At 40.0% G+C, this 1,137,341-nt stretch overlaps 4 protein-coding genes across 7 annotated transcripts in view; 2 read left to right on the forward strand and 2 right to left on the reverse strand.

Moving 5' to 3' along the window:
- Positions 1-140,061: 140,061 nt before the first annotated feature.
- foxi1 (forkhead box i1) lies at positions 140,062-150,170 on the reverse strand. Its single transcript, XM_072239778.1, has 3 exons — positions 150,153-150,170; positions 141,275-141,875; positions 140,062-140,621 (listed from the first exon to the last, which is right to left on the reverse strand). Exons 1-3 carry the CDS (start codon positions 150,168-150,170, stop codon positions 140,062-140,064), a joined length of 1,179 nt encoding a protein of 392 aa, XP_072095879.1.
- A 267,360-nt stretch (positions 150,171-417,530) lies between these two features.
- dock1 (dedicator of cytokinesis 1) lies at positions 417,531-973,316 on the reverse strand. Of its 3 annotated transcripts, XM_072239407.1 has the most exons (53): positions 973,084-973,316; positions 920,198-920,281; positions 909,765-909,805; positions 896,820-896,875; positions 888,581-888,677; positions 878,468-878,616; positions 873,073-873,208; positions 852,416-852,573; positions 847,170-847,251; positions 844,617-844,752; positions 843,384-843,456; positions 834,834-834,913; positions 827,778-827,903; positions 825,161-825,285; positions 824,801-824,899; positions 824,625-824,697; positions 823,458-823,561; positions 822,457-822,634; positions 802,891-802,988; positions 800,993-801,082; positions 799,924-800,024; positions 797,561-797,695; positions 792,315-792,423; positions 790,598-790,668; positions 787,529-787,635; positions 784,816-784,943; positions 771,309-771,464; positions 769,628-769,723; positions 634,960-635,061; positions 633,042-633,136; positions 591,920-591,998; positions 580,340-580,440; positions 554,330-554,388; positions 545,289-545,437; positions 538,890-538,975; positions 538,563-538,719; positions 536,820-536,860; positions 535,231-535,321; positions 531,421-531,540; positions 518,853-518,942; positions 518,655-518,759; positions 489,735-489,876; positions 483,701-483,782; positions 472,028-472,112; positions 467,641-467,727; positions 458,711-458,887; positions 455,705-455,788; positions 445,069-445,206; positions 434,363-434,508; positions 428,997-429,195; positions 427,467-427,605; positions 423,567-423,712; positions 417,531-418,499 (listed from the first exon to the last, which is right to left on the reverse strand). In XM_072239407.1, the coding sequence occupies exons 1-53, from the start codon at positions 973,124-973,126 to the stop codon at positions 418,407-418,409; spliced, it is 5,724 nt and encodes a 1,907-aa protein (XP_072095508.1). In that variant the 5' UTR covers positions 973,127-973,316; the 3' UTR covers positions 417,531-418,406. The 3 variants fall into 3 exon arrangements, with proteins under 3 accessions (XP_072095508.1, XP_072095509.1, XP_072095510.1); XM_072239408.1 differs by lacking the exon at positions 771,309-771,464; XM_072239409.1 differs by lacking the exons at positions 873,073-873,208; positions 878,468-878,616; positions 888,581-888,677; ... (2 more) ...; positions 920,198-920,281; positions 973,084-973,316 and adding an exon at positions 871,628-872,004.
- LOC140185771 (inhibitory synaptic factor 2A) lies at positions 697,162-738,678 on the forward strand. Its single transcript, XM_072239410.1, has 3 exons — positions 697,162-698,291; positions 709,987-710,058; positions 738,489-738,678. Exons 1-3 carry the CDS (start codon positions 697,162-697,164, stop codon positions 738,676-738,678), a joined length of 1,392 nt encoding a protein of 463 aa, XP_072095511.1.
- Positions 973,317-1,071,841: 98,525 nt separating the features above from the next.
- The window catches only part of c21h10orf90 (chromosome 21 C10orf90 homolog), a 201,218-nt gene continuing 135,718 nt past the window's right edge, over positions 1,071,842-1,137,341 (forward strand). Inside the window, exons 1-3 of one of the 2 annotated variants that reach the window (XM_072239779.1) lie at positions 1,071,842-1,072,015; positions 1,093,357-1,094,138; positions 1,100,885-1,100,969. In XM_072239779.1, coding sequence (XP_072095880.1) covers positions 1,093,524-1,094,138; positions 1,100,885-1,100,969 — 700 coding nt within the window. In that variant the 5' untranslated portion in view covers positions 1,071,842-1,072,015; positions 1,093,357-1,093,523. Of the gene's footprint in view, positions 1,072,016-1,072,586; positions 1,072,630-1,093,356; positions 1,094,139-1,100,884; positions 1,100,970-1,137,341 lie in introns of those variants that run through there. The other variant, XM_072239780.1, reaches the window with a different exon arrangement.

Below are 1,137,341 nucleotides of genomic sequence, written 5' to 3' on the forward strand. Positions count from 1 at the left end.
TGATTGTGTTACCAAGGTACTGCCTGGATGAGGGGGTATGAGTTATATGGAAAGATGAGGCGAACTTGAGTTGTTCTCCCTGGAATGTCAAAGGCTAAGAGTCCTGACTGAGGTTTTTAACTTTTGGGGAGGCATAGATTGGATAGGCATAATCTTTCCCCCAGGGTAGAAGTGTCAAACACCAAAACACATGAATTTTTGGCTGGGATGGGGGGGGGGAGCAGTGGGAGGGCGGTGATTTGAAGGTGACACGAGGGGCAGGTTTTTTTAATAAAACAGAGACCGTGATAGATGCCTGGAATAGGTTACCAGGGGTAGTAGTGGAATCAAGCAGTTTCATGGAGTTTAAGGGGGTTTGAGATAGACACATAAACAGGAAGAAGATATTCAGTACAATTTGACATCATGATCAACACAACATTATGGGTTGATTGACCTGCTCAGTGCTATGTTCTACTTTTATTTAAAAATTACATAGTTTTTGCATTTTTCAAATACCTTGTGCAGTTACATTACCTCCCACTCACTCATGGGAGAGAACCATTTCAATTCCATGAATATAAATTTAGATTTGTTGGATGAAGAATGTAATGAGCTACTGGTGGAGCATTAAGATTTTTTCTGATCCATGATGTAGTTATGAACAGAAAGGTTAAAATGAACTTGGATTTAAATATCTTTCAGTAAAATCCAATGCATTTCAAAGTTTACCCCTGCTTGAAATAGACCGACAACTTTTATCATATTAACAGCTGCCAGTGTGCTTTGGCCTAATATTCTCCTGTAGGATGAGTGATCTATACAAACCTATTTACTTCTAAGTATTTTGATGACCATAGTGTAAAAATCAAGAAAAATCAAGTTTAGTTTTGGTAAAGGAATTATAGTGATTTCTAATTCTGACATCTCCAACATCATGAGAGATGACAACATGAAATAATACTGACATTCCAGTGGAGATCACATCAGTAAAAATCAGTTTAATTGTTGACCAATTTAAGCAACACTCTGCTAACTTAAAGGAAAAATACTTTTTCTAGTAAACAGCGAACGATGAATTTTGTTTTTTTTCTATTGTGCTCAATGTTAATCACATGTCAAAAGCATCCTAAATATTTGTGTAATGTCAAACATGGACAAATATTGTTTGCAATGATTCTCAATATTTGTAAATGCAGGGCTGTAGTAAAACAAATCTCCATCTTTCTATCAGGTTCCAACTGCTTTTGTATGAGACTGAGTTAATGGCATTTTGTTATCAAGATGACATTTTTACAGATCTGCAATCTAGTGTAGAAATGTATTAATTTTGTAATAATTTTCTAGTGTCCAATGGGCTCAAGTTAAAGCTTAGAAAATCTTTTTAAAAAATTATTATAAAACTCTAATTAAGATTGCGTGGCCTCTCCGGTGAATGATATCTGTAATCTGTCAAGTAGAGGACCGTGCACAATTCCGATTTGATGGAGACAGACATGAGAGTATGGAGGAGCATCTGGAGAAACTTCTGAAATGCCCGCTTCACTGCCGCTGCTACTGTGTGGTAACCGGAATCTCCAGAGCAGAAGGCCCCGAATCCTCGGCTTTGCTTGTTTCGGTGGCCGGGGCTAGGACGAAGGCGCTCGGCAGAGGATGGCGCTCGGGAGGCTGTATCGGAGGGGCTGGTCGGAGGCTCGAAGTCTTCGGATGGACAGACTCGGTGTCGGCCGTGGTTGGCTGCTTCCAAGGCATCGGCAAGTTGACGGTGCCTGGAGGTTTATGGCAGAGAGTTTCTCCCTTTTGCCGCCTGCTATCGGGGACTCGGGAGTCGATCGGGACTTAAGACTTTTTTTTTACCATGCCCAAGGTCTGTTCTTCATCAAATTATGGTATTGTTTTGCACTGCTGTAACTATATGTTATAATTATGTGGTTCTGTCAGTGTTAGTCTTTGGTTTGTCCTGTCTTCTGTGATATCACTCTGGAGGAACATTGTATCATTTCTTAGTGCATGTATGCATTTCTAAATGACAATAAAAGAGGACTGGGTGTTCTCATAATCTAATCTAATCTAAATAACTAAGCCTCAAGACCTTTGTGAGAACATTCACCCTTAACTATCCTATGACTTCTATGCACTATAGATATTAACCATTCAAGAAACAGGGAGAATTTTTGAACCCACAATTCTCATTCTCATAACACAAATGAAGTAGACACTACAGAGATTAGGAGTTTTGGTAATGTATGAAGAGAATGGGGTTGACAGGAAGAAATAAATCAGCCGTAATCAAATGATGGAGCAAACTGAAAGAACTGAGTTGCTTAATTCTGCACCTATGTCTTATGGGTCTCATGAGGTGAGGGCCTCTGTTGGTTAGAGTTGACCACCAGTATTGTATCCTAGCTAGATACGCAACCCAGGACAGTACGATATGGAGAGCAAGCTGTTGCCCATGTAACAAGCTCCCCCTCTCCACACATCCGATGAACCCAAAGGAACAGCAGGCATCAATATAGTTTGGTACCAGTAGCAATGCAGGAGTTGCCAGTCAGCATTGAATTCAATGTATGACCGCCTTAGGGACTCCGGTTCCGGAATTTTCCCTCGTGGTTTACTCCCTAAGCTTTCCCCATGAGGTTTGAGATCAGTGTTTTCCTTCTCCTGGATGAGCTGCTAACCACATCTGATGAGCCCCACCTGCCCGAAGCGACTGGTTTTAAGGCACCAGCAACCCACTTTTGCTCCTTCTCCTGTAAGTAGAAATGGTTCTGCCGGGCTTGGTAGCTAAGCCACATGCAAAGGCCAGGAGCTGGACTTGGTTGTCAGAGGCTATTTGAGGCACATGCCATTGGGAGCTTTCAATAGGTAGTGGGAGCTTGTTCCCATTACTACCCCCATCTATGACAACCTTATGGAACCATGGGTCTTATGGTAACAGTAATTTTAACCCATGCAATGTAAAATAGAGAAAATGGTGTGTATACTCAGCAGATTTTTTTTAGATTAGTTTAGATTATGAGGACGCGCAGTCCTCTTTTATTGTCATTCAGTAATGCATGCATTAAGAAATGAAACAATGTTCCTCCAGAATGATATCACAGAAACACAAGACAAACCAAGACTGAAAAACTGACAAAAACCACATAGTTATAACATATAGTTACAACAGTGCAAAGCAATACCGTAATTTGATAAAGAACAGACCATGGGCCCAGTAAAAAAAAGTCTCAAAATCTCTAGAAAGTCCCATCATGTCACGCAGATGTTAGAAGGAAGAAAAACTCTCCCTGCCATGAGCTTCCAGCGCCGCAAACTTGCCGATGCAGCATCTTGGAAGCAACCGACCATAGCCGACTCTTGAGTCCGTCCGAAAACCTCGAGCCTCTGACCAGCCCGCCAACACTGAGTACCGAGCACCATCTCTGCCGAGCGCTTCGACCTCAGCCCTGGCAACAGGCAATAGGCAAAGCCGAGGATTTGGGGCCTTCCCCTCCGGAGATTCTCGATGGCACAGTAGCAGCGGCAGCGAAGCGGGTGTTTCAGAAGTTTCTCCAGATGTTCCTCCATGCTTCTCACGTCTGTATCCATCAAATCAGGATTGTGCATGGTACCTACTTACAAATATGATATCATTTCAGAGCGGCTGTGCACACTGTGTCGCGCCGCCATCTTCTCCTCCCCTCCCCAGATTAGGCTGCACCTGTGGGAAGAGAAGCAGATTTGATGTTGCAGATTGAAGGGTCTTTGTCAGAATTGAGATAGAGCCTAAAGAAACGGTTAAGCTGCAGTGAGGTGAGGTCAGGTGGGGAATGTATCATATCTGATAGACTGAAACCTGGGTGACCATGGGAAACAGCTATAAACAAGGTTTTCTGGTCAATGAGTGAATGAGGGCAGTTGGGAAGTGTCATTATGGACAAAAGACCATCGAGGGATTTACAAAACGCAGAACAGGAAGACAGGCTCAGTTTATTCTCTACTTAGAGAGGAAAACAAAGTAGGAAGAGAGAAAGAGGATGAATAAAACGGGCACCATGGGAAAATAGGACAGGCACATGACTGATACAGACAGAAATCAAGTTACCCAAAGATGAAAAGCAGAAGGCCATGATATGACCAGATGAAAGAAGAGGTACTGTTGCTGAAACTTCTGTTGGACCTCATCGTAACAGTGTAGGAGTCCACAGACCAATAAGTCAGTGTGGGACTGGTATGGAGAATTAAAGTGGTAGACAATGGGAAGCTCTGGGTTGCTCCTGAAGACGAACAGTTATTCCACCAAACCATCTCCCAATCTGTGTCCTGTTTCTCCATCTGAGAGGAGACCACGTTATGGACACAGAAGGCAGTACATTAGAACAGAAGGAATGCAAGACAATTGTTGCTTCACCTGGAAAGTCTGTTCGGGTTGCTGAGTGGAGTCAAGAGAAGAGTTGAAAGAACAAGCACCACATCCCCTGTGGTTGCAAGGCAAAATACTGTGTAAGAAGGAGGGTTGTTGATCCCTGCAAAATACTGAAAGGGGAAGATATGGAATTTCTCTGAGGGTGGCACAAATTGCAGAGAATGATCTGTTGAAAGCAAGGGTTGGTGGGGTGGAAGGTGAGGACCAGGAGAACCCTCTCCTTGTTCTTTTCCAGAGGAGAGGAAGATGCAGGATATGCATGTAATGTAGTCATGGGGTTTGATAAACATAGTAGAGAGCAAGTCACGATTCATGAAGGAGGAAGACATTTCAGAGAAACTTATCTATATAGCCTTATATTAGGAACAAATATGGCAGAGACAGAGAATGTTAGCTCTGTCACACCGTACTATCCCACAACATCATTCTAGAGCAGGGGTTCCCAACTTTTTTTATGCCATGCACCAATACCTTGGACCCCAGGTTGGGATTAGAAAATATATAGTGCAATAGATCTGAAAGGACAGTCTTTATCTCCTCAGCAAAGAGGATGATAATGTCCGGTTTTAAGAGTATCTGATGAAAAACTGAAAGTTTACTTTTTCATCACATCAGAATTACTTTTTTTATGATTTTACAATTAATATGTTGAAAGAAGTGACATCAGAAATACAGTTCAAATGCAATCAATATTACAGACAAAAGGGCATAGTTTAATGAACTGTCTATGATTTTTTTCCCAACTATTATGTGAGGAAACCAACATAAGCACCGGCCTGAAGGGCCACAAGACTCATGACAGACTTAAATAAAAATTATGTGAGTTGACCATTTTCTGATAATTACTTTATATATTCAAGGCCCTTTAACTATGAAAGACCTTACCAGACCAGTGTTTTGCAGGAAGTTGGCACAAGGAATCTGCTATGGGTAAGAGTTGACCCACCATAAGCCAGCATCAGGGATCGGCACTAATTTGAGTTTCTGGGGCATGGTGTTCCAGAATTCATGGTTATTGTAGCATTTTATGCAGCTTCATTTGAAATATGTAAAGTCATCAACCTTCTTATTTTATAACTATGACAATGAGTTCTGCAATACAATTTACTGGATATCTGTACACCATCTCTTGCTCTAATAATAAATTAGACATTAAAGTCCTTTCTAATCAAGACGTAGGGAGAAAAGCACTCACTGAGTTCTTCATAACAGAAGGTCAAAGAATGCATCGCCTACTGGAGATTTGGAGCAAGCCTCCCTCCATTAATTGGTTTGTCAGCAATGGCATTGGCTTCCTGGATCGTAAAGCAGTGCCTGGCATGCTATGTGAAAGCGTGCAGTATAAAGGTGACATTCAGCAGGCAACACAGTGGTTAGTTTACAATAAAAATATATTGATAATAAACAGAATTCACAATATTAAATGTAAGTCAGGTGAAGGCAAGTAAGCAGGTGATTTTAAAATAATAAAGTAAAGCTTCTTTGATCTGTTTAGTGTAAATATATTTACATAGCATAAAATAGACTGACTTAACTTTTCCTAAACATGATGCGGCAGTTTTTTGATTTTACTAAATAGCTATGTTGGTGTTCCTTCTAAGTAAATTGGTAAAAACATTTATCTTTAAGAATCAGCAAATGTGGCCATGGTCTGTGGTGCTTTGAAACAGGATTCACTCTGTTTTGGTTGTTCATTTTGATTTACTCGTTGTCCCTGAACACAAATTTTTAACCTTTCACAGCGTATGGACAGAAATGGCTTTTGGTACCTATATATTTTTCAATGCTTTGTTATGCTATTTTGGAGAACGCCCAAAAGCCAACTACTGTGCAGGGTGTGGAATCATGTACAGTACACAGCAGACCAGTGAAAATCTATAGACATCATTGCTGAAGTGACATTTAACGAATGCCAAAGTCACTGTTACTCATACCAGCATTATTAATTAGCCAAATTTAAGTTCCCCTGCTGTAATTAAGTTTGCAAAATTGCAAGTCAGCTGGTGTTTTAGACTTAAGCAAATATAACAATGAGGCTGGTCCCAGACGCTGGAATGAACTGCTGGAGGAACTCAGTTCATGATCTGCTGAGTCCGTACAGCCGATTCCAGTGTTTGCAGTCTCTTGCGCTTCTTCTGAAAATTTCAGAGTTCAGATGAACAATATTTTGGAATAAGAAATGGAAAGCAGGTGTGTGGCGTTTCAGGGAAGAAAACGGTAGTAGGTTAGGAACTAGTTGTGGTACCATCAATCGAAGCTTACGTGCTAGGGTGATGGTAGCTAAAATGACACCTTGGCTGACAAGGTGGTTAGGGTCAAAGCAAAAACCTTATCCCCTGGAGTCCAGCTTCTCGAGGAATGGCCCATGCCATCCACAGGCTATGCATGAGTGATCCAGATCCCAAGACTGATATTAAGGCTTGTTGCTGTGTACCACTGTATTAATATTGGTTCCTCTATTCATTAATATATCAAACACAGAAAACACACAGAGCACTAGAAAGAAAATTGTGGATTTTGTCAAACTCACCATAGACCCAAGATTTTATTTGCTTGATTTTTCACAACTTCCTTTCAGCAGCAGATAACTTATTCTTGAGAGAGAGAAAAAAACAACTTTTACTGAACTTAATTTTCTGGACAGCCCGAAGTGAGATCCTTATTTATATCTTAAATATATTAACTTTAAATTCTATTTCTTCATATTGCTCATTTGTCAGTTCCCTTTCTTCCCACCCCATAGTTCAGCACAAACCTGATTCACAGCTTCACTGGCACAAAATCCTGTTTGCTCATCATCCTAAAGCCACGCTGCATTGTCACATGATTAAAACTGTCAAGTTGGTTTTAAATCATTGAATGGCAGCATTCATTCCAGTCTCTGTCATCTATCAAACCCTACAACCCTTCCAGATATTTGGTCCTGTTCAATGTTTGCTTCCTAATCACCCCTAAAAATAATTGCAATCCATATATTCAATTGCCCAGATCATCAGCTCTGTAACCACTTCCAGTTTCTCTACTGCATTTTCCTCCAATAAGACTCACATCTTAAATATAACCTAATTTAATCTAATATCTCTGTGTGATTTGGTGTCAAACTTTCATTAAGAATGCTCAGGTAAAACACCTTAGGATATTTTGTTATGTTGAATGTGTTTATATTAAAGCCATTAAAGTAATTATTTTAAATGTTCCCTCATTATTCCTCTCTCCAACATTGGAAATCAAGACTTTTGTTCTCCTCTGCCCTGTTGCATAACCTTACAACTGTTGCAGATAGTCAATATGTTCTTCATCTATTTTAAGGATACCAAGTTAAACCTGATTATGGCTTCATCTATCAAACACAGTTATAAAGGGCATTGGATTGAAATTAGCTATCAAAACATGGGGTAGTACATTTTCATCCAATTTTTCGATACAACACTGAGAGCATTATTTAAAATTCTCATGCCATCCTGCTAAGGTCATTTAACAATGCCTATTTGGGATTGATTTGTAATCAGTTTGGTGCGAAAAGCTGATGTATTCTCAACATAAATCATCCTGGCCACTGAAGGTTTAACAATTTTGGATAAATCATTTAAGATCTTATCAGATTAATCAGGACCTGCTGCAAGTCTCTTGTGCCACAGCAGAGCTCATGAACAGTAGACATTTTGGGCTGAGACTTTTCATCAGGACTTGATGGTATCATAGTTAGAGGAACAGACAGGAGATTCTGTGAACATGAACGGGACATCTGGATGGTATATTTTCGAGGGGAAGGGAGAGCAGCCAGATGTCATGGTACATATTGATACCTATGACATTTGTAAGGAGAAGCAAAGAGGTCCTGAAGAGAGAATTTAGAGAGATAGGCAAAAAGCTGGGAAGCAGGACTTCCAAGTTAGTAATTTCTGAATTTCTACCTATGCCACAAGTCAATGAGGGTAGGAACAGGATGATTTGACAGATAAATGCCTGGCTGAGAAGCTGGTGCAAGGAGCAAGGCTTCAAGTTCTTGGATCATTGGGATCTCTTCTAGGGAAGGTATGACCCGCAAAAAAGGGACAGGTTGCACCTGAACCCAAGGGGGAACAGTATTCTCGCGGGCAGGTTTGTTTGAGTTGCTGGGGAAGGTTTAGACTAATTTGGTGAGGGATGGGAAACAAAGTGAAGGGGCTCAGGACAGGAAGGATGGTAAAAGCAAAGATAGCATACAGTCAGACTGTCAGGAAGGATAGGCAGATGAGAGAATAAAATTGCAGCCAGCAGTGTGAATATCAACACATGAGGAATGCAGAATCAAAAAGGATAGCAAATACAGTACTCAAAGTGTTATATCTCAATGCACGGAGTATAAGAAATAAGGTGGATAATCTTGTTGCACTACTGTCAGGTATGAAGCTGTGGCTATCACTGAGTCAAGGCTGAAGGATGGTTGTGGGTGGGAGATGAATGTCCAAGGTTACACATTGTATCGGAGGGATAGGAAGGTAGGCAGGGGGAGGGGGCGTGGCTCTGCTGGTAAAGAATGGCATCAAATCATTACAAAGTTGTGACATAGGACCGGAAGATATTGAATCCTTGTGGGTTGAGTTAAGAAACTGCAAGGGTAAAAGGACCCTGATGGCAGTTATATACAGGCCTCCAAACAGTAGCTGGGATGTGAACTACAGTTTACCATGGGAAACAGAAAAGGCGTGTCAAAATGACAATGATACGATGGACACGGGAGATTTAAACCCGCAGGTAGATTGGGAAAATCAGGTTGCCATTGGTTGCAAGAGAGTGAATTTGTTGAATGCCTATGAGATGGCTTTTTAGAGCAGTTTGGCATTGAGTCTATACTGGATAAGGGAACTTAAGGCACAGGAACCCTGAGGAGACAGTGATCACGATATGATTGAATGCAACTTGAAATCTGAGAGGGAGAAAGCAAAGTCTGACATAGTAGTATTTCAGTGGAGTAAAGAAAACTACAATGGTTTGAGAAAGGAGTTGGTTAAAGTAAATTGGAAGGAGATGCTGGCAGGAATGACAGCAGAGCAGCAAAAGCTTGACTTTCTGGTAGAAATGAGAAGGGTGCAGAATAGATGTATCCCAAAAGCAAAGAAATACTCAAATGACAAAATACTACAGCCGTGGCTGACAAGGGAAGTTAAAACTAATGTAAAAGCAAAAGAGAAGGCATAGAACAATGCAAAAAATAACGGGAAGATGGAGGATTGGGAAGCTTTTAAAAATCTATAGAAAGCAACTGAAAGAATCATTTGAAGGGAAGAGATGAAATATGAAAGCAAGCTAGAAAACAATATCAAGGAGGATAGAAAAAGCTTTTCCAAGTATGTAAAACATGAAAGTGAGATGAGAGTGGATATTGGACCAGTAGAAAATTAGGCCAGAGAAATAACAGCAGGGACAAGGAGATGGCAGATGAACTAAATGATTATTTTGCATCAGCCTTCACTGTGGAAGACACTAGCAGTGTACCAGTTGTTGAAGGGTGTGATGGAAGAGAAGCCAGTGCAGTTACTATTACAACGGAGAAGGTGCTCAAAAAGCTGAAAGACCTGAAGATAAATAAGTCACCTGGACCAGATGAACTGCACCCTAAGGTTCTGAAAGATGCAGCAGTAGAGATTGTGGAGGTATTAGTAATGATCTATCAAAATCATTGGACTCTGGCAAGGTTCTGAAGGACTGGAAAATTGAAAATATCACTCCACTCTTTAAGAAAAGAGGAGGCAGCAGAACGGAAATGATAGACTAGTTAGCCTGACCTTAGTGGTTGGGAAGATGTTGGAATCAATTGTTAACAATAAGGTTATGGAGTACATGGTGACACAAGGTAGGACAAAGTCAGCATGGTTTTCTTTAGGGAAAATCTTGCTTGACGAATCTATTAGAATTCTTTGAGAAGATTAAAAGTAGGATAGATAAAGGAGATGCCATGGATGTTGTATATTTGAATTTTCAGAAGGCCTTTGACAAGGTGCCACACGTGAGGCTACTTACCAAGTTAAGAGTCCATGGTATTACAGGCCAGTTACTAACATGGTTAGAGTATTGGCTGATTGATAGGAGGCAGCAAGTGGGAGTAAAAGGATCCTTTTCTGGTTGGCTGCCAGTGGCTAACGATGTTCTACAGGGCTTGGTGTTGAGACCGCTTCTTTTTATGCTGTACATCAATTATTTAGATGATGGAATAGTTAGCTTTGTTGCCGAATTTTCAGATGATTATGAAGATTGGTGGAGGGGCAGGTAGAGTTGAGGAAACAGGATGGCTGCAGAAAAACTGAGACAGATTAGGAGAATGGGCAAAAAAATGACAAGTGAAATACAATGTTGGAAAATGCATGGTCAAGCACTTTGGTAGAAGAAGTAAAAGTACAAACTATTTTCTAAGCAGGGAGAAAATCTAAAATTCTGAGATGCAAAGAGACTTGGTAGTCCTTGTGTAGAACACCCTAAAGGTTAATTTACTGGTTGTGTCAGTGGTGAGGAAGGCAAATACAATGTTAAAATTCATTTCAAAAGTTCTAGAATACAAGAGCAGGGATGTGATGTTGAGGTTTTATGAGGCACTGGTCAGGCCTCACCTTGAGCACTGTGTACAGTCTTGGGCTCCTTATCTAAGAAAAGATGTGCTGGCATTGGAAAGGATTCAGAGGAGTTTCAAAGGATTATTCCAGGAATGAAAAGGTTATCATATGAGGAACATGTGATGACTCTGGGCCTGTATTCGCAGGAATTTAGAAGGATGAGGGGAGATTTCATTGAAACCTTTTGAATATTGAAAGGCCTAGACAGAGTAGATGTGGAAAGGATGTTTCCCATGGTGGGGAGTCTTGGACAAGAGGGCACAGCCTCGGGATAGAGAGAGGTCCATTTAAAACAGAGATGCGGAGAAATTTCTTCAGCTGGATGGTGGTGAATTTGTGGACTTTGTTACCACAGGGTGGCTATGGAGGACAGGTCATTGGGTGTATTTAAAGCAGAGATTGACAGATTCTCCATTGGCCACAGGTTACAGGGAAAAGGCGGGGAGAGAGGTTGAGGAGGGGAAAAAAGGGTCAGTCATGTTTGAATGGCAGAGCAGACTCGATGGGCCAAATAGCCTAATTCTGCTCCTATGTCTTATGCTCTAATGGTCTTCTGTCAGCCCACAATACTGTCTGTCCATTTCCCTCCAAAGATGCTGCCTGACCTGTAGAATTCCTTCAGCAGTTTTTCTCCCAGATTGAATGTGATAAAACCATTTGTCCACAATTTGCTGCCATTTTGATTTGCTGTTGATCTAAGTGGAGTGTACAAACTTTCTCTGGACCTGTTCATGTTAAAATATTGTCAGACATCCCACCTCTCCCGGAAGTTCCGGGAATCTCCTGCATATTAATAGTGGCTCGCTGATGCCGGCAAATTATATAAAATGCCCCAGAAATCAATTTTTTTGAGAGAAAGCGAGTGAGAGAGAGCGCGAGAGCAACCATGAGAGAGAGAGAGAGAGAGAGAGAGAGTGCGAGAGTGAGAGCGACCACGAGAGAGAGAGAGAGAGCGAGCGCACGCCATGGCAGAGTGTTCGAAAAAAAGAAAATATAAAACGTACGTCGCCCCAGACTACCCTAAAGTGTACCCCTGCCTAATAAGGGTCAAAAATAATGACAGTGTTGCTCGCTGCACTGTTTGCAACAGTGACTTTTCTATTGGCCATGGTGGGTTAAGACTGTAAAGACCTGTTGAGGTGAGTTTAACAGGTGTCATTCTTTTATTAGCATAGCTAACGTTATTTGAACTAGCTGGCTGGCTGCTAAGGAGCTACTCTATTGCAGACATCCCACCTCTTCTGGGAATTCCGGGAGTCTCCAGCAAATTGATGGTGCTACCTCCCTGATATGAGTTTTTGCAATGTGGGATGTTTGTATTGTCCCAGGGTCTCAGCCCGAAATATCGTCTGTACTTTTTCCATAGATGCTGCCTGGTCTGCTGAATTCCTCCAACATGTTGTGTGTGTTGCTTGAATTTCCAGCATCTGAAGATTTTCTCTTGTTTGCACAAAAATTAGAACATTTAATCAATTAGCAAAGTTTAAACAGACTCAATTGTTTAGAAAAGAAAATATTTTTCTTACATTTACTAGTTTCTTCACAGTTGTTCTTCTTCATTGAAATTAATAGACTCATTTGTGCTGAATCAAGTCTGACATAGTTTTCCAGGGAAACATTAGAAAATCTGTAGACACTGAAAATCCAAAGCAACACACACAAAATGTTGGAGGAAATCAACAAACAAGGCAGCATCTATGGAAAAGAGCAAACATCAGGAGTGCTGATGAATGGACCCAGCCTGAAAAATTAACTGTTTACTCTTTTCTATAAATGCCGCCTGGCCCGCTGAGTTCCTCCAGCATTTTGTGTGTTTTGCCACTATTTTGCTGTCCTTGAACATATTCATGAAGGGTTAATAATTGCAGACAGCATTTTGTTTTCACTTTATTAACATGACATTCAAATTTAAATTGCGAATTATTTGATGATTGTATGGCTCTTGAGTGAGGAACAACAAAAGAATGTTTAAGTTTCTGCCGATACTTCAGTCTTGTAATTTTAGAGCCAAAGGTGTAATAACGTTCTTACAACTTCCAAAAGTTTGGCAGCTGACAGTGGAAAGTATTAAAATTAACGTTTGTGGTAATTTCTACCCATTCTTATTTCAGGAAAAGGGTTCAAATTTCCTTTTTTGTTTTTAATTATTAAGTAGCACTATGATTTTAGACAACCTGTCAATGGCTTTGTCAGGAAACTTTCAGCGACGTGATATGTGGAAGTGCATGCACTTAGCTGATGGCTCAGCAATGAATGATGTATTGTGCCCGGGTGAAGCTTTTATTTACTTTACAGAACATAATATGGCGCCCGTCTAAATGATTAGCGTCCTGACTGGCATTAAGCTGGCATGCGCTCAGAAACTCCAAGAGGAATATACGGGTAGGTGATGGTGTTAATAATACCAAGGAGCAAGCGAGTGTTAATTGATTATTGAATCCACAGATATTGTTCTGGTTCTACTGATCTTCTGCCTACTTTATTGTTTTTTTTGGTTTATTAACAAACATGCCTTTACATGCACTCTAAGCACAGAATTCAGTACATTCCATGTTAATCCTAAATCAATGCATGCAATTCTTTATACCAGAGTCTAGAAATGAAAGTATGTGAGTAAGAGTTCTAAAAGGATTTAAGCACATGTACATAAATGTATGAAATCCAGTCACAGTTCTACACTAAACACTGGGCAGTATATATCATGATTTGGAACCCTTTCTCGTGGTTTATGTTAAATAGGCAAATGGAGGGAATAAACAGGCAAATCTTTCAAGAGGATGAAGCCTCACAAGGTGTCAGACTCCAAAAGTATACCTAGTAGGGTACTAAAAATCTGTTCCAAACAAGTAGCTCGAGTGTTCTACCTGCTTCAAAAACCAATGACTATTGCCTATTGCCCAGTTGCACTCACATTACTGTGATGAAGTGCTTTAAGAGGTTGATCAAGGCTGGAATTAACTCACTGCAACCTGGACCCACTGCAATTTGCCTACCGCTACAATAGGTCTGCTGCAAATTCAATCTCACTGGCTCTCCTCTGGGCCTTGGCCTACTTGGGCAATAGCAATACCTATGTCATTGTTTACAGCTCAGCATTCCCTCAGTCAACACTAGCGCACCTCAAGTATGTGAGCATAGCCCACTGCTCTAAGCTCTCTACAGCCATGACAAGAAATCAACTGAATTGACAAAAATATTATTATTCATGAATTATTTTATCCTAAATTATTTTAATAGACTATTAAGCTATAATTACAGACAATAAACATTTGATCCTGAAACACAAATTTTTTCCATGATTTGCAATCTGTATAACTTCTTCAATCTAATTAGCTGTTGTTTAATATCACTTTTGTTAGATAATAGAAATCCCATAAAGTGGTTCTTAGCAGCCACCTCTGGAAAAGAGGAAATCCAAATCAAAGTGGTCGTTAGATCTTTGAGGGTAGCATTTCTTGAAGGGAAAAACAAATGTTGTTATTTTATTGGTGTCCACAAAATTGAATGATGGGTAATCAATAATCAATAAAAGGAACTGAAATTTTCATTTTGCATTCCATTTCCTTTGTCAGGTCTATCGGAGAGGTTTCTGAGAATCACCTGCTTTATTCCTTTTCCACAATCTCTTACCTGAAATGCTGATCTGTTTGTTTTACATTTAATGTATATATTATATTTTAATTCTTTAAACCAGATTCCAACCCCCAAAATAAATTTTTCCCATTCTGACATATGGTACCAAGATTCAATACTGAAGAAGCTTGCTGTAACAGAAGTAGTTAGTAATGCAGAAGCCATTAAATGTATCATTTGGTTCAAATTTGCCAAAAGAAATGTTCTTCATTGCCAATTATACTGTTGTGTGTATGTGTACTGAATGCAATTAACATATAGGATCTCTTTCTCACTGTTATACCTCCCAGTTTCAAGCCATTACTATGGGATGTTTGTAATGTTTGATTTTGGGATAAATGAACTTTCAAACTTCCATTTCTAATTTTTGTGGTAAACTATTTTGACAACACTGATATTGGGCAATAATTGAATTTAATTATTAAATTTAATAGGTGGACTGAAAATGCTCAGTGTGTATAATGCCTTATATTATTTACAGAAGCCAAATTGTGCTTTCTTTGACAAAATGCACACCAAATTCATATTAAGTTTTCAACCACTATTTTGTCAGCGATTTTTTTCTATTTTGAGCATGTGTCAGTGTGAATTCTACAAAATATTGCATTATTTCACTGTAGTGATATCATTGATATCTTTTTCAGATGTTCAGATTGGGAGTTGGCCTCCCTATCGTTGGTCTTTCACTCAGCTCTGGAACATCTGGAAGATGTAGACATCAGGATGCTTTTCATTGAGTACAGCTCAGCATTCAACACTGTCATCCCCTCAAAATCCATCACTAAGTTCCACAAGATGTACTTGCAGTTCCCAGTCAGTATGATATAGCAGCAAAATATCTTCCAATATCACCTTCAGCCCAGAGGCACCACAAAGCTATGTGCTTAGCCTCTGCTCTACTTGCTGTATACCTACGTTCCTGTGGCTAAGTACAGCTTCAATGCCATATTTAAATTTGCTGATGGTCATTCTCTGAAGCAAAGGTGGTGATGAATCAGCATGTAAGAGGGAGATTGAACCATGCTGCACCACCAATCTCTCGCTCAACATCAGCAAAACCAAGGAGATGATTATTGACTCCAAAACGAAGTCGAGGATCATGAGCCAGCCCTCGTTAAGGGGTCAGAGGTGGAGAGGGAGAGCTTTAAATTCTTTGGTGTTTACATATCAGAGGATCTGCCCAGGAACCAACAAGACACTGCCTCTATTTTCTTAGGAATCTGCATAGATTTGTTATGTCATCTAAAACTTTGACAAACTTCTATAGGTGTACAGTGGAGAGTATTCTGACTGGTAGCATTACAGTATGGTATAGAAACACCAATGCCCGGAAACAGAAAGGTCTACAGAAAGTGCTGGATATAACCCAGTCCACCAGAGACAGAACCCTCCCTTCCGTTGAGCACACTTACATAGAGAGCTGCCAGAAGAAAGCAGCATCCATCATTAAGAACCCCATCATCTAGGCCATGCTCTCTTCTCACTACTACCATCAGGAAGGAGGTAGAGGAGGTGCCTTGGTCCCACACCACAAGATTCAGGAACAGTAATTAGCTGACAAACATCAGCCTCCTGAGCTGCTATGGATAACCTCACTCCCCACACCACCGAACAGATTCCACAACTTTACAGATTTGCTTTCGAAGACTCTTCAGCTCATGTTTTCAATATTATTTATTTCTCTTATTTGCACAGTTTTCTTTTGCACATTGCTTGCATACCAGTCTTTGTTTATGTATAGTTTTCCATAAATTCTACTGTATTTCTTTATTTTCATGTAAGAAAATGAACATCAAGGTAGTATATAGTAACATATAACTTTGAAAATAAATCTACTTTGACTTTGACTGCTGATTCAATTGTTTGCAGATGATATGAAGACAGGTGGAGGAGCAGATGGTTTTGAGGAAGTAGCGAGGCTACAGAAGGATGTAGACAGATTAGGAGAATGGGCAAAGAAATGGCAGATGGAATAACGTGTTGGAAAGTATATGATCATGCACTTGGGGTAGAAGAAATGAAAGGGTTGACTATTTTCTAACTGGAGAGAAGATACAAAAAAACTAAGGTGCAAAGGGACATGAGAGTCCTTGTGCAGGGTTCCCTAAAGGTTAATTTGTAGGCTGGGTCTGTGGTGAGGAAAGCAAATGCAATATTAGGATTCATTTCAAGAGGACTAGAATATAAAAGCAAGGATGTAATGTTGAGACTTTATAAAACACTGGTGAGTCCTTACTTGGAGTATTATGAGGAGGTTTGAGCTTAGAAAGGATGTGCTGAAACTGGAGAGAGTTCAAAGGAGGTTTACAAAAATGATTCCAGGATTGAATGTCTTGTCATATGAAGAGTATTTGATGGCTCTGGGCTGGTATTCACTAGAACTCAAAAGATTCAGGGGTGACCTCATTGAAACTTATTTAATGTTGAAAGGCCTTGATGGAGTTGGTGTGGAGAGGATGTTTCCTATGGTGGGAGAGTCTAAGGCCAGAGGACACAACCACAGAATAGAGGGATGTTCTTTTAGAACAGAGATGAGGAGGAATTTCTTTAACCAGAAAGTGATGAATCTGTGGAATTCTTCGCCACAGGCAGCTGTGGAGGCCCAGGTCTTTATGTATATTTAAGGCAGAGGTTGATAAAGGATGATAGAATCTGTGGAATTCTCTGCCACAGGAAACAGTTGAGGCCAGTTCATTGGCTATATTTAAGAGGGAGTTAGATATGGCCCTTGTGGCTGAAGGAATCAGGGGATATGGAGAGAAGGCAGGTACAGGGTTCTGAGTTGGATGATCAGCCATGATCATACTGAATGGTGGTGCAGGCTCGAAGGGCTGAGTGGCCTACTCCTGCACCTATTTTCTATGTTTCTATGTTTCTACTGCCTGAAAGGGCAAGCATCTCAAAAGGGAGGTAATAGGCACATGAGTAAAACTGTTTGCCGCGCCACAGGGAAAGAGTAGGATAATGTGAGTGACTGGACTACTCCACGAAGGAATCAGTAGATCCCATTGGGAAAACACATCCAGAGCGGTAGAATTTGCCCTTTTTATTTGTTATACACAAATTACTTTTGTTTTGCAACACCTTAAAATGTACGTACTGTATATTTATCCAATATTTAACTAACAATTAATTCAAAGCAATTCTGCTTCAGAGAATCACTATGACACAAAGAACACAACATCATCATTATGTGCTGTGTCGTATGATGTGGGCAATCCTGGTCTTGACCATGACTATTCTTGGCAAATTTTTCAGCTGAAGTAGCTGCCATTGCCTTCTTCTGAGCATTGTATTTAGAAGACTGGTGACCCCAGCCATTATCAATACTCCTCAGAGGTTGTTTGCTTTGCATCAGTGATCGCATAACCAGGACTTGTGATATGCACCAGATGCTCAAGCCATGGTTTCACGTGACCCAGAATAGGATGGGTAGGGAGCTAAGCAGGTGCTACGCCTTGCCCAAGGGTGATCTGCAGGTTAGTGGAGGGAAGGAGCGCCTTATACCTCCTTTGGTAGAGACGTATCTCCACCCAGCCAGCCCAGAGCATACAATTCCACCCATTGAATTCAAGCTCTGCTTAATTTTATTTTCTGCTTCACAATATGTTGAACTACAGTAAGACCTCTTATTATAATTGGAGAGCAATTATTCTGAGTATAACTTCAAAGCACCAGTTATGAAAGCGAGGTCTTATGTATTCTCCTCCTCCTTAAGATGGGAAGAAAAAACATCAGCAACACGATTAAAGTTTGAAATTTGAGATTCTTCCAATCATGATCTGTACAGTAAAGAGTTTTACCAAAGGGAAGTCTTATTCTGAAAGAAAATTCTGGTGTAAGTTCAAGGGAAACACAATTACCAGTTTTAAAAGTCATATTAACATGTGCTGTGTACCTGCTATCCTATGGATTGGTATTCCATCACCCTGGACATTCATTCCTTTAACTACTCCTGCAATACCACTTCAGCAATCTGAGGTATCCACCTGCTTCTAGCAGGCTTTAATAATACTGCTGCCTAAGAAGAACACGGTAATCTGCTTCAATGACTATCATCCAGTAGCACTTACACCACTGTGATGAAGTGCTTTGAGAGGCTGGTGATAAAACGTTTCAAGTACTACCTGAGAAATGACCTGGATCCACTCCAATTTGCCCACTGTCACAACAGATCAACAATAGATGCCATTTCATTGACACTTCACTCAACCCTGAAGCATCTTGGGCAACAAAGGTACTTACATCAAGATGCTCTTCATAGACTATAGCTTAGTATTCTTGGCATTCAATACTATCATCTCTTCAAAACTAATCAATAAGCTTCAAGACCTAGGCCTCAATACCTCACAAACAAGAGAAGATCTGCAGGTGCTGGAAAGCTAAGCAACACACACAAAATGCTGGAGGAACTCAGAAGGCCAGGCAGCATTGATGGAAAAGAGTACAGGCAACGTTTCAGGCCGAAACCCTTTGGCAGAACTCAATACCTCCTTGTGGAACTGGTGTATCACAAGGCTCTGTGTTCAGTCCCCTGCTGTACTCACTTTACAATTATGAATGTGAGGTCCAATATTTAGGATTGCTGACCATAAGTTGATAAGATCATAAGACATAGGAGCAGAATTAGTACCTTCAGCCCATTGAGTCTGCTCCGCTATTCCATCATGACTGATTTATTATCCCTATCAAACCCATTCTCCTGCCTTCTCCCATCAACCTTTGATGCCCTGATTAATCAAGAACCTATTGACCTTCACCTTAAATTTACCGAATGACTTAGCCTGCACAGCTGCATGTGGCAATGAATTCCACAGAATCACCACCCTCTGCCTAAAGAAACTTTTTTCTCAACTCTGTTCTAAATGGACATCCCTCAGTTCTGAGACTGTTCCCTTTGTCATTGGCCGAATCAAAGGTGGTGATGAATCAGCATATAGGAGGGAGTTTGAAAATCTGACTGAGTGGTGCCACAACAACAATCTCTCACTTAATGTCAGCATGACCGAGGAGATGATTATTGCAGACATCCCACCCTGCAAAAACTCATTTCAGGGAGGTAGCACCATCAATTTGCGGGAGACTTCCGGGAGAGGTGGGATGTCTGCAATAGAGTAGCTCCTTAGCAGTTGGCCAGCTAGTTTAAATAACGTTAGCTATGCTAATGAATGAATGACACCTGTTAAACTCACCTCAACATGTCTTTTACATTTTAACCCACCATGGGCAATAGAAAAGTCACTGTTGCAAACAGTGGAGCGAGCAACACTGTCATTATTTTGACCCCTATTAGGCAGGGGTACACTTTAGTGTAGTCTGGGGTGACGTATGCTTTATATATTTTTTTGGAACACTCTGCAATGGCGCGCTCTCGCTCGCGCGCTCTCTCTCTCTCTCGTGGTTGCTCGCACGCTCTCGCTTGCTTTCTCTCGCTCGCTCTCTCTCCCTCTCTCTCTCTCCCTCTCTCGCTTGCTTTCTCTCGCTTGCTTTCTCTCGCTCGCTCTCTCTCCCTCTCTCTCTCGCTTGCTTTCTCTCGCTCGCTCTCTCTCCCTCTCTCTCTCGCTTGCTTTCTCTCGCTCGCTCTCTCTCCCTCTCTCGCTTGCTTTCTTGCTCGCTCGCGCGTTTGCTTGCTTTCTCTCTCTCTCGCTCTGTCTCGTGCGAGCGCTCTCCTTCGTGGTCGCTCTCGCTCTCTCTCTTTCTTTTCTCTCGCTTGCTCTCAAAAAAAATTGATTTCCATGATATTGTATATAATTTGCGGGCATCAGGGAGCCACTATTAAAATGCGGGAGACTCCCGGAAGTTCCGGTAAAGGTGGGATGTCTGTTACTGACTTCAGGAGGAGGAAACCGGAGGTCCATGAGCCAGTGCTCATCAGGGGATCAAAGGTGAAGAAGATCAGCAACTTTAAATTTCTTGGTGTTATTATTTCAGAGGACCTGTCCTGGGTCTAGCACGCAAGTGCCATCATGAAGAAGGCATGGCAGTGCCTTTACTTTCTTAGAAGTTGGTGAAGATTCAGCATGTCATCTAAAACTTTCACAAACCCTGTAGATGTGTGGTGTAGAGTATACGGACTGGTTGCATCAATGCTGTTGTATGGGAAAGCCTACAAGAAGCAGTGGATACAGCCCAGTCATTCACTGGTAAAGACCTCCCCACCATTGAGCACATCTACACAGAGCTCTGTCTCACAAAAGCAGCATCCATCATCAAGTACCCCCACCATCCGGACCAGGCTCTCTTCTCACTGCTGCCATCAGGAAGAAGGTCCAGGAGCCTCAGGACCCACACCACCAGATTCAGGAACGGTTACTATTCTTCAACCAGTGCTCATCCACCACAGCGGATAACTTCACTCACCTCATCACTGAACTGTTCCCACAACCTGTGCAATCACTTTCAAGGACCCTTCATCTCATTTTCTTGATATTTACTGTTCAGTTATTTATTATTATATTATTTTTTCTTTCTTTTTATATTTGCATAGCTTATTGCTTTTTTGCACATAGGTTGTTTGTCCTCTTGGGTGTGCTCTTTCGTTCATTCCATTGTGTTTCTTGAATTTACTCTGAATGCCTGCAAAAAAAAAAGAATCTCAGGGTTGTATGTGGTGACATATACGTACTTCAATAATAAATTTACTTTGAACTTTGAATATAGATGTAGTGTTTGCCTTTTACAAAGTGCACTGCCATTGTTTGCCTAGACTTGATCCAAACCTTAATGAGTTTTTATTTAATTATGTAATAGCTCCCTAATACATCATAAAGAAACATGTCAAAATTAGATACACTGCATACTAACTGGGTCCATAGAAATTAACTTGTAGAGCAATTATTGAACCATGAGATCAAGAAATAGATTAAGCCAAGCAAAATAAAATTATCAGCAAAAAGGCTGAGGAAAGATAAGAAAAAAATACTGTAAACTTTTAATGTAAGAGCAGAGAAATAAGGCTTATCTACAAGATTTCTTTGTTCGTTGTAGTGTTTAGGATAAAACATGCATTTATATGCCAAAGATGAAATGATATGTAGCTCAGTGACCTTGTGATAACATAATGCCTCATTGCATATATTATCTTCCACCAAACTTTATTCCAGTGCTACAATCTCCAAGTTACAGTAATTCTTCAGTGTCATGAATAAAAACATTCTCAGTTTAATGAAGTGTGTACCTCAGTGTACACAGATTATAGTTTCTGTACAATTACTTCAACAAAAGGGAGTAGCAATGTCACAGCCTCTGCAATGTTGTGTCAGTAATTACATCATGTAAGGATCATCAGTCACAACAGCTCCACCATGCAGAAGTGTTTTGCGTGATTTCAAACCCAGAAGACCTCTCTAATTTCAATTCTGAAGTATGCCTAGCACCAAACTGAGGCATTTCACAATACTGTATATTAAGTGGCTGGTTGAAGGTTTATTGATAAAACTCTACAGCATGTGATAATCATCAAAGACATTACTGAATGTCCTCGAGCTTATGTGCAATTAAGCCATCAACAATTTGTAGCAAAAGAACATACCTGTACATCATACACTTTGTGTATCCTTATTCCTTCTGTTAAATATGAGATATTTATTTTGATGGTTTATACTTTGTATTTATTTGTTGCAACAATTACTGTTAGAAAGATTTTCCAGTACCCCATAGTTCACTTTCGTTAGCTGTATTTTCCCTCTGAATAGATCTATTTCATTTCTGCCTTACATCTAATGCCACTTCTTCACATTTTATGCAACTATAATGAAAATAGTGTCACTTACCACACAAAACCACAAACAAACTTGAACATTATCACTAATGACAAAAATAATCGGAAATAACAATCTGATGGCACGAATATCGATTTCTCCTTCCGTTAGGAATATTTTTCCCTCCCCCTCTCCTCTCCTATTTCCCACTTGACCCTCTTACCTCTTCTCACCTGCCTATCACCTACTCCTGTGTCCCCTTCTCCCTCCCTTTCTCCTGTGGTCAGATACATTCCTCTCCAGCCCTTTATCGTTCCTACCCACCCTCTAGCTGCCTCCTTCCCCCTTCCCTGCCCTCGAGCTTTTTATTCTAGTGTCATCCCTCTTCCTTTTCAGTCCCGATGAAGGGTCTCAGCCCAAAATATCAACTTTTTATTCATTTCCATAGATGCTGCCTGTCCTGCTGAGTTCCTCCAGCACATTCTGTGTGTTGCTCCAGAAGTAGCAACTCTTAACATTCTGAAGTAGAAAAGGTATTAGACTATGGAGCATGGTGAATTAAAAAACCACAATCAAGGCCACTTTATAATAACAATAAGGCAGATTAGCAGAGCTCCTCAATGAGGTCAGACGGGCATTTAAGAATCTCCCTTTTAGTCAATAATGACTGAAACAGTAGCTACAAGTAGTGAAAAAAAAAACACTCATTTGCCTTGAGGTTTGATTTGAAATTGCAGCCAAAATTCTAAACTCCTGGCATCAATGGTTGCATAACCAGGACTTGTGATGCTTATACGACCATCCACCATTGCCCCCATGGCTTCACATGCCCTGATCATGGGCTAAGCAGGTGCTACACCTTGCCTCAGAGTGATCTGCCAGCTCACAGGGGGAAGGAGAGCTTTACACCTCCTTTGGTAGGGACATAACTCTACCCGCCACAGTAGAGACCAAAAAAAGGGGAAAATTGTAAAGCACAAAAAGCTTAAAATTCAAAGGCTGCAGTGTCAACAGTTCAAAAGTATTCACCCCCCTTTGTTCAGTGCTTAGTTGAAGCACCTCTCACAGCTATTACAGCCAGTATTTTATTTTGGGATGTCTCTACAGTATTAGCTTTGCACAATGTGTTGAAGCAAGATTTGCCATTTCTCTTTGCAAGCTTTCTCAAGTTCTGCCAGATCAGTTGGGAGTGATGTTGGGCAGCGATCTTGAGGTCTTATCAGAAATGTTCAATTGGGTTAAGAGCAGGACTCTGCTCAGGTCACTCAAAGACATTAATTTCCTTCATTTGAAGCCACTCCATGGTTGCTCTGGCAGTGTGCTTTGGGTCATTGTCCTGTTGAAAGACAAACGTCCTCTCCAGTGTAAGCTTTCTGGCTGAGGCTTGCAGGTTTTTTTTCATCCAGGATCTTTCTCTGTATTTAGCAGCATTCATCTTCCAGTCCCTGATGCTGAAAAGCATTCCCATAGCATGATGCTATTTCCATCATACTTTATATTATGGATGGATACCTGGCTGAAACACAGTATTAGATTTTTGCACAAGTACCACTAAAAAAAAGCAAATCCTTGCCCATAAAGACTCTGCAAAGTGTCACTTAGAAGATACTGTAAAGATGTGAAAGTAGGTCACGTGGTCAAATAAGACTAAAATGAACCTTTCTGGCCTTAACACTGTGGTACATGTGATGGAACATGTCTGACAAGACCTCAAGATTGCTGTCCACTGCTGCTCCCCATCTACCCTGGCACAGATTAAGCAATTCAGTAAGGAGAAATGGGCAAATCTTGCTCCATCATGTCCTGGAAATCTAATAGAGATTTATACAAAAGTCTACTGGTTGTAATAGCTGCAAGAGGTGGTTCAACTCAGTACTGAGCAAAGGAGAAGAATACTTCTGAACTGCTGGCATTTCAGTTGTTGAGTTTTTAGATTTTCATGCTTTACATTTTCCCTGTTTTTTTGGGCTGTGCTGTGAAAAAAGGAGCATGTGATTCACAAAGAAAAATTATTGGCTAAATTGATTAAAATCCCTAGTTTATGTGAACAAAGGGTTGGGACTGAATACTTTTACAAGGCACTGTAAATTGTGTATTGTGGTGATCGTGACTATTTTCAGTGACATTGAAATTTAGCTCCCCAGCTCTTCTTCTGTATATTAATTCCTGTCTGATTGGAATTATATCTACTAACCAAATCAAGAAAAATTGTATGAATAACTGCAGTTGGACAGGAATCAAAGTATCTCATTATTAATAAAGAATTTATATCATGATTCTTTTCAGACCAGTAGGAAGATTAAAGTGCAGATAAAAGAAATTTGCAATATGGATAAAGCTTGTGGATTTGAGACTGAAAAATTGCTGTGTCAGTCTATTAATTACGTATTATTCAAATACAGATATATTATGAGGTTTTGTGATAAAAAACAAAATGGATCCAGGCAAAAGAATAAGTTAAACCCAACCTTCTCACTGGTAATCTGAAGAAACACTTGACAATTAGCTGGTTCTAAGAATTCCAAGTGAAATTAGTTGAGGCTGTTCCGGTCTTGTTACTTCTGGGAATTTTGCAGTACAAAAACTGTCTCTAATTTGACTCTAGTTGGCAAACTTGCCAAGGAACCGAGTTAAATTGCTGAGGAAAAAGACTATGATCTTGGAAATCCCTGACTGGGTTACTGAAATGGGAAAAGATCCATTTTACAATATGCCCAAACATGAGTAAAAAAATAAATGTAACTAAACCCAGACATCACCATTTTATGTTACACAATCCCATTACTTTCCTAATTATCAGAAATGAATTAACAGCATTGGTCCTTCACTTGATACTGTAATTGATTGTGTAGTCATTTGAAATAGATGAGAAAGCAATATAAATAAGAGTTCTGATTGGCCAGGGTTTTCTTGTAATCTGATCCACAAATGACATTGATACAATCACAAAGAAATCATGTCAGTGGCTATATTTCATTAGGAGTTTGTGGAAATCTGGTATGTTACCAAAAGCTCTTGCAATTTTCTACAGATGTACAAAAGATTCTGACTGGTTGCATCACCGCCTGGTATTAAGGTTCCAATATGCAGGATCAAAAAAGGCAGTAATGAGATAGACTCAGCCAGTTCTATCCTGTGCACAACTCTCCCCAACATTAAGGGCATTTTCAAGAAGCATTGCTTCAAGGAGGTAGCATCTATTATTAAGGACCCTCACCATCCAGGACCATCTTGTGACTACTATCAGGGAGTCAGAAGACCTACAATCAGTGACTTAGGAATAGTGTCTTCCCCTCTGTCATCAGATGTCTAAACAGTTCGTGAACCCATGAACCCATGAACGCTACCTCATTATTTGTCTTTTGCCCGATTGATTTATTTATTTTAGTAACTTACACTTAGTCGCCGCTTTAATAGGTACACCTGTACACCTGCCCATGAGGCCCTCTACTGGTTGGGATCAACCATGAATGTTGTGTCCCAGCTGTCTATGTGATGCACAAGGCAGGGCAGCACAATCTGGAGAGCAACCTGTCGCTCATGCAGCAGGACCCCCCTCTCCACACAGCCGATTAATCCGAAGGAACAGCTGAGATCGATACAGCGGATACAGGCTTCGCAAAGGTTGCCAGCTTAACACAGGACTCCTCAGGGGCACCTGCTGGAATGCAGATATCTAATCAGCTAGTCATGCGGTGTATAAAAATGGGCACAGACATGTTCAGGAGGTTCAGTTGCTTTTCAGACCAAACATCTGAGTGGGGAATAAATTTGATCTAAATGACTTGGACTGTGGAATGATTGTTGGTGCCCGACAGGGTGATTTGAGTATCCCAATAACTGCTGATCTCCTTGGATTTTGATGCACAACAGTCTCTAAATCAGGCGTTCCCAACCTGGGATCCATGGCCCCCCTCGGTTAATGGTAAGGCTCTATAGCATAAAAAAGGTTGGGAACCTCTGCTGTAGAGTTTACAGAGAATAGGGTGAAAAACAAAAAATATCCAATGAGCAGCAGTCCTGTGGGTGGAAATGTCTTGTTCATGAGAGAGGTCAGAGGAGAATGACTAGACTGGTTCAAGCTGACACGAACTCAAATAAATACACATTACAACAGTGATGTGCAGAGGAGTATTGCTGAACACCCAGCACATCAAACATTGAAGTAAGTGGACTACAGTGGAAGAAGACCACGAGCATACACTTAGTGGCTACTTTATTAGATAAAGGAGGTACCTAATGAAGTGGCCACAAAGGGCATAGTAATTTTGTGTCTTGCAATGTACTACTGCCACAAAACAAATTTCATTACATATTTCAGTGATGATAAACCTGATTCAGATTCTGAAAAAGTTAACAGTCACAGACCATCTGTAAAAGTTTATATCTGATTAAACCGATTTCGAGATTATATGAAAGCAACTGCTGTGTTTGGACAAAAACAGTTCTACTTGGTTAATAGTTGACCATTATAAGTAGGCCATTTGATCCCTCAGGTCAACTCCACCATTGATTGGTATAATGTGATTTTCCTCCAGCCCACTTTTTTGCTCTTTCCACATAATCTGTGGCTGCCTTACTGATTAGAAACTTATCTATCTCAGTCTTAAAATATCTAAAAGATTTGACCTTAACAGATCTCCATGAAAATGAGTTCAAATACTTATGCCTCTGTGAGAGACGAGAGTCTTACTCATCTTAGTCTTAAGTGGGTGGTCCATTTTGGAACAATCCCTTGATACCCAAGTTCATCTCTGAACCATATAATATGAAATAAATTATTTCCTTATATTTGGGGACCAAACCTGTTTGTAGTATTCTACATATGGTCTGAATTAGTTCCTTGCACAATTGCAGTGAAATTTCTCTATTTTCATTCTCCAACCAATGTGAAATAAGGGCCAATATTCCATTAGCTTTCCCTATTGCCGAAGGACTTGTATACCAGTTTTCTATGTTTCTTACACATGGAACTTCAAATATCTTTGTGTTGCAATCATCTGTAGTTTTTTCCCATTAAAATTACTCTATATCCTTCTCTTATGCTTCCTTCCAAATGAATAACTTTACATTTTCAAGCATTGTAGTCCATTTGCCAACTTCTTGCTCATTCACGACCTTTGTAAAATGCTTTGAATCCTTCTCAAAACTCACTTACTCACCTACTTTTCATTTTGTTTACGAACTTGGCTAGTAATAACAAAACATGAATTGTTATAAAATGTGTTCAAGTAATTTTCAAGTAAAATGTGTTCTTTTAATTGATCCTTCAAGTTAATTACTTGAACACATTAATATGAAACAGAATATTATTCTTTGGTAAATATTTCATTAAAATGTACACAATATACCTGCTACCTTGTCTACATATAAAATGCAATACAATATAATATTGCACCAAGCTTCAGTAAATGTTGCCCTGTTGACCAGAATTTCTGAGCATAGTGTTAACTTTTCAAATAAAATAAAATCATCTCAATTTTGACAAGTCTTGACATTATCCGAATTTGATCAGTTTGCAATCCAATTTTCACCAAGAAAAATGTCAGTGCATTACATATTATTGATAGAAAGCCATTTTCTATCCGGACAGTTTCTGTAAATAAAGTCACGATTGTTTAAAACAAACCACGAGAGGTACTGTTAAGTGATTGTTCAAACACCAGATTGCATTATGTGCTTTTATGACAGAGAATGCAGTTTAGTAGAATTTCCCTTTTTGCATTTAATACACTTGATTGTGCACAGGAAATGTCATAACTTACATTAATATCTGTTATATCTGCTAATTCTGCCTCCTTATTTGAACAATATACCAGGGCTGAAAGCTTAAAATCTATGTTCTGTTTATGTAATAATGAGATAAAGTGATTGAGTTAGGATTTAATAAATATGGTTGCCAAAAGCAGTGTAATTGAAAGCCAGTGGTTTTTACTAACATATAAATATTAACTACAAAATAATATTGACAGCAGTTGTTCCTATTTCAATAAATAACTTGGAAAATATAAAATAAGAAATTACAAAATGACATGATCTGAGGAACATCTCTATACTCAAATTACTAAGAAATAACCCACAGAAGTAATTACGATATCAATTCCTGATTGTAAAGATCACGTATAAAAAATTATATTGATTTTATGATTAAACAAAACAGAAACTGACAATGTACAGTTGAAGCCGTAAAATTTCTGCCAGGAACGTGTTTGACTTTTGTATAATGTCAGAAGCCAGCTGCTTGAGTATCAGCAATAACAAAGCCATCTCTTAATGAATAGACCCTACTGTAAATATTGGTGGTGGAAATTACCCTTTTGCAGGGAGCAGTAGTACTTTAGGAAGTAACTACACATTAAAACCACATGGTAACATTGACAATTTAAACACAAATATCCCACGAGGATTGCTATCTTCAGTGCAGATGTCAGTGCTCTTTAGCCTATCATAATACTGAGGAAACAGGCCCATGAAGATGTGACATGTAAAAACACTTTCACTGTACTCATGCTGTAGTTTAGTTTCACAGATCAGGCCTGATATGTCACCCAATTAACCAATCTTCTTATCTGACTCTACAGATATCAAAAAATTGGTAGAAACACTTCGCAGGTAAGGCAGCATTTGTGTAGAAAACGCATCGTTTCCAGCAGTTTCTGTTTTTTTTTAAATTTCAGATTTTCATCATCTCAGATAGTTCTGATTTTTATGCGTTGCTCTATATTCTGTGAAGACTCCTGCTTTTATTCAAAAATTTACATCTACAGTATTTCATATCAGACACTTTTATGGCAGCGTTTATAATCTACATATTCCATTAGTCTGTGTTCCAAAGTCAGAAAGACATCTGTTAGAACTCTCTTCAGGGATCACCCTGTTCCACCAATATTACTTTCACTGGACATTCAGTGGAATCTTTATGTGTGTTCAGCAACTCAGGATTTGCACCATTTTTCAAGTGTAGTTCTTAAGTTAGTCTCTATCAGGACTTTTTTTTATTCCAGTCAGTAATGAACCATTTAATGAGAACATCCTAGAAGTTACAACAAAACACCTAAGGAGCAGAAGAGGATTTATTGGTGCCTTCATCTTCCCAGAAGAGCCATGTAATTGTGATAAAATCAGAGCAGCCTGAATGGTGCCTGCACAAAATATGTAATATATATTCTGCTTCTCTGGGCTTTCCGTATAAGACCAACTACTTCACATATATCCAAAACCTAGTAGAATGACAGCAAGTCCTGCTGCTTGAGAGTATCAACTCTCGGGACATTTCAGAAGAGTTTGTGTTCTGATTAAAAAGTATTAAACCTGCAACATTAACTTCATCCCTTTCTCTGCAGATGCTGCATGACCTCCTGAGTAAGTCCAGCATTCTTTGTTTGACCTTCAGCTGCTGCTTTCTCCCCTCACGGTCGTGGCTCATAGTCTTTGGTTCCTGGTTGCCCAGGAGCCAACTCTCACGCAAAATGCTGGAATTTAGCAGTTCAGGCAGCAACCAAGGTGCGGAATAAAGAACCGACATCTCAGGCCAAGATGCTTCATTGGGACTGGGAAAGAAGGGGGAAGGAGTCAGAATAAGAAGGTAGTTGGCTTCTTCCCCCTTCCTTTCCAGTCCCGATGAAGGGTCTTGGCCTGAAACATTAGCTCTTTATTCCTCTCTATAGATACTGCCTGACTTGCTGTGTACCTCCATCACTTTGTCTGCGTTACTCTGGGTTTCCAGCATTTGCAGAATCTCTCGTGTTTACAATTTCTCACAATTGGTGCCTTCCATCCCGAAGATGACAGCTATGAGAGAATGCCTGCAACAGTAGTGCGATCACTGGAGTCGAGAAGGATGTTCTCCAAAGGGATTGTCCGCACGTGGCTGTAGAGGTCAATCTGGGATCCACATAACCGTGAAGTTAGAGTAGATTCCCTTATTGGAGAATGTCGATGTGGGACTTTGTTGAATGTGGGGAGGCCGATGGAAGGGCAGACACCTTGACAGATCGGGATCAGGGTTCAGTGGCATGGAATACAAGATGACTGGGGACCTGTAACTGATACAGTCTTCCTCCACCTTCACTGCCATTGTGATGTGTCATCATCTTCCACCAGCTCCACCATTGAGATTTTGGTTGGACGGCTCTTTGTTGGAAAATTCCCCCTTCATTTCAGCACCATGGGTGATCCTAATCAGAGCTAAGTGCAAATTGCTAAACTCCGGATGGCATTGCTCTTGACATGTGGGGAACTCAATAGCCTTTCCACCATAACAAGGTGAAGAACTTTGGAGAACAGCTTTGCTTGCAACAGTATTGCCTTTTGTTGAAAACAAAGCTGTTGGGACTCAGTGGGTGGATGAGGAATGCCTCTGGCTCATTGACTGCATGACATGTTATTTAATTTATTGTACCAAAATAGCTGTTATTTCTTTTTAACAGCTAGCATTTTCCTCTACTTACCTTTCTTAAATAAAGCTAAGAGGAGGTGATAGATAGATAGGTGCAACAGGGAGGCAGTCACCCCTAAGCAGCAGGAGGCAAGTACCTAAGTGACTAAAAGGAGAGTGTAAAGGAATAGCCAGCCAGTCCAGAGTACCCTGTGGCTGCTCCGCTCGATAACAAGTATACCGCTTTGGATATTGTCAGGGGGAAGCTGCAGCCACCACGTCCCTGGCTCTGAGTCTGGCTCTGTGGCTCAGAAGGAAAGGTGGGGGGTGAGGAGAAGGGTGGTAGTGTTAGAGGATTCCATAGTTAGAGGAGCAGACAGAAGATTCCGTGGATGTGAACAAGACAACCAGATGGTATTTTTCCTTCTAAAAGGGCATGACTTTAAGGTAAGGGGTGGGAAGTTCAAGGGGGATATTAGAGGAAGGTTTTTTACTCAGAGAGTGGTTGGTGCATAGAATGCACTGCCTGAGTCAGTGGTGGAGGCAGATATACCAGTGAAATTTAAGAGACTACTAGACAGGTAAATGGAGGAATTTAAGGTGGGGGGGGTTATATGGGAAGCAGGGTTTAAGGGTCGGCACAACATTGTGGGCTGAAGGGCCTGTACTGTGCTGTACTGTTCTATGTTCTATGTTCAAAGGTCGGGGTTGTCTTGGATCAGGTCCACAGCATTCTAAAGGAAGGGATATGCAGCCAGGAGTTGTGGTACTAATGACATGGTGGGGGTGGGGGGGAGAGGTGAAGGAATGAGGTCCTGAAGAGAGAGCATATGGAATTAGCAAGAAAGATGTTAATAAGGTTGAAAAAGTACAGAGAAAATTTACAAGGCTATTGCTGGATCTGAGTTATAAGGAAAGATTGAAAAGGTTAGGACTGTATTCCTGAGAACTTAAAAGAATGAGAGGAGAGTTTTTAGAGGTAGCAAAATTATGAGGGGTATAGATTGGGTAAATGCAAGCAGGCTTTTTCCACTGAGATTGGGTGGGACTACAACCAGAGGTCATGGGTTAAGTGTGAAAGATGAAAAGTTTAAGGGGAACATGAGGGGAAACTTCTTCACTCGGAGGGTTGTGAGAGTGTGGAACAAGCTGCCAGCACAAGTGGTGAATGCAAGCTTGATTTCAACGTTTTAAGTGAAGTTTGGATAGATACATGGATGGTCGGGGAGATGGAGGCTAAGGTCCCGGTGCAGATCAAAGGAAGTAGGCAGTTTAAGTGGTTTCAGCATGGACTAGATGGGCTGAAGGGACTGCTTCTGTGCTGTACTTTTCTATGACATGACCCTATGACTCTAAAAAATCTGAAGAGCAGGACCTCTAGGGTAGTAATCTCTGGATTGCTGCCTGTAACATTTGCCAGTGAGGGTGAGAATAGGAAGAATTGGCAGACGAATGTGCGGCTGAGCTCCTGGCCCAGGGTCGGGGTTTCAAATTCCTGGATCATTTAGATCTCTTCTGAGAAAAGTTTGACCTCTACAAAAAGGATGTATTAAACCTGAAGCTGAAGGGGACTAATATCTTTGCGGTCAGGTTTGCTAGAGTTGTGGTGGAAGGTTTAAACTAATTTGGCAGGGGTTGTGAACCAGGGTGATAGGGCTGAAGATGGGACAGTTGGTATTCAAGTAGATGCAGTTTGCAGTGAGACTGTGAGAAAGGACAGGCAGATGATAAGGCAAAATTGCAGTCAGTGGGATGAATGAAAGTGTAACATGGGAGCAAAATCAAAAAGGGTGATGAATACAGGTCTGAAGGTGTTATATTTGAACTCAGGAAGTATATGGAAAAAGGTAGGTGATCTTTTAGCACAGTTAGAGATTGGCAGGTACGACATTGTGGGCGTCACTGAGTCGTGGCTGAAAGAAGATCATAGTTGGGAGCTTAACATGTACACCGTATTGAAGGGACAGGCAGGTATTCTGAGGGGGAGTGATGGCTCTATTGGTAACAAATGAAATAAAATCTTTAGAAAGATAACATATGTAGGATTGGACGATGTAGATTACTTACGGGTAGAATTAAGAAACTGCAAGGGTAAAAAGATGCTGACATGTCCAAACAGCAGCCGGGGTGTAGGATACAGATTACAATGGGAGATAGAAAAGGCAAGTAAAAAGGGCAACATTGTGATAGACATGCGGCATTTCAGTATGCAGGTAGATTGGTAAAATCAGGTTGGTATTTGGATCCTGAGAGAGAGAATTTGTAGAATTCCTCTTAGGTGACTTTCTAGAGCAAGGTGCAGTTAAACCCATTAGGGGAAAGGCAATTCTGGATTGGGGATTGTGTAATGAGCCAGATTTTATTAGGAAGCTTAAGGTAAAGGAACCCTTCAGAGACAGTGATCACAATATTACAGAATTCATCCTGAAGTTTGATAGGAAGAATATGATGTCAGATGTATCAGTATCAGTAATGGGAATTACAGAGGCATGAGAGAGGAGCTGGCCAAAGTTGATTGGAAAGGGACACCAGCAGGGATGACAGCAGACCGCAATAGCTGAAGTTTCTGGGGGCAATTCGCAAGGCACAAGATAGATACATCCTGAAGATGAAGAAGAATTCTAAAGGAAGGATGAGGCAACTGTGGCTGACAAGGGAAATTAAAGGATTGGAAAGCTTTCAAAACCTACTCTAAGACAACTAAAAAAGCCATGAGGAGGGAAAAGATAAAATATTGAAGAAAGCTAACCAATACTATAAAAGAGGATCCCAGAAGTTTTTTTAACATATACTATATAAAGAGTGAAAAAGATGGGAGATTAGATACCAGACCACTGGAAAATGAACCTGGAGAGGTAGTAATGGTGAACAAACTTAAGAAGTATTTTGTGTCAATCTTCACAGTGGAAGACACTGGCAGTGTGCCAGAAATTCAAGCGTGTCAGGGGCAGAAGTGAGTGTAGTTGCTATTACAAAGAAGAAGGTGCTTGGGAAGCTGAAAGGTCTGAAGGTGAATAAGTTTACCTGGACCGGATAGACTACACCCCAGGGTACTGAAAGAGGTAGCTGAAGAGATTGTGGAGGCATTAGTAATGATCTTTCAGGAATCATTAGACCCTGAATGATTTGGAGGTTTGGAAAATTGTAAATGTCACTCCACTCTTTAAGAAGTGAAGGAGGCTTAAGAAAGGAAATTACAGGCCTGTTAGCCTGACTTCACTTGTTAGTCCATTATTAAGGATTATTATCCATTAGTAGAGTACTTGGAAGCACGTGATAAAATAGGTCAAAGTCTGCATGGTTTTCTTAATGGGAAATCTTGCTTGACAAGTCTGTTGGAATTTGAGGAAATAACTGGCAGGATAGACAAAGGAGACTCAGTGGATGTTCTTTACTTAGATTTTCAGTAGGTCTTTGACAAGGAGCCACATATAAGGCTGTTTAACAAGAGAAGGGTCCATGGTGTTACAGGAAAGATATTAGCATGGATAGAAGATTGTCAGACTGGCAGGAGGCAAAGTGTGGGAATAAAGGGTGCTGTTGCACAGTAGTCGGTTTCAATGTTGAGACCGCTTCTTTTCACGTTATATGTCAATGATTTGAACAATGGAATTAATAGCTTTCTGGCTAAATTTGCAGACAATATGAAGACAGGTGGAGGAGCAGGTAGTGTTGAGGAAGCAGGGTGTCTGCAGAAGGGCATAGACAGATTGGGAGAAAGGGTGAATATTTGCAGATGGAATATAATGTAGGGAAGTGTATATTCATCCACTTTGGTAGAAGGAACAAAGGTCTAGACTCCTCGAAGTGGGGAGCAAATTCAGAAGTTGGAAACGAAAAGGGACTTGGGAGTCCTTGTGCAAGCTACTTAACTTGCAAGTTGAGTCTGTAGTGAGGAAGGCAAATGCAATATTAGTATTCATTTCAAGAAGATGAGAATTTAAGAGCAAGGACATGATGCTGAGGCTTAATAAGGCATAGGCCGGACCACAACGGAGTATTGTGAGCAGGTCTGGACCCCTTATCTAAGAAAATACGTGCTGGCATTGGAGAGGTCCAGAGGAGGTTCATGAGAATGATTCCTGGAATGAAAGAGTTAACATATGGGGAGCATTCTATCTGATTGGAGGCCAAGTTATTGAGTATATTTAAAGTGGATGTTGATAGGTTCCTGATTAGTCAAGGTGTCAAAGGTTACCAGGAGAAGGCTGGAGAATGGGTTTGAGAAGGATAGCTTGATGCAAACAGGAGGTTTTGGTGGATTCTGGGTGCAGCTTGGACTCCCTACCAACTCACTCCTTGGGCTCATCCTTTCTGCATCACAGCCATTGACGGACATTGATGGTCAGAGAACGCACAGGGCCTGTGCACATGGGCATTGGAGAGCACCGCGAGTCCATCCAATTCCTCTTTATCAACTCACCTAACACTCCTGTCATCATGGGTTACTTCTGGTTCTCCACTCAAGACCCTCACCTTGTCGGGTCATCCAGTTCACTATTGAGTTGGGGACCCAACTGCCTGTAATCTCAGCTGACTTCATTCTTTAAGTCCAAGGAAACAGAGGAAACTCTCCACATCACCAGACTCCCACAGGAATGCTGCAACTTGGCAATTGCCTTCAGTAAGAGGGAAGCCAGAACCCTGCCACCTCACAGACCACATGACTGTGCGATTGACCTCCCCCTGGGTGCCATCCCTCTCTGAGGTCATCTGTTCTCCCTTTCCCCTCTTGAGACTCAAGCAGAGTCCTAAGAGCTACAGTATGGCTCACTCAAGCGTCCCAGTCCCCAGCCATTGCTGGCTTCTTTTTGTCCAAAAGAAAGATGGGGGCCTTCAACCCTGCATCAACTATCTGGATGCAACAATTCACCACTGAGAACCATTACCCTCTCCCCTTGATGGATAGCACATTCAAAGCACTTTGCAGGGCCCAGATCTTCACTAAACTAGATCTACAGTGCGCGCACATTCTAATCTGCATCCGACAGGGGACGAGTGGAAGACGGCAGTCGTCACACCCCCTGACCACTATGAATATCTGGTGATACCTTTTGGACTTTCCAATGGTCAGCTTTCATCAACAAGATCCTTCGAGACACATTGCATGTGTCCATCCACCTCAATGACATTCTCATCTTCTCCATGGATCAACAAGATCACATCTGTCAAGTCCATTCAGTCCTTTAGCATTTCCTTGAAAATCAACTCTACTGCAAGTTAGAGAAATGCCAGGAAAAAATGTCCTTTCACCCCAACGCATAACCATGGACCCAGAGAAAGAGCACGCTGTCATTGAATGGCCCTGACCACACTCTATCAAACAGCTATGGCATTTTATTGATGACTGCATTGGTGCTGCTACCTGCACCAATGCTGAGCTCATCAATTTCAGCAACCCACCCTGTCCTCAAATTTACTTGGTCCATTTCTGACACCTCTCTCCCCTTTGTCGATCTCCCTGTTTCCAGCTCTGGATATGACTCACTGACTCTCACAACTATCTTGACTATACCCCTTCCCACCCTGTCACTTGTAAAAATACCATCCTTTTTTCTCAGATCCACCGTCTCCATCACATCTATTCTCAGGATGCTTTTCGTTCCAGAACAACTGAAATGTCCTCCTCCTTCAGACAGAGGCCCCCTTCCTCCACTATCAATGCTGCCTTCACCTGGATCTCTTCCATTTTGCACACATCTACTCTCACCCCATTCTCCCGCCACCACACCAGGGATAGGGTTCTTCCCTATGATCCCAGAAGCCTCCACATCCAGAACATAATTCACTTTAACTTCTACAGTCACCAATGGGATCCCACCACCAAGCACATCTTTCCTTCCCCCTCAATTTCCATTTTCTGCAGGGATTGCTCTCTCCATGACTCCTTTGTCCATTCGTCCCTCCCCACTGATCTCCCTCCTGGCATTTATCCTTGCAAGTGGAGCAAGTACCACATTTGCCTCCACACTCATTCCTCACTACGATTCAGGGTCCCAAACAGTCCTTTTAGGTGAGGCGACACTTCACCTGTGAGCTTATTAATGTCACCTTCTGTGTCTGGTGCTGTCAGTGTGGCCCCCTGTATATCGGTGAGACCAGTCGTAGATTGGGAGGCCGCTTTGTTGAACACCTTCGTTCCATTTGCCACAAAAACCGGATTTCCCAGTGGCCACCCATTTCAGTTCTACTTCCCATTTCCTATTCTGACACGTCAGTCGATGGCCTCCTCTACCGCCACAATGAGGCCACATTTAGGTTGGAGGAGCAACACCTTATATTCTGTCTGGGTAGCCTCCAACCTGATGGCATGAACATCGATTTCTCAAACTTCCAGTAATTACCCACCCACCCCCCCTCCCTGCTCTCCTTCACTATTCCCAATTCTTGTTTCCCTCTCACACCTTGTGTTCTGACCTGCCCATCACCTCCCTCTGGTGGTTCTCCCTTTGCCCCTTGTTCCATGGTCTTCTGTCCTCTCCTATCAGATTCCCCCTTCTTCAGCCCTTTATCTCTTCCACCAGTCAGCTTCCCAACTCTACTTCACCACCTCCCCCTCTCCCAGTTATACCTATCACTTGCCACCTTGTTCTTCTTCCTCCCCTCCCCCACCTTCTTATTCTGACTTTTTCTCTCTCCCTGTCCAGTCCTGATGAAGGGTCTCAGCTCAAAACGTTGACTGTTTATTTCCATCTATTGATGCTGCCTGGCCTGCTGAGCCCCTGCAGCACATTCTGCGTATTGCTCTAGATTTCCAGTATTTGCGGCACCTCTTGTGTCTTGGGCTTCTGCAATTTCTACCACTGTTTCATCAGAAACTCGAGCCTAATTACTGCTCCTCTCACCTCCCTCACCAAGTCACCTACCTCACGAATAACCAGGTCTGCTGCCATGGACCACACTTTTGAGGAGCTCAAGAGATAGTTTCCGAACACTCCCATTCTCTGCTTGCCAAACCCTCTGGACCATTTGTTGTCTTCCTACAAAGCAAAAACAAATATCATAAATGTCTGTGATACTTCACTCCAAGATAAGCTCAAAGCTTTTCATGCACACTTTGACTGGGAGATTAAACTACACCTGTGCGAATCATTGCAGTATCAGCTGACCCTGAGATCTCTGTCTCGTTGATCAACGTTGAACATCTTTCCAGAAGGTGAACCCTCTTAAGGCATCAGGTCCTGATGGTGTAACTGGTAGGTCTCTGAAAACCTGTGCCAAACAACTGGTGTGAGTGTTCAAGGACATCTTCAATTTCTCACTGCAGTAGTCAGAAGTTCTCACCTGATTCAAAAAGGTGACAATAATACCAGTGCCTAAGAAGAGGAGGGTGAGCTTCAAATCTACTACGATAAAGTTCTTTAAGAGATTGGTCATGGCCAGAATCAACTCCTGTTTATTGACTATAGCTGAGCATTCAATACAATCATACCCTCAGTTCTAATCAACAAGCTCCAAAACCTGGGCTCCTGTATCTCCCCCTGTAACTGGATCATTGATTTTCTCACTGGCATACTACCGTCTATGAAGATTAGAAATAACATCTCCTCCTCGTTGACAATCAATATTGCTGCACCTCAGGGATGCTTGCTTAGATCGCTGCTCTACTCTCTCTACACCCAAAATTGTGTGGCTAGGCACAGCTCAAACACCATCTATAAATTTGCTGACAGCACAACTTTTGTTGGCAGAACTTCAAATGGTGATAAGGAGGTGTATCAGAGCGAGATAGATCAGCTGACTGAGTGGTGTCTCAGTGACAACCTTGCACTCAATGCCATTAAGAGCAAGGAACTGATTGAGGACTTCAGGAAGGGGAAGTCAAAGGAACACTCACCAGTTCTCATCAAGGGATCAGAAGTGGAAAGGGTGAACAGTTTCAAGTTCATGGGACTCAATATCTCTGAGGATCTATACTGGTCTCAACATATTGATTCAATTACAAAGAAGGCATGGAGGTGACTATATCTCATTAGGAATTTGAGGAGAATTGGTAAGTCACCAAAGACGCTGGCAAATTTCTACAGATGTACGGTGATGAACCTCCGAACTGGTTGCATCACCGTCTGGTATGGAGGGGCCACTGCTCAGGATTGGAAAAAGCTGCAGAAAATTGTAAACTCATCCAGCTCCACCATCGGCACTAGCCTCCCCAACATCCAGAAGACTTCCAAAAGGCGATCCCTCAAAAAGCCGGCATCCGTCATTAACTATCCCCATCACAGAACGTGCCCTCTCTTCATTGCTGCTATCAAGGAGGAAGTACAGGAGCCTTTATACTTTATACTTTATTGTCACCAAACAATTGATACTAGAGCGTACAATCATCACAGTGATATTTGATTCTGCACTTTGCGCTCCCTGGAGTAGAAATCGATAGTAAATATTAAAAAGTTAAATTATAAGTCATAAATAGAAAATAGAAAAGGGAAAGTAAGGTAGTGCAAATAAAACTGAGACGCAGGTCCGGATATTTGGAGGGTATGGCCCAGGTCTGGGTCATCCTGAAGATATAAGTCAATGTTTGAGGAACAGCTTCTTCCCTAGTGCCATCAGATTTCTGAATGGCCAATAAATGCATAAACACTAGTTCAGTATTTTTCCCTTCTCCTTTTGTGCTACTGTTTTAATTTTTTTATATGAACTTCTTTTTGTAATTTATAGTTTTATTATTATGTATTGCAATGTTTTGCTGTCGCAAAGCATTGAATTACATGACATATGTCAGAGATGCTAAATCTGATTCAAATTGTGGTGGAGGGTATCTCATACACCAGGATAATTTATACTGGTTTTTTTTTCTATAGGAAAGGTGTCAAATCACTTAATATGGTTTAATGTCCTAGAGTGCTGAATAAATCTGGCAATTTATCCACTCTTAAAGATGTTGGATCATGTTAGAGGGTCAAATATATTTATTTTATTTAACGATACAGAATGATTAAAGGTCCTTTTGACCCAATGAACCCAAGACATTCAATTACACTCATGTGACCAATTAACCTACTAACCCGTAAGTCTTTGGAATGTGAGAGCAGACCAGAGCACCTGGAGGAAACCCAGTAAAATGAATAAATAATGAAATGTATAAATCATCAGGTCCCAGTAAAAGATAGCCCATGCTCTTAAATGAAGCTAGAGAGAAAAAAATAGATAATCATTTTTCTAATCCTTTTTGGCTTTATAGATGTGCTGTCCAACAAAGGGCCAAACAAAAAGATATATTAACAACAGGCTAGACAGACACATATGGATGATGGGAATATTTCTTGGAAAATATTCTGAGGAAATGTATAAAGCAGCCTTTAGAGAAACATATGCTAATAGGGACAGTTACATTGGCATGCTAAAGTAATATTCAGCTATATTAACAGAGGTAACAAGGAATGTCAAAGACTAACACACATTGATGCAGGATCCGTGAATTTTGTCAAGGCATTGAAACTTCATCAAAAAAATAAAAGCTCAGAAGATGCAAAAGAAAATGTTTCACTCCATCATGAAAGTGATAGTTTTAGTGACTGTGTTGGCGAAATATCATATGATTTTCTTTTCAGGTTCAATGTTCAGCTTCTTGAATATCTGAAGAGCCTTAATTTATAAAACTATAGACCAAGATCTGGAAACTGGGATTTACTTATTTTGGATTGAAATGGAGCACGTAGACTAAATTTGTGCCATCATTTCTATGATTCAGATAGATAGATAGATATACTTCATTGATCCCGAGGAAAATTGGGTTTCGTTACAGCCGGACCAACCAAGAATAGAGCATAAGTATAGCAATACAAAAACCACAAACAATCAAACAACAAAATGAAAACTATGCCAGATGGAAAATAAGTCCAGGACCAGTCTATTGGCTCAGGGTGTCTGACCCTCCACGGGAGGAGCTGCAGGTTCGATGGCCACAGGCAGGAACGACCTCCCGTGCCGCCCAGTGTTGTATCACGGTGGAATATGGCCGAAGTCCAATAGTAAAAAGTTCAATATCCGGTCTACAAACATGTTCCTCGATTGTAATATGACCTGGATTGCACCATCTGTTGTTAACCAGAACAGTAAGCACCCAGCTCCTTTACACTTACCGCTCTCAGTGCACTTCCAGTCAGCCCGAACGGTCTGGAAGCTGTCCATGGAAAAGTTTTGATCGGGTATGTCCTCAAGTAGCCCCGTTCCAGTGAAACACATAACACTACACTCCTGAAATGTTCTCTGACGCCTGGCTAGCGCCGTGAACTCATCCATTTTATTACCCACCGAACTCCCCTTCTCCATAAGTCTCTGTTGTCTCGACCCGGTCCTCTTTCCTCGCCTTTGTGATCCCCCTCTGCATCCTCTGTGTGTTTTCCTCCAGATTTCAGCAGGGGTGTCCGCTGCTCTGCTTGCTAAACCAGCAACCCACATTCTTTAATGTGTAATACTCACTAACTAATTTTTGGATCTACTTAAGTCTCAGGGCTATTATGAAATACACAGTGATAAAGTGAATTTCATTTTGGATCCTGTTTTAAATTGAAACAAATGGTCTTTGCTAAATAGAGAGTATAAATACATTTAGTATAAATATTCTTGCAAAGGATATACTTGTAAACCTGTGGCAAAGCTTTTTAAAGGCAATTTTTGAGGAGGGGAGTTAATACCAGGGTAAGGAATTTCAATGTTATCGTACAACTGAATTTAATAATCTCTTCGTGCATTGAATGTTCCAACTTTTAATTTCAGTTCACATTACAACTGACTCTCATTTTCCTACAAATGTTAAAGGCTGCTATAAAACATTCTTTAATGATTCTTGAACGTACTCAAGTGATCAGATTACAATTGCAGTCATTTATTCATTTATTACCTTACTGTTCATTTTTGAAACCAGATTCCCAGATAGAACTCGTTCATGTTATTCCATCCTTCAATAACATGGAATTTTCTTGTGGGCAGTTTTCAATGATGTTTTTGTTCTTGCTTATATTTCATTTTAGTCTTCAGTTCTATACTTCTTTGATTCAACCAAAATGATTTAAAAGCACAGTTTGTATTGTTAATTAATACCGTCAGTTTTGTTTTTGTGTATAATGTTTTGTGAATATTCATGTAGTTATCACGTGCCTTCTCTGCACCTTTCCTTAAACGCTCTGGTGCCTGGGAAGCTGCATTCTGCATTTTTCCAGTTGTTTTTTTTGCAATCACTGCTCACATTCAAAGCCACCAAACTGTATATCAAGTGTAACCTAGAAATTGTATAACCTAGAAGCACAAACACTAGAGCAACACACACAAAATACTGGAGGAACTCAGCTAGTCAGGCAGCATCTATGGAAATGAATAAACAGTCGATTTTTCGGGCCGAATCTGTGTGTTTTACTTTGGATTTTCAGCATCTGCGGACTTTCTCATCTTTAAAACTAGAAATTGCTTCACCATGCAGGAAAAGCATGGTTGATTTTAGCTCATCTTGGCTTCGTATCCTATACTCTTGACTGGTTAATATGAGAATTTGCAAAGTTTTTATCTATTATTTTAGTGAGAGAGGTGTCCACTTTTCTAGCAATTCTAAAGATTATTAGCTAACTGTTTCCTTGAAGGCTAGGCTCTAATCACGGTCACGACTCACAATTCCTTTGCCCTAATAAATCTTTTCAATCTATTTTAGTTTTTTTATTTTAATATTTTAGGGGATACATGTTTAGGTTGCGCAATTGTTCCTCAATCTGTTCCTGCAGCACAGTTAACATCCTGCGACGATGCACAGCTCAAGGCAGAATGGCACATAGTACTCAATTGTCGTCCATCCATCAATTTGCAATGGTGTTTCAAGAAACATTTTTCCCGATCGTTCAATCGTCTGGTTAAATATAAAAAATTAGAAGCAGCAGTAGGTCAGATGGCTTTGTCAACCTACTCTGCCATTCATTTAGATCATAAATGACCTTTTAGCCCAGGCTTTTCACCTGCTCTATCCCCATATCAATAGATTCCATTAATATCCAAATGTCTACCAATCTCTGAATGAACTCAATGACTGAGACTTCACTGTTCTCTAGTACAGCGAATTATAAAGATTCACCATGATCTGATTGAAAATAGTTTTATTTCAGCTCAGCTGGTAAAGGACCAATCCCTTCTTCTAAGATAGTGACTCCTGGTTCTAAAACATCCTCCCTGCATCTGCCGGGTCAATCCCTGTAAAAAAAAATTTGTCCATTTCAGTCAATTCATTTCCTTGGTTCACGCAAATAAAGACCTAGTCTCTCAGTCTCTCATCATGTGGCAAATAGATCATTCTAATTATTTTTGGGCCTACCTGTAACATTTAGTAATCAAAACCATTGGCAAACAAATGTTTAAATGACCATAATCCCATGTACAATAAAACACAGAAGTACCAAAATTATCTACTGATTTAGGAATTCTCTGCCCCAAAGTCCTCATGAAGTTTCATCTAGTTGAGATTCTGATTGAATTCAATGAGAATTTTAGGCATACTGAGTAGGAAGTTAAGTGAGTTCCTTTCTTGAATGATCCTTCCTTAGTTCTGTGTTAAATTATGTCTAATCTTATCATAGACATAGAATCTACAGCTTATTACAGGCCCTTCAGCCCACAATGTTGTTCCGACCATGTAACTTACTCTCGAAACTGCCTAGAATTTCCCTACTGCATAGCCCCCTATTTTTCTAAGCTGCATGTACATCTTTGAGTATCTTAAAAGACTCTATTGTATTCGCCTCTACCACTGTCGCTGGCATACCCACCACTCTTTGCGTGAAAAACTTACTTCTAACAAGCTCCTTGTATCTACCTCCAAGCACCTTAAAACTATGCCCCCTCGTGTTAGCCGTTTCAGCCCTGGGAAAAAGCCTTTGGCTAGCTACACGATCAGTGCCTCTCATTGCCTTATACACCTCTATCAGGTCACCTCTCGCTCCAAAGAGGAAAGGCCAAGTTCACTCAACCTATTCTCATAAGGCATGCTCTCCAATCTAAGAAAATCTCCTCTGTATAAACACTCTTATTTTTATTTATTTGTTTATTATTACAGTACTATCTGACGTGGCTACGTGGTTAAGGCATTGGACTAGCAACCTGAAGGTCGTGGGTTCGAGCCCCAGCCGAGGGAAAGTGTTGTGTCCTTGAGCAAGGCACTTCATCACACATTGCTCTGCAACGACACTGGTGCCAAGCTGTATGGGTCTTAATGCCATTCCCTTGGACAACATTGGTGTCGTGGAGAGGGGAGTCTTGCAGCATGGGCATCTGCTGGTCTTCCATACAACCATGCCCAGGCATGCGCCCTGGAGAGTGAAGACTTTCCAGGCGCAGATCCATGGTCTCGCAAGACTAACGGATGCCTTTAAACTATCTGACAAGAAAATCATTTACTTCAAATTTAATCATTTTGGAATGTCTCTAAATGTCAAAAATATTTAAAAATATAAATTAACAAAACATTTTACCTCTGGCAAAACCCCAGCTCCAATGTTGCTACCCCCTAATACTGTCAGGTGTGACTATATACTACAGTATATCATTCAATATTCTGTACGCTGCACTATACTGGTCCGAAGTGCCAGTGAGAATCATACTCTGCTAGATCCCAATCTTCCTTAGCCTTAAGCACATGACCAGCTCTGGGCACTTACCCCGAAATGCTCCTGGTTATAAATCCCTGACCACCAACCTCTCAAGTTTTACATTGTCTCTGATGGCCGATTACCCTTATTATGGGCTTTAATTTATGTTTTTTTCCATGTGAATGCTGCATAAATGATATTACATGTCTATGTTGCTGCTACAAGTTTTCATTGCACCTGTGTTCACATACGCTTACGCGAGTAAACTCAACTTTGACTTTGATTTTGTCTTTGAGTAGTCCAACACAAACCAATATCTGTGTGACGAAGGTTACCCAAATTCATTGTGGGATATTTATAACCCCCTAACTTTTTACTCTTGTAAAGATAAAGTGAAATTATACAGTGTATTTTATTGAATATGCTGCAATTACATCAGAGGAGAAGTCAAATTATTGTGAATCTTTGTTAAAGCAATTATTATGTTTTCTCCTCCTGATGATTCATATCAAGATCTCTAATAACTAAGCAACTTTCCTTTAATCTTGCTGTAATTAGTATTGTTTATAGCCCTCATTTTTTTCCATATCTGTTAAGAGGGTCTGAGGAAGAAGAGAGAATTAAGATTGCAATTTTACATTCTCAATTTTCAATCCATGTTCCTTCTGGTGCAAAAAACTGCTGGAGGAACTAAGCAGGTCAGGTGGCATTTATGGAGGCCAATGGATAATTGATGTTTCAATGTTTAATAGCCTCTATTAAATAGTAGCAATTGCTTACACTAGTTGGAGAGACTGGGATCAGAGTCAGTGGACAAAGGGGCTTTCAATCCTTAATTCTCCACTTGAGAGGGCTGTGGATACTTGCCAATGAATATATTCAAGATTGAGATGAATAGATCAGTAAATTATTATCTGAATCTGACTTTAAAGTATAAGTCATGTTTTATAATATCCATTCACTTTGCTACTTTGCGCTGATGAATTAGATTTCTGAAACTAGAAAACGATTTAGGTGGAGAGAGAAGGAAAGTACTCAGAATCACAGATTTATTGTAATCATATATTTAGTTTATTTTACAGTGAAACAAATGTGCAATAATAATGAAATTAATATATAATTTTGTTAAAGAAAAGTAAACAATTACGATCATTCAGGTTAGCAAAAGCTGTACTTTAGGAAAAGCAATTTGATATTTTAGTTATTTATTTAATATTTTAGGGTGATAGAGGCTCTTAGATAGAACATAGAACATAGAAATCTACAACAATGTTGTGCCGACCATGTAACCTACTTCAGAAACTGCCTAAAATTTCCTTATCGCATAGCCCTCTATTTTTCTAAGCTCCATGTACCTATCTAAGAGTCCCTTAAAAGACCCTATTGTATCCGCTTCTACCACCATCACTGGCAGCGCATTCCATACATCCACCACTCTCTGTGTGAAAAACTTACCTCTGACATCCCCCTGTACCTACTTCCCAGCACCTTAAAACTGTGCCCCCTCATGTTAGCCATTTCAGCCCTGGAAAAAAACCTCTGGCTATCCACAAGATCAATGTCTCTCATCATCTCATACACCTCTATCAGGCCACCACTCATTCTCCATCGCTCCAAAGAGAAAAGGACAAGTTCACCCAACCTATTCTCATAAGGCACACTCTCCAAACCAGGTAACATCCTTGTGAATCTCCTCTGCATTCTGTCTATAGTATCCACATCCTTCCTGTAATGAGGTGATCAGAGCTGAACACAGTACTCCAAATGGGATCTAACTAAAGTCTTATACAGCTGTAATATTACTTCATGGCTCTTGAACTCAGTCCCACACTTGATGAAGGCCAACACACCATACACCATCTTAACAACATTGTCAACCTGCGCAGCAGCTTTGAGTGTCTATGGACATGGACCCCAAAATCTCTCTAATCCTCCACACTGCCAAGTCTTACCATTAATATTTGTAAAGACATTTGATAACTAATCTAGTTAATTTGGCACAACAGGCTGAGGGGCCTGTTCCTGTACTGTATTGTTCTATATTCTATTTAACAGTTGTGATTTAATTTGAAACTCTTATTAAAACATTTTCCCTGTCAGCTAGTCTGCATATGCCTTCTTTAAGGTATTAGCATCTAGCAAAGGCGTAACCAGGGTTTCCCAACCTTTCTTATGCCTTGGGCCAATACCATTAAGCAAGAACCCCATGGACCCCAGTTTGGGAAAACCTCTCCCCCAGGCATAACAATTACTCTCTGGTCATAAAACAAGTCTTTTGTTTCTGAAATAAAAATAACAACATTCTAAAGATCAGATTAAACCTATTTTGTGTTTACAATTATTACCAGTCCTATCCCTGTCACATGAGTCCTTGAGGCGATGATGCTGAATCTGAATTTACCAGTAAATATTGGGCAGTCTGCATCTATACATCAGGCAGCAGCCTGGAAAGACACAACTGGTTCTTTCTGGTGTGATGCAATTCGTCTGTGACATTGTCTGCTTTCATTAAATTTTCCCCCATTGTAAAATAATAATTCACTGATGTTGTGCACGAGGTGTATTGTTGATATGTAAATAAAAGGCACCCACTCAAACACTCCCTGTAAGTTGACAGCAAAACATCAATTTGCCATACTAATCAGCCAGAGTTTAATTTCAGCTAAATAGATATATTTACATTTACCCAACCAACTCACTGCTTCTGTTAAGAAGGGACAAAAAAGTAAAAGTTGGGGTAAGAAGATCAAATAACATTTAATCTGATGTCTGCAGAAACAAGAATGATCAAAAGATGCATTAGATCAGACAAAAATGTTTTTTGTTTACACAGTGTTAAGCATGTTAATAAAGTACTCTCTTGTTTATCTCAAGTGTTTGCACTCAGCTGAACATTCATCTCCCTACATCGAAAACTCCAAATATTATTGCTCAGTAATAAACTTTGCTTCAGTTAATAAATGATTTGTGAGCATCCTGCCCATAACATAAACGCAAAAATAACATACAGGGCAAATTTTTTTTTTAATTGAAGTTTAAGTAATACAAAAATGATTCAGAGAAGACATTGCTTTCTTTTCTGAGAGGTAGGAGGGCAGGATCATTGTTGTCCCGTAGACCACGAGTTTGTGGCAGGTCAGGGACCTTGAACGTCAAAGATCCTTTTCTGCAACAGAGCAGAATCTGTGCAGGCACCTTTCCTACTACATAAGAAAACTACCACCTACAATATCACTGAAAATCACTCTATTTTCACTCAAAGTATACTCGTGCCAAACTGTATCAGTCTCCGCTGGTCCTTTGGATTCATCAGCTGCATGGAGAGGGGAAGCTTGCTACATGGGTAATAGCTTGAACGCCATATTATACTGCCCAGGCTTGCTTATCTAGACAGCCAGGGTACAATATCCATGGTCGAACTTGACCGACGGAGGCCTCATCATCAGCATCTCATCATGACTCCATAACTCCATGAGAATAGCACTATGACATCTCCTGGTCCTCCCAAATGAAGAGTAGAATAACTAACCTCTGTTGACTTCTTTTGGTGCTGATTTCTCAACACTTACGGCTCTCGCTGCTTAAGGAAAGCTACAAGCACCTGTAAGGACAATACACACCCATGCAATCATCTGTTTGAACTTCCTCCATCTGGCAAACGTTATAAGATTTTCTATGCCTGCACTTCCAGACTGAAAAATAACTTTTTCCCCAGAGCTATAATTGCTCTGAACCAATCGATCAAGCATCATCCATAAATTTGTTATATTGCTACTTTAATACTAGTTTTATGGCTGTCATGCATCTGAGTTGCACTTTTGTACCACAGGACATTGCTTGTACTGGCTGGTGACTTGATTTTATTTATTGTTTAATTATTTATTTTATTTGTTATCTTATAGCATTGAATATGAGAGTTGCAAACTCATTTTTGCTGTATTGGTCCATGACAAATTGTACTATTCAATGACAATAAACATATTTCATTCATTCATTCATTCAAAAACTGATCAGGAAATGTAAATTAGTTTTCTCTTGGGCATCTATGGAAATGAATGAACAGACAACATTTCAGGCCGAGACCCTTCTTCAATATCGAATGTTTAGATTATTCATCCATTTGCAAACACTCAGCAATATTTATTCATTATTGATGATTTTATGCTGTGCTACAAATTAATGATGACTGAAAGACTTAAGTAACTCACAGCTGGGTTAATGTAATCTACTTCAAATCCAGCTGCTTCAGTCCTTCAATTATACCTTGTTTGCCTTTCCCAAAGTGTTTTGGTGGTGCTGCTGAAAATGTAGAGATTTAAGTCAAGGACAAGCTTTCCTACAATCTTCTTTCTTAGCCTGCTATAGTTTGTTACAGGACATGTGATTCTTTGAAATGGTAAGTGGATTATTAATTATGGCCAAAGTATTAGTTAATCTGTTTCAGGGTTTATTCAAAACTTCTCATTGGTCAGGTTTTTAAAGACAAAGGGCCGAGGAATGGCAGCAAATTCCATTCTAATAATTCTTGCCCAGCTTGGAGAAGTTTCTGGCTTCTACCCAACACCTCCCAGCAGCAGTACAGCTGAGAGCAGATCACAACAATGTGGGTGGGACTGAATCTACATCTCTCTTCTACTTTACTTGTTGGTGGTCTAACAAGTTGCAGCACTAATTTTCCCTCTATGTTTACTTTTGTACACAACTTAAATAACTTATGGAGAAACTAACATTAATAAGTCTCCAGTTTTCGTCAAATATGTAGTCTGTGTTGCAATCAATTTATTTTGTAATTCTTGCTCATCATGATGATCCAAATGTTGATTTTATTTTCAGTATGTTGCTGATTACTATGAAGAGATCCATCAAGGAAGACTGGTGGTCCAGTTATTAAGGAAATGATGATGAATGCCTTCTTTGTGTAGCACAGCAGAGCAAACACAAACTGTAACCTTAGCGCCTCACAATACAGCATTAAGCTGATCTCACTGGATTGTACAAAACGGTCTTTTTGTGTACCTTACAACAGATAGTCTCTGCCGCATGTCATTTGAAAAGTTCAGGTTTGAGCTGTACAGAGCATAAATATTTTCAGCTTGCCTGTATTTAATGTTAGACTTAACAGCTCCAACATGAACATGATCCATCATGAAACACATTAATGCTACAACTCACAACTGATAATGGTGAGCCAGAGAGATTTACCACATCAAATCATTTGACAAATAAATCATAGCAAAAATAAATTCTGCAGATGCAGGAAATGTGGAATAAAGATAGAAAGTATTGAAAATACTCAGCAGCTCAGGTGGAAGCTGTGAAGGCAAAAGAAGAACTAAGTGTTTAGATAAAAAAAGAGCTCATTATTCAGATTGACGATCTTTCGTCAATTCTGATGGATGGTTATGGATATGAAATGTTTAGTCTGTTCCTTTGATCACAACAAACCTGCTGTGCATTTCCAGAATTTACTGTTTTCATTGTCACAAAAACTATCTCAATGAGGAACTGACACATGGAATGGCTACAGGTTAGTAACATAATCATCAACATCATTCTAATACTTTAGGAAATTGCAGCAATGTTAAGACACAATGAGTCCTTTTTATTTTATTCATTTTTTTGGGATCTGGACATCACTGGCATTTATTGCTCATTCCCAGCTGCTCTTGAGAAAGCCATGATAAACTGCCTTCTTTCTGTCCTACTGAGCAAGCTAATCATACTGGGCTGTCAGGCAAGGAATTCCAGAACTTAAATCAGTTTCAATGAAGGATAGTTAAATGTTTATAAATAGTTTGGCATGTGTCTTAGAAAGCAACCTGCAGGTGGTGCTGTTTCCAGCAACAACCATCCTTGACCTTCTTGGCGACAGAGGGCGACCGTGTGGGAAGTACTATTGGACAAGTAACTACTGTGCTTTTTGTAGATGCTGGATTCTGTGGCTACTGAGCCCTCATTTATAGAGGGAATTAATGTTTAGGGTGGTTAATGAGGACCAATACAGAGGTTCTCTGTCCTCAATTATATCAAACTTCTTGAGAGTTGTTGGTGCTGCACACATCCATGCAAGTAGAATTTTCCATCACATTACTGATCTGTGTCTTGCAGATGATGGAAAGGTCTTAGTGTGTGAGGAGGTCAGTCACTTACCATAGGCTATCTATCCTCTGACTTGCTTTTACTGCCAGTGTTTTGATATGGCTGGTCCAGCAAAGCCTCTGGTCAATGGTAAACTGGTGGGAAACCCTTCATGTAAGTGACATTGAATGCCAGGTGAAGCTGGTATGGAACTCTCTCTCATTGGAGGTGGCCTGGGCATTGTCTGACATTTTTGGAGCACCAATGGGACTAGCTCAGATGGACGTCTTGTACTGCATTGACGAGTTTGGCCAAGGGACTTGTTTCCATGCTGTATACATGTACATCTCAGGTTGAGAATAAATCTGCAAATAATTGACTGTGTTACAGTTTGATATGGTATAGCTACCGAAAAAGATCTATATAAAGCCAGAATATTGTAAAACATAGAGTTCAAGAAATGCAAATAATTATTGCATGATTGTTCTCAGTTCTATTGCCTCCTTTCACAAGGCAACAAGTTAAAATAAAGCATCCATTCTATATACTTTAACATTTTGATCTTTGCCATGCCCAAATGCCAGCTTGGCGCCTAACTCCATTCACTCCAAACAGGCAAACAAAAAAAAATCTTTTAAAACTTTACAAGTTATAAAAGCAGACAGAAAGACCATCTAAATGACTACTGTTATGGCAGTTTGCTGTCTAAATTATTGAACATGGGTGTTATTAACATAGTGATAAAACTGATTCAGAGTGCAATTAAATGTCCAGAGGTAGGTATTGTGTTAGTAGTTTATTTTATGACAGAGGATGCTTTTGTTTAATCCCTGAATCGGATTGTGGTAGAAGACTATTTTTATGAATAAATTAATTATTATAATATTCAAATTATCTGACACTCACTGGATTCAGCTGTGATTTGTTTATTTTATATTTTTCATCTTTAAGTTAATGGAATATCTCACTCCAGCTGTGTTTTTATGTACTTTTTAATTAACGTGTTTAGATAACTTCGTATTGCAGTCATCAGTTTCAGATAAAAGTCAGTCATTGTGAATTCCCAATGAACAAGGAATGGAACTACAATCTTCTGCTTGAAACAACTTTTTAACAAATCTAGTCATAAAGAAATAGAGCAGCTCAAGAAAGTTAAGATGCTTCCGTGTTTTGTCATTGCTTACCATGAAGAATAGGAAAGATAAGTTAAATTCCAGCTTCTATTATACAGAATACAGTTCTCCATTTAAAGTATTCAGCTGAAATGACTATATTAATAAATGAATAAATCCACATATTAATATCTTTTTGGTTAAAATTGGTGAATTGGTGAAAAAAGATGATTCTCAAAATATCAATAAAATCTGTCAATATATGTTACAGTAGCACAGTAATAGGATTTAATTCATTGTTTTACCTTAAATCTCTGAGTCGATTTATAAAAAATGCCAACGCCTCAGACTTCCAAGTAAATCAAACAAATTTGGCTCCTTTTAAGCTAATTGTTCTCTTGATTTACGTCTGGATATAGCTAACTTGCTTGACATAGGTTAAATGTGCCTGAAGTTCTGGGTTCAGGTGGTTCAAGCTAGCCCAAACCTCCTTGCAGGGCAACACCTGACAGACTTCTAAACCTAGGTGGAGCAATTGCTGCAAGCTATGAAACACTATGGTTCTTCTCTAAAAACAAAAGACCAATGACCTTTGGTCATCCGATATTTGCTAGACTCAAATATCTGCCTTTTTCTAGGCACTGGCCTTTTTCAGATTGAACCAGATTCTGTAAAACATATTGTTCACCGTTTGGGCTATGATTCAAAATCTGAGACCTCTGAGCATTTGGCGGAGGAAAGTAGGGATGGAAGACCAGATAGATATTCTATTATGTTCAGGCATACCTCCTTGGAGCCTTCCTGCAAATATTCCTATCCCATCACCAATTCAGTTAATTCCCAGGAATTTCCTATACAAGTTCATGGGAGTGAAAATCCAATATAAAAAGTAGTTTCTGTTTTCTTTTGTCTGTACCAGACCCAAAGAAGATCTGGCACCATTCAGTCTCACTGTTCACAGTCCATGTGAAATAAATCATTAGCGTCAGTCTAGTCATTTCCTAGAGTCAGGAATCCAGCTAGATTGCTTCTATTGACCATTTGAAGACTCAAGAGAGGCATTCTGACTAAAAGAAAATGAAGAACTAGTCTAAGTAGTTCTAAGAGGTAAATGAAGAGGAGTTGGTGAGATGAGGGCAGGGGTGATTGGAGGGGTAGTATGTGATCAATTCCTCCCAGGAAATTGGATGTTTAACTTAAATTAAATCATGAATGTATTTAATTTCAATTTTGATCTGATACCTCCAGGCCAAGTTTTCAAAGACATATGAATTAGCACAACCAGAAGCAAGAAGGATGAGCTTTCTCCCCAATTAAAATTAAATATTAATCATCAATTCTATTGGCCAAGGTTTGGATTGGGGTGGGTGGGGCACAAATTAGATCAGAGCTTCAATTGAGGGCTTCAGCTGGAACACTGGAGGATCAGACTAGGTGACTTAGTGCCATGAGGACATAGTTCATAAGGGCTAAAGGTAAGCACTGGCCTTAACTTTGAGGTGTTGTAATCCAGCATTGGACTGGAAAGAATTAATTGCTTAAATGCATTCAACAATTGTCACTCACGGGTCCAATATTCCTGGCATTGTTTAAGTGGGTGTGTTGTACAATGGATAATATCACACTATGTAGCTTCACAAGAGTAAGGGTACCCAACCTAGAAATGATTGTACTCACAATATCACTCAAATATTAAATACACAACACTTCCCACTTCCCTGATATTATTAGAGTCATCCAGGGAAAATAATAAATCATCCTCATTTTTGGTCATTTAGGTGTCTGATAAATACAGTGCCCTACTTTTCAATTTTAAATTAGCAGTGCAAAAATCTATAAATTAGGAGTTCTGTTTTCCTGAAATTTCCTCTTGTTGAACACCATATTGGCACTGGCAAGATGTAGATGCTTCCAAACACGTGTAGAGAGCTGGTGAGGGTTAATCAACTCGATTTAAATGCAACTAGCAATGATAAGGTTTCTGCACTTTGTTATGTTGGACCATCAAGGCATAGCTTGGTTATCTGATGCTGAGTGGAAAATACATTGGCCTCCTTTGAATAAGGCTGACTGATCACTGTAAACTCATGTTATTTTGGAGGATAACAAATCTGGCAAGCTCATGTGACAGTTTAGAGAGTTGCCATAGGTAACTGATTTGGTTCCAATATTCTATCAACAGATTTTTCAACTTGGATTCAATTCAACTCAAGAGGTTTTGCCAGCTCAAGTGGGATGGGCAACTATTGGAATTAAGTAAATAAAGTACTACTTACTTCTTTGAACACTGTTGAATGTTACTTCCAAGTGTCTTGACTGCTTGATATGTTTTTCACACTTCCATAACTCCCTGCTCCCAAGTGCTTGCAATGTTTGTATTTATTCAGCTGCTAAAAAAGGGGTGATCCTTTATTTTTAATGATCCTTCCTTTATTTTATCTTCCTTCCATTTAATTAAAGTCCAAAGTTCAAAGTAAAGTTATAAGCAATCTGTGTATATACTACCTTATACTATCTTGACGTTTATTTTCTTGCAGGCATTTACAGGAAAATTAAAGAAATATATTAGAATCTACAAAAAAAGCATAACTGAACAAAGGTTGACAAATAAACAATGTGTGAAAGAAGGCAAACTGTGCAAATTATAAAAATGTTGATGACAAAAGACCATAATACACCAGAGTAAAATTAGGACCTTTAACTCATTGAGTCTGCTCCGCCATTCCATCATAGCTGATTTATTTTCCCTCCATTCTCTTCATAACTCTGGACTCTCTTAAATGAAGTTTAGCTTTGTTAGTCTCAAATACATCAAAACATAGTGTGGCGTGTGGCCAAGTGGTTAGGATGTTGGACTAGTGATCTGAAAGTCGTGGGTTCGAGCCTTGGCTGGGGCAGTGTGTGTGTCCTTGAGCAAGGCACTTAACCACACAATGCTCCAGTCTCCAGTCTCCAGTCTACCCAGCTGATAATGGGTACCTTGCGATAGATCTATCCGGGGGGGGGGGGTGCACACAGTCGCTTCACGCCACGAAAACTGGCATAAGCATAAGCACTGGCCTGATGGGCCACAAGACTTGTGCCAAACTTTAATTAGCATCAAAACATACAATGAAATATATCTTTCTGTCTCAACAACCAACACAGTCTGAGGATATACAAGTCGTGCCATGCTTGCAGCTCCAACATAACATGCCCACAACTTACCAACCCTAGTGGACGAAACTGATGGCATGCTCATGATTAAATGAGAAAACTGTCATCATTATATGACGTGCCATATGGCGTAGGCAATCATGAATTGAATATAATTGTTCTTGGCAAATTTTTCTACAGAGGTGGCTTGCCATTGCCTTCTTTACAAGATGGGTGACCCCAATCACTATCAATATTCTTCAGAGATTGTTGGCCTGGCATCAGTAATCACTTAAACAGGACTTGTAATGTGCACCGGGTATTCGTATGAACATCCACCACCTGCTCCCATGGCTTCACATGACACTGATCGTGGGTGGGAGCGGGGAGGTGCATAAGCAGGAGCTACATCTTGCCGTAGGGTGACCTGCAGGTTGCCTCATACCTCCTTTGGTAGAGACATATCTTCACTCTGCCACCGGATATGAGAGAATGGGTTATTGTGAAATGGTGGATTGATGCGATCAATTAGAGAACTGGCATAGAGTTGATGGGCTGAATGGCCTGCATCTATGTCATTAGGAAATATGAGATCATTATCAACGGGCAATGCATTTTGCTAATACTCTGTAGCAGGTTGCATTCAGGGTTTGACCAAATAAGATCAGTCTCCTAACGTTAAGAGATTTAAGTGATCTAGAAATATTTCCACCATGCCAAAACATTAAACTGTCTTTTGAATCCATCCATCTTGGCACCTCACCAATTATGTTATTCATTTAATACTGCCACTTCTAACTAGGAAATGAGTTAGTGAGTGGAGGGATGGAAGGATGGGTGAGGAGGTTCAGCTATCCCCAACACTTCAGTTGATCTGTATTGACACACATGGTAACTTGTAAAAATCCACTGTTTTTCTTCCCTCCCTGGAAAGAAAGGAGCTTCTGCTCAGACTGTTCTGCTGCTTCAGCCATGTAACGCATGTTTATAACCCCACATCTGACTTTCCTGTAGATTGATGCACATGCATGCAAAAGAACCTTATCATACACATTCTGTACTGTCATTTTACTTAGCTGGATTAGGTGCCGTTTGAGTGAAGCTTGGCAAATTTAGGAAGTATCAAGCTGAACTCATATTTTTGACTCATGTTAGATAAGAGCTGGTATTTATATTTACCTTACCTCACAGTGGCAGACCAGGGATCATTGAATGTCATTCTTCATGCGTGCTTTAAATTATTGAAAAATTGTCAATCACTGTGAAGTGAAATATTGAATAAGTCAGATGTGTATATCTTTTCTCAATTATTCCATTTATTAGTGTTCCAAAGCACTGCCCCACCACAGAAGAAGCAAATAATTGCATTCGTTAATAACAGAATTGCTGGCATAATTTTTCTGTGCATAATTACTCTTCATATGTTATTGTCTTTATTAAGGTATCAGCTGCTGAAATATAGGCTTGATAGCATGGGTTAAATATTATCACCAAAACAAATTATCAATCTTAATAGAAGGTATTAAAAACACCTTTCCTTCCTTTAGCAATTGCTTAGCTTTGGTTATTCCCTCAATTTATACCAGTGAGGTTTTTTTTAATTGTTAATAATATATTGGAATAAGCAGCTGCAATGGTTCAAGAGGAGGCAAGTTACAGCTCATCTTTAAAATGAGTCTTAAGTCAGTTTACCAGCATTTTAACTACAACCTTCTGAGAGTCTACCATGTTGCCACTGGTTTTGTATTTCATTGGCATACAATCTAAGGTTTTTTTTTATGTTGCCTAATGACGTGCTCTTGTGTGAAATATGTTGAGATCCATCTAGTTGTAGTATCATGTATCAAATAGTGTTTGAGGCTTTTGTGTTCTTTATGAAGTAATTTGCCCACTTAGTGGCTTGAACAGCACAATGGAAATATTTGCTGTCTGTAGGCAGAGTGTGGGTGGAATCAGTGTTTGGGTACTTGTCCAAAGAATCTTGTGAACAGCATAATATCTATATAAAGTTGCTTTGGGAATATGTTGTAACTTGACATACATATTTAAGCTGCCCTGTATTCAGGTTTTTTTGTGATCATGGAAGGTATGAACAGTATGTATTGTATTGAAAAGATTTTCTTATCAGGATATTGTTTACATATGGCAAATGAGCAATGAAGCATTCTATATGTTTATAATGATTTTTTCGACAACATGTAACTCTCAAAACTGGGTTAATGTGTTTAAGTTCAGAATCTAAGTTTACTCTGTGCTATAAAGCTGCACATTCTTTAATTGATGTTCTTTTGTTCACTGAAGTTCAGAGAGACAAAACCTGAACTTGGAGTCAGATGAATACTCAAAACTATTTTGGGAAAAAGATGACAATTGTGCTAAGTGCAATCTCTGGACTCAACAACAAAATCTAGGGCAATATTGCACACATGCTAGTTTTCTTTTATTCCTTAATGATGTTGCATTCATGTACATTTTGTGCATTAAGACTGAGTCTCATAATTTTGAGGATACACAGATATAAATCTACTTTGTAATATGATTTTACCAACTAGGATGATCAACCAAAAGTTTCAAGCAATTACTTACAGCATAACCTCCTTTTAAGTAGATGAGTACAAACACGTTCATTTTATCACTTGCCCCCCACTGATACCTGCTCATCACATCTCTGTTACTCCCTTTTCACTTAGATAACCCATTCTGCCTCTTAACCACTCTGGATTTTATTTTTATTTGCAATGGACAATGCAACATCAATGGCCTTGACTCCTCCACTTCCATCACTCTCTTCAACCCCACGCCCTTCCAACTCACAGCAGTCTACTCACCTCATACCGATCCACCTTCATGATGAAACCTCAGACATGGGCATTGCAGTTCTGGGCAAGTGGCTGTGGTCTAGCACACCAGCCTCCACATAGCGAAGGCCAGATGGCAACTCTCAGACACCTCCTCACACCTCCCCCTGGACCATGACCCTCTAATGAATACCGGGTCAGATTGCCATAGATCTCACCATCTTATGCGATCTCCCTCCAAAACCTCAACCTTGAAAGTGACCATTCCATTCCTCCCTACATCCATGACACCCCTCATGCCCTCCACCATTTTGACAATTGCCTGGCTCCTTCTGCTTCATATTCAGAATGGACATCCATTCTTTAAACACCTCCTTTCCCAATCAGAAAGTTCATAGGGATCTCCACTTCTTTCTGGAATAAAGAACCGACTAGCTCACCTCTACTAACTCTTTCATCCACCTGGCAGAGATCATTTTCACCTTTAACAACTTCTCTTTCAATTCCTCCCACTTCCTACAAATCAAAGATGTAGCCATGAGCACTTGCAGTGTCCCAACTCTGCCCATCTTTCACCGTCTTTGAGGTGCAGTCTTTATTCTGAACGATCCCACAGCTCTTTCTCTGCTATTAACAGTTGTATTTGTGCTGCTTCCTGCACCCATGTGGAATTTGTGATCCTTATCATCTTTGCTACCAACTTCCACCCTGCCCTCAATTTCACTTGGACCAATTCTGACCCTTTACTCCCTTTTCTGGATTTCTGTGTCTCCGACTCTGGAGATAAACTATCCACTGTTATTTACTATAAGCCTACTGACTCTCAAAGCTAAGTTGATTACACTTCCTTCCAAAATGTCTCCTTTAAAGGTGTTATCCATTTTTTTTAGTTTCTCTGTCTCCACCACATACTGTTCTCAAGGTGGGGCTTTACATTCAAGGACTTCTGAAATGTCATAGAATCTTAGAGTCATAGAACACTACACTACTGAAGCAGGCTCTTCGGCTCATCTAGTCAATGCTGAACTATTAATGTGTCTCGTCCCACTGACCTGCACAAAACCCATGGCCCTCCATACCCCTTCCATCCATGTACCCATATAAATTTCTCTTAAATGTTGAAATCAAACCTGCATCCATCATTTCTACTGGCAGCTCGCTCCACATTCTCACCACCCGTAAACTGAGGAAGGTCCCCCTCATGTTCCCCTTAAACATTTCGTCTTTCACCCTTAACCCATGACCTCTAATCAACCAACTGCAGAGGAAAAAAACCTGCTAACATTTACCCTATCTACGCCCTTCATAATTCTGTATACCTCTATCAAATCTCTCCTCCTTCTTCTATGTTCCGGCGAGTGAAGTCCTAACTTAATCAACCTTTCCCTATAAATGAGGTCCTCAAGTCCTGGCAACGTCATTGTAAATTTGCTCTGCACTCCTTCAATTTTATTTAGATCTTTCCTGTATGCACTTGACCAAAACTAGACACAATACAGTACTCCAAACTAGGCCTTACCAATGTCTTATACAACTTCAACATAACATCCTAACTCTTGTACTTAATACTTAGATTTATGAAAACCGAAAGCTTTCTTTATGACATTATCTACCTATGAAGCCACTTTCAAGGAATTATGGATCTGTATTCCCAGATCCCTCTGTTCTACCACACTCCTCAATACCCTACCACTCACCATATAAATCCTACCCTGGTTGCCCTCCCAAAATGCAATACCTCACACTTGTCTGCATTAAATTCTATCTGCCATTTTTCAGATATTTTTCCAGTTGGTCAAGATCTTTCTGCAAGCTTTGTAGTCTTCCTTGCTGTCCACTACATCCCCAGTCTTGGTGTTATCCACAAATTTATGATCCAGTTTACCATATTAACATCTAGCTCAGGGTTTCCCAACCTTTTTTATGCCATTGAGCCATACCATTATCAGAGGGGTTCATGGCAGGGAATCTCAAATCTTGATTAGTGGTATTGATGACAAACCACAACAGACCCAGCACCAATCCCTGTGGCAAACCACTAGTCACAGGCTTCCAATCAGAGAGGCAACCGTCCACTACCACTTTCTGGCTCCTCCTGTGAATGCAATGTCTAATCCAATTTACTACTTCATCTTGAATAACAAGCAAGTGGAAATCTCCTATACAGGACCATGTCAAGGCTTTGCTAAAGTCCGTGTAGATGATATCCACTGCCTTGCCTTCATCAACTTTCTTAGTGACTTCCTCGAAAAAATCTGTAAGATTGGTTAGACACAACCTGCCATTCAAAAAGCCATTTTGACTATCACTAATCTATCCAAATACTTGTAAATCGGCTCAATTAGAATATTTTCCAATAACCTATCCACTACTGATGTCAGGCTCACCAGCCTATAATTTCCTGGCTTAATCTTAGATCTTTTCTGAAACAATGGAACAACATTAGCAATGCTTTGGCATCTCACCCATGGCTAAGGACGTTTGAATTATCACTGCTAAGGCACCTGCAATTCTGCACTAGCCTCTTACAGGGTCCAAGAGAGCACATTGTGAGGCCCTGGGGATTTAACCACCATAATTTTCCTCCATGACTGCAAACACCTCCTCCTCTGTAATCTGTACGGAGCCCATGACCTCACTGCTGCTTTGCCTCACTTGTGTAGACTCTATGTCCATCTGCCAAGTAAACACAGGTGCAAAAAGTCCATTTAAGATCTCCTCCATTTCTTTCAGCGCCATGCATAAATGACCGCTCTCATCTCCTAGAGGACCAATTTTGTCCTTTGCTATCCTTTTGTTCTTATTTGGAATTCTCTTTCACCGTATCTGCTAGAGCAATCCCAGTACTTCTTTTAGCCCTCCTGTTTTCCTTCTTAAGTGTTCTGTTGAATTTCTTACACTCCTCAAGTATTTCATTTTCTCCCTCCTGCCTATACCAGCAATGCAGCTCCATCTTTGTCTTCACCAGGGCCTCAATATCTCTCAAAAACCAAAGTTCCTGAAACTCTTTGTTTTTGCCTTTTATTCTAACAGGAACATACAGATTCTGTACTCTCAGAATTTCACTTTTGAAGGCTTCCACTTACCAAGTACACCTTTGCCAGAAAACAACCTGTCTCAATCTCTACTTGCCAGATCTATACTGATAGCATCAAAATTTGGCTTTCTCCAATTTAAAACTTCATCCTGAAGATCAGACCTAACCTTCTCCAGACCTATCTTGAAACAAATGGAATTATGATCACTACATCATAAAGTAAATTATGATCACTATGATCAAAGTAAATTGGAAGGAATGCTGGCAGGGATGACAGCAGAGCAGCAATGGCATGAGTTTCTGGGAAAAATGAGAAAGTTACGGGATAGATGTATTCAAATGGCAAAATAGTACAATTGTGGCTGACATGGGAAATCAAAGCTAATGTAAAAGCAAAAGAGAGGGCATACTACAAAGCAAAAATCAATGGGAAGAGAGAGGATTGGGAAGCTTTTAAAACCCTACAGAGAGCAACTAAAAGAATCATTAGGAGGAAAAAGATGAAATATGAAAGCAAGCTAACAATCAATATCAAAATGGTTAGTGAAACCTTTTTCAAGTACGTAACAAATAAAAGAGAGATGAGAGTGGATATAGGACTACTAGATAATGAGGCCAGAGAAATAATAACAGGGGACAAGGAGATGGCAGATGAACTAATTGAGTATTTTGCATCAGTCTTCACTGTGGAAGACACTAGCAGTATGCCAGATGTTGAAGTGCGTGAGGGAAGAGAAGTGACTGCAGTTACTATTATAAGGGAGAAAGTGATCAAAAAGCTGAAAAATCTAAGGATACATAAGTCACCCAGACCAGATGAACTGCACTGTAGGATTATGAAAGAGATAGCAGCAGAACCTGTGGAGGCATTAGTAATGATCTTTCAAAAATCATTGGACTTTGGTATGGTGCCAGAGGACTGTAAGATTGCAAATGTCACTCTACTCTTTAAGAAATGAGGGAGGCAGCAGAAAGGAAATTGTAAACAGTTAGCCTGACCTCAGTGGTTGGGAAGATGTTAGAGTCAATTGTTAAGGATGAGGTGATGGACTACTTGGTGACACAGGACAAGATAGGACTAAGTCAGCATAGTTTCCTAAAGGGAAAATCTTGCCTGACAAACTTGTTGGAATTCTTTGAGATTACAAGTAGGAAAGATAAAGGGGATGCAGTGGATGTTGTATATTTGGACTTGCAGAAGGCCTTTGACAAGGTGCCACACATGAGGCTGTTTACCAAGTTAAGAGCCCATAGTATTACAGGAATGTTACTGGCATGGTTAGAGCATTGGCTGATTGGCAGGGCCTGTGTCGTGGTGAGGCCAAATGCAAACCAGGTGAGCAACATTTCATATTTCGTTTGGGTAATCTACAGTCCAATGGTATGAGCATTTAATATTCCATTTCCAGGTACCTCACACCCCTTGTGTTTCTTTTCCATTCCTGTGGTCTACCTAAACTCTCTCCTTTATTTTACCTTTTCCATTCCATGTCCCCATTACCACCCTGTTTTCATGATTACCTCCCTCCCTCATCTGGTTCATCTGCCTATCACCCATACACCCATCTGGGCTTCTTCGCCCTTGGCTTATCCTTCCTTTCCCTTCCACACATCTGGCTCCATCTATCCATGATCTGTCCCTTATTTGGTTCCAATTATCACCTTCCATTCACTGCTTTGGCCATAACCCCCCCCCCCCCACCTGGCTTCACTTCTGTACATGGTTCCAGCTAACACCTACAGCCTCATGCCGCACTCCTCCCTCTCACCAATTCCATCTGACTCATCCCGATGAAGTGTGCTGACCTGAAGTATCAGCTACTTCCTTGCATCTGCTGATGCTGCTCAACCTCAACAACAGCAGTTTGCTTTTTGTTCCAGCAAGTAACATCCATCGTATCTTAATATCTCCTTTCTAGTTGATCACATTATAATTACGCTTTAAGAGAAATAAACAGACTTCTAGAGAATCGTTGTGTTTAATATCAAATACATATTCAAAAGTGGATAATCTACAAAGGTAACATTAAATATTACAGTTGAATATCAATTCAAATGCCAAACGGCAATAAATGATTCCATTCCCATCAAATTAGCTTGCTAGTACAAACCCATTTTTTTAAAACTTGTGAGCATAATTTTCTGGTTTCACCACCAACCACCACAATATCAACAACATAACACCAGAACAAGAACATAATCTGTCTTTTTGGATATAAGAAGACCAGTAGTGATGAGTCTCACATTGTTTGGGCTTTGCTGGCTAACTGTCATGTCCATGTTCTACAAGTGAAATTATAGCCAAGAAATTGTTGCTTTCTCCATTCTGCAAGTGTTACTGTCAAAATCTGTTTATGTATTGAGTTTTTCAGCCCACTTCTAGTAAAGTAGAGCCACTGGAACAGGAACAGTACTAAGGAGGTTTCTTGTCAAGCTTTAATAATCTGCAGGAGGTATTTTGGATCTGTGAGATTTTTTTCTAAAAGGAGTATGGACATTGGTCCATAAATGTGAGCTCAATGCCTTGCGGCAAGGCACTCCTGTCAATGGTAATCAGATCTTCTGACAATGCAAAATCTCATGCACATTCAAGCCTGAGTCGGTCTGATTCTGTGCTATAGGTTTCCAGAGACATTCACTTTGCCCAGTTTACATACTTCCAAGGAATATTAATGTAATAATCATATGGTGCAGTTAATAATCTGTTGACATTTTCTTCTTCATGTCAGAGTTATTCAAAGATGTCAAATTCAAGACTTCTGATTCAAGTCCCAGATGCCAATTCAGCTCTTCATACGTTCAGCAATTTTGTGAGCAAAAGTGCTTCAAGCTAAAGTGTGCATGAGTAAGTGTAACAGAAACCTGCATGGTGTCCTGTTACAGCAAATTCTAGATCCTTAAGTGCTTAGCAAATTACATGAGCAAACCTAATCACCAAAATGTTTTCAAATTCACGATGAATTTTGAGTGCATGAACCTCATATATAAATATAGTAAATACTTAAAGTTTCAAACGCAGCCCTTGTCCAAAATGTCCACAGAGCTGATAAGCAGCTAGAAATTCTTGCAGTGTATCTGTGATTTTGGTTGAAATTATGCCAATTGGCAATCACTGAAAAGTAGCAAAACAATTCGTCAGCAGACCTGAATTTGGGACATAGACCAGATCGATGATAGGTGGATGCAGACAAGAAAAACAAAAGGCAGGAGAAGCCAGACTGCGGGGACTTGAGACTGATGATGGAGATAGCTGCTGGAGGCTGATAGACATGTACACAAAAGCTAGCAAGTAAGGAAGGTGATGATGGGGAGATTAAGGGAGAGATGAAGGGTAGATGGAACAAGATGGGCAAAGGAATACATTGGCTGAAGATTGTAAGCAGTAGATGCAAGAAGGAGAGGGGATGAAAATGGGTGATGGGGGAGGGAAGTTGAAGGGAGATATGGAATGGGAACTAAAGTAAGAGGACCAGAAGTGGAATTTGGGATAGGGGCAGCACAGAATGTAAGGTTTACCTGAAACTGAAAAATTCAGTGTTTATACCATTGTGTGGTGGACTACCTAGGTGGAATTTGTGTTGTTCTTCTAGTTTGGTTTTGGGAGTTAAAATAGCCATGAGCCCAAGATGGCCATTATGGACAGAGATCAGGTAGTCTAGTATGTAAACCTTTGCCTCACCCAGAAGGATTCTTTATGTCACTGAATGGTGGTGAGATTGGAGGTGGGACAATTCTCTCTACGACTTCCTTAATGGCTCATTCCTCCCCATCCCTGGTTTGCTCACTTTAAAACTGCAGGAAGTGCGGTCCCTACACATGTTCCCACTGCTCCATTCTAAATGGGCTCACTAGGACCCCACCTCTCCCCTATCTAGTTCCACCTGCTCCCATTAATACCTTCTTAATTTATCAGATTCCAATGCCAGTAGCCTTTGCCTTCCTGGTTATCACCCTCCATCTTCCCTCTCTCCACCTTCCCTCTCAGCTCTCTTCCACCTAGCTCCATCTACCTTTAGTTTACCTTGTCTTTCTACCCTATCAGCCACCTGCCTCTCTTTCTCAACTCCTCCCCTTCACTTCCCCTACCAGCCTCCATCTCCTCATCAACCACTGCCCCTTCCACAGTCTACTTATCATCCACTGGCCCTTTCTTCACCCTTCCTCCTCTCCTCATTATACCAGCCATCTTCTGTCTCCAATCTGAGACCTGATGTAGAGTCTCAAGTAGAGCCACTCCGGTTCCTTTCCCTCCACAGATGCCGCTCAGCCCATCGAATTTCTCCAGCAGTTTGATTTTGCTATTCATTATACAGTAGATTCCATGCCATAATCTGTTACCAATATTTGTGGCTAAATGAACAGCAAAACAAACAGGCTTTTTATTTCTTGATGAATAAGCAAATGATAAGTGGCAGCCTAAGTATGTGTGATTTATGTTGCCCTGTTTTATATAGGGGCAGTGCCAACCCTTTGTGAAACAAATAAGGCTGAGTTTCTGTAAAACACAAGATTTGAATTCTTAGTTCTCTCTTGCCTCAAGCATTGCCACAACATAGTTTTGGATGATACTTCAATATCATTTGATGCATGATGAAGTTTGTTTTGTAAATGTTGGGAAGACTGAATTCGGTTTGAATCAATGACATCCACATTGAATATGATCTGCTGTCTAAATGGTGCTTGTCGAGAGATCCAAATCTGCGTTTTTGGTCTAAGAACTTCCAGGTCTGAACTTGTGCTTGCTGTTAGATCTGTTCATTTTATTGGCTGTTTCCTGTGTAACTAATGCACCTCCTACTGATTCACTTACAAGTTACAAACAAAATGAAAGTGAAATCCTTCTCAGTAGCAAAATTACCACCAGTACTGGAATGCGGTGAGCTTTTTACCCTAAGGTTCTGATTACCAAAACAATCTTTTTTCACTTCCAAAATATATCATCCAACTCTTTCCCTCGCCTTCCCTTCCCTCCTCCCCCCATCCCCCCACCACCACTGAAATTGTCAAACATCTTTTTTTTCAGGTTCATCATTTTTCTGCAGTGCTCCTTAAAGTTAAATCTTCCTAGCCATTCCCTACACAAGTTCAAATTCATTTTCTGCTCCATTGCTGGTATTCTATCCCAGTCAAGATCCTTTTAATTTCATACTTCAAAGTTCAAAGTACATTTATTATCAAAGTATGTATACCATATACAACACTGAGAATCATCTTCTTGCAGAACGTCACAAAACAAAGAAGCACAATAGAATCCATGGAAAAAAACACACCACAAAGACAGTCAATCACCCAATGTGTGAAAAAAGAAATAACAAATTGTGTAAACAATATAAAAGAAAACAAGTATTCGACAGAACATGAACTGCAGAGTCCCTGGAAGTGTGCCCACAGCCGATGGAGACAGCTCTTGTGGTGCATCTGGGGTTTTGGTTGAAATTATGTTGATTGGCAGTCACTGAAAATGAGTCAAATAGTAACTATTTGAGGACTCGCAAATGAAAGCAGAGAGCCAGTGTTCTCTGGTAACGTGTTAAATAAAGGTCTTAAATGAGGAGCTGAACATCCCAGTAACAGTGTTATGCACTCAATTCATAACATGCAGTTGAGCGACAGGTTCAAATTCAAATTCAAATGAATACGTTAACTAAGCTAGCTAAAGCTTAGTTAACGTATTCATTAAACAGCGACACATGAGACTGCAGATGCTAGAATCTGGAACAAAAACCAAACTGTTACAGAAACTTGATGAGTCGAATGGCATCTGTGGGGGTGGAAGGAATCGTCAATATTTTGGGTGGAGAAACTGCTTCAAGGCTGATAGTGGAGAAAAAAAGATAGGCAGTATAGTGATGACAGGGGTAGGTGATCAGAGATTGAGGAAGTGTAAAGGATGAATGGCAGATGGAGGCAGGTAGGGTCGGGAGGTGGCAGATGTGGATTTGGGACATAGAGCAGATGGATGATTGGTGGATGCAGACAAGGAAAGCAAAAGGCAGATGGAGCCAGGCTGGGGGTATTGGAGGGTGATGTTGGAGATAGCCGCTGGAGGATGAAAGACATGCACACAAAGACTAGTAATGCCGAAATCTCACAAGTAAGGAAGGTGATGATGGGGAACATTATGGGAGAGATGAAGGGCCGATAGAAGCCGATGAGTAAAGGAATACATTACTGGTGAGGCCTTACCAGTGCTTTATAAACTTTCAACATTACATTCTTGCTTTTATATTCTAGTCCTCTTGAAATGAATGTTGACATCACATTTACCTTCCTCACCACAGACTCAATCTGCAAATTAATCTTCAGGGGAAACTACACAAGGACTCCCAAATTCCTTTCCACCTCAGGTTTTTTGTATTTTCTCTCCATTTAGAAAATAGTCAACTCCTTTATTTCTTCTACCAAAATGTGTGATCATACACTTCCCAACACTGTATTTCATCTGCCATTTCTTTGCCCATTCTCCTAATCTATATAGGCCCTTTTTCAGCCTGCCTATTTCCTCAAAGCTACTTGCCCCTCCACCTATCTTCATATTGTTTGCAAATTTTGCAACAAAACCATCAATTCCATCATGCAAATCATTGATATATAATGTAGAAAGAATCAGTCCCAACACAGACTCTGTGGAACACCACTAGTCACCAGCAGCCAACCAAAAAAGGCTCTCTTTATTCCCACTCTTTTCATCCTGCCAATCAGCCACTGCTTTATCCATGCTAGAATCTTTCCTGTAATACCATGGGCTCTCAGCTTGTTAAGTAGCCTTGTCAAGGCCTTCTGAAAATTCAAGTACATGGCATCAACCGACTCTCCTTTGTCTATCCTGCTTGTTATTTGTTCAAAGAATTCCAATAGATTTGTCAGGCAAGATTTACCACTGAGGAAACCATTCTGACTATGGCCTATTTTATCAGCTGCCTCCAAGTACCCCAAAACCACATCCTTAACAATTGACTCCAACATCTTCCCAACCACTGAGGTCAGACTAACAGACCCATAATTTCCTTACTTCTGCCTCTTTCCGTTCTTGAAGAGTGGAGTGACATTTGCAATTTTTCAGTCTTCTAGAACCATTCCAGAATCTAGTGATGCTTGAAAGATCATTACTAATGCCTCCACAATCTCTTCAGCCACCTCTTTCAGAACCCTAGGGTATACACCATCTGGTCCAGGTGACTTAACTAACTTCAGACCTTTTCAGTCTCCTAACAACCTTCTCTCTAACAATGGTAATTTCACACACTTCATGAGTCCTGACATCCTCAACTTCCACCAAACTGCTAGTGCCTTCTACAGTGAAGACTGATGCAAAATACTTATTCAGTTCGTTTGCCATTTTCTTATCCCCCATTACTACCTCTCCAGCATTGTTTTCCAGTAGCCTGATATTCACTCTTGCCTCTCTTTTACACTTTAAGTCACTTTTTCCGAGCTCTGCAGCCAGACAGTTGGCACCAGGAAGGCACAGTTCTCTGAACACACAGTCCCCAGCAGCTAACCCACTGCTCCCAACGTTCTGTGTTCTCCTGCCACATTTCAGTCAGGGACACCAGTCTAGAATCAGTAAGTCTCCAGAGTCACAAAAATCCAGAAACCTAAATGTGCACTTGCTTTCCAGTCCGCGTCCTTGGGATATCAAAGAATGGCTGGTCATGAGGCCCTGACAGCGGGTCCCATTCCCGCAAAGAACCAAAGTCAGAGTGTAACTCCAGGTCAGGGTCTTCAAAAGAGCATTGAAAAGGGGAAAAAAGAGACATCTAAGATAAATCGAGCTGTTTCCGAAGATGCAAGCAAAAGAGTCGCCATTTAGTGCCATCTTGACTTTGCTCTGCTTCCGCCTTCTGTTCACAAACAGCATTGCAGGTGTTTGGTTTGTCGTCACATGAACAGAGGTCCGATACACAAAAAGGAAGTTGTCCACCTTGTAGTAGAGCTTTAATGAACTTCTTGAAGGTTTGGACAAAACTTTCAGCTAAGCTATTCATTGCTGGATGGTGAGGAGCTGATTTGAAATGTTTGATGCCATTTTCCTTCCTGAATAGTCCAAACTCTTCTCATGTGTGTTGTGGTCTGTTATCACTCACAATTTGTTCCGGTAAGCCACTTCTGGAGAAGACAGTCCTCAGATCAGAAACAGTCTTGTCTAAGGTGGTTGACTTCATTGGTATGACCTCAGGCCACATCAAATGAGCTTCCACAGCAATCCGAAACACAGAGTTCATGAACAGCCCAGCAAAGCCAATATGCACTTTTTGCCATAGTGGAAATGGCCACTCCCAAGGATGTTACAGGACCTATGCAGGTGCATTTTAAACTTTGTGGCATCCCAAACAGGTTTTGGTCAAGTCTTCAATCTGTTTATTTATTCCCAGCCACCACACGTAGCTCTTGGCAAGGCTTTTCACCTTGACTGTACCCAGGCGACCTTCAAGCAGATTTTCTAATGCTCTGGTGTGTAGTTTAGAGGGAACCACAACACGAGATCTACACATCAGCACTCTTTGACATACAGACAGTTGATCTCATCTCACTGAGAACTCTAGAAGCATAGGATTACCATGAGCTGGCCATCCTTGCATGGTGATGTCATAGACTTGTTTCTCTTTGTATTTCAGAATTTGTTACTGGAAACTGGTCCACCAATGCTGTGTGGAACACTTCTACTGGGTCACAGAATGAAAACTTTTCTTCTTCAGTTGCTAACAGTGGAAGAAACCTGTGATAGAAATTTACAAGGCCAAGTATGACCTAAGCTGTGACACATTTTCCAGTTTGGGTGCCTGCAACACTGCTTCAATCTTCTCTTGTGACTTATGTAAGCCATGCTTGTTTATGACAGTCCACCATATGAGATTTCATTCTCAAAAAACTCACTATTCTCTCTCTTTGCACGCAGACAACACTCACTCAGCCTGGTCAGCATTTTACCAAGGTACCGAAGGTGCTATTCATCATTCTTGCCTGTCACAATGATGTCATTGTGGCAGGCAAGGTTTCTGGGAAATCTTGTAACACTTGGTCCATTGCTCTTTACCAAATTGCTGGAGTTGGTGGGACGCCAATGACGAGATGATTATACTGGAACAGTCCCTTGTGAGTGTTGATTGTGAGGAACTTCCTGCTTAACTGCTGAATGTTCATTTGCACATATGCTTGTGACGATAATCTTTCAAAACCTCTCCCCTACCCCTTGCCAGACATGTAAAAACGTCTTCTATTCGTGGCAGGGGATATTGCACGGTGTACAGCACAGGGTTGGTGCTCACTTTGAAGCCCCCACGTATGTGAACAGCTCTGGCTTCCCTTTCTTGATCACCGGAACAATGGGTGTGGCCCAAAGACTCCACTGAACCTTGGAGATAATGCCAAGTACCTCCAAGCTTTGCAGTTCAGCATCCACTTTAGAACGTAGTGCATACGGCACTGAACGTGCTTTATGGAATCTTGGTGTTGCTGCTTCAGCCAGTTCCATTTGGACCTTCATGTCTTTGAGTTTATCAATCCCCTTCTCCAACACCTTCTCATAAGCATTAAGCAGCTGTGACATTCTTGGGTTAGTGCTACCATTTCTGCTACAGTTCCCTGTCAATGACACATTGAGAGCTTTGACTGTATGCCAGTCTAGTTGGATTTTTCTCAACCATTCACATCTGTAAAGTGCTGGCCCTGCACTCTAGCAGCTGTGTTTTACCTCCATACATCACAATCACTTTCAGTTTGCATTTGGGAGACACTTTTTCACCTGTGCAGGTGAATATTCAAGATTCATTTATTATCAAAGAATGTATAAATTACACAACCTTGAGATTTGCTTGCTCACAGGTAGCCGCAAAGCAAGAAACTCTAAAAAACCCAATTAAAGAAAAATATAAATAAAATACCAACACTCGAAGCACAAGAAAAAAAATCATGCAAACAATTGAAGCGAACAACATCATTCTAAACAAAAACTACATCCTCGGATCTGAACCCTGGAGCAGTCTGGATTGGACATAGAGCCCCACTTTTCAGTTTATCATATTAGCGGGCACGGAGCACAGCAACTGGGGCAGTCTTCATAACCACAGTTCCATGGAGATGAATGAGCAAAATTGGTTCTTGCCTCCGATCCTGATACCTTGTCTTTTCAAGTTATCCGGGCCAGTGTTTAAATTGACCTGACAGCAAAACGTTCCAAACCCCTGGAGGGAAGAGTGAAGATCACAGACAGTGAGCAAAATTGGCTCTCGTCACCGATTTCGGCCGGCGTTTAAATTAGCTAAACAGCACCTTGTGCCTCACACTTGAATCCAGGGACTGCTGCTGTGAAGGGCCCCGGGCCTAGCCCATGCTGCCCAGCGACTTGCTCCGGGCCCAAATTTCACCACCCATCGACTCACTCTGGGCTCGGGTTTTGTCACCCTGCCCAAAGCTGCTCTCAAGCTCTTCAAATCATCTCAGTGCCCAAAGTGATCCAACCTTGCACCCAGGCCAATTGAACGAGCAGTGAAACTTCTCTCCTCAGGGTTCTGTAACACTTCTCGACTCATCTCCTGAAGTGGCTTTGCCATCATTTGCCCCTCCACTGTTAGCATCAAAAATTTAACACAATTTCCTGAGAAGAGGTAATTTTAGTGATGGTTTTAGTCGGATTTCCTAAGAATAGATATTTTTACTGATGTTTTTAGTTTGATTTCTTAGCTTTCTGACTGCTAGAAGCTATCTGACACATTCGGTAGCACCATCTTAACGGGAAGTCTTCAGTATCATTGAGATGATTTCTAAAAGTAGCTTAGAAAACAGCCTGTTGAAGTCAGCTTCTGAAATTATAGGCAAAGCTGACCCTGTATCCAGCTCCATTTTCATTTTTACACCAAACACATCTATTGTGATCCATGTGACTTTGCGATCTGCTTCAGTAACGCTATGCAGTTCTAGGCATGGCAGTGCAACTTTGTCATACTCTGTGTTGTCCGATTCAGTTTCATATTCAGTCACTTTGTGCCTTTGTTTAGTTTTGTGTTTGAAGCCTTTCACTCTGTGTTTTTTCGCTCTGGTTGTGCTTTTTGTCTGACTTGCATCCTCTCTCTCTGTGACCTTGTCTTTAACACTTCCTGCAATTTTTTTTTCTTTGAACCAACAGTCATTTACATTATGGGAGGATTTATCACATTGATAACAGTTTTGGCTTTTTTGCACCATTCAGGGACAGTTTGTGCATTTCACATTCTAAACTCTTTTTCTGTCATTCTGCTGCAGCCTCTAACAATATTACAATGGTCAATGCCTATTCTAAGGTTAGGTCTCTTTCGACTAGTAGCCTCTTCTGAGTGCTTTGACTTTGACCACAGCCAAGCATGTCCCTTAATGCATCAGAAAGTCCATCTCAGTATTGGGAAGGTTTGCACAGTTCAGCAATGCATTCACAAATGCTTTCATCCTTTGGTTCTGTTTGTGAATTTTAAATTTCAGCTATTATTAGTGATTTAGGGCTCAAGTGATTTTGTAAAATTGTAACAATTTCGTCGAACGTCTTGCATGCTGGCTTTTCAGGAGTTACTAAGTTGCATAAGAGCTTGTACGTTTTAGCACCCATTAAGCTAAGAAGCGTGGAGGCTTTCTTTTCCCTGTTCTCATGGTTTGATTTACAATAGTTATACGATTCGATTCCCATTCTTCATTATCACTATCAAATTCATCAACTTTTCTGACTAAGGCCACTGTCATGTTATTTTCACTTTAACTTTGCTAGTTGTGTGACTCTCACTGTGTACCCTGCACTATTATTCACACATCCATTTGTTAGCATCCGTGACAGACTTCTCTGTACTGATTCACTCTTCCCTCTCGCTGTCTCTCTCCCATCTTCCGAGTTCTGTCATCTGATCTGATGTTAGCTGACACTCAGGTTCGTAGTCACCAATTTGCTGTGTCTGTGCAACTACATATCAATTAAATAAAAGCATGTACGTGGAGATGAGGTTAACTGGTGTATTATCTTTGCAGTGAGAGAGGACAAAAAATCAATGCGCATGGGTAAGTTATCAGTCAATAAATAGTGCTAAGGGGAGTCATTGCACTAAAAGAAATAGATCCATACATTACACTTACAAAAATCCCAAACTTCATAATTGTTCTCAATATCTATCGCTTGAACATCGTTATGGTTACTTCTAGCTTATCTGATTCCTAATTCAAGCCTATTGACCCTCTATTATTGAAACTGCACTGACAGAATTATATTTGTAACTATTTTCTTAATTGTGCAACATTTTGTAGGTTATTTCTGCATTGCACTTTACAATTCCAATGCAACGCATGAGACCTGAAAACTTATCAAAGTGCATTTGGGCACAGCAAGGTGCCATTCACTTGCTGCTGAAGGCTATATAGTACTTAAGGAGCAACCTCTAGCGAAAGGCCCAGTGCTTGGTGTAATTACTGCCACGAACACAGAAAGCTCATTGTAGTAAACCCTTACATTCTTTGAAGTGTTTAATTTGCTGGACAGCATGCCATCAAGCAAGCAGTAATTGCTGACACATGGAGAGGAAAGTTATTTAATCGAAGCATCAGTTTATCAAAAAATACTAGGTGGGTCATTCTAAAGGGAAATGATGTTTTCTAAAATCATTAGCAGCTGCCTCAAAGTTCACGATAAAAGAATACCTTTGAAAGGAAATGTTGACAAGAAATGCTTTGAAAAGAAAGAAAGTGATAGAGATATAACAGAAAACTATTCTTTGAAAAAGTATTATTGCTTCATTGCTACATTTCTATTTTGTTATCAGAATAATCTTCAACTCATAGATGGTAATGAGGAGTGGTGGTTATGGAGAAAGGTTAAGATCCTTATCGGTCAATGAATGCCCATCAGCAGAAAGATTTAAGTGCAGGCTCCACAGTTTTTGGAAACGTAGGTTAGGTAGGCCAGTAGTTATCTCCATAAGCAGCAGGTAAATCCCCTGCTGAGTTCAGTCTCAATGGCAGGAAATGCACACCAGAGACTGAGCTCTGCTCAATATACAATAGAATGATTCTTAAAGAACCCATCATTACTTCTATTATTATACTAAGAAACACCTCTTACATGTCTATGGAGGGCAATTTTGAAAGTGTTTGGAGCTATTTAATTGTTAGACTGGCCAGACTGATTTATCTCGTTGCTTGGGGCTCATTACTAGAATCTTCACAATGTTTCTCTGATAAATTAGAAATGATTTTTGTGATAGTTTTGCTAAAGAAGCCTTAGGGTTTACTTTGTATGAGGTGTATTAAATAATACTACCTTAATCGTATCAACAAGGTTTCTTTCACTGTTTATAATTTTGCCACACCAATTCCTCCAAAACATATTAAACAAGCAAAGATGGATATTGTTACCTATACAAAATGGCAGATGGGATTTAAAAAAAAGTACAGTTAAAATGTTTGCAGCTTACTTCATTGAGCAGAAATAGAGCCACTATAATAAGACTAGTGTTCATGCATTTAATTTTGTTAGTACATTTTAAACTTACATTCTGATGCAATTTGCATTTCACTACTGTTCTATATAAAATAGATATAGCACTATTCAAGTTCTTTATCTAGATGACATAAAAATGAAAAAAATTAGATAATATCTTCCAAGACCTAAGGAGGCACCGAAGTAATTCTTGGGCAGTGAAATATTTTTGAAGAATTCCAGTGCACAGACATACATACCATATAGATCCATACGCTCTGATATGATACATGACCAATGAGGTAAAAGCTGATCTCAGATGGCAGCCTTGCTTTAGCGCTTTACTGAAAAGATAGTGTGTTGAGTCATAGAGATATACAGCTTTGAATATGGCCTTTTCGGTTCAATTTGTCCGTGCTGAACAAGTTGACTGAGCTAGTCCTAGTTTTGATGTTTAGCCCAGGCTTTTGCATATTCAACCACTCAGAAACCAATCCCTGCCGTCTCACTAACATCCTCGTGAATCCTGTGTGCAGAAAATACATAGCACTCCAAATGCAACCTTACCAATATCTTCTACAGCTGTAACAACCCCTGTGCTCATTATTCTAACTGATGAAGGCAAGCATCCACACACATTCTTCACCTCCCTGTCTACCTGTATTGACACTTTCAAGAAACTATCTACCTGCATCTCTAAGTCTTTCTGCTGCAATGCTCCCCAGGGCCCTACCTTTTACAGTGTAAGTCTCTTGTTTGCTCTTCTTAATGCAACATCTCACATTTATCTAAATTAAACTCCATTTGCTATCCCTTAGCCCAGGACCCTGTTATATTCTTAGATAGCCTTCTCCACTGTCCACTAAACCACAAATTTTAGTATCCTCCACAAATTTACTGACATTGCCACCTAGATTCTCCCCCAACCCATTAATATAAATGGATCCAATGTTGATCTTTGCATCATACTTCTGGTCACAAGGCTCCAGTTTCAAAAACAACTCTCCAGCACAATCCCATGTCTCCCCTTCAAAAAAAATCAGCCAAGTTTGTGAGACATGGTTTTCCAAACACACAATCATGCAGACTAACCCCAATCAGCCCATTGCCTTTCCAAATGAATATAGATTCTGTCTCTCAGAACCCCCTCCAATAACTTATCCACCACAGTAGTTAGTCTCGCCATTACGTAGCTCCCAGGTTTTCCTTGTGGCCTTTATTAAATTAAGTGATACATTAGCCATTCTCCATTCTTCTGGCACCCCATTGTTTTTATCCATGATAGCACTACCTCCACACTTGATCTAGACCTGGGAATTTATCTATCTATATGAATTTTAAGACAGCACCTCTTCTTCTGGGCTAGGAACTCTCTTCAAGACATCACTGTTAACTTCTTTGAGTTCCCTTGCATCCACATCTTTCTCCACAGTAAATGCAGGAGAAAAATATTCATTAAGTACCTCTCCTATCTCCTGTGGCTCCACACAAAGATTATCTTTAAGGGGCTCTGTTCTCTCCCTAGTTACTTCTTAGCTCTTTGCTCGTAATATTTGGATTCTCCTTTACCTGAGCTATCCCGTGTCCCTCTTTTTGTCCTAATTTCCCTCAGCATTAAATTGTAGTTTACCATTAAAGATTAGAATTTTTTTTTAAAATCCTTAGAAATGTTGTAGCAATATTAACTCTTAAAAGATCTATCCAATTAATCCTATTTGATTGTTCTTTTCACAGACATTATATTTCCTTTGAAAATATATCCACCTCTTCTCTGTGGTGCAAGGCATTCTTGTGAATTACGTTTTTGTTGCAGAATGAAAAGTATCATTTTTACAATTAAGTTTTAATGGGAGATACTTCCAATTTTCCTCTTTATGACTTCTGCATTGCCATCAGTGGATGACCTGATGTAAATCAACCAATGGAGAATTTGGGGTAATGCATCACATTTTCTTAAAAGAGAGCTGGGCAGATTTGGTCCCCTGCAAGGCTATGGGCAAACTGAGCTACAGCTTCACCTTTGAATTTCCCCAACAGATTACATTAATGTACTTCTCACCAATATCTTGATATTATTTCATTAACATGGTATGCCCAACAGAAAGACCCAGAACATTTCTGATGATGGCCTAAACTCTTGGCCTTAAATCCATGAAGCTGATCAGAATGTCAGTCATGTCACATGATACAAGTGGGCACTGCCAATGAAGGCAAACTTCCTCAGCCCTAGAGCACAGTTAGAGCTGAAATAATTTCTAGGACTTGACCAGGATGCACAAAATAACAACCACAGCAGATCTTCTTTTCATATGGTGTCCTACCATGCTCTTAACCTACAGTAACATCTTCAGTCCTTTACATCATTGTGCTTTGAAGTCAAACTTTGTAGAATAAAGCACAAAGAATTTGCTAAATAGTAGAGAATAACAGTTCTAGAAAGAATGAAGAGCTGAAATAAATCACTACTGGTTAAAAATAAAGTATTTTATAAATTAATAGGAACAAAAACACCAAATTCCATAAACCTGATGACCTACGTCCCAAGGATTTGAAAGAAGTGGTTTTAGTGACTGGGTGCACTGGTTGTCATTTTCCAAAATCACAATGATTCTAGATCAGTTGCCTCAGATTAGAAGATACCAATGTAGCCTTAATACTTAAGAAATAAGAGATGGGGAATATATGGCAATGCAGACCAAATGCAGGTAACTCCTGGGCCTCATCTGTAAATGTCTCAGGCTTTACTACCTGCAAATAGTAAGGACACGCAGCTAGACAGTAAACAAGAAAGGAGCCAAAGGTACTCCTGCTCCTCCAGATTCCGCAGAAAAATGTAACGTTAGTTGGTTTTCACTGGCTCTGACCTCTCTTCCCAGCTGGTTGAACAAGTAGAAACTTCTTAACAACTCCCCTTGCAAACCACTGTTAAAATAGTTTTCACCTTCCGTAGACATCAACAAGACACATGGATATATCTAATCCCTAATCCAGGAGAAGCATGGTGGGAGGTGGTGGGACACAGTTCTTTCTCTTTGATGACCAGTTTAGTGACATTTGCAATGGGCGATAGGTTTGATGGTGGGAATGAGACATGCAGGGACATCTTTGCTTTTCCCTCTTATTCCACAAGCACCGCAATGAAGCCAGTTAAATGTTCCCCACCACTCCTCAGCTGCTGATGCTCTCTGCATTGAGTTAGAAAGTGAGTTAAGTGCTAAAATGAACAATCCATTGCCTGAGATCAACACCTCGCCATCCCCACTGGCTCTTAGTGGAAATAAAAGCTGGCAGGTTTCTAGCTTTATAACAGAGTGAAGATGCTAGAATCTGGAGTAAAAACATGCTCATTTCCTCCAGCACATTGCTTTTCTGCTTCAGTTTGTCAGAGAGTTTCCAATTAGAATCGAAACAATCCCAGCCAATTCAAACACAGCAACCTTTAACCTTTAACAAAATACTTCCTTGTTTGTGAAACGTTTTGGGGGCTGGGGTACAGGAAGTTCATAAAAGATTCTCCATATATTGAAATCCCTGAAAATTGCTGATTTTTTTGTGTATGTTAGAACAGTGTTGAGGGTCACTCCAACTCCTGTGAAGGTCACGAGAAATTCGATTCCAAGATTTACAGACATGCTGAGTTTCCTTCTGTAACACCATGCATGCATTGTCAATTTCAGGTCAAAGTTCCCATTTGAAAAGCTGCAGACCCTCATAGTTATCAGCATGTAGTACAGTAGATGTGATGTTTGCAACCAGCTCTAACAGCAATTCCAAGTGACCTGGCACTGTTACTATCAAATGAATTGATATTGAAATGGTGAAAGTGGGGTAGAAGTGCATTTCCAGATGGTCAGGTGACTTCAGACCTTGCTAGAGGCGTGTTCTTTATGAATGGATGGATTTGTAGTTCCTTCATGGCTATTGCCAGATAATTCTACAAGGACATGAATAAACTCTGTGAATCCCTGTTCTTTTTAGATGCCTGCAATAGATGCCTCTTCCCTCTCTGCCTACACAGTGGCTAAAGGAAAATTACAAGGTGTCTTCTCTCTCTGACTCTGAAGTTTAGATCAGCAATGAGATGGAGCAGATATCAGATGATCCCTGTTGACATGCTTAGTGTGAAGTAGAAGAAATATTGTCGAAGATTAGGTCGATTATATAGTACAAGCATATTGAAGAAATGCTTACCTTGGTTCATCTATAATGACTGTCTTGATTAGCAGAAAGACAGTGCTTTGATAGATAGAATTGCATCAACATACAGTCAATGTCTGCATGTGTGGTTTCATCCACTGGGACCTTCCTCGTCAGATATCTTCAAAAAGACCCCTTTTTTGTGTTCCTGATTGCCATTACATTTCTGCCAACAAGAAGTCATGCGCCAGTCCAAGCATTAAAAGAATAAATACCAAAGGTTGTTGCTTTTCATGCCCTTTTTTAATAGAAATTTCAAAGTTCGAAGTTCAAAGTACACTTACTATCAAAGTATGTATACCGTCTCCAACCTTGAGATTCATCTCCTTACAGGCAGCCACTAAACAAAGAGCCACAAAATAAAGCCCATCAAATACACAATGTGCAGGAAAAAAACATGCAAACAATAAAAATACCCAACTAACGTTCAGAAATAAAGTTCACAAAAGCAAGTCCACAGCCACAAAGCCATTCACAGCCAATCCAGGAGACTTTCCATTGCAGGCCACAGCCTCAGTTCAGCATAGAAGTGAGTAAACCTCATGAGCAGTGAACTGAACACCAGCCTGTCCCTTTGCTCTGGACCCAAAACCCTGACCTTTTCAATCTGGCCGGGCACTTAAATCGGCCAAATCTCGGCTTGTTCCTCACTCTTGTACCCAGGCCCTGCTGCTTTGATCTGCCTCAGGCCCAGAACATGCCACCTCAATGCGAATGTGTGTCCTTGAAAAAGTTAGGGAAATTCTTGCATCTTTCTTTCCGCAGAGGACAAGGTCTGTAATGGATCTTTCTGTTCATCCTGGGAACTTCTCTGAATATTCATCCTATTGCAGTTAGAGTACTTCCAAACTGAAACCAATTCAAACATTTTAATTATTACATAAACATTTTTTACATCCAGAAATAGAAATCTGCAAAGTAAAAAAAGCAAGATCCAATAAAGAATTAATAAGGCATGCATGTATTAAATTCTAACAGCAAAATTGGAAAACAAAATAACTTCAGACATTTTAAAAAGTGAAGAGTGGAGGCACTTCTCCTGTGCCCTTTTAAAATAGCTGATGGTGGACCTCCCTATAGTTTAATCTATTGGAAATTTCTTCCCCAAAATATCCTTTAATGGAACTCTATGTGGAACTTTTATGTAGCTGATCTAAACTGCCTACCTGTAAACCAATTATAAACCTGGCTAAGTAGCTCTGTACCTGATTTTCCAGTCATCTAGTACTCGCTGCGCTCCAGCATCAGGGGTCCTAATAACTGGAATTCATGTCTCAGTCAGGTAAGCAAGGCTAAATAGGCAGGGTGGGCTCTTTTAAATATTTCAATGGCTTTCAGAAATTCTGTTATTGTAGTATGTCAAGAAGAGACATAATGTAAAATTGCTATTGAATAGTTTTCAAAAGACTGTTTATTCATACAGTATTAATTAGCGAACATCTATCAGAACTCCCACTTTGAAATTATCACCTGCTTAAGGTAGGTGGACAATCTTACATTTCCTGTTTGCCCCAGGCGCAACGTGCAAATTAATCTACAGAATGAACAAGTCATCCTCCAATGTAAGTGTTTAGAAATGTTATCAAAACTCTGTTCCGTAGCCAACATATGCAGTGCCATTAAAATTAAAAACCTCTTAGAAGAACGTTCAATGTGTGTTTAAGGAAATTGGCATGTCATTGAAGACTCTGACAAACCTCTGCAGATCACACTAAAAAGCATTCTGACTGGTTGTTTCACAGAATGACATGGAAACTCCAATGCAAAGGAATGCAAGTGGCGACAGAGAATCATGGACTCAGCCAGTTCCATAATTGGGACAGCTCTCTCCACCATGAGGGACACCTATCAGAGATAATGTCTCATCATCAGGAGCCCCCACCGTATTGACCACAGGAGTGAGGATACTTGGACAAGAATTTAAAATCATTTGTCCAGTGAGAATGCAACATAGGAGGGTCAAAAGCCTTGAATACAAGCCTCTTCATTGCAGGCCAATATAATGTTCTTGATATCACATCGTCATCGATGGTATTCCGTTTAGCATCAGGGTAGATTCCATTTATAGTCAAAGTTTGCAGCAATAGTACAAGATATTATTGACTACATATGAGAGATGTGGAGAGGAGAGTATGTTGACTAGCTGTATCACAACCAGATATGGAAATACAAATGCCCTTGAATGGAAAATCCTACAAAATCCTACAACCCTGTCCATCACAGGTAAAGCCCTCCTCACCATTGAGCACACCTACACAAAAACGTTGTTGCAAGAAAGCAGTATACATCATCAGGGACCCCACCACCCAGGACATCCTCTCATCTCACTGTTGCTCTTTTGGAAGAAGATACAGGAGCCTCAGAACTCACATCACCAGGTTCAGGAACAGTGATTACCCCTCAACCATCAGGCTCTTGAACCAAAGGTGATAACTTCACTCAACCCCATTTGCCCCATCATTGAAATGTTCCCACAACCTACAGACTCATTTTCAAAGACTCTTCATCTCATATCCTTGATATTTGGTGTTTACTTATTTATTATTATTATTTCTTTCTGTTTGTATTTGCACAGTTTGTTATCTTTTGCACACTGGCTGAATGACCAAATTAGTGCAGTCTTTCATTGATTCTATTATGGTTATTAGTCTGTTATGGGTTTATTGAGTATGTCTGCAAGAAAATGAATCTCAGGATTGTATATGGTAACACATAAGTACTTCAAAAATAAATTTATTTTCAACTTTCAACTTTGAAATCTCTTATTGTCTTCTGTCTTTTCAACAAAATCTCAGTTGGAGGAAATAGTTGGCCAGAAGGAATCAGAAGAAGGTTTTTGACTATTTCTTCTTTTGGAAATCCTTGTGAATCAATAAAAACATAAATAGTTCTCCCATGCCTTAAAGGGTTGTACAAGATTCAAGATTCACTTATTATCAAAGAATGTATAAATTATACAACCTTGAAATTTGCTTGCTCACAGGTAGCCACAAAGCAAGAAACCCGAAAGAACCCAATTAAAGACAAATAAAAATAAAAGACCAACATGCGATGTGCAAAGGAAAGAAAAAACAATCATGCAAACAATTGAAGCGAACAACAACATTCCAAACCAAGAGTAAGTCCTCAGATCCGAACCCCAGAGCAGCCCAGAGTTATTATATTAGCAGGGACAGAGCACAGTAGCTAGTGCGGTCTTCACAGCCTCAGCACCATGGAAATGACTATCATGGAGAACGAGCAAAATCGGTTCTCGTCCCAACCAACACCTTTTCTTTTCAGTCTATCTGGGCCTGCGTTTAAATTGGCCCAACAATGGAACAGTGAAAGGCTCCACATCTTGGAGAGAGGAGCGAAGATTGGGGAGAGCAAGCGAAATTGACTTTCACCTCTGATCTGAACCAGCATTTAAATTGTCTAAACAGCATAAGGTACCTCAGACTAGGACCCAGTGACTGTGAAAGGCTCCGGGCCTAGACCATGCTGCTCAGTGACTTGCTTCAGGCCCTGATTCCATCACGCAGACCAAAGCCGCTCTCAAGCTCCTCATATACTTTATACTTTATTGTCGCCAGACAATTGATGCTAGAGCGTACAATCATCACAGCGATATTTGATCCCGTGCTTTGCACTTCCTGTACAAATCTATAACAAGTATTAAAAATTTAAATTATAAATCATAAATAGAAAATAGAAAAGGGAAAGTAAGGTAGTGCAAAAAAACCGAGAGGCAGGTCCGGATATTTGGAGGGTACGGCCCAGATCCGGGTCAGGATCCGTTCAGCAGTCTTATCACAGTTGGAAAGAAGCTGTTCCCAAATCTGGCTGTACGAGTCTTTAAGCTCCTGAGCCTTCTCCTGGAGGGAAGAGGGACGAAAAGTGTGTTGGCTGGGTGGGTCGTATCCTAGATTATCCTGGCAGCATTGCTCCGATAGTGTGCGGTGTAAAGTGAATCCAAGGGCAGAAGATTGGTTTGTGTCAAATATCAGCTTGGCGCTCAGAGCAATCCAACCTCACATACAGGGCCAGTTGAATGAACATTGGAACTTCGCTGCCCATGCCCCGACTTCTCCTTTTGACGCACGGAGTGATCCAATCTTGCTCCCAGGACATCGGAACTCTATCTGCAACAATTCTGCAACACACTATCGTAACTCACCCCCTGAATTTGCCTCACCATCACTCGCCCCTTCACTGTTTGCAGTGATAACTTAATATAATTTACCTCAGAAAAGGTATTTTTAGTGATGGTTTTAGTCAGATTTCTTAGATTTTTGACTACCAGAGAGCTGTTGCATAAGTTCGGTAGCGCCATCTTAACCAGAAGTTTAGGGGTTGCCCAGTTAGTTTCTTTCCAGTCCTACTGGGGCAGACTTTTGCTATATAAATTTTCTTTTTGTCCACATTACCTTTCTTCCAATGTGCATGGGAGGAAGGTGTTTAGGATTGTGAGTGAGGAGAGTTAGTTAGATAGACCCCTTTCTGCAGCCTACGATCAATAGATCCAACTCCCACCTGTGAACTAGGAGGTGAATCTGGCTTGGTGTTAATTGAGACTTTCCAAGTATCTGTTTAGATGATTCATATTGTTCAGATTGATAATACCTCTATTTTCCATGTTCTTATCCACCATAGTGCCAGCTGGTGGAGTAGTGGCATCTGCATCGGACTTTGAGGTGAGTGGTCACAGGTTCGAATCCAGCCGGCTCCTTGCTGGCTTTCCATCTGTGCTGGGTTGAGCATTGAGCTAGCAACTTGGCCTTGTAAAAAACAGCCAAAAATATAAAGAACCAGCAAGTCTGTCACCCAATGTGCCACAAGGCACAGAACGGAACAACATACATACCCATCCACCCTCAAGAGGACATTTTAATATTTAAGCAACACACATAAAAGTTGCTGGTGAACGCAGCATCTCTAGGAAGAGGTGCAGTCGACGTTTCAGGCCGAGACCCTTCGTCAGGACTAACTGAAGGAAGAGTGAGTAAGGGATTTGAAAGTTGGAGGGGGAGGGGGAGGGATGGAGCCAAGAGCTGGACAGGTCCCTTTATGTATAGATGAAAAATATGTACACCATTATTTGGCACCTGTAACAACATTTAAACAAATAATTTGGGTTAGTTGATCTCTAGCTTATTTTTTTCCTTGAACCTGAGCTCTTCAGATTTTTTCAGTTGCTGATCTACCTGATTTCAGAGATGGAGGATTATAAATTGCTGTACATACCTGAATCAGAGCAGGTGACAGATCTATCTGAATTCTGCAGATTTCTCCGTTCTCCACCTAAAGGCATAGATTCTTTGTTGGGGTGTGGTACATAGAGCATGGACGCCAACCAGAAATAGTTCCAAGTGGAAATCTCATGTGAGTGATCACAGCAAGTACTCACAAGGACTCGTGCATGCCTCCAGGAAAGACCGTGTTAAAATGTGGTGTGACTGAGCAATTTTCTCTTTTCTGTGCAAGGCATTGGTACAAAGCTTCCAATCACATATTTTACAAATCCAGGAAAGGTTACAGAATAACGGGGGGAATGAGGAGTGCTTTCATATGTGCTGGATGTAAAATAGACTGGGTTTCATGTGAGTAAGGTTTGAATAGTTTGGTTTGAGTTGTTCTCCGACCTCGGTAATTTACTTACAAATGTTTTGGCATCATACGAGGAGACATCATCAGTGCACTGTTGATTGCAGTGTGTCCCCTGAATGCTTGGCATTTATATACTTATCAATCAGCTGATTGGTCACCATTTCAGAGACTCAGTTGTGATGTGGGGAGAAAATCTCACTGCTAATTGGTTGTGCGGCAAATTTCCTGCATTGTAGTCTGGAATTTTGTCTGTGTTGGCTCATAAATGGGATCAAGGTCTACATGTTTGTTTACAGAGTTGTTTGCAGAAAATTAGGCTTCTACAAATTCTCTTGCATGTTGTGTGTTTGCTTATGCCATGACTTTCACTGATGCCCAATTGAATTTGTGCCCCTCTCGATCTTTATGCATAGAGACTAAGCTTGAAATGCCCAGAGCCTAGTGCTCTTGAGATTAGTGTGGGTAGGGGATTGATATGTATGGGATAGAGTAGGTAGGGCCTAGCATGGGCAGGGTGTGGTGTAGATGAGGACTAGTGTGGTTAAGACCGATATTGTACATGACAGTCAATTTAAGTTCAGAGCACCTGCCCAGGATGGAATCATTGATGACCCCAATTCTTTTCCCTTCTTCCTTCAACTCATTCTTTCCCTGTCATGTTTGAATCCCTGAGGACGGGGGAAACAAACTGGAACATTTGAAGCAGTTTCTAAACCTATAACCTTCTCCACCAAGAAGGTCAAAGGTATCTACACAAGACAGTCATCAACAGTACCAGGAGGAAGATTGCCATCACCCTATCTAGAACAATTAAGAAACAGTTACACAGAATGTTCTTGCCAGTAATTCCCATATACTGTAAGTTAATTAGTTAACCTGTCTGCACCCACAATTCAATAAAGAATAGTCCTATTTTACAATCCCACTTGTGTGGCCAGATTTGGGCAATTGATGGCAATTAGTAGTGTTACAAAGGTCAATATAAGCTTCCATTCTGGCAGCCACTTCAGTGATAAGGAAATCAGCTCTTGTTGCTTCTTGATGCAGAGTCTGAACCATTATCTATAGAAAAGATAAATCTAGTTGGAATAAATTATTTGATTTTAGAATAAATTATTTGTAGGGCTGACCCTACAAGTGTATCTTTTGTAAAAACTAAACTTCTGTCATGATAATTTTAGCAATGAATTGCTTTGTATATAAGTGGATAGTTTTAAGTTCAAATTCTATGAATGTGTATTTTGCCATCATTGAAAGCAAATTATGTTGTCCATCCATTCTTAACACACAGGAATCAACATATAATTTTTTGATAATTTTCTACTTCCCTTTCCTTTCAAAAATGTGACACATTCAAAGAAAATGGAAATAAGCAGCTGTTGAGTCAGGTAGTGAACTGATCTCCCAAGTCTGTCCTCTTGAGCCAGCCAGTTTCAGACTCCGTCTATAAATCATACAGTTTCACATAAGTATTATATAACCGCAAAACATTTGAAGTATCCACAAGTAGCCGTAAATGATTAACTCAGAGTGTTTTACTGTCTTTTTATTTATATCTGTCCTAGTCAGACAGCTGTCAAGTGAACTGTCTGATTAGACCGATATAAGGTGTGGGAATGAGGTTTTGTAAATTTAAACACAATATTTGTTTCCTGTATCTATCTTTAATATTTTTTTGTATATATTGTACCTCTGCATCCAAAGCTGTAAAATTATTAAAACAATTAATTATCCTCATTTAAATTGTTTCAATAATCTAAACTTTATACACATGGCTAACCTTTCCACCAGCCTTGTTTCTCAGGCCATCCCCTAAGAATGACCATATCCTAAAAATGATAATTTATCTTCCTTTGGAGAACTGGCCTGTGCTGCATTTGTTCCAATGGCCACTCCAATCCACTGAAGCAATTTGTAAAACTGGGTGAAAATACGTTAAAAGATCCACACCATTTCATGTACTGAATTGAAGCCTTGGTGAATCCCATTAGATCTCAATGCTCAATAAATTGTTGTTGCTCTCTGTACTGGGAAGGCAGTCAGCACTTAGAATGCCTTCACCACTGTAACTATGGTGTGGTGGCAAAAGAGGCTGCCATGCAGGTAAGGAAAAGTATTGGGGTGAGAGGACATGATATGCTTCAGTTTGCCTTGGTGTCCCTATCATTAAAACTGGAACTATCAGCTTTCATGCAATTGGTGGACTCCAAGCCACCACAACATGGGGCTGAACATGAGGGCACTGATCATAGGATACAAAGCAAAATTGATTGTAAAACAGATTGCAATTAGTGAAGGAAGTTGCACTAAATCACTTTGCATAAATCTGAGCATTGAAAAGTGAGACTGGAGATGATTGCAAGACATTAATGCGACAGCATGAAACCTTTATCTCTGATTTCTTTCCTGAAACTTGCATGATGCACTCTAGGTATTCTTTTAAATAGGTTAACAGTGAAGGCTGTGATTTCCCTCAAAAGCCTTAATTTCTTACATTGTTAGAGCAAACATATGATTTTAAATCATATTTAAGTCAACAGGTGGACAAGTGCCAGTTTCCCCAAGGTGCATTATGCTCAGGAGTGTCCAGGCAAACATCTTGATTATCAGTGATCAATACAGAACTGATTACAAATATGTAAAAGACATATGCAAAAAGATTCAGTTTCTAGACATGTAAATTACAATTAAATCTTTCCTATCATACTCTATCTTTATGGCAGCGTGCTGACTATTTTTCTCTAATGGTAGCCCTAAGGTACATAAACAAGTGTTATTTCAGATGAACTGAAAAAATGTTACTTAATTATCATCAATAATATGAATAGAAGCAGGGTATAAACTTTCCTGGGCTTAGCCATTCCAGAATGAATCCTGCTTGTCATTAGTCCATAGTGCCTTTATCCTGTCCTTCCAGTAGATCTAGATTCAGAATAAAATCAACTGCAAGGTCTTAAGATTTATGTTCTGCAAAGCTTAGCTACATTGCTCTCTTTTTGTGGATTATAGATTCCAATTTGTGTTCAATATGATGCGTGATGCACAAGTGCACACCTGTAAGCTATATCTGCATTATTCAGAGTTCAGTTATTACTATGCAGTAATTGTAGTTAACATATACAATCCTTTCACCTCCAGAAGAATGCAGAATAAGCACATCGGCATGGAAAACTGATATAATTGCTTCAATTTTCTAAATTGGATTTCAATGTCACAGTGGGTCATCCATATTACTTCTTTCAATTCAATGCTGGAAGTAGCTTCACAGTTGAATGTTTCATAGACAGGAAGCCACTATAATTAAATTCAAAATAGTTATCAGTTTCCAAACTGTAGTTGTATGTCATATGACCTAGTGCAATGGAATGAGATAGACAAGTAGCCAAGAGAATGCAAGCAACTTAAAAAATGTCTCCTATTCTTCACTGTATGACTTCACTGTAAATGAAGAAGTGTTACCTGTACTGATGGGGAATAACTATACTGTGTGTGCTGGGTGCAGGACAGGATACAAAAATAACATGTGGTTAAGTTTGGGCTGGGTTCAGATGTCTTTTGTTGGCATTTTTAATTTTAGGTCCAAGCCTACTCCTACTTGCCAGACTCAAAAATCAGACTCCAGAAAACCTGCAGAACCAAACCTCTTTCCCATTTTAGCAAAATTATTAAAAATTTCCTGTACATTCACATCCAAATCATTTGTATAAATTGCAAAAAAACAGAGGTCCCAATAGCAACCATGTAGACACAAGCCTCCAGTCCAAATAACAACTCTGGATCATCATCCTCTGCTTCCTACCACTGAACCCATTATGATTCCAATTTGCAATGTCCTTCTGGGCCCCTTGCAATATAACCCTGCAGATTAGGCTGCCTTTACGAACTTTGTCAAAGACCTTGATAAAGTCCACATAGACAACCTCCACTGTCCTATTCTACCCTGTTATCTCCTCGAAGAATTCCAAGAGATTTGTCTGACAAAGCCATTTAGACTGGCCCAAATCAAACGCTATCTCACCAAATGCTGGTAGATCCTGTCTCTCAGAATCTTCTCCAGCAACTTACTCAACACCAATGAGAGATACACTGCCCTTTAGTTTCCTGGCTCATCTTTGCTATCCTCTTTAAATAATGGGTACCACATTAGCCACTCTCCAATCCTCCAGGACCTCATCTACAGCCAGAGGTGAAACAAAAATCTTTGCAAGGGCCACCGCAATTTCTTCTCTAGTTTGCTACAAGGTTGAAGAATATTTTAGGTTCGGCCCTGGGGATTTATCTATCTTAATGTACTTGAAGATCTCCAATACCTCCTCCCTGTTAATCTGAATGTGGTCCAAAACAACACCATTACTTTCCCCCATTTCCTCAGCTTCCATTATTTCATCCACAGTAAAAAGTGAAGAGAAATATTAAAGAATTCGCCCATGTCCTTTGTTTCTATACATAGATGGCATGCTGATCTTTAAGAAGGCCTATTCTCATCCTAGCCATCCTTTACATATTTCCTCATATTCCCTGCCAAGTATTTCTCATATCTGCTTTCTGCTCTCCTGATTTCTTTCTAAGTGCACTCCAACACTTCCTGTAATCATCAAAAGATTCATTAGTTTCCAATTGCCTTTGCAGTGTGTATGGAGTAGCAGAGTTTTCAACAAGTGTGCTTATAAGTATTTATTCTTCAACTAAAGTCACCATAATAAAAATGTTTATTTTGTCATTATCTCATTCATTATTTTAGTCATCTTATGTACAAATTGGCTGCTGTTTTCCCTATAATATAAAATAACCATATGTTATTCAAGATATAATGTTTTTCAAGACATAATGAAGTTATGAATGATGCTATATCAATGCAAGATAATGTTTTTATCTTTCAGAGTAGCAGCATTCAGTTTGTGCTTGCAATACTCATTGGGAGATGAACTTTGAACCGTTACTGTCAAAGTTCAAATGTGCTCCACTAGAATTCTGCCCTGCAGCTTTTGTTCAATGATAGTGTTTGGTGGAAAGGGGCAAAGGTTAATTCCATGCTTTGCGTGCAATCTTCCTGAGTGTGCAACAATTGAATATTTTCATTTTGAGCTACAGCACCCATGGATGAACACTACCACTATAAACAAAGCTGTATTACTAATTTCCTTTGGCCCAGGATGTTCAGGGAGCAACTCTTCTGCCTGAGCCTCAGCTTCGAACAGTATGTGAAGAGTCCATATTTCACTGGGGACACAGATATATACTATTTCTCTGGCAACAACACTAACTTTAGAGCAGACTAAGGACTGCTCTACCAGTGACTGTTACATTTGCAGTTGGTTTGAAATGTTATCTGGGCCAGAGCTGAAGAATTTTGAAGCATTTCATAGATTGCCATTCAATGCTGAACATTCCATTTGAAGTGAGCTGATTGTATTGAAATCTATCTTGCTATGTAATACAGTAAACAGCAAGGTTCAATGCAGGTGATCTTTCAGAAATTCTGATGATTCAGCATTTGACTTACTCGTCAGTCCATAATGTGAACCAAGGATTCAGAATGCAAGTGGGGTCAAAAGTCCAGGCATCCGGTTTGCAGCAGGGATGGGGTGCAGAATATGGGCTGGATGGACAACTAGAGTTAGGGATAGGTTCTGGAACACCAGGGTCAGGAACATGGAGTGACCTGTGGCAGAAGCCAGGATCCAGAATACTTCTATATTTTCAGCTCCCTTTTAACCCACTGGACAATTAATATATTACCATGTAACATATGACATAAAGGTGTGTTTAGGTATTAATAGAAGTAACATCCTATAAACTAAAATATCTGCTGGCTTGGCACTACCAAAGTCCCTTGGGTTTCAGATTATCAGATTTTACATGGAATTTTGTGACTTGCAGCCTTTCCCACATTGCAGTGTTCCACTGACTGCAGGAACATCACTGCAGGCTGCAGTGTCAACTCTATGGTACGCCATAACTGAGAGAAATCCCACAGATCAATGCCTGTAATCCTGGCATCAGTAATGGGTCCTTCACTCTCTAGCACCCAATGTACCGTTTGTACTTTGGGACAGCATTGCAAGCTTAGCAAAGCCATGGGCAACAGGAAATGTTTTTCTATGACATGGACCACAATTTCAGTGAGCAACCCATACAGATGTAAACAAGCATGTGAACAAATGCAATGAATGGCAGTTATCCTAGGCAAAGCATGGAATATGACCAGCAAACCATTAACTTATTCAGGTTCCACTACTTTGAAAGCCCTGAAGGACATTTGTAGTGCTTGTCGGCATTCAAGATTCACAGAAGTTTGCTGTGAATCTTTGTGGTTGCGGAGTTCACTCCTCTCCACTAGCTACATGCTGGGCAACATCGACCAGGGGTAGTTGGGTGTGGAGAAAGAGGAAAAGAAAGAACAGAAGAAAGAAGGTAAAGATGAAGATGACAGCTCATTTTTGAACAATTCACCTGTCTGTAATATTTACAAATGCTTTATGCCTGAGAGTGGACAACAGACATGCTTCACTGTATCTTTGTAACATTACTTGGTATGTCTCAGGAAACAAATAATCTTGCTGGTTTGCTGTGACACTCCACCAATCCCTTTAGTAAACCAGCATCCCTTGCCAATTAGTCAGTGAGGAGAGCTTATATGTCAAAAATCTGAACTTCCATAGCAGCATACAACCCTTATTTCTCATTCACCCAGTGTCTAGAACAGGCTCTCCCTTGCACTAACCAGTACATCACTTGCTTCTCCATAATGAAAAAAATAAAGAACAACACAATGAAGTTCTAAAACAATATCATAAATCAAGGGATGACAAATTGCAAACAAACATCATTTGTGAATTCTCTTTCCACTTGTGCAGAGAGAGCTGTTTCCAATGAATACAAATGATTGCTGATATTGTGTGGAGTAGATAGCAGACAGTGCTGAAGGACACCCTGGACTTTATCATCTCGGAATGGACAGAAATATCCTGGGCTGCCTGACTGAAAAGCAAACACAGGAACACTCAACAGGGCAGAAGTGAAACCGCAAATGCTTTATGGCTGAGAGTGGACAACAGACATGCTTCACTGTATCTTTGCAACATTACTTGGTATGTCTCAGGAAACAAATAATCTTGCTGGTTTGCTGTGACACTCCATCAATCCCTTCAATAAACCAGCATCCCTTGCCAATTAGTTAATGAGGAGAGCTTATATGTCAAAAATCTGAACTTCCATAGCAGTATCCAGATGTACTGTGAGGTATTGCATACTGGTTCTCCGGTGAAGGCTGGGACATCAGACAATATCTGTTCATTATGGCTGGGTCCACATGTACTAATGCAGTCACCAACCATGTCCATGCTGGAAAGGATGGTCACACTGCAAAAAGACCTGTAGTGTTGGTAATGGAGACCTCCATGCTTTTTGACATGGCACACAGGCCTTCTGGCTCCATTTCCCCTAACTCTCTTTTGTCAATTGTCATATCCAGTTATTGATCTGAAACTTCTGCAGCCAAAAAACTATTCCCACCTTCTGACAAAAGAACCTGCAATAATCTCTCCTTCTGCTCTGGTTGTAAATAGGTGTGTAGTGAGTCATCAGACACATTAATCATGCAAAATATCTGAAGCTAGTCTGATGGCTGGAAGCATAAAAAAAATGAAACTGAGAGATAAATTCATCCTTTTATCTATTCTGACATTGACTCCAATGGAATGTAGCTTAGAAGCAGAGTATATTGTCCAGGTGGTACAGTATTTTATCGCCAATTCAGCATCACTGTTCCAAAGATGAATTTTGAGGCCAATATTTTTGTTTCTTGGGTGGTCTTCTCCCTTCTATCTCAACTAGCTATTTTACAAATTGTGACTGTTCTTGAGGATGGAGTTACAGTGAGAAGAGATGTTGAAGAATTTAATGTGTAATTAGGCTCCAGTTTTGTTGTGGGATGAGGGAGAAGTGGATTACAAGAACAACAATAGGGTATACTTTCACCCTTATGCTTATAGCCCTATTATTGATTTAATAGTAGCTGCTCCAAGAAAGGCAACATTTATTTCCTCAATGAGACAAGCACAGTCTCACTGTCTGCAAATATGCACTACTTTCCATAACAGGATAGGTAGGTGTGCTTTAGGGAATGGTATGCATGCATTGTAGTGAAATTCCTGTCATGAAAAGCTGCTAGTAAATACAATCTTTGAGATACAGGTACAAGGCTTGCAGTGGTGCAAGATATCAAGAAGTACAGTGAAGAGGATGTAAATTTAATGAGGTAGATAGAGCTGTGGTTGTGTGGGCAGTGTCTATTGCTTGCAATGCAATTGATTAGATAATTTGAAGATGCACTTTCTAATCTATACCAAGCAGTCACTAATTTAAATGCTTGTGAGCAATCAAGTCCTCAAGGTATGATTTCTGGCATGAATTGACACAATTATCTTCTCCAGCAGCTTTTACAGTGTGTGTTTGGAGTATCTCACATTCCCCTTGTGGAAACAAGCCATCTGTCCTTCTCTTGTCCTACGCTGTGGTTTCTAATACAGCATCAGCGAATATGGTACCTATTTCCTCTTGTCAGAATACCCTCACCAAACATATCCCAATTTGAGGTTCTGACTGACTTTAAGTTCTCCAATTTGGTTCTGAGTTCAACCACATACGAAATTAGACCCTATTGAAAGCAGTGTGTCAACGATTGACATATTTAGCCTTGATTACAAACAGCAATCACATAAAATAGCAGGCAGCATGAAATATTACCAGTATGGAAGCAAACGATGGGTCTTAATATCCTGCTGGTGAAAGCTATCTAATTTATTTGCCATGGAAATGGTTTGAAACAGATGTTCAATTTGAATGAGAAGAGATTGGTGGTCTGGTTGGTACAAATCCAGCTCTCTTTTCTGGTTCTGATGAAAAGTCTTTGACCTGAAATGCTTACTCCATTTTTCTTTGCAAAGAAGCTGCCTAACCTGCTTTGTACTTCCAGAATGTTCTGATTTTGCTTCAGATTCCCAGCTTCTGCAGTCTTTTTGATTTTCATTAACTATCTCCAGCTGGTTAGGGAAAGCAGACTGCTGAAAGATCTCAACGGGTCAGGCAGCATCTCTGCAGACAAAGAGATGGTCGACATTTCTGGTTGAGACCCTGAATCAAGGCTACAAACTGAAACATCGCCTATCCCTTTGCCTCCTCAAACACTGACCAGCTAATTTCCTTCAGCAGATTGTTTTTCTGATCCAGATTTCACTGCCTGCAGTTATCTTGTATTGTGTATGTGATTGATCTCATGGCTCCAGTGTCAAAATTATAGTTTTAACTTTAAATTAGGAGGAGGAGAAGATGGCGACACGACGGCAGCACGCGCGGCCACTTCGGTGGTGATGTCTGTTATCTGTCAAGTAGGGGACCGTGCACAATTCTGATTTGATGGAGACGGACGTGAAAGTATGGAGGAACATCTGGAAAACTTCTGAAATGCAAGCTGCTACTTTGTGGTAACCTGAATCTCCGGAGCAGAAGGCCCCGAAATCCTTGGCTTTGCGTGTTTTAGGGGCTGGGGCAAGGTCATAGGCGCTCGGCAGAGGATGGCGCTCGGGAGGCTGTATCGGAGAGGCTGGTCGGAAGCTCAAAGTTTTCCGACGGATGGACTCAGTGTCGGCTGTGGTCGGCTGCTTCCAAGGCATCGGCAAGTTGACGGTGCCTGGAGGTTTATGGCAGGGAGTTTCTCCCTTTTGCCACCTGCTATCGGGAACTCGGGAGTCGATCGACTCGGGGACTTTTGAGACTTCATTTACCATGCCCATGGTTTGTTCTTCATCAAATTATGGTATTGCTTTGCACTGCTGTAACTATATGTTATAATTATGTGGTTCTGTCAGTGTTAGTCTTTGGTCTGTCCTGTTTTCTGTGATACCACTCCGGAGAAACATTGTATCATTTCTTAATGCACGTATGCATTTCTAAATGACAATAAAAAGAGGACTGAGTGTTCTCATAATCTAAAATAATCTAAATGTGAGATAACAGGTTAACATTAAAGTTGCAAACATGTCATTCCTCAGGTCCTGAGTGAATAGCTAGACTGTTTGGTGGCTGTCTAATGTTTATTTTGCACAGACATAAAGTGACTCAACAGTACAGAACTGTGCAAAAGTCTTTGACATCCTAGACTTTTTATATAAATTTTGTTTTGGATGTTTTTTTTTGTCTTCTGCATTAGTGTGTCAGGAGCAGAATTTAATTTCCAAACATTCATTTTCCAAAAAATTAAATGTTACGAAGAAATGTATTCTGTTAAAGAAACGGTTCAAATAGTTCAATTTATTATCAGAGAATGTATACAGTATACAACCTGAAATTCTTACTGTTTCCAGATATGCATGAAACAAAAAAACCCAAAGAATGAATGACGGAAATATCAGAACCCCAAAGACTCCCCCCCCCCACCTCCCATGCACAAGCAGCAGAAGCTTCAACCCCCCCCCTTCCCCCACTTGCACCAGGAAAAGCAACCCTCCCACACTCCATGCAAACAATAGCAAAAGCCCCAAAAAGAACTTGATCTAGAGTCCATTAAATACTACAGTCCATAACCCAACACTTCAGTATCTCAAACAGGCTGTCTCTTGCTAGTGAAAAATAAAAGATCCCATTACAGTTAAACTAGTCCATTGTGCATGCAACATTGGAGCTCATACTGGAGTAGTCAAGGATGTATCTCTTTACTCACATGCTGGACCCACAGTCTGTGTGAAAGCACCCACCACTTTCCAAACTCCCCTCAAAGACCATCTTGAATGAGTTGGCCCTTCCTCCTTGGAGCTATTCATCTGGACAAAGCACTTCATCCTGCGGCATCTTTCCTGGCACCCCATTCGGCAGCTCCTGCCAAAAAACTCCGAACAAGTCTACTGTCTTTCAGAAAACTCTTCCCCACAGCTCTCTAGAACCTTCTCTCACATCCCACAATCCTGATTGGCTGACTCACGTTCCTAAGTTAGCCAACATGGGTCCTTATCTTAGCCAAAGTCAAAACTTTCCAGCATGACACATTGCTTTTACAGAAAACTGTTAATGTCAACTACCTTACAGCATAGCAGTAGAAATCTTAAACAGGCCATTACAAGTAATAGACTACTTCTCAAATACATAAAAAATTGATTTCTTTGTAGCTAAATAGCCCAGTGCATGATTAAACAACAATATCAAACCAGGATGCTAATGATCAATGACTTAATGACTTAAAAAAACTAAACTGATTAACAAAAACAGAAATGGGTGAGGAAGGAGTCAAACTGGGTAAAGGACAACCAAACTAAAAGGTGAGGGTCTGGCAGATGTGACAGTTTAACCTTCAAATCTTCAATTCTTACACCATGGCAAAAATGAACATAGCAGTAAGACACAAATTGGTCATTCTGCATCAGTAAGGTCTCTCTCAAGCCGAAAACTTATGGCAGACAGGAGTTTCAAGGTGTGCTGTCCAAGCTCTTCCGAAGAAGCACAAAGAAATGAACAAGGTAAAGGGCCAGAAATACAATGGTTGACCTTGAAAACTGAGTGCAGCAGCCGAGAGATTCATCAAACTGACATCCTTTCTAAATCGGACGAAGTCCAGCAGCTCTGAACTCACGGTACGCCCCTCTAGAGTCCAGAGATGCTTTGTCAGAAGTGGTCTTCATGGAAGAGTTGCTGCCAAAAAGCCATTCCTCCCAAGTGGTAACAAAACCAAGAGACTTACTTAGGCTCAAAAACATAAGGTCTGGGGTGCAGAACAATGTCAGCAAGATGAGTCAAAATTTGAAACTTATGGCTCAAATGTGAGGAAATTTGTTCATAGAAGAGATAGAGAGTGCTACATAGATGAGTGTCTACAGCCAACGGTGAAGCACTGTGGAGGTTCCCTGCAGGTTTGGACCTGCATTTCTGCAAATGGAGTTGGTGATCTGGTCAAAATTAATGGAATCCTCAATGTTGAGAAGTACAAGCAGATTCACATCCATCTTGCAATTTTGCAGCAGAACAATGCCCCCAAACACAGAGCCAAGGTCATAAAGAACTATCTTCAGTGAAAACAAGGACAAGGAGCTCGACAACAGATGGTGTGATCTCAACTGAGCCCTGACCTTAACATCATCAAGGTTGTTTGGGATTACACCTGGAGAGACAGAAGCAAACAAGGCAGCCAATGTCTGCAGAAGAACTGAGGCAAGTTCTCGAAGATACTTGGAATAACCTACAAGCTGACTTTCTTATAGAACTGCATGACAGTGTACTTGAGAGAACTGATGCAATTTCAAAGACAAATGGTGGCCACCTCAAATATTGATTTGATTTAGTTTTTTTACTGTTTACTGCTCTTCATAGTAACTTTTTGATATTTAGAAAATTTTCATTATTTTTGAAAGCATCTTCGCTTTACAGAATTTCTTTACATGTGCCTAGGATTTTTACACAGTATGTAGTTATATCATTTGCCAAAAAATAATATTGAAATCATTATATTATTATTATAGATATGCATTAATTATTTGGAGGTGAAATCAAAGTTGCTTTGTATAGATGGAAAACAAATACATTGTGCATGAAAAAACTAAGATCAGAATCAGAATCAGGGTTATTCTCACTGGCATGTGACATGAAATTTGTTAACTTAGCAGCAGCAGTTCAATGCAATACATAACATAGAAGAAAAAAAAATAATAAATAAAATAAGTAAATCTTATTCAGTATACTTTATATAGTATACATATATTGAACAGATTAAAAATCATGCAAAAAATCAGAAATACTATACACTAAAAAATGAAGTAGTGTGCTGTTAAAATATTTATCAGCAACACAAACATTAAATGCTGAAAACTCAAGTATTAGCTATTTTAAAATCTCATATAGAGTTTCATATGAGCTTCAGAACACATCACTATAAAGATAGCAGTCTATTTGAATTGTAATATTCCTTTCTGCTGTTGAAGTGTTTACTTATTTCACTCCTTACTTTTGTTCTGCAGAATTACCTCAGGTACAGATAAAGAAAGAGCTTATACTTGATGATACTCATTTTAAAAACCTTTTCTCCATTTAAAGTCAAAACAGAATTCAGAGAGAGCCTGAAGGAAGACAAAAAGGTAATTATAAGTGTATTAACTTGTGGAAGATTTGCTCCAGCCCTGGAGGTGTAAAATGTGCTAATCCTCTATTTCAAGGGGAAGTGATGTGCATCATACACCTGCACCTCAGTCACTGAGTATTCGATTATTCTCTTCTCATGAAGAATACACCTCATTTTCAAAGTTCCGTTTACAAGTCTTAACAAGCTGTGTGTTTTGGAAGGTGTAATTTTGTAGATCATTTAAAAAAAATCTCTTCAGTAAACAATGTCTAAAATAGCAGAGCTTAAAATCAGAAAAACAAAAATCACCAGCTACCAGACAGAATTACAAGTTGCAATGCATGTGTTGTACAAGATAAAACTGAAGGGTAATTAACTTCGGTTTATTCTTCTTTATGATAAAACATTGATCAGAAAGAACTAAATTTAATGCCCCCATACAAAATAGTTCAGAATCTTGATAACGTTTCTCATTTATTTTGAATTTTGAACTGTTTTGGTTGTTTCTTTTGTATAGTTCAAGCTCTTATTGTCATTTTAAAAAAAGTGGCTAAATAGAAATAAAGACTTTAGTGTTTGTGCAATACTTTAAAATAGAGGGTAGTTAATATAACTAACATCTAAATGCTGCCAATTATAAGATTAGACTTATTGCATCGAATACGGATGCTTATTGGTATAGGACAGCATTCTGCAGGGAACCTTCATGCCCCTGACTTGGATTCAGATATGGAGCCACTTGTCAAACTACTCATGATTTTCATACTGTTTGGCAGGAGAAACCATTTTGCGTCAGTACAAGAATGTCACCATAACTGTTGCATAAATCTGCATCCCACCTTTTGGCTCTTCTTCTACCTTGTAAAGTCCTGATGCAAGGTTTCAATGCAAAACATTGATATTTCCTTTCCATACACAAATGATGCTCGACTGCTGAAATCCTCCAGCAAATTATTTGTTGCTGTAGGTTCCAGCATCAGCATTCTCGTGTCTCTACTTCGACCTTGTCTGGCAGCTTCTGTCTCATTCTGTTTAATATTTTATTTTCTTTCTCTGCTGCTTCATTTTTTCCTTTAGTCTCATTACTGGCATCCTGCTATTGTCCATATTGATGTATGATCTAGTCTTCTTTCTTTTCCCCTCTTCCATATCTTTATTCTGATTACTTTTCTGTTAGCGCAGTGGATTATTACTTTTATTCAGCAACTAAGTCTAGTGAATGTCCCTTCCTGACATTGTAATTACCTAATACAATCACTCTTGGTCTGCAAGTTAATCCATACATGAGGCTCAAACAACTGATAATTTGCCAGTAATTTTCACTAAATTCATATTTATTATATGAGGTGTAGGAAACAAAACATCGCATTAGTGATATAAGAGATACTGGCGTGCTTTGACATTAAAATCAGAATCAGAATCAGAATCAGGTTTATTATCACCGGCATGTGACGTGAAATTTGTTAACTTAGCAGCAGCAGTTCAATGCAATACATAATCCAGCAGAGAGTGAAAAAATAATAAATAAAATAAAACGTAATAATAAATCAACAAGTAAATCAATTACGTATATTGAATAGGTTATTAAAAATGTGCAAAAACTGAAATACTGTATATTTTTAAAAAGTGAGGTAGTGTCCAAAGCTTCGATATCCATTTAGGAATCAGATGGCAGAGGGGAAGAAGCTATTCCTGAGTCACTGAGTGTGTGCCTTCAGGCTTCCCTATCTCCTAACTGATGGTGACAGAGAGAAAAGGGCATGCCCTCGGTGTTGGAGGTCTTTAATAATAGACGCCGCCAATATGAGAATAATAGCAAATTTACTGAGCAACTTGTGTGTTTGATGCTGACACCAAGGAATAAATTCACTGATTGTACATTCCAAGCAGGGAGCAAACCCAAGGTCACATAGACTAGAGATTGGGATGCAATGCTAATTTTCACACCAATGTTCCTTAAGTGTACAGGTACTGTAAATTCACCATTAAACATCACATATAAAACTGTTCCATTCTTCAGCACTTTCTTTAATCTCAACGCTTTAGCAATGCAGAATGCTAAAGAACTTACCTTGCCCTGTCATATTGCCAAAGGGTGTACAATATTATTATTTTTACTGAGAACCCTCTGAGATAGTGATGTCAAAATTGATGTTGTCCTTTATTTTCTAGAAGTAAAGATCAGAACAAAGGAAATAAAGGTAACATTGGGATGGTAGGTATGGTAGGTTGGGAAGAAACAGCAACATACTTTATATTTTATTGATACTAGGGCGTACAATCATCACAGCTATATTTGATTCTGCTTTTCGTGCTCCCTGGAGTACAAATGCTGAAGAGATGCTTGAATACACCTGATTCTAATTTGTTACTACCAGATGGGAGGAGGGACAGAATGCGCACTCAGTTGTGTTAGGAACAGTGTCTTCCTCTGTGCACCAAATTTCCTTTGGAATGCCAAAGGTATGCAGGAGATCAGTATAAGAATCAGATTTATTATTACTGAATTATATGTCATTAAATTTATTGTTTTGCAGCAGCAGTAGGGAGCAAAGAAATAAAAAATACGACAAATTACAAAATAAATAACTAATTCAAAAGCAAAGGAATAATGAAGTTATGCTCAGTGGTTCATGAACCATTCATAAAGTTGATGCAAATGGGAGAAGCTGTTTCTAAGACAACAAGTGTGGATCCTGTACCTCCTCCCCAATGACGGTAATAAGAAGAGGGCATGTCCCAGCTTGTGAAGGTCCTTAGTGTTGCATTCTTGAGAAACTGCCTCCTGAAGATCTCCTCAGTGGTGGAAAAGGTTGCATCAATGGCCAAGTTAGTTGAATCTACAACCCTCTGCAGCCTCATGCAGTCTTGTATTTTGGATCCTCCGTACCAGGCTGTGATACAACCAGTCAGAATTCTCCATATCAAGATTGTTATTGCAAGTCCACTCAACCAGTCATATCATGTGAGTGTCACCAGGTAAGTGACAAGTTAAGAAAAGAAAGCTAACTATGAGCGATAAGGCATTCTGACATGGAGAAGGAAATCCTGATGAACAGAAAAGATATAACGAATTGAGAGTCATCAGGAAGAACCAATTTGGAGAATATAAAATATATTTTTAAAAAAAAAATATATATAATACAAAACAAAACACATAGGTACAAGTATATTCATTTAATTAAGTACTCAGATGATTATTTCAATATTATTACTAATACATGCATTATTATTAATAACAGTGAACCAATTCTGTGTAATTCTTCAATGCTAATAGGACATCCTACCTCAGCAGGACCCCCATTTAATTCTCTAGCTAATCTTCTTCTATGATTTTTATATATTTCCTGAACTCTCTTAAAACATTCTTCTTGGTTACAAACTTTTTTAAGGATTATAAATAAATGGTATAAATAATTTCAGTTTTGTTCCCAGATAATATAATTTCAGAAGAAAAGGTATCTTAAGAACTTCAGAGAATCTTAATAAACATATTGGTTTAATCAAAACTACACCTAAAGGAAATGAGAAAAAGAATATTAGCAGAGTACATATAATTATTTTATGCTTACTAATGCACTTTTTACCTTGGAAGGATTGATAATACAAAATAGAACTCTAATTCACATGTTTTTGCTTATATCCAAGCTACAAAAATATGAATCTTGAATGAACTATATTAAATGACAGTGATACTGCAGGTCAGACAGATTTAAAAAAAAGACTATTGTCTACTGCTCCATCAATCTCTTGGCCAGCAGGACGAAAACCTTCAAACTGACGGTAAACTGATGACTAGTAGGTCATCACAGATTATGGATTCATAACCTCAGCATCTATTGTTGCAATTCATCAGGCTGGAGTACTGCTGGTGGTTTTCAAAGATAGTTAAAAAACTGATTAGTGATCTGTAATTCTATTTGGCTAACCTTTGACTTCTGATATTTAAAAAAATTTTTTCACTATATGTGCTAATGAGAAGTGCAGATGCTCACTGCAGTCCTGTATGTGAAGGTTTAGTAGTCCCATTCAGAATTTGCACTGTGGTTCCCCAGAGGGTGGCAGCATCTGGATAGCTCACACAGGTAATGTAAATGTCTCTGGATGCAGTATCTTTTTTTGTATATATGAGAGCAGAATGTGAAATTATGTAATTGATACAACTCGTGCTTCTTGGAAGACATTAGACTCAGATATCAAATGTACATTTCATCTTTTACAGTGCTGTGAAATGAAGCACCTCTCTCTGCTTGTAATAGTCACTGTCTGCCCTTAGCTGTCATCAGACTGTATTGAACGTAGATATATAACTGCCTGCTGAGATTTCAGTGTAACGCATTACATGACTTGGTATTTCTCAATGACTAGCATGAACAGGTGGGCAATAAAATTTCCATGTAGAAAATATTCCTATAATCTGGTATTGCACACTGTGGTTTACAGTCAAGTTCATTAAATATGTTGACAATTCCTCCATTTTTGTTGAGGTCAATTCATGCTTATTTTCTCCATTTTCTTATGTTTTGATTTATTTTTGTGTGATATATCAGATTTGAAACGCCATCTCACTGTTGCACTCAACAAACCTCCCACTATGGTTATGAAAGTAATCCTTGAGTATGTAAGGTAGTTGTTTTCTATCAAAGGAAGCAAAGAATTTGATCACGGAAAAATTGTGATTATACTAGTGCTGCAATCTGGAAAATGCAAGTAAAATTTGAATATCAAATGCAGTTCAAACTGCAAAACTCTGCCTTCTTTCTGAAAGATCCTGCCTTGAAGCATTGTGTCATAGGGATAGTTGCTGCTTCAGTAAAGATTTCTCCAAATGGTCTAATATTGAATAGCAAGATTGGAAAATAGCTAGTGGATAATATTTATTTATGATACAAGTGCACAAGGGTTCAATTGAATAAATCAATTGTACATGTTCTGTCATCTCTCTGTGCCTTTTTGTGTTTCTCTATGCATGTTAAACAGTTTAGCTTCAAATTAAGTGTTTTCTTCTTCTTCTTAAGATCACCACCTGTACTGAGGCATAGGCTGCCAACAATAGCTCACCAGTCTTTCAAGTTGTCCCCAGGTGAAGCCCATCTTTGAAGATCTTCACCCTCTGGAGCTTCTGTTTGCGTTTCTGCTGCACTAGGTTTTTACGAGGTGGGGATACTAGTCCCATGCCCAATCCTCCTTTCAAAGCTGGGCATGGAACCATACATGGTAGTGCACACACATATACAAAATATCAAGTTAGTAGTTCATCATATGAAAAACCAGAGACTTTTTTTCCCAGGCAGAAATGGCAAATAAAGATAATGATAATGATTATCTTGATCTTTATCTAATATGGGGGGGGGGGCATAATTTTAAGATGATGGGAGGAAAGTACAGGGGCAATGTCATGGGTAAGATTTTTCAGAAAGTGGTGGATGTGTAGAATGCCCTGCCAGGGATGGTGGTGGTGGTAGAGACAGATACATTAAGGACCTTTATATAGGCACTTCGATGACATAAAAGAGAGGGCTAAGTGGGAGGGATTAATCTTAGAGTCGGCAAAACATTCTGGTATATCAACATGCATGACTGAACATTTCAAGGAGTTGCCTGGAAGACCAAAACCACACATTTTTTCTGACTTCGCAGAAAAATATAGCATAAGTCAATGTCTCACATTTCCGTTGCAAAAACCAGCATGAAACAGATGAAAAGCACAAGGAAACTAGTACCACTGTCCATAATACTTCCTGAGCAAAAATTGCATTGCTGTAAGAGCCAGAAAGGGACAAAGACAGTTTACGATCGTGCAAACAAATGGGTTTATGAACCTAAAGTGCACAAGTGTTTTTTCACAGCAAATGCATGGTAGAATTTGATGAATTTATAGTGAAGAAGAGGACATAAAACAGAAAAGTTTTGAAATATTCAACAGTCAACAAGCATTTGTGAAGTGAGAAATTGTCTTAACATTTAGATTGACAAATACTCAACATGAAATCAGGATTTGATAAAGATCTTTCAGGGTTAATGGATAAGTGATCTTTCCCCTCACCTGGTCTCACCTATCTTCTCCCTTCACCTTCTTGTTTTGGCTTCTGTCCTCTTCCTTTCCTGTCCTGATGAAGGGGCTCAGCCTGAAACATCAACTGTTCATTCCCCTCCATGGATTATGCCCGACTTGCTGAGTTCCTCCAGCACTCTGGATCTGTTGCTCAAGATTTCCAACACCTGCAGGATCTCTTCTGTCTATAATAGGAAATAATGCTATCTGTCAGGAATGCAGCAATTAGCCACTGAAAATACTTTAGGAAGTTCAAAGAGTACACTCTGATTATTATGCAAAAGGAACTGATAGCCTCAAATATAGTCACTAAAATGGATTAAGGCAAATTATTGCTTCAGGATGATTTCACAGAGCACTACAGCACAGAAATCGACCCTTCAGCACATCTGTTCTGTGCTAAACTTTTATTCTGCCTTGGCCCATCAACCTGCACCTGGACCATAGCCCTCCATACCCATCCTATACATTTACTCCTATCACTTTTATCTAAATCAGCGGTCCCCAACCACCGGGCTGCGGACCAGTACCGCGGGCCGTGAGGAAACAAAATGATTTGGTGATATGAAACGATATGAGTCAGCTGCACCTTTCCTCATTCCCTGTCACGCCCACTGTTGGAACCTGAATGCACGCGAGGTCATGACCCACGCGTCATCCATGTCAGCGCGGGAAGAAGATCAATTGCTTGAGCTTGCAAATGACGGTGGCTGAAAAGTACAAACGTATGTTTGACATAACATCTCTGCCGGCATTCTGGATCAAAGTCAAGGCTGAATATCTTGAAAAGCACTGAAAACGTTGCTTCCATTTCCAACATATCTCTGCGAAGCGGGCTTTTCTGCAATGAATGCAACTTAAACTAAATTGCGGAATAGACTGGACATAAGGAACCCATTCGAGTATCACTGTCTCCCATCACCCCTCGATGGCACCGTCTTGTTGCAGGGAAACAAGCCCAGGTCTCCCACTGATTCAGCGATATTGGTGTGTTGCAATGATTCTATATGTTCATATGGGGAAAATTTGTGCTGTATATTTAATACTAAATTTGTTAGATATACCCTTTTAGAAACAAAATTGAATGTATTAGCGACTTATAAGTGACTTAGTTGACTTATCACCTATATTCTGGTCATGATTAACACCTGCCCCCCCCCCCGGGTTGGCCGGTCCGCAAGAATATTGTCAATATCAAACCGGTTCGCAGTGCAAAAAAGGTTGGGGACCCCTGATCTAAATGACCACCGCCCAGTGGCGCTGATGCTGATCAGCTGGTAATGGTACATGTCAAAAACATCATTTCTGCCATACTGGGCACTCACCAACATGTTCACCGACAGAACCACTCTATGACAAATGCCAGAGCAGTTGTCATGCACCCAGCCCTGACACACTAAGAAAACAAGGGCACTTTTGTCAGAATGCAGTTTCTGAATTTCAGATTGACATTCAACCCTATTGTCCCACAGACCGTGGTGAACAAACTCAGTCTAAATACACCATTGTGCAACTGGACATTGGATTTCCTAACCAACAGACCTCATGTAGTCAGGGTGCACAATCACTCCTCCCTCCTATCATCCTCAATCTGGGTGCCCTCCAGGGCTGTGTGCTGAGTCTATTGCTATACACTCTACTCACACACGACTGCACAGCCAAATACCTGAGTAATCACATTGTCAAGCTCACCATTGACGTGACAGTGGTGGAACCCACCACCAGCAACGAAGAGAGAAAGTGGAAGAGCTCAAGGCCCATTGTCAGGCAAATAACCTTTTCCTCAATGTCAAACAAGATGAAGGAGATGGTTGTCTACTTCAGGAGAACTCACATCTCTCCTTTCCCTCTTTACATAGGCAGCACAGCAATAGAAACTGTGGGCAGTTTCAAACACCTGGCAGTTCACATCTTACACAACCTCTCATGGTCCCAAAACACATTATACACAATCAGGAAAGCTCACCACTCCCTCTACATTCCGAGGAGGCTGAAGAGAGTTGGACTATGCCCAGTTATATTCACATCATTCTACAAATAGCAGTAGTGAGCATCTTAACAAGCTGCTTCACTGCATGGTAAGGCTGATCAATACTTCCACCCACTAACCCACCCCTCCATACTCCCAACCACCACTACTTTATCATTTCCTGTCTGTCATCTTATATACAGACACTCCTGTGCCTAACATCACTTTATGGACATACAATCAATCTGTGTATGTAAGATATCTGATTTATTTATATTTATTGTGTTTTTATTAGTATTGTGTTATTTACCTTATTGTGTTTTGTTTTTGTACTACATCATATCTAGACTAATGAATTGTTTCATTCTCCTTTACACTTGTGTACTGGAAATGACATTGAACAATCTTGAATCTTGAAATGTTGAACTCGATCCTGCATCCACCACTTCTGTTACCAGCTTGATGCATACTCTTACCACTCTCTGAGTGAATTTTCTCATGGATTATTTGTCTGTAAGAACTCGGAGTTAATGGACTCCTATTTTATACATTTTTGTTTAAGTGTTTTACGCAATGTTATCAGGCAGGAGGTACAGGAGCCTGAACACCACACTCCAAGGTTCATCAATCACTTCTTCCCATGCCATCACGTTCTTGAACTAATCTGGAAATTAATTTGGGCTATATTGCATTTCTTTCTCTCAACTTACTCCAATGTTGCTATATTTATCATCTAATTTATGTATAATTTGTTAATTCATGTTTGTCACATTTGTAATTGACTGTGCTGTTGCTGCTGCAAAAAGTTAATAAAGGCGGGAGGAGAAGATGGCGCGACGCAGCGCGCGTAGCCTCTCCGGTGAAATTATATCGTATTGTTAAATAGGGGCCGTGCACAATTCTGATTTGATGGAGACAGATGTGAGAGCACGGAGGAACATCTGGAGTAACTTCTGAAATGCCCGGTTCGCTGCCGCTGCTACTGTGCGATCGAGAATCTCCGGAGGGAAGGCCCCAAAATCCTCAGCTTTGCCTGCTGCTGGCAGCCGGGGCTGGGGTTGAAGCATTTGGCAGAGATGGTGCTTGGTGCTCGGCGTCGGAGGGCTGGTCAGAGCTCGAAGTTTTCGGACGACTCAGAGTCGGACTGTGGTCGGGTACGGCAGGGAGAGTTTTCTTCCTTCTCCCGTCTGCGTGAGATGTGAGACTTTCGAGAGACTTTGAAAGTTTTACCATGCTAAATGGCCTGTTCTTCATCAAGTTAAGGTATTGCTTGTACTGTTGTAACTATATGTTATAATTATGTGGTTTTTGTCAGTTTTTCAGTCTTGGTCTGTCCTGTGTTTCTGTGATATCACACCGGAGGAATATTGTATCATTTCTTAATGCATGCATTACTAAATCACAATAAAAGGGAACTGCGTGCCCTCATAATTTAATCTAATCTAATCAAATCTAATATTCATGATATTTATACCAAGTGTATGTATGCTTTTGACAATAAATTTGAACTTGAAATTAGTGATATTAAGCACACACTTATTCCATCACATTACCAAGGTCAAGTGATGCTACTGGCAAATCAGTGAGAATTGTATAACAAATGGCATTGCTAGGGTGAAAAAGTAAAATACTTCAGATGCTAGAAACTTGGAACAAAAATATAATACACTGGAAATCTCAGTAAGCCAGACAACACTTGTAGCGGGGCAAAGAAAGTTAGCACTTCAGGTGGATGGGAGATCGTGTTCTATCTTTTATTATAGAAACACTCAGGTTGAGCAATAAGATGTCAATTAGCAAATGTTTGGTAAGATTCAGGAGGGCTCTACATTCCATGACAATATCTTTGTCCTCTCACCTTAAGCAATGCCCTCTAGTTTTAGACAACTCGACCTGGGAGAAAGAAAGTGGCCGTTCATCTTATCTATTCCCATCATGAGATTATCTACCTCTATAAAGTCATGTCTCAGCCTCCTAACTCCAGGGAAAGCAGCTCCAGCTTATCCAGCCTCTCCATAAAACTCAAGCTCTCAAGCCCTAGCAACATCCTTGTGAATCTTTTTCTGCATCCTTTCCAGTTCAATAACATACCTCCTGTATCTGGGCAATCAGAACTGTACACAATGCTCCAAGCGCAGCCTCACCATCCTCTTGCAACATGACATCCCAACTTAAGAAGGGAAAGCTGTGTAGCATTTTAATTATGTGTTTAATTCATACACCTGTGCATAGAGTCATTGACTGGTTGATTGAACCAGTTAGACGTGCTCCATTGCACTTCCTTGGCTCAGTGTGTTTCTCTGTATACTTCGCATTGCTGAGGTTTGAGGTTAGGAACTCATACAGATATATATGCAATTACAGTGAGCTTAAAGAAATTAGCTCCTATATCCTGGTTATTAAAAAAATGCCACAGGCTAGGAGCAGAATAGAGCTCATCCAGAAATGTTAATAGGACAAAAGGAAATAATGCAGCAAAAATAAATTGCTATGTTAAATTAAGGGGTGTGGAACCATCCAGTCACAGTTAGCATTTAAAATTCAATTAGACCAGGTTTTTTCAAATCAGGGTTTGCTTCCTTTAAGGAACATTATGGTATGGCTGCCCATTCGCTCTTAAATAAATTGCAATATCGTTGTGCCAATTTGACAATTGGCTATGTCAAAATTGAAACACGAACATTTATTGCTGTTTGAGTTGTTTTGGCATTCAAAGATCACACATGATTACACATGTAGGAACTTCATTTCCATAGATACTGCCTGACTTGCTGAGTTCCTCCAGCATTATGTGTGTGTTACACTAGATTTCAGGCATCTCTTGTGGATAGACAAATACCTTCTTTCATCCATAAATTTTGCACAGAAATAATTTGACCTCCGTTAGATTGCACCAGAAATTATTTTTAAATGAAATGCTGTCTACCTGGAATCAGGACAACACTTCCACGTGCTTTCCATGTGAGCCCATCTGACATTTTTCCAGCATCAGGAAATGGTAGCATCCACCTAATGACTTTATCAATATCAGTTTTCTCCCTTATTAAAATAAGTGAGTGATTAAAAGTGCAATTTGTGATTGTTACTGAATGATCACAGTACCACAAGGATTACATGCACCACATGATTGCATATATCTCTGCTTAAAGGGAGCATTTTGCTGGCTTCAAAATACTTGAATAGGTACCTTCAGAATGGCAGTTTGCCTGTCCCTGATCAAGTTGTATTTTGTCAGGATTTACTTGCTAAGGTCATTGTTTAATGGGTGTCCGTGATGACACTGCTGGCAGCAATCTATTATCAGAGGAGAGGGCATGACAATTTCTGTTCATATGGGAGTGTTGGAAACCTCAGGGCAAGAGGCAACAGTAAAGAGGCTAGTCTCACAGTCTCTAGTGCAGCACACCCTACGGAATCCTCTCTGATAGTCAGTGGAGCAAACCACCATCTAAACGTGTGCATTAATGCTGGATCAATATTACAAACTCTGGTTTCCAGTGTTCTGCTTGATCGAAGTCAGTAGCAGCATCTTCAATCCAGCCTGTGCACAGATCCAGAGGATTCTCTACTGAACCTAGAAGAGCAGAATGTTCTCCTGCAGCACTCCCAGATCTCAAACCACTTAGGTGAATGGGAAATATAGAAGAAAACTTTGTTGTTACATTTTTATAACATATCTTGGTTGTTTTAAATTGATGTTCAGTGTGTGGTTGTGTTTTCTAGCTTTCTAAGTATAAGGAAAAAGAACAAAAGTAATTTGATGTCTTTTATCCGTATTACTTAAGAACTTAAGAAATAAATGAAGGAATGGGCTACTCTGCACCTCAGGCCTCTCCATCATTCAGTAAATCATGGCTGATCTCTGCCCCTACAGTATCGTATGTGTTCAAGTGAATGGGGCTATCTTAGACTGCTGGTTTACTGTTAAGCCATCAGATACCTGGCACCTTGGTTCAATTTGTCACGGAACACCCTTAGACACAATTGTAAATTCAAGACCAGAGCAATACGTCAATTGTGCCTGCAACTGATTGCCAGCATATTCCATGTTTTCCCGCTACACATTGCAGGAGATACAGACTGACGTTTTTTTTTGCTACCTCACAGCTACAAACAGACTTGCTGCTTATTTCTGAACCCATTGTTTCCCACCCAAGCTAAATGGCACTTAAAATTGTGATCCTTCTTTGCAAATACTCCTATGCCCTTGCTACTGTTTTTCCCTTCTTGAAAGTTTCTGAGATGCCTGCCTTAGAAAATAAATCATAGAGCACAGAACACAGATATAGAACAGTACAGGCCATTTGGCCCACAATGATCTTCCTATCTTGGTACTAAATGTCCTCCTCTTGTGTATCATCCATATCCCTCCATCACATTCATATCCATGTGTCTATCTAAAAGCCAGTTCAACTCCACAAAACTGCTTGACTCCTCTACTACCTTGCTAATCTATTTCAGGCACTGACCATTCTATGTGTAAATAAGCTTGCTCCTATTATTGTCTTTAAACTTCCTCCCTCTATCTTTAAAATCATGTCCTCTGCTGTTTGACATTTCTACCCTGGGGAAAAAAAGATTCTAACTGTCTACATAATTTTAATATCACTTCATAATTAAAAAAACACTTTCAGATCTCCATTATCTGAGACTCTAAAGAGACAACACAAGATTGCCCAACTTTTCCTTACAGCTCATACCCTGTAATCCAGGCAACATCCTAGTAAACCTCATGTGCATCCTTTCCACAGATTCCATATCTTTCTTATAATGGGATGATCAGAAATGTACATAATACTCCAAGTGCAGTCTGACTAAAGTTTCATGTAGCTCCAGCATGACTTCCTTACTCTTAAACTCAACAATGAAGGCATGCATCCATATGCCTTTATCCATTATCAATCTGTATAGCCACTGTCAGTGAACTATATACGTGGAACCCAAAGATCCTTCTGTACCTCAATGGTATTAAGAGGCCCACCATTAACTGTATATTCACTCCTAGATTTGAACTCTCAAAGTACAACACGTCACACTTGCCCAAGTTAAACTGCATATGCCACATCTCTGCCCATATCTGTAACTGATCTATTTTCCCTTGCATTCTTTGATAGTCCTTTACACTGTCCACAACTCCAACAGTCCTGGGGTCATCCCACAAATTTGCTAATCTATTTTTCTGCATTTTCCTCCAAATCTTTGATATATATCATAAACATTAAAGATCCCAGCACCAGTCCTTGAAGAACACAACTGGTCGTGGACCTCCAGCCTGAATAACAGCCTTCCACCTCAACACTCCTTCCTCTATGGATAAGCCAGTTCCAAATCCAAATTTGCAAGTTATCCTAGAACCCACGCATCTGCACCTTCTGAATCAAGCTACTTCAAAGGAAATTATCAAATACCTTACTAAAGTCCATGTAGATAACATCCACGACCTTGCCCTCATCAAGCTCCTTTTTCATCTTTTAAGAACTTAATCAAGTTTGTAAGACATGCACAAAGCATGCTGATGGTCCCTAAACAGGCCATGCCCTTCCAAATGCACATGAATCCTATCACTCCAATGGTTTTCCTATCACTGACATGAGATTCACTGACCTATAATTAACTGGATTATCCCTATTTCCTTTCTTCAGGAAAGACTCAACAATTTCTACTCTCCAGTCCTCTGGGACTTCACCTGTGGCTAGAGAGGACACAAAAATTTTTGTCAAAGCTCCAGCAATAAGCTCACTCATGCCTTTCAATATTCTGGGATATATGCCATCCCGCCCTGGGGACCAATCAACCTTAAAGCTTTTCAGAAGACCCTATACTACCTGCTCCTTAATCTCGAAAATATTACCATGCCCCATTTTTTTTCGCCATTATCCTCCAGTACTGTCTCCTTTGTAAATATAAATGCAAAATTCTCATTTAGTGTCTCAGCCACTTGCTCTGGCTCCAAGCACAAATTCTCTCCTTTTTCCTTCTCCTCAGTTATTCTCCTTTTCTTAACATAAAATGTCTTGGGATTCTCTATGACCCCATGAGGATAGCAGTAACATTCCCCTTATCAGTAGTGCAACTCCTCCACCTCTTTTACTTCCTTCTCTATTACATTTTAAAATAGCAAAACCTGGGAATGTTGATCTGCTTGTCCTGTCCTTCATGCATCCAAGTCTCTGTAATGGCAATAACATTGTAATTCCATGTATTGATCCAGGCTCGAGGTTCATTTTCATTATCCATAATAATCATAGCATTGAAATAAACAGACTTTAGCCCATCAGCTCTACCATGTCGATTAACCTGCCCTTTGCTGTTGTTCCTATTCATCAAGCTATGGCCTTTCATGCATTTTTAATTTAGTCACACTGATGAGTGTCAGTGCCTTCAGCTCCCAAGTACCTAAGCTCTAGGATTCTCTCTCGAAGACTTTCTACTACATACATCTTTTTCACTCTTGAAGATACATCTTAAAACCTAGCAACAACCTTGAAGCTCTCTCTGTGGAAAGCCATTGTGCATTTTACAACTGGAAAGGCTCTTTCTAAATACAAGCTTTGTTGTAGGTAAGTAATTGGCTACAGAGGAGGAAGTTGAGGTATCACATTGAACATTGAACTTAGAACATAGAACATGGAACACGGCCCACGATGTTGTGTTGACTGCTTAACCTACCCTTAGATCAATCTAACCCTTCCCTCCCACATAGCGCTCCATGTTTCTATCATCCATGTGCCTACCTAAAAGTCTCTTTAATGTCCGTAATGTATCTACCTCTGTCACCAACCCTGGCATTGCATTCCACAAACCTAGCAATTTCTGCAAAAATACTTACCTTTGACATCCCTCCTAAATTATCCTCTGATCATCTTAAAATTATGCCCTTTTGTATTAGCATCTCTGCCCTGGGAAATGCTTTGGTTTTTCACTTGATCTATGCCTCTTATCATCGTGTATCCTCTATCAAGTCACCTCTTATCCTCCTTCAGTCCAAAGAGAAAAGCCCTAGTTCACTCAACCTATCCTCCTAAGACATATTCTCCAGTCTAGGCAGCATCCTAGTAAATTTCCTCTGCACCATCTCTAAAGCTTCCACATCCTTCCAATAATGAGGCAACTAGAATGGAACATAATATTCACTGAACAGAACATGAATATTAACATATTCATATTAAGTGTGGTCTAAAGAAGGTTTTATAAAGCTGCAACATTACCTCACGACTCTTGAACTCAATCCCCAACTAATGAATGCCAACACATCATGCATCTTCTTAACAACCCTATCAATCTGTGCAGTCTTTTGAGTTTACTGAGTAGTTTAAAGGGAGTGCACATTTTGTTTTCAAACAACAGGTCATACATTATCGGTAGGATCTATTGCAATCATATTCCTCCATCCACCAGCTGAGTGGAACTGCCCCTGCCTGGTTCAATACTTACCAATCCCACATCGCAGACAAAAGAAAATGTAGATATATTTCAGGCACTTGAGAATCATCATGCATTTAGAGTTCACACTAGAAGTAGCACTTGTGGTGGAATTAGTAAAAGCATTTTTCATTAGTTTTCTTATTGGAGCAATTGAGAGTTTGGGGGTTAAAGTCTTAAGGTTTATGAATAGCCAGCCATTAAATTATGTGAGAATAGTTATACACTTATGGTGATAAAATTCTCAAACTTCTATGATATTCCATTGGACTCAACAGTTGTGCAAACCTAAACTAGATACTAGTTACAGCCAGATCTTGAGAGAGTGTCTTAAATGACTTTGGGGTTTAAATATTCAGGTTTATATAATGATCACATGTCTATTCAAATTCTCATTAGCAGGGTAATATTTTACTGATGACCCTGAATTTATTACTCCTAATCCTCTTCCGTATTCAGACAGCAGGCTGCACAGCGAGTTACATCTTCTCCATTTGACCAGTTTAATGCTGCTTTTCATGATACATCTCATCTCACATCATAGCTGATACACAACAGGTTCATCTGTATTGCTTCAAAGACTTCCCTGCAGTTACTTGACTTCTAATGATTTTATTGTAGAATGTTAATGAGATAATGAAACTTGGAAAAGTAAGTGTATTATCAATGCTTCTTTGATCAAACTTTTGTGAATAATTCACACACAACTCAATTCCTCCCTCAGACGAAAACCAACACATCGACCACTCAGAACCCCAACCCACCAATCAGCAACAAGAAAGAAAATACAAAAAAAAACTGAAAGGGAGCAAAATAAACCACAGTCTAATAATTACATTAATCTTTGAATTTCAAAAACATGTTCCCGTCAGAATCCAACTCAGTCCTTCTGTGAAGAACAACCGCCGTGCCGCTGACCTGCAGCCCTAGGAACGGTGTCAACCTGGCTACCAACCCGTCGACACATGTCCTACATGGAGGATGACGGCTGACCTCCTCCACATTTGCCTCGATGCTTCAATTATCGATTCTTCAAAATGGAGCTGATCATAGTCTCTGGTTTTCTCCACGAGGTAGCTCTCGGTCCTCTCTGGGGACAGCAGACTGCTAGATCATTCGGTCAAACTCCAAGCTGCATGTCACAGTCTCCAACAGTTCTGAAATGTAATCAATACAAAAAAGAATGAGCAGATGCATAGAAAAATGAAATAATTGAAAGGTTTGTCTATCAGGAAGATGTCGCCCGTGGAATTGTTGCTCACTGGAGCCATATTGACCAGAAGTGGTGCTGTTCAAATTGAGTTCCTGCCCTGTCCTTTTCATGAAAGAATTTGCAGCTATGGGAGGTGCACTTGAAGTAGCTGGAGTACATGTTGTGCATTTTGTAGATTAAACATACAGCAGCCACAGTACATCAAAGGTGGAGGCAAAAGCAATATTTCCGGTGATTGATGGAATGGTGATCAAGTTGGTTGCTCTGTCTAGAATAATGCTGAGTATTATTAGAATTATAATTATTGACATCAGTGGAGAACTTTTCATCATTCTTCTGATGCGTACCTTACAGATAGTGGAAAGATCTCAGAATACACAGCTTCTGACCTGCTCATGTAGCCACAGGACATTGTGTGGATGGGCAAGTGACTTTCTGGTCAATGGGGACTGATGGTAGGAGACTTGACCATGGTATTGCCAAATGAATTTCAGGAGCAGGTGATTATGACATGAAGGTACCTGCTGTTTATTGGCACGTACATAAATGTTGTCTAGATCTAAATGCTTGCAGTTTTGAGAAACTTCATTTGCTAAGGAATTGCACATAGAATTGAACATTGTGCAATCATCAGCACATATCCTTGCTTCTTATGAATGATGAAGGTCATTACTGATAAATTAAAACAAAAATTGCACCTGAATTAATAGGTTAATACTCTGCTTAGATAGATAAGGAATGATTTGCGATATGACAAAATGGGGGTGTGTAAGAAAATTTTTTAAAGGAAAGAATATACGGTCCATGGCTACTTTATTAGGTACACCTGTACACCTGCTGATTAATGCAAATATCTAATTACCCAGTCATGTGGCAGCAACTCAATGCAAAATGTTGTGTTCAATTCTGAAGGGTAATGTAGAACACACGAGGTTATTCAACTGAATTTTATTGATAATGCTGCTTGTACAGTGTGTAAACTCCTACGTGGAAGCGGCTAACTGAGTGGTATAGGGTTAACCCATTAACTACCGCAACCTCTCCCCTTCTTGAACAATAAAAAGAAAAACTACATATGTACTTCTTGTTCATAAAACTGCATTGAAATTATAGTCATTGAAATTGAGTGATTCAGTTCACTTTACCCATAGCACATAACTTATTTTCCTTACATAAACATAGAAAAGAATTGCCAACATTATAACTGTCTTTATCTTTGTTTGCCTCCTTTTTTCCATCAATTCCATTTTTTTTCCAGGAACAGTTTCATTTTGTGAAATGTTTTCAACATTAGAATTCTTTTAGAAAAAACACTAAATCTAATGGAGGTCAGGATAGACAACCTGAGCACTCCAACAAAGTGAGAGGATTACTCTGCCTCTTTACTCACTTCCCTAAGCTATCAGGCTATGGATTCTATCTCTGTGGTGGAACAAATAAATGACCATATCGGGTATAGAATGCTGGAAGTGTTGGAGCAGATGGAGATTCTTGAACAGGTGCACCCTGTTCAGGTAAGCAGTCCTCAACATAAGGATCAGTCCACTCTATTTCTTTCTCTACCTTTTACAGACTTTGGAGGTGCACAAGTGCACACCTGTTCTGCCTGATGGTCTGTAGCAATCGTGGTGCGTGCTGCTGGACTATTGTTCCTTCCGCTGATTGCTCTGGAGCCCAAACAGTGTCACCACTCCAGAGCAGCAACAAAGACTTTGTTCTGTGTCTGAGATCATGTATGCTCTTCACTATCTCACACTGTGTTGTCTCAAAATTTCTCACCTCATCTAAGAATAGTAAGTGAGGTTGGAGAAGGGAAGGAAGAACAAGCAGGCTTGTTCTCGTTCTCTGGCCTATTGACAACTCTGATAGACTGTAGTCATTTGCAAGACGTGTAGAGCAATAAGCCAGCAGTGCTTTGTAGGCGTCTTTTGCCTTAACAATTTGCACTGTTCCTTCCGCTTCTCCATTTTCCAATGGGTACCGTGGACTGCTTGTCTGCTGTTTGAACTCTTACAAGAGGAGCAAAACTCATTCTGATGGTTTGGTTAGAGCAGTAAAACTTTGAAGCAAACTGTATGTCTTTAAAAATGATGCACTTAGCAAAATTGACACTCACTTCCCATTGGCTGTTTCATTTGCTTCAAAATACTGTTCCAATAGCTCAGTATACATGAGCCAATCACCTGCTGTGTAATCAAACTCATCAGTCTTTCTGATGTATCCAGACATTTCTGAGTTGTTTTAATGATTATTATTACCCTATACTTATTCTTTATGAACCCTGAATTCTTCCATTTATGGCCTTTTTGTTTTAACTCGGTATCTCTGCACATGCTGGACTGCTTCTTTTAAACTTGACCATTCCTTGCAGTGTTCTTCTTTAGTTCAAACTTCACGCTTCACTTTAATAAGTTGGTAGTCATCTTGGGTTCATTTTAAAAATACCACATCACCAATGTTATGCTTTGTAACTTCAAAACATTAAATTCGTTCAAAGGAAGATACGGGAGTCCGAAAAGCAGGTGTAACTTTGTCTTTACATTAAACAAGGTGCACACATATCATCTGATGAAGTATGCAGCTCATATATTTTTACATATAACCCGTAATTAGTTAAACAAACAAAGATATATACACACGCAAGATTACTCAAATATAACTAAAATATTAAATACACAACACCAACATTGAATCTACTTGACTACTTCACCCTGACTGCTAAGTAAATGCTGAATTTAAGAGTTGTATATGGATACATGCTTTGATAATAAATGAAACTTTGACCCTTGGCTTAACCTTCTGGACCAGTCTCCCATGTGAGACATCATCAAAGTTCTTGCTAACATCCAGGTAGACAATGTGCACTGTCTTCCCTTCATCAACCTCTTTGAAAAATTCTGTAAGATTGGTTAGACTTGAAAAGCCAAGCAAAAAGCCATGTTGACTTTTCCTAATCAGGCCCTGTTTATCCAAATATTTATATACCCTGTCCCTTGGAATATCCTCCAATAATTTATCCACAACTGAGGTCAGGTTCACTGGTCTGTAATTTCCTGACTTATTCTTAGAGACTTTTTGAACAACAGAACAACATTAGCTATCCTCCTGTCCTCCAGTAGCTCACCCATGGTTAGATCTCTGCCAGGGTCCTTGCAAATTCTGCACTAGCTTCCTACAGAGACTGAGGGTACACCATGCCAAGCCCTGGGGCATTTGATAAGGTACCCCATGCAAGGCTTATTGAGAAAGTAAGGAGGCATGGGATCCAAGGAGACATTGCTTTGTGGAACCAGAACTGGCTTGCCCACAGAAGGCAAAGAGTGGTTGTAGACGGGTCATATTCTGCATGGAGGTCAGTGACCAGTGGTGTGCCTCAGGGATTGGTTCTGGGACCCCTACTCTTTGTGATTTTTATAAATGATCTGGATGAGGAAGTGGAGGAATGGGTTAGTAAATTTGCTGATGACACAAAGGTTGGGGGTGTTGTGGATAGTGTGGAGGGCTGTCAGATGTTACAGCGGGACATTGATAGGATGCAAAACTGGGCTGAGAAGTGGCAGATGGAGTTCAACCCAGATAAATGTGAGGTGGTTCATTTTGGTAGGTCAAATATGATGGCAGAATATACCATTAATGGCAAGACTCTTGGTAGTGTGGAGGATCAGAGGGATCTTGGGGTCTGAGTCCATAGGACACTCAAAGCTGCTACGGAGGTTGACTCTGTGGTTAAGAAGGCATACGATGCATTGGCCTTCATCAACAGTGGGATTGAGTTTAAGAGCCGAGAGGTAATGATGCAGCTACATAGGACCCTGGTCACACCCCACTTGGAGTACTGTGCTCAATTCTGGTCGCCTCACTGCAGGAAGGACGTGGAAACCATAGAAAGGGTGCAGAGGAGATCTACAAGGATGCTTCCTGGATTGGGAAGCATGCCTTATGAGAATAGGTTGAGTGAACTCGGCCTTTTCTCCTTGGAACAACGAAGGGTGAGAGGTGACCTGATAGAGGTGTACAAGATAATGAGAGGCATTGATCATGTGGATATTCAGAGGCTTTTTCCCAGGGCTGAAATGGTTAGCATGAGAGGGCATAGTTTTAAGGTGCTTGGAAGTAGGTACAGAGGAGATGTCAGGGGTACTTTTTTATGCAGAGAGTGGTGAGTGCGTGGAATAGGCTGCTGGTGGCAGTGGTGGAGGCGGAAATGATTGGGTCTTTTAAGAGACTCCTGGATGGATACATGGAGCTTAGAAAAATAGAGGGCTATGAGTAAGCCTAGGTAGTTCTAAGATAAGGACATGTTTGGCACAGCTTTGTGGGCTGAAGGGCCTGTATTGTCCTGTAGGTTTTCTATGTTTCTATGTTTCTATATATCCACCCTAATTCCCTTCAAGATAGCAAGCACGTCATTTCTGCTGACTCTGTTTGGCTCCTGAGTAAATACATATGCAAAAAATTCATTTGACATCTCCCTCATCTCTTTTGGGACCATACAAGATGACCACACTGATTTTCAAGAGGATTAGTTTTGTTCTTTGCTCTCTTTTTGTTCTTAATATAGCTATATAAAGTGCTTGGGTTCTCCTTCACCATGTCTGCCAGAGAAACCTTACGTCCTCTTTTAGCTCTCCTGATTTCTCTCTTAAGCATTCTCTTACATTTCTTAAACTCCTTTGTTTCTAATTGGCTATATCTGATACACAACTCCTTTTTTTTCACTCAGACCTCAATACCCTGAGATAACAATGTTTCCTCAACCTGTTAGCCTTACCTTTTATTCTAACAGGAAAAAACAGATTCCCGAATTAATATTTCATTTTTGAAGGCCTCTAGCTTATCAAGCATCTCTTTTCCGGGAAACAGCCCATCCCAGTCCAAAGCTGGAAAATCTCTTCCGATGCCATCAAAATCCTTTTCCATATAGTTAGCTTGAAACTAATGAAATGATTTCACTAATGATTTCTCGATCCAAATCTGAGTACATTCAGATTGGAGGATTGTGACTAGTGGTGTCCCAGAAGGATCAGTTCTGGGACCTCTACTTTTTGTGATTTTTATTAACAACCTGGATGTGGGGGTAGAAGGGTGGGTTGGCAAGTTTGCAGACAACACAAAGTTTGGTGGTGTTGTAGATAGTGTAGAGGATTGTCAAAGATTGCAGAGAGACATTGATAGGATGCAGAAGTGGGCTGAGAAATGGCAGATGGAGTTCAACCCGGAGAAGTGTGAGGTGGTACACTTTGGAAGGACAAACTCCAAGGCAGAGTACAAAGTAAGTGGCAGGATACTTGGTAGTGTGGAGGAGCAGAGGGATCTGGGGGGTACATGTCCACAGATCCCTGAAAGTTGCCTCACAGGTAGATAGGGTAGTTAAGAAAGCTTATGGGGTGTTAGCTTTCATAAGTCGAGGGATAGAGTTTAAGAGTCGCAGGGTAATGATGCAGCTCTATAAAACTCTGGTTAGGCCACACTTGGAGTACTGTGTCCAGTTCTGGTCGCCTCACTATAGGAAGGATGTGGAAGCACTGGAAAGGGTACAAAGGAGATTTACCAGGATGCTGCCTGGTTTAGAGAGTATGCATTATGATCAGAGATTAAGGGGGCTAGGGCTTTACTCTTTGGAGAGAAGGAGGATGAGAGGAGACATGATGGAGGTGTACAAGATAATAAGAGGAATAGATAGAGTGGATAGCCAGCGCCTCTTCCCCAGGGCACCACTGTTCAATAGAAGAGGACATGGCTTTAAGGTAAGGGGTGGGAAGTTCAAGGGGGATATTAGAGGAAGGTTTTTTACTCAGAGAGTGGTTGGTGGGTGGAATGCACTGCCTGAGTCAGTGGTGGAGGCAGATATACTAGTGAAGTTTAAGAGACTGCTAGACAGGTACATGGAGGAATTTAAGGTGAGGGGTTTATATGGGAGGCAGGGTTTGAGAGTTGGCACAACATTGTGGGCCGAAGGGCTTGTAATGTGCTGTACTATTCTATGTTCTATGTTCTATGTTCAAAGTGTTTCCCTTCTACTCATTCCCAAGTGGAGAACGAGTATTGTGTTGTCTCTTGTTGGCACTTCTGCATATTGATTAAGGAACTTTCCTAACATTTAGCAAACTCTATCCCATTCAGTACCTTTGTCATATGGCAGTCCCAGTCCCTCCTTACTGCAACTGCCTGCTCTCTCTCTCTCTCTCTTTCTCTAGAAACCCTGCACCTCTAAATCTCAGTGACTACTGGAAGGTCTATATTATAGTCTCATTAACATGGCCATCCATTCTTTATTCTCCACTTACACCCAAATTTCCTTAGTAGACGAGCCTTCCATTATGTCCTCTCTGAGCACTGCCACGACATTTCCCCGGATGAGTAACACCACCCCCTCCTCCTCTATCATGCCCAGAACAATGTTACCACAGAATATTGAGCTGTCAGTCTTGCCCATCCTGAAACAAAATGTTACTAATAACTGCAACATCATTATTCCACATATGGATCCATGTTCTAGTTTCAGCTGCCTCACATACAATATTCCTTGCATTAAAATAGATGCAATTTTGCCTCTATTTTCCTTAATCCATGAAAAGAATAAACCATCACATCTTGTCTCATTAGCAAATTCCATGCCTTTTGGTTTGAAACACTTTCCTCAGAAGTTCCTAAGATTGGACCATTCTACTGGTAATATCCTAAACCCAGTTTAAAGATTACCTTCCATCCACTTGCCATCAACGGAATCAACAACTTCCACCTCTGTGATGCCACTCGGCCCAGTCCTTGGTTATGTCCAATCACCACTTAAATGCTTTACCTGGTTTGAATATCCCAATGCTCTACACACATTGTACACCTTCCACCCTCGGCTAACTCAAAGATTTCCGTTCTGGTTTATCCTGCACTAATTTAAAGCTTGTATACTTATTTTTATTTTTAATGGACCAACCATTACTTGTTTAATTGAACTCTGCCACCTTATAAACATTCCTCCGTCCTGGGTCTTTATCCCTCTGATTATTTTTCTTTCTATGACCACATCACTCTCAACTGTGCTTTCATGAAAGTAGGCCCCACATTCCGGCATTTCTTCTCAAAACGATTGCACCTCGGTCCCTTTAAAGTTTAAAGTTCGAAGTAAAATTAATTATCAGAGTACATACATGTCTCCACATACAACCCTGAGATTCTTTTTCTGCATGCATACTTAGTAAATCTACAGAACAGTAACTGTAACTTATAAACATCAGCAACTGTAAACAAGCTGTGCAAATCCAGATATAAATAAATAGCAATCAATAACCAGCATGAAATAACAATATAACAAAGTCCTTGAATGAGTGTTGCTCTTGTTCAAGAGCCTGATGGTTGAAGGGTAGCAACTGTTCTTGAACTTAGTGATGTGAGTCCTGTGGCACCTGTACCTTCTACCTGATGATGGTAGCGAGAAAGGAGCATGGCCTGGGTGGTGAAGATCTTTGATAATGGATGCTGCTTTTCTATGGCAGTGTTTCATGTAGGTGTACTCAATGAGTGGGAGGGTTTTACCCATGATGTGTGGGGCTGAATCCACTACTTTTTGTAGGATTTTCTGCTCAAAGGCATTGGTGTTCCCATACCAGGCCATAATGCAGCCAGTCAGCGCACTTTCCACCACACATCTGTAGAAGTTTGCCAAGGTTTTCGATGACGTGCCAAACCTCCGCAGACTCCTGAGGAAGTAGAGGTGCTGTCATGCTTTCTTCACAATGACATTTATATGATGGTCCAGGACAGGTCCTCTGAGATAGTGACACCCAGGAATTTAAAGTTATTAATCCTGTCTACCTCTGATCCTCTGATGATTACTGGCTCATGGACCTCTGGTCTCCCTCTCCTGAAGTCTACAATCAGTTCCTTGGTTTTTTTGACATTGAGTGAGAGGTTGTTGTTATTACACCACTCAGCCAAGTTTTTAATTTCCCTCCTGAATGTATGCTGTTTTTGCCAATCTGAAATGACTGGGACTGCAAGTGATGAAATCCAGAATTCAATTGCACAAGGGAGTATCGCGACACAGGTCTTGGAAGCATCCTGCTTAACAACCATCTCCTTGACCAAGTTTTTGACATATGTGATGAATGGTGAGCCTTAGTTACAATGTTCATCATTGGTCCTTCACACAAGCTTGTAAAGGAACAGGCAAGCTGTTGAAATGTGACATTCACTTTGAAGTCAAGAGTATTAACAGTGAAAAATAAGTTCATAAACTAAGGAGAATTCTAAATGTTTTGTTTTGCGTTCTATTTGTCAAGATAAGAAAAAATCAACAGAATTATTTGCATGAAATTGCATTACAGTAAGGTAGAAAATAAATATGATTGAACACCTCCGAGTCAGAATCCTGCCTAAGTGTTACAATCTTATAATTTACTTACTTTGGCTAATCTTTATGAGGTGCTTGTGTGATAGCAGAATTAGTCTCTGTATTGCTAGGCTAAGGTAGAATGCTATGCAAGGTTTCCACTTCTAATCAACGTGAAAAGATTCCTGCTGCAATACACACTGGTAGACATCAGAAAAGAACAAGTTAGCTTAGCTGTGATATTTCCCACAGTCAAATAATCTTTTGAATACACTAATAACAGACAATATCAAGAAACAACACAATAGAGTATAGTAGAAGTGCAATGGTACTGGACAAAGTCATCCCATTTTGTGATTCTTTACCTTTTGTTCAGTTTCTAATTTGTCAGGATGCTGTGCCAACAGACAAACACACACAAAGTGCTCAAGGAACTCAGCAGGTCATACATCATCTATGGAGGGGAATAAACAGTTGATGTTTTGGTCCGTGATCTTTCATCAGGAATTATTGTGTGCATGTATTAGTCAGGTAGCATTAGAAAGACAGATACATTCTAAAGTTTTGTTAAGAAATCAAGAACAGTTTAACACAGATATTTGATGACCATTGTGGGTTGCTGAGTAACAATAATATAGAAGGAATTTGTCAATAATACAGAGAAATTTACAGAATTAATTATGGCCACAAAAATAGGGCACTTTAGAAGTCAAAGCTAACTGAAAGTAAAACTAATAACAGCGCACAAATGAATAAATTTTTATGGAATACATTCAGGGCTCTTTTCTGAACATGAAGCCTGGTTCTAGGAAATAATTTTAAGCAAGTAAATAAAGTGGATGTCGGACATTTCGTGGCCAGTAGGTCTCTGAACCGGAGATTCGAATCATACGGGTAGAATGAGCTGCAATATTTATGCATAAGGCATCCCTATGTTTCTTTTATTCTGTGATTTTTACCTAATGTTATATAAGAGAAGAAACAGAAATAAAGTTAAATAGTAAGTCATAAAGAGCAACGTATATTCCAGTCATTTGTAAAGTTTCACTGAAAAGTTGTGTTAGCAAAGCAGTTTTCAAGATGGTTATTTAATGCAGTAAGGTACAAAATTAAGAGAAACCTCTGACGGGAGACGATGAGCTTGTCCAAGTCTAAACCTTTCAATCTGTACAAAAAAGGAACGTTGTCTCTTCAGTTTTAAAGAATATTGTTTATATCCCGAACATCTTGGATAAAATAGACTCAACTACATCATTTAAAAAATTACCTGTGGTTTAATGAAATTAATCTTGTAACAATGCAATTAATGCACTGTAACTCATGCTCAGATTGCCAAATAGTAGAATTTAATACGCCTGTAAATGATCTGGCCCAAGCCTTCTGATAGAGACAACTGTGACATGTGCCATAATTCAAATCAACAACTTGGAGCAATAAGCTCGTCTCTCATAATCGTAGTTTAACAGGAAATCTGCAGATTATAGTGTCTATCCCAGCTCATGACATATGAGATGGATGGTGACCCTTAGTTGCAATGATCTCTTGTTCCTAACACTACAACTTCAGGAAGTGTTGTCTTTTTTTCATTGTTTTGCCCGTGGTGTGACACCTAACCTTTCTTAACATTGCTGTTCATGTATTTCACTCAGTGAGCATTAGGAGGATATAAAGAGTGGAAGAATGTTCCTTTCTCCTTAGCAGATTAGATTGTTGAAGGAAAGCATGCAGCATTTAGGGTCTGTAATTAAGAACTCCTCTATTTGGTCTTGATCCCCTGAGCCTGAAACCTTTCATTAAAGTATTACAGGTTCACCCCTGTCCAGAGATATATGACCAAACCCAAACCCTCAGGCATGTTAAAAACAAAACTCCAATCTACCTATCCAGGACCAAGTCAAGCAGACCTGGGTTAGCGCAATTCCGGGACTGAGGTAAAGTAGCCTTGGGGATACTGCAGTGCAGTGAAGCATACAAAATAGAAAACTAAACTCACAGTTTGCTATATTGTCAAGGAAACGCGGATGAAGTATTTTAATAGGAGCATGTACTGTTCATTTTCTCTGTTGTAAATTCTGTTGAATAATACATTATCACAAAGTATATGAAGGATATAACTTGTGCAAGATGGCACTTTTGGACACTTCATGTTATTTGCATGAAGTATCAAATGTAGAACTGATACAAAATTACTTTACTTTCCTTTCAATAAAGTAGACTTCACTTACATTACAATAATTTACCAGAGAGATTTGATTCTGATAGCGTTTTTGTTAATGGATTTATTTCATTTCTACTGTTTTTAGAACTTTCATAAAATCCATGAGTAGTATTAACAGATATCAAACATTTTCAAGCTATGCTAGTTATAAATTTGTCACAGTAACATAAAATGTTCATAAATAATCATTTTAATTTTCAAATTTCATATAGATTCACAGATATATAAAGCTAATATTGATATATAAATACTATCACAATAAATTCATCAAAGCTTGATTTCTGATTTATGATGCTGGTGCTGTTAAAGCTGTATTTTAAAGTATATTTGGATACTGTCATTAACTGTCACAAAACTAACTACACATAAGTTCTACACTGACAAAGAAAACGTAATATTTGGAACAAAGACAGCCTTGTAAATTCAAAAAGATGAGTTGTGCTTCCTAGAAGCTATAAAAATAAGAAGTGAAATAGGATTTGGGAAAAGAGTTGCAGAAACCAAGGCTGTGGTAAACTGTTCAAATGTGGGTTATGACCAAAGGAAAAATGGCTAGAGTCACTTACCACTTTAGTGCAAGGGTGTTTATTGGGTGCATGAAGAATCAAACTTACAAAAATTAACAAAAATAGTGAAAAGAAAGCTGCCAATATTTTCAAAAAGATATCTACCAGAAAACACAATAAAAACTCCGTACTTATTCATATCCAGTGTGAACTCCTGGCAGCCCTTATTTCCCTCCCCTACTGAGGGCAAAGGGCTCTTTTAATTTTGCACTAGGACATATCATCTTTAATTACGAACGAAGTTAACTTAAGACCACACATGAATGAGAATATGATGCACCCCACAATGTAGTTACAATCATATTACAAACTAAACAGAAGCATCTACCTTAAATACAGTATACAAATAACATGTACACATTTACACATTCCTATTACTAATGAAATGGAATTTTCCACCATGTATGGCAGGAAAGGCAGCATAAAGCCAAACTGAGCTAGGATCAATTATGAGAATATATTGCGGAAGACAATGGAGTGCGTACACAGTGCGACGACAGCAGAATGACAAGGCAATATTTGTGTGTGTGTGAAAGCGCGTAAGGAGTGTGTTTACCAAGTGCTCTCCGTCACATTTTCAAAACCGCAAACAACTTGAACAATGGAGAAGCATACAACATGCCACAGGAGGAAGAAGAAGTGGTACAACCAGCAGCTAGCTTGAGAACCATTTCTACTCCTAGCTGTGGCATGTTGCATGATATTCTTAATTGTTTAATCCCTCTACTTTCGTATTTGCTTTTTGCAAAGTAGGGAAGTTGGGGAAGCAAATGATTCAGATGAAGTTCACAATATCTAAGTGCAAAGAAAGTAAAGGCAATTTAGGTCCATGGGTATTGGAACAATTGTTGAATAAGATTTTGTGTGTTGTAAACTTGGACGAAATAAGTGGGAGATTATCTATGTTGGAATTTGGAAGGCAATGAAAAGTACTGAAAGTTACAGAAATATAAATGAGTAGAAGTAGAAATGAGCATTTTTTTAAAGATAGAAGCCAATGGTTTTGGTGGGTTGAGGTCAGAGATAGGGTTGAACCCTTGATCAGAGCAAAGTGATATCCAAAACTATTTCATTAAATGGAAGATTAACATAGAAACAGCACTGCAATTATTTTAATTGTGTCAAACCAAAGTAAAATAAATGAAATGAGATTAAATGATAATTTAATGTAATAGATTATCCCATTTGTGTTATTCAAATATCTATACTCTGCTGCTACTCAGTAAGAACAGGGGTAGCATATTATTAATATTCATCTGTCTGGAACAGTGGGTGATATCCCCCCCCCCCCGGGAGTCATGGGCGTTTCAAGGGGAGCAATATAGATGAAGGGGTGGTAGGGCGGTGGGGAAGTTATGTGGTAGAAAGGAAGGGCTACTGAGGGATTACAGGCTTAATTTGAGAAATGAATGACTTATTAGAAGCATTGGATCCTCAATGCCTCAAAATTGATTACAATGATCACGTATTCACTCTCTTGATAACCCACCATTCTCTTAGACTTTGCTTGAAGCACATTATAGCTGTTGAAAAACAATGTGACATTTCTGTATTTGGCATATCATGAGAAATCAGTATTGAAGAAATTATATTATTTTGGGGCCCAGTCCGCACATTATTTCCATTCACTACTATGGTATGATTCCCATACTCCAATCACGCGGTAATGAAATTCCTGTAAATTAGGGTATGGTGTTCAATGGGGTAAAGTTCAGAATCTGCCCTAATGAATGGTCTTGACCACATTACTCTAACCCACAGCCCAATGAGATACCACAACCATTTTAAGCACCTTCGGGCAGAGAGTCAGGTTTTGCCTGCACTCTGATGATGTCATAACTTTCCCCTTTATACGAGGGGTGATTGTGAAGTTCGTGGCCTAAGACAGAAGGAGTCAATTTTTGAAAACCTAGCACATTTATTTTTCAAGATAGTCCCCTCCTACATTTACACACTTAGTCCAGCAGTCGTGGTGCATATGGATCACTTTGTAGAAGTCGGCGTCTTGGACCTCCAGAAAGTAGTCCACAGCAGGGGTGATTGATAAGTTCATGGCCTAAGGTAGAAGGAGATGAGTTATTAACTTCAAACTTTCTGTATAATCACTCAGAGTTGAACTGCACGTGCATGTAACGAGAGCTGTACAACTCACCTCCTTCTACCTTAGGCCACGAACTTATCAATCACCCCTGTTGTGGACCACTTTCTGGAGGTCCAAGACACCAACTTCTACAAAGAAGGGATCCGTATGCTCCACAACTGCTGGACTAAGTGTGTGAATGTAGGAGGGGGCTATTTTGAAAAATAAATGTGCTAGGTTTTCTAAAATTGACTCCTTCTACCTTAGGCTACGAACTTATCAATCCCCCCTCGTAGATCACAATGCTTGAGGTTCAACTTAAATAGTAAACAATTGACAGTCGTTATTCATCCAAAATTAAAATGGCAGAAGCAGACCAAATGAAAATGATGTGTAGACAGTATAGTGTGGAGTATCTGAAATACAGATTTATACCAGCACCAAGCAACCAACAGTAACCAATGTGTCTGTTGTGTGAAAAAAGACTTTTCAAAAGTAGGCAATGAAACTGTCCAGGTTCTTACACATTTGAAGAGAATACACTCTGATAAAGCAAACAAGAACTTACTTTTTTCAGACACGTTGTGAAAATTTTCAGAAATGGGAAACTCTTCAAAACCTGTTTGCCAGCGCTTCACAACAAAACAGTGATGGTTTTCCTGCTTCATTGCTGATTTCTATACCTGGAAAGCCCCATGTAATTGGAGAAAAACTGATTCTGCCAGCAATCATGGGAGTTCTATGAATGGTTTTGCATAGGTCATTAGACCAAATAAAAAGCAATAACTCTGAGACAATGTCTGAGAGTGTCGATGACATATTGTGCAACATACTTAGGACAACAGAATTCGTTCTGCAGTTGAATGAGTCAACGTGACTGGGCAACAAATCTTCATTTCTTGCTTATGTTTGCTTCATAAAAGATGAAAGCATAGTTCAAGAGTTGTTATTTGCAAGGGGACTAGAAACAGATATGAAAATAAAGTCAGATTTTGGGGTTGTTGAGCAATTTCTCAAAGAGAAAGGCATTCTGCTCACCAAAATTCTTGCTTACAGCACTCTCAAATGACAGAGCAGCGCCATGGGATTATTACTTTCTTGTAAAAAAGCTGTACCTAACGTATTTACTATTCACTCTGTAACTCACATCTTGTTGCAAAAAAAAAACCTAAGTAATCAGCTATATGAATCACTGAATACTGTTATCACAGTGGTAAATAAAATCAAGTCCCACATTCTCAATTCTCAACTATTTTGAGAGCTTGGTATTGAGAATGGTTGCTGTTGCAAACAAAAGTCAGATGGCCCTCAAGAGGAAAATGACTGAGTTGTTTTTATACACTTTTTGAAACTGATAAAGTTCTATGACTATTTGAATTCTTCATTCAGAAATCAACTCAAGAATATCAGGCATGACTGCTTATTGGTCAGATGTATTCAGAGTTTAATGAAATCAATCTTCAATTGCAAAGAAACAACATGAACCTTATCAAAGTCAAATCAGTTGTCTCCACTTTTCTGTCCAAGTTAACCTTAAATACAACTTTGGCTGTCGCAATATTTTCCAATTTCCGAGCCTCTCTGAGTTGGAAGAGAAAGAAGGATGATGATCTCCAGATGCTGATCTTCAAGTACACTATGCCCTTCTAGGTGAGTGGCATAAAAACATGTCAGAGAGATTTCAGGGTCTTCTCTTGATCCAAATTCCAGATTAGGTAATAGATCTATTCCTGAACACTTGTAATGAGGAATTAACAGGAAGGATGGAGGAAGAACTGATCTCACTGCAAATTAATTAAGCTGAAGCCAAGGTTCAAAAAGTCTATCAAGACTTTTGATTGCAGAAAGAAATCTCTGAACATTATCCTGCACTGTGAAAAAAGGTCAAAATGTTTGTTGCCTTTTCAACATATATTTAGTGGAGCACGGGTTCAGTATAGTCGTCCAACTGCTTTCAAAGCAATGAAACAGACTCTAAATTACTAATATGGGGATATGAGATTTCTTCTGAGTGATATTCAGCCTGATGTTGAGAAGCTGATATCTCTGCACCAAGCCCATCCATCTCATTGAAAGGTGGAAAAGCGAAGTAGTGAATAGTTGGACTACTAAAGTATGCTCTAAAATTGTTAATGAAAATTGTTTTACTGTAACTACCTTTAAAAAATGTCATTTGTAGATTTGAATAATTTTTGCAATTATTTGTCACTGCTTTGAATTTGCAGCTCCTATTTCTCCACTGTTCATCGTAAATCAAAATCCTCTATAGTTTTTATATAGTGGCTGGAAAGGAAGAAGGTGTGCATTCCACCTCACCTCCATTCTAAAGGCATGTCCGTGTATCCTGAGGCTTACTCTCTGGTCTAGACTCCCCCACTATAGGAAACATCCTTGCCTCTTCCACTCTATCTAGGTCTTTCAATATTCAGTAGGTTCAGTGAGATCCCCCCTCATTCTTCCAAATTCAAGTGAGTACAGACCCAGAACCATCATCTGTTAACCCTTTCATTCCTGAAACATTCTTGTGACCCTGCTGTGGATCCTCTGCAACATTCTAGATGATGAAGGGCCTCGATCTAAAACGTCGATTGTTTACTCTTTTCCATCAATGTTGCCTTGTCTGCTGAGTTCCTCCATTTTGTATGTGTTGCTTTGGGTTTCCAGCATCTTCAGATTTTCCTGTGTTTGACGATCTTTCATAGTTACAGAGCTCAAACCTGTTCACAATACTCCAAGTGTAGTCTGATCGATGCCTTATAAAACCTTAGCATTACATCCTTGTTTTTATGTTCTTGTCCTCTCAGAATGAATACTAACATTGCATTTGACTTCCTTACCACCACCTCAACCTGCAAGTAACCCTTTTGGGAATCTTGCCTGAGGATTCACTAGTCCCTTTGCACTCTGATTTCTAAATTTGCTCCCCATTTAGAAAATAGTCCATGTCTTTATTCCTTCTACCAAAGTACATGACCATACACTTCCCTACACAGTATTCAGTCTGCCAGTTCTTTGCCCATTCTCCTGATGTGTCCAAGTCCTCCTGCAGTCTCCATGCTCAGCACTACCTGACCCTCCACCTATCTTTGTATCAGCCACAAACTTGGCCACAAAGCCATCAATTCCATTATCCAGATCATTGGTGCATAATGTGTAAAGTAGCAGTCCCAAAACCAATCCCTGATCAACATTACTAGTCGCTGGCAGCCAACCAGAAGAGGCCTCCTTTATTCCCATTCTTTGTCTCCTTCCAGTTGTCCAATCTTCTACTCATGCCAGTATCTTTCCTATGATACAATAGGCTCTTACTTTGTTTAGCAGCCTCATGGCTGCACCTTGTCAAGGTCCTTCTGAAAATCCAAGACGACATTTGCTGACTCTCCTTTGTCTATCCTGCCTGATATTTCCTCAAAAATACTACCACTTGTGAAGAGGCCTTTTGGACTTTTAATTATTAGTGCTCAAATATCCAGCAAATCACTTCTGCCTGTTCAATGTTCATGCCCTTCCATTTCCTACACATTCATGTGCCGAAGAGCCTGGTGAACATCTCCATCAGGCTGGCCTCCATCACCATCCCTAGCAGCACATTCCAGGGTCACACCACAGTCTGCGTAAAAATATTGGCCCACACATCTTTGACCTTAACCCTCTCTCACCTTAAATGCATGCACTCTGGTATTAAGCATTTCAACCCTGGTGTAAAGATACGGGAGATCTATACTACCTATGCCTCTCATTATCTTATAAATCTTTATCAGATTTCCCCTCATTTTTTGCCACTCAGGAGAAAACAACCTATGACCAGCCAACCTTTCCTCACAGTATATGCCCTCTAATCTAGCAGCATTATGGTAAATCTCTTCTGGATTGTCTCAAAAGTCTTGGCATCCTTTCTATAATTGGGGGTGGGCAGAACTGAGTGCAATATTCCAGATGCAGCCTAACAAGAGTTTTATAAAATTGCAACATAACTTCACAACGCTTGAACTCAATTTGTCAACTAATGAAGGCAAGCATGCCATATGTCTTTTTAATCACACTATCAGCATATGTAATCACTTTCGAGAAGCTATGGACTTAGACCCCAAAATCCCTCTTGCACATCAACTATACTAAGGGGCTTGCTATTAACACTGTACTATCTCTTTGCATTCAGTTGCTAGTTTTCCACACAATCCGCAGCACCACCAATCTTCATATTGTCTACAGATTTCTGTGTCTGTCCATCCAGTCATTTATATATATCTCAAACAGTAGAGGTTCCAGTATGGATCCCAGCCAAAAAGGACTATATGCAGATCTCCGGTGAGAATAAAGTTCAAAGTTCAAAGTAAATTTATTGTCAAAGACATATACATCACCATATACGATTCTGAGATTCATCTTCTTATGGGCATAGTCAACAAATCTAAAAAATAGAAACTATAACAAGAGCAATGAAAGATCAACCAGAGTGCAGAGAACAACTAACTGGGCAAATGCAAATATAAATAAATAGCAATAAATAATGAGAACATGAGATGAAGAGTCCTTGAAAGTGAGTTCGTTGGTTGTGGGAACATTCCAATGATGGGGCAAGTGAGGTTGAGTGTAGTTATCCCCTTTTGTTCAAGAGCCTGGTGGTTGAGTGGTAGTAATTGTTCTTGAACCTGGTGGTGAGAGTTCTGAGGCTTTTATACCTTCTACCCAATGGTAGCAGCAAGAAGAGAGCATAACCTAGGTGGTGGGATCCCTGATGATGAATGCTGTGTTACTCCAATAGTGTTTCCTGTAGATACGCTCAATGGTTGGGAGGGCTTTACTCATGATGTAGTGGGCTGAATCCACTTCTTTTTGTAGGATTTTCTGTTCAAAGGCATTGGTGTTTCCATACCAGGCTGTGTCACAATGGTGGGGCATTGGGAGCAAGGGTGGACCCAAATGCAAGACACATCTTGTGAGGTTACTTAGATTTAGCTTATTGCTGGATACCAGGAGAGCTAGGCAGGAGCAGGAGTAGCGAACTGGACAAGGACTCAGGACTACTACTAGTCTGGGACTAGGGGTCTGGGCTAGGACTCAGAATTGGATCCCAGAACTAGAGGAGACATGAAGAGGCTAGGGTATGGACTCCGAGCCAGGGACTGGGCAAGGACCCAGTACCTGGATCTTGCCCCAGGCTCAGACCCCAGAACCAGGCACGGACATCTCATGGGCTAGGGAGAGGAGGAATATGGGAACACAGAGCCTCGGTCTCGGGAGAGCAGGTACATGGACACATACACAGAGCAGAGCCTGGGCCCCTCCTTGGGTACAGGACATAGGGCCGGGACTCATGACCACCCCCCCGCGGGGCAACGGCAAGACGGCCTGACTTACCCCACGGAGGCGAGGACAAAACAAGACAAACACCAAAGAACAACACAATTCCTATCTAGCTCCAGCGATAGAACTAGACCGAAGCGCAGGCGAGGGCTGCAGATGAAGGCTAGAGGCGAGGGGGGCAGAGAAGGGATTCAGCCAGGTGGGTAGGACAGGAATCACAGACCACCGGGGCCAGGACTCGACTAGGAGCCTGGAAGCCGCCGGGCCCAGGACTTGACTTGGAGCCTCCGGGTAGTGGCGAGCTCTCGACTCGGCCCGGGAACAGTAGACAGCGATTCCCTCCGGCAGGTTAACTGATGGACCCACCTCGGTGAGGTAACTTTGCAGGCTCGCTTTGGTGCGGTAACTGGACAGGGTTGCTCCGGTGAGGAAAGGCGAATTACCGGCACTCGCTTCGGGCGAAGACAAGGCTTGCTCCGGCCAGATGACATTGGCACGCCGTGACTTTGCAGACACTCCTGCCCTAAACGGCTGAAAGCCAGAGACTATAAACTACCGGTTCAGTCAAGAGTAATTGCCTCCAATCACCAAAACCGAGGGACACGGGAAAACAGGGAACTAAGGGGAAATAGGGAGTCAACGGTCCGGATCATAACATAAACAAAGTAAATTTAAAGGGACCCTGATCCGGACCATGACAGGCTGTGATGCATCCTGGCAATATACTCTGCACTACACGTCTATAGAAGATTGTAAAAGTTTTAGATGTCATGCTAAATCTCCACAAACTCCTCTGGAAGCAGAAGCGCAACTGTGCTTTCTTTGCAATTGTCCCATCAACCTCTACCCTCTGCTTTCTATGGTCAAGCCAATTCTGAGTCCACTTGGAAGAAGGTGGGGAGGGGCTGGGGGAGCTACTTGAAGGAAAACTCAATGTTCATGCCATCAGGTTGAATGCTGCCGAGATGAAATTTGAGGTGTTGCTCCTCTATCTGGGAGAAATTCTGGGAATTTCCTGGTGCCAACCATTTAAACTCCTATCTCTATTCTCATTTTGATATGCCAGTTCATGGCCTTCTCTTTTGCCACGATGAAGCTACTCACAGATTGGAAAAACAAACCCCGATATTCCGTCTAAGTAGGCTCCAACTGATAGCATGAACAACTGTTTCTGCTTTGGGTAATTTTTTCCCTCCTCTTCCCCCCCCCCCCCACTTCCCTCTTCTTCTATTCCCCACTCTGGCCTCTTACTACTTCTCCTCACCTGCCCATCACCTCCTCCTAGTGCCTCTCCTTCTTCCCTTTCTCTCATGGTCCACTATCCTCTCCTGTCAGATTCCTTCTTCTCCACCCCTTTACCTTTCCCACTCACCTGGCTTCGCCTATCACCTTCTAGCTAGTTCCCCTTTCCATTCCCCTACCTTTTTATTCTGTTGTCTTCCCCCTTCCTTTCCAGACCTGAAAAAGGATCTTGACCTGAAACATCAACTGTTTATTAATTTCCATATATTCTGCCTAATTCCTTCAAAATTTTGTGTGTGTTGCCCTGGATTTCCAGCATCTGCAGAATCTCTGGTGTTTATGATTTGCTAAAACTGATGTAGATAACATCTACATTTCGGCTTCCATCACCTCCTCAAAAAACAAAATCAATCTAGTGAGGTATGACTTACTCCACACAAAGTTCAACACATTTTAAGTATTCATAGTAAACTATTGTGAAGACAAGAAGAGTAAGGTTCAATTTTTACTGTTTTTGTCAGTGAAGTGAGTTTGTTCTGGCTTGGTTAACAGGTTTATTTCAGGCTTGAAGAATTTGCTTTGATGTAACAAATATTTCAGGGAGACAGGGGAAAGACCAACTGCATTCAGAGTAGCAGCAGTTGTTATAAGCTCGGCAGCTCACTTCAGACTTCAGACTTCAAACTTCAAACTTGAGTCACTATGAATACACAGCAACCCGAGGGGTAGGTAATTCATAAGAATGGGTTTAACATTTAGCAGTAAATTCTATTTCATCTATAAGTACTTCGGATTGATGAGGGAAGATGGCCAGTGACCTATAAATGCTGTTTTTTTTCTTCCTTAAACGATTCAATTGGAAGCGTTCTTCTCACTCTCCACGTCGTTCTACACTGCAATCTGCTATGTTCCACTATTGTACAATCTACGTGAAATACTTTGGACTTCCTTTAGCTGTCAACGAGGTACTATTGAGGTACAATTGAGGTACTATTAAATGATAAATACAATAACTAACGATATGCAACGCATAATTCATTTGGGTTGTTAAATGTTTGCCTTTGCAACAACAATCACTAAGTGGTTGGCCCTAGAATACTCTGAGGTATTTTTTGGTTGTATCTAGTACAGATGAGTAGAAGTGTTATTTTAGAAAAGGAGTTCATTTTTCCCAGTGGATATTATCTAAGAAAATACTTTCGCCTCTGTTGAATACTCAAATGTTAAAAACTGGGAATTACGATTTTTGGCATTTTCCATATATTTGCAGCATCTATGCGGATGTCCTAATGCCAGAGGTTAACTTGAAAACAGCAAACCCTATGACAAATGTTATTGCTAAATTCCACGTTGTTAACCTGTACATTAGCACAGACGGCTTGGCGTTTGGCGATTTCCCATAGTTTATGTTAATATGTAAGGACGTCCTTAGTATCAGTTGCACTAGAAACGCGCTTTTAACTATTTATGGCTGCGGGTCAGAGTGAATAATTTGTCTGTTGACTGCTCAAAGAATGTAAGATAAGTCTCGTTGACGACTTAAGTTGCCGATAATTTATTATTTCATTTTAAAGATTGGTGCTTCTAGTCCTCTTGTCATTTAAGCGCAATATGGCAAAAGGGGGGGGGGGGAGTTCATTCGGCCGTAGTTTAGAAAGTTCCCATTCTCTCACTCATCTCCATATCCACACACGCAAAGGTAATCTCCAGTGTTCTATCCTGCAGGGGGGAAAAGAAATGGCTTTTGTTACTCTTTCTGCTGTTTAAATAATTTTTCGAAATATATTTGATCATAATCAAAAGATGACTATGCTGTTTCTAAATTTTGTTCGCGCCATACTCCATGACACTTGTGGAATAACTGAACATGCAATACTTCGTCGGTTGCCGAAATCCCTTTGCACAAATCACTTGAGGGTGTTTGAAGGGCTGGGTGCTTCCCTATTGCTGATGAGTGCATCCTGAAGAAAGTGTACTTTAGATGGCATAATGCGTTCACCAGACGCGAGGTCAAAAGTATTTGGCTCGGACCGCAAGCGTTCCCCATTGCGTGGGACATTCAGTCATTTAACTGAACTAGCGCAAAGATGCGCAGAGATCAATACAAACCACAGCCCTGCTCAGTTTAGCCTTGCCGTACAAAATGCTCCGTGAGAGGATGGCCGTTTTACCAAATAACGTGGGAGCGATGTATTGTCGATATATGTCAATATGATTGTAATTTCGAATTTGGGCAACGAAATTGAAAGCAGATCTGCAGACATTGAAAGACCACCCATTCTCCTCCCCTCAGTAAGGCCAGACAAACCTCTTCGCCACCCCTTCCCAAACCTCCAAAAGTGGCGCAAAAAAAATGTACACGTGGGCGCAAAACATTATCGCTTTACATGGTCTCCCTCATAACTGAAGAACTAGGCGCGTAAAAGTGAACAATGATATTTGTTAGGCGAACATTTCTGCTTGTTTCCTCATTATGTAAACTTAAATCACAAAATATTTAATTTTATTCTCATTTCAAAGCTAACAACTAAATTCAATCTCTAGGTTAATTAAAATCTTAACTATATAACGCATAATGAAAACATAATCAAATCAATGGAAGGCTCAAAACTAATTGTCTTACTGTCCTCGCTGGATTTCTAGAAATACCCGTCGATTGCCATTACATTTCAGTTTTCCAGCGTGTTTATCGTCCCAATCTGTGAAGATTCTTGTTTGCATCAGGATTTGCTTGGATACTCTGTTGTTGTATTGTCGCTTGATTTTTAATTACTCTGAAACTCGACCTCCTACCGGCAAAAGAGCTTTGTCCTTAATTGGAAGGGAAGGCAAATTCAGAAATGAACCCAAATAATCCAATCAATTTACAAGGAAACAAAATATGTGCGCACATTTATCAATGGCCAAGAGTAAAGCTGAACTTTCGAACCAGGCTTTGAGATTTCGTTTAACACCCTGTTGATCCAAAGTGACAAGCAGTCAGTACACCAGTCTCAACTTCTAAAACGGAGCTGGCAGCAGACACGTGAGTCCATTCATTCCGTGCCTGGAAGTGGTCTGTACGATTCAAATATTAAATGCCTCGAGAAATCACAGAACAACAGTGGTTATCTAGTTTAGTATTTCATGTCACCATACATGAAAGTAATTGGCATTTTCCGTCGTATTGGGGGATAGCCGTTCAAAGCATTTTGTTCAAAACAAAATGAAACTAACTTTTAGTATGTAAAATGTCACTGGATTTTCACGGCATCTGTTGATGGCAAGTTGCCCGGGTTGAAGCTATAAGTCAAACACTAAACTGTATAAACAATAACTCACATATTATTTTCTTCTATTTTACGTGAAGTTAATTTGGATCACATTCCAAAGGGAAATTGTGCGCAGGCCATAGGTGTAAGAACGTTGTGTCAAGGGCAATAACAAAAGTGTGTACCGCTAGGATGTTCATATTCACTGAGAGCCTTGTACTGCAAAGAAGACAGACAATCTGTTTCTGTAAAGTATGTAATTAAATATCGGTGCTGCGGTGGGGGGAGCGCGGATTAAACTTTTCAAAATCTGTATGAAGAGCTACTCACTAATGTATTGCTCGAGATATCGGGCGAGATCCCACACAATTAACGTTCTAGCTCACATCAGCAGTGTCCTAGCACGGGTTAGGTATTGGCGGACGTGCAACTTTTAGGGATCTGGTCTCTACATCGGGAATAGCATTCCCAGCGTCTTTGCTTTGATTCGCCCCTTTCCCCCCAACCCTTTAACCACGTTTTAAGCATCTATCCTATTATTTGGATATCGTTGGTCGAAATCAAATTGTTTCTGATAAGGCCCACTAGAAGCGTCCTGGGACTTTTTTTTGGTGAAAATTATTAGTAAAATTTAAGTTTGTTGATTTCATTTATATTTCAACCGAAGGTTGATTAAACAGGTCGGTGTATTTGTTCAGCAAGACGCGTCTTGTATACCCGTGTAATTAAATTAATTAATTCAACGTCTACAATAAACCTCAGCATTTCCTGAAATATATTTACCCGCATCCGTTTATATTCTACAATAACATAATCTTCCCTTTTTTGCATTTACTGGTGCTTATAGTGAATCCGATTAAAAGAGTATGCATAAATTGACAAAGAATTAATCAAAAGATTATGAATTAATCAGTAAAAACTGAACTCAAGTCAGCATAATAGAGAATATGATAATTAAGAGTGCTTCATTTCAAGATTTAAAATCTCTTCAATTGTGTAGATTTCTCTGTTATCCGAAGTATTTCTCAGTATTCCGATCGAAATGACAAAGAAATCCAAGTTTTATTTTTGGTTCCAGTCATGCCTTTAACAAATAGCATTTCGCATAATAATACACGATTAAAGATAAGTAGTCGTTGCGCACTAACAGTGGTGTATCGTATTTACCGAGGAATGAACCAGTGGTTTGCAGTAATTGGAGCTCCTAAGTCATCATTTACTTTGATTTGGTACGACAATGAAAGATTAACCTGAATTTTCTTCCGTTTATCACCCGTACTTCCACTTGAAATTTTTATATTAATTCTATAACATGCATTCACAACTGCAGCGTCAATAAAGCGGCGATTACACTTAAAGAGCGAGTCGGTCCACGCTGCCGCAAGCTGAGGGATACCCGAAACTCCAGTTTCTCTTGAGCCGGTCTCTCTCCAATAGATTCGGTTTCAATTGTTGTTTATTTGCTTCGGCCAAAGTAAACAGACCCAGTTTCCGGGTAATTTCACCAGACTCTTTTGCCAACCCAAATAACTAAGTTAATTGATGATAACGTAATCTGTGGAATATAACAATTTAAAATTTTGCCAAAACACACTACAAATATCAACTGCAAAACATTACGGATTAAAAATAAGTACAATAAATATTATTGTAATGTATACAATCGGCAAAGTGCTTTGGTAATCGCAAAAGGACGTCTGACATTGTGTTTGACGGGTCAGATCCCAATACGATAAAGTGGCACAACTTTAAAGCGTTCGTTCTGCACTTTTAGCCTTCTCAAGCCTCGGGTAATCTTTCAGCACGAAATCAACTTTTCCGCCTTCGGTTTGCCGTTTTATTAATTTGTATTCAATCCACTTTAAAGCATCAGAACATCCCATCTTCGAGAGTCTGTTTCTCTTTCCCACGCTTTTCTTTACAACGGAATACAGTATTTAATAACGTCGAAATTGTGCGACAGCTGTAGAAAATCTGTAGAAACCAAGCTTGTCCTTTCGTTGTTCAGTAAGAATCCATTTCTCCTTAATAAAATGATAACTGTTTGTGGACTACACACCTTGTCAAAATTTTTAAAGAGCACTAATTAAGATTATACTAATTAGAGTACCAACTGTGTACACGCACACGCTGTATGCTGGCGACTCTCTTCAGTTCAGCAATGTTTAATGTTAATTAAATATTTTTCCCCAACAGGTATATAAATAGACGCCGGACTTCACGTGTTTGTCAATTTTGATAGGTAAAGGGTTGCGTAATTAAATAATTATTTATACCAACACTTCATATATCAAAATTTACACATACATACATACACACACACACATACACACAGAGATAGATTAGATACTTTATTGATCCCAAAGGAAATTAGTGTCCTAGTAGCATTACGAGAGCACAGATGTACAAATATACAAATATTAAAAGAGAAGTAAGAAAGAATAAATAATAAGTTACCTCAAACAGTCTAACGTGGGGGGAGGGCGTGGCGTCATTACTTCCCCAGCTATAGATTGACTCATTATAGAGTCGAGGGCAAGAATGATCTCATATAGCGCTCTTTGGAGCAGCGCAGTTGCCTTAGTCTATGGCTAAAAATGCTCCCCTGTTCAGCCAAGGTGGCATGCAGAGGGTGAGAGACATTATCCAGAATTGCTAGGATTTTCCGTAGGGTCCTTTGTTCTACCACCGCGTCCAGTGTGTTCAGTTTAACTCCTAGAACAGGGCCAGCCTTTCTAATCATATATATAAATATAACAATACATATTCCAAACAAAAGAGATATGGTCGCCTTCCCTCTTTCCGTGCCTAGGATGACAAGCTTATCACAACCATTTCAAGGGATTTCGGCTAAAGCCTGGGTTTAAAGTTAATGACGAGTCTAAAAAGTGATTAAGCACCATTTGAAACAATATATAGCTTTGAAAAATATTTCAGATGTGTTGTGCAGTATCTAGAACTTTCACACCTTTAAATTCATGTTGCTAAACTGCGTCACGCATGAAAACTACCAGAGGCTTTGTTTAAATAAGGTAGGCGGTTTAATTTGTCAGGTGAAAACAAAAGGAATGGCAGTTTAACTAAACAGAATACAAGTGAAATGTTGCAACACAACTTTAGCACCACAGAGCAGAATTATCAGACAGAGAGACACTGCGCCAAATACATACAGGTCAGTTAAACAGTTTAGTGAACGCAAGGCCAGATGCCTTCATCATAAAAAATTAATGCGGAAAACTTGGTATTTCAGCTTTATGAAACTATGTAATTTTCAGTGTCCGTCAATGGATAACAGCCCCCCAGGACAAAGATCTGTGACCAATAGATATATTACGTATTCATCTAAAAATAATCAATTTATTGTTTGCTGATTGCATTATTTGCCGTCTACGCGATTGAAACAATTTTTGTTTGACAATCCAGCTTTTTTAAAAAATCATTTTGCATAGTGTTGCTTATGTAAACAAATGATTTGTGACGAAAGGCCAGTTAAAAGTAAACATAGTTCTGTTGATGCTTTATATCAGTATTAAGGGCACTTGTAACACAGGAGATCAAACCGTTTACAGCAAACTACACTAAACATATTACTTACAAAGTTATTTTCTCTCTATAAAAAGTATTTTCTCTGTTTCTCTCTAGGATTTTTACACTTTGTATTTCCAATTTTTCTGTTAAACCTCCGTGCCCTCTCTGCTGTAGATTAGATTATTGACGCTGAAGTTGCACAGGGGGCCGCTAAATCCAGTTTGTTGATTTGGAACAGTAGATTGATAGTAATTCAATCGATTGTGGATGTCCACTGTGTTGTGTATTGAGTTATGTGAAGGTGAATATGAATTGAGTCCGGACAGGTTTTGTCGACCTTGTGATAAGTCTCCCATCAATCCGCTTGAGGAAATCGGTCTGTTCATCCCATTGTTCGCACTGATCACAGAACTCATATTAGTCACAAAGTTACTAAAGCAGGAATTGGATTGCATGCTTGGAGGAGGCGAAGGTTTAGAATCGCTTGTGGTTCCGGGGGAGCTCTCCAGTCCGGGGGAAGTAGGATCAAGGACACTGACTGTGTCTGAAGGTCTAATGACCCCACCATTGTTGTCGTCGGTCTTATCACCAGCCCCGTGATCACTGGGACCTGTGGTGTCGGATCTGCGTTTTCTCTTCCTCCTGAAATTCCCGTTGTCAAACATTTTTTCACAGTTGGGATCCAAGGTCCAGTAGTTACCTTTACCTGGAATGGCAAACAAGAAGAATCAACGTTTAAATTGTGCGACTTGGCCATTGACTGTGAAACTTGTTTAATGTCAAAAGAAAAATTGTGGTCAGTCTTGGTTTCCTGGCCGTAGAAGCAGAAAATGTAATCTAAACCAAGAAATGGCGGAAAAAGTAGTAAGCGTGAGCATGTAAGTGTAGCTGATGAGATCAAAGAGGTTCTCTCCTCCATTAAGCATACATAAACACATACACACACCACCTACCCTACCGCAACCCACTCCTGCGGGAAAAAAAAACAAACTTCAAATGAAACTGGCTTTGTTTTGACAAGTAACAGTAACTTCTTCAGTTTTAGCAAACATCAGGATTTTTGAAACGTCCTCATTGGAATCACAATTTTACGCCGAGTTGATTTTATACGCTTAATCTGACAGCATTTGGAGTGCAATGTTAGCAATTGAAGACAAACACCAGTAAATTCCTGAGTAACTACTTGCAAACCTTAAAAACATTCAAGAGATGCTTGTTTGCTTTTTTTAAAAATATTATATAATTAAATTTCTCAAAACAATGTGCCAGCTCTGTCACTACGCCAGATTGTTAAACTGCGTCTTTACTCAATTTATACAAAGTTGAAGAGCCACCGGTCAAGAAACCAGCAAACTGTACCTGGATCATCCTCGTCCCTGGGAACTTTTTTGAAACAGTCGTTGAGAGACAAGTTGTGGCGGATGGAGTTTTGCCAGCCCGCTTTGCTTTTCTTGTAGAAGGGGAAATTCTCGGCCACGTACTGGTAAATCTGACTGAGCGTCAGTTTCTTGTCGGTGGCGTTCTGGATGGCCATAGCGATGAGCGCAGAGTAGGAGTAAGGCGGACGAACCATTTTGAAAAGTTCTTGCTGGCTGGGTAGGGACAGCCATCCCAGCTCAGTCCCTCCGAAGCCCGAAGGGGTTGACAGGAATTGGCGCTGGCCAGTCCCGTAACCCGACGGGATGTAAGCAGCTCCATTGCTCCCTGGAAGATAAGGAGGAGAGTTAATGGCCGGTCCGTTGAGCCAAAGGTAGGGGTTGGTGGTCGGGGTGGTGTAGTCGGCCAGCCCATAGCTCGGTGGGTGGGGAGAGGGTCGCTGAGGATGGTGATGGTGTAGATTCTGCGGGTACATGCTGAAGTTGTCGCAGTATAGGGCCATGTCCAAGATATCCTGCGCGCTGGAAAGTTGGTGAGGGGAAGCATTTGGCGGAGCTTGCTGTCCAAAGGCGTTCATAATCCGCTAGGCACGCTGGTTTAGGCTTTAAATTTATGGACAGGCGTGGTGTTACACTTGCCCTGATCCCTTGCAGCTGAAGAATGGGAGCCAGAGCCAAGTGCGGTATTTAAATAATGACTAGGTGCATCGCCTGCAGTCTCAACTCGAACAGGTATATCAATCTGACTGCCCCTCCCCCAAACCGTCACTACCAGCAGATCTCCGTGTCCCTCGCAGACTAGGCCAGCCTCTGGAGGGACCAGCACCAGGACAAAATATTCTAAAGTCTTACTACCTCATAACTGACATAAGTGCACTCTGGCCGATATCTATACATATTTAGCTTAAATTTCATGTATGGATCATAGTTGACATATTGCAATTTTAATACGGCACAGTTCTAAGTATTTGACACTAAGTCTACTGGCCAGCGCTTCAAAGTTCACATTTGCGTTTAAGAGCAGAACGTTGCACTCGTCTCTTAGTTTAAAGATTTCATTCGATTTACCTGTGCAACTTTCGGCATAGTCTCACTTCGAATCTGGGGTCGCAGTCCTGTCTGTATCAGTGTTCTCCGCGTGTTATTTCCCTCCACAGAATGAGGCGCAGTGAAATCGCTTGCCGTCTTTAAATAACTAAATGCAAGCAATCTTTTAGAAATTACCGTAAACATCATTGTGTGTGTGCAAACTCAGTCTGAGTTGAATTACTTAATAACAAGCAATTGCTGTTGCAGAAATAAACAGTTACATATTAATCAACATACACTGACCAGAGCAAAAGTAGGACAGTTAATTTGTATTGTATATGCAAAACACATAACAGTTTTCGTTATTTATCAGCAAACGCCTAACCTCTGCTAATATTTCTAGTTTATAGTACTGTTTGAACTCTGAACTCTATATAAAGAAAATATGAGTGCTTCAACGAAAAAAAAGGAAGGCGCAAAATCAAAAGTTTTATAAACATGCTTGCGCTATTTTGCATTATAATTGCCTGAGGACGAACCTACTTCTTACTTACAACATAAGTTGTTCATTTTTGATAACTGACTCGCAAAAAGAGATTGTACGTTACTGACCCCTATCGGAGATCCAGGTACACCATGATCAAACCGATTTTACAAAGGGTTAAACATATCCAGCGAAGTTCTGCAGGGAGCTCCTTTTGCTCCTAGTAAGTTTCAACAACAATCAATAAGGCAAATGATTAGCTATTCTGATTTTACTGTTTTTATTCACAGGCACCGGATGTTGTTGGCATTTCATTACTGTTCCAGCTGATCCCGGAAAGGAGTTGGCTGTTGGTAAAGATATACCCACAAATGTCAGGTGAAGGGTTTCTAAGTTTAACCCATAGATGATCAGTAAGATATAAACTGAACAGCGGGTCGAGAGGCATCTGTGGAGGGAAAGAGATAGACAAAACTTTGGCTCAAGACGGAGAATGATAGCTAGGGTACAGGAGTGAGAGGCTGAGATGAAGTAAAAGATGGAACTAGTTAGGGTGGATGACGATGAGCAAGGTAGGAAATTCTTACAAATTTCTATAGATTGATGGTGGAAAGAGTTCTGACTGGTTGTATCACAGCCTGGTAAGGAGACTGTAATGCACAGAAGATACAGATAAAATTAAACCCTTGTTTGCAATACAAGGCAGTGAAGAGAAAGGCTGTGCAAAACAAGATATTAATGCAATAAAAAGAACTCAGCCTCTCTCTCCTTATCTCCTTACCTGCCCATCACCTCCCTCTGGTGCTCCTTCCCCTTTCCTTTCTTCTGTGGCCTTCTGTCCTCTCCCATTAGATTCCCGCTTCTCCAGCCCTCTATCTCTTTCACCAATTAACTTCCCAGCTCTTTACTTCACCCCTCTCCCTCTCCAGATTTCACCTATTACCTGCCATCTTGTAATTCTTCCTCCTCTCCTCCTCCTTCTTAGTTTGACTCCTTCCCCCTTCCTTTCCTTCTCGGACTGAAATGTTGACTGCTTACTCTTTTCCATAGATGCTGTCTGGCCTGTTGAGTTCCTCCAACATTTTGTGTGTGTTGCCTTGGAGACAAATTGTCATACGGACGGCATTGGGAGCACACCCAAACGCAAGATACAGACACTGAAGTACTAGGAACAGGACTCGGAATGTCAAGAAAGCAAGGGAAGTGGGGAAGAAAGGACACTGGACATTGACTAGGAGCTGGGACAGGAACACAGACTTAGGCTAGGACTTTGGCTGGGAAAGTGGGACCAGGACAAGGAACTGGGAACTAGGAGCCTGGGTTTGGACTCTGAGCCAGAGACTGGACAAGGACCCAGAACCTGGGTCTTGACTTGGGCTCGGACCCCGGAACTAGGCGAGAACATGACGTGGCTACAAGACTGGACATGGCTTGAGTTCTTTGAGGCTTGGGTTCTCCGAGGCTTGGCTACAGGACTAGACGTGAGACTCCTGGACAGGATGAGGGAACCCCAGCACAGGACGAGAGAACCCCAGCACCGGGCTGGGCGAGGCACATGGACAGGACGAGAACACAAAGCCTTGACTTGGTCGAGGGAAAACAGGAATGCAGAGCCTTGGCCGAGGGAGAACAGGAACACAGAGCCTTGGTCGAGGGAGAACAGGAACATGGAACGCTGAGCTGGGACCCCTCCTTGGGAACAGGACTTGGGGCCGGGGCTCTGCACAGAGTCAGGACCCCTCCTAGGGATCAGGACGTAGGACCAGAACTCATACGCAGGACACTGAGAGACAGATTGCCGCTACCTTGAGTGGAGAACGGCCTGACCTACCTAGTGAAGGCATGGACACAGAGACAGTTCCCAACTCAAGGTAGCGGCAAACAGCCAGACCTACATAGTGGAGGCGAGGGCACAAAGAGACGGTTCCAAACAACGAAAGACAGTTCCTTATCTAGACACAGCAAAGCCAAGATCTTGCCCTGATGGTGTTACAGGCAAGGACACAGGCGAAGGTAGCAGGTGAGGCTTCAGGCAAAGGTAGCAGGTGAGGCTTCAGGCAAAGGTAGCAGGCGAGGCCTCAGGCAAAGGTAGCAGGCGAGGCTACAGCCAAAGGCTATGGGGGGGGAGGGGAAGGGAACAGTTCAGCAACTGAAGCTGAACCCAGGAGTTGTTTATGTAGCCAGCCCAAAATGAGAATCGTGCCTCAATTAAGGCACACAACAGGACAAGGGAAAACTGGACAACCTGGAATAAGGATCGATGGACCGGTCCGTGAACTTGAATATGGACTTCACGGACCGGACCATGACACAAATCCATTTATTAACTCCTTTTATTATTCTCACATTATTATTGCCACTTGTAAGACATGTACATGTGAAAAGTTTCATTCCACATGCCGTCCAGACAAATTATTCTGAACTCAAGTACACTAAGATAGTACACAAGGAAAAGTAATAGCAGAATGCATAAAATAATGTCACGGTTACAGAAAAAGTGCAGTGCAGGTAGACAAATACTACAAACGTTTGTATATATGGGCTATCATCAGGAAGATTGAGAGATCAAGACTTCATCTTTATCATACAAGATAGGTACTCTGTTGTACTCCATTGCTGAGTTAAGGTGAGTGTTGTGTAGGTTAATTCAAAAACCTGGTAATTGTAGGAAAAAGTTGTTCCTGAGTCTGAACACATGACATTCTGCAGATGCTGTAAATTCAGAGCGACATGCAGGAAGCTCAAAATGCTGGTGGAACTCAGCAGGTCAGGCAGCATCTATGGAAATGAATAAACAGTTCATGTTTCGGGCTGAGATTCGTCATCAGGACTGAATGTTCCTGAATCTGGTTGTATGGGACTTCAGGCTTCTGTGCCTCCTGCTCGATGGTTGCACCGAGGTGGGCATGGTCTGGATAGTGGGGTTCCTCAATGCTACCTGCCTGAGGTGCTGCCTCATGTCAATGCTTTCAATGCTGGGGAGAGCTATGCCTGTGATGGACTGCTGTCTCCACTACTCTCTGCAGTCTCATGCATTCATGTGTGTTGGAATTGCCATATCAATCCATGATGCAATCAGTCAGGATATGGTTTGTGACATGTCAAATCTCCTTGGGCTCTTTCAAAGCAGAGGTACTGGTAAGCCTTCTATCTGATTGCATCTATGTTGGGAGCCTGCAACAGATCACCCAAGATGTTAATGTCCACAAACTTGAAGCTGCTATCTCTCTCTACCTCTGACCCACCATTGAAAACTGACGTGGTCTTTTGGCACTGACTTTCTGAAGAAAATTATTAATTTCTTGGTTTTGATGTTACTGAGTAAGAGGCTGAATTGTGGCACCATTCAGGCAGGTGTTCGATCTCACTCCTGTGCATTAATTCATCACCACCCATGATTTGGCCAATGACAGTGGTGTCTTCAGCGAATCTGTAGATAATGTTGGAGCTATGCTTTACATCACAGCTCTGAATGTAAAGAGAGTAGAGCAGAGACTTAATCAAACATACCTGTGTTGTGTTGATAGCCAATAAGTAGAAGATGCTGTTACCAATCCGCACTGATTGTGGTTTTCCAATGAGGAGGTCAAGGATCCCGTGGCAAAGAGAGCTACAGAGACCCAGCTGTTGGAGCTTGGTGATACGTTTGATGGGGCGATTGTGTTGTAGTGTGATATGTAGCTGCAGTGTGAACAGTAGCCTGTTATTCAGATGGTCCAGAACAGAATGGCAAGCCAGTGAAATGACACCTGTAAGCAAAATTGCCTAATTCCACCTGCAGCATGTTTTTTCCACAGGCTCACCTGCAGATCATACTGTAACACTTCCTATTTGAGTTAAATGCTGCTGTTCTAATATTCTTCTGCTCTCCTTAAAGGGGTTGACACTTTGGCTCGATGATGAAGGTAGAATGAGTGATATGCTGTGATGTGGTATACTCTGGTGCCGGTAATTACCCTCAGCATTTCACAAGTGCCCCAGTTTGGAGCTGCCAGATTTGCTCTGTCTCTGTCCAATGCAGCATGACGTTAGTACTTCCACTGTAGATTGTCGTGGTGTCAGAGAGCCGTACAGCATAGAAACAAGCTCTTTGGTTCATCATACCCATGTCACCCATTTTGCCTATCAACATTGATCCCATTTACCAATGATATGCCAATCTTTGGTGATTTGCATACTTGTCCTGAGGGTATCACCTCCACCACCTCTAGGCAATGTAATCCTGACTTTAACCACCCTCCGTGTGGAAAAAAAATCCCTTTAAACCCCCTCTAACCTCCTGCATCTCATCTTAAACCTATGCACATCCTGCCATGGGAAAAGCATTTTTATTATATACCCAATTTATTTATTATTTCATACACCACAGTCAAATAATTATGACATTGATAATCTTGGTGAACATGGAATGGTACTGCTGGGGCTGGTGCTGTAGGAACAGAATATAAATAAACTTCTATTGACTTCCTTTATTGGCCGTAGTAATGGGATGTGAGCTTTGGAGAAATTAACAGCTGAAATTCTGAGTAACCTGTTGTATTGTGATCCTTTTCTCAACCCATTTTCACTGGATAACTATCCCATTAAGTGGAAAACAAAGAAAATGCAGATACTGGAATCTAAAACAAAATAAACAATATGCTGGAAGAACTCAGCCAGTTAATCAGTCTCTGTGGAAAGAGAAAACAGCAAATAGGTTAAGGACACTTTCTCTGGGCTCAGAATATTCACGAACTCTAACATTCACGGCCTTCCATCTCCACAAATGTTGTTTAATTACAAACACGAGAAAATCTGCAAATGTTTGAAATCTAAAAAACACACACGAAATGCTGGAGAAACTCAGCAGGCCAGGCAGTATCTATGGAACAGAGTAAACAGTCAACGTTTTGGGCCTTCATCAGGACTGGAGAAAAAGATGAGAAGTTAGAGCAACCATGAGCAAATCTCCAGATGCTGGAAATTCAAGCAACACACACAAAATGCTGGTGGAACGCAGCAGGCCAGACAGCATCCATAGGAAGAAGCACAGTCGACGCTTCTGGCCGACACCCTTCGTCACAGCAAGAAGGTGGGGGAGGGGAGGAAGAAGTACAAGATAGTAGATGATAGGTAAAACTGGGAGATGGGGAGGGGTGAAGTAAAGAGCTGGAAAGTCAATTGGTGAAAGAGATAAAGGGCTGGAGAAGTGGAATTTAATAGGAAAGGATAGAAGGCCACGAAAGAAAGGGAAGATGGAGGAGCACCAGAGGGAGATAATAGAACATAGAACATAGAACAGTACAGCACAGTACAGGCCCTTCAGCCCACAATGTTGTGCCGACCCTTAAACTCTGCCTCCCATATAATCGCCCACCTTAAATTCCTCCATATACCTGTCTAGTAGTCTCTTAACTTTCACTAGTGTATCTGCCTCCACCACTGACTCAGGCAGTGCATTCCACGCACCAACCACTCTCTGAGTATAACACCTTCCTCTAATATCCCCCTTGAACTTCCCACCCCTTACCTTAAAGCCATGTCCTCTTGTATTGAGCAGTGGTGCCCTGGGGAAGAGGCGCTGGCTATCCACTCTATCTATTCCTCTTATTATCTTGTACACCTCTATCATGTCTCCTGTCATCCTCCTTCTCTCCAAAAAGTAAAGCCCTAGCTCCCTTAATCTCTGATCATAATCCATACTTTCTAAACCAGGCAGCATCCTGGTAATCTCCTCTGTACCCTTTCCAATGCTTCCACATCCTTCCTATAGTGAGGTGACCAGAACTGGACACAATACTCCAAGTGTAGCCTAACCAGAGTTTTATAGAGCTTCATCATTACATCGCAACTCTTAAACTCTATTCCTCGACTTATGAAAGCTAACACCCCATAAGCTTTCTTAACTACCCTATCTACCTGTGAGGCAACTTTCAGCGATCTGTGGACATATACCCGGAGATCCCTCTGCTCCTCCACACTACCAAGTATCCTGCCATTTACTTTGTACTCTGCCTTGGAGTTTGTCCTTCCAAAGTGTACCACCTCACACTTCTCCGGGTTGAACTCCATCTGCCATTTCTCAGCCCACTTCTGCATCCTATCAATGTCTCTCTGCAATCTTTGACAATCCTCTACACTATCTACAACACCACCAACCCTTGTGTCATCTGCAAACTTGCCAACCCACCCTTCTACCCCCACATCCAGATCGTTAATAAAAATCACGAAAAGTAGAGGTCCCAGAACAGATCCTTGTGGGACACCACTAGTCACAATCCTCCAATCTGAATGTACTCCCTCCACCACCACCCTCTGCCTTCTGCAGGCAAGCCAATTCTGAATCCACCTGGCCAAACTTCCCTGGATCCCATGCCTTCTAACTTTCTGATAAGCCTATCGTGTGGAACCTTGTCAAATGCCTTACTAAAATCCATATAGATCACATCCACTGCACTACCCTCATCTATATGCCTGGTCACCTCCTCAAAGAACTCTATCAGGCTTGTTAGACACGATCAGCCGTTCACAAAGCCATGCTGACTGTCCCTGATCAGACCGTGATTCTCTAAATGCCTATAGATCCTATCTCTAAGAATCTTTTCCAACAGCTTTCCCACCACAGACGTAAGGCTCACTGGTCTATAATTACCCGGACTATCCCTACTAACTTTTTTGAACAAGGGAACAACATTCGCCTCCCTCCAATCCTCCGGTACCATTCCCGTGGACAACGAGGACATAAAGATCCTAGCCAGAGGCTCAGTAATCTCTGCTCTCACCTCGTGGAGCAGCCTGGGGAAAATTCCGTCAGGCCCCGGGGACTTATCTGTCCTAATATATTTTAACAACTCCAACACCTCCTCTCCCTTAATATCAGCATGCTCCAGAACATCAACCTCACTCATATTGTCCTCACCATCATCAAGTTCCCTCTCATTGGTGAATACTGAAGAGAAGTATTCATTGAGGACCTCGCTCACTTCCACAGCCTCCAGGCACATCTTCCCACCTTTATCTCTAATCAGTCCTACCTTCACTCCTGTCATCCTTTTTTTCTTCACATAATTGAAGAATGCCTTGGGGTTTTCCTTTACCCTACTCGCCAAGGCCTTCTCATGCCCCCTTCTTGCTCTTCTCAGCCCCTTCTTAAGCTCCTTTCTTGCTTCCCTATATTCCTCAATAGACCCAGCTGATCCTTGCTTCCTAAACCTCATGTATGCTGCCTTCTTCCTCCTGACTAGATTTTCCACCTCACTTGTCACCCATGGTTCCTTCAACCTACCATTCTTTATCTTCCTCACCGGGACAAATTTATCCCTTACATCCCGCAAGAGATCTCTAAACATCGGCCACATGTCCATAGTACATTTCCCTGCAAAAACATCATCCCATTTCACACCCGCAAGTTCTAGCCTTATAGCCTCATAATTTGCCTTTCCCCAATTAAAAATTTTCCTGTCCTCTTTGATTCTATCCTTTTCCATGATAATTATAAAGGCCAGGGAGTGGTGGTCACTGTGCCCCAGATGCTCACCCACTGAGAGATCTGTGACCTGACCCGGTTCATTACCTAGTACTAGATCTAGTATGGCATTCCCCCTGGTCGGCCTGTCCACATACTGTGACAGGAATCCATCCTGAACACATTTAACAAATTCTGCCCCATCTAAACCCTTGGAATTAATCAGGTGCCAATCAATATTAGGGAAGTTAAAGTCACCCATGATAACAACCCTGTTATTTTTGCACCTTTCCAAAATCTGCCTCCCAATCTGCTCCTCTGTATCTCTGCTGCTACCAGGGGGCCTATAGACTACGCCCAGTAGAGTAACTGCTCCCTTCCTGTTCCTGACTTCCACCCATATTGACTCAAAAGAGGATCCTGCTACATTACCCACCCTTTCTGTAGCTGTAATAGTATCCCTGACCAGTAATGCCACCCCTCCTCCCCTTTTTCCGCCCTATCTATCCCTTTTAAAGCACTGAAATAAGAGCTAGTAAGAGATTTGAAAGTGGGAGGGGGAGGGGGAGATCCTAAATGATAAGAGAAGACAGGAGGGGGAGGGATGGAGCCAAAAGCTGGACAGGTGATTGGCAAAAGGGATATGAGAGGATCATGGGACAGGAGGCCCAGGGAGAAAGAAAAGGGAGAGGGGGGGAAAACCCAGAGGATGGGCAAGGGGTATAGTGAGAGGGACAGAGGAAGAAAAAGGAGAGAGAGAGAAAGAATGTTCACCAGCAACTTTGATGTGTGTTGCTCGAATTTCCAGCATCTGCAGAATTCCTCGTGTTTCCATGGTGTCAAGATCTCTCAGGATCTATTCCTGTTCCAACATATCAATGTAGCTATAAAGGACGTGATGGACACAGTGGGGTGGTTCCCTGAGCAGACTGTCCAGTTCATCTGGCAAAATGCCTCATCGCCAGATCTCACCAACAGGCACCAAGACCTCGCCTGGCTGGCGGTGAGAGGGGCCCTCACAGTCAGAGCCCTCCTGTACGCCCGGAATGTCGTCTCCGCACCCCACTGCCCACGGGAGGACTGCAGTGAGGAGGAGTCTGTGACCCACCTCTTTGCACACTGCCAGTTCGCAAAGAGGGTGTGGAGGAGGATGGACGGGCTAGTGTCACGTTTTATCCCCAGCAGCTGCGTAACAGAGGACTCTCTGATCTACGGGCTGTTCCCAGGGACGCACACGGAGACCAACATCCGGTGCTGCTGGCAGATCATCAACTCGGTGAAAGACGCTCTTTGGTCAGCCCGAAACTTGATGATCTACCAGCACATGGAGATGTCCGTGGGAGAATGCTGCCGACTGGCACACTCTCGGCTGCAGGAGTACGTGCTGAGGGACGCACTGAAACTCGGTGCAGCCACCGCAAGGGCCCGGCGGGGAAGGACCACAGTATAGGTTTCTCCACCCGTGGGAGTGGGAGGGGTCGGTGGGCGGGGAGTATACCCCTCAACAATGATATGCTAAGCTGAACTACTGGAGTGCCACGTGGGTGGCTATAAATACGGATATGTACCGAGTATAATGGAAACGTATGTAAAGGAGGAGAAGTTATTGAATGGTTTATTGTATATATTTATTTTTGAATAAAGTATATTTTGAAATAAAAAAATAAAGTCAATGTAGCTATAAAGAAGGCAAGATACTTCATTAGGAGTTTGTAGATATTTGGTTTGTCACCTAAAACACTCAAAAACTTTTATAGATTTACCATGGAGAGCATTCTGACAGACATCCACACAAGACAGGACAAATCTGTAACCAAAGCTTTTTCTCTCCATTTTGACCCTCTGTCCACACTGAAAAGGCGTTTTCCTCCCCCGAAAACGGAGCTTTTCTAAAACACTCTCCAGAGTGTGTAGATCTGAAAACGCTGGTTGGGCGGTGTAGTGTGTACGGGGTAACCGGAGGTTTTAAAAAACCTGTCGTCCCTTTCATTGGTGAAGAGACTATGGCTGTAGGAAAAGTTTCCAGGGTGACCCCTTTGTGGGAGTGGGGAAGATGTTGGTGGGGCCACCCAGTGGTCTGTGTGTCCGTATGTGTAGCTATTGTAGTGTCTGTGAGGCTGGTATTGTGGCAGTGAAAGGTACTGGGGGTGGGGGGAAGCCATCATATTCCTCAACATTGCAAATCCCTCTGCAACAGAGTTAGTCAGTTTTTCAATGTTCGTCTTCAGCCGGGTCATACCGTCCATGAACTCCCTGTTGGTTGCCTCCATACGCTCCAGTATTTGTTTTTTTAGTTTTAAGTCCTCCTGCGCGAGAGCCAACAGCTGTCTGTCATTTGGCAATTTCCTTTGCCAAGTTTACAGACATGTTTTTCTATTCTGTAACTGGACAAATGCGCACCAAGTATACCGTTTCCCCTTTGCTTGTTTTCTGTAGATGTGTCCTGCGCATGCCCAGTAGGAGGAGATTTGCCCAAATACCCGTTTTAATGTGGACGGAGGTATTTTCAAAAACGCCTGGTGTGGACACCTATTGTTTTTACGCAAAACCGACGTCTTCAAAGTTATCCGGTCTAGTGTAGATATAGCCTTGGAAATACAGAAAGAAGCAAAATTAGTTAGCTCCATCTTGTGTAATAGCTTGCGTAGTATCCAAGACATCCTCAAGAAGCGATGCCTCAGAATGGTGATGTCCATTATTAAGGACCCCCATCGCCCAGGGCATGCCCTCTTCTCATTGTTACTGTCAGAAAGGAGGTACAGAGGCCTAAAGTTGTCAGCTCAGTGACTCAGGAACAGCTTCTTCTCCACTGCCATATGATTCCTAAATGGATATTGAACCCAGGAACACCACCTCATTTCTTTAATATATATAATTTCTGTTTTTGCACAATTTTTAATCTATTTAATACGCATATGTAAACTTACTGTAATTGATTTACTTTTTTTTCTATACTATCATGTATTGTATTGTACTGCTGCTGCTAAGTTAACAAGTTTCATGACATATGCCGGTGATAATAAACTTGATTCTGATTCTGATTCTAATTTCCTGCTAATCTCCTCTACTGCTGCGAGGAGGCCACATTCAGATTGGAGGAGCAACTCCTTATATTCTGTCTGGGTAGCTTCCAACCTGATGGTAGGAACATCGATTTCATGAACTTCCAGTAATTGCCTTTCCCCCACTTCACCATTCCCCATTCCCTTTTCCCTCTCTCACCTTATCTCCTTACCTGCCCCTCACATCCCTCTGAATCTGCTCCCCCTTCCCTTCCATGGCCTTCTGTCCTCTCCTATCAGATTCCCCCCTTCTCCAGTCCTTTATCTCTTTCACCAATTGATTTTCCAGCTCTTTACTTCACCTCCGCCCCCCAGTCTCACCCATCACCCACTACTTTGTACTTCTTCCTTCCCTCCTTCACCTTCTTACTCTGACTTCTCATTTTTCCTTCTCCAGTCCTGATGAAGGGTTTCGGCCTAAAATGTCAACTGCTTACTGTTTTTCATAGATGCTGCCTGATCTGCTGAGCTCCCCCAGCATTTTGTGTGTGTTGCTTTGGTTTCCAGCATCTGCAGATTTTCTCTTGTTTGAAAATGCTGAGAGAACTCGGTTAACTATGGAAAGACAAAACAGTGAATAATTCATGTAGGGGACACTTCTTTGGGGTTCAGAATATTCAATGACCCTTGCGTTGACTGGTTTCTGTTTCCACAAATGGTGCTTAATTGGCCGAGTTCTTCCAGCATTTCTAATTTTATCCTATTAAATTTCTCTTCCAAGTTAATGCCATAATCAGATAGTATATAAGTATTTGGTGAGATTTTATCAATGTATCACTTTTTCCAGATTAAAATTATTCACACAAAGCAGCAAATAAAAGAATTATTATTAATCTACTTTTTGGCAAAAATATTTATTTTCATTTCTTGCTGTGCAATTCTATCTCAATGTTTATATTAGATTTGGAACATGAAAGAATTTGTCCCACCAATGTCAACAATGTCACTTGTTATTTAAATCACTTGAAAAAATATATTTCCAATTATTTATGTTGTCTGTCATAGCAGGAATAACTAAATTTATTCATTGCCGTAACTTGAATATCCAGATAGATGGTTTCAGTTGTGAAATGCATCTACTTCATAATTCTCCACACAATCTAATTACACCCATCAAAGATGTTGGACTTTCTTTATGCACTCTAGATATTCCAACATATTTTGAAATCAATTCATTATTTTTGAAATGTGTTTACTGAATTATAACATAGAGCACCTTGACAGTCACTGTAATATCTTACAGTATATGGATGTATAAAATAATTTGACAAAAATGAAAATATTGGGCTTATCAGATCAAATGGTATCCAAGGAGAGAAAAGGTGTTAATATTTTAGATCAACGGCCTTTCATTAGAACAGGAAAATTGAGAAAACAAGTGTGCGTTTAAGAGGAGGTAGAGTCAGGAATTTGAGAAGCTGGTCAAGGACTACATCTGCAGCATGCTGCCACCCACTCTGGATCTCTTACATTTCCCTACCTTCACAACCGCTTGACAGAGAAACTTGCTGCAGACTGGATGGCTGCTTTGCAGATATTGGTTGGAAAGGGTGACTCTCATGTTATAGTTGCATATTACTTAAATTATTCGTCTCGCTCTGACTTCATCATCAAAGAACTCCTACTGTTCCATTGGAGCCCAGTGTAAGTCCCAGGAATAACATCTCAACTGTCTAAACCAGGGTTTCCCAACATTTCTTAAGCCAAGGACCGATACCATCAAGTCAGGGGTCTATGGACCCCAGATTGGGAACCCCTGGTCTAGACACTTAACAGCCCTACAGTCTCAGTTAACCAGCCTTTCCTGTTTTGTCAGTGTTGGCAGGTTATGATGTCAGATCATCCATAAGCTGTGTTCTGCAACTCAATGTTTCAGCATTCTTTTATCTCCCCACTGATTTCATTTATCTGCCCCTAGGTACAACCCTCTGATCATTCATTTTTTTCTCTATAGATATAGTCACATCTTCTGGTCAAGATAATGCTAGTGAACAATAATTTCTTGGGTGACTTCTTCTTGATACCCAATCTCTTCAACTATTTCACTTCTTCTATTCCTTCTGCTTGTTTTTTTTTGTCTTGATTGTGTTTCAGAAACTGTTGGAACCTGCGACGTGCAGTTTGAAGTTGGAACAAGTGATCTAGCTTTCTTTCTCTAGGAAGGATCGCAAGCACGAGCTTTCTTAAGCAGATGACCAGGGATGGGGAGTGGGACCATGATCCAAACCATTTTGAAGCATTGAGGAAGACTGAATCATCGAGGTGAATGCAGAAGAGGCGAGCTGTCGCTCGCCATGGTGGTTGATGGCGGTTGGTAGCCAGATTGGTGGCGTGGCGGTCAGTAGGCAACAGGTCAGCGGCACAGCAGTTGCTCTTCACAGAAGGACCAAGTTTGAGCAGCTGCTCTCTTGGGCTCTGGCTGGAGGATGTTTTCAAAATTATGAAATTTATGTGATTATTGGACTGTAGTTTATATTATTTTCCTTCAGTTTTCTGTATTTCCTTTCTTGTTGCTATTTGGCAGGTTGGGGTTCTGGATGGTCGATCCTTTGGTTTTTGTGCAAGGGTGGGGTTGGGAGTTGGGAGGTTTGTGTTGTTGAGGTTCTGGCTGCTGTCTTCCGGGTGGGCAATCAGTTGGTTTTTGTGCAAGGGATGGGTTGGGGGTGTTTGGAGTTTGGTGTTCCAGCTGCCATTTTCCATGTGGGTGGTCTGTTAGTCTTTTGTGCGAGTGAGGGGGTGAGGTGTTTGGTGTTTGTAAGTTTTGTTTGTTTCTTTTTCCTTTTCTTGTGTGGGGGGGGAGGTTGATGCCTTTCTTTCAACAACTCCCAAACGTTTTCTGTACTTCATGGCTTTCTGAAGAAGGCGAATATGAGAATTATACTGTACATACATACATTGACAATAGAATGAACATTTGAACCTTTGAACTTTTGAATGATCTGCTGAGTTCCTCTAGCATTTTGTGTGTGTTAGTCCAGTTCTTTCATTTTTGTTTTTTTTTTGCTTTTTGAGATCATAGACCAATTTGTTTCAATGAAGTTGTCTGAGCAAATAATGTCTGCCTGGACATTAGGAAGGAATTTCTGTTTGTTAATTGTTTAGTGCAATAAATGTTTTACTTTTATATGATCAAATTATTCTGTTTCACCAAGTAGGAAGATCAGCGACTTGTCTATCAAGTGTCAAGTCAAAGAAAAATAAGAATACCACAGAGAAATTGCAAATTTCCAGATGATCAATCATTAGCAATATTGATAAAAGGACACAAGTGCAACTGTGGACCCAACCTTGGAAGGTGGATACACTAAGCTCAGATCTGGAGTGGGATGGAATCTGGGGTAGTCCCGGCCTTAGGCAGCAATGATTTTTTGAATGGATAATTAATTACGAGCAAACTATTAGCTGTAGGCATTTACCATGAAGTTAATTGGTAGGGGAAATACTGTATGCATTTCTTTATATTCAGTTTTAATCACTTACTTAAGAAAAACAGGCAAATGACTGACTCAAGAGACTGAGATGCTGGACATATTGAGCAACATACACAAAATGTTGGAGGAACTCAGCAGGTCAAGCAGCATATAGGGAGGGAACTTCCTTGGTTCACTGTCCACTCCTTTTAGATTCTTTCTTCAGCCCTTTATTTCTTTCATATATCATTTCCTAACTTCTTACATCATTCCCCTTCCCCACCCACCCATCTTCTCCCCACCTATCACCTGCCAGCTTGTTCTACTCCTCCCTCTTCCACCTCCTGCACCCTTCCTTTCCAGTCCTGATAGAGTGTCTCAGTCTGAAATAACAACTGTTCATTTCTCTCCGTTGATGCTGCCTGACCTGCTGAGCTCCTCCAGCATTTTGTGTGTGTTGAAGGAAAATGACTTCCTGCTGATATCCTGTTAGAGAATAATTACAAGATCTTTGCAACAAAAGCAGTTATGGTGGTGGCTAAAGCTGTAAATGTTTTCTTTGGTAAGTGTTCTTGATCCTAATTATAGGATCAAAGACACATACAGTCTTGAGAATGTTAGGATAAAAATGTGAGCAGAGAAAAACTTAGTTTATGACGTAGTGGCAAATCATGTCAAAGATTCATTAACTGCCTTTGCAACTTAGCATACTGTTCCTTTGTGTTTGCTAAATCATTCAATATAGGTATGACTCATTATCTACCTCAACGTAACAAACCAGCTCTCTACGCATACTTCTTGATGCCTTGGCATTTAGATATTTATCTCTTTCTTAAAAATATTCAGCAGATTTGTCTCTGCCTCTGTATGTTGTAGTGCATTCCACAAGTTAACTATGGGAAGGAATTTCTCCTTATTTCAGTTCTAAATCTTGTGCCCTGTAACCTGAGACTGTGGCCATTCATTCAGAGAAATGAACTCCCCACATTACATCTGCCTAGTCCCATCAGAATTGTATAAATTCCAATTTGAACCCCTCTCATTCTTCCAAACTGCCGTAAATACAAACCTAGTTGAATATCTTCTCGTATGGCAGACTCACCATCCCAGGAATCACTCTAGTGATCCTTTACTGCATTCCTCCATAGCAAGTGCATCTTCTCTTAGGTAAGGAGACAGAAACTGCACATAATACTCTAAGTGTGTCCTCAACAGAGTCATATGTATTAGGAGTATAATGTTCTTGCACTTTTTCAAAACACCATGTAAAGAAGACCGATGATCTAAATGGAACCAATCACCATCTGCTATGCTAAATCCTTCTTTATCTGAAAGTTTCTCTAAATTTTCTCTGCTCTAGGGAGAACAGTCCTGCTTTCTCCACACTTTCCTACTTTCACAAGTACCTGAACCCAAAATTTTTGAATCTTCTGAAGGCTTGACTTCCGCCTAAATTATGGTGACCAGAATTGCAGGAATACAAGAATTTCAACTGCAGCAATGATTCAGCTGTGGACAAGGCAGTTTTAAAAAAAATATTTGTCATATTGGCTTTGGTTTATACTCTGTGCCTCTACTTATGAATTCATTTTTTCTACCTTCCAACATACATTGCTTCACTCTTCTGTGTTATGCATTCACCTCTTCTGCCACCGTTTTAACGTCCTCATCTATTTTAGCTCAAACCTCCTTCTTTCTAAGCTTTGTGTCTTCTGTAGATGTTCATTCACCCCTCAATTCCAAAATCTGAAGTAATGCAAACTTAAGAATTTCAGCATTCACCAGGATCAGTGATCAAAACATTTCTGTACCACAAAAGTTGTAGTACTTAAACCTAATGCTAATACATGCCACTGTATATTAATTCAGTATTAAACCAAAAATGTTGAACTCAAGCTGCAGTTTACCCTATGAAGATCTAAATATTATGTCATTACAGTGGAATCATGTATGTGTTAATAAGGGCCATGTAATTTCACAAACTATTTAAGAAAGGCACAACAAACACAAAATGCTGGGGAAACTCAGCAAGTCAGGCAGCATCTTATACAACTTCAGCATGTTGAAGTTGTATAAGATGTTGGTGAGGCCTAATTTGGAGTATTGTGTGCAGTTCTGGTTACCTACGTACAGGAAAGGTGTAAATAAGGTTGAAAGGGTACAGAGAAAATTTACTCCGTGTGTCCTCATCAAAGTCCTGTGTATGAGAAGAATAATGTTCTTGTATCTTTATTCAAAACATCATATAATAAAGACCAAACATCTAAATGAAAACAATTGCAGTACTGAGTTATATCCTGAGTTACAAACTAAGGAAAGATAGAATAGGTTACAACTTTATTCCTTGGAATATATAAGATTTAGAGAGATTTGATAAGTGGTTAAGGCGTTGGTCAAGTGATCTGAAGATCACTAGTTCGAGCCTCAGCTGAGGCAGCGTGTTGTGTCCTTGAGCAAGGCACTTAACCACACATTGCTCTGTGACGACACTGGTGCCAAGCTGTATCGGCACTAATGCCCTTCCCTTGGACAATATCAGTGGCGTGGAGAGGGGAGACTTGCAGCATGGGCAACTGCCGGTCTTCCATACAACCTTGCCCAGGCCTGCACCTTGGAAACCTTCCAAGGTGCAAATCCATGGTCTCATGAGACTAATGGATGCCTATAAAGAGAGATTTGACACAGGTACACAAAATTATACGGGGTATGGATAGGGTAAATGCAAGCAGGCTTTTTAGCACTGAGCTTGGTGGGACTACAACTGGAGGTCATGGGTTAAGGGTGAAAGCTGCAAAGTTTAAGGGGAACATGAAGGGATACTTCTTCACTTAAGGGCCGCGGGAGTGTGGGATGAGCTGACAGTGCAAGAGGTGCATGTGAGTTCGATTTTAACGTTTAAGAGAAGTTTGGATGGGTACATAGATGTTAGCGGTGTGCAAGGCTATGGTCAAGATTCAAGTACATTTACTCAATTCAAGTCCACTTATTATCAAAGAATGTATAAATCATACACCTTGAGATTTGTTTGCTTACAGGCAGCCACAAAGCAAGAAACACAAACAACCCACTTAAAAGAGAGACCATAAAAGAGGGAGAAAAATCACACATCATGCAAACAATAAAAGCAAACAACAGAATTCCGAACCGGACAGGTTCCTTAGATCCACTTCTCGGAGCAACCAGAGCAGGCCCAAGCCATCTCAGTTCATCATATTTGGGAGGCAAACTTGGCATGAAACTCGCAGAAATGACAGCCACTGGAGAGAGGAATGAACATTGCGGGAGAGCGAGCAAAATCAGCCTTGCCTCCGGTCCCAATGCTCAGGTTTTCCAGTCTATCTGGACCAGCATTTAAATTGTCCAAGCACCGAGCAGTGCCTCGAACCAGGACCCAGGTCCTGGCTCAGGGACATGTTTGGGCCACATGGGCCAAATTTATTCTCGATCTCATCTAATCTGCTCGGCACTTGGAGCGATCCAACCTCTCATCCGGGTTAGGTGGACAACCATCAAAGCTCTTCCACATTGACTCATCTCCAAATCATTTACTCCAACAGCAACAGCGATACAAATTCTGTCTGCAACCACATCTTGAACACATTGTTCCTCATCTTTGCGATGCACCCGCATGCCCCTTCTTTCCAATCAGCTTCACCTCCGCTTGCTTCTTCATTGTTTGCGGTCCCAGTGCAGGTTGATGGGAGTAGGCAGCTTAAATGGTTCAGCATGGACTAGATGGACCGAGGGGCCTGTTTCTGAGTTGTACTTTTCTAGGACTCTATCTATGGAGAGGAATGCAAAGTCGATGCTTTGAGCTAAGACTCTTCATCAGCGCCATTTAAAAAAGGGGCCATCCATAAAGAATTTCCCACTGGAAGATGATTCGAACAGTGATATGATAATCAGCAGATTTATCTGTTTTCAGAAAGTTCAGCAAGGAAAAAATTTTGGCTAGAGCACCACTCTGTTTTTCAAAATAATGCCATAGTATCTTAATGTTTTTACCTGAGACAGGCAGTCACAGTTTAACAACTCATTGGAAAGATAACACTTTCAACAATCCTGCAGTACTGTACTGAAGTGTGAGCTTAGATTTCTACACTCAAGATTCATTTTACTGAGTTCTTTCGCCTACAGAAAATATTTGCCATTTAAAACATCTTCAAGATTTGTATATGCATCATGTTTTGGTAATACTATGATCTCACACCATTTTTATATTATGAAACCATACAACCTAATCAATGACTTTGTCACTTGCAACTTATCATAAAGACAAAATTTCCCTTATGTTCATGATATGTTTAGTGCAATATATTATAATTCCTGTTTACTTATACCTTTTTACAGCGTTGTTATGTGAATAACTGGTTATTTGTCTTGCTTATGCTGTTTTATTGCTACATGGTTTAAAAAATTCATCTCATGGTGTCAGTGAACTTACTAAGAATACTTTCAATGGATTTACCTAGTGGGTCTATAAAAATGGATTTTATTGAGATTGTCATGCAGTGGTAACATGAAAGAAAATTCCAAGTGAGTGAGTAAATCAGTGGTTGGAGCTCAGCAGGAAGTTTGTCTCATGTGGTAGAGTCATTTTTTTTTCCCACAAGTTTGCATTTGTGCCTAAGAATATATTATGTTGGAAACAGAAGTTCTAGTCACTGCTATAAGTAATCTATCACCTTTACATGTGTGACTGAAGTACACACTATCTAAAAACATTGTAATATAGCCTAGGGGTAAAAGCCATAGGGCCTGCACACCCTGCTTGAACTAAATAGGATATCTATGTCATTCTCTCAGTGTGGCTTTAATCCTTTCAGAGGCTGACAAAACATTTGTCAGGATGATCTCAGATAGAAATTGTCTAGTTCTTTGTCTTAATATGTATGAACATCCATTTACAGTTATACTCAGAGTCACTTAGTCCAGTCAGTACAATGTTTCTTTACATAATAATGGAGCCATACGACATAGGAACAGACCCTTCAGCCCACCAAATTCATGTTGACCCATTTCCACCATTTTATTATCGCCACGTTCTCCCCATTTTCCATCAGATTCTAGCTTTTATCTACACACTGAGGGAAATTTACTAAAAACATTTAATAATGGGTTAAGGGTGTACAACGCGCTGTAAGGTTTCACTGCTAATGTAATGGTTTCTCTGTAGCAGCAATGTTTGGGTTATGATTAGAGATAATGGGGGCTTTGAAATGGGTGCCATCCAATGTCAGGCATGTTGTTCTTTCTTGTGAGTCAGAGAGCAGGGATTTCATGGTCTTTTGTCAGGGAGGGATGAAGAGAGAAGACGCGCGTGGAAAGAGTTGGTAGAGCGCCAGACGGAGTGGACTTGGAGCGAGGTTCCGAAGGCCAGCGACACTCGGAGGAGGTCAATGGGGAATGTGCGTATTAGATTGTTGCATTAAAATGAACTCTTTTTCTTTTTCTTTTCTTTACTAACCCTGTAGTCAGATTAAGATTTATAAAGTTCAATCATTTAATTACATATGGTGTACTGCCTGATATTTTGCACTTCAGATTTGTAACCGGGCCACACATCACGTAGCATCCACACTAACAAGATTTTTCAATTTGGCTGGGCCAGAGGCCATCTTCCTCCAGACAAATGCATGCTGGTTGAACCTGAGGGTTACAGGTGAAAAGCTAAAGGGGAACATGAGGGGAAGCTTCTTTACTCAGAAGGTTGTGAGAGTGTGGAACAAGCTGCCAGCGCAAGTGGTGCACGTGAGCTCGATTTCAATGTTAAGAGAATTTTGGATAGGCACGCAGATGGCAGAAGAATGGAGGCTATGGTCCCACTTCAGGTCAATGGAAGAAGGCAGTTTAAATGGTTCAGCATGGACTAGATAGGCTAAAGAGCCTGTTTCTGTGCTGTACTTTACTATGACTCTAATGCTTGAAATGTTTTTGTTTTCTGGGAGGAAATTGGAGGATATGGAGGAAACACACACACACACACACACACACACACACACACACACTGGGCTTGATCACTCAGATGTGATGGTTCAGATCTGGCAAAAAATATGACATTCCATTTATTTAAATGTAGGTTCTCAGCCTGTACAGTAGGGATATAAAAATATTATTTTAAGGTATTGTGCTTTAGTGTTTAAAATGGTTTCTAAATGTTTTAATTCTTAGAGATATAGCACAGAAGCTGGCCCTTTGCTCCAGCAGCTCTATGCTGACCATCGAGTAGCATTCTAACTTCAGCCATTTTGTTCTCTCCACATCTGGACACTAGGGCAACTTACAGTGGGCAACTAATTTACCAACCTGCATACTGTAGTTTTGGGATGTGGGAAGAAACTGGAACACTGGAAGAAAATCCAAATGGTCGCAGGAAGAACATGCGGGCTCCAAACAGAAAGGGTGTGAAATCAGGATTGAACGCACGTCACAGGACCAGCAAGGCTGCAGCTTTCTGAGATGTGCCACTGCACTTCTCTAATTAATAAAATACTGTATATACAACTTTTATTCCTCTTAATTAATAGTTTTTGACTCTGAGTTTTCATAGAATTTTAAAACTGTTAACATGTCTCAAAGCTTTGTCAGATGTTGAAACCCTGTCAGAGATGATCCGTGGGCTGAGGCTTCTGGAATAGGCTGCCTGAGATCTTGGTGCCACAGAGCACCAGTGAGGTTGGCTTTACGTGTCTCAGCAAAGGTGATATTTGTACAGGGATGAGCTTGTTACATGTCGCATGGAATGTCTTCACCTTGCCTTCGCATGGCATATACAGACTATGTTGAAGGTGGAACACCTGTTTGGGCCTTAACCATAGAGTTATACAGTGTGCTAACTGGTCATTGTAAATTGTCTCATGATTAAGCTAGGGTTAATCAGGGTTGTGGAGTGATACATGCACACCTCGCTTAAAGTAAAACACAAAGTTAGACTCACATTTTGACTCCCGTGTCTTCCTTTGAATTAGTTAATGTTTTGAAGTTACAAAACATAACATGAGGTTGCTGGGGTGGTGTGGCACAAAGGGCCAGAAAGGCCTACTCCACGCTATATTGCTAAATAAACATTTTTAAATGGCAAGAGGACGTGTGTCCCAAAGGGTACATGTTATCCCAGATGTCCTACAGGTTTCCTTTAAATTTCTCCCTTCTTAAATCTATGCCTACTAGTTTTAGACTCTCCCACCTTTGGAAAAAAACTGTGACCTAGCTCTGAACAGCCGTTTTGTTTCATTTTCTTTTAAGCTCAGGCAATATTTTTGCTCAGGAAACACAAAAGGATATGCTTCTTTATAAATATAGTTGCTTATGTAATGTACTTTGCAATAATCTATCAGAGATGTCAATCTGAATGTTAGGCCACAAGACAAAACCACAAGATTAATTTCCGTGCTTTCTTGAGGTCATTTAGACATTTGTTTCTCTTAGTCATATCCTAAAGTCTTTATTTAATTTTTCAAAGTGCTCCTGGAAGATGTATAAACTTTTTTCACTTGACAGAAAAGTTTTTCCAGTCTTTATGAATAAGAAGCTTCCTTTTAAAGAAACACTTTCAAATTGTGAATGCTTTTTCCTCTTTTGCCAAACGGAGACCTTGAACACTTCACGTACATTGACAAGCTATTTATAAAGTTACCAAATTAGATAATCAGTATTATTTTAAAATATTTTTCACATTTTATTATAGATGGCAAAAATCATAAATTTAGTTTTCTGTTGAAGTTACATGCAAAAAATTATATCTTTAAAGGAATGGCAGATATAGAACTACAAATTCTACATGCAACAGGAAGATAATCATGACAGACAGAACGGTAACAACTAATTTTCTTCAGCTCCACATCTGATAATTCACTCAGAGTTTCATTGTCAGTTGGTATTTCCCATATAAAACACACTACTGAACAAATGAAGTAGTTGTATTTCTCGAATATTATGTGCACAAATCAAATGACTGAAGGCTGACAGTTGATGACATTGGTCCTTGTATGACTGTATTTCTTTTTGTATTCTCAAATTGTGTCATAAGCACACAGCCAATACACTTGGTGAGTCAAGGAACAGAGGTTTTATGAACTAGAAGAACCAGCTGCATCCTCCCAGAATGGGCTTTTACATTGGTATACACTGGGTGCATTATCTTGGGAGTTTTCTATGTTCAGCTTGTTTGTATTCAAAAGTCTAATCACATCACAGAAGCCATAGTTTAATAGGGACTCCTGACGACAGGCAGATACTGCAGGTTCACAGAATTTCTTTTGAACCAAAAAAAGTTAACACTCCCTTACAGATGGAGGCCAAGCATGCAGGACTTACTAACTTAGTGTTATTATGACCATTTGATGTATGAAATTGTATTGCCACACACTTGAAAAGCAAGTTACTTTACCATTGCCATATACAAAAGGTAAAAAGCAAAAAAGGTTGCTACATGTATATTGCTACATCGAAACGTACAGTGAAATGTGACACGTGTGTCCACAACCAACACAGTCCAAGGATATGCTGGGGGCAGCCCACAAGTATCACCATGCTTCTGTCACCAACATAGTATGACGACAACTTTAGAACTCATATGTTTTTTTTGGAATGTAGGAAGAAACTGGAGCACATAGAGGAAACTTACACAGACATTGAATTCTCAAGGAAGTATCCCATGTCCAGTAAAAGCTGTTCACATAAACCCTCATAGTAGATCCCATAAACCTAATGAAAGCCTGTACTTGGAATATCTCCTGCTGAGTGGTCATGAAGAAATACAACCCAAAATGGATTCAACAGTTTCTCTCCATACATCCCCCTACCTGTGGATAGCCATTACTTTTGCACCCATTTTTAATTCTCAACCAAACAAGATGGTCGAAAGATATCAATTTGGTGCTGCCGTTCGCTTGAGCTTGGGAGAAGTATAATTCATTAAACCCTAAAGCCAGCGAGAAGCCCCAGGCTATAGTAACCAGACTGTATTTTGGCCCTGGCCCATGCACAGAAGCAGGGATAGGTTATGTTCATTCTTTGTATGTAGTTTTCTGGATATTAATTACAGGTTTAGATATGTGTCAGCTTCAATAGAAGGCAAGATGTCTGAAATTACTTTTCTATGCAATGAGTAAGAGTTTTGGGAACTTTCACTGGGGCTTCAGCATTACTGGTAATATTCATGTGTCACAATGATGGAAACAAATACTACTGTATTAGAAGCAGGTATTTAACTCATAATTTGATGGTCAACTGCTGTTCTAGCTTCAGGAAATACAGGGATCTGTTACAGTACAGATCATAACGTCCTTAAAGCCACTACAATTCTGGTATACACAGGCATGGCAGCAATCTGAATTGTCACGGCAGCAAATGTAACTTGGATGGTGGAAGTATGAATTGCCTCTGAGTTATTTCACTCTACGCTACAGTTCAGGCTGAAACTTCAGCTTCCAGGTGCTGCATAATCGGTCCTCTTAAAACGGAGGTGCTCATTGCTTCCAAAAGCTATTGGCACTCAATGCAGATACATAGGGAATAGTCTGTATTGACCATCTATCACTCATTTATACCAATCCTACAATAATCCCATTTTTTAACTCTTCCCCACACTCCCTTCACTCACCCAACCTTTTTTATGCCAATCAATTATCACTACCATTAACCGAGGGGTCCATGTTAGGAACCCCTGCTGTAGTCCCTCAACACTTCCCAACCTTCTCACTTTTGGGATGTGAGAATAAATCAGACCACCTGGAGGAAACCCACATAGTCACAGGGAGAATTTGCAAACTCCACACAAGCAGCACGACAAGTCATGATTGAACCTAGTTCTCTGTTGCTATGAGGCAGCAGCCCTATAAGCTGCACAACTGTGTATCAGATCTTTGAGTTGGATATAGCAGGGGTCCCCAACCTTTTTTGCACTGCAGACTGGTTTCATATTGACAATATTCTTGCGGACCGGCCAACCTGGGGGGGGGGGGGGCGGGTAGGGTTGCCAACCGGACAAGAGCAGCAGTCAAATACGTTGTTTACCCCGAGAGACTACAATGACCATGAAGCCTTGCGCGGGCACCAGTGCACATGCATGTACGTGCCGATTTTTTCTACAAATTGTTTTGGCAATTCTGTTTGGGGGGGGTGTTAATCACGACTGGAATATAGGTGATAAGTGGCTAATACACTCAATTTCATTTCTAAAAGGGGCTATCTAACGATTTAATATTAAACACACAGCGCATATTTTCCTCGCATGAATATAGTGATAAGTCAGTTATCAGGGGAGGACAGGGGAGCTTGAAGTAAGTGTTGAACGAACTTCCAGTAGAAGTGGTAGAGGCAGGTTCAATATTATCATTTAAGGAAAAATTGGATAGGTATATGGACAGGAAAGGAATGGAGGATTATGGGCTGAGTGCAGGTTGGTGGGACTAGGTGAGAATAGCGTTCGCCACGGACTAGAAGGGCCGAGATCACCTGTTTCCGTGCTGTAATTGTTATATGGTTATATAAGTAAGTCAATAGCATCATAACGTTTTAAGTAATGTTTGGATATTAAACACACAGCACATATTTTCCCCACATGAACATATAAAATCATTGCAACACACCAATATCGCTGAATCAGTGGGACCCTGGGCTTGTTTTCCTGCAACAAGACGGTGCCATCGAGGAGTGATAGGAGACAGTGATACTCGAAGGTGGTTCCTTATGTCTAGTCTATTACGCAATTTGGTTTTTGTTGCATTCATTGAGGAGGTATGCTGGAAATGGAAGCAATGTTGTCAATGCTTTCGTGGTTATCTCAGGATATTTAGCCTTGACTTTGAGATCCAGAATGCCAGCAGAGATGTTATGTCAAACATACTTTTCAGCCTGCCGTCATTTGCAAGCTCGAGGAGTTGATCTTTTTCCCACACTGACATGGATGACGCGCGGTTAATGACCTCACGTGCGTTCAAGTTCAACAGTGGGCATGACAGGGGATGAGGAAAGGTGCAGCTGACTCATATCGCCAAATCATATTGTTTCCTCGTGGCCCGGTAGCGCATGCTTCATGAAGATTGTCCTTCTGCTGCAGCAGACACATCTTCTCATGTTATGCAAGCGGAAGAAAACACATCTTCCCTTTCTTGCTGCATAGACAGAGGCGATAGTGGGAGTACATCCATGATATTACCTGTATGGATTTCTTCAATCACCACCCCTAAAACAGAGAACTTAGTGTATACCCTACTGAATACACAGAGTAGCAACACTTTTGTAGACCAAGAGGTATGTGAGAAGGTGGGGGCAGGATTAGAGCCAGTCAAGTTAAGGCTTACCACTATGATGGGAAAAGATTCCATTGTTCAAAGTGGAGAAGTTAGTGGGCTTAAAGTTGGAGGGTTTTCCTCGCAAAGTTTTATCAACTTGCCACCTGCCTATACCAGAGATTTCATCCCACTTGAGCGTTCCCAATTCCTACCACTGAAACGGCTAAAAGGTGGAAACATCTGAATGGAATAGTACAAGAAATACCAGAGTTGATGGATTGCGAGGTCCGGCTCCTGATAGGCTACGACTGCATGAGAGCATTGGCACCACGGCATGTCATCACAGGAGGTGACGATGAACCATATGCCATCAAGATTGACCTGGGTTGGAGCATTGTCGGCAGCTCACCACAAGTCGCAAAGTCGACAGAAGTGACAGGTCTGTGCCATCGTGTATCTGTCAAGGAATTTCCACCATTGACACCAGCCACTGTCATTAGAGCCATTAAATCAGACTTCAGAGATAGAAACCCTGGGGAAAAGAGCATATCACAAGTTGACCACAAGTCCCAGGTCAATGAGCCACAGTCTTCGGAAGTACAATCCCTGGAGAACACGCGTACAGTCGAGAAAGGAGAGGGTTACAACTTGGGGCAAGTAAAACACTCACTGCCTGAGAAGCTTCAACAGTTAGAGTTTTGTCTCAGGGTGGAGACTCGTGAAAAAGATGGAACAATTACACAGCTTGAGCAGGAAACAAAAGCTTGCCAGCAAGAGACTATAAACTTGAATGAAAAAGTCAAAATTTCAGTGAATGACAAATCTCTCCTCCCGGAAGAACTTGAAAATGTCCAGGAAATGTCAGACAAAGTCAAGAATGAGAGAGAGTACCTGGAGGCAGAATTACTAAAAAATGTTGACAAGATTGATCAATTAACTGAAGCACTAAAGACACTTCATATGCAGAATAATTCACTTGTCAATGAATTAGATTGCTTCAGAGAAGAGAAACATCATTTGATCAAAGAAAGAGAAGCCCAGGAAACAAAGGTGGTAAAAGAGGACAATTTTTTGGAGACTTAAACTGTTCTCAAAATGGCATACATCATTGAATGTGGTTGCCTGGATCCAGCAACTAGCAAAGAGAACCAAAACAGCAAAACCCATATATGTCGAAGACAGAAGAAAGGCCAGTCTTGTGCTTGTAAAATTGGCACAAAGGGAGGCCTTCAAAGAGGAAATGCGAATACTGAGTCATGACAAACTGCCACACAGCCATCCACTGTTCCAACTTGACCCAGTATTGCAAGATGGTGTTCTCAGGGTGGGAGGGCAATTAAAGAAAGCTCCTTTACCTCTCGACTTGAAGTATCCAGTAATCCTACCAAGAGATGGTATGGTCACACATCTGATCCTAGATTACTGCCATGGAAAAACTCAGCACCAAGGCAGAGGACAAACCCTTAATCAACTGAGCGGAAATGGTTACTGGGTTGTTGGTGGCAGCAAAGTTGTGGCGAACTACATCAAACAATGCGTTACATGCCGGAAAGCTCGCAAGCCAACAGAAACGCAAAAGATGGCGGATCTTCCTGCTGACCATGTTGATCCCTCGCCGCCATTCTCATACTGTGGGATGGATTGGTTTGGACCATTTCACACTAAGCAAGGTCGTAAAGAGTACAAGAGATACGGTCTCATATTCAACTGTCTGTCCTTGAGGGCAATGCACATAGAAATGTTGAAAGATTTAACAATTGATGTCTTCATAAATGCTTTACGGTGTTTTATAGCTATCTATGGAGCTGTAAGACAAATCAGATCAGATCAAGGGACAAACTTTGCTGGAGCGAAAAATGAACTGACAAAAGCCTTAAAGGAAGTGGACAAAGACAGACTGATGGTTTACCTAGCCGAAAGACAATGTGACTTCACCATGAATGTACCTGATGCCGGTCACAGGGGAAGTGCTTGGGAACGGCAGATCAGGACAGTTAGGAGCGTCCTAAGCTCAGCCCTCTTACAGAGCGCTGGAAGATGACATGATGCTTCTTTGAGAACCTTTTTCCATTTGGCCATGTCAATTATAAACAGCCGCCCACTCACCACTGACAGCATCAATGATCCCAAAGGCCTAGAGCCACTTACACCAAACCATTTACTTACCATGAAAACCTCTGTCCCGCTGCCTCCACCAGGAAAATTTATGGGAAAAGATCTGTATGCCGGGAAAAGATCTGTATGCCAGGAAAAGGTGGCGCAGAGTGCAATATCTGACAGAACAATTCTGGAGTAGATGGAAGAAGGAATATCTATCAAACATCGCCTTCAGACAGTGCTGGCATTCTTCAAGACGAAATGTGAAAATTGGAGATATTGTCATCGTAAAAGAGGAAGGGATTCCTCGTAGTGAATGGAGACTTGGAAGAGTGCTTGATGTTTGTGAAGATGAAGATGGACTGGTGCGAAGAGCCATGATACAATTAGGAAATAAAAATCTAGGAAAAGAAGGTCAACGACTCATTAATCTGTCCATTCTTGAACATCCTATTCATAAACTAGTTGTCCTTGTGGAGAACAACTAAAACGTGTTCCGATGGAACTAATTTCTAAACACACCTGTGTGGAGAGTTTAAAGTATCCGTCTTGACCTAAGAGTTTGTTACAAACACCAATTATCTGGTTCTGGAAATTACTAGATTTATTCAAATATTTGTATAAAGGTTATCATAAATCATAGTAACTTGGTGGGAGTGTAACTGTCTCAGGGACAAGTTTCATTGAAATGTTTATTTTATGTTTTTGTCATAAATTCATAATTTATCACCTTAAAGTATCTTATGTCAGGTTTATTTAATGCAGAGTGTAATGGGTCACATGACCAGAGTTTGATGAAAGCATGACTGTGGTATTATAGGTCGGAACCACCATGGAAGCAGAGAAAGACACATGGCCCTAAAATAACCTCACTGCATGTGGTCCAAGAGGTGCATATGATAATTGTTTTTCTTAATTTGTTTATATAATGTTGTTGAGGTGTCTTTATATGAACAGTGTGATACGTTTTAGTGATTTATTTGATTTCAGCACACTTCTGATGTGCTAACGTGTTTGGGCCTGTTTATCGGCGGACACTAGCTTGAGAGAATTTAAAAGACTGAGGGATGTATGTTTCAAACTTTATGTCCTTTATTTTCTTGTAGTTTTCACCGTGTCTACTGAAGAAAGAGAGAGAGAGAGAGAGAGAGAGAAATAAAAATAAATCTCCAAGGACATCTGTATGTTGTGTGGGCGTTATTTCATTGGACTGGTGCGTTACAGATCCTTTGAAATGATAACACCAAGAAATTTAAAGTTGCTGACCTTCTCTGTCTCTGATCCCCTGATGAGAACTGGCCCATGGACCTCTGGTTTCCTCCTCCAGAAGTCAATAATCAGCTCCTTGGCTGACATTGAGTAAGAGGTTGTTGTTGTGGCATAACTCAGCCAGATTTTCAATCTCCCTTCTATATGCAGATTCGTCACCGCCTTTGACTTAGCCTACAGTAATGGCATTGGAGCTTGTGCTTAGTCACACAGTCATAAATGTGAAGCAAGTAGAGCAGACGGCTAAGCTCACAGCCTTCTGGTGCACCTGTGCTGACGGAGATTGTGGAGGAGATGTTGTTGCCAATCTGAACTGACTGGGGTCTGCAAGTGAGGAAATAAAGTATCCAATTGCACAAGGATGTATTAAGGCCAAGGTTTTATTGTTTAGTTTTGAGGGGATGATAGTACTGAAGGCTGAGCTATTGTCGATAAAGACTATCCTGATGCGTACACCTTTGCTGTCCAGATGTTCTAGGGATGAGTGACGAGCCAATGAAATGACATCTTCTATGGACCTGTTGCACCAGTAGGCACATTGGAGTGGACCCAAGTTGCTTCTCAGGCAGGAGTTGATGTGTTTCATCACTAATCTTTCAAAACATTTAATTGCTGTGGATGTAAGTGTTATTGGATGATAGTGATTGAGGTACGCTACCAGGTTCTTCTTAGGCACTGGTATAAGTGAAGCCTCCTTGAAGCGGATGGGTACCTCGGACTGCTAAAGTGAGAAGTTACAGATTTCAGTGAACATTCCAGCCAGTTGATCAGCCCATGTCTTTAGTACTTGGCCAGGAACCCCATCTGGCTGATTGCTTTTCGTAGGTTCACCCTTCTTACGGATGGCCTCAAAGACTGAAATCACTGAATCATCGGGGAGCTGATTCATGATGGTTCCTCCATGTTTTGATGGTCAAAGTAAACATAGAAGGCATTGAGCTCACCTGGAAGCAAAGCCCTGTTTTCATCTATGTTGCTTGATTTTACTTTATCAAAGGTGATAGTATTCATGCCCTGCTTCAGCTGATTCAAGTTTAGTCTGGAATTTCCACTTTGACCATAAGATGGCTTTCCGAATAACATGCCTGGAGCTCTTGTAACTTTCTTAGTCTCCAGACTTAAATGTTTCTAATCTGGCCCTCAGCAGTTCGCGGATCTCATGGTTCATCCAGGGCTTCTGATTAGGAAAGCTCTGAATGATTTTGTGGGGATACACTCACCTACAACTGTTTTGAGAAAGTCTGTGAAAACCATACTGTGTTCATTCAGATCCACAGATGAATCCTTAAACACAGCCCAGTCCATGACTTGAAGCAACCCTGTAGCCACTCCCTTGTCTCCTGCAACCACCCCTCTGTTGTCCTAATCTCTGGAGCCTTGCTCTCTAACCTCTGTCTGTATGCAGGTAAGAACATGACAGCCAAGTGATCAGATTTCCCAAAATGCCATCTGGGCATGGAATGGTAAGCATTCCTTATCTTAATATCAAATACAAAATGCTAGAGGATCTCAGCAGGCCAGGCAGCATCTATGGAAAAAAGCACAGTCGACGTTTTTGGCCGAGACCCTTTGGCAGGGGGGTGTCTGGTCTCCTGAGTTCCTCTAGCATTTTGTTTGTGTTGATTGGATTCCCAACATCTACAGATTTTCTCTTGTTTGTCCTTATAATATCTGTGCTGTAGTATTTTGGAACTTCTGGTGCTACAGGTTATATGCTGATAATAATAGTTGGGCAGGAATTTCTTCAAACATGCCTAATGGAAGTCCCCAACTATGATTTGAAATAAAGGTGCTTCATAAGCCTTGTGAACTGCTCCATCGATCATTTAGCACCAAATTCTATTGATCAGGACTGATACCAAATGATTGCAAATGCCACTACATTTTCACACATTTGCCATTGATGCAGCACCGATGTTAACATCTCACAATTATGAACATTTATAATTTTCAGGCATATCAACCAGACACACTGCAATACAATCACATTCTTTCTCCCTGGCAAGACAACAATGTGGTTAGAGAACTACCACCAGCAACTATACATTGGCAATGGTTAATAACATGGCTATGAGCTCCATGACCTGAAGTAGAGAATGCTAGCCTTTAATTAGAATGGCTGCCATAGAGACTGTGCCAGCCGTGGTGAAGAGATCTTTGCTGATCTCCACATAACTAAACCTGCTGCTCATATCTCAGTTCCCTCTCATCCCTAAATTTCTTCTAAGATATCGAGATGATCCAGACAAGTCCTGACCTCTTTAACTATTCAATAATAACCTGTACTCCAATCTCTGGTTGCTGAGTGACAACAAAATGAAGGGAAGGGACACTACGACCAAAAGTCAGACCTACTAGCTCCCTGCAGACACTCCATTTCTTGTGGAGTGTAGTTTAGCCACAGTATGGGGAAGTGTCATTCCTGAAAGGAGGCCAGCTCCCTCAGGGGTGAAGCTACACTCATCCCGCTCCAGAGGGCAGCAGTGACAGTCATCTTCAGTTGTGCTAAATTAGAGTAATACCTCCCAAACCCATGAAGTACAATCCTGAAATTCCACCCCATGATTAGGCATCAATATGACAAACAACATAATCAGCATTGCCTGGATGCTACAATTATGATGAGAAGCAGAAATTCAAATTTCATGCACTACTGCCTCAGTGCAAGTTTTGCAGTCCAATTCAATTTCTCCTCAATGTAGATAGACAGCATCCATCACTTTTCTGGGGCTGTGAATTCTATCTTTGTAAACTAAATGAGGCATTCTCAGTTCTCTGTGCCTGAAAATGAAATGTTTTCACTCAATTGGAAATCAGACAAAAGGAATATAGACATGACTGTGAAGGAAAGTAATAAATTTAGTAGGTGCAATGATGAATCCTTTTCTTCCACAGTAGTTAAATCAAATTGCTGGTGCAGAGAAGGCACCTTTCTATTTTGCAGATAACCCAGAGGACGTCTGGATGGACCACTTGATTAAACTTAATGTAAATTTTCTCCCTTATATCTTGAAGGAGAATTTACCAATTGTTTTATATATTATAAAAGGGTTCTGTGGCAGCTTAGCGGTTAGTGTAATGCTATAACAGTACCAGTGACCTGGGTTTAATTCTGCCACTGTCTGTAAGGAGCCTTTCCATGACCACATAGGTTTCCTCCACATGCCCCGGTTTTGACTCACGTTCCGAAGGATGTAAGGGTTAGTAAGTTAATTGGTCACATGGCTGTAATTGTTCATCATGAGCTCATTGGGGCCAGAAGGGCTTGTTATCGTGCTGTATCTCCAAATAAAAACTAAAATAAAGGAAATTTTCTTTAAAGCTAGCACCAGGTTCCAAAATGCTTATTCTATGATGATTTAGCAATTTACTGCCAAACTTAATGAAAATTAGAAATTTTGCAAGATTCTTATTTTTATGAAATGACAAACATGAACAGAGTAAAGAGCTACCTAAAATACAGAGTAATCCTAAGCACATGCAGTACTGTGCAGAAATCTGAGGCACATGTACATATAGCCAGGTTGACTAAGACTTTCACACAGTACTGTATTTGTCAAATTGGAGCAGAGAGCGAGTTTGTAATTTTGGCGGGAGCAAAAGATGTTGGGAAGGGTGAAGTGCTGCTGGAGGTATGTGGGACAGGTGGCAGAAAAGGAGTGCTGGGGCAGGGTTTGGTGCTTCTGCTCTGAGACATCATGCAGTCATATGATACCAAACAATAATTTTATTGGTCATTGCAGATTGTCTCTCTGGTACTTTCTGCTCCCTCCCCTCTCCCTTCCCCTTTTCCCAATCATGATTCCCCTCTCCCTGCTCCCTTCCCACTCTCAGTCCACAATAGAGACCCATATCAGAATCAGGTTTATCATCACTCACATATCATGAAATTTGCTTTTTTTTTGCGGCAGCGGTATAGTGCAATACATAACCTCGAGGACAGTGAGGAAATGGTTGGAGGAGGCTTATGAGGCGCTCCAGGGTTGTTTTGAGGTGACAGACTGGCAGGCACTCTGTGAGCCACGTGGAGAGGATATTGATGGGCTCACAGAGTGCATCACTGATTACATCAACTTCTGTGTGGACTGCAATGTTCTGACAAGAACTGTCCTTTGCTATTCAAGTAACAAGCCATGGGTGACAAAGGACATTAAGGACATCCTGAACGCTAAAAAAAGGGCGTTTAGAGATGGAAATAGGGAGGAGCTGAGGGCAATACAGAGGGACCTGAAAGCCAGGATCTGGGAGGCTGAAGACAGGCACAGGAGGAAGCTTGAGTGGAAACTCCGGCAGAACAACATGAGAGAGGTCTGGAGGGGGATGAGGACCATCACTGGGTTCCGGCAAACTAGCAACAGAGGAGCTGAAGGCAGTGTGGACAGGGCCAATGAACTTAACCTGTTCCTTAACAGATTTGACATTGTGACCCCTGCCCAGCCCCCACATGAGCCATCTGTTGTCGGCCCCCAACCAACACATATTCCACTCTCCCCTCCTACCCCTCCTCACAGTCCCCCACCCTGCTCTCATGATTATACCCCTCCCCCACACAAAACCACCACGGTGGACTTCACGGCTGAACAGGTGAGAAGACAGCTAAAACGTCTCAACCCAAGCAAGGCTGCAGGACTGGATGGTGCGTACTTCGCCATGTATTCAACCTGAGCCTGAGGCTCTGGAGGGTTCCTGTACTGTGGAAGACGTCCTGCCTCGTCCCTGTGCTGAAGACGCCACGCCACAACAGCTTCAATGACTACAGACCGGTGGCATTGACCTCCCACATCATGAAGACCTTGGAGAGACTTGTTCTGGAGCTGCTCCGGCCTGTGGTCAGGCCACACTTAGATCCCCTCCAGTTCGCCTACCAGCCCCGACTAGGAGTTGAGGATGCCATCGTCTACCTGCTGAACCAGGTCTGCGCCTACCTGGACAAGCCAGCGAGCACTGTGAGGGTCATGTTTTTTGACTTCTCCAGTGCGTTCAACACCATCCGCCCTGCTGTGCTGGGGGAGAAGCTGACAGCGATGTAGATGGATGCTTCCCTGGTGTCATGGATTCTTGATTACCTGACTGGCAGACCACAGTACGTGTGCTTGCAACACTGTGTGTCCGACAGAGTGATCAGCAGCACTGGGGCTCCACAGGGGACTGTCTTGTCTCCCTTTCTCTTCACCATTTACACCTCAGACCTCAACTACTGCACGGAGTCTTGTCATCTTCAGAAGTTTTCGGATGACTCTGCCATAGTTGGATGCATCAGCAAGGGAGATGAGGTTGAGTACAGGGCGATGGTAGGAAACTTTGTCACATGGTGTGAGCAGAATTATCTGCAGCTTAATGTGAAAAAGACTAAGGAGCTGGTGGTAGACTTGAGGAGAGCTAAAGTACCAGTGACCCCTGTTTCCATCCAAGGGGTCAGTGTGGACATGGTGGAGGATTACAAATACCTGGGGATACGAATTGACAATAAACTGGACTGGTCAAAGAACACTGAGGCTGTCTACAAGAAGGGTCAGAGCCGTCCCTATTTCCTGAGGAGACTGAGGTCCTTTAACATCTGCCGGACGATGCTGAGGATGTTCGCCAGTCTGTGGTGGCCAGTGCTATCATGTTTGCTGTTGTGTGCTGGGGCAGCAGGCTGAGGGTAGCAGACACCAACAGAATCAACAAACTCATTCGTAAGGCCAGTGATGTTGGGGATGGAACTGGACTCTCTCACGGTGGTGTCTGAAAAGAGGATGCTGTCTAAGTTGCATGCCATCTTGGTCAATGTCTCCCATCCACTACATAATGTACTGGGTGGGCACAGGAGTACATTCAGCCAGAGACTCATTCCTCCAAGATGCAGCACAGGGCATCATAGGAAGTCATTCCTGCCTGTGGCCATCAAACTTTACAACTCCTCCCTTGGAGGGACAGACACCCTGAGCCAATAGGCTGGTCCTGGACTTATTTCATAATTTACTGGCATAATTTACATATTACTATTTAACTATTTATGGTTCTATTACTATTTATTATTTTTGGTGCAACTGTAACGAAAACTAATTTCCCCCTGGGATCAATAAAGTATGACTATGACTATGACTATAAAATTACTACAGTACTGTGCAAAATCTTAGGCACCCTAGCTATGTTATGTGCCGAAGACTTTTGCACAGTACTATATACAACATATTTCTAATGGCATATTGGTTTTACAACTATGATGAAACAGTTTTATTAAACTCTATACAAGCATATATCCTATCCTAAATGCAGCAGAATTATCTGATAGACAACACTGTTAAGTACCATTCAACTACAATAACTAATATTTTCAGGTTACAAGAATCTGAATTCATGCAAGTATAGATTTGATTCTTAAAACATCAACCTCAAGCATACAGAAATTATAGAGAATTGCATACTATAAAAGACCATGAGATATATTGATTTAGAATTTGTTTCAAGACTGTTACGTTCTGTTTCTTAAATCCCTCAATTTGTCATTGCATTTAGAAAACTCCAGATCCAACTTGAATTAGTTTATGCCGACTATGGGTTTGGACAACTCCTCTTAGAATAGCTAGAGATCCATACTGCTACTCAAGGAAGACAAGTTCGTCCTATTGTTTTCATAACGAAGTCAGGTATGATAAAGCAATGTGATCTGTGTTTTGTTCAGCTGGACCTCCAGTAACCCCTGACAGCCCCATTTCTCCCACCTTATCCACTGCCATATTTCTGCTGCAAAGCTTTCCCAACATTTAGTTGGCACTGGACAGAAAGAAGATGAGTTGCTGTGCACTATCTTGTAGTTAGTATTGACTGCATAGCATTGAGGATAATTTTATATTCTATAGCTAACCAGACAATATGTGGGTAGGAGTTATTGGTAAAATTGCCATGGCTAACTGCATTTTGTCACGTACACCCTAAGAGCACTCAAGAAGTCAAACTTGAACTTGGACAACGAAGTCAGTTTGATTTATACTACGTACATCATAAAGAACATTCATCTCCTCCATAAACAATAGAACTTGACTTGCATATCTTCCATCTGCAAGATACAGTGCATAATGTATCAAATCAGCTGCAGCAGCATCTCCTTATTCTGCAGCCTCTGTCACCTTGAAGGACAAAGATACTAGGTGCATGGAAACACCACCGTGTCCAGGCAGCAAGCAGAACCAGCAACTGGGGTTCAATCCCTGCTGCTTTCTGTAAGGGGTTTGTACGTTCTCCCCACATGCTTTTCCTCCGGGTGCTCCAGTTTCCTCCCACATTCCAAAAGTGTACAGGTTAGGGTGAGTAAGTTGTGGGCATGCTATGTTGATGCCAGAAGCATAGCAGCACATGTGGGTTGCCCCCAGGACACCTTGTTAGTTGTTGATGCAAATGGTGCATTTTGCTGTAGGATGTGATAGTTTGATGTACTTATGACAAATAAAGCTAATCTTTACACTATGTCCAAGTCACCTCTGAGTCATATTCTATCCAGTCTTGGAAATGTGTATTTCATCATTGTCACTTGGGCAAAATACTGTGGCTGACTCCCTAGCAGCACTGTGGATGTACATGGACCACAATAGACACAATCCATATTGTACACACTGTAGATGTACATGAACCACAATGGACACAATCCACAATGTACACACTGTGGATGTACATGAACCACAATGGACACAATCCACAATGTACACAGTGTGGATGTATATGGACCACAATGGCTGGGGTGGCTCAATAGAAATGTCACTGTCACATTCACAAGGGCAGTTGGGGGCTTGATTGTAAATACTGTCCTTTCCTGAATATCTCATGAATTAATAAACAAAGTAGTAGCTATAGTATAAATGGCTTTAGAAAAATTAGCTCTACTGAACTGTGTTTTCACCGATCTATTTAGCTCTGATTCTGCATTCCGTGACAAAATAATTTCTCTTGCTGAACTGCCGATATTTTGCAGCTCAAGGCTTCTGTCTAAGTGATGGTGCTGCCCTCAAGTGGTTTGTTGAAGTTCCATGATTTAGCTATGATTATAAATTATATTTGAATTTTCATCTGTTCCCTTCACAAGATTTCAAATAATGTTAATGTAATTGTTTTAAATTATACAAACCATAATTTCAAATATTAGTGCTTTCCTCCAGCTATTTCTACAACAAAATTGATCCATGGTTGTATTTTTATTTCTCTAATCAATATATTTGATATTGTAACAAACAGTAGTTTATTAAAGTTTAGAATAATGTTTTCTTTTTAATCGTAGAATGACAATATTAGAATGGATTAGCGCACATAGATTAGTTTGAGTCCACACAAATATCCCAGACATATGAGAAAATGCAATGCACTGCTTAGAACAGCTCCTCCATACAGTAATAGGAGGTTTAACCATTTCACCAATTGAGAAGAATTTTACACAAAACAAAACATATCGCTGGAAATACTCAATAGGTCTGTCAGGAAATGTGGTGAGAAAAATGGAATAACTGTTTCAGGACAATGACTTTCCTCCAGAACGAAGAACAATTAGTAATCAAACAAGTCTTGCTGGCTGGTGGTGTAGTGGCAACTGCAGCGGACTTCGAGGTGAGTGGTCCCGGGTTCGAATCCGACCAGCACTTGCACACTTTCCATCTGTGCTGGGTTGATCAAGGAGGCCTCGTAAAAAGACAAATGCTAAAGAAATGGCAAGGATGCCCTCGAACCGCCACATAGCGCGGAAAGGAACAACAAACAAGTCAAGAATCAGAGAAGTGAGCGGGATAGAGAACATGAAGCCACTGTCTTTAAAATGATGGACACGACCAGCATTAGAATGGCATATATGGTAATTGTGTTGGTTGTGAGGGGTTGGTGAAGGGTAGTTAATTGCAGATCACCTATCTGCAGGTGACATCTATAGGAGGTGAATGTAAACAGACAAGTGCTGAATGCTGAAAATGTAAGATACTAGGTACACAAGAAACAAGAAAAAAATGGAAATCTGAAACAAGAACAGAGAGTGCTGGAAGTGTCCATCAATTCAGGCAGCAACCTTGGAGAGAGAAAAACAAATTTAAGGTTGCAGGCTGATAATCTTTATCTAAAATTGGCCTGTTCTGATACAAACTATAGAGATTCGCTATTAGAAACTATTGAATTCAGTTTTAAGTCTGAGGGTTATTACGTGGCCAATCAGGAGATGGGATGTTGCTCCTAGAGCTTAGACTTGGCTTAATTGGAAACAGAGTGGAATTGGGATGAAGAATTAAAGTGATGGGCATCTGGAATCTCAGAACTAACAGAGGTGTTCTGCAAAGCTGTCAACCAGTCTCAATGGATTATGCAATATGAGGACCATATTACTGGAGATGGGATGTTATGTTGAAGTTGTATAAGACATTGGTGAGGCCTAATTTGGAGTATTGTGTGCACTTTCGGTCACCTGCCTACAGGAAAGATGTAAATAAGAATGAGTCAGTACAGAGAAAGTACACAAGGATGTAGCCGGGTCTGGGAGTGTGAATCAGATGCCAAAACAAGTGGTGCATGCAAGCTCGATTTCAATGTTTAAGCCAAGTTTGGAGAGGTACATGGATACTAGGGGTATGGTGGGCTTTGGTCCCGGTGGAGATCGATGGGAGTAGGCAGTTTAAATAATTTGGGACAGACTAGATAGACCAAATGGCCTGTTTCTCTGCCTTACTTCTCTTTGACCACTTTTATTTATATATTTTAGTCTATTGAGATACAGCACAGAATAGGCCAATAGGCCCTTCTGGCCCTTCAAGCCACACTGCCCAGCAAATCCCCCGATTTAACCCTAGCTTGATCATGGACCAATCTACGATGCCCAATTAACGTCCCAACCAGCACGTTCTTGGACAGTAGGAGGAAACATACATGGTCACGGGGAGAATGTACAAACTCCTTCCAGGTAGTGGCGGAAACATCAACAGTGAATGAATATACACATTTGGTGCACGTCACTTCCTCCTTCATTACTTGGTCCCAATACCTCTTACCCTTCCTGTCTCTTCTTTCCACTCTTTTGGCCTTTTGGCCCCTCCCTCTCTTCTGCTGTGGGCAAATGACCATTTACAATACTTTGGACTGAATAAGAGGCATGGCCTATCCATCTGTTCATGTGAGGATTTTTCTGCAAATATATTCCTTCCAGCTGTTCCAGGGAAGATTGTTTTAAAGTAACTTCCAGTTTACTTTGGAAATAATCGTTGATTCAGCATTGTTCACTGCTGATCACATAAAGGCATCCATTAGTCTTGCGAGACCATGGATCTGTGCCTGGAAAGTCTTCACTCTCCAGGGCGCAAGCCTGGGCAAGGTTGTATGGAAGTAGTTGCCCATGCTACAAGTCTCCCCTCTCCACGACACCAATGTTGTCCAAGGGAAGGGCATTAGGACCCATACAGCTTGGCACCAGTGTCATCGCAGAGCAATGTGTGCTTAAGTGCTTTGCTCAAGGACACAACACATTCCCTTGGCTGGGGCTCGAACTCACGACCTTCAGGTCGCTAGTCCAATGCCTTAACCACTTGGCTACATGATATTTCCTCATCAGGCGACTACAGAATGAATACTGAAGCTATTGAGCAGGACTGCTCCTGGATTCAATCTCTAAAGGTTGGATGTACAAATCAGAAGTTATACCAAATAAAAGGAGTCCTGTCAAGATATCATACACAACAGCCAGTTTTCAGTCTATTGACAATCCTTTCTTTTATTCTCTCCACTGATTACAAATTCAGAATGTGTTCTTCATAATTATGGACTGATACTTTGAATTTATCTCACTGTAATATCTCTGCTGGTAATTGTACTTCAGAGTGTAAGTATACAGTGCTTTCCAAGTTTGAGTTTACTCATCTGAGTGACATTATCTCACTCCAGAGTTCAAGAATATTCATTCTGTGCACTCTCATTCATAGTATTGTTTTATAGGTGATGTGAGACTGGGTCTCTGCAACTGTTCAGACAAGCACTGACTTGCTTTCTTGCATTTTTTCACCGACACAGGAAACATATGGCGTTGAAAGATATTTTAAACAGAGGCAGGTTTTCCCCATACAGTACTGTGCAATAGTCTTAGGTGTGTGTGTGCACACACATACATATATATACTTTTCAGCTCTTAGCTTCATCACTCCCCCTCCGGTCTTCTCCTATCATTTTGGATCTCCCCCTCCCACTTTCAAATCTTTTACTATCTCTTTTTTCCGTTAGTCCTGACGAAGGGTCTCGACCCAATACATTGACTGTACTTCTTCCTATAGATGCTGCCTGGCCTGCTGCATTCCACCAGCATTTTGTGTGTGTAGCTACATATATATATAGCTAGAATGCCTAAGTTTTTTTCACAGTACTGTATATTGGTTAAAATAGGAAGATGGTTGGGAAACATAAATAAGATTACTGAGCTTTGTATTAGCTCAGTAGCATTAAGTGTTATTTGGTAACTGGAAAGACGTAATATACAGTACTGTGCAAAAGTCTTAGGCACCTAGCTATATATAGATGTTTGCAAGACTTTTGCACTGTACTGTATATAACTTGATTCACATAAGGTCACCCATCACGTGCCTTAGTACTAATTTTCCATGCATTTGGAAAGATAAAGGAAACTACATTTTCTTTTAAAAACTAAATGATAATTTAAAAATAAATATTCAGTAAATTGAATAATCAAGAACGGAGAACTTCAAGTTGTACTATTATTTTTCACCACAAGAGGATGCAGTTCTTTCATGAGCTACACACCAAAATGCTTGCAAATCAAAGTTTAATGGAGTATTGTGAAGTATCTAGATCAGGGGTGGCCAACCTTTTACATTCTATGCATCAATTTTTTCACGCACGAGTTCAGATGCAATTTTTTTCATGCATGAGTTCTGCATTAACATATTTTTACAAGAATTGAATGGGGGTACAAGAGTTATATGGTGCATCTGAACTCATGAGTGAAAAAATTGACACATGAGGATACTTTCCAACCCCATACAGGCAATTTTTGCTGATAATAACCTACAAAGTAACATAAATAATATTGACAACCCGTGGGTGAAATGGACCCTTAAAATATGGAAAACTATTATAAAAGAATATAAACTAGAGAGAGACATTGCAATTCTTAAGTGGTGTGCATATGACTTGGATTTTACGCCAAGTAAACTGGATGCTAGATTTAAGGACTGGACAGCTAAAGGAATAACAGCTATTTGCAATATAATGAAAGAAGGAACACTGTTCAGTTTTGAAATGCTCAAAGAGAAACACCTATTAGAAAAACAAGACTTTTACCAGTATTTACAGATGTGACAGTATGTTACTAGGACAGTTAAAAATGTAACCAAGGCAAGTACATGTCTGATAGAGCTATTTAGAAAAGCATATAATTCAGACAATGGTAGTAGAATAATTTCAAGTGTGTATAAGGGTATGTCAAATCTTAAAACATATTCGACTTCATACATTAAAACAAAGTGGGAGAAGGAAGGAGGGATAATAATATCTGAGGAAGACTGGACAATAATATGGAGGTATCAGTGGAAGTGTACCAGTTCACAGAAATGGAGGGAGTTCAGGTGGAAAAACTTGATAAGATATTTTATTACACCCTCTCAGAAATCCCATTATGATAGTAACCCCCCTGCTTGCTGGAGAAATTGTGGAAATCAAAATGCAAACAATTATCATATTTTCTGGGAATGCCCCGTTATCAAAGACTATTGGAGTGGGATACATAATTCCCTACAAGACATCTTTAAATGTGAAATACCCTTAGAGAGTAAGACCATATATTTTGGGTATATACCTCAAGAATAGTTGAAAAGAGATAAATATTTAATGAATGTACTGCTGGTGGTTGGTAAAAAGACCCTTACCAGGAAATGGTTATCACAGGAGAGCCCAACTTTAAATGCATGGATGGAAATTACAATGGACATTTACAAAATGGAGAAGATAACAGCATCTGTTAATCATAAGTTGGAACAATTTTATTCATACTAGAAAAATGGTTTAACTACATAACACCTTATAGGCCTGATTTTATTCTCACAAGTCAATGAATATGTTGTTAAAAAAAGATCACTCCCTACTCTGTACATAGTTTTCTTCTTTCGATTGTTCTTTCTTTCCTCTCCTTTCTGTAAGTGTATATCTCAGATTAATATTATGTGGAGATTTGTGACAAATATGATTATATGATATATATGTACAGTATCTGAAATACATCTTATGGAAATATTTGTTTGATGACGAAATTCAATAAAAAATAAATTACAAAAAAAAAGGAAAAAATTGACGCATGGAATGTAAAAGGTTGGCCACCCCCGCTAGACAGTTCCCTTTAGCAATTTGATGCATTCAGACAACAGTGGCATTTGAAATCAGTCCAGCTGGATGTGAAACTATCACAATATAATGAAAAATGCAAAGCACAAATGAAATACAATGTACAAGCATGCAAACCTGTTTGAAGAGTATCAACTCAGGACATAGCTGAACAAATACTGCAGATTTGAACATGAGAAACAATTTTCATTATTCCAGAGGCCATGCATAAAAATGACTAAATTACCTCATTGATAAAATGTGACTAAAGGTTTTTTTTACTCAAAATAATTGGAGCATGCATGCCTTTAAATGCTTTATAAATTCCTATTTATTACCACTTCTGTTGATCAAGATAGGAAAAGCATCACATTTATAGTAATACATTCGTCTATTACATATTATCGGGGTACTGATTGTGGATGATCAGCCATGATCACAGTGAATGGCGTGCTGGCTCGAAGGGCCAAATGGCCTACTCCTGCACCTATTGTCTATTTAATCAGCAACAATGTAGCAGTAATTCAATGCAGAAAAACATGCAGACACGGTCAAGAGGTTCAGCTGTCGTTCAGACCAAACACCAAAATGGAGAAGAAATGTGACTTTGACCGTGCGATGAATGGTGTGGTTTGTGTATTGCAGAAACTGCTGATCTCCTGGTGATTTCATGCACAATAGTCTCTAGAGTTTACAGGAAATGGTGCAAAATCATAAAACATCCAGTGGCTGGCAGTTCTATGACTCAAATAATTACGCATTACAATAGTAGTGTGCAGAAGAGCACATCTGAATGCACAACATGTCGAACCTTTAAGTGGATGGGCTACAGCAGCAGAAGACCACAAACACACACTCACCGGCCACTTTATTCAGTCCAGGAGGTACCTTATAAAGTGACCACTGACTTCATGTGGGGAGGAATGTGTTTTAAATTTTAGTGACATTCTATGCATTCACACCATTTTAAACCCAGCAACCATGAATGGGGGGAAAAACACATTTCAATTCCCCTTTGCCCGTTTGCTAATAGTCTTTTCCTCACTCTCAAGTTCTGAGGGTTCTAAAAAAGCAACTTTTTATTGTCCTTGTTTTATATTCTGAGAAGGCTGCAGCGGCAGTCCTCCCTCAATCAACATTGCTCTTGTGATTATGTTGCAATTAGAAAGATGCTAGATAGGGACATTTCCTGATAATGAATCGACATTAATGAAAAAATTAATGAAATGCTATGATGATGTCAAGGGGGATCTGGAAGTGATATCAGGGAGTAGGGAATACTGTCAAACTAAGTTTCACAAGTTATTGAATGTGTATCTTGTAAGAAATATACTGTACAACCAAACAATAGACCATAGATATCAATGGCAGTTACATCAATTCTGTTTTTCAAAAAGCAAAGCTCTTTAAGAGCTACAGCATTTGCACCATAAGCAAGTGCTACAAACTCCATCATAATTTTGATGTGAGCTTTTTAAATACCTAAGATTTTTGACACTCTCATTAGAGAGTACCTATGCTGTGATCCACCATGATGTTGAAATGGCTGATTTTATTAAGCAGGAAATCCATGGTAAACTATTTTACTGGAAATGGCTATTGCTTAAAAGTTACATGGCATCCTTCTCCAAGGAGCGCCACATTATTGTGAAGAGTAAGAATTTCAGGTTGTAAGTTGTATCCATTCTCTGATACTAAATGGAACATTGAACCATTGGAGAGGCTTGTGAGCTCATTAGGTCCATACTGGGGACTCCCATGACGGTAAGATCAAGGGGAAGATCCTAGACAAAGAGTGATCCAACCAAGACCTCAATAATGGAGCTAGAGGAAAATGATGATGCACCACAACGGCATCGATGGCAGAGTAAGCCTGCAGCAGTGAAAGTTTACAGGCATCATGCATTCCATGCCAATGCTTCATGATCCCGATCATATGGACAATATGACAGCTGCTTGTTCATCAGCCTCCCCCATTAAACAAGGTCATGTGCAGGTGGTCTCTATGAAGGGAATTCTCCCTAACACCAAAATAAATGGATCCCAGATCAGCCTCTATAGTCACCTGAGGACCCATCAACAGCCAACCCTTTACGAGACCATAATACTCAACTTGAGTGATCACATTACTTCAACTAACACTACTACAACTACATGACATAAGCGGACCGAACGACTATCAGCCTGGACCTGGATATCATGGGATGATTTATTCTCAAGGAATTCTGAAAGGAGATATAAACTGGAATATCTAACAGAGTATTTCAATCATGACTTTACTCTCAAGCGAAGGTTAACAGATGAAGCAGACGGCTGAGGACTGTCCTGTTAAATTCTTGCTGTATACTTGGATTGAAGAGACTTTTCTCAAGTTATGTTGACAGTACTTCCCTTTGTAAGTATGATTCCAACTATTGTAGATTATTCTTTTTGGCACTTATTGATTTCTGTCTTATCCTTGTTGCCACATTCTTTCAAATGCTGCCTTGATGTTAAAGACATTTACTTATCCCCTGACTCTTAGGTCTTATGATCAATCCTGGATTAATCTTTGAGCATGTTATTGGCAAGTAATTGATGTTTGATTCCCTTCCATCATTTTACTGATAATTAAGAGGATGCTGTTCAGGCATTAATTGCCTGATTGGATTCATTTAACATTCCTTGAAGGAGACCTGAACAAATTTACACATTGTTGGATAAATGCTGGTGCCATGTGAATCTCTTAGTGGTCCACTCTTTCCAGTACACAGATTGTTAGCCTTTGCCCATTTATGTGTAGATTTTTGTAAAATTCTATTGTATTTTTTTTCTCCCTGTAAATGCCTGCAAAAACTGAATCACATAGAAGTAATGTATGTGTACTTTGATAATAAATTTACTTTGAACTTTGAGTTGTGTAGAAATGCAGAGTTTTTGCTGTGTTTTGAAAACATTGAGACTTCCAAGTGCGCCTTGGAATGATCGAAATTGGCATCTCTCAGTCCAGAGTCGTCAGCAGAAAGCTGAATGAGATGGTCCACTTTGGTCACTTGATAGAAGAGATCTGTAAAAAATTAAATTAGTTGTTACCTCTGCTCAAATGCTAGGCTCCAACTGAGAAGACATTTATAAAATATCATTCCCCACTGGATGTCTATTCTCATATTATTCATAGATATTGAGGAGTTTAAAAAATACATCCGCTGTTTTTTGCTGCTTGATTCAAGCAACAGCTTGAGCATCTCTCATCTAGCAATGCCCACTCTGAATAAGTAAGAACTCTGCAGATACTGCAAATTTGAAAGAAAAAGCAGAAAATGCTAGAGATAGGCAGCATCTATGGCAAGAGAAACAGAGTTAATGTTTTGTGACCCTTCATTGGAACTGCTTCTGATCTTAATCAAATTACAAATTTCAATAACTTCTGAATTCGAATTCTCCTCCAAGTCTTTCTACCCCTCAACTTTTCTCTGTTCTCACCTCTCTCCTTCAGTCATTTGCCTTGCTGAGTTCTCATTTACACCTCTGATGTTTCCTTCTCTGACCCAAACCATATATGCTCAGCAGAGCCCTCATCTGGTTGAACAGGGAACACTCCATCACCTCACTCCTTTTGATCTCAACAATGTCCTGCATTTCTAAAAAATCCTGCCCTCCAAAATAGTTAAACATTAGCATCATGTACACCTCTTATCAAGCCTTCATAAGCAGTGCCTTTAGATGTACTTGATTATGACATTCCAGAATATTTTTCTTTCAAAATCTACCTCACCAAATGCTCCTCATGACCTTTTCAAAAACTCATTTCTTTTAACAAGTTCTGGGTTACCATTTTAAACATTTTTCATTCTTTGGCTCAATGTTTGTTTTTTTTAAAGCAACCATAGGACATTTATGGACACGGAAGATAAACACTGCTGTTATTTGATAATTACATTACCGGATGCTTGCTCATTGTTTGGCAAATTTATTAAACTGAATTTCTCAACGATATGTCATGTGTCTGAAGTTGCATCTTGTATTTTATTGTGAGCACTAAATTTTAAATCAGTACCCTTTATTCACCAACCCACCAGACAGGCTAAATTGAATAGGTAAGATGAGGTAGTTGGAAATAATATTGAGCTACATGTGCTTTAAAAATCACTGCCTTCAATATTTTTTTATGATAAACTGAGAGTTTATTAAATTTAATTACTGTATTTTTGAACTGTGTTTACTGTATTGACTTGCCTCAAATGCAGTTTCTTTCCTAGCTTACCAATGGACTTCATAGATCCTATTTTTGAAAGGCGTCGTGACTGACAGCGACACCTATATGTGAATGCATGTATGTGAAATAGGAACAATCAATTTCTATTTCACACCATCTCTTCAGTATAATGGATTATTGTATATTAAACGTTCTGCTACTATAGTACACTGTCCCATTTATTGTTAAGAACTCCAACTGATGACAATAAAAAGCGTTGACTGAATTGCAGAGAAAATATTTCCCCACTCTGTCACAATGGCTTCAATACAATGTAGAGTCACGTAGTGTGAAATCTGGCCCTATGAATACCCAAAAACAGACGTAGTAACATATGGAACCTTCAAGATAATTTCACTTACAAGTGACACTTTGAGTTGTTGCTTTCTTATTGATTATTCATACACGGCACCATTCAATATACAAAACCTATCTACTTACTTTAGCGCTCATGAAGTGTTTCATGAGTGATTTCACTTATAATTTCAAAAGGCTTGTTGTAATTCTTATTGTGTCAAATAACCAGGAGGTACAGGACATGGGTTTCGTCAACTTCAGGATATATTTGAGAAAATAGCTGTTAAGTAATAACATAATGCATTACAGCAATTCCTACAATACAACAAATATAATAATAGGTTAAAATTCTTCAGCTCTTTTCCACCTACACAAATCTTGAGTAAAGCTACATGCACTTCAGAAACAAGTTGGAAACACAGATGCCAGCATCTTGAGTGCCTACAACTTATAATTTGTATAAAAAACCTTTACAACGTACAATATATTTCTCACAACCTACTCATTTGTGTCCGTCACTGAGTTACTTAGGCCATTGCCATGTTCTTCAAGCTGAAGATTATCAAACCAAAAGTTAACAAAAAGAACACAAAAAGACATAATAAGAATGAGAAAGTCTGCAGCTGCTGGAAATTCAAAGCAACACATACAAAATGCTAGAGGAACTCAACGGGTCAGGCAGCATTTATGGAACTGAATAAACAGTAGACATTTCGGGCCAAGATCCTTCAAGACTGGAAAGGAAGGGGGAAGACATCAGAATAAAAAGGTGGGGGGAGGGGAAGGAAGATAGGTGAAGCCAGGTGGGTGGAAAAGATAAAGGGCTGGAGAGGAAGAAATTTGATAGAAGAAGATAGAGGATGATAGGAGTAAGGGAAAGAGTGGAATCCAAGGGGAGGTGATAGGCAAGTGAGAAGAGGTAAAATGCCAGAGTGGGGAATAGAAGGAGAAGGAATGACGAGGATTTTTTTTGACCAGAAGGAGAAATCAATATTCATGCCAACAGGTTGGAAGCTACCCAGAAGGAATGCAAGGTACTCCACCCTGAGGGTGGCCTCATCATGGCACAAATAAAACTTTGCTCGGGACAGCAAGGGTCGAGAATTTAAAGGCAGATGAGAAACAGAATGCATATGACAACCAATTGGTAGTGTGTGGGGTGGAAGAGTGGAGAGTCAGGGCTAGGTTATTTACAGAGAATGTGAAAGAAAGAGTGAACATCACTGTTATGGAAAGAGAAGAGACACAGACACAGGATTCTGATTCTTCTTGAACCTGTTAAGGTTGGATGTTTTTACCACCTCCATACAAGAATTTATTATCAGTATTTTACACATATTATCTTTTATTTGTTTTATATCAAACTATTTTCATACATCCTTCCATTGCTTATGAATCCATCATATTTCAATTATTAGCTTCAATGATGCATGCAAAACTTTTTTTAATTTGAAGCAAGGCAGGTGTGTACATGTGTGAAGTTATTTAAAATCATAATGCTGATTGTTAGGCAAAAAGAACACATTCTTTTTAGATCAAGTGGTCATTTTTCTCTACCGAATGTACAGTACTTCCAAAACATTTAAAAAGGGAAATTAATTTTTGCCTGTGAAATAGGGCATAATATTTTTAAGAAAGGGGAAACAAACATAAGACCTAGGAGCAGAATTATGCCATTCAGCCATCAAGTCTGCTCTGTCGTTCCGTCATGGCTCTCAACCCACAAAAAAAAATAATGAGTTGGTGTTCATGGGTTCATGGACTGTTCAAATACCCGATGGTGGAGGGGACAAAGCAGTACCAAAATCACTGAGTGTGAGTCTTCAAGCACCTGCTACCCCATTGACAGTAGTATCAAAACCAAGGCATGACCCAAGATGACCATATGACCATAACATATAGAATCAGAATTAAGCCATTTGACCCATGATTCCATCATGGCTGATTTATTATCACTCTCAGCCCCCTTCTTCTGTCTTTTCCCCTTAACCTTTGATGTCCTTACTAATCAGGAAATTATTAATCTCTGCTTTAAATATACCCATTGACTTGGCCTCCACAGCCATCTGTGGTAATGAATTCCACAGACTCACCATCCTCTGAACCATAGAACCATAGAACACTACAGCACAGAAAACAGGCTATTCGGCCCTTCTAGTCTGTGCCGAAACATTATTCTGCTAGTCCCATTGACCTGCATCCAGTCCATTACCCTCCAGACCTCTCCCATCCATGTACCTATCCAATTTATTGTTAAAACTTAATAGTGAGCCCACATTTACCACGTCAGATGGCAGCTCGTTCCACACTCCCACCACTCTCTGAGTGAGGAAGTTCCCTCTAATGTTCCCCCTAAACCTTTCCCTTTTCACCCTAAAGCCATGTCCTCTCATATTTATCTCTCCTAATCTAAGTGGAAAGAGCTATTCACATTTACTCCATCTATACCCCTCATAATTTTGTAAACCTCTATCAAATCTCCCCTCATTCTTCTATGCTCCAAGGAATAAAGTCCTAACCTGTTCAATCCTTCCCTGTAACTCAACTCCTGAAGGCCCAGCGACATCTCCTGGCTAAAGAAGTTCCTCTTCACCTCTGTTCTAAAGAGATATGCTTGTATTTTGAGGCTGTGCCTTCTTGTGTTAAACTCTTCCACTTTAAGGAAGCATCTGCTTCACATACACTCTGTCTAGACCTTACAATATTTGATAGGTTTCAATGAGATCCCCCGTCATTTTCTAAACTCTACCAGTACAAGCCCAGAGCCATCAAGCACTCCTTGATGGCTGCATCACTGTCTGGTATGGGGGGGGGGGGCTGTGGTGGCTACTGCACAGGACTGAAAGAATCTACAGAGGGTCGTAAATTTAGTCGGCTCCGTCTTGGGTGTTAGCCTTCAAAGTACCCAGGACATCTTCAGGGAGCAGTGTCTCAGAAAGGCAGCGTCCATTATTAAGGACCTCCAGCACCCAGGGCATGCCCTTTTCTCACTGTTACCATCAGGTAGGAGGTACAGAAGCCTGAAGGTACACACTCAGTCATTCAGGAACAGCTTCTTTCCCTTTGCGATCTGATCCTTAAATGGACATTGAACCCGTGAACACTATCTCACTATTTAAATATATATTATTTCTGTTTTTTGCACGATTTTTAATCTATTCAATATACATATACTGTAATTGACTTGCTTATTTACCTATTATTATTTTATTATTTTTTTCCTGTTCTTCTATATTATGTATTGTATGGAACTGCTGCTGCTAAGTTAACAAGTTTCATGACACATGCCGGTGATAATAAACCTGATTCTGATTCTGATTCGTATGTTAACCTTTTTGTTCCCAGAATCATTCTTGGGAACCTCATCTACACCTCTGCAATGGCAGAACATCTTTTCTCAGGCAGAGGGCCCAAAACTGCTCACAATACTCCAAATATAGTCTGACCAATGTCTTATAAATCCACAGCATTACATCTTGGCTTTTATAGTCTATTCCCCTTGAAATGAATGCTAACATGCCATTCGCCTTCCTACCATTGACTCAACCTGCAAGTTAACCCTTAGGGAATCCTGCGAAGTCCCTTTGCATCTCTGACTTTTGAATTTGTTCCCTGTTTAGAAAATAGCCTACCATTATTACTTCTACCAAAGTGCTTGATCATTCACTTCTCTACACATTATTCTACTTGCCATTTCTTTTCCCATTCTCCTAATCTGTCTAGGTCCTTCTGATGACTCCTTACTCCTCAAAACTACCTGTCCCTCCACCTATCTTTGTATCATCCGAAACCTGGTCATGTTGGATTGTTGTCAACTAATAAAGCCAATTTCCATGCCCCTTTCATTTCTCTGAAGTCATGTAAACTTACCATCACATGAAACCCTCCCTACTCTTTATATCCTGAGAAGCAATCTGCATAATTGCAGCATAATCATCAAGTAAAATCCCAAACATGAGAAAATCTGCAGATGCTGGAAATCTCAGCAAAACACACAAAATGCTGGAGGAACTCAGCAAGCCAGGCAAGCATCTATGGAAAAGAGTAAACAGTCAACGTTTCAGGCTGAGACCCTTCATCAGGACTGAGAAGAAAGATAAAAAGTCAGAGCAAGAAGATGAGGGTAAGAGAAGAGGTAGTACAAGGTGGGAGGTGGTAGGAGAAACCAGGAGAGGGAGGGTGGTGAAATAAAAAGCTGAGAAGTTGATGGGTGAAAGAAATAAAGGGCTGGAGAAAGGGGAATCTGATAGGAGAGGGTAAGAACACCATGAAGAAAGGGAAGGGGGAGGAGACCAGAAGGAGGTAATGGGCAGGTAAGGTGAGAGAGGGAAATGGGAATGGGGGAATGGTGAATGTGGTGGGGGGGGGGCAATTACCGGAAGTTCAAGAAACCAATATTCATGCCATCAGGTTGGAGGCTAACCAAAAGGAATACAAGGTGTTGCTCCTCCAACCTGAATGTGGCCTCATTGCAGGAGTGGAGGCCATGGAGTGACATGTCGGATAAGATAAAATTCCAGATTGTTTATCTCTCAGCAGAAACTAAAACTTTGGTAGAACAGAGGGCTCTGAGGATACAGATCTATAATTCCTTGAAAGTGGCGCCACAGAAAGATAGAGTAATAGAGAAAGCCTTTAACATATATCAGAGATTTGAGTGCAAGCGTACCTCATAAATCAGAGTATTAACTACAGAGGTTCGGATGTTAGATGTTATATTACGTTGGTGATCCCACATTTGGAGGATTTTGTGCAGTTTTGGTGACCTAGCTACAGAAGAGTCATTGAGAAAGTGAGTTATAGGGAAAGGTTGTATAGGTTAGCACTTTATTCCCTGGAGCGTAGGGGAATGAGGGGAGTTTTGATAGAGGAATACAAAATTATGAGAGGTATTGATAGAGTAAGTACAAACAGAGTTTTTCCACTGAGGTTGAGTGAGACTTGAACTAGAGGTCATAGGTTAAGAGTGAAAGGTGAAATAATTAAGGGGAACCTGAGTGGGAACTTCTTCACACAAAGGGAGGCGCAAATGTTAAATGGTCAGCAGAAGTGGTGGATGTGGGTTTGATTGCTAAACTTAGGAGAAGTTTGGTTAAGTACATAGATGGGTGGGTATAAGACCACAAGACCATAAGATATAGAAGCAGAATTAGGCCATTTGGCCCATTGAATCTGCTCAAGCATTTCATCATGGCTGATCCATTTTCCCTCTCAGCCCTAATCTCCTGCCTTCTCCCAATATCCCATCATGCCCTGACCAATCAAGAATTCATCAACCTCTGCCTTAAATATACGTAAAGACGTGGCCTCCACAGTTGCCTGTGGTAATGAATTCCAGAGATTCACCATTTTCTAGCTAAAGAAATTCCTCTTCATCTCCATTCTAAAAGGATGCCCCTCTACTTTGAGGCTGTGTCATTTCATCTTAGTCTCTCCCACCAGAGGAAACATCCTCTCCACATCCATTATCGCAGCCTTTTAACATTTGATAGGCTTCAATGAGGTCATCCTCAGTTCTTTTGAATTCCAGTGAATAAAGGCCCAGAGCCATAAAACACTCTTCATATGACAAGCAGTTCAAATATGGAGTTATTTATGTGAACCTCCTTTGAACCCTTTCCAGTTTCAGCACATCCTATCTAAGTTAAAGCGTCCAAAACTACTCACAATACTCCAAGTGAGGCCTCACCAGTGCCTTATAAGGCCTCAATATTACATCCTTGCTCTTATATTCTATTCCTCTCGAAATGAATGTTAATATCACATTTGCCTTCCTCACCACTGACAGAGTCTGCAAATTAACCTTTAGGAATTCTGCACAAGGATTCCCAAGTCCCTATGTGCATCAGAATTTTTGAATTTTCTCTCCATTTAGAAAAGTGTCCACCCTTTTGTTTCTTCTACCAAAGTGCATGGCCATACACTTCCCATTACTATATTTCATCTGCCACTTCTTTGTCCATTCGCCTAATCTAAGACCACCTGTAGACTCTCTACTTCCTCAAAATGATGTGCCCCATCCACTTACCTTCATAGTGTCTGCAAGCTTTGCAACAAAGCCAACCAAGTCATGGGCAGGTAACATAAAAAGAAGTGACCCCAACACCACTAGTTACCAGCATCCAGCCAGAAAAGGCTCCCTTTATTCCTGTTACCAATCAGAAACTGCTTTATCCATGCTAGTATCTTTCCTGTAATACCATGGGCTCTTAACTTGCTTGGAGAACTGAAGTTCAAGTGTGGGTCGATGGGACTAGACAGAATAACAGTTCATCTGAACAAGATAGGCTGACACTTCTGTCTCTGTGCTGTATGACTATCTTCAATACTACTTCTCAGCATGCCACTGATTAAATGGCCACTTACACAAATGGAGCCAGTCTCTACTCCAATACTGTTCACTGGATATAAAACAAGGAGCTTGTACATAATGGTGGATTATGCACACTGGAAATGCAATGCCCATCACTCAATTAAAGCAAATCAAGTATCTGGTACAAAGATTCATCACTGGAGTTAAAATGACCATCTTTAATCAAAAGGGCATCAATAAGAAAGCGGTCCAAAGATAGGTTGTGGGGAAGGAGGTGGGGACTCTTCCACAAGTGTTTTATTTACATTGCATTATAACCATTCACCAGGATAAGTATATTTCATTAGGAATCCTGATGAAATGTTCTCCACCTACAACATTATCTCTATTGTCTCTTATAGACGATATGCAGGTTGCTGAGTATTCCCAGCATTTTTTGTTTCATCATCATCATCAGGTGCCGTGCCCAGTTTGAGCTTTGACTGCCATGGCCCACACACTCCTGTTTCGGGTCAGTGGATCAATTCATTGGTATTCATTTCCAGTTCTCTGGCTGCTATCTCCATCATCATTTGTCTTTGTCTTCCTCTTGCTTTCTTCCTTCAATCTTTCCCATAATTACTGTGCATTCTAACTCCTCTTTCCTAATCACATGTTCATTGAAGTCACGTTGCCTTTTCATAATCTCATACATTATTTCTCTTTTTGTGTTTGCTCTGTTCATGACCTCCTCATTAGATAGTCATTTCATCCATAATATTCTTTGCATCCTCCTCAAAAACCACATCTCTGCTGTTTCAATTCATTTCCTCATGTTACTAAATATTGTCCAACATACTGAGCCATATAACATAACTGGATAAATGTAACATTTCAGTACTCTGAGGTGGGTTGTCATGCCTAGTTTAGTATTGGTCAGTATACTCCTCATTCTCGTAAAGGTGCCTTTCACCATCCCTATTCTTCTTTTGATGTCCATGTCACACCTGCCATCTGATGTCACCCAGCTTCCTACGTAGCAAAAGTTCTGTACTTGTTTTATGTCTTCCCTGTTTATTTTCAGCCTGCAGATAGAATTCTCCTTCTTTTTGGATATCACCATACATTCTGTCTTTTTGCAATTGGTAGGTAGACCCATTTTTGCACTTTCTTCAACAACTATATCAATTAAGTTTTGTAGTTCTTCCTCCATACTTGCAATTAACACTGTCATCTGCATATCTGAAATTATTGATGTTTTCACCACCAATTTTGATTCCCAAGATGCCTCTTATTTTTTGTAAGATTGTTTCACTGTACACACTAAATAAATCAGAGGAAAAAACACACCCTTGTCTAACGCCTGTCTTGATTTTCATAAACTGACTCACTTCTCCATCTATTCTTACAGCGGCAGTTTGTTCCCAGTACAGATTTCTGATTAGGTGGAGGCCTTTCGAATCTAGATCTAGAGTTTTCTGTAATATTTCAAATAACTTATTGTGCTTCACTTTATCAAGTGCTTTTGTGTAGTCGATAATACAAACAAACAAATCTTTTTGCACTTGAATAGCTTGTTCTGATAGCATCCTTGACATCAATATTGCGTTTCTTGCACCTTTATCTTTCACAAAACCACATTGTTCTTTACCTATTTCAGCTTGTATCTTACTTTTAGCTCTTGTCATCAAAATTCTTAGAAGTATCTTGGTGATATGGTTCATTAAACTTATGGTCCTATGTAATTCACATTCTATTGCTCCAGGTTTCTTAGGAAGAGTGATAAATACTGATTTTTTCATCTCTTCTGGTATTATTCCAGTATCATAAATGTCATTGATTAAATCAGTAAGTTTTTCGATTCCATAATCTTCAAGGGCGATAATTTGTTCTATTACTAATTCATCACGACCTGCTGCCTTTCCTTTCTTCATCTTATTTATTGCATTACGAAATTCAGATTTTAAAATACTTGGACCTTCAATGTTTTTCTTAATTTCTGGTTTTTCGCCTTGATCGTCTTCAAGCAATTGACCATGGTTTTCTTAGCAAATAGATTCTAGGAAACCTAGTATCTAGCGACAGTGGTTTGCTATTGCCTACCGTTGGGCGAACTGAAGAAATCGTCATTTCTCCCTTCCCAAATGTTCATCCGCCACTGACATTTGAGGTCCTAGCTCATCCGCCTTTTCCGTCATAAGTTCAGTTACTGAACCTGCCGGATCTGCCATTGGCCTTCGCGCGTATCATGAGCAGGAACCCTTGCAGGTGCTACTGTTCCAGGTCAGAGCGGCCCTGGGAGCAATGAATGACTAAGGGGTAACTCCACTTTCCCCAAAGCTCTGAAAGTCCCCAATCAGAGCCTCATCACTGGTTGCAGCTTAGAGTCATACCCAGGACAGATTTTTTGTTTACCGTTTCCAATGTCCAGCAGTATTTTACTTTCCTGTGCAGTATTCATTTTAGCGTGGCATCAGACTAATACTGTATTTTCATTCACAAACAACAGGAATTCTGCAGATGCTGGAAATTCAAGCAATGCACATCAAAGTTGCTGGTGAACGCAGCAGGCCAGGCAGCATCTGTAGGAAGAGGTGCAGTCGACGTTTCAGGCCGAGACCCTTCGTCAGGACTAACTGAAGGAAGAGCTAGTACGAGATTTGAAAAAGCTCTTCCTTCAGTTAGTCCTGACGAAGGGCCTCGGCCTGAAACGTCGACTGCACCTCTTCCTACAGATGCTGCCTGGCCTGCTGTGTTCACCAGCAACTTTGATGTGTGTTGCCTGTATTTTCATTACTTCATTAACAATAGCCTTTTTGTCACTTTTATAAGATGACAATAGTAGACACTAAACGCTATATTGGTACCTTATAAAGCTTAAGACACTCATTTGTGCATTGAAGTGTACAGATTGTATCTTAAAACAGCAGTTCAAGGTAATTGGTTAAATGTTCACTGTAGTATAAGAAGAATTGTACTGTTGCAAATTTGTCTGAATTTTTTTTCACAACAGATGACAAATTCACTGGGCAGGCAAATTACTGAGGAGCAGAATTTGTTTTAATGGTGGTATTAGAGTTCATAGCAATCGTTTTCTCATTTAGGACAATTTAGTTTCAATGTCATTTGGCATGAATTCGAGTTCATTTAATTGGAAAAAAATCCAGACTTTGTCTTTATATCCAAACACAATAATTAAGAACATCTCGATCCTTGTGTTTCTACGAATTATTGAATAAAAAGCTAATGTGCATGATGAAGGTAAATTCAAGCTACTTAAAATCAATTGCCTAACATTAAGTGGGCCAAATTCATTAAATAGGTGATAAGGTTATTTAAAAATCAATCAGCAAACTTTAATTAGACCAAACTCATTAAAGGGGTGATGATCACAAGTTGCATGGACAGGCTCTATTTATGGGTAATAGTGACTATGAGATGGATGGGTTGTCCTAGAAAGCCATCTGTTCCATGAATGACCTTCAGCAAATTAAATCTGCAGTTTTTACCTGATCTGATATAATTACGACACTGTCCTATGGCAATGCAAAAAACATTATGAAGAGAGAAATCAAAGTTTAACTCTGAACCAGCAGCGACTCTGGAAAAATAAAAGAAAATGATGAAACCAAGAAGATTTTAGAATAAGATCTGCCTTCTTAAATTTTCCAACAAGTCACCACTTTCTTAAAGGCAAATAGGGATAAGTATTAAATGACCATAGTCTATGAATGAGAGAATAATTAGCCTTGCAGTTAAGTGTAATTAATTTTATTCATTTTTCTCACAAATTAGTATGAGATCATCTGTCCTGCCCAGTGTATGATGGCTCTTAGTATAATTCCTTCAAACCCATTCCTCCATTTCTTTCCTCGTTCCGTATTTTCCACTACAAGGTCATCACCACTTCATGTTGATTCTCCTCATGGTCACCAGGGATAATTTACAGTAGCCATGTAACCTACCCACCAGTGTGTCTTTGCGATGTTGGAGTGAACTACAGCACCTGGCAAAACCTATGCAGTCCAGGGAGAATGAGTAAACTCCACGCAGATGGCACTCATCAGGCTCAAAGCTGGGTTTCTGTATATGTGAGGCAGCAGGTGAGCCTCTGTGTTTTCCTTAGATACCAAGCCAAAATAGAATACCTTCACTGCTTATTTTTGGGCTAGTGAAGGTGAATTGGAGCAGAAACCTGAATTAATGGATTTTATCACTGAATTTGTCAACCTTGGCCTGAAATGTACTCATCATTTCCTGTCAGCTTGGATGTGTATGAGCTCCTGACTGGTTAGCATTGTCCTGATATTGAAGAGCTTGAGCACTGTAGGCTTCACTGAGCCCAGAGGTGATACCTGACCATCCTAAGCCAAGGGACCAGATGCATATCAAAACTAGCTCTTCTAGGTTTATCCAGAGTTACTTTCATTTGAATGGAGTTATCCATCCAGATGCAAGAAAGCAAGTTAAAGGCAATGCAGGGATAGGGCCTCAGGACTGTTGCCTGAGGGCTTTAGCTATTTACGGACTGTTTACTCTTGTGGGACAGCTACAGCAGCGAAGATTTGAGGTTGTCTGAAGTCATAAATTTTCACACAAGTGTTAGCATGGCTACAGGGTAAATACTGGGAGTGAACTAAATGTTCATCTCGGCACCTTATCCACCACAATCATATCTGTAATTCAGAGACCACTGTATCACACTATTCAACCTATTTAATCATATATGTTTGATCTTCATGTGCATGATGATGCTGATACAAAAATAAGACACCAATGCATTTGACCATTTTATAAACAATGACTTTGGCAGTTGGTTATACATGCAGATAGCCAGTTATTTGATGAAAACTTTGTTCCCATTGACACTAACACAAACTTAACTGCAAATCGGATTGGATACAATAGGGATGTGTCCAATCAAATTGGAGTGGCATTGTGGCATGGCGATGATTCAATTCCTGCCACTGTCTATAAGGAGTTTCCATGACCAGTAAGTTTCCTCCAGGCACTCTGGTTTCCTCCCACATTCCCAACCATGGGTGGGTAGATTAATTGGGTGTAATTGGACGCCATGAGCTCTTTAGGCCAGAAGGCCTCTAAATAAAAATAATAAATAAAAATGGAAGGCATACTCACGAAAAGCCACCAAATCAGTTTAGATTCACGCAGGAGTCTAAGATTTTAATATTAAGCTGTTTTTACACTGCAACTGCACAACACTACTGAGCATATATATGAGTATGTTAAAATTCTCTGTACATCTAGAATCAATACTCAAATTAGCACAGATATAAACAGTGAAACTCTGCAGGAAGGGGAAATTTCGCTCCCTGTTGTTACAGACATGCTTTAGCCCAGAAAATGAGTTGACAGATTGGGCTCAAGTGCCAGCAAAGCCTGGGTTCCTGCAGAAACACAGATGGTCAACATAAGCATAGTACAAACTTGTTACATTCCCTGCCTTTGGCAGTCAGCCAGATGCAGAAACACTATGACTCTTTTGAATAGAAAAGGAGGACACAGAACTTACTTTTCAGTGTGTTTTCATCAGGAGGTATGTGAAAGGCAAGTTCCCAATTTTAGATAACATATTCATTTTTTCTGTCTTTGTAAGAGCCATTTTTGCCTGCCACTATTTTTCATCTTCCAGCGCACATAATCAGACCTGCAGCACATGTCCCACAAGAACAGATTATATACACATTTAAAGAATAGCAACAAATTACACCAACCATAGTAGCTTATATGACTTCACTCTATCAGAGAACTCTCCTTTGTTCCACCTATCACTCTCCCCACCTCCACTGTTACCTACAGTCAGTGGCTACTTTATTAAGTACCGCCTGCACCTAATAAAGTGGCCACTCTGAGAATATGTTCATGGTCTTCTGCTGCTGTATCCCATCCACTTCAAGGCTCAATATGTTGTGCACTCAGGGATACTCTTCTGCACACCACTGTTGTAATGCATGATTATTTGTATTACTGTTGCTTTCCTGCTAGTTTGAACCAGTCTGGTTATTCTCCTCTGACCTCTCTCATTAACAAGGTGTTTTCACCCACAGAACTGTCACTTACTGGGTGTTTTTTTTTTGTTTTTCACACCATTCTAGAGACTGCCGTGTTACATGAAAATCCCAGGAGATCAGCAGTTTCCAAAATACTCAAACCACCCTTTCTGGCACCAACAATCATTCCAAGTCACTTAGATCACATTTCTTCCACGTACTGAGTAACAAAGGAACCTCTTGACCATATCAGCATTCTTATAGGCATTGAGTTGCTGCCACATGATTGGCTGATTAAATATTTGCATTAGTGAACAGGTGTACAGGTGTAGCTAATGAAGTGGCCACTGAGCGTGTAGTACTTTGTGTCTCTTTGAGGGCTGAAGAATTTTCCCTAATTAGAGATGTTAACTTTTCTCTCTCCGCAGCTGTGACTTGATCAGCTTAACTTTTCCAGTAGTTTCCATTTTTATATCATGCTGTCTCATTTCTCCTTGACATGTTTTGTATAGTTTGTGGAATCTTCAGAGAGGGTGCAGAGGAGATTTGCCATGAAAACGTGTCCTATGATGAAAGGTTGAACCTGCTAGAACTTTTCTCCTTGGAGTGAAGGAGGATGAGAAGTGATTTAATAGAGGTATATAAGATTATGAATGTGGGCATCTAGCACCTTTTTCCCAGGGTAGCATTGGATAGTATCAAAAGACATCTATTTAAGCTGAGCAGAGGAAAGTTCAGGGCAGGTCAAAGATATGTTTCTTTTTAAACAAAGAATAGTAGGTGCTTGGATTTCACTGACAAGGCTAGTGGTAGAGTTTGGTACAATAGGGACATTAAAGAGACTTTTAAATAGGCAGGTGGATTTAAGAAAAATGGACGGATATGGTCTGTATAGGAGAGAAGGATCAGATTGATAATGAGAGGAAGCAACACACACATAATGTTGGAGGAACTCGGCAAGCCAGGCAGCGTATAGGGGAAAGAGTATACAGTTGACATTTCAGGCCAAAACACTTCATGTTTGCATGATTGATAATGCTGTTCTGTGTTTGCAGATTGATAATGGATTAGGTTCACATACAGTAAGTCCTCATAAGTCGAAGGGCCCGTACTGTGCTGTACTGTCCTGTGTTATATGTTCTATATTCTTCCTGAAGAAGGGGGCAATGGCAAACCACTTCTGTAGAAAAGTTTGCCAAGAACAATCATGGTCATGAAAAGACCATGATCACCCATGACACAGCACATAACGAACAAACAAACAAATTCTTCTTGACTTGCTCATCTTCACCAGTATTTTCTGTATAATATTTCCAGAAACACAATGAAGTGACAACATTAAAAATTAATCATCTGGGCAATCAAAAGATGCTGTACGTTTGTGTCAATAGCTGACGGTTGAAGTTTAGTAAGGGAAAAAGAAACTCACCTCAGACCTGTAACTGAGGTTCCTTAAATAGTTTTTAATGTACACTTTTTAATATCTTCTTTAAATTTAGAATTCATGAAATCTATACTACCTACAATCAAAATTGATAACCAAAATTTCTAAGCTCTGACACTTGTGATATAAGTGTTATGTAGTAATGTATTAGTTCTGAGCAGTCTTTAAATTTACCACAAATTATGTGATAAATCTTACACTGCCAATCATTGCCAAGCTAGTAGGTGAAATGTTAAAATTAGAAGATAGATTCGTAGGGGACACCAGCATATTAGCAGCACTTTGTTATAATTATTCACTGGGCAGGTTAAAGTTACAATCGTCCTATACTTTGCTTCAGCATTTTTGCTTTCCCCCACTTTTTAAAAAGCTAATGGTCTCTTACTCATAAAGGGGAAAGAAAAGTAGATGCAAGGAAGCAATAGAGCAAAAACTTTACCTCAACTCCCCCAGCAGGATTTATGTAGCCATATTTTTATATTCTTAATATTTCCACTAATATAAAATAATTCCTGTTCTTATTACAAAAGGAGAAATACATTGTTATTTACAGAGAATACATTATCACATCAGGTCCACTGGAAAGTCAAATAATTTCAAACACAAATAGTTTCTAAAAGGCTCAGACATAAGCATTTCAGTGAAAGTTTGATATGTGCATTGAAGTCCAGAACAGCTGAAGTCTCCCAATTCCACTAAGACACATTACAAAGCTAAAATTTTTCTAAATTTCCAAAAAAAAGAAGAAATCAGGGATGTACCTTTGGGCTAATGCATTTCCAAATGGAGAGATAAATTTAAAGATTAAACTGTCTAATCTTTTTAAGAGTTGGCTCCTTTATCAGGAGGTGAATCTTAGGTGAAACTATTCATACACTGCTGATACCTTCATGCCCCACTAAAATCATTCTAATCTCAAGACAAAGCCTTGCATATGGGCACATCATCCTTCGAAGTAAGACAAATCAGTTTTTTATTAAACTCCAGTATAAGTTAGATAATGTCAACAAATGCCAGAGACTTTCATTGCTAAAAAAAGTTCATAGATAGAAACAAAATCACTGGTCTAATTCTGTGAATCGTGTTAATAGTTTGTGACTAATATTGAATGTAGTACTTATAATATCTCAGTGAAGTGTGTTGGAAATAGAGGTATTTAGTGTTCCAGTTTCAATAATCGATATTTTCTATACCTTACACAATAAAACTCATTTGGTAAACAGCTGGTGAATAATGTTTTATTATAGCATGAAATATGTAGTTGTTATCCCTTAAGGATAAAATGAGTAATAAAGACACCAAGACATCACAATATTTAATTTTTCTTATAAATATAACGGTAAAACCTGCATTCTGGCTTACGGGGAACTGAAAAATTACAGTCATATCTATTGCAATGCATGGGGAATTCCATCATTTTGAATGCAGAAAGTATAGGAAAAATTAAATATATTTTAGCAGCATTCGCATTATGTAATCATGTAAACAAAACAATTCCAACTAGTGATTAATTTTTTTCCTGTTTGGATTTTTCTATCCATTTGATCAATGGCAAAAATAGCTATCTCATTTACTTACAAACTTGTATTGAGTTCGTAACTATTTATCAAGTGCGTGTATCAGACTGTGGGAATTAAGTATGACTACACTGAAATGTTGAGCAATTTTTTTTCTTAAACCATGGGACAAGAACACTGGTAACAAGTTCATTATTAATATTCTTGATATTGCTATGACATACTTTTCTTGGAAATATTATTAAGAATGTATCAAAGAAAATTAAACAAATGTACTGCATTGTGCAACAATTTTCTTAAATTAATCATGTTAGAATGAACATAAAAGTTAGTTGACATAATTCAAAAAGAAAATAAGGATGTTTTCCATAATTGATAACAACTTAGGTATCTAAATCAATTGCATGCTGTACAGCTATTAGATAAATTAGAAGTAGAATTTTTATCCAAAATGATTCTCAGTGTACAGACTTCTGAGTACCCACTCCCAGATACAGAAGAGGAAAATAACAATATTTAGTAATTATAAAAATACATGTAGATACTTCAAAGTTGATGTGAAAGCAACTTTAGTAACTGTGACTTTAAACTACAGAATTGGCCTGATGACCCCTCTGAATATGAACATTTATTTTAAATACAAAAAAGGACCCCTCATGTCCCCACTTCAGCCCACCACATCAAGTAGGTAAAAATGTGAATCATTTATTATACTTGGAAAACGAAGCACGTAATGAGGGGAAGACAGAAATTTGTTCACCTAAACATTTGTGACAGACTGCAGTCATCCCCAGATGCTTAACTGGCAGCAGTTGAGGAAATGAGTAGAAAGGTTATGTGCCTATTGAGCTGTAGTTTCTCTCGATAGGTCATCTCTTCTTTGCTGCACCTTCAGGGCAAGACGTAAAAGCAAAGGGATTGACAACTCACAACCTCGGGGAAGCAGGTGAAACAACTTAGGAAGCACTTTACTAAGCCAGCCGGGGCCCAAACATGTGCAAAGAAGAGCTTGGTGCACAATGGAAGGCATCCACACTGGAGAAGGCAGTGACTCAGACAGAATGTAACTCTATATTCCCTGTGTCACTATTATTGATGAAACAAGAGCTGAGACTGAGAGCTTTTTAACACTTTGCATAGTTCTGGGCATTCAACCATCCCATGTCCTTGCTATCAGACTCCTAGATGGAAGATTGCGTTTTTTCCTGTCACATCTTTTGCTGTGAAGATTCTTTTCCCAGCTATAAATCACCTACAGTTTGGAGAATAACAGCATCCATTAAGGCTGTGTCCAGACCAATCCATAACTCTTTCAATATTTTTTCTTTAAAACAAAGAGCATGATCTTGGGCCTCCATTTGTCAGGGCTTCGAGGCTCACTTTGTCAGACTATGCTTTTAATCAGATTTTTATCTGAGTCAAATACCAAGAACTGTGAGCACAGAACTTAAAATAAAACCTTCAGGCAGAGAAAAGAAATTAATCTCTGAATTTGCATTTAGCTGCCTAAAGGCCTGAAGCAATCAAGTATTTAAAACCTCCCACACAGACTTAGAAGCCAGAATTCATACTTTCATTACCTGGTTTTTGAGTTCGTTAGGAGCCCCGCAGTTTCCATTTACTATGAATCAGAAGTTGCATGCAATCACCTATCAGTCTTCTAAAAAACTTCCATTAATGAAAATATATTTGGTACTTAACAACACTCCCTGGAGAACACATGCACAGCGTATGTAAAAAATCCAGACTTAACATCTGGGAAACGATGTTTAATTTAGTAGTTACAAATCAGTTCACACTTGAATAATGCTAGCATCTTTCAGTTTGAATAGTTCCTGTCCAATATTAATTTAGTAAAGTTTGCTTGTAATACATTATTAGTTTAATGATAGTTAACAATGATTTATTAATTAAATAATCAATTTTGCACATTAGTTGCTTATGCACAATTTTTCATAAATTCTACTGTATTTTTTTATTTCCTTGTAAATGCCTGAAAGAAAATGAATCTCAAAGGTAATATATGGTGACGTACACGTACATTGATATAAACTTACTTTGACTTTGAAATGAGCCCCAACTAATCTTTGAGCCCAGGTTGTTGTTTTCTCCTAAAAAAAATTAATGTGCATGAATGAATTTCTGATAAAAATGTAGTGGATTTTTCATTCATATTGCTCTAGGTTTGCCAGAGATCTTTGTATTCTTTTTTGCCATAAGTGAGATTCCAGAAGACAGGAGACCAGCCAGTGTTGTTCCTCAGTTTAAGAAGGACAGTAGAGAAAAATCTGAAAATTAGAGAAAATTATAAGCCAGTGACCTACTATCAGTGGTAGGGAAATATTTGAAGGTGATTCTTAGGGTTAGAGGCTACTTCCATTTGGGAAAGCAGACTTCTTAGGGATAGTCAGCATGGCTTTATGTGGGTGTGTTCACATCCCACGTTGTGGGCACGTGACCAAGTGGTTAAGGCATTGGACTAGCGACCTGAAGGTCGTGAGTTCGAGCCCCAGCCGAGCGGGGTAACGTGTTGTGTCCTTGAGCAAGGCACTTAATCACACATTGCTCTGTGACAACACTAGTGCCAAGCTGTATGGGTCCTAATGCCCTTCCCTTGGAAACATTGGTGTCGTGGAGAGGGGAGACTTGCAGCATGGGCAACTGCTGGTCTTCCATACAACATTGCCCAGGCCTGCACCCTGGAGAGTGAAGACTTTCCAGGCGCAGATCCATGGTCCCACATCTTACAAACCTGATTGAATTTTTTGAGGAGGTAACAGAAGTGATTGATGAGGGTGGAGCAGTGAATGTTGTATATACATGGACTTTACTCCCTCATGATAGGCCATGCCAGAAGATTAAGGCACTGGGATCCATAGAGAATCAGCTGACCAGATTTAAAATTGTATTAGTCATAGGAAATAGTGGATAGGTGTTATTCTGAATGGAAGTCTCTGATCAGTGGTATTCTGCAAGGATCAATGTTGAGACCATCGTTGTTTGTTGGATGAAAATGTAGGTGGGTTGATAAGTTAGTCTGCAGATGACATGGCAATCAGTGCAGTAGCAGATAGTGAGGAAGGTTGTCAAAAGACATAGCAGGATACAGGCCAATTAGATGGAGAAATGGCAGATAGATTTTAATCTGGAATTGTCAGGTGTTGCCCTCTGGGAGATCAGATGTAAGAAGAAAATATATAGTAAATGGCAGGACTTTTAGGAGTGTTGATCTACGGAGGGATCTGGAGTACAAGTCCATAATTCCCAGAAAGTGGCTACACATGTTGATAGGTTGGTTAAAAAAATGCTACATTGCCTTCACTGGTCGGGGTCCTGGGTACAAAAGTCAGAAAGATATGTTGCGACTACATCAGGAGTATTGTGTGTGGTTCTTATTGTCATCTTAGAGGAAAGATGTGGACACTTTGGAAAGGATTCAGAAGGGGTTCACTAGGATTTTGATTGGATTAGAGAATATTGGCTATTGGGAGAGGTAAGACAGACTTGGGTTATTTTCTCTGGAGCATCAGAGGTTGACGGTGACCTGTTAGAAGTTTCTAAAATTATGAGAGGCTTAGGATAGATAGTAAGAGTCCCTTACCCATGGGGGGAATGTCAAATTCTAAAGGACATTGGTTTAATGCGAGAGGAGGAAATTTCAAAGGAAAATTGAAAGGCAAGATTTTTTTTCAAAATGCAATGATAGATGCCTGGGACACGGTACCAGGGGAAATGGTGGAATCAGATATGAGAGTAATATTTAAGAGGTATCTAGGCAGGCATTTGAACAGGAAAGGAATAGAGCAAGGGTTCCCAAACTGGGGTGCATGGACCCCTTGCTGAATGCTGTTGGTCCATGTCATAAAAAAGGTTGGAAACCCCTGGAATAGAGGGACTCATGCAGGCAGAATTGGTATGGTTAGTACAGACACTGGGGCCAAAGGACATGTTCATGTGATGTAGCTTTCAAAGTTCTATATTTATGTAGTTTCTGATTTGGCAGATTTGGCAGATTTGGCAAATATTTCAAAAGGTTCAATTAAAAAATACTTCCTTGTTTTTTTTTAACCCAGAAAACACACATCAAGATTAAATTGTGAACAAAACTTTAGCATAAAGTCTATCATATTCATTCAGTTCAATGAACTTTATGGGTTTCAATGTCAGTATTTCCAAAAAATATCCAATCTTGTTCTCTATTAGCTCAGAACACATAGCAGAATTTTAAATTTGATATGAAAATTTTCAGCTCCCAGGCCTTTATTAGCATCTGTAGTTTAATTTTTTAATCACAAGAAAAAATCTTCTGATGGGCCAAGTTCATAGTAGTGGTCAGAAGGATAAGAATAATATAAGTTAAGCACCTCTTATCCGGTATGCTTGGGGCTGGAAGTGTTTTGGATTTTGGAATATATAATGAGATAGCTTGAGATCACCATAATTGCCGATTCTGAATTTACGTGTTACTGGTAAGCAGTTTTTGTCTTTCATTTCTTCATCACATATGTGTACTGAACAGTAAAATGTATTACATACCATTAATATAATGTGAGCAGGGTGACAAAAACAACACAGGAGTGTAGGGAAAATACCTGAATCAGCTGTTGAAAAACAGCAAACAATGGCAAGCTTTCAGTCTCCACCTACAATGCCATGTTTTGACTAAAAGGTTACAGTACACTGGATTTGTATTTTAATTTTTTTTAGGTTTTATGGAAGGTATAAAAGCAGTCAGCATTGTAGACTTGTTCTGATGTTAGATTTTCATCAGCGACAATCTTTGTAAATTCATCAATGAATTTCACTGCTGCTTCGTGATCAGCAATCACTTAAAAAATTTAACGCCATGCCTTTTCTTAAACTTCTGCAAGCAGCCTGATGAATACTCACAACTACCTTCAATTCTCAGTTTGTGAAAGATATTTGCTTGTTTCATGATCAGCATACTGTTAAGTGACATGTTCACTCCAACGCTGACGGATCAACTCCTTCAATACATAATCGAAATCTTCATTTTTCACTTTTTACAGTGTTTTTCAATTTTTCATTAACTTTTGTTCATTGCATATGTGAGGTTGCTTCTCAGAACTGCATGTGGAGCACAGGGACCTACGCATCACCTGGGAATCTTCCCAATGCCTTGTGGAATTTTCCATTTGTGACATTATGTCAGCAATCAAAAATGTTCAGACTACAGAAGTTTTTGGATTTTGGATTTTCAGATAAGGGATACTCAACCTATTGAGAAATACTGGCTGCTCTATTGTTTTTAAGATTTTTTGATAAAATGTTGCACCAGACCATGCAAATAAGTAAGAGTTTAATATCCTCAACAAAGGTTGTTCTGTTGATAGCTCTGCAATCAGCAAGACTAAAGAGCCAACAGATACTACAATGAGATTGGAGTGTCATTGCTTCTTGAAGTAACAATCCAGTATGAAGAAAATGGAGAGCAAGAGTTCTCTAACAGGAACAGTGATGGGCACTGGATGTGATGGTTGCGTTGCCGAATTTTAAGTGATTTGCACCATGTATAGAATGAGTAGGAATGTTTGCTGGTAAACAATACATTGCCATATTAAATGCTGCTTTTAGTTTAGAACAGGGGTTCCCAACTTTTTTAATACCGTGGACCAATACCATTAAAGCAAGGTGTCCGTGGACCCCAGGTAGGGAATCTCTGGTTTAGAAGTTGATTGAGCTTCATTAAAGAAAGTTGTTTTAGAAACATAGAAACATAGAAAATAGGTGCAGGAGTAGGCCATTCGGCCCTTCGAGCCTGCACCGCCATTTATTATGATCATGGATGATCATCCAACTCAGAACCCCGCCCCAGCCTTCCCTCCATACCCCCTGACCCCCGTAGCCACAAGGGCCATATCTAACTCCCTCTTAAATATAGCCAATGAACTGGCCTCAACTGTTTCCTGTGGCAGAGAATTCCACAGATTCACCACTCTCTGTGTGAAGAAGTTTTTCCTAATCTCGGTCCTAAAAGGCTTCCCCTCTATCCTCAAACTGTGGCCCCTCGTTCTGGACTTCCCCAACATCGGGAACAATCTTCCTGCATCTAGCCTGTCCAATCCCTTTAGGATCTTATACGTTTCAATCAGATCCCCCCTCAATCTTCTAAATTCCAACGAGTACAAGCCCAGTTCATCCAGTCTTTCTTCATATGAAAGTCCTGCCATCCCAGGAATCAATCTGGTGAACCTTCTTTGTACTCCCTCTATGGCAAGGATGTCTTTCCTCAGATTAGGGGACCAAAACTGCACACAATACTCCAGGTGTGGTCTCACCAAGGCCTTGTACAACTGCAGTAGTACCTCCCTGCTCCTGTACTTGAATCCTCTCGCTATAAATGCCAGCATACCATTCGCCTTTTTCACCGCCTGCTGTACCTGCATGCCCACTTTCAATGACTGGTGTATAATGACACCCAGGTCTCGTTGCACCTCCCCTTTTCCTAATCGGCCACCATTCAGATAATAATCTGTTTTCCTATTTTTGCCACCAAAGTGGATAACTTCACATTTATCCACATTAAATTGCATCTACCATGAATTTGCCCACTCACCCAACCTATCCAAGTCACCTTGCATCCTCTTAGCATCCTCCTCACAGCTAACACTGCCACCCAGCTTCGTGTCATCCGCAAACTTGGAGATGCTGCATTTAATTCCCTCATCCAAGTCATTAATATATATTGTAAACAACTGGGGTCCCAGCACTGAGCCTTGCGGTACCCCACTAGTCACTGCCTGCCATTCTGAAAAGGTCCCGTTTATTCCCACTCTTTGCTTCCTGTCTGCTAACCAATTCTCCACCCACACCAATACCTTACCCCCAATACCGTGTGATTTAAGTTTGCACACTAATCTCCTGTGTGGGACCTTGTCAAAAGCCTTTTGAAAATCCAAATATACCACATCCACTGGTTCTCCCCTATCCACTCTACTGGTTACATCCTCAAAAAATTCAATGAGATTCGTCAGACATGATTTTCCTTTCACAAATCCATGCTGACTTTGTCCGATCATTTCACCGCTTTCCAAATGTGCTGTTATCACATCCTTGATAACTGACTTCAGCGGTTTCCCCACCACCGACGTTAGGCTAACCGGTCTATAATTCCCCGGTTTCTCTCTCCCTCCTTTTTTAAAAAGTGGAGTTACATTAGCCACCCTCCAATCCTCAGGAACTAGCCCAGAATCTAATGAGTTTTGAAAAATTATCACTAATGCATCCACTATTTCTTGGGCTATTTCCTTAAGCACTCTAGGATGCAGACCATCTGGCCCTGGGGATTTATCTGCCTTCAATCCCTTCAATTTATCTAACACCACTTCCCTACTAACATGTATTTTGCTCAGTTCCTCCATCTCACTGGACCCTCTGTCCCCTACTATTTCTGGAAGATTATTTATGTCCTCCTTAGTGAAGACAGAACCAAAGTAATTATTCAATTGGTCTGCCATGTCCTTGCTCCCCATAATCAATTCACCTGTTTCTGTCTGCAGGGGACCTACATTTGTCTTTACCAGTCTTTTCCTTTTTACATATCTATAAAAGCTTTTACAGTCCGTTTTAATAGCGCTCCCTCAGTAATTTGTAACATTGAGCCAAAATGTTAACTTGGAACCAATTTTGTGTTAGTGTACATGTCCTAAAGGTTTACACGGCAGTGGTTCGTATGGTACTCTCAAGCATGATAGGCACTTGGAATCCCTATATAAAATAGATTTTGAATCCTACAGTTGCTTAACTGGTATTTAATTACGAATAGGAGCATTTTTCCACATGCATAGAAAATCCAGGGATTAGCATCTGGTGAGTTCCCCGCTCTTTACTCTAACCAAGCACTTTGTCTTGTGGTATTTAATGGGATTACCACTTTGTATGTTTTGTCAGTTTCTGATTAAAAGGGAAGTTTGCTACTGAGAAGTGTTGTTTAACATTTGCAGTGTTTGTTGGTTTTGTAAATCTACAGGAACGATATGGCTGAAGCTGGGACTGTGTTGACCAAAATCTGAGAGATAGAAGCCTTTAAATACTGAACATAATAGAACAAGGGGAAGAGCAACAGATTTAGAGGAAGGGAGAGATAGGAGCCCATTGTAAAACTTTTCAGAAGTGATTTTCCCAAGTGGAGGGTACTTGGCTTCTGCAAAGAGGATATTAGTAGAAATAGAACACATGCAAATGTTGTTTGAGATCCCCTTTTTCTCTGCTGGGCTGGTTGCAGTGGGGTGTTTAAGATGACTCTCTGAAGAAGATGGGCAATGTGACATAAAGCTTTCAGTAGCAAGCAGGACCAAGGAAGAATTACACCATATCCCTGTCCCCAAATGCCCCTAAATTCTTTGAAAGAAGCCAGTGTCGGCGATAGAATTTCATCTCCTGTCAATGTTAGCACTTCAATTTTCTTTTAGTATCTCTGACATACAGAGACTTTTTAAAAACAGCTGCAAGTGATAAAAATACAAAAAGAATTAAAACACATTTAAATAAGTAAAAATAACTAAGCTTCAGAATCAGAATCAGGTTTAATATCGCCGGCATAAAATGTGAAATTTGTTGTCTTTACGGCAGCAGTACATTGTAATACATAATAATAGAAAAATAAACTATGGATTACAGTAAGTATGAGGGGTGATTGATAAGTTTGTGGCCTAAGGTAAAAGGAGTCAACTTTAGAAAACCTAGCACATTTATTTTTCAACATAGTCCCCTCCTACATTTGCACACTTAGTCCAGCGGTCGTGGAGCATACGGATCTTGGACCTGCAGAAAGTGTCCACAGCGGGGCTGATTGATAAGTTCGTGGCCTAAGGTAGAAAGAGATGAGTTATACAGCTCTCGTTACGTGCACTTGCAGTTCAGCTCTTTGAGTGATTATGTCGAAAGTTTGAAGTTAATAACTCATCTCCTTCTACCTCAGGCCACAAACATATCAATCACCCCTGATGAGTTATTAAATTCAAACTTTCTGCATAATCACTCAACAAGTCGAACTGCATGTGCATGTAACGAGAGCCATATAACTCATCTCCTTCTACCTTAGGCCACGAACCTATCAATCGCCCCTCATATATATGTATATTAAATAGCTAAATTAAATAAGCAGTGCAAAACTGAAATAAAAAGTAGTGAGGTAGGGTTCATGCGTTCAATATCCATTCATAACTTGGATGGCAGAGGAGAAGAAGCTGTTTCTGAATTGTTGTATATGTGCCTTGAGGCTTGCATCCTCCTTCCTGATGGTAGTGATGAGAACAAGGCATGACCTGGGTGATGGGGGTCCTTAATGATGGATGCCATTTTTCTGAGGCATCACTTCTTGAAGAGCTATTTTCCCAACCTGGAATGCTCATGGAAATTAATAGTGTGTCTAGTGTTGTACTATATCTATCTAGTATGGGATCACAGAATTAGATTCCCAAGTATGCTGCAGTAGACTGTTAATGAGGCAAAGCACTGCTGCTGGACTCCCATTGCAGTACAGCAATCAATCAGTATGATGGCTGCTAATACATCTGTTAATCAACATCTTCCAGACTTATTTGAGACTGGGACTACCCTCTAGTCAAAACAGCTAAATTTCTGTAGTTCCCTTCAGAACTACTAACGATAGCTAGCACTACTTGGTTTATGAACACTGATAAATAGGATAACAATGACAAAAATAGAATGATAACATATCAGAAAGGGATATTAAAATTGATTTTTTTTTCTCGAGGCACACAGAATGGAATTAGGTCCTTTGTACCATCTCATCTATGCCAATCAGGCTATCTTCCTGAATTAATCCCATTTACCTGCATATGGCCCATATCCCTCAAAACCTTTCCTATCTATGTACCAGTCCAAATGTCCTCTAATTGCTGTAAACATCCCTGCCTCTAACATTTCTTTTGACAGCTCTTTCCTTATACCCACTTACCTGTGTGAAAAACCTACCTCTCGGGCCCCTCTCACCTGTTGGACCTGGTGATTTTTTTTGATCCACAGGTTCCTTTAGGGCTCCAAGAATGAGTTAAAAACTTGCTGCTTTATAATCATTTATTTAAAGAATAAGCCAAGGAACAGGTACAGAGTATATGAGACTGAAGGGAAGAACCTCAGGAAACGACGAAGACAAGATACTAAGAACACATGCAAGATGCTAAGAACAAAGACTAGATGGTGATTTTCACAGAAACTGACACTCTTATACTGAGGTAAGGGCACATTCTTGAGAAAAGTGAAGGGTCAATTAGAAGACAAACAGGCATAGCATGTTTAACACTTAGCGAATGAAAAATGAAAGATGATAAACCGCTAGGTAACTGTTATATCGTTTTGCCACCAGTAAGTGGAGTCTAACTCCACATATTGTGAAAAATACAAGTTAAAAATGTTAGTAAAACTATACATTAATTCTTGCTAAAAAGTTATTAAAAATAAAAATACAACCAATTCCAACACACCTTAAACCCATACCCTCTCGTTACAGATTACGCTACCCTGGAAAAAAAGGCAGACAATCCATCTTTCTACAGGATGTCCCCTCATATTCTTTTTAAGGAAACAAGATTGCTCAGAAGCAATTTTGTGCCATTGGACAGGGAAATGGATGAATTGTCATCGAAGGCAGCTCACTATCTGCTTCTCAAGGGAGGTTAGGGATAGGCAATTAAATGCTGGCTCAGTCTGCAAAAGTTACATCTCTTGAATAAGTAAAAGAAAAGAAGTTTGCAAGGGTTTGTTAGGCATTACAGACAAGGCTTTGATAGAACATAGGAACAAGCCTTTTGACCCATAAAGCACTGCCTGACTAATGACGTTCATGTAAATAGCCAAAATAATCTAAAGGACAGTAAAGGCCTTCAAAATCCAACTCTGAGTGGATGAAGTGATTTCTTCCAAAATGTTGTCATAAAGTACGATCGTGAGGAATTGTGGTCATTTACAATTTTTATGATTTGCAGCATTTAAGTACTACCTGATACGTATTATGGATAGAATACAATTCCAGAAGGCTTATTCACATGAAAGATAAATTATTTAGTTCAATACTAATTGAGCTGAATGTGTAAATAATTGATGACTTGAGGCAGGATGAGCAGAGTCATATCCCGTGGCTCTGTACCCTAATGACTCCTGGATTCTACAGCTCATATATACTTCATGATTTGCTTATTTTGCAATAGAGTGAAGGAAGTTTGAAATGAATAATTTCACAACTATAGTAGACCCTGGTTTGATGGCACCTTGATACCACAAGATAGGAAGAATAGAGTGAACTTGGAAGAGATAATACTTAGAAATGATAGATTATACTGGGATATATCTTCTGTCATCTACGCTCAGTGGCCACTTTATTAAGTACAGGAGTGGAACCTGGTGCGGTCTTCTGCTGTTGTAGCCCATCCACTTCAAGGCTCAACATGTTGTGCATTCAGTGGTATGTTCTCCTGCGGACCACTGTTGTAACACATGGTTATTTGAGTTATTGTCACCTTCCTGTCAGCTTGAACCAATCTGGTCATTCTCCTCTGACCTCTCTCCTTAGCAAGGCACTTCCACCCACAGAATAGCCACTTACTGGTTACTTCCTTTCTGCAGCATTTTCTGTCAACTCCAGAGACTGTTGTGTATGAAGATACCAGGAAGTCAACAGTTTGTAAGATACTCAAACTACCCAGTATGGCACCACTAGCAATTCCACAGTCCAAGTAACTTAGATCACATTTCTTCCCCATTCTGACGTTTGGTCTGAACAACAACTGAACCTCTTGACCATGTCTGCATGCTTTTATGCATTGAGCTGCTGCCATATGATTGGCTAATTAGATATTTGCACTAATGAGCAGGTGTATAGGTATACCTAATAAAAGGGCCCTGAGTGTATATAAGTTAATGGGCAGCCTGATTGAGGTTTAAAAGATAGTTAGAATGGTGAGAATATAGCACAGAAAGAGAAAATAATACTAGAGTTTATTCTCTCACATCTATATAGCTAATAGGCAGTTTGTTGCGATTTTACAAGAGTGGAATTGATGGGGTAAATGAAAAGTAAGTATTTTCACTGTTTAAAGAATCAAGGATAAAGGGGTTAAAATTAGAACTAGGTCTTTCAAGAGCAAAATTCAGAAATATTTTATAGGCATAGTCTTCTACTTACAGCAATCAATAGAAGATCAACTGCTAGGTATTATACATCCGAGATTTAAAAGTTTTGGTAACCTTTAAAGCAGATCAGTTAAACATGATAATACAGATTGCAATCATAAACTAACCATTATTTCATTGGCGGAACAAGCTAATCAGCTGCTCCTGATCTATATGCTTATGTCCCTTTCCCATAACAGTTGCACGCTTACACTATCTGAGGTTTTCATATAGTTGAGGTGAAGGATACTGATATAAACAGAATCTTCAGTGGGCTCCTTGCTGCTGTTGCACATCATATCTAAGTCATTACAATAACAACAGCACAACCCTCCCAGTGATTGAGTTAATTGTTTGCCCAGTTTGCAGACACTTCTACTGTGTGCTAGTTTCTCAGGAGTATGTATCAGTGTATCTCTTCCAATGTGTTTGCATGGGCAATATACCTTCAATCAATGAACAGTCTGCACAAGCTGCAAGATGTGAGTGAAGTGACGTCAAATGTGAGACATGCGAATGTTAGGTGAAAATCCTAATTAAGTATGTCAGCATACGATTGGCAAGTATGTATCACTTTTAAAATCACTAGGAGATGAGATTTGATAGGTTGACCAATCAATAGGGATGCAGACTTCTTACAACAACACAGCTCTTCTCATTCACTTCAGTGTCACCCCCTCTCACCGCCATTTTGCTGTGGTCTCGGTGGGCTTCCTTAATCATTTCATCAACAAAGGCGTCAAATGATTGTCGGGAAATCTAAGTGTTTGCTCACGTGTTTAATTGAGTCTTTCAAGAAGACGTGAGAAACACAGAAGCAAAAGCATTAGAAGTATATTTTTACTGGGAAAAGGTCTTCAACCCAAAATATTAACTCTGGTTTTCCATCCCCAGCTGCCTGGCATGCTGGATACATGATGCATCTGCAACATGATTTCATCACTTGGAGCCACAAAGCACTTGATCTTTTGAGGTACAAAATGGTGTTCATTATCATTGATACCAGTGGGTGATGATCAGTAAAACTTATCTCTGATTATGTGACAGAACTCACAGCACTCTGATTAGTGCTGGATGCTAAAAACATTGCTTTTCAGGGAGCAGCACAAATTTTGTGTGCACTCTGCATTGGGTCAAACTGTTGCATCTTCCTTCCACTTCATAATCCCAGTAATGTTTATTCCACACCCTCCAGTTTTGTCTCCTGACAGTTCCTATGCATGTTGGATATAGTACACTCTCGTTCAAATTTAAAGCTAAGGGAAGGATTTTCACCTTTTTCTTTACATTTCAAAGAACATGGACATTGCTGGCTAGACCAGCGAGTATTGTCCTTTCCTTGTTGTCCATGAACTGTGGAAGAGATTAAGAGTTACCAAGACTGACAGTCTAGAATTGCATTATAACAGTCTGAGTAAGGACATCCAATTTCCTTCACTGAAGGATATTAGCAAACTGGATGGGGATTGACAACAATCTGGTAATTTCTTTGACGAGGTTTGTACAAAAATTCCACGTGATATATTTTCCCAGCTGATGTGCTGGGATTTCAATGCATTTCTGGATCAATGGTCATGAACTCTGACTGGTAGCCCAGAAACTTAATCACTCCACTACCATATCCATAGCTACCTTGATTTACTGCAACACAGTAGTGAGGTATTCAGTGGGTAAGCAAGAAAAGCCTTGCTGTTTAAGAGAGTTCAGCTCTCACTTATGATTTATTGTGCAAACGGAGTCACCTGCAGAACTCCAGAGATTTTTACCTGCTTGTTTCTAAGGCCTCATACTGAAGGGCCACAATTTTTTCTTGGTTTCTATGTTCTGAGAAATATATGTATAATTCAACTCTTTGATCAGGAAATGGGCTGCTCTAGTATTCTGTTGGGTTGATGAATGAGAGACTGGCAGAGTTAATGCAGAATGGCTTCATCCCTGTATTTGGGAAAAAAGTACTATTTCAATGCACTCCACCATCAGAAGTGTGAATAGAACTCACCCTCAACAAAAAGGTACGCATAATTATTTCAAGGAAGCTGTATTACCATTGGCAAGGATGAAAGAAATCACTAATTTGTGACAAGAATTAACAAGCCTTTTTCAGTCTGCAGCCCTCCACCTGACACAGACAGCCTGGGAGAGATGATCTGCAAACAGCATTCTCGTCATATTATCAATAATGACAAGGGCAAACAGCACCATTATTTAAAACCTGAAATGATCACTACAACTACAGCTAATATTTGCTCTCACATTTTGACATTGCAGCATACTGGGGAATAGTGTTCAAACAGGAAGTTGGCTGAGACACACCATGAAAAGGGAGGAAGTTTAACATCAATGTTATCAGAAAAAGTCAGTGTAAATACTGATTACAAACTAATTCAACAGGACTGCTGTATAAACTGTAAAATTCAACTACATATTACGTAGCATACAAACTGCTATTTGAGTATTGTGTACTGTAGGAGAGATGTTGAGGCTTTGGAGAGGGTGCAGAAGAGCTTTACCAGGATGCTGCCTGGTTTAGAGGGCATGTGCTATCACAGAGGCTGGAGAAACTTGGGTTGTTTTCTCTGTAGTGTCTGAGGTTGAGGGGAGATCTGATAAAGGTTTACAAGATGAGGAGAGGTATAGACAGGGTGGACAGAGGGTATCGGTTTCCCAGGGTTCAGGTGCCTAATACCAGAAGGCATGCATTGAAGCTGAGAGGCAGTAGGTTCAAGGGGGATGTGAGGGGTAAATCGTTTACTCATAGAGTCATGGATGTCTGGATGTGAACTGCCTGGTATGATGGTAGAGGCAAATACGTTAGAGGCTTTTAAGAGACATTTGGATAGGCACATGGATTTAAGGAAGATGGAGAGATATGGACATGGTGTAGGTAAGAAGAATTAGTATTTGTGTGTTTTTGATTTGCTTTTTAGCTGGTCCTGCACAAAATTACGGACTGAATGGCCTGTTCTTGTGCCATACTCTTCTATATTCTTTGTTTTATGCACTACTTTAGACAGTCCTGAATAAAGTTATGAAAAGCAAATGCATTGGTTTACCATTCATCTTATGATTTTAGAGCATTTTACTTTTCACACAATACAATGCATTGGTGTATTATTCTTTTACTACTAAAACTGAGTGACTGCGAAAAGAATGCCTTATGATAAACGACGAGACTGTACAGCTTTAATCAGTGTTAATATTTAATACAATGGTTTTCATTAAGTGTTACTAAGTAGCCTCGGGAAAGATTATGCTGAAGTTATTTATTTTATTTAGCGATACAGCGTGGAATAAACCCTTCCGGCCCTTCGAGCCATGCTACTTCAGCAACCCCACAACCCCAATTAACCCTAACCTAATCACGGAATAATTTACAATGACCAATTAACCTACCCAGTATGTCTTTGGACTGTGGGAGGAAACTGGAGCACCCAGGGAGAACCATACGTTCCACGGGGAGGACGTATAGAGACTATTTACAGAACGGTGCTGGAATTGAACTTCTAAAGCCAGAACACCCCAAGCTGTAATAGTGTCACGCTAACCGCTACACTACTGCAAGTTGTCCTCACACCAGTCAGGAATTTTCATAAATAATATGATACTTGGACTTACACTGCAGAGGTATTTGTTCCTGCATGGCACAATGTGGACATATACCATCATTCTTTCACCATAATTCTTTCAGCAAAGTTAGGAATTGTGAAATTAATTCATCAAATGTCATCCATTTTAGTGAAGCTTCTGGGCCTCTGCCTAACTGCAAGAGCAAACGTCATCCAAATAAGATTTACCAGATCTGCTGCAGCTCTTTAAGAAGAACATGGCCACTTGCTTCACGGATGAGCCTTCATTGAATGGCTCACTTCAGGCTGGAATTTTTTCTACTATGGCCCAGAGCGGTGCTTCTGAACAGTCTGTCTGACCACCCTGCAAGCTCTCCTGTTCTTGGAGTTCCCAGCCAATTGAATTCCATGGTGTTTACACATATGTAAAATGTCAGTTCAGCCTGTAATAAGCAGTAGCAAGAAAATGAAGCTTCTGTTTAAATAATGCTCATGCATTTTTTTGTTACAGCATTTTACAACCTAATACACGAAGTACATATGCTCAACTGTGTAAGTGTGTAAGGAATTCATATACGTAATGTTATTTATTTATTATTTATTTTTTATCTCTTCATCAAAAATATATTTAACTGCAACCACCCTCAAAATTAGCCACACGAGGTTAATGGCAAATACACTGGTCAATACTGCTTTAACACTCCAGTACTTTTTCCACTCCCTAAGGAACCTTACAATCACTGTGCGAAGAGAATTTTAACACTTCTTGTACACTGTGTTAACCAAATGCAGAGAATATATTTTGAAACAGGTTCTGAAAATTCAGCTTTCCATACATTTACATAATTAAATATTTTCCTTTTAGTTATGAATTCAGAAGATAAATCTGGAACAAAATGGAATTTGATTAATTCTAACTCATTTTCTTTTCAATTCCAGCCATTTTCTTGATGTTTATCTTGAGCTGATCCAATGGCAGTTCATAAAAATCTGTCAGATATTTCATCTGGTTTAGATAAAGTTTCCAAGGCTCTCATCTCTGACTCATAACCTGTTTTATCATAATGAAAATCATGGGATGCACTGGACCAGGGAGATAACATCAAATAATTGACAGCTCCCATTCTATCTCATTTTAACCAATTGCAATTTTAAACTTCAGATAGCAACAGCATTCTTTACAAACCAGTAGATTCATTTTAAAATGTATATTGAGCACTGTTGATGTCTGACATTTAAAGTCAAATTTCGAATGAAGCAGTTACAGTGGAGCAGTAGATAAAGCTAGACGAGATCCAGAATCATTCATTTTAACACTTCCTTTGGTTTCACTGTTTTTAGGCCACATGGAACCATGAGTCTTTTCAACCTGACAATATTTTGACCTGTATGTTAGCTGGTTAACATACTGAAGATTAAAGCAGCTTTACTTCCCGTTTGGAATTGGAGAATATTGACAACAACCAATTAGTCCTGACGAAGGGTCTCGGCCTGAAACGTTGACTGTACCTCTTCCTAGAGATGCTGCCTGGCCTGCTGCATTCACCAGCAACTTTGATGTGTGTTGCTTGAACCAATTAGATTGGTTGCTTGATTGCCTGAGGGCATCAGAAACAAATATACTGTTACTTCCATTGTATATTGAGGAATATATATTTTCAAATGGGTTGAACATTTTAAGGAAAGTGTTTAGTCTTTCCAAAAGAAATAAAATATAACAAATAAGCAGCTAATATATATCTTACAAAACTATAATTGTGTTCCAAGGAACGTTTCGAAGCATATCCACAGCTATCATTTGTAAAGGCTCAAGTTAATCAAAACTGTTTCTTGAAGTTTATTTTAAATGTTCCTGACAAACTGACTTAATGAAATTTCAGAAGATTTGGAAGTTGAGTTTATTAAACACATGCTGGAAACTGCAGGACCCAAGTGAAAAATGTGATCTATTTTTACCATTTATCCTTGGCTTCTTATTTATTTATAGATGATGAATTTGATGAAACCTTTTAGTTATTATTTGTGTTTAGAGTGAAGTACGTTCCCTAATGTAATAACATTTATTGATATAGAGAAAGTAAAGGGCATGAATCAAGGACAAGCTTTGGTTCAGTCAGATGGGATAGTCATCCTGAGCAAAGAGAACAGCCGGGGATACTTCCGGTATCTGGGATGAACATGAAGCATCTCCAGCTACAGCTGGTAAAAGTCCACGATCTTCAGTAGGTGAAATCACTGAAGAGTATTTGCTAGGATGAGATCTTCATGGACAACATGTTTAAAGAGGTCATCACAGGGCAGAGTAAGACCCACGCAAGCAGAACACGATTGGTTGACCATCAGGCAGAGCTGAAGAAGACAGGTAATGCAGAAATCCATTTGGGACACCCCATTTTGAATACAAATGAAGAAGACAACTTCTCAGGGGAAGAATCAAATCTGCGGTGCCATGAGCAGCTAATCTGCATTGGAAGGGAGGAAAAGAGTGGGAGAGCTATAGCAAAATGAAGGACATACAATTGCATGAGGGACAGAAAGGCATTTCTACTGCTGCAAATATGACTCCAGGATGATGTGTTGCCTCTTGCAAGGTCAAGGATATCATAAAATGGCTGCAAGGCAATGTGGGAGAGAAGGATGAACAAGCAGTGGTCATTGTACAGTTCGGTACCAACCACAAGAATTAAAACAAAATTGATGAGGTCCAGTAAGGAGAATGTAGAGAGTTAGGAGATAAATTAGAAATTAGGATTCAGCAGATTTTAATCTCTTGATTACTCTTAGTGTCACATGCTAGCAAAAGCAGTAACACAAGGGTAGATGAGATGAATGCAAGCCTAGAGGAATGGTTTGGGAGGATGAGATTTAGATTGTTCAGATATTGTACAAGTTCTGGGGAATATGGGACCTGTGCAACTTAGAAAGATTACACTCAAGCGGGACTGACACCAATATCATTGTGGCAGTCTTTGCTCGTTGTGTTAGTGATGCTTTAACAGCATAGCTGGGACATGAGCAGGGAGTTGGAGAGAAATTGTAAATGAAAGTCAAAAATATAAAGCATAAGGGTAAGGCGCACAAAAGAAAAACATGAAACATACAGAGATATAATAATTAACAGATTGGGTAATGAGGAGAAGAGTGAGAAAAAGACAAGATTAAGAGTTCTTTATCCAAAAGTAAAATCAATGAATTAAAAGCACTATGTAGCCATAGTGGAAAGAAAAGCTGGTGAGGTAGCCTTACCGATAAGAGTTGAAGGAAGTACAGCCATAAGAAATAATCTAAGCAGTCCATTTGGATGGAACTGAAAATAATAAGGGAAAGACGACAGTGGTAGCAATGCTGCATTGGCTTCAGGATAGTTATTATAGTGGAGGTTAAAAGTAAAAGTCAGAAAATAATAGGAGCATGTGGAAAGAAAAGTGTATTAACCATGGGTAACTTTAATCTGCATATAGATTGGGTCAGTACAATTGGACGTGGTAGCCATGGGAATGAATTCAAAGAGAACATTCAAGATAGTTTTGTAGAGCAATATATTATGAAACTAAACAGGGAACAGGCTATTTTGGATCTGGTAATGTGTAATGAGACAAGTTTAATAAATGAGCTCAAAGTCAGAAACACTTCAACGAAGTGGTGATCACAGCATGAAATGTTTTAGCAACCACATGAAGTGAGAAATATGGGTCTGAAGTAGCTGTGTTAAATTTAAGTAAAGAGAATTACGAAGGAATGAGGATAAAATTGCTAAAGTGGACTAGGCAAGTAGATGAGCATGTAAGACAATGTAAGAAGATGATTCATGTCACCCAGCAAAAACATATCCCAATGAGCAGGAAAAATGTAAAGGGGAGGATGAGCCAATCATGGTTAACCAACAAAATTAAGCAGGGTATTAAGTTAAATGAGAATACATACATAGTAGCAAAAATTGGAATAAAGATTGGGATAACTTTAGAATCCAGCAAAGGAGGACCAAAACATTCAGTGGAAAATAACAGGGGGAAAATTAGAAATATCAAAAATGAAAATAAGAGCTTCTTTAAGTACACAAAAGGAAGAGATCAAGGTGAACACTTTGTTTCTCAGAGATTAAGGCTAGGGAAGTGATTATGAGAAGTAAGGAAATGGCAGAGAAATCAAACAGTTATTTTATGGGAGTTTTTATGGCAAAATATACTACAACAAGGCATAATTAAAAAGAGTTACCATCACTAAAAAATTAGTATTTGGCAAATTAATGGAACTAACATCTGATAAGTCCCCTAGAACCATGATTGCACCCCAAGATCCAAAATGAAGTGCTTGCAGAGATAATGAATCTTTTGGCCATGATCTTCCAAAGAGACTTCAATTCTGGAGAAGTGCTGGAGGACTGGAAGACTGCCGGTTTTATACATTTATTCACATAACTATAGGTCAGTGTCAATTATTGTAAAAATATTAGAACGAGTTACTAAGGAGGTAATAGGAGAACATGCGGAAAGTCATAATCTGATCAAGCAGATTTCAGTAGTGAGAGAGTCAAGAATAAGAGGCCAGTCATAAAGAAAACTAAATTGCCTGGGCATTTCTTTTCTCGGAGGTTAGTGAATCTTTGGAATTCTTTGCCCAAGGGTGATGGACTCCAAGTCATTAGATATATTTAAGGTGGAAATAGATAAATAATTGATGGCTAAGGGGAATTGACACAGAATAGATTATACTTACATAAATCAACCATGGTCATATTGAGTATCAGGGCAGGCTTGATGGGTCTGCTGGCCTAATCTTGCTCCTATTGCTCATGCTGCTCTCTGTAAGGGGTTTGTGCATTCTTTCCGTGACCGTGTGGGTTTCCTCCGGGTGATCTGGTTTCCTCCAACAGTCTGGTTGGTAGGTTAATTGATCATTGCAAATTGTCCTGTGGTTAGGCTCAGATTAAATCAGAATCAGAATCAGGTTTATTATCACCGGCATGTGACGTGAAATTTGTTAACTCAGCAGCAGCAGTTCAATGCAATTCATAATCTAGCAGAGAGAAAAAAAAATAAATAAAATAAAACATAAAAATAAGCAACATTAAAAATGTGCAAAAACAGAAATACTGTAAATTTAAAAAAGTGAGTTAGTGTCCAAAGCTTCAAAGTCCATTTAGGTCGGATGGCAGAGGGGAAGAAGTTGTTCCTGAATCACTGAGTGTTTGCCTTCCGGCTTCTGTACCTCCTACCTGATGGTAACAGTGAGAAAAGAGCATGCCCTGGGAGCTGGAGGTCTTTAATAATGGATACTGCCTTTCTGAGACACCACTTCCTAAAGATGTCCTGGGTACTTTGTAGGCTAGTACCCAGGATGGAGCTGACTAGATTTACAACCTTCTGCAACTTCTTTCGGTCCTGTGCAGTAGCCCCTCCATACCAGACAGTGATGCAGCCTGTCAGAATGCTCTCCACGGTCCAATATAGATGTTTTTGAGCGTATTTGTTGACATGCCAAATCGCTTCAAACTCCTAATAAAGTATAGCTGCTGTCTTGCCTTCTTTATAACTATATCAGTATGTTGGGACCAGGTTAGATCCTCAGAGATCTTAACAACCAGGAACTTGAAGCTGCTCACTCTCTCCACTTCTGATCCCTCGATGAGGATTGGTATGTGTTCTTTCATCTTACCCTTCCTGAAGCCCACAATCAGCTCTTTTGTCTTACTGACGTTGAGTGCCAGGTTGTTGCTGCGGCACCATTCCATTAGTTGGCATATCTCACTCCTGTACACCCTCTCGTCACCACCTGAGATCCTACCAACAATGGTTGTATCGTCAGCAAATTTGTAGATGGTATTTGAGCTATGCCTAACCACACAGTCATGTGTACACAGAGAGTAGAGCAGTGGGCTAAGCGCACACCCCTGAGGTGTGCCAGTGTTGATCATCAGCAAAGAGGATATGTTATCACCAATCCACACAGACTGTGGTCTTCCCATTAGGAAGTCAAGGATCCAATTGCAGAGGGAAGTACAGGGGCCCAGGTTCTGCAACTTGTCAATCAGGATTGTGGGAATGTTGGTATTAAAGGCTGAGCTATAGTCGATGAACAGCATCCTGACACAGGTGTTTGTGTTGTCTAGGTGGTCTAAAGCCGTGTGAAGAGCCATAGAGAATTGTTGGGAATTAGGGAGTGGCTGGGTGTCATGGCCTAAAGGGCTGGAATTGCTGATTCTGTGCTGTATCTCAATAAATAAATTAAAAAAGCGATGCCATGTGTGCCAACATAAAAGCCCAAGAGAGGGCATACAATAGAGCAAAAATTAGTGGGAAGTTAGAGGATTGGGAAGCTTTTAAAAACCAACAGAAGACAACTAACAAAATCATTAAGATGTTAAAGATGGAATAAGAGGATATCAAATGTTTCTTCGGATACATAAAGCGTAAAAGAGAGGAGAGAGTGGACAACAGACCATTGGAGAATGATGCCAGAGAGGTAGTAATGTGGGACAAGGAAATGATGGATGAACTGAAAACTATTTTGGCAGAAGTTGATAGATTCTTGATTGGCCAGGGCATGAAGGGTTGTGGGGAAAAGGCAGGAGATTGGGGCTGAGATGAAAATTGGATTAGCCATAATGAAATGGCAGAGCAGACTCGATGGACCAAATAGCCTAATTTTTCTCATATATTTTATGGTCTTAAATATTAGGTTTAATTACTTAAAGTTCAAAGTAAAACTTATTATCAGAGTACATACATGTCACCAATACAACTCTGAGATTCTTTTTCCTGTGTTCTTTTTATGTGATGGGTCCAGGACAGGTCCTCTGAGATAGTGACACCTAGGAATTTAAAGTTACTGACCCACTCTACCTCTGCTTCTCCGATGAGTATTGGCTCATGGACCTCTGGTTTCCCTCTCCTGAAGTTTACATAGTCATAGTCATGGTCATACTTTATTGATCCCGGGGGAAATTGGTCTTCATTACAGTTGCATCATAAATAATAAATAGTAATAGAACCATAAATAGTTAAATAGTAATATGTAAATTATGCCAGTAATTTATGAAATAAGTCCAAGACCAGCCTATTGGCTCAGGGTGTCTGACCCTCCAAGGGAGGAGTTGTAAAGTTTGATGGCCACAGGCAAGAATGACTTCCTATGACGCTCTGTGCTGCATCTCAGTGGAATGAGTCTCTGGCTGAATGTACTCCTGTGCCCACCCAGTACATTATGTAGTGGATGGGAGACATTGACCAAGATGGCATGCAACTTAGACAGCATCCTCTTTTCAGACACCACCGTGAGAGAGTCCAGTTCCATCCCCATAATATCACTGGGCTTACGAATGAGTTTGTTGATTCTGTTGGTGTCTGCTACCGTCAGCCTGCTGCCCCAGCACACAACAGCAAACATGATAGCACTGGCCACCACAGACTCGTAGAACATCCTCAGCATTGTCCGGCAGATGTTAAAGGACCTCAGTCTCCTCAGGAAATAGAGACTACTCTGCCCTTCTTGTAGACAGCCTCAGTGTTCTTTGACCAGTCCAGTTTATTGTCAATCCGTATCTCCAGGTATTTGTAATCCTCCACCATGTCCACACTGACCCCCTGGATGGAAACAGGGGTCACCAGTACCTTAGCTCTCCTCAGGTCTACCACCAGCTCCTTAGTCTTTTTCACATTAAGCTGCAGATAATTCTGCTCACACCATGTGACAAAGTTTCCACCCGTAGCCCTGTACTCAGCCTCATCTCCCTTGCTGATGCATCCAGCTATGGCAGAGTCATCAGAAAACTTCTGAAGATGACAAGACTCTGTGCAGTAGTTGAAGTCCAAGGTGTAAATGGTGAAGAGAAAGGGAGACAAGACAGTCCCCTGTGGAGCCCCAGTGCTGCTGATCATTCTGTCGGACACACAGTGTTGCAAGCACACGTACTGTGGTCTGCCAGTCAGGTAATCAAGAATCCATGACACCAGGAAAGCATCCACCTGCATCGCTGTCAGCTTCTCCCCCAGCAGAGCAGGGCGGATGGTGTTGAACGCACTGGAGAAGTCAAAAAACATGACCCTCACAGTGCTCGCTGGCTTGTCCAGGTGGGCGTAGACACGGTTCAGCAGGTAGACGATGGCATCCTCAACTCCTAGTCGGGGCTGGTAGGCGAACTGGAGGGGATCTACGTGTGGCCTGACCATAGGCCGGAGCAGCTCCTTGATTCTTACAAGCAGTTCCTTGATTCAGTGAACTTGAATATGGCGTTGGAGCTGTACTTAGCCACACAGTCATTTGTGTAAGAGAAGGGAATCAATTATACTGTGGACAAAATTGTGAATGAGACGTTGGTGAGTGGGAAGCTGAGCTGTACTGAGGATACAAACAGTTTACAGAGATAAATTGATAGTTTAGTGAAAGCTCCATTAATGGAGGAAAGTGTGAAGTCATCTTTGTTGGAAGGAAGGATGATAAAAAGATTACACATCCAGTGGAAGACTGCAGAAGCCTGAAGCATGGTAGAACAGGCTCAAAGCCAAACTTCTCCTATTTCAAATTTCAACGTTCGAAGTACAATTACTATCAAAGTATGTACACATTATACAACCTTGAGATTCATCTCCTTACAGGCAGCCACAAAACAAAAGAACCCTTTCAGAAAATGACCATCAAAAACCCAATGCACAGAAAGAAAAAAAACATGCAAACAATAAAAGTAAGCAGAACTGAAGTTTTACGAAAGACACAAAGCCAAGAATCGCCGCAGAGCAGACCACAGCCTCAGTTCATCTCAGAGCCGAGTAAATGTCACGAGACCACAGATGCGAAGCCTGGCATGACTGCAACTGGTTTATGGTAATGGAGCTGACATGTCCCTTGTATATTTCTATATCAAAAGCCACTTTTACATGAACAGGCCATTCGCCCAATTCATGAAACTCCACCAGAAGCACCAATAGGCTGGCTTCAGTCTTATTGCTACCTCGTAATCTACTTTTCTTGAATTGCCCAGACTAGCAGTTTAGTCCATCTGTGATAGTTATCTGGTCATAGGGACACAGTAGCCTTTTGCATTACAGTAAGATGCATGCCTTGGTAAAGAATGAAAGATAGTGAGACTAAATAATTAAAATATCAAGTTGAAAGGCAAGGTTTTTAGATATGCAAATAAAAATAATTCAGCACATGAATACTTTTAAATTTAAAACACAACATAAGTTAAAAATAAAAAAAAAAATGTGAAAAATATTTTGCAGGATCTTAAAGCTATTGTGTTGCAATAAACATGTTCTACAAAAAAAATACTTGGGGGAGAACAGTATGCTGTTACAGCACCAGTGGCCCAGGTTCAATTCTGCCATTGTCTGAAAGGAGTTTGTACGTTCTCCCTACAACCAAATGGGTTTCCTCTGGGTGTTTCAGTTTCCTCCCACAGTCCAAAGACCAATAGGTTAGTAGTTTAATTGGTCACATGGGTGTAATTGGGTGACGTTGGCTCTTTGGGCTGTTAGGACCTGTTACTGGGTTGTATCTCTAAATAAAGCATATAAAATTAATTCCAGTTTGAGCCTATTGTTGCCATAGGCATACACAGAGTATAGTTACTATGAAAATTAGCTTTTTGCAGCAGCAGCACAGTATATAGAATGAAAAGTAAATGAGTGTGAACTGTTGAGGACAAAGGGAAACAAAACTTATGAATAATGAAGAATGCTAATTAAAAAGTGAGTATTTTCATTCTCACAACTTCCTGCTGACAAGAAGTTATAGAACATTTCCAGTCAGATGTGGAGATATCTAGTTTAAAAAATGTGTATTTTCCTTTTATTCTTATAGTATGCCAGAGAAGATGGGGTGAAAGAAAATGGGATAAAAATTCTACCCCTATATAAATTCCACTGTGAATAGAAAATCATATTAATCAGGAGTTTGTTCATATAATTCATGTCCTATCACCAGTTACTAATATTTATTTTCTGTTTTTTGGCAAAGTTTGTGTTTACCAGCGATGTTTTTCCAGTATCAAAGTTACCCACATATCATTAACAGTTGTGGCTCATTATTGGTGAGATTTTCCACCACATTGGTCTGAATTATAACAGCCACCTTCCACTAACAAAAGAAGCTTCTATTTTACTAATGCTATGGCAGAAGATAAGAATTTACTAGACACCACATCTTTCACCCAGACACAGAGAACCACATAACAAAGAACAACACTTACACAGAGGGACTAGGCTGCACTGGCACAGAATAGTACTCAAATCTATGATCTCTTAAAACTTCAGTTACAAGCTCATACAGATACCCCAAATGAACTTACAATGAACTTCAAGATTATATCTACTCTCAAGATCACTCCAGATCACCTGTTTTGATAGTTGTCACGTATCAGTTTGATGACCATTGCTGGATTTGGAGCATCAGTGATGCTCTCTATACTTCAAAATCTTTTGCAGAACTGGCACTAACACTTACTAAAATTGCTCACTGCCCCAAGCTGCAGGCATAAGAGCCAGGAGCAGAAATAAACCATCAACTATCACCCACCCACACTCCAAAGAAAAACGCACCAGGCAATAATACCATGGCCGATGCAATTTTGCTCACAATATCACTCTTCTGCTTTTCCCCCAGAACACCTGATTTCCTTATGATTTCATTAATCTCTGCCTTGAATATTTCAATAATTCTGCCCCCACAGCTCTTTAGGGTAGAGGAAGGAAAAAGAATCACATTATCGCTAGAAAGAATTTCTCCTCATCTCTGTCTTAAATTGACAAACCTTTACTCTGAAACAAAGTTGTAAACAAAGTCCCAAAGTTGCAGATACATTGGGAAACACCCACCTACCCTCCTGAATAAATGTCATAATCTTAAGTGCAAGAAAGGATCACCTCTCATTCTTTGGAGCTTCAATGAGTCAACGAGACTTGGAAGAGCAAATCTGCAGAGAGATAGCACACAACTGCAGGAAACATAAAATTGTGGTGGTAGGGGATTTTAATTTTCCATACATTGATTGAGACTCCCATACTGTTAGGGGTCTAGATGGTTTAGAGTTCGTAAAATGTGTTCGGGAAAGTTTTCTAAATCGGTATATAGAGGGACCAACTAGAGGGGATCCAATATTGGATCCTGTTAGGAAACGAATTAGGGCAAGTGACGGAAGTCTGTGTAGGGGAGCACTTTGGTTCCAGTGATCATAACGCCATTAGTTTCAATTTGATCATGGACAAGGATAGATCTGGTCCTAGGGTTGAGGTTCTGAACTGGAAGAAGGCCAAATTTGAAGAAATGAGAAAGGATCTAAAAAGCGTGGATTGGGACAGGTTGTTCTCTGGCAAAGATGTGATTGGTAGGTGGGAAGCCTTCAAAGGGGAAATTTTGAGAGTGCAGAGTTTGTATGTTCCTGTCAGGATTAAAGGCAAATTGAATAGGAATAAGGAACCTTGGTTCTCAAGGGATATTGCAACTTTGATAAAGAAGAAGAGGAAGTTGTATGAAATGTATAGGAAACGGGGTAAATCAGGTGCTTGAGGAGTATAAGAAGTGCAAGAAAATACTTAAGAAAGAAATCAGGAGGGCAAAAAGAAGACATGAGGTTGCCTTGGCAGTCAAAGTGAAGGATAATCCAAAGAGCTTTTACAAGTATATTAAGAGCAAAAGGATTGTAAGGGATAAAATTGGTCCTCTTGAAGATCAGAGTGGTCGGCTTTGTGCGAAACCAAAGGAAATGGGGGAGATCTTAAATAGGTTTTTTGCGTCTGGTTTTACTAAGGAAGCTGGCATGAAATCTATGGAATTGAGGGAATCAAATAGTGAGACCATGGCAACTGTACAGATTGAAAAGGAGGAGGTGCTTGCTGTCTTGAGGAAAATTAAAGTGGATAAATCCCCGGGACCTGACAGGGTGTTCCCTCGGACCTTGAAGGAGACTAGTGTTGAAATTGCGGGGGCCCTGGCAGAAATATTTAAAATGTCGCTGTCTACGGGTGAAGTGCCGGAGGATTGGAGAGTGGCTCATGTTGTTCCGTTGTTTAAAAAAGGATCGAAAAGTAATCCGGGAAATTATAGGCCGGTGAGTTTAACGTCAGTAGTAGGTAAGTTATTGGAGGGAGTACTAAGAGACAGAATCTACAAGCATTTGGATAGACAGGGGCTTATTAGGGAGAGTCAACATGGCTTTGTGCGTGGTAGGTCATGTTTGACCAATCTGTTGGAGTTTTTCGAGGAGGTTACCAGGAAAGTGGATGAAGGGAAGGCAGTGGATATTGTCTACATGGACTTCAGCAAGGCCTTTGACAAGGTCCCGCATGGGAGGTTAGTTAGGAAAATTCAGTTGCTAGGTATACATGAAGAGGTGGGAAATTGGATTGGACATTGGCTCGATGGAAGAAGTCAGAGAGTGGTGGTAGAAAATTGCTTCTCTGAGTGGAGGCCTGTGACTAGTGGTGTGCCACAGGGATCAGTGCTGGGTCCATTGTTATTTGTCATCTATATCAATGATCTGGATGATAATGTGGTAAATTGGATCAGCAAGTTTGCTGATGATACAAAGATTGGAGGTGTAGTAGACAGTGAGGAAGGTTTTCAGAGCCTGCAGAGGGATTTGGACCATCTGGAAAAATGGGCTGAAAAATGGCAGATGGAGTTTAATACTGACAAGTGTGAGGTATTGCACGTTGGAAGGACAAACCAATGTAGAACATACAGGGTTAATGGTAAGGCACTGAGGAGTGCAGTGGAACAGAGGGATCTGGGAATACAGATACAAAATTCCCTAAAGGTGTCGTCACAGGTAGATAGGGTCGTAAAGAGAGCTTTTGGTACATTGGCCTTTATTAATCGAAGGATTGAGTATAAGAGCTGGAATGTTATGATGAGGTTGTATAAGGCATTGGTGAGGCCGAATCTGGAGTATTGTGTTCAGTTTTGGTCACCAAATTACAGGAAGGATATAAATAAGGTTGTAAGAGTGCAGAGAAGGTTTACAAGGATGTTGCCGGGACTTGAGAAATTCAGTTACAGAGAAAGGTTGAATAGGTTAGGACTTTATTCCCTGGAGCGTAGAAGAATGAGGGGAGATTTGATAGAGGTATATAAAATTATGATGGATATAGATAGAGTGAATGCAAGCAGGCTTTTTCCACTGAGGCAAGGGGAGAAAAAAACCAGAGGACATGGGTTAAGGGTGAGGGGGGAAAAGTTTAAAGGGAACATTAGGGGGGGCTTCTTCACACAGAGAGTGGTGGGAGTATGGAATGAGCTGCCAGACGAGGTGGTAAATGCGGGTTCTTTTTTAACATTTAAGAATAAATTGGACAGATACATGGATGGGAGGTGTATGGAGGGATATGGTCCGTGTGCAGGTCAGTGGGACTAGGCAGAAAATAGTTCGGCACAGCCAAGAAGGGCCAAAGGGCCTGTTTCTGTGCTGTAGTTTCTATGGTTCTATGGCTCTATGGTAATGAGCACAGGCCCAACCTACTCAATTTTCCTTCATACATCAATCACTTCATCCCAGGAAACAATCTAATGAACTACCTCCAATGTAAATATATTGTTTCTTAAATATAGTCCAAAAATGGTGTGGTGTTCACCAGAGGAGGTTATCAAATCTTCTCTAGAATTAAGACTGTTATGATAACTTCCTGCCAGGAATATTTGGCAGTGTCTCCATGACCCACCCACCTGAACAGAGTACACTGTGATTCGCAAGGACAATCTCATTAATTGTAACCTATCATGGATTAGATTAGATTAGATTGGATTATGAGGACATGCAGTCCTCTTTTATTGTCATTTAGTAATGCATGCATTAAGAAATGATACAATGTTTCTCCAGAATGATATCACAGAAACACAAGACAAACCAAGACTAAAAGAAACTGACAAAAACCACATAATTATAACATATAGTTACAACAGTGCAAAGCAATGCCGTAATTTGATGAAGAACAGATCATAGGCATGGTAAAAAAAAGTCTCAAAGTCTCTCGAAAGTCCCATCATCTCACGCAGACGATAGAAGGGAAAGACTCTCCCTGACATGAGCTTCCAGCGCCGCAAATTTGCCGATGCAGCACCCCGGAAGCATTCAACCACAGTCCGACTCCAAGTCCATCCGAAAACTCCGAGCTTCCGACTAGCCCTCTGACACCGAGCGCCGAGCACCATCTCTGCCGAGCGTTTTGACCCCGTCCCCGGAAACAGGCAATAGGCAAAGCCGAGCATTTGGGGCCTTCCCCTCCAGAGATTCTTGATCGCACAGTTGCAGCAGCAGCAAAGCGGGCATTTCAGAAGTTTCTCCAGATGTTCCTCCGTGCTTTTCACATCTGTCTCCATCAAATCAGGATTGTGCACGGCCCCATTTAACAAATACGATATCATTTCAGAGCGGCCACGAACGCTGCCTCGCGCCGCCATCTTCTCCTCCCCAACTTCCATCTACCAACTTTCAACTTCTAATAAACAACACTATTCACTGGCTGGGAGAACGCTGCTGTTGTGTCTAAGACTACAGATGACCAATCAAGCTGATTGTGCTAAGATTGGCAGCGGCGAAAGATTCAACAAGAGCTTGTCAGGTAAATTTGATTTTTGATTTAAGAATTGCCGATGCACATTCATATTTATATTAGAAACATCTTTTAAAATTGTGCTATTGTCAATGTAGTCCACACTTCAATTTACGAGTTCCTCAGCTACTCTAAGCTCCCGGTCCCAGTGACCTTTAGACCATGGCCCTGCAGCTATTCCGCAGAATGGATGGGTCCACGGTCAGTCAGGACTGGAGAAAATGAAACTCTGGAGTGGGTTACCAATCATCAGTCAAAGACAATCTCAGCTACTCATAAGAAGCTCTGAATTGGCAAAGGTGTTTAAAAATAAATCTAATTAATTGATGTGGCAACATAAATGTCAAATAAAGGGTAAAAATCAAAACAAGTCCAGATAAACTAACTTTTTTTTGAAAACGAAGTTGGATGTCCACGTTCTGATCTCTCACACATCTGTGTTACATAAATGCAGGCAGTGAAATCAGTTACACCTCAAGTCACGGAATGTATTTCACTGAATTGTTGGCAAAAGGTGAGTACTATCCAGTTCATTAAAAACTTGTGTGTGTTTTATTTTGTATACATGTACATTCGCTCATAGTTAAAGATTCTAAAATTAAAAGTGCATAAACTCGTCCTCTACAAAGTTCAAAGTACATTTTATTATGAAAGTATGTATCCACTATACAACCTTGAGATTTGCCTCCTCTCAGGTAGCCACAAAACAAAAATCCCAATAGAACCCATTGAAATCCAGTGAAGACCACCAAAATGTCCAGTGTGCAGGGAGAAAGAAAAAACAAATCTTGCAAGCTAAAAAAACAAGCAAACAGCTTTGAGAACTGAAGTTCACAATGCCAGGTGTCATTGCTGCTGATCCAGAAGACCGCTAGTTGCAGGCCATAGCCTCAGTCCCACACAGAGGCAAGCAAACATCACAACTAGAAGCAAAAATGAAATGTTCTTACAATATTAACCAGAAAATATAATTTAGAACAAAAATATCCAGCAGCTTTGCTACAAGGATAATAGTAATGGCAGTATATTGTTTTCTGAAATGTTCCAATAAGATAAAGATTACTTTTATAGAGCACATTGAAAAGCATTATCTTCAGTCGTCAGGATGTCACATACAATTCTCTTCACAACCTATTCAGACATCACTTTAAAAAAACTTAGAAATAATGAAATTTCACTTCTCTGGAGTGGAGGTATAATAGAAATTTTTAAAAATGTAAATTCAATCTATCAGAAATCAAGTTAATTGAAAAAGGAAAGAACAAACATAAAAGAGGGGGAAAAGAATTGGTTATTATTCTCTTGAGTCAAACAGAAAAGGTATTTAAGTTACATCTTGATTTTCCAAATGTGAAATTACAATTTCTTGATGTCTTTACAAATATTTAATAGACTAACTTGATGAAAAAGCCCATGGTCATGATTTTCTTTCTTTTTTGCTACTATCTAGTTTGTAGTTGAAAATGGACTATTGATAGCTGTTCCAGTTTATAATGTGGCAAGTAAAATACTCACAGGCTAATGTTAAAATTCACAACCATTATTTCATAATGCAGTGTTTCTTTATGGATGAATATGACACCGAAGAACTATTCAAATATATGCAAAGTTCAAAAGTTCAAAATTCAAAATAAATTTATTATCAAAGTACATATAGGTCACCATATACAACGTTGATATACATGTTCTTGCAGGCATACTCAAAAAATCCATAATAGAGAAATAACCATAGTAGAATCAGTGAAGGACCCTACCAACCTGAGTTTTCAACCAGGTGTGTGAAAGACACAAACTGTGCAAATACATAAAGAAAGAAATAACAAAAAATGAGCAATAAATAGTGACAACGTGATAGTGGGCCCTTGAAAGTGAATCCATAGGTTGTGGAAACATTTCAATGATGGGTCAAATGAAGTTGAGTAAAGTTATCCCCATTGATTCAAGAACTTGATGGTTGAGGGGTAATAACTGTTCCTGAACCTGGTGGTGTGAGTCCTGATGCTTCTGTACTTTCTCCCTAATGGTATCAGTGAGAAGAGAACATGTCCTGGGTGGTGGGAGTTCCTGATGATGGATGCTGCTTTGCTGTGACAACATTTCATGTAGATATGCTCAATGGTGGGGAGGGCTTTGCCTTTTTGTAGGAGATTTTCCATTCAAGGGCATTGGTGTTTCCATACCAGGCTGTGATGCAGCCTGTCAATATACTCTTCACCATACATCTATGGAAATCTGTCAAAGTTTTGGACATCATGCTGAATCTTCACAAACTCCCAAGGAAGTAGAGACACTGCCCTGCTTTTTTCACAATTGCAGTTACGTGTTGGGCCCAGGACTGGTCCTCCAAAATGATAACATCTACGAATGTGAAGTTGCTGACCTTCTCCAGCTCTGATACTCCGATGATTTGCTGACTTGAGTAAGGGGTTCTTGTTATGACACCACCAGCCAAATTGTCAAACTCCTTCCTACATGCTGATGTAAGCTCGAATGTAGCATTGGAGCTGTGCTTAGCCACACGGTCATAAGTGAAAAGTGAGTTGACCGGGGGCTAAGCACACAGGCTTGTGGAGCACCTGTGCTGATAGAGACCATGGAGGAAATGCTGTTGCCAATCCGAACTGACTGGGTCTACAAGTCAGGAAAATGAGGTATTCAGCGGTATTGAGGCCAAAATCTTGAAGCTTATTGATTAGTTTTGAGGGATGATGGTATTGATTGCTGACCTCTAGTTGGTAAAGAGCATTTTGACATATGCATCTTTGCTGTCTAGATGTTCCAGGGGTTGAGTGAAGAGCTAGTAAAATGGCATCGTAGGCAGATTGGAGCGGATGCAAATTGCTTCTCAGGCAGAAGTTGATGTGTTTTATCACCAATTTCTCAAAACACTTTATCACAGTGGATGTAAATGCTACTGAATGATAGTCATTGAGGCAGGTTACCACATTTTTCTTAGGCACTGGAATAGTTGAAACCAGCTTGAAACAGGCGGATACCTCAGACTGCTGAAGTGAGAAGCTAAAGATCTCAGAGGGCACTCCAGCCAGCTGATCCACACAGGTTTTTAGTACTTGGCCAGGTACCCCGTCTGGGCTGAATGCTTTTCATGGGTTTGCTGTCCTGAAAGCTGCTTGCACGTCGGCCTCAAAGACTTAAGTCATAAGATTATTGGGAGTTCACAATGGTTCCTCTATGGTTTGACAGTCAAAACAAGCATAGAATGCATTGAAATCATCTAAAAGTGATGCCCTGTTGTCACCTATGTCACTTGACTTAACTTCATAAGAGGTAATAATATTCAAACCCTGCCATAACTGTCGAGCATCCTTCATTGATTCAAGATTAATTTGGAATTGCCACTTTGCCTATGAGATGGCTTCCAGAGATCAAACATGGACCTTGTGTAGCTTTCTAGGTCACCATAACTGAATGCCTCTGATCTGGTTCATGCAGATTGCAGATCTCATGGTTCATCGAGGACTTCTGGTTGGGGAAGACTCTAACTGAATTAGTGTGGACACACTCGTCCACAACTGTTTTAATAAAGTCAGTGACAACCATGGTGTATTCACTCATACAAGTCATTCATTCAACATACAAGTTGTATGCGTATTCAACTTACAAACTAAAGTGAAGGTAAAATAAACTCTCTCCACAAGAATCATCTGCCATCCTTTTCTGGAATGTTTTATCTATTGTCTTCATATTGCCATTTAATTTACACCATAACAATAAGCTTGTACTTCAATAATTTCATTAGAACCTCTGTCAGTTTAATATTCTGTACTGGGTGGCTAAGCACAGTGCAAATACGTACCACTTACTCATTTACAGATGACTCCACTGGTGTTGGTAAAACCTCATATGGTGATGAGGAAGCATACACGAGTGAGATATATTGGCTGTTTGAGTGTTTTGTAACTACAGCCTCTCACTCAATGTCAGCAAAACCAAGGAATTGAGTGTGGACTTCAGGAATGGGAATTTGGGAAAACACCAGCCCTCATTGAGGGTTAAGGGTGAGCAGCTTCAAGTTCCTGGGTGTCAGCATTTCAGAGGATTTATCCTGGGCCCAACATACTACTCTAATCACAAAGGAGGCATGCCAGTGGCTCTACTTCATTGCAGGTTTGAGGATATCTGGGATGTCACCAAAGACTCTTGCAAACTTCTATAGATGGATGGTGGAAAGCATTCTGGCGGACACTCTGGTAAGGCAGCTCCAATGCACAGGATTGCAAGAATCCACAGAGATTTGTAGACTCCTGCAGTTCTATCACGGGCACAATCCTCCTCCTCATCAAGGACATTTTCAAGATCTGACACATCAAGGAGGTGACACCCCATCACTAAAGGCCCTTAACATCCTCTTCTCATGACTATCATCAGGGAAGAGATACAGGTGCCTGAAAACCCACACTCAATGAATTAGGCACAGTTTCTTCCCCTTTGCCATCTGATTTTTAAATGGTCCATGAACCCACAGACACCACCTCTTTATTCCTTTTTTAACAATTTATTGTAATTTGATTATTTTTGGTAATTTATTGTAATTTTGTACCTCTGCACAATGACATGGAGGAACAACCCATATATAATACATTTCACATCCTATAATAAAGTTTATTCTGGTTATGATTTTTGTTGCTCTGTTTCTTCACTCATCAGTGCAAGTAGTTAGAATGATAATAGGAATGTCATCCTCCATTGGTAGTACCATAATTTATAGTAGCTGTTAAAATATTTATGCTAGCTAACGATCTAAAAAGAAATGCTAGAAGTCACCTTCTGAGACAGTCCTTTGGGATAGAGGACACTTACTTCTTTTATGAGTTTTGGGCCAGCTGATATGAGAACCGTAGTCTCTTCTATAGCTGGGGCTGGAGGAGCGTCTTCTTTATGCTTCTGGTGCATGACCATGAGGTTCTCAATATCATGCTGAATTTTGCTTCTCTGCTTTGAGCAGTCTTAGATCAGAGATCCCTATGAATCACTTGAGCACATTCTTGAATCATCCGTCCACCTGCTAATTCCTCCCGCCACAGAGTTCAGAGGATTGCTTATTCTGGGAGTCTGGTGCTGGATATGCAAATACGTCAACTGCCCTGCATCAGTGACTAAGAATAAATGATACCATAATGCTGGGGATAGGATCCTGATGTTGATTCACTTCTCCTTCCTGTGAATTGGTGATATTTTCCTGGTACTTCTTGCAGGTGGTACAGGTATTCGAGGCATATAAGGAGGCAAGCATCATTACTGCTGAATAGATAGTGATTTTTATACAATAGTGGCTCCACATTCTACTTGTTTCTGCAATTTATTTCCAATGAAATCAATAGAAGCAAGTTTTGAAAGGATGCAAAGTCGTTATTTAATATTGTGCTTACGGCTTTCGCTGTCAGATGAATTTCTTGGCAGGCAATTTGAAATTGCTGCATATGGACTGTGAGGAGAAGCTGGTTTGAGTTACTTGATGGGAAATAGTGTATTGAGACTAGATTATCTTCGTAAAGAAATTCTGAAAGCAGGAATGTATTGAATGACAAAATATGGATCATGTTCAGACAGGGAGATTTAATTTAAATTGACATCGTGTTCAACACAGACATTTGGGCCAAAGAGCCTCCTACTGTGCTTTACTGTTCTGTATATTTTATTATCTCCTCTAATGCAGCAAAATGTCCTATGGTGTTTTAAAGGATTATCACCAACAAATATCAACACTGAACCATGTCAGGAGATAACACTGTAGATGAAGGAAAACTTGTATAGAAGTAAATTTTAAAGGAGGAAACTGCAGAGAGTTAGAAAGGTTTAGGGAAGGATTATCATAGCTCCAGGGTTTGGCAGCTGAAGCTATGAAACTAATTTTGGCTTGATCAAATTCACTTCTTGAGGAACAGTATAGTGGTAGGTGAAAGATGCAGAGCCAGAGAAGGAGAAAATAATTGAGGAATTTGAAAAGATGTGGAAAAAAATTAATTGAGACATTATTAACAAAATAACTTTAACAAAATAGCTTGTTTAAAATTGATCAGGTTGATTGCTCACATCAGATTGATCAGCTAGTGTCTAATACTTGCAAATAATGGCCCAATATTTGTTGAGAAGTTGTAATCAGACGACTAGCATCCATATATTCTGATGATCTCTACACGGGTGATTCCCTGCATTAGGGCATGTTCAGGTAATGGAAATTCAACCTAGTGAAATTCACATTTTGAAAGTATAAATTTTGAAGGTTCAATAATTTTTTAGGGTTGTAAGAATACAATCGAATATTTTTCAGAGAACTTAACTTTAAGGAAGAAAAAGACCACCAAATCTTTGAACATGGAGACAATTATAAAAGGTAATATTTTAAACTCTCTACTAGCTCACCCTTGTATGACAAGGAAAAGAGGAGGTAGCAGAAATAACGTAACAGACCCACTAGAGCAGTTGATCCCAACCGGGGTTCCATGGACCCCTTGATTAATGTGGGGTGCATAGCATAAAAAGGTTGTGAAGCACAAAGATAAAGGCAGGAGGAATAGCTGTCAGGTCTTATTAACCCTGTCACTAACTGGTTTGCCAGTTATTGTTGAGTGTAACAAACTTCATCAAAATATGAACATGAACTACCATATTCAAATAAAATTAGACACACTCAGTCAGGTATTACTTGATATGAACAATTGTACTGCTATGTAGAAATCTGTTGTTTCATTCTGCTTGCCCCTTTCATTCACACCCTCATTTCATTCACAAAGTTGGTAAATGCGAGATCATCCACTTTGGAAGGAATAATAGAAGAGCAGATTATTATTTAACTAGTGAAAGATTGCAGCATGCTGTTGTGCAGAGGGACTTGGGAGTGCTTGTGCATGAATTGCAAAAAGTTGGCTTGCAGGTACAACAGGTTATTAAGAAGGCAAACAGAATGTTGGCCTTCATTGCTAGAGGGATTGAATTCAAGAGCAGGGAAGTCATGCTGCGACTATACAGAGTACTGGTGAGGCCGCACCTGGAGTACTGTGTGCAGTTCTGGTCTCCATACTTGAGGAAGGATATACTGGCTTTGGAGGCAGTGCAGAGGAGGTTCACCAGGTTGATTCCAGAGATGAAGGGGTTAACCTATGAGGAGAGATTGAGTTGCCTGGGACCAATCTCTCTGGAATTCAGAAGAATGAAAGGGGATCTTATAGAAACATACAAAATTTTGAAAGGGATAGATAAGATTGAAGTAAGAAAGTTGTTTCCATTGGTAGGTGAGACTAGAACTAGGAGACATTGCCTCAAGATTCAGGGGAGAAGATTTAGGATGGAGATGAGGAGAAACTGTTTCTCCTAGAGAGTGGTGCATCTGTGGAATCCTCTGCCCAGGGAAGCAGTTGAGACTTCTTCACTAAATATATTTGAGATACAGTTAGATAGATTTTTACATAGTAGGGGAACTAAAGGTTATGGGGAAAAAGCAGGTAGTTGGAGCTGAGTTTATGGACAGATCAGCCATGATCTTATTGAATGGCAGGACATGCTTGATGGGCCGGATGGCCTACTCTTGCTCCTATTTCTTATGTTCTTCTGTTTTTCCTTATGACTCGCTGATGCTTTTACATTGGTTCCACTCAATCTATATCCTACCATCTAATCTGTGGTGTTGTTTAACTGGAGTTAGGTGCAACTTTTCTCCCATCATTTAGCAAAGGCCATTAAACTAATGTGGGTGTTTACGCATCTCAACTGGCTCCAGTCTACCTAGATTAATACAGCTAGGAGTTAATTAGGGTATTGAAATAATGGCCCTGCTGATGACTTGGTCACCTGCATACACAGGAGCTTATGAATTTACAGTACTCTGCAAAAGTCTTAGATACCCTAGAGTTTTTATACAGTTGCCGATGGTATAGCCTCCTCAGAGCCCTTCATCAAGGCTGTCTGGGCTTACCTGGAGAGACAGAAGCAAGTAATACAGACAACACCTGCAGAAGAACCATGGCAAGTTCTACAAGATGCTTGGAACAACCTACCAGCTGATTTCTTATAACACTGCACAGAAGTATATTTAAGAGAATTGATGCAGTTTTAAAGGCAAAGAGTGGCCACATTAAATATTGATTTGATTGCTTTTTGCTGTTCACTGCTCTTTATAGTAACTTCTTTAATATTTAGAATCTTTTCATTTCATTATTTTTGAAAGCATGTTTAGAATCTTTTCATTTCATTATTTTTGAAAGCTTTTATACATGTGCTAAGAGTTTTTCACAGTACTATAGCCTAAGGTAGGAGTTGAGATAACAATATACTGGATTATACTTCTACTTTTCCAATATTGTCACAGAACAGTACATCGACTCCTGAGACTATGCTATAAACAAGTTCCCATATATCCTTGATAGATGATGGAGCACTCAGTCCTTACTTTTTTTTCATCATGAAGTGTTTCTTTACTAATCTGAGGATATTTCAAGTCCGTGATCTCTTCCAGAAGGCCATTTTCACTGAAGTATTAGAAGGAGACATCTTCCATCTGCAAACATTTACCTCGATGGTGAAACTGGAGTTAGATGCCTAGCACTGCGTTATCCATCTACGTGGTGCACGTTGATGTCTCTGTTCAGGATTGAGGAATTCTGGCAGTTCCAGCAGTTACTCTTCATATGACAAAATGTCTCCTTCCAGCTCCTACTGATAATCAACTTCATTTTCCAGATACATACAGCCCTCCTTTACCATTACCTTTCATGTGTTTCACTCTGATTAGTACAGCAAAAACACTTCTGGTCTCAGAAGGATGTTTCCTTCCTAGCCATGAAAGCAGGATTCTGGACAAAGTAGTCAAAGCTTTCAGTCCCCTTTATTGGGTCTAGTTCCTTTTGCATAAAGTTGAATGCCCCTATCCTTAAGAAGCTTTGAATTAGTCATCTGTATAGAGGTAGAAGAAACTGTGCTAGAAAATAGTTATCATTGTTCCATGAGACTTTGGATAATTAAAATTGAATTTGAAATCAATCGATCAGATTAGTGCATTCTTTAATTCAATTTGGCCATTGTTCAGATTGAAAAGACAATGTTCAACTTATGCATGATTTAAATTAAAGTTAATTAAATTTAAATCTATCAATTGGATGGATGTAGCTTTTTAATGTTAATTTGCACACTGGTCAGATTGAAAGCTCTAAATTTGTAGAGGGGCATTCTGCACATTTTGTCTACCCAGCAGTCTTGGGGGTGGCATGACTGCAAGAGGAGGAAGAGAACTCAGAATAAGCAGCCTCATTCACCTTGGATATAGATCAAACTTTACTGACACATTGTATGAAAGCACGACTGAGCTTTGTGATCTGCCGCAACTATAATTGAGAGCACAGAAAGCGCTTGCAGTGGCTGTCAAGGTTATTGATTCCTTCAACAATTTTGCCGCAAAATGAGCTCTGGTTGTGCTTGGGGACAACAATAGTTTCTCAGAGATGCAGTACACACTTGTATCAGGGAAATCATTAAGGCGCTCTATACCACCCATGGTTCATTCCATATTCAGAGTAGAGTAAGGTGAGAGAAGGCTAACTAACAATTGCCTGCAAGATCTAGACTTATTCCATTATTGCAGCTTTGCATTCTGCCAAGCCAAAAGGATAGAAGAGAATAAATACACTGTTGGATATTGGTAATGTAGAATACTGCAAGTCCAGTTCCCTGGTTTGCTGGTGAGATCAATGGCAGGGGAGCTGCATTGAATTGGTTGTAGCACAGACTAGGCCTCATGCCTTGTGCTTTCCTATTGCAGCCACCCAGGAGAGGAGGTGCTGGAGGCACTTTGGCACAGAGTCCATGCTGGATTGAAGTCGGTACTGCCTTCCAGTGTTTGCTGGGTGGAAGACAAAGTAGAGGGCAGGCAAACATTTGGTTGCGTGCTGCTAGGGCTTGTTCTTGTCAACAATCTTCCATGCACCGTCAATCTGTGGGGACATGTCACTCAGGGTCTTAAGCTGTATTATATATTTTAGTGTGACTCCGTGCTTATGCTACTCTACGTTTCAGGTTAGTGATCCTTCGCCGTAGTTTTACTTCTGCTTTGTTACAGGTCAGTTACCTGGTGCCAAGAGTTAAGTGTTCTGGGAGTGAAAGAGGAACCTGCATGCAGCCTATGAGCAGGTCTGCAGATTGAACCACAGTTCCACAAAGAGTGTTGCTAAATGGTCAGTGTGCCTGAGCAATCCCTCCACTATGTGAAGAAGTTGGCATTGTGCCTGAGTGTGGATCCAGGTTTTTTAAAATTTATTTATTGGCATACAGCCTTGAGTAAGCCCTTCTTGACCTTTGAGCCGTGCTGCCCAGCAATCCCCCAATTTAATCCCAGCCTAATCACAGAATAATTTACACTGAACAATCAACCTGCCAACTGTTATGTCTTTGGACTGTGGGAGGAAACTGGAGCACCCAGAGGAAAGTCACGTAGTGACGGAGAGGAGGTGCAAGCTCCTTGCAAGCAGAGCCAGGAATTGAACCGAAGTCACCTGTACTGTAAAGCATTGTGCTAACTACTATGCTATCATGCTGCCCCAGTTTTTCTTTTACTGCATGTCCACAGATTCACTCTCATGAGGACCAAACACCAATTTTTTTATTGTTATAACTAAAAGCAGTTAAAGCAGAAGCAATTGATGCAACATAGTTGGACTACCAGAAGACCGTTGATGAAATGACAGAGAGGGATTATTAAACAGTATGGAGTGCCTCATATTGGACTTAATATTGTAGAACAAATTGAGCAATGAATAGAAAACAACGAGTGGGAATAAACAGATGAATTTTAACTTGTTTGATTGTGATCAGTGGGGTGCAGCAATTCACCATATATATTAATCAATTGGATGAGATATATGCTAAGTAAATGGTAGCAAATCTTTCAAACTCACTGCCCAGCAAAACTATGAAAGCTTAATCACCGAGTACATTCAAGTTGGTGAATTTATAAATATTAAGAGACTGTGGGGTTAGGGCAAAAAAAAAAATTGGCATGAGCAAAAGAATGGTTTATTTCTGCTTCTGCCCAATGTCCTTAAATGTAGAGGGAAATGATGGAAAGAGAGAATGTGAGACAGTGACCATTGGTTTTGCTGGAACTTTGACAGAAATACCCCTTCAACTAAATCTATTCCCTTTTCTTCAACAATCCCACAGTTCTTTCATCTGCTCTTGCAACCCCTATCTAATTGCTTTCCTTCACTTCAAACTTATTGCCTTCTCTTAACTAGGAAGGCAATCATCAACATTAAATCCTGAGTAAACAGCATATCAATAAACAAGATAGGGCTTCACATCTAAATTAGTAATGCAGACTTTTTGTAAGGATTTACAACACTTAGGAAATCAATGAATACTTGATTAGATATATTTATTTTCAACATCTTGTGAGCTTCAATCTTCACAATGGCACAAAGAGTTCTGCGTGTCTATTTGAAGTATGAATAGCAATATATTAACATTTAAGAACTTGAAAAAGTTATGGTTGTTGAAGGCACAAACATTAATTTTAACACTACAAGCCTTTGGTCATTATTTGCCAAATCTGGTGCCTTTGAGCCGGCTCTCTAGCAGTAATAACATAGGAGGTTGAGAGCTTCCGAGTGAGGATCCAGTTATGGACTTTGTGAATTACTTTGAGCTCTCTGAACCTGCAGGGGGCAAGGCATACACTGCAGTCTGGAACACACTGCCATACAACAGAAAGGCTATAGCGATTCAAGAAGCTGAGTCTGCACTAAGTTACTGTGGATGTTTAGGAATGGACAATAGATGTTATTCCTTCCAGAGACAACCAAATCACATAGTGAGGTGAAGGGAGGAACGTAATGAGAGGGAGCCTTGAACACCTGAACCACTGGATGACCAAAGAGTGACCAAAACGGTACAGATTTAGGTGTAAATTGTGGGCAAGGTATTGCCAAAAAAGGAAAATAAAATTGTGATGACAAAAATATGCTGGCCAATATTCTTTTTAACTATTCTACTGATAGTATGTCTTATTAATAGCACTACCATTCCTCCTTTTCCTCTTTGCCTGTTATTCCTAAGATTTGGAGTGATCATTTCCCAAAGTATGCCACACATGATGTCTCCTGCTTCTGTATACTCTCTGGAGACCTGGAACCATTTTGTGTGGATGCAATTCTCTTGGTCTCTGGAGGTGTCCACCACCTCCCAGATTTCACAGTATGCACAGTCCACTCAGCTGAGCTTCCCTGCTATGCCTCACGTTCAGAAATTAGTCAGAAAACACTTACCAGTCAGCTGCATTCATTTGGCCAATGTCACTGTTGAAGTGTGACATCACATTTTCAAATTGATGTCAGTTTTCTGTTGCTTCTGCTGACCGTGTTCACCATTGCCCTACCACACAAGAGCCCCCTAAGTCACCAATCTGATGATTGTGCACTCTGTGGCCCTCCACACATGAGGGACCACATGCACCCATGGGAACCATGCTGTAGGAGTTAAGGACCCTGCACCCAGCACCTTTCCTAACCAGACATTACGAAGATCCATATTGTTATTTATACATTCAAAAGAGAAATGTCGAGCTAATCTACACATCCACAAGGAAATTCCCAACTTGCATTTGTGACCTCAAATCCTCAAGCTCAGTTTCTTTTAGGGGGCTTTGCTGAATCCACAGTGAAGTCAAAGCAACCCACACTCTCAAGCTACCAACATTGGAATCACTGAAGTCTGCGTCTACAGGTATATCCCATATATTACAAAAATTGTGATATCGCTGTGTAGGAGAAGGCATAAATGCGTTTTACTCCCCAAAGCCAGACTTAACATGTTTTTCTATTGGACCACAGGAAAAGGCAGGCAGATCACCCACTGTAGCCTTCTCTAAAGTCTGGCTGCTCAGGTCCAAGAGATCTCCACATTGACTTCCAGCCAGGCCGATTGTAGCTGTGGCCCTTGGGGATCTCTGTAGCTCCTTGAAGTGAGAACATAGATTTTGCAAGTGACATCACCCACCAGCCTATGAACCTACCTTGCAGTAAGACTACGAGCACACCATTTGTGCTGACTTCTACAAATAAACTGCACTCTCTAGTGTTAATAAAATAGTATCTTGCACATATGGCCCAACAACACTATTTAATCAAATGATACCTTTGAGTACTGCTATCCTTTAGGAGCTTTTTGAAACAGGATTCACAGCATATACTGCATATCAAAGATTTAATGCAAAGTAAGTAGTGTAATTTAATTCATGGATTTGTTTGCTTCGGTACAGGAATGACACTTGAACTTCAAGACAGACACGTAACCAACCGAGCAAATGTAACATCAGTTCAAATTGTTCCAAAGTTACACTGGAAGGTGCATAAAAATTGCATTACATCTGTACATAAACACCTTTTGATCAGGAACGTAGTTTAATTAATATATACTGGACACTTAGCAGTTGAGCATCCGGCATGAGAGATGATTAATATGCATTTCAATCTCTATTTCTAAGGGAATATTCCTTTTGCTAAGGTCGCTGTTAAAGATATTAAATTCATCATTATCATGCTACTCCATTGTGCATTTCACTGGCTGGTTTTTGTAAAGATTTTGAAGTTTACTGACTTCATTTAACCAAAATTGTTCAGAACACATTTTTCTTTTATGAACCTACCTATAGAAAAGTGCTTGTTTCTTCTTAATTTCCACAAACAAAATAATGTAGAAACAATCTATTTTCACATCACCATATATACAATATTTCACCCGTTTAGCTACTTTATTTGAAAAACAAGTCAGAATATAATTTCTTTGGACCAAAGCACCAGAAAATATTAGTTTCCAAATATTATAAAATTGTAAATATAAAACAAAAGGCAAACTTTGTTGAGTGAATAATAAAAATAACAGACATGCTTAACACATTTGAAAGATATTTCAAAATACTATTACATTGAGCTGTTCAAATAATAATGAATGAATAAATGTACTTTCTATTTGACATCGCTAAGTAGATCTTCAGAAACTGATTCATTGTAATCATTAAACTAAAATTCCTGCTGCATTTAAAATGTCAGGAAAGTGTCCAGACAGGCACCAAAAAGTACTTTAATTCGTTAAATTAACAATTTAATACTATCTTTATCATCACTTAACAGTGCCTCATCTCGAAGTAACCAGAGAGAAATGTGGAGAAAAGTGAATGTGATGTGGATGCATGACAGTGAGAAGATGACTATGTGATGAATGTTTCATGTAATAGGCTCTATCCGCAAAGTATTCTCATAAAAACCATTTACAACGCAATGACTCAGAACCAGTTATATGACCTTATCCATGTGAAATTTGAAGGGCTACTGTGGTTTTCACTATAGCTGTATGTTTTACTTTATTTGATTTTTTAACTGCATCTTTCTTTTGTGGATTATATGGATAAAATTTGGACTAGTTCTATGGAGCTGGCAGCAATTCCCAATCAATTTTTTTTCATAAAACTAGATAGTACAGTTTTCTCCTTTTTTTATTCTAGTCCAGAAATATTACTTCAATAGCACCCAAAATTAGCATTTAATTTGCAAGTACTCATAGAAGTAAATTGAGTATGGTTTTAGTGGCTGATAATTACAACAAAAAGAAATCGAACTTAAAATTAAGATTGAACTTCATCACATGCTGAAGTTCCTTTTCAGTATAGCAGCACAGAATATTTTGATGTTTGAAAAAAGCTAGTGGTTAATTAACAATGCACAGAGTGGTTAGATAAGGGTGTACTCTTATAATTTCTTGATGTGAAAATTCACAATTTCAGCTGCATTGTCAAAATGAAGGACTGAATTGAATGGTGTCTCAGCCAAGGCACCCAGTACAGTTTCTGGTGACAAATTAAGCTGCAACATTGTTGAGACTGCTGGTTAATCTTTCAGACATTAACTACCTTGTGAAACAAATGCAGATATGAAAGGAATATTTAATACAAGAAAAAATATTAAATGAGGTATATAAATCATTATAGTTGTAACATAGCACTCTTTATAGAAGACGTAGTTCTGCATATAAAAATATTCTGCAAATTTTCTTATGAATCTCCATGAACTGAACAATTTCTCATGCATTATAAAGTTTAGTTTAATATTTTAAGATTTTTCACTATATTTACACTGATGACGGTTTACTGTAATGACCCGAAAAGAGCTAAAATAAATAATAAGTTTCATATCTATTGTAAAGTTTCTAAATTTCTGAGCACTGTCCTAACTCAGATTTTGATTAATATGCTTATAATTAGTTATATTTTTGAAAGTATTGTAGTTGGTTTATGTTGAAAATATGTTTGTCAAATCAAATTTACATTGATTTCCCAATGTTTAAGTGAATTCCTAAACTTATTCTCATATGTTTGCTGCATTTCAAACTAGTATCAAAATTGATTTGTATGTTAAGTATTTATTTAGTAGGAAATTCTTTCTGATTGTGCCTTCTAAACAATGTACAAATGCTACTTGAAATATATATTTAGTTACTGTCTCGTAATTCATAATGTTATAGGCAGGAGTCATAATTCAAAAGTTTAATAACAGTCCAGGGTAAATCAGTCTTCATGCAAAGAAGGCATTCCTTTTACTTAACAGGCAGGCAACATCTATGAAGAGGGAAGCCAAGTTCAAGGTCAACGATGTTTTATCTACAAGGAGTCAAGGGGATGGGGAGAGGATAAGCAAGTCATGTTGAGACCAATATTGCGCCAACCAGGTGGAGCATCTTAAGGGGATGACCAGAGTACAGAGCTGGTGTACTGGAGCTCCTGCTCCAGTTTACCAAGTTCTTATCAGGACTCTTAATAGAGATTACATTCATATTCTAAGCCTATTCTAGTTCAATGTTCAAAGTAAATTTATTATCAAAGTACACATATGTCACCATATACAACCCTGAGATTCATTTTCTTGTGGATATATTCAGTTAGTCTATAGAATAATAACCTTAAAACAATCAACAAAAGACATGGCATCAGACTTCAGGGAAAATCTTTTGCTCTGAGCAAATGCCAAAAATGCCCCAGCATTCTTGGTTATTATAAATCCACAGCCCTAGAAACTTGTCTCCCTCTTATTTCATCGGCAGTGTGTTCTTCTTACTTTTCCATTGAGACTCAGGCCTATAAGGTGTAAATCTGCATTGTCTTTAGTTTTCTGATACCTATTCATAATCTGGTTGATATTTTCATAATTTCCCTGAATATAGGAGGCAAATAAAAGTCAACTATACTGATAGCCTGTAATCACATATATGATCGGGCTAGGTAGGCTGAGAGATAACCACCCTAAAGGATGTTCATGTACTAGATGGGTCTTTTGCAACATTCTGGTAGACTCTGTAACTTGCATTGTTTTGCATGTTTATTTAATTTCTAGATTTGAAGCCATATCTCCAGATCAATATACAGTGTCTCTTGATACTTTAATAATGATAACAATATAAACATGAAATACTGGAAACATACTGCAGGTAATTCAGCATTTGTGGAAAGAGAAATAATGTTTTAGTTTGAAGACCTTTCATCAGTCCTTTCCCTTTAACTTAACTACAGTACTGCAGAACCCAATAGATTTATCTGTCTTATTTTGTGCTTCCTATAATGTTCAATTGTGTTTAATAGATTTTATAGATCTTTATTAATGATGTAACATTTTCTTTATTCTGTGATATTGAAATGTATGCTTCAAATAATAATTATATATTTTTTTGTTCCCAAACTATAACAATTATGTAATATTTAGCAAAATTCTGTGTTTTTTAGAAATATTTCATTGCTTCCTGATTTCCATGGAATAATACAGATGTGCAAACCTTCGGGGATGTTTTACAATACAGTGATAAGAGCCACCTGAGGTGCTGAATTCATTGAATAATTTATCACTACACTTTGCATTGGCAATCACTAAATTATTAAATGCATTGATGTTTTCAAATTGTCAAAAACATCAAGGAAGAAAAATAATTTACTGTAAGACCCAGTGGTTTAAAAATTGCATTTTCTAATGATGAGAGAATGTTTCTGTGTGAATAATTCATCCTGAATTTTCTCAGCAACTTCTTCCCCTAACACTTCTTCCTAAGCTCAGAAGTGTTTTCACCAGTGTTTTACAGATAAATTAAAGCAACTTAACCTTTGCCAAACATGATGTCAATTCTAATACATACCTTTGACCGTTTCTGTATAACAGATTTTAATTATTATAGATTATTGCTATCAGGCAATAAATTAGAATGAAGGCTTTTCTTTGTTCATGATATTGTGGGTAATTCAAACTCTCAGCCAACTGGTGGCAGCATTTTCAAGAGTAAAATTCATTTTAAAAGCTATCAGGTTTTAAGCAGCCGCCATAGAAGCATTTTGTTTGTGAATTGAACTTATGATGCTAAGGATATATCCCAGGATACGCTGGGACTCATGTAAGCTAAGGTCATCAGGTGTTTCAGGACTTTCAACACCAGGCACCCTCTCCCAGATGACCCAGCCAGGGTTAATCAAGCTCTGGCTTGTGTTCCAACAGCATTGATTAACAAGTCACACCTCTTGATCCATAGCCACCTGGAGGCTCGCTCAGCATTCTCTATGACGGTCCTGCTGGCTCTTCTCCTTGCAGCCCTGAAATACCAAGGAGAGAGTAGGTTTTCACAGCGAGCAGGCAGCAAAACCTCTACACTCCACCTCTACAAACTCGTATCAAGCCCTCCACCCCTGCCTCTGACACTGCTCTACCAGCTCCTGGTATTTGGTTCTCTTACCCTCAAACGCCTCCTCATTCTGTTCTTCCCAAGGAAATGTCTGCTCTACCTGATCACCTGCTTCGAGGTTTCTGACAGAGTGACCATGTCAGACCTTAGTGATGATGATGTGATGAAGTCAGGAAACTTTAATTGCTTGCCAAGATCAACTTTCAGTCGCCAGTCAGACATTGTGGTGAGCAAGCCTGACGGTGAACTGGGCTGAAGCTGTGGTTGGTCTCCAGCTTTGACAAAGCCTATCAGCCTTCTGGGTTGGCAGAGGAGCTTACTGTTGTTAACAGCCAAGGAGGTATTTTCTTCCACTGCCTTCAGCACCTGGTCATGGTGCCAGCAGTAGCGGCCTTCTCCCAGGGCTTTTGGGCCGATGCTGATGGTGTGATCCAGGGTCCCTCTGCCAGGGCAGAGAGGACATGATGCTGCCTCACTTTTTCCCCAAGCAAAAAGGTTCACTGGACTAGGCAGAAGGTCATACACAGCCTGGATTATGAACTTGATGTGCTCAGATTCTGCCTACCAGATGACGGACAAGGGATCTTCCAGTTCTGTGCACCTTCTCACCTTATCCAAGCTTCCTGCTGCCCTGCTCCTACCATCCTGGTGGTATGCTCTGCTTCGACAGCTGATCAAACCTCTTCCTGGATCTGCTTCAATTTGTCTCTACCCTTAATTGAAAATTATTATCACAATAACTAAATCACCATAAGGCGGGAGGAGAAGACAGCAGCGCGCCATGCGCGCGCAGCTCTCCGGTGAAAATTATGTCGTATCTGTTAAATAGGGGGCCGTGGACAATTCTGATTTGATGGAGACAGACATGAAAGCACAGAGGAACATCTGAAGAAATTTCTGAAACGCCCATTCACTGCTGTTGTTACTGTGCAATTGAGAATCTCCGGAGGGTAGGCCCCAAAGTCCCCGGCTTTGCCTGCTGCTGGCGACCGAGACCGAGGTCGAATCGTTCGGATAGAGATGGTGCTTGGTACTTGGTGTCAGAGGGCTGATCGGAGGCTCGAAGTTTTCGGACATCTCGGAGTCGGATAGTGGTCGGGCATGGCAGGAAGAGTTTTCTTCCTTCTCCCATCTGCATGAGATGTGGGACATTCGAGAGACTTTGAAATTTTTACTGTGCCATGGTGTGTTCTTCATCAAGTTATGGTATTGTTGCACTGTTGTAACTATATGTTATAATTATGTGGTTTTGTTAGTTTTTTCAGTCTTGGTCTGTCCTGTGTTTCTGCGATATCACACCAGAGGAATAATGTATCATTTCTTAATGCATGCATTACTAAATGACAATAAAAAGAGGACTACGTGTCCTCATAATCTAATCTAATATTCAAATTTCAGTATTATATTTTCTACAATCTCATGTGTTCTGCAGTAATGTGCATATGAAATAAAAAACCTGTTTCAAAAGGAGTCTATTCAGTGATGCTGCAGTGATGTACCTTTCTGCCAAATTTCTTCTATGGAATTGGTTCTGATGATGCCATTTTGCATTCCTAAGCTTCCAACACATCTTCCCAATTTTTCAAAGATTTCCCCTGCGCTGAAGTAATGTTACCAAGTCAAGTAGGGCTGCGCAGTGGCATAGTGGTTAGCAGAATACTTTACAGCACTGGCTGTAAGATTGGGGTTCAATTCCTGTCACAGTCTGTAAGGAGTTCGTACATCCTCATGACTGCATAGGTTTCCTCCCTGTGCTCCTCTTGCATCCTACATTCCAAAACTATACGGGATAGGATTAGTAAGTTGCGGGCATACTATTTTGGTGCAGGAGGCATGGTGACACTTGAGTTATTGACACAAATGATGCATTTCAATGCATGTTTTGATGTTTCAATATACATAATATACATAAATACATATACATAATTCAATATACATAAATAGAGCTAATTTTTTAAAATAATTCTTTCCTCAAAACTCAATAGGATGCCATTTGCCATTGCCTTCATTTCCTATCTGCTGCCTGTTGTGTGAGATCAGCACATCCTACTCTACTCTCAACTTCCAGCATTCCGAAGGAACTATTCACTGAGTTACAACCTGGCCAGTTTTCAGTAACTCCTAAAACCTTACCATGAAATGCAATTGTTCCCCTTTTTGGGAACCGTTTGGATGGGGAGGGGGGATCAATTTTGGGGAACAACTCTGTTCAATTTGCAGACATTATATTAAATTTCAGTTGCCTGTCATTTTATTTTTCTGCCAGACTAACATATTGAGTTTATCTTCCTGACCTCCTACACTGTTGTATTGAAGCTTATGCTAAGTTCAGAAAAGAATAGCAACTTATAATCACAACTCATATTGCAGTAAGACACTTTACATCTTTCTAAATCCAGTTTTGAATTCATTTCTGGCCATAATTCTCCTTCTAATTTAATAACAAGAGCAGTTTACAGATATTCTGTTACTTCCATTTATAATCCTAGATCCATTTTTGTTTCTTTTTTTAATCCTATTACACTCTATTTTTGCCTTTCACCATTATCCTTTTTATCGTTTAATCTCTTGCCTTCCACTTTATCATGGCCTTCCTCTTTGTTCTTTCCTCTCCATTTCCTTGCTTTAGTAGTTGGATAAGACCTGATACATCTCTAATTTATTTCATTTTGAGTGAGGCGTTGATGTGAACATTGATCCACACTTCACAGGCATATTTGTTCTCTGTACTGATATATGAAAATACATTAGATCCACCTTTTCTTTATACCAGCTAATAGAGAACTTGCAATAAAGTGCCAACATAAAGCTCAGAGACAAAGTTCTCCCCCGGGGCAAATCCTTCAACTCACGAATCCAATCACGTGAACTGGGGGCATTAGCTAGGGTACATTCTGATATGGGGCCAGAATAAACCCTAACCATGAAACTGCAGCAAAGTATAGCCAACAGACTTTAGACCAAAACACCATAAGATATAGGAACAGAATTAGGCCATCTGGCCCATTGAGTCTGCTCTGCCATTTCATCATGGCTGATCTATTTTTCCTCTCAATCTCAATCTCCTGCCTTCTCCCAATATTCCTTCATACCTTGACCAATCAAGAATTTATCAATCTCTGCCTTAAATATACATACAGACTTGGCCTCCATGGCTGCCTGTGGCAAAGAATTCCACAGATTCACCACTCTCTGGCTAAAGAAATTCTTCCTCTTCTCCTTTTTAAAAGGACACCCCTCTTTTCTGAGGTTGTTTCCTCTGGTCTTAGACTATCCCACCATAGGAAACATCCTCTCCGCATCCACTCTATCAAGGCCTTTCACCATTCGATAGGTTTCAATGAGGTCACCCCTCATTCTTCTGAACTCCTGTGAATACAGGCGCAGAGCTATCAAACACTCTTCATAAGACAAGTCGATCAAATCTGGAATTATTTATGTGAACCTCCTTTGAACTCTCTCCAGTTTCAGCACATCCTTTATAAGATAAGGGGCCCAAAACTGCTCACTATACTCCCAAGTGAGGCCTCACCAGTGCTTTGTAAAGTCTCAACATTAGATCCTTGCTTTTATATTCTAGTTCTCTTGAAACAGATGCTAGCATTGCATTTGCCTTCCTCACCACAGACTCCACTTGAAAATTAACATTTAGGGAATCCTGCACGAGGACTTCCATGTCCCTTTGTGCCTCAGGTTTTTGTATTTTTTCTCCATTTAGAAAATAGACAACCCGTTCCTTTCTTCTATCAAAGGGCATGACCAGACACTTCCCGACACTGAACTTCATCTGCCACTTCTTTGCTCATTCTCTAAATCTGTCTATCCTTCTGTAGCCTCTCTATTTCCTCAAAACTACCTGCCCCTCCACCTATCTTCTTATCATTTGTAAACTTTGCAACAAAGCCATCAATTGCATTATACAAATCATCAACATATAGCATAAAATGACCCAACAAAGATGCCTGTGGAACACCACTAGTCACTGGCAGTCCATCATAAAAAGCTGCCTTTATTCCCACTCTTTGCCTCTGCCAATCAGCCACTGCTGTATCCATGCTAAAATCTTTCCTGTAATACCGTGGGCTCATAGCTTGTTAAGCAGCCACATGTGAGGAACCTTGCAAAGGCCTTCTGAAAATCCAAGTACACAACATCAACCAAATCTCTTTTGTCAATCCTGCTTATTATTTCATAAAGAATTCCAACAGATTTGTCAAGCCAAGACTTTCCCATAAGGAAACCAAGCTGACTATGGCTCACTTTATCATGTGCCTCCAAGTACCCTGAGACCTCATCCTTAATAATCAACTCCAACATCTTCCCAACCACTGAGGTCAAACTAACTGGCCTGTGATTTTCTTCCTTCTGCCTCTCTCTCTTCTTCAAGAGTGGAGGGACATTTACAATTTTCTGGTCTTCCAGATCCATTCCAGAATCTGGTGAATCTTGATAGATCATTACTAATCAGAATCGGAATCAGGTTTATTATCATTGGCATGTGACGTGAAATTTGTTAACTTAGCAGCAGCAGCTCAAAGCAATACATAATCTAGCAGAGAGATAAAAAAATTAATAAAATAAAACATAATAAATAAACAAGTAAATCAATTACATATATTGAATAGATTTTTAAAAATGTCTAAAAACAGAAATACTGTATATTTTTTAAGAAGTGAGATGGTGTCCAAAGATTCAATATTCATTTAGGAATTGGATTGCGGAGGGAAAGAAGCTGTTCCTGAATCACTGAGTGTGTGCCTTCAGGCTTCTGTACCTCCTACCTGATGGTAACAGTGAGAAAAGGGCATGCCCTGGGTGCTGAAGGTCCTTAATAATGGACGCTGCCTTTCTGAGACACCGTTCCCTAAAGGTGTCCTGGGTACTTTGTAGGCTAGTACCCAAGATGGAGCTGACTAAATTTACAACCTTCTGCACCTTCTTTAGTTCCTGTGCAGTAGCCCGTGGATCGTCACCTTGTCACAGTGGAGAAGCTTGCGTGGTCCTGTGATCCCGAGAGCGATGCCGTCTGGAGCTATGCTCCTGGTAGGGTCACCCATGGCAGTAAGGTCGAGGGTGAGGTCCCTGACGAAGAACAATCCAACCAAGACCTCAACAGTGGAACAGGCAGACGAAGTTACTTTGAACTCAACGGCTGTGAAGGTGGATGAAGGCTGCAACAAATCCATCAGCTCCAATCGTCGTGGCTTCCATGCCATTGGAATCAGTTGGTTGATTTGTGAAGTATTGTGTACTTCTTGGAGTGCAACATCAAGTACACATTAAACAAATACACGCACAGGCATCTTCGCTCTGTACGGAACGAAGGCTATCATCCTCGACCTCGAGGGATAGCCACGACGATGAGTAGCCCCTCCATACCAGACAGTGATGCAGTCTGTCAGAATGCTCTCCATGGTACAACTATAGAAGTTTTTGAGCGTATTTGTAAACATGTCAAATCTCTTCAAATTCCTAATAAAGTATAGCCGCTGCCTTGCCTTTTTTATGACTACATCAATATGTTGGGACCAGGTTAGATTCTCAGAAATCTTGACACCCAGGAACTTGAAGCTGCTCACTCTCTCCACTTCTGATCCCTCTATGAGGATTGGTATGTGTTCCTTCGTCTTACCCTTCCTGAAGTCCACAATCAGCTCTTTCGTCTTACTGACGTTGAGTGCCAGGTTGTTACTGCAGCACCATTCCACTAGTTGGCATATCTCACTCCTGTACATCCTCTCGTCACCACCAACAATGGTGGAATCATCAGCAAATCTATAGATGTTATTTGAGCTATGCCTAGCCACACGGTCATATGTATATAGAGAGTAGAGCAGTGGGCTAAGCACACACCCTGAGGTGCGCCAGTGTTGATCGTCAGCAAGGAGGATATGTCATCACCAATCCTCATAGATTGTGGTCTTCCAGCCAGGAATTTAAGGATCCAATTGCAGAGGGAGGTACAGAGGCACAGGTTCTGAAATTTCTCAGTCAAGATTCTGGGAATGATGGTATTAAATACTGAACTATAGTCGATGAACAGTGTCCTGACGTAGGTGTTTGTGTTGTCCAAGTGGTCTAAAGCCGCGTGGAGAACCATTGAGATTGTGTCTGCCGTTGACCTATTGTGGCGATAGGCAAACTGCAGTGGGTCCAGGGTCCAGGTCCTTGCTGAGGCAGAAGTTCAGTCTAGTCATGACCAAACTCTCCAAGCATTTCATCACTGTCAATGTGAGTGCTACTGGGCAATAGTCATTAAGGCATCCCACATTATTCTTCTTAGGCACTGGTATAATTGTTACCTTTTTGAAGCAAGTGGGAACTTCCACCTGTAGCAGTGAGAGGTTGAAAATGTCCTTGAATATTCCTGTTTGTTGGTTTGCATAGGTTTTCAGAGCCTTACCAGGTACTCCATTGGGACCTCCCACCTTGCAAGTGTTCACAGCCTATCATCGGTCTCTGACAGAGATCACAGGGTCATCAGGTGCAGAAGGGATATTCACAGCTGTAGTTGCCTCCATGACCACTTCAGCGACCTCCTTAAGAACCCTGGAGTGTAGACCATCTGTCCAGGTGACTTATCTACCTTCAGACCTTGTAGTTACTGTGAAGTTACTATTACTAGGGAGAACCTTCTCCTGACACCTGGAACTTCCACCATACTGCTAGACTCTTCCACAGTGAAGACTGATGCAAAATACTTATTCAATTTGTCCACCATTTCCTTGACCCCATTACTACCTCTGCAATTCTTTTCCAATCAATTCCGATCAACTCGTCTTTTGTGCCTCTGTAATTTCCTTTACTCCACTGTAATAATGATACATCTGACCTTAGCTTCTCCTTCTCAAATTTCAGGGTGAAGTCGATCATTTTATGATCACTTGCCCCTAAGGGTTCTTTTACCTTATGCTCTCTAATCAATTCTGATTCTATGCGCAACACCCAATCCAGAATAGCTGATCCCCTAGTGTGCTCGATCATGAGCTGCTCTAAAAAGCCATCTCATAGGCACTCTAGAAATTTCCCCCTTTGAATCCTGCGCCAACCTGATTTTTCCAATCTACCTGCATATTGAAATCCCTCATAACTACTGTAACATTGACCTTTTGGCATGCATTTCTATCGTACAAGTTGTAACTTGTAGACCACATCCTTGCTGCTGTTTGGGGGTCTGTATATAAATCCCATCAGGGTCCTTTTATCTCCTTTTTAGCTCCGCTTGTCTCCAGCTGTCAATGTTTCAGAATACTTCTGGTATTTAAAAGTATTTCAAACCATTTAAAAATGATGACAATTAAACTGTGGTGTCTAAAAAGCAAAATACGTGAAGCGACTTAGATAAACTTCGTCAAATAAGATACCTAAAAATACCATTATTTCCAGAATTCTGTATTTTATTCAGGTTTCCACATTTGCTTCTGTGTTATTCAATTGACATTCCTGACCTAACATTAACATATTAGAAAAATTATTATTTCATCAATGTTTTCCAGTGCCGATCAGTACCAGGCAGAGTTGTCATGAAGCTGCTGACAGGAAGATTTAGTGCTTTCAAAACAAACACAGAATGTGTAGGATAAACCTGCATTATGGAATGGTGTCTAGTCTGGTTAGTCAAACTGAAATCAAATGCACTGTTAATTTCAAATTCAAATCACATATAATGCAAGCGTGAAGTACAGTTATGCAAGACTATTCCTAATTAATTCTAAGCAGACACTTCAGCTCTATCTCATTAAAGCCTTGGTCTAAACAGGAACAAAAGAGTTGAATTTCAGAAATGAGGTGACAGTGACTGTCCTTGACACAAAGGATACACTTGATTGAATGTGGCATCAAAGAACCCTTATAAAATTTAAAAATAATATGAAACAAAGGGGTAAACTCATTATTGGTTGCCATATCTAGAAAAAAGATGGTTGTGGTTATTGAATATCAATTATCACAGTCCTAAGAAAATGCCTCAGAAATAATCAACTTCACCTGTATCTTCACTGATCTTTCTTACTTCAGAATGGCATTAATGATTGTATGAAGTTTAATTTCATTTATAGCTCATCTTTTATGCAATAAAATGTAGATTGTGGTCGAGAAAATAGGAAGCAATTTTCACACCATACAAGTGTTAGACAATGTCCATTTAAACAAGGCAGACTTCAATCACATTTCCATGTTATGTCATGTGATTATATAGCATTTCCATTGCTCTTTTTTTTCTGGCAAGTCCTTCAGTAATTTCCTGTCTGCACCAAAGCATTCTGGCTTAGTCCCACAGCTCATCACCATGTTTTTTGACGGGTGGATTTATGCTTACCATCGGGTGTCCATCTTGTTGCTTTTCCAGTGGTAGCATTGGCTTCCATCTGAAATATATGATCACTCCATCTCCATCACCTCAGAGTATTAATGGCAAAGAATGGTTTTGGTTTGAGTTTGCTCTGCCCAAAAGATACAAAAGATTTTTCTGAGCTGAGTTATATGAGATGCAGGCAGTTTAGACCGTTATTTCCCAACATTCAAACTATAGAGATCTGTTCAAAGCATACAGCTCTGATACATCTTGAATTTGTTTTTGGTCTTGTTTCTTAATTTCTTCCAGGGTATGTTTTAAGTTTCTGAAGACAGCAATGGCTTTGCCGATTTTGATTTGGATATCTTGGCTTTGTTCTACCATTTTGGCTAATGGTACTGTACAGATAAATGAATGTCTTGCATTAGTGAAAAGGTGAACTAAGTGTAGCCCTCATGTTGAGAATAGTCACTGTCTGTTCTAGTGACAATGAGGTAATTGTAAAGGTCACAATATCTCTTTGGCTGCTTTTAAATTTTGGCCTAATTTGCTGGTTAAGTGTATTGAATCAGATTGTTGTTTTCTTGTTTTTTTTTGGGTTGGATATATTGTAGGAAAGTGCAATCATCTGCTAAGTCAAATTATGCAGGGAATGAGAAAAGTATCCATCTGATGCCTCTTGGCATGTCATCTGTTGTGCGCCACATTTTCTAATTCATTGCAATGCTTGTCACATTCCTGTTTAAATTTCCAGTTTGGGCACATTGTGATAAACATTTCACATGATGTTGATTAGAAGTTCTTCCCGATGTTGAGAAACAGACTCCATATGCTTGGAGAATTTAGCAGAGTGGAACAGCAATTGGTGCCTCAGCGCTTACAGTTTCTGTGAAATTTACAACTTTTCCATGTGACTTTGGGTACCCTGGTTACCTCTCACGTCCCAAAAATGTGAGTAGGTTAATTGTATATTGTAAATTGCCTCATGAGAGAGCAAAAAACAATAAGTTACTGAGTACAAAGGAGAGAAGAATGGGATTAATGGAATTGCTCTGCTCAAAGCCATCACAGGTTCAATGAGCTGAATGGATTTTCTCTAGTTAGTTAATTAAATCAATGAATAGTCTTGTGAATGACTTTCAAGTACATCTCCAAGTCTATGGAGTCTATAGAGCTGTTGCCATTCTGAGAATTGTTCTGTCATGTTTTATGGGATAAAAAACTAACCTATGAGTCACCACTCTTTCGAAAATTTAGCTTACTCTTTACTGAGAAGACTTTCAGCTGCGTTTGATTTATGCCAGACGGTGACCTTACACGTTGTCTTGCCAGGCACAAGTAACAAAGTGTATCACCACACTAGCTTGAAAATCAATGAGTGTTCCTTTCCTGGTCATGTTCACTGTAATCCTTTTGGTTTACTCATCTGTTTTTTTTCTCTTTCCTAAAGTGATGTGAGTACTTTTATTGTTTGCATGATTTAGATTTTTTTGCACATTGGGCTATTGACAGCCTTCTTTTTTTTCTAATGGGTTCTTTGGCTTTCTTTGTTTTTGTGGCTGCCTGTAAGGAGACGAATCTCAAGGTTGTATTTCGATAATAAATACATTTTGAACTTTCAGATAGTTTTATCTTCATGGATCCAATAGTTACTACAACACTCCATGTACTTCATGTATAAAGTGTGGTAGCACAGCAATTGGTGTTGGTGTCTCACAGCTCAGGGGACTTGAGTTTGATCTTGAATTTGTTTGTTCTCCCTGTGACTATGTGAGCTTTGTTAATGACACCAGTTTCTGCCCATGTCCCAAAGAAATGCTAATAGGTTACTTTACCCTTTGTGCAGGGTAAGGATTAGAATTTTAGAGGCAATTTGTTGAAGAACATTATTTTAATCCAAGGAGTAGTTGGAAGCTGGAATGCACTGCCTGAGTGGGTGGTGGAGGGTAAGACACCACCAAGATGGAAAATGTAAATAGGTGATCACTTGTATTACCAGTGCATACAGGCTAAGTATGGGCAAATGAGTTAAGTGTCATTAGGTCATCAAATTGCTAGCATAGGCATGGTGAGCCAAAGAGCCTGATTCTGTACAAGATGACACTGCATGGATACCCAAGGAATCAAAGGGGAATATGTGATGGCAGGGAGTTGAGGAGAAACAGAACTGGACTTACGGGATTGATCTGCTGTGAACTGCAGTACACCTGGAAGACTGAAAGGCTTCATTCCCTGTTGTAATAATTAATCTATTCCTTTCTTTTCTTCTCACCTTGGCTTGAGCAGGCTCCATTGCACCTTTTCTAGATCCTTGCCATTTTGGCCCCCTCGTTCCTCTTCTCTTCATCAAAGTCATTAGCTGTCTAAGCTAGTTTTTCAACTGCAGAGTAAAGGCATTGTATACTTTAGGGAAATTTAGCTGATTAACATTGATGTTTTGTTTTCTTGGGGGCTAGTCTTCTCAGTTTTAACTTAGTTGAGACTCACAAGCTGATGGTTGCTGCCAACTTTGGCTCCCATTCTCAGAGAGGATCCTAAACATGTAACCTTTCATCTACGATTACAGTATTTGCCATTAACCACATACTCAGTCTTGTTCTGATTTCTACCATTTGGAAAACACCGTGTTCACTGGGAACTTCTCAATGAAAATAATGAGAATATTGCAACTAACAACAAAATGCTCACACTTCTTCATTTGCGATACTATAAACCACAATCTCCCATTACCCCATCATTAATTTTGTTGTCCACATAGGTTCCCCATGATGATAGACCACACCATCATACTCTTGTTAACTTTACCTAAGGAGTATAGTAGCATTTGTTACTTGCCCTTTTATCACAGTCACTTTTCAGAGCAGAGCATTTAATCAGTGTTTGTATACCTCTCCATCTGCCTGGCATTCATAAATCTGCTGCTCAAGGCTTTTCACGCAGTCTGGGACCACCGCAATTCCTTCTTCTAAAACATGATAGTACTCCTGTGGTGGTCCATCATTCAGTTGTGTAATCCCAGAACCTCCCATCCAAAGGTACTGTGAGATTGCCTTCTCACTGTAGACAGCGTTGTTCTTCAAGGCAGCTCAACACCACTTTTTTACATTAATTTGGGGTGGACAGTAATTGTTGGCCACCACCAACATTTAATCTCTCCTTAATTAAACAGCTTAAAACATCAAAATCCAAGTATAAAGCCTAGTATGGTCAGACTAGTAAAATTCTTCCCCACTATTTCAGAGTCCCTCATGCGAAAACATGGTTTTTCCTATAAATCGTTACACTAGATGTGTGTTGGTAATAATTCCTTTGCCCAAGGATATGATAAATTTAATATTGACTGATTTAAACAGGTACTTAAAGCTGTAGAAATTGGATTGTATACATACTATAATAAAACATGCAAGTCTAGTAATGACCAAGACACCTATTAATTTCAATGTTATATACGATTTTTGTCTCTTCTACTGAGTGGTTGCTAATCTGTTAGGTTAAGATAGGTCTCCATGCTCATGATATTTGTAACAAGAGGCTTGATAAGTCAGATTCTTCATGGAAGTGCTGATGAAAACTGCTGGAATTTCCTCTCATAATGTCACCATTTTCTGATTTAGACATGGGAGTCCCAAACTTTCTGGATGCCCTTCATCACCCAAATGCAATCCAATGTTGAATTTAGAGTCATAGAGTCATAAAGAATTACAGCACAGAAAAAAGGCCTTTCAGCTCATCTCGTCTATACCTGAAACCATTTAAACTGCCTTCTCCCATTGACTATAGCCCTCCGTACCCCTACCATCCATGTACCTATCCAGATTTCATTTAAACATTGAAATTGAGCTTGCATACACCACTTGTGCTGGCAGCTCGTTCCACAGTCTCATGACTCTCTGAGTGAAGGAGTTTCCTCTCATGTTCTCCTTAAACTTTTCACCTTTCTCATGAATTTCTCATGAAGCCCAGCAGCAAAAAGCGAACTTGTAGCAATTCCACAGTGGTAATATTGGATGATCACAATGAATCTGTACCAGGTTTGATCAGATGAAGAAACAATACCCATAACACCCTCCCCATTCATTTCAATGAAGAAAAATAACTAGAAAAGAGCAACATATTAGGCATTTTACATACTGTTAAAATAATTGAACTTAATAAAAACTTTCAATTGTTCTGAGTATTCTTAAATGGTTTTAATTGTTTCTTTCTTTAACATTTAAAAAGTACTTATAATTCTTTAAATTACTTTATGCTTAAAAGTTTTGGATGCTTCTCTGATTGTCAGGGATATGAACACATAGGGTATTGCCATCTAGGATTAGGTTGACACCAAGGATCAATAAAAGTCAAATATGGATCTTTTTATATAATGCCTGTTTGTTGCTGGCAAAACTTTCCGACCTACATGATATGACAATTTTTCAGACAAGCTGAATAGACAGTACTAAATTGCTTAGAGATTAAATCATATAGAAGCAGACATTTATGTGTGAAGTTTATGGAAAATTTATTGATTGTTAAGACCACAGTGTTTATTCCATGATGAATAGAAGATCCAGATATGTGAATATCCAGATGCTTTTAGTATTTACATGAGTAGCCTCTGCCATCTCACGCAGAGTGGTTTTCAATTTATTCAGCTCTCCTTTGGGTCCCCAACACAACCCCTTCCCGAGCTTACCACTATTACACAAATATAGCCCTTACTCATTATCTCACAAACTGACCCAACAGCCAACACTTGATACACAACCTGAACCATTGTCTCCACCTGACCACTAACCCTCTCAAACACAACCATCGCTATGCAACCCCTGCACTCCCAGCACTCTAACCATTGATCATTCCCCTTCCCACAGCACCAGATATCTGCAGCAGTCTCGTTCCTCTAAACTTCTTCCTGTCTATGTCTTCCACCCAGTACCCGTGACCCCTGCTTAATCTGGCCTCAACCCTTTCCACTAATGCAGTCTGGAAGGTTAGGTGAATAAAAACTGTAATTAATGTAGGGTTAGTTTGAATGGATGGTCGAAGGGTCAGTTTCTGTTCTTTATCGCTCAAAATCTTCATGATAATGAATTGGCAGAGTGTGCAGATAAAGTCTAGACTCCTATAGGACTTCAGTTTTGAGTGTTATTGAATTTCATAGTAGTTAGTTGACAACCAGATTACAACTAATTAGTGTGAAATTCTTTGCAACTGGAACTAATTAACCCTTGCTAATCAATAACACACAATTTGTTCCAGATCATATCTAAAAAAACCTACTTAAAATAAATCAAAAATTGAATGTACCATTAAGAAGATGCAGTGGCTGATTACCTAGACCAACTATGAAGTATTGTTTCTCAATATCAATTTATAAATTGTAGCCTTAAATACATTTGCTTTAATAGTCATATTTTATATGCAGGAAGATTTGTATAATATCTTGTAGTGATTCATGTAAGATTAATTTTATACATTAATCACCGGCACGTGGTATAGCTTTTGGATATGTGACTCTCCATGTATTATGTACTGTGTACAGTCGTAAATGCCTGGACCATTGTGGATAATGATACCACAAAATGAGGAACTGTTTAGATGATGTTCCAGACTTCTTCTGTGCAAGATAGGTAATTAACACTTGGATTATACGGTTCAATGGTTCAATTGTTCCATTTAATATCAGTGAATGTATACAGTGTACAACCTGAAATTCTTACTCTTCATAAACATCCACCAAACTTAAGAAAAACCCCAAAGAGTAAATGACAGATAAACATAGGAACCCAAAGCCCCCCCTCCGCCCTTCCACGCACAAGAAGCAACAAAAATCGACCCTCTTCCCTTCCCCTCTCCTCATTTGGTCCAGCAGAAATAATCAGCTCCCACCCCACCAACCACCATGCAAGCAATAGCGAAGTCCCCAAGGAGACCATGATCTAGAACACATCAGAAAAAACACTGTTCATCCCAAAGCTCTCTCTCTTTTTCTTTTTCTCTCTCTCTCTAATGAAGGAGAGAGAGGTATCACTCCTTCCACAGCAAGCTCACTGTTTTGATGTTACAGTCTGCAGGGTCGCTTTATTTTGAGTTTTTCTGACTCAAGAATTGGCAGCAAACTCTCTCACTATGAGAGAGAGAGAGGGAGAGATTGCTTGAGTACAGAGGCCTCTGACAGCCGCATCCGCTGTCCCGATGTTCTGATCTCCTTTAGACCTAACATAACCAGAATTGATTTCAACGTAGTTTGTTGGTCAGAATTAGAAGGTAGAGAGAAATATATTTTTTTCAATCATTTTTGTTTAGTTTAATGCTTGAGGCATTTAAAAACTATCAAAAATTTCTCACAGCTTTTAAAACCAGATTTAGGGCCTTGCAGGATTTAAAAGGTGTCTGGTGGGGTGGGGGAGGTGATTTGAGTGCAGGTTTTTCTTGCTGTACATAGGCCAGGCCATACCACATGACATATATGGATAATGCAGGTTTTAAAATGGAAGGAAAGCAGGCGATGATTCAGGATGGGTGGACATCAAGCCAGCAAGATTTGGTCCATTATTTCATGTAACTCATCTGTCTTGCTACAAATTTCCATATAAATGTTGTAATCAATGGTAAGAAAATGCCTTTCCAAATTTGCTCTCAATCCTTCATAGCACATTTTTAAAACAATTTCTTCCATAGTTCAAAAAGAAAAGTAGAAATTGGCTTGAGGTATGTTTTGTGATTGTGATGCAATGCCTCGTTACTGCTGTATGGCTCCCAGGGATCAATGAGTAGCAATTACCTTACTCCAATGTTAGATGAGATTCTTCAGTTAAATTGTTCCACTGACTGATGATGGAAGCAGTTACCAGATGGACAAGAAGCACCAATGCTTAACAGTTACAGTGTACCAATATCAAATGAGATTTTATACTCTTTATTTTGGTTCAGCAGACCAATCATTGACTAAAATAAAATCTATACAAAAAGAATATTGCATGTTTTTTTGATTGATCAGTTAGGACTACAATACTGGAGTGGTCATCTCATTATGTAAAAATACATGATATACTTAGAATAACTATCAGCCAAAAATTGCTTGTGTATGGCTGTATCGCATTTTATAATCAGAAGATAAAGATACTTTCATTCCATTGATCAGAGCTGAATTCTAATCCAGGTTGCAAAGGTAAAATGAGAATGCATTCAGCCTAAAGGTCATCAATCATATCTTAAAGAGGATGATCGAGTCAGCTGTTTGCTATTCATGACCTTTTCTTGTCCTTTCATTCTTATAAATCAGGATTAATTTAGCCACGTTAATCCTAAATTATTTTCAGGACAAAGGGCCGTGGGTAGAATTGCATTATGCCTTAAGAATTTACAGAACAATCCATAAAATTCATTTTTTAAAATTTAGATGTTACATGTAAGATACTAAGAGCTGCTGCTACCTTTTTGACAACATCAAGAGGAACTTGGTACCTGGTTGATTAACAGAATACCCCCAAAAGCAATTATTGAATTCATACTGATGAGCAGATGTAAAACTAAGAAGAAAATGAATATATGAAATATTAATATTTCACAAATTAATAGGCATATGATAAATAGGGGAAAATACAGTTTATATAATACAGCATGTCCATTATTTACAGAATACTATGTATTTTTAAATTAGTTCAATATATACAATGGTTTGGTTCTTTTCATGGAAGTATGACATATTTGAATGTGACTTATTGGTGCTGTTCCGACACCAGCTGTTCCTTAGAAACCACAGGTGCACTTCACTGATGCAATTTCATTCTGTCATTTTGCGTCTATGTCATTAATCAATAAGCATCTGTTTCTTTTTAATTTATACAGATAACTAAATTCAGAAATTAATTTCAGTCAACTGCTTCTAGATTAATGAAAAGTGTCTTATGTTCACTAAGTAAAACGTGTATATTGTGTATATACAGTATGTTGCAGTTATCAAACATCAGGACTTAATTTAAAAAATGGTGCAATAATTGGGACTCAACTTATTGCTCACTATCAACAAGGTAGGTTGCCCGACGCTGGTATTTGATAAGTGCAAGTGGCTGTAGAAGGCACACAGGTACAGGAAGCTCAGGAATAAATCAGAATCGGATCTGTTATCACCAGCATATGTCGTGAAATTTGTTGTTATTGGCAGCAGTACATTGCAATACACAATAATAAAAACTGTGAATTACAGTAAGAAATATACAACATATATATATATTAATACATTAAATTAAGTAAATAATGGAAAAAAAATGTATTGAGGTAGTGTTCATGGGTTCAATGTCCATTCAGAAATCTGATGGCAGAGGGGAAGAAGCTGTTCCAGAATCAATAAGTGTATGCCTTCAGGCTCCCGTACTGTACCTCCTCCCCGATAGTACCAATGAAAAGAGGGCATGTCCTGGGTGATGATAGATACTGCCTTTCTGAGGCATCACAACCTGCTATCTTGATAGAGTCTGGCATATATATGACTCCAGTCCCACTTCAATTAAGTTGATTTTTACCTGCCTCTAAAATGACCTAACAAATGACATAACCATTCAGCTGTACCAAACTGCTCAAAGAACCATCAGTACAGAAACAAACTGACGAGGTATCCTTGTTTGTAAATCCTTAAACTGTAACGTATCTCCTGTCCTCTGTCACCTCCCCATCAACAAACTTATTCTCTCATATTTTGTATTTACTACAGGTCGACCTTCACTAATCCGACACCATTGGGACCTGAGGAGTGCCTTATTAGTGAAAATGCCGAATTACAGAAGGATCACATTAAGCATAATCAGCGCTGGATTATCGAAGGAACCGGATTACAGGTAGTCGGATTAGTGAAGGTCGACCTTCATTAAGATACAGAGCAAACATATATTTAAATTGTTCAAAGAGAATATCTTTATGAAAAACAAACTAATATAAAGAACTAATCCAATCACATAATATTTGGTGAAAAGCTGAAAAGACAGTCAGAATAAAATTATGAAGATTGCCTGCTAATCTGGAATACATAGCAATCAGATGACATAACACAGTACAAAAACTATCTGATGATGAATAGTGACAAAATTCAAGATAAAGAGTTCAATTAACTTAATTCTGAATGACTAGGAATGCTTAGAATATTAGTGTAGTATCATCAAGTTGGTAAACAAGGAGATGCAAAGTGGTTAATATAGTCTGCCTGATCAATTGACATAAATTGCTAGCTAGTTTTAAGGAAAACCTAGCCAAATACATATATGAAGAGGACGAGGCGGATAATGGTAATAGGGGAAGTTGAAGTAAAGTGGGACCAGTCTCTTGTGAACTGTAACCACTAATGAGAACTATTTAGACCAATTAACCCAATTCTATGCTATATATTTTATGTCATTCTATATAGCTTAAGAAAGACTCAATTATTCCAAGCTTTAATGCAGAATAACAGGCACCAGATTTCCATTACTTGCAAAATAAGCAGTATGAAGGCTCAGTTAAGGGACATGGCACTATTTGTCCTATCTTAGCTCACCTATTATTCATGTATTCAGCTTCAATTAGTTATTAAACTACTCATTATTTATCTTATTTGTGAATATGCCTTCAGGAAATGCATTATTTTCATTACGTGATCTCTAAAAGCTGCAAATCATAATTATTGAAGTGGCTATCACCATTTAGGATCCCGCATATGACATTAATATGGAACAAGTCTGTTAGTCAACTTTCATACTGTGTTGGACTTGTTACCTCTGGATGTCTGAGATGCTATGCTCCTAATATTGCAAATAGGGATGCAAAATATTGCCATATCCATATTTTTCTCATTAATATGCGTATTTAAAGAAGCATAGTGCTATGCTTCCACTATAAATGAACTGTTTTTGTCAGGAGCTTAGAATAACATTACATTTTTAAAATATTATTCTGATGAAAGGTGGCGGTGTGAAGATACATCTCTTTTGAAGGAGGTGTAGGGTGCTTCTTCCCTCCACTAGCCTACTGGACACCATTGGGCAAGGTGCTTAGCCCACACTCCCTCCAATCAAGGTCACGTGAAGTCATGGGAGCTGGTGGTGGATGGCCGTATGAGCAGCTGGTGCATATCTCAAGTCCTGGTCATGTGACCATCGACACCAGGCAGACAATCTCTGAAGAGTATTGATAATGGTTGGGGTCACCCCTCCTGTAAGGAAACTGCCCAGAAGAAGGGAGTGGCAAACCACTTCAGCAGAAAAAAAAGCCAAGAGCAATTATGGTTATGGAAAGACCATGATTGTCCACATCATACGACACGGCTCATAATGAATGAATAAATTCTGATGAAAGAATTACTCTCTTACTACTGCACTAGAGTGTTGCTGGAGAATGTTATACTTAAGAAGTGGGTTTAAATCCACATATTTTTATTTGACTCCAGAAGGAGAACCAATAGAAGAACTGTTGACCTCACACTAGACACAGCAGGCACCAGGGAAGAGCTACTGTACCCCTGCTCTTATTTTACTTGCTCTATTGATGTAGGGAAGTTGTTGAAGCAGTGCCCAAATATTTCATGATGGGATAAGACATTATTTTCCAATACTAAATAATTGCTCATTGTTCGCATACATTTCAAAGGTGTCAATATCTTGTAAATAGAAAAGCAAGCTAAATAGTGGCCAACTAATACAAATCAGATTAATGTAATGTGACTTCCGGAATCTTTGCAAAGTGAGTTAAAAATCAAACTGATTCATGTAAAGGTAAGGCAGAATTCACACAGAGTTAAATATGGCCAGAGTTGAAAAGAGAATTTGGAAAATAGTCGTGGGATTATAATGATATCATAATCTGTTGTAAATCCAAAGTCTTAATGAGCTTATGTAAATAATTGTTCCATTCAGGAGAACTGCTTTGGGTTCCAAGCAATATCCTGTAACTTACTCTCTGGATTATGTCCTATGAAAAATCAAGCAAAATTAATTAAAAGAATAGGCAGGCTGGATGTAATATTTTCCAACCATTTCCACCTAATTATCGTGCAAACAAGATTATAGCAGAACCAAATTTGCATTAGCACTTTTATTTGTAGGATGTAAATATTTTGTTTCCTCCTTGGCATAGGAATATTTTCTAAGAGGCGTGTTCTACAGAAAATGCACAAGAACAGTCTCTTTGGCCCACAATGTTGTGTCGAACTGATTAAATTAGTAATCAAATGGCCAACTAAACTAATCTCTTTTACATACATAATGACTATATCCTTCTATTATCCTCTGATTCACATGCCTATCTAAATGCCTCTTAGAAGTCCCTTATGTATCTGCCTTTACCAGGCAGCGCAATGCAGGCACTCATCATTCTCTGTGTAAACAAAACTTGTCCCTCCCTTCTCGTTTGAAATTACCCCCTCTCACCTTAAAAGCGTGCCTTTCAGGAATTAGACATTTCAACCTTGAGGAAAAAGATACTGTCTGTCTACTCTATCTCTGCTTCTCATAATCTTATAAACCTCTATCAGATCTCCCCTCAGCCTCTGCTGCCACAGAGAAAACAACTCAAATTTGTTCAACCTCTCTTTATAGCACATGCTCTCCAATCTAGTCAACTTCCTGGTAAGCCTCTCTGCACCTTTTCCAGAGCTTCAAAATCCTTTCTGTAATGGGGTGACCAGAACTGCAGGCAATACTCCAGATGTGGCCTTACTAGAGTATTAAAAAACTGCAACAAAACTTCCTGACATTTAAACTCAATGCCTCAACTAAAAGAAGGAAGCATGCCATATGCCTTCTTAACCACTCTTTCAACCTGTGAAGCCACTTTCAGAGAGTAATGAACTTGGATCCCAGATTCACTCTGCTCATCAACGTTGTTATGGGTCTTGCCCTTAACAGTGTACCGTCTTTTTACATTTGTTCAAGTTCAAGTTTAATTATCATTCAACCATATATGAATACAGCCAAACAGAAGTGTCCCTCCTGGGCCAAGGTGGAAAACACAATACCAACAGTCAACTGCATGCACAAGATACATGCACGCATTTGAAAAAGCAGTAAACATACAGTCACACTGAAAGTATATATAGTCCATCCCTGAGTGACATGTCATGTAATTTGATGGTGTATGGGTGTTGTCAGCAAGAACAAGCAGTTCTCAGCGGTCTGCAGACAAATGCACGCAATCCAGGTTGTCTTCCACTGTGTGAACACTAGAGAGCAGCACTGACAGGAGAAGCCAGCTTCCAATTCAGCATGGATGCCGCGCCACACTGCCTCCAACATCTCCACACCTAGACTGCTACAACAGGTATTTGACCTACCAAGATGCAAAACTTCACATTTGGCCAGGTTAAATCTGTCATTTCTTTGCCCATATCCACAACTGATCAATATCCCACTGAGTTAGTTCATTGCCAGTCTTTTATACTATCTGTAATGTATGGATCTATATCTTTTAGAGCAATGAACCCCCCCCCACACTAAATATTGAACTGTTGAACTGTTGTCTGCGCATGCACTGTTGCCTACACATGTGCATTGTTCTCCCTCTCTCACTGCAATGTAAATACACCAGCTAAAGCCATCTCCCATGTCCGTGCTTCTATTTAATTGATATGTAGTTGTACAGACACAACAGATTGGCGATGAGTATGAACCTGAATGTTACCAATTGCACCGACAGTATAGGGCGAAATAACGAGAGTTAAACAGCACAAGAAAGCCTGTCACAGACACTAACAAAGGTGCGAGTACGGCGTAGTACGCGGTGAGAGACGTGCTGAACTTAAAGTGAAAATAACGTGGAGATGGCTTCAGTCATACAAGTTGATGTATTTGATATCACTAATGAAGGCTGGGAGTCATATATCGAGAGGTAGGAACTGTATTGTATTGCAAACAATGTGGAGGAGCAAAATAAAGTCCCTACACTTCTTAGCTTAATGGGTGCAAGAATGTGCAATTTTTTACACAACTTAGTAACACTGCAAGGCCAGCAAGCACTTGAGTCCTAAACCATTGGTAATAGCTGAGAATTTTAGATTTTACAAAAGGAATCAGCCAAAGGATGAAAGCATTTCTGAATACATTACAGAACTGTGCTAACTTTCCCAGTACTGTGACCTTAGAGATGGACTTTCTGATGCATTAAGGAACAGGCTAGGCTTGCGTGTGGCATGCATAAACAAAGCACTCAAAAGAGGCTACTGTCCAAAAGAGACTTTACCTTAGAACGGGCATTGACCATTATAGTACCTTCAGAGCCTACAGCAAAGGATGCGGCAGAACTACAGAAAAGAAGATTAGAATGTGAAGTGCACAAAATGTCCTTGAATGGTGCAAAAAACCAAATGTATTGATGTGGCAAATCTTCCCATGATGCACATGACTGTTGGTTCAAAGAAAAAGTCTACGGAAAGTGTCACAGACAAGGCCACTTAGAGAGAGTGTACAAGGCATAAAGTTACTGAATGTAAAACAGAATCAGACAACATAGAGTCTGACAAAGGTGAACTGCATAGTATAATTGAAGCAGATCACAAAATCATTTAGGTTACAATAGATGTGTCTGGTGTAAAACTGAAAATGGAGCTGGTTACAGGGTCAGCTTTGCCCATACGTCCAGAGGCTGACGACAGCATACTGTTTTCTAAGATACCATTAGAGAAGACCTCAGTGATGCTATAGAGTTATAGAGGCAAAAAAATATCTCAAAGGCAAACTGAAAGTAACTGTGATGTATGGCGGCCAAACACAACAGTAAGAGTTTTTTGTGTTGAAAAGCGAAGGGCCAGCACTTTTTGGATGTGAATGGTTGAGAAAAACCTAACTAGACTGGCACTCAATCAAAGCTCTCAATATGGCATCAACAACTGCAGCCCAAATGGTAGCACTAACCAAAGACTGACACAGGTGCTTACTGCTAATGAGAAGGTGTTTGAGAAGGGAATAGATAAACAGATTGAAGATTAGGCCAAAAGCTTTTCAGAATGCCAAAAAGATCTAAATGCGCTTTCACAGGCACCTTTACACCCATGGGAGTGGTCGTTAGCAGCTTGGCAAAGAGTACTTATTGACTTTGCTGGGCCATTCATTGTGAGTGACAGCAGACCACAATACATGTCAGAAGAATTCCAACTGTTCATGAAAAAAAATGGCATCAGACATTTCAGGTCAGCCACTCACCACCCATAAACAAATGGGTCAGGTGAAAAGGTTCATCCAAAACTTCAAGAAGTCCATTAAAGTGATGGACAAGAAGGACATTTCTCTAGAGCACAAGGTGGACAACCGTCTTTTCATGCATTGGACCTCTGTTCATGCAACGAAAAATCAAACATCTGCAATGCTGTTTGTGAGCAAAAATCTAAGATCTTGCACAGACCTCCTGAAACCAAACCTCCGGAGGGAAGTTCAGCCAGTTGCCAAGTGAAGCAGCAAGGAGCATCGAGATTGGACAGGAAGTCCGAGCGTGTGATTACTGAGAAAACAAGAGGACACCTGGCAGGATAGTTACAAGGACTGGATTACTGATGTACACAATGGATGTTGGAGATCAGAGATGGAGGCATCATGTGGACCAGATACTGGATGCTCAACCGAAGAACACACCTGAGTCGATTGCATCCAACAAGATGAACACATTACAGTTTCCGGACTTACCTCCCTGTGATGATCATGTCACTGACAGCAACATGATGTGGAAACTGAGAATCTGTCTTAGACAAAACACCTACTAAAGGCCACTCCACAGGTCCAGCGGTTATCATTGTTATCATTGACAAAACCGCTGCCAAACTTGATGCCACTCCACAGGTCCAGAGGCGCTATCCTGAAAGAAACAGAGCACCACCCAAAATACTGAACCTTTAGAAGTATGAAGTTAGTTATGGACTGTTACTGTGAAAGCATGTGTATTTGGAATATGGGTTTATGAAAGGGAAATTGAATGCTTTGTGCATATACAGTTTTATATTGCTTTAATTTAATAGGGAGGAAGTATAATGCGTGGATTTATTTCTTTTAGAGCAATAATCACCCCCCTCAGCACTACGTATTGATCTGTTGTCTGCACATGCGCTGTTACTTATGCATGTGCATTGTTCTCTCTGCCTCTCTCTCTCTTTCATTGCAATGTGAATTCATCAGTTAAAGAATCTCCTGTGTGCGTGCTTTTATTTAATTGATATGTAATTGTACAGACGCAACACTATCCAGGACACCAATCTTTAGATCACCTGCAAACTTACTAATCCACTAACCTACATTTTCATCCAGGTAATTTATATACATCACAAACAGCAAAGGTCCCAGTACAGATCCCTGCAGTACACCACTAATCACAGACCTCCAGCTAGAGACAAACCCCTCTGTCTTCTATAGGTAAGCCAGTTTTGAATCCAAACAGCCAATACATCATTGATATCATACATCATAATCTTCTGGATAAAGCTCCTGTGAGGGACCTTGTCAACCCCGTTACTAAAATCCATGTAGACAACATCCACAGCTTTACTTTTATCATTTTCCCTCATCACCTCATCAAAAAGCTCAAATGAGTTAGTAAGACACGATTTGCCCCACACAAAGCCATGCTGATTAGCCCTAATTAAGCCTTGGCTTTCAAAATCTTCTTAAATTCTATCCATAAGAATTTTCTCCAATAACTTCCCCACCACTGATGTGAGACTCACTAGTCCATAGTTTCCAGGATGATGCTTGGTTCCAGGATTAGTTACTCGCCAGTAGTCCAGACCACACCTGTGGCTAGTGAAGACATAAAGACATGGTCAAAACCCCAGAAATCTCTTCTCTTGCTTCTCTCAATAACCTAAGGTAGATCCCATCAGTCCCTGGGGATTTATCCACCTTAATGTTCTTTGAGACCCAACACTACCTCCGCCCTTACCTCGAAATGCCTTAGCATATCAATACATTCGGTATTGATCTTCCTGTGCTCGTTGTCCTTCTCCTTGGTAAATACTGATGTAAAGTACTCATCCTCCACATTCAAGAAAATGTACCCCCTTTATCCTTGAGTGGTCCTACCCTCTCTCTAGTTACCACTTTGCTCTTGATGTATGTATAGAATGCCCTGGGATTCTCCTTAATCTGACTTGCCAGAGTCATTTCATGGTCCCTCCTAGCTTTCCTAATTCCCTTCTTCAGTCCTCTGGCTTCTTTATAATCCTCAAGGGCTCTGCTTGATTTTAGCTTCCTAAGCTTTACATGTTTCCTTTTTTTTCTTGACTAAATTCATCATCTCTCTCAACATCCAAGGTTCTCTTACCTTACCATCTTTGTTCTTCTTTCCGACTGGAACCTACCTGTCCTTTACCCTGTACAGATGGTCTTTAGACACCCCCCACAATTCAGATGTGGACTTTCAAAAATAGCTCTTCCAATTAACTCTCCCTAGTTCCTGCCTAATGTTTTAGTAATTTGGCATGCTTCAATGTAATGCTCTCCTGCAAAATCCTCACTTATTCTTATCTATAGCTATATTAAAGCTTAAGGAGTTGTGGTGACTGTTGCCGAACTGAAAGTTTGGTCGCCTGGCCAGGTGCTTTACTGAACACCAGGTCTGGTACAGCCCTCCCTCCTGTTGTATTTAAGAAACATTCCTGGATGCATCTAACAAATTCTGCCCCATCTAAACCTCTTGCACTAAGAAAGTTCCAGTTTGTATTAAGGAAGTTGAAGTCGTCCAACAACCATTTTTACATATTTCTTTCATCGGCCTGCATGTCTGTTCCCCAGTGCTGGCTATTAAGGAGGGGTGGTGTCCGAGGTAGAATCCCATCAGAGTGATTGTACCTTTCCTATTTTAGAGTTCTATCCATATCAACTCAGTGAATGAGCCATGCATTATGACCCATCTGAGTGCAGTTGTGATATTGTCTCTGAAAAGTAGTGTAACTACCCACCTCCACCTCTTTTACTTCCCTCTCTATCTCATCTAAAACATTGAAACCCTGGGACATTAAGTGTCCTCTCTCAACCAAGTCTCTGTAATGGCCACAACATCATAGTTCCATGTAATGATCCATGCTCTAAATTCATCAACTCTACCCAAAATACTATTAGCATTAAAATGCACACACATCAATCAATCTGCCCCATTGTATGTATTACAAATACAGTAGAGATTGTGCCAAGATCAATTTTCGTACATAATTTGCACCTTGAGATGCTTGAAAGTGTACTGTAATGCTTTTATCATTACAATGTCTGCAACATGGTGAATCACTGCTATATTTAATACTTCCTCCTTGACTCCAGCATGGGCATGCCCTAGATTTATGGAAGATTACTGATATGTGTATATAAATAATGATTTTCAGTTTAAATTTAGCTGTTGTCCTTGTGGGGACCAACAAACCTTAATAAACCCTTCGCTTCTAAACTGTGAAAGTGAAACCGATATATTTCTCCCTACATTTATTCAATATTTGCTGTAAAATGCAGTGAGATTGTGTTGCATGGGATCTTTGTTTTGTTGTCTAATTTTATTTATAGAAACAATACAACATGAGGTTAAAGAATTGGGGAAGGGGCTGGAATCTTTTGCTTTATTTGTGCTGAATTGATTGTGCAAGGAATGAGCCCATGATGTTCAGATTGCAATTTTTAGATGGGAGTTTTGTATCAAAGCCTTGCTGTTGTATCACTAAATTCCTTGTCAGATTTCATGTCTGTCCAGTATGCAATCCAGCTCCGAGCAGCCAACTCTGAGCTGCTGTGTGTAAAGCTAATAAAAGACTTTCTCAGATGTTCTCTGTGTTTGGAGTGTAAGATGTTATCTTTGTTTGGAGTAGAAGAGGTCATCGTTGACAGTGAATGATGATCTCGAGCCACACTAGGTCTGGTATGGCCTGGATATTGCCAGGGTGATCTCAGCATATAGCTGCTTGTTGGACATGGAGGTTGACAGGCCAGAACAAAGACAACAGTTAAGTATGCATTTGGGATCACAAATGCAACCATCTTGAGAGAAAATGACTTGTTCTCTATGGGCCATTGCGCTTCTCTCTAGGCAGTAACTCAGCAGATCTAATCATATTCTGAGAGACATATCTTTGGAGTGGCGTATGTTAAGCAGCATATGTTGAAGTAGCATAATCAGAAACCTTCACCATTGAATGGTGCAAGATATTTGTGTTCACAAATGGATTTAACCACCATTTTCATATTAGCAAGGAAAAGCTCCAGGCTCTATATGAAGCCCTGTACTGCAATGGAGATGGACTCTCCTGTGCTTCTAAACGTTCATATAGTGATCTAGGCAGGCCTTCCAAAATCCTAAGCTTCCCATGTGACTCTAATTTTAGTCTATGACCTGATCCAGTCATGGTTCTCATCAGGAGCCTTCCAGAACTGAATTCATGCATGTTGTCACACTCCAAACAGTTTGCAACTTTGGTTATCCTTGAAACTTCCCCTGCACCCCAACAGTGATTGTGAGTGGCAGCTTGAATGATGGAGTTTCCTTCAATGACTGTGACTCAATAGGTGAGGGAGGACTGGGTGGAAGCGGTGGTGTGACTACATGGAACAAATAAGAGCGTGATCATAAATGGGGGGAGATAATTAGAGTGGTAAACTTAAACCATCCATGTTTTATAAAACACACGAGGAGGAAGTTGTATGTGAGACAGAATAGAGATGAACACATCATCATCTTAAGTGACTTCCATGCAATTATTCCCACCTACACCAATAACAGTGACTTTAATTTCCTCTAGAGCAGGGGGGTCCCAACCTTTCTTATGCCGTGGTCTCCTACCGTTAACCAACGGGTCCATAGCATTGTGTAACCTTCATACACTTGCACTTTTCCAATTTTTAGATGGGAGTTAGAAGATAAGACCATAAGACAAAGGAGCAGAAGTTGGCCATTCGGCCCATCGAGTCTGCTCTGTCATTTTATCATGAGTTGATCCATTCTCCCATTTAGTCCCACTCCCCCGCCTTCTCACCATAACCTTTGATGCCCTGGCTACTCAGATACCTATCAATCTCTGCCTTAAATACACCCAATGACTTGGCCTCCACAGCTGCCCATGGCAACAAATTCCATAGATTCACCACCCTCTGACTAAAAAAATTTCTTCGCATTTCTGTTCTGAATGGGCACCCTTCAATCCTTAAATCATGCCCTCTAGTACTAGATTCCCCCATCATGAGAAACAACTTTGCCACATCCACTCTGTCCATTTTGTAATAAAATCATGGTGTTGTATCATCAAATTCCTTGTCAGCTTTAACATCTGTCCAGTATGCAATCTAGCTCCTAGCAATCAAATCTGAGCCCCTACCTAGTCAAGAAGACTGGTGGGGTCCACGTTTTGGAGTAGAATAAATATATGCAGGTCAGCTCTTAATTGTGACTGGTTGAGGAGGTAAACAATGAGTAATCAGTGTTTGTAGCATGGTGTGGTGTAGTTGTTGATATGTTGGCTGACTGTAGCTAAACATACAAGGTCCCAGCTCTGCAGCCAAGCTCAAGCATTCTGTGTGCGAGCTGCATCAGAACAACATGAAATCGTCTGACCTTCATGCATCATAACTCCAGCACTCATAGTGCAGCAAAATGAAATTTATCTTCTGGTCTGGTTCACAAAACGACTTTCAGCTTTTATTTTTGCTTGGAGGCACAAGTGACTACAGATGCTGTAATCTGGAGCAGAAAACTAACTTCTGGTAGAAATTGTAGAGGCTGAGAAATGGAGAATGCAGAAAGAAGATAGCTAATATAAAGAGGTGAGAGGCAGGGGCTGGTCGGCAATAGGGGGATGTTGGGCACATGAGGGTAGAGGGAGGGCAAGACTTGAGTGACACTCAATGCTGGCTGATAGGTAGAAACAGATAAGGAAAGACAGGAAAATAAGGGAGGCAGATGGTGCTTGTTTCAAAGTTCGAAGTTCAAATTACATATATTATCGAAGCTGGTGTACATTATACAACCTTGAGATTTATCTCCTTACAGGCAGCCACGAAAAAAAGAAGCGCAAAAGAACCCGCAGAAAAGGAGGGGAAAGTAGAGGTAGAGAAAAAGGCTGGAAGGACAAAGTGAAATACTGTCTCCCTACTCCATCTCCCTCCCCCCCCTTCCTCATATATTCCATCTGCCCACTTCTACTTCCTCACTTGGTTTCACTAATTGTCTGCCATATCTTGTCTTACCATTTCCACTCTCTTCTTTACACTGGCTATCTCTCCTGTGACTTCTCTGTCCTGTTGCAGGGTCTTGATTCTAAACATCAAACACCCTTCTGCCTCCACAGATGCTGCCTGACCAGCTGAGCTTCGCCAACAGTTTGCTTTTAGCTTTGTTTGCTTTTCTCATCCTCCACTCTTTAAAACTATTGACTAACTCAGCAGCTCATATTTGCAGGACAAAATTTTAGCGACAAATTCATATTTTTAAAGTATTCACTCAAAAGTAATTTCAAAAGTTTGAATGATTTGTGATTTATGAACAATGGGCTTGTTAATTAAACTACATACTTACTGAAGTTCATCATCCCTACTGGGGCACAGGCTGCTGACAGCAGCTTGCCAGGATCCTCTGTCCTGGGCCAGTCTTACAGGTTGTCCCCAGGTGTAGCTCATCACTTTCCATGTGAAGATTGTTCCTCTCCCAGGAATAGTCATAGTCATAGTCATACTTTATTGATCCCAGGGGGAAATTGGTTTTTGTTACAGTTGCACCATAAATAATAAATAGTAATAGAAGCATAAATAGTGAAATAGTAATATGTAAATTATGCCAGTAAATTACGAAATAAGTCCAGGACCAGCCTATTGGCTCAGGGTGTCTGACCCTCCAAGGGAGGAGTTGTAAAGTTTGATGACCTTAGGCAGGAATGACTTCCTATGACGCTCTGTGCTGCATCTCGGTGGAATGAGTCTCTGGCTGAATGTACTCCTGTGCCCATCCAGTACATTATGTAGTGGATGGGAGACATTGACAAAGATGGCATGCAACTTAGACAGCATCCTCTTTTCAGACACCACCGTCAGAGAGTCCAGTTCCATCCCCACAACATCACTGGCCTTATGAATGAGTTTGTTGATTCTGTTGGTGTCTGCTATGCTCAACCTGCTGCCCCAGCACACAACAGAAGTTTGGAGCTCAGGTTGGCATTTCTGTAGCTCTGGGTTTTTACAGGATGGGGTTGCTAGCCCCATGCCCAGCCCTCTTCCTTTCACAGCCAGACCCAGGACCATCAATGCTGGAGTTTAAACAACAAAGACTACGTAAACTTTACCAGTCTATCATCAGATGTTGTGGTGTTTGGCAGAAACTTCTATCATGTATAATAGACCTGCTGCTCTGTCACTTAACAACCATTGTGAAGTTAGCACTGATACCCTACATTTCACAGACACTTTGTCAAATTCCTGTGTGAAACAACTGTTTAAAAGTAACGTGAAACGGTAATTTTAGAGTTGCTGCATGACATTACTTGTGAAAATTCACACAGTGTAATCGAAGAGTTGTGTGACTGGACTAAGGATTCTAAGACATGATAATTAATATTGTTAGCATGGCCTTAGATGCTGTTTTCACCACCCCCCCCCCCCCCCGAGACCTAAAAAGAACTTTAAGTTCTGAAATATATATTTGTACATGCTCCTGGAAGATGGTCCTGCACCAACCTTTCATTACTTTTTTAAAACTCTTTTTTACATTTATCAACCACAAAGATATGAATGCTGAGCTGAGTATCTTCATACACAGGATCTAACACCTACCAGGGTAAAAGAGAGTCAGATGCAGGGTAGAACTCTCACTTAAATTCCAAAATGCCATGGCCCAACATCAGAAGGTAATATCCAAGTGCATCTTTGCAACATTTTTGCCCCTTCTCATTTAAAAATCTGGTTTAGAAAACATGCTCACCTTAGAATGCATGGAAATGTATTTTTTTCACTAAGACTATTAATGCAAATGTTCCATATGGCACAATTTTGTTCTACAGGCCTACCAGGAATGGAATTGCAACTGCCTTAAATTCACCCATTTTCCTTTCAGCCAATAGATAGATTTCATCTAGTCAATTGGGATTGGAATCCTTGAAACTAGCTACTAAACCACTCAGATCTCTACAAACAGCTTTTTTTTCCTCCTTAGCTCTTTGAGAATTGCAGCAGCATTATATAGATATTAGACTTCAGAATGCAGAGTGTTTGGAGTCCTCAACCATGCAGGCCCTGGAATTTCTTCCTATGTCTGGTATATTTTTATCATAAATTCCAATGGTTGGCCTAATTTTGCTGATGTCATGTCATGTCTAACCATCCTTACAATTTCATTACTCTACACTTTAAATTAACATAGGTGTAGGAGCCATGAATCTATTTTCATCTCCAAAGTTGTGTGAAAGAGTACCAGCAGTGGACTTGGAATGCAGTGATGGGGAAGATTATTCCATGTCATGGTGATTAACACTCCAGAAAAGGGAAACTTTGTGTTGAGTTTGACTGTGGAGAAATTTTTCAAATTTTTTAATGCTTAGCTTTTTTTCAGTGAGCAGATCTCACTACTTCACTGATTGGAGTCATAACTCAACTCAGAAGGGAACCAGTGTTGATCATGGAGGATACAAAATCAGTATTTCATCAGGTTAAAGTACCAGTGAAAGATACATATCTGCTGAGGTTTCTTTGGTGGTCTGATGGTGACCTCACCCAAGATATGGTGCACTGTAGAATGGTGATACATCTCTTCAGAGCAACTTCATCACCAAGTTGCATCAATTTTACTCTTAGGAAATATGTAGAAGACAATGAAAATCAGTTCAGCTGCGAGATGGTGAATAAGATTTTCCATTGCTTCTATACTGATGACTGTCTTATGTCAGAGTCCTTTGAGGATGAAGCAGTGTCTCTCTATCATGACCTTATATCCATCCATGCTAAAGGTGGTTTTCAACTCACAAAGTGGATAAGCAACAGACATAGTGTTCTATCTGTGATACTAGAAGAATAAAGAGCAAAGGACATGAGGGATTTGGATTTGGATCAAGACATACCTTTGGTGGAGAAAGCACTCAGTGTAAGATAGTGCAGTCAGACTGTTCCTTTAAAGTTTAACATCACAATCCAAGGCAGACCACTTATCAGACGGGATCTTCTTCACAGTTAGTTCCATCTATGATCCCTTAGGAATCTTGAGTCTAGTGGGGCTATCTGCTGAGAAGATCCTGCAAGATCTATGTAAGAAAGGCTTTGCTGGGATATTGCTATACCAACATTAGTCACTCACAAATGGACAAGCTTGCTGGAAGACTCTGCCAGTTGTGAGACTCCAAGGTCATTAGATGCTTGTTGCTGGGGGAGAAGCTGACAGCGATGCAGGTGGATGTTTTCCTGGTGTCATGGATTCTTGATTACCTGACTGGCAGACCACAGTACGTGCACTTGCAACACTGTGTGTCCGACAGAGTGATCAGCAGCACTGGGGCTCCACAGGGGACTGTCTTGTCTCCCTTTCTCTTCACCATTTACACCTCGGACTTCAACTACTGCACAGTGTATTGTCATCTTCAAAAGTTTTCTGATGACTCTGCCATAGCTGGATGCATCAGCAAGGGAGATGAGGTTGAGTACAGGGCTACGGTAGGAAACTTGGTCACATGGTGTGAGCAGAATTATCTGCAGCTTAATGTGAAAAAGACTAAGGAGCTGGTGGTAGACCTGAGGAGAGCTAAGGTACCGGTGGCCCCTGTTTCCATCCAGGGGGTCAGTGTGGACATGGTGGAGGATTACAAATACCTGGGGATACGAATTGTCAATAAACTGGACTGGTCAAAGAATACTGAGGCTGTCTACAAGAAGGGTCAGAGCTGTCTCTATTTCCTGAGGAGACTGAGGTCCTTTAACATCTGCCGGACGATGCTGAGGATGTTCTACGAGTCTGTGGTGGCCAGTGCGATCATGTCTGCTGTTGTGTGCTGGGGCAGCAGGCTGAGAGTAGCAGACACCAACAGAATCAACAAACTCATTCGTAAGGCCAGTGATGTTGTGGGGATGGAACTGGACTCTCTGACGGTGGTGTCTGAAAAGAGGATACTGTCCAAGTTGCATGCCATCTTAGACAATGTCTCCCATCCACTGCATAATGTACTGGTTGGGCACAGGAGTACACTCAGCCAGAGACTGAACGAGACCGAGATGCAACACAGAGCGTCATAGGAAGTCATTCCTGCCTGTGGCCATCAAACTATACAACTCCTCCCTTGGAGGGTCAGACACCCTGAGCCAATAGGCTGGTCCTGGACTTATTTCCTGGCATAATTTACATATTACTATTTAACTATTTATGGTTTTATTACTATTTATTATTTATGGTGCAACTGTATAGAAAACCAATTTCCCCCGGGATCAATAAAGTATGACTATGACTATGACTATGAAGTGCTTGGATTTTGGAGAAGGTACTGCTGCACAGTTATACCACTTAACAGATGCAAGCAAAGATGGCTATAGAGCAGTGACCTACATAGTATTCCACAAAACTTCTTCTTAGGAGCACAGTGTTTTAATTATTGGAAGATCTGGGGTAGCTCAATTGAAATCAGTTTCTATCCCTTGTATGGAGTTCATCACTGTTACGATGACAAGCTGTCTGGGCACGTTGTGGAGGAAGGAGTTGCACAAGCAACTTTAGGACTCAATGTTTTGGACTGATAGTATTTCTGTGTTGAAATATATCAAGAATGATTCTTCCACATTCCAAACCTTCATTGATAACTTAAAGTGTCACAAGCATCTCAATGGAGGTATGTAAACTCTTAAAGTAACACTGCAAATGTAGCCTCCAGAGGGCTGAAGGTGAAGGCTTCTCTGAAGAATAAGTCACGGGTGTCAGGACCTCAGTATCTTCTTCAGCCTGTGAATCCTGATTGTTTTGGAAAACTTCTGCTGGATGATTTGGAAGCCAAGAGGGTTGATACGATGAACGTCATGCAGATTGAAGAGGAGGTGGATGCAGTAACGCATATCATCCATCCCTTCTCATCTTGGACCCATTTGAGAAAGAGAGTGCCCTGGATTCTTCGATTTAAGAACCTGCTTTTGTTTCTGAGTTGGAAGAGGAAGTAATTAAATATTGTTCTTGCTGACATGGATGAAGAACAACATGGGTATTCTTGGGAAGAGAAATTGAGAAGGTCAAAGATCGGATTGGCTGAGATTGGCTTTCAGTGGAAAAGTTCAGAAAGGCTGAAGTGGGGATAGTTTTTGCCGAAGAAAGCAATTTCCAGATGAATTCTCGAGTTTGCAAAGGGGAGGAAGTGTGAAAAGGAGCAGTCATGTTTTCGAGCTCAATCTGGTATTTGAAGATGGTGTCTTGAGAGTTGGTGGACAGCTTGGTAAGGCAGCCATGCCCAAAGAGTCTAAACATCCTGGAATACTGGCAAAGGATCTTCATGTCTCAGACCTCATTCTGAGGCACGTATATCAAGAGGAGGGCCATAACTACATGTTATCCTGGTTGCACCAAAAATACTGGATTCCCGGACATCAACCAACTGAACTTCAGTACTCCTCTCACCTCTTCAAATCTTATCCCCTCCGAATGCACTGCCCTCAACTCTCTCCGCACCATCTCAACCTTGCCATCAAACCCACAGACAAAAGGAGTGCTGTTGTATTATGGTGGACTGACCTCTACCTTACTGAGGTCAGGCAGCAGCTCTCAGACACTCCCTCTTACTTACCCTTGAAAAGCAACCTCATCAACTCCAGAGATCTCCCATCTGCTGCCCCCAACCTCATAATTCCCTTACCCAGCACTGCTCTTTTCTACCTCCTACCCAACATCCACAAACCTGACTATAAAGGTAGGCCCATTGTTTTTGCCTTCTCCTGTCCCAGCGCATCTGTAGATGTGAACTTCCCACTATTCAGTACATTTACATACAGGTGCATAAAAAGGACCCGAAAGATCATTGGGGACACAAGTCACCTCAACCACAAACTGTTCCAGTTGCTACCTTCCAGGAAACTGTACCACAGCATAAAAGCCAGGACCAGCAGGCTCCAGGACAGCTTCTTCCACCAGGCCATCAGACTGATTAATTCATGCGGATACAATTGTATTTCTATGCTATAATGACTGTCCTGTTGTAAATACTATTTAATTACAAATTACTATAAATTGCACATTGCACATTTAGAAGGAGATGTAACAATTTAAGAAATAAAGTCAATTCAATTCACTGAACTTGTGTCAGCATACCTCAACTGCATTTTATCCCTTTTGGTTCAGTGCTTTCCCTCCTACATCTATGACACTTCTCATGCCTCAACAACTTCCATTTCCCTGCCCTAACCACCTCATTTTCACCATGGATATCTAGTCCTTATACGTTTAAGGTCAAGAAGACCTGAAAGCTCTTCTGCTTCTTTCTCAACAGACCTGACTAGTTCCCCTCCACCACCACCCACCTCCATCTGGCAGAAATGGTCCTCACCCTCAACATTTATTCCTTCAGCTCCTCACACTTTCGCCAAACTCAAGGTGTTGCCACCGGCACCTGCATGTTCCCTGACTACAGCTGCCTGTGGAACAGTTCATGTTCCAAGTCTCCCCTGCTATTGCTCCCCAACTCTTTCTGCTCTACTTTGACAACTGAATTGATGCTGCTTCATGCACGCATGCTGAGCTCTTTAATTTCATTAACTTTGCCTCCAACTTCCAAACTGCCCTTAAATTCACTTGGTCCATTTCTGACAACTCTGCCGCCTTTCTCAACCTCTCTGTCTCCACCTCTGGAGACAAACTGTCCAGCGATATCTGTTATAAACCTACTGATCCTCATGGCTATCTTGACTATACTTCTTCCCATCCTAACTCCTGTAAAAATGATATTCCCTTTTTTCAGTTCCTTCGACTCCACCACATCTGTTCCCTGGATGAGGCTTTCCTTTCCAGGACATCAAAGATGTCTTCCTTCTACAAAAAACAGGTTTTCTCTTCCTCAACCATTCATGCTTCGCTCACCCGCATCCTTCTATTTCCCCGACATCCATGCTCACCCCATCTGCTCACTGCCTTAACAGGGATAGAGTTCCTCTTGTCCTCACCTACCACCTCATGAGCCTCTGCACACAATACAACACTCTCTGCAAATTCCACTTTTTTCAATGGAACCCTACCACCACCCCCCCCACCGACTCTCCGCTTTCCACAGGGATCAGTCCCTCCATGATTCCCTTGTCCATTCATCTTACCCACTAATCTCCCTCGTAACACCTATCCCTGCATGCAGCAGAAGTGCTACCTTTGCCCATTCACCTCCTCCTCACCTCTATTAAGGGCCCCAAACAGTCATTCTAGGTGGGCAACACTTCACCTGCAAATCTGTTGGAGTCGTCTACAGATCTGTTGGAGTCCAGTGCTCCCGATGAAGCCTCCTCTACATTGGTGAGCCTTGACATAGACTAAGGGATCACTTTGACAATAGACAATAGACAATAGGTGCAGGAGTAGGCCATTTGGCCCTTCGAGCCAGCACCGCCATTCACTGTGATCATGGCTGATCATCCACAATCAGTACCCCGTTCCTGCCTTCTCCCCATATCCCTTGACTCCACTATCTTTCAGAGCTCTATCTAACTCTTTCTTGAAAGCATTCAGAGAATTGGCCTCCACTGCCTTCTGAGGCAGAGCATTCCACAGATCCACAACACTCTGGGTGAAAAAGTTTTTCCTCAACTCTGTTCTAAATTGCCTACCCCTTATTCTCAAATTGTGGCCTCCGGTTCTGGACTTCCCCAACATCGGGAACATGTTTCCTGCCTCTAGCGTGTCCAATCCCTTAATAATCTCATATGTGTACGGGGTTTCTTTTTTTATGTCACTGCGTAATCTAATTAAAATGGCTTCTTTGTTATGGATTATCTATTGATAAGAAGATGTTATGAACCAATTGGGATAGTTGTTATGTTTTTGCTGTATCTGTAAGATATTGTATGCACGGGGTTTTGGGGCAGAAGGGAGAGAGAGAGACAGAGGATGGACCAGGTGCTGTGAGTCTGCTAACGGGGTCGGACCCCGAGCGGGGCATTCGGTGAGGAGAGGAGACGGAGATAGACTCGTGTGGAGCGTCTGGTCGACCACCATTGTTGGTCCCAGGCGGCCGGTCAAGGTGGTCCGAGGTGTTGCGGGGTGAAGAAAAAGGGTCCTGAGCTCCGACTGTTTGTGCACGAAGAGATTGAACTTTGATAAGTGTGGCACCTTTTATTTTCCTTTTATATTTTATTCTCTATTAATTATATAGTTCTAGTAATATCTATAAATTGTAAATCATTTAATCGTATCTGGTGTATTGTCTGTTATTTGGGCGGGGTGGGGTACATCACACAGCATCCACACTAACTAGTTACCCAGTTTGGTGGGGCTGAGGACTGTTTCCCTAGACGACAGCGAGGCAAGTGACCCTGAGGCTGGCCAGGGGGGTTACATTGTGTTGGCTTTTGTCCGGGATTGGATCTACTGGTATGCTGTGTGGTTGCCCTGTTTAAATCGGTAATGTGTGTCTCTGTGGGTTATTTGCTGGTTATTGCTGTATGCGTTGTGGGTGCGGTCTTTGTTCGAGTTCAGACTAGCATTGACAAGTTGGAGGTGGAACTCGGGGCTGTCCATGCGGTTGGGAGAGGGAGGAAAGAGTGGTCTGATTTGGAGGTAGTGTCTGCGGATAACTGTTCTAGCTCTGGCAGGCTCCGCCTGGCATTTGGGATAGTGTCCACACCAAGAGGGGCGGAGGCGTGTGAGACGTGGGCGGAGCAGATCTCTCAGTTGTAAGATGAGTGGCAGTGCTCGGCTGAGGGAGAGCGACAGGGATTGGTTGAAAGTTTAAGTAGGCGGGCTGGTGACGGTGTTAGAGCTGTCAGGTTCACTTACACCATAGTGACAGCTGTCAGTTATTTGAAAGGGGGGAAAGTTTTCAGTGTGTCTTCTCTGGCTAGGAGGGCAGCTAAATTGCTTGCAGTGCCAGGGGGATCATTTCAGGAGATCAGCCCCTCCTTCAGTTGTTCAGCTGATCAGAGAGGTGTCGGGAAACTTAGTGGAGGCCCAGTGGGGGAACGGCTTGGGGTCTCTGGGGAAGCACGTTCCCAGCAATGTACCACTGAACTTCCGCAAGGAAAAGACCCTATTCCTGAAGGCTTAGAGGGACCACGCCCCAGGGTGTCGTTACGGATAGAGGGAAGCGATGCTAAAGCCATCCTCGACCCCGGGGCACAGGTCAAGTTGTTGTACAGTTCGTTTTACAACCGGTGTCTGAAGCATTTACCCTTGACAACCGCAAGGGCACTGGCGATTTTGGGTACCAGTGCCAGTAGTTATTCAGAAGACGATGATTGGTTAATGACACTGGAGTTCGTGGGGGCATTGTCTGGGCAACCAGTGTGTCGAGTTGCTTCTGAGGACGTGTGTAGCAGCCTTGAGCCGGAACCGAATTTAAGCGAGACCCAGCGGTGGTACGGCCTGGGGAAAGTAGCTGAGGGTGAGACCCTCAGTAGATGCACCGAACTACCACGAGGTAGGGGAGTTGACTGCTGAAGACACCTCAGTGAGAGAGAGGTCGCGACAACTGGACCCTGGCGGCGTGGAAGATGGAGGCAGCGTGTGTGTGTGGATTTTGCGATGTGGTTTAATGTGCTGCATCCGAGGAGTGGATGTTGCCAGATCCCGAGGAGTGCGGCTGTCGAGCCGAAGATGGCCGTTATTAGTTCCCTAGGATTATTCCGATCCGAAAAGATGCCCAAGGGCATATCCGGAGCCCTTGCATCCTTCCAGCGGGGCATGAGGAAGAACATGGGGGAAGTCAAGGTGTGTGGAGTTTTGGCATATGTGGATGACTGTCTAGAGCTTGGATTTGCCTGGGGGGACTATGAGGCGAGGCAAGTGGCTGAGCCCGGGCGACAGAAGCAAAGTGTCACATTTGGAGGAGTTTGGTGCAATGTGAGAAAAATGACCCGACATACCAGTTGAACTTCCTGGTGTTGGAACAGACGGTGGTGGACCTGGGGATGGAAACCCAGGTTGTCAATCTGAATGAGGCACGGGAGAGAGGGGATTTGCACCGCTGAACTGAGTGCTCAGAAATGCTGACCAGAGACTGAGTGCCGCACTTGTGGGACGACATTTGCAGACTTGGAATTCACGCTCGTCAACGTGGAGAAGGAGCAATGGAATTCCGAGCCCACACTGCGGTCATGTACTGATGAATTAATCCAGCGAAAAGAAACAATGACCCACCTTCGAAGGGATCAGCAGAAACTCAAGACGTCGATTCTGAAGAGATTGGAAGACTTACAAGTTGGGGAAGATCAAGGAAGTGTTCTGACTAAGCCAACAGAAAACTGAGAGCCCAGGGAGGGGACTACACTCCCGAGGAGGTGAAGAAATGGAAGACAGATTTGGAAAAGGGAGGCGGATGCTTGAAAGGAACCTGTAGATGACTATTGATAGTTTAAATGAAGTGGAAAAACTGGAAGTTGACCTGGAAGAAGCTGGTGGGGTAACTGCATCCCAGATTGAGATGTCCAAGAACCCTGAGTCAGAACTGCTGAGGCTGTGGCGAGAGTTGAAGGAGTGCCCGACGAAGCTGCCGTCTCGACTGCAGGAGGCTGAAGGGGTACCCCGGCTAAATGTTTCAGTTTGGAGAAACTCAAACAGCAGCTACCGATCGAGGGAATGAGGAAGAATACAGATTCGAAGGATGATGTGCTGGACATGTGGTACATGCTGCCTTTCGCTAACTTCCTCGTGATTGAGGAAGAGACCTTTAGCCCTTCTCCCACTGAGTCAGGCGTAGTGGGGAGGGCTAGCTGTGGGCAGTCTGAGTTACAGCAGGACCAGGAAGGAAAAGAAGCGGGGCCCCAGACACGGGACAAGGGGTTCCTAGTTGTAATGGTGGCCTGAGTGAGAGAGGAGATGGCAAGCAGGCCCGACGTATCCCTAGTAGTGTCTGAGCCTTTAAGATTTAGGTGAGGGGATATGGAGGTCTTGGAGGATTAGGAAGCTCTCAGATAGGTTGGCGTACGTAGCACCCGTGGACGGGCGGAGGGTCCACTACTTGGGGAACAATGTCACTATGTATATCTGGATGGGCTTCTATGTCTGTAGGACTGGTTGGCGAGTTATTTGGAAATCATGAGGACGTGACTTTATTTGGTGAGGGGAGAGTGTAAGGGTTTTTTTATGTCACTGCGTAGTCTAATTACAATGGTTTCTTTGTTATGTTAACTGCTGAGAAAGTCCTTCCCACTAGCAGTTTGTTTTGGATTATCTATTGATAAGTAGATGTTATAAACCAATTGGGATAGTTGTTATGTTTTTGGTGTATCTGTAAGATATTGTATGCGCGGGTTTTGGGGCAAAAGTGGGGAGAGAGAGACAGAGGATGGACCATGTGCTGTGAGTCCGCTAACGGGGTCGGACCCCGAGCGGGGTGTTCGGTGAGGAGAGGAGATGGAGATGGACTCGTGTGGAGCATCTGGTTGACCACCATTGTTGGTCCCAGGCAGCCGGTCGAGGTGGTCTGAGGGGTCGCAGGGTGAAGAAGAAGGGTCCTGAGCTCCAACTGTTTGTGCACGAAGAGATTGAACTTCGATAAGTGTGGCGCCTTTTATTTTCCTTTTATATTTTATTCTCTATTAATTATATAGTTCCAGTAATATCTATAAACCGTAAATCATTTAATCGTATCTGGTGTATTGTCTGTTATTTGGGCGGGGTGGGGTACCTCACACAGCATCCACACAAACTAATTACCCAGTTTGGTGGGGCCCAGGGCTGTTTCCCTAGCCGACAGTGAGCCAAGCGGCCCTGAGGCTGGCCAGGGGGGCTACATATGTTTCAATCAGATCAAGATAACACTTCCTCTCCAACCACAAATGTGGGATTTCCTGGTTGCCAATCATTTTAATTCCTTTCCCCATTCCCGTTCTGAGCATCAGTCCATGACCTCCACTTCTGCCACAAGGAGGATCCTCTCAGGTTGAAGGAGCAACACCTCATATTCCTTCTAGATAGCCCCGAGACTGATGGCATGAACCTCTATTTCTCCAGCTTCTGGAATTTTCCCCACCTTCTTCTGAATTTCTCAATTCACCACTCTGACCTCTTACCTCTTCTCCTCACCTCCTCTTAGTGCCTCTCCTCCTTCCCTTTCTCTCATGGTCCACTCTCCTCTCCTACAGATTTCTTCTTCTCCAGCCTTTTACATTTTCCACCTATCACTTCCCAGCTTCTTACTTCATTCCCACTCTCCCACCCACCTAGCTTCACCTATCACCTTCTAGCTTGACCTCCTTCTCCTCTGCCACCTTATTCTGGCATCTTCCCCCTTCCTTTCCAGTCCTGATGAAGGGTCTCAGCCTGAAACATCAACTGTCTATTCCTTTCCATAGATGCTGCCTCACTACAGATTTCTTTCAGCATTCTTTGTGTGTTGCTATGACCGACGGACTCACTTTCAAGGACTCTTTACAAGCCATGTTCTCAGCATAATTTTCATTTGCACGGTTTATCTTCCCTGGCACGTTGGATTTTTATCAGGCTTTGTATGTTAAAGTATTGTATTTTGTAAAATTCTGCTGTATTTTTTCCTGCAAAAAAATGAATATCAAAGTAGCATGCAGTAACATATATGCACTTTGATAATAAATTTATGTTGCGTGCTTTTCTCTGAGTCTTTGGTTTTATTTTGTTTGTTCATCATCCACAAACATCAATCACAGATCATTCAAGAACCTAAAACTAGAAATGATATTAATTTTTAACATGACATACATATCTCATAAAAACAACATACTGTAAACTGAAAATGGGGGGTACATGTCAAGTAAGGATAACTTCTGTTTTAAATCGCTCACATTTACAAATAAAAGACCAGGGTCTCTTATCACATTAGAAAACTTGGAACTCATCCCCTCCTTCACAAATGAAATACAAATACTTGCGATTGAAAAATCAGTGTTTTGGAGGACAGGGAATTTGACAAATGGGTGTGAGAGATGGAGAGAGGTTGGTGTAATATTAGTCAATGGATAGTACACTTTCCTCTGAGTTCAGAAGTTTCTTGGTTCAAATCTTAGCCAAAGAATTGAGAGCAAATATATGGCTAGACTCTGCTGCAGAACTGAGGGAATGCTAAACTGTGGCTGGTGTTGGGTTCTCTTTTCATGTTTAGAATAAAGGGTACTTTAACTTTCTTCTGTGGAGAAGTTTCCTTATTTCTTGAAAATATACATCCCTTGATCTGAATCATGCTAAAATAGTTACTTGTGGTGGTCTGTGGTAGTTCAATGCCCTTCGAGAGTAAGTGTGGGTAATTGGCTCTAGCGTGCTTTGGGACACACAAATGTTATAAAAGATGCTTTGAGGATGCAAATCCTTCATTTCTCTGTAAAGCGTGTGCACCTATTTGCAAATGTAGAGGAAAATACTGGACCATTACTTAGTAAAATTGTTGAACTGGTCTCTAATAAGCTCCCCGCTGAATGTCCAGCTCAGTCCAAGCTCATCATTAAGGTAAAAATTTGCAGGTTTTATTTTCTGAAGCCAAGTGTAAAGCATCCTATTACTGGTCGAGCACCCTTTATCCAAAATGCTGGTGGCTGGAAAGTGTTTCAGATTTTGGATTTTTTTGGATTTTGGAATATTTGCATTGATATAATGAGATAGCTTGGAGATGGGACCCAATCCAAACACAAAATGCATTTATATTACATATACAGCTTATGCACAACCCTGAAGGTAATTTTATATATTTTAAATAATTTTGTGCATGAAATAATAATGTATATATTGAACCTTCAGAAAAGTATGCTATCATACTCCCCAGGTCAGCTCCCCAGGTGGACAGTCAGTGGCCATTTAGCATTGCCATCATTCCCAACTCTGAAGTTGTGTGTTACGGTAAGCAGTCTTTGTGTTACACTTGCTCATCACACATATATGCTGATGCAGCCATACAGCGCGTTAGATTTTCATCAGCGACAATCTTGACAAACTCATCAATGAATTTCGGTGTTGCTTTGTGATCTGTGGATGTTTTATCACCACGAATCTTTAAAAAATTAATGCCGTGCCTTTTCTTAAATTTCTGCAACCAGACTGCTGAATATTCATGATTACCTTCAATTTTCAGTTCATCGATTTTCAAAAAATTATTGTATAAATCACATTTTTTTCTTGGATACAATCACTACAATCAATAGCCTGTAAATCCCCTTTCGGAGTTCAGCTGTTGAGCCACCTGTACATCCTGGCATTTTTGTGGTGTGAACTGAAGGTTCTGGACAGTTCCAGTATTGCATGTACGAACCGAATCAAAGCAGTGGAACCCAGACAAGAGAGCCGGTGCAGAGCGGGAAATGCACCAATCTTTGGCTATTGCTGGAGCAGAGTTGGAGGCGATTCGATGCTGCAGAACTGAGGTGAGGTGAGCTCAGGTGATGCAGTGTTGGGGCGGCAGGGCCCAGTCCTAGGCCCAAGAGCAAGGAAAGGCCTAATGTTTGACTGACTTAAGCCCTGGGCTAAATAGAGGCTGCAGGGCCCGGGCCCAAGAGCATATCGAAGCGGCAAGGCCCGAGTCCAAGTCCGAGGAACAATCTGGGGTTTGGACAATTTAAGCACCGGGCCAGACTGAAAAGGTCAGGGTGTCAGGGCTGGAGGCGTGGGACAGTCTGGTTCAGATTGCTGCTCTTCAAGATTTACTCATCTTTGTGCCGAACTAAGGCTGTGATCTGCAACAAATGGGCTTCTGTATCAGCTGCCGTGATGACTAACTTTGTGGCTGTGGATTCACTTTCATGAACTTCAGTTCTGAATGTTAATTGCATACTTTTATTGTTAGCATGATTTTTTTTTTCCCTGCACATTACATGTTTGACAGTCTTTTTTAATGGGTTCTAACTGGGGTTCTTTGTTTGGTGGCTGCCTGCAAGGAGATGAATCTCAAGTTTGTATATAGTATACATATTTTGATTACAAATGTACTTTGCACTTTGATAAAGTCTTTTTTATATAGCTGATTGGCTCATATGTATTTTAACTGATACACTGCAATTCAAGAGTCTTCCATCTGACTAGCTGATGTTCGAATTATTGACTTTTAATCATTTGTAAAATTCTTATCAGATGAAAAGTGAACAAATTAAATATACCACTCAAAAATTCATTTGTTATTTCCTTCTTCAATCTTCTTCCCCATGAATTTAATTCACACTCAGAATGTAATTTCTAATATAATATTAACATTATAAAGTTAGCTCATAGTGCTATGATTAAATCACCCACAGAATTGCCTTCTATGTCAATGAGTAACTGAAGTAATATTTATCCTGGAGGCATCGGCCTCAAAATTCTAAACTTAGAGTTGATCTCGCAGAACTTCTGAATAAAATTAAGTTTGAGTGACATTCTGCCAGCAGTTCCCAGGATGCTGCAGTCTGAATCAAATATCGGAATCGGAATCAGAGTCAAAATCAAAATCAGAATCGGATTTAGTAGCGGTGGTGTCTGTCATGAAGATTGTTGTTATGTGACAACAATACATTATAATAAAAACTGTAAAGTACAGTAAGTGTGTGTGTATATATAAATAAATTAAGTAAGTAGTGCGAATAGAGAGAAAAACAAGCAAAAATAGTGAGTTAGTGTTCATGGGCTCAATGTCCATTCACAAATCTGATGCAGAGGGGAGGAAACTGTTCCTGAATCATTGAGTATGTGCCTTCAGGCTCCTGTTTCTCCTCCCTGACAGTAGCAATGAAATGAGGGCATGTCCTGGATGATGGGGGTCCTTAATGATGGATGCTGTCTTTTTGAGACATCCTGTCTGAAGATGTCCTGGATGCTGAGGAGGCTAGTGACCATGATGGAGCTGACTGAGTTCACAAAATTCTGCAGCTTATTTTGATCCTATAAGCTCACTGTGGGAATTATACCATTTTCTTTTGATACAATGATTGGTGTTTGTTTGCAATTTAAATGCTTTTTTTAATTGCTTCTTATAGTTTCGAACACAAGAGATTCTCAAATGCTGGAAATCTTGAGCAACACGCACAAAATTCTGGAGGAACTCAGCAGGTCAGGCAGCATCTATAAAAGGAATAAACAGTGGGTTTCTTTTATCATTTGTTCCGTTTTTAAATGATTATATAAATATCATGGTTAGAAGAACAGGATAGAGTAACTCATCCTGATACCCCAAATCTATCCATAATTCACAAATATTGGAATTCACTTTGAAAAGCTGCCATGAAATGAAATGTGTAGCTTTTTAATGTTAATATTATATTAGAAATTACAGTCTGAGTGCTAATTCAATTTGTAAGGAAGCAAAATGAAGAAAGATAAAACATTAGGCAAAGCAATCTCGAGGAACTCTGCAGATGCCGGAATTTCAAGCAACACACATAAAAATTGCTGGTGGAACGCAGCAGGCCAGGCAGCATCTCTAGGAAGAGGTACAGTCAACGTTTCGGGCCGAGACCCTTTGTCAGGCAAAGCAACCTGTTTGATTGATAGCCACTAATGATTAGTGGCTGCTATGAATACCATCTACAAAATGCAGTGCCAGGTAGTTGTGTAGGCTACTCCAGCTGCACTTTCAAAATCCATGATCCTACTATCAAGAAATTCAAGGGCACCTAGTACATGGTAATACTGCCACATGCATTATGTCCTTCAAGTTGCATGCAAAATTAACTTGGAAATATAAAAAATATTCTTTAACTGTAATGATCCAAATGCTGGAACACCTGACCAAACAGCGTTATAGGTATATCTTGAACAGCAGATTCACAGAAATTCTGAAAGGTGGCTTACAACCAGCTTCATGGAGGGAGCTTGAAATAAATGCTGCCCTTGTGAGCATTACCCGGATCCTGAAAAATAACTAATTAGAACATCTGTTGGTTGTTAAAACCTAAATTCCAAAAGCAGAAATATTTAATTGGGTGTCCTTGAGAGCAGAATTATTTGCCTGGAAATAATCAAAATGCAGAAAGGAAAGTTTCACACTAAATTATTCCTGACACTCAGAGATACAAGCCACCAAATCTGATGTTCTCACAAGAAAAAAAATCTTCAGCCAGCTCAGCACTGTCTATGCCAAATCATAAACATGGTGATACATAAAATTACTTGGAGCATATGCTATTAACTCAAGTTATTGATTAATAAATGGATGGACATTAAAATGCTAACAAACAATTAAAATCTTGAAAATATAAAATAAAGTATGTCCAAATATTAATCAATTACAGGTATAACAACTCAGGCCACAGTGCAACAAAGCCCCTTCAGTCACAATGCCAAATATCACTTGTTATTAGATGCCATACATCCAGTTAGTCTTGCATACATTTGGGGAAGTGGGACTCCTGTACCCAAATCTGCTCTGCATAAGGACTGACTTATCTGTGGTCTTATCTCAAAACCAATCCTTTATTGCTTTGCATTTAGAAATATTTAGTTCCAGAATCTGGTGCAAAAAAAAGCAACAGTGGTTGTATCTTAGAGCAGTTCTCAGAATTTGGGAAGAATCCGTCCAGTTGAATTAAATTATTCAAGGTTCACAGAGCAACATAATCCAAAGTTCCTTTAGAACAGGGGTTCTTAACCTGGGTTCCATGGACCCCTCCGGAGTTTGTGAAATTGGATCGAATACAACATTTTCTGTCAATTTCTTTTAAGAGAGACATCCGCGAACACCTGGAAACACTTCAGAACTCTTTCAAAAGTTATTTCCACCCTGATGGCATGAAAGTTGAATCATGGATCCTCGCTCCTTTTCTCTGTGATATAAACTGTATCGAAGATGTTGTTCTAGCCAAAGGTGAACTCATTGATCTCAGGAGAAAAAACTAACTCATTGGAGTTTAACTCATAAAGCCTTGGAGATAACTGGCGGTCCTAGAGAGAAGCCAATCCTCACCTTGTAAAGTGAGCTATGGAAGCTTTAATACCATTTGCAACAACATATTTTTGCAAATCAGGATTTAAACACTGGTAACCTTTAAAACAAAAAATCGAAATTGGTTGGATGTCCACCATGACATGCATGTTGCTTTGTCAAAGACCACCTCAGAGTTTAATGTTCTTATTCAAGCAAAGCAACAATAGCCTTCACACTGAAATATCTTTAAAAATAAAAAAAATTAATTTGCCTATATTTTAAATGTATCGTTTTGCTATTTAATGAGTTAATAAAGATACACACATATTACTATATCACAGAATTGTTTTTATATATATTTTGCTCACTGTATTTCAATATAATTGGTTTCTTTTGTAATCCTATGCATTTTGTTTTATATACTTCAATACATTATTCTGAGAAAGGTCCATCACCTTCACCGGACTGCCAAATGGGTCCATGGAATAAAAAAGTTTAAGAACCCCAGTTTTAGAATGTTATTCAGATTGGGTAAAGGCTAAAAATTAACTCTTAATAATAACAACAAAAGAAAAAGTGTGGCTGTGTTTTAAATGGTGTTAATGTTCAAATAGATTTAGATTTTCTTGCTTGTAAGTCACTGAAAGCAAATGTGCAGATGTACAGGAAAATTATATGTTTTCCCTCTTTTTGGAAGAGAATGTAAGTATAAGAATAAGGAAGCCTTACTACAAACATACAAGGTCTTGATGACCTGGATTGCTACCTACAATTTTGATTTCTGTGCGAGTTTCATGAAGTTTCACCAGGCTGGTTCTTAGCATTATTATTCCTCTGTCATATAATGAGAAATTAAACTGTATTTTGTATAGTTCAGGAGAATGAAAGCTGACCTCATTCAAATGTTGAAAATTTCTAGAGTTCTTCAGGTTAGATGTCCCGGCAACATCCTTGTAAATTTTCTGTGTACTCTTGTACTCTTTCACTCTTATTGATATCTTTCTAGTTGTTAGGTGACAAGAACTACACACAATACTTCAAATTACGCCTTACCAATGTCTTACTCAACTTCAACATGACATCCCAACTCCTGCACTATATACTTTGATTTATGAAGGCCAATGTGCCAAAAGCTCACTTTAAGTCTCTGCCTACTTACATTCAAGGAATTATGGATCTGTATTCCCAGAGTCCTCTGTTCTACTGCACTCCACTGTGTCCTACAGCTCACCGTGTAAGTCCTACCCTGGTTTGTCTGCCCAAAGTGCAATACCTCATACTTGTCTGCATTAAATTCCATCTGCCATTTTCCAGCCCATTTTTTCCAGCTGGTCCAGATCCCACCCCAAGCATCAATAGCCTTCCTTGCCGTCCATTATGCCCCCAGTCTTGGTATCATCCACCAATTTGCAGATCCAGTTTACGACATTGTCATCCAGATTGCTGATATAGCTGACAAACCAGAGCAGATACAGCACCAGTTCCTGTGGCACACCACTAGTCTCAGGACTCCAATAAGAAAAGCAACTTAAACTCTCTGCCTACCACTACCACTTTTTGGATATTAAAGAAATCCAAAGGTATGGGAAAAGAGCAGAAAAAATGGTGTTAGAGATAAAAGATCAGCCAAATTCTCATTGAATGTTAGATCAGCTTCAGATGTCCTAATAGCCTAGTGCTGCTCCTATTTTGTCTATTCCTACAAATAACTGCTGTAGGATACTATAACTACGATGCATTAATGTGGACTCTATATTCTAATCACTTTATATAGTATTCTGTAATTTTAGCAATTTTAGCAGATTCATAATGCTGGAGGAACTCAGCGAGTTAGATAACATCAATGGAGGGGCATAAGCAGTTGACATTTTAGCCCAATACCCTTCATCAGGACTGAAAAGGAAAGGGGGCAGAAGGTGGGGAGAGGGCAGCCAGCTCATACTCCTTCAACTGCCCACCACTCCCCTTTAGTTTCCCTCCTCCTTCCTTTCTTTCAAGGTCTTCTTCTTCAGCAGTTTCTCTCTTCCACTTATCCCCTCCCAAATTTTACTTCATCCCCCGTCCTTCACCTGGGTTCACCTATCACCCGCCGGCTTGTACTCCTCCTCCTCCTCCCTCCTCCTTATTCTGGATTCTGTCCCCTTCATTTCCAGTCCTGATGAACGTTCTCGACCTGAAACATCCACGCCCTCACAGATCCTACCTGACTTACTGAGCTCCTCCAGTATTTTGAGCGTGTTGCTCAAGATTTCCAACATCTGCAGAATCTCTTGTATTTGACCCTTAACTGTAACCCTACCTCACATGTTCCTTTACAGTCTGCACTTTAGCTTCTAATATTCATTGTCTCTTACAGTTCTTTTTAATCTCTGAGGCTTTCAAACATAAATCTTCCCAGCAACCGTACAGAAGAATCTATTCCCTTAAATACACAAGATTAAGCCTGTTAACACTCTTTGAAGGTGGTAACATTTGCCCTGAGCCCTCATTTTGCACTACAAATATTGCACCCATGATTACTTGATGAAAGCAAACCCTCTGTGTATCAGCTTCATTATAACCTTGCCTTCTGCTGTAAGTCTGTGAAATGGTTCTTTGTAAATAAATTAGGCCATTGACTTCTCAAGTGAGTATCATCTTTCTTGCTGTTTTAACTATTATCATACTAGAGGGTTTCGATGTAGAAGGTTCTGAGATTAATGGCATTTTGAAAAGCTAATGAATGGGTTTCACTCTGCCAATATTTTGTGGATTAGCATTTTCAAAGGCATTAGGGATGAATCCAGATTTTTTGGAACCAAGGTTTCAGAGGGAAAAAAAAGGAAAGAAACAACTTTTTAAAATGAAAACAAGTAAATTATTTTAGCACACAGTCTGTTTTAAAAGTTCATTAAAAAACCCCTCTGTTCCTTATGCCATTCTAGAATAGAAAATTGGACAACTTTTAGTCACGTCTGTTTCTCATGCATTCTATGTACAGATATGTCAAGACAGTATCCTGTCGGTAAGCAGTCGGGGTGGTATATATTCCCGTGTCAGTAATATTATATATTTTCTCAGAGTGCACTCATCATATTGTTGGTTTTTTGCCAAAAAAATGCCATCCAATTTTAATGTCTTACCAGCCTTTTAACTCCAAAGCAATGTTGCCAGGTTGTTACGGCAAGAGATCAGATTTTTTTCTAAAATGGATCTTTCAAACAGTTTGTCCAGCTGCTTCTTCAAGCTACACATCTGCTGCCAGACTTAGTCATGTAAAGTACTAAAATCTACTTTAAATATATGGGATCAAAATAAATCAGACAATGATTGAAACTGGATTAATAACTGTGTAGGTATCTGCTCTCTCCACTTAAACTTTCAATGCAATTACTAGCAACACACACAAAATGCTGGAGGAAATCTGCTGGCCAGGCAGCATCTATGAAGAAGAGTATAGTCGACGTTTCCAGTCCTGATGAAGGAACTCAGCCCCAAACGTCGACTGTACAATTTTCCATAGATGCTGCCTGGCCTGCTGAGTTCCTCCAGCATGTTGTATGTATTGTTTGGATTTCCAGAATCTGCATAACTTCTCTTGTTTGTAAATGCAATTACTATCTTTCATTAAAAATTAGATTCTGTGAAGATTCAGCAGGTTGAAGTTTGATCCGTTCACATTTGTGTAAAATGCAGATGATTGGCATTTATGTTAATATATGCAAATGCAATTCTGAATGAATATTACATTTTATCTTTGAACATCTACACTTCATTGAGTAAATAAATACTGGCAATCTTGAAACTTTACGGGTGTAGAATTTTGACACCAAAACAATATGGTGGATTTTTGCTAATTAGCTCAGGTGTTATCTAATTAAAAGCAATATTCCATTTCATGTTTTCTAAGCTAATTTGTGATATTGGGATAAGACTAAATGAGATATTAGGAGCCTCACTTCCTTTAAAATATAACCGGTTTAAAAAACATATCACCTTCAGCCCTTCATCTGAGGGTCTGCACTTGTAGTGGGCAGCCTTTTCATGGGCTCTGTCACATGACATTAGCAAAATAGTTATTAAAATTCAGATAAATTGCAGAGCTGGTAGAAATTAGAGACTTATAAAAGGTGACTGAGATTTATTCTTATAATATGTTTTAGCTGTAAGCTTTAGAAATTGCATGTTCACAAACCCATATTGAACTAAATTAGGAAATGCATGGATGAATTATGCATCCAGAAATTGAATCTTATTAATTTCATTACATGAGACATGTTCCTAATCTATGTTCTGACAGATGATTTCTATTTTCCACATCTTCAGTTTTCTATCTGGGGAGAGGCTCATCTGATTAAGAATCAGCTACTGTGATACCATTGAATTAATTTTAACTCCTTCAGTCTTGCACCAACTCAACCAGAAGAACGAGGTAAAATGGTGCTAGCATGATGCTCAGAACTTTCTAGCCCCAGTGTAGCCAAACAGAACTTTTAAGTTCGCACATTCAGGATCCTAAGTAGTAGGTCCTTTTGAAATATGTTGCTCAGGGTTCAATGGTCCAATTGTTCCATTTAATATCAGAGACTGTATCCAGTATACAACCTGAAATTCTTACTTTTCCCACAATTCCATGAAACAAAAGAAAAATCCCAAAGAATAAGTGACAGGAGAACATTAGGACCTCCGAAGACCCCTCCCCCTCCCACACACAAGCAGCAGGAAAGGATCAACCCTGCCTCTCCCCCTGCCCCTACCCACCTCAGCAAAAGCCCCCTTACTACATGCCGCACAAGCAATAGAAAAGCTCTCAAGGAGACCATGATCTAGCATCCAACAAAAAAAGCACCGTTCATCCCAATATTTCAACACCCACAGGCTCCCTCTCTAATGAAGGAGAGGTATTGCTCCTGCTACAGCGAGAGAGATTTCAGCAGCTTTCTTTTTCAATGTTAGAGTCTGCAGTGTCACTTACTTCGACAGCAGCGTACACTGGCTTTGATGAATTCCAGACTTAGTGACTAGAAGCTAAGCCCAGGTGAGGCCAGTGAGCCTAGATATGGAGATTGTGTGGATAGCAATGGTTAGTTTAATAGCAGTCACAGTTTCAAAGGAATAGATTTAGGAAAAACAACTAGGATTCATTCATAAAGTTAAACATAAAAATCTTGAATCTGCTGCCGGAGGTATCCGTATATTTCAAAGGAGACATTATGACATCCTTCTCTGGTAGACTAGTTAAAAACAGTGGTATATAAATGCTGGGCTTGCCCATTGACTTCCTTTGGGGGAGAGCCACTTAAAAATGAAGGCTTCTGCATTCAAGAGTTAGTGATTATTGTGAAGTTTTATGTACTCTCAAGTGCCTTCAAAAATTAATTTGTTTTAGAGACTTTTAACTTTTTGAACTTGTTCCCGCCTCATCCTGTTTGTCTTTCCCAATATTTATTTTGTACTTGCTTTGCACCTTTGTGGCGATTGTATGGACATGGTGGGCCAAACAATTTCCTCATGTACCACAGCCATTCAATAACCTTCTTTTTCTGTTGAAAGGCAGTGATTTTTGCCCTATGCGTTCCTGATGCCTTTTGAAGAGCAAAATACTGGATTACGTACAACTTTAGAAAACATTTCTGATGAAATATTCACAAGATGAATCTCCTGTGCCATTTCTTTGCTTCTAACTGTAAAATCCAGGCTGGATCCGTTCTCCTGCATTTTTGAGGTAAGCCCTCCAATTAGGACCCCCAAAGACCCCTCCCCCTCCCACACACAAGCAGCAGCAAATCATCAACTCTGCCTCTCCCCTTGCCCCTACCCGCCTCAGCAAAAGCCCTCTTACTACATGCCGCACAAGCAATAGAAAAGCTCTCAAGGAGACCATTTAACAGTGGAATGTCAGTTCTTCCTTGACATCTTTCTTAAGAATTCAGAATTCATGAGAGTCAATCATTAAAATAATTCCATTGTACCCACATTTGGACGGAGCAAACACTTGTTCTGACACTATTTCACCTGCAATTACAGTATATCATATCTTTAACCTGAATTCGTAGACAATCAGGGTTGATTATTCTTATGCTCTTCTTCAGAGGAGTTCCGATCAATTCCAAAGTTAAGATTCCAAAGTGTAATTACCACATTTTTAACTAATTGGGCTAATTGAAATTTATTCTTAAGAGAAATCTGAAAATATGGATGATATTAATACCCCATTACCTTAGGAATTAAAATAAATTTGTTTATAATTGTAAAAAATGTTGGGAAACACTATGGATCATTACTGAACATCCATTAAACTAAATATAGTTTAAGTCAGATGGAAGGTCTTAATATCTTTCCTCATCAAGAACATTTTATGTACTATCCTAATAGTTTTAGCCATAACAGTAATAGTCCTTATGGTCATGAGTGGAGAAAGAGATTGCCAAATCAGTACCAATTAATCTTGAATTATAGACTCTTTTATGTGAATTAGTGTCCATTAAGAAATGGATAGAAACAGTCCAAACCTAATTAATAAGAAACCTCATGGATGCACCAAAAGATTTTCCTGCTGTTAACTTAAGATAATTTAAATTATAATTTCAGGACTAAAAGCACTGATATTGACATATACCACAATGGTGGCTTAATTTGAATGATTAAAGTTCAAAAACTATTCCTACTCATCACATGCTGTTAGTAATTTGTTCTGTACTACGTTGTGTGTATCATAATAATGTATTTAATGTCAGCAATTAGAAGACAATTTATGTTTTTTCTTCTTTCCCTCATTCCACACCTGCTCTAACAAAGCAAAGCTTTGGATGTAAATCCCAAATTCATCTTCATTTAAGGTGTCTAGTCATCCGGTCAAGTCGAATTTGTTGTTACATGCACAAGTACAGTGAGGTAGAGGTACAAAAAAAAGCTTATTTACAGCAACACCACAGGCAGGTTGGTTCAGATAACATGCAAAACATATCTTATACATAAATTGTATATAATTTGCCTAACAGTTAAGAGGAAAAAGGAACTGTGTAAAACAAGATATTAGTGAAATAAAAATGCAATTAGAAACAAATCCTTAGTAGTGGAAAGCAAGGTTTGTGCATGAGGTAGGATTAACAATATGCAGATCAGTTCTAGAATCTGATTGCTGTTGAAAAGTTGCTATCCCTCAACCAGATGGCTCTTTATCTCTTTCCTGACTGTAGAAGAGAGAAGACTGCATGTACCAGATGGTGGGGGATCCTTGATGATAGATGCCTATGTGTGCTGTTAATGGTGGGAAAAGTTGTGTCTGTGATGGGCCAGATGGTGTCCACTACTTACTGCAACTCCTTGTGTTCCTGTGCTTTGCAATTGTTGTACCAGCCCATGATGCAACCAGCACACACACTTTCAACAGTGCATCTGTAGAAGTTTTGTCAGAGTATTTGGTGATATGCCAAAACTTCGTAAGCTTCTAAGAAGGGAAACGTACTGGGATACTACATATATGTGGGGCCCAGGACAGATCAGCCAAGATGTGAGTGGTCAGGAATTTGAAGCTGCTAACTCTCTCCAATTCTGATTCACCATGAGGACTGCCACGTTGTCTCCCAACTTCCCTTTCTAAAGTTAACAATTGACTACAGAATAGATTAAATAATTTAATTCAAAGAGCTAGCCAAAGAACTCTGATTATATAGATATCCTGTAGGAACAGTTGCCGGTCATGATTTCATGTTCTATAGTGTTTTATGTAAATCTCACTCACAAACATAAGAAGTTCTGCAGATGCTGGAAATCCAAAGCAACACATACAAAATGCTGGAGGAACTCAGCAGATCAGGCAGCGTCTATGGAAATGAATAAACAGTCAATGTTTCAGATCAATCTTTCTTGCAGCCCAGAGAGAAACAGCAACCAACTGCAGTATGTGGTTTTGCACATTGCAGGTTCCAACTTAAGTGATATAAGATGCTGATGTCAGAGATGAGCTGAAGGTGATGTGCCAGAAGATCCGATTTCCCACTCTGTCACTGGACTTACCAATGAGTTATTCACACTGAGCTTTATACCAGCACTATCACTCATATGATGAGTGCAACCCCATTCACCCATCACCCGGGATATACTTTCTTCTCATTGCTGCCATCAATAAGGAGGTACAGAGGCCTGACAGTCAACATTTCAGGAACAGCTTCTTCCCCTTGAACAATAGATTTCTGAATGGACAATGAATCCATGAATACTACCTCAGTACTTTTCCCTCTCTTTGTGCACTATTTATTTATACAATTTACTTTATATATATATATAGTACTTAATGTAATTTATAGTTTTTATTCTTATATATTGCAATGTACTGCTGCCGCAAAACAACACATTTCATGACACGCCAACGATAGTAAACCCGATTCTGATTTGAATGAGGACATTGATCCTGTGGGGAAAAAAATATGAGGAATGGAACCTGGGTTCTGATGCCTGAACACCGTTTAAAAGTGCTAAGCCCTCTCCTCCTTGTAGGATATGGCCTCTCGGGTTGAGAGGTTCAGCTTAACCTGCTCTCTATGTCAAGATCAGGTTAGTGTGGGAGAAGGGTCCTGCAGGTGGTGGGTTTGGACAAAGTGCCACATCTAAAATAATCCAGCACATTTTTCTGAAGAGAATAACGATATAAGCAGAATGCAATTATCTGAAATTTCTAAACCATCAAAAGCATGTCTTCTGGCAACAATTTTAGGTTAGTAAGCCTGACTGCAGAGTGATTAGTTTTGCATCTTCCACTCTTCTACATTTTAGTGACAGTATGTTTGGTGTTAATAATTTAAATTGTGCTTTTATTAGGGAAGTGGTTCTTGATTAATCATTGGAAATAGCAAAAATCCTGCTGTACATGGGCAGGTTGGCTCTTCTGCATTTGACTCACATATAGTCACCCTCATTAATAATTTTCCAATTTTCATTCTTGCATAATTCATTTCATACAGTTAGTCATCTCTTATTCTAATTAGTAGATTAGCAGGCAGCAGCAATATCATCAATATGCTTGCAACAACTGTAAAATTCATTTGGAAACTGGCAATAAGAAAAAGTTAATAGGCAGTGTTTGTGGGCCAAACAACTGAACTGTGATAGTAAAAAATTAGCTGCTTGAAACCACAGAGAAGACAGGGTTGAGCAAAGTGTTTATCTTGGAATTAATTTTCTTCAATATTATTCTGTTTTCTCAACCATATGTAAAAGCATTAAGCACAAGAGTTGGTTTGTGAGATGAACCATGCAAGCAAGCCTTCTGGACATATTAAATTTGTATTGTTTAAAAAAAACCTAATGTTTTCTTTATTTCATTGAAACTTCAGCAATTTTTTAAAGGTTCAAATACTGTTGAATAATAACATTCACGATGTATTTTCATTTTCAATGTACAAGTTTTATTTCATGAGAATAGCACAAATGTACATGAACAATAACATATTTTTCACTCACATGCTTTCAAGACATGTCAGATGTTTATTAATTAAATGTTCATAGAATGAAATGTACCTTTTTGATTTACACAAGCTATTAACACGATAATTTTCAGAAATTCATTCTCATAAACATGATTTAACCTTGTGGGCTTCAAGTGTTTTCACTGAGGTAGATAATCTTACATTAAGAGGTAGGAAAACAAAAAGTTTAATTTATAAGGAATTTGTAGTGTAGTAATATATCTCAAAGTGCTTTACAGGAACAATTATCAATTGATATTTGAAACTATAAGAGAAAGTAATATTTTATAATAAAAGGATTTGTTTTAAGCAGTGCCATGAACATTCAAAGACGTGGAAACTGAAATCAAAACAGAAAATGCTGAAAAGATTCAGCACCTTACACGGAAACTGATGAGAGAGAGAGAGAAAATGTTATTTGGTGCAGTATTTCAGAAAGTTCTTGATGAGAACACTGCTTCTTCTGAGAGTTGTAGCCAGTGATGATTTCAATGAGAAACAAGAATATTGGAGCAAGATATTAAAAAGCCCAAATGAATCTAGAATACCACAGAGGTAGGATAAAGAGCAAGGGATGATTTGATTATAAGGCAACAGTACTCAGGACAGGTAAAATTCTGCAATTTGTAAGCAAGGGGGAAAACCTTCATTACCCAAGTTTGCTTTAAGCCTTCATCCACAATAGCACAGAAGTTGGAAAAATGAATTGACATTCTGAAAGCAGGTGAGGATAAGGGTGATGATAGCTCATTCAAAGCCAAAGATAAAACAACAGGTATTTTGATGGATGAGTGACCCGGGGACAATGTTTTAACAATCAAACACGTGTTCAAATTTATTTCTTAAGAATATAAATGCATAATTGACATCTAGTAGTGATGAAATTATCTACGTTTATCCATATTCTGTTTTGAACCTTTGTTTGAATGATTTAGAGGCACATTGTTGACTTAATGCTTGGTGCTTTTCTAGAAACTACAGTATTTCCCCAGAATTTTACACCTACTCAATAGCAGTAGACAGCTCATTGTTCTCTGGCTCTGAAATTCAATTCCATCGACTTCCATCTTAGCAGCACTGACTGGGGAAAAATTTCTAGACAATTACCCTTTTGATTTTTATTGCTGAAAAGTTCTGGCAAGTCTAGAATGTGCATAACTTCATTATTGTAAAAATAAATGAACACGCAATTCTTTGAGAGGTTGCACTTCTGTGCATGAATACTGGATAAGGTCATAAAAGGGTACTTTGACAACAGCGATGTTCAGGTGCTTCTATTGTAAATGACAAATGTAATATTAATTATATTAGTGTTAGGAGTGACATCATTTTTGCCATTTGGCTGTCTAATCAAGCTCACATTGACAGGTGGCATACAGAGCAGGAACTTAAATGTGTCCATTGTTTTTTGGCACTAATTGCCTAAGCTTACACCTGAAGAATAGTCATAGGAGTGATGTATATTACAGGGAGCTCTCTCCTAGTATGTGCCTTGCCTGCAGGACAGAAAAGGAGAAAAGCGAAGTGATACATTTCATGTTCTTCAAATAAATCAATAAAGCAAAACAAAACAGCTCTTAGCATGAAATAGAATCATTTCATGATTAATCACAATAATAAGTCATCTATAGAAAGTTAAGGCTGTGAGTTTTGTTTTCTATATTTTGATGCAAGGGAAATCATGAGTTTCATATTTACATTGCAAGAGTACATATTCTCTTCTCTGGATGTCTTTCATTAACATTCCTCCATGGGGGTGCATTCAAAGACAGAGAGTAGTAGATTGTAGTTGACACAGATCGATGCACACTTGATAAATGATGCCTCATGTTAGTTAATCATAAAAAAGCGTTATTTTAAACAAAGATGTCTAACTTCTAGATATATCCTAGGGTCTGGAAATCCTGACATGGTTATGGCAGAGTGTAGCTAAGGAGGAACCTCTGAATCAAATGGGAAAGGGGGGGGGGGTGGAGAAAACAAATTTAAATGGCACAATTTTACTCAATGAAAACAGAAAAGTAGTTTGTTGCAAGGTAGCAGTAACTATTAGCCCATGATACAGATAAGAAATATCAATTATATAATGGCCTTAGTAAATAGATCTGTATAAGAATAAAACTTTTGCCAGCTAGGCAATTGAAGGAATCTTTCAGCTGCTACATCAGAGTCTCCAGTCAAGGTGGCTGTGTCACATTTTTTCTGTCTGTCAATGAAGGCAGTTATCAGACAAAACCTTTATGGCACAACATCATTTCAGATAACCAGAAGGGATTTTTTAAATATCAGAGCACTGAAGTTGGGCAAGTATTTGTAAGTCAACTGATGTTCTTTGCTGGGAGACAAATAAATCATTACTTTTGAAATATATATTTAATTAAATTGCTCTTTGCAAGTAAACCTATGAAACTTCATAACATTGCAGAGCCACCTAGTTCCACAGGACGATAGCTTTCCATGGTCCATTGTGCAATCGATAGAATGCCCTTTGCTTTGCAGCTCCTTTTCAGCCACTTCAACAAGAAGCACTTAAATTTGCTTAACATCCTGAATGTGCAAAGGAAGCTATCAAAAGCAGATAAGCTAAAAGTTGCAATCGATGCCTTTGGAATGCTATCTTCTCTGAAGTCTCTCGTAAGGAAAAAGGTTGCACTAAAGCAGGGGTTTCCAACCTTTTTTATGCCATAAAGCTTTACCATTTACCGAGGGGTCCATGTACACCAGGTTGTGAACCCCTGCGCCAAAGGATAGTTTCAGGATAACGAAATTTACTCCACATTTCTCAAAATGTTATTATATTCAGTTAACTATGGCTTGTTTACAAATAATAAATAAATGATGCTATTAACATGTAACACAAATTAATTCTGGACACCCAAGAGAATATTTTGCAATTGCATTGGGTCCGATACTGAACAATTATTTCTTGTTTTTGATTGAAACTTTTTTTGTGGGGGGAAGAGAATCAAATGAAGAACCATGATGTGACGTCCAGTAAATGACAATTGAGCACTTAATTGACATCATCCTTATATTTTAAAAACCTAAGTGTAGAGAGAGGAAAAGAGATTTGTAGTCTTGAAAGATGGAACCTTGCTGGCTGTGCATCAGCGTTGCAGACTGCAACCTGTGACTTTCACCCTAGAAACTGCAGTGTCTCCAATTTCTGTGAGCGAGCTGCTGGAAACATAAGTCCAAGATACTTGATGTGACAAATGATGCTACAGCTGTCACTACACTCCTGACTGGACACAACGTCAAATCCAATAGGGAAGTCTCCAGAACTAGGCTGAATAGTCACTACTCAGGTCCTTGGGTTCAGCAATCCCATTAATTTCAGTGGGGAACACACATCAAAGTAGCTGGTGAACGCAGCAGGCCAGGCAGCATCTCTAGGAAGAGGTACAGTTGATGCTTCGGGTCGAGACCCTTCGTCAGGACTAACTGAAGGAAGAGTTAGTTAGTTTTGAAAATCTCTTACTAACTCTTCCTTCAGTTAGACCTGACGAAGGGTCTCGGCCTGAAATGTCGACTGTACCTCTTCCTACAGATGCTGCCTGGCCTGCTGCGTTCACCAGCAACTTTGATGTGTGTTACTTGAATTTCCAGCATCTGCAGTATTCCTCGTGTTTACGTTTTTAACTTCAGTGGGGATTCCAGATCTGGATTAGTAGGTTTTTTGTCTGAACACTGAAAGCTGACATATATTTCATTCCACAAAAATATTCACTCATTTCTTGGCCAATTTAACAGTTCATATACTATTGCGAATTAAGCCTTGGTTCGCTGGTTCCTCTAATCCAGCACAGTGTGGTTAAGTGGTCCGACAGGGTGCAGTAGCTTCAGTAGCTGAAACAAGTTAGTAAGGTTAGGCTAGGTGACAAATTTTTTTTCAGCACTATAAATGTTCAGAATCACTGACGACATACAGCAATAGTATGTTCACAGTGGTCAACCCACAGTCAGTCACTATCAAATTCTTACAATCCGTATTACATTGGAGACTATGCAATGCTTAAAATTTTCTGATGACCTACTTGTGCTTGTTTACACACACCTTTTGACCTTGTAAGGGTATTCCCTTGTTTCTTTTTGTTAAAGTTTAGAGGTTTTTCTGATGTGAGAGTATTCACATCCATTGTTTCCTACTTTCAGATTCCTGTGCAGTAATTTCACAGCTTGTCTCCTGAAATTTATTCTTTGTTTTATCTTTCTTCAGTACCCTGCTAATGTTATGCAAATTCATGGTGAGTTAATAGCTGTTTCCCCGTTGTTCAAAATTTTTGCTGCCTTACAAGCAGAATTTATATAAGTTGCGCCTTAACTGGTCCCAAAAAGCCAATTGACCTGTTCCAAACTAAAAGTGTAGCCAATGGCACTCACAAAAGCCCCAGCTATGCCTGCCTTTTCGTCAGCTACTTGGATCAGACCATGTTCCAAGCCTACACTGATAATGTTCCCAAATTCTCTCTCTGCTACACTGATGACTGCAATGATGCTGCTTTCAGCACCCATTCTGAACTGGACAATTTAATCAACTTTCACCCTGACCTCATAATTAACTTGATCTATCTCTGACAGCTCTCTCCCCTTTTCAATCACCCTGTCTCCATCTCTGGAGACGGACTATCTATTGGCATCTTTTACAGACCTACTGACTCTCATCGCTATCTCGAAGAGACCTCTTCCCACTCTGTCACTTGTAAAAATGCTACTCTCTTCTCTCAGTTCCACCACGTCTGTTCTCATGATGAGGCTGTCCATTCTGAAACATCCCTCTTTTCTCAAAGAATAGTGATTGCCTTCCACCACCATTGATGGTGGCCTAACTTGCAGAATCAGAATCAGAATCAGGTTTAATATCACTGGCATATGTCATGTAATTTATGTTATGTGGCAGCAGTACATTGCAATGCATAATAATAAAAATGGCAAATTACAATACAAACTGTGTGTGTGTATGTATGTATGTATGTATGTATGTGTACGTATGCAACAGATAGTGATGCACCCAGTGAGAATAATTTCCACAGTGCAGTGGCAAAAATTTGCTAGTGTCTTTGGTGACATACCAAATCTCCTCAAACTCCAAATGAAATATAGCCACTGTCATGCCATCTTTGTTTGTCTTTGCATCTCCTCCATTTCCAGAACATCTGCCCTCACCCCGTCATCCTGTTATTGTAACATGGATAAAGATTCGCTTTCCCTTACTATCACCCCATGAGCTTCTGTATCAGGCATATTATTCTTTGTAACTTCTGCCACCTCCAACAGGATCCTATCACTAAGTAAATCTTTGCCTCCCTCAACTTCTCTGGTTTTCATCAGGTTTGCTGTTTATATGACTCTCTTGTCCACTCATCCCTCCTTACTGATCATTCTCCTGGCACTTATTCATGCATGCATAACAAACGCTACACCTGCCCCTATATCTCCTCCCTCACCACCATTCAAGACCCCAAACAGCCCTTCCAGGTGAGGAAACATTTCACCTGAGAGTCTCTCACTTATTGTATCTGATGATCCCAGTGTGACATCAACAAGATCTGTTGTAGATTGGGGGGCCGCTTTGTCATGCACCTTCACTCTGTCTGCCATAAAAGCCAAGATCTCCCGGCGAATACCCATTTCAATTTGACTTTCCATTCCCAATCTGATATGCCTGTCGTGGCCTCATCTACTGCCATGATGTGGCTACATTGTGGCTGAAGAAACAACACTTCATATTTTGTCTGGGTAACTTCCAACCTGATGGCATGAATAAAGATCTCTCTAACTTTTGGTAATTACTCACCCTTCCACTGTCTCTCTTTCTTCATTCCCTATTCTTTTATTCTCTGGCCTTCTCTCTTCTCTGTCCATCACCTCCCTCTGGTTCTCCTCCTCTTTCCCTTTTTTCTATGGTCCACTGTCCTCTCCTATTAGACTTATTCTTCTTCAGCCCTTCATCTCTTGCACCTATCCCCTCCCAACCTTTTACTTCATTTCCCCCTTCTCCCACCTAGCTTCCCCCTCGGCTGGTCTCACCAATCACCTGACAACTTGTACTCCTTCCTCTTCTCCCATCCCACCTGTTTATTCTGGATCCTTCCCCTTGCTCTCCAGTCTTGATGATAGATCTTAGCCTGAAATGTTGACTGTTTATTCCGCTCCATAGACACCGCCTGACTTGCTGAGTTCTCCAGCATTTTGCATGTGTTGCAGTTGACCTGCATTCCTTCCTTTCCATTTAGTACTGGCACTTACTGTACAAACTGTATTGGAGAGGGGAGGTTAAAAAATATGGTTGGCTAATTGAATAGAAGACTTTAATTTTGTTTTAAAATTCTGAGGTATATCCAAATTTGGTGCGATGTGATATAATTCTTTGTACTTTTGAGCGATTGGCTATTTTAGGCAGTAAATTTCCAGAGTACTTGTAAATCTGGATATTTGTTCAAAGTCTCTGTTGTCTTATCACCAATGGTATTATAAATTTAAATGTTTTGTTATATGATATAATAACAATAATATAACATTCTATGATATTATAATAAAAATAGTGTCACATATTTGGATGCTATATTCTATCCTTCAGTTTTCAAGTACAGTAGTACATTATTCTGTAAATTAAAAGAGGGAATGTTAGGAACACTCAACAAGTCATGGAACATTTGAGCAGAGACAAATTGAGTTAGTGTTACAGGATCTAGTACACAAAATGCATGCAGTTACAGCAAATAATTAGGAAGACATGCAGAAGGTATGGTGTAAAAAAGTAGGAAAGCTTTGATGCAACTTTATCAGGTGTTGATGAAACTGCTCTTGCAGTACAGCATACACTTTTTAAGGAAAGTTGTGCTTTCTTTAGAGGCAATGCAGTAAAGATTAACTAGGTTGATTCCTGAGTCAAAGGAGATGATGTAACAGAGCTTTGACCAGCAGCTAATCTGCACATCGGAAGTTTGGAGAGAAGGGGACTTAAAAAAGGTCCACTGCCTGAGGATAAAAGACAGCAGCATCATAATAGCTCTTTGACCAGTGACCAATCAGCATCTGAGATTGATTAATTAAGAGCAAATTAAAGGAAGGCATTGGAAGAGTGGTGATCTTGAGGCTTTAGCAAAGAGAGACTTCACTCAGAGAAAGCAAAGCAAAGCAAAGCAAAGCTCAACAAAACACACAAAATGTGTGTGTACCATTGAAATTTTGGGCTGAGACCCTTTGGAGTGGCTGAAGAGATTATTGAGGAATTACTAATGTTCCTTTAAAGATCACTAGATTCTGGAATGGTTCTGGAAGACTGGAATGTTGCAAATGTCACTCCACTCTTCAAGAAGAGAGAGCGCCAGAAGAAAGGAAATTATAGAATTTTTTTTTACCCCAGTGGTTGGGAAGATATTGGAATTGATTGTTAAGGAAGAGGTCTTGGGCTACTTGGAGTCACATGATAGAATAGGCCATAGTCAGCATGGTTTCCTCAATGAAACATCTTGCCTGACAAATCTGTTGGAATTCTTTGAAGAAATAACAAGCAGGATAGACAAAGGAGATTCAGTCAATGTCGTGTACTTGGATTTTCAGAAGCTCTTTGCAAGATGCCACACATGAGGCTGTTTAAAAAGCTGTGAGCCCATGGCATTACAAGGGAAGGTTCTAGCATGAACAAAGCAGTGGCTGATTGGCAGGAGGCAAAGAGTGGGAATAAAGGGAGCCTTTTCTGGCTGGCTGCCGGTGACTAGTGATGTTCCACGTGGGTCTGTGTTGGGACTGATTCTTTTTATGTTATATGCCAATGATTTGAATGATGGAATTGATGACTTTGTTGAAAGGTTTGCAGATGATATGCAGATAGGTGGAGGGGCAGGTAGTTTTGAGAAAGTAGAGAGGCTACAAAAGGACTTAGACAGTTTAGGAAAATGAGAAAAGAGGTGGCAGATGGAATATAGTGTTGGGAAGTATATGGTCATGAAAGGGTTGACTATTTTCTAAGTGGAGAGAAAATATCAAAATGTAATGTTGAAACTTTATAAAGAACTGGTGAGGTCTCACTAGGAGTATTGAGAGCAGGTTTGGGCCCCTTATCTTAGGATGTGCTGAAACCAGAGAGGGTTCAAAGGATATTCACAGTAAGCACCCCCGTGCATTTGCTCATTGCGGCCAAAAAGTTCTATTTTAACTTCATCAGTCCACAGGACTTGTTTCCAAAATGCATCAGGCTTGTTTGGATGGTCCTTTGAACCTTTTGAATAGAACTTTTTGGCCGCAATGAGAAAAAGGTATGTTTTGAGAAAAAAGGGTGCAGAATTTCATGCAAAGAGCCCCTCTCCAACTGTTAAGCATTTTGGTGGATTGGTCATGATGAACTCTCGATTTCATAAAGAGACTGTGCACAGCTGTGAAAGGAAAGAGGAGTGGGTATGGGGCTAACAACCTCAACCTGTAAAACCCAGAGCTACAGAAACACCAACAGAGCCACTGGGGGCCTCATCCTTAGGACAGGAAAGATCTTTGAAGATGGGCTACACCGAGGGACAACTTAAAAGACTGGCCTGTGACAGAGGACTCTGGCGAATTGCTGTCAGCAGTCTATAGGGAGGGAGTGAGAAGTAGTGTTAAAGTCAGGATTTGATCAGTTGTGACTCTTTTGAATGGCAAAGCAGGCTTGAAGCCAAATAGCCTACTGCTGTCCTTGTTAATTGCATTCATTTGTGAATGATCTTTCAATAGAACTGAAATAAGTTAGAAACAGCACTTAGGTTAAAAAGGAAGAGCAAAGGGCAGAGAGAACAAAGGAAATGTATTTGATGGAGTAGAGACTGGGTCTGTCTGATTGATATGATTAAAGGTAATGCTGTTGGGTTATTAAAATCTAGTGCAGATGATTTATCTGGAAAGGTATAAATAGGAGACAACTGAGAATAGAAAGGGAGAAAAAGTGAAGTGTACTGGGACAAGAATATATAAACTGGAGAAGCAAAACACCACAGGTGCTGGAAATTTGAAATAAAATTGGAGAATATGGAAAATTCTCAGCTGCTTGGGCAGCATGGATGGAGGAACAAACAAAATTAACTTTGCAAATGGAAAATACCAGTTACCCAATGAAGTCAGAAAGGTAAATGGGGTTACTGTTTCTTGTCTTTGTCAAACAGAGATAAATTGTCAAAATGATATTTTCCCTATTTTCTTCTCTCCAGAAATGTTTCATGAGATGTTGACCATGTTCTGAATCCATTGCCTTTAATTTTAGATTTCCCATATCTTAAGTATGTTTTCTTACATGGGTTGGATATTCTGGATGTATACATGATTTAATCTGGATCTTCTGTGTAGAGTTAAATAACAGGTAAATGTTTCCCATAAGTTGTAAGGATCTGAGTTCTTCAAAAGTTCTGCCTGGTCTTTTTTTTAAACATATATCAACTATGATATATGCATACATTAATACAAAGTTGTAATGAGTGCATTTTTTTCCTGTTGCTAATCATGATTGATGATTGGGTACAAATGCAGACAGAGAAAAGAGTTCAATTGTACCATAGAGGCAAAATTCAAAAGGACAAAGAGTGCAGGACTAAAGGTGCTGTACCTTTAGTATGCATAGCATTCGGAGTAAGGTGGACAAACTCGTGGCACAATTAGAGATTGGTTGGTCTGACATTGTGGGCATCACTGAGTCGTGGCTGAAAGAAGCCATAGTTGGGGGCTTAACATCAAAGGGTTTATTTTGTACCGAAAGGACAGGCAGGAAGGCATAGGCGGTGGTGTAGCTCTGTTGGTAAGAGATGGTCTTAGATTATGAGGACACTCAGTCCTCGTTTATTGTCATTTAGAAATGCATGCATGTAATAAGAAATGATACAATGTTTCTCCACAGTGATATCACAGAAAAACAGGACAAACCAAAGACTAACACTGACAGAACCACATAATTATAACGCATAGTTACAGCAGTGCAAAACAATACCATAATTTGATAAAGAACAGACCATGGGCATGGTTAAAAAAAAGTCTCAAAGTCCCGAGTTGACCGACTCCCGAGTCCCCGATAGCAGGTAGCAAAGGGAGAAATTCCCTGCCATAAACCTCCAGGCACCGACAACTGCCGATGCATTGGAAGCACCCCACCACAGCCGAAACCGAGTCCGTCCGACCAAAAACTTCGAGCCTCCGACCATCCCCTCCGATACGGCCTCTCAAGCGCCATCCTCTGCTGAGCACATTCGACCTCGCCCGGCCGCCAAAACAAGCAAGGTTGAGGATTCGGGGCCTTCTCCGGAGATTCTGGACCACCCAGTAACAGCGGCAGCGAAGCGGGTATTTCAGAAGTTTCTCCAGATGTTCCTCCGTACTCTCACATCTGTCTCCATCAAATCAGGATTGTGAACGGTCCCCTACTTGACAAATAACAGACATCACCACCGAAGTGGCTCGCTGCGTTGTGCCGCCATCTTCTCCTCCTCCTTATGGAATTACATCTTTAGAAAGAGGTGACAAAGGGTCAGAGAATGTTGAATCTCTGTGGGTGGAGTTAAGAAACTGCAAGGGTAGAAAACTGTTATGGGAATCAACTACTGTATAAGCCTCCAAATAGTAGCCAAGATATGGGGTTAAGATTGCAAAGGGAGCTGGAGCAGGTGTGCAATAAGGATAATGTCACAATTGTACTCGGGGACTTCAATATGCAAGGGAATTGAGAAAATCATGTTGGTGTCAGCTTGTACTTGTGCTTACTCAGGGAAAGGCAATCTTGGATTGGGTGTTGTGTAATAACTCAGATCTTATTAGCAAACTTAATGTAAAGGAACCTTTAGGAAGTAGTGATCATGATATGATTGAATTCACACTGCAATTTGAGAGGGAGAAGCATAGGTCACATGTATCATTATGGCAATGGAATAAAGGGAAATATAGAGGCAAGAGAGAGGGCCTTGCCCAGGATTGGAGGAGGATACTGGCGGGGATGACAGTAGAACAGAGATGGCTGGTTTCTGGGAATAGTCCACAAGGGACAGGATAGAATATGTCCCATAGAAGAATAGTTTGCAAATGGCAGGGGTAGGCAACCATGGCTGAAAAGGAAAGTTAAGGACTGCATAAAAGCCAAAGAAAGGCATATAAGGTTGCAAAAGTGAGTGGGAAGTTGGATGATTGGGAAGATTTTAAAATCCAACTAAAGACAACTAAAAAAGCTATAAGAAGGGAAAAGATGAAATATGAAGGCAAATGAGCCAATAATATAAAGCAGGATACCAGAAGTTTTTTTCAGTTGTATAAAGAGTAAAAGAGAGGTAAGAGTTGATATTGGACCACTGGAAAATGATATTGGTGAGGTACAAAGAAATGGCAGATGAACTTAATGGTTACTTTGCATCTGTCTTCCCTGTGGATGACACCAGCTGTGTATCAGAGGCCCATGAGTGTCAAGGAGCAGGAGCGAGAGCCATTACTATTACAAGGGAAAATGTGCTTGGCAAACTGAAAGGTCTTAAGGTGGATAAGTCAGATGAATGACATCCCAAGTCCTGAGAGAGGTTGCTGAAGAGATAACATTCGCATTGGCCATGATCTTTCAAGAACCACTTGATTCTGGCATGATCCCGGAGGACTGGAAGATTGCAAATGTCTCTCCACTCTTTAAGAAGGGAGGAAAGCAAAAGAAAGGAAATTATAGACCAGTTAGCCGAACCTCAGTGGTTGGGAAAATTTTGGAGTCTGTCATTAAGGACGAGGTTTTGGGATACTTGGAGACTAATGATAAAATAAGTCAAAGACAGCATGGTTCCTGTAAAGGGAAATCTTGCCTGACAAATCTGTTAGAATTCTTCGAGGAAGTAATAAGCAGGTAATAAAAAAGGAGAGCCGGTAGATGTCATTTACTTGAATTTTCAGAAGGCATTTGATAAGGTGCCAGATATAAGGCTGCTTAACAAAATAAAACCCTATGGCATTACACGTCAGATACTGGTATGGATAGAGGAATGGCTGACAAGCAGGAGGCAGTCAGTGGGAATAAAGGGGGCCTTATCTGGTTGGCTGCCCATGACTAGTGGTATTCCTCAGGGGTCAGTTCTGGGACTGCTATTTTTCAAATTGTTTGTCAATGATTTGCAAATGGAGTTGATGGCTTTGTGGTAAAGTTTGCAGATGATACAAAGATAGGTGGAGGTACTGCTGAGAAAGCAAAACAATTGTAGTAGGACTTAGACAAATTGGAAGAATGGGCAGAAAAGTGGCAGATGGATTAAAGTGTTGGGAAATGTATGATCATGCATTTTGGTAAAAGGAACAATAGTGAAGACTATTATCTAAATGGGGAGAAAGTTCTAACATCAGAGGTGTAGAGGGCCTTAGCAGTCCATGTGCAAGACTATCAGAAGGTTAATTCACAGTTTGGGTCTATGGTAAAGAAGGCAAATTCAACGTTGGCATTTATTTCAAGGGGAATAGAAGATAAAAGCAAGGAGATAATGCTGAGTCTTTGTAAGACACTAGTCAGGCTATACTTGGAGTATTGTCAACAGTTTTAGGCTCCATATCACAGAAAGGATGTGTTGTCATTGGAGAGAGTCCAGCGGAGGTTCAAAAACATGATTCTGGGAATGAAAGGGTTAACATAATCAGAGCATTTGGCAGCTCTGGGTCTGTACTCGCTGGAATTTAGAAGAATGCGTGGGGATCTCACTGAAACCTATCCAATATTGGAGGGACTAGGTAGGGTGGATGTGGAGAGGATGTTTCCTATGGTGGGGGTATCCAGAACTAGGGGGCACAGTTTCAAAATTGAGGAGCAACCTTTTAGAAGAGGTAAGGAGGATTTTTTTTTTGCCAGAGTGTAGTGAATGTGTGGAATGCTCTGCCACAGACTGCAGTGGAGGCCATGTCCGAGGGTATATTTAAGGCAGAATTTTATAGTTTCCTGATCAGTCAGGGCATCAAAGGATATGGCAAGAAGACAGGTGTATGGGGTTGAGTGGGATTTGGGATCAGCCATGATGGAATGGCAGGGCAGACTGGATAGGCTGAATGTCTTATGGTCTTGTGGTCTTATAATCCATTTTTCTATTGCATTTTTGTTGTTTCTTGACTGGGTTTTCTCTGGTAATAGATCTATACCATGTTTTATTTCCTTTCAAAAGTCACTGCTTGACCTTCTTGGACTATGTTAACCTACTTATTTGACTACAGTTGGTAAAAGGATATTTCCATAATGCAATTTCTTGAAGGTTAATGATTTTGAGGCTGATCCCTGTGGTGGTCAGGGAGAGGAGGTGACCATTTTTGCTGAGGAAGGGCTGCAAAATGTATTGGGAAGAATCTCTGTCTAGGAAAACACCATATATATTACATGCATAATGCAGAACAATCAGAATGTCAGATCTTCATAATTAGAATATGAATTACATTTATAGTATGATGATCAAAATTAGGTAGGCTGTTGTAACAGGCAAATTATGACAAGAGACTGAATTTATTTTAATTACATTTAACATGGGTTCTTGTAGAGCATTTTAGCTTGAGCTGAATTTTTCTTCAGCACAGGTACCCCTCAGGTTCAAACTCTTGATTAGTTTATGCTTACACTGATCATCATTGGTTCTTTTCCATTGCAGTGGCTTTCAGGTAATTAATATCAATGTTGGAAGGAATGTAAACTTTCTATGCGATTTGTTGGATTCAGACTCTTAAGGCAACTCCATTGCTAACCATTCGGTCAAGGCCTTTTCTATAAGTTGGCCAAAAATGAATTAATCTGCCCCAAAGTTAATAGCCTTAAGCTCACTGGTTCATTGACTCTCATTGGTGATAATGCAATTATTGTTACACTCATATTATAATATTCATATCTAAAAATGTTTGTCTCAGACCTAGGTTCATGGCCCATTATAACAACCATTGCTTTATCCCAACTCTCTCCTTTTCTTTCTCTTTCTGATTTACTTACCAATGCCTTAACAAAAATGTCATCCTCCATTTCAAATCCATAACCATATTCTCCGGTCTCAACTAAGGTAACTACACCTATTCTTCCTCTCTCCCACCCTATCAATTGCCCAGTCTCACAAAAGAGGCCTTCGCCACATACATCTTGACTTGCCTTGAATGAGCCACACTCACATACAACCTTCCTCCTCATGCAGGTCCTTCCTCATTGGACATCGCTCTGTTTCTCCTGCCCAAATCTCAATGTTTATAGTATGCTTCTCAACTTCCATTCATACATTTGTGGATTCCACATCTACACATTTCAGAATCAGTAAAGGTTTATTATCACTAACATACAATATTGTACAGACATCTTAGCCACACATACACAACTAGGTTACCTATATATGGGTTCTTGCATGGTACTGCAGTAATTTTAAGTATTGCAATGCACTGTTGCTGCAAAGCAAAAAAGCATGTTTCATACCATGTGGTGATGATCAACCTGATTCTGATATGGGTCTCTATTGCAGACTGAGAATGGGAAGGGAGCAGAGGGAGGGGAGGGAGCAGGAAGCACCAGCGAAATGTACAGTCGGCCCTCCTTATCCGTGAGGGATCCGTTCCGGGACTCCTCGGGGATACCAAAAAACATGGATGCTCAAGTCCCTTGTTCTACCTGGCTAAATGGTTGGTCCTTAGGACCCAGCGGAACCCCGGACCTTATTTAACCTGGCTAAATGCAGGGGACACTAGGACCCGGCAATGGAGCTCTGAATCCGCAGAGTTTCTGTTCACGAAAATAATCACGATCATGATTTAAAATAAAGTGGAAATAATAAAGCGATCGGAAAGAGGTGAAATGCCAACGGTCATTGGAAAAGCGTTAGGCTGCAGTCGGTCAACGATCGGAACAATTTTAAAGGATAAAGTGAGAAAAGTCCTGCCCCAATTAAAGCTACATTTTTTTAAAGTAACGCAGTGGTTTAATTATTGGGTTTTGGGGTTTTGGGGTTTTGATCCTTCACGTCAACCCGGTCGTGATGGAGAGCGCTCAGCATTTCCTTTCCCGAGCCCGGCTGAAACATAAGTTTCTTAAGTGTTTTATATGCATAGAAAGGTAAAATATATACTATATACTAAGACAAACGTTTGTCCAACTGATGCTAAATAATACCGGATGTATCTCTTCCGACTTACTTAGTAAGATAACTTCCGGTTTTTTTCGAACCCAATCCACGATAACCTACGCACATCCTCCCGTATACTTTTAATTATCTCTAGATTACCTATAATACCTAATACAATGTAAATGCTATGTAAAATAGTTGTTATACTGTATTGTTTAGGGAATAACGACAAGAAACAAAGTCTGTAAATGTTCAAACAACAAGTGCTGGAAGAGCAATTCCGGGTTTTCTCGATTCGCGGTTGGTTGAATTCGCGCATGCGGAACTCGCGGATAAGGAGGGCCGACTGTACTGTCATGATCAACAAACCAATTGTTTACGATCAATTGACCTTCCCTGGTATCCTAGGGCTGGGTGCATCTACACCTGTGGCAAACCCTGTCCACCCCGGCATTCCTTCTCTGATACTTGTTTCACACCAATATTCCCTCTAATGACGTGTACGCAAAAATCTTGTGCTGTGCAATATTTTTGCCCAGTGACAACATCTGTGCACTGAATTTTTAAGTAGTAAACCCAAAGCTATACTAAGGATAATAAACTACCAAGTCCAATTTGTTGTTCATTGTTTAACAGAAATTAAATAACTGTCAATAAGAACGTTGATCTCCATTGGATTTGACCATTTTTGCTCTGTTCATCCGCACTCTCACAAAACATGCGTAGCAGGCCTGTTGTGGGTAATGAAGGATTTTCTCACCAGAGCTTTAGCACACCATCCATATGTGATTTTTCTTGCTAAATGATGCTTCAAAAAGTCAAGTTTCCAAATGTCAATGCACTTCTCACTTGTAAATTCTCCAGCAACTTTTTCATCACAACAATACATGAAGATAACACTAGTTTCCATAAAACATAAGAGCAGAATAAGGTCATTTGGCTGATCTTTTCTTCCCCTAAGCCCCACTGCCCCCCCCCAGCCTTCTCCCCAAAACACTTGATGCTGTGTCCAATCAAAAACCTATCAAGCTCTGCCTTAAATACATCCAACAACCTGACCTCCACAGGTACCTGTAGTAATAAATTCCACAAATTTACCACCCTTTGGCTAAAGAAATTTCTCTGCGTCTGTTTTAAATGGACCCCTCTCTATCCTGAAGCTGTAGCCTCTTGTCCTTGACTTCCTGACCATGGGAAACATCTTTACCGCATTGACTGTCTAGGCCTTTTAACATTCAAAAGATTTCAATGAGATCTCTCCACACCCTTCTAAATTCCAGCGAGTACAGACCCAGAGCTATCAAACATTCCTCGTATGATAAATGCTTTCATTCCCAGAATCATCCTTGTGAACCTCTGCTAAACCCTCTCTAATGCCAGCACATTCTTAGATGAGGAGCCCAAAACTGGTCACAATACTCAAGGTGAGGCCTCACCAGTGCCTTATAAAGCCTCAGCGTCACATCCCTTACCTTCCTCACCACTGACTCTACCTGCAAGTTAACCATTAGGGTATTCTGCACAAGGACTCTCAAGTCCCTTTGCATCTCAGATTTTTGGATTTTCTCCTCACTTAGAAAATAGTCTGTACATTTATTTCTATCAAATTGCTTGACCATGTATTTTCTGACATTATATTTCATTTGTCACTCTCTTGCCCGTTCTCCTAATCTATCTAAGTCTTTCTGCAACCTACTTGCCTCTCCACCAATCTTCGTATCATCTGCAAACTTGGCAACAAAACCATCTATTCTGTCATCTATACAACATAAAAAGAAGCGGTCCCAACACTGATCCTGTGGAACACCACTAGTAACTGCCAGCCATCTGCAAAAGAATCTTTTTATTCCCTCCCGCTGCCTCCTACCAATCAGCCAATGTTCTAACCATGTCAGTAACTTTCTCGTAAAAGCAACCTTGTGTGTGGCTCCTTGTCAAAGCTCTTCTGAAAGTCCAAATATACAACATCCACTGCATCACATTTATCTACCCTATTTGTAATCTCCTCAAAGAACTCCAACAGGCTCATCTGGCAAGATTTTCCCTGAAGGAATCCATGCTGGCTTCGTCCTATCTTGTCCTGTGTCACCAAGTACTCCACAACCTCACCCTTAATAATTAACTTCAAAATCTTCCCAACCACTGAAGTCAGGCTAACTGGTCTATAATTTCCTTTCTGCTGCCTTCCTCCTATCTTAAAGAGTGGAGTGGTATTTGCAATTTTCCAGTCCTCTGGCACTATGAGGGTCCAATGATTTTTGAAAGATCATTACCGATGTCTCCACAATCTCTACTGCTTTGGTCTTTTGGCTTTTTGAGCACCTTCACTGCTAGTGTCTTCCACAGTGAAGACTGATGCAAAGTACTCATTTAGTTCATCTGCCACCTCCTTGTCCCCTGTTATTATTTCTCCTGCCTCATTTTCTAGTGGTCCTACATCCACTCTCATCTCTTTTATTTTTTTATGTATTTGAGAAAGCTTTTACTATCCACTTTCATATTGTTTGCTAACCTCCTTTCATCTTATCTTTTCCCTCCTAATGATTCTTTTAGTTGCTCTCTGTAGGGTTTTAAAAGCTTCCCAATCCTCTGTCTTCCCATTAATTTTTGCTTTGTTTTATGCCCTGTCTTTTGTACTGTTTCTGTATTGTACATAAATATTTCTCATAGCTGCAGGCTCCTGACCTCATGAGCTATCAGTGTAGCAGTTTCTGCTGTTTCATTAAGCTATTCCGGTTTAAATGAACTAGTAGTTCTTTTGCACTTCACGCCCTCTGCTTCTTTGGAATTCAACATAATGAATCAATAATTTCTTCAAAAAAATAGTATACATAAGGCCATTCTAAAATCTGCAGACAAATCGTCACGTGTTGTCAACACCGTCTGCATCAGAAACCAGAAAAGGAAATGTGATCATGAAATATACTTCACATGCCAACAAGATAGAGGCTGACAACCTTTTATGCATAGTTTAAAGTCCTTTGGGCACTAGTAGCAAAAGATGTGTGTGTGCGCACACCTTAGAGGGAATGTTGTTCCACCCCCTCCTGTGGTGATGGAAATGTTCACCATTCCCAATATCCTTTGTGCTCACCAGATTTACAAACATACTCTCTGCTCCACATTGACAAATACAGTACTGTGCAAAAATCTTAGGCACCCTAGTTGTATCTATGTACCTAAGACTTCTACACAGTATTGTATATCATGAAGTTTATTGTTTCTTCTCCACATTCAAGCAGGTTAACTCTCTCGTCTGTACCTACAGGACCTACAAATCCCAATGAGGTTTCACATTGTGATCCCTCTAACTGCCAATAAATTAATGGAATCACTTTTCTCCATGTATGATCACTTCTGTAATTTCCATGCATCGGTAAATTATTTTCTTGACAATACTGCTTCATCCTACAAACACAACCACAGCATGTGTGTTAATCTAGGTAATTCTGGCCAACCATTTCATATTATAGGCTTAGTCAGGGATACACATACTGTATATAAAGTCACAGAGACAATAAGCACAGAAATATGGTTTTTAGCCGATTGAGCCGACTGATAGTCAGCCGACTGACTATCAAACCACCTTATTCTAATCCAGCATTTACCACGTCACTTCGTCCCTGACCCCAAGATTCTACCTACGCAATAGAGAAATTTACAGAGTCCAACTGGCCTACATACTTGAATGTTTATGGAATGAAGGAGGAAACAAGAGCACCTGAACCCAGACATTCATAAGAAGAACATAAGCTCAATGGCCACTTTATTAGCTACAAATAAAGTGACCACTGATTGTATGTTCATGGTCTTCTGCTGCTGTAGCCCATCTACTTCAAAATTCAACGTGTTGTGCAGTCAGTGATGCATTTCTGCACACCCCTTCCATAAAGCGTGGTTATTTGACCTACTGTTGCATTCCTGTCAGCTTAAACTAGTCTGTCCATTCTCCTCTGAGCTGAGCTCTCTCATTAACAAGATACTTTTGCCCACAAAACTGCTACTCACTATATATATGTATATATATATATATATATATATTTTTTTTTTTTTTTTTTTTTTTTTTTTTTTTGTTCCTCATCCCATTCTCTGAAAACTCTAGAGATTGTTGTGCATGAAAATCCCTGGAGATCAGTAGATTCTGAGATACTTGAACCATTCCAGTCGGGCACTACAATCTTAGTCAAAGTCACTTAGATCACAATTCTTCCCCGTTCTGGTGTTTGGTCTGAAGAAAAGCTGAACCTCTTGACCATGTCTGCATGCATTTATGGGTTGAATTGCTGCCACATGATTGGCTGATTAGATATTTGCATTAATGAGCACACGTGCAGAAATACCTGGTAAAGTGGCCTCTGACTGTATAAACTCCACAAAGCTGGGACCTGAGGTCAGGATTGAACACAGTTCTTTGATGTAATGAGGAAGCATATAGTATATATCAGCCACGCTTGGGAGCAAAGAAAAGCAGTGGGATATGGTCCATTGTAACTGAGGTCAGTGGTACTTAATACTTAAGACCCATCACCCCTACAGGGGCATAGGCCACTGATGGTAGTTCAGCAGAGTCCTCTGTCCTGGGACAGTCTTTCACGTTTACTCCAAGTGTAGGCCACCTTCTAGGCATTTCCTTCCACTCCCAGGGATGAGGTCTTTAGAGCTTCTGCTGGTGTTTCTATAGCATTAGGTTTTTCTGGGATGGGGTTGCTAGCCCCACGGCCAACCCTACTTTCACAACAGGACGTGTCCTGGTCCATGGCAGAGTTCAGGTCAGTGGTACCTGATGTTTAATTGCTTTTTTAAAGAGAAAACAAACAAATAAACAAAAGTGACACGTTATGAATGTTTGTAAATCTTTTGTAACTGTCTCTTAAGTCCAGCATGACTTCTCCTGGAAGCTATACAGATTGCTTCCATAAAAATTAAACAGAGCTTAACAGCCAATTCTTCTTTACGAGGTTCAGTTAAAGTAAATAGACTGATAATCTTCATTAAAATAACAGATACATTCCAGATGTCTAAATTGCATATTCTCATTTTATTGTAGGAACAATCATTTCCAGCTAATACTGCTTTTTATTGAACTGATAAGTAAAGTTATTTTTCAGAGCTGGATATTAAACTGCATGTATATGGCAATCATTAGTGAAGTTGTGAAAAAAGATGTAGTTAGAAGGAACAGTTAAAGGAGATGGTTTATGCCTTCATGTTTACCTGACATTAACTAGTAACTCTAATCATTTCACTATAGCTGCTTTTTGACTTCTGCATGTCCCAGCATATTCAGTTTAACTTGCAAATTTTAAGAGATTTTTAACTATGAATGCTAACTCCCATCACCTCAATGGATAAAGATGTTTTACCATGAACATTATAAGCTTTCATTTGAGTTTCGTAAAGAATGGTCCATTATGTATATATATATAAACTAAATACACTTAATTCTAAATAAAGCTTAAACAAAGCAAGAGTGCACAAAAATGTCACTGTGAAACACTATGGTGAAATCTTACACATGAGCATTACAGTGTTTTGTTTTTAATTTTATTCATCTCATTGTCTCTTTTAATATGTCTGTTGGTTCCATGAGTGAACTACTTAAATAAATAAACTTGAAACAAACATGTATTTAAATAATGCCTTTCACAATTTTAGTATGTAACAAAATTTCTGAATTTCGATTAAATGTTTCTGAATTATGTTACTGTAATGTCGAGAGTATGACGGAAGATCGTACATGCTATCACGGGAAACAATGAAATAGTGGCTAGGTAATCTGATTTATAGTGAGGGTGATGAAGGGTCTCATCCCAAAACATCAACTGTTTATTCATTTCCATAGAAGCTGCCTGACCTGCTGAGTTCCTCCAACATTTTGTGTGTGTTGCTCTAGATTTTCAGCATCTGCAGACTTTCTCACGTTTATGCTTTATATTGATGCAATTTGAGCGATCAATAGTGTGTGGGGTAGATTACCAGAATAATTCTCTGCATTGTTTCACAAAGTTGGACCACAGAATCTTTACCATTCATCTTAGAGAGCAGACAGGGCAGATTTAGCATCTCCAAAAACATTGCACTCTCAAAGTACCATGTTAGAATGTCATTTGTATTCTGGTCAGGGAAAATTCATTAAATATTTCAGCTACAAATAACATTGGTTACATAAAGTCCTGTCAGCTGCAGCTGTAAAAGTACATTCAGTGTTGACTATTACATATCAGGATGTGTTTTATTTTATCTTAGAGTGCAGCACAGGTTCACTGTAATGATATTGGGACTAAGAATTAAAAACAAAACAAGTCCTGCTTTGCCTTTATTAAAGGAGATGGACAAATTATATGTGGAAGTGTTTACATGGTTTACAAATCAAGCAATTGTAGAAAAATTAATCATAAGATACCTCAACAAGATGGCATCCATCAGTAAGGACTCTCATCATCCAGGACATGCCCTCCTCTCATTGATGCCATTAAGGAGGAGGTTCAGGAGCCTGACATTTCAGTAAGTCACTTACCTTTTCAGACAATGCACACAAAATGCTGGAGGATCTCAGCAGACCAGGTAACATCTATGGAAAAGAGTACAGTTATGTTTTGGGTGAGGTTCTTGGTTCTTGATCCTCCAAAATATTCCGCATGGAATTTAAACTGGAGGTGGCGGAGGGTGGACTTAAGGAGGAGATTTTTGAAGAAGAAAAGCTGCCTTAAATTTAATTGGATTTGGTTGTGTGGCTATGGTGGGATGAAGATTATTCCATGCATTAGTTGTGCGGGGGAAAAATGAATTGCTGTACACATCTGACTTGGTAGTTAGTATTTCAAATTGAATTGAGTGCCCTCGGCTGCTCCTAATAGGGTTGGGTTTGGTGTGGGATTGGTAGTCTATGTCGAGCTGACCATTTAACATTTTGTAAAAACAGGTCAGGTGGTGTGCTTCACATCTATCTTGGAGAGGGTTTCCACTTTAATGAATTTGAAAGTTGAGTAACACTGGCTTCTCTCTCATAGGTATTTGTGACAAATCGGGCTGCCTGTCTTTGGACTCGCTCGGTGGAAGTAGTGGAGCAGGACTGGAGAAAAAAACAGAGGGGTAGATTTAAAAGGTGAGGGAGGGGAGAGAGAAACACAAGGTGATAGGTGAAACCTGAAGGGGGAGGGGATGAAGTAAAGAGCTAGGAAGTTGATTGGTGAAAAAGATACAGGGCTAGAGAAGAGGGGGCAGGATCTGATAGAAGAAGACAGAAGGCCATGGAAGAAAGAAAAAGGGGAGGAGCACCAGAGGGAGGTGATGGGTGGGCAAGGAGATAAGGTGAGAGAGGGAAAATGGGATGGGATATAGTGATAAAAAGGAGGGTGGGCATTACCGGAAGTTCGAGAAGTCGATGTTCATGCCATCAGGTTGGAGGCTACCCAGACAGAATATAAGATGTTGTTCCTCCAACCTGAGTGTGGCTTCATCATGACAGTGGAGGAGCCCATAGATAGACATATTGGAATGGGAATGGGAAGTGGAATTAAAATGGGTGGCCACTAGGAGATCCCACTTTTTCTGGTGGACGGAGCATAGCTGCTCGGCGAAGCGGTCTCCCAATCAACGTTATGTCTCACCGATATACAGGAAGCCACACCACGAGGACTAGACACAGTATATGACCCCAACAGGCTCACAGGTGAAGTGTTGCCTCACCTAGAAGAACTGTTTGAGGCCCTGAATGATAGTGAGGGAGGAGGAGTAGGGGCATTCCTCCGCCATCAGATTTCCGAATGGACAATGAACACATGAACACTTCCTCAGTACTTTTTCCTTGCTTTTCTGCACTACTTAATTATTTTTAATATATTTTTATACTTAATGTAATTTATAGTTTTTATCACTATGTATTGGAATGTACTACTGCCACAAAACAACACATTTCATGACACACGCTGGTGATATTAAATATGATTCTGCTTCTGACTTACACAGATGAGGGCATGGAGGAGTTTGTGCAGAAATTCAATGGACCATAAAGTCATCATAAGGGAGGAACAGAAGGGCTATTACGGAAGATAAATGAATTATTCTGATTGGTGCATCACATTCCCTGTTTGGTTGCCACCTGATTGTGCAGAAATGAGTTAAGTCCAGAATATTGGTTTGTATTCTGTTATTATCAGGTAACAAAACACAAAATAGCTTTTAAGCCCACAAACTCCTGGAGCTATATTCCCTCCCACCCCACTTCCTATAAGGATTCCAAGAATTCAGCGCCCTCTCTTAGAGTACACATGATTTGCTGGTCAATCTTGGTCTGCAACCTGGCAGAGAAATTCCTTCAGTTCTCTCCATCCCCTACTCTGTGACTTATGACATACTTGTTATCTCAGTTCTGATGAAAACTCATCTACCTAAATGTTAATTTTGTTTTTCTCTCCACTGGGTGCTACTTCATCTGCTCAGTATGTCTAGCATTTTTTTAAAATTTCAATTCCAGCGTCTGCAGTTCAATTTTCAATTCATTTTTAAATGGATGTACAGGGAGGTGAGTTATGTGAGTACTGTTAACATAACTCATTGAGAGCAAATAGGTTGGGAACTATCACAGTAGCATGTAGAAATACCAGCAGCTCTCAATTTATTTCAATTATTTTTAGACTTGGGATTTTCTAAACTATGTTTGTAAAAGGCTAAGGAATTTATGACAATTGCAGCCTTCAAGGCTGATAAAAATAGTTTTTGTTAAGTGAAATACCAGGGGATGTGAAGCTTCGACAGGTTGATAGAACTGAGGCAACATCATCCATAATGTAATTGAGTTGCTAAGCAAGCTCATGGGGTTGAATAAACAGCTCCCATCTTCTCAGAAGCATTAGTTCACTGAGAGACATTTTTGCCCTGCATACACACATCCAGAGGTTAAAGAAAGTATCTAATTAACTGTTTCTAAAGGCTTTCAATCCTGCCCTTCAAATGATCTAAGTTGTTCATATTGATCGCAAAGAAAATCGCTGATACTTCTTCAAACAAACTGTCACATGCATTAAAATGGTGTCGGTCAGCATTTTAATCTAATAACTGGCAGAAAATCCTTGATCTCATCATACGTAACATCGGTGCAGGTTTTTTTGAGCGTGCAATCCATGCAAGTACTTGAAAGCTTAGGAACTGTCGATTAATATTTCTCCCCATTTAGTGCACATTGAGCATAGATAATGTCAGTGGTCCTGAGCAGCAGTCGAAAGTAGCTTGTGTTCATTCACATCATGTCAGCCTCTCTTCAGAGGGGTGAGCATTGAATCACTTGGGCTGCACTTTAGAGACGGGTGGCAGCACAAAGCAGCCCACTTGTACTGTTGCAGAGATCCCAATTGAAGAAGAAGATACCCAGAGGGAGAACCTGCACAAAAAGGTCCCAGGAAGCATCAAGGGCTGAAATGAAGTGGCGCTGGGAGGAGATGGCTGTGAGGTGTATACCAGGTGGCGGAAGTTCCCAAGAAACAGATTCCTGAGCGCTTCTAGAAGTGCTTAACGATTTCATGTGTCTGTTCAAAGTCTTTGGAAACAGCAGCAAATCCAACCTACAATGAACCACATATCACTATCCCCAGAAATGCATACAGCTGTGTCTCACACCTCATGCGCACCGACTTTGAAAGGTATTTCATGTAGGCACACTGAAACACACACATTCACTCTCCTTGGCCGGAGGTTGTGGGATGCAGCTGAAGAATATAAATAACAGTGAGCTAATGAGCAGAGGAGAGGATGCAAGTGATCTTGGGTTCAGCCACTACAAAGCCAATGCCCAGTGAAGTGTTGGAAATTACTGAGAACTACAGCTATCTCATAGCTAATCTTCTTCATTATATTCCAATCATACAGGCCCATTGAGTGGTGCAGAGAGTGTGCTGCTTCAGGACTATGGGGTAGTGGAGGTATAATTTGTCCATCTGCGCTGATCACCCCATCCTTGACTAAGCTGTTCCATCATGAACACAATCTGTTATGAGTCAACATGATGCTTTCAGATCAGGTCATGCATCACACATACCTCCGCCGCACTGCTCAGGTGTGTTTCCGGGGTACAGGGACTAGCGACCCTTGTGACTGTTTTGTGTTCTATCGCTGAGCAGCGGTGAACCATCTGATTAGTCTATCAGAGTTCTCTTTGGGAACTAGTTGACTTGATCAGCATTTCTGATCTGGCTATTGTTCATGATTGCACATAATTAAAATAAATAAATAAATCAAATGTGAAGAATGTAAGTAGATGCTGGATGATGTGCATTTACTCTGTGAGCAAAGAACCTGTTTCAACCAGTCCACATTCCACTCAGCTGCCCCCTCCTTCCATCATTGTTCTGGCTGCTTTTGTTATTCTAGAAATATCAACTGCCCAGATGTTCAGTATAGATTTATTAGAGGTAGAAAAAAATAGCACCACCCCACTGTATCTGACATGAACACACACCTCAGATACTGACACTTGATAGTGTTCAATTAGAAATGTGTTCTGCTTGCGTGTACATGACTTTTCTGGAATTAACTGACTGCAGTCAGGCCGGGGAGAAAGCGTGGAACATGTCTCAGCTCCTTGGAGAGCAAGCACATCCCAATCTGTCTAATATGACTCAAGTCTGTAATTGAAGACTGATTAGCGTTGACCTGACATTGCTGAAACATTGTGCAAGCTTCCTAAAAGCAGGTTCTAGTCTGCATGACTTTGACATAGTTTCTTATGTATGGTCTTTTCAAATGGAAATTCCAATACTTGAATCAAATTCAAAGTGAGGACATTTATTGTGGCTGACACAAGGATATTGACATCCAATGTTGTCTGTGTGGAGTTTGCACATTCCTCCAGTGTTCCCCAGAGGCTTATTGGTTGGTTAATTAGCTGTTGTAAAATGCCCCTAGTGTTGAAGTGAGTGGTTGAATCAGATGGTGGGGAGGAGGAAAGTTGATGGGAATGTGGGGAGAGTAAAATTTAATGTGTCCAAATCGGTGCTTGATGCTCTGCATTGACTCAATGATCTCAGAGTGCTTCATCCATTGGATTAAAAACTGCATAATAAAAATCTCTTTTGAGCTATGAGTCTTGTATGATCTCAGATGTTTGCTAGTAGATTTAATATTACAATGAAATCACAGGGCATATTAAAAACATACCACATAATTGAATTTCTAGGGCAATGTCTCCAAAATTATTTCTCTGAATATTACTGCAAGAAAAGAATGACTAAAGGCTGATTTATACTTCGTCAAATCGACGCCGTAGGTAAGGTGTCGCCACGAACCCTATGCAGAACCTACGCGGATCCCTACGCCGTAGCCTGATGCGCACCTCTCCCAAAATGTAACTACGCGTCACAGCAACACAGACCGCAACAACTGTGATTGGTCCGCTTGGTAGCATCGCATTTCCTCCTACGCTGCAATAGCTTCCCATTGGGCGACTGAAGGGCAGGGAAGGAACTCTGGCTGCAATGCTTTCCATAAAGCTTTACAGATCTCCGAAATTATGGAGGACACATTTGGTTTTTACGAAAAAAGACGCTCGCTTTAAACTTGTTTACCCTAAGAAAGACTACCATGACCATGAAGCCTTGCACGGGCAGGTGTGTGCACATGCACGACATGCCCGAATTGCAGAACGACGAAGACACACCAACACACAATTATAAATGCTCACAATGCGCATAGGCCACTTGAGTAGGCTATGGTGTCCATTTGACACACAAGTATAAATGAACCTTTAATTTTCATCACTTGAGATCCAGCCTGCTACAGTGGTGTCATCTGTAAACTTACAAAAGGAATTAGAGCAGAATTTGGCTATACGGTTGTGAGTGTATAGGGAGTAGAATGCTGAAGATGCAGTCTTGCCGGGCAGCAGTGTCGAAGATAATTGTGGTGGAGGTGGTTAACCACTGTGGTCTTTTGGTCAGAAAGTCAAGGATCCTTTTGCAGAGGGGGCTGCTCAGTCATAGATCTTTGGAGTTTGGTGGTAAGTTTCTTTCAAAACTTGGTATTGAAGATGGAGCTATAGTCAGTAAGTATCTTCCTCTTTATTGTAAACTGTCTGTGAATGAAGAAGGTCTGGGAAAGAAAGCAGCTATCCTTGTTAAAGATGAATCCGAGTAGCTGCATAACACAGTGATCTATGGGCTGTTCCCAGGGAAAATACCAAGACAAACATCAACTACAGCCCTAGTGTCCTACCATTAATAGTGCAAATCCCATGCTGCTTTGACTTTAAAAAAAATGCATTTACCTATATTGAGATCAATCTGCCACTCCCCTACCCACTCCCAAAATTGATAAAGTTTTATTGAGTATGCCCGCAAGAAAATAAATCTCAGGACTGTTTATGGTGGCATATATGTACTTTGATAATAAATTTACTTTAAAATTGATTTTCCCTGCAATCTATGATATTGTCTCCAAAGTGATTTCTCTGGAAGTTATCGAGAAAAGAATGAGTTAATTTTCAGTTTGAAACATAGAAAAAAGAGGGCATTTCCACTTTTATCTAACTCGATTTTGTTTTTCTTTGACTATCTCTAAAAGAGGCTTCAATACATTTTCCTCTGTGGCAAAAATCTATATCTCACTCAAGTGTAAACATGGAATGTAAGTATTGACAAGGTATTTAACCACAGGGGAGATACAAACTTACCTTTGCCCAGTTCTCATCTAAATGCATGAGTGACATGCAGCTGAGGTAACTAGATAACAATCATGGACAGAATCATTGAGCTGTGCTAAACTAAATAATGTGCCTTTCTCCCACTTCATCTCACTTCTATTGGAGATGTTTCTCTGACTTTCTGTGATTCCAAGTTTTAGAGGTCAATTTATTTAGTAATATGTACTCAAGTATTTTTTTCACAGTGTAGAATTTGAATAAGAATATAAGAAAATATAATTTGCTTATTTAGATTAAAGTTCAATGTCCTGATCTCCAGTGCCCAAGCTAGAGTTTGTCATTACTGTCCCATTTTAACAACAGTGAGGGAGAGATTTATTTAGAGGAAATTTTGCAGTATTTAGTCATCATTAATGGTGCTGTTTGCTGTAGATGCACTTAATCACACTCTGGAATTTTTGCACTGGCTAACTGTGATTAATAAATCCATAACTGAAACTCTTAAAATGAAGGTGGTCTTTGCCTGAGCCCACTCTTGGATATTATTGCAGTGAAGGTGTTACCAAAACGTAGTAGAACAATTATCAGAGCTAACACTCAGCTATTTAGATGTTGATTTCAAACTTCATGGAAAAGACGAGGGGCCTTTAATAGCGACAGATTCGGAATCTGAATCAGCATTATTACTACTGGCATATGTCATGGAATTTGTTAACTTAGCAGCAGCAGTTCAATGCAATACCTGATAATATAGAGAGAAGAAGAAACATAAATAAAGTACAGTAACTATATATGTACTTATATCAAGTAGATTAAAATAGTGCTAAAACTGAAATAATATATACTTAAAAAAGTGACTTCGTGTTCATGGGTTCAGTTTCCATTTATGAATCATATGGCAGAGGAGAAGAAGCTGTTCCTGAATCACTGAGTGTCACCTTCAGGCTTCTGTACCTCCTCCCTGATGGTAACAATGAGAAGAGGGCACGCATTGGGTGATGGGGGTCCTTAATAATGGACCGCCTTCCTGAAGCACCGTTCCTTGAAGATATCTTGCGTACTATGAAGGCTAGTACCCAAGATGGAACTGACTAATTTTACAACTTTCTGTAGCTTCTTTCAGTCTTGTGCCGTAGAAAGTGATGCAGCTTGCCAGAATACTCTCCACAGTACATCTATAGAAATTTCTGAATATTTTAGGTGACAAAACAAATCTTTACAAACTCCTAATGAAATAGAGCCACTGCCTTGCCTTCTTTATAGCTGCATCAATATGTTGGGAGCAGATTAGATCCTCGGAACCTTGGCAACCGGGAACTTGAAATTGCTCACTCTCTCCACTTTTGATCCCTCTATGAGGAACAGTTCGCTTCCACTCATCTTATCTATCTTGAGGTCCACAATCAGCTATTTCATCTTACTGACATTGAGTGCAAGGTTGTTGCTAATTCACCACTCAACTAGTTGATATATCTTGCTCCTGTATGCCCTCATACAGAGATTCCATCTGAGATTCTATCAACAATAGTTGTATCATCAGCAAACTTATAGATGGTATTTGAGCTGTCACAGTCATGCGTATAGAGGGAGTAGAAAATTGGGCCAAGTACACACCCCTGGGGTGCGTCAGTGAGGAGGAGATGTTATCACCAATCCACACAGATTGTGATCTTCTGGTTAGGAAGTCGAGTATCCAATTGCAGAGCGAGGTACTGAGGCCCAGGTTCTGTAGCTTATCTACCAGGACCATGGAAATGATACAATGTTAGGTGGAGAGGCAGGTAGTGTTGAGGAAGTAGGGAGTCTTCAGAAGGACTTAGACAAATTGGAAGAATGAGTAAAGAAGTGGCAGGTGGACTATAATGAAAGGAAGTGCCTTGTCATGCACTTTGGTAGAAGGAATAAAGAGGTAGACTATTTTCTAAATGAGGTGAAAATTCAAATTCAGAGGTGCAAATGGACTTGGGAGACCTTGTGCAGGATTCTATAAGATCATAAGACATAGGAGCAGAATTAGGCCATTTGGCCCATTGAGTCTGCTCCACCATTCAATCATGACTGATCCTTTTTTTTCCCTCCTCAGCCCCACTCCCTGCCCTTCTCTCCATAACCTTTGATGCCAAGTCCAATCAATGACCTATCAGGCTCTGCCTTAAAGACACCCAATGACCTGGCCTCCACAGCTGCCTGTGGTAACAGATTCCACAAATTCACCACCCTCTGGCTAAAGAAATTTCTCTGCACCTCTGTTTTAAATGGACACCCCTCTATCCTGAGGCTGTACCCTCTTGTCCTGGACTCCCTCATCTCTACTCTGTCTAGGCCTTTCAATATTCAAAAGGTTTCGATGAGATCCCTCCTCATTCTTCTAAATTCCAGCGAGTACAGACTCAGAGCCATCAAACGTTCCTCGTATGACAAGCCTTTCATTTTCGATATCGTCCTTGAGATCCTCTGAACCAAAGCCAGCACATCTTTTGAGGCCAAACCAGTATCTTATAAAGCCTCAGCATCACATCCTTGCTCTTGTATTATAGACCTCCTGAAATGAATGCTGAAGATGAACTTGCAAGACGAGTTGGTGATCAGGAAGGCAAATGCAATATTATTATTCATTTCAGGAGTGTAAGAATATAGCCGGCTTGTGGTGTTGTGGCATGCACACCAGACATTGGAAAAGTGGTCTTGGGTTTGAATCCAGCTGGCTCCTTGCATGCTTTCCATCCATGCTGGGTTGAGCATTGAGCTAGCTACTAGGCCTCATAAACCAGACAAATGCTAAAGAACAGCAAGGTGATGCGTCAGTGAGGCACTGGAGAATATATAATAATTCTTCAGAATATAAGAGCAAGGATATGATGCTGAGGCTTCAAAAGGCATTGCATAGCACTGGAGTGTTGTGAGCAGCTTATCTAAGAGAAGATATGCTGGCATTGGAGAAGGCACAGATGCAGTTCATGAGAATGATTCCAGAAATGAAAGGCTTAATGTATGAGGAGTATTTGATGGACCTGTACTCACTTAATATTAGAAGAATGAGGGGGGTGGATTTCATTGAAACCTATGAAATATTGAAAGACCTGTGGCTGTGGAATAGATGTTTCCTGTAGTGGGGGGGAGTCTAGGACCAGAGGGCACAACCTCAGAATAGAGTGACATCCATTAGAATGATGAAGAGAAATTTATTTAGCTAAAGGATGGTGAATCTGTGGAATTCATTGCCACAAGTGGCTGTGAAGGCTAGGTCTCTGAGTGTATTAAAAGCGGAAGCTGATAGTCACGGCATCAAATGTTGCAGGGAGAAGGCAGGAGAATGAAGTTGAGAGGGATAATAAATCAACCATGATGGGATGGCAGAGCAGACTCAATGGGCTGAGTGGCCTAATTCTGCTTCAAGGTCTGTAGGTCACACAGTATCTGTGGGTAGAGAACCAGTCTTATATTCAAAATTCAAAGTTCATAAGTTCAAAGTTAACTTATTATCAAAGTACATGTAGGTCACTATATACAACCCTGAGGTTCATATTCTTGTGGGCATACTCAATAAATCCATAATAGAATAATAACATTAATAGATCAATGAAAAATCACACCAACTTGGGCCAAAGATAACAGACTGCAAATACAAAAGGAAAGGGAAAATAATAATAATAAATAAACAATAAATATTGAGAATATGAGATGAAGAGTCTTTGAAAGTGAGTCTATAGGTTGCGGGAGCATTTCAATGATGGGGTGAGGGAAGTTGAGTGAAGTTGCCCACTTTGGTTCAGGAGCCTGATGGCTGAGGGGTAATAACTGTTCCTGAACCTGGTGGTGTGAGTCCTGAAGCTGTTGTACCTTCATCATGCTCTCTGATGGCTGCAGCGAGAAGAGAGCATGAATTGTGTGCTGGGGTCCCTGAGACAATGCTCCGTGTAGATGTGCTCAATGGCAGGGAGGGCTTTAACCATGATGGACTGGGCAGTGTCCACTACCTTTTGAAGGATTTTCCATTCAAGGGCATTGGTGTTTCCATACCAGGCCATGATGCAATCAGTCAATATACTCTCCAGTACACATCTATAGAAGTCTGTCAAAGTTTTAGATGTCATGTCGTAAGGAAATAGAGGTGCTGCTGTGCTCTCTTCATAATTGCACTTATGTCTGGGACCAGAACAGTACCTCTGAAATAATACCATAGAAGAATTTTCTGATGAGGAATGGCTCATGGACCTCTGGTTTTCACCACCTGAAGTCAATAATCAGTTCCTCAGTCTTGCTGACATTGAGTATGGGGTTGTTATTATGGCCCCACTCAGCCAGATTTTTAATCCCCTCCAAATGCTGATTTGTCACCACTTTTGATTCAGCCTAAGGCAGTGTGTTGGCTGCAAACTTGAATATTACATTGTATCTGTGTTTAGCCACACAATCATAACTGTAAAGCGAGTGGAACGGGGGGCTAAGCACATAGCCTTGTGGTGCACCTCTGCTGATGGAGATCGTGGAGGAGGTGTTCTTGCCAATCCAACTGACTGGGTCTGCAAGTGAGGAAATTGAGGTTCCAATTACTCAAGGAGATATTGAGGCCAAAATCTAGAAGCTTATTGAATATTTTTGAGGGGATAATGGTGTTGAATGCTGAGTTGTAGTCAATAAAGAGCATCCTGATTTGTGCAACTTTGCTGTCAGATGTTCCAGGCCTGAGTAAAGAGGCAATGAGATGAGATCTGCTGTGGACTGTGGCTCAGCTAGGCAAATTGGAGCAGATCCAAGTAGCTTCTCAGGCAAGAGTTCATATGTTTCACCACTAACTTCTCAAAACACGTCATCATTGTGGATTTAAATTCCACTGGATAATACTCATTGAGGCAGGTTACCATGTTCTTCTAGGGCGCCAGTATTATTGAAGCCTGCTTGAAGCAGGTGGGTACCTCAGACTGCTAAAGCAGGAGGTTAAAGAGCTCAGTGAACACTCACGTCAGTTGATCAGCACAGGTCTTGAGTACTCGGCCAGGTACCCTGTCTGGGCTGAATGCTTTTCATGGGTTTACCCTCCCGAAGGCTGCTGGTATGTCAGCCTCAGAGACTGAAATTACAGGATCATCGGAGCTGTGAGAGTTTGTGATGGTTCCTCTGTGTTTTGACAGTCTAAGTGGTGACTGAAGGCATTGAGCTCATCTGGAAATGAAGCCCTGTTGTAGCCTATGCAGCCTGATTTAACTTTATTTGAGGTGACTGTATTCAATCCTTGCCACAACTATCGAGCATCCTTCGTTGATTCAAGTTTAGTCCAGAACTGCCACTTTGTCTGAGAGATGGCTTTCTGGAGGTCGTAGCTAGAACTCTTGTATTTAGGATTTGTGGTCTAAGGGATAGTGGAATGATCAACACTGAAGAAAAATGAGATGAAACATCTCGTGTAATAAGGGATCCTCCTTCTCCCTTATTCAATCGTGGAATTATGTGGGTTGAATGCAGGTCACAACTAATTTCCATTGAAGAAAGACTTCTTGTCTAACGGCTGTGACTGTGGTGAAGTTGTTGGAAATGTGATGTTAATTAGGGTCCTTTAAGTATTTCTGATCGGGTGTAATTCAGCAACTATTTTTTTTTTAAGTCAGAATAATGTACAGGTTGGTCGCCACCTTAAGTAATGTTGTTCCTATGGGGTTGCTATCTTTGTTCTTTCCAGATGGTGGAGTGTGCTGTTTTGCAAGTGTTGATGAGGAAGCCTGAGTGGATTTTTGCTATTTGTTTTGTAGATGCTACATACTGCAGGCACAGTGCAGGAGCAATCAGCATTGTCGATGGAGCTGGTAATCAAGTGTACTGATTTTGCCTGTGAGGGCAAACACCCTCAATATTATTTAAACGGCATTCATCCAGCCAGTGGAGTATGCTCTTCAGTATTAGTTGAAATCTAGATGCCGCTGTACTAGAGTGTCTGTTGCAGCGCTCTCGTGTTCCAGAGGCCAAGAATTTGAGGGTATCTTCATGACCACAGACAGAATGCTCCAGGTACGGCTCCAAGGCAGGACCTTCAACTTAAACAAAAACATGTATCAGGGTTTAGTCCATGAGAAGGACATATAACCAGAATTTTCAAATTATCATAAAAAATGCTTTTCAACAGAGCCCGTCTTCCTCTTGTCTTTTGTTCTTCTCCGGAACCAAACTTCAAAATTTAAAGTGCCTTGTTTTCACCCACAGTTTCTGATGCATTTGCAACTTTAATGACTAATCTCAGTCTCTGCTGCTTTGATTTCTTTTCTTCTTTCTGCTTGCTGCCATTTGGTAGGTTTCTGGATATTTTTCCCCTATTGATCCCCTGCCCTTTTTCTCTACAGGATGTGAAAAGGTTACTTTCTCTCTTCATCTCAGCTTTATTTATTAATCCATTTTGGCTCACATTTGTTTAGTCTGTGTGTATTGACTTCTAGTTCGTGTTTATCTTGTGCACTCTGCATTATGCCTCCTTTAAACAAACTTTACTTCTCTTCCACTTTAGGAGAGTCCTGGACCAAGTGTCAATGCCAAGGATAAGTGATCAGCCACGGAGGACAAATGAGGTGAAATTACATAGTGGTGGACCTTTCTAACTAGATGCATCACCATCTGGTATGGGGTGGGGTGGATGTGCTACTGCACAGGATTGAAGGAAGCTGCAGAGTTGTAAAATTAGTCAGCTCCATCATGGGTACTAGTCTCGATGTAATCCAGGTCATCTTCAAGGAGCTGTGCCTCAGAAAGCTGGCGTCCATCACCCAGGACATGCCCACTTCTCATTGTTACCATCAGGAAGGAGGTACAGAAGCCTGAAGGCACACACTCAGCGATTCAGGAACAGCTTCTTCCCCTGCCATCTCATTTCTGAATGGACATTGAACCCATGAACACTACCTCACTACTTTTGTTATTTGCTATTTAATTTAGCTAATATATATACCATAATCCAGTATCCTCTTTTCTCTCTAGTATCAATTCCCTCTAAATCAATTCTCTCTAAACTGATTCTCTCTAAATCGGGAGGAGAAGATGGCGGTGTGACGCAGCTCGCAACGGCCACTCCAGTGGTGATGTCTGTTATTTGTCAAGAAGGGTGCCGTGCACAATTCTGATTTGATGGAGACAGACGTGAGAGCACAGAGGAACATCTGGTGAAACTTCTGAAATGCCTGCTTTGCTGCCGCTGCTACTGTGTGGTCCAGAATCTCTGGAGGGGAAGGCCCCAAGTCCTCGGCTTTGCTTTTTGCTTGGCGGCCGGGGTAGGGTCAAAGCGCTCAGCAGAGGATGGTGCTTGGAGAGGCTGTGTCGGAGGCTTGAAGTTTTCGGACGGACTCAGAGTCCGCTGCGGTCGGGTGCTTCCAATGGTGCTGCATCGGCAAGTTTGCGGCGCTTGGAGGTTCATGGCAGGGAGAGTTTCTCCCTTCTACCGTCTGCGTGAGATGATGAGGCTATCGGGACTTGAGACTTTTTTTTTACCATGCCCATTGGTCTGCTCTTTATCAAGTTATGGTATTGCTTTACACTGTTGTAAATATATGTTATAATCATGTGGTTTTGTTAGTTTTAGTCTTGGTTTGTCCTGTGTTTTCTTGTGATATCATTCTGGAGGAACGTTGTATCATTTTTTTAATGCATGCATTTCTAAATGACAATAAACGAGGACTGAGTGTCCTCATAATCTAATAATCTAATCTTGATTTGCATTTTACTGCTTCCGCAAAGTTAACAAATATCATGACGTATGCCGTTGATATTAAACCTGATTCTGATTCAGTTCTTAACCATGAAAAGCAATTGAATCCAAGAAGGACGAAGTTAGAGCTAAAGCAATCAAAGGACGATGAGGAAAAGGAGGAACAAGGTACTGAATTTGGATGATCAGCCATGACAATATTGAATAATGGAGCAGGATTGACAGGCTGAATGGCACATCCTGCCTCTATTTTCTTGTCCAGCAGTAAGCACCATATGTTAAAATGGTGTGTTCTACAAATAAAAATTTGGTATATGGGGTGTCAGGGAGGGGTAGCACCTCTGGTGGGGGAACATGTTGTGTCCTTTTCAAGGTGGTTAGCCCACCTTTGGTCCCCACCTGGCATTCAGCTCTCACCTGTGGCTCCCCATAGCTGTTTGCATGCGACAGCGTCCACACCCCGGGCAACGGCTTCGACAAGCCGGCTAAACCAGGTGAAGGTAGCCGACAGGTCTCAAACCTTCGGTGAGATAGGGAGTTGTCTATCCCAGCATGTAAAGACAGACTCCGGCGGATTGAGCAGACGAGACCAACGGAAGGTCCAACGGTCGAGAAGGCAGTCTCTGCAAGTGTCGTGGAACATGTACAGCAGGACAAGACACAGAAGACATCCTGGTCATCCACTGCGCCTAGTCCCATCTCCAGCTGTCTCGACTCTGTCTTGCCACTGGATCCAGATGGGAATTGGGAAGAGAGAGTGAGGCTGACGCTGTGCAACTCTCCCTCACTTAAATCCAAATCACACACTAGTCTCGACACCATCATAATGGTGTCAAGGTCCTCATCGACGTCATTAATGGACGAACAACAACAAATAAAAATTATTGACTAGTCTTATATGTGTAGTTTCTGAACTGGAATACTATTGATTTGTAAATCATAACATTTACTAAAATGTCATCACTATTTCCCATTGGGATCCCCGTAAAATATTTGGATCACTTGCAAGATCAGGACCCTATTTCCTTGCCCTTGAATACAAAGGAGTTAAGTATTTGGTAGAATCAAGCGTGACACCCATTCTTTTCATTTTTAAAATGAGTTCTAATTATTATGCATTATTCATCCTAATGTAGAATTCATCCTAAGGCAGAGTGGTGAATTTAGAATTATATACTTTTAAAAGAGCTGTCAAACAATTAATAAACATGTGATTAATTGCACAATTGTTTAAAAAAACTAATTACATTTTAGTTGTGTTGTCAAACAACCTTTGAATATCAATTTTTTACATGATCTAATAGAAAAGATTTTGCCTTGTTAAGCTCTAATGAACTCTTGATATCATTTAAAATTCTTTTATTCATGACCTTCTATGGGTGTGCCTCACTATTTTTTGTGATCTTATCCAGTCCTTCAAACTACAGTTTGTTAACTTCCTCCATTTCTAGCTGCTTGTGCCTAATCGGAAATGGTGCCCTCACACTTAGAGGAGATTTTCTTTTGGATATGATGCTGAAGAGCGAGACAGTGAGGGTGGCGAGTCAGTGTAGATAAGTATGGGTTTGAGTACTTTGCTCTCCCTCTGCTTTGATTGTTTTTGACAGATTCAGAATAAGTGTCAGGGTCAAGTGAAAGGTGAAATTTAGTCCTGGATTGGATCCGGATTTAAATAGAACTTGAAACCCAGAGTAGAGTCCGTTAATATTAATCCTGAACCAAAAGGTAAGTACTCAGTAGATTATGCAGCATGAGTAGAGACAGGAATAGAGTTAACCTTTCAGGTCAGAGACCTTTCATCAGAACTAAGGAAAGTTAGAATTCTAATGTGCCTTAAGACAGGGGTTCCCAACCTGGGTCCAAGGACCCCTCAGTTAATGCTTTTCGGTGCTGGCTCAGAGAAGGGTGATGAAGGTGTGATAATTGTAACTAATATGTCCAGAGGAGGTGTAAATAGAGACAAATTAAGGGCAGAGAATAGATAAACAGACAGTGCCTGAAAATGTCTTTCTATCCTCTCTCAGCTGCCACCACATTAGTTACAGGTTTCAAAAGGTACATTTAATGTCAGAGTAATGTATACAATATACACCCAGAAATTATTTTTCGTCATAAACATCCATGAAAATAGAGGAGTACCCCAAAAAATGAATGATAGTTAAACGTTAGAACCCCAAAGTCCTCCCCAGCTTCACCCTCCACATACAAGCAGCAACAAGGCAAGGAACCACCCCCCACCAACAAAAAGCTTCTGCACCCTTCACTGAGTACCCAAGCGTGTAGCAGGCATCAATAAAGACACAGACTCGCAGTACCCCAAAAACTACTCATGCACCGGGTAATTTGACATACCACAGCCTCCCTCTCCCCCCTCTCCACGATAGCGAGGTAGAACAAGAGGAAAGCAGTAACATAATGCAGAATATATTGTAATAGTTAAAGAGAAAGTGCAGTGCGGGTGGACAAATAAGGTGCAAGGACGATAACATGGTTGTGGAGAATTCAGCTTGTGAGAGATCATTAACAAGTCTTATAACAGTGGGAAGGAAGCTGTCCTTGAGTTTGGTGTTATATTTTCTCAAGCTTCTGTACCTTCTTTTGAGAGAATGACAAAGGTAGGAGAGGTCCTTGATTATACTGGCAGCTTTCTGGAGGCAGTGGGAAGTGTAGATAGAGTCAGTGGAGGGGAAAATGGGTTGCATGGTTGACTTGGCTGTGTTGACAATTCGCTGTAGTTTCTCAGGGTCTTGGGCAAGACAGTTTCCATACCAAGCTGTGAAGCATATATATAGAGAAAAAACTACTCAACAGGTTAGACAACGTCCATGGAAAGACAAAGTTGTGAGTCTGTGACCCTTCTTCAGAGCTGGGAAAGAGATGCATGCTAGTTTTAAATGGATGGGGGTGGAGTGGTGAAAACCGTGCTCAAGATTTGTTTCCTTTCTGTTTCTTTCTGACTGAGAAAAGACCTTGTTCATTGTTCACTGTGGAAAATTAAAGGATTTTTGACCTTTAACCTGGTGGGCTTGATTTCATCAATTGTTGGAATCAGTGGAGTTTAGGACCTAGCAGGGGCTGCCAGTGCGCATACATCACATGGCCCCTGATGAAACTAAAATGGTAACCTGTGAGTAAAGAGTTTCACATTTGTGCAATGTTTTGTTTTCTAGCACCGATGATCATAATTAATGTTATAATAGTGACTGTTAACTGGAATAATTGCCACCTCTCCTCCAATCAATTTGAAGATGATCCTGTGCAGGCTGGAAAGAGACCTGGATAAACATCTGAAAGGAAAGGCTTTGCAGAACTCTTGGAGAGGTCATGGGACTGGGATTAGCTGGACTAAATTCACACAGAGCTGAAATGGCTTTCCCTGCTTGAACTGATCCTGCTGTCATTTTGAGGTGACCCCATGTCTGCAAGTGAAAGTTGGTCACAGCCTGTAAGAGCTTCTCTTGGTAACTGAGCATAATTCCTTATTGAGCCCATGACAGCAGAACACCTGTGCTGCAATCCTGATTTATGGGATGGAGCTGCTGCTTGCAATGGCCTTGAAGTGCTTCTTACCTAAAAGCTGACAAATTTTTCATGTAATTCACCAGAAATATTTTAACTTTAAGTGCAAAGCCCCTATGAGATTGAAACCACTTTCACCCTTGCTAATTGCATTGTTCTTGCTGGCTGGCTGCCCCTCAGAATTCAGAGGTGCAAAGGGACTTGGGAGTCCTAGTGCAGGATTCCCTGAAGGTTAACTTTCAGGTTGAATCAAGAATAAGGAATACAAATACAATTTGTCATTCATTTTCAGGACTAGAATATAAAAACAAGGATGAAAGGATGAGGCTTCATAAGACATTGGCCAGACAGCTATTAGATCAGGGGTTCCCAACTTGGGGTACACAGACCCCTTGTATTGGCACATAGTATATAAAAAAAAGTCGGGAATCCCTGATTTAGAGTATTGTTGCAGTTTTGGGCCCTGGATCTTAGAAAGAATGTGCTGGGATTGAAGAGGGTCAAGATGAGGTTTACAAGAATGAAATGGTTAATGTGTGAGGAGTATTTAATGGCTGTGACACTCTATCTGCTATAGCTTAGAAGAATCGGGGGATCTCGTTAAAACCTAATGAATATTGAAAGACCTAGATAGAGTGGATGTGGAGAGGATGTTTTCTGCGGTGGGAGAATCTAGGACCAGAGGGCACAGCCTCCAAATAGAAGGATATCCCTTTAGAATAGGGACGAAGAAGAATTTCCTCAGCCAGAGAGCAGCAAATCTGTGGAGGGCAAGTGACTGCATGTATTTAAAGCGAAGGTTGATAGGTTCTTGATTAGAAAGGATGTGAAAGGATTTGGGCGAGAAAACAGGTGAATGGAGCTGAGAGGTAAATTAACTGAACCATGATCAAATGGTGGAATAGATTCTAAGGGCCAAATGGCCTAATTCTGCTCCTATATCCTTGTGGTTCTTCAGATTTCTAACTCAAATCGGCCATTGTTTGTGAAGTGTTTTGAGTCACACTGGATATGAGCCAGTGTCGATGATACAAAGGAGAAGGTGTGCCTTAAGGGAAAGAGCAATGTACTTTCAGGCAGTACCTGGACATCAGCGAGAGCTGAAGGGAAATTTGGTAAAACTGCCCAGACTGAGCAGGGGGCCTAGAGGCCTGTGTGTGGAATTTGAGCCTTCGGGATTTCCACAAAAGAACAGTTGTGTAGAACCTGTGTGTTATGCTTAATTATCCAAAACAGAATATGGTCCTGGAGAACAAATAAGACTGTGGATGCTGGAATACGATGCGTCTTCAAATGCTACATTTTTGCAATGCTGCTGTAGGAAAGTTTTTTCATTACAGTGTGCTTTATTTTCATTACATGTACTTGTGCATATGACAATGAATTTAACTGCCCTTGAATCTGGGATAAACACAAGAAAGTAGGAAAAGCTTAGCCAGTCACGTGGCATCTCTGAAATGATAGACCAGCCAGCATGTCAAGTTCCTCTGATGAACTTGTAACATGAATATGAAATATGTATGAGTTGAGTAATATCCTGGATTTCCTAGGTATTAGTGACAGACATGACTATTAGAGGCCATCTCATAAAGCAGGATCCGTGCAGGATGTGTTTGTGCTTCAGCTCATGCAGAATAGGCCTTGCCGGTGCCACACTGGATGATGACTAGACCTGAGACAAGGTATGGGCAACATTGACAGAGAAGGCAAAGCAACATATAGGATTAGAGTATGCTAGGATAGAACCTTGGCCCCAATCTCTTTGCTTTAACATTCATGCAACACACGCACAAAATGCCGGAGGAACTCAGCAGGCCAGGCAGCATCTTTGGAAAAGACTATGTTTTGGGCTGAGATCCTTAAACAGGACTGGAGAAAAAAAGATGACGAGTTAGATTTCGGTGGAGGGAGGGGAGGAATCATCTTTTCTTATGATATAGAAAGATGACGTTAGGCCCGACAACTCTGCACTGGCTCACAGACCAATCTACTTAATCCATCTCCCTCAATTATTTAACCAAATCTGTGCTCTCTTGCATTTAGTCACCGAGGGATACAGTGTGAATACAGACCCTTTGACCCAATGGGTCCATGCTGAACACAATGCCCCACAGCTGGTCCCAATTTCCTGCATTTGGCCCATATCAATTGGCACACCACCCCTCTATGTACCTAGTCAAGAAATAAAGTTCAAAATACATTTATTATCAAAGTTATGTACATTATATTCAACCTTGAGATTTGTCTTCTTACAGGCAGCCACAAAAAAAACCCTAATTGAACCCATTAAAAAGAAAACCTTCAAACACCAAATATGCCAAAAAAACATAATGTGCAAATAATAAAAAGTAAGCAAATAACATTCAGAACTAAAGTTCATGAAAGTGAGTTCACAGCCACGAAGCCAGTCACAGATAGTCCAGGAGCCTGTTAGTAGCAGGCCAGGCTCAGTTTAGTGCAGGCGAGTAAACCTTGGCAAACAGCAAGCTGAACACCGGGCAGTCCCTCACCTCCGGCCCCGATTCCCTGACCTTTCCAATCTAGCCTGGTGCTTAAATCAACCAAACCCTGACTCATATCTCACTCTTCGACCCAGGCCCTGCTGCTTTGATATGCTCTCAAGCCTGGGGCGGCCTCCTCAATTCAGCCCGCACCCAACCTTTCCAATTTGTCCCAGTGCTTACATCAGAAAAAAACATCAGCTTATTCCTTGCTCTTGGGCAAGGGCTCAACTCTTGACTCTTAAGACTATCAGAGCATAGACATAGGAGCAGAATTAGGCTATTTGCCCATCAAGACTGCAAAACCATTCCATTATGGCTGATTAATTATCCAGCTCAACCCTATTTTCATGCCTTCTATTCGTAACCTTTGACAGGCTGACAAATGAAGAATATATCGGCCTCTGCTGTAAATATACTGGCCTCCACAGCAATTCATGGCAGTGAATTCCACAGTTTCACCACTCTCTGGCTAAAGAAATTCCTCCTCATCTCTGTTCTAAATATACATTCCTCTATTCTGAGGATATAGCCTCAGGTCCTAGACTCACCCACTATAGGAAACATCCTCTCCCCATCCACGCTATCAAGGCCTTTCAGTATTCAATAGGTTTCAATGAGATCCTCCTTCATTTGTCTTAACTACAGTGAGTACAGGCTCAGATCCATCAAACACTCTTCATATGTTAACCCTGTCATTCCCAAAATTATTCTCATGAACCTCCTCTGGACCCTCTCCAATGTCAACACGTCTTTTCTTAGATAAGGAGACTAAAACAGCTCAAAATACTCCCACTGTGGTCTGATCAAAGACTTAAAGCCTCAGCCTTACTTCTAGGTTCTAGTCCTCTCAAAAATAAATACTAACATTACATATACCTTCTTTAACACTGACTCAACCTGCAAGTTAACCTTTAGGGAATCATGCACAGGTACTTCCAAGTCCCTTTGCACCTCCGATTTTTGAAATTTCTCCCTGTTTAGAAATTAGTCTAAGCTTTTATTCCTTCTACCATAGTCCATTCCTGACATAACTTTAAACATTTTCATTATTCATTTTCTTTATTCTCTGACGTTCCAGGGATTGAAGACCAACCTGGCAACCCTCTTCCAATGATTCAGGCATTCTAGTTGTGGCAGTGTTTTCATAAATCTTCTTTGCACTCTTTCCATTTTAACCATGCCTTTCTATAATGAGGGCCTCTGTTAGTTGGGGTCAACCATGCATGTTGTGCCCCAGCTGTCTATGTGATATGTAAGCCAGTGCAGTACAATATATAGAGCATGCTATTGCCCGTGTAGCAGACTCCCTCTCTCCATGCAGCTGATGAATCCAAAGGAAAGACAAAGACCGGTGAAGTTTGGCACCAGTGGCATTGTAGGAGATGCGAGTCAGCATTGGACCAATCTGTGACTGCCTTAGGGACTCCAGTTCCAAATTCTTCCTCTGTGTTTACTCCCAAAGCCTTTCCCATGAAAGGCTTTGGGAGTAAATGCTGAGGTAGTCCTGGCCAGTCTCAGGGTCGCTCGGCTCGCTGTTGTCTAGGGAAACAGCCCTCAGCCCCGCCAAACTGGGTAATCAGTTTGTGTGGATACTGTGCGATGTACCCCACCCCGCCCAAATAACAGACAATACACCAGATATGATTAAATGATTTACAGTTTATAGATATTACTGGAACTATATAATTAATAGAGAATAAAATATAAAAGGAAAATAAAAGGTGCCACACTTATCAAATTTCAATCACTTCGTGCACAAACAGTTGGAGCTCAGGACCCTTCTTCTTCACCCTGCGACCCCTCGGATCACCTCGACCGGCCGCCTGGGACCAACAACAGTGGTCGACCAGACGCTCCATATGAGTCCATCTCCATCTCCTCTCCTCGCCGAACACCCCGCTCGGGGTCCAACCCCGTTAGCGGACTCAAAGCACCTGATCCATCCTCTGTCTCTCTCTCCCACCTTCTCCCCCAAAACCCCGCACATACAATATCTTACAGACACACCAAAAGCATACAACTATCCCAATTGGTTCATTCGTCCTCTTATCAATAGGTAATCCAAAACAAACAGCGAGCGGGAGGACTTTCTCCGCAGTTAACATAACAAAGAAGCCCTTTCAATTACAACATAACAAAGAAGCCATTTTAATTAGACTACGCAGTGACATAAAAAAAAGAAACCCCCCTTACACTCTCCCCCCCACCAAATAAAGTCATGTCCTCATGACTTCTAAATAACTTGCCAACCAGTCCTACAGACACAGAAACCCATCCAGATACACACAGTGACATTGCGCCCCAAACAGTGCACCTTCCGCCCGTCCACGGGCGCTACATACGCCAACCCATCTGAGATCTTCCTAATCCTCCGAGACCTCCGTATCCCCTCACCTAAACCCTAAAGGCTCAGACACTACTAGGGATACCTCGAGCCTGCTTGCCAACTCCTCTCTCATTCAGGCCACCGTTACAACTTGGAGTCCCTTGTCCCGTGTCCGGGGCCCCACTTCTTTTCCTTCCTGGTCCTGCTGTAACTCAGACTGCCCACAGCTAGCCCTCCCCACTGCACCTGACTCAGTGGGAGAAGGGCCAAAGGTCTCTTCTTCAATCACAGGGAAGTTAACGAAAGGCAGCATTTACCACATGTATTCGAATCCGTATTCTTCCTCATTCCCTCAATCGGTAGCTGCTGTTTAAGTTTCTCCAAACTGAAACATTTAGCCAGAGCTATCCCTTCAGCCCCCTGCAGTCGAGACTTCAGCTTCTTCGGGGACTCCTTCAACTCTCGCCACAGCCTCAGCAGTTCTGACTCACGATTCTTGGCCATCTCAATCTGGGACGCAGTTATCCCACCAGCTTCTCCCACCCTGACCTGAAAAGCAGCAGTTAAAGGATGTTCAGCCTCCAGTTTCTTCTTCCTGATGACGTCTTCCAGGTCAACTTTCATTTTTTCCACTTCATTTAAACTGTCGATAGTCATCTTCAGGTTCCTTTCAAGCATCTGCTTCCCTTTTCCGAGATCTGTCCTCCATTTCGTCACCTCCTCGGGAGTGTAGTCAAGATCCCCTCCCTGGGCTCTCGATTTTCTGTTGGCCTTAGCCAGAACACTTCTTTGATCTTCCCCAACTTGTAAGTCTTCCAATCTTTTCTGGATCAATATCTTGAGTTTCTGCTGATCCCTTCGAAGGTGGGTCATTGTTTCTTCTCGCTGGATTAATTCATCAGTACGTGACCGCAGTGTCGGCTCGGAATTCCGTTGCTCCTTCTCTATGTTGACGAGCATGAATTCCAAGTCTGCGATGGTCATCCCACAAGTGCGGCACTCAGTCTCTGGCCGGCATTCCTGAGCACTCAGCTCAGCGGTGCAAATCCCCTCTCTCCCGTGTCTCATTCAGATTGATGACCTGGGTTTCCATCCCCAGGTCCACCACCATCTGTTCCAACACCAGGAAGTTCAACTGGTATGTCAGGTCATTTTTTCTCACATTGCACCAAACTCCTCTGGCCAAAAACTCCTCCACATGTGACTCTTCGCTTCTGTTGCCTGGGCTCAGCCACTTGCCTCGTCTCATAGTCCCCCCCAGGCGAATCCAAGGTCTAGGCAGTCATCCACATACTCCAAAACTCCACACACCTTCACTTCCCCCATGGTCTTCCTCGTGACCCGCTGGAAGGATGCAGGGGCTCTGGATATGCCCTTGGGCATCTTTTCAGTTCGGAAGAATCCTAGGGAACTAATAACGGCCATCTTCGGCTCAACAGCCATACTCCTTGGGATCTGGCAACATCCACTCCTCAGATCCAGCACATTAAACCATGTCACATAATCCACACACGCACTGCCTACATCTTCCACGGCGCCAGGGTCCAGTTGCTGCGACCTCTCTGTCACTGAGGTGTCTTCAACGGTCAACTCCCCTCCCTCGTGGTAGTTCAGAGCGTCTACTAAAAGGGTCTCACCCTCAGCTACTTTCCCCAGGCCGTACCACAGCTGGGTCTCGTTTAAATTCGGTACTGGCTCAAGGCTGCTACACACGTCCTCAGAAGCAACTCGACACACTGGTTGCCCAGACAATGCCCCCACGAACTCCAGGGTCATTAACCAATCATCATCTTCTGGATAACGACTGGCACTGGTGCCCTTGCGGTTGTCAAGGATAAATGCTTCAGACACCAGTTGTAAAACGAACTGTACAACAACTTGACCTGCACCCCAGGGTCAAGGATGGCTTTAGCATCGCTTCCCTCTATCCATAACGACACCCTGGGGCGTGGTCCCTCTAAGCCTTCAGGAATAGGGTATTTTCCTTTCAGAAGTTCAGTGGTACATTGCTGGGAACGTGCTTCCCCAGAGACCCCAAGCCGTTCCCCCACTGGGCCTCCACTAAGTTTCCCGACGCCTCTCTGATCAACTGAACAACTGAAGGAGGGGCTAATCCCCTGAAATGATCCCTCTGGCACTGCAAGCAATTTAGCTGCCCTCCTAGCCAGAGAAGACACACTGAAAACTTTCCCCCCTCTTTCAAATAACTGACAGCTGTCACTATGGTGTAAGTGAACCTGACAGCTCTAACACCGTCACCAGCCCGCCTACTTAAACTTTCAACCAACCCCTGTCGCTCTCCCTCAGCCGAGCACTGCCACTCATCTTACAACTGAGAGATCCGCTCCGCCCACCTCTGGCACGCCTCTGCCTCTCTTGGGGTGGATACTATCCCGAACGCCAGGCGGAGCCTGCCAGAGCTAGAACATTTATTCGCAGACACTACCTCCAAATCAGACCACTCTTTCCTCCCTCTCCCAACAGCATGGACAGCCCCGAGTTCCACCTCCAACTTGTCAATGCTAGTCTGAACTCGAACAAAGACCGCACCCACAACGCATACAGCAGTAACCAGCAAATAACCCACAGAGACACACATTACTGATTTAAACAGGGCAACCACACAGCATGCCAGTAGATCCAATCCTGGACAAAAGCCAACACAATGTAGCCCCCTGGCCAGCCTCAGGGTCATTCGCCTCGCTGTCGTCTAGGGAAACAGCCCTCAGCCCCACCAAACTGGGTAATCAGTTTGTGTGGATGCTGTGTGATGTACCCCACCCCGCCCAAATAACAGACAATACACCAGATACAATTAAATGATTTACAGTTTATAGATATTACTAGAACTATATAATTAATAGAGAATAAAATATAAAAGGAAAATAAAAGGTGCCACATTTATCAAAGTTCAATCTCTTCGTGCACAAACAGTTGGAGCTCCAGATCCTTCTTCTTCACCCTGCAACCCCTCGGACCACCTCGACTGGCTGCCTGGGACCAATAACGGTGGTCGACCAGACGCTCCACACAAGTCTGTCTCCGTCTCCTCTCCTCGCTGAACGCCCCACTCGGGGTCCAACCCTGTTAACGGACTCACAGCACCTGGTCCATCCTCTGTCTCTCTCACCCGCCTTCTCCCCCAAACCCCGCGCATACAATATCTTACAGACACACTAAAAGCATAACAACTATCCCAATTGGTTCACTCGTCCTCTTATCAATAGATAATCCAAAAAAAACTGCTAGCAGAAGGACTTTCTCTGCAGTTAACATAACAAAGAAGCCCTTTCAGTTATTACATAACAAAGAAGCCATTTTAATTAGACTATGCAGCGACATAAAAAAAAGAAATCCCCTTACAGTTGGTATAGCCATAAAGCAGCGGAGGTTTAAGATTGGAGTTTTCCTTCTCATTGATGAGCTGCCAACCACAGCTGCGAAGGCCCATCTGCCCAAAGCAATTGCTTTTAAGGCAATAGTAAACCACCCTTGTTCCTTCTCCTGTCAGTAAAAATGGGTCTGCCAGGCTTAGTTGCTAAGTCACATGTGAAGGCCAGTAGGTGGACTTGGTTGTTAGAGACTCTTTGAGAGCATTTAATAGGTAGTGGGAGCTTAATCCCACTACCACCGTCAGCAAAAACAGCCTTAAGGAACTGTTACAACCTCTATTATTTCTATAATAGAGCAAACAAAGCTGTACACAGTACTCCAAGTGCAGCCTCACCAATGACTCGTACAACTGCAACATTATGTCCCAATTCCTGTACTCGGTCCCCTGACTGATGAAAGCCACTGTGCTAAATTCCTTTTTCACCACCCTGTTTATATGTGATGCTGCCTTCAATGTCCTATGTGCTAGTACTCTTATGTCTCTCTGTTCATTACACTCTCTAGTGCTCTTCTATTAATAATACAAGTCCCACGCTGGTGTGACTTTTAAAAAATGTATCACTGCACACTTATCTATATTGAAATCCATTTTCCACTCCCCAGCCTGCTTCCTAACTGATCAAGATTGACCCTGCAATGTGGCCAGGGGGCTACATTGTGTAATCATTGTGACCCTGCAATCTATGATAAACGTCACTATCAAAAACATTTAATTCCATGTCATCCACAAACGTCTGATCAAGCAGTTGCATATAATTAATGAAGGACGAAGGTCCCAAAGCTGATTCTATGGTACACCACTAGTCTAAGCCTCCATTCTGGGAATCAACCTTCAATCACCACCCTCTGCTTCCTACCTCTGAGCCAACTTTGAATCCACTTAGCTCTCGCTGAATCTATGGGACCTAAACCTCCAGACTGGCTGGCCATGTGGGACCTTGTCGAAGACCTTGCTAAAGTCCTAATAGACAACATCTATTGTCCTACCTTCAAATACCCTTTTGGTTACTTCTTTAAAAATCTCTAACGGATTTGTCAAGTATAACTTTCCACTCAAATGCTCCTCCTAATCAGACTCTGTCTATCCAAATGCTGGTAGATCCTATCACTCAGAATTCTCTCTGGTAACTTCCATACCATTGATGACTGGCCTCTTGTTCCATGTCTTGTCCTGTTACACTTCTTAACCCTTACATACTGTTTGGGTCAAATTTGACCCGTTTTGACACTTGACAGCAGTAAAAACACACTAAATGCCATTTTTTAGCCGAAATTTGATGACTTTTCCTAAAGTGACCCAAAATGCGCAAAAATGAAAATATTTAAATATTTTATACTTCTGAACAGGTGCTACAAATTTCTGTACATTGAGGCCGTTCCGGGCCAAATTTGACCCGTATCTATTGAAATGGATTTTACATCTCTGAAACACTAGTTAAGGATTAATCACCCATTTATTAATGTCAGATAAGCTATTTATACATTCTAAATAGATCTGTGGTTCAAAATTTGGTATAGACACTTGTTATGAGGGGATTCTTGGGCCGGATCAAAATTGACCCGGACCATACTGTGATGGTATAGAATATGAACTGTATGTAAGGGTTAAACAGCAGAGCAACATTAGCCACCTTCCAGTCTTTCGAAACTTTGCCAGTGACTAATAATGAAGCATGTATCTCTGCAAGCGCCTGCACAATTTCTTCTCTTAAATTTTCAGGGATGTACTTAGTCAGGTGCATTGGCATAACATTGCCCATTGACAACCTCTGATTCTCCCATCAGCCACCTCCACTGGGGGAAACTTAGAATAGCCAAATAAACTACCAACCATCAGGTCTTTGGGACTTGGGAGGAACCCAGGCATTCAGGGGAAATCAGGTATTCACAGAGAGAAGGTACAAATTCCACGCACAAAGCACTGAAGGTCACCTACTAATCCGAGTTGCTGAAACCTGAGATAGTTGCATTACCTTCAGTATCTCAGCGTCACTGTTTCTGAATGCAATGTGGATATCCAGTTTGCTAAATGACTCTACGTAGAAGTCATGGTTACAGTGTTAACAAGAGGGATTTCAGGTATGGAGTACTGTTTCACTGAATTATTTTATATTTCTGAAGAAGGGTCTTGGCCTGAAACATTGACTGTTTTCCTCTCCATAAATGCTGCCTGACCTACTGAGTTCCTCCAGCATTTTGTATTTTTGATTCACTTTTTTTGCAAGCTAATGTGAACTAGTGTGCATTTTTATCAGAACTCTGGGCTACTTTGTATATTTATAATGAGTTTTAAGATGATTACTTCAAAAATGAGAAATATTTTTTGTATTTTTTTTCTCACGGTAACACGTCGAAGCTGCACCCTCTCTAACATGCTGGTAGAGAGAGTTTTATTTGGGTTTTCTTTAGCGCTGGAAATGGTTACATCTCGACACGCGGGACAGAAGCAAGGTTGCATTGTGTATTTCACGGACCAGCAAAGACCGGCCGGCTTAGCGGACAGAGCGGTGGACACACCTACTGAAATCCGGAGGAAAACACACAGAGGGGGATCACAAAGCCAAGGAAAGAGGACCGGGTCAAGACAACAGAGACTTTTGGAGAAGAGGAGTTCGGTGGGTAATACCGTTCCGACTGACCGGAAGTGCACTGAGAGCGGTAAGCGTAAAGGACTTACTGATCTGGCTAACAACGGATGGTGCAATCCGAGGTATATTACGATCGAGGAACGTGTTTGCAGACTGGATATTGAACTTTTTACTGTTGGATTCGGCCACATTCCACCGTGATACAACACTTGGTGGCACGGGAGGTTGTTCCTGCCTGTGGCCATCGAACATGCAGCTCCTCCCGTGGAGGGTCAGACACTCTGAGCCAATAGACTGGTTCTGGACTTATTTTCCATCTGGCATAGTTTGCATTTTGGTGTTTGATTGTTGGGGTTTTTTTGTATTGCTATATTTACGCTCTATTCTTGGTTGGTGCGGCTGTAACGAAACCAAATATAATAAAGTATATCTATCTATCTATCTATCTTGTAAGAAATGTCTGACCTGAAGATATTGCAAGAAATGTGAATACGAGAGAGAGTATTTAGTTACTAATTTCTCAAATGACATCAAACTGCCATCTTGGAACAGATCCATGAAGGAATTAGTAGTAGTGGCATCCGTTAGTCTCGTGAGACCATGGATCTGTGCCAGTCGAGCATAGGCTTATAACCAGTAGACTGCTGCTTTCCGTGTTGTACCGTTGCAGTGAGCTGACACTGAAGTGTCCTCTCCAGGCTGCAGGCCTGGACAAGGTTGTATGGAAGACCGGCAGTTGCCCATGCTGTAAGTCTCCCCTCTCCACGACATCAATGTTGTCCAAGGGAAGGGCAAGGGGCGATACAGCTTGGCACCAGTGTCATCACAGGAGTTGCCAGAACGAGGTTGAAAGCAACGTCGGACTGCCTTAGGGACTCCAGCTCTGGATTTGTCCTCAGGGTTTACTCTCGAAGACTTTCCCATCAGTGGGTATGGCCGCAAGGCAGCGGAGGTTTGAAATCAGAGTTTCCCTCTCTTAGATGGACTGCCTTCCCAGCTGACGAGCTCCATCTACCTGAAGCACTGGTTTTAAGGCACCAGGACCCGCCTTCGCCCCTTCTCCTGTCAGTAGAAACAGTTCCGCCGGGCTTAGAGGCTAAGCCACACGAGAAGGCCAGGAGTTGGACTTTAGTTGTCAGAGGCTATTTGAGGCGCTTGCTGTGAGGAGCACTTTTAGGTAGTGCCTCCAAAGAAGAAATGTAGGATCACTTAATGAAGGTTTAAATAAATAATTTTGATAAATTAAACTAGAAAGTTTAAATTTTTTGAGATTAAAAAAATTACGAAACTGGAACCAAATTTGTAATGACTGCTTAATCACAGGATATAAATTTAAATTAGCAATTTTGGCCAATTGTACAGGTAGAGAAGCTCCTAATAACGAACTTAAGTGAAACTGTTTCACAGTTTTCAATTCCAAGTCAGCCCAAGGTGGTCGTTCATTTTTATCAGCCCAATATAACCAAAAACACATATAACGTATATTAACAGCCTAATAATACATTCTTAAGTTAGGCAGAGAAAGACCTCCATCCTTTTTTAATTTTTGTAAATGATATTTACCAATTCTTGGTCTTTTATTATTCCAAACAAAAGATGAAATAATAGTCAACCTGATCAAGAAACTTCTTAGTTAAAAAAATAGGGATATTTTGAAATACATGTAAAATTTTTAGTAAAATCATTTTAACTGCATGAATTCAGCCGGCTAACAAAAGTGTAAGTGGATTCTGTCTACAAAATAAGATTAAGCAAGATTGGGAGAGAGAGCTTAACATGACCTTGATAGCAGAGGATTGATTGCGGATTTTGAAGTTGGTTAACTCTTCTTTGATCTGTGCCAGTCACTCTTTAATTCAATTTAATATTGTACATTGTTACTATCTGAGAAAGGAGAGTCTGTCTAAAATGTTTCCTAATGTTGATAGTCAGTGTGATAGATGTAAAACCAAGACAACTACATTAACATACATGTTTTGGTCGTGTTCTGTATTGAAACATTTTTGGAAATCTATTTTCTCTATAATTTCTAAAGTTTTAAAAATTAATTTCTATAGGCATCCATTAGTCTCGTGAGACCATGGATTTGCGCCTTGGAAGGTTTCCAGGGCGCAGGCCTGGGCAAGGTTGTATGGAAGACCAGCTGTTGCCCATGCTGAAAGTCTCCCCTCTCCACGCCATCGATGTTGTCCAAGGGAAGGGCATTAGGACCCATACAGCTTGGCACTGGTGTCGTCACAAAGCAATGTGTGGTTAAGTGCCATGCTCAAGGACACAACATGCTGCCTCAGCCAAGGCTCGAGCTAGCGAACTTCAGGTCACTAGACGAACGCCTTAACCACTTGGCCATGCGCAAACAAAAAAACTAATTTACAACCTAATAAATTGACAGTTTTGTTTGGTATAATCCCTCAATATATCCATTGTATTTCTCTATCAGACCAACATGTAATGGCATTCATTACATTATTGGCCAGAAGGGCTATTTTGTTGAAATGGAAAAATGCTTCTGCTCCTACTTTGATAGAATGGTTCTCTCAGGTGATGCTATGTCTTAGTTTGGAAAAAATCAGAAGTCGAACTTTTGATCCTCGATTTGATTTCGAGAAAAGGTGGGGTTCATTTGCCCGCTACTATCATCTGATTTGAGTTAATTAATATGGTTTCCTTCCGATTTTTGTTTTAATGGATTTGAGTTGGCGGATTGATGTTTTTCTTTTATGGAAGCTTGTATAATGTACAGCTCCAGGGTTGTGCTCCCAATGGGGTTTTTTCCCGTTTTTATTTTAGTTAGTAAGGGATTTTTTTTTCTCTTAGTTAGTAGGGGTTCTTTCTTTTCTTTCTTTTTTCTTTCAAAAAATATTCTTAACAATTTATTTTTTCTTCTTATTATTGATATATTGCTTAGCTTTGTTAATGGGTTATTTGCTAATTTAATTCATTGTACATATTGACATATTGACTTGATTACCTTAATGTATTTTTGTTGATCTTTAATAATAAAAATGAGAAACAGAGTAAGCTTTAGTAATTACAGATGCACTTACTCGACTAGCCTGAGGTGAAGAATTTATCTTGAATACGAGTCATTGCACTATTGGTTGTGAATGCAGCTTTAGTCCAGAATTGCGTGACCATGGGAATTAATCACTTTCCCTTATGTAAGCTAGTGGAGGCCTTGGGTTGTACTGAATATGATTCATGTACTTCAAGTGGATGCTAAGTCACCTAGGCACAGAAGTGCCTTTAAGCTCACCAACATCAAAACTTGGAGTTCTGATAACTTTATAGTTCAAATTACTTTTAGTGTTCTCTTTATAAGAAGGTAACATTAAGACATGAAAGCATTCAGCTTGTATTCAGCAGGTTCAAAATAAGACTTACATCCAAAAAAATGGGAGAGAGATGAATCGCTCGATTGTTATCTGATATGCCATATGATGTAGGTGATCAGGGTCTTTCCATGACCATGACTGATCTTGACAAATTTTTCTACAGAAGTGGTTTGCCACTGGCTTCTTCAGGGCAGAGTCGTTTCAAGACAGGTGACCCCAGCCATTATCAATAATCTTCAGAGATTGTCTGCCTGGCTTCAGTGGCCTGCATAGTCAGGACTTGTGATGTGCACCAGTTGCTCATGTGACCGTCCACCACCTGCTCCCATGGCTTCACGTGACCCTGATCAGGGTGGGGTGGGTGGAGGTTGGCTAAGCAGGTGCTACACCTTGCCCCAGGGTGACCTGCAGGCTAGCAGAGGGAAGGAGCGCCTTACACCTCCAGCCTATCACCCAGAGAGAAGAATACCCATCCCTAATGAATTATGGAATTCTGAAATTTTCTGTTTTAAAAATGTTGCCCCCTTTTCTGTTGAAGATTGAAACATTTGATAGCTGAGCTGGTTACCTACATATCATGAAAGGCATTCTACAAAGATGACTTATTTAAAAAACGCAAACAACAGGAATTCTGCAGATGCTGGAAATTCAAGCAACACACATCAAAGATGCTGGTGAACGCAGCAGGCCAAGCAGCATCTCTAGGAAGAGGTACAATCGACGTTCAGGCCGAGACCCTTCGTCAGAACTAACTGAAGGAAGAGTTAGTAAGAGATTTGAAAGTGGGAGGGGGAGGGGGAGATCCAAAATGATAGGAGAAGACAGGAGGGGGAGGGATGGAGCCAAGAGCTGGACAGGCGATTGGCAAAGGGGATATGAGAGGATCATGGGACAGGAGGTCTGGGGAGATAGACAAGGTGGGGGGGGGGACCCAGAGGATGGGCAAGGGGTATATTCAGAGGGACAGAGGGAGAAAAAGCAGAGTGAGAGAAAGAATGTGTGTATAAAAATAAATAACGGATAGGGTACGAGGGGGAAGTGGGGCATTAGCGGAAGTTAGAGAAGTCGATGTTCATGCCATCAGGTTGGAGGCTACCCAGACGGAATATAAGGTGTTGTTCCTCCAACCTGAGTGTGGCTTCATCTTTACAGTAGAGGAGGCCGTGGATAGACATGTCAGAATGGAAATGGGATGTGGAATTAAAATGTGTGGCCACTGGGAGATTTATTGGGAGATGACTTATTTTCCTGTTTCGTCTCTTGCATGGTTGCTGATTTAACTCTTCAAAATATGTTAGAAAAGCTCATGTAATATCTGTAAACTGTTTATTAATAGGCATTTGATGCCCAGAGCACTCTCACATTCGAGTTGATTATTTTAAATCTCATTCGTGTGTTCCGCTACAAGAGGCTGCCAGTCGTTTGATTATTTTTCCACTTGTGTAACCCATGCATAATTTACAATGGCCAATTAACCTACCAGCATGTCTCTGGGATGTGGGAAGAAACTGGATCACACAGTGGAAACCCATGTGATCACAGAGAAGATATGCATACTCCACACAGTTAATGCCCAAGGTCAGAATTAAACCTCGGTCTTTGAAACTTAGAAGCAGCAGCATTAACTGCTGTGCTAATTTCTTGGCACAGTTTCCATGCTGAACTACCAGAATCATAGAGCCATACAGAACTGAAATCGAGCCTTCTGCCCACTTGATCTGCTCTGACCATCAAGTGCCATCGTTGCATAACAGTTAGCGTGACACTCTTTAAGGGTTCAACTCCGGCACCGTCTGTCAGGAGTTTGTACATTCCCTCTGCTAGCACATGGGTTTCCTCCTGGTGCTCCGGTTTTCTTCCATGGTCCAAAAAATATCAGTTTGTAGGTTAATTGCTCATTGTAAATTGCCCTGTGATTACGTAGGGTTAAATTTGTGTGTTGCTGGGTGGGCTGGAAGAGCCTGTTCCATACTGTATCTCAAAATAAATAGATAAGAATGCCCACTTGCACTAATGCTACATCTATTCTCCCCATATTTCACTTGGGCTCTCCCTCACCCCTTTCAGCTTTCACCACTCACCGACACGCTTGGGGCAATTTAAGATGTACTGGTTGCCTTTGGGATGTGGAGTACGTAGCAAAAACCTTTGTGGTTACAGGAAGAAAATGCATACCCTACATAGACAACAGCAGAGGTCATTGCACCAGTGACCAATGGTGACATCTTGCAGATAGCTTACAAAACTATTAGATACTCTTCTTCAAAATATCTTTATTATTATTATTATTCTGAAATGCTATTGATTGCAGCTTGTAATTTCCCTTTTAAGAATGTATTTTTGAGCCAACTAAATGATCTGCACCTCTTTGAACTCCTGGGGAATTTGCTAAGGATGAGAGCAGAGAGTGCGGCTACAGCCATTACTGGGGTCGACCTGCATCAGTTCCTAATAGTGGAACATGAACTTATGGCCGGCTTCATTACTCTGCACCAATTAAAACATCGAGCAAGATTAAAATCATCCAGGATGAGATTGGAAAATGAACAGGCGTACAGCGCTGTCTGCCTGCATTTGACTGCTCATTTTTTTTGCTGCTGCAGTGAGCAGAAGGTGCAGAAGTTTTGGGTCCCAACTCACCATGTTCAGGAGCAGCTGCTGTCTGACTGCCATCGGGCTTTTGGACGGGCTCCACTTGCCTCAGTGCTGAGTGCACTCTGCAGCTGTGAACTCACTTCAGGGACTCTGCAGTTAATATTATTTGTTCACTTTTTATTGTTTGCATGATTTGTTCTTTTTTCATACATCGGGTCTTTGATGGTCATGTTGTGTGGGTTTTTTCTTTAAGTGGATTCTTTTGTGTTTCTTTGTTTTGTGGCTGTCTGCAAGTAGACAATTCTCAAGGTTGTATACTGTACACATACTTTGATAATAACTGTACTTTGAACCTTGAAGATTGAACCTGGAGGTTGAAGCTGTGCGGCAACAGTTTACGAGTTGTATCACTGTGCTGCTTTGCACGTAGTTAATGGGCATTGAAGGTTTTTGAAAGTGTTCAGATGTTTATAGCTTGAGGCATGGGAACTGGGCAGACAACCTCTAATAGTAATAAGAATTCAATTTCCTTTCAGCATCAAATTCAGTCTCTGGGGTCTAAAGTACAAACATTTGTGAAACGGTTAAATTTCTTGTTCTTTTTTATTATAAGTGAAAAGATTTAGAGAATAAAGAAAGTGGGATATTATTGGAAAGCTCTCTACTAGTGCCACCAGTTTCCTATCCCAATCGGGATAGAAACAGACCATATGTTATCCATTGCCCCCACAGATAAGCATGTGAACCATTGGTCACAAGGCCAGGATCAAGATTTAGCCCAGTGGAACCAACATTGGGTAGCTAGCCATTAAATATGGCTATTTGAAAATTCAGAAACGAGATTTACTGGAAATTTAATTGCATAATACAATGATTTGTGTACTCTGTGATTCAATTTCAATGAAAACTCATTCAGAAGGCGATATTATAAACTTTATCAAATCCATATTTTTTCCTTTTGGGTCACAGCTGCTTCTGCCTATATTAGCTAATATTAGAAGCCCAGCTATCAATCAGCATGCCACTTACAATTGGATGCCACTTATAAATAACATTTTTGCTGATACTTGTCTGGTCTGCAGACTGAATATGTCACTAATGCAGAAGCTGGTTTCACGATGCTTGTTCAGCCTGCTTCACTGTTAACTAAAGGGGAATCCAAAAACTCTTGCTGGAAATCTTAAAATGAACAAAAATGCTGAAAAGTTTCTGGTCACCTTTTGTTACAGCAAAGGAAGTGAGGACCTACAGAGGGATCCCAAAAAGCTGGGGTTAAAGATTAAAGAGAAAGGATGTTGATGGTGGCAATCTCCACTGAGAATTGAAATAGGACCATTCTGATGAATGTGAGGCTGTAAGGATGGTGCAGAGGGAGAGCTATAGGGAATGATTGAGACTTGCACAATCTGGTTGGTTCAGGGAGCAGCATAACGGTAGATGATTTCCTGGTATTGACGGAAGGAGATTAAATAAGCATGGCAGATGATTATAATTTGAGCAGAGTTTAACATGGAAGAAAGCTGTTTTGGGAATGGAATGCAGGAAATTAATAAGAAAGATTTGAAGACTGAGCAAATAAAAATTACAAATGACTGAAAAGGGAATCTAGCCGTGCTTAATAATACTTACATAAATACAGTGATATATGGAAAATAGCAGAAGGCACTGACACACATGCACTGAGAGAGCAGCCAACATAATAAATGAATCCCCCCCCCCATCCCCAGTTATTCTCTCTTCCCCGCCCTCTTTCATCAGGCGGAAGGTACAAAGGTAGGAGATATCGGTGTTCATGCTATCGGGTGAGAGGCTATCCAAACAGAATATCAGGTGTTGCTCCTCCAAACTGAAAATGGCCTAATTGAGGCCATGAACCAACACGCCAGAATGGGAATGGGAGGTAGAATTAAAGTGGGTGGTCCCCGGAAAATCCTACCTGTCGCAGACAGAAAAAAGGTGATCAACAAAGCGGTCCCCCAATCTATATTGAATCTCACACAGGAGGTCGCACTGGGTCTGCAAGTTCTGCCATTTTCAATAGGATCCTACCACCAAACACATCTTTATTTCCCCAACCCCCCACCCCACTCTCCATTTTTCGCAGGGATTGCTCTTTCCTTGATTCCCTTGTCTATTCAACCCTCTCCACTGATCTCCCTCTTGGCACTTATTCTTGCAAATGGAACAAATATTACACCTGCCCATTCATTTCATTCCTCACCACCATACTGCAACCGTGTCCTTGCAAGTGAGAAAACACTTCACCTGCAAGTCTGTTAGAGTCATATACTATATCCGATGTTCCTACCATGTTCTGAGGAGACCTCGGCATTTTGTGTGTGTTACTACAAATTTGATTTGTTATAATTTTCTCATACAATATCGAATCTTCTGCACTTTCAGTTTAATTTGGTTTTACGTGAAACTCACTAGTCTGGTACCCTTGTAACATGACAGACCAAAGAAAATTTAGACCACATAAATTGACGGCTGATTATCTTCTTCTGAACAGAATGTACCCAGGTCACATCAGGGTTCTGAGAGTTGACCATAACCCAAACTTTCCCTAAATTAATCTCGCAGTTGGCTGAGATTGTAAAAGTTACACAGATTAGTACAGATTTTAGTTCATTTTCAATCCTAGTTCAATCTTATTTTTGATCTAGTTCATTGGTATAGGTCAGAGCTACAGATTCAAAACAGAAATTCGGGGATCACACAAACATAAGAAAATCTGCAGATGCTGGAAATTCAAGCAACACACACAAAATGCTGGTGGAACGCAGCAGGCGAGGCAGCATCTATAGGAAGAAGTACAGTCAACGTTTCAGGCCGAGACCCTTTGTCAGGACTAACTGAAAGAAGAGCTAAAGTTGAGAGGCGGAGGGGGAGATCCGAAATGATAGGAGAAGACAGGAGGGGGAGGGAAGAAGCTAAGAGCTGGAAAGTTGATTGGCAAAAGGGATACAGAGTTGGAGAAGGGGGAAGATCATGGGACAGGAGGCCTAGGGAGAAAGAAAGGGGGAGGGGAGCCCAGAGGAAGATGGAGAGCAGGCAAGGAGTTATTGTCAGAGGGACAGAGAGAGAAGGATAAAAAGGGGGTGGGGAATAAAAATAAATAAGGGATGGAATAAGAAGGGTAGGAGGGGCATGAATGGAAATTAGAGAAATCAATGTTCATGCCATCAGGTTGGAGGCTACCCAGACGGAATATAAGGTGTTGTTCCTCCAGCCTGAGTGTTGCTTCATCTTGACAGTAGAGGAGGCCATGGTTTGACATATCAGATTGGGAATGGGATGTGGAATTAAAACATGTGGCCACTGGGAGATCCTGCTTTCTCTGGCAGACAGAGCATGCAACTGGGAGATCCTGCTTTCTCTGGCCATTCCCATTCTGATATGCATCCATTTTAATTCCACGTCCCATTCCCATTCTGATATGCACCCATTTTAATTCCACATCCCATTCCCACTCTGATATGTCAATCCATGGCCTCCTCTACTGTCAAGATGAAGCCACATTCAGGTTGGAGGAACAACACCTTATATTCCGTTTGGGTATCCTCCAACCTGATGGCACGAACATTGATTTATCTAACTTCTGTTAATGCCCCTCCTACCCTTATTACCCCATCCCTTATTTATTTTTATTGCCCCCTTTTCCTTCTCTCTCTGTCCCTCTCATGATCACCCCTTGCCTGCTCTCCAACTTCCTCTGGGCTCCCCTCCCCCTTTCTTTCTCCCTAGTCCTCCCGTCCCATGATCCTCCCCCTTCTCCAACTCTGTATCCCTTTTTCCAATCAACTTTCCAGCTCTTAGCTCCATCCCTCCCCCTCCTGTCTTCTCCTATCATTTTGAATCTCCCACTCCCCCTCCCACTTTCAAATCCCTTACTCACTCTTCCTTCAGTTAGTCCTGACGAAGGGTCTCGGCCCGAAACGTCGACTGTACTTCTTCCTATAGATGCTGCCTGGCCTGCTGCATTCCATTAGAGGATCACAGACTGATTGACTAGAGAGTTTCAACCTGCAATCTAGTTCTTGCGACTGTTATTTTTCTTTTGAACCTTGCAGTAAATTCTTGATGAAGGTTAAATTCTGCAGTGTGATGTTAATCTTTAGTATAAAATAAATAAAAAAAGTCTGATTGAAATAATCTTTCAAAGAAATTATCAACAGCTCTGTATTACTGCCTGATGATCACATTTTCAATGCTTTATTTAACCCTGTTTGCAGAGCAGAAAAGTTCTGAATCCTGTTAATGATTTCACACTTGAGTACACAAAATAGAAGCCAAAGGAAAGTCTTAATCCAGCATTTTGAATCTACTTCAGCTTCAGATTATATAGATTCATCTAGTGTAAATGTCAGCAGAGGGCTTGTTGACATTATAGACCACTTCATTGGGTTATTTAATCAAATGATTCTGTTTAGATATAGATACTACTGAAGCCTGTTGTTATGATGATTCAAACTGGTATCCTTGTGGTTTGTGAGGAGGAAGCAGGAGGAATTCAATGCCCAGGAGACAGGCAATGCATATCAGAGGACATGCATTAAAAGTGAGAGGGGCTTGGTTCAAAAGGGATGTGAGAGGTCAGTTTTTACTCAGAGAATCATGGGTGCCTGGGATGCACTGCCTGGTGTGGTGGTAGAGGCAAATACATTGGAGGCTTTTAAGAGACGTTTGGATAGGCACATGGATGTAAGGAAATGAAGGGATGCGGACATGGTGTCGGTAGCAGGGACTAATGTTTGGGTGTTTTTTGATTTGTTTTTTAGCTGGTTAGGCTCAATATTGTGGGCCAAATGGCGTGTTCCCATGCCGTATTGTTCTATGTCCTATGTAATCAGTACCTAGGAGCTAGGAAAGCACAGGGTAGAGTGGAGTTAGGTGGACAAGTATTCACTGTGAACTCAAGGACAGGCGAAAGTCTTACTAAGGAAGGGTGGCTGGGAGCTTGAGTGTCCCATATGAGAGAAGTAAGTTTAAAGTGGAATTATTTAAATTGCTTGAGTAAGAGTTGACTGGGGCAAGAGTGTCCAATCATACGTGCAATTTGGAAAAGTGTGAACTAATTTTTCTTAACTATGAAACTCCATCTAGTTGAAGACCTAAACCATGGATTTCATGCTGTGTCCATTTCCCCCTAATGAAGAAGCAGCTCTGCTTCTAGATTTTAGCTTCCCCTATTGTCCTTGTGTTTCTGTTCTGTTTCACATCTCCTTGCTGTACTCGCCACTCCCATCCACACTAATGACATAGTATCCTGTGAATTAATATTTAGAAAGAACTAGGTCTTAATTCCTAATTCTGAATTCATTGAAGGATTCTTCCATATTTTAAAAATAAATCTGTCGGGAGTCCTTCAAGCAATCTAGCATAACCTTGCAGCTCCCTGTGAGTATTGTTAGCTTTATTCTAACCGAGTGAAATGTTCTCGCTCTACCTGCATTTCCCATTCATAGATTTTATAATCCTTCAAGTTTTTGATTGATAAGGGAATCAATAAACCTTGTTAGGGCAAACTGCAGGTAATATATCATTCATTTATGATTTTTGCAGTGATAATATCTATGCTTGTCAATAAATATTTCTGGATATTATAACCAAGGTCAGTTAGTTATAAGTATGATTGAAACTTTAAAATATATATGATCTGGCAGTTGATCGGCCTTTTAACCTTGGGATGTCAGAAACTATCATGACAATGGAAATTTATGATTGAAGTTATCAAATTAAGGTTAGAGAATTTCCCTTGATTTCATTGCAAAAAATAATTTCAAGTTCCCTCTTGTGCCAAGATGAGGCCACTCTCAGAGTGGAGGAGTAACCCCTTATATTCCATCTGGCTAGTCTCCAACCTGAATCATGAATATCAATTTCTCCTTCCAGTGAAAAGAATCCTCCTTCCCCCCGCCCCATTCCCTACTCTGACATTTTACCTCTTTTCACCTGCCTATCACTTCCTCCTAGGTCCGTTCCTCTTTCCCTTTCTCCTGTGGTCCACTCTCCACTCCTATTGGATTTCTCCTTCTCCAGTCCTTGACCTTTCCCTCCCAGCTAGCTTCACCTAGCACCTTCGAGCTGCCTTCCTTCCCCTCCCTCCACTTCTTTCTTCTGGCAACTTCCCCCTTCCTTCTCAGTCCTGAAGAAGGGTCTTGGCCCAAACCATTGACTGCTTATTTGTTTCTATAAATGACGCCTGACTTGCTGAGTTCCTCCAGCATTTTGTGTGTGTTGCCCTGGACTGTTGCTGATTTATTGATTTCCACCTCAAGGGTTTATATTTCCATGTTTATCCGAAGAATGAAGCAGCAAGCACTGGGGCACTGTTGGTATCCTCAACTGTCCAGTCAATTTAATAATGGCTGAACCTGCAATTGCTCAACTTTCCATTGGCAAGCTTGGGAATCAGGCAATTAAAATTATTTAATTAACCTTACAATCAATACAACCTTACAGCAGTCAAAATTAATATTTCATTAGGTTATTGTTTTAATAGTCCATTGTTAATTTATTGCAAATAGGTAACTTTCTATTGAATCCTAAAGCCAAAAATGTATTTAATTCTGTAATGAATCTTAGATTGGACAGTCTAGCTCTCAATTTCTTTCTTGTTTTCATTGTACATTTATTATACTGGCTTGCAAGAATCTCCTCCGAGATCATTTTTTAAAATATATTCGGATGAGATAATTCTTCCACCATCTAATCCTCAAGTGATAACTATTCCTTTGCAAATTATTAAGAAAACATACCTTTAATAATGATGGAACACTAATTATGGTATTTTGTTGTTGAGATTTATATTAGTGGCTCTTATTAATGTTCACTGTCTTACAGCTCTGGCAGGAGGAACTTAAATAATTGCAACATGTTAACATTGGGTGGTGGAGTCTCTACACAAGAGGTGTAATGGGCTCCTTCCTTCTGCTAGCCTGCAGGTCACCCTTGGGCAAGGTGTAACATCTGCTTACCCCGCGCTGCCCGATCAGGCTCACGTGAAGCCATGGAGCAGGTGATGGATGGTCATAAGAGCAGCTGGTGCATATCACAAGTTCTGATTATGCGACCATTGACGCTGAAGGGTATTGATAGTGGCTGGGGTCACCCATTTTATAAGAACACTTTCCACAGAAAGGCAATGGCAAACCACTTCTGCAGAAAAAATTGCCAAGAACAATCATGGTCATTGACAATGATCACCTACATCTTACAACATGGCACATAATGATGATCTCATATGACACGGCACACAATGATGATGTCATATGACATGGCAATGAATGAATGAACAAACTTTCCATGATTAATTCAAACCTTGCAAAACAAGTAACAGGGTGCAAATGTTGGCTGTGAAGTTTAGAAATCTAAAACTAAATGTACTGGAAATCTGAAATAAGAGAAATGACTTGAAGCTCTCCGGCCCAAGAAGCATCTATAAAAGAAAAATAGGATTAACGTTTCAGGTTGAAAATCTTTGTCAGATTTAGGAAAGAGAAGTAAAAGTTTTAATTTTGCATTGTAGAAAAAATGACTGAGGGGACGTGTATGACAAAGGGAATATATGTGATAGGGTAAGACCAGGTCAAAAGGATTAACAGGAGAGTTGGAAGATGATTATCCTTCCTTTGTCAATGTTATGTGTTACTATTGGATCAGTTGTGAAGCATGCTCAGAGGTCAGACTGTGCTAATGGAGACAGAAACTGAACCAACATCACTGACGTATGACATCACAAAAAAATGGCCAGTTTCCTTACAGACAGAGAAAGCAAGTGCAAGAAGACAGTGCTGAGTCAAAAGAAAGCATGGCAGAAGGAAAATGTAGTGTTATTCCTTAAGTTTGTGTTGGACCTCATGGTAACTCTGTAAGATGTCTTAATATTTGGGTTTCATGGTTGCCACAACAGTAAGACTATGTTCACATGCATAACCAGTTTCTGTAACTGGAAGGGCACAAGTAAAGGCTGATTTATATTTCTGCGTCAACTCGACGCCGTAACCTACCCAAGTGGCCTACGCGCGTTGTAAGCATTTATACGTGCGTTGGTGTGTCTGCGTCGCTCTGCAATTTGGGCACGTCGCGCATGCACACATACCTGCCCATGCAAGGCTTCATGGTCATGGTAGTCTTTCTCGTGGTAAACAAGTTTAAAGCGAGCGCCTTTTTTCGTAAAAGCGAAATGTGTCCTCCATAATTTCAGAGATCTGTACAGCTTTATGGAAAGCATTGCAGCCAGAGTTCCTTCCCTGCGCTTCAGTCGCACAATGGGAAGCTATTGCAGCCTAGGAGGAAATACGATGCTCCCAGGTGGACCAATCACAGTTGTTGCGTTCTGCATTGCTGCGATGCGTAGTTACATTTTGGAAGAGGTGCGCATCAGGCTACAGCCCAGGGATCTGCATAGGCTCTGCGTAGGGTTCGCGGCGACGCCGTAGGTACGGTGTCGAGTTGACGTCGAAGTATAAATCAGCCTTAAAGTGTGCAGAGTGGGCAGATTTTGACAGTGAAGGTGCAGCATTGATTTTTTTCTGGTGTTACTACCTGCATCCTCATTAATGCTGTATGGCAAACACCACACGCCTTACATATAATTTCATAATTTTGTTTATTTTTGAACTGAAGGCATGAAAATTGACAGTTCTGAAGTGAAACACAATACTGAGCATTTCTATATTGCTTTGAGCTGGCCAGTGGTGTGGCAGCCACAGCGGATTTTGAGGTAAGTGGTCCTGGGTTTGAATCTGGCCGGCTCCTTGCACGCTTTCCAGCTTTGTTGGGTTGAGTGTGGAGCCAGCAATGTGGCCTGATTAAAAAAAAACAGACAAATTCTAAAGATACGGCAAAGTTGCTGCCCGATGCACCACAATGCATTCTTCAATGGTTTGAACGGGGCACGACTGCGCAAGCACGTGGAGGTTAGCCAGTGAGAACAAAGAGAAGAGTTTGAAAAGAAGAGATTTATACAGTGGGCATCAGAGAAAAGGGAGACAGAGTAGGATGGCTTTGGCTCAATGGGACTTCGGTGATAAAGGGTTGAGATGAGGTAGGTTATCTGTGTAGAACACAGACAGAAAGAATGTGTGTGAGGCCAGTTTTCTGTGCTCAGTGTCAGTTATGGGAGGTCTGGGAGACTCCCAGCCTCCCGGATGGACAGATCTGCACCAGGTGTGTCGAGCTGCAGTTCCTTAGGGACCGCGTTAGGGAACTGGAGATGCAGCTCGATGACCTTCATCTGGTCAGGAAGGGTGAGGAGGTGATAGAGAGGAGCTATAGGCAGGTAGTCACTCCGGGGCCTTGTGAGACAGTTAAGCGCATAACAGTCAGGAGATGGAAGGGCAAGGGGCAGGTGCTAGAGAGTACCCCAGTGGCTGTCCCCCTTAACAACACGTACTCCTGTTTGAGTACTGTTGGGGGAGATGGCCTACCTGGGGAAGCAACAGTGTTTGCGGCTCTGGCCCTGTGGTTCAGAAGGGTGGGGAAAGGAAGACGATGGCAACAATGATAGGAGACTCTATAGTTAGGGTCAGACAGGTGATTCTGTGGATGCAGGGAAGAAACGCGGATGGTAGTTTGCCTCCCAGGTGCTAGGGTCCGGGATGTTTCTGATCGCATCCATGATATCTTGAAGTGGGAAGGAGAACAGCCAGAGGTCGTGGTACATATTGGTAACAACGACATAGGTAGGAAAAGGGAGGAGGTCCTGAAAACAGACTACAGGGAGTTAGGAAGGAAGTTGAGAAGCAAGACCTCAAAGATAGTAAACTCAGGACACTGTGACAGTGAATATACGAATAGAATGAGGTGGGGGATAAATGCGTAGCTGAGGAATTGGAGCAGGGGGCAGGGATTCAGATTTCTGGATCATTGGGACCTCTTTTGGGGCAGGTGTGACCTGTACAAAAAGAACGGGTTGCACTTGAATCCCGGGGGACCAATATCCTGGCAGGGATATTTGCTAAGGCTGTTGGGGAGACTTGAAACTAGAATTGCTGGGGGGTGGGAATCAAACTGAAGAGACAGAGGAAGGGGTGGTTGGCTCACAAATAGAGAAAGTTTGTAGACAGTGCGAGAGAGAGGATAGGCAGGTGATAGAGAAGGGATACGCTCAGACCGATGGTTTGAGATGTGTCTATTTTAATGCGAGGAGTATTATGAACAAAGCGGATGAGCTTAGAGCATGGATCAGTACTTGGAGCTATGATGTTGTGGCTATTACAGAGACTTGGATGGCTCAGGGGCAGCAATGGATACTTGGAGTCCCAGGCTTTAGATGTTTCAGAAAGGACAGGGAGGGAGGCAAAAGAGGTGAGTGCGTGGCACTGTTGATCAGGGATAGTGTCACGGCTGCAGAAAAGAAGGAGAAAGTCATAGAGGAGTTGTTTACAGAGTCTCTGTGGGTGGAAATTAGGAATAGGAAGGGTCATTAACTCCACTGGGTGTTTATTTTATAGATCACCCAATAGTAACAGGGACATCGAGGAGCAGATAGGGAGACAGATTCTGCAGAGGTATAATAATAACAGGGTTGTTGTGGAGGCAGATTTTAATTTCCCAAATACTGATTGGCATCTCCCTAGATTGAGGGGTTTAGATGGGGTGGAGTTTATTAGGTGTGTTCAGAAAGATTTCTTGACACAATATGTAGATAAGCCTACAAGAGGAGAGGTTGTGCTTGATCTGGTATTGGGAAATGAACCTGGTCAGGTGTCAGGTCTCTCAGTGCGAGAGCATTTTGGAGATAGTGATCACAATTTTATCTCCTTTACCATAGCATTGGAGAGGGATAGGAACAGACAAGTTAGGGAAACGTTTAATTGGAGTAAGGGGAAATATGAGCTATCAGGCAGGAACTTGGAAGCATAAATTGGAAACAGATGTTCTCAGGGCAATTTATGGAAGAAATGTGGCAAATGTTCAGGGGATATTTGCGTGGAGTTCTGAATAGGTGCGTTCCAATGAGACAGGGAAATGATGGTAGGTACAGGAACCATGGTATACAAAGGCTGTTGTAAGTCGAGTCAAGAAGAAAAGAACAGCTTATGAAAGGTTCAAAAAATAGGTAATGATGGAGATCTAGAAGATTATAAGGCTAGCAGGAAGGAGCTTAAGAATGAAATTAGGAGAGCCAGAAGGGGCCATGAGAAGGCCTTGGCAGACAGGATTAAGGAAAACCCCAAGGCATTCTGCAAGTACGTGAAGAGCAAGAGGATAAGATGTGAGAGGATAGGACCAATCAAGTGTGACAGTGGAAAAGTGTGTATGGAACTGGAGGAGATAGCAGAGGTACTTAATGAATACTTTGCTTCAGTATTCACTACGGAAAAGGATCTTGGCGATTGTAGGGATGATTTGCAGCTGACTGAAAAGCTTGAGCATGTAGGTATTAAGGAAGAGGATGTGCTGGAGCTTTTGGAAAGCATCAAGTTGGATAAGTCACTGGGACTGGATGAGATGTACCCCAGGCTACTGTGGGAAGCGAGGGAGGAGATTGCTAAGCCTCTGGTGATGAACTTTGCATCATCACTGAGGACGGGAGAGGTTTCAGAGGATTGGAGGGTGGTGAATATTGTTACCTTATTCAAGAAAGGGAGAAGAGATAGCCCAGGAAATTATAGACCAGTGAGCCTTACTTCAGTGGTTGGTAAGTTGATGGAGAAGATCCTGAGAGGCAGGACTTATGAACATTTGGAGAGGCATAATATGATGAGGAATAGTCAGCATGGCTTTGTCAAAGGCAGGTCGTGCCTTACGAGCCTGATTGAATTTTTTGAGGATGTGACTAAACACATTGAAGAAAGTAGAGCAGTAGATGTAGTGTATATGGATTTCAGCAAGGCATTTGATAAGGTACCCCATACAAGGCTTATTGAGAAGGTAAGGAGGCATGGGATCCAAGGGGAAATTGCTTTGTGAATCCAGAACTGGCTTGCCCACAGAAGGCAAAGAGTGGTTGTAAATGGGTCATATTCTGCATGGAGGTCGGTGACCAGTGGTGTGCCTCAGGGATCTATTCTGGGAGCCTTACTCTTTGTGATTTTTATAAATGACCTGGATGAGGAAGTGAAGGGATGGGTTAGTAAGTTTGCTGATGACACAAAGGTTGGGGGTGTTGTGGATGGTGTGGAGGGCTGTCAGAGTTTATAGCGGGACATTGATAGGATGCAAAACTGGGCTGAGAAGTGGCAGATGGAGTTCAACCCAGATAAGTGTGAAGTGGTTCATTTTGGTAGGTCAAATATGATGACAGAATATAGTATTAATGGTAAGGCTCTTGGCAGTTTGGAGGATCAGAGGGATCTTGGGGTCCGAGTCCATAGGACGCTCCAAGCTGCTACGCAGGTTGACTCTGCAGTTAAGAAGGCATACAATGCATTGGACTTCATCAACCGTGGGACTGAGTTTAAGAGCTGAGAGATAATGTTGCAGCTATATAGGGCCCTGGTCAGACCCCACTTGGAGTACCGTGCTCAGTTCTGGTCACCTCACTACAGGAGGGACATGGAAACCATAGAAATGGTGCAAAGGAGATTTACAAGGATGTTGCCTTGATTGGGGAGCATGCCTTATGAGAATAGGTTGAGTGAACTCAGCCTTTTCTCCTTGGAGCAACAGAGGATGAGAGGTGACCTGATAGAGGTGTACAAGATAATGAGAGGCATTGATCATGTGGATTCTCAGAGCTGAAATGGCTAGCACAAGAAGGTAAAGTTTTAAGGTGCTTGGAAGTAGGTACAGAGGAGATGTCAGGGGAGATGTTTTTTATGTAGAGAGTGGTGAGTGCGTGGAATGGGCTACCGGCAGCGGCAGTGGAGGCAGAAACGATAGGGTCTTTTCAGAGACTCCTGGATAGGTACATGGGGCTTAGAAAAATAGAGGGCTATGGGTAACCCTAGGTAATTCTTAGGTAAGGACAGGTGGAAGGGTTTATATTGGCCTGTAGGCTTTCTATGTTTCTATGTTTCTAATGCACAGAGAGGATCAACAATTAGATTGCTTTGGAAATTGACATGCTCAGGAGCTGCTCCTTCATAACGTGTTACTTTCGGAGTGGCACCATTCCCAATTTATTGCCTGGTGAAACTCTGTTTTTCCAAGCATTACTTGTCATTAGTCTTTTACAAACCAATTCACTTTTTCATCAATCTTTTCTTCACTGTGTAAATTTAAAGGTCCTTTTGTTTGCCCACTTAAAATTTCTGTACCCTGCTGCACTACTGTGACAACATTCTGTCCCTTCGTAATACTACTGATCATTTCTGTACTTTCCTCCACTAGTATTTCAGAACTTGGTGATTTCTTAGTCGTTATGTATGCGATGCTTCTGCCCAGTTTTCTGATAGTTTTGAACCTGAAGTGCAGACATTGGAGGGAGCCATCAGCATTTCCTGAGATGGAGGACATAAATGGCTTTTTCAGGACCGTGAGGTGGCTGGGGTGCAGCAGTCACCACTGTTATAAGGATTCCAACGTAGGCACTTTCTACTCCTGAAAACAAATCTCAGGAGCTGGAATGCTGGGAACCACTTTGGCATTTCCAACAACCATTGTTATCGTAGCTTGGAAACTCAGTCGCTTTCATGGTGAATATCATCACCATTAATGAGACGAGACAGGAGAGGAGAGGTCAACTCAAAGTACAAGATAATTGGTCTGCCTTTTACTCCAGGGGCAAACTACAAGGAAAGCATTGTCTTCACAGGAACCTTTTCACCATCAAGAATGACATGGTCTGCTGATTCACTGACCCTCCTTGTATTACCAAATGTCTTGTGGTAGCCTGACTCACAGTAACAATGAAACAGCTTGCCACACCCATCATTAGAAGCAATGGATGAAATAAGGTGTTCTACTGGACCATGTATAACCTGTAAAATTAATCACAATGGGAGCCACACTGATTCTCCTCCTGACATCAATGCCAGAACGAGAAAGAGCATGTATCTTTGGAAGTATGAGTGGCAAGGGAAGAATAGGAAAAGCTAATTCTGGTGGAGTCCTTGTCCTCATAAAATACCTGGAATATTTGCTTGCCATGATATTGTTCTATTGTATCAGAAGCACATTTGCCATTCTCGAGCCAGGCATTCTAGGTTATGTCTTCATGCAAATGAGGGGCCTCAAGGATACTGCATCATTAGTGTCATTAATGGATGCTGATGATTGTTGGTCTGCTCACTACCTAATCCAATTTGTCATCTTCATCATTCTATACCCTTACACACTAATATTAGCAGGAATACCTCTGCAGTGAAAAATAGTGCCCAAAGACTCAAAGAGTTTGCAAAGGAAGCCAAGTTCACTCAGAAAGTCTGATATCGCCAACCTGCATGAGCTGCAGAATGTCCACAATAGTTGATCTACTCTGAAGTCCACCACAAATGGCACTTGCAAAGATGGTTAGTTTTTTTCAAAGTCAAGATTGGTTTAATGAGAGCTAATTCCTGAAAGAGTAAGGTTTTCTTGGACAAGGGGGCAAAGTAAAATATCCTTGACCTCAAAAACGGATGGTGGGCAGAATAAATATAGGAGATACATCAGCTTTCTCTTGTGCACAGTTCCTTCTGCGCTATCAGGACAATCAGTAGGTTGAACTATGTTAAGAACTAAGAACAGAGCAGAACTTCACGAAAAACACATATGATCATATGAAACAGCATTGGACCAATCAGCTCCTTGAAATTACTGCACTGTTAAACAATATCATAGCTGATCTGCCTTCTCGACACTATTTTCCAATTTCTTATATTCCTAAGTGTTTTAATATTAAGAAATCAGTTGATCTATTTTGAGTGCAGCAACTTGACCAGCATGGCTCTGACATTTACTTCTCTCCCACACAATACCTCCTGCGGAGAAATGTCCCATGCTTGCCAACTTGTCATTTCTCAAAATCGAGATGAAGCATCTTCGAAGTCACAAAGACCTCTAGCTTCCCACCCATTCACCCTGTCAAAAACTTCTCTGTCTTGCATATGATTCTTAAAGCATCTTGGAGCCCCAAAGCTTATGGAAACAAGTTACGTTTGTCCTTAGAAGTTGTTAGGAGAAGACAGACTACTGTTGTTATCTCCCCGAGGAAGAACAGCTTCTACTTTAACTCATAAACAGGAATTGTGTGAATCTCTCAGCATTGCCAGATTTACTATGCTCCAGATCATCATGCATATTGACAACAGTTTGGGCAGCCCTTCAAAACCTGGAGCTCTTCCTGAGTTGCAAGAGCCTTGATGTTCAGTGGTGGTTGACGTTCTGCAGCCAATGCAGCTGAGTGTTGCTATAACAAATCAGAAAGAGTTAAGCTGACATTGCTCTTGGCATTTTTCAAAATGAGTTATGCTGTCTGGATCACTCAGAGGTTCCCCCCAACCCTCCCCACCCCCAGTCCTCACAGGACAAGGTATTCTATTTTGCTTACTGTGCAACTTAACAAATTGCTGAACAGAATCCTTGCCTGAGGGGCTCCAGGAAGAGATGAAGTAGCAGATACTGGAGGAGGAGTCATAGCAAAATACAGCACGGAAAATAAACTCTTCATCACACCTCATCTACACCAGCCGTCAACACACATTTAGACTAATCCAACATTAATCTAGTTTCCAATATTACAGTTTAGCTCCTCCCAGAATCTACAATTCATCACTATATTAGAGCAATTATAGAGTGACCAGTTAATGTACAAGCTTGCATGTCTTTGTTTTTCACAAGATGTTTTCGCAGGGAGGATTCACAAAGGCAGCACTGGAAGTCGTGATTCAACCTGGGCCTCTGATGCTGCGAGTTGGCAGCTCTTTCAACTGCTCCAAAATGCCGTCCAGGAGGAAGAGCGAGTGGAGTAGGAGGATGTTAAAGTGGAGCTGAGACACCATCAACAGCATCCACAGCATGTGCTGGTGGAAGATTCAACTGTGTTGTACATAATGGATGCTGGTATCCAAGTTCCAGAGCATTCTGTAAAGAGAAAGGTCTAGTGATGGGGCAAACACGAGGAAATCTGCAGATGCTGGAAATTCAAGCAACACACATAAAAATAAATGCTGGTGAACGCAGCAGGCCAGGCGGCATCTATAGGAAGAGGTACAGTCGATGTTTTGGGCCGAGACCCTTCGTCAGGATTCCCATCTAATAATGGGAATGTGTTGAAGTGAAGGCACCATTGTGAGAAATTATTGAATAGGGATTATCTGTGTATAAATAAAATGGCAAGGTCAAGCTTTAAAATCTCATAGCTTCTGTGGTTATGAGGCCTGAAGCTGCTTTAGTTCCCTGTAAGTCCTGACAACATTAGGTATTGATAGAGAAAATAGTAGAAAAAAATTCTCTTTATTCTGTTTCTTCCCTGTCTGATTGGTATTGATACATCAGCTAAAAATGCAAATCATTTGCAACAAACTTTAGTGACAGTCCACCATATTACAATAAGAGTTGATTCAGAAAGTCGCTTGCTGTGACATTTCCATAATTTTCTAAAATATCCTTCCCACAAATTGCATACTTCGTATGATTCTCCCACTTTAAAGATTCCTGTAAGATTACATCCTTTCTAACTGCGGCATACTTGTCAGTATTTGTTAGATGCAAACCTAATATGAAGCATATCTTCAATATATTGCTTGCCTGTTACCGAATTCATTTAATATTAACTTCCTTGTTGGCTTGTATAGAAATTTAATAAATTTCAAGTGTTAATGGTATTCTTTACAAAAACCTCGAGCTTCAAGGTTCACTAAACACATTGATGTTTAACGGAGGTGTAGAAGCAAATTCTAAGGATCCTTAAAATTAAGGTCCTATATTCAGTGGCTGAAATTCATGGTTATATAAAATTATCCCCTGCTGAATTAGTAGTGATCTCCACCATGCGACGTATGATCAAAAATATCTGTTCTGGCATTAAATCAATGCCTCTGCTATTTTAGTGAAGGGCTTGCTGAGTATTTGGGTAAACATAACAGGAGAAAATACCGCAGCCTTTTCCAGATTTGCTTGGGTGCAGGCTATATTTATAAAATTTTATTCTTATTATGACTAGGTGATTTTTCAAATTGGAGAACAATGAGGATATGCACAAAGATGCATTTATGTGTCAAGTATAATTTATTTCAAAGATAAGTACAGTGTACGAGGCATTTGGTTTATCCATCCTGAAACACCCTGCACTCCATCACTCCAGTAGCTAATTGTTTCTCAGGTGTATTTAAGGTCTATTCCTGCACCACTGCATAGATGGTATAGTAGAAATGTTAATAACTATGTAGAAGAATACATCACATTCGTCCTTTTATCAATTTCCAAATATCCTTAGAGAACTTAGTTGCAAATATTTAATTCTATATTTACTATTTGCAAACTGTGGCTACTGTGCATTCCTTTGTGAAATGACTAATCAGGTTGAAAAGCCCAAGTCTTGTACTGACTCGAGGATTCTACCTGTACTTTCTTTATTAGTTGAATGGCTGTTGCATTTCAATAGCCAGTGTGGGACTTGGTACTCAAGACATGATCTGACCTGTGCATTGTCGAATTTGTAATGATTTCTTCTGACGTATTCAATGTGTTTGATTCTTCAGTTCGGCATACTGGTAACTCCTCCATGTTGTTTCAATATGATTAGCGTTAAACTAACTTCGACCTTTTTTGTCTCTTTCTGTGTCATTTGTTGTTATTTCAGCATATAAACATGCAAAATAAAAACACCTTGCCCAGCAAGCCTGCTCCATGACAGATCGGCATATGAAACATTGGACTTTGACGCACCAATATCCATATAGCCTCAAAGACCGCAAAAATAATAAAATATTGGGCTTTGACCCACTAATATCCATATAGTCTCAAATATAGACCACAAAAAGATCAAAATTAACAAACTTCTTTTATGGAATGAAGATGGAAAATTCCTCTCAACAATGTCAATCCACTGAAGGCCGGACGGAAGATCATATTGCCCATGATCCTGTTGAACAATCATATGACAAATATGTGATTTCCAAGATTCATGTACTTTAAAAGAGTTTACATAATTCCAGTCATTCTCAGGGGGAAAACTTACTGTTCTGTCATCTTAACAGTTTGCTTGTTCTTTGTACAGTGTTTTGTAATTATACAACTGAAATCAGCAGATCATTCAGACAATAATTACAATGAGGAAACCAATTTAGCCCACCCTAATTCATCCTTCTAAAATGACCCTTAAGTTCCGTGAATGCAGCATCTAATTATTTCTTCAGTGATTATAGGATTTCCATTTCTACTCTGTCTGGAAGCCTATTACATATGTTGATTACTCTGTATAAGAAGATCTTCCTGATGATTGACCTTAAATTCACATTAACTATGACATTAAACTAAATGAAATGAAAATAAAATTAGCTTAAATTGTGAATCATGCCTGCACCTCATCAAGAATACTGTTTTCCAGTTATAAAGCAAAATTTGACTTAAGGCTTAAAGGTTTTCCCAGAGCTTATTTTGGTTTGAAGGTGTATAAAACCAGCAGCTGTATCTGATGAGGTGTGGGTTGTGGGTCAGAATGAGGAAGGGAAAGGGATTCACTGTCTTACAGTAGACTGCACTCAAATTCCATACTAGAATCCATAGAATGTAAAAGTGATCCCAAATTTATCATTTTCAACCTAAAAGATATCCCATATAACCTAATCTTTGGTGACTGTTGTATTTCATCATGGGGTTAAAAATAGGCCCAGTGGCGCCCCCATTCCATTTGAAGATTTTCACTGAAAATATATTTGTTAGTATTTGGGTCATTTCTTCAAAGCTACCTATATCATTGCAGAAGTTTCACAAAGGAAATTTCTATCTTTATGTATGTTCTAGAAAGAAGAGCTGCAAAAATAAATGCAATAACTGAGAATTTGCTGTTTTCTTTAAGCAGCTCTGATTGGAACTACGGGAGTTTTCAACAAAAATTACAGCATGTTTGAGCATATCTCTATAAATCTGGAGGTCCTAGCCATTCAGACTGTGAATCAGTGGCTATTTTGCAACTATACCCCAGTGTCGAACATGACCACAGTGACCGAGTAGGAGCTTGCTGTTGTGCTGTATTTCCTCGGGGCTTTTCCCATTCTATTGTCATAACTTCACCAAAAGCCATCAATCATAGTTTTCAACATCTCTTAGCTATATGTAAAGATGTTAATCTTGTTCTCTGCTCTAAATCCCTTACAGTAAATCTCACAGCTAAGGCAATACGTTTTAGTCTCCTTGTGTTGATTGCACACTTATTTTTGCATAAGGCTAGGGATTAATTTTGTGTTTACCAATTCAGCCTATTTCAGTTCATTACATTTGATGCAAGATGAGGATGAATGATCATATCACAGCATCGTTTGGAGTATTTGGAAGTATAGAGAGTACTCATGACCTTTCAACCCATGTGAACCCTTCATACATGAGACAAAAATTATTCACCTGTTTAATGTACAATTAAAATGCAGTCATAAACATTAAAACACTGATTCATCAACCTGTGGACGCACTTTCAAGGAATCTACAATTCTTATTTTCAGTATTATTTACTTGATTGTTTTTTGTATTTGCACAGTTAGTCTTTTTTTGCACATTGGTTGTTCGTCATTCTGCATGTGGACAGTAGTTTTTCATTGATTCTGTTCTTTGTTCTACCGTGAATGCCTGCAAGAAAATGAATCTCAGGGTAGGATATACTGACGTATCTGTACTTCGGACTTTAGATTTGTATTTTGATGTTCAGTTTTCAGGGAACCACTGTAATTTATTCTTCCCGTGGAAGGTTCTATCCCTATTCAGAATTAAATATGAGAAGCTGGTTGATTTCTTGAAGACACAGTGGGCGCAGGGTCTCCCGTAACCCTGTCTTCTGTAGATAGATCACATAAAGTGTTCAGCTGCAAAAGAACATTAACTCATCTTCATTCATCAATCCTGAGAGATCCAGGTAATTCCATTGTAAAATCCAATTGTTTTTCAAATTATTTGAAAGATTTTCTGCTTGAGAAAATAATTCTTATTGCTTTCAAGCACAGCTTGTTTATTTGATAACTGTTGGAGAACTCATTTCTCTTCCCCATTGAGAAATTGATTCTTCAAAGGGCATACATGCATTGCAGAAGTCTCTCTAGGGATAAAAGCCTAAAGATTAAGTGCCACTGAAATATATTACTTCTTATTAAGCAAAAGTACCAGTTATCCTGCTGGCTCATAGCTACAGAGAGCTGGGTTTGAATTTGATCTTAAGTGCTGTCTGTGCAAAGTTTATATGTTCTCTTTGGGACTGTGTGGATTTCCTTTGGTTGCTTCAGTTTTTTCCCAGATCTTAGGTTACTTGGCTGACTACTGTAAGTTAGTATAAAGTTTAGAAAATTCAAAGTAAATTTATTATCAAAGTACATATATGTCATCATGTACAACCCTGAGATTAATTTTCTAGCAGGCATGCTCAATAAATACATAATAGAATAATTACCGTAATAGAATCAATGAAAGACTGCACCAACTTAGGTATTCAACCAGTGTGAAGAAGACAACAAACCGTGCAAATACAAAAATAAAGAAAGAATTCTAATAAATAAATAAGCAATAAGTATCAAGAGCAGGAGATGAAGATGAGTCCCGAGGTCGTGGGAACATTTTAATCGTGGAGCAAATGAAGTCATCCCCTTCGGTTCAAGAGCCTGACGGTTGAGGGGAAATAACTGTTTCTGAACCTGATGGTGTGAGCCCTGAGGCTCCTGTACCTTCCTCCTGATGGCAGCAGGGAGAAGAGAGCATGACTTGGGTGGCTGGGGTCCCTGATAATGGATGCTGTTTCCTGCGATAGCTCTTCGTGTAGATGTGCTTAGTGGTGGAGAGGGCTTTACCCATGAATGACTGGGCCATGTTCACTTCTTACCCCATCCCTTATTTATCTATTATTTTTTTCCCTTTTTTTCTCTCTCTCTTTTTTCTCCCTCTGTCCCTCTCACTATAACTCCTTGCCTGCTCTCCACCCTCTGGGCTCCCCTCTCCCCTTCTTTCTCCCCAGGCTTCCTGTCCCATGATCCTCTCCCTTCTCCAGCCTTGTATCCCTTTTGCCAATCAACTTTCCAGCTCTTAGCTCCATCCCTCCCCCTCCTGTCTTCTCCTATCATTTTGGATCTCCCCCTCCCCCTCCCACTTTCAAATCTCTTACTATCTCTTCTTTCAGTTAGTCCTGATGAAGAGTCTCGGCCCGAAACGTTGTCTGTACCTCTTCCTATAGATGCTGCCCGGCCTGCTGCGTTCACCAGCATTTTTTGTGTGTGTTGCTTGAACTTCCAGCATCTGCAGATGTCCTCGTGTTCACTACTTCTTGTAGGATTTTCCAATCAAGAGCATTGGTGTTTCCATACCAGGTTGTGATGCAGTCAGTCAATATATTCTACATCACACATCTATAGAAGTTTGTCAAAATGTTTGATATCATGCCAAAGACATAGGACAGGTTAATAGGAACAAAAATCAAATGGGAATGAGCATGTGTGAGAGAGAATAGTTGTGAAGATACATGGAAATAAGGACAGACTATTGGGATTGTTTCGCTCAGAGATGGCATGTTCCTGATAGGATGATTGTGCTATATCTATAAAACCAGAATATCTTCCTCTCTTGTGCTTCCAAATCCTCTAACACACCTTCATAACAATAATCTCCTCTGAATGCCACCTCTGCGATCAAGATGCCAGCAGCTCAATAGCATGGTGGTTCATTAAATAGTGGCTCTCCGTAGGGGATACTGCAGTTCAAGGTTAAAAAAATAATTGTCAGAGTACATACATGTCACCACATGCAACCATTAAAAGATTCTTCTTCTGGCGGGCATACTTAGCTAATCTATAAAACAGTAACTGTAAACAGGATCAGTGAACAACAAGCTGTGCAAATGCAAATATAAATAAATAGCAATAAATAACAAGCATAAAATAACAAGATAAAGAGGCCTTAATGTGTGAACACCAGAAATAGAATGAGTGTGGTTATCCTCTTTTGTTTAAGAGCCTGATGGTTGAGGGGTAGTAACTGTTCTTGAACTTGGTGGTGTGAGTCCTGAGGCTCCCGTACCTTCTACCTGATGGCAGCAGCGAGCAAAGAGCATGGCCTGGGTGGTGAGGGTCTTTGATGGTGGATGCTGCTTTTCTAAGGCAACATTTCATATAGATGTGCACAATGGTTGGGAGGGTTTTACCTGTGATGTAAGGGACCGAATCTACTACCTTTTGTAGGATTTTCTGCTGAAAGGCATTGGTGTTCCCATACCGGGACATAATGCAGCCAGTCAGCACACTTTCCACCACACACCTATAAAAGTTTGCCAGGGTTTTTGATGACATGCTGAATCTCTGCAGAACCCTGAGGAAACAAAGGTGCTGTTATGCTTTCTTTGGAATTATATTTATATGATGGATCCAGTTTAATTCCAGGTGACAGTGACATCCAGAAATTAAAAGTTACTGACCCTCTCCATCTCTGATGAGTACTGGCTCATGGACCTCTGTGCAGTAAAGGAATTACTAAAAATTTTAATACCAAATTACAGACACAGTAACCTGATCTCTCATTACAAATTAATTATATTGGGCACCTGTGAATCCAACAGAGATGGTCACTTGACTTTAATCTTTGAGAGAATTGCAAACCCGGAGCATCAGGACACTGAACACATTCAACGATAAGCCACTAATCGATAGGAGAATGGACCCAAGTCATTTCATTCAGGGCTGAATATTCATTGTTGGTATTTCATTTAATGTTGTGCTTAAGGACGCTCCAGCAATACCTTGAGCTGACCTCTATTCACTGAGAGATCTGAATGTCTTTTGAGAAAATTGAACCTGTTCTGGGTAGACAGGAGTGAAGGGGAGCTCTCTTCTGACACAGGAAAAGTACTTTTTTAGATGACCACTTAGATTCAGCATTCGCTGAGATTTAGTCCACATAAGTATTTACTTCAGACACCCTACTGGTATTTTGTATTTCAAAGCAGAGCCAATTAAGCTTGTGGCCTGGAAGCACCTCACTGAGACTCTGACATCATAGGACTCCAATCAAAAATTGCCTTTTAGTTCTCGAAAGGTCATATGATAATTGGAGCAGCTGGAAGCCTGCCCTGCATTTAGGGTGATCTTAGTTGATCTCTGTTGGCTTTAACTCCTCTTCTGTGCTGGTTCCCCTTAACCCTCAATTCTTTGATCTTACAAATATTTATCTATCTTCACCTTAAATATACTTAATGATCTTGTCTCCACTATTTTCAGGGGCAGTGAACTACAAAGATTTACCACCCTTCTGTATGAAAATGTAGAGTCTCTTTTCTGAGATCTAGTTATTCATGTACCCTGTTTAATTTTCAGAATGGCTTCAGTTTCCAAGCAGTATATTATTTTCTGCTGTCACAAGCAGTTTCAGTCCACAATTAGCAAATGACTAGTAAGATTGGACTTCAACTCATATTCATCCACCAAAGTCATGAATCTGTCCATTGATAGACACATTGGTATTGCACTGAGATTTGTGACAATGAGCTGAATGCATTTCTGGTATATTTTGCCTTGGAAAAGGGAGAAACTTAGTTCAGAATATTTTGAGCTACCAAAAGAAGCAACCCGAACACAATTGTCACAAATACAGCAGTTGAGTGCTTAAGTTATTTTCAAAGTTCCTTAACCTAATTTGGAATGCAGTTCAGTAGCTTAAAAAAAGATCTTCCTTCCGAAATATTCAGTGTTGCCATCTATTTTCATGGGAATCAAGTTTGAAATCATATAGATTAACTTTATTTCATCAAGCATTGGATTCTCGAAAAGTATAGACCTACTGAAGGAAAGTAACTAAATTTATGAAGGAGTGTGTGAGTGCTGCTTTTCCAATGTGGTGTTGACATGAAGTCTTGTCTGCACTTTCCATCCAGCATAAAAGACTTCAAAACACGAGTTTGCATATCATGCGGCTGTCTGGGCTCACTGACACTACCTTGTCCCAATGGAATTGGTGTACTCTTTTCATGTATGTGCTTCGTCAGTACTTTGGTGGTGCCAATTGTGAAATTCTTTCATTAGCACATGAAGTAATTTCTGGAGACCCATACGCAGCCAAGGCAGTTGCAGGGGAAATCCATTGTGTATCTTGAAAAGCTCTGCAACGCTCCCATTTGATTGGAGTAGATTCAGACATCCCAGTTGAAAGATGGGCAGTGGGAAAGACTTCCTATATGTTAGGGTGCATTTTAATTATTGATATTAAAATGAAGTGGGAGTGGGAGGAGATGACTCATCCCAAGAAACTGATGGCTACTGTAAATTCTAGTTTAGGAATGTTGATGGAGGTGTAAGAGAGAATAAATTACAGGACAATAAGTGGGCAATAAGATTGAGCCAGCAAAGAATGGCCTTGTCTGTTATGGGAAGATATGAAAAAAATTGAGTTGCTGTTGTGATCTTCACACCAACAGAAGCCATAAATGGGATGAGGTGGGAAGGAGACAGATACACACTATGTGCCTAAAAGCCAGCTGTACTCTTTTTATGTTTTAATGGCTACAGCAGAGTGTCTTAAAGTGAATGAGGTACAGTATGTGAGTTTATATAACAGATACTAACTACATAGGTCTTTCAAGGCCATTCAGACATGGTCTGCATGTTCAGGGTTAAGAGCTGTGAGTTGGCATGAGAGGCTAAAGTCAGACTGGTCTATCATTTGGGAAGTTAGAAACTTAAGGAAATTCATGTGTCCACATGGCTTGATGCACCACAGAAGGAGAAGAGGAGCTTGTGTTTGCTTGAACAGAGCACACCTAAGATTTCCATGTGAAGTGATTTGCTGCAAAATGGGAAGCATTTGTCACAATAGGTGACAAATTTGTCCATTACAGATGCAGTACCTCTGCCTCTGAAAACATTTTAAATGTGGAGTGGTGCTTCTGGAAAAATGGAGATTGTCCTAGTTCATCTGTGTACTGGTAGTTAATAGTGTAATTCACCTGCCATTCAGTTAGCCACTCATATATGGCAGGAGTTCACATACTGTACAAGCAGGGGATCAATAAGGTGCAGTTGAGAATCCTACATGCTGGTGGCCTGGTGTGCTCTATGTGCTCAGTTTTGACCCGGCCCAAGAATCCCCTCATAACAAGTGTCTATACCAAATTTTGAACCACAGATCTATTTAAAATGTATAAATAGCCTATCTGACATTAATAAATGGTTGATTAATCCTGAATTAATGTTTCAGAGATGTAAAATCCATTTCAATAGATACGGGTCAAATTTGACCTGGAACAGCCTCTATGTACAAAAATTTGTAGCACCTGTACAAAAGTATAACATTTTAAAATATTTTCATTTTTGCGCATTTTGGGTCACTTTAGGAAAAGTCATCAAATTTCGGCAAAAAAAAAAATGGCATTTAGGGTGTTTTTACTGCTGTCAAATGTCAAAAAGGGTCAAATTTGACCCGAACAGTATGTAAGAATTAAGTTCCTGCCTATCTTTCTCCACTGTGCTCTCTGCCAAATGAATTCCCAACAAACCAGCAAGAAATGAATAATCTCTTTAGGCAACACACACATAATGCTTGTCCCTGCTGTTCAAACCTTATAAGTTCCCCTGAGCAGAATGCGCAGTGTGGTAATTGCATACTTGTGAATCACTTTCACAGGGGAGGTAGCAGTTGTTTTGAAAAACGATTGACTTCACCCCTTTAAACTCCATGTTTCTATGTACAGTACATGCAAGGAATAGCGTGATATAAATTCTTATTCTCTATTCAAGAATCCTGAACATATTTAGTGATCGTTTTTATGCCCCGATTCAATCTGGCGGTACTTAAAAAATCATACACTGTGATTCTGAAATCCGGTCAATATCGGGTAATTAGCAGCACAGCATTCGTGAGATCCTTTTGTATGGAAATTGATTTTCTCATTTTCTACACCACAACAGTAGTTACTCTACAAATTTAATTAAATTTGTAGTTTGAATTTCCTGAGGTGATGAATGGCACCTTGCTTTTTAATACCTTTTTTTTATAATGAGGAGTTCTATTTTAAAGGTATTAAGTAATCAGGGATTATTCATGTGCTTATTAAACTGAATTTACCTTGCTTCTGAAGCCTCTGCTTACTTTTTACTTTAGAGGTAAAAATAATTTCTGATACTGCACATTGCATAGATTCAAATTTTTCAACACAGAAGTGGGCCCTTTGATCGAACATCCTTGCTGACCAAGGTGCCTATTTATGTCTTTCGCCTGTGTTTGGCATAAATCCCTCTCTATACTTCCTATCCATGTACCTATCCAAATGCTTTCAGAAACTAGCATCTTCTCTGGCAGTTCATTCCATATACCCACCTCACCTTAAATCTATGTCCTCTAGTTTTAGATATCCTTATTCTGGAAGAAAAGACTGTGACTATCTACCCTATCTGTGCACCTCAGGTGTTAATCTTTCCTGCAATCTCTTTTTGCTTAAGCACATCACTGATTCTTGAGACTTCGGCGAAAGCATGTCCCACTAAGAAAAGCGCTAATTCCGTTGAAAATGAGTAAGATTTCCTTATTTAAAATAATCAGGGTTGATCAACTGGGGGTCTTTTGCACAAATGCAACATTTTTTCATATGTTTGTTTTTAATTTTATAAATGATATGATTATATTATAGCCCAGTACCCACAAAATCAGTTGTCCTCAGACAAATTATCATTTCAATTTGATAAAGAAGTGTGAAAAAAAATCATTTAAAATGTATAATATATATGCCAGATGAAAGAGTAGAGTGAAAAACCTCTTTAAAACTAAAAGCAGTGAATTTTAAACAATATTTACTCTTATTTTATGGTTGCTCAAAATGTGTCCCAAGTATCTAACAACACCGTTAGATATTTATAAAATAAAAGTGATAAAATCAGGCAACCACATGGTCAACTATATTCCTGAGGACCCCCCTTTCCACCCTCCACATCTGCTAAATGCAACAAGGTCGAACAAGCTCCTGTAAGTTTGCTATTTTTTCAATAATTTTTACATATTTATTGATGTTGTGACTGTCAGAACCATGATGTGTCAACACTGTCTCTTTTGTATAGAAAGAATTATTCTAAATTATGACATAAATTTATGCATTTTAAGTAGAGGCCAGAGGCAGCCAGCAACAGAGGGAAAACAAGATGGTTACTGTATACAACTCATGCATGTCATGTAAAAAAGTGTGTTTTGTCACTACCATCAGACGTCAAAACTGTCAGGTTTTCTGCAGACACATAGCTTGATGGTGTTGACAAAAACATCCAAATCATCCTCAATGGAGGCTTGAATATAATTCATGATCACAATAAACAGTAATATGGCTTGTAATATTTCATTAACCTCTTTATTTATAATATACATCATTTCCCCTTTATTTCTTCCACACACAGGCCTACAATATTTTCTTACTATATGTATCCCCAATGACTAAAACCATAAATGAATTCAGTTGCACCATTTCATAATCATTTTATAAGATTTCATCAAATTAAACATAATTAAATTCATAGTAATGTTGCACAATTTCATTGTAATTCCATTAAATTCTGACCTTCCTTTTATGTATTTTAGGAAGTTATGGCTAGGCAGCAGCTATCAGTGGAGGAGCGAAGAAGAAGAAACAGGGAATACCAAAAAAAGCGGAGAGAGAAAATATATAGTGAGCCAGAGTTAAAGGAGGAATACCTGAGAAAGGAAAAGTAAAGATGGAAAAAGAATGAAAGGGAAAAGAGGAGTAGGAGAAAGGCGTGGAAACATAGACAGCAAGAGTCAAGAGAGCATAGGAGAAAGGGCCCAGAACGCCCAGAAACTCCCCCCCAGATAGTACATTGGATCAGACTATACAGGAGCCAGTTCGCAATAGGCAGTCTTTAGCAGGGGAAAGGGAAGGAAAGAAAGAGAACAAGAGCAAGATACTTGAGAGAGATGAAAGCTTTGGAAAATAAACTTCAAGAGGTAATAAAAGATAGGAACAAACTGAAAACGTGTTGGCAACGAGAGCAAACTAGAAATATAAAAACACAAGAATCACCAAGAAAAAAAAACAGAGCAGATGCTACAGGGAAGCAAACTCAAAAACCCCCTCCATCAAGAAAACCCTGCTCTTCCACAACTGTCTCATTCAAGAATTTAATCAAAACAAAAATAATTTACAGTTGCCCTGCAAGTTTGCTCAAAAATCAAAGAACTTGACTCTGTCAGGCAGGGTTCTAAAGAAATATCACCTAATACACCAGACAAAGCAGTTTGGGCTCACATACAACACACTGTGAAAGTATTCTACCTATAACATGCACACCAGAACTGCAAACAATACTCAAAAGGTTCAAAGGTTCATTTTATTATCAAAGTATGCAACTCTGAAATTCTTCTTCTCCAGATAGCCACGAAACCAAGAAAGAAAAGAATGGCAACAAGATCATCAACCCCAAATCCCTCCTTCCTACACAAAAAAACAAACAAGAACGGATCAGGCACATCAACTCCCAAATCCCCCATCTGCACACAAAAAGATGAGAAAAATTAGGTGAAAAATACAGAGTACAGTATAAAAAAACTCCAAGTGTAGTCTTAGCAAAAACTTGCAGAACTGTAATGTAACATTTGAACTCTTGTACTCAATGTCTTGAATGATGAAAGCAAGCATACTGTACAGTTTCACCTCTCTGTCTACTTCAAAGTCACTTTCAGGGAGCTATGCCCTTGTACCCCAAGGTCTCACTATTTATTAACACTCCCCAGAGCTCTGCCATTCACTGGCTTCATTGAACTTCCCAAAGTCTGTCACTTTGCACTTGTCTGAGTTAAATTCCAACAGCTGACTTTCCCATTTGATCTAGATCCTGATGCAACTTTAGACAATCTTTTTTGTCCTCTGTATCACCAATTCTCGTATCATCTGCAGACTTACTAATATTGCCACCTTCGTTCTCTTCCAAATCATTATATCTGAGAAGCAATAAAGATTCCCTGTGGCACACCACTGGTTACAGGTCTCCACATTGAAAAACCACGTTCCACTACCACCTCTCAGTCTCCTACCATCGAGTTAAATTTCTGTCTATTTGCTGTCTCGTCCTGGATCCCATAGACTCTAATCTTCTGGACCAGCCTACCATGTGGGGCTCTGTCCACGCAAACAATGTCTATTGTCCTGTTCTCATCAAACCTCTTGGTTACCTCCTCAAAGAAGCTCTATCAAATTTGTTAGCATCACAAAATCTCCTGTAAGATTTTGAAGTTTTCTGGAATCCATTTTGTAATGTTTGTCACGGTAAGGTATACTGTAGTTAACTCTAGTGCCAAAATACCTTGTTTATAAGTTCCACTTGAAAGGCTAATTGGCACAACTCCGGTTTAGGAACCAACCGAAATGCAAGAAAAGCAAATTTGATAATTGAAAAGGCCAGTAGAAGATGATGGCACCAATTTTATTTGGTTTGCTTCCAGAAACAGATTAAACACTCTGTGTTTGGAATGGAATTTGACAGCCCTTGAGAAAGAGAGTGGAGACTGTGGCTTTGTGATTGACCTGCACCCGTTGATTGCAGTATAGGCAGAGAGCCAGTGTGGTTGATTTTAGCATCCAGCTGGTTTATTGTACAGATCACTGGGGGGAGGGGTGCAATATCATGAATGATTGGCTTCAGTTCAAGCTAGGCAGCACTACTTAAGCCTAACCTGCAATGCTTAAAAGGGACATACATTGAGTCTGGGTCAGGTGCTGGCAGTTGCGCAGGAAGTGAACCTGACCCGCAAAATACTGTATCGTAGAGAAGGGTAGCTCTAAGGTCTTTGGGTTGCTGATTAGCTGGTGGAGCTGCAAAATAGGAAAGATGTTCTGTGTACACAGTAAGGCAGAAATGAAGTCGGAATGGACCTGGAAGCAATAGCTTTGGTAGTCAAATGATTATGGTTAAGGAACTCTATATTTCTATAATGGGGACAATTGTATCATAGCAAATAAACTGGTACACAGGAGAGATGTGAGTTTGTTCCTATTGGAGATATTTTTTTGCTTTCAGTCCTCCTTGTAGGGGCTAAAATCACCAGATGACTTGCTTAGCATTTTCAGCAATCGCTACTTTTGTTTTATTTCTGAACAAAACATTATCACATTGTTCACTGCCACTTCCACTACAAGAACAACCTTCATACTTTTTTGTCATCAGATCTGAAGCATTGAAGAGCTTGATTTGTATTCAGTCATCTGCTAATTTGCATGCTAATCTAACCACCTTTGCTCTATCCAAGATCATCCCAAAATTACAAAGGCACAATTGTCTGAATGGCATCCTTCTGTACTTCAGCCACTCTATGATTCCAATGTCTTTAGATCTCCCAGATTGATTTAAATCAGCAATCTCAATTACTGATTTCATCCTTTGGTATTTGTTACCAGTATAAAATTTGGACCTATGAAGTATTTCAGTTACTGCTGGTTTGACTTTGACTATAATTTTCTTGACCACTTCATCAGATAGAACATTGGCTAGATGCACAACTTAGTGCCAATAAATTACTGAGCTTTGTTTAAGTATTTGAGCTCATTTTGTTAAAGAGTATGGCACTTTCTCCTCAGATCATTACATTTTGTTCTTCGGCATTTGCCTCTCTCACTTCTGCAGTGCTATTAGCTTTGAAGAGCATACCTCGTCATTCTAGATGAATACCAAAACTCAGTTGCATACTGTCATGTTTTCTGAGTTTCCCCTGGTAAGCCACTTGAACCATTCCTGCCTTCTTGCCTTGAGCCCTTTTCTCCCATACCGCTTGCTTCAGTACAGCCAACTCCTGTCTTATGACTGTTCTGGTTACAGAAATCCACTATTAAAGAATTCACAAATCCCCATCCAGAAATATGAGAAATTGAAAAAAATTCACTCAAATGGGATTTGTTTGAAAAATTAAACACAACAACACAAAATATTTTTGTCAGCTCGCATTCTTTGACACACGCAGATGATGGGTTTTGCATTACAAAAAATTTGCTCCACAGCCCATTTTCTAGGAATGCAACCAACACCCCTCACCTCTCTTTCTCCATAACTCAGGGGTCGCTTGTATTGAAGACCATAAAAACATAAGACATAGGAACAGATTTAAGCCACGGCCCATTGAATCTACTCCACCATTTCATGATGGCTGATTTATTATCCCTCTCAACCCCATTCTCCTGCCTTCCCCCTATAACCTTTGGTACCTGACTAACCAAGAATCTGTCAAACTCCGCTTTAAATATACCCAATAACTTGGTTTCTACAGCTGATCATGACAATTAATTCCATAGATCCATCACCTTCTGACTGAAGAAATTCCTTCTCAGCTCTGTTCTAAATATACGCCCCTCTATTCTGAGGCTGTGCCCTCCGGTCTTAGACCCACCCACTATAGGAAACATCCTTTCCACATCCACTCGATCTAGGTATTTCAATATTCAATAGGTTTCAGTGAGATTCCCCCTCATTCTTCTAAATGCCTAGGGAGTACAGAACTTCAAAAGCTCCTCAGCCTTTAACAATTTCATTCATGGAATCATTCTCGTGAATCTTCTCTGGACTGTCTTTAATGCTAGCACATCCTTTCTTAGATAAGGGGCACAAAACTGCTTACAATACTCAGTACAGTATGACCTATGTGCCTTATAAAGCCTCAGCATCACATCCCTGCTCTTATATTCTAATCCTCTCGAAATTAATGCCAACATTGCATTTGCCTTCCTTACCACTGACTCAAACTGCAGGTTAACCTTTAGGGAATCCAGCACAAGGGCTCCCAAGATCTTTTGCACCTCTGATAATTGAATTTTCTCTCTGTTTATAAAATAATCTATGCCTTTATTCCTTCAATCAAAGTGCATGACCATTTATTTCCCTTTACTATATTCCGTCTGCCATTTCTTTGCCCATTCTTCCAATCTGTCCAGGTCCTTCTGCAGACTCCCTGCTTCCTCAACGCCATCTGCCCCTCTTTGTGTCAGCTGCAAACTTGGCCAGAAAGCCAACAATTACATCATCTAAATCATTGACATATAACGTGAAAAGAAATGGTTCCAGTCCTGACCCCTGCAGAACACTGGCAGCCAACCAGAATGGGCCCCTTTATTTTGACACTTTGCAACCTGCTGGTCAGCCAGTTTTCTATCCATGATAGTATCCCTCCTGTAATACCATGGTTCTTATCTCGTTAATCAGCCTTATGTGCAGCACCTTGTTAAAGGCCTTCTGAAAATCCAAATAAACATCATCTACTGACTCTCCTTTGTCTATCCTATCTGTTACTTACTCAAAGAATTTCAACAGGCAAGATCTGCCCCTGAGGAAACCAAACTTTAGCCTACTTTATCATGCCCCTCCGAGTACCCCGATACCTCATCCTTAGTAATGGACCCCAACATTTTCCCAGCCTCTTGAAGTCAAGGCAACTGACTGATAATTTCCTTTCTTTTGCTTCCCTCCCTTCTTAATGAGTAGAGTGGCATTTATAATATTCCTGTCCTCCAGGACCATTCCAGAATTTAGTGATTCGTGAAAGATCGTTAGTAATGCCTCCACAATCTTGTCAGCTAACTTTTTCAGAACCCTGCTGTGCAGTCCATCTGGTCCAGGTTATTGTCTTTCTTCAGATCTTTCTGTTTCCCAAGCACCTTCTCCTTAGTAATACTGCTACACTCACTCCTGCCTCCTGACACTCTCGAATTTCTGGCATACTGCTAGTGACTTCCGCAGTGAAAGCTGATGCAAAATACTTCTAAAGTTCGTTTGCCATTTTGTCCTGCATTGCTACCCCTCCAGAGTCATTTTACAGTGGTCCAATATCCATTCTCATCACTCTTTTACTCTATATATATCTGATAAAACCTTTGGTATCCTCTTTGATATTATTGGCTACATTCATATTTCATCCTTTCTCTCCATATACCTTCTGTTGCTTTTTAAAAGATTCCCAATCCTCTAACTTCTCACTAATTTTTGCTGTACTGTATTATATGCCCTATCTTTAGCCTTTATGCTATTTTCTACTTCCTTTGTCATCTATAGTGCCTCATCTACATTTAGAATGCTTCTTTTTTTTGGGATGTATCTACCCTGCACCTTCCAAATTGCTCCGGAAACTCCAGCCATTACTGTTCTACTGTCATCCGTGCTAGTGTGTCCTTCCGAACAACTTTGGCCATCTCCTCACTCATGCCTCTGTAATTCCCTTTACTCCATGGTAATACGGATACATCTGACTTTAGCTTCTCCCTCTCAAACTGCAGGGTGAATTCTATCACATTATGATCACTGCTCCTAAGCGTTGCTTTACCTGAAGCTCTCTAATCAATTTTGCTTCATTATGCCATACCAAATCCAGAATTGTCTTTCTCTTAGTGGGCTCAACTACAAATTGCTCTAAAGAGCCATCTGGCATTCTTCAAATTCTCTCTCTTGAGATCCAGAACCAACTCAATGTTTCCAATTTATAGTACCTGCATTTGAAATCCCCCATGACTATCATAACATTGCCCTTATTGCATGCCTTTTCTATCTCCCATTGAAAATTATATCCCACATCCTGGCTATTGTTTGGGTCTCTGTATATAACTCTCATCTGCATCTTTTTACCCATGCCGTTTCTTAACTCTACCTGTAAGGATTCTACATCTTCCAATCCTCTGTCAGCTCTTTCTAAGGATTTGATTAAATTTTTTTACCAACAGAGTCTATCTGCTTGTCCTTTCAATACAACGTGTATCCTTGGATGTTAAGCTCCCGACTATGATCTCTTTTCAGCCTTGACCCAGTGATTCCAACAAGAGTGAAGTTTCACTGCTGTTGTGCTTTCATTAAGTTGTAGATTTTTTATTCTTACTACCAGTGTAGTGTTTTGGAATTTTCTTGCAACTGTGTTAATGGATATAAAAGAAACTCATTGAAACTGTCGTTTATTATGACAGTTGATTCTTTAAGCTGAACTGAAACATTATTATATAAATTAATCATGTGGCATACATTTTAAAGGTAATTGCAGCCACAGCAATTTTTTGGTTACACAGAACAGTTACTGTAAACTTGGCTTCACTGTTCAATACAAGGATGACAAATATGATTTTCAGTTCATGTTTGCATTTCAATCTGTCAACCTCTGCCTTAAAAATATTCAAATTCTGCCTCCACCACCCTTTACAGAAGACAGGTCCAAAGTCTCTCAATGTGTTGAGAAAAAAGTATTTAAATAGGTGACCCTTTACTTCCCTGGTTCTAGGTTCTCCCACAAGAGGAATAAGTCCCCCTGGCATTATCAGAACCCTTCAGAATTTTATATACTCTTTTGAAGCTGCCTCTTTCCAAGTTCCAATGGATACAAGCCTAACCTATTTAACTGATGCTTATAAGACAGCCTGCTCTTTTCAGTTAAATAGTTTGTCACTGTCAGACACTGCTGTATTACAATATAGCAAGTCAGAAAATTGCTGCCTGTTATTCCATCTGGAAAGTGCTCAGCTTTCCATCAGTGTCCATCTGTAGATTTACTTCATTTGGGCACAGCTTGCTCCTGCACCCTGGGATGTAGAATATCCAGAGGTGTTTCCTCCTCCACCTCCTCCTCCTGCTGTAGGGTAAGGGCTCTCCTCTTATTTGGGTCACACAGCACAGAAACAGTCCTTCAGCCCAACTGGTCTGTACTGACCAAGACTTCATTCCCATTCTCTCCTCTCCCCCCTCCCATCAGGCAGAAGATGCAAATGTTTGAATATACACTCACCGCCAGGCTCAAGGGCAACTTCGATCTCACTATTACTGGACCATTGAGAGGTCCCCAGGTATGATAGGGTGGACTCTGAACTTCACAATGTACCTAGTTATAGCCTTGCACCTCATTGTCTGCTTGCACTGCATCTTTTCTGTAACTCTAACAATTTATTCTGCACCCTCTTATTGCTTTCCCTTGTATTACCCCAATGTATGATGTGATCAAGTGGTCTGTAAGAACGCCATGCAAAACAAAGTGCCTTGGGCACATGTGTCAATAATAAACCAAGTTGCCAGCTAAGCAAGTGTTTGTCGGTGTTTGGCCTATATCCTTTTAAATCTTTCCTATCCATCTATCCGTGGGCACGTGGCCAAGTGGTTAAGGCAACCTGAAGGTCGTGAGTTCGAGCCCCAGCCAAGGCAACATGTGTTGTGTCCTTGAGCAAGGCACTTAATCACACATTGCTCTGTGACGACACCGGTGCCAAGCTGTATGGGTCCTAATGCCCTTCCCTTGGACAAGGTTGGTGTCATGGAGAGGGGAGACTTGCAGCATGGGCAACTGCTGATCTTCCATACAACCCTGCCCAGGCCTGCGCCCTGGAGAGGAAGACTTTCCTGGCGCAGATCTATGGTCTCGCAAGACTAACGGATGCCTTTACTATCCATCTATCCATCCAGGTACTTTTTAAAAGTCATTAAATGACTGCCTCAACCACTTCCGATGGAAAAGGCTGCCTTTTGTCGCCAAATTGTACAGGATGAAACAATGACAAACTGAGACAAAAAATAAAAATAAAAACAGGAAAACTGGAAATACTAAACAGGTCAGAGAACATCTGTAGAAGGAAATACAGTTACTGCTTCAAGCTGAGGAAGGGATGGAGAGAACAATAGAAATGTCTGACCAAGAGTTGGAATAAGACAAGTCATGGTGGTGCTGACGGAGAAGGTGGTGAAGGCTGGTTAATTGCAGATGTACAAATGAGATATAAATGAGGGATAGTTGAAACAGAGGAGAGTAAAACAGTAAAAGAAATGTTGGAGTATAATCACAAACAAAAGAGAATCTGCAGATGCTGGAAACACAAGCAACACACACAAAATGCTGGAGGAACTCAGCAGGCCAAGCAGCATCTATGGAAAAAAAGTACAGTCGATGTAATAATGTTGGAGAAATAGTGAAAGAAGTGACATGTGAAACACTGCAAGCCGTAAATCAGAAATTAAAACAGTGACAGAGTACTGAACAGCTAAGGCAGCATCTGTGGAGAGAGAGGAACATGGCTAATCTTTCAAGTTGATCATAGAACTGGATATTTATGAAACACATGGTGTAAAGTCCAGAGAGCTCTAAGATGCTGAGATGAAGGAAGAGATGTGTGCCTCGAGTTTCATTAAAATTGTGTAAGAGGGCAGAGTGGATGGATCTTAAACTAATATTCAACTGGTTGCTCAGGGTTAGGTGGATGAATCATTCAGTTCTGTGTTTAGCATTTGTTGCAGAGCGCGACACTTCTTTAGCATTGAACTAGGAGCACTGAATTGGAAAAGATGCAAGTTGAATTATTGATTCAACTTGAAAGAGTGTTTAGATCTCTTGGACTTGATGAGGGCAGAGTAAATGGGCAGGTATTGCATTCCCCACAGCTGCTTGTGAACTTGCTGTGAGAAGGGGAACAGATTGTTAGAGATGAAGCACAGAGGAAACAGATTGCTGAGGTATCTGGGGACAGTAAGATGTATCTGGTGGTGACCTCACATTAAATTACAATGATGATGTGTTTGAATTTGGGAGCTGGCTGGTAAAAGGTGATGGCAAGGGGAGCCCCATCCTTAGCTGGGAATAAAGGAAGTGTAAATTGACATGTGGGCAATGGAACAGATGCAGCTGAGAACCCTGTTAACTGTGTTAGAAGAAACTATATATAGGGAGCAAGGGTACTGTTTTGGAAATACTGATGTTAACAGAACTGTGTGATCCTATGTGGAGATCACTGCTGCATACTCTCTGAGCAATGCAGATGATAGCACCCTGCCCCTGAAATTATTCTCTATGGTGCTCCTAGTGGACCCATCCTATGCAGCAACTGAAAGTAGGTGGGTACTGTAGATTGGCCCAGAATGAGCACATTATGGATGCTTCTTCAATTAAAGGTTTTATTAGTGGGACTCCGACACATTGCATGCTCTCAGGCAGTGACAAACCCTGTCATTCACTAAGAACTCTGAGCCTGGAGCATCACAGAACTGCAGCCACCATTGCCTGAATTTCTGGGAAATCTGCAATCATGCTATCTGTTAGTTTCTGAAGGAGAAGTCCGCTTGTGTGCAGAGCAACAGCACTGCAGTAAAGAACAACCCCATGATCTGTAGCCTGAAAAACAAATGCTCCAAAGGAGAAGTCGTTCAGAGTGACTGTGACTTTCACTTGTACAGGTGGAGCAGTAATGGGCACACTTCATTGGCGCATCCTACACCTTGGTGGTCATCTCTGAATGCTTTGCTTTGCAAAAAGTAGTTGCTAGGAGCATGGGCAACACAATAGTGCATCAAGTGGTGAAGTGACATAGGGCCAGAGATCTCAGTTCGATGCTGCCTACGAGGAGTTTGCCTTCCGCCCAGGTGCTCTCATTTCCTTCCAATTCATACGGATGTATTGGTAGGTTTAGTGGCTACTGTAATTTGTCCTGCTTGGCAGGAAATTTGGGAGCATTGATGGGCAGGTGAGAAAGAATGGGTAACAGATAAATAAGTGGCAGAATGGGACTGATGAAAATGCTCTGAGAACCAATATATTCTTGAAGAATGAGAAACATGGGAACTGGAAGCATCTTGGTGGATACCTTGCCTTTGCTAAGATCTTCCATCTTCTGGCAAGTTCCTATTACCTCTTCGTCTACTCCTGTTGTACCAGAGACCCAGTGAGACCACAGCTAAAGCAATAAAAGGCTACAGTGACCTTTGCGCTCACCCAGGCACACTGGAAAACTTCAACCCACAGTCTTAAGTCCAGTGATATGAAGTCAGCTCTCCTCCAAATCAATCCCAAACATACATGCTAGTAATTATATTGTAGGGTAGAAAAATCTTCCTCCACTCTTGGCAACCAGCATTCCTGCCTTTTGAGCACTCTGGGTATTAATTAGATATTTGTGAATTAATTTCACGGTGGTTCCACCAACTGGATGTTCCATAAATGTTGAAGTCACCGATACGTACTCAGTGTGCATATTGTGTAGAGGTGTCACGTCTAGTAAAACATGTGCAGTGAAGTCCTTGAGAATCTGTAAGGACACAATTGCATTTCGTGATTGGTTTTAGACTTGTAATCCATAGAACAGCTACTAAAATGGTTTTGCTTTGTGGTTGAATTCCTTGGCTGCCACGTTTGATGGTGAGATAACAACGTAAAAAACAAATACATGCAGTGCCGAGATGACAGTTTGTTCATGAAGCCTGATACTTTCAGCCCACGACAGCTCTGTCATATGTACTCACTCAATTATTTTTGAAGAGGTGTCTAACCACATGGCAAAATTACAAAAGATAACACTTTGTGGAATTTTCCCTTATTGCTAAATGTAATTGAGCAATCTTCCAGATATCTATTCAAAACTCCTATAAAAGATCAGCATAATATGACTGGGTGTAATTTTTATTATACATGATTTTTTTTGGGAGAACAAGAAAAAAGAAGCCATAAATATTTATTTCAAGTGGTTAGTTATTTTAATACTTCTGTGCTGTAGGACTCAAGTAACAGGTTAGGCTAAATAAGCTGCTTATTTCTAAGTTAATATTTGACAGTGTGTTAAATGCTTGAATCAAAATCTGTCTTAATCAATTTGAACGAGAACCATTCAGAATTACCTTCATATTTACTTATAATCACACAATCTCTTTCCATTTGAATGAATAAAGGAAAACATACAATCAGGGAGTTTTTTGTATGTGAAGGCAAGCTGCTGCACCAATGTTTTTACATTTCAAGTTCATTATAATTGTTAAAATACTTTGGCAACATCACATTCAGTATGCGACAAACAAGGTTAAATATACTTGTAAGGCTGTAGAACTGATGGAGTGTTACTGATATATGCAGTTCATTGGTGACTGATTTTTAAGTAATTGCAAAGGTACACATTGAGTACTGTTGTATTAGCTTCAGCCTCTAATGAGTTTTGGATGTAGCAGCACAGCACTGCCAGTTATTCTGTTTGTCTGAGGGACGGCATATTCCAGGCTCTGCAGTATGTAACTGGTCAAGCTCTGGCTGTGGGACTAGGAAAGGGATAATATTTTGCAGACGTTTGTTATTTTGAGGCTTTGTGCCAGCAGTGGGATCATAAACACAGCAGGGGACTTATTGTAATGTGGCACACGGATTACGTGTAGGAAGATAGCAGCGCGCTCAGATACAGCGGCTTCTGCAGGGTCAACCAAAGGTGCTTTTGTCTTTTTGAAACATTTTTTACGATCTCAAGACCCTGCTGGACATTAAGAACATAGTGTACTGCAGTTCTATCTTATCAGTGAGTTGCTTTTTGGCTGGACTTGCTGCGGACTGTCATGGAAAGGTATTGGTGTGTGAGGGAGCTGTGAAGTCTAACAGTGAGTGACCAGCTTAGTTACTTTCCTTGGGATCACAAGACCCTGTTGGAAATTGCTGGTGTGGAATGCTGCAAGTCTAATTCATTGGTTTATTGACGAACGGTGGGGGAGCTACGCGGCCTCGGTTGCAAGGACTAGGCTTCAAGCCGCCTGCTTGCAGCCACCCAGGCCGAGGTGTTGGAGTCGGGCGCTCCACCAGTGTGGCACAGTGTCCATGCTGGAGCTGGTGCTGCACCCCCCAGTGTTTACTCGGCAGAAGACAAGCTGTATTGTGTTCAACTGCAGACAGCTGCAATGTTCACAGACTCGGGGACTTGGATTACATGAGGAAATCTGCAGATGCTGGAAATTCAAGCAACACACACAAAATTCTGGTGGAACGCAGCAGACCAGACAGCATCTATAGGAAGAAGCACAGTCGACGTTTCGGACTGAGACCCTTCGTCAGGACTAACTGAAAGAAGAGATAGTAAGAGATTTGGAAGGGGGAGGGGGAGGGGGAGATCCAAAATGATAGGAGAAGACAGGAGGGGGAGGGATGGAGCTAAGAGCTGGAAAGTTGATTAGCAAAAGGGATATAAGGCTGGAGAGGATCATGGGACGGGAAGCCTAGGGAGAAAGAAAAGGGGAAGGGAGCGCCAGAGGAAGATGAAGAGCAGGCAAGGAGTTATTGTGAGAGGGACAGAGAGAGAAAAGAGAGAGAGAGAGAAAGGGAAAAAAACAATAAATAAATAAGGGATGGGGGTAGGAACGGGAGGAGGGGCATTAACGGAAGCTAGAGAAGTCAATGTTCATGCCATCAGGTTGGAGGCTACCCAGACAGAATATAAGGTGTTGTTCCTCCAACCTGAGTGTGGCTTCATCTTGATAGTAGAGAAGGCCATGGATAGACATATCAGAATGGGAATGGGACGTGGAATTAAAATGTGTGGCCACTGGGAGATCCTGCTTTCTCTGGCAGACAGAGCGGACTTCTTTCAGTTAGTCCTGACGAAGGGTCTCGGCCCGAAACGCCGACTGTGCTTCTTCCTATAGATGCTGCCTGGCCTGCTGTGTTCCACCAGCATTTTGGATTACATTTCCTTTTGTGTGACTGTATTTTACTGCTCTTATATGTGCGATGTGTGCCTTGTGCTGTGTATGACTGTTGGTATTACGTTTTGTACCTTGGCCCCGGAGTGATGCTGTTTCATTTGGCTGTATTCATGTATGGTTGAATGATAATTAAACTTAAACTTGATGAGTTATTATTTTTTTATCTGTTAATGATGTTAATGAATGGAACCTTGCCTGCTTCATGATGCCTTTGAAATCCAATGTAGTGTTTCTTTGCTGGCAATGGTCATTGGCAGGTACAGTGGAAACCTGTCACTTATCATTACAACTCTGATTTTTGGCAAGTGCACACGTAAAGGTCAACTGCAAGTTGCAAAAGATGGGAGATGTGAACCATACCCTGCAATTATCTAGCAGCAATGAAGGAAATAGTTATCAGTTATATTCTTGTGATCCAGTATGACAGGAGAAATATCAAATTAGTGTTGCATGACAATTGATATTCTGCATGTACTACACCGAAATGTACCTTTCAAAGGTGCAGCTGGAAAGACCCTGAGGTAAAAAAAAATGTAGTTTGTTTTTACTTTCACCGCTGCGGACACTTGGATATTACCTGTTGCAGAAGGTTATGAATCTTTTGGTGGCTCTTTGTAGCCCCACAGAATGCTGTAGATAGGGATCTCTAGCCCAGGACAGTATAGGGTATGTGTGATTGGTTTCTCCAGGCTTCTATTACATCAGCTGCAGTTCTGGATGACCTTTGTGACTGGTAAGGTTTCAGCTGAAATGAAACCTCGACTTGATTGAAACACAAGCTCCTGATCCTTGCAGATTAGATGTGGTAAGGATGTTTCCTCTGAAAGGGGAATCAGAGGGATGTGATTATTTTTCCTTTCTCAAAGGATGGTGCAACCGATTTTTGAATAGTTTAAAGACAGAATTTGATAGAAACATCTAAGGAAAGAGATGTCTAATCACAAACGAGAAAATCTGCAGATGCTGGAAATCTAAGCAACACACACAAAATGCTGGAGGAACTCAGCAGACCAGGCAGCATCTATGGAAAAGTGTAAGCAGTTGACATTTCAGGCTGAGACCCTTCATCAGAACTGGAGAATAAAGCCTGACTTCTGATCTTTTTTCTCCAGTTCTGATGAAGGTGCTCAGCCTGAAATGTCCATTGTTTACTCTTTTCTATGGATGCTGCCTGGCCTGCTGAGTTCCTCCAGTATTTTGTGCATGTTGTAAGGAAAGGGATGGATGAGAATGCAGAACTGAGATAGCAGTCAGATCAGCTATATTCTTATTAAATAGCCAAAAGGTTCTGAGGAGCAAGTTGGGCTACTTATGTTTTTAATTTGTATGTTTAAGGCGATTTTCTTGTTGAATGAAGGTCAGCAAAATAAAATGCTTTAAACCTTTAATAGACGACACTGTAAGATCTTCCCTAATTCACCCAAATATTTGAACCCAAACTTGAAATGATATACCTTTTGTTACATTTTGTCTGGCTGGTTTCAGGAAAAGTATAGATCTGTTCTCAGCTTCTATCTTGACACGGCTTTCTAAAATATATAGTGGTGAGCCATCAAAATAGTGGCAGTTTTCAAGATATAAATGTGTGCTTGAAAGCAGAGACATAAAGTTGTTTTTCTCCATCAGTGGGACAGGTTACACTGACTATTATGGCTACGTGCTTGGAATAGATGCTGAGTCATTTGAAAATGTCCAAGTCTACAGCTTTCAGAGATTCATAGGGTTCTGTTGATAAACAGCAGCAGAGGATCGATTGATTAAACGGGGATCCCCAACCTTTTTTATGCCATGGACCCCAGGTTGGGAACCCCTGGATTAAAGGCAGATAAAGAGAGCTGAGGTTGCTGATCAGTTTGGATCATCTTGAATAATATTGATTTTACTGGCCAACGTTTTGTTTCAATGCATTAGTTGTATTTGAAAATGCCTTGAATTTTGCAGCCAAATCATGATGTATAGTGCATGAGACCTTGGTGTTATTAGTATTTTACTGGTGGACCCCATGGCACTGCATGCAGAGAGAAGCAAAATATAAATTGGAGCAAAAATATAAATTGTGGATCTGTCCTATGTTCTCATGGGAAGTTAAGTGTGTAGTTTATAAAAATAAGAGAGGAGATTTTAATCCAGTAGGTATTATTATCGTATATATCATGTATTATTAAAATAAAGGGCACGGTGCAAACCTAATATACAATGCAAAAGAGCCAAAATTGAAATGCATTTATAAAAACATGCAATTGTATTGTACAGTTCTAAATTGTTATTCAGGAGCAAGAAGAATGGGAGTTTAAAAAATTAATATGAAACATCAATATGTAAGTCTGCAAATATGTAAATTCAGTATAATTATATCTTGAATGTATTTGTTTGAACAGAATGGGTTGTCTTGGCAGAACTAGCTAAGAGTATTTTCAGGAGTAGAGGTGTTATGTTGAAGTTTTACACAACGTTGGTGAGGTTGAATTTAGAGTATTGTGTGCAGTTCTGGTCACCTACCTACAGGAAAAATATCAATAAACTTGAAAGAGTGCAGAAAAAAATTACAAAGGTGTTGCCAGGACTTGGAGAACCTGAGTTACGGTGAAAGGTTGTATAGGTTTGGTCTTTATTCCCTGGAGTTCAGGAGAATGAGAGAAGATCTTGTAGAGATAGACAACATTATGAGGGGTATAGATAGGATTGTTCATAGTGGTCATAGGTTTAGGGTGAAAGGTGAGATGTTTAAGGGGAATCTGCGAGGGAACTTCTTCATATAGAGGGTGGTACTAGCGGAAGTGGTAGATGTGGGTTCAATCGTAATATTTAAGAGGTTTGGATAGGTACACGGATGAGAAGAGTTTGGAAGAATATGGTCTGGATGTAGGTAGATGGACTAAGCACAGTATTAAGTCAGCATGGAAGATGTGAGCTGAAGAGCCTTTTTCAGTGCTGTAGTACTCTGTGACTTTACATAGAAAAGTAAATATTTATTAAGTGATGCTTGAAAGCAGATGTGAGGAAAGGATAGTGTGGGAAAATTTAGAGAGAACATGGAGTGAAGGGGGCTGAGAAACAAACGCTATGAAGGGAAACAGTTAATGAGAGGTATAGCATAAATAGCAAAAAATATTCTTTGCATGGTGGGGGTGTTTCAGGGAACATAGGTTTAAGGTGTGAGGAACACACACAAAATGCTGGAGAAACACAATGACTCAGGTAGCCCCTAGAGAGAGAAATAAACAGTCAACGTTTCAGGCTGAAACTCTTCATCAGGACTGGAAAGGAAGAGGTCAGGAACTAGAATAAGAGGGTGGGGGAGGGGAGGAGCACAAGCTGGCGGGTGATAGGTGGGACCAGGTGAGGGGCAAGGTGGATTGGTGGGGGAGAGGGGATGATGTGAGAAGTTGCAAGGAGATAGTGGAAACATTAAAGGGCTGAAGAAGAAGACAGTGGACCATGGAAGAAAGGCAAGGAGGAGGGAACCACAAAGACGTGATGGGCAGATACGGAGAAGGGGTGAGAGGGTAACTTGAATGGGAATGGAAAATGAGAGGAGGGAGGGAGTGAAATTATCAGAGGTTGGAGAAATTGATGTTCATGCTGTCAAGTTGGAGGCTACCCAGATGGAATATGAAGTGTTACTTCTCCAGTCTGAGTTTGGTCTCATCATGGCAATAGAGGAAGGATGGACTGACATAGGAACATTTATCAGAATTGGATGAGATGTCTAATTGAAATGGGAAGTGCCAGGGAGACAGAGCGAAGATGCTTGATGAAATGATTTCCCATTCTGTGTCTCTCTCATCAAAGTAGAGGAGGCCACACCTTTTCTACTCATCCCCATCATTCCTCTTCCCTTACCTACACAACTTCTCACTTGCCAGCTTATACTCTTTCCCCTCTCTCCCACATTCATAGTCTTGCTTCTGCCCCCTTCCTTTCTGGTTCTGATGAAAGGTCTTGGTCTGAAATATTTACTGTTTATTTGCCTCTATAGATGCTGCTTGACTTGCTGATTTCATCTAGCATTTTATCTAGATTTCCAGCATCTGCAGAATCTCTTGTGTTTAAGTTGAGAAGAAAGTAGTTCGTGGAGATTAGTGGGGAGGTTTTTCACACCAAGTATGTAGGCCTCCTTGGTTTAGGGGTTGTTGGGGATGTCAACAGATAATTTGAAAAATAAAATTAAAATGAGCGGTACAATGGAGCTGAACCTCTCAGCTCCAGCATTTGGGTTCAGTTCTGACCTCTTGTGCTCTCTGTGAGAGGTTGTATTCTTCCTCTGTGTCTGTGCATTCTCCACCACCCCACAAAGGGGAAGAATAGCCCACTTCAATATCATAAGGAAATGGAAACCTCTATGTTCTTTGAAGTTGCATCAACATAGTGGTTGAATTATTGCACTTGTATCCAGAGGTCAGACCTCTAATCTGGAAATATGTTAAAATTCAAAGATTTCAGCAGAGTAATTTAAATACAATTGAATAAATCTGTAATTGTAAAACTAGTATCAATAACAGTAACCATGAAACTACCAAACTGTTATAAAAACAAATGTGGTTCACTGATGCCCTTCAGGGAATTAAATCTGCCGGCATTACCCGATCTGGTTTCAGTATGACTCCAAATCAGTAATATGGTTGACTCTTTAAATGCCTCTTCAATTCAGGTAATTAGTGATGCACACTAGAAGTCATCCTGGCCAGTGACATCCATATCTCACAAACAAGTAAAAAGGTTAATTACAGGTAACAGCTCAGTCAGCATTCACAGAGGTTCAAATAAGTTGCAAATAATCCGTTTGTAAATGTATTCTAAACATATTTGGTTTCCTTTAGCTTGATACGCAATTATCTTGAATCACTGTGTAGCTGATTAGTGTTAAATATGCTCTGCATAAATAAATGTGAATATTATATAAAATTATGAATCTAAAACATTCATATTTTTGTTATAAATATTTTGTAATAGCCATGAGCAAATATAATATGCAGATCTTTATCATGGACTAAGGTGCGTATGTAACATTGCAGTAATTGTCTTTGTTTTTTGCATCAGTCTATAATTCAGCCTTCTTTAAAAGGTACTTTCCAGGTCAGTGGCAATGATCATTACCTTGGACCTTATAGCTATTGTGTTTTACGTGTTCACATTTCCTGAATGTTATACAAGTCACAGGGCAATACAGCCATTCACATTTGTGAGTCTGTTGATGCTCTAATAAATTAGAGACAAGTTCTACTGCTGGATGTTTGGTATCTCTTCCCAAATAACTGTCATTAAATTGGTTCTGACTGCTCAAGGTTTAACATGACTGGAAATGCTAAAAATATTGAATTTTTTGGTTCCAATTAATCAAGCAGTCTTTTAGAAGAAATTTCTAATTATTCCTTGTTGAGAAGGTCAAGAACTTCTCAATAGTTACAGGAAGGGCCAGTGTTTAAGACAGAAGATCCGATATATCTAACCTTCTTCAAGATTTCCACATCATCATAAAAGCTGTTCTTCAGCCATTTTACTTTACTGCAGATGATATTTAATGAGTTTCTGTATTTACAGGATCACTTGCATTCATTCTTGATCACAGAGATAGTGTAAGAATGACTGTCTTCGACATTGTTTACTGATTGAAGTTTTATCTTACAAATTTTAGAGATAATTTATTCTAGGAAAATCTAGTTCTGCAGTTTACCATCATTATATCTGATTGCTTCTGTAGGTTGCCTTTCAAGATCGATGACAACTTGCTTCCATTTCCAAGTCGGCAAGTTCTGCAGACAATGACACAGCTGGGGCACCCAGAGGGTAAGTTGGGATGTAATGTACCTCTTTTGCTGTTCATGCTGAACTGCTGTGTACTCGTGATACAAAACTATAGATTTCAAATTCTAATCTGAAAGCTATTTCTCCACCTTGAGGAATCATGGGTCTGGGATGCCCAAGGATCATTTTAAATATTAGACATGGTTAAGGAGGCTTTAGAGTACTTACATTAGTGTATGTTTTTGGAGTCTGGTACAATTTGGGTAGTCAGTAATAATCCTGAGCTTGATACTTTGTACACCAATGTACAACCTCTCAAACAATACTCTTTCATATGATTGATTTCCTGTGAATCATAACCTCTGGGTACTTATTTTCACTTCTTATGAGTTTTTTTCTCCATTATATCTTACCCCTGCCACTCAAAAGTATTATCAAAGACCTGGTCTTTGATCTTCCAAAACCCTGACCCCGCTCTGTGGTTGTGGAAGCCCTTTTATGTGTTACCTTCTTAACCTTCTTTGCAGTTTGTTTGTTTTTTGCTTCATAATACCATGGCACTGCTCTCGGCTATCTATACAAATTCACCATTAATAATCATGGGCAATTTCAAAAGAGAACCTAGAGAGACCTTTTAGCTTAATTTGTTGTGATTGTCACATCTCTTGTGTCTATTCAGTCTGAGGGTCAACAGTTCATGAGGCCTTCTTTATTGTTTCAGATATTGCTCAGTAACACTGTTAAAATTCACAAACCTATAGCATTTCTTGCTAGGGTTATTGTATATGATCCATGTTGCACTGATCTTCTCAACACAAGAGATTGTTGATGCCAACATTTGGAACATAAAACAAATAGATGGATGAACTCTGGGTTGACCTATTAAATTCCTCCAGCAGTTTGCTTTTGCATATAAACTGTTTCTGTAACCTTTTTCTTAGTTTCTCTGTCTCCACCACATCTGTTCTCAGGATGAGATTGTCCATTCTAGAATAACGAAGATGTCCTCCTCTTTCAAAGGACTTTCACCAACTGTCTCTCCTCTATTTTTGCTGCACATCTGCCTTATCTCACCCTCCTGCTGTCATTACAGGGTAAGAGTTCCCTTTGTCCTCACCTAAAACCCCACAAGCCACCATACCTAGCACATCTTTTCTTGCAACTTCCATCCATTTCTAAAGGGATCCTACCACAAAGCACGTCCTTCCCTCCCCCACCTGCCTTCTGCAGGGATTATTGTCTACGTGACTCCCTTAGAACATAGAAAACCTACAGCACAATACAGGCTCCTTGGCCCACAAAGCTGTGTCGAATATGTCCTTACCTTAGAAATTACCTAGGATTACCCATAGCCCTCTATTTTTCTAAGCTCCATGTACTCCTTGTTCACTCATCTCTCCCCACTGATCTCCCTCCTGGCACTTATCCCTGTATGCCCCTGCCCCTACATCTCCTCTCTCACCACCATAAGGGGGTCTAAACAGTTCTTCCAGGTAAGATGTTCCTTCACCTGAGAGTCCTTCAAGGTTGTCTACATATCCAGTGTTTTCAGTACAGCTTGTCAATGACTCTTCACGCAGATTAGGGGACTGTTTCATCGAGCACCTTTACTTTAGAAGGCAGGATCTCTGTTTGGCTACCCACTTCAATTTGACTTCCTATTCCTATCCTGTCTGTCCATGGCCTCATCTACTGCCATGATGAGGCCATGCTCAAGTTGAAGGGGCAACACCTCATATTCTGTCTGGGTAGCTTCCAGCCTGATTGCATGAACATTGATTTATCTAACTTCTGGCAATTACCTTTCTTTTTCCTTCCCCCATTCTGGTTACCCTCTCAACCCTTCTCCTCATCTGCCCATCAGCTCTCTTTTCCCCATCCTTCTTTCCCTTCTACAATGGTCCACTGTCCTCTTATTAGATTCCTCTTTCATCAGCCCTTTACCACTTCCAGCTTCGTCAGCCACTCCTCCCCCATTCACACACCGATCAACAGCTAACTTGCACTCCTTTCTCTCTCCCAACCCTCATTCATTTCTGTCTCCTTTCTTTCCGGACCCGAAGACTGTAAGACCAAACGGCACAGAGCAGGATTAGATCATTTTGTCTATCAACTCTGCTCCACCATTCAGTCATGGCTGATTTATTATCCCTCTCAACCCCATTCTCCTGTCTTCTCCTTGTGATATTCTGAATAATCAGGAACAAATCAACTTTCATTTTAAACATACCCAATCACTTGGCCTATGGAATTCATTGCCACATAACTATCCGATGAATGAAACAGGAGACGCTGATTTAAAAATGGGTGTGTGAGGTGTTTATTTAACAAACAATGCAACACTAAATTGGGTGTCTAGTTAAACAAGTATTTGTCTTAGATATCCAAAACCACTACACCATACTTTCAGTTACACTTTAAATGAACAGATACTCTGTTAAACCTCCCTGATATATAAAACCCAAGAAGTAAGCATACTACGAACAGATACTTAACTAAACAAACTTCGGGGTGGGACAGGGGGCTGACTATGTCTGCAATGCTCTTTCTTCTTTGCTACCCATGGACCAGGCTGAATTGGAAGATCTCAGTCAGCGCTGTATTATTCTGAGTGAATCACTATTGATGGCTCAGAGTAAGAGACCATAAGATATAGGAGCAGAATTAGGCCATTTGGCCCATTGAGTCTGCTCCACCATTCAATCATGGCTGATCCTTTACTCCCCTCCTCAGTCCCACTCCCCAGTCTTCTCCCCGTAACCTTTGATGCCATGTCCAATAAAGAACTTATCAAGCTCTGCCTTAAAGACACCTAATGACCTGGCTTCCACAGCTGCCTGTGGTAACAGATTCACCACCCTCTGCTAAAGAAATTTCTCTGCACCTCTGTTTTAAATGGATGCCCCTCTATCCTGAGGCTGTGCCCTCTTGTCCTAGACTCCCCCAGCATGGGAAATATCCATACCACCTCTACTCTGTCTAGGCCTTTCAACATTCGAAAGGTTTCAATGAGATCCCTCCACATCCTTCTAAATTCCAGCAAGTGCAGACTCAGAGCCATCAAACATTCCTCATATGATAAATCTTTCATTTTCGATATCATCCTTGAGATCCTCTGAACCAAAGCCAGCACATCTTTTCTCAGATGCGGAGCCCAAAACTGTTCACAATACTCAAGGTAAGGCCTCACCAGTGCCTTATATAGCCTCAGCATCACATCCTTGCTCTTGTATTCTAGACCTCTTGAAATGAATGCTAACATTGCATTTGTCTTCCTCAGCACTGACTCTTCCTGCAAGGGTATTCTGCATAAGGACTCCCAAATTCCTTTGCATCTCAGATTTTTGGATTTGCTGCACGTTTAGAAAATAGTCTGCACATTTATTTCTACTATCAAAGTGCATGACCATGCATTTTCCAACACTGTATTTGTCACTCAAAGCACGCCACTTAGAAACATAGACATAGAACAGTACAGCACAGTACAGGCCCTTCGGCCCACAATGTTGTGCCGACCCTCAAACCCTGCCTCCTATATAAGACCCCACCTTAAATTCCTCCATATACCTGTCCAGTAGTCTCCTAAACCTCACCAGTGTATCTGCCTCCACCGCTGACTCAGGCAGTGCATTCCACGCACCAACCACTCTCTGAGTAGAAAACCTTCCTCTAATATCCCCCTTGAACTTCCCACCCCTTATCTTAAAGCCATGTCCCCTTGATTTGAGCAGTGGTGCCCTGGGGAAGAGGAGCTGGCTATCCACTCTATCTATTCCTCTTATTATCTTGTACAGCTCTATCATGTCTCCTCTCATCCTCCTTCTCCCCAAAGAGTAAAGCCCTAGCTCCTTTAATCTCTGATCATAATGCATACTCTCTAAACCAGGCAGCATCCTGGTAAATCTCCTCTGTACCCTTTCCAATGCTTCCACATCCTTCCTTCTCATGACTTCCCATAATGACTGAAGCCCACTGAGAAGAAGGGTCTCAGTCTGAAATGTTCTTCCACCTCGAAAGATGCAGCCTGACTTGCTGAGTTTCTCTAGTGTGTGCACACTCACCTGCTGGATCTCTTGTGTTTGTAACTAATTTCACATTTTTAAAAATTTGTTAAAACATTGGTCTCTCTCAGAATTAAATTCATACAAGTACCAAAACACACTGCATTTCCTATTTGAGGAACATTTTAAAAGTCAACTGTAACTTCACAATTATTTGCTTTCCTTAACTTACCTCTCCACAGATTGTTGAGCAATTAAAATAACATCTTGTAACAGTTGCTTAAAATAACATATGTTCATGTGACACTAAGTTTGCCAGTGTTAACTCACACTAGACCTGCATTTTCACTCATTAACACTTAATTTGCAGGACAATTTATCTCTAAAAATACTGCATTCTAAAACCTTACACAATTATGCTCTTTCACAGATTTTACTTGTGATGTACTAACTTCTTCCAACAGAAACTTAAAGGATGAAATTCTAATACTTTCAGTTTCATGACTGTAAATTGAGCCTTAACTTGAAAGTTATTCAATATGATTTTAAATCCACTGCTTGAATGAATCTCTGTTAAGACAAGCAAAAAGCTTTTTTTATATTCCTGTATAAAAGAATCTTAAGTTTGCTAATTGAGGGAATAATTTGAAATTTGTACCCCTCAAGATATGTACTTACTGCCTTTGTCAATGTACTGAATGATCTTTACAATATACAGTGGCATGCAAAAGTTTGGGCACCCATGGTCAAAATTTCTGTTACCGTGAATAGCTAAGCGAGTAAAAGATGGCCTGATTTCCAAAAGGCATAAAGTTAAAGATGACACATTTCTTTAATATTTTAAGCAATATTATTTTTTTATTTCCACCTTTTACACTTTCAAAATAACAAAAAAGGAAAAGGGCCCGAATCAAAAGTTTGGGAACCCCGCATGGTCAGTACTTAGTAACACCCACTTTGGCAAGTATGACAGCTTGTAAACGCTTTCTGTAGCCAGCTAAGTGTCTTTCAATTCTTGTTTGGGGGATTTTCACCCATTCTTCCTTGCAAAAGGCTTCTAGTTCTGTGAGATTCTTGGGCCGACTGGCATGCACTGCTCTTTTGAGGTCTATCCCACAGATTCTCGATGATGTTTATGTCAGGGAACTGTGAGGGCCATGGAAAAACCTTCAGCTTGTGCCTCTTGAGGTATTCCATTGTGGATTTTGAGGTTTGTTTAGGATCATTATCCTGTTGTAGAAGCCATCCTCTTTTCATCTTTAGCTTTTTTACAGATGGTGTGATGTTTGCTTCCAGAATTTGCTGGTATTTAATTGAATTCATTCTTCCCTCTACCAGTGAAATGTTCCCCATCCCACTGACTGCAACACAAGCCCACAGCATGATCGATCCACCCCGTGCTTAACAGTTGGAGAGGCGTTCTTTTCATGAAATTCTGCACCCTTTTTTCTCCAAACATACCTTTGTTCATTGCGGCCAAAAAGTTCTACTTTAACTTCATCAGTCCACAGGATTTGTTTCCAAAATGCATCAAGCTTGTTTAGATGTTCCTTTGCAAACTTCTGACACTGAATTTTGTGATGAGGACGCAGGAAAGGTTTTCTTTCCATCCCTTCCCACCGATCTCCCTCCTGGCACTTATCCTTGTAAGAGGAACAAGTGCTATACATGCCCTTACACTTCCTCCCTCACCACCATTCAGGGCCCCAAACATTTCTTCCAGGTGAGGTGACACTTCACCTGTGAGTCGGCTGGGGTGATATACTGCGTCCAGTGCACCCAGTGCGGCCTTCTATATATTGGTGAGACCTGACGCAGACTGGGAGACCGTCTCGCTGAACACCTACGCTCTGTCCGCCAGAGAAAGCAAGATCTCTCAGTGGCCACACATTTTAATTCCACATCCCATTCTCATTCTGATATGTCAATCCACGGCCTCCTCTACTGTCAAGATGAAGCCACACTCAGGTTGGAGGAACAACACCTTATATTCCGTCTAGGTAGCCTCCAACCTGATGGCATGAATATTGACTTCTCTAACTTCCGTTAATGCCCCTCCTACCCTTCACACCCCATCCCTTATTTATTTATTATATATATATATATTTTTTTCTTTTCCTCCCTTCTTTTTCCTCTCTCACTCTCTTTTTTCTCCCTCTGTCCCTCTCAGTATAACTCCTTGCCTGCTCTCCACCCTCTGGGCTCCTCTTCCCCCTTCTCTCTCTCCCTAGGCTTCCCGTCCCATGATCCTCTCCCTTCTCCAGTCTGATATCCCTTTTGCCAATCAACTTTCCAGCTCTTAGATCCACCCCTACCCTTCTGTCTTCTCCTATCATTTCAGATCTCCCCTCCCCCTCCTACTTTCAAATCTCTTACTATCTCTTCTTTGTTAGTCCTGACGAAGGGTCCCGGCCCAAAACGTCGACTGTACCTCTTCCTATCGATTCTGCCTGGCCTGCTGCATTCCACCAGTATTTTTTGTGTGTATTTGAATTTCCAGCATCTGCAGATTCCCTTGTGTCAAGGTTTTCTTCTGATGACTCTTCGATGAAGGTCATATTTGTGCAGGTGTCGCTGCACAGTAGAACAGTGCACCACCACTCCAGAGTCTGCTAAATCTTCCTGAAGGTCTTCTGTAGTCAAACGGGGTTTTGATTTGCCTTTCTAGCAATCTTCTGAGCAGTTCTCTCAGAAAGTTTTCTTGGTCTTCCTGACCTCAACTTGACCTCCACCATTCCTGTTAACTGCCATTTCTTAATTACATTATGAACTGAAGAAACGGCTACCTGAAAACTCTTTGCTATCTTCTTATAGCCTTCGCCTGCTTTGTGGGCATCATTTATTTTAATTTTCAGAGTGCTGGGCAGCTGCTTAGAGGAGCCCATGGCTGCTGATCGTTGGGTCAAGGTTTGAGGAGTCAGGGTATTTATAAAGCTTTGAAATTTGCATCACCTGGCCTTTCATAACGATGACTGTAAACAAGCCATAGCCCTAACAGGCTAATTAAGGTCTAAGGCCTTGGTAAAAGTTATCTGAGAGCTCAAATCTCTTGGGGTGCCTAAACTTTTGCATGGTGCTCCTTTCCTTTATTTCCCACTCTACAATTGTACCAAACAAAAATAATACACTAATCTTGCTTAAAATGTTGAAAGGAAAGTTTCATCTTTAACTTTACGACTTTTGGAGATCAGTTCATCTTCTACTCATTTAACTATTCACAGTAACAGAAATTTTGACCAGGGGTGCCCAAACTTTTGCATGCCACTGTATTTATAGCTGATAGGTCCATGTAATCTTATGTTCTCTAAATATAAAATTATTTATCTTTTGCAGGTATACTTATGTACATATCAGTAATTTAGGCTCTAGAGTTGAAAAAAATCATAATCCAACATACTAGGCAAGTGAACAATGATAACAAGACTAGAACAACAGGAATTCTGCAGATGCTGGAAATTCAAGGAACACACATAAAAATTGATTTTTATAACAGGACTAGAAACATTTTATATAGGGTTTTTCAAATTATGAAATATTTTCCAATTCGCAAGTACTAGAATAACAGTTGTGGTTTTTTTGCTTAATGGCACATAGAGTAAATATTATCTACTTATGAATAAACACTTCAAACTCTGAAACTGTTAAGGTTTTTGTTTTATTTATAGGGTCAGTTGTGAATTATGAATGATCTAGATTCATGGTTACCATTATTACAGAAAATGTTAAAATTATGTTTCAGAATTGATAAGATTATTAAAAAACTGTAGAAGAGTTAGCATTACTTGGCATATTCCATTTCCCATGTTTGACCCTATTAAATAAATCTAAAACATGATCTTTAGCAAATTAAAAAACAATAGTTTACAGTCAGTAAGCTTCAAAATCTAAAAGCTGTTAGTATAGGAATTCATTTGCAGAATTATACTAAGCCAATGTAAGAAAAGTTGACACCATAAAACAAGTATTAAAATTTTCAGCATCATATATATATACAAACTTCTGTACATAATGATTACACCCCATAAACAAAGCAGAAATTTGATCATTTTACCCGTCTTATTTGAAAGTAAGCAAATCTCTTTATCTGAGAATGAAGTAATTGTCAAAAAGCTATTTAAACATAAAGCAAGTAATATATTCCTGTGCTTCTAATGCAAGAGTGATTTTAAATCAGTTTCCAAACAAATGGCAGAAATTTCATCCACTTGGCAATCTTCTCAATATTTATTCCACAAAAGAAGTTTCCACTGTAACCTTCAGCTGTTTATAAGCTAACTCAAAGTTAATATTTACTACAGCAACAGAATCTGCAGGTGAAGAAAGTGGTTTTCTCTTCTTACTGCTGTAAAAAGGATAATTCCAATTGCTGACATTGTATGTACAAATGGGGTAAATTATTTAGTACAGTTTCTTTGCTGAAAAGAGAAAAGAATGGAAATGACTGAAATTTCTGCCTTTTGGAATTGAACTCTATAAGCCAGACTTGGGAGTGAGTACAGTATCAGAGCATCACTGTACAATTCCAGAATCTACAGATGCTTGCCTTCGAGCTGACTTTGGAGGAGGCGGAGGTGGTGTCTTGCTTGGCAGAGGAGGAGGACCCTGTTGCAAAGAATAATTTTGGTGAGCTGCTATTTTTATGTAGCATTTCTAGCAGTGACCTTTGGATCTTTAATCACGAGTAGACAATACATTTAATGCTAATGTGCCAGCACAACACAGATTATTGGCAATTTCAATTCATTGATGGTATTAATTTCTGTTTTATTTCTTGCTGCTGTCTGAACGTTCTCCTGTGACCGTGTGGGTTTTCTCCCACAGTACAAAGGCATGCCAGTTGGTAGGTTAATTGGTCACTGTAAATTGTCCCATGATTAGGCCAAGATTAAATTAGGGGATTGCTGGGCAGCACAGCTCGAAGGCCTGGAAGGGCCTATTCTGTGCTGTATCTCAATGAGTAAATAAATAAACAAACAAACAATGGATCAGAATTTACAATAGACAATAGGTGCAGAAGTAGACCATTCGGCCCTTCGAGCCTGCACCGCCATTCTGAGATCATGGCTAATCATCTACTATCAATACCCGGCTCCTGCCTTGTCCCCATAACCCTTGATTCCCCTATCCATAAGATACCTATCTAGCTCCTTCTTGAAAGCATCCAGAGAATTGGTCTCCACTGCCTTCTGAGGCAGCGCGTTCCACACCTCCACAACTCTCTGGGAGAAGAAGTTCCTCCTCAACTCTGTCCTAAATGACCTACCATTAATTCCTAAACCATGCCCTCTGGTACTGGACTCTCCCAGCATCTGGAACATATTTCCTGCCTCTATCTTGTCCAATCCCTTAATAATCTTATATGTCTCAATCAGATCCCCCCTCAATCTCCTTAATTCCAGAGTGTACAAGCCCAGTCTCTCTAACCTCTCTGCATAAGACAGTCCGGACATCCCAGGAATTAACCTAGTGAACCTATGCTGCACCTCCTCCACAGCCAGGATGTCCTTCCTTAACCCTGGAGACCAAAACTGCACACAATACTCCAGGTGTGGTCTCACCAGGGCCCTGTACAAATGCAAAAGGATTTCCTTGCTCTTGTACTCAATTCCCTTTGTAATAAAGGCCAACATTCCATTAGCCTTCTTCACTGCCTGCTGCACTTGCTCATTCACCTTCAGAGACTGATAAACAAGTACTCCTAGATCTCTTTGTATTTCTCCCTTACCTAACTCCACACCATTCAGATAATAATCTGCCTTCCTGTTCTTGCTCCCAAAGTGAATAACCTCACACTTATTCACATTAAACGCTATCTGCCAAGTTTCTACCCACTCACCCAGCCTATCCAAGTCACCTTGAATTCTCCTAACATCTTCATCACATGTCACACTGCCACCCAGCTTAGTATCATCAGCAAACTTGCTGATGTTATTCACAATGCCTTCCTCTAAAGCATTCACGTAAATCGTAAACAGCTGTGGTCCCAATACCGAGCCCTGTGGCACCCCACTAGTCACCACCTGCTGTTCCGAGAAACACCCATTCACTGCTACCCTTTGCTTTCTATTTGCCAACCAGTTTTCTATCCATGTCAATATCCTCTCCCCAATGCCATGAGCTCTGATTTTACCCACTAATCTCCTATGTGGTACCTTATCGAATGCCTTCTGAAAGTCAAGGTACATCACGTCCACTGGATCTCCCGCGTCTACCTTCCTGGTTACATTCTCGAAAAACTCCAATAGATTAGTCAAGCATGATTTGCCCTTGGTAAGTCCATGCTGGCTCGGCCCAATCCTATCACTGCTATCAAGATATGCCGCTATTTCATCTTCAATAATGGACTCTAGCATCTTCCCCACTACTGATGTTAGGCTAACAGGGCGATAGTTCTCTGTTTTCTCCCTCCCTCCTTTCTTAAAAAGTGGGATAACATTAGCCAGTCGCCAATCCTCAGGAACTGATCCTGAATCTAAGAAACATTGGAAAATTATCACCAATGCATCCGCAATTTCCAGAACCACCTCCTTTAGTACCCTAGGATGCAGACCATCTGGACCTGGGGATTTGTTAGCCTTCAGTCCCATCAGTCTACTCATCACCGTTTCCTTCCTAATGTCAATCTGTTTCAGTTCCTCTGTTACCCTATGTCCTTGGCCCATCCATACATCTGGGAGATTGCTCGTGTCTTCCCTAGTGAAGACAGATCCAAAGTACTTATTAAATTCGTCTGCCATTTCTCTGTTTCCCATAACAATTTCTCCCAATTCATTCTTCAAGGGCCCAACATTGTTCTTAACTATCTTCCTTCTCTTCACATACCTAAAAAAAACTTCTGCTATCCTCCTTTATATTCCTAGCTAGCTTGCGTTCATACCTCATTTTTTCTCCCCGTATTGCCTTTTTCGTTAAGTTCTGTTGCTCCTTAATTTCCCAATCATCCGTCTTCCCACTCACCTTAGCTCTGTTATACTTTTTCAATGCTATGCTATCTCTGACTTCCTTTGTCAACCACTGTGTCCACTTTCCCCCCTTTGAATTTTCCTTCTTCGGGGGATGAACTGATTTTGCACCTTGTGCATTATTCCCAAGAATACCTGCCATTGCTGTTCCGCTATCTTTTCTGCTAGGAAATCCGACCAGTCAACTTTGGCCAGCTCCTCCCTCATGGCTCCATAGTCTCCTTTGTTCAACTGCAATACTGACACTTCTGATCTGCCCTTATTCCTCTCAACTTGCAGATAAAAACTTATCATATTATGGTCACTACCTCCTAATGGCTCCTTTACTTCAAGATCACTTATCAAATCCTGTTCATTGCACAACACTAAATCCAGAATAGCCTTAACCCTGGTCGGCTCTCGTACAATCTGCTCCAAAAATGCATCCCGTAGGCACTCTACAAACTCCCTATCCTGGGGTCCAGTACCAACCTGATTTTCCCAGTTCACCTGCATGTTGAAATCCCCCATAACTACTGCACATTTCCTCTGCACATGCCATTGTTAACTCCCTATTCAACTTGCACCCAATATCCATGCTGCTGTTTGGGGGACTGTAGATAACACCTATTAGGGTCTTTTTGCCCTTACTGTTCCTCAGTTCTATCCACACTGACTCTACTTCTCCTGATTCTATGCCCCCCCTTGCAAGGGACTGAATCTCATTCCTCACCAACAGGGCCACCCCACCCCCTCTGCCCACCTTTCTGTCCCTTCGATAGCACGTATACCCTTGTACATTCAATTCCCAGGTCTGATCCCCCTGCAGCCATGTCTCCATTATCCCAACAACATCATAGTTACCCATTCGCACCTGAGCTTCCAGCTCATCCGCCTTATTTCTGACACTTTGTGCATTCAGATATAGAATTTTTAACCCATTTCTTCTCTCTCTGTTTAAATCACCGCCTATTGTGCATAACCCAGCTCCCCAAACTCTCACCGGGCTATACGCCCCTTGAATTTTGTTGTCCTTCTTAAATTTACTTACTCTTTCTGCACATTTAACTCCATGCTCCGTCAGACCATCCCTCTGCACATGTATCCTCCTTATCACTCGTTCTGCCTCACCTTTCTCTACTTCACACTTAATATTCCGGAACCGTGTAATCCCCACCTGTCCTTTATACCTCATCTCGCTATCCTCTCTCACATTCTGAATCCCTGCCCCCTGTAAATTTAGTTTAAACCCCTCCAAGCAGCACTAGCAAACTTTCCTGCAAGAATGTTAGTACCCCTGCAGTTCAGGTGTAAACGGTCCCATCGGAACAGATCCCACCTTCCCTGGAACAAAGCCCAATTATCTAAAAACCTGAAGCCCTCCCTCCTGCACCATCCTCTCAGCCACATATTGGTCTGTATAATCCTTCTGTTCCTCGCCTCACTCGCACGTGGCACAGGTAGCAATCCTGAGATTGTTACCCTGGAGGTCCTGCCCTTCAGCTTTGCACCTAACTCCCTGAACTCACTACACAAGACCCCCTCACTCTTCCTACCCACGTCGTTGGTCCCTACATGGACCACAACATCTGGATTCTTGCCCTCCCTCTCGAGAATAACCTGCACCCGTTTTAGCATGGACGTAATGCTGTGACAATTCTTATGTGCAAATATTACCATAACTACAAAAGACAAAAGATAAATGTAATTAAATATACAACTTCAAAAGCTGATTTCTGAACTATACCACACATTGGTTGGGCAAAAGCAGCATTTTACTTTTGGTCTCAATATTGAAATTCAGTGGATACTTTGATATTGCTATGTTTATTTGTGTATGCATACTAAATATTACCACTTTGTCAGTGAAAATCAAACACTGTAATGATGAGTTTCATTCCTTCAAGCTTTAGTTTCTATTTTTTTAAATATATATTCCTTATTTCACTAATCCAGCCTTTCATTCCCTTTAAATATACCTGATTAAGCATGTTTCTGCCCAAATCCTTATATTGTTTAGTTTAGTATTGTTTAGTTTGAAATATTTCCAGCTCACCAGTAGGGGAATATGCAATTGCTTGATATAGTCACTCAGATAGTCTATAAGATCAAATTTAGCAAACTGCCATGCAGAAATGCTTGAAATTTTAAATGTTACAGGGCAGCTTTAACACTAACTTTAACACCTAGCCGAATAAGCGATATTTCACTTCTATCAGGTGATATACTTTTTGCACAGAAATGTCAAATTAGATAATTCACTTATGAAGGCTAGTGGCAAAATTGCTGGTTAACGAACTGATTGTTTTGCTGCTTTCTTGTGTTATTAGTTTAATATACAATAACTTTTAAGTTGTTTTTAATATACGTAAATATTGCACATGTACCTCCTCTCAGTGAATCTCTGAAGTTCTACACTTACATTGGTGGAGGAGGCCAGATCATTAGGGGTATTTAAGGTAGGGAGAGAGACACATTTGACAGATCAAGGAATTCAAAACAATGGTTACTGGCACTGATTAATATTTGGCACCAGCATAGATCAGCCACGAGGAGCTTGGTAACTTACTCCTGCTCTTATCTTCTTGTTTAGTTAGCCTGTGACATTGGTATCAGTCTATTGACCAAAAGTGGTCTGTGTTTAAAAGAAAACTTTTCAGAATATATAGAAATACTTTAATTATGAAAGAAGAATTATCTTGCTGGTTAACTATAGGTCTATAGTTACCCTGGTTTGATGAGGGAGGGGTGTGGTTGGAGTGGCAAGTTCTTGGCTATCGGTCACAGTTCCATAATCACCAGTGTTGCCTTTGATAGGAAGAGGAGGTGGTATTCCAGTCTGCTCAGAAGTAACAGCACCATTCAGTTCCATATCTAGAAATGAACAGGTTGAAATAATGTTGGAATTTTCATCAGGATGCATTCAAATTCTAACTTCTTTCCCCAGCTTTTATTAGATTCCAGATTATTTCATGAATTTAATGTAAACTCCCAAGCTGTCATGCTTTGAAATGAACACACCTTCAATTATTAGTCCTGGCCTCAGAATATATATATCCAGTAACTTTACCATTATATCAATATTACCCTGGCATTGGTGCCCATTCTGAGGTAATTTTGTCAGAGACTACCTTCAGATGCCATGAGCCACTAAACCAAATACTTCAGAATGTTTCAACCTGATTAATTTCGACTAATGTTTTTATGTGGATGTCCATATACAACATATAAAAACGTTATGCCTTTACACTACAAAGGGAACTATTAATAAGCACTAGAATTGTTCCTTTATAAATGTGAAATAAATATTTTCTTTTCATAAAGCTAGAAAAGAAACATGCATTCTTCCACATTTCTTCACACTATTTTAATTTTGTGCACATACACACAATTTGAATATTTCATTTGAATACGGTTGCTGGCCTTGGTTGGAAAATGTGCAGGTTAGTGGTTTACTATTTAAATCCTTTAGAGCCATTCTTAGATATCTGATACCTATGGCTAAAATTTTAAAAACTTATATTTCTTTCATGCAGGTACAAACACGGTACCTACTATATAAAGAAATAATGTAACATATATAAAGTAACAATGTACAATTGTTTTGCATCCCATGCATGAAGACACTGCTGACACAAAATTGAAATTCTTTTCAATAAATTCAAGCAGTGCGACACTCTTGGATATCCTTGAACCAACAGAAGGTGAACTTGAGAACAGGGTCTCAAGATCCACTCTTCGAGACCTAGCCATCGCTCGCAGACCGTTCTACTTTGGGAAGACAGCCATAGCATCTACACCTCCAGGATAAATGTCAGCAAGAGGTGTCAGGTGAAGCTGCAGGAGTACTACATGAGTGACTGGTGGACATACTGTGTATCCAATTAAAAAAAAATCAAATGAAATTTCAAAGACATAAATGATATGCAACTTATTGATGATTACCCTGCCAACATATCATTCACTGACAACCCTGGATAATGTGTTTTCCATCTAATGCTAATTCTGCCTACCCAATGTACAGAATTCAAAGACAATGCTGTCAGTAACAACACTCCGTGACCACTTTATTAAGGACAGGAGGTATCTAATAAAGTGGCCACTGAGTATACTGTATGTCTGTGGTCATCTGCTACTGTAACCCATCCAGTTCAAGGTTTGACATGTGCATTCAGGGATGCTCTTCTGCACATTACTGTTTTTAGCACATGGTTATATGAGTTCCCATTGTCTTTGTATCAGCTTGAACCAGTCTGGCTGTTCTCATCCTACCTCTCATTAATAAGGCATTTTCGCCCACAGAACTGCCACTCACTAGAATTTTTTTGTTGTTTTTTTTTTGCACGATTCTCTGTAAACTTGAGAGACTGCTGTATGTAAAAATCCCAGGAGATCAGCAGTTTCTGAGATACCCAAACCACCCCGTATGGTACCAGCAATCATTTCACAGATCACATTTCTTCCCCATTCTGAAGTTTGGTCTGAACAGCAACTGAACCGATTGACCATGTCTGCATGCTTTTATGCATTGAGTTGCTGCCACATGATTGACTGATTAGATATTTGCATTAATGAGCAGGTGTACTTAATAAAATTGCCACTGTGTAGTCAGCATTAACATCAAGAAAATAATTTTAACACTGACTGTAAAATATAAATTGTAATAGATTCTGCCCCATTTGAAAGTTAAAGCAAGAATAGCGTGTACTGATTTTTTTTTCTCTCTTTTTTAGGCTGTGGTAAGTTTGTGCCAATGGAACTATTTTCTTACTCTGTGTACTGCTCACAGCTCCAAACACTTCCAACAAATCTGTATTTCTTGTCTACAGTCCTAGCCTATTGTACATACATTCTATGGTTGTTGTGTACTATCTTCCTATTGCTCTACAAACTGTTTCATTTAAGTGCATGCAGCTGAATTCATGCTGATTATGGATTTAATCCATTCAGAAAGATCCTAAGTACTATTAAATACTTGTTAACATTACACTTTCAATTGTTGACCTAGACATGTTGCTCTGCTCCAATGGGCGCACTAGATGGTTTTAAGCTATTGTGTGACAAAGACTATTTCATCAAACATCAGTAGTGTCCAAGGCACTTACCCAATGGACAGCTCATTTTTTCAGGGACATAAATGTACTGCCCTGGACTTCCTAGCAGTATACGATTGTCAGGAATTGTAGATGCATTTGGGTTGACAATCAAGAATGTGGCATTAGGGCTCCTGGGGGCTTGAAGGGTAAAAGCTAAGTATGGGACTCACTTTAGTGGGATACCATTTTAACATAAAACTGGGAAGATCCAGTTTTATCACAACCAACAGAAAATCTGCAGATGCTGGAGGAATTCAGCATGCCAGGTAGCATCGATGAAAAACAGTAAACAGTTGACGCTTCGGGCCAAGACTCTTCATCAGGATTGGAGAGAATAAGTTGTGAAGTCAGAGTAAGAAGGTGTGGGAGGGGGGGAGGAAGAAATACAAGGGAGTAGGTGATAGGTAAAACTGGGAAGAGGGGGAGGGGTGAAGTAAAGAGCTGGAAAGTCAATTGGTGAAAGAGATAAAAGGCTGGAGAAGGGGGAATCTGTTCTATTCAACAGCTGTTGTAATTTCTGTTGATATATAAACAATCTGGGATTTTATTTTATCTGACATGCCAGGCCATGGCCTCCTCTTCTGCTGCGATGTGGTCACACTCAGGTTGGAGGAGTAACACCTTAAATTCCGTCTGGGAAATCTCCAACCTGATGGCATGAACATCGATTTCTCAAGTTTCCAGTAATTGCCTCCTCCCTTCAGCATTTCATTCCCATTTCCCTCTCACACCTTATCTTCTTACTGCCCATCACCTCCCTCTGGTGCTCCTCCCCCTTCCCTTTCTTTCATGGCCTTCTGTCCTCTCCTATCCAATTCCCCTTTCTCCAGCCCTTTATCTTTTTCACCAGCTGACTTCCCAGCTCTGCTAAGTTCCTCTAGCATTTTGTGTGTGTTGTTTGGATCCAGTTCCGCTAGGAGTATGTAAGGATGTTTGCTCCTGGGACAACTTGGTCTGATCTATGTCAGATGTGCAGGCACAGCACATATCAGGATGTCACCTAATTATATCTTGCAAAGAGATGCAAAAGGACTTGGAAGCTGATATTATCATGTTAAACTCCATGGCAAGTACAGTTTTAAACAGAATGCTGAATTGAATATCCCATGCAATCTAATTTCAGGCAATTTCCCCACTCACTAGCTAGAAGTATGATACATAATTGAACATTCCAAAGAAACAAGAGAACCATAGATTTATAAAGCATAGAAACAGGCCCTTCTGCCCACCACAACCCTGCTGAGCTTTTTACCCATCAATCTATTTACCTGAAATAGGGCCATATTCTTAATGCCTTCTCTAAGTGTCTGCCTAAGTGTTTCTTAATAATTGTAATTGCATATGATTTTATCACTTCCTCTGGCATTTTGTTTCCAACAACTGACCTCCCAATGTGTTCAAAACTTAACTCCTAGGTCCCCTTTTAAACTTGTTCTTCTCACCTTAAACCATCTTGGTTTTGATACCCCACCATGGGAAAAAAAACCTTCTTTTCATAAAAATTATTTCTGAACTTACAGTAAAGTACTTACTCAGGCCAGGTTGTAAGGAAAATGACAACTTAGCTCTGGGAGTTACTGGATTTGATACTGAGGATGCAGAAAACCTTCTATCAGCCGCCAGTATATTAATCACTTGGCTCTTTGGTCTTTGTGGTCGTAAAGGACTGATCTGAAAAAGAAGAGGCAAGTTGTGCCATCATGAAAAGCACTACAGTTTTAATAGAGTCAACTTCTATTACAAATCATGAGCAACTTGTCACATGAGAATTTAAGGATCAATTCTGATTCAGGACAACTTAGTATTATCATATCAATTCATATAAAAGCAGCAATATTTGACCTGGTTCACCTTATAAATGGGCAAGGGACGGGGCTGGGCAGAGAGGATATTCCAAACTTTGATGTCTTAGTGAGAATAGTAGAAGGAATGCTGCAATCATTAGTATTCTAAAGTAAGGAAGGCAAAAAAACACGTTAAGGTTTTAGCAACACACATCAAAGTTGCTGGTGAACGCAGCAGGCCAGGCAGCATCTCTAGGAAGAGGTACAGTCGACGTTTCAGGCCGAGACCCTTCGTGAGGACTAACTGAAGGAAGATAATCTCTTACTAACTCTTCCTTCAGTCCCAAAAATCTCTTACTAACTGACGAAGGGTCTCGGCCTGAAACGTCGACTGTACCTCTTCCTAGAGATGCTGCCTGGCCTGCTGCGTTCACCAGCAACTTTGATGTGTGTTGCTTAAATTTCCAGCATCTGCAGAATTCCTGTTGTTTGCGAAGTTAAGGTTTTAACTTGTTAGTATTGAACTGTCTTTTGATTGCAACTGAATCAAATGCTAATTTAATCCATACATTTCTAACTTCATGGTTTCTAAAAGGGTGAAAATAGCAATTATTACAAGTAGTAAGAAATTAATTGCACAGAATTGTTAAATGGGGCTTGTGAATAACTGGATGAGTGTGTTTTGATTCAGGTGCCTTACCAATTTTGTTTTGAAATGTACCTAGCTTAAGACATCAAAAGGATTAAATACTCATCCTGAATCTCTTTCATGTTTTGTGATCTTCCTTTTGCGTGCACTTGCTATTTTTTCTAATTTCTCAATAACTGAGCACTGCCACGCTCTTAGTTTCTTCTCAGGCATTTTACTTAAGCATTAAATTTCTTCATTAAACATCTGTACTGATAAACATAATGTTGTTGTGAACACTGAATGCAAATCCATTATCCTTTATTGACAATCAGATATGAGGTTAGGATGTTAGGTAGTTTACTACTCAAAATATAGAGAGAGTTTTTTAAAGATGAAAATTTTCAATAGCAATTTGCATAACATTTTTCAATGTCAACTGTTCAGATTTTTAATGCTATGTTGCCTCGTTTGTACTTATAAAGCACAATGCTGAATGTTTCTTGCAGTCATTAAAGCAGTAGCTCCTAATTATTTCATGGCTCACAGTACCTGCATTTTAAATAGATGGAAAAAACAGTGAATATTTAGAGGAGTTATTTAATACAGTAATTGACAGAAACTCAGTTCACAAATTATCATGCAATTACCGTTTCAGACAGAATCACTGCTTCTGTAGATTGGCTGGAAATATCAGTTGCTTTAAATTCTTTGTCAAACATTTCTTGGTGTTTGCTGTTCCTTTTTTCTTTCTTTTTCTCTCGCTTGTCCCTGTCAAAATCATCCTTATCCAATTTATCCTGAGATCTTGAATGCATCTTCTTTGGGAGAAGAGGCTCTAGAATAAATCTAAAATAAATGATATTGAACAAAGGAAAATATATAAATAAACTTGTTATAACTGGTTAAGGGTGCTACGGTAGTATAGTGGCTAGCGTGCTGCTGCTACAAGCTAAGTGTGTCAGATTTCAGAGTTCAATTCCAGTGCCGTCTGCAAGTAGCTTGTACATTCTTCCCATGATCGCATTGGTTTCCTCTTGGGAATGTGGGAGGAAGCCAGAGCACCAAGGTGTACCAGTTAATAAGTAAATGGTCACTGTAAATTGTCCCATGATTAGGCTAGTGTCAAATAGGTAAGTTGCTGGGTGGCTTGGCTCACTGGGCTGCAAGGGCCTGTTCTGCTAAAAGATTAAAAAAATGCCCAGAGTATGATCTATTTTCTGGAGCAAATGTATTTCTCATGAAATCTGTAAATTTCCAATGCAGCATCTATAATCTAAAGAATTTTGTTAAGCAATTTATTTGGGTATTAAAGTGAAATACTCAGACATTATTCCTTCTTTACTGAAAAGGGAAATGTAAAACCTAACAAGGTTAGTACTTTGTTTGAATTTTCCAGTTTACATTTTAATGTTTTCAATAATTTTTTTGCTGGTTTTTTGCTGGCCAGAATTTGCCCACAAGCATGCTGCTTAACCATCTGCTAAATCCATGACTCCCTTGAATGAGTCTCCTTGCAGTAGCCATCCAGATTCTCATTATCAATGCTTTCCTGACATAAACCTCATCAGATTTCTGATGCCAAAACACGCCTCCAAGAGAAATGTCAAAAACAAATTTTACAGCCTAACAGTCCATGACTCCTGCATTTCAAAAAATTAATTTTATTAGCTTGATAGCATGCCTATAAAAAGTATTCACCTCCCTTGCAAGGTTGTCATGTTTTACTGTTTTACAACATTGAATCAGTGGATTTATCTTGGCTTATTTGACACTGATTCACAGAAAAGACTCTTTTGTCTCAAAGTGAAAACAAATTTATACAAATTGGTCAAAATTTATTACAATTACTAAACACAAAATAATCAATCGCACAAGTACTCACCCCCTTCAAATCAGTATTTAGTAGATGTACCTTTGACGGCAATTACAGCCTTCAGTCTGTGTCGATAGGTCTCTATCAGCAAATGGACACTGCAACTTTTCCCCATTCTTCTTTACAAAACTGCTCAAGCTTTGTCAGATTGCATGGAAATTATGAGTGAACAGCCCTTTTCAAGTCCAGCCACATATTCGCAATTGGATTGAGATCCAGACTCTGACTTAACGTTGTTGTTTTTAAGCCATTCCTGTGTAGCTTTGGCTTTATGCCTGAAGTCATTGTCTTGCTGGAAAACAAATCTTCTCCCAAATCACAGTTTTCTTGCAGACTACATCAGGTGTTCCTCCAGGATTTCCCTGAATTTTGCTGCATTCATTTTACCCTATACCTTCACAAGCCTTCCAGGGCCTGCTACAGTGAAGCAGGATGCAGCCACTGCCATGCTTCAAGGTAGGGATGGTGTATTTTTGATGATGTGTGGTGTTTGGCTTACGCCAAGCATAGCGTTTACTCTGATAGCCAAAAAGCTCAATTTTAGTTTCATAAGACCATAGAACCTTCTTTGAACTAACTTCAAAGACTCTCACATGCCTTATGGCAAACTCTAGCTGAGATTTCATGTGAGTTTTTTCCAACAGTGGCTTTCTCTTTGCCACTCTCCCATAAAGCTGTGACTGGTAAAGCACCTGGGCAACAGTTGTTGTATGCGCAGTCACTCCCATCTCAGCCACTGAAGCTTGTAATTCCTCCAGAGAGTTCTAAGGTCTCTTGGTGGCCTCCCTTACTTCCTTGCATAGCCACACAGTTTTTGTGGACAGCCTGCTCTGGGCAGATTTACATCTGTGCCATATTCTTTCCATTTCTTGATGATTGACTGAACTGTACTCCAAGGGATTTTCAGTGGCTTGGAAATTTTCTTGTATGCAGCTCCTGATGTGCTTTTCAGTAAACAACCTTTTCGTCGAGTTCTTTGGAGTGTTCTTTTGTCTTCGTGGTGTAGTTTTTGCCAGGATACTGATTCACCAGCAGTTGGACCTTCCAGATACAGGTGTATTTTTACTACAATCAATTGAAACACCTTGAATACACATAGGTGATCTCTATTTACTAATTATGCGACTTCTAAAAACAATTGGCTGCACCAATGATGATTTGGTGTGTCATATTAAAGAGGGTGAATACTTATTCAATTAATTATTTTTTATTTTATATTTGTCATTAATTTAAATCACTTTGTAGAGATCTGTTTTCACTTTGACACAAAAGATCCTTTTTCTGTTGATCAGTGCCCAAAAAGTCAAATTAAATCCACTGTGTTTCAATGTTGTAAAACAATAAAACATAAATACTTCCAAGGGTGAGGGGTGAATATCTTTTATGGGCCCTGTACTTATAAAAAAAATTTAAAGCTAATTGGAAGCATTTAAGTAAATTAAATTCATTTGAAAACTGTAATACTTAATACAATTATTCCTGCCCATTTTCAATCTGTCCCTGCACCAGATCTTATGGATAGATTCCCTCTAAACTAATCTAAGCTTGTAGGAAGTTACCACACTGCTGTTTGAATTTCTTGACACATATGTTAAATGCTACCATTTCTCTGGAAAATACATGACAATATTTCAATTCAGAAAATGTATGTTAAGATATTATAATACATTCTAAAATGTGTTTTATGACAGACTGGAATATCAAAAAATAAAATTATTTCTTTGAAGTGAAATCAGTGTTTATGTTCATCCTCCAGAACACAATGATGTAAAACTACTGCAGAATTTTAAATTGGAATAATTATTGATTACGTGATATGGATCAAGCATTACGGCTAACCGAAAGAAGATGCAAGAGATAAATTATGTAGCAATCTGAACCACTGTAAATTATTTATAACTTTCTTAGGAAAAATATTAAGCTTTAAAATGAATTTCCATACTACTGAATGACTTAATTTCTAATCACACCTGATTAGCCTCTGGTTATATTGTTTATGACTTACAAATTTTTAAAATGATAATTTATAACTTTTAACCAACAGGATTTTTAAAACCATTTTTGTATTGTTGACAAATCAAAACTGCTTCACAATTCAAACTATACAACCAATGATCAACAATTATTACACTAGTTCAATATTCAAGATTGCTTACTGTCTTTCCAGTACACAAGTGAAAAGGAGAACAAAATAATTGTGACTCCAGATCTGGTGTACGACAAAAAATACTATAAGATAAAGGACACAATAATAAAAGAAACACAATAAATATAAATATATAGATTGTGTGTCCATGAAGTGACACTAGGCACTGTAATGTCGGTACATAAGGTGACTTTGACAGGGAACGATAAAGTAGTGGTGATGGGGTGGATTAGTGGGTGAAGGTGTTGATCATCAGCCTTGCTGCTTAGGGAAAGTAACTGTTTTTGAGTGAGGTGGTCCTGGTGTGGATGCTACGTAGCCTCAACTCTAATGGGAGTGGAACAAACAGTCCATGAGCAGGGTGTGTGGGATTCTTCATGATGATAGTGGCCATTTTACTGCACTAGATGTTACTAAGAGTGGGAATTATGAAATCAAACTCATTTTCGCTTGTCATTTCAGTAATACTTCAGCAGATTAGAGTTAAGATTTCAGAGCTTCTAAAATTGCTTGGTCTCATTTATTACTTTTGAAACTTGTGTAACATTATGACCATTGTTGTTAGTCCTCTTTGTGAAAACTAATGTGTGGAATGAAAATAGAGTATGTTCCCCACTTTCTAGTGATCCAAAGTAACTCTTATTATTCTTTTATTATGTTCCAATTATCCAGTTAGTTCCTCATAAGGTTCTTATCAGAGTCTGGGATTTGCTGCCCAAAGTCTAATACAATCAAAATTTACTGTGTTGATCATTACATTCTGTGTGGTCATTAAAGCTCTGGTTATTAACCAGCTTTGGTGAATTGTTAAATAAAATACACAATGTAGGATCTGCACATTTGACAATCTTACAGAGTGCTCATATTGCAACATCATTTTCTGCTGTTTTTATTATCTAACAAATCTGTTTTCTCTCTCTCTGGTGGTCTTCAACTATTGCTTTACTTGTCATTAATCACTTCTATCAATATGCTCCAAATTTATTACTGCTAGTACTAAAATTATCTAATCTAAAAGCTGATGCTTCATTCCTTAAGAATCATCCAATTTTGCAGTTCTGTTTTCAACAAATAATAAAATCTCCAAAATCCCATTGATCCAGAATTCTAAGGTAGCAAATGTTTGATTATTAATAAAAAAGGATGTAAGAAAACAGGATACAACTAACCAGTCTGATGTCAGTAGGGGAAATACTACAATTGATTATTAAAGCAGTGGTAATTAAGAACATATAAATTATAGAGTCGGGCAGAGTCAACGTGTATTTTTAAAAACAAAATCATATTTAACATATCTGGTATTTTGTTTTGAAGTTATAAGAATAGCAAATGAAGAACCTGTGGAATTGGTGTGTATCTTGAAGCTAGGCAGGCTATCCATAAATTTTCACAAAAGAGATTTAATGGTTAAAAAATGATTATTCTGCTACAGTTGTTAACTGACTATTTTGTTTTGTTTTATTTAACCTTCACCCCACACATTATTGGTTTAACTTTTACCTCTAATGCTCTAATTGTCCTCTTTTCACAATGTTTTAGAAGGATCAGTTATAGGGTCACTGCAGTTCATGGTATATGGTTATTTTAATATAATCATGTGCAGATTACAGGAAAAGTGCGATCTCAGGTGACATTATGCTTTGTTACCTCAGAATGCATGGATGAAGCTCCACCCATATTTACAACAAGAGTAAGCTTCACATGCAGGTGTCGATGGAGTAGAACAAAATAATTTGCATCTTTATTTCCTATAGTTATGTCCATAGAGCTCCCAGATGTTGTTAATGAGCTTGTATTCCTTAGATCAATGGATATGAGATAGGACACAATAATTCAAGGCATTTGTATTCCTTGGATTATAAGGTGACCTCATTAATTTCCTGCTCAAACTGTACTCATAATGCACAAACATATTCATCTGTTAAATCATCCCAGTTCAAAATTTCAGAGAAACTTGACAAATATAATGTGATCACATTAACTGTAAAACATACCCATCAGAACCTGGCCTGGACGGGGTACTGTCAGATGACATGGAGGAGACTGATGCAACAGACAGAGGTCTTGGAGTTGATGGCATTGTGAAGGAACGTACCATTGAACGAGGTCGACTTCCTCTGCGCTCATCCAGAGTTTCAGCCTGAGAGTACAAGAGTTACTTTGTAGAAACAAATCACCTTTTGAATATATTTAAATGTAATGTTAATGGTATTTCAAGAATAAACATGATCCTGTTACATGCAACTATTTCAAACATCTTGAATGTTGTTCAATAACATGAGAAAATTCAAAATTAAGCTCTTTAATTCCCTACAGTATTTATTTTTTTTTTCTACATCAAAGTTGGTTGCTTATCAATCTGGAGGCAACCATCTGCAGGGAATTATGACCCACAAAGCCTAGTTGGGAATGTAAGTTTGCTTTGACAGCCTAAGTTCTGTGTTTGGATTGCAAGACGGCCAGATGCTTTCTGTAAAACTCCAGGACAGACCACAACACAGTGAATCGAACCTCACTGAATGCAACCTGCTACTCACTCTGATGAAACACTTCTCCCTATTGGGCAACATTTGGGGGGAAAAAAGCACTGAAAGCAGCACCAGAATGCTTTATGGATGGGTGTCTTCAATGCCTATCACCAAATGTGACTTGCTGGTCAAATCCTTAATAACATCTGACCATGAATTTGGCAGTAGTGACCTGGATGCCCAAGTTCTTCTTTTTAAGATTTTGATGACTTCTTCCGGGCTCTTCAGAGGAAATAGTTTACCTTATCCAATGCTACTGAATCATTTTATCATGTTCTTGTCTTTTCCCTGCCTGTTAGCTGTCTATAGAAGGAGGAACAAGAACTGCCAGTTTATCTCAGAAAGATAGGAGTGTTATCTATTTGCATGATTTATTGATGATGCTAAATTTAAGCAAATGTGAGAGACCGGGTACATTTTGTTTACAGCTATAGTTCTGAAAAATAAAAATTTAACATCTTCAGCCAGAAGTTTTTCAAGTGCCTGTCTTACTTAAGTAATGATGTGTAACCTTGTTCCATTCTATTTGTGGAAGTTTGTTGCACCCAAGTGCTGACTTTGTAATGTACTTTCTGACCTGTGGGAAGGGATTGTATCTTATTTTCAGTGGTGTTTGTTCATGGGCGTTGTTGATTTTGGCAACAGAAATAACATGAAAGGATTTTGAAGTTTATTTGAAAAAGCGAACTTGCTGTCATGAAAGATATCTGCTCATTCAATATAGCGCCATTTACATATTGAAAAGAAACGTTAGCCTATATTATATTTAAGTCGTGCTTGACTTAATCTCACCAGCTCTTGATCCAGACACAAGATCTGACACAATAATGTAGTAACGTATCAAGAGATCAGCTATGATCCTATTGAATGGCAGTGCAGGCTCGATGGACCAGATGGCTTCCTCCTGTTCCTCCATTATGCTACGAGCTTCAGAAGTCAAAATATACCAATAAACCCTATATATATCTTTTGACTGCTGTTGAAATTGGAATAGATTATAACTCTCAAGAGAATGTATTAGGCAATCAGTCTTGTCACCATTATGGCTCCTGATCTCAACCAGTAAGGTGGATTGATGGGAAGAAGTTTTTGGTATGTTTCCAGTCCTTAAGTTATGAGAGTGTTTTTAATAGTATAATCAGGAATCAAGGAAAAAAGGATACAAGCAGATCTCTTTTCATCACTGACTAGCACATGAACTTAGACAATCTACACTCTTGGAGAAGGAGTTTTGTAAAATAAGTAAGTTACTTAGAATAAAGTCGTTATTGCAAGTTTTAAACCAAGGTTCAGTCTGCCTCATCAGATAAGCATAAAAATTCTTTGGTGCCATGTGCTGAAAGGGCGTGGTGAACAGGAAACACAAGAGACGGAGGGACGCTGAAAGCTGGAACAAGAATCAAACTGTTGCAGGAACCCAGCATATTTGGGGGGTAAGGAACTGTTAACATTTCAGGTCAAGACCATGTATCAGGACTGAGGGTGTAGAGACAAAATAAACCCTGAGGGCACGAAGGAGGGCTGGTAGATGATAAGTAAAGTCAGGTGATGGGGGGGGGCGGTATGTTGGACAGATGGAGCAAGATGGGGAAAAGGGAGGTCTGGAGTTAGGAGACAGTGCTGGGTGACACCTTCACTCTTTATTTTCCTTATCTTTTTTCACCTTTTACCCACTTGCTTCTGTCTCCCATCTTTGTCCTTCCTCCACCTGGCTCCATATATGTATCTGTCACCATTCACCCCTTCTTGATCCACCTATCATCTACAGGCTCCTGTCTCATCCCCTACTCTTTTTACTGGCTATCTTTCCTCTCTACCGTCAAATCCTGAAGTAGGGTCTCAACCTGAAACATCAACGATTCCTTGTCCTCCATGGATGTTGCTCAATCAACTGAGTTCCTCCAACAGTTTGACTTCTGGTGAACAGTCTGTTCACAGCAAATACTACCAAAGTGATTAACTTCACTGTTGTTTGTGCACACTACTGGTGCACAAATTTAAACACATTACTTGCTACACTGTTCACTCCTAGACATTTATCAAAAATCTTGAGATTTACTGAACATATCATGAATCACAACCTTCCCCACGTGAACTTATTTAAAAAAAACCATATGAGCTGCTTGCTACCTGCAGCATTGTTACTCTATGCTTTAAAAATAAATAATTCTCATCATTTGATACATAATTTTACATTTATAATGATTAATATTTATAAATAGACAAACCAGAACTTATATTATGTTCATGAAAGCAAAGATCCATATTTGTATCTAATGATATTTAGTTATCTCATGATGTACAGAATTTATAGCCCAGCGATACACATTTCTTTCCATTTCACCAATGTGTTTCTAAGTATCAATGAAAACTGGGGAGAAAATTGAAACCCCTTTTTGTTTCAGTAATGCACCTGCAGACTAAAAAGCAGAGAGTAACGTAGCACAGAGGCCCACCTGGCTCATTGTGCTTCTATAGCTCTTTGGAAGATTTACAGGTAAGATCCATTCTCCTGCTCCTTGGGCAAAACCTGCAAATATTTTCTTTTCAAGTACATATCAATTTCCTCTTGATTGTTGGAAATAAATGTTTCCAGCTTCCTATAAGACAATGCATTTCAGCCTGTAACAAATTACTGAGATAAAAAAAAATCTCTCCTTACCTTGTAATGAATTATCTGGTTGCTTACCATTCTGCCAGTGGGAACAGGGAAAAACATTATACTGCTCAAAACAAGAAAATATTGCTAAACAGGAGCAACGACTGAAACTGTTGCTCGATAAGCAGCAATATAGATTAGACTTTCCGCAGTATTGCCTACATAGAGCCAGCTGTAGCTATTGTTGTTTATGTTTTCTTGCCATGGTTTAAACCAGGGAAGGCTAGCCTATGGCGCATGCAGCAAAAATGGCACATTGGATGATTAGAAGTGGTGCATTGCACCCCGGTGATAATAATAAAAAAGTAAGCCTACTCAGGAAAAAAGTATCAACCAAAAACCAATTTGTAGAGAAAAAAATCTATAACAGGAATTCAAGTAGCTTAGAGCTAGAAATGGGTTTTACTGAGAATAAATCTAAAACCTAGCAATTATTTTTAGTGATTTTATTATTTCGTGCACATCTTCTGGCGAATGTTATCCTTTTTCACATTAATCTGTTTTCAATTTAAAAAAATGTTCAATGAGTCAAAAGTAGGGAAGAAGGACTTTTGTTCTGCAGTCATTCCATAACTGCTCAATACATGTTTGATACTTGTTTGATCCTGAGGTGCCAGGCGTCTGCACCAGCAGTGCGTTGCAGGTTTTTGCCAGTCAGTTTACAATTGACACTTGTGTGCTACGGAGTTGTGCCTTGTTCGTCCTTTGTGAACATTTGCAGTTCTGTACTTTTTTCGAAAATTAAGCCTTGTTGTTACATTCAGTTACCCATCACAGTGCAAAAGAAAAGCAGGAAGTGATAGTAAGTGTGAACTCAATGAATAGTGGGAAAATGAGTTCTTGTTTATAGCGAGTCCGTCAGGAAAACCGTTGTGCATTGTTTGTGAAAACACCGTCTCACATAATAGAAGACATGATCTTAATAGACAGTATGAAACACAACATCAGACTGAAATAGAAGGAAAACTGAAGCTAGTGCTTAGGTCTGAGTTACGGAAAGAATATGTGATTAAGAAAAAAGAAGAAATCGAAAGAAGACATAATATATTTGTTAAAAGTCTCATTAAGGTAACTAATGTTTATCTTGTTTTTATATTAAATCAATATATCATGTAAAATGCTAAATATGTCTAGAATAACATTTTTACATGATTTGAATGGGGGTACAAGAGCTGTATGGCGCATCTGAACTCGTGCATGAAAAAGGCTGGCCATCACTGGTTTAAACATATCAGAACAAAACTAATGTGAACACGAGGAATTCTGCAGATGCTGGAAATTCAAGCAACACACATCAAAGTTGCTGGTGAATGCAGCAGGCCAGGCAGCATCTCTAGGAAGAGGTACAGTCGACGTTTCGGGCCAAGACCCTTCATCAGGACTAACTGAAAGACGAGATAGTAAGAGATTTGAGAGGGGGAGGGGGAGATCCAAAATGATAGGAGAAGACAGGAGGGGGAGGGATGGAGCCAAGAGCTGGACAGTTGATTGGCAAAAGGGATATGAGAGGATCATGGGACAGGAGGCCCAGGGAGAAAGAAAAGGTGGGGGGGACCCCAGAGGATGGGCAAGGGGTATAGTGAGAGGGACAGAGGGAGAAAAAGAGAAAGAAAGAATGTGTGTATATAATTAGCAACGGATGGGGTACGAGGGGGAGGTGGGGCATTAGCGGAAGATTGAGAAGTCAATGTTCATGCCATCAGGTTGGAGGCTACCCAGACGGAATACAAGGTGTTGTTCCTCCAACCTGAGTGTGGCTTCATCTTTAGAACGGGAATGGGAATGGGAATGGGCATGTCAGAATGGGAATGGGATGTGGAATTAAAATGCATGGCCACTGGGAGATCCTGCTTTCTCTGGCGGACAGAGCGTAGGTGTTCAGCAAAGCGGTCTCCCAATCTGCGTCGGGTCTCGCCAATATATAGAAGGCCACATCGGGAGCACCAGACGCAGTATATCACCCCAGCCGGCTCACAGGTGAACTGTCACCTCACCTGGAAGGACTGTCTGGGGCCCTGAATGGTGGTAAGGGAGGAAGTGTAAAGGCATGTGTAGCACTTGTTCCGCTTACAAGGTTAAGTGCCAGGAGGGAGATCGGTGGGGAGGGATTGGGGGGACGAATGGACAAGGGAGTCACGTAGGGAGCAATCCCTGCAGAAAGCAGGAAGAGTGGGGGAGGGAAAGATGTGCTTAGTGGTGGGATCCCGTTGGAGGTGGTGGAAGTTACGGAGAATAATATGTTGGACCCGGAGGCTGGTGGGGTGGTAGGTGAGGACAAGGGGAACCCTATTCCTGGTGGGGTGGCAGGAGGATGGAGAGCAGATGTGTGTGAAATGGGGGAGATGCATTTGAGAGTAGAGTTGATGGTGGAGGAAGGGAAGCCTCTTTCTTTAAAAAAGGAGGACATCTCCCTCGTCCTGGAATGAAAAGCCTCATCCTGAGAGCAGATGCGGTGGAGATGGAGGAAGTGCGAGAAGGGGATGGCATTTTTGCAAGAGACAAGGTGAGAAGAGGAATAGTCCAGATAGCTGTGAGAGTCAGTAGGCTTATAGTAGACATCAGTAGATAAGCCGTCTCCAGAGATAAAGACAGAAAGATCTAGAAAGGGGAGGGAGGTGTCGGAAATGGACCAGGTAAACTTGAGGGCAGGGTGAAGGTTGGAGGCAAAGTTAGTGAAGTCAACGAGCTCAGCATGCGTGCAGGAAGCAGCGCCAATGCAGTTGTCGATGTGGCGAAGGAAAAGTGGGGGACAGATACCAGAATAGGTTTGGAACATAGGTTGTTCCACAAAGCCAACAAAAAGGCAGGCATAGCTAGGACCCATACGGGTGCCCATAGCTACACCTTTATTTTGGAGGAAGTGGGAGGAGCCAAAGGAGAAATTATTAAGAGTAAGGACTAATTCTGCTAGATGCAGCAGAGTGGTGGTAGGGGGGGAACTGGTTAGGTCTAGAATCCAAAAAGTAGCAGAGGGCTTTGAGACCTTCCTGTTGGGGGATGGAAGTATATAAGGACTGGACATCCAGGGTGAAAATAGAGCAGTGGTGGCCAGGGAACTTAAAATCATCGAAAAGTTTAAGAGCTTGAGAAGTGTCACAAACATAGGTAGGAAGGGATTGAACAAGGGGGGATAAAACCGTGTCGACGTATGTAGAAATGAGTTTGGTGGGGCAGGAACAAGCTGAGACAATAGGCCTGCCAGGACAGGCAGGTTTGTGGATCTTGGGTAGGAGGTAGAAACGGGGACTGCGGGGTGTGGGAACTATAAGGTTGGTAGCAGTGGATGGGAAATCCCCTGAGCGGATAAGGTCGGTGATGGTATGGGAGACAATGGCCTGGTGCTCCTTAGTTGGGTCACAATCAAGGGGTAAATAGGAGAAGGTATCCGTGAGTTGTCGCTGTGCCTCGGCAAGGTATAGGTCCGTACGCCAGACTACAACAGCACCCCCCTTATCGGCGGGTTTTATGGTAAGGTTAGGATTAGTGCGGAGGGAGTGAAGAGCAGAGCGTTCGGAAGGAGTAAGGTTGGAATGGGAACAAGGTGCGGTGAAGTCGAGACGGTTGATGTCCCGTCGGCAGTTAGCAATAAAGAGATCCAGAGCAGGCAGAAGACCAGAGCGGGGTGTCCATGAAGAGGAGGAGTGTTGAAGACGGGAGAAGGGGTCATCGGTGGGGGTAGAAAACTAATGTGAATGTGGCTAGCTGACAGTTGAAACTCAATGTTTGGGTATCAGACTGTGGGAGTGGTGGGTTGTGGAGGGGGTGCTGTGTGAGGCGAGGTGGGGTAGTAAAGGTGGAAAACAGGGCTGAAGGACTGCATTGCTTTTTTAATGTTATACTTCAAATTTACTGAAGCCAAACATTGCAAGATAGAAGCATTAAGTATCAAACCAATATGCAGACTGAGAAATTGTTTGTCATCTACAAAGGCACTTTGCTGCACGGCATCAATGACCACTTTGAAAGTAGATTTATCACTTGAAACATTCATGTCCGTAGCCCAACACATTGAGGCTGTTAAATTAGCGTGATGTATTTAAACTGACATACCCAAAGCAAAATGTTAGGTAAATCAGCCAGGGGACTATGGGGTTGTCAGGGAGGTGGCTTAAAGTGATGGGTGCCTAAAAGGATTGTGGCCAGTTCCAAGAGGAGTTATAGATGAGCCTGGAGGCTGGTAGGTAGGTTGGATTGATAAATCTGAGAATGGAATGGGTGGTCAAAAAATCTGAGAACTATGCACAATTGGGGGTTTGTACCTTTGTGCTGGCACAGAGGAATAACGAGCATGAGGAAATTCATGAGATGGATTTCCAGTACCATGACAAGACGTGATTAAGGAGGCTTCCTTTACATCATTCTGCTGCAGATCAAGTAGTACTATTAAAATCAGGTTGTACTGAGACAGGCTAACAATAGATGCACACAGAATGATTTTACCAGGTGTGCATGAAGAGTAATATCTTTCACTGTTTATCTGACATGGAAAATGCATCATCTCTATAAGTGTGATTTGCCACCCAAATCTCAGTGTGGCACTATTCAACTTGAAAATGACTGTAATCACATTGGTCCCTGGAAAAATAAATAATCTTCATATGCATTTGTTTATAAACCAGATGGCCTTACAGCTTAATATTTCACTTCACATATTTTTATTATTCTCCCCTCAAGTCTTAATTGGAATTAATAGTTCATTTTTTCCTTTTGAAATCCTTTGCTGAATTCCAAACTACTTTCATTAGATTTTTTTGGAAATTCTGTATGTCTCCTTTGTGGATTAATAGTATTTTTCCTTTATTGCTTTATTCCTTTAAAAAATAATTTCCTTGTATGTCACCGTATTATTATGGATTTGGTTTGCCCAATGTATGGTCAGTGGCCACTTTGTTCCCAGTGGGCAAACATTGTTATTTCGATTCCATTCCCGTTCTGACATGTCAAATCACATCCTCCTTTTGTGCCAAGTTGATATCACCATCAGGGTGGAGGAGCACACCTTATATTCCACCTGAATAGCCTCCAAGCTGATGGCATGAATATCAATTTCTTCTTCTGGTTAAAAAAAAATTCCCTCTCCGTCCCCCTTCCCTCTTCTTCTATTCCTCACTCTGGCTTCTTAACACTTCTCACCTGCCTATCACCTCCCCCTGGGTCTCCTACTCCTTCCCTTTCTTCTATGGTCCACTCCACTCTCCTATTAGATTCCTTCTCCAGCTCTTTATCTTTCCAACCCATTTGGCTTCATCTATCACCTTCTGGCTATCCTCCTCCTCCACCCCCCCCACACCCACCATTTTATTCTGGTATCACCGCCTTCCTTTTCAGCCCCGAAGGAGGACCTCAGCCTAAAACATCGACCGTTTATTAATTTCCATAGATGCTGCCTGACCAGCTGAGTTCCTCCAGCACTTTGTATGTGTTGCTTTGGATTGCCAGCATCTGCAGACTTTCCTGCTCAGAAAAGTATTAATATTGCTGTATCCAACGAAGGCCAGTTAAATATCAAAGGCAAAGTACACTTGCTTGTTCATAGGTGGAAGTGAAGTTCTACAGCTCTGATACCCCATTATGGTGACAGGTATTTAGCAACAGAAGTGAGTCAGTGAGACTGACGCTGGAGATACAAGAGAATATGAAGCAGCAATCTTGTAGACAAACTCTGTTGGGGGCATGGGAAGAGGGAAGGAAATGCTGATGTTTCAGAATGAATCCCTACACTAGGACTGTGAGTGGACAGGGCAGATGGCCAGGAGGAGACCCTCCTCTTCTCTTTATACTGGCCACTACCCTCCTCTCCTTAGTGGCCAGCAGTTGATTAGTGGATTGAGGCACAGTGGAGAATGACAGGTAGATTTAGCCAGATTGGGGTTGGAAGTGGGGGGGGGGGGGAGAGGGTGGAGTTGAGAGGCAGAGGCTAGTGGAGGCAGGCAAGGAAACAAAGCTAGGTGGAGGAGGAGAGTTTGGGGTGCAGGTAGCTGCTGGAGGGTGACAGGTAGCTGCTGGAGGGTGACAGGTAGGAACACAAAAGCTACCAGTGTTGGAGTCTAATACTGAAGGAAGATGATAATAAGAACCTTTAGAGGCTAGGTAGGCAGATGGGTAACTCGGTGGGTAAAATGTGTGGGTAGTAGGTGGATGGAACCAGGAGAGTGGGGGAGGGCGGTTAGCAAAACCGATAGGGGGTGAAGGGGGTATGGGGAAGGGGACAAAAACTGGAAAATTAGAGGTGGATTAGAAAGAGGTGGGGATGGGGTTCTCCACATGCCCCCATCACATCTTTCTATTCCTCCCTTTCCCCTCACTAACCCCTCCCCGTTCTAGCCAAAACCCTCCCCTCCCTTGTCTGCTTCCATCTGCTTATTTCTCCCCTAAGCATTCCCATTATCTCGTTCCTTAGCAGATTGCTGTATTTGTGTTCCTATATATCACTCCCCAGAAGCTGTCTCCACCTTCATATTCCTTTCCCCTCTGTAGCTCCATCAGCAATTTTTTCCATTTTTTCCTGTCTCTACCTATCATCTAACTGTCTCTGAATCGCAAAACCACCCGACTCTATCTGGCCATGACCCTTCTCCCCTTCCAATCCACCAATCACCTATCTCACCACTCTTTCTTTCCTCTTTGTAAACATCTCCCATCTCCATCTCAATCGTGATGTGAGGTTTGACCCAAAATGTAGACAATTCCTTTCCCCTCATGGGTACCGCTCCACTGCAGAGTGTTTATTACTTTTATGTTATTCCCTAGGGCAGATATAAGCTTTGAGACTTCTGTCACCATCTTTCCCTTTGATATGCAGGGTCATAAAGTGATGGGAACATCAAGATGGCTAATGGTCAAAAGATAAAAAGTATTAATATAGCAGATTACTGATCTACAACTACAGAAGTATTTGGGTTTTTCCAATGGCTCAGTGGGTTCTCTGATACTAATTATATCAAGTAATTCATGCTAAATATATTGATATTCAAGTGCTATAATTGGCAGCAGAGAATCTTAACTAAAGAGCATAAAGGTGCACTGATGCAAAGAAAATGTTCTCAGAAATCTAGAAATGCAAAACAGAAATAATAGACTGAAAACATTCAGCCAACACACTTAAAATACTGGAGCAACTCATCGAGTCAGGCAGCAACCAGCATTCTGTGTGTGTTGCTCAAGATTTCCAGCATCTGCAGAATATTTTGTGTTTAAAATATTTACCAAATTTGGCAACATCTGTGGACAGATGAACGAGAGCTCAGAATTAATTTTCCAGGACAATAAGCCTACCATTGCAACTCTGTTCTGCCTGGGATTGGTATTCAATAACCAGGCTGGAAACACTGACATTGGTCAGGAAATTTTACCCCCTGTCAAGGCGAAATTAATCTTTACCTCAAATAATGGATTACTTAGCTCTGGAAGGCAATTAATAAGAAAAGAAAATTAATAAGGAAAAAGAAAACATTTGCATTAAATTTACTCTTGAGAACAATACATAGCAAAGTTTGAGAACAAAAAGTTTTACCAAAGTTTTGACTCCATATTGCTTCTCCACTTTTTCTTTCAACTGTTTGAAACAGGTTTCCAACCTCTCATGGAAAGGCCGCAATGCTTCTGTTACCTTCTCACCATGAATTCGGACACCCTCACTAAGGAACGGGATCTAGAAAATGACAATGGCCAGGATGACAAAAATATAGAATTTAGAACAGAACTACAGAACATTATGCCAGATTCAAAGAAGGTTATCCCAAAAGCAGAAGGTAATGGAATTTCATGAGTGAACTACATCTAATATTGATCAAGTTTCTACAATTCATGTTGGGCTTGGAATAAAAATGCCTTATAAGCCAGCCCCACCATTACTCTACCTTCCAATCATATTAATCATACTTTGTATTAAAAATACAGGTCTAATTAGTGCTCGCCAATAAATATGGCTGTAAGTTTTTTAAAGTCACTTTCGGTTATTAAAAAATTACCCAGAAGAGATAAATTAATTTAAAAAGCATGCTTTTGGTGATAAGTCCATAAACTACATCAAATTAATACATTAAACAGTCAAGGAGTATTTCTAAATTAAACAGTAAAACTCAGGTTCATTAAAGATGTTGACTAAATGACTTGGAAAGGAATTTGAAGAGAAATTTTAAGCTCTCTGGCAGTTCAGAAAGTTAGTGCATTTTGCACCCAGTCCAAAAACATTGTCAAGTGTAGTATATACAAGTAAATTGAATTGAAGTATATACAAGTAAAATTGCGAAGGAACAGCTGGGATAAATCAAGCTGCAATATGAAAATCTTGATGAAAATTTCAGCAGCAGTTGGGGTGAGACCTAGGTGGAGATGTGCAATGTTGCGAAGGACAAAGCAGATAGTTTTGATAACAAAGCTGTTATTATTTGTAGTTTAAACAAGTCCTTGAGGTTGTACAGTATCAGAATCAGCATCAAAAGAGTAGATTATAAACTTATTACTATTGAGTGGTGATGCTAGCTGAGATTATCCGGCTTAAATCAACACCTGGAAGAACTAACTAGTTGACATTCCAAATGTGTGAATACCCACTATTTCATAATACATTTAAAATACTTCCAGATGCTTATTCTTCAGTGCCTTAACAAGCCTATGGTTTAATAGGGTTGATGGTGATTCCTCCAATAAGTGTGCCTGGAACCAGGAGACAGAGTCTTACTAGAGGGAAGTGAATCTTTGGAATTCACTAAACCAAGCAGCTAAGGAGGTCCAAGTATTGACGCCATTCAAGATAAATCAATGTATTTTCAGAGAATCAAGGAATATGGATGGATGCAAAAAAAACTAGCCTTGAGGTAAAATATAAGCCAACATTTTGAGATGGGACAGAATGACTATTCCTGTTTCTATTTCTTATCTTCATTTTTTTAAATTAAGTTTTGAGTCCAGAGACTGATTTTTAATGCTACTTCATCTAGTTTTACTTCTCTTACACTCACTTTTTTTGTAATTTATTTTTTATTGAATTTCATCATCAAACAACCATTTCCACAAGATGTATTTCATACACTGTATATATATATATATATATATCTCATATAATCATATGTGTCACAAATCTCCACATAATACTTATCTAAGGTATATACTTATAGAAAACAGAGGAAAGAAAGAACAATCGAAAGAAGAAAACTATGTACAGAGTAGGGAGTGATTTTATTTTTTACAACATATTCATTGATTTGTGAGAATAAAATCAGGCCTATGAGGCGTTATGTAGTTAAACCATTTTTTCCAGTATCAATAAAATTGTTCCAAGTTATGACTAACAGATGCTGTTATCTTCTCCATTTTGTAAATGTCCATTGTAATTTCCATCCATACATTTAGAGTTGGGCTCTCCTGTGATAACCATTTCCTGGTAAGGGTCTTTTTACCAGCCATCAGCAGTACATTCATTAAATATTTTTCTCTTTTCAATCATTCTTGAGGTATATACCCAAAATATATGGTGTTACTCTCTAAGGGTATTTCACATATAAAGATGTCTTGTAGGGCACTTACACTTACTAATAAGTGAAGCATCCTGGCTAATTATTGATCTTTGTTCATATATATAAATGGATAAAAAGTCTTTTTTAAAAATGAAGTGCTTAATGTAAGCTCATACATTTCCAGATTGATTTACTAGATTTTCAATTGTTAATTTCAGCCTAATGTTCTAAATTTGTGTTATTAACATATTCTTTTCATTTCTCAATGCAATTTTTATAGTTTTATAATTGTACTATTGGCTTGAAATTAAATGATTTGAACAGTATGTACTGATAACACAGAAATTTGCTGAATAAATTGCATGTAAAATGTGACATTATCTTTTCTTTGCCTTAGTTGGATTGGATGACTTGTGACAATAAAATGCTTGCTCACAATAAATGATAGGCGCTGGCAAACAATAAATATCTTGCAATTATTTTTGCATTCACTATAGGCACCACGCATTCCTTGTTGCTCAGTTTGAACCTAGACTGTCAACATTAAAGCATTATAACCTTGAAATTAGTTTAATCTAAATCAGGGGTATTAAAACATCACTGTTTCAAGAAATGGTATTAATATTGGCTTCGTGGATACATTAAGGGTGCAAGAGCGTGGGAGAGTGCCAGCCAAGTCCTCTGAGAGCGATCTGAAGACCTCAGCAATGCTAAACTCAATGCCGAGAGACCTGTTAAGGTATTTCAGAAACAAATAAAAAAGCTGCAGAGGCTGAAAATCTAAAATAAAAACAGAAAATAGTGGAAAGATTCAGCAGGTCAGGCATCATATATTCAGAGATGAAAGGAGTTATTGTTTCAGGTCAATGGTCCTCCATTAGAACAGAATAAAAATGTAAATCAAACATGATTTTTGCTTTTCAATTACTGTTTAATTCACCATACTTGATTTCTAAATTTGAAAGTTTTGTGGAAATACAATTTTCTTTTCTTCTTCACAGCTGATTTCTAAACTGCTAAGTCCTTACAGCCATGTTCTGCTTTTATTTAAGTTGCAAGAGCATAGCAGAATATTACTAGCTCTGAATGAATAACAGATTCTATAGCTGTCAAGTGGTGGTAGGCTCATGTTTAAAACACAGATAAATGCGACTAACTCAGGAAGGCTGTTACAAGTAAGTTTTTCATTGCTCCTGTGCGAATGAAAATAAACTCAACATTGACTTTGACCTTGGGTTGGCATGGGCAAGTTGATCCAAAAGTTTTTCGTGCTATATGACTTGAATTTGACACGTTGTCTGTAACATATGATTTTCCAAGATTATCACAGGCTTCACATCACATGCTTGTGAGGAAGATCCTGCAATGCTAAACGACTGGGATCATCTTGCTGTACCTAAATTTGGTGTCTAGGTCAATGCCAGGAAGGCCATCTAGCTTTACTTCTTACGCTTTATACACAATGGTATTGGTACAATTTAGAGTTAGCCAGAACGGAACAGAATGCATTTCAGAGGTAACCATTGGAAAGGGTCAGGTTAAGATTTCCTCTACCAAAGAATATTAATAAATTAATTTTTCTAACAACCCAGTAATTTTTCATGGATATCATTGTTCAGACTGTTTTTTTTCCCTTTGTCTGAATTCTATATTATTAATTGGATTTAAATCCCATTGGTCCTGTGATGGGTTGGAGTTTGGGATTTTGGACGGATGGTCTAAGTTTAGTGACATAGAGAAGTACAGGACAGAAACAGACCCTTTGGCCCATCTAACCCATGCAAAGCTATTTAAACTGTCTATTTCCATCGACCTGCACTGGAACCATAGCCCTCCATACTTTTACCACCCATGTACCTATCCAAACTACTCAAACATTTAAATCAAGTTGGAATGCACCACTTGGGCCGGTGGCTTTGCTCCACACTCCTACAACCCTCTGAGTGAAAAAAAGCATTCCCTCATGTTCCCCTAAACTTCTCACCTTTCACCTTTAACTGATGATCTCTAGTTCTAGTCCCACCCAACCTCAGTTGAAAAAGCCTGCTTGCATTTACCCTCTCTATATATACCCCTCATAATTTTGTTACCTTTATCAAATCTCTCCTTAATCTTCTACATTCTAAGGAATAAAGTCCTCACCTATTCAATCTTTCCTTATAACTCAGGTCCTCCAGTCTCAGCAACATCCTTGTAAATTTTCTTTGTACTCTTTCAACTTTATTTGTATCTGTCCTGTAGGTAGGTGACCAAAACTGCACACAATACTCCAAATAAGGCTGCATCAATGTCTTAGACAACTTCAACACCTATACTTAATACTTTGATTTACGAAGGCCAATGTGCCAAAAGCTCTCTTTACGACCCTATCTACCTGTGACACCATTTTCAATGAATTATGGAACTGTATTCCCCGATGACTTTGTTCTACAGCACTCCTCAGTGCCCTACTGATGTACAACACCTCACACTTGTCTGCATTAAATTCCATCTACAAATCTTTCAGCCAATTTTTTGCAGTTGGTCCAGATCCCGCTGCCAGCCCTGACAGTCTTCCTCACCATTCACTGCACCATCAATCTTTGTGTCATCCACAAATTTGATGATCCAGTTAACTACATAATCATCCAGATCGTTGATATGGATGACAAACAATCTGGCACCAATTCCTGCGGCACTCCACTAGTCACAGGCCTCCAATCAGAGAGGCAACCATCTACTACAACTCTCAGACTTCTCCCACAGAGCCAATGTCTAATCCAATTTACAACTTCATCTTGAATGCTGAGTGACTGAACCTTCTTGACCAACATCTCATGTGGGAGCTTGTCAAATGCCTTGCTGAAGTCCACGTGGACAACACCCATTGCCTTGCCTTCACCAACTTTCTTGTAACTTCCTCGAAAAGCTCTATAAGATTGATTAGACACAACCTACCATGTATAAAGCCATACTAACTATCCCTAATCAGAGCGCATCTATCCAAATAGTCATACAGGTTGACCACCTCATTTCCTGAGCCTTGCTGGATTAAAAGAGGTCACACAGTAAGAATATCTTAGAAGCCATAGCTAGGGTTTATTTACATAAAATAAGTAAAAATGAGCACAAGATATTGGGACTACCACCAAGTGCAACGTAAATAATAAAAATAGCATACTTTTGTCCAAATGAGTCTAGCCACAGATGGTGCTGCGTGCGCTACACACGGTGCCATCTGGTGGCCACCCAGTAAACTATGCCTTGTAATTTCATTCCAATTAAAAGAGATGCTGAACAATGAGTTTTGGGATAATCAGCGGTCAACCTGTATATTAGGTCCCTTAGAATATCTTCCAATAATTTTCCGACTGATGTCAGGCTCACTGGCCTATAACTTCCTGGTTTATTTTTAGAGCCCGCGATGCACCTCCCTTTTTCTTTCTTTACTAGGGTTTCCCCTAAACCTGTTATCTTATAGTTTATTCTGACAGGCACATACAAGCTTTGTACTCTCAAAATTTCATTTTTGAAGGCTTCCCACTTACCAAGTACACCTTTGCTAGAAAATAGCCTGACCCAAACCACACTTGAGGGTCCTTTCTGATACCATCAGAATTTGCCTTTCTCCAATTTAGAATCTCAGCCTGCGGACCAAACCTATCCTTTTTTCTCTGCTGTGCCACCAACATGTTATTTGTTGTGATTTTGCCCAGAAATGGCCACAGACATGATTTATTCTGAGGTAACTCAATTTTAATCACTGTTCCCTTCCATGAACTCACTGGCTTCCATGTTCATCTCCATGGCAAATACAGAGAAGTATTCAAGACCCTGTCATCTCCCATGGCCCCAAATGTAGATTATCACATTGATCTTTAAGGGGATCTATGCTCTTCTTTGTTACCCTTTTGCTCTTAAATATAGTTTTAAAATATTTTAAGATACTCTTTTAACCTAATCCTATTTGCCAAGGCTATGCTATGGTCTCTTTTTGTACTTGTAATTTCCTTTGTTAAGTGTCTGCTACATCTCTTATACTCATCAAAGGGCTTGCTTGATCCCAGCTCTACCTATCATATGCCTCATATATCATACGCAGGGGTTTGATGTTTGAAGTTTGTCTTTAAACGGGTTGCTTCCATGGTTCTTCTTTGTTTTGTGACTGTCTGCGGGGAAGACAAATCTCAGGGTTGTATACTGCATACATACTTTGATCATAAATGTACTTTGAATTTTGATAAAGATTAGATAAAGATAAATGTTGAAGGTAAAGATTAGCTGTATTTATCACATACACATCGAAACTCTGAAACATATAGTCCATTTCTTCATTTGTGAAAGCAACCAACACACCCGAGCACGTGCTGAGGGCAGCCTGTAAATGTTGCCATGATTCCATGTATGCCAACATTGCATGCTCACAACTTACTAAACAGTACACCTTTTTAATGTACCAAAGTAACTGGAGGAAACCTACATAGTCACAATGAAAACGTACAAACTCTTTATATCAGCAGCAAGAATTGAACCATGATTTTTGGTGATGTAAAGGATAAACTGCTGCTGCTAAGTTAATAAATTTCACGTCACATGCCGGTGATAATAAACCTGATTCTGATAATGCCAACTGCTACACTACTGTGCCACCTGGTACTTAGAGTGAAACTGTTCTCCTTGGCAGAAGAGTAAAGAACACAGGGATAAAGAATGAAGATGTTTGGCAAAAGATCAATGACAGTTAGGAACTTATTTTCTTTTCTCTCTACATCAAAACATTCCTCTTCTGTGACCCTCAACTACAATCCAATACCATCAAATTCAACAATGCCAAAAGTACAGGAGGCTTTCTTAATCCCTGTGAACCCTAGAACTTACAGGACCTCAACTCTTATTCTATGGACCCACTACCCATTTGCCTATAATTAGGAATTCTCTCTGGCTACTGCAATGCCAAAGATCCTTTTGCAGTACTCCTTTATCCAAAGATTACTTCCAATAACAATCCTTCAGTCATTCAGCTCTTGAATCAATCAGTACAACCCTAATCACTACAGTTTATCAACTGTAACCACTTCAATCATTTTGCAGTAAAATGGATTTTTGTTCTAATTAGTGGCTTCACCACTTGTCCACATCTATTGGGAATGCACGCCAGCATCAGAACTTTTGTCTTTGTAATGGCATTTCTGTGGTCCTAATAGCTTCCAATGCAGTGTGCTGCTTGCAGCATTTAATTATCTCTATTTGCGCTTATCTTAATATTGTTAATCATAGCCTTAACGAGGCAATCATCCAGCTCTTTTTGTAAATGTTAATTGACACAGCAGCAACTGACTGTCTCATCTCAATTTTAGCTATTCCATGGAGAAAATTAAGTTTTCCTGTTCCACTTGTTTCTGCCATTTGTATGCATTGCTTGTTTTCACTTTAAAGAGATTCAAGTGCCTTAACCATTTCAGTTCTAGATGACTCAGAGAAATTCTGATCTCTCTGAGCTGGCCAGATGTGGGGCTGGAATATATTTTACAGTATTCAAACATAAAAGCAAAATCCTTGGATATTGAAAATATTATGTAAAAAGTTGAAAATACTCAGCAACTCTTATTTCTTTTCAGACAGTAATTGCTAGTAATGATTGACATTTTTAGATGCTGTTAATGACACCTGCTTCATCTCCACAAACTATTCTCATTTACCTTGCATGCCATACTTTTTGTCATTTGATTATTCCTGCATTTTACCATACTACATAACTTGCCTTTCATCTCCACCTTTCCCTGTCTCCATCCTTGTCTAAAACCTTTTACATCTCCAACTCTGAAATTCTGATGACAATTTCCAACTTGAAACAGTAACTCCGCTTTTCTTCTTAGAATGAGAATTTAAAAAGATACTGGAAATCTAAAGTAAATTTCAGAAACATGCTGGAAACACTCAGCAGGTCATGCTGCATCTTTCGGAAGAGAAACAGCTAATGTTTCAGGTCAAACACCTTTTGTCAGAATTGTGAAGGAGAAAAAAAACTAATTAAGGTGGCTGTGGGGGGGGAGGTTGTGGGAGTGGGGGCAGATACAGCTGAGGTAACAAAGAGGATAAAGCTGTAAGTAATCTTATCTTGTCAAAGAGTGGGTGGGAACAGTTACAGAGTAAAAACATGGCCATAAGAATGTAAGAATTGCAAAATGTAGAGCAGGAGTCGATGTTGACTATGTCAGGTTGGCATGTCCTCCTATTGTGGGAGAGGAAGTTACTAAAGGACTAGTTCCTGTGAAATATTGCAAGGTGAAAAGAGGGGAAGATGTGTCTGGTAGTAAAATATCTCTAGGCAGAAATTGCAGAGAATGGTCTGTTGAAACACACCCACCAATCACCTCACTCTTAAAGCACTTCCCTCGTACTGCAACATTTGCCCTTTCAACTGTTCTCTTCTCATCATCCATGGACCCAAATAATCTTTCCAGGTGACGCTGAACTTCCAAGTTACTTGCACTTCTTCCAATCCAGTGTACTACGTTCAGTATTCACAACGTGTTTTCAACTCTTGGGGAGATTAAAGGCAAACTGCGTGACCACTTTGTGAAGTATCCACATTCAAACCACAGGGATGAACCTGAGCTTCCTGGTCCTGTCACTTTAATTCCCAATATCACTCAGGTCGACTGGTCTCTGGCCTCCTGTACTTTTACTAGTGCAAGCTTGAGGAACAGATCATCTTCTTTCTGGCCTCAATGCAGCCTTCCTGACTCAATAGTAAACAATTTTTCTGTCTGGGTCAGTCATCATCCATCTGTGACACCCACTCAGCTGTTTTCTTCCCCTTTTCCTCTTTTTGAAGTGGGGAATTGGAGGATATGCCTGGCCTGACCTGCTGAATTTCCTACTCTATACTTGGACCTCATATATTCTTTTGTCTATGTTCTCACTCTCTAACTGCACCATTCACTTATTGACCTGATAATCCTGATTAGTGCTCATCTCTGAAATCACTCCAATTTTAACTAATCAGAAGTTCACCTCCTCTCCCATCCCCCCTGCAGCTTAACAAGCTTCTTTTTCTCTCATAGTTCTGACAAAGGGATTTTTGGTCTAAAATATTAATTCTGTTTATCTACCCACAGATGTGGCCTGACCTGCTGATTACTTCCAGCGTTTTCTGTATTCTTTTTAATAAACTCATAAGAATAAATTTATTTCTGTAATCTTTATTTCATGTTTTCAATATTCATAATGTTATGCTTTTGTATTTTATCATGGGAAGTAGAAAATGAAGCACTATAAACATAATATGTAATAAATACTTCAAAATAACTCCGTTAATATTATATTTATATATCTGTTTTTAAAAAAACTTTACTTACTATCTATTCTTCCTACTTTATGCACTTTAAAACCATTTTCATCAGGTCCTTCAAGAGTTTTAATTAATGCAACTAACATAAAACGAAGCACATGCTTAATTTATTTTACAAAAACCAAATAACTTATTTTGTGGAATTGAAATCACTCTCCATTAGTTTATTACCCAAAACCATGCTTTTTATATTCCATGGCACAATACTTAGTTTAACTTCAAACACGATAGGAAGTAATACCTCCAGTACTCACCTCCCTAACATATGGGCATATGATGCTTTACCCAGAATTATAATCTGACAAACAGAGTAAAGAACACATTTATAATTCACTGATACTTCAGGTGCTTTGGCAGCCGGAACTTGGCTTAAGAGATTGACTTTTTTTGTTCATTTCACATAGAGATATAATTAGCAGATGTTACATCCTTATAAATAAAATAAACAAATAAAGAACAGTTTTTGCATCTAGTAACTTGACATCCTAATGGAATAAAGTGCAAAAAATCTGTGAGTATATATTACTGTTTTCTTTGGTTGAAGCCAGATACTTTGGGCACAGTGACAATACAGGCAAATTACTGGCTAGGCTAACCTCACAGATGGATACCCAGAGAGTGAGCATGGATTAGCTTCGGAAATGGACCCATCTTCAATTGTCTGCAATTCACTAATGAAACATTTGCATTTTTGTCTCTAAAAATAAACTAAACATCTGAGAGCTGTTCCAACACTGAAGTCAAGCTTTTAATTCCAGCTTACTGTTAGCTCTCCTGCATTTAAAATTGAGTAACAGATTATCTTGAATAGAAATAATATGGTATTTTCCTTTGTACACTGTTTCGAACTCTTCAGGTTTTTCAATACATCTTTACTTTTCATTATTAGTTCTATCATCACCCATGACATGAATGAATAAGTTAGGCCATAATAGCATGATTAGAGTGTTATAGAAAGAAAGCAAGGTTACTATGAACTTTAGGAAAAGATAAAATAATTTTCCATCTGTCAACAAAGATGGTAATTGCTGAAGGTTATAACATCCTGGGTGAAGGATTTTATGAATTCCTACCATAGATTTGACTGAAAATGCCACTGAAGCACAAGAAGCTATGACTGAAAGATAGAATATGGGGAAATATACACTGACATTGAAAATATAACTATGTTGTTTATTTCCATGGAGGGATTACCTATTGTTGCTTCTGTGGCACCATCTGTGCGTATGATCTGGTGACATTTATTTTGTCAGATGCAATGACGGCTAACTTTCCACCAGGAAAACTGCTGAGCTTATTTTCTATCTCCAATGAATTAAGTTTATCCCCTTCAACATTTAAATTCATAAAGGCTTTACCTGCCATGCTATCAGGTCTTTGAGCTTTTCAATTTTTTCATGGTCTTCAGTGTGTTCTTGCATGTATTTTTCAGTGAAAAATGCCTAATTTGAAAAAGGAGCACACAAACAATTTTTATTAAAGGCAATTAGAATCTATTTTTAAGCAGTATTTCACAATAGAGCTTGTAGGTCTTGAAGTGACACTAAAATAACTGGAAATGTGATGGGAATTAGAACTTAAACATATCAGCTTATAACTGCAAGGATTAGTATACACACAGGAATATTTGAAGAATATTAGGAACAATATACAAAGATTTGTTCAAGTAATTAATTTATCTAAACCCCTATTCTAAAATGTTATGTACAGTATGTAAAAGGACAGGGCAGATATGTTGGGCAACCCACCCTGACAGACTCCAGTGCACCTGATTCTGCAGTTACTGATTTTACTGTCAAAGATGTAAAATCAGACTTTCAGAGGGTGAACCCATAGAAAGTATCAGGCTCTGATGGTGTCCCTGGCTGTGTCGTTAGACCCTGTGCAAACCAGCTGAGAGGACATGTGAAGACATTCTTAAACTTTCCCAGTTTCAGGCTGTGGCTCTCTCCTGCTTTAAGAAGACTACTATCTTCCTGGTACTCAGCAAAACAAGATAATGTGCCTTAATGACAACTGCCCAGTGGCTCTAACATTTACCTTCATTAAGTGTTGAGAGGCTGGTCATGGCATACATCACCTCCAGCTTTCCTAACAACCTCAACCCACTGCAACTTGCCTACTGCTGAAACAGGTCTGCAGTAGGTGTGTCCTCCCTGGCCCAACACTCATCTCTGGAGCATCTGGATAGTAAAGGCACTGCTGTCAGACTACTGTTTATTGATGACTGCTTTGTCTTCAGGGCTATTATTCCAAACTCACCACCGAACTCTGGACCCTGGTAGTTAATGCCTCCCTCTGCAATTGGATCCTAACTGTCTGACCAAACGACATAATCAGTAAGGACAGACAGCAACACCATCACAATTGTTCTAAACACTGCTTCTCCACAAGGTTGAGTCCTCAGCCTCCTACTCTACTCTCTGTACTCCTATGACTGTGTGGCCAAATTCCAATCTAATTCCATTTTCAAGTTTGCAGATACCACCACTGTAGTAGGCTGCATCTCAATTAATGACAAACTGGAGTACAGGAAGGAGATAGCGAGCTTAGTAACAAGGTGTCATGACAACAGCCTTTCATTGAATGTCAATGAAGCAAAATTTTTTCATATATTGCATTGCACTGCTGCCACTAAGTTAATAAATTTCACGACATATGTCAGTGATATTAAACCTCATTCTGAGTTCTGATTCTGCTCTGCATGTGGCTGCGAGCTGCTGTAGATTTGTGGACACAGTACAGTGCAGCACAGCACAGGAACCAGCCTCCCATCCATAGACTCTGCCTATACTTCCCACTATTTCAGTAAAGCAGCCAGTATAATCAAAGATTCTATCCACCTGGACATTCTCTCTTCTTTCCTTTCCCACTGAGCAGAAGACATGAAAGCCTGAGAGTACGTATCACCAGGCTCAAGCACCTATGCCACTGTTAGAACATCCTTAAATGAATCTCTTGTAATGATAAGATGAACTCTTGACCTTTTAATCTATCTTGTCATGATCTTGCACTTTATTGTTTAACTACATTGCATTTTTTCAGTAGCTGTTATACTTCACTCAATGTATGGTGGAATGATTTGAACTGTATAAGGAGCATGCAAGACAAGCTTCTCACTTTATCTCGCTGCATGGGACAATAATAAATCAATATCAATTAATGTTAAGTAACTGGTAAAGTTTTCAAAAAGTGGCTTTAAATCTCTCCGTTGCAGCTGGTGTGAATCAAATTCAGGCAATTATGTAAAAAAAATGGTGACGGAAAGCAAATGAATTAGTTGATTAAAAATTTCACCTAAATCTCCTTTGCTGGTCTGCCTGTGTATAACCATAGAACCAGAAAAGTGACTGATATGAAACTCTGTGAAACTAACAATGGCAATAATGGACGAACAGTTATTTACTGATGATGTACACAGTACATGAGCATATAATTTAGAACAAAAAAATGAATTTTGATACTGAAATTTAAAAACGGTTTAAAAGGGTATTGGTGGTTAAGTTACCAGACTAGTAATTGGGAGACCAGAGTTGAAATCTAATCAGAGCAGCTGTAGGAGTTAAATATACTAATAATCACGAATTAAATAAAAAGAAAAGGTCACCATGATCACAAAACTAAAGGCATAATTTCCCATTTTTACTTTGTTTATCCTTTGTGATTTCAGACCAACCAAGGTCATTAGATGGCTAAGCAAGGGTAATTAAGAATAAGTAATAAAGGCTAGCCCTACATTATGTGTAAGAAGGTAAATAATAGATAAAGGAACAGAATTACGCCATTCAGCCCACTGAGTCTGCTCCACCATTAAACCATGTCTGATTCTTTTTTTGAATCTCATCCTCCAACTTTCTCCCCATAAATCATAATCAAGAACCTATCATCGCTACCTTATATACACCCAGTGACTTGGCTTTCACAGCCCTATATGACATCTAATTCCATGGATTCACCACACACTGGCTGAAGAAATTCTGAAATAGCAGGAATTAAAATTGAGAATTTCAAAAGGCCATACTTTTATTTTGAGGCTATGTCCTTGGATCCTAAGCTCTCCTACTAATGGAAACTTCCTTTCTGCGTTCAGTCTATCTAGGCCTTTCCGTAATGCCACATATTCTTCCAAAATCCATTGAGCAGAGGCCCAGATACACTGATTGCTCTTCATACATTCAGCCTTTCATTTTCAGAACCATTCTTGTTAACCTCCTCTGGACCCTCTCCAGAGCTAGCACATATTTCCTCACAAACAGGCCACAAAATTATATACAATATTTCAAGTGTGGTCTGACCAATACCTTATAATTCCTCAGCAATATATCCTTGTTTTTAAATATATTATAAAAAGTAGTTAAACAAACCTTTTCATAATTAGTGAAACCTCCCATTACCGCAGGATCCACAATTCCATTCAGCAACATGGAGAGAGGATTAATAGGTAAGTTTGGATCATTCATGTGTTGTTGAACCATGTTATTGATCTTTTCATTTGTTAATTGCATTGTTTCTATTGCATTCTCCAAAGGACTTATCTCAACCTGTAAGACAGACAGTACATAATCTTCAAAATGGTATGTTTTGCTTTAAATCATTTTTTAAACACTTCTAAAAACGTTCTGATAATCTGGCAGAATGTTCATCAAACTATACCTGTATATTAAAACACTATGTTTTCTTTTAGATATGTTTTTCCCATTATTATCTATCATATTTATAATTTACAAACAGAATCAAAATTCAGGATACAAATAACTTATAAACAGATACAAGAAATTTTCCGTAACATAATGAGACACAACTATTTCAAATTATGTCAGCTCTAGGGGTTTATTTTCCTCAAAGCAATTTCTCTTAGAAGTCACCAAGCTACGAATTGTGCATAAGGTACAATCAAATTAGTTATATAAAATTAAGTCCATTAAAATGATTTAGTTTGCTCGATATAATGTTATCACATTGTTCCTAAAGCAATTAAAGTCATGTTGTGGATAATCTATGTTTTTGGATTGTAGTGAGTTGTTATTCAACAATCAGGTTTAAACCACTAGGATGCATCGTGCCAGAGAGTCAATCAGAGTCCTAGAAAAGTACAGCACCAGAAGGAAACCCTTCGCCTCATCTAGTCAGTGCTGAGCCATTTCCCTAATCTCTAATTAGATTTCCAATTCTTCACTCTAACGAGCATCATTAAATATTACATAGAAAAATGACCCAGATTTTGTAGTAAACACTGAATGAATGATAATGCTGTATTTACATTTCTCATAGAAATTTTATGCTTGTGAGTGACATCCAAGCTAGTAGGAGTTTGATGGAGTGCAAAAAGCTTCACTGGTGTTCAAGGCCTCTGAAAAGGCCAAGGAACTAAGAAAAAAAAATCCATCTTTGTGTCCCATTATAAACAGTATTCTTCAGCTGTGAACTCCAATTTTCTCCCTGGCAACTCAAAAATATCTTCACAACCTTGGTGTATTTTTGGCACCAATTTGAGTTTTGAATCTCATACCTGTGCTATCACTAAGACATTTGTAGTATCATTGAATTCTGTCCCATTTCAAAGTCAAAAATCAAAGTCTTGTGGCAGTGCTCCTTGTAAACGTGCTTAATGGTGAGGGCTTTGCCTTTGATGAAATGAGCTGTATCCACCACTTAGTGTAGACTTTTCTGGGCATTGGTGTTTCAATATCAGACTGTGATGCAGTCAGTTTACAAAACTCTCTACTGTGCATCTATAGACACTTGTCAAAGGTTTAGGTGCCATGGCGAATCTACGCAAACATCTAAGGAAGTAGATATACTCTTATTCCTTCTTTCAGGTGCACTTAGGCGGTGGTCCCAAGGTAAATTATCTAATACGATAACACCAAGAAATTTGAAGTTACTGATCCCCTTCACCTCCAATCCTGTCATAAGGACTGGATCATGGATCATGGATCATTGACCATGGGGCATCTTTCACCTATAGTCAATAATCAGCTTTTTGGTTTTGCTGATGTTGAGCAAGGTTTGACTAGATTTTCAATCTACCTCCTATATGCAGATTCATCACTTAAAATCAACTTATTTTGCCAAATTATTGTCATCTCTCCATCTGGTGCAGCATCAATTTTTTTTTGATGGGAGTCATGTGAAGTATCTTATATATAATGCAACATAAGTGGAAGCTGTTATGTTATACCCCTTTAACCAATATATGGGTACTGCGAGTAGCTCCCATACCCAGCCATCAACACCACTTTAGTTACAATAAAAGGAGTCTGGAACAGGCAATCACCTGTCTACTCCATTTGAATTGGTGTGTTTGCACCAGTCCACTGTCACACTAAGCACACTCAACAGATTCACAATCGTCTGTAGCATCCTGCACAAAATAGCCAAAAGGACAACTTAGCCCTTGGCTGACTAACTAGAGGAAGAGGAAGAATGATCTGGAGGTGGAAGAGAACTTGCCCAAGGGGAAATATTCTTCTTTTCCCCTTGGGGCTTAAATGTAAGGCATTCAGGAGAATTGCCATATAGGTAAGTTGCCTTTGATTGTACATTTGAAAGGGCTTTCCCTTCCATTGTCTGAAACCTGCACAGTGGAAGGGAAGCCCTTTCCAGATGTGCAATCATAAGCAATTTAACCATCCTGCAATTCTCCTAAATACATTACCAAGCTAAAGGTGATTCACATAGGTCCCAACTATGCCTGCCTTTACATGGAACAGTCAATGTTCCAAGCCTACAATGGTATCAGTCCCCAACATCTCCTATGCTACACTGACAAAACTGCATTGACGCTGCTTCCTGCACCCATATGGAGCTCGCCAACTTCAACAACGTTGCCTCCAATTTCCACCCTGCCCTCAAATTTACTTGCTCCATTTTTGATACCTCCCTCCCCTTTCTCGATCTCTCTGTCTTTATTGCTGGGGACATCTTATCTACTGATACCTTTTATAAACCCACTGATTCTCACAGCTAGCTGAACTATAATCACTTCCCACCCTGTTACTTGTAAAAATGCCATCCCCTTCTTTCAATTCCTCTGTCTCTGCTGCATCTGGTCTCAGGGTGAGGCTTTTCATTCCAAAACTAAGGAGGTGTCCTCCTTTTTCAAAGAAAGAGGCTTCCCTTCCCCCACCATCAACACTGCCCTCACTCGCATCTCTTCCATTTCACACACGTCTGCCCTCACCCCCATCCTCCCACCACCCCACCAGGGACAGTGTTCCTCTTGTCCTCACCAACCACCCCACCAGCCTCCACACCCAGCACATAATCCTCGGTAACTTACATCTTCTCCAACGGGATCCCACCACTAAGCACATCTTTCCCTCCCACCTCCTTCTGCTTTCCGCAGGGATCGCTCCCAATGCACTTCCCTTGTCCACTTGTCCCTCCTTACTGATTCCCCTTTCTGGTATTTATCCTTGCAAGCAGAACAAGTGCTACACCTTCCCCTACACCTCCTCGCTCACTACTACTCAGGGCCCCATACAGTCCTTCCAGATAAAGCGCCACTTCACCTGTAGGTCTGGTGGGGTTATTTACTGTATCCGGTGCTCCCAGTGTGGCCTTCTATATATCAGGGAGACCCGACGTAGATTGGGAGACTGCTTCGCCAAGCTCCCATGGTCGCTGTGCTAGAAAAAGTGGGATCTCCCAGTGGCCACCCATTTTAATTCTACTTCCAATTCCTTTTCCAACATGTCAGTCCCTGGTCTCCTTTACTGCCGCAATGAAGCCACACTCAGGTTGGAAGAGCAACACCTTATATTCTGCCTGATAGCCTCCAACCTGAAGGCATGAATATCGATCTCTCGAACTTCCAGTAATGACCCCCTCACCTCTCTCCCTCACCATTCCCCATTCCCATTTCCCTCTCTCACCTTATCTCACTTGCCCATCACCTCCCTCTGGTGCTCCTCCCCCTTCCCTTTCTTCCGTGGCCTTCTGTCCTCTCCTATTAGATTAACCCTTCTCCAGCCTTTTATTTCTTTCACCAATCGACTTCCTAGTTCTTTACTTCACTCTTTCCCCTCTCTCGGTTTCACCTATCTCCTACTACTTTGTATTTCTTCCTTCCCTCCCTCCAGCTTCTTACTCTAACTTCTCATCTTTTTTCTCCAGTCCTGATGAAGGGTCTTGGCCAGAAATGTCAACTGTACTCTTTTCCATAGATGCTGCCTGGCCTGCTAAGTTCCTCCAGCATTTTGCTTCTTGAACACCATAATTATGCACATACACCATTAACTGGCCATGCAAAAAAACTGCTAGAATTTATTCTCAATAGTCAAAGGAAAGTGTAAAACAGTACTGTCAAGGTTACCTAAAGGGACTCATGAATTTGGTAACAATGTCCCACCAATGCAAAAATATACCCTGAAAGCAAAAGTGCTCCATCTTGCAAGTCAGATGGCTAAACAGCATCTGTGTTTTTTGGCATCCCCATTAAGGAAAAAACATGTAAGAATGCATTTTTACCATCCAGTATCCTTTCCTTAACATTCTGTTGAGTTAAATGATCTTTAGCAGTTTGCTTTATAGACAGTTGTGCAGTAACAATGTAACATTGTTGATTATTACTAATAAATGGTGCATGATATTCTGTTCCTCCTGCAGTAAAGGCAACATGTTTTTTGCTTGTTTTTTGCTTATTTTTCGTTCCTGTAGCTAGTGATTAGTAAACTCAAAGCTTAAATCTCTCATCCAATTCATCTCCAGCTTCTCACACTTTGGAAAAAAACCCCAATTCCTTTTTGGGGTCAAACTATGCCTCACTTTTTTTTTCCATTGAACACCAACTGCTTCAATTTTGCCTCCATTGAAACTTATTGCACCAATTTACATTTACTTTGCCACTTAACAATCCACAAATCAAGGTATAGTATATAGCTCTTTCTTAAAGTCATTTTTTAAACAGTGAAATGCTGCAAAGTGTGGTTATGATTCTTGGTTGACACCATGTTGTAATCCAGCGGTCCCCAGCCACTGGGCTGTGGACCGGTACCGGACCGCAAAGCATGTGCTACCGGGCCGCGAGGAAACGATACGATTTGGCGATATGAGTCAGCTGCACCTTTCCTCATTCCCTGTCACGCCCACTGTTGAGCTTGAACGCACGCAAGGTCATTATACATGTGTCATCCATGTCAGCGCGGGAAGGAGATCAACTCCTTCAGCTTGCAAATGACGGCGGGCTGAAAAGTATGTTTGACATAACATCTCTGCCAGCATTCTGGATTAAAGTCAAGGCTAAATATCCTGAGATAGCCACGAAAGCACTGAAAACGTTGCTTCCATTTCCAATGTATCCCTGCAATAAATGCAACAAAAACTAAATTGCAGAATAGACTGGACATAGGGAACCCCCTTCATGTATCGCTGTCTCCCATCACCCCTCAATGGCACCGTCTCGTTACAGGGAAACAAGCACAGGGCTCCCACTGATTCAGCGATATTGGTGTGTTGCAATGATTTTATATGTTCATAAGGGGAAAATATGCGCTGTGTGTTTGATATCCAAACGTTACTTAAAATGTTATGATGCTATTGACTTATAAGTGACTTATATAACCATATAACAATTACAGCACGGAAACAGGCCATCTCTGCCCTTCTAGTCCGTGCCAAACGCTACTCTCACCTAGTCCCACCGACCTGCACTCAGCCAATAACCCTCCATTCCTTTCCTGTCCATATACCTATCCAATTTTTCTTTAAATGATAATATCGAACCTGCCTCTACCACTTCTACTGGAAGTTCGTTCAACACTTACTTCAAGCTCCCCTGATAATTGACTTATCACTATATTCATGCGAGGAAAATATGCGCTGTGTGTTTAATATTAAATTCATTAGATAAACCCTTTTTAGAAATGAAATTGAGTGTATTAGCCACTTATCCCCTATATTCCAGTTGTGATTAACACCACCCCGCCCCCCGTACAGAATCGCCAAAAACGATTTGTAGAAAAAAAAATCGGCATGTACACGCATGCGCACTGGTGCCCGCACAAGGCTTCATGGTCATTGTAGTCTTTCTCGGGGTAAACACCACGTACTTGATTGCTACTCTTGTCCGTTGGCAACCCTACCCTCCCATCCTCCCAGGTCGGCCGGTCCGCAAGAATAAACCGGTCCGCGTTGCAAAAAAGGTTGGGGACCCCTGTTACAATCTGCCAAGAAGAACAAATACCATTATTCTATTTCCTATCATCCATTCAATCACAAACCAAAACAATTAAATTAATCTAATTCCAAACAATCTCATTGAAATTAATAGATTTATATTGTTATGTTTGAGCATCTATATCCTTAACGCCTAACACCTAGAGATAACTTTACTGACAACGGTTGTCTGTCTTCAGACATCATTATATTTTTTCATTGTGTACTGAATCTAGCTGGCTTCTGCTGTTACATTTTTAAATTGCTTTTATTCATATCTTCTATTGTAAAGACCAATACAGGATAGCTGTTTAATATGTATTTTCCAAATTTCTGATAAGAATATCTAAATATTGCTCTGCTACTCCAATGTTTGTATAATTACGCAGACGTATATATTAGAGCAATATCACAAAGAGTCTGGTAAACATAATCTTTAGAGATTTGAGTGTGAAAGTACTGGTCATGGTTGGACAGATGGTCAGATTCTCACATACAAAATTTCAAATGTATCTGATTTTCAATTTCCAAAACTAGGTTGAAGTGTTCACAGATGGCTGATAAGATTGGAAAGTAAAATATAATACTGCCCTCCTGTGAATGAGTCAGCAGAAATATTTCAAAAATAATACTAATGCTATTGCAATAAATAAGAATATAATTTTGTTTACATGCCTTTTTAAAATAACAATTATTTTATCTACGCTATTCTGCACAAAACACAAATTTTGAAAATTAATTCACTGAGCTATCCCTTAGCAATGTTCCTCTATGAAGCTAGTCTTGCAAGCAGGATAATTTGATGAGCTTTTCCAAATACATACCACTTCATGCAAACCCAGCAACAGACAAATTACATCAAAAGAAATTTTAGAACTTAACATAGTGGTGACTTAATCCACTCCACTCCTTGCAAATAATAAAAATTAAAATGGAGAGAGAGACAAAGAGCTGGAAGCATAAAAATAATTCTTACTCAAATTTATTCACACATACAGTACTATTAATGGCTACTGGCATTTTACAACTGTGCAGTTGGCACCCCTATTTTCACTCCAAACTGTGATCATCATTCACGATTAACAGGTACAAAGTGTTTAGATGCTGAAGTAAAACATTACTGCATCTGGGATTGAAGTTCAATATTTGACAAAGAAAATGTTAACCATTTTTATCAATTCTCTATCAATTCAATGTTTTTCCCAATTGCATTGAAGAATATTTTTGAGGCATTAACAAAGTTTTCTGAGTAAGGTTTTGACCAATTGATTTAAAGAGGGTAAGAAAATGAACTGGTCAACCACAATTACAAATTAATGCACTTCAGAGAAGTCTTAAAGGAGATCTCACAGCAGCAACACAAAATTATTTAAGTATACTTTGAAAAGGACCAGTTCATTAAGAAGTATTTTTTAACAATGCTTTAAACTGATCAGTGTGCAGAAACTCAACACATATTCTATTTTGTTCTTCAGCTTCCCCTATTTATCACGTACAAAGTATTAACATGAACAAGAACATAATAACTGCAAATTATTGGAATATTACATGTACAAGTTACTTTATTATTCACAAACAACAGGAATTCTACAGATGCTGGAAATTCAAGCAACACACACCAAAGTTGCTGGTGAACGCAGCAGGCCAGGCAGCATCTGTAGGAAGAGGTGCAGTCGATGTTTCAGGTCGAGACCCTTCGTCAGGACTAACTGAAGGAAGAGTGAGTAAGGGATTTGAAAGTTGGAGGGGGAGGGGGAGATCCAAAATGATAGGAGAAGACAGGAGGGGGAGGGATAGAGCTGAGAGCTGGACAGGTGATTGGCAAAAGGGGATACGAGAGGATCATGGGACAGGAGGTCCGGGAAGAAAGACAAGGAGGGGGGGGACCCAGAGGATGGGCAATCACATTTTAATTCCACATCCCATTCTCATTCTGACATGTCTATCCACGGCCTCCTCTACTGTAAAGATGAAGCCACACTCAGGTTGGAGGAACAACACCTTATATTCCGTCTGGGTAGCCTCCAACCTGATGGCATGAACATTGACTTCTCTAACTTCCGCTAAGGCCCCACCTCCCCCTCGTACCCCATCTGTTACTATTTTTATGCACACATTCTTTCTCTCACTCTCCTTTTTCTCCCTCTGTCCCTCTGAATATACCTCTTGCCCATCCTCTGGGTCCCTCCCACCCCTGTCTTTCTCCCTGGGCCTCCTGTCCCATGATCCTCTCATATCCCTTTTGCCAATCACCTGTCCAGCTCTTGGCGCCATCCCTCCCCCTCCTGTCTTCTCCTATCATTTTGGATCTCCCCCTCCCCCTCCCACTTTCAAATCCCTTACTCACTCTTCCTTCAGTTAGTCCTGACGAAGGGTCTCGGCCTGAAACGTCGACTGCACCTCTTCCTACAGATGCTGCCTGGCCTGCTGCGTTCACCAGCAACTTTGATGTGTGTTACTTTATTATTCAACTTGTTTATTATTTTCATATGCTACAACACTACTACAGCTACCAATTTGCTAAGTCATGCTTGCACTTCAAGGTGCCCTTGATGAATATACTAATAGACAAATGAGTTAGGCACAGTAAGCAATTAGGCCCCTTAAGTCTGCTCTGTGCCATTCAATTAAGAGTTTAGCTGATCTCAATAGAATATCAACTTTACTTTCACTGCTTCAATATTCAAGAAATCTTGGAGGAAGAAAGCTCCCAATGAACCTTGTGGAAGAAGTGCAAGCATGTCTCATTCTGTGCCCTAGTGTGCACACTGGATTGGAAGAAAATCTTGGGAGGGTTTTGAAACAAAGAGCAAGGCTTGCTGGCTCTTCAATTATCAGAGTTCCTTTCTCACATCCATTCCCCTCAACGTAATTCTCTTTGATACTGCTTAATTTCTGAACACCTTTGAGGATGAAATTTACCCACCAATATATCAGAGAGTCAGAGGGGCTTCACCGTTCTCCAACCTGCATTTTCCCTCTTTAGTTCAACATGATTTAGTTTGTTGCATGTACCATATTCACATATATCTTTTGACCAAACTGCCTATAAAGACTATGCAGACAAATTATATTCATTTTATCTACATGCTCAATTAGGAAGACAATTTAATATGGATATTTGAGTCATGCTTACCATTGAATCAGAAATTACTTCAAACCATCGCAGAATGCCAGGTAATTTGTATGCTGTCACATAAGTGGTTCTTTCAATCCACATATTCTGTGGAAACAATTTTAAGCAATTAGCCTGAGCTTTGGAAAAACAAAGTTTTGTAGAATCACTCACCACTTCGACATTTAAGTCTATTCTATCCTTAACTGCACTAGCAACAGCACAATTTAAAAATATACCTGACTCTTGTTGATTATTATTCATATTGTATAACACAAAATACTTTATTGTATCAGATTTTATTCATGTCATGTTTGGGATCTACAATTATAGTAAGTTTAATTACTTACTAACTACTACAGTGAACACAAGTGTAAAAAGTCAGTACAATCATTTCTAAATAACAGGATTATTTGCCACTGATATGGATTATAAAATCTGTGTTGAATAAATTTTCTTAACGAATGAATGCTTAAATAATCAAAAGTCTGGAAAAATAACAAATATTTAAGATTGTATTAAACCGTTTAGATAATCAAAAATACAGAGAAGCTTGAGTGATCATAAACACTATAATAAATTGAAATCTATAATAATTATTCTGCAGTTCCTTATGTTGACTATTTATTGGCTGACAGCATAAACATAAATGTCTACACTGATAAATCATACTGGTATGGAAAATTAAATGAGATTATAGAAATTAAAGTACAGTTGAACAGTAATTTAGAATAAAATTTATTAAACAGCTAATATTTGCAACATCATCCTCTCTTAGCAGAGGAACATACCGTTTTATAGAAAAGTGCACTACAAAATTAGCATTGTTAGAAAGAGTATTATTAACAGCTATTTCTTCTTGATTTTAACATTTGTGCCTTTTCTACATTTTCCATGCATCTATTAAAAAAGTCCTTTTCATTTGTATCATGTAAATGAAGTGCGGGAAGCTTCCAGACTGGATCAGAATTTAGCTTAATAAGACACAATGAAGTTGAATTAGAGTTGGAAGGTAGTTTGTAGCAAAGGATAGCAATTAGTGAGGTACCCTGGGAACAATGCTAAGGCCTTGAATGTTTACACTGCATATAAAAATTTAATCAGTTTCATGGTTTTGAAAAGCAAAGACAAAATGATTCATCAAATCTATGAACAGGGATGAAACTCAATAAAAGATGAATAGCTTATCCTAGTTTCTAACTATTCCAACAGATGACCGTGCAATAATTTGCAGGCTTTGTAAACAGCATGTTTTGCTTCTGATTTCTTTCGTTGGGAGTTTAATAAATTAGCTTACCAATTCAAAGGGAATAAGGCCGACAAATCCAGGGCAAGCATCAAAAAGGGCCACTTTTCAACATAATTGTATAAGGGCTAAGAGAGTTGTAAAAGAGCGCCTGAAGGCTTTGTGTGTCAATGCCAGGAGCATTCGTAACAAGGTGGATGAATTGAAAGTGCAGATTGTTATTAATGATTATGATATAGTTGGGATCACAGAGACATGGCTCCAGGGTGACCAAGGATGGGAGCTCAACATTCAGGGATATTCAATATTCAGGAGGGATAGACATGAAAGAAAAGGAGGTGGGATGGCGTTGCTGGTTAGAGAGGAGATTAACGCAATAGGAAGGAAGGACATAAGCCGGGAAGATATGGAATCAATATGGGTAGAGCTGCATAACACTAAGGGGCAGAAAACGCTGGTGGGAGTTGTGTATAGGCCACCTAACAATAGTAGTGAGGTCGGGGATGGTATTAAACAGGAAATTAGAAATGTGTGCAATAAAGGAACAGCAGTTATAATGGATGACTTCAATCTACATGTAGATTGGGTGAACCAAATTGGTAAAAGTGCTGAGGAAGAGGATTTCTTGGAATGCATGCGGGATGGTTTTTTGAACCAACATGTCGAAGAACCAACTAGAGAGCAGGCTATTCTAGACTGGGTTTTGAGCAATGAGGAAGGGTTAATTAGCAATCTTGTCGTGAGAGGCCCCTTGGGTAAGAGTGACCATAATATGGTGGAATTCTTCATTAAGATGGAGAGTGACATAGTTAATTCAGAAACAAAGGTTCTGAACTTAAAGAGGGGTAACCTTGAAGGTATGAGACGTGAATTAGCTAAGATAGACTGGCAAATGACACTTAAAGGATTGACGGTGGATATGCAATGGCAAGTATTTAAAGATTGCATGGATGAACTACAACAATTATTCATCCCAGTTTGGTAAAAGAATATATCAAGGAAGGTAGTGCACCCGTGGCTGACAAGAGAAATTAGGGATAGTATCAATTCCAAAGAAGAAGCTTACAAATTAGCCAGAAAAAGTGGCTCACCTGAAGACTGGGAGAAATTCAGAGTTCAGCAGAGGAGGACAAAGGGCTTAATTAGGAAGGGGAAAAAAGATTATGAGAGAAAACTGGCAGGGAACATAAAAACTGACTGTAAAAGCTTTTATAGATATGTAAAAAGGAAAAGACTGGTAAAGACAAATGTAGGTCCCCTACAGACAGAAACAGGTGAATTGATTATGGGGAGCAAGGACATGGCAGACCAATTGAATAATTACTTTGGTTCTGTCCTCACTAAGGAGGACATAAATAATCTTCCAGAAATAGTAGGGGACAGAGGGTCCAGTGAGATGGAGGAACTGAGCGAAATACATGTTAGTAGGGAAGTGGCGTTCGGTAAATTGAAGGGATTAAAGGCAAATAAATCCCCAGGGCCAGATGGTCTGCATCCCAGAGTGCTTAAGGAAGTAGCCCAAGAAATAGTGGATGCATTAGCGATAATTTTTCAAAACTCGTTAGATTCTGGACTAGTTCCTGAGGATTGGAGGGTGGCTAATGTAACCCCACTTTTTAAAAAAGGAGGGAGAGAGAAACCGGGGAATTATAGACTGGTTAGCCTAACGTCGGTGGTGGGGAAACTGCTGGAGTCAGTTATCAAGGATGTGATAACAGCACATTTGGAAAAAGGTGAAATCATCGGACAAAGTCAGCATGGATTTGTGAAAGGAAAATCATGTCTGACGAATCTCATAGAATTTTTTGAGGATGTAACTAGTAGAGTGGATAGGGGAGAACCAGTGGATGTGGTATATTTGGATTTTCAAAAGGCTTTTGACAAGGTCCCACACAGGAGATTAGTGTGCAAACTTAAAGCACACGGTATTGGGGGTAAGGTATTGATGTCGATAGAGAATTGCTTAGCAGACAGGAAGCAAAGAGTGGGAATAAATGGGACCTTTTCAGAATGGCAGGCAGTGACTAGTGGGGTACCGCAAGGCCTAGTGCTGGGACCCCAGTTGTTTACAATCTATATTAATGACTTGGATGAGGGAATTAAATGCAGCATCTCCAAGTTTGCGGATGACACGAAGCTGGGCGGCAGTGTTAGCTGTGAGGAGGATGCTAAGAGGATGCAGGGTGACTTGGATAGGTTGGGTGAGTGGGCAAATTCATGGAAGATGCAATTTAATGTGGATAAATGTGAAGGTATCCACTTTGGTGGCAAAAATAGGAAAACAGATTACTATCTGAATGGTGGCCGATTAGGAAAAGGGGAGGTGCAACGAGACCTGGGTGTCATTATGCACCAGTCATTGAAAGTGGGCATGCAGGTACAGCAGGCGGTGAAAAAGGCGATTGGTATGCTGGCATTTATAGCGAGAGGATTCGAGTACAGCAGCAGGGAGGTACTACTGCAGTTGTACAAGGCCTTGGTGAGACCACACCTGGAGTATTGTGTGCAGTTTTGGTCCCCTAATCTGAGGAAAGACATCCTTGCCATAGAGGGAGTACAAAGAAGGTTCACCAGATTGATTCCTGGGATGGCAGGACTTTTATATGAAGAAAGACTGGATGAACTAGGCTTGTACTCCTTGGAATTTAGAAGATTGAGGGGGGATCTGATCGAAACGTATAAAATCCTAAAGGGATTGGACAGGCTAGATGCAGGAAGATTGTTCCCGATGTTGGGGAAGTCCAGAACGAGGGGTCACGGTTTGAGGATAAAGGCGAAGCCTTTTAGGACTGGGATTAGGAAAAACTTCTTCACACAGAGAGTGGTGAATCTGTGGAATTCTCTGCCACAGGAAACAGTTGAGGCCAGTTCATTGGCTATATTTAAGAGGGAGTTAGATATGGCCCTTGTGGCTAGGGGGATCAAAGGGTATGGAGGGAAGGCTGGTGTAGGGTTCTGAGTTGGATGATCAGCCATGATCATAATAAATGGCGGTGTAGTCTCAAAGGGCCGAATGGCCTACTCCTGCACCTATTTTCTATGTAAGAAAAGGAAATGACAGCTTACTGAATCTATACGTAGCAAAACTGAGTAAGAAATTGTTGGCAAATACAAGTATCTATATGATAAATGTACAATTTAGAAAAAAACATAATTTATTACAGCAAATTCATTGTCTGGATCTTTCTCTCCTTTCCTGACTGGTCTTGAATACTGGAATCGTTGCACTTCATTCACAGCGTAAAAACTGTAAAACAAAATCAACAAATACATTACAAAAATGTAAATAAGCCAAAATAGGATAAAGTTGAGCATATTAAACTCTTCTATAAATTTTAGAGTACTCCTATGTTAAATAAAGAATTAAAATTTTGTTTATTACAAGAACAATTTAAGTACAGTCACCTTTCTGTAAAATATCTTTAATACTTTATATCCTGACATTAAAACTTAATGAATCAAATATGAAAGTAAAACCGGCAAACATCATTTATTCCTTGTGCAAATTTATTAATAAGGCAGCAAAAGGGTTTGGCATGAAATAATCATCATTAAAACATGTTGTAGAGGTTACGGCTTTCAAGACACTCCCATGTATGTACTCACAAACTCTTAGGTAATCACTTTAGTTTCTTTGGTTCTGACAATGACCCCTGGCATACTAGGTATTGCCAGAAGAGCCACAGTCTGAACACCAAAACATCCACAATTGCTCCAAGTCATTCATTTGTTTTTGCCAAATTTCATAATTTCAAAGAGAATTTGTGCTGTGGCACCGCTGCACCAAAATTCATTCCCATGCCACATTAATCGAGTTCTTATAGTTCAAAGGAAATGGGTTAACATTTGAATAACAAAGGAGGTTTCAGACCTCATGCAGGAATAGGCTTTAAAAGATAACAAATATTACTGGCAAATTCCACCAAGCTAATGACTGGGTAGAGTTTCTGATTAGTCTACGCTAATTAAGAAGTGATTTTTGTCACGTGCACAGGGAACTTAGATCTCAGAAATGTGTGGACTGAATAAACAATCAAAGCTGAATCATAACTGAGTGTCAGGTATTTTCCTGTTGGTAGCTGTAACCACTAATCAACTAGAAATTCATGACTCACTTGAACACTCATTAGATGGACTTTTCCTTGTTTCCCAACAGGTTTCTGTGGTTAGTCTTTTCAATAGCTTACAATTGTGTTGCAACAGGTCTACCACTTATTTATAAAATACATGAGCATCCTAATTAGTCATATACCTGATCCTTTTTCCAGTAACATAAATTAATCCTCTTCAAGAAATATCACCTGATCCCAGATGGGAAATTACAGGTCTTCTAAGACACTGACACTCAGTCGTAGAGGAAGAAGTATGTTTTACATAAACTCACACTTGGTCAGAAATTCTGTGTGTGTGTTTGGTGTGGCTGGGGGTGGGGGGGGGGAGGGCAGTGGAGGTGATTTTTGTCAACAAACATTCTCCAAGATGACAAAGATAGAGTCTTCAGTGGAAATAACAGCCTCGCCTGTTTTGAGAAAAAACTGAAAGCAATTTTAAAATCATATCTGTATTTCCCTTGTATATAGTGTTTTCATTGGTTAATTCTCACAGGTTTAAAGCACAGAGCATTGAACAAGAGAGAGAGAGAGAGAGAGCAGCTAGATGTCTTGGTACATATTGGCACCAATGACATAGGAAGGAAAAGCAATGAGGCCCTGAACAGAGAATTTAGAGCCGGGCAGAAAGCTGAGAAGCAGGACCTCCAGTATAGTAATTTCTTGATTGCTACCTGTGCCACGTGCTAATGAGGGTAGAAGCAGGATGATTTGGCAGATAAATGTATGGCTGAGAGCTGGTGCAGGGGGCAGGGCTTCAGGTTCTTGGATCACTGGGATCTCTTTTGGCGGATGTATGACCTGTACAAAAGGGACAGGTTGCACCTGAACCAGAGGGAGTCCAATAATCTCAGGGGCAGGTTTGTTAGAGCAGTTGGCGAGGGTTTAAATTAAAATTTGGCAGTGGGGGGGGGCGCAGAACCAGAATGAAGGGACCCAGGAGAGGACGGATGGTTAAAAAAAAGCAAAGGTAGCATGCAGCCAGTCTGTCAGGAAGGGCAGGCAGATAAGACAAAATTGCAGCCAGCAGGGTGAGTATCAGTGTATTAGGGACGCAAAATCAAAAAGGATAGCAAATACAGCAGTCAAAAAGTTGCATCTCAATGCACGGATTATAAGAAATAAGGTGGATGATTTTGTTGCACAATTACAGATTGTCAGGTATGATGTTGTGGCCATCACTGAACTATGGCTGAAGGATGGTTGTAGTTGGGAGCTGAATGTCCAAGGTTACATGTTGTATCGGAAGGATAGGAAGGTAGACAGATGGGGTGGCGTGACTCTGCTATTAAAGAATGGCATCAAATCAGTAGAAAAATATGACATAGAATCGGAAGGTGTTGAATCCTTTTGGGTTGAGTTAAGAAACCACAAAGGTAAAAGGACCCTGTTAGCAGTTATATTCAGGCCTCCCAACAGTAGCTGCTACTGGGATGTGGACCACAGATTACAACAGGAAATAGAAAAGGTGTGTCAAAAGGGCAATGTTATGATAGTCATGGGAGATTTTAACGAGTGTTGATTGGGAAAATCAGGTTGGTAATAGATCTCAAGACAGTGAGATTGTTGAATGCCTATGAGATGGCTTTTTAGAGCAGTTTGTCATTAGGCCTACTAGGAGATTAGCAAAACTGCACTGGGTGTTATGCAATGAACTGGAGGCAATTAGGGAGCTTAGGTAAAAAAAAGTCCTTAGGAGCCAGTGATCACAATATGATTGAGTTCAACTTGAAATTTGATAAGGGAAATTTGATAGGTAAAGTCTGACAAGCAGTATTTCAATGGAGTAAATAAATTACAATGGTATGAGAGAGGAGTTGGCCAAAATAAATTGGAAGGAGTTGCTGGCAGGGATGACAGCAGAGCATCAATAGCGTGAGTTTCTGGGAAAAATGAGGAAGGTGCAGAACAGATGTATTCCAAAAACAAAGAGATGCTCAAATGGCAAAACAGTATAACTGTGACTGACAAGAGAAGTCAAAGCTAATGTAAAGTGTGTGTGTGTGAGTGTGTGTGAGTATGTGCGTGTGTGTGTGTGTGTGTGTGTGTGTGTGTGTACGCGCGCGCAAAAGCAAAAGAGAGGACATACAACAAAACAAAAATTAGTGGGAAGATAGAAGATTGGGAAGCTTTTAAAAACCTACAGAGAGCAACTAAAGGAACCATTAGAAGGGAAAAGATGAAATATGAAAGAAAGCTAGCAAACAATATCAAAGTGGAGTGTACAAATATTTGTAAAAGCTTTTTCAAGTACTGTATGTAAAAAATAAAAGAATGGATATAGGACCGAGAAAAACATGAGGCTGGAGAAATAATAATAGGGGACAAAGAGATGGCAGATGAACTAAATGAGTACTTTGCATCAGTCTTTACTGTGGAAGATACTAGCAGTGTGCCAGAAGTTGTAGTGTGTGAAAGAAGGGAAGTGAGTGCAGTTGCTATTACAAGAGAGGAAGTGCTCAAAAAGCTGAAAGACCTAAGGGTACATAAATCACCCAGATCAGATGAACTGCACCCTAGGGTACTGAAAGTGGTAGCAGTAGAGATTGAAAACATAGAAACATAGAAAACCTACAGCAAAATACAGGCCCTTCGGCCCACAAAGTTGTGCCGAACATGTCCCTACCTTAGAAATTACTAGGGTTACCCATTTTTCTAAGCTCCACGTACCTATCCAAAAGTCTCTTAAAAGACCCTATCGTATCCGCCTCCACCACCGTTGCTGGCAGCCCATTTCACACATTCACCACTCTCTGCGTAAAGAAACTTATCCCTGACATCTCCTCTGTACCTACTCCCAAGCACCTTAAACCTGTGCCCTCTTGTGGCAGCTATTTCAGCCCTGGGAAAAAGCCTCTGACTATCCACACGATCAATGCCTCTCATCATCTTATACACCTCTATCCGGTCACCTCTCATCCTCCGTCACTCCAAGGAGAAAAGGCCGAGTTCACTCAACCTGTTTTCATAAAGTATGCTCTCCAATCCAGGCAACAACCTTGCAAATCTCCTCTGCACCCTTTCTAAGGTTTCCACATCCTTCCTGTCGTGAGACGACCAGAACTGAGTATAGTACTCCAAGTGGGGTCTGACCAGGGTCCGATATAGCTGCAACGTTACCTCTCGGCTCCTAAATTCAATTCCATGATTGATGAAGGCCAATATACCGTATGCCTTCTTAACCACAGAGTCAACCTGCGCAGCTGCTTTGAGCATCCTATGGACGCGGGTCCCAAATTCCCTCTGATCCTCCATACTACCAAGAGTCTTACCATTAATACTATATTCTGCCATCATATTTGACCTACCAAAATTAACCACTTGATACTTATCTGGGTTGAACTCCATCTGTCACTTCTCAGCTCAGTTTTGCAACCTGTCAATGTCCCGCTGTAACCTCTGACAACCCTCCACACTATCCACAACACCCCCAACCTTTGTGTCATCAGCAAACTTACTAACCCATCCCTCCACTTCCTCATCCAGGTCATTTATAAAAATCACGAAGAGTAAGGGTCCCAGAACAGATCCCTGAGGCACACCACTGGTCACCGACCTCCGTGCAGAATATAACCCATCTACAACCACTCTTTGTCTTCTGTGGGCAAGCCAGTTCTGGATCCACAAAGCAATGTCCCCTTGGATCCCATGCATCCTTACTTTCTCAATAAGCCTTGCATGGGGTACCTTATCAAATGCCTTGCTGAAATCCATATACTAATTGAGGAGGCATTAGTAATGATCTTTCAAAAATCACTGGACTCTGGCATGGTGTCAGAGGACTGGGAAATTGCAAGTGTCACTACACTCTTTAAGAGAGGAAATTACAGACTAGCTAGCCTGACCTCAGTGGTTGGGAAGATGTTAGGGTCAATAGATAAGGATGAGGTTATGGAGTACTTAGTGACACAGGACAAGATAGGACAAAGTCAGCATGGTTTCCTTACGGGAAAATCTTGCCTGACAAACCTGCTGAAATTCTTTGAGGAGATTGCAAGTAGGATAGATAAAGGGGATGCAGTGGATGTTGTATATTTGGACTTTAAGAAGGCCTTTGACAAAGTGCTACACACGAGGCTGCTTACCAAGTTAAGAGCCCATGGTATTTCAGGAAAGTTACTAACATTTTTAGAGCATTGGCTTATTGGTAGGAGGCAGCAAGTAGGAGTAAAAGGATCCTTTTCTGGTTGGCAGCCAGTGGTGTTCCACAGGGGTTGGTGTTGGGACCATTTCTTTTTATGCTGTATATCAATGAGTTAGAAGATGGAATAGATAGCTTTGTTGCTAAGTTTGCAGATGATACAAAGATTGGTGGAGGGGCAGATAGTGTTGAGGAAGCAGGTAGGCTGCAGAAGGACTTAGATCAGGTGAATGGGCAAGAAAGTGGCAAATGAAATACAATGTTGGAAAATGCACAGTCACGTACATTGGTAGTAGAAATAAATGTGGAGACGATCTTCTAAATGGGGAGAAAATCCAAATATCTGAGATGCAGTGAAATTTCTTTAGCCAGAGGGTGGGGAATTTGTGGAATTTGTCACCACAGGCAGAGGCTAGGCCGTTGGGTGTAATTAAGGCAGAGATTGATAGGTTCTTGATTGGACACGGCATCAAAGGTTATGGGGAGAAGGCCGGGAATGGGGTTGAGGAGGGACAAAAGGATCAGCCATGATTGAATGGCGGAGCAGGCTCGATGGGCCAACTGGCCTAATTCTGCTCCTATGTCTAATGGTCTTAATATCAACAGAATAACACCCTTTCACAATGAAGCAGTTTATTAAACACCAACAGCAACGTCTTCTGTTAGCTTAGAAACAAACCTTTGTGCAATCGCAAGGTGGGCCCAATCAGAAAAGTTTCTATAATCTGGTTATCTGTCTGGAAACTAGCAAGAAGTTCATTCAAAAGAAAAGCAAAAACCTTCATAAGATTGAGAGTGATCCATTTGGTATGATTGTCCTTATTAGTGTCTACCCTTTTCATTGGATAACCAAGTGGAAAAAGATAATGGAATCTTCACAATTGCCTACCAGCAATTCCACGCATGAAATATCCTTTCAGAGAATGGGGCCCCAAGGGAGAAAAAGACAGATATTTATCAGAGTATACTGACTTTCATTTTTCTTTGAAACAATGACTGGCAGTTCATAAATACTAATGCAACTGTGCATAACAAATCTGACAATGGACAAATGACCACATTAGCCCACCCCACAAGCTACCCTCATTGCTCACAACCCCTTCTACAAGAAGAAGTGATTTGACTTACAACTAGATCTCATATTTAAGTAAATTTTGAGTTCGCCCTTCAGTTCTGTCAGCCAATTCTCCAGGTTAAAAAGCAATTATTATTATTGTCCAATGTTCAGAGCCAAATTTCTTTATACCATTCGGTTTGACTTGAACAGCCAGCAGTGAGTAATGACTCCAATGTTCCTGGCCTTCAGAAACTTTTACTTTGGTTGAGTATTTAATCAAGCTTTGCCAAGTCAGTTCAAAACATTTCAAAACTACAGAATACTCTTGCGGCTTATACAATTAACAGGAACCTTCATTACAATCTGTAAATTGGTAGACCCAGGTAAACAGCACCTCAATCTTGAGCAGAGTTGAAGCATCAGTAGAAAGAAGTAACCAGAGAGATCACTGCCAGAAGTGATACCTGAGAATTTAGTTCTGGTGTGAAAAGGTTCAAAGATTTCATGTGTCTGGTCAAAATCTACGTAGACACTAATACACCACTACATTCAATGTTCACTACATACATGGTTAACATTACATGCACATACACTGCACTACATGTTAAAATATTTCGCTCTTTAGCCGAAAGTAGTTCAAAACTACACACTGTAGTAGACTGAAGAAGACCATTTCCACACTCAAAAGATGCGTATCCTGTAAGTGTACTGGCTATACTGGATGCTATGGCAGTTGTGCTCAATGGTGGATCAGGGATCGTTCAGTATGACTGTGTTCTGGTATCCCAGGCAGACTCATCCCACAATGTCTTCTGACTCATACTATGAAGCAAGGTCCAATTTACCAGTTCTTTCCTTTCTGAGACATTTTCATGCTTGTGCATTTATCATTTCATATACATGAGAATACCCATTCAAAAAGAACAGAACTGATAACTGCCAAATTTAGAGGAAAAATCAATTGTTTAATCCAATCCACTAGATAAGATCCCAGAACATTATGTTTAGTAGAGGGTGGGATCTATTTAAATGTCTTCAAGGAAACAATATACATGACAAGATTCTATATTAAAGTTGTAAGTGGTTTAGTTTGATTGGAAATAGTTGTCTTAATTCTGAATAAAACAAGAGTGAAGGCATGAGTCAGCTGTTGCAGATTGAGAACTACAATAAAAGTAATGGCACTAAACCGGCAATGGTTAACTTTTAAAGAATGAATGTATAGTTTGCACATAATATATACTTTTTCAAGGCAACTAAAAATGGGCAAGATGGTTCAGTCAAGATTCACAAGATAAGAATGTAAATCAGGGTTATTTTCACTATCTTATATGGTGTGAAAAACTTACAATATTGCCTAAATTGCAAAATTATATGCCTTTACCTTTCAGGTTGAAGAAAATTTTGAATTTAGAAAAGATGAATTCTGGTAAGAAAAGGGAATACAGAATAGCCAGAAACATATTAAAATGCAACTCATTCTCTCTCTCTCTCTCTCACACATATATACAGTTAATGTGCAGGTTACGCAAGCAATGAAGAAAGAAAGGTACGTTTGCAACTGAGAGATTGCAGTGAAGATTCAGAAGGTTGAGTCTTAGAATGGTAGATGTGTCATATGAAGATAGCCTAAGCCGATGAGGCCCGTCCTCTCATGAGTTTATACGAATATACCAAGTTTTCTAGAGTATACCATGGTGGGTGTGATGTGCAGGATTAGATGTCAGTCTCAAAATGGGGAGTCATTCAAGAGAAATAAGAAAAGATTCTTTTACCCAGAAGATAGTGAATTTATGGAATTCACTAACCAAGGCTGGGAAGGCTTCAAGTTACTTAAGAAATAAGCTTGGTAGTGCATCCTTAACATCCTATATTGAAGCACTGTGTGTTAAAAATCTTTCCTTTCTGCCTCTAATTGCTGCTACGCAGTAAAAAAAAACATAGCACTCTTAGACTAGCCCAATCTACCCCATAAAAATTGATTCAACATTCCTAAAGTCTTCTTAAGAAAGATCCTAAAAATTCCCAAAGATGTCTTAAGATCAAGGAATCTTTACTTTTACAGTTGCTCAAATACATGGTAGGAATGGAGAATGATTAGAGAAGAATCTGTCAAAGGCTGAATATAAAACTTTCTCCGCAATGTAAGTAAATGGATGCAGCAGGTCAAGTCTGAAACCTGGTTAGCAATTAATCCATATTCTCTAAACTACTCTCATGGATTTCAGTGAGTAGGAAGAATCAATAATGACTGTTACAATGCAGAAGAAAGGAGAAGGTTCAATTCACTAGAACAATTTCCTAACAGAAGAAATCAAATACCAAAAAGGAATAGACCACACGGACAGTAGTAATAATTGCCATAAATTGAAAACGATTTAAAAATCAACAATTAATAGTGATCAGACCAATAAAGAATTAATGATTCAGAAGAATTTTTTCTACATTTGCTAATATTAAGGGAAATATTTTCTGATAGCAGACAAACACGAACTGAAAACAGGGTCAGAAAGTGACTGGTAAACAGTGTGGGAGTAAAAAAAGAGGACTAGATTCTAATAGCTGAGGCACAGCAAACGCTGAAAGAAAGAACAATGTGTTGCCACAGTTGAAACTTATATTTATCTGATATATAAGGATCTAGATTCTTATAGAACCAGCAAAAAAGCTGTAAGAATATTAAGCAATTTCATATTTTTCCAAAATGTAAGATGGGTGAAAAATATTTCTGGTTAATTAATGATTCAATCGTTAATAATAATGGGTGTTCAGTTGTAGACAGATTAGCAGCAAATCTTCAAATCCTCTTTGAAGATTTGGCATGTTAGTAACTAATATAATACTTGATTTGTTTTTGCTGTACTTTGTATTAATACTGTCTTGTCTTATAACAGAGTTGCAGTGTAGAACATTGTTATTTAGAAGGATGGTATATAATTCAAGAATATTTTATAATATGAATGTAAAATACAAGTATGGGCTTTACAGAAATGTTTTTGAGCGATTCCCATGCAACCAGCGTAATAATGCAACTGGCATCCCTATTCCCTGTGGATGCCGCATGGCTGAGAGTATTCTCAATAAACATTTTTAAAGCAATATATTTGTTCTTCTATTTGTCCATTAAACATTTCAGCATTCACTATGAAGGAAAACGCATATATAAAGTCTTCCTCCACTTCAAGCACTCATTCTTATCAGTAATTCCATCACCTCCCATTTAACAAACCAAAATTTTCATCTGTAGTAACACACACAAAATGCTGGAGGAACTCAGCAGGCCAGCATCTATGGAAAAGAGTAAGCAAGTTGACATTTTGGGCTGAGACCCTTAATCATCCTGATTTGATTGGGCAATTAATCCAATGCTTTGATTTCTAGCACCTGCAGAGTTTCTCTTGTTTTCATCAGCAGTCTTCACCTTTTTTGTTGTCCCTGATGTTTCCCATTGGAAATTTTGACATTTATGGATCTGGTGTTCAGTGGGGATGAGCACGAATACTGGAAGCTTCAATTAGTGAAAAAAAACTTGTGATTACTGAAGGATTCCATTGGTCAGAATGTTGCTCAGTGCAAAAGGGCAAAGGGCTGAAGGAAGAGGTATCTGTGATGATGGATTAATCATTTATGAGCAGAACAATGTTGTATCCTTTATGGAGATTTATCAGGCCTATGTTTGTTTGGAGGTTCAGGGGGAGGTGGAATGTTCCTTGTAAATGGGACCCAAGAGTGAAAGAGGCTGCCTAGTGAATGTAGACACACTTAGTGTACATGGTAGCTTATTGTTGAAATGCTGCTTAGTGAAGAGGATGAAGCTTTGTAAAATTGCTGTTAAAAACACTGATCGATAGAGATCAGGGAAAAAGAATGAAAAAAGGTTTTTTATAAGGGAATTTTGCAGATCATTTGAAACTGTGGCGAAATCTGATCTGCCTACTAGGAATAAAAATGGAATACTCTGCACTATATATCAGTAAGGAAGTTATAAAACATTTGTGATTCTATAATGCCAAAACGTGAAGAGTAAAATGGAAGTTACACTCAGTAATGAACTGTAGGGTGTTCAAAGCCTGTAAGTTTCTATGACATATTAATTTTCCCAATTTCTCATATTTCCTTATGACATTGAAGGTAGCCATTTGGGCAATCGGCAATCGCCTCTGATCTGGGCTGACAATTACGTGCCGGGTGGCACCTAATTAATTAGCTTGTTTGTTTCGGCTTTTTTCTTAAAGATGTACTGGGTGCGTCCCGGCTACTGCTGCATTCTTCGCGGATCGGTATCGATTCGCTGCCCGGAGGGTGGGGACCACTGCACCACCCCAACCTGCGACGACTCAGCCTAACACACCATCATCAGTGTTCTTGGCGCTGTCCCAATTCCGGTAAGTGATACTACACTATACATACATTATTTCCACCTTATATCGGCTGTGTATTTTTACGTGTTATTTGGTATGATTTGGCAGCTTCATAGTTTAAAGGTTACTGGAGAGAGTGTTTTGCCCAGAGTGCTTGCGTGAGATTTTCTGCCGAGCGCTTGCACCGTGTTTTTGCCGACAGTGCTTGCGTGAGATTTTCGCTACAGGAACAGTGCAGGCAATCATTGTAGAGAAGTATTTCTAATTTATATAGGCTGTGTATTTAAAATATCATTCCTGCTTTTACTATATGTTACTGTTATTTTAGGTTTTATGTGTTATTTGTCATGATTTGGTAGGTTATTTTTGGGTCTGCGAACGCTCACAAATTTTTCCCATATAAATAAATGGTAATTGCTTCTTCGCTTTATGACATTCCAGCTTATGAACCGTTTCATAGGAACGCTCTACCTTCGGATGGAGGGGGAAACCTGTATTCACATCCATTTTTCAGTAACATGTCAGAAAACATAATTAGTAATGCAATTGTAAAGAGTAATCTGCCCAGCTGAAACCAATCATTTAAATGAGGAGAAAAGTCACAAAGACTTATCCTGTGTGGTGGGGTCTGAACTTTGGGAAAATATTGGACATTTGGTTTTAGGGATAGATCGCTCTCAGGTAACGCATCACATTAATAAGGGACAAAGGGAGAGAGAGTTGAGTTTCACAGAAAAGAGAAATTATTCTAGGAATATTTTGAAATATAGAATTACAAAAAAAGTTATAATGGGTATTAGAGCATAATGGAAGCAATGATATTGAGAACAGGGAAGATTAAATAAAATGCAGTCTAAGATACAATTGAATGAGGGTGGGTGCACTAAACAGGTGGAATAATTTTTCTTATCTGGAAGGATATTGCCATCTGGATCCGAATACTGTTGTTATAGTTATAGTTCATCTCAATTGCCCTTTGAGAGAAGACATTAGGAAATCAAAAGGTCTTCTATGATAGTCCAATAACTGTTAAGATCATTTTCACTTAGACTAGTTTTTCTTTTGCAAATTCCAGATTTTAACCCAGGTTTCTGAATTATTAGTTGGTAGTTTAAACACTGCATCAGCACCAGAACCCATGCTCAATAAAAATGGAGAAACTTTTACCTTAAAATTTGCTCTGAGACATTCTTGTTCTTGAACTTTGGTGGTAATTCACGTATGGTTTGCACTGTGAAACACTGAATATCTGCAAGAGTTTGTTAAGGCATCCACATAAAGTAGCTGTACTTGAAAAAGAGCTCCAATAACTCGTGCATGTGACAACCTTATGACAACTTTTAAGCACCCTGCAACAACTCTTTTCTATCTGTTATATTTCTTTAGCTACGATCTTCTAATTTCTGCTTCAGCTCCAATTTTGAATCTCTTGTTTTCAGTAAAATATTCATTACTTGCACATAACCATTTTCCTAATATGGTCTCCATTTCCAATTTTACAAGTTCAATGGGTGTATCTGTCACACTGTGATTTCGCCATTGAAGCAAGACTCTCCTGGAGAAAGACAATAACCTCCAGCCTCTTTCTAATTTGTATATGTAAATCCCTGTCATTTACTCTTACTACACTGGGCTTCACAACTAACTGTCCACTGAATTTTAGGTAAAATTGAATTCATCTGCTCAGGACTTTTGCTATTAAACACCCCATTTTTCTTAACAAAGCAAGCTTTGTCCCAAGCCTTATTCTGACCTTGTTCTGATCCCATTTTCTCTTCTCTTTCTCACCCTCCAACCCATCTTATTTGTCAAACTGCAGCTAAACTTCAGTCCTTTCCTAGACCTGAAACTCTGGAATAAGCCACACATCAATTCCCTTCCTCACTGGTATATTTTTTTTAACAAATTCATTTTAGAATGTCGATCAGGTTTCAGTAAATATATCCAGCATCATCTTACCTTTTTTTCTTGAACTCTCTACTACTACAGGAAAAGTACTAGCATAGATAGAGGCAACACACCCAAAATTCTGGAGGAACGCAGCAGTCTTGGCAGCATCTATGGAGAAGAGTAAACAGTCGACATTTTGGGCCAAGACCCTTCATCAAGACTGGAGAAAAAAAAAATGAGAAGTCAGAAAGATAAGAAAGATGACTTCTTATCTTTTTTTCTCCATTCCTGATAAAGGGTCTCAGCCTGAAACGTCGACTGTTTACTCTTTTCTTTAGATGCTGTCTGGCCTGCTAAGCTCTTCCAGCATTTTGTGTGTGTTGCATGAATTTCCAGCACCTATAGATCTTCTCTTGTTTGAACATGAGTATTGGGTAACTAGCAGGAGGCAAAGTCGGAATAAAGGCGACCTATTCTGATTGGCTACTGGTGACAAGTGATGTTCCACAGTGGTAGCTATCTGGACTGCTTCATGTTAAATGTCAACAATTTTAATGATGGAATTGATGGCTTTGCGGTCAAATTTGCAGATGATACAAACATAGGTGGAGGGGCAGGAAGTGTTGAGGAAGCAGAGAGTCTGCAGAAGGACTTGGACAGATGCGGAGAATGGGCAAAGAAGTGGCAGATGGAATGTAGTGTAGGAAAGTGTATGGTCATGCATTCCAGTAAAAGGAAAAAGGCAAAGACTATTTTCTAAACAGGGAGAAAATTTTTTAAAAAATCAAACCTGCAAAGGAACTTGGAAGTCCTTGTGCAGGATTTCCTAAAGGTTAACTTCAAGTTGATTCAGCAGTAAGAAAGGCAAATGCAATGTTACCATCATTTCGAGAGGATTAAAATATAAGAGCAAGGATGTAATGCTAAGGCTTTATAAGGCATTGGTCAGACCACACTTAGAGTACTGTGAGCAGTTGTGGGCCCTTTATCTAAGAAAAGATGATTCTGAGAATGAGGAGTGTTTGATGGCTTGGCCTATACTCGTTGGGAGTTCAGAAGAATAAGAATGGAATCTCATTGAAACCTGTTGAATATTGAAAGGTCTGGAGGGAGTGGATGTGAGGAGGATATTTCCCATAGTGGGTGAATCTAGGATCAGAGGGCAGAGTTTCAGAATAGAGGGACATCCATTAAGAATAGAGAAGAGGATAGATTACTTTAGCCAAAGTGTGGTGAATCTGTGGAATTAATTGCCAGATGGCTGTGCAGGCCAAGTCATTAGCTATATTTAAGCTGGTTCTTGATAAATCAGGGTGTCAAGGTACACGGGAAGAAAGCAGGAGATGGGGTTGAGAAGGATGATAGGAGTGGCAGAGGTGGCTAAATGTCCTAATTCAGCTCCTATGTATTATGGTCTTATTGTCTTATAGCTCGTCAAAGTCTGAAAAATCCATGCAAAACTTACTTTCCTTAAAATAACTAGCAATTCAAGCATTCCCCCCTTACTTTCATTTATTTGACTGACATTATTTCTGATCGATCATACCAATGATGTATATGTTCAAGCTTCATACAAGTATCATACGCTATTGTTTCACATTAAGCAATAAGGTAAAAATACAATTATATTCAAAAATTCCAGTTTCCATCTTTCTTATTGTAATTTCATTACAAAGTGATGCAAAGGTATTATTGTGGTATTTGAAGCAAATAATATTAAAACAAATACGTCAATCATGTTGGAAACAACACAAGAAATCTAACTATAAGAATACTGTAAGTATATTAAAACAGTAAATCCATAGAGGAATGTATAAAGGCCAGTATGTCAACAACGTCTTAAAAGAGAATAATCTGTTACATTTCTAATTTTCATTGCTTTAAATAAAACATGCTGCAGATGAAAGAGAAACTATATCCTTATGGGATATGGGTTAGGAATACATCTCTCAATTTAGGCAACTATTTGGTGACTATAGAAATAATATCATTTACTGGAGGTTGCATTAGATAATAAAAATGCTGTGGTTGGAGATCTGGAAATGAATGCTTATATGCAAAAGCTCTTGCTCACTGTAAAACTGTTGAGAGATGTGCCTGTTAGGTGAAACCAAGGTGATCATGGGAATAACCTGTAATCAAGATTTTCTGGGAGTGAATGGGAGCATTTAGAGAGTTATGACATAGACAAAGGAATATAGACAAAATAATGCCAGAGTTGTAAAATGTAGACTTGAGGACATCCTCAGCAGGTCAAGTTGGTCATGTCTACTCCCAGAGAAAGAATGAAAAATGACTGACATCAACAGAGACATCAAGTTACCTGAAGTTGTAGCACTCAGTATTGAGTTCAAAAGGCAGGAACATACCCATCCAGATGCTGAGGTGCTGTTCTCAGGCTTGTGATGAGCATCACTATAACAGCATAGCAGATCACAGACAGGCAGGTGAGAGTGGGAGTGAGATGGGGAATTATTGTGACAGGCAATGAGAAACTCAGTTTTACACCTGTGGACTGAACGATGGTGTTCCACAAAGCTATCATCAAATCTCCATTAGAGAGGAGACCATATTGTGAACACTGAATCCATTGCACCACATTGGAAGAAGTACAGGTGAATTTGGAAAGACTGGTTCACTGGACGTGTGAAGGTTAGAGTTAAAGGACCAGTGTTGCCTTGCCCGCTGCTGCAGGAGGAGTGGTTGTGGGAACAGAGAAGTGGGCCAGAGAATCACAAAGGGAAAGATACTAAAAGGTAGAAGACAGGGGATTTGTCTGCTCACAAGCAAGAGAGAATTTGCAGATGCTGGAAATCTAAGCAACACATATAAAATGCTGGAGGAACTCCGCAGGCCAGGCAACAAAAAATACAGTCAACGTTTCAGGACGAAACCTTGGTGGAATCTCTTTGAAGATGGCAGAAAATATAGAGAACAATCTGTTGAATGTGGAGGCTGAATGTTGAATATTCCGTCTGGGTAGCCTCCAATCTGATGGCATGAACATCGACTTCTCTAACTTCCGCTAATGCCCCACCTCCCCCTCGTACCCCATCTGTTATTTATTTTTATACACACATTCTTTCTCTCTCTCTCCTTTTTCTCCCTCTGTCCCTCTGAATATACCCCTTGCCCATCCTCTGGGTTCCCCCCCCTTGTCTTTCTTCCCGGACCTCCTGTCCCATGATCCTCTCGTATCCCTTTTGCCAATCACCTGTCCAGCTCTTGGCTCCATCCCTCCCCGTCCTGTCTTCTCCTATCATTTTGGATCTCCCCCTCCCCCTCCCCCTCCCACTTTCAAATTTCTTACTAACTCTTCCTTCAGTTAGTCCTGACGAAGGGTCTCGGCCTGAAGCGTCGACTGTACCTCTTCCTAGAGATGCTGCCTGGCCTGCTGCGTTCACCAGCAACTTTGATGTGTGTTGCTTGAATTTCCAGCATCTGCAGAATTCCTGTTGAACGTAGAGGCTGGTTGGCTGGAAGTTAATGACCAGAGAAGTTCCTTGTTCAGTCCAGAAGGGATGAGAACAGTAGCACAGCAAATTGATAAGACACTGTTAAAGGTTCTGCCAACAGTGACAGTGGGGAAGCTACAGTTCAGAAAGAAAGAAGATATTTCAGAAAGCCTCATCATATACATGGAAATTCTCATCATTAGACCAAATATAGTGGAGACAGACAATTAGGAGATCGGAAAACAAGCCTTACAGAAGGCAAGCTGAGGTGAAGGCTAGTCAAGGTAGTTGTACCAGTTGGTCAGCATGTAATGTATGCTAATAGCCAGTCTATCTCCTCAGAGGAGACAGAGATCCAAAAAAAGGTAGGAAGATGAGGGTAGGGTGGGAATTGACAGCAAAGGTAATGAAACTATTGAATTCTGCATGAGTACAGGAGACAGCACCAATATATATGTCAGATTTGTTTTTAACTGAAATAAATATTTATCAATGAATCCTCCTGAAGTTCTTCTGACACAAATATGCTTTCAGTAAGATTCTGTATTCCTAAACAAAAAAGGCAAACAATGGAACAAGACGTCATGATATGAAGTTTGAAACAACACCATTTGAACATAATAATGCTGTCATCAGGATTTTAGCAAAGTACAACTGGTTTGTGAAACTTTCACTGAAATTGCTGAAATTACTCAGCCATAGATACGTACATTCTATTCTTTTAAGTTTGAGCTGTATCAGTCATTTTGAGATACATAAGGATGATGTGACTTTGTCAACAATTACTCCCAGAGTTTCCAGATAAAGCAATCTGAGCTCATGATTTAAATGTGATGTAGTAGTATGGTGGAGCTAATATGTGTCGGCCGGCAAGAATGTGAAAAAGTATATTTTCAGCCACCAATTTGAAAAAGAAGCACTGGCTATTTCCTGCTCCTTCTTGACCTTGCCTGTAATTTTCATGCCATCTCTGTTGAGATGTGGGTATCAGAGATGAGCTTGAGTTCAGATGCTGGTGGAACTATCCCTCTAAGGTCACACTGCAACAGCAGATCACAGGCATACCGAGCAGAGGAGCTGACTGTGAAGTGTTTTCAGTCCTTTAGCTTGACACCATTTTTCTAATAATTTTGCTTATTTATATCTAATTATTATTTATGCACCTATCAAAGACATTTAGAACAATTAAAACACTTTTATAATATTGTAATATCAGGTGGTTTTCAGAGCACTCCTGAAGCCTGGTAGTCTGCTTTGCCTGTTAGATATGAGGCTTATCCGGCTCTCTATATTCGTAACAACTTAATGCTAGATGTGGAACTGAGGGAACAGCAAATTCACACAGTTCAGATCAAGGGCAATATACCTACCAGTATGTACTCCTGTTAAGTGCATTAAAATAAACATTCAAAATAGAGTACCTAAGAAAACAAGGAAATAGAACAGGGGTAGGCCACAGATCCTCACAGTCAATATGACAATGGTTCATCTATTCCCAGTTTAAACTCCTCTATTGTACCAGTTCTTCATAGCAATACAATTCCTTGATCTTTCAAAATATTTAATTGCTGCTCCTGATCTAACCTCCACAATTCTTTGGAATGTAGAATTCTGGAGACTCACTACTTTCTGTGAAACAAAATTTCAAAGCACCTCTGTTTTAAATGACCACCCTTTTTTCTAAAATAAGAGGGCACAAAGTGTTACTCACTAGTGAAAACATATCAATATCTATCCAGTCCTGTCACTTCAGGATCTCAGATATTTCAATAATGCCACCCTTAAAATGAAATTCTTTGTTCAGAAAAGTAATACATTCACTTGAAATATACACATCCAGCACATAATAAGGATACACTGCCCAGCAGAATTTTTAATGTCATCACTTGGAGGAGAAGTTGTCTTCATTTTTTCAGCATTGGGAAAAATGGTGAAAAGTCTTGCTTCAAAGTCTTCACGTCTCTCATACTCTTTTCCTCTGTAAATGAACATCTTGTTCTAGGAAAAAATAGAAAACAAAAATTATAGAGTTTTAAAGCTGCTCAGTTCAGTTAAATGTTCTGCAGTTTTACTGTTGCATTACTGATAATGAACTTTTGCCACCTTAAGGCATGAGAACAAGAAACAAGGAAATAAGTGGGGTAATGGGATTGTCTGAGAGTTGTTGTAGGCTCAATGGATTGAATGTTCTCCTCCAATGCCTTGAGCAAAGTTGAATCTTTTTCTTGGCACAACAAATATTATTGATACAAATATTACTTCCTGGATTTTTTTCAAGCTAAATAAAATCTATACACTCCCCACCTATTCTGGCCAATTTTTGTCTCCATAATTTTGTCTGCAATCTATTCTTCTGTGGTCATCTCCTTTTTGCTTTCATGTTTTCAAGTCTTACTTTCCAAGATGATTCAATATTATGCAGGGACATTCAGTTTTACAATCTTTTTGTCCTATCTGTATTAATGAAACCCATTTTTATTTTTTCATTATACAGTGGAATTCAGATTAATTGGAACTTGGGAATTCTGATTAAATGATTGAAAATGCAGTGAGCAGAACAGTTCTGAATCCCCTTACTGCTTATCATATGCCAACTATCAGTGACAAAAAGCACTGCTTTTTGAACACAAACACATGTAACAGATGCTAGTTAGAAACTTTGGCGACAGTCTCCTAGCCCAAAATGCAGCATAGAATCCCAACTAAAGAAAGGGAATCCTGACTATTTCATTGGTCAGTGTTTGTTCTTTAAGAATGGTCCAAAATAAGCGGGTGTCTCAGTTAAATGATGGCCCAATTAACTGGAATCCACTGTTTTTCCACTCATTGCCTCTACTCATCTACCTCACTTCTAGCCCAGTCATCTTCATCCATGAATCCTGAGAGTATAAGCTCTCAGCAGCAATTAATTATCTATGATGGGAATGATCTGAATGGGTACTATTATATAAATCCATTCTCCAACAACATCATACCATCAATACTCCATTGAATAAAATATAATGGTATAAAAAGCCATTGTAGTTCATAAGAAATATAGAGAAACAAATTTGTTTGAGACAAACACATTCTACACACAGCATTTAGTCATGGAAAGAAAGGGGGAAATATTGCTGACTACGAAAGAACAGAAACACAGTAAAGTTAGCTTACACATTTCTTTCAAAATAACATATCGGGACATCAAGATTTTTTTAGACATTGCCACGAACTCCACTTCCTCTCTACCAAAGGTCTTAAACAGAACAAAACTGAACCTACCTGCACCCATCTGGTGCTTCACTTCACCAATACCTTTGGTTAGCATTCATTCTATCACCAAGACAGACTAGATTTATGTCCGCAACATTCACTGACAACTGTGCTTCAGTTCATGTGCTGTTGAGGCCTGATGACTTACGTAACTGATTAGCCATCATGATTCTACCTTCAATAAGCCCATAATCATACAGACCACTTCTATGTCCTAACCTGTTAACATGTGCTTCTTGAACTATATTGACTCGAGGTTGAGTGATACCTAGTTTTTAAGATTCTCAGTTTTATTTTAAAAGCCTTTCCTAGACTTTAAAACAGAAAGCCTTTCTTCTTTTATGTGATCTCCTCCAATACTAAATTTACTGAGATATATGCCCCTCTGTCTTCACTGCTGATAGGGCTTATACAAATCTTTAAACTCCTCAACCAATGAAAATATTTTCAACTGATTAAGTATAGTTCAATATTTTCTTCCAGTAGTGAGCAGTGAGTACATTTCCATGGAATGTTGTAACAGGAAAGCAGCATCTATCATAGGGGACCCCTACCACTCAGATCATGCTCTCTTCTCATTGTGGCTGGATCAGGAAGAAATCACAGAAGCCTTAGGACTCACATCACCAGGTTCAGGAACAGTTATTACGCCTCAACCATCAGGCTCATGAACCAGAGGGGATAACTTCATTTGCCCCATAACTGAACCGATCACACTACCTATGGAGTCACTTTCAAAGACTCTTCATCTCGCGTTCTCGGTATTGATTGCTTATTTAATTATTACTTTGTTATTTCTTTTTTTCTGTTTCTTTTCATATTTGCACAGTTGGTTGCCTTTTGCACTCTGGTTGTCCACCCTGTTGGTATGGTCTTTCATTGATTCTATTATGGTTATTGGATTTATTGAGTATGCCCGCAAGAAAATGAATCTCAGGGTTGTATATGGTGACATATATGCACTTTGATAATAAATTTATTTTGAACTTTGAACTTCTTGAAATTTGACAATTGCCATTGAATTTTATAAGAGGTACAAACTTATCTTTGGAGACATAAGAGACTGCCAATGCTGGGTTCTGAAGCAACAAAATTACTGCTGGAGAAACTCAGCAGGTGAGCAGCATAGTTAATGTTTCAGGCTGAGGCCCTTCATCTGAACTGAAAGACAGAGGGACATTACCAAATAAAGTGGCTGAAGAAGCTAGAGCTGGCAAGTAGATCCAGGTGAGGAGGGAAATTTGGAAACAGTGACAGAGCCTGTAAGGTGACGGATGGCACAATAAAGGGCTACAGATGATGGAATCTGATTGGAAAGGAATATGGAGGACGGAGGGCAGATAGGAGTATTAGGGCAGGGGTACCTTACTATTCCTTTAAGTGGGAAGGGTATGTTGGTGTTAAATACATAAGAGTGGATGGAGGAGGGGTTAAGAAACAGGATGACAGGGGTTGGGGGTTGTTGGTGGGCAGATCAAGAGGAGGGAGAAAAGGGATACATCAGGGGCGGGGGCAGTGAAATTAGAGAATTAAATGTTTATGCCTCAGGTTATAGTCTACCCCGCCAGAAAATGAGGTGCTTTTCCTTCAGTTTGTACTTATCTTCACCCTGGTAGTGGAGGAAGCTTAGAACAGCCAGTACTGAGTGAGAATGCGGAGAATTAAAATAACTAGTAAGTGTGAGCTCCAGGTGGCCATGATGTTTGGAGCATAGATGTTCTGCAAGGACCTAGTCTGCGCTTGGCTTCACCAGTGTAGTGATGGCCACATTACAAACACCGAATGCGATAAAGGAAGTTGAATGAGATGCACCGGAATCTCTGCCTCACCTGTAAGGGCTGTTTAGGGCCCTGGATGGTGGTGAGGACGGTGTAGAGAATGCATTTCAGCCCCTTCAAAGGGCCTGGGAAGGGGAGGGATAGTGGGAAGAATAAGTGAACCATAGAGTCACAGCGAGAGTGGTGAGAAGATTTTGGTTGTTTAATAACACTTCTCTTAGCAGTACTACTGAGTTAAGATTACTTAAAGGTAAAAGATTTCTCTATATTTTGATGAAAGAATTACAGACAATTTAAAAATCATTGCCGTCCATTCCACATCTAAAGGTATAGTTGGCATCTCACGCATACACTGAAGCCAAAGGTGGCTTAAAGTAATTTTCATGACAAGCTGAAAACTCACCTGTGAGACAGAATAGGTACGGAAGCTGTAATTGATGACACTGAGAAATGTCAGATGTGACTTCCACGTAAGCAAATGTCAGGAGAACAATGAATTATCGCAATGGGAATTCTGGCTTTACGGAGGGTTGCAGCACATCTATGGATCTGATTTACTCTCGCCACTTCAATGTTAGTGTGGAAGGCTAATTCAATAGTTGGACATCAAAAATGGTTGCTTTCATTAACTACAAAGAAACTCATGGGACTGCTCACAATATAGTGTAGGAAAGGACTTTTTTGGGGTTTCTTAAATTCTCCTACCCATTGCCAGCCTACCTAAGCGCACCTCAGAATTCAAGGTAGCTGCTAGCCAATGTCACCCTTCTAAAACTGGAAGGTTGCTGTCAAACATCTGTCTGCTGCCTACAAATCAGCAGAAACATGTTGCTGAGACCGAGTTCAAAGAGAATTATTTTCAATCCTGCAAGCAAAATATTGAGATGCAAAGCACCCTTTCAATCAATTTTATGCTGATTTTGTTACAGATAGACTTCCCACTTAAGAATATTGAAAATGGGACTTATTGGGTGCAAATACATTAATTAAAATATTTTAAATGTTCAAATACATTTTGTTAAAATTGTATCAATAAAACACATGTTAAGGTTTCATATTTTTTGTGTTCTCTTTCATCATCATTACAAATTCAGGCATATCTCTACTTGAAGTACCAGGAAATACAAGAAGAAATGTACAGTTTCTTAATATATTCACAAACTACTCAATGTCAATAATATCTCTCACTGAGATAACATCTGCCACTTAATGTATGCAGAGTGAAAGAGAAAGAATATTCTTTTTGATTGTAATTTAAACTCCAGGAGAAATCTAAATCTTTTTAACCTTCACACAATGGAGCTCATGCTTTTCAAAGGTCTTGAACAGTTGTATTAATTCGATTATTCTATTCACTTAACATTTCTGTAAAGGTCAAACCAATAAATTGACAGAGTAAATGATTCTAACATAAACCATGGCATTTTAAACTTGGAGATTTAAAGACCAAGGTGGAAAATCTGCTGCTTAGAAATTCCAGTGCACCTAAAGGAATGTGGTAATGTAATGGAAAAATTATTGTTTTAATTGTTCTCCTATTACATCAAAAGTAACTTCTGATTAAGGCTTGAATCAGAAGCTATCAGATGTTTAATAATTTCTTGATCCTCTATCTGCTATTTTCTCTTCTGTGGCTGGGATCAGTGAGGGATGAGGACAGGGAATATGCTGCTTCAAGGCATTGGTAGTGTACTGATTGTGTCTTCTTGCTTTGAGGAGCAAGAGAATTTAAGAAAAGGTGCAATTAAAACTAGTATTACAGAATGGAAATGGGGTAAAGTATTAGAGTCACTTTTGTTTTGATCAGGATGTTGATCAAAGATGTTGCTGTTTGGTAACAAAAAGGAACTATAGACACTACTTGTGGCATCTGGAAAGGAGCAATGAAGTGCTAAGTTGTCACTTTCACGGAGTGGATCAAGAGTTGGGCAGAATCAGGAGAAGTGCAGAACTAAATACCATTTTGTTTGGCTGTATGCATGGGTAGTCATATTATGTTGAATGGCAATTAAATTTGAACATGACTTGTATTTGTGGAAGAAGTTGCTTAAATTGGAAGAAATCAGGGGATAAACTGTTGATCAGGTGGGGAAGGGTGTGATTGGAGATGTGGGTGGCCAAGGAGTTAAAAATAAGTAGTTTATTTATCTTTCTACAAGGTGCCCCGACTGATGAAGTAGAATTAAAATGATATTTTTTCTGGATGAGCATTAAAATAAGTAGGTCTTAGAAAACATTGCCTATGTTCGCCTGAAAACAGTGTTGTGGCAAAATCATGGTGAGCTGGGAAATATAACTTGGATATTGCTAATTTTCCTCACAGGAAAATTTAATTCAGAGTTGCTTAAAATATAACTTACTTCTAGTTATACCATTTTCATACACAGAATGCCAAAAAATCTGTTATGCAATCACATTTCTGGCCTTTCCATGACTTTTTTTTTGTAATATGACACTTGGATAAGTTTTGCTAGTATTCATAATGAAACATACGGATTTATGAAGTAGATTAGAAAGAGAAGTAGGCTACTTGACCCTTAAGTATGTCTGATCCACTAATTTATTGGCGTAAGGGAGGGACGGTGTGTAGCCTCGGTCATAGCCAGGACTAGACCTCAAGCCACAGTATCACCTGTTTATAGCTGCCCAGGACAGAGGCGTTTCCTCTTGCATCCACTCTTTACCCCATACTTCTTCTCTCAGCCACCTTCTTTCAAACTGAACAAAGACAGAGTTCCCCCAATCCCCACCTTTCACTCTGTGAGCTTCTGCGTGAATGGAACAGTAATGGGCATCAGGGATATGAATGAATTGGTGAAGTGATCATCTATTTCTGCCTTATTTTATATAAAGAAATTGACGAAGCACATATTTGATATGACTATTAAGAAGAAGATTGATTGTCATTATTTTTAATGCAAGTTCTACTTGAATTATGCTCTTGAATGTGATAAGCTTCATTTGGCATCTAAGAGGCTTACTACAGTATTACAATTGTTTTTACATTGAAAATATACATTGAATGTTTGCTTTACTAGTTTAGACTAGTTTTTGTTCATAATTCTATTGAACATTCAAAAGAAATAACCATAATATTAAACTACTGATACTGGAGTTCTGAAAAAGAATATATTGTGATAGTCTCCCTGTGCAATATTATTATTTCTTTTATCAGCACACCCTTTTCCTCGAGATGCAGTATGTTCCTCCAAAGTTTAATTGCTTTAGCTGATTATGTTAATTACATTTAATTAGGTAATTAAAGTAAGGATAATTTCAATCATGTTGATATTTACCATGTCGTACAGTGGGAGATTATTAAATTTAGATTTAATTTGAATCCAGCAAGTATGTTCACATTTAGTTCTGAATGCCTTAGAAATTCGCCAATGAAACTTAACAAATTTAAAATTCATACAGCATGAAGCAGGTGATCTCAATCGACACCAACCATCAAGCACAGTTTTATTCTTCCCTTATTTCCCCTCAACTTTCCTTGGATTCCATCACTCAATACATGAGGACTGATTTACCATGGCCAACTACTGTTTATCTTTGAGCTTTGCGAGGAAACTGGAGCACCTGGAAATGTATCTCAGGGTTGTATGTGGTGACATACATGTACTTTGATAATAAATTTACTCTGAACTTGAACTTTGAAAACTTGGTATTAAGTGGCATGCAACAGAAATCAGATTTTCTTTTGGGAAGTGCATTTATGCTTTTCCCCGACAAGTCTGAGTTTTTGATGCAGCATGAATGAGGCATAAGGGATTTCAATAAACTGGTCAAGTGATTGTCTATTGTTATACAATTATATTAAGGCATATTTAAATAAATAACAGAAATGAAATGAATAGTAAATTAGAAACACGATTTCAATGGCAAATAGAAAAAGAAGAAAAAAGGAAAGACTGTTTTAAAAAAATATAAAATATTTGCATTAAAAAAACTCCAATAACAATTATACATCTGAGGTATTTGTAATTATTAACTAATTGCCAGAGAATCTGATTCACAGTAATGAATATTCTGCATATTGTGTATTTGCAATAGAATGGTCATCACATTATTGAAACAAGTCTGGCTTGTATCAATCATTGCAAAAGAAAAAAAAATCACGACATTCATTTCAAGATAATGGTGAGATGTTGCTTTCATGAACGAAAAGTGGTAGTCTGCCTTTGCTCGAGTTTTTCCTGTTTTCTCAAGCTAGACAGATAGGTAACTCCAATCTCAGTGTAGTTGTAGTTGACAGCAGTTTTATTATTCACCAATGTGCTACAGTATGCCAGCAGCTGGTGTAAAATGACAGTTCTTCTTGGCGTTCTAACGAAAGGCAGATTCGCATACTGATGAACAACTTCTAACAAGTGCTTCTAACTACTAAATGGTATGTACAAATGATATAAAATGTGCGCCTTGATGGCAAAACCTAACTGCTTAACAAAGTGACAATGAACAATCAACAAAGGCTGTGAACTTATAATTAAGGAGTGAGGTCTTGTCATTAGAAATAAGAATCCAAATCAGGAAAAAACATAACACTCCCCACCTGGTATTTGTAAAAAGTGCCACCAACTGAACCCATGGCTTTCACAAAAAAGACATTAAACATATTAGAGTTGATGCTCCTGATCAATTGAATAGCACAGTCAAATACTAAAGAGTATTAAGACCATCAATTGTATTTGAATAATAGGAGTAAAATTCTGTCCTTCAAGATCACTACCCAAACTTCAAAGTAAGCCAATTAGATCATATCAAATATAAAACAGATAATCCAAGAAAGATGTAGAATCTGTGCAAACTTAAAATATTGTCTTAGTTTTTACAGTTTGGTAACCAGAGTTCATGTAATCATTTTCCGATAATCTATTTTTCCACTTGTACTGTTCATTTTCTTCTTAAGTAATTTTAGGACGTTTCTTGAGCATGTGTGTAAGTGAATTAGAGCTATCTGCTTGAGCTGTCTTGATGGAACCCCTTATCGGTCATTCTCAGGAAAGTAAGGTAATCCACTGAAGGAGTTAGTTTGTAGTCATCGTTTGTATGGACAAAGACAGATTCACCCATGTTTGCTGTGGTTTTTGTCAAACTTCTTTGTTGCTAGGTCAAGGCGGGAGAGACAGGAGGATAAGAGACTGGGGCACCCGTTTTCTGGAATGCTAGTTCTGACGATGTTCACAGGTGAAGGTTTGTGTGCACTCCCTTGGCAGACATCTCCTACTTTGACCCACCCCAGTGCTAACCTCTGTGCAAAAGGAGCTTTCGGAGGCCCATTACATTGCTTGAGTACTTTGTGTACTTGTATGATGTTCCTTCCTAGCAGAAGGAGGATCTCAGCCTTTGGATTGAATGACAGTATCTTGCTGGCTCAGGACTTGAGGTGAAGGTGATGAGTCGTTGCTTTTGAAGTGGGGATTTCTTTCTTGTTGTCCGGAAGTTCACCACGCTCAGTGAGCTAAGTGAGTCTTTTCATCGACAGATTCAATAATAGTCTCTTGTGACACACCTGCACTAAGGTGTATAGGGTGTATAAGGTGAGGTACCATCAGTTATGTTGAAGACACTGAAAAAATGTGATTTAGCTAGGGACTTATCGCTTTGATCATCCAAGACAACATGTATCCTCATCCTCTTCTCACGATGGCCTATGGGATAAACATTGACAAGGCAGGTCTTTGAACGTGACTTACTGGCAGTGTTACCCTCAGACCGCAGTATAGGAAGAGGTGGAAACTAGAGAGGAAGGGGATTCACCTCTCTTTTCAGCATGTTGTTCTTCATAGACCAGGGAGGTGGGCCAGCATGAAGAACTGCAGTGTGTTTGTTGGGGTCACATCAGAGCACTGGATGATAGCATTACAATCCCTCACCCAGTGGTTTTCTCTATGTTTAAGTCAGCCTGTCAAACCTCAACAGCAATTTCTCTTTCTGTAAATGATGCCCTAGCTAGCACTACTTTGACCCTTGCACAGGCTTTCAGTGGATCCATCAGACGGTCTAGATAATCAAGCTGACCTGGTTTCAAGGCTTCTCTTCTCTGTTGCCAACATTTTAACTTTATGTCGTGTGGGAGTTCGCAGAATCAATATGAAATCCGCTGTGGATGGAATCGTAGTTGAGCGCATCTTTTTACTACTCCGCTCTCACTCAACAGTTTTCTCTGTTTTCTCAAGCCAGACAGATAGGTAACTCCATTCCCAGCATAGTTGTAGTTGAAGTTAGTTTTTTATTATTTACCAATGTGTTACAGTACACAAGGAGCAGTGTAAAAAGACTGCATTTCTTGACGTTCTGACAAAAGGCAAATTCAAATATTGATTAAAATTCCTGACTTTTAACAAGTGCTTCAAACTACCAAATGTAATGTACAAACAATATAAAATGGCTGCCCTGATAACGAAAGCTAATTGCTTAACAACGTGATAACGAGTAATCAAAAACAGCTGTGAACTTACAATTCAGCAGTGAAATCTTGTCATTAGAAATAAAATAATAATCCACATCACAACAGACAGACATAACAGGTAGAATGACAAATCTTGGTCAATTTAGATATGTTAATTTAACTGTTCATCTGCTCCTCTCCTGAAGTAGTTCTACTCATATGCATCATGACTGGTGCTTTGTGCCATGCTCTAATTTTGAGTGGTTGTGGTTAGTAGTTGGATAGGAATTGACTAAAATTCTTGACAGGAAAAAAAGTTGTTCAAACACATAAAAAATACTGGTTCAGTGACACGTGGAGTGTTATGTTGAATTCTGGGGTGACACTGTAGGACGACATAAAGGGTATTGGCAATATAGATCCAAATGGACTACTCACATTTGTAGTGGATTTAAGAATTACCTGAGACATAATTCAGATGACTTGACTGTCAAGAAAACTATGAGACACAAGGAAACCCTATAATCTTTAATTGACATTCTAGCTGCATTCAGCTGTGGCAGCGTGTTTGTACCCTTGAGCAAGGCACTTAAATCACACATTGCTCTAGTCTGCGCAAGGAGTGGCGCCCCACATAGACTTCCAATCTGCGCCTTGTAAGGCATGAAAATGCCCAACGCAGGCCTCCCATGGTCTGAGTCGACTTTCCCTTACATTCAAAGTACATGCTAATTTCAATGAGGTGTAAAACTTTGGAGTGCAGTCAGCATAAAGGAAGCTCTGTGATGTCAAAAATCACATGGTATATTTAAATTTGGAGGTAACTACTCAAAAATGTGCTGTTGTTTACTTGAAAAACACCAGTCAAATCATACAGACACGAACTCAAACTTGAATAATCTTGTATGCAAGAGCTGCCATATGCGATAAGCACATTGCTTCTGATGGAACTTACACAGCAAATTTGAGCTGCCAGTTCATTTACAAGGTTATTGTTGTTTGCTAGCTTTTTATCTTTGAATTGAAATCTCTATTTATGACATCAGTTAACACGAGCATACATCAGTGAAAGCTAATCTGTATGTCGAAGATAAAAGGTGACAACAGTCTCTACAGATTAACAATAATGTAAGGTTGCTCTTGAGGAATAATTATCGTTGGATATTTGGTCTTTGAAGGAAGCGTGGAGGCCTTCCATCCATATCTATCTACCTCTCTCTCTCACGCACACACGCACAGAATCAGGTTTATTATCACTGACATATGTGGTGCAGCAGAAGTACATAAAATACACTATAAGTTGCAATAGGAACCTCACAATAAATAAATAAATGGTGCAAAAACAGAGCAAAATAGTGAGCTAATGTTTATTGGTTCATGGACCTTTCAGAGGTCTGATGATGGAGGGAAAGAAGCCATTCCTAAAATGTTGAGTGTGTGTCTTCAGGCTCCTGTACCTCTTCCCTGATGGTAGTAATGAGAAGAGGGTATGTATTAGGTGGTGGGTTTTTTTAAAATCATGGATGTCACCTTTTTTGAGGCATCACTTTTTGAAGATGTTCTCAATGTTAGGGAGGCTAATGGCCATGATGGAATTGGCTGAGATTACAAGCCTCAGCAGCTTTTTCAGATCCTATGCATAGGCACCTCTGTACCAGAGAGTAATGCAACCAGTACAGTAGATCTGCAGAAATTTGCTGGAGCCTTTGATGACATACCAAGTCTCCTCACACTCAAAATGAAATATAGCCACTGCATTAATATCTTGGGCCCAGGAGAGATCTTCTGAGTTGTTGAAAGTTAAAACTGCTCACCCACTGCTGATCCCTCAATGAGGACTTGTGGTTGGGCCCACTAGGAGACAGGCAATTCTGGACTGGCTGTTGTGTTATGGACCAGATTTGATTAGAACTAAATGTAAAGGAATCCTTTGGACCCAGTAATCATAACATGATAGAATTCGCCTTGCAGTTTGCGAAGGAGAAAGTCAGATGGATCAGTATTACAGTAGAGTTAAGGGAATTACAGAGGCATGAGAGAGGAGCTGGCCAAAGTTGATTGGAGGGGACACTAGCAGGGATGAAGGCAGAACAGCAATGGCATCAGTTTCTTGGAAAGCACAGGATCCCAAAGATGAGGTAGTATTCTAAAGAGAGGATTGGGTAACCGCAGCTGACAAGGGAAATCAAAGACCTCATAAAAGCTAAAGCGAGGGTATATATTATAGCAAAAATTAGTAGGAATTTAGAAAATTGGAAAGCTTTTTAATACCAACAGAGAACAGGGAAAAAGCCATAAGGAGAAGAAAGATGAAATATGAAGGTAAGCTAGCCAATGATATAAAAGACGGTATCAAGGTTTTTTCAAATATATGAAGGGTGGATATAGGATCACTACAAAATAACACTGGAGAGGTGGCAATAAGGGACAAAGAAATGGTGTTTGAACTTAGTAAGTATTTAGCATCAGTCTTCACTGTGGAAACAGTAGCAGTATGCCAGAAACTCGAGAGTGTCAGGGTGCAGAAGTGAGTGTAGTTGCTATTACTAAGGAGAAGGTGCTCAGGAAGCTGAAAGGTCTGGAGGTAGATAAGTCACCTGGACCAAATAGGCTATAGCCCAGGGTTCTGAAGGAAGGAGCTGAAGTGATTGTGGAAGCATTAGTAATTATCTTTCACAAATCATTAGTTTCTGAAATGGTTACAGAAGACTGAAAAATTGTAAGTGTTAATCCATTCTTCAAGAAGGGATGAAGGCAGAAGATGAGAACTTATAGGCCAGTTAGCCTAACTTTAATAATTGGGAAGAGTCCATTACGAAGGATGAGGTTTCAGAGTACTTGGAGGCACATGATAAAAGAGACTGAAGTTGAGTATGGTTCCTTGTAACTGTTAGATCTGATATATGTTAGAATTATTTGAGGAAATAACAGGCAGCATAGACAAAGGAGAGTCGGTGGATGTTCAGAAGTCCTTTGACAAGCTGATGCACATACCTAACAAGGTAAGACCCCATGGTATTACAGGCAAGATACTAGCATGGGTAGAAGATTGGTTGACTGGCAGGAGGCAAAGAGTAGGAATAAAGGGGGACTTTTCTGGTTGGCTGCCAGTGACTAGTGGTGCTCCGCTGAGGTCAGTGTTGGGACTGCTTTTTAACACGTTATACGTCAATGATTTGGATGACAGAATTGATGGTTTTGTAGCTAAGTCTGCAGGCGATACAAAGATAGATGGAGGGGCAGATAGTATTGAGGAAGCAGCAGTCTGTGAAAGGATCAAGACAGATTGGAAAAATGTGGAAAGAAGTGGCAGATGGATTGTAGTGCAGAGAAGTGTATGGTCAAGTACTTTGGTAGAAGGAATTATGGTGTAAACTATTTTCTAAACGTGAAGAAAATTCAAAAATCAGAGGTGCAAAGGGACTTGGGAGTCCATAGCAACACACACAAAATGCTGGAGGAACTCAGCAGACCAAGTAGCATCTGTGGAAAAGAGTAAACAGTAGATGTTTTGGGCTGAGACCCTTAATCAGAACTGGAGAAAAATGATGAGGTCAGAGTAAGAAGGTGGGGGAAGAGGACAAGATAGTAGGTGATCGGTGAAAACGGGACAGTGGAAGGAGTGAGGTAAACAGCTGGAGAAGGGGAAATCCAAATAGGAAAGGACAGAAGGCCATGGAAAAAGGGAAGAGGGAGGAGCACCAGAGGGAGGTGATGGGCAGGTAAGGAGATAAGGTGAGAGAGGGAAATGGAAATGGAGAATGGTAGGGATGGGGGGCATCACTGTAAGTTTGAGAAATCGATGTTCATGTCATCAGGTTGGAGGCCACTCAGATGGAATGTAAGATGTTGCTGAGTATGGCCTCATTGTGACAATAGAGGAGGCCAAGGACAACATAGATGCTGCTTGGCCTGCTGAGTTCCTCCAGCATTTTGTGTGTGCATTTCCAGCATCTGCAGATTTTGTCTTGTTTGTGATTGGAAGTCCATATGCAGGATTCCCTAAAGGTTATCTTTCTGGGTGACTCGGTCGTAAGGAAGGCAAACACAATGTTCACATTCCTTTCAGACGACTAGTATATAAGAACAGAATGTAGTGCTGAAGCTTTCTAATTCTTTAGTCAGTCTGCACTTGGAGCATTCAGAGTAGTTTTGGGCCCCATATCTAAGAAAAGATGTGCTGGCATTGGAGACGGTCCAGAGCAGGTTCACAAGAATGATTCCAGAAATGAAAGGGTTAACAAGTCAGGAGCATTTGATAGCTCTGGTCCTATACTTGCTGTAGTTTAGAATAATTGGGGAGGGGGAGATCTTATTGAAATCTATTGCATATTGAAAGGCCTAGATAGAGTGGATGTGAAGAGGATATTTCCTATAGTGGGTGAAATGTCGTTTAGAAGATGGACGTAAACCACTGTAGTCCATCTGGTGAAGGTACTATCATATTACAATTAGTGAATTCATGGATATGAACCCAGAGACAATGACAGAACAGCAATGCTGGATGGTATGTGACTGGAAAAGGAACTGCTGTGTGGTGGTTTTTCACTCATCTTCCGTCTGATGGTAAATTTCAAAATGTTAATAATAGGGGAAGAAGTGATTATAATGTAACTGAATTTTAAAGGGTAGAGGCCATTGCCTGGTATGAAAATTGCTTGCCACTTACCAGCCTGTATATGAACGTATTCTTGGGCTTGTTAGGGAGACATAGGCTGTTTTATTTTCTGAGAGTTGTAAATGGAATTGAATACTGTGCATTCTTTAGCAAAAATTCCGATATTTGAGAAAGTCATTAATAAAATGGGTGAAGGTGGCTGGAACCAGGTCACTGATCTGGGAAGCTGTGCATAAATACCCTGGGGCTGAGAAAGATTGATTGGCAAACTGGTATATTTGTTTATTATTGTCACATAATAAATATATACCAAGATACAGTGAAAGATTTTGTTTTGCATGGCATTCATACAGTTCATTTCATCACATTGGTACGCTGAGGTAATATAAGGGAAAAGCAGTATGAGAATGTGGAACGTAATGTTAAAATTAGAGAGGAAGTGCAGAGTAGGCAGATAATAAGGTGCAAAGCCAGGATGAGGTAGTTTGTGAGGTCAAGAGTCCATCTAATCGCAAGAGCTCGGTTCAATAGTCTCATTATAAGACAATTGGACAGACAGAAGCTGTCCTTGAACATGGTGGTACATGCTTTCAGGCCTTTGTACCTTCTGCCTGTTGGGAAGGAAGAAAAGGGGTGGAAGGGGTCTATGATTATGGTAGTTGTTTTCTTGAGGCAGTGAGAAGTACAAAGAGATTTCATGGAGGGCAGGCTGGTATTTGTGATTTGCTGTGCTGTACCACAACTCTCTGCAGTTTCTTACAGTCTTGGGTAGAGCGGCTGCTATACCAAGCTGTAGCCCCCCTGGCCACCCCCAGGGTCGCTCGGCTCGCTGCCGTCTAGGGAAACAGCCTCGGCCCCGCCAAACTGGGTAATTAGTTTGTGTGGATGCTGTGTGAGGTACCCCACCCCGCCCAAATAACAGACAATACGCCAGATGCAATTAAATGATATACAGTTTATAGATATTACTGGAACTACATAATTAAAAGAGAATAAAATATAGAAGGAAAATAAAAGACGCCACACTTATCAAAGTTCAATCTCTTGGTGCACAAAAAAAACCCGTTGGAGCTCAAGGACCTTCTTCTTCACTCTGCGACCCCCTCGGACCACCTCGACCGGCCGCCTGGGACCAACAACGGTGGTCGACCAGACGCTCCACACGAATCCGTCTCCGTCTCCTTGCCGAACGTCCCGCTCGGGGTCCGACCCCGTTAGCAGACTCACAGCACCTCGTCCATCCTCTGTCTCGCTCTCCCGCCTTCTGCCCCCAAAACCCCCTCGCAAACAGTATCTTCAAATGCACCAAAACCATAACAACTATCCCAATTGGTTAATAACGTATTTCTTATCACCCTCTAAACCACAACAAGCTGCTAGCGCAAACTTTCTCAGCGTTTTAAGACAACAAAGCCACATTCCCCAGATTAACATAACAAAGATGCCATTTTAATTAGCCTCAGCAGTAACATAAAAATCGAAACCCCCTTACAAAGCCATGATGAATCTGGATAGTATGTTTTCTTTGGGACATGTAAAATATATTGGTGAAGGTCAATATGGACATGTCAAATTTTATTAGCCTCCTAAAGACATAGACTAACAGCCAACAACTTTTCTGTTGTGTGTCATACAAATCTCATTAGTGGACAGCTTCCAATGATTCCACTGACAAATTTTATACAAACTTCTTGAAGCTAACTTAATCAAGTGATGTCTTGACTTCAAGGGCATTGTATTTCACCTCATGAGGTGAGGCTTCATGATGTTGAGTACAGAGAAGAACACAATGAATCTGAGTTTCACTCTTGCTCAATACTATCGGCTATTCTAGTGATTTGCTCTTTAAAATTTAAATGAAGGCATAGCATTCATTCATATAAATTGTAGCCAAGATGCAAAAGTGATGTCATCAATATACGGCCTTTGTCGTCCATTAACTACCTTGGATTAGCTATGGCGTCTTAAATAAAAGTGGCACTGAAGGCTACTGCAGAATAAAGATAAAATGACAGCTATTAGAATACCTGGAATAAAGTTGGACAGTGCAATGTGTTAGGTCACATCCAGGAATGAAACAGGATAAGCATGATCTCATTTGGTTGGGGAAATTGAAGGAGTGCAATGTTGTTGATTGGTTTTGGGTTAGGCTTCATTTCAGAATTGATATGAGGTGACTGCAAATTAAGTACATCTAATCAATATGACCCTGCACTATGGAACACATGAAATCCAAGCAATGGAAACGCTTGCTCCCTCAAGAGGGAATGGAATACAGTCAGGTCTCTCAAAAAGATTAAATAACTTTCCTTATGTAACAGTAAATGTGAATATGCATTCTGAATTTAAATAGAGGTGTGATTTCAATAGTGTGGAAAAAGTCAAGAATAAGGTTAGTATGGGAACTTGGTGTAGAGGGAAAATGAAATGTTGCTCTGTACCTCCAGTAGTTGTGTGCCTTATGTCAGCTTAAAGATGTATGCAATTACATTATATCTAGTGTTTAATTAGAGAAAATCTGTCATTTTTGACCCTAAAGCTCATGATAGACTGAGCTGAATATCATGTAACCTTCAGTACATTAATTAGTTGGAAGCAAAGTTAAATCAAGTGAATAAAAACATCAACTAATTTAGTATATAAAAAAAAGAATTTTCTAAGTGTGGCAGATCTTATTGTTGTAACATGAGATATGCCCCAAAACAATTTTTTAACCAAATATTTACATCTTAAAGAATTAAGATGAAACTGTGGAAAAAGTGGCCGTAGCTCCCAGTGCCAATGCGAAGGCTAATGCTAACGAAGCACTGGGAGGCCTACATGAAGCCATCGGTGAGCTACTGACTACAGATCCTGACAGCTTTGTGGTGATTGCTGGGGACTTTAACCACATCAGCTTAAAGACTGTGTTCCCCAATTCCGGCAATATATGGATTTCAAAACCAGGGGAGACAACACACTGGACTTGGTTTATACCAACACACCACAGGCATACAAAGCAAACCCCCGCCCCCATCTTGGCCACTCTAACCACATACCTGTCATGTTAACACCAGCATATAAACCACTGCTTAAATGTGTGAGAGCAGAGGAAAGAGAGATAAGGGTCTGGCCAAAAGGAGCAGCCTCAGCGCTACAAGACTGTTTTTTGCACACAGACTGGGACATATTCAAAACAGCAGCCTCCTATGATGACCATACAGACATTGAGGAGTATGCGGAGGCAGTCATCAGCTACAAAGCCAAATGCACGGAGGATGTCACTGTGATGAAAACCTTCACCGCACGTGGTTATAAAAAGCCATGGATGACAACAGCGGTGCATTCACTACTGAAGGCCCGTGACACAGCCTACAGATCGGGGGACAGGAATGCGCTTCGCTCAGCCAGGTCTGTGCTTTCACTAGGGATCAGGAAAGCGAAAAGGGCCTACATGGACAAAATACATGGACACTTCTGTGACACAGGTGACACCAGAAGGATGTGGCAGGGAATTGAAGCTCTGACAGACTACAAGATCAGGCAGAAACTGATGACAGTGACCCCTCTCTACCAGCCAGGCTTAACACTGCACCTCTTCCTACAGATGCTGCCTGGCCTGCTGCGTTCACCAGCAACTTTGATGTGTGTAGCAAGGGGGACAGCCAGTTCCTTTTTACCATCTGACCAGCCGGCTCCAATCATTGATCCAGAGCTAACACAGAGGACCCTTGCCAGGGTCAACTCACGAAAAGCGGGAGGTCCCAACAACATCCCTGGATGTGTGCTCAAGGAATGCGCTGATGTATTAGCAGATGTCCTGACAGACATTTTCAACATCTCCCTCAGTCAAACTATTGTCCCCAGATGCTTCAAAACCTCCCCAATCATCCCTGTAGCAAAGAAATCAGTTGTAGCCTCTCTGAATGATTACCGTCCCGTTGCCCTGACCCCCATAGTGATGAAATGTTTTGAACGGCTTGTCAAGCCTCATATCACTGCCAGCCTCCCCTCATCGCTGGATCCTCTGCAGTTTGCTTATCGTCCAAATCACTCTACGGAGGACGCACTATCCGCCACACTGCACACAGTTCTCTCTCACTTGGAAAACAAAGACACTTATGCCAGAATCCTGTACATTGATTTCAGTTCAGCATTCAATACCATTATCCTGCAGAGTCTAGTGGATAAATTGTCGCTGCTTGGCCTTATCACTGTCATGTGTCGCTGGATTCTGGATTTCTTGACAGAGAGACCACAGTCAGTCCGTGTTGGCAGGAACATCTCTGACTCTGACACTGAGCACTGGATCCCCACAAGGCTGTGTGCTTAGCCCATTGCTGTTTACACTGCTAACACATGACTGTGCAGCCAGATTCAAGGAGAACCTGATCATTAAATTTGCAGATGATACCACAGTGGTGGGGCTCATCAGCAAAAATGATGAAACTATGTACAGGGAGGAGGTCAAACACCTAGAGAGCTGGTGCAGGGATAACAACTTGATGCTTAATGTCACCAAAACCAAGGAAATGATCGTCGATTTCAGACGGTCTCAGCCTGAGCACACACCCATCAGCATCAGCGGCTCCACAGTGGAGAGAGTGGAAAACATCAAGTTCCTTGGGGTACAGATCTCGGACAATCTCACCCGGTCCAGGAACACCACTGGGATTGTGAAACGGGCCCAACAGAGATTGCACTTTATGAGGAAGCTTAAACAAGCATCACTCCCCACCAACATCTTAACTACATTCTACAGAGGCGTGGTTGAGAGTGTGCTGACCTTTTGCATCACAACCTGGTACTCCAGCTGCAGTGCTGTCGACAAAAAAGCCTTGCAGAGGGTGGTTAGGGGAGCAGAGAAGGTTATTGGGGTCTCCCTATCTTGTGTTCAAGACCTCTTTCAAAGTCGATGCCTCCAGAAGACACGGTACATCATTAAAGGCCCCTCACACCCTCTCCATGAACTGTTTGTTCTTCTGCCATCAGGCAAACGATACAGGAGCATCAAAACTAAAACCACAAAGCTACTGAACAGCTTCCTCCCACAGGCAGTCAGAATGCTAAATAGCTGCTCTACCTGACTCTGCTTTGGACACTTTTAACTTGCACTGGACACTTATAACTTGATTTTAATTGACATGTGGCTGTTGTGTTTTACTACTTATTGTGATGTTTATTATTTAGTGTTGCGTGTTATGTTATGATTGCACTGCTCCTGAGAAACGCTGTCTCATTCTGCCCTGCAGAGCTGATGTACGGTTAGAATGACAATAAAGTTTTTTGAATCTTGAATCTTGAATTTCCCATATTTTGGGAGCAATTTTTCAATGAAAGCAGGCAACCAAAATGAAATTCACCTCTTGTGCAATGGTGTAGGCTCTGGCCACCTGACAAAAAACATTTGAAGAACAAGAGTTCAGACTTGGCACAAGACTCAGTTTACAGGCAATAGTGATCCCTGCCCTTCCATGCAGTTCTGAAGCATAAGCTACTTGTTGCAGGTCTCTTAATGCATTCTACAGATACCACCAATAACTCTGAAAAGATGGCTTGATAGGGTAGATGTTGTGAAGATACTTCCTTGAACTAAATTCTTAAGGGAATATATCAACTGAGGTAAGGTGGAATTTGATGGGCATAGTGACTTTAGCAGCTATTTCTATTGTGAGCATGCAGTCATTGAGGGATATTTAACTCTACAGTGACGTTGTACTGATGTTCTTATTGTATACGCATTCCCTTTTCCTTTCTCGTAACTAGGTGTTTATCCTGATCCAATTTCCCTGCTGATACTCACAACAAGGGAAATGCTTCTCAATATACTCTGTTCTATGAGCACAGATCATCAACTACTCCTAGATTTCTTGCTATCCATTTCTACTGTCATCATTGCAGTCCTACAAATACATTCTTTCCCTCTGCCATCCAATTCCTAAATGGACAATACCCCACTTTTTTTTTTAATATACAGTATTTCTGTTTTTTGCACTTTTTAAATCTATTCAATATATTGTAATTGATTTATTTATTTATTTATTATTATTATTTTTGTTATAATTATTTTTTCTATATTATGTATTGCATTGAACTGCTACTGCTAAGTTAACAAATTTCATGTCATATGCCGGTGATAATAAACCTGATTCTGATTCTGACCTATTTATTTGTACAGCCCTCTGCAGTTGCTACAGGAAGCTGTGTGTTTGGTACTGAAACAGTTTGCAATGCATACATTGTAGTTGGCAACAAGAGCACAAGTGATATGTACATGTAGTGATGTCAAATAGTGTACATTGAGCATTGAGCTTTTGTGAGCATACAAGTCCATTACAAAGCTGAGTCTTCTTGTGGCACTGGTTAAATGGCCTAATTTTCTTTAACTTTCCATCACTCTTGTCCTAAATTTCTTTCTGATCATCTGTCTCATCCCAACTCCAATCAACTACCTGAATGCCCTATCATCTACCTGGTTGATTTCCTTCAATTTTTTTCTCTCCCAACCATCTACCTAACCATTGCCAATTAATTCCATGTCATGATTTTCTCTATATTAATTACTTTATGACTATCTCTACAATTCTTTTATTACTATTTGAACTTGTTGTTTACTTTTTGGTTTATTTGAAACTTCCTTTTTTCTCAGGAAAACAATATTGAATTTTCTGATATCATTCTGCAATATATAAGCGAGGATTCAACAATAGTCTTGCTGATTGGTGATCTGACTATAACCTCACTAATTATTTTACATCTTTCCTGCCTCTGGTCCCTGTCTTCCATCGTCAGCAAAATACTTTTGCTGTCTTCTCTCATTTTCCCTTCCACCCTTAAATGTCATAAGCAGCTTCCTTTTCCTAAATGCCACTCCAAAGTACCTCATCCTTCAGGAGTTGTGATATTTGGTATTTTAGTGAAGGTGTTGGTAGGGTGCACAGCTAATGCCTGCTGGTATATGTAGACAAGCCAAAGCATACTTTCTTGAAAATGCAATTGCATATGAGGACATAGGAAAATCAAACTAATTAAAAGTATTTTAGGATTGCTTCATGTTTCTCCTCTTGAAATTAAGCTTAGGAAACTGGCTTAAGCTGTAAGCTTCAAGTTATCAGCTCATGTCTTCGTACATTTGGAAGAAAACATTTCCCACCATTGAGACTAAGCCAAAAAAAAGGACCATTATTAGAAAACCTTATTTGAATGACCAGCTGAATAAAATAGCATCAAATACTTTCACTCTTAGAATGCTTACTTCACATGTTATAAAACTTCTCTAGTTTATATTTTGTCATCAGCTTTTTCCAATTTTCCAACTTGGCATGAATGTTTGAGCTCAAAGACTATGGTGCATGACATGCATTTATTCAACTTATTTGCTCTGAATGTTGAATATGTTTAAAAGTACTTTTATAATGAATACAATGCTCGATTAAAGAATGATAGTAATAAATTATATTGAGAGATGGTTCCCAGGAAAAGTAACTTATTATTTAGAACAATCTAAAACAAAGATATAATAACGTTTTATAATATTGAGTTTTGCACAGAATGTTGTATTTTTTCAAAAAACAAAACTGAATTAGGTTACATATTACTTGGTTCTTTTTGACTTACTATCATTTCATGAAATGAAAATTTGCTGATTATCCAGCTGAGAAATGACATTTGGAAATACAAATCAAAAGTCAGAATTTTCATTAAATTAATTAATTGAAAACTCCTACAAATATTACATAAATAATATTGACAACCCGTGGGTGAAATGGACTCTTAAAATACAGAAAACTATTATAAAAGAATATAAACTGGAGAGAGACATTGCAATTCTAAAATGGTGTGCATATGACTCGGATTTTACGTCGAATAAACTGGATGCTAGATTTAAGGACTGGACAGCTAAAGGAATAACAGCTATTTGCAATATAATGGAAGAAGGAACACTGTTCAGTTTTGAAATGCTCAAAGAGAAACACTTATTTGAAAAACAACACTTTTACCAGTATTTACAGATGTGACAGTATGTTAATAGGACAGTTAAAAATGTAACCAAGGCAAGTACATGTCTGATAGAGCTATTTAGAAAAGCATGTAATTCAGACAACAGTAGTAGAATAATTTCAAGCATTTATAAGGGTTTGTCATATCTTAAAACACATTCGACTTCATACATTGAAACAAAATGGGAGAAGGAAGGAGCGATAATAATATCTGAGGAAGACTGGACAATAATATGGAGGTATCAATGGAAGTGTACCAGTTCACAGAAATGGAGGGAGTTCGGGTGGAAAAACTTGATAAGATATTTTATTACACTCTCTCAGAAATCCCATTATAATAGTAACTCCTCTGCTTGCTGGAAAAATTGTGGAAATCAAAATGCAAACCATTATCATATTTTCTGGGAATGCCCCGTTATCAAAGACTTTTGGAGTTGGATACATAATGCCCTATAAGACATCTTTAAATGTGAAATACCCTTAGAGAGTAAGACCATATATTTTGGTTATATACCTCAAGAATGGTTGAAAAGGGATAAATATTTAATGAATGTACTGCTGGTGGCTGGTAAAAAGACCCTTACTAGGAAATGGTTATCACAGGAGAGCCCAACTTTAAATGTATGGATGGAAATTACAATGGACATTTACAAAATGGAGATGATAACAGCATCTGTTAATCATAAGTTGGAACAATTTTATTCATACTGGAAAAAATGGTTTAACTACATAACACCTCATAGGCCTGATTTTATTCTCACAAGTCAATGAACATGTTGTAAAAAAAAATCACTCCCTACTCTGTACATAGTTTTCTTCTTTCGATTGTTCTGTCTTTCCTCTCCTTTCTATAAGTGTATACCTCAGATAAACATGTGGCGATTTGTGACAAATATGATTATATGATATATATGCACAGTATCTGAAATACATCTTATGGAAATGTTTGCTTGATGATGAAATTCAATAAAAAAATAAATTACAAAAAAAAATTAATTGAAAACTAGTCACGTAATTATAAAGAATGAGACTTTGAATTACAAATGTGCCTTCCTACAAATAAGCACAGAAACATTGATGCCTGTGTTCAAACTATAAGATTCTGCTACTCAAAGCTATCTAAAATATTTTCTGAACGTCAATGAAACACTAACTGAATTACCTCAGCTACATCATTCAAGTATTAAAACCATCTGCGGTCCCTCATATGATCCTAGTTTGATCTAAGGATGCACTGGACTTTCTGACACAACTTACAAATGGGACAAATACAATTTACAGTAATCCTTTGCACTAAAACTAATTTTGGAGAAATTCCAAACTTTATATTACATTTATAATGTAAAAGTCAGCCAGGATATATGGCCTGATGGCTTTTAACATCATCTACATTCTCTTTTTTCATGTACCTTGACTGAATAAAGAATATGTTTCTTTAGGTCCTGGTCTTTGGCAATGTTTTGTTTTACAACAAATGAAACAAAATAGGTTTGGAAAGTAAATTGTTTATGCATAGATGTCACCAAGTCATTAATATAAATTTACTATTAAATATGAACAGCAGAAAAAAATCCAAGGAATAATTTGAATTATTATTTAAAAATACAGTTACAGGGGATCCACATTTCTATTGAGATATTCATACACTGCACTATTGTTGGCAAAATCATTTGCCAATTGTAAAGAGACTGTATCACCACAAATACAAGAATTCTCCTTTCCACAAATCATTTTAAATGCACAATTTAAATTTTCCTACAGAACAGTTAATACTGACTAATCATACAACAGCATATATTTCCATTCTGTCTTAACTTGCATCAATGCCAGTTCACTCAGAATCCTCATGATGACGACCAATGCTTCATTTTTAAAATTTTAATTCTTAAATCAGGGTCCTCACATGGAAAGTCTCTTCATACTGTTGCAGACTCCTAAGGAACATAGACTGTACAGCTCTCTGAATGTTTCTGCACATATGGCCTTCAATGCTTTCTTTACACCATTGTTTCTGACCATTACCAGTTAGGGCTTCAGCCATCTTGGTCTTCTACTTTAAAATTCTCTGATTATTAGACCATAAGACATAGGAGAAGAATTAGGCCATTTGGCCCATCAAGTCTGCTCTGCCATTCCATCATGGCTGATCCTTCCTTCCCCTCATCAGCCCTACTCCCTGGCCTTCTCCTCGTAACCTTTGATGTCATGTCCTATCAAGCTCTGACTTAAATACACCCAATGACCTGGCCTCCATAGTTGCCTATAGTAATAAATTCCACAAACTCACCACTGTCCAGCTAAAGAAATTTTCCACATCTCTGTTTTAAATGGACACCCCTCTATCCTGAGGCTGTGTACTCTTGTCACAGACTCCCCCAGCAAAGGAAACAACCTTTCCACATCTACTCTGTCTAGCCTTCAAAATTCAAAAGATTTCAATGAGATCCCCCCCATTCTTCTAAATTCTAGTCAGAATAGACCCAGAGCTATCAAATGTTCCTCGTATGATAACCCCTTCATTCCCAGTATCATCCTTGTTCCCCTTCTGAACCCTCTTTTCAGATGAGGAGTCCAAATATGTTCACAATACTCAAGGTGAGGTCTCAGTTTATAAAGCCTCAGCATCACATTCCTGCTCTTATATTCTAGACCTCTTGAAATGAATGCTAGCATTGCATTTGCCTTCCTCACCACCGACTCTACTTGCAAGTTAACCTTCAGGGTATTCTGCACAAGGACTCCCAAGTCCCTTTGCATCTCAGATTTTTGGATTTTTTCCCTGTTTAGAAAATTGTCTGCATATTTATATCTACTACCAAAGTGCGTGACCATGCATTTTCCAACATTGTATTTCATTTGCCATTCTCTTAATCTGTCCAAGTCCTTCTGCAGCCTACCTGTTTCCTCAACACTACCTGCTCCTCCACAAATCTTTGCATCATCTGTAAACTTGGCAACAAAGCTATCTATTCCATTATCTAAACCATTGATATACTGCATAAAAAGCTGTCCCAACACCAACCACTGTCGAACACCACTAGTCACTGGCAGCCAACCAGAAAAGGATCCTTTTATTCCCACTCGCTGCCTCCTACCAATCAGCCAATGCTCTAACCATGTTAGTAACTTTCCTGTAATACCATGGGCTCTTAACTTGTTAAGCAGCCTTGTCAAAAGCCTTCTGAAAGTCCAAATATATAATATCACTGCATCCCTTTATCTATTGTACTAGTAATCTCCTCAAAGAATTCCAATAGCTTTGTCAGACAAGATTTTCCCTTAAGGAAAACATGCTGACCTTGTCCTATCTTGTCCTGTGTCACCAAGTACTCCATAACCTCATCCTCATCCTTAACAATTGACTTCAACATCTTCTCAACCACTGCAGTCAGGCTAACTGGTCTGTAATTTCCTTTCTGCTACTGTCCTCCTTTCTTATAGAGTGGAGTGACATTTGCAATTTCAGAGAGTCCAATGATTTTTGAAAGATCATTACTAACGCCCCCACAATCACTACCGCTACCTCTTTCAGAACCCTAGGGTGCAGTTTATCTGGTCTGGGTGATTTATATACTCTTAGGTCTTTCAGCTTTTCGGGCATTTTCTCCCTTGTAGTAGTAACTGCACTCACTTCTCTTCCCTCACATCCTTCAACATCTACTGCACTGCTAATGTTTTGTACAGTGAAGACTGCTGCAAATACTCATTTAGTTCATCTGCCATCTCCTTGGCCCCGTTATTATTTCTCTGGCCTCATTTTCTAGCAGTCCTATATCAACTCTCATCTCTCTTTTATTATTCACATACTTGAAAAAGCTTTTACTATCCACTTTGATACTGTTCGCTGGCTTGCTTTCATATTTCATTTTTCCCTCCTAATGATTCTTTTAGTTGCTCTCTGTAGGGTTTCAAAAACTTCCCAATAATTTTTGCTGTATGCCCTTTTTTTGCTTTTATATAAGGTTTGACTTCTCTTGTCAGCCAAGGTTGTGCTATTTTGCCATTTGAGCATTTGTTTTTGGAATACATCTATCCTACTCCTTCCTAATTTTTCCCAGAAAGTCACACCATTGCTGCTCTGCTGTTATCCCTGCCAGCAGCTCCTTCCAATTTACTTTGGCCAATTCCTCTCTGATACCAACATAATTTCCTTTACTCCACTGAAATACTGCTATGTCAGACTTTACTTTCTCCCTATCAAATTTCAAGTTGAACTCCATCATACTGTGATCACTGGCTCCTTAGGGTTCTTTTACCTTAAGCTCCTTAATTAATCCAATCCACCCAATCCAGTATAGTTGATCCCCTAGTAGGCTCAATGACAAACTGCTCTAAAAAACAATCTTATTGGCATTTAACAAACTCACTCTCTTTTATCAACCTGATTTACCCAATCGATGTGCCTGTTGAAATCGCCCATGGCTACCATAACCTTGCCCTTTTCACACACCTTGTCCATTTCCTGTTGTAATCTGTGGTCCACATCCCAGCTATTGTTGGAAAGCCTGTATATACTGTAACTGAAATTTGAGTTCTTTTACCCTTGCAGTTTCTTAATTCAACCCACAAGGATTCATTTTCGGATGCTATATCACATCTTTCTACTGATTTGATCCCATCTTTACCAGTAGAGCCACACCACTCCCTCTGCTTACTTTCCTATCCTTCCAATACAATGTGTAACCTTGGGCATTCAACTCTTAACTACAATCATCCTTCAGCCATGATTCAGTGGTGGCCACAACATCATACCTGACAATCTGTAATGGTGCAACAAGATCATCCACCTTATTTCTTATATTTCGTGCACTGAGATATAATACTCTGTGTACTGTATTTGCTACTTTTTTTGATTCTGCATCCCTATGCACTGATACTTACCCTGCTGGCTGTGATGATGTCCTATCATCTGCCTGCCCTTCCTGATAGTCTGACTGCATGCTAACTTTGCTTTTTTTTAACCATCCGTCCTATCCTGAGTCTCTTCACTCTGGTTCCCACCTCCCCTGCCAAATTAGTTTAAACCCTCTCCAACGGCTCTAACAAATGTGCCCATGAGAATATTGGTTCCCCTCAGGCCCAGGTGCAACCTGTTATTTTTGAACAGGTCACACCTCCCCAGAAGAAATCCCAATGATCCAAGAACCTGAAGCTCTGCCTCCTGCAGCAGCTTCTCAGCTACACATCCATCTGCCAAATCATCCTGTTTCCACCCTCACTGACACATACACAGACAGCAATCCAGAAATTACTACCCAAGAGGTCCTACTTCTCAGCTTTCTACCTACCTCTCTAAATTCTCTTTTTTGATCCTCTTCAAAAATCTCTCTTTGATGCATATGCCTAAAAGTTGATGGTTTGAAGCTGTGCCAATTTTTAAACGCACCTGTAATGCTTTGAGATATTTCCTTGCTATATTAACACAACTGCTGTATTAACACAATATTTTATTATATTCTCATCCAAAAATGTGCAGAAAATATACAAGCATACTTGTCAGTAGTAAGTCCTGATATAACTTACTGAAAAGTATCTTCAAACAAAATTGTTACATGTGCATCTGATAGTTTGAAAAGAGTAAGTAAGGAAAGAGTATTGCCTTAGCTTGTAATATAGAGTGGAGGAATGTGTATTTAATTCCAATAATATCAGTTGATATGAATAGAAATATTTCACAATTTGAGAAGGATTCCAAAGCAGGCCAGAAAGAAAAAACAAACAGGCACAAAAAAGTAAAAATAAACAGTGGCTGGTACATATTACTGTAGAGGAGTGTAGACTAGTACATAGCACAATTAAAAATGATGTTTTATCGTGTTGGAAATTTAATCTGAAATGTATGGGAAGTCCACAAATAAACCTGTGAGATTCTGTTAGATTTTTGAAATTTTTGTTCAGTATACACAGCACACTTTGAAAAGTTTATAGTAGCCAACCTAGTGAACACATATAACAAGGAAATCTTAAAATTACACAAACTAGCAAGTTTTAAATCAAAACAATCTAAACACTGCATAGGGAAGGGAAAATTGCGATGATGAAGTATGTGGCTTCTACAGGACTGTCAATTGTCAGAAACAGAAATCACATTTTTGACATAATTTAGAACAAATTGTTTCCTTCTGTATATGCAAAACTGTAAAAAAACAGTTCTGTTTAGTATATGCTTTTACTTTTTATGAAAAAAACCCTGAAAAGAAACTCAGTAATTCAACTGTGTGTTGGTGATGGCTCCTCTCTGCTATTTATAATAGGAGCAACTGATGTAGAATTAGTGAATAAAAAGCATAGAAAAATAATAACAGTTAAGATATACTTGTAACATGCTCCAAGGTTAAAAATTAGTTCAAAAATTCAGCTATAAGAAAAAATGTTGAGATATTGTTGATAACAAAATGGGAATAGAAGCAACACAATAGTGAATGTGTCTACTGTACTGTCACAGCAGATTTGACAAGTTGGATCGCAACATTGTTTAGTCTTGTTTACAAGTGTTTTTAATGCAAAATGATTATAATTTATGCTTTAACATGTGCTATAATATTCCTGAAGTTTCTTATATTCTCCAATTAGTTATCCAAAGCACAATACATTTTCTTTCTACAGTTCTGGTTCTTAAGAACGTTGTGGTTGGGCAGTGACATCTCTGTACCAAGTATATCTATATATTTAAATAAATAATTCAAGCCTCTTTTTTTTAAATGTAGTCAAAATAATTTCTAGCTTGTCAAAATTAAATATGAACATGTTCCTACCCTGATAAACGAAGGAAAGCCTTGGCCATAATACCCAACAGCAAAGTAATCTGGTTTTGCTCGTATCACTCTGACAATGCTCTCATAAAACTGAGCTTGTTTTTGCTGTAAAATTAACACAAAGTCATGTAATTAATTAACAGTTCAAAAGCAAGAAATAATTACTAATTATTTTATGATTTGTAATTAATATCTTACCAGCAATTCACTGAGTTGTTCGTAATCAAACAATTCATTTTCATATTGTTCTGCCAGTTCTTTGCCTAAAGAAATGGCCTCTTCCCACATCTGATAAGTATGAGAAAATGTGGAATACAAAATAAAAACATTAATGATTTACAATCACTCATAAATAAATAATCAGTAGAATCTCAATGCACTTATAACTCACGAAAAGATTAGTACATCCCACTGCAACAATTCTTTCTGTTAGTAAAGATTCAGAATAAATGTTCCAGGTCTTTTGCTTTGAATGATTATATCATTGTCATTCATTTTAATATTTTACTGCCTAGAAAATGACAGTCAACTGTTACAAAGATCATTGTACACTTAAAAGAATTAGATTATGTTTCACCCCATCTGTGGCAGTTAATATATGCTCTTGACTTGCAGGTCTATGCCAAAGATCATGGTACTGCAGTTGGAGAATTTGAGAATCATGGCCTTTCGTTAAATTCATGGTTTGGGTTAGGAGATCAAGGCATCAGGATGATAAATTGGGATTTAGCCATCTTAACATAGATAGAACATGAGTGAATCATTCCTGGTATCAAAACTAAATAGATTTGTACCTTCTCTGTTGTAGGTCCTGCATTGGGCTACGCTTTTCTCAAAGTAGCCTGAAAAGGTGCTGACTAGAATGGCTACCTGTTGCAGACATCAGATCCTATATTTGCATATTAAAATATTCTAATATGTTTTCCTGCTACTAATATATACCTCGATCATCCTTAACTAATTCAAGAAATGCTGCATTTGTAACTGGGTGTGTACTTACAATCCTTCCCTCTCATTTGAAGAATTCATGGAATTTGTAGTTGCAGAGAAATAGAGCTACCAGTCCAATTTATAGTCTATTGAACATCAATAACAAAATTTCTGCTGTGTGTATATTTCTTAATAATTTCAAAGGACCACAAATTAATAACTAATAAACTATTGTGCAAAAATAACCAAATATTATTAATTCAATTTTTGAATAGGTTCATTGAACAATTATATTTTTGTTTGTGACAATAAAATTAATGTTTTAGACATGCCAACTAATAAGAAATGTAGTACTATACAATAGGTTACTTAAAAGAAGTATTTAGTTTAGCAGGTAACAAGGAGAACAGGAGAAGGAACTCAGATTTTAAAGTTCATATTTTAATAATGCTATAAAATATCAACTAAAATCAACGATGACACAAGAGACTGCAGATGCTGGAATCTGGAGCAACAAACAAGAAGCTGGAGAATCTCAGTAGGTCAGGCAGCATCTGTGGAGTTGCGGAAGTTCATGACCTTGTAACAAGTTTATGCCATTTAAAATTCCCGTCAATGGAGTGCAGTAGAATTCAACTTTAATACAGCCAGCTGGCAGGAGCTATGACTAATATAGAAGGACACATCTGAGTAAACTGGAGAAAAGGGAGCAATAATGACATTAATGTGAACTGAATGAGGCAGAAATAAGAAGCTAAGAACATCATATAGTTCTTTGAATCTTGACCATTCCATATAATTGTCTGGAAAGAAATGGATCTATCAGGCAGATGCAGCACAGATTCAGCAAAGGCAGGTCCTGTTTGACAACCTTACTGGAGTTCTTTGGGGATATAATGAGCACAGTGGATAGAGGAGAACAGATAGATGTTATTTACTTGGGTTTCCAGAAGGCATTCGAAAAGGTGCAACATAAAAGTCTTATCCATTAGATAAGGATGCATAGAGTTGGGGTGATGTATTAGCATGGATAAATGACTGCTTAACTCATAGAAAGCAGGGAGTTGGGATACATGGGTTTTTCTCTGGTTGGCAATCAGTGGTGAGTGGTGTGGCACAGGAGTCGGTGCTGGGCCCACAACTGTTCACAATATACATTAATGATCTGGAAGAGGGGACTGAGTATAGTGTATCTAAGTTTTATGATGATACTAAATTGAGTGGAAAAGCAAATTATGCAGAAGAGACAGAAAGTCTGCAAAGAGATACAGAGAGGCTAAGTGAGTGGCGATGGTCTGGCAGATGGAGTATAATGTTGGTAAATGTGAGGTCATCCACTTTGGAAGGAAAATTAAAAGAGCAGGTTATTATTTAAATGGTAAAAATTTGCAGCATGCTGCTGTGCAGAGGGACTTGGGAGTGCTTGTGTATGAATCACAGAAGGTTGCTTTGCAGGTGCAGCAGGCTATCAAGAAGGCAAATGTTGGCCTTCATTGCTTGAGGGACTGAATTTAAGAGCAGGGAGGTCATGCTGCAACTGTACAGGGTACTGGTGAGGCCACACCTGGAATACTGTGTGCAGTTCTGGTCTCCTTACTCGAGGAAGGGTATACTGGCTTTGGAGGCGGTTCATCAGGTTGATTCCAGAGATGAGGGGAATGAGGAGAGATTGAGTCACTTGAGACTGTCCTCAGAATTCAGAAGAATGAAAGGAGATGTTATAGAAACATATAAAATTATGAAAGGGATAGATAAAATAGAGGCAGGAAAGCTATTTCCATTGGTAGGTGAGACTAAAACTAGGGGACATAGACTCAAGATTCAGGGGAGTAGACTTAGGATGGAGATGAGGAGGAATTGCGTTTCCCAGAGTGGTGAATCTGTGGAATTCTCTGCCCAATGAAGCAGTGGAGGCTACCTCAGTGAATATATTTAACACAAGGTCAGATAGATTTTTGCATAGTAGGGTTATGGGGGAAAGACAAGTAGGTGGAGATGAGTCCATGGCCAGATCAGCCATGATCTTATTGAATGGAAGAGCAGGCTCAACGGGCCAGATGGCCTACTCATGCTCCTATTTCTTATGTTCTTATATCATAGTTTATGTTACGTATCAAATTCATTTCTTCATCAGAGCCCCATTTATGATTCTCTTTCACTCATCACCATCTTCAGTTTGTTGATCAAGTATTCCCAGACATCTGACTCCCAATTCTGTAATTTAAGAAAGTACACAATGCCTGAATCTGCATTCTGAGAGTGTACCTCCTAGTAGGGCTACCTCTGCAGCCAGGGTAATCAGCATCTAGCTAATCAATCCCCTTAGGAATATGATTAAATCTAATCATCTTTCATTATTCTAAGTTCTAGAGTATAGAATTAACCTGCCAACTCTCTTCTACCCAAGAATCAACCTAAAACTCATCCTCTGCAAATATCTTTTGTAAATTAGGTACAGAAATCAAAATTGAATGCATTGTTTCAGGTTCTGTTTCACTAAAGCCATGTACAACTGCAGCAAGACTTGTAGGCTTTTATACTCCAATGTCTTTTTCCAAGAAAGCTAACATACCATGTCTTTTTTGATTACAGCGTCTTAAAGCTAAGTTTCCAATTTTTTTTACAGCAGGGTAAGTAAAAAGTTCTACACAAATCAGATCTTCTATTCTTCCTATCAGATTCAATCTCAGTTTCTCAGATAGTACTCCTGCTGGCACCTTTGTGTATTCACTTACTCAGAAAATTTCGATTCAGTCATTGCATATGCCTTCCTTATGTCTTATGATTCCAACTGGCTTTTTTTAAATAAAACAAGATATATCAGCTGAGAGCTTGCTAAGAGTGGGTTGCTGATTGCTAACTTCAAACTTCTCACATGCTTGGTGAAACATGATCCATAACTTAGGTAACACGACCATGCATGGAATATGGGCCAAAGACAAGATTCCTCCAACAGGTTTGTAAAAATCTTTGATGGCTGCTACTGATTTGCTGTCAAATTTACTGTTTTTAATTAATTCTCATCAAATATCAATTAAACAACAAGACTTAAAATACTAAGTTTTAAAAAGTGCAATCACTTAACATATTACTTAAAAGAAATATAACCTACTTTATTCTCTCTCACGGTCTATTTTTATTCAAATTACACTGTGTCAGATCTCAGTGGCAAAGGTTCCTGGAGACTAATTCCCGAGCATAAGTGCTGGAAAATTCTGCCAGATCATGTTTTGCCACTGCATTTCATCAAATATACAGCTGTAGCATGTGAGAGTAAACAGTGCCGACAGAGTTTGGTATGTCCAAGACTCTCAAGTGAACTGAGAACTCTAAAAATTCTGGTTGTCATTTACAAGAGTAAATGCCAGCAGTTCTGCAGTCAATAGTCAGTAAAGCGGGTATTTCCCAATAACCTACACAAATATGTTCAATGGGCATTCCACTAGAATGTTTGTCTTTGGATCTCATTGCAGCCTTGATTCAAGTAAGTAAAAAAGAGGTCTAGGAGTTGACATGAAGATGTCATATAACGTAATGTGTCATCAAGCAGTCCTAGTAAAGTTGAAGTTATTCCATGGTTTTTAAGTCTGGAGAAGAATCTGGGAAATACTGCAATTGATGAACCCATTATATCTATAGCTATCACTTTTACAATCCTGGAATATCAACAATGAACTGGAGGTTTGCTAAATTTTAATCCTATATCTCCAGTACTTTTTAAAAACTAATCTATACATAACTAAAATTCTCATTCTGTGTATCTGTTTGTGCCCTCAAATTAGCCCAAACGGTGCATTAAAGCGGCACTTTTTTTGACTAAATGGACCTAAAATGCACTAACTTACAGAATGCATGCAAAGGTCAGGGTTATATTCATTTAAAATTGCTCACTCTTCAACAGGCCCCGCTTTCCACCCGATTATAGCTTTCATGGAAACCACGACGCGTGTGCACAGCCAGCCTCAGTAGCGCCTCACGATGCTCACAGCAGCCAAAAGCAGGCAAGGCCGGGGATTTTGAGGCCTACCCTCCAAAAGATTCCCGACCATGCAGTAATGACAGCAGCAAATGAGCATTTCAGAAATTTCTCCAGAAGTTCCTCTGTTCTTTCACGTCCATTCTCCATCAAATCAGAATTGTCCACGGCCCCTATTTAACAGATACGATATCATTTTTCACCGAAGGGCTGCGCACGCTCAGGCGTGCCACCATCTTCTCCTCCCACTTATTAGGTGTTGGAGGAAACAAGATTGAGAAAAATGAAAACGATGAAATCGAATTACCTGAAGATGTGATTCTGCCAGCAAAAACTATGGAAGAATGTATTGATTTCATCTACCCGACATTTAACAATCCTGCAGAACTGTTCTCGAGGAATTCTATCTTGGTTCCTCTCAATGAAATGAAAACGTTAGAGTATTCTTGAAGGGTGGCAGATCAACCAGAAATGTTGTCATCAAAAGTGTTCTTCGTTTAACGAGGAAGAGCTATATTTGTCTTGCTATGCATCTTTCTTCTTTAATAAACTGAGTTTTTCTTCTTTAATTTCCAAAGCAAAGCGATAGCAAGAGCATTCAGGGAAATTTAATGTTTATTCTGGTCACATCAGACTGCACTATCTTTCTCTCAAAGGTGCCCCAACGGGTCATATAATTTAAGTTCCTTACTTTCATTAAGTCGCTGGTTCTCAAATATTTTAGACATCTATTTTTCACACTATAATGATAAATGCAAAGCAAAATAATTGCTCAAAAACTGAACCATTTCTTTATTCACTTCATTTAATGAGGGTGAAGTTTAAAAATAAGCTTGGGGAATAAGAGAAGAAAAATGTCATCACAGCATAGATGGGAAAAAGGATAAATGGTAGAGCAATAGGAAGGGTTGGGGTATGTGTGGCAACAGGCAGAAAACATTTATGGTTAAAACAAAGTAAGAATCAAATTACCAATAAAACCACAATAGCTCATAGCCTGCTGATGAGGAACTTATAAATGTATGAAACAGATGAGTTAATGCAGTATTTAAAATATGCAAAATCAGTGTACAATTTACAAACACATCAAGCTTGCATGAATGTTAAAAATCTGAAAAAATATTGTAGCAGCACACATATGGAGTCATAGAACACTACAGCACAGAAACATGCTCTTTGGCCCATCTAGTACATGGTAAAATATTATTCTGCCTGGTTCCAGTGACCTGCACCTGAACCATACACTTTCCATCCATGTACTTATCCAAAATGTTGAAGATGTGCCCAGTTCACCACTTTCGACTGGCAGATTGTTACCTTCTGAGTGAAGAAGTTCCCCTTAAACATTTCATATTTCATCCTTAACCCATGACCTCCAGAGTCCTAGTCTCATCCATCCTCAGTGGAAAAAGTCTGCTTACGTATTTATAGCACTCATAATTTATATTGCCTCTATCAAATCTCCTCTCATTCTCTTATGCGCCAGAGAATGATGTCCTAACCTATTTAATCTTTCCCTATAACTCAGGCCATCAAGTCCCAGCAACATCCTTGTAAATTTTCTCTAATCATAAGACAATTATCTTTCTCCTGTGAGATGCTACTTCAGTCAAACCCAAGATCTTAAAGCTACCGAAGCTTGTGTTTGCAAGAGGTGACTGAAATTACTATTTGCCCCATCTTATCCTGTTTCACAACTACTGAATCGCCCATCTTTAATATCATTTCTAGGCATTGTTGTTTGTTCTACTGTACTGCCCTGAAAACAACAAACTGCGCTTCCTGAAAAGGTACACAGATTATGTTCTTGCATCTTCATTGGCAACACCATAATTATGAGAAAACCTCCTAATTTAGCTAGATTTCAACTATGTTCAAAGTTCAGTGTTCAAAGCAAATTTATTATTGAAGTACATATATGTCACCATATACTAGCCTGAAATTAATTTTCTTGCAGACATTCACAGTAAATAGAAAGAAACACAATGGAATCAATGAAAAACCTTTCACGACAGAAACTGACAACTAATCAATCTATGCAAATAAAAAGAAAAAATAACAATAAATAAATAAGCAATAAATATTAAGAACACAAGTTTTTACAGTCCTTCAAAGTGAATCCATAGGTTGTGGAATCAATTCAGTGATGGGATGAGTCCCCTCTGGTTCAAGAACCTGATAGTTGAGAGGTAATAATTGTTCCTGAACCTGGTGGTGTGCGACCTGAGGCGCCTGTACCACCTTCCTGATGGCAACAGTGAGAAGAGAACAAGGCCTCAATTGAAGGGGCCTTTGATGATAGATGCTGCTTTCCTGAACTCTCTTGGTAAGTAGTATAGACAGCACTTAATCACTTAATGTTCCAGTTTGGGGGTACAAGAGTGCGACAAGACCGTTATGTCTGAACACCGCGAAGAGCTTATCATGAAACACAAACCCCTTTCTCTTGCCTTCCCTGAATGTTCTGCAGATCTATATATCTGGTAAATCGGGAATCCTTCAGGCTGGATTGGCATATCCAGCGTGTTTTGAGTGAACCATGTATCTGTGAAACACAGAACACAGCAATACCTCATTTCCCTCAGAAACTGCAATATTGCACTTAAATCCTCAATCTTGTTCTCTAGTGACTGTATATTTGCTAACAGGATGTTGGGTAGAGGAACTACTACACCCTACCATTTTAGTTTGGCTTGGAGTCCTCCCCACCTCCCTGTCTTCCATCCGAGGTTATGTGCCTTCGTCTGCATAAAGTTGTTATATCTGCATTGCTGAACGTTAAATCTGCCGAGTCCTTCAGAAGTTCATTTAGATGGTTCAAAAGCATGTTACTTAAAGGGAAATTACAGGCTGCAGATTGCAGTGACAGTAGTCCAGAAGAAATAAATTTTAAGTTTTGTAAACTGCTCACAAAAAGTCACCATGCATCACCAGTGCCATCATGTAATAATTGCCATTTTAGCTCCACACATTTGTTGAAAGAATATAAAAACAAAAAATGTGACCTTTCAACACTTTTTAAATCTTAACGTTATCGTGCAATCAATGAAAAATTGTGTGATTATAATTATGTTGTTAGTGTTGGCAATTCAAGAAATGAGACAGTTAAAAAACCGTTCTGATCTGGTTCAAAATTGCATGGGAAGAATTTGAGCACTTTAATTAGCATAATTTAGTTCCTGGAAACCAGACCCTGTTAAGTGCCCCAAGTATTTATGGGGTGTCAACTGAAGTAACAGCATGAATTTAAAAATTATACAATTGGCAGATATTAACAAAGTATATTGTGCTTAAGTATGATTATGTATTTCAGAATACGTAGTCTGCATTACTAACAGACCCCAGAATGCCAAAGTAATCTTGAATGGCCTATTTTTCCTGAGAATTTTTGCTTTCCTTAGGAAAGACAGTTTTGAAGCTGTTCATTGAAATGAGCTTGTTACCTGAAAGAATTAAAATTAAATGTGTCATTCTGCTTAACGTAAATAATAACAGAATTTTATCTAGTTCTAAGAATAGGATGTGTTTTTTTTGGTTCAGTTTTGCTAACATATTCAAAATGAAGTCCCTAGTATTTTCTGAGGCTGGCTGGTGTGGTGGTGTAGTGGTATCAGCACTAAACTTCAAGGCAGATGGTACTGAGTTCAAACCCAGCTGGTTCCCAAACTGGGCAGCAGCTGTGTCTTCGTGGAAGAAAGGCCCAGCAATCTACTTCCGTATCTTGCCATGAAAACCCTACAGACCCTGCGGTCCATGAGGTCATGAAAAGTCGGACTCAACTTCATGACTGAAGAGCAACAAAGTACTTTCGACTGCTGGCTTCAACTTTATCGGTGCTTAAGAAGAAAGTGGTAATCTGCCTATTGTTTACATCCACCATGATGGTGCCTTGAGAGTTCGTGATTGAAATATAGACTCCTGTCTGAGAAGCGACTTGCATTTCGCTCCTATTTGCCTACTCTCACAACAGGCCAACAGCAGATACCATTTCATCACTTTTCATTCATATCTGGAACATCTGGACAATGAAGCTGCATACATCAGGATGTTATCAATTACAGCACAGCATTCAATACTTTCATCCCCTTAAACCTAATCAATGAGCTTCAAGACCTTTTGTAGGATTCAATACTGCTCTTGTACAAACATATCCTTGATTTCCTTACTTGCAGACCTCAGTCAGTTTAGATTGGCAACAACATCTCCTCCATAATCTCCATCAGCATTGGTGCACCATAAGGATGTGTGCCTAGCCCCCTGCTCTCTTCACTCTATATTTAAGACTGTGAAGCTAAGCACAGCTCCAGCGCCATATTTAAGTTTGCTGATGGCACCGCTGTCATTGGCCAATACAAGGGTGGTAATGGAACAGCGTATAGGAGGAAGATTAAAATTACAGCTGAGTGGAGCTACAAGAACCGCTCTCTCAATGTCAGCCCTACGCGACTCCCTTGTCCATTCGTCCCCCCCATCCCTCCACACCAATCTCCCTCCCGGTATTATCCTTGTAAGCGGAACAAGTGCTACACGTGCCCTTACACTTCCTCCCTCACTACCATTCAGGGCCCCAGACAGTCCTTCCAGGTGAGGCGACACTTCACCTGTGAGCCAGCTGGGGTGATATACTGCGTCCGGTGCTCCCGATGTCCCCTTCTATATATTGGCAAGACCCGACACAGACTGGGAGATCGTTTTGCTGAACACCTACGCTCTGTCCGCCAAAGAAAGCAGGATCTCCCAGTGGCCACACATTTTAATCCCATGCCCCATTCCCATTCTGATATGTCTATCCACGGCCTCCTCTACTGTAAAGATGAAGCCACACTCAGGTTGGAGGAACAACATCTTATATTCCGTCTGGGTAGCCTCCAACCTGATGGCATAAACATTGGCTTCTCAAGCTTCCACTAATGCCCCACCTCCCCCTCGTACCCCATTCATTATTTATTTATATACACACATTCTTTTTCTCCCTCCATCCCCCTCACTATACCCCTTGCCCATCCTCTGGGTCCCCCCACTCTTTTCTTTCTCCCTAGGCCTCCTGTCCCATGATCCTCTCATATCCCTTTTGCCAGTCAACTGTCCAACTCTTGGCTCCATCCCTCCCCCTCCTGTCTTCTCCTATCATTTTGTATCTCCTCCCTCCCCCTCTCACTTTCAAATCTCTTACTAGCACTTCTTTCAGTTAGTCCTGATGAAGGGTCTCGGCCCAAAACATCGACTGTACCTCTTCCTCGAGATGCTGCCTGGCCTGCTGCGTTCACCAGCAACTTTTATGTGTGTTGCTTGAAATTCCAGCATCTGCAGATTTCCTCGTGTTTGAGCTGATGATTGACTTCAGGAGAATGAAACCTGAAGTCTATTAGTTAGTTTTCATTGGCGGGATCAAAGGTGGACAGAGTCAGCAACTTTAAATTCTTTGATGTTATCATTTCAGGGGATATGTCCTGGGACAAGCACTTAAGTGCCATAATGAAAAAAGCACAGCAGTGCTTTGACTTCTTTAGAAATTTAAGCAGATTCAGCATGATCGTGTGGACAGTCAGAGGCTTTTTCCCAGGGATGAAGTGGCTAACACGAGGGCACAGCTTTAAGGTGCTTGGAAGCAGGTAGAGAGGAGATGTCAGAGGTAAGCTTTTTACGCAGAGAGTGGTGAGTGCATGGAATGGGGCTGCTGGCGACGGTGGTGGAGGTTGATACGATAGGGTATTTTAAGAGACTCCTGGATAGGTACATGGAGCTTAGAAAAATAGAGAGCTATGGGTAACCCTAGGTAATTTCTAAAGTAAGTACATATTCGGCACAGCATTGTGGGCCAAAGTGCCTGTATTGCGCTGTAGGTTTTCTATGTTTTTATGTCATCTAAGACTTTGACAAACTTCTATAGGTGTGAAGTGGAAAGTATAGAACATAGAATAGTACAGCACATTACAGGCCATTCGGCCCACAATTTTGTGCCAACCCTCAAACCCTACCTCCCATATAACCCCCCACATTAAATTCCTCCATATACCTGTCTAATAGTCTCTTAAACTTCACTAGTGTATCTGCCTCCACCACTGACTCAGGCAGTGCATTCCACGCACCAACCACTCTCTGAGTAAAAAACCTTCCTCTACTATCCCCCTTGAACTTCCCACCCCTTACCTTAAAGCCATGTCCTCTTGTATTGAGCAGTGGTGCCCAGGGGAAGAGGCGCTGGCTATCCACTCTATGTATTCCTCTTATTATCTTGTACACCTCTATCATGTCTCCTCTCACCCTCCTACTCTGCAAACAGTAAAGCCCTAGCTTCCTTTTTCCCCGATCATAATCCATACTCTCTAAACCAGGCAGCATCCTGGTAAATCTCCTCTGTACCCTTTCCAATGCTTCCACATCCTTCCTATAGTGAGGCAACCAGAACTGGACACAGTACTCCAAGTGTGGCCTAACCAGAGCTTTATAGAGCTGCATCATTACATCACGACTCTTAAACTCTATCCCTCAACTTATGAAAGCTAACACCCCATAAGCTTTCTTAACTACCCTATCTACCTGACTGTATTGACTGGCTGCATCACAACCAATGCCCTTGAATGGAAAAGCCGACACAAAGTAATGGATATGGCCCAGATCATCACGGGTAAAACCCACCCTACCATTGGTAACATCTAAGGTAGAAGGAGATGAGTTATAGAGGTCTTATTACATGCACGTGCAGTTCAACTCTTTGAGTGATTATGCAGAAAGTTTGAAGTTCATAACTCAATTCCTTCTACCTTAGGCCACGAACTTATCAATCACCCCTGCTGTGGACCACTTTCTGGAGGTCCAAGACGCCGTCATCTACAAAGAAGGGACCTGTATGCTTCACGGCCGCTGGACTAAGTGTGCAAATGTAGGAGGGGACTATGTTGAAAAATAATGTGCTAGGTTTTCTAAAATTGACTCCTTCTACCTTAGGCCACAAACTTATCAATCACCCCTCGTATGTAATTACTATATTAAACTAGACGAAAGGCACAATACTGTGCAAAAGTCTTAGGCACCACAGATTTCCTTATATGTTTTCAGATAGTATGGCCTCCAGAGAGCCTTGATTGCAACATCATCGAAGCTGTCTGGAGTTACCTGGAGAGACAGAAACAAGTGAGACAGATGAAGTCTGCAGAAGAACTGTGGCAAGTTCTCCAAGATGCTTGGTAAAATCTAACAGCTGACTTTCTTATAAACCTGCATGACAGAGTCACCATCATCAGGTGCCGTGCTCAGTTTGAGCTTTGACTGTCATGGCCCACACACTCCTCTTTCGGGTCAAGTGGATCAATTCATTGGTATTCATTTCCAGTTCTCTGGCTGCTGTGTCCATCATCATTTGCCTTTGTCTTCCTCTTGCTTCCTTCCCTACAATCTTTCCCATAATTACTGTGCATTCTAACTCCTCTTTCCTAATCACATGTCCAATGAAGTTACGTTGCCTTTTCATGATCTCATACATTATTTCTCTTTTTGTGTTTGCTCTGTTCATGACATCCTCATTAGATATTCATTTCGTCCATGATATTTTTTGCATCCTCCTCAAAAACCACATCTCTGCTGCTTCAATGACAGAGTACTTAAGAGAATTGAAGCAGTTTTAAAGTCATAAGGTGGTCACACCAAATATGGATTTGATTTAGTGTTTGATTGTTTACTGCTGTTTATAGTGAATATTTTGATATTTAGGAAATGTTCATTTCACTAGTTTTGAAAACATTTTTGCTTTACAGAACTTTTTTACATGTATCTGAGACTTTTGCATAGTACTGTACAAATATTTCAATTGAAAACCACATCTTTACAAAATTTTGATACAGCTTTACAAAATCATTTTACCTTTCCTTTATCGAAGTAATGAATAATTTCGTGGTAAAGCTGCTCCTTCAACTGTCCTTGAGTTTGAGCTTGGTATCCATCTCTCTGATTCAGGTGAGCTGCACATGGCTCCTCAGACCACTTTAACAAACGAGCAAGATTAAGGATTTACTGTACTTTATGATTGGATATGCTAATACACAAAGACACACATCTATCTACATTGATCAACATCAATCAAGACAGCAGCATCAACATATACAGGATAACTGAGGAAGAGAAAAGAAGATGTAATGAGAATACAGCCTGGGATTAGTTTTGAACAAGTTTAACAAAAGTAGGTGATGTAGAGTACAATTAAGAAGGGAATTAGAAGGGCAAAAAGAGAACATGAGATCTTCTGCCAGATAAGGTAAAAGAAAATCTTAAAATATGGGAGATGACCAAGATCTTAAATGAATACTTCCTGTCTATTTTGAAAATGGAGAAGGACATGGAAGCTAGTGAGCTCAGGGACAGAACAGTGATATTTGGAAACATATTGACATTATGATCGAGGAGGTACTGGCAGTCATGAAGTGCAGAAAGGTAGATAAGTCACTTGGGCTCAGGTGGGTGCACTTTAGAACACTGTGGGAAGCAAGGGAAGAAATTTCTGGAGCCACAGCCTCGCTGGCAAAAGACTGGAGGATAGCTAATGTTGTGCTTTATGGACCAAAGGCTGCAAGGGCAAGCCAGTGAACTACAGGCCAGTGAGTCTTACATCCATGGTGGGATGGTTATTGGAAGGAATGTTGAAAGACAGGATTTATTTGCATTGGGAAAGGAATTGCCAGCATGGTAAACATTTTTGAGATGAACTTCAGCAAAACCTTTGACAAGGCGCTGCATGGTAGACTGGTCCAAAAGGCTACAATATATGGAATCCAGAGTGAGCTAGCCAACTGATACAGCATTGCTTTGGTCAAAGGAGTTAGAAGGTGGAACTGGAGGGTTGTTTTCCACATTTGACACTTATAACCAAAGGTGTGCCACAGAAATCAGAAGTAGGTCCCCTATTGTTGGTCATATATATTAATATTTTGATAAAGAATGTAAGTGGCACAATTATTCTATTGTCTACCAAAATCCATAGTATAGTGGACAGTTAATAAGGTTATTTAAGACTACAACAGGATAATGATCAACTGGGAGAATGGGCAAAGGAAGGGTAGATGGAATTTCAGACAAGTGCAAAGTGATGCATTTTGGGAAGTAGGCTACGACATAGACAGTGAATGGCAGGGCAGGGTTGCTGAATCAAGGATACAGGCACACACAATTCTTTGAAAGTGGGAACAAAGATAGACAAAGTGATGAAGAATATGTATGGTATGCTTGCCTTCTTTGGCCCTGGCACTGGGAACCGAAGTTGAGACATTATGTCACAGTTGCACAAAACTTTGACTAAACCAATCTTGGCGTACTGTATTCAGTTTTGGTTGCCACGCAAGAGGAAGGATACGATTAAGCTTGGAAAGGGTGTGGAATTTACAAGGATGTTGCCTGGATTGGAAGACTTGAATTTTGAAGAGAGATTGCATGGGCGAGACAAAAAGTATTGAGGAATGACCTTTTGGAAGTTTAGGAAATAATGATGACCATAGATAGGGTGAGATACTCAGTCCTTTTCACAAGAGTAGAGGCAGTCTATAACTACCAGGCATTGGATGAACGCAAGAGAGAAAAGATTTAAAGGAGATCTGAGAGGCCAGCTTTTCCACTGACAGAGTGGTGGGTATTTGAAATGAGCTGCTAGAGGTGGTGGTAGAGGCAGGTACAAACAGAATATTTAAAAAAAAAAGGTTCATACAAGAATATAGATAGGTAAGATTTGGAGCAATCTGGGCCAAACACAAGAAAATGGGGTTAGCTTAGATCTACATCTTGGTCAGCATGGATGAGTTAGGCCAAAGAGTCTACTTCACTGCTGTAATAACTCCATGGATCTAGCGAGCTAAGTTATATAATTGCTACATACAATCATTGTTACTTAGGGGACACTTAAGCCATGCGTTAACATAGGAGAAAGTAGTTTTTCCATCACTGTTACGGAAACCAAGAGAGGAATGACGTGCTGTACCTATAAGATCAGGAGGACCACCAAACATTACAACCATGCTAATGTCTCAGATGACAGTGGAAACAGATAACTATGGCAGACAATGATTCATTTTGTACACCTTCTCAACTTAAACCAGTGATTAGTTAGTTTCACAGAAAATACTGCAAGCAGTTGCTTCAATGAGACTTGGAGAGTAATAATGATGAAAATTTGGAGGGTGCAACGTGGGGACATACACCAAATTAAATTTAATAATTGGTGATTAACATACAAGATGTAGAAGTAAAGCTCTAAAGTGAAACACATGGTAGTTTGCCTAGGTTGGAAGACCTCACTGATATGAAAGGAGTCACTATTAACTGTAAGTTTCTGTTGGAACTAGGTACTAAGATTCAATCACAGTAACATTTTGAGTAGTGAGAATCTTGTTTGCTATGAAATTCACAATTTTCAAGATAATACAAAGCATTGTTAGTTGAGTTTAAAATTTGAGAAAATCAGATTGTGGAAATACTGAGCGTCACTTGGGTAAAAGATTAGATAGTAGGTAGCAGGATCTGAAGAGCAATAATTTGTTCAGGATCACTCTGGGAGTAGAAATCTGGGTATTAGGAGATGAGCAGCAATGGTGAGAAATGAGAGGGATCTGTATTTCTCAAGGAAGTTTTTTGATGCATTGACTTAATCAGAAGACCATAGCTGGGGGGAGAAATCAGAATGGTTGCAAACAACTAATAAAGAAGGGCTACTTAAGTAGGATGCTGTAAGAAGAAAGAAGTAAGGAGAAATCCAATTGACAGAAATGTTTACAGAGAGACTGTTTGCAACAACAGGCTGGAGAGAAGGTTTGTAAATGATAATAATGCTAAAGATCAAATTTGGTTTCATAAAACAGTCTCAATGTACTTACAAGGAGGTACATGCCTGCTCACTCGCATTTCAATGGCAAACTTAAAAGGCATGTTTGGAACATGTGATTGTGGTGCATCTTGGCCTTTTTTTTTGTACTTACACCAACTACTTGGAATGAAAAAAACATTCCATTTCCTCTGCATCAGCCACATTAATAAGGAAGCAAAATATATCATACTTCCACTAAACAACCATATTGAGAAAAATATCATTAACTAGCAGAGTGCTTTGGAATTGAAGTGAGACAGCTAATGAAAGGAACTGCCACATTAATTAGAGCTGATGCCGGGCCAGCACTGATTTCAGTAGAATTGACAGATTTTCCATGACTCAGTTCCTCATCTGAACTGAGAATTCCGGTGGCAATACTTCTAACTAACTGCCAGCAACTCAAGAAGCAATGACTTGGAAGAAAGCAATGTGGTCATGTGAGAGGAAGATTGAAAATTAGAAAAATGACAGAATTTTTCATTTGTTCAGGAGATAGCATTATGACATGGCTTTTAAACCACAAATTTACAAAGAAAATTACTGTTTTCTTCTAGCTCCTTGTGAAACATTTTTACATAAGAGAGTGCTGATATAATAACAACTTCCAACATATGAACTGATTGGTGCTTTCAAATCTGTGAAACAAAGTTGACATTTGGATGCAAGGTTATTTTCTTAACTACAATAAACAAAGACAGACGGTTTGCTGACTAAACCCATTACCTGCTTTATTTTGTTTCCTTCATTGTTACTGACACCATCATCATAATAATAGTTTTCATAAGTTTAGAAAGTAATTTGATTCTCTGAATTAAAAAAAATACCTTTAGCAGCTTTGCATTAAGTAGCAATGTGTAGGCAGCTTCAGTGTAGTTATCACATTCTTTGTGCAGGTCACACAGCTTGTACAGATATCTGAGAATGCAATATAATCAGTTTTATAATAATCATATAATCCAATTTAGGAAGATAATGCTTCAGCTATATGCACTTTGGCAAGAATACACCCAGAGTACTATTTAAGACTAAGACATAGGAGCAGAATTAGGCTATTTGGCCCATCGAGTCTGCTCCACTATTTCATCATGGCCGATCCATTTTCCCTCTCAGCCCCAATCTCCTGCCTAAGTATCAGTTTCTTTAATTAAGGAAGTTATTGCATTGTATGCCGTTCAGAGAAGATATACGAGCCAATTTTTGGAATGTGCAAGTTACACAGGCTAGGCTTGTATCTTCTGGAGTTCAGAGGAATGATAGGGGATTTCATTGAAACATATGAGATATTGAGTGGTTTTGACAGAGTACATGAGAAATGCTGTTTCTACTAAAGGAGAGAATCTACAACTAGGTGTCACTGTTTAAACATAAGACACAGTCAATTTGAGACCAGAAATGAGGCCAAACCTTTCTCTCAGAGGGTCATGAGTCCATGGAATGTCTTTTGACAAAAGAAAATGAAATGAAAATGTTAAATGGAAACCGTCTTTGAATGTTTTTAAGACAGAGATAGACTGATCTTGATAGATAAAGGGCAAAAGGTTACTGTGGATATACAGGAATGTGGATTTGAGAATACAATCTAATCAGCTATTCCATTCAGTGGAAGTCAGTAAGAGGACATTGGAATTAAAGGTGTGGTAGGGTTGTGAGAGTAAATATAGTTGGATATTTCAGAAAATAGAAGCATTACGCTATGGAAAATTAGTAACACTTGCTTAACATATTGCAATGGCATATATTGTCATCAATGCATAATGTGGATGTAAGACCAGATTCTCATAAAATATATTTGTGCAATTTATGCAGATTGGTGTCAGCTAGAACTCTGTTGGTAGCACTTCCGCCTGAATTAGAATTATCTGGGTTCAAACTCAGAAATCTGTGTAGTACTAGGGTGGTATCATCTTACAGATAATATCTCCAGCACTTCAAAACTGCGTTTACTGAGTATAAAGAACATCTGGGCTTCATGTAAAGTATGTTAAAGGGAGCACGTCTGTGATTTTCTTTCTTCAGAAATTTATAGCATAGTCCTTTTGCATCCATTTGGGTTATTATTGGACTCCCTCTATCTTTTCATTTTGTGTTCATGATCTGTGATTGACAAGCGTTCACCCTGAATCACTGAAGTAATTGATGAAAGTGCACAAGTTGCAAGCTAAAAATTAAATATTTTCTAATTAGTGCAATGTCAATAATGAAATAGCTTCCTATCTTTTTTCCAGAAATCCAAGTTCTGATATGAATCAAGCCTGATTGCCAATTGGAATTTGCTTGTTCAATGATAATTAGAAGACCCAACAAAGCTCAACATTCACATACTGACCAACTGTTATTCATCTAATGGAAAGGAATGTTTTCTTTGGCAATTCAGAACTTCAACTTAATTGTGTTGTGAAAATATTTTGCATACCTGATGTACATTTCTTCTCTTTCAATTTCTTTGTAAAAGTTCTGAAATGCAGATCAAAGGATTTTTACCAGTTTTCTAACACACACAGGCTTTTCAAATGTGAAAATATGTACTTAAAAATAATAGCTTATAAATTTCAGAATCTTTGTTCACTGGCAGAACTATAACATAATGTCAACCTGCATCTAAATATAACCAACCCCTCAGATTGAAGTCAATTTCAAAACTGTTGTTCACAGTTGGTGTTCCTATTCTAATGAAGTAGTAGGAATTAAGAGCTATACTGACAACTCATCATGGTTCCAACTAGTTTGATGGATACATTGAATGTATATATATTTCAAGTTTTAATTATAAGATGCAATGCTCTCATAAGAGCAATGAAATTATCATATAGCTTCCCATGAGATTATCAATGTGGGCTCTCTTTATAGTTATTATTTATCAAAAATGTTTTCTTCATTCTACATTCAAAAGTTCATAGAATATATTTGAGAACCATTCCCTTAAGAGGTTAAGTGTTGGGATGTCAAACCGCATTTTCACAAAATTTTATTATCATTCCCCGATTTGCTTATTACTCAGGTAAGTGTTTTATTAAAACATAGACAGTTTTAGCAAAACTTTCTGTATGCATAGCTATTAACAGAGAATAGACAAGAGGTCTGGGAATGCATATTCAAAGACAAACATAAATTATCAGCATCCAATTCCCAGTGGAATTGCACGATACAAGAGGCAGCATAACTAGCTCTTTCCAATTATTAAAAATACATTTTTCAAATAATGATAAAACTGACAACATTGTCTAAAGTAATGAGCAATTTTTGGGACACCAAGTGTCTCTGATAGGCCCATCTCTTCCTTATGTAAGTGAACAGTAATCTTTCAATACCTGAAGAATCAGTAGATCGCCTTAACAAACCATTCAGGAGAAAAAAATAATGAGCATTTCTAAATGCAGCATGTAATGGATATAATCCCACCAAAGCAGTAAATGGTAGTTCAAATAGCTATATTAAATTTAAGATCAACTGGGGATTTTTGTAGCGAAAGGCTATGGAAACTAGATGATGGACAAAATAATTCAGTGAGATTAGATATACTTAATTTCTCAGTTCTATTCATCAACATCTCTTGAATAATGATTTGATACAGAGTAAATGCATATACTAAATACCACTGTTATATCTAAAGTATATGCATTTATTCTGTTCAGTGCAATGTAAAGTAAATTCAACAATTCCAAAAGTATCTGCAATGGAAACAACTCAGGCTGGAGCTAGGACTTCTATGCTGTTAACTTGAAACAGTCATTTCCAATAAAAACCAAGCAATCATCTAAATTACCCTGAAGAGAATCAAAAGCTGAATGTTAAACATGCATTATTTTTTGCTCTAGCCTTTTATTTTCCAGAAAGAAAACTTTAGGTCATTATAGGTGTCCCATAAACACCACAGGGCTTTTACTTTATGATGCCATGATGATGTTATTTCATGCTTCCTATTTATTGCTATTTATTTATTACTGCATTTGCACAATTTGTTTACAGTTTACAAATCCTGTTTACAGTTCTATAGATTTGCTAATAAGAAATCTCAGGGTTGTACATGGTGACATATATGTACCCTGATAAATTTTACTTTGAACTTTGAACAATATTTGGGGATTAAATAAGTATTAATGAAACAAGTGAACTATAGAGTACATTCCAGAAGCTGACAAATCACAAAAGCTCTTACCAATACATTAACTGTACAGCTCATTCGGTTTTCTTTGTTTTCATCGTGCATAATTGTTCTGTAATCCAAAAGCCTCTCCATAAGCCTGACAACTAGCATGACAAAATTTTCTCCACTCTTAGCAAGGTACTTGTGCTTTCGACAATGTTCCAGAAGGCTACATAAAATAGTAAATGTCATATTTTATTTTAGGCATATAGAAAAATAATTTCAAAGATACTGTAAGTAATATAACATCCATCTCACAAATATTTTCCAATGCTCACAAACTGTTCATTGTACAAAACCTAAGTATACAATACTTTATTCTTTACAATTGAAACTTACATCTTCTCAAACAACACTTTGTACTGCTCATCCCCTCTGCCTCCTTCCACTTCATGATCAAGCTTGGTGATGATCTCATTTTCAAACTGTAATCAAACATGTTAATATTTAACAAATATTTTATTAGTGCTGGATATTTCAGTATTTTATTTATTCCTGGTAACATCACAATAGATTAATGTCTGAATATTCCAAACAACATTGCACAACTTGCAAACTATTTTCCGCCATTAAACAACTTGGACTGATTATCTTTTGATTCTTTTGGACTATCAGCAGGAAAACTGTATTATCTTGTTCTAAGGAGCCATTATTTTTGCTCTATCCTTGAACAATTAGGGTTTAATGGACTGGGACTTCACAAATGCAAATCTCATTACCTTTCTACTGTCATTTGGGACCAAACACTTGTCCATAGCTTTTCCCCAACCGCATCCTAACTCTCCTTAGTTACAATGTCATATCATCTCTTGACTGCCAATTTCTTATTATCTCATTCTCACTGATTTCCTGAAAGGACTTTCCCTCCATCTTAATCACCCATGGCCCAGATCCTCATCACGACTCCAAGCCCTGATGTATGATACACTAACCGTGAAATTTTAGTTGGCTTTGAACCTCCAATACCTGACCTTTTGCTTGATTGCTAGAGTTATTAAATTACACACATAAGCAGTACTTCAGCTAAAGCATAATTCAAACAAAAATATCAGAAGCTAGTGCAATTTTGTAATAGGAAGACTCCTGACTGAAAGCAAAAGCAGTTTAACTCCTTTTTTAGAATTCAAAAAACAGAAAAGAACGTTTATGAAAGGGATCTGTTGCGATCAAAATTATACTCTATTTGAAGTTACAAAATTACCAGGAACTTAATTACCTTTTAATACATAATGGAGAAGTACTGATATATTCTCTGAAGTACCAAGTAGGAGAGCAACACTGCTGCAGGACAGGATCAATTTGAAAAAAAGCAAATCTTGTTGGCAGTGAATTTTATTTGAGCCAATAAAAAGCGAGGTGGAAGTGGACCAGCCATTGTTGGAGTGGGCTTGTTTAGCATGGTCAGGCTTTGATGAGAACAGACAGAGGCTAAAGGTGCTGAGACATTTGTGATTATTTTCTTTTGATTGTGCAACTTGGGTGAAAAGGCTGAGTAAGTGACCCAGGTGAGTACAAATCTCAAAGATTTCAGAGAGAATGCAGAGGTAAGAACAGGTGATTTTTTTTTGTCTATAAATCCATAATCCTTAGTTCAGAGAGTACAGAAGAATGAATGATGCAGTAATTAGTATAGGGGGCTGGATTTCAGATTCTTGGATCATTGTAACCTCTTCAGGACAGTGGTGTACAAGAGGGACGTGTTGCACCTGAACTGCAGGGGAACCAGAGAACCAGGTCAGAAAGTGGAGGGATGGAGAGGAAGGTAGATGTCAGGGCCAGTAAAAACAGACAGTAGAAAGTAACAGATACAATAGGATGGACAGATTGCAGTGTGTGTATTTTAATGCTAACAGTACTATGGGTAAAGGTGATGCACTTGGAACATGGATCAGTACATAGATCTAAGAAGTTGTGGCCATTACAGACATCTGGTTCAGAGAGGGACAAGAATGGGTGCTTTATGTTACAGGAGTTTGATGCTTCAGAAAAGATAGAGAGGGAGGTAAGGTGGGTGGGGAGGGTAGTTGCACTACTATTACTATTCAGAGACAATAGCACAATTGCACTTAGAGAGGACATAATAGAAGGTTTGTACACCGAGTCTTCATAGGTAGAATTCAAAAATAGGAAGAGTATAATCACTCAGATGAGCTGTACTACAGACCCCAAATAGCCAGTAGGTTATTGAAGAGCAGATATGCAGCCAGATTAAGGAAAGGTGTAAAAAACAATAAGGTTGTTGTCATGGAGGATATCTGCTTCCCTAATATAAACTGGGACGTTCTATGTGCAAGAAGTTCAGATGGAGCAGAATTTGTCAGGTGTATCCAGGAGGGTTTCTTAATTCACTATGTAGAAAGTCCAACAAGAGGGGGGGGCTGTGCACTGAACCTGTGTTGGGTAATGAGCCTGGCCAGGTGACTGACCTTTCAATGGATGAGCAGATAGGGAACAATGACCACAGCTCCTTAAGTTTTAAGGTAACTATAGCTAAAGATAAGTATGGATAATTATGTGACAATATCACCATCAGTGATATTGACCCCAATAACTATGGGAGAGTATTAAATTGGAGCAGGGCACCTTAGACAAATTGGAAGAATGGACATAAAAGTGGCAGATGGAATACAGTGTTGGGAACAATAGCGCAGTCTATTATCTAAGTAGGGAGAAAATTCAAAGATCAGGGGTGCAAAGGGACTTAGGAGTCCTCATGCAAGACTCCCAGAAGGTTAACACAGGTTGAGTCTGTGGTAAAGAAGGCAAATGCAATGTTGGCATTCATTTCAAGGGGAATAGAATATAAAAACAAGGAGATAATGCTGAGTCTTTACAAGACACTAGTCAGGCCGCACTTGGAGTATTGTCAACAGTTTAGGGCCCTATATCTTAGAAAAGATGCATTGTTATTGGAGAGAGTCCAGAGGAGGATCACGGGATGATTCCAGGAATGAAGGGGTTAACATATGAGGAGCATTTGGCAGCTTTGGGCCTGTACGCACTGGAATTTAGAAGAATGAGTGGGGATCTCATTGTAGCCAACTGAATATTGAAAGGACTAGATAAGGTGGATGTGGAGCGAATATTTCCTCTGGTGGGGGCATCCAGAACAAGAGGGCACAGCCTCAAAATTGAGGGGTGACCTTTTAGAACAGAAGTAAGGAGGAGTATTTTAGTGAAAGAGTGGTGAATCTGTGGAATTGTTCTGCCACAGACTGCAGTGGAGGCCAAGTCCGTTGGTATATTCAAAGCAGAAGTTGATAGATTCCTGATTGGTCGGGCCATCAAGGGATATGGTGAGAGGGCAGGTGTATGGGGTTGAATGGCTTCTGGGATCAGCCATGATGAAATGGTGGAGCAGTCTCAATTGGCTGAATGGGCTAAAACCACTAGGCATGCATTAAAGATGAGGGGGGGTAACTTCAGAGGAGATATGAGAGGTGGTGGGTGCCTGGAATGTACTGCCTTGGGTGGTGGTACTGGCAGATACATAAGAGACGTTTAAGAGACATTTAGATAGGCATATGAATGTGAGGAAAATGGAAGGATATAGATATTGTGTAGGCAGAGGGGATTAGTTTAGTTGATCATTTGATTATTAATTTATTTGGTTCAGCACAATATTGTGGGCCGAAAGCTCTGTTACTGTTCTATGTTCTATTACAGGCATCAAATGTTAAGTTCTATTTCAAATATTTACATAAAACATTTGGCTTATTAGAAATTGGAGTGGAAGTATGATACCCTCAATCCTGAGGGACTTCCTAAAAAGCTGTAACACTGCTGGCCCGTCACCTAATCACTACAGCACTGCAGTTTATGGTATTGTAAAAGTTGTACTTTTTGATAAATGCTTCATTTGTTATAATATTCCGCCATATTGATGAAAATAGTTGGGGATGAGCAAGTCAAAGGAGACATTTGAAAATGGCAAGGAAAACAAAGCAGAAGTTAAATTTCAGTGTGGCAGTAATATGATGGTGAAAATAAGAATTACTGCTGGTGAAACAGATAATGTGAAAGACGAGTCAGAAATGGAACTGTGGTAGTAGAAGACTGATGGAGGGGCCTATAAACTGACGAGCAACCAGAGAGCATGCTTAGTTTGAAAATGAACATATGAATGGTAAAATCAATATTCACTGAAGAGCCAGCAGTTTGACAATAAGGCAGCATTAGTGTAGGGCAGAATGTGAATGAAGATACAAGCTGCGGCACTCTGAAAATATTTAGGCTGTGGAGATGACTAATGAGCAAATCATCTAGAGTGTAGTAGGAAAAACAAAATGATAGGAGATGTAGATTAGAATCTTGGTTGTGGTGCTGTAGAGGTTGAAATAAAACTCTGATGCTTGTTGCCATCAAATACGCAAAGTAGCTTCAAGTATTTTACACCAATTATACACCGATATCATGCTGTGTTAACGATAAATGGATAGAATCTTCCTTATGATGTGTGTAAAGTGCAGCAAAGATTTTCATCATATTTTCCCATAGATAAAAATAACAATGTAAACACGAGATTCTGCAGATGCTGGAAGTCTTGAGCAACACACACAAAATGCTGGAGGAACACAACAAGTCAAGCAGCGTCTACGGGAGGCAATAAACAGCCGACTTCTTGAACTGAGATCGTTCATCAGGTGTGGAAAGCAAGGGGGCAGAAGTCAGAATAAGAATGTTGGAGGACGGAAGGAGTAAAAGGTGGCAGGTGATAGGTGAGACCAGGAGAGGGAGAAGATGAGTGGGTGGGTGGGGGTGGGGAGATGAATAAGAAGTGGCATGTGATAGAGAAAATAAAGGGCTGAATTAGAAAGAACCTAACAGAAGGGGACAGTGGACAATGGAAGAAAGGAATGGATGAGGGGAACCAGAGGAAGATGATGGGCAGGTGAAGAGAAGAGGTGAGAGGGTAATCAGAATGGGGACTATCAAAACTTACTGTCATCTTTTTAAGGTATTGTTTCGGTCATCTCTTAATCTTATCAGCTCCAAGAATAGTTCTCATATTTTAACCCTCTTCTCCAAAATGAACATTTGAAGTATGATACCTAAAGTTGCCCACAATACTTCGATTAAGGTCGTACCTCAATCTCTGGATTGCTACACAGGCCATATGTAAATTGACACAGGGTGAACAAGATCAAGAGATAAACGCGTGGCTCAAAGATTGGCGTGGGAGAAGTGAGCTTGAATTCGTGGGAACTGGCACCAGAGTTGGGGATGATGGCATGGGCTCCACCTGAAACATGCTGGGATTAGGGTCCTGGCAAATCACATAACTAGGTTTGTGGATAGGGCTTTAAATTAAACAGTAGGGCGGTGGGTTTAACAGCAATGAAACCAGATTCCTGAAGCAGACATTATTCTGAACTTTGTCATGGGAAGAGACCATCATGCAGCTATAGTAAAGGATTCAAGAGTGTGCCTAAAGCCTCCTTGGCAGAAATTAAATATTCCAATGGACTCTTGGGAATTTCTGACCCATGATACTCCAACTGGAAAAATTGCATGTGAACTGATAGTGACAAGATTAAGACCACACACTGTACATGCAAGGCCCTATATGAGCAGTAGAAGGAGCTGATCACCTCACTAAATACCCACCTGATAACCCTATTGCCCATTACCCATCCCATAGGTGAAAGGTGTAGTTTTCACATTTGGCTTATTGGTAACCATCTCAGGAATTGGAGTAGAAGTATGATGCCCTCAATCCTGACGGACTTGCTAAAAAGGTACAACACCTGCTATTCCATCATCTAATAACTTGTTGCACTGGAGTTTATGGTATTGTAAAAGATCTATTTTTTGATAAATGCTTCATTTGTTATAATACTCTTCCATGTAGATGAAAATTAAAAACTTATGCCTCTAAATCCAGCCTGACAACACATCAGCAATAAAAGAACAAATGCAAGCATATGTTTTAATGCATTAAAATAATATTCATCATAAACATCAACATACATAGATATTCCTTTAACATATGCAAACCTATGTCAATACAAATACATAAATTACAGCAGAATATATACATAAAACAACAAAGCACAAACGTATAAACAGTTCAAATAAATATTCACAGCATTGACAAATCATTGTAAGCAACTCCACAGGATATCTATAGTACACTCCAAGCTTTACATATAATTTCTGTATAATATTTACTTACTGAAATAGTAGATTAATAATATCAATAGCTTTAAAGCAACTTATTCCTACCACTCTAGTTACAGAGGTCTAATTATTTTAAAATGTAAGTGATTAGACTACTTTGATGGAGTTGCGTTATCAGAATTTACATTTTTGAAATATCTAATTTATGAACACAACCTGGGAGAAAAATAAATCTATCAAAAATGAAAGATGAAAGACCATCTGCTTCATTTATATTTTATCTTGATTACAAAATTCATACTTTAAAACTGTTGAATGCACCATGTAGAACTAGAGAAACATCTGTGCTAGTAAAACATAATGCATAAGGAGGATGTGTTCTCCATTTGAATGCTTGTGTGACTTCACTGGTACACTACACACACTTCATAAATGTCACTGCATAGAGTGAAAAATCAATATAATTCTGAAAATAACATTAATTTTGATTAAATAAATTGACTCACTATATATCCTTTTTATTTATTTTATAGCACAGCCTTTTGTATTTCTGAATCTTAATTATAGAATTGTGATGTGATAAGTTACAACCTTCAGGATTTCAAGAAGATCACTTACCATCTGGAAACTTCTTGTTGAGTGAAATTCACATTGCATCATGTCAAAAAATATTGCAATTGTGGCTTTTCTCAGTTCTGTTTCTGGAATAAGGGTCATCTCCAAGATTGGACCCACCATTTCTGGGATAAATTTGATTTTGTGTTGACCTTGAAGGAAATAATTGCCCTTAAGTAAAGTTTATTTTCCAATGCTATGACAACAGATACAAATTTAATTAACCTGATATGATAAATATGATCTTGAAACTATTGAATTGTTGTAAGATTTAATCTGTCATCTCTAGTGACTCTCAAGGGGACAGATTTGCTTTTGCATTGAGTCTGTTAGATACACATCAGTATAATACCTCACCATAACTAGGATTTCTGGAATACTGTGGAGAACATCATGAAGAAAAATAATACAGGGATGGTATTAGAAAAAGTTTGATGATTAAACTAACTCTCTAATATCCTGTATTTTAATTTCTTCTAAGCCACCTTAGTTTTTAATTTAGTTTTTGAGATTAAGAGATCAGAATCAAGTTGATTATCACCAGCATGTGTCATGAAATTTGAGAACTTAGCAGCAGCAGTTCAATTCAATACACAAGAATATAGAAAGAATAAATAAATAAATAAGCTGTCAATGCCAGTAAGTGTATATATTTGGATAATGGAGTTGATGGCTCTGTGGCAAACTTTGCGGAGATACAAAGATAGGTGGAGGGGTAGGAAGTGCTGAGGAGGCAACACGATTGCAGCAGGATGTAGACAAATTGAAAGATTGGGCAAAAAAGTGGCAGATGGAATACAGTGCTGTGAAATGTAGAATAATGCATTTTGGTAAAAGGAACAATAGTACGGACTATTATCTAAATGGGGAGATGCAGAGGGCATGGAGCCCTCGTGCAAGACTCCCAGAAAGTTAATTTACAGGTTGAGTCTGTGGTAAAGATGGCAAAGGCAATGCTGGCATTTATTTCAAAGGGAATAGGATATAAAAGCAAGAAGATAATGCTGAGGCTTTATAAGACACTAGTCAGGCCACACTCGAGTATTGTCAACAGTTTTCGGGCCCATATTTTAGAAAGGATGTGTTGTCATCAGAGAGAGTCCAGAGGAGGTTCACAAAGATGATTCCAGAATAAAGAGGCTAACATACGAGAGGTGATTGATAAGTTCATGGCCTAAGGTAGAAGAAGTCTATTTTAGAAAACCTAGCACATTTATTTTTCAGTATAGTCCCCTCCTACATTTACACACTTAGTCCAGTGGTCGTGAAGCATACGGATCCCTACTTTGTAGAAGTTGGCGTCTTGGAGCAGGGGTGATTGATAAGTTTGTGGCCTAAGGTAGAAGGAGATGAGTTATTAACTTCAAACGTTTTGCATTTTCACTCAAAGAGTTGAACTGCATGTGCATGTAACAACAGCTGTATAACGCATCTTCTTCTACCGTAGGCCACGAACTTATCACTCACCCCTGCTGTGGACCACCTGAAGGTCCAAGATGTTCTCATTACATGCACGTGCAGTTCAACTCTTTGAATGATAATGCAGAAAGTTTGAAGTTAATAACTCATCCCCTTCTACCTTAGGCTACGAACTTACTAATCACCCCTGCTGTGGACCACTTCTATAAAGAAGGAATCCGTATGCTCCACGACCACTGGACTAAGTGTGTACATGTAGGCGGGGACTATGTTGAAAAATAAATGTGCTAGGTTTTCTAAAATGGACTCCTTCTACCTTAGGCCACAATGTTATCAATCACCCCTCGTATGAGGAGCATTTGGTAGCTTTGGGCATATACTCACTGGAATTTAGAAGAATGCGGGGGGGGGGTCGCATTGAAATTTACTGAATGTTGAAAGGATTAAAAGGGTGGATGTGGGGAGGATGTTTCCTATGGGGGGGGGGTATCCCGAACTAAAGGGTCCAGCCTCAAAATTTAGGGGCGATCTTTTAGAACAGAGGGAAGGAGGAATACTTCTCTCTCTCTCTGTCTTGTCTTACGGCAGTTGGCACCCAGTTTAATGATGCATTACCGCCACCTTCTGCTCCGGAGTGTGCAAAAGACTTACATTCTAAATCCCTTCACCCAATTACACACCCACACATACCCTAACCTATCATCTTTATCCTCTCATCTTTGGCCATCCTAGCACCCTATTCCTGTTTATCTGTCATATCCTATATAAAAAAACCCTGTACTCCTCAAGAAAGCTAAAAATACCCTAACCTGTGCTCTCTCACCCATGCCCAGCAACCCTTTTAATGAGAATTCCTGCACCCCCAAGTCCCTTAGTTTAATTCTCATCATCTCTCTCTGTATCCCATACTTCCTGCAACTCAGAACTACATATTCTACTGACTCCTCTTCCTGACATTCCTCACACAATCCTGTCTGGTGTTTCCTTATCATTTTCAATGTTTTGTTTAATGCACAATGCCCCAGCCTTAACCTAGTCCACACAGTTTCTTCTCTTCTGTATCCACTACCTACCCTAGTACCTGCAACACTTTTTTGTATTTGATATAAATGCCTCCCTTTCCCCTCCCTGTCCCATCTTTCTTGCCGCATTTGGTTGATTTTTTCCCAGGTTACGCACTTAACCTCTGCTTTACTGATACTAATGTGCATTTCTGTATCTTCTTTCTTTTAACGCTCTCTTTGCCAACTCATCCAGACTCTCATTCCCCTTCACCCCTACATGTGCTGGAACCCATAGAAGTTTTACCTGACCTCCCTGATCTGCAGTTCTTGTGACTAATTGAAGGACTTCGTAAAGTACATCTTGCCGACTGTTTGAGTGAAAAGACCTTAAACTTGCTAGAACTGAGGAGGAATCTGAGCATATCAACGCTTTGACTTGACTAGCTTTCTCCACCCATTGCAACGCACCAACCAGCATCTCCACTGTAAACACTCCTAACTTATTAGATGTTCTTCTGCTGATTCCAATTGCTTTTGCTGGTATAGCCACCCCAGACCCTGTCACTCCTGTTTCAGGTTCCTCAGCACCATCCGTATAAATCTGAGTATAATTACTATACTTTTCCATCACATGACAGTTAAATGCACTTACCAAATCAGTTTTATATTTTCTTTTCCTTTTTACCTCTAACAAATGCCAATCTACGTCAGGCTATACAAGCTTCCATGGAACTACAACCAGATAAACTACTGAAGGACTTATCCTTAGATCACACACTCCACATTTTTTAGCAATATCATTCCCTACCTGACTAAAGTTATCCCTCTGAAACCTCCCATTTTCCCAGGGCTCCTGCAACACTCCTTTAGCAGGGTGAGAATCATTGTGCCGCTGCAAATTAGCCCAGTAGTTTGCCATCAATTGCATCCTTCTTAGTTCCAAAGGCATTATTCCCATTTCTACCTGTAGGGCTGACACTGGTGATGTTTTAAAAGCCCCACTGCACACTCTCAAAGCCTGAGCCTGAATCACATCCAGTTTCCTTATAAGAGACCTAGCTGCTGATCCATATACTATATTTCCATAGTCCAACACAGATCTTACTAAAGCTACATACATTCTCTTCAACGTTGAACAACTTGCTCCCCATTCCCTACCAGTCAAACATCTCATCACATTTATTACTTCTTTACATTTCTCAACTTTCCTGATAAGGTCTGCCCATGTTAATCGTGAATCAAATATGACTCCTAGAAATTTAAATGATCCAACCCTTTCTAATTCAATCCCATAATCCTTAACTTCTTCCCTACCTCAATTCTTTTCCTGGTGAAAAATACAGCTTGAGTTTTTTCTACTGAAAATCTACATCCCCAATCATAACCCCACTCCACCACTTCAACAATTGCTCCTTGTAGTTTCCTGATCATATGCTCCATGCTCCTTCCTCATTTCCACAAGGCCCCATCATCCGCAAACAGTGACTGATCTATATTCACTGGTACCTTTGTGAAAACATCATTGATCATAATGATGAAAAGTAACGGGCTAATCACACTACCTTGAGGTGTGCCATTTCCCACTATGTACTGTTTTGATAATTCTGATCCAATCCGAACTTGAATTTTTCTACCAAACAAAAAATCTTTAATCCAATTAAAAACTCTCCCACCAACCTCCATCTTGTGCAGTTTAATTAATAACCCTTCCTTTCACATCATATCATAGGCTTTTTCAATGTCAAAAAACACTGCAACTACTGATTCTTTATTTGCCTGGGTCTTTCTTATTTCAGTCTCTAAGCTATCACTGAGTCCATGGAATTCCTTTCCTTCCTAAAACCACTCTGATAACTTGCCAGCATTCCCCTCTTTTCAAGCTCATACGATGACCTTTCTGTTATCATCCTTTCCATTACCTTGCATATATTTGATGTTAATGCTTGTGGCTGGTGGGATTTGATGGATCCTTGCCAGGTTTCCTTATTGGAATTACTACTGCTTCTTTCCATGCACTTGGTAATCTTCCCTCCTCCCACACTCTGTTATAAAAATGCAGCAACTTCAAGAGCGCTTCTTCTCCTAGACTTTTTTAGCATAACATAGCATATCAGATCTTTCCCTGGGGAGGTTGGTCTCGATCTCTTTATTGCTCTTACTATTTCTGCCAACGCAAATGGATCATCAATTATACCATCTGTTTCTTCCCTCCTGTTTAAAACACCTGGGTGTTGACTCATTGTACTTTCCCTTCTCCTTCTCCCTTCTTCAGACAAATTTTCTGAGCTATGTATCTGTACAACGACTTGGCCATCTCAGCCTTATCCCTACTGGAGACTGCTGTTTTCTCCTCAGACATCATTACTGGAGATTCCCATTCCCTTCTATCTCCCCCCATCCTCTTAATCATTCCCCATACCTCTCCCACAGGCTTTGTTCTTCCTATTTTGTTGCAAAAACTCCTCCAACTTGCTCTTTTAGCTTGACGTATAGTTCTTCTCACCACTGCCTGTGCCTTCTTATAATGAATCAAATGCTGCATTTCAGCCAGAGAGTAGTGAATCTGTGGAATGCTCTGCCACAGACTGCAGTGGAGGCCAAATCCGTGGGTATATTTAAGGTAGAAGTTGATAGTTTCCTGATCAGTCAGGGCATCAAAGGATATGATGACAAAGCAAGTGTATCATGTTGAATGGGATCTGGGATCAGCCACAATGGAATGGCAGAGCAACTCAATTGGCTGTATGCCCTCTCATCTCCATCTGAGATTTTACCAACAATGGTTGTATATCATCAGCAAATTTATAGATGGCATTTGAACTACAACTAGCCACACAGTCATGGGTATAGAGGGAGTAGAGCAATGGGTTGACTTGTTGATAGTCATCGAGGAGGAGATATTATCACCAATCCATTAGGAAATCAGATTAGGAAATCAAGAATCCAATTGCAGAGGGAGGTACAGAGTCCCAGGTTCTGTAGCTGATCAATCAGGACTGTGGGAATGATTGTGTCAAACGGTGATTAACACAGCCTCAATAGTAGAGAAGGTACAACAGTAACTAAACTACCTGAGGTGCTTAAAGAGAGATAATCTGCCCTAAAAATTGCTGGCCAATTTATTACTATGAGAGATAGCGAGCATACTGACATTCAGAATGACTGTGTGTTGTTCTAGCTACAACATGACAGACCACAAAGTACTCCAAATTTGATTGGGACAGCTCAGCACATCATTGGGGCTCAACTACCAAGTCTGGAGACAGTCTACAACTCTTGATGCTTATGGAACACTTCTAACCTCATTAAAGACTCATCCCACCCCGGACACCGTCTGTTCAATCTCCTGCTACCGGGGAGAAGATAGAGAAACATCTTAGGTAAGACAGTAAGACTCAAAAGTAGCTTCTTCCCGAAGGCTGTTGTGCAGCTGAATAATGCTACACCCTGGCCTGCCAGTGGCCTTTGAGTGTTATGGATTATCTAAGTCACTTGTTGCATGTAAATTTGAGATTTTAAATAATTTAAGCCGTACCACAAGCATTGTAAATATCTGTTTTGCATGGACTAAAGTAGCACCATAATCTCATTCAGCGATAACAATAAAGTTCCACACTATCCTATAAAGGGCAAACAGTTGTTAGTACTTCTCTTGTTTATCAAAGATCACAACTTTGGCAATAATACTTAAAAGCAAACTCAAGTGAAATCTTACTTCACAATTTTCATTAATTTCAATGTTACCTGGAATATGACACAAAAGACCAAAGGAAGTTTATTGGCTGTTTCTTTAATCAATGGCTTTTTAAAAGTAACTCATGAGTATTACATGCCAAATTTGGTTGTATAACAGTAGTTTCAACTGTTAGAAAGTCCTATTGATACATTTTTTAAAAAAAATCTCTTTCTAAACCTAACTTCCATTCGATGAAACCTAACTTTCATTTGTAAGGCCAGTGATGTTGTAGGGATGGAACTGGACTCTCTGACGGTGGTGTCTGAAAAGAGGATGCTGTCCAAGTTGCATGCCATCTTGGACAATGGCTCCCATCCACTACATAATGTACTGGCTGGGCACAGGAGTACATTCAGCCAGAGACTCATTCCACTGAGATGCAACACAGAGTGTCATAGGAAGTCATTCCTGCCTGTGGCCATCAAACTTTACAACTCCTCCCTTGGAGGGTCAGACACCCTGAGCCAATAGGCTGGTCCTGGACTTATTTCCTGGCATAATTTACATATTACTACTTAACTAATTATGGTTTTATTACTATTTAATTATTTATGGTGCAACTGTAATGAAAACCATTTCCCCCAGGATCAATAAAGTATGACTATGACTATGAAAACATGCAATTAACATTACAATCAAAAGAAACAAATTATGTAACACAAAAAACTAAGTTTTTTTGTTCAAGTCTTGCAGTTAATTATTACAAATTTAAATAACCTCTTTTAATGGAATAAGATCAAAGGATAGCTTACAAAAATATTAAATAATAAATATATACATTATCCAAATATATAAAACTCATTTCTTAAATAAGATTGTTTTGCATAACAGATATTCAAAAATAATCTCCATCAAAATCAGACTTTACCAATATTTCCACTTAAGACATCTTTCATTACCAACAGCTTCAATTTTCCAGCATTTTTATATTAGCAAAGACATCCCAAGATGCTTCATCATTGAGTCTAATAAGTACACCTTAGTTCAGACGATCAAAGCTTTGATCAGAGCAGTATTTAAGGGAGCACAGGACTGCAGAGTGGCTTTCAGAATTCCAGAGCTTACAGCCTAGGCAACTAAGGGCAAAGACATTAATGTTGAAGCATTTCCATCTGACAATGCTGATGGAGTCCAAGTCAGGGTAACTATTCTATAGCCCTGTAGGACTAGGGAAAATTACAGACAAACCAACGTATCATTATTTTAAAATTGTCTGTTTGGAAGAAAATAGGGCAATGGTTGAACAGAACTTAGCTCAAATAGGACAAAAATATAATCTACAAGGAACATCTGGCTTTGAAGTCAGAAATCTGGTGTACAACCTCCTTGCCCGTAAGATATATGCATTTGTTTTATTTATGAAAGAAAGTGGCGAGCCACAAGTAATTAATTTACATTTCCAGTAACTCTGAAGTTTTTTATCATGTGAACTGTACTACAATTATAATGCAAGTTCAATTTTGTGCAGGAGGATGTTCATTCTACTTCCCCCTTTAGGCAACTCTAGCTACCCAATGTTGAAATATATAATGTCAAAAGCTTTCATTTTTAGGGTGCTACCTTTGTTTATAGTATCCACAGAGTACTGTCAGGCACCTCAGTAGCATAGAGGTTAGAGAATGGTATCATTGCTCTGAGCATTCTGGAATTTGGAGTTCAATTCCGGCGCCGTTCTGTAAGGAGTCTCTGAGCATCCTCCCTGTGGAATGTATGCACTTTTCCCAGGTGTCCAGTTTCCTCCCACAGTTCAAAGACATACAAGGTAGTCAGGGATGTGGGGTTGCAGGGTGGCTGGGCTCCAATGGCTGGAAGGGCCTACATCACACAGTATGACTAAATAAAATAAATTTAAAATAAATAATTATAATGCTACATTTTCTTTATGTTTAGTTATGGCAGTGGGATAAAGCTGCATTGTTGCTGAGAAGACTACATGCCACAATAAAGCTGATGAAAGCTGAGGATTGAGAGAGGATTTGGTGGTTGGGCACGTAAAATAGAATAAGTGCTTTTTGCATCAAGTGCTTTCTAAAGTATGTGAATGCTTAAGCTACAGACAAATCTTTGTGCTGATGTCTCAATTCTTCTGCTGATTTAAGTCCCTCACAAAATCAGAAATCTTATTGCTAATTTTTATACTGCATAGCTCTATATATATTAGTACAAAAGTACCCAGAAATGAAGTCTGGTAACTACCACTTCAAGGTCCCTTTGTGATACTCCAGAAATTCAACTAGTTATTTTTCAGTCTCTGTCACAATTTTCCTGTCAGATGTGTATCTAATTTATTTAATTTCCCATGCAATGTTCCTTCTGGAGCACTGCAGGGGTATTTAGACCAAGTTGTTAGGCCGGTGTTGATCCCAACAGGAGCAATCTCAACTTTGTGTCAGAAGTTTGTATAGGATTGTGGGATACTATATTATGAGGTTTATTCCTTTCCAAAAAACGAATAAGGGCGCTTTCCTGCTGAACTCAAAAATGTATCCTTTAACAAAGTCAAAGTCGAGTTTAATGTCATATGCACAGGTATAATGAAAAACTAACTTGCATCAGGCCTATTGCGGATTATTTAGTCATTAACGTCATTGCTATTTTAGAACCTTAACTTCCATAACAAATAGGCTATTGTTTTTGCCGACAAAATAATTAACTATTTTTAAAACAAACATCAATAAAGCATTTTGGGATACCCTGAGAATGGGTGACTGGGTGGACGAATCGACAATTTTCCTTTCTCTTTAATTTTGCCCACATTAATCTTCACATTAAAGAATTATGTTAACTGGTTGGCTGACAGGAAGGAGAATTCAGAGAGAACATTTATTCTCCTCTCCATTTCAAAGAACATTAACAGTCCATACTCATTTAAATGCACAACTTACCAAGGTTATACCACATGTCTCTAATCTCAAATCCAATTTGTCTTCTCATGTCACCATATCTAAGAGAGAGATAAAAATTATAAATACAAACTCTCTTTGTTTCCACAGATGGCTATTGACACACTGAATGTTCCCATCAATTTCTGTTATTTGGCTTTAGGTTTATAAACTGTTATGAGAAGACACATGGATTATTTAAAAAAACAGTAAAATACATTTGCCTGCACTGTGTACATAAATCTATTGATGCTCCTGGACACATCTTCAGTGATATTCCTGGAATCATCAGGTGTTTCGGGTCTTTCAACATCATACAAGCTCCTCCAGGTGACCGAGCCGGGGCTGATCAGACCCTAGCTTGTGTCCAGATGGCTAGCTACTTATGACTCCATGGCTGCCCTCTTTTGAGCCACAGCCATCTTGAGGCCCTCTCTGCCGCATCGGTGGTACTGCGGATGGCTCTTCTTTTCCTCTCTCCCTTGATGCCCAAAATGCTGAAGGCCCTAACTAAAGAACGGGCTATGAATCCCCTACAACCAACCTCCACTGGGAGACGCCTCGCTCTCCATCCAGCCTGCTGACAGTTGCTGACCAGTCCTGCGTACTTGGAGAGCCATTACTGCCCTGGTATCATCCTTGCCAGAGTTCTTTTGCAATCAATTCTGGCCAACTCCTCTCTAATGTCTCAGTTATTCTCTTTACTCCATTGTAATATTAATACATCTGACGTTAGCTTCTCATTCTCAGATTTCAAGGTGAATTTAATCATATTATGATCACCTGCCCCGAAGGGTTCTTTTGCCTTAAATTCTCTAATCAATTGCACAATACCCAATCCACAATAGCTGAACCCCATGGGCTCAACCACAAGCTGCTCTAAAAAGCCATCTCATTGGCATTCCAGAAATTCCCCCTCTTAGAATCCAGCTCCAAACTGATATTCCCAATCTACCCACATATTGAAATCCCCAAAGACTATTGTAACATTGCCCTTTTGGTGTGAATATTTTTTCTCCCATTCAAGTTTGTTGACCACATCCTTACTACTGTTTGGGGGACCTGTATAGAACTCCCATCAGCGTCTTTTTACCCTTGCAGTTCCTTAGCTCAATTCACAAAGGTTCAACACCTACTGACCCTATCAGCATCATCATCAGGTGCCGTGCCAGTTTGAGCTTTGACTGCCATGGCCCACACACTCCTGTTTCGGGTCAAGTGGATCAATTCTTTGGTATTCATTTCCAGTTCTCTGGCTGCTGTCTCCATCATCATTTGTCTTTGTCTTCCTCTTGCTTTCTTCCCTTCAATCTTACCCATAATTACCATGCATTCTAACTCCTCTTTCTTAATCACATGCCCAATGAAGTTACATTGCCTTTTCATGACCTCATACATTATTTCTCTTTTTGTATTTGTTCTGTTCATGACATCCTCGTTAGATATTCATTTCATCTATAATATTTTTTGCATTCTCCTTGAAAACTACATCTCTGCTGCTTCAATACATTTCCTCATGTTACTGGATATTGTCCAACATTCTGAGCCATATAACATAACTGGATAAACGTAACATTTCAGTACTCTGAGGCGGGTTGCCATGCCTAGTTTAGTATTGGTCAGTATACTCTTCATTCTCGTAAAGGTATCTTTTGCCATCCCTATTCTTCTTTTGATGTCCATATCGCACCTGCCATCAGCTTCCTAAGTAGCAAAAGTTCTGTACTTGTTTTATGTCTTCCCCGTTTATCCTCAGCCTGCAGATAGGATTCTCCTTCTTTTTGGATATCACCATACATTCTGTCTTTTTGCAATTGATAGATAGACCCATTTTTGCACTTTCTTCAACAACTATATCAATTAAGTTTTGTAGTTCTTCCTCCATACTTGCAATTAACACTGTCATCTGCATATCTGAAATTATTGATGTTTTCACCACCAATTTTGATTCCCAAGATGTCTCTTATATTTTGTAAGATTGTTTCACTGTACACATTAAATAAATCAGAGGAGAAAACACACCCTTGTCTAACGCCTCTCTTGATTTTCGTAAACTGACTCACTTCTCCATCTATTTTTACAGCGGCAGTTTCTTCCCAGTACAGATTTCTGATTAGGCGGGTATTTCGAATCTAGATCTAGAGTTTTCTGTAATATTTCAAATAACCTTTTGTGTAGTCAATAAAACAAACAAATCTTTTTGCACTTGAATAGCTCGTTCTGATAGTATCCTTAACATCAATACTGCGTTTCTTGCACCTTTGTCTTTCACAAAACCACATTGTTTTTTTTTACCTATTTCAGCTTGTATCTTACTTTTAGCCCTGGTCATCAAAATTCTTAGAAGTATCTTGGTGATATGACTCATTAAACTTATGGTCCTATGTAATTCACATTCTATTGCTCCAGGTTTCTTAGAAAGTGAGAAATACTGATTTTTTCATCTCTTCCGGTATTATTCCAGTCTCATAAATGTCATTGATTAAATCACTAAGTTTTTCAATTCCATAATCTTGAAGGGCGATAATTTGTTCTATTACTAATTCATCAGGACCTGCTGCCTTTCCTTTCTTCATCTTATTTACTGCATTATGAACTTCAGATTTTAAAATACTTGGACCTTCAATGTTTTTCTTAATTTCTGGTTTTTCGCTTTGATCGTTTTCAAACAATTCCTGAATATACTCAATCCATCTGTTCATAATCTCATATTTTTCCATGATAATGGTACCGTCCTTTGCTTTCAAACATTCACGTGAAGAACAGAGAAGCTTTTTACTAGTGATATTCTTGATTTGCTGATGTAACCTTTTTGGATCAGTAATAGGGATTTCTTTCTATTTGCTCACATTCCTCGTTTAACCATTCTTCTTTGGTTTTTTGGCATAAGCTTTTAACTTTTTTATCTAGGGACTTATATTCTATAGGATTTGTTTTCTTCCATCTCCTTTCTTCCATTAGATTTTTGATTTCATCTGTCATCCATTTATTCTTTGTGCTTTTTTCTTTTTTAGGAATCACTGACTTTGCTGATTCTACCAAGGCACCCTTTAGAGAGTTAAATTTCATTTCTATGTAATTTCTATCATCTTCAACAGATTGTATTTTTTAGACTTTGAAATCTATTCCTTACTTTAATTGTAAGTTTTTGTCTTAAGTTTTCTTCTTTAATTAATTGCGAGTAGTCAAGGGATTGTTCAGGTTTTTGGTTCTTTAGTTTTTTAAATTTTACTTTTACATGATATACTACTGGGTTATGGTCACTATTATAGTCCGCACCTGGATATGTTTTGCATTGAGTCACTGAGTTTCTAAATCTTTGGTTTATAGTAATAAAATCAATTTGATTTCTAGTGTTATCACCTGGACTTTTCCAGGTCCACAAGCGTCTTGGATGGTTTTTAAAGTAGGTATTCATAATGACCTGACTTATACATCTTGTACCATTCTACCCATTTCTCACCTCTTTCATTTCTTTCCTAGTCCAAATTTTTCTATGGTATTTCCATCAGCACCTTGTCCTACTTTAGCATTTAGATCTCCCATGACAATAACAATATCTTGAGATTTGCATCCATCCTTTGCTTGTTCAAGCTCTTCATAGAATTTATCTATATCCTCATTTGTTCCATCTGTTTTTGGTGCATATACCTGTATAATTGCTAAATCAAATGGGTGTCCTCTGAATCTAATAAGGAGCACTCTTTCTGATATTGCCCAATGTCCTAAAACACTTTTTGCCATGTTTTCAGCCATAAGAATTCCTACTCCATGAGTATGGGATGTTCCACAAGAATAAATTAGTATTTTATTTCTATTCTGACATGTTCCAGCACCTATCCAAAGAACTTTGCTAATTCCCATGATGTTAATCTTTAGTCTTTCCATTTCATTTATCACATTGTCCAATCTTCCTGCTTGATATAGGGTTCTTACATTTCAAGTGGCAATAATTTTCTTTTGTGTTACTTGAATTTTATGAGCAGTAGCTTGATGACGGTCGGGGATCCCCTGCTGCCCAAAATCAACCCTACCAAGCAAAGCATCTTCAGAATTGTCTTGAATATCCCCTTGATGCTGTTGTTGTGTGATACATTTTGTGAGTTTGACCATGGTTTTCTTGGCAAATAGATTCTAGGAAACCTAGTATCTAGCAACGGTGGTTTGCTATTGCCTACCGTTGGGCGAATTAAAGAAATCACAATTTCTCTTCCCAAATGTTTATCCGCCTGTACTATTGCCGTTGACATTTGAGGTCCTAGCTCATCCGCCTTCTCCGTCATAAGTTCAGTTACCGAACCTGCCGGATCTACCATTGGCCTTCGCTCGTATCATGAGCAGGAACCCTTGTAGGTGCTACTGTTCCGGGTCAGAGCGGCCCTGGGAGCAATGAATGACTAAGGGGCAACTCTACTTTCCCCAAAGCTCTGGAAGTCCCCAATCAGAGCCTCATCACTGATTGCAGTTTAGAGTCATACCCAGGACAGTCTGACCCAATATCATCTCTTTCTAGTGATTTCACTTCATATTTTACCAAAACAGCAATGCCACCCCCTCTGCACTTCCGCAGGTCCCTTCGAAACAATGTGTATCCTTGGACATTAAGCTCCCAGCGATACTCTCCTTTCAGCCATGATTCAGTGATGCCTACAACATCACACATGCCAATCTGTAACTGTTGTACAAAGTCATCTACCTTATTCTGTATACTGTGTGCATTCAAATATAACACCTTCACCCTTTTTGATTTTGTCTACTTTTTACGTTGCAACTCATCCTGTAGACTGCAATTTTGCCCTATCAACAGCCTCTCCTCATTACACATTGCCTCTGCTTGTAACCCAGCTACCTAATCTTCAGCACTACCACTCCAGATCCCATCCCCCTGCCAAGTTAGTTCAAACCCTCCCGAACAACTCTGGACAACCTGCCTGCAAGGATATGTCAATTCCTTTGGATCATGTATAACTTGTCCCTTTTGTATAGGTAGTACCTTCCCCAAAAGAAATCCAAATGACCCATATATCTGAACCCTTGCCCCATCCCATGCACCAGTTCCTCAGCCACACATTCATCTGCCAAATCATCCTATTTCTACCCACACTGGTATGTGGCACAGGCAGTAATCCAGAGATTACTACCCTGGAGGTCCCGTTTATCAGCTTTCTGCCTAGCTCCCTACACGACCTCCTCACCTTGTAAAGGCATCCGTTAGTCTTGCGAGACCATGGATCTGTGCCTGGAAAGTCTTCACTCTCTAGGGCGCAGGCCTGGGCAAGGTTGTATGGAAGACCAGCAGTTGCCCATGCTACAAGTCTCCCCTCTCCACGACACCAATGTTGTCCAAGGGAAGGGCATTAGGACCCATACAGCTTGGCACCAGTGTCGTCGCACAGCAATGTGTGATTAAGTGCCTTGCTCCAGGACACAACACGTTGCCTTGGCTGGGGCTTGAACTCACGACCTTCAGGTCGCTAGTCCAATGCTTAACTACTTGGCCATGTATCCTCACCTTGTATACCTGTGTTATGGGTGCCAATACGTACCAAGACTTCTGGCAGCTCATCTCTGCACTTGAAAATGCCATGGACCTAATCTGAGACATCCCTGATTCTGTCTCCAGGAAGGCAACATGACGTCTGGGTGTCTCACACTCACAGATAACTTCTGCTGGTAAGGATAACATCTACAGATGAATTACACATAAATAACAAACAAAAATACACTAATATTAAATAATATAAAACTATAAGACACAGGAGCAGAATCAGGCCATTTGGCCCATTGAGTCTGCTCCGCCATTCAATCATGGCTAATCCTTTTTTTCTATTTCCTCTTCAACCTCAGCTTTCGGCCTTCTCTCCGTAACCTTTGATGCCCTGTCCAATCAAGAACCTATTAATCTCTGCCTTAAATACACCCAACGACCTGACCTCCACATCTGCATGTAGCAACAAATTCCACAAATTCACCACCCTTTGGCTAAGGAAATTTCTCTGCATCTCTATTTTGCAAGGGCCGTCCTTTATCCTGAGGCTGTGCCCTCTTGTCCTAGACTGACCCACCATGGGAAACATCCTTTCCACATCTACTGTGTCTAGGCCTTTCAAGTTCGAAAGGTTTCAATGAGATTCCCCCTCATCCTTCTGAATTCCAGTAAGTACAGAGGCAGAGCCATCAAACGTTCCTCATACGATAACCCTTTCATTCATGGAATCATCCTTGTGAACCTCCTCTGGACACTCTCCAATGTCAGCACGAGGAAATCTGCAGGTGCTGGAATTTCAAGCAACACACATAGAAGTTTTATATGTGTTATATGTATAAACTTTTATGTGTTGCTCCAATGCCAGTGCACCTTTTCTAAGATGAAGGGCCCAAAACTGTTCACGATATTCAAGGTGTGGCCTCACCTGTGCCTTATAAAGCCTCAGCATCACGTCCTTGCTCTTGTATTCTGGACCTCTGAAATGAAGACTAACATGGCATTTGCCTTCCTCACCACTGACTCAACCTGTAAGTTAACCTTCAGGGTATTCTGCACAAGGATTCTCAAGCTCCTCTGCATTTCAGATTCCTGAATTTTCTTCCATTTAGAAAATAGTTCACACATTTATTTTATTACCAAAGTGCATGACCATGCATTTTCCAACGTTATATTTCATTTTCCACCTTCTTGCCAATTCTCCCGATCTGTCTAGGTCCTTCTGCATCCCACCTGTTTCCTCAATACTACCTGCCCCTCCACCAATCTTCATATCATCTGCAAACTTGGCAACAAAGCCATCTATTCCATCATCTAAATCATTTATATACTGCATAAAAAGAAATGGTCCCAACACCGACCCCCTGCAGGACACCAATAATGCTCATTGTAGGTTTTTGAATTGATAAGCAAAAAGTATGCCTTCATCTATAATGCCTTCAGCATTACAATTCTCAGCATATCCAAATGCTTTTAAAATAATGTATTGCTCATGAAACTGTAAATGAGAGTGTATTAGGATTGACAAGCAATCTATCAACCTTCACGAGCCTGATTGAATTATTTGAGGATGTGACAAAGCATATTAATGAAGACAGAGCAGTAGATGGAGTGTTTATGGTTATACATATAGAAGCGTGTTTGATAGGATTCCCCATGGTTGCCTCATTCAGAAATTTGGGAAGCAATGGATCCAGGTTGTTATGGATTCAGAATTAGCTTGCCTACAGAAGGTGGTTGTAAATGGAACATATTTCATTTGGAGGTCATTAACCAGTAGCATTCCACAGGGATCTGTCTGGGAACCCTGCTCTTTGTGATTTTTAAAAATGACCTGGATGAGGAAGTGAAAGGGTAGATTATTAAGTTTGCAGAAGACACAAAGGTTGGTGGAGTTGTAGATAGATCAGAAGGTTGTCGTAGGTTACAATGGGACATTGACTGGATGCAGAGCCAGGTGAGAAGTGACAGCTGGTGTTCAAAAAAGGAAAAATATGAAGTGATTCACTTTGGAAGGCTGAATTTGAAGTCAGAGCACAGAGGTAAAGGTAAGATTTTTCGCACTATGGAGGAACAGTGCAGCCTTGGGATCCATATCCATAGATCTTTAAATTTGCTGCACAAGTTGATGGTGCTGTTAATAAGCCATGTGGTGTGTTGACTGTCATTAGTCACGTGATTAAGCTCAAGAGCTATAAGGTAATGTTGCAGCTCTATAAAATCCTGGTTAGACCACACTTGGAATATTGCATTCAGTTCTGGTTGCTTCATTATAGAAAGGATGTGGAAGCTTTAAAAAGGGTGCAGAGGATATTTAACAGGATGCTGCCTGGATCAGAGACCATGTCTTAAGAGGACAGGTTAGGTAAGCTAGAGCTTTTCTCTTTGGAGCGAAGGAGGTGACTTGATATATGTGTCCAAAATGATATGAGGAATAGATTGAATAGATAAACAAAGACTTTTTTCCACGGTGGAAGTGGCTACTACGTGAGGCATAATTTTAAGTTAATTGAGGAAAATATAGGGAGGAACGTCAAAAATAATTTTTTACACAGAGAGTGGTGGGTGGGTGGAAAGTATTGTCAGGAGTGGTAGTAGAGGCAGGTGGTAGATGTTATTGAGGGAACACAGACCAGTCATCATCAAAGGATCAGAGTGGAAAGGGTGAGCAGTTTCATGATCCTGGGTGTCAACATCTCTGAAGATCTATCCTGGGTCCAAAATATTGATGCATTATAAAGAAGGCATAACAATAGCTATATCTCAATAAGAGTTTGAGGAGGTTCACAACTTTCTACAGATGTACTATCGAGAACATCACTGTCTGGTATGGAGGGCCACTGCACAGAATTGGAAAATGCTGTAGAATGTAGCAAGCTGAGCCATCTCCAGCACTAGCACTAAGCTCACCAGCACCGAGGACATCTTCAAAAGCCAATGTCTCAAAAAGGTGGCATCCATCAATAAGGACCCCCTTCTCCTCGGCCATCAGTTTTCTGAATGAACAGTGAACCCATGCACCTCATTATCTCTTTATCTTTTTGCTTTCTTTTCATACTATTTGTTTTAAAAAATGTTTCTTACTGTGATTTATAGGTTTTTTATTGTTATGTATTCAAATGTACTGCTGCCGCAAAATAACAAATTTCACAATGTATGCCAGAGAAATTAAACCTGATTCTGATACCAAAAACAAGAGAAAATCTGCAGATGCTGGAAATCCAAGCAACACACACAAATGTTGGAGGAACTCAGCAAGTCAGACAGCATCTATGGAAAAGAGCAAACAGTTGACGTTTCGGGCCAAGACCCTTCATGAGAAGAGAAACTAACTAAGAACCGGATTGATTGAAGCGATGCACCCCGAGACCTCCTAAAGACTGATTGTTCATTAGGAAGATATACAGAGTGAAGTTCATGCATGATATGTACCACTATCACACAAGAAAAGATTCTAAGCAGCTTGTTATTGGAGACATGGCAATGAGAAGGCGGAGGGATGATGGCGCCTAATTGCGACTCCTTTGTTTGCACCTTCGGAAACAGCTCTATTTCCACCTTTAATATCTTTATTTTTCCCTTTCAGAAGTCACACGCAGGCTTCGGATCTTTGCGGGAATGGGACCCATTCTTGGGGTTCCACAGCTGGCCGTTATTCGACATGCCAAGAGTTTGGCCTGAGAGTCTCTATCATGTTCAGAAGCCTAACATCTCGGAGCTCTGGAAATGGGCGGATCCAGGGTCGGTGTCACGGCAGGAGACCGGTGTGTCGCTTTCGCTGTGGACCTGAAGACCCGAGGTCTTTGTGATCTTCGGACACAGAGCTCGAAAAAAGCGACAAAACGGACTTTTAACATCTTAAACCAGCAGGTTGTTGTTATGTCTCCCACTCACTGTGAAAATGGGAGACACCTCCCTCTCCCTTGCCAGGGAGAGAGAGAGAACTTGTGGGTTGTTGAATGTCGGATGAAATGTGAAGCCTTTGGGGTAACTTTGGTCTGTGTCTTTGCTAACACTTAGCTCACACTTGTGCTCGGTAGCGGGTGCGCTTTATCTTGCCAGTGATTGTTGCTCGCTGCCACTTACGTGCGGGAGGGGAGAGCTTGGGGGGGACTTTGGGGTTCTCACGTTTAACTCATTCATTCTTTGGGGCACTTCTCTGTTTTTGTGGATGCTTGCGAAGAAAAAGCATTTAAGGATGAATATTGTATACATTTCTCTGACATTAAATTTGACCTTTGAACATCATTATTTAGTATTAACTGTTGCAACAAGCAAAATATCTGAAAGAAACTACCACTAAGTTCTACCTTTATTTTCACATACCTACAGAGTGAAGTAGAATTACACAGCATAATTATAATGCAGAGTGATCAGTTAATTGAAGCAACTCAAAACCTGCATAAGCACAAGAATTAAATAGCTGAGATTCTTTGGAGAATTGTGAAATGCGTAACTTTGACTTAAAATTATAATAATTTAAAATTATAATTGTAGACCCCAAGATAATAATATCTAGTTTCCTGATACCTTATGTAGGTGTCCACATTAAATATGAAATTCATAAGCATTTATTTCAGTACTTTTCATGGTCAAAGACATCTCTTACAGCATATAACACACACAAAATGCTGGTGGAATGCAGCAGGCCAGACAGCATCCACAGGAAGAAGCACAGTCCTGACCAGCATCTTGTGTGTGTTGCTTGAATTTCCAGCATCTGCAGATTTCCTCACGTTTGCTTCCTACAGCATATACATTTCTTTATTTAAAGTATAATTGTTTAAAGCTATCACTGTTTTTCAATTTTCTTCTGAAAACACTGGTTCTTTAGTTAGTTCCGAAGGTGGTAATGATTACCTACCATCTCACTAAAATGAAATAGAGGACAAAATGATGAAAACACTTAACAGATTAAACTGCATCTGTGGAAAGAAAATGGGGCATTTCAGGTTGAAACCCCTGCATCAGAATTTCAACCTGAAACATCAATTCTGTTTCTCATTTCATGGAACTAATTTGGCTTGGTGAGTGTTTTCCACAATTTAGCTTTAATTTTAGATTTCCAGCATATGCATTTGATTTTCATGACACTGCAATGACCACTTGATGGATGCACAGACATGGAAGGCATCTGCAAGGATATCAAGTTCAGGGACTGAGAGGTAAGCTTACATTTAAATAAAAAGACACTTACTTTTTTATTTCAGCCAACTGAAAAGACAAATATACTCATTTCAACAGGAACATTATGAGTGCTTGCCCTCAGATATTTCTCATGGAGTCATTCAGACTCCATCTCCAGTTTCACATGGCAGTTATATTATCTCCTGCTGAAACTTCACAAGGAATATTCAAGTATTAAGTATCAGTGGGCCAACACCCTGTCCAGAACTATTGTTGAAGAAAAATAAATTGCTTGGCAGGGTGGAGAATAAGGAGAAACAGGAGCGAGGAATCCTTGAGGGCTTTGTGCCCAATATATTGAGCAATCGCACTGGAATTAATTTTTTTATTTGTTGGAGCTATTTCCTGGCTACAACCTACTGCTGTTATTGTGACTGCTATCCACTGGAATGATACAACAAACAGCAGGTTCAAGTGAAAATGAGCAAAGTAGGGTCAGGAAGGTTAAAGAGTCTGTTATGATGAAAAGTTATCTATCTGAAACATTAACTGTGTTTCTACAGGACTGTGCAAAAGTCTTAAGCACATACTGTATATATAGCTAGGGTGCCTGAGACTTTTGCACAGTATTGTACTGTACTGCTGCAAAATAAATTATGACATACGTGCGTGACGATTCAGCTGATTCAGATATGGGTATCTGTTGTGGACTGAGAGAGGGAAGGGAGTGGGGAGAGTGAACTCATGGTTGGCAAAAGGGGAAGGGAGATGGGAGGGGGAAGGGAGATGGGAGGGGGAAGGGAGATGGGAGGGGGAAGGGAGATGGGAGGGAGCAGGGAGCACCAGAGAGACATTCTGTAATGAACAATGATTAGTTGTTTGGAATTAATTGGCGTTGCCTGGTGTCTCAGGGCTGGGCATGTCTGCACGTCTGCCACCTGCAACATCTTTTGCTCCTGCTAGATTTGCAAACTTGCTCTCCTCTCCACATTGACAAATACAGTACTGTCCAAAAGTCTTAGGCACCCTAGCTATATATATATATGCCTAAGGCTTTTTCAAAGTACTATATCTCTACAAATGTCTCCTGATGTGCTGAGTATTCCCCCAGCGTTTTCTTTTATTTCAGATATCTGGCATCTACAGTACTATTTCTAATCAGTACTCTGCAATTCCTTTCCACTGGTAAGTCAGATAGAGCTTGCCGCTTTTGAAATAAGACTCCTTTTTTCCACCCACCCAAATTAAAATCAGCAATAGAATGTCAGCATGTATTTGCCTGTCAACCATAAACTAGACCAATTATGTTCTCAGTTTTTTTCCATTTTCAGCACAAGATGTACTGATGTTGTTTCCCCCCCCCACCTTTTCCTTCTCCCTGGGCCTCCTGTCCCATGATGCTCTCATATCCCCTTTGCCAATCACCTGTCCAGCCCTTGGCTCCATCCCTCCCCCTCCTGTCTTCTCTTATCATTTTGGATCTCCCCCTCCCCCTCCAACTTTTAAATCTCTTACTAACCCTTTCTTCAGTTAGTCCTGACGAAGGGTCTCGGCCCGAAACGTCGACTGTACCTCTTCCTAGAGATGCTGCCTGGCCTGCTGCTTTCACCAGCAACTTTGATGGGTGTTGCTTGAATTTCCAGCATCTGCAGAATTCCTCATGTTTGGACTTTCCTCTCTTTAGACTGGAAGCATAATGTTCTACTCAGGCCAAGATTCACTGAAATTTGGAAGTGGGTGAACAATCTAATTTTGACACTATAATTTAATTCACCAATTTCCTACTGGATAATTTCAGTAAAACCTAAAGAGAAAACAATGGTTTTGCAGGAAATGAATGATAAGATGTTTTCTTCTACATGACATTTCACACATGAAGGAATCAAAAGCATTAAGCACATGCTGTCATTTTATTTACACATAAAATGCAATAGATCCTTACAAAGAAAAAAAAACACAACTGCCCTGGACGTCGGCTTTTTCTTATTAAGAAAATAGGTTTCAAGATACAGGATAACACAATTTAATCAAAAGACACAAAGTTCAGTAGATTTATAGAACAAATGATTTAACTGGACAGGTAACTATGGAAGTTGATTAAACAAATTTCATGCCTGTTGACCTAATTTTTTTGTATATATGTTGACAGCTGTCGTCTTCTGTTATGTTGTTCACTGATAAACCACTGTACAAGCTGGCACACAAATGATGTCTCATTAAGCTTAGGTGAATATATATTTTCCTTGCCTGATAAGTTCTAATAGATTAAAAATAGGTTTTGTTATCATACAAAGGGCCTAACACTTTGCAGCTGAAGAGATTCACATCTGTGAAAGTGCTGTGCTACAAAGGCTGCTTGAACTATCATTGACAATGAACTTGTATATCAAGGTTCATTGCTTTCCAAAAATAATACGTGATTTTAAAAAATCTGTCTTCATTTGATCCCAAATAACTGTGTTCAAAACCTATTAGAATACATAAAAATTGAGATTTTTTTGCTGCACCTTACTTGTAAAATAAATTAGTTGTAGCATCCCACACCATCTGTCTAGAATGCTCCTAGTCTTCAACTTTCACCCCTGACCCAGAACATCACCCTCTCAAAGTTCAAAGTAAATTTATTATCAAAGTGTGTATATATATATGTCACCAAATACAACCCTGAGATTAATTTTCTTGCGGGCACTCACAGTAAATGCAAAGAAACGAAAATAATAATAATATCAACAACAAATAAGTCAGAAAATGAGATGACATCTTTAGCATGGCATAGATCAGGAGTTCCCAAACTGGGGTCCAAGGACCGCTTACTTAATGGTATTGATTCATGGCATAAAAAAGGTTGGGAACTCCTGGCCTAGATGGCAGAGATCCTTCATGAAGGATGCTACCTTAGTGTGACCAGCTATCCATGTAGATGTGTTTAATGGTGGGTAGTACTTTACACGATGGACTAAGCTGTATCCATTACTTTTTGAAGGCTTTTCCATTCAAGAGCACTGGAGTTTCCTTATAAGGCCATGATGAAACCAAACAACGTACTCTCCACCACACATCTATAGAAGTTTGTCAAAGTTTTAGATGATATGCTGAATCTTTGCAAACTTCTAAGAAAGTAGAGGCACTGTTGTGCTTTCTTTGTAATGGCGCTTACATGCTGGACCCAAGACAGGTCCTCCGAAATGATAACACCGAGGAATTTAAAGTTACTGACCCTCTCCACCTCTGGTCCCCAATGAGGACTGCCTCATGGACCTCTTGTGTCCACCTCCTGTCGACAAATAATCATTTCCTTGGTCTTGCTAACATTGAGTGAGAGGTTGATGTCGTGGCATCACTCAGCTGGATTTTCAATCTCCCTCCTACATGCTGATTCATCACCACCTTTGATTCGGCCAACAAAAGTGGTGTCATCAGCAAACTTAAATATAGCATTGTAGCTGTATTTAGCCTTAGTCATAGCCATAAAAGCAAGTAGAGCAGGGGGCTAAGCACACAGCCTTGTCTATCTGTGTTCATGGTGATTATGGAGGAGATATTTTTGCCAATCTGAACTGATTGGGGTCTGCAGGTAAGAAAATTGAAGATCCAGTGCACAACGAATTATTGAGGCCTAGCTCTTGCAGCTAATTGATTAACTTTGCAAGGATCATAGTACTGAATATCGAGCTGCAGTCAATGAAGAGCATCCAGATGAATGCATCTTCACAGTCCAGATATTCCAAGAGTAAGTGAATAGACAAGCAAATGGCATCTGTCGTTGGTCTGTCATGTTGGTAGTCAAATTGGAACTGACCCAAGTCGCTTCTCAGGCAGGAGTTGCTTGAAGCAGGTTGTCATTTTTGTCAGCTGCAATAAGCCTCCAACACTAGTCACATCTTCTCCATCTGACCCTTTTCTACCTTACATGGGGACCACACACTCTGTGATTCCACAATCTGATAAACCCTCCCACACACTCTTCCTGGAACTTCATCACTTTCCCTTGCAATTGTAGGTGCAACATTTGTTCTTACATCTCTTCCCTCACCATCATTCAGGAATCTACATGGCTCCTGCAGGTGAAAGAAAAAGTTGTATATACAGAGCTTGGTGCCACCATATGGTAATCCTCTACATTGACAAGGTGAATTGTAGAAAATGCAACCAATATGCAACACCCCTGTGTTCTGTCCACAATGGCCATCCTGAGCTTCCATGTGCATGCTATTTTAATTCCCCTTCTATCTCCTGTACTGACACTGACCTGCCAATCCTTGGCCTCTTCCAGTGCCAGGGCGACTTTAAATACTAACTAAAGGAATGAGACTTCATATTCTATCTAAATTAAGATGGTGCCAGTAACTGGCGACTCTGCGCGTGCTCTCCTGAGCAAACTGCCCTTTTCACTATCCTATACCTGAGAAACCCTTCTAAACCTTCAATCTGCTACATCTAGCAAGAACAACAACACCCTGGCGAAGCTACTGACCCAGTTGGAGACCACCGTGCCAGAAATGCTTCTTAAACTCCGGACCGCACCTGGACCTGACCAGCGAGGCCTGGTCCGAAGCCCACCACGTTCTTGGAGACCCACAGTCTGCTACCATGCCAGAGCGCTTGGAGACACGGCCCATTCTGAGAGCATCTCCGGAGAAAACGACCACACAGAAGTGACGTCGGAGACCTCAAGGTGCCCCAGATGCTTCCCCGGAGCGACCACCATAAAGCCCCGTTGGTGGACATCCATAGCTGCCAGAAGTGAGGCCTCCGCCGCTGACCTCGGAAATTGAGCACGAGGCTCAGCTGGAGCGGAGGCCTCCGCAATTGTGACTCAGTTTATGGACTTGTTTCAGCCAGGAGCCCAGCCCTCCGGGATTAAGTGTCGGCTTCGGGGCCTGACCCAATCGACAGCCCGGGCCCCCAGCAGCTGGAAGTGGCAGCGGAGCCTCCCCCGTCACTTGGCCCGACCCGGAGTGCCTGACAATGCGTCCACCAACCTCAAAGAGCTGACAACAACACACCGCGTCGATGGAAACCTGGAAAAATGCACTATTTACCGAGGAAGCGTGGGAAAAGAACTGGGCTGCTGGTCAGATTGAAGCTGAGGAGCTTCAGGGTCCCTATGCCCACCGTCCTAGTAGCTAATGTGCAAGCCATAGAGAACAAGGTGGATGATCTTAAAGGGAGACCTGGCTCTCCCCTGCCACCCCCGACTGTGCCATCCGACCAGAGGGATTTTCAACCTACCGGATGGACCACACGGCGTCTTCGGGCAAGACGAGGGGAGGTAGTGTCTGCCTACTGATCAACACTGCGTGTTGCTCGGACACAGTGGCACTGACAAGCTCCTGCAGCCCGGACCTGGAACACCTGTTGGTGAAGTGTCATCCCTACTATCTGCCATGGGAATTCACCTCGGTCATACTGACAGCGGTCTACATTCCCCCCCAGGCAGACGTTGAGTGTGCTTTGAACATACTGTATGCCAACATCAGTGAACTTGAGACCAGGTATCCAGAGGCTTTGCTTATTACAGCCGGGGACTTTAACCAGGCCAACCTCAAAAAGGCGCTGCCAAAGTTATACCAACATGTCTCCTGCCCCACTAGAGGCCTGAATATACTTGACCACTGCTACACAGCAGTCAAGGATGCCTACTGTTCTGTCCCACGGCCTCACTTCGGAAAATCGGACCATCAGGCCGAACTCCTCCTCCCAGCTTACAAACAGAAACTGAAGTGGGATGTCACGGCGTCAAAGGTAGTGTCGCGTTGGACAGGGGAAACGGATGAGGTCCTCCGTGACTGCTTTGAATCGGTGGACTGGTTAGTATTCAAGGTCTCGGCAGCTAACCTCAATGAGTATGCCTCAGCTGTCACGGACTTTATTTGGAAATGCACGGAGGACTGTGCGTCTCGCAAGACGATCTGGGTATTCCCTAACAGGAAACCCTGGATGAATTATGAGGTCAAGTACCTTTTGAAGGCTAGAGCTGCGGCTTTTAGGTCCGGGGATACCAGTCGTTACACGGAATCCAGGTGTGAATTCTGGAAAGCCATTTAGGGTGCCAAGAGGCAATATCGAGCCAAGTTGGAAGCCCAGGCTAACCAGAGAGATGCCAGTAGACTATGGCAGGGTCTAAATGAGATCACTGGGCGCAAAGAAAAGGCTGGGAATATCAATAACTGTGGCGCTTCTCTTCCTGACGAACTTAACGTATTCTATGCAAGATTCGCTCCCTCTGGATGAACCGGACTTGGTGGCATCGAGATTCATCGTCACCGAGGAGGACGTTAGAAGGGCCTTCCTGAAGATAAATCCAAGGAAGGCGACGGGCCCAGATGGCGTCCCGGGACGGGTTCTCCAGGCCTGTGCAAGTGAGCTAGCTGAAATGTTTGCTGACATCTTCAACTGCTCCTTGCTTCAGTCTAAGATCCCCTTGTGTTTTAAGAAGGCACCGATAATCCCAGTGCCAAAGAAGAGCAAGGTGGCATGCCTGAATGACTATCGATCTGTGGCTCTGACATCAATTGCTATGAAGTGCTTCCAGTGATTGGTTATGGCACACATCAACCATAGCCTACCAGTCAACCTCGACACTACAATTCGCCTACCGGAGCAACAGGTCAACGGCAGATGCCATTTCTCTGGCCCTACATTCCTCCCTAAAACACCTGGAGAATAAAGACGCATATGTAAGGCTCCTTTTCATTGACTACAGCTCTGCCTTTAATACCATCATTCCAAATAAACCGATTCCTAAGCTCCAGAACCTGGGCCTTAGCACTCAGATCTGCAGCTGGATCTTCAACTTCCTCACAGACAGGACCCAGGCTGTAAAAATAGGGGACAAGCTCTCCCCTACAATCACCCTGAGCACCGGTGCCCCACAAGGCTGTGTACTCAGCCCCCTGCTGTACTCCCTGTACACCCATGATTGTGTAGCCAAGTTTCCATCAAACTCAATATATAAGTTTGCTGATGACACAATTGTAGGCCGTATCTCGGGTAATGATGAGTTTGAGTACAGGAAGGAAATTAAGAACCTGGTGGCATGGTGCGAAGACAATAACCTATCCCTCAACGTCAGCAAGATGAAGGAATTGGTTGTTGACTTCAGAAGGAGTAGCGGACCGCACGACCCAACTTACATTGGCGGTGCGCAAGTGGAACAGGTCAAAAGCTTTAAGTTCCTCGGGGTCAATGTCACAAATGACCTGACTTGGTCCAACCAAGCAGAGTCCACTGCCAAAAAGGCCCACCAGTGCCTTTACTTCCTGAGAAAACTAAAGAAATTTGGCCTGTCCCCTAAAACCCTCACTAATTTTTATAGATGCACCGTACAAAGCATTCTTCTAGGGTGCATCACAACCTGGTATGGAAGTTGTCCTATCCAAGACCGGCAGAAGATGCAGAAGATCGTGAACACGGTGCAGCACATCACACAAACCAATCTTCTGTCCTTGGACTCACCTTACACCGCACGCTGTCGGAGCAGTGCTGCCAGGATAATCAAGGACACGACCCACCCAGCCAACAGACTTTTCGTCCCTCTTCCCTCTGGGAGAAGGACCAGGAGCTTGAAGACTTGTACGGCCAGGTTTGGGATCAGCTTCTGTCCAACTGTGATAAGGCTGCTGAATGGATCCTGACCCGGATCTGGGCCGTACCCGTAAAATATCCGGACCTGCATCTCGGTTTTTTTGCACTACCTTACTTTCCATTTTTCTATTTTCTATTTATGATTTATAATTTAAATTTTTAATATTTACTATCAATTTGTAATCCAGGGAGCGGGAAGCGCAGAATCAAATATCGTTATGATGATTGTACGTTCTAGTATCATTGTTTGGTGACAATAAAGTATAAAGTATCTGTGTGGTCATAAACTCAATGATATGAACACTAAGCTTTTCAATTTCAGGCAGTTCTCACATGCAGTGTATTAAATAATAATCTCTCTCCTCATATCCCCCTCTCACCCTTCTCTGGTCACCTCATTTTGTCCCATTCCCATACTCCCTCTCCAGAGCCCCATTACCCATTTACATATCCATCTACTTCTTGGTTATATCCATTCACTACCCACATAATTCACCCACTGGCACCCACACTTCCTTCTGCTTCTGGCCCCAACTGCCCTACACATTTCTCACAATGGCTCTCACAATCAACTTGCTTACTCATCATATTACATAACTGATAGCTTTTGTATTTCTGTTGTCACCCTCCTAGCTTTCTCTGCTTTCAGCTCTTCATAGAAACATAGAAAACATAAAAAACCTACAGCACAATACAAGCCATTGGGCACACAATGCCATGCCGAACATGTACTTACTTTAGAAATTACCTGGTGATACCCATAACCCTCTATTTTCCTTAGCTCCATGTACCAATCTGAGAGTCTCTAAAAAGACCCAGTTGTATCTGCCTCCACCACCGTCTCCAACAGCCCATTCCACCCACTCACCACTCCCTGCATAAAAAAATTAACCCTGACATCCCCTCTGTAGCTACTTCCAAAGACCTGTGCCCTTTTGTGTTAGCCATTTCAGTCCTGGGAAAAAGCCTATGACTATCCACACGATCAATGCCTCTCTTCATCTTATACACTCTATCAGGGCAGCTCTCACCCTCTGTCGCTTCAAGGAGAAAAGGCCAAGTTCACTCAACCTATTGGCATAAGGCATACTCTCCAATCTAGGCAACATCCTTGTAAATCTCCTCTGCACTATCTCTATAGTATCTACAGTGGCATGCAAAAGTTTGGGCACCACGGTCAAAATTTCTGTTACTGTGAATAACTAAGCGAGCAAAAGATGAACTGTTTTCCAAAAGGCAAAGTTAAAGATGACACATTTCTTTAATATTTTAAGCAAGAAAACTTTATTTCCATCTTTTACAGTTTCAAAATAACAAAAAAGGAAAAGGACCTGAAGCAAAGGTTTGGGCACTCTGCATGGCAGTACTTAGTAACACCCCCTTTGGCAAGTATCACAGCTTGTAAACGCTTTCTGTAGCCAGCTAACAGTCTTTCAATTCTTGTCTAGGGGATTTTCACCCATTCTTCCTTGCAAAAGGCTTCCAGTTCTGTGAGGTTCTTGGGCCGTCTTGCATGCACTGATCTTTTGAGGGCAATCCACAGATTCTCCATGATGTTTAGGTCAGGGGACTGTGAGGGCCACGGCAAAACCTTCAGCTTGCACCTCTTGAGGTAGTCCATTGTGGATTTTGAGGTGTGTTTAGGTTCATTATCCTGTTGTAGAAGCCATCCTCTTTTCATCTTTGGCTTTTTTACAGACGGTGTGATGTTTGCTTCCAGAATTTGCTGGTATTTAATTGAATTCATTCTTCCCTCTACCAGTAAATGTTCCCGTGCCACTGGCTGCAACACAAGCCCAAAGCATGATGGATCCACCTCCGTGCTTAACAGTTGGAGAGGTGTTCTTTTCATGAAATTCTGCACCCTTTTTTCTCCAAACATACCTTTGCTCATTGCAGCCAAAAAGTTCTATCCGTCCACAGGACTTGTTTCCAAAATGCATCAGGTTTGTTTAGATGTTCCTTTGAACCTTTTGTAATGAGGTGACCAGAAGTCAACACAGTACTCCAAATGGGATCTAACTAAGGACTTATATAGCTGTTGAAGTGCATCCTTTGATTTTTTTGACACAGGTTGGTATCTGGGGCAGGGGAGTGGCTGAAGGAAGAAGGAAATGTTCTCTGCAATGGTAAAAAAAACTCACAAAATATATTAGATGTGTGACACTTTGAAACTTTACCAGGCCAATATATTTCTTGTGTTTCAGGTTTTCCAGGTGCTACTTCATGCCAGCATAATTCAAGTGACTATCCTCTACGATCAGTGGATTTTTTTTGGGGGGTGGGATTGAGTTTTGGATAATGAGATTGATAGAGATGTAGTGTCTGGGAAGTCCACCTGCTTTCTAACATATTCTGTCATCTGATGACTAGACCAAATATGATGTGACTCTGGATGTCATAAAAAAGGTTGGGAACCATTGATCTAATGCACGGAAGTTCTACTGAGCTGAATACAATGTCCGTACTAAATAACTTCCATGCGCCTGTCAGGAAGTCTGCTTACGGCTGTTTCATTTTTAATTTTTTGTTACATTGATTGTTTTTATTTTGTATGGATATATGCAGGAATATGGAGTTATGTTACTAATTATCCACGTCTGAATGTCTGAATTTGGTTCAGGGACCAAATGCCCTGCCCTGACCAGGGTCATATATAGCTGGAACATTACCTCTCAGCTCTTGAACTCAATCCCACCGTTGATAAAGTCCAATGCACCATATGCTTTCTTAACCACATAGTCAACCTGCGCAGCAGCTTTGAGTGTCCTATGGACTCTCACCCCAAGATCCCTCTGAACCTCCACACTGTCTTACCATTAATACTATATTCTGCCATCATATTTGACCAACCAAAATAATCACCTCACACTTATCTGGGCTGAACTCCATCTGCCACTTCTCAGCCCGGTTTTGCATCCTGTCGATGTCCTGCTGTAACCTCTGACAGCCCTCAACACTAATTACAACACCCCCAACCTTTGGGTCATCAGCAAATTTACTAAACCATCCCTCCACTTCCTCATCCAGGTCATTTATAAAAAATCACAAAGAGTAGGGGTCCCAGAGCAAATCCCTGAGGTACACCACTGGTCACCGACCTCCATACAGAGTACGACCCATCTACAACCACTCTTTGCCTTCTGTGGGCAAACCAATTCTGGATCCACAAAGTAAGATCCCCTTAGACCCCATGCCTCCTTACTTTCTCAATAAGCTTTGCATAGGGTACATTATCAAATGCCTTGCTGAAATCCATATACACAACATCTACTGCTCTACCTTCATCAATGTGTTTAGTCACATCCTCAAAAAATTCAATCAGGTTCGTAAGGCATGACCTGCCTTTAACAAAGCCAAGCTGACTATTCCTAATCATATTACGCCTCTCCAAATGTTCATAAATCTTGCCTCTCAGGATCTTCTCCATCAACTTACCAACCACTGAAGTAAGGCTCACTGGTCTATAATTTCCTAGGCTATCACTACTCCCTTTCTTGAATAAGGGAACAACATCTGCAACCCTTCAATCCTCCAGAAATTCTCCCATCCCCATTGATGATACGAAGATCATCGCCAGAGGCTCAGCAATCTCCTCCCTCGCCTCCCACAGTAGCCTGGGGTATATCTCATCCGGTCCCGGTGACTTATCCAACTTGAAGCTTTCCAAGAACTCCAGCACATCCTTTTTCTTAACGTCTATATGCTCAAGCTTTTCAGTCCGCTATAAGTCATTCCTACAATCACGAAGGTCCTTTTCCGTACTGAATACTGAAGCAAAGTATTCATTAAGTACCACCACTACCTCCTCTGGTTCCATGCATACTTTTCCACTGTCACACTTGATTGGTCCTATTCTCTCACGTCTTATCCTCTTGCTCTTCACATACTTGTAGAAGCTCTCTCCTACTTGCCTTTGTCTCTAAACTTTGCCCCCACCCCAACTGGCTCAATTTGTCTATAATACACGGCATGGTGGCACAGTGGTTAGTGTAATGCTTTACAGTATCAGTGACCTGGGTTCAATTGCCACTGATGTCTGTAAGGAGTTTGTATGTTCTCCCCATAACCATGTGGGTTTCCCCCTGGTGCTATGGTGTCCTCCCACATTCCAAAGACATGAGGGTTAGTAGGTTAATTGGTCACATAGGTAAAATTGGGTAGCATAGGTTTATTGGGCTAGAAGGGCCTGTTACCATACTGTATCTCTAAATAAAAATAAAAATAAAAATAAAAATAAAATAAAATAAGCTTTCAACGCCCTCCCCCCCAACCAGTATACCAAATATGTCTGGCCCCTGCTTTACCATTCCCCCTCCCCCTCACTTCGTTATAGTGGTACAGGGTTTTGACCTGAAATGTCAATTACTTTCCTCGCAGATGTTGCTTGACCCACTGAGTTCTTCCAGCCAACTGCCTATTGCTCTGGCATCTGTACTCTTGTGCTTTTAATTGTAGCATAGTTGTTTTTAATTGAAGCTATTTTTTCCTTAGATTACACTTAATGGCAGTGATGTGCCTTTTGGCAGGATGTCTATTTTTGATTATTTGATGTCCCTTCTGGAAAAATTAAATAGATAAAGATGTGAACATTGAAATTATATAACAAATAAACCTTAGTTCAGTGCTACATGTATGAAAAATCATGATTTTCCAGAATGAAGCATGATTATAGTGGATTCATGCCATTCACGGAAATCAGCACAGCATTTCTGGTTGTAAATTATATTCAGATTGCTAAATCGTTTTCCTTTTTTTGAAAGTGTTCCAGAGAGAAACTCATTAACATGGTTTTGAACTGCGTCAGTCATTGTGCACTCTCAGCCCAATGAAATTTTAATAGGACTGTCACTTCTGCAGCAGTTCAGTTAAGGAGGTCAGGGTGTACCCACTGAGTAAATTCCTGCCTGGTTATAACAATCTGACTCAGGCAGGTTTCCTTTTCAGGATCTTCTGCAGATACCCAATTCCATCCCACCATCCCCACAGATGAGCTCATGACTCTTGCTGTAAATAGAAAGGGGAATAAAATCCAAAATTACCAGGAAAGGGAAAAAACATGAATTAAAAAATAATGAGATATAGAATAATGGACTATCAGAAATAATTGAAATTTAATGTTGAGTCTGCAAAGTCCCAGCGTGCCCAATTAAAAGAGGAGTCATTCACTGAACATGAATTGATGTGGGAGATCATGCTCCAAGAGAGAAAAGGGGGAAATGACAGAGTTGCATGTCTGGATGCCCTTGTCATTGGAAGGTGCTTCTGAAGAAGGCTTCAAGATGTGCTACATTAGATCTCATAGGTGACACATTATGTGGCACATTGCACCAATGATGGATGGATGAAATGGTTGAAAAGGTGTTTCTCTGCTTGGTGTTAGAGCTATATTTACCTGGGTAAGCGGAAAATGTTCCATTACATTCCTGATTGTGTTTCATAGACAGTGAACAGGCAAATATAATAGAATAACCAACCTTTATCCTGAGAGCTGTGTTTATGGTTAATAGTGCCTCCCTGGTGAAATGAGAGGTCTTTCTTCTCTGTTGAGAGTTGCTCATTACTAGTGTGAGGTGAATACTACATGCCAACTTTCAACGCAAGCATATTATGTCAGTTCTCCTGTATGACGACGTGCTGCTTCAGTATCTTAGGAGTTGTGAATAGTGCACAGAAAGCAATAAGCAGCAAACTTCCATACCTTTAGCTTATCAAATAAGTCACCAATGCAGAAAATGAATACAGTTTTGTTGGATGTTCTGAAGTAGAGATAAATTGCCTCAATTACAATCCTCTTTCTATCTGTGAGGAATGACTCTACAAGGCTGCTGTAATGGAGCAGCCTGATTACTGACACAGTTAGTTCTGAAGTATAATTGCATTGGCAGATCCCGTAGTTATTGCTTTATCTGGTGTGTTCAGCTGCTTTCTTGGCATTAATTTGTAAATGTCAAATTGGATTCTGTGTTGGACAGAACTCCAGTAAAAGGTTGAGATGGATCATTCAATTAGTGCTACAGGGTGAAGATGCTTGTTGTTGAGAAAGGGATGCTCTTGGAGCTTCCTTCTCCAGCTTGTTTTTAATTGTCACTACCATTAAAAGATTGTAGAGGTTGGATCTGATCTATTAGTTGTGAAATTAGTTATGTTTATGCTGAAGTTTTTTTCAGCCATATTGTGAAAATGAGCTCAATTACATTTCCTTAGTGTTAGTTATTCAACTCATCACATGCAGCAAAATCATGCTGGCAGTTATGTCATCCAGAAATCTTCAGACTGATTAGCAGAACTGCCAATGAATCATTCTTGATAATGGTGATAACTGATAGTGGCGAATCACATTCCCTTCAAACTCTGCACCACCACCACCACCAATACCAGTGCCCTGACCCACCTTCTGCACAAGTGTATCACTTTGTGCTCTCACTACCTTTAGCATTCCTATTAACCTGCATTCAACATGAAGGAGTACTGGTTCATCGGCTGAGAAGGAGAAGTGGATAATAATATGGAGCTTTCTTGCACATAACAGTAAGCATACATTATTTAATCCAGCATAACAAAGAAACGCCACAAAAATATGACCTGGAATTTCTAAGTATGCTAGAGTTTTAGGAGAGTTATGCTAACCGGGATGATTATACTAGAACGACATGACAATTTGCTTCAGTTATGCGAATGTATTGTAGTCATGAGTTGAACCAGCGAGCTATGTTTTCAAGACCTAAATTATTTACACTGCAGTTTAATATTCTAGCATTAGTTTAGTCTTCTGCCTGAAAAAATATAATCAAAAAAGTATTGATACTGCATTTCACCTTATACAAACAAAATATCCATATCCCAGAGCATATCAGTTCAGTAGCTTGTGCCATCTGCTTGATTTAGCTGTGGCCCTGTAGATGTTTTTCCTTGGAAACAGCACTGGCACATCAGCAGAAGTGTGACTAGTGGAAAGACTGGTTGCAAATCTCAGATCCTCAACAAATTATTCCTCAATAGTACGCAGTACTTGCCCGAAGTTCGGTGCAGGCACTTAAAATGAAAATTGAAATTGCCTCATTTTTGACAGCCAACAATATATCTAAATGATAGGGATCACCTTTACCACGTTCCTTTCCTGCAGTTGCTAGCCTCGTCAGCCCTTGGAGGTCTGATAAGCCAAGATGCAAAATCAGCTCTAAGCTCAGCTGTTGTCTCAAGGGAAGTGTAACTCCCTCCCATCCCACTTCAATGAAGGGTTGAGGAAGAGGACAGAAATCAGACAAAGTATGACAGCATGCACTTTGATAAATGGAATCTAAGTGCCGGTTATTAATTAAATGGAAAAATATTGCACATGAACGAAACACAGAGATTTTGGTATTCTGGTGTTTGAATTGAAAAATGCTGCAGGCAGGTGCAGCAGGTGATTAGAGGGGCAAACTGCAAATTACCCAATTGTCCTTTATTCCAAGGATGTTGGCTATTAGAAACAGAACAGCATAATTACAATTGTGCAGGGTGCTAGTTAGGCAATACTTGGAGTACCGTGCACAATTTTATATAGAAATGATATATACTGTAACTGGAAACACCTCAAAAAGTTAACGCCTTGGTGAAAGAATTGTCCGAACAAGAGCATCTAAAGAAATTAGACCTACATTCTTTGGGTTTTAGAAGGATAACAGATGATCATCTTTTAAGATCCTTTGAAAGAACCAATTTACAGTGAAACATCCGTTGAAATTGTAAGTGAAAATGTGTTCATCTCGAACAGAAAAAATACTCTAGTTTCTGAAATAAAAATCTGTTTATCATTTGGTTGGACTTACTTGCTGATTATTTTTGCACGTTTCGCACTGGAGAAGTTCTCCACCTGAAGTGATTCTTGAGTGAGAAAGGCAACAGCCAGGTGAAAGTAGTTGTTCCATAACTGTAAATTAGATAGTAAAATAAAGTTTGAAACAATAAAAACAAATACATGAAGTGTAGAATTATAACAATTATTGATGATTTTTGGCTTTGATTTTTCAACTGCAGAACTGCATTTATACTTCCCCAAATTATACAACAGAGATAATGGTGAGAATGTCACTGTTTATCATTAAATATCAAATTGGATCAAAAACACCTGAAATAGTATATGCAAAATCAACTACGTAAATGTGTAAATTTCTGTCCAGTTGTTCACACTGGCACAAAAGTCTCATTGAGATTTGGCAATGAATGAGTAATATTGCTGCAACAATATACAGTACTATGCAAATGTCTTAGGCACATATATAGAGCTAGAGTGACTCTTGCACATTACTGAAGTGATTTAATGTATTGTATTGTATGGTTGGGAAAAGGGGACAGGAGAAGGGAGGGAGCAGGAAGAACCAGAGAGACATGCTATAATGATCAATAAACCAATTGTTTGCAATTAAATAACCTTGCCTGGTGTCTCAGGGCTGAGTGTGTCTGCAGCCATGTCAACCCCCGTTCCTGGCATCCCTTTTCTGTCACCAGTCCCACACCCCTCCGATGGCATTCCACCCTCGCTATTCCCAACATCCTTTGCCCCTGACACACTTATATACTTGTTCTCTGCTTCACATTGAAAATACAGTACCGTGCAAAAGTCTTACGCACCACATACATAGTAAGATCTTTGCACAGTACTATAGATTTCTGCTAAATATGCCAGAAGAGTTAAACCTTTTCTGTTATAGTGCTAGATAATCCCTTATCTTTGCAGTGAATTTGAAGATTTTACATGATTATATCTCAATTGTGCTTTTGGTGCCTATTATAGTCCACATTTCAGAAGAATATAGAAGGACAGGGATTGCTGTGAACCAGTAGAATATGAGCTGTGTGCTAGTACAAGATTTTACATAGAACATAGAATAGTACAGCACAGTACAGGCCCTTCGGCCCACAATGTTGTGCCGACCCTCAAACCCTGCTTCCCATATAAGCCCCCACCTTAGATTCCTCCATATACCTGTCTAATAGTCTCTTAAACTTCACTAGTGTATCTGCCTCCACCACTGACTCAGGCAGTGCATTCCACGCACCAACCACTCTCTGAGTAAAAAAACCTTCCTCTAATATCCCCCTTGAACTTCCCACCCCTTACCTTAAAGCCATGTCCTCTTGTATTGAGCAGTGTTGCCCTGGGGAAGAGGCACTGGCTATCCACTCTATCTATTCCTCTTATTATCTTGTACACCTCTATCATGTCTCCTCTCATTCTCCTTCTCTCCAAAGAGTAAAGCCCTAGCTCCCTTAATCTCTGATCATAATGCATACTTTCTAAACTAGGCAGCATCCTGGTAAATCTCCTCTGTACCCTTTCCAATGCTTCCACATCCTTCCTATAGTGAGTTGACCAGAACTGGACACAGTACTCCAAGTGTGGCCTAAGCAGAGTTTTATAGAGCTGCATCATTACATCGCGACTCTTAACCTCTATCCCTCGACTTATGAAAGCTAACACCCCATAAGCCTTCTTAACTACCCTATCCACCTGTGAGGCAACTTTCAGGGATCTGTGGACATGTACCCTCAGATCCCTCTGCTCCTCCACACTACCAAGTATCCTGCCATTTACTTTGTATTCTGCCTTGGAGTTTGTCCTTCCAAAGTGTACCACCTCGCACTTCTCCGGGTTGAACTCCATCTGCCACTTCTCAGTCCACTTCTGCATCCTATCAATGTCTCTCTCTTTTAATGATCAAAAACATTGCCACAGATAGGCAAGGGCCAAGGTGGCTCAATGAAGGTGATAGTGAATTTCAACAGAGATACCTGCTTTTACTGGAAGGTGTTTCCAAGCCATGAGAAACGGTCCACAGACCTATCATAGACCTTTCATATTGAAGGGTGGAGTAGTGCAGGACTTTTTTTTAGTAAACTAATTAATAATGACCTTGGAGCTAGCTTTACAAACATGCAAGTGTAAGCAAGTGCTGACTGCATAATGCAAGACTTATGTCACCTTGGTTTTGGAGTGGAGGCAATGTAATTTGAAAAACAATTCCAATATGTTCCATAGATTAGTTCCACCCAGTGATCTGGGGCAATATTGCAACAAAGAAAACCTATTAGGTTAATGATGCCACTTTGTTTGGCACCAGCCTTCAACAGCAGTGGATCTATTGCGGAATCACGAAATAAAATCACATCATGCATGCCATTGTACAGCATTCAAATCTGAGACTGATACTCCAAAGTCCTTCTCAAATGATGAAGTAAAAGATTGCTACGAGGTCAGAAACCTTCATGGACAATGGTTGACACTACTTTCTGACTTCTTATAACTGCTGGGTAGTGAAGGTTACACCTGTTGCACCTCAATACTGAAGGAATCTACATTGTAATTCAGGAATTAAGTCTTTGGCCACTGGGAGGAGTTAGGTGATTACAATAATTTTGCTTGCAGCAGGCAGAACTTCTGTGACTAATGCAACTGGATTTGTCTTCTTTCCTGAAAGTAATCACAATTGCATATCCCTGACATTTGTTTTTAAGATGTGGGACTGTATTATGGTGACTAGAATTATATGTAACATTCTCTAACTGTGGCTGAAGCAGTGTTTCATAAAGTTCGAAGATTACTTCCCTACTCTGATATTCAATGGACCACCCAATGAAGTAGGATCTCAGTTATCTTAACTATCATGTAGGTTTCATAAAGTCATAAGGCACTGCAACACTCTTTGGCCTGACTTATGCACGCCAACCGTGTAGCCTGATAAAGTGGCCACTGAGCATATGCACTCTTGTTTTGGACATGCCCTCTCCGGGAATAAAACCATGTACTTTCACCCTGCCCGCACCCCTCCTGATCTTCAGTAGCTCTATTCTTCCAATTTTTGCAACAAAGTAATAACAGGCCATACTTTCAATTTGATACTTGGTTATAAAATTGGCAAAACAAATAATCAAATATTCAATTTTACTTAGAAGTGAAATAGGAATTTCAGAATTTCCAGTTAATATTTAGTTATATATAAAGAAAATTAAACAAGTAGTGCAAAAAGAGAGGAAAAAATACTGAGGTAGTGTTCATGAGTTCATTATCCATTCAGAAACCTAATGGCGGAGGGGAAGAAGCTGTTCCAGAAGCATCATGTGTATCTCGTCAGGTTCCTGTACCACCTCTTTGATGGCAGCAATGAAAAGAGGACATATCCTCAGTAAAGGAGTCCTTAGTGATGGATTTGTGATTTATTGTCACATAATGTGATATTTTAACAACAACCCAAATGTCATATACCACTTCCAATTCAAACAAACATTGTTGCATTTCACAGTCAATCAAAATTATTCCAGTGGTACAATAAAGTGATTAAAAAAGTAAAGATTAAGGTAAAAAATTTACTTAGCTGCAGGACTAAAACTCTGATGAATCTGGGGTGTCCCATAATGAGCTGCCCAGGAAAACATTGCCCAGCAATGCTCTAAAATGAATAATCTGCAATGTGCTTATGTCATTGTTGTATGCCTGTCATGGAAGTTGTGTTGGAGTTGCAAAGGTGACTCATGACAGAAGTGGCTCTGCCAAATTTTACAAATTAACCTGGAAATTCCTGCCATGGGTTAAATCAATCTCTAACTGCATAGCATTGCAAAAGACAGTGTTCTCAAAGTGAATATCTAAACAGTACTATCCTGAGTACAGTTGAATGGAACTCCTGCTAAACATAAGAGGAATAGCTTTATATGACTATTAATAAACTAATCTTGCTATTTATTACTAAAACTGACCTTAGTAAAAGTGACCTAATGACAATGTGTCTGTTTATAACAAAGTTAAACTGTCTCTGAATGTCCTTAATCTGTTTCCTGCTACTAACACAGCTGACTATAACTACCATTTTTCCAAATTCCTTACAATGGTAATCTAGCTAGATGCAACTGAAGGCAACTTTTTAATTGTATCTAATTTATCAAAGCTAAAAGAAACACTGACAACAGCTTCTCTTCCCACAGTATCCCCAGGACCTCTTTTTAGCATCTCTTATTTCTCATCTGGATTGATGCCCAAGGAATTATCAACCAAAACAACCTATTGTAACTTTCCATTCATAATTTGTCAATACCCAGCTAAACCTCATAATCATCTTGTTGATACTTCCCATGCGATTAAACTGCCAGAATATCCAATACTAGAAAAGCATAACATTCTCCAAGTAAATATTGAGAAGATTAACTTTGGCCCAGTTACAATCTCCTTTCCATAAACACTAATTCCATTTCTCTCTCTCAGATATCCAAAGATGAACGAGTTTGGATTCAACATGAATATCATATTTCACTATGGAAGGATATTGGATCTCATCTTTGTATCATCACTAAATCTGCTGATATATACTTCAATACTTAGCACATGCCTTATGTACTGGTGAAGTCCTCACCCATGCCTTTACTATCTTTGGTTATCTTATACATACCTGGCTAGCTTCTGTCTTTTGTTCTCCATCAACTTAGTCATGAACACTAAAGTCTGTGCCTAGCTTTTATCCAGACCTAGACACCTAATACTCCCGTGCTTCAACATCCAATTAAAACTGAAATCCATGTATTCTATTCCTTCTTTAGCTTTGGTCCTCCCTACATTGCCATACCTACATTTGCTATTTCTCCAAATTCAAACTTGTGCTCCTCTCTGAATATACAGTGGCATGCAAAAGTTTGGGCACCCCGGTCAAAATTTCTGTTACTGTGAATAGTTAAGTGAGTAGAAGATGAACTGATCTCCAGAAGTTATAACATTAAAAATGAAACATTCTGTTCAACATTTTAAGCAAGATTAGTGTATTATTTTTGTTTTGTACAATTTTAGAGTGAAAAAAAGGAAAGGAGCACCATGCAAAAGTTTGGGCACCCCAAGAGATTTCAGCTCTCAGATAACTTTTACCAAGGTCTCAGACCTTAATTAGCTTATTGGGGTTATGGCTTGTTCACAGTCATCGTTAGGAAAGGCCAGGTGATGCAAATTTCAAAACTTTATAAATATCCTGACTCCTCAAACCTTGTCCCAAAAATCAGCAGCCCTGGGCTCCTCTAAGCAGCTGCCTAGCACTCTGAAAATTAAAATAAATGATGCCCACAAAGCAGGAGAGGGCTATAGGAAGATAGTGAAGTGTTTTCAGGTAGCCGTTTCCTCAGTTCATAATGTAATTAAGAAATAGCAGTTAACAGGAACGGTGGAGGTCAAGTTGAGGTCTGGAAGAACTGTTCGTGGGATTGCTAGAAAGGCAAATTAAAACCCCGTTTGACTGCAAAAGACCTTCAGGAAGATTTAGCAGACTCTGGAGTGGTGGTGCACTGTTCTACTGTGTAGCAACACCCGCACAAATATGACCTTCATGGAAGAGTCATCAGAAGAAAACCTTTCCTGCATCCTCACCACAAAATTCAGCATCAGAAATTTGCAAAGGAACATCTAAACAAGCCTGATGCATTTTGGAAACAAGTCCTGTGGACTGATTAAGTTAAAATAGAACTTTTTGGCCGCAATGAGCAAAGGTATGTTTGGAGAAAAAAGGGTGCAGAGTTTCATGGAAAGAACACCTCTCCAACTGTTAAGCACGGGGGTGAATGGATCATGCTTTGGGCTTGTGTTGCAACCAGTGGCACGGGGACCATCTACTGGTAGAGGGAAGAATGAATTCAATTAAATACCAGCAAATTCTGGAAGCAAACATCACACCGTCTGTAAAAAAGCCAAAGATGAAAAGAGGATGGCTTCTACAACAGGATAATGAATCTAAGCACACCTCAAAATCCACAATGGACTACCTCAAGAAGCGCACGCTGAAGGTTTTGCCATGACCCTCACAGTCCCCCAACCTAAACATCATCGAAAATCTGTGGATTGCCCTCAAAACAGCAGTGCATGCAAGACGGCCCAAGAACCTCACAGAACTAGAAGCCTTTTGCAAGGAAGAATGGGCGAAAGTCCCCCAAACAAGAATTGAAAGACACTTGGCTGGCTACAGAGAGTGTTTACAAGCTGTGATACTTGCCAAAGGGGGTGTTACTAAGTACTGACCATGCAGGGTGCCCAAACTTTTGCTTCGAAGAGGCCCTTTTCCTTTTTTGTTATTTTGAAACTGTAAAAGGTGGAAATAAAGAAGTAATCTAGCTTAAAATATTAAAGAAATGTGTCATCTTTAACTTCATGCCTTTTGGAAATCAGATTATCTTTTACTCACTTAGCTATTCACAGTAACAGAAATTTTGACCAGGGGTGCCCAAACTTTTGCATGCCACTGTAATCAGTTAATTTCCACTGGTTAAACATTCAATTGCCTCGGCTCTAAGCTCTGAAATTTCATACTTAAAAGGCCTTCATGTTTTGACTTCTCTTTACACTTTTGAAATACTCTTTAAAATCTTTAACCTTGACCAAGCTCTTGGTCATCTCAGAAATATAATATTATGAGTGACATAGAAAGGGTAGACAGTAAAAATCTTTTTCACATAGGTTTAAGGTAATAGAAAGGGGTTTTAAAGATGAACCCAGAATGTTTATTTTGTGTAAATTTTAGTAATTTGCACTGTACTGCTGCTACAAAACAATAAATTTCAAGATGTATATCAGTGATAATAAACCTGATTCTGGTTACACATGGAGTTGATGACATCTGGGTGGCAATACCAGAGGAGCTGATGGAATCAAATACAACGTTACATTTAAGAGGCATTTAGATGGAGATTTAAATAGGTAAAAATGTGGCCTTAACACAGGCAAATGGGATTAGCATAGCTGGGCAAAATACTCAACTTACACATGGTCGAACAAATTTTCTGCTTTATGATTCCATGACTCTAACTTCAACCTGTTACTGACAAATTGAATTGACTTTATTTATTACATCCCTCACATACATGAGGAGTAAAATCTTTATGTTACATCTCCATCTGAATGTGCAAAGTGCAATCATAGTAATTTTAACGATAGCAATGATACCGTCTGTGACTACTTTGGTACCAAAATAAATTTGTACTTCTACAATAGTGTGAAATAGTTAACTTTGCATTAATTTAGACACACTAGCCTTTGGCATTGCATTACAATAAAGTTCTCCATATTCTCCAAGTAAATACTAAGCTCAAGCTTTTGAAATAACTTCATCTCTTCAACTATTGATGAGCAACAGAGATAATCTGAAAATTACTGAAATTTATAGTTAATTCTTCATATTCTTTAGTTACAATAAATTGAAACTTGCAAAAGGGTTATATTTCATGGGCTAGAATTTTTTCCAAATTTCTTGATGAAGTTGCATATTGGGAGAACGAAGAAGTTATGAGACAATCAGCAAAAATGATTTAACAAACCAGTTTTTGAAATTATAGTACCTAAAGAAATGACACTGCATTTTGCAGGATATATGTAAATCAATATTCTCAGAGTTTAAATTTTCCATTTTGCGGGAGCAGAGTTAATCCAACTGCTTATTTGAATCACACTCCTGTGTCTGTCAAACCACTTTTCTAAACATGATGAACACAAAAAGATTTTACTTTTGAGTCTTTCTGAAAAATGATTACTTGAAAAACTATCAATGTACTAAGAAAATGGATCATGATGACACAAACATTGGTGGAGAGGCCAGTAGTGTTGAGGAAGCCGGGAGTCCACAGAAGGACTTAGACAGATTAGGAAAATGGACAAAGAAGTTGCAGATCGAATATAGTCCTCTGCCGTATGGTCTTATGGTGAAGTCTTATGTTAATACTACTTGTTTGAATAAAAAGGGCCACACTTTAAAAGTAGTTTGTTGCCAATGAAGCAGTCTGAATATCAAGCAGTCACAAACGTCACTTAAAAATAGCATTTCTGTTATTTTTTTCCTTCTTTCTAAATTAAACCCCCATGAACTGGCCAAGTTTCAAATGATACAATTCAAAGCTGGAATTGTTCGTCCTTTGTGAACATTTGCAGTTTTGTACTTTTTTCGAAAATTAAGTCTTGCTGTTACATTCAGTTATCCATCACAGTGCAAAATAAAAGCAGAAAGTGATAATAAGTGTGAATTCAATGAACAGTGGGAAAATGAGTTCTTGTTTTTAGCGGGTCCGTCAGGAAAACCATTGTGCATTGTTTGTGAAAACACTTTCTCACATAATAGAAGACATGATCTTAATAGCCACTATAAAACACAACATCAGACTGAAATAGAAGGAAAACTGAAGCTAGTGCTTGGGTCTGAGTTATGGAAAGAATATGTGATTAAGAAAAAGGAGGAAATCGAAAGAAGACATAATATATTTGTTAAAAGTCTCATTAAGGTAACTAACGTTTATCTTGTTTTTATATTAGATCAATATATCATGTAAAAATGCTAAATATGTCTATAATAACATATTTTTACGATTTGAATGGGGGTACAAGAATTGTATGGCGCATCTGAACTCGTGCGTGAAAAAATTGACGCATGGAATGTAAAAGGTTGGCCACCACTGGTTTAAACATATCAGAACAAAATTAATGTGAACACGAGGAATTCTGCAGATGCTGGAAATTCAAGCAACACACATCAAAATTGCTGGTGAATGCAGCAGGTCAGGCAGCATCTCTAGGAAGAGGTACAGTCGACGTTTCAGGCCGAGACCCTTCGTCAGGACTAACTGAAAGAAGAGCTAGTAAGAGCTTTGAAAGTGGGAGGGGGAGGGAGAGATCCAAAATGATAGGGGAAGACAGGAGGGGGAGGGATGGAGCCAAGAGCTGGACAGTTGATTGGCAAAAGGGATATGAGAGGATCATGGGACAGGAGGCCCAGGGAGAAAGAAAAGGGGGGGGGGAAGGTACCCAGAAGATGGACAAGGGGCATAGTGAGAGGGACAGAGGGAGAAAAGGGAGAGAGGGAAAAAGAATGTGTGTTATGTAAATAAATAATGGTTGGGGTACGAGGGGGAGGTGGAGCATTAGCGGAAGTTTGAGAAGTCAATGTTTATGCCATCAGGCTGGAGGCTACCCAGACGGAATTTAAGGTGTTGCTCCTCCAATCTGAGTGTGGCTTCATTTTTACAGTTCAGGAGGCCGTGGATAGACATATCAGAATGGGAATGGGGCATGGAATTAAAATGTGTGGCCACTGGGAGATCCTGCTTTCTTTGGCAGACAGAGCCTCCTGTCTTCTCCTATCATTTTGGATTTCCTCCTCCTCCTCCCACTTTCAAATCTCTTCTTTCAGTTAGTCCTGACGAAGGGTCTCAGCCCGAAACGTCGACTGTACCTCTTCCTAGAGATGCTGCCTGGCCTGCTGCGTTCACAAGCAACTTTGATGTGTGTGGCTTGAATTTCCAGCATCTGCAGATTTCCTCGTGTTCGCTAACAGAAGGTGTTTCACAGTTACGAAAAAGGCAGCGTGCGATAAAAGGCAGTGCGCAAAAAAAAAACAGCGCACGCCCCGAGCAGCTGCTCCTCCCCCGGATTCAGAACTGTTTTCTAGCTGGCATTGTTAAACACGTGCCTGTGAGCCTCTGTGTTTTACGTCGATTTATTTTGAGCATCCGTTTGCAAGATGAGTTCTAAGGTATCGGAAAAGCCTGAAAGAGCTCGTAAGGGTGTTACACTTAGCATAAAACTAGACAGAATTAAGCATTTCGATCGTGGTGAACGAAGCAAGGACAAAGTGAGTTTGGTTTGTGGAAGTTGACGAAGGTGATGTTGTCATCCCATGACCAAGAACTGATAGATGAAGAGCTGATGCAATTGGAAGAGGAAAGGATAACAATCGAAACCAAATGCAGTAGCGAATGGACCGAAAGTGAAGTCGTCCAGGAACTGAATGTGAAGCAACTGCATGAGATTTTCGCTGCAATGATAAAGTACAATTTTAATTTTGAAAGGGTACGTCGGTTTAGGGCATATTTGCAAGATGGTTTGAGTGCTTACAAAGAACTCTATGATAGAAAAATGCACGAGGCTAGCAGTCAAGCACACAGTCGTTTTTCAAGCCTTCCACACTCAGCCACAGCAGACGACAAACCTCGACCTTCGACATTGAGGCAGGCAGACATAGAAGAAGATGACTTCCCTGCCCTCATGGAAACAGACGACGATGAGATGACACCCCAGTGGTCCCAACCTCCGGGCCGCGAACAGATACCGATTCGTGGAGAATGCAGCAGTAGCCAGGACGCACCCAGCACATCTTTAAGAAAAAAGCTGAAATAAACAAGCTAATTAATTAGGTGCCGCCCAGCACGTAAATATCGGTCCAGATCAGAGGCGATTGCCGATTGCATTGCCTCTGATCTGGGCCGACATTTACGTCCCGGGCGGCACCTAATTAATCAGCTTGTTTATTTCGGCTTTTTTTTCTTAAAGATGTGCTGGGTACGTCCTGGCTACCGCTGCATTCTCCGCTAATCGGTATCCGTCTGCGACCCGGGGGTTAGGGTGGTGGGACACTGGGGTGTCATCCCGTCATCTGTTTCCATCAAGGCAGGCAGGTCATCTTCTTCTATGTCTGCCTGCCTTGATGTCGAAGGTCGAGGATCGTTGTCTGCTGTGGCTAATGTGGAAGGCTTGCTTGACTGCTTAGCCTCGCGCATTTTTCTATCATACAGTTCTTTGAAAGCACTCAAACCATCTTGCAAATATGCCCTAAACCGGCGTACCCTTTCGAAATTAAAGTCGTACTTTATCATTGCAGCGAAAATCTCATGCAGTTGCTTCATGTTCAGTTCTTGGACGACTTCACTTTCGGTCCATTCTCTACTGCATTCAGTTTCGATTGTTATCCTTTCCTCTTCCAATTGCATCAGCTCTTCATCTATCAGTTCTTGGTCATGGGATGACAACATCATCCTCGACAACTTCCACAAGCCAAAGTCACTTTGTCCTTGCTTCGTTCATCACGATCGAAACGCTTAATTCTGTCTAGTTTTATGCTAAGTGTAACACCCTTACGAGCTCTTTTAGGCTTTTCCAATACCTTCGAACTCATCTTGCAAACGGCTGCTCACAGGCACGTGAAGCACGCCTAGCAATGCCGGCTAGAATGCAGTTCTGAATCCGGGGGAGGAGCGGCTGCTCGGGGCGCGTGCTGCTTTTTTTCGCGCGCTGCCTTTTTTTGTAACAGTGAAAACACCTTCTGTTAGTGAAAACAGGTAATTAATGTAGGTCTTTCGTAACAGTGAGGTTTCGTAAAGTGAACATTCGAAAAGCGGGGGGACACCTGTACTGGCAACTCCCTTTTTATGGCCAATTGGTATTGAAAATTTGTCCTTACAGAATTCACAAATCATTATCCAAAAATTTGAGAACCAATTCAACTCAGGATCCATGAACAGACAATATAGCTTCAGGTTACAGAAAATCACTATACAGCCCATATTCTTGGAACACAATCCCCTTCCTTCACTGTAATGTGGGGTGTCACTCTTTTTTGTTTGTTTACCTGTAGTTCAAAGTTTGTTTGATCAAGAAATTTCTTGTTCAACATATCTGCATACTGATTTATTGCTCGCAAAAAGACTCTGAAAGACAAAATAAACATACTGAATTACCACACAAAATGTAACAATGACAAAATGACCCAAAAGTTTAATGTTGTACATTTTAAAATCGACAATTTAATTAAAGATATAGCACAGTGTTAATCTCATTGAGCAGAACCAAACTTTATTTTTCAGAAACCTTTTTGTGAAATAGGATTTGCGTGGGATTAATTTATTTGAGTTGATGATGGTCAGCATGAGTTTGATGAGCCAAGGTGCCATGATGTATAATTTCATGGCTCTATGCCTCGAAAGCTTGTTGAATTTTACTGATACCCAAAATCAGAAAAAAAAGAATGACTTTTCTTTCTGGACAACGTGAAGAGGTATAAGACCAGGAAGGTTTCTTCATGCTTTCTGTGCTAGAAAGTATATGATTAGGACCTTTCTCTTGTAGCTCATGAAAACATTTATCCTGACAGAATCGAGATACACTTTTAAAATTGCAGCTGTGCAGTCCACACATGGAAAGCTTTTCTTTAGAATACTAAGGAATGGTAACCTCCTGCCCTAATGGAAGACAACGCCACCTGCACAGTAGCTCCATGTGTTACATCCTCCCCAACTATGACTGCAGATTACCACATGGAAAGGTTAGAAAATGAGTTATGTGCGTCTCTGATGACACACTCAGCATGAACATTTAACAGTAGGCATCAGCCCAGGAAGCTGACTACCAAAGTGAAACCACTCCCTCAGCTCTTGGGAAGGCAGAGACTTGGATGTCAGAGGCTTAAGATGCTAAAATTTGAGGTGCTTTCCAAACACAGACACTTATTTCATGCAGTGGAAAGCTTTTAACATGAAAATGAAATTACTGAGTACATTTCCTGCTATGCAGTTCTTTTATTTGGCATTCCCCTACTCCAGTTTGCTGCATGCATGCCCTGTTCCAGGTATTTCTGCAGCTATGCTTTCATAACAGGAACTAATGCCACCAACTTTTACAGTTATACGTGAGGTTAAATAACTGCTATTGACACTGCGAGCTCCAATTTAGAAAACCTTAAGGGGAAAAGAAATATCAACCCACCAAAGCATAAATATTGTAAAAAATGTTAGTATCTGTTAATGCATGGTTACAGAGAGCAGTAATTGTTAATGGAAATGACAACACATAGTATTCAGCCACCTGCACCTTTTTCTGGTGTTAATTCTGCAACTGGGATAACCTTTTCCAAAATATAGTTACTTTTTTTGAACTGTTTATCCAATTTCCTATCTTATAACTAGAAAATTCATCAGATGTAAAGCATTCATGTGTCAATATACATTAAAAATTGTGATGTACTCAAAACTTAAAAGTACAAACAAAATGTAGAGAGAACTGAGAGTAATGGAATGCATTGACACAGGAATGTTGAGATTTAGCATACAGAAGTGCAGAATGTCACTTTTTGGTAAGAATGAAAAACTATATAATCTGTACAATTCTAAACAGTGCGGCACTGAAAATTTGGGGTACAAATGCAGAAATCTTTGGAGATAGAACAGGTTAAGAAAGTTAACACATCATTCAAGGAACTTGGCTTTATGAGCAGAGTTAAAGGAAACAAAAACACAAAATCTTTAAAAAAAAGAGTAAAATCTGACGACCGGCATTCAACCTAATATAGTACCTGTTCCCTTTCCACAGATACTAGCAAACTGCTGTTTGCAGTATTTTGTGTTTATAACTTACTATTCGGCTATAACTGGGACATTTTGTCTAATTCTGTGCACCACAATTCCTGCAGGTTGTGTAGAAAGTCAAAGAGGATGCAGGGTGGACGGGTGGATCCTTAATAATAGTAAGGGCCCTGTGTATATAGTGCTTCTGATAAGTGTCCCCGATGGATGGTAGGGAGATGCCTATGATCCTCTCAGCTGTTCTCACAGTCCTTTGTAGGGACTTCAGGTCCAATGCTCGGCTGCTCCCATACCAGATGGAGATGCATGGAGATGCAACATGCCAGGATGCTCTCAATGGTGTTCCTAGAAAACACAGTTAAGATGGGATATGGGAGCCTTGCTTGCCTCAATCATCTCAGGAAGTGGAGGTACTGCTGTATCTTCTTGTTCAGGGAGGTAAGATTACTTTTAAGGAGCCGATGTAAAGTTCAAAGTCCAAAGTAAATTTATTATCAAAGTACATATATGTCATCATATACATCCTGGAGATTCATTTTCTTGTGGGCATTCTCAATAAATTCATAATAGAATAGTAACCATAACAGAATCTCCGCACCAACTTGGGCGTGTGCAAATACAATAAATAAATAAATATTGAGGACATGAGGTGAAGCATCCTTGAAAGTGAGTCCATATGCTGTGGGAACATTTCAATGATCGGGCAAGTGAAGTTGAGTGAAGTTATTCCCTTTGGTTCAAGAGCTTGATTGTTGGAGGGGAAAAAAACTGTTCCCAAACATGGTGGTGCGAGTCAGCAGCGAAAAGAGAGCATGACCTGGATGGTGGGGATCATTGATGGTAGATGCTGCTTTTCTACACCATGTAGACGTGCTCAATGGTGGGGATAACTTTACCCATGTTGGACTGAGTTGTATCTACTATTTTTTGTAGGCTTTTCCATTCAAGAGCATTGGTTGTAATGCAGCCAGTCAATATACCCGCCACCAAACATCTATAGAAGTTTGTCACAGTTTTAGATACCATGCTGAATCTTTGCAAACATCTAAGGAAGTAGAGGCACACCTGTGCTTTCTTTGTAATTACATTTGCATGCTGGGCCCAGGATAAAATGATAACGCCAATGAATTTAAAGTTGCTGATCCTGTCCCCCTCTGATCCCCTGATAAGAACTGGCTCATGGACCTCTGGTTTCCTTCTCCTGAAGTCAATAGTTAGCTTCTTGGTCTTGCTGATATGGAGTAAGAACAGGTTATGGCTATTGTGAATCCCAACCTTAACATCACATTAGACAGAATGTCTCACAGATATGACTGGGAATAAGCAGCCTTAAAGGTTAGTGAAAACGGGCTCAACCAATTCTCAATCTGAAATGGCTGTTTCTCACATCCATTTTGTACTTACTTTTTGTTCAAATGCATCTCTTCCTGAACATCTCTTCATTATTCCTCTAAATATTCTTTTCAATTCTCATTCACAATCACCCCTTTTCTTTCCTTAGAAACTGAGAAACACCTACTTATTTAAAAAAAAGAGAACAACTTTCTTCTGATTGGAAATTACTACTCTTTAAGGCATTTTGAAATTCTGCTGTAACATAGATCATGATAGATTTTTCTTACGCATTGCCACCTTTTCAGTGGAAATGCTCTGACCTTGCTAAGTTCCTCATTTCCTGCTCATCAGGCATTGACATCTACATTAAGAATACAATCAAAAAAATGTATGCTACCATATCTTTTTAAGAGTATTTAGTTTGCAGCATACCATTCAGTTCAACTTGAAACTCTTGCTCAAGACATTCTTAACAAAAATTAATAATAATAGAATAAAAATAAAGTTATGCAAAGAACTGCTCAGCATACTTCATTATGAAACAAGTTTTAGTTCAAAGTTATCTGGGAAAATTTGAAACATAATATAAACATTTTTAATACATGTATTAACTAGCCAAACAACATTGGTAGTGTTGAAGGGTTGAACGGTGTTTGGAGATATTGATGGGAGGGTTTGTATGATTTTTTTTAATAATAACCTCTCACGATGGGGGACTTGCTCTATTTCTATATCTGCACATGCTGCTTGGTCGATTGAGTGGTTCCAGGATTTTCTGCCTATGTTCCACAAACACAGTAAAAGCTGAATTTTTGCTTTTCATCCCTAGTTATGCTGTAACTCAGGTCTTCCCCCTTTACAGATGAAAAGTACTGGGCTTTTCCAGTATAGTTCTTTATTTCATATTTCAGGCTAGTTTCTGTACAGTTCCAGAATTTTTTTCTCTCCTTCCTTAGTCCAGGAAAGTTAGCTACCATTGACAAGCTTACAATGCACTCCCCCAGTTAATACCAATCCGTGTCACTTTTTCTCATTAGATCTCTGTCACTGACACACACTTTGTTCACTCCATTCTCTTCAAAGTTTAAACCTATCTACTTTCTATCTTTCCCAATAATTAAGAGTCAATGACATGAAGCATCAACTGTTTCTCTCTCCAAAGATGCTACCCAACCTGCTGAGAATTTGCAACATACTCTGTTTACATTTTAAATGCAAATAATTCACTAGTATGGAACAAGTTTTTCAATGATTTTATTTAAAGTAGTATTATATCCATTCCGTTATTTGATCATTTGGAAAAAAGCCAATGATTTAATAAGATAGTTATCCTAAGATAAAAATTACTCTCAGATAAAGTGCTGCATAGGCATTACTCCATTAAGTATCAGAAGAGTTGCTTTTCTGAACCTGCTGCAGGGAACAAATAATAACTACAATGTTTCTAACAAGTTTGGTACAGGAGATTCTTAACATTTATATTGTTTTTTTCTGGGATACACCCACCCGAAAGTGACGTAGCACAGACGCATGCTCTTCAGCCCACAAAGGCTGCACTGATCATCAACCACTCACTTACAATAATTGCATATTAATCTAATTTTTTAACTCTTCCCACATTCTTATCAACACCCCCTTACTCCAGATTTATCCTCTCACCTCCACACCAGGGGCAATTTACAGCATCTAAATAACCTACCAACCCACCATATCACAGAGAGAAGTGTGGATAAGAATATGGAGAGGAGGGGTATGGAGGGCTACACTGCAGGTGCAGGTTGATGGGTTGGGCCAAATAACAATTTGGCATGGACTAAATGGCTTTCTGTAAAAGTAATTAGCAAATTTCCCACTTTATACACATTATCAGATATTTTCATGCTTAATATTAAATTAAAAGACAATATTTATACTGTATAAAGTATCATGCAAAAGTCTTAGGCACATGTATATATGGCTAAGGTGCCGAAGACATTGGCACAGTACTGGAGCTACGAAATGTTTATCAATATTAAAAAAAAAATTAAGACTCACAAATAATGCTGTTTTAAGGGCAAATAAGATGAGATGGATGTTTTCCCACAAATCAAATCAAAACTAACCCTTGCAGGAAAAGATATAAAAAACAACTTGCAGTACTATGCAAGAGTCTTAGGCACTATATATATTTACACACACATAGACTTTTGCAGAGTACTGTATAGGATCAAAATACACATTGTTTCTGAAGAAATTGCATAATGTAGGAAACAAAGACATCTAAAACAGTGTGGATTTAATTTATTTAACTCATTTACACTGCTAAGTGAAATACAGAAATACCAAGGCATTAACTGTCTATCTCTAAATGCCCTTAAATTGAGCAGTCTGTCATGAAGCTAGAGTGATACATAGTTCAGACTAGGTATGGATGGTTGCTTTCCTTTCTGAAGGGTTATTAACGTACCATATGGATTTTAACAACAAAACAGCAGCTTCATGGTCACCATTATTGACACTCACTTTATATCCCAGATTTACTTAATTAATTAACTGAAATAAAATTCCCCAGCTGTCATGGAGAGACCCAAACATATGTCTACGGATCGTTAGTCCAGGTCTCTGGATTAATTATCCAGTAATGTAACCACAATGCCAATTTATCACATTACGTAAATCAGAAGACATAAAAATAAACTTCCTCGTTAAGTTGAACTTAAATAACAATCTCCCTCTCTCTCTCACTCACACACACACACACACATTTAGAGATACAGCAAACTTCAGGAAATTTGAAACTACCACCATAAAAACATGCAATCGCCTTTTGGATAATGCACTATCCACCAGCTTTATGATTGCAATGAATACTGCTATATTATAATCATATTTTGAGGCAGCAAGGAAACAACCACGAGTCTTAATCGAATGAATTTGAGGAGAAAAGGAACTCCAGTGAGAGAGAAAATCAAAACGTTTCTTTTGTGTTTGTTGCTCAGGAGAATTGAGTATCCTAAGTTCAAAGCTTACAAATTGCTGACATTAGTTAGACACTGTATGAATCTTTGTGCTTGTTAAAACTATGTCAAAGGGTGGCACACCCCAATATCAGTTTCAATTCTTTAATATAGACTTTTACTTCAAAGTTTACTTGTATCAATGAAAGGTTAGTCTTTCACCTGAAACATTAGCTGTATTTCTTTTACTGCGATGCTGCCTGATCTAGTCTGTGCTGCTAACATTTTGTTTTTAAACTAATGAACAATATCTACCGAGCTTAATGGAAGTAATATTTGGTTGTAAAGTTGACTAGCATTCAGAATCACTTCTCTGATAATAACAGTAACTTCTAGCGTTTGAAGATGCTGACTAAACTGAAAATAATCTAAAAGATGCAGTTATTCCAACTCTAGCCTTTCTCCAAAGAGTGTGCAGCTAATTTTGCCAAGACTATCAACACAGAATCACTAATCTGATGTCAACTTCAAGTCTTCATTCGTTTCCATAAAAAAATTAGACACAGACATTGCTCAAAGAGCTTGCAATTGCTTACTGTCACAGTTACTGTGAAACACTCACCCTCCTCACTCTGGCACCACAATCAAGATTTGATGGACCTTATAATGACATTTTAGTTTATGACATCCTAACTTCCAGCAAAATCAACATGCGTCACAATCTTTATTTAATTCTCTGAACTTGTAAAAACTGGAAATGCTTACTTCCACATTTGCTACTGTCAGTTTTTCCATCTAATTAGCATCTCAGCCAGGCTGATGCTATTTATTTTATTTAGAGATACAGCACAGTAATATGTCCTTTTGACCCAAAGTTCAAAGTAAATTTATTATCAAAGTACATATACAGTGGCATGCAAAAGTTTGGGCACCCTGGGCAAAATTTCTGTGACTGCGAATAGCTAAGCAAGTAAAAGATGGCCTGATTTCCAAAAGGCACAGTTAAAGATGACACATTTCTTTAATATTTTAAGCAAGATTACTTTTTTAATTTCCATCCTTTATAGTTTCAAAATAACAAAAAAGAAAAAGGGCCCGAAGCAAAGGTTTGGGCACCCTGCATGGTCAGTACTTAGTAACACCCCCTTTGGCAAGTATCACAGCTTGTAAACGCTTTCTGTAGCCAGCTACGAGTCTTTCAATTCTTGTTTGGGGGATTTTCGCCCATTCTTCCTTGCAAAGGGCTTCCAGTTCTGTGAGATTCTTGGGCCGTCTTGCATGCACTGCTCTTTTGAGGTCTATCCACGGATTTTTGATGATGTTTAGGTCAGGGCCTAATGTGAGGGCCATGGCAAAACCTTCAGCTTGCGCCTCTTGAGGTAGTCCATTGTAAATTTTGAGATGTGTTTAGGATCATTATCCTGTTGTAGAAATCATCCTCTTTTCATCTTCAGCTTTTTTACAGACAGTGTGATGTTTGCTTCCAGAATTTGCTGGTATTTAATTGAATTCATTCTTCCCTCTACCAGTGAAATGTTCCCTGTGCCACTGGCTGCAACATGATCGATCCACCCTCGTACTTAACAGTTGGAGAGGTGTTCTTTTCATGAAATCCTGCACCCTTTTTTCTCCAAACATACCTTTGCTCATTGCGGCCAAAAAGTTCTATTTTAACTTCATCAGTCCACAGAACTTGTTTCCAAAATGCATCAGGCTTGTTTAGATGTTCCTTTGCAAACTTCTGACACTGAATTTTGTGGTGAGGATGCAGGAAAGGTTTTCTTCTGATGACTCTTCCATGAAGGTCATATTTGTGCAAGTGTTGCTACACCACCACTCCAGAGTCTGTTAAATCTTCCCGAAGATCTTTCGCAGTCAAATGGGGGTTCTGATTTGCCTTTTTGAGAGCAGTTCTCTCAGAAAGTTATCCTGGTCTTCCAGACCTCAACTTGACCTCCACCGTTCTTGTCAACTGCCATTTCTTAATTACATTACGAACTGAGGAAACGGCTACCTGAAAACGCTTTGCTATCTTCTTATAGCCTTCTCCTGCTTTGTGGGCATCATTTATTTTAATTTTCAGTGTGCTAGGCAGCTGCTTAGAGGAGCCCATGGATGCAGATTGTTGGGTCAAGGTTTGAGGAGTCAGGGTATTTATAAAGTTTTGAAATTTTCATCACCTAGCCTTTCCTACCCATGCCTGTGAACAAGCCATAGTCCTAACAAGCTAATGAAGGTCTGAGACCGTGGTAAAAGTTACCTGAGGGATGAAATTTCTTGGGGTGCCCAAACTTTTGCATGGTGCTCCTTTCCTTTTTTTCACTCTAAAATTGTACAAAACAAAAATAATACACTAATCCTGCTTAAAATGTTGAAAAGAATGTGTCATCTTTAACTTTATGACTTTTGGAGTTCAGTTCATCTTCTACTCACTTAACTATTCACAGTAACAGAAATTTTGACCAGGGGTGCCCAAACTTTTGCATGCCACTGTATGTCACTATGTACAACCCTGAGATTCATTTAGTGGTGGGCATACTCAGTAAATCTAAAACCATAGTTGAATGAAAAACTGCACACAAAACGGACACACAACCACCGTGCAAAAGACAACAAACTGGGCAAAGACAAAATCAAAAAAGTGTTTAAGGACAAAATAATAATAGTTTATAAATAAGCAATATATATTCAGATCATGAGATGAAGAGTCCTTGAAAGTGAACCTATAGGTTATGGGATATGTTCAATATTGGGGTAAGTGAAGTTAGATTAGCCCCTCTGTTTCAACAGTCTGATTGTTGAGGGTTCCTGAACCTGGTGGTGCAGGTCCTGGGGCTCCTGTATCTCCTTCCTGAAGGCAGTAACAAGAAGAGAGCATGGCTTGGATGGTGGGGGTCCTTGATGATGGATGCTGCATTCCTGCAACTCCGCTCCTTGTAGATGTACGCAGTGGTTGGAAGGGCTTAACCCATTATGGACTGAGCTGTACCCACTACTTTTTGAGGTTTTTTCCAATTAAAGGCATTGGTGTTTCCATACCAGGCTGTGGTGCAACCAGTAAATATACTCTCTACCCCACATCTTTCAAAGCTTGTCAAAGTTTGAGATGGCATGCTGAATCTTCACAGACTTCTAAGAAAGTAGAGGCACTGCTGTCCTTTCTTCGTAATGGCAGTTGCAATACGTGCTGGGCCTAGGACAGCTCCTCTGATGTGATAACATCAAGGAACTTAAAGTTGCTGATCCTTCCCAACTCTGATCTCCCAATGAGGACCACCTCGTGGACCTCTGGTTTCCTCCTCCTATAGTCAATCATCAGCTCCTTGGTCTTGCTGATAAGTCAGAGACCGATATTGTGACACCACTCAACCAGATCTTCAAACTCTGTCCTATATGCTGGTTCATCATCATCTTTGAGTCAACTAATAACAGTGGTGATGTCAGAGTACTTAAATATGGTTTTGGAGTTGTGCTTTGCCTCACAGTCATATGTACAAAGTGAGTAGAGACTAAGCATACAGACTGCACCAACCAATTAAGCTCATGTGACCATTAACCTACTAACCCCATATGTCTTTGGAATGTGAGAGAACATGCAAACTCCTTAAAGACATCAGTGGAAGTGAACCTGGATCACTTGTGCTGTAACAGTGTAACACTAACTACTAAGCTACCAGAGGACATCACTAGAAACCACATGTCCTCAATGCAAGACATGTGTGAGTAACTTGCCTTAGAAAGTGCAAACACTGATGACAGAGCTACATTACTCAGAAGTTTCTCTATTTAGCTGCCGACATTTTCCTATATAACATGGACAATATTGGGATTTCCAGGAAGTGCATTAAATGGTGAATTTGTAGTCAGGATTTCGCTACCTTTACTCCAATTATATTCTTGCCATAGCCTCTTCAAGAAATTCAGCAAATTATTACAAAATTGCATCAATTTCTCACAAACTATGGTAAGTAATGTGCCTAACAACCTTTGCTAATATCACTACCATTTCTACAACTGTAACAACCAGAAGAGACTAAATAATAGTCAATTTAAATCTCTAAAGTTGTTTGACTGTATTTGAATGTCTGCATTTTAACTGTTGATAACCTGCTTTAATTATTTTCAAGATTTCAAAAATGTTTAAATAGTTATCTATCACAGTTTTCTGAATGATTTAAGGTCAGAAAAACATTGAAAATATTTGATAGCTTTGAGAGGACTTAGCCAAATGTTGTTTTTCACCATCAGTGATGCTCGTCACTTTGCTCCTGATCTTTTTTCCTACCCTACCACATCCAGCTTCACATATTAAAAATATGAAATTATGCCTTGGAAAGCCTTGACAATGCACGGAGGAACAAACAAGATCTGAATGGTAAGTTCCTTTTTTGTTGTGAAAACTGTATTACTTAAATATGAGCTTCACACATTAGCTGGCAGGGAGTATAGGTAAGTTTATGTTAGAGTACATTCTAGGTCATTCATCCCAATTAGTTAAGGTCACTCAAAAAGCATTCAGCTCATGCTACCCTCTTTCAAGACTGCAGCATTTAAAAACACAATTCAATGTCTTTTTCCAGCCAGTTACCACCAAGACTGACCTGAGATTGGTATCTCTAATAATGTCCATTGGCTAAAATTTTAAAAATGGTACTGATTGAGAATACCTAATCCAAAATACTTGGAGCTAGAAGTTTTTAGGATTTTTTTTATTTTGAAATCATTTCCCATTCTGAACTTATGTGCTACCAAGTAAGCAGTCTTTGTTTGTCTCACGTTCATCACATACGTGTACTTGACAGTAAAAATTATTACATACCGTCAGTATAACAAAAATATAACATGAGCACAGTGGCAGAAGCAGCACAGCAGCATTGGGAGAATACCTGAATCAGCTGTTGAACAGCAGCAAACAAACACAGGCTTCCAGTCTCCACCTACGACGCCATGTTTTGATTAAAAGATTTCAGTATACATTATTTGTATTTCACTTTTTTTTTAGATTTTATGCAAGGTATAAAAAGAGTCAACATTGTAGACTTGTCCTGGTGTTAAGATTTTCATCAGTAATGGTTTAGAAGTTTAATTCTGTTATGTAAGTTATAAAAACAATCAGCATCGTAGACTGATTCTGAGGCTAGATTTTCATGATCAGCAGATGCTTGCGATATTTAATGTCATGCCTTTTCTTAAACTTCAGCAACCAGCTTGCTGTACCTTCAATTTTCAGTTTGCTGTGATAGATCTTTGCTTGTTTCAGGATCAGTGTATCGTTAAGCAGAATATGTTCACTCTGACACTGATGATACATGATTGAGCTCTCAAGATTTGTACACTGAAAGAATTGAAGACCAGAATGCACTGCTTAAAAGGATGGTCGAAGTTACAACGTTCAACACATATGAAAGGTCTTCATAGATGGTCCTCCAGGATTGAAGCTGACTCCAGTTCTGTGACATGACTAATGCAGTAAATGTAGGCACACCTGACTAGTTCACAGACAATTTCACAGGGCCAAAGGTGCCTTCTGAGATAAGCTTGTGCAATTACCTAGTTTTCTGCATTAATTACTGATAAAATGTGATCTGATCTTCATCTAAGTCACAATAATGGACACACACAAGTAAAACGAAAGGCAGAATGCATATTATAGCATTATAGTTACAGGGAAAGAGCAGCAGAGATAAAAGATACAGAATGCAAGGGCCACAGTGAGGTAGACTGGAAGATCAAGAGTTCATCTTAATCACATGCCAAGTTCATTCAAGAGTCTGAGAACAGCAGGATAGAAACTCTCCTCGAGTCTGGTAGTGCATGCTTTTAAACAAGAGAGGAGAGACTGCCTTGAGGTTGGGGGTGGGGTGGGTTGATCCTTGATTATGTTGGCTGCTTTCCTGAAGCAGTGGAAAGTACAGACTGATTTAACAGAGGGGAAGGCTGGTTTGTGTGATAGACTGGTCTGTGTTGCTATCTCTCTGCAATTTATTGTAGTCTTGCGGGGGGGGGGGGGGGGGACAGTTGCTATACCAAGCTGTGATGCATCCATAGAATGCTTTCTATGGTGCATCTGTGAAAATTGATAAGAGTCACCGGGGACATGCAAACTTTAACAACTTTCTGAGGAAGTAGTGTCATTGACATGCTTTCTTAGCTGTTGTGCTCTCATGGCTGAACCAGGTCAAGTTGTTGTTGATATTTACACCTAGGAACTTGAAGTTCTCAAACATTTCTAGCTCAGCACCAAGGTCCAGATAGGGGAGTATAATTTACCCTGCTTTCTGAACTCAATGACCAGCTCGTTTGTTTTGCTGACATTGTCTTCACACCATGCCATAAGCTCTCTAATATAACTTCTTGCAATTCAAGTACCATGTTCTTCTGATTCTGATCTAGGAGCTTGATGCACTATTCTAAAACATCAATTTGTTTGCAGAAGGCTTCATTTAAAAACTTCACTGTCTGATTCAGAATACCAGTAATTTTAACTTCAACGTTAATTTTGTTTGTTAATGAAAATCTACACTAGAGCCTTTTGCTCAGAGTAAACCACGGATTTATCTTGACATTTATTATGATGCACTGCAAGTTGCTACTGTTGATGTTATTAACATCAATCTGCTGCTTTGCAGGTCAGACAATTATATCACAAAGTCACATCTGCCACAAATGCATCTTTCAGTTAAGTCAATAAATGTCATTAAAATAAGTTAAAAAGTAGTAATTAGCCCTGAAAAAAGATCATCTTTATTATAAGATCTGAGAGTGCTTATGCATACAATTCAGAATTTAAATTAATTCTCTATCATACAGCTTCTGTAATTTATTTCTCCTAAGATCTAATGGATTATAAATCAGTTTAACTACCCCTGGGCATTAGGGGAATGAGGTAATATATGCTCCTATTGCAATGAAGCTTGACACTTTGTTTCAGGTCAACTGGAGCATTAAATAGCCTAGAGATCATAATGTTGTCTCTTGCACTCTGTATGGCTACTCCCTTGGCTTTCTAAATCCAACATGCTGCATGGAACAATCAGTTCTGCAAGATAGCATATTATCTATTGCAAGCAGGACAGATTTATGATAAAGCTGTGTTAACTGGAATGTCTAATTTGTTTTATTCAAAATAATTTTCCTTTGTTAATATTAGCATATTTGAAATACATGAAACATCAGGCTTTTTAAATAACTTCAGATAATCGTACCTTTTTCTGGTGAAATATTAATTATTCCTGAAAACAGTTTCCAGAAGCTATGAAATTAGTACATAAACCAGTAATAGGAGGATTCCAATGTCAAAATAGGAAGTATTCCAGAGTAAATCAGGAAGGTTAGCAACTGATATATAACGTTGAACAAAATACTACACTAGAAAAAACAGATTTCATTTAGTATAATTACCATAAAGGATTCTTTCTTGGAACATATATAGTCAATCTCACATATTTTAAACTGTTCCAATTCACAAATAAATTTTCAACACTGTTGCTTTGTGGATGACACTAACAGCTCTTCACTTTACACCAAAATTCTATCATCAACTTAACTTGAGAAACAAATTGTTCTAGCATAACTTCAAACAGTAAGAAATTTAATTCACAAACAATTCTAAATCTTGTGATGATGGACAATAATGGTGTATTGCTTAAGATGCAATTGTTGAATGTCCAGCTCTGTTTTATTAATTTTGCTCGAAAATCCTGTGGATATTCACACATGACCAAAAAGAGTATACATGTCTATTACAGATGTAGTTAAGACTACATCAACTGCATGGTGAATGAGGTTCTAAATTTTAAACCATGCGAGCGTACATCTAACAGCCAGCAAGAAGGATTTTTAACTTGAAACTTTACTTATGATATCAGATTTCTATGTTTTTTCTTAAAATTATTTGCATGCATGGTTATGAATTCATGAGTCCATAATCCCTCAAACCAAAGTCAATTGTATACTATGAACATGTTTTCATATCAACAAAAGACCAGTCAGAATCAGAGGTAATATTACGTATATATACCCCCATTTTGAAAATTCCAACCAGGATTACTAAATATGAAACAAAAGCCAAATTTGCCAAATATATGAAAGAAAAGATGACGATTTGTATTGTGAACTTTAAAAAATTTTTTTTTATTCAATTTTCAAATTTGGTTACATGGAATAATAATATCTACCCTCCCTCCTCCCCTTAACCCTTCCCCCCAATACATACCCCTACCTAATTGTGAACTTCTGACCTGTTTCTCTTCAAGCTTAAATTTTACTTGGCAATTATAAAAGTATATTTAAAATTTTAAATACATTTTTTACAATTTTTAAATAGCTTTCTGTTATTTTTAAGAATTACAACTTTATAATCAGTTCAATATTTATTTGCCTTCAAATCTTAACAGCATCAATTTAAAATTTACATTTATTTTCAAGGGATGTTTGACATATATATTAACTTGGATTTAATTATGCTGCCATTTCTCCCATTGTATGATACATATAGATATTTCCCTAAAATAGCTAAAACAGAAATAACTGAGAAATATACTCAGTAACATCCTCTGTAAATCTGATTACTGACTAAAAATTCAAAAAACAAGTTCCTATGCTCTGGAAGTGGAAGTATGTAACTAGGGGAGTTGCCCAAGAGTCAGTTCTTGGAGTTCAATTATTTATGATTTATATTAATGATCTAGGGAAGAAGTAGAGTCCAAGATACCAAATTCTGCTCAGGTCATGAAACTATGTTGGTCAACATGTCCTTACGAGGATACTTGGATATGCAAAAGATTTATTTTGTTTTATTTATTATTGAGATACAGCACGGAGTTGGCCCTTCGAGACATACAACCCAGCAACTCCTGATTTAACCTAACCTAATCACAGGACAATTTACAATGACCAATAAACCGAACACCAGGTACGTCTTTGGACTGTGGGAGGAACCCAGAGCACCTGAAGGAATCCCACGTGGTCACAGAGAGAACATACAAATTCCTTAAAAGTAGCGGCGGGAATTAAAAGTGTTGTGCTAACCAAATTTAGATAGGTTCACAGAAAAGGCCAAAACTTGGTAAATGAATGCAATGCCCTGGTTCATATTTTTACTGTTATGCTGTATATATTTCATTTTGGCAGTCTCAGAAAGCCTACACAGATGAAGCAGTAGAAGGAATGAACAATATTCTAATCAACTCACTGACCAATCACATCAACCATCACCTGCAACATATTCTGTTGATCCTGCATGGATGTCCTTGTCCACGTTAGAACCCAATATTCTGGGAATGAAAAATGTCATCTACCATTCCAAAAAAAACACAACTGATTGGAGAAATTAAAGATCAAGAGGAAAAATCTATGATAGAATGCAAGGGAGTAATGTTTAAAATGGCAAATGCAGATTTTAATGTACATCTATAAATGATGGGTTCAGAGGCAAAAACATATAATCATTATCTACAATCAGTGTCTGAGAAAATGGGAGAAGTAGTTATGATCTGAAATTATTAAACTTGAGTTGAGTCTAGGAAGCTATATAATGCTAAATGACAGTATGATGTGCAGCTCCTAGAGGTTTACTTGAACTGTGCAGGTGTCCACAGATAGAAAAGTAGAGCACACAAATTGGGTAGAGAATTAAATTGAATGAGTGGACATTATCAATAAAATTATTACTTAATACCCTCATTGTCAAAATAAACATTGGAAGCAAAATCATCTCATGCAGCTGATTTTGCTAACTATTACTTTTTTATATACATTGGAATTGCTGAAATTGAAGAAACTGAAATAATTTCCAAATATTAATATACCTTCTGTGAAGTGCAGAAGTTTGGAACTTACAGATTTGGAAAACAAGTCCTGCTGAGGTTTCCTAGAATAATACTGGAGAATATTTTTTTTGAAATACTGTATATGCCAGGTTTGATATCAATGCCTTACTTAAAAACATAATACTTGTTTTGAGTTAATATTTTTTTAAAGATGATTAGCTTTAATTTAAATTACTTTTAAATTTATTTATATTTTTTCATTTTTATTACTTTTAAGCTTTATTACTTTTAGAAACTTGTGGGGAAACTGTCCTTGCTGGGACTCAATACACTTCCCTCAGCAATTGGCTACAGGACTTTTTAACAGTACGGCCACAGTCAGTTCATACGGACAGCAATATCTCTCGCCCCATTATGCTGAGCATTGGCAGCCCACAAAGCTGCGTGCTCAGCCTGCTGCTGTCCACACAGCTGACGCATAACTGTGTTGCAGGATCCAGCTCAGACCCTGTCATCAAGTTTGCAGATGACACAACAGCGGCTGATGATGATGAGATGGTGTATAGAGAAGTACTGGAGTAGCTGGTGGATTGGTGTGAGAAGAACAACCTAAGCCTGAACATGGAGAAGACAAAGGAATGTGCAGATAAACCAATCCCCCTCAAATACATGGCTCCTACATAGAGACAGTTAAGTGCATCAGGTTCCTGGGAGTTCATACCATGGATGACCTCACCTGGTCTCTTACTACCACCTCCAGAGGACTCTGAGAACAGATGAGAGGACCATAGGGGTTTCTTTACCATTCATCGGGGACATTTATCAGGAGCGCTGCATACATAGGGCCCTGGGTAATATTACGGATCCCACCCATCCATCCAACATCCCCTTTGACTTTCTATCATCAAACAGGAGATTACAACGCATAAAATCAAGAACGGTCAGGATGAGAACAGTTTCTTCCACCAGGCCATTAGGCTTTTGAACTCCCAGCCGCATCGTATTCGAATTGGCACTGGTTAATCTGTTCCATACCTTACAATACCTTATGGCTTTGTTGACAAGTTAGCAGATGATACGAAGATTGATGAAGGGGCAGGTAGTGTTGAGGGAACGGGTAGGATGTAGAAGGACTTAGACAGATTAGGAGAATGGGCAAGCAAGCAGCAACTGAAATACAATGTTAAAAATTGCATGGTCATGCATTTTTGTAATAGAAATAAATGTGTGGACTACTATCTAAATGGGGAGAAAATCCAGGCATTTGAGATGCAGAGGGATTTGGGAGCCCTTGTGCAGAACACCCTAAACTTGCAGGTAGAGTCAGTGGTGAGGAGAGCAAATGCAATGTTAGCATTCACTTCAAGAGATCTAGAATATAAGAAAAGGAGTGTGATGCTGAAGCTTTATAAGGTTCTGGTGAGGCCTCACCTTGAGTACTGTGAACAGTTTTGGGCCCCTCATCTGAGAAAGGATGTGCTGGCATTGTAGACGGTCCAGAACAGGTTCACAAGGATGATTCCAGGAATGAAAGGGTTATCATATGAGGATTGTTTGATGGCTCTGGGTCTGTACTCACCGGAATTCAGAAGGATGAGGGGGGATCTCATTGAAACTCTTTGAACGTTTAAAGTCCAGACAAAGTAGATGTGGAAAGGATGTTTCCCATGCTGGGAGAGTCTAGGAAAAGAGGGCACAGCCTCAGGATAGAGGGGCGCCCTTTCAAAACAGAGATGCGGAGAAATTTCTTCAGCCAAAGGGTGATGAATTTGTGGAATTTATTGCCACACCCAGCTGTGGAGGCCAAGTCGTTGGGTATATTTAAGGCAGAGATTAATAGGCACTTAATAGGCACTAATATGGCATCAAAGGTTACAGGGAGAACGTCGGGAACTGGGGTTGAGGAGGAGATAAAAGAAAGGATCAGCCATGATTGAATGGTGGAGCAAACTCAATTGCCCAGATGCTCCTATGTCTTATAATATTTAATAATAGTGTACTTTAGTTTGTTATTTATGTGTAATTCATCTGTAGATTTTATCCTTACCATCAGAAGTTATTGTGTGTTATGTGCTTTACACCAGCGGTCCCCAACCACCAAAGCATGCGCTACCGGGCCGCAAGGAAACGATATGATTTGGCGATATGAGTCAGCTGCACCTTTCCTCATTCCCTGTCACGCCACTGTTGAACCATTATGCACGCGAGGTCATTACCCACACGTCATCTGTGTCAGGGCGGGAAGGAGATCAACTCCTTAAGCTTGCAAATGACGGCGGGCTGAGAAGTATGTTTGACATAACATCTCTGCCAGCATTCTGGATCAAAGTCAAGGCTAAATATCCTGAGATAGCCACGAAAGCACTGAAAACGTTGCTTCCATTTCCAACATTTTTCTGGGAAGCGGAGTTTTCTGCAATGAATGCAACAAAAACTAAATTGCGGAATAGACTGGACATAAGGAACTCCCTTCGAGTATCGCTGTCTCCCATCACCCCTCGATAGGACCGTGTTGTTGCAGGGAAACAAGCCCAGGGCTCCCACTGATTCAGCGATATTGGTGTGTTGCAATGATTTTATATGTTCATACGGGAAAATATGTGCTGTGTGTTTAATATCCAAACATTACTTAAAATGTTATTACGCTATTGACTTAAAAGTGACTTATATAACCATATAACGGAAACAGGCGATCTCGGCCCTTCTAGTCCGTGCCGGACGCTACTCTCACCTAGTCCCACAGACCTGCACTCAGCCAATAACCCTCCATTCCTTTCCTGTCCATATACCTATCCAATTTTTCTTTAAATGATAATATCGAACCTGCCTCTACCACTTCTACTGGAAGTTCGTTCAACACTTCAAGCTCCCCTGTCCTCTCCTGATAATTGACTTATCACTATATTCATGTGAGGAAAATATGCGCTGTGTGTTTAATATTAAATTCGTTAGATAAACCGTTTTAGAAACGAAATTGACTTATCACCTATATTCTGGTTGTGATTAACATGCGCCCCCCCCCGGAACAGAATCGCCAAAAGCAATTTGTAGAAAAAAAATCGGCACGTACACACATGCGCAGGTCACGCATGCGCACTGGTGCCCGCGCAAGGCTTCATAGTCATTGTAGTCTTACTCTGGGTAAACACAACGTATTTGACCGCTACTCTTTTCCGTTGGCAATCCTACCCACCACCCACCACCGCACCCCGCCCCCCAACCCCGGGTCAGCCGGTCCACAAGAATATTGTCAATATTAAACTGGTCCGCAGTGCAAAAAGTGTTGGGGACCCCTGCTTTACACTATGGTTTGAAGGAACATTGTCTCACTTCTCTATAAATTGTATAGTTATATATGTTATATACATGTGCGTCGTTAAATAACAATAAATTTCACTTGACTTGAAATATGCAAGAGCATGAGCCTTAAGTTAAACAACAGCAACTCAAAGATCCTCTATCAGCCTGTTCCCGATGCAAAAATTAGCCGCAGGGAAACAAAGGTTCATGAAGAGACAATATAATATGCAGACTACTTTCCATTTTTACAAAAGCTACAATGCATCGAACCAGACATCCTGATGAAATTCAGCCCAGTTTATAAAATTGCCAGCACAGCATTTGACAGTCTGAAGAAAAGTATTCAAGGATCAAGAACCATTACAGTCCTAACAATAGCAATGAACCACATCATTTAGGAAAGGAGCAATGGGATTTATGCAAGACTGCAGGTAGTCTAACAACTACACAGTGGGATGGCTGGTGCCACCACTATTCCAATAAACTTGCTTCACAGGTCTTTAACGTGTAAGCAGAAAGTTGAGCCTTTTCAGCAGTGAATTTTAACAGCAATTTTAAAGCTTTTTTTCATGTCATGCACCTTTTTTGATCATGTCCTTAAGGCTGAAGGAAGAGCTGTATGCTTTCATGAAACTGAAGCACAAGATGAAATATTTATAGTTAAGAAACAGATGTATGACTTCAAATAAATATAAAATGTAGGTCATCAGCATAAAAGATATTCAAAAAGAATGGAGGCCTACTACTAGATATATAAACAAATAAAAAAGAAATCCTCATTTGGAAATCTTAAATCAATGTAACATTTTGATGATTTGGGGTGCCACGGTAGCGTAGCGGTTAGCACGACACTGTTACAGGTTGGAGCGTCATAGTTTGGTGGTGCCTATAAGGAGTCTCTGATGTGCTCCCCGCAGAATATGTGGATTTCCCTCAGGTGCTCTGTTTTCCTCCCACAGTCCAAAGAAATATCGGGGAGGTTAACTGGTCATTGTAAATTGTCCTATAATTAGGTTAGTGTTAATTGGGGCTGTCTGGGGTTGCTGAGGCGGTGTGGCTCAAAGAACCAGAAGGGCTTCTCCAAGCGGTTCACTAAAAAAAGTAAATATAATGAAACATTAGAAATAGAAACTGGTGTAATTCATACTCGTCTTTGAGCGCAATTCCTGCAAAATGTTGCACACTGATTTGATTCAGCGATGAAAAATTAGGCAGGAGCTTAAATGCTCAAGCAAAAATAAAATGCAATCAAACAACTACTGTACATACAGTAGTGTGCAAAATTCTTAGGCACATTTATATAGTTACGGCACCTAAGATTTTTGCACAGTATTGTAATAATTTTGTGTATTGCACTGTCCTGCTGATGCAAAAAAAGCACATTTTATGATATATGTAAGAGATGATAAACCTGATTCTGATATGGGTCTCTATTGTGGACTGAGAGCGGGAAGGGGGCAGGGAGAGGGAATCATGGTTGGGAAAGGGGAAGGGAGAGGGAAGCACCAGAGAGATATTCTTGAATGATCAATAGACAAATTGATTGGAATCAAATGACCATGCCTGTTGTCTCAGGACTGGGTGTGCCTGCACCTGCGCCACCCCTTGCCCCGGCAGTCCTACTCTACCACATGTCGTACACTCCTCCTGCGTTGCTCCACGCTTGCAATTCTCAGCATCTGCTCCTGCCAGATTTACCAACCCTCTCACCACTCCATGTTGATAAATGAAGTACTGTGCAAAAGCCTTAGTTACATACAGTTGAAAGAAAAATTTTGTGAATCTTTTCCAATACCTGTTTTTCTGCATTAATTACTCATAAAACGTTAACTGATATTCATCTATGTCACAATAATAGACAAACACAACCTGCTAAACTGATAACATGCAAACAATTGTATTTCTAGTCAATACTGAATAGAGCAACTAAACAATGGCAGTGTAGGTTCAAAAAAGTATGTGAACCTCTGCTACAAAAGCTACTTGGAGTCAGGTTTTCCAGCCAATAAGTTGAGATCGGAGGTGTTGGCTGTAGAGGTGCCATGCCCTTTATAAAAAAGGCTCGCCAAGTCAAGTTACTGACAGAGCCTACTCTTCTCAAGAAAGATCTGTTTATGTGCACCATGCCTTGATCGAAACAACTTTCAAAAGACCTTAGAAGAATAATTGTAGGGATGCATGAAGCTGGAAAAGGCTACAAAAGCATTTCTAAAGACCTGAGTGTTGATCAGTCCACAGTAAGAGAAATTGTCTACAAATAGAGAAAAATCAGTACCGTTGCTACTCTCCCTAGAAGTAGGCATCTTGCAAAAATCACATGCAACGCTGAAGAGGTAAAAAAGAACCTAAGTATAACAGCAAAAGACCTACAGAAATCTCTAGAACTTGCAAAAGTCTCTGTTCATATGTCCACTATAAGAAGAACACTGAACAGGAATGGTATTTATGGAAGGACACCACAAAGGAAACCACTGCTTTCCAAAAAAAAACATGTCTGAAGTTTGGAAAAGACCACCCAAATGTTCCATAACGCGTCTGGGGCAATATCCTGTGGACAAATAAAACAAAAGTTGAACTTTTGGGCAGAGATGCACAGTGATATGTTTGGAAGAGAAAGGGCACTCACACCAACACCAGCTGTGAAGCATGGTGGAAAGGGATCATGGTTTGGGGCTACTTTGCTGCCTCAGGGCCTGGAGAGCTTACAATTATTGAGGCACAATGAATTCAAAATTATATCAAGAATGTCAGGGCAGTGGTCCATCACCTGAAGCTTAATAGAACAAGACAACGATCTGAAACACAGGAGTAAATCAACAACAGAATGGTTTAAAAAGAAGAAAATTCATGTTTTGGAATGGCCGAGTCCAGGCCTTAACCCAGTTGAGATGCTGTCACATGACCTGAAGAGTGCTGTTCATGCAAGGTACCCCAGATATACTGATGAACTGAAACAGTTTTGTATGGAGGCATGGTCTAAAGTTCCTCCTTGTCATCTTCTAGTCTGATCAGCAGCTACAGGAAATATTTGGTGGAGGTTATTGCTGCTAAAGGAGGTTCTACCAGCTATTAAATATACGGGCTTACATACTTTTCCAGCCTGGACTGTGAATGATTAAACAATGTATTCAATGAAGACATGAGAAGTAGAATTGTTCGTGTGTTATTAGCTTAGGCAGATGTGGTTTTCTATTATTGTGATTTTGAGATGAAGATCAGACCATGTTTCATGAGTAATTAATGCAGAAAACCAGGTCATTGCAAAGGGTTCACAAACTTATTCTTGCAACTGTTTGTGCCTAAGACTTCTGCACAGTACTGTAAATTGAAATGATCAAATAGTCACATAAATTGCTGAAGTGATTTAATGATTTGGTGTTGTACCAACATAAATTTTAGAGTTGCCATTTATATTGTTTTAAATGCTACATGTATATTAAATGAAGCAACATGAAATATATCTCATCTGCTGTAAACTGAAAACCGGCATTTTCATCTTATTAATGCTGAATCAACCTAAAATTTGCTGCATTCTTAGTTAATCAATAGAAACAAGGCATGTTAAAAAGTTCTGACTACTGAAGGATTGCTATATGGGTGGCAGTTCTTCTTTTTCTGGATGAAGGGTTGAACCATGGTCCAATATGTCCTTTCAGGTGAAGACTAAAAGATACCATATCAAAGAAATTTGGGCAGTTAACCCTGATGATATCGCATATAATTATCTCCCTACCAATATCACTAGAAGATTATACAGTCATGATTAAAACATCATTGTGTGGGAGTTTGCTATGTACAAAATGTCCCTCATGTTTTATACATTAATTTTGAAAAAAACATTTTACTCCCTGTAAAGCAGTTTCAGAACAACTTGAAGGTGTTAAATATAAGTTTTGGAGGTTAGGTTTTAACTTGTATCTGCACCGAAGTGAAAAGTAGTTCAAAAATGAAATAACTATTGTTAATTTGTTATTTTTTCTTCTTTATATTACTTAGATTTGTCTAAACTATAATAAAGGTCTACCTTTGTATTTTAAAATGGTGACAGTACTCTAGTCTGAAAATTCAAGTGCACTCTATATCAGAAGAAACTGCTTCATTGCATATCTTCAAGCTAAGTCTTATTAAAGGTGGCGCTTGCTCACATGAATTCTCCTTTCATAAATGATAGGATTCATTGCTATTATTGAATTGTAACAGGAGCATTTTGTTTGCTTTCCAAAACTAAGATGGCGCTGGCAAGACTCAGTGATGCTTTACGGGCATCAAACAAAGCCACTATTTTATTAATTACACTTTTTTTCTGAACTACTATCACTGCAATTCACAACCTGTAAGTTCTCTTTGGGAGTTGTATTTTTGAACCATCTGTAAGATTTGGCATTTTTGTGGCATCTTGAAGAATTCAGCGAACTGGACTCTTGAGAATGCAGGTATGACCGTGACATCTGTTGCTATAGCGGACCCGGGGCCCGATTGAGGTGGCAGTAGCAAAGAACAAATTCATGTTTGGCCAATTTAAGTGCAAAGCCAGATTAAAAAGATCAAAGCATCAAGGCCAAGTACAAAAGATAAACCACTATTCAGCTCACTACTCCATGAGATTTACTTAGGCTGCTAGACTGGCTTCATTTGCCTCAGCGCTGAACTAGCTCCGTGCTGTGGCCTGCTGCCATCGGGCTCCTGGACAAGCTGCAACGCTGAAACAGCTCTGTGGCTGTAGACTCATTTTTGGGTTCTCTGTGATTCATGTTGCGTAGTTTCCTTTCTCAATATATGCATGATTTTGTTCTTTCTTTTTTTGGCACATTGGGTCTTTGACAGCCTTTATTGTGTATGTTTTTTTTAGTTGGTTCTATTGTGCTTCCTTGTTTTGCAGCTGGCTGTAAGAAGACGAATCTCAAGGTTGTATATAGTATACATCAATAATACATGAACTTTGAATTAGTAACATCCACTCTCTGTTTTCCTCTATATCTGCCACTTATTTATCTTAATGAATAATTTGAGAGTCGCTAGATGGAAAATGATGAAAAACAATGTAAAACTATAAAATTTTGTAAAATACTAAATAACAATCAATTGCACTCCTGCACCATTTTCCTCAAATGTAGCACTTAAATGTCATCAGCATTTAAGCTTTGCAACCTTCATTTGTTTGCAGAAAACCAACAAATTTGCTCCAATCTGGATCTGGATGCAGAGATTTCTTTTCATCTCTGTCCTGATTGACAGACTCCTTATTCCAAGACAATAACCCTTGGTTTTATAAGACCATAAACTCTGAGATACACGAAATCAGCACCTGTCCTGTCAAGTCCTGCAAAAGTTTTGAATGTGTCAATGAGATCACCTATTTATCTTCCACATTAAAGAGAATGCAATCCCAGTATACTTTGTCTCTTCTCATGCGCTAGACCCACAATCTCACCTTCTTTGCACTCCATCTATTACAATTCCTTTGACAGTGAGAACATCCAAGTAGATGACAATTCAGATGCCTTCTCAACAGGGCACTTTAGAATTAAGAGCAAGACATCCTTTCTCTTGTATTCAAATCCTCTTTCAATAAAATACAACTTATCAATTGTTTGCCTAGTAACATTCAATAATTTGTGTACAAGGATTCCCCAAGCCCTTCTGAACAGTAATTCCTTTCAAACCATCATTTAAAAAGTACTCCACTTTGGTATGATTTCTACCAAGATTCATACTTTTCTACATTATCTTCTGTTTATCACATCCTTGGCCATTCACTTAACCTGCCAATTTGCCCCCGGAGCCTCTCTGCAGTTTCCTTACCATTCACACTGTGTTATATCATCTGGTTATCATAATTCATTTTCTCAGCCAAATCACTGATATAGCTGGGGTCACAGGCACTCAATGCTGAAAATCATCTGTCAATTCCTGAAGACACAAGAAACTACAAATGCAGTAATTTGAAGCAAAACACAAACTGCTTGGTTTTGGTGCATCCCAAAACATTGACCATCCCTCCACCTGACCCACTGAGTTTCTCTCAAGGGTTGATTTTTTTTTGGCACCTTCTATTCCTTTTTCCTGTTCATTAACTAATTCTCATTCTATTCTGGTGTATTCCTCGCAATACCATGTGCTGTATTTTTTAAATAACTTCATGCGGCAATTAATTAATAAGATCCAAAGATACTGTACTAATCTGTTTTACCACAATCTATTATGCTAGATGTAACTATAAAACATTCTTAACATATTTGTCAATCATGATTTTCCTTTATAAGTCAATGTTGACCATGCTCATCCTATAATAATTTCTAAAATGTCCAGTTACCACCCTCTTAATAATAGCTGTCAGCATTTTCCCTATCTCACACCAGAATAAAATGATTCGATTTTCTTTCAACATACTTTCTTAAATGACAAAACAATGCATCTACTATATTTGTGGACATCTCTTTCAAAACACCAGCACACAGGCATAGGTATTCATTACCTTACAATCCCATAATTCCTCCAATACATTTTTCTAACGCTCATTGCAGTCCTTTATTCACACCAGACCAATAGTATCTTGCTATTTCCTGTAGAATTTCAATGTTTTCTTCAACGAAGACTGACAGAAGTTTTGTTAGTTTTCTCTGCTATTTCCTTATTCACTGCTATAATTTCTCCTACCTTAGTTCACATTTAACTTTAACTCATCTATTTTATATATTTGTAGAATCGCCGTAGTCCACCCTACTTTTCTTACTAGACTATTTAGCATTCATACTACTTATCAATAATTGATCTTCCCTACCTGAATTCCAAAATTTTCTCAATCCTCAGGTTTACTGCCTTTGTTGGCAACAGTCTGTTTTTTTTTGATCTAGTACTATTTCTAACTTCGATTGCTAGCCATGCCTCGATCACTTTTTCTTTTGGCGCATTTTTACCTTAAAGGGATAAATATCACCTCTATTAATTAGCCCTTGATGGCTTATTATTATACTTATTAATAAAGTTTACCAACTTATCATAGCCAATTCATACCTCGTGCCTTCAAGATTTGGTGTTATTTTTTTCCAGATTTAAGGCCCTAGTTTCAGATTTATCTGAATCACTTCCAATCTATATACATGAAATTCTATTGTATTATGATCACTGTTCCCAAAAGGCCTCTTTGCAATCATATCACTTAATTTATCATTATTCATAAACAGGATTAGATTTCAAATAGCTTGTTCCCTCATTGATTTCTTAACATACCAATCTGAAACTAAACCTCTCTTAAACACTCCATGAATTTGTCCTTCATACTATTAATGATAATTTGGTTTACCTGGCCTATAAGTACATGGAAGTCTTGCAAGATATGGTAGATTACAAGCACTTCGAATTCTCTTCCATTTTTTCCATATGCCTGCCTCACTCAGTCACCTTCTCATCCCTCTTGACTAACTACGTCAACAACATTTAACCCAAGATACGCCTGCTTTGCCTGCTGTTGGCGACCGAGGTTGAGGTCAAATTGTTCGGACAGAGATGGCGCTTAGTACTCGGTGTCGGACAGCTGATCAGAGCTCGAAGTTTTCGGATGACTCAGAGTCGGACTGTGATCGGCATGGCAAGGAGAGTTTTTCTTCCTTCTCCCGTCTGCGTGAGATGTGGGACATTTGAGAGACTTTGAACTTTTACTGTGCTCATGGACTTCATCATCAAGTTATGGTATTATTGCACTGTTGCACTGTTGTAACTATATGTTATAATTATGTGGTTTTGTCAGTTTTTTCAGTCTTGGTCTGTCCTGTGTTTTGTGATATCACACCAGAGGAAATATTGTATCATTTCTTAATGCAAAAATTTCTTAATCTAAAAAAAATACCATGGATATCTTGTGAAGCAGCCTCATGTGTAGCCCTATTCCCAGGTTTGGTGAGGAAAGGTGAATAACATTTGATAAGATCCATGTAAATTTGTTTATACTTGACTGTAAATCTAGAATATCAGTTATTTAAAGTGTTTTACATGTGGATGCTTTAGATTTTCTCAAGTAAACTTATCAGCGCTGGATAGCGTGATTTTGAAGTTCCTTAATCGGCCTACTAGCGTGAGCGAGGAGAATTCATTTCAAGGACTAACCTATATGTGCTTGGAAGTTAAGCACGTGTGTGCCAAATAATTGCCACTACTGTATTGGTTTTGTATACTTTGTTTTAGTTATTTTCATACTGCATACGTAACAGGAATGTGGTCTGAAGTTAAACTGAGATTGTAATACCGGGAACAGATTTTTAAAATCTATTTTGTTGTTTTTATTTTGATACCCTCTTTCTGCAATGAAACATCTAAAACAGATAAAGGAATTTAAGACCCAAAAAAGTATTGTTGTCCTGCGTGTGTATTTTTCCCCAGGCTGCATAATACATCTGATCTAAATAAATAATTCAAATTTTGCATACAAACTTAGTGATTCAGAATTTAGAAATTACTGCCATACCTTGCAGTGCTTCTCTGCTCAATAAAATTGTAGCTGATCTGACTGAAACTGTTCTATATTCCAACTTAGCACCAGTAATATTTTAATCACCTTCTTTATCAAAGCTCTATCAACCTCAGTGTTAAAAATATCCAAAACTTAGGTTTAAATGATTTTTGAGAACAAGGAGTCCAAAGACTCTCAATGCTCTGGGGGGGGAGGGGGGGAACATCACATTCCTGCCTTAAATGGTCATTGTTTAATTTTTAAACAGTGATCCTTGGTTCTACAAAGGGAATATCCTCTCCACATCTACCTTGTCAAAATCCTTCAGGACCTGGTATGTTTACATGAAGTTACTTCTTACTCTTCTATACTCCAGCAGATACAAGGCGACCATGTCCAAATTTTCTTCTTAAGGTATTTTAAAAATATATATTATTGCACTGACCATCAAAACACAACGTATTACAAATCAGTCTAAGAGACAAAATAAAAATTTCTAAGGGATACAAATCTTTGCTCAAAAGAGGCAAATGAGGCTCTCTCCTCCATCTTTATACCTTATTTACTTGAGTCAGCTATTCCAATTTCTCCAAGACATCTAAAATTCCATCTTTCCATTGCTCAGCTGCAGCAGTGCATCGTTTCTAAGATCTTCTCTTTTGAAACTGATGTCTTTTGAATTTGAAATACTTCACTCTCCAAATGTAGGAAATAATTTATTCCATATGATTTTTTTTAGGAGCTATCATGATCTTGTAATGGCTTTATAGCAGTTTTGGTTTAATTGTAACAGCCCCTTTTTTGTTACCAGCTTCATTTAGTGACAAACATTCCTTTGCCAGACTACTTGAAGAAGATGAAATGTGCAAAAATGGATTTAGGCCATTGGGTTTGAGAGGTAAGAATACTTATAATGTTATTTTGAGAGGTTTTCTTTACAAGTATGAACTTTTGAAGAGAAAACTTTACACCTACTCTGCTAAACGAGGGTACTGTCTCATTGAGGAACAACTGCTGACAGAAAAAGAAATAGGAAATGTTCTTCATCTAGAACAGTGCCTGAGCTTTAAAATTACATACATTTGGACAAAATGAAGATAAATTAAAGCATAAATAAACTTAAATGATTTGCTACAACTATTTTTTAGATTTTTAAGTATATATTTCGAAATTTGCCAATATAGTTCCTTCAGTCTAGAATCAGACTCACTATGCAAGAGGGTATCAAGTGAGCCTTCACTGTGAAATAGAACAAATGAGCTAAAACCTATGCATACAGAAGGTTCATTTGTAACAGACTGGCAAATCTACTCTGCAACCATTTCTTGGAATGAGCTTCATGTGTGCAAAGCTTATGAACAGAGCAGGTGTTGTGTTAAAAATTAATTCACAGATGCTGCTCTTAGGAACAACATGACAGATGTGATGCTAGACAGAAAAAGGTTTCTGATATAGAAGATCAAAAACAGAACAAGGAAACATTAAACTGTAACGCACATTAAAAATCCCAAATATTTCAATATTTGATGTAAAACTCACATATTAATCCCTAACAAAGAACTATTTCACTCAAGATCTACATGTCCAAGTTCATCACAAAGAAATTCAACCTTTTGTTTTCGAAAGGCAGCCAAATACATCTAATAACAATCACATTGATACTTGCTACTTCAGACTGCTTTTCAGTAACTACTGTCGAGTATCATTTTCATTACTTTTCAAAACATGAAGTTACCATTTCTAAAGAATATCTTATTGTGAAGACCGTCAGACGAATCAGCACAATATGTTAGCCCCCTCATTAACTAATTGTCAGATAATGGACAATTACAGCACTCCAATATCAAAAGAGTCTTGTAGATATACAAAAGATGGACTTCAAAGTGTCTATTATTTTGTTAGAATGTGGTATTGATATTTAATATATTTCAAAAGATTTATTTGTTTGCTTAATAACGACGACTGCTGACCAAAAGAAAATACAAAAGGAATACTGTAATACCTTCTGAGGCCAATGATGGGCAGATAGTAAACGCCAGCCTTGCCAGCAATGCTGATATCTCAAAACGCAAGGAAGTATTTTAAAAAAGCTGACCTCTGAAGAATAAGTCTACAGAAAAAATTAACAATGGACCTTTAACAACAACCTAAATTAAATTTTCGTGAAATTAAATCTCTTGCATGTAGTAGTTACATGTGTAGTATTGGAACCTACTGCATTTAACATCTCCTACAGTCTCCTAAGCAACATACAGAAAATGCTGGAGGAACTCAGTAGGTCAAGCAGCATCTATGGAGGGGAGGAAACAGTCGATGTTTCGAACTGAGACCTTTCATCAAGATATTCCCCCACATTATTAGTAATTTCCCATACTTCAGAATCTTGGTAACCAATTAGTTGCAAAATTAGGTACATTTCTAGGATATGAAAAAGCTAGCATACCATTGGCTAAGCTCCTTGCATATGCAAACTCCTGGGATTACACATGACTAATTGACAAGGCTGCTACCTTTATACTGCTTTTACAGAGTCTCTCTCTTTTCCTGCTACAACCGACAGCTTTTTTTTTTTGCCTTTGACGACAACGTGTCTATTTTTTTCTACTTTGTGAAGATGACTAATCTAGGAAGGAAAGCAGCTGCTACATCTGAGGTGGGATATATAGCAAATATGGGTGTTCCCATCTCAAAAGGACACACTTCTCATTACTCGTTCATCAACACTGTTTTCTCTGTCCCTCTAATACTTGCCTTTCCATTATCTCCTAATTGTCCCAACATCATCCTTTTATTTCTATTAACAAATTTCAATCAAAAAAGATTTCAAATTCTCTAAATATCAGAGACACTGAAAATGTATAAAATATGAAGAATTTTACAGCCAGCAAACCTGAGTGCATGTCTTTACGGCTCTCAAAGTTCTCAGGATTATTTCAGCCTTTCATTCAGTTCGTAAAACCAGGAATTTTAGTTTCGGTGATAACGTTTATAAGTTCTCTACATGCTACTGTTTATATTGATAATATGTCAGTGAGATTTAGCCCTCAATTCCTTTCTTTATTCCTTATTGCAACATCATAATATTCAGGGGAAGGAGATAATCTTCAAACAGAGAGGTTGTTTGTGGTTCTACTCCACCTTTACCCTGTCAACAGCTTATAAGTGATCTAGACTGCTGGCAAATTTGGTACCTTTTATGAAATAGAATTCAATATTAAAGCTTATTGCTGGCAACATAAAGACCATCCACTTTCATTTCCATAATTTAATACAATTTGTTCCTGAATGAGCTTAGATGCCCCTGAAACCCTCATCCATTCTTTTCTCGATGATGGACTAGTTTTACGCTCCAAAAAACTGAAATCTTTCTAAATGCTGCTGACAATATCCCAGTTCATAACAAAATTACATGCATCTATGTCCAATGGGTCTGTTCTCCAATACCAGTTTCTGGCAAAGTAAAAAACAGAATTTACAAATCTTCGTAACTAGCCCCAGATTTTACTTTTGCAGCATTGGCAACTGTGCTCCCAGTTGTGAAAGCTCTAAGCACTGGAAATAACATTCTTAAGACATTCTGTCTGTTACTTTCTCGTTGTTCTTTTTTAAGATACACTTTATCTTTTGACCAAGTTTGCGATCATCATTGACTTCTCTTACTCAGCACTATTTTTTTCTGGCCTATTTTATATGCAAAATGTCTTGAGATGTTTTTACTTTGTTAAATTTGCTTCATAGATGGATGTAATTATTGCTGCTTTATTTCTTGAGAGTTATCTTAGTCACAACACCGTTTTTTTGTCTGCAAATACAAATTAATTATCTTGCATTTGAGATCAATGGTTTAAAAGGAAAATACTTTGAAGCTTCCTGCAGCAGTGGTGAAGCAAATTCCTTTCTATAATCCTTTTCAGTCAGACAAAGCCTAGAGGTCCAGATTTTATAGACAGTTCTGGAGTCAACTGTGAGCATTTATTCACATATATACAAGTGAGTTTTGACGTGTGAATTGAAGCATGGAAGTCCTAAAGTTCTTGTCAAGTTCCCACCAGCAAATCTGTCACCATGTTCCATTGCTGGAATTCAGACTGGGAAATGTATTCAAAGCTCTTGTTCCAGTTTGGATATGGTGCAGAATCTACAACAAGCCCATTCACACAGATAGGGGTTGAACTGCAAAAGAATGGCAGTTGGGGCATTCAGAGACGCTGAATTTCAAACACCTCAAAGATAGAGCATGGCTTTTCAGTTTATCAAAGATTTTCTCAGCAATTTTTGTGCATGGGAAACACACAAGACTGCAGATACTGGAATTGGAGCAACAAGGAATCTGATGGAGGAACTTAGCAAGCAGCATCTGTAGGAGGGGTAGTCCTGATTCAGGGTTCCAATCTGAAATGTAACAACTCCTTTTCCCTCTCAGATGTTGCTCGATCCACTAAGTTCCTCCAGCAGCTTATATGTGCATGGGATAAATCCCTTGAGAACCACACAGCAGTTAGGTATGATGGATGGGCACAAAAAAGCCCCCTGCAAACATCTACAGATATCCGCCTTCCCTGCTGAAACTGTGTCAGGTTAACACATTGAAATCAATGGGGCAGTGTAGTGAGAATAGTAAATAAAGCCTATTTTTATTAAAGGTGGTTTAAATGTTCTCATTCTTTTAAATGGATTTTTATTTGTTCCTTTCATTTTTTCCACAGACATTCAATTTAAACAGTGGGTATGACAACCAACGAGCTGTCAACAGTGTTGTTGTCACTGTAGTCAGCTATGTGCTGGGAGAAACCCAGTGCTGCAGCTCACTGATGGCCAGCAGCAATACTTGCACTGGAAGACTGCACGCTGGAGCACACCATAAGGAACAACATGATCAAAGGCAAAGGTGGACTGGTGAATTTGAGATAGTGGAAGATCTTTCACAATGTAATTTATAATCTTCACTGAAGTGAATCTAGGTTTTTCAACTGTTGGTGTTATTATGGTTAGACGTTTGTACATTTAATTTGTAGAAGGAAAAAAGTTGATTGAAACAGATTTGTTGCTCTGGATTATGCTGATCAGACTGTGTCCTCTCTGCTATATGGATGCTTTGCAATATGTCCATAAACCTTTTGGAGAAAAGTCTCTCTTTGCACCTATGACTGTGTGGCTAAGTATAGCTCCTACACCATATTCAAGTTTGCTGATGACACCGCTGTTGCGGACCATATCAAAGATGGTGATGAATCAGCATACAGGAGGGAGATTGAAAATTTTGCTGAATGGTGTAATAACAACAACCTTTCACTCAATGTCAATAAGACCAAGGAACTGATTGTAGACTGCAGGAGAAGGAAAACAGAAATGCATGAGCCAATACTCCTCGGAGGATCAGAGGTAGAGAGGGTCAGTAACTTAATGCCTGGATGTCACTATCCCAGAGGACCTGTCTTGGACGCATCAAATAGATCTAATTGCAAAGAAAGCGTGACAGCATTTTACTTCCTTAGGAGTCTGCAGAGATTCACCATGTTACCAAAAACCATGGCAACTCCAATAGATGTGTGGTGGAAAATGTGATGACTGGCTGCATTACAGCCTCGTATGGGAACACCAATACCTTTCATTGCAAAATCCTATAAAAGGTAATGATTTGGCCCAGTACATCATGGGTAAAACCCTCTCTACGATTGAGTACATCTACATGAAACATTGCCATAGAAAAGCAGCATCCACCCTCAAAGATCCTCACCTCCCAGGCCATCAGGTAGAAGATACAAGTGCCTCAGGACTCGCACCACCAGGTTCACAAACACTTACTACCCATCAACCATCAGGCTCTTGAACAAAAGAGGATAACTACACTCATTCTATTTCTGGTGTTCCCACAACCGATGGTCTCACTTTAAGGGCTTTTTATCTTGTCATTTAATGCTCTTGTTGTTTATTGCTATCTATTTATATTTGCATTTACACAGCTTGTTATCGATTGATCCTATTTAGTTACTATTTTATAGATTTGCTGAGTATGTCTGCAGGAAAAAGAATCCTAGGGCTGTATGTGGTGATAGACTTCAAAATCATTTCCCATTTCTCAGTCCGCATCTGCACCTGATGTATTTTCCACTCTATCTTTTGCCAGTCTTCTGTACTATTCACGACAACACTATATTGACCACTACCCTCTGTTTTCTATTGGCAAGCCAATTCTGAATCTAAATGGCCAAGTCACTATGGATCTCATGAATATCCACAGCTCTACCTTCATCATCACCTATCATCTCCTCAAAAACCTTAATCAAGTTAGTAAAACATGATTTCTATTTTATCCTGGATAACGGACTACCTGACTGGCAGACCACAATATGTGTGTCAGACATGGCTATAAGCAGTGTTGGGGCCCCACAGGAGTCCATATTGGCTCCCTTCCTGTTTAACCTGTACACCTCGGTCTTTAGATACAACACTGAGTCATGTAATCTGCAGAAATTCTCTGAAGCCTCAACAGTAGTGGGTGTATAAAGGGAGGATGGGAAGATGAATACAGGGTCCTGGTGGAGGACTTTGTCAAATAGTGCAAGATGAATCATCTGCAACTCAACATTAGTAAGACAAAGGAAATGGTGATAGACTTTAGGATGACTAAGTCTGTCTTGCTCCCTGTTACTATTGATGGTGAGCAAATGGATGTGGTGAGGACCTGGAAGTACCTGGGGAGACACCTGGATGACAGACTTAAGTGGAGTACCAACACAAAGGCTGTGTACAAGAAGGGCCAGAGTCACCTCTACTTCCTGAGAAGACTGAAGACCTTTGGAGTATGCAGGCTTCTCCTTCACATGCTCAACCAGTCTGCTGTTACCAGAACAATCTTCTATGCGGTAGTGTGCTGGGGAAAAGGCATCAACATGTGTGATGCCAAAAGGCTCAATAAACTGATTAGAAATGCTGGCACTGTTATAAGAGTCAAACTGGACACACTGGAGGCTGTGGTGGAACAAAGGACCCAACGGAAAATCCTGGCAATTCTGGACAACGTTTCTCACCCTCTTCATGCCACCTTGACTGAACAGAGGAGCATTTTTAATAATTAGTTATGGCCACAAAATCATAGTTCTGCATATTGATCTATGCTCTGAATTCATCACCCTCATCCTTAATATTCCCAGCAATATTTACACCTCAACCTATCTCCCACACTGTGCCTGTTAACTTTCTCCTGCCCGTTTGTACTGGGGATAACACCAATCTTCCTCTCAATCCCTTCTTTTCCTCTCAATTCCTCCATTTTCTAATCTGATCGAAGAAGGAAGTCTGAGAGTCGGAGCGGGAGTGCAGAGGAAGACATTTTTGAAATTTTCGGGTTTTTTTCTCCATCGACATTCAGAGAGGCGGGACTGCACAGGCGTGTGACGTCGGGCAGTGCAGCGCAGCAGATTTAAAAGGAACAGAGCCTCATACAGTGGGCAGCGGAGTTTGCAGGGGCGGAGTGAACCAGGAGCAGAGTGAAGGCTTAAGGGCTTCGGCTCACCGGGCTTAGGCGGAAACGGGCGAGGCGAGGAAGGTTTGGCATTCATTTTCTGTTGTTATTTGAGGAGAGGGGCAGTATGAGTGTGAGGGCAGTTTGTTGTTCTCGGCGTCGGATGTGGGAGGCCCTGGAGTCTCCAAGCCTCCCGGACGTCCACATCTGCGCCAAGTGCATCGAGATGCAGCTCCTAAGGGACTGCGTTACGGAACTGGAGCTGCAGCTCGAGGACCTTCGTCTGGTCAGGGAGAGTGAGGAGTTGGTAGAGAGGAGTTACAGGCAGGTGGTCACACCGGGGCCACGGGACGCAGACAAGTGGGTCAAGGTTAGGAGGGGGAAGGAGAAGAGTCAGGTAATAGAGAGTACCCCGGTGGCTGTGCCCCTTAACAATAGGTACTCCTGTTTGAGTACTGTTGGGGGGGACAGCTTACCTGGGGGAAGCGACAGTGGCCGTGCCTCCGGCACAGAGTCCGGCCCTGTAGCTCAGAAGGGTAGGGAAAGGAAGAGGAGGGCAGTTGTGATAGGGGACTCGATAGTAAGGGGGTCAGATAAGCGATTCTGTGGACGCAGTCCAGAGACCCGGATGGTAGTTTGCCTCCTTGGTGCCAGGGTCCGGGATATCTCTGATCGTGTCCAAGATATCCTGAAGTGGGAGGGTGAGGAGCCAGAGGTCGTGGTACATATAGGTACCAATGACATAGGTAGGAAAAGGGAAGAGGTTCTGAAAGGAGAATATAGGGAGCTAGGAAGGGAGTTGAGAAAAAGGACCGCAAAGGTAGTAATCTCGGGATTACTGCCTGTGCCACGCGACAGTGAGAGTAGGAATGCGATGAGGTGGAGGATAAATGCGTGGCTGAGGGATTGGAGCAGGAGGCAGGGATTCAAGTTTTTGGATCATTGGGACCTCTTTAGGCGCAGGCGTGACCTGTACAAAAAGTACGGGTTACACTTGAATCCTAGGGGGACCAATATCCTGGCAGGGAGATTAGCAAGGGCTACTGAGGTGACTTTAAACTAGAATGGTTGGGGGGTGGGAATCAAATTAAAGAGGTTAGGCGAGAGGAGGTTAGTTCACAACAGGGGGATGGGAACCAGTGCAGAGAGACAGAGGGGTGTAAAGTGAGGGTGGAAGCAAAAAGTAGTAAGGAGAAAAGTAAAAGCGGCAGGCTGACAAATCCAGGGCAAGCATCAAAAAGGGCCACTTTTCAACATAATTGTATAAGGGCTAAGAGAGTTGTAAAAGAGCGCCTGAAGGCTTTGTGTGTCAATGCCAGGAGCATTCGTAACAAGGTGGATGAATTGAAAGTGCAGATTGTTATTAATGATTATGATATAGTTGGGATCACAGAGACATGGCTCCAGGGTGACCAAGGATGGGAGCTCAACGTTCAGGGATATTCAATATTCAGGAGGGATAGACATGAAAGAAAAGGAGGTGGGGTGGCGTTGCTGGTTAAAGAGGAGATTAACGCAATAGAAAGGAAGGACATAAGCCGGGAAGATGTGGAATCGATATGGGTAGAGCTGCATAACACAAAGGGGCAGAAAACACTGGTGGGAGTTGTGTACAGGCCACCTAACAGTGGTAGTGAGGTCGGGGATGGTATTAAACAGGAAATTAGAAATGTGTGCAATAAAAGAACAGCAGTTATAATGGGTGACTTCAATCTACATGTAGATTGGGTGAACCAAATTGGTAAAGGTGCTGAGGAAGAGGATTTCTTGGAATGTATGCGGGATGGTTTTTTGAAGCAACATGTCGAGGAACCAACTAGAGAGCAGGCTATTCTGGACTGGGTTTTGAGCAATGAGGAAGGGTTAATTAGCAATCTTGTCGTGAGAGGCCCCTTGGGTAAGAGTGACCATAATATGGTGCAATTCTTCATTAAGATGGAGAGTGACATAGTTAATTCAGAAACAAAGGTTCTGAGCTTAAAGAGGGGTAACTTTGAAGGTATGGGACGTGAATTAGCTAAGATAGACTGGCAAATGACACTTAAGGATTGATGGTGGATATGCAATGGCAAGCATTTAAAGATTGCATGGATGAACTACAACAATTGTTCATCCCAGTTTGGCAAAAGAATAAATCAAGGAAGGTAGTGCATCCGTGGCTGACAAGAGAAATTAGAGATAGTATCAATTCCAAAGAAGAAGCATACAAATTAGCCAGAAAAAGTGGCTCACCTGAGGACTGGGAGAAATTCAGAGTTCAGCAGAGGAGGACAAAGGGCTTAATTAGGAAGGGGAAAAAAGATTATGAGAGAAAACTGTCAGGGAACATAAAAACGGACTGTAAAAGCTTTTATAGGTATGTAAAAAGGAAAAGACTGGTAAAGACAAATGTAGGTCCCCTACAGACAGAAACAGGTGAATTGATTATGGGGAGCAAGGACATGGCAGACCAATTGAATAATTACTTTGGTTCTGTCTTCACTAAGGAGGACATAAATAATCTTCCAGAAATAGCAGGGGACAGAGGGTCCAGTGAGATGGAGGAACTGAGCGAAATACATGTTAGTAGGGAAGTGGCGTTAGGTAAATTGAAGGGATTAAAGGCAAATAAATCCCCAGGGCCAGATGGTCTGCATCCCAGAGTGCTTAAGGAAGTAGCCCAAGAAATAGTGGATGCATTAGTGATAATTTTTCAAAACTCGTTAGATTCTGGACTAGTTCCTGAGGATTGGAGGGTGGCTAATGTAACCCCACTTTTTAAAAAAGGAGGGAGAGAGAAAGCGGGGAATTGTAGACTGGTTAGCCTAACGTCGGTGGTGGGGAAACTGCTGGAGTCAGTTATCAAAGATGTGATAACAGCACATTTGGAAAGTGGTGAGATCATCGGACAAAGTCAGCATGGATTTGTGAAAGGAAAATCATGTCTGACGAATCTCATAGAATTTTATGAGGATGTAACTAGTAGAGTGGATAGGGGAGAACCAGTGGATGTGGTATATTTGGATTTTCAAAAGGCTTTTGACAAGGTCCCACACAGGAGATTAGTGTGCAAACTTAAAGCACACTGTATTGGGGGTAAGGTATTGATGTGGATACAGAATTGGTTAGCAGACAGGAAGCAAAGAGTGGGAATAAATGGGACCTTTTCAGAATGGCAGGCGGTGACTAGTGGGGTACCGCAAGGCTCAGTGCTGGGACCCCAGTTGTTTACAATCTATATTAATGACTTGGATGAGGAAATTAAATGCAGCATCTCCAAGTTTGCGGATGACACAAAGCTGGGCGGCAGTGTTAGCTGTGAGGAGGATGCTAAGAGAATGCAGGGTGACTTGGACAGGTTGGGTGAGTGGGCAAATTCATGGCAGATGCAATTTAATGTGGATAAATGTGAAGTTATCCACTTTGGTGGCAAAAATAGGAAAACAGATTATTACCTGAATGGTGGCCGATTAGGAAGAGGGGAGGTGCAACGAGACCTGGGTGTCATTATACACCAGTCATTGAAAGTGGGCATGCAGGTACAGCAGGCGGTGAAAAAGGCGAATGGTATGCTGGCATTTATAGCAAGAGGATTCGAGTACAGGAGCAGGGAAGTACTACTGCAGTTGTACAAGGCCTTGGTGAGACCACACCTGGAGTATTGTGTGCAGTTTTGGTCCCCTAATCTGAGGAAAGACATCCTTGCCATAGAGGAAGTACAAAGAAGGTTCACCAGATTGATTCCTGGGATGGCAGGACTTTCATATGAAGAAAGACTGGATGAACTAGGCTTGTACTCGTTGGAATTCAGAAGATTGAGGGGGGATCTGATTGAAACGTATAAAATCCTAAAGGGATTGGACAGGCTAGATGCAGGAAGATTGTTCCCGATGTTGGGGGAAGTCCAGAACGAGGGGTCACAGTTTGAGGATAAAGGCGAAGCCTTTTAGGACTGAGATTAGGAAAAACTTCTTCACACAGAGAGTGGTGAATCTGTGGAATTCTCTGCCACAGGAAACAGTTGAGGCCAGTTCATTGGCTATATTTAAGAGGGAGTTAGATATGGCCCTTGTGGCTAGGGGGATCAGAGGGTATGGAGGGAAGGCTGGTGCAGGGTTCTGAGTTGGATGATCAGCCATGATCATAATAAATGGCGGTGCAGGCTCGAAGGGCCGAATGGCCTACTCTTGCACCTATTTTCTATGTTTCTATCCGCTGGTTCCCATTCCCTGCCAAAATAGTTTAAACACACCAGCCATGACGTTAGCTCCCCTCAGTTAAGGTGCAAACTGTCCCTATTTTCAGGTTACTCCCGACCCAGAACAGGTTTCAATGATCCAAGTATGTGAAATCCTGCCCTGTACCAGTTCTTCAACCATTCATTCAGCAACTATTGCTTTTTATTCCTACCCTGACTAACACATGTTACTGGGTGTAATCAAGATAGCACTACATTTGAGGTTGTGCTTCTCACCATCTTTCCTAACTCTCTATACTCACTGTGCAAGACCTCTTCCCTTTTTCTATCTATGTCAATGGTACCAATATGCACCAGGATCTCTGGTTGTTTAACTTCTCCTCTGAGACCTTCTCAAGCCTAGCACTTGCACTGCTTGCCTACTTTTTTTATATGTGCACAGCCTCAGCAGATTAATGTTTCCAGAATTCTTCCTTATTTCAAATTTCCATCAACCACACTGCGCTCTGTGCTCATTCACCTCTTTGTAATTATAGCATGTCCTCCATCCAAATCGTCTGAAATGAGATGGCTTTTACCACAGCCAACTGCATCATCCACTCTCTTAGATTCATTTTGTTCTCTCTAACCCACCTCCTTCTATACAACTTAAAATATGCTTGTTTTCTAACTTATTTTTAGTCCCGGTGAAAGGTCATTGACCCAAAATGGAGACCTTGTTTCAGTCTCCATTGAGGACTAAAATGATAAATTTTTTCACTCTGTGGATGGTGAACCTTTGGAATTCTCCTTTGAAGGCTCAGACATTTTGCTCATTCAAAACAGAGAACTGACTGATTTCTGGACAAGCAGAATGGAGATAGTGAGGCAAAGCTATTGAGCTATAAGATCAGCCAATGAATGATGGAGCAGGCTCAAAGAGCCAGATGCACTTATTTCTTATGAAATGACATTGTAAATATGAGAAAAGGATATAGCAAGTCTATGTGAAAGTGCACAATTCCATCTACTATACTCTCTCCTTTGTGCCTTTAATTCTCAACATTATTGACCTTTCCATAACTTCTGATCTCATCAGTTGCTTGTTCAGCAATCAGGTGATGTAATCATATTATGCTATGGTAAAGGTTAAAAAACTTTGATTTGTTGCTATTGATGAGTCTAAATGGTTCAGAGTTTAAAAGTTCATCTTAGTTTTGTAGAAGTTCTTCATAGGGCAAGAAAATCTTTATTTAACAAACTATCTTCTTCAATTTTTTTGAATACAGATCAAAATGAATGTTAAAATTCATTCACCCCATCAAGTTCAGATAATTTTTTCTTGGTCTGATTTTTCTGTATTTTCTTTTACCAGGGTTGCTGAAAATGCGATCTCTCTACATTTCTGGTCTTCAGTTTATCACAAAGTATTTATTTTTGTTTCCTCTGAACAATTCCATTTTCTGTGCACATTAAGATGGGAGAAAAAGTGTATTTCCAACTTTTTTCTGACTTTGATGGAGGCTCATTAACCTGATTGTCAACTGTCTTGCACACAGAAATTCAGTACATTTAGTATTTTCTACCCGAAGGAATTAAGAAAAAAAAACAAAGGTTTGAAGAGTCCAGATTCTATAATTTGCTTATAATCGGTAAAACAGGATTTTAAAAATGATGTACTAGAAAACTACTACAGAAAACTGGCATCACACATAAAAGTTGCTGGTGAACGCAGCAGGCCAGGCAGCATCTCTAGGAAGAGGTGCAGTCGACATTTCAGGCCGAGACCCTTCGTCAGGACTAACTGAAGGAAGAGTGAGTAAGGGATTTCCAGCATCTGCAGAATTCCTGTTGTTTGCGACCAGAAAACTGGCCTTTTCAATTTCTGGTTAATTATACTCATTTGCTTCTTCTAGGGAAAAGTACCATTTTCAATCAAAACTGGAATAGATGTATCCCAATAAAAGTTCAGTAGTTATACTTACTTATTCTGCATCATATTCATTATAACCCAGTCAGGAAGGTAAACATTCTTTCCAATAAGATCTTTGAACATGATGAATGTCTCCATCAGGAAATCCTACAATGGAGCACAATTGTTCAAGTTTTCAAATCATAGTTCCAAATGGTAAGATGGTTTACAGTAAATACTTTATACTTTTATTTTAGCAAATGATACATTTTAAGCAAGCTTCACTTTTTCCTACAACTTCAAATGCATGATTTCAAATTCAATCAATGACTCAAGATTGACATGAGTTACAGCCCAGTGATAACATTCTCCCCTCTGAAATGAATGTATACTCAAGTCCCGCCCTAAAGAATTGACACAAAATCTAGTGTGGCACTCCAGTGTAAAATTTTTTAAAACTGTACCAAAGCCATTTTTTTTTGCTAGCCTTTGATGCAGTTTCTTTATGTTAAAGAGTTGTGTCACTGCAGAATAAGTTCTATATTAAATCAAGTCTATATTATTCTGTCATTGCAAAGTCCAGCTATTAGACTCATTCACTGAACAAAATGTCTTCAAGTAACATTTTTAATATATTTATCATCTGAAGCTTCTAAAATCTGAAGTTCAAGGTTTTTTCATATTTTGCAACAAAAATATCATCCAACTTTTTTTGCATTTACTTAAATGTAATTTTTAAAGATGTGACCCTGTTCTATAAGATCATGTTTAGATTTAATATATTTGCTCAGAATTTTGACAGAGCCTAAATGAGATTGTGTCGCCTGAGATATACCTGATCTTTCTTTGTTTTAATCAACTTTGCCAATGGAATATATTTTTTCAGCAGCTACCAATTTTGTCTAGGAGCTTTTCTTCAAATAAGTTTGAAACTTATACATTCTTCAAACATTACCATGCAAAAGCATGTGATAAGCATGAGGTGGCATTCCTGCAGAAGATTGCACTGTGAACCATATGAGAATGAGCAGTGTGACATAGGAACAAACAATTAATGACTGGGAGATAACGGAAGAATCAGTCCTAATGAGTTGATGATACAGCCATAAACACGAGGAAATCTGCAGATGCTGGAATTTCAAGCAACACACATAAAAGTTGCTGGTGAACGCAGCAGGCCAGGCAGCATCTCTAGGAAGAGGTACAGTCGACGTTTCGGGCCGCGACCCTTCGTCAGGACTAACTGAAAGAAGAGTTAGTAAGAGATTTGAAATCTCTTACTAATCTCTTTCAAATCTCTCACTAGCTCTTCTTTCAGTTAGTCCTGACGAAGGGTCTCGGCCCGAAACACCGACTGTACCTCTTCCTAGAGATGCTGCCTGGCCTGCTGCGTTCACCAGCAACTTTTATATGTGTTGATGATACAGCCACACCTTTTGTTTTCTGTACAATGCACCATAAGAGCAGTAGAGAATCGGGGAAAATAAATCTATTGCCCAAGAGCCTCTGTCCTGGTTCTACTTATGACTGCTAAATGGAATGATGGAAAGCATATTCTAACAATTAAGGATTTAGTGAATGGCAATCACGCAGTAAGCAAGAAGAGCACAGGAAGTTCAAAAGGTAAAAGAAAGATAAAGTCATAGGATTGAGAAATGTCAGGAGGAAAACAACAAAAAGCCAAAAAGGTTCTAAATGTGATGAGAAGTATGGTGTATAGGAAGCATGAATGATTGATGACAACAATCAAGCAATCAAGCAGCAACTTACGGCATTCTGCAAGAGCAACTATAGCACACTTGTCAGAAAACTAAGCTTTCTTTTAACATAATATATTTGAGATGCATTCCAGGTTAAAGCAAATTCACAGTTCATCACAATATTTTGGCACAAATGTGCTCCAAATACTACTATGCACCTGTTAGTCATCCACAAATCTTGATTCTGAAAACTAAATGAACAAATATGTGAAGGATGTCATTTCCACTTACCACAACATCTGATCGCATACTCCCGTAGGTCTTGATTAAATTGGCATAATGATAATCTTCCATCTGCCTAAGGATGGCAGTCATACAAGCAACAAAGTTTCCCTTGATTAAAACAGACACAGTGTTGTTATTTTCAGATCACAAAAATCAATGCTTTTAAGCATCATGCAATGTATCATCCATAATATTTTCACCTGTAAGTATCCCTTTCAATATTTCCATAAACTCTCTTAAATTTGAGTGTAATTGCAGTTTTACAGTTGCCAAATTGGTAAAGGAAATTCAAATTCATGATCTATCCTATACACTCAATGAGGTACTGAGTCTTTGGTACTCATAACAAGTTTGACTGAATTTAGTTACAAATAGGCATTTGTCAGATTGCCTAATGCAAAAAAATACAACGTAGGCTAACAATTTTGCTCTCAGTTCTATCCCCAAGTCAGGGGCCACTTTACAAAATGATAAATTCATTCAAGTTTTTTTCAGAGAGAAAATAGCTACTAAGATGTACAAATGTCAAAGGTTGAAACCCAATGTTTGCAAATTACCCATGGTTTATATTTCAGGGGAGGTCTATCACAAAAAAGGGTATGCTTCAGTAGTACAGAAGTATTGCTCTATGTCTCTATAACACTACAGTACAAATATTTTAATAGCACTTACTGATACTACAAATGATTTATTCAATAAATGAAGAACACACATGCCATTTTATACAAAGGGAATTATTTTGGGTGAATTAATTTCAGAAAAATGGACCAAGTAGACTCACTGTTTCTACCTGCTCCTGCCCCACAGAACACCTGTCTGCATACCTTGAGTCAGTTTTATCCCCCTTAGTTCAGTCCCTTTCTACCAACATTCGTGATACTTCACACGCTCTCAATCTTCAATAACTTTAAGTTCCCTGGCCATGATCGTCTTATCACTATGGATGTCCAGTCCCTATACACTTCTATTCCCCCATCAGGAGGGCCTTAAAGCTCCCCACTTCTTTCTGGACAACAGACATAACCAGTTCCCCTCCACCACAACTCTCTTCCATCTGGCAGAACTGGTCCTCACCCTCAACAATTTCTCCTTTGGCTCCTCTCCCTTCCTTAAAATGCAAGGTTTAGCCATGAACTCCTGTGTGGGTCCTAGCCATGTCTGCCTTTTCGTTGACGATGTGGAACAGTCCATGTTCCAAGCCAACACCAGCATCACTCCCCAACTGTTCCTAAGCTACACTGACAACTGCATTCATGCGGCTTCCTGCACCCATGCTGAGCTCGTCAGCTTCATCAACTTTGCCTCCAACCTCCAAGGTCCCCTCAAATTTACTTAGTCCTTTTCTGACACCTCTCTCTCATTTTTCAATCTCTTGTTTGCCATCTCTGGAGACAATCTATCAACTGTTATCTTTTATAAACCCACTGACTCTCATAGCCATCTGGACGATACCTTGTTCCACCCTGTCACTTGCCCTTCCCTTTTCTCAGTTCCTCCATCTCCATTGCATCTGCTCTCAGTAAGAGGCTTTTCATTCCAGAACAATTGAGATAACTCCTTCTTCAAAGAAAGAGGCTTCCTTTCCTTCACTATCAACTCTGCCTCACCTGCAGCTCTTCCATTTCGTGCACATCTGCCCTCACCCCATACTCTCACTAACACACAAGTGATAGAGTCCCTCTTATTCTCACCTACCATGACACAAGCCTCCGTATCCAGCACATAATTCTCTGTAATCTCCATCTCTCCATCTCCAAAAGGATCCCACTACCAAGCACATCTTTCCCTCCTTCCCAATTTCCGCAGGGATCATTCAATATTCGACTCTTTTGTCCACTTGTTTCTCCCCACTGATCTCCCTCCTGCCACTTATCCTTGCAAGCAGAGCAAGTGCCACACCTGCCCCTACACATACTCCCTCACTACCATTCAGTCCATGGTGTCCTCTACTATATTTCAAGTCTACTTCCCATTCCAACATGGCCTCCTCTACTACCAAGATGAGGACCATGGTTTTGATTTCCCAGAAGAACAGAGATGAGGAAGTGTGGTCTCAGATGTTCATGAATGAGCATCAGCTTACTCATTCTCTGGGCTATATTAAGGGGGGGAGTAATTAACCAAACCTCCCTGATTTTTTTTCGATAGTTAGCATCCTATCCATCTCCCTGTAGAACTTTTGGCATAGAGGTCCAATCTTCAAACCTGCCACCTTCTTGTTTGGCAATGCTAATGTTAGAGTTAGTGATTTACAAAATAAATGTTATACCTGAGGAAACAAAGGCAAGGGAAAAAAGGTTAAGTGAGCAGAGAGAATGGAGTTAGAAACAGGAGTAATGATGAAGAGAAAAATGGGATGAAGACAGGAATAACGAAGAGATTAAAACAGAACAGAGTAGGAAAAGATTACAAAAGGAAGAAAAAAAAACAAGAAAATAGAACCGGAGGTATCAATTGTAATTCTGAGGAAAGACATTTAAAATGAAAGAGAATTGAAATGTTAAGTGTTTCTGACCCACGGTTTCATCAAGGCTGATTTATTTCCCTCCAAACCTGATTCTCCTGCCTTCTCCCTATAACTTTTCACACCCTGACTAATCAAAAACCTATTAACCTCTGCCTTAAATGCACCCAGTGACCTGGCCTCAACAGCTGCTTGTGGCAACAAATCCCACAGACTCACCAACCTCTGGCTAAAGAAATTCCTCCTCATTTCTGTTCTAAGTGGACATCCTTCTATTTTGAGACAAAGACCCTCTGGTCCTAGACTCCCCTACCAAAGAAGACATCCTCTTCACACCCACTCTATCTGGGCCTTTCAACTTTCAAAAGTTTTCAATGAGATTAACCCTCATTCTTCCAAATAACAGCAAGTACAGACCCAGAGCCATCAAACTCTCCACATTGGGAAACCTTTCATTTCTGAAATTATTCTCATGACCCTCCTCTGAACCCTCTCCAATGACCAAAACTGCTTACAATTCTCCAAGTAAGGACTCGCCAGTGCCTTATAGAGCATCAGCATTACATCCTTGCTTTTATATTCTAGTCTTCTTGAAAGGAATATTAACATTGCATTTGCCTTCCTCACCACCAACCTGAAAATTAACCTTTAGGGAATCCTGCACGAGGACTCCCAAATCCCATTACACCTTGGATTTTTGAATTTTCTCCCCATTTTGAAAACTGTCTATGCTTTTATTCCTTCGACCAAAATGCATGACTATACAATTCCCGACACTGTATTCCATCTGCCACCTCTTTGCTTATTCTCCTAATCTGTCTAAATACTTTTACAGCCACGCTTCCTCAACTCTATCTGCCTTCCAGCCATCTTGACATTGTCCATAAACCTGGACACAAAGACATCAATTTCATTTGCCAAATCATTGACATAGAACGTAAATGAAGCTGTCCCAACACAGGCGCCTGTAGAACACTATGCCAATCCAAAAAGGATCCCTTTATTCCTGCTCTTTGCCTCCTACCAACCAGCCAAAGCTCTATCCATGACAGTATCTTTCCTGTAATCCCCTGGGCTCTTACCTTGTTTAGCAGCCTGATGTGTGGCACCTTGTCAAAGCCCTTCTGAAAAATCAAGTACACAACATACACTGATTCTCCCTTGTCTATCCTGCTTGTTACTTCTTCAAAGAATCCCAATAGATATGTCAGGCAAAATTTTCCCTTGAGGAAAACCTGCTGACTACAGCCTATTTTATCACGTGCCTCCAAATACCCTGAAACCACATCCTTAACAATTGATTCGAACATCTTCCCAACTACCGAGGTCAGGCTAACTCGCCTATAATTTACTTTCTTCTGTTTCCCTTCCTTCTTGAAGAGTGGAGTAACAATTTTCCAGTCCCCTGGAACCATGTTGGAATCTATTGATTCTTCAAAGATCATTATTAATGACTCCACAATCTCTTCAGCTACCTCTTTTAAAACTTTTGAGATGTAGTCCATCAGGTCTGGGTGACTTATCTACCTTCAGACCTTACAATTTTCCAAGCACCATTTCCTTAGTAATAGTAACTAAATGCACTACTGCCCGATGGCATACTACTAGTGTCTTCCAAAATGAGGACTGATGCAAAATACTTATTCAGTCCATCCGCCATTTTCTTGTCCTTCATTACTGTCTATCCAGCATCATTTTCCAGCAAACCAATATTTACACACATCTTCCTTTTACTCTTTATATATCTGAAAAGAACTCTTGTATTATTTTGACATTATTGGCTAGCCATCCTTTATATTTCATCTTTTCTCCCATTATGTTTTTTTTTAATTTGCCTTATGTTGGTTTAAAAAAAAATTCCCAATTCTCTAACTTCTCAACGATTGTTCCTCTATTATATGCCCTTTCTTTGGCTTTCATGTTGGTTTTGACTTCCCTTGTCAGCCACAGATGCACCATCTTTCTTTTAGAATACTTCCTCTTCTTTGGGATGTACAGTGTTCACGCTGTGCCTTCCAAATTGATCACAGAAACTCCAGCACTGCTGCTCTGCCGTAAACCCAGCTAGTATGCCCTTCCAATCAACATTGCCAGCTCTTCTCTCATGCCTCTCTAATTTCCTTTATTCCATTGCAGGACCGATACATTTGACTTTAATTTCTCTCTCTTAAATTGTAGGGTAAATTGTATCATATTATGATCACTGTTTCCTAAGGATTCTTTTACCTTAAGCTCCCTAATCATATTCAGTTTATTACACAAAACCCAATCCAGAATTGCTGATTCAGTTGCATCATCTTTCATTAATTCTTCAAAAATTTCAACATTTGATGTATTTTGTTTTGCATATATCCGTAACCTATGATGTTAAAACAGTCAAATGCTTGGACTATGGAACACTTCGTTCACAATTCAGATTACAAAATTAAATTCTGCTATTAATATTCAAGTCCTTGATGTATGCCAAAAATTATTGTACTTCAGTTTTTAAGCACTGAACAACTGCAAAATCATTAATTCTTGCATTTTATGGGTAAAACCTAGCTCATCAAGTTCACTCTATTCAGTTTCAATGTGATTGCATTTCTCACTGGTCCATCTATTTTAGTTTTCTGTTGCCAGGTTTGAAATTTATTGGTGCAGTGCTTTCCTTCCTATTGAATTTTCAATCAGCACCCTAAGTTGTATTTGTATGTAGAGCTTGAATACAATTATAAAATTAATAAGCTTCATACTAATTTCCTAAGTAGCCCTGAAAGATTAAACAGTTGACATACTTGTCCATTGCAATACTACAGATTAGGGTCTCCATCACTACCAAAGGCCTTTGACTTAAGTACTCAAACAATCTTTGAGAGATTTTTTTTTAATTGCTCCTCTAGACTCACATTCACTTTGACATCTGAAATCATGGAATATGGCACAGAAAGAAAGAATCAATATGTCTGTTTTGCACAAGGAAAAGAGATAATTTCTTCGATGAGGAAGTAAACTAAATTCAAACTACTTTAACATGTATGGTAAAAATGGACCATCACACTTCAAGTAAGAAGATAAACATAAATAGGATGGATCCAGTTCCATAGCATTTTGTGTGTGTCATTCAAAAATCCACTGCAAACTGTGAGTCCTGAGCAGAAGACAAATTGCAGAGTTAGAACCAGATCTCTATTATCAGAAGGTGATGTTCCACCACTACATGTAATGACCTACAGGGCAAGAGGCAAAGGTAACCTGGTAACAATTAAACAAAAAGAAATAAACACTTTTTTTTAAAACTCCATTCTCTTCTACTTACAACATATCTTTGAATGTAAGAACATAAGAAAGAGGAGCAGGAGTAGCCATGGTGGCTTATAGGATTATGACTGATTTACTTGTTAGCCTCAATTGTTCCCATTCACCCGCACATGGATGTACCCCTTGTTCCCTACCTATGCATTTGTCTGTCTAAATGCCTCTTAAATGTTGCCATGATATCTGCATCTACCACTTCACCCGGTAGTGCATTCCAGGACCTACCACTCTTTATGTTAAAAAAAATACTTGCCTCACACATTACCTTTAAACTCTTCCCCGCCCCCTCACCTTAAACCTATGTCTTATGATATTTAATATTTCCACTCCATGCTCCATTATCTTTCCCCTCAGTCTCCAACAGTCCAGAGCAAACAATCCAAATTTAACCAGCCCACATCAAGGTGTACCTCTTCTACACACTCACTAAACCCCCTACTTCTTTCTAGAAGTGTGGCAACCAGAACTGCACAAACAGTCCAAATATGATTTAGGGGAACGTCAACTCAGACCATGAGAGGCCACGAGAGATGCAGATTGGAAGTCTGTGTGGGGCGCCACTCCTCGCACAGACACTAGGCAATGTGTGGTTAAGTGCCTTGCTTAAGGACTCAAACACGCTGCCACAGCTGAGGCTCGAACTAGCGACCTTCAGATTACTAGACGAGCGCCTTAACCACTTGGCCACATGCAACACAAATATGATTTAACTGAAGTATTACAGAGCTGCAAAATGACTTCCCAATTTTTACGCTCAACACCTTTTTTTTTTATCACATCTTCATAATCGCCCAGTCCACTTGAATTTCCACTTCCAAGGACCAAGAGTTACAACTCAAGGTCAGTTTGTATATCCTGAGGGTCCTGCCATATATTGTATACTTTTCTATGGCACTTAACATCCCAAAATACATCACCTCACACTTTGTCCAAATCAAATTATATCTGCCATTACTCTAAACAGATTTCCAAATGATCTACATGCAGTGGTCACTTTATCAGATACTTAACATATCTAATAAAGTGGCCACTGAGTGTATTTCTGCATGTTCCTGGTCTTCTGCTGCTGCAGCCTATCCACTTTAAGGTTCATTGTGTTGTGCATTCAGAGATGCTCTTCTGCACACCACTGTTGTAACTTGTGGCTGTTCAAGTTACTGTCAGCTTCCAGTAAGCTTGAACTAGACTGGCCATTTTCCTCTGACCTCTCTCATTATCAAGACATTTTCGCCCACAGAACTGCCGCTTACTAGATGTGCTTTTGTTTTCCACACCATTCTCAGTAAACGTGTGAGCACATAGCTACCTGAAGGTCGTGAATTCGAACCCCAGCTGAGGGAACGTGTTGTGTCCTTGAGCAAGGCATTTCATCACACATTGCTCTGCAACAACACTGGTGCCAAGCTGTATGGGTCCTAATGCCCTTCCCTTGGACAACAGTGGTGTCGTGGAGAGGGGAGACTTGCAGCATGGGCAACTGCTGGACTTCCATACAACCTTGCTCAGGACTGCGCCCTGGAGAGTGAAGACTTTCCAGGCGCAGATCCATGGTCTTGCAAGACTAACGGATGCCTTGTTTTATTCTCTGTAAACACTAGAGACTGCTGGGCATGAACATTTCAGGAGATCAGCGATTTCTGAGATATTCAAACCACCCCATCTGGCACTAACAATCATTTAACAGTCAAAGTCACTTAAATCACATTAATTGTGCAGTTAATTTAATTATTTCACTTAATTATTTGATTTATTTAATTATTTCATTTACTTATGTATTAATTAAATAGTGGATTGGTGACTGTACAGATGTTAAACCCCAAGCAGTCCAAATTCAAAATAGATAAATGCTTGAAATATGAAAATAAGTACTTTGATGTTTTAAGATGATAAACCTACAGTGAGTTTTACTTAGTAGTCAGCAGCAAGATGTATTGCACCTGAAAAATTTGTGAATAAAGATAAATATGTAACTACATGCCTCAGAATATTTAAATATCTAGTCATTTGCGCACAAGATAAATATTTCACCAATATCTGAATAACACAAATAAAAATAAATATTATTAAACAGAAATAGCCAATTTGAAAAACAAAGACTGATTCTGGCCAGGGCAGTCTTGTCAAAGAAGACTGATGGTGAAAGAAGAGCACTATTTAATGAGATGACCTTAATCATTATCCTTTACTCAAAATGGAGAAATCTTGATCAGATAATGCTACAGAAAGGCTGTTAAGAAATGTAACATATTCTACATAACATATGCAAGGTCTTATTAGAGCATGGTAAAATATTTTTAACTGTATTCTGTCACCACTCCAAAGAAAATGCATTAATGTGAATTTCCAGTCACGTCACATTGCTGCTTTCATCCATCAACTTGTGATCTGAAGGTACCTATCCATATAAAAATATGTATGAAAGCAGCATAAAATCATTCTGCATGCATGTAGTTAGGATAGCTGTCTCACCAGATGCACAAAAACCCATTTTCTACAAACAGGTTTTTACAGTTTCAGAATGAATAAAGTGTTACAAGGTCTCAGATTTCAACCAAATTTAATACTTTTGTTTGTCAAGCAGATTTAAAATTAGATAACTGGGATATTGGCATCGATTTCCCACAAGAGTAGAAGTTGCTGTCTACAATTAGACCAAACAGTACAATTTTATCCCAATCTGCATTTTTTAAATCTAGCAAAACAATTGCTATCTCAAATGAATGATCAATTTAACTCATTCTAACAAAATCTCACTTCATTTTGTAGCTCTGCCTGACAACATAGCTGAAGGTAGTGTTTACAAGATATGGCAGTCAGTATTCTACAACTAAACACAGATCATAAAATATCAGGATTTAATCGACTTGTTTTATTTATAATAAACGTAGTGACAGAGCAGGCAAAAATAATGCATGAAAGTGCAATACATAAAATAAAGGTTTATCCCATTAAGTATTATTGGTAAGTAACTTGGAATTTAAGTTTTGGTTAGAACCATTTCTCAGAGAGAATAACCGAACTTTCTTGCTGAGGATAAGTAATAACAATTGGATTAATAAAATTGAAGCAAATATAGTATAGCATCTAACAGATGTATCCATCTATAGTCAATTCAGAAAATTCATTAAATTAATAGCTGGTGATTATTAAGTGAATGCCCACATAAACAATGTATTTCATCGTGCACAGTAGATATAAATTTCATATTCTTTGCAGCATAAGTTGGAGTTCTGCTATATTATACAGGCAAAGTTATGAAGTAACAATAATTCTACACCTTATGGATTTGAAGTTCAAGACACTTATATTGACAATATTGCGACCAAGACTACCATGATCTTGTCTTTCTTCTAAAATGTTCTGAGAGGCAATGAAATCATCACTCTTTAGGAGCACCACGATCTCATCAGCCTCGGTAAAAGGATAAAAGGTAAATTGAGACATCTATGACTGTATTGGTGATAAATACTGTATAAAACCATATCAGTCTCTGCAGAAAGGCTATTTCTCTCTGATATGACTATTGGATAATAAACATAATGTAGATTATAACTATATAGTGCACATGCGCCGGTCGTGCATGCAGCCTGGTACAGCCGTTCCGATCTATTCTTACTTTCTTCTTCTTCTTCTCACAAAGCCAAGCAAAGAGGACCGGGTCGAGACAACAGAGTCTTTTGGAGAAGAGGAGTTCGGTGGGTAATACTGTTCCGCCTGACCGGAAGTGCACTGAGAGCGGTAAGCGTAAAGGAATTGGGTGTTTACTGCTCTGGCTAACAACGGATGGTGCAATCCAGGGTATATTACGATCGAGGAACGTGTTTGCAGACTGGATACTGAACTTATTACTGTTGGACTTCGGCCACATTCCACCGTGATACAACACTTGGAGGCATGGGAGGTCGTTCCTGCCTGTGGCCATTGAATGTGCAGCTCTTCCTGTGGAGGGTCAGACACCCTGAGCCAATAGACTGGTCCTGGACTTATTTTCCATCTGGCATAGTTTGCATTTTGGTGTTTGATTGTTGGGGTTTTTTGTATTGTTATATTTACGCTCTATTCTTGGTTGATGCGGCTGTAACGAAACCAAATTTCCCTCGGGATTAACAAAGTAGATCTAGCTATCTATCTATAAATTTTATAAAGTGACAGTGATTGCCTCATCCTACAAAACTTGTATATTTACAACCTATACAAATGAAGAACTCTTGGAAAAGGTAGTCTTTGCTCAAATTAAAGGATTAATTAATGTCTGAGCAGCTCGTGACTGTATTAACTATTTTTGATTAAATATTCCTCAAATCTTTTATATTTATGATTTTTTTAATCATGTCACTGCAATTCTGGAATTCTACCAGCAGAACATTGATAAAATCTGCAAAACTGTGAAAAATGTCTATTTCCACATCAGCTTACTCAGTCAATATAAATCATTAGGCTCACTGTCATCCCCTAGGTGCTGGGTCTTTGGTGCATTACTTATTTTGTCAGATATGTGGGGAGGTAAAGAGCACAAACCAGACTACATAGGGTAGGATTTGAGACCAACGGCTGATAGATAAACAATACCTGCAACATTAAATGATTTACAATTTAAGCTTTTCTCCCCAAGTTCGTTTCTTTGTGGCCTCAGATTCTGCATCAAACCATATAGAGTTGTGACAATGTTTAACGATTCACCAAATACTGTTAATGAAACAGTTTCATTAGTTTTCACAATTCATCACATTTGTGACCATTTTTCTTTAACTAAGGAGGAGACTGAGATTAAGTTGAGCTATTTGGAAAAACGCCCCTGCTCATTAGCAAATTATGCTGTGGACTTTCTATGTCTACCTGAGAAGGTGGGTGGAAATTGGATTTAATAACTGAAATTAAGTTTGATATTTCTAATAATTATATCACATTAGGACTAGATAAGTGGCAGAGCAAGTTAATTTTAATGTGCAGGAAGCACAAGATGAAAGTCATACAGCTAACATTATCAAACAGATCTGTAATTCTTTATCATGAGACAAAAGTAGAATTGTTTTTTTCAAAACAAAGGATACCAAAAATAGGCCTGTCAATGTACACATCTGATTTACACATGGTCATAAACTGAAAGGATTTTCTTTCATGTGTATTCAATTACATGTATAAAAGACAAAAATTAGAGCACAACTACTGCTCTCAAGAGGACTGATTAGTTAATTAGTTTTCAGTTCCTTTGGATCAAGTGTGACCTTAAATAAAGAGCGACTTTGATAAAATGTGTATTAAGGACTGTGTAAGAAAGAGGACAATCCGAGTGTTTCCAAAACAGAAGCCGTGGATGAAAGGGAAGATTCACTCCCTATGAAGTCTAAGACTGCAGCTTTCAAATCAGGTGACCCTGACCTTTATATCAAGATATGAACTCTGTAAAGCTAGCCGAAACAGCAAGAGACAATTATCAGTCCAAAATCAAGTCCCAGATCAGCCATCAGTTGTGGCAGAGATTGCTCTCTGCAATAACCTACAAAACAAAGTTATGCAGCATCGCCAAATAGAGTTCATCCCAGAAGGGGACTTGTATGTCACCACTCAATCAAACAACCCCCAATCACTTGAACCCATTGCCACCATGGTGGACACAAGATCAGGGTTCTGCTGTGTGAATCCATACAAATCATTTAGCCTGGATGTTATCCTTGGCCATGTCCTTCAATCTTCTGCATCAACTGCTGGGAGGATTTGCAGACATTTTTAACTACTTGTTTCAATATGAGGTTCCCACCTGTTTTAAGAAGACCATTATCATTCCAGTATCTGAGATAAACAAGATAATGTGCCTCAATGACTACTGCGCAATAGCACTGACATCCCCCATAATGAAATGCTTCATGAGGGTGGTAATGACATGCATTAACTCCAGCCTCCCAGACCTCAACCCACTGCTAATCACCTACCACTGAAACAGGTCTACAGCAGATGGTACTTTCCTGGCCTGACTCTCATCTCTGGAACACCTAGCCAGTAAAGGTACCCATGGTAAAACTATTGCATATTGACTACAGCTCCAGCATCACACTACAATTCAAAGTAAACTCATCTCCAAACGACTCCCTTAGGAGTCAACACCTCACTCTGCAACTGGATTATTAACTTCCTCATTTAACAGAATGCAACAGGTATAGGCAGCAACACCTCCGCCACAATTATTCTCAACACTGGTGCTCCACCAGCTGCTCCACTAGCTTGCATCCTCAGCCCCTTACTCTACCCTCTATATATTCATAACTGTCTGGCCAGATTCTGCATTAACTTAATTGACAAGTTTGCAAGTGATACCACTGCAGTGAGTGTTTCCCAAATAATGATGAATCTGAGTACAGTGAGGAGATAGAGAGCCTAATGACATGGTGTCATGACAATAGCTTTTCCTTCAAAGTCAGCAAAACAAATGAGCTGGTCACTGACATCACGAAGGTGGGCAGTGTATGTGCTCCTGTGTCCTTAACAGTACTAAGGTTGAGAGGATTAAGAGCTTCAAGTTCCTCGGAGTGAACATCACCAACAGCTTGTCATGATTCAACCATGTTGATGCCATGACCAAGAAAATGTAACAGCACCTCTACCTCTTCAGGGGGCTAGAAATTTGGCAGGTACCATTGATGCACCATAGAAAATAGCCTATCCGTATGCATCACTAGCTAGTGCAGCAATTATTCTGCCCATGACTACAATCAACTGCACATCACAGAAACCAGCCTCCCTTCATTGACCTCTGTCTATACCATAAGACCATAAGACAGAGGAACAGAATTAGGCCATTTGGTCCATTGAGTCTGCTCGCCATTTCATCATGGCTGATCCATTTTTTCTCTCAGCCCCAATCTCCAGACTTCTCCCCGTATCCCCTCATGTCCTGATCAATCAATAACCTATCAACCTCTATCTTAAATATACATACAGATTTAGCCTTCACAGTTGCCAATGACAAAGAATTCCGTAGATTCACCACTCACTGGCTAAAGAAATTCCTCTTCATCTCCGTTCTAAAAGGACACCCCTGTATTCTAAAGCTGTGTACACTGGTCTTAGACTTCCCACCATAGGAATCATCCTCTTTACATCCAATCTATCAAGGCCTTTCAATATTTGATAGGTTTCAATGAGGTCACCCCTCATTCTTCTGAATTCCAGTGAACACAAGCCCAGAGCCATCAAATGTTTTTCATAAGACAAGCAGTTCAAAATTGGAATCATTTTCATGAACTTCTCTTGAACACTCTCCAGCTTCAGCACATCCTTGCTAAGGTAAGGGGCAGAAAGAGATGTTAGTGATCAGGAAATAGCAGGTGAGAAGAGATAAATTGGATGGAGAGTCACAAGAATGGGCGGAGAGAAAGGAGAAAAGGTAGAAGGGAAGATAGAGATGTGGAAGAGAATATGAGAGATTAAGTGCAGGAGGGGAGGAAGAGAGAGAATAAAGGTCAACAGCAGAGTCACTTTCAATCAATGAATTTAAACCGACAATGCAGAGCAAAATAATTGATGTTACATGGTGTGGTTCCTTCTCGGGAAGCACAACACACATTCAAACAAGAATTAATGGTGATACTTCTGCATTAGCTCAAAATTACCAAGGAGAAAACTTCAGCACACAAAAGGAAAAGTTGATATTCATGTAAATAGCAACAAAATACAAAATCTCCAAGAAATTACGTGGATGCATTCAGGCTAGGTTTTGCGGAGGCATTTAATGAGGTGCTACAACAAAGGTTATTGAAGAAAGTAAAATCTCATGATGCAGGAAGTATTTAGATTCAAGTTTAAATTATTAAAGATCTTTGGCAATCAGAAAAGTACAGAGGCAAATTCATTTAACGATTTAAACAATTTTGGTCATCTGGCTCTTGTAGATTTTTGTTCAATCCCTTAACAAGAGTTTTGAGAGCTGCCAATGAAGACTTCCTGAAAGCATTTCATACTCCTTTCTTGGACAAGCAAGATGGAATTGTGTGACAGATGAATACATTTTTATCTTTGGATAAAAAAAGCAAGGAAGACCCAGAGGTTCAATGTATGAAGCAGTACATTGTTTCTTTTTTTGCTGGCAACATGTTTACTTCTTAAATTGAGAAATAAATCCTTGATCTGACACAGTCTCAAGAGAAACTATATAATTATAAATTGCACATTTGGTAAAATGCGGCAATTTCAAAGAAAATAAATCTATTTAATGGCATATCAACTTTGAAAGAAAAAGAAAGAAAACAAAGTTTTACAGTATTTGCATGCCAACCTTTTTGTCTACTTTTATCTGACAACTATATATAGCATATAATGCATAATAACATGGACATAATAACATAATAATTGGAACAATGGTGCAATGGGCACAGAAATAAAATGACAAGTGACTGATAGATGGCAACATGCAAGGTCACAGCAGCCGCTCTGGCTCCAGTCAATGGTGAAATTTCTCATCTTGTTCAACTTTTCTATGATTGACAAAAACTGCTGATCATAAAGAACATTAAAATCTGCAAGTCTAATGAGCTGGATAACAGAGGTGCTGCACAGTTACGGCCTAATGCAAGGAGTGGGCCCTCGCAGTGTCACGGCCTGCTACAGCTACTCAGGGAAGCCATGCATAAGGACGCAGAAGCACGGTAAATGCACTGGTATTCAAGCCAGACTTAAAGACGACCCCGGCAGGCCCATGCTCCTGACAATCCTGTTCACTACTCTCTGATTGCTAGAAAATACACTGGATTACCTGCGTCTGCATCTGAACCAGGGGGATATGAGGAACAGCTGCACACCCACCCAGACAGAAACGTGGTTCCAGAACACCAATCCAGACTTGGCCATCCAGCTAAAGGGCCTGATCTCTTTTCGGGTGGACAAGAATGCTGCAGAAGTGGTCTGTATGTCTACATCAATCAGAACTGGTGTGTGAACACCTCAGTAGTAACAGCCCAGTGCTCACTGCATATAGAATTTTTAGTGGTGAACTGTAGCTCCTTCTACATACCGAGGGAGTTCATGGCGATTGCGATTGTTGCTGTTTATATATTCCAGCCCCGACCCCTATTCTTGTGCTGGAGAAGTTCCGCAGGAGTCTCCTTCTTTATTGTTGCTGGTGACTTCAATCAACTTAAAAACATTCCTGCCAAACTTCTACCAGCACTTTGCAACCAGAGAGAGAATACACTTAGCCAATACCAAAGTTCATGGAGCCTACAAGGCTGTCCCCAGCCACCCCCCCCCCCCCCGTCCCCCACCTCAGATACTCAGAAGACATATCTATTTTGCTGATCCCTGCATACAGACCCACTGGTTAAATGAGTCAAACAACTTTTCAAGGAAACCAGGACCTAGTCAGAAAGTGCCACCTTGGCACTACAAGCTGTTTTGAAAGCAGACTGGAGCATATTGTTTGTCATCATTGATGAATATGCGGGATTCATGAAAGGCTACATAGGAAAATGAATTAAGGAGGTTACTGTGATTAAATACTACACCACCAAGGCAAATCAGAAACTATAGCTGACCACAGAGGTTTGTGCACTGCTTAGGGATCTGAATGCTGTGTTCAGATTGCAGGGTAAGATAACTTCAAGTTTAGCAAGAGCTGCACTCTCCTGTGCCATCTGGAAGGCAAAGCCAAAGTACTCCCAGAAAATTCACACACACCTTGTGATACCAGGGACGTGTTGTGCATATAGCAAGATATACAAGCCAAAACAAATTACAAATCCACCCTGGGCATCACTGACAGCAACACGTCCTTTCCTGATAAGCTAAATACCTTCTATGCACGATTTGATGCTATGAATGAAATGACATTGAGAAAAGACCTCTCTCCCTCGAGGATACAGAAACACTGTCTGGCCACAGCCGAGGTAAAAAGCATCTTAGCCAGCATAAAACTACGCAAAGCTGCGGGGCCAGAAAACATAACATGAGTATCTCTCAGAGCTGGTGGGTATACTGTCCTCATTGGAAATCAATACCCGTCTCTGTAACCGGATCTTGGACTTCTTGATGGAAAGACCCCGATCCATCTCAGTTGGCAGCAACATCTCAAGCTCCTTCACGTTGAGTACTGGTGCCCACCAGGGCTGTGTGCTCAGCCTAATACTGTTCACATTACTGACTCGTGACTGCACTGCCAGACCCAGCTCAAACAGCATCATCACGTACACTGATGATACAACAGTTGGTTGGCCTCATTAGCAACAATGATGAGTCAGCATACCGAGGTAAAGAGGCTTGTCAAATGGTGTGAGAACAACAACCTGAGTCTCAATGTGTACAAGACAAAAGAAATAATTGTGGACTTCAGGAAGGCACAGGTCAACCACTCTTCATTGCACATCAATGGGTCTGCCGTGGAGACAGTGAAGAGCACAAAGTTCCTTGGTGTGCAAATTAAAAGACAATTTAACCTGGACCCGCAAGGCTCCCTGCCCATTCTAACAACTTTCTAGCACCATTGAGAGTGTCGTGTCTGGCTGCATCATTGTGTAGTACAGAAGCTGCAAGGCAAGACCCTACAAAGGACAGTAAAAACCGCCAAGAAGATCACCAAGGTCACCCTCCCCACCATTTGCGACATTTACCAGAAGTGCTGTATACAAAGTGCCTAAGGCATTGTTAAGGATTTTTACAACCCATCCCACAATCTCTTTGATCCACGACCATCAGGAGGGAAGTACAGGACCATCAGGACTAGGATTGCCACACTAGTTAACAGCTTCTTCCCCATGTTGTGACACCAATGAATGCCCTGGCCACCACTGAGGTCTTGTCATGAGGACAGCGAGCTGTTTACAGTGCTGCACACTTCATATGCATTTTGTGTTATACTTATTTATGATAATAATGCCGGGTGCACCAAGGCTTGGAAGAATGCTGTTTCATTTCATTATACATACAGCATGTACAGTGAGATGACAACAAACTTGAACTTGAAAGATAGGAGTTGCTTTGCAAACCACCTCTGATAAGTAAATATCAGTGAGCCTGAGCTTCTAGTCACCCGTCTCTTTTATTCTCTGACCTACTGCCATTCTAACCTCTGTATTTGTTTTCAAAATTGCTCCTACAATCAAGTCTGAAGAACAACAGCTCGTTTTCAGCCTGGGAGTGTTAGCAATGAATTCAACAGCTTCATTTGACCATTCCATTTTATATTGCTTTCTGTGCAGATGTTGGTATATCACGTTGATTCACTTTTTCCTCTAACTGCTGATTTTACATAACATCATCTTGATAAATGATTAGACAGAATGCAGCTACTAGTATTGCTGCCTCGCAGTGCCAGCAAACACAGGTTCAATCCTGACAATGGTGCTCTTTGTGAGGAACTTACACATTCTCTGTGATTGCAAGTATTTCATCCAGGTGCTCCACTTTCCTCTTACATCCTAAAGATATCATGTCGATAAGTTAACTGGCAACTAGAAACTGAGTAGTTAAATCGGGAGAAGTTGTTGAATATGTGGAGAAAATTAAAGAACGGGAGAGTGCAAGGTTGGTATATATGAAAGATTGACGATTTGCTCTGACTTAATGAGCTAATGGTCCTGATTCTCTGGGACTCTATAACTTTGGTCTGCAATCTATCAAAGACATTATTTTTGTTCTGTCATTTTGCCCTTCCCCAACCACAACATCTTGCAATTTAATACCCTTTTTTTTTCAACTTTCATGTTTGATTCAAAACATTAATTCTGTTGCTGCTTGATTTGGAAGTCGCTTCTAAGAGTTGGTGAGACCACACCTGGAGTATTGTGTGTAGTTTTGGTCCCCTAATCTGAGGAAAGACATTCTTGCCATAGAGGGGTACAAAGAAGGTTCACCAGGTTGATTCCTGGGATGGCATATGATGAAAGACTGGATGGACTAGGCTTATACTCTCTGGAGTTTAGAAGATTGAGGGGGGGATCTGATTGAAACGTACAAAATTCTAAAGGGATTGGACAGGCTAGATGCAGGAAGATTGTTCCTGATGTTGGTGAAGTCCAGAACGAGGGGTCACAGTTTGAGGATAAAGGGGAAGCCTTTTAGGACCGGGATGAGGAAAAACTTAATCACACAGAGAGTGGTGAATCTGTGGAATTCTCTGCCACAGGAAACAGTTGAGGCCAGTTCATTGGTTATATTTAAGAGGGAGTTAGATAAGGCCCTTGTGGCTAAAGGGATCAGGGGGAATGGAGAGAAGGCAGGTATAGGGTTCTGAGTTGGATGATCAGCCATGATCGTACTGAATGGCGGTGCAGACTTGAAGGGCTGAATGGCCTACTCCTGCATCTATTTTCTATGTTTCTATGTTTAACATTCCACTTTTGTTTTGAATTTTACTGGTCCAATAATTAACAGGTGGGGCAGCTCATGGATAGCCCCACAACAGTGATGTTACAATGCAACAATCTAACAGTTAAGACAAGCCAAATCATCTATAATTATATTCAGCCAGTATTGCTTAGTGCCTCCTCCCAACCAACACAAATTCCAGTATACTGCCAATTTAACATAAATTCTATTGACATCAAAAAGCACTCTGGATACAACTAATGTGTTCCAACAACCTTTTAGTTATAATGCTCCAGAACTAGCCAAATCCTTGAATTTGGTTTCCACCAGGATCATTTGGCTCCAGAGCATACTAAGGTCCTGTCTAAACAAGGGCAGAAAAAAATCCCAACATTGACAGCTGAGGTATAGACATTGAAATTAACCCACTTTTCAACCAAATATAACATTAAATAGCTTTGGACAAATTTCAACAAGTATGTGAGGGAAAATCTCCTTTGGCTTAATTCATACCAAACAAAGGAAAATAGTTGTGATTGGTGGAAGCCAATTATCTCACACCCTGGTCATCACTGCAGGAGTTCTTCAGGACAATGTCCTAGAAACAAATGTCTTTAGCTGCTGTCATTTGTTAATACAATTTTAGCTGGCAGAGTTGTGCCTGTGACAATAATAAACTTATAGTCATAGTCATAGTCACAGTCATAGTCATACTTTATTGATCCCGGGGGAAACTGGTTTTCGTTACAGTTGCACCATAAATAATAAATAGTAATAAAACTATAAATAATTAAATGGTAATATGTAAATTATGCCAGGAAGTAAGTCCAGGACCAGCCTATTGGCTCAGGGTGTCTGACCCTTCAAGAGAGGAGTTGTAAAGTTTGATGGCCACAGGCAGGAATGACTTCCTATGATGCTCTGTGTTGCATCTCGGTGGAATGAGTCTCTGGCTGAATGTACTCCTGTGCCCAACCCAGTACATTATGTAGTGGATGGGAGACATTGACCAAGATGGCATGCAACTTAGACAGCATCCTCTTTTCAGAAACCACCGTCAGAGAGTCCAGTTCCATCCCCACAACATCTCTGGCCTTATGAATGAGTTTGTTGATTCTGTTGGTGTCTGCTACCCTCAGCCTGCTACCCCAGCACACAACAGCAAACATGATAGCACTGGCCACCACAGACTCATAGAACATCCTCAGCATTGTCCGGCAGATGTTAAAGGACCTCAGTCTCCTCAGGAAATAGAGACGGCTCTGACCCTTCTTGCAGACACGCCGCAGTGTTCTTTGACCAGTCCAGTTTATTGTCAATTCGTATCCCCAGGTATTTGTATTCCTCCACAATGTCCACACTGACCCCCTGGATGGAAACAGGGGTCACCGGTACCTTAGCTGTCCTCAGGTCTACCACCAGCTCCTTAGTCTTTTTCACATTAAGCTGCAGATAATTCTGCTCACACCATGTGACAAAGTTTCCTACTGTAGCCCTGTACTCAGCCTCATCTCTCTTGCTGATGCATCAAACTATGGCAGAGTCATCCGAAAACTTCTGAAGATGACAAGACTCTGCAGTAGTTGAAGTCCGAGGTGTAAATGGCGACCCATCAGTCTACTTCAAGCACAGATGGCTCATATCAGTGAACGGTCTTACTTCTTTCCTTCAACTATGATTCATTTATTTCAGCCAAAGGGACTGAACTTCAGAGAAACCTCCCATAAACTGTTACCCTGCGTCAGTCCTAGTACACATATTCCACTATATACAGTCTAAACCATATCCCTAGCCTGATCTCGTCTATGTTCTTGTGTAGATGTCATTCTGCAACTCACAAATAGTTTTTGTTTTGAGAAGAAGACTGGATACTTTTCAAAAGTTCTGTGACCATTCCAAGAGATAACAGGATAGAAAATAAATTTTTGCCTATGTTCCTTGATCATTCACCTCTTCACCATTTTCTTCAAACTCACAGTACTCAAAAATCTTCCGGTTAACAACTTACTGCATGTTTCACCAAAAGCCTCAGAAAAGTCGGTGGAACCACTTACTGCGGCTTTCAGAGCTCTTTAGTCCCCATATGCTGATTCACTTGATTTTTAAAGTGGGTTCTTAAAGTGTTTTTTTCATCTTCCTTAACCTGTGAAGGCTTTTTAAAGCAGAAAAGCCATGTTTCTTGGAAGGCATAATATCAAATGTGCTGCAATCAATTCAAACATTTTCTACAAATTTAATTTAGTTGTATATTTTAGAGAAATAAGTGTTTAAACAGTTATATGGCTTGAAATCCATAGCTAGAAATATAGGAAGGCGTAGCAAGCCACACACACAAGATGCTGGAGGAACTCAGCAGACCAGGCAGCACCTATGGAAAAGAGTACAGTCGATGCTTCAGGCTGAGACCCTTCATCAGAACTGTTTAAAAAAACAATCTGATAGGAGAGGACAGAGGCCATGGGAAAAACAAAAGGGGGAGGAGCACCAGAGGGAGGTGATAAGGTGAGAGACAGAAATCGGAATTGGGGATAGTTAAAGGGGTGGGGCATTACCAGAAGTTTGAGAATCGATGTTCATGCCATCAGGATGGAGGCTACTTGAACGGAATATAAGGCGTTGCTCTTCCAACCTGAGTGTGGCCTCATTGCAACAGTAGAGGAGGCCATGGACTGGCATGTCAGAATAGGAATGGGAAGTGGAATTAAAATGGGTAGCCACTGGGAAACCCTGCTTTTTCAGGCAGACGGAGCGTAGGTGCTTAGCGAAGTGGTCTCCCAATCGGCGTCAGGTTTCACCAATATACAAGAGGCCCCACCAGGAGCACTGGATACAGTAGATGACCCCAACTAACCCACTGGTAAAGTGCTGCCTCACCTGCAAGGACTGTTTAGGGGTCTGAATGGTAGTGAGGGAGGAGCTGTCGGGGCATGTGTAGCACTTGCTCTGCTTGCAAGGTTAAGTGCCAGGAGGAAGAACAGTGGGGAGGGACAAATGGACAAGGGAATCCGTTTGCCAGAAGATGTGGCATCCCCCAGTGGCCATCCATCTGGTGCTCCTCTCCCTTTTCTTTGCCTTGTCCTCTCCTATCAGAATCCCCCTTCACCAGGCCCTCTATCTCTTTCACTCATCAACTTCCCAGTCCTTGAAATCACTTCTCCTTCCCCCTTCCCCCCCACCGATTTCACCTATCACCCCGTGGTTCTTCCTCCCCTCCCCCAACTTCCTTACTCTGACTACTCATCTTTTTTCCCCAGTCCTGATGAATGGTCTTGGCACGAGTCATCAACTATACTCTTTCCCATAGATGATGCCTGGCCTGAGTTCCTCCAACATTTTGTGTGTGATCTGCAGATTTTCTCTTGCTTGTGAAGGCAAAGCAAGTTCTTTTCTGAAATCTTAATATCATGCCCAATTATTACCATTCTACCTGCTTGATTACCCATTTCTTTCTTTTATCTCCACTTTCCCACTCAATCAGGTGTTCACCTTCCGCTTTCTCTCAACCTTGGGCCTATGTATTTATCCAACTGACAACATGGCATTATCTGACTTCTTCAATATATGTGTGTAATAAAAATGCATGCACAATTAAGGTTATCAGGTCAGAATCAGATACATTTTGATGGTCAATTTTCTCAGCGATCCCAAAACCCATCTTCTTTAATTGTCTGTTCTGCAGTAATCCTATACTATTGCTTTCAGCTGGCCTTCCTTACTCTTACAGAGTTAGTTTTTGCAATATTGTTATTGAACTATTTTCTTTGTCAAAAGGTTCACATGTGCCCATGACCATGGAATCATAAGTTACCTATGATCCAGAAGCTGAACTTTATTGAAAACCTCTTTACTCAGCTGCACAACCTGTTTAGGAATTATTTCTGTTTAAAATAAACTATTTATTCACTAAAAACACTAATATCATTTTCAAAATTTGTTCATTCGTTATGTGCCATGTTATATGATGTAGGCAATCATGGTCTTTCCATGACCCTGATTGTTCTTGGCACACTTTTCTACATAAGCAGTTTGCCATTGCCGCCTTCTGGGCAGTGTATTTACAAGATGGGTGACCCCGGCCATTATGAATACTCTTTAGAGATTGTCTGCCCAGCATCGGTGCTCACGAGCTGCTCATACGACCATCCACCACCTGCTCCAATAGCTTCATATGTCCTTGATCAGGGGCTAAGCAGGTGCCACATCATGCCCAAGGGTGACCTGGAGGCTCAAGGAGGGAAGGAACACCTTACACTCCCTAAGGTAGAGACCTTTGTCTACCCCACCACATTCCAAAATAGACAAAACTAAACAGACACAATAATTAACATTGTAAAGATAAAACAAACATTTATAACTAAATCAAATGAATGTACTTCCTATAAATGAATTTAGAAAATACAGAAAAAAACATAGCACATGACATCACAACAAATACAATGTAAGTTTGCAAAAGACTGAACAGGAATTTCAAACTTGGCATAAAAGATACCAAAATAACAATATTTCTTCTTTCTCTGAGAGTAAGAAGGGCAGGGAGCATAATGACCCTGTTACACAGCCATTCCTGAACAAAGCTGTCTGCACGAGTTACCTTTGTCACTGGCCATGAAAGTGCTTAGTGGATTGGTACTCAATGGTTACTGTTTCTAACTGCCTACTTAAGGGCATGTATCCCAAGATTTCTTGTGATTCTTTCACAGTTTGAGCCTGAACAATGCCTGAGTCTAGATAAGAGAACCTAATAAAAGATGGAGAATGGCAGAAGAGGAGGGCACCTATTATAATATAGCGCTGTCTATCAGATAGACAATTTCTTTTTTGGAAAAAGGTCTGTGTCTGTGTCCCCTCTTATCATCTCTTACTTCCTCATCCATCTAAAAATAAAAGATGGAAACATGTCTCAGCTAGCTACAAAATTAGACTGCCAAACCAAGTCAATTTAGACTGAAAATACGGCATTTGTCTATATATTGAGGGTGTGGGAATACATCACTATTAACTAAAAAGCCTTATTTTGCAGATTGACTTGATAGTAAGTTTCACTTTCTCAATTTTCAATTATTTTTCCAGGTGGGCAGCATAAGAGGGAGGTGATATATAAAAAAAATGTTCTAATTGAGCAATCATGAATTTCACTTTGAAGGAAAATCATGGTTATGTAAAGTTGTAACTAGATACTGCTTTTCATACTTTATTTATTTAGCATGATTAGGGGTCAAAATGGAAAGTGACACTAAATTAACTTCCACTCTGATAGTCATTTCTCATAAAAATTCTTAAAATAGATAAATCACAATAATTTTGGTGGCAAAACCAACGTAATGCAAGAGTTGTCGGAAAAAAGGGAAATAAAAAGGAGTTCCTTATGTACATTTTTGAAATTAAAAAGTGGCTTAACAAATGCATTAGTTTCATGACCATAAGGACACTATTTAGAGGTTATAGTTTGACAATAGAACCATTTAATTAGAATATATACATGGGTGATAAAAAGAAATTGATATCATCCAATAAAACTCAAATATTCTAAATGTAGCTATCAAAATCCATTGAGTTTTTACCATCAAATTTACATCAACTATTAAAGGTTTAAAACTTAGATTAGATATTTCTTTTGAAAATGCATCAAACACTAATACATGCACATTAAAATGCTGGCCCTACACTTATGCTATCGACTTGCAAGTCCCAAACTCACTGGGAAAAAAAACCAGAATGCTGATTCTACCAGTTTTTACTTAATGTTGATTTCCCAGTATTTCAGCTTGAAAAATACTCCTCACATTAAAGTTAGATTTGGCACTGGAATTGCAACTGCAACAACTTCTATTTAAAATGTCAGGCTGTATAAAAACAACAGCAAAATAAATATCAAACAAAATATTATTTTTTATTAAATTTAGCATTTTTAAATATTTAGGTATTGGCATTTCCAAATTAACTTTTTGCCTCCAAGTGTTTCTTAAAAAGCTTTAAATTATGCATTTTGATTTTAGGAGTATTTTTAATGTTTGATTGCAGCAACATTTAAAAACTAATAAAGTCTCTCCCAGCTTTTGTTATCAGCAATCCTGGTAGTAAGATTCTGCCATAAGTGAAAACTTTCTTGCGCACTTCCTGCTCAGGATAAGCCCATTGTAGGAAGATATATTTAGTTTCCTGATATCATTTCCAGTATGACAGCTAGTATTTTGTGCCCTGTACATAAATTGCACTATTACCTTCAGCCCTTTGCTCTTTCTCCACTCCACCCAAATGATTCTAATTCTGCATCCAATCTGGGGAACCAAGATTATTTCATACCACTATATGGATCACAATCTTATTAATAAACACCTCCTCTTTACAAATGATTAATAAAATAAAACTTGAAAACAGCTAAAAAAAAAAACTCTTAAAAAACAGATTGTGTCTACGCATCTTATCCCCCAATCCTGATGGAAATCAATCCTCATGCCACATCTAACACAGTGCAAGATCTGAGGGCATGTTCCCAAAACAAAGGATATGGAACATCAGCTCAACCACTAGATTGCAGTGGACACCAATGTCACTAGAATCTGGGAAAAGGTTGATGGAACAGGACCGTAAGTTTGAGACATCCAGAATACTATAAGTATACACGCTGAGAAATCTCAACAATTCAGTGCTGACTCATTTCTATCTCAGTTGTTTCCATTGAAAGAAAATTTCTTAAATTTAAATTATAAAATGAGATTAAAATAATTTATTTGGACTTAATGACAGTATTAAATGCACTGTAAGGCAATAATATAAGACTAATATTTTTGAATGGCTCAAAAGAAAGCAATACTATTAAATTTGTGTGTCACAATGGAAGAAAACTGTCCTTACTTTCTAAAGATACAATTTTATCATTTATGAGCTTTAATTATTATATACTCAGCTTGTCTTATAACATAACGTGCAGGGAGGTATTCTGCAAGATGAAGTTCAAATGTATGAAATTTAATATACCTGATGAAGCAAAAACAAAACTTATTAGAACAAAACAAACATTATAAGGCTAGCAGGAAGGAGCTTAAGAATAAAATCAGGAGACCCAGAAGGGGCCATGAGAAGGCCTTGGCGGGCGGGATTAAGGAAAATTTCATGGCATTCTACAAGTATGTGAAGAGCAAGAGGATAAGACCTGAAAGAATAGGACCAATCAAGTTTTACAGTGGAAAAGAGTGTATGGACCGGAGGAGATAGCAGAGGTACTTAATGAATACCTTGCTTCATTATTCACTATGGAAAAGCATCTTGGTGATGCTAGGGATGACTAACAGTGGACTGGAAAGCTTGAGCATATAAATATTAAGAAAGTGGATGTGCTTGACCTTTCGGAAAGCATCAAGTTGGATAAGTCACCGGAACTGGACGAGATGTACCCCAGGCAACTGTGAGAGGTGAGGGAGGAGATTGCTGAGCCTCTGGCAATGATCTTTGCATCATCAACGGGGACGGAAGAGGTTCCGGAGAATTGGAGGGTTGTAGATGTTGTTCCCTTATTTAAGAAAGGGAGTAGAGACAGCCGACGAATTTATAGACCTGTGAGTCTTACTTCAGTGGTCGGTAAGTTGATGGAAAAGATCCTGAGAGGCAGGATTTATGAACATTTGGAGAGGCATAATATGATTAGGAATACTCAGCATAGCTTTGTCAGCGGCAGGTTGTGCCTTACAAGCCTGATTGAGTTTTTTGACGACATGACTAAACACATTGATGAAGATAGAGCAGTAGATGTAGTGTATATGGATTTCAGCAAGGTATTTGATAAGGTAACCCATGCAAGGATTATTGAGAAAGTAAGGAGGCATGGGATCCAAGGGCACACTGCTTTGTGGATCCAGAATTGGCTTGCCCACAGAAGGCAAAGAGTGGTTGTAAATGGGTCATATTCTGCATGGAGGTCGGTGACCAGTGGTGTACCTCAGAGATCTGTTTTGGAACTCCTTCTCTTTGTGATTTTTATAAATGACCTGGATGAGGAAGTGGAGGGATGGGTTAGTAAATTTGCTGACGTCACAAAGGTTGGGGGTGTTGTGGATAGTGTGGAGGGCTGTCAGAGGTTACAGTAGGACATTGATAGGATGCAAAACTGGGCTGAGAAGTGGCAGATAGAATTCAACCCAGATAAGTGTGAGGTGGTACATTTTGGTAGGTCAAATATGATGGCAGAATATAGCATTAATGGTAAGACTCTTGGCAGTGTGGAGGATCAGAGGGATCTTGGGGTCAGAGTCCGTAGGGCACTCAAAGCTGGGTTGACTCTGTTCTTAAGAAGGCATACGGTGCATTGGCCTTCATCAACCGTGGGACTGAGTTTAGGAGCCGAGGGGTACTTTTGCAGCTATATAGGACCCTGGTCAGTCCACACTTGGGAGTACTGTGCTCAGTTCTGGTCGCCCCACTATAGGAAGGATGTGGAAACCATAGAAAGGGTGCAGAGGAGATTTACAAGGATGTTCAAGCAACACACATCAAAGTTGCTGGTGAACGCAGCAGGCCAAGCAGCATCTGTAGGAAGAGGTGCAGTCGACGTTTCAGGCCGAGACCCTTCGTCAGGACGAAGGGTCTCGGCCTGAAACGTCGACTGCACCTCTTCCTACAGATCCTGCTTGGCCTGCTGCGTTCACTAGCAGCTTTGATGTGTGTTGCTTGAATTTCCAGCATCTGCAGAATTCCTGTTGTTTACAAGGATGTTGCCTGGATTGGGGAGCATGCCTTATGAGAATAGGTTGAGTGAACTCGGCCTTTTCTGGAGGATGAGAGGTGACCTGACAGAGGTGTATAAGACGATGAGAGGCATTCGAGGCATCAGTTAGTCTCACTTGGATTTGCGCCTTGGAAGGTTTCCAGGGCACAGGCTTAGGAAGACCGGCAATGGCCCATGCTGCAAGTCTCCCCTCTCCACACCACCGATGTTGTCCAAGGGAAGGGCACTAGGGCCGATACAGCTTGGTATCGGTGTCGTTGCAGAGCAATGTGTGGTTAAGTGCCTTGCTCAAGGACACAACACGCTGCCTCAGCTGAGGTTCGAACTAGCGACCTTCAGATCACTAGATCAACGCCTTAACCACTTGGTCACATGCCAACACATGAGAGGCACTGATCGTGTGGATCGTTAGAGGCTTTTTCCCAGGGCTGAAATGGCTAATAGGAGAGGGCACAGTTTTAAGGTGTTGGAAGTAGGTACAGAGGAGATGTCAGGGGTAAGTTTTTTTACACAGAGAGTGGTGAATGCATGGAATGGGCTGCAGGCAACGGTGATGGAGGCAGATACGATAGGGTCTTTTAAGAGACTCCTGGACAGGCATATAAGGTTTAGAAAAATAAAGGGCTATGGGTAATTTCTAAAGTAAGTACGTATTTGGCAGAGTATTGTGGGCTGAAGTGCCCGTAGGTTTTCTATGTTTCTATGTTATATATGGGTCCTTCTTTGGGAAGCTGATTTAAATTAATATATTGAATTATTATGTTGGATAACTGCAGGCAAATTGTCAATTTTGCAAAAGGTTCAAATACTCAAGTACAGAGATAGAAATTAAGAAAGAAGCCAAGATAGAGGGGCCTCAGGGCTCCAGCCACAGACAGTTGTGAAGTCCTTGTCATTGGATGTCACCTGTGAGAGCAGGTTGACAATCTGATTGATGGTGCTTGGCCTGTTGCAGCTTTAAATTCTGTGCTCCATGGCTAACTTCACTGTAGTTCATTCTTTGGCTTTGGGCACTTCTCTACTCACTCTAAATGGAAGGATGAGGATGAGCAAGGCACAGCAGGTAATTGATGCCATGGCCAAAAAGCACATTAACACCTCTACTTCATTAAGAGGCTAAGGAAATTCAGCACGGCGCTTAGCAATTTTTATTAATGCACCATAGAAGTCTCTAGAGTTTCTTGCAATAATGTGCAAAACGTTGTGGACATAGCTCTGCATAACATGGGAGTCAGCTTAATCTCTATGGACTCTGTCTATACTTCTCGCTGCCTCAGTAAAGCAGCTACCATAACCAAAGACTCCACTCACCCTGGGCATCCTCTGTCCTCCCTTCTCCCATCAGGCAAAAGATACAAAAACCTGAAAGCACATACCACCAGGCTTAAAGGCACTTCAATCCCACTGTTATTCGACTTTTGAACAGACTTCTTGTGTGATTTGATAGACTCTTGGCATCACAATTTACCTCGTAAAAATCTTCCACTTTTCATTACATGCAGTGCACCCTTTTGGATGCTTTTACACTCCAATCCGCACTGATATTGTTTTATCTTAATCCAGCTGAATCCCCTTGATCTGCATAAATTGCATGCAAGTCACACTTTTTACTCTGTGTTAGTATATGTTATAATGATAAACCAAAGCAAAATTATACGGCATTTGTCAGAATGTTTTTTGTTTGCTGCAAGAAATTGTGGTTCAAGCATGGGGTGATCAGAAATAATTAACAACTATTAAAAGCCAAATTAGCAATTTTAAGTTACTAAATAATTAGAAAATAACAATTAAACCACAATTAAAAACAGCAAAAAACAATTAAATAAAAGGTAACTTGCCATGATTATTGCCTCCTAAATGTTGCCTCCCACAAGCCTAAATACCCCAGTTAAATTGATCTATTTGAAACTAACAAGATCTTGGATTGTGGGGCCAACAGCCATCCAAACTGAATGAGTGGGAATGAACATATTTATCTAAAAAGACAGTATTAATCCGAAATCATTATCCTTGCAAATCACTAAGTTTTCAGATGTACAGATGAAAGAAAATTTTACTTTTAATCTACTAACAGTGAGACACTTCCAACATTACATTAAAATGACTGCATTAATAATCTAATTTGTTCTGTAGGTAAACAATCCATGTTTATTTACTCCACATTGATTTGCCAGTTAATGTTTTCCTTTTCAATCATTTTCCTCAATTTACTAATTTTTTTGAGATCTGAGCTTTGCTACCAAGAACAGTAGTCACTTCTCATCACTAGTGGCCCTTAGAAAGATGGAGTTGAACCACTGCTTTGATCTATTGCATTCTTTTTGGTGAAATACTCTCATACACTGTTAAAGAGGGATTCCATGGTTCAACAATCATCAAAGATCATCTATATTTTCAAACGTTTGATGTGTAATTTGGAGAAAACGCTGATGTCCCTAAGCAACTTAGCCAAATTGGTGACAGAGATCATGACTTTCGGTAATACTTACAATGCAACATAGATAACTAATTGCCAATCATTTTGAAGATGATAATACTGGCATCATAGTCCGCCGACCATGGAGAAAATTAATATTTAACTTGTCTGATCCGATGTCAATCAAATTAGTTGCTTTGTTCTTAAACACATTGGGCTTCTTAAGAATTGCACGAAGTTCAAAGTAAATTTATTATCAAAGTACATATAAGGTCACCATATCCTACTCTGAGATTTGTTTTCTCTATTGACTTCTCTAACTTCCGTTAATGCCCCTCCTCCCCTTCACATCCCATCCCTTATTTATTTATTTAATATATTTTTAATATATATTTTTTTATTTTTCCCCCTTTTTTTCTTTCTTTTTTTCTCCCTCTGTCCCTCTCACTATAACTCCTTGTCTGCACTCCACCCTCCGGGCTCCCCCCTTCTCTTTCTCCCCAGGCTTCCCGTCCCATGATCCTCTCCCCTCTCCAGCCTGGTATCCCTTTTGCCAATCAACTTTCTAGCTCTTAGATCCACCCCTCCCCTCCTGTCTTCTCCTGTCATTTCAGATCTCCCCCTCCCTCTCTCACTTTCAAATCTCTTACTATCTCTTTCAGTTAGTCCTGACAAAGGGTCCCTGCCCGAAACGTCGACTGTACCTCTCCCTATATATGCTGCCTGGTCTGCTGTGTTCACCAGCACTTTTTGTGTGTGTTGAGTAAATTATTCCGTCACATTTCTGACTTGTGTCTTACAGATGGTGGAAAACATCCGGGTATCGGAAGGTGAATCATCTGCCACAAGGTACCCAGCCACTTATCTGTTCTACAGTATTTATGTGGCTGTTCAAAAGTGGCCCTCAAGGTGGAGAATGGTAATGGCAAAGGTAATGTCATGAAACATCAAGGGTAAGTGACTAGATGCCCTCTTTTTGGATATGGTCATTGTCTGGCACTTTTTTGTGTAAATGTTACTTGCCACAGATCAGAAGTCCTTCTCAACTCACCAGCCCTTTCATTCACAATTGGAACAGGGCAATGAAGAGGTCTGTAATCGAATGATCCTGACAAAATCCAAAATGGGTATCAGTGAACAAGTTACGTGTTGCTGCTGATTTGTGCGGTCAATTAATACCATCCATGACTTTGTTCATGATGAAAATAAAGTTATTTATTAGACTAGATAGATGTACTTTTCATTCACAGGAAATAGCAATATTGGGTAGATACCACTGTTGCAACTGTACCTAGTCACTTAGCCAGAGGTGCATTGAGCACAGCTCTTCAGTACTATTGCTGGGATGCTACCTGCGAACACCACCCCAACCCCCAACATCCACTCGCCCCACCTAACTTATGTTGTGTCCTGTTTTCTCAACAGTTTCTTGATATCATATACAATGAAATGTATCAAATTGACTAGACTATTTTCTATCCTGGTGACATTTCCAGAAAGAAGCTATGATGGATCATATATTTGATAGTGTCAACTGCACATGGTTCAAAACCAAAATTAAAGTCCAGTTTATTATCATGCAGACAAGTATATGCATGCACAGGTGCAATAAAAACTTACTTGCAGCAGTTTCACAGGCACATAGCACCAGATAAGCAGCAGTCACAAGAAAAAATCATATAAACATAACTTATATGCAGTCTGTACAAGAAAGAACATAAACAAATATGCAAAAAGATAGAATACAGGACGAAGTACTCCATAGAGTAAAGTAATTAAAGTGGTTGTAGTGTTTTAATACTGAGAAAGAGATTAGGGCTATGCAGGTTGGCTCAAGAACTAAGTAGCTGAAGGTAAGTAGTTGTTCTTGAACCTGCTGGTGTGGGACTTCAAGTTTCTAGCTTGTCTCTAGCATTCATATGCTGGGCTCCACTATTATTAGGATGTTCATAAGGTCATTAATTGAATACTCCCATTCTAAACTAGATGTGGTAGGGCTTAAAACTTTGATTTGATCCATTTATTTAACTCGGTCTATTGGTTGCTGCTGTAAATATGATTTTGTGGTGCCACTTCACAAATAATAATGGTCAGCACACCTTATTTTTAGGAATATCTGATGCTGCTCCCAGCATTGATTTCTGCACCTTTCACTAAACGATAGTTGATCCCCTGGCTTGATAGTAATGGGAGAGCAAGGGATATACCAGGCTATGACATTACAGACTGTGGTGATGCACATTTCCAATGACCTTGCATTTTTTTAAAAAAATTGTATGCAGAAACTATTAATTTTCTTCAGTTGATTTCATATCAGTTTCTCATTCCATCACTGTTAAAGTCTGCAGTCAACTTTGTTCAGAAGAATTACAGAATTACATAAAGTATATCAGCTATTTATCCACAAAAGTATACAGACTGTAAAAGTTCCAATGTAGAAGTGATCCTGCACTTGATTTCAATCCAATGAAACTGCAAGAATAATATCGTGTGAATGTCAAGTAAATAAATGTTATATTGATTTTGGAGTTCTTCAGCTAATTAAGTAGCAGATTTATGCTGACAAAACTGAAAAATAAAGATTAATCATCAACGTTAAGTTATCATACCCAACTTTCAATATAACCACTTGGAATGCTCCTGTTTGGAAGCACTGAATACAAGTACTGAATATTTTAATTTGATATTTATTGTTATCCACATAATAAGGACTAGGCTCTTTCTCTCCCCGAACTGTCCCATATTGATTGGCTTGCTAAGCTGTTTCAGAAGAAACAGTCAACTGGAATAGTGAGCCTGGTATCAAAGAAAGATGAACTAGAATAAGGCTGAATGGTTTCTTTCCCCAAGAGAAATTAGTAAAATAGATGTTTCTATTAATAAATAGTAGTTTAATGATAAATATTAATATTTAATATGTTAAACTTAAATTCCCCACCTGCCATGTTTGGATTGAATTGTATCCCTATTAAGCAATTCAAGCCTCTAGCCACCACTCCAGTATCTTACAACACTATTTTATATTATAGCTCCTTGTCGAGTATCATAACAGGTGAATAGATCATACAAATTCCAATAGACAGTATAAAGTAGATATTAAAGAATATCTAAAAATCCTTTCTGGAGCAGCCAGGATCTCACTGCAAATTGAAAATCATGTTATTTTCAAAAATTCATACTACAGATTTGATCTGTTTATAATACATTCTCAACAGAACTAGCATTACCTGAATAATTCCAAAGTACAAAACGATTGAAAAATAATTACCTCAATTCAGAAGCAATTAGGGATGAGATTTATACAAATATTTAAAACCAGGATCAAATCACTGAATGTGGAAGGGGTGTAAATATAATAAAAGCACAGCAGTTACACACATAAATTGAAGAAAAAATATCTAAAAGAGTTCAACTAAGTAGATAACCTGAGTTGGCTTTTATTGATGGGAAGATGTAAAAATTGGGTGGGGGTGGGGTGGGGTGAGGTGAGAGAAGTTTCTGTATAAAGATGCTCAATTAAGGCTGAAATAAAGAGGAATTTCTTTTCTAGAGAGCTGAGAATCTTAGGAATTCTACACCAAAAGCACTGAGGTATATTCAAGGAAGGATTAATAGCAGCCCATTAATATTGTATAGCCAACTGGCAAAGTTTTTATACACATTTTTGTAGATCAGTTTTGTTCTAGCCATCCAGCATTATAACATTATATCAATATTACGCTGTTGATACACAAAGTCTTGCCATAAGGAAATCAAATTAGTTCACAACTGCAAATTACTGGATAATCGGCTTTTACCTTGGTCAATAGATATTAAAATCTGAAAACATATGGAAAATTGGGAATTTTCTAAGTGTTGAATTTGTTGCAATGCTGAGGGTGCTGCAGTGCTTTATGTACACAGCTATAACTTTCAATCAGCAATATGATAATTGTCTAAGATTTTAAAACATTTTTCTTGAGGGATACAGGTTTCCCCTGCCATCCGAAGGTAGAGCATTCCTATGAAACAGTTCGTAAGCTGGAAGGTCACAAAGCGAAGTAGCAATTACGATTTATTTATATGGGAAAAATTTGTGAACGTTCGCAGACCCAAAAATAACCTACCAAATCATGTCAAATAACACATAAAACCTAAAATAATAGTAACATATAGTAAAAGCCGGAATGATATGATAAGTACACAGCCTATATAAAGTAGAAATACTTCTCTACAAATGTTGCCTGCACTGTTCTCCGTAGCGAAAATCTTACGCAAGCACTCTTGGCAGAAACACGGCACAAGCACTCTCGGAAAAAACACTCTCTCCAGTAACCTTTAAGCTATGAAGCTGCCAAATCATACCAAATAACACATAAAAATACACAGCCTATATAAAGTAGAACTAATGTACGTACAGTGTAGTATCACTTACCGGAATTGAGAAAGTGTCGAGCACACTGGTGATGGTGTGTTAGGCCGAGTCGTCGGAGGCTCGGGTGGTGCAGTGGCCCCCACCCTCCAAGCAGCAAACCGATACCGATCCACGAAGCATGCAGGGGCCCAGCGGTAGCCGGGATGCACACAGCACGTCTTTAAGAAAAAAGCTGAAATAAACAAGCTGATTAATTAGTGTCGCCTAGTACGTAATTATCAGCCCAGATCAGAGGCGACGCAATCCGCAATCGCCTCTGATTTGGGCCGACATTTACGTGCCGGGCGGCACCTAATTAATTAGCTTGTTTATTTTGGCTTTTTTTCTTAAAGATATGCTGGGTGCCTCCCAGCTACCGCTGCATTCTCCGCGAACCGGTATCTGTCTGCGGCCTGGGGGTTGGGGTGGTGGGACTCTGGGGTGTCATCTCATCGTTGATCAGGGCAAGCAGGCCATCTTCTTCTATGTCTGCCTGCCTCAATGTCGAAGGTCCAGGTTCGTCGTCTGCTGAAGGCTTGCTTGACTGCTTAGCCTCGCGTATTTTTCTATCATAGAGTTCTTTGTAAGCACTCAAACCATCTTGCAAATATGCACTAAACCGACGTACCCTTTCAAAACTAAAGTCATACTTTATCATTGCAGCGAAAATCTCACGCAGTTGCATCATGTTCAGTTCCTGGACAACTTCACTTGCGCTACGCAACCGGTTTCGATTGTTATCCTTTCCTCTTCCAATTACATCAGCTCTTCATCTATCAGTTCTTGGTCATGGGATGCCAAAACCTCTTCAACATCATCTTCGTCAACTTCCACAAGCCAAACTCACTTTGTTCTTACTTCGTTCACCATGATCGAAACACTTAATTATGTCTAGTTTTACGCTAAGTGTAACACCCTTACGAGCCCTCTCAGGCTTTTCCGATACCTTAGAATCCATCTTGCAAACGGCTGCTCACAGGCACATGTTTAAGCAATGTCGGCGAGAACGCCGTTCCGAATCCGGGGGAGAGCAGCTGCTCGGGGCGTGCACTGCCTTTTATCGTGCACTGCTTTTTTCGTAATAGTGAAAACACCTTCTGTTAGCGAAAACAGGGAACTAATGTAGGTCTTTCGAAACAGTGAGGTTTCGTAAAGCGAACGTTCGAAAAGCGGGGGACACCTGTATTGGTAAATATACTGGGGAGTACTTTCCTGCTCTTCTGCAAAAGTATGAACTTTCTTTTACATTCACCTGAAACTTCACCTTTGTGTGTGATGCTGTATGCATAAGTGCTTCTGGGAATACGCTGAAAGCCAAGCTTTTTGAAGAGAGATGAGGACATCAATCAAATTTTCAAAGCTTTTTAATATACCTATCATTGAACCTATTGAGAAACCAACCACAGTACAGTATACTTCAGCCCTGTATAGTTTTTAAAAGTCATTTCCAATTATTTAGTATCAGGTTATACCGAGGGTTATGTAGGCATTGAATAAAGAAAGCTTGTTTTTGTCAAATAAACTAATTTTGATCTACAATAGTCCAACTGCAAAAAGGTATCACTGTTAAATATGTTAATCAATCAGTAAAAATTATGTTCCAAATCCTTAATGAATTGCACTAGTTCATGGCAATGAAGGCAGGGAATCAGAATTCATTTTTATTTAGAAATACAGCATAGAACAGGCCCTTCTGGCCCAACGAGCCGCACTGCCCAGCAACCCACGTATTCAACCCTGCCCTAACCACAGGAAAATTTACAACAGTAAATTAACCGACCAGCCAGTACGTCTTTAGACAGTGGGAGGAAACTAGAGTACCCAGAAGAAACTGATGTGTTTCATGGGGAGGATGTACAAACTTCTTGAGATATCATTGGAACTCAACTCTGAACTCTGATGTCCCAAGCTGAAATCGCATTGTGCTAACTGCTACACTACAGTAGTGCCCCAGTGGGTAAGAGATCAATTGAGATTTTAGTGAACAGTAGAATAGGGAAGACTTATCTTTTCCTGCTTCTAACACTTAGGTTTTACTTAAATTTAAGTCACTCAATGGTTGAATAGTTATAAGAGCATATGATATAGGAGCAGAATTAGGATATTCAGCCCGTCAAGTCTGCTCCACCATTCCATCATGGCTGATTTATTATCCCTTTCAACAATATTCTCCTGCTTTCTCCCAACAACCTTTGATGCCCTATTGATTTATCAACTGTGTGCTGCTATGTAACCATCAGAAGAACAAAGAGTGAATTGAACAAAGCATCACACACAAAACGCTGGAGGAACTCAGCAGGTCAGGCACCATCTATGGAACAGAGTAAACAGTCGACATTTTGGGCTGAGACCCTTCATCAGAACCCTTTCCAGCATCTGCAGACTTTCTTGTGTTTGTGATTGAACAAAGCATATTCAAATATGAAAACATCCTTCTAAAAATAATTTCCATGGAAGTATCCACAATACTTTTATCTTACTGATCATCAGTGCTCTTTGAGGGAATGATTCATTATTTTAGCCACAAGCTGCTTTGTTCAGATGTCAGAAATCTAGAACTAGAATAAAACTAATTCAACAGCACGACTCAGCCTCAAGTTCCAAACTAGTTCACTTGCACAGACTTAGACCTAGAATAACATAAACAGCAAAGTAACAAGGAATTTAATGGATTTAATGGGAATACAAAATACAGCACATAAGGGGTTAATCAGATCAGATCAGAGAGCTAAATATGTGGCTCAAACATTAATGTGGGAGTGGTACCTTTGAATTCATGGGACATTGGCACCAGTATTGCAAAGAAAGCAGCTATTCTGATGGGACAGGTAACACGAGAACCACGACAGAACCAGGGTCCTGGCATATCACATAACTAGGCTGTGGATAGGGCTTTAAAGTTAATAGTGAGTTTAACAGATTGGAAAATTATGGGCACAGTAAAACAGAAGGAGAGTGCAGCAGAAGTTACTAGTCTCCAGAATAAAGAATAAGAAAAAGCTTAGAATGTGATAAGAATTTAATTTCAAGCAACATGGTGACAAAATTGAAAAGCGGTGCGGTGAATACAAGTTATATGTGAATGCATGTAATATATGACATAAGGTAGATGATTTGCAGCACGTTTAGAAATTGACAGATATGATGTTTCGGACATCGATAGGGAAGAAAGATGGGCAGAGTGGGTGGGGTAGCTCCGTTGATTTAAAAAAATGAAATCCTTAGAAAAAATTGACAGAGGATCAGAAGAAGGAGAATCCTTGTGGGAATGATAAGAAACTGCAAGTGTAAAAAGACCCCAACGGGAGTTATATATTGACCTCCAAACAGTAGCTAGGATCTGGGGTACAAATTACAATGGGAGATAGAAAAAATGTTACAATAGTTATGGAGGATGTAACTATGCAGGTAGACTGGGAAAATCAGTTTGATGCTGGATCTCAAGAGAAGGAATTTTGTAGAATATCTATGAAATCAAAAAGGCGCAACAGCACCTTTATTTCCTGCGGAGCATCAAGAAAGCTCAACTCTGTCCCAGGATACTGACGGACTTTTACCACTGTACCATTGAGAGCATACTCACCAAGTGCATCTCAGTGTGGTGTGGCAATTGTCCCGTATCGGACCGCAAAGCACTCCAGTGTGTGGTGAAAACTGCCCAGCGGATTATCGACACCCAATTGCCCACCATTGAGAACATCTACTATAAATGCTGCCTGGGCAGAGTGAAAAGCATTATCAAGGATGCATCTCACCCTAACCATGGACTTTTTACTCTCCTCCCATCTGGTAGGCGCTACAGGAGCCTCTGCTCCCGCACCAGCAGGCACAGGAAGAGCTTCTTCCCTGAGGCTGTGACCCTGCTGAATCTCACATCACAGCGCTAAGCAGTATTGCACCCATATTCTACTGTCTCAGTACTTTTATATTTGTGTGCTGTCACACTTTTTATTCACAGTTATTTTATGAATAACACTATTCTTTGCATTTCTGGTTAGATGCTAACTGCATTTCATTGGCTTTGTATCTGTACTTGGCACAATGACAATAAAGTTGAATCTAATCCTAATCCTAAAAATGCCTTTTTAGAGGAGATTAGTGAGCCCACCAAGGAAAATGCAATTCTGGATTGGTGCTGTGTAATGAGCCAGATTTGATGAGTTAACTTAAGGTAAAGGAACCCTTCAGAGGCAGTGAATATGTTAGAATTTCCCCTGCAGTCCAAGGGAGAGAAGCTCAAATTGATTGTGTCAGTATTACACTTGAGTAAAGATAATTAAAAAGCCATGAGAAAGGGGATGGCCAAAATTGGTTGGAAGGAAATACCAGCTGGGAAGACAGTAGAGCAACAATGGCTGGAGTTTTTGAGAGTAATTGGGAAGACACAAGATTGATTTAAATTAGATCAGATTAGATTATGAGGACATGCAGTCCTCTTTTATTGTCATTTCGTAGTGCATGCATTAAGAAATGATACAATATTCCTCCGGTGTGATATCACAGAAACACAGGACAAACCAAGACTGAAAAACTGACAAAAACCACATAATTATAACATATAGTTACAACAGTGCAAGCAATACCTTAACTTGATGAAGAACAGGCCATTAGCATGGTAAAAAGTTCAAAGTCTCTCAAAAATCCCACATCTCACGCAGACGGGAGAAGGAAGAAAACTCTCCCTGCCATACGCAACCACAGTCTGACTCTGTGTCGTCTGAAAACTTCGAACTCCGACCAGCCCTCTGACACCGAGCACCATCTCTGCCGAACGTTTCGACCCCAGCCCCAACCGCCAGCAGCAGGCAAAGCCGAGGATTTTGGGGCCTTCCCTCTGGAGATTCTCGATCGCACAGTAGCAGCGGCAGCGAACCGGGCATTTCAGAAGTTACTCCAGATGTTCCTCTGTGCTCTCACGGCTGTCTCCATCAAATCAGGATTGTGCACAGCCCCTATTTAACAATATGATTTCATTTCACCGGAGAGGCTACACGTGCTGTGTCACGCCGCCATCTTCTCCTCCCACCTCCCGATTTATCCAAAAGAAGCAGTAGCATTCTAAAGGGAGGATAAGGCAACTGTGGCTGAGAAAGACAGCATAACAGCAAAAAGAGGACATAGAATGGAGCCAAATTATTTGGACTCTAGAGGACTGGAAAGCTTTTAAAAACCAGCAGAAGGCAACTAAAAACAATAAGGACAGAAAAGATGAAATTTGAAGGTACAGTAGTTAATAATATTGCATCAGTTTTCATTGTGGAAAACACTAGCAATGTGCCAGATGTTGAAGGGTTTGAGAGAAGTGAGTGCAGTTACTATTACAAGGGAGAAAGCGCTCAAAAAGTTGAATGACCCAAGGGTACATAAATCACCCGGACCAAATGAACTGCAGCCTAGGGTTCTGAAAGAGGTAGCGGTAGAGATTGTGGAGGCATTAACAATCTTTCAAACATCATTGGACTCTGGCATGGTGCCAGAGCACTGAAAAATTGCAAATGTCACTCCACTCTTTAAGAAAGGAGGACAGTAGCAGAAAGGAAATGATAGACCAGCTTGCCTGACCTCAGTGGTTGGGAAGATGTTGGAGTCAATGGTTAAGGGTGAGGTTATGGAGTACATGGTGACACAGGACAAAGTAGTACAAAGTCAGCATGGTTTCCTTAAGAGAAAATCTTGCCTGACAAGCCTTGTAGAATTGATTGAGGAGATGACCTGTAGGATAGTTAAAGGGGATGCAGTGGATGTTGTATATTTGGACTTTCAGAAGACCTTTGACAAGGTGCCAGACATGAGGCTGCTTAACAAGCTAGCAGCCCATGGTATTACAGGAAAGTTACTGGCACGGTTAGAGCACTGGCTCTAACCGTGGCAAGAATAAGCACAGAATGGCAAAAGGTGAATGGAAAAAAAAACTTAAAGGGCCCCTCACAAGAGCAATGGCAAAATGCAGCGTGTATCTCAGAAGTAAGTCAGTAGCTTCCTCTGATCCGAGGATATTGGCTGACTGATAGGTCAAAGTTGGACACAGAAAGAAACATTAAAATTGAAGGGAAAAGAGGAAGATATAACGTCAAGGTATTCATTGTGATAGTGGCCTCATGGGCAGTTGATGTTGTCTGGAAGCAATTACTGCTGCTTCTGCATTACTACTATTGCTCTCTCTGTACAGAGAGCCAACTTCACTATTACTGAAGTCAAGTGTTTGGTGGCCATCTTCTTGAAGCATATCTAGAGTACAGAAGCTCTCCATTTCAGTTGATCAATGTATAAACCAGATTTAACGAAAAAATGGTTGATCACCTTTTTTTTTAATTTTATTTTTATTTGGATAAGGAATTCACAAATATCATGTACTTTTTTCACACATATAACCTTTTCCATTTTTTTATATGTATAAAACTACAATTATTTATACATTCTTAAGTACACATTGAGATGATATAAAAGGAAAATAAACATTTAAATAGATAATTATGTACTGTGGTAAATCTAACCTATTAGGCTAAGTAATGAAATTAGTTGTTAAGAAAAATGTATGTAATAATAGTTTCCACACAACCCTTCTGGACCATTTCCACTGGTCCAAAATGTTGTATACAAGCCTATATACCAACCATTGTAGGTGTTTATATCCTAATTTGTTCATGCTTGCTCCTGCCCACAGACATAATTATCCAATCCCTATGTACTTATTTACTTAATTTTTTCATTTTTTTTATCCCTTTCCCAAATCTTTCCCTTTACTTGTGTTAATTCTCTATTTTCCAAAAAAAAACCAAAAAAAAAACCAAACATTTAGACTGGGGTGCTTACGTTAGCAATATTACTGTGTTGATGAGAAGAGCAATATAAATCATTAGGAACTTTGAGACGCTCTATTTGGGGCATGTATTGTTCCTTGAACAGAAGGAAGATATAAAGTTGCTGCAGGCCCTCTTAGCGGCAAGTAAGAAATCAATCACTAGAAAATGGCTAAATCCAATACCACCTACATTAGAAGATTGGTACGAAATTATCTTGGAAATATTTAAAATGGAAAAGTTGACTTACTCCCTGAGAACTCAAAAAGAAAAATTTTATCAAATCTGGAATAAATGGATTGAATATATAACCCCAATGCGAGCAGACTTTAGATGACTCTCCTAATGGTTGATCACCTTCTATCAGTATGCAGCACTCCTGGCAATAACTGTTCGTCAATCTATCCAGTGACTTCAATTGCATTAACAATGTGAATCACAGATCTGATTGAGTCAAAGCAAACTCCATGTCACCACATGGAAATCTTTGGCAGCCCACCAGTGGAGCCCCGGTTCAGGCCAAATCGCTTGGGTCAGTCCTGAGCAGCCTTCCAACATCACTGCAGTGTTCACCTTTGACCAGTGCTCACCATTGCCTCCACCTCAAAACTTCTATGGTACTTTACAGGCTAGAGAACCATGAAACCCTCCAATGATTCCTAATGCGCTGGCAGGAGGTGGTTCTTTAAGTTCAAATGTGTTCAGAAAGCTGGAGACAGACAGAATTGAAACCATAATCACTTCCTGATGCAATTGATAGGAAATGCATGTGGAAAAGGAACTCCTCGAAGTAAATAGCAAGAAAGCCTTGTATTTTGCTTCAGAGTTTCCCAAAGATATCTTACAATACTTTTTCAACAAGATTCACAGCGAGAGTTCTTAACGCTATTCCTAATCATACACAAGAGACATAGAGGACTACAACACAGAAAAAATTTATTTGACCCACCTAGTCCATAGCAAACTTCTAATCGACCTGGACCATGGCCGTCCATACTCCTCTGTCCATGTACTTATACAAATTTCACTTAAATACATGGAAAAACTATTAATGGCTGCTGGAAAATTATGAATTCAGTGAAAGGCACAGCTTGTTTTCCCAGAACAACAATATGCTATTGATTGGCATATTCCAAGGTACAGGAATATGCTGAGGGTTGCACTGAAGCTTGTTGCAGTTTCCAAGTGCCTTTTAAATATTGCTAATGTATCTGCCTCACACACTTTCTTTGGCATTTCATTCCACATAGTCAGCACCCTCTGGGTGAAAAAAGTTGCCAAAATGCTCCTATTTTTAATTTCTCCCTTCACACTTAAACATATGCCCTCAAGTTCGTGGTTCCCCAACATTGGGAAAAAGACTACATTTACTCAATCTATCCCCCTCATGATTTTATACATGTCTATAAGATTACCCCACATTCTCATACCCTACCATCCACAAAGTCCTACCTGCTCAATCTCTCTCTGTAACTCAGTCATTGAGTCAGGATAACATCCTCAAAAATCCAGGAAAGAATTCAGAATCTACTGTACTGCTCCAGTCAATGGGGCAGATGTATAGAGCTCCAAAAGCTCTCAGTCCTTGCTACAGAATCCTCTGAGATCATCCTTGGATGGAGCCATGCTTTATGGAGGGGCCGCTATGCTTTGCAGAGGGTACACTATGTTTTATGGTGGAATGCTACGTTTTGTGGAAGAGAGCTGTAGCCTTAAATAAAACAATGGATCAGTAATATCCTCACAGCATAAAATACAAAAGAACCAAAAAATACTTTTATACCGAGTTTTTCAACTTGAAATACTCCTTTTGGTTCTACTGATCTGCACCACCCATCTCTCAGAACACTTACCCTTTAATCATAAATCGTTTAGTCACAGTCTATACAAAACAAGGAACTTTGTAGGTAAAAAAAAAAGTGGGTCCTGAGTGAGTACTCAAGGCCATTTGGAAAACGCCAATCAAAGGTTTCAAAGAAACACCAAGACCTTGCTTAGTTTTTGGCAAGAAAGGCCCTTCTTATTGAATCTTCAAATATTGCAATACGCCATGCCACCTTTCTCTGGGAAGAGATGTAGGGGTTTTGGTTTGAGCTTCATTTCCAGTAACCACGTATCACAGGATGCTTGCTCTAAAGGCTATGTATGGACACGGGAGATGAACATCACCTACTGCTGGAAAACCGTTAATTCAGTAAAAGATGCTATCTAGTCTGCCCTGAATGCAATAATGTGCTAAAATGAAGATTAAGCCCCAATATACATCTTAATAAACCACATGCCCAGCATGTAAAGAGAACACTGTACGGTAGTGTAATGGGTGACAAATGAAACATACTATTCATAACTGTTCTACATAATTCACAAACACAGCCATTGCGTTGTTGTGTTCACTTCAACAGATGAAGTCTGACGTAATGACTTCAGCGTAAGGCCACTGCTTTTTGTCTGTTCGTAATGGAAGTAAAGGACTACGACTTTTGTTAAGCACATAAAATGACTCTTGCATGCTTTATTCACAATATCCTACAATAGTGACCCCCTATGCTCTCAGACAATTCCAGAGTTTCTCAAGGACATGTCAACCAACACACTCACTTTGAAGCTTCTGGAGTTTTGTAAGAGGCACGCTACCATGTGGTTTGCACAGGCAGAAGCCCAGGTCACGCTGCAAGAAATCACCATGGACAATACCAAATTTTACTACATCAATTGATAAACTTGTTGCCAGTGCATCCAAAACCAAAAACTTATCACATGTCTGCACACTTTTCAATTGCTTAAACCCAACATGGGCTGATTATTAAGCCTGCTGAATGCCGGTTCGAGTAGTCTACCACTGACTTTCTCAGCCACCCCATTTCTGCAGAAGGTGTAAAGCACTTGCTGTCAAAAAGTCACCACTATCATGGACTTTTCAATACTAAAGCCCTGCAACAGTTTTTAAGTATCGCGAATTTTTAACACCATTTCATTCCACAAGCTGCTAAACTGATGCTCTCCTTTTATGTTGTCTCTCTAGTGTCAATGACGGCTGTGGACGTGGCTTGAGCTTTCATCATCATCTGGATAGCACAGTTTGGCACCCCATCTGATATTGTTTATAATAGAAACTGTTTTACATAATTCACAAACATCATCACTGAATTGTCCTGTTCACTTTAAGAGACTGTGTCTGACGTACTGATATCAGCGTAAGGCAATGTTTTTTTTTTGATCATTATGGAAGTAAAGGCCTGCAGCTTTTGGTAAGCATGTAAAACGATTCTTGACTGTTTTATTCACAAAATCCTTCAACGCTTACTGTACTCTTAATATTAAAGATCTCAAACAGAATTCAAAGTAAAGGCAAATTGCAACCTACCCAACAACAGTGGAGAACTGTTACTAACTCATTACGGGGTTAGATTGGCCAGTAGATTCAATATTCTGGTAGTTGGGGAGAGACCAGGACTAGCAGAACTAGTAATATCCCCAACCCTTAAAATAGCTGGATGATACAGCTAAAAACAATTAGCCTTCCATAATTCCCAAGGTTCTCAGCATCTTTCCAGAATCATTAAACCAACATTAATGGATAGAAATTTTAAAACTGATATACAAGAAAGGAGGGAAAAATGGGGAAAACTGTTGCCAACAAACTGCTGAAACCGAAGTATAAGGAATTTCTGTTTATTGATAACGTACTGATCAACATGCAGGGACAATTATTCTCACTATTCAAAAGTCTTCCTATTAACTCTCCATGCTTCAAAGTCATTAAAGTCAATATGTTTAAATATGTTGTACAGAGTTGGGCTGAGAAGTTGCAGATGAAGTTCAACCCAGAAAAATGTGAAATGCTGCCAGGATGACGTCTGTGTACAATGCTCCTTCATTTGACATCTTCTGGATAGAGCATGAAACCATATATTTCACTACTTTTATGTCTTTTTTTTTGTCATGAATGTGATTCTTGAACTGTTGGAGCCTGTGATTTACAGTTGGGAGATCGTTTGGGTGTTTCAATGCTCTGCAGTCTCCAAGGGGATTCTGCGAGACAGAGGCAGCATGTGGGAATCCTGTGGCAAGAAGGCTGTGGGTCGATGTTCGATTCTATTTTACTAATTAAAGCTTCCATTGTTCACTGATTAAAGCGATGAGGGAAATTGAAATGCATGCGTTTTTATCGTTGGGGGTAATTGCTGTTGCCAGATGGGGGGAGCCTGCCTTTTTATCATTGGTGAGATTGTTCTGCTATGGAAAGCGAGAATGTTGTTCAGGTTTTCTCCATTTTGGATGTGGAGTTGAACGCCGGACATTTTTTTTGTATGTGTGTCATGGGTGTTTTTTGTATTCTGCCTTTTTAATCGCTGGTGAGATTGTTCTGCTCCCAATTTTTCACCCAATCTTTCTCGTTCTTTGTGTGCGGGGGGGGGGGGGGGTTGGGGGTTGATGTGCCTGTTCCGTTGTTGTTCATTTTTTTGTGTGGGGAGGAGGGATTTGGAGGTTGAAGATTGTGCTGCCGTTCTTTTCTTTCTTGGCTTCCTGATTATCTGGAGAAGAAAATTTCAGAGTTATATACTTAGAACTTTTGAAATGATTTCATTTGGAAGGTCAAATTTGAAGGCAGAATACAAAGTTAATGGTGGGATACAGCAATGTGGAGGAACAGAGTTCCCAACCATAGATCCCTTAAAGTTCCCACACAAGTTGATAGGATTGTTAAGAAGACACTGGTCAGCAAATTGAGTTCAGGATCTGTGAAGTAATGTAGCTACTCGATAAAACTCTGGATTGACCACACATGGAATAGTGTGTCAGTTTTGGTCACCTCATTATTACAAGGATGTGGACTCTTAAGAGAGGATGCAGAAAAGATTTATTAGGATGCTGCCTGGATTAGAGAGCATATCTTATGAAGATAGATTGAGCAATCTAGAGCTTTTCACTTTGGAGTGAAGGAAGGAGAGAGGTACAAGATGATACGAGGCATAGATTGAGTGCATAGCCAGAGACTTTTTCCCAGCACTGAAATGGTTAGCATAAGTTAGTGTAATTTTAAGGTAATTGGAGGAAAGTATAGAGAGGGAAATTTCTAGTAAATTCTTTACACAGAGCGGTGGGTGTGTGGAACACCTACAAGGTGGTGGTCGAGGCTGTATATTAGGGGTACTTAAGAAACTCTTAGATAGGCATATGGGTGATTGGGAAATGAAGAGCTATGTAAGAGGGAAGACTTTGATTGATCTTAAGAGAACGTGAAAAGGTTGGCACAATATTGCTGGCCAAAGAATCTGTACTATACTGTTCTATATTTTATGTTCTATGTTCCATCTGGCACTAAACGCCTTATGACAGCATTAAATGCCACATTACAGAATATTTTTGACAACACTTCAGACTTGATTACTTTATTTTAAAATCATATTTTGATTTCAGATCTCCTAGCATTCCATATCTTTCCAGCCTTACACTCCACTATATTCTCAGCTTAAGTTTTCTAGTGATTTTAACTTATTGCTTATTGCATCCTACCCCATCTTTTCACTTTTCATAGTGGCAGAACATTTTGCCATCAGTATCCTACTCCTTCATAAGTTCAAAGTATATGTTATCAAAGTACATATACAACAGAGGAGAGGTTAACACCCTGACACAATGGTGTCAATGGTGTCAAGATAACAACTTCTGCATGCGTGCAGGAAGCAGCGACAATGCAGTCGTCATGCACGCATGCAGAGCTCGTTGACTTTATTAACTTTGCCTCCAACTTTCACCCTGCCCTCAAGTTTACCTGGTCCATTTCCGACACCTCCCTCCCCTTTCTAGATCTTTCTGTCTCTGTCTCTGGAGACAGCTTATCCACTGATGTCTACTATAAGCCTACTGACTCTCACAGCTATCTGGACTATTCCTCTTCTCACCCTGTCTCTTGCAAAAACGCCATCCCCTTCTCGCAATTCCTCCATCTCCGCCGCATCTGCTCTCAGGATGAGGCTTTTCATTCTAGGACGAGGGAGATGTCTTCATTTTTTAAAGAAAGGGGCTTCCCTTCCTCCACTATCAACTCTGCTCTTAAACGCATCTCCCCCATTTCACGTACATCTGCTCTCACTCCATCCTCCCGCCACCCCACTAGGAATAGGGTTCCCCTGGTCCTCACCTACCACCCTACCAGCCTCCGGGTCCAACATATTATCCTCTGTAACTTCCGCCACTTCCAACGGGATCCCACCACTAAGCACATCTTTCCCTCCCCCCACCTCTGCATTCCGCAGGGATCGCTCCCTACACAACTCCCTTGTCCATTCGTCCCCCCCATCCCTCCCCACTGATCTCCCTCCTGGCACTTATCCGTGTAAGCGGAACAAGTGCTACACATGCCCTTACACTTCCTCCCTTACCACCATTCAGGGCCCCAAACAGTCCTTCCAGGTGAGGCAACACTTCACCTGTGAGTCGACTGGGGTGATATACTGCGTCCGGTGCTCCCGATGTGGCCTTTTATATATTGGCGAGACCCGACACAGACTGGGAGACCGCTTTGCTGAACATCTACGCTCTGTCCGCCAGAGAAAGCAGGATCTCCCAGTGGCCACACATTTTAATTCCACATCCCATTCCCATTCTGACATGTCTATCCACGGCCTCCTCTACTGTAAAGATGAAGCCACACTCAGGTTGGAGGAACAACACCTTATATTCCGTCTGGGTAGCCTCCAACCTGATGGCATGAACATCGACTTCTCTAACTTCCGCTAGGCCCCACCTCCCCCTCGTATTCCATCTGTTACTTATTTTTATGCACACATTCTTTCTCTCACTCTCCTTTTTCTCCCTCTGTCCCTCTGAATATACCTCTTGCCCATCCTCTGGGTCCCCCCCCCTTGTCTTTCTTCCCAGACCTCCTGTCCCATGATCCTCTCGATCCCCTTTTGCCAATCACCTGTCCAGCTCTTGGCTCCATCCCTCCCCCTCCTGTCTTCTCCTATCATTTTGGATCTCCCCCTCCCCCTTTCAAATCCCTTACTCACTCTTCCTTCAGTTAGTCCTGACAAAGGGTCTCGGCCTGAAACGTCAACTGCACCTCTTCCTAGAGATGCTGCCTGGCCTGCTGCGTTCACCAGCAACTTTGATGTGTGTTGCTTGAATTTCCAGCATCTGCAGAATTCCTGTTGTTACCGAAGATCTCACCTGGATTGTACACATGAGCTGTGTGACAAAACAGCACAACAGCGGCTCTTCCCCCTTAGGTGACTGAAGAAGTTCGGCATGAGCCCCCAAATCCTCAAGACCTTCTACAGGGACACCACTGAGAGCATCCTGACTGGTTATATCATCATCTGGTACAGGAACTGCACCAACCTTGATCACGGCACTGCAGAGAGTGGTTTGGACAGCCCAGCACATCTGAGGATGTGAACACCACTCCATCCAGGACATTTACAGCAGCAGGTGTGTAAAGAAGCCCTGGAAGATCATCGGGGACACCAGTCATCCCAGCCATTAACTGCTTCAACTGCTTCTGTCTGGCAAACAGTACCGCAGCATTAAAGCCAGGACCAACAGGCTACAGAACAGGTTCTTTGTACAAGCCATTAGACTTATAAATACCTATGTCTGTACACTATGACAGAGTCATAACACAAAGATTTTACTTCCTCACGTTGTGGAACGGATGTAAAATTTAAATAAATAAATTCAAATACTGTACGTTGACATAGACAACACCGATATTCATTTTCTTGTGGGCAAAGTCAACAAATCTATAGAAAAATTACTATTATCAGAATCAATGAAAGACCGCCCAACTAAGGGGTACAATTAGTGCAGAAGACAACAAACTGCGCAAATGCCAAAAGAGGAAACAGTAATATAAATAAATAGGTAATAATTATTGAGAGCATGAAATGAAGAGTCTATAGAAGTAAGTCTAATGGTTTCAAATGTTTCAATGATGGGGCAAGTGAAGTTGACTGAAGTTATCCCATTTGGTTTAAGAGCGATGGTTGAGAGGTAACACTGTTCCTGAACCTGGTGGCGTGTCCCAAGGCTTTTGTACCTTCTTCCTGATGGCAGCACCAAGAAAAGAACATAACTTGGGTGGTGGAGTTCCGTTATGATGGATGCTGCTTTCCTGCAACAGTGTTTCATTTAGATGTGTTCAATGATTGGGAAGGTTTTAGCCATGATAAGATGAGCATATCCACTATGTTTTGTAGGATTTTCCATTCAAGTGCATTGGTGTTTCCATACCAGGCTGTGATACAGCCAGTTAATGTACTCCCCACTATACATCTATAGAAATACATCGAAGTTTTAGGTGTCATGCCGAATCTGCAAACTCCTAAGGAAGTAGAGGGGTTGCCGTGCTTTCTTCAGAATTTCACTTACATGTTGGGCCCAGGATAAGTCCTCCGAAATAATAATACTTAGAAATTCAAAGTTCCTGACCCTCTCCACCTCTGATCCTCCGATGAAATACTCTCTTGAAGTTTCTCTATCCCTTCTCCTTATTAAAGATATATTGTTACAAATAACGATTCTAAATTGGAACATCAACCAATTTTTACACCTACTGATGCTAATACCATAATCGAGGTTTAGTAACATAATTACAAAATACCGCATAAATTGTTAATCTGCATTATTCTACTTCATGATGAAGGATACTGGCTTTAAATGTTGACTGCTTATTAACTTCCGTAGGTGCTGCCTGACCTCCAGCACTTTCTGTGTTATTCTACTTCATTATGTCTTCCGGAAATAAAGAAGAAATGTGTCTTCTTATTCTTTTCAATTTCAAATAATCTTGCAGCTAAATCTTGCCCCAGTGAACTCAATCTTCAAGTTTGCTCACTCTACATATTATATCTCTTAATCAATACCACCTTCTTCTCCTTCCTACTGCCATACTTACCTCGGCAAAGCATCAGTGCTTCTTCAAAACAAACATTACTTGTTAGGTCACATATTTTTGTCTGTGCTTGTGAGCTCTAAAACACTGAAGAATTATTTTTTAAGCAGCACAAAAACTTGATTTGGCAAATTGTTAAGGCTGTGTGTAGATGACTGGGAAAAGCATCATTATACTTTTGAGGCATTAAACCAGTAACTTTCATGCTTTACAATACCTCCTTCAATGGAAAAGTTCTGAATAAATCAGTTTCCTGAAATTTTCTGATTTCTAAACTTCCCTTCAATTGCACGATAAAATTTTAAAATATCATATTTTCATTTGTATTATAGCATTTATCAACTCCCAGCAACCGCAAACATTTTACTTGATGTGAAGCTGAAGTAAATTATGTATATTGGTTAAAAATGCGAAGCATCTGGAAGGAATTTGCATCCAGAAATCTGTAATAACCCTGTAGAACACAAAGTGCATTTAGACTCATTCAGTACAACATTCTGATAAAAATGTCTCCTACAGCCCTTTAACAACCCTCATAAACTCTTCTGTTACATGTCAGAGCCTTCTTGAACATGTCACCTAAGGAAGTTTTATAACTCACCGCGTACATTAAGGCCTTCAGGAAGACAATCAATAAAACCTTACAGACACAAATCATCACTAACAATGACAAGTTTAAATGATTTTTGAACATAAACACAAAATGTCTATTCATGGCACTGCAAGTCACTTTGATGTATCTATCAAATTATATCGTGATTAACCACAAAAATTACATTCACACAACGGATGTAAATTACAAACAACAGTAACACATGACTGCTAGTCCTGAAGAATGGTCACAGCCTGAAACGTTGACTGTTTACTCTTTTCCATAGATACTACCTGACCTGCTAAGTTCCTCCAGCATTTTGTGTGTGTTGATTTAATTCTACTAAACTCTAATAAATTCTTTTTTCATTGAGAAAAAATAATTTCTTCTTCAATTCACACATTCCTCCAAGAGGACCTTGTTGTGGTTTGGCGGCTTGTGTGCCTTATTGACCCAGAATCAGGGCCTTATGCTTTGGCTTTTGGTAGGATCACCGATGGCAAGCACCTCAAAGGGTAGAGGCCAGACAAAATGTTGCTCACTGTTTCTCCAGTTTCGGGGGTTCAGTCTAGAGCTAACAACCCTGACTAGTTAAACAAAATTGCTACGGAAACAGCAATAAAGACTCCTTCTACGTCTGTGTGCAATGGTATTCCTGAGTCTTCACCCAGGACTTGCATGGCTGACAGTAGTGAAAATCAAGTGAAGCCACTGACACGATGAAGCCTGAACACTGAGAGACAGATGGAAGACCTAAATTGCTGCCCTAAATGCCAGCAGGCATAACGGGCAGTGAGTAAAATAGTCACACAAATTAAACTAATAGATTCTGATTAAATATAACATGAATATTCCATGAGCTAACGTGTAATTAAAAAGTCACTTGAAAAAAAATTAACCTGGGCTAAAAGGGGTCATATAAGAAAGTTGTCCAGCGCAACATGCAAAATTTAGTACCACATATATATAATAACAAAGGACAGATACTAACTAGCAGCAATTCAAATGAAATGCATCTGCAATTTCTACAAGTTATGATCCCCAATAAGGAAAAAATCTCCAGAGTCGCATTACAAGTCTAAGAGCAGTGACCTATTTAATGTCATTGAAGATGCAGCAATATGAAAGGAATTGCTTTTAGCTCACCAACTAATGATCCTAGTGCTCCCAACTGACTAAACTGATGAACGACTCCCAATAGTTCACACTGTATGCGTCAACTGATGCAGACAGCAGTCTTTCCACAATTAAAGCTGCTAACTCTCAAGATGCACAGCTCTCACACGACCCCTAGCTTTGTTTTAACTCAATGCAAATAAGACATATGGGTTTGTAATTTTGCTTAAAACAAAACTTAAATGTAGCTTCACATATAAAAAGCCTTTTAAAGAAATCTTTATAACAGTACTATTTTGAATAAGACTGCCCTGCCACTAAATTACAGGGCAAAGCAATAATTAATAAAATACCCATGAAGCTATGGTTAAACTGATAGTATGCAATAACTCTTGATGGTCTAACAAATCACAAATCAAAAGAATAGAAAAATGTTAACTGAAAAGATAATATTATAGCTTACTGAAAATTTGTATTATTACAATTTGTCCATTACAATTGAGTGGCCTGCATGTCAGATTCAACAAGTTCCTCATCAAAATTCAGTTATATTAGGAAAGGGGTTAAAAAGCAGTAATATTCTAAATCTCCTTAGTGGGGAGCCAGCAGCCTGCAATACTTCCAGAATTGATTGTTTTCTCTCAAATGTCAGCATGGAACATGTGGGCAGAAAACATCCAATTAAAAAAAACTGCAGCAAAATATCATTTTTCAGTTTCACTTCAAGAAGCCTGGAATCAGTTTGTGTAAAAGCTTGCTGGCACGTATCCACTATAGAAACATCTTCAGCCAAAATAATAAGGAGGCGAGGTCTTGCTTTGCATGTACAGCTTGCCAGTAGCAGCTGATAGGAATTGGTCTTCCCCAGCAGCCTGGAGAGCTTGTATACGGCAATCTCAGTAACAGGAAATTTCATAAGTGTGTGGCTGCCTCTAGCGAATGCACCGTTGGTCACAGCTGGCTAGATGTCTCAGTATTATAAAGGGAAAGGTGCCGGCTAAATGCTATGGAGCGGAGGGAACTTTCAGCAATAGCTTAAAATGCAGCCTGGAAAGTAAACTGATACTTCATATTTCACAGTACTGGATTATTACAGAGAATCTACGTACACATGGATATCCACAACAGAAGTAGTGCACAGACATCACTCTTTCATTTCTAATTTACCTAAAGGTAAGCAACCATTTAGAGTCTAGTTGGAAAATTAACTTAAATTAATTCTATCGTATCCAATTTAAAAATGCAGTTCATGAACATATATACCAATTAATAGAAATACAAATATTTAAGGTTATCTTGAATGAAAATTATGATATGCAAATACTTTGACTGCAACCTAAGTTACTTTTAGATGTAAGATATCCGGATTGTTTTTGACTAATGTAAAAACCAGACTGTTATACAAATATCCAACTCAAACGAGTTTCTTCACCTGAATGCAGTGGCTTTCCTAGCATCTAATAATTTATAAGTGTCTGCTGGACAGAAGTGTAATTTAGAAAAGAGGTGAGCACAATATCATTTGTGATTCAATGTCCAGTGAGATCCAATGGTTCATGTAGAGAAGCAAAAAATAAAAAATAACAATTTGTAATAACTGGAACCATCAACATACTAATTGGGGACCATGTTTTTGGTTGTGTGCACGTTAACCCGGAAATTCCCTATAAAGATGCAGCAAACCAGCGCTTCTCTGCTACTGAAAGATGAATGATTTCCATTGCCTTTAAACCCTCCCTAAAAATGTTTCTTCACAGGAACTTCATCAAAATAAAAGTATTCTTCTATAATAATGCAGAAATTTTAGAAAGAATTCCATAATGTCAATGCTCTAGTGTGTAACAAACGGTTGGGCTGAAAAGAACAGCAGTCCATTTTACCATTTGGTTTCATATCACTGGTTGGCTGCAAGGAAAGAATTACTTCACTTTAACCCCTTCAGTTCCTTATTAAAGGTTATTTTACCCACTAACATTAGTATTATTTAAGATGTACTTCATGAGGTTTGTAAGTGAGGCTTAAGGAAATAATTGTTTCTTCTGTTTAAACAATAATGATTTGAGATCATCCTCTGCTTACTGCAAGAAGTCTTGCAATCTAGCTGAGGTGAATTATCTTTCTTTAAAAGCAACTAGTGCAGTCATTTACAGACATTTTTTTACACATGTGATTTATTTGAACTTATTTCTTGGAAATAAATTAGAAGATTAATTACCAGAGTTAGATTCTATGGAAAAAATGATCACAACAGAAACAGATCAATGGGACTTAACAAATGATGGTTAACAACATGCTTCACCTGTTAAGAATTATTTCAGAATTGTTAAGCAAGTGTCAATTAAACAATGAACTAATAATTCACTTATAATTTTCCTACACCAACAAATAGAGAACAAAATTAACCTTAACAATATTTAAGAGCAAACTGATAAAAGGAAGGATCAACTATCTCAGTCTAAGCAAATCATAGCTATTTGAAAGTTTTAAGAACAAAATATTAAGTATTTACTTTCTGTAAGCAATAGTCCGTTAATCTCCTCACTTATATTTTAGCACCCTAAATGTAAACATAAAAAGTAAGCCTTTATTTTGTAATCACTCTAATTATTATGTAGTAAAATTCACTAAGTATTTCCGGGAATGATCTTAATACTTTATTTTACAATGAAAAATGCAAATACAATTTTATTTTTTTAATATGAATTCTTTACAGATTCCTGGGTAAATTTAATTACTGTTTTATAGTAATTCATCCATGGTTCAATGTTTTGCAACTAGAATCGATAAATTTCTATAGGAAGAATCTAAGGCCATATAAATACTCTCAAAACAGCTTAATAGCTTTACATGAATATGAGATTTCATAAAAGATTTTGAATAGATACCAGAAATCTATTCCTGCTATAGTTGGGGAATAAAAAAAAGCCAGAAACATATCTCTAACCCAAAAGTAACACCATGATGCACAATCTTCTTCGTGTAGAAATCATAACTTAAGTGTTATTTTAATAGAACTATCCCATTTAATTCAATAGTCATATATAGCTGAACTATCCACACAATCCTCAAAACAGTATATAGTAAACTAGTAAAGCAAAACTAGAGATCAAAACATTAATAAATAATTGCAATTTATCTTGGCTTTGAAGTTTAGTATTCTTTATACATCGTTTTATTCATTAGCTAGAAATATTCACAGCATGAATATCTGATGAAAAAATAGCTCAAACCAGAACAGGCAGTTTTCTGTATTTATTTTATTTAGAGAGACAGTGTGCAGTAGACATTTCTGGCCCTTCGAGTCTTGCCACCCTGGCGACCCCCAACAACAGATTTAACTTTAACCTAATCACAGGACAATTTACAAAGACCAATTACCCTACCCAGTGCATCTTTTCCAGGGCACTCTCAAAAAAACCCACATATTCCATGGGGAGGACTTACAGAGACTCCTTACAAAGGACGCCGCAACTGAACTCTGAACTCCGATGCCCCAAGCTGTAATAGAGTCACGTTAACCGTTATGCTACTGTGGTGCCCATTAAATCCCACAAAATCTGAAAGGATTATGTATTAGTTTATACAAGCCACAATCCCACAAGTAAGTTATTTTACATGTGCACTTTATATCTGTAGAACATCCATTTTTGTATCAATTTCAAAGTCAAGTTTCCTGTTCCTAGTTTCAAGACACTATAACTTTCCAAAATACTCAAAGTGATTGTTCTGGAATCATGAGGAATTACAGCAATATTTATTCATGTTATTTTCTTAAAATTCATATTTTGGGATCTGGAGATTCTGGCCAGGCCAGTGTTAATTGAGCATTCCCAACTTTCCTTTAGAATATATGCATTCCTAAAGGTGGTGGATGCTTTTGAGAAAGCAACTGCTGAAAATGAGAAGTGCTTTCATGGCTCTTAACACATTATTACACTCCTCAAATCTATATCTCAAAATGCAGAAGAAGGAAACCTAAATGATTGCCTGTGAAATTTTCTCATTCCACTTTTGTTGCTTAATTTATCACTTTATAATGATCAGCTACAATACAGGTAATGACCTGTCAGTCATACTTCGGCTGTTAGTGGTCTTACTCCAGATCAGGGCTAAGGGTTTAAGATACATCCTTTGAAATGTAATCTTTGGTTTTGATGTAGGCTGACTTTCCAGTGCATTACTAAGGGAACGTAATTAGTACACGGCATCAACCGAGCCCTACCTGCTGTCTCATTTGGAAACAATTCACAGGAGAGAAGGAAACTTATCCGTGCAGGCCAATATTAATTCATCAATCTACCTCTGCTCAAAATTATACCATCTTTATCAATTATTACTTGTAGGCTTTTACTGTATATGCATTTATTGCTGCCTTTTCTACCAATTCTAACATACTTCATTGGCTATAAAGTGCTTGGAATTACTCAGTGGCTTTAATAAACCAAGTCTTTCATTTTCAAGTTGGATGATGTAAAATGCATATTAAAATAAATAACTAAACATTATATAAATAATAATGTACTGATAACTCCTAAGAGAACTGTGTGAATGTAAACACAAATCTGTTGCAATGGTACACAGTTAACTGGGGTAAAAATAGGAAACTTTTATTCTGGAAGTTGAAATTATTTATTTTTCTATAGTCACCAGTTTAATTTTGAACTATACTAACAAAATAAGCCGGTGACAGTGTAAATTAGATCCTTGCAACATTATCTGATATTTTTAGATTTCTTTTAAATGCAATTTGAATACAAATAACTTGGCAGTAAGTCAAGAGCTATTATTGTTAGAATACCTAAAATAAGTTTGTAATTGGAAAAGAGAAAAAACAAACAGAAATTTTTGACAACAACTTTGTTTTAACAATAGGATATCTTTGTGTTCAAGTTCCAAAGTTATAATTTAGGATGAGAGCATTCTGAATTGTTGCCCATCCGATGACATCAGTCTTTGGCCTGATCATCTTTCAGGCTGGGTCACAACAGAATCACACTGGACACTGCATTGCTGAGCAAGAAAAAATGCAAATTACCATTTACAGAAGGTGCCAAGAAATGTGATATCTTAAAAGAAAGCACTGAGATACGAATCATAGCATGTGAAGATTTTTAGTGGATCAAGAAAAAAATATAAATATATACCCCCAGTTTCCACAAATATCAATCCCACAGCACTTTGTTGGGGTGACAAAGTGGCTTCAAAAGTACAAAGACCAATTTATGTCAAGTACTAAGCACCAAGTATATCAAGTATATGTCATTCTGCAATTCTCATTCCATCTATCATAACCTTAAAAGTGCATTAGAATTCTAGGTTAAGGATAGAAAACCTATTTCTGTGCCTTCATTAAGCTCTCACCCAAACTTTCCCAGTATACCTAGAAAGCACAGAATGCCTTCAATCATTTTTAGGATATGATAAAAAAGGGTCCAAGAAGAATACAAGCATCGATGACAATATAATCTCTCTGTACTGAAGTTCTAAATGCATCTAAAATATGAAGATAAAATTCAGTCTATATGTAATCGATTCTTTGATTTGGGAAACATATTTTGGTTAACAAATAAGTCTGCTGGAAAAGCAGTTGCAGTAAGGTTTCAAAGGAAAGAATGGAAAGAATGTTTGTGACAGGAAAGGATTAAAATTTCCATATAAGATTCAGATAAATTATCCTTCCCTTCCTGGCCCCAGTAAACAAATAGTATCAGCAATCACAAGAGATATTTATTCAAACTTGATGAAGTGCACATTTTTATCTAAAACAGACAACCACAGCATTGCTGTCAAATTGGCAAATTTTAACTTTCTAAGCAGATGAATCGGTTTCATCTGCTGGTTCTTTGAATGATGTATGTTTGTACTTAGATCGTGCATTCACCCAATCAAAGATCATACATTCCTTGTAAGAATTCTATCACTCATTTCCAGTGTTGGTTTCCATTTCAGATATAGACCAACAGCAATGGAACATGTGAAATGAAGCATGATCATGAACAATTGCGTTGTTGTATCCTGAAATACACTCTCATGAAATAAATGCTCAATCTTTCATTTCAAATAGTTTTCTCTACTCTTAAGTCAAACCAGCCATGATCCAAAGCACTAATAACAGCAGCCCTTTCCTGTTCAATAAAATCATCGATTACAAACTCTACAATTATCATGGAAGTTTAAGCAACAGTGAATTCATAATATGAGAGTTTCCAGTGAGGTGACTTACAATGCCAGGTAGTAGGGGCAGAATGGTGAAATGTATTAATTAAAACAAAAACAAAACCTAGAATTAATTGTCAGTTACATGTAAACATTTTGTTCCAAGGTTGAAGAAACTTAGGTGAGAAGGCAGATTGTTCTTTGTATGTTTGAAAAACTACTTATTTAAAATGATTACGATGAGAAATAGTTCCCTATAATCTCTAATATTTCTTTCTGTATGCATATATGAGTTAAAGGCAAAGCTTGTATTAGTTGTTCAAACCTATTGAGAAAGTGGCGGGAAGCTACAATTCTTCTGGTGATGGGACTCCAGCAGTGATGTTGGGTAGGGAGTACCAGGATTTGGTCTCAATAACAATTAAGAAATAGAGATGTATTTAAAAGTCAGTACAGTTTGCAATTTAAAGGAGGATCGCTAGGTAATGGCATTCCACGATCTTCCTCCTACTGTCTCTCTTTGTGGCAGACATTTAAGATTTGGGAGGTGCTGCTGGAATACTGCACCTGTAACTACAATATACTTTGTAAATAATACATACGGTGTCTGAGTACCAATCATGTGAGTTTCTTTGTCCTTTATGGTATTAAAATTTATTGAACATTGTTGGGAGTTGCACTCATCCAGTAAAGTGGGCAGAATGCCATTAAGTTCCTTGTGTGGGCTTTCTAAATGAAACAAACTTTGAGGTGTCAGAATATGCAGTTTGTGAACTGTTTTAGTAGTGACCTGATGCATATCGTTGGTTCAGTTAAGTTGCTGGTGGTCACGCCAATGACTTAAGACACCACTCAGAAAAACAGAACTCCTGCAAACATGTCTTGTGCTGCATGCTGCAATGATTTACCTCCAACACCTATATAACCAACTACCTTTGTGCAAAGTACTGCTGCAATAATTGAAATATCACCTCTTTACAGCCCCAGCTTTCATTTTACTAGAGATTCTTATCAGCTCACCTAATTAAATGCTGCTTTAGCAATCTCACCTGCTCTCTGAAATTCAGCTTACTGGTTCACAATCAGACAAAGGCTGCAATAGTATCTGGAGCTGAATGGTTCTGGTAACATTGAAACATCATCTGTGTGAATGTTCCATTTGACAGACCTGTTAACAACATCTTTGCTGAATGAGAAAAGAGACTGGGCAGTATTGCACCATATTGGATTTGTTCTGCTCTGTGCAGATACGACATAGTGAGCATTTTCTCCATGTTGCATATTGATGCCAGTGTTGAAACTACACTAGAACAATATGTCTGGAAGTACAGCTAGCTTTTGGAATACAAACTGTTAATACTGCTGCTGAGGCGCTGTCTGGCTACACAGCCTTTGCTGTATCTAGGACTCTTAGCTGTTTCTATATATCACATGGAATGAATTGAACTGGTTGTGGAATAGATTTGGAGTCATTGAGCATCAAAATTATCCTTCTGAATCTTCTGATCCCCAATGATCAACCATTCTTTTACAAGGATCACACTCAACAGTTCTGTTGCAAGTATTTAAATGTTATTTCACATGCTGAATCACATCTCTGGGTAATCCTAACTGCCAATGCGATAACATGTTTGCAAAGACTGTGATGGAGGCATCTGGCATTATCTGAAAGGAAAGTTCTACATCTTTGTTGCTTTGACTGACTGTTGGACTGACCTCCAAACGTAAGTACCAGTTGAAGCGAGAGGATTCAAAAGGGTGACGAATGCAGGACCGAAGGTGCTGTATTTAAATGCGTCTAGCATTCGGAGCAAAGTGGATGAACTTCTGGCGCAATTAGAGATTCGTCGGTATGATATTGTGCCTATCACTGAGTCGTGGCTGAAAGAAGGCCACAGTTGGGAGCTTAACATCAAAGGATACACTTTGTATAAAAAGGACAGGCAGGACGGCATAGGCAGTGGTGTGGCTCTGCTGGTAAGAGATGGAATTACATCTTTAGAAAGAGGTGACACAGGGTCAGAGAATGTTGAATCTTTGTGGGTGGAGTTAAGAAACTGCAAGGGTGAAAAAAAATTATGGGAATCATATATTGACAACCAAGTAGTAGTCAAGATGTGGGGGTGAGATTGCAAAGGGAGCTGGAAAAGGCATGTAAGGAGGGCAATGTCATAACTGTAATGTGGGACTTCAATATGCAAGCGGATTGGGAAAATCAGGTTGGCGTTGGAGTGCAAGAGAGAGAATTTATTGAATGCCTACGAGATGGCTTTTTAGGGCGGCTTGTGGTTTTGCCTTCTCGGGGAAAGGCCATCTTACATTGGGTGTTGTTTAATAACCCAGATCTTATTTGGGAAATAAATGTAAAAGAACCCTTAGGAGGCAGTAATCATAATCTGATTGAATTCACACTGCAAATTGAGAGAGAGAAGCACAAGTCGCATGTATCAGTATCATAATGGAATAAAGGGAATTACAGTGGCACAAGAAAGGAGCTTGCCCAGGTGGATTGGAGGCGGATACTGGCGAGGATGACGGCAGTGCAGAGATGGCTGAAATTTCTGGGAATAGTTCACAAGGCATAGGATAGATATATCCCACAGAACAAAAAAGTTCTCAAATGGCAGGGGTAGGTAACCATGGCTGACAAGTTAAGGACTGCATATAAGCCAATAAAAGGGCATATAAGGTAGCAAAACTGAGTGAGATGTTGGATAATTGGGAAACTTTTAAAATCCAACCAAAGGCAACTAAAAAAGCCATAAGAAGGGGAGAGATGAAAAAAAGAGGGCAAACTAGCCAATAATATAAGGCAAGATGCTAAGAGTTTTTTCAGTTATATAAAGAGTAAAAGGGAGGTGATCATTGATATTGAACCACTGGAAAATGATGCTGGTGAGGTAGTAATGGGGGACAAAGAAATGGCAGATAAACTTAATGGATATTTTGCATCAGACTTCACTGCAGAAGACACTAGCAGTGCACCAGAAGTTCCTGAGGGTCAGGGAGCAGGAGCTAGTGCCATCGTAATGCTAGGCAAACTCAAAGGTCTTAAGGTGGATAAGTCACCTGGAGCAGGTGGACTACATTTCGTGTCTAGAGAGAGGTTGCTGAGGAGATAACAGATCCATTGGTCATGATCTTTCAAGAATCTCTTGATTCTGGCATTATCCCAGAGGACTGGAAGATGGCAAATGTCATCCCACTCTTTATGAAGGGAGGAAAGCAAAAGAAAGCAAAAGAAAGCAAATTATAGGCCAGTTAGCCTAACCTCAGCGGTTGGGAAAGTGTTGGAGTCTATTAAGGATGAGATTTTGGGGTACTTGAAAACTAATGATAAAATAAGTCAAAGTCAGCATGGTTTCTGTAAAGGGAAATCTTGCCTGACAAATCTGTTAGACCTCTTCGAGGAAGTAACAAGCAGAGTGGACAAAACAGAGGCAGTGGATGTCACTTATTTGGATTTTCAGAAGGTATTTGATAAGGTACCACACATGAGGCTGCTTAACAAGGTAAAATCCTATGGTGTTACTGGGGAGATACTGGCATGGATAAAGAAATGGCTGACAGGCAGGAGGCAACAAGTGGGAATAAAGCGGTTCTCTTCCGGCTTGCTTCCAGTAACTAGTGATGTTCCTCAGGAGTCAGTATTGGGACCGCTACTTTACACATTGTTTGTCAATGATTTGGATAATGGAATTGATGGATTTGTGACAAAGTTTATAGATGTTATGAAGATAGGTGGAAAGATAGGTAGTCCAGAGGAAGCAAAGTAATTACAGCAAGACTTAGACAAATTGGAAGAATGGGCAAAAAGCGGCAGATGGAATACAGTGTTGGGAAATGTATGATAATGCGTTTTGGCAAAAGGAAAAAAAGTGCAGACGATTGTCTAGATGGGGAGAAGGTTCAAACATTAGAGGTGCAGAGGAAATTAGGGGTCCTCATGCAAGACTCCTAGGTTAATTTACAGTTTGAGTCTGTGGTAAAGGGAAATGCAAAGTTGGTATTTATCTCAAGGGGAATAGAATATAAAAGCAGGGAGATAATGCTAAGGCTTCATAAGACACTTGGGAGTACTATCAACAGTTCTGAGCCCCATATCTCAGAAAGGATATGTTGCCATTGGAGAGTCTAGAGAAGGTTCACTAGGGTGATTCCAGGAATGAAGGTTTACACATGAGGAGCATTTGGCAGCTTTGGGCCTGTACTCACTGGAATTTAGAAGAATGCAAGGGATATCATTGAAATGTACTGAATGTTGAAAGGACTAGATAGGGTAGATGTGGAGAGCATGTTTCCTATGGTGGGGGTATCAAGAACTAGAGGGCACAAACTCAAAACTGACCATTTAGAATGGAGGTAAGGAGGAAATATTTTAGCCAGAGAGTGGTGAATTTGTGAAATGCTCTGTCACAGACTGTGGTGGAGGCCAAGTCTGTGGGTATATTTAAGGCGAAAGTTAATAGTTTCCTGATCCGTCAGGGCATCAAAGGATATGGCAAGAAGGCAGGTGTATTGGTTTGAGTAGGATCCAGGATCAGCCAGGAAGAAATGGCAGAGCAGACTCGATACACTGAATGGCCTAATTCTGCTCCGATGTCTTATGGTTTTCTCAAAATCGACGTGGCTGGGTAGTCTGGAGTTATTCTTATTCTGTTTAAACATGACAGAATTAAGCTGTGGATTTGAAATCAGACACAAGCCATTCTGGATAAACTGGCAAATTTCCTCAATTGAAGAATTAATGAAACAGATGGGTTTTACGGTAATCATTAAAGGCCACTATTTTTTATAAATGATAATTAAACTCATGGCTCCGTGTTGATTGAAAAGGCTTTTGCATGGCTAGTCTCATAACATAACCACTATACTACAATTCCTTCTAATATATTACTATCTCGAACACTTGTCTATGTTTGCAACTTACACAATTTTGCATTTATATAAAATGCATAATGATGTCAATTTAATAGAAATGATTCTTTCAGGACTTACTATAATAGATCTGGACACAGTTTAAATTTTGCTTTGAAATGTTGTTTTCATTTGTAGGTAAAACATGGTGAGTAAGGAACCAAGTAAATGCCAACTCACAGAAAAGGAGAATGAAACTGAGCAAACAACTTCACCAGCACTGGAGATGAAATATGCTCAAGATCCAAATAGACATATTAAAAAAAGGAATAAAGCATTACAGGTGAGATTTAAAGATATCCGTGAAGCTCAGAATGAACAGGAGAAGAGACTTGCTGCAACACAGCAAATGGACAAAAAAACAATGAAATCTATTTCTTGTAAGGCAGCTTATCGCAAATACATGACAGTGCCTGCACGAAGGTCAATTCCAAATGTTACCAGAAGCACAGGTGTGCAGACATCTCCTGACCTCAAAAAGCGCTATCAGACATTTCCTTTGGAAAGGAAGAAAGTAAATATCATTAAAATTGCTCCCACTTTAGAAACGTTCAGGCAACAAAACAATAGTTTCGCTGTTGAAATTAAAGATAACCTCAATAATGACTTGGGAGCACGTAATACAAGCAGTTCAAAGAGGAGCAGCCAGAAGAATCAACACACCAGTGTAGATACTAATAACTTCAACAAACTGAATGAACAAGGTGGCAGCATGAGACTGGATACTCCCAGTAACAAAGTTCACGAAATGCACAATTGTACTGAAGACTCAACTGAACAAAATTACCAACAGTGCAATATGACAATGTATGATAAGGCATCTTCAAGAAATCAGAACTTTAATCAAACTGAATTGCAACTAGCTGATCTCACTTCCTTCCATTTAACAGACAGCATCTGTGAACTTACTCAGACTGATCCCTCAAACTCCTTACAAAAACTGGCTGCATGGGAAGTGCCTAAAAGAACTTTGTCCCCAGCCAGCCACCAACCTCAATCAGTGAATGGACAACTCTGTTCACTACAGTCTCCTCAAAGAGAAGAGTTCTCTGAATCAACTGTAACAAATATTGCACCTAGAGATGAAGATCAGTCTAATCAAACAACAGTATCTGTACTGGAGACAGATCAACAAATCGTACCTCTTACAGAAGCTGTGGATCTGAAAGCTCAGCTACAAATAATGGAAAACCTGATTAGTTCCAGTCAGGAAACTATTAAGGTGTTGCTTGGGGTTATTCAAGAATTAGAAAAAGGCGAAGCCCTCAGAGAAGGGTAAGACTACACAACACAATTTATATATGTTTGCATAGAAATGAATGTTCCAATAATAGAATATATAGATCTATTATATAGTTATGCAGAAACAAAGAACCAGTTTCAAAAATATTAATGAATGCATACTGCATAATACAGATTTCACTGATATGCAAAATATGAGATTGACAATGCAATCCAAAAATCCTAAAGCTTGAACTGACAAGTAACGTAAACAGCAATTTTCCACCTCCGAGCAAGAATGAGGGGATGCAATGTACAGCCAGTGGACTGAAGTTGTACAGCCAACTATGCGGCATTATATAGCAAATTAATTATTACACAGGCTTAAATGCATATGGGATTCTGATGTCATAGTAGTGAATAATAATAAGAAAGTGTCCATGTATTCATAATATCCAGGTTCAAAGTAAATTTATCAAAGTACATATATGTCACCATACACAACCCTGAGATCCATTTTCTTGTGGGCATACTCAATCCAATAACCATAATAGAATCAATAAAATACTGCACCAACAGGTTCCCAAACAATGTGCAAAAATAGAAAGAAAAAAATCATAATAATAGATAGATAGATAACTAAATAAACAAACGAACAAGCAAGCAAGCAATAAATATAGAGAACATAAGATCAAGAGTCGTTGAAAGTGAAGAGTAGGTTGCAGGACAAGCTCAGTGATGGGCAATTGATGTTGAGTGAAGTTATTCCCTTTGATTCAAAAGGCTGATGATTGAGGGGTAATAGCTGTTCCTGAATTTGGTGGTGTGAGTCCTGAGGCTCCTGTACCTTCTTCCTGATAGATACTGGATATGGTAGCTGTGTGTGATGGGAATTCAGTAGGTGATGTGTGTAATTGTAGCTCATTATTGCAGAACATTAGATTTGCACTCCATTTGTGCATACGGGAAGTGGAACAAAGTGATTACTTGAGGAATGATTGCATCTCCAAACTTGAAAGTCAGTACTTGACACATCACAATACAACAGCATGTTAGTTATATTCAACCATTTTATTTTCCAAAATTAAGGAAAATCTGTGTTAGAATACTGGAGAAAATAATTACTGGCAATTGTGTTTTACATTCTGTGTAATTAGTGCTATTTCCATTTGCAACTAACTCTTAACAAAAACACTAGAGTCTTGTTCTCCCTCTCAACCAGAGAAATGCAGACCACTGATTTCTAAAACCATGAATTCTGTACCTTCCAGTTCTGATGTTTCATGCAATCACAGTTTCAGTTTGATGCAGCTAGCATTTTATGTTATCTTTACTCAAACAAACCACATTCAACATACCTAGCCATGAATTCACCTCTACCATTTCATGTTTTTCAAGTCCTGGCATGAAGTCTATGGAATTAAGGGAAACAAGTAGTGAGATCATGGAAACTGTACAGATCGAAAAGGAGGAGGTCCTTGCTGTCTTGAGGAAAATTAAAGTGGATAAATCCCCGGGACTTGACAGGGTGTTCCCTCGGACCTTGAAGGAGACTAGTGTTGCAATTGCAGGGGCTTTGGCGGAAATATTTAAAATGTCGCTGTCTACAGGTGAGGTGCCGGAGGATTGGAGAGTGGCTCATGTTGTTCCGTTGTTTAAAAAAGGATCGAAAAGTAATCCGGGAAATTATAGGCCAGTAAGTTTAACGTCAGTAGTAGGTAAGTTATTGGAGGAAGTACTAAGAGACAGACTCTACAAGCATTTGGAAAGACAGGGACTTATTAGGGAGAGTCAGAATGGCTTTGTGCATGGTAGGTCATGTTTGACCAATCTATTGGAGTTTTTCGAGGAGGTTACCAGGAAAGTGGATGAAGGGATGGCAGTGGATATTGTCTACATGGACTTCAGTAAGGCCTTTGACAAGGTCCCGCATGGGAGGTTAGTTAGGAAAATTCAGTCACTAGGTATACATGGAGAGGTGGTAAATTGGATTAGACATTGGCTCAATGGAAGAAGCCAAAGACTGGTAGTAGAGAATTGCTTCTCCGAGTGGAGGCCTGTGACTAGTGGTCTGCCACAGGGATCAGTGCTGTGTCCATTGTTATTTGTCATCTATATCAATGATCTGGATGATAATGTGGTAAATTGGATCAGCAAATTTGCTGATGATACAAAGACTGGAGGTGCAGTAGACAGTGAGGAAGGTTTTCAGAGCCTGCAGAGGGACTTGGTCCAGCTGGAAAAGTGGGCTGAAAAATGGCAGATGGAGTTTAATACAGACAAGTGTGAGGTATTGCATGTTGGAAGGACAAACCAAGATAGAACATACAGGGTTAATGGTAAGGCACTGAGGAGTGCAGTGGAACAGAAGGATCTGGGAATACAGATACAAAATTCCCTAAAAGTGGCATCACGGGTAGATAGGGTCGTAAAGAGAGCTTTTGGTACATTGGCCTTTATTAATCAAAGTATTGAGTATAAGAGCTGAAATGTTATGATGAGGTTGTATAAGGCATTGGCGAGGCCGAATCTGGAGTATTGTGTTCAGTTTTGGTCACCAAATTACAGGAAGGATATAAATAAGGTTGAAAGAGTGCAGAGAAAGGTTTACAAGGATGTTGCCAGGACTTGAGAAACTCAGTTACAGAGAAAGGTTGAATAGGTTAGGACTTTATTCCCTAGAGCGTAGAAGAATGAGGGGAGATTTGATAGAGGTATATAAAATTATGATGGGTATTGATAGAGTGAATGCAAGCAGGCTTTTTCCACTGAGGCAAGGGGAGAAAAAAACCAGAGGACATGGGTTAGGGGTGAGGGGGGAAAAGTTTAAAGGGAACATTGGGGGGGGGGCAGAGAGTGGTGGGAGTATTGAATGAGCTGCCAGACGAGGTGGTAAATGCGGGTTCTTTTTTAACATTTAAGAATAAATTGGACAGATACATGGATGGGAGGTGTATGGAGGGATATGGTCCGTGTGCAGGTCAGTGGGACTAGGCAGAAAATGGTTCGGCACAGCCAAGAAGGGCCAAAAGGCCTGTTTCTGTGCTGTAGTTTCTATGGTTATGGTTCTATGGTTCCTTCACAAGCATTCTTTTTTATAAATACAATGGAAAGTTCCTCACTTATAAAATAGCCCTCAAAATGAGGCCTGGATTCAAGAAAAACAAAAACTAAAATATGGAACAATTAAAGTAAAAGCAACTCTACTAAAACAAAATATATAAAAAGAAAATTTCAACAGGACAGGCAGCATCTGTGAAAAGAGGAACAGAGTTCACGCTGCACACCGAGGATGATTTGTCAGAACCAAAAGCAAGTTATACATGCCGGAGACTCTACTGATTCTATCATAGTCATAATCATACTTTATTGATCCCGAGGGAAATTTGGTTTTGTTACAATTGCATCCACCAAGAACAGAGTATAAATATAGCAATATAAAACCATAAATAATTAAATAGTAATATGTAAATTATGCCAGGAAATAAGTCCAGGACCAGCCTATTGGCTCAGGGTGTCTGGCCCTCCAAGGGAGGAGTTGTAAAGTTTGATGGCCACAGGCAGGAATGACTTCCTATGGCGCTCATTGTTGCATCTCGGTGGAATGAGTCTCTGGCTGAATGTACTCCTGTGCCCAACCAGTACATTATGTAGTGGATGGGAGACATTGTCCAAGATGGCATGCACCTTGGACAGCATCCTCTTTTCAGACATGATTGCTCATCTGCAATTTACTGATCCACAGTCCTGGAGCTAATCAAAGGAGAGTGTTGCAGAGCTTATGTGCCATGCCATAATTAGGTCTAAAACAGGCCTGCCCACAAAACTCCTGAAATAAACTTTTTATGGCCAACCAAGTCATGCCTACAATTTTGATGTTTATCAAATTGTCTGTGGTATGTTTCTGAACTTTCTTGCAGTTAGATACATTCAAAAATAAAAATATAAACAGGAAAATGCAAAACATGAGAATATTAAAAGATAGCATTTACTGAAACTACTTAATCAGACATATAATATTCACTGATAACAGAAATGTAAGTACTACATTGCATGCTTGCAACCTCGGTTCAACCTTCAGTATATTACTAACATACTACGTGGCTTTTGTTTTAAATTACAAGTTGTTTCATGCAAGATCAGGGCTCTGGTATCAGCTTGAGAATAGGGGGGAAGCTGACTTGATAGTGGGAAGCATGAAGAGGTGCCTTCCTCCGCCAAATTAACAGCAAAAGATGAACACTTTGATCACTATTTCAGTTACAGTCAACAAAACGAAAAGGCAGAAAATTTTTAAAAATCATCTCTGTAATGTATCTGGCTAGTTCAGTTGCAGGCCATACAACTGTAATATAAACTCAATATTTACCTTCCCCCATTGGCAAGACCTCACTCTCCAAGTTATTCATACATCTACACATTTCTTCAAACCCTCAGGTAATTTACATTTTCTTCTCTATGATTCTCCTTAAGAACTACTCCTCAGATCAAGATTGGTTGCCTGATCTCTTAGAAAAAGATTTTTTTGTGGCATGAACATTACTTTCATTTCCCATAGCTGATGGTGAGTTTCCTTGTAAACAAAGCTCCTCTCCTTCTGGTAAAAGTATTCCCACAATGCTGTTCGGTGGCATTAATGTCCAGCAATGATTAAAGAACAAAAGATTTCCAAATCAGTGTTACGTCAAACATAGATAGGAACCTATACTTCGTGGTACTCTCATGTATGGACGTTCCAGTTTTTGAAGGGAATCTAGACAAGGAATGAATATTCCATGGTGCAAAAGGAATGAATATTTAGGATAGTGAATATGATTCCATCTAGTCCAATTGCTTTGTCCCACATCAAGTTTCTCAATATTATTAAAATACATTCATCCAAATAAGGAGCCAATATTCCACAATGCATTTAACTTGTGCCTTATAGATAATGAGTGGCTTTCAGAAGTTAAGTAATGAGTCACTCTTTGCAGCACGCCCAGCTTTTGACATGCTCTTGCAGCTGTTATAAGTGGATTGTCCAGTTGAATTTCTGGTCACTGGTGACACTCAGCATTTTGCTAGCAGAGGTGGGGGGGAGGGGGGGGGGGAGAGTGAACTCATTAGTGCTTATGGCAATGAATGTAAAGGATACATATCCAGTTTTGAGTTGCCAGATCTGCTGTAATTATATTATCATATAATTCTAATGGCATACAACACCAAGGGAAGTGTTCTCGGTGTGAAGAATGGACTTACATCATAAGAATCATGAATACATACATTTAAAGATTGATACCTGAATGCAAGGTCAAACTTATCCCTTATGGTATTTATTGCACACTTGTTGCTATATGCCAACACAATTACTAGTGGTGAAATAGAATCAGGTTTAATATCCTTGGCATATGTCATGAAAACTGATAGCAGAGGAGAAGAATCATTTCTGAAATATTGAATGCAAATCTTCAGAGACCCGTACCTCCTTCTTGATGGTAGCAATAGGAGGACAAGTCCTAGGTGATAGATAGGGCTCCTTGCTGATAGATGCTGGCTTTTTAAGGCATCACATTTTGAAAGTCACCCTCATTGCTGGGGAGGCTATACCCATGGTGGACCAGGCTGAGTTTACAACTTTCAGCAGCTTTTTCTGATCCTTTACAGTGGCCCCTCCATACCAGTGATGGAACCAGTTAGAATGCCCTGCAAGGTACATCAGTAGAAATTTGGACCAGTCTTTGGTGACACACCAATTCTCCTCAAACTTGTAGAGAAATATAGCCACTGTTTTGCCTTCTTTGTAATTGTGTTAATACGTTGCGCCCAGATTAGATCCTCAAGAGGTGTTGACATCCAGCAACTTGGAACTGCTCACTCCATCACCTGCTAAAACCTCAATAAGGACTGGTGTGTGCTCTCTCGACTTCCACTTCTCAAGTCCACAATCAACTCGTTGGCATTACTTGCATTAAAAAGCAACGCTGTTGCAGTGACACCGCTCAATAAGCTAATCTATTCACTATTTTGTTTTAGGACAGCACATTGCAAATACAAGCTTAGACTTAAAAAGTTTGCTGCACTATATGTTGCCAATTAGATACAATTTGCTTTATTTTAATACCAATCATGTCCTCTCTTTGGACAGGGGAGGAAAGGGAGAAAACAATGAATTAGATCCACAAACATATGCAGGCTCAAAGAGTGAAACTGTAGAACATCTAATTAAGGTATGCAACCTTTCAATAATATCATAGTACAAATACAATTACAAGACCCATTTAAAATGCAGTTTTAGGCAGCTCTATTAAGGAATGGATAAACCACCTTGAGCATTGTGGCTTCACAGAAATGTAAACAATCCTGAAAATTTGGTGCGCTCATTTTTTTTTCTGATAATCACATCTGACAATAAAGTTCCAACAAAAATGAAAAATCCCACAATCATTACTTGATGGCATAAATCACTTAATACAAAACATTTTTTTTATTTTTAAGTTAAACTTCTACCAGAAGAAAAATTCCTTCCTTTTTAAAATCGATGAACAAAATCTACACTATTGTAAGCACCAAGAATATTACACTGAGAGCCATTTCAACTGCAATAACATTAAAGGGAAATACAACAAATGTTTCTTTCAAAATACATACTGCTATCTTTTGTTGTTAGCAATCTTCAATACATCTAAAATTTAAGTTTCATTGCTGCCTAAGGGCCACTACAAATTGCAAATACAATATTGTTTACGATTTTCTATTTCCTTGGGGAAATTGTTTCTAACCTCCAACTACAAAAAAGTGTTATAAAGAAGGGAGCTTTGAGCTCTGACATATGCTAATACTTTTGTGCCTGAGCTTTTCACTTTGTATGAACTCTTTTTAACCTTAAAAAAGCACAATATCTCTTATCTTTACAATTTCTATTGCTTAGAAAGGTTGATCATACACTATCAAAAAGGTCACTTAGCAGACAATACTTGAATTAGTCAGGATATCAAGGGACATCTGTGAAGACAGAATCATATTTGACTTTCAGGTCAATGTGCTTTCATTAAAATCTGTAAATTTTAAAGGAAAAACTAGTTTTAAGATGCACATCAAATACAGTGGACACCTCAAAGCAATGGAGAAGCAGCAAAAATGCCACCTTCACAAAACTGTTGTAATTGATTGTTAAGAATGAGACTACCTGGAGGCACATGGCAAGATAAGCCAAAGCCAGCATGGTTCCCTGAAAGGAAAAATCCTGCCTGACTAACCTACTGCAATTTTTTTAGGAAATTACAAGCAAGGTAGACAAGGGAGATGCAGTGGATGTGGTGTACTTGGATTTTCAGAAGGCCTTTGACAAAGTGCCGCACTCAAGGCTGCTTAGCAAGATAAGAGCCCATGGAATTACAGAGAAGTTACTAGCATGGGTGGAGCATTGGCTGATCGGCAGAAAAATGTGAATGGGAATAAAGAGATCCTATTCTGGCTGTCTTCCCTGGGGTTCAGGAGAACGAGGGTAGATCTCATAGAAACATTCCAAATGTTAAAAGACCTGAACAGATTAGATATGGCAAAGTTTTTTTTCCCATGGTGGGGGAGTCTAGGACAAGCGGGCACGACTTCAGGATGTCCATTTAGAACAGAGATGCGGAGAAATTACTTCAGTCGGAGGGTGGTAAATCTGGAATTTGTTGCCATGAGTGGCTGTGGAGACCAAGACATTGGTGTATTTAAGGCAGAGATAAATATGTTCTTGATTAGCCAGGGCATCAAAGGGTATAGGGAGAAGGCAGGGGAGTGGGGATGACTGGAAGAATTGAATCAGCCCATGATTCAATGGCAGAGCAGACTCAATGGGCTGAATGGCCTACTTCTGCTCCTATATCTTACGGTCTTATAAATTCTGGAAAAATGCAACACTATATGGATTCATGACAATCTCTGGGCCAATAATCCTCAAACTGGCAAAAGAGCATCCAAATCAGTGAGCATTATGGTGCTAACAGCAGAATGTCATGAAATAATCCAATCAATAGAGCTGTTTTTCCCATTACACTTATTCTGTCCCAACAGTGGCACAGTATGCAGAACCCACCTGGGACTTCATTATCACAGAACCCACATGCTGGAAACATATCGTTCTCAACCCTAAGATATTGCCTTGTTAAGTTGAAATTATACGGCAAGTGAAGGTATTCTTCGCAAGAAAATTTGAAACAGTTCCCAGATCTGGCTTTGAAAGGGTTCCAAGTATGGAAGAATAACAACATTTTTCCAAATAAAGTTGATGTGTGACTTGACTTAAGATTCAGGCAGTATTGTGAGTTTTATGGTGGTGCATATAGTTCATTCAGCACACAGGTGGTGGATGGTAGCTTATGTGCTAGTCATACAGGTTGCTTTAAACGGAAGCGTGTTATTGAGAATTACATTCATTCATCAATATGTTGAGAATTGCATAACTGCCCTGACTTGTACCTTACAGTTTGCAGAAAACCTATGGGGAGTCAGGAATTGAACCAGCCATCTCTGGATATCAGCTTTTAACTTGCTTTAACAGGTTTGGTACATAATTGGGTGAACCACAATGACCATGAATATTGGATAGTTTTCTCTTTGCTTTCACTAAGACTATTCAATGTCACGTACTGCCTTGACAAAGAGATTCACACTCTTCTCATTTCTAGAATTCAGATCTTTTATCCACGTTTACCCTTAAGTTATAATTTGGCAAGGAAAAAAAAGTTATACGCCGCTAAGCAGTATTATCAACACATTCCACTTTTCTGAAGGTTGAGACTGAACTAGAGAGTGGTAATTGATGGAAACAGTTTGCTCCGCTTTTGATGGATTAAATATACCAAGCAATGTTTCGGAGGTAGCAGGATTGATTATTGGTCAGACTGTAAAATTTCTAACTGTACTCAAGTCATGGGAAAGTGGTACAGGTACTTCTAAAATGCAAGAATATGGAGCAACAGTTCAGATAAATAAAAACAATTTGCCCAGAATAGCCTTTGCGATGATGAAGACAATTTCTTAGCTGAAAATATTCTAATAAGTCCATCGCACTCACAGTGATGAAACTGAGGTCGAAGCCTTCTCTTTTTATTAGCTGCTTAATTGTCATTACCATATCTGACCACACATGATAGTGCCTTGTAGGATTATCTTGTGTTTCTTATAACATGTCATATCTGCCATTTAAGACAAATGACTCCTCAATATTAACTTCAGTAGTATGATTTGATTCTTGTTCTGCATTCCTTGTTGAACCACAGTAATTACCTGGCTTGATGAAAATTGTAAAATGAGGGTTAATTAGGCTTCAACGGCAGAGATTGTGGTGAAATTTTGGTGAAAGTTTTGTTGTTTCTATTTGTTCTTACAGATGCCAAGTTTTGATCTATTAATTTTGAATCTAGCCCTTTTCGCATGATGGGAGCGCAAGCACAATGTAGTGAGCCCTCAGAATGCTGAAAGGACCATCTCCACAAAGATTGCACGACGGTCACAATCATGGAGAGATGTATTTGTGACAGACAGGGTGGTGAATATGAAGTCAAGCAGGCTTTCCCTTTATGTTGGCTTTCTCACATTCTGCTGCATTTCAGAGGATAAGAGATCACAATTAGGTTTTTTAATAACTGTCTTAAATTATGTAAGGTTTGTCAGTTCAGTGCAAAGGTATAAATTACACGATTACAAAATTTTTTTAAAATCTCTGAAAATAAATAAATAAATGTAAGTAACTAGCACAAATAAAAGGACTAAAGACCATGACTGTTCAAAAATACTGATGACAGAGAGGAAGAAGCTATTCCTGGATTGTTGAATGTGGGTCTTCAGATTCCTGAACCTCCTCTCCAATAGTAGTAACCAGAAAAGAGCCTGTACCAGATGGTAAAGAACCTTAGTGATGGATGTCACATTTTTGAGGCACTGGCTCTTGAAGTTGTCTTCCATGGTGGAAGAGAATTGTGCCTATGAAGAAGCTGGCTGAGTCTACAAATCTCTGCAGCCTCTTACGATCCTGTGCATTGGACCCTCCACACCAGACTGTGATGCAACCAGTCAAAATACCTTGCAGTGTAGATATATGGAAATTTGCAAGAGTCTTTGGTGATATGCCACATCCCCTCATATTCCTAACTAAGTAGAGTCTCTGGTATATTTTTTTCATGATTGATTCAATGTGATGGGCCCAGGATAAATCCTCCAACATGATGACGCCCAGGAACTTAAAATTTCTCACCCTTTCCACTGCTGACACCTAAGTGGTGTATGTTCTCTTCAAGTCCACAACTAGTTCCTTGGTCTTGCTGACATGAAGTGCAAGACTGTTCTAGCAATAGCACTCAACCAGCCAGTCTCTCTCATTCTTCTACACCTCTTTGTCGCCATCTAAAATTTTCCCAAAACAGTATCATCTATGTATTCATAAATGGAATTTGAGCTGCACTAAGCTATACAGTTATGAGTGTAGAGAGAATACAGCAGCAGACTAAGCACACATCTTTGAGGTACACCTCTATTGATTGAAGTAGAAGAATGTTACCATCGATCTGTATTGACTGAGGTCTCAGAATGACAAAGTCAAGGATCCAGAGGGAAGTATAAAGGCCCGGATTTAGAAGCTTGTGTTTAATACTGAGGGAATGATGGTACTTAATGCTGAGCTTTAGTTGAGAAACAACAGCCTGACTTATGTTTTGCTATTGTCTAGGTACTCCAACACAAAGTGGAGAGCCAGTGAGATTGTGTCCACACTAACCCGGCTGTGTAGTTGGCAACTTACAGCAGGTCCAGGTCCTTGCTCAAGCAGGAGTTAATTCTAGCAACATCCTACCTCTCAAAACACTTTATTATGGTAGATGCAAATGCTACTGGGCAATATTTGCTGAGGTAGCTCACTCTACTCTTCCTGGGCACCAGTCTGATTACTATCCATTTGAAGCAGATGGAAAGCACACACAGCAGCAGTGAGGGACTAAAGATGTCCATTAACACTCCAGCCAGTTGGTCAGCAGAGGCTTTCAGTATCCAAGGCCTGACACTTGGTGAGTGTTTACCCTATAGAAGGATGTTCTGACATTGGCCTCTTGGGCAGAGATCACAGGGTTGCTGAATGCGGTGGGAATTTGCATAGGTGCAGCATTATTCTCCCTTTCAAAGCATTCAAAAAACATTATGAACCTTATAGGAAGTAATTATATGCAAAACCCTGCCACAGCTGTCATGTGTCCAAATGTGTATTTAATTTCACTTGAAATTGCCTTTTTAGTCTCTAAGACATTGCGCAAAGGACTAACAAGATGAGATGTTAAGAAATGCCTCCTCCATTTGGAGAATCTAGAAATACACAACAGTATGTCAATATACAACAGGTTAATAATTTAGAACTCAAATGAGTAGAAGATCCTGGATTTGGAGCACAGTTTCAGCCAAGATCTTAATGAATGGCAGAACAGGTTTAAGCTTCCGAGATACAACTCTTGATTCTATTTCATACATTATTCTTACTAATATATTTTTATTTAATGCAAGTTACATCACTGAATTTATCAGCCATGATTGATCTGAATCTATGTCTACTTCATTGATCAAGGATTCTCAACTCATAGTCTTATAAACTAAGCTAAATAAAAAAATTAAATCTAATATCAGATTTTTGTTTATCATCTGGAAATCAAAACCTTTTCCCCCTAATTATTTTGTAGCATTTCTCTGGAAACTAATTAAATACAGCTTTACATTAAAATGCTCAATTTTATCTTTACAGTCTCTCCTACAGAACAGGACAGGACACTGCAAACTGTGACACTTGTCGAAACAGTGCATGCATCATTTATAGGTAAGCTTGCAAACAAAAGAAAAAAAATTCTATCAATATTTCAAGAACATAAGCTTTAAACATTACTTATCTGCAACAACATTTTATTTCCAATCATCCTTTGAATGTCTTTGACTATATGCACCACACCACGTTTGGAGGTTCAATTAAAAGTACTGTATGATTTGTGCATGAAGATAACATAATTTGTGATATTCTTTTCCTTCCTAAGCTATTTCTTGGCATTGAGGTGACTTGCTTCGACTCCAGTTCTGCGGGTTCTGAGATGGCTGATGAAGCCAACGTGGAACCCACAGACTCTGCCAGAGGTAGGACAGGAGGTGGTTGATGAGGCAGGAGGGTGGTAGCTTGGATGATGGTGTACTCCTTCTACCACTCATGTGCTCCTGACTAACAAATCTGAGATTATCAATGCCATTCTATAAACTTGAGTTTGTGGAGATGTTGCACTTCTTTAGAACCTTTTCCTCTGTCCACCTAGTAATCTTTTACTGAACAGAGCTTGGAATAGTATTTTGGGAGTCTGGTGTCGTACAAGCAAAGTATGTGGCTTCCTAAATGAATCTGTGGATTTCTATCTGGAGATAATAGCTTGTTTATCCCGCTTGTGGATTTGGAGGTCTTAGCAGAAAGGATATTGAAGACGTCTCTTTAGGGCAGATTGGCCCAAGTATATTATTATTTAATGGATCCTTACTTGCAATGAACTGCAATCAATCAATAAATAAAAAATCAATCAATTTCAGGTGTTAAGAAAAATTTCAATAAAATTCAAAAACAGATTATCTAGATGTATCAGACTGCTGTTTCTGGGAACCAGTTCAGCATCATTTGGCTGCCACATTTATTATGGGTGCAAATAACCAGACTCAATTGCAATTTATTTTATTTATTCATTCACAGGATCTTGCATTGCTGGGTAAAATAACATTTATTGCCCATTCTTAGTTCTCCCTCAACTGGGTGCAGTTAAGAGCTTCGGGGTCACAAAGGGTCGGAAGTGGTAAAGACATGAAAGCCATTCATGAACAAGAGTTTTTAAAACAAAAATTAATTAATTTCATGATTAAAACTGGCTTTTTTTTTCATCCTCCTGCTATCTTCATAAAACTTTAACTTGTGTCTCCAGGTCAGAAGCCCTGGAATGAGTCCAGCAACATAACTACTGTGCACATGCTACACAAACCAGTAGTAGATAATTATTTTTGAAAAGATAAGGGATGATAAAAATCTGCTGTAAAACTCTGGTTGCCTCACTCATATTGAAATGTGTTAATGGGTCGCAGCATCAGTTAATTAAGAGTTGTTACGTATTCCAAATGGAAGTTCCATTCATGTGGCTAGGCCATGCTCCCGGTAACAAATATTAATGAATTCTACATTTCTGCCATTCTACAATGGGCAGAAATATCTCCACATCCACATAGAAACAAAACAATGGACATCACACTAAATTACATCATGGTACATTGAAGAACATGAAATAGCCCCCAACTACCTTAATTTAACACTTCATGAAGTTCAGCAATCTCATTTTCATTCCACTTGTGCTTGTCTAATTTTCTTACTTGTAAATAAAGCCTGAGGTTATTCTGTGTTACAAACTGTCAACATAGTGCTTACTGTCATTCAGATCAGACAGGAGAGCAATATGGATGTAATACTAAGATTAATTGTCATCCTTTGGCAAGCACACCATGTCTGGCACATTTAAAAATGCTCAATTTTATTGCAGAGAGAAGGAATGTAACATTTGCATTTATATAATGCATTTTCTACTTCAAAATGGTCAATAGTCAACTAACTACTTTTTGTTATAACAGAAGAAATATAGCAGCCAAATTATATACAACTCTCTCAGAAACTGATAATAATTCCAATAATTTCATTAATATTAAAATTAGCCAATAGACTGGGAATAACTGCCTGCTCTTGAAAATCATTCTATATGATGAGCAGAGTGCCTCAGCTTTATGCCCCAAGAAGCGATAGTTGACAATACTCCATATTGAACTTTAGTACAAACCTCAAGTTTCCTAAACCTACAATGACTTGAGCTAGAAAGCAGAATAAAACCAACTGGCCTACAAATAGAAAGCATAAGACCATAAGACATAGGAGCAGAATTAGGCCATCTGGCCCATCAAGTCTGCTCCACCATTCAATCATGGCTGATTCTTTTTTTTAATCTTCTCCTCAACCCCAGTTCCTGGCCTTCTCCCCGTAAGCTTTGATGCCATGTCCAATCAAGAACTTATCAAACTCTGCCTTAAATACACCCAACGACCTGGCTTCCACAGCTGCCTGTGGCAACAAATTCCACAAATTCACCACCCTTTGGCTAAAGAAATTTCTCCGCATCTGTTTAAAAAGGGTGCCGCTCCATCCTGAGGCTGTGCCCTCTTGTTCTAGACTCTCCCACCATGGGAAACATCCTTTCCACATCTACTCTGTCTAGGCCTTTCCACATTCGAAAGGTTTCAGTGAGATCCCCCACCCCCACCATCCTTCTGAATTCCAGTGAGTACAGACCCAGAGCCATCAAACATTCTTCGTATGATAACCCTTTCATTCCTGGAATCATCTTTGTGAACCTCCTCTGGACCCTCTCCAATGCCAGCACATCCTTTCTAAGATGATGGGCCCAAAACTGTTCACAATACTCAAGGTGAGGCCTCACTAGTGCTTTATAAAGCCTCAGCATCGCATCCTTGCTCTTGTATTCTAGACCTCTTGAAATGAATGCTAACATGGCATTTGCCTTCCTCACCACTGACTCAACCTACAAGTCAACCTTCAGGGTGTTCTGCACAAGGACTCCCAAGTTCCTCTGCATCTCAGATTCCTGGATTTTCTCCCCCATTTAGAAAATAGTCTGCACATTTATTTCTAGTACAAAAGTGCATGACTATGCATTTCTCAACATTATATTTCATTTGCCACTTTCTTGCCCATTCTCCTAATCTGTCTAAGTCCTTCTGCATCCTGCTTATTTCCTCAACACTACCTGCCCCTCCACCAATCTTCATATCATCTGCAAACTTGGCAATAAAGCCACCTATTCCATCATCTAAATCATTTATTTACCTAACAACAAATAACTTTCTATTCTGAAAAGTTAGTGAGAAGTGGTGGAGAAAAACATGATTTTGGTTTTCCTGCAATTTTCACAATCAATGCTAAATTAAGTCAATAAGACCATAAGTCATAGGAACAAAATTAGGCCATTCAGCCCAGTGAGCCTGTTCACCATTTCATCATGGCTGATTGATAACCCCTCTCAAACCCATTCTCCTGCCTTCTCCCCTAATTTTTGACGCTTTGCCTAATCATGAACGTATCAACCTCACTTTAAATATACTCAATATCTCGGCCTCCACAGTTCTCCGTGGCAATGAATTCCACAGACTCAACACCCTCTGCTGAAAGAAAATTCTCTGCATCTCGGTTCTAAACGCATGTCTCTCTATCTGAGGCTCTGGCCTCTGATCATACTCGCCCACTAAAGCAAAAATCCTCTTCACATCCACTCTATATAGGCTAATCAATATTTGGTAGGTTTCAATGAAATAACCCCCCCTCCCCCATCACCACCATTCTTCTAAGCTCCAGCGAATACAGGCCAAGAGCAATCAAATGCTCATCATTAACCCTTTCATTCTCACAATCATTCTTGTGAAATTTTCTCTGGACCCTCTCTAATACCAGCACATCTTTTCTTACATATGAGGCCCAAAACTGCTCACAATACTGCAAGTGAAGTCTGACCAATACCTTATACAGCTTCAGCATCGTATCCTTGTTCTTATATTTCAGTCCTCTTGAAATGAACACTAACATTGCATTTGCCTTCCTTACCACCAACTCAATCTGCAAGTTAACCTTTAAAGAATCCTATACAAAGACTCCCAAATCTTCCTGCAGCTGTTTCTTGAATTTTCACTCCACTACGCCTTTATTCCTTTTACCATAGTACACGACCATAAATCTCCCTACACCATACTCCATCTGCGACTTGTTTGCTCATTCTCCCAATCTGTCCAAGTCCTTCTAGAGATTCTCTGCTTCCTCAAAACTACCTGCCTCTCAACCTATCTTCATATTGTCTGCAAACCTGGCCACAAGGCCATCAATTCAATCATCCGAGTTATTTGACATATAATGTGAAAAGCGATCACGATACTCATCCTTGCAAAACATCACTAGTCACCGGCAAACAACCAGAATATGCCCCCTTTATTCCCACTCTTTGTCTCTTGCCAGTAGGACAATCTTCAACGAACGCTAGTATCTTTCCTGTAATGCCATAGGCTCTCATCTTGTTAAACAGACTCATTAGTGGCATCTTGCCAAAGGCCTTCTGAAAATCCAAGTAAGTATAAACTAACTCTCCTTTGTATATCCTGCCTGTATTTTCCTCAAAGGATTCCAACAGATTTGTCAGGCAAGATTTCCCCTTAAGGAAACCATGTTGACTTTAGTCTGCTTTATCATGTGCTTCCAAGTACTCCAAAATTTCATGGTTAATAATGGAGTCCAAAATCTTCCCAACCACTGCAGTGAGACTAAATTGCCTATAATTTCCTGTTGTCTGCCTCTCTCCTTTCTTAAAAAGTGGAGTGCCATTTACAATTTTCCAGTCCTCTAGAACCATTCCAGAATCCAGTGATCCTTGAAAGATCATTACTAATGCCCCCACAATCTCTTCAGCTCCCTTTCTGCAGTGAATTCCATCTGGCCCAGGTGACTTATCTACCTTCAGACCTTTCAGCTTCCCAAACACCTTCTCCTTAGTAATAGCAACTGCACTCACTTCTGCCCTCTGTCTATCTCAAATTTCTGGCATACTGCCAGTGTCTTCCACAGTAAAGACTGATGTAAAATACTTATTAAGTTCATCCATCACTTTTTTTGGCCCCCATTACTACCTCTCCACCGTCATTTAACAACGGTCCAAAATTGACTCTCACCTCTCTTTTGCTCTTCATATATCTGAGAAAAAAACTTTGGCTAGCTTACCTTCACATTTGATCTTTTCTCTCCTTATTGCATTTTTAGTTGCCTTCTTTTGATATTTGAAAGCTTCCCAATGCTCTAACTTTGCACTAGTTTCAGAATCAGAATCCGATTTTTTGCTATATTTTCTGCCCTCTCTTTTGCTTTTATGCTGTTTTTGACCTACCTTGTCAGCTATGGATGCATTATCCTCCCGTTAGAATACTTCTTCATCTTTGGGATGCATCTATCCTGTGTCTTCCGAATTGCCCACAGAAATACCGGTCATTGCTGTTCTACTGTCATGTCTGCTAGCGCCCTCTTCCAATTAATTTTGGTCAGCTCCTCTTTTTCGACTCTGTAATTTCCTTTATTCTACTCTAATACTGATACAGCTAACTTTATCTTCTCATTCTCAAACAAGCAGGGTGAATTCTATCATTGTATGATGACTGCCACCTAAGGATTTCATTATCTCAATCTCCCAAATCAAACCTGGTTCATTACACAACCAAACTAGAAATGCCTTTCCCCTAGTGGGTTCAACCAAAACCTATTCGTAAAAAGCCATCTCGTAGGCATTCTACAAATTCCCTCTCTTGTGATAAAGCAATAACCTAATTTTCCTAATCTACCTGACATTAAAATCCCCATTTCTATTGTAACATTGCCCTTTTAACATGTCCTTTTGATCTCCCATTGAAATTTGTACCGAACATCCTAGCTACTGTTCGAAGGCCTGTATATAACTCCCATCAGAGTCTTGCAGTTTCTTAAGTCTACCCACAAGGGTTCTACATCTTCTGATGCTATGTCACCTCTTCTGAAGAGTCTGATTTCATTTTTTACCAAGGGAGCCACACCACCCCTTCTGCCTACCAACCCATCCTTTCGATACAATGTGTATCCTTGGATGTTAAGCTCCCAACTATGATCTTCTTTCAGCCATGACTCAATGATGCCCAAAACATCATACCTGTAACTGCATTACAAGATCATCTACCTTATCCCAGATACTGCATGCATTCAAATATAACATCTCCAGTCCTGTATTCATCCCCTTTTTCAATTTTGCCCCATGTTACACTTTAACTCATTCCACTGATTGCAATTTTGACTTGTCATCCACCTGTCCTTCTTCAGTCTCACTACACATTGCATCTACTTGTTTTGTAGCTTCCCCATCCTCAGCCCGATCACTCTAATTCCCATACCCTTGCTAATTAAACCCTCCGCAACAGCTCTAGCAAACCTGCCCATAAGGATATAGGTTTCCCACTGGTTCAGGTGTAGGCGAAACATTTTGTACAGGTCATTCCTTCCTCAGAAGAGATATCAATGATCCAGAAATTTTAAACCCTGCCCCCTGCACCAATTCATCAGCCACACATTCATCTGCCAAATCATGCTATTTTTACCTCACTGGCATGTTGCACAGATTATTTAACTTGAAGGACCTGTTCTTCAGCCTCACTGTACAGTACCTCTTCCCCCTTTTTACCTATGTCATTGGAGCCAAAGTGCACTACAACCTCTGACTGCTCACCTTCCCTCTCGAGGATTGTCTTCAGCTGCTCCGAATCACCCTGGACCCTAGCAACTGGGAGGTAACACACCATTCTGGTATGTTTTACATGGCTGCAGAATCACCCAGTTACCCCCTAACCATAGAGTCTCCTATCACTATTGCTCTGCCTGCTTTTACCCCTTTCTGCAGAGTGTCATAGCCACTCAATGTGTCACTGGCTTGCCTGCTGCTGCTGTGCCTTCATATGTCATCAACCCAGCAGTGCCCAAAGGGTTAAAATTAAAACTGCCAAACAACCCTAGCATCATGTTACTGTATATATCGTCGCACTCATTATATTGCTAAGTACTAAAAAGTCAATTTGGTCCAGACTTCTTAACAAAAACAGATTATAGTCATATTATTCTGGCATCATGCAACTATCAAAATAATACAGTGAACTAAATGGACTTGTCATTCAACAATTACTGTACTGCCTTTTCATATCTTTGTATGACTACTTAGTATTGCTCAAAAAATTGCTCATTGCTAACAGTCTTAATTTACCTATGCAACATTTGCAGTATTCTGTCTTTCTTCCATTTTTCTAATGAGAGACAGCAAGATTTCATGCATTGCTTATTGTAAAAGGACGTGCTGCTTGTTGCCAAGCAATCTACAAGTTGAAGTAAGGACCATCTATGTACAATTCTAAAGACATATGATATATTTGCTGTTTCAAATAGGTCTAAAAAAACCCAAAGCAACTAATTCAAAACAAAAGGAAAATTTCCCAGGAATATTTATCCTTCAATTAATCTCCTAGTTAATTGCTGCTGGTGGGAAGTTGTTGCACCTACCAATAAAATAATTTTCTACATTAAAACATGTGACTGGATGGTGAAATAAAAATAAAAAATTATTTCACTGGCTGTAAAGCACTTAGGACAGTGTCAAGATCGTAAGACAGAAAAGTTTTTGGAGGGAGCTCCAAAGTTTAGAGGCTTCACAATTAAGAAGTTACCACAATTGAGATCAGGTCAGCTCAAGGTAACAAAATTAGAAAATTTAAATTACATTCAAACAGATGCAACAAGTATGAGAATCCCTAGAAAAATTACTTTACAAGAATCGAGAAGGTCAAGCAGTAGATCAGCACAGAAAGATAATTGCTTTTCAGGACTGGAGTTTCAATTAGGCCACGGAGAACACAGTTTTGTTACTGAGCAAGGTCCTCAGTAATATACTTCTAACGCATGTTCAATAGTAGCAAAGATATGCATCCTTCATCAGCAGATGAGCCAAGGCAGGGTGGAGCTAAATTGCCAGAAGCTCATCTTTGGGTTGAAACTGATACAGAGATTATTCAGTCTCATACACTTGCCAGAGAGAGATATAACCCATGAAGGCAATTTGCAGTACAATCTAAAGACAATGACTTTGGACTTATCAATATTTAGCTGATGGAAATTTCTACATACTCAATAAGTCCTTGAGGTTAGCTAATTAGCCAGTGGAGGTGTTCCGAGTGGTGGTAGTGTAGAGCTGGGTTTCATCAAAAGTGTAGAAACTGCTTTTTGTGATTTCCGATAATGTTATTAAGAGGCAGCACACCAGTTTAAAAACTAGAGAGTACAAGATTAGCTTTCTGAATTGAACAAGTATTAATAGTGAGAGGTGAGGTAAATCATTTCTTCTGACTAGATTATTAATGGGAAAAGTACTATACCAACAATTGGAATACAGAAAGAAAAAACATTGGATAAATATGATCAACCATATCAAAGGTAACAGAAAGCTTAAAAAGAGATGTAGAATATGTTTTTGTGTATTGTTATCTACATCTCCTGACATTTAAAAATTACACGGTTTGTAACAAAAATTGGAAAGAACCTTTGGTAATGGGCAGAAAACTGGCTGGAGGAATTCAGACACAGGAGATGTAGATGCACAAATCCGCGTGAGGATATGGCATAAATGTTACCAACCACCTAGAGTAAAACTGACTTTCATTACCATTTTTTTTTTGGTGAAATAACACTCCAGCAATGAGTTCAGAAATCTAATTTTCAGAAAGTATTCATGGATATTTTGTTGACCAGACTGAAAGGACAGTTAACACAGAAATTCACAATTCCACACACCTCCAGTGTAAGACCATAACTTATAGCAGCAGAATTCGGACATTTGGCCTATCCAGTCTACTCTGCCATTTCATCACGGCTGATCCAATTTTTCTCTCAGCCCCAATCTCCTGCCTTTTCCCCATATCCCTTCATGCCCTGACCAATCAAAAATCTATCAATCTCTGCCTTAAATATACGTTTGTACATGTACACTTGGCCTCCACAGCTGCACTCTCTGGTTAAAGAAATTCGTCCTCATCTCCATTCTAAAAGGATGCCCATCTAATCTGATTCTGTGTGCTCTGGTCTTAGATTCACCCACCATAGGAAACATCCGTTCCACATGCACTCTATCAAGGCCTTTCTCCATACTATAGGTTTCAATGAGGTCACCCATCATTCCTGTGAATTCTACTGAATACAGGCCCAGAGCCATCAAATGTTCTTCATTTCACGAGCCAGTCAATCCTGAAATCATTTTCGTAAACCTCTTTTGAAACCCCTCCAGTTTCAGCACATCCTTTCTAAGGGGCACAAAACTGCTCATAATACTCCAAGTGAGGCCTCAGCAGTGCTTTGTTAAGTTTGAACATTGTATCTTTCCTGTTATATTCTAGTCTTCTTGAAATGAATGCTAACATTGCATTTGCCTTCTTCACCACAGACTCAACCTGCAAATTAATCTTCAGGGAATCCTGCACAAGGACTCCCAAGTCTATTTGCACCTCAGATTTTTGCATTTTCTCCCCCTTTAAAAAATAATCAATCCTTTCATTTCTTTTACCAAAGTGCATGACCATTTACTTCGTGACAAACTATTCCATCTGCCAATTCTTTGCACATTCTCCTAACCTATCCTTCTGTAGCCAATCTACTTCCTTAAAACTACCTGCCCTTCCACCTATCTTTGTATCATCTGCAAACTTTGCAGAAAAGCCATCATCCAAATCATTGACATATAACGTAAAAACAATTGGCCCCAACATAGACCCCTGTGGAATACCACTAGTCATCAGCAGACAGTCAGAAAAGGGTCCCTTTATTCCCACTCTTTACCTCCTGCCAATCAGCCAATTTTTTTTTATCCATAATAGAATCTTTTCTGTAATATCATGAGCTGGTAGCATATTAAGCAGCCTCATGTGTGGCATCTTGTCAAAGGTCTTCTGAAAATCCAAGTATATTACATGAAACTATTCTCCTTTGTCTATCCTGCTTGTTATTTCTTCAAAGGATTCCAACAGATTTGTCAGGCAAGATCTTCCTTTGAGGAAACCACGATGACCACAGCCAATTTTTCAGCTCTCAAAATAACTTGTTTATATCTATCCTCCCTGCAAAATATTTAGTTACATGTGCACCTTAATAGCACATTCTAATTCTACCACTCACCTAAACTAGAAACAATTCACCTAACTAGCTCATCCTTGGTGTGTTAGAGGAACAACCAAAATTACAGGAAGAACATGCAAACTCTACACACTCATTACTAGATATCAGAATTAAACTTGGATCTCTGAAGCTGTGGAATGCTGCACTACCTGCATCGTGTCCCTGCTCCCCCCCCCCCACCCCAGAGGTCATATTGCCAAGAATATTTTCTTTAATTAATTTCATATATTTAAGAAATTTACCATTATATAACAGACAGAAACTTAAACTCATCATAGTTCATCTTAGTCCCATTTACACAATGTATTCATTCATTGTATATCTGACCAAAAAGCATTGGAATGCATATTACACTGCATTCACCAATTTATCCATTTGTACAGTAAAGATCAATTTATATAACACAGAGAAATAAACTGAATTTCCTCTAATCTCCATGCACATACTGGAAATGAAAATTTTACACAATTTCAAATAATTCATGAGTAACATGAACTAATCCCCATGTTCCTTGTTATAATTTCTGTTACTTACATTAATGCTCTTGTTATAAACAAAATATTATTATGCCCCTGGCAACCTATGTATTTAGTATTTTGTTCCAACAAATTTGCATATTTCATAATGTAAGGCAACAGTTTCAAACAAAACTTTAAAAATATTGTTTTGAATAATGTAATGAAACTGGACAGAACTAGATTAGAGCTACTAATTCTGGATATCACACAAGAGGATAGGACTGGACCTAGAATTGAGATTTTTGATTGGAGAAAGGCTAACCTTGAGGAGATGCGAAAGGATTTAGAAGGAGTAGATTGGGACAATTTGTTTTATGGGACGGATGTAATAGAGAAATGGAGGTCATTTAAAGGTGAAATTTTGAGGGTTCAGAATCAGTTTCTGTTAGGTTGAAAGGAAAGGTTAAAAGTTTGAGAGAGCCATGGTTTTCAAGAGATACTGGAAACTTGGTTCGGAAAAAGAGAGGGATCTTCAATAAATATAGGCAGCTTGGAGCTAATGAGGTACTCGAGGAATATAAAGAATGTAAAAAGAATCTTAAGAAAGAAATTAGAAAAGCTAAAAGAAAATATGAGGCTGCTTTGGCAAGTAAGGTGAAAATAAATCCAAAGGGTTTCTAAAGTTATGTTAGTGGCAAAAGGATAATGAGGGATAAAATTGGTCCCTTGGAGAATCAGAGTGGACGGCTATGTGCGGAGCCAAAAGAGATGGGGGAGATTTTGAACAGTTTCTTTTCTTCGGTATTCACTAAGGAGAAGGATATTGAATTGTGTAAGGTAAAGGAAACAAGAAGGGTATTTATGGAAAGTATGACAATTAAAGAAGAGGAAGTATTGGCGCTTTTAAGGAATATAAAAGTGGATAAGTCTCCGGATCCAGATAAGATATTCCCTAGGACTTTGAGGGAAGTTAGTGTAGAAATAGCAGGGGCTCTGACAGAAATATTTCAAATGTCATCAGAAACGGGGATGGTGCCAGAGGATTGGCGTATTGCTCATGTGGTTCCGTTGTTTAAAAAGGGTTCTAAGAGTAAACCTAGCAATTATCGGCCTGTGAGTTTGACGTCAGTGGTGGGTAAATTGATGGAAAGTATTCTTAGAGATGGTATGTATAATTATCTGGATAGACAGGGTCTGATTAGGAACAGTCAACATGGATTTGTGCGTGGAAGGTCCTGTTTGATAAATCCTATTGAATTTTTTGATGAGGTTACTAAGAAAGTTGACGAGGGTAAAGCGGTGGATGTTGTCTATGTGGACTTCAGTAAGGCCTTTGACGAGGTTCCACATGGAAGGTTAGTTAGGAAGGGTCAATCGTTAGGCATTAATATGGAAGTAGTAAAATGGATTCAGCAGTGGCTAGATGGGAGATGCCAGAGAGTAGTGGTGGATAACTGTGTGTCAGATTGGAGGACGGTGTGTAGTGGTGTGCCTCAGGGATCTGTACTGGGTTCAATGTTGTTTGTCATATATATTAATGATCTGGACGATGGGGTGGTAAATTGGATTAGTAAATATGCAGATGATACTAAGATAGGTAGTGTTGTGGATGATAAGATAGGTTTTCAAAGCTTGCAGAGAGAGTGGGGAAGATTCAAACAAGAGGACATCAGTTGAGAGTTAAAGGACAAAAGTTTAGGGGTAACATGAGGGGGAACTTCTTTACTCAGAGAGTGGTAGCTGTGTGGAACAAGCTTCCAGCAGAAGTGGTTGAGGCAGGTACGATGTTGTCGTTTAAAGTTAAATTGGATAGCTATCTGGACAGGAAAGGAATGGAGGGTTATGAGCTGAGTGCAGGTCGGTGGGACTAGGTGAGAGTAAGAGTTCGGCACAGACTAGAAGGGCCGAGATGGCCTGTTTCCGTGCTGTAATGGTTATATGGTTATAAGAGGAAAATGTCAAGATCTTGAATGGGCTGCAGACTAGTATTAGAATTATAGCCAAATTTCCACAGGAAATTTTATGGAAACTGGGATTATTTTGTCCAAGTACAGTTTAAGTAAGAAGTAATGCATGAGAAGCCTTAAGAATTATGAACATTTTGGTATATATTAGGAAACTGTTTCTACTAGTAGAAGGTTTAATGAGCAGAAAACAGATTTATGTTTTAAAGGCATAAGAGGTGGAAATAATAGGGAAAAAAGTCTATGCACTCAATTATTATAATTCAGAGTCCACTACTGAAAGAATGTATGGCAATGATGACAAAATCAAGCAAAGTAATGTAGTGTAGACTGAATAGCCTTTTCTCATAGTCCATCATGTGAATTATCCCATCATTATTTCTATTGTAAAATGTAGTAGGGTGTTTTCAATACTTTAAACAAATTGATATTAGGTCAATTTAATAACCAATATGGATTTTGACCTTAAATACCATGAATATTTTTCCTGTCATTCTTTAATGAATTTAAAGCAATCACTGTTTCTGGTATTCCTGTAAATTTAGGCATTAAGACCTTGTGAACTTCAAAAGCGGAACTACTTGTCAGAAACAAAATTAGCATTATCGTCAGTTTGCAAAGCACCCAGGACTGAAATTATAAAGTTAGTTCACAAATAAATACTTCAAAAAATTCTATATACTGATATGCATATAGTACATCATCTACATCTCATAAGATATGGCCATAGTACTTAGGAGTTATTAAGCATGTTTTGATTTGGCTGTCCACATCTTATTTTTCACCCCTCACTTTACTCTCCATAAACTTAATCTCTTCATTATCCATGTGTGCCCTTTCTCCATCTTGGTCATTTATCACTCCTACTCACTGCTACCCATTTCCCCACCCCACCCCACCCCACCCTCAAGTACATCAGTGTCCCTATTTTACTTTTCATCTTGTATTAAAATTCCCACATGTTCACGGTCATTTCCATCCTACTGCTTCCTCCAGCTCATTAGCATATTCCGTACTGCACATCTATTTTCAGTGCATCATCATCAAAGCCACACCTTCAACTGACTCAACCCTGAACTGTGGAATCTTTTCTTCAAGTCTCTCTATAATATCTCTGTCACCTACTCTGAGATACTTTAGAAACAAATGTTTCTCTGACAAAACTTGTTTCTATGACAAATCTGTTGACTACCCATCACAACATCTTCTTTTCAAACCTGTGTCAAATTTTGTTTTAATAATTAATATGGATTTTTTACTAAATTAATGATGCAATGTAAAAGTGTAACAAATAGATGAGATTATTAGCCAAATTTTGTGATCCAAACTGAAAATTCAGATGCCACTTTAAGAGGAAGATTAATGCACACATGCACAAAGCTGTCATCAAAAGTAAACATTTAAATATTTATAAAGCAACGTTGAGCACATTGAGAAGAAATCAGGTCAACACTATTAGCAGTCAGTGCAGACATTTCAGGGCGAATCATATTTAATCAATTTAAAAATTGATGTAATAACAAATAAGTTAATGAGGAATAGTAATTAACATTACATATATGATCTCATAAAGCTCAAGATTTGATAAAACGTCAAGCATTGTCCTTGTTAGCAAAATCAAAACCCTTGGTACAAAACAGGTTTTTTAACAATATCAACTAAGGGTCAAAAATGGCATCCCGGTGCATTTCTTCCCCTGCCGGAGAGTGATGTATCCAGTGCTCATTCTTTCAAATGCTTACAGTTGAAGTCAGAAGTTTACATACACCTTAGCCAAATACATTTAACCTCGTCTTTCACAATTCCTGACATTTAATCCTAGAAAACGTTCCCTGTCTTAGGTCAGTTAGGGTCACTATTTTAAGAACGTGAAATGTCAGAATAATAGTAGAGAGGATAATTTATTTCAGCTTTTATTTCTTTCATCATTTTCCCAGTGGGTCAGAAGTTTACATACACTTTGTTAGTATTTGGTCGCATTGCCTTTAAATTGTTTAATTTGGGTCAAACATTTTGGGTAGCCTTCTACAAGCTTCTCACAGTAAGTTGCTGGAATTTTGTTCCATTCCTCCAGACAGAACTGGTGAAACTCAGTCAGGTTTGTAGGCCTCCATACTCGCACATGCTTTTTCAGTTCTGCCCACAAACTTTCTATCAGATTGAGGTCAGAAAATGATGTCAAGTCTGGTTCATCCTTGGGAGCAATTTCCAAACGCCTGAAGCTAACACGTTCATCTGTACAAACAATAGTACCTAGTGTAAACACCATAAGACCACGCAGTCGTCATACCGTTCAGGAAGGAGACACATTCTGTCTCCTAGAGATGAACGTGCTTTGGCACGAAAAGTGCAAATCAATCCCAGAACAACAGCTAAGGACCTTGTGAAGATGCTGGAGGAAACAGGTAGACAGTACCTATATCCACAGTAAAACGAGCCCTATAATCGACATAACCTGAAAGGCTGCTCAGCAAGGAAGAAGCCACTGCTCCAAAACCGCCATAAAAAAGCCAGACTACAATTTGCAAGTGTACATGGGGACAAAGATCTTACTTTTGGAGAAATGTCCTCTGGTCTGATGAAACAAAAATTGTACTGTTTGGCCATAATGACCATCATTATGTTTGGAGGAAAAAGGGTGAGGCTTGCAAGCCAAAGAACACCATCCCAACTGTGAAGCATGGGGGTGGCAGCATCATGTTGTGGGGGTGCTTTGCTGCAGGAAGGACTGGTGCACTTCACAAAATAGATGGCATAATGAGGAAGGAAAATTATGTGGATATATTCAATCAACATCTCAAGACATCAGCCAGGAAGTTAAAACTCAGTCGCAAATGGGTCTTCCAAATGGACAATGACCCCAAGCATACTTCCAAAGTTGTGGCAAAATTGCTTAAGGACAACAAAGTCAAGGTATTGGAGTGGCCATCACAAAGCTCTGACCTCAATCTGATAGAAAGTTTGTGGGCAGAACTGAAAAAGCATGTGCAAACAAGGAGGCCTACAAACCTGACTCAGTTACACCAGTTCTGTCTGGAGAAATGGAACAAAATTCCGGCAACTTATTGTGAGAAGCTTGTGGAAGGATACCCAAAACATTTGACCCAAGTTAAACAATTTAAAGGCAATGCTACCAAATACTAACAAAGTGTATGTAAACTTCTGACCCACTGGGAAAATGATGAAAGAAATAAAAGCTGAAATAAATTATCCTCTCTACTATTATTCTGACATTTCACATTCTTAAAATCATGCTAACTGACCTAAGACAGGGAATATTTTCTAGGATTAAATGTCAGGAATTGTGAAAAACTGAGTTTAAATGTTTTGCCTAAAGTGTATGTAAACTTCTGACTTCAACTGTATATATATGAAGAACACTGGTGTTTTAAAATGTGAAAGGGTAGAAATATATGAGGATATATTAGACTACAAGGTACTACACAGGCTTGGCACATGTAAAGCTGATGACAATGGTTTTCAACAGGAAGTACTGTATATGGACAGGCAATATTATTTAAATGGTAAATTCAAGAACTGAGAAACCTGGGACATCTGTGCATGAATCTTGAAAAGTAGTAGAGAGATTAATAAATCAGTTTGGATTTGGGGCTTTATAAACAGAGACACCAAGTATTAAAACCTAGAAATTGATCCCATCTTATTTTAACCACAACTTCACCTAAAGCTTTCACACGTTAGAAAGAATGAAAATAAAAATAGTATAGCAGTTTGTGTGAAATACTTATGTCAAAATGTATTATTTGCTTGATTCAAGTAGAAGACAAGAGTTGATAATTTTTCCAAAGTTTCCCAAGTTATGAGCTACATTACATTCATACATACAGTACCTCATTATAATCCTGTAAACGTTGCAGTGTTAGGGACATTGTTATTCATGTCTTTCTTTCTCCACAGCTGTGATTTATTAAAATCACCTGTGAATGATGGAATCAGTTATTCCCATTCAACTGTAACCAGTTGCAGTATAACAAGAGGATGGTCTCCATTTCAGCGCATTACAAAGGCATCTTAATACCTAGAATGGTTCAACTTGAAAGACATTATGTCAGTAGAAAATGTGAACTTGAATACATAGATTTCTAGAACTCATATGGATAATATACAAGGCAACCTTGAAATTACAAAACAATAACAATAATTTTATGGAAAACAGCTGGTCAAGAAATCACAGCCAAACTAAAACTTTATGACACAGCTTCCAGCTAGATGCAAATTAACTTAAATATATTTTAAAATAATGCTACTGTGTGAACCAAACCCCAGAAGTGGTAATATGGTGCACTGAATTATGAATTTGTCAAGGTTTATTATTCAATATATTGAATATTCCAACAAAACTTCAAAGGCCAAAAATATTAATCATGTTTTACTTTACAAAGACACTGGCTGAACCGAGAGTTCCAAATTTTGTTTTGTCTAGCATCTTCAACATTCCCATTCTGAAAATTCCTTTGGTTTTACAGGTTCAAAACTTCCAAGAAATACACAGAGGCTAACTTTTGCAATGACAGATCAAGAGGATTTTAATAGAGGAAAAGTTAATAAATTCTTATTTATCATGCCTTTCTAGGGGATCATGAAGCATAAAACCCAGGAGCTTTTGACGTCACACTGTTCACCATTAGAACATAGAACAGTACAGTACAGGTCCTTCAGTCCACGATGCTGTGCCAACCTTTGAATCTACTCTGAGATCAATCTTCACATAGGCACATGGATGAAAGAAAAATGGAGGGCTGATTACCTTAAATGTCTCTAATGTATTTGCCTCTACCATCACCCCTGACAGCACATTCCATACGCCCACCACTCTGTACAAAGAAAGCCTACATCTGGCAACCCCTTTACTTCCCGCCAAATCACCATTAAAATTATGACCTATCTTATTACCCACTGCCTTGGGAAAAAAGTCTCTGGTTGACCACTCTATCTATACCATTCAGCTTATAAACCATACCACTACCAAGTCACCTCTCATCTTCCTTCACTTGAAAGAGAAAAGCCCTAGTTCATTCATTCTCATACGACATGGTCTTAATTCAGGGAGCACTCTGGTAAATCTCCTCTGCAACTTCTCTAAAGAAGAACTGAGCATAATATTCCGAGTGTGATCTAACCAGTTTTATAGAGCTGCAATATTACCTTGAACTCAATCCTCCAATTAATGAAGGCCAACTCACCATATACCTTCTTAACCACTCTTTCAAACTGCAAGGCAACTTTGAGGGATAGATGGACACGTACCCCAAGATCGCTGGTGCTCTACACTGCTAAGAGTTCTGCCATTAACCCTGTGCTCTGCCTTAATGTTCAACTTTCCAAAGTGTATCACTCTCATTTTCTCGAATTAAATGCTATCTGCCACTTCTCAACCCAGAGGTGAATCCTATCAATATGCCATTGTAACTTACAACAACCTTCTACTCTATCCACAAAACCACCAACCTTGTGTCATCTGCAAACCTACTAACCCACCCTTTCATTTCCTCGTCCAAGTGATTTATAATGATCACAAAGAACAGGAGTCACAGAACAGATCTCTCAGAACACCATTGGTCACCAACCTGCAGACAGAACATTCTCCATCTACAACCATACCCTGCCATTTATGGCCAAGACAATTCTGAATCTAAGCCATCAGTTTTGCTTGAGCCTATTCCTCCTGACTTTCTGAATGAGGTACCTTGTCAAATACCTTACTAAAATCCATATCCACAGCTGAACCTTCATCAGCTTGTTTTGACACTTCTTCAATGAATTCAATCACACTCATGAGGCACGGCCTGGATCTCACAAAAGCTTGCTGACTATCTCAATTCAGACTATTTGGCTTCTCCAAATAATTGCAAATCCTATCAGTAAAAATCCTCTAATAGTTGGCCCACCACGGAAGACCCACTAGTCTATAATTCCCAGGATAATCACCATTAACTTTCCTGAAAGTTAGGGCACTTCTGGTCAAAATTTCTGTTACTGTGAATAGCTAAACGAGTAAAAGATGACCTGATTTTTAAAAGGCATGAAGTTAAAGATGACAAATTTCTTTAATATTTTAAGCAAGATTACATTTTTATTTCCATCTTTTACAGTTTCAAAATAACAAAAAAAATAAAAGGGCCCAAAGCAAAAGTTTGGGCACCCTGCATGGTCAGTACTTAGTAACACCCCTTTGGCAAGTATCACAGCTTGTAAGTGCTTTCTGTAGCCAGCTAAGAGTCTTTCAATTCTTGTTTGGTGGATTTTCGCTCATTCTTCCTTGCAAAAGGCTTCTAGTTCTGTGAGACTCTTGGGCCATCTTGCATGCACTGCTCTTTTGAGGTCTATCCACATATTTTCCATTATTTTTAGGTCGGGGGACTGTGAGCACTATGGCAAAAACTTCAGCTTGTGTCTCTTGACGTAGTCCATTGTGGATTTTGAGGTGTGTTTAGGATCATTATTCTGTTGTAGAAGCCGTCCTCTTTTATTCTTCAGTTTTTTTTTCCCACAGACAGTGTGATGTTTGCTGCCAGGATTTGCTGGTATTTAATTGAATTCATTCTTCCCTCTACCAGTAAAATGTTCCCTGTGCCACTGGCTGCAACACAAGCCCAAAGCATGATCGATCCACCCCCGTGCTTAACAGTTGGAGAGGTGTTCTTTTCATGAAATTCTGCACCCTTTTTTCTCCAAACATACCTTTGCTCATTACGGCCAAAAAGTTCTATTTTAACTTCATCAGTCCACAGGACTTGTTTCCAAAATGCATCAGGCTTGTTTAGATGTTCCTTTGCAAACTTCTGAAGTTGAATTTTGTGGTGAGGACACAGGAAAGGTTTTCTTCTGATGACTCTTCCATGAAGGTCATATTTGTGCAGGTGTCGCTGCACAGTAGGACAGTGCACCACCACTCCAGAGTCTGCTAAATCTTCCTGAAGGTCTTTTGCAGTCAAACGGGGGTTTTGATTTGCCTTTCTAGCAATCCTACAAGCAGTTCTCTCGGAAAGTTTTCTTGGTCTTCCAGACCTCAACTTGAGCTCCATCGTTCGTGTGAACTGCCATTTCTTAAACACATACGAACTGAGGAAACGGCTACCTGAAAACACTTTGCTATCTTCTAATAGCCTTCTCCTGCTTTGTGGGCAACATTTATTTTAATTTTCAGAGTGCTTGGCAGCTGCTTAGAGGAGCCCATGGCTGCTGATTGTTGGGTCAAGGTTTGAGGAGTCAGGATATTGAAAAAGCTTTGAAATTTGCATCACCTGACCTTTCATAACGATGACTGTGAACAAGCCATAGCCCTAACAAGCTAGTTAAGGTCTGAGACCTTGGTAAAAGTTATCTGAGAGTTCAAATCTCTTGGGGTGCCCAAACTTTTGCATGGTGCTCCTTTCCTTTTTTTCAATCTAACATTGTACAAAACAAAAATAGTACACTAAACACATCAAAGTTGCTGGTGAACGCAGCAGGCCAGGCAGCATCTCTAGGAAGAGGTACAGTCGACGTATCAGGCCAAGACCCTTCGTCAGGACTAACTGAAGAAAGAGCTAGTAAGAGATTTAAAAGTGGGAGGGGGAGGGGGAGATCCAAAATGATAGGAGAAGACAGGAGGGGGAAGGATGGAGCCAAGAGCTGGACAGGTGATTGGCAAAAAGGATATGAGAGGATCATGGGACAGGAGGTCCGGGGAGAAAGACGGGGGGGGGGTAACCAGAGGATGGGCAAGGGGTATAGTCAGAGGGACAGAGGGAGAAAAAGGAGAGAGAGAGAAAGAATGTGTGTAAAAAAATAAATAACGGATGGGGTACGAGGGGGAGGTGGGGCATTAGCGGAAGTTAGAGATGTCAATGTTCATGCCATCAGGTTGGAGGCTACCCAGACGGAATATAAGGTGTTGTTCCTCCAACCTGAGTGTGGCTTCCATCTTTACAGTAGAGGAGGCCGTGGATAGACATGTCAGAATGGGAATGGGATGTGGAATTAAAATGTGTGGCCACTGGGAGATCCTGCTTTCTCTGGCGGACAGAGCGTAGGTGTTCAGCAAAGCGGTCTCCCAGTCTGCGTCAGGGTCTCGCCAATATATAGAAGGCCACATCGCGAGCACCAGACGCAGTATATCACCCCAGCCGACTCACAGGTGAAGTGTCACCTCACCTGGAAGGGCTGTCTGGGGCCCTGAATGGTGGTAAAGGAGGAAGTGTAAGGGCATGTGTAGCACTTGTTCCGCTTACAAGGATAAGTGCCAGGAGGGAGATCAGTGGGGAGGGATGGGGGGGACGAATGGACAAGGGAGTCGCGTAGGGAGCAATCCCTGCGGAAAGCAGAGAGAGGCGGGGAGGGAAAGATGTGCTTAGTGGTGGGATCCCATTGGAGGTGGCGGAAGTTACTGAGAATAATATGTTGGACCCGGAGGCTGGTGAGGTGGTAGGTGAGGACCAGGGGAACCCTATTCCTAGTGGGGTGGCAGGAAGATGGAGTGCGAGCAGATATGCGTGAAATGGGGGAGATGCGTTTGAGAGCAGAGTTGATAGTGGAGGAAGGGAAGTCCCTTTTTTTAAAAAAGGAGGACATCTCCCTCATCCTGGAATGAAAAGCCTCATCCTGAGAGCAGATACGGCGGAGACAGAGGAATTGCGAGAAGGGGATGGCATTTTTGCAAGAGACAGGGTGAGAAGAGGAATAGTCCAGATAGCTGTGAGAGTCAGTAGGCTTATAGTAGACATCAGTGGATAAGCTGTCTCCAGAGACAGAGACAGAAAGATCTAGAAAGGGGAGGGAGGTGTCAGAAATGGACCAGGTAAACTTGAGGGCAGGGTGAAAGTTGGAGGCCAAGGTAATAAAGTCAACGAGCTCAGCATGCGTGCAGGAAGCAGCGCCAATGCAGTCATCGATGTAGCGAAGGAAAAGTGGGGGACAGATACCAGAATAGGCACGGAACATAGATTGTTCCACAAAGCCAACAAAAAGGCAGGCATAGCTAGGACCCATACGGGTGCCCAAACTTTTGCATGCCACTGTATACCACCTCCAATCTTCTAGTATTACAGTCTGTGGCTAATGAGGATACAAAGATCATTGCCAATCTCTGACCTCAATTCCCATAGTAACAAGTATATCCTATCCAGCCCTGTGGATTTAACTATCATAATGGTTTTCAAAAATCTTACATGTCCTCTTTCTTAACATCAACATATTCCAGCATATCAGCTTGTTTTATGCTGTTCTCACATTCGTAAAGGTCCCTCTCACTGCTGCATACTGAAGCAAAGTATTCATTAAGAAGGTCCCCAACTTCATCCAATTCTAGGAACACGTTTCCTCTTTTATCTCAAATTGGACCTACCCACATTCTAGTCATCTTTCTGTTCATGTACATGTAGAGGGCCTTGGGGTTTCCTTCATTTTCTTCAATAAGCCCTTCTCATGTCCCCTTCCAGTTCTCATAAGCCCCTTGTTAAGCTTCTTCCTGGCTACCTTGTAACTCTCTCGAGCTCAGAATGATCTGTGCTCCCTAAACCTCAAGTATGCATTTCTCTTCCTCTTGGCAAGATGTTTCACATCTTTTGTCAACCATGGTTCCTTCACCCCACCACCCTCTCCCAGCCCCAATAAGGCACACCTACCCACAACGCCAGACAAGTGCTCCCTAAACCAGGGGTCCCCAACCTTTTGCACACCGCGGACCGGTTTAATATTGACGATATTCTTGAGGGACTGGCTGACGGGGTGTGGGGGGGTGTTCAAGTTCAACAGTGTGTGACAGGGAACGAGGAAAGGTACAGCTGACTCATGTCATTTCATATCGCCAAATCATATCGTTTCCACGCAGCCCGGTAGCACATGCTCGCGGCCTGGTGCTTGAGGACCACTGCCCTAAACAATCTCCACATTTCCCTTGTGCATTTCCAGTATATCTTTTCTCAATTTATGCTCCCAAGTTCCTGACTAATAGCATCATAATTTGCCTTCTCCCCATTAAATACTTTCCCATACTGTCTATCCCATCCCTTTCTCAGGCTATGCTAGAGGTCAGAAAGTTGTGATCACTGTTCCAAATGCTCACCCACTGAGAGATCTGTCATCTAACCAAGTTCATTACCAAGTATCAGATCTAGTATGGCCACACCTGTAGTTGGCTTGTCTACATATTATGACCCCATGAACCTTTCTTCCCAGATCTCAACTAAACACTTTTAAGCACTGAGGGCTGCAGAAAAAAAAACAAAATACCTAACTTCAGGATAAGTGCACAAAATCAAATGTAGTTATTGCATGTTTAATTTTAACCAGAAATTATCCAATGACTATCACTTAATATAAATTCATAAAATGTTGTAAGTATTCAGAAGCAGGCCACCTCTTGGGAAGAGATAGAGAGTAAATACTTCAAGTCAAAGATCCTACATGAAAACTGGGAAGGAAGTCCGACACTGTTCTGAAGAAGAGTCTTCAACCTAGAGCATTAGTTTTGTTTTCCTTCCCGCAGATATAGTCTAACCTTTTCTACAGATGTATCATGGACAGCATTCTAACAGGTTGCATCACCATCTCGCATGAAGGGACCACTGCACAGGATCAGAAAAGGCAGCAGTAAGTTGTAAACTGCCAGCTTCATCCTGGGTATTAGCCTGCCAGCATCGAGGACACCTTGAAAATACAAAGCCTCAAAAAAGATGGCATCTGTCATTAAGGACACCCGTCACACAGGACACACCCTCTTCTCATTGCTCCAATCAAGGTGCTGGTACAGGAGCCTGAAGACACACACTCAATGTTTCAGGAGCAGCTTCTGCCCCTCTGCCATCAGATTTCTGAATTGGTAATGAACCCATGAACACTACTTCAGTACATTTTCCTCTCGTTTTGCACTACTTACTTAATTTAATTTTCTTATTTTTATATACTTATAATTATTGTAACTTAGTTTTATTGCAACATACTGCTGCAGCAAAAGAACAAATTTCACAATCTATCCCAGTGATATTAAACCTGATTCTGATTACCAATTAAATATTTAGAGTATCTGCAGTTTTTCTTCCATTTGCACCACAGCTTAGTTTATTCACCTCTGTTCAAATGTATTTTGTCGTCTTACATTCAGATATTTTACAAATGAAAAATACCTATTGTTTTCTTTCAATGACATATATCTTCAGAGACTTAAAAAAAACAGATTATCAAATCACAAACAAGCCTCAAACACAAGAAACTGCAGATGCTAAAAACCTGCCTCCTGGGTCTGATGAAAGTCTCATTCCAAAATGTCAACAGTCGATTTCCCTCCACCGGACTTATTGACTTTTTTCAGACTCTGGAATCTAGAGACTGCACTGACTTTCATGGCTTAAAACATGTATTGTGGTGCATCTATCTTCTATAAAGCTCTGGAACATCATTATACCTTTTTGATCAATTATGTATTTCTTATAATTTCATACATCAAGATCTGCAGATAATTTTAAGATTATGTCCCTTGTTCTTGAGATCCTCCACCAGGGGAAAAGTGGTTGCGTTCTACACAACCAATTTTTAAGTACATCACAAATTCCCTTAAGAAAGTGGCGACAAGCCCAGTATAGTTGAATTTAGAGTCCCACCATGAAGTTCACGCGACAATGAAAGGTAAAGGATGAAGTGATGACAACCTGGTAGAAGGGCAAACAGAAAAAGAGAACAGTTCTGGTCTTAAATGCTATTAAGACAGCACTGAACAAGGATCTGAACTCCAAAGATCGAGAAACTAGCAGAACAGTACTTTGGGTGCAGACAAGAAATATTCAAGAGCAAAGAACACGCTGGCAGTAGTAACTCTAGCCCCATAATATAAGCTAAACATGAAACAAAGATGATGCAATAATCACTGAGGATTCAATCTTTGAATTGCATAGGATAGGGAAATCAAATTGCTAGGACACAAGAGACTGCAAGTGCTTCAATCTGAAACAACAAACTGCTGGAGAAATCCAGCAGGTCAAGAAGCATCTGCTGGGGGAAAGGAACTATCAATGTTTGGGTCAATCCCTGCATCAGGACTAAAAATTGAGAGGGAGATAGCCTGTATAAAGAGGGAAGGAGGAGTAGCAAAGTACAGCACTGGGCATAAGCACTCGAAGATTTTAACTAATCAAAGTATATCTAAAGGAGAAAATAGGAAAACTTACATTAAATGCAGTAATTAGGTTGCAAAATCTACGAGGACTTTTAAAAAGCCACAATCATAAAAGTAAACACTGGTTGTTTAGAATTACAACATATTCAATACTGAGGAACAAGGAAGTAGCAGTGACGTTAAAAACATAATTGTATTTCTCCCTATACAGAAAGATAAAAAAATGTCAAGAAAGTAAGTAGCCATTGAACACAATAAAGTAAGGAACCGAATACAATTACTATCATTTAAGAAAGTACAAAATCAGCTGATGAGCTTGAGGGGAAGAAAACTCTGGATCTGCATTCTGAAATTCAAAGAGGTGACTGCAGAGAGAGTGAAGAATTGACTGTCATTGTCCAATTTTTTTTCTAAGTTCTGCAGAGATCCCAGCAAATTGAAAAGTAGCAGCATTCGAGAACAGATGTCACCTGAACATTTGTTAACCGTTGAAAATAATAGACCACTTGAAAAAAACCTGATCCAGTTAACTCAACATGACTTTATCAAAGGGAAATAGTTTAAAATATATTTGAATTTTGAAGGATGCAACGAGCTGCATACAGTGTATAAATGGCAATCAGTAGACATTGTATTTGCATTTTCAAATGGCATCATTAGGTTTTCACAAAATTTGCATCACAAGGGCTCCTGAATTTGAGAGTATTAACTTTACATTGATACAGGATTAGCTACAAGCAGAAAACAATTTGCATGTTGTAGCTGGTGAGGTACCCTCAGTTATTTCTAACCTAGGAAATGAGACCAAGTGAACTGTGTTTGATGATATAAAATAGATGAGAAAGTAAATAGGACAATAGAAAGAGTACAGAGAGGAATAGAAAGAGTATAGAGAGGAAAAGGGTACATTTAAATACGTGAATAAAAAGATGGTTAGTGAAAGCACTTTCAGATAAAATGGTAAGTTATATTCAAGTAGGGAAAATAGAAAAGCAGAGTATTTTACAATATAATTAAATGTAGTGTTACATTAAATGCAAAACTGTGCATCTTAACTCAAGAACAGGAAACTGGGAAGACTTCAGTTTGGTTCAAGACAAAGGAAGATAAAATAAAATTTAGCCTATATTCTCCAGAGTTCATGACAACAAGATGTAATGAGTCTTTCAACATTCTGAAGGGATCTGAGGAAATAAATACTGTGTGTATATTTTTCTTGATGTGCAAGTCTAGAAACAGGGGGCATGGCCTCAGTATATGGGTATTAGCTGTTTCTGTGATCTCTTAGAGAAGTAAACCATTAGAATTATCTACTCCAAAGTGCTACAGATACTGAATCGTTCAGTATATTCATGGATAAAATGAATACATTACTAGATTGCAAGTGAAGCCAAGTAAGTAAATCCAATCAGCCACCAATCTGCAGTATGGTAATACAGATCAATCATCTCATGGCCTTGGCGTATCCTAGTTATTTTTATTGTGTGTTTAATTCACTATGGGTTAGATGGATTAAGTCAAGTGTTGAAACTTTAGAGATCAATAATACGAATAAAATGACAAGCATTTCCAACCTTTCTAAGTGGAGACCAGCATTCAATATAAGTTTTACATTAATATTGTTGATCAAAATTGCATTTCCCTAATTATATCAAGCTTTCTTCTTGAAGTGAATAAAAGCACAGTATTAAAAATATCCCAGCGAAGTCAGAGCCAAAGTAAAAGCAAAAGAGAGGGCATACAATGAAGCCAAAGCCAGTGGGAAGATAGTGAAGCTTATAAAAACTTGCAGAAGGTTATTAGGAAGGAAAAGATGAATTATGAAAGGAAGCTGGTGACTAATATCACAGAAGATACTAAAAGCTTTTTTAAGTATATAAAGGGTAAAAGACAGTCGAGGGTAGGACCAATACAAAATGACGGTGGAGATATTTTAATGAGAGACGCAGAGATAGCAGAGGAACTGAATGCGTATTTTGCATCAGTCTTCACAGTGGAAGACATCTGCAGTATACCAGACATTCAAGAGTGTCAGGGAACTGAAGTATGTGCAGTGAAAATTATGACTGAGAAGGTGTTCAGGAAGCTTAATGGTCTGAGGGTGGATAAATCTCCTGAACCTGATGGAATACACCCACAGGTTCTGCAGGAAGTAGCTGGAAAGATTGCGGAGGCATTAACAATGATCTTTCAAGAATCGACAGATTCTGGCATTGTACCAGATGACTGGAAATTTGCAAATGTTAATCTGCTATTTAAGAAGAGTGGGAGGCAGCAGAAAAGGAAACTATAAACCTGTTAGCCTGACATCAGTGGTTGGGAGGTTGTTGGAATCGATTGTTAGGGATGAGATTACAGAGTACCTGGAGGCACGTGACAAAATAGGCCAAAGCCAGCATGGTTTCCTGAAAGAAAAATCCTGCCTGACTAACCTACTGCAAATTTTTGAGGAAATTACAAGCAGGGTAGACAAAGGAGATGCAGTAGATGTGGTGTACCTGGATTTTCAGAAGGTCTTTGACAAGGTGCCGCTCATGAGACTGCTTAGCTATATAAGATCCCATGGAATTACAGGGGAAGTTAGTAGCATGGGTGGAGCATTAGCCAATCGGCAGAAGACAGAGAGTGGGAATAAAGGGTTCCTATTCTGGCTGGCTACCAGTTACCAGTGGATTTCCACAGGGGTCAGTGTTGGAACCGCTGCTTTTTACGATGTATGTCAATGATTTGGGCTATGGGATTAAATGGATTTGTGGCTAAACTTGCCAATGATACAAAGATAGGTGGAGGAGTGGGCAGTGTTGAAGAAACAGAGAGCCTGCAGAGAGAGTTAGATAGTTCAGGGGAATGGGCAATGAAGTGGCAAATGAAAAACAAAGTTGGAAAGTGTATGGTCATGCACTTTGGTGGAAGAAATAAACAGACAGACTATTATTTAGATGAGAAGAGAATTTAAAATGCAGAGGTGCAAAGGAACTTGTGAGTCCTTGTGCAGGATACCCTAAAGGTTAACCTCCAGGCTGAGTCCATGGTGAAAAGCCAAATGCAATGTTGGCATTCATTTCTAGAGGTATAGAATATAAGAGCAGGGATGTGATGTTGAGGCTTTATAAGGCACTTGTGAGACCACACTTAAGAGTACCCTGTGCAGTTTTGGGCTCCTTATTTTCGAAAGGATATACTGACATTGGCGAGGGTTCAGAGAGGATTCATGAAAATGATTCCCGGATTGAAAGGGTTACCACATAAGGAACATCTGGCAGCTCTTGGGCTGTATTCCCTGGAGTTCAGGAGAATGAGGGGGGAGATCTCATAGAAACATTCCGAATGTTAAAAGGCCTGAACAGATTAGATATGGCAAAGTTATTTCCTATGGTAAGGGGGTCCAGGACAAGAAGGCGTGACTTCAGGATTGAAGGACGTCCATTTAGAACAGAGATGTGGAGAAATTACTTTAGTCAGAGGGTGGTAAATCTGCGGAATTTGTTGCCATGAGCGGCTGTGGAGGCCAAGTCATTGGGTGTATTTAAGGCAGAGATAGAAAGGTTCTTGATTAGCCAGGGCATCAAAGGGTATGGGGAAAAGGCAGAGGAGTGGGGAATGAGTAGAAGATTTGGATCAGCCCATGACTGAATGGTGGAGCAGATATGATGGGCCGAATGGCCTACTTCTGCTCCTATCTTATCGTCTTATGATCCAAATAAATTGAAAAGGAAACTTCATTTCTAATGCCAGCAAGAATTTAACTTCGTTACAAATCTTCAATGAATTTGTACAAGCAAAATTTACATATGGATACAATGTCTCATTAGAATATACAATGAATTATGATGTAACAACAGTTAATTGATTAAAATTACATTTATTATTTCCTAGTGTTGAACTGGATTTCAAACAACAAGAGGACAAGTTTCAGCCCATTATGAGAAAACTACATTCGACTGAAGAAACTCAGGTTTCAACCCTGCCTTATTCACAAGAATTTTGTTCATCTGCCTATCAAAAGCAAAAACCTAGCAAGACTGAATCAAAAAAGCACGGGAAATGGAAACTGTGGTTTCTTTAACTAAACCCATTAAAATTTCTAAATGTTAACTCCATTCATATGAAGTGAACCCTTTTTGACTTATTTCAAAACTGAGCTGAATATTCAATTACCTGAAATTTAAAATCAGTCAATTCAAGGCAGCATTTAATTCAAGTCATGCAATATTCAAAATTTTAGTTCTAATGTCATGGATAATAGGGAAACAAAGTTTTTTTTATATTTACAGTTCACAGACAGACAGCAAAGTAACAATTCCAATCTATTAAATAATTATTATTAATCCTTTAAATGATATGATTTGGCCCGTTGATGTTCATCCGCCATATCATATTCTAGAATACCTTCTTCCATTAAATAATGCTGCAAAGAATTAGAGAAAAGCTTACTTTTACAGGGATTTCACATTTATGTTTCACTCATAAATCGTAAAGGTATAAAATTAAGATTTTCAAGCACTTTGCAACTTTGGGAGGAAAAGCACAGTTCTTTAAATAGGAATGTCCAGGCAAGCATCAACCATGTTTCTTATAAAGCTTTACAAACAAAAATATAACTTAATAAATCTGCTTATAAAAAATCACACCCAACATTAATAAGGCATAACGTTTTTCCAATTTGCTATTATGTATTCTCCTTGTAAAAAGTATTAAGTGTTCTCTTATGTATAAGTACTGATGCGTCTTTAAGCATTTCCAGTTGATAACTCTGGCACAGGATATATTTTTTCTTCACGAAGAACATCTTCATTCAATAGTAACCAAAATTTTGATTGAATAGAAATATCAACCACAGATGAATGCACTTATCGAAAGGCAAGGTGGGGGATAAACTATTAGCAAACACGATAGTGGCTTTACAAGCTGTATAAAAATTCAGTGTAGAGGATATGGATTTCTTTCCTCTTTATTATAACTACTAAATGTCACAGAGTATTAGAAAATATGAAGTGTCTTTTGTTATATGTAAACACAAGTTTTCACATAAGTATTTTGCACTACAAAAATGTTTCATTTTGTTTAACAAGCTTAAAGCATTTGAAGTTAAATATTAACATAACAAGTGTATATTTGTAAAGCAACATAAATGAATATGAAACAGTTTAACTGTAAACACAATGAAAAGAACTTTCATATTTAATGCATTATGAAATTATTTTAACATCTTTGTAAATCATAATAAATGCCATTAATTTTACATAAGCTTCAATATTGTTTTAATCAGTAAATCTAATTTAAGCAAATCTTAAAACCATAATATTTTAACAAAGGTTTTTTGCTATTATAAAAAACAGCGTAATTCTATTTTTTATTTAGAGATGCAGGACAGTAACAGGCCGTATCATCCCAACACGCCTGTGTTGCCCAATTAAACCCATGTCACCAATTAACCTGGTAACCTGTACGTCTTTGGAATGTGGAAAGAAACCAGAGCACCAAAGGAAACTCAAATAGTCAAAGGGAGAACATACAAACTCAGGTCACTGGCACTGCAATACTGTCATGCTAACCACTACACTATCATGTTGCTCCTAATATTCCTTTTAAAATTCTGCAAATTATTATTCTTAAAGTCAAATTTGTAAGCTGGAGCAAATCAACTATTTGAGCTGTACGTTTATGGGCAAGATCCAAATATTAGTGTACCTCAAATTTCAATATACAGTTACCAATTTTCAATTTTAATTTTCTAAATTTGTTAGTGACTAAATTTTAAGATAATGTAATAGTTATTTACAAATTTCATAAAATCCCCATTGGAAGATGACTTATCACATCGTTGCACAGTTGAAGGCATTGATCCAAAAAGGTAGGAAATTCTTATATGCTATTATACAAGAAAATCCAACATCTCAACATTTTTATTCAACCTTCCTAAATACGAAACTGCATAATTGCATTCTTCCTCTATTAAAAAAGACATTTGAAACATAACCAATCTTTATCTTTTTGTGTTGCATCCCAAGCATTTGGAATACAGACTGACTTTTCCTCTCTCAGACTAGAAAAAAGGGAAGATACTAAAATATTCAAAATTAGAAAAATAAGACTGCAAGGTGTAAATTAGCTGTAGAATGTACATAGTGTCTGCGGAGGCACAAAACCCTAGCATGACAGAGATCACATGAAAAATTAGAAACCAGTCTTTGAAAATATATTTCCTATTCAATCACTAATGATTGGTGAGGAATTAAAACGTATGTTCCGGTGAATACTACAAGTGTGCACAGAACTCCATAATATTCGCTATTATGGAAGTGCCCTGTGATAATCTACCAAATGCCATTGTGGAGGACAATGAAGTGTACTTGTAGTGAGAGCTTCCGAGAAGTATATAATACTTAAATTTGATTACATCAATCCATGAAACACTGTCTTAAAACCAATACCAATTTCTTTGGTGATCAATACACCAACCACTGCTGCTCCTTGGCCTCACAGCCAAGCTTCAATTCAGCAGCGCTATTTAATGGGATCATCCACACCTTTACATATTGGTTGGTGGCATGTCAACTGTAAATATCAGGTGCTATCAGTAACAAGCGCAAGTTAACAAATTTAGTAGGTCACTTTTTTCTTGTTTTCAAAGTTGCTTCTGAATGGATTGGATGGCTTTCCCTTTGGAATATAGCATGACTAACGACTGGGCTGAGAGCCTCCAGATCAAATCAAACTTCTAAAGGAAGGTGAACGTACTGGCTAAAAGAATTCTAGAAATGTCATTTCAATCTAGTGTTCTGACAACTCTCCTTCCTATCTGAACCTCAGGAAGGAATTAAAGGACAAATATGTGTTTCAACAAACATACTCAATGAAATATACTTCTCAACACAGCCACACGTACAATGCAACCACATATCACAAAGATAACATTGATGAATTAGCAAGATGGATTTAGAAATGAATTTTAATATATCTGATTTCCTAAATGGTGTAAATTAAGAGATTTGTAATATTCCATTGTTTTCAATCAATAATGGCACCAGCAATGTCAAATCCAAATGTGCCAATTACATTTCATTCTTCTGCCAGAGCCTAGCAGATAGGGAAAAATGCGTAGCTTTATCTGGGTTTAGATGAAGCAGTGTAGCATTGACTACACACACATTATTTGCAAATGCTCCATATCAGCTCCACCAAAAACTCAAAGGGATTCCACTTCATCTGGCTGATGTGCAAGTATAGACAGCTATATCTCATGTTCTCAAAACAGTCATGATGTTTTTATTCTACCAGTGAACAAACTAAAGTGCCAGTGAGAACATGGTTCATGACTTTGGGCACAAAGTTGTATCACTGATATGCCAAAATACTGCTTCCCACCTCTGGATGCTCCAGAAGGACTCAAGAATGATTCTCAAAATTTCCAATTCTCTTTTACATACAATAAAGGTTGGGGGGGGGGGGAGGGGGAGGAAGACACAAGAGTTCTTCCCTCCCCCACCCAAGCAAGTAGTGAGGTAAAACAGAACGAATGAACAGCTCAGAAAAGAAACTAGAGAAACTCCTTCCTGCCTAAGCCACCCAGGATAAACTCATTCAAGTACCAGGAACTGCAACTATCCATCATCTATCCCAAATCTTATCTTTTCTCTGCGATTGACCTTTGAGCAAATGCAAACAGCACCAACCAACAAATTCTCCAAATAAAATATTTTGTAATCATGCCACATTCCACGCATATGACAACAGCCAAAGAAGGCGCCCCTATGTATCACATGCATCCCTGATGGCCATATCGTCATTGAGGAAGAAGACTGCCAACTTACAGTTATGCTTCAAATGGCCTTACATTGCTTTAACCAACTCTGGACATAGTGGAGTGCAAAACATCAGGGCAGTAGCGATCTAGGCTGGGTAGTGGACAGTCAACTACACAGCAATATAGTGAGATAATAAGTGTTACTCAAATTGCTATTGCCTTTTCTCAAGCAATCATACCAGCAAACCTAGTAATCTGTTACAGAGGAAATTGCTGGATTTCCATTCCGCCCTGGAAGTATGTTTTAGTACTTTGTTATCCACAGCAATCAAAGCTCCCCGAATGTAAATTACCTTTACTTGTTCCAAGCAAGAGATTCCATGGCAGAATGGTTAAGTCTACAGAAATAAACCACGATCACTATGGAAAAGGTGGACTCATTCCGCATGAAACACTGTGCAAAGTCTGTGATTAGCTCAAAAGCAGACTTTCTTGCAGAACTACCAATACACAAAGCTTTTTTTTTGCACATATGCATGCACTTTAGTCAGTACACTGCTTCTTTGAATTCTTCACTCCAAGTTCTTCTGAGCAGAGCCTTAAGGTAACTTTTCCCCATTGTGAGTTCAAAATATACCTTTTTCTCAATAACTGGCTGATATGTCATTACTTGAAACTAATCTCTGGAGATTTACTGATTTCACCTTTGGCATATTCTCAGAGATGCATGCAGTGCTGATAAGTGAGGTGCCAGTAATGAATGTGAAATCAAATAATGGTCTTTTCACCATTACTCCTGTCGACCATCCTGTAGCCTTGGTAAGTTGTAACTCTTGGATATCCAAAATGAAATATGAATTAGGAGGACTATGGTGAAGGAGATGGGGGAATGTCTACCCCCGCACTGTCTGGAAATCAAGCAATATTATCTGACAAGGGAAAAATATAATGAAACAAGGACAGATTATAGCAACAACTGATTCAGCCCTGATATTATCACACTTTCATTAGCTATTCTAATGAAAGTTAGCCATTTCTCTTGAATGGGAATTAGGGTAGAATTGACTAGAAATAACCTCTATTATTTATAGTCAAGAGAATAGAGGTGCATGAAATTATTTATATGAACTGGTTGTCATAATAGCTAGCAGTGTATTCAAGCTCGGTGATATAAATACAAAGCTTGCCAGAAGTGCAATTTATACATTAGGTACAAGTTCTGATTTTTGTCAATTCATTACAGTTGCTGGTGCTTCTGGCAATAGATGAGCTCTTTCTTTGAACCATCATATATCAGGTCATGAAAATACTTCCACAATGTTATCATAGAAGGACTTTCATATTTTTTTGCCCTGATAACAATGAAGAAACAATAAATATTTTCTAAATATGCACAGTATGTAGCTGAAAGTGAAACGATTGCATTTTTTGTCATACACTCACTACCCATGAACTTCTAGGAGGTAGAGTTCACAAATTCTGTTGTTAAAGCAACATTAGTGTATTACTGCAATGCATTTTTTTCCAGATGCTACGCACTGCAACATAGTGGCAGCCCATTAAGTGAATGATCAGGATGCTGGACTCGGTGCCAATTATGTAGACTGCTTTGTCAGGATGCTATCAAGCTACTCGGGTATCAATGGGTTTGCACATATTCAGGGCATTCTGTAACTTTCCTCACCCAACCAGAAGGTGGAAAGGCTAATCATTTGCTCTTGCAATTACAGCATTCCTGTGTGTAGTCCAGTTAAATTATGAGAAAGTGGGTGACCTGCATATTGAAGATGACCATTGCTTATGTTTCTGCAATGTGAATGCTACTCAACAACCATAAATGAATGCCAAATGTTTTCTGTGTCTTGATGCTTAGACTATTTCATTCTAAGAAGCTGCAAATGCAATTGAATCCTACAAGACTTTAAACAGCTAAACTTATGTCCTTCTGACAATGGGAAAGTCATGGATAAAGCACCTGAGAATTACACTGGACCTATGACTCTGAAGGGTTCCCAAAGCGATGCCCTAAAAATAAGATGATAGACTTCAACAAAAACCTTCCTTCTCATTAGGCATGAATCCAGCCAAGTTCAGGATGGCTGCAATAACCCTACTCACGTAATTTCTTCAATATATGCTTTAACCAAGGTTATAATGGGGACTTGAAGGGAATTATCCCATCAGTTTGAAAGTTTGAACATCAGTGAATAAGTTGCAAGTGACTTAACAAAAGATGGTGGGGATCGGGGGAAGACATCAGGAGGAGGCCAAGATGGCTACTTGGCACTTTGCAGCTTAAACCTATTGCAAGTATTTCCACCCTCTCTTGGGTACACATCCCAGAGTCCACCATCATTGACCATGCTGATGTTCTTAAAGTCTTCTTCTCCTTTTGATGGAGTAAATGGAGAAGTTCTTCTATACTCACGACCGGGAGCAGTATGAGTAGGAGTATTGATATGATCCGTTGGCTGTTGATTTGACTGATAAGAGAATGCTATACAGTATCATTTGTGGTTAATGATGCAGTTTGTATAATATTGCATATGAAGATACTGATTGTCAATCATGCAGTAGTAGAGGTCCAGGTGCTTTCAATGATAATACTGCAACAGACTGTTGCAACTGTTTGTTCTTAATGTCCTTCTAGTGTGTTTCTAGAGGTTTCCTTCCCACCTTAGGAATACAAGATCTCCACTTAACAATTCTTCAATCAACGCATCTAATGCATTTTGAAATGAATGGTGTCTATTCTCACCCCCATTACTGAGTCATGCATCAAGAAAGTCAATGTTCCTGTAAGATTGCCAACATCTGCTTCAGCCACTGTATACTTTCTCTCAAAAGGTCCAGTCAACAGGTTGGTTAGCCCTGTCTGTATGATGAAATCATTGAAATGAGCAGGCACCACAAAAAAGCCACATAATCATGAAGAAAGTGCAAACAGCACACAAACAATAGTTCAAAGGTTTCAAAGGTACATTTAATGTTAGAGAAATGTATACAATATACATCCTGAAATTCTTTTTCAGACGTACCTGAGATCAGGATTAATTTTGGCTCTGTGGACCAGTGAAATGGCAGCACTATCTATTATACCACTATACCTCCCTTTAATAAATAAATGCCCCTTTTAAAAAAAATTATAGTTTAATGCCAAGATGAAGATAATTAAACAGTCTGATGATGCAATCATATACAGGTCGACCTTCTGTAATCCAGCACCACTGGGACCTGAGGAGCGCCGGATTAGTGAAAATGCCGAGTCACAGAAAGATCACATTAAGCAATAGCTAACCACCTCATCATACCTTTAAAATATCAAAGGATTCAAAGGTTCATTTAATGTCAGAGAAATGTATACAATATACATCCTGAAATGCTTTTCCTTTGCAACCATCTACAAAAACAGAGGAATGCCCCAAAGAATGAACAATTAAATGTTAGAACCTCTAAGTTCCTCCTCCACTCCCCTCCCTCCTGTGCGTAAGCAGCAGCGAGCAACGATCCCTACCAGCAAAAATTAAAGCGCACCCATTACCAGCACTCAAGCGTGAGCTAAGCGATAGTAAAGACACAGACTTGCAGTTACCCCAAAGACTACATTGCACTCGCGGTTACTGAGGGAATCCTCGTTATAGTTTCTTTTCCTCCGCTTAGTAGTATGCTTAAATTCAGCAGGTCACCACATCTGATCTGAGGTTGTAGGCAAAAGTGAACAGAGCACCGGCCGGGTGACACCAGAGGGCAGTGCGCCACTGCCGGCAGGCAGGCGAGAAGGCGGACCGACCCAGCGCACGCCAGCCCCTCCCGCCGCTGGCCGGTGAGACAGGCGGGTGCTGGGCGGCCGCGCTTCACGCAAATGAGATTAATGAATGCAGGAAAACAGGCAGGAATCACCTGTCTGTGCTTACAAGAGCGCTCCAACACGTGAACAGAACCAGCGCAACCAAAACAATGCGCAGCAGATTGGTACGGTGGCCCAGAAAATTTGAAATTACAGTTGTGCAGAAAATTTGAAATCAGTGCGGATTATTGAAGGAACCAGATTACAGGTAGTCGGATTAGTGAAAGTCGACCTGTACTGGATTCCTTTAATATTTTAAATAATTATGTGGTGGAGGAATTCACTCAATAGATCTTCAGAACAACAGAGCTTACCAGAAAGAGAAATGTTGTCTTGAGAAATAAGTTTCATATTTGAAGGTTTTAAAATATTCTTTGTTTTCATCCTTGGTGTGCTCACAGATCAGGAAAACCCTACCAGATAGCCTCTCTCAAGATTAAAGATTTCAGGATGCCCCAGAGTCATATCTTACATAAAAACAGAAATTATTCAGCATTTTCATCATTTTATTGATTTTTTTCTAACTAGAGATTTTATGTCTCAACATTAAAACAAGTAATTTTTAACATAATCTCTAAATTATATTGCTGTGATAGAATAATTAAAACTGTTAAAATAGAACATTCCCAGTTTAACATTCATGACCAGAAGATGGCCTACTAGTCAGAAAAATGTGTTTGGGTGGGATTGAGGGAATGGAGAATTGAAAATAAATAGAATAATTGGGAAATTAGACCAGGTACTTTTATATCCCTTGCATTATTCCTCTAACTGTAGGTACAGTATATCAGTAATGACCTTATTACAACAAAAGGTTATTTCTGAGAGATTAAACAGATCATGACAGTAATTTCGAGCAGTCACCAACAGCAGAGGTTTTAATCCAACCAGTCGTACACTACATTTTTAGCCAATTATTAGAACCATTCTTGTTTTGGTATTTGCTTGTCCTATTTACCTCAACTTCATTTATCCAGATGACCCAGGTTGCTTCACCAGACTACAAGTCTATCATAAATGGTGAGAACAGACTTTGGCTTTCTGTCATTTTAGCTTAGTCCTCATTCAGTAGAATCATGGATGATCTGACTTCCTCAGTGCCCACTTTGCTGCCCTTTTTCCATCTACGATATCTCCAAGACAATGGATTCTCAATCTGTAAAGCACCTTTCTTTAAAATACCTTCTGGAAGTCCAAATACAATGAGTCTACTCTCTGCAGAGATTTCCTCAAAGAGTAACTAATGAATTACCTGTTACAAATTTCTGTTTCATAGAAGGCCATACAACTTATGAAGATTATGCTATCTCTCAGAGGAATCCCATTAGTCCCAATCACCTACTTATTTCCCTGTAACCTATTAACTCCCCCCTGAGTTGCCTATCACCAGCCATCTCGGCCAAGAGTTATTTAAAGTAGTCAATTAAACTACCAACCACCACATTTTTGGGATGCGAGGAGAAACCCAGACATGTGTAGAAACTCACATGTTCACAAGAAAATGTGCCAAATCCACATAGATTTCAATGGTCAATACTGAGTCTAAGATTAAGTGTGGTGCAACTGTGCTATGTTTATTAGATTAGATTAGATTATGAGGACACTCAATCCTCATTTATTGTCATTTAGAAATGCATGCATGCATTAAGAAATGATACAATGTGCCTCCAAAGTGCTATCACACAAGAACAGCACAAACCAAAGACTAACACTGACAAAACCACATAATTATAACATATAGTTACAGCAGTGCAAAACAATACCATAATTTGATAAAGAACAGACCATGGGCACGGTAAAAAAAAGTCTCAAGTCCCGATTGACTCCTACAGTCCCTGATAGCAGGCGGCAAAAAGGGAGAAACTCCCTGCCATAAACCTCCATAAACTGACAACTGCCGATGCTTTGGAAACACCCGACCACAGCCGACTGAGTCCATCTGAAAACTTTGAGCTTCTGATCAGCCCCTCCGATACAGCCTCCCGAGCGCCATCCTCTGCCGAGCGCCTTCGACCTCGTCCCAGCTGCCAAAACAAGCAAAGCCGAGGACTCAGAGGACTACTCCTCTGGAGATTCCGGATATTAATGGACAAAAAGAAACAAATAGTTTTCTCATTTTTAATCAAGTTCTTCCATGGATTCAGCTTCCAGGGCCAAACATTAAAATTAATTTTCCACAACCAACAAATCACTGTACAACAATTTATGTATGGATAAGCCTCTATTTTTTCCACGTGGCAAACACAAATTATACTTTAATCTAGTGGAACATCCCAAGATGTTTCAGAAATATCATACAGAATTCTTCATCAATTACAGCTTGAGCTATTAGGGCAGTTGGAAGTTTTCAGGAATGTATTAAATATAAACAGGATTCAGAAAGAAATTTCAGAGCTCACTGCCCAAGTGTCTGATGCAATTAAAATCGAATAAGTTCAAGAGGTCAGAATCAAACATTTAGATACCTTGGAACTTAGTGGGGATGGAGGCAATTATAGAGAATGTGAGGAACAAAAGCATTTACATCTAAAACTATAGGTGGAAGTTTTAAAAATTATTGCACTTTTTAAAATCTTTTCTATTTATACTTTATCCCCACAAAAGGCTGCAGAGTAGTTTTAAAACTGCCTCCCTCCAGTACCAAAATCTCTTCCCTCCATCCCAAAGGCATCGGATATAGGAACCACTGGACCATTCACAAATGAAAAGCTGTGAATGAACCAAGAGATTCATAGTCTGCTGAGGGCTTGACCTGTGGCATTCAAGATTGGTAATACAGAGTTATACAAGAAGTTCAGGTATTTTAATAGCAAAAAAATTTCCGATTGAAGTTACAGACAGAATTTGATGTACGTCAACAATGGCAGGATTTGCAGGCTATTACTTCCTACAAAGTGAAACTTAACATCATTAATGGCTGGGATTCATCACTCCCAATAAGCGCAATGCCGTTTATGCACACTTTGTAAAGGACAATAGAACTACAAATGTACGAATCAGAGGCACCTGTGACCCTGTGATCTCTATCTCAGAAGCCAACATCAGATCATTGTTCAACATGGTGAACCCTCGCAAGGTGTTAAGCACTGAATATGTAGCTGAAAATCTGTGCCAACCAACTGGTGGAAGTGTTCAAGGGCATCTTCAATCAGTCACTGCTATAGTCAGAGGTTTCCACCTGTTTCAAAAGGGCAACAATCATACCAGTGCCCAGTTAGAGCAGAGTGAGCTGCCTCAATGATTACGAGGGGAACTCACATCCACTGTGATGAAGTGCTTTAAGATGTTGGTCATGGCTACTGCCTAAACAGGGACCTCAACCTGTTGCAATTTGTCTATAACCACAATAGGTCTACAGCAGACACCATTTCAGTGACTCTGCGCTCAGCCTTAGATCATCTAAACAATAGTAATACCTACAGTGCCTATAAAAAGTATTTACCCCCCCCCCCCGTGGAAGTTGTCATGCTTTATTGTTTTACAACACTGAATCACAGTGGATTTAATTTGCCTTTTTGTTTTACTCTTTCATGTCAAAGTGAAAAGAGATCTTTACAAAGAGATCTAAATTAATTACAAGTATAAAACACAATATAATTAATTACATAAGTATTCTTCCCCCTTTAATATGACACACCAAATCATCTCTGGTACAGCCAGTGGGTTCTAGAAGTCATATAATTAGTTAAATAAAGATCACCTGTGTGCAGTCAAGGTGTTGCAATTGACTGTAGTAAAAATACACCTGTATCTGGAAGATCAAACTGCTGGTGAGTCAGTATCTTGGCAAAAACGACACCGTGAAGACAAAATAACACTCCAAGCAACTTCACAAAAAGGTTATTGAAAAGCTCAAATAAGGAGATGGAGACAAGAAAATTTTCAAGTCACTGAATATCCCTTGGAGTACAGTTCAGTCAATCATCAAAAAAATGGAAAGAATATTGCATAGCTGTAAATCTGCCTAGAGTAGGCTGTCCTCAACAACTGTTGCCCAGCTGCTTCACCAATCACAGAGTGGCAAAGAGAAAGCCACTGCTGGAAAAAAACTCACATGAAATATCAGCTACACTTTGCCAGAAGGCATGTGGGAGACTCTGAAGTCAGCTGGAAGAACGTTCCATGGTCTGATGAAAACAAAATTGAGCTTTTTGGCCATCAGACTAAACACTATGTTTGGCATAAGCCAAACACCGCACATCATCAAAAACACACCATCCCTCATTGTCAATGAGAAGATGGCGGCGCGCCTGCCTGTGCGCAGCCCTCCGGTGAAAAATGATATCGTATCTGTTAAATAGGGGCCGTGGACAATTCTGATTTGATGGAGAATGGACATGAAAGTACGGAGGAACATCTGGACAAATTTCTGAAACGCCCGTTTGCTGCTGTCATTACTGTGTGGTTGGGAATCTTTCGGAGGGTAGGCCTCAAAATCCCCAGCCTTGCCTGCTTTTGGTGACCGAGAATGAGAGTGAATCGTTCGGACAGAGATGGCGCTCAGTACTCGGTGTCGGAGAGCTGATCAGAGCTCGAAGTTTTTGGATGACTCAGAGTCGGATTGTGGTCAGCATGGCAGGGAGAGTTTTTCTTCCTTCTCCCACTGTGGGACATTTGAGAAGCTTTGAAATTTACTGTGCTCGTGGACTTCTTCATCAAGTTATGGTATTGTTGCACTGTTTGTAACTATACGTTATAATTATGTGGTTTTGTCAGTTTTTTCAGTCTTGGTGATATCACACCGGAGGAAATAACGTATCATTTCTTAATGCATGCATTACTAAATGACAATAAAAGAGGACTACATGTCTTCATAATCCTACCGTGAAACCTGATAGTGGCTGCATCATGCTGTGAGGATGATTCCCTGCAGCAGGTTCTTGAAGGCTTGTGAAGGTATAGAGGATAAAATGAATGCAGCAAAATAAAGGGAAATCCTGGAGGAAAACCAGGATTCTAGCAAGACAATGACCCCAAGCATAAAGCCAAAGTTATACAGGGATGGCTTAAAAACAAAGTCAATGTCCTGGAGTAACCAAGTCAGAGTTCAGACCTCAATCCAACTGAGAATTTGTGGCTGGACTTCAAAAGGGTTGTTCATTCATGATCCCCATGCAATCTGACAGAGCTTGAGCAATCTTATAAAGAAAACCGAGGAAAAAATGCAGTGTCCAAAAGTGCAATGCTGAGAGAGACCTATCAATACAGACTGAAGGCTGTTACTGCTGCAAAGGTGCATCTACTAAATACTGACTTGAAGGGGGTGAATACCTGAACAATCAATTTTGTGTTGTATATTTGAAATTAATTTGGATCCACTTTGTAGACTTCTGTTTTCATTTTGACACGAAAGACCCTTTTATTGTGATCAGTATTTAAAGAAGCCAAATTAAATCCACTGTGAATCAATATTGTAAAGCAGGGGTCCCCAACCTTTTTCGTACTGCGGACCGGTTTCATATTGACAATATTCTTACGGACCGGTCGACCGGGTGGGGGCAGGGTTGCCAACGTACAAGAGTAGCAGTCAAATACATTGGGTTTACCCCGAGAAAGACTACAATGACCATGATATCCAAACGCGGGCGCCAGTGCGCATGCGTAACTTGCGCATGCGCTTACGTGCCGATTTCTTAAAAATTGTTTTTGCCGATTCTGTTGGCGGCGGTGGCGTGTTAATCACGACCAGAATATAGGTGATAAGTGGCTAATACAGTCACTTTCGTTTCTAAAAGGGTTTATCTAACGAATTTAATATTAAACACACAGCGCATATTTTCCTCGCATGAATATAGCGATAAGACAATTATCAGGGGAGGACAGGGGAGCTTGAAGTGTTGAACGAACTTCCAGTAGAAGTGGTAGAGGCAGGTTCGATATTATCATTTAAAGAAAAATTGGATGGGTATATATACAGGAAAGGAATGGAGGGTTATGGGCTGAGTGCAGGTCGGTGGGACTAGGTGAGTGTAACGTTCGGCACGGACTAGAAGGGGCGAGATCGCCTGTTTCCATGATGTAGTTGTTACGTGGTTATATAAGTCACCTATAATAGCATCATAACATTTTAAGTAACGTTTGGATATCAAACACAGCGCATATTTTCCTCGTATGAACATATAAAATCATTGCAACGCACCAATATCGCTGAATCAGTGGGAGCCCTGGGCTTGTTTTCCTGCAACAAGACAGTCCTATGGAGGGGTGATGGGAGACAGCGATACTCGAAGGGGGTTCCTTATGTCCAGTCTATTCCGCAATTTAGTTTTCGTTGCATTCATTGCAGAGATATGTTGGAAATGGAAGCAACGTTTTCAGTGCTTTCCTGACTACCTCAGGATATTTAGCCTTGACTTTGATCCGGAATGCTGGCAGAGATGTTATGTCAAACATACTTTTCAGCCCGCCGTCATTTGCAAGCTCGAGGAGTTGATCTCCTTCCCGCGCTGACATGGATGACGCGCTGTGAATGACCTCGCATGCGTTCAAGCTCAACAGTGGGCGTGACAGGGAATGAGGAAAGGTGCAGCTGACTCATATCACCAAACCATATCGTTTCCTCATGGCCCGGTAGCGCATGCCTTGCGGCCTGGTACCGGTCCGCAGCCCGGTGGTTGGGGACCGCTGTTGTAAAGTAATAAAACATGAAAACTTCCAAGGGTGGGAGGGTGAATATAGGTACTGTATATCAGGCTGCTGTTTATTGATTACAGTTTGAGGAGGCTTGGTATGTCACTGATGACACTCACAAATTTCAATAGATGTAACATGGAGAACATTCTAACTTGGTGCATCACTTTCTGGTATGGTTGGAGACACTGCACAGGATCAGAAAAAGCTGAGAGGGTCCAGGAGCTTGAAGAAACACACTCAATGTTTCGGGAACAGCTTCTTTCCCTCCCCCATCAGGTTTCTGAATGGACAGTGAACCCATGAACACCACCTCACTATTTTCCCTCTCTCTTTGCACTACTTAATTATATTTTATGCAATTTTTGTAATTTATAGTTTTTTAAATATATGTTGCATTTTAGTTCTGCAGCAAAACAAATTTCATGACATACAGTCACCAACGATATTAATTCTGATTCTGATTGTTAGTCAACCAAGACAAAAGAGATACATTGAAAAATGCAGCAGAATTGAGATGCTGATCATACATCATCTAATTAAATGGCACAACAGACCCAAATGGCAGATTTATAGTATATCATTTTAAAGAATAATACAACAGATGCACTTAAATGCAAATTTTCTCAAGAAAAAGTTTTACAAAACAATTATTTTGAAATTTTAAAAACTCTGAAGCTAATGTAAATATCATTATGTAGAGATATCACAGAAGTATTATATGTTGTATATAGTTGTCTGCATTCCCTTAGTCACAATTTACATCGTTTTATTGTTCTTCCATAAAGAAATCAAGACTATGCATCTTGAGTTTCAAAATTAGGTAACCTTGGAAAATATGACTGACAGGAATTACTTTTCCAATAATAGCTTCTCTTTTGGGAAGTGAGATTTATTCTGATAGTATCATACCAGTTCAATAGATTAGAAATATCACTAAAGCTAAATATACTAGATAAAAGTAAGTTTTAATGAACATTTTAATATATTATTAATAATTCTTCTTTTCTGACTTGCAGAATTGATTGTATACTTTGACAGTAATAGTAAATAATTCACATTAATCAAATTGTTGTCAATCAAAGCCATTCACTGTCAGTCAAAGCCATCCACTGGTTTTCTGCACATAATTTATGAAATAAATTAATACTTGTTATTTAGGAAGCTATCTATTAGCTTATGACAATTCAACTTATTCATATGCTTTCCAGGATCTGTGAAGTCATTTGGAAAGCCAAAATTATCAATGCACTCGTACCCCAATGAAAAAACAAACATTTTGTTCTGTTTACTTTTAATTAGGCATCCAATATTAAGCAATCCATTTTATAAACAAGGTAGAATAAATAACCAAATCCACAAAAGTAATCTGATATTAATTAATGTGCTTGTGTCCAGTTTATAGAAATTCAAATAATATTTCATTGCCACATATACACTAACAAAATGTAAAACAATTTAGATTTAGAATTTTGTAGCTTGCATTTGTGCTTTACAGAAGAATAAAGAAGGTTTACTAAAGACAGTTTAATGGCAGAATAATGTTCTGCATGGACTAGATGGATCTGTTTCTGTGCTGTTGTGTTCTATGACTCCAAAGGCCTATATATTCGTAGGGCATTTCAGTTTACAATACCAGTTACAGAATTTGTTGTTATTTTTGAGATATGAGAAAAACTGCTAAGCAAGTACAAAACAGACCTGAGAGACATTTGGTTATTCACTGCATCTAATTTCAGTCGCAATGAAACAGACTGACCAGTGCTGGCACAAGGCGGAGTCAAGACTAACTGAAAGCTAGAAGATTAATAGACAGAATACAACATAACTTAAAAACTCAGAACCGATGAAGGGTCTCGGCCCGAAACGTCAACTCATTTCCATTGATGCTGCCTGGCCTAGTGAGTTCTTTTAGCATTTTGTGTGTGTTGCTTAACTAGAGCCTCAGTGCTGGTTCATTTGCTAAGAGTTCACCGACTTTGATTTACTATCTTCCCAGTGTATTTAGAGAATTTTGTGTAGACAGCGTAAGTAGTATTTTCCATTGCATTTAGAAACTGACTGTGGGTAGCAAAGGAGAAGATCTGGAGAACATGGATCACTGTTTCCAAAGTCAGAGATCCAGGAGAAAATCTGTAATCTAAAAGGAGACAATGGATAGAATGAATGCAAGAGCTCAGCAATTTACTGACAACTACGACATATCTGGGTTCTGGAACATCCGGACAGAAAAGGTGCATACATCAGGATGCTGCACATTGACTATAGCCTGATATTCAATAGCATGATCCCCTCAAAACTAATCAACAAGCTCTAAGACCTAGGGCTCAGTCGCTACTTGTGCAACTAGATCTTCAATTTCCTCATTTGCAGATCCCAGTCAGTTCAAATTGGCAACATCTCTTCCACAATCTCTAACAGCACATGTGCACCACAAAGCTATGTGTTTAACCCCCACTAGCCCCCTGCTCTACTTGCTTTATACTTATGTCCGTGAGGCTAGGCACAGCTCCAATGCCATATTTAAGTTTTCTGACAACATCACAGCTGTTGGCAGAATCAAAGGTGGTGACGAAACAGCATTTTGGAGGGAGAATGAAAATCTGACTGAATGGTGCCAAAACAGCAACTTCTCACTCAGTGTCAGCAAGACCAAGGAGCTGATTATTGACTAGAGCAGGAGGAAACTGGAGGTTCATGACTCAGATCTCATCAGGGGATCAGAGTTGGAGAGGATCAGCAACTTATAATTCCTCAGTGTTATTTATCATTTCAGTGGATATCTCCTGGGTCCAGCACATAGCTGCAATTACGAAGAAAGCACACCAGTGACTCAACTTTATTAGAACTTTGTAAAGATTCTGCATGTCATTTAACACTTCGACAAACTTCTGTAGATGTGCAGTGCAGAATATATTGGCTGGTTGGATCACAACCTGATATGAAAACACCAATGCTCTTGAATGGAAATTCCTACAAAAAGTAGTGGATACAGCCCAGTCCATCATCGGTAAAGCTCTCTCCACCATTAAGCAAATCTCCATGGAGCACTGTCACAGGAAAGCAGCATCCATCATCAGAGAACCCCACCAGCCAGGCCATGCTCTGTTCTCATTTCTGCCATCACAAAGGAGATACAGGAGCCACAGGACGCACACCACCTGGTTCAGGAACAGCTATTACTCCTCAGCCATCAGACTCCTGACTCAGAGAGGATAACTTCACTCACCCCAACACCGAACTGTTCCCACAGCCTAAGGACTCACTTTCAAGGACTCTTCATATCATGTACTCAGTATTTATTGTTTATTTATTATTATTAGTTTGCTTGTATTTTTGTTTCTTTGTATTTATTGTGAATGCCTACAAGAAAATGAATCTTAATAGTTGTATATGGTGACATATATATGTCCTTTGATAATAAGATTACTTTGAACTTTCAAAATGTACCTGCATCCCAAAACCTCCATTCCAATGGAAGAACAGAGGTGAAACTCAAAGACAGTGACAGAAAATACCCTCTGAAGAGAAAATTTCAAATACCCCCAAAACAGAACATAAGTGTCCTGAACTCGATCAACATCAACAAACTCTTGCCAGCCTTGCTACCTACCACTTTTAACTGATGAGAAGTTGAGAAGGCATACCACAACTCCAAAACATGGCTTAAGGAACAGAAAGAACCCCACTAAAATCCTAAAACTCGATGAAGAAGCGACATATACCACATCTCACTTATGATAAGATAAGCAGGAAAATTAGACATATCAATATCAACACTATCTTTCATTTTATGATGCCAAACTGGTATAGAATGTATATTTTCATAATTATATTGATTTAATCATAACTTTTCATGAGAAATTGTACCCTGTGAAAAATATTCCTATTATGCAAGAATATGAACGATGCATAAGACCTTAAGACATAGGAACAGAATTAGGCTATTCGGCTCAAGTATGCTCTGCCATTCTATCATGGTTGTTTCATCATCTCCCTCAACCCATTACCTGCCTTCTCCCCGTAAGTTTTGATGCCCTTACCAATGAAGAGCTCATCAACCTCTGCTTCAAATATACCCAGTGTCTTGTCCTCCACAGCTGTCAGTGAAAATGAATTCCACAGATTCACCATCCTCCAGCTAAAGACATTCCTTGTCACCTCCGTTCTAAAAGGACCTCTTTCTACTCAGAGCCTGTGCCCTCTGTTTCTAGATTACCCCGCTATAGGAAATATTATTTCCACTTCCATTCTATCTAGGCTTTTCAATTGGATTTAATTTGCATATGAGAACCGTTCAATGCTCACAGTGCTTTTTTTGTTAATTACTTCAACAACAGTAAACCTCTTAATAAACTACCAAGAATGTAAGCTATGAAGGCAATAGCCCAGTACATCACAAACATACCACTCCCTATCATTGGTAGTGTCCATATGAGGAGCTGACTCAAGCAGGCAACATCATCAAACATCATCATCACCACCACCATCTTGACAATGCCATCTTCTCACTGCACAGAAGAATGAACTACCACACTATGATGCTGCTTCAAGTAAGTGTTTCACTTTTGCAAAGAAGTACTTATGACAATGAACTGACCTTATGACTTCCATCCTCCGAATTTCAATGGTTCCAGAGAGGCAGATTTTCCAGCAGATGAAATTTTATTCCCATTAATTCACCAGCATACTTTTAAATTGCTTTCTTCTTGGATATGACACAATAGTATTATAAATTTTTACAGCAAACCAGATGAGATTGAAGTGAGCACAGAAAATCGGGACGGAGCCTTTTAAAGGGAAGGCAGGAAATGAGGGAGTGGTGTCCTTAAAAGCAGTGTGTGAAACGGAGCCCACTGTGTTTAAAAGTAGTGCAGCAAATGGGGCCCATTATATTTAAAAGAACATAGGAAAAGCCACTTAGCCCACAATGATATGCTGAATCAGCTAAAAAGCAGATCAAAATCACCCAAACACTAATCTCCCCCCTACCTATCCCTCCATCTACCTTACATCCATGTGCCTACCTAAACATCTCTCAAAAGCCTCTAATGTATTTGCCTCTACCATCATATCAGGCAGCGCACTCCAGGCATCCACCACTCCGAGTGACAAACTTAACACTCACATCCCCCTTGAACCTACCCACCCCTCCTCCCCACATCTTCAATGTATGCCCTCTGGTATTAGACATTTCAAACCTGGGAAACAGATATTCCGTCTACTCATAACCTTATCAACTTATCCGATCTCCTCTCAGCCTCCACTGCTCCAGAGAAAACAACCCATTTATCCAGCCTTTCATGATATCACCAGTCAGTATCCTGCTACACCTCTTCTGCACCCTCTCCAAACTCTCAACATCCTTCTTATAGTGGGGCGACCAAAACTATAAGCAATTCTACAGAGTTTTATAAAATTGCAACATAACCTCTTGACTTTTGAACTCAAAGAGTCGGGGAAACAGAATCTGTTGTGTACAGAGAGGCCACAGGACCATAGCCCCCAAAGTGTTTAAAGGGTAACAACAACTGGTGAATCTAAAGAACGTGCAGGAAATGTGGCCCCACAGAGTGCAAAGGGTGTACAGGAAACTGGGATCCAGTTTGTTTTAAAGGACCACAGGAAACAAGACCCTGGTGAGTTTAAAATGAGCATGGAAAGCTATTTCCAGTGATTTTTTTAAAAAAGAACAGGAAACAGCACCCAGAGAACCAGTTGCCAAATTATCAGGCTTTGTGAATTATCAGATTTTTTTTACCTTTTATATATTTCATGAAATTATGTTTTTCAATGCCTATTCAAGAAAGTCAATCTATTTCCACCCTTTGAACAATTTAAATAAGCAACACCAATCAGACATGTTCTAAAAGGCATTAAAGTATGTTGAGCCAAGTGGGGCAATTAGAAGGAAAGAAAAATAGCAAGCTTAAACTATATAATACACATTGGAATTATCTGCAAAGGTGAGAAGGCATAGGCATAAAAGTTTGGAATGTAACTTTTGATTTTGGTTAGGATAGTGGGTGTTGTCAAATAAAATGCAAATTTTTATGCAAGCAAGCAAGTTTATTTGTATAGCACTTTCCTCAAACACAAGGCAATTCAAAGTGTTTTACATAGAACAAGATATAAAAATCAAACATCAAATTTCAGACAATATATAAAAGAATAAAATCACACAAAAATAGATATGATAAATACAAGTTACAGTGCAGGAGATTCTAATTAAAAGAAAAGTTTTAACCTCAATTTAAAGGAGCTTAAAGTTGGGGTAGACTTCAGATTCTATGGTTTCTATGAAAGTTTATTCCAGATAGGTGAAGCATCGTATCTAAAAGCTGCTTCACCATGTTTAGTTTTGACCGTGGGAACGGTAAGCAGACCTGCCACAGTTGACCTGAGAGCTCAGGAAGGTTCAGCAGTGTACTGGAGATGCAGTTTGGCCTTAGTCCATTAAGTGCTTTATAAACCAGTAGTAATATTTTAAAGTCAGTCCTCTGATGGACAGAAAGCCAGTGTAGCAACCTGAGAACTGGAGAAATATGTTCCCTTTTCTTGGTCTTAGTGAGGACTCTAGCAGCAGCATTCTGAATGGGCTGCAGCTGTCGGAAGGATTTGTTTTTACAGTGACCTGTAAAAACGTCATTACAGTAGTCAAGCTTAGTAAAATAAATGCATAGATGAGTTTTTCTAGATCTTGCGGAGACACCAGCCTTTTAACTCTCACTATATCTTTTAAGATGGTAGCAGGTTGACTTTGTAATTGTCTTAATGCACCCAGAGCTCAGAGGCTACAACACATCAATAACTCTGAGCAGACAAAGATGCGAAGAAACTACTGAGAAGCTTGAAGGAGTAATTTAGGAGCTGGGAAAGAAGAGCCAATGTGAATTAATACACATCCGCTAAAGCAGAAAAAAATCCCTCAATCATAACAGGATCTTACAAAAATAATTTTATAAATCAATCATAACTATTCACTTTATTACTTTAGCCTATCCCATCAAGAATACGTAGCTTATTATTAAGTTAAGGAAAACTTCTTTTCTTGACTGATGCTCATACAGTATGATACAGCAAGGTATGTGCACAGTGATCCATATCATAAAATCAATTCCACTGAAGTAAGGAAACACACACAAAATGCTGGAAGAACTCAGCATGGCAAGCAGCATCTACAGAAAATGGTACAGTCCACAATTATGGCCACGACCCTTTGGCAGGATGTCTTGGTCCGAAACGTTGACTGTACTTTTTTCCATAGGTGCTGCCTGGCCTGTCGAGTTCCTCCAGGATTTTGTGAGAGCTGCGTGGATTTCTAGCATCTGCAGATTTTCTCTTCTTTCCCACTGAAGTCAGGAGTTACTTTAACCTCTGTAGTACTAACAGGCAACATTGTACCAGTGCAATCCGTCTCAACTTCATACTAAGGTGAACTGTTATTACTGAGACGAGTTATCCATGTCAAAAGTGAGCCCTAACAGACCAATATAGAAATTAATTTTATTTGCCCAGTTTAAAGTTAGTGAAATCACCCATATGTTGTATACATTTCTCTGACATTAAATGCACCTGTTGAAACCTATTGAAATGCCACCCAACCAACACATACACTCATCAAGAATCCAACATAAGCACATAATTGAACCCTATTCATATGCTGCCTAATATGCAAAAAATTCTGTAAATACTCAGAAGGTCAGACCATGCCTATAAGAAGAGAAACAGAGTTAACAATTCAGGTTAACGCCCTTCATCAATGCTAACTTTTATGTTAACTGTTTCTCTTCCCAAAGTTGAGCCTAACCTGCTAAGTATTTACAACATTTTTTTTGCTTTAATCTAGATTTCCAGCATCAGTTTTGATTTTCATATGCCACCCTGATTCATTGACCATAGATGTGCAAAGCACTCCAGCGTGTGGTGAAAACTGCCCAGCGGATTATTGGCACCCAATTGCCCACCATTGAGAACATCTACCATAAACACTGCCTGGGCAGGGCGAAAAGCATTATCAAGGATGCATCCTACCCTAACCATGGACTTTTTACTCTCCTCCCATCCGGTAGGCGCTACAGGAGCCTCTGCTCCCACACCAGCAGGCACAGGAAGAGCTTATTCCCTGAGGCTGTGACCCTGTTGAACCTCACATCACAGCGCTAAGCAGTACTGCACCCATGCTGTAGCACTTACTTTTTATTCGCAGTTATTTTGTAAGTAACACTATTCTTTGCATTTCTGGTCAGATGCTAACTGCATTTCATTGGATTTGTATCTGTAGTCGGCACAATAACAATAAAGTTGAATCTAATCTAATCTTCACACGAGGCGGAAAAAGATCACAAGAACAGGAGAATGCCACAATCTGCAGGGTCCCCGCAAGACGCACATATTCCAGACTTGAAAGTTTTTAACCAATCTTTGATCATCATTGGCTCTACAATGCTGAAACTCATTGGAAGGCTTCAGGGTGATGGCTCATCATCATGTCCTCTATGGCATTTATAGCTGCACAACAATCTCTGATCTTCCCTCAATGCCCAAATCCTGGAAAAAAATGACTGAATTCAAAGAAATTTTACTCTCTACATGGAAACTAGTTGACCAGCTGAGGATTTGAGTAGAAAGTATTCCAAATTAACAAAACTGAAATAATAAGTTAGTTATCGATGGGTGTAAAAATTAACACTGACAAACAATACACATTGAAATAATAACAATAATGAGTTAGCTACATCATATCCACATAAAGTATTATAATTTTGACCCATCATCCTGGCAAATTTTATTTTGTTCAAAATAATAGCAAGACATCACCTCTAAAATGCTTCCAAGACACGTATACAATTACAGCAAAATCAAAACAGACTTCCAGTGACAAGCACATTAAGACTACAGACACAACACAGAAAATCATATGGAAACTGGCAAACATGAGGAAATCTGCAGATGCTGGAAATTCAAGCTACACACACCAAAGTTGCTGGTGAACGCAGCAGGCCAGGCAGGATCTCTAGGAAGAGGTACAGTCGACGCTTCCGGCCAAGACCCTTCGTCAGGACTGTCCTGACGAAGGTTCTCGGCCCAAAACATCAACTGTACCTCTTCTTAGAGATGCTGCCTGGAAAAAATAGTCTCGTAAGCAACTGAATTAAAAACAGATCACTTTGGGAACACTGATATATCAAATCGGTTCTCATGACAAATATAGGATCTGAAATCACAATGCAAAATTACTAACTATCCATTTAGCCAACAAAATGCTTTTACAACCAACTCAATTAAATTTGACATTATCAAAACTTTCTTACATTTTTTTTATCCTAATGTCTGCTGTAGAGCCTTGCGTTACCCTCATCTAAAAGTTTCAAAACACTAGTTTACATTAAATTTTTTACAACAGCACCAGAATGGGATTGTATGAACAATCTTCAACCACAGTGAAATTCACTCTATCTGGTTTAATTTCCTCAACTGTATAATCTTTTACAGGACTATTAACATATCACACATCAATTAAACCAATATTTTTATCTAATAAGTTCACACTAAATTTCTGAGAATAATTATTCCAAATCACAATCTAGTATTAAAACAAAAGTGCAGAAATGATTTGGTATGCATTTAAACACCTGAGCTGTCATTCCTCAACATGTTTCCTTCCTTCCTGAATGTAAGGTAGCATAACCAAATGAGTACAATGAAATACAGTCAAAACAGTGGGCTGCAGGGCAGACACCTCAGGCTAGGGTTTCTATTTGCATCATGAATGACCTCTCTTCCAGTATATGATCAGAAATTTATAAAATTTGAACAAGGCTATAGTTCAAGTACTATATACAGCTCTGGTCGTTATAACAAAGAGCATGATTGCAATGAAGAGGGAATTCACCAGGATGTTATCTACATTGAAACACTTAAGAGACTGGTTGGGTGGAGGTGTATCCCCTGAAGTAAAGGATGCTGAGAGTGGATGAGGTAGAATGTAAGAAATATTTCCCTGTAGTAGTTTTGTCAAAAACGAGAGGGCATAGAGAATTTAGAGAGCTAGGTAGAAAGCTGAGAAGCAGGACCTCCCAGAGAGTAATTTTGGATTGCTACCTGTGCCATGTGCCAATGAGGGTAGAAACAGGATGATCTGGTAGATTAATGCGTGCTGAGAAGCTGGTGCAGGGGGCAGGGCTTCAGATTCTCAGATCATTGGAATCTCTTCTGGAGGAGTTCTGACCTGTTCAAAAATAATGGGTAGCACCTGAACCCAACGGTGAACCAATATTCTCATGGGCTGATGGGGAGGGTTTAAACTGATTTGGCAGGGAGGTAGGAACCAGAGTGAAGAGACTCAGGATAGGATGGATGGTTAAAAAAAACAAAGATAGCCTGCAGTCAGACTGTCAGAAGGCAGGCAGGTGATAAGACATAACTACAGCCAGAAGGGATGCAGAATCAAAAAGGGTATCAAATGCAGCACACAAAGTGTTATATCTCAATGCACGAAGTATATGAAATAAGGAGGATGATTTTGGTGCACTATTAACATATTATTAGGTATGACATTGTGGCCATTACTGAATCATGGCTGAAGGATGGATGCAGTTGGGAGCTGAATGTCCAAGGTTACACACTGTACTGGAGGGATAGAAAGGTAGGTAGAGGGGGTGGTGTAGCTCTGCTGGTAAAAAAAAAAGGGCATCAAATAAGTATAAAGATGTGACATAGGATCAGAGGATGTCGAGTCTATGTGAGTTGAGTTAAGAAACTGTACGGGTAAGACCTTGATGACAGTTATACACAGACCCCCTAACAGTAGCTGGGTTGTGGACCACAGATTACAACAGAAAATAGAAAAGACACGTTAGAAGGGCAATATTATGATAGTCATGGAAGATTTCAACATGTAGGTCGATTGGGAAAATCAGGTTGGTAATGTATCTCAAGAGTTTGAGCTTGTTAAATGCCTACAAGATGGCTTTTTAGAGCAGGTTGTTATTGAGTCCACTAGGGGATCGGCTATACTGGAATGGCTGTTATGTAATGAACCGGAGGAGATTAGGGAACTTAAGGTAAAAGAACCTTTAGGAGGTAGTGATCACAATATGATTGAGCTCAACTTGGAATCTGATAGGAAGAAAGGAAAGTCTGACGTAGCAGTATTTCTGTGGAGTAATGGAAATGACAGTGGTATGAGAGAGGAGTTGGCCAAAGTAAATTGGAAGCAGATGCTGGCAGCAGAGCAGCAAAGGAGTGAATTTCTAGGAAAATTGAGGAATGTGTAGGATAGCAACATACACAAAATATTGGAGTAACTCAGCAGGCCAGGCAGCATCAATGGAAAAGAGTACAGTGTTTTGGACCAAGACCCTTCATCAGTCCTGCTCGCAAACAATATCAATGTGGACAGTAAAAATTTTTTCAAGCCGGCAAACAAATGAAAAACCAAAGATCAGCGTTGACACAGGACTACTAGAAAATGAGGCCAGAGAAATATCAGTGGGGACAAGGAGCTGCCATTGAACTAAGTGAGAATTTTCCATCAGTCTTCACTGTGGAAGACTCCAGTAGTGTGCCAGATGTGGAAGGGTGTGAGAGAAGAGAAGTGAGTGCAGTTACTATTACAAGGGAGAAGGTGCTCAAAAAGCTGAAAGACTTAGAGGTACATAAGTCTCCCAGACCAGATTAACTGCACCCTAGGGTTCTGAAAGAGGTAACCGTAGAGATTGTGGAGGCATTAATAATAATCTTTCAAAAATCATTGGACATTGGCATGGTGCCAGAGAACTAGAAAATGGCAAATATCACTCCACTCTTTAAAAAAGGAGGAAGGCAGCAGAAAGGAAATTATAGACCAGCTAAGCCTGACCTCAGTAGTTGGGAAGAGGTTGGAATTAATTGTTCTTTCTTTTTAAATCTTTTTATTGAATAAGTATACAAAAGGGTAAGCCATAAAGGCACTAATACACTGTTAGAATATAATAAAATTACAGGAGATATTAATACAAAAAAAAATGATACAAACAATGTAATTTAAACATAACATACTAAGGTAACATAATAGTATACTTATTTATATATATATATACCAATAGAGAAAAGGAAAAAAAAACCCCAAAAAAAACCACCGTGCAACTAACTAAAAGCAAAGCAAAGCAATGGGCTAACTTGGAACCAAGCAGAGTTAAAAAACTTAAAATCACATCCTCAATCCCAACCTCCATTAAAAATAGTAAAAAAAACAAGGGTATATAAATATGGAGCAAAAAAAGAGGAGAAAAAAAATTACATTAAATGAAAATATTGAATAAAAGATCTCCAGGTCTGTTCAAATTTAAGTGAGGAATCATAAAGATTGCTTCTAATTTTCTCCAAATTCAAGCATAATATCGTCTGAGAAAACCAAAAAAAGGTAGTTGGAGCATTAAGCTCTTTCCAACGTTGTAAGATACATCTTTTCGCCATTAAAGTAAGAAATGCAATCATTCTACGGGCTGAAGGAGAAAGATTACTGGAAATTTTAGGTAGTCCAAAGATAGCAGTAATAGGGTGAGGAGAGATATCTATATTCAATACCTTGGAGATAATATTAAAAATGTCTCTCCAAAAAGTTTCCAGAGTAGGACAAGACCAAAACATATGAGTTAAAGAGGCTATCTGCCTCGGACATCTATCACAAAAAGGATTAATATGAGAATAAAAGCGAGCTAATTTATCTTTGGACATATGTGCTCTATGAACAACTTTAAATTGAATTAGGGAATGTTTAGCACAAATAGAGTAAGTATTGACTAATTGTAAGATCTGCCCTTAGTCATCCACGGAAATGATAGACCCCAATTCCTGTTCCCAATCTACCCTAATCTTATCAAATGAAGCTTTCCTAAGTTTCATAATAATATTATAAATCATAGCCGATGCACCTTTCTGACATGGATTAAGGTTAATTATAGTATCTAAAATGTATGTAGGAGGAAGCATTGGAAAAGAAGAAAGTATAGTACTTAGGAAATTTCTAACTTGTAGATATCTAAAAAAATGTATTCTTGATAAATTATATTTATTAGATAATTGTTCAAAAGACATAAGGGAACCATCTAAAAATAAATCCAAAAACCGTGAAATACCCTTAATATTCTAAATTTGAAAAGCACGATCCGTAAAAGAGGGAGGAAAAAATGTTACCTAAAATAGGAATCGCTAGCCCAAATTGGTTAAGATCAAAAAATTTTCTGAACTGAAACCAAATGCGTAAGGTATATTTAACTATCGGGTTAGATACCTGTTTGAGGCGTTTCAAATCAAAAGGAAGAGAGGAACCTAAAATAGAGCCAAGTGTATAGCCCTGAACAGATTGTAATTCCAATGCTACCCATTTAGGAATGGATAGTATATCCTGGTCAAGTAACCAAAATTTCATATGTCGCATATTAATTGCCCAATAATAAAATCTAAAGTTGGGTCATGCTAAACCTCCATCTCTCTTAGCTTTCTGTAAATGTATTTTACCCAGTCTCGGGTTTTTATTTTGCCAAATAAATGAAGAAATTTTTGAGTCAACTTTATCAAAAAAAGATTTTGGAACAAAGATTGGTAATGCCTGAAATATATATAGAAATTTTGGCAAAAAAAACATCTTAACTGCATTAATACGACCAATCAAAGTTAAATATAAAGGAAACCATTTAGATGAAAGTTGAGTAATATGGTCAATTAAGGGTAAAAAGTTAATCTTAAATAAATCTTTGTATTTACAAGTAATTTTAATCCCAAGATATGAAAAATAATTATTAATCAATTTAAATGGAAAGTTATGATATAAGGGAAGTTGTTTATTAATCGGGAAAAGTTCGCTCTTACTAAGATTAATTTATAACCTGAAAAGAGACTAAATTGTGCTAATAACTCTAAAACAGCAGGGATGGATTTTTGAGGATTAGAAATATATAAAAGTAAGTCATCAGCATAGAGTGATATTTTATGGGACTTTAAGCCCCAAGTTATCCCAGTAATATTTGGAGATTCTCGAATGGCAATTGCAAAAGGTTCTAATGCAATATCAAATAATAAAGGACTAAGAGGACAACCTTGTCGAGTGCCTCGAAAAAGAGGGAAAAAAGGTGAGCTTAGAGAGTTAGTACGGACTGAGGCCACAGGAGAATGATATAACAGTTTGATCCAGGATATAAATTTCAAGCTAAAATTAAACATTTCAAGCACCTTAAGTAAGTAAGGCCATTCTACTCTATCTTTTTCTTTTTTTTCACATGTTCACCATTCCTATTCAAGAATTGATTATTTCTTTATTGACTCTCGTCTTATTTCTTCTGTGATTAAATGTGATTATGACTCTATAACCATTTCGGATCATGCTCCACTTAAGCTTTCTATTAAAATTCAGGCCAATACACAAAATAATAGACAATGGTGTTTTAATTTGCTGTTGCTTCAGGACTCGGACTTTGTTAACTTTATGAATGAACAGACTGATCTTTTTTTTACAATCAACTATACAGAGGATATTTCTGTGAACATTCTTTGGGATACTTTTAAAGCTTATATTCGTGGTCAGATTATCTCGTATTCTGCTGCTTTGAGGAAGAAGCTGAAGCAGGAGGAGTTGGTAATTGTGGACAAGATTAAGGAAATTGATAAGAAATATGTTACAGCTCCCTCTGAGGAGTTATATAAACAAAAAACTGAACTTCAAATGGAATTAATTGTTAAGGATGAGGTTATGGAGTGCTTGGTGATACAGGACAAAATAGGATAAAGTCAGCATGGTTTCCTTCAGGATCTTGCCTGATGAACCTGTTGGAATTCTTTGAGGAGATTACATGTAGGAAAGAAAAAAGGGATGCAGTGAATGTTGTATATTTGGACTTATCAGAAGGCCTTTAATAAGGTGCCACACGAGGTTGCTTACTAAGTTAAGAGCCCATGGAATTACAAGAAAGTCACTGGCATGGTTAAAGCATTGGCTGACTGATAGGAGGCAATGAATGGGAATAAAGGGATCCTTGTCTGGTTGGCTGCCAGTGACTAGTGGTGTTTGCGGGAATCTGTGTTGGGACTGCTTCTTTTATACTGTATATCAATGATTTATTGATATAACAGATGGCTTTGTTGCCAGGTTTGCAGCTGATACAAAGATTGGTGGTGGGGCAGGTAGTACTGAGCAAACAGGTAGGCTGCAGAAGGACTTAGACACAGGTTAGGAGTTTTGACAAGGGAGTGGCAAATGACATACAATGTCCGAAAATGTATGGCCTGCACTTTGGTAAGAGAAATGAACATGCAGACTATTTTCTAAATGGGGAGAAAATCCAGAAATCTGAGATAGGACTTGGGAATCCTTCTGCAGAACACCCTAAAGGTTAACTTGTAGGTGGATTCGGTGATGAGGAAGGCAAATGCAATGTTAACATTTATTTCAAGAGGCCTAAATACAAGAACAGGGATGTGATGCTGAAGTATTGTGAACAGTTTTGGGCTCCACATCTAAAATAAGATGAGCATTGGAGAGTGTTCAGAGGAAGTTCACAAGGATGGCTCCAGGAATGAAAGGGTTATCATACGAGGAATGTGTGATAGCTTTGGGTCTGTACTTGCTGGCATTTTGAAGGATGAGGGGGGATCTCACTGAAACTGTTTAAATGTTTGAAGGCCTAGACAGAGTAGATGTGGAAGGGATGTTTCCCACAATGGGGGGGGAGTGGGGTGGAGTCTAGGACAAGAGGGCACAGGCTCAAGACAGCGGGGCATCCATTTAAAACAGAGATGCAAAGAATTTTCTTTAGCTAGGGGGTGGTGTATTTGTGGAATCTTTTACCACCAGGCAGCTGTGGAGGCCAGATTGTTGGGTGTATTTAAGGCAGAGCTTGATGGGTTCTTGATTGGACATTGCATCAAAGGTTATGGGAAGAAGGCCGGGAAGTGGGGCTGTGGAGGATGAAAAAGGATCAGTCATGATTGAATGGCAGAGCAGACTTGATGGGTCAAATGACCCAATTCTGCTCCGATGTCTTATGGTATCAGGTGAAGGGCAAGAAGATGAAATTTTTAACCTGAGGATACTCGGAATTCAGATTACGTTCGCGGAGCGGGAATGGAGGAAGTGGAGGGCAATGCTTACTATCACTTTATAGAAACATAGAAATCTACAGCGCATTACAGGCCCTTCGGCCCACAATGTTGTGCTGACCATGCAACCTACTCTAGAAACTGCCTAAAATTTCCCTATCACATGACCCTCCATTTCTCTAAGCTCCATGTACTTATCTAAGAGTTTCTTAAAAGGTCCCATTTATGAGATTTAAGATATAGAAACTGTAGGGCATACAATGCACTAATGACCCACTTTGTGTTAATTTACCTAGTCAATCCAGTGATATATTTTCATGTTGAAAAATATATTGATTCCAGTCTTGAATACTCTAAATGACTGAGCAATCACAATAATTTATATTTTTTTCTTAAGACTACGTCCAACTCAAGTATTTCACCAAGGAAATAGCTTATCGCATTCCATGCTTTCAATCCATCTTAGGATCTTGCATATTGTATAATATCACTTTTCATTTCTCTAAATTCCAAAAGTGATGGGCTCTTATTTAATCGCTAATCATAAAACAAACTCTAACCCAGTAATCATTCTAATATAGATAACATACTTCATCTCAGGCAATGGCATCAATTATTTTGCACTGCACCAATGCTTAATCTAGCCAAAACGACTTAAGAGCAGTTACAACACCTCCAATACAATTTCAAACACTGATTTCAACAGGAACTTACTATTAAATCAGAATCACGTCCCATGGAGATGACTGTCCTGTTTACAGTTCTCAGCAGCTTCTCCATTATTATCTGGACATGTCGCTGTGTTGGTCCCTAAGTTAGAAATCAATGCAGTGTATTAATAGAGGCAATGATGGAAACAAGATATATTTATTATCCAAAACTATTTTTATGCCAAGAAATAAAGCATAGAGTCATAGAAAAGTACAGCATAGAAACAAGTTTTTCGTCCAATCTAGTCCATGCCAAAACTATTTAAGTTACCTACTCCCATTGACCTGCACCAAGACCATAGCCCTCCATACCTCTACCATCCATGTGCCTATCCAAACTTCCCTTAAACATTGAAATTGGACTTGCATGCACCACTTGTGCCGGTAGATCGTTCCACAATCTCACAAGCCTCTGAGTACAGAAGTTTCCCCTCATGTTCCCTTTAAACTTTTCACCTTTCATCATTAAGCCATGACCTCTACTTGTAGTCCCACACACCTCAGTGGAAAAAGCCTGCTTACATTTACCTTATCTTTACCCCTCAAAATTTTGAAAACTTCTGTTAAACTTCCTCTCAATCTTCTACATTTTAAGGAAAAAAGTCCTAACCTATTCAATCATTCCTTATAATTCAGGTCCTGCAGACACAGCAACATCCTTGTAAATTTTCTCTGTACTCTTTCATCCTTATCTACATCTTTCTTGTAGGTAGGTAAAACTGCACATAATACTCCAAATTAGGGCTCACCAACGTTCTATAAATTTCAACATAACATCCCATCTCCTGTATTCAATACTTTGATTTATGAAGGCCAATGTGCCAAAAGCTTTCTTTATGAACCTATCTACCTATGACACCACTTTCAACAAATTATGGACCTGTATTCCCAGATCCCTTTGTCCTTTGTTCTACCACACTCCTTAATGCTCAACCATTCACTGTACAAGAACTACCCCGGTTGGTCGCACCGAAGTGCAACAGCTCGTGCCTGTCTGCATTAAGTTCCATCTGCCATTTTTCCAGCTGATTCAGATCCCTCTGCAAGGCATGATAGCCTACCTCACTATCCACTACACCCCCAAGCTTGGCGTCATCTAGAAATTTTCTGATCTGGTTAACCACATTATCATCCAAATCGTTGATACAGATGACAAATAATAACGGACCCAGCACCGTACCCTGCGGCACTCCACTAGTCACAGGCATCCATTCAGAGGCAACCATCTACTAACACTCTCTGGCTTCTCCCACAAAGCCAACGTCTAATCCAATTTATTAGCTCATCTTGAATGCTGAGCAACTGAACCTTTTTGGCCAACCTCCCAAGCAAATCCTTGTCAAATGCCTTGCTAAAGCCCATGTAGATAACATCCACTGCTTTGCTTTCATCAACTTTCCTGGTAAATTCTTCAAAAAACTCTAAGTTTGGTTAGACATGCCTTACCTCGCACGAAGCCAGGCTGACTATCCTTAATCAGTCCATGTCTGTCCAATTACTTATACATCCAGTCACCCTCCAATAACTTTCCCACTACTGATGTCAGATTCACCGGCCTATAATTTCCTGGTTTATATTGAGAATCTTTTTTAAACAGCAGAACAACATTGGCTATCATCCAATCCTCTGATACCTCCTCTGTCACTAAGGATGATTGCTAGGGCTCCAGCAATTTCTGCACTTGCCTCCCGTAGGGTCGGAGGGAACACCTGGTCAGGCCCTGCGGATTTATCCACCCTGGTTTGCCTCAGGACAGCAAACACCTCCTCCTCTGTAATCTGCATAGGGTCCATGAAGTTGATGCCGCTTTGCCTCACTTCTATAGACTCTGGGTCCGTCTCCTGAGTAAATACAGATGCAAAAAATTTATTTAAGATCTCCCCCATCTCTTTTGGCTCCAGACATGGATTATCATTTTGATCTTCCAGAGGACCAATTTTGTCCCTTGCATCCTTTTGCTCTGAACATACCTGAAGAATTTCTTAGGATTTTCTTTCACCTTGTCTACTTGAGCAACCTCATGCCTTCTTTTAGAACCTCCTGAGTTCTTTTAAAGTTTTCTCCTGCACTTCTTATACTCCTTAAGCACCTCATTTATTTCAACCTGCCCATACCTTCTATGCACCTCTTTTTTTTATCTTAAGCAGGGCCTCAATATCGCTTGAAAACCAAGGTTCCCTACACTTGTTATCTTTATCTTTTACTCTGACAGACACATACAAGCTTTGTATTTTCAAAATTTCATTTTTGAAGACCTTGCACTTACCAAGTACACCTTACCAGTAGACAACTTGACCCAACCACACTTGCCAGATCATTTCCGATACCATCAAAATTGGTCTTTCTTCAATTTAGAATCTGAACTCGAAGATCAGTCCCATCTTTTTGCATAATTACTTTGAAACTAATAGCGTTGTGGTCACTGGATACAAAGTGTTTCCCAACACAAACTTCTGTCACCTGCCCTGTCTCATTCCCTAGAAGGTCAAGTGTCACACACTTTCTCATTGGGAGCTCTTTGTACTAATTAAGAAAACTGTTATGAACATATTTGACAAACTCTATCCCATCTAGTCCTCTTACAGTATGGGAGTCCCAGTCAATATGTGGAAAATTAAAATCACCTACTATAAAAACCTTATATTTCTTGCAACAGTCTGCAATCTCTCTACAAATTAATTCCACTAATTCCCATGGACCCTTTGGTGGTCTGTAATATAGCCCCTTTAACATGGTCATACCCTTCTTATTTCTCTGTTCCTCACTAGACAAGTTCTCCAGTCTGTCTTGAATACTGCCATGACATTTTCCCTTACTAGTAACACCACTCCACCTCCATTAATCCCTCCTGCTCTGTTGGTTCTAAAACGACGGAACTCTGGAATATTGTACTGCCAGTCCTGCCCCTCCTGCAACCAAGTCTCACTAATGGCTACAATATCACAATTCCAGGTGTTGATCCATGCCGAGCTCATCCGCCTTTCGTACAATACTTCTTCCATTGAAATATACGCAGCTCAAGACACTAGTTGCACTATGCTCAACCTTTTGATTCCTGGTTGTCTGAGGTCTGTCCAACATCTGTCTCCACAACCTTTCTACTAACTGTTCTGGCACTCTGGTTCCAATTCCATTTAATTGCACTCACATTCAAAATAGCATTACAGTAATGCCAATGCCTCAAGTAGAGTTTGCAGGATCAGATGCAAAAAGCTGTGAATAATAATAGTTTGCTGGTAAGAAATTTCATGCCAAACACTACTTTTGAAGTTAATAGCAAAGAAGCAGATTAAATCGTTAATTAGTCAAAAAAAATTACTTTATGTGAATCACTTTGAAAGCATTAATATAATGTCTTAGAAACCAGAAACCATATGATCAAACCCTAGCTCATAATGGAGCATAAAGGCTACATACTAACTGAAAGTGAATCAACTTTTGCTCCAAAAGCTCCATCAATGCGCACAGTTTGCTGTTCCTATAAGGAGACTCAGTGTTTGATGTTCTTTTTATTCTTTCCACTTGAAATAGTAAACTCCAAACAAAAATTGAAATGTTGCATTCTTGATTTTTTTAACAGTAATAATGGTGATTGGATAGTGATATTCAGTCTTTGAATAAATTTCATCCTTTACATTGGATTTAGATAGCAGCTGTGAAAATAAAGTATTAATAAATGTTTCACTAAAGGCAAAACCATAACTTTTACCTATCCACTGAAAACAAATAATTATATTTGTAATTGGGCATTTCTCTTCTAACTACATACCATAAGCAGTTACAATAAACAAATGTTACATAACCCTCATCAAATCAACCCCATCGTATCCAGATGTACAGTTTGATCACCCCCGTTAAAATTTCTGTTACTGTGAATAGCTAAGCGAGTAAAAGATGAACTGATTTCCAAAAGGCATAAAGTTAAAGATGACACATTTCTTTAATATTTTAAGAAAACTTCTTTATTTCGATCTTTTACAGTTTCACAATAACAAAAAAGGAAAAGGGCCCAAAGCAAAAGTTTGGGCACCCTGCATGGCAGCGGGTAGTAAAACCCCTTTGGCAAGTATGACAGCTTGTAAGCACTTTTTCTGCCAGCTAAGTCATTCAATTCTTGTTTGGGGGATTTTCTCCCATTCTTCCTTGCAGAAGGCTTCTAGTTCTGTGAGATTCTTGGGGCATCTTGCATGCACTGTTCTTTTGAGGTCTATCCACAGATTCTCAATGATGTTTAGGTCAGGGGACTGTGAGGGCCATGGAAAAACCTTCAGCTTGCACCTCTGGAGTAGTCCATTGCTCATTGCAGCCAGAAAGTTCTATTCAAAAAGTTCAAAGGAACATCTAAACAAGCCTGATGCATTTTGGAAACAAGTCCTGTGGACTGATGAAGTTAAAATAGAACTTCTTGGCTGCAATGAGCAAAGGTATGTTTGGAGAAAAACGGGTGCAGAATTTTATGAAAAGAACACCTCTCCAACTGTTAAGCATGGGGGTGGATCGATCATATTTTGGGCTTGTGTTGCAGCCAGTGGCATGGGGAACGTATACTGGCAGAGGGAAGAATGAATTCAATTAAATAATAGAAAATTCTGGAAGCAAACGTCACACCGTCTGTAAGAAAGATGAAGATGAAAAGAGGATGGCTTCTACAACAGGATAATGATCCTAAACACACTTCAAAATCCACAATGGACTACCTCAAGAGGCGCAAGCTGAAGGTTTTGCCATGGCCCTCACCCTCCCCTGACCAAAACATCATCAAGAATCTGTGGATAGACCTCAAAAGAGCAGTGCATGCAAGCCGGCCCAAGAATCTCACAGAACTAGAAGCCTTTTGCAAGGAAGAATGGGCGAAAATCCCCCAAACAAGAATTGAAAGGCTCTTAGAAGCGCTTACAAGCTGTGATACTTGCCAAAGGGGGTGTTACTAAGTACTGCCATGCAGGGTGCCCAAATTTTTGCTTCAGGCCCTTTTCCTTTTTTGTTATTTTGAAACTGTAAAAGATAGAAATAAAAAAGTAATCTTGCTTAAAATATTAAAGAAATGTGTCATCTTTAACTTTATGCCTTTTGGAAATCAGTTCATCTTTTACTCGCTTAGCTATTCACAGTAACAGAAATTTTGACCAGGGGTGCCCAAACTTTTGCATGCTACTGTATAATTAGCTTTATTACAGGAGGAGTTGTGACCAACTTGAACAAATTTAAATCATCAACAAACAGTTAATTCTCTACATCAGCTCCAAGAGTAATTACTAAATGCAGCAGGTGAAGGTGGAGGCTATGGATGCTTGCAAAGAGACTCTGTAATGATCTCCCAGCTAAGTAATGGCAGCTCTTGGTTTCAACGCGTATTGATGACAAAGGAACTATTGACCCCACATGATTTCCAGACACTTGATTTTGAAATTGTGAACAAGGAATACCACAACATCCAACCTGTCAATTCGAAAAAATTTGAAGTTGAGGTATTTAGTGAAAGTCTTGGAAGTTGCACTGGAGTTCCAATACTAACTTTCAAATTAGCTTTGCAACATTGTCAATTCCACTGCCTTAGAGCAGAATAATAAGCCTGAAATGCAAAGCCTTGTGTCAGTCTGTTATTTGTCTTCTTTGAATGGCTGGTTTCAACCAGCAAATAGAAATTATTTCTCTTGGTCACTGAAGATCCTCACTGTGAGCCAGATGGAAGCCTGACGATCAAGACTCTGGAGAGGTTTCTCATCAAGTTTTTCTGCCAAACAGCATAAGTACAGTGAATAACAAAGAATGCTAAAAGTACACTGTCCCTGTCTTTTTTATAGGAACTTGGGAATTTCCCAGTCAGGCCTAACACTTTCCTTCTTTTGATGGCTACCAGAACTTTATTTACTCCTTCAAAATACACACCAGCAAGATTGAAGTCCATATTTAGCTCTGATGCCTTTATGTTCTTTACACATGTGCCTCAATGCACAATAATTAACTTCTGAGTTATTTATTAATCATGCATTGATCGACTGAACCCTGGTGTGTTGACAGGAAGGCCATCATTGCACCACCATCAAGAAACTAGAGAAAGTTCTTAGCTTTGCAATTCGATTGTATGTTAATTATAGACCTGACAGAAATTGCGAAATTAAATATAAATAGGCATTCATGATCTTAATGATCAGTGAATGATCTCGAACAAAAATAAAACATTTCACATCAGCTATACAACAGGTAAGAGGAATATAAAGGTGAGATAATTATTCAACTTAAGATAAATAAAATGCTGTACAATTATTTTATATATTTCTGAAATTATATTTAAAGGTTGTTGAATACTCAGTTACAAAGTCCAACCAAATAGACTGAACATCAGTTTTAAGAAAACTGAGAATCTATTAATTTCTATTCTGCAAGGCTTTTTGATGGTAAACTCTAGGAAATGCTGCCATGATGCCCACATGTTTATGCCAAAACATTAATGAATTTTGTTAAACAGAATTAGATGCTCTATTATTGTTGCAAAAATATAATTGAAGAAAACCACTGGCACAATAAGACAAGCAAATAAGAAAGACAATAGCCAATTATAATAGAGAACACCAAATGAGAGATAAATATAGTGGCTTCCGGTTAATTGGGACACGAAGGACTACAACATTTTGGCCCAATTAAGCGACTGCCCCAATTACCCAAAGTTTCACAGAAAAAGTTATAAAGGTATCCAAAATGAAGAAAACCTGAATAACAAATTATGTATTTAAATGAAAAACAGAACAGATCAGAACACCATCAATACAACTACAGTACTATAAAACTGTATTAGTTCCCTATAGTTATCAATGAAAGAATTATGTTCCTGAGTGCTTCTGATTGACTGCAAATGAACAAAATCAGTACAGACACCTAGGACAGATAATGGACTGCCTTCGTATAATACTTTAGACAATTGCATTCTCCAAATCTTTATTTTCATTGTAGCATTTAAGATAATTATTGAGTCCTTCAAATCCTTTGTAATCCCTAATTGTTCAAATAGTATATTAATTTCATTTTCACTCCTCGTCATTTCTGGCATTCCAAGCTTCCCTACCTGAAACCACAATGACCAAAAAAATTCTGAATTGCCTTATGGCTTATTTCTCGCCAATGATTAGTGACAAAAATCGCTGCTTGTTGAACACGGAAACATGCAACTGATGGTAATTAAAAACTGTTCTGTGTAAGAACAGTGAAGTGTCTAACAGCCACACAAGTGCAAGCAACTGACGCTAGTTAGGAAATGGTCGGCAACAGTTTCCTGTTCCAGTTAATCTCCATAGTGCCCCAAATAAATGAAAGGAATCCTTACTATTTTCTCAATTAATTTTTTGTTCTTTAACAGTTGTCCCAATTAAGCAGCTGCCCCTATTAACCGATTGCCCAATTAACCGGAATCCATTACACTCTTGTGAAAGTCATAATCAGATTAAGTGCACAACAAATATGAAAACAAGATATAAAAAGACGTAATAGGCAGCTCAAATGAAAAGTTATATTTAACAAATATTTGTGGAATCAAAATTCAAAGTTAAAAGTAAATTTATTATCAAAGTACATACAGTGAATGCAAAAGTTTGGGCACCCCTGGTCAAAATTTCTGTTACTGTGAATAGTTAAGTGAGTATGTAAAAGATGAACTAATCTCCAAAAGTCATTAAGTTAAAGATGAAACATTCCTTTCAACATTTTAAGCAAGATTAGTGTATTATTTTTGTTCTGTACAATTTTAGAGTGAAAAAAAGGAAAGGAGCACCATGCAAAAGTTTGGGCACCCCAAGAGATTTGAGCTCTCAGATAACTTTTACCAAGTTCTCAGACCTTAATTAGCTTGTTAGGGCTATGGCTTGTTCAGAGTCATCGTTACGAAGGGCCAGGTGATGCAAATTTCAAAACTTTATAAATACACTGACTCCTCAAACCTTGGCCCAACAATCAGCAGCCATGGGCTCCTCTAAGCAGCTGCCTAGCACTCTGAAAATTAAAATAAATGATGCCCACAAAGCAGGAGAAGGCTATAAGAAGATAGCAAAGCGTTTTCAGGTAGCCGTTTCCTCAGTTCGTAATCTAATTAAGAAATGGCAGTTAACAGGAACGGTGGAGGTCAAGTTAAGGTCTGGAAGACCACGAAAACTTTCTGAGAGAACTGTTCATAGGATTGCTAGAAAGGCAAATCAAAACCCCCGCTTGACTGCAAAAGACCTTCAGGAAGATTTAGCAGACTCTGGAGTGGTGGTGCACTGTTCTACTGTGCAGCGACACCCGCACAAATATGACCTTCATGGAAGAGTCATCAGAAGAAAGCCCTACCTGCGTCTTCACCACAAAATTCAGCGTCACAAGTTTGCAAAGGAAGATCTAAACAAGCCTGACGCATTTTGGAAACAAGTCCTGTGGACTGATGAAGTTAAAATAGAGCTTTTTGGCTGCAATGAGCAAAGGTATACTTGGAGGAAAAAAGGGTGCAGAATTTCATGAAAAGAACACCCCTCCAACTGTTAAGCACAGGGGTGGATCGATCATGCGTTGGGCTTGTGTTGCAGCCACTGGTAAGGGGAACATTTCACTGGTAGAGGGAAGAATGAATTCAATTAAATACCAGCAAATTCTGGAAGCAAACATCACACCATCTGTAAAAAAGCTGAAGATGAAAAGAGGATGGCTTCTACAACAGGATAATGATCCTAAACACACTTCAAAATCCACAATGGACTACATCAAGAGGCGCAAGCTGAAGGTTTTGCCATGGCCCTCACAGTCCCCTGACCAAAACATCATCAAGAATCTGCGGATAGACCTCAAAAGAGCAGTGCATGCAAGTCGGCCCAAGAATCTCACAGAACTGGAAGCCTTTTGCAAGGAATAATGGGCTAAAATCCCCCAAACAAGAATTGAAAGACTCTTAGCTGGCTACAGAAAGCATTTACATAGAAACATAGAAAACCTACAGCACAATACAGGCCCTTCGGCCCACAAAGTTGTGCCGAACATGTCCCTACCTTAGAAAATCCTAGGCTTACCCATAGCCCTCTATTTTTCTAAGTTCCATGTACATATCTAAGCTGTGATACTTGCCAAAGGGGCTGTTACTAAGTACTGACCGTGGAGGGTGCCCAAACTTTTGCTTCGGGCCCTTTTCCTTTTTTGTTATTTTGAAACTGTAAAAGATGGAAATAAAAAAGTATTCTTGCTTAAAATATTAAAGAAGTGTGTCATCTTTAACTTTATACTTTTTGTAAATCAGGTTATCTTTTACTTGCTTAGCTATTCTTGCAGGAAAGTTTGCTAGTGCTGCTTGGGGGGGTTTGAACTAAATTTGCAGGGGGCAGGGATTCAGAATGTGAGAGAGGATAGCGAGATGAAGTATAAGGGACAGGTGGGAACTACACGGTTCCGGAATATTAACTGTGAAGTAGAGAAAGGTGAGGCAGAACGAGTGATAAGGAGGATACATGTGCAGAGGGATGGTCTGACGAAGCATGGAGTTAAATGTGCAGAAAGAGTAAGCAAATTTAAGAAGGACAACAAAATTCAAGGGGCGTATAGCCCAGTGAGAGTTCGGGGAGCTGGGTTATGCACAATAGGCAGCGATTTAAACAGAGAGAGGAGAAACGGGTTAAAAATTCTATATCTGAATGCACGAAGTGTCAGAAATAAGGCGGATGAGCTTGAAGCTCAGGTGCGAATGGGTAACTATGATGTTGTTGGGATAATGGAGACATGGCTGCAGGGGGATCAGACCTGGGAATTGAATGTACAAGGGTATACGTGCTATCTAAGGGACAGAAAGGTGGGCAGAGGGGGTGGGGTGGCCCTGTTGGTGAGGAATGAGATTCAGTCCCTTGCAAGGGGGGACAAAGAATCAGCAGAAGTAGAGTCACTGTGGATAGAACTGAGGAACAGTAAGGGCAAAAAGACCCTAATAGGTGTTATCTACAGGCCCCCAAACAGTAGCATGGATATTGGGTGCAAGTTGAATAGGGAGTTAACCATGGCATGTGGCAAAGGAAATGTCACAGTAGTTATGGGGGATTTCAACATGCAGATGAACTGGGAAAATCAGGTTGGTACTGGACCCCACGATAGGGAGTTTGTAGAGTGCCTACGGGATGCATTTTTGGAGCAGATTGTACGAGAGCCGACCAGGGATAAGGCTATTCCGGAATTAGTGTTGTGCAAGAAACAGGATTTGATAAGTGATCTTGAAGTAAAGGAGCCGTTAGGAGGTAGTGACCATAATATGATAAGTTTTTATCTGCAAGCTGAGAGGGATAAGGGCAGATCAGAAGTGTCAGTATTGCTGTTGAACAAAGGACACTATGGAGCCATGAGGGAGGAGCTGGCCAAAGTTGACTGGTCGGATATCCTAGCAGAAAAGACAGTGGAACAGCAATGGCAGGTATTCTTGGGAATAATGCACAAGGTGCAAAATCAGTTCATCCCCCGGAGAAGGAAGATTCAAAGGGGGGAAAGTGGACACAGTGGTTGACAAAGGAAGTCAGAGATAGCACAGCATTAAAAAAGTATAACAGAGCTAAGGTGAGTGGGAAGACGGATGATTGGGAAATTTTTAAGGAGCAACAGAACTTAACTAAAAAGGCTATGCGGGGAGAAAAAATGAGGTATGAACGCAAGCTAGCTAGGAATACAGAGGAGGATAGCAAAAGTTTTTTTAGGTATGTGAAAAGAAGGAAGATAGTTAACAACAATGTTGGGCCCTTGAAGAATGAATTGGGAGAAATTGTTATGGAAAACAGAGAAATGGCAGACGAATTTAATAAGTACTTTGGATCTGTCTTCACTAGGGAAGACACAAGCAATCTCCCAGACGTATGGATAGGCCAAGGACATAGGGTAACAGAGGAACTGAAACAGATTGACATTAGGAAGGAAACGGTGATGAGTAGACTGATGGGACTGAAGGCTAACAAATCCCCAGGTCCAGATGGTCTGCATCCTAGGGTACTAAAGGAGGTGGCTCTGGAAATTGCGGATGCATTGGTGATCATCTTCCAACGTTCCTTAGATTCAGGATCTATCCAAGTCTCTCTGCAGACTCTCTGTTTCCTCAGCACTACCGGCCCCTCCACCTATCTTCGTATTCTCAGCAAACTTAGCCACAAGGCCATCTATTCCATAATCCAAATCGTTGATGTACAATGTAAAAAGAAGCGGCCCCAACACAGACCCCTGTGGAACACCACTGGTAACCGGCATCCAACCAGAATAGGATCCCTTTATTCCCACTCTCTGTTTCCTGCCAATCAGCCAATGCTTTATCCACGTATGTAACTTTCCTGTAATTCCATGGGCTCTTATCTTGTTAAGTAGCCTCATGTGTGGCTCCTTGTCAAAGGCCTTCTGAAAATCCAAATATACAACATCCACTGCATCTTCCTTGTCTAGTCTACTGGTAATTTCCTCAAAAAATTGTAATAGGTTTGTCAGGCAGGATTTTGTTTTAAGGAATCCATGCTGAGTTCTGCCTATCTTGTCATATGCCTCCAGGCACTCTGTAACCTCATCCTTGACAATCGACTGCAACAACTTCCCAACCACCGTTGTCAAGCTAACAGGTCTATAATTTCCTTTTTGCTTTCTTGCCCCCTTCTTAAATAGCGGAGTGACATTTGCAATCTTACAGTCTTCTGGAACCATGCCAGAAACTATCGACTTTTGAAAGATCATCGCTAATGCCTCCGCAATCTCCACAGCTACTTCCTTCAGAACACGAGGGTGCATTCCATCTGGTCCAGGAGATCTATCTACCTTGAGCCTATTCAGCCTCCTGAGTACTTTCTCTGTCGTAATTGTGACTGCGCACACTTCTCTTCCCTGCCACCCTTGAGTGTCCGGTATACTGCTGATGTCTTCCTCAGTGAAGACTGATGCAAAATACTCATTCAGTTCCTCTGCCATCTCCTTATCTCCCATTACAATTTCTCCAGCATCATTTTCTATCGGTCCTATATCTACTCTCACCTGTCTTTTACTCATTATATACTTGAAAAAGCTTTTAGTATCCTCTTTGATATTATTTGCTAGCTTCCTTTCATAGTTAATCTTTTCTCTCTTAATGACCTTCTTGGTTTCCTTTTGTAAGGTTTTAAAAACTTCCCAATCCTCTGTCTTCCCACTAATTTTTGCTTCCTTGTATGCCCTCTCCTTTGCTTTAACTTTGGCTTTGACTTCTCTTCTCAACCACGGTTGCATCCTTCTTCCACTTGAAAATTTCTTCTTTTTTGGAATATACCTGTCTTGCACATTCCTCATTTCTCGCATAAACCAGCCACTGCTGCTCTGCTGTCTTTCCCGCCAGTGTCCCTTTCCAGTCAACTTTGGTCAGTTCCTCTTTCATGCCACTGTAATTTCCTTTACTCCACTGAAATACTGACACATCAGATTTCAGCTTCTCTTTTTCTAATTTCACAGTGAACTCAATCATGTTATGACCACTGCCTCCTAAGGGTTCCTTCACGTCAATCTCTCTAATCACCTCCGGTTCATTACACAATACCCAATCCAGTACAGCCGATCCCCTAGTGGGCTCAACAACAAGCTGTTCTAAAAAGCCATCTCACAGACATTCTACGAATTCTCTCTCTTGAGGTCCAGTGCCGACCTGATTTTTCCAATCTACTCGCATGTCACAATTATCATAACACTGCCCTTCTGACAAGCCTTTTCTATTTCCAGTTGTAATTTGTAGTCCACATCCCTGCAGCTGTTTGGAGGCCCATAAATAACTGCCATCAGGGTCCTTTTACCCCTGCTATTTCTTAGCTCAACCCATAAAGATTCTGCACCTTCTGATCCTATATCACCTCTTTCTAATGATTTAATATCATTTCTTACCAATAAAGCCACACCTCCCCCTCTGCCTACCTTCCTATCCTTCCGATACACCGTGTATCCTTGGACATTCAGCTCCCAGAGACATGCATCCTTTAGCCAGGTCTCAGTGATGGCCACAATATCATACCTGCCAATCTGTAGCTGTACAAGATCATCCACCTTATTCCTTATGCTGCGTGCATTTAAGTATAACACCTTAAGACCAGTATTTGATACTTTTCGCTTTGATTTCACTGCAACTTTATTGCACTGTAGCTCATCCCAATGGCTACAAATTTGCCTCATCACCTGCCTGTCTTTCCTGACATCTTTACTGCTCACTATCTTAGATTTATTTCTGTTTTCCCCTTCCTCCGCTCTATCATTCCGGTTCTCATCCCCCTGCCAAATTAGTTTAAACCCTCCCTAACAGATCTATTAAACCTTCCCGCCAGGATATTGGTCCCCTTCGGGTTCAACTGTAACCTGTCCTTTTTGAACAGGTCATACTTCCCCCAGAAGAGATCCCAATTATCCAAGAATCTGAAGCCCTGCCCCCTACACCAGTCTCTCAGCCACGCATTCATCTGCCTGATCCGACTATTCTTGCCCTCGCTAGCACGTGGCACAGGTAGCAATCCCGAGATTACTACCCTGGAGGTCCTGCTTCTCAGTTTCCTTCCTAACTCCTGGAAATCTCTCTTCAGGACCTCCTCCTTTGTCCTATCTATGTCATTGGTACCAACATGTACCAAGACAACTAGCTGCTCACCCTCCCCCTTTAGAATATTAAGGACCCGATCCGAGACATCCCGTACCCTGGCACCTGGGAGGCAACACACCATGCGGGTATCTCTGTCAGGCTCACAGAATCTCCTGTCTGTTCCCCTGACTATGGAATCCCCTATGACTACCGCATCCCTCTTCACCCTCCTTCTCTCCTGCACAACAGCGCCAGGCTCAGTGCCAGAGACCCGATCACCATGGGCATCCCCTGTCAGGTCATCCCCCCCAACAGCATCCAGAACAAGATATTTGTTGCTGAGGGGGACAGCCACAGGTGTGCTCTCCACTATCCAGGCATTTCCCTTCCCTCTCTTGACAGTGACCCAGTTTTCTGACCCCCGTAGCCTAGGGATGACTACCTCCCTGTAGCTCCTGTCTATCATCTCTTCACTTTCCCTGATAAGCAGTAGGTCATCAAGCTGCAGCTCCAAATGCCTAACACGGTCTCTGAGGAGCTGCATCTCGGTGCACCTGGCGCAGATGCGGCCATCAGGGAGGCTGGAGGTCTCCCAGGATTCCCACATCTGACACCCTGAACAAAGCACTAACCCTGCAGGCATGCTACCTAATTCTACAGGAATGAAACAGGAAAAATAAGTCTACTCACCCACTTACCTCGCCAAACAGACGAACTTTTTAAACCGTTAGCTCGTACCGTTAGCTGTAAGAGCCCTGCTGTTCCTGTCTGTCCGGGCCGATTCGCGAAAAGGGGGAGTGGAGAAAAAAAGAGTTGGTGCTTCGCTCTCGCCTCTTCCCGTTTACCGCCAAAGCCCGTTGAAGCCAAAGCCCTACACTCTGCTACCGCTCCGACAGCTGCCCGCTGTATAGGGTGGTCTCCTTTTTAAACTCTCCGCGCGGTCCTGTTGACGTCACGCGCCTGCGCAGTCTCGCCCTTCTTGCACTCGAAGTTTTTTTTTAAAAAAACTGCCTTCCTTCAGAATTCAGCTCCCACGACGCTCTGTAGTCCCAATCCAAAGGAGAGCCGTTGGTAGCAACCTGCCTTTTTAAACTCTCCGCGCGGTCCTGTTGACGTCATGCGCCTGTGCAGTCTCGCCCTTCTTGCACTCGAAGAAGTTTTTTAAAAAAACTGCCTTCCTTCAGAATTCAGCTCCCACGACGCTCTGTAGTCCCGATCCAAAAAAGGAGCTAGATAGGTATTTCATGGATAGGGGAATCAAGGGTTATGGGGACAAGGTAGGAACCAGGTATTGATAGAAGGTGATCAGCCATGATCTCAGAATGGCGGTGCAGGCTCGAAGGGCCGAATGGTCTACTTCTGAACCTATTGTCTATCGTCTATTCACAGCTACAGAAATTTTGACCAGGGGTGCCCAAACTTTTGCATGCCGCTGTATATGTCACTGAGATTCATTTTCTTGCAGGCATTCATACAAATACAAAGAAACATAATAGAATCAATGAAAGACCACACACAAGCTGGACAAACATCAACCTGCAAACGACAACAAACTCTGCAAATACAAAAAGAAAAACAAATACATAAATGGATAAGCAATAAATCTTGAGAACATGAGATGAGGAGTCCTTGAAAATTATACTAACCCCATCCTTCCTGTAGAGTACTTCAAGGATATTGCTAAGCAAATGGCAGCAAGCTTCCAGCTCCTCTTGCTTTTCTAAATGATACTTCAACTGGTCTGTCATCATAGGTAGAAGGATGTCTCTGCATTCTAGACACAATTAATAATAGTATTCAAAATATTAAAATCAGCTAACTCAAATTATTTAACTTAACAGCACTGCTTATAACCTAAAAACATACTTGAACAGTATTTCATCTGTGTCTCATTCTTGCAAAACATCAGACCTTCAAATACTAATGCATTACAAATTATGAGTCTTCAGAATGGTAAAATTTGAATTTTTCAACAAAGAATAGCTATAACAGAAAAATTACTCTTTAACATAACATCAAATGTATTTGAAGTTACTGACAGAATTAAGTTTGGCTTTTAATTAAGCAGGTAGTTTATAATACAAAATCTGAAACAAATTAATTAAAATAACAGTGTAATTCCATATTCTTGCACAAAATTCTCTGCTCTTTCCATCCTGAGTTATTGCTTGTGTCTTTGTAATGGATCATCATGAATTGTACACAGGATGTGGTATGGAATTTCATTCTACCACTGTGCTCCTACCCTCTAAGATTCTTTGATGCTATGCTTTAGTCTTGTCAATTTTGTTTCTAATTCAAGTATGTGTTACCGAAAACTGCAGGCTTGTTTTCCTTAATTGATAAGGATTTCAATATACTGATGTGTAAGTACTAAGTATCAAGACAATGCCAAAACTTAACGTTTCACAGATATTTGTGTTATTGAGAAGGAAAATCCACATTCATTACAAATAACAAACAAAGAGAAGAGTCTACTATTTCAAAAACTGGTTAAATTGTTAGGCACAGGGCTGGATTTGATAAATTAACTAGTTTTAAGTATCCCAGACCTTTCATTGTTCTCTCTGTTGAAATGTCCCCCATACTCCAGAAAGGACAAAGGGCATAGCACAGGCTCTGACTACCTTTTCGCAATATACTTATAAGTAGGTTGTCACATGGCTAAATGGTTAATGTGATATCAGCGTTTGAAGAAAGAAATTCATACAGACTAGCAATGATTATGGAAAAATACTGCAAAAGGTTCTGAGGTACATAAAATATCAGCCTAGAAAGGCATAAATTTGATAAAGAGTCATCAAAAATTTGTTGAGGAAAAAAAAGTATCATTCAGAGTGGCAAATCTCATGCATTCTGACTGAGCTTGCTCAGAAATTTAAAAGCCCAAGGGATTCAAGGGAAAATACAGGAGAGATTGCAAATGCTGCAACTCTGGATTAGGACTGACCAAGGGCCTCAACGTAAAACATCAACTGATCATTTCCCTTCCTAGATACTGCTTGCCCTGCTGAGCTCCTCTGGTATTTTGGTATGTTGATTCAAGGGGAAATGGCTGGTTAGTTTACCAAGGGCTCAGTGAGAGAAAGCAAATGCTAATATTCAGAGCTTGTTACTGGACAGTAGCAACACATTACAAAGAGAAACAAGCATAATATAATCTTAGGGGACAGTAGCAACACATTACAAAGAGAAACAAGCATAATATAATCTTAATCTGCTACATTAAATCACTTAGTCTCATTTTTATCAGAGCTGTTCACTTTCCTTTATCCACCCTCCTATCCCCTACTTTATTTGCTCTTGAAAAATAACTTGTTTTCTGTCTTTACCAGTTCTGATGAAAGATTCAGACCTGAAATATTAACAGGTAATCCTTCCACAAATGATGCCTGATCTCAGCGCTTTCAATATTTTCTCTTTTATTCAGAATCTGCAGCTTTTGAATGTTGTGTAACCAGCAAAATTGATACGTGGTCATAATTAGCCTATAGCATTAGCACAAATTTAGCAAATCATCTGTACTGAAACATTCATAAAAGTTGCTGGTGAACGCAGCAGGCCAGGCAGCATCTCTACGAAGGGTCTCGGCCTGAAACGTCGACTGCACCTCTTCCTAGAGATGCTGCCTGGCCTGCTGCGTTCACCAGCAACTATTATGTGTGTTGCTTGAATTTCCAGCACCTGCAGAATTCCTGTTGTTTGTAGCAAAACATTATTTTATTTAAGTGTTTGGGGCTTGAGTAGGACATTAATTTTAATCACAAAATTAAAGACATGCTCTATATACATAAACCTAAAAGCAGCTACACTGATTAAGCTTGAAAAGCTAAGTGAAATAGTTAAATTTTCAAGGCAATTGCCTCAGCAGCAGTGAACACATACTTCAATATGAAAGTCGTAATGTAGATAAAGCACAATAGAAAATTAAATATTTCCCATGCACTCAAGCAATGGCTTCATTACCTCATTCCAAATTTAATATCAACCCCAAAGCCATGATAATTTACATTTTAGTGATTTTTATGTTAATTTGAAAGCCATTAAGTTGCTGGATAAAACAAAACCAGAAAAATAAAGCATGGTTAATTTACGTATCAGCTCTGGAATTTCTTGACAGTATCCTGTAAAATAAAACTTCTAGAGCTCTAAGAGGTTTATTTACACAATGGCATTTTCCTTAAATTTCTGCTTGGAGAAATAAGAAACAAAACTTGTAATAAAAGAATATTACTGCTTTTGTAAAGGGGATTTAATTGGCTCAAGCATCAACATTAAGAGAAGAAATATGCATTAAAGGCTGGCAAAAACACTATTGCCGCAGAAACACCATTTCAGTAAATAGAAAGTCCTACTCACCATGCTGAGTGAAGAGGTCACTGTGTACAATTTCTATTAAACAGTAAAGCTTCTGACGCACAAGTCTACCCGGTGGAACATTGTGAATGAAGTCTGTAAATAATTTGCTGTCAGAAAGGTAATTAGATACCCATGAGTAAATTATAATCCAATTAGGGCCCTAAACAGATTTTTTTAAAACACTTCTTAAATTTCACTCTTAATAAAACCCTTCACAAGTAAAGACTGATTTTCTACAACATATATCCCAACACTACCTGCTATCATTTGTAATTTCAAGAAGTAACATAATGCACATCACCTCAGTGCAAAATTTAGCTAATAATCATTTGCAAATACAATTCTTCTTTGAATACAATATCTAAAATTACAAATATTGTCTCCTATTCTTTTAGATCCATTATACCATTAAATAAAGAACTGGATCAACTTCGTGAGTTTACTTTTTTGCCAATTGCCAAATAAAGTCAGAGTCAAAGCAATACAGCATGGATACTGGCTTTCAAGCGCAATCAGTCCATGCTAACAATGGTACCCACCCAGCTAATCCCAATTTGCTGCATTCAGCTAATATCCCTCTAAGCAATGATCATCCATGTATCCATTCGTGTCGCTTAAATGATAAAATGATACTATTGTACCAGCCTCAAACACTTTTTCTGGCAGCTTGTTCCATACACTCACCACTTTACCATTCATTGTATAAGCTCTAAGCTGATTTGACTTTCTGAAATGTATCATCACATATTTATCAGTATTGAAATCTAACACACTGTAGGGCAGCAAATACTTTTCACCTGATAAAATAAATGCCCTCTAAAACATCTTCATTTTCTTCCCTTACCACTTGAGCTACCTTGATTTTTCCCCTCAATAAACACAGAGGAGAAATATTAATTAAAAATCCCCCATTTCCTGTGGCTCAAGACGTAGGCAACCCTGCTGATCTATAAGTGGATCTACTCTTACCCTAGCCACCTTTTTAACTCTTAATATCACTAAATAACCACTTAGTATTTGCTTTAACCTTAGCTGTTAGATCCATCTCATATGCTCTCTTTGCCCTCCTGATTTTAAATCTTAAAATTATCTTCATCTTTTTTTTTAAATAATCAAAGGACTTGCTTGATCTTGACTTCCTAAACCCAATGTTTGTGCTTCCTTCTTTTTCTTGACCAGTGGCTCAATATTTCTCATCTAACCACATTCCTTAAGCTTGCCAGGTTTACCCTGGACTCTTAACAGGAACGTGATGCTTCTGGATGTAATATCATCTTTTTAAAAGCCTCCCACTTGGCATCTTCCATTCAGGCAGACTTTCCTAATCTACCTCTGCTAGATCCAAATCAAGAAGGATAGCGAAACTGTTGATACTGTATATCAGAAAGGTTTCCGGGATTAATAGATCATGTAGTGAGAAAAATGAAGTGTCCGTCAATTCACCACCAAATCATTTAAGTACAAGTTTACTGTTATTCAACTGTACACACGGGTACTGCCAAATTAAACAACATTGCATAACAGAGTACATAAAACTCACATACAACACAACATATAACAACATACATTAACATATAATAAGATGCAGTTATGACACAAGTTAAAAAGTAAACTATATAATGTTATTGGTGCTTCATACATCATGAGACTTGGGTGGTGCCAGGCAGTTTAGTAGTCTTACAACCTTGGGGAAGAAGCTGTTTCTCATCCTAACAGTCCTTGACCCAATGCTAAGGTACCTCCTGCCTAATGGTAGGGGGTCAAAAACATTGTTGGATGGCTGGGAAGGGTCACTAACAATGCTAATGCAATACCATTAGCTAAATATCTCTGATTGGTTGAAGAGACCCCTCCCCCACCCCTAGGATCCCTTCAACAGTCTTCACAACCATGTGTAGGAAATTGAGCTCAAATGCCTTGCAATTCCTAGACTAGACAGTAATACAGCTGGTCAGGAGACTTTTAATAGTGCTCCTGTAAAAATTGGTTAGAATGGGGGTGGCAGGGGGAGGGAATGCCTCACTCACCTCAATCTCCTCAGGAAGTGGAGATGCTGCTGTGACTTCTTAACAAGAGGTGGTGCTGAGGGACCAGGTGAGATTGTCCACTAATTGCACTTCCAGATACTTGGTGCTCCTAACTCTCTCCACAAAGAAGCCATTTATATGCAGTGAGGAGTGGTCAGCATGCACCTTCCAAGAGTACACAATCTTCTCTTTGATTTCAGACTCAAGTTGTTGCGCTCACATCATTCTACTAGCCACTCCACCTCTCCACCTCCTCCCTGCACGCCATTTCATCACCGCTGTTGATGAGGCCTGCCACTGTTGTGTCAACTGCATTCTTGATAATTTGGTTTGCATAACTAGCAGTGCAGTCATGTGTCAGCTGCATGAACAACAAGCTCAGCACACAACCCTGAGGGGTGTCAGTGCTTAGTGTGATGGCACTAGAGATGTTGCTGTCAACTCAGACTGACTGTTTTTTTTCTATCAAGAAGTCCAAGATCCATTTAGAGAGAGGTGTTTAGACCCAACAAGAACAGTTTACCCACGAGCCGCTGAAGAATGATCAATTTTAAATGCCAAGCTGAAGTCAATGAACAGCACCCTGGAGTGCGAAGCACCATTTTTCAGATGAGACACAATGGAGTAGAGTACAGAGGCTGTGGCCTTATCAGTGAACTGATTTGAGCAATAAGCGAACTGGAAAGGCTCCAATGTAGTAGGAAGATGGGAATTAATGTGGTCCATAATAGAAATGGGATCCGGGATATAACGCTCTGCACATTAAGGTTATAGAAGGCTTGAGGATTATAAACAAAATCATGCCAGATAGTTACGCTTTGGTCCATATCCTGAAATGGTAATTATTGTTCACTTCTCATATGTAGCCAATATCAGGAAACACAAAATTAAATTAAACTTACTATCTAGCTAATGCAACCTGAATGCTTAAATTATAAAATGTATCTACTAATTCCAAATAGTCACTTTCTGCAGTATCTTGTGTTTAGAGTGTAGAAATAGTAGCTTTGTTAAGAATGACTTGTGACAACTCATTCCTTACCTAAGTTCTTTGGAATCAAACACCAGCTTCACATCATTGACAATTGTTGGAAGGTACTTCAAAGCTGCCCCCTATAAACAAAATAAATAAACAGCTCTGAAGACAAACTGTTATATTTCAAATACACAGCATTAAACACTGAATATTGTGATGAACAATATACAAGTATCTTTGAACAAATTGTTTGCATAAGTAATAAATATACTTCAGCAAAGTTTTAAACATGCTTATGCTAGACGCAATGTATTAATCAGAATTTTGTCATTAAGAATAAAGTGAAACACATTTAGCAATGTCTCAAGATTTGCAAGTGTTTTCATTTCCCCTCCCAATTTATCAACTTTTGGTCTCCTCCACTGTACGCTAATGTATCCATTCTTTGCAACTAATCAGTCAAATAAATTAGTACCTAAAATCCCACAACTGCTGATACCACTCTCTCAACTAAATAATTCTCTTAATGGATTACAAAATTTTAGACACTCAAATACAACAGCAGAAATTCCTTCAGATACTGAGCTGCTGTGCTTTGAGGCAATTCTAAGCTTATTGTTATCTGAGAACTGAAACAAAATGTTATCCTGAATTGTCTTTAGGGTTCAATTACGATGCAAACTGAATAGACAAACTCTTCACTGGACCACTTGGGATTTTCGAAAAATGCTGTTATTTTCACTAGGGAAGCATTGTAAAATGTAGTTCTACAAGAATTATGGAAATTTTAAGGTTACATAAGTTCATTTCTTTCTTGAGGCAATCAGCAGAACGAAACAATATATAAAATAATCAGATCATGTTGTGATAATAGCAAAGGTTCAGATGTTCAACATATTTTCAACTTTAACATTTAGACATGGAAATACTAAGATTGAAATGTAACAGATCAGATTCTACTGCATCTCTGTCGCTGGATTCCACAGTCCAGTGAAGGTTCCAGGTGATACTGAGCTAAGGACCATCTGATTATGAACTTTACACCACAGCTGATGTACATTTGACAACCCCATCCAATTGAATATGATCACTAACCTTCCATAACAATGTAAACCTCTGTATAGTAGAGATATATACATCCAGAGAAACAGAAGGTTGATATAGCAAGCTCTAGGAAGGTCATAAGGGAAGGTTCTAATGGTCAGAGGCTCAGAGTCCCTACCCATGCTTGGTCACCATTTCATGGTCCTCTCTGCTTCACAAAAGTACCATAGAGTAGAAGACTAGGGAACATTGAATCCTGCATGGCTACAGAAGATTCAAGTTGCAGAAAAGAATGCATGGTGCAAATGGAAATCTTCTGCTAGGTAAAGCATGCCAATTCTAAATACACTTCTCTTAAAGCCACAGTGATTGTAAGATATTAAAATAGATCTTAATATCTGAAAGAGTACCAGAGCTTAAACGTCCAAAACAAGATTCCTACTATAAAGTTGTTCACCAATGCAACCAGAGTTAGAAATTGTTGGGGGCAAGGGAGAGAAAAACATGCTTTTATTTTACAAATATGTATTAATATTCATACGTTTTAACATCAATAAAGGATTGTATTTGTATTTATATTTAAATACAAATACAATGCTTAACATACACTTTGCAGACCTCATGTAGGTTTGCAGAAATAATCTTCCATACTTTAAACAATCCATATTTGCAATTAAACCAAGCAGAAAAAAATATGGAGCAGCTTTTAATAACTTTAAAAATTTCAAGCACAATATACCTTAACTATTACTGTTTGATCTGAAGTGCTGCTCATCATGTCATTAATTGATCTGAACAACTGTCTCAAGGAATCCATAAAGTCACTTTCGCCTTTATCTTCATATAATCTTGAAAGAAACAAACAAACCTGATCAACATTTTATAAGTCTGGCAAATTTAGTAAAACAAATGAATTAACTTGTCAATTAATTCAAAATAATTTTCAATAAAATATTCATTAAATCTTTCTGGTTGTTAACAACTTGGATTTATTATTAAGTCCAAGCAATGCAACAGTATTACAAATTTAGTGATAAGTAAAATCGTGGTTATACAATATTATTCTGGATTTTTTCCTTGTAATTTCAGAAATTGAATCACATGGAATTTAGTTATTCTGCAAAAGTTATCTGAAGAGATTATTATTTTCTTTACCCATAACTTAAATCCAACACCATCTTAAAAAAATAAAACTTTATGTATGAATTCCTTAGATATAACATTATACTTGATCCCTTTATGCTAACTTCAGAGAAAATTTGCAGATTGAATATCATGTACAAAAATGGGAACATATCCACTTTGGTAGGAAGCATAAAAAAGCACAGCATTATTTTAAATCAGATGACAATATTAACTTATGAGAAAATATTGAGCAGAAATGACTTTTACTGTCCGGAGATTAAAATAATGTAAGTGCGAAATAGGAAGTTTTGAGATTGTTTGACTGCTAGATACTGGGGGGGATATTTCCCGTCGGGAAGGATTCTGCAATTTTGCAGTGGACATTCAATTTGCTGGTGCTGTGGATAGCGAAGATGGTTACCCAAGACTAAAGCGTTTTGTAGAACAGATTCCAAGTTGGATGGAACATAGGCTGATAAAAAACAAATCCTAATGAGCCTGAGGAGGCAGATTTTGCGAAATTAAGTAGCGATAAGATATATACAGTTAATGCAAGGATACTAAGGAATGTTGATGAACAGAAGGACCACAAATTCCAAATCCATAGTTCCCGGAAAGTGGTAACACAGGCAGATAGGGTGGCAATGGAGGCATTCAACAAGCTTTTCTTCACTAATCAGGGCATGGTATATAAAAGTTGGAATGTTGTGTTGCAACTTCACAAAACACTGGTTAGTCTGGACATGAAATATTTTGTGCAGTTCTGCTTACCACACTATAGGAAAGATGTGGTTATGTTGTAGAGTACACAGAGGAATTTCTCCTGAATGTTGCCTAGATTGGCGGTACTCGGTTATAGGAAGAGATTGGATAAGCTGGGTTTATTTTCCCTGGAGGGTGAGGGGTGACCTGATAGAGGGATCTAAAGTTATTTAGGTCATAGACACACAACTTAGAAAATGATAATCTTTTTTGCATGCGCTTATACAATATTTGATACAGGGCTATCACAATCAAGCTGGCATGGGTTTAAAGGTGAAAGGAAGGTGTGTTTAAAAAGATTTGAGGGAAATCTGTGGGGAGATTTGGTTGATAAAGGATATATACATAATGAGGGAAAATGCTATTCGAGTAGACAGACAAAAAGGGTGGCTTAACAATTTGGGCCAAAATGTCAATTTCTGTGCTGTACTTTCTATGGGTACATGAGGTTCAGTAGAATCAGCAGAGCATAGTAACCTATGGACCAAGTGCAGGTCAATGGACTTAGCACAGATGGATAATTGATGGTTGGTGGCTGAAGGGTCTTTTAATGTGCTGTATGATTCCATGACTGGAATAAAGGTTAACTTGCAGGTTGAGTTGGTGATGAGAAAGGCAAATGCAATGTTAGCATTCATTTCAAGAAGTCTAGAATACAACAGCAGGGATGTGATGCTGAAGCACTGGTGAAGCCTCACCTTGAGAACTGGGTACAGTTTTGGGCTCCTCATCTTAGAAGAGATGTGCTGGCATTGGAGAGGGTCCAAAGGAGGCTCACTAGGATGATTCCAGGAATGGGAGGGTTAACATATGAGGAACGTTTGATGGCTCTGGGTCTGTACTCACTGGAATTTAGAAGGATGAAGGGAAACTCATTGAAACCTTTCGGACGTTAGAAGGCCTAGACAAAGTAGATGTGGAAAGAATGTTTTCCATAGTGGGAGAGTCTAGGACAAAAGGGTACAGCATCAGGATAGAGGCGTGTCCATTCAAAACAGAGATGCAGAGAAATTTCTTTAGCCAAAGAGCGGTGAATTTGTTGCCACATGCAGTTGCGGAGACCAGGTCATTGGGAATATTTAAAACAGAGAATGCTAGGTTCTTGATCAGACATGGCACCAAAGGTTATGGGGAGAAGGCAGGGAAATGGGGTTGAGAAGGAGAAAAATAAGGATCAGCCATGATTGAAAGGTGGAGCAGACTTGATGGGCCAAATGACCTAATTCTGCTCCTATGTCTTACGGTCTTATATAAAATAACATCGCAATGATATGCAAAGCTGAAATAAAACTGAAAATGCTGCAATGATCAGCTGATCAGTTACTAAAGGCTAATAAAAAAAATCAATTTTAGGTCAATGACATTCCATTAGAACTGGGTTCAGTCTAATGAATTACCATCACCCTGAAACATCAGCTGTGTTACTCTCTCCACAGATGTTGCCTAACCTGCGGTACATTTGCAGTGGATTGAAACCTGCTATTTAGCTGCAATTTGTACTTCAGGGTGGCTTAAATTTCTGTGTTCCTGATCAAAAAGTGAAGTAAAACATGTGCTGAGGGATAGACAGCATTGTAGCTAACCAATACTTCGTCGCTGGATGCAGCTTTAAGTTGGAAAAAAGGTAAGTGTACAACATTACACTTTATTTCATTATCTTTACTTATCTATAGTGCTCTAATGTGTTTTGTTTTCATTCTCATGGACTTTATTTGAAAGCTTTCTTTTCAAATCAGTTACATCTACAGACGCCTGAAGACACACTCAACATTTAAGGAACAGCTTCTTCCCCTCTGCCATCAGATTTCTCAATGGAGAATGTACAGTACTTCATTCTACTTCACTATTTTTTTTCTTTTCTGCTCTCTTTTAGCACTATTTATTTAATTAAATTTCGTTATATATTTTCTTCTTACTGTAATTTGTATGTTTTTTATATTATGTACTGCACAGCACTGCTGCCGCAAAACAAATTTCACGACATATGCCAGTGATACTAAAAACCTGTTTCTGTTTCAGATTCAACACCAAACAACCCTCCTGAGAAAACTAAGTTAATTGATTATCAGAATCTGAATAAGTTTAATATCACTGGCATACAGTACTGTGCAAAAGTCTTAGAGACTGAGATTTTTATATGGTTTCAGATGGTATGGCCTCCACAGAGCCCTGACCACAACATCATCAAGGCTGTCTATGATTAGCTGGAGAGACAGGAGCAAGACAGAGAGCCAAAGTCTGCAGAAGAACTGCAGTACGTTCTCCAAGATGATGGGAACAACCTAGCAGCCAATTTTCTTACATAACTGCACAAAAGTGTACCTAAGAGAATTGATGAAGTTTTAAAGGCAAAGGGTGGTCTCAACAAATATTGATATAATTTAGTTTTTTTACTGTTTAATGTTCTTTATAAAGTCTTAATCAAGCTAGTACGAAAAGATGACTACCTCACTCTTATTCATGTGTATATTAGCTGCCATCATTATAATAAATGCAGAACATACAGAAATTACTGTCTTACCCTTCAAACCAGTGGTATACTATTTAAAAACAAACAAATCATTCAATTAGGCATGATGCCAATTACAGAGAAATACACTCCATTGTATTAGCTGAACTTTCTTACTTCCCATTATGTATTCAAGTTCTCGCTTTCTCAGGATGCCACCAACTATGTTCCCCCACACCCAATAAATACTTGCTTTCTATACAGCAATAACTTCTATGATCCATCCTATGTACCATACACAAGGTGGCATTTCACTGCATTTGATTACAATTAAGCTGGTGACAACAGAAGGAATTAAAGTTTTGATTTAACTTTCCTCCAGCTTTTTGTGTTTGCTCTAGGTTTCAGCATCAACAGTCTCTCTGTCTCCATTTAGAGTCAAATACCACTACAGCACATCTAGTCCATGTCAAACTGTTATTCTGCTTCCATCCATCAACCTGCACCTCAAAGATTCAAAGTGCATTTATTATTGAAACACTATATACTACCTGAGAACCATTTTCTTGCAGGCATTCACAACAGAACAAAACAAATTCAATAGAATCAATGAACATCATCCATGCACTCAGCCAAATTTCTGTTAAATGTATCCACATCCACCACTTCCACTGGTAGCTCATTCCACACTCTCACTACTCTGAGTGAAGAAGTTCCCTCTCACGTTCCTCTTAAATATTTCACTTTTCATCCTTAACGTACGATCTCTAGTTCTAGTCACACCCAACCTCAGTGGCAAAAGCCTGCTTGCATTTAAGCCTATGTATAGCCCTCAGAGTTTTGTATAACTTTTTTTTTGATTTTTCAATTATTTTAAATTATACAATTAACTATCAACTGAAGATTGATAAAACTTTGACAAACTTCTAAAGATCACTTCGGGTCTTCTGCAGAAAGCACTACTAGCTTCCTCATGCCTTGGTGACAAGCCCATTTAAAATCTCTTTTCAAAAGAAAGATCTCCAAAAGTGCCGAAGTTTTGAATTGGCTTTCAGCTGTCAGTCCAAATTACATCCTCAGATTTCTATGATAATTTCAATCATCCAATTATTCTGAATCAAGGGATAGGACTGCTAGTTTTAAGGTAAAGCTACCACCACCAAGAAATTCAATATTTGACATGAGGAATTTGAGTTGGTTTTGAACAGTGTTACAATAACCTATCAATTACATTGAAGTTAATGCAGATTTTGACAGACAATTCCCCTTTATAAATTGCCTCCGACAATTTCCAATTTTTATCCTGACTTAGTGAAAAAAGTGCAGAAGAATGTTTGAAAAGTCAGGCCAGAAATGAACAAAATTGGAGGACTGCATTTGAAAATCAGTAATCAGTTTCATGACCAAATCTTCAGATGAATTGAAGGATTGATGAACAGAGGACAAGTTCAACTAGACACGTAAAGAATCTATGAAAAATACTAAACTCTGTTATCTGGTCTTAAATATGAATATGGAAGGTACAATTTTCATAAATAAAATTAATTATTTTATGAGACTTGAAATCAAATTAGTTGCAATATGTAAAACAATTTTCCATGGGTGTATGAGTACAACTATTAAATTCGTGAAAAAATCTTAATACTTACTGATTAAAGAGTATTCTTGAACGAACAATGAATTTGAAGACATATTCTAAGGATTTCATTGCTTTGAACAGTTGGTCTGTCACACTTGGCTTCTCCGAGTTGTCCACATAGTTTTTCAAAACAGTGGTGAGCTTCCTAAATGAAAATTACGACGTTGTCAATTCCAAAACACATCACTGAATTACATTTTGATCTTTAAAAATGTTTCTATATCAACGTCTGAACCCTTATGATGCAATACTTCCCTCATCTCTTGTGATACAATGACTAGTAGCCAAACAACAGACATAAGATCTTATAATGTTTTTTACTCTGTATAATTTCACAATATGGTATCTCAATTCTCTCCACAATATACTACAGAATGATACATTTAAGAAATGTGGTATCCATTTTTAGCAGAAGGCACCAAAGGATGGTGCAGAGTACAGGCCTAATCATGAGTCTAATCAATCTACCTTAAACCCAAACTTCAGTGTTCTGTTTTTCATTTCAAAAAGAGCTCTGAAGAGCCTTCCAAGGATAATCTCTAATGATACCTGCACTGAGAAATTAAATGTTATCTGAAAAGTTTGAACGTTCTGAAGTATTCCTTTCTAACAACAGGCAAAACTGAGGGATGACAGAATATAATTAAGTTTATGGAAGATTTAATAAGGTAGGCATAGTGCCGTTGTTTCAGAGGTATAATTCCATATAATTAGGGACACCAAAATAGGTTGAAAATTCAGATAATCCAGCAAACTTGGGATTTCAGTGATGGCAGAAAGGGGCAGAATTTATTGATTATTAATGTTATTGTTACTTAACTTTATGACACTTAACTGAAAAACTGATATCATATCATATCATATGGGTTGCAACTTTCAGTGATACTGGTGGCATACAGATGTGATGGAAAATTGAGTGCTTAAGTGAAACATTCAAGATATGTTACCAAAGGAGTTGAAGTCTAAAGAATAACTCATTGGGCACAATCCACGGCCTAGATTTTGACCAATTTTGAAATGTCCTTTATCATGCTGGATTCCTCACGAAGCGACATACACCATGCCAACTTCCTGCAGTTACCTAACGCCTAGCTGATACATCGGCTACTGAACCAGCACCTACTTTGACACGGCACAGGTTCAGTGATTCCATTCATTTCGTGGAGGGGAATGTCTTCAAGGGAGCCAGTCAAGTTTTATTCAATTAGTAAGTTTTAAAGTACTTGAAATATTTAAGAACTTTACCTTTAACTATTTTTAAATTTTAAACTGAAATGCATGATTAATGTTTTATTAATATAACTGATTTTAACAGTTTTAAAATGCTAGACACATTTAAAATATCTGACACCTTCAACAGCTGAGGAAACCCAGGATATGGTTTAATGTGCTGTAAAGGCATTTATGCTCAAGAAGCATTTCTGCCTTTTCTCAAGATTTATTTTATGCCCAGACCAGCAAAAAAGGTCAAAGCCAGCTTCTTGACCAAATTTACGGCAGAAAGTTCTCCATAAAGTTCACCTTTTGCAGGAATTTCAGCAATTAGCAAAATAAAACATCTGCTATTGATCAAATTCATGTTTCAAGGATACAATACATTCTTGATAAACCACAGGTAATGAATACAGATTGTTTAAGCATTCATTGATACTTAGTTCAGACATAACCAATCAAGTATTGGCTGGTAGGAGAAATATTGTTTCCTTGATCCTCTCCTAATTCATTCAAAATCAACAGTTATAAACTGCAGAATGTTATTGTTGAAACTGAAATTCTCTCTCTACTTTTTTTCTCATGTGCTTTCCAGCTTCCCATCCCCTATGAAAAAGAAATTTCGTTGTAACTTACTTGGGTAAAAGAGTTTCTTCTGAATTCTCAATTGGATTTTTTTTTACCTCTATTTATAATTTGAGAATGGAAACATTCTCTCTACACCTAATAGGTTGCCCTTCACCTTTTTCCTTAAGGCATTCAAAATATTGTTAAACATATTTATGAGAACATGCATGGCACCAGCAATTTTCCAGTAATAAAACATACTTTGTGGATGTCCACTCAAATGATTTTTAGACTGCCTTTTTAAGATTGCCAAATGCAGCAATAGGAATTATGCTGAAGAATTCCAGATACAAGTGTAGAATTCCAAGGAATTAGTGACCTAAAGGAAAGTTTTAATTGAACCAGGAATCCTTTTATTAGTTATAAAATAAAGTGAACATGTTTTGTGGAAACTTCTTATAGAAGAAATGTATATTACTTATAACAAAAATCTTGAAAACATGCTTTAACCTAAGGTAGAAATGAAACAGAATATATTCTAATCATCATATACAACATTGCAAACATGAAATGTCAGATTTTAAAAAAACATACGTGTAAGCCAAAGTTGCGCTAAAGTGCTTTTTGATATAGGTTTCAAGAACAGGGTTGAAATGCTGGAATTTTCTATCAGCAATCAGTCCAATTATAAATACCTGGAGAGGGAAAAGAAACAAATTAGTTTAAATGAATAAAATTATTTTATAGAGACCATATCCTTAATAAGTCTACATCTAATTACTTGATATGCTGTGGGTGATAGATTCATTTGTATTAAATTTGTATAACAAATTTGAAACTCCAAATAATATCGAAACTAAATTGAAATGATTTACACTGGGAGCTAAGGCAGAAAATAACTGCAAAATCAGATGCCGTTAATCTGGATCAACACACACAAAGTTCCGGGAGGAACTCAACAAGTAAGGCAGCACCTATGGAGGAAAAAGAACAGGGTCTGATTTCGCCATAGAATGGTGAATGTTTACTTCTGTTCATGGATGCTGCCTGACCTGCTGACTTGCTGCAACATTGTGTGTGTGTTGTTCTAGAAAAGCAAAGAGATCAAGGAAGGAAAGACCAGAGTTTTAAGCTCAGACAATTGAAGGAATTGCCATTAATAGTGGAAAATAAAATCAGTAAAATCAAGAACAGCCAATGCTGGAACAGCACATTGTTGTCAAGGGTTGCAGTGCCAGAGCAAGATTCACAGAGAAAGAGAGATAAGACAATGAAAGAATCTGAAAACAAGAATGAAATATAAAATTTCAAAGAAAACTTATTAAAAAAAACTTGTCCTCAAGGTAACAACACAAAAAGATGAGATTCAACTCCATCTACAATATTAGCATCTAATATTTCAAAGTAGGCTGACGGAAAAAAGATTTGATTGACCAGCCATAAGACCTCCAATATCATCGTAATAATTAAGTTCATTACTAGTTTGTATTTTACTGTGAAGATTCTGAAGCTTGAGAACAAACTGCAGCAAATTTTACCTTTATCAATTCATTAACATTATTTGAAGACCAATGATTACAGAACTAATTCATAGCTATTTAAGCTTTAAGCTAGTTAACAAAAGAAATATGAAAATATGAATAGCACCAAAGATTTTACTTACCAAAGAATCAAAAACTAATGTGTCAAAAGTGTCACTGTCAGAATTCTCCATCATGATATTAAAAAGTGCATCAAGTGTATCTTGCAAAAACTGAAACATATACAAACAAAGTTAAAGTTATTTTTATTTTTTTAAACTCTTTGGTTAAGCACCACAGTAAAAAACACCCCATTCTCTGAGTATTTCATTGCTTTAATAAAGCACAAACACAAGAAAAAAGCCACGCAGACAACGCTGGGACGAGTGCCAGTGATGCCCAATTTTCTTTCTCTTTCCTTGTATCTATCAGTAGAGTTTCTAAAGTAGTTAATCATTCAATCTGAAATGCTACAAGTTATTTAGTTATATTAACCATAAGTTTACAATGCATGCCATCTCACTGGCTATCCACACTGTCTTGGATCTCCTGGACAATAGTAATACTTATGTCAGACTGCTGTTTATTGACTACAGCTCAGCGTTCAACACGATCATAGCCTCAGTTTTAATTCTTTTTTAAAGTACAAAACCTCTGTACCTCCATCTGCAACTGGATCCTTGACTTCTTCACTGGGAGACCACAGTCCGTGCAGATCGTAAATAACATCTCCTCACTGACAGTCAGCATTGGCACACAACAAGAACATTTGCTTAGCCCACTGTACTAGTTGCATGATTGTGTGGCTAAGCACAGTTCAAATAACATCTGTAAATTTGCCAAAGACACAACTATTGTTTGCAGAATTTCAAATGGTGATGAAGAGGTGTACAGGAGCGAGATGGATCAGCTGATTGTGTGGTATCACAGCTACAACCTCACACTCAATGTTAGTAAGATCAAAGAATCGATTGGAGGGTTTCAGGAAGGGCAAGTCAAGGGAACACACACCAGTCTTCATCAAGGAATCAGAAGTTCCTCGGTGACAACATCTCTGAGGATCTGTCCTGAGCTCAACATATTCATGATATTACAAAGAAAGCACGACAGCATTCTTTGTACATGAATTGCCATGTAATTCTTACCATGTATTGCAATGCACTCTTGCTGTAAAACAACAAATTTCACGACATATGCCTGTGATATTAAACTTGATTCTGGTTCTGCCTTGAGGTTACAGAGAACAACATGGCAGACCCCTCAGGCATCAATAATGAACTAAAATTTTAAGGACCACAGACCATTGAGATATTTACAACTTATTTGTTCAATATTATTTTTTAATTGCCCAGCCTGTCTTCTTTTGCAGTTTGGTTATTTGTCAGATTTTGTCTGTTTATTCAGCTATTTGTAAAATTGTATTGCAATTTTTTTATCCTTGTAAATATGCAAGAAAGTGAAGCTCAATGTAATATATGATAACATATACATATTTTGATAATAAATTTGTTTTGAACTTTGTGATCTACCTTTTTTCAAGAATTCATGAATATAAATATATAAAGAAAACTAATATTGAAATACCTGCATGTGTCTTCTCTGAACTGAGTTGTCACTCTAGTTAGAGGAGAATGCAGCAACGAAGTCTCACAATAAATAATGATATGATTGGATAATCCAATTCAACTGTGTCTCTTGAAAGATAACTCATCTGGTCTCCCATCAAATGTCAAGGGATTTACTGCAACCACTTCAGGGCAGGCACAGCTTTTGTTCAGCATCTTATCTCTAGTTTGGAACTTTTGTTAGTGCAGTGTTTCAGTAATACTGCAATGAAGTGCCACATCCAGTTAAGTTCTTTCATTTCAAAAGCAAAATTATACTTGGAGTTTAAGTATTAAAACCAATTGCAACTTTGCATCTTAATGAGTGGTTACTTTTTGTCTTAAATTATACTCACACATGAATGCACACAAATCTTAGCTTAGGAAATTTAACATACACGACATCTAATTTTTTTCAGAAAATGGAAGCCAATTACCTTAACAACCTCCTCTCCATCCACTTTCATCAACTGCCTCAAATTCTGCTGCAGCAAATTTGTGTTTGACCGCCATTTCAAAAGTCCCAAGAGGTCCACTGTAAACAAACCACATACAAGGATGTTTCTTATTAATAACAAAGTAAACAAAAAGTACTATGCAACTGCAGTGTGTGACTGGTACAGGTCTACAATCCTTTATCCAAAATTCTGAAATCCGAAAAGCTCCGAAAACCGAAGTTTTCTCGTGGGAGTGTGCAGCATGTCGTAACAAGGCTTGTTTGGCACGCCAACAGCTGACGTCACTCAGGTGTGACGTGGCAGCACTAGTAGAGGCCGCCAGACGTCAGTTGTGGCTCAGCGCTCGTACTGGTTACACGTGTGTTTGCTGTTCGCTGATATTTTGTGTTCACTGTTGACTTTGTGTTTAATTTCACTGTGAAAATGTCAAAAAGAGCTGCAGATACCCCTATGGTTAACAATGAGAAAAAGAGAAGGAAGCATCTATCATTATCAATAACGCAGAAAGTGGAGTTATTGTAGAAGCTTGATTGTGGTGTCTCTGCGCAGCGTCTTACGGAAGAAGATGGTGTCGGAACTTCACTGTATATATGATTTAAAGAAACAGAAAGACAAGTTACTGAAGTTTTATAGTGACAGTGATGACCATAAGCTAATGAAAAATAGAAAAACGCAGCACAGGGCAAAGAATGAAGATCTTGACCGTGTGTTGATTGAGTGGATTAGACAACAAAGAAGCGAACGTATGCCACTGAATGGCATGTTGATCATGAAACAAGCTAGAATATACCATGAAGAACTGAACATTGAAGGTGAGCGTCAATATTCAGAGGGTTGGCTGCAAAACTTTAAGAAGCGTCATGGTGTAAAATATCTGAAAATCTGTGGTGAAAAAGCTTCTGCTGATCATGAAGCAGCTGAAAATTACATTGACGAATTTGAACACAAGTGAAAAAATCTCCATAGACGATATGGTGGAAATGTGTGATCAGTTAATTGCTGGCCTTGAACAACGTGCATTTATCAGTGAGCAAGAGTTTCTAGCAGTTTACTCAGTTAAAGAGAGATTGCTTAGATATAAACCTATGTCAATCAGACAGATGGCACTTGAAGTCTTTAAAAACGCCATCTATCGTAGTGCTGCTTCATAACTTGAGGATCCTGTTCCTGGCCCATCAGATACCTGGAGAGTATTTAGCGTTGTTTACCAGACATTATGCAACTTAATGAGAGGTACCTGTATGTATTTAGCTTAGCTTGAACCTGTATATGTCCTAGAGTATTTACGTTCTACATTTATTCCAATAAGTCATTTACCATGTGTTTGATTCGGTTTGTTTGAAGCTGTATATTTTTATGTTTTATTGAATGTTTTTATTGGAAATAAAATGTACTAGTGTATTTATGGTCTATAATTATCCCACTATTTCATTTATCAGTATATTACTCTATAAATAAACTGTAATAGCATTTGTAAAAGAGCACATATCGGGAAAACCCGGAAGTTCTCTCCAGCACTCATTGTTCAAGCATGTACAGACTTTTTTTCTTGTCATTATTCCCTAAACAATACAGTGTAACAACTATTTACAAAGCATTTACATTGTATTAGGTATCATAAGTAATCTAGAGATGATTTAAAGTATATGGGAGGATGTGCATAGGTCCGGAGCTCTCCCGGTTCCTAAAGACCACCCGCACTGGGGACAGGTTAATTATCAATATAATTATCAATTTTCCGAAATCTGAAAAATTCTGAATTCCAAAATGCAACTGGCCCCAAGGATTTTGGATAAGGGATTGTGGACCTGTACTAATAATTTCTTTTGTCCACAATGATCTATGGAAATGAAACAAAATAGAACATTTACTTGCAACTGTATTGTCCACAGTCATCCATTATGGACACAACACCTGCAATTAAACTGTCATTTTGATTTTATTGAGAAAAAATAAATTATTTAATTATGCTCTATTTTAAATGAAATCTCATCATTAATCACAAAATAAAAAATATTCAACTTGTTAGTGTAATTCAGTCTGCATCTTTTGTTAGAAATAAAATATGAACTTCATATTTAAATGCAAAACCAAACTTTATTAAACCACGAAACAACTAGTCGGAATTCCATTTTGACCTTAAAGTTCCAGATCCTCTATGCCTAGACTTAAAGAGAAACTAGGCTCTTTACTGTTGGACTTTGCAAACATTTTATTCCATAAAATACAAGACTGTAAGACCATAAAACATAAGAGCAAAATTAGCCCATTCAGAAGCATTCTCCTCTCTTCTACCTGTAATGTTTGTTATCCTAACTAACCTAGAACCTATTAGCCTTCACTTTAAATATACCCAATGACTTTCCCTCCAGTTGTCTGCGGTAATGGATTCCACAGATTCACTACCATCAGCCTAAGGAAATTCCTCATCTCTTTTCCAAATGGACATCCCTCTATTCTGCACCTGTGCCTTCTGGTCCTAGACTCCTTCACTATAGGAACCATCCTCTCCACATCCATTCCATCTAGGCCTAACAATATTTGATAGGTTCCAATGAGATCTCCCCCTCATTGTCCTGAATTCCAGCGAGTATAGTCCCAGAGCTATCAAATGCTCCTCATATAATAACCTTTTCATTCCTCGAATCATTCTCATGAACCTCCTCCGGATCCTCTCCAATACCAGGAGATCTCTTCTTAGATAAGTGACCCAAAACTGCTCACGGTACTCCAAGTGCGGTCTTACCAATACCTTATAAAGCCTCAGCATTATATCCTTGCTTTCATTTCCGAGTCCTATTGAAATGAATGCCAACAATGCATTTGCCTTCTTCACTACCGCGACTCAACCTGCAAATTAACCTTCAAGGAATCCTGCACAAGGACCCTCAAGTCCCTTTGCACCACTAATTTTTGAATTTTCTCTTGTTTAGAAAATAGTTTAGAAGATACATTTCCCTACACTATATTCCACCTGCCACTTCTTTGCCCATTCTGCTAATCTGTCCAACTCCTCCTGCAGTCTCCCTGATTTCTCAACACTACCTCCCCTCCACCCAACTTCGTATCACCTGCAAACTTGGTCACAAAGCTATCAATTCCATCATCCAAATCTTTGAAATATAATGTGAAAAGAAGCGGTCCCAATACTGACCCCTGTGGATCACCACTAGTCACTGGTAGCCTACCAGAAAAGTCCCCCTTTATTCCCATTCTTTGCCTCCTGCCAGTCTACCAATATTCTAGCCACGTTAGTATCTTTCCTTTAATACCATGGGCCCTTATCTTGTTAAGCTGCCTCATGTGCAGCACTTTGTAATAGGGCCTTCAAAATAATCAAAGTAAACAAACTCCACTGACTTTGTCTACCCTATCTGCTACCTCCTCAAAGAATTCCAACAGATTTGTCAAGCAAGATTTCCCATTAAGGAAACCATGTTGACTGTGACCTATTTTATCATGTACCTCTAAGTACTCCGATAACTGGCAATAATAATGAATTCCAACATCTTCCCAACTATGGAAGTCAGGCTAACTGGCTTACACTTTCCTTTATTCTGCTTCCCTGCTTTCTTAAAGAGTAGAGTGATATTTCCAATTTTCCAGTGACCCAGAACCATTCCAAAATCTAGAGTTTCTTGGAAGATCATTACTAATGCCTCCACAATCTCTTCAGTACCTCTTTCAGAACCATGGAGTGTAGTCCATTCGATGCAAGTGACTTATCTGCAGTACTGTACAAAAGTCTTAGGTGGCAGAGAAGAAGTGCTAGGAGTGTGAAGGGCGGCACAGGTGCAGACACACTCTGCCCTAAGACACCAGGCAATTGATTTGTTGACCAACACAGAATGTCTCTTCCCGCTCCCTCCCCTCTGCCTACCCCTTTTCCCAACTATGATTCTCCTCTCACTGCCCCTGTTCCACTTTCAGTCCATATTAGAGACCCATATCAGAATCAGGTTTACCATCACTCACACATGTCATGAGATTTGTTTTTTTCCCCCAAAGCAGCAATACATAAATTACTACAGTACTGTGCAAAATTCTTAGCCACCCTAGCTATACATATGTACCTAAGAGTGTCTACTATAGTAATGCTTAAGAGGCACTGAGACAGACACATGAACAGGCAGGAAATTGAGGGATACAGACCATTTGAAGACAGATAGGATAGTTTAGGTTGGCACTTGGAAAGTTCAGCACAAAAACAGTGGGCCAAAGGGCTCTATTATTGAGCTGTTTTATTCTAAATTCTGATTATAATAATGAATTTCAAATCTTAGAATCATAGCAGGTAAAACCATTGGCACCAATGATTGGGGAATTAAAATTGGATTTGATGGGAAAAAAACAGAATAGCACAGATTTCCTGTAGGATTATAGGGATGGAAGAAATGACGGAAGTGTGAAAATGCAGGTAAAATAGCATCACAGACCCTGAAGAAAATGCTAATTGCATTGGAAGGAAAGCCATTTATTTTCATTTCAAGGACAGTTGTCCTAGTAATTTTGTGTTTTTTTCTCATTAATAGCTCTGATTTACTATTCTGTACAAATCCTGGTTCAAAAACCTGCCAGGATTTGTTGACAGAGCTCATGGATGGAATAACTATTTAGATAGCACACTTAGAACAAACTGGGGCAGGCAAGGGAGTGTGCTTGGTCTTCTGATATTTTGCAATTTGTTTAGAGTTCTTTTTTATCTTATGCAGACTAGAATTTCAAGGTTTGTTGGGACTAATGGGTGACTATTGGGGTGGATTTTTTTTCCAACTTAAAAGTTGGCAGATATCATTTAATGTAGAGATGTGAGAGACAGCATAAGTGATACAATCTTAAAATGCCCGCAGGGACAGAGTCCTTGGCATATATCTGGATAAATACTTGAATATGCTGGAATACATATGAATTTAATGAAGGACAGGAGATATATGCATCGTAAATAGAGATGCAAAGTTATACAGAAGCAAAAAGCTGTTTAAAGCCTTGATGTTGCACTGTAAGGTCCCAACTAGACTACTGTATCAGCTTAGTTCACTTCATTCTCTGAACCTTGTGAAATCACCAAGGGTGGTGCAGAAAAGCCTTGTTCAAATAGTTCCAGGAAGCAGGGAATGGGGGTAGATTGAGGAAGTTGGAGAGATCTCATCATAATGGAGAAGATTGAGAGATTTGAGATATCTACGTTTAGACAGGTTGAGTGGAGAAAAACCTTTTCATTTCACAAAAATATGAAGAATCAAACATGACATTAAAAACTTGTAACAAATGATCTGGAGCTGATCTAAGGAACATAGTTAGTAATGTGTGATAAAGTGCCTGAATTTATGATGAAAATCAATTGTAGCTTTCTAAAAGAAAATGGTAATGTATTTGAATGTAAAGTATATGGAGGATGCAGGGGGAGGAGTGGGGGAATAGAGCAAACTAGATTGTTTTATGAAAAGGAGGCACAGCTGTGATAGGTTGAAAGCCATACATCTCTAGTATAATGATCCTATAGTTCTGTAACAGATAATGGGTTAGAACCTTTAATTTTACAAGCATACTTCAGTATTTAATAGATCGTTAAAATATTTTACACTGGATCACATATTTAAATAGTTTATGCATGGCCAAAGAGGCAGATTTTAAGGAATATTTTAAAGAATAAAAGATAAGAGGAAATAAATTTTAGTGATGCAATTTCAGAAGCAAGAGTTGGAAGGCATGTTGGCCAACCAACATAGCAATTAAATTTTGTGAATATCATGAACCAAAATTGGTGATGTGCATGTTTTAGCAATTTTCAACCACTGCCAATTTCATGTAATTCTTTTGTATCTATTTTGTATCTAAAAGTGCTGTCACTTTTTTGTGTGGAGGAATTACTTTCTTGCATAAATTAACAAAATTGTTCATTTTCAAATTTGCTACTTAGGAGTTACATATGTAATATCCTGGGTAAGATCTATGTTGAGGTACTTTTACTTGAGCATTTTTCTGTAAAAGCGGTGTATCCTGCTAGTAAGAGTGTCCAGGTTTCGGCTAAGGACAAGGAGCCATGTTGTTCAACTTAGGAATGCGGTGTCAACCAATTGGGGTTGTCTTGGTACCTGTTGTAACTTTCTGCTCCGGGGAGCGCTGGGCAGAAGAGATTTCTGAAGGACAGTAACCTGGTTTTGTTTTTTTTTGGCAGAAGCTGCGGAGAGGGGCACAAGGGAATATGCCGCAAAATTCCATTCGAAAGAGAGTCCTTATTGTAAGAAGTGCTTTGTGCAGATCAATGGCTCCAAGTAGGAAGGTGCCAATATTCCATTGATTCAAGATGGTCTTCAAGGGAAATTGAGACTGTGGCTGTTACCATAACACAGACTCTGGGTCAGTGCGTGAGTAAAGCTATACATCCAACCACTCCAGAAATGAGCTCCAACGCTTAGGTGCACATTTAGACAAATTTAACTGTAATGGGTCCTTCTCATTTTCTTTTCTTTTTCTGTAACTGTTTGTTAAAGTTGAAAATTTGGTAAATATATTTATATTGTAATTTTATTTGGTATACGACCTGTTAATTTCTTTGCATAATTCATTATTTACACAGCATTCGCTACAATCAATGTTCCTCCCCAGAAGATCCCAACTTTCCTGTTCAGTTGAACCCCAAATCATAACAACTCGAGATGAATACTGCTTATGAAAGGAGGTCTTCTCACCACTCAGTCACATGGCTGTCATCGGAGTTAGCTAACGAGCCAGGTTTGTATGCTAGCCTGGTGAGAGGGTTGCACTCACATTGACATTCTGGCAGACTTTTAAGTGATAGACAAAGCAGTTAAAATAATGACAAACGACTGATAAAATGAAATGCTTAACAAATTATTACGGTTCTGTCATTTCAGAAGTATTTTGTTATATATGGTGAAAATGTGCCTGTGAAAGTGTTGCTCCTTCACTACTGATACAAGAGTTTGAATCAATTGTCAGATTTATGGACATTATGCTCAGCTTTCTCCCTGAGCAGTTCAGTATTGGGTAAATTAGCATTTCAATTCAGAACCTCTAGGAGATGGAAAATGACAGTATCAATATTTTTTCTGAACAGGCGATGGAGATCCATAGTGATGCCAAAATTCACTGTCTGAGTTCTAACCCTGGTTCTTGCTTATGATGAAGTTTAGAAATCCAAGATTTGGAAATGAAAGCCAGACAAATCACCAGAGCTTGCTCAAAAGAAATATTAATATTGTTGATTCATGGAGTCATAAAAAATTACAGCACAGAAACAGGCCCGTTGGTCCATCTAGTCCATGCTGAAACCATTTAAACTGCTTACTCCCATCGATCTGCACTAGGACCATGGTCCTCCATACCCTACCATCCATGTTCCTATCCAAACTTTGCTTAAACATTGAAATCGAGTTTGCATGCATCATCTGTACTAGCAGCTTGTTCCACTCTCTCATAACCCTGAGTGAAGAAGTTTCCCCTCATGTTCCCCTTAAACTTTTCACCTTTCACCCTCAACTCATGAACTCTGGTTGTAGTCCCACCCAACCTCAGTGGAAAATGTCTGCTTGTATTTACCCTATCTATACCCCTCAAAATTCTGTATACCTCTATCAAACCTCCATTCAAATCTCGTATGTCCTAAGGAACATAGTCCTATAATCTTTCCTTATAACTCAGGTCCTCCAGACCTGGTATAATCCTTGTAAATTTTCTCTAAACTCTTTCAACCTTATTTACATCTTTCCTAGAGGTAAGTGATCAAAACTGCACACAATACTCCATATTAGGCCTCACGAACATTTTATACTTCTTCAACATAACATCCCATCTCCTGTACTCAATACTTCTATTCATGAAGGCCAATGTGCCAGAGGCTTTCCTCACCACCCTATCTACCTGCGATGCTACTTTCAACAAATCATGGACCTGTACTCCCAAATCTCCTTGTTCCACTGCACACCTTAGTGCCCTACTCTTCACTGTGCAAGACCTCCCCGTTGATCCTACCAAACTGCAACAACTTGCACTTGTCTGCATTAAATTCCATCTGCCATTTTCAGCCCATTTTTCCAGCTGGTCCAGATCCCTCTGCAAGGCATAACAGCCTTCCTCACTGTCCACTACACCCCCAATCTTGGTATCATCCACAAAATATCTGATCTAGTTAACCACATTATCTCATCCAGATCGTTGATAAAGATGACAAACAACAATGGACTGAGCACCGATCACTGTGGCACTCCACTAGTCACAGGCCTCCAGTCTACTATCATCTACTACCACTCTGGCTTCTCCCAAAAAGCCTACGTTTAAACCAATTTACTACCTCATCTTGAATGCCGAGCAAATGTACGTACCTTCTTAACCAACCTCCCATGAAGGTCAAATGCCTTGCTAAATTCCACTACCTTGCCTGCATCAACTTTCCTGGTAACTTCCATGAAAGACTCTATAAAATTGATTCGACATGACCTAGCATGCACAAAACCATGCATGCTATGCTTAATCAGTCCAAGTGTGTGTGTGTGTATATATATCTGGACCTTTAGAATATCTTCCAATAACTTCCCACAACTGCTGTCAGACTCACCAACCTATAACTTCCTAATAGATTTTAAGAGCCTTTCTCAAACAGTAGAACAACATTGGCTATGTTCCAATCCTCTAGTACCTCTATTGTTGCTAAGGATAATTCAAATATCTCTGCTAGAGTTCTGAGTAGGCACATTGATCAATTGTGGCCACAATGTGCAATAAAATGCTCATTTTGTTTTATTTCCACAGAGGGCAATTAAACGTACTGCTATGTTTGGAACGAACATTTGTTATTAAACAAATAACATTCAGTAAGTGATCATAGTTCAGTTTTCTTAGATGCTCAAAAATAAGGTTTAAGCAGAGCTGCCATTGTCGGAGTGGGCCGGGGTTAAAGTGATCGGGTTTTGACTCAACGGGTTTTCATTTAACAGGCTCTAAGTTTCTCGTAAGTTAATTTTCTGCATCTTTGTCTACTAGCACATAGTGCGGTAAGAATGGATCCAGGGTTATTAGTATGTTCAATGCGTGAGATGTGGGAATTCTGGGAGACCTCCAGTTCCCCTAATAAAATACCTGCATGTGGTGCATCGAGCTGCAGCTCCTTAGAGACTATTTCAAAGAACTGAGCAGCAGCTCGATGATCTTTGACACATATTGGAGAATGAGTATGTGATAGATAGGAGCTACGGGGATGTAGTCACACCTAAGTTACAGGAAGCAGGTACCTGGCTGACTGTCAGAAAAGGGAACGGGAATAGGCAGCCAGTGCAGCATTCCCCTCAATATTAAGTATACTGCCTTGGATACTACCAGGTAGGAAGCCGCAGCGACCAAGTCACTGTCACAGTCTGGCTCTGTGGCTCAGAACAGAAGGGGAGTAGAAGAGGAGCAAATAGGAGACTTTGTGGATGTGAAAAGGACACCTGGTTGTTATGTTGCCTCCCAGGTGTCAGGATCCAGGGATGATTCAGATCGGGTTCACAGCATTCTAAAGGGGGAGAGTGAACAGCTAGAAGCTGTGGTACATATTGGTACCAATGACATAGGTAAAAAGAGGGATGAGGTCCTGAGGAGAGAATACAGGGAGTTAAGTAGAAAGCAAAAAAAGCAGCACCTCAAGGACAATGATCCCTGGATTGTTGCCTCTACCATGTTGCATTGTGGGTAAGAATAGGAGACTTGTCAGATGAATGCATGGCTGAGAAATCTACGCAGGGGACAGGGTTTCAGATTTCTGGTTCATTGGGGAAGGTATTACCTATACAAAAAGCACGGGTTACACCTGAACCTGAGGGCTGTATCAATATCCTTGCAGACAGATTTGCTGGAGTTGTTGTGGAGGACAAAGTACTTTGGAAGGGGTATGGGAACTATAGTGATAAGGCTGAGGATTGGACTGTTGGTATACAAATAGATGCAGTGTATATGAGACTGTGAAGAAGGACAGGCAGATGAGAGGGCAAAATTGCCACCAGTGGAATGGGTTGAAGTGTAATATTGGGGCAAATCTAAAAGGGTGATGAATACAGGACTGAAGGTGATATATTTTAATGAACGCAGTATGTGGAATAAGGTAGGAGATCTTCTAGCACAGTTAAGAGATTGGTAGGTATGACATGGTAAGCAGTATTGAGTCATGGTTGAAAGATCATAATTGGGAGTTTAACATCTGAGGGTACACATTGTATCGAAAGGATAGGCAGATAGACGGAGAGAATGTAGTAACTATTGGTAAAAAAGTGAAATCAAATTCTTAGAAGGAGGTGACATAGGATAGGAAGATGTAGAATTGTGTGATTTAAGAAACTGCAAGGGTAAAAAGACCCTGATGGGATATATACACAGGCCTCCAAACAGTAGCTAGAATGTGGAGTATACACTACAACAAGAGATAGAAAAGGCATGCAAAAATGGCAATGTTATGTTAGTCATGGAAGATATCAATATACACGTAGATAGGAAAATTCCTGTTTGTGCTGGATCCTAAGAGAAAGAATTTCTAAAATGCTTATAAGCACCTGGTGGTTGAGTCAATTAAAGAAAAGGCAATTTTTATTGGATGTTATGTAATGATTTAACACAGCTCTAGTATTTGGCATGCCTATGCTGAGAATAAAAAGATCCTTTTTGCCTTTTCGCTGCCTCCCATATACTCCTAGTTGATATGTAGATAGAATTGACCATTAGACCATAAGATATAGGAGCAGAATTAAGCCATTCAGCTGAACCCAGATCCCACTCAACCCCATACACCTGCATTCTCGCCATATCCTTTGATGTCTTAACCGACCAAAGGATGTAATCAAGGAACAAAAGAGAACCGATGCCTTAATCACAAACTACACAATTTCAAAACTGTTATGTGAAAGAAGATCATTAAGGTCATTTTGTTCATATTAGCCAACAAACACAAATTTAAGAAAGTAAAAAATGTGCAGGTTGATTTGATTTTTGTCCTTGCCACAATTTTCCTGAACTAACCCTACCCACAATTTACCTCAACAAGACCACAAGCTATGGGAGCAGAATTAGGGCCCTTTTGCCTAAGTTATGACTCTGTATACACAGCTTTCTCACTATAACAACTCCAAAGTTTCAGCAGACTTGTCTCAATCTTAAGTGTACAATATCTTACTGTCAAATTCTAGACTCCCCTATGAAAAGAAACAAGCTCCCAGCGTCTAGCAGTCATGCCATCTCAAAACCTTGCACTCTCAATTACATCACCCTAATATTTTTATCTCCAGAGAATAAAGGCCAATTCTCTTCATTTTCACTCACAAGAAAATCTCCTTATCACATTTGATGTGCCATTTATTTTATGCTTGAAAAGTGGGTATGTTCCTATGTTTCCTCGTGTTCCATCTGCCAATTTTCAGCAAACCTGATGAAGGGCCCAAGTGTAATGATCTGAGTAATTAGTAGAAAATGGAAATAATGAAGACCATTGAACTTACAATTTGCCATCTTTTCTCTTCTGAAGTTTTCCAAGACCTTCCTGAAATTTACCAATGATCCATCTACAGTGCCTACTAAAAGTATTCAAAACCACCCCCCCCCCAAAGTTTTCATGTTTTATTCTTTTACATAATGGAATCACAGTAGGTTTTCCAAGCTCAGTGGCTGAGATGGGAGAGACTGTGCATACAACAACTGTTGCCGGCTGCTTCACCAGTCGCAGAGTGGCAAAGAGAAGGCCATTGTTGATAAAACCTCAGATGAAATATCGGCCAGTTTGTCAGAAGACGTGGGAGTCTCTGAATTCAGTGGAAGAACTTTCTATGCTCTGATGAAAATAAAACTGAGCTTTTTGCCCATCAAACTAGACGCTATGTTTGGCGTAAGCCAAACGCTACACATCATCAAAACACAGCATCCCTACCGTGAAGCAAGATGGTGGCTGCATCATGCTGAGGGGATGCTTCCATTCAGAGGGCCCTGAAGGGCTTGTGAAGGTAGAGGATAAATTGAATGCAGCAATACAGAAATCCTTGAGGAAAACTTAGAGAACTGCAACTCGGGAGAAGATTTGTTTTCCAGCAGGACAATGACCCTAAGCATAAAGCCAGAGCTACATAGGAATGGCTTAAAAACAACAAAGTTAATGTCCTGGTGTGTCCAAGTCAGAGTCTGGACCTCAATCCAATTGAGAATTTGTGGCTGGACTTGAAAAGGGCTGTTCAGTCATGATCCCCATGCAATCTGACAGAGCTTGAGCAGTTTTTTCAAAGAAGAATGGGGGAAACTGCAGTGTCCAGATGTGCAAAGCTGAAAGAGACCTATCCACACAGACTCAGAGTTGCAATTGCTGCCAAAGCTGAATCGACTAAATACTGACTTGAAGGGGGTAAGTAATTCTGCAATCAATTATATTCTGTTTTATATTTGTAATTAATTTAGATCACTTGCAGAGATATGTTTTCACTTTGACACAAAAGAGTCTTTTTCTGTCATTCAGTGTTAAAAAAGCCAAATTATATCAATGCTGTAAAACAATAAAATATGAAAACCTCAAAGAGGGGTGAATACATTTTATAGGCACTGCATTAAAAGTAACAAGTAACTTTTTTAAAATTATTTATCTGATAAAATCGTGACTCAGCCTCTTTTACTCTAAAAAATAATTAACTCAGCCTAGCCAATTGCAACAGATAACAATTGTGCAGCCCTAGTATTATCATAAATTTCTAATTAAATCAATTCCTCCTTGTAATGAATGGGGTGTCCACAAATAAACAACAGATCTCACATATCTAGTGAATTATACAATTCCAATACAAGGTTCCAGCTCTTATAGGTCATGCATTGAACAAAGAAGTGTATTATGCGCTTTCTCAACATCTAATTTATCTCCACTGCTACCTTCCTAGATTTGTGGAAATATGCTGCAAGATTTTACTGTTTCTCTTCTAATTATCTCACTTTCCTGCCTTGTTCACTCTTCTTATATGCATTATCTCACACATTATTTCCTATTGTTTTGTCATTCTATCCCATCTATTAACAAGTTTACTGCAATTGAAAACTAGACTTCATTATAACCAAATTACTAATTTTGATATTAACTGCAAACTTCTAAATTACAATTCCTATGTTTACTGCCAATAAAGAGAGCAAATTTAATTACAGAAATTGACATCTTACCAATTCTCCAAACGGTGTCAAGTATGAGAAAGAGCAGAGAGCAAACTGAAAACAGGGGCACGGCTTATACATTAGTGTACACTATATATTACTTAGTATTTATTTACATAAGAACATAAGAAATAGGAGCACGAGTAGGCCATTTGGCCCGATGTGTCCGCTCTGCCATTCAATAAAATATGGCTGATCTGACCATGAACATCTCCACCTATCTGCCTTTTCCCCATAACCCTCAATTCCCCTTCTATGTAAAAATCTATCCAACCTTGTCTTAAATATATTTCCTGAGGTAGCCTCCACTGCTTCATTGGGCAGAATTCCATTGATTCACCACTCTTTGGGTAAAGTAGTTCCTCATCTCTGTCTTAATAGACAAATCATATAGACTATAGGCCTATAGACAAATCCTACCAGTGACTTTTTTTTTCCCTTTACTATTCCTAATCTCTACCAAGATGGATTTAACATTCTGCCCCTTAGATCTTATATAGTCTCTCACTATCGCCCTGACCTTATCCTAAAATAATAATGGTACCCCACCTCCCTAACCTTCCTGCATATCCTTCCGTATTACCTGTTATCCTTAGATATTTAATTCCCAATCCTCTCCACCCTGCAACCACGTCTCTGTAATGGCTACTAAATCATATCCTTTTTAAACTGATTTGTACCACGAATTCACCGACCTTGTCACGAATACTATGGGCATTCAGATAAGGTGGTCTTTCAGTCATTGTGCCTTTAAAATCTAGTAATCTTTGCCTCTTACGCACTTGACTTTTCTGTACTTTACGCTTACTTTTCTCTTTTTTAACTTTTGCTTTTATCTTTATCCACACTTTTCTCTTTTACTTTATCCATTCCTCTCCAATCTGTTGAACTCACCCCTCTCCCCCCCCCCACCCCCACTATTTGGTTTAAAGCCCTATCCACAACCCTAGTTATGCAATTCGCCAGGATCCAGGTCCCATCATGGTTCAGGTTCAGGTGGAACAGCTCCCTCCTTCCCAATACTGCTGCCAATTTTCCACTTCTCCCACACCAGTCCCTGAGCCATGCATTTAACTTTCTAATCTTCTTAACACAGTGCCAATTTGCAGATGGCTCAGGTAGTCATCCAGAGATTACCACCCTTTTCGTTCTGCTTTTTAATTTAGTTCCTAGCTGCTCAAATTCCCTCAACAGAATCTCTTTCCTCATTCCATGCATTCCAATTATTCACAACAAAGGTTCATTTCATTTCACGGCAAGCAGAGAGACCTCGTGGCCTTCAAAACTCTTTAGGGTATCATCAATCCATAAGCACTGCTATTCAGACAGCCCACATTCAAATCTGTACCACAACTGAAAGGAATTCCTCTGTCAGTGCCCATGTGGTGTTGCACCAAAGCCTGCATATCCTGCAGGACACATACAACAATATGAGAATAGTCCTAGTGTCCACGTTCTTTGGTTCAGAGCACCTGTTCTAGTTAAACCATAAGAAACAAAACAACTGTTGTTCCCTGGCAACATGTTTTTTTTTCTTCTCTCCTTTTAACATTCTGAGCAACTGTTTCCTTTGCATTGTGTTGATTTAGCCTTCAATCATCACTAACACCTTCACACAACACTTCCAAGAAAATGCAGGAGATACAACATTTAACCTCTATCATTTCATTGTTAATAATCAAAATCAATCTTTCCAAGTAAAATATAAAATGACACATGCTTTATTCAGATTAATGTTTTCATGATCTAATGAAGATGAGCTCTCCTCAACCAAGAGCAAAATAGTTGAGCACTTTGTGAAACATCTCAAATTAGTCCACAAATGTGACTCTGAACTTCCTATCATCCTGTCATGTCATCAGGCCATCAGGCTCCTATACTTTCACCAATCATCCCTTCTGTTTTTGAATCTGCCCTGTTTTCTATGCCTCATAAATATTCCCATTTGTTCTTTCCTTTTCTCTCTCCTTTCTGCAATTCTGATGATTCCAATGATTTCGACACTGAAATATGAGAAAATCGGCAAATGCTGGAAATCAAAAGCAACACACACAAAATGCTGGATGAACTCAGCATCTATGGAAAACAGTAAATAGCCAACATTTTGAGCCAAGTCCTGATGAAGGGTCTTGGTCTGCAACATCGACCGTTTACACTTTTCCATAGATGCTGTCTGGCCTGCTAGTTTCAACTCTGTATCATTTTCCACTGATGATGCTCAATCTGCTCAGTAATTTTGACATCTACTATTTTATAGGTTTCAACACTTCCAGCACCGGCAGTTTTATTTCTTACCTTTCTATTAAGTATTACTCTTGGGCCTGTTGGCAATTGAATACATTTTCAAATAGTCAAAAAGCAACTAAAGACAAAAAATCACTTTAAGATTAATGGAACTGTGCAGCAATGCCAACAAAGTGTTCTGTTAACACAATTTCTCCCGGTGGAGGTTGGTTGTAGGGGATTCGTAGCCCATTCTTTAGTTAGAGCCTTCAGCATTTTGGACATCGAGGGAGAGAGGAAGAGGACAGCCATCCGCAGTACCACCGATGCGGCAGAGAGGGCCTCAAAATGGCTGTGGCTCAAAAGAGGGGAGCCATGGAGTCACAAGTAGCTAGCCATGTGGACACAAGCTGGGGTCTGATCAGCCCCGGTTGGGTCATCTGGAGGAGGTTGTATGATGTTGAAAGACCCGAAACACCCGATGATTCCAGGAACATCACTGAAGATGTGTCCATCAAGAGATGTATGTACACAGTCACAACTCTACAAAAGTGACAGAAATCTACTGTTCCCCGAAAGTCCTCTAAAATGGGGAATGCCAAATACTCCATTCAAATGCTACAGAGCAGCAATGCTCAGATTTAGATCTCAGTGCCATGTAGTAAACTAAGTATACAGTTTATTACTTTAGCTACTGTTTATCAGTGCCCTGAAATACCAAACATACCTGCCAATTATGTTTAATTCAAATATTTTTCAATCATTTTGAGGATATCATTTCATGATTTCAATCATTTTCAATCAGCAAAAGGATAAGATGTGAGAGAACAGTGAAAAAGTGTGTATGGAACTGGATGAGACAGCAGAGATACTTAATAAATACTTTGCTTCAGTATTCACTACAGAAAAGGATCTTGGCGATTGTAGGGATGACTTACAGCAGATTGAAAAGCTTGAGCATATTGACATTAAGAAAGAGGATGTGCTGGAGCTTTTTGAAAAGTTGGGTAAGTCTCCGGAACCAGATGAGGTATACTCCATGCTGCTGTGGGAAGTGAGGGAGGAGATTGCCGAGCCTCTGGCAATGATCTTTGCATCATCAATAGGGACGGGACAGGTTCCGGAGGATTGGAGGGTTGTAGATGTTGTTCTCTTATTCAAGAAAGGGAGTAGAGATAGCCCAGGAGATTATAGACCAGTGAGTCTTACTTCAGTGGTTGGTAGTTGATGGAAAAGGTCCTGAGAGGCAGGATATATGAACATTTGAGGAGGCATAATATGATTAGGGATAGTCAGCATGGCTTTTGTCAAAGGCAGGTCATGCCTTACGAGGCTGTTTGAATTTTCTGAGGATGTGACTAAACACATTGATGAAGGTAGAGCAGTAGATGTAGTGTATATGGATTTCAGCAAGGCATTTGACAAGGTACCCCATACAAGGCTTATTGAGAAAGTAAGGAGGCATGGGATCCAAGGGGACCTTGCTTTGTGGATCCAGAATTGGCTTCCTCACAGAAGACAAAGAGTGGTTGTAGACGGGTCATATTCTGCATGGAGGTCGGTGACTAATGGTGTGCTTCAAGGATCTGTTCTGGGAACCCTTCTCTTTGTGAGTTTTATAAATGACCTGGATGAGGAAGTGGAGGGATGGGTTAGTAAATTTACTGATGACACAAAGGTTGGGGGTGTTGTGCACAGTGTGGAGGGCTGTCAGAGGTTACAGCGGGTCATCGATAGGATGCAAAACTGGGCTGAGAAGTGACAGATGGAGTTCAACCCAGATAACTGTGAGGTGGTTCATTTTGGTAGGTCAAATATGATGGCAGAATATAGTATTAATGGTAAGACTCTTGGCAGTGTGGAGGATCAGAGGGATCTTGGAGTGAGAGCCCATAGGACACTCAAAGCTGCTGCACAGGTTGACTCTGTGGTTAAGAAGGCATATGGTGCATTGGCCTTCATCAACTGTGGGATTGAGTTTAAGAGCCAAGAGGTAATGTTACAGCTATATAGGACCTTGGTCAGTCCACACTTGGGAGTACTGTGCTCAGTTCTGGTCACCTCACTACAGGAATGATGCGGAAAGGGTGCAGAGGAGATAAAAGGATGTTGCTTGGATTGGGGAGCATGCCTTATGAGAATACGTTGAGTGAACTCAGCCTTTTCTCCTTGGAGCAGCAGAGAATGAGAGGTGACCTGATAGAGCTATATAAGATGATGAGAAGCATTGATTGTTGGAAAGTTAGCTATTTCCAAGGGCTGAAATGGCTAACACGAGAGGGCACAGTTTTAAGGTACTTGGAAGTAGGTACAGAGGAGATGTCAGGGGTAAGTTTTTTTTACGCAGAGAGTGGTGAGTGTGTGTAATGGGCTGCCGGCCATGGTGGTGGAGGCGGATATGATAGGGTCTTTTAAGAGATTCCTGGATAGGTACGTGGACCTTAGAAAAATAGAGGACTATGGGTAACCTTAGGTAATTTCTAAGTAAGTACATGTTTGGCACAGCATTCTGGGCCGAAGGGCCTGTACTGTGCTGTAGCTTTTCTATGTTTCTATGTAAAATTGTAATTTTGCCAATAAACTTCTATTCGTTTTCAACTTGAGTTATAGTTGAACACTTGGATAACTTAACAAAGGATCTAGCGCTTTTCTGGCACACAATACGATTAAGCTCTTCTCAGGCTTCCAGCCAAGTACAAGTGCCGAGTTTAACCGACGTTTTGATGACAGACTCCGCCATCTTCATCGGGGACAAAGCCTAGGCACAACTAGTTCAGCTGAGTATATATACTCAGACAACTGAAAAATCAGGAAACCTAACAATGAGGAGGAACCCTACTGTCTGTCTTCCCTATATTTCCACAGTCTCTGGAAGGATCGCCAGGATGCTGACAGCTTATTTATTTTCAGTTGACAGCTAAAAGAATTTTTGACAGAGTGTCAAAACTGACCTAGGATCAGGATGGCTGGCATTTACATGATTCCCTGTCAATTCAGAGCAGGTGTATTGGCTGGACAGGGCACACAGTGGAAATCCACATCAAGGAGCATCGGAGGTGAATCTGTTTAGGTCACCCAGAGAAATCAGAGATAGCAGAACTTTGCATGTCGAATGACCACAGGATTAACGTTGACGGCACAAGACTACTGTGCCACGCCAATGACTCTTGGGACCGCCTGGTGAAGGAAGCCATTGAAATAAGGCTGGAGAATAAGAGTTTTTGCAAAGACGAAGGTCTCGTTCTAAGTAAGAACTGGAATACAATTTTAAACCTGACTAGTTGAGGACTAACCAATCAAGAGGGACGGACAACGGGAGTTGAGTATGGCAGGACTTTCATATGATGAAAGACTGGATCGGCTAGGCTTATACTCTCTGGAATTTAGAAGATTGAGGGGGGATCTTATTGAAACATATAAAATTCTAAAGGGATTGGACAGGCTAGATGTAGGAAGATTGTTCCCAATGTTGGGGAAGTCCAGAACGAGGGGTCACAGTTTGAGGATAAAGGGGAAGCCTTTTAGGACCAAGATGAGGAAAAACATCTTCACACAGAGAGTGGTGAATCTGTTGAACTCTCTGCCACAGGAAACAGTTGAGACCAGTTCATTGGCTATATTTAAGAGGGAGTTAGATATGGCCCTTGTGGCTAAAGGGATCAGGGGGCATGGAGAGAAGGCAGGTCCAGGGTTCTGAGTTGGATGATCAGCCATGATCGTACTGAATGGCCGTGCAGGCTCGAAGGGCCAAATGGCCTACTCCTGCACCTATTTTCTGTGTTTCTATACCACTGGACTAGACATGCCCAGGCATCATCCCTGATGAAAATGGCAGAGTTTGACATTGAAACATTGGTTAAAATCAACACCTGTATCCATCTGGAAGCCTGAGGGGAGTTTATACTTGGATAACTTCCTTTTCTACTCATACCATTAAAACAAATGGTTTAAATTACCCAAAGAAAATAAAATCACTCCAATAAATCTTACAGTAAAAATTTGGAAATGTATATAATACATTACACAAATATCCAAAATTCTGATAGCAGATAACTGAATGTTTAATATATTTTTTAAACTTTTTTAAATGTAATTTTTCACAAAATCAGCTTTCAAACTGAACTACATTCAACACTCAAGTCATTCTTTTTTGTATCTTACCATTCTGTGTGAGTTTTGTTGAACAAACCAAAGTGGAAATCTGAAAAGAGTCTTTGCTGATGGCTAAATTTCCAGAACCATGCATACTTTTCCCAGTGTAGCCTTTTTCCTCAAGTTCTGGTTTAGTTGCGACTACATTTAAATACAGTGATGCATCTTCCAGCTTTTTGGCATCCCACTGTTCAGGAGAAAGATTCTATATGTTATATTTCACCAAATATTGTTCTTCTATTTTATCAGAGGCCCTGACCTGGGCCCAGTATGTAAGTACAATTATAAAGAAAGCACAACAGCGCCTCTACTTCTTTGAGTTTGTGAAGATGTCATGACATCCGAAACTTTGATAAACTTCCATGGATGAGTGGTGGAAAGTATATCAACTGGCTGAATCAAGCCTGCTATGGAAACACTAATACACTTGAATGGAAAATGTAATGGACACGGATGAGTTCTTCACATGTAAAGCCGAGCCATCATTCAGCTTTAATACATGCAGCTTTGTTGCAGGAAAGTAGCATCCATCATCAAGAACCTCCCACAACCCAGGTCATGCTCATTTCTCATTGCTACCATCAGAAGGAAGGTACAGGAGCCTCAGGACTCTCACCACTAGGTTCAGGAACAGTTATCATCCCTCAACCATCAGGTTCCTGAACCAGAGGGGATAACTTCATGCAACTTCTCTTGTCCCATCACTGAAATGTTCCCAAAACCTATCAACTCACTTTCAAGGACTCATCATCTTATGTTCTGAATATTTATTGCTTACTTATTTATTATTATTCTTTCTTTTTGTATTTTCACTGGTTGAATAACCAATTGGTGCGGTCTTTCATTGACTCTATTATGGTTATTATTCTATTATGGATTTATTGCGTATGCCCACAAAAAAATGAATCTCAGGGTTGCATATCATGACACGTATGTACTTTGGTAACTTTTATCCAAACCTTTAAGTTGCTACAGAGCTGCCCATTAAAGGCCATCATAAACCAACATACCTTGTATACAATAAGATCGTGTTCTCCATCTTTCAGCGTTGTTCCATCAGCCCTCATTAGTTTCACAAATGCTAATGCAAATATCTTTTCAGATTTGTCTTTAGCTAAGTAAAGGAAGAATAAATGTTTCAATTCATTCTTTTTTTGTGAAATGGTATCTTTAAAAAAATAGATTCCAAGGCCACAACAATATAAATGATCCGACAAAATGTCTCACAGTACTTTCCTTTCTAATGCATCACAAAGAGCAATTTAAAATGCAGAGAACATATAACTTGTATTTGGTAATGGAATCATTGTAATGCCAAGGAAATTCTTATATTCCATCCACAAAACAAGTATCCAAATTATCTAGTTTGTTCAAAATGCTCATCAAATAAGGGATACTTCTGCTTTTAGGTAGTACATCCCAGAAAGATCTTGTCAATGGTCATATCCTAAACCCAATATTGCTGAATTGTGGTGATAGCATACTTCATATTATATTTCATAATTCTGCCAATATGCCATCTCTCAAGGTTTTCCTTAGTTCTTTCTCCATTTATTTCCCACCAGTCTTCTCTATCAGATGTCCCTCAATTCCCCTAATTACCTGACACTCAGCAACACTTGGGAATATTACAGACACTAATTAATTTACCAGCATAATTTGGAATGGGGGGGGGGGAAGAAATAATACTGAATGAAACCATGCGTTCATAAGAAGAACGTGCAAATTCCACGCAGACAGTACCACTGGTCATGATCAAACTTGGGTTGCTGGAGCTCTGCAGCAACAGCATTATCTGTTTATTATTGAATGTCCCTTTGAAGGATGTGATGAGTGAGCTTTGTGAGCTCATTTTAGGGAAGAAGGGAATCAGGGAACACAGAGAACATCCTGAACTATTTTCCAGTTATCACTTCAGCAGTTTTAATTGTTGTATATTTGTTGGCTACAACCCTATTGTGATTGCTCAAAGCATTGTTCAAAATTTCCTTGAGCTAAATCACTTAGTAACAGGAGCATGATCTTGCTTGAGAGTAACACCATTGTATCCCATCTTAAATTTGTAAGCTGCAGTTTGCCAGCATGTCTGCTTTGAAGCAATCTTGTCAAAATAATTTTTCCACTTCCTTAAAAAATGAATAATATAAGACAAAGTAGCAATCACTTTCAGCACTTACAATCCTGAGATGATCGATGTCGGAACGTGAATCTCAAATGACTCCGATTTACATCTTCAATAGGGATTGCCACCTACAAAATTAAAATATTATGTACTCCAGCTATGGTTTAAAAAGATAATTAAATATGGGGATTTTAAGATACCTACTTCCAGGTTACAACAAGAAAAACATACCTTTACAGTTTCAAACCATCGGGGTTGTTTTACTTGATAGTAAATAACAGATTTATATTCAGAGATACCGTCATCCCCAGCACCAGGAAAAATTACGTTCTTTAAAAAAAAAGGAAATGTCAATTCACTTTCAGAGCCATGTTAAAATGTTTCAGAAATTGAAAAGTTAAATAACAATAAGACCAAGTATGTGCCGTATTTTATAACTGTATTTTTTTTATAAAAATTATTGATCAATCTTTCAAGATAAAATGGAAATGTCCTAATTTTCAGGGTACAAAAACATTAAGCGAGCTAAACGTTGGAATTGAATCGAAACTATTTACACTACTACAGATGTATCATCCAGAATAGTCATACCTCCAAACGCTTGCCTTCTTCATCGTACACCATCATTGTGACTTCCACATTCTTGGATGTTGTTTTATTACCTTTATCAAACTCTCCTTGCAATAATGTAACATAGATGTCATTACGAACATCCCCTTGAAAAAGTAAGGATAAAAAATCCTAAAATAATAGTATTTTTGAGATTTTATTGGAATAAAATATTTTCCAGAAACAATTCTCATACTGCTGTACAAATGTCTGATGTTAAACGCTACTCATCTTCATCTCAAACGTCTTCAAAATGGTAAATTTGCCGTTGTTGCCCTGTCATATGCCCCTACATCCAGCACTAAAATTTTACATGTTCAAAGGTAGATTTTATAGCATCTAATTGCAAAGTTAATCCAGGCAAGAATCCCACCAGTGCCTTCTGCTTCTTAGTTTGTGATAACTGTTCTTAGATTTTTCTTCAAATGAAGATAAACAAGGCAATGGGTTATTACCTTAATCCCCTGAAACAACTGGAGTTCACACATTTTGTCACACATGGTGAATATGGTTTAGCAGCAGATTGATCTTATTGTGAAATAAAACTATGGCAATTCCCCAGCATATACAAGATACTGGTAATCATAACCAAGACCCTGATCAATAAAGATCAGGCAGACATATCCAGAAATCATGGAATTTTTCAAATGCCATATCTGTTAAGTCAACAGCACAGACTCAAACTTCCAAAAGAACAAATTTAATCTGTTGCCTGAACAACAACAGTAGGACATCTTTACAGCTATACACTGTAAAACAAATTTGATATCATCATACAATGTAGTGACACAGAGATAGAACAAAAAGACTAGTGCTTCACAGCTCTAATGATTCAGGTTTGAACCTGACTTCCAATGACATCTGTGTGGCACGTAGCAGTGATCACATGGGTTTTTCTTGAGTCCTCAGACTTTCCTCCCACAGCCCAAAGGTGATCTGGTTAGTAGATTAACTAGCTACTGTAAAACAACCCTGATTATACAGCCGGTAGAAGAATTGGGAGTTTTGAAAGTCACATAAGAGAGAATAAGTTACAGGAAAATATGATGGTAAATGGGACTGTTCTGACAGCCAGCATACACATGATGGTTTAACAGCTTTTTTCTATAACACAAGAACAAGGAGACATTTTAAAGTTGAGAAAATGACCTTGAGCAGCACAAATTAAACAAAATTCTGGACCCAATGGCAGGGGGAAAAAGAAGAGGTATTTTCTTTGGAAACTCCTGCAGACCCAATAATGAAAAATTTCTACCCAATTTTGGCGTGAAACTGCTTCTCTAATTCTGTCAAATGTGTAGTCCAAAATCATTCTGGACATCTGAGTATAACTTAATGCTGCAGCGACATCTGAAGAGGCAGCTAAGCTTCACAATTCAAATATGCACATAATGTTAGGGATCATTCTGGGGCTATGACTTATGGACATAATTATAGATTAACTAAAATGAGAGTCAATTTTCAGGAAATAAAACCTACACATAATTTACTTTCCAACTTATATTTTGTGGCTGCTGAAACCAATCACTGTGTGTGGAACATTCAAATACTGCCCCATTGAAAACTGAAACTGCACAAGGAAAGACAACAGATGAACATTCCTTATACTTACACATTGTTAAAGATGTATTCCTGCCACTTAAGGCATAGTTCAGGACAGATCTGTTTTGGCATGTAACCTTCTGGTTAGCTGTTTATTCAGGGAACCACCTTTCAACACTGTATATTTTGGATGTTGGAAGTTTATACCCAAGGGGGTTTTGAAATTGAATAGCCATTTGGGATATGCTATGATTATAAATATGCAACTCTGCTAATTTACCTGACTATATTCTAAATGTTAAAGTTAAGTAGGTGATTATAGCAATTTAAACATAAAATGCTGGATGAACTCAGCAGGCCAGGCAGTCGACGTTTCAGACCAAGACCCTTCGGCAGGACTGGAGAAAAAAGGATAAGGAGTAGACTTAAAAGGTGGGGGAGGGGAGAGAGAAACACAAGGTGGTAGGTGAAACCAGGAAGGGAAGGGAAGAAGTAAAGATCTGGGAAGTTGGTTGGTGGACGAGATACAGGGCTGGAGAAGGGGGAGACTGATAGGAAAGGGCAGAAGGCTTCTCTCCCTTGAGACAATTGCTCAAGGCAATTCAACGTGAAGAGGCCAAGGTCTCAGAGGCTATTTTGGATCAGCCATTGTATGAGTGGGACAATGGAGCAGTCTCCGAGGCCTGAGGCTTTGGCTCGAAAGTCTTTGGGAAAAAGACAGTTGAGGAGCAGGTAAGAACAGATAGGCTTAGGCTTTTTGTCATAGCAGTTAACTAAAAAGATAACTAATTACAACTAATTAAAATAAATAAGGGATGTAGGCCCTCATGCTTTGAGTTTCTGCCACATCATTGGCAGATTAGATACTTACATTAATGAGGAGATGTACTGAGTGTACTCCAAAACCAACGTTGGTCAATTTGATTATTGCAATAATAGTTAAATCATTCTGCTATTTCTTAATACACGGTATATTTTAATATTAATATAGTTATAATAAATAGAAGTCTACACTGAAGCAATAGACAATCACATTTAAATCACACCTTAAACTTACCAGGCATTATTATTTCAGGAAATCCCATTTTCCTTGCAACTGCTGTGGTTCTGTCAACAAGGTGAGGAAAATCTTTTCGGATCTGATGAACATCCCCTAAGAGCAGTTTCATTGTAGCCCACAAACCTGAACAAGAAAATTAAATATAAAATTGAACCAGACTACAAATTATTTTGCCAAGTAAGATTTATTTATTAAAGAAAAAGCTGCTTTTGAGATTCAGTCACAGAAATATTGAAATTTAAGTGTTTTCGTGTTGACACATTGCTCACTTGCCCAACTAATTCCCCAGAACTATATTCTACAGTGAGACATAGAGATCTAAGAACTTCTCATGAATATATTCGTCTAAGTCCTCCCTTATCAGCGTTCATTTCAATATCATTACATCAATTGCAAAATTCCCCAATATCACCTGTCTGTAGTTTTTACACATCCCTGTCATTTGCTTTTTTTTTTACCTCCCCCTCATTTTTTGGTGGTGTGTAGAACAATCTTCTTGTTTCTTCCAAGAACTTCCTTTACATTTGAGCTCTGATCAAAAGTTCATAATTCTATTGGCTGTTAGTACATGTGTCTCACCAACCTTATTCACCACATTTTGAATGCCTATAGATTAGCTTTATTTGTTACACATACGTACATCAAAACATACAGTGAAATGCATCATTTGTGTCAATGACCAACACAGTCCGAGGACAATCCACAAGTGTCGCTATACTTCCAGTGTCAACATAGTATACCCCCATCAGTAGTTCTTTGGAATGTGGAAGGAAACCAGAGCAGCAGGAGGAAACCCAAGCGATCCCAGGAAGAATGTACAAATTCCCTACAAAAAGCAGCAGGAATTGACCCCCAATCATTGATCGATGGCACTGTAAAACCTTCTGCTAACCACTATGTTACCATGCCGCTCTCTATTCATGTAAACCCAGCATTACCAGTAAGTCACCTAAACCTTGCAGTTAAAATATTACACAACTGGTCATTCAGAGCTTTGGCTAATAATTCACAGACCCAAGTTGAAATCCCACTACAGCAACTATGGAATTTATAGTGGTGCTAGAAAGTTTGTGAATCCTGTAGAAAATGCTCCATTTCTGCATAAGTACCACATAAAATATGATAAGATCTTCACATAAGTCTGAAAACTAGACAAAGAGAACCCAATTAAATAAATAACAAAGAAACTTTGTACTTGTTCATTTATTTATTTAGAAAAATAATCCAATATTACATGTATTTGTTGGAAAAAGTATATGAACCTCTGGGGTAATGCCTTCTGCAAAAGCTATTTGGAGTCAGATGTTCCAATCAATGAGATGAGATGAGATGGGAGGTGAGGGTTGTAGAGGTGCCCTGCCCTACAGAAAAGACACAAAGTCAGGTTACTGAAAGACCAGCTCTTCTCAATAAAGATAAGCTTATGTGCATCATCCCTCAATCAAAACAGCTTTCAGAGGACCTTAGAAGAACTGGAGAGATGCATGGAGCTGGAAAAAGCTACAAAAGCATGTCTAAAGACCTGAGTGTTCACCAGTCCACAGCAACAGAAATTGTCTACAAATGGAGGAAACCCAGTACTGTGGCCACTCTCCCTAGGAGTGGGCATCCTGCAAAGATCACACCAAGAGCACAACGTACAATGGTGAAGGAAATGAAAAAGATCCCAAGGGTATCAGCAAGAGACCCTCAGAAATCTCTAGAACTTGCTAAAGCCTCTGTTCATGTGTCCACTATAAGAAAAACACTGAACAAGAATGATGTTCATAGAAGGACACCAGAGGAAACCACTGCTCTCCAAAAAAATCATTGCTGTACGTCTCAAGTCAGCAAAAGACCACCTGAATGTTCTACAACACTTCTCGGACAATGTTCTGTGGACAGATGAGACAGACATTGAACTTTTTGGCAGAAATGCACACAGTTACGTTGGAAAAAGTGCACTACACACCAACACCAAAATGTCATCCCAACCGTGAAGCATAGTGGAAGTAGCATCGTGGTTTGGGGCTGCTTTCCTGCCTCGGGGCCAGATAGCTTGTTATGGGCACTTGCATGGGCCCCAATTATGCCTGCCTCTTCGTTGGTTATGTGGAACAGTCTATGCTCCAAACCTATACTGGCACTGCTCCCCAACTTTTCCTTCACTACATTGACGCTGCTTCCTGCACTCATGCTGAGCTTGTCAATTTCATCGACTTTACTTCTAACTTCCACCCAGCCCTCAAATTCACTTGGTCCATCTCAGACACTTCTCTCCCCTTTCTCGATCTCTCGGTCTCCATCTCCGGAGACAGAATGTCCATTGACATCTTCTATAAGCCCATTGACTCTCATAGCTACCTGGACTATACCTCTTCCCACCCTGCCACATGCAAAAATGCCATTCCCTATTCCCAGTTCCTCCATCTCCGCCACATCTGCTCCCAGGATGAGGTTTTCCATTCCAGGACATCTCAGATGTCCTCTTTCTTTCAGGATCGTGGTTTCCTTTCTGCCGTCATCAATGATGCCCTTAACCGCATCTCCTCCATTTCCCGCACTTTGGCCCTCACCCCATCCTCCCGTCACCACAACAGGGACAGAGTTCCCCTTGTCCTCACCTACCACTCCACCAGCCTCCGGATCCAGCACATTATCCTCCTCAACTTCCGCCGCCTTCAACAGGACCCCACCACTAAGCACATCTTTCCCTCTCCACCCCTCTCCACTTTCTGCAGGGATCGTTCCCTCCGTGACTCCCTGGTCCACACGTCCCTCCCCACGGATCTCCCACCCGGCACTTATCTCTGTAAGCACAAGTGTTAAACCTGTCCCTACACCTCCTCTCTTGCCACCATTCCGGGCCCCAAACAGTCCTTCCAGGTGAGGCAACACTTCACTTGCGAATCTGTTGGGGTCATCTATTGCATCCAGTGCTCCCGGTGCGGCCTCCTCTACATTGGTGAAACCCAACGCAGATTGGGGGACCGCTTCGTCGAACACCTCCGCTCCGTCCGCCACAACAGACAGGATCTCCTGGTTACCACCCACTTCAACTCTGCTTCCCATTCCCATTCGGATATGTCCATACATGGCCTCCTCTACTGCCATGATGAGGCTAAACTCAGGTTAGAGGAGCAACACCTCATATACCGTCTGGGTAGTCTCCAGTATGAAAATCGAATTCTCCAACTTCCAGTAATTCCCTCCCCCTCCCTTTCCCTATCCCAGTTTCACTCTGCCCCCTCCCCCAGCTGCCTACTACCTCCCCTTTGGTCCCACCTCCTTCTACTACCCATTGTGTTATCCCCTATTCCTTCTTCACCTTTCCTGCCTATCCCTCCCTGCTTCCCCTCTCCCACCCCTTTATCTTCCCCCTTACTGGTTTTTCACCTGGAACCTACCAGCCTTCTCCTTCCCACCCTCCTCCCACCTTCTTTATAGGGCCTCTGCCTCTTCCCTCTTCAGTCCTGACGAAGGGTTCCGGTTCGAAACATTGACTGATCATTTCCACAGATGCTGCCCGACCTGCTGAGTACCTCCAGCATGTTGTGAGTGTTGCTTTGACCCCAGCATCTGCAGAGCATTTTGTGTTTACAAGTTTGCTATTGCTGAGGGAACAATGAATTCAAAATCGTAGCAAGGTATTTCACAGGGTATCAGTCCATTACCTGAAGCTTAATAGAAGTTGGATAATGCAACAAGACAATGAACCGAAAGATGAGCATAAGTCAACAACAGAATGGTTTAAAAAGAAGAAAATTTGTGTTTTGGAATGGCCTGACCTTAATCTGATAAAAATGTTGTGGAAAGACCTGAAGCAAGCAGTTTGTGGAAGGAAACCCACCTACATCCCAGGGTTGAAGCAGTTTTGTAAGAAGGAATGGCTTAAAATTCCTCCAAGCCAATGTGCAGGACATATCAACAGTTACTGGAAACGCTTAGTTGAAATTATTGCTGTACCAGTTACTAAAGCAAAGGTTCACAACCTTTTTTCCAACAAATACTTGTAATACTAGATCATTTTTCTCAATATATAAAAGAACAGATATAATGTTTTTGTGTTATTTATTTAATTGAGTCCTTTATCTAGTTTTAGCACTTATGTGAAGATATGATCATATTTTAGGTGATACTTATGCAGAAATAGAGAAAATTCTAGTGTTCACAAACTTCCCAGAAACACTGTACATTCAGATGATAATCTGGAATTTGAAAAAAGAAGTTGTAAGTAATTTTAAAAAATCCAAATGCTGTACATTTAAAATGAAACTAGGAAATGCAGTTCAGGCCGTATCTAGGTTAAAAGAAAAGGTGCTGACATGTTAGAAGAAACAAGCCTGAAATTGGACATGAAATATTAGCTGCTTCTCTTCCCACAGATTGTCCAGCAATCATTTCCAACATTTTCTGCTTTTATTTTAATATTAAATAAACACAACCACAAACACCATCTGACTGCCCCATTAAAAAATCTGGTTCACTGAAGTTCACCAAGGCGAAAAATCTGTCATCCTAACCTTGTCTAGCCTATATTAGCCACAACCATAAGGCTCCTGAAGCGGCTTGGGTAACCTCACTCACCACCACTCTAAACTGATTTTATGACTGACAGACTCACTTTCAAGGACTTTTTACAACTCCTGCACTCTGGATTATTTGAATATGCACAATATTCTTTTCAATATTGGACAGTCTATGTATATTTCTTATATAAAATTCTAATGTATTTCTTTTTTCCTTTTTTCTGTAAAAGCCTGAAAGAAAATGAATGTCAAGCTAGTGTATGGTAACATGTACATACTTTGATAATAAATTTACTTTGTAAATACTTACCCACCTCAAGTAGTTGACTTTTAAATTCCTTTTGAAGTACTCCGAACTATTCAGCAAGCCACTCATGTAGAGCGTGTGAGTCAATATGCCATTTATGCTATTTTCAAGCAAAAAAAAATACTGGACCAACTTCCCGGCATTAGCTTAGATGCTGTATATGGATATGGGCACCGCAATGTTGCTCCCAGCCCAGTCCATCATATAAAGTTCTCCTTACAAAACCTGGGGAGTTGGCATCTTAAATTAAAGATGCTTGAGAGTGCAAATGTTGGAAATCTGGAACTACACACAAAGTGCTAGAATTCAGCTAGTCAGACAGAATTTATAAAGAGCAATGGCAGTCAATGTTTCAGGTCGAGAACCCTCATCAGGAGTGTGAGGCGGGAATTTGCAAAGTAGGCATACCTCAAAGAGACTTCACAGCGGAGCAACAAAATGGAAACACAAGAGATTTCAGATGCTAAAAATCTAAAGCAATACAGAAAATGCTGGAGAAATTCATTGGATTAGACAGCATCAATGGAAAGAAATGAGCAATCAACGCTTCAGGTCAAGACTCATGAGGACTCCTACAAAGTGCTTCAACCCAAAACATTGACTGTTCTTGTCCCTTTATAGATACTATATGACTTGCTGAGCCCCTCCAGCAGTTTATGTGCTGTTCCAAATTGAAGAGAAGAATTGCAAACAGATCAAGCAAAAGCTACACAGTCATTTTCACTTACCTCACAAACAACATGCTGCACTCATCTATCACTATCCCTTGGTTCTTCCTGTCCCTCTCGATGGCTAGACCCATCGGACATGGGAGCAGTGCAACATACAGGCTAGAGAGAGTATTCCTTCGGTCCACAACATTGACTCAAAATCCCATGACATCTCATTGCACCATATCACAGCTTCTCCTGTTCACCACCTATCATCTACTATCAGCTGGTGAATAAGTGTATCACACTGTTGAACAACACCTCGAAGAATCATTGAAATTAACAAGGATATAGAAAGGTTTTTCAACCCTTATCCCAAGAGTGGATTTCTAACATTAGCCCTGCAAAACAGACATTAGACTGGGTCTGTAGAGGCAGTGAGTGAACCAGCACAAGTGATAAACCTACTTACCCCCATTCTCTCAATCTTACTACACAGTGGCATTTATCTATGAAGTCAAAGTTGAGTTTAATGTCATACGCACACATACGAGGGGTGATTGATAAGTTTGTGGCCCAAGGTAGAAGGAGTTGGTTTTAGAAAACCTAGCACATTTATTTTTCCTACATTTACACACTTAGTACAGCAGTCATGGAGCATACGGATCCCTTCTTTGTAGAAGTCGGTGTCTTGGACCTCCAGAAGTGGTCCACAGTGGGGTGATTGAGATGAGTTATTAATTTCAAACCAGAGTGGGGAATTGAAAAAGAGGCAAAGGGATTGGGGGGGAATAATCAGAAGTTGGGAAAATCGATGTTCATGCCATCAGGCAACATAGATGGAATGTGAGATGTTGCTCCTCCAACCTGAGAGTAGACTCATCATGGCAGAAGTGGAGGCATGGACCAATACAGGTTGGACTAGAAATGGAGAATTAAAATGGTTGGCCATCAAGAAATTCTGCTTTTTGGGTGATGAGCAGAAGAGCTTGACAAAGCAGTTCCCCAATCTACATCAGGTCTCACCAATGGAGAGGAGATTGCATCGGGAATACCAGAAACAGTAGATGACCCCAACAGATTCACAGCTGAAGTGTTGCCTCACTTGGAAGGATTGTTTAGAGATGAGGGAGGAAGTGAATGGACAGGTGTAGCAGTTCTGCTATTTGCCCAGATAGGTGCCTGGATGATTTTAATTAGCCATTTAAACATCCAATCATGTCTTTGGAAATTGGGAGGATATTGAAGCATTTCATAATGCCCAAGCAATTGCAAAGGAGATACCAGAGGCCTGGATCCAAGCCACATTTTGTGGAAATGCAAAACGGCAGCAGTGTTTGCTCCACACAATAGTGTCCACTATTATATATAAAAAGTATGATTTTGCTTAGATCAAAGGAAAGCTTCAATGCAAAACCTGGTAAACAGGACAGGCATAACTATTCAACTGGCCACTTAATGTTTTGCCATTTTTTTCAGTGCTAAAGTTAATGCAAGTTTGTACAGTTGTCAAAATCACAATGTTCTGATTGAGTAGAAGGTATTTTAATCACAACGTAATAATGCCCGATTCCATTTTGTAACATACCTTGACCCTTGTGGTTTATTTCCTTGGCAGCAATGACTTTATTGATCACAGTATGAAGGAAGTCATTCTCCCCTGCTACCCTGGATGAAAAATAGGATATGTTCAGCTGCTTATGTCCAATGGCATCATCCAGTGTTAGCCTGGTGGATGCACATGATGACTAACACAACAGGAAACAGAAGTCATGGTACAAGGGTTCACGAAATACCATTCCATAAATAAAACAGTTATCATAAGCCAATGCAAATGGAAAGACAGATGAATAACAAGGAACACACAGGAAGATAATTAATCAAGAAAATGTTGAATGCTCAAAAATAATCACAAATTGTCATTTACAAACATTTTCATGCAACACCTTAAATCTTTTCTCAGGGGCATAATAAAAAAGTCACCCAATATGCACAGAAGCTGCAAGCACACAAGAGTAATTTCAAAATACAAGCGAGCCATACTAAATTAATTAGAAAAGAAAGAGTAATTTAATCTACATGGAACATCTGTTGTAAGAATATGATAATGATTGTTTAACCAAAATAGGTTCATCTTTTCAATCCTTCATATTGATTGATTATGATAGCTTACATTCGCAATTAAAATGTCTACATGCATATTTTAGTTCTAGAAAAAGTACAAATTGCCAAAGCTTGATTCCTAGTCTCATGTTTGCTTGCATTAAACAATTTACAAGGTCAGTTTAGCACTTTGTAAGATAAAAACAGGTTAAGAGATAACATTTTTGCAGAACAAAGCCTTCCCACATGCATCATTACCAAGGACATCATATTAAATTAGCATAGAAACGGCCCTTTATATGGTTACAGCTGTACCTGATAGAGAGGACAGACAATTTAGAATGCTGTAATGATAGAGTATTGGAGCATATAAAATGTTTTCTTTGACTTAAGTACAGAGGTAAAGAGGATAAACAGGCGACCATACCAGTGTTTCAACAATTAAAGTAATCCAAAATTTTTGAGTAGCTAGTAAGCCAAGTGGCCAGACAGCAACATGCATGCAACCCATTCTGAATGTATGAATTCTACTGAATTTAATATCAAAGCTGGTTACCCCTAAATACATAACCCTAACCTTAATGGATTTCATACACACCAAGACATTGAAATATTTTAAATCAGTATAAAAACACAAAAACCACATAACCTATCTCTTTTGACTTGTAGGAAATTATGAATAAATTAATTTTCCTATTAAAATTTGACTTGTCTGTAACACTAAAGTTCACTAAACTATCCAACACGGATGCTTTAGCTGAGATAACAGAAAAGCTATGAAAGGAACAAATCACTAAATTAAATGGCAATATTTAATAAAAGCTATGGACAATTTTTTTAATGCCACAAAATTTATCCGAATTCTAACTGAAGCAAATTAAAGGAAATGCAAGTTAATGCAATAAATGTAGAGAAAACTGAGCACAGAGCCAGTCTTATAAGCTAATTTTTACATTTACTTGCAACTAAAAACAAACTTAGTAATTGTCATAAACTTCACCTCCAAATGCAAGATTAATTATTGTCCAATGAACATTTGATCATAATAATTACATCCACATTTTGAGATCGATATACAAAAATGCACAGTTCTGTACTAAGTTTATACATGATTGTGAAGTTTCAATTTTGAAGTGTTCTAAACTATAGATTACACCCTACTCTGCAGAGATAGGTAGTAAATAACTTTAAGAGTTTTCATCTCTTATCCTTGACAGGGTGACTCTCTAAGATCATTTCTACCTCCGACAAACTAGTCACCAGGTTGGGAATCAGTAAACAAAAACATTTAATATATTTTAGTGCTATGCCTTATGGAGAAATAAAAAGAGGACAGAAAAAACTAACAGTACTGCTCTGCAGACTTCACTGAACATACCAGTTGTTCCACCTTAACAGGATTACAGGATTCGTTTACATGCCATATTCCTGATATTTGGTATTTGCTGAATTGAAGATAACAAGTAGCCAAGTTTAAAACTAAAACAACAGGAATTCTGCAGATGCTGGAAATTCAAGCAACACACATCAAAGTTACTGGTGAACGCAGCAGGCCAGGCAGCATCTCTAGGAAGAGGTGCAGTCGACGTTTCGGGCCGAGACCCTTCGTCAGGACTAACTGAAGGAAGAGTGAGTAAGGGATTTGAAAGTTGGAGGGGGAGGGGGAGATCCAAAATGATAGGAGAAGACAGGAGGGGGAGGGATAGAGCCAACAGCTGGATAGGTGATAGGCAAAAGGGGATACGAGAGGATCATGGGACAGGAGGTCCGGGAAGAAAGACAAGGGGGGGGGACCCAGAGGATGGGCAAGAGGTATATTCAGAGGGACAGAGGAGAAAAAGGAGAGTGAGAGAAAGAATGTGTGCATAAAAATAAGTAACAGATGGGGTACGAGGGGGAGGTGGGGCCTAGCGGAAGTTAGAGAAGTCGATGTTCATGCCATCAGGTTGGAGGCTACCCAGACGGAATATAAGGTGTTGTTCCTCCAACCTGAGTGTGACTTCATCTTTACAGTAGAGGAGGCCGTGGATAGACATGTCAGAATGGGAATGGGATGTGGAATTAAAATGTGTGGCCACTGGGAGATCCTGCTTTCTCTGGCAGACAGAGCGTAGATGTTCAGCAAAGCGGTCTCCCAGTCTGCGTCAGGTCTCGCCAATATATAAAAGGCCACATCGGGAGCACCGGACGCAGCATATCACCCCAGTCAACTCACAGGTGAAGTGTTGCCTCACCTGAAAGGACTGTTTGGGGCCCTGAATGGTGGTAAGGGAGAAAGTGTAAGGGCATGTGTAGCACTTGTTCCGCTTACATGGATAAGCACCAGGAGGGAGATCAGTGGGGAGGGATGGGGGGGACGAATGGACAAGGGAGTTGTGTAGGGAGCGATCCCTGCGGAATGCAGGGGGGGGGGGAGGGAAAGATGTGCTTAGTGGTGGGATCCCATTGGAGGTGGCGGAAGTTACGGAGAATAATATGTTGGACCCGGAGGCTGGTGGGGTGGTAGGTGAGGACCAGGGGAACCCTACTCCTAGTGGGGTGGCGGGAGGATGGAGTGAGAGCAGATGTACGTGAAATGGGGGAGATGCGTTTAAGAGCAGAGTTGATAGTGGAGGAAGGGAAGCCCCTTTCTTTAAAAAATGAAGACATCTCCCTCGTCCTAGAATGAAAAGCCTCATCCTGAGAGCAGATGCGGCGGAGACGGAGGAATTGCGAGAAGGGGATGGCATTTTACTACACATTTCTTTCATGTGCAGGAACACATTGCTTATCTACAGTTTATAATCAGTAAATAGTCAGTTGATTTAAGTCAGATTCCAGATCAGTGAAAGTTCCAAGACGTCAAACAATTGATAAGAACATGAAGCCATCAAACAGACGCAAAAATATTCCTCATGCCAACTCTGCCATTCAGTATAATCCGTTTGCTAACATTTGCTACACAACTTTTGTTGACCTCATGAAAGCCTTCGACACTGTCTGCCGACAAGGCCTGTGGAGGATCATGTCAAAGTTCGGCTGCCCCGCCAAATTCATTCAGATGGTATGCCAGTTCCATGATGGCATGATGGCCAGAGTGCTGGACGTCAGAGAATCTTCTGAGGCGTCCCCAGTCACCAATGGCGTCAAACAGGGTTTTGTGCTCGCACCCACACTGTTCAACATGATGCTTACTGCCATGCTGAATGATGCCTTCCAGGACAGTGATGCTGGAATCAGCATCAAGTAGAGTGGATGGGAAGCTCTTCAACCTGAGGAGACCAAGCTATTACCAAAGTGAAGGAGACTGTTCTGAGAGACTTCCTCTTTAACGAAGACTGCGCCCTGTATGCTGGCTCGGAGCCAGAGATGCAAGTCAATATGGACAAATTCTCCACGGCTTGTGACAACTTTGGACTCACCATCAACATCAAAAAGACCAAAGTCATGCACCAGCCTGCCGCTCATGCGCCGTACAAAGAACCCAAAATCACAATCAAAGGACAGAAACTACAGACAGTGGACCAGTTTACTTACCTTGGCAGCACCCTCTCCTGAGAAGTGACTACTGATACAGAAGTTAACTGCAGAATAGCAAAGGCAAGTTCTGCTTTCGGTAGACTGCGCTCCACTGTATGGGAACGTCGAGGACTCAGTCCAGCAACAAAACTGAAGGTCTACAGAGCCTTGGTACTCACTACCCTCCTGTATGCCTGTGAAGCGTGGACTGTGTATCGAAGGCATGCAAGACAGCTCAACCATTTCCACATGACTTGTCTTCGCAGAATATTAGGCATCAGATGGCAAGACAAACTACCAGACACTGAAGTTCTCTCTAGATCAAGTCTGCCATCAGTCCACACATTGTTAATGAGAGCACAGACCTGGTGGGCAGGTCATGTCATCTGCATGCCAGACGAACGCACACCCAAGCAGGTCCCTTATGGGGAACTCTCTGCTGGAAGACGCTCGCATGGAGAGCAGAGAAGCGTTACAAAGACACACTTAAGGCTTCCCTGAAGTCATTTGACATAGACACAACCTCTTGGGAAACTCTGGCACAAAACCGCCCTACCTGGCGCAGCCTCATCCACAAGGGCTGTCAAGCTTACCAAGCAAGGCGCACTGCTGAAGCACAACATAAGCGCGAGCTGTGCAAGTCCACAGCCACCAGTGCAACAAGTGCAGTGCCTACACATGTCTGCCCAACATGTGCCAGGACATTCCGTGCCCAAATTGGCCTGACCAGTCATCTTCGGACACACCGCATCCAGTCTCAAAGTGACTAACGGTGTCGAGGTCTTCATCGACGACAATAGACGAACGAAGTTTGCTGACATTACTTCTCCGTATAAAAACATACCCTGTAATTCCTCAATCAATCTCAAGAGGCAAGGAGATCATTGCAGAAAGAGACTGAAGTCTTTAAGACCTTCCTGATGGGGGATAGAGGTGTAGAAACTGAACAGCTATAGTGAAGATCAGGAAGGGTCCCGATGCAGGACTTGGATGAGGAACATCAACAATTCAGCTCATAGACATTGCTTGAGTTCACCCAGCAGATACTTTGTTGCTTCAATCTATCAATCTCAGACTTGAATATACTCACTGACTGAGCTTGCACAGTATTCAGTTTGAGTGAGGCAAATATCTAAACTAATATTCAACTGAAGAAAGAAAATCATATTAGTATGGAGAACAAATTGACCATCATAGGTTGGGGAATCAGATAAAAAAAATGTATAATGAATAAGGAGTGGCAAACATTACAAAATATTTTATAATCCTCAATGAATATACATTCCATTAAGAAACAGAGAAACTGTGGGAAAAGTTTCAGATAGAAAAGAAAAACACATATTAAAAATTGCCAGAAAACAGGCCAGAGAAAGGAAGAATCTTAACAATCTAAGGAAAATTTTTTAAAATTAGAATACAAGTTAAAAATTAAAATTAGATTTAAGAATTTCAACAAGCACATGGAGAGATCCAGTGAGGTGGCAGTTATTGTTATTCCTTAGAAGCTAAGAGTGGCAGAACAATAATGAATAAGTAAACAGTAGAGATGTTAAAGTATTTTGAAATTACCTCCTCTGAAAAGTAGTATTTGACCACATCTTCATACCTCATAATACCTAAAAATCCATTGACCTTTGTTTTCAATTAACATCGTAACAGAACATTCACACTCTCAAACATAGAAAGAAGAAAATTGTGTCGTTAATCGTAGATTTCACAGCCAGATGAAACAAATTCTCTACTTGTAACCCATCAAACCATTAAGATTTCAGTATACATTGATGAGATCTCCTACAATTCTTGTAAATTATACTGAATGCCACCATCTAGCCAATTGTTCATCATACAGAATACCTGCCATCACCTGAACCAATATAGAGAATCGTCACTGCACTCTCAATGACATCCACTATTTTGTACATAGAGCAGAACTATGCACAAATCTCCATGCATGGTTTCACTAAGACCCTGCACAACTGCAATATTTATTAGCCTTGTATTCAATTCCTTTCATAATAATGACTAACATGCAATCCATCCTCAATCATTTCCTGTATCTGCATGTTGGCATTCAGCAATTTTCTTACAAATCAATTTAGGTCCTATTGAACCCACTCTACTCTGCTTTTTATATTATGTGCGCCACAGTGATTAACCTACATTTTTCCGTAACATATGCTACCCATTATGTTTACAGCAACTCTTCAACTTGTTGAAATCCCCTTGAAAGAACTTTACATCTTCAAACTCACATTCCCACCTAGACGTGTAACATCAGTAAACTAGGAAATGTAATATATTGAACATTCAGACAAGTCACTGATACGGACTGTGAAGCACATAATCTTAAAAATCTAGAAACAATTTGTTTGTACCCATGCTTTGCTTTTGGTCTAATAACCAATTCTTAATCCATTTCAGTATATTACTGCTAATTACAGTGTTTTAACATCCTCTAATTATCAGCCTCCTGGGAGGGACCTTCAGGAACACCTGCAAATTCAAATACATCACATTCACTGGTTTGCTATCCCCCATTCTATTATTGCATCCTCAAAAAAGGACTCCAGCAGATTAGTCAGACATGATTTTACTTTCACAAATCCACTTTGAGTCTACTAAATATTACTATTTATTCCAAGGCATTCTAATTTTACATTCTTTATTTAATTCCAGCTGCTATGTTTTTCCAAAACTCTGACCTGTCAATCTAAGTTCCTGGGATTTACTAACTTTAAGAGGGTTTAGAGGGATAACAAGGAAATGAGATGAATTGCCTGTGTATGGAGCCACAGAAGATGGCCAAGATTTTTAATGTCTACTTCTCCTCAGTGTTTCCTAAACGTAATATGAAGGATTCCAAAGAAATGAGGATAATAAATATTTGATTTGTCATTAGCCACTACTGAGATTCCAGAAGAATGGCTAATTTTGTTCCACTGCTCAAGGGTAGCAAGAAGCTTGAGAACAAGCCAGTAAGCCTCACTTCAGTTGTAAGGAAATTACTGGAGGAAATCCTGAGACAAGATCTGCCACCACTTGAACAGTCGAGTATAGTCAGCATGGTTTTGTGCATTGGAGGTCATGTCTCAGTTTTTTTAAAGTAACAAAGGGTATAGATAAAGGTAGGGCAGTGGATGCTGTCCATATGGATTTCAGTAAGGCCTTGGATAAGGTCTCACATGGCAGGATGATCAGGAAGGTTAGGTCACATAGAATTCAAGGGGAGCTTGCAAGGAGAATTCAGAAATGGCTTGATGATAGGAAACACCTGGTGATGGTTAAAGATCAACTCCTCCAACTGGAGGACTGTAACTAGTAAAGTTCCCAGGGATCAGTATTGGGACCAGTTATTCATTATTAATTTAAAACATTTGGATTTAAACGTACAGTATAAGGAACAATTAGCAAGTTTGCCGATGATACTATATTAGGGGGCCTTGATAGTTAAGCAGGTTATGACGAATTGCAGAGAGATCTTGATCAGGTTGATGGGCTGAGGAATGGCAGATGGATTTCAACTTGCATAAAGGTAAGGTGACGCATCTCAGACAGTCAGACCAGGAGAGGGCCTAGATAATGAATTGTAAGGCACTAGCAAGTGTTGTGGAACAGAGGAACCTGGGAGTAGTACAAGTGCACAGTTTGCTGTAAGTGGGCGTGCAAATAGACAGGGTATGAAGGCAGCATTTAGCATGATACTCTTAATCAGTCAGGGCACTGAGGTTAGGAGTAGGGTCATTACACTGCAGTTCTATAGTCATCGGTGAGATCACACTTGGAGTAATATATACAGTTTTAGTCATCTTGTTATTAAAAAGACATTGTCAAGCTGAAGAGGGTGCTGAAGAAACTTATAAGGATACTGCCAGGACTAGAAGGCTTGAGTTGAAAATGTTTGAAAATTGGTCAATATCCTAATCTATATAAATATTCTGCAAAATGTGTCTGAGCACAGAGTCTCTCTGGCCATTAAATACGTTCTATCAGTGCAGCCAGATGATTAAGGATAAAAGAGGTTTGCAATGCAATGTTCTGCACTTTATAGCCCAGGAGTCACGTCTTCACATACTACTCTGGAGAAAGCACAGCTCAGCACAGGCAGCCAGTAACTTAAGGAAGCAAATGATCTGATCTGCATCATAATACAGAGAAACGTGTGCCTTTATTAAGGACTGTAAAAATTTGACATGCTAGTCCAGCATATAGCAAATGGAATATTGCAGAAAGGAAGTCACAGATACTGCACTATGAATCAAACACTCCCAAATACCCTCAAATAGATAAGTTCGATGAATACAGAGAAAATGCAGATAAAATACAAAGTGAAAAGAAATTAGGAAAGCTATATAGACTAGTACATGCCTATTATACTGTGTTTCTAAAATTCAATGTTATTGAATTCAATGGAACTAAATTTCAGAATTGGAGCACAAGAACAAATTTCTACACCTAAAGCCAAAACAAAACCAAATTTAGTTTGACTGCCGGTTTTTTGGCTGAAAATATGAAATACCCAAAAATAAATACTACTTACGGTTGGAATGGAATGAAATGTTGTTTGTCCTCATCATCAATTTTCCCTGTAATTATGTCAGTGACATCCATAACTGAAATAATAAGAAAAAAACTGTATCTACCTGCTTACAATAAAGTTTCCTACAATTATTTGGAAATAAGGAAATATTGGGCATGTTTGTTATCAATTAGCTGGTTCAGCACTTTCATTTCCATAAACACTCCTTAGAGACAAGCTCCTTTTGGATAATATAAGTGTATTTGAAGTCTTCAACATGCCAAAGAAGTGAATAATCCCAGAAGAATTATTAACCACATTCAAATCAAATGTAAAATGAATCAATCCCATATTCACACAAGATTAGGAAAGTCAATTTCATGCTCTGGCAAGTCTAAAGGGAGGATTGTCTATAAGACCATACTCAATTTAGAGGAACCAGGGCCCTGGCTGAGTGGAAGGGGACATGAGAAATGTCTGCGTGGAAGGGAAGTAGGGGATTCCTAAATGGATTATTGTAAATTTGCTGTATATTCTTCTCTTCCCATAAGAAAATACTTTACATGTAGGTGAATTCCACTTTTAAGTTAAAAAAAAACTACTTTTCAATCCATGTGGAAGAACTCTCTGAAAATAATTAATTGTTTACATTTTTCCTAAGATTATTAGACATTAATAAAAAGGAAGTGTTACATCATAATAAAAGATAAATTAGTTTCAACCAAAAAATGTTTTTATATAATCGAGGGGTTTGCACAGGATATTTACTTGGTTTACAGCATTTGAATGGAAAGTCACAATGGACCCAATTATTTTTGAGTGCTTGTTACTTATTAGAGATTCTAGACATTTCCATTCAGAAATACATAGATATTACTATGCACAAATAAGCCATTGTGCTCAATTGTAATGTATACTATAATGTACCATTCTGCAAAAGGCTAATTTTAATGGTACTTATAGTTTGTATACCTATGCCTATGTCACAATTAATTTGAACCATTTGCCCGTACTGGGGTTCACCCACAGGCTCTCAATGTTGCTGCACATCTGGTCCCCTTGACGCTAAATGTAAAGTTACATTGATCTGTCAATAAAAGCATTGAAAAACTTGAAGCCCACATATACTCTATCAGCTTACTAAATTAGATGGACATCTGAAATAATCCTAAGAGAAATGAACAAATACTTGGCCATTTGTTTTTCTCTTGCAAAGAATTCTATCTGTTCATTATCACGTAGCTAAGGATTTACCAGCAACTCCAAAGGGTCTTCTCAATCCTGTTGTAAATTTCCTGGTGTTATTGTCCTTCAGCTCCATGCGACCCACTCTGACAATCTGGCACACAAAGCTAATTTTTTCTCTTTTAAGGTCTTTACTGCCAAGATCCTATAAAATATAGAGGGAATAACTCAAATAAAACAAGATCTCTGAAGACGTGTATATGCATAAATATCTTAACCTCTCTTCCCCCTATATAAATATAGACTCTCCTATATATTTAAAAGGCATTTTAAACAATGAGAAGCATATTCACCTTAACAAAGGTAAGTATTGCTGGAATTTAATTTTTTCCACAGATTGCATGAAAAATATTTTGACATTGTTTATAACCCAACAATTGCAGAACTTTTGCAAGCACACAAAAGTTTTTTTGTTAAGCCCACAAAGAAATAGAAAGTTATTATGTCTTTAATTTTTCCAGTTCAGGCATCTGATCGTCAGACCAGAACTGCTGTGAAGGAAAACTGCATCAAAATTAAATTACTTGTCCTTCTAGAATATTTGAGACAATCTTAAAATGACAATTTGCAATTTTCTACACAATCGCTGTCCACTTCATCACAGAAATGCCAGTGTAAAAGTTTGGTAAAAGGTCTGCTCAAATTTTATAGTTTTAGTAATGTTACTATGTGGAAACAATCTTGTAATTCAAACTATTGTCTGGGATTACAAGTATAGAAATGCACTGCAAAGTAAAATGAAGAACCTAACCCAGTGTTTTAATTCACCAGATAAATCAGGCGTGTAACGTCTCTGCACCCTACAATCTCTGATTATATAAATACATCATGTTCTTTTAGGAAATGTCTCTTTAGTAGCCACCTACACCACTTCTGACAGATCTTCTGTAGATTTAAGACACGTAAATGAACATATTTGATGTATGAATAAACTCTTCTTGGTCTTCCAGCCAGGTATCGATTATAACCAAAGTTTTGATGACAAACTCCACCATCTTCATCAGGGATGATGCCTGGGCATGTCTAGTCTGGTGGTATTTATATCCCTGTAGTCCACTCCTCCTGATTGGTTAGACAACAATTATACCAGTGCCTAAGAAGAATAATGTGAGCTGCCTTAACGTCTATCGCCCGGCAGCACTCACATCCAGAGTAGTGAAATGCTTTGAGAGGTTGCTCATTACTAGACTGAACTCCTGCCTCAGCAAGGACCTGGACCCGCTGCAATTTGCCTATAGCCATGGAGAGCATTCTGACAGGCTACATCACTGTCTGGTATGGAGGGGCTACTGCACAGGATCTAAAAAGACTATGCAGAAGGTTGTAAACCTAGTCAGCTCCATCTTGGGCACTAGCCTACAAAGTACCCAGGACATCTTTAGGGAGCAGTGTCTCAGAAAGGCAGCGTCCATTACTAAGGACCTCCAGCACCCAGGGCATGCCCTTTTCTCATTGTTACCATCAGGTAGGAGGTACAGAAGCCTGAAGGCACACACTCAGCGATTCAGGAAAAGTTTCTTCCCCTCTGCCATCTGATTCCTAAATGGACATTGAATCCGTGAACACTGCCTCACTTTTTTAACATGTGTTATTTCTGGTTTTTGCACAATTTTTAATCTATTCAATATACGCATACTGTAATTGATTTACTTATTATTATTTTAGTTTGTTTTTTTTTCTTCTTCTATATTATGTATTGCATTGAACTACTGCTGCTAAGTTACCAAATTTCATGACACATGCTAGTGTTATGGACATAAAACTCAAATCACAGTTTCTGTGGGTCAGATGACCTGGGACGCACATCAGCTAGCATTCACAGGATTCCCTATGAATGCAGAGCAGCGTATATTGGCCAGATGGGACATGTAGTGGAAACCCACATCAAGGACACCAGGAGGTGTATCCGTCTGGATTACTCAGAGAAATAGGCGGTAGCAGAACATTACATTTCTCCCCTCTTTCGACTCTTTCCCCCTCTCACTCCTCCCCCCGCCAATGGCTTTTAGGACCGCCTGGTAAAAGAGAGCATTAAAATAAAACTGAAGGAAAAGAATTTTAACAAAGACGAAGGTCTCGCCCTAAGAAAAGAATTCAATTGTAAACAAGTTGGAAGTGTAGAAACCTGATTGGGTGAGGTCTAACTAATCAGAAGAGACAAGGCTACGGGAGTATAAATACCATCGGCCTAGACATGCCCAAGCATCATGCCTGATGAAGATGATGGAGTTTTCCTTCGAAACATCAGTTATAATCAAGACCTGTACCCAGCTGGAAGCCCAGGATGTTTATTAGTCATAATATGACAGAAAAGCACTAGCTATTTGATGTTACCTCCTGATGTGCAATATATTCTCTTTCTGTTAGTGACAACCTATTAAGTGCACTTTTTCCATGGTGTGACTAATCTGTTTGGTTTTCTATATGCTAACTGCTTAACTATTTTGTAGACAAGCATCATCATTAATCATTGCAACACCAATTTAAAATAATGCTAAATACAGAGGAAATACACAAAAGAGTATCAACTATTACTTTTTTTAAAAGGTGTGAATAACTTACTGTAAATACAGCTCTTAGGTTGTTTAGCCGGTCTATGTCTTTAGGAAGGCCCGAACTTGCCCATCGAACTAGGTAGTTTTCACTACATAAATAAGTTCATAAATGTTATTCTCAGCATGCACGCATACAAACCTTCCTAGTTTTTCCTATTGATGCATCAGACCCAAATCAAAATGCGTTTTAATTCATTTTCACAATAGGAATCATTCTTCAAATGTTTTAAACATGCAAAACACAAAATCAAAAAAATCTTAATAAATTATCTGTGATAACTAAAGATTGAATGAGCATGCATTGTCACATACAAAATGCATTTGCTTTTGAAAATGAAGATAGAAAGCAGAACTGTGATGTATTTGAAGAATAAATAGAATTTTACTGAAGTAAATAATTTTTAATTAACTATTTGAGAATAGTGTTTTACATAACTATAGCAGGTCTTTCTCCTCAATACATCTGTGTTGTACTCAAGCCTCCTCATGTCATTCCTCAGTTAATCGCAGTATCATCTTTCCACTCCTTTCTTTGTTATTTACATATCTACCTTTTAAATTATCTGTGCGATTTTCCACATAACAAATATTGTCTTGGTTAAAAAGATTCAAATAAATACCAGGCTTCATTTCCTAATGACTACATGACAGGTATGAACAATTGTTATTATGTTTCCCAACAAGCCGAAACATCATCTAACTTGCACAAACTCTAAATAATATATTGCAATTACGTTCCCAGATTCCTAAAGAAAGCTTTAAACTTTATCCATACAAACAAATTATTTCTCACAGTTCCTTTAGTGTCTCTTGACCTTTATTACATTGGGCCATAACTCACTGGGAAATACAAGGAACTCAGGAATCCCACAGGAATGAGAAAAATCCAAATTTCTGGTTGGTCACGTCCCATAGACTAGTTTCCAAATGAGGCCCAATACTGATTCCACTAGGAGGCCAGTGAATTACTTTAAAACTGCAGCAATCTCTATACACTTGCATGAAGAACCTTCTCAATAAGCCTACACCAAGTAAGTTCTGGTGAGTCAGAAAGCCCTTTGTTTAAATAGAGTAGAATAAATGCAAGGGCAAGTATCATATTTTTATATACAGTATTCCAAAGTTTTACATTATTTAATTCAGATTTTTAAAAACTTGTTAAATTTTTCAGTGATTAATTTTTGATGGGTTTGGAATAATGTTTCAGAATGATCTTGACAGTTTTTACAGTTGATAAAGTCAAGGATCATATATTGCAGCTTTATTTTAGGCTATTTGTGAGTGCATCTTGGTCTAGTTCTTATCACATAGGCAGTACATTAAACAAGCCCCATTAATTGCTTTAGATCAGGACAGCTCAGAACAGCAAGTCAACTTCAACAACACCTGGCGATCATTGGAAATACAAACCCCATTTCCAGAAAAGTTGGGATATTTTCCAAAGTGCAATTAAAACAAAAATCTGTGATACGTTAATTCACGTGAACCTTTACTTAACCGACAAAAGTACAAAGAAAAGATTTTCAATAGTTTTACTGACCAACTTAATTGCATTTTGTAAGTATACACAAATTTAGAATTTGATGGCTGCAACACCCTCAACAAAAGTTGGGACGGAGTTAAAATAAGATTGAAAAGTGAACAGAATATTCAAGTAACACTGGTTTGGAAGACTCCACATTAAGCAGGCTAATTGGTAGCAGGTGAGGTATCATGACTGGGTATAAAAGTAGCGTCCATCAAAGGCTCAAGTCTTTGCAAGTAAGGATGGGTCGTGGCTCACCCCTTTGTGCCAAAATTCGTCAGAGAGTTGTTAGTCAGTTCAAAAGGAACATTTCTCAATGCAAGATTGCAGAGAATTTAGGTCTTTCAACATCTACAGCACATAATATTGTGAAAAGATTCAGAGAATTCAGAGACATCTCAGTGCGTAAAGGGCAAGGTCGGAAACCACTGTTGAATGCACGTGATCTTCAAGCCCTCAGGTGGCACTGCCTAAGAAACCGTCATGCTACTGTGACAATTATAACCACCTGGGCTCGGGAGTACTTCGGAAAACCATTATCACTCAACACAGTCCGTCGCTGCATCCAGAAATGCAACTTGAAACTGTATTACGCAAGGAGGAAGCCATACATCAGCTCTATGCAGAAAGGCCGGCGAGTTCTCTGGGCCCGAGCTCATCTCAGATGGACCGAAAGACTGTGGAACCATGTGCTGTGATCATATGAGTCCACATTTCAGCTAGTTTTCAGAAAAAAAAGGTGTCGAGTTCTCCGTGCCAAAGATGAAAACGACCATCCAGATTTAACTAATTTCCCCCGGGATCAATAAAGTATGACTATGACTATGACTATGTTATCGGTGAAAGGTGCAAAAGTCAGCATCTGTGATGGTATGGGGGTGCATCAGTGCCCACGGCATGGGTGAGTTGCATGTATGTGAAGGTACCATTGACTCTGAAGCATATATTAGGATTTTAGAGAGACACATGTTGCCATCAAGGCGACATCTCTTCCTGGGACGTCCATGCTTATTTCAGCAGGACAATGCCAGACCACATTCTGCACGGGTTACAACAGCGTGGCTTTGTAAGCACAGAGTGTGTGTGCTTGACTGGCCTGCTGCCAGTCCAGATCTATCTCCTATTGAAAATGTATGGCGCATCATGAAAAGGAGAGTCAGACAACGGAGACCACGGACTGATGAGCAATGATCAAGCAAGAATAGACAAAATTTCCAATTGCAAATCTACTACAATTAGTACCCTCAGTTCCAAAACAATTAAAAAGTGTTATTAAAAGGAAAGGTGATGTAACACAATGGTAAACATGCTTCTGTTCCAACTTTTGTTGAGTGTGCTGCAGCCATCAAATTCTAAATTTGTGTATGTTTACAAAATGCAATTAAGTTGGTCAGTAAAACTATTGAAAATCTTTTCTTTGTACTTTTGTCAGTTAAATAAAGGTTCGCGTGAATTAACGTATCACAGATTTTTGTTTTTATTGCATTTTGGAAAATATCCCAACTTTTCTGGAAATGGGGTTTGTACAATAGGCAAGCATGTTGGCCAAGGCAAGAGAGGAATTCAATATAATTGTTTCTAAAGTATATTCCCTTAGATACAAATTTAAGATTTGAATTTTCTTTTCCTTTAGTTACCTGTTTGTTATTTTAACTATATCTCTAAACTACTCTGCTCTGCTCCTTTAATGCATTTGGAAACAAGCTTGAATATTCAACCATGTAGCACAATGTACCACAACAAAGAATTAAATTTCAAGACAAAGTATGAATCTAGGCAGGCATAGTCACCCTCTGGGTACTTATCCCTGCAACCATATTAAGTGCTACATCTACTCCCTCATAACTATTCAGCACCCTAACCAGTCTCCCCAGGTGAGACAGCACCTTACATGCAAATCCATCAATGTCATTTATTGTATTTAGTGCTACTGGTGTGGCCTCTTTTACATCAGTGATACCCAATGCAGATTGGGGGATTTCTTCATCAAGCACCTTTGCTCCATCCATCACATCAACCAGCATCTCACAGTGACCAAACATGTTAATTCCACTTCTCATATCTACACCAACATGTCTTCACCACTGCCATAATGAAGCCAGGCACAGATTGGAGGAGCAACACCTCATATTCCATCTCGGTAGTCTCCAACCTGACGATGTGAAATCTAATTTCCATTAACTACCTCCCACCTCTTGCTCCTCTCTCTCCCCCTGTCCTTTATTCTGGCTTCTGCCCCTTCCTTTCCCATCCTGATAAAGGGTCTCTGCCTGAAACCCTGATTGCTTATTTTCCTTCAAAGGTGCTTCCTGACCTGCTGAGAGCCTCCAGCATTTTTTGTGTGTGATTTGGATGAAGGAGCAGTGTTTTGTATATTTAAAGTTACAAGTTACACCAAGATGTAAAGGAAGTTCCATAGAGCAGAGCGAGAAATTATGTTAGGGCATCGATCTGTTAAATGAGTTGGATAAAATCCCATAAGGTAGAAGGTTCCTCCAGAATGCATCCAGAAAAAAAGATAAATTTCCTTAGTAATGCAGAATTGAAAACTATGGAATTGGAAAGATTTTCATTTCAGGATTATAAAATGAGAAATGTTACAAAAAGACATTTTTTAAATCAACACTAAGGAAGTTAGTATACAAAATGATTGATATACAGATTCTTGGCTCTATGTACATAATTTAATACTGCTTCTGAGGAAGGATAATATTGATCTTGCTTGGTTAGAGTACAACTTCAGCAGAATCACTGGAAAGAATTAAAGCCTTAAATTTAAAAGACCTGGTACATAAGCACGTCTTACACTCTGCTGAGCACAGAAGGTTAAGTATAGACCTAATTAACTCTGTTCAATAGGATAGTTACAACTTCTTTTGTGGAAGAAACTGGAATAGAATAACACTGGAAGGAACATTAGAACATGAGCATCGTGGTGGAAAATTGGTGATATTTTCCCACATAAAGGATGGGGAAAAGTGGAGTGTTCTTACTGGTAACGCGAGCTCAAATGAAACTTTCAAACTGAGACTAAAAGATCTTTTTTGCTGAGTAAACAAAGAAAAAGAATCAGAGGCAGATAAACAGAATGGCTGAAAATGGTGCAGAAGTCAAATGACTTTCTACTCCTATGTAAATTAATTACCTGCCCAGATACAATGTAATCAGATTGCACCAATGCACTTTTTTTTTATTATTTCTGTCTCTATTAAACCAAATTAACTATCTAAAGCAGAGAATGTAGAACAGATTTTAATTAACATTCCAAAACAAAGTGCTACTGAAGAATATGTTCTAAAAGCAGATTAAGAAATTCATGTGATGCATGCTTTGTTCTTCAGATTACAAAACAATGTTCTGTCTGAAATTACAATAACAGTACTAAACATAATCAATGCAATATTCCACAGTCATCTTATCTTGAAGAGTTAAGACGGTAAGGTGCTATACAATAATTCAGGATACAATATTTTATGAGTGAACAACATAACCCATCTTTTATGCTTTTAAAAAAAGTGCTGCAAAGCATATATGTAGAGGAAAATTAAATATTACTCTCTGTGTAAATGCAGAAGAGAATGCTCGATCTCCTTGATTTGGAATTCATTAATTATTCAGTTTTCATTGATACATAATTTAAATTAAAGCATCTATTTTTTACCTTATTCAAAATATAGATTTCATCACACCCTCAAGTTACCCTCTTCATAATTAAGCTGACCACCAACCTAATAAACTTGGACTTAATCGGGTCATATAAAGACATCAATACTTCAGCGTCTTCCCCTATTTTGCAGACAACATTCTTCAGAGTTACAAACAGACTGAAAGAAGGTGTGGCAGCAAACTTCGCTTGTCTGTTTATGTCAATATTGTGTTTCTGAGACTGCAAATAAGAAAAATGAGAAAAGGTCATTTTAGACACCAAGAAAATACCATGCATTTCATTAGCCTCTTTTTTTCAATTCAATACTTTGTATACACATTACAAGTGAGTAGCAAAATAACTTACACCACCACAAGATAGCAAAAAGAATAATCATTATTTCCTGAAGCAAGTTAAAATGCTCAAACAGGAAGGATTTTTGATGTAGTTCAGTCACCTTCAAGATGCCATCACAGCCTTACATCTATTAAAAAAAAAGTTCAAGATTTACCTGAGATCTGACACAAGATTTATGACTGACCATACAAAAGTGCTCCATGCCCTCTTGTAAGCTTCTGAAATCTAATCTAACAAAAGCAGGATAACTCAAGGTGCCGGAAAAACACCACCAATGTTGTCTCACAAAATCCTCCAAAATAGATAAGCAACATAACATCTTTTATATTTTATGCTCCGATCTGTAAAGGCAAGACTGCAATGTGCCTTTATCACCATCCACTTGAACCCCAAGGTCCCTCTGTTCATTAACATTCCACAATAACAATCTCTTACTCAATGGCAGTAAAAGTAAAGAACTGATTGTTGACATCAGGAAAGGAAAAGGAGGGCAAGGATGAACCAGTCTACGTTTGGGACATTAGCGGTGGAGAGAACCAGCATCTTTAAATTCCTGGGTATTTACATATCAGATGATTTGTCCTGGGCCCAACATATATAGATGCATTCACAAGGAAGGCATGCCCAACATCTTGACTTTCTTAGGAGGTTGAGGTTCAGCTTGTCACTGAACTCTAATGCACATCTACTGATGTACAATTGAAAATACCCTGCATAATTGCACCTGGTCCATATAGCAATTTGAATGCACAGAAACACAAGAAGCTACAGTGAGTATTGGACACTGTTCAATACATTACAAGCACATCTCTCCCCACCATTGGTAGTACCTACATGAGGTGCTGCCTTAAGAAAGCAAAATGCATCATCTAAGATCCCCACAATCTGGGTCTTGTCATCTTGTTGCAAATATCATTAGGCAGCAAGTACAAAAGCTATAAGTTCCATACTGCCAGGTTCAAGAACAGGTACGTTCCTTCAACCATTTGGTTTTTGTACAAATTTGCACAACCCTAATCAAAGGTTCATTTATTACCAAACTATACAATTCTGAAATTCTCCTTCTCCAGATAGCCATGAAACCAAGAAAGAAAAGATCACGATCATCAGCCACCAAATCCCTCCTCCCCGCACAAAAAAAAATGAACAAAAACTGAACAGGCACATCAACCCCAATTCCCCCTCTCCCACACATTAAAAAATCGAGAAAGATTTGGCAAAAAACACAGGATATAAAAAAATTATGAGACCGAAAAAAAAGTCTGTAGACCAAGTCCATATCCAAAACCTAGAAAATCTGGGTAACATTCTCTGGGGAAGGCGGCAGGCCTTCCCTCTCTGGCAGTCAGCGATCAAAAAGCAGTCTCCTCGACGGCAGTTGAGCGATCCCACCAGTGAGCATAAGGCAGGCAAGCTGGCACTCACCCTCCGCATTCGACTCAATGTTTCAATCTCCCTCATCGTTTTAATCGGCAAACAATGGAAGCTTTAATCATGACAGTATAACAACACTATGCACTAAATTGATGTTTTATTGGTCTATTTCCATCTTTTTAAATAAAAATAACATATGTTTTTCTTGTGAATGCTGCTTATATGACACACTGCACCTGTGGTGCAGCTGTAAGCAAGTTCTAATTGCACCTGTGCACACTGTACTTGCACATTTGACAATAAACTTAACTCTGATTTTGACGTTATTTTGCTGTATATGTCCTTCCTCTATTTCACTTCTCAAAGTCATCTTGCAATTTTCAAGATTAAATTCTACCCGCCAATGTTCCAGCCAACTTTTTATCAAATCTATAACTTTCATCATTCACAAACATATTAATTATACCTCTTACATTCACATCCAGGTTGTCAAGACATATCACAAACAACACTAAACCCTGCAGTAAACTACTGGCCATAGATTTCAAATCAGACAAATATTTTTCAACCATTGCCGTTTATCTCCTATCACCAGGCCAATGTTGGTTCCAATTTGCAGTTCACTGCGGATCCTTAACTTTCTGGACCAATTTACCATGTGGGGCCCTTGTCAAGCATCTTACTAAAGTCCATTTTACTAACATCTTACTAAACCTCCTGGCTTCAAACTTCTTAGTTCTCTCCTTAAAAAAATTAATGAGGCAATGTTGCCCCACACAAAATTATGCTGAATATCCCTGATCAGTTCCTAATTCCGAAATGTACGTACATAAATCCTGTGCTCAATATTTTCTCCAATATGCTCAATATCACTGATCTGATGCTCAGCAACCACAGTTACCAGGCTGCCCTTCTTAAATAAAGGAGCAATAGTAGCTATCATCCAGTCTCCAGGTACCTCACCCGTGGCTAATAAAGATACTAAATATATTGCAGGGCCCCACCTACTTACCAATCTGCTTTCTAAAGCAACCTTGGACATATCTCATTCTGACCCTTAATAATACAGCTCTTCCTTCTTAATATGAACATGTTCCAGATTATTCATATACCATTCCTTGAACTCTCATCTGTCGTGGTGAAATCAGAAGGGGTATTCATTTACCTCACCCACATCTCCTGGCTCCACACATATATTAATTGGGAGATCAAGCAGCAACTGTGGAGGCAAAGATTCCACACATAGGATCTCAACCCAAAACATCAACTATCCCTTTGCCTTCACAGATGTTGCTTGATCTTCTGAGTTCTTCCAGCAGTTTGTTTGTTGCTCTTGATTCCAGCACAGCAGTCTCACATCTCCACACTGAAAACAAATAGCTTTTAAATAGATGTGTATATCTGAATCTAACAAAAAAGATCATTCTCTGAAAAATTAATTTAAAATGCCAAGGTGCATAATTGTTCATTTACTATTTCCACCAGAAAGAGAAAAAACATTCTTGGGAACAATTACAATGTTCAAATAGAAAGTTCCCTTAAAAATAATCAGAAAAATCTCCTAAAATATGAAAATGTACAATGTGTCAAGTTTCAATGACTATTTAAAATGCTCTTCTAAATTTTTAAGCTTCCAGATTTTCACAGGAACCCCTTTGCTAAAATCTCTCTTCTCAAGGATTAAAAACCATCCTCTCTAAAATATCTCTCCTGGTCATATTTGCTGGTAGTAACCATGTTGACTACATCTAAAGCAGTCAAAATGGATTTCATTGCATTATACAGGTTTATATGTAGAATTATATGCTTTCAAACAAAAATAAAATATTTTGATTAGTTTCCATTTTTAATCTATTCACATTGAAACTTGTGCTCCAAAACTTCATTTAACTATGAAATGGTAATGCTAGAGATGAAGAAGATTGAATGCTTGGGATCAATAAGGCTCTATAATTTAATTTGGAAGTGACAATAAAAGCTGTATTAACAATGAAAGAATAAATAATTTGTCCAGCTTGGACAATTTCATAGTACACGAATTGTTTCTTAGCAAACCCTGCCTACTTGTTACCTCCAAAACAGCACAATCCCTGCTCCAAGATGGATCTCATATTCTAAATGTGATCACTCGAGTTGTATGATATTCTCCTAAATTGGTAAGCCCTCAGTTCTCCGAAGTTGATGGGCCCTCAGGTGGTTGTAGAGGCTGATCCGTGTTCCACATATTCTGGTGTAGTGTGGGAATAAGCAGTGGCTGTGGTTAGTTGTTGGGTCTTTTAGTTGTTCAGTCTTTCCTTTCCCAGTTGCCTCTGCAGTGCAGTGAGGGTAATTCTCAGGTAGCACAGCTCCCTCTTGAACAGATTTTGTCCTGGTATATCTATTGATTGCAATGTCTTCCTAGTTGAATTTCTTCAAGCTGAGTTTGATAGTATCATTGAAGCATTTCCTTTGCCCACCAGGGACTCAATGACCTTGCTTGAATGGGGAGTAAAGGATCTGTTTGAGGAGATGTGTATTAGGCATCCAGATGACATGACCTATCCATCGTAGATGGTACTGCTTTATCGGAGGATCATTGTGGAGAGGCTTGTGGGTTTCTGAGATCCTAAGAGTGATGCCGTTTGGAGTTTAGCTTTCAGACACTTAGCTCCTGGTAAGGCTACTAAGGGCCAAGGGGAGGTTACAGACAAAGAGTGATCCAACCAAGATCTCAACGGTGGAACTGGCAGAGAATGATTATACATCGCAATGGCAGTGAAAGCAGAGGAAGGCTGCAGCAGTGAAGGGTCCACTGTTTTTCTTGCATTACATACCACTGGACGCTGACCCCAATCTGTCAATGACCGTGTGGTAGCTGCCCATGCATTAGCCTCCCCATGTCAAATAAAGTCATGCACAGGTGTTCTCCATTAAGGGAATCTACCCTATCTCATATTCCATAGTGCAATCAGGATGTTATTGAAAATATGCGAAATAAGGAGGTAAGGAATGAAATATTTTCCAATTCCGTTAACAATTCCTTGGCATGTATTTTTTTTTAATCAACTTTGTTATTGGTGGACAACATTGGGACAAGATTTTCTCAGAGCATTATGCATAATGAAATCACAGAAATATTTATAAACAATAGATTCATATTATGGTTCTGAAGCATTAGAAGAGAACACAAAATACTGCTGGGAGGAAGAGCATTTCTTGCAATTTTGATTAACAGAAAAGTTTGAGTTCCAAACAATATGTCACATCAGCAGTAATAGTACCAATGGGTCATTTGCTACATTTACTCAGGGCCGTATGTGCAATGAAATCATAAACCTATTCATAAAAAGGCTTACAATCTCTTTGTAAATATGAAAAACAGAACTTCTCATCATGCAATGAATATGACAAGTGAAACTACTGCTGCAGCAAAGCACATCAGAGAGCCAATCATGAACATGAGGCTTTCAGAAAATTGCTTTTTATATTTGAAGCTAAATTTTGTTCACAGATCTACTCAAGAAGCAAATATGTCACTGATATTAAGTGTAAACTCCAATAAACTTTATTCATAAAAAATTATCAAAAATTCAGTGGAATCACTTTCTCAATTGTTTTGTGTTGTCATTCTTTTGCCTAGACTTAGCACAGATCCAAAGATCACTGTAAAAGTGTGACAACTATCCAATATAGAAACATAGAAAACCTACAGCACAATACAAGCCCTTTGGCCCACAATGCTGTGCCGACACATGCACTTACTTAGAAATTACTTAAGGTTACCCATAGCCCTCTATTTTTCAAAGCTCCATGTCCCTATCCAGGAGTCTCTAATTAGACCCTATCATATCCGCCTCCACCACTGCCACCGGCAGCCCATTCCACGCACTCACCACTCTCTGCATAAAAAAATTATCTCCTCTGTATCTACTTCCAAACACCTTAAAGCTGTGCCCTTTCGTGTTAGCCATTTCAGCCCTGGGAAAAAGCCTCTGACTATCCACACGAACAATGCCTCTCATCAACTTGTATACCTTTATCAGGTCACCTCTCAACCTCCGGCGCTCCAAGGAGAAAAGGATGAGTTCACTCAACCTATTCTCATAAGACATGCTTCCCAATCCAGGCAACATCCTTGTAAATCTCCTCTGCATCCTTTCTATAGTTTCCACATCCTTCCTGCAGTGAGGTGACCAGAACTGAGCACAGTACTCCAAGTGGGGCCTGACCAGTGTCCTATATAGCTTTAACATTACCTCTCAGCTCTTGAACTAAATCCCATGGTTGATGAAAGTCAATGCACCGGATGCCTTCTTAAGCACATAGCCAACCTGCGCAGCAGCTTTGAGTGTCCTATGGACTCTCACCCCAAGATCCCTCTCATCCTCCACACTGCCAAGAGTTTTACCATTAATACTATATTCTGCCATCATATTTGACCTACCAAAATGAACCACCTCACACTTATCTGAGTCGAACTCCATCTGCCACTTCTCAGCCCAGTTTTGCAACCTATCAATGTCTCGCTGTAACCCGACAGCCCTCCACACTATCCACAACGCCCCCAACTTTTGCGTCATCAGTAAATTTACTAAACCATCCCTCCACTTCTTCCTCCAGGTCATTGATAAAAATCACTAAGAGTAGGGGTCCCAGAACAAATCCCTGAGGCACCAACCTCCATGCAGAATATGACCCATCTGCAACCACTCTTTGCCTTCTGTGAGCAAGTCAATTCTGGATCCACAAAGCAATGTCCCCTTGGATCCCATGCCTCCTTACTTTCTCAATAAGCCTTGCATGGGGTACCTTATCAAATGCCTTGCTGAAATCCATATACACTACATCTACTGCTCTTCCTTCATCAATGTATTTAGTCACATCCTCAAAAAATTCAATAAGGCTCATAAGGCATGATCTGCCCTTGACAAAGCCATACTGACTACTCCTAATCATATTATGCCTCCCCAAATGTTCATATATCTTGCCTCTCAGGATCTTTTCCATCAACTTACTAACCACTGAACTAAGTCTCACTGGTCTATAATTTCCTGGGCTATCTCTACTCCTTTTCTTGAATAAGGGAACAACATCTGCAACTCGCCAAACCTCCGGAAACTGTCCCATCGCCATTAATGATGCAAAGATCATTGCTAGAGGCTCAGAAATCTCCTCCCTCACCGCCCACAGTAGCCTGGGGTACATCTCATCCGGTCCCAGAGACTTATCCAACTTGATGCTTTCCAAAATCTCCTAATATTTGTCTAAAAAGCTAACTATACCAGGCAATCTAATGAAAATCCAACTACCATGCCCAAAATTTTGTTAGGTTTGATAACCTATAAACATTATGTTAGATTTGATAACCTATAGGCAAGTTGATCATCTGCTCAATCGATTGATCATGTAATAAGCACAGCAGTGATTTGTGCATTTGATTTTGTTTGCAAATCATTTAATATTGCATAATGCCATCAATTCCCAATGTAACAACAAACAAATTAAGTTTAAAATTAAGTAGGATTTATAAGGTCAGATTTTAAACAGCCTAGACCAGGAGTTCCCAACCAGGGTTCCAGAGACACCTCAGTTAACGATAGGGGTCCATGGCATAAAAACGATTGGGAACCCCCAGTATTGACAGAAATTGTATCTGTTTGTGTCAATACTTCCAATAGACTGCAACCAACAGATTCTCACATCAAACTCTTAGGTGGCAGGATACATTACTTTTAAAAGAACAATAGAATGCTTAACTGCTGAATTAAAATTTATGTACTTCCTCTGCACTTTATGAATGCTAGAGAGGGCTTACATTCAGTGGCCACCTTTATTAGGTACCCCCTATACCTAATAAAGAGGCCACTGAGTGTATTTTCATAGCCTTCAGCTGCTATAGCCCATTCATTTCAAGGTTCAACGTGATTCTCTTCTGCACACCTCTGCTGTAACTTTTGCTAATTTGAGTTAATGCCACCCTACTGGCAGCTTGAACCAGTGTGGCCATTCTATTCTGACTTCTCACCTTTCACCCACAGAACTGCGATTCACTGGATTTATTTCTTTTTCACACCATTCTCTGAAAACTCTGGAGACTGTTATGCATGAAAATTCCAGAAGAGAGGCAGTATCTGAGATACTCAAAGCACCCCATCTGGCACCAACAGTCATTCCACAGTCAAAATCACTAAGATCACATTTCTTCCCCATTCTGACATCTGATCTGAACAGCAATTGAAGCTCTTGACAATGTCTGTAAGCTTTTATGGAGTGAGTTGCTGCTACGTGACTGGCTGATTAGATATTTGCATTAATCAGATGTACAAGTGTACAATAAAGTGACCCTCTACAAATAAAAATCTGCAATGAATTTTTAGTAATAAGCTGCAGCTTACAGGCAAACAGGATAGCATTTCCAATGTTATTATCACCAAATCATAAAAAAATTGTTACTTTATTCTGCAAAAAAAAACTACATTACTATTTCATTATTTGGAGCATCCATAGTTCTACAAAAAAAAAGAGATTGGCTATTTTCCAATATGGCCACCTTTTTCCTAGGGAAATTTAAAGTACGAAAGGGAGCTTCTGGAATTATTTTCATCTTTACTCCAAATAAAGTTTGCACTTTTACAAAATGTCATGGTAGTATCACCTATCCAGAGCATAAATGCTGCTTGGTAATCAAAGTTTCAAAGATTTATTTATTATCAAAATATGTATGCAGTATACCACTCAGATTCATCTTCTCCAGATAGCCACGAAACAAAGGAAACAATGGAAATCAGTTTGAAGCAGCAAACTCACCTCCCCGCCAAAAAAAAATGGCTACGATAATCAACCCCCCACAAAATCCCCTTCTCCGCATAAAAGCCACAAGGACATCAGCCCCCCCCCCCCCCAAACACCGGTCCCCCACACAAAAAACTAACAAAACGCAAAAAGGACATCCACCCCCAAACCCCTCTTCTCCGCACAAAACACAAGGGCATCGATCCCTCAAACCCACTCCCCCCACACAAAATCAAAAAACGAGAAAGAATGGGTGAAAACACAGGATATGAAAGGCATAAGACTAAAGAAGTCCATTGTCTTAATCCATAAACGCAGAACCTCGGTAACATCCTCCAACATCATCAAAAGAGAGAAACACCGCTCGAAAGTAGATGCCTACCTCCAGGCCGCCACAGTGAGCCGCCACAGTGAGCCACCACAGAGCAATAGACCACACGGACTCCTTCTCTGTCAGTAGAGGGATCCCATCAGTGATCAAAAGGCATCTAGTCAGTCCTGACCCCTGACTTGCCTTCCGCATTCGCTTCAATGTTTCCAGCTTCCTTAACACTTCTAATCGGCGAATAATGGCTGCTCTAATCGACAATAGTGGAAATTGAGTGCAATATGGTTGGACTTCACCTGAACGCTAAAAAGACATAGTACATGGCACTTAACTGCGACGAAGGTATTCTCAAGACTGTAAAGAACGATACCATTAAGAAAGTATTTGACTACAAGTACCTCAGGTCAAGGATGATGAATTCAGAGAAGGACATAAAGATACAGAAGGCGCTGGCAAAGAGGTCTATGAACGACATGAAGGAAATCTGGGAGTCGAACCTGACCAGAGGGCTTTTAAAGAGGATTTTCATAGCAGTCATAGAGTCCATTCTTATGTACGGATGCGAGACGTGGACACCCACCAATACTATGCGAAAGTCTCTAGTTGGCTGCTATACACGAATGCTCTGGATGGCTCTTGACGTGAGTTGGCAACAGCACATGACGAACGTCCAACTCTATAACGAACTACAGATGCTCACCGCAAAAATCAAGGCGAGAAGACTGCAACTAGCGAGGCACTATCTACTCCACCCTGAGCTACCTGGCAGTCTAGTCATCATATGGGAGCCCAAGCATGGGAGGATGAACGCTGGGCACCCTCCCAAGACTATGGTCAACACGCTCCTAGAAGACAGCAGTGTGGCTAATGTAGATGAACTGAACACACTGATGAGGGAGAGGGAGAAGTGGAGAGTCCGTCATCGTGCCCGACGTCGGCCCCCCAGGCCTGAGTCAATGTAGTAGTAGCAGTAGTAGTAATCAACGAATTTGAATCGAACATCAGCTTGCGCCCCATCTCAAATGTTCTTCACCTCAAGGCTTCGAGCTAGAGCTCACGCTCACTTCCCGGAATCTTCTTGGAGACAGCAAAGAACTGCATTACTCAATTGATCTCCAAACTGTAAATCACGGGCTCTAACAGTTCCACAAACATATTTAAGATGAAAAACAGACATAGAAGAAGTGAAATAAGCAGTTTGTGGTCTACCTGGAAGATGTTGATAGAGGAAGCATTGTACACAGACTTGACCGGACAAAATGAAAAATTGTAAAAAAAAACGTAAACAGGACAGATGAGTAACCACAAATTTCCCACACAACTGCAAAAATCCATGGCAAGCACTTGAACGTTTTACAAGGGCTTTGTTTTTTCACAAAATGATTTTAGCTTAATACTATCTGACATAAAACAGAAATATTATTTTAAAAAGTTGAAATAGCTGTCAAATTGTGGAAGATCCAGCTCTTCATCTCAAAGAAGTACTTTGATGTCTGACTGAAAACTCCGAACAGGGGATAACTAGAAAGCAGTGAACTATGTGTCATGGGCAATGTTAAGGTGTAAAATTCTTTAATCTGAACACAACAGTTGTGAAAACTAAAGTACCTTTTCTTAGTTTAGCAAGTGGACATCACTAAATAGCTGCTGGTATAAATATTACAGTTAATATATCTAATTTGAAACAGATGTTCCATTTTGAATATCTTTGATCTGAAATAGCTAACATGTTAGTGTGTGGAAAGAATAACAAGCCATGGAGTTAATTATACCGCATACACATACATAAGCACAACAGTACGCAGGGTCGGCTGTTCAGTCGCTATAGATCGCTGGAAGATAGCAATAGTTTCTCTGAGACTTTAATCTAAAATCATAACTTTAAATTGATTCATACTGTTGGCTTCTAAATCCAACAGAGATTTTCTATTTACACGAAATGTATGCAAACTTGCTCTATCCTTTTGACATTAAATATGAACTTGTATACACTTCACACCAGTTGAAAGCCAATTTAAGAATGGTATTAAGAGATTTATCCTGGCAAAAGACAAAACTCAAACAATTTCAGTGATTAAAAAATTATACTTCCAGAAATACTTTTGTACTTCATAGCAAAATCAACTACCTTCTTAGTCATTGCACCTGCAATAAGCTATCTATTTCTCAATGTAACAATGCAAATAAAAAATAGCAGCAATTGCACAACAGATTTCTGGACTACATAATCAACAACTGCCTCCATTTCCATGTCAAACTTAAAAATTCTCGAAGAATCAGATTCAGGTTTATTATTATGGACTTGTACATGGTGAAACTTCTACCTAAATGATTTCTGCCCAGCGCCATTGAGCCTAAACAATTGCTGCTCAATGGCACTGACTTTAACAATCATAAAGTGCATTGAGCAGCTAGTTAACAGATCATATAAAATCCTGCCTTCAAGTTGCATTTGGATCCCTTCTAGTTCTCCTACCATAGTCTGGAGAAACATTGTTTTGTTTGGTTGTACATATGCACAGTCAGATGATAAAAACTTGATCTGAACTTGTTTTGTGGAGCAACACACATCAAAGTTGCTGGTGAACGCAGCAGGTCAGGCAGCATCTCTAGGAAGAGGTACAGTTGACGTTTCAGGTCGAGACCCTTCGTCAGGACTAACTGAAAGAAGAGATAGTAAGAGATTTGAAAGTGGGAGGGGGAGGGGGAGATCCAAAATGATAGGAGAAGACAGGAGGGGGAGGGATGGAGCCAAGAGCTGAACAGGTGATTGGCAAAGGGGATATGAGAGGATCATGTATCCCCTTTGCCAATCACCTGTCCAGCTCTTGGGTCCATCCCTCCCCCTCCTGTCTTCTCCTATCATTTTGGATCTCCCCCTCCCCCTCCCACTTTCAAATCTCTTACTAACTCTTCCTTCAGTTAGTCCTGACGAAGGGTCTCAGCTCGAAACGTCAACTGTACCTCTTCCTAGAGATGCTGCCTGGCCTGCTGCGTTCACCAGCAACTTTGATGTGTGTTGCTTGAATTTCCAGCATCTGCAGAATTCCTGTTGTTTGAGCTATAAAATTGGGCCATCTTTACTTTATGACATCACCATCATGACTTTAAGAGTTAAATCCCCTTTTAAGTGTTGAAACCAATCTGAGCAATTTCATAAACAACTGCTACTATAGCGGGACAGGTATCTAGCATACCATTCATGTACTGACCCACACTGCTCATAAAAAGATCCTACCTCTTCAGTGACCAGATTATGGAAAATATGATAAAGGGAAAGCTGTGCAAAAGTCCTCCAAGAAAGTTTCCCCCAACTAACAACAGAACCAATGATGCTCTATGATCTCTGATAGCTCCAGTTCTCTATTACCGAGCAACAAACACCAGATCTACAGATCGAATGGTCTGTGAAATAAACTTCAGAATTCACCAAATTTATAATCTTTACAAAGGCCTAAACCATTGATCATTTTATAAATGAAAAAATAATGGGAGGACTTTTAAACACGGAACAATAACCAACTTAAAATAATACATAGTTCATTATTTTCATTGAACATTGATTGTCATTCATTACAATGAACAATGCATAACATAGTAAATATAATCGGCAAAAATATAATGGCAACTATTAGGGTGAAAAACATCTAAAGGTGACAGAAATAAGCTTAAACACATCCAAAGCAGGCAGATTTTTCTCTAAACACAAGTGATTCTGCAGACGCCGGAAATCCAAAGCAACAAGCACAAGATGCTGAAGGAACTCAACAGGTGGGACAGTATCTATGGAGAGGAATAAACAATCGATATTTCAGGCCAAGACTCCTCATCAGATTTTGTCTTTTATGTATGACTTGTGAATTAGAATCCGGCACAAACAGGTCAATTTCTAGGCAATAAGTCCAGTCCCAGTTTACTTGTGATATCACCAGCTTCAAAAACAACATTGGTTTTGCCTCACCCCTTCCAAATCCTATTTCCTTGACACTTAAGTTTATTCTCGATAGCAGCTGTTATTTATTTTGCATAGTAGTGAAGACAAATTTGATCTTTCAGAGACAAGCACTGTTAAACTTTTCTGAAAATGAACAAAACATTATTTTCTTTGCAGTCTCCTTTCAGGATTCATGGAGGCACAACCTAATGGAAATATATTTTCAGACTGCTACCTTTGTGATATGTGCTATCTTAAGGAAAATGCACAGAATACCTTTAAAAACAGACTTACAATGATAACTAAAAATGTGGAATTATTTAGAAAGTGGAAAATAAATTCAACCACTCTCAGATTACTATTGTTACATACTGAAAAGGCTTCTTATATTCATTATAACAGAGTCTTAAGTAACTCGCATTACATCAATATGAGTTACATAGACTCCATTTTAAAACAAGACTGCATTAACTATATGAGATAAAGTGTTATCACACATAAGAGGTTATAAAAATCGTCTAGCAAGCAGCTACAAAATGTCACTTAATTGATAGAGAATATTGAAAAAAGGAACCTCACATTAAGTTGTATGTTTACATAGCACAGACACCAAAAAATAAAAGATGTCCACAAATTACTTTGCTGTGTTGCTACTTGCTTAGTACCCCATTTAACCCAGCACAAATTTGTAAAATAAATAATGGTCTTGCTGAGAAATTCACTTGGATAATTTTTATATAATTTTTAGTCTTTAAAATGTTAAATAACCTGACAGCAGGTTATTTTGCAATGCAGTCCATTGTAATTGGATCATTTCCAAGCATCTTCAAAACATGTTTCAAGTAGATAAATGCTACAAGATTGGCACTTCCTAAGATTGCTTGTGTTTCAGGACCAAGGCTAAAGGAATATTAACTCCCAAATTCTCTTTGGAATTACTTAACGAAACAGCAACTACAGCCTTTCAGATAATGTTCAGGATTTTACAAATCGAAGAAATCTTTAACTCGTATCAATAATTTTTATATAGTTCAGAATCAGAATTAGGTTTATTATCACTGGCATGTGACGTGAAAATTGTTAACTTAGCAGTAGCAGTTCAATGCAATACATAATACAGAAGAGAAAAAAAATAAAACTAAAAATAATAATAGCAAATAAGTAAATCAATTACAGTATATGTATATTGAATAGATTACAACATGCAAAAAACAGAAATACTGTATAAATAAAAAAAAGTGAGGTAGGATCCAAGGGTTCAATATCCATTTAGGAATTGGATGGTAGAGGGGAAGAAGCTGTTCCTGAATCGCTGAGTGTGTGCCTTCAGGCTTCTGTACCTCCTACCTAATGGTAACAGTGAGAAAAGAGCATGCCCTGGGTTCTGGAGGTCCTTAATAATGGATACTGTCTTTCTGAGACATCGCTCCCTGAAGATGTCCTGGGTACTTTGTAGGCTAGTCCCCAAGATGGAGCCGACTAGATTTACAACCCTCTGCAGCTTTATTCGGTCCTATGCAGTAGCCCCTCCATACCAGACAGTGATGTAGCCTGTCAGAACGCTCTCCACAATACATCTATAGAAGTTTTTGAGTGTATTTTGTTGACATGCCAAATCTCTTCAAACTCCTAATGAAGTATAGCCGCTGTCTTGCTTTCTTTATAACTACATTGATATGTTGGGACCAGGTTAGATCCACAGAGATCTTGACACCCAGGAACTTGAAACTGCTCACTCTCTCCACTTCTGATCCCTCTATGAGGATTGGTATGTGTTCCTTCGTCTCACCCTTCCTGAAGTCCATAATCAACACACATCAAAGTGCTGGTGAACGCAGCAGGCCAGGCAGCATCTCTAGGAAGAGGTACAGTCGATGTTTCCGGCTGAAACCCTTCGTCAGGACTAACTGAAAGAAGAGCTAGTAAGAGATTTGAAAGTGGGAGGGGGAGGGGGAGGGGGAGATCCAAAATGATAGGAGAAGACAGGAGGGAGAGGGACGGAGCCAAGAGCTGGACAGTGGATTGGCAAAAGGGATATGAGAGGATCATGGGATGGGAGGCCTAGGGAGAAAGAAAAGGGGGAGGGGGAAGTTACGGAGAATAATATGTTGGACCTGGAGGCTGGTGGGGTGGTAAGGGAGGACCAGGGGGACCCTATTCCTAGTGTGGTGGCAGGAGGATGGAGTGAGAGCAGATGTGCGTGAAATGGGGGAGATGCGTTTGAGAGCAGAGTTGATGGTGGAGGAAGAGAAGCCCCTTTCTTTAAAAGAGGACATCTCCCTCGTCCTGGAATGAAAAGCCTCATCCTGAGAACAAATGCGGCGGAGATGGAGGAATTGCAAGAAGCCTCCGGGTCCAACATATTATTCTCCGCAACTTGCGCCACCTCCAACGGGATCCCACCACTAAGCACATCTTTCCCTCCCCCCCCCATCTGCTTTCCACAGGGATCGCTCCCTATGCGACTCCCTTGTCCATTCGTCCCCCCCCATCCCTCCCCACTCATCTCCCTCCTGGCACTTATCCTTGTAAGCAGAACAAGTGCTACACATGCCCTTACACTTCCTCCCTTACCACCATTCAGGGCCCCAGACGGTCCTTCCAGGTGAGGCGAGACTTCAGCTCTGAGTCAGCTGGGGTGATATACTGCATCCGGTGCTCCCGATGTGGCCTTCTATATATTGGCGAGACCCGACGCAGACTGGGAGATCGTTTTGCTGAACACCTACACTCTGTCCGCCAGAGAAAGCAGGATCTCCCAGTGGCCACACATTTTAATTCCACGTTCCATTCCCATTCTGATATGTCTATCCACGGCCTCCTCTACTGTAAGGATGAAGCCACACTCAGGTTGGAGGAACAACACCTTATATTCCGTCTGGGTAGCCTCCAACCTGATGGCATGAAAATTGACTTCTCTAACTTCTGCTAATGCTCCACCTCCCCCTCGTACCCCATCCGTTATTTATTTATATACACACATTCTTTCTCGCTCTCTCCTTTTACTCCCTCTGTCCCTCTGACTATACCCCTTGCCCATCCTCTGGGATTTCCCCCCTCCCCCTTTTCCTTCTCCTTGGGCCTCCTGTCCCATGACCCTCTCATATCCCTTCTGCCAATCACCTGTCCAGCTCTTGGCTCCATCTCTCCCCCTCCTGTCTTCTCCTATCATTCTGGATCTCCCCCTCCCCTTCCCACTTTCAAATCTCTTACTAGCTCTTCTTTCAGTTAGTCCTGACGAAGGGTCTCAGCCTGAAACGTCGGCTGTAACTCTTCCTAGAGATGCTGCCTGGCCTGCTGCATTCACCAGCAACTTTGATGTCTGTTGCTTGAATTTGCAGCATCTGCAGAATTCCTCATGTTTGCATTTTTAAGTCCATAATCAGCTCTTTTGTCTTACTGATGTCGAGTGCCAGGTTGTTGCTGTGGCACCACTCCTCTCCTTGGCATATCTCACTCTTGTACGCCTTTCGTCACCACCCGAGATTCTACCAACAATGGTTGTGTTGTCAGCAAACTTATAGATGGTATTTGAGTTGAGCCGAGCCAGTCATGTGTATATAGAGAGTAGAGCAGTGGGCTAAGCATACACCCAAAGTGCGCCAGTGTTGATTGTCAGCAAGGAGGATATGTTATCACCAATCCACACAGATTGTGGTCTTCTGGTTAGGAAGTCGAGGATCCAATTACAGAGGGAGGTCCAGGTTCTGTAACTTCTCAATCAGGAATGTGGGAATAATGGTATTAAATGCTGAGCTATAGTCAATGTACAGCATCCTGAGTAGAAGTTTTTGTTGTCCAGGTAGTCTAAAGCCGTGCAGAGAGCCATGGAGATCGCATCTGCCGTTGACCTATTGTGGCAATAGGCAAATTGCAATGGGTCCAGGTCCTCGCTGAGGCAGGAATTCAATCTAGTCATGATCAACCTCTCAAAGCATTTCGTCACTGTCGATGTGAGTGTTGCTGGGCGATAGTCATTTAGGCAGCTCACATTATTCTTCTGAGGCACTGATATAATTGTTGCCCTTTTGAAGCAAGTGGGATCTCCCACTCTAGCAGTGAGAGGGTGAAAATATCTCTGAATACTCCCGCTAGTTGGTTGGTACAGGTCTTCAGAACCTTACCAACTACTCCATCGGGACCTTCCGCCTTGCAAGAGTTCACTCTCTTTAAAGACAGCCTAACATCGGCCTCTGAGACAGAGATCACAGGGTCATCAGGTGCAACGGGATCTTCACAGCTGTAGTTGTGTTCTCCCTTTCAAAGCGAGCATGGAAGGTGGTGAGTTCAGCTTGCAATGAAGCATTGCTGCCATTCATACTATTGAGTGTCGCTTTGTAAGAAGTAATGTCCTGCAAACCCTGCCAGAGTTGCCATGCATCCGATGTCACCTCCAACCTCATTTGAAATTGTCTCTTCACCCTTGAAATAGCCCTCCGCAAATCATACCTGGTTTTCTGGTACAGGCCTGGGTTTGCCAGACTTGAATGCCACAGACCTAGCCTTCAGCAGACAACGTACTTCCCGGTTCATCCACCGCTTTTGGTTTGAAAATGTACAGTAAGTCTTCGTAGGCACACACTAATCCACATAGGTTTAAATGAAGTCGGTAACAACTGCAGCATACTCGTCCAGGTTGAAAGATGAATCCCTGAATACAGTCCAGTCCACCGATTCAAAGCAGTCCTGTAGGTGCTCCTGTGCTTCCCTTGTCCATACTTTCTTAGTCCTCACTACTGCAGTCTTCGTCTCTGCCTATACTCAGGGAGTAATTTCTTGATGGTGGTGTAGCAATGGTCCAGTGTGTGGTTTCCTCTGGTATTGCAAGTGATTTGTTGATGGTAGTTGCTTAGTGACTTTTTCAGACTGGCCTGGTTAAAATCTCCCAAAACATGGTGAAGGCGTTAGGGTGCACTGTTTCATGCATGTTGATCCCATTGCTCAGATCATCTAAAGCTTGATTGACATTTTTATTGCACATTTGCCAACAATAGCTTTTGTCAAGGGCTGCAGGCTGTTCTATGTGCAGCATCAGCATCTGTTGCTGTCTTCAAATTGCAAGGTTGTACAATATGCAGCATACAACTATTAAGTCTCTGCAAAATTGGAATAATATTACAGGGCACTCCCAAACTGAAGCAGGCACCAGGACCCCATAGGGCATACAGCACACAGCAGACCTTTCCGCCCAATGAGCATTTATTTGTCCTCCGAGATTTCTCTTTGGTTCTTATTTGAATCCATCAGCAAAGCCAACTCATCTTCCCCATCTTGCTATTAAAATTATTGGCTGCATTTAAATCATTAAAATAGATTATTTAAATAATTGGTAAGCTTACATTTCCACTGCTATTAACACTCTGCATTGCATACAGCTCATTTTGTCTAATGTCTGAAATTAAACCAACAGGATCCCACTAGACAATAACTGAGGTTCAAAGAGAAATCTTTCTCTGCATTTAGTGATTAAATATATTTAGTGAGGGAGTGCAACAGAGGTTCACGAAGTTAATTCCCGGGATGGCGGGACTGTCATATGTTGAAAGGTTGGAGCGACTGGGCTTGCATAGACTGGAATTTTGAAGGCTGAGAGGGGATCTTATTGAAACATATAAGATTATTAAGGGATTGGACACTCTGCAGGCAGGAAGCATGTTCCCACTGATGGGTGAGTCCAGAACCAGAGGCCACGGTTTAAGAATAAGGGGTAGGCCATTTAGAACAGAGTTGAGGAAAAACTTTTTCACCCAGAGAGTGGTGGATATATGGAACGCTCTGCCCCAGAAGGCTGTGGAGGCCAAGTCTCTGGATGTTTTCAAGAAAGAGATGGATAGAGCTCTTAAAGATAGCGGAATCAAAGGTTATGGGGATAAGGCAGGAACTGGATACTGAGTGTGGATGATCAGTCATGATCACAGTGAATGGCGGTGCTGGCTCGAAGGGCCGAATGGCCTACTCCTGCACCTATTATCTATTGTCTATATCAGTGTTTTACCCTCCATATATCACACTATTTTTAAACAACTTCAGACCATGTGTTAAAATATGATCTATGAAACGAATTCAATTTCACATAAGTAACAGCAGGGAAAATGAACAAAACAAAACAAACGCAGAAACCTAACAACAAATACAAAGCAGCACAAACAATATTTGGAGCATTAGTTCAAAAATATTTTTCTTTAGCAATAGTTTTGTTTGCCAATTTACACATTCCTGCAAAATAGACAGTACTTTTCATTAGCAACAATGAACACCATCTATGGAAGGAAAGGAACAGTCAGTGCTTTTGATTGAAATCCTGCATCAGGATCTTGCTTTTCACTAGACGGCCTAGGCCCAACTAAGAAATCTACTTTCTCAGACATCCCACCCTGCAAAAACTCATTTCAGGGAGGTAGCACCATCAATTTGCAGGAGACTTCCGGGAGAGGTGGGATGTCTGAAATAGAGTAGCTCCTTAGCAGCTGGCCAGCTAGTTTAAATAACGTTAGCTATGCTAATGAACGAATGACACCTGTTAAACTCACCTCAACATGTCTTTTACAGTCTTAACCCACCATGGGCAATAGAAAAGTCATTGTTGCAAACAGTGCAGCGAGCAACACTGTCATTATTTTGACCCCTTTAGGCAGGAGTACACTTTAGTGTAGTCTAGGGTGATGTAAGTTTTATTTTTTTTGGAACACTCTGCAATGGCGCGCTCTCGCTCGCGCTGTCTCTCTCTCTCTCTCTCGTGGTCGCTCGCGCGCTCTCAAACGCTCTCGCTTGCTTTCTCTCTCGCTCGCTCTCTCTCGCTTGCTTTCTTGCTCACTTTCTCGCTCACTCGCTCTCTCTCGCATGGTCGCTCTCGCGCTCTCTCTTGCTTTTCTCTCGCTCGCTCTCAAAAAAATTGATTTCCGTGATATTGTATATAATTTGCGGGCATCAAGGAGCCACCATTAATATGCGGGAGACTCCCAGAAGTTCCGGGAGAGGTGGGATGTCTGCTTTCTTCTCCTTGAAACAAAGGAAATAAAAAGAATCATTCAAGATACTGTATAAAGAGAATTGAAGATGCAGAGAAAGTGGCAGAAGATTCCAAATAAAGTGGCCAACATAAATCCATTTTTTACTCAACCACATATCTTACTTAGTGAATTATCCAATTTCACACAATACAACAGTTATGGCTTTGTAATCAACAACTGCTTACAAATTAAAAGAAAAACAATCAAGCGCATCTCAGTTGGTGTCTGTCAAGTAGGGAATTTTATAACAAAGAAATGCACATTTCTGAAAATAGTTATATCTTCAAATAACTCTAGTTTAACCGCGGAAGTACTATGACTAACAGGCAATGACAAAGTGTCCTTTATCCTGGTCTGCACAGACACACATGTGGGAAATTAAATGAACTCAACTGACAGTTTACAGGAAATTCATTCAAAAGGAATCAAGGGTTTTAGCTGTTGAAACGCCCTCAGATCTATGGTACTGTTCTTTAAGTGAAACAAGGGTCATAGCTGGTGGTTCGTTTCTTTTAAATTTTATTATCAAATTTCTTAGAACATTTAAAAAACATGGAACGCTAATTTTGAGATATAAATCGCAGTCAATAATGCAATCATTTCAGTTGCTTTACATGTGAACAAATGTATGAAGGAAAGTGGAAATTGGGGGAAAACAGGAATTTAGGAATTATAAACAAGTTATATGTATTAGTTGGAAAATGTACTGTTTTATCTCAGTAGTCAATTTCATAATATCCTTCTTGCTCATTTGATTATAATTTACACACAGAATGTAAAAGGCTTACAGGACACATTGTACATTTATTTTTCTAAGCAAATCTCAAAATGATCCATTATTATTTGGATATTAAAACAAAAGGTTTGCCTATTGAAGGTACTCTGACACACAATCAAAATTAACAGATTATGTATAAATATTAAAAACAAATTTAGACCTACCAGCAGTTTATTTGTTTATTTACCTTTTCCTCCTGGATTCTTTCTTCTATCCTTTTTAATGCCACCTCATGTGCTCTAAACAGACTGATGGTACTAGTTTGGTCAGGGTCTAAAATATTGCCATCTTCATCACGAACCACCAGATCCAGGTCAAGGATTCTAAAATCAATTAGAACAGAATGGTAGTAGCATCAAAATAGAACAGATTTCCTTCTAAAACTATCTTAACTCCTGCAAGAGCATAATCCATGTTGATTTATATATTTTTATTTCTTCTGCACAAATTTCCCTTTATTAACAGGTCTGCAAATATTATAGTACTGCCCAAGTCTGGCCACTTCCATGTTGTGGGCATTGAACCTGGATTATGACAAAATATTCTTACATTGCTGGATAATACTCCACTACAGTTTGAAGTTTTGGTAAGCATGATACGAAAGGTGATCTTTCCCATTCACCAACACTAAAACTAGCTCTTTTTTTCGTGCACAAATCAAACACATTTTGCCATATCATGTGGACTACAATTACAGTATACAGTAAAAAAACAGCAATTATGAAAAGTACTATCAGCTATAAATGCATTCCATGCTGAGTATGAAGAACCCGCATGCTCACATTTCCTTGAGTTTGCATGTCATGACTTGAAACCGTAATAATATATTAATTCACCATGTATTTTCATTTTAGCAATGCCTTAAGACAGTAATTTTGATATTCTTTTCTGTGATTTATTTTAGTTCCCCAACCATATCGCAGCCACCACCCTGCGCTCAGACATTGTCCCTGTGTCTGAGTCTACTAAGCAAGTGGTGCTGCTGGAGCTGACAGTCCCATGGGAAGATAGCTTGGAAGAGGCCTTTGAAAGGAAGCTCTCCAAGAACGCAGGACTGGTCAGCAACTGTCAGCAGGCTGGATGGAGAGCGAGGTGTCTCCCAGTGGAGGTTGGTTGTAGGGGATTCGCAGCCCGTTCCTTAGTTAGAGCCTTCAGCATTTTGGGCATCGAGGGAGAGAGGAAGAGGAGAGCCATCTGCAGTACCACCGATGCAGCAGAGAGGGTCTCAAGATGGCTGTGGCTCAAAAGAGGGGAACCATGGAGCCATAAGTACCTAGCCACCTGGACACAAGCTGGTGTCTGATCAGCCCTGGCTGGGTCACCTAGAGGAGGGTGTATGATGTTGAAAGACCCGAAACACCCGATGATTCCAGGAACATCACTGAAGATGTGTCCAGAAGCATCAGTAGATGTATGTACACAGGTCCTATCTGCCAAGCAATATCGAAGCAAGGAGAATAGTATGTACAAAATTAGACCTTAGAAATAATTCATAATAGATTGACCTTAGGAAGATCTTCTCCATTGCTGGGGTTAATCAATACATAATGTCATTCTCCACCTGTTGTTCATTAAAATAACAGAGCCAATAATTTTGAAATCATTTCTATGTGCATTGTCATAAATTTAACATGTAAATTTATGCTACAAACAACCTATTATGCAGCTGCAAAATGGAATCAGCTTTTGTCATGAAATTATTCATTTGCTTTCTACATATTTCTGAAGGTCATCATACCATTGGGACATGAGCTTTTTAAAAATAATTTTAAATATCAAAAGAAATTTGCATAAGTATTTTTAGTGGAACAGATCATTGTGATGACTGAGGATAAAGATAACAGTTTGATGTTGATGACATGTACAGTATATTGAGAATAGTTTCAATTCATTCATTACTGAGGTAGAAAATGTAAGCAGTGAATAACTTTAATTAGGTTTTGAAGTTTAACTAAACTTGACATTAATAAGAACACAAAAGAATGAATTACTTAAAGTTGAAGATTTTGATGTTGAGTCCTGAAGACTGCAACATGCCAAAATGAAAGATGTTATTCCTCAAGTATTAAACAGTGTAGGAGACTACATTGTGTAAAAGGTCAGACTAAAAATGGTATGGTAAATTAAAATAGAAGGTAACTAGCAGACTGAAAATAGGTGTGATCACCCAATCAGTGCAGATTTTCTGCAACATCAAATACAGCATTTAGATTGGAAAATATGCAAATGAAACATTGCTGAACTCGGAAAGAGTACTTGAGCCCCAGGATATTGTGAACAGGTGGTGAAAGGCCAAGTATTGCATCTCTTGCAGCTGCATGGAAAAGTGGCGTAAAGTGAGAAAACAGTAGGGTTGGACTGACAGCAATCCCTGTAAAGTGTTGAAAAGGAAAGGCAAGGGATGCTATGTCTGATAGTGAAATTTTGTTGGAACTGGTAGAAATCGCAAGTTTTGATTCAGGAATGTTGAGACTTGTTGACAAGGTAAGACCCACAGAACTCTGTTCTTGCTCTATTCAGAAGAGGGAGTGAGACCAGAGGTAAGAGAAATAGATGAAATGCAGCTAAAAGCCTAGTCCACTTTGATTGCTGTCTTTATATGACTTCCAGCATCTGCAGTTTTTGGATTTTCATATCATTAATAAAACCCAATCTCAAATAATACTTTACTCAACTTTGCTGAGATATAAAATTTAAGATAGTTGGAAATGGTGAACATCTGAAATACAAACAAAACTATTGAAAACACCCAGCTGGTCAAGCAGCTTCTAGGGAAAGAAAATAAGATATCCACAATCCATGATCCATGATCCATGATCTCCATCAGCACAGGTGCACCACAGAATGTGCTTGCCACCACCACCCACCCCCCGCTCTACTCACTTTACACCTATAACTGTGTGGCTAAACACATCTCCAACACCATATTCAAATCTGCTGATGACATCACTGTTGTGAGCCATATCAAAGGTGGTAAGATCAAAAATTTAGCTGAGTGGTGTCATAACAACAACCTCTCACATAAAGTCAGCAAGACCAAGGAACTGATTTGTTTACTTCAGGAGAGAGAAAGCAGAGGTCCATGAGCCAGTACTCCTCAGAGGATCAGAGGTGGAGAGGCAATTTTAAATTCCTTGGTGTAACCATTTCAGAGGACCTATCCTGGCCCCAGCACATAAATACATTTGGGAAGAAAGCACGGCAGCACCTCTACCTCCTTAAAGTCTATGGAGATTCAGCATGACATCAAAAACTTTGACAAACTTCTGTAGATGTGTAGTGCAAAGTATATTGACTGGCTGTATCACAGCTCAGTATGGAAACACCAATGCCTTTGAAAAGGTAGTGGATTCAGCCAAGTACATCACAGGTAAAGCCCTCTCAACCATTGAGCACACTTACATAAATTGCTACCATAGGAAAGCAGCATTCATCATCAGAGATCCTCACCACCCAGACCATGCTCTTTTCTTGCTGCTGCCATCAGGTAGAAGGTACAAGAGGCTCAGGACTCTCATTCCCAGGTTCAAGAACAATTACTACCGCACACCATCAAGCTCTTGAACAAAAGGGGATAAGTACACTCATTTGCCCCATCATTGAAATGTTCCCACAACCAATGATCTCACTTTAAGGACACTTTATTTTGTTATTTCATCTTCTTGTTATTTATTGTTATTTATTTATATGTGCATTTGCAGTTTGTTGTCTTCTGCACTCTGGTTGATCTTTCGTTAATCCTATTATGGTTACTATTCTATCCATTTGCAGTGTATGCCTAAAAGAAAATGAATCTCAGGGTTGTATGTGGTGACATATATGCAATCTGAAAATAAAATTTACTTTGAACTTTGATGAGTTAACATTTTTGAGAAAGGTTCTTCAACTTGAAATATTAACTGTGTTTCTCTTTCCGCAGATGCTCGGATTTTTGGGAAATAATTACTCTAAGGGAAGAGACTGAAGGGATCACCTGGAATGGAGCCAAATATTGGTGGCTGCACCAATTTGAAGGCAGCAGAGGAATACCCATTTCCCTTTAAGCCACTAATTCTTAATTACATACATATTATATACTTTTCTACAATTGTTTTCTGCTTAATTGAGATGACTACCACAATGGTCAAGATGATATATCTAGAACAGGGCTCCCCAACCTTTTTTGCAGTGTGGACCAGTTTCATGTTGACAATATTCTTGCGGACCGGCGGACCGAGGGCGGGGGGGGGGGGGGGAGAGGCAGGATGGTTGCCAACGGACAAGAGTAGCAGTCAAATACCTTGTGTTTACCCAGAGAAAGACTACAATGACCATGAAGCCTTGCGCAGGCAGCAGTGCACATGCGTTATTTGCGAATGCGTGCACGTGCCCATTATTTTTCTAAAAATCGTTTTTGGCGATTCTGTTCGGAGGGGGGGTGTTAATCATGACCAGAATATCGGTGATAAGTGGCTAATACACTCAATTTCATTTCTAAAAGGCTTTATCTAACGAATTTAATATTAAACACACAGCGCATTTTCCTCGCATGAATATAGCGATAAGTCAATTATCAGGGAAGGACAGGGGAGCTTGAAGTAAGTGTTGAACAAACTCCCAGTAGAAGCGTCAGAAGCAGGTTCGATATTATCATTTAAAGAAAAATTGAATAGGTATATGGACAGGAAAGTAATGGAGGGTTATGGGCTGAGTGCAGGTCGGTGGGACGAGGTGAGAGTAGCGGTCGGCACAGACTAGAAGGGCAGAGATGGCCTGCTTCCGTGCTGTAATTGTTATATGGTTATATAAGTCAATAGCATCATAACATTTTAAGTAACGTTTGAATATTAAACACAGTGCATATTTTCCCCGTATGAACTTATAAAATCATTGCAATGCACCAATATCGCTGAATCAGTGGGAGCCCTGGGCTTGCTTTCCTGCAACAAGATGGCCCTATCGAAGGGTGATGGGAGACAGCGATACTCGAACAGGGTTCCTTATGTCCAGTCTATTCCGCAATTTAATTTTTGTTACATTCATCGCAGAGATATGTTGGAAATGGAAGCAATGTTTTCGGTGCTTCCATGGCTATCTCAGGATATTGAGCCTTGACTTTGATCCAGAATGCTGGCAGAGATGTTATGTCAAACATACTTTTCAGCCCGCCGTCATTTGCAAGCTTGAGTTGATCTCCTTCCCGCGCTGAAATGGATGACGCGCGGGTAATGGCTCAACAATGCATGACAGGGAATGAGGAAAGGTGTCGCTGACTCATATCGCCAAATCATATCATTTCCTCGCGGCCCAGTAGCGCATGCTCTGCGGCCCGGTACCGGTCCGCGGCCCGGTGGTTGGGGACCGCTGATCTAGAATTAGCAAACAATGTATGGAAAATAGAGAAAAATAAAAAATGGGCACAAATACATATAATCTGGCCCCACAGAAGCAAACGACCAGCAAAACACTGCTCCAATTAAAATATTAATATAATAAAATTTATAGGGCTTCAATCATTTGTATTTAGCATTTCTAATATTGCATTAGGAATATTATGACCAATTTCTCTACCTGTTAGAAAATGTTAATTGATCTAGATATACCTGTTGCCATAATCTATTTTGGCAGTGACTTTCTGCTTCAGTTCCTTCAGCTCATCTTGCGGGAGTGTTCCAGAAAGTATCTGTGATCGCCATTCAATAAGATCATACATCATGTTCCTAACTCGGCTGAACATCTCTTGATTATTACTCTAAAGCAAGATAAATTTAAAGAGGAAATTAGATACAAGAAACAATTAACTTTGATAGACTACACCTAATTTCATTCAATATTACCAAGTAATATCTCAAAACTGAACGGCATGATTACATTTGCACTTAAGTTACACATGGTTGTGCTTTGAGCTGAGTGGAAGTTGAAAAGCTTCATAGGTAGGCCATTACGAAGCTGGTGCAAGACATTCTGAGTGAAGGGGAAAGACCATCATGATCCACATCAATACCTAAAATAGAAGCAAAAAACAGTTTGGCAGCCAAAGAGGATGTTAAGAAGGATTACTTCCAGTGTCAGATGCTAGTTAGCAAAGAAATGGAAGGATATAGCAAGTTAATGCATGACTGGACAGTACAGGACAGAGTTTACATTGGGACCAGTCCTGCAGCAGGAACTATAAAGGTGTTCAAGATGGATGGGCCTGCACCTGAACAGAATTGAAGCCAGTATACCTACAGAAAGAAAACCAATATTTTATGAGAATATTTAGCAGATTTAGCAAAGTGTTGGTCACAATTAAAAGGCAAAGAGGGAAAAAGGGGACATCAAACATTACTGATACGTACAATTAGATTTAAATGCAACACAGAATTGAGCACAAATTGATGAAAATGAAACATTTAAATTAGGTTTCGAATGCTGATGTTTAAATAGATTAATCGTAGTTGCTGAGGTGCGAATAGCCAAATGATAATATGATACAGTGATAATGGTGACCTTGCTCCAAATAAAGTCAACTGCTTTATCTTCCCAATTTACTGTTTATTCAGGAACGATAAGGAAGAATGAAAAACAGACACATCAATAATTCCTCTCTCCTTCCACAAAGGCAGCTCAATCTGCTGAGCTCCTCCAACAATCTTTTTTCTCCAACGATCGAATCTATTTGGCTGCAATTATAAAACATTTGCGGAATTATTATGCAATTCTATATATAATCAACCAAATAGAAGAAAGGAAGGAAAAGAACAGATTGACACTGAAAATGCGTTAGTGGAGATTATGAGAGACTGCAACTATAACATTCTAATTTTCTACTGTTTCTTGCAAAGTTGCTAACCTCATACTTCCCTACATCATATTCAGTTAGTTATATTTTGCCCACTCAATCTACCTTCATCATTTGCTGACTGGGCCCCTTTCATAAGGTACTTCCCCACCTACCAGTACTTGACTGCAATACAGTGGCATGCAAAAGTTTGGGCACCCTGGTCAAAATTTCTGTTACTGCGAATAGCTAAGCGAGTAAAAGATGAACTGATTTCCAAAAGGCATAAAGTTAAAGATGACACATTTCTTTAATACTTTAAGCAAAAAAACTTTTTTATTTCCATCTTTTACAGTTTCAAAATAACAAAAAAGGAAAAGGGTCCAAAGCAAAAGTTTGGGCACCCTGCATGGCAGCACTTAAGAGCTGCTTCCCTTTGGCAAGTATCACAGCTTGTAAACGCTTTTTGTAGCCAGCTAAGAGTCTTTCAATTCTTGTTTGGGGGATTTTCGCCCATTCTTCCTTGCAAAAGGCTTCTAGTTCTGAGAGATTCTTGGGCCGTCTTGCATGCACTGCTCTTTTGAGGTCTATCCACAGATTCTCGGTGATGTTTAGGTCAGGGGACTGTGAAGGCTATGGCAAAACCTTCAGCTTGCACCCCTTGAGGTAGTCCATTGTGGATTTTGAGGTGTGTTTAGGTTCATTATCCTGTTGTAGAAGCCATCCTCTTTTCATCATTGGCTTTTTTACAGACGGTGTGATGTTTGCTTCCAGAATTTGCTGGTATTTAATTGAATTCACTCTTCCCTCTACCAGTAAATTTTCCCCGTGCTACTGGCTGCAACACAAGCCCAAAGCATGATCCATTCACCCCCGTGCTTAACAGTTGTAGAGGGGTTCTTTTCATTAAATTCTGCACCCTTTTTTCTCCAAACATACCTTTGCTCATTGCAGCCAAGAAGTTCTATTTTAACTTCATCAGTCCACAGGATTTGTTTCCAAAATGCAGCAGGCTTGTTTAAATGTTCCTTTGAACCTTTTGAATAGAACTTTTTGGCTGCAATGACCAAAGGTCTGCTTGGAGAAAAAAGGGTGCAGCCATCGCCAACTTCATCAAGATCAAGATAGCACCAGCGACCAACGATTCCTCAAGTGACATCTTCCAGATAGGAAATCTCTCCAATTATTTCACTTTTTCTTTGCCTTCTGCTTGTTATTTTTGTCTTGCTTGTGTTACAGAAGCTGTTGGAGCTGGTGACGCATAGTTTGGAACTCGATCAAAGGATCCAGCGCTCTGTTGTGTCCAGTGAGCTGACTCATGGGGATCAGAGACGGGGCGGCAGAAAGGACCAAGAACCTAAGCTGGCATGTAAAAGACCAGAGATGAGGGACAAAGTCATGAACAACTCCATCTCAAAGTTAGATGGAAGATTGAAGCACCAAGTTGAACGTAGAGAGGTGAGCGATGGCTCCCTATGAAGGCCACCAACAAAGGTCAGAAGCCGAAATGGTTCAGACCCAGGTCGGCGATCACTCTTTAATGAAGGACTGAGTTTTTAGTGGCCACTCTCGTCGTAGGTAGACGAAAACATGTTTCCGATACTGAGATTTATGTGATTATTGAACTGTACTTTATATTGGTTTCCTTCAGTTTTATGGTGTTTTCTTTCTTGTGGCTGATTAGTGGGTGGGTGGTCTGTTAATTTTTTGTGATGGGGGTTGGGGGGGTTTGATGCTACTGTTATTGTTTTTTTACTGCAGGTGAGGGGGTCAGGGATTGTTATTATCACTTTTTTTCTGCGAGTGAGAGGGTTGGGGATTGTTATTTTTGCTGTTTTTTTCCTCGCGAGTGAAGGGGCTGGGGATTGCTATTGTCGCTTTTTTTTCTGCGAGTAAGGGGGTCAGGGATTATTATCATCATTGGTTTTTTCTGCAGGAGAGCGGAGAGTAATTTAACACTATTGTCACTGTTTTTTTCTGAAGGAGAGGAAGTGGGAGATTTTGAGGTCTACGAGTTTTGTTTCTTTCCTTTCTCGTGCAAGGGGGAGTTGATGTATTTTCTTTCATCAACTCCCATGGTCTTTCTGTATTTCATGGTTATCTGGAGAAGACAAATATCAGAGTTGTATTTGACATGCATACTTTTGACATTAAAATGAACCTTTGAAGGTCTACGTAGATGTGTGTGTCTGTCTTTAAGAACAGAGTTTTCCCAAAACAGAAGCTCTGGATGAACCTGAAGATTTGTAGTCTGCTGAAGGTTAGATCTGTGGCATTCAAGACTGATGATCCAGAATCCAACAAGTCCAGATATGGCCTACAGAAGGCCATCGTGAAAGCAAAAAGGCTATTCCGTGTGAAGTTAGACATAATCACATGCAGAACAGCTATAGCAGGGTTTGCATTCCTTTCAGGCAAAATCTAAAAGTATAAATGGCAGTGGTATTTCACTCCACAGTGAACTCCACCACCTTTTATTCAATGCTTTGAAAGGGTGAATAACACTACACCTGTGCGAATCCTACAATATCTGGCAACCTAGCAATCTCTGTCCCGGAAGCCGATGTCAGAAAATCAAAGGTGAACCCTTGCAAGGCATTTGGTTCAACTGGCCAGGTACTGAGAATCAGTGCCAACCAATTGGTTGTAGTGTTCAAAGACATCAGCTTCTCATTGCTTCAGTCTAAAGTTCCCACCTGTGTCATAAGGGCAGCAATCATTCTGCTACCAAGGAAAAGCAGGATGAGCTGCCTCAATGACTATCGCCAGGTAGCACTCGCAGCTGTATTGAAATGTTTTCAGAGGTCAGTTATGGCTAAAATTAACTCTTGCCTGAGCAATGACATGAAACCGCTGGAACTTGCCAACTGCCACAACAGATCTGCTGCAGACATAATCTCACTGGCTCTGCTTTACAATAGCAAAACATACTGTATGTCTGGCTGATGTTTATAGATTACAACTTGGGATTCAACACCATCAACCCTTAATATTAATCAGCAAGCTTCCAAACCTGGGCCTCTACAGCTTTCTCTGCATCTGGATCCCTGATTTCCTTATTGGGAGATCAGTCAGTGTGGAATGGTAATATCCTCTCCTCAAGGAAAATCAGCAAAGCTCAATTGTCATCTATAAGTTCGCAGATGACACCTCTGTCATTGGCAAAATCTCAGATAACGACGAGGAAGCATTTAGGATTGAGATATTTCGGCAGGTTGAGTGGTGTCACAACAACAAGCTTACACTCAACATCAACAAGATCAAGGAATTAACTGTGGACTTCAAATAAAAGGAGGATGGGAGAACAAACCAGCCCTGATTGAGAGGTCATCAGTGCAAAGTCTAAGCAGCTTCAAATTCCTAGGGGTCAACATCTTGGAAGATCTATCCTAGGCCCAACTCTCTGATACAATCACGAAGAAGGCGCCAACAGCTATAGCTCATTTGGAGCTTAAAGAGATTTAGTACATCAAAGACTTGCAATTTTCTATAGGTACACAATGGAGAGCATTCTGATCAGTGGCATCACAGTCTTGTATAAGACTATAAGACATAGGAGCAGAATTAGGCTATTTAGCCCATCAAGTCTGCTCCACCATTTGATCATAGCTGATTTATTTTCCCTCTCAACACCATTCTCCAGCCTTCTACCCATAACTTTTGATACCCTTTCTAACCAAGAACACATCAACCTCTGTTTTAAATATACCCATAACTCAGCCTCCATAGTCATCAGCGGCAATGAATTCAACAGATTCATCACCCTCAGGTTACAGAAATTCCTCCTCATCTCCGTTCTCAAGGGACTTCCTTCTATTCTAAGGCTGTGCCCTCAGGTCCTAGACTCTCCCACTATTGGAAACAGCTTCTCTACAAACTCTCTATCTAAGCTTTTCAATATTCTATAGGTTTTAATAAGAAACCCTGATATTCTTCAAAACTCCAATGGAGAGTCCAATGCACAGGATTGCAAGAGGCTGCAGAGGTTGTAGGTTCAGCCAATTCCATCACAGGCACAACCTTTTGAACCATTGATGACATCTTCAAAAGGCAATGCCTCAAGGTGGCCCCTCAAAGTGGTAGCTTCCATTAGTAAGGAGCTTCACCATCTGGGGTATGTCTCATTTTGCTACTACCATCAGGGAATAGGTGCAGTAGTCTGAAGACCCACGCTTAAGAATTCAGGAACACCTTCTTTCCTTCCATCATCAAATTTCAGAATGATCTAAGAACTCATGAACACTATTTCATTATTACTTTCTGTTTGCACTATTTATTTTGTAATTTATAGCAATTTTTAATTCTTTGCACTGTTGTTGCTGCAAACAACAAATTTCTTGATTTACAAGTCAGTGATAATAAACCTGATTCTCATTACCTTGCCAAAGCCTGATAAATGTTTACCAAATTCCTTTTAGTTTGCTTGCACTTCCTAGCCACTGAAACTGTTTCAATCACATGCATGAGGCAATGCATTCTAATCGTAAGTAATCACTGCAAGCTACATCAGGCACTAGCCCAATACTCCCTCGAACCTGCTTTAAACTCAAAGCTTTTACTTATATAAAAGTAGGAGACAAAATTCAAAAGGAATCCCTTAAATCCTTGAGCATCAACCAACTTTCTACTCATGTAGACAAACATTTCTTTTTCCAAATGGTCCGAAAGACAATCTTGAACACTTTCTGAAAATTTGATGCTAATTGTCCAATACACATAAATCTGGGTCGGGGACTGCTAAGTGTACTCAGGAATGAAAAAAAATTTTAAAAATTAAAAGACAATGAAAATATAACATGAAAAGGAAAATTGTAAGATAACAGGAAAAGTATATATACTAAAGCAAGTTTCAGTTAATGTTGTTTAAAAAAGGATCGAAAAGTAATCCGAGAAATTATAGGCCGGTGAGGTTAACGTCAGTAGTAGGTAAGTTACTGGAGGGAGTACTAAGAGACAGAATCTACAAGCATTTGGATAGACAGGGGCTTATTAGGGAGAGTCAACATGGCTTTGTGCGTGGTAGGTCATGTTTGACCAATCTGTTGGAGTTTTTCGAGGAGGTTACCAGGAAAGTGGATGAAGGGAAGGCAGTGGATATTGTCTACATGGACTTCAGTAAGGCCTTTGACAAGGTCCCGCATGGGAAGTTAGTTAGGAAAATTCAGTCGCTAGGTATACATGGAGAGGTGGTAAATTGGATTGGACATTGGCTCGATGGAAGAAGCCAGAGAGTGGTGGTAGAAAATTGCTTCTCTGAGTGGAGGCCTGTGACTAGTGGTGTGCCACAGGGATCAGTGCTGGGTCCACTGTTATTTGTCATCTATATCAATGATCTGGATGATAATGTGGTAAATTGGATCAGCAAGTTTGCTGATGATACAAAGATTGGAGGTGTAGTAGACAGTGAGGAAGATTTTCAGAGCCTGCAGAGGGACTTGGACCAGCTGGAAAAATGGGCTGAAAAATGGCAGATGGAGTTTAATACTGACAAGTGTGAGGTATTGCACCTTGGAAGGACAAACCAACGTAGAACATACAGGGTTAATGGTAAGGCACTGAGGAGTGCAGTGGAACAGAGGGATCTGGGAATACAGATACAAAATTCCCTAAAAGTGTCGTCACAGGTAGATAGGGTCGTAAAGAGAGCTTTTGGTACATTGGCCTTTATTAATCGAAGTATTGAGCATAAGAGCTGGAATGTTATGATGAGGTTGTATAAGGCATCGGTGAGGCCGGATCTGGAGTATTGTGTTCAGTTTTGGTCACCAAATTACAGGAAGGATATAAATAAGGTTGAAAGAGTGCAGAGAAGGTTTACAAGGATGTTGCCGGGACTTGAGAAACTCAGTTACACAGAAAGGTTGAATAGGTTAGGACTTTATTCCCCGGAGCGTAGAAGAATGAGGGGAGATTTGATAGAGGTATATAAAATTATGATGGGTATAGATAGAGTGAATGCAAGCAGGCTTTTTCCACTGAGGCAAGGGCAGAAAAAAACCAGAGGACATGGGTTAAGGGTGAGGGGGGAGAAGTTTAAAGGGAACATTAGGGGGGGCTTCTTCACACAGAGAGTGCTGGGAGTGTGGAATGAGCTGCCAGACGAGGTGGTAAATGCGGGTTCTTTTTTAACATTTAAGAATAAATTGGACAGATACATGGATGGGAGGTGTATGGAGGGATATGGTCCGTGTGCAGGTCAGTGGGACTAGGCAGGAAATGGTTCGGCACAGCCAAGAAGGGCCAAAGGGCCTGTTTCTGTGTAGTTTCTATGGTTCTATGGATGAAATTTCTCCCACATTCATAGGAAACATAACCAATTTAACAATTATAATATTCTCCTTCCGCATTAAAATATACTGAAACATTTTATTTTTTTAAAAAACCACAGGAAGGTAAAGCAAATTTCAGGTTAACTGGAACACTTTGGGGCCAGTACGTTTTGACCCAATTAAGTGGCAGCCCTAATTGTCTGAAGTTTCATGGAAATATTTAAGAAGGTATAAATGAGACAGACTACTATTTAACTCAGCAATAAATTATGTATTTAATTGCAATGCAGAACAAATTAGAACAGTACTAATACTACTTCAGTACTATAAAATGTATTAGCTCATAATGGTTACCGACAGAGGAATTCGTCAAGTGTACACTGGCGTGTTCTTTTGAATGAACAAATTCAGCGCAGACACCTCATGCAGATAATGGACTGCCTTCTTTGCCTTCAATAAATTTCATTACCAACAATAAATTTCCTGGCATCGTGTGTAGTCATTAGCTCAGGTTCAGTTGTGTCACTCTCATCACTTTCCTCACCTTCCCCATTTTGGTGTTTCAAAACAATGCTTTCAACGATTGCAACCCCAAATCTTCATTTTCATTGTAACATTCAAGATGATTGTTGATACCTTCAAATTCTTCATAGTTCCTAACTTATTGATGTAGTAAAGTTGCTTCATTTTCATCCTAGCCATTTCCAGCATTTCAAAGCCTGACTGCTTGAAACTGCAATGAGTAAAACCTGCTGTAAATTGTCTTGCTATCACTGTGGACTTTTTTCAGACTGATGGATTTTATAGTCTATGTTTTTTTTTAATTGCCCATTCCTTTTCAGTTTTGTTGTATAAGGGGAGGGTGATGTCCTGTTAGTTTTTTGTGCAGGAGAGAGGTTGTTTGGGGTGGGGAAGGGTTGTCGATGTTCCTGTTCCGTTTTGTGCAGGGTGAAGGGTTGATGATCCGGATGCCATTCTTTTTGGACGGGGGTGGGGGGGGTGATATTTCTCTCCGAAGGACTTTCATGTTCTTTCTTTATTTCATAGCTATATGGACAAAACAGATTTCAGAGATGAATGGGGATATATGTTTTGATAATAAATGAACCTTTGAACAACCGCTGACAAACTACTGCCTGTAAAAGGTTAACCCTTGCACTCACTTCCTTGGCTGTTGAAGTAGATCTTCTTCACTTGTTTCGAGAATTTGTTTCACCAGCTATCTGCGACACGTCTTTAAATTATTTTTATGATTCCCATATCTACTGGTTGCACCGAGGGTGAGGAAATTAGCTAGTTGAAATTCCAGCTGTATATTTCTCAGACATTCTACTTGTTGACAGTGCTACACAACTGTCAACAAGCAGAAGAATTACAGTAGCTCCATATCCCAACTAATTAGTCATTTAAGTTTGGAAGTCATCCATGCATTCTTATTAGCATACTACTCAATTGGTAAACTATCCATGCTTAGCCCTTAAAAGATCAAGGTTTAATATTTTTCCCATCAATCCGCAATTTTTTTTCTTCAGCTCCTGACATGTTTGAACTACACACAGTTATTCGATCCATTGCTTTCTTTGAACCTGATGATGTTGCATGCTTGTAGCAAAGGGAAACACCCGGCATGGCACGATAAAAAATGCCTGTTTCATCGGCATTGTAGATATCATCTGCACAATATTTTAGAAGTAAGTTGGGGAGTTTTGTCAATTTGCATGTTTCTGCGCTTACAACAGCATTACTACTTTTCGCACTGTGTGCTTTCTTGAATATAATGTGGAGCCTACTTCCAACAAGACAACCATAGGTTGCTTTAAAATCTTCGTGACACAGCTTCTTAGCTAACTCCTCTTAATTTTTTTAAACATTGACCCACTGACACATACGCCTCGTCCAGTTATAATGGAAAACCATTGATTGAGGGCCTCTTCAACATCTGAATCTTTACCTTCACACCTTTGTTTTTGGGATGTTCTCTGTTGCCCCTCATATAATGAAGATTCTTTTCGCAGTTTATCTTGCTGATGTATCGCACGTGTAGTTGTAAATTTAGGCACTCCAGTTATCTCTGCCGGCTGACAATGAGTGGTGGTAGATGGATGACTTTTAATTTGGTCCAGTAGACATTTTTTTAAAGCTAGTGTCAAAGCTTGTCATGGCATTTTGGCAAGAGTCTCAAAAACATTTTTAGTTATTTAAAAAAAATCAAAAACCACTGCCTTTTGAATCTGCATCCATCAGCCCAAAATAACACAAGCACACACAGTTGTTCACTCCACACACAGTGTAGTATCTAACAGGCACACAAGTGCACATATCTGACCTTCTCCTGACTCAACTAAGCAGCATGGTGTCCCAAATAAACAAAGGGAATCCTGGCTATTTTCTCGATTTGTTTTTGTTCTTTAAGCATTGTCCCAAATAAGCGGCTGCCCCAATTAACCAATGGTACATTTAACCAGAATCCACTGTATATGATCTTTTTCAATTTGTAGTTTGTTTGTTCAGGCACTAAGAGATTTGCAACTTTAAAAATTTTTAGGCTACAATTTATTTTGGTAGCCTTCATTGTCATGTTTATGAAATGGCACCACCAATGTAGGTAACTAACGTGCATTATGTTAAATATTAAAAACTCTAACCACAAGAGTTTTAACAAAATAACATTGTATTTCACTCACAACATACAAATGCCGCCATATACTTGACCATTCTCGAAGGGTTGTAGTAACTTCCTGAACCAGTGGAAGGTCATTTGGTGTAACAGTTTCATGTTGCCTTGAATAAAATACAGAATAGCATTATTACATTCCAATTTATAAATAACTTCTTCAATTTATGATCCCTGCTTCCAGCACACAATTTTTCATTAAAAAAATAAGTTTCTCAAAAAAAGTGCTGCATCTATATCCCAAAGGGTTTGTTACGAAACATAGAAACCCTACAGCACAATATAGGCCCTTCAGCCCACAATGCTGTGCCGAACATGTAGTTACTTCAGAAATTACCGCAAGTTCCCCATAGCCCTCTATTTTTCTAAGCTCCATGTACCTTTCCAGAAGAATCTTAAAAGACCATATCCTATCTGCCTCCACCACCGTCGCCAGCAGCCTATTCCACGCACTCACCACTCTCTGCATAATAAAACTTATCCCTGACATCTCCTCTGTACCTACTTCCGAGAACCTTAACATTGTGCTCTCTCGTGAGCCATTTCAGCCCTGAGAAAAAGCCTCTGAGTATCCACATGATCACTGCCTTTCATCATCTTATACACCTCTATAAGGTCAACTCTCATCTTCCACTGCTCCAAAGAGAAAAGGCTGAGTTCACTCAACCTATTCTCATAAGGCATGCTCCGCAACTCAGGCAACATCCTTGTAAATATCCTCTGCACTCTTTCTACAATTTCCACATCCTTCCTGTAGTGAGGTGATCAATACTCCAAGTGGGGCCTGACTAGGGTCCTATATAGCAGTTACATTACCTCTCAGCTCTTAAACTCAGACCCACAGTTGATAAAGGCCAATGCACCGTATAACTTCTTAACCACAGAGTCAACCTGCGCAGCAGCTTTGAGTGTCCAATGGACTCTCACCCCAAGATACCTCTGATCCGCCTCACTGCCAAGAGTCTTACCATTAATACTATATTCTGCCATCATATTTGACCTACCAAAATGAACCACCTCACAGTTATCTGGGTTGAACTCCATCTGTCACTTCTCAGCCCAGTTTTGCATCCTATCGATGACCCGCTGTAATCTCTAACAGCCCTCCACACTGTGCACAACACCCCCAACCTTTGTGTCATCAGTAAATTTACTAACCCATCCCTCCACTTCCTCATCCAGGTCATTTATAAAACTCATAAAGAGAAGGGTTCCCAGAACAGATCCCTGAAGCACACCATTAGTCACCGACCTCCATGCAGAATATGACCCGTCTACAACCACTCTTTGTCTTCTGTGAGGAAGCCAATTCTGGATCCACAAAGCAAGATTCCCTTGGATCCCATGCCTCCTTACTTTCTTAATAAGCCATGCATGGGGTACCTTATCAAATGCCTTACTGAAATCCATATACACTACATCTACTGCTCTACCTTCATCAATGTCATTAGTCACATTCTCAAAAAATTCATTCAGGATCGTAAGGCACAACCTGCCTTTGACAAAGCCATGCTGAGTATTCCTAATCATATTATGCCTCTCCAAGTGTTCATAAGTCCTGCCTCTCAGGATCTTTTCCATCAACTTACCAACCACTGAATTAAGACTCACTGGTCTATAATTTTCTGGGCTATCTCTATTCTCTTTCTTGAAAAAGGGAATAATATCTGCAACTCTCCAATCTTCCAGAACCTGTCCCATCCCCATTGATGATGCAAAGATCATTGCCAGAGGCTCAGCAATCTGCTCTCTCGCCTCCCACAGTAGCCCGGGGTACATGTCATCTGGTCTCAGAGACTTATCCAACTTTTCAAAAAGTTTCAGCGCATCCTCTTTCTTTAATGTCTATATGCTCAAGCTATTCAATCTACTGTAAGTCATCCTTACAATTGACAAGATCCTTTTCCATAGTGAATACTGAAGCAAAGTATTCAGTAAGTATCTCTGCTATCTTCTCCAGTTCCATACACACTTTTCCACTGTCACATTTGACTGGTCCTATTCCTTCACATCTTATCCTCTTGCTCTTCATGTACTTGTAGAATGCTTTGGGGTTTTCCTTAACCCTGCTCGCCAAGGCCTTCTCATGGCCCCTTCTGGCTCTCCTAATTTCATTCTTAAGCTCCTTCCTGCTAGCCTTATAATCTTCTAGATCTCTATCTTTACCTAGTTTTTTTTAACCTTTCCTAAGATTTTCTTTTCTTCTTGACTAGATTTTCAACAGCCTTTGTACACCACGGTTCCTGTATCCTCCCATCCTTTCCCTGTCTCACTGGCATATACCTACGCAGAAAGCCACACAAATATCTCAACATTTGCCACATTTCTGCCATACATTTCCCTGAGAACATCTGCTCCCAATTTATGCTCCCAAGTTCCTGCCCGATAGCTTCATATTTCCCCTTACTCCAATTAAATGCTTTTCTAACTTGTCTATTCCTATATCTCTCCAATGCTATGGTAAAGGAGATAGAATTGTGATCACTCTCCCACTGAGAGACCTGACACCTGACCAGGTTCATTTTCCAATACCAGATCAAGTACAGCCTCTCCTCTTGTTGGCATCTACATATTGTGTCAGGAAATCTTCCTGAACACACCTAACAAACTCCACCCCATCTAAATCCCTTGCTCTAGGGAGATGCCAATCAATATTTGAGAAATTAAAATCTCCCACCACAACAACCCTGTTATTATTACACCTTTCCAGAATCTGTCTCCCTATCTGCTCCTCCATGTCCCTGTTACTATTGGGTGGTCTATTAAAAACACCCAGTAGAGTTATTGAACCCTTCCTGTTTCTTATTTCCACCCACAGAGACTCAGTAGACAATCTCTCCATGACTTCCTCCTTTTCTGCAGCCGTGACACTATCTCTGATCAGCAGTGCCGCGCCCCTGCCTCTTTTGCTTCCCTCCCTGTCCTTTCTGAAACATCTAAAGCCTGGGACTCTAAGTATCCATTGCTGCCCCGAGCCATCCAAGTCTCTGTAATAGCCACAACATCATAGCTCCAAGTACTGATCCACGCTCTAAGCTCATCCGCTTTGTTCATGTTGCTTCCTGCATTAAAATAGACACATCTCAAACCATCGGTCTGAACACATCCCTTCTCTATCATCTGCCTATCTTCCCTCTCACACTGTCTCCAGGCTTTCTCTATTTGTACGCCAACCGCCCCTTCCTCCGTCTCTTCAGTTCAGTTCCCAGCCCTGCCACCCCGCCCCCCCCCCCCGCAATTCTAGCTTAAAGTCTCCCCAATATCCTTAGCAAACCTCCCTGCCAGCATATTGGACCCCTCGGATTCAAGTGCAACCGGTCCTTTTTGTACAGGTCACGCCTGCCCCAAAAGAGGTCCCAATAATCCAGAAATCTGAATCCTTGCCCCCTGCTGCAATCCCTCAGCCACACATTTATCCTCTACCTCACTCTATTCCTATACTCACTGTCACGTGGCACAGGCAGTAATCCCGAGATTACTACCTTTGAGGTCCTGCTTTTCAACTTCCTTCCTAACTCCCTATAGTCTGTTTTCAGGACCTCCTCCTTTTTTCTACCTATGTCGTTGGTACGAATATGTACCACAATCTCTGGCTGTTCACTTTCCCACTTCAGGGATATCGTGGACGCGATCAGAAACATATAACGCAAACCACCCACTGACCCTCAACACAGGTGCCCCGCATGGCTGTGTCTTAAGCCCCCTCCTTTACTCTCAATATACCCATGACTTCGTTGCCACCCACAGCTCCAATCTGCTAATTAAATTTGCTGACAATACATTGACTGGCCTAATCTCAAATAATAACAAGGCAGCCTACAGAGAAGAAGTCATCACCCTGATATAGTGGTATCAAGAAAACAACCTCTCCCTCAATGTCACAAAAACAAAGGAGCTGATTGTGGACTACAGGGGGGAATGGAGACAGGCTAGCCCCTATTGAAATCAATGGTCTGGGGTTGAGAAGGCGAACGGTTTTTAAGTTCCTCAGCATACATATCACTGAGGATCTCACGTGGTCTGCACATACTGTCTGTGTGGTGAAAAAAGCACAACAGCGCCTTTCACCTCAGATGGCTGAAGAAGTTTGTTATGGGCCCCCCCAAATCCTAAGAACTTTCTACAGGGGCACAATTGAGAGTATCCTGACTGGCTGCAGAACTGCCTGTTATGGGAACTGTACTTCCCTCAATTGCAGGACTCTGCAGAGAGTGGTGCAGACAGCCCAGCACATCTGTAGATGTGAACTTCCCACTATTCAGGACATTTATACAGACAAATGTGCAAAAAGGGCCCGAAGGATCATTGCGGACCCAAGCCACTCCAACCACAAACAGTTTCAGCTACCATCCGGGAAACAGTCCCGCAGCATAGAAACCAGGACCAACAGGCTCTGGAACAGCTTCTCCCACCAGGCCATCAAACTGATTCATTCACGCTGATACAATTGTATTTTTATGTTATATTGACTGTCCTGTTGTTATTACAAATTACTATAAATGGCACATTGCATATTTAGATGGAGACGTAACATAAGAATTTTTTAAACCGCAAACACGAGGAATTCTGCAGATCTGGAAATTCAAGCAACACACATCAAAGTTGCTGGTGAACACAGCAGACCAGGCAGCATCTCTAGGAAGAGGTACAGTCGACGTTTCGGGCCGAGACCCTTCGTCATGACTAACTGAAAGAAGAGATAGTAAGAGATTTGAGAGTGGGAGGGGGAGGGAGAGATCCAAAATGATAGGAGAAGACAGGAGGGGGAGGGATGGAGCCAAGAACTGGACAGTTGATTGGCAAAAGGGATATGAGAGAATCATGGGACAGAAGGCCCAGGGAGAAAGAAAAGGGGGGGGGGGGACCCCGAGGATGGGCAAGGGGTATAGTGAGAGGGGCAGAGGGAGAAAAAGGAGAAAGAGAGAAAGAATGTGTGTATATAAATAAATAATGGATGGGGTATGAGGGGGAGGTAGGGCATTAGCAGAAGTTTGAGAAGTCAATGTTCATGCCATCAGGTTGGAGGCTACCCAGACGGAATATAAGGTGTTGTTCCTCCAACCTGAGTGTGGCTTCATCTTTACAGTAGAGGAGGCCGTGGATAGACATATCAGAATGGGAATGGAGCGTGGAATTAAAATGTGTGGCCACTGGGAGATACTGCTTTCTCTGGCGGACAGAGCATAGATGTTCAGCGAAACGATCTCCCAGTCTGCGTTGGGTCTCGCCAATATATAGAAGACCACATTGGGAGCAACGGACGCAGTATATCACCCCAGCCGACTCACAGGTGACTCCTCATGAATGTGAAGGATGTAAGTAATAATTTCAATTCAAATTCAAAGTCACTCATTACTACCTCAGCAACATCATTTTCCAGTGGTCCAATATCAATCCTCACCCTCTTTTACGCTTTATATAACAGAAAAAACTTATAGTATCCTGCTTTATATTATTGGCTAGTTTGCCCTCATATATCATCATTTCCCTTTTAAAAGCTTTTTTTATTTGCCTTTTATTGGATTTTAAAAGCTTCCCAATCATCCAACTCCCCACTCACTTTTGCTACTTTGTATGTCCTTTCCTTGGCTTTTATGCAGTCCTAAACTTCCCTTGTCAACCACGGTTGCCTACCCCTGCCATCTGAGAACAACTTCTGTGGGACATATCTATCCTGCACCTTGTGAACTATTCCTAGAAACTTCAGCCATCTCTGTTCTGCCTTCATCCCTGCTAGTATCCTCCTCCAATCCACCTGGGCAGTGTTTCACCTGACTGTATGATCTGCAGTTTTTTTGAAACTGTAAAAAAATTTGTTTCCATTTCCTTTGATCAAAAGAAATGAATGTGATTAAGTTAAATTCTTTAACGGAAATGTTGTACTTCAGAACTCAATTTATACTCTAGAGTTCACTTGGAAGAAAAAGTTCCTCTAATTTATTAATCCTGCAAGTCATACTATATACTTAACTCTTGAACATCACTGAACTGGCAAGTGGTAACTGGGCAGAATTCCATTATACACTTGTGTTGCTAAAATGATTTTGGAGAGTCAAGAATCAAGCAATCTGTTTCAGGATACTCAGCCTATTCATTTGACTGCTTAAAGGAATGGTGGTCCCAGCAATATTGAAAAACTGAAATTTGGAGTTAGCAAATGCATTGGATATCAGAAGTGGGTGACTATCTATCTGACACACTTAGCACAAATACTATTTGCCAATCATCACCCAGGCTGAATATCATGTTGTTCTCACAGGAATAGGCTGCTTTATTTCCTTAAGAACTGTGAATAGAATAATCACTAAAATCATCAATAAGCAGCACTTCCCTATCCATTTGAGCCTAAAAAGAAGGGTTGTCATTGATGAAGTAGCTGAAGATATTTGGGCCTGTGCCATTGCCCTGAGAAATTCATGTACCAAAACCCTGTAGTTATGATGACTGACCTTCAATAAACATAATCATCTTTTTGTGCGCAGGAGAGGACTATTAATTTTCCCTGTATTGCACTGACGTCCGTTTAACTGGGGCTATCAGATAACATACTCAGTTAAGTATAGCTTCGATCGTTAGTGAATCTTGCTTCACCTACTTTCATGCAGAAATCAAATTACACACAGAAATCCTAAAATTCCCCACAAAATTTGGGTTTTTCCCATTTTTCAACAACCTATAAATAAATTGAATTTAAAGATTATAATGATTACATATAGAATTTAAAATATCCAGTTGATCTCAGCTTCAAAGAAGACACTCCCTGAAACTGGTCTGACATTTTCCATACTTCACACTGCTATTCTTTTTGCCAAATTTATATCACACCACTAAGAGCAATTCTGTTCTTTTCTATAGCATTCCATGTTAAAGCAATCTACAAAATAACATTTTTGCCATTTTCTTTGTTATTTCTGAACATAACCAGAATCAGGTATAATCTAACTGGCATATGTCAGGAAATTGGATGTTTTGTGGCAATAAATACATTGTAATACATAATAATAAAAACTATAAATTACTGTACGTATATATAAAAAGTGAAAATTAAATTAAATTAGCAGTGGAAAAAGAGAGAGGGAAAATACTGAGGTAATGTTCAAAGGTTCATAGTCCATTCAGAAATCAGATGGCAGGGGGGAATAAGTTGTACCTGAAATCCATGCCCTGGGTGATAGGGGTGCTAAATAATGGATGTCACCTTTTTAAGGCATCACCTTTTCAAGGCAACTCCTGCCTCCAGTTCTCAACCCTTTCCCTATTAATCCAATCACGACTCAAAACTCTTTTGGGCATCTTGACTGAAATATAGTAAGACTTAATATCACTTATTCCTTTATAATTGATGCTGCGTGTTCAGCAGCAACTTGTTGAATTGACGCTGCATAAATTCCATAGCTTTAATATTATTTTAATACTTGAGTATCTAAATCAGGAATTAGTCTGACAAATATGAATCACCAGGGAACCTAAAGGATAATACAGCAAGTACAATCAACTACTGCTCTCCTTCCAAAATGCATTGCAGTTTAACAACCCAATCTTCCAAAAGTAATGTGTTACCAACATGCTAACTACTTTGAAAACCGTTTGTATCTGATCTATTGTTGTTGAATAATGACAACTGCATATACCGTATTGTGCCAAAGTCTGAGGCACCCTAGATTGATTAAGTATATTGTTTAAGATGGTATCGCCTCTACAGAGCCCTGATCTCAATAGCACCTAGGCTATCTGGGATGAACTGGAGAAACAGAAGCAACCAAGACAGTCAAAGTCTGCAGAGGAACTATTGTCCAAGACGCTTGGAACAACCTACCAGCCGATTTTCTAATAAAACTGCATGATAATGTACCTAAGAGATTTGATGCAGTTTTAAAGGCAAAGATGGTCACCTAAAACATTGATTTATTTTTTTACTGTTTTGCTGCTCTTTATAGTAATTTTTTGACATTTAGAAACTTCATTCCATTATTTTTGAAAATATCTTCATTTTAGTTTTTTTTTACATGTGCCTAAGACTTTTACACAGTCCTGCAATTCTGACTTAGTTGACACATTGCTTCTCCAATCTCCTTACTCATCACAAGCCACTTTGGTTCTTGCACCCATAAAACATCATCCTCATATAGTATGTAGTAAGTAGATTCAACACATGACAAAATGAACCAATATTTTCCATGTAGTGCTGATTAACTAAAATAGCAAACAGCTGTTTGGAATTAAACATCTACTTGGATTCACAAGCTCACCCTTTGCCTTCAACTGTTGCTTCTTTGAGTTGAATATACGAAGCTGGAAAAATACCCTACAAGAAAACAACACTTAATTAGAACAATTTCATTCTACAATCAGAAGTGACATTTTACTATTGACATCAGATCTTAGAAGTTACTACATATTCTGCCAAGATTAATGCTCACAGCAAATTGAAATAAAGAAAATAAATCAGTTAACATTATAGTACGTTACTGTCACACATTCCTTACAAATGTATTCATTAATATACCAAAGAGTCACATTAATCAAACACTGTAGTCATGTTCCAAAACGGCAATGAAGCCATTTCATTCTGTCAACAATCTCAGATGGGTAAATACAAGATAACCAAACAACACCATCTAAAATGATAGAATTTATTTATACTACTAGTGCACAGGAACATCTTGAAAAAGTCAAAAATAGATGAACATGAAGGAACCATAAATTTCATCCCTTGCAAACTCTTAAAATTATTGTTTCCATAAGAGCTTTAAGATATCCCTCAGTCAATAATGCAAAAAAGATTTCAGGGCTGCCATAGTAGCATAGTGGGTAACACAATGCTATTATAGCTCAAGACATGCCAGAGTTTAGAGTTCTATTCCTGCGCTGCTTGTCGAGAGTTAGTATGTCCTCCCCATGGAATGCGTGTATTTTTCCCGGATGCTCTGGTTTCCTCTCACAGTCGAAAGACAAACCAGGTAGGTTAATTGGTCATTGCAAGTCATCCAATGATTAGTCAAGGTTAATCGGGGTTGTGCGGTTGCTGGGGCATCGTGGCTCAATTTCGCATCTACTTCATGCTGCATCGCTAAATAAATAAATTCGCGCTTCATCTCCTGACTAACTAGGTCAAGGAACTGGAGCTGGATGCATTCACGACCATCCAAGAAGCTGGAAACCTCACAGATGAGACTTTTACTGAGGTGATCTTACCCAGAGTTCAGGATTCATATGGTCGCTGGGGGACCACCAGAAGTAAGGGCAGTAAGCAGTTAATGCAGGGTTCCCCTGTCGCCATTCCCCTCAACAACAAATATAACCCTTACGACACTGCTGGAAGGGGGGGAGGGGAATGACCTCTCAGGGCACAGTCCAGTGACACTTTGGCTGGCTCTGAGGCTCAGCTGGGAAGAGTTAAGGTCAGGCAGAGCAATACCAATGTGATTCAATAGTTAGGTAGACGGACAGCAGATTCTCTGGCTACAAAAGAGAAACCAGGATGGTGTGTTGCTTCCCAGGTGCTAGGGTCCAGGATGTCTCTCAGAGCAACTGCAGAAGATTCTCAAGAGGGTAGGTGGGCAGCCAGAGACACCAATGAGATAGGTAGAAAGGGAGAAGAGGTCCTGCGCAGTGAGTATAGGGGTTAGGGAAGAGACTGAGGAGCAGGACCTCCAAGGTAGTAATCTCTGAATACTCCCAGTACCAGATGCTATTCAATGCAGAATAAGATAAATGCGTGGCTGAGAAAGTGGTGCAAGGGGCAGGTTTCTGGGTCATTGGGATCTCTTCTTGGGAAAGTATGACCTTGGGTTATACCTGAACCCAAGAGGAACTAATACCCCTGTAGGCAGGTTTTGCTAGAGCTGTTGGGGAGGGTTTAAACCAAGTTGAGAGGGGGATAGGAACTGGAGTGATAGGGCTGAGGATAGGGCAGTTGGTATAAAGGTCAATGCAGTATGCCGTGAGACTGTGGGGAAGGACAGGTAGACGACAGGACAAAATTGCAGTCAGTGGGATGAATTGAAATGTAACACATGGGCAAAAATCGAAAAGGGTAATGAATACAGGAATTAAAATGTTATATTTGAATGCATGTAGTATATGAAATAAGGCAGATGATCGTGTGGCGCAGTTGGAGATTGGCAGGTACCACATTGTGAGCATCATTGAGTCGTAGCCAAGAAAAGATCATAGTTGGGAGGTTAACAGACAAAAATACACCTTTTATTGAAAGAACAGGCAGATACACTTAAGGGGTGGGGTGTCTCTGTTGGTAAAAAGAATGAAACTAAATCCTTAGAAAGACTCCTTGTGGGTAGAAACTGTAAGGGTAAAAAGCTCTGATGGGAGTTATAGACAGGATACAGGATCCCAAACAGTAGCCAGGACATGGGATATAAATTTCAAAGGGAAATAGAAAAGGAATGTTATGAAGGCAAAGTTAAGATAGCACGGAAGATTTCTATGTGTAGGTACTTTACAAAAATCAGATTGGTCCTGGATCCCAAGAGAGGGAATTTGTAAAAAGCCTACAAGATGGCTTTTCAGAGCAGCTTGTGGTTCAGCCCATTAGAAGAAAAGCAATTCTGGATTGGGTGTTGTGTAATGAACCAGATTTGATTAGGAAGCTTAAGGAATTCTGAGGAGTCAGATATGATAGCATTCACCCTGCAGTTTTGGAGGGGTAAGATAAAGTCAGATGTATCAGTATTACGGTTGACTAAAGGGCATTACTGAGCCATGAAAGAGGAACTGGTCAAAGTTAATTGGAAAGGGACAACAGCAGAGATGATACCAGAACAACTGGAGCTTCTGGGGACAATTCAGAAGGCTCAAGACAGATACATTCCAAAGATGAAGAAATATTCTAAAGTGAGGATGAGGCAACCATGGCTGATGAGGGAAGTCAAATACAGCATAAAAGAGGGGGCATTTAATATAACAAAATATAATATAGTGGAAAGTTAGGGGATTGGAAAGCTTTTAAAAACCAGAAGGCATGCCAATAAATTCCACAGATTCACCACTCTCTGGCTAAACAATTTCCTCCTCATTCCCTGTTCTAAATGGACATCGCACTATTTGGAGGCTGTGCCCTCCGGTCCTACACTTATTCGCAATAGGGAAAAATCCTCTCCGCGTCCAATGTTGTCAACCAGCTGCACATAGTTTGCTGCTTCATAGTTGCCAAGAAAATTTTCAACAACATCCTTGAACGCCTTTTTGACAATTTGGTGACAATAAAGTATAAAGTACAAAAGCCTTCCATGTGATTTTCTCCAGTCCCATTAGAAGTTCTTCAGACTGCCTGTGGATGGATGACCTGTTTGATTTGTGGACCAACGAAAATGCTTTCCTTAATCTTGGCATTAAATATTCTGGGAAACATCCGCCTCAAATATCAAAATCCTTCATGGAATTTTTTTGTGCCTGGTGACAACAGATTCCATCCTTACAGTCTTGAACCCAGTAACTCTGCTTCTGCCTTTGACAAACTCAAGACTTTGACCAGGTTAACTCAGACTGAGTAATTCCGGCAGCCCAATCAGTGGCGGGAACACAGCACAACAACAAAGTTTCTTGCAGGTCAGCGTAGCCTGCTTAAAAGGAGAGCTTTGCAGGCGTTTGGGTTCATTCTGGCTGCTGGATCAGTGGTCCGAGCAGATTACACCGACAAGGTTTCTCGCAGGTCGATGACGCTTGTTTAAAAGGAGAGCTTCGCAAGCATTCAGGCTCATTCTGGCGACCCAACCAACAGTGGGAGCACAGTACAGCAAATTAAGTAAAAGTACAGGACGGACAAGTGGGGCAACCATTGTTTTGAATAGACCATTGTGTTGAGAGTAGGACTGTCAGGCTCGAAAGAAGCACTGGCTCTGAGTAAGTTTCTGCTAACGTTCCCTTTTTTTTACTGTATCTAGTGTAGTAAATGGCCACTGTGTGTTCTTCATGGATGCTGGAGGGGAACTACATCTGCGTGAAGTGCATCCAGGTGCAGCTCCTTAAAAACAGTGTTAGGGATCTGGTGCAGCAGCTGGATGACATTTGGCTTCTACAGGAGAGTGAGAAGATGATCGATCAGAGTTACAGCGGAGTAGTCACCCTGAAGTTGCAGGAGGCGAGAAGCTGGTTAACTATCAGGAGGAATAGAAATGTGAATAGTCAGATGGATGATGTTGAATCCTTCTGGGTTGAATTAAGAAACTGCAAGAGAAAAATAGTCTCCAAAAAAGAGGGGTACTGTCCTGCGGAGTGGTCAAATGGGTCCAGTCGTCAAAGTGGCAAGGCTTTGGCTCAAAAGGGTTTCCCAGAGAACAGGCGAAGGCAAAATAAAAAGGCAAATTCATTCCTTATTTCTTTTTTCTTATTTAACCTTTGAGAGAATAGGGGATCTGTCTACCGGGCCAGCGTTCTGTTTTGGGTGTCAGATATGGGATTTCCGGGAGTCTACCAGCCTCCCCGATGGCCACATCTGCAACCAGATACAACTCCTTAGAGCCATGTTAAAGAACAGGAGCTACAGCTCAATGAACTTTGGCTTGTTAGGAAAAGTGAAGAGGTGATACAGGAGCTGCAGGGAGGTAGTCACCCCAAGGCTACAGGTAACAGGTAAATGGTTGACTGTCAGGAAAGGGAAGGGGAAACATCAGATAGTTGAGAGAACTCCTGTGGCCGTCCCCCTCAGCAATAAGTACTCCATTTTAGGTACTGTTGGGGGGGGGGGGGGAATGTACCAGGGGAAGCAACAGCCCTGTGACTCAGAAGCATAGGGAAATGTACAGGGTATCAGCAGTAATAGGGGACTCTATAGTTAGGGGGACAGATGTGGAACTCTGTGGATGCAAAATAGAAACATGGATGGTAGTTTGCCTCCCAGGTGCCAGGGTTCACGATGTTTCTGAACCCCTTCACAGTATCCTGAAAAGGGAAGGTATGCAGCCAGAGGTCATGGTACATATTGGTACCAACAACATGGGTAGAAAAGGGGAAGAGATTCTGAAAACTAAATACAGGGAGTTAGGAAGCAAGCTGAGAAGCAGGACCTCAGGACAGTGAGGATAGGAATAAAATGAGGTGGCAGATAAATGTGTGGCTGAAGAATTGCAGCAGGGGCGAGGGATAGATTCAGATTTCTGGATAACTGGTACCTCTTCTGGGACAGGTGTGACCTGTACAAAAGGAACAGGTTGCACTTGAATCTGAGGGGGACCAATATTCTTGCGGACAGGATTGCTACAACTGTTGGGAGTGGTTTAAAAATACGGCAGGGGGATGGGAACCAGTATAATATGGCTGAGGTGAAGCCAGCAGAATAACAAGTAGATGATGGGTGTAACATGACTACAAGGAAAGACAAGCCAATGATTGGGTACAAACGCAGACGGAGCAAAGAGTTAAATTGTACCATGAGGCAAAATTCAAAAAGGCATAGAATGCAGGACTGAAGGTGCTATATTTAGCATTTGGAATAAGGTGGACGAACTCATTGCGCAATTACAGATTGGTCGGTATGACACTGAGCCTCACTGAGTCACAGTTGAAAGAAGGCCATAGTTGGGAGCTTAGCAACAAAGGATATACTTTATATTGAAAGGACAGGCAGAAGGGTATAGGCGGTGGTGTGGCTCTGATGATAAGAGATGGAATTACATCTTTAGAAAGAGGTGACAAAGAGCTAGGGAAAGTTGAATCTTTGTGGGTGGAGTCAAGAAACTGCAAGGGTAAAATAATGGGAGAGAATCATATATCAGATTCCAAATAGTAGTCAAGATGTGGAGTTGTGATTGCAAAGGGAGCTGGAAAAGGCATGTGATAAGGGTAATGCACAATTGCAATGGGGGACTTCAATATACAAGGGGATTGGGAAAATCAGGTTGGTGTCGGATCGCAAGAAGGAATTTGTTCAACGCCAACGAGATAACTTTTTAAAGCGTATTTGGGGAAAGGCTATTTTAGATTGGGTGTTATGTAATAACCCAGATACCATTAGGGAGCTTAAAATAAAGGAACCTTTAGGAGGCAGTGATCATAATAAGATTGAATTCATACTGTAATTTGAGAGGGAGAATCACAAGTCACATGTATCAGTATCACAATGGAATGAAGGGAATTACAGAGGCATGAGAGAGGTGCCCTGATGGATAGGAGGAGGATATTATTGGGGATTAACAGCTGAGCAGAGCTGGCTGAAGTTTCTGGGAATAGTTCACAAGGTGCAGGGACTGATCTGTCCCACATAAGTAGTTGTTCTCAAATGCCAGGGGCAACCGTGGCTAACAAGGGAAGTTAAGAACTGCATAAAAGCCAAGAAAAGGACATATAAGGTAGCAAAAGCAAGTGGGAATTTAGATGATTGGGAAGCTTTTAAAATCCTACAAAAGGCAACTAAAAAAAAAGCTACAAGAAGGGGGAAAAAGATAAAATTTGAGGGCAAACTAGCCAATATATAAAACAGGATACTAAAAGCTTTTTCAGTTATATAAAGAGGAAAAGGGAGGTGAGAGTTGATATTGGACCACTGGAAAATGATGCTGCTGAGGTAGAAATGGGGGACAAAGAAATGGCAGATGAACTTAATAACTACTTTGCATCAGTCTTCACTGTGGAAGACATAAGCAGTGTGCTAGAGGTCCATGAGTGTCAGTGAGCAGGAGTGAGTGCCATTGCCAAAGTGTTCGGCAAACTCAAAGGTCTTAAGGTGGATAAATAGACCAAAGGACTACATCCCAGAGTCCTGAAAGAGGGTGCTGAAGAGAGAACGAATGCATTGGTTATGATCTTTCAAGAATCACTTGATTCTGGCATGGTCCTGGAGGACTGGAAAATTGCAAATGTCACTCCACTCTTCCAGAAGAAATAAAGGCAAAAGAAAGGAAATTATAAGCCAGGCAACATAGACAAAATGCTGGAGGAACTCAGAAGGGCAGGCAGCATCTATGGAAAAAAGTACAGTCAATGTTTCAGGCCGAGACATTGACTGTACTTTTTTCCATAGATGCTGCTTGGCCTGCTGAGTTCCTCCAGCATTTTATGTGTGTTGCTTGTATTTCCAGCATCTGCAGATTTTATCTTGATGAAAATTAAAAGCCAGTTAGCCTAACCTCAGTGGTTGGGGAAGTGATGAGTCTATTGCTAAGGATGAGATTTCAGGGCAATTTGGAGAGTAATGATAAAATAAGACAAAGTCAGCATGGTTTCTGTGAAGGAAAATCTTGCCTGACAAACTGTTAGAGTTCTTCAAAGAAGTAACAAGCAGGGTGGACGAAAGAGAGGCAGTGGATGTTATTCACTTAGATTTTCAGAAGGCATTTGATAAGGTGTCACACATGAGGCTGCTTAACAAGATTCTATGGCGTTACAGGAAAGATACCGGCATGGACAGAGGAATGGCCAACATGCAGGAGGCAGCGAGTAGGAATAAAGGGAGCTTTTTCTGGTTGGCTACCAGAGAATAGTGGTGTTCCTCAGGGGTCAGTATTGGGACCGCTACTTTTCCCATTGTTTGTAAATGGTTTAGATAGTGGAATTGATGGCTTTATGGCAAAGTTTGCAGATGATACGAAGATAGGTGGAAGGATAGGTATTGTTGAGGAATCAATGCAATTGCAGCATGGCTCAGACAAATTAGAAGAATAGACAAAAATGTGGCAGATGGAATGCAGTGTTGGGAAATGTATGATAATGCCTTTTGGAAAAAGAAACAATAGTGTGGACTATCATCTAAATGGAGAGAAAAATTCAAACATCAAAGGTGTGGAGGGGCTTAGGAGTCCTTGTGCAAGACTCCCAGAAGGTTAATTTACAGGTTGAGTCTGTGGTAAAGAAGACAAGTGCAACGTTGGCATTTATTTAAAGGGGAATAGAATATAAAACCACAGAGATAATACTGAGGCTTTATAAGATTCTAGTCAGGCTGCACTTAGAGTATTGTGAACAGCTTTGCGCCCCATATCACAGGAAGGATGTGTTGTCATTAGAGAGAGTCCAGATGAGGTTCTCTGGAACCCTGTAACTGGAGGTATGTGCAGGGATCCGTTGTTATTTGTCATCCATATCAACACTCTGGATTATAATGTGGTAAAGTGAATCACCAATTTCTGAATGACGTCAAGATTGGGGGTGTAGTGGACAGTGAGGAAGGCTATCAAAACTTGCAGTGGGATCTGGGCCTGCTGGGAGCGTGGGATGAAAAATGGCAGATAAATTTGATGCAGGTAAATGAGAAGTGTTAAGCTTTCCGAGGACAAATCAGGGGAGGACTTAAACATTGAGCACTAGAATACCGAGGAGTATGGTTAACAGAAGGATCGAGAAACACAGATCCATAATTCCATTACAGTGGGGGTCATAGATAGATAGGGCCATAAAGACTTTTTTTTGGCACCAAGGCCTACATAAGTATAAGTATTGAATACAGGAGTTAAAGCCATATGTTGAAATTGTATAAGGCATTAGTGATGCCTAATTTGGAGTATTATGTGCAGTACTGGTCGCCAATCTATAAGAAAGATATCAATAAGATTGAGAGTATAGAGAATATTTACAAGGATGTTGCCGGGACTTGAGGAGCTGAGTTATAGGGAAAGGCTGAATGGGTTAGGACTTTGTTCCCTGGAGCGTAGGAGAATGAGGGGAGATTTGGCAGACATACAAAATTATAAGGGATATAGATAGGTCAAATGCAATATTTTTTCACTGATGTTGGGTGGGTGAGACTAGAATTAGAGGCTAAGGGTGAAAAGTGAAACATTTAAGGCAAGGGCCCCCAACCTTTTTTATGCCACGGAGCCTTACCAATAACCAAGGGATCCATGGACGCAGTTTGAGAACCCTTGGTTTAAGGGAAATATGAGGGGTAACTTCTTCACTTAGAGGGTGGTGCAAGTGTAGAACAAGCTGCCAGCAGAAGTGGTGGATGCAAGTTCAATTTCAACATTTAAGAAAAATTTGAAAAGATACAAGGATGGGGGGACCATGGAAGGAAGAATAATTGTTTGGCGCACACTAGATGGCCAGAAGGGTCTGTTTCTGTGCTATAGTGTTCTGTGATTCTACATAGGTAGGGGGAAAGCACGAGATCCTTTCTTGTAATTTATCTTTCAACTCAGATTATGTTGATGTCAAAAGGGAGTGCATATTCAGACTAATGGAGTACTGTTCATAAACACTGAAATGTAAGTAGGAAAATTGTTTTCAGGTTGTACCTATATAGAATCATAGAACACTATTGCACAGACCCTTCTGTCTGATTCTTGCTTCTTAAACCTTAAGTAACCTTTTTTCTTCTTTGACTAAATGTTCCTCATCTGTCAACCACGGTTCCTTCACCCTACCGTCCGTTCCCTGCCTGAATGGGACAAACCTACCCATTTACTCCTTGCAAATACTCCTTAAGCAACCTCCACATTTCCATTGTGCATTTCTCTGAGTATATCTGTTCCCAATTTACACTTCCAAATTCCTGCCTAATTATTATCATAATTCCCCCACTCCCAATTAAATACTTTCCCATACCATCTGCTCCTATTCCTCTTGAAGGCTATGGTAAAGGTCAGTGTGTTGTGATCACTGTCTCTAAAATGCTCACCCAGTGAGAGATCTGACAGCCGAGCAGATTCATTGCCTCGTATCAGATCCAATATGGGCTCACCTCCAGTATGGCCTGTCTACATATTGTGTCAGGAATCTTTCCTGAACACAACTAACAAATTCCAAATACGAGAAAATATACAGATGCTAGAAATCCAAGCAACAGTCACAAAATGCTAAAGGAACTCAGCAGGCCAGGCAGCATCCATGGAAAAGAGTAAGAGCCGACCTATTGGGCTAAGACCCCAAATTCCACTGCATCCTAACCTTTCGTACCCAGAAGATGCCATATATCAGGGAAACTGAAGTCACCCATAACAACAATACTGTTGTTTTCACACCTTTCTAAAATGTCTGTCTCCTGATCTGATCTTAGGCTGTTTTCAGGGATCTCATAGACAAGCACTCTAGATCATTATATTCCTGTAACCTAAATCTATCTTAATATTTATCATTGTTTCTTTTGACTTCTTTCTTGATCTCAAATGCATTGCCTCTGCTTTCTCTGGCCATTCATTACTCTTTTTTAAAACTGTGGCACCATATGACCAGTTCTTCATTCATTTTGTATCATGCCTGTAGCAAAGAAAATTGAAATTGTGGTCTCAGCTTGCATCTCTGAGTAGCCTAAAATCTGAGTTGAGCCTCATGATTTATCCACTTTTAAAGATATGTTCTCACTTAATGTTTGTAATATCCAATATCCTGTATTGTTCCTCTCTAATATCAATGTTTGCAGCACTTGTAGCACAAATGTAAGTTGATTTTTACATATTATTAAATATGCATTATTCTTCTATCTTACATTTGAATGCACAATCCCCAAATTTTATAAATTCAGTGCACTTTAAAATGTTAGGAAATCTTTCTATTTTCTCTATAACAATTAAGAGTAATGCATGTTTAAGATAGACTTTTTGTTATGATTAATAAACTCAAGCGAAAAAAGCAGAAACAATACACAGCAATCCTGCTTAATGCAGAGATTGTTTAAGGAGTACTTGCAAGGAGTAATGGATAGGTTTGTCCCATTCAGGCAAGGAAAGAACAGTAGGGTGAAGGAACCATGGTTGACAGATGAGGAACATATAGTCAAAGAAGAAAAAAAGTTTACTTAAGGTTTAGGAAGCAAGAATCAGACAGCGATCTAGAGATTCGGAGCAAGAAGGCTGCAAGTGAACGGCTGATTTTTCAGAGCGAAGGGAGTTTTTTTACTACTCAGGGTAAAAGAGAGGCGAGACTGCGCAGGCGCGTGACGTCAGCCAGTACAGCGCAAAAGGTTTAAAAAGACCACCATGTCCAGCAGGCAGCGGAGTAAGAGGCAGCAGAGTGCTAGGGCTTTTAGTGGGAAAGTGTGCATGGAACCCGGGGAAACAGCAGAGGTACTTAACGAATACTTTACTTCAGTATTCACTATGGAAAAGGATCTTGGTGATTGTAGTGATGACTTGCAGCGGACTGAAAAGCTTGAGCATGTAGATATTAAGGAAGGGGATGTGCTGGAGCTTTTGGAAAGCATCAAGTTGGATAAGTCGCCGGGACCGGATGAGATGCACCCCAGACTACTGTGGGAGGTGGGGGAGGAGATTGCTGAGCCTCTGGTGCTGATCTTTGCGTCATCAATGGGGACAGGAGAGGTTCCGGAGGATTGGAGGGTTGCGGATGTTGTTCCTTTATTCAAGAAAGGGAGTAGAGATAGCCCAGGAAATTATAGACCAGTGAGCCTTACATCAGTGGTTGGTAAGTTGATGGAGAAGATCCTGAGAGGCAGGATTTATGAACATTTGGCGAGGTATAATATGATGAGGAATAGTCAGCATGGCTTTGTCAAGGGCAGGTCATGCCTTACGAGCCTGATTGAATTTCTTGAGGATGTGACTAAACACATTGATGAAAGAAGAGCAGTAGGTGTAGTGCATATGGATTTCAGCAAGGCATTTGACAAGGTACCCCATGCAAGGCTTATTGAGAAAGTAAGGAGGCATGGGATCCAAGGGGACATTGCTTTGTGGATCCAGAACTGGCTTGCCTACAGAAGGCAAAGAGTGGTTGTAGACGGGTCATTTTTTGCATGGAGGTCAGAGTGATTGGAGGAAAGTAATGCAGGGGGATGTCAGAGTTTAAGTTCTTTTTTTTAATAACAGCATGTGATGGGCATGTGGAGCACAATGCCAGGGTGGTGGCGAGACCGACAAGTACATTAGGGTACATTTAAGAGACTCTTAGATAGGCACGTGGATGATAGAAAAATAGAGGACTATGTGGAGGGAAGAGTCAGATTGATCTTAGAGTAGATTAAAAGGCCTGTATTGTGCTGTAATTTTCAATGTTCCATGAACTTCACGAAAAATAAACATGATTTTTTTCTTATGACAATTTCAAAGATTTGTGAGGGAAAGCAAGCTGGAAACGAACAAAAGAGTCAGAAAGACTTTTTTTTTGAGTTGAGTGGTGATAAGGTACATTTTGAACAGAGAGGCAAGAACCTGTGTACATAATGGGTAGGCAAGGCAGTCAAGATGGTGAATTCACAGATAGGCATATGGGTAGGAGAGAATGGGAATGGTACCAGAAGCTGGGAGGTGATAGGCAGAGGTGACAAAATGCTGATGATAACAGAATCTGATAGGAGAGTAAAGTGAGGTGTGGACTATAGGGAGGGAGGTGGAGAGAGCAGAAGGGAGTATTGGGAAGGAAACCAAGGGAAGAAGTGTGGGGGTGATGGGCAGACTGAGATAATGCATGAGGATAAAGGAGACATTGTGATGGGGAACCAAGAAGGTAGGACAGGAGAGAAAAGGAACAGAAGGGAAACAGTTACAGAAAATGGAGAACTCAGCATTCATATCTCCAAGTTGGAGGCTGTGTAGGTGAAATAAGAGGTTCCTCATTGGCATTTAGCCTCAACTTGGCAGTACAGATGGCCAAGAAGACATGTTGGTGTGAAGAAAGGAGAAGAATTAAAATGGCTGGCAAATGGAAATCCAGACAACCCTGGTGGATGGAGCAAAGGTGCTCGGCTGTTATCTCCAGCTTAGCCAGTGGTGTACCAGCAAATTCCAATAACTCCCCAGTTTTGCCTTTTACAATTGATACAGTCTCCCAACACCAGGATCAGACAACCAAATCAATAGTTAAAATCCTTCACACATTACACAGTACAAACCATTTATAATTAGGGCAATTACTTTGTGGTGATTAAATCAATTACATTAGTGCATAGGTGTCTGGCATTTTTATAGGCTGAAATACATAATGTCATCTATTGTTCTGTAAAGAGTAACCTTAGTCAGGAGTGCTGACATCAAAATTAATCTCCAGAAGTATTTTAGTGAGAGCAGTAAATCTATTGAACAGGTTCCCTAAAGAGATGGCGGAAGCTGACAGTACTCATTCATTCAAATTAGACAAGTTTACAAATATAAGTAGTTTGAGACATGACATATACTAGATGTGGTAACCTTGGAAGGGACAAGTAAGTAGATGCCCTTGGTTTTTTCATGTTTAGTGATTCTTATGTTCTAACACTTTCATTAGAGAATTTTCACAACAGATTTTAATATACAAAGAAGCTGTTTACTAAATCCTATAATAGATACACATATAAACTTTATAATGCTCACCTTTCTGGCTTTGCGCCTATGTGTGTACCCTCTATACCACCCTAAAAAGAAAATATTAAATACTGTTAATAATCTGAGATTAAAATATTCTTTGTTTACCTTTGTAATATATGCATCTCAACTATGCATCTGAATGAAGAGAATCAGCACCATGAACCAAAAAGAGCAATCAAGATTTTTAAAAAGGATGTATTATGAAAACACAAGAAAATAAAACGACTAGGAGGCCACTCAGCCCTTCAAGCCTGTCCCACCATAGCTGATTTTCCCTGTGCTCTGTACCAGTTTCCCATAGCCCGCAACATGCGGGTAGACTGGAGGAATCTGGTTGGTACTGGACCCCAAGAAAGGGAGTTTGTGGAGTCCCTCCAAGATGGATTCTTAGAACAGCTTGTACTGGAGCCTACCAGAGAGAACGCAATTCTAGATTTAGTGTTGTGCAATGAACCGGATTTGATCAGGGACCTCGAGGTAAAGGAGCGATTAGGAGGTAGTGACCATAATATGATAAGTTTTAATCTACAATTTGAGAGGGAGAAGGGAAATTCGGAAGCGTCAGTATTACAGTTGAACAAAGGGAACTATGATGCTATGAGAGAGGAGCCGGCCAAAGCTCATTGGAACAATACGCTAGCAGGGATGACAGTGGAACAGCAAAGGCAAGTGTTTCTGGGAGTAATGCGGAAGGTGCAGGATCAGTTCGTTCCAAAGAGGAAGAAAGATCCTAAGAGGAGTAAGGGGAGGCCTTGGCTGACAAGGGAAGTAATGGACAGTATAAAAATAAAAAGAAGAAGTATAACATAGCAAAGATGAGTGGGAAGCCAGAGGATTGGGAAACTTTTAAAGAGCAGCAGAAGGTAACTAAAAGGGCAATACGCGGAGAAAAAATGAGGTACGAAGGTAAACTAGCCAAGAATATAAAGGAGGATAGTAAAAGCTTCTTTAGGTATGTGAAAAGGAAAAAAATAGTTAAGACCAAAATTGGGCCCTTGAAGACAGAAACGGGTGAATTTATTATGGGGAACAAGGAAATGGCAGACGAGTTGAACAGGTACTTTGGATCTGTCTTTACTAGGGAAGACACAAACAATCTCCTAGATATAACAGTGGCCAAAGGACCTAGGGTAATGGATGAACTGAAGGAAATTTATATTAGGCAAGAGATGGTGTTGGATAGGCTGTTGGGTCTGAAGGCTGATAAGTCCCCGGGACCTGATGGCCTGCATCCCAGGGTACTTAAGGGGTGGCTTTAGAAATCGTGGACACATTGGTAATCATTTTCCAATGTTCTATAGATTCAGGATCAGTTCCTGTGGATTGGAGGGTGGCTAATGTTGTCCCTCTCTTCAAGAAGGGAGGAAGAGAGAAAACAGGGAATTTTTAGCCTGACGTCGGTGGTGGGAAAGATGCTGGAGTCAATTATAAAAGGTGAAATTACGACACATCTGGATATCAGTAACAGGATCGGTCCGAGTCAGCATGGATTTATGAGGGGGAAATCGTGCTTGACTAATCTTCTGGAATTTTTTGAGGATGTAACTATGAAAATGGACAAGGGAGAGCCAGTGGATGTAGTGTAGCTGGACTTTCAGAAAGCCTTTGATAAAGTCCCACGTAGGAGATTAGTGGGCAAAATTAGGGCACATGGTATTGGAGGCAGAGTACTGACATGGATTGAAAATTGGCTGGCTGACAGAAAACAAAGAGTAGCGATTAACGGGTCCCTTTCGGAATGGCAGGCCTTGACCAGTGGGGTACTGCAGGGTTCAGTGCTGGGACCGCAGCTGTTTACAATATATATTAATGATTTAGATGAGGGAATTAAAAGTAACATTAGCAAATTTGCCGATGACACAAAGCTGGGTGGCAGCGTGAAATGTGAGGAGGATGTTATGAGAATGCAGGGTGAATTGGACAGGCTGGGTGAGTGGGCGGATGCATGGCAGATGCAGTTTAATGTGGATAAATGTAAGGTTATCCACTTTGGTGGTAAGAACAGGAAGGCAAATTATTATCCAAATGGAGTCAAGTTAGGAAAAGGGGAAGTACAACGAGATCTAGGTGTTCTTGTACATCAGTCACTGAAAGCAAGCATGCAAGTACAGCAGGCAGTGAAGAAAGCTAATGGCAAGCTGGCCTTCATAACAAGGGGAATTGAGTATAAGAGCAAAGAGGTCCTTCTGCAGTTGTACAGGGCCCTGGTGAGACCACACCTGGAGTACTGTGTGCAGTTTTGGTCTCCAAATTTGAGGAAGGACATTCTTGCTATTGAGGGAGTGCAGCATAGGTTCACAAGGTTAATTCCCGGGATGGCGGGACTGTCATATGTTGAAAGATTGGAGCGACTGGGCTTGTATACTCTGAAATTTAGAAGGCTGAGAGGGGATCTTATTGAAACATATAAGATTATTAAGGGATTGGACACGCTGCAGGCAGGAAGCATGTTCCCGCTGATGGGTGAGTCCAGAACCAGAGGCCACAGTTTAAGAATAAGAGGTAGGCCATTTAGAACGGAGTTGAGGAAAAACTTTTTCACCCAGAGAGTGGTGGATATATGGAATGCTCTGCCCCAGAAGGCTGTGGAGGCCAAGTCTCTGGATGCTTTCAAGAAAGAGATGGATAGAGCTCTTAAAGATAGCGGAATCAAAGGTTATGGGGATACGGCAGGAACTGGATATTGATTGCGGACGATCAGCCATGATCACAGTGAATGGCGGTGCTGGCTCAAAGGGCCGAATGGCCTACTCCTGCACCTTTTGTCTATTGTCTATTTCCAAATCTTACAAAACTTGATCTACTTCCTCGTTAAATACCCTCAATGAATTTGCCTTTAGAACCCTCCAGATGATTCATCACCTTCTGCAAGGAATTTCTAATCTGACCTAATCTTGTAATATGTCCCCTCATTTGATCTTCTCCTATCTCAACCAGACTGCCATCCCCTCTAAGAATCTTCTACATCTCAATAAGATCACTGCTCACACTTTTAAAGTCCAAAGACTGTAGATCTAATTCTGTTAACCATATGTGATAGAAGCTCCTTTGGTCCTATGTGAAAGGAATTCCTGTAGCTGTTCATATTACAGCCCAAATGAAAAAATAATTCTTATGACATTAAAAAAAATCAAATTTCTGACTGAAAATATTTTTGATGAACACAAACTAAGAGCATTACTCTTCAAATGTCAGTTACTAAAATATGGAAATCATAGGAGTTAAGTTTTTTTCATACAAAACATATACTTTTGAGGAGCAAATGAGAAAGAAAAAAGTCACTCTTCGTCAAATCAAAATACCTTTTCTGAACTTACTCAGCAAACATCTCACATAAATGAATGAAAAGCAACTAGCTGCAGACTATCATGATGGCTCCAAGTCAATGCAGAGAACTTGTGTACAATAGTGTAGGGGTAGCATGGTAGTGTAGTGGCTAGCATAACCTTATTACAGCAATCAGTTACCCACATTCAGTTCTGCCACTGTATGAAGCTTGTATGTTCCCCCGTGACCATGTGTATTCCCTCCAGGTGCTCCTCTTTCCTCCCACATTCCAAAGACATATGGGTTTGTAGGTTAATTGGTCACGTGTAATTGGGTGAGGCAAACTCATTGGGCCCTGAGGGCCTGTTACCACACTGTATCTCTTAATAAAATAAACATTTAACTGGATGAATACACCTTGTTTCTTACCACCAAAGCTCATCATCATTTTTCCCATTTTAAACATTATTTTCAACAAGATATACAGTATAGCAAACATATTCTTCATGCCACAATGCACCTATCAAGCTCATGGCATTTTGTAGTTTGACAAATGCATGATGAATTACTCACTCGGTAAAGTAGGTATAAACAGCTTCTACCTTTTTGTAAAAAGCATAATAAATTGTTTTCTGTGCACATTCTCTACAGTTTCATTATAAATAAGCACTTTCAAATTAGTCATTATAGATCAATTCATTTTAAAAACAAAAATTACATAAATTTAAAATAAAATCAAAGCACTTATCTAAAACCTTCACAGCTCAGAGAGGCAACATAAATCTATTACTCACATCATATTTATAATATTGCTTTCACAATTCAAATGGTGACATTCAAAAGGTATTAGTCTATCAAACTACAATTACGCGCTATGAATAGCTAAAAACTGCAGATACTAGAAATCTGAAATTAAAAACTGGAAAGGTTGAAGATACTCAGCAGCTCAGGCAGCTTCTGTTGAAGACAAAACAATAGAATTAACTTTGTTTCTATTTTAATTGCAAGACAACATACTATTTATAGATATGTTTCATTTCTAACAGGCTCCCTGTGAAAGAAACAATAAATGAAGCACGCCTTGCATGTTAAATAATTTTGCATTTGATATAACAATTTCAAAGTTAAAGATAGTTGCATAATAATATGATCAGAACAACCCACAGTAAAGTTGGTATTGGGTCCTATCTAAATTGCATTCATCACTTCAGACCATTCCAAAGTCTTTTACAGACAATTAAATGATCCTGAAGTGTGACTACTGACATAATGTAAGAAAAGCTAGTCGACTGTTACACAAGCCTCCACAAACAGGAATACAATATTGATCCAATAACCTTGTATGTTTATGTCTCATTGAAAGTATAATTACTGGCCAGTAGGCTAGGAAATTCTGCTCTTTTACAAAACCCAATCCCCGGTGAGCACTTCTTTACCCAAAATATTTATCTTGGGATGTAGCTAAACATTTTCACTTACAGCACTTCACCAGTTTACTTACTTACACAAAAAATTAAGCATCATCAACTGCATCATCACGTATATTCATAGCATCATAGAGTCATTTAGTTGTATAGCATATAATGAAGCCTTCTGGCTCTCTGCATCTCTGACCATTATTATGCCGATCCTAATCAACTTCATTACTTGCCTATCCCTCTACACATTGCTCATTCAAGTACTTGTCCAGATCCCCCATAAATGTTGTTACCATTTCTGCCTCGACCACCTCTTCTGGTAGCTCAATCCAGATATCAACTACTCTGAAAAAGTTATTCCCTCAGATCACATCTAAACCTTACCATGGGAAACAGACTCAGGTTCTGCACCCTGTCTATTCCTCCCATAACTTTATACCTATATCATGTAACCTCTCAGCCACTTGTATTCAAAGAGGACAGATCCAGGCTATCTAATGTCTCCCTATAATTCAAGTCCTCCAATCCAGGCAACATCCTTGTGAACCTTTTCTGCATCGCCACTAGCCTTTCTGTCATTCAGCAACCAGAATTGCACACAACACCCCAAGTATGACCTAAACAACATTTGTACAACTGTAACATGACATCCCACTCTAGCTACTCAATGCCTCAGCCATATGCCTTCTTCAGCACCCTATCGAATTACAAACGTTTGTATGAACATACCCCTAGAGCTAGCTCTCTGTTCAACAACACACTCCCCAGAGCCCGTCATTCACTGTGTATTTCCAGGTGTGGTTCAACTTCCCAATAATGCATCACTTCACAACTGTCTGAAGTTAAATTCCATTTGCCATTCCCTCAGCCACTTTCCCCAATTGTTCTTATTGAAACCCTTGGCAATCTTTTTCACTGTCCACTGTACACCACCAATTTTGCAAAATTACTAATTATGTTACGTACATTCTCATCCAAATAATAAATGCATATGACAAACAGCAAAGGGCCAGCACCAAATACTCTGGCACAGTTCTGGTCACAGGCTTCCAACCTAAAAATAAACAAGCCTCTAAAACCGCCCCTGCCTCAATTTTTCATCCCATTGGCTATCTCACCCTGGATCCCACACATTCAAACCTTCCAGACCAGCTTACCTTGCAGGTTCTTGCTAATTCTAGGTAGACAATGTCAACCAACTTATCCTTGTCAATCCTCTTGGTCATTATATTTGAGACAATTTCCTCTGCACAAAGTCCTCATCAGTCCTTGCCCTTTCAAATGCAAACAAATCCCGTCTCTGAGGATCTCGTCCAATAACTTGCCCAGCACTGTTTACCGACTCAATGGCCGGTAGTTTTGTGGTTTATCCCTGCTGTCCTTCTTGAATAAGGGCATAACATTAGCTATCCTCCAGCTCTTTTGGTACCTCACCAGCAGCTAATGAATTTACAAAGATTTCTACCACAGCCCCAGCTATCTCCTCTCTTGCTTCTTATAATATCCTAGGATACATCAGGTCAAGCTAAACTTCTTCAACAACAGTTGATGGAGTTGATGGAGAAGATCCTGAGGGGCAGGATTTATGAACATTTGGAGAAGCATAATATAATTAGGAATAATCAGCATGGCTTTGTCAAAGGCAGGTTGTGCCTTACTAGCCTGAATGAATTTTTTTGAGGATATGACTAAACACATCGATGAAGGTAGAGCAGTGGATGTAGTGTATATGAATTTCAGTAAGGCATTTAATAAGGTACCGCATGCAAGGCATATTGAGAAAGTTAGGAGGCATGGGATCCAAGGGCACATTGCTTTGTAGATCCAGAACTGGCTTGCCCACAGAAGGCAAAGCATGGTTGTAGATGGGTCATATTCTGCATGGAGGTCGGTGACCAGTGCTGTGCCTCAGGGATCTGTTCTGGGACCCCTACTCCTCGTGATTTTTATAAATAACCTGGATGAGGAAGTGGAGGGATGGGTTAGTAAATTTACTGATGACACAAAGGTTGGGGGTGTTGTGGATAGTGTGGAGGGCTATCAGAGGTTACAGTGGGACATTGATAGGATGCAAAACTGGGCTGAGAAGTGGTAGACGGAGTTCAACCCAGATAAGTGTGAGGTGGTTCATTTTGGTAGGTCAAATATGATGGCAGAATATAGTATTAATGTTAAGACTCTTGGCAGTGAGGTGGATTAGAGGGATCTTGGGGTCCGAGTCCATAGGACACTCAAAGCTGCTGCACAGGTTGACTCTGTGGTTAAGAAGTTATACGGTGCATTGGCCTTCATCAACCGTGGGATTGAGTTTTAGAGCTGAGAGGTAATATCACAGCTATATAGGACCCTAGTCAGGCCCCACTTGGAGTACTGTGCTCAATTCTGATCACCTCACTACAGGAAGGATGTGGAAACTATAGAAAGAGTGCAGCCGATATTTACAAGGATGTTGCCTGAATTAGGGAGCATGCCTTCTGAGAATAGGTTGAATGAACTCAGCCTTTTCTCCTTGGAGCAGTAGAGGATGAGAGGTGACGCTATAAAGGCATATAAGATGATGAAAGGCATTGATCATGTGGATACTCAGAGGCTTTTTCCCAGGGCTGAAATGGCTAACAGGAGAGGTTTAGGTGCTTGGAAGTAGGTACAGAGGAGATGTCAGGGGTAAGTTTTTTACTCAGAGTGGTGAGTGTGTGGAATGGTCTGCTGGCAACGGTGGTGGAGGCAGATATGATACGTACTTTTAAGAGACTCCTGGGCAGGTACATGGAGCTTAGAAAAATAGAGGGCTATGGGTAAGCCTAGGTAGTTCTAAGATAAGGACCTGTTCGGCACAGCTTTGTGGGCCGAAAGGCCTGTATTGTGCTGTAGGTTTTCTATGTTTTTTAACAGCATAAGCTTTAAAAACAAGCTTAAATGGAAATTCACTCAACTCTCTTGACTTTATAGTTCTAAATGGAAAACACTCAAAATAAGGAGTGTGATCAATACCAGAAGACAATCGTGCAATTGTTTACTGGATCAATAATGAAAATGCCTCACAAATAATGCTTTTGCCATATTTACCTGCAACTTCATTACTTTTCCATTAAAGTGGAACACTAATTTGCCTTGAATGAATTTGGACAGGATTTTATAAATCAATGACTTCTATTGTATCTAATTAAACAACGTTCACATTTTTTTAAATGCTTCGTGTCTCAGTCCTCTCGTTTGTAGCAGCATTTATGTAAACAGGAGCAAGTACACTGCACCACCTCCCCCCTCCCACCCAGCCTCATCTACAAACTTGTAGATGAAGCTAGAGCAGAATCTGACCACAAAGTAGTGAGTGTATACAGAGTAGAGTAGGAAGTGAGGACACAGCCTTGTGGGGCACCAGTGTTGAGAATAGTAGCAGTCAAATTATTGCTCCTTATTGTCACCGATTGTGGTCTCTTGGTCAGAATGTCAAGGGTCTAATTAGAAAGAAAGGTGTTGAGTTCCAGGCCTAGGAGTTGGAGAGGAGCTTGTTTGGAATTACAGTATTGAACACAGATTTGTAGTCAATAAACAAGAGTGTAACATAGGTGCCTTTAGCACCCAGATGCTCCAGGTAGGTATAGGGCCAGGGAATTGGCATCCACCATAGACCTGTTTTAACAGTCAATGAGTTGAAGTAGGTTGAGGTTGGATGGGAGGCTGGAGTTGAAGTGTCCATGACCAGCCTCTCAATGCACTTCATGATGGCAGACGTCAGAACTGCTGGACAGTAGTCATTAACGTAGATTAGATTATTTATCATGGGTCCCCGGATGATAGAAGCATGTGGCAAACTCAGATTGAAATAGAGAGAGGTTAAAAATGCCTGCAAATACCCCACCACTTGATCTACAAAGGATCTAAGGGTATGGCCAGGGATACCATTTGGACCAGCTGTTTTACATTGGCAGCTCTCAGATACACTGATACAATGGTGACTGTAAGTTCATGCGCATTGGAGGCTGTCAGGTTAAGTGGTGACATTCCAATTCCCTACTGTTTAAAACATGCATAGAATGTGTTAAGCCCAAAGGGATTGGTATTGGTATTGGTATTGTATTGGTATTGGCAACGTTAGCTAACATTGTTTTGTAGCATGGTATCATATGTAACCCCTCCTAAAATTGATGGCTTGTCTGGAATACTATATTGGACTGGTATTGTTTCTTGGCATCCCTGATAGCTTTCTAAGGGTTGGACATTGATTTCTTATATAGTCAGATTCAACTGATTTGAATGCCCCAGCCCTGGACTTCAACAGGAAGAGGATTTCCCAGTTCATCCATGGTTTCCAGCTTGGGATTGACCTCTTTAGTACACAGTCCTCTACACACTTGCTGATAGAGCCCATGACAATGGCAACATACTCATCTCCACTGGCTGCTGAGTCTTTGAACATAGGTTGTTGATCTTAACTTGTAAAATTCCAAGTAGAAATGGACTATTTCAGACACTCAAGACTCATGACTGTAAGGGAGGAATTAGATGGCAGACAAAATGGTAGTGTAGTGGTTAACACAACACTTTACAGTACAGGCAGCCCGGGCTCAATTCCCGCTGCTACCTATAAGGTGTTTGCATGTTCTCCCCATGACCGTATGGGTTTCCTCCAAGTGCCCCGGTTTCCACCACATTCCAAAGCTTACTGGTTGGTAGGTTGATTGTTCATTGTAAGTTGCCCTATGATTAGGCTAGGATTAAATTGAGAGATTGCTGGACAATGCGGTCCCATGGGCCAAAAGGGCCTAGTCCAGGCTGTATGTCAACAGATAAATAAATAAAGTGTTATGATAGACAATGAGCATTAAATGGGAGAAAGTCCAAAAGTATAAGTAGGAAGATGCAGTGGAAAATATGTACCACTAGATTTCCTTCTCATAAACTTAAAAGAAATGCAAGAGACATTTATAATCAGCAATTGATGCAAAAATTCTAAATTTTATTCAAATATCAATTTCAAAATTTATCTCAATTTTATATATCTTAGATAATTTGTTTTCTACAAATTTCAACAACAATAAGCTCATCCACACCACAGAATTTAAATTAAATGTTTTCATTTTGACACCAAAATGCTTGACTTTTCATAAAGAGATGCCAAGGTCAAATATGGTGTAGGCAAATGTTCAATGAATTGAGTTTAGAAAGTTAGCAATCAGAATAATAATCCACACTATTGCAAACCTTTGTGCATCTGATGTTTAAACAGCCATTAAAACAATTTTGTGGGGGTTTTTAACCATTAAATGATGTATAAGCTAAAATACAAAGAAATCCAGTACCCTCCTTTGGTTTTCATCTCATAGCATTATGTAACTTCTTTGGTGCACTAAAATAATGATGGAGTTAGGCAAAAAGTATTGAGAAGTGCTATAATTAAATTCGGTAAAAGCATTCTATTTCATCCCTTCCCCACTTACCACCAACCAAATCATCCTGTGGAAAATCAATATAAATTGCCTAAGAGCTGACACTTGAGGAGGAGTTTGATGTTTCTTCACAACATCACAAAGGAGTGAATGTCCTTTCCAGAACTGTAAGTTAACAACTCTGGCTGGAGCTATTACAAATCATTGATTAGGTTATCATAACATAAAGAGTGGCTAAAAGATTAAACATGAATGTTATCTTCTTAAGATGAGAACATTATTTCCATCACTAAAAAATACAGAAAATAAATGTTCTCTTCAAATTAAACCATCAACTTAGGGTTCACAAAATACTAGTACTTGCCTTCATAGGTTTCCAATATGTGCACTGTATCACCAATCTGTAGAGAAAGTTCCATTTCCACCTTGGAGTCATAATTGTATATAGCTAAAATAAAAAAAACAGCGAATGATGTATATTTAAATGTTCATTTGTTCATAATAAAATTACACACATTTTTCAACTCTGATTTTTTCTTTACATGTACGATATTAAAATGTTTCAAAGATTTAACATTTTGCATGAAAAATAATACTAATAAAAATGGGAGAGCAGGAACAGAGAGAAATTGAAAGCAGATGAGAGGAAGAAGTGAAAAGAACCATGGACAGGACTAAGAAAAAATAATTAAATGGGAATTAATTCTGCAGTTCTGCTTCAGACCACAAGAAAATGACTGATAATGTAAGTAGAACTCTGTGGCAATTCTATTAGCTCTTTCTTCAGGGCAGTAAAATTGCAAAACAACTTAAGTACATTTCGTTTCAGCTGAGTATTCTGGTTTACTCAAAAACAACTTCACCAAGCATGCTTGTTGCTCACGATTTTGTTTATATTGGCTATGCAATACAGAAATATGCCCTCCGATCAGGGTCGCGTGAAGCCATGGAAGCAGGTGACAGATGGTCGTATCGGCAGCTAGTGCATATCACAAGTCCTGGTTCTGTGATCGCTGATGGCAAGTAGACAATCGCTGAAGAGCATTGATAATGGCTGGGCTCAATCATCTTGCAAAGACGTTGTCCAGAAGAAGGCAATAGCAAGCCACTTATGTTGAAAAATTTACAAAGAATAATCATGGTCATGTAAAGACCATGACTGCCCACGTCATATGACACAGCACATCATGATGATGAATATTTATGAGATCTTGTTATCTGCATTTATTCAACCATACATGCCAAAAGAACAACAGTATTTGAATGTAATATACAATAAGTGGCAAACTATGCATGTAGGACCAATGTGATGTATGCTTTTTATTCAAAAATCCATTACTTCTAATTATCACAATTCTGAAGCATTTCCACGTGATATTTTTCTCTAACATACTTTAAATTAACCCACACCAAAATATGTACATTTTACTTCAATGTGCAATGAATAAAATTTCAGACATGAACTGTAATAGGAAAATAAAATGTAAAAATATCACAAGGATCTCTTGTTCCCACTGCTATTATAAATCTACTGCATTTAGCTACGTTATAACTGAAACTGTGCATTCTGGACTTTTCATGCAGCTGAAGCAACAATCTCACTTTTAAGTCCTACAATGATGTCTTCATCAGAGTTATGAAGACATTTTTATCTTAACATGAAGGCAGTAAAACCAAAAGTTCTATGACTTTGATGAATTCTTTTCATTAAAAAAAGGAATGTTCTTGGAAATGACACAGAGAGAAACAAATCTTACCATAAAAGGAATATTAAAAAGGACCTTCATTTTCAATTTGGGTTGAAACTGAAGCTTTTTTCAAATTTTAATTTAACTTGTATCAAATGTGGATGAGTAACAAAACTAACAATGAATCTCCAGCATCAGTAGACTTCATTTTCAAGTTCAAGTCACCATTCTTCAAGAACATGAATCAAAATGACACCCAGATTATTAGTTTGTAATAAAACTGCATACAAATCTGAAACATTAATAGTATTTTTAAGTAAAATATATAACCTCATCTTCTAATGCAAAATCACTCCTTACTCCATATGCAAACAGGATGTTGTAGAATACGTGTATCTGACTTGTGAGGAATAACATTTTCTAACATTCATTTACACTTTTAATAAAGACTTTTTTTCAAATATCCAAGCTATTCTAATTATGTCCATGATATATTTCTCATTTCAATTACAGATCAAGCTGATTATTTTATATTTATTTTCAACGCAGCACACGCCGCTGTTCCGAATGAATATTGATATGTGTAACTAGGGGTGCCGTGTACAATCCGGTTTTGATGGGGACAGCCGTGAAGCATAGAGGAACATCTGGAGAAACTTCTGAAATGCCTGCTTCGCTGCCGCTGTGCAATTGAGAATCTCCGGAGACGAAGGCCTCAAATCCTCGGCTCTGCGTATCACCTGTTGCCGGGGCCAGGGTCGAAGCGCTCAGCAGAGATGGTGCTCGGTGCTCGGTGTCGAATAGGTGGCCGGAGGCTCAGAGTTTTTCGGACGGACTCGGAGTCGGACTGTTGTCGGATGCTTACGGGATGCTGCATCAGCAAGTTGGTAGCGCTGGAGGTTTACCGTCTGCATGAGATGATGGGACTTTCGAGAGAGACTGGGTCTTTTACTGTGCCATGGTCTGTTCTTATCAAATTACGGTATTGCTTTGCACTGTTGTAACTATATGATATAATTATGTGGTTTTTGTTAGTTTTTAAGTCAGTTTGTCACGTGTTTTCGTGATATTATTCTGGAAAAACATTTTTATCATTTCTTAATGCATGCATTACTAAATGACAATAAATGGGGACTGCGTGTCCTCAATCATAAAACTGTTGTTCAGTTGCCCGACGCCGGCCCCCTAGGTCTAAGTCGACGTAGTTCAGAAATACAAAAGCTGGTACTGATTTAAATGAACTGCATTCATTTCATTTAAATGAAATTTCTACTGTACAACACAAACTAACATGTTCTAAGCAACAAATCTGTACTTAAAATTCTGGACCATTACTAATAACAATTTGCACCAACACAGAATTTCAATTGCAATGAAAAGATGTCAAGACATTCTTTTGGGTGTACGGATGGAAGGCAGCATAGAAGCAGTAGGTACTTGAAAACAAGGATATAGGTTTCAAAACCAACTTTACTAGAGCGCAAGCTTACTCACATCAGTGCAATTGAGATAATTAAGAATTTGAGAGAATAGAAAACACTCCTTCTACCAAGTTTTACATTAAGCATATATTTCGTCAGGTGGCGAGCACTGGACCGTCAAATTTTAAGGCAACAAAACACGAATAAAGATTTCAACAAGTGAGCTGAGAAAAGGAAAGTCAGGCATTAACATGGAGGTAGGAATCATCACATGTTACTGATATGGACTGTACTTTAGTGTTGTGTTCAGCACTGAGCTAAGTTTTAAAATGGGTTGACACAGTGCAGAAAATTGCCCAGGATATGAATGGCAATGAGAAAGCTAACCTTGCAGGAGATCCAAAAGGAATGTGTTCAGCCTTCCCATCCATTTGTAGGGAATTCTGATCACCCATTTATTGGTTGATAGGTAGTGACAAATCTGAGATCATGGAACATTCAAGAAAGGTGGGTAGTACAACAAAACTAAGTTATCAACATATAAATAAAAGCTTGTGCATCTGTGAAAGATATTATCAAGAAGTTTGAGAGGTAATGGTACAGGACTGATAAAAAGCCATTGCAGCCAATTCTCTACACACAATTCCAGAGGTAAGGATAACTCAAAGCAAGAGCAGCCTCTGTGAGTTGAAGAGCCCTGTGACAATAATCTCTGGTCAATTACACTGAAGATTACAGACAGGTAAAGCAGGATAGAGAGAAACAAATAACAATGATCAAAGACATTTGTATCTTTGGTAAAATATAGCCACATTTATGTACCCTGACCACTAGCTTATGTAGATTAATTCAAATTAAGAACCTTCAGAAAAAAAGTGGGACATACATTCATTGGGCACTTTATTAGGTACACCTGTACACCAGCTCATTAATGTAATTATCTAATCAGCCAATCATGTGACAGCAACTCAATGCACAAAAGCATGCAGACACAGTCAAGAGGTTCAGTTGTTGTTCAAACCAAACATCAGAATGGGGAAGAAATATGATCCAAGTGGAATGATTGTTGGTACCAGAAGGAATGGTTTGAGTATCGCGGAAACTGTTTATCTCCTGCTATTTTCACACATAATGGTCTCTAGAGTCTGCAGAAAAGAGAATGAAAAACTAAAAACATCAGGTGAGCGGCAGTTCAGTGGTCAAAAATGCCTTGTCAATGAGAGTTCAGAAGGGAATGAAAAAGGAGAAGGAAGCTGAAAGGAAGGTGACATATCACTGTGGCGTATGCCATAAAATGTGTTGTGACAACCTCCTCCTTGAAGGTAGCAACAAGAAGAGGGCACATCCTGGGTGATAGATGTCCTTAATAATAGATACTGCCTTTTTGAGGCATCACCTTTGGAAAGTGGCACCTGCCTCTAGTTCTCAAATAATCCTACTAATCCATATGTCTTTAGAATATAGGAGGAAACCACAGCACCCAAAGAAAATTCATACATTTACAGGCTGAGTTTTAAAACTCCTTACAGACAGTGGTGGAACTGAACCCAGGTCGCTGGTGTTTTCGTAACATCACACAAACCAGTATGCTACAATGCCGACACATAAAGCCTTAACAAAATTCATATTTTAAAACCTAAAATAATCTATCAATTAATAATTTTGATTTAATACAAAAGTCAAATCATTCATTTGCAGAGGGAGATCACTCTATTGACGCTGAGAACTATCTCTTTTATTTATCACTTTTTCAGTGAAAACATGAATCTAAATCTTTTCCAGATAAAATGTTACATACAATAACTATTACGTATATTGTGAAGTAGTTAACAGAGTCAACAATCTAAGCCACTTATTTTCTACAGGCATGTAAAATGCAAGAACAGCAAGAGGAAATGTGAGTATTTAAAGAAACTGGAGAATTTGTAATGTGGATAATGAAGATGCAAAAGAAACTCCCAGAAAATTTATAGTCATGAGTCCAGTGAAATTAAGAAAAATAAATACTATTAAGTAAAAAAAAATGCTATCTCTGAGGCTAAATAACCAGAAAACTACATCCTACGGTTTTGTAAAAGGTAGCCATGGGCAATGCGTGGTCTACTGATCATCATCCAAATTTTGGAGACTCTGGAAATGTTTCTCTATAAGAAAAAAGATTTATTATCATTGACTTACATTACATGAAATTCATTGTTTTTCAGAAGTACAGAGCAGACAAAATTACTTTAATAACAATATTGTGTTCACGGGTTCATGGACTGTTCATAAATCTGATGGTGGAAGGGAAGAACCTGTTCCTGAATATGGATTACAACAAATGTAACCATCTCCACCTATCCCTCCAACCCCAATCCATTCCAATTTAAGAAAGGAATGAGAAAGAAACATCTCACTCTATTAGCGTGGCTTGGCTCTTTATCTGTTTGATTCATTGAAGGAAAAAATATTTATTGCAAACCATTTTTTTTAATATATAAACGCTAGCTATTGCATGTGCATTATTGTAGTTTCCCCAAACTACCAGAGAATGGAAACCCTTGCATTAAATTGAACTGATCACTTTTAAATCATGTAAAATTTGATATAATTCTACCTAAAAATTCTTCATATGCTTATTAATTAATCATTTCTCATTAAGCAGTACAAGGTCTAAAATAGACTGTTTTACAGGTAATTCCTCATCCTTTAGAAACCTATCGTGTATATTTTCTGGGAATTCAGTCTCTAGGGAGTTGGAATTAATTTGATTTTCCAATCTACATAATATCCATATAATCACCTTTGTGCATCTCTAATATTCTCATTTATACCACCTTACATCAAAATTACTATTCTGAAATCTATTAAGCAACCTGCATCAATACTATTTTCCCCACTGTTTCTTGGTTCCATTCAAACCAGTCCTATACTATGCCATGATCTGCCAAGTCAAGATACTTCCCATATCTATAAAATTCATTTCTTATTTACAGTACTACATTATCTCTCCTTTAGCACTCCTTCCTAAATGTTAAATACACCAAAATATTCAGTTTCCAGCTTTACTAGCCCTGCAGAAAAAAATTACTTGATGACAATTAAATTACTTTTTTATGATTATTCTGCTGTTAATTCATCTAGCTTGCCATGTTGGCAGTTAGAAGTAGTTTAGTCAAATGTGATCTGCAAACATTTTTCTAACCCTGAACACATTTGCTTCCTGCCAATGTTCCCATTACCTATATTTTATGTTTACCATTTCTATTGTTTCTCTCTTTCCTGACTCTCTTTACTGATTTCTTTCCTTTCCTTTCATCATTTTAATTACTTGGTATATTTGCAATCCAGAAATTTATTTTTTTCAGGATGCCCATACTGCTTCAAACATAAACACTTAGCCATATAATTTTTTTAAATAAGTGTTTTTCATTCTTCCTATCCACATGGATAAGTTTATATTTGTTCACATTATTCTACATTTACCACTACTTTGATCACCTGTGTAGGTTGCAGTCTGGTTTTGCCACTTTTTATATCAGCAGGAAATGTAGATGCACAACATTCAGTTATTAATAAAGATGTAAGCATCCAAGATCACAGCACTAAACTCCAAGGTTGCATACAGGAATGTTTCTTCATAAAAATGGCCACTTATACCTCTACTTAATCTAGCATTATACCCCTCAACCCCTTGATGCCTAATTTGGTGAGGTACTGTATCAAGTGCATCATCTACCCAATTCCAGACCCCAGACTCTGTTTCTTCAGCAAACTAATCTCACTTTGGATTGGAACCATGCAGACTACAAGGAATTAAAAGATGTATAATGGAAAAACAGTTCCTAGGGTAAAACACTCCACAGATTTGATTTAGCATCATAATCTAAAAGTATATGAAGTGTTTATTTCGTTGAAACTACTCATCTCCCTGAAAATATACTCCCACTGAATTTTGGGAATTAATACTTATCCACAATGTTGTCCTTTTGACTGGAACTCTGCTACAACCCTCATTGTAGGTTTAACTTTCAATGTATCAGAAGATTTATATCACAGCAGTGTGATACAAATTGACAAAATGGTAGTAATTTATTTGGTGCAAATGCAGCTTTACAGATGATTGGTATATGTACATAATTCAATAACTCAAAAGTTCCAAGTAAAATTTATTATCAGAGTACATACACGTCACCACATACAACCATGAGATTCTTCTTCTGCGGGCATACTTAGCAAATCTATGAAACAGTAACTGTAAACATAAGGAACTACAAACTGTGCATATGCAGATATAAATAAATAGCAATAAATTACAAGCATGAAATAGCAATATAACAGAGTCCTTAAATGAGTGCAGCTGTCCCCTTTTGTTCAAGACTCTGATGGTTGAGGAGTTGTAACTGTTCTTGAACCTGATAGTGCATGTCCTGAGGCACCTGTACCTGTACCTGATGACAGCAGCGAGAAAAGAGCATGACTTGGGTGGTGAGGACCTTTGAGGGTGGATGCTGCTTTTCTATAGCAACGTTTCATGTAGATGTGCTCAATGGTTGGGAGGGTTTAACCATGATGTACTGGCACTACCTTTGGTAGGATTTTCCACTCAAGGCCATTGTTGTTCCCATACCAGGCTGTAATGCAGCCAGTCAGCACACTATCCATCACATGTTTATAAAAGTTTGCTGAGGTTTTTGATGACATGTGGAGTGGTGTCTCAGAAAGGCAGTGTCCATTATTAAGGACCTCCAGCACCCAGGCCATGCTCTTTTCTCACTGTTACCATCAGGTAGGAGGTACAGAAGCCTGAAGGCACATACACTGTGATTCAGGAACAGCTTCTTCCCTTCTACCATCCGATTCCGATTCCTAAATGGACACTGAAGCTTTGGACATGACCTCACCTTTTTTTAAATATACAGGATCTGCTTTTGCATATTTTAAAAATCTATTCAATATATGTAATCGATTTACTCATTTATTTATTATGTTTTTTTTTCTCTCTGCTAGGTTATGTATTGCATTGAATTGCTGCTGGTAAGTTAACAAGTTTCACATCACATGCCGATGATAATAAACCTGATTCTGATTCCCGAGGAAGTTGAGGCATTGTCATCTTTTCTTCACAATAATAGTTAAATGATGGTTCCAAGACAGGTCCTCTGAGATAATGACACCCAGAGATTTAAAGTTACTGATCCTCCCCACAACTGATGCTCCAATGATTACTGTCATGGACCTCTGGTTTCCCTCTCCTGACATCTACAATTAGTTCCTTCGTCTTATTGACATTGACATCCTGGTCAAACCACAAACGAGAAAATCTGCAGACGCTGGAAATCCAAGATGCTGGAGGAATTTAGCAGGCCAGGCAGCACCTATGGAAAATAGAACAGTCAACGTTTTGGGCTGAAATCCTTCAACAGGACTGGAGAAAAAAAGCTGAGGAGTAGATTTAAAAGGTGAGGGTAAGGGAGAGAGAATCACCAGGTGACAGGTGAAACCTGCTGAGTTCCTCCAGCATGTTGCGTGTATTGAGTAAGAGGTTGGTGCTATTATACCACTCAGCCAAATTTTCAATTACCCTCCTGTATGCTGATTTATCACCCCTTTTGATATAGCCTGCAACAGTGCTGTCATCAGCAAACTTGTATATGGTGTTGGAGCTGTACTTAGCCAAATAGTCATAGGTGTACAACTGGTAGAGCAGGGGAATAAGTACACTTCAGCAATAGTAATCACAAACAGAAATAGTACTAATTGAAGAGAACTAGCCAAAGAACAGGGATATGTAATTTATTTCAAAACAAGCATACTCCAAGGATATCTTATATAAATCTCAGCATCTTTGGCAAGCACATTTTAATTCCACGTCCCATTCCCATTCCAATATGTCAAACTATGGCCTCCCCTACTGTCGAGATGAAGCCACACTCAGGTTTGAGGAACAACACCTTATATTCCATCTGGGTAGCCTCCAACCTGATGGCATGAACATTGATTTCTCTAACTTCTGTTAATGCCCCTCCTCCCCTTTTTACCCCATCCCTAATTTATTATTTATTAGTATTTTTTCTCTCTTTCCCTCTCACAATAACTCCTTGCCTGTTCTCCCCTCCTCCTTTCTTTCTTTCAAGGCCTTCTGTCCCATGATCCTCTCCCTTGTATCCCCTTTGCCAATCTACCTCCCAGCTCTTGGCTTCATCCCTCCCCCTCCTGTTTTCTCCTATCATTTCGGGTCTCCCTTTCCCCCTCCTACTTTAAAATCTCTTACTATCTCTTTTTTCTGTTAGTCCTGACAAAGGGTCTAGACCCAAAATGTCGACTGTACTTCTTCCTATAGATGCTACCTGGCCTGCTGCGTTCCATCAGCATTTTGTGTGTGTTGCTTGAATTCCCAGCATCTGCAGATTTTCTCTGTTTGCTAAGCAATTGTAATATTTTCTTTCCATTTAGATATGGATTTTTAAAAATAATCAAACAACAACTGGTGAGTTTTATTCAATGTTACCATAAGCAGTTCAAGAACAAAACTACAAAAAAAAAATTAACACAAAATCTTAGTTGATGCAAGTTTAAGGAATAGTTTCTTTACAGCATTGGCATCGTGAGCCATAAATTTCTAATATTTCCACAATTCCCCAGGTGCTCCAATTATCTCCCACAACCCAAAAGCATAGAGGTTGGTAGGCCAACAGGCCACTGTAATTTATCCCAAATGTAGGTGAGTGCTAAAATCCAAGAATTGATTAAAATAAGAAATGACATTAATGTAGGATTTACATAAGTGGTTGGATGATGGACAAAATGGATTCGGTGGGCCGTGGCATCCATTTTGTAGTATTGTAAAACCACAAAAATTGTAGTACAGAAAGTTCTGGAGTCCGAGAACAAGAAGAACAGTAAGCAAGTACTGAAAAGTACAGCAAGTAATAAGAAAGGTTAATAGAATACTAGCAAAGGACACAGAATATAAAAGTAAAGTCAGATTCAGCTTTTGGTTTACTGGTATTAGTCTCCAGTGGAGGCAGTACCAATAATTCAGTAGATTGATTTCTGTGACTAAGGAGTTGTTGCATGAACAGAATTGAGCAGGTTAGGCATACTCAAATTCAACAATAAGATGTAATCTAATAAGTTCAAAGTAAGCTATCAAAGTACATATGACACCATATTCAACCCTGAGGTTCATTTTCTTGCAAGCATAGTCATTAAATCTCTAATAGAATAATAACCATAATAGAATTAATGAAAGAACACACCAACTTGGGTGTTGCAAGTGAAGTTGTGTGAAGATATTCCCTTTGGTTCAAGAGCCTGATGGTTGAGGGGAAATAAATATTCCTGAACCTGATGGTGAGAGTCCTGGAGCTCCTGCTTCTTACTGATGGCAGCAGTGAGAAGAGAGCACGTCCTGGGTGGTGGGGGTCGCAGGATGGTGGATGCTGCATTCCTGTGGTAACCTTTCATGCAGATATGCTCAACAGTGGGGAGGGGCTTTACCCGTGATGAAATGGGCAGCATCCACTACTTTCCACGGAATCAGTGAGGGGAGAAACTTGTAAATCCAGATTAAAATGTAGAGAGGAGGCGATCACGAAGAATTCCACAGGTTCCACGCTGGGAAAATGAAGTAACAGTCGCTGAAGACCTTATCCGTCGAGTTGGCCCGAAATTCACGTAGAAATATCACAAGGTGACAGCCACTGAATATACGCTGGCACAAGTGGTTACCACATAACATACCGGAAACCATGTAAGGGTTAACAAAGGTGGCCGCCACAGGGTACTCCAACAAAATCCATGTATGGATGATACGAAGTGACAGTCACTCATCCAATGCCCACTGGGTGCTGTTTGATTAACCCAGTTCTCCAGGCATGGGAAAGTATCAGACTTTACGCATTGCTGCAGCAAGCTACTGCCAGCAGCTTGCGGTCCAAAGCTTCGACTCTCTCTCTCCTCCGAAAGTCCCCACAGTCTGTCGCAGCTTGTTATACTGACTTGTTATGTCCTGCCTCATCCAGGCATTTTAAAGTTTATCTGATTGTTATCATACAGCAGCTATTTTTAACTTAGTTCAACATTTCAGTGCTCAACTGACAACATATTACCAATGCCAAAATTGCTTAAGTGTTTTGGATGGCCCAAGATTGTGAAAGATGATATAGGAATTAGAAAATCATGAAATGATTCAGCACTGGAGTATATTCAACTTATCGTATCTGTGCTCTCTCCTCAAAACATCAACATAATTATTCATACTCCACTGTTATCAACAATTTACTAGTTCCTGGTATCAACCCATATCATAGATTATACTGTGAAAGTCCATAAAGGCTACATGCTTAGGCTTTGATTGTGCTGGAATAGCAACCTTTCCAGATGAGTATGTTTGTGGTCTTCTGCTGCTGTAGCCATCCACTTCTAGATTTGATGTGTTGTTCAGAGATGCTCTTCTGTACACCATGGCTTTTTGAGTTACTGCTGCCTTCCTATCTACTTGAACTAGTCTAGCCATTTTCCTCTGACCTCTCTCATTAACAATGCGTTTTCAACCACAGAACTGCTACTCACTGGATGTTCAAGCAACATACAAAAAAATGCTGGAGGAACTCAGCAGTCCAGACAGCATCTACGGGTCTCGTCCAAAACGTCGACTGTATTCTTTTCCACAGATGCTGCCTGGCATGCTGGGTTCCTCCAACATTTTGTGTGTGTTGCTTGGACTTCCAGCATTCTCAGATTTTCTTTTTTATTCCTGGATTATTTTGTACTATTCTCACTAAACTCTAGAGCCTATTATGTATGAAAATCCCAAGAGATCAACAGTTTGAGATATTCAAACAACCCCTTCTGGCACCAACAATCATTCAAAATGGTCACAGTCATTAGGTCACATTTCTTCCCCATTCTGGTATTTGATCTGAACAGCATCTGAACATCTTAACCATGTCTGAATGCTTTTCTGCACGAGTTGCTGCCATGTGATTGGCTGATTAGATATTCAAATTAGCAAAATGTACAGGTCTACCTAATAAAATGGCCAATGTACAGTCCATTGGCTTTATTACGGGTAATAGTAAGGCGAATATTTGATGAAGTGCAAGTACAGCAAGGGAATATAGAGAGATCTGATATGGGTAACCTTAGAAAACAGACCTTCTGACTTAAAAAAATCGGTTTTAGACAGGATCTGAGAAAGGAAAGATTTAAAAAGAACCCATTGGGTGGTGCGTATGTGGAATGAGCTGCCAGAGGAAGTAATTGTGGCAGATATAATGATAGTATTTGAGACACATATGAATATGTACATGATTGGGAAATGTTTGGAAGGTATGGGCCAAAGATGGGCTAGTGGATGAGATTTAATTGGGCACCTTGGTCAGCGTGGAGAACTTGGGCCAAAAAGCCTGTTTACATGCTGTATAACTTCATGCCACACACCAAGATTTTTAATTCACTCTAAGATGATGTATGTTATTTTAATAAAATTTCCTGTAAACTTCAAAGGTTCAAAATAAATTTATTTTCACAGTACAAATACGTCAACATCTATACAACCCTGAGAATCATTTTCTTGCAGGCATACTCAATAAATCCATAATAGAATAATAACCATTAGACAATCAATGAAAGACCGCACCAATTCGGGCATTCGACCAGTCTGCAAAAGATAACAGACTGCAAATACAAAAAGAAAGAAATAACAATAAATAAATAATCAATGATGGATGCTGCTTTCCTTCAACAACACTTCATGTAAATATGCTCAGTTGTGGGGAGGGTTTTAGTCGTGGTGAACCGTATCCACTCATTTTTTGTAGGATTTTCTATTCAGAAAGAGTAAGATGAGGGAACACACCAATATAATGCATTGGTCAGTCTGCATTTGGAGTACTGAGAGCAGTTCTGGGCCCCTTATCTAAGAATGGATGTGCTGGCATTGGATAGGGCCCAGAGGAGGTTTACGACAATGATCCCGGGAATAAAAAGATTAATACACAAGAGAGTTTGATGTCTCTAGCCCTGTACTTGCTTAAGAAAAAATGGAGGGGGGGGGAGGAAATCTCATTGAAACCTACAGAATACTGAAAGGCCTAGACAGAATAGACGTGCAGAAGTCGTTTCCAATAGTGGGAGAGTCCTGGAGGAGAGGGCACAGCCTCAGAATACAGATGAGGAAGAATTTCTACAGCCAGAGGGTGGTGAATCTATAGAATTCATTGTCACATTCACCTGTCAAGGACAAGACACTGGGTATATTAAAAACAGAGACTGATAGGTTCTTGATTAGTAAGGGCTTCAAATGTTACAGGGAGAAAGCTGGAGAATGGGGTTGAGAGGCAAAATAAACCAGCCATGGTTGAATGACAGAGCAGCCTCACTGGGCCAAGTGGCCTAAATCTACTCCTATATCTATGCTTTTTATGAGCAGCTGATCAGTACAAAATATGACATCCTCATTGACCTCCAGAATGGTGGAGAGGAAAAATCTTATTTTGAGAAGCACTATGAACTTAATTTTTCACCAAGTTCCTGGTGTCAATACCCTCAAAATCTTGTGTAGTATGATTCAACTATACTCCAATGAAAGTAAGCCTCATCTATTCAACCTTTCTACATCAAAGCCTTTGTCCCAGGAATCAATCGAGTAAACCTCTCTGCACTGCGTCCGATGCAAGTACGTCCATCCTTCGCCATGGAAATTAATGATAAATGCATTACTTTCATAAACACATTGTAAAACTACATCAGAATTGCCTACTTCCATACTCCAACATACCCTGCAATTACAACACAATGTACTTTCGCAAAAACCTTCTGTGCTTCATACACAAAAATCCACAGATTCATTTGTAACACATCTTATCATCGCAATTCATTATTTTTTCATCCTTCTTTCTAGAGCAAATAATCTCAAATTTTTCTACATTATCCTCTATTTGCCAACTTCACACCACACTAATCATTTATTTTTATATCAGGAGCAGATATTCAGTCTCTCCATTCAAGTCATTACGATAATTTGTAAATAGTTAGACATCCATCAATGATCCCTATGAACCATTAGCCACAAACTGCCAATCCAAAACAAACCCATTTTGACTCTGCATTTTCTGTTGGTCAGAATACAATTGTTCAATAATATGTCAACATACCTTGATTTGATCATTAGGAAGCTTTTAAGACCAAAAACTGCATACTGAGTGAAAAGACTCTTAGATTAAGCAATATCTTTGGATCTAAAGTATAGCTTTAAGGAAGCCTGCAATGTTAGCAGACCCCATGCCCAAGTCTGCCAGAACCCACAATTTAAAGAAAAAGTAAATTAATTCTTTTATAATGAAGAATAAAGTTTGATGCATTTCTAGGCAGCAAGTTGTAAAATGTGACGTAAACCAACTGCAACAACCTAGAACAACCCTAAGGCAAAAAAGTTGAGAATAGCAGGAACCTTGACTTCAAGTGCAAGATCAGTCCAGAACATGTGCAAATCTACAATTACTATCTAAAAGACTGGATCTCGACTGTATTGTTGAAGCACAATGCCTTGCAATGGAATCTTGAAGAGAGTATGACTCCCAGTAAACCACCAGAAAATAATCTTCTGAGAAAAGTCCTTGTATGCTGCCTACTGTATGTTCCATGTGGATGCCTCCAAAACCTATGTTCCAGCCCAGCGTCATCCAGCTACAACAGTTATAGCACTAGACAAGAAAACAATTCATAGTGTAAACAATCAACTGCGGATCACAATGCAGCAGCTGTTTGGGATTGGCCCATTAGTGAGCATAATTTCAAACTAAAAAGCATTAGTAAAAAGTTGGTTGGTCCACAAATTAACAGCAGCTATCACATTCTAAGGTAATGAAGTTGAAAATCAGTTGTTCAGCTGTTGTTGGCATCAATTAAGGACATTTCTGCCGGAATTATGATTCTACTGTCACCAGAAATCCTGCTCTGAAGTCAGAGGTCGCATTTCCCAGAATCAATACCATCTAGAAAGTAATGTAATTTTGCTCAGCTCTGGATTAGGTTTATTTTCAATTGAACATCATTATGTTTCACCATAAGAACAAATTTATGTCATCAACAAAATAGTGAAAAGAAAACTCAATAATAAAGTCTTTAAATGACACAACAATTGTAGGCCATATCTCAGGTAATGATGAGTTTGAGTACATGGTGGCATGGTGCGAAGACAGTAACCTATCCCTCAACGAAGGAAGACAGAGGAATTGGCTGTTGACTTCAGAAGGAGTAGCGGACCGCACGACCCAATTTACATCGGTGGTGCGCAAGTGGAACAGGTCAAAAGCTTTAAGTTCCTCGGGGTCAATATCACAAATGACCTGACTTGGTCCAACCAAGCAGACTTCACTGCCAAGAAGGCCCACCAGCGCCATTACTTCCTGAGAAAACTAAAGAAATTTGGCCTGTCCCCTAAAATCCTCACTAATTTTTATAGATGCACCGTAGAAAGGATTCTTCTAGGGTGCATCAGAATCTGGTATGGAAGTTGTCCTGTTCAAGACTGAAAGAAGTTGCAGAAGATCGTAAACACGGTGCAGCACATCACAAAAAAAGAGGACCTGCCTCTCGGTTTTTTTGCACTACCTTACTTCCCATTTTTCTATTTTCTATTTATGATTTATAATTTACATTTTTAATATTTACTAATTTTAACTATTTTTAATATTTAATATTTGTAATCCAGGGAGTGTGAAGCGCAGAATCAAATATCGCTGTGATGATCGTACGTTCTAGTACCAATTGTTTGGCGACAATAAAGTATAAAGTACAAAGAGGAATGTGCAAAATTAACTGTTTCCATTTTCAATGGCAGATCCTAAGAGATAGAAGCAAGCACTGTTTAAAAGAATGATTACTTTCTTACAATTATTTTTGAAAAGTTTGTTTTAATTATTTACAATGCAAGTCAAACAAGTACATAATGGTAAAGCAGAATTCAGTGCTCGGGTTCCTCTGGAGACCAAATCCAAACAGAGCAATTATTAGTCCAGATCTTTGGTTTAAAATACAGAACAACCAGCTTTTAAGACTTAAGTATGATAGTCAAGATTACCTATGATGTACTGATAGACTCCCACTGTAAATCAAAGAACAACATAGAAACAGTCTATGTTTTGAGCCAAGACCCTTCTTCAGGAAGGGACTTAGTAAATAAAGTCTTTAACATGTTACACTATGTTATAATAAAGTTGAGAATGTACCAGGATAGACCTAGAAATACAAGAAACTCACTGAAATGAGTGTAAAAGTGCAAGTTTTTCTCACTTGTTTTAAATCAGTGAGTTTATTCCAAATGTGTGCAATTACTTAAATTTGGTATCTATGGAAAGAGAAACCAGATTTCATCAGAACTCAAAAGTGAGAAAACAATGGAATTTTCAATTATAGACAGCAGAACGTACTGAAAAGAAATAGAATATTTCTAACAGGGTGAAGCACAAGGTTATCCAGTTGTCATAAATAATGTTGGGTCCTTCCAGAAGAGGCTGATGAATGTTTGTTGACCTGTGATAGAAATAAAAATGAAGGAAGATGAAGGAGTACAGTATTGAAAAGAGCAATGCTGGAACTCTGAGATACAGTACACCGTAGACACTGGAAAACTTAAATAAAAGAACAATTTGACAGATCAAGCAGTATCTACAAAGTTAATACTGCACTTGGATGATCCTGCATCAGAACTGTTCCATTCTGACTAACATGAAAGGCTGGTTAGGAAAAACTGTTGAATTACAGAATTGACCCCTGAGGAAGTACTGCCCAGAAGGAAGAATCACAAACACTATTTGTTCTCCATACTCCTCCCACTCTCTGCAACTGAAAACTCTTTTTTTCCAACTTTTCCAGTTCTGACTGAAGATCATCAGCCTGAAAAATTGTACATATGATACTTGACCCCTGTGCATCCCTAACATTCTCTGCTTGGATTTTAGAACTGCATTTGTTTCCCTTTTCACCAATCAGTGAATTGTTTGGACAGCTGGTGGACATGATGGTGAAAACTCACTAGCTGTCAAAGCCATTCTTGAAGTATATCAGGCCATTAAAAAGCCCATCCATTTTATTATACTGCACAAAGACCCTCAGCTGAAAAGTGGCTTGCAAGTAGATAACTGAAGTGCAAAGGCACAATGGAAGAAACTACTATCAAAAAATAATAATAATTTGTCAGGGAAAAAACTGTTGTTTAAAAGGACTTGATACATAAAATTCCAACCATCTGGGACATGATGCTTTTTTAATATCCCTAGTGTGGAATGTGTGCCCGGGACTAAAATGTAACAATGGTGTGCAGCAAGAGCCAAAAGACCAGAGTGCTGGTATATTTCCTGCTCCAATTAAATTTATAGGCTTACTCTCAAATGTATTATAAGATAGGGTAACATGTTAAAGGATTTATTTAGGAAGACTCTTCCTGAAGAAGGGTCTCAGCCCAACACATCGACTGTTTACTCTTTTCCAGAGATGCTGCCTGACCTGAGTTCCTCCAGCATTTTGTGTGTGTTGCCTTTACAGAAAGACTACTATTTAATATGTAAAATACAAATGTGTTTAGTATTAATTAAGGGGGAGGGGGATTATGCCAGCCAGCTCTAAGAACATTTCTGCAACTCATTTCAAAACACAAATGAGTCAGCAGCATAATTCTTGGGATGGAAGGTATACAGTTGAGAATAATGCCAATGGATTCTTTACCCAACCCTGCAGGTAAACTAACATCATATATGACTAAAGCTAGCACTATCCAAAATGATAGCAACATCTCTTGAATTATATGACCACTATGCTACAGAAGCAATGCAAAATTATAAACATTGATGTCAATACATTATTTTCTACTTTACACAGATCTACTCCTTGCCATCAAGTGATCGTTCCATGATTACAGTCACAAAAAGATCCAAACACGAGGAAATCTGCAGATGCTGGAATTTCAAGCAACACACATAAAAGTTGCTGGTGAACGCAGCAGGCCAGGCAGCATCTCCAGGAAGAGGTATAGTCGATGTTTCGGGCCGAGACCCTTCGTCAAGACTAACTGAAAGAAGAGCTAGTAAGAGATTTGAAAGTGGGAGGGGGAAGGGGAGATCCGAAATGATAGGAGACGACAGGAGGGGGAGGGATGGAGCCAAGAGCTGGACAGTTGATTGGCAAAAAGGATATGAGAGGATCATGGGACAGGAGGTCTAGGGAGAAAGAAAAGGTGGGGGGGGGAGCCCAGAGGATGGGCAAGGAGTATAGCCACTCTCAGGTTGGAGGAACAACACCTTATATTCTGTCTGGGTAGCCTCCAACCTGATGGCATGAACATCGACTTCTCTAACTTCCGCTAGGCCCCACCTCCCCCTCGTACCCCATCTGTTACTTATTTTTATGCACACATTCTTTCTCTCACTCTCCTTTTTCTCCCTCTATCCCTCTGAATATACCTCTTGCCCATCCTCTGGGTCCCCCCCCCCCCGTCTTTCTTCCTGGACCTCCTGTCTCATGATCCTCTCGTATCCCCTTTTGCCAATCACCTGTCCAGCTCTTGGCTCCATCCCTCCCCCTCCTGTCTTCTCCCATCATTTCGGATCTCCCCCTCACCCTCCCACTTTCAAATCTCTTACTAGCTCTTGTGACCAAACCAGTTATCAGAAGATTGATGCCGATAAGAGGACAATGGGGGAACCTTCAGAAATGTTAATGAGAGACGAGAGGGATTAACGTAAAGAAGACACAGTTCCGAGTATTGTCAGAGACTGGGGGCTTTGAACCCTGAACTGTTTGAAGGGTGATGGACAGGCCATACCCCAGCAGGGGGATAAAAAGGGACAGGTTCGCTAAGGCAATGGACACACAACTCCACGAGGTAACGAGACCCTGGAAGCGGTGTGCCCCCTCACAAGGTGGTGGGAGTTTGTGGAGGTCTGTCGCGGGACCAGCCATAGACGCACAGGGTAGAAAGGTACGGATCGGCGGAAACCTGGTGTGTCTGTCCACCCTTGCCTGGGTGCCGGGTTCACCGCAGAAGAACGATCGTATCTGGAACGGAGGGGTCACAGTCAGTGACCTCAGAAGACATTACCAAGGGCTCGCCCGAAAGCTAACTGCGAGGAATATCGAAGGTCTGCGTGGAATCCGTTTTGAATATTCATTCGCTTTCGCTCTCTCTCTTTTCCCCGCCCCAACGGCACAACAGTGATTACTGTGAACTGAACTGAACTCAATTGAACTGAACTTGGCGTCACTTGAAACTGGTCATTTACCCCTAGACTGCGATAGAGCTTGATTGATCCTATTATCCTAGTTCTGTGTACATGTGTGTTTTATCATTGCTAAACTGTTGCATTTATATCCTTTTGTTTAGAGTACTATTTCTTTAATAAAACTTTCTTAGTTCCAGTAATCCAGACTCCAACTACGTGGTCCATTTCTGCTGGTTTGGCAACCCAGTTACAGGGTACGTAACACTCTTCTTTCAGTTAGTCCTGACGAAGGGTCTCGGCCCGAAACATCGACTGTACCTCTTCCTACGGATGCTGCCTGGCCTGCTGCATTCACCAGCAACTTTTATGTATGTCACAAAAAGATGCACGATTTCACACTAATTTTGAGAAAATTGAAAACACTAACATGTCATACGATTTCTTCAACTGGAAGTGATTTTGAAATCTAATCTTGATACAAGTCAATGATACAAGCCTGCTACTCCCACCCAAAAATGGTATGTGAAAAATTATGCAAGCATGAATACAGAACTGAACAAGTTTATGCTTGCTTACTCCATCACTCACACTTATACAATTAGGTGGGCGCTGTTACAATCCATGGTTTGTTGTTTTTCTCTTATATTTTAAGTAGTCATCATACAGCAAAAAGGACAGATTTCTTTCAACTTTACTTTTTAACATTAGTTGAAAATACTTTTATAATTATATTGGAATCAAGTCTCACAAATCTAATTGAGGTTTTTTTGAAGAAGCAACTCAGAAAATGAGTTAAGTCAGGGTAGTCAATGTGGTACATGTGGACTTCATAAAAAGCTTTTGACAAAGTCCAACTTGGTAGGCTAGGCCAGAAGGTTAAGCACAAGCAATCCAAGACATGCTACCAGACTGGATCCAAAATTGACAGTGATAAGTGTCAGAGGGTAATGGTGGATGTGTGTTTTAGCGAAAAGGAAAGTTTGTAACAAGTTGTGTATCAGTGGGACCTATTGTTCTTTGTAATATATAAATCCTCAAGAGGACCGCAAATTTGTCACAAGGCTTGGTGGCTTGTGTGTCTCAATGACCCAGAGGCCTATGTTGACAAGAGTCAGGGCCTTGTGCTTTAGCTCTTGGTAGGGTCACCCATGCCAAACAGGTCAAATGGTAGAGGCCATACCAAGAGTGGTCCACCCGTCCTCCAGCTTTGGGGGCTCAGCTCAGAACTAACAACCCTGACAGGTCAAAAATATTGTTACAGAAACCTGTGTGCAACAGTATGGACAATGATGGAGGACCTTCATTACATTCCTAAATGCCCGCAGGGTGATGGGCAGTAACAATATATAAGTAACTTGGATAGGTGGTCTAATTAGTAAGTTTGCATACAATATGAAAATTGGTGGAGTTTCAGATAGCAAAAAAAGACTAAGGATATAGCAGGACACAGATCAGTTGGAAAATAGGATGGAATAATGACAGATGGAATTTAATCCAAATTTGACTTCACATTGTCAAGTCAAATTCTCATTGGACATTTGGAGTAGACTACAGAGACCTTAGCAGAGATAGATATAGAAGTCCATACTTTACTGAAGGAGGGTTGTTGAGAAGGCATTTGGCATGCCTTTATTCATACACCAGGGCATTGAGTACGGGAGTTAGGACACTATGTTTCAGCTATACAAAACACTGGCTGGACAGAATTTGGCATTTTCTGTACAGTTCCAGTTGTCATACTACAGAAAGAACATGATAGCAACACAAAGAGCACTGAAATGATTCACCAGGATGTTGCCTGAAATGGAGGGCTGCAATTATAAGGAGATTGGGTTTATTCTCACTTGAACACAAAAGCCTGAGTGACTAGACGTTTGTAAACCTGAGCTACAGAGACAGACATATGGCATCTTTTTCCTTTGTCACTAGAATCTAGTACAAGTGGGCACAAATTTTAAACGAGGATAGAAAATTTTAAGGGAGATCTGAGGTGCAAGTTTTCATACAGAGGATTCTGGTTATTTCTGATGAGCTGCTGGACAACTTGGCAGAGATAAATACAATTACTGTCTTTAAAAGACATTTGCACAGGTACTTACATAGGAAAGCCATATAGAAAGATACTGGACTAATTTATGCAGATATGATGAGCGTAAATAGACATCACAGTTCAGAGGGAAAAGGCTGACCAAAGAGACTGTGTCTATTCTGTATGGTTCTGTGATTCAATACAGAAAGGTTTATACTAATTAAACAGTAACAGCAGGTAACAACATCATCCTTTCCAAAAATTCTAAATTAGCAAACTGACCAATTCTTGCATTTGACTATCTGTGGAAAAGCCACATAACAAGTGGCATCAAATAAATTTCACAGGCCAGGATAAGGGGAAATTTCATGTTTATTGTGCTGCTACAATGAAAGCTTTCAACACTAGTAACTCGCAGGGCATACTGTCATCCAAAGTTCAGTTTAATACCCTAAAACTCATTCAATTTACTTTCTTTGAAACCAAGATTGCCCTTTATTCCACACTTGAGATATACACAACTGGAAGGTGTAGTCCAAACCTGTCACTTGGCACACAGACATTATTTAGCCAAGAGAAAAACTCACATCTCTTTCAATTATGCGAAAGTAGTATCCTGGATAGGTCCTTAAGTAGAAGTTATTTTTAACCAGTTCTTTAATTATCTTTCCTCTTTTTTGGCCTTTTCATGTACTATTTACTGAAATTAATGTAGAACAGGGGTCCCCAACCCTTTTTTGCACCATGGACCAGTTTAATATTGACAACATTCTTGCGGACCGGCCGACGACGACGGGGGGTTCAAGTTCAACAGTGCGTGACAGGGAATGAGGAAAGGTGCATCTGACTCATATCATTTCATATCGCCAAATCACATCGTTTCCGCACGGACCGGTAGCACATGCTCGCCACCCGATGGTTGGGGACCACTATGTAGAAGACTACGCTTATTTTGAAGCTGTTACTACTCTTCATTGATTAGCTGCAATAGTACTTAAGGGCCCTAACAACAAACAGCCCTCAAACAGGTAATTCCATTCCTCACCAGCACCAAATAGGAAAATATATCACTAAACTTTAAAGATCATACAAACTTCATGTGGAATTTAACCATCATAAATGGACCAAAAGCAGTCAGAGCATCTGCTCAAGAAAAAAAGCCTGTTAAACTAGGACAACAGGAATACTGCAGATGCTGGAAATTCAAGCAACACACATCAAAGTTGCTGGTGAACGCAGCAGGCCAGGCAGCATCTCTAGGAAGAGGTACAGTCGACGTTTCAGGCCGAGACCGTTCGTCAGGACTAACTGAAGGAAGAGTTAGTAAGAGATTTGAAAGTGGGAGGGGGAGGGGGAGATCCAAAATGATAGGAGAAGACAGGAGGGGGAGGGATGGAGCCAAGAGCTGGACGGGTGATTGGCAAAAGGGATATGAGAGGATCATGGGACGGGAGGTCCGGGGAGAAAGACAAGGGGGGGGAGGGAACCAGAGGATGGGCAAGGGGTATAGTCAGAGGGACAGAGGAAGAAAAAGGAGAGTCAGAGAAAGAATGTGTGTATAAAAATAAATAACGGATGGGGTACGAGGGGGAGGTGGGGCATTAGTGGAAGTTAGAGAAGTCAATGTTCATGCCATCAGGTTGGAGGCTACCCAGACGGAATATAAGGTGTTGTTCCTCCAACCTGAGTGTGGCTTCATCTTTACAGTAGAGGAGGCCGTGGATAGACATGTCAGAATGGGAATGGGATGTGGAATTAAAATGTGTGGTCACTGGGAGATCCTGCTTTCTCTGGCGGACAGAGCATAGGTGTTCAGCAAAGCGGTCTCCCAATCTGCGTCGGGTTTCGTCAATATATAGAAGGCCACATCGGGAGCACCGGATGCAGTATATCACCCCAGCCGACTCACAGGTGAAGTGTTGCCTTACCTGGAAGGACTGTTGGGGCCCTGAATGGTGGTAAGGGAGGAAGTATAAGGGCATGTGTAGCACTTGTTCCGCTTACAAGGATAAGTGCCAGGAAGGAGATCAGTGGGGAAGGATGGGGGGGACGAATGGACAAGGGAGTCGCGTAGGGAGTGATCCCTGCGGAAAGCAGGGTGGGGGGGGGAGGGAAAGATGTGCTTAGTGGTGGGATCCCGTTGGAGGTGGCAGAAGTTACGGAGAATAATATGTTGGACCCGGAGGCTGGTGGGGTGGTATGTGAGGACCAGGGGAACCCTATTTCTAGTGGGGTGGCGGGAGGATGGGGTGAGAGTAGATGTGCCTGAAATGGGGGAGATGCGTTTGAGAGCAGAGTTGATAGTGGAGGAAGAGAAGCCCCTTTCTTTAAAAAAGGAGGGCATCTTCCTCGTCCTGGAATGAAAAGCTTCATCCTGAGAGCAGATGCGGCGGAGACGGAGGAATTGCGAGAAGGGGATGGCATTTTTGCAAGAGACAGGGTGAGAAGAGGAATAGTCCAGATAGCTGTGAGAGTCAGTAGGCTTATAGTAGACATCAGTGGATAAGCTGTCTCCAGAGACAGAGGAAGAAAGATCTAGAAAGGGGAAGGCCATGTTGGAAATGGACCAGGTAAACTTGAGGGCAGGGTGAAAGTTGGAGGCAAAGTTAATAAAGTCAGCGAGCTCAGCATGCGTGCAGGAAGCAGCGCCAATGCAGTCGTCGATGTAGCGAAGGAAAAGTGGGGGACAGATACCAGAATAGGCACGGAACATAGATTGTTCCACAAACCCAACAAAAAGGCAGGCATAGCTAGGACCCATACAGGTGCCCATAGCTACACCTTTAGTTTGGAGGAAGTGGGAGGAACCAAAGGAGAAATTATTAAGAGTAAGGACTAATTCCGCTAGACGGAGCAGGTGGTGGTAGAGGGGAACTGATTAGGTCTGGAATCCAAAAAGCAGCAGACAGCTTTGAAACCTTCCTGATGGGGGATGGAAGTATACAGGGACTGGACATCCATGGTGAAAATAAAGCGGTGGGGGCCAGGGAACTTAAAATCATTGAAAGGTTTAAGAGCGTGAGAAGTGTCACGAACATAGGTAGGAAGGGATTGAACAAGGGGGGATAAAACCGTGTCGAGGTATGCAGAAACGAGTTTGGTGGGGCAGGAGCAAGCTGAGACAATAGGTCTGCCAAGACAGGCAGGTTTGTGGATCTTGGGTAGGAGGCAGAAACGGGAAGTGTGAGGTGTGGGAACTATAAGGTTGGTAGCAGTGGATGGGAGATCCCCTGAGCGGATAAAGTCGGTGATGGTGTGGGAGACAATGGCCTGGTGCTCCTTAGTGGGGTCACAATTGAGGAGTAAATAAGAGGAGGTATCCGCGAGTTGTCGCTGTGCCTCGGCAAGGTAGAGGTCAGTACGCCAGACTACAACAGCACCCCCCTTAACAGCGGGTTTAATAATAAGGTTAGGATTAGTGCAGAGGGTGTGGAGAGCAGAGCGTTCCGAAGGAGTGAGGTTGGAATGGGAACAAGGTGCGGTGAAGTCGAGACGGTTGATGTCCCGTCGGCAGTTAGCGATAAAGAGATCCAGAGCAGGCAGAAGACCAGAGCGGGGTGTCCATGAAGAAGAGGAGGGCTGAAGACAGGAGAAGGGGTCATCAGTGCGGGTGCAAGAGTCCTTGCCGAAGAAGTAGGCTCAGAGATGGAGACGGCGGAAGAAGAGTTCCGCATCCTCCAACCTGATGGCATGAACGTTGACTTCTCTAACTTCCACTAATGCCCCACCTCCCCCTCGTACCCCATCCATTATTTATTTTTATACACACATTCTTTCTCGCACTCTCCTTTTTCTCCTTCTGTCCCTCTCACTATACCCCTTGCCCATCCTCTGGTTCTCCCCCCCCCCGGACCTCCCGTCCCATGATCCTCTCATATCCCTTTTGCCAATCACCTGTCCAGCTCTTGGCTCCATCCCTCCCCCTCCTGTCTTCTCCTATCATTTTGGATCTCCCCCTCCCTCTCCCACTTTCAAATCTCTTACTAACTCTTCCTTCAGTTAGTCCTGACGAAGGGTCTCGGCCTGAAACGTCGACTGTACCTCTTTCTAGAGATGCTGCCTGGCCTGCTGCGTTCACCAGCAACTTTGATGTGTGCTGTTAAACTAGGATCTAGTATTATATCCCACTGACGTAATCTAGTTGTAATTTATGTACCAAATATTCAAACTTTCTACACCATTATCTCCAATATATTAGGCTCAGGTCAGATTATGAACAAAAATAAACAAATTTATATGACCATAAGACACTGAAGCAGTGGACATTCAGTCCATCGAGCCTGTTCAGCCGTTCAATCATGGCTGATTTATCTTCCCTCTCAAACCCATTGCTGATCAAGAACCTATTAACCCTTGCTTTAAATATACCCAATGACTTGGCCTCCACAGCTATCTGCTGCAATGAATTTCACATATTCACTATCCCTGGTGATAAACTTTAAGTGAATGGGGGATTCTCAGATTCCTGTAAACAATGGATTCAGTACTGACTATCTCTGTGACTCTGCAACCCCGTCTCCCTCAGATCCCACCGTCAGCTCCTGGGCCCTCAGAGGCTCCATCTTCCTCTCACCCCAACCCTCTCCTCCCCACTGACACCACCAGCCTCTCTCCCCCTCCCCCCTCTGATCCCACTTTTCATCTGTGTCGGGTCTTTACCATCCCCTCCGACCTTCAACTCTCTGAGGCAGAGCGCTCTGTCCTCAGTAAGGGCCTCACCTTTGTCCCCCTTCACCCACACCTCAGCGAGTTCCGCGTTTGCCATGACGCTGAACTCTTCTTCCGCCAGCTCTGTCTTCGAGCCTACTTCTTTGGCAAGAACTCTCCCACCCCCACCAATGACCACTTCTCCCATCTTCAACCCTCCTCCTCTTCATGGACACTCCACTCTGGTCTTCTGCCTGCTCTGGATCTCTTTATTGCTAACTGCCGACGGGACATCAACTGTCTCGACTTCACCGCACCTTGTTCCCATTACAACCTCACTCCTTCTGAACGCTCTGCTCTCCACTCCCTCCGCACTAATCCTAACCTTACTATAAAACCCACCAATAAGGGGGGTGCTGTTGTAGTTTGGCGTACTGACCTCTACCTTGCCGAGGCACAGCGTCAACTCGCGGATATCTCCTCTTACTTACCCCTCGATCATGACCCCACTAAGAGCACCAGGCCATTGTCTCCCACACTATCACCAGCTTTATCCGCTCAGGCGATCTCCCATCCACTGCTACCAACCTTATAGTTCCCACACCCCGCACTTCCTGTTTCTACCGCCTACCCAAGATCCACAAACCTGCCTGTCCTGGCAGACCCATTATCTCAGCTTGCTCCTGCCCCACCGAACTCATTTCTGCATACCTCGACACTGTTTTATCCCCCCGTTCAATCCCTTCCTACCTATGTTCGTGACACTTCTCACACTCTGAAATTTTTCGATGATTTTAAGTTCCGTGGCCCCCACCGCTTTATTTTCACCATGGATGTCCAGTCCCTATATACTGCCATCACCCACTAGGAAGGTCTCAAAGCTCTCCGTTTCTTTTTGGATTCCAGACCTAACCAGTTTCCCTCTAACACCACTCTCCTCCATCTAGTGGAATCGGTTCTTACTCTTAATAACTTCTCCTTTGGCTCCTCCCACTTCCTCCAAACTAAAGGTGTAGCCATGGGCACCCGTATGGGTCCCAGCTATGCCTGCCTTTTTGTTGGCTTTGTGGAACAATCCATGTTCCAAGCCTATACTGGTATCTGCACCCCACTTTTCCTTCGCTACATCGACGACTGCATTGGCGCTGCTTCCTGCACGCATCTTGAGTTCGTTGACTTTATTAACTTTGCCTCCAACTTTCACCCTGCCCTCAAGTTTACCTGGTCCTTTTGTGACACCTCTCTCCCCTTTCTGGATCTTTCTGTCTCTATCTCTGGAGACAGCTTATCTACTGATGTCTACTATAAGCCTACGGACTCTCACAGCTACCTGGACTATTCCTCTTCTCACCGTCTCTTGCAAAAATGCCATCCCCTTCTCGTAATTCTTTCGTCTCCGCAGCATCTGCTCTCAGGATGAGGCTTTTCTTTCCGGGACGAAGGAGATGTCCTCCTTTTTTAAAGAAAGGGGTTTCCCTTCCTCCACCATCAACTCTGCTCTCAAACACATCTCTCCCTTTTCAGGCACATCTACTCTCACCCCATCCTCCCGCCACCCCACTAGGAATAGGGTTCCCCTTGTCCTCACCTACCACCCCACCAGCCTCCGTGCCCAACATATAATTCTCCATAACTTCTGCCACCTCCAACGGGATCCCACCACTAAGCACATCTTTCCCTCCCCCCCCCCACTTTCCGCAGGGATCGCTCCCTACACAACTCCCCTGTCCATTCGTCCCCTCCCATCCCTTCCCACCGATTTCCCTCCCAGCACTTATCCTTAGCCTCCAACCCGATGGCATGAACATTGACTTCTCTAGCTTCCGTTAATACCCCACCTCCCCTCGTACCCCATCATTTATTTATTTTTTTTTCTCTCTCTCTTTTTTCTCCCTCTGTTCCTCTCACTATACTCCTTGCCCATCCTCTGGGATTCCCCCCTCCCCCTTTCTTTCTCCCTAGGCCTCCCGTCCTATGATCCTTTCATATCCCCTTTGCCAATCAATTTTCCAGCTCTTGGCTCCGTCTTCCCCCTCCTGTTTTCTCCTATCATTTTGGATCTCCCCCTTCCCCTCCCACTTTTAAATCTCTTACTAGCTCTTCTTTCAGTTAGTCCTGACGAAGGGTCTCGGCCCGAAACGTCGACTGTACCCCTTCCTAGAGATGCTGCCTGGCCTGCTGCGTTCACCAGCAACTTTGATGTATGATGTCTGTGACTGCAGTCTGTTTGAATAATGTCTCACAGCTGCTTTCTTTGGAGCAAGATAAGGGTCAAAGTTCACCCAGATCCACATAAGATGTCTCTGGGCTTTTCACACCTTTTCATTTTGACAACAGCAGTACCTGATGGAAGACAGCACATTCCTTTCTTAATTAAAGCATAAATTTGACGGATGTTCTTATCTTTGTAATTAACTTGTGGTTCCAGCAAACCAGGTAGGACATTCCTTTCTTTAATTAAGGTGGCTGGAGTGTCTAACAAATTGATTGTACTTTTGTATCAACAGTCCATTGATTTGGCCGGAATGGTTATCAAATTGATTGTTCTTTTGTATCGGTGGCCTTATAACTTCTGACAATAGGCAGTGAACTTGTTGAACCGCCGGGGAGATGAGATTGGTTCTCTCCCGGATGTCGGTCCAAGTTCACTCGCCGGCTGAGCTCAAAGAAATAAACGGGTGAAAAGATAAGTAACGATCTTTTTGTACTGTCATTATTTGATCCAGTAAAGTTATGTTTACACTGGCTAAAGAAATTACTCCTTATTTCTTTTCTAAAAGGATATGCTTTTATTTCAATGTTGTGCCTCTGATCCTAGGCTCTCCTACTACTGGAAACATACTTTCCACATCCACTGTACCAGGCCTTTCAATATTCAGGAAGTTTCAATGAGATCCTCCTTCATTCTTCTAAACTACATCAAGTACAGGGCCAGTGTCATTAACAAACCTCATATGTTAACTTTTCTTTATTCCCAGGATCATTCTTGTAAACCTCCTCTGACTCCTCTCCAATGCTACAATATCCTCTCTTAGATATGGGGCCCAAAACTGATCACAAAACTCCAAATGTGGTCTGACCAACATTCTATAAGACTCAGCATGACATCCTTGCTTTTATATTCAAGCCCTCTAGAAATGAATGTTAACAAAGCATTTACCTTCCTTACTACCAACTCAACCTGCAAGTTAACCTTTAGTTAATCCTACACTATGACTCCAAAGTCCCTTTACACCCTCAATTTGCTCTCCATTTAAAAAATATTCCATTCCTTTATTTCTCTCTGCAATTCTGTATTCCATCTGCCACTCCTTTGTCTGTTCTCCCAATCTGTCCAAGATCTTCTGCAGACTTCTTGCTTCCTCAACATTACCGGCCCCTCCACCTATCTCTGTAACATCCACAAACTTGGCCACAAAGCCATTGATTCTATCATTCAGATCACTAACATACGTGAGAAGTTAGTAGACACCAACACCAACCCCTGCAGAACACTGACAACCAACCAGAAAAGGCCTTCTTTATTCCTAATCTTTACCTCCTGCCAGTTAGCCAATCTATTGATGCTAATATTTTTCCATGGGCTCATATTTTGTTTAGCAGTCTCATGTGTGGTATCTTGTTAAAGGCCTTCTGAGTGAACATCATCTACCGACTCTCCTTTGTCTATCCTGCCACATATTTCTTCAAAGAATTCCAAAAGATTTTTCCGGCAAGATACTCTCTTCAGGAAACAATGCTGACTTGGGTCTACTTTATCACATACCTCCAAGTACCCTGAAGCCTCAGCCTTAACAATGGACTCCAGCACCTCGACTCATGTCAAGCTAACTGGCTTATAATTCCTTCCCAAATGCCGATTCACCACCACCTTTGATTCAGCCTATGACAGTGATGTCCACAGCAAACTGAAATATGCTCTGGAGCAGTGCTTAACCACACAGTCAAAAGTGTAAAGGGAGTAGTGCAGGGGACTAAGTATACTGCTTTATGGCACACCTGTGTTGATTGAGCTTGTGGAGGAGAATTTGCTGCCAATCCACACTGACTGGAGTCTGCAAGTGAGGAAATTGAGGATGCAATTGCATAAGGAGGTATTGAGTCCAAGGTCTTGAAGCTTATTGATTAGGTTAGAGAGGCTGATAGTACTGAATGCTGGGCTATAGTCGATAAGGAACAACCTGATGTATGCACATTTGCTGTCCAGATGTTCCAGGATTGACTGAAGAGGCAATGGACTGGTTGGGCACAGGAGTACATTCAGCCAGAGACTCATTCCACCAAGATGCAACACTGAGTGTCATAGGAAGTCATTCCTGCCTGTGGCCATCAAACTTTACAACTCCTCCCTTGGAGGGTCAGACACCCTGAGCCAATAGGCTGGTCCTGGACTTATTTCCTGGCATAATTTACATATTACTATTTAATTATTTATGGTTTTATTACTATTTAATTACTTATGGTGCAACTGTAACAAAAACCAATTTCCCTCGGGATCAATAAAGTATGCCTATGACTATGACTATGAAATGGCATCTGCTGTGGAACAAACCGGACCAGATCCAAGCAGATCAACTTCTCAAGCAGGTGTTTATATGTTTCAACACTAACCTGTCAAAACACTTCACTTTGAATGTATGTGCTACTGGACGATAGTCAATAAGGCATCATCTTTTTAAGGTGTCATGGATGCTCCTGAGGTTAGTGCCCATGATGGCACTGGCTTAGTTCAAAATTTTCTCCTGCTTTTTTCGATCCAGTGCAGTGGCCCATCAATACCAGACAGTGAAGCAACCAGTCAGAATGCTCTTCACAGTGCATCTGTAGAAATTTGCAAGTGTCTTTGGTGACATACCAATTCCCCTCAAACTCCAAATACAGCCACTGTTGTGCCTCCTTCACAATTGCATCAATATGTTGGGTCCAAGAGAGATCTTCAGAGCTGTTGACACACAGGAACTTGAAACTACTCGTCCGTTCCACTTCTGATCCTTCAATGAGTACTGGTGTGTGTTCCCTTGACTTACCCCTCCTGAAGTCTACAATCAATTCCTTAGTCTTACTAACGTTGAGTACAAGTTTATGGCTGCAACACCACTCAACCAGCCGATCTATCTTGCCCCTGTATGCCGCCTCATAACCATCCGAAATTCTGCCAATAATAGTTGTGAAGTCAGTAAATTTATAGAGTCACTTACTATCATAGAAAAGTACAGCACAGAAACAGGCTCTCTAGCCCATCTAGTCCATGCTGAACCATTTAAACTGCCTACTCCCACTGAACCATAGTGCTCCATACCCCTGCCCATCGATGTACTTAACCAAACTTCTCTTAAGTATTGAAATCGAGCTCACATGCACCACTTGAATAGGCAGTTTGTTCCACACTCTCACGACCCTCTGAGTGAATCAGAATCAGAATCAGGTTTATTATCACCAGCATGTGTCGTGAAATTTGTCAACTTAGCAGCAGCAGTTCAATGCAATACATAATCTAGCAGAGAGAGAAAAATAATAATAAATAAAATAAAACACAATAATAAAGAAACAAGTAAATCAATTACATATATTGAATAGATTATTTAAAAAGGGCAAAAGCAGAAATACTGTATATTAAAAAAAGAGGGGGAATGTCCAAAGCTTTAAAGTCTATTCAGGAATCAGATGGCAGAGGGGAAGAAGCTGTTCCTGAATCACTGAGTATGTGCCTTCAGGCGACTGTATCTCCTACCTGATGGTAACAGTGAGAAAAGGGCATGCCCTGGGTGCTAGACGCCTTTAATAATGGACACTGCCTTTCTGAAACACCACTCCCTAAAGGTACTTTGTAGGCTAGTGCCCAAGATGGAGCTGACTAGATTTACAACCTTCTGCACCTTCTTTAGGTCCTGTGCAGTAGCCCCTCCATACCAGACAGTGATACAGCCAGTCAGAATGCTCTCCACAGTACAACTATAGAAGTTTTTGAGTGTATTTGTTGACATGCCAAATCGCTTCTTAAACTATAGCCACTGTCTTGCCTTCTTTATGACTACATCAATGTGTTGGGACCAGGTTAGATTCTCAGAGATCTTAACACCCAGGAACTTGAAGCTGCTCACTCTCTCCACTTCTGATCCCTCGATGAGGATTGGTATGTGTTCCTTCGTCTTACCCTTCCTGAAGTCCACAATCAGCTCTTTTGTCTTACTGACGTTGAGTGCCAGGTTGTTGCTGTGGCACCATTCCACTAGTTGGCATATCTCACTCCTGTACGCCCTTTCATCACCACCTGAGATCTTACCAACAATGGTTGTATCATCAGCAAATTTGTAGATGGTATTTGAGCTATGCCTAGCCACACAGTCACATGTACACAGACAGTAGAGCAGTGAGCTAAGCACACACCCCTCAGGTGCGCCAGTGTGGATCATCAGCAAACAGGATGTGTTATCACCAATCCGCACAGACTGTGGTCTTCCAGTTAGGAAGTCGAGGATCCAATTACAGAGGGAGGTACAGTGGCCCAGGTTATGCAACTTCTTAATCAGGATTGTGGGAATGATGGTATTAAATGCTGAGCTATTATCGATGAACAGCATCCTGATGTAGGTGTTTGTGCTGTCTAGGTGGTCTAAAGCTGTGTGAAGAGCCGTGGAGATTGCATCTGCCGTTGACCTATTGTGACAGTAGGCAAACTGCAATGGGTCTAGGTCCTTGCTGAGGCAGGAGTTCAGTCTAGTTATAACCAACCTCTAAAAGCATTTCATCACTGTCAATGTGAGTGCTACTGGGCGATAGTCGTTAAGGCACCCCACATTATTCTTCTTTGGCACTGGTATAACTGTTGCCTTTTTGAAGCAAGTAGGAACTTCTGCCTGTAGCAGTGAGAGGTTGAAAATGTCCTTGAATACTCCCACTAGTTGGTTGGCACAGGTTTTCAGAGCCTTACCAGGTACACCATCGGGACCTTCTGCCTTGTGAGGGTTCACTCTCTTTAAAGACAGAGTAACATCAGCCTCTGAGACAGAGATCACAGGGTCATCAGGTGCAGCAGGGATCTTCACAGCTGTAGTTGTGTTCTCCCTTTCAAAGCGGGCATAGAAGGCGTTGAGTTCATCTGGTGGTGAAGCATCACTGCCATTCATACTATTGGGTTTCGCTTTGTAGTAAGTAATGTCTTGCAAACCCTGCCAGATTTGCCATGGATCTGGTATCGTCTCAAACCTCGTTCAAAATTGTCATGAAGAAGTTTCCTCTCATGTTCCCTTAAGCATTTCACATTGCTGCCTTAACCCATGACCTCTGGTTGTAATCCCATCCAACCACAGTGGAAAAAGCCTGCTTGAATTTACCTTATTTATACCCCTCATAATTTTGTATATCTCTGTCAAATCTCCCCCCAATCTTCTACATTCCAAGGAACAAAGACCGACATATCAGACATTGGCCTCCTCAACTGCCGTAATGAGGCCACACTCAGGTTTGAGGAACAACATCTTATATTCCTTCTGGGTAGCCTCCAAACTGATGGCATGAACATCAATTTCTCAAACTTTTGCTAATTGTCTTCCTTCACCATTCCCCCATTCTTGTTTCCCTCTCTCATTACGTGCCCATCAGCTCCCTCAGGTGCTCCTTCCCCTTCCTTTTTTTCCATGACCTTTTCTCTTCTCCTATAGGATTCCCCCTACTCTAGTCCTTTATCTCTTTCACCAATTCTTCCCAGTTCCTAATGTCACCCCTCCCACTCTCCTGTTTTCACTTCTCACTTACTACCTTGTACTTCTTTCTTCTCTCCCCCCCCTCACCTTCTTTTCTCATCTTTTTTCTCTGGTCCTGATGAAGAGTCTTGGCCCGAAACATAGAACATAGAAATCTACAGCATATTACAGGCCCTTCGGCCCACAATGTCGTACCAACCATGTAAACTTCTCTAGAAACTGCCTAGAATTTCCCTAATGCATAGCCCTCTATTTTTCTAAGCTCATGTACCTAGCTAAGAGACTCTTAAAAGATCCTATTGTATCCTCCTCCACCACCATCACCAGCAGTGCATCCCACGCACCCATCACTTCCTGTGTGAAAAACTTACCACCGACATCCCCTCTGCTCTGTACCTACTTCCAAGCACCTTAAAACTATGCCCCCTCATGTTAGCCATTTCAGCCCTGGGAAAAAGCCTCTGGTTATCCATATGAAAAATGCCTCTCATCATCTTATATACCTCTATCACATCAGATCTCATCTTACGTCACTCCAAGGAGAAAAGGCCAAGTTCACGCAACCTATTCTCATAAGGCAAACTTTCTAATTCAGGAAACATCCTTGTAAGTCTCCTCTGCACTCTCGCTATAGTATCCACATCCTTCCTGTAATGAGGTGACCAGAACTGAACACAGTACTCCAAGTAGGCTCTGACTAAGGTCTTATGTAGCTATAACATTACCTTACGGCTCTTGAAGTCAATCCCATGGTTGATGAATGCTGACACATCATATGCCTTCGTAACAACAGTGTCAACTTGCGCAGCAGCTTTGAGTATCCTATGGACACAGACCCCAGGATCTCGCTGATCCTCCACACTGCCAAGTCTTACCATTAATATACTATATTGCCTTCAAATTTGACCTACCAAAATGAACCACTTCACACTTATCTGGGTTGAACTCCATCTGCCACTTCTCAGCCCAGTTCTGCATCTTATCGATGTCCTGCTATAACCTCTGACAACCTTCCAGATTACCCACAACATCCCCAACCTTTGTGTCACCAGCAAGCTTACTAACCCACCCTTCTACTTCTTCATCCAGGTCATTTATAAAAATCACAAAGAGGACGGGTCCCAGAACAGATCCCTGCGGAACACCACTGGTCACCGACCTACAAGAAGAATCCAACCATCGGCAACTGCCCTTTGTCTTTTGTGAGCAAGCCAATTCTGGATCCACAAAGCAAAGACTCCTTGGATCCCATGCTTCCTTACTTTCTGAGTGAGCCTCGCATGGGGAACCTTATCAAATACCTTACTGAAATCCATATACACTACATCCACTTCTCTACCTTCATTTATGTGTTTTGTTACATCCAAAACATCAGCTTTTTATTCTTTTCCACAGATACTGCCTGGTCTGCTGAGTTCCTCCGGCATTTTGTGTGTGTTGCTTGGCTTTCCAGCATCTGCAAAGTTTCTCTTGCTGGCTATTTAATCTTACCTTATTACTTAGGTCATTCAGTCCCAGAAACTTCCTTGTACATCGTCTCTGTATTCTTTCAACCTTATTACATCTTTCCAGTAAGTCAGTGACAAAACTGCACTCTTAATGCTCCAAATTAGGCCTCTTGTGCTACTTCAAAATAAGATTCCATCTCCTGTACTCAAAACTTTGATCTATGAAGGCCGATGTGATGACCCTATCTACCTGTGCCACCACTTTCAATGAATTATGGACCTGTATTTTTTTTTCTTCTATTGCACTCCTCAGTGCCCTAGCATTTAGTGCAGGACCTACTCTGGTCCAACTATAGAGCTACACCTCACACTTCTCTGCTGCCATTTTTCAGCCCATTTTTCCTGCTAGTCCTGATTCCACTGCAAGCTCTGATGGCCTTCCTTGCTGTCCACAACCTGCCTTGGGGTCATCCACAAATTTGCAAATCTAGTTAGCCATATTATCATCCAGATCATTCATGCAGATGCAAACAACAACAGACCCAACACCAGTCTCTGCAGCACTCCACTATAAGTTAAAATCACCTACTATCACATCCATATGTTTCTTGCCACAATCTGCAACCTCTCTACAGATCTTATCCTCTAAATTCCACTGACTATAGTACCCCATTAATGCTTTCTTATTCCTCAGCTCCATCCATAAAGCCTCACTAGACCAATTCTTCAGTCCGTCCTGACTGAGTACTGCCGTGACATTTTTCCTGACTGCTGATGCCATCCTTCCTCCTTTGTTCCCTGACGCTCTGTCGCATCTAAAACAATGGAATTCCGGAATATTTAGCTGCCAGTCCTACCCCTCCTGCAACCAGGCTTTTGGAGCTTGTTCATTAGAACTGGTGACTTGATTGTGTTAAACGCTGTGCTATAGTCAATAAACAATAGCCTGACATACGTATTGCTATTGTGCAGATGATCTAATGCCGAGTGGAGAGCCAATGAGATTGCATCCACTGCAGACCTATTGTGGCAATAGGCAAACTGCAGCAGGTCCAGATCCTTTTTTAGAGAAGAGTTAATTCAGCCTCTCAAAGCACTTCATCACAGTAGATATGAGTGTCACTGGGCAATAGGCGTTGAGGCAGCTCACTGTGCTCTTCTTGGGCACTGGTATGATTGTCACTTCTTTGAAGCAGGTGGGAACCTCCGACTACAGCAGCAAGAGATTGAAGATGCCCTTGAACGCTCCCACCAGTAGACCGACACAGGATTTCAGACCCCTACCAGGTACACCATCAGGGCCTGGCTCCTTGCAAGGGTTCACCCTCCTGAAAGATGTTCTGATGCTGGCCTCCAAGACAGAGATCACAGGGGTACAGATGTTACAGGGATTCGCACAGGTGTAGTTCTATTCGCAACAGTCCAGTTAGGGTTGAGACAAAAAAAGTTGTTATACATCGTATTACTTACAAAAGAATGCAAACAATTAGAAATAAAGCACATAAATTTTAAAAAAATATAGTAATAGAAAGACTTCAATTATACTAAAATAGATGCCATGGTAGTACAACCGTTAGCGTGAAGCTATTACAGCTCAGGGCATCACAGTTTGGAGTTCAATTCTGACATCATCTGTAGGGAGTTTGTAGGTCTTCCGAGTGAATACATGGGTTTCCTACAGGCGCTCTAGTTTTCTCCCACAGTCCAAAGGAATACCGGTTAGTAGGTTAAATGGTCATTGTAAACTGTCTCATGATTAGCGAGGGTTAAATTGGGGTTGCTGGTGGCGCAGCTCAAAAGGCAGGAAGGGCCTGTACCACACTGTATCTCTAAATAAGTAAAAATAAAAAGTAATTAGGAGTTATTAACCTGGGCTAAAGTAGGTAGAGCAAGAAAAAAGCAGCAGAATAAGACCTCATGATGAAATAAGACAGTGATTGCAGTATGAGGACAACTGGATATTTGCAATTATAGTAGCTTGAAATTTGAGATTTGCGATAATAGTGAAGTTACTCACGTTGGCCGTGATTGCTTTAAAGACGATAGCCATTTTCGACATCTGCATAGGAGTGTTGCAATTCTTTACAAGATGGCTCATTACATTTATATTTTGATATTTCTTTATTTCTATTCCTCTGGACCAATTACATAAGTAAACATAATTTTAAAGTCACAATAATCTATACTGTACCTTACTGTACAAAGTATAACAGTTCTTAAGCAGCAAAATAACTCATTTACAGTTGAACAATTTTCCAGGCTGTGATAACTAACTTTAACAAAATGTTAAAATACTTCAGATTATAAATATTAACTCTTTATTTAAGGTGTTACATGGTATTATAGTGAATTGTCCAGTGAACCAGGTTGAGATTCAAGGGAGCAATCGAAGTTTCAGGTAGGTAAGAGCAGTGGAACCCCAAGTTTCAGGACAGCACAGGAAACATCATCTCGTATACAAGATGCCAAACCACTTGGCTTTCTGAATAGTTGGGTAGCAGAGTTTTACTATATTTCAAGCCATTTAAGTTGTACGTTAAGTCTTAACTCAGCTCTTTCCCTCTCCTTCTTCGCATTGGCATCCCAGTCTCCCCCACCATCATTCTATTTGCCAGTTGAACTTGTCACATTAAACATCTTCTCCATGAAATTCCATCAAATCAATAATGTAGCTGTGGGAACCAGAGAAGGTCCAAGTTTAAACTTCAAATGTTTCTTCACCTTTCCTCTCTCTACTACATCATCAATCTCTGACCCTTCCCTTCCTTGACTTTTCTACCTTCAAGCTAGTGACCATAATCCATGACAAACCAAACTGGTTTGCTGCAAGAACCATTCCATTTTCCCAATTCCTCCAGTTTTGTCACTTTGATCTAATGATATTATTTTCCAAACAAATGTTTCCAATACATCTTCATTTTTCCTAAACAAGTTCCCATTAACTGCAGGACTCTCAACAGTATGTGTTCCATTTCTTGCGTTTCTGCTATCAATCCCTCTGCTCCAACTAGAGCAAGGATAGGTTTCATCTTAATTTTCCACCATGTAATGTAGCATGCTCAACAAATCCTCTTGCACAATTTCCACATCTTCAAAAGATTTCCACTAGCAGACTTACTTCCATGGCTTTCCCCTTTCAGCAATCTGAAGAGACCATTCCCTCTGCACTTCTGCCGATACCTGCAGTACCTGCCTTTATACCCTGTCCTTTCCTCACAATCCAAGGACCCTAACATTCTTTCCAGGTCAAACAATTATTCTATTTACTGTATTTATTTAGTGTTTATTTCCCATTTACTTTACTGTAGTCAGTGCTGACAATATGATCTCCTCCACAATGAAGTCAAATCTAGATTTGGTTAATCAGAAGCAAGGGTTCCCAACCTGGGGTCAACAGACCCCTTGCTTAATGGTATTGGACAACGACATATAAACCTGGGGTCAACAGACCCCTTGCTTAATGGTATTGGACAACGACATATAAACCCGGGGTCAACAGACCCCTTGCTTAATGGTATTGGACAACGACATATAAAAGGTTGGGACCCATGATCCAAGGACTCCTACATTCAATCCATAAAGACAACTTGAGCTTCCAGTTGCCAGTCACCTTACGATTACAAACACAAAAGTTCACATAGAACATAGAAATCTACAACACATTACAGGCCCTTTGGTCCACACTGTTGTGCCAACCATGCAACCTACTCTAGAAACTGCCTAGAATTTCCCTAATGCATAGCCCTCTATCTTCCTAAGCTCATGTACCGATCTAAGAGGCTCTTAAAAGACCCTATTCTATCTCCACCACCACCGCCGGCAATGCAGTCCACGCATCCACCACTCTCTGTGTGAAAAACTTACCCTTGGCATCCCTTCGGACCCTATTTCCAAGCACCTTAAAACTATGTGTCCTCATGTTAGCCACTTCAGCCCTGGGAAAAAGCCTCTGGCTATCCACACGAAAAATGCCTTTCATCATCTTATACACCTCCATCAGGTCTCCTCTCATCTTCTATCACTCCAAGGAAAAAAGGCCAAGTTCACACAAACTATTCTCATAAGGCACGCTCTCCAATCCAGGCAACATCCTTGTAAATCTCCTCTGCACTCTCCCTATAGTATCCACATCCTTCCTGTAGTGAAGTGACCAGAATTGAACACAGTACTCCAAGTGGGGTCTGACCAAGGTCTCATATACCTGTAGCATTATCTCACGGCTCTTGAACTCAATCCCTCGGTTGATGAATACCAACAAACCATACGCCTTCTTAACAACACTGTCAATCTGCGCAGCAGCTTTGACTGTCCTATAGACACAGACCCCAGGATCTCTCAGATCCTCCAGACTGCCAAGAGTCTTACCATTATTATATTCTGTCTTCAAATTTGACCTACCAAAATGAACCACCTCTCACTTATTTAGGTTGAAGTCCATCTGCCACTTCTCAGCCCAGTTCTGCATCCTATCATGTCCCGCTGTAACTTCTGACAACTTTCCAGACTATACACAACACCCCCAACCTTTGTGTCATCAGAAAACTCACTAACCCACCCTTCTACTTCTTCATCCAGGTCATTTATATATTTAAAAAAACACCACAAAGAGGAAGGGTCTCAGAACAGATCCCTGCAGAACACCAGTAATCACCAACCTCCATGGGCCTACTTGGACAGTCATTTGTGGATCTTGGGGAGGAGGCAGAAGTAAGCAGTGCAGGGTAAGGGAACAGTGAGTTTGGTGGGAGTGGATGGGAGCTCTCTAGAGTTGATGAGGTCAGTGATGGTGTCTGAGACAGTTTTCTGGTGGTCTGGAGTGGGGTCCTCTTCAAGGGATAGGTATGAGAAAATGTTTGAGAGTTGCCATCTGGCCTCAGCAATGTAGAGGTCAGCCAGCCACACTGTAGTAGTATTGATTGTGTTCATATTTGTTCAGTATTTCATTAAAATATATAATTTGTTACACCAGTTTGTCTTTTTTTATATACCTTTTTAACTATTTCCATGAAACTTTTGGTTAATTGTGGCAGCTGCTTAATTGGGCCAAAATGTATTGGCCCTGTGTCCCAATTAACTGGAATCCACTGTACTTATTTGAGGCTTATTCCTCTTTGTGATTTTTTTTTATATATATAAATGACTGTCCAAGTAGGCCCATTGTTTCTGCCTGCTCCTGCCCCACTAAACTTGAGACCTCATCCCTCAACACAAGATGGGAGAAGATGGCACCAGCGAACCACATGACCAAAGGCGACATCCTTCAGACAGTTCGCAAAATTACTTTTCTATTTTACTTGCTTTACTGCTTCCTGGGTCTTGTGCAAGATTTAATCAGCGTTGTTTGTGGATGGACACTATAATTCAGGCTATGATGTGTTTTCGTTTTCTGGTTGCTTCTTTTTTTGTTGCTATCTTGTGTGATTTTGATCAAGGCGAACTGGCTGTCAACGGACACCACAGCACAAGATTGAACTGAACTGAACTGAGCTGAGCTGAGCTGAGCTGAAATTGGCCATTTCTGAACTGTTGTCTTGCCTTTATGGCTTGAAATTTTATATTCTGCGTTTTTCACTCATTGTTTTGCTGTTTGCACAATTTGTTCTTTTCTTGTGCGTTGACCCACATCTCCTCCATTTCCTGAACATCCACACTCATGCCATCTTCCCAAGCCTTAACAGTGATAGAGTTCCTCTTGTCCTTACCTACTACCCCATGAGCCTCTGTATCCAATGCATCATTCTCCGCAACTTCTGCCATCCCCAAAGGGATACTACCGCCAAACATATCTTTACCTCCTCCCCTTTTCCACTTTCTGCAGAAATTGATCCCTCCCTGATTCCCTAGTAGATTCATCCCTCCCCGCAAGGGACCAAAATGGTACACCTGCCCTTTCACCTCCTCTCACACCTCCATGCAAGGCCCCAAAGTCTTTACAAGTGAGGGAACACTTAACCTGCAAATCTGCTGAGGTCATGTATTGTGGCCTCCCTCTACATTTGTGAGACCCGTCATAAACTGGGGGACTGCTTCATCAAGCCCCTCCACTCCATTCTCCAAAAGCAGAACTTCCCAGTGGTCAAACATTTTAATTCCCATTCCAGGTGTTCCACTTGTGCTATGATAAGTCCACTCACAGGGTGGAAATATAACACCTCATATTCCAGCTGGGTAACATCCAACCCGATGGCATGAACATAGTCACCTACCCATCACACTTGGGCCTCCGCCTCCTTCCCTTTCTCCTATGGTCCACCCTCCTCTCCAATCAGATTCCTTCCTCTCCAGTCCTTTACCTTTCCTACCCACCTAGCTTCACCCATCTTCCTTCCCCTCCCCGCAACTTTCCATCTTGTCATCTTCTCCCTTCATTTCCAGTCTTGAAGAAGGGTCTCGGCTTAAAATGTCGACTGTTTATTTATTTCCATAATGGCTACCTGACCTGTTGATTTCCTCCAGCATTTTGTGCGTGTGTGTTACTTTGGATTTCCAGCATCTGCAGGGTGTCTCCAGTTTACACCTACTCCCAAAGCAAATCTAGAGTAATCTACACTCCAATTGTGTGTATATTCTGATTAACACTCTCAGGTTTGGGTCAAATCAGGCCATGCCATTTCAGCTTAACACTTTAGCAATTCAGAATGAACAACCACATATGTCCTTTACTCAATCAACATCTGGTGTTTCAATCTCAAAACAAAAATAATAGTATGTTTAAGACAGCTACATTTATGGCAATAGTCAGAGCAAGTATAGGAAAGCATTTGAGCACTCTGGCTAAGGAGGAAATTAAGTAGAAAATGTCAGGAAAACTCAAGTTTCACTACAACTGTCGAAAGACAGGTACATACTTTATATCTTGTTCATATAACAAAAAGAAATCATTCAGTCAATTAGATCCATGATCTCAAGGAAGCAATCCCACTATAAACACTACACAGAAATCAGCAGAAGTCAGGATTAAATCTGGCTCTGAAACTGAAGCAGCAGTATCAACTGCTATGCAACCAGGTCAAAGAATGAAATGGATGTTAATACTGAACCCATCAGCCCTAAATATCTAAAATGGCTCAATGGGCTGTAGATTCCTTGTGATACAAAACTACAATCTTCCAATTTAGAGATAAGAATGCTACCACTGAACCACAAATGATGTGAAAGGTAAAATTCTGTTTTATTAAAAGAATTGCACAAGTACTATAAAAGATATGCTGCTCATTTAACAACAGTAATTAAGCTGTCTTTCTTTTACTTCCACAAATATGACTGTCCAACTCTGCTCTGGGAGGTTGCTTATTACAATGGCATTCCTGCATTTGAATAACTTTTCTTTACAGGGTCAAGCATAAATCCAGGATCCAAGTTCTTAATCCATATTAATATATACTTGGCAGTAACACAGTTCAAATTAAGCATTAACACTTAAATGTGCATATTTTGATTCATCAATAAATGGCACTATTCAAAACACAAGTTGTATGATACCCAGAAAACACCATCAGCGGTAGTTTCCACAAAATGGCAATCTTATTTGACAACAGTAAACTTGCACTTCAATAAGTTAATAATTGGTTCGAATGTACACTGGAAGTCTTGAGAATACAAAATGTGGCCAAATGAAGTAATGAGACAGCTGGAAATGGATTACTGCATTAGTAGAGTTAGATAAGAATAAAGATACAAGCAAAGCATAAGGACTGGGTCAATTTCCCTGTTTTTATAGTGCATACTCAACCAAATATTAATGCATGTGTCTCCCCCGAACCCCCTTCCTGATCCTCATTCTTTCCTTGCCTCTGAAACCTGCAGCAAGCTTACCCAAGATTAATTTCTAATACTGTTCTCGATGCTCTCGACAACACAATGTTTAAGTTCAGATTACATCTATGCTTATTGCTCACTGACCAGCTGCATATTATTTGACCACACAATTTATTAAAAAGCTAGGTACTCAAGTGCATTCATTTTTGCAAACAAATGGCTCTTAATGATAGCCAATTAAAATTTACCATTTCTGCAGTTCTCTGGGTACTATAGTCTGGGGAAAAATACTATAAAGGATGTGTTCCCTGAACTGCATGGGAAAATACCACTCTACATCAAATTAGGAAAAAAACTGAATATCAACAAGAGCAAAATACAACAAAACAAAAACAAATGTTATACTAACTAGTCATGTTAATTTCAAAAGAATTGAAATATGTTTTGTTCTTGACAGGGCTGTTATTTATTAACAAACATCTTGCACAATTTCATGTTTGATTTAATTTAAGTGATTTCATTATTTATAAACAATTAAAGGGTATATTAGATAAGATTTTAAATGAACAGCGTAGGTTGCTACAAATAGCTTTAAAATGTAGTTTTATTTGTGAACAACACAGGTTAGATCACAAATAAACACTATGGTTAATCTGTTCACCAACTGAGAATACATGCTCCAGTCCTTGAGAAGATATGGATTAGATTTAATAGAATGATTCTAGGGATACAGGATTTCAACTAAGGGCTTAGACTGGGAAAATATAGTAGGAAAAGAATGGGAATATAGGAGGCCTTCTCTGGTTGGCTGCTGATGACTAATGTGTTCTGATTATTGACTTCAGGAGAAGGGAACCAGAGTCAGTCCTCAATGGACTGGGAGAGTATACTGACTGGCTGCATCACAGCCTAGTATGGAAACAGAAAGGCCTTGAATGGAAAATCCTTTTTTTTTCCTTTTTCACTATTTTTATTGATATTATATAAATTACATGAATACAAATACAAAATTCATAAGGATACAAGTAAATAATACAAATTACAATACATTTGAATCACAGTAATATGATCACAGTATCCCATATTCCAAATCCTATCCTCAACAATACCACACAAGGCAGTCAAAGGATTGGGCTTAAAGCTGACATTGAAAAGTTCAGAAAAAGTTTGAAATACATCTTTCCAAAATTTTTCAAGGCTTGGACATGTCCAAAACATATGAATTAGTGTGGCTACTCCATTAGTACATCTATCACAGTAAGGGGGAATATCTGCGTAGAAAACGGAAAGCTTGTCTTTAGACATATTAACTTTATGTACCACTTTGAATTGTAATAAAGAATAACGAGCACATAATGATGAAGAATTAATCTATTTTAAAATAATCTTCCAGCTCTCATCAGATATGAAAATCTGTAAATCCTTTTCCAAATCTCCTTTAATTTTATCTAAAGAGGCCTTTTTCAGTCCCAGCAGTAGACCATAAATGTAAGATATTGAACCGTTATCAAAAGGTTTCAGATTAAAAATTGTATCTATTATATTCTTATCTGGACTTGTAGGAAATGTAAGTAATTGAGATCTTAAAAAATCTCTAATCTGTAAGTAACGAAAAAAAAGTGAGTGTTGGAAAGGTTAAATTTCATTGAAAGTTGCACAAAAGAAGAGAGATTCCCTCCATCAAACAAATCCTGAAATCGTTTAACACCCAACCTATCCCATTCTTTAAAAGCTAAGTCAATTAAAGATGGTTTAAAAAAACAATTAGAAAATATGGGACTTGAGGGGAAGAATCTCAATAAACTGAAATGTTTTCTAAACTGTAACCAAATCCTCAATGTATGTTTAACCACCACATTATCAGTTAGTTTATTTAAAGATAAAAGAAGCGAGGATCCAAGTAAAGAAATAATGGAAAACTTAATAACAGAGTTGACTTCCAAAGAAACCCATGTAGGGCAATTCTCATGGTTAATGTAATATATCCAGAACGTAAAATTACGTATATTAACTGCCCAATAATATAACCTAAAATTAGGTAAGGCAATTCCTCCGTTCTGTTTGGTTTTTTGAAGGTGAGCTTTATTTATACGAGGTTTTTTATTCTTGCATATATAGGAAGAAAGAATTGAATCCAAAGAGTCAAAAAAAGATTTAGGAATAAAACCAGGCACAGCTTGAAAAAGGTATATAAATTTAGGTAAGATATTTATTTTAATAGAATTGATTCAGCCAATCAGTGATAAAGAGAGAAGTGACCAATTAGGAAGTGTTTTTGTTTTATCATAATTCAATAAACCTAAAAAATTTTCCTTAAATAAATCTTTATAATTCTTAGTAATTGTTACACCTAAATACGTAAATTGTTTTCCTAAAATTTTAAAAGGAAGGTTAATATCAGTTGGTATTAAATTGTTTAAAGGAAACAGTTCACTCTTCTGTAAATGTAATTTACATCCTGAGAACTGACTAAAATTAGTCAGTAAACAGAACACAAATGGTAAGGAGGTTGTAACATTAGATATAAAAAGCAATAAGTCATAAGCATAGAGCAACACTTTATGAATAGTACCTCTCCTTAAAATACCAGTAATCTCTTTAGACTCTCGAAAAGCAATTGCTTAGGGTTTTAATACCAAATCAAAAAGCAGAGGGTTCAGAGGGAAATCTTGGCTAGTTCCACATTGGAGTTTAAAGGGTTTAGAGTTCTGAAAATTAGTAAGAACCCGAGCAGAGGGAGATAAATAAAGTAATTTAATCCAATGAATAAAATTAGGTCCAAAATTAAATTTTTCTAAGGATGTAAATAGAAAGTTCCATTCAACTCTGTCAAAAGCCTTCTCCACATCCAAAGGTATCACACATTCCGTATTTCCTTAGGTGGAGAGTACATTAACAATTAGCAAACGCCGTATATTAAAATGTGAATATCGATTTTTAATAAATTCTGTCTGATCATCCAAAACTATAGAAGATACAATATTTTCAAGTCTGCGAGCCAACACTTTAGATAAAATTTTAGTATCAAAATTGAGTGAAGAGAAAGGTCTATACGAAGAACATTCAGTAGGGTTCTTATTCTTTTTGAGAATGAGTGAAATGGAAGCTTCGTAAAAAGAGGAAAATCCTACAAAAAGTATCCTACAAAAAATCCTACAGTCCTGTCCATCCCAGGTAAAACCCTCCCCACCATTGAGCACATCTACATGGAGTGTTGTCGCAGGAAAACAGCATCCATTATCAGGGACCACCACCAATGTTTATTCATTTGGGGAAAACAAGGAAGAATTATAGACAGGGTGACTGGGCCATGATCTGAAATCAACATACTCTGATAGTCACAAGAGCAAACAGATGGAATTAGCTGATTATCAATTAAAAAATAATGAATTCTAGTAAATATGCGATGGACATGTGAAAAAAAAGAATAATCTCTCTCATTTGGATGGAAAAAAAGTCATACATCAGAGATACCATAATTGGAAAGGAAAGACTGAATTGATAAAACAGATTTACTTGGTAGTGTAGGAATACAGGACGATCCATCAAAACTGGATCTAACCAACAATTGAAATCACCGCCCAATATGAGAGAATATGAACTCAGCTCAGGCAATAAAGAGAAAAAACGATCAAAAAACTCCACATCATCCGAATTGGGAGCATATACGTTAAGCAAGACTACCACCCTGGTCATGCTCACTTCTTGCTGCCACCATCATACCACTGGGTTTAGGTATAGTTATTACCCCTCAACCATCAGGCTCTTAAACGAAAGGGGATAACTTCACTCGTCCCATCACTGAAATGTTCCCACAATCTACCGGCTCACTTTCAAGGTCAAGAAAATCTGCAGATGAAATCCAAGCAAAACACACAAAATTTAGGAGGAACTCAGCAGGCCAGGCAACATCTATGGAAAAGAATAAACAGTTGATGTTTTGGGCAGAGACCGTTAATCAGGGCTGGAAAAAAAGTTGAGAAATTAGAGGAAGAAGGTGGGGGGAGTGGAGGAAGAAGAATGTGGTAGATGATAGGTGAAATGGGGAAAGGAGGAGGGATGAAGTAAAGAGCTGAAAAGCCAATTTGTGAAAGAGATAAAGGGCTGGTGAAGGGGGAATCTTATAGGAGAGGGCAAAAAGACCATGATAGAAAGAGAAGGGAAGGAGCACCAGAAGGAGTGATGAGCAGGAAAAGAGATGAGGTGAGAGAGGGAAACAGGAATGGTGAAGAGTGAATGGTGAATTACTGGAAGTTCAAGAAATCGATGTTCATGCCATCAGGTTGGAGGCTACACAGACGGAATACAAGATGTTGCTCCTCCAACCCGAGTGCGGCTTCATTGCAGCAGTAAAGGAGGCCATGGGCTGACATGTCAGAATGGAAATGGGAAGTAGATTGGGAGACCACTTCGCCAAGCTCCAATGCTCCATCTGCTATATAAAAAAAAACAGGATCTGCCAGTGGCCACCCACTTCAATTCTAATTCCCAATCTGACATGTCAGTCTCTGGCTTCATCTACCACTGCGATAAAACCACACTCCTGATGAAGGGTCTCAGGTCAAAATGTCAACTGTTTTACTATTTTCCACAGATGCTGTCTGGCCTGCTGAGTTACTCCATCATTTTGGGTGTGTCACTTTCAAGGACTCTTCATCTCATGTTCTCAATATTTATTGCTTTTTTTCCTGTTGTATTTGCAGCGTTGTTTTTTGCACATTTGCTGCATGCCCAGTTGGTGTGGTCTTTCATTGCTTCCATGGTTATTTTTCTATTACGGATCCACTGAGTATGCTTAGAAAATTAACCGCAGTGTTGTATATGGTGTATTACTTCGATAATAAATTTATTTTGAATTTATGCAGGCAGCAGTACTGGGTTCGCTACTTTTCACACTGGATGTGAACTGATAGCCAAGTTTGCAGATGATACAAAGAAAGGTGGAAGGGCAGGTAGTGTGGAGGAAGCAGGGAGTCTGCAGAGGGACTTAGATAGGTTGTGAAAATTGCCAAAGAAATGGCAAATGAAATGCAGTGTAGGGAAGTGGATGATCATGAATTCTGGTACAAAAAAAAGGCATAGACTTCTAGTTGCTGGTGAACGCAGCAGGCCAGGCAGCATCTCTAGGAAGAGGTACAGTTGACGTTTCGGGTCGAGACCCTTCATCAGGACTAACTGAAGGAAGAGCTAGTAAGAGATTTCAAAGTGGGAGGGGGAGGGGGAGATCCAAAATGATAGGAGAAGACAGGAGGGGGAGGGATGGAGCCAAGAGCTGGACAGGTGATTGGCAAAAGGGATATGATAGGATCATGTGACAGGAGGCCCAGGGAGAAGGAAAAGGGGGAGGGAGGGGAAAAAACCCAGAGGATGGGCAAGGGGTATAGCGAGAGGGACAGAAGGAGAAAAAGGAGAGAGAGAAAGAATGTGTGTATATAAATAAATAATGGATGAGGAACGAGGGGGAGGTGGGGCATTAGCAGAAGTTAGAGAAGTCAATGTTCATGCCATCAGGTTGGAGGCTACCCAGACGGAATATAAGGTGTTGTTCCTCCAACCTGAGTGTGGCTTCATCTTTACAACAGAGGAGGCCGTGGATAGCCCACATTGAAACTTACTGAATATTGGAAGTCCTGGATGGAGTGAAGGTGAAGAGAACAACTCCAGCAGTGGGAGATTCTGTGACCAAACAGCACAGTCTCAGAATGAAAAAATGTCCCTTTAGAAAGATGGGTAGGAATTTCTTTAGCCAGAGGGTGCTGAATCTGTTAAATAATTGCCACAAACAGCTGAGGCAGCCAAGTCATTGATATACTTAAAGTGGAGGTTGATAGGTTTTTGCATAGTAAAGGTCTCAAAGGTTACAGGGAAAATGCAGGGGAACGTGGTTGAGAACCAAAAACAAGTTAGCCACAATCAAATGACGAAGCAAACTCAAAATGCCAAACAACCAAATCCTGCTTCTATATCTTATGGAGAAGATGGGGTTGACCACCTCAGTCCAACAAGGCAGCATGAATGTTCCATCACATATACAACATCATGATGGGCTAGAAAGTATAAAATGAGGGTAACTGGAGAGAAACTGTTACCACAAGTAGATGATTCAATTATCAAGGGATAGAAATGACAAGTTCAAAACTCAGACAAAAGAGTTGGGATTAAGAGGCAGAAGCAAAATGTGAACAGCAGAGAAACTTTGTTATGCAGCAAACTGTTAAAATCTGGAATTCTTTCCTGCAAAGGTGACGAAAATATATTTAAGACTTTCAGAAAGGAATTGAAAATACACGAGGAAAAACAGTGCAGGACTGCAGAGAAAGACCCAGGGAAAAGGAGTGAACAGATTGTTTTACAAAAGTCAGCAAAGGTTTTCTTTGCTGTAACTAATCTACAATTCATCATAGTTCTTCCATGATAGGTAGAGGTGTTCAAATGCTTTCTTCGGTAACCGCCTAAATTAATTTCTCTTTAAATTAACTTCAATAAAATGACAGATTATCAGCCTAGTTCATGCAATCTTGTTCTATGCAATTTTACTGCCATTTTTCTTGAATTACAACATTCCTATATTTCAAAGCACTTAATTATCTCTAAAGTGTTCTTGGGACAGCTTGAATGGGACACAAGTGCTGTAGAATTTCAAGATTTTCTTTTATCACTTTCCAGTAAAGCATTATGAAAACTGATTACCTATCCTACAAATTGAAATATTTCAAACAAAACCATATCCATAGAATATTTCTGAAAGCAAAATCTGAAATAGCAACAGAAAATGATGGAAGTATTCAAAGTTCCAGGCAGCACCAACGGAAGTAATGCTACTGTTTCAAGTTCGCAAATTAACTCTTATTATCTCTACAGTGATTATGCCCAATTTGTTATTTCTTACTTTTTATTCCATACTGAACAACATATCAAAAGTTGGACAGAAACGGAGCACGGGAAAATAAAGACATCTGACATTTAAAAAACGGCCGCCAATGAAAAGAATCGGACCCATACCTGTCTAATTTTGTTATATTTCATTGTTCCTAACAATGGTAGTGCCATAATTGTGGTATAAAATGTGAATGGGAATACCCGCAGGGTGTGTTTTATCGCCAGAACTATGAACTATTATTTCATGACGTCATATGACTCTCAAAAACGATGAACTGGCAGGAACCTCCAAAACCAGCACACTGTGGGTCAACTACCAGCACGTGGTAGGGATTGCTAGGGCACTTGTTGGGGCCGATCGAATGGGGTCATGGGAAATGCATCTCAGTGTCATCTCAGCTTGCGTGCCGATATTCGCGGCCGCTGGCCATCCGAATTATCTGAAGTTGGCTCGTCTCTATCTCCAGAAGATGCATGCATTGGCAGATGAGAACCCTGAGGTTCATCAGAAGTTCCAATCTGGATTCCATGTAATCAGATGCAACAGCCAATACTGGGCTGGCCTTGGCTCTGATCTTGTGATAGAACAGACACTAATGTGCTCACTAAAAAGCCACGTGGGCCTAACGCAAGGAAGTGGGATCTCAGAGCACCAGGGAGCAGTTTGGACTATGTCTTCCACTGTGTCATCCTCCTACAACCTTGCCATGCAAGCACTGACCGCGAATAGTTACACAACAGATGAACAACATAAGGAGTTGTCCACCTCCAGAATGAGTAGAGATGAGGCTGACCTTGAAAAAGTCACAGCAAAACTGGACTGTTTCCCGCCATTTTCGGATGATAAATCATTGCGCAACATCATCACACGGGTTTATGCAAATGAGGATGTCAATGTACATGACCTGCTCGCAATAGGAAATGATATAGTTAGGAAGATGGACGGACACTCTGTTTTCTCGTATTTGCACAAAAGGAGTTCAAAGGTCAAGACACCAGCATCCAGCAGGCAGTCAAAGTTGCTGAAGACCGTACCATAGATCCAGCGTTGTTATTCCAGAGGTTCCTAGTTATGTCACAGACAGGTGATCTCCGGCTAGACGAAGTAATGAACTATGAACTCTGTCCATATCCGATGTCTTTGTTTGAAGCAAAGAACATCTTGCGCCAGCCAGGTAAGCCATAACTGGCAGAAGCGATAAAGAACTATGTCACCTCCAAATCGGACAATGCTGTCACACAGACGGTTCCAGTGACAGATCACTATGTTCTAGATGGGGCATCACTTCTGCACCGCTTAAAATGGACAGAGGAGTGCACCTGCAGTTCAAATGCAGATGACTACACCTCATTCACTGTCAAACACTATGCCAGAGCCACCATAGTTTTTGATGGTTATGGGGTTGGGCCAAGCATAAAGGACTGTACTCATCAGCGTCGAAGTAGAAATTTGAATGCGAACAAGGTGAACATTACAGGGGCGACAAAATTTGTTGGAAAAAAGGAGGACTTCTTGTCAAATGAGGCAAACAAGCAGGTAATTATCCAGCTCATTATGGAACGTTTGCGACAGAGAGGCTGCAAATTGATTCAAGCTGAAGGAGATGCCAACATTGAAATCGCAAAAGCAGCCGTCACAATGTCTGCTTTCAAATCTACCACCCTCATTGGAGAAGACACAGAGCTCCTCGTACTCTTGCTCCACCATGTAGTGGTAACAAACTGCACTGAACTCTACTTCCGCTCAGACAAGGTAAAATCAAATGTCTATATCAAGGTCCTTAAGCAGATACTCTGAGAAGCAGCTTGTAATAATCTATTGTTTCTCCATGCTTTTACCAGATGCGACTCAACGTCCAGAGTATTTGGGATCGGAAAGAAGTCGGGGTTCCAAAGAATCATCAAGAAAGAAAAGGGAATCAGAGACTGTTCGAAAGCGTTCTGTTCACCAAAGCAAAGTCAGGATGTTGTGGAAACCAATGGCTGTAGTGCAATGGTGGCATTATACAATAGAAATCAGAACGACTCCCTGGCACCTATCAGATACAATAAGCTCTGCAAGAAAGTTGCGAGAGCTAAGACTTTCGTCACACATGAAAGACTGCTACCAAACACCTCAGCCTGTAAATTTCGCTCCCTGCGGACTTACTACCAGGTTATAGAGTGGATGGGCTGTAGTGATGAAATGGAGCCGTCTGAGTGGGGATGGAGGGTAGAACGGGAAAAACTCATTCCAGTGATAACAGACAAAAGGTCTGCTCCAGTGGTACTTATTCAGATGATTCACTGCAACTGTTTGGGAGGGTGCAATACACTAAAGTGTACCTACAAAAAGCATGGGCTGGAATGCACCAGTGCATGTGGGCATTGCCAAGATGGCAACTGTGACAATATGACAAATGAGCCAGTGATAGAAGGGGATGATGAACAAGACTGCATCTGAGAAGCCATAAGGTAGCATATTATGGGTTATGACATCAGTACTTAATACCAGAGTTGTCCCTTGATTATGTCATTGATGTTATGACGTCAGTGCAAATGCAACTTTCATTCCAGGAACTACTGTTATGTGAAAAGAGCATTCATTAAAACATCAGGTTTAAAAAAAAACTTGCAATTTGATGGTTATCACAGATTTTTGACGTTTTTCTGCTGGCGGCCATCTTTTTTTCTGTCATTTTTGGAGACTTTTCCGTGTGTCAAAATTGTCCAACTTTTGATATGCTGTTCTCCACATCGAATAGTACAATAAACGATCATAAAACGTTTTTTTTGCAATGGGGGGGTTAGGTGGTGTATTGACCCTCCTATGAAAAACTCTATTCACAAACATGACAGAAGCGATCAATAAACGACGAATCAAATTGTTAAGTACACTTATGATATCACGTTTCCTTAAAAAATGTTTCTGATTCGTTTTAGAAAGTTTCCGGATCAGATCACCAATATTTCCCAACGAACGAGAGAGATAATAAATAACCACTCAGTAAAAATCTCAGGTGTGTGCAAAAACAGTGAGATTAAGGAAAACAGGAATAACAGATTACAAAATCATCTGCATATTTCTCTTAAAGCATTATATACTAAATATTTTAAATCCGAGAGCCTGTTGTTTAGAAGTTATACTGAAGAACGCCACAAAATTAAACCAGAACATGGCCTTTGAAACCGACACACCTCGAACCTAATTTATCTCATTTGATAGGAAAGTGCAAGGAGACCGGATTCTCAGCATCAATTCACTCTCCTTGTTAATTATTCTCCTAAAGAGAAAAGCGATTCCGAAAGACCAAAGGATTAATATCCACGTCTGCAACTCACTGGAAAGGAGTGCGAAGGGCCCGGGATTTGGATATGTGGAAAGAGGGAAAAAATGAGGGGATTTTTTAAAAAACTAAAATAGTTTTAAACTGCCAGACATTCAAATCGGAAAATACAAATGGCTGGAATTCCGTGAAGGAATGCCACTCACCGACTCCATATTTTTCTTTTTTGGTTGGGACCCAACGCGTCATTGTTGTGGTTTAAACTTCCTCAACTTCCACTTTTTCCAGCTTTTCTCATTTGTCCTGAAAACTCCAAGCCGCCATTTTCCACAGGAGGAAAAAGAAAGTTCCAGTCATGTGCCTCGAGCGTCACCGATCGTAAAACTCGCGGCGATCAGTGCGTGAGCCAGCGGCCGGCTGGCCGGCAACTTTCCAACAAAAACTGGAAGGACGAGTTTCCGCCTCCCGCTACAACATCACCGACTCGCAGTATGTTCCCTGCCCACTGGAAACTGTTTCTCTCCAAAACAAGCCTTCCAAGTGGGGCGCTGCCCGCAGCCTGTGGTTAATGGAGCGAAAGGTTCGGGATCCTATCAGTCAGATGTTAGGTTTTTACTTTTTAGTCGGGAAAGTTTAAAACCATATCGTGTTAATTGCGATAACGATCAGGATGTTTTTGTTTTAAGTTATAAGAGAAGCCACCGAGCTGAGGGGAAAAAAATACTCACAACAATGTATTCCTTTAATAAAGGATATAGAGTGGAATATATATCCGTCGCAGGTGTTGGAAGTCTGAAACAAAACTCAGAATAATGAAAATAATCAGAAAGTTGGGCAGGGTGTGTAAAAGGAAACACAAATCAACTGCCAGTAAAGAGGAAGAAAGTTTCCAATGAACTGTTCTACTTTTAACTTGAATTTCGACAATGATTTTCCACAGCTCAAAGACAATGCCCTTTACAGTAAATGAAGTGTATTTTTAATAACACATGAGGCGCTGGAGGAACTCAAAGGGTCAACTGCATCTATGGAGATAACCTGTTTAGAAAGGTGGAGCGAAAGTGTGAACAGCTGAAAGTTGATACCTGGTTCCAGGTCTTGCTTCACCTGAACTAGAAAATGTTTTAAAAGAAAGCAAGTTTAATTTGTGGGGGGTAATTGGGGAGAATAAAAATAAAAAAAATTGGTGTTAGTGCTGGCTGAGAAAGAGTGAATCAATAAATGTGTGTCTGGGAAACTCTAAAGTTATCTGAACCATCCAGTTCATGCTTTCCTCTTGCTGCTGCCATCAGGGAGAAAACATAGGAGATTCAGGACTCACCCACCAGGTTCAGAAATGCATTGCCCCTCATGCTGTTGAACCAGAGGGGATGATATCGAAAACATAGAATGAACAGTCCCTGAAAATAAGTCTACAGGTTGTGGGGAAAGTTCAGTGATGGAGCCAGTGAAGTTAGAGGGGATAAATTCATCTTCACTTGCCCCATGACTGATCTGTTCCCACAACCTATGAACTCATTTTGAAGGGCTATCAATCTTATGTTCTCAATATTTATTGCTTATTTATTTTTTTTCTTTCTTCTTGTATTTGCACAGTTTGATGTCTTTTGAACACTGGTTGTCCACCCTGTTGGTGTGGTCTTTCATTGGTTCTATTATGGTTATTTTGTTTATTGAGCGTGCTCACAGGAAAACAAATCTCAGGGTTGTATATGGTGGCATATATGTATTTTGATAATACACGTAAAATACAATGCTGGAAATAGCTGAAAATTACCTGTCATTAGTGACCAAATATGCACATAGCTAGGAGGAATTCTTGGCAATTATGTTGTCTTTGACAATTCTGAACTCAACATTGGTGGACAGTAACAGTAGATGTCAAAACAGGACATCATCCATTTTGGGGGGAAAATGTTTTCAAACCACTAAATAATACACTTTGATAACTACAGAGAATGTTATTAAGATGACGGAACTCTATAAAGTGCAGGAAGTATGGCCATTACCATTAATGAAATCTGTTTGAATAGGTTGCGTTGCAAGTATTGCGTGTATGGAATCGAATAAGATAATTCAGTTGTTTTGATCCAAAGTGGTGGTTACAGGATTTGCATGAAGCTGTCATGGTTTGTGATTTGGGCAATTGTGAATGGTACCCACATGAGCACTCACATTACATTGACCACATCCTCTTTGAAAAATAAATTATGCGCAAAAACAAATTGTCTACAATGAATCAGAGAATGCATTTGGTTTATATAGAAGTGTGCCTGATATTAAAGGATGATACCTGACTACTGTTTTACAATATTTAATGATTTATTTTGCAAAATGTTGGATCTTAACTTCAATTTTAGGGATGCATTTCTAAATTTCAAGTTTAAGTTTATTTTCATCTGACTGTACATACATACAACAAAATGAAACAACTGCCTTCTGGACCACAGTGCACCCACAATACATGTTTCATGTTCTGTGTATGATACAAAATATTATAAGTAATGTAAGTTAATAAAATATAATCCAAAATACATGTGAAGTACACAGCAGAGATAAACAGTAAACTGTACTGTAAACAGCTCCCTGTCCTAGTAACAAGACCTCAGTGCTGACAGAGTGTTCATTAGTCTCACAGCATGGGGAAGAAGCTGTCATCCTAGCCCTGAGGCTCCTGTGCCTCCTGCCTGATGGTAGTGAATCAAAGAGATTACAAGATGGGTGGTAGGACTCTTTAACAATGCTTCAGGCCATTCACATACAACGCTCCTGATAAACATTATTATATATACCAGTAAATGCAACATCTGCATATGTGAAAATTTCCCTTTAGAATATAATGCCAAGAAGGGTTATCTGGGACACTGACCTTTTAGATCCGGGTGATTGAAATTGGGAACAGGGTCTATGTATGTTCAGAATCCAATAGTGCTAAGAAGACCCTTGAGACAAAATCACTTTGAGAGAATATTGGGAACATTAAGATGACATTTGTGTTGGGCACATGGCCAAGTGGTTAAGGTGTTCGCCTAGTTATCTCAAGGTCGCTAGTTCGAGCCTCAGTTTTGGCAGCATGTTTGTGCCCTTGAGCAAGGCACTTAATCACACATTGCTCTCGTCCCCACATAGACTTCCAATCTGCACCTTGTAAGGCATGAAAATGCCCGACACAGGCCTCTCATGGTCTGAGTCGACGTCCCTCACCCCCCCACAAGAAGGTATCCTGACATGTATTATCTTGGAAGGATCGGGAAGAGTTAGCAACCGATATATCAAAGACAATGAGCATTGGAGATGGATCTGAAATGAGGAAACACCAGGGTTGCAACTTAAAGACTGAAATATGCTAAGCCACATTTGGAGCTCTGTGAATTGTTGGGTGGGAGGACAGAATGTGCATGATGAAAGATATTTTGGAGCACTAGGAGACATATAAACCAGCTGAATTGGGAGCTAATGATTTTCTGCTTTATACTTAAGTTCCACCTGGTTTTCATCTTTCACTTTCTCTTTAAAGTCCACAATCTGTGTAACCTGTCTTTCTGGTCCCTTAAACTTTCTGCTGTTTTAGTCACATCATCAATGGTTGCCGTACCTTCAGCTATCTATACCCTAGGCTATGGGATTCCTTCCCTGAATGACATTGCCTGTCTCCTCTGCTTTATTATCTATTTAAAATATGTCAGTCATCATGTTCCAATATATGGCTCTGTATCACATTTTATTTGATAATGCTCCTGTGAAATGCCTTGAAGAGTTTTATTGAAGGCACACAAAGCACAAGTTGTTATAGTTTAATCTGTCAAGTGCCACCAGTCCACTTCATTCATCAGTTAACTCCTCTGGTCAGTCCACAAACACGTTTTAAGCTGTCAGGTATCATCATCTCTGTATCTGTGCTTGCTTTATTTATGTTTCTGCATTAATGTACTTTGGATAAATGTTGTTTTGTTCAATTTAGCACATACTAAAAGACTAAATACTTTTGGTCTGTATCCTTTGGAGTTTGGAAGATTGAGGGGTGATATTATTCAAACAAAGCATGATAGGATAGATGTTGAGTCCTGACAAAGGGTTCCGGCCCGAAACGTCGACTCATCATTTCCACTGATGCTGCCCGACCTGCTGAGTTTCTCCAGCATACTGTGAGTGTTGCTTTGATCCCAGCATCTGCAGATTATTTTGCGTTTAGGATAGATGTTGAAATGTTTTCTAGAATGAGAGTTACAAGCAAAAGAACAGAGCTGCAAAATGAGGTTCTACTCCTTTAAACTCAGGAGTGTAGAAGATTCTTTTCTTAGAAGGTAGTGAATCTCTGGAATTTTCCGGTCCTGAAGGTGGTGTAGCCCAAACCATTAGATACATTTAAGGTAAAGATGGTTAAATATATGTATTTTTTCAAGATGGCACCGATCTGCAATCTCTGTCAATATCATGGTTCAGATTTAGTTGTTTTTTTTTCAAGTCTATATGGATGGTTTTAGGGACAGGGAGCAGAGTTAGAGATCAGGTTAGGGTTTAGGGACACTGATGGGGGATGTTAGAGGTACATAGAATATAGAATAGTACAGCACAGTACAGGCCCTTCAGCCTACAATGTTGTGTCAACCCTCAATCCCTGTCTCCCATATAAACCCCCCCACCTTAAATTCCTCCATATACCTGTCTAGTAGTGTCTCAAATTTCACTAATGTGTCTGCCTCCACCACTGACTCAGGAGTGCATTCCACGCACCAAGCACTCTCTGAGTAAAAAACCTTCCTCTAATATCCCCCTTGAACTTCCCACCCCTTACCTTAAAGCCATGTCCTCTTGTATTGAGCAGTGGTGCCCTGGGGAAGAGGCGCTGGCTATCCACTCTATCTATTCCTCTTGTATACCTGTATCATGTCTCCTCTCATCCTCCTTCTCTCCAAAGAGTAACGCCTTAGCTCCCTTAATCTCTGATCATAGTCCATACTCTCTAAACCAGGCAGCATCCTGGTAAATCTCCTCTGTACCCTTTCCAGTGCTTCCACATCCTTCTTATAGTGAGGCGACCAGAACTGGACACAGTACTCCAAGTGTTCTTCGTTTAGGGGCAGGAAAATAGAAGAGTTATACATCAGGCCTTCGCTCCATACTCGGTGTTCCCTAGTCAAGGACCAGCAACATGGCCAGGTGACAATGGACAACCGCAGTCCAGGCTTCTGCTCCATGCTCAAAGGCCAACTATACGGATGGGAGACGAAGAACATCTGTAGTCTAGGCTTCCACTCCACACTCAAAGGCCAGCAACATGGATAGGTGACAAAGGACATCCACAGTCCAGGCCTCCACTCTGTGCTCTAAGTCCATGTGAACAGGAAGCATGAGGGCCGATCAGTCAGCGTGCCTGGAGTTCATTTGGGGTTCAGGATCTCATTATCGGCTAGTGTAGGATCCAATACCAAAGATCAGCACTGAAGGTCAATCAGAAGTCCATAAGATGGCCAAAACCTGGAAACTAAACTCTGGGGATCTGTCCCGGAGTTGAGGGGCCGTCTATGTGTGTGGGCGGGTGGGAAGGAGGAAGGAGGCTTGTCTTGCTGCTGTTGTTTCGTTGTGTTCTCTGTTGCTCTGCTGAGCATCGTGGACACCAGAATATGAGGCAACGTTTGTAGGCTACCACAGCACATCCCTAGGTTGTGTTGGGTGTTAATGCAAATTATGCATTTCACTGTATGCTTCAATGTGCATGTGATACATCTGAATCCACGTCTATGAAATGTTTGGAATTGAGGGCTTTGTGTAACTGGCACAGAGCAGAGGAGAACTTGACACTAGCATAGATCAGCCATGATCACATTGAATGTGGGCAGGTTCGAGGAGCCTGGTGGCCTACTCTTGCTGCTGTTATGCTCATAAACTGGACGATTGTCCATTTCCATAGTTTTCCTACAGTTAGCACTTCAAAAGCAGTTAAAAGGAAGGTGAATATGTTTAATTTGATTTTTGCTTGATTCTCATTGACTTCCACGTTCCCAATGAACAACAATGTGTTTTCAATCATTGATCTTAATCAGCAAAGGTATGATGTACCTTGATCAATTTGTGAGCAGAAAAGAAAATGTGAGTAAATGTTCTCATTTGCTATAATAAAACCATCACAGCTCAAACTGCTTTTGTATTAAACTCTGAAGAGCTTTTGGATGAAAAATATACAGATATCCCCAAATACATTTTAATAAATTATGAAAACTACACTTGGGGATAGCTAGTTGCTGAAAGACAAATGTAATTAAAGTCCTTGCAATGTAGAGTAAATTTGAAACTTTGCTTTTGTAAAAGATGTACTTAAGAGCTACATTTACTTGTGCACTGCTTAATTTTAATAATTTTATCACATGCATTTAAAAATTCTGGTACCCAGGAAAACATTTTCCCAATATTTTTAATGATTTTTCAATTTACACCATAAAAGGAAAATACTTACATATTAAAATGTATATTTTTCCCAATATTTTTAATTCTGTTTGTGCAGAATTAAATTTTGGCAAAACAAAAATGAACTGGAGTAAGATATTGGGCCATTAGAGGCTTTATTGCCATTCAGCAATATCATGGCTAAACTTCCAACTCAGCACCATTTTCCTGCCCTGTCCTGAAATCCTATGATTCCTGTAACATCCAGAATCCTTTCTGAAAGCAATTAGTGGCTAGCTCTGAATAGAGGGTAGGGAATTGCTAGTATTCAAAACTCTAAGTGAAGAAATTAAAGTTCAAATTTGAAAAGCCTAATCCAAAATGAAGACTAGTAAAATTTCTGAGCAGAAATGCATGCCATATATAAGCTTGTTAAGTCCATAAGACCATAAGACAAAGGAGCAGAAGTTGGCCATTTGGCCCGTCGAGTCTGCTCGGCCATTTTATCATGAGCTGATCCATTCTCCCATTTAGTCCCACTCCCCCGCCTTCTCACCATAACTTTTGATGCCCTGGCTACTCAGATACCTATCAATCTCTGCCTTAAATACACCCAATGACTTGGCCTCCACTGCTGCCCATGGCAACAAATTCCATAGATTCACCACCTTCTGGCTAAAAAAATTTCTTCGCATTTCTGTTCTGCACGGGCGCCCTTCAATCCTTAAGTCATGCCCTCTCGTACTAGGCTCCCCCATTATGGGAAACAACTTTGCCACATCCACTCTGTCCATGCCTTGCAACATTCGAAATGTTTCTATAAGGTCTCCCCTCATTCTTCAAAACTCCAAAGAATACAGTCCAAGGGCGGACAAGCGTTCCTCATATATTAATCACATAAGTCCAATCACAAGCTGAATTCCTCCAGCATTGTGTGTGTGTAAGCTTATTAACATTGCTTGGATTTTTTACCCATTGAATCTCAGCTGTATTCTTCACACTAAAATATACCATTTGGATTCCAATGGCACTTCTGGTGCCAATGCATGTTTGGCAGATGTTGTGACTCTAGTCTATAAAATGCATGATATTTAAACAAATATCAGAATCCAAACCACAAATTAAAAGCTCACATCAGATACATTTGTAATTAGTGTTTTCAGTCATCATTTCATTTTCCTTCCTACTTTGCTCTCTGCCAACCCTCCAAAACTAAACACAACTTCTAAAAATTACAACAAAATTTCACTTAAAATTTGAAGTTTTAACAATTGAAATATTCTTTCAGAGTGATTCACTTAAGGCTAATAAAATTTCCCGTCATTTGATTGATTAAGTGTTGCCAAAGCGTCACAGGAAATTCTGCAATGCCAAACCACTACCTCTTCTGGCAGTTAATCTTAGAAAATATAGCTTCTTGATTTTATCCTCATTCCAAATTTTAAAATGCTAATTTATCTGTAGATAATGTAACATTTAAACAGTTCCCTACTCTTGCAATAGAAAAGGTATGTTACAGTAGCTATCAAGAAGGGACAATAAAAATTTAAAAAACAACAAACCTGAAATTTTAAAAAAACTTTAAAAGTGCTTTTCCTGACTGTGTGAGCAATTGCACCCACAGGTTCATTGCCAAAATATTTGCGTTCAAATAAGGGAATACACCTTGCTAAAACCATTGAAAGAAAAGACTGCCTGTAATTGTTTAAAAAAAAGAGTAATCATAGAGTATAAGTTTTTTTTAAATTGGGGAATGCTATTCAGGGGTCCAAATAGATAGTTGAAACTGTCCAAAAATACAATGTTGTAACAAGTGCATTTATAATTCCTTTGGTAAATAAAAATTGTTAGTCCTTTTTTCTCACAATATCAATATTGTATATCAATACTGTATATATTTGATTACACTGATTTTAAAAAAGATACATTATGTAAGTGATGTTGGCAGCATCATTTTTTTCTTAGATTTTTTGTGATTTAAAAAGTAAGTTTTAGACAAAATGATGCTATGTTGGGTCGCTTTCGAAGTCGTGACTCAGACTTAGTTGTTTTTTGGGTTCATAGGGATGGTTTTGTTAGGGGTCAGGTTAGTGTTTAAAGGCCAACGACATGGACAGATGACATCCACAGTCCAGGCATCTGCTCCATGCTCAAAGACCAGTGACATGGACATGGGACAAAGGATATCTATGGTTGTATGTCGATCTGGCAGACAAAGAGGGCAAGACCTGGTTGGCCTCCCCAGCTCAGTGAGTCACTGGCCAGTTCTGGGATCGGAGTTCCATGCAGGCAGGAGGCACAAGCAACAGTAATTCCTCAGGTACATGAATCGTCGAGACCAGAGTTTGAAGCATAATGTTCTGGGTCACATCATCTGGGAGTCAGAGATGCGTCTTTCTGCCAGTCCAAGCTGGCTCCAATTTTTGTAAATATATATGATACACAAGAAGTGAATTTTAAGATTTCTAATTCATGAACCATGTATACTGAAGATTAAGAATTAGTCAAATTTCTTTTTCTGAAATATTGTAACAGAATAGACCAATTGCTAATAAATGATTTTGTGATCAATAGAAAACAAAGCTGTATCCAAATTTCATCTATTTATGCTTGTCTTGTAACAGCCTGTTATATTCAGGTGAGGTCAAAACATGCGTGACAATGGAAGTTTATAGTTAGTTATGACTCTGTGATGGTTTTGAAAGAGCCACATGTAGTATATAAATTTGAAAATTCTCACATTATAGTTGATTAAATATTATTTAAAAACAGTTATTCAGGATGTCATAATAAACGTAAAATGGATAAATGCTCAATTCCCTCCCTTTGACCAATTCTGAATTGCATAGAACAATTTTATCTTTCAGCCTGATCCCCAGTATAATGAAGGTAATGATTCAGTTAAAGGGAGCATCAAATCCAGTACCATTATCAGTGAATAAAATATAGTTTATGTACAAAAATAGAAATAGTTCCAAGAAAGAACTGTGAGCAATACGTGAATGAAAAGTAGCAATGATTATACATAGTGCTTTAATTTTCATTTTTAAAATCTTTTTATTGATACGTAATCTTCTACAGCTATAAAATGATACAAGACTTCAACAAATTGATATATATACAGTTAATAAAGCTGAAGAAAAAAACTTATCAAAAAAGAATATATGATAATGAAAAAAAAATTATTTTTATAAAGAAAAGGAAAAAAAGAGAACCCTAACTAAAAAAAAAACCACAACTACAAGAGAAAGAAAAAGAAAAAAAAACCATTAGGAACCAACTCCCAGAGCAATATGTCTTACAATCATCTGTATACAGTATATATAAAGAAGAAAAATCATCAACCGCCAATTCACATTTATATAAAATAAGATTGGAAGGAAACCATATAAATTAATTCAAATTAAATGATAATATTTGGCAAAAGAGCCCCATCTTCTCTCAAAATCGAATTGAGGGTCAAAAGTTCTACTTCTAATTTATTCTAAACTAAGATATAACATTACTTGGGAAAACCATTGAACTAATGTAGGGACAGAAGTATCTTTCCATTTCAATAAAATAGTCCTTCTTGCCAACAATGTAACAAATACAATTACATGTTGGGCTGAAGATCAAATACCCTGAATATGATGCGGAACTATTCCAGATAGAACAGTCAATGTATTAGATTGTAAATTAATTTTCAGAGCTTTAGAAATTGTAGAAAATAAAGATTTCCAAAAAGATTTTAATGAAGAACATGACCAGAACATAAGTGACAAAGTGGCTACTTCAGTTTTACACCTATCACAATAGTTGTCTATGTTAGGAAATATCTTGGATAGTCTCTCCTTTGTTAAATAATGACAGTGAACAATTTTAAATTGAATTAAACAGTGATTGGCACATATCGAAAAAGAATTGACCATTTTCAGAACTTGCAACCAATCTTCATTAACAAAGGTCATATTAATTTCTCTCTCCCAATCTTGTTTAATCTTTAGCGAGAGGTTATCTTTTTGTAGTGAAAGTAAATTATAAATTCTACCAATGGAACTTCTCACTAAAGGATTCATATTCAAAATAGTATCCCACAAATCAGATTCTTGCATGTATGGAAACTTAGATAAGTATTTTTGTAAAAAATGTCTAACCTGAAAATATTGCAGCAAGTGTGTACGAGAGAGAGAATATTTGCTAATTAACTCTTCAAAAGTCATCAATCGACCATCACAAAATAAATCTGCAAAAAAACAGATCCCCTTATTTCTCCATAAGACAAAAATGGGATTGGTTGTTGAAGGTTTGAATAGAAAATTTCGATAAGAGGATTCAAATGATCTATAACAATCCTGTTGCTACTGTTATTACTAATAATTTCAGGTCCCTTTTTTTCACTTTCATGAGGTACTAGACAGGGTTGTCCATTAAGTCCTTTATTATTTAATCTTGTACTGGAGCCTTTGGCTATAATACTCCGTGAAGTTTAAAACATCCATGGTATCTCTATAAATGAGACCATACATAAGATCATGGGACAGGAGGTCCGGGAAGAAAGACAAGGGGGGGGGACCCAGAGATGGGCAAGAGGTATATTCAGAGGGACAGAGGGAGAAAAAGGAGAGTGAGAGAAAGAATGTGTGCATAAAAATGAGTAACAGATGGGGTACGAGGGGGAGGTGGGGCCTTAGCAGAAGTTAGAGAAGTCGATGTTCATGCCATCAGGTTGGAGGAATATACCCAGACGGAATATAAGGTGTTGTTCCTCCAACCTGAGTGTGGCTTCATCTTTACAGTAGAGGAGGCCATGGATAGACATGTCAGAATGGGAATGGGATGTGGAATTAAAATGTGTGGCCACTGGGAGATCCTGCTTTCTCTGGCAGACAGAGCGTAGATGTTCAGCAAAGCGGTCTCCCAGTCTGCGTCGGGTCTCGCCAATATATAAAAGGCCACATCGGGAGCACCGGACGCAGTATATCACCCCAGTCGACTCACAGGTGAAGTGTTGCCTCACCTGGAAGGACTGTTTGGAGCCCTAAATGGTGGTAAGGGACGAAGTGTAAGGGCATGTGTAGCATTTGTTCCGCTTACACGGATAAGTGCCAGGAGGGAGATCAGTGGGGAGGGATGGGGGGGACGAATGGACAAGGGAGTTGTGTAGGGAACGATCCCTGCGGAATGCAGAGAGTGGGGGGGGAGGGAAAGATGTGCTTAGTGGTGGGATCCTGTTGGAGGTGGCGGAAGTTACGGAGAATAATATGTTGGACCCAGAGGCTGGTGGGTTGGTAGGTGAGGACATACCTCTTGCCCATCCTCTGGGTTCCCCCCCCCCTTGTCTTTCTTCCCGGACCTCCTGTCCCATGATCCTCTCGTATCCCCTTTTGCCTATCACCTGTCCAGCTGTTGGCTCTATCCCTCCCCCTCCTGTCTTCTCCTATCATTTTGGATGTGGCCTTTTATATATTGGCGAGACCCGACGCAGACTGGGAGACCGCTTTGCTGAACATCTACGCTCTGTCCGCCAGAGAAAGCAGGATCTCCCAGTGGCCACACATTTTAATTCCACATCCCATTCCCATTCTGACATGTCTATCCACGGCCTCCTCTACTGTAAAGATGAAGCCACACTCAGGTTGGAGGAACAACACCTTATATTCCGTCTGGGTAGCCTCCAACCTGATGGCATGAACATCGACTTCTCTAACTTCCGCTAAGGCCCCACCTCCCCCTCGTACCCCATCTGTTAGTCATTTTTATGCACACATTCTTTCTCTCACTCTCCTTTTTCTCCCTCTGTCCCTCTGAATATACCTCTTGCCCATCCTCTGGGTCCCCCCCCCTTGTCTTTCTTCCCGGACCTCCTGTCCCATGATCCTCTCGTATCCCCTTTTGCCTATCACCTGTCCAGCTCTTGGCTCCATCCCCCCCCCCCCACCTTCTCCTATCACTTTGGATCTCCCCCTCCCCCTCCAACTTTCAAATCCCTTACTCACTCTTCCTTCAGTTAGTCCTGACGAAGGGTCTCGGCCTGAAACGTCGACTGCACCTCTTCCTACAGATGCTGCTCGGCCTGCTGCGTTCACCAGCAACTTTGATGTGTGTTGCTTGATTTCCAGCATCTGCAGAATTCCTGTTGTTTCCATAGATAAGATTTCACTTTACGCAGATGATCCTTTGGTTTATATTTTGAACCCTGAAGAATCTATTCCTAATCTTTTGGAAATATTAAATGATTTTGGAAAATTTTCAGGATATAAAATTAACTTAAATAAAAGTGAGTTGTTCCCATTAAATACTCCCGTTTTTATATATAATGATATTCCATTTAGAATTGTGAATTCTTTTAAATATTTAGATATTATCATTACTTAGTCCTTTAATAAAGCTGGCAAAATTTATGTCCAGAATGACAAGTATACCAGATATGGACCTTGTAATACTGTACTAAATTTAGGTTAATCAGGATTACACTTACGTATCTTTTTCTAAGTATTTTGACTCAAGGACGTCTTGCTTCCACTTATATTCTTTGAAATTCCATATGAGTTGATAAAGCAGTAAAGCAATAGGTCAGAAAATGATAACAATATTGCTTCTGTTAGAATCATTCTAATTCAATGTAATTTAGTTAATCTTAAAAGTACCATGAAACCAAAAACAGGTATCAGTGGAAATATTGCTGCATTGGGGTGAAAGTGTTGAAATTTGGAAATAATTCAATATATTTTTAAAATATTGTTTACCCAAAAGTCAATTTTCCTCCTTTTGCTCATTTGTAGGTTTACCACCCCCCCTCCCCGCCACACACAAGCACAAAGGTGGCAGCTTTATCATAGGCTTTCCTCTTTGCTTCCTTTATGAGGGGTGATTGATAAGTTTGTAGCCTAAGGTAGAAGGAGTCAGTTTTAGAAAACCTAGCACATTTATTTTTCCTACATTTACACACTTAGTCCAGCAGTCGTGGAGCATACGGATCCACCTTTGTAGAAGTCGGCATCTTGGACCTCCAGAAAGTGGTCCACGACAGGGGTGATTGATAAATTCATGGCCTAAGGTAGAAGGAGATGATTAGATTAGATTATGAAGACACACAGTCCTCTTTTATTGTCATTTAGTAATGCATGCATTAAGAAATGATACAATATTTCCTCTGGTGTGATATCACAAAACACAGGACAGACCAAGACTGAAAAAACTGACAAAACCACATAATTATAACATATAGTTACATCAGTGCAACAATACCATAACTTGATGAAGATACCTGACTTAAAAAGTGAACAGGGTCTGTCAGGTCTTTCAGTGGAGCTTGAGATTGTTTAGGTCAGTTACTTATGGGAGAGGAATGCACCAGATTTAAAAACCGAGCAGGACCTTTTGAGATTGTCTGCAGAACTTGAGATCATGTTTTCTATGTTTCTATGTTTCTGTCATATGGGTTATTAGGCAATTGGCCCAATAAAAAGAAGTTAGGTTTATGTGGGAGTGTCCATTATGTAAGTAGACCAGGGTTTAGAATGGGGAGACAAAACTTTAGCTCAAGGGGCATTGGGAAGGAGAAGTTGAGGGTAAGATAAGTATCTGGTAAGTTTCTTTCTTTCTTATTGCACAGTTAGAGTCGTGAGAATGAGAGTTAGGGCAGTGGAGTGCTCCTCTTGCAGAATGTAGAAAGACTGGGAGACCTCCAGTATGCCTGAGCACTACACCTGAAAGAAATGCATCCAGCTGCAGCTTCTTACAGATTCTTTGAGGGAACCAGACCAGGATGCCCTTTGGATCATTCGGGAGACAAGGGTGGTAAGACATGTCTAAACAATATTATAGAGGTTTTTGAGGAAAATTAGTGAAGGAAAGGCAATGGGGGGGGGGTGGAGGAGGGGGACTGATGTTTGATGGTTTTCTTTGAAGGGGTTGGTTCCATGGTTCTTTTTTGTTTCATGACTGTCTGTGGGGAAGACAAATTTCGGGGTCGTATACTATATACATACTTTGATAATAAATGTACTTCGGATCTTAAGATTTTGTCTATGTGGACTTTAGCAAAGCCTTTGATAAAATCTCATGTGGAAAGCTGTTCCAAAAGGTTCATTCACCTGGAAATCAGGATGACATAGTAAATTGGATTCAACATTTTGTCTTAGTGGGAAAGGGCAAAGAGTGGTAGTAAATGGTTGCTTCTTTTATTGGAGGTCTGTGACTAGTAATGTGCCTCAGGGATCTGTGCTAGGTCCATTGTTGTTTGATAATATTGTGAACTGGATCAGGAAATTTTTGGGTGACAGCAAGTTTAAAAGCATGGTGGACAGTGAGGAATATTTTCAAAGCTTGCACCGGGATCTAGATCAGATGGATCAGGAAATAGCGATCCATAATTCCTTGAAAGTTGTGTCACAGGTAGATGGTGTCGTAAAGAGAGTTTTTGACACAGTGCCCTTTGTGCATCAAAGTATTGACTTTCATGAATTGGAATCTCCTGTTGAAGTTGTATAAGACATTGGTGAGGGCAAATGTGGAGTATCGTATGCACTGGTCTCTTCTTTATAGGAAAGATATAAATAAGATGGAAAAAGGATAGAGAAAATTTCCAAGGATGGTGCTTGGGTTTGAAGACCTGAGTTATAGGCAAAGGTTGAATGGGGTAGGAAATTTCTCTCTGGAGTGTAGAAAAATGAGGGGAGATTTGATAGAGATATACAAAGTTATGAGAGGTATAGATCGTGTAAATTCAAGCAGTCTTTTTCCACTGAGTTTGAGTGAGACTAGAACCAGAGGTCACAGGTTAAGCGTGAAAGGTGAAACATTTAAGGGGAATCTGAGGGGAATCTTCTTCACTCGGAGAGCGGGGCAAGTGTGGAACGTGCTGCCTGCAGAAGTGGTGGATACAGGTTCGATTGCAAAATTGAAGGGAAGTTTGGCTAAGTACATGGATGGGAGGGATGTGGAAGGTTATAGTCCAAGTGCAGGTCGATGCGACTTGGCAAAAAAACAGTTCAGCATGGACTAGATGAGCCAAAGAGTGTGTTTTTTGTACTGTAGTAATCTATAACCTTTGATTTGACTCTGAACTTAGCAGACATTTTATCTATAAATAATACTTCAATGATTTTGAATCTGTAAACAGATGATGTTTCAGGCTGAGACCCTTCTTCAGGACACTTTTTCAGGTCTCAGCCAGAAACGTCGACTATTTACTCTTTTCCATAGATGCTGCCTGATCTTCTGAGACCCTCCAGCATTTTGTGTATGTGCTTTCGATTTCCAGCATCTCAGATTTCCGCGAGTTTGTAAAAATAATGTTTAGATTTAAAAGCCATCGTGACCTCATTGTGCCCAAGTTACCTTTTTTTTATAAGTTAATGAGAGTTCAGTTGAGATCACAACACAGAGTCTCAGATGCACTCGTAGGCAAACAGAAAAAGAGTAATTAGAATTCTGTGGATTTATTGTAGCTTATTATTTTGTGCAATGCACTCACAAAGTGCACTTCCTGTCAAGTGCTGAATAATGCTGGGGAGGAATTAAATACCTTCACCACATCTAGAGAATTACCATTTGACAAACAAATGAGGCTAAAATGGAGACATAAAAGACTGCAGATGGTGGAACCTTGAGCAAAAAAAAACTGATGGAGGAACTCAGCAGGTCAAGCAGCATCTTTAAAGGCAAAGGGATAATTGATATTTTAGGTTGAGACTCTGCAACAGTACTGAACTGTAAAGAAAAGATACCTGGTCTAATGAATAAGAGAGATGGGAAGGCAGCAGCTAGCAGTTGATGGGTGGAACCCGGTGAGGAAGGAGGTGATGAGCCGATTAACCTAGGTGGGGGTGGAGAGGGGTGAGGTCAGGTGGATGATAACTAGAGACAGATAAGAAAAGATAAATGAGGGGGTAGATGGGGGGATGTTGTGGGAGGGTAGGATGGAGTTGTGCTAAAAGGCTGGATGGTAATAAAGGGGCTCAAGAGGCTGCAAAATCTGGAATATGATAAGTAACAGGGCAAAAGGTTGAGTCTGGGTGGCGTGTTTACTAGGATCTTAAAAACAGAGTCTACTGAAATAATCATTGTAATATTTATAATATTCCAAAACTTCTTGGATTATGGAGAAAAGCCAGAGAATTAGAAAACTGTTTATGTGACACCCCTATTCAAAAAGAGAGAGAGGTGATAAAGGATTTAGCTATAAGCTGATTAGCCTAACATCCAAGGTAGAATTAATTATTACAAAAGTAATGGCAGATGGATAATTGTAATCTTATGAAGCAGAGTCAGCATGACTTCTTAGTATATCAGTCATCAATAATTTGGATCAATTCCAGAGCATGATGTTCACTTTGCAAAACTGTGAGGGGTGCACAGAGGTCATATGAATGTGCGTTTCATAGAATCGTAAAAACAAATAGCTCATCATATCCCATTAGCCAAGAAGGTGCCACCCAATCTACCCCTACCTTTCAGTAGTTGATCTGCAATGCAGCAGGCTCCAGCTACTTAAGTACACATACGGTCATTTTTTAAAAATATGGTGAGAGTTTCTGACCATCACCCTCTCAGGAAATGCATGCTAGACAGTTACCACCCTTACCTCCTTTCTATTCTTCCTAGAATTATAAAATGATTCCCCCTGCTTTTTGATCCCTGAGCCAAGGGAAGTGGGTTCTTTCTATACACTATTTCTCGATTCCTCAAAATATTATGGACCTTAATGAATTTTGCGTTTTGCCTCCATCATCCCCTCAAAACTAATCATTGAGCTTCAATGCCCTGGCCTCAATACCTCTTTTTGCATTTGGATTTTCTATTTTCTCTATTGCAGATGCCAGTCAGTTCAGATTGGCAACAAGGTCTCCTCTCAAATCTCCATCAGCACAGGTACACCACAAGGCTATGGGCTTAGCCCCCTGCTGTACTCGCTTCACACTTAAGAATGTGCGGCTAAGCACAGCTCCAATGCACATTAACTTTTGTTGATGACACCACTGTCATATGCCAAATCAAACATGGTGACAAATCAGTAGGCAGAAGGGAGATTGAAAACCTGGCTGAATAGAGCCACAACAACCTCTTACTCATGTCAACAAGACCAAGGAGCTGATTATTGACTTCAAGAGGGAGAAACCAGAGGTCCATGGGCCAGTCCTCATCAGGGGATCAGAAGTGGAGAGGGGTCAGCAAATTAAATTTCTCAGTGTTATCATGTCCTGAGCCCAGCACATAAACGCAAATACGAAGAAAGCATGGCAGCACCTCTACTTTCTTAGAAGTTTGCAAAGATTCAGCATAACATCTAAAACTTTGACAAACTTCTATAGATATCTGCTGGAGAGTGTATTGACTAGCTGCATCACAGCCTGGTACGGAAACACCAAAGTTCAAAGTACAATGTTATCAAAATATGTATGAGGTATACAACTCTGAGATTCATCTTCCCACAGAGAGCCACAAAAGAAAGGAACACTATGGAACCCATTCAAGAAAACATCAAACACCGCACATGCAAATGATAAAACACAGAATATAAAACATTAAACCACAGAGTCATTTAAAGAATCCAAAAATGTTCAGTTTACTTCAGTTCATTTCAATTTAACGCTGTGACCTTCGCTGACTGCAGACCACCGATCAAATCGCACAAAATAGCATTAAAAAAAGTAACCAGAAATCAGAAACACGTAGAACGTGAAACACAGAGACCAATCTACAAACCATTTTGATTAAAACTTGCCAAGACTCTGGCACCATCCTCTGGCAGCCAGAGGGAGAGGGAGAGGGAGAGGGAGAGGGAGAGAGAGAGAGAGAGAGAGAGAGAGAGAGAGAGAGAGAGAGAGACCATTAAAACACAGACAGACAGCCTTAAACACCCATTCACCTTCTGCTCTCATCTTTGTTGATTTAAATTTTTGCTCAACACTTTAATTAGTAAGAATGGTGAGAAATGGGGTTGATCATGAGCTCACACCCTGTCTCCAGGCTGCACACTTCACTCCAAACCTCAGAGACAGCAAAGCACCACATCGCTTAATCGGCCTGAAAACACACCATCAAAATGTAAACTATAGGTTCCAACAGTAGTAGAATCATATTTGAAAGAAGAAGTAAAAGAAGTATTTTCATGAACTATGTGAAGGATGCTGCCTTTGGTCACATTGTTTGCTGGCACTATCTTCTCCACTGCCCTTCAATGGAAAATCCTACAGAAAGTAGTGAATACAGCCCAGTGCATCACAGGTAAAGCCATCCCTTCCACTGAGCGCATCTACTCAGAACATTGTTGCAGGAAAGCAGCATTCATCATCCCCACCACCCAGGTCATGCTCTTTTCTCATTGCTGCCATCAGGAAGAAAGTACCGGAGCCTCAGGATTCACACCACCAGTTTCAGGAGTGGTTATTACTCCTCAACCATCAGGCTCTTAAAACAATGGGGATAACTTGACTCAACTTCACTTGCCCCACCACTGAACCTGTTGGAATTCCTTGAGGAGATTACAAGTAGGTAGATAAAGAGATGCAGTGAATGTTGTATGTTGGAATGTCAGAAGGCCTTTGACAAGGTGCCATGCATGAGGCTGCTTATCAAGTTTAGAGCCCATGGTATTACAGAAAAGTTACTGGCATGGTTAGAGCATTGGGTGATTGGTAGGAGGCAGTGAGTTGGAATAAAAGGGTCCTTTTCTGGTTGGCTGCCAGTGACTAGTGATGTTTTGCAGGGGTCAGTGTTGAGACTACTTCTTTCTCTGCTGTATATCAATGATTTACATGATGGAATGGCTTTGTTGACAACTTTGCAAAGATTGGTGGAGGGGCAGGTAGTTGAGGAAACAGTTAGGCGCAGAAGGACTTAGATTAGGGAAATAGGCATGAGAGTGGCAAATGAAATACAATGTTGGAAAATACATGGTCATGCACTTTGGTAGTAGAAATAAATGTGCAAACTATTTTCTGAACAAAGGGGAATCCAAAATTAAGAGAGGGACTTGCAAGTTGAATTGGTGGTGAAGAAGGCAAATGCAATGTTAGCCTTCATTTCAAGAGGTCCAGAATACAAGAGCAGGGTTGTGATGCTGAGGCTTTCTGGGGCACTGGTGCAGCCTCACCTTGAGTACTGTGGACAGTTTTGGGCTCCTCATCTAAGGTTTCCCGAGGTGGGGGAGTCTAGGACAAGAGGGCACAGCCTCAGGATAGAGAGGCGTCCATTTAAAGCAGAGATGTGGAGAAATTTCTTTTGCGAGAGAGTGGTGAATTTGTGGAATTTGTTACCATAGGCAGCTGTGGAATGCAGGTTGTTGGGTGTATTTAGGGCAGAGTTTGATAAGTTCTTGACTAAGCACTGCATCAAAGGATACAGGGAGATCACCAGGGGGTGGGGCTGAAGGGGGGGGGGGGAATGGATCAGCCATGATTGAATGGTGGAGCAGACTCGATGGGCCAAAGGCTTAATTCTGCTGCTGTGTCTTATGGTCCTAACATTGTGGGCCAAGGGGCCAGGACTATGCTGTACTGTTCTGTCTTATTCTCCGTGGGATTGTGTCTCCTTGAACAAAGAAATCAATGAATGGCAAATGATGACATGTTGTCAATGACTGTAAGTAAACAAGGTCACTTTAAAAATAATTGAATGGTCATCTGGCCAGGGATTGGAACTATGATCCTTGCATTTTCATTGGAAATACAGGGACTGCAGATGCTGGAATCTGGAATAATAAACAATCTATTGGAAAAAGTCAGGTCAAGTAGCGTTTATGGGAGGACAGCAATTGTTGACATTTTGAGTCAAAATCCTGCATCATGGCATTGCTAGTTCATTGTTGGCGTAAAATTAGAATTATTTTCAGAATGTCTGGTACATTCTTCTCTTGAGAACCCTTTCAGCTTCCTGCTCTGCCAGTCAACAGTTCACCTGTTTTGCTGTATTAGTCAGGAACTAACCACTGTGATGTAACCGTATCTAGGAGCTATTAGCTTTGTGTAGAAGCTTGGCATCAGCAAAATTTCATTAAGCAACTGACACACCATTGTCTGCAATCAACTGAAACTAATCAAATATAGGGAAGCACAAGAAGCTGTCATTCAGTACTCTCCATTTGCCTGGAGGACTTCAGGTCTGTAAGACCAGAAGGCATAGGAGTAGCATCAGGCCATTCAGCCCATCAAGTCTACTGTGCCATATAATCATGCTGATTTATTTTCCCTACCAACCTCATTCTTCTGACTTTTCTCCATAACCCTTACTAATCAAGAACTATCCGAACTCTACTTTAAATACACCCAATGACTTGGCCTGCTCGCTATCTGGGCAATGAATTCCACCTATTCAGCATCCTCTGGCTAAAGAAGTTCCTCCTCATTTCTGTTCTAGAGGGATGTCTTTGTACTCTGAGGCTGTGCCTCTGGTCCTATACCCTCCCACTATTGCAAATATCCTCTCCATGTCCACTCTATCTATGCCTTTCAATATTCAGTGGATTTCAATGAGATACCCCCTCATTCTTCTAAATTCCATCAAGTACAGACCTACAACCATCAATTTCTCTTCAAACATCAACCCTTTCATTTCTGGGATCATTCTCAGCACATTAGCCAATGCCAGCACATCCTTTCTTCAATACAGGGCCCAAAATTGCTCACTCCAAGTGTAGTTTGACCTATACCTTATGAAGTTTCAGCATTACATCCATTCTTTTATATTCTAGTCCTCTTGAAATGAATGCTAGCCCTGCATTTGCATTCCTCACTATCAGCTCAACCTGCAAGTTAACCTTTAGGAATCTTGCAATAGGACTCCCAAGTACTCTTGAACCTCTGATTTCTGAATTCATTGCCCGTTTAGAAAATAGCCTATGCCTTTATTCCTCCTATCAACGTTCAAGGCCATATATTTCCCTAGTTGTATTCCATCTGCTGCTTCTTTGCCCATTCTCCTAATTTGTCCAAGTCCTTCTGCAGATACTCTGCTTCTTCAACGCTAGCAGCAATTATCTTTCACAATGGTAGAATAACAAGTTATTTTATTGAACTTATAATATAAAGTGATTCATATGTTCCATTAAGTCCTTGCATCATTTGCACTGCTGTAAGCCTCACATCCACATCCAACTGCTTGCATACAGGACTGGACGTTCAAATATGACACCCAATTAACCAAGCCCAATCTTGCCCTGCAGCCACCGGGAAAGAAGTCACAAGAGCTGGCATGTGCCGTTGGATTCCATGCTGGGTTGGAGGATGGCCCTGTCCCACCGGTGCTGATTTCCAGTGCTCATTTAGTGGAAGACAAACTGGATTGCCTTTATTCGCGGCTACACTGTGCAATATAAGGAGCTGCTGCAGGCTGTTCTTGCAGAAACCTGGCTCCAGGACTGTATCCATGCAGCTTCAATCTACAGGCCATGACTAGCAGGGACTTAGGCTATATTATCATTTTTTATATTATATACTTTTTGTAACTGTATGTTTTTCCTGCTATCATAATTATATGTGCTATATGTGCTGTGTGCGACTATTGGTTCTGTGCGTTGCTTGGCCATAGTCATGTGTATGGTTGAATGACAATTGAACATTGTGTTCATTGTTCCCTTTTACTGGGCAGGGTGGCACACAAGTAAATATAATCAGAGGATTCTGAGAATGTGTTCAGCTTCTATCACACAAACTGGGGAATTTAACTTAATTAAATATATTGAGATTAATACTTAAAAATCACATATTGGTAATAGTGATGATGAAACTACAAGGAAATTATATAAAGTCTTTAGGAAAGAAGTCTGCTGTCTTTATCTGGTGTGGCTTATTTCAGACTCCTTATTCAATGTAATTTAAGACACAGTGAGACTGACTTTTTCCTCTGGAGGAAATCTCTGCAATCACAGAGAGAAATCCATACAGACTGTACTGGAGGTTAGGATTGAACCTGGGTTGCTGGAGCGGTGAAGCAGCACCTCTGCTAGCTGTTCCAGTCTGCTGCACTGTATCTATGAGCTTATACTGAAATCAAAAGGATTCCATTGCATCAACAGTGGATGTGTGGGGAGTAGAGAAAAGTATTGTGCGCTGAAAATCCCTGTGTGAGTATTATTGTCAAGTTCAGTTTATTTTCATTTGCACAAGCATGGTGAGGTATATTACAATGAAAATCTTTCAGCAGCATCACAGGCATGTAGGTACCAGCAACACATAATTTAAGTTATACATAACCATACTGTATACCACAGTTCAGTCCAAAGTGAAAAAATACACAGAAATAAAATGCTTGACCTTTGCTGTCAGATTTTTTTTATCTGCAACCAGGAACAGATTAATTGTGGAATCTGGGAATCTAGTTTGACAGCTACTGTATGAGACACAAATAGCTACAGAAAAGTGGATTTGGATAAGCAAAGCTGCAGTGTGATCTAAAACCAGGTGAGAAATGATGGGTGGCTGAATATGACAAAAGCTAAAAAATAGAAGGTTGCTTAGATGTTGCAAGTATTGTCACTAGTATTGCAGAAATTCCTTCAAATAATCACTCCTTTCTAAAGGACATTAAATAACAAATGTTGGACTTGACAATGATGCCTGTATCCCAGATTGGAAAAATATACAGTGGAATCCAGTTAATTGGGTCATTGGTTAATTAAAGCAGCCGGTTATTTGGGACAACTCTTAAAGATCAGAAACTAATCAAGAAAATAGCCAAGATTCTCTTAGACACTATGCCACTTAATTGGGGCAGGAATCTGTTACCAAACAGCTTCTAGCTAACATCAAATGCATGTATGCGTGGTCATTAGAAACAACACTGTGCTTAGAGTGAACAGTTTTCAAATAGTGTCAGTTGTATATGCTTACATGCAGTAATTTTTTGTCAGGCAAGAAATAAGCAGGAAGAAAACACAGAACTGTTTTGCTTACTGTGGCTTCAAGCATTCAGGCTTGCAGATGCCAGGAACAGGTGGAAGTGAAAATTAAACAACTTCACTACTTCAGCAAGTTGGGAACTACAAAGAATTTGAAAATATTAACAATCATCTTGAAAGTTACAATGAAAATGAAGATTTGAAGAATGCAATCATTGATAGCATTGTACGAAGGTTGGTGATGGTGATGAAATGTGTCAACTCCGGCCAAAGAAATAACTTGGATGCACTTCAATTTGCTTACTGGCACAACAGGTTCACAACTGATGCCATCTTATTGGCTCTTCACTTAACCATGGATCATCTGGACAGCAAGGATGCATACATCAGGATGCTCTTTACTAACTACAGCTCAGCATTCAATACCATCATCCCCTCAAACCTAACCAATAAACTTCAAGACCTTGGTCTCAATACCTCCTTGTAAAATTGGATGCTTGATTTCCTCACTTGCAGATCCTAGTTGGTTTGGATTGGCACAACATCTCATCCACGATCTCCATCAGCACAGGTGCACCACAAGGCTGCTTGCTTAGCTCCTGTTCTACTCGCTTTATACTCACAGTATAACTGAGAGACAAAGCATGACTCCAATGCCATATTCAAGATTGCTGATGACACCACTGTTGTTGACGTCTAAAACTATGACAAACATGTGTAGATGTGTGGTGGAGAGGCTGCATCAGAGGCTGGTATGGAAACACCAATATGCTTGAACAGAAAATCCTCCAAAAGGTAGTGAATACACCCAGTTCATCATGGGTAAAGCATTCCCCATCATTGAGCACATCTACGTTGAGTGCTGTCACAGTAAAGAGGCATCCATCATCAAGGGACTCCACAATCCAAGCCATGCCTTCTTCTTGCTGCTGCCATCAGGAAGAATTTACCGGAACCTCAGGACCCACACCACTAGGTTCAGGAACTGTTATTACACTTCAACCATCGGCTCTTGAACTAGTGAGGAAAACTTCATTCAACTTTTTCAAGGACCCTTCATCTCATGTTCTCCATATTTGTTGCTTATTTATTTATTATTAGTATTTTTTTTCTTTGTTTGTTATCTTTCGCACATTGGTTGTTTGTCCATCCTGTTGGGTATGGTCTTCCATTGATTCTATTGTGTTTTTCTTCTTCTTTTTCTTCTTGTGCATGCCCACAAGAAAACAAATTTCAGGGTTGCATATGGTGACATATACAGGCATGCACTTTGATAATAAATTTATTTTGAACTTTGAACAATTAATCAGAATCCACTGTATTCTGTAGGAATGTCCGTTTCTCAAGTTATGGTAGCTGTTGTTGAGACTTCCCTCTGGGAAGCTCTTCAGCCAAGAAACCATCAAATTGGTGGTGCTGAATCTCTGTCCCTGGTATAGATGCCCATTATTGAGTATCTGCAAAGCCAATATTCTCAGACGGTAACTGCATTTCTTTCTTACTGTTTTGTCCATCCATTTCTATTTTCTCGTGGAAGATTGTCACATTTTAGAACAAATATATTAGAAAACTGTCCATCTTCTGTTTATTGGAAAGACTCTCCCTTAGGCTCAACAACATTAAGTTTGATTGAATCCAAGACAGTTCTGCTGGAAATTTTTCCTTTATCCCCAACCTTTTCTGAAATACATTTCCTAAGATTTAGTTAACACTCTTTTCAACTATCCTACTATGTATATTGCCTTTACATATTGAACTTTAAATAAACATGTGTTTGAAACAAAAAAGCTACTAATATGTACAATATTGAGGCTTAATATATAGTAAGCTGTTGCCATAGATTCACTTAATCTTTATGCAGACTCACCAACTTATAACGATGTTCTTAACCAGAGAGCGAAAGTCCAGATTTGTAGTACAGCATGAGTGACATTCAGCAGACTTGGTCCTTTTGTTTTGATCAAAATATTTCCTTACCAACAGTTTCCAGAAGGGGGAAAATCTGATCAATTTAAAAATCTAATCCCTAGGTCATCAATTAGAAGTAACATAAAGTAGATAATTATTTTATCGATGGGTAAATGGGATGTGCACCTTTTATCAAAGAAAATGAAGTACTGATCATGAAATAGAAATGATAAATTTTGCTTGCAGAGATGATATATTACTGTCAAGGAAACTTCTATAGTATTGTCTCTTTTTTGTATCAGTCAGCAATTAACTAGCTGATCAGTTAGTACAATTATCCCTTTTGCATTATGTATTGCTAGGATCCTATTCCTCAGTGTCATCTAGCATTCTTGTTGGCCTTTTGATATTTTCTCTGGATGTCTGTTCATTTGCAATGCTAATGGACAGGACACAAACATGGCTTGGTAATAAAAGTTTTAGCTCAGTCCGGAAATTTGAACACACATCTAAATGATTCAATGTTACCTTTTGACAGTGACATTAAAAGCAAAATTTTATTTCTCCAAGTGACTGTATTAAATTTCATACAATGAGAATGTTTTACCAACATTGTAGCTGACTGTTCATTTCTATAATCATTTGTTCACTTCAGATTGTGAGAGTTTGCTGTGCAAAATTGGCTGCCATATTTTGCTACATGATAGCAGCTCAAAAGTACTTCATCCTTTTAATTTTCAGCCTGTGCCTGAGAATGTTAGAATTGACATAATGACATGTTTCTTTTCTCTTCACAAGAAAATATTACAGCAGATTCTATGTAGCAGATTGTATGATCATCTGCTATTACAGGCATACACCTGCAACTGCACCAGAAGTGGTGTATTAGTATTCTCGTGGCTTGCTGCATGATTACATTGGGCATTCTATCTCATTGTGTTTGTTTGCAGATGGTGACCTTGGATGCTGTACGTGTGAATGAGCCAAAGCTGCTGATGAGAGACTTGATTGTACAGAAATAACCTTGACAACTCTGGGGGTCAAAATTTGCTGCAGTGAGCTACTTTAAAGTCAAGCCATTGTATTAATGGGTTACTGTGTAATCAATTGTGTAATCTTATGATGGTGACAAACAAACTAAGCAGTCTGAACAAAATCCTTGCCATCTGAGCAGATAATGATATTTTTCAATTAAAACACATTGGCTTGATCTATAATCTCCCTGCTCTTCAGAAAGCCAGAGTGCAAATTTTCACAGCAGTGTCACCCTATCTGAGTGGAGATCAAATGATTTGTTAAAATAAATAAAATTAACATACTGCCTCCCATATTTATTGGAGGTTGATATAACACATTGGAAAGATCCAGAAGCATAGTATTTACGGATGCCAGTCAATAATGCACCCATGGATAAGTTTAGCCAATCAGTTAGTCTGGGGATGAAATCAAGAAGAATGAAATAAGTTGCAAACCCTGATATTTATGTTGGAGGGCAGGAAAAAAATGTCTGGTATTGCTGGGTTCAAGTTGAAGAAAATTCTTAAGTCATCTTTGGCCAGCTGGACAGTAGTACAACTGCTGTTCCTGCTCCTCATGTTAAATATGGACATGCAATAATGTTAAATATTGTGAGTGAGCACATTTCAAAGTATATTAATAACTCTTACCTGGTACACTGCTTCAGTAAGCGGGCGAAACCAGGTGAGGGTAGCCAGTGGCATCATACCCCAGTGAGGTAGGGACATGCCTGTCCTAGCATGTGAAGCCTGCTCTAGCGGAATGGGCGGATCAGATCTACAGCAAAATCCAGAGGCCAGGAAGGCAGTATGCAGCACTCCATGGAGAGCGAAGGGGATGATAAGACACAGAAAACATCATGGTCATCCATTGCAGTGAAGGAAGACCCCAGTTTGTGATCGTAAACAAGAGAAAATCTGCAGATGCTGGATATCCCATCTGCTGAAGGGTTTCAGCCCGAAATGTCGACTGTACTCTTCCATAGATGCTATCTCGCTTGCTGAGTTCCTCAAGCATTTTGTGTATGGTCCCCAGTTTATGATGCTTATTCATACAACTGGAGGTTGACAGAGTGGAACTGCTTTCAATATTAGGTAAGGATCAACTGTTTAAACTAGTTGAGAACCTGGATCCATCCTTTCACAAGCTTCATGTTATAGGACAACCACCATTTCCCTTCATTTTAATACCACGGAGTTCTATACTTTGCAGTGGACCCATCAAAAGATGTCGAACAAATTTTCAGACCAGTATTTCATGTTCAAAATATGTATGTTTGTAGTTTAGTTTCAACATTGGCTTGGCCATAGAAAACAGAGGCCTGTGATGGAGGGGTATCCTGACTTGGGATCTGTGACTAAGAGTGTGCTGCAGCAACCAGTGCTTGGACAACTGGATGAAGATTTAGGTTATGTGTTGCCGATGACACAGAACTTGTCAGACTTGTGGAGAGTGAGGAAGGTTATCAAAGGATACAGAATGTAGATCAATTGGAAATATGGGCAGAAAGTCACAGATGCACTTTAATCCAAACAAGTGTAAGGTATTGTGCTTCGGGATACCAAAGTAAGTATACAGTAAATGCCAGGACCATTGAGAGTTTTGGAGACACTGGAGATTGCAGATACTGGAATCTGTGGCAAAAAAAAAACAAGCTGATGGACGGCCTTAGCAGGTAAGGCAGAATCTGTGTCGGGAAGGGATTGGTTGATGATTTGGTTGAGATCCTGCATCAGGACTGAGTGCATAGAGGGAGGACAGCCAGTATAAAGGAGAAACAAGGAGGGGTGAGTCAGCCCCTCCCTGGTGATGGGTAGACCTAGGTGGGATGAAGAATGGAGGGGAGAAGAAGCTGGGAGGAGGAGGGATGGAGTTAGGAGACAGAGACTGGGAGTGAAAGGTTGAATGTAGGTACAGAAAGAAATTTTGTACAATGACGTTGGGTATCATTGTTAAATCTTTCCCATCTCAAATGAAAGGATTACAGACTTAAAAATTTTCCTGATTTTTAGAAGATTTCATTTCTGAATTTTTAAATTACTATCATATTAACATGACACTTTCAAGCCATGTAGGGCTGTTGATTAAGTTGGTAGAATAAAGTTGGTCTGTCAAATGATTAGGTAGTGAGTTGTAGATTCTATTTTTAATTAGCAATCATGTTTTATTCCACTAGGAAATGGCTTCTATTTCCAAGCTAGATGTTTGATTGAACATTCAGTAGTGGATCAATGCTCCCCTTGAGATCAAGAGACATATAAAAATGTGCTTTGAAAATTACGTACTGCATATCTAATCATTTTTCTCAATATAGTTGCTGAATTTTGCCACTTCATGATAGAAAATTATCTATTTTAATACAGGTTGTGAAGGAAAATTATCTTACATTCCATCAGATCATTTTAACTGCTCAATCTCATTTAAATGCCACAACCCTGTTTTTGAACAGAACTTTGGTTAGGTGACTGCAGATGCAGAAACCCAAAGAAATTGTCTGTTTCAGAATTTCATAAAAATATAACTTTGTGCTTACATTTTTCATTCAACCAGGCCTAAAATGTATATTTTACGGTACTTCAATGTCTCAATCAAGTCTTGTTGTTGAACTTCATGCTACCCAAAATCCTCTGGTAGTATCCTCTGGTCGCACAATAAATTTTGTTCCAACAAAACATTTTTGTTGGCAAGTTCCAACACGGCTGGGCCAAAGGACTTTCAAGTTTCTAAAATGAAATTGGTTAACGTGCTGGGACCTGTTAACCAATTTTGCAATGACACAAAGCTCTCAATGTTCTGCAGGCATATGGTGATGGATATTGAAGTCTCTCACACAGAGTGTATCCTCTGCCCTTCGTACACTTATGCTTAAACCATTTGTTATTCAATATGGAGGAGTATTGATTTACCAACTGGGCTGCAGGTGGTAAACAACAGGAGGTTTCCTTGCCTGGAATTGATAATGTCATGTGACTATATGGGTCTGTGCTCAATATTGAGGATACTCAGCTATTTTTTTGCCTGGTTGTATAATACTATGCCACCATGTCTGCTCAGTTAGTCCTGCAAGTGGCACTGATTATAATCCAAGGACTTTGATAGAGGAATTTAGGACACTTGCTAAAAAGGATGATTATGTACATACAATCTTATCATTGAATAGAATGCATTTAGATGCTATTCCCTTGTTGGTAGTGAGGAAGTCAACTGGTCTAGAGGTAACTATGCCATCTCAGTGTAACAGCTAAGTTGATTCTGGGTGATTTGGTTGTTTTTACTCCTATCTTGTGCGAAAACTGTAGCAATTGAAACAACTGATTCCCTGTATGACCAAATCAGATGGCCAGTAATAAGGACCTAAAGTCACAGATAGGCTGTACCTGAAGTAGTTTAGATGTCTGATAAAATGAGGCAGCAGTAAAGGTATGGAGTAACATAAGACCATGTACACACATTAATGACAATAGTGAAGGTGGAAATAAATTTTATGAAAGAATATCAGAGGCAATGCCTAATGGTGGCACTGGATGAATTGATGGTGAGAGTCTCATACCTATTCTTCTTTTCTTTTTCCACTTCTCTCTTCCCAGAATCACTCTGTTGACAAACTACAAATGGTGCATTTTTACCTTCTTCCCATCTGTCTTTACAATCCTATCTTTACCCTTCTTCGTTTTCAGAACTTGAGTTTTCTCAGAAGAGGAAAAAGAAACATAATTGGATATGAAGAACCTCTGTCATTTGATTCTACTCATGTAAACCATGAAGCCCAGATAATAATACTATTTATTTTAAAGTTAAGAAATAAAGGAGGAATTCACATGTGTTGAGTCAGTGGACATTATTGCATTGTAGTTAAGATAGTGGGACAATGCATAACCCAGCATCACTAGGTGCTCATACTAATTTTGCTATAAAAGAATCATCAATGAATTTTGATGCCTGTGACTACAGATGAGTTGTTAAGTGTTTACAATTGAATGTTTGATGCAATAAGGATCTGACCAGTAATCCTGTGTAAGACATCAGGGTGTATGGGACACCTGCACCAATAAACACAAAATTTGGATTGTCATAGAATTGACAGTCATTTCACTATGAAATTTGCTATGATACAAGCAAATTATCTAAAGCATCACAGCTCTGCTGCAAAACAGCCTTTTTTGTGTGGTATGTGTCCTGCATTACAATCTTAGACTGCTGTCTTGCAAACTTAAGTTGCATCCATCGGTGCTCTGTTCACTTGGCCTTCAGGACATTAAATAATCCATCAACTTGCTCTCAATAATATTTGATCCTAGAGGCTTAAAGCCAATTAAGGACTGAAGCTTCTGAGGCTACACTCTAGGTTTGAAGTATTTAAAATTCTCAATTCTTTAGGCATGTGTTATAAGCAAGACATGCCTAATTGTAAAAATTATACTTCTTACATTTCATTTATCATTTTAAGTATTAATTTGAAAAGAGTGAGGATTGATGACCTCTTTAAAAATGTATGTTACTAGGTGAAGAATCCTACAAAAAATTAAATTATGGATGCAGCCCATCATGGGTAAAGCCATCCCCACTATTGAGCACTTTTACACAGAGCATTGTTGCAAGAAAGCAGCATCCATCATCAGGGACTCCCACCACTCTGTCATGCTCTCTTCTCAATGTTGCCATCAGGAAGGTGGTACAGGAGCCTCAGGACTCATACCACCAGGTTTAGGACGTAATTACCCCTCAATCATCAGGCTCTTGAACCGGAAGGGATAAGTTCATTCAATTCTACTTGCATCATCACTGAAATGTTGCCACAACCTATGGACTCACTTTCAAGAACTCTTTATCTCAAGTTCTCAATATGTATTGCTAATTTATTAATTATTATTCTTTCTTTCTTTTTGTATTTGCATAGTTTACTGCTGTTTGCTCACTGGTTATATGACCGGTCAATGTGGTCTTTCATTGATTCTGTTATGGTTTTTGGACTTATTAAGTATGTTCATAAGAAAATGAAACTCAGGGTGTATATGGTGACATACATATCTCCATACTTTGATAATAAAATTAGTTTGAACTTTAAAATTTCATTTGGACTACATAATTGATACTGATTTATCTTTAAGATATTATATCTGGAGACAATAACAGTTCTTTAATAGCCAAGCTGGTCATTCCATGAATGCATACTTCAAAGAAGCTATCAGCAAAAATTAGAAGGTAGAATGGATTATTAACATCGGCCCGAGGGACATTTTTAGGCATTTTTACAGGGTATTTTTAAAATTTATTTTTATTTAACATAGAATAGGCCCTTCCAGCTCTTTGAGTGCATCACCTGACAACCCACCGATTTAATGCTAGCCTAATCATGGGACAATTTTCATTAACCAATTAACTTACTATCCGGTATGTAACTGGACCGCAGGAGGAAACTGGAACACCTGGAGAAAACCCACGTGCACAGTGGATGGCATATACAAACTTGTTTAATGAGGATGCCAAATTGAACTCTGAACTCCGCGTCCCCCCAGCTGGAAAAGCATTGCACTAACTGCTTTGCTACTGTGGCACCCTGGATGTTCACTATTGGATTAAAAACATATTAGCTCTTAGGTGTGTGGTCTATGAATAGTAAGTATGAACATCAATAAGCTACCTAGTTATAAAGAAAATACAGAAATAATAAATTTTCAGATTAGTTAATAAATTCTGACCTATTAGGCACCATAGATTCATGATTTGAAGGTCATTTTGTAATAAATGTGCATAATGCAGAATAGAGCTATAATTTCATCTACAGTATTTAATTGTTTTTATCTATATAAGGATTTAATAAAGAAAGAAAAATATCAGAACTTTAATGAAACTGTTAAATGAATATCTAAGGCAAACGTTATATATAGTTTATTCCTGACCACTTGTTTTAACTTGGTAGTCGCAGTGGCAACATTTTCTGAATATTGATAGCTTCATGCCAAACTCATTCAGGCAGGGCCACCTGCAAGCAGAATGTTAGCATACTAAATTCTGCTAGGCAAGCAATATGTTTTTTTTTCTACAAAATGTAAATAAGTGAAATACTTGAGACTGGCATGGTCTGCCAAGCAGCAATATGAAAGCCAAAGTGGAAATGTCATTAGTGAGCAGAATCTTCCTGCGATATGCTCAAATCACAAAAGTGTGAAATATGTTACCTGGCCTTAATTATATTTAATTCTTCAGCTCAGTGGTCACTACCAAAGTTGTCTAAAAAATACCTAAGTAGTTATGATTTTAAAGCAATGATTTTCATAAGCATGGAACTTAGAATCAACTGGTATACATGGTTTAAGAGGACAGCAGTTTGCTATTGACAGCCAGAAGGGCATCAAAGGATGATCTTGATAATTACTTTTCTGCAGATTTTGATCTTTGTCTTTCTTGTTTCTGTTGCTAGCTTCTTTGTGGATTAATTTTATACCATAAGACACAGGAGCATAATTAAGCCATTCAGCACATTGAGTTTGCTCTGCCATTTGATCATGACTAATTTATTTTCCCTATCAACCTCAGCCTTTTATCCCCATAACCTTTGATGCCCCTACTAATCAAGAACCTATCAATCTCTGTTTTAAATATAATCAATGACTTGGCCTCCACAGTTGTCTGTGGCATTGAATGTCACAGATTCAGCACCCTCTAGCTAAAAAAAACTCCTCATCTCTATTCTAAAGGGATGTCCTTTTATTTGAAGGCTGTGCCCTCTAGTCCTAGACTCCTACTATTGGAAATCTTCATTCTATCTAGGCCCTCCTATATTCAGTAGGTTTCAATGAGGTCACCCCTCATTCTTCTAAATGCCAGTGAGTACAAACCCAGAGTCAAATGTTAACCCTTTAATTTCTGAATCATTATCATAAGCCATTTTGGGACCCTCTCTAATGCCCGCACATCCTTTCTTAGATATGGGACCCACTTTTGCTGATGGAGTGTTTTCAGAGAGGTATAATGATTTCCATAAAAACAGCCTCGTGCATCTGAAGTTGAACCCCTTTGGTTCTCAAAAGTTGCAGATAGTATTGTCACTAAGCAATCTAAAGTTTTTGCCAGTGATACAACTTAATATGTCTTGGCTGTATCATTACCGTAATATTTCTGGTTAAAACTGCAGTGCAACTTAAAAGTCTTCGCAAGGGTAAACAAAGTACAGCACACTCAGCTCCACATTTATACTGTAACTAGGCAAAAATGAAAGGAAAAAAATCTTGTTTTTTGTACTAAACATGCAACATCTATCATATGTCTTTTGAATTATGTTTCTGAAATTCAGTTCAAAGCTTCTTAACATCAATTTCAAAACTCTCAATTTCTACTACTTATAATCATGTGGCAAGTTTCCCAGTGCAGTGCATTGCTTTTTTGAATTTGATTGTGTGCTTGTGGATATTTGAATTTTTGGTTTTACACAGTCATATTGCAGTTCCATGCCCTTATATAAAATTCAGAAAATCAATTGCATTTAATTAACACCTGTGATGGCCTCAGGCCAACACTGTTATTTTACAACCAGTGAATTTTTCAGCAAATCTGTATGCAGAGTGCTCCCCCGGTATGCAATACAATAATTTGCAGTTAATTCTTTTATTCGAATTGGAGAATAAATGTTGGTCAATGAATTGGGGATATTCCCACATTATACTCCATTTACTTGTATATGTGGATCTCTTATACGAGACTAGGTTCATTTTAACACCTGACCTGAGAAACGACCCCTAATAATGTACAGCATACCCTCATTTTCCCAGTGGTGTATAATCTTGCTCTCCAGAGTGGAATTTGAACATACAACTTTCCATCTCAAAGGAAAGTGCGCACAAATTAAGCAATGGGTCACAATTGCCTCTTAAAAAAAAACTGCCAATAAATTTTCTAGTGCACATGAAGAAATCAGGCAGGGATCATGAGGAAAATACCTCCGCTGCACCTAATTGGTAAACACTCCAGAGTGAGTAATGAGTATTTTCATTAACCAGCATGCCCTTGCAGCCATAAGAAGCCGCCCAGTGCTGGACACCTGGCCACCTATTCCTTTGATTACCCTTAGCATAAGCAAAAGTGATTTCAGTATTGACTTTTACAAGCAGATGCATTAAAGATTGCCTGATTGCCAGACTGTGCTAATAACTCAGTATTTGCCTGTCTTGCAGAATATTTCCAGCAGTGTCTGTTTATATTCCTGGAAAGATCTCATTGCTGTGAGAGAAGGCATGGATACCAGATTCATGCCAACTGGTCACGTTTCTGTAAACATCATCAGATACTAAATCACCCAAAGCAATGTCTGTTCTCTTGTAGCAATGGTGTTCATCATATATCAGAAAAAAAAACTATTGCAATCTTTACAAGCAGGTATTGTTCTGTTCGTCTATTCTTTCCTCTGCAATTGCAGGTGCATACATGAATGATTTCCTGCTGTTTTTGAAATGATAATTGATGTTGTCAGTTCCAGTTCCCTGGATTTCCTAGTATCACAGCAGAAATACTACGTACCACTCTGTGTCAATGCAAAAACACAAATTTCTCAAATGGGTACTTCCATAGTTTTCAAACAGATTTGTAAAGTTCACAAAGTAAACTTCAATTCCAACAAAGAAACTATAAAATTTTCTGAGCAACAAAACTGTGAAGATAATCTTTCACTCTAAAAAGCAAGTAGGAGGCTACTGTTTTTATTTGCCTGATTTACCGAAGAGTTCTTGACTCACTGTTCAATGCAGTTAGGCTCTCATCTTGAACATTGGTTTCACCAGTGAGTTCCAAGGAGGACAGGAAATCTGTGTGTGAAGAATTAAATCTAACACCTATTAACAAGGGATTACTACATTGAAATTGCCAAATATCAGTTCTACGGTAGTTTCCTGCACGAGTTGAACTCAACATGTTGGTTAAAATGTATTGTCAATTTTACCTTCGATAGTAGATGTTGTTACATTTTTCTTCTCCTTTCTACTTCATGTGAGAAGTAGTATCTTCAGTGGTTTTATTTCACCAGGGAGAAAATAACTGAGATTTGCCATCTCTTTCAGCATCATGCTGGTATCAGATCTTTCACCTGTGGTTATAAGGTTAATGCTGTCATTAACATCTATGCATCAAGGCATAACAAGTTCTATAGAGGAAAGTAACAAATTCACTAAGCTGTTGTGCATTGCTCCAGGCAGTCCAAGATGCTAATTTTCAACAGTGCAATTAATTTATTGTCGTAAGGGCATGCTGGGAGCATTGGTGGCAGACCCAAATGCAAGACACAGACACAGAAGTACTAGGAACAGGTCTTGACTAGAGAGCTGGAACAAGAACACAGACTTGGGCTAGGACATTGGCTAGGCAAGTGGGAGCAGGACAAGGAACTGGGAACTAGGAGACTGGGCTTGAACTCCGAGCCGGAGACTGGACAAGGACCCAGAACATGGGTCTTGACTCGGGCTCGGACTCTGGAACTAGGGGAAGCCAGGACGTGGTCTTGGGAGACAGGACTAGGTGAGGCTACAGGAAGAACAAGAGACTCCTGGGCAGGATGAGGGAACTCCAGTACAGGATGAGAGAACTCCGGTACAGGACGAGGCACATGGACAGGACGAGAATACGAAGCCTTGACTTGGTACGCAGGAGCAGCTGAGCCTTGGACTTGGGATGACAGGAACCTCGGAACCTTGGACTCGGGACGACAGGAACACAGAACACAGATCCTTGGTCTTGGGGAGGACAGGAACACAGAGCCTTGGATTTGAGAGACAGGACACAGGGACGTGGAACACAGAGCTGGGGCCGCTCCTTGGGAACAGGACTTGGGGCTGGGGCTCTATACAGAATGCTGAACACAATAAGACAGTTCCGAACACTGGGTAGCAGCAAACAGCCAGACCTACCTAGCGTGGGCGTGGACACAGAGACAGTTCCAACTCAACAATAGACAGTTCCTTACCTTGACACAACAAGGCTCCGGCGTCGCTCAGGTGGTAGAATTTGACAAGGTTGCAGGCAAAGGCTCCAGCCACAGGTTGCAGGCAAGGGCTCCAGAAGGAAGGGGAAGAGGAAGGGGAAGGGGAATAGTCCAGCCTCAGGGTAACGGTAAAGAAGGCCTGGCTTACCCCACAAGAGGCGAGGGCAGGATACTGACAAGACAAACCAGCATCCACACTCGAACCCAGGGCCACTTATATTCCCAACCCCAAGATGAGCATCAGGTGCCTATCACAGACCGGACCATGACAGAACCTCCCCCCCTTATGGGAGTCTCTGGGCGACCAAACTGGTTCTCCTGGACTAAGGACAACCCAGGTGGGTTTGGGGGGGGGGGGTGGGATTCAATCAGGAGAGAACCCAGGATGATGAGAGTTAGACGACAATGTCTGCGTTGCTGGGTCCATGTATGGCTGGTTCGTTCTGTCATAAGGGCGCACTGGGAGCATTGGTGGTGGACCCAAATGCAAGACACAGACACTGAAATACTAGGAACAGGCCTTAACTACAGAGCTGGGGCAAGAACACAGACTTGGGCTAGGACATTGGCTAGGCAAGCGGGACCAGGCCAAGGAACTGGGAACTAGGAGCCTGAGCTTGAACTCCAAGCCGGAGACTGGACAAGGACCCAGAACCTGGGTCTTGACTCAGGCTCAGACCCCGGAACTAGGCGAGGACATGACATGGCTACAGGACTGGACATGTCTTGTGTACTTCATGGCGAGGACATGACAAGGCTTGGGTTCAGACTCCGAGCCAGAGACTGGACAAGGACCAAGAACCTGGGTCTTGACTCAGGCTCAGATTCCGGAACTAGACGAAAACATGACGTGGCTCCAGATGCAGGTTACAGGCAAATGCTTCAGACACAGGTTTCAGACAAAGGCTTTAGAAGGAAGGAGAAGAAGGGAAGGGAACAGTCCAGCCTCAGGGTAACGGTAAAGACAGCCTGGCTTACCCAACAGAGGCAAGGACAGGAAGGGACCGATCCAACCACAGGGTAACAGCAAAGCCGGCCTGATTTACCCCACAGAGGCAAGGACAGGATACTGACAAGACAATACAGCACCCACACTCAAACCCAGGGCCACTTTTATTCCCAGCCCCAAGATGAGCATCAGGTGCCTATGATTAAGCCCAACTGAAACAAGGGACAGCCGGAAGACCCAGAGTCCGGAGTCCACAGACCAGACCATGACATTATTCTCCATTTTCTGGTTGGAGCTAAATAAAAGGAAAGATTCTGACCCTTGCATTTATAAAACTTCAATATAATACTAAATATTATATGTACCAATTGATGTTGATGCTTACTGGTAAAGCTGGGGAACACTAAGTATAACAACTTTGACCTTGCCAGATTTGCAGGTTTTCCTCCCAGTGTGTTATGTTTTAAATTATACTTTAAGACTTAAATCTATGGATTATATTGTGTTAACTTTCAGAATGCAGGCTCAGAGATACAATACATACTTTCTCTATAAAAATAATGACCCACTGATACAGAGTTGGAGTTGAATAGTCATCCCCTATGATTATTTGATCCATGCCTTTTAGGTCTAGGGATATCATCAGAAGTCAGTAGGACTTCTCTGTCAATACGTAGGAATTCAGATTTAGTGGCTTTGACTTTAATCCCCTACTTTTAAATGTCACAGACCTGCAACGTCTCTTCATTAGTCAAGAAGGCACAACAGTGTCTACATTTTCTGAGGAAATTGAGGCATGCAAGGCTTCACGTCCCCACTCTAACAATTTTCTATAGGAGCGCCATCGAGACTGCATCCTTGTGTGGTACAGAAGTTGCAAGGCATCAGATGGAAATCCCTACATAGGATAGAGAAAACCGCTGAGAGGATAACAAGGTCTCCCTCACCCTTTTTTGTGACATTTACCGTGAGCGTTGTATGCGGAAGGCCTGAAGTATTGTTAAGGATCCTTACCAGCCATACCACAATTTCTTTAACACTCTACCATCAGGAAGGAGGTACAGGAGCATCAGGTCTAAGACTGCCAGACTGGGTAACATCTCCTTTCCCCAGGCTTTGAGATTAATGAATACTCTGCTGCAACTGAGGTCTGGTTACTGTTTACCTGTGCTGTGTACTTCACATGGGTTTTGAATCGTTTGTGGTAATATTTTGTTTTATGTGCTGTGTATTGTGGGTACAACATGGTCCAGAGGAATGTTGTTTCATTTGGTTTTATATATATGTACATTCATATGACAATGAACTTGAACATTAATTAGTTTTGTTTCTCACCCACTTTCTCATCCGCATACAGTTGTATGTTTCATTTCTTTCTGTACTGACACATTCAATCAATCTATGCTAACATATGGTTTAAGTATTTAGTGTTTTCTCAGATGTTCTATCATCTGCCATGGCATAGATTTCTTGATTTTGTATCTTTTGTATCAGTCCATTTAATCTTTCTTTTATGTTTTCAGTTTTGATTTTTACATTTTATCTCAGTGGCTGATGCAGGCATTTTTCCCCTATGAACCTATGGTAATCTACAGTTCCTGCATAGCCACCTGTCACGCAGATTTTAAAATTCTTTTGTTCCTGTTGTTTGCTTCCTTTCCCAGGACTGATCTGGATGTTGGTTATTTAAGCAGTCAGCATCCCATGGCTCTTGCCTGTACTGGCTCTACCTGTACCTATATTTTGTGCTATTTGCATACCTGGGTATGCTGAATCCCAGGTGAGCTGCTTCATTATCCTTTTATTTATTTCCTTGAATTTACATTTAATAGCTGCAATTCTCAGCCTTGTAAGGAAATCTTCATCAAGTTCACCTGGTCCCTGCCTAGAGCTTTGGTGATGGTATCTGTGGATCCAGCAGTTCAATTTTAATTTGAGGTTTGTGCAGAATTTTTCAAAGATCTTGTCAAGTATTTCATTTCCCAACCCATATATATCCCAACTGTTTTAAGGTTCTTTTCTTCCTCACTCATCCACAAAACCATATGGCTGACTATGTCACTCGTGCCTTTTAGAAATTAATGAATGTCAGATTATATTTCTGTTTAATTTTTCCCAGTACCCCAGCTTATGGCAATTCTTTGGGGTGTATTTTCTTCTTTGGTAGTCCCTTGAGACTGAGGATGACCTGTTTCCACTCTGGTTTGTGGGTTCTCAGATATCTAGTGTGAATAATGCAGGCCCTTCCACAAGTAGGGGCAGCAGATTGCTGATGGATGAACAGGTGGCAAACTTGTTAGGTAACATGCTCCTTCCACTGCTTATGCACATCTTCCTTGATCATCTGGTGTATGGCTTTTTGAGGTCCTCAATAACAATCTGAATACTGCTTCTACACTTCTTCATAGAAGCTCTGAGCACATCCTTGAATCCTCCTCAACCTCACCTCTGACCCCTGAAGGAGTGTCCTTCATGAGCGATGAAAATGAGGAGGATTCACAGTAACACCTTTTCCAATTAGCCTTGCTGCCAATCCTCATCAACAAGATGTCAAGAAGCCCTATAGCAAGAGCAGATGGTCACCTGTAAAGTTTTAAAATTTGTTATCAAAGATCTTTAGGCACAGTTCCTCTCTGGGAAGAGGACATATACTAGGAGATGTTAGAGGTGCTGTAATCACGATCACCTTCAGGAAAGGAGACAAGTCCAACTGTGATAACTACAAAGAATGTCTCGGCTGTCTGCTTCAGAGAAATTCAGCACTAAAGACCTACTCCCCATGGCTGAGTGCTGCTCCCTAAATCACAGTGTGGATTCTGTCCATCTAGGGGCGTGGTAGATGAAACCTCTCAGAGTATAACTGCTCAAAAACTGTAGTTATTTTTCACATATTCAGAACACAAGGATTAGAATTGATGTTTATTTCTGAATCAAATTGTGTAAACATAGATAAATCACCTTAGTGGGTTGTATCTCAAATAATGATGTCAGAGTATAGGAGAGGTGAAGAATTTAATAACGTGGTGTCATGGCAACAACCTTTCCCTCAATGTCAACAAAACAAAAAGGCTGGTCATTGAATTAAGGAAAAGGGGCAATGCACTTGCTCCTGGCTACATCAACAGTGCTGAAGTTGAGAGGTTTGAGAACTTCAGTCCCAAGGAATTAACATCACCAATACCTTGTCCTGCTTCCACCATGCGGACATCACTGCCAAGAACACTCACCACCACTTTTACTTCCTCAGGAGGCTAAAGAAATTTGGCAAACCCTATTAAAACCTTACCATTTTTATCGATGCACTCTAGAAAGCATCCTATCTGGATGCGTAATATGCTTGATATAGCAACTGTTCTAATCATGACTGCAAGAAACTGCAGAACATTGCGAACAGAGCTCAGCACATCATGGAAACAAACATAGCTTTCATAAGCTCTGTCTATACTTCTCACTACCTCAGCAAAATAGCCAGCGTAATTAAAGACCCCACCCACTCCAGTCATTCTCTGTTCTCCTCTCTTCCATCGGGCAGAAGAATCAAAAGCCTGAAAGCACTTGCCATCAGGCTCAAGGACACTTTCTACCTGTTCTAAGATTATTGACTGGTTCCCTAGTACAAGAAGATGGACTCTTGACCTTACAGTTGATCTAGTTATGATCTTGCACCTTATTGTTTACCTGCACTGCACTTTCACTGTAGCTGTTACCCTTTATTGTGCACTGTTATTGCTTTACCTTATTCTTCTAGCCAGATGGGACTCAGCAGCCATGGTTGGCAGCTCATCCAGGAGAAGGAAATTTCTGACCACAAACCTCCACAGCCTTGTGGCTTTACCCACTCATGGAGAATGCTTTGGGAGTAAACCCCAAGGAAAAATCAGGAGTTGGAATCCCTAAAGCAGCAGTCCTCTGTTGAGTTCAGTGATGACTGGCAACTGCTGTGAAGCCGCTGGTGCCAAACTGTATCGGTCTCTGCCAATCCTTTGGATTCATCAGCTGCGAAGAAAGGGAAAGCCTCCTGAATGGGCAACAGCTTACCCTCCATTTCAGTACTACCCTGGCTTGCGTATCAACTACATAGACAGCTAGGATATATATATATGGTCGATCCCAACCAATGGAGTGTCTCCTCATTCTGCCTCAGTAAACTTTGTAATGGTTTGAGCCATATGAACAGTTCACAAGACAAGCTTTTCACTGTTTCTTGGTACAAGTGAGAATAATAAACCAATTCCAATAATAAATGGATTCCTTATATGTGATGTAAATTGGTTATTTTAGTTTGATTTTATTTACTTAGTGATAGAGCATGAAGTAGGCCCTCCTGGCCCTTCGAGCCGCACTGCCCCAGCAACTTCTGACAACCCCAGTTTAACCTTAACCTAGTCAAAGGACAATTTACAATGACCAATTAATCTGCCTGGTACGACTTTGGACACATTTCATGGGGAGGACATAGGGATTCTTTACAGACGATGCCGGAATGAAGTCCAAAATCTGATGCCCCAAGCTGCAATAACGAGTGCTAACCTGCTATGCTACCATGGTGAATTTCATTCACGAGACTGCCACCCCTACTCGATCAGATTATTTAGGTTATGAAGACACGTAGTCCTCTTTTATTGTCATTTAGTAATGCATGCATTAAGAAATGATACATTATTTCCTCCGGTGTGATATCACAAAACACAGGACAGACCAAGACTGAAAAAACTGACAAAACCACATAATTATAACATATAGTTACAACAGTGCACAATACCATAACTTGATGAAGAAGTCCATGAGCACAGTAAAGTTCAAAGTTTCTCAAATGTCCCACATTTCACGCAGACGGGAGAAGGAAGAAAAACTCTCCCTGCCATGCCGACCACAATCCGACTCTGAGTCATCCAGAAACTTCGAGCTCTGATCAGCTCTCCGACACCGAGTACTGAGCGCCATCTCTGTCCGAACGATTTGACCCCCTTCTCGGTCGCCAAAAGCAGGCAAGGCCGGGGATTTTGAGGCCTACCCTCCGAATGATTCCCGACCACACAGTAACAACAGCAGCGAACGGGCGTTTCAGAAATTTCTCCAGATGTTCCTCTGTGCTTTCACATCCATTCTCCATCAAATCAGAATTGCCCACGGCCCCTATTTGACAGATACAATATCATTTTTCACCGGAGGGCTGCGCACACGCAGGCGCGCCATCTTCTCCTCCCGCCACTCAAAACGGTCCAACAAGCCCTACATTTCAGGAGGGAATTAGGAAAGGACAATAATTGCTGGACTTGGCAGTGATACAGTATGCACAATGAAAATCATGGATAGACAAGTTTAATGTATGCATGTGGATAAATAAACGTAAGTGGGATGAAAATTCTGCCCACACAGAATTAGTTGGATTCGGCCCACTTGGGACGCTGAAGAAAGGCAGATGCTTCTATGTACATAGATCTAGCATTTTTGGACAAGTGTGTGACAGTTACGGCCTTCTTTGATAGATAGATTTGCAAAAAAGAATGCTATTTTATGTTAACTTGTGTTTGTCATCACAATGCATTATACAGCTGCTGAAAAAAAAACAAATTTTATGGCATTTTTATTTTGTGTATATGACCATAAGACATAGAACAGAATTAGGCTATTTGACCCATTGAGGCTGCTCCGCCATTCAATCATAGCTGATTTATTATCGCTCTCAACCTCATTCTCCTGCTTTCTCCTTGTAAACTTTGAGACCCTTACTAATCATGAACTTATCTACCTCCACTTCTACAAATGTCTGAGGCAATGAATTCCACAAATTCACCACCCTCTGGCAAAAGAAATTCCTCCTCATCTCTGTTGTAAATGGATGTCCCTCTATTCTGAGGCTGTGCGCAATGGTCCTAGATTCTCCTACTTTTGGACAAGGTCTCTCCACATCCTCTCTGTCTAGGCATTTCAATATTAAGCAGGTTTCAATGAAATCCTCCTGCAGTCTTCTAAACCCCAGGCAGTGCAGGTTTAGAGTCATCAAAAGCTCTTCAAGCATTAACCCTTTCATTCCCAGGATCATTATCGCAAACTTCTTCTGCACCCTCTCCAATGCCCACACAGATATGGGGCTCAAAACTATTCTCAGTACTCCAAATGTGGTCTGACCAATGCCCTATAAAGCCTCAGCATTACATCATTGCCTTTATATTCTAATCCTCTTTAAATGAAAGCTAACATTGCAGTTGCCTTCCTTACTTCTGACTCAAACTGCAAGTTAACCTTTTATGGAACCTTGCACTCTTAAGTTCCTTTGCACCTCTGATTTATGAATTTACTCCCCATTTAAAAATAGTTTATGCCATTAATCTTTGTTCCAAAGTGTATAGCCATATACTTTTATACACCTTCTGTATGCCTATGACATCAGTAGATTTTAACTTAATATTTTCTTACAATTTGAGAGGAATTCCTGCTCTTTTACTGTCTTTTTCCTTGGATCTATCTTGGCCCAACATATATTTCATTATAGCAGTGATACAGTGCCTATAAAATGAATTCACCCCACCCCCCGCCAGAAGTTTTCGTGTTTTACAACATTGAATCATAATGGATTTAAATGGGCTTTTTTGACACTGATTGACAGAAAGAGACACATGTTAGATCTCTACAAAGTGATGTAAATTAATTAGAAATATAAAATACAATTTAGTCAGTATTTTTGGCAGCAATTACAGCCTAGAGTCTGTGTTCATAGGTCTCTATCAACTTTGCACATCTAGACAGTCCAATTTTTCCCCATTCTTCTTTACAAAACTGCTCGAACTCATCAGATTGCATGGGGATCGTGAGTGATCAGCTTTTTCAAGCCCAGTTACAAATTCTCAATTGGATTGAGGTCCGAACTCTGACTTGACCACTCCAGGACATTAATTTTGTTGTTTTTAAGCAATTCTGTGTAACTTTGGCTTTATGCTTGCTGGAGAACAAATCTTCTCCCAAGTCACAGTTCCCTTGCAGACTGCATCAGGTTTTCCTCCAGGATTTCCCTGTATTTTGCTGCATCCATTTTACCCTGTACCTTTACAAGCCTTCCAGAGCCTGCTGCAGTGAAGCATCCCCATAGCATGATGCAGCCACACCATGCTTCACGGTAGGGATGGTATCTTTTTAATGATGTGCGGTGTTTGGCTTACACCAAATGTAGTAATTAGTCTGATGGCCAAGAAGCTTAATTTTGGTTTCATCAGACCATAGAACCTTCTTCCAGCTGACTTCAGAATCTTGCACGTTCCTTCTGGCAAACTCTGGCCAAGATTTCATGCGAGCTTTTTTCAACAGTGGCTTTCCCTTTGCCACTCTCCCATAAAGCTGTGACTGGTGAAATACCCAAGCAACAGTTGTATGCACAGTCTCTCCAATTTCAGCCACTGAAGCTTGTAACTCTTCCAGATTTGTCAGGTCTCTTAATGAGCTCCCTCACTCGTCCTCTTCTTGCACAGTCACTCAATTTTTGAGAACAACCTGCTTTAGGCAGATTTACAGGTGTGTCATGTTCTTTCCATTTCTTGATGATCAATTTAAGTGTACTGCAAGGGATATTCAGAGACTTGGAGATTTTCTTGTATCCGTCTCTGTACTTGTGCGTTTCAATAACCTTTTTGTGGAGTTGCTTAGAGTGTTCTTTTATCTTCATGGTATAGCTTTTGCCGGAATACTAACTCATCACCGGTTGGAGCTTCCAGATACAGGTGTATTCTTACTACAATCAATTGAAACACCTTGACTGCACACAGATCTCCAAAAACAGAACATAAGAACATAGGAAATAGGAGCCATCCATCCCATCGAACCTGCCCCGCCATTCAATAAGATCATGGCTGATCTGTCTGTAAACTCAGCACCACCTACCTGCCTTTTCTCCATAACCCTTAATTCCCTTACTATGTAAAAACCTATCTAACTGTTTCTTAAATATATTTAGTGAAGAAGCCTCAACTGCTTCCCTGGGCAAAGAATTCCACAGATTCACCACTCTCTGGGAAAAACAGTTTCTCCTCATCTCCGTTCTAATACTTCTCCACTGAATCTTGAGGCAAAGTCCCCAGTTCTAGTCTCACCTACCAATGGAAACAACTTTTCTATCCCTTTCAAAAGTTTGTATGTTTCTATAAAATCCCCTCTCATTCTTCTGAACTCCAGAGTGTATAGTCCCAGGCGACTCAATCTCCAAACAGATCTCTATTTAACTAATTATGTGACCTCTAAAACCAATTGGCTGCACCAGTGATGATTTGGTGTGTCATATTAAAGGGAGGAGGGTGAATACTTGTGCAATCAATTATTTTGTGTTTTATATTTGTAATTAATTTAGATCACTTTGTAGAGATCTGTTTTCACTTTGACACAGAGTCTTTTTCTGTTGATCAGTGTTAAAAAAGCCAAATTAAATCCATTGTGATTCAAGGTTATAAAACAATAAAACATGAAAACTTCCAAGGGAGGGGTGAATACTTTTTATAGGCACTGTGTATTAACCTGATAGCCTACACTCTTGTGATGTTACCACAATAATGACTACTTCCTGAAGTATTTTAATTAAACTGCTCTAAGTTCTGGCATGGGATCAGGGGCATAAGGTCCACTCCATCACTCTCACATGTTTTTTACTTTGAAATGTTCATTATAACTGCACATTTTAGTTAGATAATTGTTGATTTCCTGATTGGGGAGACTTCAGACTCAGGACAATTATCCTTGAAAACACAGAGAGTGGTGATTCTGTGGAATTCTCTGCCACAGGAAACAGTTGAGCCCAGTTCATTGGCTATATTTAAGAGGGAGTTAGATATGGCCCTTGTGGCTAGGGGGATCAGGGGGTATGGAGGGAAGGCAGGTACAGGGTTCTGAGGGATGATCAGTCATGATCATACTGAATGGCGGTGCAGGCTGAAAGGCCTACTCCTGCACCTATTTTCTATGTTTCTATTAGCAGGGAAATCAGAGGCTGCATGTCCTGATTTTTCATGCAATCAAGTTATTGCATAGGAATTAAGTTCTGTGGAACCTGGAAGTGCTTGATATGATTTTATTTACATTTCAGCATGAACTTATAATACACAATTGCAGTACACAAATAATTAAGTTATTGAATTCTGCCAGTGAATCAAAGAAAGACCAATTGTAGATATTGTATCTGGCACATCAGTCCTCTTGCATCCATACAAAATTCTTAAGGGGCTTCGCAGGGTAGAGGCATAATTGGTGTTAATCCCTGCACAAGTGTTTTAGAAGCAGTGATTAAGGTCTCAAAAATGGGGTATGCTATTCTGTCACAGATGAGAGGCAAACACCTTCATTCACAGAGTAATGAATCGTTAGAATTCTTTACCCAGGAGGGTTATGGTGGCTTAGCCTTTGTGTATATTCATGACATAGGCTGTCATATTTTTAGATGTTAAAGGAATCAACGGACATGGGAAAACACAGGAGAGGAATGCCGAGGTAAGTGATCAGCCATGATTTTATTCAATGACTGAGCAGACACACAGGGACAAATGCCTTGTTCCTCTTTCTACTTCCTCTGTGTATGTGTTCCCTGCCTTTAGCTATGTGAACTTCAAGTCTGTTATTGAGTCCATGTCAGGAATAGTTATTTACAATAACTTATATTCCCTTCCTTTGGTCTGTATCCACTGAGACCTTATTACTGTGTATGATTTGTATAATAAAACTATGCTTTTTTTTTGAAAAAATGTTCAGTACCAAGAGGACGATTAGAATCAGTATGAGATTTCACCAAGTTCAAAACAAGGGACATTTATCTAGTGTTTTTCTTTGTTCAGTATAAGTTTTTGAAATGCTGAATGAATGTCAATTTAAAATGTTACATCTGCTGAGAGTGATATTTAATCTATAAAATGATCTTGATTTATTCTTAGATTTTTTTGATACCACCCTCCTTATCCCTGTCTCCAGAGTTGACAACAAAAGTAAAAAGTTAACATAAGACTGTAGACTCAGGACGTGCCCTCTTCTCATTGTTACCATCAGGAAATAGGTACTGAAGCCTGAAGGAACATACTCAGCAACTCTGGAACAGCTTCTTTCCCTCTGCCATCTGATTTCTGAATGGATATGGAAACCACGGACACAACCTCACTTTTTTTATTTATGTTTTTGCACTTTTTAAAATGTAACTATTTGACATACACATATATACTTACTGTAATTCACAGTTTACTTCCCTATATTATCATGGATTGCATTGTACAAAAAACAAGCTTCTGGAGGAACTCAGATAATCAGGCAGCATCTGTGGGTCACATATAATCTGAGGAGGTAATGTATCTTCACTCTTTCCTTCTCCCCCCGATTCCATCTGCCCTTCAATCGCTTCTCACCCTGATCCACCCACAGTACAGCTTTCCAGCTCCTGCCTTGCCCCTCTGCTTCACCCCTTTTTACTGGCCATCTTTCGCTAACACTCTACGACTTCTCAATTCAAAATGTTGACTATCCCTTTGCTTCCACAGATGCTGCCTGACCTGCTCCAGCAGCTTGGTTTGTTTTTGTAAGATCAGGTAGTACGGCAGCTTAGCAGTATGGAGAAGGTCAGTAAAAACATGCCCAGTGGATCTATGTAAAATTTAACTCTGAACTCTCACAGGAAGCAAGTTTCTAGGAATCCTTTCCTGGCCTGTAAAGAAAGTTGATCCACATTAATTTTCACATCAAAATCCTGATGATATTTGGATTTCCTGACAATTTATTTAGAATGATCCTACAATATGTTTGTAAATATTGGGTCTTAATGGTAAATTGGGGCTTTTGAGCCAATCTTAGAAAAAGTTCTGACCCTGGAAAGTCACAAGAAAATTCCTGGAAAAGTAAGCCAGCATCCAGAATTTCAGAGTTTCTCAAATTCAAATGTTATCTGTTAATTATGCTTGAAGGTTCTGACATTACCCTTTACAAATAAATAAGATTTTAAAAGTCAGAAAGATAGAAAATGGACCTATTCATGTTTAATGGCTAGCCTATCAGGCTTATCAATAAATAAAAATTCAGTTACTGTCTCAAAGGTATTTCAACATTTTTATACTAAAAAGCAGATTTTACATTTAAGTAGAACCTTTCTCAGGTTTTGGAAAGTCTTAAAGTATTTTAAGATCTATATACTTTTTATACAGGAAACCTACAATCTTTCAGGTCATGACCCTGCTCCTGTACTGAATGAGCTTTGTGTATAATTGAGGACAGGTGTGTTGTCCAGCTGGGGTAGGGTGAGATAGTTGTGGTGATGGGGGGACCAATGGTGACCAGCCCCAGTTTATGATCAGTAATCAGGTAAGTGACTAAAAAGAATTCGTTTAGAGGGTGGTGGTTGCAGGAAGTATTGTGTAGCTGTAAGCAAGGAAGTTAAGGCCAAAAAGCAGCTATCAAGTAAATAGCTTTGAGGCAAATCCAAACAAAAGTTGAAGGGGTTGAATATGGTATTCCAGGTGTGTGATGATTGAGTTGACCATGTAATTATTGGGAGAGGATAGGGGCTAAGGCCAATGATCAGACATGTAGCTAGGGGGTGGAAATTAGTGCATGTGGAGGAATCAGAAAAATTGGAGGGATTATTTGGGGATGGGTTGGAGGACCACTGTTATTCGTAAAATCTTAGATAACAACAAGGAAGCGTACAGGAGTGTGATAGCGTTGCAACAATAACTTCACACTTGACATAATCAAGAGCAAGGAATTGTTGGGGCAGTTGGGAGTACACACACAAGCCCTCATTGAGGGGTAAGTGCAGGAAAGGGTGAGCAGCTACAAGTTCCTGGGCATCAACACCTCAGAGGGACTACCCAACACATTGATGTAGTCATGAAAAAGGCACATCAGTAGCTCTACTTCATTTAGAATTTGAGGAGATTTTATATGTCACCAAACGCTTGCAAATTTCTATGGATGTAGGGTAGCGAGCATTCTGACTGGTTTCATCACAGTCTGGCCTGGAGGTTCCAACGAGTAGGATTGCAAGAGGCTGCAAAGCGTTGAGATGCTGCCAACTCCACAATGGACACAACCCTCCCCACCATCAAGGGCACCTTCAAGAGGTAGTGCCTCAAGAAGTTAGCATTCATCTTTAAATAATCCTCAGCATCTGGGACATGCCCTCTTCTCTTTACTACCATCAGGGAAGAGCTACAGGAGCCTGAAGACTCATACTCAGTGGTTTAGGAACATTAGATTTCTAAATCATCCATGAACCAATGAACACTACTTTGTTATTCTTTTGTTTTGCACTATTTATTTATTTTGTAATGTATAGTAATGTTTATGTCTAATGTTTAATGTTACCAATCAACACCAAATTTCACATGATACAAGGCAGTAAAAGTAAACGTGATTTTGATTCTGACACTATGGAATTGACTAGCGGCTTACAGATGGAGCATGGAGAATGCTTGGAGCCTAGATGACCTGGAAGGCAAGGAAATTAGTAATCAGTGAATGGGTGAGTATCTGGGCTTGGATGAATTGAAGGAGATGCAGGAATGCTGGTGTCTGAACCAATTGGGGAGTGTGTGTGAATGTGGAAGTCTGGGGAGAGGTCATAGAATGGAGGGAATTCAAGCCCACGGTGATTACGGGTAGGGCAGTTTTGTAACAGAGAAGGATTGGACTTGCAGGACAATGGGTAGTGATTTTGGACCTTACTGAGACCCTGCGCTGCTTCGCTATCTCTGGAGTGACCAACAATTGCCTTGTCAGAGATAAGGTAATGTAATTTCTATCCATGGCATCACAAGGAATGCTTTAGATAGAAACAAGGAATGGCATAGTTTGATACACAAACAAATCTTACATCGGGAAGTGAGAGCTGAATTTCCAGAATGACAGTAAATTGTTATGATAACTCGCAATGCAGTTTAATACCTTTACAATTCTATTCGCAATAACTTTGACTGAGATAAACATTAACTGGAATGCCAGAGTTCTCTCCATTATTATTATTGAAGATCATTCCTTGTTATATGTTAGATTCACTTGAGGAGGGACGTGTGGCCTCAGTTTAATGTCCTGTGAATGACAACACCTGATGTTCAGCTGTCATTATTACTGTCCTGGAAATCTCAGCCTAGTTTTTGTGTTTATGATTGGGTTTTAATCACAACACGTACTAAGAATTGGTGAATTCCCATTGTTGCAGAATGACCTCACTCTCCCTTGCTGGAGAGGGAGAGCCTGTCTGAGATACTGAAGTGCTGGGTTATGGACTGTAGTTTCAATGGACTCTGGGTCAAGGTCTATTTGGGAGGCTTTTGCTTGGTGGGGGTATCGGTGCTTTTGCTGGCATGAGTTGGGGGGGTGATGGAGTTAATGCTGTTGCTGCTGCTTCTGTGAAGGGTGGGAATAGGAGGGTTTAGGGACTTTGATGTTCTATCATTCACTCTATGGGGTCTCTTGTTTTGTGGATGTCTGTGAAGAGCACAAATTTCAGGTTGTATACTGAATACATTCCCTGATATTAAAGGAAACTAAATCTAAAAATCCCAAATCTGGTAACACAAGAGTAACATGAGATTATTGTAAAGTATCTGTTAACAACATTCTACATCTGTCATTACTATTTCCCACCAAATTAGCACCTGCAAGTATGATTGACCAATCGGCATCTACTGATCTCCAGCAGTGAATTCTTCAATTTATTCCTAGCACAAAATTGCAGCTGGATCAAAAGACAACAAGGTTAAAGGGGAATATGCATGACAGAGCTTTCATTTCATTTGTTTTCTGGCTCAGTGAATCTACGTGAAGCCTTGTGTTTTGAATCTACTCTGATAAAGAAGCACATAGAGCAGTCTTTGGAGAACTTTATAGTCTTTAAAACATGGGAAATGACCTGGAATAAAGCATCTGAGCAAGCTTTCTTTTCTGCCAAGACCAAGCAGTTGTACCTTGTGGACATGGCAAGGAACAAGTCATTGAAATGAAAAACTGCCGATGCTAGAAATCAGAAACAAAAGCTTAAAATACTGGAAGCACTCAGCCTTTCAAACAGAGATGATGTTTCAGGTCAAAGGTACGTCATCAGAACTGGAAAAGTAAGGAACCACTGGTGGGAGGGAATGGAGGAAATGTCAGTGGTAAGGTCAAGGTAACAGTTACTTTAAAAAATGCAAGTTAGAGACAGAAGGCAGAGAAAAAAAAACAAAATGGAACAGAGGTATATAGCCAGGCCCGTAGGTAAAAAAGAGTGGTTAACTGGGATTCTTAAATTCAGTATTGTGCCAAAAACAGAGATATCAGCGGGTAAGGAGAAATGAAGTAATAGCTGTCACTCTCATGGACTGAAGGAAGGTGTTCTGCAAAGTAGAGCTATGATTGTATTGCACAATAGTGAGTTAAACATTATTAGAATAATTTGTGATTTATGTAAGTATGATCTTCCAACTTCTATACGGTTGCTGTCAGCCAAGTAGCATTTTTCAGTTATGTGACATTAAAAATGAGGCTATGAGCAGCTGAGAAATTGTGGGTTGAAAAGAGAGCTTTATTGTTGGCTAGACATGTGTGGGCGAAGGGAAGGTGTTAATGGAAGAGCAGAACAAAAGTTATGGAACTTAAATAAATTTCCAAAACAAAAGCTTCTGGGAACAGTATGTCCATATTGAGATGTTCTCCCTGTTTCTTTTTCTACCTCTGCTTCCTCCTAATAAACCTCTTCACCTTCAGAATTACCCATGGTGGCTCTGTCCTCCTAGCATTGTCCCTCCTGCAGGCATAAGTTTTGCTGTTGGGGCACCATAGTGTTGCAGTACTTAGCATTGTTGCTTCACGACTCCAGGGACTTGGGTTTGATGCTGACCCTATCTGTGACTGTGTTGAGTTTACATATACTCCTTTGACCACATGGGTTTCCTGCAGGCACTCCAATATCCTCAAACATGTCAAAGGAGTGTGGATTGGTAGATCAAATTGGAACTTTAAATTACTGCTAGTGTAGGAAAATTGGTGTGGGATTGCCTCTGTTGACAGGCATACATGAGGGAAAATTGAATTTGTGTAGGATTTATGAAGATGAGTGCTGAATGGTCAATGCGGATGCAGTAGGCTGAACTGCCTGTGTAACTGTATGAACATAATTATTATGAGGTTCCTGGCTTGAGTGAACTAAAAGGCACATTCGCCTCTGGTAAGGCACTAGATCTCAAATTGCTATGTCATATACCTCTGGTTTCTGAGAAGTATTATCAGCTATGTTTTAAGTAAGTGACCTTTCATTGAGTGGTTAGTTGTTCATTCTGACAAGATAGGCCCAAGCCAGCATGGTTTCATGAAGGGAAGATCCTGCCTCACCAACCTATTGGAATTTTTTGAGGTAATCTCAAATAAGTTTGACAAGGGAGAGGCTGTGGATGTTGTATATTTGGATTTTCAAAAGGCCTTCGATAAGGTGCCGCATAAGAAGCTGCTTAATAAGATGAGAGCCCATGGAATTACAGGAAAGATATTGGAAAGGGTGGAGCATTGGCTGATAGGCAGAAAGCAAAGGGTGGGAATAAAGGGATTATTCTGATTGGTTGCCGGTTACTAGTGGTGTTCCACAGGGGTTGGTGTTGGGGCCGCTTCTTTTTACAATGTATATCGATTTTTTAGATTCTGGATTAAGTGGTCTTGTGACTAAGTTTGCAGATGACACCAAGACAGGTGAAGGAGCAGGAAGTGTTGAAGAAACGGAAAGGTTGCAGAGAGACTTGGTCAGTTTAGGAGTGGGCAAAGAAATGGCAGATGAGATATGATGTTGAGAAATGTACGGTTGTACATTTTGGAAGAAGAAACAATCAGGCAGATTATTATTTAGATGGGGAGAAAATTCAAAAATCCGAAGTGCAAAGGGACTTGGGGGTCCTCGTGCAGGATACCCTAAAGGTTAACCACCAGGTTGGATCGGCGGTAAGGAAAATGAATGCTATGTTGGCATTCATTTCAAGAGGAATATTGCATAAGAGTAAGGAGGTGTTGATGAGGCTCTATGGGGCACTGGTGAGACCTCATTTGGAATACTGTGTGCAGTTTTGGGCCCCCTATCTTAGAAGGGATGTTCCGATGTTGGAGAGAGATCAGAGAAGATTTATGAGAATGATTCCTGGAATGCAGGGGCTAACATATGAGGAGCGTCTGTTGGCCCTTGGACTGTATTCATTAGAGTATAGAAGAATGAAAGGGGATCTTATAGAAACATTTTGAATGTTGAAAGGGTTGGACAGAGTAGATGTGGAAGGTCTGTTTCCCTTGGTGGATGAGTCCAGGACAAGAGGCCACAGTCTTAGAATTAGAGGGTACCCATTTAAAACAGAGATGAGGAGAAATTTTTTTAGTCAGAGGGTCATGGATTTATGGAATTCGTTGCCACATACAGCTGTAAAGGCCCGATCATTGAGGGTGTTTAAACAGGAGATTGATAGGTATCTAATTAGTCAGGGTATCAAGGGATATGGGGAAAAAGCTGGAAACTGGAACTTGATGGGAGAATAGTTTAGCTCTTGGTGGAGTGGTGGAGCAGACTCAATGGGCCGAATGGCCTACTTCTGCTCCTTTGTCTTGTGATCTTGTGATTCTCACTTCCGGTAACACAGATGTTTAGGAGGATGGACTACCTTGTAACATCATGACAACTGCCTTGAAGTCTTACACTTTAGCAGGGCATTGATTAGGTATCACTGAATGCGACAGATACTCATGGGCGACTAGGTGATGCTTTAATTAGCACATATGTGGAGTCAATGATGTCCTTCGGGAAGTCTGTCAGAGTGGCAAACCCAAATGCTTGCTCATTCTGATTGGTATTACTGCAATTGAGGTTGGTAATTGCTAGCTGTGGAATAAAAGCAAATAGTAATCGATAACTTGAGAGATTCTGCAGATGCTGGAGACACAGAGCAACACACAATCAATGTTCTTCATTTCCTTCATTGAGTTCCTGTAAAATACCCTGGAGGAGTTCTTCAATCATCCTGAGGCAAATCAGTTAAGGAAGCTAGTGACAATGGCAGACACTAGCAAAGGAAGACCACATGGTTCATCTGGCAATGTCCGTTGTGACGTCTAGAAACTTTGCAAAATACTGATTGCTTACACTTGTCCAGGAAGCTTACTTTCATTCTGGAAACCTATGTAGGATGGATGTAGCCTCATGTAAGCTATACGTTTCCAATCATTTCCATCTCTCTTGTGGTTTTTATTTGAATTTTAACTGAATGCAGGGTAAGTGACACCCAACCTGCTGTGAAGTATGAGAGCACTGTGATGAAATTCAAGTGAATGTATTAGCTTGGTTAGGGGGCCGTTTAAGAACAAAAGAACTGAGAATATCAAGTCATTTTCAGACTGAAAATGGTTACTGTAAATTATATAGCTTAATGTGTCAGGTGACTAGCAAAACAAGAAGCAATAATGATTGAATCTTTCATTTCTGGGGGGCTACGGTAGTGTAGCAGTTAGCACTTTATTACTACTCATTACAACTCGAGGCGTCTGAGTTTGGGGTTCATTTCCCGCACTGTCTGTATGGAGTTTGTACGTTCTCCCTGTGACTACATGAGTTTTTCCAGGTGCTCCAGTTTCCTCACATAATCCAAAGATGAATCAGTTACTGTTAGGGTTAAATATAGGTAGGGTACTGGGAGGCATGACTCATTGGGATGGGAGGGCCTGTTCTGCAGTGTAATAAATAAACTATTGTAATATATTTTGTAGTATATACTTGCAATACATATATCTAATATATTATCCAGAATTTATTTTGAGAGCAGTATTGTAGAATGGAATTCCATGGCCTGTGGGTAATGAGATCAAGTAGCATCTTTACCTTTGTCTGCTTTGATTTGTCTTGCATAACCAGTTTAATGTAGGGTGTAAATACTTCTGAGCATTGTCTCCATTCTTTAGACAAGTTACGTGCCTGGAAATTCAGTAGCATGGGTGTCTTTATTTGTTCTGATGATAGGTCTTCAGCCTGAGGTGCTAACTCCCTTCCTCTTACCAGTAATGCTACCAGACCTGGTGATCATCTATAGTATTTAGTTCATTCCAGATATGGAGCATCTGCAGGTTTTGGCTTTCCTCCTTTATTTGTTCCATGGTGTACTATCTTAATTTAAATTATTCCCAGCACTGTCTTTCTGTACAAATCTGTCTATTATGTTAATCTTCAGCCACAAGGTTTAAATTTCGTAGATTCCTTAACCAGCATTTCTGACACTATATACAAACATATATTATTTTCTGAAATACTGGAGGAAATGAAACTAGCAATGTTCTTAATTAAAGAAGATACTAGGATGGACAAATCATTTCTTTTTTATGTGACTGCCTACTCCTTCCCTCTGCTAGCCTGCAGGTCACCCTTGGGCAAGGTGTAGCACCTGCTTATCCCCCCAGTCAGGGTCACGTGAAGCCATAGGAGAAGGTGGTCGATGGTTGTATAAAAAGCTGGTGCATATCACAAGTCCTGGTTATGCGACCACTGATGTCAGGCAGGCAATCTCTGAAGAGTATCGATAATGGCTGGGGTCACCTGTCTTGTAAAGGCTCTGCCCAGAAGAAGGCCATGGCAAATCACTTCTCTCGAAAAATTTGCCAAAAAACAGTCGTCGTTATGGATAGATCGTGATCACCTACGTCCATCATACGACACGGCACATACTGATGGTGATGACTCCCAGATAGGTAACTGGTTCAATCCTATGTAATACTCACAGTCTAAGACTACTTACAGAGAGATATATTGTTCACTTATATACTTATTGTATACACTTATATATACAATTATACACTTAATATAACTCAAGTCATGTATTTTACAGTCATTTTTGATAATAAAAAAATAGCAAAAGTACAAAAGAGCCCTCCAGTTTGACTAAAGACTTTGATGCTCCCTCCAGGTCTGGCTCTAACAGACTGCAGTTCTCCTGGAGCTTCTTGCTGATGTGTGGTGTTCTCAATCTGCGGAGTTAATAATGCACTATTTGGTGTTTCTACAGTAACCAAAGGATTACGCAGGGAATCCAGTGAAGACCCAGCTCTTTTGAATTCTATACTGTTTAAATGAAAGGACCATGTAGTTTGTCTAGATATACAGATAATTCAAAACTAGTTGGGGAAATAAGATGTGAGAAGAATGTAAAATGCCTGCTGAAGTATGTAACCAAATTAAGGGAATGAGCAAGGACGAGGTAGGTAGGAGAGAAAATGTGGGCATTTTAGACTTCTCATTTCAATCAGAAGAGCAGGAAAACAGATTTTTTTAAAGTTGCGAGAAATTGTAAATGTTGGTGTTTAGAATAATTTGAGTGTACTTGGACAAACACGAAGAAGTCAATATATTTAGGTCGGCATTATTTGGACAAATGTTGTATTACAATAGTGTAGCGGTTAACGCAATGCTATTACAGCTTGGGGCATTGCAGTTCAGGGTTCAATCCTGGCATCCTCTGTAAGGAGTATGTATATTCTCCCTGTGGAATGCATGGGTTTCCTCTGGGCTCTCTAGTTTCCACCAACAGTCCAAAAGCTCCTCTGCCTCCCTTGGCCATATCTTCACTGTCCTCTTCATGGACTCTATGGCCCTCAATCTTCAGCACATATTCTCCTTTTGGATGGCACGGTAGCACAGTGGTCAGGACCACACTCTAGTACAGGTGACACTGGTTCAATTCCTGCTCCTGCCTGTATCTACTCCTCGTGAACCCATGGGTTTCTTCCGGGTGCTCTGGTTTCCTACTACAGTCTAAAGACGTACCGGTCAGTAGGTTAACTGGTCAGTGTAAATTGTCCTGTGATTAAGCCAGGGTTAATTAGGTGGGTTGTGGGCCTGTTACGTGCTCTATCTCTAAATAAAAAGCAATAAAAAATAAAAATTACTGCACTTTTACAGGAGAGGGAGAGTACAAGTGTAACTAGTTATTGCTGCAAATATAAATGGCTTTGCTGAGACCAGATCTGGAGTACTAAATACAGTTTTCATATGCATACGTAGGAGAGGGTGTCATTATAAATTCAATGGAATTATTGCTCTAATTATCAGATGAAGAGCAATCAATTAGTGAGGCCATACTCAGTTTTGGAGGAAGGGGTTAACCCATCATGTGCAAAATGGAGGCACAAGAAACTGCAGCAGCTAGGATCTGGAGCAATAAGCAGACCGCAAGAGGAACACAAATGCTGCATGCCCGGGTGGAAGATGAACAAATGGGCTTTGTTGAGGCTAAAGCCTGAAAGTCTTTTAGTGATCAAATGAAGCCCAACATAAGCCTGAGGCATGTTTAATTGTGCTAACCAACCTTTCCATTTTATGTCAGAACAAACTTCATGAGGTAAAAGGGCAGGAAATGGTCGATGTGCACGGCATAATGGGTAGTGTCTGTTTTCAGGAGGACGGCTGGACTTGGGTTGATATTTCGGTTCAATGTAATTTCTGATAGAGGTTTAAAACCCTGAGACATTGCTTCTATTTGGCTCTCCATAGATGTTGCCTGGCCTGCTGAATAATTCCAACATTCATTTTTTTTATATATATCCACCTTAGATCTGTTGTGATGGTAGGTGAATTACGGTGGGTCCAGGTCGTTGCTCAGCCAGAAGTTAATTCTAGCCATAATCAACCTCTGAAAACACTATTATGGAAAATAAATATGATACGGGTGATAGTCATTGACCCAGCTCACTTTGAGCACCAGAATGATTGATGGGAAGTTCAGATTGAGACAATGAAATGTTGAAGATGTCCTTGAATATGCCACCCAGTTGTTCGGCACAGGTTTTCAGTACCCACCCAGGTACATTGCTGGAGCATGATGATTGTGAGGATTCACCCTCTTGAAGGATGTCTGGACATTGACCTCCAAGACAGAGATCACAGGACTGCCAAATGCTGTGGGGATTCCCAGAGGTGTAGTCTAACTGTCCCTTTCAAAGTGTGCATAAAAGGCAGAGAGCACATCGGGGAGAGAAGCACGACTGACGAAGTAATCCTCAGGTTCCTATGCAGTTAGCTTTAATCAGAGTTGCCTTTTGCTCTCACAATTGTCTTCCATAGGTCATACTTGGATTTCTTCTAGGATTGTGTATCGCCAGTCTTGAAAGTCACAGATCTGGCCCCCAGCATACTGTGAATCTTCTGATTCATCTAGGACTTTCTGGTTTGGTAGGACTCCACACGTTCTCAAAGACATACACATATCCACACAGGTCTTCATAAAATCAGTGGCAGTTGTGTCGCATTCATTCAGATCGGAAGATAAATCCCTGAATATAGTCTAATTCGCTAATTCAAAGCTGTCATATAAATGTTCCTCTGCCTCTCTTGATCATATCTTCACTGTCACCATTGTGAGTTCTGAGCTCTTCAGTCTTTGCACATATTCTCCTTTATCGCAGCATTGGCTCCGTTCTTCGTCTCATTGCTCCAGCAATCTTTTATTACTTTCCCCTGTATCATTCCTCTGTTTAAACATGGACTAGATAGATTTGTTCCCATTAACCAGCCTTCTTAACTCCTTCTCAGTTGACATCTTTATCATGCTGTTTTCTTCGTCACTACTCTATCACTGACAACACTTCATTTCTTTTCCTTTCGATTCATTGTAAGGATGTGGATGCTGCCGGCAATACCATTATTTACTGCTCATCCCTGGTTGTTCTTATGGGGGAGGTGATCAGCTGCCTTCCTGAACTGTTGTAATCATTTCATTGAAGTTTTTCTCACTGTGCTGTTGAGGAGGGCTAAAATCTTGGTGATAATGAATTACTTGTGATCTACTCCCTAATCATGTTGTTGAGTGCCTTCGAAAGATATGTTCCCACACATCAAAGTTGCTGGTGAACGCAGCAGGCCAGGCGGCATCTCTAGGAAGAGGTACAGTCGACGTTTCAGGCCGAGACCCTTCGTCAGGACTAACTGAAGGAAGAGTGAGTAAGAGGTTTGAAAGTTGGAGAGGGAGGGGGAGATCCAAAATGACAGGAGAAGACAGGAGGGGGAGGGATGGAGCCAAGAGCTGGACAGGTGATTGGCAAAAGGGATACAAGAGGATCATGGGACAGGAGGTCGGATAGGAGGTCTTTCTTCCTGGACCTCCTGTTCCATGATCCTCTCGTATCCCTTTTGCCAATCACCTGTCCAGCTCTTGGCTCCATCCCTCCCCCTGCTGTCTTCTCCTATCATTTTGGATCTCCCCCTCCCTCTCCAACTTTCAAATCTCTTACTCACTCTTCCTTCAGTTAGTCCTGACGAAGGGTCTCGGCCTGAAACGTCGACTGCACCTCTTCCTAGAGATGCTGCCTGGCCTGCTGCGTTCACCAGCAACTTTGATGTGTGCTGCTTGAATTTCCAGCATCTGCAGAATTCCTGTTGTTTGTGAAGATATGTTCCCATGCACTTTCTGCCCTTATCCTTCCTGTGTAAAGGACATTTGTTTGGGAGGTGCAGCTGGATAGTTTAGGTGACTCACTGCACTGTAATCATTAGATGGTAAATCCTCCAGTTACTCTCTGTCATTGCTGAAATGAATGATTATGTGGAGTGGTCGGTTGTCTTAGATGATGTTCATTTCCTGACAGTTGTTGGGATTAAGGACATTGAGGCAAGTTGAGAATAGCTCTGGCAGCTCTGGACACCTTTTTCTTCTTCTAGTTTGTGCATCTTGATCTTGGGAATGTGCATTTAGTTCACAGGAGTTCTCTTATTAATCCTTCAATTGCTCCCTTTAAGATCTGATCTCTCCTCTCGGTTTCCTGATCCACAACATTATCGGCCAAATCCTCTGTTTTGGTATCTCCATTAACTCCTTTCCTTTTGGCCTTCCATTCCTCAAGCTGGGCTTTGGTCTTTGCACCTACTTTTTCAAGTCACTTCTTATCTCCCTCTTGAAGTTCATGCAATAATTATAATGCATGCAGAGTAGATTCTGGATCTTTATACCCACAAAGCTGAATGCTTGTAACTTTCTGAAGCTCCTTGAACTCTCTTCCAGCTTAAAACCAAGCCACATTTTGCAAAAAAAAAGCCTAATTAACATATCAGAAGCTTTCTCAGATTTGTTGGCTACAAAAACTGTTGTAGGTAGAGCACTGCTTTCGACACTTTCACGATTCCTCTGTGCTGCATGGTCACACCTTGGTCCAATATCCTTTCCCACCGGGGCACAGAACTTGGCACTAACACTTGTTTGTCTTCTGTTGGACAATGGTTCATGGTGTTCAGCACAGAGACAGCTATGCTTTCAGTCAACTTTATTGCAGGGAACGTGGCATGCAAATTGTGGATGGATTGCCTATCAAGCTGTAGTTGTCTCAGCCAGTCATGCTTCGACAATACAGGTCCTTCTGTTTTTACTACATACAAACTCAATGTGTCTTACTGATTGTTGTATTTTACTGTTATGGATGACATTTCCACTGGAGTTATCTTTTCTTCATTATAAGTTCTTAGTTGAATATCTGCAGCTTTCCGTTTGATATCTTTGAAATGCTGTTCAAATTCATTTTGTGGAATGACTGAAACAGATGAGCCAGGGTCCCATTCCATTTTAATTAATTTACCATTCACTTCTGGTGTAAGCAACATTGCTTATCTATTATTAGTTTTCACACTGTTAATCTCAAGGCTACACAATCCTGTGTCACTCTCATCATTATCAGATTTTTCATCAATAGCATGCATATTAGTGCAACACTTACGGTACACTGGATGAACTCAGCAGGTCAGGCAGCAGCAGTGGAAACGATGAGTCGACGTTTCGGGCCGGAACTCTTCGTCAGGACTGAAGAATGAAGGAGGTGGAAGGATTTCCATTTAATTGTGGCAGTCAAACCTTGAAGCAAACTGTATGCCTTTAACCTCAATGCACTTACTCAATGTATTCACCCCTCTTCAAAGTTTCATGTTTTAATGTTTCACAACTTTGAATCAAAATGGATTAAGTTTGGCTTTTTTGACACTGATCAACAGAAAAAGACTCTTTCATGTCAAAGTGAAAACAGATTTCTACAAAGTGATCTAAATGAATTACAAATAAAAAACACAGAATAATTGATTGCACAAGTATTCATCCCAACCCCCTTTAATATGACACACCAAATCATCACTGGTGCAGCCAATTGGTTTTAGAAGTCACATAATTAGTTAAATGGAGATCTGTTTTTGGAGATTTGTGTGCAATCAAGGTGTTTCAATTGATTGTAGTAAGAATACACCTGTATCTGGACGGTCCAACCGCTGGTGAGTTAGTATTCTGGCAAAAGTATGCAGCTTCTAAGAGACTGCATTAGGAAACTGGAGCTGCAGCTCGATGACCTTCGTCTTATCAGGGAGAGTGAGGAGTTGATAGAGAGAAGTTACAGGCAGGTGGTCACACCGGGGCCACGGGAAGCAGACAAGTGGGTCAAGGTTAGGAGGGGGAATAGGAAGAATCAGGTAATAGAGAGTACCCCTGTGGCTGTGGTTGTGCCGCTTGACAATAAGTACTCCTGTTTGAGTACTGTTGTGGGGGGATAGCTTACCTGGGGGAAGCAACACTGGCCGTGCCTCTGGCACAGAGTCTGGCCCTGTAGCTAAGAAGGATAGGGAATGGAAGAGGAGGACAATAGTATTATAGATAATAGTAGAGAGGAGGACTCAATAGTTAGGGGGTCAGATAGATGATTCTGTGGACGATGTCAGGAGACCTGGATGGTAGTTTGCCTCCCTGGTGTCAGGGTCCGGGATGTTTCTGATCGTGTCCAAGAGATCCTGAAGTGGGAGGGAGAGGAGCCAGAGTTCATGGTACATATAGGTACCAATGACATAGGTTGGAAAAGGGGAGAGGTCCTGAAAGAAGAATATAGGGAGTTCGGAAGAGAGTTGAGAGAAAGGACAACAAAGGTAGTAATCTCGGGATTACTGCCTGTGCTACCCGATAGTGAGAGTGGGAATGCAATGAGATGTAGGATAAATGCATGGCTGAGAGATTGGAGCAAGGGGCAGGGATTTGAATTTTTGGATCATTGGGACCACTATTCGCGCAGGCGTGACCTGTACAAAGGGGACAGGTTGCACTTGAATCCTAGGGGGACCAATATCCTGGCGGGGAGATTTGCGAGGGCTACTGAGGTGACTTTAAACTAGAATGGTTTGGGGGAGGGAATCAAATTAAGGAGAATAGGAGAGGGGAGGTTGATGTAGGGGAAAAGGAAGAAAAAGATAACAAGGTTGTTTCTCAATTAAGGATAAACAGAGAGTAGGAGGTGGAGCGTTTCTTAAATGCATCTGTTTTAATGCTAGGAGCATTGTAAGAAAGGTGGATGAGCTTAGAGCATGGATGGATATCTGGAAATATGATGTAGCTATTAGTGAAACGTGGTTGCAAGAGGGGTGTGATTGGCAACTAAATATTCCAGGATTTTGTTGCTTCAGGTGTGATAGAATAGGAGGGGCAAGAGGGGGAGGTGTTGCATTGCTTGTCAGAGAAAATATAACAGTGGTGCTCTGGCAGGATAGATTAGTGGACTCATCTAGGGAGGCTATTTGGGTGGAATTGAGGAATAGGAAAGGTGCCGTGACACTTATAGGGGTGTATTATAGACCACCTAATGGGGACCGAGAACTGGAGGAGCAAATTTGTAAGGAGATGGCAGATATTTGAAGTAAGCACAAGGTTGTGATTGTGGGAGATTTTAATTTTCCACACAGACTGGGAAGCCCATTCTGTAAAAGGGCTCAATGGTTTGGAGTTTGTAAAATGTGTGCAGGATAGTTTTTTGCAGCAATACATAGAGGTACCAACTAGAGAAGGGGCAGTGTTGGATCTCCTGTTAGGGAATGAGACAGGGCAGGTGACGGAGGTATTTGTTGGGGAGCACTTAGGGTCCAGTGATCACAATACAATTAGTTTCAGTGTAATTATGGAGAAGGATAGGACTGGACCTAGGAGTGAGTTTTTTGATTGGAGAAAGGCTAACTTTGAGGAGATGCGAAAGGATTTAGAAGGAGTGGATTGGGAAAATTTGTTTTATGGGAAGGATGTAACAGAGAAATGGAGGTCATTTAAAGGTGAAATTTTGAGGATTCAGAATCTCTATGTTCCTGTTAGGTTGGAAGGAAAGGTTAAAAGTTTGAGAGAGCCATGGTTTTCAAGAGATATTAGAAACTTGGTTCAGAAAAAGAGAGGGATCTTCAATAAATATAGGCAGCTTGGAGTTAATGAGGTACTCGAGGAATATAAAGAATGTAAAAAGAATCTTAAGAAAGAAATTAGAAAAGCTAAAAGAAGGTACGAGGCTGCTTTGGCAAGTAAGGTGAAAATAAATCCAAAGGGTTTCTACCGTTATGTTAGTGGCAAAAGGATAGTGAGGGATAAAATTGGTCCCTTGGAGAATCAGAGTGGACGGCTATGTGCGGAGCCAAAAGAGATGGGGGAGATTTTGAACAATTTCTTGTCTTCGGTATTCGCTAAGGAGAAGGATATTGAATTGTGTAAGGGAAAGAAAACAAGTAGGGTAGCTATGGAAACTATGACAATTAAAGAAGAGGAAGTAGTGGAACTTTTAAGGAATATAAAAGTGGATAAGTCTCCGGGTCCGGACAAGATATTCCCTAGCACCTTGAGGGAAGTTAGTGTAGAAATAGTAGGGGTGCTGACAGAAATATTACAAATTTCATTAGAAATGGGGATGGTGCTGGAGGATTGGCGTATTGCTCATGTGGTTCCATTGTTTAAAAAAGGTTCTAAGAGTAAACCTTGCAATTATCGGCCTGTGAGTTTGACGTCAGTGGTGGGTAAATTGATGGAAAGTATTCTTGGAGATGGTATATATAATTATCTGGATAGACAGGGTCTGATTAGGAACAGTCAACATGAATTTGTGCGTGGAAGGTCATGTTTGACAAATCTTTTTGAATTTTTTGATGAGGTTACTAAGAAAGTTGATGAGGGTAAAACGGTTGATGTTTTCTATATGGACTTCAGTAAGGCCTTTGACAAGGTTCCACATGGAAGGTTAATTAGGAAGGTTCAATCGGTAGGCATTAATATGGAAGTAGTAAAATGGATTCAGCAGTGGCTAGATGGGAGACGCCAGAAAGTAGTGGTGGATAACTGTGTGTCAGATTGGAGGACGGTGTGTAGCGGTATGCCTCAGGGATCTGTACTGGGTCCAATATTGTTTGTCATATATATTAATGATCTAGATGATGGGGTGGTAAACTGGATTAGTAAGCATGCAGATGATACTAAGTTAGGTGGTGTTGTGGATGATGAGGTAGGTTTTCAAAACTTGCAGAGAGATTTAGGACAGTTAGAAGAGTGGGCTGAAAGATGGCAGATGGAGTTTAATGCTGAAAAATGTGAGGTGCTATATTTTGGTAGAACTAATCAAAATAGGACATACATGGTAAATGGTAGGGCATTAAAGAATGCTGTAGAACAGAGGGATCTAGGAATAATGGTGCATAGTTCCCTGAAGATGGAATCTCATGTGGATAGGGTGGTGAAGAAAGCTTTTGATTTGCTGGCCTTTATTAATCAGAGCATTGAGTATAGGAGTTGGGAGGTAATGTTGAATTTGTATAAGACTGGGGTGTTGTGTACAGTTCTGGTCACCGAATTATACGAAAGATGTCAATAAAATTGAAAGAGTACAGAGGAGGTTTACTAAGATGTTGCCTGGGTTTCATCTCCTAAGTTACAGAGAAAGGTTGAGTAAGTTAAGTCTTTATTCTTTGGAGCGTAGAAGGTTGAGGGGGGAACTTGATAGAGGTGTTTAAAATTATGAAGGTGATTGATAGAGTTGACGTGGTTAGACTTTTTCTATTGAGAGGGGGAAGATTCAAACAAGAGGACATGGGTTGAGAGTTAGAGGACAAAAGTTTAAGGGTAACATGAGGGGGAACTTCTTTACTCAGAGAGTGGTACCTGTGTGGAATGAGCTTCCAGCAGAAGTGGTTGAGGCAGATTCTATGTTGTTGTTTAAAGTTGAATTGGGTAGATATATTAACAGGAAAGGAATGGAGGGTTATGGACTGAGTGCAGGTCGGTGGGACTAGAATAGGGTAAGAGTTCGGCACGGACTAGAAGGGCTGAGATGGCCTGTTTCCATGCTGTAATTGTTATATGGTTAAAAGCTACACCATGAAGATAAAAGAACACTCCAAGCAACTTCACGAAAAGATTATTGAAACGCACAAGTCAGGAGATGGATACAAGAAAATTTCCAAGTCTCTGAGTATCCCCTGGAGTACAGTTAAATCAATCATCAAGAAATGGAAAGAACATGGCACAGCTGTAAATCTGCCTAAAGCAGGCTGTTCTCAAAAATTGAGTGACTGTGCAAGAAGAGGATGAGTGAGGGAGGTCACCAAGAGACCTGACAAATCAGGAGGAGTTACAAGCTTCAGTGGCTGAGATGGGAGAGACTGCAAATCCAACAACTGTTGCCCAGGTGCTTCACCAGTCGTATCTTTATGGAAGAGTGGCAAAGGGAAAGCCACTGTTGAAAAAAGCTCACATGAAATCTCATCTAGAGTTTGCCAGAAGGCACGTCTGAGACTCTGAAGTCAGCTGGAGGAAGATTTTATAGACTGATGAAACCAAAATTGAGCTTTTTTAGCCAATAGACCAAATTCTATGTTTGACATGAGCCAAACACCGCACATCATCAGAAACACACCATCCCTACCATTAAGCATGGCGGTGGCTGCATCATCCTTTGGGGATGATTCATGCAGCAGGCCTTGGAAGGCTTGTAAAGGTAGAGGGAAAAATGAATGCAGCAAAATGCAGGGAAATCCTGGAGGAAAATCTAATGCAGTCTGTAAGAGAACTGTGACTTGTGAAAAGATTTGTTTTCCAGTCAGACAATGACCCCAAGTATGAAGCCAAAGCTACACAGGAATGACTTAAAAATAATAAAGTTAATGTCCTGGAGTGGCCAAGTCAGAGTCAAGACCTCAATCCGATTGAGAATTTGTGGCTGGACTTGAAAAGGACTGTTTGTTCATGATCCCCATGCAATCTGACAGATCTTCAGCAATTTTGTAAAGAAGAATGGGGAAAATTTTCATTGTCTAGGTGTGCAAAGCTGATCAAGACCTATCCACACAGCTTCAAGGCTGTAATTGCTGCCAAAGTCGCACCTACTAAATACTGACTTGAAGGGGGTGAATACTTACACCATCAATTAGTTGTGTTTTATACTTGTAATTAACTTAGATCACTTTTTAGAGATCTGTTTTTACTTTGACCTGGATAAAGTCTTTTCCTGTTGATCAGTGTCAAAAAAGCCTAATTAGATCCATTGTGATTCAATGTTGTAAAACAATAAAACATGAAAACTTCCAGTGGGGTTGAATGCATATTATAGGCACTGTACAAAAGTAAGTTCATAACAACGCTGGTAAAAATTGGGGAACTGGAGTTTATGCTGCACAATCCAAACATTCTGTGTAGCCATGTTGACCTGAGACAGTATAGGATATTTTCTGGTTTTCCTTCGGATCATTTTTGTTGTAATAGGGAGATTTTCAATTTGTGTTGGGGAGAATACTTTGAGAAGAGTGTCTTTTTTTGTAAATTACTCTGGTATTTCCTTTTCTAAGCACAAATGGAACAATCTATCAGCATTTCCATGATTAGTTATCCTCTAGAACAGGGGTCCCCAACCTTTATTGCACTGTGGACCAGTTTAATATTGACAATATTCTTGCAGACCGACCAACCAGGGGGTTGGGGGGTAGTGTTCAAGTAGGGTCAAACTCACCTCAACATGTCTTTTACAGTTAGGGTTGCCAACTTTTTCACTCCCAAATAAGGGACAAAAATAGCAGTCAAATCCCGGGACACTTTACCCCAGGAAAGACTACCATGACCATGAAGCCTTGCGCGGGCACCTGTGTGCGCATGTGTGTACGTGCCGATTTCTTTCCCCACAAATCGATTTTGCCTTCATCTTCCCAACTATACTGTACATAAATTATTTCTACTTTATATAGGCTGTGTTTTTATCATATCATTCCTGCTTTTACTACACGTTACTGTGACTTATTTTCGGTTTTATGTACTATTTGGTATGATTTGGTAGGTTTTTTTTGGGTCTGGAAACACTCAAAAATTTTTCCCATATAAATTAATGGTAATTGCTTCTTCTCTTCACGGCATTTCGGCACAAAAGGTTTCATAGGAACGCTGTACCTTAGCGGGGGAAATACGGAACAAACCAATTTAGCCAATATACGGGATGTCCCGGCAAATGCGGCAGAGTTGGCAATCCTATGTTCAAGTTCAACAGTGCGTGACAGGGAATGAGGAAAGGTGCAGCGGACTCATATCGTTTCCTCGCAGCCTGGTAGCACATGCTTTGCGGCCCAGTACCAGTCCGCGGCCCGGTGGTTGGGGACTGCTGCTCTAGAATTCAATCTTGTAATTGTGTCCTCCAAGAAACATTTTCTGTGCTCGTGCTGCTGCTGTTAGTGGAGCATCCTTCTGTGGACTGAAAATGGACATGAGTGGACATGAGTGTAAATTCTAACCTATACAAGTGCTGGTTAAAATGTTTTACACCCCAAACTAGACTCAATGACTCTCTGTCGATCTTTCCGTAATTTTTTCCTGCAGTGGTGAGGGAACTTGATGCAAAAGCTATGGGCTGGGGCATCCACTTTCATTACTCTTTGTATGTGACAGAATTGCACCTGTAAAATAAAGCAAGGCATCACAGGCAAGCTTCAATAGATGGTGTGGATCATAATGTTTGAGTGCAGTGTTTGATGTCACCATTTCCTTTACCTTTTTGAAAGCCACCTCGCTACTTTGACCATTATCATTTCTTCTCATAGTGAGTTCCAGGGGTGGAACACAATAGCCAGGTTTGGCAGGATCCTGTTACAGTAACTTCCAGATCCCAAATAAGACCACAATTGTGACATGTCCTTTGGCCTTGGAGCTTCCACCAATGCTTGAATTTTGTCAGCACACTTGTGAAGTCCTTGTGCATCAATAATGTGACCACAGTAAGTGATGCTTGGTTTAAAGTATTCTCACTTGTTGCACATGCTCTGAGCTCATAATCTAATCTTTTTGACACTTCTTGAGTTTTTGCAGATGTTCCTTATCATCCCCAGTGGTAACAACGATGCCATGCAGGTAACACGAAGTTCTCAGACAGCCCTGCAGCACCTGGTACATAGATTTCTACCAGACTGCAGGTGCAGATGCTACTCCAAAGATAAGACTATTGTAGCGATAAAACCCTTTGTGACTGTTAAGGGTGAGAAGCACTTTGGATTCTTCTTCCATCTCAGTTTGAAAGTAGGCCTCAGCTAAGTCCATTTTGCTGAAGTGTTTTCCTCTAAAAAGGTTTGCTAAGGTATTCTATATCCTGGGCAGAGTGTATTGATCTGCTTTCCGTATTGTGCTGATGGTAACCTTAAAATCACCAGAGATTGTGACACATTCTTCTTGGCTACTGAGACTTTGGCATTGCCCCTAGGCTCGGAAAGAATTCCTTCAGTCTCCAAGCACTCTAGCACACTGGCAGCTTTATCACAGATGGTATAAGAAACCAGACTAGCTTTGCAAACCATGGCATTTTCATTTGACACTATTTTACCTTTGATATATTTGAGTTTTCCGATGCCAACCCTGAACACTGCTGTGGCATGACCCAGTACTTTTCTTAATTCATTTTCAGATAGCTTCATTGAAGGGAAAGTGGCATGCAAATTGTGGATGGATCTCCAATCAAGTTGTAGTTGTCTCAACCAATCACATCCCCAACAATGTTGGTCCTCCTGTTTTTACCACATGCATGATGAATGTGGTTTGTTGGTTATTGTATTTCACTATCATGAAAGTTATCACTTCTCCAGTATAAGTTCTCAGTTTAGTATCTGCAGACTTCAGCTTAGTATCTTGAAATTCCATTCAAACTTTTTTTGTAGAATTTTTGAAATAGCTGAGCCAGTGACCATTTTCATTTTAATTAATTTACCATTTACTTCTGGTGTAAGTGATATTGCTTGTCTATTATTAGTTTTCATATTGTAAATCTCAAGGCTAGTTAGTCTTGTGTCAGTCTCATCATTATCAGATTTTTCATCAACAGCATGCAGGGTAGTGCTCTTTTTGAAACTGCAACTTGACTTTTTAGCTTTTTCTTTTCCCTCTTCAGTCCATTTATTTTTGCCTGACCAACATGTGTGTCCTACCTTGTTACATTTTCTGCATTTTGCCTTTAAATCTATAATGATCTGGTGTATGTGAGCACCTGCCACAACAGTAACACAATTTGTTCAGCTTAGATACTGCAGTTTTGTTCATACTCACTTTCATTCCTGACTGCAACTTAATTGCGTCTGTGTCTGCGGTTTCCATCGAAACTGTGATTTCAACTGCTCTTTTCAATGTAAGTTGTGCTTCAGTTAGGAGCTAATATTGAATACTTCCTTGTGCGATTCCCCAAACAACATGATCTCTAAATGCATCATTAGGACCATTACCAAACTGACAATGCTTAGACAATCTCTTTAATTCTGCCACAAGTGCTGAACTGGACTCCCTTTGCTTTTGATTCTGCTTATGGAGACTAAAGTGCCCTGCAATCAACAATGGCTTTGGTACTAAATGTTCCTGCATTACTTTGATAATATCAGCAAAACTTATTTTGGATGGTTTGGTTGGAGATGTTAAAATTTGGAGCAAACTGTATACCTTTAAACCCAATGCAGTCAACAAAATTATTACTTGCTTCTCATTGCCTATTCCATTTGCTTCAAAATACTCTTCAGCTAGATCAGTATACATGAGACAGTTACCTCTTGAGAAATCAAACCCGACAATCTTGCCAATGAAGCCAGCTATTTCTGCTACTTTTTTAAATGATTATTATCACCCAGTTCTTTATGTACCCATATATTCTTCCAGTTCTAACTTAAAAAAAAAACCTGGATCATGTCTTCACTTCTGAAAAACACACGCTGCAATGTTTATTTTTTAACTCAACCATCTCTGCACATGCTGTGCTCCAGCTTTTTACCTCCAGTTCCTCGCTGTGTTTTCTTTAATTTGAATGTCTTGCTGCACTTCAAAGGAAGTTACGGGAATCCAAAATGTGAGTCTAACTTTGTGTTTAAGTGAGGCATGCACATATAACATGGTAGCATGATGACATAGGTAATTCACATGTTTATACATATAACACTAATGAATTATTTAAATGAACAAGAATGCTTAATCAAAATATTTAAAGTTACTCAATATATTACTGAAATATTAAATACACAACACTTTACTGAAAGAAACATATGATCTTGTTTTTATCTCATTGTCATTTGGAGAGAATTGAAACAGAATTGTAAAAGTGACAGCAAAGAAATAAATCATCTGCGAAGTATAGGGAATCAATTGCAGATATTGGAGCCCAGATAACCGAACATTCAATTGGAACTATCTGAGTGATACAAATGGACGGAATGCAAGAGGCTAGAACTTGAGGAGTGCAGAAATTGTAAACAAACAAAATGCACATGTGCAGGGTTATGCAATTCCAAAGATTAAAAATAATCTATTTTCTGCTATAGCTTTAATTCATTCTTATGCCTTTAATACCCTGCAAGAATTCTGATTTGGTTGTCTCCAACTCTCCCACACTTTCATTTCTTCTTTTTACTTGTGTCATATTTTCTTTCTTTCTCTCTCCCTCCCTCCCTCCTCCTCCTCCCCACCCCCTTCTGCATGTCTCCTAATTTCTAGGTAGATTTTGTCATTTATCTTTCACAGATGTTGATTTCATGCAACATTTTAGAATATAGAGAATAGAAAACCTACAGCACAGTACAGTCCCCTCGGCCCACAATGCTGTGCCGAACATGTACTTACTTTAGAAATTACCTAAGGTTACCCATAGCCCTCTATTTTTCTAAGCTCCATGTATCTATCCAGGAGTCTCTTAAAAGACCCTATTGTATCTGCCTCCACCACTGTCGCAGGCAGCCCAATCCATACACTCACCACTCTTTGGGTCAAAAACTTACCCCTGACATCTCCTCTGTACCTACTTCCAAGCACCTTAAAACTGTGTCCTTTATGATGCAGTTTTTATTTTGGGCATATGACCACCGATCATTTGACTGACTGCCTGTTGCAAAATCTTTTGCCATGTGGACTTGTATCAGAGAATGATGATTAAAAGTTGTTAGTAATTATTATTATAGTTATTCCACAGTCCTTGAATATGAGCTTTTTAAATTGTGCTTCACCACTTTAAACCAAGCAGATATCAATCGTGCAATATTTTCTCTGCAATGAGACTTTTTACAATCCTGGTGAAATGCAGATTAATACCAGAAGACCAGAATATACTGTATTTCTCATCCTAGGTAGCTAGTCTGCCGTGTGGGTTCATGTTTTTTAGTAGATTGAGTAAGGGAGGAGAGAGAGCAATGCACCGCATTTGTGCTGCCCTCTGGTGAAAAATGATATCGTATCCGTTAAATAGGGGCCGTGGACAATTCTGATTTGATGGAGACGGACATGAAAGCACAGAGGAACATCTGGAAAAAATTTCTGAAACGCTTGTTCGCTGCTGTCGTTACTGCGCAGTCGGGAATCTTTCAGAGGGAAGGCCTCAAAATCCCCGGCTTTGCCTGCTCTTGGCGACCAAGATGGAGGTCGAATCGCTCAGATAGAGATGGTGCTCAGATGGTGCTCTCGGTGTCGGAGAGCTGATCAGAGCTCGAAGTTTTCGGATGACTCAGAGTCGGACCGTGGTCGGGTATGGCAGGGAGAGTTTTTCTTCCTTCTCCCGTCTGCGTGAGATGTGGGATATTTGAGAGACTTCGAACTTTTACTGTGCTCATGGACTTCTTCATCAAGTTATGGTATTGTTGCACTGTTGTAACTATATGTTATAATTATGTGGTTTTGTTAGTTTTTTTCAGTCTTGGTCTGTCCTGTGTTTTGTGATATCACACCGGAGGAAATATTGTATCATTTCTTAATGCATGCATTACTAAATGACAATAAAAGAGGACTACATGTCTTCATAATCTAAATCATTCTGCTGTTTTATTAAGGAGTTAACGAGGGCATGATTGTACAAAAGGCATATTTAAAGCTATGTGACAATCACCATCAATATCCAAAATTGCTTAGGAAAAGAACATTTGACAGATATGAAATGCTAATTAGACAAAGAGCCAGATCTTCCAAGTATTAGTCCCTATGCAAGAGATCTCGGAGGCCCCTTCCTATTCTTCGATATATCCTCCTACCTCCCCAAGTTCCAGACTGCACCAGAACCTTAATCAGAGTTCTTTTGTCAATCAACAATCTGAAAAGTCTTTGCGGAGCCTGGATTTCTGAAAGGGGAAAATTCCTGTTGATGCTCATGCTAGGAGATTAAGCTTCTAATGGCATGAAGAGAGACTACCAAAGGACTTGATCCAACAGCAGGTAGTAAGTCAGAAAATGAACAGTTCAGAGATTCAGACTCTTTGCAATCAGAAATAAAGGTAAGTACTGACAATTACTTCTGCAACCTTTGCTTCACAAGTCAGACAAATCAATCATAGTGCTAAGTGCAATAAAACTATCTGCTATACAATTGAGTCCTGATCTACTCAGGAAATGAAACTAATTGTCTCACAGGGGAGCTTAAAACTCTCACTTTTCAACTACCAAGAAAGATTTCTTCACAATTTGTATTAAGTTTGAATATTTATAACATCCCTAATAATTAACATAATATACTGATACCAAGATGTGAAGTACAAAGATCATCTCAGTCATTATAAAGTCATATCTCAGAGTTTCTCATCACAGAAACCTCTAAACCTGACTAAGTACTCTGGTATGGATTTTTAAAGTGTGCTTAAAAGGTAAATATATAATCTTCAAATAATTATAAAACTAAAAATGTAATTCCTTTTTAAAATGAAAAGTATCTTCAGTAAGAAACCAACATCAAAAATTTGATTCATTTCTTGTGTTCTCGCTTTCATTTCAGGTAGGTTTCTCTATTTTGTAACAGCCCCAAAAATATTCTGCAAACAAGATCACAAAAAATATGAAAATACAGTGGATTCAGGTTAATTGGGGCAGCCACTTATTTGTGACTATACTTAAAAAAAAACAAATTGAGAGAAGGGAATGGTCAAGCAAAGGGTGGGGGGAGGGTGGGGAAGATTGAGAAATCAATGTTCATGCCATCAGTTTGGAGGCTACCCAGATGGAATATAAGGAGTTGTTCCTCCAACTTGAGTGTGGCTTCATCTCAATAGAGGAGGCGGCCATGGAATGACATGTCGGAATGGGAATGGAAAGTGGAATTAAGATGGTGGCCACTGGGAGTTCCAGCTTTTTCTGGAGGACCATACATAGGTGCTTGGTGCAACAGTCGCCCAAACTAGATCGGGTCTCACTGGTGTACAGGGGTCCACACCGGGAGCACTGGGTACAGTATATGACCCCAACAGACTCAAAGGTGAAATTTCGCCTCACCTGGAAGGACTGTTTGGCTCCCTGAATGGCAGTGAGGGAGGAGGTGTAGGGCCAGGTGTAGCAATTGTTCCACTTGCAAGGACATGCCAGGAGGGAGATCAGTGGGGAGGGATGAATGGTCAAGGAAGTCGTGTAGGGAGCGACCCCTGCAGAAAGCAGAGAGTTAGCGGGAGGGAAAGATGTGCTGGGTGGTGGGATCCTGTTGGAAATGGCCGAAATTATAGAGAATTATGTGCTGGACACAGATGCTGGTGGGGTGGTAGGTGAAGAGGAACCCTATCCCTGGTGGGGTGGCGGGAGGATGGAGTGAGGACAGACGTGCGCAGAATGAAAGATATGCAGTTCAGGGTAGCATTGATGGTGGCTACAGTCTATTACTTTCCTTTAAATTTCAGATTTTTTTTATCCATGCTATTTTGCAGAGAAATTGTCATTATTAGCTAAGATCAGAAAGTTCCATTTATCTTTCAATAATGAAAGAATCCAGTGAGGCATAATGTCATAGGATTTGCTTTGTGCCTTTTATTTGGTGTTAAAACAGCATTGCAAATCACCTTCATGCTATTTCTGAAAATTACATCAAGAGAGAGAACTTCATAGAACATAGAAGAATACGGCATAGGATCAGTTCTGTGCAGGAGGTTCACAAAGCGGAATTGTCATATTTATCTGTGTAATGCCACACTGAAACTATTATATTCATTTTCAGCACAACATTCTCGTTGTTGTGTTTTCAGTTCTCATTGTCTTCAGTACGAAAACAACATCTGTGATCTTTGCAGGCAGCTTTAATAGGGAAAACTCTTACATACATTTGGGAATGTTACCAATGGTTGAATGGACGTTGCAGTGAGGGGAGGAGGGTGGTAAAGTGCTCCCAAGGATCAGATGGACCTGAACAAGATGCTGAATAGTGGTACTGGCAGGAGGCATGTTCATTTTGGGTGAGAATCTGAGAACCACAGAAAACTTCTAGAAATATAGCCAAACATCTCAAGCAATGCACATTACATCTCTTGCAAGATGTAGGATGTCAGGAAACCTCATCATCTCCCTGATAACTACGTTTGTGGAAGTGCACCCAGCTTCAGCTACTGACAGACTGTGCAGGGGGTTTGCAACATTTTTTATGCCATGGAGCAATACCATTAAGCAAGGGGTCCGTGGACCCCAGATTGGGAACTTCCGAATGAACTGCAACTGGAGCTGGAGTTGGATATACTCAGGATAATCTGGGAGGCTGAGAACCTCATAGAGGAGTCCTTCATTTCGGTGGTCACACCCAGGCTGCAGATGGGTAGGTGACTACTAGGAAAAGTAAGGGAAGCAGGCAGTTAATGCAGGGCTCCTCTGTGACCATTCCATCTTATTAACAAGAACTGTAACCCCTTTGGATACTGTTGGGGTGGGGAGAATAGAGTTTTCAGGGGTTAGCAGCGGCAGTCAGATCTCTGGCATTGTGACCAGATCTGAGGCTCATTGAAGAGTAGGTATTGTACATGGAGAACAGGGTCTGGAGGGATTTGGGCTGAACACAGATAGCTGGATCTAGCTCGGTGGATGATATGACTGGCATGTACTCATTGAGTTGAAGGGCCTGTTTTGCTCTGTGATTCTGGCTGTAACATATTACTTGGTTCTGAACCAAGAAACACAAACTGCTGTTTCAAAGTCTGCTGTTCTCAGGTACAAGTTATCCAATTTTCAATTTGATTTTTATGAATATATAATGTATTCACATTGGTTAATAGCAATCATAAGGACTTTCTACAGGGGCACAATTGAGAGCGTCCTGACTGACTGTATGGAATTGTACTTCTCTCAATTGCAAATCTCTGCAGAGAGTGGTGCAGACAGCCCAGTGCATCTATAGATGTGAACTTTCCACTATTCAGGACATTTACAGAGGCAGGTATTAAAAAGGGCCTGAAGGATCATTGGGGACCCGAGTCACCCCAACCACAAACTGTTCCAGCTGCTACCATCCAGGAAATGGTACTGCAGCGTAAAAGCCAGCACCAACAGGCTCCGGGACAGTTTCTTCCACCAGGCCATCAGACTGATGAACTCACACTGATACAATTGTATTTCTATGTTATATTGACTGTCCTGTTGTACATACTATTTATTACAAATGACTATAAATTGCACATTTAGACAGAGATGTAACGTAACGATTTTTACTCCTCATGTATCTGAAGGATGTAAATAATAGAGTCAATTCAATTCAATACAAACACTGGAGGAACTCAGCGGTTCAAGCAGCATCAGTGGAATGAGAGACTTAGTCGATGCTTTAGGTTGAGATCCCGTGCTCTACAACTTCCCCTTGGCACCCCCTTCAGGTGTTTCATGACCTCTTCATTTCCATTTATGTCAATCACCTCTATTTCTCCACTGCGTGCACCTATTACCTCACCCCCTCCAAACAGGAAGCCTTCCTCTCAAACAACACACATCAAAGTTGCTGGTGAACGCAGCAGAACAGGCAGCATCTCTAGGAAGAGGTACAGTCGACGTTTTGGGCCGAGACCCTTCGTCAGGACTAACTGAAAGAAGAGCTAGTAAGAGATTTGAAAGTGGGAGGGGGGGGAGGAGATCCAAAATCATAGGAGACGACAGGAGGGGGAGGGATGGAGCCAAGAGCTGGACAGTTGATTGGCAAAAGGGAAATGAGAGGATCATGGGACAGGAGGCCCAGGGAGAAAGAAAATGGGGAGGTGGGGCATTAGCGGAAGTTTGAGAAGTCAATGTTCATGCCATCAGGTTATGACCTCCCCCTCGTACCCCACCCGTTATTTATTTCTATACACACATTCTTTCTCTGTCACTCCTTTTTTTCCCTTTGTCCCTCTCACTATACCCCTTGCCCATCCTCTGGGTTTTCCCCCCCTCCCCCTTTTCTTTCTCCCTGGGCCTCCTGTCCCATGATCCTCTCATATCCTTTTTGCCAATCAACTGTCCAGCTCTTGGCTCCATCCCTCCCCCTCCTGTCTTCTCCTATCATTTTGGATCTCCCCCTCCCCCTCCAACTTTCAAATTTCTTACTAGCTCTTCTTTCAGTTAGTCCCGACGAAGGGTCTCGGCCTGAAACGTCGACTGTACCTCTTCCTAGAGATGCTGCCTGGCCTGCTGCGTTCACCAGCAACTTTGATGTGTGTTGCTTGAATTTCCAGCATCTGCAGAATTCCTCGTGTTTGAGCCTTACTCTCACTTCATATCAATCCAAATCTTGTCATCTTTACTACTCCCACTGGTTAATGATTGGTAGATATGCAAATTATAGCGCTTAGCTTTACACACAGAAGAGGAATACTGTAATCAGCCCACTGACACGTTCAAAGTTCAAAGTAAATTTATTATCAAGGTATATGTGTGTCACCATATCAGCTTTTTTTTTTGCCTATACTGGACTGTAGCATTCTTGACTGCTGACTGAAGTGCAACTGATAAGAGCAGAGCTGTGGTTACTTGGCAAAAGGACATCTATCTAACTTGCAGTTGATGAATGGGAGTTCTGACACCACCTTATATCTTCCTTCAGATCATCACAAATTATGTCATTGTTTCTCAGTTGCCCACCTCATTTTCTCTGAAGATCTCCTCCTTACAGCTTCCACCTTAGAGTCATAAGTACACATAGCTCACTTCGATTTCCTTCCGGGGAGACCCATCATTCTAACCATTTTCTGTTTCACAGAGCTAATCTCTTCATATCTTGTTCTGTTTTTTTTTTCTCCTCTTCCCATTACAGCAGCTACACTAGGAACATAAGAAGATATTTGAGGCAGCATTTGGGCCCTCAAGCCAATGCAAACATTTGATAATCTGCTTCTGACATTGTTTCCTGTTCTATGTCAGTTTCCCATAGTTCTTGATTGCAGCATCAGGAAGGCAAAACAGGACTATTCACAAAGAATATACTGCAGTCCTGTGATATCAAAGTCACAAGGTGCATGTGGCAGGGCATTCAGACCATAACGGACCACGAGTTCACCCTGTACCTCAAAGATAGTGACACCTCTCTTTGTGATAGGTTGAATGTCTTTCACACATGGTTTGATGCACAGAGGAATGTGTTGGCAAAGAAGACTGCCACCGCACCCCCCCCCCCCACCCCCGAGGAGCAGGCACTCTGTCTGGCTGCAGCTGATGTGAGGAAACCAGAGTCAGCACATGTAAAGCTGTGGGGTCGGCAACATACCTGGGCAGGACTGAGGGGTTGAAAAGTCCAGTTAACAAAGGTTCTAACCAACATCTTCTATATTGCTCTGGAATACTCCACTGTCCCCACAGGCTTCAAGGCAGTCAGCATCATCCTCATGCCTAAGAGTGTAACAGTAACCTGCTTTAATGACTGCAGTCTCGCGGCACTGACCTCAGCAATTATGAAGTGCTTTGAACAGTTGGCTTCGGATCAAATTAATTTCAATATTCCTGCTATATTGAATCTTTTCCAGTTTGCTTATCACTCAAAACCAGTCCATTGATGATGGCATAGCCCCAGACCTCCACTCCCTCCTGTCCCACCTAGGCAATTAAGCCTCATACGCCTGGATGCTATTTATCAACATCAGCTTGGCATTTAACATCATCATCCCTCAGAAGCCTATGGGTAAACTGTCCTTGTTGGGTCTCAACACCTCCCTCTGTATCTGCGTCTTGGACTTTGTGACAAAAAGACCACAGTCAGTCCAAGTTATCAGTAACATCTCTAGCTCCAGCAGGCAGAGCGTTGGCACCCTCCAGGGCTGCGTTCTCAGCCCACTGCTGTTCATGCTGCTAATGCATGACCGTACTGCTAGATTAAACTCAAACTGTCATCCAGTTTACTGATGACACAACAGTGCTTGGCTTTGTCAACAGCGAATATCAGACTGAGTGCAGAGAGGAGGTAGAGCAGGTTGTAGAATGGTGCAAGCACGACAACTTACATCTCAACATGGACAAGACTAAAGAGGTGCCTGTGGACTTTAGGAAGGTGCAGGCTGATCACTCCTCACTACACATACAGTAAACAACTCCTCCATGGAGAATTAGGAACATCAAATTTCTAGGCGTACACAGAATGGACGATCTCATCTGGTCCTCCCATTACCAGCTCTTTAGTCGAGGAAGCGCAGTAGCATCTCCACTTCCTAAGTAGAATGCTTTGAGCAAGGCTCCGCTCCTCCAGCCCCATTCTCACCAACCGTACTGGAGCACCATCAAGAGAACCCTGACTAGCCGCATCAACCTCTGGTATGGAAGTTGCAAGGCATCTGACCACAAGGCCGTACAAAGGATTGTGGAGGCTGCTGAGAGGAACATCAGGGTCTCTCTTCCATCCATCTGAGATATTTCTGAGGAGTGCTGCCAATGCAGGGCCTTTACCATTATCAAGGATCCCTCCCATCTATTCCATAATCTCTTTGACCTCCTACCATCAGGCAGGTGGTACCATAGCATTAGGACAAGGATTGTTAGGATGGGAAACAGCTTCTTACCCTAGGCTGTGAGACTACTGAACTCCCTGCCACCACCCAGGTCTCATCACGTATGAAGCACCATTAACTATCTTTTTTTTAACTTGTGTCGTAAATGCACCTTATGCTAAATGTCAGTCTTCTGGAATACATTTTATTATTTGTTAATTTATTTGGGCCAATTTTACTTTATGTGTTCTGTGTGAGTTATATGTACTGTGTTGTGCACGTTGGTCCAGAGCAATGTTGTTATATTTGGTGGAATACATGTAAAGTATGTGGTTGAATGAGAATAAAGTTGAACTTCAATCTCTAAATAGACTGTACTGAAATATTAATTTAATTTCTTCCTCCATGGAACCTTCTAGGCTTTTATGTTTTTTTTTAAATTTCAGACTTCCACTAATGCAGTATTTTGCTTTTGAACTACATTGTTTTTTCTCTGTTTTTTTACCTTGACCTAGATTTTGCTGATAAAAGTTCAACATTGAGCTGTTGGTTTCTCCAACTGAAGTTGCCAAGTTGTTGAGAACTCTGCACAAGTACAGAACCTCTCAAAAAAAAAGCCTCATTTTAAAATTGTAAAGCTTTACTACAATTCTTAACTGAGCACCTCTCAGATTGGCAGTGAAGCATCCAGGAAAGCACAAAGTGCTTCATTTCACTGACAGGGGTATCCAATAATTCAATAATACACCTAAAAGCCCTGTCAAGCCTGACTTGTCATACCTAGGTAAAATTTGTGGCTCTCACATAGGATTCATTAGTCACCCTAGAATGGAGAGAAATGTAATTGTACAATGTCATCTGACAGACTGTCTATGAAATATGACTCAATGCCATAAGCAAGTGATGGATCACTCAACTTGCTGTTCCTTTTGTTAGTCTCTCTTAGATGCTAATTGAATCTGAACAGAGAGTACAACCACATTAATTGCTTTATGGTTAGTGATATCTCAAAAGCTCAGATTATTCATCCCTACAGGCAAAATAGAACTGAAATTACCTTGAGATGAATCTCAGTAGCTCCAAAGATAGTTTTGTAGTTTTAATGGTATACTGTAAAATAGGAGCATGGCTTGTGTGGTAAAAATTTCATAATCCTTTTTTTGTTTCCAAATGCACAAGCAAATGAGTGTCTGCTCATAATACATCACTTATTTGTGATATTTGCCCGGGCCCACTTTTGCAGTTCTTTTGGTTCTTTTCCCACTGTCGACAAAACAAGTTTTGTAAACCAGTTTATAAAGGAGACAGACAGCCTCTATCATTTTGTTTGTTTTCAAATCTCTAATCCTTAGCTCATTAGGACTTAAATACAAGTTGCAATTACCACTCAAAGAAGCAGAGGAAAGGGTTTATTCCTAAAGTGAATAAAACATGATGCTTTTTAAAGCATATAGTTAGTAACTAGCACCATAACATTACAAATTATTGAACTAAATAAAATACAAGTAAATCCAAAAGATTTATATTGACATTAATGCCTAACAGGCCTAAGTACAGGAGAAATTCTGTTAAAAGGTGGAAAAAAGCCAAGAAAAATACTTGCATTAACATCTAGAAAAGCATTATTTATCAACAAAGGGAGCAGCTATTTGAATCATAGTGAAGACCTTATTGGAGTGAGTACAACTGAAAAGAGCTACTTTTTCATACCCATGTGTCTTTGGTGTTCAAACCAATAAAGTGCATGGTCTATTTAAAAATGGCCTGACATTTATATGGAGAATATGTTGGATGGTTCTGATGACATAATTGGATGTTCCTTGCAGTAATGATTTTTTGCTAAATGCTCCATCTCTTACTCCCTCAATGTTAACTCTCCTTTAGGTCCTTCAATAGCATATCTCACAAATAATTTGGACTTCATACTCCATGTTATTGTATTTTCATCATCCACATTTCTTGCAGTATATGTTCATAAACCTACATTACAGAGAGGGAAGCTAAATGAGAAGTCACGCAGTATGTATCACTCAACCTCAGACATGATTTAAAAAAGAAAGATGAAATGCAGGTATGCCATAAAATAAATGAGCTTTGGAAAGTCAAATGGTTGGCTAGAAAGTGTTTGGAGAAACATGAGACTGCAGATGATGAAACAAATAATTTATTGGACGAACACAGTGGGGTGAGCAGCATCAGTGGGGGAAAGGAATCTTTAAAGTCCATGTTGTGTAGCTCTACAGTCCTTGTAAATATAATAGATCTGGCAGCTCAAAACTAGAATGTCATTTACAATAAACAACAGCAGAATCTATTTCCCTATGAGATACTGTGTAACCTCATTTCATAGTATATATCCTTCACTTTACCATAAACTCAAGTAGCACCTAGACCTCAAAATTGTATGACAATTACTATTTCAAGAGGAGTCAAATCATCCACCTATCATTTACTGGCATTACCATTGCTGATTTATCCCCACCTTCCCACATCATCTACATCCCGAGGGTCACCAATGAGCAGGAACACAACTGGAACAGCCACATATATAGTTTTTCATCCCTCCCCGTTCCTCTATTCCCCGCTCTGACCTTTTAACTCTTCTCACCTAATGATCACTTCCCCCTGGGTCCCCTCCTCCTTTTCATTCTCCTATGGTCCACTCTCCTCTCCTATCAGATTCCTTCTTCTCCAGCCGTTGAACTTTCCCACCCACCTGGTTTCACTTATCACCTTCCAGCTAGCCTCCTTCCCTAACTCCTGCTTTTTATTCTGGCGTCTTCCCCCTTCTTTCCTCAACCCAAAATATCGACCATTTACTCATTTCCGTGGTTGCTGCCTGACCTGCAGAGTTCCTCCAGCATTTTCTGTGCATTACATATATAGTTTGTTACAAGAGCATGAGAGATTGGTTATCTGGTGGTGAGGGACTCACCTTTGAAAACCCAAAGATATATCACCATCTGAATTATTTCAGTCATGAGCACATGGAATAATCTTCACTTGCTTGGGTGAGTGCAGACTCACAAAGGTCAAGGAGCTTGATGATACTTGATTGCTACCCCATTGTGCTCGGTAATAACTCATTGTGTTTACTTGCCAAGGCTACTTTGACAGCACTCACCAATCCTGTGCTTTATACCAACAAGAAAGAGAAGAACTTAAGATGCATGGTAACACCACGATACTTCTCTCTAAGTTATAAACCCCATGATCCTGGAATTGTATTGCCACTTCTTCTTTGTTATTTGGTCTAGATCTTAGAGATTCTTACTCAAGAGGTTTTCATGAGTACAGTCACCAGGAGGACGATATAGTGTTTTAAGAAGATGCCCCCTTTTTGGAGCAATTTGGAGTTTTCAATAAATACTGTCATTGGCCAAATTCAGATAGTTAAAAAATACACGTGGGCTAAGATGTTAACTGTCTTGTGCTATCACCAGTGGGATCATCAGTTGATCTGCCACCTGTCTTCAGGAGTTTCGGCCCACTTATGCTCAAGACTCCCTCGAGGTGGTGGGTGAAAAATGACTGCACTATCCCTTTGATTAACTGAATTAACAATAGACAGTTTTCAGTCTTTCTCCCCTCATATCTCCATGACAACCATGCATTTGGGATTCTTTAACAGGAACTCACAAAAAGCACTGCAAAGTGATTGAAAATTTGAACTGACAATTGGTTTGCCACTTTTCTTTCCAATAAACTATCACAGATAACCTATCTGTAGATCTTGGATTTCAATAGCTCCTGTGCCAAAGAGAAACAAGTAATATGAGCAGATTGCCTCCGCCACCCACAACTATTCCACAGACTTTTCAAAAGCATTTCTCAGTATGTTTATCAATTTGTGATTGGGTCCTTTTATCTTACTATTCATTAATCTGAAAGACAACCACACTTTCCAAATAATATGTCATCACCCACAAAGAATTGCAAGAAGTAGGCACAATTGATTTTACTCTTGCGTCAATCAGTTAATCCTACTGCAACAGAAAGTTCAGCACTTCAAAAACTTCTTCAGAATTAGTAATATGCAATGGACTTTATTTTTGCAGAGGAAACAAAGTGATTTTATAAATAGGATCAAATGAATAAAGTAAGTGAGGTAATATTGTTCAATAACTGCAAATGCTGATTGTTAATAAAGATTTTTATGTGTACAAGTATAATGGAGGTATTAACCTACAACAAAGTATTTTATAGTAGTTTAATGCTTCCATAAAAATGCAGATTATGAGATTACGTAATGACCTATTAATACAATGACATAAAGCACTATATATTCATCTACAACAGCAATTTGTGATATGGTATGGTTGTGAAAATTGATTGATAAGCAATGTATTTCAATCAGCATTCAAAAAGGACAAAGACAGACAACTCCTTCAGTGAAATCTATGGTTTTGCATTCATGGATCCCTCAAGTTTGATTTAAAATGTAAGCTTTATTCAAAATTATGAAATTAATATTCCTTTAATTCAGAGAATATCCCTTTTCCTTAGACTACACATTGCAACCAGTTTCAAATCCCCATGAAAGTCATTGGATTATGGGAAATTTTATGGAAGTCAAACAGCTATTTTCCTGCACCTTTACACAATTAATTTGCCTGGAAATACCCAATTATGTTGAGTTCCAATTATTGGAAATGTATTGGAAAGGTGTCTTACAAAGTGTCAGACTGTCTTTTCCTCATGGGCTGGGTCCACACAAAGAAAACTAATCTCAAGCATGAATTCTATGGTTTGCTGAAGAGATGGAGAAAAAGGAGATGAGGCCTTGTGCCTCAATAATCTTTCTCAGTGTTTTTCATTTAGTTTGACCTTGGAAGCAGGAGGCTGTGGTATTACTTCATACTGAGCCTTTAGAACAGTTACATATCTTTAATTTATTGCAATAGTAAATTAGTAGTTTGGGCTAATAATTTGAAGAAAGTAAGTAACTGAATTTCCAAAAGATTCCAAAATACTGCTGACAACAAATGATAAACATTAATGCTGGCAACTCCACAACTGCAGTGAAAATTTGATTTTATTTACAGAAGAGGGAAATCATCTGGCTCACAGGTAAGAGAACTACACCTCTTCCCTTGCCGCCAAACCCGAAGCACAATGGCAGTCTTTTATTTAAAGTAATAGCCTATAGGATCTACGGTAGGTCTAAATAGCAAACCTAAACCAAGTTTGACTCATAAACATAAGAAATTCTGAAGGCTTCTATAGAAAGGAATAAACTTGAAGTTTCGGGCCAAGACCGTTCTTCAGGACTGGGAAGGAAGGGGGAAGATGTCAGAATAAAAAGGTGGGGGGGGGGAAGATGTCAGAATAAAAAGGTGGGGGGGGGGAAGATGCCAGAATAAAAAGGTGGAGAAGAGGCAAAGGAGGACAGATAGAAGGAGGAGAAGGAGGTAGGAAAGTTAAAGGGATGGAAAAGAACAAACCAGATAGGATAGGAGAGTGGACCATAGGAGAAAGGGAAGAAGGAGTGGACCCGGGGGGAGGTGATAGGCAGGCAAGAAGAGGTAAGAGGTTGGAGTGGGGAATGGAAGAGGGGAGAGGAAGGGATTTTATTTACCAGATATCAATATTCATGCCATCAGGTGGCAGGAAAGAAAAGTTAATGGTTCACTGCTAATGTTGAATCAAAAACTTTTGCCTAAAGGGTTCCACAGGACTCATGACTCAGACCCCGAGTTTTTGCAATACATAGTGCACCCTCATGTTCCTGAGGGGATGCATTCCTAGAAAATCACAATTTTCAGTAACATGAAGTCATGACAAAAATTGACAAGATTTGTTCTGTGAGGAGTGCAGAAAACCTCGATAATAGCAGCAGGCATTGTGTCATTGAGGAACCAACCTAATGAAACTGCAGTACTACAAGATGCAAAGCAGAAATCAATTAACAGAACAGTAATTCCATAAGCATCAATTCAGATCACGAGATCTGCAGTTCAGTTACATCTAACCAGGAAAGATAGTGGACAGTTAAAAAATATAATTTGAGAAGGTGTCCAAGACATGTGTACCAAAGACAAGGCTAAAAGAATTTACATCCATCTTCAATCTGAAGTGCAAGTTGATTGATTTGTCTCCCTCCTGAGTACCTTGCGATTATTTAAGCATCTTGGAGTACTGAATAGAATAAGGCTATGAGACCATTCAATATTCTGGCTGTAGTGCAAAAGACTTGCACTCCAGATCTAGCTACATCACCTATAAACCTTTCCAAATAGTTACATTAGCTATGCAGAACAGTCTGTGTTCCAACTCTTCCGTGGTAATGCTCCCCAAGTCTTCCTTGCTGAGCTCGTGAATTTAATCAAGTTTGCCTCCAACTTCCACCCTGCCCTTAAATTCATTTGATCCATTTCTAAGACCTCCCTCTCCTTTCTTGATCTCTCTATCTCCATCTTTGAAGGCAAACTGTCTCTGGACATCTTTTATAAACATAGAGATTCCCATGTCTATACTTCTTCCCACCCTGTCTCCTGTAAAAATGCTATTTTCTTTTCTCAGTTCTGTCTCTCCCGCATTAGTTCCCAGGATGAGGCTTTCCTTTCCAGGACATCAGAGGTGTCCTCTTTCTTCAAATACAGGGCATCCCTTCCTCCACCACTGATGCTACCCTGACCTGCATCTCCTCCATTCCCCGAACATCTACGCTCACCCCATCTTTTCATCACCTTAACAGGAATAGAATTGCTCTTAACCTCACTTACCAGGCCATGAGCCTTCATATTCAATACATCATTCTCCACAACTTCCATCATCCTTAACAGGATCTTAACACCCAACACGTTTTTAACCCCCCCCTCGCTCTTCACTTTCCACAGGGTTTACTCCCTCCATGATTCCCTTGTCCATTCCTCCTTCCCCACCAATCTCCCTCCTGACACATACCCCTGGAAACAACAGAAATGTTACATCTGCCCATGTACCTCCATCCTTACTTTCATTCAGGGCCCCAAACAGTCCTTCCAGGTGAGGACTACATCTGTGAATCTGTTGTGGTCAACTATTCTATCCAGTGCTCCTGATGCAGCCTCCTCTCTGTTGGTAAAACCCGACATAAACTGGGGGACCATTTGGTCGAGCACCTCAGCTCTATCCTCCAAAAGTGGAATTTCGCGCTGGCCAACCAGTTTAATTCCTATCCCCATTCCCATTACGACATGTTAGCCCATGGCCTCCTCTTCTGCCCTGATGAGGCCACTCCCAGGGTGGAGGAGCAACACTTCATATTCCATCTGGGTAGCCTCCAACCTGATGGCATGAACATCAACTTCTCCTTCTGGTATTTCCCCCCTCCCTCTTCCCTCTCCCCTCTTCTTCCATTCTCCATTCTGGGCTCTTACCTCTTCTCCTGACCTGCCTGTCACCTCCCACTGGTTCTGTTTCAGCTTCCTTGTTTCCCCACTGACCTCTCTCCTCTTCTATTAGATTCATTCTTCTTCAACCCTTTACCTCAACTGGCTTCACCTATCAGCTTCTAGCTATCCTCCTTCCCCTCCCCCCTTTTTATTCTGGTGTCTTCCTCCTTCCTTTCCAGTCCTGAAGAAGGGTTTCAGTCTGAAACTTCAACTGTTTATTCACTTCCATGACTTGTTGATTTCCACCAGCGTTTTATGCGTGCTACAGTTACAATACTGTCATCTCAAAAATAATATGAAAAAATGCCCACGTTTGTTCTGTGTATAAAAAGGACAAATCCAATCTGATCAATTACTGGTCCATGAGTCTGCCATCAATCCTCAACAAAGTGATTGAAAATGTTATCAACAATACTATAAAATAGCAGTTACTCAACAACAAGTTGTTTGGCATTAATCAGTCTGGACTTTGCCATGATCATTTTGTTCCAGACTTTATTAAATTGACAAGATCTCAATTACAGAGGCAATGTCACATTGACTACCCTAGCCTCAAGGCTGCATTCTGGGCACCACAAAGCCTTCATCAAATTAAATTAAATGGGAATCAAAAGGAAAACTCACCTCTGGCTGGAGGTCCTCAGACAGAAGAAAATAATTGTAGTTGTCGAGATCAATCATCCCATTCCGAAGTCATGGTTGCAGGAACTTCTCCAATGTCCCAGCCCTAATCGTTTCACCAGCTTAATTTTGAAGGCAAAAGTGGGCACCTCAGTTGATGATTGAATCTTACTTAATTATATTTGCATTTTCTTAGAGTATGATGTCTACAGAAAGACCTGGAAAACGTGGCTGATAAGTGGTAGGTAACACTTGAATAAGAAAATATCAAGCAATAACTATCCACCACCTCCATGGAAAGGAAGACCAACCATTAGCCCCCAATGTTCAGAAACTTTATCAACCCTATGTTTCCCACTGCCGATATCCAGATTTAAGCATTGATCAGAAACTTAACTGAACCAACTGGATAAGTAGCATGAAGAAAGCTGTAGATCTAGGTAGGATGGTAATTAAGGGAGTGAAATGCACCTTCTGTAAAAATTTGGGATTGTAGGGCACCTAACAGACTCCCTGATGACTACATCTGCAGGAAGTGCATCCAACACTGGCTCCTGACTGACAACGTTAAGTAAGTGGAGCTGGAGCTGGATGTACTCTGGAACATCTGGGAGGCTGAAAATTTCATAGATGAGACTTTTAGTGAAGGGATCGCACACAGAATGCAGTCTTCAGATAGTATATGGGTGACCACCAGAAGTAAGAGGAGTAAGCAGTTATTGCAGGGCTGTCTCGTGGCCATTCTCCACAGCAACAAGTATTTGGATACTGCTTGGTGGGTTGGGGGGGGCAGAATGACTTAACAGGGCACAGCAGCAGCAGAAGATCTGGGGCTCAGAAGGAAAGGGTAAAGTCAGGTAGAGCAATAGTGATGGAAGACTTGATAGTTAGGGGGATGAACAGGAGATTCTGTGGCTGTAAAGACGATGCTAAGATGGTGCATTGCCTCCCAGGTGCTAGGTTCAAGGGTGGCTGCAGAATATTCTCAAGAGGTGGGGTGACCAGCCAGAGGTCACGGTGCATATTGGCACCAATGACATAGGTAGAAAAGTGGAAGTGGTCCTGTGCAGTGAGCATAGGGAGGTAAAGAAGAGGCTAAAAAGCAAGACCTCCAAGGTGGTAATCTCTGGATTACTCCCAGTGCCACATGTTAATCAGGCCAGGAATAGGACGATAGTACAGATGAATGGGTGGCTGAGGAGGAACTCCAGGGAGCAAGGTTCCAAATTTCTGAACTACTAGGATTTCTTCTGGGGAAATTATGATCTGTATAAAAAGGACAGGTTAAACCTGAGGTTGAGGGAACCAATATCCTTGCAGGCATGTTTTCCAGAACTACTAGGGAGGATTTAAACTAATTTAGCAGGAGATGGGAATTGGAGTGATAGGGCTGAGGATGGGGTATAGAACTAGATGCAGTGTGTAGTGACACTGAGGAAGGACAGGCAGAAGATAGGACAAAATTACAGTCAGTAAGATGAGTTGAAATGTAGGTCTGGGGCAAAATTGAAAAGGATGATGGATACAGGACTGAAGGTATTATATGTGATTGCATGCAGTATAAGGAATAACGCAGGTGATTTTGTAGTGCAGTTAGAATTATGTAGGCATGACGTGGGCATCACTGAATTATGGCTGAAAGAAGGTCATAACTGGAAGCTTAAATACCCAAGGATACATAAAGTGTTAAAATACAGGCAGGTAGGCAGAGGGTGTGGGGCGGCTCTGTTTGTAAAAATGAAATCAAATCCTTAGAAAAAAGTGGATCAGCAGCTGTAGAATCATTGTGGATACTATTGATTAACTACAAAGGAAAAACATCCTGATGGGAGTTATATACAGGCCTCCAAACAGTAGCCAGGATCTAAGCTACAAGTTACAAAGGGAGATAGAAAAGGAATGTCAAAAGGGAAGTGTTGTGATAAAATCATGGGTGATTTCAATATGCATCTGGAAGGCACCAGCTGTATGCCAGAAATCTGAGACAGTCAGAGGGCAGAAGTGAGTGTAGTTGCTATTACTAAGGAGAAGGTGCTTGGGAAGCTGAAAGGTCTGAAGGTAGATAAGTCACACAGATCAGTTAGATTGGTCCAGAATTCTGAAAGAGGTAGCTGAAGTGATTATGGAGTCACTAATAATGTTCCTTCAGGAATCACTAGATCCTGGAATGGTTCTGGAGGAATGGAAAATTGTAAATACTCTAATCCTGTTCTCCTGATAGAGTTTGCAGTCCAATTGGCACCAATTAACTCATTTGAAATGGCACATTCATTGTTTGATTCTTCTGGCCATCCTGAATAAAAACATCTTTAAAATTGTAGCAAGAGAGCTATGAATGATAGTAAACCCAAGTGCAGAGTAAGGTCTAGAATTGACTCAGACTCAAAATAAACAAGATGACACAAATGAAATTCAAAGATAAAACCCACAAGCAGCAGTTCTATAAATGGAACTCCTATAATTCAGCACTGAAGACTCAGCATGAGGCCTTTAAGTACAGACTTTCCATGAAGAAATGTGGCAAGCAATAATAGGCAGTTTGAGTCTCAAAGGGACAGAGGCAGTGAACCGTACTCTGGGAACTGGAGTGCTGAAACTTGGATGCCTGCTGCTGTTCAGTTGGGATCATGAAAAAACAGGCAGGCACCTTCAGATGATATGCTTCAAGAAAGAATTTGATTAGACAAGTTTGTGATATTTAGTCATCTACAATTTATTGGTACAATTTTAATGTATTTATACAATGGATATTGGAATTCCTGCCAGAAATCAAGACACAACCTTTGTAAATCTATCAGAGATGCGAAGAGACAGTATCAGTCCAAAATCTAGTCTTAGACCGACTGTCAGTTGTGGTAGAGCTTCCATACTTTAAGAGGCTACAAAATTAAGTCCAGCAGCATCAAACGGAAAGAAATTTGGCATGTCTTTGTTGCCCTGTACAAATTTTTGTTGATCCTACTGGGATGCAAAACTGCTTGGTATGGCAACTGCTCTTCATGTGACCACATGAAACTGCAGAGAGCTTTGGACACGGATCAGCCCATCACGGAAACCACCCTCCCCTCCATGGACTCTACCATGAACTCTCACTGCCTCAGTAAAGCAGCGCTTCTCTCCTCTCCCAATGGGCAAAATATAAAAAAGGTTAAAAATATAACATCAGGTTCAAGCACAGCTTATACTTTGCTGTTATAAGACTATTGAATGGTTTCCTAGTACAATATGATGAGTCCTTGACCTCACAATCTATCTCAGTATGATCTTGCACCTTATTGTTTACCCGCACTGCCGGCTGTTTTTATTATTGCTTTACCTTATCCTACCTCATACTGTATAATGATTTGATATGAATGAACAGTATGCAACACAAACTTTTCAATGTATTTTGGTGTAATAGAATATTGACAGCTCTGTTTTATTGGTAAATTTAATTGTAGGATAAATCTTTAACTATTTAAAGAAGTCTCTTGCAAATTACTTTAGTTAACATTGGTAAAAAAAATACTTGAACTAAGTATTTTTCTTTCATGAGGCTTGAAAGAAAATCATTTCTGAGCAGTTCAGTATCATACAGAATCATTTATAAATTAAAAATAACCAGTCTGAAACTTTTCATGAAAAAGTAATATTAGGATATTAAGACTCTGGCAATGGCTTTGACAATTCCTAGCCTTTTCCCAGACTAATTAAAATGCTTCATTTACAGAATAACATTGTAAGCTCTGTGAGTTCATAAAATGACTGTGATTGGTTAATTCTGCACTTCAGAATGTCATAAATATACTCCAGGTGGTTACACACTGTTTAAAAAATTATTAATATATATTAATATTAGTAGATAATAATATACACAAAAACAAATCGAGGGAAAGAGGAGGAGGGAGGGAGAGAGAAGGGGAGAGAGAAGGGGAAAGAGAGAAGGAGGAAGGGGTGGATGGAGCGAAAGAGAGAGGGAGGGAGAGGGGGTGAGAGAGGGAGAGAGAGAAAAAAACTGGTAATTTTTTGTAATCAAGGCTTGGAGAGTCTTGTCGTCCAAAGGAATGGGCTGATCAGTTCCAAGGAATGCAGAATCTGATTGATACCTTCACAGCTGCTGCCAATACTGCTTATCCAGAAAGAAGCATGCTAAAGCAAGTCCATTAGTTATTTTTTAAGTGGAAACCTCACTTCTGCAAAGTGCTTGTAACAACGCTGAGTGTTGTTGCCAATAAAACAATTCTTGCTTTGGATGCATTCACGGAATTGCTTTAATAGTTAATGACAATCCATGCCCGAACTCATAGGTTGTCAAAGCTTTCAGTGGGATCAGGACAACTGACTATTTGCCAGTCACACAAATTCTCTAAGTCTTGAGATGTACAAAAAAAAGATGTAAAAATGTTGAAAATTTTTAAAGAAATGCATTAGCACTTTACAAATAGTAAAACATATACCCGTTAAAAATAATTCAGAATTGTTAAAACTATTTTAAATAAATTATAAAACCATGATTATCTGCTGTTCAGAAGAATCTGACCTGCACTACTTGAAAGGAAAGTATTTCTAAGGGGAAGTGCCTAAAACTGTACACACTTTAATGGATTTAGTCTAACCACCCCTTGAATAAAGGTAGAAAAAATATTTCCCTCTATTTTCCAGATCAGTAATATAAATGCTGAATTCCCTTAATGTTTTTGATATGTACCTGGCCACAATAATTTAATAATCTTTGAAACTAGCTTTCATCATTTAACGATCATTCAGATCTATTCTGTTTAATACAAAATTAATGGAATCTGATCACCGCTGCCAAAATCCACAGATTCAATCACTAATTAATCTGTAAATGAAGCTTTATGCTCCCATCCTCATAAATTACCATGGCACCTACCATTGTGATGTTAGCAAATCTGATTCTCTGCTTTGTTAATGAAACACCTTCCAGTTTATGAGTAAATACAAGGAATAGCACTTAGAGTCATAGAGCACAGAAGCAGGCTCTTTGGCCTATCCAGTTCATGCCTAAACCCTTTAAACTACCTACTTCCATTACCTTGCATCAGGACCATAGCACTTCATATCCCTACAATCCATGTACTTATCCAAACTTCTCTTAAACATTGAAATCAAGCTCACATGCACCACTTGAACTGGCAGCTCATTCCATACTCTCACGGCCCTCTGAGTGAAGAAGATTCCCCTCTTGTTCCCTTTAAACTTCTCACCTTTCACCCTTAACCCATGACCTCTGGTTGTAGTCCCTCTCAATCTCAGTGGGAAAAGCCTCCTTGCATTTGCACTATCTATACCCCTCATTGTCAAGTTGGATTTATTTTTATTCTTTGAACATGTGCAGCTTCCCCACTTGAAGGGGATTCAATGCGTCTACCCGAAGGTTTTTAACTGAAATCCACTCAATGACCAAACATCTTTTCCTTTTTCCTCCTTTTATTTTTTGCAAGTGTGGCAGTTCGATAGTTCCATTAATTCCATCAACCATTTGCCATTAGACATTAGTCACTAGTCTTTAGACACTAGTCATTAGACATTTAGGTGAAAAACTGGCTACCCCTGCGGACTTTACAGACAGATTCCGACCTGCACCTCTCCGCTCCCTCACAGACCGTTATTTTTTCAAACCGGGTACGCCCTACGTGAAGGTTCCCGAGCTCTTCTTAAACCTCGCGCCATTTCCCAGAAGTGCCTGCGCGCGATGATCCCTGTGATGCGAAGCTTGTGCTGACCCAAAATGCAGTGACCGCAGTGCTCTCTTCCATGAAACAGTCTCTAAGGTTATTTAAAGTTCAGCATCTTACCGCAGATTTCAACGCTGCTCTGGGACTGACGCTGTGATGCTGCCGGGTCCTTCCGATATTCCGGGCAGAAGCAGCACTCAGGCAGTGCGTTTCATCCACTCTATCAATGGATTCTTGCTATTCCTTTTAAATTTCACCTTCTTTTGCCTCTTGGTCCCAATACTTTCTCGAGAATCTAGTTTGACTTGACACTCATAGTTTTGTATACCTCTATCAAATCTCCTCTCAATCTTTCACGTTCCAAAGAATACAGTACAAACTTATTCAACCTTTTCTTCCATCTCAGGTCTTCCAGACCCGGCAACATCCTTGTAAATTTTCTCTGCACTCTTTCAACCTTGTTTATAGCTTTCCCGTAGGTAGATAACCAAAACTGCACACAGTGCTTCTCATTAGGCCTCTATACAACTTCAACATAACATCCCATCTTCTGTACTCAATACATTGATATATGAAGGCCTTGTGAGCAGCACTGATCCTTGTGGGATACCATTAGCCATTTCCTTCCTAAATTAAATACAGAATCTTATTTCTACATTCCTTCCTCTACAATAACTCATCAGTTTATCTTCAGTGAAATGAGAATTAATTTTTGCAAATGCCACAGATGAAATTGGTCAAAACTGACCATCTATGAGGTACTGCAAATCGTCAGAAGAACCAGGATGGTTTCCAAATGTATTGATCACCTTTAATCAGCACATATTCTTTACCGTACCATTGGTAACAAACTCAGAAATTAATCACAGTTCAACAAGAAGAGTACAAATAGAAGCAGCAGCTGAACTTGAAAATGATGTGCTAATCTGGTGAAGCTGCAGAACTATGTGTGCTTTAAGTAACAGAAGCAAAACGCTGCATACAGACTTAAGTGATGTCAAAACCAGTGAATGAAATCAAAGACCGGCAACTCTGCTATTTCCAGTCTGTGATAATGTAGCAATATTCATCGTGTTCATCTACATATCATTTATTATCATTGATACTTGTTGTGAGATTTGTTGTTTTGCAGCAGTAGTACACTACAAGTTACAACAATAAATAATAAATGCTGCCTATGAATAAATAAAGTGTGCAAAAGTGGGATAGCAAGGTAGTTTCATAAGACTCATTGGACCATTCAGAAATCTGATGACAGAGAGAAAGAAACTGTTTCTAAAAACTGAGTGTGGACCTTCAAGCTCCTGTATAATGTGTAGATCATGGTGTGGCTGAGGAATGTGTCCAGCAGGGCAGATTATATTAAAGCAGAAAAAAGAAGAATCAGACTGATGATAATTGACAGAATTGACAAGCTCAGATACAAATAGAAGTAAAGAACATGTTATCTAATAATTGGAGAATTCCACATTTAGTCCTGCATGCTGCAACATGTCCAGAGGTTAAGGCAGTGTTCGTCAAGCTGGGACTGATTCATCTTTGGAGACAAGAAAAATTAAATACACTATTAACCCAACATCAGCGGTTTATAAATTTGCCAGCAATAGTAAATCTAAGGATTGGAAGCACTTTAGATCTCTACGAAGAAGGGACAAGAAATCAATCAAGGAAGGCAAGGTAGAATAGGAGTGGAACCTGGCAAGAAACATACAACAGACTGTAGGCATTATGATAGGTATGGAAAAAGGAGAAGACTAGTGAGGACATATACGGAGACTCAACTACAGACAGAGATGAGTAAGCAAATGGCAAAGAAATTGAACATCTGCATTGCACCTGCCTTCAGAAACAAAGACGTGCCAAACTCCTAACCGATATATCAGAGAATCTATTGAGAATGAAAAGAACTTGGTCAAAAAATTCAATCTATAGGAGTGATCTATTGAAAGCCTGATAGAGTCCAAGGACTTGACGATTTGCATCCCAGAATTAAGAAAGAAGTGGGGTTAGGGACAGTGGATACTTTAGAAGTTCCTTTTACAAGACAGTGGCAAATATGATCCGAATATTTTGAGATGTGATGAAGAGGGAAAACAAGGAACTACTGGCCTAATGTCAGTCATAGGAAAAATGTGGAAATCTATAATGAAAGGTGTAACAACAAAACACCAATAGGAAAAGAAAAATATTCAATTGAATAAAGATGCCCTGGATTTATAAAAAGAAAACCATGTTTGATTGATCCTTGGAGATCTTTGTGAATGTGGCCACAAAACTAAAAGAAAGGGAAATGGTGGATTTCTGGAGGCTATTTAATGAGTTAAGAGCACATGAAATTTAGGGTTATGTATGGACAAAGATTAAGATAAACTTACTGGAGAAAATGCAAAACGTGGGAATAACCAAAACATTGATGGGATGAGACTAAAGGGATAGCACTATGCTTGGACCCAGGTATTAACAATTTGACTGAGGAGACAAAAAGTCTGCTGAAAATTCTGAACACAATTGAATTGTGAGTGTGGTAAAGGATGCAAAAAAGATTCTCAAATGAAATTGATAAGCTGAATGAATAGGTGAGTAAATAACAGACGGAATATAATGTGGAAAGAATATGAGATCATTTATTTTGGTGCCTATAAAAGCAAAGCAGGATATTAAATGTTGAAAGATTGGGTAGTATTGCTGTTCAAAGGGATTTGGGTGTGCTTGTACATTTGTCACTGAAAGTCATCATGAAGCGATTAGAAGAACAAAAGGCATGTTAGTCTTCATTGTGGGAGAGGGGTTATTTATTCAGTGTTGGCAGATGAAGCCAAACCAAACTCGAGAACGTTTGGATAAGCACATTTGTACAGGAGTATTAATTAGTTATATTGAGAATTGGGAGATGAGTGGGAACAATAAATAATTGCAGAGGTTTGAAAAGAATAAAGTCCTTCTATATGAGTGAATGTGCAAGGTGAAGGGAACAACATAGGGTTAATGGAGTGGGCTAAAGTGGTCACCTGTCTAATGGAAACATCACTATCTGTTAAGCTCAATCAGAACACTTGTCTCAAATGTATATAAAAATCAGAGCATTCTGATGATCTGATAGACATGGAGGTTTTCCCTTGCTTGTTCATATCAATTGAGTAATGATTTGTTGTATCTGTATATAATTGATCATCAGAAACATTCTTACCACTCAACCAACAGATATTGAGCAGCTCTAAGAGGAGAAACATAAATACCTGCAATCGAGAAGGAATAACATTATTTTTATTGAATTTCTCACAAAGGTAATGGCTTGAAGGGTCGCCACAGAGTGGAAACTTGCTTGGAATGGTCACATAAAGAACGTGGCTTTAAGTGCCAACCAGAGACTTTGTTTTGTACAGTATGGATCTCACCATTGACTTTTCAAAACGTTTCTGCAGATGAAAGCAGAAGGAAGGGTAGTAATGGAATCTTTCCACTTATCTGGATAAGTACAGCTGGAATAACATTCAGAATGCTTGCTGTCATTCAGACAATGCAATCCACTTTACTGAAAAAACTCAACATCCACCTTGAGATGTTCCCTCAACAATTAATGCCCTGTGGCTGCCATGTATGACATCTACAAGATGAATATCACCATCTCACCAAAGATGGTATTAATAGCACTACAGATAACACTTCAGATAAAAATGCAAGCAGGGTGGTTCACCTCTACATTACACACTTGGATAAGTACACTCAGTGGCTGCTGATCAGGTACACCCATTCGTTAATGTAAATATTTAATCAGCCAATCATGTAGCAGCAACTCAATGCATGACAATCATGCATTCATGCTTGAGAGTTTGATTGTTCTTCATATGCATTAGAATGGGGAAGAAATGTGATCTAAGTGACTTTGACCATGGAATGATTGCTCCTGCCAGTCGAGGTGGTTTGAGTATCTCACAATCTGCTGATCTCCTTGGGTTTCTATGCATAACAGTTGTTTATTTTTTCTTACTTACCTTCTATTATTTGTATATAAACATAGAACATAGAATAGAACAGCACAGTACAGGCCCTTCAGCCCATTGAAGAGGCGCTGGCTGCCCACTCTATCTATTCCTCTTATTATCTTGTACACCTCTATCATGTCTCCTCTCATCCTCCTTCTCTCCAGAGAGTAAAGCCCTAGCTCCCTTAATCTCTGATCATAATGCATACTCTCTAAGCCAGGCAGCATCCTGGTAAATCTCCTCTGTACCCTTTCCAATGCTTCCATATCCTTCCTATAGTGAGGCGACCAGAACTGGACACAGTACTCCAGGTGTGGCCTAACCAGAGTTTTATAGAGCTGCATCATTACCCCGCGACTCTTAAACTCTATCCCTTGACTTATGAAAGCTAGCACCCCATAAGCTTTCTTAACTACCCTATCTACCTGTGAGGCAACTTTCAGGGATCTGTGGACATGTACCCCCAGATTGCTCTGCTCCTCCACACTACCAAGTATCCTGCCATTTACTTTGTACTCTGCCTTGGAGTTTGTCCTTCCAAAGTGTACCACCTCACAATTCTCCAGGTTGAACTCCATCTGCCACTTCTCAGCCCACTTCTGCATCCCATCAATGTCTCTCTGCAAACTTCGATAATCCTCTACACTATCCACAACACCACCAACCTTTGTGCAGTCTGCAAACTTGCCAACCCACCTTTCTACCCCCACATCCAAGTCGTTAATAAAAATCACGAAAAGTAGAGGTCCCAGAACCGATCCTTGTGGGACACCACTAGTCACATCCCTCCAATCCAAATGTACTTCCTCCACCATGACCGCCTGCTTTCTGCAGACGAGTCAATTCTGAATCCATTTGGCCAAACTTCCCTGGATCCCATGCCTTCTGACTTTCTGAATAAGCCTACCGTGTGGAACCATGTCAAATGCCTTACTAAAATCCATGTAGATCACATCCACTGCACTACCCTCATCTATATACCTGGTCACCTCCTCAAAGAACTCTATCTGTGCACTTGTAATGCTACTGTGACACTGTAATTTCCTTTGAGCTCAATAAAGTATCTATCTATCTATCTAGAATTTACAGAGAATAGTGCACGAAACAGAAAACAACCTGTGAGCAGCAATTCTGTGGGCAAAATGCCTTATTAATGAGAGAGGTCAGAGGAGAATGGTCAGACTGGTTCAAGCTGACAGGAAGGTGACAGTAACTCAAATAACCAGGCACTACAACAGTGGTGTGCAGAAAAGCATCTCTGAACGCACTACACATTGAACCTTGAAGTGGATGGGCTACAGCAATAGAAGACCATGAGCATACAGAGATAGTACCTCTTGTCCCTAATGAAATGGCCATTGACTGTATTTCTGTCCCATTATTGCTAATGCAAAATCTTGAATTTTGTTATTCAGCAGAACTGTGAGACACCATCACCAAATGTTCACATCATTTTCTTAAGGGTACAAGGTAAATGTTGGCCTTGTCAGTAATTACCACATTCCAAAAATCAATAGAAAATTTACTGTTAATGCACTCTTTATCGTCAGTTATACAGTCCAATAAGTTCCCTACAGCACATTGTGTTCGCTTTGAACCTTTAAGAAATTTAATATGCTTGAGTTCTGCCTTGATACCCATAATTTCTCCACTTAGAGCTTTTACTAACAGATTTGTAACTTTTCATTTTCTCTCTCACTTAAATGTTGCAATTTACAGCCTCTATGGTACAATATATTTTGTAAAATTTTGAAAACGTAAACATCTGTTGTTTTTGAAGTGAATAAAATGGTATGATTATGAGAAGGTAAAATGTACAAAGTGAAAGTGTAGGGGAATAATAGATAGTTTTCTTTCATTTTATTGAATTACACTGATGACTAATTTCCCTTTGCATTATTGCATTTCATTTAAATGATTCATGAAATAAATACACTGAATCAAAATAGGTTTTTTTATTACAGATGGCAGATTAACCAAGCAATCAAGGACTTCTGAAGAATTCCATTCATTGTTGTAATGTGCATCTGACAATTATTGATAAAGTAGGGCTTTAATAAGTCATGAATTCATGATCATTACTTTACTTATCATTGACAAAATGACAAAAATTAGGAAAATTAGGCACATATGATAATAAAAATGAATGCTTCAACTTCAGAAAATTAATTTCTGTTGAGTTATCCTTTAAAATAGTATCAAGAAAAAGCTTAAAACATTTTTGCACTGCATACAAGCTTTTCAGTGTTAATCATTAAATGAACCTTAAATGTTATGAATGCATGACTGATTGAACTTGGTCCTGTTAACTTCAAACATTTTAAAAAGCTTTTCATATGTGATTGAATTCTGGCAAGAAGAAGGTATTTGTTACATATGGATTTAGCGCTTTCCAAAAAAATTAAATCCCTAAATTATTTCTAATTATTGGAAGTAATTTGGAAAGTGCTGGTGCCTTTCTACATGCAGGTTGATATTTTCATGCCAAATCTTAAATGTGGAGAGCGACGGAATGGGACTTTATATGGGTAAGCTATTTCATAGCATTAAGCAATTAGGAATGTATCCAGTTATCCATGTCAATGTACTTAATGCACTAAACTAGTAAGCTTTTTAATAGTTTCTTTATTATTTTCACTTGGAATATTTCTCCTTTTCTATATTGCATTCCATTTAAATGGTTCATTAAGTAAACACATTGAATCAACACATCGAACCGTTTTTTTATGGTAGACTGTAGATTAAACAAGAATTCCAGGACTTTTATGAAGTATTCTATTCACTGTTGTAAATACACATTAGACAATTACTGAAAAAGTAATTACTTTAATAAGTACAGAATATCTTTCTTAAACACTGCTTGAAAACTTATTGTAATATGTCCTTAAAAAGCTGCAAGTTCTCACTATTATTGATGTTTAAGTGTACCGAAATCAGTTACATGCATGGATCTGTGTTGAGGAGGAGAATGAAAATGAAATCAAGCCTCAATAAAATCTTTCTTGTCTTAGTTTTTGAATATTATTGTATTGCATGATTACTGTAAGGTGTATTCTTCAACCTTATTTAACTAAGTTCCTGATTGTATTGTTGTTGCCATGGAGAACTGATCTTCAGTTCAGGTCTTTTGTTTGGAGATGAGGTGAGTGACAGCATTAGGCTACTGTGTGTTTCCAGAAGCTAGCTAAAATACAACCTAGGAAAAATCCTATCTTCATGAATGTCATTTTGACGGGTTTACACATGACAAAGCAAACCTTCCCAGTGGAAAGACAGTGATAAATGTTTCATTTGTTGAGGTAAACAAAGAATGATTTATACTTGTGGTAAAATCTGAAGAATTTTCTTTTACTCATAATGCTTCTGTTACATCTAAATATTGCCGAATTCTGCTTTTAAATTATATAAATTTCAATTTACTTATTTATTGAGTTAAAGTGCAGAATAGGCCCCTCCGACCCCTTGAGCTACATAGCCAGTAATCCCCCAATTTAATTTCAGCCTAATCATGGACAATTTACAATGATCAATTAACCTACCAACCGGCATGCCTTTGGACGGTGGGAGGAATCAGGAACACTCGGAAGAAACACACACAATCATGGGGGGGGGGAGCATACAAACTCCCTACAGCAGTGGCGGGAATTGAACCTGTGTCTATATTTTTACGCTTCCTCTTTACTTATTTGCAATTTCATGCTTTTCACCTTTTTCTAAAATCAATAATAGTTCCACTTGGTAAGGGTTTGCTACTTAAGTGTTATTCATTAATTGCTAAACCTTGAACATAAGTAAAAGTTATTTGACTCTGAGGATCCTCTTAATGCAACCTAACCATGTTTTTAACTGGATCTGGAAACTAATTTCATAATGCTGTTTTATTTTTTAACATACTACCTGAATGCTTCTTGATGTCAGAGCTTTTTGTAACATGGCATGAATTTAGTGCTAGGCCACAAGGGATGATACCAGTCCCTAAATGGAAACTTGGAAAATTGCAAGAGTATTGGACCATTAGTCCTTTGGGTCATTGTTGCTGAGCATCTTTAGAAAAACATTGACTTCTTCCAACACAATCAGACTAGGAAGTAAGCTAGGTATATAAGGTACTTCCTTTATGATTGGGTGACCTATCTTCTTCTTAAAAAGAACCCTTCAGCCTTCAGATTTCTGGATCCTACTCCAACCCCCTCCCCCTTTTTTACTTGGTCTAAGATGCAAGTGTATCTATTCAGCCCCCAGTTCTCTCAATGTTCTCACTGGAGTTTAGAAGAATGAGGGAGGATCTTATTGAAATTAATGAATATTGAAAGGCCTAGATAGATGAGGTGCACAAATGTTTCCAATACTGGGATACTTCAGGACTAAAGGGCACAGCCTCCAAATGGAAGGACATTTCTTTAGAACAAAGATGAAGAGGAATTTTTCTAGGACCAGAGGGCACAGCCTCAGAATAGAAGGACACAACTTTAGAACAGAAATGAAGAAAAATTCCTTTAACCAGGTGAAACTGTGGAATTCATTGCCACAGACAGCTGAGCATCCACCACCTGCTCCCATGGCCTCACGTAATACTGACCGGGGGGCTAAGCAGGTGCTACACTTTGTTCAAGGGTGACCTGCAGACTGACGGGGGAAGGAGCACTTTACACCTCCTTTGGTAGAGATGAACATTATCTCCACCCTGCCACCTGTATTACAAGACCAAAAATAACTGGTTATTTTGTAAGTTCATGCTTAAGTTAATTTGTTAGCATCTGCTAAGATTAATAGCATTCAAAACAACATGTGCTGCTGTCTATCCAAAGAAAGATACTTGACTGAAAATTATTTGCCTGGCTTACAGCTAGCAGTGATCTTCTGGATTTTCTCAAGTGGACCAACTGTCCACATCTACCACTTGCATTCCTCATTCCTTCTTATTTACCTTCTCCCAAATCAGAAAGTCAGTCCAGCTGGTCCTGGAGCTGAAGCGTGTTAGGGACGCAAAGATGTTGAAGGCTTTTCTACTTTTCAACGTTGGAAATAACGTACATCGTGCATCACTATTTTGGAGCAATGCTAGTAGAAACTGAGTTACAAAATTCCGTTGAGTAAGCCATACCACTTGATTTCCAAAGCAGTGCTTAATTGGTAGAAGCACATTTAAAGGGACTCACACTGAGTGTTGCAGAGAATTATGGAGTGAATACTCAATCTGCTCCACTTCATCACAGAGATACTTGTATTCCAGTGTCATTTCAACATAGTGAAATTTCTCACAATGGGTGGATCTGTGATGATCCTATTGCACTTGGAGTGAGATCTAGCACCATTGGGATCATTGGCAAAGTTGTATACCTCAAGGAAGGAGGTCAAGAAGTGTTCAAGTTAGAAGAACCTATCCCCACAGATTACCTTGACCTAAAAGCCATCTACTGGAAAAACTCAAAAGCTGAGGCAGCATCTGTAGAAGCAAAAGGGTAGTCAACATTTTGATTTGAGACCCTGTGTAAGTGCTGAGGCAGAGCTTAGCCCAAAAGGTTGACTATCCTTTGGTGTTCGCAGGTACAGCTTGGCCTGCTGAGGTCCTCTTGCATTTTCCAGGATCTGAAGTCTGTTATGCCTCCATTGTACTCCCATTATCATTTTGAAGACCAATAGACCCATAGAGTGAGGTTATCCATGGTGGGGATATTCAAGGACATTTTCAACCTTTCACTGCTACGGGCGGAAGTTCCCACTTGCTTCAAAAAGGCAACCATTATACCAGGGCCTAAGAAGAATAATATGAGCTGCCTTAATGACTATCGCCCGGTAGTACTCACATCTACAGTGATGAAATGGTTTGAGAGGTTCGTCCTGACTAGACTGAATTCCTGCCTCAGCAAGGATCTGGACCCGTTGCAATTTGCCTATCGCCACAATAGGTCAACGGCAGATGCAATCTCAATGGAACACATACCAATCTCAATGTAAGACAAAGGAACACATACCAATCCTCATAGAGGGATCAGAAGTGGAGAGAGTGAACGGTTTCAAGTTCCTGGGTGTCAAGATCTCTGAGGATCTAGCCTGGTCCCAACATATCGATGAGGTTATAAGGAAGGCAAGACAGCTGTTACACTTTATTTGGAGTTTGTCAACAAATAACCTCAAAAACTTCTATAGATGTACAGTGGAGAGCATTCTGATAGGCTGCATCACTGTCTGGTATTGGGGGCGGGGGGGGGCTACTGCACAGGACCGAAAGAAGCTGCAGAGGGTTTTAAATTTAGTCAGCTCCATCTTGGGTACTAGCCTACAAAGTACCCAGGACATCTTCAGGGAGCAGTGTCTCAGAAAGGCAGCGTCCATTATTAAGGACCTCCAGCACCCAGGACATGCCCTTTTCTCACTGTTACCATCAGGTAGGAGGTACAGAAGCCTGAAGGCACACACTCAGCAATTCAGGAACAGCTTCTTCCTCTCAGCCATCAGATTCCTAAATGGACATTGAACCCTTGGACACTGCTTCACTTTATTTTAATATATAGTATTTCTGTTTTTGCACAGTTTTTAATCTATTCAATATACGTATACTATATAAAGTATACTGAATAAGATTTATTTATTTTTATTATTATTTTCTAGAATATGTATTGCATTGAACTGCTGCTGCTAAGGTAACAAATTTCATGTCACATGCCGGTGATAATAAACCAGATTTTGAATCAATCAACATAGAGATATGTGACATTGTGAGGGCAATCCATGCCCACTGCTTACACTCCTCAGCCCTCAGATATCATGCTGACTGCTGCACTCAGCATTATACCCTCATATTCTTTTCGGGTGTCTGACGCTGATCCATGCTCCACCTATTTCCTCTCCCTGCATCATTAATGAAGTATCTGGTGTACTATATTCCAGGAAAAGGGACTCACTCTACCTTTTCCTCACTAGAATGAGGCAGGGCATCGATCTTCCAGTATTGCTGTTTTCTCTAAAGTTCATGTAGCTCCTTTGCCCCCCTTCAGAACCCAGATTTCTTTACAACTCATGAGGTTTAATAATACCTCAATAATGGAGAATATTCAACATCATGCTTCAAGGTGTTCACATGGCTCTTTCAATCTTAAGGAATCCACTTTGCCAACTTCCTTCCTGGACTGGTGTAACTGGGGCTCCATTTGATTAGTCAAGGATGATTTCCTTTTAATACATCCTTTATAACAGTTCAATTGTACTTTAATTTTATATATTTCTTGATATTGCATAATAAAAATAGGTAAATGGCATACTAACCTTAGTTGTTTGAGAAATTTCAGATCAAGAGCAAAGCTTTCTTACCAAACTAAGTGAGTCACCAGTGAGGTTGCACCTGCAGTATTGTAAACAGTTTTGGTGGGCCTTCCCAAAAATAGATAAACTTACTATGAATAGAATGTGACAAAACTGGTCCCTAGGAAGACAGGTTTGCAACATGAGGACACAATAAGTAAGTTAGGCCTCTATTTTTTACTGTTTAGAGGACGGAGAGATGGCCTAATTAAAATTCTTAGAGGGCATGGCAGGATAAATCAGGAGAATATTTTCCCTGGCCGAGGAGTCTAGATCAATCACGGGCTATTTAGAACAGAAATGAGGAAAATTGCCTTCATTATTCCTGGTGGGTGAATCTTTGAAATTCTCTATTCAGAAAGACTGCGGAGTCTTGATAAATAATTACGTTTGAAACAGAGATTGGTGGATTTCTGAATATAAGGAGAATGAAAGATTAAAGATTAGCTCTATTTGTCACACATGCATCGAAACATCATAACAAACAGTGAAATGCATCATTTGCATCAGCTGCCAACAGAGTCTGAGGATGTGCCAGGAGTCTCAACTGATATAGGGAGGTGACAAAATATTCCTGGGCTATGGCTAATATTCCCTTCAGATGTAGTGAACATCACACATTTAAACTACTGAAATACTGTATCATTCTAAGAGGATAACTGATCAAGATTGCACAAAACTGCACATGGCAGGCAGGGATTTTATAATCATGTAACATTATTGTGTCCTTGATCAGAGACTAGCTCTAGAAATACAGATGCAAGTAAATATATTTTATTCTCACAAGCATTCCATTACGCAAGTGTCTGGTGTGTTGGTTTCTCCAAAAGAATTATCATCATTTTGTCATTGATCCATATCACCATCCAGCAAGGAACGAATATTGCCTTCCAGAGTTTAACCAGCTGTTGTCACCATCAAGAATTTTTAGCATTACAACTCAGCAATCATAACCGAGAACATGCCTTGCTGGATGGAGATCTGTGCTGTAATAATTTACCATTGCAAGTTAATGCTGATAAGGTGCCACTGGGAATTCCTTCAAAGTAGTTGTTTAAGTTAATGTTAACTATAAATATAATAGGCAACTGTTAATCCGTTTAGCTATCCAAGTCTGTTCTGCATACCAATGAGAACAACACTGAATAATGAAAAAAAAAGGCCTTTTTTTAGTTAGTGTCATTCTCATTATTGGTATCTCTGCAGATCATCATTTGGAACCAAAAGAAAAATCAATGAGTTGGAGGAAATCAGTGGACCAGTCAGCATCTGATGCAGGCTGTTGACTCAAAATGTCAACTCTCACTTTGCTGCCTGAGCTGCTGAGTTCCTCTAGCAGCTGATTTTTGCTGCCTCAGATCCAAGCATCTCAATCCCTTGTGTCAACATTCAGAACAACTGAGCTCCATATGAGACAAATCAAAAGTAAAACCACCTTTAACGTGGAAGACCCTTATTTTTCCACAACAATCCCTCCTGTGAAAGGAAACATCCTCCGAACATCTATCCTATTAAGATGGCACAAAATCTTATACATTCATACAAGTCACATGCCCTTGTTCTGAACTCCAATATCTACAAGCCTATCAAGGTCCAGCTTCTACAGTTGATACAAGGATGAGGGTCTACACACTTGACCCAAAATAAAAAGGATTCCTAGCACATCCTCAACATCAACATTGTAATACAGTAATATGTAGATAAATACTCAGCGGTCACTTAATTAGGTATCTCCTGTACTTACTAAAGTGGCCACTAAGTGTATGCTCATGGTCTTCTGCTGCTGTAGTCCATCCACTTCAAGGTTTGACATCTACACTCAGAGATGCTCTTCTGCACACAACTATTGTAATGTGTGGATATTTGAGTTACAGTTGCCTTCTTGTCAGCTTGAACCAGTCTGGTCCTTCTCCTCTGACCCCTCTCATTATCACAGCATTTTTGCCCACAGAACTGCTGCTCACTGAATATTTTTTTTTGTTTTTCACACCATTCTCTGTAGACTCCAGAGCAGGGGTTTCCAACCATTTTTATGCCGGACGCCGGCCCCCTAGGCCTGAGTCAACGTAGTAATAGTAGTAGTTTACGCTATGGACTAATACCAGTAAGCAAGGAGTCCATGGACTCCAGACTGGGAACTCCTGCTCTAGAAACTGTTGTGCATGAAAATCCCAGGAGATGAGCGGTTTCTGAGATACTCAAACCACACCGCCTGGCACCAACAACCATTCCATGGTCAACGTCACTCAGATCACATTTCTTCCCCATTCTGATGTTTGGTCTGAACAACAAGTGACTCTCTTGACAATGTCTGAATGCATTGAGTTGCTGCCACGTGTTTGAGTGATTGGATAGTTGCTTTAATGAGCAGGTGTATCGGAGTATGTGGCCACTGTGTGTACTTAAACACTGAGAAGCCTTTATAGCTGCAGCTTCTGACAAACTGCTTCATCGCCCTGGAACTGAACATGGATTCATGTGGAGCATCCATTTTCTGAGAATGTTATGGATAACACATTCAGTGAGTTAGTCACGCCCAAGTTTAAGGGCCTAGGGAAAGAAAGGGAATAGGTGATCAAAAGGGAGTGCAGTAGCAGGAAGGTAGTGCAAGTAGTACATCTTCCTCCAAAACAGATAAATATCTTTGGATACTGTTAGGGGAGATGGCTCATCAGGGGAAGGTGGCAGCAGCCAAGATCGTGAGTGGCTCTGCTGCACTGGAGGGCAGGGAAAAGAGTGTCAGAGCTATTGCTATAGGGAATTCCGTGGCAAGAGGAACAGAAAGGAGCTTTTGTGGCCACAAAATGGGATTCACGGTTGATGTGTTGTCTCCCAGATGCAAGGGTTAGTAGTGATGTCTCATAATGGCTGCTGGGCATTCGGGAAGGGGAGGGTGAACAGTCAGTTGTTATGGTGCACACAGGTACCAACAATATAGGAAGAAAATGAAAGAGGCCCTCCAAGCCAGATTTAGGGAGCTAGGAGAGATATTAAAAAGGAGGACCTCAAAAGAAACGATTTCCAGATTGCTACTGATGCCATGGGCTAGTCAGAGCAGGAATGGCTGAATAGCTAAGATGACTACGTGGCTTCAGCAGTAGTACAGGAGGGAGGGTTGCAGTTCCTTAAGGCATTGGAACCTGCTCTGGGGGGAGGTGAACAAGTACAAAGTGATAGTCTGCTCCCGGGCAGGACTGGGAGCAATGTCCCAGGGCGATTGCTTGCTAGTGCCGTTGAGCAAGGAATATGTCAGTTGGTTGGGAATTCAGGCGGGGAAGCAATGAAAAAACCAAAACAAAAGTTAGAAAAAGTCAGAGTGATGTACAGAAAAGTCAAATGCAATGGACACAGAGATCGCTACATTCAAAAAGCTCAATGAATTTAAGGGTGCTTTATCTGAATTAGCAAACTCCTGGGCCTAAAGGTAGTCAAGTCCCCTTGGTGCTGATCGATTGCATCTCAGTGAACTGAAAAAATGGCAGAAATTATAGTAGACTGTTTGTGATAATTTAGCAACATTCACGGGACTTTGGGCAGATTCTAGCAGATTGGAAGACAGTGAATATCATGTATTATTTTAAAAAATGGATGTAGACAAAGGACAGGTAACTAAAGGCCAGATAGTTGGAAAATGCTAGAAGCTACCCTTAAGACCGCAAGACATAGGAGCAGAATTAAGTCATTCACTTCCTCAAGTCTGCTCCACCATTTCTTCGTGGCTGATTTATTATCCCTCTCAAACTCATTTTCTTGCTTTCTCCTCGTAACCTTTGATGCCCTGATTAATCAAGAACCTATCAACCTCTCTTTTAAATATGCTTGCCCGCCACAGCTGTCCGTGGTAATGAATTCCTCCGCTTCACTACCCTCTGGCTGAAGAAATTCCTCCTCCTCTCTGTTCTAAATGGATGTCCTTCTATTCTGAGGCTGTGCTCTCTGGTTCTAGACACACCCACGAAAGAAAACATCCTCTCCACATCAACTGTATCTAGGGCTTTCAATATTCGACAGTTTTCAATGAAATCCCCCCCCACTCATTCTAAGCTCCAGCAAGTACAGGCCCAGTCCATCAAACACTCCTCATATATTAACCCTTTCATTCCTAGAATCATTCTCGTGAACCTCCTCTAGACCCTCTCCAATGCCACCACATATTTTCTTAGGTAAGGGGCCCAAAACTGCTCACAATTCTTCAAATATAGTCTGACCAATCCTTTATAAAGCCTCAGCTTTATATCTTTGCTTTTATATTCAAGTCCTCTCAAAATGAATGCTCACATTGCATTTATCTTCTTTACCAACCTGCAAGTTAAACTTCAGGGAATCCTGCATGAGGACTCCCTTCCTATAACACCATGGACTCTTATCTTGTTAAGCAGCCTCATGTGTGCCACCTTGCCAAAGACCTTCTGAAAATCCAAGTAAACCAACATAGAAGTGGCTCCATCAGCATGGATTCAAGAACGGCAGGTCTTATTTGACAAACTTACTGGAGTTCTTTGAGGATATAACGAGTGTACTGGACAGCCAGGAACAGGTGGGCAAGTGTCTGGCAGATGGATTGCAATGTTGGTAAATGCGAGGTCATCCACTTAGGAAGAAAAAAAATAGAAGATTGGATATTATTTAAATGGTGAAAGATTGCAGCATGCTGTTGTGCAGGGGGATTTGGGAATCAAAAAACGTTATTTGCAGGTGCAACAGGTTATCAAGAAGGCAAATGGAATGTTGCCATTCTTTGCTAAAAGCTTTGAATTTAAGAGCAGGGAGGTTATACTGCAACTGTAGTGATGCTGCACCTGGAGAACTGCATGCAGTTCTGGTTTCCTTTACTTGAAGAAATACACACTGTCTTTGTAGATGTTACAGAGGAGGTTCAGCAGGTTGATTCTGGAGATGAGGATGTTAACTTATGAGGAGAGATTGAGTCAGCTGGGACTATACTCACTGTAATTCAGAAAAATGAAGGGAAGCTTATAGAAATATAAAATTATGAAAGGAACAGACAATATAGAGGCAGAAAAGTTGTTATTGGTAAATGAAACTAGAACTATGGGACATCGCCTCAAGACTTGGAGGAATAGATTTAGGACAGGGATAAGGAGAAACTTCTTTTCCCAGTGAGTAGCAAATCGATGGAGTTCTCTGCCCGGGGAAGCAGTAAAGGTTATCTCATTAAATATATTTAAGACACAGATATATATTGGTATAGCAGGGGAATTAAGGGTTATGGGGGGAAAAAAAGCAGGTAGATGGAGCTTAGTTCACAGTCATATCAGCAAGATCACAGGGCAGATGGCCTAGTCCCGCTACTACTTCTTATATTATTATGTTCGTTTGCTTTTCCTGTGTGGGTCACTTGGAATTTTTAGTCTTTATTGCAAGGTGGTTGATGTACAAAAATCCAGCTAAAAGTAGGCAAGGCATTGCTGAGACTACACCTGGAATACATCAAAGAGCTTTGTTCTCCTTACTTGTGCAAGGATATGTTTTCATTTGAGGCAGTTCAAAGCACACTTACATACAAAATATGGGAGGAACTCAATGGGTCAGGCATCATCTACAGTGGGAAGTGGACAGTCAACACTTTGGGTCGAGACCCTCGTCAGGATTTAGAGAGGCAAGAGAGACTGCAGCTGCTGTACAACAGGATTCCCAGCATTGTTGTCCATCTTGGGACTCACTGTTGCAGCTGCTTCAGCATTATGGATGAATGGTGTAGACCTTGGGTGAAATGTGTAGAGTTTACAGTTTCTCCCCAAGACTATGTGAACTTCCCTGCTTGCTCCAGTTATTTCCTTATCTTAGGATGTCCTGGCAGGTTAATCGGCTGTAAATGACCTTTAGCTCAGATAATTTGCAAATAAATCAAAGGGAAGTTGATTAATATTTGAGAGAGAAAAAAAATGCAAGACTTCAGCGGGGAAAAGAAAGAGGGAATGGGAGGGATAGGAAGCTCTTTTGGGAGCCTGCATAGATTTGATAAGATGAATGGTCTCCTTTTGTGTTGTAAAAAGATTGATTCCCGGCTGAAATACATTGATGTTTAGAAGAATGAGTGTCGATCCTACTGAAAAAATAAAAGATTCAGGGGAGCCCTCCCAGGGTTAATACTGAGTAGATAGTTCATCTTACAAGGAAATAAGGATGAATTTCTTCTCTCAGAGAATTTTAAGTATTTGGAATTTCTACCCTGAAGATCTGAGAAGGTTGAGTTCTTGAATGTATCAAGGCTAAGATGCATAGATTTTTGGACTACAGGATAATGGGCACAAAAGTGGAAATGAGGCCAAGAACAAATGATCTTATTGAAGAGTTTGGGAGTCAGAGGATTAGGACAACCATCATAGATTAGACAATAGAACTCTCTGTACATTTGTCGATTATTGAAGTTGCTGCAAGAGTAGCCAATAATCTCTGAAGTTCCCTAAAATGTAAAAAAGTATAAGAAAAGGAGATTGATAATGAATTAATTGAAGCTGTAAATCTCCAGGATTGATCACAGGATTTTCAGTCGGGAAATGTTTTGACAAATAAACATAACTGCAGGCTGGGAGCAGACTGGTATGTGATAAGGGACAATACCTCATGTAGCATTTTTTCAGCTTCACTAAGTGACAGTAATACATTGGGAACCAAACTCACTTTAAGACACAAGGTTGCAGGGCATAATAAATTGGAGTCAATAAGACAGTTCTATATAGTTATGGTGAAATGAAAAATAAACAACAGGCCAACTCTAAGGCATTTCTTATTGCATCTAGGTCTCAATGGCAGGCTGAAGAACTTGTTATTACAATGGCAATAAAACATAATTAGAACCCATAGTTAAGACATGGGCCGGCTGGTGGCGCTGTGACATTAGCGCTGGACTCTGGAGCGAAGGTTCCTGTGTTCGAACCCAGTCGGGCTGCTCCCGGGCACACTTTCCATCCGTGCCGGGTTGAGTGTGGAGTTTGCAACTCGGCCTCATAAAAAAAACCTGCGCTGTGAGAAGGACGTGGGGGACCACTCACAGAATCTTTCCTCCAAGACAACCACTTGAAAAGTGGTCGCCAAGGCTCTGGCAGAGTATGGCACACAAAAAAAAAGTTAAGACAGAAATTCTTCAATGACGAGGCCTAGTTTTCAGAAACATGTGGAAAGAGTGTCCTTGTATGAATGATAAGGGGCAATCAATTTAATGTTCTCGATACATGAACAGCTCAGTACCAATAGCTAGGAAGCTATGTAATTGTCATTAAGTGGAAAATAAAGCTGATACTTTGCTAGCTGCAATGGAGTGAAGATGGCCGAAATGGAGATCTGATTGGAGGATAACAGAAGGAATTTGGCGGGGTGGGGGGGAGATTTGTCCTGGAAATAGGATTGAACACCTTACTTCAGAAAGAAAGAATCCTGAGCTTGTGGTTCAGAGAAAGCTGGGCACTACAGGTCAGAGAAGATCACACTGTGTCTTGATGGAATATTGTGCAAGCTATGAGAACTTAAACTTCATTGGTCCAACTGGGAGTTTGATTAAAGCTCACCATAGCTTTCATTACTTCCCTATAGTGCAATTTTAATAGAAGTGTGTATTAGAAAAAATTCTGGTAGTACAGATTTTTTCCTACTTTCACTCTACTATGTTCCAGCTAGGGTAGATTGCCCTAATACAGTGATGGAAGTTTCCTTTCACTGGCTGCCACATGGCAGCAGGAAGAGCCAGGTCTTTTAATTGTAAAGCAGACATGCATAATCAGCTCAAGCTTTCAAAGGGCAGGCAGCTGCCTGCTACAAGCTCCCATAATTGGCTGCAATTTGAAATAACAGGCTATGTTGCAAAGGCAAGTGTATTCCCTAAGAAAAATGACATCCTGAGAGAATTGAGCACCAAACAATTTACTGGAGGAACTCAGTGGATCCAACAGCATCTGAGTCGGAAAAGGAATTGTTGATGTTTTGGGTCGAAATCCTGCATCATGATTTCCAGCTGAAACACCAACAATTCCTTTCTCCTTCTCAGATGTGCTCGACATACTGAGTTCCTCCAGCAGGTTGCTGCTGCAGATTCCAGCACCTGCTGTCTTTTGTGTCTCCTTCCTGAGAAATTTGACTTTCCTTAGAAGAAAAGGAGATAGATTCTGTATTCATGGAGACCCACACATTGGTTCTTCATTTGAACCCGACAAGTAGTTGGAAAAATATTAACTCTTCAGATCAAATATGCCTCTCTGACAACAATAATTGTTTCATAGGATCCTAACGACGATAAGGTTTTATTTTCTTTAATTTCTCAAACCAAACCGGCCACTTGGGGGCAGCATCAAGTTGCTTTGAATTGAGGGTAGTGCACTTGGGAATTTCCTGGAATGAACATCTTCCCTAGATTTTGTTGTCCACCGGCTGTGAGGATATTCCAGATTTTCCTTTATATTTTTGTTCATGAAATGTCATCCTTCATGCAATGTGAGAGTCAGGGGCAGACATTCTGGAATTTAGCCCTTGTGAACTTTTGGGATTCTGCTCAATGAATGAAAATTGGTTTAGCAGATTAACTTGATAACAGTTTGTATAATATTAAAATATCACAATCGTGGCCATGAAATCACTGCCAGAAATTGGAGTACATTTTTAATTTGTTAAATTTCAACATGTTGCATATTTTGAAGATTAAAGTTAAATAACAACAAGGTTTACATGGTGGCCATGTTATTAGGTACGTCCTGAACCTAATTAGGTAGCTACTGAATGTATATTCGTGGTCTGCTGCTGCTGTAATCATCCACTTCAAGGTTTGATATGTTGTGCATTTAGAAATGTTCAGTAGCACACCACTATTGTAACACATGCTTATTTGAGTTACTGGCACCTTCCTGTCAGTTTGAACCAGTCTGGCTATTGTCTTCTGACCTCTCTCATTAACAAGGCATTTTCACCTGCAGAACTGTCCCTCACTGGATGTTTTTCTTTGTTTCTTGCACCATTCTCTGTAACCTTTAGAGACTGTTGTCTGTTAAAATACCCGGAGGTCAGCAGTTTATGAGATACTCGAACCACCCATCTGGCACCAACAATTATTCCATGGTCAAAGTCACTTAGATCACATTTTATCCCCATTCTCATGTTTGGTCTTAACTATATTTGAACCTCTTGACCATGTCGGCGTGCTTTTATGCATTGAATGCTGCCACACAATTAGCTGATTAGATATTTGTATTAATGAGCAGGCATACAGGTGTACCTAATAAAGCGGCCATGAGATTGCATGCTAGCGTTTCAATAGCAGCCTCTTTCATTTGCAACGTACATGTCAATTCTGAGATCCTTCATTGTGCCATTATATATAACGGTTAGGTGTTTTAGAAGTTTTGAATTTGGAGCGGTGGGTGGGGGAGTATGGAGATTATAGACTGGCTACTTACAAATACAATTCCCGCAAATTGATAATAGACGTGGTTTGTGTTTAGATTATCATTCAATTTTTGACAACTTCTAAATAAAAACTTTGATAAAATAAATGGCATGAATTTGGCTGCAATAATAACGTGAAGACTACCTCACACAGTAGCAACAACATAAACTTAATTGGAACACCTGACATCTGCAGCTCTGCAGCGAACAAGGAAGTCTGGAAATGGTTGACTGAGCTCCAAACAGAGGTGGGGTGGGCAATTTTGTAGTTTTTGTTAATAAGCAAGATATTAAGATAACTGAGCTTATGACATTGAACCATATTCCTGACTAAAAATGGCCAGATAAAGTTAGTGCTTTTAGAAGCAAATGTGTTTAATACTGTGCTAGTCATTATGGATCAATATTAATATCCATAAAGAATTAAGGTGACTGTTTTATGTGAATGGGGCATAAATGAGATAGAGTGAGAGTGGGGTTGTGGGATCCCTGGACAATCAGGTAATTCAACTGATTACACTGGATTGCTCCCTGAATACTTTTGGGTTTATCTTATGGATTTTGGGTTGCTAATCATGAAAATCACCATGAATCTTCCCTATCATGCATCACTTTTTTAAAAAAAAGTTGCCTATATCTGTTATTTCAATTCATAACTCAAGTTAGAATAACCCATGCCAAGATTAAGGAAAGTAGTTTTGTAGGTTCATGAACAGGTCATTAATGACAGGCAATTCAAAGAATTAGTAGGACAGGAGAAAATCGAATGGAAGGCATACAAGAATATTGTTGAAAACATTCTTGGCAACTACAGAGCACCAAACTACATGCTTCAGGCATACAAAGCCATGAAGTGCAGCATGTCACTAAAGATTTATTTTCTGCATTTTCCTGCAAGTCTTGGCACTGTCAGTGACAAGCTTTTTGAAAGGTTTCACCAAGATATTGTGGTTATAGACAAACAATATCGGGGCAATTGGAATCCATCAATGCTGGCTGATTATTGTTGGACACTTGCGTGAAAAGCCTCAGATACTGAACACAAATGAAAATCATCAATTAAACATTTTAGCTTAGTTGAACTACTACAAAGTGTCAGCAGTATTATGCAATTAAACACATTATATTCAATAAAAGTTAATTTCTTGTTTCCCCGAAGCCCTATGTGATACAAGTGATCTGAAATTATATTTGTGTTCAGCTTCAAGCAGTCTATCATAATCACAGCTAAGCTCCAAGGAAGCAACACTTACAAAAAAAATTGTTATCCAGTGTTATGAATATTTTCAGCATCGATGGAGAAGACAGGCATGCACGTTTTTCCCAGGGCAGCAACACCTAATATAATACAGCTTGGTGATGTATACTCAGTGGCCACATTTTTATGTACAAATATCTAATCAGCCAATCATGTGGCATCAACCTAATGCATAAAAGTATACAGACATGGTCCAGATGTTCAGTTGTTGTGCAGACCAAATATAAGAATGAGGAAAAAATGTGATCTAAGTGAATGGGTATAGATAAGGTGAATGCAAGCAGGCTTTTTCCACTGAGGCTAGGGGAGAGAAAAAAAAAGAGGACATGAGTTAAGGGTGAAGGGGGAAAAGTTTAAAGGGAACATTGGGGGGCTTCTTCACACAGAGAGTGGTGGGAGTGTGGAATGAGCTGCCAGATGAAGTGATAAATGCGGGCTCACTTTTAACATTTAAGAAAAATTTGGATAGGTACATGGATGAGAGGTGTATGGAGGGATATGGTCCAGGTGCAGGTCAGTGGGACTAGGCAGAAAAATGGTTTGGCACAGCCAAAAAAGGCCAAAAGGCCTGTTTCTGTGCTGTAATGTTCTGTGGTTCTATGATTTCGACCGTGGAATGATTGTTGGTGCCAGACAGGGTGGTTTGAGTATCTCAGATGATCTCATGGAATTTTCTCACACAGCAGTCTTGAGAATTTATGAGAAAGGTGCGAAAGACAAAAACATCTTCTATGGTTCTAAGGACAAAAGCACCTTGTCAATGAGAGAGTTCAGAGGAGAATGGCTAGACTGGTTCAAGCTGACAAGAAGGCACGTTAACTCACGTAACTACACATTACCAAAGTAGTGTGCAGAAGGGCTGTTTTGAATGCACAACATTTCAAAACTTGAAGTGTATAGGCCACAGCTGCAGAAGATCACTGACATAGACTCTATGGCCATTCTATCAGGTACAGGAAGTCCCTAATAAAGTGGTCACTGAGTGTACATGCAGGAGGGATGAGTCCTCCACATTGACTCTAAACCCCATGAAGTCTCTGTGACTGGGAGACCATTTCACTGAACACCGACGCTTGGTCCACCAGAGGAAGCATGATCTCCCAGTGGTCACACATTTTAATTCCACGTCCCATTCCCATTCTGATATGTCAATCCATGGCCTCCTCTATTGTTGAGATGAAGCCACACTCAGGTTGGAAGAACAACACCTTATATTCCGTCTGGGTAGCCTCCAACCTGATGGCATGAATATTGATTTCTCCAACTTCTGTTCATGCCCCTCCTCCCCTTCTTACCCCATCCCCTATTTTATTTATTCATTTATTATTCCCCCCTTTTTTTCTCTCTCTTTCCCTCTCACAATCACTCCTTGCCTGCTCTCCATCATCCTCTGGTGCTCCCCTTCCCCTTTCTTTCCCCTGTGTCTCCAGCTTTGTTTCCCTTTAGCCAATCAGCTTCCCAGCTCTTAGCTTCATCCCTCCCCCTCCTGTCTTCTCCTATCATTTCAGATCTCCCCCTCCCCCTCCCTCTCCCTCTTTCAAATCTCTTATTATCTCTTCTTTCAGTTAGTCCTGACGAAGGGTCTCAGCCCAAAATGTCGACTGTACCTCTTCCTATAGATGCTGCCTGGCCTGCTGTGTTCTACCAGCATTTTGTGTGTGTTGCTTGAAGTCTCTCAGCGTTAGGTTGTGTAGAAGAACCTCCTGATTAACGTCTCTCCTGATAAATTAGTACCCCTCCATATCGAACAGCACTTGGAAGATTTATTGATACACAAGGGCTTGGAATGCATTCTGGCTGGGAGACTGAATGCCGATAAGTAACAGTGGCTCAGTAGCAAGAACCCCAGTCAAGTGTTGAAGGGCATAGTTGCCTGACTGTCTGCAGTTGGTGATGAATGAATTAACCTAAGGGATTAGCCGATTTGACCTCATCCCCACTAATATACTTGTAGAAGATGCATCTCTCCATGATGAGGTTGTTGGGAGTGACCAGCACATAGTCCCAGCTTCTGCAGTGAGAACCCCTTAATCATGTTTTGTAGCACCACACTCAGGCTAAATTAGATAGATTCAGTACAGAGCTGACAGCTGAAAACTGAGCATCTATGAGTGGCTGTGGATCACTTGCTGAAAACGTACAGTATACCACCAGAAACGTGGTCCAACATACCATCTTTCTCACATTATTCCCAGGCCAGGAGATCAATGAGAATGTAATGAGCTTTCAGGCCTGTGTGGGGTGCCTGGGAGCATTGGGCTCTGAGGCTTTTAAAGCCCCTGAATTGGGTAATTGTTGTTTAATGGGAGTCACTAATTGTTTAGAGTTCCTTGTGTTTTTCTCCAGCGACTTGCTTTTTGTAATGTGGCCTCCTGGTGCTTTCTATTTAGGGTTAGGGTTAGGGTTGTTAAGTTTATGGTTTATGGTTGTTAAGTTTATTTTGATAGGCTAGGGGATTTCATGTTACTTGTAATAATTAAGTGGACACTTGATTCGTGATACTTGCGGGGTCCTAGTTTTGAGAATGTTACTTCTTGCGAAGTTGCTCAGCCGAGCCACTGATGTTCTTGTGGAGTTATGATGAATAAACTCTCACGGCCGTCTCCACATCAGAGTCTGCCTTTCCTCCGCACCTGGGTTTTGAATTTGCTAGCATACATCGTGACAGAGAGGCGCAGAATACTGAGAGTAGCAGCAAACATTATAACAAGCATGAGGTGTTAATCTTATAAGACTGTATTCCAATCAAAAAAATCAAAAGCTCTGCAGTCTTACCATGTCTAGTTATAAATAGTAGTGGACAATTAAACTACTGATTGGAATTGGAAATAAAGACCCCAAGAACATATCTATCCTTGATGATGATGTGGACTGACATGTAAGTGATAATGACAAATATAAACTACTTCAGCTTGAAGTGCCAAAAGATTATCTATCTCAGCTTCCTCTTGAACCACACACCCCCCACCCACCCCCTCAACAGCATTGATGCAAGACTTAGCCAATTCAATTTGATCAATATGATAAAAGAAATGGCTAAAAGCAATGGGTACAGCAGAGGTGATAGGAACAGACGATATTTAAATGATAACATTGAATATCTGCTCTTCCGAGCCAGCTGTTCCTCTAGTCAAAGAGCTTCAGTACAGTTAGAGTTGGCATCCAGCCAACAAAGTTAATGTTTTTTTTACAAAGTGCAGGGCAAACCCAAAAGAAAGAGAAAAGCAAAATAAGCAAAACACCCAAGTGACTGGATCAGCTAAAGATGTCACGTGAAAGCAGGTTTAAGGCTGGTATCATGTGGTGATTAGCTGCCCTCCTGACACACAGTGCGTTCCACCATTTACAAAGCAAATGTCAGGAGTGTGTTGGAGTACTTTCCACTTATCTGGATGAGCACCATGGCAGCAATTCTCAGCAAGCCCAAGACCTTCCAAGTCAAAACGGCCCACTTGATTTGCACCCCTGAACTACATTAAATATTCTTCCCCTACATCACCAACACACAGAAGCTGCAATGTTTCTCTCCTCACTGCTGTTACTTGATTAGGCCTTTCCAACTGCATAAGCCAAACTCATGCAATCTGCTACCAAAGGGATAAGGAGAACAGGAGCCCACAACACCGTAAGACTTTGAAGCAAAATAAGGCCATTTGGCCCATTGAGTCTTTTCTGCTATTTGATCATGGCTGATCTATTTTCCCCTCAACTCCATTCTCTTACCTTCTCCCCATAATCTTTCATGTCCTGACTTATCAAGAGCCTATCAACCTCTGTTTTAAATACACTCAATGATCTGGCCTCCACAGCTGCCTGTGACAAAAAAAATCTACAGATTCTCCACACTCTGGCTCTTCTTCATCTCCATTATATGTGGACGTCCCTCTATTCTGAGGTTATGCCCTCTGGGCCTAGACTCCCCCACTATAGGAAACATGCTCTCCACATTCATTCTATCTAAGCCTTTCAACATTCGATAGATTTCAATGAGATTTGCCTTTATTCTAAATTCTAGTGAGTATAGGCCCTAAGCCATCAAACGCTCCTCATATGATAAGTCTTTCATTCACGGTTTAATTTTCGTGAACCTCTTTTGAGCCTTCTCCAATGTCAGCACATCCTTTCTTAGATAAGGAGCCCAAAACTGCTCACAATATTCCAAGTGAGGCCTCACCCATGCCTTATATAGCCTCTGCACTACATCCTTGCTGACTTTATCAGCCATAGCGATATCAGATTAAATGGCAAAAGTCAGAGTTTACATGTAGTTATGTTTCTCACTTTGTGGTTTACAATTCTGTGTTTTGGTGAGATTTCTTCCATCCTCAGCATTTTCTAATGCTTGCTTTGTTCATGCTGGTAGAAGGCCTTGAACAAAAGCAAGCAGGATGTTATATCAACTGACAAGTCTTCAAAAGTCCCTGAGGAACTGTCAGTGAGATGAACATCAAAAAGTTGCAGATCTGAAGTATTAACTCTCCAATCTGACCTGCTTTTATTTTAGAAGTGTTTCTTGCTTAGAACAAAACCCAGACCATTATGGACTGAAGACATTTTGTTATCTGGTTGACTATAGATTCATAGAGTCATACAGTGTGCAAGCAGGCCTTTTGGTCCAAATGGTGTAAGCTGACCAAGATTCTTGTCTAAGCTCCTCCCATTTTCCAGCATTTGACCCATATTCCCCGAAACCAGGGGTCCATGGACTCCTTGGTGAATGGTAAGCCTCCATGGCATAAAAAAAGATTGGAAACTCCTTACCCTAAACCTTTCCTATCCATGTTCCTATCCAAGTGCTTCTGAACTGTTGTTAATGTACCTGCCTCAATCATTTCCTCTGACAGTTTATATCATATGCTCACCACCAGAATATGGTGCAATATGTTGCCTCTTGGGTTTCTATTAAATCTCTCCCCTCTCACCCTAAACCTAGGGTTCTGAGTTCCACTCTGGGATAAAGACTGTATGCATTTGTATATGGTTGGCATATGGATATGCATTCTCCTTGGCTATATCCATCATGATTATATACACCTCTGTCACTTCAGTTTCCCACAGTCCAATGAATAAAGTCAAACCTGCTTAACTTCTCTCCTTGACTCAGTCCCCGAGTCCCAGCAACACCATTGCCAATCTCCACTGCACTCATGTAGTGTTCAGAAGAATTTAGTCTTGCTAAATCAGAAACAAACCCCTGAAGCAAATTAATAAACTGCACATAGCAATATTGGTTGTTAAGGAATTACCAATGAATTTAAAAGCAAATCTATTTATAAAATAAATAAGATATTTATATCAAACTTCATATGATTTTGCAAAACAACTGTAGAATATATACCATGCCTGGATTGAAAATAGCAACACCAAATAAAATAAAGAAGTAATTCAATCTAAAAAGATAACAGTTTCATTCTGAATGGAACCCCTGTGATCTCTGCCTTGAATTCTAACAGAGCTGTCTTTTGTTCATTTTGAGGGAAGACTTGCTTGGTTATTTCACGCATGACTTGAAAATTTTCTGATGGTTACAAACGTATGATGAATAAACAAGTTTTAAGTGTAGTCAAAGCCGGAAAACAATTTATATACTTTATTGGGTCAACTTGCATAATGCATATGCAGACTGAGCAAAGCTATAAAGCCTTCATAGCGTAATCAATCCCGAAGCAAGTGAGCAGATCGGGTTACAAAGCTTCTTCACGTTATAAAACATTTATCTGCATCAACTGTTCTCTCGTTCAGCAGATAAAAGCCACATCCTGCATTGGAAATGAAGGTATGTGTATTTGTTAGAGTTATAACATGGTGATTTATCAGGGAATGACCCTAAGGAATGATCTGTTTTTGTTGCATTTGATCACATTAACAAAGTTGGCATTTATCAATAATGGAATTCAATGTGTTCTTCATACTTAGGTTCTGCAGATGCTTCTGTCTTGTATCTGGATTGAACACTGAAGCTGACTCTCTAACTGAAAGAATTTTACTTCCTGATCAGATCATCAAAAAAGCAGAATATGAAATACTGCAATGAACCTGTGATATTCTAAAATGACTGATGTTTATTTCATGGATTCAGAACAATGGAGCTGTCTATTGAATGTGTGCCTACATCTTACAAAAGTGAAGAATATCAGAGCAGCTACTGGGATTTTGTGATGTCTCCGGTGAAGATTTTGCCATCCAGGTCTTTTATGGCAAACATTAGTTTGGAAAACATTTCACTGCAGGCTCAAAAGGCACAAAAAAGGGTCACAGAGGACTTCAAGAAAAGAGCTGCTTCACCAGCTTTACAAAGTGTATCAATGCCAGAGCTGTCTAGTGATTACATTACATGCACAGCAAGCCTGAACAACCAGAATGTAAATGACAAACTTGGCTACAGCGAAGGACTGAATCAGTGTTATTCAGGTTCTACAAAGTACATGTCTAAATTGAGCTATTCAGAAAAGCCTTTTGCAACCACTGCCCAGAGAACCCAAGATTCCACAGCTTACAGAACAACCAATGCTGAAATTGATTTTGGTGCAAGAACTGAGAAAGTACAAATAAAAGACTCCTGTGTGCAAAGGAAACAGTATATTACACTAGTCACATCTGATACGGTAAAATACCATCAATTACCAAAGCGATGTTTTCCAACTTATATCGACAATGAAAAATATGACAATAATACCCCAGTATGGTACTGCACAGAGGTAAGCCTAGAAAGAAAGTACAGATTGTAATTCAATGATATTGAAAAAATAATAATAATGTTCTCCTGTAGTCAGAGAATCATTCGTGGTTTCAGCCGACATTCTAATTTGTTTTTTATACCATTACATTTATAATTGTGGATATTAAATGGAGACAATACTTCACCATTGATTATTATAGTGAAGTATTGTCTCCATTTAAATTAAATTTCCAATCTCAAAATGGAATGTAGTTATCCCTCAGGGACCAAAGAGGTAATTTAAGCATGGATGGGGGGAATATGATCAAGATCCTAAATGACTACTTTACATTAGTATTCACCAGGGAGAAGGATGTGGAGGATGGTGAAGTAAGGAAGGAGTGCACCGATGTTCTGGGGCACGTCTATATTAGGAAAGAGGAATTGGCGTGGGGTAGGGTGGATGACATCCCTAGGGTCTGACAGCATCTAACACTGAATGCAAAGGTAAGAAAGAGTGGAGACTGCTGGAGATCTGATGGAGATCTTTTCCATCTTTGCTAGTTACGGGGGAATGTTGTTCCATTGCCGAAAAAGGGCAGAAGAGATCAGAATGGAATGTGCAGGCCATTAAGCCTTACATCAGTGGTAGGGAAGTTGTTGGAGATGATTTTGATGGACATGACTTCAGTTCACTTAGGGTATCAGGGAATTTTTAAGAGAGCATAACCACAAGGAATTCAGCTGACAGTGGAAATCCAGAGCAACAACACATAGAAAATGCTGGAGGAATTTAGCAGGCCAGGCAGCATCTATGGAAATGAATAAACAGTTGACGATTCGAGCCAAGACTCTTCATCGGGACCACAGAGGAAGGGAGAAGATGCCAAAATAAGAAGGTGGGGCAAGGGGAAGGAGATCCAGATAGAAAATGATAGGTGAAGCCAGATGGACAGGGGAGGAGTGGGGGATGAAGTAAGAAGCTGGGAGGTGATAGGTGTAAAAGTTAAAGGTCTGGAGAAGAAGGAATCTAGTAGGAGAGGAGAGTGGACCATGGGAGAAAGGGAAACTGGAAGGGCATGGGGGAGGTGATAGGCAGGTGAGGAGAAAAAGTAAGAAACCAGAGTGGGGAGTTGAGGAAGAAGGAAGGGGGAGGGGAACATTCCAGAAGATGAAGTATTGATGTTCATGCCATCAGACTACCTAGATGGATTATGAGGGGTTGTTCCTCCAACCTGAGAGTAGCCTCATCATGGAGAAGAGGAGGCCATGGACACACATGTTGGAATAGGAATGGAGATAAGAATTAAAATGGTTGGCCACTGGGAAATTCTACTTTCTGCTGATGGAACGGAGATGCTGGACAAAGCAGTTCCCAAATGTATGTCGGGTCTCACTAATGTAGGGAAGGCCACATCGGGAGCACTGGACACAGCAGATGACACCAACAGATTAGCAGGTAAAGTGTTGCCTTACTTGGAAAGACTGTCTGGGGCTCTGAATGGAGGTGAGGGAGGAGGTGAATGGGCAGGTGTAGTACTTCTGCAGCTTGCATGGACAAGTGCCAGGAGGGGGATTAGTGGGGAGGAACGAATAGACAAGGAATCATGGAAGGAGCAATCTCTGCAGAAAGCGGAGGTTGGGGGAGATAAAGTTGTGTTTGGTGGTGGGACCCCGTTGAAGATGGCGGAAGTTGTGGAGAATGATTTATTGGATATGGAGGCTCATGGGATGGTAGGTGAGGACAAAAGGAACTCTATCTCTTTTAAGGAAGTGGGAAGATGGGGAGAGCATTGGATGTCTGGGAAATGGAGGAGATGCTGGTGAGGGCAGCATCAATGGAGGAAGAAAGGACCCCATTTTTTGAAGAAGGACGACATTGCTGATGTCCTGGAAAGGAAATCTTCATCATAGGTCACAGATGCGGTGAAGATGAAGGAACTGATAAAAGGGAATAGCATTTGCACAATAGCTTTATAAAAGATATTGGCAGACAGTTTGTCTCCTGAGATGGAGATAGAGAGATCGAGAAAGGGGAGAAGGATACCAGAAATGGGCCAAATGAATTTAAGGCCAGGGTGGAAGTTGGAAGCAAAGCTGATGAAACTGATGATCTTAGCATGGGTGCCTGAAGCAGCTCTAATGAAACTGTCAATGTAGAGCAGAAAGAGTTGGGAAGCATTTTCTGGGAAAACTTGGAATGTGGACTATCCTACACAGTCAACAAAAACACAGGCATAGCTGGGACCCACATGGGTGTCCACGGCTACCCCTTGAGTTTGGAGAAAGTGGGAGGAACTGAAACAGAAATTATTGAGGCTGAGGACCAGTTCCACCAGACATTGGAGGGTAATGGTGGAGGGAACCGGTTGGGTATGCTGTCAAGAAAGAAGCAGACAGCTTTAAGGATTTCTTGATGGAGGATATAAGTGTGTAGGGACTGGATAATTCCAGTGTACGGACTAGACTAGCCAGTGTATAGGATCTGGATGATTAGGAGAAGTCAGTATGGTATTATGCAGAGGAGAACACATCTCACAAATTGGGTTGAGATTGTTGAAGTGGTAACTCAGAAAACTGATGAAGGCAGAGTTGAAGATGTGGTCTTCATGGACTTCAGGAAGGCCTTGCACCAGCACCTTCTGCATGGTGGACTGGTCCATAGGGTTAAAGAAAACTGGATCCAAAGTTAGCTCGATGATTAGTGGCAGAGAGTAATGATGGGTGAGTGCCCTTTTAACGAAGTTTGTAACAGAGCTCTACCATAGGGATTGGGCCTGGGAGATTTTTTGTTTGTCATATATATATCATTGTCTTGGATGAGAATGTAAGTGGGCCTCATTATAAGCTTGTGAACAAATTGATCGCAATAATGCAATGTAAGGATGCTTCGGTACATAGATCAGCTGGAAAGTTGGGTGCAATGATGGTAGATGGAACTTAATCCAGACAATTATGATACAATGTACCTTGGAAAGTCAAATTCTGGTCAGTCATATAGAGTAAACGAAAGGGACCTTAGGAGCATCGGTGTACAGAAGGAACTTTGAGTGCAAGTCCACAGTTCACTGAAAGTGGTGACACCAGTGGAAAGAGTAATGGGGAAGGCATTTGTCATGTTTGCCTTCTAAGGACAAGGCATTGAGTATAGGAGTTGGACTGTCATGTTGTAACTGTGCAAAATATTGACTGGACAACATTTGGAGTATTATGTACGATTCTGGTTGCCACCTCAAGAAATAACGTGGTACAAATTCAGAGAGTGTTGAAAAGATTTGCCGGGATGTTGCCTGGTATGGAATCATAGGTCAACCAGCATGGAGTCAGGCCAGTCAAGGTGAACTATCTAAGCTAGTCCCATTTGCCAGCCTTTGGTCAATAACCTTCTCCAATCCATGTACTTGTGTTTTATTATACCTGCCTCAACCATTTCCTCTGACAGCTCGTTCCACATTCTTACCACCCATTGTGCATAGAAGTTGCTCCTAAATTCCTCTTGATTCTTTTCCCCCTTCACCTTAAACCGATGTCTTCTTGTTTTAACCTTTTCTACTCTGGGAAAAAAGACCCGATCTGTGCCCCTCATGATTTTATACACATCTGTAAAACTATAAGACCTCAAGATATAGGAGCAGAACATGGTGATTCGGCCCATTGAGTCTGCTCCCCACTTGATCATGGCTGATTTATTTGTACCATCTCAACCCCATGCTCCTGCTTTTGGCCTCTAACCTCTAACTGATCACCTGTCAGTCTCCTATGCCCCAAGGTATAAAGTCCTAGACCATCCAGTGTCTCAATATAACTCAGTCCTTTACGTCCTGGTAGCAACCTTACCAATATTTCTGCACTCTTTCCAAAAGTAGAGTGACCAAAACTGAACATAATACTCCAAGTACAGCCTCATGATTGTACTTTGAACATTTATATTCAATACTCTGACTTACAAAGGCTGCTGTGCCAAAACCTTCCTCACCGCCCCATCTACCTGTGACTCCACCTTCAGGGAACTATGTGCTCTGAGTCACTCTGCTTTACAACACTCCTCAGGGGCTTGCTATCTCTGTGAAAGTCCTATGCGGATTTGACTTTCCAAAATGCAACACCTTCACACTTATCCGAATTAAACTCCATTTGCCATTCCTTGGCCCACTTACTCAGCTGATGAAAATTCCCCTGTAATTTTTGTTACCCTTCTCCATTTTCTATGATACCACCTATTTTTGTGCTACCTGCAAACTTACTAACCATGCCTTATACATTCTTATCCAAATTGTTGAAATAGACGACAAACACCAATAGGACCAGCACCAAATCCTGAGGCACACCACTGAGGAAATTGTCACGACATTTGACACTATAATTCTAACTATTCATGGAATGACCTTCAGCTTACTTTAATGTATTTCTGAAATTCAAGTCCTGTCGATTTTTCAAAATAAAATCCTTTGAGCCTCTTTGTTGAAAGTACAATGTTAATTAATGATGATCACCTTTTCTGGTGTCCAGCCAGCACTTCTTTGAAATGAGTACATTTCCAGCACCTGAGAGGAATCAACATTACAGTGAGAAGATTTTGCATTTATGTAACACATTATAAATATCCTATTTAGTTTCACAACCATTTAATTATTTTTGAAGGGCTTTTATTATTATTGTGTTAGTAAACACATCACCTAATCGCACAAACAACTAATCAGTTTTGATGTTGGTTGAGAAAACTTGTATTGGCCAGAAAACAACTGAATTTCCTCCTCTTCCTTAGATGGTGCCAAGGAAATATTTCTGGAGAGACATACAAAGACTTAATTTAAAGGCAATTTAAAAACTCTTAGTTTCAACAATGCAGGAAATACCAACTGAAATTAGAAGTTGAAAAAGTTAGAAGTTGAAACCATTTAGTAGAACTTGATCTTTCAGCTTTCTGCTTTGGATACAGGCTTGACTGCTTCATTGTGTAACTAGTTAGACCAGTTTGATCATGAAAATTGTGGGATATTTTATCTCTACCATTGAGTGATTAGAAATCTCATGCTATCATCAGTGTCCATCAGAGGTGATAACCTCATAAAAAGCTGAATTCTGGGTTTCTAATCTCCTTAGGATCCAGTGGCTTTTTGAGAAATTGCATCAGCTGATTTCCTAAAGACAGAGTCTTCAACAGAATCATGGAGCACTACATCACAGAAGCAGGCTCTTTGGTCCATCTATTTCATGCCTGACATTCATAAAAAGCTGAAGTTTGGGTTTCTAATGTCCTTTGGATCTTTTGAGAAATTGCATCAGCTGATTTCTAAAAGATAGAGTCATGGAGCACTATAGCACAGAAACAGGGTCCTTGGCCCACCTAGTCCATGCTTGGTTTTCTGTTTAGTGCTATCTACCTGTATCTGGACCATAGCCCTTCATCTCTCTCTCATCCACGCACTTCCCTTAAATGGTAACAATTGAAACACATCTATACTTCTTCTGATATCTCATTCCACATTTGTACTACCCCCTGACCCTATTTCAGCTTGCACCTAAGCCTTGAATTCTAGATTCACCCAACCCGAGGAGGGAAAGCATGCATGTACTCACCCTGTCCATAAGTCATAAAACAAGAAAAAATGCCAAAGAAGTTAATTGAATGTTTCTGCAATCCTTCTCTCCTGGCTATATTGCTACCTATGAAGATATATGCCTGGACTTCTGCATGTGGTCATTGTAAGATTTACTGCAGACTTCATCTGGGTCTTGGACTTAACTGAACAGAATTTGGAGAGTACACAAAGAAGAATGCACCATCTAGAATTAAGGTCAGGTTTGGGAGATGGGAAAGGGCTGGTGAGGAGTTGATAGCTGGTGACTTGGGACATGTGCTAATTAAGTATCAGAGTGTTGGAATTTCAAATTAGGGATGTGCTGATTGGTTGTTTAGGCAATCGAGGGGCCGGCTTTGGCAAATGGTGACCTGAGGTTTGTGAATGAAAATGGGGCTTTAATCGAGCACAGGTCTTAGCTTAGTGGGGTCCAGGTATCTGGCTCTGTGATGAATCCATGATTGTTTCATCAGTGATCAATGATTATTTGAACTGGGTTCAATTCCCACTGCTGCCTGTAAGGAGTTTGTATGTTCTTCCCGTGACCGCGTGGGTTTCCTTCAGGTGCTCCAGTGTCCTGGGACAGTCCAAGGACGGACTAGTTAGTGGGTTAGTTGGTCATTGTAAATTGTCCCATGATTAGGCTAACATTGAATTGGGGGGATTGTTGGGTGGTGTAGCTTGAAGGGCTGGAAGGGCCTACTCTATGCTGTATCTCAATCAATAAAATAAATAAAAATTATTTCTCACAGAATATGAAAGACTAATTTGGTTGGCTGTACATGGGCCTGGCATCATTAATGTGGGTGTGATGCTAAAACTGTGCCAAACATGCAAGTACAATCACTCCAGAAATGCTTAGTTGAATTTCCAGTGATACAAAATGATTTAGAAATGACCATGGTTACACTTCTCTCAGGAAAGTGATGTTTTTAATGGCACCATATTATCTCGTCTACATTCTTTTTGCAGGTTAGGAATAATTGACAGGAGGTGGCTCTGAACAAAAGTATTAAAGTAACTAAATAGCTATACAACTACAAATTTCAAGTTAATGAGAGCTTCTTGTAATGTATCCTCTTTCTGTTTTATTTTAATGTAACAATTAGCAAATGTAGTAAAGCTTTAATTAAAATTGAATTAAATTGCTGTGCTAATGAAAAAATATACTATGTTAATAAGATTCTAATTTTGTTTGCAACAGAACAAGAAAATGAATCTTCCCTTTCCATCAGTTCAAAACAGCAAAAATAGATTGAGGACCAGGGGTGAAGACGAGCTTACTCAAGGTAGGGACCAGTTTAAACAAACCTTGTGCTTAAAAGAAAAGTTTCTGAAAGCAAAAGTTTTGCAATTGGACGGGTGCAAAAGCATAGGCAAATAATACAGCATGTTCTGATATTAGTGTTGTTTGCATTTGGCTATCCTTATGGCAGGATAGCCCATGTGATTGAGTGATGCCGTAATAATAACCTCTTGCTGAACATCAGCAAAACTATTGATTTCAGAAAAGGGAAAGAGGTGAACAGGCTCTGGCCTACATTGGGGGATTGGTGGTGGAGAAAGTCAGCAGCTTTAACAAGTCACCTTACTAGATGATCTGTCCCTGGTCCAGCACATAGATGCAATCATAAGGGAAGCTTTCTAATGAAGTTAAGGAGGATAGCTTTTCACCAAACACTCTAACAATTTTCTACAGATGTACTGTTGAAAGTATTCTGACTGGGTGCATGATGCTCTTATGTGACGTTTCAAATGCTCAGGGATCTAAGCAATTGCAGGGAGTAGCGGACTATGCACAATACATCACGAGCACGTCCCTTCCTACCACTGGTAAAATCTGCAATAGGAACTACCACAAGAGGACAACATTCATCATCAAAAATCCCACCATCTGGGCCATGCCATCTTTTTGCAGCAACCAAAGCCAAAAGTCCCACAGCACTAGCTTCAAAAACAGTGACTTCCCTTCAACCATTCCCTTCTTGAACCAGCCAGTAAAATACTAATCGCTAGTTAGCAATACCATGACACTTTGTACTAAGTTGGAAATTTTTATTGTTGTAATTGTGTCCTTTCTGGTTAAAAATGTAAATAATTTATGTTTTTCTTGTGATTGTTGTTTATGTGATGCTGTGTGTGCCTGTGATGCTGATGCAAAGTTTTTCATTGCACCCGTGCATACATGTATTGTGCAATTGGCTATAAACTCAGTCTTTGACTTACTGTGAAGAATGAAGGCTGCTTATACGTGGGGAAGGTTCTGACTACCTTCATTGCATTTTGAAGTTGTAAGCCTGGTAATAATATAATTGGCTCATAAGAGGTCTTCATCTGTGTATACACTGTGTGTGCTTTTGGAATTTAGTAAAATTAGTTTAAATTGTCTTAGCAATTTTTAAACAGATACTATGTAATTTTGAATGTTTGTGATTGTATTTAACATTTAGTGACAGAGGTAACTTTGGTCTGTAGATGGTGTTTCACAATGCTGTTCTATCAGCAGAGATGGTTACCTGCTGGAGGGGTCTTGTACTCGACTACTACCTGGGCTGTGCTGGGACACATGCCTCTCAATGGAAAATTGCACTTCTTCCAGATTAGTGTGCTGCATTCATTGTTCTTCTTCATATGGTTTCCAGTTCATTGGAAAATTCTAAAACAGACTGGACGATCAGTCAGTCTACAAGGGTGAAACTGAGCCTTCAGTCTCAGCTTAATTTCCCTTTCCTACTCTAACACTTCTGCTTTTGATCTGTAACATTTGCTTTAGTGAAGTCTGGTGTACATTAGATCTTCCATTAGGCTTGTTGCAACCCTCAGCACTCAGGAATGAATGAACACAATTCAGATAACCAGCCTTCCAGTTTGTGCTTGAACTGGCTTACTCTGATAACAGGTCACTCACTCAAAATTCTAACAACGTCATTAATCTCACATTTCCAGTGCCCGCAGCATCTGTTCAGTCTGTTGGTCCTTAGTTAGGTCTCAGGAAGAACTCTGGAGAGGAATTAACAGTTGGTTGGCACTATTTCCTTCATGCTGTTGAATTGTTATCAGGAGGATGATCCATTGCACCATCTTGAGACATAATAAAAATAAAAATCTTGCACCTCAATGAGTGTTACTTACATAATATGTACAACATGGTCATTTGGCTATGCATGTCAATCATGCTCGTGTCAACTATTTCATATGAGCCTTCAAGGAAGGCACGTATATTTAGTCTGAAGTATTCAGTACACCACATAAAACATTTTTTTAATTAATGGCAGCCTAGTAATAACCCCAAGATATTTCTATTCCCCCTTGCTAATTTATCATCTTTCCTATTTTTGTCCACAGACTTGTATTACAAATATTTGTATTATATATGGCCATTTCTACATAATAGGGAATATAATTATTAGGCATGTGGCAGTCAAAAAGAATTGCTCCCAGATTTCAAAGCCTCATGGAAGTAAATTACTGCAGCCGCATGTCATTTCTAAATCCAAAGAAAAATATATGACAGACTTAAACTGTCCAGAAACAAATTACAAAGTTCTTGTTTTATTTACTTTCTTTTAAAACTTGTTTACACATTAGACAAAATGCATTCTCTCAAGAAGTAGAATAATACTACTGTTGATTGAAAACTGAAATAATAACAAAAATGTTGGAAATGCACCACAGACCAGGCAGCATCTGTGTAGAAAGAAACAGAGCTAATGTTTCAGACAATTGAACTTTTCATCAGATTTTCGTTATTACTGCCATCATTAACAATAGCAGTGTAATCAGATTCCCTCCAAGGTGAGATGCTTCTTACCCTTCATCACTTTGTTTCCAACACTGATAAGAACCTCCTTCAGCTAAAATTATCTGACGGGTACTCTGTGACCTTAGAGTTGGGGATCAAGCTCAAGTTACCAAGTTTTCATGATTCATGTCATTAAAAATAGAAATTGCCACCAGCCAAATATGCAGAAGTCCCATAATATTTTCTGTTGAAATTGATCCCCGTTATTTCGTGTCACAAACTTGCTGAATTCATATCTAAGTACAGCATTATTTTCTTAGAATACTTCAACAAATAATTAGAAGATTAATTAGTATTTATTTATGAGAAAAACCTTGTAACCAAACACTGTTATGATTTTTACTTCATTTCTTTAGGAAGGCAAGAAAAGCAAATGTCAGCAAACATGCATATTGTGCAGTATTGAAGGTTATTTTTAAAATATATTGTCAATAAATTTGTGTTATGGGTAGGAAAGGTTTTGAGGGATGTGGGTCAAATGCAGACAAATAGGACTAGCTCAGGTAGACATCTTGGTCAGCATGGATGAGATGAGCCAAAGGGCCTGACTCCATGCTGCATAAAACTCTATAACTCTATTAAGCTGTCTGGAGAAATAATTGGATTCTGTGTTGTAAAATGTTGATATCAGATTCAATCAAGCCATCAGAGTTAATTGCAAATTATAAATATTTGGAACAGTGCAGGAATGTTTTCAATCTATGATCCTTCATAGCTTATTTCTTCAGAGATGAATCCCACAAGAAGTCCCTAGTCACCAGTGAAGACTGGAACAGAAAATAAATTACGAGGGGTGATTAAAGGTAGAAGGAGTCAATTTTAGAAAAACTAGCACATTTATTTCTCAGCATAGTCCCCTCCTACATTTATACACTTAGTCCAGAGGTCGTGGAGCATACGGATCCCTTCTTTGTAGAAGTCGGCGTCTTGGACCTCCAGAAAGTGGTCCACAGCGGGGGTGATTGATAAGTTCGTGCCCTAAGGTAGAAGGCGATAAGTTATTAACTTCAAACTTTCTGCATAATCACTCAAAGAGTTGAACTGCACGTGCATGTAATGAGAACTGTATAACTCATCTCCTTCCGCTGTAGGCCACGAACTTATCAATCACCTCTGCTGTGGACCACTTTCTGGAAGTCCAAGACGTCAACTTCTACAAAGAAGGGATCCGTATGCTCCACGACCACTGGACTATGTGTGTAAATGTAGGAGGGGACTATGCTTAAAAATAAACGTACTAGGTTTTATAAATTTGACTCCTTCTACCTTAGGCCACAAACTTATCAATCACCTCTCGTATGTCTTTGAAATACAATTTTATACTTAGCCTTTAAAAAAGGCTAAGATTGACTCTGGAATTTAAAACAAGGGAAATATTCCTAGACAAATCTTTGAATATTAATATTGTTCTCTCTCTATGTTTTCAGAGCACTCTTTCAGAGATTTTATTCCCGCATGAATGTATTTTACACTTTATAGCCAAACCTGTGGAATTTTGACCTACTGTTCCCTTAACATACGATGCTAAGTGTTAATAGATTCAAGAGGAGAGGCAATTATCTTCCTGGGTCAAGTATTGCTTGTTCTCGTTCTAAACTAAAACCTACTAATTCATTGGAAGCTACTATGGCAAATAAAAAGGAAGTTGAATTATTACTTCATTGGCTTCCATGCACATAGAGCAAAATGTACTAGCCAGCAAGACTTGAGTCTAACATGCAATCTAAGAATATACAAGCAAACCAGTTATTTACATAATCTTTAAGCTTATTTACAGAGAGTACAATGTTATGAACATAATTGTAGCACAAATGGAAACACAAATATTATTAGGGTGTATTCTGGAGTTACAGTATATAGCAAATATTAACTTCAACAGCAACCAGTCTTCAGGTCTGAATGACGATCCTATATTGAATTTAAAATGCAGCTCAGAAGAATGGTTTTCCTGCAGCTGCAGATTGGGGTCAAATGCAAAACAGGAAACACCCCATTGCTCAAGAAACACCCCACTGACCCGAGATGTCTGCATATGCATGAAAGCAGCTGAGAAACAGCAGTGATTAACAATCATTTTGGGTGTATGGATTGTTGGTGTGAAGATCTATGTGTTTTTAAATTATATGTAATTCAAATGAAGCATTAGGAATGCATTGTAACTATAGAATTGTCCTGCTGTTAGCTTTGATCTCTAGCATATTAAAATGTGATGTTCACTGCGTCAGGGAGCAGCTCTCCAGAATGTCTCCAAATACTGTCAGCTTGTGTGTGTGCCAGGTAAATATTTTTATACTGCCATCAGCATGTCTCTCTGGTGGCTTTTGTTGAGAGTCACAAAAGATATGTTTGGAATTAGTAGGGTATCTGTACTGATTCCACTGTCAGAAGATAAATGTAGTCTAAATTTATCACAGTCATATCCAACTAGAAGACATCAAAGAGATGAGCTATTGATGATGCAATCCAGTCACATTTTACTCATGTTTGCAAAGATGTGCTGGGGCAGTTTATCTGATGACTGTAAATTACTTCCCTGTGTTAGCAAAGAGTCAAGTGGGGATAATGGGCATGAGAGAGTACATTGCAGGGCTTCAGAGACATAAGGAGGGAGAAATGGGGCCAATGAGATTGGTCTTTTGGGAGCTGTCATGGACATAATGGACTGAATGCTCTCTTTGAGTGTTGCAATAAGTCAATAAGTAAAATATTTGCATCATGCAGAAAATAGCAAAAAATTTTATTTACCTTCCTAATCTTGTCATCAAAAAAAAACTGGGATCATTTTCCAGCATGAATCTTGAGATGTAGTTATTGTAATTTTAAGACAATCTTGAATTAAATTGCATTTGCTTCTACTTAAGAAAAGTCCAAATTAATAAAGTCATGACTGTCATATTTTTTTGGGATCCTTTGCCAGTGTTTTTGTCTGACTTTGTGGGGCTATCATTACTTCATCAATGACCACATAATCTCCAGGAAATGTGTGCAGTCTGAGGATCAGGGGGAGTGTGTAGGGTGGTGGTGAGAGAGGAGAAGTGCCATCTCTATCATAAACTGGAAATCACTTTAGCTTTCAGCCACTCCATCCTGGCTATAGGCTGGGCAGCATTAGCAAAAGGCTGAAAGACCATGGCATTGGGGTGGAAATGGAGTAGTTTTAGCTAAGATAGACAAACTAAGAGGAGTGCTCACTGATATCCTTGCACTCCACAGTGTATCATAATTTCTCACAATAATGATTCATTAGAAAATGTATCCTCTTTGGGTATGATTTGAAAGACTGTGCTGTCTGCCAACAGACTAATAACACACTGCAGTGTAACACAGCCAAGGTGATCACAGCACTTGATTTCCTGGGTTTACTCACTCCGCAATAAACTGCAATGCATATTTGGATATGCTAGATACAGTAGCTGATGCCATGCTAAAGTCAACAAGTGTCCTCTCTCCATAAACAGCAAGGACGACAGTGCGTGGCTGTTCCACTGTCTCCTTCGATGCTTTTGCTATGATACTTCAACATTAAAATATTCTTTTGTTAACCCCTATATTTGACTATACGCATGACTGCTTAAAGATAAGAACTATTGCTGCAACCTGATTAGTGCCCCTTCAAGGCAATCTATTCTCATTTGCCATGTTTCACCTCAACTAGGACCATAGATTGACTTGAACAGTCATTTTGCAGACCAATTGAGACCTTGTACAATGAACTCTCTGGTTTGTTAGGCTAAGTGGCTTCCTCCAACAGCTTTTCATTTATTGTTGTAGCTTCCCATGTCATGCACATGTTAATGTGAAATGGAAAGAAAATATGGGCGAGGATTTTCATCCTGAGAGTGAAGGTAAATGATTGGTCAATGGTTTGGATAACGGAGTTGATGGCTTTGTGGCAAACCTTGTGGATGATACGAAGATAGGCAGAAGGGTAGGTAGGTAGGCAATGTGATTGCAGGACTTAAACAAATTGGGACAATGGGCAAAAAAGTGGCAGATGGAATACAGCATTGGGAAATGTATGATAATGCATTTTGGTAAAAGTACAATGCAGACTATTATCTAAATGGGGAGAAAAATCAAACATAAAGGGAGCAAAGGGACTTAGGAGTCCTCATGCAAGTCTCCCAGAAGGTTAATTCACTGGTTGAGTCTGTGGTAAAGAAGGCAAATGCAATGCTGGCATTTACTTCAAGGGGAATAAGATACAAAAACAAGGAGATAATGCTGAAGCTTTATGAGATACTAGTCAGGCTGCACTTGGAGTATTGTCAACAGTTTTGGCCTGTATCTCAGAATGGATGTGTTGTCATTGAAGAGAGTTCAGAAGAGGTTCACGAGGATGATTCTGAGAATGAAGATGTTAACATATGAGGGGCATTTGGCAGCTTTGGGCCTGTACTCACTGGAATTTAGAAGAAAACAGGGGGATCTCATTGAAACCTACTGAATGTTTAAACGACTAGATAGGGTGGATGTAGAGAGGATGTTTCCTATTGGGATATCCAGAACTAGAGGGCACAGCCTCAAATCTGAGGGGCAACATTTTAGAACAGATTTTTTTTCAGCCAGAGTGTTGTGAATCTGTGGAGTGCTCTGCCACAGACTGCGATGGATGCCAAGTCCGTGGGTGTACTTAAGGTGGAAATTGATCGTTTCCCGATCAGTCAGGGCATCAAAGGATATGGCGAGAAGGCAGGTGTATGGGGTCAAGTGGGATCTGGGATCAGCCATGATGGAATGGTGGAGCAGACTTGATGGGCTGAATGGCCTAGCCTAATTCTGCTCCAACATCTTATGGTCTTACGGTGATACAGTTAACATCAAGGATGATAAATATAAGTGGGAGAAAGCCATCATCAATCTGGAGTATGATTCACAGCACTTCACTGAACAGCAGGTCATCTGAAAAACTGCTGCACCAAGACTATCAATGTTTAACTTGAGAGAGTCATTTGAATTGAGGTGCAAGATTCAAGATTGTTTAATGTCATTTCCTGTATACAAGTGTAAGGAGAACAAAATAATTGTTATTCTGGATCTGATGCAGCACAAAAAAAAATCACGAAAGATTAAGAACACAATAATAATAACAAAAATCACACCATAAATATAAATACATAAGATAGCTTATGTACAAAGATTGATTGCCTGTCCATAAAGTGATGTTAGGCTGTACATATGGTAACTGATAGGAAATAATGTCATGGTAACAACATCTAACAACATATTCCATTCCTATCGTATGATCTTCTCTGCAATGAGATTGTTCCTTAGTTATTCCACTAATCTATAGGGAAACAATCACAGGAGTTCCATGATCTGATCCAAGCACAGTTCCAAAATTGAGATATTCCACACCATCCATGGGTAGACGCTGATGCTGTGTGCCAGAACTAGATAGTAGTTGAGTTTTGTTAGATTGGTACTTATTTTCTTATACACATAAAGCTATGAAGCTTGGCCCCTAATGTTTTATCTCTGTCCTCTTTAGCAAAGTTGGGGCTATGGGGCAGCATGGTGGCGTAGTGATTAGCACGCTTTACAGTAGAAGCAACCTGAGTTCAACGCTTGCCGCTGTCTGTAAGGACTTTGTACGTTCTCTCCATGATTGCATGGGTGTCCTCCCACAGACCAACAATGTACTAATTGGTTGGTTAATTGGTCTTTGAACTTGTCCTATGATTAGGCTCGGGTTAAATCGGGGGTTGCTGGCCAGTGCAGCAAGTATCTATTCCATGCTGTATCTCAATAAATAAATTAAAAGCTTCCTGTCCATTGATTTTTTTTTTGTTGAACACTGCTATGATGTGCATATCCATTTAACACACTTTCTGTTTATAAGTCTGGATTCTAACCTTTGTGCTGGTGCTTGCAGAAGTTAGAATCAATTATAACACAGCTTAAAACGAGGATTGATCACTCCTTTCTAAATAATTGGGCTGAATCATTGGAAGGATTTTGCCAAGAGCAGTGGCACATGCCGTATAACGTGAAACACGGATTAATTTATCCTTCAGTACTAGGCTGTCTATGTGTGATTTTGAAAGAAATCAAATGAAGAAAGTACAGGAAGGAAAATGGGCAAACACTGTCCATGCTTGGTTCCATCATTGCCTCTCCAAAAGGTACATGTGGTCGTTTTAATAATAACATTGATCGAAGTGTCTTTTTTTGCAGTGTTTGAACCGGCTGTTCTTAGAGCCTCCCTTCCGTTCTGCACCAGCTTTCAGAGCACAAAGAGTAGTAGTGGGTTAATGTGGAGCCTGCAGAATAATTGTGAAAATTTATAGGTAGGCTTAGGATAGTGTGCATACCAAGAGGAAGAAAAGGTAAATGTGTGGGAAATTACTCAATGAAAGCAAGTACACATAACTATCAAATGGCATAAGGAAAACATCATTCCCCATATGTTTCTGCAATGCCATTGTAAAAAACAATCAATCTATTTATCTGCTGCACTGCTTTACATTTTACATCTAGATGCTGGTCTTGAAGAAGTGTTCCTTTCATAGGTTTTGTACTTCTTAATAAACTATGCTGTACACTTAGCCTCGGTACAGTTTCTCCTGTACCTGAAGCTTGTTCAAAATAGGAAATAGGACAGTAATGTAATATTTGGCAAAGTTTGTCTTTGCTTATACACTAGCGGCCACTTTATTAGGGACCTCTTGTACCTAGTAAAATGGCAACTGAGTGGATGTTCATAGTTTTCTGCTGCTGTAGCCTATCCACTTGAAGATTCAACATGTTGTACGTTCAGAGATGCTCTCCCGCACATCATTGTTGTAACATGTGGTGATTTCCGTTACAGTCAGCTTGATCCAGTACAATACTTCTCCTCTGACCTCTCTCACTACAAGGCAATTTCACCCACAGAACTGCTGCTCATTGACTGCTTTTAATTTTTCACATCATTCTCTGTGAACACTACTCGACCTGACACCAACAATCGTTCCACAGTCAAAGTCACTTAGATCACATTTCTTCCCCACTCTGATGTTTGATCGGAGCAACAACTGAACCTCTTGACCACGTCTGCATGCTTTTTACGCACTGAGTTGCTTCCACGTGATTGGATTATTTGCATTAATGAGCAGGTGTACAGATGTACCTAATAAAGTGGCACTGACTGTATGAGATACCTGTGTATGATAATACATATTAAAGTTGTATGTTATTACCTTTAAAATCTAAAAAAAAAGACTTGCAAGAAGTAATCATTTCTAGAGCAGTTGTTTGCAGTTTTTTTTGTTTTATACAGACTTCTAGATTGTACAATAATTGGTTACCATATATATCAGCATTTGCTTACTGTTCATATATCATCAACAGCCCCCAAAGTTGCTTGGAGATCTAACACAAAATTAGACCAACTTCTTCATCTATTGCATAACATGTTTAATCATTTCAACTAACCAAATAAAATTCCTCTTTCTGTTAGATTTCCTTTCCATGAGCATAGAAAGATGTGAAAAATTCAAGCCACTTATCTTAGCTTATTCTGAACTATGATTATAGAATCAATCTGCAGTAAAAGACGAAGTTATCACTGTCTGAAATGCAATATTTAATAGGACTTTTACAAAGAATAATATTTCAGCGCAGAAACAGCACTGGATGCATACCAGCACAGAAAGCTTCATATAAATGTGATTTATGCCTGACAGCCTAGAATGATTAAAAACATAAAGTGAATTGAAAACTACGTTTCTTCATCTTGCTGAGCAAATACACCATTGTGCTAAATAGAAGCCCTGAAAACATGCACTTCATGTGATAATTAAGTTTTTGATATGCTAAGTTTTATTTAGATATAACAGGGAAATGAAAGTTACTGCTTAGAAATGATTGGCTCACAATGTGAGTATGATTAAGTTCTGCTTAGCTTTCACAGTCCAGACTTAACTGCAAGTGTGCTGTGAAATAGGATTTGTATAGAAAAGATATTATTTTCATTAAGATACAGAGATTGTGATAGGGCCTTTCTTATCATCAGCTGAGATAGTTTTCAACCTTTTCTAAATGATTTTGTTCATTATTTGGAATGTGTTTCTGTGTTTTCATTGGTCGGGATGTTGAGTATAAAAGTTGCATGTGCAGGTTTCAACTGTGTAAAACTTTAGTAAGGCCACATTTGAAGTAATTGTACAGTACTGATTGTTGCATTATGGGGAGATCGTGGAAAGGATGCAGAAGAGGTTCATCAGGATGTTGCCTTGATTACAATTATAAGGAGTGGTTGGACAAATTTGTATTCAAACTCTGGAGCTTTGAGAGCTGGGCAGACAGTCTGACAGAAGTATATAAAATTATGAGAGGTACAGATTGGGTAGGTAGCCAGAATCATTTTCCCAGGGTGGGAATGTCAAATACTAAATGGCAGAGATTTAAGATGAGAGAGGGAAAGTTTAAAGGAAATTTACGAGGCCATTTTTTAAAAAAATATAGAGAGTGGTAGGTGCTTGGAAAGTATTGCAAGGTGCGGTGGTGGAAGCTACAGTATACAATAGCAATATTTAAGAGGTGTTTATATATGCACATGAGCATGTAGGGAGTGAAAGGATGTAGACTACGTGCAGAAAGATCAGTTTGGATCAGCATCTTGATCAGCACAGACATTGTGGGCCAAAAGGCCTATTCCAGTACTGTACTAGAATATGTTCCATGTTCCATGTTCTATGTGGGAATTAAGTTGGAAGTTGTGGCTAGTTATAGGTTCATCTAAAGACTTTTTTCTTGAATTTTTATGTTTATTGCAAGTATAGTCTTATAAGTTACTTATAATGGGACAGTGCCATGATGGTAAAATTGGTCAGTTAACATGCTAACAATTGTTAGATTTTTATAATCTTTACATTGGCATTATACTGAAATTCGTTACTCATATACAGTAGCTTTCGAAGGTAGTACCAGTTTACACTGCCGAATAATTGATATAAAATAAAACAAACTTAGACAAAAATTCAACTACTTACGTATCTATGAGAACAAAAAAACATACCTACTTCGAATTGACATTATTTTTGGATCCCTTTTGCAGAAGTCTTCCTTCCATGAACATGAAAGATGATAGATTCAGGGACAATAATGTCCCTCTCTTCAATCCTTTTTTTTAAACAAACCTCTTTTGAAAATTAACTACATTTAGAAATAGATATTAAAGCCACATCACTGGGCATTAACCTTTATTTCTCATGATGTTCAGAAATAAAATCCTAGCCAATTCAGTTGGCTTGATTCCCATCTGATGTACATAATTATTCAATAGAAAGAACTCAATCAGATTTGATTTCACTGCCTGAAACTCAAATTTATTAAAGGCCAGAGGTCCTTTATGATGAACTGTAGTGGTTTGTGAAATAATTGAGTGAGATGGACTTGGTTAATAGCCAAGGCTAAGGTTTCCAGAAATAAATTTGTTTCACACGTTATTTATAATAACTATGATATGGAGTTTTGTGCCTTTTAGACCTAAATGATAACTATATTCATGTTCATGACAAATATTTACATATCTTCTCCTTTTCCCCTACATGGAGATCTCAATAAAATTTGTAAACAACATTGCTTTAAAGGAACGCTTAACTCTGATAGTAACACAAATTTTAAAAAATTAAATACAGTCACTAAGTCAGATAGTATCTATTGAGAGAAACGTCATTGACTGGAAATATTAATTCTGCTTTTTTCTCGAGGGATATAGTCTGATTGCTGAATAATTTCAGGATATTCTGTTTTTCATTTGAGATTTATAGTTCATGCAGTATTACTCTCCTTGATATTTTTGAAACTATTATGTTTTAACTTCAAGAATCACCATGTTGGTGGTTCTATTTCTTTCAGAGTGGATCAGTAATAATCATAATATGATGGTTATTTGAATTTTTCAATATTTGAAATGAAAGAATTTGTGATTATCTTTACTTAATATCCGGACTGAGTTTAGAATCTGACAATATTGTCTCCAGAAAACATGTTGTCCAGAATCTTGGGGTTCTTTCTGGCCTTTTTTAAATCACTGTCTGAAAATTTTATCAAGATACCATCTCCCGTGCGACTGTATGGAGAAGCTGTTTTTTAAAGCTGACTTGACAACGAATGAGGTCATTTAGTTGTGCAAATGTACTTCAGAAATTCATTTTAAGGGAAGTATGGTGCCAGGAAGACAAGATTTAAAACTCATGTTGCAGAGGATATTTTATCTGCTGCTGCATTGATAGACCGAATCACACTGTATCATTAGCAAACACATTTATGCCTGTTTCAGGAAAGTCTACACACCAAAATTTCCTTGAAAATGTTACTGAACTTCTTAAGTATGCATTTTGTAATTGTTAACTACAAATTAATCTGTCAGTTTGAATAAAACTGCTCAATTCTAAAATTCTCTCAGATAGTATTTGTGTTTTTTAAGTTCTGCATGAATAAATATTCAAATTGAAGCACTTGTTTTATGTGAACATGGTAAAATAGAACACATCACAAGTAATGAGAACTTGTGCTTCAGTGCACCAAATACCCAGGCACGCAAGGATAAAGAGATGTAAATCCCAATGATTCTGATGCAGAATCAGATTTATTTAATGTAATATTCATTTGTTAGCTTCCTGTTGAAATTCTATTTCATTAGAGAACATTTGGGTCACTCAAAGGAAATGATATTTTAACTGTATCATCAAGGCCTTAACCTACCTGTAGTTTTATTGTAGAATGAAATACCAATAATAAGAGTAGCTACAGTATTTGTCATATGTACATTGAAAGATACAGTGAAATGTATCACTTGTATCAAATCAAATCAGTTAGGATTGTGCTGGGCGGACAGCACAGTCTCTCACAGCCACGGACTCTGCAGCGGGGTCTGTGTGCTCTCGTGGGCAGGCTGCGGAATGGATACAATGTTCACGCTCATGAGTTTGCACGTTTCAGCCAATTAGTGTTTCACTGTAGTCGTATTTGACGCCCTTCTTCTTGTTCCAATCTTGTCAAGACTTGACCAAAAACAGAGCAACATCTATGTTTCCTACTTACCAGTGTCCTAGTTCCAGGAAAGAAGACTACCGTGTAGCTTAAGGCTGTTAAGGAGGGGTATTTATTTAGTATCAACCTACCTTATCTGAGCCACTGTATTGGCGTTAGATTTGGTTTGACGGTTCTGGTTAATGGCCTTGTTGACCTAGCATTTATTTATTCCCCTTATTCTCTGCACATTTCACATTGAAGTCAGTGGACTGTTGATCCGTTTCAGTCTCTTTTCTCTCTCTCTCTCTCTCTCTCTCTCTCTCTCTCTCTCTCTCTCTCTCTCTCTCCCCCTCTCCCCCTCTCCCCCTCTCCCCCTCTCCCCCTCTCCCCCTCTCCCTCTCCCTCTCCCTCTCCCTCTCCCTCTCCCTCTCCCTCTCCCTCTCCCTCTCCCTCTCCCCCTCCCCCTCCCCCTCCCCCTCCCCCTCCCCTCTCTCCTCCCCTCTCTCCTCCCCTCTCTCTCCCCCTCTCTCTCCCTCTCCTCTTTCCCCCCGCCACCACACTTGGGCACATCATGTCACAATCTCCATTTTTATCTTAGAATCAGAGAAATAGTTGCAAGGTGTCTGGGTGAGTGCTGAACAATATTTTCATTTTATTATCTCATTCCCAAAATTACTTTAGTAATGCTCAAACTGGATTTGAGTGCAGCGAGGAACAGGAGCAACAGTTCTAAAGGGAAGATTAATTACCTGGAGCACTATGAAGGATAAAGGGAAGGAAAGTTCATTTTGAGAAATCCTATCTTGTAAGAATCTACCCAGAACCAGACATCTAATGCCAACTTTCAAGTGTATATTGGTGACATACTGTACATCTGACATTTCCTGCAGGCTGAAGTCCAGTTGCATACCATACCTGTGGTGGTGAAGAACACTGGCAAGTCTAAGCTTCTTGATTCTAGATCATCACAGATGAATATGGTTGGTCATTGTGATAAATCACAGTCTTAAGTACTCTGCTGCACAATTTGCCTAGGTTCAAGGAAAAGGGACTTTATCTCCCTATACTTGAGGCTAGCAAGATCATGGACACAGATGCTGGAAATCCGAAGCAACACACACACAAAGTGTTGGATGAACTCAGCAGGTCAGGCAGTATCTGCAGTATGGCGAGGGATAAGAAGCTTCCTGCCTGAGAAGTGACTTGGACCCACCACAGTTTGTCTACCAACACACAGAAGCAGCCATTTCTTTAGCTCTTCACTCAACCCTGGAACATCTGGACAGCAAAGGTGCATACAACGGGATACTCTTTATCAACTACAGCTCAGTATTCAGTACTATCATCCCCTCAAAACTAATCGATAAGCTGTAGTTGGCCGCATCAAAGGTGGTGACAAATCAGCATAGAGGATGGTGATTGAAAATCTAGCTGAATGGTGCCATAACAACAATCTCTTACTCAATGTCAGCAAGACCAAGGAGCTCATTATTGACTTCAGGAGGAAGAAACCGGAGGTCCATAATCCAGTCCTCATCAGGAACCACAGGTGGAGAAGGGCAGAAATTTTGAATCCCTCAGTGCTATCATTACAGAGGACCTGTCCTGGACCTAACATATAAATGCAAGTACAAAGAAAGCATGGCAGTGCTTCTACTTCCTTAGAAGTTTGCAAAGATTCAACATGACATCTAAAGCTTTGTCAAACTTCTATAGATGTGTGGTGAAGAGTATATTGCCTGGCTGCATCAGAGACTGGTATGGTAACACCAACGCCGTTGAATGGAAAATCCTATAGAAAGTAGTGGATACAGCCCAGTCCATCACAGCTGAAGCCCCTCCCTCCCCTGAGCACACCCACACAAAGCATTGGTTCAAGAAAGCAGCATCCAGCATCAGGGGACGCACTACCCAGATCATGCTCCCTTCTTGCTGTTGCCATCAGAAAGGAAGTACAAGAGCCTCAGGACTCATACCACTAGATTCAGGAAGTTATTACCCCTCAACCATCACGCTTTTGAACCAGAGCGGACAACTTCACTTGCCCCATCATTGAAATGTTCCCATAATTCATAACCAATGAGTTTCAAGGACTCTTCACCTCATGATCTCAGTTTTTATTGCTTATTTATTTGCATAGTTAGTTTTCTATAGATTTATTGAGGATGCCTACAAGAAAATGAACCTCGAGGTTGTATATGGTGACATATATGTAGTTTGATAATAAACTTTACTTCGAACTTTGAACCAACCACGTAAGTCGCAGATTATATGTCTGAAACCAGAGCACATCAGGAAAGGCTCATTACCCATTGAAAGTAAGGCGTGTGTGGCTAAAAGCGGAAATCCATGTGGTTTTTAAAAAACTTGGGTTTATTGTCTCTCTATTTGTAATCTGCTGCACAACGTTGAGGGTTGGCTTTTTGTGTTGACTCTTCCTGCTCTGGGTCATTACCTTATCCAAACTCTTGTAAATTCTGCAGGGGGGAAAAGCTACTTCAGAAAGGGTAAGTAGGAGACTTGTCGAGGGTGGAGTTAAAGCCGTCAAAATGGAATTATAGTGCTAAAGTAGACGAATGGGTAGCACTATCCATGTTATCATTTCCTTAACCTCCAAAACATTGCAGAAATACTACCCAAAATCTTTCAAAATATATGTTAGTAGGAATTAACATTAATGTCAATCAATAGATTTTTATGTTAGCAATAGCAATTAATATTTACGCTTTTTGCTGATAATTATACCTTTGTGGAGAACAAACTCCTCTTTGTTCCCACATGAGATTGTTCCACCATGATCCTTTGATACCATGAGGCATAGTAACCCGATTAAAGCAAGTTTGTGCAGTATTTCATTAATTCTATAATGGTAATTATCCTATTATGGATTTATTAAGTCTGCCCACAAGAAAATGAATCCCAGGGTCGTATATGGTGACATATACGTTTGTACTTTTATAATCAATTTCTTTGAACATCAGCTTCTGATCTTGTCGTGATTTAGTTGAAGACTATCGAGGGGTGACAATTGCCTGAATATAAAATCTCTCCCATATCTTCCCTTTAAACAACTATTTTAAATCTGTAACCTTTAGTTACAGAGGCATGGAGTCATAATGTAATACAGCACAGAAACAGGATCCTCAGCCCAACTATCCCATGCCAAGCAAGGCACTTACGTAAACTAGTCAATTTACCTTTAGTTGACCTATATCTCTTTAAACTTTTCCTGCCATGTACTTATTCAAAAATCTATAAATACTGTTTGTCCAAATATCTTCAATACTGTTACTAATCTACTGAGCAGAATCCTGTTATAAACTCTGTATCTTTCCATAGTTGCTGCCTGATCTGCTGATTGTTTCCAACATTTTCTGTTTTTATTTCAATATTTCAGCATCTGCAGTTCTTTTGATTTTCAAAATATGTTCTCAGTACTTTTATTTGAAAACCTTTCAAGATTGTGATTACCTTGCTAGATTTCTCCTTAATCTTCTGTTGCCCCAAGAAGAATAAGCTAAGCTTCTCCAATGTCTTCACTAATTGAAAACTCTTATCATTGATGCCATCCCAGAGAACCTCTTCTGTACGATTAATGAGGACAATATATTCTCTTTGAAGAGTTGTGCAGAATTATGAATAGTATAACAGAGAATTTTCTTCTGAAGTGTAACGGATCCACAAGAATTGCTTAATTTTATATTCAATGCCTTTACTAACAAAGTACACAGTGGGGGTGCTAAGCAGGTGCTACACCTTGCCCAAGGGTGACCTGCAGGCTGGCGGAGGGAAGGATTGCCTTACAGCCCCTTTAGTAGAGACATATCTCCACCCCACCATCCAAATCAAATATTACTGAAATATTAAATACAAATCACTCGTCCCTGCTTAGCTATAAACTCCCTCAATATAGAATGCATCTCAGCCTATATACACATACACACATATAGACATATGTACATACATATCCTGTATGTAGACATATAATACTATATATACTAAGGCTGAATCACTGTGGAGGATTTCCTTCTCTGTAGGATAATGTCTTTTCTGACGGGGGCAGGAGATGGTCACTCTGCTTGACAAGTGAGACTTGTGGCTGTGAAACAATTTCAGCTGCTGGGGCCTTGTCCATGGCGGTTGCAGGAGTTGACTCCGGGGCTGCGGGAAGTGGTTATGACAGCTCTCGACACCTTTTTTCTGGACGTGTTGGCATTCTGCAAAATGCATGGCAAGCTTCGCTCAGTGAAGTGAATCATAATGTGCGTGTACTGCTTCTGCCGTCACCAGTCCCACTACCTTTTGGAAAGCCACCACACACAGCTTTGCCCATTGCTATTTCTTCCCAATCTGTAGTAATGAGTTCAAGGGGTGGAGCACAATATTCAGATTTGGCAGGAATCTGTTATAGTAATTGACAAATTCTAAAAAGGGCCACAACAGTGTTATGTCCTTTGGCCTTGGAACATCTACACGACATGAATTTTCTGAGCAGCCTTATGTAATTCTTATGCATCAACAGTGTGACCACAGTAAATAATTAAAGAATTCACAATTGTTACATTGTGCTCTGAGTCCATAATCTTCTAATCTTCTAAATACTGCCTTGAGATTTTGAAGATATTCCTTGTCCTATTTACTAATAATAAAGATGACATCCAGGTAACACTGAGTGCTTGGGCAGTTCCCTTTCAGGACCTGGCCCATACCTTTCTGCCAGAGAGCAGGTACAGATGTTCCTCCAAAAATAAGCCCATTATCGTGATAAAGCCCTTTGTGAGGGACTTTTCTTCCATCTCCATCTGTAGTTAGGCCTCATCTAAGTCCACTTTGCTGAAAGGTTTCCCTCAGAGAGGTTTGCAAAGATATCCTCCATCCTGTCAGAGGGTGCTGTTCTACTTTCAGTACTGGGCTGATGGTGACCTTAAATTCTTTTCAGGTCCTGACAGACCCATTCTTCTTGGCTTCTGGGACCACTGGCAATGCCCATAGGCTCCACCAACTCAGCCATGGAAAGAATTCCTTCAGCCTCCATGGCTAGCTCATTGACTATGTTATCACAGGTAGCATAAGGAACCAGATTGGCTTTATAAACTTGGGTGTGGCATTTTCATTTAACACTATTTTACCCTTGATATGTTTGAGTTTTCCGATACCATCCTTGAATACTGCCCTAGCATCACCTAATACTTTTCTTAGTTCACTTTCAGTTAACTCTATTGCAAGGTGTGAGACATGCAAATTGTGGATGGAATTCCGATCATGCTATAGCTTTCTCAAACATTCACAACCCCATGATGTTAGCCCTCCTATTTTTACCATATAAAAGCCCAGTGTGGCTTGTTGGTTTTACTGTTGTATTTTGCTGCCGTATTTCAGTCTTTCAAATGTCATTCCCACAGGTGTTATTTTTTCTCCTATATAAGGTTTTGGCTGGATATCTGCAGGCTTTAGTTCACTATCTTTGAAATGTCATTCAAACTTCATTTTGTAGAATGACTGAAACAGCTGAGCCAGTCTTCAGTTCCATTTGTTTAATTTTCCATTCACTACTGCTGTAAGCATAGACCTTGTTGACAGTTAGTTTTCACGTTGTAAATCTGAAGGCTACTCAGTCCTGTGTCACTCTCATCACGATCAGACTTTTCATCAATAGCATGCAGACTAGTGTTGTTTTTTGAAACTGGAATTTGACTTTACATCTTTTTCTCATCCCTGCGTAGTCCATTTATTTTTGTCTGTCTGACATGCCCTTTGTATTCTTCGTATGTGTCCTACTTTGGTTGCAATTTCTTCAAGTTTTACCTTTAAATCTGCGTTGGGCTGGTGTATGTGAGCTAGTACCACAATTTGTTTAGCCAGGCTGTTTTCTGTTTAGACATTGCAATTCTGTTTAAGCTTACATTCTTTCCTGACTGCATCTCAGTCTGGTGTTTTATTGATTCAGTGATTTTTGTCTGCTCTTTTAAATGCAAGTTGAGCTTCAATTAGGAGCTGATTTTGAATGCTTTCTTGTAAGGAAACGATCTCTCAATGCATCATTAAGGCAATTACTGAACTGACAAGGCTCAGACAACTAATTCAATTCAGCCATGTATGCTGAAATGGACTCCCCTTCCTTTTGGTTACCCTTATGAAACCTAACATGTTCTGCAATCAACAATGGTTTTGGTTCTAAATGTTCCTGAGTTACTTTCACAATATCAGCAAAGCTGAGAAGACACAAACAATCTCCCAGATATAATAATGGCCAAAGGACCTAGGGTAATGGATGAACTGAAGGAAATCTATATTAGGCAGGAAATAGTGTTGGATAGACTGTTGGATCTGAAGGGTGATAAGTCCCCGGGACCTGATGGTCTGCATCCCAGGGTACTTAAGGAGGTGGCTTTAGAAATCGTGGACGCATTGGTAATCATTTTCCAATGTTCTATAGATTCAGGATCAGTTCCTGTGGATTGGAGGGTAGCTAGTGTTGTCCCTCTCTTCAAGAATGGAGGAAGAGAGAAAACAGGGAATTATAGACCAGTTAGCCTGACATCAGTGGTGGGAAAGATGCTGGAGTCAATTATAAAAGATGAAATTACGACACATTTGGATGGCAGTAACAGGATAGGTCCGAGTCAGCATGGAGTTATGAAGGGGAAATCGTGCTTGAATTTCTTCTGGAATTTTTTGAGGATGTCACTATGAAAATGGACAAGGGAGAGCCAGTGGATGTAGTGTACCTGGACTTTCAGAAAGCCTTTGATAAAGTCCCACATAGGAGATTAGTGGGAAAAATTAGGGCACATGGTATTGGGGGCAGAGTACTGACATAGATTGAAAATTGGCTGGCTGACAGAAAACAAAGAGTAGCGATTAACAGGTCCCTTTCAGAATGGCAGGCAGTGACCAGTGGGGTACCGCAGGGTTCAGTGCTGGGACCGCAGCTGTTTACCATATATATTAATGATTTAGATGAGGGAATTAAAAGTAACATTAGCAAATTTGCCGATGACACAAAGCTGGGTGGCAGTGTGAAATCTGGATGTTATGAGAATGCAGGGTGACTTGGACAGGCTGGGTGAGTGGGCAGATGCATGGCAGATGCAGTTTAATGTGGATAAATGTGAGGTTATCCACTTTAGTGGTAAGAACAGGAAGGCAGATTATTATCGAAATGAAGTGAAGTTAGGAAAAGGGGAAGTACAACGAGATCTAGGTGTTCTTGTACACCAGTCACTGAAAGCCAGCATGCAGGTACAGCAGGCAGTGAAGAAAGCTAATGGTATGCTGGCATGGGGAATTGAGTATAGGAGCAAAGAGGTCCTTCTGTAGCTGTACAGGGCCCTGGTGAGACCACACCTGGAGTATTGTGTGCAGTTTTGGTCTCCAAATTTGAGGAAGGACATTCTTGCTATTGAGGGAGCGCAGCATAGGTTCACAAGGTTAATTCCCGGGATGGTGGGACTGTCATATGTTGAAAAATTGAAGTGACTGGGCTTGTATACACTGGAATTTAGAAGGATGAAAGGGGACCTGATTGAAACATATAAGATTATTAAGGGATTGGACACGCTGGAGGCAGGAAGCATGTTCCCGCTGATGGGTGAGTCCAGAACCAGAGGTCACAGTTTAAGAATAAGGGGTAGGCCATTTAGAACGGAGTTGAGGAAAAACTTTTTCACCCAGAGAGTGGTGGATATGTGGAATGCTCTGCCCCAGAAGGCAGTGGAGGCCAATTCTCTGGATGTTTTCAAGAAAGAGTTAGATAGAGCTCTTAAAGATAGCGGAATCAAAGCTTATGGGGATAAGGCAGGAACTGGATACTGATTGTGGATGATCAGCCATGATCACAGTGAATGGCGGTGCTGGCTCGAAGGGCCGAATGGCCTACTCCTGCACCTATTGTCTATTGTCTATTGTCTGTAAAGCCAATTTTGGCTAGTTTGGTTGGAGCAGTCAAGCATCTAAGATAACTATATGCCTTTAAATCTAATGCACGCAGCAATATTAGCAGTCGCTTCTGATTGACTTATTTTATTTGCTTCAAAACTTAGCTCAATTTGCTCAGTATATAATATGCAGTTATTTCCTGTGCAACTGAATGCATCTATCTTTCCAATGTAGCCAGCCATTTTTGTTTTTAAAAAATTTGACTGTCTGTCCCTTCAAAAGATGCATATGCTGCGATGTGTTTTTTTAAAATAATGCGACTGTTTCTTGTTGCGCTTTTCTTTAACTTGAATGCCTCACATTGCTGGAACAGCTCAGTAGTCGTCTCAAGTTCATTTTAAAAATACCTTGTTGCCAATAATTTGTAACTCCAAAACATAAAATTAATTGAAAGGAAAAGAAGGGAGCCAGGAATAATGGTCTAACTTCTGTTTACTTTAAGTGAGGGGTATACGTATGATGTGGCAGTGTTATGACGTATGCTATTCATGTACTTCATATATGTAACCATAATGAATTATTTATACAAAGAGTGCTTAATTAAGCAATATATTTACAATATTACTGAAATATTTAATACAAACTTTACCAACTTTACTAATTGCTTTCAAGCAACTTTTTTGGCCTAAGTTATAAAAAATGTTTTAAACTCTTTTCATGGCACACGCTATGTGCGTCCAAAGGGAAAAAAAGAATATTCAGAGTTTAGACGTTTAGAATTTCAGAGGTTTAGGAATGGTGGGTGTGATTGCTGCATTACTATGTTCCAATTATGTGGTTATATTTGACGTGATCACTCTTCCTCCCAGACAGAAGATGCTGACAACATAGAAAAACAGAGTTTACCAATTCTTATAACTTGAAATAACTTGTAATGTCACAATTAAAAAGTTTTAGAGGAAATAATATCACACACCAAATTTAAATTTGCATAAATGGCTTGATACGTTGGAAATCATGTAGTGAGAGATTGAGGTTTGATTCCTTAGGTTATCAACTTTCCAACCTTGTCTAGCAAAATAGCTCAATACAAAGGGACAGAGATGAAATTTGAGTTGACCCTTCACTTCTGGAAAGCAGCTTTTTGAGAGAGTACTGTTAAGCATCAGTTACAAGATATGAATGAGCTAAAAATAAAGGTAAGTAGACAAATATCTTATTAAAATCAATTTTTTAAATGAACACAGCTTTATATGAAATATTAGATTAGTTTCTCAGTGATTGTTCATAATGCTTGAGTTTATAAGGTGACTAGATTATTGATTTTTATACACAAGACTATTACCCTCACTTTAGTGTATTCTTTAAATTCCTACCGTCTCCAAAGTAGTTAAGGAAATATCAGTAAGACTATTTTTATCCTGGAACGTCCTATTAACCTTTTAATTGAATTAATAATCAATGTTAAAAAATCATCTCAATTCATTTCTGAAAAGCAATGGAAAAGCCTGTATTCATTATCAGCATAACATATTTCTCTCTTCCATAATAATTCAGTGTGAGATATTAATGTAGAAAGATTTCATAATCCTTTCACAAAGAAGCTGGTCAGGAAACAGTAGATCTTATTAATTTTACTGTGTACTGACTCAGGCTGATAGAGTTATATTTGATGCCTGGGCTTCAATAGCACTTGCAAATCTTAAGGTTTATTTTTTGAGCTGTCACCATGTCCAGTATATCTAAGTCATAACCAGAGTCATAACTCTCAATCTTAAAGCTGATGGAGGAATAAAATTTGATTTGGCTCTTGGGGCAGGAGTATGACTTTCTGCAGAGCAACCACAATGTCTGAATTTGTCCTTGTATAACCCCTGCCTTTTTCACCAAAGCAATGTCAGTGAGACCTATTCAAAACAGGACAGCCAATGTAACTCTGGCTGAATAAGTACAGAGCAACCCATTTCCATTCCAATTAAACCAATGTAGCTCAACCATTCTATTCAACGTACCTACGCCATACACTGGAGGCACAATGTGGTTTACTCATAATGAAGTTGTTCCATGTTTTAGTACCTCACCGTGATAGTTACAGACAATGCAAAAAACAACAATTTTCAACCAAGATTAAACAGACAAATACTTAACTGTACTTGTCGCCAGATGATGATTCCCTTTTGTTTGGAGACATGAGAGATTGGTCAAGCCTGACTACGGATATAATATGAGCATTTCTCTTTTGTTTCAGAAGAAATTTGCAAGAAAAATATCTGAGTTTACCTTATCATGAAAGAGTGGGCACCATAACCGTTTGATACTGGGGCACAATGTGATGTCTGTCTATTATTCGTACCAGTAGGAACTTCTCTGATAATTTAGAAGTTAGTGAAGTTTGTTTGATAGTTTTGCTTACGGGAGCTCCTGAGGGAAACCCGTGTGGTTACGTAGAGAACGTGCAAACTCCACGCAGACAGCGCCAGAAGTCAGGATCAAAACCTAACCACCGGAGCTATTAAACAGATGCTCTTCTAGTGGCTCCACTATGCCATCCTACCAATATTGTCATGGGAAAATACATCTTAAGATTAGTGACAATGATGACAAATAGGCTTATCATGTGCAGATCATTTAATCATCTGGTACAGATGAATTATGACAGCTGTGTTCTTCAGGACACAATCTAGTTTGTTGCTACTGAGTGAGTCTTGGTGATGGACATTAAAATCCCTAGTCCATTCTATGTCATTTCACTTTCTGCTTTGGTGAAACTGGGAAACTGGCTGCAAAGTATGATTCTATTAATTTGCCTGTCTTAGCTTGTTGCTTCACAAGCTGCAATATATCCCTCTCAATTTTGAAACCAGCTTTATGAGGACTTTGCAAGATTCAATTGATTGGAAGAACAAGAATATATCCAAGAATTGAGATTGATGTCAGGTGGTTTGTACATTTTTGATCATACTGTTCTCAGCATACTGGTTTTGATACAGCTGCGGTCGGGTAGGCCATTTCAGACAAGATAAAGATTTTCTCTTAAGGAAACCATCCTGACCGGCCTATTTTATCATGTGCCTTTAAGTACCCTGAGACCTCATCCTTAATAATCGACTCCCAACAACTCCCCAGCCACTGAGGTCAGGCTAACTGGCCTATAATTTCTTTTTTTCTGCCTTCCTCCCTTCATTAAGAGTGGAGAGATATTTGTAATCTTCCAGTCCTCCAGAACCATACCAGGATCTAGTCCTTCTTGAAAGATCATTAAGAATGCCTCCACAATCTCCTCAGCTACCTCTTTCAGAAACCTTGGGTGAAGTCCATCTGGTCCAGGTGACTTATCTAACTTCAGACCTTTCAGTTGCCCGAGCACCTTCTCCCTAGTTATTGTAATGGCACTCACTTCTGTCCTGACACACTTGAACTTCCAGCAAACTACTTGAGTCTAATGCAAAATACTTAATCAGTTCACCTGACATTTCCTCGTCCTCCACAAGTACCTCTCCAGCATCATTTTCCAGCAGTCCGGTATCTATATTCACCTCTCTTTTAATCTTTATATATCTGAAAAAACTTTTGGTATCCTCTTTCATATTATTGGTTATTTCACCTCCATATTTAATGTTGCCCACCCCCCCATGGCTTTTTAGTTGCCTTCTTTTGCTTTTTAAAAGCTTCCCAAATCTCTAACTAATTTTTCCTATTATATCCCCTCTCTTTTGCTTTTATGTTGTCTTTGACTTCTCTTGTCAGTCACGGATGCATCAACCTGCCCTTAAAATACTTCTTCTTTGGGATGTATCTATTCTGTGCCTTCTGAATTGCTCCCAGAAAATCCAGCCATTGCTGTTCTGCCATCATCCCTGCTAGTGTCCCCTTCCAATCAACTGTGACCAGTTCCTCTGTCACGCCTCTATAATTCCTTTTACTCCACTGTAATAAAAATACTTCTGACTTTATCTCTTCCTCTAAAATTGCAGGATGAGTTCTATCATATTATGATAACAATCTCTTAAGGGTTTCTTTACCTTAAGCTCCCTAATTAAATCTGGTTCATTACACAGCACCCAACCCAGAATAGCCTTTCCCTTAGATGACTGCTCTAAAAAGCTATCTCATAGGGATCTAAAGATTCTCTCTCTTGGGATTCAGCACCAATCTGATTTTCTCAATCTACCTGCATATTGAAATCCCCTATAATTATCATAACTATCCACAAAGATTCTATATCTTCTGATCTTGTGTTACATCTTTCTAAGGATTTGATTTCATTTTTTACCAACAGAACCATGCCACCCCTCTGTCTACCTGCCTGTCCTTTCAATACAATGAATATCCTTGAATGTTAAGCTCCCAACTATAATTTTCTTTCAGCCACGACTCAGTGATACGCACATTAATCTCTAACTGCACTACAAGATCATCGACCTTATTCCATATACTGCATGCATTCAAATATAACATCTTCATTCCTGTATTTCTCTCTTTTTTCAATTTTATCCCCATGTTACACCGCAACCCATCCCACTGACTGCAATTTTTGCCCCATCATCCTCCCGTTCTTCTTGATAGTGTCACTAAACACTGCATCTGCTTGTATTCCAACTGCCCCATCCTCAGCCTTATCACTCCATTCCCCTACCAAATTAGTTTAAACACTCCTTAACAGCTGTTGCAAACCTGCCCTCAGGATATTGGTCCCTCTCAGGTTCGGGTGTAATCCATCCCTTTTGTACAGGTCATACAGAAGAGATCCCAATAACCCAGAAACCTGAGGGCCTTTCCCCCCCTCCACCCCACCTCGTGGTGGTACCTCCGCCATGCATTCAACTGCCAAATCATCCTATTCTTACCCTCACTGGCACGTGGCATAGGCAACAAATCGGAGATTACTACCCTGGAGGTCCTGCTGTTCAGCTTTCTACCTAACTCGCAAAATTCTCTCTTCAGGACATTTTCCCTATTCCTACCTATGTTATTGGTGGCAATATGTACCAAGACATCTGGCTACTCACCCTCCCTCTTTAGAATGCCATAGACCCCATCGGAGACGTCCCTGTCCCTGCCACCTGTGAGGAAACATAACATTTGTGTGTCTCTTTCACGTCCACAGAAGCTCGCATCTGCTCCTGTAACTATGGAATCCCCTGTCACTACAGCACTCCTCTTCTCCCCCCTTGAGCCGCCGTGCCAGGCCGGGTATCTGAGACTCGGTCGCTGTGGCTCCCCGCAGGTAGGTCAATGCACGAAGGTGTTCGGCAGTTTAACAGCGAGTGATCGTCTCAGTTGCTTTTCTGGTGATTGCAAGACCCTGTTGGATATTGTTAATGTAGAATGCTGCAAGTCTGATTCGCTGATCTATTTGCGGACGGTGGGGGAACTGCGTGGTCTCGGTCATAGTGAGGACTGGGCCTCAAGCTGCAGAGTCACCTCTTTACAGCCACCCAGGAGAGAGGTGGAGTTGGTGTAGCGCACCAGAGGTGTTGTGTTCAGGCTGGAGTTGGAGCTGTTCCCTAGTGTTTGCTTGGCAGAAGAGAAGTTGTATTGTGTTCCACTGCAGCACAATGCATCATTCATGTACTCAGGACCTTGGAATATTTTTCTGGTATGACTGTATTTTACTGATACCTTATGTGTGCTTGCTATTTTGCATGTGCAGTATGTGCCTTGTGCTGTGTGTGACTGGTAGTTTTGCTCCTTGGCCACGGAGTAATTCTGTTTCGTTTGGCTGTATTCATTGGTATTCATGTATGGTTGAATGACAATTTAACTTGAACTTGAGGTGAATGCCCACAGGGGTACACCTGCACTGACTGCCCATTTTCTTTTCCTCTCCTGACAGTCAGCCAGGTACCTGCCTCCTGCATTTTAGGGGTGGCTATCTCCTTGTAGCTCCTATATATCACCTCTTCATTTTCCCTCATATAGTTTGATAATAAATTTACTTAAAACCTTGAAATTGCTTACTACACTTTTGATTCATATCTATCCTTTATTTAAGATAAATAAAGTAACATAACTGCAAATGCAGGTTTGAACTAAGTTACTTGTTATTGATCAGAAGAATATTTGCTTTCCAGTGACTTGTGCAAGTAAAATACAAGTTATGGTCTTAACTTTTCTTAATTGTGTAATCTAACATATTGATTGGGCATTATAATTTCAAACCGTAGCATTTTTTAGTCCCGATACAGGGTTTTTCACTGAAATGCCAACCATCCCTTTCCTTCCATGGATACTGCTGGACCTGTTGAACTTGTTGCAACAAGTTGGCTTCTTGCTCAAGATTCCAGCATCTGCGGTTTTATATCTCAGTTTGACATATTCTATACCGTGTTCATTACTTTCCCAAATTGAAACCAGTAGCATATTTATCGAAGTCTTAATTATTTAACATGGCCACCATCTAATTAATTTTCACAGGTGCTTTTGGAATTTCTATTTTTGAATGAGGAAAATCATATTTTCTTTTCTTCTGATTTGAACATAGGCCATTTCTGCATATTGGGATGCCCTCAGGTTATGGATCTCACTTTATTCTGTTTTCTTTAGTCCTTGCTCAGCTATAATTAGTTTCTCAATCTGTTTGCCAAATCTGACAAATTTTTAACATCTTAATTAGCTGTTCTCTTACAACTTTCTATGATTTAAAATGTTATCAGGAGCGTCAGACTACTGAATCCCAATTGGGAAATCTCAAACAACAATCTTCCTTCAGTTGGGAAGCATCATTGCATAATTTCACAGAATTTTACTAAATAATTGCATAGCAGTTACATTACCATACAATACCCTTACTTTCTGATTTATCTTGGGACTCTGGCTGTCTAATTTAATATTCTGAATGGAGAGCAAAACCAATAAGAGATTATTTGCTGAAAATACTGGCTAGTTGAATTTTTTGATTAGCAATGTTGATATTAGAAGTTACTTTTAAACACTAAGAAAAATTGATATTATAAATTAACTATTCAGATACACACCTTCTGTATTAGTAATGTAGTCATATCTCTGATTTATTTTTAATTTATTAAAATACAGTGTAGAATATGTCCTTCTGGCCCTCTGAGCCTCAATGCTAAACAATCCCTCGATTTAATCATAGCCTAGTCATGGGACAACTTACAATGACCAATTAACCTACTAACAGGTACATCTTTGGACTGTGGGAGGAAAGCAGAGTACCTAGAGGAAACCCATGTGGTCATGGGGAGAACGTACAAACTTCTTACAGGCAGTGGCTGGAAGTGAACCTAGGTCCCTTGTACTATAAAGCATTCTGCTAACCACTATGCTACCATGATGTCCAATTCATTGGGGGAAGAGTAAAATCTTCCAAAATCTTGTAACTTGTTGTTTTCTTTTTCCTCAATAGTGTGTTTGAAGTTCACTAATTTACAATGTGAAATAGGAACAAAATCATTTCTGGGCTGAATTGCATCATTCTGCAATGTGCCCAGGTACATGTGAATGACCCTTGCACATTTCGCATGATTTCAATCTCCACTAAAGTTGTTCACCAACATTGCTACCCTACCCTACAGTCATTTTCACTCATCTCAATCTTTCAGTCAGTACCCATAAATTCAGAGGAGTTAAAACTGACCCTGCAGCTTTTTCAAAGGCAGAAGTGCAGGTAGAATAAGCAATGAGAAAAGGCTATCAGACTTATGCTTCTTTTTGTGTTTGGAGAGCATTGAAATCTTTTGATCTTGATGTTGAATGCCTTTACAATATTCACAAGTCCCTGGGTGTAATAAATTTATTTTATGAAATCAAAGTTATTTTGTTTTAATTCCCAGAGAAGAAAATCAAACCAAATTGTATAGAATGTATTGGTGCCATTTTATTGCTAATACAAGATAATTTGATTTATTTGAACCAAAGTTATTTTTGAACTATCAGGGATAGTCTGTACCAGAAATGACAGGTATACCTGAAACTAAGAACAGTTTGAAAGAATAGTGAGCTGTTGCCTCCACCAACTTGCAAATCCTTTGGAGGTCATAACCTCTGTACTGTTACCAGGGAAGAGAAAGTGGAAGTTATGAGAATTGCTTTCACATGTTATATTTGTTTTAAGGAAAAAAAGTATGCTTGATCACAACGTGCTTGTGAAACAGCAATTGTAATGTTATTTGTTGCAAATTTGGACAATTATTTGTAAGGCAGAAAAGAGCAGGATAAGGGTGTAGATCAGGGATATAAGACCATAAGACATAGGAGCAGAATTAGTCCACCGTAACTCATCTTCTGTCTGGGATAGATGAATGGGTGACTGTCAGGAGAGGAAAGAGAGAACATCAGATAGTGGAGAGTACCCCCATGGCTGCCCCCTCAATGGTAGGTGCTCCATTTTGAGTACTGTTGGGCATGGGCGGGAGGGATGACCTACCTGGGGGAAGCAACAGCAGATGTGTCTTTTGGACTGAGTCTGGCCCTGTGGTTCAGAAGGGTAGGGAACTGCAGAGGATGGCAGTAGAAACAGGGGACTCCATAGCCAGGGGGACAGACAGGTGATTCTGTGGACATGGAAAGAAAATACCAGTGGTAGCTTGCCTCCTAGGTGCCAGGGTCCATGATGTTTCTGAACAGATCCATAATATCCTGAAAAGGGAGGGTGAGCAGCCAGAAGTCATGGTACATATTGGTACCAATGACATAGGTAGAGAAAGGGAGGAGGTCCTGAAAGAAAATTCAGGGAGTTAGGAAGGAAGCTGAGAAGCAGGAGCTCAAGGGTGGTAATCGATAAGACCATAAGGTCATCGGAGTAAACTTAGGCTATTTGGCCCATTGAGTCTGTTCCGCCATTCAATTATGGCTGATCCTTTTTTCTTTTCTCAGCCCCACTCCCTGGCCTTCTCCCTGTAACCTTTGATGCCACGGCCAATCAAGAACCTTTGAAGCTCTGCCTTAAATACACCCAATGATCCGGCCTCACATCAGCCTTTGGTAATAAATTCCACAAATTCACCACCCTCTGGCTAAAGAAATTTCTCCGCATCTCTGTTCTAAATGGACCCTCTATCTTGAGGCTGTGACCTCTTGTCCTAGCCTCTCCCACCATGGGAAACGGCCTTTCCACATCTACTCTGTTTAGCCTTTCAATATTCAAAAGGTTTCAATGAGATCTCCCTTCATCCTTCTAAATTCCAGCGAGTACAGACCCAGAGCTATCAAACATTCCTTGTATGATAACCCTTTCATTCCTGGAATCATCTCTGTGAACCTCCTATGAACCCTTTATCCACTTTATCTATCCTACTTGTAATCTCCTCAAAGAATTTCAACAGGTTTGTCAGGCAAGATTTTCCCTTAAGGAAACCATGCTGACTTTGTTCTATCTTGTCCTGTGTCACCAAGTACTCCATAGCATCATCCTTAACAATTGACTTGAACATTTTCCCAACCACTGAATTCAGGCTAAATAGTCTATAATTTCCTTTCTGCTGCCTTCCTCCTTTCTTAAGCAGAGGAGTGACATTTGCAATTTTTCGGTCCTCTGGCACCATGCTAGAGTCCAATGATTTTTGAAAGATCATTACTAATGCCTCCACAATCTCTACCACTACCTCTTTCAGAACCCTAGAGTGCAGTTCCTCTGGTCCGGGAGACTTAGGTACACTTAGGTCTTTCAGCTTTTTGAGCATCTTCTCCTTTGTAATAGTAACTGCACTCACTTCTCTTCCCTCACACCCTTCAGCATCTGGCACACTGCTAGTGACTTCCACAGTGAAAACTGATGCAAGGTTCTCATTTAGTTCATCTTCCATGTCCTTGTCCCATTATTATTTCTCCAGCCTCATTGTCTACAGGTCCTATATCCACTCTCACTTCTGTTTTATTTTTTACATTCTTGAAAAAGCTTTTACTATCCACTTGATATTGTTTGCTAGCTTGCTTTCATATTTCATCTTTTCCCTCCTAATGATTCTTCTAGTTGCTCTCTGTAAGTTTTTAAAAGCTTCCCAGTCGTCTATCTTCCTGCTAATTTTTGCTTTGTTATATGCCCTCTCTTTTCTTATACATTAGCTTTGACTTCCCTTCTCAGCCACAGTTATACTATTTTGCCACTTGAGTATTTCTTTGTTTTTGGAAAACATCTATCCTGCATCTTCTTCATTTTCCCCAGAAACTCACGCCATTTTTGCTTCGCTGTCATTCCTGCCAGCATCTCCTTTCAATTTACTTTGGCCAACTCCTCTCTCATACCACTGCCTCCTAAGTGTTCTTTTATCTTAAGCTCCCTACTGACCTCTGATCCAATCCAGAATAGCTGATCCCCAAGTAGGCTCAACAACAAACTGCTTTAAAAGCCGTCTTGTAGGTATTCAACAAACTCACTCTCTTGAAATCCATTACCAACCTGATTTTCCCAATCAACCTGGATATTAAAATCTCCCATGGCTATCATAACATTGCCTTTTTAACACGCCTTTTCTATTTCCTATTGTAATCTGTAGTTCACATACCAGCTATTGTTAGGAGGCCTGTATATAGCCACCATCAGGGTCCTTTTACTGTTGCAGTTTCTAACTCAACTGGCAAGAATTCAACACCTTCAGATCCTTTGTCACAACTTCCTACTGATTTGATGCCATTTATTACCAGCAGAGCCACACCACCCGCTCTGCCTACTTTCCAATCCCTCTGAATCAACGTGTAACCTTGGACATTCATCTCCCAATTACAACCATCCTTCAGTCAAGTTTCAGTGATGGCCACAGATCATATCTGACAATCTGTAATAGTGTAACAAAATCAGCCACCTTATTTCTTATACTCCGTGCATTGAGATATGACACGTTTAGTACTGCATTTGCTACTCTTGTTGATTCTGCATCCTTAATGCACTGATACTCACCTTGCTGGCTGCAATTTTGTCCTATCATCTGCCTGCCCTGCCTGACAGTCTGACTCCAAGCTATCTTTGCTTTTTCACCATCTGTCCGATCCTAACCCCCTTCATCTGCCAAATTGGTTTAAACCTTACCCAAGTGCTCAGACTAACAAATGTTGGTCCCCCTCGGGTTCAGGTGCAACTGATCCCTTTTGTACAGGCCATACCTCCCCCAGAAGAGATCTAATGATCCAAGAAATGGATCTCTCTAACTGGAAAGATAACACTGGTATAGGCGCATTGGTTGCAAAATCTTACACTTTGACTTTTCATTTAGTAATTTACATCACCATTTTTCTTTAGACTCTCTTCAACTCAGTATTCTACAATAAGTCTGGATATACTTGACATACTTTTCCAGTAGAAAACTGATGGGATTTGTTGGCTCCCTTTTTTTGTGCACAGTTCAGTATTTTTGTTACAGACTTCAAGAATCTAGTCTGTGTAAAACAAGCATGTATTGATCTTATCCTGACAATTAAGATACAAACTAATATTCTAAATCAAATATCAAATTAAGACAAATAATTTCTTGCCAATTATTTTAAACTGAAATATGAAAATAAATGGCTAAGTAATTTTGCTGTGATACAATGGAGACAAAAATGTCTACAAGGTTTTAGTCATTTATTTGTGGAGCCAATTTTGATTCCTGGATTGAATTATGATATCAGTGACAATAGTTTGAATGGTTTTGTATGTTCTAACTTTATCCAATTGGAATTCATATTGGAAAAACACAGTAGCCAAGATGACAAAAAAGAGGTAACAGATTAGTCTGAAAAGTTGGCAGTAATACATTCCATTTCATTACTTCAGCAAGCAAACTGTTTTGTGGAGGTGGTCATTGAATTTGAATATAGATACAGAGTAATTGATACTGACAACTGCTTAGATAATACGATTATCCATTTAAATCCATAATAACTTTCAGAAACATTTGATATGAAGCAATTTTGCATTAGGAGAAGCTACATTAACTGGTAATTGATATACTAGGCAAATACATACTTACATTTTGTATATTCCCTATTAAAGCATATGGAATCTGGCTGACTCAAATTCTGTTTATGATTAATGAAAGTTGTAGCAACAGAAATTTACATAGAAGAGTTGATGTACATTTATCATTTGATGAATTGTGCATTCACATGTGCAAACTAATTCTGAGCATACTTTAAAAACATATGGAATTGTACATTGCAGAAATGGGCCCTTTCCTATGTTACCTGTGATGCCCATTTACACTATCTAAATCCATTTGCACACATTACACCCATATTCATTTATTTTTTACCACTCCAAAGCATTTTAAATGTTGTAATTTTTATCTTTCTCAACCACCTCCTCTGGCAGCTTCTTCCAGTTTACCAACTCTTTATGGAAAAGACCCTCAGATCTCACTTAAAATTGTCCTCTCTTACCTTAAACCTGTACCTTCTAGTTTTAGACCTCCACCCATCTTGCAGAAAAGACGCTACATATTCTCTCTAATCTCCACATAATTTTTTTTAAAACCCCTATAAGTTCACCCTTCACTGTTGTATGTTCCAAAGAGAATAAATACTCCCCATTCAATCTCTCCGAGCTGTAGTCCTCCATTCCAGGCAACAGTCCGTTGAATCTCTTCTGCACTCTCTTCATTGCTACTACTTCCTCCTTGTTGTGTGCTGACAAGAGCTGCACAACGTAACAGTGCTGTTTAACAAATTATGACTTACTTTTCAAAAATATATATTTATTGTCGTTCATCATAACATCTTGAATGCAAGTAAGATTTTCAGCAAAGTATTTTGAAATGGTGGAATATGATCAGTTACATAATTATACTCCCAGAAGTAGCAAGTTCAGCAACTAATTTATCATCATCATCAGGTGCCGCGCCCAGTTTGAGCTTTGACTGCCATGGCCCACACACTCCTGTTTCGGGTCAGTGGATCAATTCATTGGTATTCATTTCCAGTTCTCTGGCTGATGTCTCCATCATCATTTGTCTTTGTTTTCCTCTTGCTTTCTTCCCTTCAATCTTTCCCATAATTACCATGCAGTCTAACTCCTCTTTCCTAATCACATGTCCAATGAAGTTACGTTTCCTTTTCATGATCTCATACATTATTTCTCTTTTTAATTTATAATTTTAAATTTAATTTAATTTATACTTGATTCAAAACTAAAACTAACTCTGCAGTATAAATCTCATTTCCAGCGAGTATAAATGAATTCTCACTGGCGTTAAAGTGGAGCATGGAAGTAATACTGAGCAAATGAAAACTGGGAACAATTCACACCTCTTTGGCAATGATTCCACACCCTGTCCCAATTCTTTGGTAAGAATTCCTCATTCCTTCCCGCTGATGGCCCCTTCTCCCATCTACAACTCTCCTCCTCTTTTTGGACACCCCACTCTGGTAGTTTGCCTGCTGTTGATCGTTTCATCTCGAACTGCCAACAAGACATTAATTATCTCAACTTCAGCACTCCTCTCTCCTCCTCTAACCTTACTCCTTCTGAATGCACTACCGTCCAATCCCAACCTCCCCAATCAAAGCCGCAGACAAATGGAGTGCTGTGGTTGTGTGGCACACCGATCTTCCCCTTGCTGAGGCCAGATGGCAACTCTCATACCTACCCTCGAAGAGAACCCCAGTCTGGACCATCAGAAAACTATCTCCGACACCATCACTGACCTCACACACTCTAGAGAACATGCATCCACTGCCACCAACTCATAGTTCCGTTACTTTGCACAGATCGTTTCTACCTGAATACCTGACTGCTCAGGTAGGCTTATTTTCTCTGCCTGCTCCTGCCATTGAACTCATGCCATCTTACTACTACTACATCACTCAGGCCTAGGGGGCTGGCAAGGCAAGGCAAGGCAAGGCATGCTGTCATACCTCAACTCTATTCTATCCCCTCTGGTGCAGCCCCTTCCCACCTGCATCCTTGACACTTCTCATGCTCTTGATCTTCTCAGTAACTTTCAATTACCTGGCCTTGACTCTTTCATTTTCACCATGGATATCCTGTCCCTATACACTTCTATCCCCCAACAAAAAGGTCTGAAAGTTCTCCTCTTCTTTCTCAATAAAAGAACCAGTTAGTTCTCCCCCACCACCACTGTCCTCCATCGGGCAGAATGGGTCCTCACCTTCAACAAATTTTTCTTTGACTCCTCCCACTTCCTCGAGACTTGAGGGGTAGCCAAGGGCAGCCGCATTAGTCCCAGCTATGCTTGCCTGTGTAGAACAGTCCATGTTTCAAGCCTTCCCTGGTAATGCTCCCAAATCTTCCTCTGGTACGTTGACATTGCCGCTGCTTCATGCACCCATGCTGAGCTCATCAATTTCATCAATTTTGGCTCTAACTTCCACTCTATTTTTAAATTCACATCCATTTTTGATATCTCCCTCCCCTTTCTTGATCTCTCTGTCTCCATCTCTGGAGACAAACTGTTGACCAACATCTTTTATAAACATATTGGTTCCTACGGTTATCTTGACAATACTTCTCCCCATCCTGTCTCCTGTAAAAATGCTATTCTCTTTTCTCAGTTCCTTCTGATCCACCACACCTGTTCCCAGGGTGTGGTTTTCCATTTAAAGTTCAAAGTAAAATTTATTTATCAGAGTACATATATGTCACCACATACAACCCTGAGATTCTTCTTCTGTGGGCATACTTAGCAAATCTATAGAACAGGAACAGTAAACTGTAAACACCAGGTACTGTTAACTATAATCTGTGCAAATGCAGATATAAATAAATAACAAAATAACAGGGTCCTTAAATGAGTGTAGCTAACCCCTTTTGTTCAGGAACCTGATGGTTGATAGTTAGTAGCTGTTCTTGAACCTGGTAGTGTGAGTCCTGAGGCACCTGTACCTTCTACCTGATGGCAGGAGAGAGAAAAAAGCATGGCTGGGTGGTGAGGATCTTTAATGATGGATGCTGCTTTTCTATGGCAACATTTCATGTAAATGTGCTCAATGGTTGGGAGGGTTTTACTTGGGATGTACTGGACCAAATCAACTACCTTTTGTAGGATTTTCCATGCCAAGGCATTGGTGTTCCCATACCAGATGTAATGCAGCCAATCAGCACACGGTCCAGCACACGTCGATA

This window comes from Mobula birostris, chromosome 21 (assembly GCF_030028105.1).
Source record: "Mobula birostris isolate sMobBir1 chromosome 21, sMobBir1.hap1, whole genome shotgun sequence".
Taxonomy (NCBI): domain Eukaryota; kingdom Metazoa; phylum Chordata; class Chondrichthyes; order Myliobatiformes; family Myliobatidae; genus Mobula; species Mobula birostris.

Bases quoted from the DNA above. Each gene is read 5' to 3' on its own strand.
- foxi1 (XM_072239778.1), bottom strand. The intron at 140,622-141,274 runs GTACAGTTTGCT...TTGCCATTCCAG, and splicing joins CAGGGACGAGGATGATCCAG to GTAAAGGTAACTACTGGACC.
- LOC140185771 (XM_072239410.1), top strand. From the start codon at position 697,162: ATGGTGAGTAAGGAACCAAGTAAATGCCAACTCACAGAAAAGGAGAAT. The intron at 698,292-709,986 runs GTAAGACTACAC...TTATCTTTACAG, and splicing joins GGCGAAGCCCTCAGAGAAGG to TCTCTCCTACAGAACAGGAC. The intron at 710,059-738,488 runs GTAAGCTTGCAA...ATTATTTCCTAG, and splicing joins AGTGCATGCATCATTTATAG to TGTTGAACTGGATTTCAAAC.
- dock1 (XM_072239407.1), bottom strand. From the start codon at position 973,126: ATGACGCGTTGGGTCCCAACCAAAAAAGAAAAATATGGAGTCG. The intron at 800,025-800,992 runs GTAAGTAAAATC...TTCCCTCTCCAG, and splicing joins CATTAGTTTTTGATTCTTTG to GTATTTATAATTGGACTGAT. The intron at 784,944-787,528 runs GTGAGTAGGACT...AATTGTGTCTAG, and splicing joins TGACCTCTTCACTCAGCATG to AATGCAGAGACATCCTTCTA.